At 36.2% G+C, this 1,120,790-nt stretch overlaps 4 protein-coding genes, 1 long non-coding RNA gene and 2 pseudogenes across 32 annotated transcripts; 2 read left to right on the plus strand and 5 right to left on the minus strand.

The window, feature by feature from the left end:
- LOC702920 (sister chromatid cohesion protein PDS5 homolog A-like) overlaps nucleotides 1-26 on the minus strand; it is a 4,672-nt pseudogene extending 4,646 nt beyond the window's left edge.
- Nucleotides 27-29,137: 29,111 nt separating this feature from the next.
- ANKRD13C (ankyrin repeat domain 13C) lies at nucleotides 29,138-117,019 on the plus strand. 4 transcript variants are annotated; one of them, XM_015142492.3, is made up of 13 exons: nucleotides 29,138-29,895; nucleotides 49,185-49,226; nucleotides 60,775-60,879; nucleotides 70,056-70,141; nucleotides 71,927-71,972; nucleotides 76,720-76,786; nucleotides 81,347-81,491; nucleotides 85,608-85,739; nucleotides 89,289-89,450; nucleotides 102,986-103,065; nucleotides 104,997-105,095; nucleotides 108,860-108,960; nucleotides 114,774-117,019. In XM_015142492.3, the coding sequence occupies exons 1-13, from the start codon at nucleotides 29,466-29,468 to the stop codon at nucleotides 114,902-114,904; spliced, it is 1,626 nt and encodes a 541-aa protein (XP_014997978.1). In that variant the 5' UTR covers nucleotides 29,138-29,465; the 3' UTR covers nucleotides 114,905-117,019. The 4 variants fall into 4 exon arrangements, with proteins under 4 accessions (XP_014997978.1, XP_014997987.1, XP_077810286.1 ...); XM_015142501.3 differs by lacking the exon at nucleotides 108,860-108,960; XM_077954160.1 differs by lacking the exon at nucleotides 104,997-105,095.
- A 7,286-nt stretch (nucleotides 117,020-124,305) lies between these two features.
- Nucleotides 124,306-170,580, minus strand: SRSF11 (serine and arginine rich splicing factor 11). 19 transcript variants are annotated; one of them, XM_077954278.1, is made up of 15 exons: nucleotides 170,524-170,580; nucleotides 164,439-164,532; nucleotides 154,528-154,749; nucleotides 147,790-147,923; nucleotides 143,980-144,089; nucleotides 141,568-141,660; nucleotides 140,777-140,826; nucleotides 138,779-138,906; nucleotides 136,854-136,935; nucleotides 135,477-135,598; nucleotides 131,590-131,721; nucleotides 129,528-129,617; nucleotides 126,298-126,414; nucleotides 125,833-125,971; nucleotides 124,306-125,728 (listed from the first exon to the last, which is right to left on the minus strand). In XM_077954278.1, exons 3-14 carry the CDS (start codon nucleotides 154,725-154,727, stop codon nucleotides 125,835-125,837), a joined length of 1,395 nt encoding a protein of 464 aa, XP_077810404.1. In that variant the 5' UTR covers nucleotides 154,728-154,749; nucleotides 164,439-164,532; nucleotides 170,524-170,580; the 3' UTR covers nucleotides 124,306-125,728; nucleotides 125,833-125,834. The 19 variants fall into 19 exon arrangements, with proteins under 19 accessions (XP_077810404.1, XP_077810428.1, XP_077810413.1 ...); XM_077954302.1 differs by lacking the exon at nucleotides 164,439-164,532 and having other exon boundaries at nucleotides 124,306-125,725; nucleotides 126,298-126,393; XM_077954287.1 differs by lacking the exon at nucleotides 164,439-164,532 and having other exon boundaries at nucleotides 126,298-126,393.
- LOC144332899 (uncharacterized) lies at nucleotides 145,199-145,874 on the minus strand. The gene is made up of 2 exons (XR_013401103.1): nucleotides 145,736-145,874; nucleotides 145,199-145,258 (listed from the first exon to the last, which is right to left on the minus strand). It is a non-coding gene; the product is annotated as an uncharacterized LOC144332899 (long non-coding RNA).
- A 124-nt stretch (nucleotides 170,581-170,704) lies between the features above and the next one.
- LRRC40 (leucine rich repeat containing 40) lies at nucleotides 170,705-234,494 on the plus strand. 2 transcript variants are annotated; one of them, NM_001261023.1, is given in 15 exon segments: nucleotides 170,705-170,914; nucleotides 188,868-189,049; nucleotides 190,796-190,869; nucleotides 193,225-193,354; nucleotides 197,326-197,449; nucleotides 199,537-199,679; nucleotides 202,547-202,719; nucleotides 204,781-204,868; nucleotides 204,980-205,025; nucleotides 219,379-219,487; nucleotides 223,538-223,645; nucleotides 226,780-226,890; nucleotides 228,108-228,185; nucleotides 230,659-230,844; nucleotides 233,409-234,453. In NM_001261023.1, coding segments are annotated over 15 exon segments (1,809 nt in total). In that variant the 5' UTR covers nucleotides 170,705-170,763; the 3' UTR covers nucleotides 233,515-234,453.
- A 20,710-nt stretch (nucleotides 234,495-255,204) lies between these two features.
- Nucleotides 255,205-807,881, minus strand: LRRC7 (leucine rich repeat containing 7). 6 transcript variants are annotated; one of them, XM_028832544.2, is made up of 27 exons: nucleotides 807,162-807,881; nucleotides 694,138-694,235; nucleotides 655,593-655,669; nucleotides 610,928-611,130; nucleotides 578,522-578,639; nucleotides 541,302-541,380; nucleotides 531,471-531,560; nucleotides 528,054-528,110; nucleotides 452,300-452,363; nucleotides 398,189-398,263; nucleotides 392,261-392,405; nucleotides 384,195-384,267; nucleotides 369,212-369,341; nucleotides 368,040-368,155; nucleotides 364,629-364,698; nucleotides 362,322-362,421; nucleotides 359,989-360,113; nucleotides 357,734-357,982; nucleotides 352,730-352,930; nucleotides 344,879-344,990; nucleotides 344,487-344,667; nucleotides 341,686-343,366; nucleotides 327,698-327,817; nucleotides 301,557-301,778; nucleotides 287,805-287,897; nucleotides 271,817-271,891; nucleotides 255,205-256,905 (listed from the first exon to the last, which is right to left on the minus strand). In XM_028832544.2, coding segments are annotated over exons 3-27 (4,488 nt in total). In that variant the 5' UTR covers nucleotides 655,594-655,669; nucleotides 694,138-694,235; nucleotides 807,162-807,881; the 3' UTR covers nucleotides 255,205-256,797. The 6 variants fall into 6 exon arrangements, with proteins under 6 accessions (XP_028688377.1, XP_028688359.1, XP_077810451.1 ...); XM_028832526.2 differs by lacking the exons at nucleotides 655,593-655,669; nucleotides 807,162-807,881 and adding exons at nucleotides 337,091-337,231; nucleotides 806,973-807,068; XM_077954325.1 differs by lacking the exon at nucleotides 655,593-655,669.
- LOC100427261 (peptidyl-prolyl cis-trans isomerase NIMA-interacting 1 pseudogene) lies at nucleotides 458,098-458,590 on the minus strand (annotated as a pseudogene).
- Nucleotides 807,882-1,120,790: the final 312,909 nt, after the last annotated feature.

Here is a 1,120,790-nt window from a genome sequence, read left to right on the forward strand (position 1 = left end):
GGCTTGGGCTGTGTGGTGAAGTCCATCCCGGGGCACAACTTTTGGTTCACAGTCCTCTACCGGCCTCTCCTCCTCATGCGGGCAGAAGGTGCATCTAGTGCCCCGGCCTCTGTCAGGTGGTTGCACCGCCGCCCATCGTCGGGATGCATACAAAGCCGTTCCGCGGGTCCCCCCGCTGCCGCCTGCCCACCCGAGCACTGGTTTTCATTTTTCAGAAGCTTCAAGACTTTAATAAGAGAAGTTCTGGCCATACTAAGAAGTTGCCTAACACTCCATTGTCTCTTACCTCTCTTTGTTAGAAGCATTCAATCAACCATAAAGGCAATAGTAGCTAGGCAAACTACCACTCAGCTAATAGCTCTGCATAAATATCAACCTTTGTCTAAAGAAGAAAACTTGTCTCTTCATGCAGAATTAAGTAATAGTGATACCTTCTTTTAAACTTCTTTTAGAAAAGGCATCAAAGGAGAGAAAATGAGGCAGAAATTTAAAAATAAATATGCATTCATTCACTCCAAGAAAAGTAACAAGCGAGGCAAGGGTTAAAAAGAAAAGAACAAGTTTTCCTCTGCCTAGCAAGCTCACTTCAAGGACAGTTACAAGATAATGCTGTTTGAGAAGCAATGGGCTCCAGACACCCCTCCCCTCCAGAGCAAGGTTAAAAGAAAAAAAAAAAAAGAAAGACAAATTTCTTTACTGTTACTCCTGTCCCTGGCTTCTTAAGCATGACTATGTTTTACAAATGCCTGTATTTAGCCAGTTCTTGTTTTTCTTTCAATGCAGCTACAAGGCCACCAGCTATGCAAGGTCACAAGTTATGCTATGTTATAGATTATGTGACCTATCATATAATTAACTGCCTCTGTTTTGCTTTTGTAAGCCTGCTAATAAAAACCCCACTCGGTCTTTGTTCAATGCTCATCTTTTTAGATGTGAATCCACCAAGCGGGTGCATACCTTAAATAAACAATCCTCCTGTTCTCCATATCAGTCTCTCAGGTCCTAAATTTCCCACAACAGTAGCATGAAGTTTCAGCAACCACCAAGGCTTTTAGCCATGCCCTAACATTCTGTAAGTCTCCGTTGCTTCAATTCCTTCATTGGTAAACTTGGGATTGTTTGGATCTTTGGATGAAATAATGGATGTAACATTAAAAAATGTTTAGTAGGTAGGCCAGGTGCAGTGGCTCACATCCATAATCCCAGCACTTTGGGAGGCCAAGAGCAGTGGATCGCTTGAGGTCAGGAGTTGGAGACCAGCCTGACTAACATGGTGAAACCCCATCTCTACTAAAAACTACAGAAATTAGCCGGGTGTGGTGCCTCATGCCTGTACTCCCAGGTACTCAGGAGGTTGAGGCATGAAAATCACTTGAACCCAGGAGGTTGAGGTTACAGTGAGCTGAGATCGTGCCACTGCACTCCAGCCTGGGTGACAGAGTGAGGCTGTGTCTAAAAAAAAAAAGTTAGTAGGTAGTAAGTACACACTCATTGTTGCCTATAAGTATATGTACAAAGCTCATGACTAGTTCCTCTTCCTTGGTAACTACCCCTCCTTCATCTCATCCACAGAGTGCTACATGCCCCCATGTTATTGCATTGCAGCCTCATCTCTTGACTACAGTTGTTTCACCTGGGACTAAGTATTCTTTGAGACCCTAGGTCCAATTTCCCTTTGTAGGCCTTTATTATTTTTTTTCCTCTTAAGACATAATTGGGGCCAGGCATGGTGGCTCACACCTGTAATCCCAGCACTTCAGGAGGCTGAGGTGGGTAGATCACTTGAGGTCTGCAGTTTGAGACCAGCCTGGCCAACAGAGCAAAACTCCACCTCTACCAAAAATACAAAAAATTAGCCAGGCCTGACGATGTGCACCTGCAATCTCAGCTACTGGGGAGGCTGAGGCATGAGAATTGCTTGAATCCAGGAGGCGGAGGTTGCAGTGAGCCAAGATCTGCCACTGCACTCCAGCCCTGGGTGACAGGGCGAGACCGTGTCTCAAAACAAACAAACGAACAAAACAAAAACCCTGACATAATTGGGATTAGCTAATTAGCAAATTAGTAACTTATTATTACTTTTTCACCAAAGTAAATTGCTTTAAAATCTCTATACATTTTCTCCTAGAGATAAAAGACACATTTAACTGACTTGGCTTTAGCTGGTTCAATCAGCTATGACTGATGAGATGGGTCAGAGAGTCATGGAAGATTAAAAACTGCTTTATTTTGGCCTGGCGCAGTGGCTCACGCCTGTAATCCCAGCACTTTGTGAGGCCGAGGCGGGCAGATCACGAGGTCAGGAGATCGAGACCATCCTGGCTAACACTGTGAAACTCCGTCTTTACTAAAAAATACAAAAAATTAGCCAGGTGTGGTGGTGGGCACCTGTAGTCCCAGCTACTCGGGAGGCTGAGGCAGGAGAATGGCGTGAACACAGGAGGCAGAGCTTGCAGTGAGCTGAGATCACGCCACTGCACTCCAGCCTGGGTGACAGAGCAAGACTCTGTCTCAAAAAATAAATAAATAAATAAATAAATAAATAAATAAATAAATAAACAAACCGCCTTATTTTATTGTTTAGGGATGAAAGGGAAATTTCTTGAAGAGGGAGGGAGTGTTGTTGTGTGCCAACCAGGCAACCCAAAAGTATCTAATACAAACTTGTAAGTTAAACAAATGATCTCTAAGATAAATTATTGATATTCTACAGCAGGACAGTCCTATAGAACGTTCTGTGAGGATGCAAATGCCCTCTGTCTGTACTATCCAATATGGTAGCCACTAGACGTCCATGCTTTTCAGTACTTGAAATGTCACTAGTGCAACTGAAGAAATAAAATTAGTTTTAAACGAGTTAAAACAATTAAAATTTAAAAATCCATGTGTAGCTAGCAGTTAGTGGGCAGCACAAGTTTAGAATTATTCTCGAACCATTATAGAACAGAATTATTATATCATGCTTATTTAAAACTTCAGAACCTGGAATCAATCCTGGGTACAAATTTGGTCTTTGCCATTAATTATCTGAATAAATGCAAATAAGCTGGGCCGGGTGTGGTGGCTCACGCCTGTAATCCCAGCACTTTGGGAGGCTGAGGTGGGTGGATCACCAGGTCAGGAGTTCGAAACCAACTTGCCCAATATATAGTGAAACCCTGTCTCTACTAAAAATACAAAAATTAGCTGGGCATGGTGGCGTGTACCTGTAATCCCAGCTACTTGGGAGGCTGAGGCAAGATAATCACTTGAACCCAGGAGGCAGATGTTGCAGTGAGCCAAGATCATGCCATTGCTCTCCAACCTGCACAAGAGCTAAACATCATCTCAAAAAAAAAAAAAAAAAAAAAAAAAGCAAGTAAGCTACTTTAACTATCCAAGCCACTGTTGTTGTTGTTGTTTTTAACAAAAAAATAGAAAAAATAATCCCTATTTTACAGGATAGTTTTACTCAAAATGTAGTTTGGACATCAGTACCCATCAAAGAACTATTTGTTACTGATCAGAAGTTAAGAATAAGTACTGAGAAACTTTCATAGAAATTTAACAGAGGAATTTTATGTATTTTCTTTTTTTTTTTTTCCTTGAGACGGAGTCTGGCTCTGTCGCCCAGGCTGGAGTCCAGTGGCCGGATCTCGGCTCACTGCAAGCTCCGCCTCCCGGGTTTACGCCCTTCTCCTGCCTCAGCCTCCCGAGTAGCTGGGACTACAGGCGCCCGCCACCTCGCCCGGCTAGTTTTTTTGTATTTTTTAGTAGAGACGGGGTTTCACCGTGTTAGCCAGGATGGTCCCGATCTCCTGACTTCATGATCCGCCCGTCTCGGCCTCCCAAAGTGCTGGGATTACAGGCTTGAGCCACCGCACCCGGCCTGTATTTTCAATCTAATTCAATTTTGGGACCTGGGTGCAGTGGCTCACGCCTGTAATCCCAGCACTTTGGGAGGCCGAGGTGGCTGGATCACCTGAGGTCAAGGAGTTCGAGACCAACCTGGACAACATATAGTGAAACCCCATCTCTACTAAAAATACAAAAATTAGCTGGGTGTGGTGGCACACACCTGTAGTCCCAGCTACTTGGGAGGCTGAGGCAAGAGAATCACTTGAACCGGGGAGGCGGAGGTTGTAGTTAGCTGAGATTGTGCCCCTGCACTCCAGCCTAGGCGACAGTGCAAGACTCTGTCTCAAAAAAAAAAAAAAAAAAAAAAAAAAAAGCAAATCAATCTAGTACAATTTTGTATAACATTTAAGTTTTTCATTTTCCTAGACAAAAAAAAAAAGGCTTCAGTGAAGTTAACAGTAAAGAGATGCTGAAGTAACGTAAGCTGGATGTTAAAAAAAAAAAAAAAAAAAATAGGTACAGGCAGCTTACACCTGTGATTCCAGCACTTCGTGAGGCCAAGGTGGGCGGATCACCTGAGATCAGAAGTTCGAGACCAGCCTGTCCAACATGACGAAACCCCGTCTCTACTAAAAATACAAAACAAATTTAGCTAGGCATGGTGGCGAGCACCTGTAATCCCAGCCACTCCTGAGGCTGAGGCTAGAGAATTCCTTGAACCCGGGAGGCAGAGGTTGCAGTGAACCAAGATCAAGCTGTTGCACTCCAGCCTGGGTGACAAGAGTGAAACTCTCTCTCTCAAAAAAAAAAAAAAGGTACAGCAAAACAACACATACGATAAATAACCATAGCATCAAACTGAAATTATGTTCAAAATGAAATAATCCTTGTACAGCATACAGTAGAGCATCAAAAGAAACAACAGCACATATCTAGGACTTATTGAAAATTCAGAAATAAAGAATAACAGAAAATGCTTGTTAGGCTGGGCCTGGTGGCTCAAGCCTGTATCCCAGCACTTTGGAAGGCCAAGGCAGGTGGATTATCTGAGGTCAGGAGTTTGAGACCAGCCTGGCCAATATGGTGAAACCCCATCTCTACTAAAAATACAAAAATTAGCCAGGCATGGTGGTGGGCACCTGTAGTCCCAGTTACTCTGGAGGCTCAGGCACAAGAATTGCCTGAACCTGGGAGGCCGAGGCTACAGTGAGCCGATATCATGCCACTGCACTCCAGCCTGGGAGACATAGCCAGACCTGTCTGGAAAAAAAAAAAAAAAAAAAAAGCCCGGTGCAGTAGCTCATGCCTGTAATCCCAGCACTTTGGGAAGCTGAGGCAGGTGGAACATCTGAGGTCATGAGTTAAGACTAGATTGGCCAACATGATGAAACTTTGTCTCTGCTAAAATTAGCCGGGCATGGTGGCACATGCCTGTAGTCCCAGCCACTTGGGAGGCTGAGGCAGGAGAATCCCTTGAACCCGGGAGGTGGAGGTTGCAGTGAGCCAAGATTGCACCATTGCACTCCAGCCTGGGCGACAGAGGGAGACTCTGTCTCAAACAAAAAAAAAAGAAAAAAGAAAAAAAGATGAAGAAGAAAATACTTGTTAGAATGAAAGCATACTTGGAAAAGATGGTGTTAAAAAATTAGATGGGGGCTGGGTGCAGTGGCTTATGCCTGTGATCCCAGCACTTTGGGAGGCTGAGGCAGGCAGATCACTTAAGGTCAGGATTTTGAGACCAGCCTGGCCAACATGGTGAAACCCCGTCTCTACTAAAAATACAAAAATTAGCCTGGTGTGATGGCACACACCTGTAATCCAGGTACTTGGGAGGCTGAGACAGGAGAATCCCTTGAACCTGGGAGGCAGGGTTTGCAGTGAACAGAGATTGGGCAACTGCACTCTAGCCTGGGTGACACAGTGAGACTCCGTCTCAAAAACAGACAAACAAAAAAACAGCTAGATGTGGCTTAAATATTAGAGACTGATTCGTCAAACTGAAGCTATACACACGTTGCAATATATTTTGTTTAATATAAATCTGGATGATTAAGTTTCTTCTTCTTTTCCTTCCCCTTTTCTTTCTGTTCTCCTTCCCCTTCCTCTTATATTATCTGTGGTTAAGAGATAATTAGAAAAACTTTAAGAACTAACAATAATTGCCCTATATTGTGTGCATATATATGTGTGTGTATATGAATGCACATGCAGAAGAATAGTTTAAAATGTCTAATAAATATTCTAACGGATAGATCCCATCATTAGTAATATTCCTAATTCCTATTCCATAAGATGAAACATTAAAAATATTCTGCTTTTAATTTTCTGTTTTCAGTGTACAGACTCTAAAGTGAAATGCTTCCTCAAAATATAAGAATCAGAGAAATAAACAAAGTTATTTGAAAGTTGAAATTTGAAATGAACACATAGTGAATTGGAATAGAGATCTGCAAAATCATCTAAAGAGACATAATGGCGGCCGGGCGCGGTGGCTCAAGCCTGTAATCCCAGCACTTTGGGAGGCCAAGATGGGCGGATTACGAGGTAAGGAGATCGAGACCATCCTGGCTAACACGGTGAAACTCCGTCTCTACTAAAAAAAAAAAAAAATACAAAAAACTAGCCGGGCGAGGTTGCGGGCGCCTGTAGACCCAGCTACTCGGGAGGCTGAGGCAGGAGAATGGCGTAAACCTGGGAGGCGGAGTTTGCAGTGAGCTGAGATCGGGCCACTGCACTCCAGCCTGGGTGACAGAGCGAGACTCCCTCTCAAAAAAAAAAAAGACATAATGGCTTGCTGGGACCAACTTGGCAATAACCACAATGAATGTTCTAATATAACAAAAAGAAAAAGCTGACCAGCAGATGCATATGAGATCGGGGAATGGGATGTTATTCATCCAGGAATGCAAAGAAAAAGGGGTCACAGAGACCCAAGTTGTCATTGGCCATCTGGCAAGGTATGGTTAGTGAAGGGGGGGGATGGTGCTCCTCAGGTTTTGTGAATCTTCATCTGAGTCACAGAAATTTCATTCCCATGGAACAGGGCACATCAGGCTTTCAAAATGCAATGCCATTAAACATTATAATGAAACAACTGACTGCCCTTATTCTGTGTCCCATGTTCACCAAGCAGCCTTCTGCTTATTTGGCTTTGCATGCAGTTCATCTACAGGGATGTGCTGATGAGTGATTCTAGTCCACTCAACCATTAATTTTAGATTGGAATTCTGACGTATTAGTCTTTTATTCTTGCCTATCTCGAGCCCATCCCTGGAAAATGGACCCATTGTTAATGTGCTGACAAAATTAGATTTCTTTACTTGTTACACTAAGGACTGGCTTGTGGAAAATGGTAAGTCCATTGTAGTAAGGGCCACCATATAAGGCTCTTGACTGTCAATCACTATTCTCCAAACAATAGCCTTTTGCATTCCCCGAGCCAAATGTTCATAACAAGTCAAGGATCCACATTAGGTTTTGATTTTAGCAACAGGATGCCCTCATTAACTGTATGATCGCTTGACTTAGTTTTCTGCTCTTGATCATGCCTCAAAATGACCCAGATAATACCACTTTGGAAGCTGCAAAAGTAGAGTGTGATGAACACTTAAATGATGCGCTAATCCTAATAACTAAATCAAGATGTAGTTTAGGTTATAGATGATGTCGAAACCAAACTTTGCAATATGAATGACAGGAGAGAACTTTACTCCAAGTAGTGATTTCTAATCTACACATTATAGGATGGTAGGACTTTATGATTTCATCTAAATACTGATTATAAAATGGCTTCACATTAAAAGTAAAATTATAGCTGCCTCAAGAATATGAAATAAACCATCCCATTATTAATTAATTAATTCCTAGCAAATATTTATTGAGGGTCTATTAGTCCAAGACACTAAGCAGGGGCCAGGGATGTTAGGGTGAATAAGACACAGTCTGCATGTTTTTGACACTTATATTGTAATGGGAGATACAGAGAAGAAGGTCAGCAATTATAATATATGAATAAGTGATAAATGACAGTGAAAGTAATGAATATTCTGGGCCTGGAGCAGTGGCTAACACCTGTAATCCCACCACTTCGGGAGGCTGAGGCGAATGGATTATCTGAGGTCAAGATTTTGAGACCAGCCTGGCCAACATGGTGAAACCCCGTCTCTACTAAAAATACAAAAAGTTAGCCAGGCGTGGAGCCAGGTACCTGTAATCCCAGCTACTCGGGAGACTGAGGCAAGAGAATCGCTTGAACCTGGGAGGCGGAGGTTGCAGTGAGCTGAGGTCGTGCCATTGCACTCCAGCCTGGGCAACAACAGCAAGACTCCATCTCAAAAAAAAAAAAAAAAAAAAAAAAAGAGAAGAAAAAGAAAGCAATGAATATGCTGGAAATACATAGAAGTACTTAACCTAGACACAAACAAGGTGCCAGAGAAGATATTGACAATTAAGGTGACTTAATGAGAAGAGGAAGAGAAACAGAGCAGAGTACAGGCACAGGCTTGGAGATCTGAGGAATAAATGTGAATGACCAAACTATAGTGTACAAACTGGAAGTGGCAAGATTAGAGACGTAAATAAGGTCAGCAAAACTGTGAAGGCATTTGTAATCCATGTTAGATTCTTTAGAGTTTGTCTAGAGCTCTATTGAAAACTTAAAAAATTTATTATAAATATTTCACAGACACAAAATGCATAGTAATATTAAAAATCTGCATATACATTATCATGCACGTCCGTGTGAAGAGACCACCAAACAGGCTTTGTGTGAGCAATAAAGCTGTTTATTTCACCTGGGTGCAGGTGGGCTGAGTCCGAAAAGATAGTCAGCGAAGGGAGATAGGGGTGGGGCCGTTTTATAGGATTTGGGTAGGTAGAGGAAAATTAGAATCAAAGGGGGTTGTTCTCTGGCGGGCAGGGGCGGGAGTCACAAGGTGCACAGTGGGGGAGCTTCTGAACCAGGACAAGGAATTTCACAAGGTTAATCGCTCAGTTAAGGTGGGGCAGAAACAAATCACAATGGTGGGATGTCAGCAGTTAAGGCAGGAACCGGCCATTTTCACTTCTTTTGTGATTCTTTGCCTGCTTCAGGCCATCTGGATGTATACATGCAGGTCACAGGGGATATGATCGCTTAGCTTGGGCTTAGAGGCCTGACATTCCTGTCTTCTTATATTAATAAGAAAAATAACATAAAATAGTATTGAAGTGTTGGGGCAGCAAAAATTTTTGGGGGGTGATATGGAGAGATAATGGGCGATGTTTCTCAGGGCTGCTCCGAGAGGAACTGGGGTGGCGTGGGAACCTAGAATGGGAGAGATTAAGCTGAAGGAAGATTTTGTGGTAAGGGGTGATATTGTGGGGTTGTTAGAAGGAGCATTTGTCATATAGAATGATTGGTGATGGTCTGGATACAGTTTTGGATGAGTTGAGAAACTAAACGAAAGACACAAGGTCCGAATAGAGAAGGAGAAAAACAGGTATAAAAGGACTAAGAATTGGGAGGACCCAGGAAGTCCAACTAGAGCGTGCCCAAGGGGGTTCAGCATAATTACTTGCTTGGTTGGCAAGTTTTTTGGCTCTATTCTTAAGTTTTTTATGTTGTCATATACCAGGCCAGATTGATTTAGGTAAAAACAACACTTTTGATTTAAAAATATACAGAATCCCCTTTTTGTTAGCAGTAAGTCGAGGCCTCAGCAATTTTGGAGGAAAGAGAAATGCAAAGGCAGCAATTGTTTGTTAAAGGAAGATTAGGAACGGCTAGGAGAGAGTGAGTGAGATAGTTAGTGTGGTGGAGATAACTGGGGAGAGGTAGAGGGTGGCATAAGAACTGGAATGAGAATAAGAGTGAGTGTAAAAGTAAAGAGTAGGACTTCATCAGGATGAAAGTATTGGAGGGTACTTTGTTGAAAGTACCCTGTCAGCAAAGATTATCTATTCACTTTAAGAGAGACTTAAGGATGGCAGTTTGAGTTAAAACCAGGAGATATCAGTTATGATGGTTTGAAGGCAAAGTGTAAACTGGAGTGTAAACAAGGGCAGGGTATTTACGAGTAGTTGAGAATGGTGAATAGGAGTATGACTATACAGAAGATAGTAGGGATGACAAGTTTTTGGGGCACAGTCCAAGTTGGGCTGGTGTCTGGAATGAGACTGGGGCCTAATAAAAAGGAGCGTCCATACAGGAGCTCAAATGGGCTGTACCCTGTAGCATCCCGAGGACAGGCCTGAATTCTGAGAAGGACAAGTGGTAAAAGTACTGTCCAGTCCTTTTTAAGTTGGAGGCTGAACATGGTGAAGTGTGTTTTTAAAAGACCATTAGTCTGTTTTACTTTTCCTGAAGACTGAGGATGGTGAGGGGTATGAAGGTTCCACTGAATACCAAGAGCCCGAGAAACTGCTTGGGTGATTTGACTAGTAAAGGCCAGTCCATTATCAGACTGTATAGCGGTGGGAAGGCCAAACCGAGGAATTATGTCTGACAGAAGGGAAGAAATGACTGTGGTGGCCTTGTCAGACCCTGTGGGAAAGGCCTCTACCCATTCAGGGAAAGTGTCTACCCAGACCAAGAGGTATTTTAGTTTCCTGACTCGGGGCATGTGAGTAAAGTCAATTTGGTAGTCCTGGGCAGGGGCCAATCCCAGAGCTTGCTGTGTAGGGAAGGGAGGGGGCCTGAGAAATCCCTAAGGAGTGGTAGAATAGTAGATGGAACACTGAGAAGTGATTTGTTGAGGATAGATTTTACGATGGAAAGGAAATGAGAGGTTTTAAGAGATGGGCTAGTGGCTTGTAACCTACATGGAAGAGGTTATGAAATGACGACAGAATAGAATGGGCCTGTGAGACTGGAAGGAGATATTTTCCTTGGTCCATGAACCATTTGCCTTGTGTGGAAAGAGATTGATAGGTGGAAGTTTCAGTGGGAGAGTAAGGGGGAGTGACCAATGAGAAGGAGAAAAACTGGCCATGAGGGACAGAAGTTGGAATGCTAGCTACTTCTTTAATTACCTTATCAGTATAAGCGTTGCCCTGAGCAATGGGATCTGACGCCTTTGATGCCCCTTGCTGTGAATGACTCTAGCTTCCTTCAAAAGTAAAGCAGCCTTGAGAAGAGTTTTTATTAAAGAGATATTAATGATGGAGGACCTTGTGTAGTGAGGAAACCTCTTTTTACCCATATAACAGCAAGGTGGTACAGGATATGGAAGGCATATTTAGAGTCAGTATAAATACTGACGCATAGTATCTTTGCAAGAGTGAGGGCCCGAGTTAAGGTTTGCTGAGAGGTAGTGGAGGGGGGCAGAGTGGTAGCCTCAATTATAGATGTGGAAGATACTATAGCATAGCCTGCCTTTGCTGGTGAGTGGCTATCAGGCCTGGTGGAACTGCCATCGATAAACCAAGTGTGATCAGGGTGAGGAACAGGAAAGAAGGAAATATGGGGAAATAGAGTGAATGTCAGGTGGATTAGAGAGATACAGTCATGGGGGTCAGGTCTGGTATCCGGAATAATGTGGGGGCCAGGCAAAAGCAGTAAGGTCAAGTTGCTGGAAAGAAAGGCTACAGGGTGCGGTCTTGGCTCTTGTTTAAGAATTCTGACCGCACAGCCCTGCGCTTCAGCTATGTGTAATGAAAAAAGGGTTGGGATGAGTTAGGGAGAGCTAGTGTGAGAGCAGACTTTAGGGTTGTTTTTTAAGGAATAGAAAGGGGAGTGGGGAAAGGATTTAGGATTTATGGGGTCAGCTAGGTTTTTTGTGTGTGAGTTTATATAATGGTTTTATTAGGATGGCAAAACCAGGTATCCAAAGGTGAAAGTATCCAATCATGCTCAGGAAGGAAACGAGTTGTTGTTTTGTAGAAGGGGTTGGGGTTTGAGAGATCAGACAGACACGATCGACAGGGAGAGCATTTGTGTTTTCATGAAGAATTATACCAAGATAGGTAATGGATGAAGAAGAAATTTGGGCTTGACTTAAGTAACGGGGGCTGTCTGTGAAGCTTCATGGCAGCACAGCCCAGGTAAGTTGCTGAGGCTGATAGGTGTCAGGGTCAGTCCAAGTGAAAGCGAAGAGAGGCTGGGATGAAGGGTGCAAAGGAATAGTAAAGAAAGCATGTTTGAGATCCAGAACAGAATAATGGGTTGTGGAGGAAGGTATTGAGGATAGGAGAGCATATGGGTTTGGCACCACAGGGTGGATAGGCAAAACAATTTGGTTGATACGGCGCAGATCCTGAACTAAATTGTAAGACTTGTCTGGTTTTTGGACAGGTAAAATGTGGGAATTGTAAGGAGAGTTTATAGACTTTAAAAGACCATGCTGTAACAGGCAAGTGATAATGGGCTTTAATCCTTTTAAAGTGTGCTGTGGGATGGGATATTGGCATTGAGTGGGGTAAGGGTGATTAGGTTTTAATGGGATGGTAAGGGGTGCATGATGGGTCACCAAGGAGGGAGTAGAGGTTTCCCATACATGTGGATTAAGGTGGGGAGATACAAGGGGAGGATGTGAAGGAGGCTTTGAACTGGGGAAAAAGGCGGCAATGAGGTGTGGTTGTAGCCCAGGGATAGTCAGGGAAGCAGATCATTTAATTAAAATGTCTTGACCTAATAAGGGAGCTGGGCAGGTGGGGATAACTAAAAAGGAGTGCATGAAAGAATGTTGTCCAAGTTGGCATCAGAGTTGGGGAGTTTTAAGAGGTTTAGAAGCCTGGCCATCAATACCCACAACAGTTATGGAGGCAAGGGAAACAGGCCCTTGAAGAGAAGGTAATGTGGAGTGGGTAGCCTCCGTATCGATTAAGAAGGGGACGTACTTACCCTCCATTGTAAGAGTTACCCAAAGCATCTATGATGGTCCAGGAGGCTTCTGAGGTGATCGGGTCACATCAGTTTCACATCACTAAGCTGAGAAGATCTGGGAAGGAGTCAGAGACCCTTGGGCCAGAGTTCCAGGGGCTCTGGGAGTGGCTGTGGGGGAGTTGGACAGTCTGATTTCCATTGGGGTCCCACACAGATGGGACATGGCTTAGGAGGAAACCCGGGCAGCGGGCATTCCTTGGCCCAGTGGCCACTTTACTGGCACTTGAAGCAAGATTCTGATGGAGGAGATCCTGTAGGAATGCTTGACTGCGGCAGCTTAGGCATTTTGAAGTTCTTGTGTGCTGGAGATGTGGCTGGGGTTTCTCTCACAATGGAGGCAAGGAATTGTAACTCAGAAACATGTTGCTACTTGGCTCCCTCTACTCTATTATTGTACACCTTGCAGGTGAGGTTAATTAAGTCCTGTTGTGGGGTTTGAGGGCCAGAATCTAATTTTGGAGCTTTATTTAATGTTGGGAGCAGACAGAGTAATAAAATGCATATTGAGAATAAGACAGCCTTCTGACCTTTCAGGGTCTTGGACTATAAAGCGTCTCAGGGTTGCTGCCAAACAAGCCATGAACTGGGCTGGGTTTTTATATTTGATGAAAAAGAGCCTAAATGCTAACTGATTTGGGAGAGGTCGGATAAAGAAAAAGGAGCATTAACCTTGACTATGTCTTTAGCTCCAGCCACCTCTTTAAGAGGAAATTGTTGGGCAGGTTGGGAAGGGCTAGTCACGGAACAAAACTGTAAGCTGGACCTGGTGTGAGGAGGTGAGGTGATAGAAGGATTATAGGGTGGGGGAGTGGAGGCTGAGGAAGAATTGGAGCTTGATTCAGCCTGGTGGGGAGTGACCTGAAGAGGAGCAGTGTGGGGAGGAGGGGAGAGGTCAGATGGGTTGGTAGAAAAGGAAGATTGAAAAGACACAGTGACACTTGGGGTTGGGACTGAGGGGACAGGCAGGAGGGAAAGAAGGAGGATTTCAGATGAGTTGCATTGAAAACAGAGACTAGGGAGGGACCAATATATAAAAGAATGCCTGGATATCAGGCGCCTCAGATCCATTTGCCCATTTTACGACGAGAATTATCTAGATCTTGTAGGATGGAAAAATTGAAAGTGCTGTTTTCTGGCTATTTGGAACCATTGTCGAGTTTGTATTGGGGTCAAGTGGTATTGCAGAAGAAAATAAGACATTTAGGTTTTAGATCAGGTGTGAGTTGAAGAGGTTTTAAGTTCTTGAGAACACAGGCTAAGGGAGAAAAAGGAAGAATGGAGGGTGGAAGGTTGCCCATAGTGAAGGAGGCAAGCCCAGAGAAAAGAGAGGGTAGAGACATGGAGAGATGGGATGGGGGGTGCTTGCCCCCCAGGAAAGTGGTGCTTGCCACTAAGGGTGAAGATCAAGGCAGTCGTCCCTGTGATGATCAGACACCTCTGAAACGTGGATGAATAATCAAGCAGGGGTCCCTGCAGTGATTAAACACCAACGGAAGACTGTCTTCCCAAGTCCATGACCGCTGCCAGAGTTTTGGGTTCATGGATAAAATGCGTCTCCTCCGTCTCTACCAGAAAAGGAAAGGAACTGAAATTAAGAGAAGGGAGAGATTGAAGGATGGCGCCAAGATTGAAAGGAGAGAGGTTGAGGGATAGTGAGAAAGGTTGGAGAAGAGAGTAAAAAGAGACCACTTACCCGATTTAAAATTGGTGAGATGTTCTTTGGTCTGGTTGGTCTGAGGACCAGAGGTCATAGGTGGATCTTTCTCATGGAGCAAAGAGCAGGAGGACAGGGGATTGATCTCCCAAGGGAGGTCTCCCGATCTGAGTCATGGCACCAAATGTCACGCGTGTCTGAGAGATAGGACTAGCTGGAATTTCCTAGGCCAACTAAGAATCCCTAAGCATAGCTGGGAAGAAGACTACATCCACCTTTAAACACGGGGCTTGCAACTTAGCCCACACCTGACCAACCAGAGAGCTCACTAAAATGCTAATTAGGCAAAACAGGCCAATTATCTATTGCCTGAGAGCACAGCGGGAGGGACAATGATCAGGATATAAACCCAGGCATTTGAGCCAGCTAGGACAACCCCCTTTGGGTCCCCTCCCCTTATATGGGAGCTCTGTCTTCACTTTATTTCACTCTATTAAATCTTGCAACTGCACTTTTCTGGTCCGTGTTTTGTTAGGGCTCCAGCTGAGCTTTCGCTCACCATCCACCACTGCTGTTTGCTGCTGTCACAGACCCGCCACTGACTTCCATCCCTCGGGATCCAGCAGGGTGCCTGCTGTGCTCTTGATCCAGTGAGGCGCCCATTGCCACTCCCGATCGGGCTAAAGGCTTGCCATTTTTCCTGCATGGCTAAGTGCCTGGGTTCGTCCTAATTGAGCTGAACACTAGTCACTGGGTTCCACGGTTCTCTTCCGTGACCCACGGCTTCTAATAGAGTTATAACACTAACCGCATCGCCCAAGATTCCATTCCTTGGAATCCGTGAGGCCAAGAACTCCAGGTCAGAGAACACGAGGCTTGCCACCATCTTGGAAGTGGCCCGCCACCATCTTGGGAGCTCTGGGAGCAAGGACCCCCGGTAACACGACCCTGTGAAGAGACCATCAAACAGGCTTTGTGTGAGCAATAAAGCTTTTTAATCACCTAGGTGCAGGCAGGCTGAGTACCAAAAGAGAGTCAGCGAAGGGAGATGGGGGTGGGGCCATTTTATGGGATTTGAGTAGGTAGAGGAAAATTACACTCAAAGGGGGTTGTTCTCTGGCGGGCAGGGGTGGGAGTCACAAGGTGCTCAGTAGGGGAGCTTCTGAGCCAGGAGAGGGAATTTCACATGGTTAATCGCTCAGTTAAGGTGGGGCAGGAACAAATCACAATGGTGGGATGTCAGCAGTTAAGGCAGGAATTGGCCATTTTCACTTCTTTTGTGATTCTTCACTTGCTTCAGGCCATCTGGATGTATACATGCAGGTCACAGGGGATATAATGGCTTGGCTTGGGCTCAGAGGCCTGACAAAAATGTAAGAACTCGTGTTCCAGTGAACCAACAACACTCCAGCCTGGGTGACAAAGCAAAACTGTCAGAGGCATTTGAAACAGGGTGACTCCATCTTGAATAGGGGCTGGGTAAACTAAGGCTGAGATCTACTAGGCTGAATTCCAGGAGGTTAAGGAAGTCGGCACAATACAAGTCACAAAGACCTTGCTGATAAAACAGCATGCGGTAAAGAAGCCAGCCAAAATCCACCAAAAGCAAGATGGTGTTAGATATGAGTCCTAAATTTCTTTTCAAAGAATTAATATGTCACTATTAATATGTTCAATTATTTGCCTTCTGCTTTTAAACTTAACTTCCTCGTAAAGCAACCTTTTTTGATTACCTACTCCACCCTGACTCATTCTGATCACCTGTTCCACCCTACATTCCAATCACCAGCTCCACCCTAACTCATTCCAATTACCTGCTACCTGCTCTGCCCTGACTCCTGCCAAAGCACTCACCCTGTCATTCTCTTTAAATTAGCCAGTCGGAATTAATTTAGCCTGTGTAGTCTAACCCTAGCCAATAGGGGAAGGACACAGCAGCAGGAACCATGTGCTTGAGGGATAAGAACCCCTTCCCACCAGGCACGGTGGCTCACACCTGTAATCCCAGCACTTTGGGAGGCTGAGGTGGGCAGATCACGAGGTCAGGAGATCGAGACCATCCCGGCTCACACAGTGAAACCCTGTCTCTACTAAAAATACAAAAAATTAGCTGGGCGTGATGGCGGGCGCCTGTAGTCCCAGCTACTCGGGAGGCTGAGGCAGGAGAATGGCGTGAACCCAGGAGGCAGAGCTTGCAGAGAGCCGAGATCACACCACTGTACTCCAACCTGTGCAACAGAGCGAGACTCCATCTCAAAAAAAAAAACAAAAAAAAAAAAAGAGAAAAGAAATATATTGGTTGGGTTCAGAAAAGCAGGACAACTCAAAGTGGTGGGTGGGGAGGGCTTCCAGTATGATTTAAACATTTTCTGGTTGACAGTTGGTTGAGTTTATCTAAATACCTGGGATCAACAGAAAGGAAATGTCTGGCTTGCAGAGATCAAAGTTTTATCATGCAGATGAAGTCTCCAGGTAGCAGGCATTATAGAGAATAGACTGTAAAGGTCTATTTAAGATTTAAGGTCTGTGTTGATATTAATGTTGGAGAGGTATCATGAAGCAGGTCTGATCCCCACTTCTCATTATGGCCTGAACCAGTCTCTCAGGTTAATTTTTTTTTTTTTTTTTTTTTGAGACAGAATTTAACTCTTGTTACCCAGGCTAGAGTGGAATGATACAATCTTGACTCACTGCAACCTCCACCTCCTGGTTTCAAGCCTTTCTCCTGCCTCAGCCTCATAAGTGGCTGGGGTTACAGGTGCCTGCCACCATGCTTAGCTAATTTTTGTATTTTTAGTAGAGACGGGTTTTCACCACGTTGTCCAGGCTGGTCTCGAACTCCTGACCTCAGATGATCCACCCGGCTGGGCCTCCCAAAATGCTGGGATTATAGGCGTGAGCCACTGCGCCCAGCCTCTCAGGTTAAATTTTAAGAGCACCCTGGCTGTGGAGGAAGTCTATTCAGATGCTCCGGGGGGCCTTACAATTTTATTTTTGCTTTAGGGAAGTCCAGGTAAATGTGACTTTCAGATAAACAACATTTCCCCCCCCCCCCCCAGACGGAGTCTCGCTTTGTCGCCCAGGCTGGAGTGCGGTGGCGCCATCGCGGCTCACTGCAAGCTCCGCCTCCCGGGTTCACGCCATTCTCCTGCCTCTGACTCCCCAGTAGCTGGGACTACAGGCGCCCATCACTGCGCCTGGCTAATTTTTTGTATTTTTTAGTAGAGACGGGGTTTCACCGTGTTAACCAGGATAGTCTCAGTCTCCCGACCTCGTGATCCACCCGCCTCAGCCTCCCAAAGTGCTGGAATTACAGGCATGATCCACCGCACCCGGCCAACATTTTTTTATTTTTTTATTTTTTTTTAAGTATAAGTACATCCCAAATACTGCTTGGGACAATATCTCAAGTATTACAAATATCCCTGTCCTATTTGGGATACACGTATACTAAAAAGTTGTTGGATATTTGAACTTTAAATTTAACTGGGTGTCCTATAATTTTATTTGATACATCTGGCAATCCAAGGGGTGAGTGATGTGGGGTTTTGTGTGTGCAAGCATAGGTGGGAAATGGGAGTGACAGATCAGTTTGGAGACAGTTTCAAGTAATGGTAGCCTGAATTCAAATATGGCTAGTAGTATGAACCAAAAATAAAATTCTCAGACCCCCCTTCCAACCATCTATCTGAATGGACTTCCTCCTCATTCAGGGCTCTTTTAAAATTTAGCTGCAGAGACTGTTTCAGGTCCTGATGGGAAGTGGTGGTCGAACATACCTCATTACACCTCTCCAGCATTAACATCAGCACAGACTTTAAGTCTGATAAGAAACATTTTACAGTCTCTTCTCTCTGAAGCCTAGTACTTGAAGGCTTCTTCTGCAAATAAGAACTTGGGTCTCCACAATCCTTTATCTTAACCCAGACAATCCTTTCTGTTAATTCCAGGTCTTTAGACAAACTCAACCAATTGTCAACTAGAAAAATTTTAAATACACCTATAAACCGGGTGCAGTGACTCAGGCCTGTAATCCCAGCACTTTGGGAGGCCGAGGCAGGCGGATCACTTGAGGTCAGGAGTTCAAGAATAGCCTGGCCAATATGGTGAAACCCCATCTATACTGAAAATACAAAAATTAGCCAGGCGTGGTGGCACATGCCTGTAGTCCCAGCTACTCAAGAGGCTGAGGCAGGAGAATTGCTTGAAACCAAGAAGCTGAGGTTGCAGTGAGCCGAGATCACACCATTGTACTCCAGCCTGGGTGTCCCAGGGAAACTCCATTTCAAACAAAACAAAAACAAATAAATTTACTGATAGCCTGAAGTCTCCCTCACCACCTCAAGCTGTCCTGCCTTTCTGGACCAAACCAATGTATTTCTTAAATGTGTTTGGTTAATGTCTCGTGCCTCCCTAAAATGTATAAAACTAAGCTGTACCCCGACTACCTGGGGCACATGTTCTCAGGACCTCCTGAGGGCTGTGTCACAGGCCATGGTCACTCATATTTGATTCAGAATGAATCTCTTCAAATATTTTACAGAGTTTGACTCTTTTTATCAGCAGTGGAAAAATCAAGAGAAATAGTACCATTTTAGAGCTCTGCAGTAGGTAGAAAGGTCAAGATTTTGTGACTGGTTGAATGTGGAGTTTATGACTGTTAACGGTGGAGGGGGTCCAGGTTCTTGGCATCTTGAACAAAAAATTGGACAAAATGCAGGCCGGGCGCGGTGGCTTAAGCCTGTAATCCCAGCACTTTGGGAGGCCGAGACAGGCGGATCACAAGGTCAGGAGATCGAGACCAGCCTGGCTAATACGGTGAAACCCCGTCTCTACTAAAAAATACAAAAAACTAGCCGGGTGAGGTGGCGGGCGCCTGTAGTCCCAGCTACTCGGGAGGCTGAGGCAGGAGAATGGCGTAGACCCGGGAGGCGGAGCTTGCAGTGAGCTGAGATCCGGCCACTGCACTCCAGCCTGGGCGACAGAGCGAGAGTCCGTCTCAAAAAAAAAAAAAAAAAAAAAATTGGACAAAATGCACAAAGCGAGGAAGGAATGAAGGGTTTTACTGAAAATGAAAGTACACTCCACAGCGTGGGAGCCGGCCCGAGCATAGGGGCTCAAAGGACCTGTTACAGATTTTTTTGGGAGTTTAAATACCCCCTAGAGGATTCCATTAGTTACTTGGGTTACATCCTATGTAAATGCAGAGGATGAAGTAAAATTACGAAGTTATTTACAGCATACACCCTATGGAGAGGATATTTCCTGTCATAGCTCAAGTGTGAATTGGCCTTATGTTTCCTGTCTCCAGACACTATTTTCCTGCCTCATGGCAAGGGAGGAGTCAAAGGTAATGAAAAGTGAAATATGGATTTGGCCAGTGAGATTGCTGATGGAGATGAGTTTCATTTTGGAAGTTTTGAGTTAGTTGTTCTTGAGGAATTTTTAATTATTTTAATTTAAATTTAAATTTAATTTAATTTAATTTATTTTTATTTTTATTTTTGAGACAGAGTCTCACTCTGTCACCCAGGCTGGAGTGCAGTGGCACAATCTCGGCTCACTGCAACCTCTGCCCCTAGGTAAAAGTGATTCTTCTGTCTCAGCCTCCCGAGTAGCTGGGATTACAGGCACCTGCCACCACGCCCAGCTAATTTTTGTATTTTTAGTAGACACGGGGTTTGGCCATGTTGGCCAGGCTGGTCTTGAACTCCTGACCTCAGGTGATGCACCCGCCTCGGCATCCCCAAGTGCTAGGATTATAGGCGTGAGCCACTGCACCAGTCCAGAGTATTTAGACTGTAGATACAGAATATAGTTACATATATTCTGAGCAATAAATTAATTTAAAATAAAACATATCCAGGAAGCTATGGACACAAGTACTGACCCTTGTCTATCTATACCATTTAATCTCTTACACACTACCCTTTTTTTTTTTTTTTTTGAGACAGTCGTGCCCTGTTGCCCAGGCTGGATCTCGGCTCACTGCAACCTCCACCTCCTGGGTTCAAGCATTTTTCCTGCTCAGCCTCTGTAGTAACTGGGATTATAGGCATGCACCACCACGCCTGGCTAATTTTTGTATTTTTAGTAGAGATGGGTTTTCGTCATGTTGGCCAGTCTGGTCTTGAACTCCTGGCCTCGAGTGATCCACCGGCCTCGGCCTTCCAAAGTGTTGGGCCTACCCTTTGTGTCTTAACCTCTTCTTTCACTAAAAAACCCATTCCTGTGTCTGTTCTAATTCTCTTGTTTCTAGCCTTTGTCGATCTAAAAATAATTTTAATTATGAATGTTGTACTTTATCTTTTCCTTTTCATGTCATTGACTTAGCCTTTCACTATGATCCTGGCATTTTTTTCCCTCTTCCTCCAAATCAGTCTGTGGGTTTTATCTGTCTCAAACGAGTTTCTTCCTTCAGGAACTTCCGGCTGTTATTGGCTCTGGTTTCCTTGGCAACCCCTGCTTCTCAGATTTTTTTCTGATTACTTAAGAGAAATTTTACAAAATCACTGATAACCACTGATCAGAAACTGTAGAAGAAAGGGAAAGTGCTCTGCATTGCCTCTGAGAAAGGAAGGGGGCAGATTTAGGGGAAACAGAAAAATACTGAGACCCAGGGAGATGGAAGTAAAATGTGTGAAGAAAGTATTGATTTACATGGTTTGTTATTTTCTTTTTCTTTTTTTTTTTTTTTTTTTTTTTTTGAGACGGAGTCTCGCTCTGTCGCCCAGGCTGGAGTGCAGTGGCGCAATCTCGGCTCACTGCAAGCTCCGCCTCCCGGGTTCACGCCATTCTCCTGCCTCAGCCTCCCGAGTAGCTGGGACTACAGGCGCCTGCCCCTGCGCCCGGCTAATTTTTTTTTTTCTATTTTTAGTAGAGACGGGGTTTCACCATGGTCTCGATCTCCTGACCTTGTGATCCGCCCACCTCTGTCAGTGTACTGTTGTGTTATCAGATTTCAGAGACGATTACCTCATCAGTCAGACAGCTGTATCATCTATCAAACAAAATACTCCTAGATCTTGTTCAGCCAATGTGGAGTGTAGGAAATCATATTCCAGATTATTGTGAGAATATGAAACACAAATCTTCAGAGAAGATGAAAGAAAAAAGATGTAGACTAAACTTGTACTAATGTTTACACTAGAAACATTGTTAGTATGCAATGCAACGAGAATTGAGTAAGCTTAGTAACTACAGATGTCTGCTGACTCGTTATATTAAAAAATATAACGAGTGAGATTTTATTTTGTACAGTACTGCTGTTCTGTATTTCATGTTACCATACTACTGCTTTTGTTAAATGAAGATACCACGACAGGGATTAGGTGCTTTGTATAGGGCTAATATGGATACATAAATTTCTGGCAAAATTCAGAATGTTCTTTCTTAGAGACAGATTTAACTGTCTAGTCAGTGTTTTGTGTTGGTGAGCACATAAACTATTTAACAAAACTCTCATTAGAAAAGTTGAGGGCCGGGCGCGGTGGCTCAAGCCTGTAATCCCAGCACTTTGGGAGGCCGAGACGGGCGGATCACAAAGTCAGGAGATCGAGAGCATCCTGGCTAACACGGTGAAACCCCGTCTCTACTAAACAATACAAAAAACTAGCCGGGCGAGGTGGCGGGCGCCTATAGTCCCAGCTACTCGGGAGGCTGAGGCAGGAGAATGGCGTGAACCCGAAAGGTGGAGCTTGCAGTGAGCTGAGATCTGGCCACTGCACTCCAGTTTGGGCGACAGAGCGAGACTCCGTCTCAAAAAAAAAAAAAAAAGTTGAAAAACATTCATTTTCCAGAAGCTTTCTGTTATTCAAGGCAAATTGAGCATTATTTGGGGTAACTACACCATGAGAGAAATTAATTTGCTAATTTGTAGAACTACAGAGTATTATCTAGCAAATTCAGTAGTTTAGTTTTCAGTGTTTTTTTTTTGTTTGTTTTGTTTTTTTCCTTTTGGCATGGACTCTACCTCTGTCACACAGGCAGGAGTGCAATGGCACAATCTCGGCTCACTGCAACCTCCGCCTCCCAGCTTCAAGCTATACTCCTGCCCCAGCCTCCTGGGTAGCTTGGATTATAGGGGTGCACCACCATGTCCGGCTAATTTTTGTATTTTTAGTAGAGATGGGGTTTTGCCATGTTGGCCAGGCTGGTCTCGAACTCCTGGCCTCAGGTGATCTACCAGCCTCAGCCTCCCAAAGGGCTGGGATTACAGGCATGAACCACAGCACATGGCCAGTAGTTTAGTTCTACACTTGAATTGTTGGATTGCATTCTATCTTGGTAAAATTTGAATAAAAAGTAAATACAGTGTTTACCAGTGAAGTTATTTACTCATTACATATTGATATAATTGATAATCCCTACATATTTTATCATATTGAATTTAAGACACTGTGATAACAGATTTTTTTGAAGCAAAATCCTGTTTTAAGTCTTTGGGTGTAGTACCTTTGCTGACCACTCTCGCGTTTGTATCTCCCACATTATTCCCCACCTCATTCCCATTATGAAACAGTTCACGGTTTGGAGAGCTTGGCCCCACCTCTGGCTCCGAGATCAATTCTGATTGGGTGAAACTAATCTGAGTAATCCCCTTCTTCACAGGGGTTTGTCAGATAACTCAGGCCTGAGCCAATCACCGTTCTCTGGGACACAGATTGGACTCTAGGTTATTTTGTAAGTGTCATACTCCAGATTTATCTGGGAGCAGGAACTCCTTTGGACCTTAAGGAGGAAGCATGTAGCCGCTGTTAGCTGCTGGCAGCTATCTTGTGTTCTTGAAGGAAGCTGGCCTGAGGAGGACTCCTCATACAGAGAGAAACACTGAGAGATTCACTGAAAAACTGACACGGGATCCTGAGGGGCCACTCTTGAAGACTTATCTCTGCACCTTTCTGGTATGTAAGTCAATACATTCCTTTAATTTAACCCTGTTTCAACTGAATTTATTGTTACTTGCATATGAAAAACAAAAAGTCCTAAATGATGTATCTACCCTTTGGTTTCATGTAAGAATCCAAGAGCGTAGTAGCTAATTTCAGTGTAGTTATATTGGGATTATTTAAAGCATCTCATTACTGAGTCTGCAGTTGTCTTAGTACCTTGAAGATACTTGGGGTTTTGTGTTCTAATGAATTGATTAATTCCACAACTGCTTATTATTAATATTAAGCATTCACTCCCTGTAGGGCACTCTGCATACAGCAATGGTCAGCATGGTTCCAGTACTCAGAGAGCTCCAAGGATTAGTTGAGACCAGATAAGAATATCAAGGAGGCAAGCAGAAGTTACAATGGGAAATCAGAAAGAAGACAAAGGAGGGACACCTAATTCAGAATGATGGGTTGCTGGATAGGAGAGAAAAGGAGACGAATGGGCAGGTATCATTAAATATTCCTATGAAGTTCCTAACTTCTGTTTTTGTGCCATTGACGCTTTGGCAGTGTGGAGAAACCTAGGGACCCATTTTCAGAGCAGTGTTTTTAAATGTGTAAAATATTTTAGATTACAAGGAAATTTTGAGTATTGAAATAGCCAACAAAATATGTTAAAAGCAAATTCGTAATACAGTAGTATATATGCTTCTTCATTAACTCATTAAAGAACAAGACATAGCAATGAGCATACGTATTAAGCTAATTTTAGAGGTACTAATGGCTACAAATGAAATTTTGAGTTGTCTGCAACAACTGTTATGTGAAATGAAAATATCTGTGGTTTTTTTGGTTGTGAAGTCACAGGTACTACTAATGCTAATACTATTGTGGTTTGTGGCATACGTTCATAATAGAATGACATGCTAAATTTTATTTAGAGAGTTAGTTCAACACAATTTCCTGGCTCTGAATTCTATGCCAAGTTAAAAAAAAAATACTTGTGCTAAGAAGAGATAAAATTTGATGTAATTCTTTTTTTTTTTTTTTTTTTTTTTTAGAGAGAGTCTCACTCTATATCGCCCAGGCTGGTGTGCAGTGGCGCAATCTCACTGCAACCTTTGCCTCCTGGGTTCAGGAGTCAAACTGAGGCTCCTGCCTCAGCCTCCCGAGCAGCTAGGACTACCAGCAGACGTCACCATGTCTGGCTGATTCTTTTGTATTTTTCAGTAGAAATGGGGTTTCACCATTGGTCAGGCTGAACTCCTGACCTCAAGTGACCTGCCCACCTCGGCCTTCCAAAGTGCTGGGATTACAGGCGTAAGCCACCACGCCCAGCCCCAGAAAGATTTTCCGATCATCCAATTTCTATTTTCCCCAAATAGAATTAATGACTTCCTCTTTTATATTATATTGGGAGCTTATATAATTTCAATCCTTGTATTTTTCATAATGTATTACAGTCATATTTCTATCTTTTTTATAATATATTGTAATCTTATATTTCTGCCATTTTTACAAGCCCTTAAAAATAATAGATGGGGCCAAGTGCAGTGGCTCACACCTGTAGTCTCAGCACTTTGGGAGGCCGAGGTAGAAGGATCGCTTGGGCCCAGGAGTTCAAGGCTAGCCTGGCCAACACAGTGAGACACAGTCTCTATAAAAAAAAAATAATAATGAATGGGCCGGGGGCAGTAGCTCACACCTATAACCCCAACACTTCAGGAAGCCGAGGTGAGTTAATGGTTTGAGTCCAGGAGTTTGAGATTAGCCTGGGTGACATGGTCAAACCCAGTTTCTACAAAAAAATACAAAAATTAGCTAGGCCCTATAGTGCCAGTACTTGGGAGGCTGAAAAGCAGGAGGATCCACTTGAGCCTGGGAGGTGGAGGTTGCAGTGAGCTGAAATCACACCACTGCACTTCAGCCTAGCTGACAAAATGAGACCCCATCTCAAAAAAACAACAAAAAATAAGTCCTGGTATGGTGGTTCATGCCTGTAATCCCAGCACTTTGGGAGGCCAAGGTGGGCAGATCACCTGAGGCCAGAGGTTCGAGACCAGCCTGTCCTACATGGTGAAACCCCATCTCTATTAAAAATACAAAAAATAGCTGGGCATGCTGATGGAGACCTGTAATCTCAACTACTTGGGAGGCTGAGGCAGGAGAATCGTTTGAACCCAGAAGGCAGAGGTTGCAGTGAGCCGAGACCACACCGTTGCAGTCCAGCATGGGCAACAAGAGCAAAACTCCGTCTCAAAATTAAATAACATAAATAATAAATAAAGATGAATTTTATTTATTTATTTATTTTTCCTTTTTATTATACTTTAAGTTCTAGGGTACATGTGCACAACGTGCAAGTTTGTTACATATGTATACATGTGCCATGTTGGTGTGCTGCACCCATTAATTCGTCATTTACATTAGGTATATCTCCTAATGCCATCCCTCCCCTCTCCCCCCACCCCACAACAGGCCCCAGTGTGTGATGTTCCCCTTCTTGTTTCCAAGTGTTTTCATTGTTCAGTTCCCACCTATGAGTGAAAACATGTGGTGTTTGGTTTTCTATTCTTGCGATAGTTTGCTGAGAATGACGATTTACTTTTAAAACAGGTTACCTGTCACTCAGGCTGGTGTGCAGTGGTGCAATCCCAGTTCACTGCAGCCTTGGACTCCCGGGCTCAAGTGGGTCTCCCACCCCAGCCTCCTGAGTAGCTGGGACTACAGGTGTTCAGCACCACAGGTGGCTAATTTTTTTATATTTTTTGATAGAGATGGGATTCCACTATGTTGCCTAGGCTGGTTTCAAACTCCTGACCTCAAGTGATCCTCCTGCTTTGGTCTTTCAAAGTGTTGGGATTATAGGTGTGAGCTACCACACTTGGCCTGACTATTATTTTTGGTATGTATTTTACTGGAGGGATACTTAGGAGTTTCCACATTCCATGGGTGACATCCATGTCATTCATGGGTGACAGCCACTAATAAAGAAATTTCAAATCTAGGATCTAGTGATAGAATACTTCACAAGTATAATGAGATATAATTTGGTGTAGGTTTTTAGTAATAATAGTATGCTGGCCACTTTCCCTATACACACGCTTTGAATATTGGTGTTTTCAAGATTTTGTTCTATACTGGACCTTCTTAATTTCTCACTCTATAAACTCTTCTTTGGGGAACTCACCTACTTCCTGAGCATCAACTTCTGTGTAATAATAACTTCTGAATCCAGCCTATACCTGGTTCTCTATCACCTAAGGATCACTTGCAAATATCTAAAATGTAGACCATCTAACTCCCTACAGATAAGCAACTTTCAACTCAATATGCTAAGATTGAACTCATTTTTAAAAAAATCTCTTAAACCTTTTTCTGCCTCACTCTCACTAATTTGGTTCATGCTCTCATCATCTGAATTACTGCACACTTCTTTAAAATTCTGTTCTTGATGCTTATCTAAAGTATGAGTGACTGAATTTTCATTTATTTATTTATTTATTTATTTATTTATTTATTTATTTAGAGACGGAGTTTTGCTCTTCTCACCCAGGCTGCAGTGCAATGGCACGATCTTGGCTCACTGCAACCTCCACCTCCCAGGTTCAAGCGATTCTCCTGCCTCAGCCTCCTGAGTAGCTGGGATTACAGGTGCCCACCATGCCCAGCTAATTTTTGTATTTTTAGTAGAGACGGGGTTTCACCATGTTGACCAGGCTGGTTTTGAACTCCTGACCTCAGGTGATCCACCCACCTCGGTCTTCCAAAGTGGTGGGATTACAGGCATGAGCCACTGCGCCTGGCCTGAGTGACTGAATTTTCTAAAAAGGTGAATTGCATTATGCTATTCCCTGCTTTAAGTTCTCTAAAAAGACTATTCTCTCTCTTTTTTTTTTTTTTGGACAGAGTCTCACTGTGTCACCGAGGCTGGAGTGCAGTGGCATGATCTCGGCCCACTGCAGCCCTGCCTCCTGGGTTCAAGCGATTCTTCTGCCTCAGCCTCCGGAGTAGCTGGGAGTACAGGCGAATGCCACCACATCCAGCTAATGTTTGTGTTTTTAGTAGAGAGGGGGTTTCACCATATTGGCCAGGCTGGTCTCAAACTCCTGACCTCATGATCCGCCTGCCTCGGCCTCCCAAAGAGCTGGGATTACAGGCGTGAGCCACCGCGCCTGGCCAAGTGTAAACTTTTAAGATGACATACAAAGCCCTGCATGACCTGGCCCTTCCTCTCTCTCTAGCCTTACAGTCAGATTTGATTATACCACATGCTAGCATTGAAGTATTGGGCAAGTTTTTTAAACTTGAAGTTAAAAAACTTCAAGTGAGGATATTAATGCTAATCAGGGGGAGATAACAGCATATAAAGTGCCAAGCATACTGCCTGGCTTAGCGTTAACAATAAATATTGGCTATTGTGGAAGAAGAAAATATTACTGCATGTATTTGTTCAATCTCTATTGCTGTCGCAAGAGGATGCTTTGAACTGCTGATTGGGTAATGTTTTAACATAAACGGAACTCTCCACTCCACTGAAAAAGAAAGAAAAGGAAGAAAGAGGTTTATTTGAATAGACTGGGAAGAAAATTGGAGGTGAAAAGTTGAGTGATCGGGGAGGATTAAGAGAGGCCCACAGAATTGTTTGTTTGTGGAGATGAGTTAGTGGTAGTATAAACTTCAGAAAGAAGAGATCTGGCTGAGCGCAGTGGCTCATGCCTGTAATCCCAGCACTTTGGGAGGCTGAGGCTGGCGGATCACTAAGGTCAGGGTTCAAGACCAGACTGGCCAACATGGCGAAACCCCGTCTCTACTAAAAGTACAAAAATTAGCTTGGTGGGGTGGCGCGGGCCTATAATCCCAGCTACTCTGGAGGCTGAGGCAGGAGAATCACTTGGACCTGGGAGATGGAGGTCGCAGTGAGCCGAGATCACACCACTGTACTCTAGCCTGGACTACAGAGGCGCTGTCAAAAAAAAAAAAAAAAAAAAAGAAAAGAGACCTGAAGTATTTGATGTCAGAATATAGGGGAACTTTGGAGAGCTAAATGGGTTAAGATCTTTAGGATGTTTTGCTAACCCCCATCCTTACCTCCTCAGTGGCCAGCTTTAGTTACTTTGTTAAAGTTTTATGGTTGGCAGATTCACGTTTCTTCAGAGTTTGACACTAGGTTGAGGTTGGCCATGAACTAATACAATTATATTTCAGTTACACGATTATTTGCGCTCCTTGAGTGTCTCCACCCTCATGTTAACTCTGACATCTGCCCGAAATTCATTCATCGAATACAATATTTGATTGGCCTCCCCTCTTTCCGTTTGCTGGACAGCCCATCATTTTCCAAAGTCAGCCCCTAAACTCTTCTATGAGTTTCCTGACAACTCAACACAAAAATTCGCCCCTCCCTTTTTTGCGTGCAACCCCGCCTCCTCTTTTAATTGTTTGGCTGTCATTCCTCTTGTATAGTGCTCCTTGCAATCAGGGCTGGTGCTCTACATATTTGCTAGCTCGGAGTATGGCACGAAGTAGATGCTCAGTAAATGTTGATTGAACGAGTATTCTGTGCATCTCGGCGACATCACATCCTGCGTGCCGTGGCGTCATTCTGCATTCCTCTGCGGTAGGCGCTGATCCGGAGGGTTTAAGTGGTTGTTTGTAACATGCACCGAACATATCCAACGCAGGCTGTGGCTTCAGACCGCCCACAAAAAGCGCGGTTGGTGGGAGTGCGGTCTCGAGGTCGGCTGGCAGCTGGGAAACTCCAGCTCGGGGCGGAAACACGCTGCCTGGGAGGCGCCGGCGCCTAGTGATTCTGGGAATACAAGGTGCGAGGGAGGGAGCCGGTGGCTCTCTTATCGCGGTGTTTCCTCTCTCTTCGCTCCCGGGGGGAGCTCTCGCGGGGGGAGCTCTCGCGAGAGGAGCAAGAGGAAGATGGCCGTACCCTGTTTTTCGGTGTGAGGCGGCGACGGCAGCTGCGACGGCGAGGCTGAGATCTTGATGTCGTGGGCACCTGAGCTCTAGCTCCCCCCAGCGAGCGCGCGTCCCTTCGTGCCTAGGCGAGAGCCGGCTCTTCCCCGGGAGATGCGTTTGTCCCAGGCTCGGGGGCGCAGTGGGAGTTCATGCTGCGCTGGAGGCTCCTGGCCACCGCTCTAATCGCCTTGGGCCGCCGCAGCGCCAGCTCCGTCGCCGGCGGTGAGCCTCCCGATTCCCCGCCTTGCCCCTGGCGGCGGCGATGACCGGGGAGAAGATCCGCTCACTGCGGAGGGACCACAAGCCCAGCAAAGAAGAAGGGGACCTGCTGGAGCCCGGGGATGAGGAAGCGGCGGCTGCCCTTGGCGGCACCTTTACCAGAAGCAGGATTGGCAAGGGCGGCAAATCTTGTCATAAGATCTTCAGTAACCATCACCACCGGCTGCAGCTGAAGGCAGCTCCGTCCTCCTCCAATCCCCCCGGCGCCCCGGCTCTGCCGCTGCACAATTCCTCCGTGACTGCCACCTCCCAGTCCCCGGCCCTTCTGGCCGGCACCAATCCCGTTGCTGTCGTCGCGGATGCAGGCAGTTGCCCTGCACACTACCCAGTGCACGAGTGCGTCTTCAAGGGGGATGTGAGGAGACTTTCCTCTCTCATCCGCACTCACAATATCGGGCAGAAAGATAATCACGGTGAGGAGTGCTAGCCCCTCTCCACCTCTCTCCTTCCCCGAGCCTAGGGTGTGCCTCCCCAGGCTTCTGGAATCCTAGGCCCCCCCTCCAGCAGACTCTTCTTTCCTCCCCTTTGCCCATCATCCGGGCCATTCGGTAAATCATGACCGACTCAGTAATAGCGTGCCAGTGGTCAGGGGGTTGGTTCTTGTGGGTGCAAAGGAATGTATCCTCCTTGCCCACTTCAAAGTTTCTCGTGAGAAGCTGTTTTGTTTGAGACAGGCCTTCGATTTGCTGATTCTGGACTGCCAGAAATTTTAGGTTGCCTCTCACCCAACCTGGTTTTCTCCCTTTGTTTATAGAGCTATGTATTTTTTATTTCTCTCCCCTTTCCCCCACCTTGGCATTTTAAATTTTGAACACATAAATTGCCCTCCTCCCTTCATTACTCATAACAGATCCCATCTTGACGGCAACTGGTTGTGATTCTGCCTGCCACCAGGTTGTTTCTTTTTTGTCTGCTTATAGTAAACTTAGAATGTTTGATTTCTGAAAGCCACACGGTAGAAATTTGTCGGTATTTGATACCTAGAACAGTTAGACTTCTCAACAGCCGATTTTTGTTGGAGTAGGGATTTGATGTTTTGCTTGTTTTAAGTAGATAATTGCTAATAGTAATGTCTAATCTTGATGACTGTGACTGAAAATAGAATTATGATTTTCATAGTAATTTTATCTTAGTCTATATTAACCATTTCTTTTTGCCTTGTAAGCTGAATTTTTTGTTTAATTCTAAAAAATCGTGTGACTGAGTTAACTTTTAAGCAACAGTAAATTTATTAATGAAAACTAATGTGAACACTGACATTTTAACATTTAATAAGCCGTTTTAAACTGGGTAGTTGGCACATATTGTTGATCGCTCTGCTTTTAATATGAAAAGTGTATACATTCAGTTAGAACACGCTCAACCAACTTTGTGCTCAGAATGATATACGTATCAATGAAATATTTGCCTGTGAAATAAGTTCCCTTAATTCCATCGGATTGTAGGCTTTTTAGGACAAAAATTCAGATAAAAAAAGAGTAAGGTTTCTCTTGGCTGTATAATTCTCTAACAACTGCATTTGTTTTCCGAATTTACAATGTTGTAATGTAATAAAATCACCACCTATCATTTATCGTAAATCCCCAAAAAAGTATCTTAAAGTTGCAGCCAGTTTTTCATTCTTACATTTAAATTACTTAATCATTTTATTATTATAGTAGAAGCATAATGTTGTTTGTTGATTGATGATGGTAATTATATTCTAACCCTCTGGAAAACTGTTGTTAGTGGAAGATGGGTTGTAGCTTCAGTTTAGTAGTCAATTATTAGGAAGTTTTTCAAATTTGGTCTACATAGTAGCCATAGTTACATTACCTTGAAATATCCCTGAAACAGATAAAAAGTTTGAGAGTTAACTCCCTTTGAAATAAGAGATGGATGAGTATCACTGAAGGTATTGAATTACAGGATTATTGGGCTTCCCTGTCTTCAACCCAACATTTAGGAGTACATTTGTTTAAGTTCAAATTCTGTTCAAAGTAATTAGAATCCTATATACTCTTAAACTCTTGTTCTTAGCCCACTGAAATTCACTTTTTTAAAGTAAGGTTTTTTTATTGTGTGTAGCTGACCTTATATCGTTGATGTTTCTGATTAATGTAACCAGTGGTTCACATACCTGGGGTAAATATAATTGTTTTCCCCCCTGCAATGTGTACATGCTCATCTCCTACAGTGAGGCGTCCTAGGAACAGTGGCTTCAATTTAATGTGCTTCTTATTTAGTCTTTTTTTCTCCCATAGCCTCATAAATTTTTCGGATACGTTATTACTTTTAGTTTTGATCACTTAAACAAAAGCAACTGGGATAGGTGCGGGGGCTCACACCTGTAATCCCAGCAGTTTGGGAGGCCGAGGTGGATGGATTACTGAGGTCAGGAGTTCAAGACCAGCCTGACCAACATAGTGAAAGCCCGTCTCTACTGAAAATACAAAAATTAGCCTGGCATGGTGGTGCATGCCTGTAATCCCAGCTACTTGGCAAGCTGAGGCAGGAGGATCACTTGAACCCGGGAGACGGAGGTTGCAGTGAGCCGAGATCGTACCATTGCACTCCAGCCTGGGTAACAGAGACTCGGTCTCAAAAATAAAAATAAAAATAAAATAAATAAATAAAAGCTGTATATTCTCTTTGGATTGCTTTAACATAAATGCATAGCAGAATAATACACTCATACAGGTACATAGCAGAGCCAGACAATTATACCATGTATTACATAGTTTTATGTTCATCATAAGGATTCCTTTCCCAACATGGTGACAGTGATGATTATTGTCCTTATTATAGATACAATTTATCCAGTAGGTCAGCAGGGTGCTAAGTGTTTACATACATTGTAACATTTAATCCTCACAGCAGCCCTGCAAAGGAGTGCAGTGGAATCATCTGGTCTTGCTGTAGTCTCTGCCTCCCAGGTTCAAGCGATTCTTCTGCCTCAGCCTCCTGAGCAGCTGGGACCACAGGCGTGTGCCACCATGCCCGGCTAATTTTTGTATTTTTAGTAGAAACTGGGTTTCACCGTGTTGGCCAGGCCGATCTAAAACTCCTGGCCTCAGGTAATCCACCCACCTCGGCCTTCCAAAGTGCTGGGATTACAGGCATGAGCCACCGCGCCCAGCCCAAAGCAGATAGTTTTATACTCATTTTAAAAATAAGAAAAGTAAAGCCTAGAGAGGCAAGGAAACGTCACTAAAGTTACATAGTATAAATCTCAAAGCTATGAATCATAGCAAGGACTCCAAAGCATATCATGAACCTCTTTGTAAGTATTTCTATTGATTGGGACCCACTATATTGCAAGGAAGTCAATTCTTATAATGTGCATTTGGGGTTTTATAGCAAAATTCTTTATATTTTTTTCTCATTCCTTACAAGAGTCTTGTAAAGAGATTCTACCATTGGACAGCTCAGGTTTTGTGGAGCCCAGATCTCAGCCCTGTTTGTTACTTTTTTTTATATAATGGCCCACATAAATGGGCTACTTTGTCCACATGATAGCCCTTTAGAGATTTGGCAAGATTACCTTCAGGTTAAATATTCCTAACTTTTGTATCTATTCCTCATCACATTGTTTGTAAAGTATTTAGAATAGTCCCTGAAACATAGTAAATACTATATGTGTGTTAAATAAGTAAATGAAAATCTTCGTCATTGTTTAGTAGAACTTGTTTGTTAATTCTTCCCTTAGAAGATGGTGCCCAGAACTAACCTTATTGCTGGAGATATATTAGCCTCATTAGCAAAGACAACAGGGAGACTATATTGCTGTAAAGCAGCACACAGTTATGCAGTGCAAGAGTATGTTAATTAATTAATTTATTTTTTGTGATGGAATCTCACTCTGTTACCCAAGCTGAAGTACAGTGGTGCAATCTTGGCTCTCTGCAGCCTCCATCTTCTGGGTTCAAGCAATTCTCCTGTCTCAGCCTCCTGAGTAACTAGGACTACAGGCATGCACCACCACACTGGCTAATTTTTATATTTTTGTATTTTTAGTAGAGATAGGGTTTCACCATGTTGGCCAGGCTGGTCTGGAACTCCTGACCTTAAGTGATCTGTGCACCTCAGCCTACCAAAGTGCTAGGATTACAGGCATGAGCCACCGTGCCTGCCCAAGAGTATGTTAATTTTTAAATTATGTTTTGTTCTCAAGTGATCTGCTGTCTTTCCATTCTATCCCTTCTTCTATTTATTTATTTTTTTAACCTCAACAAAGGACTTTAGCATTATTACATTTTATTTTGTTAGTTTTTTTTTTGTTTGTTTTTTTTTTTTTTTTGAGACGGAGTCTCGCTCTGTCCCCCAGGCTGGAGTGCAGTGGCGCCATCTCGGCTCACTGCAAGCTCCGCCTCCCCGGTTTACGCCATTTTCCTGCCTCAGCCTCCGGAGTAGCTGGGACTACAGGCGCCCGCCACCTTGCCCGGCTAGTTTTTCGTATTTTTTAGTAGAGACGGGGTTTCACCGTGTTAGCCAGGATAGTCTCGATCTCCTGACCTCGTCATCCGCCCGTCTCAGCCTCCCAAAGTGCTGGGATTACAGGCTTGAGCCACCGCGCCCGGCCATTTTGTTAGTTTTGGTCCTTTATTGTACCTGGAGAGCTTGTTGAATCCTGATTTGATCACTATTTAGTTCCGTTCATAAGCTATTTGAGTTTAAACTCTCTCTCATTTGGTAAAATTTTTTGGTATGTGTGTGCATTTGCAAGTTATTGACTTAAATTGAATAGGAGAAAGCATAGAGCTTTTAGTTTTGTGGTAAAATATTGGTTGAATAGGAATTTTTTTTTTGAGTCATCAGTTATTTTGTGAAGTATTGTATTCTGGGTCCAAACATATTTCTTGAGGTATGTTAAGTACAGTAACAGCTATAAAATCATGTATACATTGTATTCAAATATGCCTGATTGTGACTTATCACTTAATAACAGCTGTTTTTTGGATGGGGAAGAAATATTAAATGTACACAAAATTATGGAACTCTGTGTCTTTGGTTATATACCACTTTTTTCTTTAGTGTGAAATTAAAAGATTGAATCTAAGCCTTTTTCCACTGTCAGTGTAAGGATTTTTCTGAATCAATTTTTGCCATTGATAGTTTGGCAAAGGATCATGATGACATGACATTTTTTATAATTGATAATAATTTTACTTATTGAGAATTGAGAATATGAAACATATAGATTTTCTTGGTTTGACTATACTTCCTATTGGTTAGACTTGTAATTTTGTTTTTTCCCTTGAGTTAAATGTCCTTAAGAAGCTAAGCAGCTTCTCTTGGATGCTAGTCAGAAGCTTTTAGGTGCCAAAGTGATGAAAGTCCTGAACATATGAATTGCTCAAGCCAGCCTTTCCTAGATGTGAAAAATTTCTGATTTATTCTGAGAAATTTGGCAGTTTCTCCTGCCTTTAATTACGTTGCCTGGCAGGTGACAAGCCATCTTCTCTATATATACTTAATTTTAATTTTTCCTTGTTAATTTTCATATTTACTTATATTTTCATGGTAATATGTTCTTGAAGCTATTTCACACAATGTTAGAGATTTCGAATTATAAGTTAAAATTCAATTAAGAATATTCCTGCCGATGCAGTTGCCACAGGGAAGTGACAATGAAATGATTAATGTGTAAAATGTCTGCCTTGTGGCTGGCAGATTTCTTTAGCCAGTGATTGAAAAAAATCTCAATTTCAGAAAGATTAAAAAGGTGCAGGCCTGGCACGGTGGCTTACGCCTGTAATCCCAGCACTTTGGGAGGCCAAGGCAGGCTGATCATCTGAGGTCAGGGGTTCGAGACCAGCCTAACATGGTGAAACCCTGTTTCTACTAAAAATACAAAACATTAGCCGGGCATGGTGCCAGGCACCTGTAATCCTAGCCACTCGAGAGGCTGAGGCAGGAGAATCGCTTGAACCCAGGAGGTGGAGGTTGGGGTGAGCTGAGATTGTACCATTGCACTCCAGCTTGGGCAACAAGAGCTAAACTCCATCTCAAAAAAGAAAAAAAAAAAAAAGTGCTTTTGAGGATTGAAAAGATGGGATAATCTATTTGGTGGCCATAGGGTATGTCTATTTTGGTTTATTCTGTATAAATTTTGTATCTTCCTTTTGATATATTTTTTTTCTCTGTTTTAGTCACTAAAACTTTCATGATGGGTGATACAAAAGAATAATACGTAATAGATCTCTTTTAGAAGAGGTGACTATAAAGCTAATCTCTGCATGAAAAAAAAAACAACAAAAACTTTAAGCTCCTGGTGAATAATTTTAACCAGGAGAGGGTTAAAATGATGGCTTGTGTTTAAAAGAACTTTAGTAGTTTTATGTTTGTTTATTTGCTTTTTGTTTTATAGGTTTTTTTAAACTTTGTTTTTGTAGGACAGACCTCAGTTTCCTTAGGAAGAAAGTGGTGTCTAGAGGCTCAAGTTTATAACACATTAAAGTGTGTTATACACCTTACCTGGGTGTGGGCGTGATTTGGTGGTGAAGTGTTACTCCATTGATCAGGGTTGATATAGTTGATCTTCATTATTAGATGAATGTCATCTTCCTTCTTTCTTGTCTTTCTTCACCATGTGCATCTCCAACAGAGTAGGACTGGCCTTGCGTTAAGTGGCTGTGTTTCTTGATGGTGTCACCATTAGTACTATGGAACTTCACCCACTGCTTACAAATGTTGTGATAAGAACACATCTTCAGAACTGGGTCTTAAAAGGGAGGGAGGATCCTCTTCTCCCCTTTTCTGCACTGGGCTGCAATAGGAATAGAAATTCTGACCATCTAGCTTTGGCAAAAAAGGTAGCAGAAATGGGTGATTATTGGTGATGTTGGGTCCTGGGCATCCTCAGTGAGGTAGGAGAATTCTAGAGGACTCATTGGAGAATTGAGTTTTCGGTAGGATAGCTGCCCCAAGTTGATGCCATTCTTAAGTCATAAAAATCTACTTTAATTCAGAGTACAATGTAATTATCAGAATGCTTGGGTTCCAGAAAATGAGTGCAGTTCCTAGAGAATTGGATGGGGGCCAGGCAGGCAAACAATATGGTTCTGTTCCTATACCATTTATTTTCTTGAGGGAGAGCTGGGAGATCAGTTTTAGGGAAAGACTGAAGTATGTAAAATAGGGGTAGGAAAAAGGGAAAAGTTCTTTTGCCTTTTCTGTATTGATCAGATCAGGGTCATATCTGAGTTTGAGACCATGCTTCTCTATGAACTGGTTTTAATGATATTATTTAACCTCTGAAATAAGCAGATACAATAATATCTGCCTCTTGGAGCTTTATAGTCTCAAATGGGAAAAGGACTGAAATATTTTAACTCTGAAGGTTCGCACAATACCAATTAATATCAGTATGTTGCTCTCACCTTTGGTATTAAGTACCATCCTTCAGAAGCTACTCTTTCTTTCTGAGGTTTAGACAGGACTTCAATTGAGGGGTTATTTTGTTTTTGTTTTTGTTTTGTTGTTGTTTCTTTTGAGACGGAATTTCGCTCTTGTTGCCCAGGCTGGAGTGCAATGGTTTAATCTTGGCTCACCGCAACCTCTGCCTCCTGGGTTCAAGCAATTCTGTTGCCTCAGCCTCCTGAGTAGCTGGGATTACAGGCATGCACCACCAAACTCGGCTAATTTTGTGTTTTAGTAGAAATGAAGTTTCTCCATGTTAGTCAGGCTGGTCTCGAACTCCCGACCTCAGGTGATCCGCCCGTCTCGGCCTCCCAAAGTCCTGGGATTACAGGCGTGAGCCACTGTGCCCGGCCTCAATTGAGGTTTTATCTGATGCTTGAATTCATACTGTGTGTGAGTCTCCTAAAGGGTTAATTAGGTTTATTTGACTCTCCTATAAGTTACCTTTCGTTTACTATTGGTGTAGCTCAGTTGATTTCTTTTTTTTTTTTTTTTTTGAGACGGAGTTTTTGCTCTTGTTGCCCAGGCTGGAGTGCAATGGCACGATTTCGGCTCACCGCAACCTCTTCCTCCCAGGTTCAAGTGATTCTCCTGCCTCAGCCTCCTGAGTAGCTGGGATTACAGGCATGTGCCACCACGCCCAGCTAATTTTGTATTTTTAGTAGAGACTGGATTTCTCCATGTTGGTCAGGCAGGTCTCAAACTCCTGACCTCAGGTGATCCGTCCACCTTGGCCTCCAAAAGTGCTGGGATTACAGGTATGAGCTACCGTGCCCAGCTATGAAGTTGGATTCTTGGCTGCAAATATCTTATCAGGCAGTTAATGCATGCCCTTTCTTAGCACTGTAGTGAGTTCTGTAAAAACTTATGCTATGTTACATATCCTCTTATGCATATATAGCTTTTGTTTGGTTTTCATACAGAATTAGGTGGAGACCTGCATTGTCCTAATATGAAATGCTTTTTGGAGAGTAAAATCAGATTTTGACAATGCTCTTCTGGTTCTTTATAGTTTCTTTTTTCTCTGATTTCATTCATTCAACAGATACTAAGCTTCTAATAATATGTGATGGACAGTGTTTTATGTACTGAGGTTATAGCAGTGAACAAAACTGACAAAGTGTCTGTTCTAATGGAGCTTACATTCCAGTGGGAGAGACAGACAACAAACTAATAAATATATGATATGACTGATAATGATAAGTATTATAGAGTAAAATTAAGCAGAGGATAAAGAGTGCTGAGAGTACAGGGAAGGAAAAGTAGTAATTATTTCCTTGAGGTCAGAGTCAGGAAAGATACCAATGAATAAGAAATGTAAGCAGTTACCTAAAGAAAACTAGGGAGCAGATATCTGGCAGAACAGAGTTTCAAGCAGAAAATAGCAAAAGCAAAGGTACTACATTCAAGGAAAGAAAGGTTGACGTGGCTGGAACAAAGTAAGGGGGAGGGTGGTAAGAGATGAGATTTGAGAGGCACAACTTTTTTAGACCCTTGCTAAGGATTTGGGGTTTTACTCAGAGCAATGTGGGAAGCTGTTTAAGGGTTTTGAGCAGAGGAGTAACACAATTTGATTTTAAAAGGCTCGCTCGGGCTGTTGTGTGAGGCAGGGGTCAGTATAAAAAACTATTATAGTTGGGGGAAACTGGGGGGGTGATAAGATAGAGCTGGTAGAAGTTGATGATGGATTTGATGTCAGATGATACATGTGTGTATATTTTAGTAATATATTAGCATTTTTGAGAGAAAATGCAGAAATTATCTCCTTTTACTGCTTGCTTGGATGGGACTTGAAGGAGTCTGTAGAATCTGGAGCTCTGTACTAGTACTTTTAATTTCCGGCTTTGTTCTATAGTTAGGGGGTGCACAAAGTCAAAACTATTTTTATAATAATATCTAGTCATTGCTTGCCTTTTTCACTGCAGACATTTTCATTGGTGGTTCAAAAGCAATGGTGAGTAAAATTGTTGACATCTTAGTGCAAGTCAGAGTAGCAAACTGGGCTGGTAGTCATTGTATTGTTCACTGCCATGCAAATTAATTTTTAATTTTAAAAATTAAAACAAGCCAATTTTACTTAATGTTTTTGATGAAACTGTAAAAATTATGAATTTTATTACATCCTAATCTTGAGTACATGCTTTTTTGGTATTTGTGACATAATTGGGATTGTGCCTTTTTCTCTTCTGCTGCATACCGCGCGGGTAAATAAGGGAAAACATTGTTAAACTGTTTGAGTGGTGAAGCCAGGCACAGTGGCTCATGCCTGTAATCCCAGCACTTTGGGAGGACGAGATGGGAGGATCACTTGAGATCAGGAGTTCGAGACCAGCCTGGTCAACATAGTGAGACCCCATCTCTATTAAAAAGAAAGAAAAGAAAAATAGAAAAAAAAGTATTAGGAAAAAGTTTGAGGGGTATTTGAGCTGAGCTAGCCACCTTTTTCATGGAACACCATTTTTACTTCAAAGAACAGTTTACAGGCAATCTGTAATTATCACAATTTGAATATTTGGCAATTTTTTTTGGAAAATAATGAAGTAAACCTATGACTTCAAGGAAAACAAGTGATAGTATTTGTTGTGAATGAAAAAATTGAAGCTTTCAAATGAAAAGTAGAAATTTGAAGAACTTACCTCTGCTATGGTAAGCTTGATGGGTTCCCAGTACATAAAAGACTGTTCTAGTTAGATTGGAGGTGATATTGCCAAATATGATTTTTTGCTGTTGTACAGTGAAATACGTCAGCATTTGAAGATTTCCATAACCTGGTCAACTGGTGTTTTTCAACTGATCAATGCATGGTGTTACAGAATCATGTATAGTACAAGATCCATTCAAAGCACAAGACAGATCAGTATATTTCAGTGTAACACAGTACAAAAAACTTACTGATATGATTTTAGATTTCATATTGCAATCTTTTTTTTTTGAGATGGAGTATCGCTGTTCTTGCTCAGGCTGGAGTGCAATGGCGTGATCTTGGCTCACTGCAACCTGCGCCTCCTGGGTTCAAGTGATTCTCCTGCCTCAGCCTCCCGAGTAGCTGGGATTACAGACATGCACCACCACGTCCGGCTAATTTCGTATTTTTAGTAGAGACGGGGTTTCTCCATATTGGTCAGGCTGGTCCCAAACTTCCTACCTCAGGTGATCCACCTGCCTTGGCCTCCCAAAGTATTGGGATTACAGGTGTGAGCCACTGCGCCCGGCTGTGCAACCAACTTTTAAGAAGTGAATTTTGGTGTAGTAGCAAAGAAAAATATCCCCCAATTATCAGAAAAGGGTATTAAAATACTCCTACTCTCATCAACTGTGAATTTGTGTGAAGCATATATAAAAATGCAGCTGCCATCTTCTGTTAAGCCAGACATTAAAGAAATGTAATTTATTTTTATTTTTAATTAAATAATTTAAAATAGTACTGCTCTTGTCACTTATTTGTTTTGGAAAATGTAGTTAATTTTTTCATAAGAAATTTTATATTAACAGGTAATGAGTATTATAGTTCTAAAATTAATAAATTTAAAAATTTTTAAATCTGAATTTCTAATATGGTAAATATCAATAGATATATCTATACAAATGGTTTTGGGATCCTTAATAATTTTTAGAAGTATAAAGGAATCCTGAGATTCAAAAGCTTGAAAACTGTAAATACAGTAAAAAGAATATAAATTTTTGCGTCATTAACTGTCCTGGTTTCTAGATATGTAATTTTGGAAAATAACTACTATTAGGTCTATTTTTCTTCTTGAGAAATAGAAATAATATTTGTTTCATAGGATTATTGAGCAAATTAAATGAATAAGGTATCACAAGTATACAGCATAGTGCCTAACACATTTAATAGATACCCATGAAATGCCAGCGATTCTATTGATTATTTGTTTTTATTTATTCTTTTTTTTGAGATAGGGTCTCACTCTGTCATCCTGGCTGGAGTGCAATAGTGTGACCATGACTCTCTGCAGGCTTGACCTCCCACTCTCAGGCAATCCTCCCACCTCACCCTCCTGAGTAGATGAGACCACAGGCATACCACACTACCATGCCCAGCTAATATATATATATATATTTTTTGAGATGGAATCTCGCTCTGTTGCCCAGGCTGGAGTGCCGTGGCGTGATCTTGGCTCACTGCAACCTTCGCCTCCTGGGTTCAAACAATTCCCGTGTCTCAGCCTCCTGAGTAGCTGGGACTGCAGGCACCTGCCACCACACCTGGCTAATTTTTGTATTTTTAGTAGAGACAAGGTTTCACCTTGTTGCTCAGCTGGTCTTGAACTCCTGACCTCAGGTGATCTACCCGCCTCGGCCTCTGAAAGTGCTGGGATTACAGGCGTGAGCCACCGTGCCCAGCCCCCAGCTAAATTTTAAAAATTATTGTTTGCAGAGACAAGATCTCCCTATGTTGCATGGACTGGTGTTGAATTCCTGGGCTCAAGCAATCCTCCCATCTCAGTGTTCCAAACTGTTGGGAATACAGGCTTGAGCCACTGTACCGGCCAGTGTTTTTTACATATTTTAAAATTAAAATCAGCCTGGTGTGGTGTCTCATGCCTATAATCCCAGCACTTTGGGAGGCTGAGGTGGGCGAATCACTTGAGGCTAGGAATTTGAGATTGGCCTGGCCAACACAGTTTTGCTAAACTCCATCCTTAATAAAAATACAAAAATTAGCCAGGCATGGTGGTACACGCCTGTAATTCCAGCTAGTCAGGAGGCTGAGGCATGGGACGCTGAGGCACAGGAGGTAAAGGCTGCAGTGAGCCGAGATGGCATCACTGCACTCCAGCCTGGGCAACAGAGAGACTTTGCCACAAACAAACCAACCTACCTAAAAGCTAAAGTGGTCTTAATATTACTGGATGTTTTTCACTTGTTCGACAAAACAGTTTGATTTAGTTTATCAAGTTAGAATGAAGGCGTTCAATTTCAGATTTAAAAAGTACGTATGAAAAGTTGATAGCAAAGTTTATTTCATGTTTTTATAATCCTTTGTGTAATAAATTAGCTTAAGCAGCAGGTTGAGGACATAGAAAACTGAGGAGATATTAGATGGAGGTAACTAGGATATTGGAGCACTTAGTTTTATGATATACTTGGTGGATACAGTAAATTCACTATTAGCCAGGTGGTGATGATGATGATTTTGCCATTTAAAATACTGAATTAGCACAGCATTATATTTAGCATCATAGTAGAAGGTATTTCTGTTTATATTCTTATCTGTAAAAAGAGGGATTGAATTGTTGAACTGACTTCTAGTTCATAAATCTTGTGATAATATGATTAAATTTGGACTTGTAATGGAAGGTTTCATTTGTAACTTCAGTAGGTACTGATGCTTTTACCCTCTCTTTTCTCTATGTTCTTGAGGGGTTAAGAAAACAAAGGATAATTATCCAGGAACATGGACACCTTGACTTCTTCACCTAGGTTATCTGTGTAGACTCTGGTGGACACTCCTTGACTTAAATTCAAAAATTTTTTGAATAGTTATTATATTCACATGCTTTAGAATTCTTAAAAATAAAAGGATACATTTTAAGTTTGCCTTTCACCAATCTCTACCTATCTAGTTCCCCTCCTGGGCAGCAACTAGTGTTATCAGTTCCTTATCTGTGTGTGTGTGTGTTTTTCTTTGTTTTTTTTTTTAACCATTTGGAGCACGGTACTTCTTTTTCTTCCTGAAAGATAGAGAAGTGAAGAAAGGGAACTGTTGCCACCTCTTCCACTATTGAGACAAAAAGAGATATTCAGGAATTTATACATTTGATTGTAAACGTCTTTTCTTTTTTTTATTTCCCCCTCCACCGAGTTGGAGTCTCGCTCTGTCGCTCAGGCTGGAGTGCAATGGGCGATCTTGGCTCACTGCAACCTCTGCCTCCCAGGTTCAAGTCATTCTCCTGCCACAGCCTCCTGAGTAGCTGGGATTACAGGCATGCGCCATCATGCCCGGCTAATTTTTGTATTTTTAGTAGAGATGGGGTTTCAACATGTTGGTCAGGCTTGTCTCAAACTCATGACCTTGTGATCTGCCCGCTTCTGCCTCCCAAAGTGCTGGGATTACATGCATGAGCCACTGCTTCAGGCTCATCTCTTCTTTTTTACTGCCAAATGTGTATCTCCAGCCTATACTTCTCCTTTGAATTCTAGATTTTGTATTCGTCTTCACTTGGAATCTCAGAGTTGTTTTCAAATTAACTTGTCCAAATTGGAATTACCATTTTCTGCCTCCTTCCCTTTCACCTGGCCACCCATTCTTTTAAATTACATCGTTAACTATCTAGTTGCTCAAGCCAGTCACTGAGATCATTCTTTGTTTCACCACTTCTTACTCCCCATACACATATAATTAGCAAGTTATTTTGAACCAGTCTACTTCTGTCTCCTCTGCCCCCACATTGAGACTGACCAATTTTAATTATATTTTTTCCTGGGAATGTTGCATCAGACTCGTAACTGGTCTCTCTGTGTCCCCCTCCAATCTATTCTCTACATGAGAACAAGAATGATTTTAAAATGTAATTTGTATCATGCCACTTTCCTGCTATAGTAAAGTAAAATATGTATACCTTTCAGATAGATGAAAAAACAAAATGGAATAATAAAAGTTGTCAATCTGGAGGAAGGTAAGAAGGATGAGCAAAAGGAATATAGAACAGGCAGGACAAATAGAAAACACAAAAAGGGGCTGGGCTGGTGGTGGCTCACACCTGTAATCCTAGCACTTTGGGAGGCTGAGGCAGGCAGATTGCTTGAGGTCAGGAGTTCAAGACCAGCCTGGCCAACATGGTGAAACCCTGTCTCTACTAAAATACAAAAATTAGCTGGTGTGGTGGCGCATGCCTATAATCCCAGCTACTCGGGAGGCTGAGGCAGGAGGATCTCTTGAACCTGGGAGGCGGAGGGTGCAGTGAGCCAAGATTGCACCACTCCATTCTAGCCTGGGTGACAGAGCGAAACTCCATCTCAAAAAAAAAAAAAAAAAAAGAAAACACAAAAAGGATGCTAGATTTAGACCCTGATATATCAGTAAATATATATGAAACTGGATTAAATGTTTCAGTTAAAAGACAAATACTGTCTTACTGTAGGATTAAAAACACCCAACTGCATGCAGTTGGAGACGTATCTAAAACATCAGGATGTTAAAAAGTTGAAAGTAAGAGGATTGAAAAATATATTCCATGCGAATACCAATTCAAAAAAGTTGGTATAGTGGTAATGGTGTTAATATCCTAATAGGTTTTTTTTTTTTTTTGAGATGGAGTCTCACTGTGTCGCCCAGGCTGGAGTGCAGTGGTGTGATCTTGGCTGACTGCAACCTCCACCTCCTGGGTTCAAATGATTCTCCTGCCTCAGCCTCCTGAGTAGCTGGGACTACATGTGCACACCACCACACCTGGTTAATTTTTGTATTTTTGATAGAGACGGGGTTTCACCATATTGGCTAGGCTGGTCTCGAGCTCCTGACCTCGTGATCCGCCTGCCTCGGCCTCCGAAAGCGCTGGGATTACAGGCATGAGCCACTGTGCCTGCCCCCTAATAGGTTTTAAAACAGAAAACATTATCTGAAAAAAAGGTGCATGTCTCACAACGAAAAGTGGTTCAATTAACAAAGAATCTATGAAGATTTTAAGTTTGATTGCACTTGATAACATGGCTTCAAAATATATCAAGCAAAACTTGCTAGAATTACAAGAAGACATAGAAACCACAATTATAGTGGGAGATTTTTAACATTCCTCTCTTTGTAACCAAACAAGCCAACAACAACGACGACAATCAATAAGGATATAAAAAACATGAACAACACCATTAAAATGGATCTTGTAGATTTATATGAAATGCTGAACCCAACAACTGCAGAATAAAAAGTTTTTTTTTTTTTTTCAAGGATATAGACAGCATTTACAAAAATTGGTCAGACTCAACCATAAAGCAAATCTCAATGCATTTCAGATGACTGAAATTACACTGCCCGTTCTCTGAACGCAATGCAGATAAGCTAGACATTTTTAAAAAGGTAGATATATTAGGAAAACGGCTGAAATATCAATCATCAAATCTGTTTTAATAAATTAGAAGAACAATTTTAAGTTGCTTAATTTCCCATTTTGAGTTTATTTTACCCAAATAAAATAGAAGTAATAAAAGAGCAGGAATGATTAAATTAGAAAAATAGAACAACAAAGCCAACACTTTGTTCTTTGAAAAGATGAATAAAATTAATAGGCCAGGCACAGTGACTCATGCCTGTAATCCCAGTATTTCGGAAGGCCGAGGTGGGAGGATTGCTTGAGTCCAGGATTTTGAGACCAGCTTGGGCAACATAGTGAGACATCTCTACTGAAAATTAAAAAAAAAATATTAGTCGGGTGTGGTGATGTGTGCCTGTAATCCCAGCTACTTGGGAGGCTGAGATGGGAGGATCACTTGAGCCTGGAAGGTTGAGGCTGCAGTGAGCCATGATTTTGCCACTGTACTCCAGCCTGGGTGACAGAGCAAGACCCTGTTTCAAAAAAAAAAAAAAAAAAAAAAAAAAAAATCAGACTGATCAAGAGAAAAAAAAGGCACAAATAACAGATATTAGGAATGAGAAGTGGTACATCAGTATAAATTCAAAGGTCATAGTATATCATTAATGGATATTTCGAACAAATTTTATGCCAATAAATGAAAATAGATAAACAATGCTAGAAATATTTAGTTTGTCAGAATGCACATATAAAGGAATTAGAGGGCCGAGCGCGGTGGCTCACGCCTGTAATCCTAGCATTTTGGGAGGCCAAGGTGGGCGGATCACTTGAGGCCAGGAATTGGAGACCAGCCTGGGCAACATAGTGAAACCCTGTCTCTAATAAAAATCCAAAAATTAGCCAGATATGGTAGTGGGCACCTGTAATCCCAGCTACCTGGGAGGCTGAGGCAGGAGAATTGCTTGAACCTGGGAGGCGGAGGTTCCAGTGAGCCGAGATCGTGCCACTGCACTCCAGCCTGGGTGACAAGAGGGAGACTCCGTCTCAAAAAAAAAAAAAAAAAAAAAAAAAAAATGATAGCTCAAAGTAAAGCTTTGGTTTTGGCATAGCTGGTGTTGACCTTTTGTTTTTAACACCAAATTGTCAACAAGTTTGTTTGCTTTTTTTTTTTTTTTTTTTGAGACAGGGTCTCACTTTATTGCCTAGGCTGGAGTGCAATGCCGCCATCTCGGCTCACTGCAACCTCTGCCACCCGGACTCAAGCGATTCTTCTACTTCAGCCTCCCGAGTAGCTGGATTACAGGTGTGCGCTACTACACCCGGTATTTTTAGTAGAGACGGGGTTTTGCCTTGTTGGCCAGGCTGGTCTGAACTCCTGACCTCAAGCGATCTGTTCACCTCAGCTTTCCAAAGTACGGTGACTGTAGGCGAGAGCCACTGCGCCCACCCAAATTTGTTTGCTTTTTGGGACTACTTTTAGGTCTTGGTAAATTATCATCGAATGTGAATGCAAACTTAGGAAATTTAGTTCAATATTTTGAAAAGAAGGAAGAGGACTTCATTCTAGACCAATCAAATTGGAAATTGTTCCTTGTTCATGTTGGTTTTTTTTTAACCTTGTATTATGCTGAAGACTGAAGGCACTGAATAGTTTATGAATCTGACCCACAGGTGGCTCCTAATGTATCAGTGCATAACTGTGCTTAAAATTGTTTTTAAGGGCCGAGCGTGGTGGCTCAATCATGCCTGTAATCCCAGAACTTTGGGAGGCCGAGGCGGGCGGATCACCTGAGGTCAGGAGTTTGAGATCAGCCTGGCCAACATGATGAAACCCCATCTCTACTAAAAATATAAAAAGTAGCTGGGCGTAGAGGCACTCACCTGTAATCCCAGCTACTCAGGAGGCTGAAGCAGGAGAACCACCTGAACCCCGGAAGCGGAGGTTGCAGTGAGCCCAGATCGACCTCTACACTCCAGCCTGGGCAACAGAATGAGACTCTGTCTCAAAACAAAACAAAACAGCAACAACAACAAAAAACGTTCTTAAGCATTTTCATTTTATTTGAACTGAACATATTAGTTAGTAGTAGTAGGAAAACTGTGCTTTACTGAGAGTTCCTAATGTGGAAAATTCGCTTGAGTGTCTCTATATGTCCTTTGCAGAAAGTGAAAAATTGCAGACATAGAGTTGTTTGTGAGGGGAGGGGTGGTTTCTTTAATATCTTCATGAGATAGGTATGCAATTTCTACATGGGAGGAGAGAGAAACCAGTTTTACTAAATTCATATATAAAACTGCCTATAATGAAAGATGCTTTTCTTTTTTTTTTTTGTGAGACAGAGTTTTGCTCTTGTTGCCCAGACTGGAGTGCAGTGGCACCATCGTGGCTCACCGCAACCTCCGCCTCCCAGGTTCAAGCGATTCTCCTGCCTCAGCCTCCTCAGTAGCTAGGATCACAGGCATGCGCCATCACCCCTGGCTAATTTTGTATTTTTAGTAGAGATGGAGCTTCTCCATGTTGGTCAGGCTGGTCTTGAACTCCCGACCTCGGGTGATGCGCCCACTTTGATCTCCCAAAGTGCTGGGATTACAGGCGTGAGCCACTGCACCTGGCCGAAAGATGCTTTCCGTCATTGCATATTTCATATTAAAGTACTAAGTACCAATGGAAATTTGTACCTCCAGTTCTTATTTCTGAAAAGCATAATGTGACTTGTATCTCCAAATCTGCCTTGTTTTTTTGTCCCTAGTTAAGATAAAGAGATTTTCTGTAATCCAGGGTTTTGTTTTGTTTTTGGTAAAATTGCTTACAGAGATGACTTTATTTTATTTATTTATTTTGAGACAGAGTTTCACTCTTGTCGCCCAGGCCGGAGTGCAATGGGGTAATCTTGGCTCACTGCAACCTCTGTCTCCCACGTTCAAGCAATTCTCCTGCCTCAGCCTCCCAAGTAGCTGGGATTACAGGCGGGTGCCACCATGCCTGGCTAACTTTTGTATTTTTAGTAGAGATGGGGTTTTACCATGTTGGCTAGGCTGGTCTTGAACTCCTGACCTCAGGTGATCTGCCTGCCACTTTCCCAAAGTGCTGGGATTACAGGCGTGAGCCACCGTGCCTGGCCATGGAGATGACTTTAGTGTAGTGAATTTCTTTGTGCTGTTTTCTAAATTTTGCTCAAAATAGTATTTTGCTGACTTTGCCAACAATTCCCATTCCATTCTGCCTTTATTGAGCAAAAGTGTGTGTGTGTGTGTGTGTGTGTGTGTGTGTGTGTGTTTTAATCATGGCCGATCTCTTGTCAAGCTAAGAGGAAACCGGAATTTATCACATGCACATCTCTTATTTCATCCTGCATATGATCCCTTGATAATGTTTAGCTTATTATTTTGGTCGTAATTAATGTGATGACTTCTGTAAAATTGCTAATATGTGAAATTTAGCAAATTTATTTACTAACTTTTTAATTTCAAATATTACTGTTGATTTAATATTTAGATCATAAGTGTGGCTTAGGGTATCATTTTGAAATTAGTCATTCTATAACAACAACTATAGGATGTAGTCCAAACTTCATAGCACAGCTTTCAAGTCTTTTTCTTTTGCTCATCATTCCAATTTCATTCTTTACTGTTTTCTATAACTTCTTCACTCTCACTAATAACTTTTTGTTTGTTTCCCAAATATAAATTGCTCCTGCACTTGAGTGTGATTTGGATAACTTAAAAAAAAAAAAAAAATCTGGAATGCTAGCCAGTGTTGCTTTTGTTCACCTACAGATTTCTAACAAATTATTTAAGGCTCATTTCATTGTGGTCCATTCTTCAATATTTAATTCTCTGCAAAGTTATGAGCCCTGCACTATGTTCCACAGTCAGGCTATCTTCCCTTCTATTTAAGAAATAATAATTATTATTTATTTTCATATTTGTCTAACAGAAGACTTTCTGAACAACTTGAAGAGTGGGATTCGGTCTTACTGATTTTTGTCCCCAAGGATGACTAGATAAAATTGTTTGCTAAATGAACAAAGAATAATGTGAAAGAGAAATTAGCAGCCAAAGGAATCTGTGAAATCTGTTTGAAAAATCTCAAAATGGATACCCTTTTTTTTTGGAGGGGTTGGGGAGTACATTGTACTCAGAAATCATGGTATCTTCTGACCTTAAATTTACTATATAAGCAATATTATTTTGCAGTCACAGTATTTTTGCTTAAAATCTGCCAGTGAAATTTCTGGAGGAACTGAAACCACTTTTAAGTAAATGTTCTTATGTTTTGACACCTTCTAATTTATTTATTTTATTTTTTTTAGGAAATACTCCTTTACACCTTGCTGTGATGTTAGGAAATAAAGGTTAGTAAATCTTTTCTTTTTTTATGATTAACTTCATTTAGGTATAGTCTGTTTAAACTTTTTAAGATCAATTTTATCTTTTGAGTTTTTAAAAACTCACTTATTTTATTTGTTAATTGAACTTGGAATTCAGTATATTGAAATTAGTAAATATTTTCTTGTTTTCCATAGCCCTTTTTAAAGTGTTGGTGGAAATCCTGTACTAATTTTTATGTCTTTTGAAACTATATTTTTTCCCCTTACTTGGTTGTTTTATCAAGCAGGAATTTATAATTTTAGAAGATTTATTTCCAAATATTAAGATTCATTAATTATTATACTTTTCATATTAGAGTTTTATATGATTTTTAATACATAATATTTTATATCTCTAAAGTCATAAGTTGAGCCTTTTGTATGGTAGATAATTGCGAAAACTTAATACTTGTTTATTAAGTATTTGTTAAAGTATTCATTCTTTAATTTAAAAAACCTTATAGGCAGGTGATTTAAAAGATACCTACTTTTGTAGGTTATTCCTAAGTGCAGTAAAACTTCAGTTATTTGGATCCCCAGTTATTCTGGAAAGTGAGGATTTTAGATAGCTGAATAGCAATCCTTTGAGTACTAGATTTTTATATTTTAAATGTGTTTGATAGAATTTTTTTTTTTTTTTTTTTTTTTGAGACAGAGTCTTGCTCTGTTGCCTATTCTAGAGGGCAATGGTGCAGTCTTGGCTCACTGCAAGCTCTGCCTCCCGGGTTTAAGCAATTTTTCTGCCTCAGGCTCCTGAGTAACTGGGACTACAGGCGCGTGCCACCACGCCTGATTAATTTTTTGTGTTTTTAGTAGAGACGGGGTTTCAGCATGTTGGCCAGGCTGGTCTTGATCTCCTGACCTCATGATCTGCCTGCCTCAGCCTCCCAGAGTGCTGGGATTACAGGTGTGAGCCACCGCACCCAGCCAATAAAATTTTTTAAAGAAATATTATTGTATATTTTTAAACAGGCTAATGAACTTCTGTTAAGATTTTTTTTTCAATGATCTAGAAGTATCATTATGAACATCTGTTGTTGTTATATGGTATAATGTATCTGTCAATGTAAACATTTGATCTGAATGTCTACTGACCTAGGGATATTGTTAGAACTTGTTTTTTTTTGTTTTATTTTATTTTATTTTATTTTATTTACTTATTTATTTTAAGACAGAATTTCACTCTTATTGCCGAGGCTGGAGTGCAATGGTACAATCTCGGCTCACCACAATCTCTGCCTCCTGGGTTCAAGTGATTCTCCTACTTCAGCCTCCAAAGTAGCTGGGATTATAGGCATGTGCCACAACGCCTGGCTAATTTTGTATTTTTAGTAGAGATGGGATTTTTCCATGTTGGTCAGGCTGGTCTTGAACTCCCGACCTCAGGTGATCCGCCCACCTTGGCCTCCCAAAGTGCTGGGATTACAGGCATGAGCCACCGCGCCTGGCCTTTATTTTATTTTTGAAACATGGTCTCGCTCTGTTCCCCAGGCTGGAGTGCAATGATGCAATCATGGGTCACTGCAGTCTTGAACTCCTGAGCTCAAGTGATCCTCCTGCCTCAGCCTTCAGGGTGGCTGGGACTATAGGCACATGCCACCATGCCCAGCTAATTTTTTTATTTTATGTAGAGACAGGTTCTCCCTGTGTTGCCCTGGCTTGAACTTGTATTGTTGAAAAACAAAGTTATTTTGCTAGTTTGATTTTTAAGTCCAAATGTTTAAATGAAGCATATGATCTGCAGGATAGTATAATTTTTATTTTAGAGACAGGGTCTTGCTCTGTTGCCCAGACTGGGGTATAGCAGTGCGATCCTAGCTCACTGCGACTTCAAACTCCTGGGCTCAAGTGATCCTCTCGTCTCCAACCTCCCAAGTAGCAAGGACTAGAGAGGCACATGCCACCATACCTAACTAACTTTTAAATTTATTTTTAGAAATGAGGTCTTGCTATGTTGCCCAGGCCATTCTCAAACTCCTGGCCTCAAGCAATCCTCCCTCCTGGGCCTCCCAGAGCACTGGGATTACAGATGTGAGTCACTGTGCCTGACCTTAATTTTTATTTTAATTCTATAAAATTGGTGATTCAAATCTGTATCTTCAATGTTATAGTTATGGCTTTTTTTCTTCTTCTTCTTCTTAACAAGGAAGATTAACTAGAGTAACTTCTAAGTAAAGAGATACTCATTAAAAGGCTACATATTAGAGAAACTCAAGAAGTAGGGGCCAGCCAGGTCTCAGGAAGAGTGGGAACCAAGATGTTTGGAGGAATCAGTCGTTCTCCTATCTATTTCCTTATCATCTTTCAATCTCTTATGGTGTGTCTGCTGTTCTGTATATCTGCAGTATTCTCCTTTTTCATGATTGACTTTTTCTGTTTACTGAAATTGAACAGACCTAAAATAATTCTTTTAGGATCCTAAGTTTTAGTGACTTTCTGGTTTCAGTGTTCACTACTAACTAGACGGGTTTCTTAGGTTCCCAAATTTCTGAGCAAAAAGTTTGATTGGTCCAGTTTATCTCAAGCCAAGCCACAAGTGATGGGTGATGACGGACTTATTAATTATCTGTCTTTAAGATAGGTATTTGCTTCTTTGAAATTAGTGTTAGCTAGACTGACTTGGGTGAGATTTGGGTGTAGGAGAGGGAATCAGGAATACAGAGGAAGTATGTTTACTTTAGCAGAAATGTACATAGGGCAGGCCATGATTGACATCTCTAGCAACCTTGGTGAAAATATGTCAGATATAGTCAGCTGAATTTGATCAATAAAAACTTACGCTTTTTTTTTTTTTCCCAAAGAACATTGGATTGGAACTTTAGAAAATAACTATAATTTATTATTTACAGTATGCCAGATGCTTTTCCTAGTACTTTACATGTATTTACTAATTTAACTCTTACAACAACCATGTGAGTGAAGTACTATTATTATCTCCATTTTATGGAAGAAAAACAGCCCCAAAACTTGCCTAAAGTAGCCAAGTTTCAGTTTCAACTTGGGAGTGCCCGGCTCTAAAATCTGTTTTAACGGTGTATTGCTTTGCCCTCTTTTTCACTAAGAACCATTCAGAAAGGTCTATTATCAAAGTTGGCCAAGATGCAGCTTGCCAAATCTGATTGCTATTCTGGAATCCTTCCTAATTTAGCACTTTAGTAGTTAATATGGATTTACCAGGATTTGAATGTGAAATGAAGCCTATCTGCCATCTCTGGTTTAGGGTTCTAATTTTATTTTTCCACTCAAATATATTCTGACAGAGGGTATTCTAATTTTAGATAGATGTACTATTATGCTTCATCATATGTTTATATCAGCCTGTTTTAAAATGTATTTCAGCCAGGCGTGGTGGCTCACATCTGTAATCCTAGCACTTTGGGAGGCCGAGGCGGGCAGATCACTTGAGGTCAGGAGTTTGAGACAACCCGGTCACCATGGCAAAACCCCGTCTCTACTAAAAATACAAAAGTTAGCCGGGCATGGTGACACATGCCTATAATCCCAGTTACTTGGGAGGCTGAGAAAGGAGAATCACTTGAACCCGGGAGGTGGAGGTTGCAGTGAGCCGAGATCATACCACAGCACTGCAGCCTGGACGACAGAGCGAGACTTCGTTTCAACAACAACAACAACAAATTAAAATATGTTTCATAAAACATTAGTTTCTTTGCATCCATTGAAGTACAGGAGAAAAACCACATTAGTTTCATGGGATATTGAAAGGTATTTAGAAGAAAATAGAGTTTCCAGAGCAAATCAATTTGAAAAATATTAGGTAAATAAAAGTTAAAAAGTTTTCTTTGTTGTGGAACTTGTTAGAAATCTGATATGCTAATATGCATTGTAATGTTTCAAGTTGGGGCATGTGTTGGCCATAGTGGTCAGAGTTCCCCACAGTTATTTGATGTTTGCTCTTTTTCGCAAGTATCTTGACAGACTAGAGTTCTGTGGGATGTATTCTGGGAAACACTTGGTTAGATGACTCAGGATCTGCAAATAATGTTGGTATTTGTTGTTTCTGAATCCTTTTCAAATAGAGTAGACACAACCGATTACATACTGATCCATTAGCATTTTTCCAGTTGTGTACCCTTTTTTTTTTTGCTTTTTTTCTTATGATCTTTATGTATGTGTTTGTATAATTCTCTTTTAAAATAACTCCAAACAAACTTGAAAGTCTGTTTATATTTTTTATATTTGGTTGCAAAAGAGTAAGATTGGAATATGTAGCGGAAAATAAAACATCTACTTTATACTTAGTGTTTCTTTTTTTTTTTTCTTTTTTGGGTTGGAGTCTAACTCTGTTGCCCAGGATGGAGTGCAGTGGGATGATCTTGGCTCACTGCAACCTCTGCCTCCTGAGTTCAAGCCATTCTCCCACCTCAGCCTCCCTAGTAGTAGCTGGGATTACAGGCGTGCATTACCATGCCAGGCTATTTTTGTATTGTTAGTAGAGATGGGGTTTCACCACGTTGGCCAGGCTGGTCTCGAACTCCTGACCTCAGGTGATTTACCCACCTCGGCCTCCCAAAGTGCTGAGATTACAGAACCACCCCGCCTGGCCTACTTAGTGTTCTATATATTGCTTTTACATTATATCATTGTTCAGCCTAGATAGTCTATTCCCTTTTATCTTGTTTTAAGATACACTGTACCTTTAGTGATTTCATTTAGTAGTAGCTGGGATTACAGGCGTGTGTTACTATGCCCGGCTGATTTTTGTATTGTTAGTAAAGACAGGGTTTCTCCATGTTGGCCAGGCTGGTCTTGAACTTCTGACCTCAGGTGATTTACCCACCTTGGCCTCCCAAAGTACTGAGATTATAGGTGGGAGTCACCATGCCTGGCCTACTTAGTGTTCTATACATTGCTTTTACATTATATCATTGTTCAACCTAGATAGTCTATTCTCTTTTATCTTCTTTTAAGATACACTGTACCGTTAGTGATTTCATTGTTGAAGTGCGTGTTCTGTTTGTGTACTTGTCTATAAACACAACAAAATTTCCCAGGGCCTTCAAATAATATTTTGATTGCGGTAAAGAGAATCTTTTATACTTCTACATGCTTTCTTTCTCTCACGCATCTTAACCTACTGAATAGCGTTAATTTTTCACCACAGAAACTGATTTTTTTCTGAATTTCTGAGTCCATTGACTAATATTAGTGATGTCACATGGGAGGTTATTGAACTGTGGATTTGGATGGAAATGAAGAAGAATATTATACGTAATTAAGGAAGATTTCAGGAAGTTTTACGAGATGATATAGAAAAAGTAATCTTTAATTCTTAACCTTTTGGTTGAAAACATCAGAGAAAGGTTTTTCAAACCAGTTGCTGCAACTTTTAATTCATTTTCAGTCTTTTTTGGATCTGCAATTTTTAATTTTTTTCCTAAAGTAACTTTACAATTAATAAGGTTTCTCACTTTAATAACTCTAGATATTCTGTTGTTTCCGACTGTCCTATTTTTCTCTTTTTTTTTTTTTTTTTTGAGACAGAGTCTTGCTCTGTTGCCCAGGCTGGAGTGCAGTGGCACGATCTCGGCTCACTGCAAGCTCTGCCTCCTGGGTTCATGCCATTCTCCTGCCTCAGCCTCCCGAGTAGCTGGCTCTATAGGTGCCCGCCACCACGCCTGGCTAATTCTTTGTATTTTTTTTTTAGTAGAGATGGGATTTCACCATGTTGGCCAGGATGGTCTTGATCTCCTGACCTCGTGATCTGCCCGCCTCGGCCTCCCAAAGTACTGGGATTACAGGCGTGAGCCATCGCGCCCAGCTAACTGACCTATTTTTCTCATTGATTCTCTGTATATTTGATCACCTTTATAGTTCTTACTTATTAATCTGTGATTTCTTTCTGGTTTTTTTTTTTTTTTTGGTTTGTTTTTTTTTTGAGATGGAGTCTCACCCAGCCTGGAGTGCAGTGGCATGATCTCTGCTCACTGTAACCTCCGCCTCTCGGGTTCAAGCAATTCTCCTACATCAGCCTCCTGAGTGGCCAGGATTACAGGCGCATGCCACCACGTATGGCTAAGTTTTTTATTTTTAGTGCAGACAGGGTTTTGCCATGTTGGCCAGATAGGTATCAAACCCCATACCTCATGATCCGCCCATCTTGACCTCCCAAAGTGCTGGGATTATAGGCATGCGCCACTGTTCCTGGTCTAAATGTGTGATTTCTATTCCTCATAATTTGCGTTTTCCACAATCCTTGTCTTGACTTCTTCCTGGCACATTTATGCATTCTTTAAGCCTTAGTGCCTAATTGTTAACTACCTTCTTTTCTTATTATGCATTGTTAACATTACCGAGAGAAGACATTTGATTGATCTAATTTTTTTTTTTTGAGACGGAATCTTGTCCTGTCACCGAGGCTGGAGTGCAGTGGTGCGATATTGGCTCACTGGAACCTCTGGCCCCTGGTTTCAAACGATTCTCCTGCCTCCGCCTCCTGAGTAGCCGGGATTGCAGGTGTGTGCCACCACCCCTGGCTAATTTTTGTATGTTTAGTAGAGCTGGGGTTTCACCATGTTGGTCAGGCTGGTCTCAAACTCCTGACCTCCTGATCCACCCACCTCAGCCTCCTAAAGTCCTGGGATTACAGGTGTGAGCCACTGCACCTGGCCACCAGTTCTTTTTTTTTAAAATTATAAGACTATGTCATAGGTTATTAGCATATCTATGAGTATCTGATTTTTTATTAGTTGCTAATCTCTACTTCAGCTGAGTTGTGACTAGTGAGTGAAGGGCATCTGTTCTGCTGGGTCTGTGGCATATCAGAAACATTGTTGACATGTCTAGGATAATATGTAAATCTTATATGAATTCTAAGGTATTGCTTTAGATATTGTTGTGCAACTTGCTTTTTAATATTTTTATATTATCTTTTTTTCTTTTCTTTTTTTTTTTTTGAGACAGAGTCTTGCTTTGTTGCCCAGACTGGTGTGCAGTGATGCAATCTTGGCTTACCACAACCTCCGCCTCCTGAGTTCAAGCGGTTCTCCTGCCTCAGCCTCCTGAGTAGCTGGGACTACAGGCGTGCGCCACCACGCCCAGCTAATTTTTGTATTTTTAGTAGAGTCGGGGTTTCACTATGTTGGCCAGGCTGGTCTCGAACTTGTGATCCACCCGCCTCAGCCTCCCAAAGTGCTGGGAGTACAGGTGTGAGCCGCTGCTCCTGGCCCATTTTTTTCTTTAATGACTTTTTTTGGTTACTAACACATGCATGTTGAAACACTTGAAATCATACAATACATAGATATATAAAAACATGATCTCTCTACTTTTTTTCCTGATGTAGTTAACATTTACAGCCTCATGGATATCCTTTCATATCGTATGCTTTACTTACAACACAGACTTTGTCTTCATGGAAGTAGAATCCCTACAGATAGTACTTTGCCATATTTTTCTTTTCTTTCAAAAGTCTACCATGAAATAGCTATAGAAATTTGTAGATACCTTACATGTTTACATTCCCATATACATGTATACATACAAACATATTTACAAAACCCAGTGGTTTTTTGGGAGATGGGTCCATTTGTTTTTATTCTTTTTTTTAAAAAATTTTCTTTTTATCTTGGCTGTCATCCCCTCTTCTTATTAATCCCCTTTCCAATAAACATGGTAACGCATGTTAAAACCTGCTAGATATTCTTATATACATTTCTGTATGCTTATTATCATATAGAAATATTTGTGCATGTGTCTGAACATATATACATTCGTGTATGTAGTTTTTTACTCATTTCTTTATTTATTTAGTTATTTATTTATTGAGTCAGAGTCTCGCTCTGTTGCCCAGGCTGGAGCGCAATGGCGCTATCTCGGCTCACTGAGACCTCTGCCTCCAGGCTTCAAGCGATTCTCCTGCCTCAGCCTCTGAGTACTGTGATTACAGGCGTGCGCCACCACACCTGGTTACTTTGTGTATTTTTAGTAGAGATAGGGTTTCACCATGTTGGCCAGGTTGGTCTTGAACTCCCGACCTCAGGTGATCTGCCCACCTTGGCCTCCCAAAGTGCTGGGATTATCGGTGTGAGCCACCGCACCTAGGCTTACTCATTGCTTTTTAAACAATGCAATCATTATATACTTTTGTGTTGAGCAGATGAATTGTATCACTTAGCAGTACACCGTGAAAATTCCTTTAAGCCTGTTGGGATGGCTCTAATTGATTCCTTTTTTTGATTTATTTAATTCCTTTATCCTTCTCAATATTTTATTATAAAAAATTTTAAATATACCCCCAAAATTGAAAGATGATCACAACAAACACTCAAATACTTTCCACATAGACTCAATAATTAACATTGTTTCATATTTTAATTTATCTTTGTATGTTTTATATATATAAATTTTTGTTGTTGTTATTTGTTTGTTTTGTTTGTTTGTGTTTTTGAGCTGGAGTCTCACTCAGTGGCACGGTCTTGGCTCACTGCAACCTCTGCCTTCTGGGTTCAAGCAGTTCTCCTGCCCCAGCCTCCGTAGTAGCTGGGATTACAGGCCAATGCCAACATGCCTAGCTAATTTTTTTGTATTTTAGTAGAGACAGGTTTCAGCATGTTGGCCAGGTTGGTCTCGAACTCCTGACCTCAGATGATCTGCCCCCCCTCAGCCTCCCAAAGTGTTGGGATTACAAGCGTGAGCCACTGCTCCTGGCCTGTATATATTGTTTTTGTTTTACCATTTGAAACCTAAATGTAGATATTATGACATTTTACTCCCAAATACTTCAGCATGCACCTCTAAGAATACAGATGTTCTCCTTCATAACCACATTATCATTATCACACCAAGGAAAATTAATGATATCTTTAAAATATCGTGTCATACCCAATGCATATTGAGATTTCTCCAATTGTTCCCAGAATGTCATTTATAGGTTTTTTTATATTGAAACATGACCCAGTTGAGGGTCACTCATTGCATTTGGTTGTTATGTCTCATAATCTAGAGCAGTTTGCTCACCTTTTCCCCAACTTTGTGCCCAACTTTTTTGAAAAGTCTTGACCAGTTAACTTGTAGAACGTCCTTTCTCTCAGATTTGCCTGATCATTTTCCCTCCATGTTTCTTAACCTGTTCTTTATCCTTTGTTTTTTCTGTGAATTGAAAATTAGCTATAGAGGCTTTATTAGATTCAGGTTAAACATTTCTGGATAGAATACTTCATAGGTGAAATTAGGAACTTTACATATATCACATTGGAATCACACAATACTAGATTATTTCATTGTTAATTGCCACTAAGTTAGATAGTTTAAGTGATGATCTTCAAACATATCCATTGTAAAGGAACATTTTTCTGTTTGTTATTAGTAAATATTCTTGGGACAATACTTCGGTTCCATGTGAATATCCTATTCCCAGCATAAAGCCTTTTACCTACTGGCTTTAGCATTCAATAAAGACCTTTGCCTAAACCAGTTACATGGGGTTTTATGTTAAATTACATGGGTATTATGTTAAATTTTCTAATTTTATCATTTATTCTACATTTATTAGGTAGCATTGCATTATTCTGTAAGTAAGAACTTATTGCCCTCCCTTTTATTTCTTGATGTTGTTATGGGCTTATCAGTTTTTTTTTTTCAATGTGTTACAACTAGTTAGCCATTATTCTTTTTGATGCTAAATTTCCCAAATTTGGCTCACCATTCAAGCTAGCTTCTCTGTACTTTTGATATGACTCTAGTCTTAAAAAATGACTGTATATTATTACTGTAATGTAGATGCAACATGCCTATTATTGCCCTACTGTGGACATTCACTTTGTTTCCAGTATAATTGCCATACAAACAACACTAAAATAAACATTCATTTATTTTCTTTTATACCTATTTATATATATAGGTATATAAGAATACCTATATTTTTATATACTGTTACTGGATTGAAACACTGCTATGAAATTTCTGTATTTATTTTACATTATTGTAATAAAGTTCCCTGCTAGTATATTTATTTCCTCTATCACTAGGAATAGTGCTAAAGTGCCATTTGTTCTCCACCTTAGCCAACCCACATTACACTGTCTTGACACTCTTACTTCTTTTAAAGCACTTATCATTATCTTGCATTATTTTTCTTTTCTAGTTATTAATTTACATGTTATATTCCAACATAGGAATTGCGCTCTTCGATAGCAATACCTTATCTAGTACCTGGTATTTAGAAATTGCATATAATGGACATTTGGTAAATATTTGCTGAATTATTGATTGAATGAATGGATGGATGGCTGTCTTTTTTTTTTTTTTTTTTTTTTTTTTGAGAAAGAGTTTGGCTCTTGTTGCCCAGGCTGGAGTGCAATGGCGCAATCTCGGCTCACTGCAACCTCTGCCTCCCGGGTTCAAGCGATTCTCCTGCCTCAGCTTCCTGAGTAACTGGGATTACAGGCATGCGCCACCATGCTCAGATAATTTTGTATTTTTAGTAGAGATAGTATTTCTCCATGTTGGTCAGGCTGATCTGGAATTCCCAACCTCAGGTGATCGGCCCACTTCGGCCTCCCAAAGTGTTGGGATTACAGGCGTGAGCCACCGCGCCCGGCGTGGGCCTCAGTTTTAACTTTTTTCCTGTTAAATAAACTTTTTATTTTATTTTAAGATGGAGTGTTGGCTGTGTTACGCAGGGTGGAATATAGTGACGCAATCTCGGCTCACTGCAACCTCTGTCTCCCGGGTTCAAGCGATTCTCCTGCCTTAGCCTCCCAATTTGCCGGGACTACAGGCGCATACCACCATGCCTGGCTAATTTTTTGTATATTAGTAGAGACGGGGTTTCACCGTGTTAGCCAGGATGGTCTCGATATCCTGACCTCGTGATCTGCCTGCGTCGGCCTCCCAAAGTGCTGGCATTACAGGCATGAGCCGCTGCGCCCGGCCAAGTTTTTATTTTTAATTAAAGAAAAAGTTTTCTCAACCTATAGAAAGGTCTATACCTTAGACCTCTTTTGATTATTTGAAAAACTATCTAGATTTGTCGTTGTATCATAAGCCGAGTTTTGCCCCTTTTTTGAACATTTTTCCAAACAATAAGAATTATAAAATTTGAAAAATAAGTGTTTATAGGAAACATTACTGACTCTTTTTGAAAGCACTTTTGTTTCTGAAATAAAAAATGAACTTTCTATTTGACATTATGGACATAAAAATCCTCTTTTGGGTTTTACTAGCTGATAGATATTTGCATGTAAATCACTCTTGAAGTTCTTGGGTTATCTTTTAGAGTATGAAAACATGAAAAAAATACTCTTGGGAACAATTATTAGGGAACATGATACCTTCTTTGCAGAGAGATCCAATTTACTTTTAGGTAGTAGAATGGATACTTTTTAAATCTAGGGATCTGAAATTACCTGGTTTAGTTAGATACACAGGAATTTTTCAAATTACATAATTCTACATGGTACAGTGTTTATTTCATCTATTTATGTTAATTTGGTATTTTAAACTTTTATATATTTATATTTAGAGATTCTAAAAATTGCATGATGTTTGATATTATTACTACTTTATTTTGCAGAATGTGCCCATTTACTTTTGGCTCACAATGCTCCAGTCAAGGTGAAAAATGCTCAGGGATGGAGCCCTCTGGCGGAAGCCATCAGCTATGGAGATAGACAGATGAGTAAGCAATATGAATTACTGTTGTTGATGTATCTTCTAAAAATATGAAGTCATGCATTTGAAATATTCTTCATTCAATTTAACTTGCCATGATATGAACATTTGCAATTATATATAAACTTACATATGAATTATTTATGACTTAGGAACTTGAACATTGGGTGGTACACAGAAAGAATTGAGAAATCACGTTTAAAATTATGAATTTTTTTCTTTTGCAGCATTCTACCTTACTGATGTTCTCTGATTTTTTTTTATTCATCCATAATACAGGATTTAAAAAAAATGAATAACCTGACTGTCTTTTTGGCAACTGCTTAATTATTTAGGCCATTATTGGAACTAAAAATAACCATAGTGTTACAATAGTTACCTGCTTTAGTTGGTAGGTATAGATTTTGCTGGAAGCAAGGAAGAAGACTGTCTCTATTTTGTTTTAGTCATTAAAAGAGTATTTCCAAAACATGTTGTATTCTTTTTGATAATATGCTGAATGTTCAGTTATTCCAGTCTCCTTCCTCCTACCCGTAATTTTTTTCAACTTCACAAACAGATCTTATTTTTGTCAAGTATATCTCAGTAGTGGAAAATTTTACAAAACTTAATCTGGACGAATGGGAATATTATCTTGCTGGTAATATTATCTTTATAGTTTTAGGCTGAAAATGATTAAATCTAACTTTGTGGAAAAAAATAAAAAACGTTGGCAGCTTTATTAAAGAAATGCATAATGTGGAACTCTTCTAGGATGTTACATAGATTCAGTCTTATTTTGATGCTATGTTTTGGGCTCTTCTGGGCACTTAAGATTTGGCAGGCTGGGCGCGGTGGCTCACGCCTGTAATCCCAGCACTTTTGGGAGGCCAAGGCGGGAGGATCACCTGAGGTCAGGAGTTCACCACCAGCCTGGCCAACGTGGTGAAACCCCGTCTCCACTAAAAATACAAAAAAATAGCTGGGCATGGTGGTGGGCACCTGTAAGCTCAGCTACTCAGGAGGCTGAGGCAAGAGAATCGCTTGAGCCCAGGAGGTGGAGGTTGCAGTGAGCGGAGATCGCGCCATTGCACTCTAGCCCAGGTGACGAGAGCAAGACTCCGTCTCAAAAAAAAAAAAAAAATTATTTAGCTGTATATTCTACAATGACACAATCTTGGCTCACTGCAGCCTCCACCTCCAGCGTTCAAGGGGTTTTCCTGCCTCAGCCTCCCAAGTAGCTGGGATCACAGGCGCTTGCCACCACGCTTGGCTAATTTTTGTATTTTTGGCAGAGACGGGGTTTCACCATGTTAGTCAGGCTGGTCTCAAACTCCTGACCTCGTGATATGCCCGCCTTGGCCTCCCAAAGTGCTAGGATTACAGGCATGAGCCACCGTGCTCAGCCTATAAACAACTTTTAATGGTGAAGTTATATTTGGGTCTAAGATTTACTGAGATAAAATTGTAATATTTTAACAACTAAAATGAGTGTATTTTTTTTTTTATTTGTTATACATTGACAGTTGTCCTTTCTGGACATGTATCAGGAGACTCTCATGAGAGCAAGAAACATTACTAATCCTAGAACTATTTCAAGGAAAAGATAAAAAATGTGAAAATCCAAAAGAAAGTGATAATAAGAGTTGCAACAACTGGTCTGAAGAAACTTCCTCTGATTTTTCTAACTAATTAACAGAGTGGAGAGGAAAGCAGATTGGCTTCTGGGTTTCTGTCTAGTGTGACTTTTGTGACTTTCAATTATTCTTTTTTTTTTTTTTTTTGAGATGGAGTTCCGCTCTTGTTGCCCAGACTGGAGTGCAATGGCAGGATCTAGGCTCACCAGCAAACTGTGCCTTCCGAGTTCAGGCGATTCTCCTGCCCCAGTAGCTGGGATTATAGGCATGCATCACCACACCTGGCTAATTTTGTATTTTTAGTAGAGATGGGGTTTCTCCATGTTGGTCAGGCTGGTCTCAAACTCCTGACCTCAGGTGATCCACCAGCCTCGGCCTCCCAGAATGCTGGGATTACAGGTGTGAGCCACTGCACTCGGCCTCAAGGATTCTTTTATTCAGAATCAGTATTTACTGAGTCCTTACTATAAAACATGTGTGCATATTAAGATGTGGAGAATAAAATACCTCGTCTCTTCTGTTTAAGAATTCATAATTATTGGGAAGGCCAATAAACAAAATTATCATGGAAAATTAGTTAAAGGATATTTAACAATCAATTTAAAGGTAAAAGATTGAGGCTCGGATAGTTGAGATCTGTTCTTAAAGTGATTTTCTTAGGTAGAGTGATATCTTAGCCATTCTAAATAATACCCCATTGACTATTATTATGTAATTATATAGCCATAATTGCTCAGTGTTGATATTTTCATTACTTTCCATCACATGAAACAAATACTTAACTGCTAACTTAAAGGATAATTAATTGAATAACTCTTACAGTGCATATTTAGAAATATTAATATAAACGTATAATGGTGTTAAACATGTGTCTGTACTTATTTTTATTTATTTATTTATTTTTGAGGCCGAGTTCCTGTGATTCTCATGCCTTAGCCTCCCGAGTAGCTAGGACTACAGGTGCCTGCCACCGCACCTGGCTAATTTTTGAATTTTTAGTAGAGATGAGGGTTTTACCATGTTGGCCAGGCTGGTCTCGAACTCCTGACCTCAGGTAATCCACTTGCCTTGGCCTCCCAAAGTGCTGGGATTACAGGCGTTAGCCACCACACCTGGCTATGTCTGTACTTTGAAGTTATCTTAAGCACTGTGATTAAGTTTTTGATTTTTTAGCTTGTGTTACATTAACATTTTCTGGGCTCAGAAAATTATATTTTTTGAGAAATCAGAGATAATCTAATATAATTAATTATTGGCAAAACTTTGTCACCTATTTGTCCATTTTTTCTGATTTCTGATAATTTTGCTAACATTCTTGTACCACAAAACACACAATGCAAACTACTTGTCAGAAACTGTTTAGAATCATTTCACTAATAAATAATAAAATTTCAAGATTATATTGCTTTTGTGCCTTACAGTGGTTACCTGGTAAACAGTGATCAGCCCAGACCAGTGTGAGATAGAGATATGGATACAAGTAAAAAGCCTTTTTTTCCCCACAATTTATCCCTCACCCATGGTCCCTAGCTTTCTCTGATATAGACAGCTCTGGTTTCTTTATGCACTCTGGGATCTAGTTGTGTTTTGTCTCCCCAGAAGTTGCTCACAGTTTGTGTGCAGATTTATGTCATGGTATACTTATGTTATGGTAGCTTTGGGAATTCTATTGGCCTTTGTCTTTTTTTTGTGGCACATCAAAGGTTAATGTGGTGTGAGAAACAGCAATTCATACTGGTTTACAGTCTTACGTTGAACTAGAAGTCTTCATTTAGCCTTCAATTTTATATTTCTTTTTGAGAGAAGGCTTTCCTCAACTTTTAGAGTAGCTTAAGTTCTTCTTGTTTTACATTTTCAAAGTGGTTTAGTCTTTTCCTTTGCAATATGTTGCATACTTCTTATTAATTTTTCAGTATGTGTTCCCTACTCTGTGTATCTTGATAATATAAGCTTTGTGAGACTTCAAGTCATGCATATGTTGTCTTATTCACCCCTTTATCTCTGGTACAATATTTGTTTAATGAATTAATGAAGAGATGAATAAAAACTGCAAAGAAAATTCGAGACTGTGTATCAAGAATCAAAATTTTTCTTAAAAGTATTATATTAGATGCCAGTAATCCCAGCACTTTGGGAGGCCAAAGCAGGCAGATTGCTTGGGAAACATAGGGGGACCCCAACACTGCAAAAAGTACAAAAATTAGCTGGTGTGGTAATGTGTGCTTATAGTCCCAACTACGTGGGAGCCTGAGGTAGGATAATTGCTTGAACCTGGGAGGCGGAGGTAGCAGTGAGCTGAGATCACACCACTGCACTCCAACCTGGGTAACAGAGTGAGACTCGGTCTAAAAAAAAAAAGAAAAAAGTAAAGAATTATAGTAGGACTTTTACTTATCACAACTCTCCTGAGTTTTCAAAACTTTATAATGTTTTTTCTTATAAGAAAATGATGACATTCATTGTAGAAAATTAGGAATTATAGGGGGAAAAAAGAAAATAATATCACTCACAGATAACCACTGTTGGGTCAGGTGCAGTGGGGCATGCCTATAATCCCAGCACTTTAGGAGGCTGAGACAGGTGGGTCGCTTGAGCCAGGAGTTCAAGACCAGCCTAAGCAACATGGCAAAAACCTGTCTCTACAAAAAAACACAAAAATTAGCCAGGCATGTTGGTGTGTGTGTGTGGTCCCAGCTTCTTGGGAGCTGAGATGGGAGGATCCACTTGAGCCTGGGAGGCTGAGGCTATGGTGAGTCGACATTGTGCCACTGTACTCCAGCCTGGAGCCCGGGACAAAGCGAGACCCTGTCTTAAGAAAAAAAAAAAAAAAGACAACCACTGTTAATATTTTGTTATATTTTAGTTTCATCTTCTGGTCATATTATTCTCTACATAAAATTCTTTAAAACTTCCTGTTCTGAGGACAAAGACCAAAATTGCTAATTTTGTTTATGAGGTCCAGTATGATAGTATCACTTCTTTGTCTCCTTCCTTATCTTGTTCTTTCCATCTGGCTTTCTATGTGTCAGCTGGGCTGGCTTTTTGGTTTCTCATAGTCCTCATACTTATATATCCCCCTCTTTTTGTCACAGCTCTTTAAGATTCTTCAGATCTCAGCTCAAGTACAAGGAAATTTTCTCTGCTCTTATACTGTGTCAGAACTCTGCCCATTCCCTTTAGGCAGAGTGTATGAGGCCAGGAGTTGTCTATTTGTGTTCTAAATACCTACTGGATGTGTCAGAAACATAGTCAGGATGTGCTATTAACCATGATGTTGAGGAAATCATCCTATTTTAGGGAGAGAGACCAGTGAATATTCTGTGGCATTCTGAAGTATTCACAAAGTCCTGGGGGAAACAGATGAGTGGAAAAGTTATTCAGGTTTTTAGCAAGGTGTTTGGTTCTTAAAACTGTCTCAAAGGATTTTAGGAGCTAAAAAGGTGGGTGAAGACATTCTACTCTGCGAGAGTGGAATGTGTATAAAGCGTGGAAATGTAAAAAAACAAGGCATATGCTAGGGAACAATATATATTTGGTATCTTCTTTTTTTTTTTTTTTTGAGATGGAGTTTCCCTCTTGTTGCTCAGGGTGGAGTGCAATGGTGCGAATCTTGGCTCTCTGCAGCCTCTGCCTCTCAGGTTCAGCGATTCTCCTGCCCCAGCCTCCTGAGTAGCTGGGATTACAGGTACTTGCCACCATGCCCAGCTATTTTTTTTTTGTATTTTTAGTAGAGACGGAGTTTCACTATGTTGGCCAGGCTGGTTTCGAACTCCTGACCTCAGGCAGTCCACCTGGCTCGGCCTTCCAAAGTGCTGAGATTATAGGCATGAGCCACCGTGCCCCTGTATTTGGCTTCTTAATGATACATGGCAAAGATGGATGAAGGGGCAAAGACCAGTGTTGGGAAATGAAGTTGTAGTGATAAAGGGACCACATTGGTATCAGCTTTATGTACTATTCAAGATTTTAATCTCAATTTCTGGTCTCTGCAAAAGCCTGGAAGACTTCAAAGCAGGGACTGATATTATTAGATAAGTGAAAAGACTTTCTAATTAATACAGTGGAGTCAGGGAGGCAAGAGATATTTAGAAGAAAACATTTTTGGAACAAATGAGTTAAGCTTGACTTAAAGACATAGTGTTTTTAGAGAAGAAAGGGATAGATTAGAAAGTAATTAAAAGAAAGATGTAGCTGGGCGTGGTGGCTCATGCCTGTAATCCCAGCACTTTGGGAGGCTGAGGTGGGCGGATCATGAGGTCAAGAGATCTAGACCATCCTGGCCAACATGGTGAAACCCCGTCTCTACTAAAAATACAAAAATTAGCTGGGCGTGGTGGTGCGCGCCTGTAGTCCCAGCTACTCTGGAGGCTGAGGCAGGAGAATAGCTTGAACCCGAGAGGCAGAGGTTGCGGTGAGCTGAGATCGCGCCACTGCATTCCAGCCTGGTGACAGAGCAGGACTCCGTCTCAAAAAAAAAAAAAAAAAAAAAAAAAAAAGAAAAATTTAACAGAATGGATTATCTCTTGGATATAGGTAATGATAGAATGATTCAGAGTAACTCTAAGGTCTCTATTATGGATTGATGGTGATTTCATTAATTAATTGATATGTAGACTATAGGAGCAAGAGCAGTATGGTCTTTAATTTGTGTTAGAGTTGTTGGGTTTGAATCAGCTGTAGCACATCAGGTAGAATTGTCCAAGTGGGAAGCAGGAAATAGATTGGAGCTTAGAAGGAAGAGGAGTGCAAAAGATGCAGATTTAAGTAATACTTGGAGCAGTAGGGCATAGTCCAAAAGTTTTACATCAAACTGTAAACTTCAGTTGGAGAAGGAGGAATGAGAAAGTAAAATTATTTGTGGTTTATGGACTTTTGCATTTAAGTCTTTGTATGAATTCTCTTATCACCTAAATCCTCTAAAGCTAATTTTATCTTCATTATTAATCAGTATTAGTAAAATTCTTACAATATGGGAATACAAATACTGCAATACTGCTGCCTAAAAAGGATACTGGTAATTTTGTGTAATTGCTTTCTGAATGTTTGTGCATCCATAAGAAGTTTGAGTTTCTGGTATTTTTCAATATGAAGTCTTATATAGAAAAAGGAATCTCTTTGCATGTGTTATTATACTATGCTTATATACAGTGGTTGCCATTACCTTTTTAATAATGTTTAGTCGTTATTTATTGAATGCCTTCAGTCAGTTACAATTATATTTAGTTAATAAAATCAGGCTGATAAAAAAATATATAGCCTCTGCTTTTTATTGAAAGACCCTTTCTATCTAGGAATTGAATTCTTTTCATTCTCTACATTCAACCAAGGTCCATTTCAATCTGAAGGTAGATTGAATAAGATTTATTAAGGTACTTGAGCTTATAGTGGAAAACAATGACCATTAAAAAGAATTTTACTACATTTGGGTAATGTAACTTTGACATTAAAGTTAAATATAACGAACAGGAAGGTTTGTCAGATTCATACGAACTTGAATCTGTAAATGATTATCTAAGTCATTGATTCTCAGACTTTTTGGATTTCACAGACCAGAAAAAATTTTTTTACTGGTGATTGATATAGGGAATCTAACTTTTTCATTTTAGACTATCAGAACTTTATAAAAAAGATAACTACTGTCTTTTGTGATCCACATTTTATTTTTTAAAAAGATATTTGAAACCAAAAGTAGGAAGAATAGTCTTTTAAAAATTTATTAAGAAAAAACTCATTCTAGTACACGTTTTTTCTCATTTTCTGCATATCATCGGAAACTCAAACAATTGGGCACAGAAATGTAGGTTCGTATTTGGGAACTACTGATTTAGGTCACTGAGCTAATAAATGGTAGAACTGAAACTAGGTCCTATGTTTCCTGATTTCTGTGTCTCAGTTTTTATTATTTTGAGACACCTTCAGTAATTTAAACATTGTTCTTTGATTTTTGGCTTTTTAAAATATATTGGAATTTAGTTAGACCTGTAGTTAAAAATAAGAAGAGCTCCTACTATTTTTATATCCTTCCCTAGATTTTTCCTAATTTTGGGCCTATGTGGACAAAAAAAAATCTGGTCCAAGCTTTCACTACTTTTTTTTTTTATTCGCCTTCTGCTTCTGCGTTCCACGTGGGACTTGAAGTGGTTTATAAGAATGCATACTGTGAAATAGTAAAAATAATTTACTGATTTTTAAAAAGCCCTCAGAACGCATATGTATATGTATGTATATGAAAAATATGTTAGAATCAGGAGGAAATTAGCATGTATTGATGTATATATTTCCCCCAATGTACATTTTTCCATGTTCTTATTTTTTCTATGTTTATTTCATTCAAGTCTAATATTTTTTCTTATTTTGATAAATGTTAAGGATTAATTGATTGATTTTTGCCAGTGAATTTTAGACCTTCTTTCTAACAGATAAAAATTGTGTTTAGTTAATTGCAGGCACAGTGTCTTGCTCTGTCACCCAGGTTGGAGTGCAGTGGTCATAGCTTACTGCAGCCTCAAACTCTTGGGCACAACCAGTCCTCCTGCTTCAGCCTCCCAAGTAGCTAGGACCACAGGTACACACCATCAAGCCCTGGCTAATTTTTTTTTTTTTTTTTAAATAGAAATGGGGTCTCACTATGTTTCCCAGGCTGGTCTCGAACCCCTGGGCTCAAGTGATCCTCTCACCTTAACCTCCTGAGTAGCTGGGTCTACAGGTGCAGGCCACTGTGCCCTTACTTCTATTCTTACTTGACAAAGGAGAGGGAAAAAAAAGGAAGTTTAGAGAAATTAGGTAGTAACTTGTCCAAGTTTACACACAACCACTAAATGGTAAAGCTGGGGTTTGAATTTTAGCGATGTGCTTAAATCTCAGTCTCTTAGTAATTGAAAATATACTGCGGAGGACTTTAGGTTTTCTTAGATTCAGAAGTTCTTTTTCCAGATACAATAAGATTCATATTTGTGTTTTTTATACTGTGCTGGTAGTATGTGAAGGTACATCCTCCAGTGAAAAAAGAACAGATACACCTGGTAACAATTATAGGTAATTATATGTTTTTAGAAAAGTGGCTTCCAGTGGGATTTTTGAGATCTGTTGTTTTTGAGATCTTCCTTGAGGTCAGTGTTCTATTAGGATATTACATCGTTTGAATGAGTTTGGTTATTTTGGCACAGTTAGGCAAATCCTTACTGATAATTAAAAACTAGTAAAAGCTAGGGTGAATATGGTGTAGGTTAATGTTGAAATATCTCTTCTCATTATTCTTTGGGGATCATACCAGTTTTATTAAACTTATTTACTAACTTATTCTATCTATATAGGTCCCATGTTCTCTGACTTCTGTGTCTCAGCTTCTTTTACTATTCCAAGAGACCTTCAGTAATTTAAACATTGCTCTTTGATTTTTGGCCTTTCAAAATGTATTGTGGTTGTAGATACATACACACACATATACACACACATGCATGTGTGCATATGTGTACATGTATTATCTGTCTATATGTGTAATAAGCCAGTGGTGTTTTTATTGCATGATGAAAATTTAAATTAGTTATTTTTAAAATTTAAACTTTAGTTACAGCTCTTTTGAGGAAGCTTAAGCAGCAATCCAGGGAAAGTGTTGAAGAAAAACGACCTCGATTATTAAAAGCCCTGAAAGAGGTAAGCTATATTTCTTTGTTTATTTTGCGCCTTGGGAGTAATTATAAGTGTAGTTTTAAGCATTTTTTTCTTAATACAATTGAAATTCTCACTTATTAAGGGCCAAAATATGGTAAAAAATTATACCTAAATTACGTAATAATCATAGTGTATAAATGTGATCTTCACCTCACTTTGAACTAGGAAGATAAAGATTTATTACTTTCGATAAATTAGATAAGAGGTCTAAAGAAAAAAAAAGGAGATAAGTCATAGTTAATGGCAATAATTTTCCTTTGCCTTTGAATTAGAAGATTCTCTAGAACTAAAGCCATTGCTACTAGAAGTGGCAGGCTATTTTATTTTTATTTATTTATTTATTTTGAGACAGCACCTCACTCTGTCACCAGCTAATTTTTTGTATTTTTAGTAGAGATGGGGTTTTTCCATGTTGCCCAGGCTGGTCTCAAACTCCTGAGCTCAAGCAATCCACCTGCCTCAGCCTCCTAGAGTGCTGGGATTATAGGTGTGAGCCACCGTGCCCAGCCTGTATATTCTTTATATAACAAAAACCCTTTTTATCTGTCCTACGTCCTTGTGGTAAGAGCTGGGTATGCTGGCACAAAAAAGAGAGTGGTTTGTTTTCTGTTGTTACTCTCTTCCTCTGTATTTCTGCTGCCTCAAAGAACTGTGGGAGAAAGATTAGACCTGTCATGATGTTATGGTGATAGCTTGTCTCTGTTAGCCGTGCTTTTTTTTTTTTTTTAAAAGATCTGAAGAAATAAAGAAAAAGCCAGAAAAATGTTTTACTTGTGTTGCAATGATTTCTACTATTAGCATTCACTTTTATCACTTTTTGAAAAAGAAAGACTAACTTGTTGATGTTGCTATATTTCTAATGCTCTACTTCTATTTAGAACATATACTCTTCACAGTTACAATCTTTGGTGTCTAACTTCTGATTTGCAAAATAAAAATTTTTTTTCGGCTGGGCATGGTGACTCATGCCTGTAAACCCAGCACTTTGGGAGGCCGAGGTGGGTGGATCACCTGAGGTCAGGAGTTCGAGCCTAGCGTGACCAAAAAGGTGAAACCCTGTCTCTACTAAAAATTTAAAAAAAAACTTAGCCAGGCGTGGTGGCAGGCGCCTGTAGTCCCAGCTACTTGGGAGACTGGGACAGGAGAATTGCTTGAACCCAGGAGGCAGAGGTTGCAGTGAGCCAAGATCATGCCACTGTACTCCAACCTGGGCAATGGAGTGAGACTGTGTCTCAAAAAAAATAAAAAAATTTTTTTCATAGATATTATATGATGACATGTTTCAGATTTTATAAACTTGTATTATCCCTTTACAGAAAAATATTTTCTATTACAATGGGCCATTTTTTAAATGCCATTATGAGGCTATACAAATAATCATTTTGGTAGTAATTTTTAATAACACTTCTAAAGTTAACTATTTAAAAAATAATATTTATTGTTATTGTTATTTTGTTTATACTGGGAAGTGTAATATGTGTTGATGGAAATTTAAATGCTTACCAGTTTCAGATATGTTACTATGTAATTAAAATGTTCTTATAAAATATACAGGTGCATATTTTCCTTTGTAATTAAGTATAGTAATGCATGTATTATAATGTTTTAAGGAATAGCCATATTTTTTCTATCAAATTCCAAACATTAAAGTTAATATTTTATCATTTTCTATTTCTGACTAGAGACCTTTGATGATAAAAGATTTTTTAAAGCATAAGAGCTGTTAACTAAGGTGCATTTAGTAATTATTCATATTTCATTTTTCAGCTAGGTGACTTTTATCTAGAACTTCACTGGGATTTTCAAAGCTGGGGTAAGAGTGTGCTATGTTTTACTATAAAATATGTACTCATGCAGAAATGCAAGTACAAAAATGCCTATCATATAGAAATGTTAAGATAACAAATTTAATACTTGCTGTGAGGAAAAGTATTTTTCGTGACATTGACTGTAATCGTTATAAAGCCCTATAATATTTAATTATTCCAAATTGATTAGTAACTTTAATAAATCTTTTTTTTTTTTTTTTTTTTTTTGAGACAAGTTCTTACTGTTGCCCTGGCTGGAATGCAGTAGTACGATCATAGCTTACTACAGCCTTGAATTCTTGGGCTCAAGCAATCCTCCCCGCTCAGCCTCCTGAGTAGCTAGGACCGCAGGCACATGCCATCACACCTGGCTAATTATTCTATTTTTTGTAGAGATGGAATCTCGTTTTGTTTCCCAGGCTGGTCTAGAACACCTGGGCTCCAGCAATCCTCCTACTTCGGCCTCTCAAAGTGCTTGGATTACAGAAGTGAGCCACCACATCTGGCCAATGGTTTATATTTTTAAGGTTGAAAATGCTACTTTTAGTTTTAAAAATTTTGTTTTACAAACAGCATTTAAAATTTAATAATAGAATGCAAGGAGTTTTCAGAAAAGAAAATAATTATGGGATTATAGGACTACTGAATTGAAGGATGTTTGAAATCTAGTACTTAGATCTCTGAATGTGGAGAATTTAGTTAACATCTTTTGTTTATGTATATTTTGTGTCTTTCAGTTATTTTGCCTCTTGCATACTTTATAGCCACTTTCTTTACATACCATTTGGTTGAACAGTGATTCCAATGACTTATGAAAGACCCTAATTTTGCCCCAGATTTTTTTGCAGTCATTTATTGACTTACCTGAACAAGATTTTTCTCCTCCTCATAAAACTTTCATATCCAAATATGAAGTTTGATTCTAGTGACCTTTATTTTACTAATTAAACAACTAAATTTTGTTGTTTTTAAAGATTTAAAAAAATGTAATCTGTAAAAAGGTTTGGACATAATGAGCTTCTGTGCGTTTTTGTTAAAGCATCTAAATTAATTTTTGTTGTTTTGGAGACAGAGTCTCACTCACTGTGTTGCCCAGGCACATATGCATATTATACCAAATGAGGAACTTTGGGCTAATAATTCAAAGTCAGTAGAATAGGAATTATGAACTAGCAAATCTGTTTCTTTTCAGTTCTACATTCTGTGCCTCTTTGATTTTCTCTATACATTTAAAAACAAATTCTAGACTGTGAAATGGAAATTACTTACAGTACTTAGCCCCATCCAGTGCTGCTACTGCCCTTCCCAGGCAATTTGTAGTGGGATTTCCAGAGCAAGACTCTGTCTCAAAAAAAAAAAAAAAGAAAAGTAATAGAAATTTCACAGTTTTAGGCCTGGTCTATGTTAGGTGAATAAATGCAACTTAATTTAAAACATTACATTCTGGCATTTGTTAACGTAGAGGAAGTTATGATATTCTCACAATACACTTGGGTTTGCAAATTCAGCTTCAACTCATCAGTAAGAAAATAGGTTATACAATATACTATATAGCAGTAAAATGCCTAGAAAGTTACCAGATTTAAACTTTAATTAACAATTATACTTGTTATTTCTTCTAATTCCCTTATATCTTCTGATTTCTTCTGAAAAAATAAATGTAGCTATAAATCTGAAGTCCATTAACACTTATTTCTCTCTACTATATGAAAAAATAGTAGTTTTCTACTGTCTTGAGAAAGAGTCTGGCCTCTTTTCAACAAGTAATAATTTTCTACAAATTATATTTTTGATAAACTGCCTTCTCTATTTGGAACTTTTAGATACAAATCAGACTACAGCTTATGTAAATTTTAAACATTGATTTTATAACATGTATACATTTCTACAAATTGTATTATGCTTTTTAGTTAGTTTTGACTAATACAAATTATAATTTAATACTAAAATTATCCTCAGAATTTACAAAGATTTTAATCTATTTTTAATAGACTATTCACTGTTAAAGTTTTGAACATTATAGAAAATTAATCAGGTATTTTTAAGTTTCCCTGTTACCACTTCCCAGAGGTGACCATTGTTAACATTTCATATGACTACTTTCAAATGCTTTTCAGTGCTTGCTAAAGTGTTTGTGTATATATCTACGCACACACAACCCCTCAGAATTAGGTTTTTTTTCTCCCATGGCATCATACTATTATATTGTTATGCAAGTTGGCATATTTATTTATTTATTTATTGAGAGGGAGTCTCACTCTATCACCGAGGCTGGAGTGCAGTCATGTGATCTCAGCTCAATGCAAACTCCACCTCCCGGGTTCAAGTGATCCTACCACTTCAGCTTCCTGAGTAGCTGGGACTACATGCGTGCGCCTTATATTTTTAGTAGAGACAGGGTTTCACTGCGTTGGCCAGGCTGGAACTCCTGACCTCTGATGATCCGCCTTCCTCAGCCTCCCAAAGTGCTGGAATTACAGGCGTGAGCTATACACCCAGCTGTCATTTTTATTCAACCAATTATAGGCATCTTACCGTATTTCATGTGGTAATACTTCACTAATTTTAACAGCTGCATAATACTTTGTGGCATGGATGATTAAGATTTTTCTAGTGTGTTTAATCCTTGTATAAAGAATTTTAATTCTAAATTTAATCAGTTTTTTCTCACATTTTTATAACTCTAGCTCAGGCTAGTTTGACTCTGTTAAAGATTATGCAGTCTTGTTGCTCTGTTACTTTTATGCCTTATTCGGGGGTCCTGGTGTCCTAGAACACATAGAAAAACAGGTTTATAGTAGCCTTGTGTAGTAAAGGAGCTCCAAGTTAGATTGGTCTAAAACATGAATACTATCTTTTTTACCCCATTTTTCCCCCATCTATAGAGACCCCAGTCCTGCTTTGTGATCCTAAACTGGGTTGTTCCTTGAGTATTTTGGCTGTTTAACTGATTCCCTTAGTAATCATTAGTGGTTTGAATTCTAAAATAGTCAATGTATATTGCTGAACAAAATGTTATAAAATAGTTTAAAAGTGATATTTTAATTATACTAAAAGATATAAATACATGCAATCACTTCTAAAATTGTGTATATATCTACAGTTATAAACAACACATTATAAATGTTGCATAATTGAGTTCCTGAAGTAACCATGAGACAGTTGTCCGAAGTATTTCTTCTCTGAGAACTTGACTTTGATGCAAAAAGTCAGCACATCTGTTTCATTCCTAATAAAGGATTTTACTGATTTAAAGTCACAACTATTAGTACGTGATGATTAGATGTCATATATAATTCTAAAACGAAACCCGTTGGCTTCTAGATAGCCTAGATCTTTTATTAGATTTTATGATCAAGCTTTAAGAGTTTTGGCATATTTCTTTCCCTTGTCAAAACACATAATAATTTTTAAAACAGCAAGCGAAAAATAAGGGGAAGCCAAGAAATACTGAAATCAGGGTGAGTTTACTTTTGAGATAGTAGAACATACTTTTTTTTATGCTGTTACTTATATTCAGACTTCGGAGAAAATAGCCACAGACTTAGTAACAAGTTTGAAGGTAACTGAAATATTACAGCCTGGGTTTTTAGGTATATAAAAGCTTTGAATTGGAATCAGAAGTACTGGCCCCTAAGTATTTGACATGGCAAATCACATATTTTATATGTTTTCTGAGCTTGATTCTTCATTTTTAAAATGAGGATAATACTAACTACCCCACCTGTTGCAAACTTTCTTTTGATGTATATGAAATACAATCATTTTTTTGAGGAAAGCCTTTTGTATACTGTAATACTTTGTATACTGTAAAGTATACTATAAAGCCCTTTATATACTATAAAGTGTCAAATGATTTATAATATGATCACTACTTTAAATTTTGCATTATGCAGATAGCATGTTTTAACTAAAAGACTAATTTTCTATTTTTATTTGTTATCTACAGAATCAATCCATCCTGTATTTGTGACTGTTAATTGTATATTACACACACATTTATGTACACATGTGCCTGTGATATGGTCTTAATTTCAAGAATTTGAGCTTCACATTTTTTTCATTTCTTTATACATGGTAGTTTATGATAGCCTGTTATACAGCTTTATTTATCCGTAGAATAACTCCTATCTCCCCAAAATAGCAGATAATAAATAATAAAAAACTATCAGAATACAGCTTGTGGCTTGTATATGAGCTATAGATAGCAACATAGGAATGTAGAAGTCTATAGATAAATACAGATTTTGAAACTCAGGTACATTGAGTCTAAATAACTAAGGCATATATTTGGGATTCAAACTCAAATTTAACTGTCTCACTTCAAAGATGCCTCTTTCTATTATACACATTACTTTCCTGCAATTTTTCCAAATTTTATTTAAAAAATTAGATAAGGTTCAGGTCTATCTGGTTACCCATTCAGGAGGGTTTAGTTACCATAGGGTATTGTTTACTCATCTATAATATGCAGTCTGTACCTGAGTGGCATCATATTGACTCTGCTACCCTTGTTTGTGTGTGGGATAGGAGTATAGTAAGCTATACAGAAATTACAAGTAACTAGTAGATATTTGAAGTTGCTCAAAATTGTTTTTTATATTTTATTTATTTTTAAATGGAAAAATACTATTTGAAAAGAAATTATTATAATTTGATAATAAAATGTCACATTACTCTTTTAATTTAAAAGTTTGTAAATATCTCAAAATTTAGATAGTTATTTTTTATCTTTTGTTTTTAAAAATACAGTGCCTTTACTTTCCCGAATTCTGCCTTCCGATGCATGTAAAATATACAAACAAGGTATCAATATCAGGTAAGGTGATTTGATTTTTTTCTCAGTAAAAGAAAGTTGAGATTTAGAGGAAGATTTTTTTCCCTGTAATCATAACTTACATATGTTTTATGATGTTAAAATGCTGTAACAGATTCACAATATTTTATCTCATTTGAGACATACAGATAAAAAATCAAAGACATAGAAACTTTGTTTTATTTTTTATTACTTAGAGAACAAACTCAAAGTGGAAAAGACATAAAATCTTGACTAAAGCAAAGATACTATTCTTATGTAACTACAGACTATCTAGAAGGCAAACAGTGAGAATCTTGATGTAATATTAAGATTTACAGTGGTTACCTTCCTGATCCTGGATTTTTTAAGGAATAAGGGACACATAAGGAAGACCCAATTATTGACTTTTTCTCCATCTGTTTCATATATTTCCTTCCCCTGTTTACTCATCTGTGCATCTGTTCTTCCATTCATTCATTCATCTAGCCATTCCAGTGAATACTTTGAGGCTAATTTTAATTTCCTTCTATTCTATTCCTTTTATAACTAAGATTAATGTTTGGATCTGATGGAAAATACATCTATTTAACTTACATGAGAATTTTACTTTTATCATTCTTTATTTTGCTTTATAATAATATAGCCATATTTATAAATTATCTATTTGTAAACTATATATAATGCTAGTGAATATGCCAACTTCTATATATATGTGTACATATATTGGTATATTTATAAATAGTATACATGTATATATAAAATTTTGTGTATGTGTGTGTCTATATATCTCCAGAATATTAATTTGAATGTTTAAGGGTCTAGAACTAGAAATAACTTGAAGGATTATCTCATATTAAGTCCTCATTTAGAGATGAGAAAGCTCAGATAAGTTAAGTGATTTTTTTACAAGAGCATTTTACAAATTAATGGCTGAACCAGGACTTCTGACTTCTTGTTCGTTGTTCTTGTCACCATGACACAAAGCAGAAGTTTTTAAAAATCAGCTATTTCAGAGAAATTTATTGTTTAGTATTTTGAATTAGTGAAGCAATAACTTTTAGTTGGAAGTAAATTCTAGGATATTATCCTTAAGCAATAGAATTTGGTTAAGGTAGATTTTTTTTTGTTTTTTGTTTTTTGTTTTTTCTTTTTTTAACTAATAAAGATGGGGTCTCACTATATTGCCCAGGCTGGTCTTGAACATACAGACTCAAGTGATTCTTCCACCTTGGCCTCCCAAAGTACTGGAATTACAGTGTGAGCCATCACACCCAGCCTGTGTTTTTAAAAAAACCTTTTCAGGTATTTCTAATTATAAAAGTGCTCATGTACCTTAAATGCATTGTCATTACAGAAAACTTGGAAAATACAGAAAAATAGAAGAAAAATTAAGTAGAAAAGGATTTTTGATGTGGATTTAATTCAGCAGCCTTTTGTTAGCAATTATTATGGTTTCATTAATTTAGACATTTTTAATATAGGTGCTTGCCAAAGATGGTAGGCAATTTTGGAGCATACTATTATCTTCTATGTGATACTTTAAAAAGTTAGTTTTAGGCCAGGTGTGGTAGCTTATGCCTGTAATCCCAGCACTTTGGGAGGTTGAGACAGGTAGATCACTTGAGTCCTGGAGTTCAAGACCAGACTGGGCAACATGGCAAAACCCCATCTTTACAAAAAAATACTAAAAATTAGCTGGGCAAGGTGACACGTGCCTATAGTCCCAGCTACCTGGGAGACTGAGGTGGGAGAACCACCTGACCCCAGCAAGTTGAGGCTGCAGTGAGCCATAATCATGACACTGTACTTTAGCCTGGGCAACAGAGTAAGACCTTGTCTCAAAAAAATAAAGTTTTTATTCTGTTTGAGTCCTAGGTTTAGGCAAAAAGGATTCTCTTTGAAAAAAATTGCTTCACATTTATATATGACTTTTTAAAGTAAATGTTTTGGTACACATTATATAATAAGTATAGGTAATAAAACCAAAAAGGTTAAAACACAACCTGGGCAATATTATGAAATCTTGTCTGTTCAAAAAATACAAAAAATTAGCTGGGCATGGTGGCACACACTTGTAGTCCCAGCTACTCAGGAGGCTGAGGTGGGAGGATCACCTGAGCCCAGGAGGTTGAGGCTACAGTGAGCCGAGATTGTGCCACTGTATTCCAACCTGGGTGATAGAGTGAGACCCTGTCACACACACACAAAAGTTAAAACAGGAACATGAGGGTAAAAGCCTGGGGGAGAAAAATTGTGAGAGAGGTTGTAGGTTAAGGGGAAATTACTATAACTTAGCAACTCAGACATGGGGCTTACTAGTAACTGAGGATGAAGGACAAATGTGATAGGTTCTAAAGCTCTCATCAAACAAGGCTTACCAGATTAATGGAGAGGATAGCTTTTAGGATGCATGACAAAAGGTTTTTTGCCTGGGTGATAAGAATCTAAAGGAAAAAATCTGTTAACATTAAATTAAAAACTTGCTATTTTAAATGTCATAAGACAATTTTTAACACCATTTTAATAAAGCTAAATTTTAAAATATATTCAAAGAGAAATCTTTAAGTTTACTTTTATCTCATGGCAGCCATGTAATCATTTGAAATGTCTTCTCTGGTATCAAAGAGAAACTAATACTTCAGTAGAAATAGGAAAGTGTGAGCAACATTATTCTTGAGAGTACTAACAAAGATTTTGACCATAAATATAAATAATTAAGAGGTAATCTGTAATCACTGATTGAAAGTATATTTGCACACTTTTCAGGATTTTCTTGTCTGAAGTGAAGTCTTTAGTTCCTTTTTTCGGTGTTATTTGGCATTTTTTCAGGCTTTCTTCTTAAAAATAATACTTTCTATTCAAATATTTGCATTTGTATAAAGAAATTCTTCTTCATGGCTAATTACATGGGAAAAATTAAAAATATTTAGGTTCATAGGCTTAAAGCCAAGGACTAGTGAGTACTTGAAAATGCCATCGTGATAATTAACATTATTTATTGAGGCATATGTGATGCAGCTTACCAGGTCATCTAATATGTCAGGGATATACAGAAAATGTATTACCCTTTTTATTGTAAATTGTAGAAACACGGATGAAATAAAAATAGGCTGTATTAATTTATATAACTGGGAAGTTTCTATGACTAATTTTACATATCGTTAGATCTAAAATCTCAAAGGTCACCATGTCAGTCTGTCTTTGTCTTTCTTTATCTGTCTTTCTGTGCATCTCTTTACTTACCTTTTCATCACCACTCCTGGCAACCCACTACCACTTTCACCTATGATGGGCAAGCAGGGAATGGAGGCAGAAGACTGTTTTAGCCCATTTCTTCTTTTATGTAGAGCATAACATTCCCTGATAGCTGAAGCTTGGAGCTCAAATAGTGCACTTACATATAGAATGATCTGTTCCTTTTTGGTATTATCAGGAGCCCACATCTTACAGAGATAGGGGAAGAGTCCTTTTTAATACTATTTTCTTTTAGGACACATGCTCAAGCAGTGATAGGTGCTATTTAATAGTATAGCTGAATTCTAGCTTCTGGGAGTGGACTAAAAACTAGATTTCAGCTATAAAGCAACAGACAGGGTCCCCCCATCCTAGCCCCCCGTGAGTTGATGCGTTACTTTTTTAGGGCTTCTTGATACATAAGGTAACCATACTTCCCTCTTTGCTCTGGCTCACCCCTGTTTTCCTGGCAGAATTATCAATAGTGTCACTTTCATTCTTAGTTGTTATTAATTTTGATGATAAATTCTATGTAACCCTAGTTATTATTTTCATGCAGCATGTGAGGCATGTTTTATTTCTGTTTTTCCTGTCTAGGGAAACCAAGAATACCAACTCCTTTTGCCTTGTGTGTGATGAGAACTGAAAAACATACAGAGTAATGAATTATTACAGTTGCATTAGAAATTCAGTAGCCAGGGTAGATCTTTCACGGAGGCTTAAAGGAGCTTCCTGGGGATGTGACCAGCATCTCTTGACAGCGGGGCCAACCAGTTTCTTGGGTTTAGTAGCCATTAGCTAGGGTGATCCTGATCTGGTGATTTATAAAGCCATGTGCAAGATTGAAGCACTTCAATGTATTGTAAGCTTTCTATTTTCAGTATTTTTCCTAATTTCAGCAAGTAGTGCTTTGTAGAATGTTGTTTGAGACTAGCACATTAGGCTGGACCATGACAGGTCCAGGTTACCAAAGAGCACAGTAAACACACAGATGTGTGAATCCATGAGTATTAGATACAGAATGATCTGTAAGGTTTCCAGGGTGTGGAGATGTTGGCTGGGAAAGAGAATACTAGTCCAAATCTGAGAAGTCAAATAGAATGGCTAAGAATTTAAATGGTTTATCAAGTTGAAGGATAAAGCAAGGTTTGGTATCAGATGGTTAGGCATTAGTCTTTTGGTTTTTAACAAAATATTTTAAATTTAGTTTTTATGTATAAATTTGACTTTGCAATATGGTATTAGCATCTTGGTTTGAGTTTAGAAGGAATAAAGCTTATTTAATTATTAGTGAAGTTTTATCAAAATTATATTTGTCAGAGTTTCTCATCTACCCATGTTTCACAGGCTTGACACAACTCTCATAGACTTTACTGACATGAAGTGCCAACGAGGGGATCTAAGCTTCATTTTCAATGGGGATGCGGCACCCTCTGAATCTTTTGTAGTATTAGACAATGAACAAAAAGTTTATCAGCGAATACATCATGAGGTAAGCATGTTGTCTTATCAATATTCCTTTAAATTGTTAAAAAAAAAAATCTAGGTTTTTAGCCAAACCTCAGTATAATTTGCTTAAAAGCTTAAGGTATAATTGAGATGGTTTGCTCCTAAAGCTATAGTTTCCTGACCACTAGCTTTCTTTTCTTTTTTCTTTCTTTTTTTTTTTTTGAGACTGGAGTCTCGCTCTGTCACCCAGGCTGGAATGCAGTGGCATGATCTAGGCTCACTGCAACCTCTGCCTCCTGGGTTCAAGCAATTCTCCTGCCTCAGCCTCCAGGGTAGCTGAGACTATAGGCGCCCGACACCAAGCCCAGCTAATTTTTGTATTTTTAGTAGAGGCTTTGTTTCACTTTGTTGGCTAGGTTGGTCTCAAACTCCTGACCTCAAATGATCCACCCACCTTGGCCTCCCAAAGAACTGGGATTACAGGCGTGAGCCACTGCTCCTGGCCTATTTTCATTTTTTAATTTCTATCCTCTGGTCTCCATCTTGACCAGTCCATTGAGTCTGCTCAGAATTTAACTGATTATCTCCTAGATCAATGAACTCCAACTTCTCTTCATTCTCATTTATAGTTTTCATTTGTTGAACCTGTGCTGGACCTTTACCATGTATTATCTTTTTATCTTACCTTCTTTTAATGTTGTGGACAATCTTTATTTTATTTCCTTAATACAAATACTTCTTTTGGCTCTGTCTGCAGTCTTACTTTTCCTAACTCTTTGGCTGCCTTTCCTTTCTGTGTCCTTTCCCTCTTCAAGTACAACATGATTTTCTTTCTCTCATGCCATATCTTTGTGTTGAAAAACCATTGATAGGCCCTTGATATGGTTCTCATTTTTACAAACTGCCAGAATAATCCCTTCCATTCCCACAGTCCTATAGGTTGATGATTTACAAATACATGTTTGTGTCCCAGACAGTTCTGAGTAGAGGCTTATGTGTTTAAATGCCTAGTGGATATCATGTGTGTCTCCCAGGTACCTCAAAATTCACCTTATTTAAAACTAACCTTACTACTTTTCCTCAAAACCTGCTCTTTTTCCTGTTTTTCCTCTTTTGATGAATGATGTCATTCTCTATTCAGTCAGAAACCTAGGAGTTATTTCTGGTATCTTTTCTTGTACTGTATGTTTTCTCATCAGAGTACATATCTGGTCATTTATTTCTCCTTAATGTCTCATAATTATTCCTCTTTTATTCACACTGTCACTACTGTAATTTAAATATTCATTATTTCTCAACTGGACCATTGGAAAGTCTTATAAATGATCTTCCTGGCTCCCTTCTTGTCTGCTTCTAAATTATCCCACATGTTGGAGATACACTGAACTTTAGAAACACATTTGTGAAAGCTTACTTACTTAAAGATACTTAAAAAGTTCCCCATTACCTAGAGTGAAATCTAATCTCCTTAGCATGGCATGTTTCCTTTTGTCACCTTAGTTTTGCTCACCTTTCTAGCCTTTTTCTTATCTTGCTATTTCAGATACCATCATACTGCGCTCTTGGCAGTTTGTCAGATGTGCCAGGCTATTTGGGCCTTTATTCCTTTTTTCATATTCTTTCCACTTCCTGGAATGCTTTTCTTTTTGCACCCTCACACCTGTCGGGCATGCACTTGGTGTTACTTTCTCTGCCGCCAAATGACTTTTGTTGTCCTTATGCTCCTATTAAATTTGGAACCATAAAACTTCTAATGTTACATTTACTGACATGGCTTTTTACCATTCTGTTAGTCTAAGTTCCTCAAGGGCATGGGGTTCTTTTTGTTGTATTCCCTGGTATCTAATACAGCATCAGTACATTCTACGCTATAGGTTGGTAAACTCTTTCTGTGAAGGAAGAGATAATAAATATTTTTAGATATTAAAATATGTTCATGGGCCATATGGCCTCTATCACAACTACTCAACTCTGCTGTTGTTAAAAGCAGCCACAGACAATATGTAAATAAATGAGTTTATTACCTTATGCTTTAATTCATAAAAACAGGCAACTGATTATAGTTTGCTTACTCCTATATTAGACTCTCAGATATTTATTAGTTTGACCTCTTACTTATGAAATTACAAAAGGATAGCCAACTAGGCAATAAGTGAATTGGAAATATGGTCTTGAAAGAGAAGCTAGAAGTTAAGGCTAATAGTGCATAAGTATTTGCGAATGTCATAGTATTACCAAAGAACTGGTATTAAGGCTACCAGTTTTAAGGTATTAAGGTATGTATGTATACATACATATATGTATTATGTATTTTATAATGCCTACAATACAGGAAAGATAGATTTTGAGCAGTATTCCTTTGAGCAGAGAATACTTGTTTTTTATCCTAATATGTGTGTATAAGTAATAACTTCATTAAATGTTGAAGCAATGTAATTAATTAAAACAGCAGATTTTTTTGTGATGTGGTTAAGAGATAGTCTCTGATTTATATAAGAATTCTGTTCCAAAAGTTTATTGAAAATAGGATGTTTGAAATGTAAGGCAAATTTGCTCATAGACAATGGGTTATATAGTGTTCAGTTTCCAAGCTAATATGTAAAATTCTAGTTGATTCATAATGTATTTGAAGTATAGTGTTTAATAGTTCTGTTTAACTACTGCAACCAAACTTTTTTTTAAAGAAAATTGTGTTCAGAATTAATTTGGGTTACCAGGAATACATTTTCACTTATTACGGCTTTAGCAGTAATACCAAGATTCTGCATTCTTTACTTGTAGGGGTAGAGGAAATGGTACTGTCCCAGGCCCAAGCTATTGCTATTGTTTTTTGTTGTTGTTTTGAGACGGAGTCTCTCTCTGTCTCCAGGCTGGAGTGTAGTGGCGTGATTAATCTCGGCTTACTGCAACCTCCGCCTCCTGGGTTCACGGCATTCTCCTGCCTCAGCCTCCTGAGTAGCTGGGACTACAGGCGCATGCCACCATGACCGGCTAATTTTTTGTATTTTTAGTGAGATGGGGTTTCACCATGTTAGCCAGGATGTCTGCCCGTGATCCGCCTGCCTCTGCCTCCCAAAGTGCTGGGATTATAGGCGTGAGCCACTGCGCCTGGCTGCCATGGGTATTGTTTTTAGAAATTCAGAAAGGGACTATATGTAGGTTAAAGTTAGATGGTGAAGAATAGGAAATGGGCCTCTTGGGAACCTAGGAATAAGGAGGTATGGAGAATGGCATCTCTAACTGTTGTAAACCCTATTCTTCAGACGACTCCCTAGGTTTTGCCTTTTTTCTTCCTTATAACGTCTTAAATATTAGTTAGGATATCTCTCTTGGCCTATTATGGAATAGAATCTCATCTTATACCTGCTCACTTACTTTTCTATACTTGATCATTTAGTCTTCTGTCCCTGAAGCAAGCACAAAACTTTCCTTTTTTCTCATATAAAAAATAATTATTGCTCAATTATTATATACCAGCACTAGGGAGTATGTACAGGATAAAACCTGAAGCATGGCTACTCATTAAGTTTAGAAATCATGGTTGATATTTATGGATTCCTTTCCATTTTATAAGGAATATAGAAAAGATCCCTTCTTACTTATTTTCCTTCCTTCCCTCTCTGCTGCTTCCCTTCTTCTATCCTTCCCTTCTGTTCTCTCCTTCCTTTCTTTCTTCCACTTAGAATTTACTGGGAAAGAAAGGCTGAAATGACAGTGGTGGATCTTTGCATTAAAAAGAACTAAAGTAAGATTCATCTGTGTTGAAAGAAAAATATTCTTTATCTGGGCTTTTTTTCAGATCTGTCAACTTAATTCTTAAAGTAGTTTTTAAACATTGCTTTATGGACTATATAGTTTTATAATGGGTAATCTAGTACTGCTTCCATTACATATCTATAACAGGGTAAGAGTACTATATTTCATGTGTCCTGCTTTTGTAGATTCATAATTAGTCATAATGCTAACTTACAGAAGATATTAATATGTACAATTTAAACATCTAATTCTTTTTAGGGTAAGTAGCACTTCACATTATTTAGAAACTGTCCTTTTTGTCTTTAAAAATTTGTAACATTATAATTGTTGATATTTTCATATGTAGCACTAAGAACTTTTGAAAAACCTAGATTTTTATATTTAACTTTTGTTCCGATCCCAGGAATCAGAGATGGAAACAGAAGAAGAGGTTGATATTTTAATGAGCAGTGATATTTACTCTGCAACTTTATCAACAAAATCAATTTCTTTCACGCGTGCCCAGACAGGATGGCTTTTTCGGGAAGATAAAACAGTATGTGCAAATCTAGATTTTTAAACTTTAAGCATTGTTCGGTATTTAATATTTCCAAAATAATGTGATGAAATGCAAGAAGTAGCTTACAACATTGTCTCCAAGTAGTTTTTTTTCTCTGTTCCTTGAATCCAGATAAGGAATTATAATGGATGGTTAGAGTCAGAATGTGTCCTTGGAGAATTCAGGAAAGAAAGCTGAGCTCATTTGAATTCTGTGTCAGGAAGGACTCTTACTGCTAGCTGCCTTGTTATTATACAGGGAACAATGTTTTCACATGATTCCACACTTCTAGTGCTTTATTCCATAAGAAGACTACAAAAAGGGATAAACTTGACTATTTCTGTGAACCTGTTTTTCTCCCTACTTTAGACTTCTCATTTACTTAATATTTGTTTCTTGTATTCTATACATATGACTAAGATTAAATAACCTTACATTTCTGCAACAGTGTAGAAATGTTAAATCAAATCTCAGTGGAAGTTTCCCCATTAGTATAAATTATTTCCATAATTCCCCATTGTATCTGTCAGCAAGAGGTTATATAAGACCATTCAAATATATATTCGAAAAATTTTGAGGCTAGGCGCGGTGGCTCATGCATGTAATCCCAGCATTTTGGGAGGCTGAGGCCGGTGGATCACTAGGTCAGGAGTTCGAGACCAGCCTGGCCAGCATGGTGAAAACCTGTGTCTACTAAAAATACAAAAATTACCCAGGTGTGGTGGTGCATACCTGTAATACTCAGAAGACTGAAGCAGGAGAATCGCTTGAACCTGGGAGATGGAGATTGCAGTGAGCCAAGATGGCGCCACTGCACTGCAGCCTGAGACAGAGTGAGACTCAGTCTCAAAAAATAAATAAATAAATAAATAAATAAATAAATAAATAAAAATTGAAGGAGCTGTATGAAGAAGCATTTTTATAAACTTTTAAATTTAGCAATAAGTAACTACATCAAGTCAGCATCAAGATTGACTTCTATTAAAAATTATTTTTATTATACACAGTGAAATGAATATATTCTCACTGGAGAAATAAAAAAAATAGCCTTATTAGGGTTCTCTGCGAAACAAAACCAATAGAGAGAAGGGGAGTGGGGAGAGGAGAGAGGAAGAAAAAAGAGTAAGGGGGAGAGGAGAAGAAGGAGGGAGAAATTGATTTATTTTGAGGAGTGGTTCATGAAATCGTAGGAGTTGGCAAATCTGAAATGGAGAGCAATCTAGCAGGCTGGAAATTTAGTAATGTGTGGATATTGTGCTCTTGAGTTAGAAATGTTCAGGCTTGGCCTCCTGGGCAACAGAGCAAGACCTGACTCTACAAAAAATGTAAAAATTAGATGGCTGAGGTGGCACAAGCCTATAGTCGCAGCTGCTTGGAAGGATGAGGTAAGACGATTACTCGAGCCCAGAAGGTTGAGTCCACAGTGAGTGATCACACCACTGCACTCTAGCCTGGGTGACAGAGCCGGACCCCTGTCCAAAAAAAAAGAGAAAAAGAAATCTGCAGGCTGGAAACTCAAGCAGGGTTTCTGTGTTGCAGTTGTGAGGTAGAATTGCTTTTTTTTCCCTGGAAACCTAAGTTTTTGCTCTTAAGACCTTCAAACTGATTAGATTAGGCCCACCCACATTATGCAGGGTAATTAGCTCTACTTAAAGTCCATTGGTTGTTAATCACATCTAAAAAATACCTTCACGGCAACATCTAGACTGGTGTTTGACCAAACACCTGGCATCATAGCCTAGCCACGCTGACACATAAAATTATCATACAACTTTATACATAAAGCTAAAAAGCCCTCCTTGGCCACTGCCCACAGTCCCACATCCCCTTGTAGAACGTCACCAGTCTTTATATCCTCCAGACCTTTTTTATGCTCTCAATACATAAATATGAACTCATAATAGTAGATAGCCTTTTGTTGCTGATGCTTACTTTTTCATAAAGTGTCGTATCGTATCTACTGTTTTGCAGCTAGCTTTTTTTCCTCATTCTTTAGTATGTCTTAGAAGTCTTCTCTTACCAGTACATGTAGTGCTAGTTCACTCTTTTTAGCAATTGTGTAGTATTCTATATGATGTATATACTCTAACTTAACTTATTCAGTCTTGTTTTTGTACATTTAAATGAATAGAAACATATTTGTGTTCAGTTTTCTGCCATTATAAATGACATGTTTATCATCCTTTTACATGTTTTTGCCAATTATAAGTAGCAAGAAATTAAGTGGCTGGATAATGGGGAATACACTCTTAACATTTTGTTGATATGATAATTTACATTTACTAAGTGGTTTTTCATTATAAGGTTTCAAAAACTGATAATTACCACCTGGTTATTTCCCAGCCACAGATAAATTCTGTTAGGAAATCTAAGCTCACTGATTTTCCTCTCTAAGCCTAATGGCATTATAGCATTCTCAGTTGTGAGGTCCTACATTGCAGTCCATTTGTTGGCTTTAAAGTCTTATTTGTTTGTACTTTGTTCTTCTGGGCAGCATTAGATGGATCACTTCAAGAGAAGATAAAAATTGAAACTGCTAATCATCTAGTACTACTGCTAAGCAGCTCAAAGCTCTTGAAGCATCTAGGTGATCTTCTTAAATCTTTGACAGGTAAGGAGGGAGTCAGTAATGCCTAAGGTTCCCATTTTGTAGGTAGAAACAGGTGCAGAATGCTTTGGTTTTTTTGCAAGTGGACCGGAACACAACTCTGAACATGTAGTTTTGGAGTGTCAGTAAACAGCAGCAGGGTGGAGACATGTGATTTGCATGCAGATAGAAATGGGAAGCTTGTTTTCAGTAAGTTATTTATCTTTTTTTTTTTTTTTAAGCAAGGTATTTCAAACTCTGAATACCTGTGGGTCTGAAAAAGGTAAAAGTTAATGTTGAAGGTTTAAGAGGACTTTGTTGAAAGGAAGTAATGACTTTTCTTGATGTCCTTTATACCACTTGAGTTTCCCTAAAACACTTTAATTGTATTGGTGAGCAAGGGCACTCTTTTCTTTGTTGAAAACAAGCAGCTATAATTTGAAGTTTGGTGCCTGTTAGAGAATAGAGAATTTGAACAGGTCATTAATTCTGGTTGTACTAGAGATTCTTATGTGATGTGTACTATTTCTTTTTATTCCACTCTTTTTCTATCTATAAAATGGGAACGGTGTTATCCCTGACCCCTCCTTGTTACTTGTGATATTTGACTGCCAACTTAATAGTTTTGAGATAGCTTTGTGCTACTTGGGAGTAGGATCTAAAGAAATGCTATGTGGCAATTTTATTTAAAATCATTTGCAAATTAACTACCATACATTTTTGTGTGTTTTAAATTTCTCTACTGATTTGAAATGTATGCTTTGTATATGTTTTAACTTATTGAATAACTTAGATGTATATATTGTATAAACCTAGAAAATGCAAAATAATTTGATAATTTCAAGTACCAAAGGAATATTTATTTTTATCTACATGTTACATGTTTATGGAAAAATATATTACCTTGACACTTTTTTTAACCTAAAAATTTTACTTTTAAATATTTGGTTTTGTTTTAGGAAAGAGTAGGAAACTTTTTGGCAGACTTTTATCTGGTGAATGGACTTGTTTTAGAATCAAGGAAAAGAAGAGAACATCTCAGTGAAGAGGATATTCTTCGAAATAAGGCCATCATGGAGAGTTTGAGTAAAGGTGGAAACATAATGGAACAGAATTTTGAGGTACAATTTTTAATTCTCCTAATTTGTAGTTTTCTAAGAAGAGAGGGGATAGATTTCATTCTTGGTGGCATTCAGTAAGTATATAAATATACTCACAGCTTTTATTTACTATGTGTTACCTTTTTCTGTGAATCTTCATTTCGCTGATGTCATTATTATGAAGAAGATAAAAAAGAAAAAAATGGCCTTTGGGATTTTTTTGTGAATCTGTACTTTATCTTTGAGTCTTCATTAATAAGTAGATTAAAAGTTTAAAACCTAATGTTATTATTATTATTTTGAGACAGATTCTTGCTGTGTTGCCCAGGCTGGAGTGCAGTGACTCAATCTCGGCTCACTGCAACCTCTGCCTCCTGGGTTCAAGTGATTCTCCTGCCTCATCCCCCCAGGTAGCTGGGATTACAGGCCCTGCCACCAGGCCTGGCTAATTTTTGTATTTTTAGTAGAAATGGGGTTTTACCATGTTGGCCAGGCTGGTCTCAAACTCCTGACCTCAAGTGATCTGCCTGCCTCGGCCTCCCAAAGTGCTAGCATTACAGATTGCGAGCCACTATGTCCAGTGTTATTTCTTTATTTATTTAGAGACGGAGTCTCCCTCTGTTGCCCAGGCTGGAGTGCAGTGGCGAGATCTTGACTCACTGCAGCCTCTGCCTCCTGGGTTCAAGCGATTCTCCTGCCTCAGCCTTCCGAGTAGCTGGGATTACAGTCGCTTAATTCTTTCTGCTTTGCTAATCAAAATCCACTGCTTTGAAGGCCCAGCTAAAGATCTACCTACTTTATGGTGTCGTCTCTGACTTATACCTTCCTATATATTTTTTGTTTAGCATATGCTTACTGAAAGCCTGCTATATGCAAAGAATTGTGTGACAGTAAGGAAAGGGGAGGGGAAATTAGGAAATAAAAGATGTGTGAGACATGGTAACTGCTCCTTAAATCTTATTCCTCTGTGAAGTGAATTAGATGCATTCTTAAATTTATTTTTTATTTGTATAATTTTAGATTTCCAAAAAAATACTAGACTCATACAAAGAATTCTTGGACACCTTCATCAAGATTTCCCAGATGGGCCCGTGCATGGTGGCTCACACCTGTAATCCCAGCACTTTGGGAGGCCAAGGTGGGCGGACCACCTGAGGCCAGGAGTTCAAGACCAGCCTGGCCAACGTGGTGAAACCCCGCCTCTAAAAAATTAGTTGGGCATGGTGGTGCATGCCTATAATCCCAGCTATTCGGGAAGCTGAGGCAGGAGAATCGCTTGAACCTGGGAGGTGGAGGTTGTGGAGCCAAGATTATGCCATTGCGCTCCATCCTGGGCAACAAGAGCGAGACTCCGTCTCAAAAAAAAAAAAAAAAAAAGATTTCCCAGATGTTAACATTTTACTGCCATTTGTATAGCACTGTTTTTCAAATTGCGATATAGGGATCCTTTAGTAGATTATAAGAAATTAATTTAGTGGGCCATGACTACTTTTTTCCTTTTTCCCCCTCAGTTGTTGGCAATACTGAAAAAAATTAGTATCTATATGAAAATGGTAGGCCAGGCACAGTGGCTCACACCTGGAATCCCAGCACTTTGGGAGGCCAAGGTGGGAGGATTGCTTGAGTCCAGGAGGTAGAAACCAGCCTGGGCAACAGAGCAAGACCCTGCCTCTACCAAAAATAAATAAATAAATAAATAAATAAATAAATAAATAAATAAATAAATTTAAAAATCAGCTGTGTGCAGTGGCATGAGCCTGTAGTTCCAACTACTTGGGAGGCTGAGGCAGGACAATCACTTGAGCCCAGGAGACTGAAGCTGCAGTGAGTTATAATCATGCGACTGCCACTGCATTCCAGCCTGGGTGACACAGTGAGATCCTGTCACCAAAAAAAAAAGAGAAAAATCAGAGCACATTATACATAATGGGAGTCATTACTACTACTTCATGAAGCAATAGTTTCAAGAGTGTGTGTGTGTTGTATAAACATGCATATGTGTGAGTGCCAGATTTTAAATAGTGAGTCACAGTTATGAAAAGGTTAAAAGGCTGCTACAAGGAGGCTTGAATTCCTGGAATGTTTAGTGCTTTCCCTATAGTATTGTCCTGGATTCTATGTTTTAGTGATGGTCAAACTTTCCAGAATAGTATGCCAGGTTTCAACTAATTCATGGTAGTACTATGTTTGTCAGTAAAACATGTTAATACTTAGATCATGTATGGAGTGAATCAACCATAGTTTAGTTGAGTACATTATGTAAAATGTTCAAAATTGTGATCATGCCACTTTAGTGTGATCCTGTCCCCTTCCTGCCACATCTCATCTGTGCTCCTCATTTTTCTTCTGACTTTAGGAGAAAGCTTCACCAGACTTCGTTTTCCAGGAGCCTGCTAGTGTTTACTGATCTCTCAGTCAGTAGGAAATACAGGCCAAAATGCACTCAGGAAATAGAAATGGAGATGAATTAATAGCGGGAATGCTGAGCTCAGTCTTTGACAGGGCTGCTATCTTCTCCTATTGTTGACCAGACAAAAGCCCATCTCTTTGGACTTATATTGTGATTTAAATTTTATTCGAGTTCTTTTGAAAAAAAGTGATTTTGTTGTGTTGGTGGTTATTGCTACTTTTTTAAAAATTTGGGCAACACAGGCCAGGTGCGGTGGCTCATGCCTGTAATCCCAGCACTTTGGGAGGCCAAGGGAGGCCAAGGTGTGCGGATCATGAGGTCAGGAGATCGAGACCATTCTGGCTAACACGGTGAAAACCCGTCTCTACTAAAAATACAAAAAAAAAAAAAAAATAAATAAAAATTAGCCGGACATGGTGGCGGGTGCCGGTAATCCTAGCTACTCAGGAGGCTGAAGCAGGAGAATGGCGTGAACCTGGGAGGCAGAGCTTGCAGTGAGCCGAGATCATGCCACTACACTCCAGCCTGGGTGACAGAGCAAGACTCCGTCTCAAAATAAATAAATAAATAAATAAATAAATAAATAAATAAATAAAATTTGGGCAACAAACTAATTTGGGATAAGTATATGGAAATAAGACTTTATAGAATGCCGTTTCATGGACTATTTGCCAGTTGCCTCTTTTGGTCTGATTTATGTACATTTAAATTTACGATAGACAACTTGATTTTCTTAAGGGCAGAGATTGTAACCGGATGTACTTGAATAGTTAAAGAGGTCTTTAAGTAGCATTTTAAGCAGCTGTAGTTTTGCAAGGTGAAATTAAAACATAGTTTAATGCCAGATAACTACATAATGGAACAAATTAATATTAATTACATTAAATAATTAAGCTTTCAACTTCTAATCAGAAATTAAAGGAAACACTTCCCATATGAACCATAGGATTTTGAACTTTATAGTTGATGAATATTTAAATTCAATTTGTCAGTTTCTACAAAAGATAAAAAATCTGGTGGGATTTTGATTGGGATAATAATGTTGAATCTGTAGGTAAATCAATTTTGACATAAAAGCCTGTTTGGATTTTTTTTAATTAAGCTTTTTATTTTGAAATAATTATAAATTCACATACAGTTGTATGAAATAATACAGGGATTCCATGTATGCCTCACCCAGTTTCCCCCAATGGTAACATCTTACCAAAGTGTAGAACAATATCAGGGCGAGGATATTGGCATTTGTAGTCAAGACACAGAAGATGTCTACCACCATAGGATCCCTCATGTTCCTCTTTTTTAGGCACATTTGCTGCCCCCTTAGCGCCTCTCTGTCCCTTATGCCTGCAACCACTAATCTGTTCTTCCATTTCTTTAGTATTGCTGTTTCAAGGATATTCTGTAAATGGAATCATATAGTTAGCCTTTTGAAATTGGCTTTATAGTTAGCCTTAGCCTTTTGAAATTGGCTTTTTTTTTCACTTAGCATAATTCACTGGTGATTTATCTAAGTTGTATGTGTCAATAGTTTGTTCTTTTTTTTGTTGAGCAGTATTTCATGGTATTAGTGTACCACAGTTTGTTTAACCATTCACATGTTGAAGAACATCTGGGTTGTTTTGGGCCATAATGAATTAAGCTGTAAAAAACATTCACACATAGGTTTTTGTATGAATCTAATATAAGTCTTCATTTTTCTGGGATAAATGCCCAAGAGTGCAGCTGCTATGTCATATTGTAGTTAGCTGAATGTTTAGTTTTATAAGAGACTGCCAAAGTGTTTTTTGTTTCTTACATTCCCATCAGCAGTGTATGAATGGTCCAGTTTTTCTACATCCTTGCAAGCTTTTGGTATTGTCATTATTTTCTATGTTACTCATTCTGATAGTGTTTAATGTGATCTCATTTTGATTTAATTGCATTGTCCTAATGGCTAATGATATTGAATGGTCATCTCTTCATGTGCTTATTTGCTATCTGTATATCCTCTTCTGTAGCATGTCTCTTCATGCCTTTTGCTCTTTTCCTAATTGGATTTTCTTTTTTTCGTTATTGTTGAGTTTTCAAAGTTGTTGTTGCTTTTGAGACAGGATCTTACTGTTTTGGTCAGACTGGGGTGCAGTGGCACAATCTTGGTTCACTGCAGCCTTGACCACCTCAACTCAAACAATCCTCCCAACTCAGTCTCCTAAGTAGCTGAGATTACAGGCATGCATCACCATGCCCAGTTAACTTTTTATTATTATTATTATTATTTTTTTTGTAGAGACAAGGTCTTACCATGTTGCCCAGACTGGTCTCAAACTCCTGGGCAACTACCTTAGCTTCCCAAAGTGCTGGGATTATAGGTATGAGCCGTTATGCCTGGCCCAAAGTTCTTTATATTTTCCAGATGTTAATTCTTCATCAGATAGATGTTTTGCAAATATTTCCTCTCACTCTGTAGCTTGTCTTTTCATCTTCTCAAAGTGGGCTTTCATGGAAAAAAAAGTTTATCGTTTTGATGACATCTAATTCATCAGTTTTTATCTTGTGTCACATGCCAAATCTGAGAAGTTTTTGCCTAGATCCAGGTGTCTAAGATTTTCTCCTGTGTTTTTTTCTAAAAGTTTTATATCTTTATATTTTACATTTAAGGAAATGACCAGTTTGAGTTAATTTTGTGGAAAGTATGAGGTTTAGGTGAAAGTTTTATTTATTTTTTTTGCCTTGGATGCCCAGTTGATCCAGCATCATTTTTTGAGAAGTGTATTCCTCCTCCATTGTATTGCCTGCTGAGGTTTGTATAGGGATGCTGTTGAATCTATAGATCAATTTGGGGAGACTTGATATCTTAACAATATTGAATATTCTGTTTGATGAACATGGTGTATCTCTTTACTTATTTAGGTTCTCTATAATTTCTCTCAGAAGTGTTCAGTGTATAAATATTACCATATTTTATTAAATTTATCTTGTAAATTTTTAATATTTTTGAGGCTATCATAAAAGATTGTCTTTAAATTTCATTTCCCAGTTTGTTTTTTATATATAAAAATAAATGTGATTTTTATATTTCTACATTTATATATTCTATAGTCTTTTTATTTTATTTTATTTTTATTTTTTGTTTTCTTGGAGACAGAGTCTCGTTCTGTCTCCCAGGCTAGAGTGCAGTGGTACAATCTCAGCTCACTGCAACTCTGCCTGCCATGTTCAAGCAATTCTCCTGCCTCAGCCTCCAGAGTAGCTGAGATTATAGGCACCCACCACCACACCCGGCTAGTTTTTGTATTTTTAGTAGAGACGGGGTTTCGCCATGTTGACCAGGCTGGTCTAGAACTCCTGACCTCAGGTGATCCACCTGCCTTGACAACCCAAAGTGCTGGGATTACAGGCGTGAGCCACTGTGCCTGGCATATTCTATACTCTTTTGTATATTACTTAGGAGTTTCTACAAATGCTCATGTCATCAAATAATAATGATAGTTTTACTTTTCTCTTGCCTGTTCTTACTTCTTTTATTTGTTTTTCTTACGTCACTGCACTGGGAAGTAACACCAGTATAATAGTGAATAAAAATGTTATGAGCAGGTGCACATGGCTTTTTCTTGATCTTAGAAGGGACTTTTTTATACTAACATTAATTTTTTTTTAAATTTCTCTATTATTTTTCAACCTGACTTAAGTCATTTAATGATTACTAGGAACCAAGATTTTGTTTTTGTTTGTCAGCATAGTAATCCTTTTAATATTATATTTTAAATTTTTTTAGAATAAAGAAAATGTGCCTTGTTATATGTTGTTTGGACTTTTGATAAGGAGGAATCGAAGAATTGCAGTTGAGAATATTTTCAGAGTTCAATTATAAATCTTTTTAGAAGAAATTTAAAGAAAATATTAATAGTAATTCTATCAGATATTCATCAATACGTATAATTTGATTTGGTTTAATTAGGTAAGGTATAGGATGCAAGAACAACAAAATAGAATTGATAGGTCTAATTATAGAAGGATACCGGTAGCTGTATGTTGTTTTTTCTCTTAGACACAGGCACAGAATTGAGCACCTGGAAAGCAGCATGGAACTGTTAGCAGTTTATATATATGTAATAGTGGACACGAAAGAGGAAAAGAAATATTTGTATGCATTTTGTTTATAATTTTAGGAGTACAGTTCTTTTAAGCCTACATAATAAGCTTTTTAAGAACGGTATATATAAGTTTAACTTGGCTGGCACGGCTGGTGGCAGGCGGATCACTTGAGGTCAGGAGTTCGAGACCAGCCTAGCCAACATGGTGAAACCCCGTCTGTATGGAAAATACAAAAATTAGCTAGGCGTGGTGGTACACTGTAATCCCAGCTACTCTGGAGGCTGAGGCAGAATTGCTTGAGCCTGGGAGGTGGAGGTTGCAGTGAGCCGAGATCACTCCACTGTACTCCAGCCTGGGCAACAGAGCGAGACTGTCTCAAAAAAAAAGAAAACAGTGTTTAACTCTATTATTTAATGTGAGGTTAAACAATAGGGGGTCAAAGAGGAGAGATCTGTCAAATAAATTCAAGAGACATTCCCATTTTAATGGTGAACCAGATTTAAAAATTTAAAGTTTTAAAAGACAGTATAGCTGGGTGTGATGGCTTACACCTGTAATCCCAGCACTTCGTGAGGCTGAGGTGACCGGATCATTTGAGGTCAGGATTCAAGACCAGCCCGGCCAACATGGTGAAACCCCATGTCAACTAAATATACAAATAAAATTAGCGGGTATGGTGGTACACGCCTGTAATCCTAGCTACTCAGGAGGCTGAGGCAGGAGAATTGCTTGAACCCAGGGGGCAGAGGTTGTAGTTAGCCGACATCATGCCACTGCACTCCAGCCTGGGCAACAGAGTGAGACTCCATTTCAAAAAAAATAAAAAAAAAGACATTATAAATCAATATTGAAAATTGATGCTTTCAAGATCACAGCTGACAATGTAAGAACAAATCAAGTGTAGAAATAGACATGCTATATGCTATATTAATTTTCAAGTCGTGAATTGTAGATTAGTAACTCAGATGTATTTAATTAATAACAGTTGTGTGGAAAGCATTATATTTTATCAGAGAGTAATGAAGGATTCTCCAGTGGCCCACCTAATCTGAGTTGAGTGCCATAAACTCAATTTCAGCTTCTGCAGGTTAAAAACTAAATTTATTGGATGTCTTTCATAGCTGGCTGAAAAAAGAAAACAACAAAAACTGAATTCATATACACCTCAACAGAGTTTTCTTGCTTATTGATGTTGACTTAAAGCACTGGAGTTGTTAGCATGGGCCTTGTACCAAGTATTTTCCATATATTATCTGATTTAGTTATTGTAATGATCTAAAGAGGTGAGAGCCATTGCCCATTTTATAAAAAAGAAATTGAGATTTAAGTAAGTTAATTTGTCTGAGTTACGAAGATAGAGAAGCAGAGATGGGCTTTTATTTTAGGAACTTGACTGCAAGCCTGTTCTTGCTTTAAGTACTTTGCTTCTTAGTCTGTCTTTGTTATAGTTTCTTCTTTCTGTATATCCAGGTATTAACATGTCTTAGCAATTCTTTCAACATACTGAGAAAATGAAGTTGGGAAAGAGTGGGGAAACCTTAAGAAATAATCCTGGGAATATGTTATTGGTAAATGTAGTAAAAACTAGTGGAGCACATAATAGTAAAAAGTATATTTTTGATTTTAGAGAATTATTAAAAGTTTCAAAAATCTAGAAAATATATATGATTTCTTATTTTTTTCAAAAGACATGAAAATTTTATATTTTAAAGCCATGTTTTAATAGAATTTCAGTTCTTAAAAATAAATGTCTACTCCTTTTTGGAATGAATTTATATACTTTATTTTAAATAAATAGCTTTTGGGTTTCTTCTTGTCCCCTACCCCCAGCCAAACATTTATTTCAATTTCTGCAAGAAATGGCTTATAGGTAATATTTAGAAGGAATTATTTGCCATTTGACTGCTTTTACTGTACTTCTTCTGCCTTTTTTTCTCTTCTTTCCCAGATGTGGTTCTAGTATTTAATATATATTTTTGACAAAAATTTTGATAGCAAAATTTAAGTGCTCAGAAATTCTTAAATCATGGATACTTGCTCTTGTATTTTTAGCTCCTTCTTGTAACCAGTTATCATTGGAGTAGGGAACAATACTCCGTTTATACCTTAGAGTCAGTGATAAAAGCACTTATACTGTGCCAACTGTATGTTCAGAATATTGAGTTAAGCCCTATTCATGATTATGGATTTTTTTTTTTCTTTTTTGAGATGGAGTCTTGCTCTTGCTCTGTTGCCCAGGCTGGAATGCAATGGCATGATCTCAGCTCACTGTAACCTCCATCTCCCAGCTCCAAGCAGTTCTCCTGCCTCAGCCTTCTGAGTAGCTGGAATTACAGGTGTGCACCATCATACCTGGCTAATTTTTGTATTTTTAGTAGAGACGGGGTTTCATCATATGGGTCAGGCTGGTCTTGAACTCCTGATCTCATGATCCACCTGCCTCGGCCTCCCGGAGTGCTGGGATTACAGGTGTGAGCCACTGTACTGGCATGGATTTTTTTCTTTATTTACAAATCTAAATAGGAATACATAATAAAATACATGAATATCTTAAACTTTCAGAAGGCTTTGCCATATAAAATATTAGAATGATAACAAACCTAGAAATAAAGTATTTCCTATATGCTTCAAGGAAAATAGTCGTCAGAAGTTTTACATTTAATTATGAGGGAAAGGCTTGAAGGTATTTCAGTTACAGAGCTGATTGATTTGGCAAAATAACATTAAAGAGTTATCTGGTATTGCACCATCCTCTGTGTCTTCCTGTTCTGTTAGATAGCCATGGCATCAGTATAGAGGGGGCACTGAAGGATTCAGCTGGAAGTGTCAGTATATAATAAATGACTCTGGATCTATTTGGGATTTGTTGAAAAAAAATAAAGGACTAATTAGGATAAACTTAAACTAGAAAGACATTTTTAGAATATGATAATTGATATTTATAACAGTGAGATAAAGTGCTCAATAAAAGGTTAAATTACATTGATTACACTCTTTACTAAGATGGGGAATGTATAATGTACTATTTAGAAAGAGTTTATTTAGAAATGGTAGAAACTTATTTGGAAAAGTTATTACCTGAAAAAAATATAATGATGTGACGTGCCACGTTATGTAATCATGTGACAAATGTGTCTTTACCATGAAAATGTTATATATATAATATTAAAAATATTAATAGATAGAGATTTCGGTGGATATGGGATTAGTCTTTGCTGTGGTTCTAGGTTGCAGAGCAATCTTAAACGTTTCCAACAGTTTCCCCTAAAATTAAAGGTTCTATTAACGCATGTCTCTCTGCTTTCTGGCATATCACTAGATACTATTTTACCTAATGTTTTGCCACAGCATTTGTGAGGTTCATTAACTAGCTTTTAAGCCTCTTCGTCATTCTACTGATAAGCCATTGCTACATGCCATAGTATTATGTATAATATCCCAGTGTAAATTTGGAATTTGGTATTGGTTATGATGTAAGTTTGGCTGCTTATAAGAAATCTCAAAAGAACAGTGACTTAAACAAGGTAAAAGATTGTTTTTCTCTCATATAAAAATCTGAGTTTGTGTGGTTTTTCTCTGCTCTGTGAGTTAATCTCAGACTGCTTTTTTTCTTTTGTCTTCTCTGCCATTCCTAGGATGTGGCCTTCCATTCACATGGTATAAGATGATTCATACTGCCGGGCGCGGTGGCTCACGCCTGTAATCCCAGCACTTGGGGGGCTGAGGTGGGCAGATCATGAGGTCAGGAGATTGAGACCAGCCTGGCTAACATGGTGAAACCCCGTCTCTACTGAAAAATACAAAACATTAGCCGGACCTGGTGGCCATGATCAGAGATTACCAGTGACTTCTAACCAACAAAATTTATGGCCTTTTTCAGGCTTCTTTCTCCTCAAAGTCTCTGTAGTTTGATATTGAAACAGTCTTTTCTTTTGGCCTCCATTATACTGTAAAGGAAACTAAACTTTACTTCTTCCAAACTTAGTTCTTAGTTGATATGGACTCTCGTACCAAAAGACAGGTTTACCAGAGAAAAGCACACGAGTTTATTAATGCGTGCCGCACACCACACGAGAAACCCCAATGAAAAGTAACTCAAGGACTGGGCACAGTGGCTCACACCTGTAATCCCAGCACTTTGGGAGGCTGAGTTGGGCAGATCACTTGAGGCCAGGAGTTTGAGACCAGCCCGGCGAACATGGCGAAACCCCATCTCTATTAAAAATACAAAAATTAGCTGGGCTTGGTGATGCACACCTGTAATCTCAACTCAGGAGGCTGAGGCAGAAGTATTGCTTGAACCTGGGAGGCAGAGGTTGCAGTGAACCGAGATTGTGCCACTGTACTCCAGCCTGGGTAACAGAGTGAGACTATGTCTCAAAAAAAAAAAAAAAAAGTAACTCAAAATAGTGGCTTAGAACTCAACTTATATAGCATCTTCAACAAAGAACAATAAATTTGTAGAGAAATGACAGGACAAACGAAAGTGATTTTAGGTTTCCAAGGACAGGAAAAGAGTAAGGTTTGTTTGCAGATTCCTCTGGTGCTGTCGCTGAGCCAGTAAGAGTATAGGTTATCTCCAGTGAAGCAAAATTTATGTTCTGTAGTTAGGCAGAAAACAGGGAGGACAGAGAAAAAACTTTTCCTCCATTTACTGCTTCTCTCTCTCTCTCTCTTTTTTTTTTTTTTTTTTTTTTTGAGACAGTCTTGTTCTGTCCTACAGGCTAGAGTGCAGTGGCATGATCTCGGCTCACTGCAGCCTCCATGTCCTGGGCTCAAGCCGTCCTCCCACTTCAGCCCTTCAAGTAGCTGGGACCACAGGTGTGTGCCAACACTCCTGGTTACTTTTTTTTTTCTGTATTTTTTGTAGAAATGGGGTTTTGCTATGCTGCCCAGGCTAGTCTCGAACTCCTGAGCTCAAGGGATCGACTTGCCTTGGCCTCCCAAAGTGCCAAGATTATAGGCATGAGCCATCACACCTGGCCTGCACTAAGCTTTTTACATATGTTATCTCCATTAATTTTTAACTATGAGTTAGTGGCCCAATTCCCATTTTGAGTTAAGTTGACATAATAAAAAGTAACTTGCCCAAATTCACACAACTACCAGGTATTGGAGCTGGGATTCTAACTCAATTTTGTGTCTTAACAGTCCTTGATTTTAACAACTCTAATATACGGCTCATTAACATCTTACACTGATTATATGTAAAACCACATTTCTTGAATGAGACCCTCTCTTAATGTTGTTATCATCTTATTATTTATATTAGTCTTTCACTTACTATCTTTTTGCTCCATAGTCCTGTTAGATTTTCATTATCAATTGAAAAAAAATTTTTTTTAAAAATGAGGTTTTTTTTGTTTTGTTTTGTTTTCTTGAGACAGAGAGTCGCTCTGTTGTCCAGTCCGGAGTACAGTGGCGTCATCTTGGGTCATGGAATGCAGTGACGTGATCTCAGGTCACTGCAATCTCTGCCTCCTGGGTTCAAGTGATTCTCCTACCTCAGCTTCCTGAGTAGCTAGGATTACGGGTGTGAGCCACTACGCCTGGCTAATTTTTGTATTTTTAGTAGAGATGGGGTTTCAACATATTGGCCAGTCTGGTCTTGAACCCCTGACATCAAGTGATCCACCAGCCTTGACCTCCCAAAGTGCTAGGATTATAGGCATGAGCCACCATGCCTGGCCAGTTCTTTTTTTTCTTCCTATGAGGCAGGGTGTTACTCTGTTACCCAGGCTGGAGTGCAGTGGTGTAATCTTGGCTCACTGCAGCATCAACCTCCTGGGCTCAAGTGATCCTCCTGCTTCAGCTTTTCAAGTAACTGGGACCACAGGCATGCACCACCACACTCAGCTAATGTTGTTGTTGTTGTTGTTGTTGTTGTTGTTTTAAGAAACAGAGCCTCATTTTATTGCCTAGGCTGGTCTCAAACTCATGGGCTCAAGTGATTCTCCCATCTTTGTCTCCCAAAGTGTTGGGATTACAGGCATGAGCCATTCCACCTGGCCCAGGAATTTCCAATTTCCACTTGTGCTCCAGAGTTTAGTTCCTTATTGCCAGTCCATCTTATAGTGATTGAAATTCATATTTAGCAAAGATAAGGTGAAAGTTTTAAAATCTGACCTTTGCAATTTTTATCATCTAAGTTGATCTCCATTTTAAACTTCCCATCTGAGTTTAAATCAGTCTCCTTGTGTTTTTTACCTTTAATTTTCTCTGTTTTAAAAACACTGTTTCATCTTCATTTAAATCTGAAGTCCAATTGCATAGTCTTGATTATTACCCACAGAAGATTCCTATCATTTCTGACATATTTTCCATTTTCTGTAATCTCATTTGGCCTTTAATATGCTCTTTTGTATTTCTGGTTAACTGTTCATGTCTGTATTTTTTTCTTTTCTTTCTAACTGAATTGTAAATTCCTTGAAGTCAGAGTTTTTTGTTTTTTGTTTGAGGCGAACTCTTGCTCTGTCGCCCAAGCTGGAGTGCAGTGACACCATCTCGGCGCACTGCAACCTCCGCTTCCTGGGTTCAAGCAATTCTCTGCCTCAGCCTCCTGAGTAGCTGGGATTACGGGCACTCACCACCAAGCCCAGCTAATTCTTTTGTATTTTTGGTAAAGACGGGGTTTCACCATCTTGGCCAAGCTGGTCTTGAACTCCTGACCTTGTGATCCACCCACGTTGGCCTCCTAAAGTGCTGGGATTACAAGCATGAGCCACCATGCCTGGCCCAGAGTTAGTTTTTACACTTCTTTGTAGTTCCTATGTTTAGCAGCTAGTATGATGCTAGGAACATTTTAGATGATTGACACATTCAATGAATGGGTGTTATTACTTTGATATTTGTCTTTTTGGGATTTAGAAAAAAATTGATAATAAATATTACCAATAGAACTTAAACCACCATGGAATGATCTTGGAAGTAACCTTTTTAAGTATTATATTGAAGAGATTAAGTAGATTGTTGGTTTTAATCGTTTACTATATATTTTCATCTTATATTTAAAAAATAACATTTTTCTTTTTCCCCCACCCCCACTTTCTTTCTTTATTTTTGTTTTTGGCAGCCGATTCGAAGACAGTCGCTTACACCTCCTCCTCAGAACACTATTACATGGGAAGAATATATATCTGCTGAAAATGGAAAGTAAGTTTTTTTGTTGTTTATGTATTATTTGACTTTTAGAAAGAATAATTTGTAAAAACTGAATATGTGAATATTTAGGTGTAAAATTATTTTGGAGAGAATTATTGATATATTTTTGACTGAAACAGTTCTTCTACCTTTTAAAAATATGGATTAAGTATAATAAGGACAAAATGTCCCAAATTATGTAAACTCTTGCAAATGGTTGTAGATGTTTCTTTCTATATCCCTCCTGTCAATTTATACACACCTAAAAAACTAAAGAACACTGTTCTAAGGAAATAGGATGTAGGAAATTGCACAGGACAGTTGCTTATTTGAGATTTCCCATTGTATGATGAGCTTTTCTATTTTGTGATTATCCTGATTTTTTAGCATAGTGTGCAAGGCCATTCATTATTTATCTTCTTTTTTGCCTTTCCAAGCTCCTCACCTGTCATTATCCTTTAGTTTCAACCTGTGCTAGACTACTCACCATCCTTCCATAGGACCTTTGCTGATGTAATATTACTAACAGTAGAGTGCCTACCACATAGCTCATACTCATTTTATATTTATTGACTGAAAGAATGATGAATGAATAAAGAAAGGGTTTATTTTTGATAAATGGATAAGTAAAAAGTGTATCCTGGTCAACCATTATTTCCTTTTGGTGGAGAATAAAATATAAAATATTACTTTCCCGCTCCTGTTTAGGAAGGAGTTGTCATCATTTTTTTTTCTTATTGAAAGTTTTGTTGTATTTTTCTAATTTCTCCAAGATGTTTCCATCTTAATATTTTTATAGTTTTTTTTTTGAGATGGAGTCTCACTCTGTTGCCTAGGCTGGAGTGCAGTGGGTGTGATCTCGGCTCACTGCAACCTCCGCATCCCAGGTTCAAGCCATTCTCTCACCTCAGCCTCCCGAGTGGCTGGGATTACAGGTGCGCTCCACCATGCCCAGCTAATTTTTGTATTTTAGTGGAGACAGGGTTTCACCATGTTGATCAGGCTGGTCTCAAACTCATGGGCTCGAGTGATCCACCTGCCTCGGCCTCTCAAATGCTGGGATTACAGCTATGAGCCACTGTGCCTCACCTTAATATTTTATAGTGTTAAACAAAATTTGTGAGTGGATTGTTGTATTAGATTAGCCTCCTGCATGCACTAGGCACCAGCAGACCATACCAAACCAGAATGCAGTTACTTCTGCTGAGTACTACATAGTTAAACTGAACTTTGAAATGGGCCAGTTTGAAAAGAAAAAAAGGACATTCCAGGCAACCTGAGTCGGCATAGTAATGAAGTCTTCTGTTTTTTTAACTGTATAAGGAAAGCAACTTTGAAATAACCAGATCACCTTTTTTCCCCACTGTTTCCACTTCAGCCCTTTTCAGTCTCTAAAGATAACCTCCTCTGTTCAGCTTATTGGAATGCTCATTCTACTTCACAGAATTAGGTACTGTCCTGTGCTAGAACTGCAAATAAAAGCCAATTAGATCTTTATGCTAAATTGATAATTTTCTTTTGATAATAGTTAATATAGAATTCCTTATTCTTCACAATATTTCTTATTAATCAGTGAAGAGACTGCAATATGCAGTAAAGAAGTTGAATTGAATAAGTGGCTTTAAAGATATACAATGATACCTTAAAAAGTTTTTTACTAATGATTTTCTTTATTCTTAAAAATAGTGATTATTAAGATTATATTCAATGTGAAATTAGTTTAGATCTGATAATTTCTGAACTTTTACTCTTTGCTATTCTTTTTTATTGACCTTGTCAATTTCTTATGCATATCTTATTCCCTTTTAGCATAATTTTATTTCTACAGACAGTAAGAAAAATTGAAATATTAATGAATGTCATTGAAAGATGACAGATGCTTCTTAGGAAGGTGATAGACTATGGAAAAAGTTTCCTAACTTTTTTTTTTCCTCCCATTTTAGAGCTCCTCATCTGGGTAGAGAATTGGTGTGCAAAGAGAGTAAGAAAACGTTTAAAGCTACAATAGCCATGAGCCAGGAATTTCCCTTAGGGATAGAGTTGTAAGTTTGTTACTAACTACAAATGTTTATGAAAGAAACTATTAAACCCTAAAGGCTGTAATAATATTTGTACCCCAGTGGTGCATTTGAGACCTTTGAAATGAAAAGCAGATAGCCATTGCCTTGATAGTGTGTGCACCACTCTGGAAATTTTCTGGTTTGCAACAGCATTGAGTTTTACTACTTTCACCAGATACATTTTTGAGTAGATTTTTTTTTTTTTTTTTTTTTAAAAGATGGAGTCTTGCTCTGTCGCCCAGGCTGGAGTGCAGTGGCACAATCTCGGCTCACCGCAGCCTCCGCCTTCTGGGTTCAAGCGATTCTCCTGCCTCAGCCTCTCGAGTAGCTGGGATTACAGGTGCCCACCACCATGCCCAGCTAAGTTTTGTATTTATAGTAGAGATGAGGTTTCACCATGTTGGCCAGGCTGGCCTCGAACCCCTGACCTCAGGTGATCCACCCACCTCACCTTCCCAAAGTGCTGGGATTACAGGCACGAGCCACCATGCCCAGCCGAGTAGGTTATTTAAATTATAAAAGTAATATATGAATACATGCTTGTTTTTTAAAAAAATCAAAAAGTATGGAAATTTACAGAATAAAATGTGATGTTTTAACACATCAGTAGTTAATGACTATTTGGTGTATTTTTGACTAGAGTTATCCATATTTTTCGTTTTTTAAAATAAAAATGGGGGAATCATTCATGTTTTGTTCTGTGTGTTTCTTGTTTTCATTTAAAAGTGAGTGTATCTTGGCTGGGCGTGGTGGCTCATGCCTGTAATCCCAGTATTTTGGGAGGCTAAGGCGGGCGGATCACCTGAGGTCACGAGTTTGAGATGTGCCTGGCCAACGTGGTAAAACCCTATCTCTACTAAAAATATAAAAATTAGCTAGGCATATGGCGCATGCCTGTAAAACCAGCAACTAGGGAGGCTGAGGCAGGAGAATTGCTTGAACCAAGGAGGCAGAAGTTGCAGTGAGCCAGGATCGCACCACTGCACTCTAGCCTGGGCGACAAAGGAGACTCCATCTCAAAAAAAGAAAAGAAAAAATGAGTGTGTCTTGAAGTTTTACAGTGATTATATTTTCATCTATTCTTTTTCCTTGATATTTTGTAGTGTTGATATACTGTTTATCATTCATTTACTGATAAACATTTTGGTTATTTGTAGTTTGTCACCATTTGCAATAATATTCTGGTAAACATATTGAATATATCCTCTCAAACATGCACTCATTGGATGCTCCTTTTTAAAAATACTCAATTTGGAAAAATGACTGGAATGAGAGATGGGTAGCAAGAACTGACTGATACAACGACAGTTTTAGGCTCCTCACTAAAGTGGGAGGGAGGAGATGAAGCACTGGGCTATTTTCTCTTACTAGTTCCTTCCCTTTCAAATCTGGCCTAATGCATTAATTTTTTAACGGCCTAATACATTTTTAAAAAATGATTGGAGAAGAGAGCAGGGTGCATATTTTTTTTAAAAAGTATGTACATACCTGAGCTTTCCCCATACCTAGGCTTTAGAAAAGTAGATAGAATGTTCTGTACAGCCCTCAAGTTATGTCAGAGAGACATAAGTATCAGAAAATGTGGAAAGTTAGCTACACATACAGATCTGCCATAATCTGTCATATCTAGGACCCAATTGACTCAGTGATGCACCAATTTTATTTTATTATTTATTTATTTATTTTGAGACAGAGTCTCACTCTGTTGCTAAGGCTGGAGTGCAATGGTGCAATCTCGGCTCACTGCAACCTCTGTCTCCCAGGTTCAAGTGATTCTCCTGCCTCAGCCTCCCAATTAGCTGGGACTACAGGCATGTGTGCGCTACCACGCCTGGATAATTTTTGTAGTTTTAGTAGAGATGGGGTTCACCATGTTGGCCAGGCTGGTCTCAAACTCTTGACCTCCGGTGATCTGTCCACCTGGGCCTCTCAAAGTGCTGGGATTACAGGTGTGAGCCACCACACCTGGCCAAAGATTCACCAATTTTATATTCTACTTACTAATAAAGATGAAAATTACAGCGAATATTAAGATGTCATCAATTTTAGGAGTTATCCTAATTTCAGATATGTTATATGAAAAAAAAGAGTATCTTAGAATTTATAAAATGTGGCAGTTATAACCACTACTCCTGAAAAAGAAAATGAAATGAGGAGTCGGGCACAGTGGCGCACGCCTGTAATCCCGGCACTTTCAGAGGCTGAGGCGGGTGGATCACCTGAGGTCGGGAGTTTGAGAACAGCCTGACCAACATGGAGAAACCCCATCTCTATTAAAAATACAAAATTAGCCAGGAGTAGTGGTACGTGCCTGTAATCCCAGCTACTCGGGAGGCTGAGACAATTGCTCGAACCCAGGAGGCAGAGTTCGCATTGAGCTGACATCACGCCATTGCACTCCAGCCTGGGCAACAAGTGTGAAACTCCATCTCAAAAAAAAAAAAAAAGGAAGAAAGAAAAGAAAAAGAAATATAGAACACAGAGTACAAATGCCAAAGAATTTGTTCTAAAAGGTCAAAAAAAAAAAAAAGAAAATTACCTATATATGCCATAGAAAACAAGAAAGAACATGAAATCAGTATAAGGTAGATCTTCCTGAGATGAGAATGTAAGACAGTAAAATGAAATGAAAAGGAAATTGTAAAGCTAAGGAAATAAATTGAGCACTAAATGACACTGTTACAAAACATACAGTAGAAACAGTAATGAATAGAATAGATGTAACTGAAAATTAAATTTTGACAGCTCTTGGTGAATTCAGTAGAAGAAGAGATTAAAGAAATTACACAAGCAATTTGTATGGAGGACAAAAGTGGTTCAATATGAGTCATTCATGTTTTACTTAAAAGGCCTCCAAGTATAATCAAAATAATATTCAAAATATGATAGAAGAAATTTTCTCAGTAATGAAGAACTAAATCTAGAGGATGACGTTAGGTTCCACGAAAAATTGATACAGAATGATTAGTAACAAAAATTATCCTGATCTAACTATTAGGCTTTAGTTATTGATAAAGAAATCCAAAGGCACCCTGGCAGAAAAGGGGTAAAATCATCCTGGCCTTACATATTTTCATATATCTTTGCTTTTCTGAAGTAACAGAAGTGTGATCTGTCAGTATTTCTAACTTTCATTTATGTATGGAGGCAACTGAAGATATTCTCAAGCACGAAAGAATTCAAGAAACGTAGCAGTCATAGGACTTTTTTGAAAGAAAAATAATACTACTTAAAAAAGAAATGCATCCAACCAAAACATGAAAGAAATTATAGCATAATGATTAATATGATATAGAATGCTAAGATATATTGTGAAATTGTAGTTCAGAGGGAAAGATAGTATAACCTGAAATTTTATATGAGTCAAATTTCCCTTTAAACATAATAAAGATAAGCAATCATTTATCAAATATGCAGGAAATCAAGGAATATTAAGCACTTAAGAGCCTTTTACACACACAATAAATTGACAGTGGAAATCAGCCACCCAAACAGTGAATCTAGTTATTAGCTTTGAGTCCATCTAAATATGGACCTAAAATCAAACAACTGTGAAAATTATGGCTGAACAATCAAAAGTTACAAACCATTATAGAGTAAAAAGGAGGAATAAAGTGTGTAATTTACTCATCCTTAATATCTGGAAGTCAATACCACTGTCCAAGTTTGAAGCATGTAGTTAAAAAGTGTAAGGACACATAGCAATTTGAACAATGAAAACATTTTTTTCTTCTTCCATTTTTCAGATTATTGAATGTTTTAGAAGTAATAGCTCCCTTCAAGCACTTTAACAAGCTTAGAGAATTTGTTCAGATGAAGCTTCCTCCAGGCTTTCCTGTAAAATTAGGTAAGAGAAAAATTTAGATGTAATTTTAGTGTCCAGTAGGAATATGGAGCTGTTTATTAACATTTAATAAGCAATTTGTTTTAAAGCAGGGGTCCCCACACCTCTGCTGGTTCATGACCTTTTAGGAATGGAATGCACAGCAGGAGATGAGCTGAGCAGCAGGCTAGTGAGCATTGCCGCCTGAGCTCTGCCTCCTGTCAGATCAGTGGTGGCATTAGATTCTTGTAGGAACATGAACCCTACTGTGAACTGCACATGTGAGGGATCTAGGTTGCATGCTCCTTGTGAAATCTAATGCCTGATCTGAGATGGAACAATTTCATTCCAAAGCCTCCCCCGACCCCCACCAGTCTGTGTAATAATTATCTTTCATGAAACAGATCCCTCGTGCCAAAAAGGTTGGGGGCTGCTGTTTTAAAGGAAAATAGATGTCCTAGTTGCTTACATTTTTGTAAAGGTTTTCAGTAATTATATGCATTTATTTATGTTTTGTCTAATATTTAAAGTGCCTGATGAGAATTCTTATTCTACTTGATTTAAATTAAATGTAAGGGATCTATTTCACACAAGAAAAGTGTGGGTGAACTAAATGATGTATTGTAATAATGTTTTTCATGTGAAATAGGGAGACTAGAGATTAGCCCAGATTTTCAGCTATGCTTTGAATTTCTGTGTAGTTAGAATGTTTCTGGAGTCAGCAGTCACTGTTGACGGATAAAGTAATACTCATACATTTTATTTTTCAGCCCTAAATGTTTAATTTAGTCTTAAGCAATAATCTTTAGAAATAGCACAGTCATTTTTGCATATATTTTTGCATATATTTTTCTTTCTAACATATCAGAAACCGAGGAAGAAGAGACTATTAAAAGGTGTTTTGAGTGTTTAGATTTAGATTTAGCAATAATTCAACCTTTAACACTATCCATCAATTCAGCCACTCAATGTTTAATGAGTACTATAATTCTTCAGATATATCTTGTTTTATTCAATATTTTTAAAACCACATCTCAGAATACTTAGGCCAAAATGTTTTCATTACTAAAAATTAAACCTGATCTTCACCCTTTTGCACACTTGGAAATAAACGTTTTCCAGATTAAAAATGACTTTTAAATAAATGATTTTCAAAATGTCCCTCTAGTTGCCCTTTGCAATTCAAAAGCACTAGGAACCCAGTGTCTACTTGGATAAATCAGTGATAAGATCTTAGGCAGAAATGGTTAGAAAACTAATGCAATTCAGAGCTGTGTGCCATAGCCATAAGGGATCTTCACGTTAGCATTTCTGCAGAAGTTTAAAACTCCACTGCCATTTTCTATGGTGAGGGAAATATTTCAAGTTTTAGACTCCCTTCTAGGTACTGTTAAGAGACCCAAGACAAACCAGAATAGAGAACAGGAGTTAAACAGATGAGAATTTCAAACTATCTCTGTATTCACATCTATTTTTAAGTTCTAAACCCAAATCAAACCTACAATACATTTATTTTTATGCAAAGGAAATATTTTCATTATATGAGAAGGAAAAAAATCTGTAATCCTTTTTTTGCAGGCATTTCTTTGATGTAGAACCACATTTTTAACAAGGAATAATCTTTTGCTTGTATACTTAAAGTTATGGGATATTTGTTTAACTATTTCTCTTTTGTTTCACTGTCCTTCTTTTAAACCAACCCTGTAAAACTTCCTCCTGTGTCACCATTTCTTTTTCTACATTTAGGATAAAAAACACAATTGGGATAAATTATAAAAATTTGGAAATTATTGTTAACACAATTACATGTTTCAGAATCAGCCAGAACTTTAAGTGCTGATTATGAATGGTCTTTTCTCTGATTGGCTTCTTCTCTCATTTTGCTCAGACTAAATTTGATCCTCTTTCATCATCAAATCTTCGTCTTTCCCCGCCACTTCCTCCTACAACCTTAAGCACAGATGATTTTTACTTCCTTTGATACAAAAAGATAATACCAGAAATGAGACCTCCCTCACTACTTCCAACACCCCATACAGACTTTTCTGCCCCAAGCCCAACCTTTTCTTTCATCTTCCTGTCTCACTGGAAGTGCCCCTCTTCTTAGCTTGAGTAATCTCTTCATTTGTATTATGAATCTGTTTTCCCAGCTCTTTTGAAAAACTAGCTGTATCGCTGGGCGCGGTGGCTCAGGCCTGTAATACCAGCACTTTGGGAGGCCAAGGCGGGTGGATCACTTGAGGTCAGGAGTTCGAGACCAGCCTGGCCAACATGGTGAAACTCCATCTCTACTAAAAATACTAAAAATTAGCCAGGCGTCGTGGTGGGCGCCTGTAATCCCAGCTACTCGAGAGGCTGAGGCAGGAGAATCGCTTGAACCCGGGAGGCAGAGGTTACAGTGAGTCAAGATCATACCATTGTACTCCAGCCTGGGCAACAAGAGCAAGAGACTCTGTCTCAAGGAAAAAAAAAAGAAAAAAGAAAAAAAGAAATAAGCTAACTGTATCAGTCACTTCATATTTCTCGTTTTCCTTCTACCTCTCTCTACTGCATTTTTCCTCTCAGTTGTTAGGCTTGCTCAGGTCTCTCCCCTTTTAAAATCAAACAAAAAACTAAAAACAGACAAACAAACAAACAAAAAAAACAACAACAAAAAACACAGTCCCCGTAACTTCACTAGCACTTGCTTTAATCTTTGCTTTTCACAGCCAAGCTATCTGAAAGCCTCCTTCCTTCCTTCCTTCCTTCCTTCCTCTCTTTCTCTTTTTCCTTTCCTTTCCTTTCTTTTTTTCCTTTCCTTTCCTTTCCTTTCCTGTCCTGTCCTGTCCTGTCCTGTCCTGTCCTGTCCTGTCCTGTCCTTGTTTCGAGAGAGGGTCCTTGTTTCCTTGTTTCGAGAGAGGGTCTGACGCTGTTGCCTAGGCTACAATGCAGTGGCATGATCTTGGCTCACTGCAACTTCTGCTTCCCAGTCTCAAGCCATCTTCCCACCTCAGCCTCCTGAGTAGCTGGGACCACAGACATGAGCCACCACACCCAGTTAATTTTTGTATTTGTCGTACAGATGGGGTCTCACTTTGTTGCCCAGGGTGGTCTCAAACTCCTGAGCTCAAGTGATTTGCCCACTGTGGCCTCCCAAAGTGCTGGGATTACAGGTGTGAGCCACTGTTCCTGGCCTCTATTATTTCTTAAAATTGCTGATGAATCTATAATTATCTCAAAATAAAAAGTGTACTCCCTTAGTTCATTACAGATTCTCTCTTCCTCTTTATTTATTATTGATCCTTATTGTTAAATCTAGTAGAAACTTTTCTGTTTTTATCTTAATCTCTTTAAGATTTGACTTTTCTTATTTTGAAGTCCTTGGCTCAATGAATAACCTGAGACAAGTCATTCCATTTTCCTCTGACTTCCTTTATAGACTCTCTCTTGGTTTTCTTCCTCTGGCTGCTCCTTCTGGAGTACATTTCCCTCTTCACTCTTGTCACCTTGTATTATATTCTCACTACATCTGCCAAAACTCAAGTTACATTACTACCCTGGTCACACCCTTCCATTGGCTTTCCACCTCATCCAGAGTGAAAACTGAAGTCTTTTTTCTTGGCCTAAACCCCACTGGATCTGGCAGCCTATTTGCCCTCTGACCTCATCGCCTGCTAATCTTCCCCTCATTCATTTGGCTGCAGCCACATTGGCCTCCTGGCTGTTCCGAGAATAAACCAGATACTTTTTTAGGGCTTTCGTACTTCGTGTTCTTCTATTTGGAATTTTCTTCCTCCAGGCAACTGCATGGTTTGTTCTTATCTCAGGTCTTTACTGAAAAGTCCCTTTATTGAGGTTTTCCTTTGGCCACCCTGTTCAACAACTCTTACCCCCAACACTGAGACTCCCTATTCTGCTGTTAACGCTTTATTTTTTTCTAGATACTCATCATCATTTACTTTTTGTCTGCCCATCCTAACCAGTGTAATCTCTATAAGTGCATGAATTTTGTTTCTTATTTAGTGATGTATATCCAAAACCTAGAATGGGGTCAGCAAACTTTGTCTGAAAGATAATAAACATTTTAGGCTTTGTGGGCTCTATGGTTTCTGTCACAACTACTCTTTTATTTGGAGAATGAGAGCAGCCATAGACAATAGGTAAGTGAGTGGGCATGTTGTGTTCCAAAAAAGCTATTTACAGACACTGAAGTTTGACTTTCATGTAATGTTTTTTTTGTTTTGTTTTTTGAGATGGAGTCTTGCTCTGTTCCCCAGGCACTAGTGTAGTGGCACAATCTCGGCTCACTGCAACCTCTGCCTCCTGGGTTCAAGCAATTCTCCTGCCTCAGCCTTCTGAATAGCTGGGATTACAGGCACCCACCACCACACCCAGCTAATTTTTGTATTTTTAGTAGAGACGGGGTTTTGCCACGTTGGCCAGGCTGGTCTCGAACTCCTGACCTCAAGTGATCCACCCACCTCAGCCTCCCAAAGTGCTGGGATTACAGGTGTGAGCCACCACACCCAGCCTAATTTTCACTTCGTGAAATACTATTCTTTTTTCTCCCCTAAACATTTAAAAATGTAAAATATTTACTTAGCTTATGGGCCTTACCAAAATAGGCATGGCCATAGGACTTACTGTACAGACCCCTGGATAAGGATAGCATCTGCACATAGTAGGTACAAAGGAATGACTTTTTCCTCCAGAAATAATTAGAAACTCTATAACTGGTATGTTGATTATTGTGTTTAAATCTAACTAAGGTATTTTGTTTTGCTTTTTACATAAGAACATAACTTTCTGCAATAAAATACTAGCTTATATCAGTTAGACTTAATTTACTGTATGTCCTTACCCTAGACACTTGAATTAGCTTTCATACACTCATTTCAGAGTTTAAAAAAAATTATTTATTATTATTATTTTAAATAGAGATAGGGTCTCCCTATGTTGCCCAGGCTGGTTTTGAATTCCTGGGTTCAAGTGATCTTCCTGCCTTGGCCTCCCAAAGTATTGGGATTATAGGTGTGAGCCACCACGCCCAACCTCATTTCAGAGTTTTAAGGGAATTTCGGAGTTTCTTTATTTTACATATGAAATCCCTGAGGCTCATGAGTAAAATGGTTTATAGGAATCTGAACCCAGGCTTTATGATTTGTACTCATGTCAGTAACTCATATGAGGAATAAAACTAAACATTTAATTTAATATATTTGTTCATTTTATTTATTTTACTGTTTCTGGTTCCCGTATAATCATTAACTTGCTCATTTTAATTGCTTGATTTTACTTACAATTTCAGCCAGAAATATATTTCATTTGGAAGATTAGGCTGTGGTGGCATGATATTTTTCCATTTCTGATGAGACTGTCTTTATCCCATATATTTAAGGGATAGGTTGTTTTTAATGTTTTAAAACAAAAAAGGATTAGAGTATTTTACTTGGGCTAGTAAGAGTGAAAAGAAATCAGCTGAAAGAGTTGGAGTAGTATATATACTATAATCTGAAGAAAAAAAAGTCAGAATGCAAAAAGTACAAAAGTAGCTGTCCGTCTGCCCCAAGAAAAAGAAAAAAGGACTGTAGAATCTGGCATTATATTCTTAAGACTAGGAAGGCATGGGATCTTGAGTTTTCAATATAACACTGGATGCCTGAATGTCTTTTTCTCCTCACTAATTAATACCCAGAACTCTCTCTGAAACACACACTCAGTACTACATATTCTTCTGATTCTTGAGGTTTTTTTTTTTTTTTAACATTTTAAAGAGTATGGACATCTCCTTAGTACTTTGTAGTCTATGAATATTAACATTTGATTTTACAATGTTATCATTGATGTTCTCTCTGTAGATATACCTGTGTTTCCCACAATCACAGCCACTGTGACTTTTCAGGAGTTTCGATACGATGAATTTGATGGCTCCATCTTTACTATACCTGATGACTACAAGGAAGACCCAAGCCGTTTTCCTGATCTTTAACTGACGTGGAAAAGGATGCTGTCTAACCAAGGAAAGAAAATGCAGAGACCCTAGAAGTGGATCCAAATAGAAGGGACAAATGCTTTCAGTGAAGAAAAGGGAATTACATGTTGAATTGACGCATCAGTAATACGATACAGTGAAATGGGCCTCTAATAACGATTTCAGCGAGTTTTCTGATGTGCCATTTTTGGTCTTTTTAAAAATATACATATTATAAATGTAATAGTTTGACACATTAATGACCCTAAGACCTTCGTATGTAAAGCAGCTATGAGTGCTGTGATTTGTTTTTAAAAATTTTTACACTTCTTGTTGAAATATATATGCATATAAATATATCTATATCTATATCTAAAACACTCCTGGACCATTAACGTAAATTAAATGTCTTAAGAGGTATGGAGCCCTTTTAAACTTGTCATCTTTATGCAAGGTGACATTTATAAATATTCCTTCGAGCTTTGTTTTCATAAAATGTAAACTATGTAACATTATGTATAGTTCAGTAATTTGAATGTTTGTTCAATATAATGAACTAGAAGGAATGCAATTTTCTGTAGATGAATGAACCAAATGGTAACCATTAAACAATTGCATTTATATGTTGCAATACATTTCAGAAGGAGCGTTCACTCTGCAGGGAATAAGGTACCTCCTTTAGCACCTTAGTGCAATTCATTGTGGTGCTATTTGTTTTTACCTGAATGTTTGTTACTAATCTTCCTTTCATAGAACCTCTATTTTTTTTTTTTTTTCTAAACTTGAGTTTGAGTCCTTGTTATGTTCATCATAAGGCAATGGTTAGCATGTTTAAAATATTCCTCTTCCAAATCTCAGCACTTTAAAAAGAATTCCAAATTTTTAAACTTGCTTCCTAATAAGTGCACATCAGTCTGATTATTTTGTTTGTTTTTAGTAGAATATGGATGCATTGGTGTCAGTTTTAAAAAACAATACACATATTTTGGACAACCCTACATATTTAATCCTTTCAAAATAAGATAAAAACATTTTATATGCTAACAATATATTTGTTACAAGTCCAGAAGTATACGCAAGATTGATTACTCCTATTGCTTATTTTTTTTAAATCACAGGAAAATATTGATTTCATTGTCTCCAAAGTGATAAAATCATGTATTACTCATTTTTGCACTTAAAATTTTTCTTATTTATTCCAAGATGGTTTGAAGGTCCAAGTATGAAAATAAATTAGGGGGAATAATGTATAACAGTTATAAAGTATCAGGTTGTATTAAAGAGCTTACTTACATCGATGTTTTTAAAATGTATCCTGATGAATATCTCAAGAATGCATCTGTCAAGTTTTTTAGCCTGACCAGTAGCTTAAACTTTTTCCAGGATTTTAGGTAATTTGAAAGGCGTTTAGAGACCCTTATTGAAAATATGTTAAAAATCCAAAGCATAAACCATAAGAAAAATTTTAAATAAACATTTTTAAAGCTACATCTTCCATACTGATACATGCATTGCATATGTTGACATTAAGTACATTTTATAATGAAGAAAAATAATCATAGTTAAAAATTGAAAGACCTAATTACTACCTTACATGAGCCTATTGAATTTTGGGGAACGTGTTCGTAAACCCAGACTAGCTTTGTTGAATAGAAGTTGATCCCTGTTATTTAGGAAATGGGTAGATCAAATGACTTAGAGACTGAATTATCCTATCAGTGGTTATGTGGGGTTGGAGACGCTGAAAGGCAGTGATCGCTGTTGCTTCTAGGCTCCCTTACTTTGTAGGAATATGGTATACTTTCAGGAATATTCTATATATGTTTTCATAAGTACAGACAACTTAGGGAGGAAAAAAACATGGGTAATTGAAGCTTGTGGTTTAATAATTCCCTAACAGCACAGCTATGAATATTTTGCTGGGGTACACTGGAGGTAGGAAGACTACTGGAAATTTTTGCACTTGAATTTTGTTTTTAAAGCTGTTTTCTTTAAAGAATGGTAGAAACAGATTATCCATTCCAAAGTGTCTTTTCTGTGATCACAAAGAGCAAACAAATGTCAATATCTCTTATGATGGTGAAAAAAAGGAATTAATCGATGCAAATAAACTTTTCACAGTATTACTTTTAATGAAGATTTTTTGAAATGTGCCTTTTAATCCAGTTAATGAAGCTATACGCAGTGTTTCAAATGAATAAGTCAAAACACCATATGTTTTCATAGTACCACATGAAAAATCAAGATTTTGCAATACAGGTACGTAAAATTTTATATGTTCTTCTCCATTTGTGATTTTGAAACTGTTTAAATTGGGTAGGGGACCATCGTATAGTCATCTTCAATAGCCATTTAGAAATGCTTAATATTCTTCCCCACTGGTATGGTATCCAGAGAAGATAGGTTTCCATCTTTGAGAAAATAATTCTCTGATAAGACAATTTGCCCTCTGTAGACATTCACATACAGAGAATTGCCACACTTCATAAAAGGGGAGTATGAAGTAGATGCCCTGATTTTTGGGAGTATAAGTACATATGATGGTTTGGAAACTGTCACATCTGTCTGCTGATAACTGTTGGTAGATGCAAAACTAGTTTCCTTCTGCTCAGAACTGGAATTAAGCCCCACTCATGCTAATAAAAATGGGTTTTTATAGTATTATTTACATACAGTTTATTATTCACACCCTGGGGGAGGGTAATGAATAATGATTATTTAATGAGCCCTCTTCCTAGTTTTCCCTAGGTCTACAGAAGACAAAGATCCTGTTTCCAGGCCATGGGAAGGGCTGAAGTAAATATTGTAAATAAACAGAGTTGACCCTTGAACAACATGGAGGTTAGGGGTTCAGTTGAAACTCTGCATATAAGTAGACCTGTGCAGTCCAAACCTGTGTTGTTCAACTGCTGAATTAAAGGTGCTTCCTTCTCCTCATTGATATTACCCATATTTACAAACATGCTAGAGAAAAACTTGGAGTAGACAACTTTAGGTGAATTAGAAGTCCTTGTATTATGCTAGCTTTTAAAATGGAGTAAAAAATTATTAATCTCAGCTTAATATGGGACATAATATGCCTCTGTTGTTAACTCCAGCAAAAGGTATTTTAATCTTGTTTTCTGAAATGAACAAAATGCATTCTTACCAAAGTTACTATATTTGCAAACTTTGGAAACTTTCAAAAACAGCTGGTGTAAAACTTGCCCCCATTAGAGAAGTGGACAGGAGGTATTAAATCACTTGTAAAGAGATAGCAGAACTAAGCTTAGTAAAAGCCCATGATTTGTTTGTATACTATAAATTAGCCAAAACTACTCTTGCAAAGCAGTTTATGTCAGAAATCTGGGGCAATAATAACTCTGGTTGCCACCTAAAAATTTCATAACATGTTAAGTATCACATTTTTTACATCACGCAAACCATCCTTACAGAGTGAGCTTACCTTGTGATGAGCTTTTTAATTGTTATAGTTCATTTTAGAAGAGTAGTACTTTTCTTTAGTCATAATGGTACCTATGGTACATGGAATTACAATTTTGCTTTTTCCACACACTGAAAAATATTGAAGCAAAATCTCCTAAGAACTTCTAAGAAAGGTACTTGTTAATCATTCTTGGTTTTCATCATGTTTTGTAGGTAAAAATGACTTTAACTAGCTTAGAGAAGAAACATTATCTGACATAAAACCAAAAAGATAAAACCCACCACTTACTTACCTGTACCTCCCATATATAGAGTTCTTGGTGACTAAAGAAGGATGACAGTGATTGGGATGTTCTAAATACAGTTGTGTGTCACTTAGTGATGGCCATGTGTTCTGTGGAATGCAGCAGGTGATTTTGTCATTGTGAGAACCATATTGAGTGTACTTACACAAACCTAGGTGGTATAGCCGACCACTCACCTAGACTATACGATAAAGCCTATTGCTCTGAGGCCACAAGCCTGTTCAGCATATTATTGTACTGAGCACCGTGGGCAATTCTAACACAATTTGTGTATTACACAAATTATACTTACATAATAATATATTTGTGTATCTAGACATAGAAAAACTACAGTAAGAATATGATATAGAAAGATAAAAAATGGTATACTTGCATAGGGCATTTAGCATAAATGGAACTTGCAGGACTGGAAATTGCTCTAGGTGAGCCAGTGAGAGAGTAGTGAGTGAATGTGAAGGCCTAGGACATAACTGTACATTCCTGTGGACTTCATAAACACAGTTAAGCTATGCTAAATATATTTTTAACATTTCTTTTAATAATAAATTAACCTTAGCTTACTATAACTTGTTACTTTATAAGTTTTTAAATTTATTTATTTATTATATATATATATTTTTGAGATGGACTCTTTCTCTGTCACCCAGGCTAGAGTGCAGTGGCGCAATCTCTGCTCACTGCAACCTCCACCTCCTGGGTTCAAGCAATTCTCCTGTCTTAGCCTCCCGAGTAGCTGGGACTACAGGCGCCTGTCACCAAGCCCGGCTAATTTTTGTATTTTTAGTAGAGACGGATTTTCACCTTGTTGGTCAGGCTGGTCTGGAACTCCTGACCTCAGGTGATCCACCCGCCTTGGCCTCCCAAAGCGCTTTAAATTTTTTAACTGACTCTTGAAATAACACTTCACTTAAAACACATGGTACAGCTATCCACAAATATTCTTTCTTCATATCCATATTCTGCGAGCTTTTTTCTATTTAATAAAATTTTTACTTTTTAACTTTTTTTTTGAGATGGAATCTCTGTCACTGGAGTGCAGTGGCACGATCTCGGCTCACTGCAACCTCCGCCTCCCTGGTTCCAGTGATTCTCCTGCCTCAGCCTCCCGACTAGCTGGGACTACAGGCACATGCCACCATGCCCAGCTAATTTTTGTATTTTTAGTAGAGACGGGGTTTCACCATGTTGGCCAGGATGGTCTTGATCTCTTGATCTTGTGATCCACCCACCTCTGCCTCCCGGTGCTTGGATTACAGGCATGGGCCACCGCACCTGGCCTTACTTTTTAGCCTTTTTTAAAAAAACTAAAACACACATTATGCTAGGCTTACACAGGGTCAGGATCATCAATGTCACTGTCTTCCGCCTTCACATCTTGTCCCACCAGAAGGTCTTAAGGGGCAATAACATGCATAGAGCTGTCATCTGTAGTGATGACAGTACCTCCTGAAATACCTTCTGCAGGACCTGCCTGGGACTGTTTTTCAGATAACTTTTTTTTTTTTTTTTTTTTTTTGGTAATAAGTAGAACACACATACTGCAAAAATAAATAGTAAATACATAAACCAGTAATAATTTATTACCAAGTATTATGTATGGTACATAATTGTATGTACTATACTTTTATACAACTGGCAGCAGAGTATGTTTGTGTACACCAGCATCACCAGAAACACATAATTCACTGGGCTAGGATGTTACAATGGCTACGATGTCACTAGGTGATAGGAATTTTTCAGCTCCATTATAATCTTATGAGACCGCGATCCTATATGCAGTCCATTGTTGACCAAAATGAGGCAACATTATGCAGTGCATGACTAATGAATATGGATAATGTAGGAGTTTTGGAGGGCTGAAGTGAAACAAATTTTGTAGCTTACACACATTGCTTATCTGCTGCTCCTTTGGGATGAGGCGGCAGTTGGGCCTGCAGTTGTTCCACTGTCCCCAGATCCTCCTTCAGCTTCTCAGACTCCTTGGCCAGCTATATTTTGCTCCATGATGAAGTGTCCTGGCTTTGGAAGGACATCCATGCCACCAAGGTCAGAAGCAGTGAGATCTGACCAGAGTTTCAGTCCATGTTTGTGGGTTCCAGCTTGTGCTTGTGGCTGGTTCCAGCTTATTCCTAGTGCCACCATCCCTCCCACAATCATTCACCTTTGCTTTCCAACTGCCTAAAATGAACTTCAACCTCCAGCATCAGATGCAAAGATGAAGCCTTACAAACTGCTTAACCAGGTCTCACCATTGTTGATGTCACCTCTCTGTTAAAAAGTGTATCTTCTAGTGGTTCTGCTTCTCTGAATCCTGACTGATATATTAATTTTGTGGAAAGATAAATATGTTCTTAATCTACTTGATGCTTGTCTTCCAAAGCTTGGCATTTAAATGAACTTTTTTTTTTTTTTTTTTTGAGATGGAGTCTCGCTCTGTTGCCCAGGCTGGAGTGCCTGCCTCCTGAGTTCAAGCGATTCTCCTGCCTCAGCCTCCCAAGTAGCTGGGATTACAGGTATGCACCACCACATCCAGCTAATTTTGTATTTTTAGTAGAGATGGTTTCATATTTTTATTAAGATGGTTTCACCACCATGTTGGCCAGGATGGTCTCGAACTCCTTACTTCAAGGAATCCACTCACCTCAGCCTCCCAAAGTGCTGGGATTGCAGGCGTGAGCCACCGCACCCAGCCCTAACTAGCTTTTTCTTAAAAAAGACATCATGGTACTAATTTTAGTGACAGTGCATTGCAAAAATAACCTTTAATTGAGAAATCTGAGAATGATGTGAATGTGTCACTTCTATTATTTATGTAAGAACATTTTATTGGTCACCTAAAAATATTAGTCGTATCAGACTCTAAATTGCCTTAAGACTGATAAACATTGGCCGGGCACGGTGGCTCATGCCTGTAATCCCAGCACTTTGGGAGGCCGAGGTGGGCAGATCACAAGGTCAGGAGACGGAGACCATCCTGGTCAACATGGTGAAACCCTGTCTAGTAAAATTACAAAAATTAGCTGAGCATGGTGGCGCATGCCTGTAATCCCAGCTACTCAGGAGGCTGAGGCAGGGGAGTTGCTTGAACCCGGGAGGCGGAGGTTTCAGTGAGCCAAGATTGCTCCACTGCACTCTAGCCTGGCGACGACCATGACAGAATTAAACTCCGTCACTCACACACACACACATGACTGCTGACCATCTTCTATGATAAACCTTAAGTATATTCTAAGGAATATTCCCACTGATAAAAGAATTGTCATGGTACTCACCTGTTTGCTAACAATGTCTAAATAAATTTCACATATACTTTGACATAAAACGAAAATGAGAATAGAAACAAAACTGAGTAAAACAGGTTGAAATTTGAAATATCTACCACTCCAAAATTGTCTCATTGAGAAATTTAGAAAGGTATAATTACTACTTCCGCTAATAAAACTTTAATAGACATTCTGAATGCTTTTAAAAGTACGAGTAACAATTCCATTACACCCATATTTAATTAAAATACAACTACATGTACTTGATTAGAAAAAATAGTTCAAGCAGCACAGGAATGAAATGCATTCGTTGGTTTTGAGGCAGACTGAGGGAAAAGAAATCTCAATTCCATTTGAAAAGATGTGTACCACTACAAACAGCATGCATGGATCCAACCCTTCATCTAGTACCAAATTGAAAGTGATGAATTTTGCTAGAGATAAATTTGATGTATTGGTAATACTGTAATCTTTATGACATAAGCTGCACAATGCACACTCCAGAACCTGACTCAGTTTTAAGATGTAGCTCCAAGGTTAACAGTAATTTTTATCCTCTACCTCCTTTAATTCCTTTTCCCAAGTGCCTATTTACATTTTTCTATCTTCCATGTATAGAATTACCACTAGGAAACTTACCTAAGATTCATCTTCATGAAAACATTAAGGGCAACACAGCCTTTTCAATAAAAGGTATGCAATTTATTTTGTGGTTTTAACATTATCCCCTGCACAAATTATTAATTACACAACTTTTAAGGGCCCCATAATCAAACAGCAGCTATCATTTAATGTCCCAGGCACCAAAGGCTACATTTTAAAAACTACTGTTTTACAGATACAGATGGGGTCTTGCTGTTACCCAAGCAGGAGTGCAGTGGCATGATCATAGTTCACTGCAGCCCCAACTCCTTGGGTTCAAAGTGATCCTCCTGCCTCAACCTCTACAGTGGCTAGAACTACAGGTGTGCATCACCACACCTGGCTATTTTTTTTTTTTTTTTGTAGACAGGGTCTTGCTATGTTGCCTAGGCTGGTCCTGGGCTCAAGCGCTCCTGCCTTGGCCTCCCAAAGTGTTGGGATTACAGGCATGAGTCATAGTGCCCAGCCAACAACTTTTATATGCACTGGGAAGCCAAAAAAATTCATGACCTGCTTTATTGCAGTAGTCTGGAACGAAACCCACAATACCTCCGAGGTATGTCTGTACTTTACAAGGTAGCAATCACTTCCATTTTACCCCTAGGAAACTGAAGGTAAGGAACAGTTACCCCAGCTCTATGAAATAAAGACCAAATGCATGACTGGACTCTATCTTTCCATTTAAAAAAGCTCATTGTATAGCTACCACCTCTCATTTACTCCTAAAGAATTTAAGCAAATAAATAAGGACAAAACATTTTTTCTAACAAAAACCACTTTTATTTTTAAATCAATTTACTATCAAATACAGAACAGAACTCGGTGTGGAGGCAGTGTTTGATTTCAACTGGTTATCTGTTAAAAGGCTTATGTCCCAGTGCAACACTACCTTTGTGCAGAAAATGTTCACTGAAAATAAATATCCTAAGAATGGATAATCTTCACTGCAGCATCTTGTCAGTGGCACTACTTTTAAAAAAATGATTCCCTTTAGAAAAGCTAGTGTATTTGTATTCAGAGATTACAAGTGAGGGAGCAGACTGTAAATGTTATTAGGTTTACCATACGTGAAATTTGTTTTTGTCTTACAAAAATGGCCATGTCACATGGTTCACCTTTTATCTACTGAAGTTTAAAACAAATGTCATTTGTGTTCAACTTTGTTTTTTAAAAATGCAGTGATTAGGACCATTATTAGAACTTCTTTTACTCACTATAGACAAAATTCCTTTTGATAAAATCTTTAAAAAGTTACTACAAACCATAAAAACAATGCTGCTTATATGGCATTTCAGTTTTTAGGTTAAAAAAAAAATTCTATTTATACTCAAAACTTGGATAAAAGCTACAATTCCAAGTCTCATTTTCCCTTAACCCCATCCACCCAAACACTACTCATTTCATAAATGAATACACTATTTAGTACTGTACAGTAAATACATATCATTGACAGCTTCTATACTACTCCAGAAAAGGCAAATATCTATATTCACCGAAAATATAAATTTGCTAAATATAGGTGGGATTTGTTTATACTAAAGTTCATTGCTTTATCCAACCCCATTCTCACACAAAAAATAAGCAGTAAAAGATACTAAGCTAAGAAAAGGACTGTTTTGGATAGAAATTAAATCATTTTTGACAATTTTGATGGCAATTATCACTACAGTGATAGACTTCCTCTTTTTACTATACTGAAACATGTGGACAGAAAGGGAAATAATTTGTAAAATGAATGAGGTAAATGTCATACATTCAATAGTGTAAATAAATACAAATACGGTTTTACAGGAACATGAACATAAGTTTAAGGGTTTTATTATCAAAGTCTTGTAAAACAATTTCAGAAACTGTACATCAACATGGCACAGACTGTAGCCTACTTTTGTTTCTACTGCACAAAAGTGAAGCCTGACACTTCTGTAACTAAGAAAACAGTTGCCTAACTACTTTGCATATATAACATGAAATCACCGTGTGCATAAGATTACTACTGCAGTAACACAAATTTATTGGTTTTATACAACTTGAGATCAAATAAAGGTACATTATCAAGTAGATTTGTCTTATTTTAAAAGCATATGAAGGTCAACTTAAAATGCACTACCCCTTTTTTCCAACACAGAGCTTAAAACAAATTAATCAAAGAGTGGAAAATTAAAAATAAAGGCAAGAGATAAGTTTTTTTTTTTTTTTTCCCTTTAAGATGGACTCAGGATAGGTAGATAGCTTTCACTGATGTAGATGTGGAATAAATTATTACTTCAGGAAAAAAATTCCCAAACATTGTATGAAAAAGTATACAACTCTACTTCAAAATATGCTATTTACTCACTGCCAAAGACAGTTTTATTTGAAATCTTGTTTCTGTATTTAAACCCTAATTAGCCACCAAAAAAGGTTAGTGCATAATAACCTTTCAAAGTTAAATAAAAGCCACAAAAATTTTGCCACAAGGCTTAAAGGATTATCTATTTCAAATGCTCATTTCCAGATGTAACTATAAGAATGTTAATTTCTCATGTCAACAAACAAGACCATAAGCAGATCCATCATGTTGGAGGATTTTAATGACATTTAGGATATTCTTGCCACAATAACATGCAATCAGTGCATTTCCTACATGGCCCTATTACGGTAATGAATCAAATTATAGAAATACTATAAGTGAACTTACTTAATAAAGGAGATCATACGACATAAACAATCCATGCCTGCTGTATGTAGATGCATGCAGCTTTTCATTTTTGTTATGAAGCAGCACCAGAATAGTAAAACTGCTTGGTTACTCAATCAGATTTCACCATGACAAGAATTGGTTACCTCGTACCATTTTCTAAAAGCTTTTTTGATGTAAATAACTAATATCAGTAACAGGAGCTTTATAACCATTTATAACTCAGAGCTGTATACATCTAGGTTTGAGATGAACAAATACAGCATTAAGAAATCACACAAAGGAATGACACTGATGCAGGTATACAGTTGGATTCCCACAGAGGCAATATTCAGTCACTCATATCCATGTCTTCTTCATGATGATCATCCCCATTCACTTTGGATTCTCTTAGTGAATCACCAGTTCCCTTTTCCACAGAACATTCCTTTGTTTTAGGGGAACCTGTTTCTATTGGTTTCTTCTCTTCCTTTTTCTCTTTCTCACTGTCATACCCCTGTTCTTCTTCATCATAATCCCGTGTAACCTGCTTTGCCAAGGAGAATAATACAAGTAAACTTCTCCAAAGAAAAATAACTTCTGAAAGTACCAACATCAACCCAAATATAAAAATAAATCAATTTGTAAACATACTTTTACATCTTTATCACTCTCTGATTTTCTTTCCCGGTCCTTTTCCTTATCTTTACTCTTCTTCTTCTTGCTTGTTGATCGTTCTCTTTCATCCCTACTTCTTTCTTTGTCTTTATCTTTCTTCTTCTCCTTTTTATGTCTAGAATGACAGTAAAACGTGCAGCAACAGGTTTAACTTGTTTAGATAAGCCTGACCCAACTTCACAGGATGTAAGTAGTACAGCAAAGATCCAACTTCAAAATCTTGGACCATCAAAGTACACAAGTAACATAGGCTACAAAACTAACTTGGTTACAGGACTAAAGTGTTCAATCCTTCATGGTGTTTAAGTCACAAGTCAGAAAGAGAATACATTAAAATATTCTTAGGAACTGTAACTGCTGAAAAGAAAAACTACAGGACAGTTTTAAAAGGAAAAACCTCTGAAAAATACAAAAATATTTTTAAATGATTAACATTCTTACCTCCTAGGGGATGGTGAGCGAGACAATTTTCTTTTAGGAGACCGAGGCTTTTTAGGAGATCTTGTTCCACTCCTGCTCCTTCGTCGTCGTCTCTCTCTAGAACCACAAATGTGTAAACTAGGTTTTAAAATACAGTGTGATCTTAAAAATGCAGACACATCATAGATGGTTCTAACAATGAAAGATGCGGCCGGGTGTAGTGGCTCACGCCTGTAATCCCAGCACTTTGGCAGGCTGAGGTGAGGGGACTGCTTGAGCCCAGGAGTTCCAGACTAGCCTGGGCAACATGGTGAAACTGTCTCTATAAAAAATACAAAAAAATTAGCCAGGTGTGGTGGTGCATGCCTGAAGTCCCAGCTACTCAGGAGGCAGAGGTAGCAAGATCACTTGAGCCTGGGGAGGTTGAAGCTGGAGTGACTTGTGATAGGGCCACTGCACTCCAGCCTGGGCAAGAGAGAGAGAGACCCTGTCTCAAAAAACAAAAAACAAACAAACAAAAAAAACCGATAAATGAAAGATTGTTTCACAATACTGGTATGAGCTAAACAATTAAATGAGTAATATAAACATCTGCAAACCATGTACCTTTCCCTTTACTACCCTCAAGAAAACTCCTAATTCCTAGCAATTCTTTTAACTGCTGACAAAATGTTAGAAATAGTAAGCTTAAGAAAAAACTGATTTAACAAAACTAATGTGAGAGGGGTGACGTGTGAAGTAAACTATTACTGAAGAAGTTAGTTTTTGGTTCAAACATTCAGTGTTCAAAGTAAGTACAGAATAATTCAATAATGTGATACAGAAGGTAGTTACTAATAAAATATCCCCATATTCACCTTTAAATCATTAGATGAAATTCAGAGAACTAGTTAGAGCAAAGGTAGAAACCCTATACTCTAGCAAAATTGCCCCCCCCAGTACCCCAACAACCCTGCTTTCACCAATTACTTTGAAGATATACAACCTTCCCCTCCTTTTTACTGTGACTTAAAAAAAAATTCTGTTCTTGATTCTCAAAAGTTATTAGACTTAAAAAAACCCTGTACTTAGTTGTCTAGTTTCCAAATGAAGCTTTTTTTCTACTTATATAGCCCTCTGTGATCCCTGTCCTGGAAACAATACACATAACTTGAGTATTCACTTATCAAACATTGTCACGACTGTGTACCTTATACTTTTTGCTACTGTCTTGTGTAACTGAAACTCCAAATTCTCTAGATGGAAGAAATATTTTGTATTACATTTCCGTGTCCCTCAATAGACTGTAGCACGACTACAAACACAGTGGGTATTTAATAACTCACAGAAGATGCCTTAATTTAGAGCGACCCAATAATACAGCATGAGAAGGTACTTACATTATATAAAGCAACAGGTTTAAAAAACAAAAAACAAAAAACGCCTCAACAGTTTTTAAGGTAAGAAAATACATGTAGTACTTCCCATCTTTTCTATCTGTCACCTACCCCTCAGGCCTGATGTAGCATTTCCTTCTGTATTTATATTTGGTTTCGTTTTCATCCTTAAAAATTTAGTTTTTAAGAAAATTTTCATCACCCCAAAAACTTCTTAACCTTTAGCTATCACTCCAATCCTCCCTATCTCCCCAGCAATCAGTAATCTACTTGGTATCTTTATGGATTTGCCTATTCTGGGCATTTCATATAAAAGGAATCACGCAATACATGGCCTTTTATGGATGTTTCCAAGTTTCATCCATACTGTAGCCTTTTATGGATGTTTCCAAGTTTCATCCATACTGTAGCATGTATCAATCTTATTTATTGCTGAAAAATACTCAGCTATATAGATATACCATTTTGTTTATCCATTTGTTAATGATATTTGAGTTAACTTTTTGGCTATTACGAATAATGTCACAAACATTCACGTAAAAGTTTCTGTGTGAACATGTTTTCGTTTTTCCCCAAGAGTACAACTGGAGGATCAAAAACCTCTTATGTTTAACATTTTTAGGAAATGCCAGACTGCTTTCTAAAACACCTGTATCAGTCTATATTCATACTAGCAATGCACAGGGTTCCAATTTCCCCACATCCTAATCAACACTTACTGTCATCTGTCAGGCTCGGCTATCACCTGTCTTTAACCATCCTGGTGACTGTGACGTATCTCACTGTGGTCTGGTTTGCATTTCCTTGGTGACTAATAATGTTGAACAGATTTTATGTACTTACTAGATATTTGCATATCTCCCTTGGAGAAATGGCTACAGATTCTTTGCCATTTTTAAATTGGGTTGCCTTTCTATTGCTGAGTTGTATAAAGGGTTCTTTATATATTCTATATTAAGTTCCTTATCAGATATATAATTTGCAAGTATTTTCTATCTAGCACTTTAGGTTTTTACTTTCTTGATAGTATCCTTTGGAATACAAATGTTTTAAATTTTGGTGAATTCCAAAAATTTGTCTTTTCTTCTGTTTCTTATGCTTTTGAAGTCATATCTAGGAAACCACCAAGCTCATGGTCTCAAAGATTCACTTCTGTTTCCTTCTGAAGGTTTTACAGTTTTGGCTCTTACATTTAGGTCTTTTATACATTTCAGTTAAATTTTTTATATGGCATGAACCTCCTAGTGAATTTAAGTAATGTTGATGAATAAAACAGGCACTGCAGCAAAACATGTGAATGAGATCTGAAAAATGGAATGAAGTCTAGCCCTTATTAATATCATACAAATCCCAAATTAAGGATGAAAATGTGCTTTTCGTGCAGTTTGTGCAATTGAAAGTCTGCAACATTTCAGTTTTCACTGACAGCTTAAAGATAGAATTAGTCTAAGAATGACACAAACCAGAATCTGCATTACTTTCCCATTAATTCAACAATCATTAAAAGGGATAGAAAAATTATCAAGTACTAACATGCAGATGATAAATATAGCTAACTACAATAAACTTTCTTAATGGAACAATTTAGTATGATTTAGCCATTAAAACATAAAACTATAAAGAGAAAAACTCACCTCTGTTGAATTCCATGTTACTTCAAATATACTCTAGACCACAAAATATTAAGTAAAAAGAAAAATAAACTACATTATTCTTCACAAATTGCCTTTGAAAAACTTCAATTACGGCAAAATGTAACTTTTTTCAACACTGAAAATACTTATGTTCTGGAAAAGACTTCATATTCACAGCATACTGATACTGTTAGAAGCAAAGTTAAAAAATAATTGCCAAGAATTCACAATGCCACCTTACCTGCTTGCACTTCTAGAACGTCTGGCTGTGCTGTAACTTTTTGGTGGTGTTTTAGAACGTTTCTTTTCTTTGTCTTCTTTCTTTTTGTCTCTAACAAACGAACACAATTGATCAATGCATTAGAAGACTCAGCTGATGCCAATTTATATAGCACTACATACACAAGAATATAATCAGATCTAATCCCATTCTTAAAAGCATAAATGTTATTCTGACAGAAACTGTTTTAAAAATAATACTTCACATGGCATATCTGAAGTACAGTAACTTCTTTTAAAATCCTATCTTCCTAGGTTTTCTCCTGAGTAGACTAAAGTAGACGATGGGTGAGAAAATAACTAGGATGTTGGCTTGAAATGTCTGGTAAACACCAGTAAGTTAACTGTCTCTAGTCTCCTCAAGACTCCTTTTTCTCTCAGCTTATTACCACTTCCCCAACCCACCTCTCCTATCAGTCCAAAACCCATAGAGCACTACCAAAATCATTCATCAACATCATGAATATTCTTCCAAGACACATATCCCCTGTCAACCTCTATCATGGATCAAACAAGCTTTTATCTTTTTCTGCTGCTATGTATTATGAACTATTCAGGGCTTATTAGAAAAATATCATTAACAGATTGTGACTATAGCCATAACTCAATTTTATTTTTTTACAGATTCCTATAAATTTTTACTCCTCACAATATTTTTTCCCCAAGATCATCATTCTCCCCAAGATGCTGAGCAAAGAGTAGATAAATGATATATATTTGTTGAATGAGAAGTCTCATAACCCCCCTCTTTATTCTCTAATTTTAGGAATCAAAGTATCTCTCTCTTACTGTTCTAAGCTAATGTTTCCACTCTATATTCTCTATTTCATTTTTTTCCCCTTCTTTGGTCATCCTCGGTTCCCTCTTCATTCAGTCTTTATCATTGTTCCCTCTTCATTGAAATCTTTATCATCTAACTCCTGGATTACTCGAACAGTCCCCTAGTAGGTTCCAGTCATGCTTCCCATAAACTGATTCTGTACTCTGTCATGAATCTTTTAAAGTACAAACCTGAAAATATTAATTCCCTGTTCACCATTTTCAACCCATTCCAGTTGCCTCCTGGATCAACGGCATAGTGTGAACAACAAAGCCTTCCATGATCTGTCTCATTATATTTTCCTGACCTCGTTTTCTAGTCCTACTACACCAAAATACTGTTATTTCAAGAAACACCCTTCTCGACCTGAAAGCATGCCCCACGTTGAAATCTAGTCAAATCTTTCAGAATTTAATACTCGAGTCATTCTCAAACTTCTTCCAACATCAGCAAGTAGCAATCATCATTTAACAGTTCCTCTCTTGTAACTAAATCCATCACTCCTCTCCTAGCAATCAGAAAGTCCTTCAAGAAATGTTTAATTCCATTGTATAACTGTTCTATTGACCTTGTTTGATTCACTCTGTAGCACATAAGGGTTTAGCAAAGATAGTAAAGCTACCCCCACTCTTGTTCTCATCAGTTGAGTTTTATGCTTCCCAAGAGTAAGTTATGTTGTGTCCCCAGCTATATACTTAATGACATGATTTAACTAAATATATAAATGAACAAAATAATGCCAAATACAGTTGCTTCTAGAAAATTAAGATATTTTAGCAAGAGATAAAAAGCAGTTGCTAAAAAAACTAAGTGCTGTGAAACTGTATGCCTCACAACTATAAATGATTGGGGGCATACTAATTTAAAAGTGCTTGGCTCTACACAAAAAGACTGGTTTTTGAATGTATTTTTAGATGGAAACAAAACGTTAAGGTGTTTCTTATGAAAGAAGGTAGCAGGACAGCTAACAATTCCTACTACTAAGAAATTTTACTTAGGCCCTCAGCTATAAGCTGAAGTTTCAGTTTATAATGAAGCACCAGAAAAACAAATGTCAGCCTCCTAAACTCAAATATTGACAGTTTCTTCCCCTGTCTAGCCCTATTTCCTTGCCCCCCACCCCAACCACCTCTTTTGTTACTAAGTAGCACAGTAGTGGCGATATTGGGAACCCTAAAATTTGCTTTCTCACCCAATGCTATACCTTGTTTTTGATGTGCTCCTTGACCTTCTACCTCTCTCTCTGGAATGAGATCTTCTCCGTCTTGGGCTTTTGGATCGTCGCCGACTCCTAGACTTAGAATGTGACCGCCGTCTCGATCTGCTTCTTGACCGCCTAATAATGTAAAAGGAAGCCAATACATGCGTATAAATGTAAAAAGACTATAAATTTTGTGCTTAGTATCAGACAAAAGATTCAGACATATGGACTAAACAATTAAATGGGGGATAATTCCCTTCCAGTTGCTATTATTTAGCCCATAGAACAAACACCTTCAACACCTTAGGAATTAGTAATACCTTTTAACACTTGGAATTCCTCACCTTTTAATGATTTGCTCAACTTGTCAGATAGGTCCTTCTATGCCCACTGTACTTACAACTCCAAGGTTGAAACTACTACTAGATCATGAAGGAGAATAAAAATATGACTTATTTGCATCATCTTATACAATTATATAGCATTTTAGCATGTATTTCTTATTTGATTCCTCACTACTGCAGCTTAAACCTTATCATAAATCAAATACTTATATCATACTATATATAAACTATAAATTGGTCTCATTAGTCCATAAATGCCACTATTATTCCTATTTTATAAAGAGAAACCACTTACTGTGTTGCCATCTCCTATTTCAAATTTTTCTCTTAAACAAATTCCACTCCTTTAATCCACAATTTAAGAAACTCCAGGCAATGCAGACATTTTATAAATATATACAATTTGTATAAACTGCCTCTTTTACTCTCTTTTTTCCCTGACATATCTGTTTCTCTACTCCCCACACCGAGCCCCCATCCACTGTGTCCTGACCTGGCTCTTCCAGGACGTAAGAAGCACATTTAACCTTCAGATACTGTCATCCCCCCTACTGCATTAAAATACTCATTCTCCCCCTTTTTTTTTTAAGCGATGGGATTTTGCCATGTTGCCCAGGATGGTCTCGAACTCCTGGGCTCAAGCCACTAGCCCACCTTGGCCTCGCAGAGTTGGGATTCTAGGCATTAACCGCCACACCCAGCCCATTCTCTTCTATTTTAAAAATTAAGTTGCAGTCCTTTGCTTAGTCTTGATCACTTTTACTGACCATTCAACTTCTTTCTGTGCAACATTTCAAATATAGTCTAATTTTTCTGCCTACTTTTCAAGGTATGAGAGTATGGACATCTTAAAGACTTGTGTTAAACTCTCATTTATAAGCCAGGTAACTTAAGAGTATTATCTAACCTCTCTGACCTGGTTACTTCAGCAGTCAACACCTCCATCACCAAATAGCAGTCAACATCTCCATCACCAAATGGTGGCAAAGATAGAGTTTAGCTCAGTGCCTTAGTGTAGGCACACACCAGTGACCCTTGAATAACATGAGCTTTAACATGCATGGGTCCACTTACACACTTTTTTTTTTTTTTTGCCACAACCAAATGTGGGTTAAAAACAGTATTCTAAGGATGAGGAACCCATGTATAGTAAGGACTGACTTTTCCTATAAGTGGATTCCAGAGGACTTGAGTGTGCATGCATTCTGGTATAGGTGGATTTGTAACCAATCCCCTGCATATACGGAGGGACTGTACATTAAATATTGATGTCCTTCTTTCCTCTTACTGATGTGCTAATATAGCTTCTGTTGCCATAATTCCATAAAACAACTGCCTCAAAACCCATAGTAATGCCTCAATAAACTATTTGAGTTATTGAACTCAACTTTAATATTTTATTTTCAGCCACATTTGGAACTATTTACTAAACAATTCCTTGCAATAACATCTCCACATCCTAAGATGTTTTTATGTACTTAACTACCCTTCCATAGGCTCCACAAAGACATGGGAAGTAAGTCTTTTCATGACTGTATTCTTGAGCAACTATCACACTGCCTAATTTAAATAAAAGGCATCAATAATATACTTTGAATGAAACAGAGGCATATAAAATATCAGAATCATAACCTTAAGAGATTAAAGAGTTGTTTTTCAAGGGGAATGTACTACAGAGTCACTTTTCTACACTTACTAGTTCATATGAGCTTTTAACAGCCAGCCAAAGAGATTAGTGTAAAATATATTTAATAAAGTCAAAAAGCTTGTGAAAGTCACGATCATTTAACACACTAAGATGTGATGGTTAAGATATTACAACTGAGCTGGACTCATTGGCTTCTATCTGTCACCCCAGCACTTTGGGAGGCCGAGGTGGGCGAACAGCTCGAGCTCAGGAGTTTGAGACCAGCCTGGGCAACATGGCAAAACCCTGTCTCTTAACAACAACAAAAAAGGCGCAAAAATTAGCCAGGTGTGGTGGTGCATGCTTGTAGTCCCAGCTACTAAGGAGACTGAGGTGGGAGGATGGTTTGAGCTGGGGGGTGGGGGGGGTGTGTGTGTGTGTGTGTGTGTGTGTGTGTGCGTGCATGTGTGGTGGGGGTTCCCACAACTCACAACAATGATCTCTGTTACGATGTATCACGAGTATCTGAATTCAGGGATATATTTCACTTCTACTTTTCACTGGTCATAGTAAAGTAATTAATATTAAAATGAGAGTCCCAGTAATATTTAATATAAAGAAAAAGACATAGGTTCTTTCTTTTTTCTTTTTTAAGATGGAGTCTTGCTGTCACCACGCTGGAGTGCAGTGGCACAATCTTGGCTCACTGCAATCCCCGCCTTCCGGGTTCAAACGATTCTCCTGCCTCAGCCTCCCAAGCAGCTGGGATTACAGGTGCGCACGCCACCACTCCCAGTCAATTTTTGAATTTTTAGTAGAGATGGGGTTTCGCTATGTTGGCCAGGCTGGTCTCAATCTCCTGACCTCATGATCCACCCACCTCAGCCTCCCCAAGTGCTGAGATTACAGGCGTGAGCCACTGCACCCGGCCCAGGCTCTCCTTTTTAATAAGAGTTCGGTAAAGGGAAAGGAAACACATATCAATCGTAGTAATCATATTATGAAGTACACCCTGTTGCAGAGGTTAAACTAAACTATGAGAGCACTGTCATGGAAGATTAAGACTGCAAAGATTGTAACTTGAAGAAAGAAAAAGGAGCTCCTCAAGGTGGAAATGGAAGATGTGGGAAAACATTAGGCAGAAAGGATCATGAGCAAAAACATGAAGACATAAAGAAAATGATATGTTGAGGCAATTAGTCCTGTAACTTTTGGAGTGGAAATGACACGTGTAAAAAGTAAACCAGACAGAACACTAAAGAACCCTGAAAGCCATTCTAAGGTTTTATCTATCACCTTATCAAGGCAATAAGGAGCTTCTCAGTATCTGTGACATGATCTATATTTGGGTTTCTGAAAGATATCTCTGAGAATGAGACAGACTAGGATAAGGTGGGTGACAGGGAATAAACATAGCATACAGGATAGATAATTCCTGTAATACTCCAAGAAATGACTTAAAATAAGAAAATGATATTAGAAGATAATAAAAACAGAGTGAAAAGGCCATCTCTGAGACAGAACAAATATGACTTTTTAGATATTTTATGATGTAAGTGCTTTTAATAGAGATGTGACAAAGTCTAGGATTCAAGTCACACTGCTCTTTAAAAAATCCTGACAATAACTAGGAGAAATGATTTTATCTAATCCTTGGTAAAAACTAAGGGGTAACAGACACTAAGAAAAGGCAGACAACTGACAGAACTAGGTTCCAGAACAGACGAACCCAGGAGTGAAGGTTTAAGAGTCAAATGGTGACTGGCTGGGCATGGTGGCTCATGCCTGTAATCCCAGCACTTTGGGAGGCCAAGGCGGGCGGATCACTTGAAGTTGGGGGTTTGAGATGAGCCTGACCAACATGGAAAAACCCCGTCTCTACTAAAAATACAAAATTAGCTGGGCGTGGTGACACACACCTGTAATCCCAGCTACTTGGGAGGCTGAGGCAGGAGAATCGCTTGAACCCATAGGCGGAGGTTGTGGTGAGCCGAGATTGTGCCATTGCACTCCAGGCTGGGCAACAAGAGTGAGACTCCATCTCCAAAAAAAAAAAAAAAGTCAAGTGGTGGAGGGGTATGTAAAGTGAAGCTGAAACTAGCTGAAGAAACTGACCACAATTGGAATGTTCTAGTTCTGAATGTCAACCCTAAAAGGTTCTGACTAGAACCAGAATGCAATTAGGCCAATTAGGATTGAGTTTGGAAACTAAGAAAATCGAAGAATGGCCGAAATAGTTGGTGAATAACCTAGAGCAATGGCTTTCATGTTGTCATTTGCGCAAGTGTGGATGCTCTAAGACCCTTTTATGGGGTGCATAAAGTCAAAACTATTTTCAAAATAATAATAAATTACTGCCTTTTCCACTGTGTTGACGTTTGCAACAATGTCACAAAGGCCATAGTGGGTAGAAATACTGAACTCTTCAACACAAATCAAGGTAGGGGCTACTGAACTGCCCTAGGAGTCACTATCTTCTTTACTGGCACTTCTGTATGCACTTGTAGTAAAAGAAAAAAATAACGCCACTTTTATAAAGATGTCTTTGATGAAGCAGTAGAAGTTAATTTATCTCCTTAGAGTACTATTAACATAGTAGCAAAATTAAATCTAGTCTCGAGTAAATATTCTGTGTGATGAAATGGAAAGTACGCATAAATCACTTCTGATGCTTACGAAGTATAATGGCTATATTAAAGAAGACACCTGTGTGAGTTATGAGCTGAACTAACTGCTTTTTCATTATCACCTTTGAGAATCTACAAAATGATTACTCAGACTTGTGTATTTGGCAGACAATTTTTTGAAAAATAAATGAAGTCTATTATATAAGGAAAACAGATGAGTTTGTTACAAATAATAAAAATCTGAGAAAATTAAATTTTGGAAAATGACTCCATTGTTATGAGCATGCCAGATTCCTAGTACTTGCATTTTACTGATGAGATCTAAGGTGATATTACCAGATGTCATTTTTTGATACTAGGTAACAAATACAAGTCAGTAATTTGGAAACTTGTATAATTCAATGAATCAATTATTTTTCATTTTGTTGCTCAAGTTCCAATGCTTTCCTACCACCTCTGAATTTTTTGGGGTTTTAAAGTATAAATCATCTATTTCGTCTGTACCTTTTCTTACTTTATACATGTGTGAACAGACATTCACACACTCTAACAGCAGAGGTTACTAAAACACTTTAACTAGAGGCTAACAGATTAATAGCAAATTGAAAAAGATGTGACATATGTAAGCTATCTTTGTCTAAGGTATAACTAACTAAAAAGCAACCTAACCTGTGTCTAGAAGATGAGGGAGTCCTCCTCCTCCTAGAACGTGATCTTGATCTTGAATGCCTTCTTTTTTCTTCTTTCTTATCTATATTTAAAAGAAAAGGAACTCGCATTTAGAAGTCATTAAATAGGGGCCAGACGCAGTGGCTCATCCCTGTAATCACAGCACTTTGAGAGGCTGAAGTGGGAGCAGCACTTCAGTCCATGAGTTCAAGACCAACCTGGGCGATATAGTGAGGCCTCATCTCTACAAAAAATACAAAAATTAGCTGGGCATGGTGGTGTGTGCCTGTGATCCCAGCTACCTGGGGAGGCTGAGCTGGGAGGATTGCTCGAGCCTGGAGATGCAGGGTGCAGTGAGCTGTGATTGCACCACTGCACTCCAGCCTCGGCAACAGAGACTCTAAAAATCATATCAAATAGGAAGATTAATCCCTTTCAGAAGTTATTCTAATAATTTTTCACCTTAGTTTTCAGTTTTTACATACAACCCTTGAATGTTACAAGCAACCATTTTACAACTATGATTTTGACGCTTACTGAAATACTACAAATTATAAATCATCCAAGCTTTTGGTAGATCCAAATTAGACTTCTAGTTCTCAGCTAGCTAAAGGTTCCTTTGACTATTTTACTTGCCAGACTTAAAAGGCTGTGAAATGTTTTCTGTAAAGCAATCTATAAAGAGGCTAAATTTCTCATTCTTTGGCTCTAATTTACTCTTGACAAGGTTCTAAATGAGGGAGTCCCTTTTCCATTCCTTGGTTCTTCACAGATTCAGTATTTGGCCCCCAAATGCAGAAAGTCATGATTCACTCACTGATTTTAGTCCACTTCTGTGACAGAATCAGATTTTAGTAAGCTAGCTCGCTTCCTATTATCTGTTCATCACTCCTCTTACCTACCAATCTTTAACTGTGTAAGTATAGAAAGGGGATCTACAACTACACATAAGGAATTTCTTAACTGGGGACATAACAAGAGAAATAAAGCCACTGTATTCTACACTCATTGACTATCATCAAAGTGAGATTGAGTTTCTTCCACATTTAAGTCATGTCATTAATAGGGTTCAATACATTATGAATGTCATTATCAATAATAAATTCATAAAAATATTGGTAAAAACATCGGTTCATAAACTACATTTAGTCATTTTAGTCATATGTTTTCAATAAAAACAGCAGTTAGAACACGGTGTGTAGTAAACTTTACATAGACCCGGCTGTGCTATCTAAAAGCTCCTATTGCTTGCCATGTGACTGTGGCTAATTATTTGACATTTTATTGGTTAAATAACATAACACATATAAAGCATTTGGTATCAGTTTATCCACTATTATACTTTAAAATTATTTTCCTAATACTAGGCATATTAAAAAACATTCCCATTTATTAAATGAATAAGATATTTATAAGAAAGAAAATCCAGGGCCATAGATCTAAATATATATGGGCAGATAATAATGGTATCTATTCATTTAATCTCAAAAAGACAATCTGCAAAGAAGACAACTAATTTTCTTTAAAGAAATAACACTTTAAAGAGAAGTATTTTCACTAGGTTCTCTTGATCAATGAAAAAATTTAAAATTAGGCTATCTCAACTTAGATAAACATAAATAATTATATCAAGTATTAGATAATCCTGCTGATTTTTTGGACTGGATTAACCATTGCTGTGGAAGGCTGTCCTGTTTGTTGCAGCATATCTAGCAACATGTTGGCCCTTCGCCCTCTAGATACAGTTGGCACTCCTGTGACCACCACAACTGTCTCCAAATACGTCTGAGTGGCACTCAACTATTCAATCTTTTTATCAGAATTTAGAACATTTTAAACGACTGGGGTGTCATTCCACACAATTCCACATGTGAAAGTCATTTTTGCCAAGAATCACACAACAAAACTGCATAAACATTGTTTACCTGGTTCTATAGCAGCAGAAATTAGGGACTGTGCTTCTCGTACTCTTTTCATTGCTTCCTCTATTTCTTTACTAGAGGTATCCGATTTTAGACTTGGTGAAACGAGACCAGCAGCTACATGATTCAACCTGAAACAGAATCAAGAAATGGTATCTGAAATATTTTAAAATGCACACCAGCATTTCAAATAAATAAGTATATAATACCATTTTAGCTAAATATTCCTTCAAAAAAACGGAGGGGAGGACTCCATGATAACTTTGGTAAACTACATATAGTATAGCATTGTTTTGAATATTTACAAGTATTTGTTTTAATGACTAAGAGTCATCTGGAATTAGAAAAATACCTTTGCTGAACATCCACTGACTTTCCATAAACAAACACATTTTTAGAAATGCCAGTACAAGAAAATATGCTGATGCTAAGAACTTTTTTTCATATAAATTAAAAATTTTTGGCCAGGTGTGGTGGCTCACAGCTGTAATCCCAGCACTTTGGGAGGCCAAGGTGGGCGGATCATGAGGTCAGAAGATCGAGATCATCCTGGCTAACATGATGACACCCTATCTCTACTCAAAATACAAAAAACTAGCCAGGCGTGGTGGCGGGTGCCTGCAGTCCCAGCTACTCGGGAGGCTGAGACAGCAGAATTGCTTGAACCTGGGAGGCAGAGCTTGCAGTGAGCTGAGATTGCGCCACTGCACCCCAGCCTGGGGGACAGAGCAAGATTCCGTCTAAAAAAACAAAAATAAAATAAATAAACAAAAAAAATTTATGACATAGTAATTTTGCGGAGGAAGAACATTACCTTTTACTCTGTAGATGGGGAGGAACTAAGGCAGAGACCAACGGCCCACCAAAATTACACATGAGATCTTGAGTGGAAAGGGTAAAGATGCCCCTTACAGGTTAACACATGTAAAAAAATATTATAGGCCAGGCACGGTGGCTCACGCCTGTGAGCCCAGCACTTTGGGAGGCCGTGGCGGGTGGATCATGAGGTCAGGAGATCCAGACCATTCTGGCTAACATGGTGCAACCTCGTCTCTACTAAAAGTACAAAAAATTAGCCGGACGTGGTGGCATGCGCCTGTAGTCCCAGCTACTCGGGAGGCTGAGGCAGAAGAATTGCTTGAATCTGGGAGGCGGAGGTTGCAGTGAGCCGAGATTGCGCCACTGCACTCCAGCTTTGGTAACAGAGCGAGACTTATCTCAAAAAAAAAAAAGAAAGAAAACAAAAGATTACAGACACCAAATTTAGTAGTTATTTGTGGGCAGAATGGGAAATGTACTAAATAATGGGTACACAGGAAGCTTCAACTGTATTGGTATTATTTTATTTTATAAGCTGGGTGATGGGTACATGCTTGGTTTTATTTTTAGATAATTTCTAACAAAAAAGGCCACTGACTACTGAAGTCGAACGATTCTGTCCTTCTTTCCATGCTCCCTCACTTACTGATAGGGGCTTTCACCAAGTTAAGGGGAAAAGGTATAAAGTTCAAATTTATTATGCCAAGAAATAACCAGTGAAAAAAACTGATGAATTTGTCACATTATCAAGTCGGAAACAATTTCTGTGACAGCATGAAGAGCACTTATTAAAAGCACTAAGAGAAAATGTTGGCTCTTAATTATATAATATGTAATACTACTTTGCTCTGGGATAGTGATTCCCTCAGCTTTACCTCTAACTCCTACTATCTTCAGGACTCAGCCTCTGATGTTCAAACTAAGTTGTCCCCTTAATAATTCTTTTGCTATCATCCAGGTATAAGTCATTTACAATTACTATTCAAGACTCAAATGACACTAAAAGTATTTTAGAGGGGCTGGCTTACTTCTGTATTTCTCTCCTTGTTTCTAGGTAACAATATATATTGCTTGTCTTGAGAAAGGAAACTTGATAACTTTCTTATAAGCTATCAAAAAAAACTCTAGTCTGTAGACATTCAGATATCACATCACCAATGAAAACAAAGAAAAAACCCTTACTTGGGATCAACAGTACTCATAAGCTTCAGCAACTGATCTGCAGCAAGAGACTGCAAAAAATAAAACATAAGAACAATGAGAATACATAAAACAATAACTAATATTTTCTGAGTTATGTTGAAATGCCCTGGGACAAACTGCCAAACCTACAAGTATGCTGTAGGCAGAAAACTGAACAACAGAAATCCATGCAAACTAAATGCCGTGAAACATACATTTTTTTTAGTAGCCACATTGAAAAAGAAAAAAGAAAAAAAAAAGAAACCGGTGACATCAGTCGCTACAGTATTGGATAGAGCAGCTTTAGCAAGTTATATAAAGATTATGAGGCTGAACAGTCTTGATATTATACAATTGTCTCCTTTAAGACTTTTTGACATAAAGAAATATGTAAAACTCCAAACAGGTTAGCCAATATAATACAAAAGATCTCTACAAAGTAAGAACTTCAGAAACAAAGGTTAGCTAAATTACAATAAAAGAAAAACTTCCATTATAGAAAAATTATAAACCACATTCCTATCTTTTCATGACTATTTACTCTGACTGTATGACACACTGATAATGTATTGGCTTCTTGTGAACCTATTTTCTACTTTGAACTATATATAAAAAAAATCCATGAACGGATAAGGAGTTAGTCATTCAGTGACTGTTTAAAGCTCTAACAAGTTTAAATAAGAAAAAAATTACTACAATATAGCCATTAGCTCCTGCTCTTGAAATGCAAACCAACAGCAAACAGATTTTCTGTAAAAATGGGTGAAAAACTTGAAGTTGCTAAGTTATACCTGAGAGTTCAAGTTTGCTCCAGGAAGCCCAAGTGCAGCAAGGGCAGGATCAAGAGTAGGAGCCCCCAAAGCAGCCAGTGGAACAGCGCCAATCTGTGAAATGTCAAATTTTATTTATGTAAAGCTTCATTTCAGTTCCTTATACCAGGGGTTAATACTTTTTTAATGTAAAGGGTCAGATAACTTCAGTTTTCAGGCTACATGGTCTCTGGTCTCTGTACAACTACTCAGTTGTACACAAATCCATATGACTACTGCTATCGTAGCTTGAAAGCAGCCAGAGACAATAAACTACACAAATGGCTGTGGTCCAATAACAATATTAATAGAAACAGGGGTCTTGCTCTCTATGACACCCATGTTCCATCCATTACAACACATTTCCCCCCTAAACCCTAGATTAAGACAAAAAGACAAAATATTTCAACATATTCTTGTGCTGATTTTAATTATTTACTGCTTCTCAGGATCAAAATCTACTATTCTTTGCCCTGCTGTTTTGTGATACTGGAGGCAGGACCTTTAGAAAGCATTTCTCCTTTGACAGCTGCCATGATATAACACTTCATTTGGAAAGAGTGCTGGAAGGACACTAAGGAAGGGGCTCTTCCTGGTTCCTGTGTCCCGTGATCATTCCTGTACCACCATGTCAAACCCCAGCAGCCTTCACCTCTCAGTGAGTTTCAGTATCAACTCCTTATGCAGCTCCCCAGGGCACCCAAGAGAACTTCTTTATTAGTCATTCTTCCAAAAACAAATCTAAATTTCAGCATAGATGGGGAAAGAGGAGTCCCCTAAACTAAATGGGTTTGTGTTCCTTCTGCTTCAGCCTCAGAGGTAGTGGTTGTTTCTTATACTTGTGATTCCTGTATTCATTAGAGTTCCCCGAGTAATCTCTTATCACTAGTTAGTAATTCCTTAAATGTTCCCTGTTCAAATTACTGCAGGGTTCTGCAACCTGCTTGACACAATTCTGATTAATGCATAATGTAATAGACACAAACCAGGAAAGTGAGGCTGCTTTAAAACCATCTGTAGCTTTTGAAACAGCCTCACTTTCTCCACACTGTGCTCCTTGTTTCAATTTATTTAGTAAATACAAACTATCAAACTTTCTATAATTTAACTGTTTATTCAGTACAGGCAAAATGCTGTGTTAATACTACTTTAACTTACTGTCCAACATAGCTATTGCATACATTAAAGGAATTTAGAAAATTACTCAGATTTGGACTGGGCGCGGTGGCTCACGCCTGCAATCCCAGCACTTTGGGAGGCCAAGGCGGGCAGATCACTTGAGGTCAAGAGTTCAAGACCAGCCTGGCCAACATGGTGAAACCCCACCCCTGCTAAAAATACAAAAATGAGCTAGGCATGGTGGCGCGCCTGTAGTCACAGCTATTTGGGAGGCTGGGGCAAAATCGCTTGAACCAGGGAGGTGGAGACTGCAGTGAGCCAACATTGTGCCATTGCACTCCGGCCTAGGTGATAGGGTGAGACTCTGTCCATCTCAAAAAAACAAAAACAAAAACAAACAAAAAACCCAACAAAAACACAAAAACCAAAAAAAAAAAAAAAACCAAAGAAAAAAGAAAATTACCCAGATCCTCATTTTATAGGTTAAAAAAACCCCTCGGAGTTAAGTGATAAAAGTCACACCCAAAAAGCTTAAGAACTCCTCATCTTTCATTTTATAGTTCACTTCAGTTAAGAGTCAATTAGTCAATTATTTACACAGGCAAAATGATATACTAAAAAGAATGCTTTTATAAATTTCCAGGTGAGGCTCATCATTCACTACAATCTTTGAAACTACTGACCAGTTACAATCTCATTAATTAGAATACACCGTATTTAAAGTGTCTTTTAGTTCTAAAATGGTAAGCTTCCTACAGCATTGTCAGTGTTAGAAACACTATTGCAACCAGTTTTCTTTCATGTTCCCATATCAAACGTCACCACCAAGAATCGCCTTTGTTTTCAAGCCAAATACGTAAAAGTAACAGGAAAAGATAAAGGGGAAGGAAAAAAAAACCACGAAGGGCTCACTTGTGAAATTTGAACCTCAGTTTTCTTTCCTGGTCCAAATGAACACATTTTTAACAGTGTGTTCAGAGAAGTGTTCGTGCCTCATGAGACGGTTCCAAAACTACTTAGGGTTATTTTGAAAGCCAGTGGTAAAAGTGATATAACAGATATTTTACGATTTTCAGAATGTTCTTAAAATACAAAAGTCTAAGAGATCCTCTATACTATTTGTGATTTCGATATAGCCCTTTACAATACTGTACACATGATAATGCTCTCAACTAGAATCTCATGAGTACCTACAAAGCTCAAATATGTTTAGCTTTATCCACAATTCTGTGTTTTCTTCCCCCCCATCTTTTAAGAATTCAATAGAACGAGTACCTGGGTAAGTGGGTTAGGAGTAGGCAGGAGTCCACCACCAGGCAGAAGACCTGCCACTGCATTAGCTGGTGCCAACAGAGACAAAGCCTTAGCTTCATCAGGAATAACTCCTGCAGAGAAACATCCTTGCATTAGAACACATTCTTTTCTAAGACAGAAAACACACAAAAACACCCAGAAAATGTCTCCCTGATACACCACCTGAGTTTGTTGAAAGTACTTATGTTCGCTAAAATACAAAGCTTGATTTCTATGATTATTTATCATTAATTTTATGTCAGAATGAACTTCAATGTGTGAAAATTTTTTCCTTTTTCTCTACAAATGGTTAAGTTTCTAGAGTAAAAAAAAAATAGCACAATACACACTACTTTTTTGTTAACACTGCCAAGATTTCATCACCTGTACTCGATTTTTAAGTCATGAACCAAACGTAAGCAAGCACAGTCGGTTCTCCAGGGGTGTGCTCTCAACTTTCAAAAGCTGTTTTATGAACAACGACTCGTGTCGGCTGCTTCACTATAAAGCACACAGAAAAATCAAGATACACAAGACAAAAAAAGTTTGATTTAGGGGTTAATAATATGGTACAGTTACTATGATTTTCTTTTACACCTACCATACAAATTTTGTAAAAATTAAGAGAAGAAAGTATGTAAAGGAAATATTCTGTTGGAATCAAGCGTAGGGCTTTTGCTGACTCATGAAAATGAATATGAATGTTTCTGAAGGTCTCTGAATACACACAGGATGTGTGCATGGGAGTGAGAGAGAGAGAGATAGGTAAAACAACATGGCACATTCCTTACCTGTACAGTAAAATGCTTTATGTTTCGCCATGTGCCATGCTAACCATACCAAAAAATGCTGCTATATAGTGCCAGTTGAAAAGCTAACTTAGCCAAACTCCTTAATCCAAAAATGACATATATATCTGTTTTTAAAGCCTAATCTGTGTACAGATAAAATCTAAGGGTCCTAAAACAAATATTTATGTAGACAATTTAAATTCTATCCAACAGCAAAAGCCCTATACAGATGGATTAATCTGTTAATGTGCCCAAGCCCCCAAAATGAGAGTTCAATAATACAATTAAACTACATATTTGCAAATACCAGTAGTATTTCTGTAATACATATTAAGAAACTGCATCTCATCATAAAACATACAATATGTACAGGGCACTTAAGAGAAACTGGATAAGCTGCAGAAGAAAACTGTTGGGTGGTATTTTCAGCAGGGCCTGGTATATAGTTCAGGCTGAACCAGGGAAAAGAACTGTAAAACACAACAACAAAAAAGAAAAACCACTGTTAAATAAAGGTAATGGTTCCTTCCACCTATACTGAGAAGTGCCGATAATATAAACAAATGTATACTACACAGCACTGTTATCTTGCTTGTGTCAGAGCTGTCATCAATTTAGATACCAAGAGTTATGGAGGGGAAGGGGGAGAAGATCATTTAGATATAGGGCAGTAATGCATCAATATTAACAAACCTACAAAGATTATGGGATAATTTTGCATGCAAAATTATGTCTCAAGAGGATATATTCAGTAACAACATCTTACTCAAATTAGTGCATTTGCAACATTTCTGGCAAACTAAAATCCTCTTGAATTTATTGTGAGACACCTGATAGAAGATCTGCATCCATTAAAAAAAAAAAAAGTCATGCATCTGATCCTCTGATTAAAAAAAGACTATTTAAAAATAAAACTACAATTTAAAAATAGCAATGAGGCCCCTCACCAGTTAATTTTCATGCGTCAAGAGTATTTTTTTTACTGCTGCTTTGATAGAACCATGAAATACTGCATGAATGTGTAGAAATGAAAGAAAAAGAAACAGACAAAAGAAACAAACATTAACCAAGGAACCTAAAAAATCCCCAAATCCATTACTATTAAGAGTTCCTTCCAAATTAAGCTATCTTAGTTTTACCAGTTAAGACTATTCCTTACCGTAGACTATGTCTACTGTTCTAAAACACTGACCAAGAGCTAACACCAAAGTGTAATAGCTAAATCTGGAGGGAATGGTATTTACTGGAGGTAACATTAATACAGCATATCATACCAGAATTAAATTCACCAACAATAGAATTCTGAATGAAATATTTCCCTAATTCTATATACTGTATATTCCTAAATATTTCACTTCCAAAAATAGGTCCAGAAAAATTACTACGGCCTGAAAATATTTATGAAAGTCATTTATATGATATACTGTATTATGTTCAGGGATTGGGAACTATAATACTTAGCCAATAAAAAATTTAAATTTACAGGCTAACCAAAATGTTTTACATATTACTCACATGATTTGACCCTTGTTCCAAGACCTATACTCTATTTTATTCATCCTGAATTTGAATTCTGTAAATTTTCTGTTGATGGTCTTATCCTACAACAGGCACACTGACATAAAAGAAATTGCTTAACCAAAACACACTAACTCAAAAATTTATCTATCTATATATTATAAAACCTTAAAACTTGGCTGATACACTTTAATATCATGGAGACAGAGGTAGTATTACATAACATGCCTTAATCCATTTACAAATATAATTTCTTTAAAAAAACCAGAGGCAATTTCTCTAAGTGTTAAGGACTAGACATTTCACAACTTTTACAAAGTATGGTGTAAATGTTCACATTTGTATTCAAAGATTTCAGATAGCATTATCAAGATTCCACTTCCACTGACCAGTTTATTAAGGAAAGGGGAAAGCATTTAAATCCTGGTCAGCATATTAAATTATTAACTTAAAATCCAGCAGTTTCATCATATTTCAATGATTCGAGTAAAATTTATAGTTACCAAAAAGCAAATCAAGCAGCAGTACATTGGGAACAAACTAATTATGAAATACGCCTTAGAAAATGTTACAAAATGGTATTAAAATTTCTTGTCACAGTGGCTTTTTAGATCCAAAAAACCTGCTCATTTTTTTTCTGTCAAATTACTTTAACAGCCTAAAATGTAAAAAGAGAGAAAATGTAGTTAACAAATGGTTACACCAGGAAAACACTTGGGGCACTTGAGTGCTTGCTGGCCTTTAGTTAATGTCTAGAATCCCCTGTAGCTGCAGAGGACCCACTGTTTTTCAGGCATCTGGAAGGGTTTTGCATTTGCCTTCTCCACTACAAAAATCACACACACAAATAACAGAGAGAAGAATTTATTATTTAGAGATATTCTAGAAATATAGCAAGAATGAACAAGAAAATCTGGCATAAATAAAACACCCAGTGCCCATTTGGCACCTAAGCTACAGGAAATCTTGAACTTTCACGAAAACCAAAATCGTTGTAACCCTTGGTATACTGAAATTCAATGTGGTTTTTTTTTTTTTTTTTCCGATTATCAATGTGAGGAAACTTTAAGAAAATAAAATCAACCTACTCATTTATTTAAAACAGAAATAACATCATGCATTTATTTGAAGGCTCTGTAAGCATACATGGAGTGAATCATTTACTCTCAGGGCTTTTTCATAAAACTCAACATTAAATTAACTAAGTAGATGTATCTCAGGGTGTTACAATAAGGGACATGGTTTTAAACAACTTAAAAATGTTTTAAAAGAAAACAAAAGGTAAATACCTTATAATAACAGACTTAATTTCTCATTTTTAGAATTAAAAAAATCTGCAAGCAAAAATTACGGACTGCAGTATAACAAGGGTTTAAAAATGTTAATAGCTTAGATTTAACATGCTACTAATGCTCACTCTATATTTACTGAGGTAGATGGTCATCTTAGGATGCCCACATAGGTAGTTAAACAAAGCACAAACCTTCTGCATATGGTACGACTATCAAAGCTCTGTCAACGAATACAGTATTTGTCAGATGCTGTGCCACAACTGCTGAGTCTGGATCATGGAACTTAACAAAGCAGACACGAGATGAGACTGGCAAAGGTGAATCACTAAAAAATAAACAACATAAAAGAGAAACAGAGTATCAGTTAAAACAAATGCTAATTCACAAACCAACACATTTCAAAAGTAAAACAGATAAAAAAAAAAACCTAACTGTATACTAACGTAGTTAAATTCAAAAGAAAACACTCTCAATAATATACTCTTCATTGAAATAATGTAGTGAATTGCAGTTCAGATAAAAACTTATAATCACAACTCATATTTACAGGGTATCAGGTTAAAAACAGTTTGGTACTAAAGTCTCAGAGACTGAGGGGACCACAAAATTGTCAGCAGTTTCTTTCATAATACTAATACCAGCTATTTTTAGATACAGGTAACAGTAGTTTGGGTTTAGAAACTTCCTTATGGCTTTCTCAGAGTAAGAAAGATGAACAATTTTTACGTCAGGGACAAAAGAATATCAGGAGAAAGAACATGTACTCAACAATCAATGAGTTTTCTTGAACTGCATAATAAACAGGTCCCATGCCCTGCACTCTTTCACCCACAGCATATAAGAACTCTTACGCACTATAAATAATCAAGGATTTCTGGCTTGGAGCACTTTCAGATAAAAGAAAAAATTTAGGTACACATGGAAGTAGTACTATGCTCCACTAGTGCTACCTTGTAAAGTTTCAATAAGCAAAAGGGCCAGTTCCCTCAGCAAATTACTTCCTTAGGTAAAGAAAGACAAGTGCTAAATGGCAAGCTATGGCAGTGTAGGTAAGATAGGTAACACAGGAAGCAGGGTTTTTTTCAACTGTTAAGTTACAGGGTAGTTCAAATTTCTGCCTTGAAACTCTGTGCAAGAATGCAGGGATGACTCAAGCCCATACCAAAAGTTATTTGGAAAGCTAGTGCCCTAAGGCAGAAATAAACACACCATCCCTAGTTAATACACTCTAATGTGTATTAGAGTCATGGGGAGGGGGGAGTTGGGGGTAATTCACACTCTTCGATCCACATCAATTAAATCACGATCTCTGATGAAGTTTGAGCTCTTTCTCCTTTAATTCTCTCTGACAATTTTATGCACCTGAGGTGCAAAACTACTTCATTGTAACATTAACATAACACATCAAAGGACTCATTAATGAAAAGGAAAATCCTATTTTAACACTATCTGAATGAGGCTTCAGTTTCTAACAAATGAAACACACTCATGTGTACATAAAATTGCATTGCATCAGATTTAGTTATACTAAGAATTTCAGATTCATTGTTGAAAAATAATTTATTTTAGGCCTAACAAAAAACCCCACAATTTTTAACATGATGCTATACATGGCCTGAGAACTCAAACCCATTACAACTTCTGATACAAGTTTCCCTACAAGGATCTCCCAGGCTAAGCACAGACCCTAACCCAAGATCAAAGCAAAATTAACAGGGTATCCACAAGCAAGTTAAGCTACCTTGTTATATAGGCTCACTGTTGAATGTTTCTTAAAGAATACAGTGGTTTTTAGATGTGAAACACTGCTGGTATAAAATTTAACAATGTTGCACCTGCAGTAGTAAAAAGAATGTTTTAGCAATTTCTCCTTAAAGAAATAGGAGGGGTCTTACTATGTTGACCAGCCTCCCACTCCAGATTCCAAAATAGATGGGGCTGCAGGTGTGCCTCACTGTCAAGTACTTTAGCAGGTTTAGTAGGCTATGGCACTTCACATTTCTTTGCTGACATCCATGTTTCCATCACTAAATTACAAAGCTCTTTTAATGCTATCATCTCTAATCTTAACACCCAACACGATAGTGTTGGGAAATAGCGGGCACTTAACACTTCTTAAAAACTAGCCTCTACCAATTCTTTAACACTTTTTATTGTTATCTTATGAAAAGAAATGACTCCAAATATGGTATTTTTAATGAACAGTTCCTTAGGAAAAAAAAATACTGCCCCCGTGCTCAAATTGTATTCTTTATACTTGGCAACCTTAAAGGGCCTCATATTTTTTTTCCTACCCATTAATATCATAGGAATGCTCCAATTATTTTGGCTATCTCAAAACCTGTTAAGAGATGGTACGGTACAGACTAAATATGAATTTGAATACTATGAATAAGATAGTAATTCAGAAAGGAAAATATAATTTCATCTCTCTCCACTTCAAATGGCCTCCTTTAGATGGATTTAAAACAAGTTTTTGTTAGTATCTGGGCCCAGAATTACATTCTTAATTAAAATTTGCCTTTTTTTTTTTTTTTTTGAGATGGAGTTTCACTCTTGTAGCCCAGGCTGGAGTGCAATGGCACAATCTCGGCTCACCGCAACCTCCGCCTCCCAGGTTCAAGTAATTCTCCTGCCTCAGCCTCCCGAGTAGCTGGGATTACACGCATGCGCCACCACATCTGGCTAATTTTTGTATTTTTAGCAGACACATGGTTTCATCATTTAGTCAGGCTAGTCTTGAACTCCTGACCTCATGTGATCCACCTGCCTCAGCCTCCTAATAAAATTTATCTTAGTAAGATAATATAAGATAGAGGACTGATGCCTGAAATTAATTTTTGTGCTCTAAAATTCTGTGGAAGTACTGCTTCCAAATATGACATGTATTTTACTCTGTATCTCTTAAAAATTAATATAAAGTAGGGAGAAATGAGGAACAAGATAGGTAAAGTGAGTCCTGCATGCCACTTCTGTCCTCCATGACTGGCTGTACAGTTTTTAACAGTTCTTACGTGTCCTCTGAGGGCTATTTCAGAATCTTCTAGGCTATATACAGAAAACCGAGATTTCTGTTGTTCACCTAAGGTCTGTAGAGAATCTTTTTTATGTGAAGGCCCAGATTCTTAACATGGTATTCATGCCTACTAACATACCAGAATTTCAGGTTTAGGCCACTGATATCAGCCTTTCAACTTCCACCTTAATAGTGTGCTAAGTGGAGAATTTTGAGCTCATAAATGAAAGTATCTCCAAAACCCAAAAAAGGAGGTGTGTGACAAAGAGGACATTAACCTGAAAACTTGACTGTTGACCTCATGTGCCCCCTCCTCACTACATAAAGAAATATACAGTAAAATGGTACATTTATTAAAACCATTTTTTCTTTAAAGATGCACTAAACTCTTTCCCTTACCTAATATACTAATTTATACTTATATGACCATTAAAGTATCCATTTTGGGTCACTGAAAAGTTACTAATGAACTTCAATTTATCTCGGTATTACAGCAGCCTTAAGTTACTGCATAGCTGTGACATACTTCACTGGGATCATTACCTGATACCTGATAAGCACTTTGCTGGGCAATCCCACTAAAAGAAAGCATGTGAAGATCTTACAAGTTACTTGGCTAAATCAACAAACTCCTGATCAAGTGGTAAAGGAGAGTCACAACTTGGGTTCGAGGTCTAGTTCTGACACTGGCAGTATGGCCTGGGCATACAAAAAATACCTATGTAAATTTCAGTTCACGAACTTGTAAAACAGGGTCAAAAACATTTTTTCCTCTGGGTTTGTAAGGATTAAGATAAATTTAGAAAGCAAGTAACTCACAATAGACATTCAAACAATGCTGCATTTCCAATACACATTTCAGAAACAACCAGAATCAAAACAGTTTAACAAGAGTATATGTGGGGTACACTGACAGATGCTTTCAAATAGCTGCAGAGCCATCATGCTGTAGAGAGGGTTAGAATATCCCCTATTGTAAAGATAGTATCTTTATTTCTCAGTGAAATTATAGGCCAGAAATTCTGGTTTAAAAGAAGGAATAGATGGATTTAACAATGACAATGCAGGAAATCACCTTGAGCAGGTTGTCACTGAAATGTCTGTCATAATCCTGGAAATATTTCCCCAAAATAGGCATTCAGAACCAAAATGAAGAGTTTCAGTAGGTGTGGGTGAGGTTCAGTCATATATGTATTTTAAAGCACCTCAATATTCTACAGGAGAGAAGTTGTTAAACTTAACCTGTCAACTGGTGACAGGTGTTACAGAAAAAAAGTAGTGTTAAGTAGAATAAAGCAGCAGCAGAGGTGCTTTATTTTACACAGGGTGGTCTGGGAAGGTTTCTCTGATTAAAGTGACATTGGAAAAACAAAAGTAGTTAAGCATGTCACAGATATGTCTAGGGGAAAAAGAGTTACAGGTGCATGTCACCGCCTTCTTGGGGGAAATCACAGTTTTCCCTCAGTATCCATGGTTTCAGGACTCCCTGCAGATAACAAATTCCAGATGCTCAAGTCTCTTATATAAAATGATGTAGGGAGGGGGAAGATGTGGAGGAAAAATAAAATCATGGCGTATTACCTGTGCACATCCTCTTGTATACTTCAAATCTCTTGATTACTTATAATACCTAATACATTGTAAATACTTGTACTGTTTAGGGAGTGACGACAAGAAAAAAGTCTGTACATGTTCAGTACAGACGCTCTCTCCTATTTTCAATTCACAGTGGGCTGAATCCATGGATGTGGAACCCAGAGATGAAGAAGGCCAACTGTGTATCGATACTAGTTACAATCAGGTGACCTGTTCACAACAGACAGAATTTTATGTAATCTGAGCCATTCAATGTTACGAGTAAATATTTTTGGAATGGTGAACCCTGTGGACCACTGGGAATCCACAGCACATTATCCCTGGCAAGTTTACTGTTGAAAGCTCTACTAAGTTGATAGAAACTACCAACAAAGTATATGCAACTTGTGCAAGTCAGATTAGTTTATTGAAACTTATAGTTAAAAAAACCAAAATGCAACATCAAGTAAATAAAAGTAGCCATCTACATTACTGATCAAATGTAGAATGCCACTAGTAACATTTAACTTATTGTAACCTCGTACATTTTAAAAGACAAAATGATCTTGTATGTGGAAAGATGAGTCAGAGTAAAAATGTGTCAATTTATCTCTCTTTCTCTCAATACGGGGAAAGGAGTCCTTTTAATGCAGAGTATCCAGATCATATAGTTTAGGGAGAAATTCTCAAGCACACACTAGCTGTCCTGGTTATGAAGGAACTACTCGTTTGATTACAAAACAGAAAGACTCTGGTCCATCACAACTTCCTCTAAGATACTGGTCATGCATTAGGTAAAAGATGAACCAGTATAATGCCTACATCTCTCTCATCTTTTTTTCTAAATGCATCATAAAACTGCCTTCAGAGAATAAACAGCATTTAAAAGTCAGCAACTATAATAAAATTCTTGTAGGATTGGAAAGAATTGTCATAAATTGAATACTTCAAATATCCCACTAATAAAACGATTAAAATCATCCAATGTATCAGTATTTTCTGCTATTTTACTGTTAATTTTACAAGCTTAAAACAGTAAGTCTTGAGAAAACTGAACAACAGCATCTATTTTTGTATGTTCATATTATGAAAGTTATTTGTCCTTCATTACCAAATCAAGTATCTATCAAAATAACAGGAATAAAAACATATGTGTTTGTTCCCAGAACTCCATGGCATGCTATACTAAGTAAATCCTCTCCCCACATGTACATTTCCCTAAAAATTAGCAACATACCAATTTGAAAACACCAACAATCTTTGAAAGTATTTTAAGTGGAAAGTGATGAAATATGTTAATACTTAACAAATATCTCATTATGATAAACTTTTGTCAATTATTTTATTGAGCAGAAAGTTAATGATTACCTGTACCGTAACAGTAGATTCTTAGAGAATTCCAATTTCCTGTTTAGTATTTAAGTGACATCATAAAATTCTCAATATATGGTGTTTACTGACAATGACACTTGAATTGTCACTTCTCCGCCAATAAGTCTTCCAAAAAGCAGAAGACTATTATTTTTATTCCAATTGTCTGTTTTAAAAGTACACCTTATCTTACTTCATAGCTTAACTATTTTTTCTTTACAATTAATCCATTTATTTAATATTCTTGCGATAGAAATAATTTTCAAAATAAAAGTGAAACGAAAGGATAAAAAGTCATACACTCTAATTCACATTTCAACATTTATAAAAATTCTTCTCAAGAACAACTGTGAAATATCACAAATCTGTGTGTTATTCAAACAAAGGAAAATCTCTGGTTTCAGATATAACCCGTTTTTTGACATTATAAAAATTAAGTAATCAGGCTCACTAAAGTAAGCGTCTGTCAAAAAGAATAAGATCTTTGAATTATATTGCTGGGCCAGAACCATATAACAGGAAGAGCAGTAAATGACCAACAACCTACAAAGTTCAACACTAAATTAACACAGGCATGAATAATTTTGTTTTCTTTCTTCCAAGAACGCAAAGAAAAAACACTCAGTTTTTTAAAAAGGGGATTTAACCTATATACGCGTACAGAGTGCAGTTAGTCTTGTGTTAAGTCCGCAAAGCCAAACGACCACGTTGGCACTATTTAGGGCAGAAAAAAAAAAATTCCCGAGAATAAGAGTCAGAGTTGCCTAATCCCAAAATGCCCTGGCCCTGCCTCTCTACATTTTTTTGCAGGCCTGGAACACAACCATCTTAAGTAAATGCAACAGCCACCAGCCACTCAAGCAGCCTGGCCCGGGGACGCAGCGACAGAGGCCTAAGGAAATTGTGTGTGTGTTAGGCCTAGGCTGAGGCGGCGTTAGCAGGAACAGTGATGGTGGACGATACTCACTCCGGCGGGAAGAGGCGCAGTTCGTCGATCTTGCCTAGGAAACCGAAGAGAGTCCGCATCTGCTCAGAGCTAGCGCTCGGGGAGACATTAGTCACCTGGATTACCTCGGTGCCGCCGCCTCCGCCGCCACCACCTCCGCCACCGGGCCCGCCGCTGGGGCCCGGACCTGCAGTGCTGGGGACGACGGTAGTGTTGCTCATGGCGCTGCTCGGGTTCTCGCTCCTGCTTTAACACATCAAACACACAACAAACAGTGAGAAGGAGGGGGAAGAGGAACCGGTTCGCGGGAGAGAGGAGGGTGTCCGATGCTACAGCCTCTGCTTCTGCTGCCGTTGCCGCCGCCGCCGCCGTTTCTCCGCCCCGCTGCACGCCGCGGGGGAGGGGAAGAGAGCGCGCGAGCTCGAGACCACGAGAAAACAAACGGCCACCCCCCCTTGCCTCCAACTACAGCACTAGCGGGCCCGAGCTCCCACAATGCCTTGCGGCGCAGGGCGCGTCAGCGTCGCCTCTACCCCGCGCAGGCCCAGCAATCCTCGCCCGCAGCCCGAGAAATGTGAGGCACCGCGGTCCAGAGAAAGGCGTTATCCACCTTCGTCTCTCGTTTTTTTCTTTTTCTTTGGAAGAGAGAAGAGGCACGTATAAACTTTTGTTTTTAAAAAAACATTCATCCCCCTGCAAAAAGTCACTTCAGCAACTATTCTTACTAAATGCTGCGCACGATATGTCTTCATATACTGATAATCATCTACAGATCTATCCAATTACTAATGATATTTAAACCCAAGCTAAGGTGCCACCCCACCACCACCACTATAAAATGTCCCGGAATCTTAAATGTATCATGAATTTCGGTAACATTAAATCTGTAACCAATTTGTTTTGTCACAAACTTTTAGAAAGGATACATTTTAATATTACACTTACTAATAAGCGTTTTGTACATTTATTCATAATGAATGACTTTTTTTGAGTGACTTTTCTTTTTCTGGTCGCCCTGTCGCCGAGGCTGCAGTGCAGTGGCACCATCTTGGCTCACTGCGACCTCCGCTTCCTGTGTTGAAGCCATTCTCCTACCTCGGCCTCGTGAGTAGCTGGGATTACAGGCGCCTGCCATGACGCCCGGCTAAGTTTTGCATTTTTAGTAGACATGGGGTTTCACCATGTTGGCCAGGCTGGTCTCCAACTCCTGACCTCTGCAGATCCACCCGCCTTGGCCTCCCAAAGTGCTGGGATTACAGGCGCGTGAGCCACTGTGCCCAGTCAATTTCACAATAGCTGACTTTTTGGAAACACAGTTTACAGTACTTAAATATATTCAACTATATATTTCTAAAGAAAATACTGCAATTTCTCAAGAAAAACTTGTTTCACATACATATTCTTGCTTAAAATAATTTTGAAGCTTTTGACTATTAAAAAAATCCTTGCCTTAGTTTTCAACCTCATCTGAACTATTCTCTCAACTGCATCCAGCGTGTAGGCCAGTGACTTGTAGTGCCCCAAACATGACAAAAACCATAATATCTCTGTGCCTATATACCAGGTATTAATAACATCATTCATCTGTCATCTTCTGTAGAGCATTCCTTCCCTCACTGCTATGACTTCTGCAAGCTGTTAAGGCTTCCTCTTTTCTGCTAAGTAACAGAAGATACATATATTTATTACTGACATGTATCACTCAAAGTTGTGAGCTTCCTGGGTCAGTCCAGAACCTGGCACAATGTCTGTCACACAGTCAGTCCCAATACATGTGCTGGACACATGCACAAACATACCTTAATGACAATGTCATTTAAGACAGTTCACTAAATAATTTACTTGACCTTGAATGTTTTTAGAGGTAAAACTTTTAGAGGTTTTAGAGGTAAAAACAACTTGAAGCCTTACATTAGTGAATACTTCTTGGCACAGTGCAGTCAAGATGCAATATGTGAGAGATTAGAGCACAAGGTTATTGAGATTTGGATGTAGAGCCAACTGGCTGACTTTCACTAGTGCTTATACAGAAAATGGATGGATGGATTGAATGTGAGCCTCAGCAAAATTACAAATTATGGCCTTCATAGAAACCAACTAGCATTAGCTAGAGCCAAGACTTTTCAGAATTTTAAAGAAAAGCATATAGTTGTCCCTCAGTATCTGTGGAGGATTGGTTCCAGGACCCTCCCACAAATACCAGAACCAGAGGGTGCTCAAATCCCCTATATAAAATGGTATTGTGTAACAGTGCATTTGATCTGTATCCATGGGCTCCATGTATGTGGATTCAACCAACCTGGGACTGAAAATATTTGGGAAAAAATTGATGGTCTAAACATGTACAGACTTTTTATTTCTTGTCTAACAACTATTTACACAGCTCTTACACTGTATAATTATTAGTATAGAGATGATTTAAAATATTTGAGAGGATGTGCACAGATTATACACACTATACTATTTTACATAAAGAATTTGAGCATCTGTGTATTTTCGTATCCTCTGGGTCGTGTTATCAATTCCCCATGAATACTCACCTCAGGACTGGTACGACTGTATTTGCACATAATGTAAGCACATACTCTCATACTCTTGAGTAACCCTTATCTAAAATGCTTGGGACCATAAGTGTTTTGGATTTTTAAAAAACATTTTGGAACATCTGCATTATATTTACTGATTTAGCATCCCTAATCCTAACATTTAAAATCTGAAATGCTCCAATAAGCATTTACTTTGTGTCACGTCAGTGCTCATAAAGTTTCAGATTTTTGAGCATTTTGGATTTTGGTTTTTTGGATTAGGGATACTCAACCTTTAATACTGAATACAATGTAAATGTTATGTAAATAGCTGTTATACTGCATTTCTAAAAACTTTTATTTTTAATGTCATTTTTTTTTATTTTTTGAATATTTTTGATAGGGGTTGGCTAAACCCAAGTCTGTGGAACACATGGTATGGAGGCTGATTGTACAACTAACTGCATGTCACTCATAAATATCTGTGAATACGAAGAATGGTAATTCATTTTCTCATTCTGAATCAGACATATGTAACTGCCAGTTACAGATTCTTAAATAGTTTAACATTTATTGTGAGTGCCTACTATATGCCATGCATGCTAAAATATTTGATGATAAAAGGACAAATAACACAAGGTCAGGGTTCATGCCTTTTTCTTCTTTTCCTTAAATGTTAACACTTATTTATTCTCTGTGATGGGTACACATAAATCTTTTATATGACTCTACATTTTTCTGTATGTTGGACACATTTCATAATTAAAATTACAAATTCAAACCAAAGAAAAAGGTAGTTGTAATAAAATCCTTTAAACCACCAGAAGCCAATTTATGTACAATAACTTACTGAACAAATAGATGACACTTTGCTACAGAGAAACTAGGTGGCAAAAAGTTCATTCAAATGAGGAGGATTTTAAAATATTTTATTTTCAAATCATTTAGCAGCTACCAAAAAAAAAAAATTACTGAATTTAAAGTTAGAAGGCTGGCTTAAAATACCAGCCCTGCTGGCCAGGCGCAGTGGCTCATGCCCAGCACTTTGGGAGGCTGAGGTGGGCAGATCACGAGGTCAGGAGATTGAGACCATCCTGGCTAACATGGTGAAACCCCATCTCTACTAAAAATACAAAACCAAAATTAGTTGGGTGTGGTGGCAGGTGCCTGTAGTCCCAGCTACCTGGGAGGCTGAGGCAGGAGAATGGCGTGAACCCAGGAGGCAGAGCTTGCAGAGAGCCGAGATTGCGCCACTGCACTCCAGCCTGGGTGACAGAGCGAGACTCTGTCTCAAAAAAAAAAAAAAAACCCCACACACAAAACAACAAGCAAGCAAACAAAAAACAACCAGCCCTGTCTTTAAGCATGTGATTTGAGGAAATTTCACTTAATTTCTAAAAATCTATATCAGTTTGTCAGTCAAATGAAGAGCTGAATCATAATTTTGAAGATTCTTGTAGGTCTAATAGATTAAATAATTACATTAATGTCTGTTTTATATAGGAATAAGACATATACCTAAAGACAAATGACAAATACATTAAAGCAAATAAATATAACCAATTTATGAGTTTTAAATCACTTCAGATTTATTTAGGCTCACAATTAAACAGGACTATAGAAAATATAGAATCTGGAGACAGGATTCATGCCTGTTTTATTCACTGTATCTACAACATCATTAAGAGGCAGTCAAAAAACTCACAAATTTCTTCAAATATTATGTACCTAACTGTATTCCAAGGATTTTCCTAGCTGCTGGAAATAGAGTAGGGAAAAGGAAGTGAATGTCCCTGATATCATAAAACTTCAGGTCTAGCATGGCAAACTTTCAATATAAAAACACAGCCAGGTGCGGTGGCTCACGCCTGTAATCCAAGCACTTTGGCAGGCCGAGTTAGGAGGATCACCTGAGGTCGGGAGTTCGAGACCAACTTGATCAACATGGAGAAACCCTGTCTCTACTAAAAATACAAAATTAGTGGGCCATGGTGGCGCATGCCTGTAATCCCAGCTACTTGGGAGGCTGAGGCAGGAGAATTGCTTGAACCTGGGAGGCAGAGGTTGCAGTGAGCTGAGATCGCGCCAGTGCACTCCAGCCTGGGCAACAAGAGCAAAACTCCATCTCCAAAAAACAAAACAAAACAAAACAAAACAAAACCAGAAACAAACAAACAAAAAACGCACAAAAAAACCCCACAAAGATGAAAGGAGTGATGTGTTGTGATGACATGAAATAGGACAGGGGATGGCGGAAAAAATGTTATCTGCTGAGACCTTACTAAAAGGAAGAAACAAGCCATTTGAATTTCTGGAGGAAGAGTATTCCAGACAGAGGAAATAACAAATTAGAAAGACCCTAAGGATACGAACAAGTTTGAAGCTTTCAAGAAAAGACGACCACTCTTTGTGAAGTGAATGCTTTCCAGTTTATATTTCAGAGACAGACTTAGAAATCTTGTCATGTGGAAAGCGAAGTGAAGGAAGTATGCACAGAGAAGGTTCAATTAGCTCATCTTTGAACATAAGTAAGGGAAAGCTTCTAGTTACCTATAAACGATCATTATCATCAATTTTATTATGAGTTAATGCAGCTAGGTATGGTGGCTCATGCCTGTAATCCCAGCACTTTGGGAGGCAGAGGTGGGTGGATTGCTTGAGCCCAGTTGTTTGAGACCAGCCTGGGAACGCAGAGAAACCCCATCTCTACAAAAAATACAAAAAAGTTAGCTGGGTGTAGTGGTGTGCACCTGTGGTCCCAATTACTTGGGAGGCTGAAGTGGAGGATCACCTGAGCCTGGGAGGTCAAAGATGCAGTAAGCTGAGATCATGACACTGTACTCCAGTCTGGGTGACAGAGTGAGACCCTATCTCAAAAGAAAAAATAAAGTTAAATAACCTATCATTTGGCCTATAAAGTTACATTATGGAAAAGTGCATGATTTCTGATAGGCTTTTGAAACACAGGAAATAACTTACAGGTTCCCCAAAATACTTTGAAGATTCACAGGTAGGACAGGTAGGGAACCACTACTGCCACACTGAAAAAAAAAAATTAACTGGTGCTTGATATTGGCAGGAAAGCATGTCAAACAATATTAGACAATGAGTCTTTGTACACATTCTTAAAACAATACTAATCCTCTTAGTCCTAATGAACAAGCTTTAGTTCTTTCCCATCTCAAGCTTCTAAAAAGATCTTTGTATTCAGACGGAAGGTCTTTTAGATAAAAGAGAGCAGACAGGCCAGGCGTGGTGGCTCACGCCTGTAATCTCATCACTTTGGGAGGCCGAGGTTGAGTTTGAGACGAGACTGACCAACATGGAGAAACCCCGTCTCTACTAAAAATACAAAATCAGCCAGGCGTGGTGGCGCATGCCTGTAATCCCAGCTACTTGGGAGGCCGAGGAGGCAGAACTGCTTGAACCTGGGAGGTGGAGGTTGTGGTGACCCAAGATTGTGCCACTGCACTCCAGCCTGGGGCAACAAGAGCGAAATTCCGTCTCAAAAGAAAAAAAAAAAAAAGAGCAGACACAGGTATGCATAATCCCCCTACCCACTGGACACCCTGTTTCCAGTTGGATAAATCAAATCACTTTTTGTTACCACTTTTGTTCACACTAATGGAAAAGACGGTGGAGTCCTTCCAATTAACACAATTTTGCAAATCGACACAAGCAACAGGACTTTTATGAAATTAGTTGTTAAACAGCTCTTCCCTCCACCCCAAGCAAATACATTTTTTGAGGCTAGAAAAATCAATTTATCAGTCTTTGGGTTTCTAATACCTAACAATATTATACTGGAACAAGTCCAGCATTAAACAAAAATCTACCATCACCTATGTGCTAGAAACTTCACAAATGCCTCATACAATCTGCTCAACTCTTGTAAGGCAGATGGCTTATCACTAAAGTATATTAAGGGAATGCATGCAGTAAAGGCTTTGTGAATGAAGATGGTAATGTATTTGTTTCATTTAGAGGGAAATTTGATTGAGCAAACTCTCAAAGTATTTGGCTATAATTTTTTTTCCCTTTGGCTATAGAGAGCAATAAGAAAAACCTAGGAAATAAATTGCTGATTACAAATCCATAAGTTTTAAAAAACTTATCTGCAGGCCAGGAACGGTGGCTCATGCCTATAATCCCAGCACTCTGGGAGCCCAAGGTGAGCGGATCACTTCAGGCCAGGAGTGACTAGCGTGGCCAAAATGACAAAACCCCGCCTCTACTAAAAATACAAAAATTAGCTGGGCATGGTGGTGTGCAACTGTAGTCTCAGCTATTCGGAGGCTGAGGCAGGAGAATCACTTGAACCCAGGAGGCGGAGGCTGCAGTAAGCTGAGATTGTGCCATTGCATTCCAGCCTAGGCAACAGGGCAAGACTCTGCCTCAAAAAAAAAAAAAAAATTTATCTGCAGATGTATTTAAAAATCAAATTGTAAATCCCATGCTCCCATTTCTTCTTCATCTAAATGAAGGGAAGAGGATAAGGATGAGTTAGCACTAGGGGACTGACTGACAGACAAAAGAACACATCGACACACATACCAGGACAGAAAAAAAGTCTACCTATGTTTATTTTCAAATACTTCTTTCATATCGTTTAATATATATTGTCTTCCAATAGCAAGGATTTTGTATGTATGTTTTTAAATTGACTGAGCAGGGTCTGTGAACACCCTAAAATTATAGGTAAAAATCTATCTGTGACCATTTTTCATAGCTTTGTTTTATGATTAACATAGAGGGAAAAAGTAGTAGTCAGAGAATTAAGATACTGTTGCTTGCATCGTATACATAGTATTCTCAGCTATAGTGCACATGTATTGCTTGGAAAATCAGAATCAGTTTATTTGTACAGATTTGCTTGGCTTTTTTATTTAATTGGCTCAAAAGAAACATTTGGCTGGGAAGCTCCAGACACTGATTACTCAATACTATCTTCTATGTTATAAAAGATTCTTTTGGAGTCTTAACTGACAAAAAGCCATTGGAAGGAATGCTTCACAATCTTAAAAAATAAAAAAAATTTCAATGCAAGAAAATATCCAGTAGAGTTATATGTATCTTTACCTCTAATAGTTTCATGCATTTTAATATTAGTTTTTCGTAATCAAGGAATTAAACACATGCACCATTTGACCTTTTATGTTTTTTTCCCCCATGCAGTAAAATTAACTTTCTCTTCATGAAGGAAAATTATTTTTAAAGACTTACTTAAAACTGGAAAAAAAATGAAAGTGTACTCAAATCAGTACATTTCATTAATAAGGCTGAATTACATTAACTGAATGCTTTTAAAACGACCTTCAATCCTCATAACACTTAAAAGGTGCTAGAGTGATTAATAATGCAGGCCCTAGAGTCAACCTGAAGGGGCTCTACCAATTAAGATAATTGTGTGAAATTCAGCTCATTACTTGGTGCTTCAATTTCCTTATTTAAACTAAGAGGGTAATAATAATGCCCACCTCATTGGGGTTGTTATGAGGATAGTGAGAATACTAATACAAATGCTTAGAATAAATAACTATTATAATGACTATTCTATAAATAAACTAAGGCTTAGAAAAGTTAAGCAACTTGTCTAACACATAAAGCAGGTAATAGTAGAGGAGGGATTAAAAAAACCAAACCAGGTACTACATCTCACGCCAAAGCCTGTATTTCCACTATGTTGTACTGTCTCCTACTATGTCTTCTCATAATAAATCCAGAGAAATTTAAACTCACATGAAAGATATAACTCAGGAGAGTTAGTTTACATAGTGAGAACAGTTTCTTGTTTAGATTTCATATTTTAACATAGGTTTTTTTGTGGCATGTTAAAAATTATAAAGCAATAAGTTTAATGCTAAATACTCAAACTATATGACTGTAAAAAACGTAAGCGGCTTCTATTCTACTCCCTAATTCTACTCCCCTATGTGTGTTCTCATCTACTGTAATAAATACTTCCTCTAATTAACCACATGAGCTAATGTGTCCTTTATGTGAAAAATGGGGATAATGATGCCATTTGAAGTTCTAAGATTAAAAATATGAATACAAAGCACTCAGCAGAGTGCCCAACACATAGGCACCGAACAAATGTTACATGTCATTATAGGAAAGTCAGTTTCCAACTCTCCAATTTCCTCATCTTTTCTTTTTAATTTTTTTTTTTTTTGAGACAGGGTCTTGTTCTGTCACCTAGGCTGAAGTGCAGAGCTCACAGCAGCCTCAAACTCATGGGTTCAAGTGATTCTCCTGCCTCAGCCCCTTACCCCCACCCCTCCAGTAGCTGGGACTATAGGCTAACACTACCACACCCAGCTAATATTTTAAACTTTTGTTCAAACAGGGTCTCCCTATGTTGCCCAGGATGGTCTTGAACTCCCACCGGGGCATCCCAAAGTGCTGGGGGATTACAGGCATGAGCCACCACACTTGGCTTTTCTCATCTTTTCAATTGATGACTAACAACAGTAATACTTGTCTTACTTTACAGCATTATTGTCAAAATTAAATTGATAAGAACATACCCTATAAACAGTTAAGTTATAGTAAAGATAAGAATTATACCATTATTAGATGCCGCTTCTCTTTAAATAGGCTACTGCAATGCAAACATGACACCAATATAAAAAGACACAAAACAATTGCACCTATTTTTGATTAATATTAAATTAAAATCAGGCATAATGGCTCACACCTGTAATCCCAATGCTTTGGGAGGCCAAGGTGGGTGGATCACCTGAGGTCAGGAATTTGAGACCAGCCTGGCAAAACTCCAAAAATACAAAATTACTCTACTAAAAATACAAAAATTAGCCGGGTGTGGTGGTGTGTGCCTATAATCCCAGCTACTTGGGAGGCTGAGGGAAGAGAATCGCTTGAACCCAGGAGGTGGAGGTTGCAGTGAGTCAAGATCTCATCACTGCACTCCAGCCTTGGTGACAGAGTGAGACCGCATCTCAAAAATAAATAAATAAATAAATAAATATTAATTAAAAGTACCGTGACATGGGTCAGAACAAAAAAACTATCAAATAACCAAAGCATAAATTTTTAAAAAGTAAAATACTACTCACAATTTTACTAAAATTAAACAATTTTAGTTCCTAAAAATAAAGTACAGTAAGTAGTTTTTAAGGGCCATGTTTCTTTCCCCCAATTGCCACCCCAGGCACTTGAAACAATAAACTGTTGTTAGTTTCAAGCCACAATTAGCTCAGGCTGAAGTCTAAAGCACTTGGAGATATTGATTAAGTAATTATTTTAGGGGAGGGATGAGATGGTAGAGATGTAATATTTCTAGGAAATGAGTTAAAAAGAAAAGCAAAAATGTCAGCACCTCTGAGATGGCCATAAAGTTGTATTGATGGCTGATAAATTTAGTGTTGAGTGAAAAACATGTACCTCTAGAATGATGATGGCTGGGTTCACAGATTTTCATCATAGGTACCAAGTCTTTAAATGTCCACTAGTATTTCAACACTCCAATGATGCATACCTTTAAAATATTTAAGCATATGTAACTGTGATATTGCAAACGATGGAAAAAAACCAATCTCAAGTAGAAAAAAAAAATTGTGAGCAGTCTTGAAGGTATTCTGAAAGCTAAACTAGCACTTACCAAATTGTGAGTATAAATATGTGGTCTAGAAATCTAAGTATCAAATTTTAAATTAACAATCTATTGATTGTGATTGTTAACAAACTACTAAATTATTCAGATTTTTCTCCTTAAGTTGATGTTTAAGGATAAAGTCTCAGGGACCATATTGTGTCTTATTAAAACTGTAGGCAAGCTTTGCTATATAAACAGTATTTGCCAATTATAAACATTTACTGTATCTCCCTTTTTAAAGTAAATGAAATTGCAAGCAGAATCCAATTGAACAAAATTGTGGGTGGGGAGGGGGTGGATAAAAAGTCAAATTTTAAAATAGTGGATTTTCATTGAAATTGTTTTTAAAACAGACTTACTCAGTAGTGTATGTGTTAACATAAAGATAGTGTTTGGTGCCCTAACTTTACTTCTGTATTACTTTACTAGTTTAAAGCCAAAAAAAAAAAAAAAAACAAAAAACCCATAAAATCCATACAATTAATACAAAATCTGAGACTTTAAGTCAGAGAACACATTAATCTTGGAAAACAGAGCAAGAATACTGCACTAGCTTTTAAAGGTTAGGAGTAATAATCACTGTGAATAATAGGAAACACTTCCAGCTGATTTTAGAACAACCAATAAACAAATCTCAGTATTATAGTGCTTTTTTGAAAATGACATAAGCAGGATTGGTTTACCACCACCCTTGTTTCAGTTTCTTTTTATAATATAATGAAATAAACTGGAAAACCCCCAAATTAAAAGCATTTTTGATAATTTTTTTTTTACTAGTTCTTCCACGTTCAAGTAAATAAAACTAACATTTTAAAAAAGCCCTCGTATAAGAGGAAAAAAAATTTTTCCTAAATCTGGGGATTAAAATTTTTTTGTGTTGAAAATAGAGAGCTGGGTGTGGTGGCTCATACCTGTAATTTTAGCCCCACAGGGTCTCGCTCTGTGGCCCAGGCTGGAGTACAGTGGAGCAATTTTAGCTCACTGTAACCTCTACCTTTTGGGGTCAAGCCATCCTCCTACCTCAGCCTTCCGAGTAGCTGGGATCACAGGTCATGCCACACCACGCCCAATTAATTTTTGTATTTTTTGTAGAGACAGAGTTTCAAGATGTTGCCCAGGCTGGTCTTGAACTCCTGAACTCATGGGATCTGCCTGCTTTTGCCTCCCAAAGTGCTGGAATTACAGGCATGAGCCACCATACCTGGCCAATCCCAGCACTTTGGAAGGTTGAGGTGGGAGGATTGCTTGAGCCTGGGAGTTGAGACCAGTCTGGGCAATATGGGGAGATCCTGTCTCTATAAAACATTAAAAAATTAGCTGGATGTGGTGGCATGAGCCTACAGCTGCAGCTACTGGGGGGCATGGGGTGGAGGTTGAGGCAGGAGGATCACCTGAACCCATGAGTTTGAGGCTGCAGTAAGCTCTGCACTCCAGCCTGGGTGACAAAGTGAAACTCTGTCTTGGGAAATAAAAAAAGGGCGGGGGAGACAGAAAATACTAGAATCAAATATTAAATCTCCTAGAGCAAGCTGTTTCACGATTCAAAAGTATATAAGAGAAGCAGAGAAAACAAAGAATATACAAATGCATTATTCCAAAGACAATGCACTTTCTCCATTAGAAAAAATGACCATATATGACTCCAATAACAACATAATACAAATTTCAAAGCCACATCTGAAACTATCAATAAAATGCAAAATATGTACTGCCTTCACTGAAAAGAAAAGAATGTCTTCTTGGCCAGGCATCGTGGCTCATGCCTGTAATTCCAACACTTTGGGAGGCCAAGGCAGGTGGGCTGCTTGAACCCAGGAGTTTGAGAACAGCCTGGGCAATATGGCAAAACTTCATCTCTACCAAAAAAAAAAAAAAAAAGTGAGGTGCCTGTAGTCCCAGCTAGTTGTGAGGCTGAGGTGCGAGGATCCCTTGAGTCAGGGAGGTCAAAGCTGCAGTAAGCCTGGGCAACAGAGTGAGACTCTGTCTCAGAACAAAAGGAAAAACAAAAAAAGAATGTCCTCTCCTAGCTACTTTTAAAGTTGGCAATGATAGGCCTGAAGGGAAAACAAATGTGAAATTGCAAGTCTAAATTTTTAAAGAAAGCTAAAATGTTCTCTCAATAAATAACTTTTACCATAAGATAGCAGCCCCCATAGATAAGGTAATATTCTGAAAGATAACATAATACAATTCGAAATAGGCTAAATTTGTTACTTTACACAAAAAGAAACTTCCTGGAATGTCTGCCAAACAAATACACTTTGCTCTTACTTGACTCCATTTTATAAACAAATGTGCTTGCAAATCTGCACAAATTAACTCAATTTACTCTTACTATAATTTCAGACTTCAATAATCCATCCCATCAATTGTACCTTTTATCTATGTCTTTATAAATTTTAATGGTAGAGACAAGCTGCGCTATACTTTGATAACAGTCTTACTGTCTGTTATGAAACAAAACAGTATCCTTTGGCCAATGTGATTTTTAGGCTTAACATAAATTTGGTTTCTTCACTTTCTTTTTGCATTTAGCAAAGAAGCTTGAAGAGGGAAGGCTTTCATCACATAAATAAAATGAATATAATAAATACTAGCTAGACAATTCCATTACAAAAGGTAGCTGTGCAGTAGTCTGCAGCCTTGACACAGGAGACATTCATTTCATATTATTTTAGTAATGTATATAAAGTCAATTTTTCTAAAAAAACAAATACTTTGACTTAAATGCCAGTGTTGAAAAAGAGTTAGAATTTTTGCTTTCAATGTATTCTCCTTAAAACAATTGAAATGGAGCTAATTCTCACATAAGTACTTATAACTACTTTTTCATAAAGAAGCTCAATTGAAGTTGATTAGCTTTCAGTTTCCATCAATTTGAGACAAAACATGTTATTTTCTCTATTGCATGAGGTAATAATTTTCACTGTAACTTGCTCAATCTGCACTTACTACATAAATACAATACAGCAGGCTGGGTGCGGTGGCTCACACCTGTAATCCCAGCAATTTGGGAGGCCGAGGCAGGTGGATCACATGAGGCCAGGAGTTTGAGACCAGTCTGGCCAACATGGTGAAACCCTGCCTCTACTAAAAAAATACAAAAATATTAGCTGGGTGTGGTGGCGCATACTTGTAATACCAGCTTCTTGGGAGGGTAAGACAGGAGAAATCACTTGAAGCTGGGAGGTGGAGGTTGCAGTGACCAAGACTGAGCCATTGCACTCCAGTCTGGGTGACAGAGCGAGACTCCATCTCTCTCTCTCTCTCTCTCTCACACACACACACACACACACACACACACGCACACACGCACACACTACACATTGTATTACAGTAACTAGTACATTCTTACATATGTCAGTTTATATCTATTGGAGTTTACCACAAGCATATGGCCACCGGGATTTTTTTTTTTCAGAATTACTCTTTGCCATTTAACAGAATATACTTTCCTTATACAAGATGAAACAATGTTTTAATACAGTATCATTAAATGTCAATAATGAAATATTTAACTTCAAGAACAACAAATTAAAAAATTATACCTTGCTGTTATTTTTTAATAAATTGAACTAGGCAGGGTGTGGTGGCTCATGCCTATAATCCCAGTGCTTTGGAAGGCCCTAGATGGAAGGATTGCTTGAGGCAGCTCATGCCTGTAATCCCAGTGCTCTGGAAGGCCCTAGATGGAAGGATAGCTTGAAGCCAGGAGTTCAAGACCAACCTTGGCAACACACACTCGTTTCTACAAAAAATAAAAACAATTAGCTGGGCATGGTGGTGTGATGGCTACTCAGGAAGCTGACGTGGGAGGACCGCTTGAGCCCAGGATTTCGAGGTTGCAGTGAGCTGTGATCACACCATGGTACTTCATCATGGGTGACAGAGTGAGACCTGGTCTCTTAAAAAAAAAAAAAAAGAACCAAAGAAGAATCTATTGTAGGGGGAGGCGTGGTGACTGTAAAATTTTGTACTCGAGCAATTCAATTCTCCAAAGGTGGGTTGTTACTTCCCCAAAGGTAGGTTGTTACTTCCTACAAAAGAGAAAAAGGTGGTTCTTTAATAAATAAATCTTCTTAAAAACAACTGAAGTGTCTCTTACAATGATTGCAGGATTAAAAAAAAAGCAAGTTGGGAATTATGAAAAGCCACTAGGCAAGTCATGGTGATTAAAAAGAAAGGTTTTGGAAACAGATCTAGGTTAAAATTCCTGTTGTGCTATTCAGAGAAACTTGTGAGGTTGGGTAAGTTTCTTTACCCCTTTTAGCCTCAATCTTCTCATCTGCAAAATTAGTCACTGTGTTAAATAAGAAATAGCAAAGAGAGGTATTATTAACACTGAGCTTGGTATGGGCCCAATAAGGCAGCTATTACCATTACTGTGAAGGCAAGTTGACCAGGGACCTCATTAATAACCTTGCAAAAGCTGCTATGGTCGTTTTCCTTTAAAACTCAGTCTGGGTACGGTGGCTGACACCTGTAATCCCAGCACTTTGGGAGGCCGAAGTCGGCGGATCGCTTGAGGCCGGGAGTTCGAGACCAGCCTGACCAACATGGCAAAACTCCGCCTCTACTAAAAAATACAAAAATTAGCCATGCGTGGTGGTGCGCGGTTATAATCCCTGTGCTGGAGAGAATGCGGCAGGAGAATCACTTGAACCCGGGAGGCGGAGGTTGCGGTGAGCCGGGATCACGCCACTGCAATTCAGCTTAGGCGACAGAACGAGACTGTCTCCAAAAAAAAAAAAAAGAAAAAAAAAATTCAAGACAAAAATCCACTCTTTGCTTTTTTTGCAGGGTAACAACTATTGGTAACTTTCTCTTGTTCGATATTACTGTAAAGGACTCTACAGAACTAAGAACAAAAAGGGTAGAGTTAAAAACCGAATTTTACAGGTAGCAATAACCTGGACTCAGGTAAAAGTGCGTGATGAAGAATTTGTCAAAGGGACTTCATCCTACCTTTCAACTATTCTACCAATCCTCAGTAGACTTGTTGGGGGTTAGAATGGTATTCCCTGGCATATGCTTTTAAAACAAAATCATTTCAGGCAAAAGAAAAGTCTAGCACCCAGGATAGTACATACTAGGCAGGATGAATCTTAATAATTACTTGTTGAATGAATCAATAAGTTGTACATTTCAGATGAAAACTTTAATTTCCTAGGAAACACCGACTTGAACAAAATTTTCATTTGCTATTATTCCGGACTTACCATGAACTCAAGATTCAAATTTTTATCTTCACTTATTTCAAAAACCTTATGCGGTAGGAATTATCCCCAAAGTAATGAAAAAGAGGAATGAGCTTTAAAAGCGGTTGAGTAAACTGCCTAAAGTTAACACAGTTTCTAAAGTGAAGCAGCTGAGATTTGAACTTGTTTTTTGGGGCTCAAAAATCCAAGTTGTCTGAGCTTCACTAAAGCTTGTACCACTACCTGTTTCCCTAAACTGTCTGATACAGAGAACATTTATTACATTTTAAGGATTTTTGTTTTTGTCTTCTATGTTGCCAGTTCTTCCACTTCACATTACCTCCTCTGCTGGGTGGGCTATGTACCCTCAATACAACAAGAATGGTGTCAGAGTACAGGTCCTAAGAACAGAAAATTTGTTTTTCTCCGTACGCCGGAGGTCTGGCGCCACCACCACAAGCGACAAACATAGGCTGGGGTCCAGAAAGGCTGCCGACCGCGCCCAGATCTCAAGTTTTAGTTCAGGCCCACGTTCAGACTAGGAGAGGGGAGAAGAGAGGGTTATCTTTCCCGACACCCTCGCCACGGTGGAAGCACGGAGGAGAAGGGTGGAGTCGCAGTAACAGTTTAAACAATAAACCCCAAAACCCCTCTTAAGCCCGTCAAACGCACTTACTTGAGCGAAGTAATTCCAGGACGCTAGGCCGGCACCGGCAACGGAAAGGGCTTCTCTGTCCTCCGGGCCAGGCGCTGGTGCTGACGACATCTGGACTGCGCCGCAGAGAGTGAAGGCCCAGCGCGAGTCCGCGAGCCAGGCTCATAGAGCGCGCGCTCACGAAAGGGGCGTGGCATCCCAGCGGCGCCACCTTTAAGCGTCACGGGCGGGGCTGCAGCTTCTGGACTTAGGACTTTGAACATGTCGCGCCTGAAGCGGATAGCGGGGCAGGATCCCCGCGCTGGTTTCAAAGCCGCTGGAAGAGACTGCGGTACCTCGGTACCCCAAGGGCTATTGAAGGCAGCGAGGAAGAGCGGCCAGTTAAACCTGTCGGGTAGAAACCTCAGTGAAGGTAAGACCCAGAGGTATCATCCTATTGTGTCTCCTGTCAGAAAGCCTTTGGCCCAGGAAACCTCCCTTTTCTCTGGGCTGGCTTTGGCCGCTTTCTCAGATTGCTAGCCAGAATTTCTGTGCTCTAATCTAATCCCTGTGCTCATTTCGACCGGTTTGGTCAGCCCAGTTCAGTTCCTTCCCAGGTTCCCGGAATCTCTGTTAAAGGGACCCTGCTAAAAATACGATCTAAATTTAAACGGGGCGCTTTCTGGGATTCCCACAGTCTGTGGGATGAGCAACATAATATGTGACGAAACTAGCTATCACATCACGGGCAAATCTTTTGTTTCTTTGGCTCTTATTTTCCTCCTCTTATTTTAATCTTCAAGGGCAATTACCAAAGCCAAAATTATGTATTTTATCGGCCCCTTTGTGAAACTGCACTGTTCCCTGCCGAGACGCTCTTCTGTATGCAACTGTGCAGAGTCCTAATGACAAGGAATAATGAGTATATTTTCTGAGTTGAAGATCAGGATAGATGCCACACAGAGTGTTTCAATGTGGGGACATCTTGAGAAACCAGTTAAAGACCAACAAGCACAAATCTGGATATCATGAATGAATGGTCAGATGCTCTTCTGATTGTCGTGTGTATGTAAGAGGGAGAAGGAGGGGAGTGGAGAGATGGAGAAATACAGCATTCTTCCTGTAATGTTTTTCTTCGTTTATATTTAGGTTTTAAGACTGATTAAAACCTTCCATTTTCCTTCTAATGATTGCATTCTTATTGTGACATGTATAAAGTAGATTAGGCAAGCAAATGCTTGCTGAATGAATGAAAGGACATATGACATAGAATCCCTACTCCACCTAAAAGAGTTTTTGATCAATGGGAACATATGCATTTTCAAACTACAGTTGTGCATATATATATATATATATATATATATATATATATTTGTTTCCCCGAAGCCTGAAACATTTTTCTCTAAACTTGCATACCTATCATGCTAACACTCCGTTCTCTTACCTGTTTAATTTTTTAACAGTATTTATAACTTTCAGAATTTATATCATTTATGTTTTTTGTCTTCTCTGCCCTCCAACCAAAAGGTTAATACCATGAAGTTAGTGAGCTTTGTTTTGTGCTTTGTTGTATTTCTACCACTGAAAATAGTGCTTGGTACGTAGTAGAGTCTTATTAAATATTGTGAAAGCAATAAGTAAGTGAATGAGTATTCTCAAATCATAAGTGGTGTGCTGGAGTGTACTTATTGACTAGACTCAGGTGGGTTAGTCTGTTAAACTTTAAGAGAGCACATGGATTCTGACTCTTAGGTCTGTGATGATATGGATTAGAACTGCTTAGGCTATTGTTGTGTAACCAGAACCTAACACTTACCTGGTACATAAAATGATTTTAAATGAGTGAATAAACAGTATTTCATAGGAGGGAAAAATATAAATGGGAGAAACTCATGGTATTTGTAGCTTATATGTAAAAAAGGAATCCCTGTTACTATAATATAGAAGGTCTTTCCCTGTGTGGCTGTATGTAGCCTTCAGTTTCATCACTTGTCACTGAAACTTTGATAGGCAAACCACTGTAATTCTGAACTATTGGCAGTTCGTTACAGGGTCATGCTTCTTATCTTCCTATCTTTGCTCACATAACATTGAGATGGTTAATCACTCTGTGCCCTAATTTCTCATTTATTATGCAGGAGTAATAACAGGACCTATTAAGGTTTAAATGAGATAAAATGAAATAAAGTGCCTGGTACATAAAAAGTACACAGTAAAAATTCACCATTGCTGTTATCATGGCAGTAACCTTCTAATTGGTTTCCCGGAGTTTTTACTTTACATCTCACTCTTGCTACTCCAGAGGCTGAGGCAGGAGGATCACTTGAGTCCAGGAGTTTAAGGCTGTAGTACCCTATGATCGCACTTGTGAATAGCCACTGCACTCTAGCCTGGACAATATTGTGAGACCCTGTCCATAAACAACAACAACAACTACCCTCACACTCTAAATCCTAGTGTCATTACCAAGAGTCATTTTTTCCCAAACAGATCTTACATCATTCAAAACGTTTAATGACTTCCCATAGCCCAGAAGATACAGTATAGGTAAAGTTTTTAGCACAGCATACAAAAGGCTTTCTAAACCTTTCCCTTAACTATTTACTCTGTGGCCTCTTTTCAGCATCTTATGCTTTAATAATGATAGTAGCTCATGCCTGTAATCCCAGCACTCTGGGAAATTGAGAGGCAGGAGGGTCAAGGAATTCAAGATCAGCCTGGGGCAACATAGTGAGACCTCATCTCTACAAAAAATAAAAGAATTTTATGGTGGCATAAAATTCTGGTGGCATGCGCCTGTAGTCCTAGCTACTTGGAAGGCGAGGTGGGAGGATTGAGCCTGAGTTGGAGGCTGCAGTGAGTGCTACGATTGTTCCATTGCACTCCAGCTTGGGGAAGAGAGTGAGATCCTGTCTCTAAAATATAATGATGACACTAACAAAAATTACCTCCCCCCAAAAAAACCATACTTAAAAAATTTTTAAAGGACTATTTTAATGAAAGTTGAGCAGATGGTACATTATATTCTCATATACCCTCTGTCTCCAGCTTACAGTTTCCTCTGTTATTAACATCTTGCATTAATATAGTACGTTTATTATAATTGATGAACCAATATTGATACATTATTATGAACTGAAGTTCATAGGTTTGTTAGGGTTCATTCTTACTGTTGTACAGGTCCGTTAAATTGACAAATGCATGTCATGTATCCACCATTAGAGTATCATACAGAATAATTTCACTGCCCTAGAAATCCCCTGTGCTCTACCCATTCATTCCTTACCCATCTTCCCCTGAACTGTGGGCAACCAGTGATCTTTTTCCTGTTTCTGTGGTTTTACCTTTTCCAGAATGTCTCTTAATTCGAATCATACCAGTACATAACCTTTTCAAACTGATTTTTTAACTAATCAGTGTGCATTTAAGGTTCATCCATGTATTTTTGATGACTTAATCATTTATTTCTTTTTATTGCTGAGTAATATTCCATTGTATGAATGTACCATTTTGTTCATTCACCTTTTGAAGGATATCTTGGATACGTCCAGTTTTTGGCAGTTATGAATAAAGCAGCTATAAACATTTATGTTCAGGTTTTTGTCTGGATATATGTTCAACTCATTTGGATAAGAGCCTAGGAGCATGATCCCTGGATCATATAAGACTATGATGAGCCCTGTAAGAAACTGTCACATTACTAATATGTACCATTTCACATTTCCACAAGCAATAATGAAACTTCTGTCCTCCACATTCTCACCAGCATTTGGTATGATCAGGTTTTTGGATTTTAACCATTTTAGTGGGTGTATTGTGTCATCTTATTGTTTAAATTTAATATTTCCTAGTGACATATGATGTTGAGTATTTTTTAATATGCTCATTTGCCATCTGTATATCTCTTTGGTGAGGTGTCTATTAATTTTTGCCCGTTTTTTAATTGGGCTCACTTCCTTATTGTTGATCATAGTTGTCTTTTTATGCTACTTGTTTCTGCTCAGCAACTGATTGTTCAATGAATAAGTGACATATATAAATAGACTGGTGGCTTGTTGGTTATGATTCTTAAATTTTGTATCATATAAAGCCTAGATAAATGCGGCAGAGGTGTTTTTTGACCCAGTCAAAAGTAATTGCAGAAAGTGATTATTCTTTTCTTTTCTGATAAACTTACTAACTTGTCCCTTGTACTGATTCCTTGCATGTTGTATTTTTAATATATGTTAATCTAAAAAAAGTCTTATTATCTTTGTTTTTACCCCAAAATATTAGTACCTCAAATTATGAATTACATTCAAGATATATTTAGGTTTTGTTTGTTTGTTTGTTTGTTTGTTTGTTTTAGAGACAGGGTCTTGCTGTGTCACCCAAGCTGGAGTGCAGTGATTCAGTTGTGGCTCAATGCAGCCTCAAACTCCTGGGCTCAGGCCATCTTCTCTCCTTAGCCTCTCAAGTAGCTAGAACTACAGGTGTGTGCCACCAAACCCAGCTACTTCTTTTATTTTTTGTAGAGACTGGATCTTGCTATATTGTCCAGGCTGGTCTCGAACCCCTGGCCTCAAGCGATCCTCCCACCTCAGCCTCCCAAAGTGCTTGGATTATAGGCATGAACCACCATGCCCAGCCCAAAAGATATTTTAAAACATGGCTTCTTTCAGATTTCGCTCTCTCCCTTGCTCTCTCTCTTGCATGCTCTCTCTCTCTTTCTCTCCCTGTATACATATGTATATATAAGATATTTTATGTGAAATGTATGAGATAAATATGAAACTATTTTGTATGCTATAGGGAATTACACAGATACTTACTCAAATGGCATTTATCTACTATCTATGTTTCTTCCAGATATAGTTCTAGAGGAAATAAAGATTAATGACACCTTCAAATAATTTATAGTCTCATAAGTGTTTTAACATAAGCTTTATTTATTATTAAGAATTGTACTTGTTAAATAATAATTTAAATTTTCATGTTATACTTTAATTCTTTGTCTCTCTCTTCACATTTACATAGTCATATTTGTAAAGTAGAGTCATTTCTGTTCCTTCTTTTTTTTAGGGGTAGGGTCTCATTCTGTCGACTGGTCTAGAGTACAGTGGCATAATAGCTTATTAGACCTTGAACCCCTGGGCTCAAGTGATCTCCTGCCTCAGCCTCCTAAATAGCTAGGACCATAGGCATGCACCGCTATGCCCCACTAATGTTTAAATTTTTCACAGAGATGGGGTCTTGCTGTATTGCTCAGCTTGGTCTCAAACTCCTGCTGTCAGCAATCCTCCTGCCTTGGCCTCCTGAAGTACTGGGATTGTGGGTGTGAGCCACTGTATCTGACCCCATTCCTGATGTTTCTACATTGGGAAAACAAAACGTAGTCTTTAATTTTTACATATATAATGGAAAACAGTTAAAATTCTGTTGATTCTTGCTCTTAGATTGTAGCCTCCTTAAATAGAAATTTTCTTAATGGAAGCCATACAAGGGCAGTGAGAGATTTTATTACCCTGATAGTATTGTTTACTAGACTGCTAACCCAGTCCAGTACAGTGATAAAGAGGTTTACTCTTCCTAAACCTGTTTAGGTAGAGTAAGTCTTGAGGGTATTAACTTTTACCCATAAGTGAAACCTAGTTACTCTTTGGGGTGTTTAGGTATACAATTGATACTTAAATAGTTCAGGGGGTGTGGGGCTGACTCCCTTGTGCAGTCAGAAATCCATGTATAACTTTTGACTCGCTCGAAACTTAACTACTAATAGCTTACTGTTGACTAGAAGCCTTACTGATAACATAGTCAATTAACATATATTGGTATATTATAGGTTTTATATACTATATTCTTAGAATAGTAAGCTAGAGAAAAGAAAATGTTATTAAGCAAATCATAAGGAAGAGAAAATATATTTACTATTCATCAAGTGGAGTGGATCATCATAAAAGTCTTCATTCTCATCATCTTCACATTGAGCAGGCTGAGGAGGAGGAGGAAAAGCAGGGGATGGTCTTGCTTTCTCACGGGTGGCAGAGGCAGCAGAAAATCCATATGTAAGTGAACCTATGCAATTCAATCACATATTGTGCAAGGATAAATTGTACTTTCTTTTTGTAGGCTCTTGTTCTTTTTTGAAAAATATCATTTACCATAAATAAATAATATTTATTATTTTCTTGTTTATAAAAGCAGGTCTGCTGTGGAAAGATTAGAATCTATAGAGAAAAGCATGAAAAGTGAAGAAGCCAGCCAGGGTTAATCACTGTTAAATGTTGTAGAGATTTTTCTTCTAATACTGTGTGTGTGTGTGTGTGTGTGTGTGTGTGTGTGTGTGTGTGACTATGTACAATTTGACTATTTTTTATTTTTTATTTAATTTAGTTTATTGATTGAGACAGGATCTCACTCTGTTGCCCAGGGTGGAATGCAGTGGTGAGATCATGGCTCACTGCAGCCTTGACCTCCTGAGCTCAAAAGTGATTTTCCACCTCGGCCTCCCGAGTATCTGAGACTACAAGGATGTGTCACCATGCCGGGCCAATTTTTATATTCTTTGTAGAGATGAGATCTTGCTATGTTGCCCAGGCTGGTCTTGAACTCCTGAGCTCAAGTGACCTGTCCACCTCAGCCTGACAAAATGCTGGGATTACAGGCATGAACTGTTGTGCCTGGCCCTATTTTTTATTTTTAACAAATTTAGAATTGTACTGACTCCTGTTTTTCTGACTTCTATTTGTACATTTTCATTGTCACTTGAAAAATCTTATTTTTAGTAGCTGTATAATCCGTCTTATGACTACTATAATTAATATGTATTAATATTTAAGCAATCAAATTTTGTTGGCAATTTTAAGTAATAATTCTGTTCTATAACTTACTTAGAAAGATATTCTCAAATAGAAATAATTGTTAATGACCATCTTCAAAGGAAAATATTGTACATGTAAGTGACAGCTCTTTTTATGAGCAGCAACATGAGAATATATTGTCAGTTTGGTTCAGTGTTGCAGCTCTTTTTCATTGGACTAGATAAAATGAAGATGGAGTTGTAAAGGAGGTGCTGATTGTTGCTTTCCAGCTGCAGGACCATGGCAGAACAGTAGTGCAAGAATGTTATTGGATGATTATCTAAAACTGAGGAAAAGTAAAAGGTGCCAGAGTTTGAAACAAAAGAATACTGTAAATTCTAATGGAAACTGCACTGTTGATCTGAAAGGCAAATTGGTAAGAGGATAATTCATTAAACAAGCCAGTTAAATTAGCTTGGAAACTAACTATTTGAAAGGAAAATATGGGTGTAAGGCTATCCTGCCTTATCTTGAAGAGAGCAGTTTGGTTACCTTTTATTTGTGTAATTAAGTAATTAGGTCTAGGGCACCTAATCATCAAGATAACCTACTGTTCTAGGGTAATGAGAATTTGCCTTATTCAATACATATAGTTTGTTGGAACAGAATAAAAAGTGTGACACAGGGTTAGGTGTACTGTGGCTCACACCTTTAATACCAACACTTTGGGAGGCCAGAGCAGGTGGATCACTTGAACCTGGGAGTTCAAGACTAGTCTGGGCAACAAGGCAAAACCTCGTCTCTACTAAAAATAAAAAAATTAGCCGGGCATGGTGGCACACCCCTGTAGTCCCAACTACTTGGAAAGCTGAGGCAAGAGGATCACCTGCATCGGGGAGGTCGAGGCTGCAGTGAGCTGTGATCTGGCCACTGCATTCCAGTCTGGGTGACAGAGTGAGATCCTGTCTCCAAAAACAAAGAACTAACAAAAAAAAAGTTTAACACGAACTATATATTTTCAAGGTTTTAAATAGCCATCTTAAATCTGTATAATCCATGTTCTGCTTTACTATTTAGCTTGATTCTGTATTTTGACTAGTAGTGGTTTAATGGAACTTACTGTGATATTTCTAAATAGCTAATGAAAATTAACCAAAGTATCTAGAATATTTTAATAACAAATAATTCCAGAAAAAACTGTGCTTCCAGGTGAGGCGATTGTTAAAACAAGCTAATTCTTAAATAATTGTTAGAAATTAAAGCAAGAGGAAAGCCCATATATATGTATATATGTATATGTACACATACACACAAGTATACATACACACATACCCATGTGTTTATATATGTGCCAGAATCTTAAGGTGAACATTTAATCTTTAGTCTATTAAAATCTAAGGAAGGCTTTGTGTTTGGATTACAAGACAAGGAACTAGATAGTTAATTGAAAGTCGTATTCCTGTTTGTTGATTCATTAAAATAATTGTTCTGAACTTAACGTCTCAACTTCTTGAGATATATATGTCAAGTTATTATTACCAATGTCAGCTTTTTTTATAAATTAGTGCAAATTTAAATTATTCCTGTATTAATGTCAACTCACTCATCTGCATTTTAATATGTTTTCTTGAGTAGGAGAGGAAAAGGAGGAGTTAGATAACAAGTGAATGTCCTCTGTCATAGATACTGTCATAGGAAAAAACAGACTGGGAAAAATGGAATTACAGTTTTATTAAGGCTTATCTTCATCATAAAGGTGAAGGTACTCTCAAAGTAATAAATTTGGGTATGTTTTTCTCTTACAGAGATTGGTAAAAATACTTTCCTTTTCATATGTTAAACATTGTTTCATTTTTCTTACAGTGTCCTTGATGGACTTCAGGATAGAACAGTTCCCATTATGCTTTCTAACTTAATAATGGCTCAGATGGTCTAAATCACAAAAGATATTTAGTCAAACTCAAGCTGCAACTAAGTTGATGCTTTTCATATAACTCTTTATCTTTGGGGTGTGTATTTGTGTGTATTTTTTCTCATTAAAATTTAAAGATTATCTGAAAGTGATAGTGCAGTATTGTGCTTTGCCTATATAGGGTTCTTTAACGTATGAGTCCATTGGTGGCCATGAATAAACTACTGTGGAGAAAACTGGAATATTTATTGATGAGCTTTCCCTGATTTTGTACATAGTGATTTGATTTCTTGGTTTATTCTTTTAAAGTGCTCATAATTGGGTAGACAGTTCAGTTAATAACATTTGTAGGATAAGCTGTTATCTTCAGAATACTATCCTAAACCTAGTTATACTACTGTTGTTAGGTCCTAGCATTTAAGTGTCAATGGGGACCTCTCATTTAATCAACAAAGCAACTGGGGACGAGAGAATGCCATATTAGGTTGCTGATCAGTATAATTAGTTGCAGGGTTTAAACCACAGCCTTAGGTCCCTGACTCTTAGATCAGTGGTCTGTCTGAGATACCATACCGTGTATCATAGTTTAACATGTTTACTGTTTTTTGGAAGATAGGAATTGACATAGGCTAGGATATGGACCTTAATGGGAATTGGACATGATTTTCTGCCTTAAGGAAATAATTACTGTCATTACTGTGGGTGATCGTGATATCTACGAAGTTGTCCAAAAAAGTCAAAAAAGATTTTTAAATTTCATGGTTTGTTGCTCCTATAGTTTACTGGCTACATTTTTTTTTTTTTTTTTTGAGATGAGTCTCACTCTGTTGCCCAGGCTAGAGTGCAATGGTGTGATCTTGGTTCACTGCAACCCCTACCTCCCGAGTTCAAGAGATTCTCCTGCCTCAGCCTCCCAAGTAGCTGGGGTTACAGGCACCTGCCACCACACCCAGCTAATTTTCTTTCTTTCTTTTTTTTTTTTTTTGTATTTTTAGTAGAGATGGGGTTTCACCATGTTGGTCAGGTTGGTCTCGAACTCCTGACCTCAGGTGATCCACCTGCCTTGGCTTCCCAAAGTGCTGGGATTATAGGCATGAGCCACTGTGCCCAGTTACATTCTTTCATCCTTCTGTGCAAATGCCATTTTAAACATGTTTTTTATTTCTTCTCTGTCTCTTTATCCACCCGTATCATAAATATTCTCCCCAAACTAGGTAGTTCTCTGTGATCAACCCATTTGTGAGTCCTCATTTCTATAGTTAGCTGTTACCAGTGGAAAAAAAGAGTAAGACAGTTTGCTAAAAAAAAAAAAAAAAAAAGGCCGGGGGTTGGGGGGCTAGGTGTGATTGGCTCATGATTATAATCCCAGCACTTTGGGAGGCGAAGGTGGGAGGATCACTTGAGACCAGGAGTTCGAGACCAAACCGGGCAACATAATGAGACCCAGTCTCTACAAAAAATTTAAAAATAAGCTGGATGTGGTGGCACATGCCTGTAGTCCTCATAGTTCCAGCTACTTGGAAGATGAAGGCAGGAGGATATCCTGAAGCCATGAGTTCGAGGCTGCAGTGAGCTATGATCACACCACTGCACTCCAGCCTGGGTGACAGGCTCTCAAAAAAAAAAAAAAAAAAAACAAATCTTTTTTTTCCCGCACTATTTTTAAGGTCCATGTTGTCCATTGTGGAAGCCTGTACTCATGTTGGCTTTTTAAATTTTAAATAATCAAAATTAAATAAGATTAAAAATCAAGTTCATCAGTTACTTTAACTACATTGCAATGGCTATGTGGCTAGTAGTAGCTATCCTATTGAATAGTGCCAATGTAGGGCATTTACGTCATTGTAGAAAGTTCTGTTGAGCCGTGCTGTTTAAAGATATTGTATCTACCCTGTGATATATATTATATATGTATATTTTTCCCATAGAATTGCCTTGATGTGTTATATCACCTATATTTTAAAATTATTCTTTTTTGAGGTTAACGTTATTGAAGTATCATTTACAAAGAGTATGTTGCATCCATTTTAAGTGTACAGTTCAATTAGTTTTGACAAATATATACCATCATGTAACCAGTACTACAATCAAGATATAGAACATTTTCAACATCTTGAAAAGTTTACTTGTGCCCCTTTGCTGTCAGTCCTGCTGTTGGCTCCACATAACTACGGTTCTGCTTTTTGTCAATGTAGATTAATTTTACTTCTTTTAAAATTGCATGTAAATGAAATATTACATTTGCTATTTTTTCTTTTTCGCTTAAGGCTTCTTTTGTTTAGAATCATATTTTTGAGGTTCATCCGTGTTGTTTATATCAGTTGTTCTTTTTTTATTCTTTCTTGAGACAGGGTCTCCTTCTGTTGCCCAGGCTGGAGTGCAAGTGGCACAGTCGTAGCTCACTGCAACTTCAAAATTCTGGTCTCAAGTGATCCTTCTGCTTCAGTCTCCCAAGTATCTGGGACTCATGGTGCATGCCACCATGCCTGGCTAATTTTTTTGTTTTTAATAGAGACAAAGTCTTGCTCTTTTTCCCAGGTTGGTCTCAAACTTCTGGGCTCAAATGATCCTCCTGCTATGGTCTCCCAAAGTGCTGCAATTATGGGCATGAGCCACCACGCCCAGCAGTTTTTTAAATTGCTGCATAAATGTGAATGACGAGTTGATGGGTGCTGACGAGTTGATGGGTGCAGCACACCAACATGGCACAAGTATACATATGTAACAAACCTGCACGTTGTGCACATGTACCCTAGAACTTAAAGTATAATAATAATAAAAAAAATTGCTGCATAATAGTCCATTTGTGTATACAATTCAATTTATTTATCCATTAACCTGTTGATGGACATTTGAGTGGTTTCCAGTTTTTGGCTGTTATGAATAAAATTGCTATAAGCTTTCTTGTGTAGTCTTTTTTTTTTTTTTTTCTTAGAAACATTTCATAGGTCTTATAAACAGAAGGCATGACTGTGTCTTGGGCAGTGGTGAGATAAGGTGGTGGATCTCTGTGCCTCATGTATAAGTCTTTGTGTAGACATACCATTTCTGTTGAATCCATACCTGACAATGGAATTGCTGTATTGCGTAGTAGTTAGTAGTAAGTATAGGTCCTGGCATGGTGGCTCACACCTGTAATCCCAGCAATTTGGGAGGTCAAAGTGGGTGGATCACCTGAGACCAGTGTGGCCAACATGGCGAAACCCCGCCTCTGCTAAAAATACAAAAATTAGCTGGGTGTGGTGGCACATGCCTGAAAGTCCAGCTGCTGCTCGGGGGGCTGAGGCAGAGAATTGCTTGAACCCGGGAGGCGGAGGTTGCAGTGAGCCAGGATCGTGCCACTGCACTCCAACTTGGGTGAGAAAGTGAGACCCTGTCTCAAAAAATCCCAGAAAGTGTTTATTTAACATAAGAATTCATCAAACTCTTTCCCACTAGCAACATATGGGAGATTCAGTTGCTCCACATCATTACCAGCACTTTGTGTTGTCATCTTTTAAATATTAACCATTCTTGTGGCTGTGTTGGCATATTTTTTTGTGGTTTTAATTTGTATGTCCTTTAAAACTAATGATGTTTAGCATCTTTTCTACCACCTCTTAGCCATTTGTGTATCTTCTGTTAAGTGTTTGTTCCAATTTTTTTCTTTTTTTTTTTTAAATAGGGTTTTATTCTTGGGTAACAAGACTTTGTATATATTTGAGATACAACTCCCTCTCAGATATCTATATGAGTATCTGTCTAATATTTTCTCCCAGTGTAGCTTATTTTCTTAATGGTAGCTTTAGAAACATGTAAGTTATAAATTTTTATGGAATCTAATTTATCAATTCTTTTTCTTTTATGATGAGCTTTTTCTGTCCCAAGACATTTTTTGCCTATCTGAAGGCTGTGAAAATTTTTTCCTCTGTTTCTTTTAGAATTTTTGTAGTTTCATCATTTACATATAAGTCTGTGGTCCATTTGGAGTTAATTTTTGAGTGTGTCACAAGGTAAAGGTTGAGGTTCATTTTTATAGTTTATTGTATAGTTATTCCAGTTCCATTTGTTGAAAACATGATTCATTTTTGGTAAATTCTATTGGCACCTTTGTTGAAAATCAGTTTTCAGTATTTTATTGTGTGGAATGTTTTCTGAACTCTTTTTCCATTGACCTATATGCTAATACTACACTATCCTTATGCTTATGCTAATCCTTATGCTAATACTACGCTATCTTGACAAATGTAGCTTTATGGTCAGACTTGGAATCAAATACTGTAAAGCCTCCTGTTTTGTTCTTTTATTTCAAAATTGTTTGACCTAATTTAGTTCTTTTGCATTTCAATACACATTTTAGAATTGGCTTGTTAATTTCTACAGAAAAGCTTTCTGGGATTTTTATTAGGATTGTGCTGAATCTGTAAGTCACTTTGGGGAAAAGCGACATCTTTATAATATGGAGTCTTCCAAGCTGTCGTATGTTACATTTCTTTACTTATCTAGACCTTCTTTAAGTTTTCATAGCAATGTTTTGTATTTTCACATACAGATCTTGTACATATTTTGTAAATTTAATACTCTTTCATGGTTTTGTCTTGTATTGTAAATCTTTTAACATATAAAAAACTTTTTATTTGATTGCTAATACATAGAAACGTGGTTGATTTTTCCATATTGAGCTTGAATTTTGTGACCGTTCTAAACTCATTGATTGCATATAATTTTTTTGTAGATTCTTTAGCACTTTGTATATAGATGATCATGTTGTCTGTTAATCAGGACAGTTTTACTTCTTGTCCAATCTGAATGCCTTTTGTTTCTTTTATTTATTTCTTTTTTTTTCTTTTCATCTTACTACATTGGTCAAGACCTCTAGTAAAATATTAAAGTAGTGAGAATGAGCATCCTTGCCTTGTATACTCTTTTAGAGAGAAAGCACTGTGTCTTCCACCATTAAGTATGATGTTAGTTTTAGATTTTTCACAGATGTCTTTTATAAGACTGAAGGAGTTCCCTTTGATTCCCAGTTTTCTGAGTTTTTATTGTTGAATTTTGTCAGATGCTTTTTTTGTATCTCAACAATCACATAGTATTTAAAATTTTTCTGTTAATATGGTAGATTGTATTGATTAATTTTCAACTGGTAAACCAGCCTTGCAGTCTTAAAATAACTCACACTTGGTCATGATATATTGCCCTTTTTATATAGAGTTGCAAAATTTGTTTAGGAATTTGGGTCTATAATCATTAGATACGTTGGCCTGTAGTTTTTGTTTTATTTTCTCTTTTAATGTATTTATCTGCTTTTGGCATCAGAGTAAGACTGACCTTATAAGATGAATTGGGAACTGTTCTTTTCTCTATGTTTTGAAAGAGCTTGTGTAGAATTAGTATTATTTTTGCTCTAAATGTCTGGTAGAATTCACCAGTGAAAATGCCTGCCTGGAATTTTCTTTGTGGGGAATTTTAAGTAGCTAATTCAATTTCTTTAATAGATGCAAGGCTACTTTCTATTGTGGTTGTGCTTTTTTTTTTCTCTCTATTCTAGGGCTTTATCCATTTCGTCCAAGTTATTGGATTTGTTGGCATAAAGTTGTTAATAATATACCCTTATCTTTTTAACATCTGTAGGATCTATGACATTCTCACTTTGATTCCTGATTTTGATAATTTGTTTCTTCTTTTTTTTTTCCTTCATCTGTCTAGCTAAGAGTTTATCAATTTATTAGTCTTTTTATATAAGTATTTTTTATTGCTTTTTCTCTGTTTGTTTCTATCTCATTGATTGCCACTTTTTATTTCCTTGCTTCTGCTTTCTTTGGATTTAATTAATTCTTTTTTCTAGATTCCTAAGATTGTAGCTTAGATCATTGTGGGATGGAGTTATAGATGAAGCAACAGGAGACATGTGCTGATAATTGTTAGAACTGGACAATGGATACATGGAGTTTTATTCCGTTATACTGTTTTTTTTTAAATGTTTATTTTAGGTTCAAGGGTACGTGTGCAGGTTTGTTACATAGATAAACTTGTGTCACAGGGGTTTGTTATACAGATTACTTTATCACCCAGGTACTAAGCCTCATACCCATTAGTTATTTTTTTCTGATCCTCTCCCTCTTCCCACCTTCCACCCTCAAGAGGACCCCAGTGTCTGTTGTTCCTTTCTTTGTGTTCATGAATTCTCATCATTTAGCTCCCACTTATAAGTGAGAACGTAGAGTATTTGGTTTTCTTCTCCTGTGTTAGTTTGCTAAGGATAATAGCCTCCAGCTCCATCCACGTTCCTGAAAAAGGCATGATCTTGTTCTTTTTCATGGCTGGATAGTATTCCATGATGTATATGTACCACATTTTCTTTATCCAGTCTGTCAGTGATGGGCATTTAGGTTGATTCCATGTTTTTACGATTGTGAATAGTGCTACAATGAATATTTGCATGCATGTGTCCTTTTGGCAGAATAACTTATATTCTTCTGGGTATGTACCTAGTAATAAGATTGCTGGGTCAAATGGTAGTTCTGTTTTTACCTCTTTGAGGAATCGCCATCCTGCTTTCTAAAATGGTTGAACTGATTTACACTCCTGCAAACAGTGTGTAAGGGTTCCCTTTTCAGCAAAGTTTCAGGATACAAAATCAAAGTACAAAAATCACTAGCATTCCTATACACCAACAACAGCTAAGCAGAGAGCCAAATCAGGAAGGCAATCTCATTCACAGATGCTGCAAAAAGAATAAAATACCTAGAATACAGCTAACCAGGGAGGTGAAAGATCTGTACAATGCGAATTACAAAACACTGCTCAAAGAAATCAGAGATGGCACAAACAAATGGGAAAACATCCCATGCTCATGGATAGGAAGAATCAATATCGTTAAAATGGTCATACTGCCCAAAGCAACTTACAGATTCAGTGCTATTCCTACCAAACTACCAATGACGTTCTTCACAGGACTAGAAAAAAAACTATTTTAAAATTCATGTGGAACCAAAAAAGAGTCCAAAGAGCCCAGGCAATTCTAAGCAAAAAGAGCAAAGCTGGAGGCATTACACTACCTGATTTCATTATGCTGCTCTTTAAATGTATGTATATGTTTGAAATTTTTTTATAATATCCAACTCCATAGTAATTATTTTCATATTTATATGCTATTGACATTCGTTTTTACATGGGTAGTTTCTATTTTAGATATTGGTAAACTACTTGTAGGATAGCTCCACAGAATTTCTTAACAATTAAGACTGTATATGCTTTTTAGTGGTTCTTATGGGACAGTTGCAACAGTGACATGAATCTTGATGCTGCAAGCTCTGGAAGAAATTGGGATACCTCAAAAACGATTAGTGGGGAAAAGAATGAGTAGTAAGTAATTGTTTATGGAAAAGCTGATGGATATATGTTCAATAATAGTACAATATCAACATGTATCTGCCCCTTGATAGTTCCCTCAAAGACCAAGTTTGTTAATAAAAATATCTGAATAATAATAATAAAACATTAATACTCAGTATAGTTGATGGGTAACAGGTATTTTTGTTATGTTATGTATAAATTTCTTATTATCCCCACCTTTCTCCATCCAGAAAAAGACATTTGTTATTACATTGCTTTTTAGGTATAACGGCATTAATATACCTATGTATAGATGTTAGAAAAAAATGCATGCACAAATATTCTATGTTTCATCTTTAGGAGTAGAATTGTGCATCTCACATAGCTTTTTCTATATACTTCTTTAGTGTTTTGTATTGTTTTATCTTGTCTTTTTTAATCTGGAGCTTTCTGTTTGTTACTCATACTATATGGCACATTAGTAGTTTTTTTTTTTTTTTCCAAGAGTCTCATTTATTTTTAGAAAAATATATGTGTGACCACATTTCTGTTGGCTGCTTTTTTGTCAGTAAATTCACATGCCAATTGCTTGGGTGATCTCCTTTTCTCTTTCATACTTAACTAATTATCCATACCTGCATGCCAAAATAACAATGATGATGATAAGTTGTGCGGTGCTTTCGCTCTCAAATCAGTCAAGAATGGTAAAGTTATTTTATTTTGCTTTGCTTTAAAAGTAAACTTCCATCCACAAACAGAAACACAGGTGGATTCATGTTTTATTTTGCTAATACTTAAAGGAGATTCAGTGGTTGAAGAGTAGAGAAGCAGAGAATACCTAATCAGACATAAGGAGTAAGAGAGGGACCTTATAATTTATTTTAATATGAATGTAGATAGCTCAGTTTTTTTCTTTTTCTTTTTTTAAGTTTTTTTTAAGAGACAGGGTCTCACTCTATTTCCCAGGCTGGAGTGCCATGGTGTGATGACAGTTACTTACTGAACTTCAAAGTCCTGGGCTCAGGCAATCCTCCTGCCTTAGGCTCCCAAGTAGTAGGACTACAGTTGTGTGCCATCACACCAGCTGATTTTTTTTTTTTTTTTTTTTTTTTTTTTTTAAGAGATAGGGTTTTGCTTTGATGCCTAGGCTGGTCTCAAACTCATGGACTCAAGTGATCCTCCCACCTTAGCCTCCCAAAGTGCAGGGATTATAGCTCTGAGCCGCCACACCTGGCCAGCTCATTTTTTGAGTGAGTATAAGTTTCATGCCTTTCAGGGGCTTGGCTTTGCTTCTGTAACACCATTTTATCTGATTAATCATCCAAAACTGCACTTAAGTGTCCTGAATCTGAAACTTTGACTATACCTTTTCACATAATCTCTGATGGTTTTGAAATTATAGCCTGTGGCAGCAAGGTATAACCAATTTTTGCCTTGATTAATACCAGCTTGAAGTTCTACATCATCCCTAAATGTAGTCCTACTTTTAACAAGGAGTGAAGGACTGTATTTAAAATAGTTTTGCTACAACACTACAGCATTCTTCCTTCTGTAGCTTCAAGTTATCCCTGCTTAATTTGTACGGTCTTGTTTTCTATACAGGTGTTGTCACTTGCTGCAGTAGCATAACACAGTGTTGTATGATGCCGTAAGAAATAAAATTATATGTCAGATAAAATAGAGAGTAGCTACCAAAGTCAGATATTTCTCCCAAATGTTAATAGAAAGCAAGACAATATAGCACTGCTAGGCATTGAATCACATCTGTGGTACTTGTCTAGCTTTGTAACCCTGGCCAAATTATACATTCTCTTTGTGCTCTATTTTTCTCATCCATCCGATGGGAATAATAATACCTACTTTGCAGAATTGTTCCAAGGTTTAGATGAATTATTATGTTAGAAATATTTGTAAGTGTTAGCTATTATTACTAGTTCTTTCTGAGCCTTAGTATATACTTTTGTTATAAAAGTTATTACATATACATGTTGATTTCCATGCCTTCTTTGTTAATCTGTTAGCCTGATGGTAAAATGCATTCTTTGTCTTACATATTTACCACAATGTGCTGTGCAGTGTATGTGCTTTTCAGTGTATGTAAACCTAGTAAATATAGTTGAATGAAGGTTAGAGTGAGAGCTAATATGTAGAAGACGTATTATTGGTATATAGCCTTTTAAAATAAAATCAACTTTCACTCTAGTTACAATTATTGCTATTTGACTTATTTTTTGTTTCAGAAAAATGTTTTTCAATAGATAAATGGAATGGCTATTATAAAAGTATGTCACTTAGTATCTAGTTCTTGTTTTCATCTGTTTTTTTTTGTTTGTTTTTGTTTTGTTTTGTTTTTTCTGGTGTGGTGCTGATGGAACTAGTGCCGCAGTGTGTCTGGAGAATAAATGTGGATATCCCTGAGGAAGCTAATCAGAATCTTTCATTTGGTGCTACTGAAAGATGGTGGGAGCAGACAGATTTGACCAAACTCATAATATCAAACAATAAACTTCAGTCACTTACAGATGACCTACGACTCCTGCCTGCACTGACTGTTCTTGATGTAAGTTGACTGACTATAAATATGGATTATTAATTGAAGAGACTCTAAAGCTAAATTTAGGCTTTGATAGCAGAAAACCTTTCATGTTGAGTTGGTAATGCAAGGACAGATAGTAAATTATTATGCTAGGCATAGCATAATGGTTAAAAGTGCAGGATTGGAGCACTAAGTTTCTAATTCTGACTTCTGCTACTCAATGGCTGTGTGACCTGGGAAGAGTTACCTCTCTGTGCCTTAGTCTCCACATCTATAAACCAAGACTGATACTACTACCTATTTAAAAATTTTGTTTGTAGAATTAAATAAGTTAATTAATACAAACAGAATCAATATTCAACAAGTGGTTATTTCTGCTCATCTTTTTTTCTTATTATTACTATTTTGCACAGGCAAAATAATGGCATGATCATGGCTCACTGCAGCCTTGAACTTATAGGCTCCAGCAATTCTCCTGCCTCAGTCTCCCAAGTAGCTGGGACTATAGGTGCATGCCACCACACCCGGCTATTTTTTTGTGTGTGTAGAGACGAGGGTCTCGCTATGTTTCCCAGACTGGTCTTGAACTCCTGTCCTCAAACTCTCCTCCTGCCTCAGCCTCCCAAGTGCTGGGATTACAGGCATGAGCTACTGCACCTGGCATATTGTTACTATTTTTATCATCATTATTCTAGATATTAAAGCAGGTCTATATGTATATATACTACTTGCCTTCAACCTCATTGAGTTCAATTATTGAACTTAAATTTTTTGTGTTTTTATTCAGGGATTCTTTTTAGTCCTTTGTTGCCATGTCCTGTGGTAAAGGGAACCATGAGCAGTGTATTTCAGAACCTGCAGGCTTCACAATCTGGTATACTTTACTTATCAATATAAAAAATCCTCCAGTTCATGTGTAGAAAAGTAGAATCTAAACAGATCAATTTTTAGGGACCTTTTTATTTTCTTAATTTGTAAAATAAATGGATTGGCTTACTCTAAGGTTCTTTCTACCTTAAAAACTATGATTTGTGAGAACATGAGAAAAGCCCCTTTCTCTTTTCTCATACAATTTTTGTATATATTGACATAAATCATGTCATCAGAGAGCTGTTTTTAGTTTCTAACCCCCTCATCTCTTCTTTGAAATTGAAACTCTACTCAATGAGTTGAAATTTTTCTTAGTATAATATTTAAAGTGGATGACTTAACACTTCATGATTTCTCTCCCCTCCCCTCCCCTTGTCTCCTCTCCTCTCTTCCATTTTTTGAGACAGGGTCTTACTCTGTAGCCCAGGCTGGAGTGCAGTGGCATAATCTGGGCTCACTGCAGCCTTGACCTCCTAGGGTCAAGCGATCTTCCCACCTCAGCCTCCTGAGTAGATGGGGCTACATGTGTGCACCTCCATGCCTGACTAATTAGAATTTTTTTTTTTTTCGTAGAGACAAGATCTCACTAATTTGCACAGGCTAGTCTTAAACTCCTGGGTACAAGCAATTTGCCTTCTTTGGCCTCCCAAAGTGCTAGGATTATAGGTATGAGCCACTGCACCTGGCCTTACTTCGTGATTTCTGAACAGCCATTTGGTCATCTTCAAACTGTTCTACATACAGAACAAGTATGTTGAACAGTAGTTCAGTAGTTCAACTTATTGCCATTGAATTGGAGGAACAGGAGATTATTGACTAATTGTTTTGTACACAGGCAAAGCTTATATATTGTTAGTGATAAGACTAAAAATATTGTCTTTGTCTTTTAAAAACTTTTAGATACATGATAATCAGCTGACATCCCTTCCTTCTGCTATGAGAGAGCTAGAAAATCTTCAGAAACTTAATGTCAGGTAAAAATTAGCTTATTTACTTCTGTTGTTGCCATTATAATGGTTTAAATTTTAATATTGTTTAAATTTTGTCAACATTAAAAGTATCTTTGAATTATCTCAGAAAGTACTTAAAGCAGAATAAGAATTTTAAGTTTTTTAAAGCTTTAATTCTTAGTTTGTATGTTTTTTTCTTTGTTTTAGCATTACTCCCATGATTTCTGATTTTACTAATGCAAGGCTAGTTGATTTTTTTTAAATCCTTAAATTTTTTTTTTTAATAAAACAATTCCTAGTGGTTTGTTATTGTAGTAAACCTCTTTGTTGACGTCTCAACTTTTAAGTTACCTTGATATTCTAAAACATATCTAAACAATAATGAAGAAATGTAAAACAATTCTTTCATAAATGAAATATCTCGTAGTTTTTATTAGTAGTAGTTTTTAAACTTCTCCAAGGACTACTGGGGTTCTACAGATATATTTTTGTAACTGTCACGGACATACTGGTACATGGGATGTTCAGTGGCAAAGGGTCTAGCTAACTCTGTTTGCTTTCTGATACATACCCAGACTTTTAAGAAATAATAACTTTGCCTTATGTTTGTTATATAGACAGGCTATGGGAAAGGAGATTTAAAGAGGTCTTATCTTGGAGTAGAAATAAATGGATTAAGAACTGAAAGCATAGTTTGAAAAACTGTGGCTTATAAAATAGGTACGGTTACAGAGCTATGTAACATAATATAGTCAAGTTTGTTTTCTGTAGATAAGCTAACTGGTTTGAGGGAAAATAGTCCCTCCCAGTAACACTCCTCATTTGATGGAAAACACAGAATTACCATTGGCCAGTGAAAATATATATACATAAAAAGGTACTAATTATTTAGAACTCTATCAGAGTATCTTCCACTTACAAGTCAAAGGCATAGACGTGGCGTGTAAAGACAAGAGTGGGGATTGTTGAGAGGAAGAGAAGAAGCAGTAAGTGTTGAGTGACATGGCTTAAGTTTTAGATTGTATACTTAAGAGTGTGCAGGTATGTTCTCAGTGGAGAAGTTTAAAAAAAAGTCTGACTCTTAGGATGGAATAATTAGCTAAGAAAAGGAGATGGAGGAAATATATAGCTAAAATTACATCTCTTCCCAGTTAGATCCCTATCAAGTATGCAAAGATTTCAGCTAAGTAACCAATAACAGTAACTGACTTAACAATATTATTGGTTCTTGTTTTAGGAGACATCTTTCGACTTTTTTTGTCCCAACAAGTTTTATTTTACTGTAATTTAGGGTTATTGTAAGCACCTTATATTTCCCATTTTCCACCTGTTATTTGTAAAGTATCTGTATATGGCATGAAAATAGCATGGAATTCATAAGTGAATATTTAAGTTGTGATAAACCTGGGAACTAGTTCAGTCATCTCTTAATTATCACAGAGTGTATCATCCTCCATGATTTGGGACTTCTAAACCATTACGCTGAATATCTCTACAGAAGGGCTTAACTGAAAAGACCAAGTATGAAGAAGAGTGGAATTGCGTATTACGTTCAACTTGACATCCTAGGTCCTCAAACAGAAATAGCTATTTTTGCCTTAAAGCCGAATCTCCATATAAGATGTAACTCCATTGTGGTATATGTGTGCATATAGTTTTGTCAAAATTCTCAAAGTCAGTTATAGTATGTATTAGTCTGTTTTCATGCTGCTGACAAAGACATACCTGAGAACGGGAAGAAAAAGAGATTTAATTGGACTTACAGTTCCACATGGCTGGGAGTGCCTCAGAATCATGGTGGGAGGCAAAAGGCACTTCTTACATGGCAGCGGCAGGAGAAAAATGAAGAAGATGCAAAATTGGAAACCCCTGATAAAACCATCAGATCTTGTGAGACTTATTCACTACCACGAGAACAGTATGGGGGAAACCGCCCCCATGATTCATATTATCTCCCACCGGCTCCCTCTCACAACACGTGGGAATTACGGGAGTACAATTCAAGATGAAATTTGTGTGGGAACACAATCAAAGCATATCACAGTGTAACAAATTAAGAGTCTAGTATGTCCTATCATATTGCATGTCACATCAAGAGTTGATTATAGGCATGCAATCAAAACATCACAAATTATTTATGTTTGGTTAAAAGCCTTTATTTCTTATGTTATTTTTCTTTGAAACCCCAATATGGTTACTTTAGATTACTATTATTGTAATGAGTACATATTTTTGGATATGAATTTTGATAAGTACTTAAAATTAGTAACTATATTTGATTTTTGTGAGTCCAGTGTCATTGGTTAGCAGGAAATGTCTTTGATAAATATTTATTGTATTGCCACTAAATTATTCTTCATTTATTTTATCAACCAATAGCCATAACAAATTGAAAATATTCCCTGAAGAAATTACAAACCTAAGAAATCTGAAGTGCCTGTATCTCCAGCATAATGAACTAACCTGCATATCAGAGGGATTTGAACAACTTTCCAATTTAGAAGATTTAGTAAGTTGTGATTTTCCAATTTTTATATAATTCTGGGCTGGTGGGATTTTTCATCAGGCTGAGAAATTAGATATATGATTGAAACTGTGGGAATATGGAAAACTGATTTTGTGATTAGATTATCAGAAATGTGCATTTCAATTAGATAGCTAAATTTGTCATTGTAAATTTGGTTTTCCTGTATTATGAAATCAACTTTAAGTTTTAATTTAGGAAGACTTTGGGAAGGGTGCAATGAAGATTACTTTGTTATCCAGAGGCTTTACAGCGTAGCAGAATAGAGGAAAGTTGTCTTTGGCATATACCAATTCTCTTTTCTATGCCCATTTCCATTTCCTTCTTTATATTACCTGTGGCCCTTCTGCATTCCAGATGCCCAGGTAATTCACTGAAGGTCCGTCTTCTCTACTTTTCAAAATGGCCACACTTCCTGGCAAAATTTTAATTCTATTGTTTCACTTATCTTAAACAGAGATAACCATAAAGCAATACAAATATTATTTTAGTCATATATTGTTATTATTTTATTTTTGGGGGACAGGGTCTCACTTATCACCCAGACTGGAGTGCAGTGGCGGGATCTCGCTCACTGCAACCTCCACCTCCCAGGTTCAAGTGATTCTCCTGCCTCAGCCTCCCGAGTAGCTGAGATTACAGGCATGTACCACTACTGCCTGGCTAATTTTTGTATTTTTAGTAGAGATGGGGTTTACCATGTTGGCCAGGCTGATCTCAAACTCCTGACCTCGAATGATCCACCCACCTCAGCCTCCCAAAGTTCCAGCATTAATCAGGCTTGAGCCACCACTGCTGGCCTAGTCGTATTATTAAGAATAATAAAAGCAATAGACATTTATCTTTGAGCATTACATATGGCAAGGTAAGCAGTTTTATCCCCTAATACAATAAGAAAGTAAAGCTGATAAAAAGGAAATTTGGAGCTGGGCGTGGTAGTTCGTGCCTGTAATTCCATCACTTTGGGAAGCCAAAGTGGATTTTTTGAGCCCAGGAGTTCGAGACCAGCCTGGAAAACATGGCAAAACCCTGTCTCTACAAAAAATACAAAAATTATCCAGGTGTGGTGGCACATGCCTATAAGTCTCAGCTACTCAGTAGGCTGAGGCAGGGAAGTTGCCTGAGGCAGGGAAGTTGCCTGAGGCAGGGAGATTGAGGCTTTAGTGAGCCATGATTGAGCCACTGCACTCCAGCATGGGTGACAGGAGGCCCTATCTCAAAAAAAGAGAGAGAGGAAAGAAAAAGAGAGAGAAAGGAAGAAAGAAAGAGACAGAGAAAAGGAAATTTGTCAAAAGTAACGCAACTGATAAGTAACAAAATTAGAATTTGCGTATAAGTCAATTTGACTCCAAAGTGTATCCATCTCTTTTTTTTCCATTTTACCACCAAAGGAATAAGATTCCACTGTAGGCTATACCATCTGAAAGACTTTAGCTGTATTAAATCAAATATACTAATATATAATATCTACTCCACATAGTTAATTCATATTGCATTGTTATTCTTTTCCCTTTTACATGTTTTGGAAAACTCCTGTCATTTTAGCTTGCTTTTCATTAAAGGAAGAAATTACTCCTTTTCTATTTTTGTTGTGTGTGCATCCTCCTTGATATTTCCCATCATTTTCTCTAGTGTTTAAAAGTCAAAACATATACTCTTCTCAACCATTCCTTCAATGTCTTCTTGTCTTTCCATATGATCAGATCGGAAATAAGGTTTGGAAAGTAAAAGGCGTAGGTAGATAAAATGAATGGCAAAGGAAGAAGCCATCAGATTTTCTTATTAAAATTGGTGGTAAAAGGTAGCAGTTGTTTTAAAAGAGTCCATTTGGAGTTGAGAACTGAAAGGAAAATTTAAAATAAATAAAATTTCTACTATCCACCTTACATGTTCCCAGAGGCTCATTTGCATAATGAAAGGATGTTTCATTTCAGAATTGTGTTCTACGGACTCAGTGTCAAACCATAAATGTGAGCAACGATATATTAAAACAGATTAAACACCTATAATTTAAACTAGTAATATTACTAATATATACTAGTAATATAAGTAATAACTTATATAAAAACTGCTTAGCACAATGCAACTAATTAAATATTTGCTAAAGGAATGACTTGGCATAAATATGGATTAATTTATATACAGTGTATTTATGTTTTATATCAAGCAATTACTAACTGCAGTAATTATTTAACTTTATTAGTAATTTTATTTAGAATTTACAAGGGAGTTTATTAGAATTATTTGGGTTTTTAAAAATGCTTTGAACATTTCTGAATTAAGTTTTTTGTTAATAATTATCTTAGGCTTTTTATTTTGGAATAATTTTAGGTTTATAGAAAAGCAAATATAGTAAAAGAGTTCTCATATACCCTACCTCCAACTTTCTGTAATGTTAATATTTGATATAACCACAGAAACACTCAAATGTTCACATTGGTACAATACTAATTAAACTGAAGACTTTATTTAGATTTTCCCAGTTTTTCCACTAATGTCCTTGTTTTTGTTTCAGAGTCCAATGCAGGATACCACATTGCATTTAGTGTTACTAACTTTTCATGTTATAAAATATTTATTAGCAATCTTTTGATTCTTTGAGTTTTTAGTATTAGAATTGTAGAATATGTTGTCTGTTGTAGATGATGGTAATATATTATTATTATAAAATAATTATAGCAGTATGTTTTTAAAAAAAGATTTGATCCAGTATTTTTACCTTTTTCTATCTTCTTGGTTTCTTCAGAGTTACAAAATGTTACTGTTAGATTAAATGAATTGTTTAGTGTTAGATTATTTAATGTTATATTACATGAAAATCTTCAGAGAATGGTTTTCCATTCTTTAAAGGAAAACCATTTTTTCTTATTCATTGTTGCCATTGATACTACTTAACACTTTGTGTTATGTAGTGGAGCACTTTACACCTAATTTGAGTGTGATAAAAATTACCTGATTCGTAACAACGGCTTTTAAAGGGAGTTTCAAAAAAAGTTCTCATAACTATTTATAGAAAAAACAAACATAATCATTTAAAGAAACATTGAGGTATAGCGATTATTTAAGCAATCTTGAGTGAATGAAGAGTAGAGGGTAGACTTCTAGTACCAGTCAGAGCTGACTTGCTGAGGTCAGCAGAAGAACCAACAGAAAATATTTTTTTTCCCTCAAAAATTTGAATGACCGCCGGGCGCGGTGGCTCAAGCCTGTAATCCCAGCACTTTGGGAGGCCGAGACGGGTGGATCACGAGGTCAGGAGATCGAGACCATCCTGGATAACACGGTGAAACCCCGTCTCTACTAAGAAATACAAAAAACTAGCCGGGCGAGGTGGCGGGCGCCTGTAGTCCCAGCTACTCGGGAGGCTGAGGCGGGAGAATGGCGTGAACCCGGGAGGCGGAGCTTGCAGTGAGCTGAGATCCGGCCACTGCACTCCAGCCTGGGCTACAGAGCGAGACTCCGTCTCAAAAAAAAAAAAAAAAAAATTTGAATGACCATTTTTTCAGCCTTATTTTTCCTTTTCTCAGGAATTTTTCCTTCTTGCAAAGATGTTTTTCATTTCACATGACAGTTTATTAATAATATGTCTAATTCTTCTTGGGCACTCCATAAATATTGGATGAATACATGAATTTTTGCATTGAAAATATGATGCATAATATGACATGACCTAGTTTTAACAGAATCTGTTATGTAAAATAGTTTTGAAGTTAGAATTCATTTATATCCTGTGTAGTACCATTGATGAACATATAGTGGGCCTGCAGATATTGAAAAAGAATCTTGAAATGAATGATCTGTGAAATTTTCAGTGAATGAGGGTTACAAAACTTATCACATCTTAAGTAGTCTCTTTTATGTTGTAATTCCTTCAAAAATTTGAAATCCTTTTTAGGGCATTATTTATTTATTTTTTTACTTGTTTATTCATTTATTTTGTCTTTCTGTTTTTAAAGGATCTTTCAAACAATCGTCTTACAACTGTTCCTGCTAGTTTTTCTTCTCTGTCCAGTCTGGTGAGACTCAATCTTTCTAGTAATCAACTGAAGAGTTTACCAGCAGAAATAAATAGAATGAAAAGTAAGTATTTTCTGTTTTATATAATACATAAATTTGAAGTTGATGCAACTGACATTTAGAAAGTAATTTTTAATATAGTTACAGAGAACTAAAGTAGTAGATTTTTATAGTGGTAAATGTGAACAATAGCAACGGGTCAGATTTTCTCCAGACCGTTATTATGTATCAACTGCTTAAAGAAATACTGTCATAAAGATACTTAGGCATATGAAAAAGAAGAAAATATGATTATTAGTTGTAGTAGGATTATATACCTAAGCTATACTGTCTTTCATTCATTCATTCTACATTCATAGAGAGGTTAGTCCCCTCTTACTGGTGAATCTACCTATGATATGTAGTTGTATTACAGCTGTAGCCTCCTCATGGTCCATAAGTAATAATGTCGAGAAATAAGTCTTGTCTGAGGTCCCAGGTTGTCAATCTTTTTTTAAAAAAAAAAAAAATGTCAAAATTTATTCGTTCTATTAAAGTTTGCCATCAAACCACAGTACTTGAAGTATTGTAGAACTAATATTAAGGGATTAAAAAAGTCAAGGTACATTTTAGTACCTTTTAAATTAGTATACTTCATTATAAAATTCTTAAGAGTCTAAAATCATTATTGATTTGTTTGTTTGTTTGTTTAAAGAAACTGTTGTTACCAGGCACCATGGCATGTGCCTGTAGTCCCAGTTACCCAGGTGGCTGAGGCAGGAGGATCGCTTGAGCCCAGGGAGTTCTGGGCCATAGTGCGGTTATGCCGATTGGGTGTCCACACTTAAGTTCAGCATCATTATGGTGACCTCCCGTAGTGGGGGACCACCAGGTTGCCTAAGGAGGGGTGAACCAACCCAGTTCAGAAACAGCAGGTCAAAACTCCCATCTGATCAATAGTGGGATTGCCCCCTTTGAATATCCACTACACTCAAGCCTGGGCAACATGGTGAGACCTCTTCTCTGTCTCTAAAAAAGTGAAATAAAATAGATTAATTTAAAAAACTGTTATTTTGTTGTTATTTCTTGGTTGATGGTTAGTCTGTTTTTTTTTTTTTTTCTGATATTTGTAAGCCTTCTTCAATTTTAAAAACCTCCCTTTTGTGGAGCAAGTCATAGAAATGATTGCCTGCATTCAGTTGCAGATAAGTTTGAGGTAAATTTCTAAAATTGTGTTGTTTTGCTTTAGATTAATAGTTATTTGTTGTTTAAAATTGGAGTTTTAAAATGAGTTAAATCTGCCCTAAATCAAATTGACATTTTAGGGGAGTCTTTACTTGGGATACCAATAGTTAAGATTTTCCTGTATTTGTCATTTTTTTCAATAAGGATATTATAAAAAGCAGTTAAATGTAAAATATATCTAGAATGAAGATATAAGCAGCATGGACTTTTCATAAATTGAGTGGAAATATCTTGAGAGGTAGGAACATACAGATAAATCAACTGAAAAATACATTTGAGTTTGTAGTAATTTTTCTAATATCCAATGTTATAACCAGATGCTTTCTGTTTCTCAGCCATGACAATGATACTTTTAAGCTGTTACACAGAGTACATTTAGTTGTACTTTAACAGAGTACCAGAACTTTATTTTTAAATGTATTATGAAAATGACCTGGATTATTGTTAAATTGCTCAGGCTGGTGTGCAATGACGTGATCATAGCTCAGTGCAAACCTCTATCTCCCAGGCTCAAGCATTCTTCCTGCCTCAACCTCCCAAGTAGCTGGGACTACAGGCATGCACCACCATGCCCAGCTAATTTTTCTTTTTATTTTTAGTAGGGACGAAGTTTCACTCTATGTTGCCCAGGCTGGTCTTGAACTCCAGAACTCCAGTGATCTGCCCACCTTGGCCCTCCCAAAGTGCTGGCATTACAGCACAACTGACCTAAATAATAATTTTAATATTACTATTTCTCTTTAATTATAATTAAATGTAGAAAAATTTACATTTATTTAATTCAATGGTGTTTGAATATTCTTGATTATATGGCACAGGTTCATAAGTCCTCATAGCAATTTCTTACACATTCTTTAAAGTTGTATACGATCAGAAACTAATTTTTTTCTCTAGTATTTTTGTTTTTCACTGAATATATATTACAGGGTTGAAGCATTTGGATTGTAATTCAAATCTCTTGGAAACTATACCTCCTGAATTGGCTGGCATGGAATCACTAGAATTGCTGTATTTGCGGAGGAATAAATTACGTTTTCTACCAGAATTTCCTTCTTGTAGTCTGTTGAAGGTACTATTTAGTTGATTATTAAATAACTATTTTTTCCAAAAGTTAATTATTAAAATGCATTTTTTAAAGGAGCTAATGTTGTTTTACATTGGGACTATGTATTAGTTATAAGTACTGTGTTTTTCCCATGTTAATACTTTTCAGAATTTGAATATGATTACTTACATTAGTAGTATTTTTAGTAATACATTTTTAAAAAGAATTTTAAAAGTAGAGATTTGTCCATTTCATCTGACCAGTAGTTCATAACTGGAGAAGTAGTAGATAAAGAGGCTAAAATTGTAAGTAGGAGACCTGGAATACCAACCAGGATTATGCACCTAATTCTATAAAGTGCCACCTCTTACCTTTACCTAATCATAATCAAGTATGTTTGAAATGAATTACATTCTTTTGGCTTTAAGTATGTAGAATTAATACTGTCTTCTAAATTTGCCATGGTTTGCCTTTTTTTATATATACCTTTAAGCTCTAGTGTTAAAAGAGTTTATTTTAAACAGAACGATGACATATAAAATGAACTGAAAAAGTTTTCCTTTAATTAAGAATAATTTTTCATCATCCGATAATTATAGTTTCTGTTAATGGCAAATCAGTATATAAAATAATCACTAATGAAAATGTTAAGTAACCAACTGATTACAGTTGATCCTTGAACAATGCAAAGGTTATGGGCATTGACCCCCATGGACTTCAAAATCTGTGTGTAGCTTTTGACTCCCCAAAAACTAGTGGTAGTCTCCTGTTGACCAGAAGCCTTACCAATAACATAAACAATTGATTAACATATAATTTGTATGCCATATGTATTATGTACTATGTTCTTACAATAAAGTAAGCTAGAGAAAATAATCTTATTAAGAAAATCATAAGGAAGAGAAAATGTGTTTACTATTAATTAAATGGAAGTCAGTCATCATAAAGGTCTTCATTTTCATTGTCCTCATGTTGAGTAGGCTGAGGAGGAGGAAAAGAAGGGGTTAGTCTTGCTGTCTCAGAGATGGCAGAGGTGGAGGGAAATCCATATATAAGTGGACCTGTACAGTTCAAACCTATTGTTGTTCAAGGATCAACTGTGTTTATAGTACCATGCTGTATTGATACCACAATTTACATCATCTGCTTACAAGATGAATCCTGTGTCTGAAATGGTGAGCAACTTCAATCTATGGTATATGTCAAGCAATTCGACTTTTCTTGTAATGTCATGACTTTTCACTCCTTCTTGGGAGAACTTTCAGCATCACTAGTAGCACTTCATATTAGTCCCATGATGTTATTTGAAATTTATGGTTTTGCAGTAAACACTATGAGAAACACAAGAGAACTGCAAGAGATCATTTTTTACTGTGACACGCAATTTACTGGAGAGGTGAGCTGCTCACCTGGAAATGATTAGCTTTATACAGGTTTTAAGTGGATGCTCACAACATAGGCTCACCACCGTACCAACAAGAAGTGGCAACAAAATTATTATAATAGTATAGTATGTACTACAGTTAATTTTATGTAGTTATGGTTTTTCTTTTTTTGAGGCAGAGTCTCTGATTTATTATTGTTATTATTATTATTATTTTTTTTGAGGCAGAGTCTTGCTCTCCAGGCTGGAGTACAGTGGTGCAATCTCAGCTCACAGCAACCTCCGCCTGACAGGTTCAAGTGATTCTCCTGCCTCAGCCTCCCAAGTAGCTGGGATTACAGGTGCCCACCACCACGCCTGGCTAATTTCTGTATTTTTAGTAGAGACAGGGTTTCACCATGTTGGCCAGGCTGGTCTCAAACTCCTGACCTCAGGTTATCAGCCTGCCTCGGCCTCCCGGAGTGCTGGGATTACAGGCGTGAGCCCACCGTGCCTGGCCTAGTTTTATGTAGTTATGACTGCATCTTCATATTTGTTTACATTTGTCTGTAAGTTGTATGTAAGTTTTGATACATTTTAACTTTTTATAATAGATTTGTATATATTTTATGGTAATCAATGATAAACTAGTATCTACATATATTAAATACATTGATGACATAGTAACTTTTTTTTTTATTTTTAAAAGTGTTTTTAGGCTACACAGTTGGTTTGCAAGTTTTTTCAAATTGTCACAAATCTCCAAAATAAAATTTCAATATATTTTCTGAAAAAATTTATATAAAAGTGGACCCTCACAGTTTAAACCCTTGTTCAAGGACCAGCTGTATAATATAAATAACTTTTTAAAAAGCTGATATAACTTTGTTTTGCAAGTAGTTTTTGGATTTATATTTTTATTATTTAAATGTAACTACTAAATTATTTCTCTACTTTGGTTTTTTTTTTTTTTTTTTTGAGATGGGTTCTTGCTCTGTCATCCAGGCTAGAGTGCAATGGTGTGATCTCTGCTCACTGCAACCTCTGCCACCTGGGTTCAAGCGATTCTCCTGCCTTAGCCTCCTGAGTAGCTGAAACTACAGGCATGTGCCACCACACTTGGCTAATTTTTTGTATTTTTAGTAAAGACGGGGTTTCACCATGTTGGCCAGGCTGGTCTCAAACTCCTGAACTTGTGATCCGCCTGCCTCAGCCTCCCAAAGTGCTGGGATTACAGGCATGAGCTACTGCGCCCAGCCTACTTTGGTTTTATAAACTTGATGCTTCTGCCAGATTCAACCTTTGATTATTTTTAAATTGCCAAAAAAAATTTCTCATTTGACATTCTTCTTTAGCTGAAAGATAGCCTAAATGTAATTGAAAATGTAAACATCTTGATATTTATAAAGTTGCATTTTTTCTATGTGTTTTTCAATCACTTGAAATTAAGAGTACCTACAATTTTATTTTCATTATCTACTATAAAATTGAATACAGAGATACACATAACTCATCTTTGATTTTGTAGGAATTGCACGTAGGTGAAAACCAGATTGAAATGTTAGAGGCAGAACATCTTAAACATCTGAATTCAATTCTTGTGCTAGACCTGAGGGATAACAAGTTAAAATCTGTTCCAGATGAAATTACACTACTACAGTCCTTGGAAAGGCTTGACCTAAGCAACAATGATATTAGTAGGTAAGTTTAAATATGAAATGAATAGAAATTGTGTTTGTATTTGGTTATAATTCATAATTTGAAACATTTGTTTAAAAACCATGAGGTTCCTTTTTTCTAAATTGAATTCACTAAATATTGATTGAGCAGTAATTATGAACAGATAAAGAAAGATTAATTAGGTTTTGTCTTAAACAGCAAGCTAGATATGATAATAGAAGCAGACATATTTATGACTTACTCTAACTAGATTATCATTAGTGTTAGTATTATTACTCTTACTAGAGTATAATTTAGTTCTAGTTACCCCCTAGAACTAAATTCTAAGAACGCTGGAATATATTTACTTTAAAAGCATTGCCATAGCACTGTTTCCCAAATATGGGTATGTATTAGAATCATTTGAGAAACATTGAGAAAAAAAAAAATACAGTTTCTGGGACACTAATGAATCAGAATCTCTGATGATGGGACCCTAGAATTTTTGTTCTTTGTTTTCTTTAAAACAGTTCCTAGAATTTGATGCTTTTGGTCTTCCAACCAGCAATGAACTGGGAACCATGTATAAAAACCCTTTCTTTGTTTTATTCCTTTACCCTAGAATGCCTTTTTTTTTTTTTTTTTTTTGCCTAATAGTATTTCGTTTTTCATTTTAAGTCCAAATCTGGTTTCTGCTACTCCCTTCTCCCCCTTAAAGCCTCACCAGTGTCTATATCTCTACTCTCATGGCAACTTGACTTGTTTAGCATTTATCTTTTTATATCATACTCATTTGTTAATATGTAACTTACATACAATTAAATTTACCAATCAAGCATACAACTTGATGATTTTTGGCAAAGGTATGTATTTGTGTAACCATAATCACAGCCATGTAGAACATTTCTATCTCCCTAAAAAGTTTCCTCATACCTTTTGCAGTCAATTCCTTTTCCATACCCCAACCCCTGGCAACCGCTGATGTGCTATGTTACTATAGTTTTGTCCTTTTGCAGTCAATTCCTTTTCCATACCCCAACCCCTGGCAACCACTGATGTGCTATGTTACTATAGTTTTGTCCTTTTTAGAATGTCACATAAATGGAATTACATAGAATGTAGTTTTTTTGTCTGACTTCTTTCATGTAACAAAGTTTTTTGTGATTCATTCATGTGGTTGTATGTATCAGTAGTTTTATTTTTATTGGTGAATGTTACTCTATTGTACAGAGATAGATATACCACAGTTCATGTGTCTTTTCAGTAGTTAGTTGATGGACATTTGAGTTATTTTTGATTTTTTGCTATTGTAAACATCCGTGTGCAAGTTTCTGGTGGACATTATTTTCATTTCTCTTGAGTAAACGCGTAGCAGTGTGTTTGCTTAGTTGTATGGTGACCATATGTTTAAAGACTCCACTTTTGAAAGTGACTGTACTATTTTATATTCCCACTAGCATTGTAAGATAATACTTATTATATTTTAGTTACCTGTATGTGTTCTTTTCCTGTGTTCAGCTGAGGACTTGAGAACAAGAATCTTGCTATCACTATACCTGTGCCCTATATTTTGTAGATGCTTAATAGATTTTATTGATAGTGAATTTTTGTGTATAAATGGTTTTTTAAATGTGCCAGAGATGAAGATGACTTTCCTTATTGAATGGAAACATGAATTGGGCATTCAAAAAATATCTTTTTCTTTCTATTTGTCATCCTTTTTCAATTAGAATTTTGTTTCCTTGCTCTAAGTGCAAAATCAGAACATTTAGTATCAGTCAGGATGTCTATCTTGAATCACTGATTCATTCAAATTTATGTTTAACATTTACTTTTTTAGCAAATGTTATAATTTAATAAATGTTTTATAACTCACATTCTTTTTAAATTAATCCCAATATGACAATTTTGAAAACAAATCTGATTTTTCTTTTATATGTTTAGCATTTATCTTGAAGGGAAATGTTTTAGGTCTGCATTACTTGGCCTTTCTTTGAGGCTATTCTGTGATACGTTGTTTGCCGTATGTTGTTTTATAGTTAACTATGGTTGGAGTATATTTATATTTGATGCTTTCCCTGAAATCAATTTAATCTTTTATAGTCTTCCCTATTCATTGGGGAACCTTCATTTGAAATTTTTGGCATTAGAAGGAAATCCTTTGAGAACAATTCGAAGAGAAATTATAAATGTAAGTATATTTGGAATTCAACTCTTTGTTAAATTGAAATTCAGACATATATGTTGATCTATAAAACTGCAAGGCATGTCTTGGTGAATGTCTTTGTCTCCACCCTTTTAGAAAGGAACACAAGAAGTCCTAAAATATCTACGAAGCAAGATCAAAGGTACTTTAAAATGTTCTCTTATATTTTGAAGGGTTCATAAAAAGTGAAGAATTAATAGTACATAAATTTCAATGTCTTTTGGGTATACATATTTGGAAGTAGTAGATCCTGGCAGGTGTGGCTAATTCTAAATCCATATAGTCTGTAAGTATGCTGAGGTTTTAAAAATATCTTTAAACTTACAATAATAATATTCTGTCTGTAATCTCTTTGAATTGTGTTAAGTCTGCCAATTAGAAAATTTAACAAGAAAGATTCAGTAAGCACTTAGTACTTCAGCTTTGAAAAAGGAGTAAAACTTGACTTTTAGGATATATGGGTTCTATTGACTAGAAAGTATATTGACAAGTATTTCATTATCTATTTTTCTTGCCCAGCTTTGCTAAACTCTGACAAAAATTAAGACAAAACACACTTTTCAGGATATGTTAATTTAGCAAGAATATGTACTAAAAGTGAAAATAATACAATAAATTAATTTTTAGTAATTTACTAAACATGTCATATACCCAGTTTTTATTTATGTCTATCATTATAGAATAAACTAAAACATTTTGAAAAAAAAATAGTTGTACGAGTGCTTTGCTAAGTAACAAACCACTCCAAACCACAATGGCTAAATGTGGTAGCTGTTAATTTAGTTCACAACTTTGTTGGTTATGCATAGCTTAGCTTAGCACTATGTTGCCAGTCAACATATATTAAATGAGTAAGATAAATGCATAGTTTAGGTATTTTTTCTGCTTTATCCTTCAAGTAAATTATTAAAATAATTTTCTAAGACTCTTATTTTCTATCAAGGAAAGTGTTTCCTTCTCCAAATATGCTTTCTCGTCCAGAACAAATTGATTATTCTGTCATGAATCAGTTAGAGGTCATGTCATGTCAGACTGATCAAAATTACATGAACAGAAAGCCAAGATGAACTTAGTGTAAGTTACAGTTATGTACAAACATTTCTGTTAGACAGTTTCTATCCAAAGATGGGAGAGTGAATCCATTCATATAATTTTATTCTTTCCAGAAACCCTACAAAAAGAAAATTGGTAACGGAAATGTTTTAAAGGTATACTTCCATAAAGATAGGGAGACTGGGGGAAAAATAAAATAATAAACATGTGGACATTGGAAAGTGAGTTGTTTAGTTGGTTTGGGCTACTATAACAAAATATCTTATACTGTAATTTATAAATAACAAATTTATTGCTCATGGTTCTAGAGAACTGTGATCAAAGCACCAGCAGATTTGGTGTCTGGTAAGGACCTGTTTCTCATAGATGGCATCTTCTTCATGCTTTCACATTGCAAAAGGAGGCTAAAAAGCCCCATAAGACTTCTTTTATAAGGGCACTATTCCCATTCATGAGGGCTCTGCCCTCAATATCTAGTTACTTTACAAAGGCCCTACCTCTTAATACTGTTACCTTGGTGGTTAGATTTCAACATAGGAATTTTGGGGTAACACATACATTTAAGCCATAGCATAACAGAACAGATGGTGACTGAGTTAGTAGATCAGAAAGACCTTTTGGCTATTACAGATAATGCTGTAATAAACATTCATGTACAGGTTTCAGTGTGAATGTATGTTTTCATTCCTCTTGGGTATATATACCTAGGAGTAACATATTTCTCGGTCATATGATAACTCTATATTTAATCATTTGAGGAACTGCCAAACTGTTTTCCAAAGCAACTGCACCAATTGACATTCTTACCAGTAGTATATGAGGGTTCTGATTCCACCACATCCTCATCAACATTTGTTATCTAATTCTGATTCTAGCCATCTTGTTGGGTCTGAAATGGCATCTCATTGTGGCTTTGATTTGCATTTTTTCTGATGAGTAATAATGTAGAGCATCTTTTCCTGTGCTTTATTAGCCATTTGTGCATCTTTAGAGAAATGGCTATTCAGATTCTTTGTCTGTTTTTTAATTTTTTTTTTTTAATCATTGAGCTGTAAGAGTTCTTTACATATTTTAGATACAAATCCCTTGTTAAATAAATGATTTGCAAATATTTTATAGTTCTCTGTGGGTTATCTTTTCATTTTCTTGACGTTGTTCTTTGAAGTATAAAAGTTTTAATTTTGAGCAAGTCCAATTTTTCGTTTTTTCCTTTTTTTTTTTTTTTTTTTTTTTATCTAAGAAAGCTTTACAAAATCCTAGGTTATAAAGATTTGGCCTATACTTCTAAACATTTTATACTGCCATTGTTTTACAATTTAGGTCTTTGATCAATTTTGAATTACTTTTATATGCAGTGTGAGGTAAGAATCCAATTTCATTGTTTTGTATGTGGCTATTCAGTTTCTCAGCACCATTTGTTGAAAAGAGTATTCTGGGGCGCAGTGGCTCACACCTGTAATCCCAGCACTTTGGGAGGCCAAGACGGGCGGATCACGAGATCAGGAGATCAAGACCATCCTGGCTAACACGGTGAAACCCTGTCTCTACTAAAAATACAAAAAAAAAAAAAAAAAAAAAAATTAGCCGGGCGTGGTGGTGGCCGCCTGTAGTCTCAGCTGCTTGGGAGGCTGAGGCAGGAGAATGGCATGAACCCAGGAGGCGGAGCTTGCAGTGAGCCGAGATTGCACCACTGAACTCCAGCCTGGGCGACAGAGTGAGACTCTGTCTCAAAAAAAAAAAAAAATAGAAAAAAGGAAAGAGTATTCTTTCTACTTTGAATGGTCTTGGCATTCTTGTAAAAAATCAGCTGACTATAAATGTATTGGTTTATTTCTCCACCATCAGTTTTATTCTATTGATCTATATGTCTGACCTGTGCCAGTTCCAAACTGTCTTGATTACCATTGCTTTGTAGTAAGTTTTGAAATCAAATTAGGAAGATTGAGGGCTCCTACTTTAGGAGGGCTCCTCTTCTTTCTCAGGATTGCTTTGGCTATTATAGATTTCTTGCAATTCCGTATGAATTTTAGAATTAACTTGTTAATTTCTACAAAGATATAGATTATGCATTTCTGTAGATCAGTTTGGGGAATATTATTATAACAATATTAAGTCTTCCATTCATGAGCATGGAATGTTTTTCCATTTTAGATCTTTAATTTCTTTACACAATGTTTTATAGTTTGCAGAATATAAGTTTTATACTTCTCTTAAGTTTATTTCTAAGCATTTTATTCCTTTTGATGCTATTAGGCATATAATTGTTTTCTTAATTCCATTTTTGTGCTGTTATTTGCAACTGTATAGGAATACAATGATTTTTGAATGCTGATCTTGTACCCTGCAACCTTGATGAAACTATTAGTTCCAATAATTTTTTGGTGTATTCCTTTGGATGTTCTATATACAAGACTATGTTATTTGCAAATAGAGATAGTTTTACTCTTCCTTTCCATTCCGGATGCCTTTTATTCCTTTTCTTGCCTAATTCCCTTGGCTAGACCTACCTCCAGGACAGTACTGAATAGAAGGACTGAGACTGGACATCTTTGAGGGAAAGCTTCTAGTTTTTCATCATTAAGTAACATTAGGTTAGCTGTGGGTTTTTTGTAGATTCCCTTTATTATGTTAAGGAAGTTCCCTTCTGTTTCTGGTTTTTGAGTGTGTTTATCCTAAACGAGTTGTTGAGTTTTTGTCAATTTTTTTTTCTGCATCTGTTGAGATGGTTGTGTGATTTAAAAAATTCTGTTAATATGCTGTGTTACATTAATTGATTTTCAGATGGTAAATCAACTCGCATCCATGGTTAAATCCCACTTTGTAATGGTGTATAATACTTTGTAAATGTTGCTAGATTTGTTTTTTAGTGTTTCGTTGAGAATTTGAGAGTTTTTGATGTGTTTGTTTTCTTGTGATTTTTTTTTTTTTTTTTTTTTCCTGGTTTGGGTGATAGCCTAATAATGGCATCATAAAATGAGTTGGGAAATGTTCCCTCCTCTTTTGTTTTTTGGGTGAATTTATGAAGAGTTGATATTAATTTTTTGAATGTTTGGTATAATTCAGCAGTGAAGCCATTTAGGTATGGGCTTTTCTTTGTGGTTAGTTTTTTTATTACTCTTCACATGTTATAGATATACTCAGATTGTCTGTTTCTTCTTGAGTCAGTTTTGGTAGTTTGCATCTTTCTAGGAATGTGTCCACTTTATCTGAGTTATTTAATTTGTTGGCATATAGTTGCCATAGTTTATCCTTTCCATTTTTGTAAGGTTAGTAATAATGTCCTCTCTTTCATTTCTGATTCTAGTAATGTGAGTCTTCTCTCTTTTTTTCTAGGCCACACTAGCTGAAGATTAGTCAATTTTGTTGACCTTCCAAAGAATGAGCTTTTAGTTTCATTGATCTTCTCTATTGTTTTTCTGTTCTCTATTTCATTAATTAACACTGTAATTATTTGTTTCCTTCTAATTGGTTTAGATTTCTATTGCAGGTGCGACTGACTGGCGCCAGCGTTGTGAGTGGTTAAAGAATTTACCAAGACAGTTGTGGTAAAGAAAGGCAGATTTATTAGAGAAAGTACGAAGATACGTTGCAAGGGTGCAACAAGTAGCCCATTAGCAAAGGGGCTATCTGCCAAGAGGCAGGTGCTGGAGGGGAGTTTTATAGGTTCATGCTTGGAGAGGGCTATGCAGAACGAGGTCATGCTGCTGGGGCTGTGTACAGAGGGAGGTATTTGGGAACAGGATGTTGTGCCAGCAAGTTGTGATTAGAGTTGTCTATGATTAGCTGTCTCTTGGAAAAATTGTTCTCCCCCCACCCCACCCCTTTTAATTGTTGCTTACTTATCTTATCAGGACTCCAGAGTTTAGTTTGTTCTTTTTTTCTAGTATCTTAAGCTGGAAAGTTAGGTTATTGATTTTGGGATCTTGTTTCTTGACATAGGCATTTACAGCTATAAATTTCCCTCTAAGCATGGCTTTATCTACAGCTCATATGTTTTGGTATGTCATGTCATTTTCATTTACCTCGAAGTATTTTATGATTTCTCTTTTGATATCTTCTTTGACCCCATTGGTTGTTTAAGGATATGTTGTTAAATTTCCATTATAATGTGTCCCTGACATAAAAAAATGTTTTAAGTCTGTTTTGTCTGATATTATCATAGACACTCAGCTTTTCTGTAGTTGTCTTATTCCTTGGTTTCCTCCTGTGAGCTAGTTTGTGTACAGCCTGCTTGTGTACAGTCTAGGCTATATCTTCAGTAGATCCAGAAATTTCATCCCAACTGCCTTTTACCACAACCTTCATTGTTTTTGAGAGCTTTCATGCTTTGTTGTGAGTGAAATCAGTTCCCTTGGGAAGAGATTAGGAGCCATTTTTATGACCTGTTTCTTCCCCAGGCAAAATCTTTGAGCCCAGGCTATGAAGCTGGGAATATGGAAGATGGCAAGTTTCTCTAAGAATAACTCTCTCCTCTAGGAGCTGAACACTCAGTAGAAGGAGTCAGCAATAGACAGGTTCTCTTGGTTTGCCTCTCCTTTCTTTGAACCACCAACTTATGAGCCAGGGGAAGAGCAGTCAGAGCCCCAGAATTCTCATCATGCCAAGCTCAAGGTAGAGCCTCCTTTCTGTGCATGGGACTGGAGTAGAAGAAGGGAGTCCTCACCTTACTCATCAGGGATTTAGCATTAGCAACAGGCAGCTGGTGGCAGGATGAGAAATGCTGACATTGCTCTCAGGAAGAAAGCTCTCTGGCTGGGAGATAGGGTTTGGGGCTGGAGGGTTGGGGGAGGGGGAACCCTATGTTCTTAGTTATAGCCTTCTGGAGTGGAGTTTCTGCCTCTCTGACCTAGAGAAGGGGAGAGAGGAAGCAGTCTAGGTTCAAATACCACAGACTCACCTCTTAACAAATTTTCGCAGATTTTCTTGAACAGCTATTTCTTCATTTGCTGTTTGCTAATCGAATCATTTCCAAGGCTAGACATGGTGGCTCACGCCTGTAGTCCCAGCACTTTGGGAGGCCAAGGCAGGCAGATCACTTGAGGTCAGGAGTTCGAGACCAGCCTGGCCTACATAGTGAATCCCCATCTCTACTAAAAATACAAAAATTAGCCAGGAGTGGTGGCACACACCTGTAGTCCCAGCTACTCAGGAGGCTGAGACAGGAGAATCACTTGAACCTGTGAGGTGGAGGCTATAGTAAGCTGAGATTATACCACTGCACTCCAGCCTGTGCAACTCAGAGCAATACTCTGTCTCAAAATAAATAAATAAAAATAGATTCATTTCCAGAGGCTTTAAATTATGCTTATTTTTTGTTTTTGTTTTTGTTTTCAGACAGAGTCTCATTCTGTCGCCCAGGCTGGAGTGCAGTGGTGCAGTCTCGCCTCACTGCATCCTCCACCTCCTGGGTTCAAAGAATTCTTCTGCCTCAGCCTCCTGAGTAGCTGGGACTACAGGCACTTGCCACCACGCCCGGCTAATTATTTTGTATTTTTAGTAGAGATGGGTTTTTGCCATGTTGGCCAGGCTGGTCTTGAACTCCTGACCTCAGATGATTTGCCTGCCTCAGCTTCCCAGAGTGCTGGGATCATAGGTGTGAGCCACCGTGCTCAGCATCCCCTTCCGCCAACTTTTTTTAAAAAAATTATTTTTTTACAGTTTTTAACCAGCTTTTCTGCAGAGCAGATTAACAGAGCTCCTCTTGCTGTCGTGATGGAAGTTGATCTTTGGGAAGTATAATTTCTATGTGAAGTCTATGCAAAAGGAGAACAAAAACAGGGTAAAACTAGCAGTCTGCCATAATAAGCAATAATTGAAAGCCCATTGGCCATATGTCGGTAGAATCTTTTACTGGGAACTTCTCCATATATATATCTTTGCCTTCTTCTCAGTTTTTCATAGCTCTTTTGTGTTTCAACCCTTTATGTTGTCTCTTTCCCTGTTTCTTTCTCTTTTTTTCCCCCTTTTTTCTCCTTTCTTTTGGGGATGGGGAAAATTTTTTTAGAACAGGATTGTAAACCAAGGGAAAATCAAGCCAAAAACAAATACATGTAAGCAATGGCCTTATTGTTTAAGAAGTTCAGAAGTAGAAAATATCCAGCTTAGCTACTTAAAAAAATAATACAAAGAGGAATATCCCAATATAAATATTCAAAGCCTGAGAGAGTAATTTACTTAAAAAGCATTTTTTTAATTTTTAATTTTTTTTTTAATTTAAAAGTGAGATCTTGCTCTGTTTCTTGGGCTAAAGTACAGTCGCACTATACTAGTTCTCTGCAGCCTCGAACTTCTGGGCTCAAGCAATCCTTGTGCCTCAGCCTTCCAAGTATCTAGTACTACAGGTATGCACCACTACAGCGGGCTATTTTTACTTTTTTGTAGAGACAGAGTCTTGCTATTTGCTCATTCTGGTATTGAACTCCGAGACTCAAGTGATCCTCCTGTCTAACCTCCCAAAGTGTTGGGATTTACAGGCGTGAGCCACCATGCCCAGGCCATATTTATTTATTATTTATTTGTTGCTCTGCTTCTTGCCAATAATTGGTCATGTTATTAACATCTTACCATTCTTCCTTCTCTCCCTGGTTGTTCAATCACATTTAAATAATCCCTTGGTATTTCCAGACATTTGTAGTTTCTGGGGTTTAATTATCTCTTCCGTTTTTCTTGGTATTTGTACAGGTATACATACTTAGAAAATACATACTTAGAAAATTCCTTTGGACTTCAAAATAGGTTGAATTATTCAAAGCATATATTGGCAAGACTCTTAAAATTGTGATAATCGTATGGAGAACAATTATGTGTGTGCATAATCTAAGGGAAATTTCAAATAGAACTGAAACATTTATTTTGAATTAATACTTAACTTTCCACATACATACAAGGGCCCAAGACTTTTTCCTTATCAAAGCATAACTTTATTATTTATAAGTAATAAGTATTTTCTCAGTGAAAAGATGCTCGGTGAAAGAGCAATCTACATACGTATCTAGAGGCATGTAAGAATCACCTGTGGAGCTTTTAAAAAAATATATGCTCAGGCCCAGACTTTAGCCCATCTAAATCTGAATTTTGGGGTAATGGGGTCTAAGTATTTAAACAATAGTTAGAGTGGAATTGCATTTAATTATCTCTAAATTTTCTGGAGCTCTTTGAGGAAAAAGTTGGGACACTTAATTGCTTCATATATATTTTTTTTCCTTCAGCTTTTCTTCTCTGCTTTTTAACTACTCTTTTCTCAGTTTTAGAGGTAGAAATTGATTGGTAAAAATTGAGAACAGTGCCGATCATTTGATTCAAAGGATGCTGGTAAAATGAGATAAAAACTTTGTGCTGAAGTGAGTAGAAACTACTAACTTTAAAGAAACTGAACAATCCAGAAGCATGAAGTTATGTACCAGTTTAAAATAAACTTAAAATTTCATTAAAAGGCACTTATCTGTGATGCTTCAAATGTAGAAACGTAGTCCACAGATTCCTCAGACTCCACTGTGTCAAAGAAAAATCTTCTCTTTTACAGCTTATTAAGTTTTGGTTGTGATTAATTTATATTCTTCCCAGTGTCTAACAGAAGTGCAGTAATTCATGCAGGATTTAGAAATACTTTCTGCAATGTACTTTTATTTATCTTTTGCTAGGAAGAGTAAATATACAAATCCCAGATAGCCTACAAATATAACTCTGAAATTGTTATTTTTGAAAAATTAATCTTTTTCTAGAGTACTTAAACCATTCTCCAGATGATCATTATTCTAATTTTTACATTTTAATTGGTGTGTTGTTATGTTGAGCCTACACATCTCTATCTGTAAAATGCAGATAATACCTTTTTGAAAGGTATGTTTTGAGGATCACAATTTCATGAGGTAGCATTGTGTGAAATTACCCTACAATGTCCTTGATTCATCTAAATAGTATTAAACCTTCTTATTTGGTTATCACAGACTTTCAAATAATCCTGATAGCTATTTACTTGTTCTCCATTCTACATCAGTAGGCTAAGTAAATATCAATGGACTATAATTTAAATTTTGTTTTTATGGTTTATAAAATATCTTTTTAAGGTCTAGGTTTGGGGTTTGCAAAGTAGCAATCTGACAAGCAAATCTTACACTCATTACAGTTTGTGATAAGCCCAAAGGATCAATTTTAGATTTTAAAAAACCCTTGTAAGAAGAGCATCTCAAGTTGGAGGTGTTAAGTGAGTGCAGATTCTAAAGCCTCCCCAGTTTATTGGCGAGAGATATGTTCCAGTGGTGATGATACTATGCCTGCCAAGGGTGAGGTCCTGCCAGATTGGTAAAGTTCCCCAGTGGGTGCTGCTGTGGTTTCAGTGATGGTTTCCCCTCTACAGTTTTGTTGAGACTTAATCTCCAGTGCAACAGTACTGAGAATTGTGGTCTTTGGGAGGAGATTGAGTCTTAAGGGCTCTACTCTCATGATTAGGATTGGCACTCTTTTTTTTTTTTTTTTCCTTTTGATACGGAGTTTCATTCTTGTTGCCCAGGCTAGAGTGCAATGGTGCGATCTTGGCTCACTGCAACCTCTGCCTCCTGGGTTCAAGTGATTCTCTTACCTCAGCCTCCTGAGTAGCTGGGATTATAGGCATGTGCCACCGTGCCCGACTAATTTTGTATTTTTAGTAGAGATGGGGTTTCTCCATGTTGGTCAGGCTGGTCTCAAACTCCCGACCTCAGGTGATCTGCCTGCCTCATCCTTCCAAAGTGCTGGGATTACATGCGTGAGCCACTGCGCCCGACCAGATTGGCACTCTTATATAAAAAAAAGGGTTTGAGGTTGAAGGCAGCATTCTCTTGCACTTCTGCCTTATGTCATATGAAGACACAGCAAGAAAGCCCCCACCAGACACTAAATGCTGGGCCTTGATCTTAGACTTCTCAGCCTTCACAGTTGTGAGAAATAAATGTCTATTATTTATAAATTACCCAGTTTGTGGTATTTTGTTATAGTAGCACAAACAGACTAAGACAGGTGCCAACCCCAATTACACCATCATGGCATTAAGCTTAATTACTTTATTTGATTGCAAACATTGCCTTTATTCAAGCTCTATCACCTGATTCTGATATCTGTGTTCTGAGTTTAATTTCTTGCTGTGTCACCAGAATCATCTTGCTATGCTACCTTTGATAGACATAATAATGACCCTTCAATGATGGCCACACCCTAATCCCTGATACCTGTGAATGGGTTACCTTACATGGCAAAGGGCAATTAAGATTGCTAATTGATTGACTTTAAAATAAGCATATTATTATGAATTGTGTTGGCCCAATATAATCACAAGGATTCTTAAAAGTAGAAGAGAGAAGCAGAAGAGGAGGTCAGCGTAATAGGATATAAGAAGAACCACTGTTGCTAGCTTAAGATGGAGGAAGAAGGCCTTGAAGCAAGGAATATGAGGTGGCTACTAGAAGTTGGAAAGGGCAAGGAAACAGATTCTTTTTTAGAAAAAGGAATACAGGCTGGGGGCGGTGGCTCACAACTGTAATCCCAGCACTTTGGGAGGCTGAGGTGGGTGGATCAGAAGGTCAGGAGATCGAGACTATACTGCGCAAGATGGTGAAACCCCGTATCTACTAAAAATACAACAATTAGCTGGTCATGGTAAAGTTCCATGGTGGTGTGTGCCTGTAATCCCAGCTACTCAGGGGACTGAGGCAGGAGAATCAGTTGAACCAGGGAGTCGGAGGTTGCAGTGAGCCAAGATGGTGCCACTGCACTCCAGCCTGACAACTAGAGCTAGACTCCGTCTGGAAAAAAAAAAAAAAAAAAGAAAAAGAAAAGGAAAAAGGAATGCAGACCTGCCAAACCCCTGATTTTAGCCCAATGAGACCCATTGCAGACTTCTGAACTACAAAACTGTAATATAAGTTTGTGTGTTTTAAGCTACTAAGTTTGTGGTAATTTGTTAAAGCAACCATAGAAAACTGAAAACTGCTCATAAATTGGGCATAAAATAATTTATTCTGGTAAATTATATATTAATGAATTGGAATCATATTTTTAGTTTCTTTGCAATCTTGTACTAAGGAACAGTCTTTGGGCAATTATTGTGTCTGTTATCAGGCTTAGGATGGACTCTGCACAAAAGGCCTGGCCATAGTTTATTACACACAGTGTCTTACTCATTTTTATATCCCCATCACTTAGTACAATGACTGCCGCAGAGTAGAAGCACAGTAACAGTTTGGGGGATAAATGAATACATTTGTAGTGATTAGATCTAGACCCAGGGATTGCTACTGGTTATGTATTACCAATTTATGTTCATGATCTTTCATGTGATAAAAGTGGAGTGCTTGACTAAAGAAATAGGTTTGGATATTTAATGTCCATTGGCCTCACCTGGAGGGCTTGGTGAACCAGATTGCTGGGCTTCACTCTCAGAATTTATGATTCATAGGTTTGGGTTGAGCCTGGAAATTTGCATTTCTAACAAGTTCCTGGGTTAGGGTGATGTTGCTATTCTGGGGACCATACTTTGGGGCATTTTACGCCTCTGTCCCTCTCAGATGTCTTCTCAGGGGACAAACTAGCTCTGCATGTTCTCCAAGAACTATCTGCTTTTCTTTTTGTAGCCAACCACTGCATCCTTAGGGGTTATACTCTACAGGCCTGGCTAACATATTTAGTAGTTTTCCTAAGCTTCGTTCTTCCAATCCCCAGCCTTGTTGCCTCAGAAAATGATGGTTCACTTAGTTCCTCTCATTGTAAGAGTAATACAGGACAATAAAATCAAACATTAAAAAAATCTAAAAAATGAAATGGAGAAGTTTAAAATATGACAAATTCTTTTCAATTCTTCTATTATTGACAGGAACTTGTAATTTCTCACTCCATTCTGAGGTGGTTACTCTCTTGGGAATTACCCTCAACACATACTGCTCCCATAAAAATACTTTCAACATACATATATTACTGTACTTACCATACTATTTTGTAATTTTTGTTTATCTTGTCCACTAGATCGAGTTCATCTTCTGTCTTTGTGTCTTACTTACAGTAGTACCTACCAGTTTATGTGTGATGGATAATGTAGAATGAAGGAACAAATGAATAACCAAATGAACTCTAGTTTTTTACTTTTATTTCTAAGAGACAGGCTCATCAACTTTTCCAACCCCTTCTAAATCTGGAGAGGCAGAGTGATCAGTGCCTATTTGCTTCAAAGGGATAAATTGAAGTTCTGAAGACTTCGTTCTAGGTGACACTCGTTCAACTAAATCACCTATCATGCCCTCCAAACTCACCAAATGAATACATTTGAAAATTTCTGTCTTTTTTTTTTTTTTTTTGAGAGGGAGTCTTGCTCTGTCGCCCAGGCTGGAGTGCAGTGGTGCGATCTCGGCTCACTGCAAGCTCCGCCTCCTGGGTTCACGCCATTCTCCTGCCTCAGCCTCCTCAGTAGCTGGGACTACAGGCGCCCACCACCACACCCGGCTAAGTTTTTGTATTTTTAGTAGAGACGGGGTTTCACTGTGTTTAGCCAGGATGGTCTCGATCTCCTGACCTCGTGATCCTCCCGCCTCGGCCTCCCAAAGTGCTGGGATTACAGGCATGAGCCACCACGCCCGGCCAAAAATTTCTTAAAACGATATCTCCGTGGTGGGGCACGGTGGCTCACGCCTGTGGCGGGCCTGGTAGTACCAGCTACTCAGGAGGCTGAGGCAGGAGAATGGCGTGAACCTGGGAGGCGGAGCTTGCAGTGAGCTGAGATCGCGCCACTGCACTCCAGCCTGGGCAACAGAGTGAGACTCCGTCTCAAAAAAAAAAAAAAAAGGAAAAAGAAATCTCCGTTTTTGCTTATGTGATTGACCTCTTATTTGGCTATGTTCTTGTCAGTCACTTGTACAACTTTTTTTTTTTTCTCTCTCTGGAAACTTACAGGATCTTCTGTTCATTGCCATTGTTTGAAATTTTCTGGTAATTAACTTTGGTGTGGTTCTTATGTATTGTGTTTGGCACTTATGTGGCCCTTTCAATTTGAAATGTTGATGTTTTTAAAAATTATGTAGTTTTTTTTTTTTAATGAAAAAGACAGTAAATGCACATGGTAAAAAAAACAGTCAACCGATATGCAAAGATATATAATGAAAGGAAATCTCTCTTACAACAGTCTTCTCCCCAGAGACAATAGACTCTCTCCTTATATTCTCCTTGATGCTAATTATTAAAAGGAGCTCTTTGGAAGTTGTTGAGAATACCCTATCTCATTATATGATCATGGTAGTATACATAGATATTTTTAAAACAATGCTGGATTTTGTTGCTGGTTTAATACTGTCTCTCTGCTTATCTAATTTTGGCACTGTATTGCATATTATTTAAAGTAACTTAACCAAACTGCTAGGGGAGTAGTACTGCTACTAGAGCATTAACTTGATGTTAATACTTTCCTTGATGTCCTTTCATTTCTGTTTGATATTCTGTCATTTATTCTGTGCTACTTCTGTGAATAAAGTATTCATATGATACTTGCATGAGAAACAATAATAGCTTTATCATTATTGGCTAATGAATAACTGATGAGCTCAATGCAAGAGGAATATACTTAGTAATATTCAACAGATGTTTATTGAATGCCTACTGGGCTGAAGCAAGATCAGTTATACCACTAATTTTTTGTTTTCTTTTGGCATGCCTTCTGCTTTTATGTGTTAATGCTGGGACTGTTTCATTGTTTTCACATTGTTGAAAAGTGATAGTCTTATTTTACTTCTCTATTGTTCAAGTCTTTTTTGCAAAAATAACACAAAGCCATTTCTTTTAAAATGTGTATTTTAAAAAATATAATACCATAAACAGTCTCTGGAGATTAGTAAGGTGGTTGATGGTGTGTGAATGTGTTTGAGTATGCAGCATGTTAGGAAAATATGTATAAAAAATAAAGTATGCATTTGCGAAGAAAAAAGTCTTAACATATAAAATGTACCGGAGACTTACCCAATTATGCAGATTGTCAAATTTTAAGTGATTGAGGATAATCAATTTTGTTGTCTCCTAAACTGAAAAGCCTATGCTTATTTGGTAGACATTTGGGGGAAATAATGGTTTTCCTTCATTAATAAAGTTCTTTTAGTGGACCATATTATTTTCCTTAAGAGGAAGGATTGCTTGTTATTTGTTTCTTCTATAGAACCATAGTTATTCTATGAAGGTTCTTTCTTACTGCTAAATTTCCTTTCGGTAGGATTCATTAAACAGTTTTGAAGCCATGCTACGGTAACTTTATTTTCTATTAATTAAATATTAAATTCCAAATTGAGATTTGAGCCATTGGAAATAAAGCATATGACTAATGGCATTCTCACCAATAATATCTAGAAATCACATACACTGTTTTAATATATTATCAAGAATTTTAACAATGACTCTATAGTATTAACATTGGCTTCATATAACTTTTCTTTTGCTAGATGATGGACCTAGCCAAAGTGAATCTGCTGCTGAGACTGCCATGACACTACCAAGTGAATCCAGAGTCAATATACATGCCATCATTACATTAAAAATATTGGACTATAGGTATGTAATTTATTATTATTATTATTATTGTAGAGATAGGGTCTCACTGTGTTGCCCAGGCTGGACTTGAGCTTCTTGGGCTCAAGCCATTCTCCTGTTTTAGCCTCCCAAAGTGCTAGGATTATAGGCTTGAGCTACCATGCTTGGCCTAATTTATTATTTTTTTAAACACTACCAAACACATAGGAAAGTTTTCAGAAAGAAATCCTTCAGAAAAAAGGACAATTGATGAGGAAAAATTCATCAGAGTACTTGACTTAGAATAATAGTAATTGCAAAACCCCATGATGAAATAGAAGGATATTAAAAGTATAGTAAAAATAGAAGGATATTAAAAGTATAAATGACCTTCAGTGTCCTTTCCTTCTGCAGTTTGTGTTTTACTATGCTTGAGAGAGAGATGGTTTTGTTAATAGTGATATTTTTATAATGGGAACCGGGCGCGGTGGCTCACGCCTGTAATCCCAGCACTTTGGGAGGCCGAGGCGGGCGGATCACGAGGTCAGGAGATCGAGACCATCCTGGCTAACACGGTGAAACCCCGTCTCTACTAAAAATGCAAAAAATTAGCCGGGCGAGGCGGCGGGCGCCTGTAGTCCCAGCTACTCGGGAGGCTGAGGCAGGAGAATGGCGTGAACCCGGGAGGCGGAGCTTGCAGTGAGCCGAGATCGCGCCATTGCACCCCAGCCTGGGCGACTAAGCGAGACTCTGTCTCAAAAAAAAAAAAAAAAAAAGAATGACCATATTGATAATAAAGTTCTCTGACTCAGTAACCAGCATCCAGAGAGAATTTCATATTGGTGGGTGTCTATGTTAGTAAGTAAGAAACTAGAATCATTTGGTTAATGAAAACCTTGACCAGCAGGCAAAGCTTGAGCGGTTGTTCCCTGCTAATTTATCTGAACATAAGTCAAATAATGTATCATAGTAATAATGTGCTATGGTAGCAAATATTCCAAAACTGAAAAAATTACAAGTTAGTATATAAATTGAGACAAAGCCAAAAAAATTTTAAATATTTTTTAATGGAAGTATATTAAATTGGGAAAAGAAGATACCTATGCAGAAATTGAAGGTAGTTGTCAGGTATCCTTTCAGTACTGTCTAAGGCAACAACAACAAAAACATAAGCAATACTGTCAAAATTTTTGTAGCAATTGGTTCATTTATGGGTATTGTAGTGAAAATACAAAAGAATATATACTAAAGTCAGATAAGTGACTAGATTTATTCAAGAATCTACACAGCCAACATCAGTGTATGGTCTTTTATCCTTAATGTATCAGTAGGCACTATCTTCTTAGCAGTCAGGATACAGTCTCCATTTCACATTTGTTGTGTTTCATTTATATTGTTCTCACCTCTTGCCTGCCACTCTTAGAAATCACTACTCTAAGCTAAATTTCTTTTGCCACACTAACACAGGTAGCACTCTTCTGTACTTACATTTGACTCCTTCTTACAGCATGGCAACTTAGCCTTTTTTTTTTTTTTTTGAGGCAGGGTCTTGCTCTGTTGCCCAGGCTGGAGTACAGTGGCGTTATCTCGGCTCACTGTAACCTCCACCTCCTGGCTCAAGCGATCCCCCCACCTCAGCCTCCCAAGTAGCTGTAACTGCTGCACGCTATCATGCCCAGCTAATTTTTTAATTTTTTGTAGAGATGGGGCCTCTCTATGTTACCCAGGCTGTTCTTGAACTCCTGAGCTCAAGTGATCCTCCTGCCTTAGCTTCTCAAAGTGCTGGGATTACAGGCATGAGCCACCATGCCTGGCCAATTTAGCATATCTTATCTTCCAAATAATACACCCATTTATTCAGTATTTTTGGACTCTACTAAGTATCAAATTCTGTGCTAGGTATCATAAATAAACTGATTGATGAGACAGACTTCAGTCCTGCCTTAGGCTTTTTTAGCTTAGAATTTCTTTTATGCCTGGCTTCTGCCTTCCATTCCCTCCTACAGATATATCATTTATTGAGTCTCTATTCTAAGGGGACCTAGGGCGTTGTACTAGGTACATATGCTGTTGCTTTTAATCATGCAGACAATCTATAAAGCAGTATTGGTCCAATTTTATTTGGGATAACCATTTCTACTTCTTAAAGGCACAGATATCACAAAAGCATAATCTTAGGTTGCTTTGATTCTAAATGTATTGGAATTTGTTTTTCTTAAAGACTAACAGGAAAGGAGTATCCTATTTAAAATATAAATTCTCAATCTCAAGGCATAAATGCTTTCAACTAAAATTTTTAAATAGCATGAATCTTTTAAGTCTGACTAGCATGAATCAGTTCCCCATGAACTTGAGCATTTGTGATTGAAGAGATGAAAATGCTGCATCTACACAGAAGAAATTCTAAAGCAGAAGTAGAAGGCCTAATAACTGTGAAATGTAGGCTGTCTTTTCACATATTTGTATTACAACGCGTTTCTTATACAATTCTTCCATATTATATATTATATGTGATGTTTTTTCTGTTCATACAGTCATTCATTTGGCATTCCGTTGAAGTTTCTTGTAGGTGGATGACATTGTGTTAAGCACTAATAATTTTTTTTTTTTTTGAGATGGAGTCTCGTCCTATTGCCCAGGCTGGAGTGTAGTGTAGTGGCGCAATCTTGGCTCACTGCAAGTTCCGCCTCCTGGGTTCACGCCATTCTCCTGCCTCAGCCTCCTGAGTAGCTGGGACTACAGGCACCCGCCACAGCGCCCGGCTAATTTTTTGTATTTTTAGTAGAGACGGGGTTTTGATCTCCTGACCTTGTGATCCGCCTGCCTCGGCCTCCCAAAGTACTGGGATTACAGGCGTGAGCCACCATGCCTGGCCAAGCACTAATAATTTTAAAAGAAGAATGTAAGGATAATGGCTAATTATAACATTAAAAAAAAAAACCAGTTAAATCTGCAAATGTTAGAGTTCTAAATAGTAGTCCTGCTTATCCACAGTTTCACTTTCTGCAATTTGGGTTACTTGTGATCAGCTGCAGTCCGAAAATATTAAATGGAAAATTCCAGATGTAAACAATTTATAAGTTTTAAATTGCGCACATTCTGAGTAGCATCATGGAATTTTATGCCATCCCTCTCCGAGTTGCCCAGGACATGAATCATCCCTTTGTCAGCATATCCATGCTGTATATGCTACCCATCCTTAGTCACTTAGTAGTCATCTTGTTATCAGATTGAAAAAAATATGGTATATACTATATAGGATTTGGTCCTCTCAGAAGATTCTGGCATCCCCGGGGGGTCTGGATAAAGGGGAACTACTGTATTTTCATTTAAGATTAAATTTGTATTTTATTGAAAACGTTACTGAAAATTTTAATAAAATGGAAATTTATTTATATTTACATTTGAAAACATGTGGCATAAATAACAATAAATAGTCCTTCAGATTCTAATGTCACAGAACTGAGATACAGGGGAGGTAAGTTACAAAGCTCATTAATGGTAGAAATAGGAATAGTTTAATCTCAGTCCTCTGCTCTGTCTACCTTGTCACATACTAAAGGAGAGAGAAATTGGTTTAGGTTACTAAACTAAGACTAATTTTAAACTTATTAGACTAATTTTATTTTAGTATAATGTTGAACTTTTAAAAATAATTATTATCTTGCAGAAATTATATACCCAAACAAATTTGACAGAAAACTCCTTTTATAGATTTTTAAGATGGGGCAACAACTAGGTTTTAAAATTATAGACTTAATTCTACTTAGAGGTAAAGGAATGGGCTCCATTTACTATATGACTTGTAGATATCTTAGACTCCGAAGATAAATATCTATTTTTGTTCACATTGAGTATATGAATGCCCAGAAAATGTGGCACAATATGTTCTAACACAATATGTTGTCTGAATTCTTAACAGTGAACCTTTTATGGCTTGGTAGATTATGTGGCATTTATTACAAAATTTTATAATCAATGGCTTTGAAAAATTTCATAAAATCTTTAAATACCTTTAAAAATGAAGAGTAATAATCCTATCTTTTTTGACTGCTAAGAATGGTTCGTTTTTTAAAACCATTTTTCATTTAGTGATAAACAAGCAACTTTGATTCCTGATGAGGTGTTTAATGCAGTAAAAAGCAACATCATCACTTCTATTAACTTCAGTAAGAATCAACTATGTGAAATTCCAAAAAGGTAAGAACTATTTATGATGTCATGTCTATAGGTTGTGACTCATTCTGTTGTTTTTCCATCTTGATTGCAATCAAAATTATTTTTATTGGTTTTTAAATTTAAAACTATATGTAAAAATTTTTACATTATTAATATTAGAGGGATTTAGCAAAATGTCATTAAATATTTACTCACACAATTTTATCATTTGTTCTGAGAGGTATAGAGGTTTTACAAAGTTTTGTTTCTTTTTCTTTTATATTTAAACTTGGAAAATGGGTATAAGAATTATTAAAAACATTGTTATTTTTCCCATATAATGAAATATAGGGAATATATATATATATAGCGCCATACAATGAAATGAAGTATTAGGGAAAAGTATTAAAAGACTGTCTAACATCAGGTCCATATGGATTAATAGGAATTTCCATTTGGGGCTTTATGTTAATAAAGCCTAGAATTTTTCCACTGATAAGAAAAGCAAAATTAACTGAAGCCTGTTAATATTTTTCTCCTAGAAAAGGATTCTTCACATGCAGTCATTTGCTTTATACTTTGTACTGTTTAATACATTTTTGTTGTTAATTATAGCAAAATCTTTAGATTATGAGAAACAATTAATTTAGTATATTGTTGAACTTTAAAAAACATTTGTTATCTAGCAGTAAACTATATACCCAAAGAAAGCTGACAGATAATCTAGCAGTTAAAACAACCCAGTGTGAGACAGGATAGGATACTGATAAGGAACTTGGGCAATAGAGTCAATTGCTTATACCATATGCCAGACCTGCTGTGTAGTTTTTGGACAGGTTAACTAGCTGTTCTTAGTTTTCTCACCTGTGAAATAGGGATAATAATGGTGCCTATTTATAAGAATTAAACTAAATGACATAATCCACACAAAGCATTCAGCTAGAGCCTAATGCTTTTATGCAAGTAAATACTTAAAAGGAAAAAAAAAGGTGATGTCGTGGAGGAGAGTGATGTGATGAATTGAGGAAGTTGAATGACTTTCATCTGACTATCATAATTTTTTTAGATGTTTAAAACTTTTAAAAAATGAGACAAACTATAATTTGCTTTCTATTTCACAGAGCATAGTTTAGGGAATATAGATCTTAAAAGATGACAAATTTAAGATAGTCCATGGCAGAAGGGATCTCTAGTCTGTCTTCTCGTTCTCTCTTGTTTTAAAGGACTGAGAGGATATTTGATAGAATCGAGCATTTAGATTTGCTCTCAGATAGGACAGGTTTGCTTTTGGGGGGGTCCTGGAATAAATAAGTTAATTGGGAATAAAGATAGACTTAAGAGACATTAGTTATTATTTACTGCCTCATTTTATCTATCTGACTCTTCTTTTGCAAAACAATGTCATTCTGTTGACACAGCTATTGTATCACATTTTGAGCAACTTAGAATGTCAAGAAAATAATCAAGACATGCCTTATTACGGGGACATGTTGCTTTAAAAAAGCCATGCTTTTCTCTAGAAAGTTCCCAAACCACTTACCCTTTGTAAAAAAATTTTAATTAACAATTCATACTTTTCACCAAAGATTATAAAAATAATACATATTCATAAAATTTTGGGATAAAGGAATATATCAGTTGTAGTTTCATCACTGATTTACTCTGTTAACTTTGTGGCATACTGCGTATTTTATTTCAAGCTATTCTCCATTTGGAGTCATACATGCAATATATATCTTTTTTTTTTTTTTTTTTTTTGAGACAGGATCTCACTGCCCTGACTGGAGTTCACTGGCACAATCACGGCTCAGTGCAGCCTTAACCTCTCAGGCTAAAGTGATCCTCCCACCTCAGCCTCCCTAGTGGCTGGGACTACAGGCATATGCCACCGCAGCCTGCTAATTTTTGTAGAGACCAGGTTTTGCCATGTTGCCCAGGCTAGTCTCAAACTCTTGAGCTCAACTGATCCACTTGCCTTGGCCTCCCAAAGTGCTAGCATTACAGGTGTGAGCCACCGTGCTTGGCCATAATTTGTATCTTGACTGATTTATTTGTCATAAGTATTTTTCTGTTTATAAACAATACTTTAAAAATGTAATTTCACTATATACTATAAGGTTGATTATGACAATAAAGGAAACATTGTTTTTCTAGGCCAGATTTCCAGAAAAATTATTAAGTCAGAGTTTGACTCTTGATATATCAAAAAAAGTTTTATCAGTTACACATTGAAACTCACTTTCTTTCACTACATCTTTTTCAGCACAGCATTTTATATCCTTTCTTTTTTTTTTCTTTGCTAATGTGATATAGACTAAGTTGTACAACTTTCATTTGGTTTTCTTTTCTTTTGTTTTTGAGACAGAGTTTTTCTCTTGTTGCCCAGGCTGGAGTATAGTAGCGTGATCTCAGCTCACTATAACCTCCGCCTCCCAGGCTCAAGCAATTCTCTTGCCTCAACCTCCTGAGTAGCTGGGATTACAGGTGCCTGCCACCATGCCTGGCTAATTTTTTGTGTTTTTAGTAGAGGTGGAGTTTCACCATGTTGGCCAGGCTGGTCTTGAACTCCTGACCTCAAGTAATCCACCTGCCTCAGCCTCCTAAAGTGATGAGATTACAGGTGTGAGCCACTGCACCCAGCCAACTTTCATTTGTTAGTAAATCATATTAATAACAGGATTAAAACTATAAACCTTGATTAGGCTTACTTACAAATGTTTAATTCTTCCTCTTTAAGTTTTAAACTAAAGCTCCTTAGTGGTGATACACCACTTTTGTAGTAGAAAACTACTGTGTTACAGATGTCTGTGTAACAGTTTGTCTTATTGATTCAAGTTATTAACAGAATAAAGTATAAAAATTTTCTAGATTTGATTTTTCTCCTTCGTGCCATAGTTGGTTTAAATGCAAAATAAATAGTTTTTTAAGTGAAACTTTAATGTACATCTAAAGCCAAATAGAAACTTTTGGACAGATAAGAGTGAGCCTTTTTTAAAAAATTATTTTTATTAGTTACATATCCAAACTCATTAATGTTCCTGTGAAAAAGTAAAAGGTACAAAAAGTCATAATTAGCAGAAGTTAAATATAGGAATTTCCTCCTTTGATCTGCTTACAGTTTTGAAGTTCTGACAGTGAATTCAAGTGCTAACATTTAAAAATTATTTTTGTTTCAGGATGGTAGAACTGAAGGAAATGGTTTCTGATGTCAATCTCAGTTTTAATAAACTTTCCTTTATATCCTTGGAGTTATGTATGCTTCAAAAATTGACTTTTTTAGATCTCAGGTATTTATTGATACTATTGCTTGACTTTTTAAAAAGTTGTAACTTGTCTTTGAGTTTTGCCTAACTTATTCCTTTTGCCTCATATTTTCCTAGGTATGTATGGAAACTGGCCTTTATTTATTAACAATAGTTTAGGAGAATCCTAAAATAGTGTTTAGGAAACCCAAGAACGAATTTAGGAAGAATACTGTAATCAGACATTTATCATTTGTAAGCAATTTACAAGTTATGTGATAAGACAAAATTACTGAAAATATTAACCCATTCTAAGCAAAATTACAAATAACACATGGAAAGTATTTTCTTCACATTGTTTCTTTTCTGAAAGTAAATAGCATAAAACCAGCTGAGTGGGTTATTTAACACAACTTAATGCAGACAATAACTGGAGAAAAGTACAGAGAATATAGATATAGAAAAAGAATATAGATTGTACTGTAGAAAGTATGACTTTTACATATTAGGCTTGACTTCTGAACACAAAGAAATAGGTTAGAGAAAAGTATTTATTTGTAATAGGTAGTCATCTAGTTGGGAATAATTTTCTCACAGGTATTTTCATTATTAGTAGTTATATTGGCTTTAAAATCCTTTTATCTTTTTGTTAACTTTTCTTCTAACATTGCTCCCAGATCATTCCAAAAGTAAATAAGATTTTCTTTATTGCCATGTTTCATTGTAAGAGCTAAAAAAAAAATAGTCATTGTGTAGATTTAAATTCTAAACTTAGGAATAGATTTGCCTTATACCTATGGAGAAGAAAACTCCAAATCTCTTAATAGAACTCTTTACTTCCTGGTTCATTTTTAAAATAATTTTTAAATTCCTCTTAGAGTAGAATTTCATGTCTGTATCATATGTATTAACACCAATAAAATATTTATTTTATGTGGTATTATAGACTTGGGGGAAATATTAAAGACCCCACTTTGAAGGAGTTAGTTTACAATGTTTACCACGTAATCACTATTAAACCTATAAAGAATTCATTGCATTATCAATTGGTTGCATATTGATATTATTAGGATTTGGCATACTAATCGAATAACTGCAGTAGGTGACTGATTCAGAATTCTCAGAACTCAGCCTTAATAAAGTCAGATCAAGGACTGACAAACTGATCTACATATTTTTTTTCCTGCTCAACTTTTAATTATAAATTAAATTTGTAAAATTTTTCAAACTTTGTGAATCATCTGTTTTGATTTCCAATTTAGGAACAATTTTTTAAATTCTTTGCCCGAAGAAATGGAATCACTGGTAAGACTACAAACGATCAATCTTTCCTTTAATAGGTAAGAGACAGAACAGACAATTCTAATTGTTATTCTGTGGAAATATGTAGATCTTTCTCATTGGAGAAAACAACTAAAAGCCAAATAAACAAAAAGGCCCCTTCTACTTTATTTCAATATCCAGATTTTATTTTCAGTTAGTTCTTCTTAGAGTTAAAAATATTATTTTCTTAGAATTCTCATAGTTGATGTCTAACATATTTTTTGTTTCTTTTTACCATTTTGAGAAACCTGTAGCCTAGAAAGACAAATATTCAAATAAATAATTACAGTTGCTCTAATGGAAGCATAGTGCAGGGGAAAATGTCTTCTGAGATTACTTCAAGGTAGAGGAGATAGCATTGAAACCGAGGTTTGAAAAATAGACATTTGCCAGCCATTCAGGTAGAGAGCATTCTAGTTAGAGCAAATAGTGTATGCCAAGGCACAAAGATGTGAGAACATATGGGATGTTTGGGAAACTTCAAGAAGTTCAGTGTGCTTTGGACAATCAAACAAGCAGGTAGAGGAATAGAAGGAACAGATAAAGGTTGGCAAGTAAGCAGTAGCCAGACCTTGAGCTTTTTATGCTCAACGAAACTTAGATTTTATTCTGCAAACACTATCAAGATACTGCAGATAATTAAGAGTAACATTTATTGAGAAGAGCTTATTCTGCTGGTGCTGTACTAAGTACTTCACATGTAATAGCTCATGCTTACAAGAACCCTACATGGTGGGTTCTGTTACTGTGTTCATTTAAAAATCAAGGATTAGAAGCTAAGTAACTCATCTAAGGTATGCATAAATAGTTAATTATACAGCTGAGATTTGAGTCCAGGTGGTTTGGCTCCAGAAGTTGGGCTCTTAACAACTATGTCACATTGTTTCTTATGATGAAAATGGATTCTAAAGACAATTTAATTAAAATATGAATAACTGGCCAGGTGCAGTGACTGACACCTGTAATCCCAGCACTTTGGAAGGCCAAGGTGGGCGGATCACCTGAGGTCAGGAGTTTGAGACCGGCCTGGCCGACATGGTGAAACTCCATCTCTACTAAAAATACAAAAAGTAGCGAGGCGTGGTGGTGGCCTGTAAACCCAGCTACTCGGGAGGCTGAGGCAGGAGAATCGCTTGAACCCCAGGAGGTGGAGGTTGCAGTGATCTGAGATTGTGTCACTGCACTCCAGCCTGAGCGACAGAGCAAGACTGTCTCAAAAAATAAATAAATAAAATTTAAAAAATAAAATATTAACAGCTAATATTTAATGTAACCCAGATAATGTCCTAAGGTCTTCAAATATATTCATTTAATCCTTATAACAAGTGTATATGTTTAGTACTATTATTATTCCTCATTTATAGATGAAGAAGCTAATGCATAGTGATGTTAAAATATTGCTTATTTAAAATTTTCTTCTGTCTGCTCCATTACTTGTGCTTCCTAGTATATAGATTGCACCATTATTGTCATTGTTTTAAAATATGTCCACTTCTCAGATCTCTCCTAAGTTTTACTTGTGAATTGAGCTATCAGTTTTATATTGTGTTGTCAATTGAGCTAACAGTTGCCTTGCAAGTGATATCTTTGGGGAAGTGCCAAAAGCTAGCCTAAATTTCTGTGTTATCAGATAATTATCTTGTTCATGGGTTGCAGGGAGGGAAGAGAAGAGCCTACTAAGGGGTCATTTGGTCCATCTGTACTCTTGGCTATTGCTTCTCTAGTCTCACTGGAACTTCAGCACTGCTTTGAGTTTACACTTCACTGTTGCTTTTTTTCATCAAGGCAGCAAAGGAAGGGGACGGTATGCGGAAATGAAAAGGCCAAAGCTCTCCTTTCCGACCCATTCTTGTATTTTCTAGTCAAGGCTGCAGTTTACCTTATGCTAAAACTGTGCTAGCCTTTCTCCCCTGCGGGGTCCTGAGCCATTTTTGTGTTAATTGCAAGTATAGATTTGAGAGCTGTTAGCCTTCCCATATCTTGTGGCATCTTCAGGGTTGCTTGGACAAGAAAGCCAGCAGTCTATGCTAATTTGCTGTCTTTTTAAGAACCCAAAGTGTACTCATTTTGGAAGCTTCAGTCAAAGCAAAATATAAATCTCAAATTTTACTTAATATATTGGGAGTGATTATGTTTCATAAGAAGTAAAAGTGAAAGGAAGAATACCTACGTGGATACATTTAGAGAAGATTTCCTCTTCTCTTGAATGTGAACAGAGAAATATGGGAAAATTTACTCTGAACTTTTGCTGATTTTATACAATAAATAGTAAGTGTTACAAGTTTGTCTGCTTAACATGTATTTCAAGGTTTTCAAAATTAGCCCTTTCTCTTTATTTTTTGTAAAATTCAAATAAAGGACTTAATGCCAATTACAGAATAACATAAACTAAAGAAAAAACTGTCATGTCAAATTTAAGATAAGCTGTTTTAAGGAATGTTTTGATGTCTGATTCCAGTATATTTAGGTGTTCTGTTCATATGTTAATAGGTTTAAAATGCTACCTGAAGTTCTATATCGTATCTTCACACTTGAAACAATTCTGATTAGTAATAATCAGGTTGGATCTGTGGACCCTCAGAAAATGAAGATGATGGAAAATCTGACCACGTTGGACCTTCAAAATAATGACCTTTTACAAATTCCACCAGAGCTCGGAAATTGTGTGAACTTAAGGTAACTACACCATTCTACTGCTTATTTCATTTATTTTGTTGATTTATTGAAGTGATTTTTCTTTTTGAGATAAATTTGCAAGAAGTTAAAGTAACAGATTTAATATCCTGTTAAAAGTAACAAGTAACAAAACCCAGAGTACCAATTCTGCTTTTCAAATTTTACCAAATGTATATTTTTAGTTTTGCTTATATGGTATATATGTATATATAATAACTAATTGTTTCTAATGGCACTTTGCTTATCACTGTGTATGTTTATAACCTGAATCTCTACTGCATGAAAATGTCAGGGAAATATTAACTCTTTAGCTTTGAATACAGGGTTTTTTTGAAATTGATTGCAGATTACCACCATTCTATTTCGAGCCCAGCATAGTCTTTCTCACTCTTTACATCTGCTGTTCCCTCAGCATCAGGTACTTTTACCCTGTTTTCATCAATAATTGGCCTATTGAATGTCACCTTTGAAAGCCTTCCCTGTCCTCCAAGCAGAATTAGTCCCTAACCTGATTTCCCGTCATGCTTCATGTGGACTTATTTATACGATTTTTGGGTCTTTCTTTGGAAAAGAGTTGTCCCAGTGCCTAAAACATAGTAAACACGCAGTAAGTGCTTATTAAGTGAATATAAAGGAGGTTTGAGATATCAACAGAAAACCAAGTGGTTAAGCAGAATAGTCAGGAGTAATTTAATTGCTGAAAACTGCATATTAATGATTCGGTATATTTTCCTTCACTGGGGCAACACTGGTATCTGCTGTAGTACCTCATATTAGTAAGTTATAGGAGACAAATACAGTTGATTCTTATTCTTTGTGGCAGTTATGTTCTATAGACACTCTGAACACCCTGTTAGTGAATACTGACCTATTGCAGGGAAATACAGGGATTAGGTTCTTGCAAGAGTCTAGTCACAACATTTTCAGCAACCAATCAATATATAACTTTGTTACATATGTGTTTCTGTAGCAAGATACTTCATTTAATATTATTGTCATGTCATTAACATTGAAATCATGGCCAACAGCACTATAATTCATGCCTGAACAAAGCTTATCTGACACATGTATTTTTTTCATAATCCCATTTGTCCTTAGGAAGACTAGACAGTACTTTAGCATTACACTTGGTGACCATTTAACACGGTGAAAACACCAACAAAGGTATGAAAATTTGAAGTGTGGCACTAAATGAACCATCAAAAAGGACCTGTTTACAGTATAAGAGCTGAAACAAGAAGACAAAGCATCACCTTGTTCAACCTCACTTGGGAACATGCCCGTGGGGTGACTCCAATTTTTTGTTCCTCCCTGCATGTTTATGAATGATCTCGGAAGTGCCACACATATTGATTTGGGGGTTACAAACTTTAGTGAGTAGGCAAGTTTGCAAATACAGCACCCACAAATAATGAGGATCAACTGTAATCAACTTTTTTCTAGAAATTAAGAAAATAAGTCTTTAAAAGAATTCCCAAGAAACAGAAATATTTGAAGATATAATTTAGATCAACAATATGGTGTGAGTCCTTTGATTTTTATTTATATAAACACTTAACTTAAAAAGTAATATAAAAGCCTCTCTTAACTGAAGATATTTTATTATATAATGAAACAAAACAAGCTTTTAAATCTTAAGTTGAACTCTCAGATCATGTAAATAGATTTATATATGTATATCTGCTCAAAGGAGGGAGAGAGCAGAATGTGTTAATGTTTTGGGGAGGCAAGGGGTGGAGCAGTGGTGGTGATACATTGGTTACATTACAGTCCTTGGCTTGGATGACTCTTGCTGATGTTTGTTTAAATCTTACTTGATCATTTAGTATATAGTCATTTAATAAGATTGAGAGGGCTGGATAAAAGGGTGGTTCAAATCACAACTCCACCATTTAGTAGCTGTTTGATCTTAGACAATATTTCTTACTTCCCTAAATTTGTATTTCCTCATCTATTAAAATAGAACTATTAATGGCACTTACATCATAGGATTGTTGAGAGAGTAGGATTGTTAAGAGTTAGTGAATATAAATTACTTGGCTCAGTACCTTTCACAAAGTAAGTATTCAATTAATATGTTTTGGGTTATTAATTAGTTATAATTCTAATGTTTAAATGCTCAGATTTGAAAAGGGGCAAATAGCCCAAGCATGATGGTTCATGCCTGTAATCTCAGCACTTTGGGAGGCTGAGGTGAGCGGATTACTTGAGGCCAGGAGTTTGAGACCAGCCTGGCCAACATGGTGAAACCCCCTCACTACTAAAATTACAAAAATCAGCTGGGTGTGGTGGCACACACCTGTAATCCCAGCTACCCGGGAGGCTGAGGCATGAGAATTGCTTGAACCTGGGAAGTGGAGGTTGCGGTGAGCTGAGATTGCACCTCTGCACTTCAGGCTGGGCAACAGAGCGAGACTCTGTCTCAAAAAAAAGAAATGAAAATAAAAAGGGGCAAATAGAAAAAAAAAATACACAAATCTTATTTATAAAATTGCAAATGAAATTAGATGAAAAACCTTGTTAATGGAAAATGTTTACATTCTCAGTTTCTCTCTTTTGTTTAGAACATTACTTCTGGATGGAAATCCATTCCGAGTTCCTCGAGCAGCCATATTAATCAAAGGAACAGCTGCTATACTTGAATATTTGAGAGACCGAATTCCTACTTAACATGGAGTTGCTTTATAACCCTTGTCATGTATTATTAACCCTGGTTAATTCTAAGGAGGATATAACATTTGTTTTAGTATCATCTTAAAAAATGATTGCTATAATTGATCTTGTAGTTTCCCAGTATCACCTACCCGTTGGTATAATTAGCCTGGGCCATATTCACTGCCAGTAAATATTTTTACATTTTTATTTAAGATTTTTGTAAGGTGTTGTATACATTTGTAATGGTGATAACCACAAAGTGTTCATACATTTGTTCTAAATGTTTTGCATAGGATTTATCCTACTAACTTTCATTTTCTTATAGCAATTTCTTCAAAAGTGAATTTTTGTTTAATGTGGTTTAGTATTATAATAACAAAGCATTTTTGTAGAACTGGTTTTTTTTCTCATTTCTTTTTGTATTCCATACAATGTGACCAATTGACTTGAATATGAGTAGCCAGTTTCTATGTTTTTGTTAGATATAAAATTAAATCGAATTTTGTTGAATGCTGTTCTTCGGCATTTAAAAAATAAGACCTCATCTTGGGCCACATGTCAAAAGAAAAAGGAAACAAAAATATATTAAAAGTAAGACTTTTCATTACCCATGATAGGACTTTTGTGATGTGACTAATCTCAGTACACATTTCAACTTAAAACCTTTTTATTTACAGCACCATAATTTTAAAATTTACTTGCAATCTTGGTAAGACTAAACTTGCACTATTTTTCTAAAAGGGAATTTGATATAGATAAACTTGATTTAATAAAAATTAAATATCATTTTTGTTTACACCAAAATTATCAGAAATAGGTTGATTAGTCATTATAACACCATATGATTCTATTAAGAAGTCAATTCAGTAGCATGTATATCAATTTATATAGATAGATAGATAGCTTTTGGATGATTGAGGCATGCTTATATTATGAAAAAAATTGCTAATAAAGATAAATACTACATGTTCAGAATAAAAGTTACATTTTTCAAATATTGATTACAATGTTTATGTTTTTGTTTTAAAAAACATGCCTTTTCAGCTGGCCTTGGTGGCTCACGCCTGTAATCCCAACACTTCGGGAGGCTGAGGCGGACAGATCACTTGAGGTCAGGAGTTCAAGACCAGCCTGGCTAACATAGTGAAACCCCATCTCTACTAAAAATACAAAAAACAAAACAAAACAGAACAAAACTACCCGGGCATGGTGCATGTGCCTGTAATCCCAGCATCTTGGGAGGCTGAGGCAGGAGAATCACTTGAACCCAGGAGGTGGAGGGTGACAGAGTGCCGAGATCGCGCCACTGTACTCCAGCCTTGGGTGACAGTGAAACTCCATCTCAAAAAAATATAAAAACAAAAACATGTCTTTTTCTTATTACAACTCTGTTGCTGACTACGAGGTCTGCTTTGATAGTAAACAAAAGACACTTTACAATAAGGTGACATTTTATTATTTATACAATAAGGAGACTTTTATGTTATTCAAAACACTTTTTTAAATACTGAAAAAGTTGAGTACACCAAAGCCGAAAAATGGCTCTGCTATACACTGCACAGCATTATTTTAGTCCCTGTATTTTGTATCTGTACAGAAAGCATCTTCAAAATGCATTCTAATCACATTGTACACCTTTACCAATTAGTGTCAATACATAAAATAAAACTTGAGAATACAGCTTGCATTTGCAAATTAACTGACAAAGTAATTAATTTCACTGGTTCAGTAAATTTAAAATATAGTTTCATAGGACTTCTTTGCACATAAAATGAAGCAGCTTTCAAGGTTGTTATGGTCTCATACTGCAAAAAAACCAGTAAGTACATTCACGATCTATGTTAATAAAGTAGTAAATATGTCTTCATTCAGTTTTATTTACATCAATATGTAGTTCAACTAAAAAGTACTTTTAATTGTGATATAGTAGTCTTTTTAACACATACAAAAATGACAATTTTTTATATATAATTTAAGCTCAAAATCACAATTATCTCAAAATATTAATTACAATACAGCCATTTCAGTTAAACATGTTGTGATTTAATTTTTTTTATAAAATGGTAAAATTGTATTATTAAAGTAAGCAATTTGTTTTGAATTGGCTAGAGTACACCCAAGTAGAAAACCTTAAATGTTAAGAGGTGTTTCCTGCCCCCTCCCACCCGAATTTGTATACAGCCACCTAGGCTAGCAAAGAGACAGAAAAGGCCCCAATTTATAAAGATTAAGCCTCTTTTGCTATACTGCTGTGGCTTGTTGGTTCTTCCATAAAAGCTTTACAAGGGGAGTGTCAATAAACTATGCAGTGAAATGCATGCATTAATATACAATATGTCTATGTAAAATGTCAATGTTTACTATTGCACATAAAAGATTCACAAAGACTGCAAAAGAAGTCATAAAGAAGCACTTTCTCTACCAGTCGAATATTGTAAATTTGAAAACGACTTGATAATATAATGGGATTTCTTTGAAATCAGATCCCAATTCAAGTTCTTTCTCTGGGTAAAGGAGCTCTGGTTACTTGGCCTTAAGATGTCACTGTTGTGCTGCACATATGGTAGTGAAGTCAGGTATCATTAAAAAAAAAAAAAAAAGTCTAGAGACTATCTTCATTTTACTAAAATAGTGACCCAAAGTTGGATCACTGCTTAGGAATTTTTCTTAAACTTACAGAAGAGTGAAATATTTCACTAACTGAATTATATGACCTGAAATGAGAAAAGGAAAATTTATGTGTGTGTGTTTGGCATATGGGAAAATACCAATTCATATAGGTAGAATTAGAACTTCTTTATAGAGCAGTAAAAGGATTATGCCCCAAAATAACTGAGGTCAAAAGTAATCAATTATCAAATAGTTTAGGAAAAAATAATTTTCATAGATACTTAAAAAACATCCAAAACATAATATCTAGTATCCTTTTACATGTAATTTTTAAGAAACCATCTGAAAACCTACCACTGTCTTCCTTCAGAATTGCTTATGTTAGTTTAATATTTATTTTGTGAATAGAAAGAGCCTAGTTCATGTTATGGTTTTCTTATATATACCTGGTTGGGGAAGCCCTTGGGCAGTTACAAAGTGGAAAAAATAAAACTGTAGTACTTTCAATAACCGACAGTAATCTTGCAGTCATCTCACTTTTTTCAAGGTCTTTTGTGGTGGTCTTTAAAATTTACAAACAGAATTTGGTAGATTTACTTCTAATTTTCCACTAGTAAAAAATTTCTTCTTCATATGAAGACAATGTCATTATCTTTAAGCTTCCTTTAGTCCCTACTGAGTACAAAGAGAAACTTGATTGGCTCTTCAGACAAAAACTGCCTGGTTTATCTGACTATCAATTACCTTTCTCTTCATTTCAAACAGAAAATAGGCTTGCATTTTCAAGGATGAAAGTTTGAGGATGTTCAAGAGAAATGCCCAAACATTATAAAGCCGAAGTATTAAGCATTCATTGCATTCCACTGACGCTAGGTGTCATCAAAGCTAAAACCAAATTTTCTAGAGTAAAACTTAACATACAACAGTCCTTACTGACCTGAACCAGATGCCTTTTCCACATTCAAGACAAATAAAGTCCTCTGAGTGGAAAGACTATAAGTATTGAAAATAAAAATTATTTCAACAATATATTCTGAAAATCAGTGACCTTTCTAGCAGATATGGGAGCTGCTTTATGTTGTCTGCCTGAGAGTTTCATCTTGCTTTTCCTATGGACTTTCCAAAAAAAATTACATAAGATTTCCTGACTAAATAAGACACATTCTTTAGTAGAGGGTTGGGGAAGGGTAAGAGGAATGGAGAGATATAAAGAAATACAATGTGATTTCTTTTGTCCATTTGTCAAATGCTTTCCTTAAGCTATTAAAAAGGTCAATTGACCTGCATACCTGGGCATTATTTAACCTCATTATTTTAGCTGTGCAAAACAAATGTGCAAAGAAAAACACCTCCTATGTATGTGTGCCTGTACATAGACACAAAACCTGAGTCACAATAAAAGTTTTTAATATAAGAAAGCTTTTCTTAATATAGGAAAATAACCTTTAAAGAGCCAAAAATATCTTTGTATAATATAAGCAGCTAACTTTAAAACTTCCATGTACTTAAGTATCACATATTTTATAAGATCTAGCAAAAAAGGATCACTTACATTTGATAATTTTCTTAAGTATAGCTGAGATAACCACATTTTTATTTCTAACGTGTATTTTCATTCCCCTGAATTCATTGATTTTTTTTTTTTAAAGCACATTCACACAAGTCCTGTTTAATTTCTGAGAAACAGTTCCTGCTTGTTTCTAGATATTGAGGACATAGGAGATTTAGGATTGCTAGGCCTATAATTTAGTGCCAAGTCGCAATGGAATTCCAAAGTTCAAAACAAAATATGTCATTTTATTAAGAGAAACATTATTTGCAAAAATATTTGTAGACAGAGTTGGGCCAAAGTCTGCATGAAGCTATTCTCTCATTTGCAGGCTCCCTTTCTACTGACTGTTAACTCTTAACCCTTTCTTTCTCCATGCTCCATTTCTTTATTTTTCGGTAGCCTTCATACCTTTTTCATACTTGAACCCTGAATGGTCCCAACTGAATGAAGCTCCCTTGCTCATATGCAGCTACCAGTTACAATGTCCTCTTTTCTTACCTACATCTTTGTTATCTCTTCCTCTTTATGTGCTTAGAACTCTGGGATGACTCCTTGGCCTCTCCTCCTCTGCCACTTAACTACTCATTAGGGGAAAATCTGCTTGAATGTTCCATTGCTTATTAGACACTGATTTAAGGCTCAATTCAGGACATACTTATTCCCTGGGCTACACCTTAGATGCTAACTGAGGAAAGTTTATAGAAAACTGACTGAAAGTTGCTTCTCGATGCTGCTCCCAGTGGTCCGTGTCATTAATTATGCATTTATGTCAGTTAAGTTGCTGATACTTAGGGAGAAGGGAAAGCCGTCTGAACCAAAATATTCAGTCTTTGCAGCTGTGATTGGACAGGAGGGCCTTTGAATACTTGGATCAGTAGTTAAAGAGATACTGGGCAGGGCCCTTGAATGCTTTTTTTCTCAATCCTAGTTTGGGAATAAGGTGGAAAATGCATGCGAGAGAGTAAAGGATTAGAGGCATTAGCCAAGGGAACTGTAGTCAATTCCTGACTTTTTATATGATACTTGCCTGAGGATCACCAGAAGGATTTTGTCCTGTGCAGAAGACTAAAAGCAGAGTCATACTTTCTCTGCCAACAGACTTGTTGCCATGGGAACCAGTGCAGAAAAATGAAAATGTGACAAGAAGCCAAGGATTAAATGTAGAAAATTGATAGGGAGTTGATTTCTACATGGCAATTTAAGCATTGAGGATTTAAAGAAACAGGATATTCCTTATGTGGCCAGATCAATGAAAATGGACAAAATGACTTGCCAGTAGCTGGCCCTAGGAGGCTGAGGTGTGAAAAATGCAGGGAGAAAGTAGTAAGCATGCTGTAGTTTGGATAAGGGGAACTCTGTAAAATCTAACTCCACTCCTGATGAGGTTAAGCTTCCAGTCCAAATGTTAAAATTAACCGTAGGATCAAATATACCCTTTGGAAAGGCATGCCCATACTTAGCTTGATAAAAGCGGCCTGATGTAACAATTCTCTTTTCACCTTTCCAAAACCAGCACATACTACTCGACAAGATTATTGCATATCTAGTTTATTATTGCTTGATGCATCTTTTCAAATACTCAAAAACAAAAAAACCCACCATTTGCAAATCTATGCCTCCCTTCCCCCAATAAGGCAGCTATTGTAAGTAACCTAGAATTAAGTTTCTCATTAAGGAAATAATTATCTTACTTCACGTGATACAAGTCCTCCTTGTGTACCTTTTTCTGTCATTCAGTCAGTACTTAATAATAAACTGATCTGGTAGGATTCCAGGAAAACCTTTAACAAGGATTTGGAGTTTCAGCCTAATCTGAGAAGGACTTACATGTTGTATTTTCAAAGGCTCTAGGAGAATGTACCTGCTGTGTCCCCGAAGCTTTCCTGAAAACCTACAATTAATGTCTCATTCTATGACTTCAGCTTTGGCCTGTTTTGAAATGCAGTTGCTCTAAGGAGATATAGGAAGGTCACCCTGTAAAGGATTTGATTTAACCCTTCCTGCAGAGCTAGTTTTCAAATAGTAATGGCACACTTCACCTGATGTCCTCTTCTTCCCTCTCCCACAAAGGAAAAACTAAAAACATAACGTCCACCTAGGCAATGGGGAGGGCTAGAGGCCAGGAAGTAGGAGACAAGCCATTATAGCATAGTAGTCTTTGGGGGTACATCTGAATGCAAATGGTCTGAATAAAATATGCTTTGTGTGCAGTGTTATGTACACTGGACGGATTTCACTAGACATGCTTTTTTTCTTTCTCACTTAGGACTTTCTGACCTATTTGTCAGAGTTCCTTACTGAAGCCTTTGACAATCTCAAGGGGTTATTGAAATGTCAAAAGCTCATTAATTTCCTTTATCCCAAGAGTACTTAATTCTGAATTTGAATTCTGAAATCCAATAACACACCTGAATTTTCTATCACTTGCTGTTTGGAGGCCAATTTGATAATACATGCAGGACCCTAAACAGAGGTTTGAATACTGTGATATTGCTGACACAGAATTCCTTATATCGATATTCTAGTGACTTTCAGGATTGGAGACTTACGTGCTTGGTTTTTGCAGCAGGAACCATTAGAATAACCTGATGTAGGACTAATTGAAGCTACATAAAGCATTGCTTTTTCCTAAAGACAGGTAGGCAGATCTCTTTCTTAGATAGGCAAATAAAGCATAATAGGGTCTTCACAAGCAGCTAGGCCTTTGAATTTAACATGATAGAGACTGCTGCTTTTCATTTCTAACATGATCTCTTTAAAATCAGGTAGCTGATGTCTGGAGGAAGACTAGCTGGTCAGGATTAAACTAAGAATGATTAGCTTTTGTTGTGCCTTGGCACTGATCCTCTCACTGGTAGATCATACCTTGGACAAACGAGCTCCTCCACACAGAAAGGCCACCAGATACTACTGTATTTAATGGTTTTACTACATCTATGCATTCTTCAGATAAAAATCTAAAATAGTTACAAAAAATCTCATAGGGTATTGAGAATTTAAATTTGGCTCCTTGAAAATTTTTAAACAATTTGATTAATCCTCTCAACTTTCTATGAGGTTGTATAAGTGATTATTTGCTATATCATGTACCTTAAAGAGTTATAGACATAACTTACGTAGTTTCCCTTAGTTTATCATATAACTCAGTCACAAAAGGACCAATATCCCTCATTTTAGAATATTTATTGCTTTCTACTACCACAAGTATTTGGAATTTTAAAAAAAAGACTTTTAAGTAGAATAATGATGTCTGTGTAGTAGGCATTGTGCTTTACAGAACTGATATTTTTTTAAAAGGTGGCTTCTCCATGTTGACAACTGAATATACAAAGATACAGAGCTTTTTTTTCAATACCTTTCAACCTGGATCTCCAGTAATATGCCCAAACTGGTACTTGAAGGTCAGGAGTCCTTTGATTAAGTATTTAAAGGCACAATCTCCATTTTCAAATGTAAGCATGCTGCACAATCCATCGCATATTTTTAATAAATTCACATTTTCTAAGTTGATGCGCCATGACACTAAGTTTCTACAAGGAAAAACCAAACACTTCATCACAAAATGGCAGCTAATTTTCCAGACCATAACTGAACTCATACACTTTTTGAACTCAACTTTATTATACAGTCGCAGTTCTACATCTAGGCTAATCCTGAGTGAAAAATCTTTGATTTTAACCTCTAAGAGCAAGCAAAAACTCTGGGATTTTGTTGGAAATAAAGCCATATGGGCTATTAATATTCTCTTGCTGGTGTAATGTAATCTCTAAAGAGATTCTTCCCTTAGAATAAGTTGTAAGGATTTAGAGGCTACACTACTTAGTGCTTAGAGAGGCTGCTAGGGCAGCTGTAATTGTCAACATTGGAGAACTCTTAAGCGAAGGCTCTGGCTGCATAGGCCATGTCAGCATTTCGGCTGCCTGTCTAAATGACATGCATGAGACTTGATCTGTGTCTGCATAATTCCAGGCCTTCTTTAGAAAAGTTTTTAGAAAACTTTATCTTATGGGTTGTTCCAGTTGCATTTCTTACTGAACTCTAGTGGGTCCTATCAGGTACTTAAACACAAAGCAACCCCCAGTAGTGGAGTGTTCGCTAACAGTAAAGAGTGTAATGTTTTCCTCGTGTGTAAGTGGTAAGTGTTAAAGATATGCAAGTCCACCAGATGTATGACATTTTTCTTAGGTGTTTAAAACACAAACGCATTATTTTAAAGCTTTCAAGGGACACTAATGGTTAACTTCTCTTCTTTCCTCAGATTGATCACTTTAGGTGGAACAGTAAGCCTTTGTTATCAAGTCTTAAGATGAAGTTCCTTCCTCCAGACAGGAGGAGGTGCCCTTGATTCCTGCAAGCCCCCTCTGACTTTGACCCAAAAAGGCTACTCCTCGGAACGACAGAGTCAAGGAAAGTGGAAAGCTCGAGCTTAGCTAGTCTGTTACTATCTCTCCATGATATGATTTATTCAGGATGATATTGCAGTTATTTATGTCCCCACTGTCACCTGAGCCTTGTCCTTTTTGACAAGATATATATATATATATATATATATATATATATATATATATACACATACACAGAAGGGACAAGAACTTTCCTTCCTGAGATAACAGAAAAACGTTCCTTAGGTCATATTATAAAAGCAATAGAGCCATGGATGGTGGCTCATGCCTATCATCCCAGCACTTTGGGAGGCTGAGGTGGGAGGATCACTTGAGCTCAGGAGTCCGAGACCACTTGAGCTCAGGAGTCCGAGACCAGCCTGGGCAACATAGCAAGACTCTGTCTCTGCAAAAAATAAAAAACTAGCCAGGAGTGGTGGTGCATGCCTGTAGTCCCAGCTACTCAGGAGGCTGAGGCTGGAGGGTCACTTGAGCCCAGGTGGTCAATGCTGCAGTGGGCCATGATCATGCCACTGCACTCCAACCTGGGTGACAGAGCAAGACCCTGTCTCAGGAAAAAAAAAAAAAAACAAAACATTAAAAAGCAACAAAGCAGAAAGGAAGCATTTACCATTTTACTAAACTGTAAGAGAAAGCGAGAATACAGTGTTCTCTCCCCATATTTTGTACCTACACGATAGCACTTATTAGACTTTGTGTGTGTCTCCCCGCTAGACTGTTTCTTGAGGGGCAGGAACATGGCTTATTTATATCTGTATCTTCCATTGTTCTTATAATAGAATTTTGAACATAACCTTTTGTTCATTAACATTTGTTGATTAATTGAATGCACAGTGAGAAAAAGACTGTGTTTTAACAGTTTAATAATTCTTTTAAAAAAGGATAAACATATAGATTGGCTAGAGGACAAACCTTAGAATGGTCCAGAGGCAGACTTACAAGAGAATTACTTAAACATCCCTGTATTCAAACCTACAGGTCTGGATGAATATTCGAAATATGAGTATATATTTTGGGGTATGAGTGAACCTGCTGGGCATATTTATGGCAAGACCAAGCAAAAGAAGAAAATATAGTCCCTTCACTTTGAGTAGTTTATGATGACCTAGGGCCCTAGGTGACAGGGATAGTAACTATCATTTTTTGGGAATTATGTGGAAATGCAAAAAAAAAAAAGTGCCTGATGAGATACATACACACACACACACACACACACACACACACACACACACACACACAGATATTAATTCCCAAGTTTGAATTTCTCTGGGAAACAGCCACAAATGCCTGAACTGTTTGCTAGCAACATTCATCGTTTTATAAAGAATAGAGCAGTGATGTTCTGCTGGAATATCCGTCTTGATCATAATGAGACTGTGAGAGCCTATCAAGTGCAAGACACCTGTTGCTTAGTTGAATGATTCTACAAGTATGGCTGAAGATTTATGTCCCCAAACTGGCTATCAAAGATGGCTGGTTTAAAACAATCAAGACAGACAGTGAACAAGTCCCATTCCCTAAAAGTGATTTTTTTCTCCAGGATATCATCATCCAAACTGTTCTTGCCTTGTAATATTTGTCTATACTGTCTTGATTGTTTTAACAATCTAACAACTTTCTCTTTTACAGATTTCTAACAACTTTCTCTTTTTCTCTTTTACAGATTCTAGCTTAATGATCATCAATAAAAGCGGAGTCTTGAATATGACAGTTATTCACTTATTTGTCAGGGTGGTGACAGAATTGGACAACCAGCACCCTTGGGTTGGGGGAGGGGAGGTGTGCATGAAATATTTCAAAAGGATCTCAGTGCATTTTAAGTGACAGCTTCTCCTGCTTTCTTCTCTTCACGCAGCCGCTGGGGGTCCTGCACCCCAACCCAGCCTAGATGATATTTCCATTTGTTGTACCTAAAAGCAGAGCTTCTCAACCTCTTTACATCGTGACAGAACTAAAAACTGATGTTTGTTCTACAGTATGGCACGGGGATGAGTAAAAAAGTGAAAAGAAGAAGCCACAAGCCCCTGTGCTTTGAAGAGATAACCATAGCCTGCTCCTGGGGAACTATGCTAGTGGCTGGATAGCAAGCACTGAGCAAGAGGTTGCTCCTAGGAATAAAAAAGTAAGATTATCCGTAGAAGACAAAGAAAAAAGTACTTTGATAATAGTTGATATCAAAAATCTGAGATAGTGCAAAAGAAAGGAAAAAAGAAAAAGCACAGTTGGAATACATAGAAACTTTCAAGACATTTTCTCTTATACTCTTCAGTAACATTCTAATTTTTCTAGTATTTAAATAGTTCTGGATTTTACAACTAAACCTATCATTAAAAGGTTATGGAAAATAGAAGGAATAAAAAAGATGAAATAGAAAATCAGGCAAATCAAGAACTCAAAAACTGTATCCAAAACAACGGTGGACACCTGCTGAGATTTGCTTTAAAATGGGTGACACTGTTGTGTACAATTTAAATTTGTTAAGGAGATATTTAACTTCTCTGAAAAGAGAGGAAGAACACTTGGTAAACAAACCTGAAATGGTGCATTAAAATTGGCAGGCTTGAGGTCAGAAAGAACTTACAAAATATGAACCCCCAAAGAAGCTTAAATGGAATTTGCTAAGAAAGAGTACTCTGTACTAGTATCTGGTGATCGTGTGGCTAGAAGGAAATTGTTTTTTTGGAGGAAAACACCAGAGGATATAAATGGCTTCACATCAACTTTGGGAAAGAACACCTTGTCTTCCATCTACCTTCGCTCCGGGGTTGGAAGAAAAAAGATTAAACGCTCAGCAGGGGAGTACCTGAAACCCATAAATAAGCAGGGCTTCGATGGAATTAGCAAAGGAGAAGCCCAGACCAGGAGGCTGCCTAAGTTGTGAGGATGAGGATATAATTAGCTTAGAGGAAGTGAACAAAAACATTCGGCCTTTTTAGCAATGGTCCAGCCATCAGAGGCCCTGGAATTTCAAATGACTAAGAAGAACCAAAATAGTTTGAAGACACATGTCACCAAGGCTGCCAGGGTTCTCTGCTTTCAACACCTAGATATTCCCACTGAAAGGAGAGAGGCTGGGGAGATTGCAAACTACCTTGGGAATCCGATGATCACTTTGTTAGAGACATTTTGAAATACATTTCTTATTCACTTCATAATAAAATAAAATCTGTCATATTATGCTGGTTACTCATACACACAAATAAAATGAAAAATCAGGAGTTTATTCTAGATGCCTAGTTATTGCCAGATGGAAATAAAGCCTATACCCAGATACACACATATTCAGATTGGACTAGTTTTAGAATTACATAAAGAAGGCTAGGAAAATTAACCGCAGTTCTTGATGTTTAAGTTTTGGAAAGTCAACTTTAAAAATAAATTTTGATAACTCGAGGCAAATCTAAACCCACATACTTGCGATGGGCATACCTGAAGGAAGTGTGGCTAAAGTAATGGGAGATGGGAGCAAAATATTTGGAAAAACACAAGTTAGAGAAGAACTATTAAACTGGTGGGCATAATAACTAAACTGAACAATTAAAGAACATCAAAACTTTAAACACTCAAGACTTAATGATGAGAGTGGTTTCCATCTCATTAGGTTTTGGGTGATTTATACAACCTAAGAGGTTTAGTAAAAAAACACATAAACTGCTTAAAATAAGCTCAAAGCTCTTTTTTTTTTTTTTCCTTAAATTGTGTAAATTTAGAGCACTGTTTCAAATTTTCTCAGAAGAGAAAGGGAAGTGGTGTTGTTAGCAATTGTATCAGCACAAGGGGCATAAAAACGGACTGTGTAAGGCCATCCCAGCACTTTGAGGGGCCGAGGCGTCGCATCGATAGAGCCCAGGAGTTCAAGACCAGCCTAGGCAACATGGAGAAAACCTGTTTTTACTAAAAATACAAAAATTACCGGGCATGGTGGTGCACGCCTGTAGTGCCAGCTACTCGGGAGGCTGAGGCAGAAGAATCGTTTGAACCCAGGAGGTGGAGGTTGCAGTAAGCCGAGATCGCGCCACTGCGCTCCAGCCTGGGCGACAGAGAGACACTGTCTGAATACAAACGAACAAAAAACGCCCACGACAACAACAAATACCGGACTGTGTAGAGCCTGTGCTCACCCAAGCTAGAGCATTGCCAAGGCTGCGATTTAAAATGTAGATATGAGGTCTCCATCTAGTGGTGGCTCTTCTGAACTGCAGACACATGTTTCTTTAAAGTATGTGGATGTGCACAACTAAATATGAGGACAGTGTTTGCCAGACTTGAACGCAGTAATTTAAACTGCAGGATTTTATTGAGATGAAACACAATTTGTTGCTTTCTAAGGGTAGGTTACAAAGGGAAGTGTTCACCCCTTCTCTGGAGGAATTTAAGAATAGCATGAATCCTTCCCTGAAGATAGACAGATGAACCAGATCCTCTCAAGGTCCCTTTCTGTCTTGATAGGACACTACCTTTGCTCCTTTCTCCACAGAGCTTTTACCTACAGCCACACTGTCTGACATTAGCCTTTATTTAAGTACTCTGGTAATTTTTTTAAATGAGATAACTTTTTTTCCTTGTTCTGAGAAGTTGTATGACTAAAGCATTACCTATGACATTAGAAAAAATAGTTTCTAGAAATGAATAGCAATTAAACTAAATATATTTCTAATATGCACCTTATTTTATTGTAAATTTTTCTTTTGACACCTGGAAGAGCAGGAGGGAAGTTAGAAACCAAGAAGGGCGGAACGATTACCCTTCTGGCCAAGACAGCAGAGAGAGGAGGGGAATTTGGGGCTGGCATGGTCACCAGCACCAAGAGACCGGACGATCTGCCTGAATCTGATTTCTTTTATCCAGTTCCTCTCTCATTCTCTGTATCAGTCCTCTATCACCCTTCTTTTGTCTTTTTCATTCTTTCTTCCTTAATAACTTATTAATTTCCCTCTTTCCTAGCCCTAGTCTGTTCTTGTTCCTACTCACTCATTATTCCAAAATGCTCTTAAAAATATTTCATTAAAGTGCTCTTACTATTCTAAAATATTCTTACTATCCTAAGATAATGTCACTCTCTCAATTAATATTTCACTTTTCCAGTTCATTTCTCATTGATTTTTGTTCAAAGAGACATTGGCATTTTTTACCCGTATAAATGTATAGACACTGGGCTATAAGATACCAAAGAGTAGCCCCCTGGAGAGTTTGGGGCAGCATGCTATCAAAGACAGCAATGGTGGCCGTTGCCTTCAAGGCATACTCATGTCTTTAAATCTTTCTAAATCAAAAATTTTATGAAAAGAAGACATAATTAACTTGATAGTTATCAAGTTCTCTTTATACAAAGAAATTAAAAAGCAGAGGTAGAATAGGGGTAATTTATATTAATAGTATAAGTAAAATAGTCAATGACAAAACATTTGATGTTTGGGAATATTTCACTCAATTCTGGAGTCACTTTGCTGCGAAACCCAAATGGAAAGACATGGGAAATATTTTTGTGAGAAAGCTAGGACAGAAATGTTTTACTTGAAAGGAAATGAAGGTCCCATGAGGTAATAAAGGGATTGTGGTTAGAAGCTTACCAACCTGGGGCTCTTAGATATCATTGGATTCCCACTTAGATACCATTTTTCTTTCAAGGGGCTGGATTCCATTTTTTGTCCTTTCAAGGGAAGGATCTAATGAAGCCAATGCTCATGGCAGTATAAATAGCATGCTTTCTTTCTACTTTGAGATCAACAGGCCAGATTCTATCTCTACAAAAGTTTGGGAGGGGGAATATGGTTTTGTCAAGGTAACCCTGATTTTTTTCTGTGCTCTATCTAAATAGTTAATCATATCAGTTATATAGCTTTGACAGTGGCTTGAGAATTTGGCTGAACTATATGACATCTTCACTTTAGGGATATAGGGGGTAGGATCTATTCATGAAATGATGCCAAAATGCAGTGTGTAAACATTGTCATGCTCAACTGTGGCCAAAGGCCTGTGGACAGATGATTCAGATTATCTACTTACAGGACGGGCAGCATTTGGCAGCAGTTTAATTAAAATTTAGAGCTAAATTGGGGGGTGGAAACCCCTTTCTCCCAACTACACTTCCATAGCCCCGTCTCTCTCATGACATCTTTTATTCTTCCTTCCACCTCCAAATTGTAAAAATTGCTTAGGTAACGTAATCTACCAAGTCACAATGTGCTTGACTTCTTCTCAAAGAGAAATAAATCCCAAGCAAATCAACAGGATAGATATAATGTGCTCTAATTAAATAAATGCCACTTCTTAAACTTTTTGAATGGTGTTACTTTTTGGGTAGTGTTAAGGTCCTTAGAACACATAAAAGGAAAATTAAATGTAACTGCTGAAACACTGCAGAAAAGACCAAAAATGTCTTAGAAAAATGCTGAAGAGGAAAACTGATTTAAAAAGGAAAACATTTTTTTAACTGGGAATTGTGAGTCAACTGAGAAGATGAAAGGTTGGTAGTTTAAGGTTACACAAATTTAACATCAACTTGCTGTTTAGTTCAATATTTATAAAGTGCTCTATGCGCCAGGCCTGTCATCCACTTTATAATTACACAAATATTTATTGAGAACCTATACTGTGCTTATGATACTATGACAGGCATTAAGGATATATGGTAAACAAAACATCTGGTCATTTTACCTCTCCTGAGGCTGTTCTGTCTAGAAGGCCTTTGTTAAGTATTGTCTGATCCTCTCTCTCAAAAAGCTTAAAGTTCATAGGAAAAACAAACCCCAAATAGCTATGATCTCAGGCAGAATGGGAAAGATACTAAAAAATATAAGAAAAAATTAATATGGCAGTGCTCAGTACAGAAAGTTTTTCCCATGAAGATTAGGGAGGGTTTCATGGTTCTAGTGCTGTTTGAGCCGGGCTCTGAAGGCTGCATATGATTTTAATAATTTAGAAAGGGAATAGGGAGAGGAAGGCATTCCAGTAGTGGGATAGTGTGCGCAAAAGCTGAAATACAAAACACAGTGAATACACAGAAAAGTAAGGATTTGTATGTGTCTAAAACACTGAGCATGCATAGGGTGAAGAAAAGAAAACAATTTCCAGATTCAGAGGATCAGAATTCCTTAGAAGAGCAGATGTTGATCATATATGGATATGTGTGATCCAGTCTCATGCAAACAGCATTTTCAGGGGATCACTTGAGCAGTGTGCAGTGAAAATGTTCTCCACCCAAAAAGTGGAGTAAATAAACATGAAATGCAGCCAGCTGACTGTTCAACTCCTTGCATTTCTGAGTGGGTCACTCTAATATTGGACAGCAAGGACTCCCACGCTCCCTGATAGTGGTCATAGGAGGGACTTTTTGGGGCCACAGAATCTAGAAGACTTTTCAAGCAAAGCCCCCATGCTTTTTAAAGTATCGAATTCCATCTCCTTCTCCTATAATGTCAGGGGCATACAGACGCGGTGCTGGACCAAGTTGAGGGACACCATTCTTCATTTCCTTTCCTCTTTAGAACAAACAAATTGGCAAAAATCTCACTCCTCTCCCAGAGATTCAAGAGATTTTGGTTGCTATTTATCTTGTCTAGTAAGGCATTCACACTTGCCACGTTTAGACTATCAAATGTTGCCCTAAATCCTGGCAAATACTCATCCAGCTCACACTTTTCGTGACACTTTTTTTTTTTTTTTTTTTGAGATGGAGTCTCACTCTGTCACCCAGGTTGGAGAGCTATGACGCGATCTCAGTTCACTGCAACCTCCGCCTCCTGGGTTCAAGCAATTCTCCTGCCTCAACCTCCTCAGTAACTAGAATTACAGGTGCGCACCACCATGCCTGGCTAATTTTTTATATTTTTAGTAGAGATGGGATTTCACCATGTTGGTCAGGCTGGTCTCCAATTCCTGACCTCAAGTGATCCACCTGCCTCGGCCTCCCTAAGTGCTGGGATTACAGGCATAAGTCACCGGACCTGGCCTCGTGACACTCTTTATGTTAGCTGTATGAAGGTCACAGGAACCAGCAGAAGACCTATCTGTAGCTCCAAATGGAACAAACCATGCTCAGACTGAAACAGATTTGACTAGATAAAGACTATTTCCTTTTGCAATAGGATGGTTGAGGGCAGGAACAAAAGGACTCACCACATTGCCTTGTACTGTCTTTGATCTGGAACATCTCTCATCTTTCCTCTTGACTGTGAGATTCTGTCCTGAGGGGACCACATTATATCCCTTGTAGTACCTGATATGTAGTTGACGCCCAACACACATTTATTTTAATATTTATAATCATAATATTTAATGTTTTTGTTATATTCTTCAATGAAATGTCTCCAAATGTTTTGAGTTTATGAATAATATACTTTAGGCCTCAAAGATTCAGCTACAGTAAATGTTTTCCTGTGGAGGAAATACAAGAGTTTGCTATGAAAATAAAAGTCCCTGTACTAAGATATTTCACTCTGGATGTAAAGATACTTGGCTATTTGTTAGGCTGCTTATTTAACCTACTATTTTAAAGAAGAAAAAAATAAGCACAAACAATACACTTGTGCAACAGTGATATAAAAAAATACACTTTCAAAACTAGAGAAAGATTGGGTGATTCATTTAACTTTCTTTTGACACCAATTTCTACACCCAGTGAAATTTATGCTAGCTTAAAGAATGAAAAAAATGCTGGGCACAGTGGCTCATGCCTGTAATTCCAGCACTTCGGGAGGTCGAGGCAGGTGGATCATTTGAGGCCAGGTGTTCGAGACCAGCCTGGCCAACATGGTGAAACCCCATCTCTACTGAAAATACAAAAATTAGCCCAGTGTGGTGGCTCGCACTTGTAATCCCAGCTACTCAGGAGGCTGAGGCATGAGAATTGCCTGAACTCGGGAGGTGGAGGTTACAGTGAGCCAAGATAGCACCACTACACTCCAGCCTGGGTGACAGAGCAAGATTCTGTATCAAAAAAAAAAAAAAAAAAAAAAAAAAAAGAAAAGAAAAAGCCACATAAAAATCTTTTTTGTTTTTGTTTTTTTTTGTTTTTTTAAAAAAAAGGAGAAGAGAAAATTATGCTAGGTTTGAAAATCTCACCTGTGGAAATTTGACCCAGATCTTGTCTTTTGGTAGGACTATATAATGATTCCAACTGTAGACTAACAAGAGTCATGGAATTTTTATATAAATGCTGCCTGAATTTCACAACCTTCCACTTTTTGAGGTGCTGCCATAACAAAGTTAGGCACAAAAGGGGTGTTTTGCAGACAATTTGTGGAAGTATTGACAGAGCTGCAGAGGTATCCTTCTCATTTCTGCATGCCTTAATCCAGGCCCATTTCTTACATTGCTTAGTGCTCAGTGTGTTGTTACAAAGAGCATGAGCTCAGAACCCAACTGGGAAGACTCTACCAGCTGAAGAAATGCCTCTGAAGTTAACCAGAAAATTTTCTCCTCTCTCAGGTCTTTTCTCCTTACTTCCCATAGAACTGTTCTTAGGGAAGGTTGACATAACCACATGGCTAAAATCCCAAGGGATTTAATATTCCTATACTTTAACTGTATGTTTTCTAAATAAAAACTTAGAGTAGACTTTCCCCCCTCAGTTTTTCAAAAATCACTGAATTCTCCAAAGTAGAAGCTGTGCAATTCATATCCTTACCAGGGAGTGTTTCCAAACCATTCTCTTGCAGGCAGTGTTGACAGTAAGGAAGATTGGAACCTGTCCCAGTAAAAAGAAGCTGAGAAGCTTAGAGAAAGTCCCTCAATCCAGCAAAATCCAGCATTTTAAAAACAGAAGTGGAAACAGTTTTATAAAGGCATTGCCACCCCCACCATTGCACACAAGCTTTGTTTGTTGTTGTCAGTAACATTATAAGCACTCCATCTTTGGGTCTTGGTTAATGCTACTACTCCAGGTTCCAGGATCACCCAAGAAAGTTCCTCCCAAATTGGGAGCTGTAACCATCTGTTGATACTCAAGGCTCGCCGAACAGCTATCACTCTAAAGGGGCCTCTTATCTTTTTTTCAGCAGGATAGAAGCAGACATCCACTGCCTTTGGAAAAACATGGGGAGGCGGAGGGATGGATCTACAGTAGCAACTGCAGCAATGAAGACAGGTCAGTTTTACACGCTAGAAACAGAAATGCCCCCAGAAGGTTCAGGATATAACTAGAAAACTTGATTGCATCTACCTTAGTTTGTATAAGTGGTGCGTCTTGGAAAATACATTTCCTGAATAGTTTAGATCAAAATGGAGCTGACACTCAGGATCTCGTGTAATAGTGACCCACATGCTTTCCATACATAGTGCACATGGATTTGTCCACAGCCCACATTCTGTTTTCTTGCTATAATGAATTCTTTGGATATGGTCATGGTGGGAGATAGGAAATATTCTGAGCCAAGGCAAGATGCTTTTCTTAACAGAAGGTGGTTGTACTGCTAAGGAAAAATGTTCATGCAAGTGATCACCAATCTGGAGAGTCCCCCCAAGTCCCAGATAATCACGTAGCTACAAGTGTGAAGAGAGGACACATTACCAACCCAGAGTTTGAACATTTAATTAAGCTCAGTAAGATTTAGCATTTCTGTGAAAGGAACTACAGTGGAACTTCAACCCTGCTTCTTTATACTAGATAAAGGACCCATCTTCTTAACCTATTGGATTTCATTATTTGCATAACATTTTACTGACCCAGTGTGCCAATAAACTCGCTGTTTGGTTGGCATATCAGGAATTAGTCAAATGTATTGTCTGATCGAATTTATCAAAGACTTTGAGTGTCAGTCCTACATCAGTATGGCTTTTGACCTGGTTATGTTGCATTCTTGCCTCTTGATAAGAATGTATTCATCAGACATATTTGATCGGTGTGCCAACAAGGGGTAGAAATTAGTTAAGGACAGCGTCGAGAGACAATGGAAAGACAAGGTGGGAAGCACACTATATTTTCCAAAGCTTTACATTGGAAAGCTTAAATATTAAGAGATATTAAATATATATTAAATAGATTTTATGATTAAAAATAAAGTGTTCTTTTTGGTTTCTTTAATCTAATCATTTTGGCAAATTCAGATACTTTTCACTTAATATTTGAATATATAAATCAAATTTCTTCCATGTTTTCTCCCCTCTGAATCTTTCTCTCTTTAGCTTACCAGTTGAAAGATATGCCAGTCCTATATTTAAATAAACAATTACATTAGCGATATGTGTGCAATCAACTTTAAGATTAAGAGCAAATTAACATTGGCTTGTCAGTCTCTCTTTAAAGCTGTTTTCCATCTCAAAGGTCATGATCTAAGGTAAGGTCCAGAAACAATTGAGATTGTTTTACATCTATGTATTAGGTTGGAACAAAAGTAATTGTGGTTTGTGCCCTTACTTTTAATGGTAAACACCGCAATTACTTTTTCAGCAACCTAATAATTACAATTCTAAGTAATGGAAATACATATCTTTTATAGGTTTCAATGGGCAATGCATTAGCATAATGTAAATATTTGTATTTCATACTGACTTTGAATATTCCTTGTCAAAAGTGCACTTATACTTTTAAGTTATTATGTGTGTTTACATTATTGTTTTGTCAGAAGGCTGGAGTTACCATAGCAGAGCTTTTATGATAAAATATTATGAGCCTTGTAAATAGTTTTAAAAATTATCCACTAATGTCTATTTGTCTTGCAAAATTTGCAATTTTACTAGTAGTTTTCATCACTTGCTCTTTCTACCTCTAATGTTTCTCAGTGTCCTCCATTAGATCTTACTGACTCATCACATATAAACAGCTTCCTCAGAAAGAGTCCAATAAAAATTAAAGACCAAGAGGTAGAGTCTATTGGAGCCATCATGAATTCCAGTCCTTTATGTTGTTATCGATTTATCTTTTTTTTTTTTAAAAAGCACACCCTGACTTTTTTTATTGTTAAAATAACCAGATTCTAATTTCAGGCAGCAAAATCAATTACTGCAAAAAGTCAATAATCAAAAATCAATGTATAATTGGTTTTCATCACCTATAGAATTAGTTAGGTTTATATCCCTCAAGTGTTTAGTGATTCTATTCAGTCAACCTAAAAAAATTGCCTCTTTTCTACTTAAAAATATTATTTATTTATTTTTTTTGAGACAGAGTTTTGGTATATCACCCAGGCCGGAGTGCAGTGGCACAATCTCAGCTCATTGCAACCTCTGCCTCCCGGGTCAAGCAATTGATTCTCATGCCTCAGCCTCCCAAATAGCTGGGATTATAGGTGTCCACCACCATGCTCAGCTAATTTTTGTATTTTTAGTAGAGATGGTGTTTCACCATGTTGGCCAGGCTGGTCTTGAACTGACCTCAAGTGATCTGCCCACTTTGGCCTCCCAAAGTGTGGGGATCACTAGTGTGAGTCACCATGCCTGGCCCGTCTGTTTTCATTATTACCTGCCTGTTCTCAGTATGCAACATGGCAGTACTATTGACAATGAGGTGTTTTGGCATATCAGATCACTTTTCCATTTGGTCAAGGATCCCTTTTCTCTTTTCATCATTTCTGAACTGCAGAACAGGAAGTACTAAAGCAGTGGCTCAGGACAATGTTGTCACATCAGGAGGGGCAGAGGTGTTTATCAGGATTATGATCCTTTCAGCTGCGTGTCTCAGAAGGATCTCCTGAAGCCCTGGGTTTGATATAGAAACCATAAGAAAAACATTTGGGGCAGTTGTATATCTGGCTCTTCTCCCACTTCTCTTATAAAAGATTAAGAAAAACTGATGGGATGATTTCAGATGTTTCATTGCCACCAAACTACAGCCTTGAGTTTTTTTTTCTTTAAGTGATCTTATGATGCCAGTAAAGGCCTCTGTCTTGATTAATGATGATCATCCTACAATATCTGGACATGGTGGCTTGACATGAGTTTTCAACAAAGAAAATTAGTCTCTGAAAGACATTTCTCATCTGAAACTCTCAATATATTAAAATACATTTAAAAGTTACTTCTGGGAAACATACTAAATAGGCCAATCTTTTAATCATTAGCTAATTGTCAAACCCTATAAAATCATGGTATAATGTCACCCTGACATAAAGCAAACATCAAAATTAGTGCATCATTTATAAAGTGAAGTATTATTTGCTTCCAAGTGACAAATTCTATTGCCAAAAAATACCACTGTACTTCTAATAAGTGACACTCATTTTAATAGACCCTACAAAAATACAATATTTTCAATGTCCCCATAAAACAGTTAACTTACAAATATTATTCTCAGAGCTTTGGTGACATCAATCAGTGATACTACTCTGAAAATCCTCATACAATACTTGAAACACTAGCATGTAAATTCATTATATAACAAAAGAACTATGTAAAATTATGAAAGAGAATGCATGCAACCAACTCTGGGAAATTATCCTAGAATTTCAAATTAATACTGTAATTAAATTAATGACTAATATGAAAGACAAATATTTCAAAGGATTATAAAATAAATTTTGATCATTTATGCAGGAAAATGTTTTCAATGGAAAAGTAAGTAATTCTACATTAACCATGCTTGTCTTTCTCTCCGGTGAGAAAGCATTCAGGATTGTACATACCTTGAAACTGTTTTTGGAAAAAAAAGCATTTTATCTATTTCTGCCTAGAAAATCAGCCATTGAAATTAATGATACAGGTAGACCACAGCTCTGAGAAATTATATTTGAAGTTTCATATTTAAATACCAAGGTTTTAAAATCACCCACCATAACTTTCTAACAGCAGTCTTTCGTAATGATAAATTTTATCAATTTCCAAAACTCATTTTAAATAATTTAAAAAGTAGCAAATTAGATTAAGCAACACACAAATAAATTCCACATTTACAAGTAAATAAATCACAGGGGCTACAGTTTATAATCAACAGGAACTTGAAAGAAATAAAGCAATACCTTTCCTGCCACCCATCATCCACTGCTTAAATTTGTGGTGAAAAAGACTTAACTACAATGACCGTTAGTCTGTTTCTAAACTCTGCATGTATTGTAATTAGCTAAAGGCATTGAACAAATTAGTTCATCCTATTTTTATTCGGGTCCCAGAGATAAATGGCTAATTTATGAAATATTTCACTCTGTGTCATGAGAATTTAGCAAATGAATATGGAACCAAATATAAACACTTTATACCATATGTACAGTTACTTTCATAAGGCATTATCATGTAATTTTTATTGAAAAAGATTCAATATAGTAAAGTCTTATTTTAAGATATATTTTTTCTCTATCCGAGATGTTTAGTTTATGAAAATATTGTTTTTCTCTATATTCTTTTTGTATATATGCCAACATATACCTTGTGCTAGAAATATTTTATGGGAATTACAATTCTTTATATTTGTAGTTTCTATATAAAGGCATATACAACTTTGAGGCAGTGTTTCTGATGGAGAGCAGAATTCATAAAGAGCTTGTGTGTGCTTCCGTGCTCCGAAATTATATGAAATCCACTTTGAGAAGAAACTTATTTGATTAAAAACAAAAACAAAAACAGAAACAAAACTGCACCAATGCACAGCCAGAGGCTGACAATTAAAACTAATACATAACCACATGAACATCATATTTATAGAGTTAACATTTTTAAGGATGGTCAGTGCTAACATATAGTATTATACATTTGGCACTAATGTTTGCCATTGGTCCAGCAATTGGCAAAATTTGTTTCTATGTATAAATTTATTTTTGAACATTAGGTCTGGCTAGACGTATCTTCACTATTTATAAAAAATATTTAGACAGTAAGCTCACGTTGAATAACTAGGTCTACTGTGTTCTGGAAACTCTTCAGTAGTAATACAGCTTTTTCATGTTCCATATGTACAAAACTGTGTCCATTTGCCTGTAAATACACAAATAAAACAGGGCAATCAATGCAAACTATTATCACTGTATCATTGTTTCTATTCATAAAATTCATGGGAGCACTGAGCAACAAAAAGTTATCAGTTTTTATAATTCACAATGGAATCGCAATTATGGAAGTAACTAATTTTATCCAGATTCAACCAAATTTATCAATTCAACAAATATTTATTAAGTACCCAGTATGTCTTTGCCACTGTGCTAATCATCAAGATGCCCTGGTAAATAACAGATAGATGTACTGGTGTCATAGTAGTTCAGTTCCATTGTTGTTGTCCTGATTTGTTTTTGCAGGGGCTGATTGAGGTGGTCTGGAAATGGGCATATGGCCATTACCTTAGTGTTATATAAATGCTAATATAAACTCATCAACAAGACCAAATATTTCAATCATGCCAAACATGACTGGACACTTATAGTACATTTAAATCTTATTTTGACTCACTGGAAAGTTCTTGGTTTATACATTTTCATGTTAGAGAAATATTTTTTATTTCCCTTATTGCTAAATGCAAGTATACTTATTATCTATAGTAGTGGTTCTCAATCAATCCACTATACTTAAGGAATGTGTCCCTTGGGGATAAAACACACTGACATTAGTAACAGAGGACATGTCTGCTGTCTTCTGTTTAAGAATCATTGATATAAGCAATTGATAATCAGTTTAAACATAGCCTAAGGTTACAGTTTCAGAGTTCCCTCCATCTATTATATGAATTTTATGTCACAAAATGTACATTGTTCTCTGTATTGAGTGCCATGGGTCTTTGATTTTCTCCACATTAAGTTGCAGATGGTCTTGATTGGAATGATTTTTATTATTAATACAGAAAGAAGTGTATCCCATAAGCCTTCACTGCCATAAAGGTAAAATTAAATACAACCTTATTGAAACTTGATAGAAATTAATCTTGGCAACTGAATGACTGACAGTTATGTAATTGTTTTCTTTGCAGTTTGAGACTCAGTTGATTCAGAAAAGAGTCAATCAAGTTGACAGCTTGGCTGAGTACAGGTAATAGAGCCAGTTCACTGGTTGACTTTTTCAATTTTCAATGGACTGATACTTATTTTGGTTACACATTGCCTTTTTTATTTTACTTACTATTTTTATGCTTTCTTAAAATATGATTAATATTTCAAATAACCAATCACTTAATAATTAGACTCTTTCATTGACTTTGGCTTTTTCAAATTTAAAGCAGCATTATATCTCTAGAAATATCATACAACCTTTAAAACTTAGATGAAAGTTATATGATACATTATATCTCATCACTAGTTCATTAAAATTGATTGACTAATGATGTGGTAAATAAGATTCCAAAATATTACATTTGTAAACCATAGTACATCTGCCAGTAAAAAAATACTGGTGACAGAATATAAATTCTTGGAAATTCATGTAATTAGAAGTAAACATTTGCTTTTAATTAAAGAAACCTTAAAGGCATTCCTTAACAATATTTAATAAATGAAAATGCCCATAGAAGTTGGCATTGGCCTCAAAAAAAAAAAAAAAAAAGAAGTTGGCATTGGCTGTTTCAGTGTCAGGAAACAGTAGTTGAGTAGAAGTTTGGGCGTGTTACACAGCCCACATTTCTTGCTCTGCGTTATACTAAAAATCAGACAATGAGGTTACATTTGGTGTCATTTCTGATCAGTTTTGATGGAGAGTAAAGAATACAGCATACGGTCCATTCTTTTTTCTACTCTTAACCTGTTTCAGACATCAGGAACATAGCGAACTTGCATGAAATAAATATTTATTCCATTGTAGCTTTGAGGGATGTACTGACTACCTTAATGCCTTCAATTTGACCAAAATACTTTAATGCCTTCGATTTGACCAAAAGTTATAACTTAATTGTGAAATTAAAATTGAACTTTAATAATGGAGTTCTTGAACGTCAAACCATAATAATGACTTTCTGAGTGCTCAGATTTCTCTATCTGCAGACTCAAACCTAGAATTGCAATGAATTAAAAATCCACTGAGAATTTTCAGGGAATTGTTCAAAATTTAAATATCTCACAGTTACAGAAATAAAAAATTTTCTAGGATTTGGAGGCCATGAATGGTACGTTGTTCATCATCATACTTGACATAGTATCAATGTTAAAAATATCAGTGTTAAGGGCAAAAGTGGTATAAAACTTAGCAAATTAATCATAGCTGTTAATTTAGAGTGGTACTTTTATTATGAAAGATCTTCAAAGAAGGTTAGTCTGCTCTCAATGTGATTACTTTAGCATTTTTTTCAATCAAAGAATGTCTGTTTTGTACTCACTTCCATAGGCATTTTGCTAGGCACTGGGATGGGAAGTAAGAAAGAGATGAAACAGGAAGGCTCCAATCGAAGCAGCAGCCATTCAGGAGGGGAAATAAGTCATGCACGTAACTAAAAATAACATAAAATGCCGCATGTAGAATGAACCCTCAGTACATATATGCTGAATTGAATTAATATCTGAAGAGGGAAATAAAGTGCTAGAGTAGCTCAGAGGAGGGCAAAGAAGAGAGGGACATCTTCTCTTTGCTGTTTCTCTGAGGCATAGAACGAGTGTGATTCCCAAAGGACTACAGTCCTTGTCTTGTCTCACTCCTAGAGTCTCCTCGAGCCCTCAGTATGTTAACAGTTGTTTTTTTTTCAGGTAAATTCTGTAACAGTATGTGCAGAATAAAGCGTTCTAAAATGGTTCATGTGTGGAATCATTTTTCTAAGAAATAAAAAACAAAAAAAGCACCAAATCTAAAACCTGTGAATTTAGACCATAGGCTTTAGCATGGGAAGCAACCATAAAAATAAACTTATGTAGAGGGGCTATTTTTTTTTTTTTAAACAAGGCATTAGTTCAAAAAACCCCTTCTTCAAAAGGAAGAGAGATAGCTCAATATGTAAAACATTTAAACAGATCTTTTTAGAGAGAGACAGAGAAAGGGAGAGAGGTGGAAGACAGATTGGACCCAGCGAACCAGCTTACTTGCCAATACCTTCCCACCCCTATAGTGCTCATGAAAGCCCAGTGTGAAAACTGTTAGTTTAGACTAATCCTGTCATTTTATAAATGAAAGGCCTTCATTTTAAGGAGACAAAACAAATTGTCTGAGGTCAAACAATGAGGGAAAGGGCTAAGGCTGAATCACCTGATACCGTAATATTCCTTCTTCTTGTTTCTTTCATTACTTCACTGAAATAATAAGACCACAATCATGTCAAGTAATTTGAGCTGACATTTCACTGGCCATGATAAAATAATGAACATTTTTCCCTTAAAAAATTGTTGCTATATCACCTCCAAAGATAATTCTGTTCTTTACAGTGGTTGCCAAGCTGTGATTCCCATTCAGATTTCTATCAGGTTTAATTTAACTTACTCTAAAAATACTGGTAGAAGTAACATTTAGTCCTAAATTAAATATCTACAGAAATGCTGAATCTCCAATTTTTTTTGAGTGGAAGAAGATAATAATAAATCTCAGTTCCAGAGAAACTTCTTTCATTCTTAGGACAGAAGAGCAAAATGAATTGACATTGTATTTGTTAACATGAATGTGGTTATCAGGCTTAAATCTTGGATAGTTCAGACAGGGAATCAAACAACTATGTTACTATATTTGTGTAGGGCTTCTTCAGTTAAAATAAAGACCAGAAGAATCACAATATTCCAAATAATGGAGTTTTACATTTGTGTGTGTGTGTGTGTGTGTGTGTGTGTGTGTGTGTGAGCGCGCACAGAAGAAGAAGAGGCTGAGGAAATAAAGACTGCTACTATGCAATGTTCATTGCAGGGTATAAACCCAATGATGCTTTGAAAAAATAAATGCATATGATTTACATGTATATTATATTACATGTATTAATATAATTTATTATATTAATAAATATATGCATACTATGAAAAAGATGATATGAAGAACAAATGCTAAATTAATAAAAAATTTAAACTATATTGCCACATTTGGCTACCTATATGTTTTATATAGATACACTATCATAGATTTGAAAAAAATATGTACCATTTTGCGGAAATTATAACCTAATGAAAAATGAGAAATCACTTATTAAGTTGAAATGAAGTTACCAAGAAAACAATCTAAAAAGGGAAAAGATATTCTGAAAATTTAATCCTTAAAAAATATGTAATTAATGGGTTTCTAGCTTTAGCTGATTTGAAAGTATGAAGGAACATTTTACTATAATTGTTACGTAATTTCCAGAAGACATCTCTTGTTATTTTAATTTTATTTGATATCTTCTGTGCCACAAAATGCTTTTTAATTGTCCCTTTTCATGATTTAGGCATGAAAAGACTGAAGGTCAATGAAAATAGTATTTGCAATTCCAACAAAAAGTAGAGCTTTGCAAATAGAGCTCATCAATCTATCGTAAAACACACTTGGTTTCTGAATTTCCTCTCTTATTCTCTCCTGGATTTATGTTTGATTACCTTCTGGTAAATGTTTTGTTAAATGGATAAATTATGGATGTTCATATTGCAGAAATAGTCCAGATGATGTTGTAATTCTCCTAGAAATTCTGTTGCATTCTTATTATTCAAGGCTCTAAGCTTAAAAACTAGCCTCAGAGAAGGCCAGACCACAGGGTTGGTGGGATTATCCAACAGGGAGGACAGCACAGATCTTTTTAAACTCCAAAACAAGAAATCAGTTTAGAGATATGGGCATGTGATTTCTGGTTGATTTAAATTCACCCTCCAAGGGATAAGCCTTTTTAAAGGGCCAGTACACATAAATTTTGTATGTTAGAGAAATATTAATACATTGATATATTGCACTTTGAATGCCTACAGCTCTTAGAATGAGGGAAAACGAAATAATGCAGCAACCAAATTAGTGCCATAAGAGCAAGGCTTCATGGTGTTCAATTCTGATTGCCAGGTATTATGAGAAAGAGTAGGAATCTCAGATAATCCTCATTGTGCTTCACATTAACTAACTAGAATTAATTCTCATTTCAAATTTTAATCTGATAAGAGTACTCGTTAAGTATTAGGATATATTTAGGGCTGAGTATACTCATAATCAATACTACATTGACCTTATGTTAAGCTATTTAAAAAACTTTCCTTTCTATCGAAAACCTGAATTATAGACTTTCAGTTCTTAGAGAGTTCATATGAAAAATTTACACTGCTTTTGTAAATGTGAGAAAGTTTGAAGTTTTAATGAGTTTTATTCTAGTATTTTAAAAAACATTTGCAGAACAAAACATAAATAAGAATTTCTCTCTCTCTCTTTTTTTTTTTTTGAGACGGAGTCTTGCTCTGTCGCCCAGGCTGGAGTGCGGTGGCCGGATCTCAGCTCACTGCAAGCTCTGCCTCCCGGGTTCACGCCATTCTCCTGCCTCGGCCTCCTGAGTAGCTGGGACTACAGGCGCCCGCCACCTCACCCGGCTAGTTTTTTGTATTTTTGGTAGAGAGGGGGTTTCACTGTGTTAACCAGGATGGTCTCAACCTCCTGACCTCATGATCCGCCCACCTCGGCCTCCCAAAGTGCTGGGATTACAGGCGTGAGCCTCCGCACCCGGCAAGAATTTCTCTTCTGTGTTAAGTACACACATGTACTGCAGCTTGAATTTCTCATGAATTAAGGCTCATAAAAGATATGGCAACGTAGAATATACTCAACTGAAGACTGAATTATTTGAATAGAAACTCAGGTGTGGAGCTGATAATAGTAAATCTGAATAAATTTATTTCTTTATCTGCTCTGATTTTTAAATGCTTGTTTTCTTTTTATCAAACATATCAAATGATCATCTCCAACAAATGAATTTCCTACCTTGATTTGCAAGCCAATTTCCCAACAAGTCACGATCCTTTTACTTTTCACAAAAAGAATAACTGCAAAATCAACCCTTAATTTTCGGGGGGCTCTTTGTAGCCAGGCTGCTCTCCACTTTGATGAAGAGCTTGCTCTTAAATGACAGGCTGGCATTCATTTTATCAAATGTTTGATACTCAGCTCTTTTTGTCTCTCTTCCTGCTTTGTTTCCTGCTCTGTATAATTTGGGTATGTCTATTTCCAGGACTAGGTTGTGGAAGGCAGGAACTTGGTTACATTCATATAACATTGTTTACATTTCTTGGCACAATACTTTGTACACAGTGGGCATTTGATGCACATTTTCCAAATAAATAAATAAATTAGAAAATGTAATAAATATGATACCATCTGCAAAATTTGCTCCATAGAATCAGTATTGTGTAATGGTGTGAAAGTTGTCAGAATCAAATGGAGTGACTAGTGTTAAACAAAACAAAACAAAACAAAAAACCCGGCAAATAGAGCGGGGAAGGCCATGAAGAGAGGGTTCTCATACTTGTATACCTGATAACAAAAACTGTCACAAAAGACTGCAAAAACACGACCTTACACAAAAGCCATTGCAACCTTACACAACAAATACTTCTGCAGGGACATTGCCCAGCAATTGGTTGTCCAATCTTGGACTGGCATCATCCTTGCTATCGATCTTTGTAGCCAAGGATAATTATTTAAAAATAGTTACATAATCCTTATTTTTTCCTTTAAAAACCGCTGTCTTTCTTTAACTTCCTGAATACATGCATAGTTTACTATGGCATATGTATTCCAATTTCAATGCTCTATTCCCAAATAAACATCATTTTCTTTTAAAGAGTCTCTCTGTTTGTTATTTTGTTGACAATGGAAGAACTCAAATAAGTTATTGAACATCTGTCAACAATAGATGTCTTGCAGGGTTGTTGTATGATTTAAATGACACAATAGAGACACTTAATGGATGTTACTTTTCTACTAGCTAAACTATGAATGATAGAGTCACCCTAAAAAACCTAATTTGTTTTATTGGTTTTCATGTTTTACTAAATACTCAAAATATGTTTTGATTTTCAAAAAGTATTTCCTCAATATTTTTATTGGTTTTCTGTGCAAGAACATTGTATATTATGAACAAAACTAAATGTATAATAATATGCAGTCAAAATCTGGCATATAAAAGCATACTTTAAAAGACAGTTTAATGATGGGTTCTCATTCTGTAACCTAGGCTGGAGTGCAGTGACTCTATCATAGCTCACTGCAGCCTCAACCTCCTGGGCTGGAAGGATCCTCCTACCTCAGCCTCTTTAGTAGCTGGAACTACACATGCGTGCCATCACACCTGGCTAATTTTTAATTTTTTTTTGTAGAGATGGGATCTGCTATGCTGCCAAGACTTGTCTTGAACTCCTGGCCTCAAGCAATCCTCTTGCCTCTGCCTCCCAAAGCATTGTACAGGTGTGAGCCACTGTGCCTAACCAACACATAGTTTTCAAACCTATTTCTGGTTCCTTTCTAATCCAATTGTATTAAACGAAATCTTACTCTTCAATGTATTATATCATTATAAGCAATTATTTACCTAAACATTAAAAGTTATGTGATTATTCCTCCATAGTCCCCCACCCCCAATGTCTCTGGTGCTTTTGATTTTCAACCACAAATAAGATAAACTATAGAAATGTGGAACTTACTTGGCCTTGTTGGGAAATGCTTTAGTACAATTTTCAAATACTTTATTTCTTTAAGGGTTCAACACTTCATTTTAACCATAAACAACTTCTCATTCTTTAGGGGTTTTATTTTTGGAGGTTTTTTTTGAGAAATTTTTAAAAACTCAGAAACTGAACATTAACCCTTTCTTAATGATTTATGGTAATAATTGTGAACATCAACACTCTCTTGGACACAGCCATGGCCCCGTTAGTTTGTTTCTATAACAAACATTTCCCAAAGTGTGTTGTGTGGAAGTAGTTAATTGATGCTTTGGTAAAGAGGACTGTATAGTTAAACATGTTGAAACATATATCTGTAAGATTTCTTAGAGTTCTTAGCCTATTTAGTACAGTGTAAAGTCCTGAAACAAGGGATAGAGTATGAAGTGATTACGAAACTTAGTTCACCATGAACTCTTTTTTTTTTCAAAGATATGTCAAAAAATGTCATTGAGAAAAACTGTTCCATACTGAAAGTACAAAACGTTCTTTTAAAAGCCAGAAACAAGATTTTAGGAGTACAATCTGCTGTACTTTTAAAATCTTGTTTCTGGCTTTTAAAAGAAGTTGTTCTCTTCTATTTCTGGCTTTTAAAAGAAGTTTCTCTCTTACTGCAGAGTGAAGCTGTTGGCTATGACTTCTTGCTTCTGGCAATGAGCCTGGAGCCAAAGGCTTTCACCTTGGTGGTCTGGACAACTAGATAAAAGACTCCCAGGTATGATATAAATCCTCTCTTATGAGTAAAAGGAATGAAATGTAGTGCATGGACTTTGTGACATTAATTATGGCTCCTCAGAAGCACTTTGTTTTCTAGCTTATGTTTTTGTTTCTTATAGCTCTGGCTGTGGAATAAGTGAGCTTTACCTAAGTAAGAAAATTCTCTCAGCAAGCTAATCACACCTACTGGTCATTAACAGAGCCATCAGATTTCCATTCAGACAAGGAAGCATTGATTCAGTGTTTGTATATATATCTGTGTACAACAGATCCACCCATACACAGACATTTCATTTAGACTTCTCTTTGGGGAGTCTGAACTTACCTCTCCCATTCTGAGCCTTGAATGCCATATCCTGCTTGCTGTCTCTCCCTACCGCCATCCTGAGCCTCACTCCAACTCATCACCATGCTTGAAATTCTCCCAGTCCATGAAAAAACTTATTAAAATCCCAGGGTTTCCTTTCTTCATGACTCTAACACGAGTCTGGGGTCTTCTTCCCCAATATTCTCTCCTTTATACTCCATACTCACCCTTTCTAGCATAAACATCTTACCCCTTCCCCTGAAAACTCATGTCAGTCTAGCCCACAGGTATTTGTCCTCCTCCTTCTTTTCTCTCTGTTAATCCTGGAGGAACTTCTGCTCCACCAGGAATAAACTCCCTTCTTTTGACTCCCCCTACAACCAGAGATCTCCATGATCCCCAGTGCACCCTGCCACAAAGGTCTCCTCTCCCACTCCCTCACTGATTCACTGGAGGAGCTAAGAAGAGGAGGGTCTTACATCTTGTATTTTTGTCTGAGAGTGGCCATCCTCTCTGCATCCCAGGATACACATTTTTATATTAATTACTCGATTCCGTTAACACAGCTACAATATTTATTAGATACATCACAAAATGAAGTACTTTATTAGTTTCCTAATGAGTGCATACATTCACTTTGTCTCCCTAGCTATTAGCTCCCTTAGGACACATGACTTCCCTTCTACCTATTAAGGGGCTTCTAATGATATTTCCTTATAAGACACTAATCAGGATGTGGAGTGAAGTTGTCACTGTGGTATAGAACAGAGCAATGATAATAGGTCTAACGGGCATCAAACCCCACGATTTTGGCCAAGATAAGATGCTCTGAGCCAAATGACTTACCAAAAACTAACTTTAAAAAAGTAAAAAAAGTGCAATAATGACTCTGCTAATAGTCCAAGTATTTGTTGATAGACATTGTTGACAGTAGTTTCTTGAACTGTCTATATGAATTGTAGGGCCAAGATTCTTTCTAAGACAAGGAAAAAGAAAAAATCTGGCTTGTTTGAATTATTATCTCATTGATTATTCTCTTTTAGCATCTTGAAATAGAGCCGTAGACAAAGAGTATGTTTTGATTGCAAACTCCAAAACCCTTAAAATGATGATAAGGTAAAAGAGACTATAAAATTATCTTCAATTAAGTACCTTATTTATATACCTCATATTAGAAAAATCTGTTTTGGTTATTGGCAAAATCTGGATGTCGTTAACTAATTCTCTATAAATTATTTCTCTTCTCTTGCCAAAATTAGGCTTATGTATGGAGATGGGGGTGGGTAAATGAAGAGGAGAGGGTTTGGCTTCCCTGATAGAGCAGGACATACTTGCAAGTGAGTTTTAGGTTACAACTGTGAATCATGTTGTTAACTATCAGGTACAGTATATATATATTTTCCAGTCTATTCATCTTTTCAACAGAGTAACTATAATTACTAGATTTTCTGTATTCATATATATTTTGAATTATAAAATTTATGAGGAATTAGACTGAATTTTTTAGCTGAAAAGAACATTAGAAAAAAGAAACTATGATGATAAATTGACAAAACTGTCATTTCAAATATTGGCAAATTCAAAAGGCTCACTCTGACATATTTTTATATTCCATATGCTTTCAGTTTTTTCTCTTACTGTTATATAATTGAAGTTAGCAGAAGGTGAGTCTATGAAGGGTCAGTTGCTCTTTCCATATGCCACACTGTCTTAGGGTAATTACAATGTGTCTATTCTGGGAAAACGAATAGTACAACAGAAAAATGATGCGAATATGTTTTAATTAACATCATCCCTTATTGCACACATCTTCATGTAATTCAAATAACATCCTCATAATATCACAGCAGAAGAAGAAAAGAGTGGATGGTATAAAGAGTAATAGAGAAAGAAAGAGATCTAATAAATTCTGGGTTTGGGAAGAGGGATTAGGAAAGGTGCATCTCTTGTGCTCTCTCATATATCTTTTGCTATTTGCTATTGGGTTAGATTAAACCCCAAAAGTACTGACACTTAGGGAGGGCCATTCTTTTCTTTTTTCCCTTCTTTTACTTCGATTCTTTAGGTCGAACATTGCCACTGAGCTTTGTAAATAAATTCGCTCCACTGAAAACACACGATTCTGACCTTTTAAGTGATAGATAACCCAATGTTATGAAACAATTTTTCCCCAGCATTCTTTAAGCTAAGAGACAATAGTATTATAAATAGATGAATATATAGCTTGCCTTCTTAGCATCTGATGTTGCAAACAATTTCATTTTAGAATTAGTCATTCTCGTTTCTTTCTTTCAGAAAGTATAATTGGCCATGTGTACTTTTTAACTAGTATGAATGAAACTGTAAATATATAATTTGATTAAAGTCCATGTACTTTTTTCTTTATTGAAAATGGCTTTGGTTTTATGGGACTAGGTACAAGTGAGTTCTATGACAAAACTAAAATGTCACATCCTTGCTGGTCATTTGTGGAGAGGAAACATCTTGGGTGCAGCTTTTCTGCAGTATTCTTGGCTGAAAATTTCTTGCTACTTCTTGCATGAGGAATCCATTTCCTTGCATTTTGCTGTATTTTTACCTCTCCGGGATTAGAAATACTGAACCCTCATAACCCTCATGTCCTCACATATAATTCTAGAATTTCATAGCCAGAAAAGAGCATTCTAATACCTTGCAAGTAGACACTAATGTTTTTATTTTTATTTTTTATTTTTTTGAGACAGATTCTCACTCTGTCACTAAGCCTGGAGTGCAGTGGCATAATCACAGCTCACTGCAGCCTCCAACTCCTGGGCTCAAGTACTTCTCCCACCTCAGCCTCCCGAGTAGTTGGTATTACAGGTGCTTGCCACTGCACCTGGTTAATTTTTAATTTTCTGTAGAGACGAAGTCTCACTGTGCTGCCAAGCCTGGTCTTAAACTTCTGGCTTCAAGCCATCCTACTGCCTCTGCCTCTCAAAGTGGTGGGGTTACAGGCGTGAGCCATCGTGTCTGGTCTGACACTAACCTATGTTTCCATCTGCAAGATATACTGTGTATAATTTTGTTATAATACTTATGTATACATTTCTGAATTCTAGCAGAAGGGAAAAATCTTTATTTTGCTTCTGTCATGGAGGAAGGAACTCTGTAACATTGGCTCAAGCTATAGCATACTTCTCTACCCAGCCTCACATTCTAGTAGGTAAGAGATCTGAGATTAATTGGCTATATTTTTTTCCAGACTCTAAGATTTAAAATAATTTCTTTGAAATTCAGTGGAGAAAAAAATTAGCCATTTCCTTTGCTAATGAGCAGCATTTACCAAATGTTAAGAGAGTTACGTTGTTAGTTTAAGTTTATTCTCAGCTGTTTTTCACTGCAATTCATACAATTTTCAAAGAGTTGAATTTGTGAGCTGGGAGGGACTTCAGACATATAAACAGCAGTTCATTTTACACATAATGAATCTGAGGCCCATAGACATGATGTAAAATATCTAAGATCAAAGAACTAGTTAGGCTATCCAAAAATATAGAACTTCCATAATAAAGTGGTAAAGGAAAATTTTAGATTATTATATGTGTGGTTGTTATTGTTTCTCAGCTCTAGCTCAAAAGACCAACTGCTGTTTGCATCTTCTGCCTGCATAGAATGGACTCAGGCCTGCTGGGTGGTATTTCTATTGTGACACTGGCACAGGCCGAAGTAGCTTAAACTCTTTTCAGAGAACTATCATTTTTGAAAACTTGAGTAGCTGATTGTGATCTTGTTAATTAGTTTAAAACATTTCCGAGAGGCCTGGCGCAGTGGTTCAGGCCTATAATCCCAGCACTTTGGGAGGCCAAGGTGGGCAGATCACCTGAGGTTGCAAGTTCGAGACCAGCCTGACCAACATGGAGAAACCCTGTCTCTACTAAAAATACAAAAATTAGCTGGGTGTGGTGGCGCATTCCTGTAATCCCAGCTACTCGGGAGGCTGAGGCAGGAGAATCGCTTGAAACTGGGAGGCGGAGGTTGTGGTGAGCCAAGATGGTGCCATTGCACTCCAGCCTGGGCAATAAGAGTGAAACGCCATCTCAAAAAACAAACAACAACAACAACAAAACAAAACAAACAACAACAACAACAAACAACAAAAATTTCTGAGAATGAAATGTTAAAGCAATCTTAGGATTTCTACTTTTCTAGGACTTTCTGAGAGAACGCAGTACATTGGAGATAGAAGATCTCCTTGGAGCTGACTTGAGGGGATCCTTGCATTGTTTAACTGTGTTTGTATAGTTGATCTAAGGTTTCTTTTTTACATGTCTGTTGCGGGAAGTCAGGGACCCTGAATGGAGGGACCGGCTGAAGTCATGGCAGAAGAACATAAATTGTGAAGATTTCATGGACATTTATTAGTTCCCCAAATTAATACTTTTATAATTTCTTACACCTGTCTTTACTGCAATCTCTGAACATAAATTTTGAAGAGTTCCTGGACACTTATCACTTCCCCAATCAATATCCTTGTGATTTCCTATGCCTGTCTTTACTTCAATTTCTTAATTCTGTTATCTTCGTAAGCTGAGGAGGATGTATGTCGCCTCAGGACCCTGTGATGATTGCATTAACTGCACAAATTGTTTGTAGAGCATGTGTGTTTGAACAATATGAAATTTGGGCACCTTGAAAAAAGAACAGGATAACTAACAGCAATCTTCAGGGAACAAGGGAGATAAGACTTGGCGTCTGACTGCCGGTGAGCCGCACGGAACAGAGCCATATTTCTCTTTTTTCAAAGGCAAATAGGAGAAATATCGCTGAATTCTTTTTCTCAGCAAGGAACATCCCCGAGAAAGAGAATGCGCCCCTGAGGGTACGCCTATGAACGGCCCCCATGGGGGCAGTGTCTTTTATGGTCGAAGCCAAAGGGATGAAATAAGCCCTGGTCTCCTGTAGCACCCCTAGGCTTATTAGGATGAGGAAATTCCCGCCTAATAAATTTTGGTCAGACAGGTTGTCTGCTCTCAAACCCTGTCTCCTGATAAGATGTTATCAATGAACAATGCATGCCCGAAACTTCATTATCAATTTTAATTTCACCCTGTCCTGTGATCTCTGTGACCCACACCCTATTCGTTCACTCCCTCCCCTTTTGAAAATCGCTAATAAAAACTTGCTGGTTTTACGGCTCGGAGAGCATCACAGAACCTGCTGACATGTGATGTCTCCCCCGGACACCCAGCTTTAAAGTTTCTCTGTCTTATACTCTTTTCCTTTATTTTTCAAACCAGCCGCGATACTTAGGGAAATAGAAAAGAACCCACGTTAAATATCGGGGGTGGGGTTTTCTTCCAATATGTTGATGTGAGGTTCCTTTTTCACATGTCAACTGTGTTTGTATAACTGATCTAAGGTTCCTTTTTCACATGTCCTGTCTTCTCAGTGAATCTAAATCTTCAATATATTATGTTGAGCCATTTCATAATTGTTGCACATGATCAAATATCAGCAGTATCAAGTAGTTCCACCTATTTATATAATGGGAAATTTCTGGGGTTCTGAGTCAAAATACTGAATCTTAAATATGTTGATAATGCTTAAGAGCTTTTCCTTGGAATGTAGAAAATGATTATGTACCTCTTATATAGGAAGTGAATTAATGAGCTGCAAATCACTGATAAGAAACAAAGCAAAAAAATTAAAGACAATGAATTCAGAGACAAGGACAAAAAAAGCCAAATAAATGAGGTTATGTAAAGTATTTGCTTAACTCTTTATTGGGGTGAATCTTTTCTGATATGCCAGAGCTTTAAGTTAGTGAAAGTCATTTTCCATCACACAATGCATTTTAAAAAGTCACCTTATATACAGCTAAACTTTTGTTTATCTAAGCAGGGGGAGTAGAATGATGTATTATGTATTTCATAGCATTCAAACAGTAATAAGCCTGTGGCTGAGAAACTAAATATGGACCAGTTCCTTCTCCCTCATGAAAGTCACACACATACTGTGTTTGGGCATTTACTCTTACTTGATAACTATGCATAGATTCACATATATACATATATTATATATATATTTCTTATATTATCAAGTAATTTCATTCAGTTCAACAAAAATATGCAAAACATCTGTCATGTGCCAAGTACTGTGTAAGGTGCTAGGGATATAGGATTTGTCAGACTGAATTGTTTTTGACTTGACTTTCAGCCCCAAAACAATAAAGACAAATAAGCAATGTAAGAAGGACTTATTTTCAGTCATGTAATTCAAATCATTTAACGTGGTAACATGGTTACATATCTGTTTCAGTATTGGCATTTGCATGCATTTCTTTTTTCTGCCTTACCTGAAGGATCTTATCACCAGGCTGCAGTAGGTTTGATGCTGGCCCATCAGGCTGAACCCTAGTAACAAAGATACCCTATAAGTCAGAAGTAACAGAGGTTAGGATTCTATTACCAAGAACCAGGCCTACTTAAACAAATCTTCATGCACATAGAAAACAGTGAAAACAGATTCAGAAACAGTTTATGTGTGTAGGCTTCAAAGATTATTATAGTATTTTAAGCAAGGCAGCACTCTCCAAGCCAGGTTTAAGAGAAGCAACATTTTTGCTTGCAAAAAGAAGCTTATCTTGTTTTGAAAGTGCAATTATGATTTATAAATTGATCTCATGGCATATTCTTAATGACTTTTTTCTTAAATCATTTGAAATGTGATGTTGAACCATTTTTTGTATAAATTCTGAATTTGTCTTAAGTTATTCTTCTTAAATATGTCTCCATTAAAGGCAGTTGAAGGTATTTGAAAAAGTATCTTCTATTTGATAGTTCATTGTATACTTTAAAACTTTTACTAGAATTATATATACATTCGGGTTTATTTTAATGCATATTATTTCATATGTTACTGAGAATTTTAATATAAAATGCATATGAACAAATTAAATATAAGCAAACTGGACATGCATTTTAAATAAAGTTTATGACTATATGGTTATAAAATCCCTAAATTGATTAATGCAGTTTATAAGAAAGTCAAATTAATTTTGTTGACCATGTATAGAAAGAAAACATATATTGAATGTCTACCACATGCTAGGCCTGGATGGTTCATGATATAGAGATAGACAGAATATAGTTTCTGACTTTAATGAGCTCACAGTCTAGTGGAGGAGAAGTCAAGAAAACCAATAATTATAAACTTTGTGACAAGTGTTATAATAGAGGTATAATGGATTGTAAAAATATGTTGCACCTAGCTTATATTTGTGTGTTAGGTCTTCCAAGAGGAGAAAATACCTGATAGCTGAATAACAAAGAATATGCAAAAGTCATCCACACAGGTAAGGGGAAGAAGGATATTGCAGAGAGAAGGCACAGCACATCAGTGAGTGTGCCTGTTATATCTGGGAAATTGCAAGTGGTTCTGCTATGGCTGGAGTGCTGATGGAAGGGTGGTAGTGGATGGGGCTGGATGGGGCTGGGAGTGCAGCAGAGGATCAGGCCAAAAAGTAGGTTAGGGCAAGATTAAGATGGCCTTTCATAAACCTTCTTACCAATTTCAGGTGCTACTGAAAGATTTTAAACATGATGGTGATAAGATTTCAATTGACATCCAAAGAATGAACTGATGAATGGATAAACAAAATGTGGTTATATCTATATAATGAAATATTATTTGGCAATAAAATGGAATAAAGTATGGAAACATGCTACAACATAGAAGAAAACATTATGAAAACATTATGCTCAGTGAAAGAAACAAGTCACAAAAGGCCAACTATCATATAATTCCATTTATGTGAAATGACAAGAATAGGCAAATGCATAGAAACAGAGAGCAGATTAGCATTTGCCAGTAGCTGGGGAGTAACTGTTAACATGTACAGAGTTTCTTTTTGTACATAATAAAAATGTTCTGAAATTAGATAATCATGATGGTTGCACAACTCTGAACACATAAAAATCACTTAATTGTACACTTTAAAAGGGTGAATTTTGTAGTATATCAATTATATTTCAATATAGCTGTTAATAGTTTTCTATTCCTAAGCATTATTAATAAAATAGAAGACAATATTTTGTTATTCTTGCCTGTTATTTAGAAAAGCATGTTATTTGCTGATCTGTAAACATGACTCACTTAAACTCATAACTTTGTGTGTGTGTATATGTGTGTGTATGTGTAAATGGTTTAACAGACAGACCCAAACTAAAATATTTCTACTTGTGTTTTCACTTGGTTTTTCAGAAGTTTGTGAAACCTATTAATGTAAGACTTTTGAATGATTTTTATCTTTCATATTTTAATCTGTTTTCCTTCTTATTTAGAGATGAAACTACAGATAGGCATCAAAATTTCTAGAACACTGTATAACTTTTAACCAAGTAATTAGCCTTCTAGGACTTAAAAGGATATAACTGGACAAATATGCAATACACATATGCTAATATGTCCATAATAGTATTATTTGTAATAACAAAAATTACAAACCATACCTAACAGTCTAATAACAGGGTATTGATTAAAGAAATTATAGTAAATCCATACAGTAGAATGATACGTGGTCACTAAAAGTGAAGTCCTAAATGGCTGAGGTAGAAGTACACAAATGTTTAATGAAACAAGCAAGTTATAAAACATTGTGTGTGGTGGGATGCTATTTTTGCTGAAATGTGTTTTTATATATATTTGTGTGGAAAAATATCTGCAAGGATATCTTCTAAACATTAACAGTGGTAATAAAGGGTAATGGGACATCAGATTTTTTTTCTGTTTTCTTATTTGTGTTTTCCTATTTTTCTACAATGATTACGCACTACTTATAAGATTAAGAAAATAAAACAAACTTAAATAATTTGGGTTAATGGTGGCACTCTTAGGAGTGATGCATTAACAACATTGGCCAATTCAGTTGTACAAATGGTCAATTCAAAAGAAAAAAGAAAACTAGTTGTTTGAAAAAAAGAGTTCAATAAGGCTCAATGATTCATCCACCAGGCCAGTGAATGGCACTAGTTGTGACAACAAATATAACACCCATGGTTCTTTCCACACTGGGCAAATAGCTCTCATGTTCCATCATTTGAAGAGACTATATATACAATCAGTTCCCCTGGTAGCCCCTCCTTTACTACTGGGGTCTCTGTACAATAGGCAGAATGACTCAGTTGCCCAAAATAAGCCACTACATCTCTGATCGCTGGAAGTGAAGTTGTTTTGACTATTATTTTATCTCAGCAGTCAAAATGTCTGCTACCCAGTTAATTTTGATTGCCTTTCTTTAGCTCATTGTACAGGAACAGTTTTAGTAATGTTTGTATGAATCCAGTTCATAGAAGTTGAATTATAGCCATCATATCTGCAATGCTTGGAGGAACTACCAACAGTCCACACCTGAACTGCTGAAAGAATACAAATGTGGTGTCTGTGGCAGGTTTAATTTCACTGATCACATAGTTCTGGAGGATTCAACCTCTGTTCTGAAGACTTGCTTTGCTTACTCTTATGGTGGCCTGAGTCTTCCAAAGCATGTATTGCTTTTTTCCGAAAGCTTTATTACTTCACTTTATTACGTCTTTTCAATCAATAAACTTTATCAACTAAGAAATTGGTCCTGCCCATTGGTATAGTTTCCTTTTTTCCATATATATCCTATCAGCCAGCATACTGCCACATTAATCCAAACAGAAAGCAATGACTGCTCCATTTGATCACGGTTTTTGGCATTCACTATTTGTGGAGGTGGAATGTTTCCCAAGACTGCCTGCAAAGGTCAGTGCCCTAATTTTTAACTGCATTTAGGCATATAAACGTTGCTATATGAAAGAGACCAGATAAATCTAAACCCATTTTGTGGTCTCTTTTATGATGAATATTGATGAGAAATGTGAAAATGCTGACCCTGCTTTGAAAAAGCTCATTGTAGCAACGTGTCACCCTTTTAACAACTCATTTTATCCTGAGATTTTAAAGAATACTTTGGCACTGTTGACAGAGTTTGGTGGGAAATAATCAGTCTGTTTGTATTCTAAAAATTAGAAACAATAACTTCCTACTGTTTGGTGAAAAGTTATCTCCTAACTTCCAAACAATAACAAGCCAACTTGTGTGTATCAAATATCCAAATAATGGCATCTTATAAATCTTTCAACTCTGCTAGCAAGATCTTAAATGTGTTCAGTTTCTTATAACATTTGGCAGAATGCTAAATGAAGGACAAATTATGATGCAATACATTTAAAACTAGCTATGTAATGTACTAATGTAAGTCAAAATGAAAAATTATAATAGTTTATTATTGCATAGCTTTATCATAAAACTTTATCATAAAACTGCTGTTATATAATAACCCATAAAACTAGAGCTAAAAGTAGCAGCAACTTTAATTTCAAGTTTAATTTACATACCATGAAGCATTCTCTCTGCTTCTGTCAAGTCCCAGAGGAAGGGAATCAATAACTCTTTTTCCAAGAGGCAATATGTATTAGTTTTCTACTGTTGCTGTAACAAAGTACCATAAATCTAGTGACTTAAACCTTCACCAATTTATAATTTTACTGTTCTGTAGGTTAGAAGTTCAACATAGGTCTCACTGGGCTAAAATAAAAGTTTTGGTATGGCTGGCTGCATTCTTTTCTGGAAACTTCAGGGGGAGAATCCATTTCTCTGCCTTATGTAGCTTCTAGGAAATGTCCACATTCCTTGGCTCACGATCCCATTCTTCCATCTTCAAAGCCAGCAATGGTGAATCTCTCTGACCATTTTTCTGCTGTCACATCTTCCTCTGACTGCAGCTAGGAAAGATTCTCCATTTTTAAGGCCCATGTGATTACACTGGGCCCATCTGAATAATCTAGGGTAATCTTCTCATTTTAAGGTCCTTAACTTCATCACATCTGCAAAGTCCTGTCTGCCATGTAATGTAACATATTCACAGTTCTGATAATTAGAGAATTAGGATTTTTTTTTTTTTTTTTTTTTTTTTTTTTTTTTTTTGAGACAGGGTTTCACTCTGCCGCCCAGGCTGGAGTGCAGTGGCATGATCATGGCTCAATGCAGCCTTTGCCTCCTGGGTTCAGGTGATCCTCCCACCTCAGCTTCCTGAGTAGCTGCGACTACAGGCATGTGCCACCACACCTGGCTAATTTTTATATTTTTAGTAGAGACAGGGTTTTGCCATGTTGCCCAGGCTGGTCTTGAACTCCTAAACTCAAGTGGTTCACCCATCCTGGCCTCCCAAAGTCCTGGAATTACAGGCATGAGCCATTGTGTCCAGCCTAGGATGTTTTTGAGAAGCCATTTTTTTCTATCTACCACACTGCAAGTAGTGGTCAAGAGTATAGCTCTTGAGTTTACCTGTCTGTGTTCACCATTTACAATTGGTGACCTTGGGCAAGTTAATATCTATGGACTTAACTTTTCGTCATCACTACAATGGGTTAATAAATGGTACATACTTTACAGAATTGTTAGATGAAGTGACTGAGTACAGATAAAATAGAACAATGGATGACACTCAGTCTAGCATCAATAAATGTTACTTTAATTATCAAAAGTCTGAAACTCTGCCAGCCATGGTGGCTCACTCCCTTAGACCCAGCACTTTGGAAGGCTATGGTAGGCATATTGCTTGAGCCCAGGAATTTGAGACCACCCTGGGCAAAATGGTGCGACCCCGTCTCTATTTTTACTTTTTTAAAAAAGTCTGAAACTCAATCTACAACTCAAGGTCTTTAATCCAGCAAAGCCCACATTGAGAGTTTCTGAGTCTCCAACTATACCAGATTTATTGGCAGAAAAAATTATTTTCCTCTCTGTTTAGAGTATATTGAAAGGCCAATATTTGCCATCTTTCCTTTGAATTCCTAACAAATAAGGGGACATTGGCATCTCTAAGGGGATGGGAAGGGGCTGGAAAGTTCCTCCTGCCTCACCTGTGGTTCCCTGGTTGTGACTCACAGTGATAATGGCTCCAATTACTGTTCACTCCTAGTAGTGGACATGGGTCCCATCTGGAGGGCTTTCTAAACGATTTTTTATTAACTTTCAGGGACCACTTCCTTTAGTAGCTCCAAGTCAGGAGTCTCAACCCTTTATAGTAACGGCTAATAGAATCCACTGTAGTTAGTGGCTTGTGGCGTCTTTAAATGGGTTTTTCTTATGTCTCTCATCTCAGGTTCTTTAGTGACTTGAAAGCACAATGGCTTTCCCTCAGGACCACCTCTAGAGGGTATCTCACAACAGAGCAATATGGTAGGTACTGCAAACTCCTTTCAAAAGAATGGAAATCTTTGCTCTTCTCAGACACCAGCATTTGGACGTGTTTGAGACAGGCACAGATCCTGTGGATTCATGCATCACAGAGGGACTCCTCTAGGTTTGAACCAAAGTTAATCTAGAGAGGGCTAGCGGGATGTACCACATAGGCATGATCTGTTGCCATTTCCTATTTCCACCTCATTTTAAAACTATCAATAGTCTTTATATAAGTCGTAATGACTATTTCAGAAGTACTCATAATGTGCTTATAAAACGTTTTGCTTTTCACAAGTAATTTTGGAAAAGGATAAGTTTGGGAGGCTTCTTGCATTGTTAAGATCTGACCTTGCCTTACTGGTTACCTAGCCTCTACATCTCTGGACATAAACCTTAAAGGACTTAGAAAGCTAGTTTACAAGTCCAACATTTAACATTCTAAGTTTAGAGGAGAAAGGAACTTTATATGGCTTTTTAATGATGAAGGTGAACGATTGTGACAGTCCAGCTATTGTAAACGTAGACACCAAAATAGAACTTGTCTTAAGGGACCTACGACTTCAACATATGAAATATGCTTTTCCTTAAAATTCTGAAAAGTCTTGGCTCTAGCTGATGCTGAGAAATTGGTTTCTAGAAGACCATATCTCAAGTAAAAATTATATACAACTATAATTCAGAACATATTAGTTAAAAATAGCATATAGTATTTCATGCTTTCATATAACTATGAAAGTTCAAAGAGTGTTTCTAGAGGCAAAAGTGACTCATGAAAACAGCAAACAGAGCCATAGATTCAATAGCCATAGATTCAATTTTTAGGGGGAACCTTTTTTTTTCCCTAAAAAGTAGCAAATATTAATTTTCTTTCATAATGTGGGCAGTGTTAATATTGAAGCTATATTGTGGCTTGTAGAAGCAACATTAGATATACATCAGAGCCTATATTTACTTAGTCCCTATGATTATTAGAACACTTGAAATATCAAGGATAAAGGTATTATCAATAGTGCTCCTCTCCATGAATCAAAAGTGTGATGACAAAGTATTTTAAGGTTAATTGCTACGCATCAAGTTTTAGGCTTTGAATAATTTGATACCTTAGCAACTGATAAATTCATATGCATCAAGAGATTTATTCTATGGCCATTAGAAGCTAAGAGGGAGGAGAAGTGAGGGAAGAAGAGAGAAAGAGGGAGAGAGAAAGAAAAGGAGACTGACAGCTGAATATGATGCTTCCATGAATAGCTGCACTTAGCTCACAAAACAGTTAAGTGTAAAATCCATAAAAGATGAACAGAAAGGAGAACTGCTTTAGAAACAGAAAATTTGAGGTAGAGATACAAGTAAAAATTCTGCAACTTACTAAAGTCTTCTAAAAATTTAACAAAAATTTTATGCATGGAAAGGAATTTCAGTTTCATTAATTTGTAAAAAAGTAAATATTACAATGGAAATCACTTGGTTGTATTTGTAAAAAAATTTATTAATAATGCATTGGAGCAACAAAGAGACTAGTGCAACCCAAAGAAATGGACTATGGGATCACAAATCACTTAGTGGCAAGATAATGAAATGTAATATTCTAGCAAAATAAATACACGTTGTTTGGTCTTTGGACTTGCATCATTCTTTTAGGTCATTCTAAAAGTTTGTTTAGTAGCATATATATGAGCGTCAAGATGACACTCTTCAGACCTGTTAAAAGCAACCAAAAATAAGCAATTTATTCCTGTTTCTCTAAGATTGCTTTTAGAAATGATATATTAGTACTAGAATATTTTTTATAGTTTGATACTGATAATTGTGGGCTGTTCTTTTTTAGAGAATTTGAACGTAAGTGCTAAAATTGTGTTTGGTTTTGGTTACTTCACAATTATGTTTTAACTTTTATTAATTGCTTAGTATTTCTACTATTGTTTAACAATTAAACACGTCGGGGATGTCTGTCTATTGTGACTGAAAGTGCATTTGCATCCTGTTTATTTCTTAGTGAAATTGTTGAATTTTCTTTGACTTGCTTGTCATATGTTCTTTTAAAAGTCAATAATCATTTTCATTCACTTACAACCCTTCTGGATTTCTGGATTCTTAGGAAAAAATAAAAGAACTATTTACCATTTATTTTATTTTATAAATCCTTTAAAGCCTGTATTTAATACGGGACCCCAACTTGTGGTGAATATGTGAATTGCTAAGATTTGTACAGTTTGCTGATCCAGTCAGAGCCCCTAATGGCTTTTCCTCTCAGCTTCACAAATAACATAAAATAGTAAAAATGATTAAAAACAGGAGTGGGAAATGTAAGAGGCTGTGGATTCTTCTTTTTAGCTATTCTTAAAATAGTATTGACAATCAGGTTTCTGATTATAATTCCTGAAGGCTCCCTCAAAGCCCCTCTGGTTGTATAATTTTTTGACACTATCTGCACTATTTTAAAATCATGAATTGAAAAGTAAAGAATTCAGTGAAACTTTCTTTAACTAATTCTGCTAAAATAAGGTTTTTGAAGTGAAAAATTGTTTTGTTGTAAGCTATATTCAGTCAAACTGATTCTTATAGGTTTAATATGGTTTTATTCAATGGCTAATGCATCATTTTATGGTCAGAACATGCTAGAACATTTCTTAGACATGGCTCAGGAAGTCAAAAAGGCTGGGGGCAAGTGCCAGAAGACACTACAGCTGTGAATTCTTGATATGATGACTAACAAAGTGGCTGTTAGGCCAAGGCTGTGCATAGGTGGTGTAGAGTAGAACAAAAGGGGTGGGGGAATCATATTTAGTCTCGATATTTATATAATTATTTAAAAATTTTACAGTGCTGATATTTTCATTCATTTCCTATGTGTTTTTAAAAAGGTGTAGGTTAAAGAAAAAGGATATTGTAGTTGTACACATCTGAGACTAAGAGTGCATTTAAAGGAGGATAATTATGCCACACACAGTAAAAGCATTGAGACTGCCTGTGGCTGATGGATGAAGCGGTAGCAGTTCACACTCAGCAAAACCAGCAAAGATTTAGAAGTTAAAGTCATTCTTGATTCTCTCTTTGTCTGTCTGGCCACTCTCATTTTATGGTCCAGAGATGAATACCTTCAGGGAACTGAAGCCACCTCAGCTAATGCCACCACCTCAGCTGAAGCTACTCCAGCAAGTGCAAGTCATACAAAACTTGAACATATCATGGGTCTTTTTCTTCAGTGTAGGAATAAGCAAAGGTTCCCAAGTCTAGGTACTCCATTAAGTTAAGTCATTCTGAGTCAAGGTAGAAACATTCGTTGACAGAGAGGACAAAGGGAACATCTGATTTTTTTTTTTCTCTCTTTCAACAGAGAACTCAGTATACCTCAATAAACAAAAAATGACAAATAAATACATATGACTTTTCTTTAATCATTTTAATGTTTAATTCTACCCTAGAGAGGTTGCTTGTTTTCTATCAGTGAATGTCCTCAGGGGTTAAGTGATAGTCCTTTTTAATGGAAATGTGGTTTGTGCATGGCGATGGGTTTATTCAACACGATTTTTAAATATAGGAAGCAGTTTTCTTTTCCATTGTACTTAGAATCAGATACTTAGACTATGTATAACTATACTATTTATATTGTAAAGCTAATGAATAATTAAATAAATGCATAGGCCAAGCGCGGTGGCTCACGCCTGTAATCCCTGCACTTTGGGAGGCCGAGGCGGGCGGATCGCCTGAGGTCAGGAGTTCAAGACCAGCCTGCCCAACATGGTGAAACGCCGTCTCTACTAAAATACAAAAATTTGCTGGGTGTGGTGGCGGGTGCCTGTAGTCCCAGCTACTCGGGAGGCTGAGGTGGGAGAATCGCTTGAACCCTGGAGGCAGAGGTTGCAGTGAGCCGAGATCACGTCACTACACTCCAGCCTGAGTGACAAGAGCAAGACTCTGTCTCAAAAAAAAAAAAAAAAAAGTGCATATATGTGTACTTTGGTACCTATTCAGTAATCCTAAACTACTATTACTTACTATTTAACTCTGGATTTATTGGTTATTCTTTTTAGTAATTATGTAAGATCTTATTGATAAGCTAATTTTAAGTGCTTTCATATTTTGATTAAAAATGTTTAGGTTTCCAAAGTACACATACATGCATTTATTTAATTGTTCATTACCTCTACACTGATACTTTTAAATGACCTTACTTTTTCACATTTATGCCCCAGTGAACGTTTCCTGAAGAATTAATGATATTTATTTGCTTTCATAAGCTGAAATTCATGTCTCCTTTCTATTATAATGTCTAGATACCGACATTTTTTCAATTGGCTAAAGCACGCTACCATGCCTTTTAAAGAAAGCTTGATATAAGTCGTCACACCTGTAGGAATACTATTTGTAGGAGACTGTGAAGACTACATTTCATTCCTACCAATGTTTCTGAATAGATCTTGGACTTTTTACTCCAACATTAAGACAATGAACTGAAAGGTGAAAATTCATTTTTTATTAAAGAAAGAATTCATCTCACTTTTAATGTCCTCAAATAACCTAGTGGCATTCTGAACCTCAAATTGCAATGTGACTAAGATGCAGCTGAAGTAATCAGTTATGTTTATAAAATAATTTATGCTTGAAATTTATTTTTAAAAATCATTTTATATATAAAATAAAATCTGTTTCAGCCCCTTCCTAAATTTAGTCTGAAGTACTAAAACAATTTGATCTCCTGAATTTTATTTTCATATAATGCATAAATTTTTTGAAATTACTTTGCCTTACATAATCACTTGAAGTAGAATTAAGGATGTGACACATATATAAATTATATTACCTACAAAATGAATTTAGAAACATATACAATAAATTGTATTTGTCTAGTAGCTGCACAAAGTTAAATATGCTAAAAGTAGTTTAATATTTATGTAGTAAATATACATCTTGCGCTATATGGAGTTTTAAACAAATATGTTTGCTATTCTCGTTTTTTATATCCATGGAGAAAACCTGACAGGAAATAGGCATATGGTATGTACCTTTTCTATGAGTGAAAAACATATCTTTAGCAAGCTTTTGTTTATGGATCACCCAATGTCATGAAGTTGAGCAAAACTGGAACATTATTCTTGCGCATTTTCGAACTTGCCATTGCCCCACGTGCCTCTGAATATTGTTATCCTTGGGTAAAAGTATTAAACAAAAGCTTCAATTCTGCATGTCTGAGGGTCCTTCTTTTCTTAATATTAATCATGTAAAAACTTTTATTTGATGTAATATACATATCTACACAAAAAAGATGGAGTGAAAAGATGGAGTGAAAAGTCCTGTTGCAGGCTGTTTGGGCATCTGGAGGCAATAATTTAAATGTAATGTAAATAATTTTTAGTAATTTAATCTGAAATTCTAGGACATTTACTTAGAGTTGATTGGTGATAATAGTTTACATTTTCTATGCTCCTAATATTCTTTCGATGTCTTGGAATTTGACCTGTACCATAAGTAAATTAAGGCATTTAAGAAAAAACATGAATTTGTTTTTTTCTATGATTTCTGTGGCTACATTTAGATGGCCCAACTTAGTGGAAATATGGATGAGCTCTCTGGCATCTGTTGAGCTTAGGCACTTATGACTATTCTCCACATAAATGGTGGACCGTGGAGGATAACTGATTCTCTGGCCCCAATGCCCCAGTATGTATATTTGCTGCTGTCAGGTCCTTTGAGGATGGGCTGAATCCATAAAACAGCTTTCATCTTGATACTATGAGTAGATAATCGTTCATGTGACTGTTCAGTGCAACACCTTTACACCATATAGGGAAAGGGGCTATGAGTCTTTTTTAATGTCTTTAAGATCCAGGAGCTTAGTTCCTCTTCCCGCAGATGGAGCAAGGAAGAATATGAATCCCTGAATGATGAGTTTTGTGAATGCATCATTAAAAATTATCTTGTTTGCAGAGTCCTGGGTTGCCTTATAAAATAGTACAACAGCATGGCATCAGTTATCTATTAATGCAGTTTCCTCTTTCTAACAATATCCTGTGGAAATTATACTGGTAAATTCCTTAAATTTTGCAATGAGAAATTATTATTTTATGAGTGCTTACATACAAGCAAAGAGTATTGTGGCTTGCTCCATTGGCAGAATCACCACTGTAATGATACCTTAGTCCACAAGTTATATAATTGCTGAGCAATCTTCTCTGTACAATATGCTCCTAATTATCTAGGTTCAATAGAGAATACATGCTGACTCCCAAGGACTTGTTGAAGCAAATATCTAGACTATGACTAATTAGAGGGCTCTGTAATACTCTCAATATTAGAATATCATATTAGACTCAACTCTACAGGGTATAAATTTGTCATGTGGTTCTTCTACTAAGTGACATTTGCAGATAGAGGCATGTATTATAATGCTTATTAAGGAAAGCATTTGGAGTCAGCTCAATTTTGTTTCAAATCTTGTCTGCCACAGATCAGCTAAATGACCTTGGGCAAGTTAATTAACCCCTCTGGGCCTCAGTAAAATGGGGAATAATAATACTACTCAATTAACAGAAACTGTTATGGAGATCACATAAATTCATCAATTCATATATATAAAGAGCGTAATACAGTGCCCAGCATGTTGTATATACTCAATAAAAGGCTATTATTTTTATTGCTTTACTATCAGATTTATTGGCTCAAAATCTTTCATCTTTCTGCACATCTTGACAATTTGACAGTGATGTTTCTTTATTGTAATAAAACAGATAATGGCTATCATACACTTCTTTGAGAGGACAGAGGCAACTAATTTCCATCCAGTGTTCTACTGCTTTCTCTTTCCAAGTATGTAAAAGCAGTTTCTGCTTGACAGTGAACACTGACATAATGAGTTCTATGGTGACTGGACTGGTGTTTTTAACTACTAAACGTTGTTTTGACAATATCAACTGCAGGGCTAATTGTGCTCTACCCCTTTAACTGGAGGAGAAAATATTTGATCAAGACTACCTTGGATCTTGAAGGGTAGTTAAGTTTGCTAGATGAGATGCTGTTCTAAATGCTCAGTCTGGTAAAAATATTCCGTCATATTTGGCTTAATCCTGATTCCTCCATAAAGCCCCAGTTAACTTTTGGGCTGCCTTAAGTGTTTTTCTGCAATAATCTCACACTACCCCAGAACTTAGATCAGAACGTCTGCCAGACCGAACAATACAGTTCCCTTTTGCCTCAGCTGCAGCTCTCAGCTTTTTGAGATGACTGTTTCAGTCTTTCCCTGTCTGGCTGTAATAATTTTGGATGCTGTCTCACACTGGTCCTTGACATTTCCCTGAAACTAATTTCCATCAACAATAATGAAGAGAACGGAACAAATGTATTAATTAACTTCAGTACAGAAAGTCCTCAGTACCTCTAAGACATTCAGACATTCTTGGATACTTTTTTGAGCAGCAAAACATTCAAACATCCATGAGCAGTAAGGAAAATAATATAGTGTATTTCTGAGAATATTCCTAATCAATGACTTATTTATTTGAAGAGAGTATGTATCATATTAAAGTTTAAACTTTTGCATGAGTAGACTCCTTACAAGTCTACCTCAGACTCAGGCAGTATTTGTTGAATTTAAACATCTGTTTAACTTGGCTCCTCTTACTTCCAGCTGTAAATCAGCCATTTCATGAAAAACCAATTTGTTTCTCTACATTTTCATTTTCTTAGTGTTTAATATTTTTGGGTAGGTTCAGGCACTAGGTTTTACTCTAAATTTTATGCAACACTTTCAGAATAGGGCACTAGGGCTAAAAAAAGAAAAACACACAACTGAATTTCCAACAGATTAATCCCTTTCCTTGTGAGTGGACTAAATTCTTACATAAATTGTCAGTCAGTGTCTTTAGATCCTCTGAACACTTAACCAAAGTGTACCCATATGTTTGGCATGCCACCAAAACTGCTCAATAAATGGAAGGCAGTATTGAGATTCTTCTGTAGATTTGGAACTCCTAGTTGCTCCCACCTATTTTATAATAATAGAGATTTACTTTTCAGATTATGAATGATTTTAGAGTGTAATCAGCCAAAGAAAAGTGCTTTTGAGGAGAAATCTTTCAATGGAAACATTATACAATTCAAGTGCTTTATCTGTTACATTTAACCAAAAGAGCAAATTATAAGATCATAGACATAGTTCAGTCTCACTAGAGTCATCAGAATCTTACAAATGAGGAATGAAATGAATAGCTATAAAGTGTTCATATTCATCATAGTGGAAGAATTGCAGGCAATGATTTGAAAGCCTCAGATCTAGTCTCTTTCAGTTGCAAAGAGCAGAAATGCAACAGTATTCTGACATTTTGACTATTTAACAATCTATTCATCCTTAATTTAAAAATATTTTTTATCCTGTACCTTCCAAAATTATAGTGAAAAGATTTATATGCTGGTGAGAAAGAACAGAAAAATATGTCTTGAATTTCAACTATCTTAAGTATCATAAGGTTATTAACTTTTCATTGAAAGAATTTATGAAAGAGATGTAAAATGAAAGACAAAAATAGGAGTCAAGATAAATAAGACATAATGATTTGAGGTTTTAAAAAATGCTATAATGTTTCTGATAATTTTGAACTTTTATGCTTAAGATATATTAAAATTTATTAAAATTAAGCAGTTGGTCTAAGCCATGAATATTTTAATTGTAATAAATCAATAGTATCCTCAACATCATTTCAAAATGGAAATATAGTAGTTACTTAGGAACAGATGTTTCCAACTGGCATTCCCCTAATTATAAGATTGCCTCATATACATTCCTTTTATATGAGTAGCTGCTCCAGCCTGTTGACCAAAGGAGCTCTCCTCCATGGTCACTGGAGATTTTCCTCTGGTCTCTTCCTTCCTAATGTATATAATCGTGCGAACAATTCTTCCTTTTGGACCATCCTCTTCTCCTGACCTTCTCCAAAAAGGAAAGGAAGAAGGGTAGGAAGAGTGTAAGAAACAAGATCACTGGGAACAAGAGGAGGAAAATGTGGTGTTAAAGGCTCTGTTTCAGGCTACAGAAAGCTCCAGAGTAACAGCATCTTGGTTTTTCAGAAGTAGGTCTCATAATCAGAAATTAATCTGTAGGTTTTTATAATTGTGATGAGTTGAGAGGGTGTGGACTAGCTTGTAACTCAAAGGTAAGTACAGAGCGTGTGGAGGTTTTATTCATATTTAATTTTTGTCTTTCTTCATCATCCTAAAGTTTTATGGGGTCACTTAATGCAATTTGATGAGGTCAAAAGTAGATAGCTTCAATTATCATTGAATAATTACTAATTGATTCAAAGCTGAGAGTATTAAACACTGATGGTAGCAGGGCAGGTTCTATAGCTCCAGGTAAACATTTAAAAAATAAAAAATCAAATGGTTCACATCAGCGTCAGGCAGGTCACATGTGAGCAAGGGCAACATCTTGAATGTCCAGGAAATGGCTGAGGTTAGAGTTGGCGTGCCTTAATTCCACAGTTTGACAAGCAGGGGTAAGTATGAGAGGAGGACCTAATTCTTCTGCTAATGTTAACTGATTTTCTAATAGAAAATTTGTTTTCTGTGGTTTCTCAATTCTACAGTTCTATTAGCAAAATTCTTTATATGCTTGATGAATTGAAGAGATGGCAGTCAGCTTGCCTTTGCATTGAATTACTACATAGTCATTAGTATTCTGTCAATATCATTCTGCTATTGTGAGAAAACAGTTTCCTAAATAAGTGACTTACAAGTTAACCTTTGGAAACAACTTGTAAGAAACTGCCTATATACCTTTAATTACAAATATAGACAACTGTGAAGCCAAAAATAAAAACAAAACACAAAGCCTTCCTACAAAAATACAAAAAAACCTCTGCCTTTTAAGTAGAATGTTTAGAGACTTTTCCCTTTATTCTTAGTATGTGTCAAGTGCTGCAGTAAATTCTTTTATCCCTGTGCTGAAAAAATTTCTAATTGGCTTCAGAGTTAGCTAGCTCATGAAAACACAGCAAAAACCCTTGAACTTTTTTCTAACCTTTGTTACGGTAGTAGATAGTATTTTTCTAATTAAAATTGTCAACAAGATACTCATTTCTTACCTTGTCAGAAGGTTTGAATGGATTTCCTTGTCCACTAATTCCACCACTGATACTAAATCCAAGGCCAGGATTCTTTTCTATTCTCACACAAAACTGTGTAAAAAAGATATAAAAAGGTAAGTAAATAGCTATCAAAACTAAATATTTTCAAATAACTGTATTTCAGTAGAAAATATTCACATTTCACGTGATTTCTTAGGGTTAGCCTATGTTGACTTGATACACAAAAGGCAATATAAACTTTGACAAAGGTTTAATGCTTCTATATGCATCAGTTATGATGGAAACTAGCTTGAAATTACCTGGGCAAGAATATATTGGCAAGTACTTATTTGTTACCATGTACAGGACTAACTTTTGATTAGCCATTTTTAAAAATTAAAAGTCTTATAAACACTTAAAATACTATGCATTATCTTAGCTATAGACCATAAATGCACATGTATTCAGGTTGATTAGAAAGACTGTCTGAATAAGTGAAACAAAATTTTAAAATGTAGAGTGAGAGAAAATACGGCTATTTAAATAAATTGTGCCTGCTTTGTAGTGGAGTAGAATAATTCATCTCCTTGTTAGATAATTCTTTGTTTAGGAATATTAGATCTTTCAGTTTGAGAAAGTAGCTACAGCTTGTGTGAGGGTGAAGAAAAGGAAAAATGAAATGCTCAGTGGAGAGCTTCAAGTCTAGCAGCAGCTCCTGGAGTAGGAGTTAGGAACCTTAGAAGAAAGACGAGAACAGTGTGATGAGGTCTAGTTAAAGAAAGAGGTCAACAATATGGAGACATTGCTAGGGAAAGAGAATGGCCAATACGCAACACAAGGGCAAACGTCCTAATGTTCTGTGTTATATTCCCTCCCCAACATCACAAATCATCAATAAAAGTCTATTAAACATGAAAGTCTTTTGCTTTATAGTAGTATAGGGCAATGATGGCATTAGGAGTAGGGTCTGCCTTGGGATAAGGCTGTAGTAAAAATGATAGCAATAATAGAAGTTAATAAAAAGAGTGTAGATTAAGAACTCAGCAGAAATGACATCAGTGCCAGGGATGACCTAGAGAAACTCTAACAAACCTAAGAATTCCTGGAGACCCTGAGCAGCAGATGTGTGTGTGGGCTATGGTAAAAATGTTGGTTCTCCAGGTAAAGTGGGACAGAGTGATCCCAGATAATTGAAAGATTTTGTACCAAGAGGCAGTATACATTGGTTACATAAAGAAAAAACACTTTGTAACTTTATTATGTGTTATTTATTTATTTATTTTAGTGACAAGGTCTTACTCTGTCACCCAGGCTGTAGTGCAGTGTTGCAATCAGTTCACTGCAGCCTTGGACTCCTGGGCTCAAAGGATCCTCCTGCCTCAGCCTCCCAGCTAGCTGAGACTTACAGGTGTATGCCACCATGCCTGAATAATTTTAGTTTGTTTCTTTTTCTAGAAATAGAGTCTTGCTGTGTTGCCCAGGCTAGTCTCGAACTCCTGTCCTCAAGTGATTCTCCCACCTTGGCCTCCCAAAGCACTGGGATCACAGGTGTGAGCCACTGTGCCCAGCTCTTTTACAACTTTTAAGTACAGAGTAAGTATTAGGTGAACCAAGTGTTACCAAAGGTTAGCAGGCAAAAGATTAATAAAGAGTTAAGAAAAAAAATAAGATGACATACTTTGGCATATATTTTGTATTTACGTAACTACATACTGGAAAAGTTCTTAAACGTGATTGTAAACATTTGCTTCTTAAGTAGCACATTTTTACCCCCAGCATTCTTGCTTAGCCTATTAATTTGCTTATGGCAAATGTAAATGCCCAAAATACTCTTTACATTTTGATTGTGAATCTATCTTCAATCCCTACCTCTTAGTTCAAGGCAAACTGAGTCCTATTTCTGACTTAATTAGCACATACTGTCACTGGAACCTGGATCAATTAGGTTTGTCTGTTTAATAATCCTATACTTAATTCATTGTCATATTTCATAATAGTAAATATAATGTTTAACTATTAGATAGTTCACTTGCAATACAAGATGAAAAACCTGGATGAAAACCTATGACTAATGTGATCTTTATGTAGTCATTAATGAATAGTTTCTAAATTATGAGTAAAACTATAAGTACTGTCCCTTATTTTAAAGATGTTTAGTTATAACTTTTCCTTCAATTCAGCTAGATTTGTTAAAACTAGTTATCATAGGTACTAGAATTTACAGTTTATAATACTTTGTATTTTTATATTGATCATAGTTTATGAATAGTTTATGAATATAAACTTACAATAGCCTGATGTAGCTGAAAGAAATATTGTAGCTTTATTCAGTATGCTAGTTGATCTCTTTGTTATTATTTATTAATTAGAAAATGAGAAGAAAGCAACCAATATGATGAAATCATTTTTCTTTTGTGTTTTTCCACGTTTTTATGCATTTCCAATTACATTATTTAAAATTGAGGTTGTATCTTTCTAGTGTGAATATTTCATATTGCCACAACATAATATGTAGAAGGTATATGCACTTCTGGCTTTCTCCAGGCCACTATAAAACTCAAAGGAAACAAATATAACAGGTTTAATTTACAAAGTAAATTGCTGAGAGTAGTTTCCAGTTGTTCTCTTTCAAGGTAGTGACTATATCTATTTTATATTATTGTAAATCTTGAAGGCACTAAAAATCTAAGAGAGACAAATTTCACATGTGCCAAGTATATGAAGAACTGCCTTAATATATTTTTTAATAATAGAAATAATAAAGATGACAGTGGAGTTTTATAAATGTGACAAACATAAATTCTGATCTGAAGCTAGACTGCTCTTGGGCATGCTAAGATATGGCTAATACGTTGTATTGTGACTAGTGGGTCTCATAAAGCATGTCAGAGAGAGTATTCCTCTCACATATAAGTAGTTGCACCTGCCTGCTAAGGCCCAAAGAAGCCATAAAATGTAAGAGGACAGAATACCTTACATCCAAGAAACAGTCTGAAACTAAAGAGGATCAGCAAAGAGGAAATGCAGTGTTCTAGTAAAAGATTAGGTCTAGGAAGCTAATAAATAGTTTATTTAATGAGAACCAGTATTTTAATTTTCTTTTTATTTATTTTTTTATTTTTTTGAGATAGGGTCTTGCTGTTTCTCAGGTTGGAGTGCAGTGGCATAATTTTGGCTCACTGCAGCCTCTGCCTCCCACGTTCAAGTGATCCTCACATCTCAGTCTTTGGAGCAGCTGGGACTACAGTCACGTGTCACCATGCTTGGCTAATTTTAAAATTTTCTTTGTAGAGATGAGGTCTTGAACTCCTGTGCTCAAGTAATTCTCCCACCTCAGCCTTCCAAAGTGCTTGGATTATAGTTGTGAGCCACCATGCCAGCCTCAGTTTTCTTTTAAGAGACTGGTTTTAAAGAATGAATGTTTTGGCTGAAAACACATCCAGTAGTAGTGCAATCAATGGTATTTCAGAGTCTGCTTCTGTAATTCTACTTTACTTGATACTTCCAGTCTGTGTTAATCTTACTCTAATTACAATACTGGGTCTTATTTTGGAAGGGCTTTTTTGATAAAATGGATTGTTACAAAAATTAGCTTGGCATGGTGGTGCACACCTGTAGTCCTCGATACTCAGGAGGCTGAGGCAGGAGGATCACTTGAGACCAGGAGTTTGATGCTGCAGTGAGCTATGATTGTGCCACCACATTCCAGCCTGGGTGAGCCCTCTCACTAAAATAAATAAGTAAATAAATAAATAAATAAATAAATAAATAAGTAAATAAATAAAGAATAAAGGCTAAAATTCTCCCTGCCTTTCTCAATAAAAAGGATATGATGACATGACTCCTTGTTAAAATACATGATGAGTTTTAGAAAGAAAGGGTGTCAGTTATTCAAAGAGTGCCTCAATTGTCAATGACTTTGAAATAAACTACTCTGGAAAACTGTCATAGCTTTGACAATAAAAACTGTTGCAGAAATAATGATGTATGACTTCCACATAATATTTATTCCACATAATATTTATAAATATTCCACAAATATTTATTGATTCCCTACTAAGTACCAGGCAGATAAAAACATCCTTGACCTCAAAGAACTTACATTCTAATGAGGAAGACAGGTAGCAAACATAAACAACAAATAAGTAATTTCAGATAGTGGGATGAGCTGTGGAAAAGAGCAGGAAAGGTAGTAGAGAGTAAGTGAAATGGAGTCAGGAGTTGTTCTACTTATTTATTTATTTTAAGCTTATTCTTGCCTCGGGAAAGAGCTATTTTCGATACAGTAGGTAAAAAAGCCCTCTCTGAGTATGTCACATTTGAGCAGAAATGTGAATGATGTCAAAGATCAAACAATGAACAATAAGAAAAATGAAACATTATCCCAAGCAAAGGGGATAGCAATTGTAAATGCCCTGAAGATGGATTGGTCTTTACAAAGTCAAGAAACAACAAGATGACATAAGGATGAACAAATAGATCAATTTAATAGAATAGAGAGTCCAGAAATAAATCCTAACATTTATAGTCAGATGATTTTGACAAAGGGTTCAAGGTAATTCACTGGGAGAAAGACGAGTCTTTCAACAAATGGTGCTGGGACAAGATACCCCTGTGCAGAAGAATAAATCTGTACTCATATCTCACACCATACACAAAAGTTACGTAAAGTAGACCAGAGGCTGAAACATAAGACCTAGATTATAAAACTCTTTGATGAAAATACAAAAGGAGTAAAGTTCATCACCTTAGATTAGGCAATGATTCTTAAATATGAAACCAAAGACGATATAAGAGACTGATATGTTGGACTTCATAAAAACTAAAAACTTTTGTGCTTCAAAGAAGACAATCAGAAAGTGACAAGAAAACCCACAGAATGAGAGAAAATATTTGCAAACGATATATCTGATTAGGTTGTATATCCAGAATATGTAGATAACTTTTACAATCCAATAATAAAAAGACATCCAAATGTAAAAATAGGCAAAATATTTTTTAAAGATATTTCTCCAAAGAAGATATATAAACATTCAAAAAGTATATGAAAATATACCCAATATCATTAGTGATTAGAGAAATGTAAATTAAAATGACAATGAGATACTAATGAACAGGATGGCTATAATACAACAGACAAACAATAATAAGTATTGGTAAGGATGTGGAAAAAGTGGAACCCACATTCATTGCTGTTCAGAATTAATATGTTGTAACTACTTTTAGAAAAGAATTTGGCAGTTCCTCAAAATGCTAAATATAATTACCATATGACTCAGCAATTTCACCTCTATGTATCTACCCAAGAAAAAAACATATATCTCCACAGAAATTTGTACATTAATGTTCAGAGCAGTATTATTCTTAATAGCCAAAAAGTAGAAACAACCCAAATGGTCATCAACCATCAACTGATAAATGCATAAGCAAAATGTGGTATATTCATACAACGGAGTATCATTTAGCAATGACAAAGAACGAAATACTGATACATGCTACATTCAGTTCTTTATGCTAAGTGCAAGGAGCAAATCACAAAAATACATGTATTGTATGATCCCATTCATATTAATTGTACAGAATAGGCAAATATATAGAGACAGAAAGTAGATGAGTGGTTGTCTAGGGCTGGAGGGAGTATGGAAAGTGACTGCTCATGGATGCAAAGTTTCTTTTTGAATGATGAAAATGTTGTAAAGTTAGATTATAGTGATAGTTACACAACTGTACAAATGTAATGATAACAATAAATTATACACTTTAAGCAGGTGAACTTTATTGTATATAAATTATATCAATAAAGCCGTTAAAAAACAAGGTCATCATGACAGAGCTATGGAAAGAATAGAAGGAGAGGAAGGTGGGGCCAGATCTGCAGGGACACTATGCCATAGTAAGTATGTACAATTTATTCAGAAATTTTGAAAGCCACTAGAGCGTTTTAAGAGGAAGAATGGTGTAATATAATTTATGTTTTTAAAAAAGGATCACTTTAGTAGTGGATAATAGACAAAAGGGAGGTAAACTGGAAGAAGAGAAAGCAATATCGAGGCATTTGAAGTAGTCAGGACTGAGGTTACGGCCAACTAAGATGGTAGCTGTGCAGGTGGTGAGAAGTGGTGGGTTCAAGGCATATCTTGATAAAATTGCTGTGGATTGAGTGTAGGCTGTGAGGAAGGGGAATCAAGGATGTTTGGTCATATCAAAAGGGTGATAGGCCATTAACTGAAATGGGGAAGTCTAGGAGGGAAGTAGGTTTGGTAGAGTTAGCAGCAGGAAGTGGTTTTTTAAAACCATGCTAAGTTTAAGAAACTCATCAGACATCCAGGATGAGATGTCAACAAGTAGCTAATTGCATAGAAACATCTGGAGTAAAGGAGAGAGAACAAGGCTGGGGGTACAAATTTTGGAGTCACTCAGCCTAGAACTGAATTCAGGGAAGAGTATGGATAGACAAGAGTCAAGTCCCAAGCACTAGATCACTCCAACATTTAGAGGTCAAGGACAGAAGAGGAATCGACAAAGAAACCAGGAAATAATGGCTGGTGTAGTAAGAGGAAAATCAATAGAATTTCGGCAGCCAAGTGAAGAAAATGTTTCAAGAAAAAGGTCAAACCACATGGCTGAGAGGTCAAATGAGATGAGGATGGAGATTTGACTGTAAGACTTGACAGGAGCAGAAAGAATGCTTCATGGTATGTAAATTAAGCTTGATATTAAAGTTACTGCTACTTTTAGCTCCTCGTTTTATGGGTTATTATATAACAGCAGTTTTATGATAAAGAGTGCTATGCAGTAATAAGCTATTATAACTTTTCATTTTGACTTACATTATGTGCATTACTTAGCCACACAAAATACACATAAAACTTCTTTGCATTTTCCAAAATTTCTAATAAGCCCATGAAATAGGCTCAAAAAGGAAACAGTGATTATAAAAATGTATATATGTTAATATTCAAGGATAATTAATATTTTTTGAAATACAAATTCTTCTGTTTTCAAATCTTTTTCTGTTGTGAATGAAAGATTCAAATCCAGCTGAAATTCCTAGTTAAATCTTTCAAAAAGATGTACTGGTCAGCTGGGTGCAATGGCTCACGCCTATAATCCCAGCACTTTGGGAGGCTGGCATGGGTGGATCACTTGAGCCCAGGAGTTCGAGACCAGCCTGGCCAACATGGCGAAACTCCATCTCTACTAAAAATACCAAAATTAGCTGGGTGTGGTGGAGCATGCTGTAATCCCAGCTACTCAGGAGGCTGAGGCAGGAGAATTACTTGAATCCAGGAGGTGGAGGCTGTGGTGAGATTGCCTCACTGCACACCAGCCTGAGTGACAGAGGCTCTGTCTCAAAAAAAAAAAAAAAAAAAAAAGATGTACTGGTATCAAGATTGACTAATAAAATCCCCAGATGTAGCATTTTCTAGGTCTTTCAGAAAAAATTAGCTGATTCTGTATGTATCTAGGAAACAGAAACTCAAATGCATTTTTAGCCTGGAAATAAATTTTAAAGATTAGTCATTTCATTTCCTTCATTTTGGACTTAAGGAAACCAATAAGATAATATGTATTTAGTGCAACATTGAAATAAATCTTTTTATTCCCACTGCAATGTTTACTGCATTCTGCCATGTGACTGCACACAATTTATAAAGTCGATTGACAGACTTTCTGATGTTGAGTTACACATTCTCTGTTTCAAACTATGAATTACGAATTCAGAGCTGAAGCATTATTTTGATGACTGGAGAATAAAATTCTATGTGGGAAATATTCACAAATAGCAATTCTTTAACTGGGACAGGATAAGGTATAGGATGTCCCTGAAATAATTTGAGTAAATAACATAGATTAAAACCACATTAATACCTATTTTACAACTACCTTTATTGAACTATTCCCTTTTAATTAAAAAATTTATAATTTAAATAAAACAAACCTCTCCAAATGTTTCTTCTTACATCACTCAGCAGAATGTAGTTTTCTTCACCTGCACACAATAAATGAAGTCCTCACCTGGAACTCTTGAGTGCTCTTTGGGCAGCTGACCACAGCATCTAATCTAAAGAGATGTCTGAAATCCTGTCTCTCAGCTAACTGTTTTATGTAGTCCACATAATATTAAGTATTAAAATGATTTCTTCCAGGATAGACTACAGCATCTCCTTGTGAGTACGTTTTGGAACTTTTTCCCCTTAAATATGATGGATGCATATCATTTTTTATAACTTTCTGAGGCTGATTCTAATGTGAGCTTACAAGTTCTCTTTCAGACACAAACTTTAGTTCACATGTATACTTGCAGGCACTGGCAGGAGACAGCCATAGAGCTCCTGCTATCCTGATGTGTTAGGTTGGCTGGGCTCCTGCCATTTTGATATGTTAGGGAGGTCCTCTTGTCCAGGGCAGACATGGAATGAAGGGTGTATTTTTCCATCGTTTCACTCTTCCAATGTGAATTTAATCTTGACTTGTGTGCTTGGCTATAGTGTAGCAGGCTGCAGCATGTAATGTGGTAGACTCATGGGACTCGGTTCTAATCCCAGCCCAGCTTCTAAATTGTGTGACTACAGGCAAGACATTAACTTCTCTTAGTCTTAGTTTTGTAGTCTATAAAATGGAAACTGCTCTACCTATATCACAGCATTATCAATTAAATCAGTGAATACATAAAAGGGTTTTGAAAGGTTTGAAGCATCATGCTGATGTTTGTCCTTCTTATTTCCACTTTGGCATCTATATTATCTACTTATTTAAATATACTCTATCTTGTATTACACATTTGTAAAAGGGAAAAACAAAGATGACGTTAGTTTCTTTTAAAAATATCCAACAGCTTATGGGCAACTTATGTATGCTTTTAAATAGTGATATTGTAATATATTATTCAGCTGATAAATTGTTGAGCTACAGAATATCTAAAGCAGTGCTCCTCAACCTTGGCTACACAATAGAAGCACCTTGGGGAATTTTCAAAAGTCTCACTGCCCAGGTCACATGTAGACTACTAAAATCAGTGTATCTGGGGATGAGAGCAAGACATCAGGATTTTTTAAAGCCCCTCAACAGATTCTGCAGCTGTGGTTAAGAACAACTTATATAAAGCATTACCATATTGTGAAGGGGAGGATAAGGTGGATGGGATCTTTAAGCTTCTTTAGTTCCGCTGGGACACAAATGAAAGATCTAATAGGATGACTATTCTGAAGAGTTTTCCATGTGGAATGGAAGTCAAACCGTCACTTTCTGGCTGTTTTATTCAGTTCACTACTTAATACAACTCTGACTCTTACCCTCTATTATGTTTGTAAGTAATCTAAATGGTTTATGCATTAAAATCTCCTTTTCAAGTAAAATCCCTTGATAATGAACTTCAGGTGACATGTATATGGTTTTTGCTGCAGATATTATTTGAAGTCAGATTTATAGTTTACAGAAATTAATACATTGAATCTGGGTAACATTTTATAGTTGAAACATAACTTCCATATATTTAATTTAAACCTAGAGTTGAAAACAGACTTGATACTTGTTATTTCTGAAAAATAAACATGAAAATAAGTTCATTAAACTAGAAGTTTAGGTTTCTAGAGTTCTTGACTATTTTATCCTTTTTATTGTGATGGCTGGTTTGAAAGTTTAGATGGTTTTATCACTGAAGGGGAGCCTCAAAGCTTACTAAATGCTTCTTTATGGCTAAACAAAGTTCATTACTCCGCTTACATAACAAATGACACTCATTCTAATTCTTTCAATGTCGTCAGTTTTGGCATTGATTATATATGTTCATTTCCACATGGAACTTATTTTAATCAGGTTAAAAAGACACCAGTTCTTTGGGTGACCTTAAGGGATATAGAAGTATGTTTTCATTAATAATAATTTCCATTTGTTCAGTAGCTTTTTCTTTTCTAAGCAATTGGAAGTATTCATGAGTTCACTTGAACACTCCATAAGGCAGTTCTCTAATTCTGAGTTATAGTTCAGGCAGCTTTAATTAATATCATTTGACAGAGAGGGCATTGAGATCATGTGGTGAATTTTACAGTAAGATTAGGACACAGGACTCAGATTGGGGTCAGAAAAAATCTGACTTAAAATTCCAGCTTGGCCAATTACACTTTCCATAAATTATTTTCTCTCTGCCTTGGTTTCTTCACTTGTAAAAATAAAATAAGATTATTACGAGGATTAAATAAAATAGTATATGTTAAGCAGGCCCAGTTATATAATTAGTTGGACCTGATGCAAAATGAAAATGTGGGCTCCTTTATCAAAAATTATTAAGAATTACAAGATGGTGACAGCAGGGCATTAATCCAAATGCGGGGCCCTTTTAAGTGCAGGACCTTATGCAACTCTACAGGTCACATGCCTCTGCTGCCATACCTGTGTGTGAGAAATAAGAGTGTAAAACACATAGCAGGTGCTTAATATATGGTAACTGCTGTCCCTTTCTTTGCTATTTTCATTCAGATTTCCTTTCCCTGAATCAAAAAACATGTATTCACTGTAATCAGATTTTGTTTTACCTGTAGTATTTCAATAAGTGACTACTGTTTAACTAAAGTTTCCAAGGTTTACTTTAACAGAAATTATTGTGTGTTATTATACTGAGTAGACTTTCTTTGCACTACATTTATTGTGTCTCCTTGCTCTTAAAAATGTTGAATAATTTAGGTTTTTCCATATTGTACCTGACCAAATTTACCATTTGTTAGATAATTTAAATTGAACTTTGCTTTTCTCTTTATGGCTCTTTTATAGCACCACTAGAAATGTCTTATTAAAATAGAATGTTTTGATTTATATGTCCCAAATGTACATTAGAAATTTTATGTTACATCACTGCTCTTTACACTTAAATCACTACTCTATAATTTTCATGTGAAGCTCCATAAAGTCTTTACATGTTTTAAATGTTTTTCTCCATTTTTTTCCTTGTTAAATTTGGAATACAGGTCTTCTTTTAAAACACACAGCCACATATACTTACTAAAAAGGTCTGAATTTTCAAAAGAAATATAACTTAGGAAAGTAAAAAACATATGAAATAGTTTCATTATGAGAGTGAAATATATAATCTCTCAGCCTCTTTTAATGTTTTTTGGTTTGTTTTTCTATCTTTAGATGAAGGAGGTTGGGACTGATAATCATTAAGTTTCTTCAAATATTTGAATTCTTAAAATATTCTATTTCTTCTGTTTTCTGTTTCTATACCCTCAGTGCCAAGCTTACAGAGTGTGTGTGTGTGTGTGTAGAAGTTTATTATTTGACTCTCACAAATTCTTTTTGAATGTCGTTGGTGGGTAGCAATGCTCTCATTTTATCAGGAGAGAAACTGACTCTCAGGAAGAGTTAATAACTTGGCCAAGGACAAGTGGACAAGTGGCTCATAAACGTAAACATGAAACTAGAACTCCAAATTCTGAGACCTAGTCCTAGTGTCTCTTTCTTGAACACTAAGCTAAATGAAGAAGGGGACAGGTTAGAGAAAGAAAAAGAGATGAAAGAAATCAGGGTAGTAGTCAGTAGTGTGCTGGAAAATATTTAATAAACAACTGGTTGGGGTTGGGGGAGTGCCTTAATTCGCAGTGTTTGCTGATGTTCCTGGTATAATTTTTCCCACAACTTCAACCTATTAAGATGATGTCACTGAAGGTGTGACTGGGAAGAGGAGCACATGGCAATGTGCCAATATGAGCTGGCCAACTGCAAAAACAGCTTTAAGAAACTGACTCAAGATTTATAATGGGATGAGAGGTAGCATAGTTTGGGGACCAGAACTGGTTGTTTAAATGCCTTTAGGCTTTCTTTCACTCCGAAGTCTTTTTTATTGAAACATAATGATATTTGTATATATATTCATGGGGTGCATGTGATATTTTGTCACATGCACAGAATGTGTAATCAAGTCAAGGTGTTTAGAATATCCATCACCACGAGGATTTATCATTTCTCTATGTTGAGAACATTCCAAGTCCTCACTTCTAGGTATTTTGAAATGTACAATACATTCAAAACCATTTCAGCCTGAAACCAAGGCAGAAAAAACTGGGACACCAAAAGGTGTTATATTTAAGTCCCTTCCTTAACATATAGGCAGTTCTACAATTCTGAGTTATAGTTCAGACAGGTTTAAGCATTCAATTGAATGTTTCAATTTTATCTCTCAGTTTGAAAGGCACTTGATGTTATCAAGCTGGGAATGAAAACATTTGAGAGCTACTATAAATACATTTTTCTGAAATAATCATAATGTTCTAAACTCAATACATGTGTAAACTTTAAAACTTAGTAATTCTCTTACTAGTCAAACTTTATATAATTTACATATTTTTGAGAAATAGTATTAAAATAGCCTTTAAATTTGGGGTGTTCAGAATAACTGCATGCTAACACTAAACCTACTTTTCAATGTAGGTGAGAACAGAGAGCATTAATCTCAGTGGATTTTCAAATGCATTGATTCTGGGAGGAAAAAACCATGTAGCTTTTAATAAGAATAACTAAATCAGAGAACTCGCTTGAGTTATGGTACTTGTGGGCAAGTAATATCTATGAACAATTTTTTAACCTCCTAAGATGCCTTTGGTAAAGCATAATTTAAAATTGTATTAACTTTTAAGAGTATCTGGAGAATTAAAAACCCCATATCATTATCTGATTAAAGGCACCTGTCTGGTTTATAATACCTTAAATTCAACACTTGACCTAGATTAAGGCAGGAGAGGGAGAAAATTATCTTTAAAAAGTACCTATGATTCTGAGAATGATTAGTACATAATCTAGGCTTCAGGAAGGATATTAAGAAATAGAGGAGATGTTTAAAGCCCCTGGAATCCAAATGATAAATGACTCTTAACAATATAAAGGTAAAATCTGGAGAATGAAGTTAATTTTGATATGTTTAGAAAGTCAGGTGAGGAGATACGTAAAACTTTGATAAGTAATAATAAAATGAAGCTTTTATAGACCATATTAAAAGTCAGAAAAGTCAGTAGGAATGTAGCCTATCTATCTGAATAATGAAATAAGAGAAATTAATTTTAAGAGTGTATTAAGATCTAAATGTTTTACTTTCTAAGATTAATATAGTTCAATAGATGCAATCCCATTCAGTTTTCCAGTCCTAAGGAACTAAAACAGATTCTACAATGGAAAAGCAAACCTTAATTTTAGATAGGTTTGAAGAATGCAATTGTTTTCGCTACATGGCATTTATCAGTAACTTGAAGCATGTCAGAAACATTTCCCTTCTAACTGTTCTTTATAGTTATCTTCACATCTTCACAGCAAAGCTTTATCTCTGCACCATTCAACAATCCGAAGATAGGACTTTTAAAAGATATCTTCCCACAGATGGGGGAAATAAAACAGTTTACTTTCACACTGTAGGTTTCACCAGAGGACTTGGTAAACATACCTAATCCATTGAAGTCCTTTATAACATTCAAAATCTGTACTGTAGAGCTAAATTGGAGTGAGGAGTGGGTAGGACAGGGTGTAGGATAGTACTGGAAAAATTATTCCGCCCCATCAATTTTTCCTTTTGTAAAACGGGTATTTTACCAACCATAAATCCCTATATGTTGTAGTACTTAACCACTGGAAAGAAGGATAAAAGTCCCCACAAAGAGGACCCTACCCCATTCAACGTGGTGATGGCATTGTGTCCTGGACCACATTAACGAGGGAAGGCACACCATGGATTGTTTGGACTTTTCTTTCCTGAAAATTCATCAGTAATAAAGAAACACTTCTCACCTGCTCTGGATATCCATCCATACTCCTTTGCCCTTTCGTTTGAATTAAGCACCGTCCAGGTTGAGGTCCCCGGGTGGCCTGTGAAGAGGGGATCTGAATAGGCAATGGTGACTGAAATTGCTGAATGGTCACTTTGTTTATATTTCCTTCATATGGCTGCTGCTCCCGGCTGCGATGCTGAAGGCTTTGGGACCCCATCAACGTCTGGATATGGCTGCCTGCCTGTGGAGAAGATAATCTGTCAGGCAAAGATTCATGGTGCTGAAAGGATGTGATTAAAGTAGAAAGCATGTACAGAATACTTCTCTGGTAAAGCGGCACCATTTGGGCTCTCAGTCATGGCCGGAAGGGATAATGAAGAAACAGTAAGGGTCTGCCTACTGTGGTTTGTGAAAATGTTAATATTGGAGCAAGGTCACATTAAATACATTCATAGTCATCTGCTGGCTTGCCAGAGATAATTTTAACCTCACTTTAAAGGAACAAAATTCAGTTTGAAAAATCTCAGGAAGAAAATTAAGTCACAACTTAAAGGGAAGCTGTATCTGATATTTCATCTTGAAATATACCAGAGAGAGACAGAGAGATGTCAATATATGTAACACCAGGGGGGAAATGCTGGAAACAGTTTTCTGATTCGGACGCAACTAAGTTTGTTCAGATGAGTATAACCAATATTTATCAATTATCACCATTATTCAAATACAGCCTTTGAAATCTCTAAGTTACATTAAAAATTAATCATGTGATAAATTCCTGTGGGGGCACTAGCTATGGAAACGTCTTCAAAATGAGCTCTCTCTGCAGAAGATCATCTGGTCATGAGCTTCCAGATGGATTAATCAGTACCCCTTATTTAAACGGATAATGATAATTTCTAAATTCTTAAAGATGGAGGAGAGAGGGTATGCTTGCTGCGGTCTCTCATCTTTAAATGATATGATCATACCCCTACTTCTTTGTTGACTCCTGTTTTCTCATCTTCATTTTAGCACCAGCTCCTTGCGTCATTCTGTCTGATGTCTTTTCTACCAACCAAGCAAGCAGTTTTGTGTGTGAGCTGGTAAGCCAGAATATGCCTTTCTAAACTGAGAATGGCTTAACGTGGAAGTCTAACATGGAAAATGAATGCTGATCATGAATAATTTTAAACATATATTTTAATGCTGTGCTTAGTACTTCACCCATTACTATTGAAAGATGTGGGGATTTATTTCCTGAATTCATTTTCTTTCCTATTGATCTTTTAAGGATAGGTGACATGAATTCAAAAGTGAATTTCATCTTTGAATTCATTAGCTAGGAAAGCTTGTGAAATTTCCTGACTAATCAAGATTTTTGATTACTATGAAAAAGTTAGGTTGGAGTCATAAAAAGATAATTATTAAATAAGTATTCATGGAAGAGATTAAATTTAATTATTTTAAAGTTTTTAAAGAAGAGCAACATAAAAAATACTATAGTGATAATGAAAAATCATTTGCAGAGGAAAAATATACTACTGGATTCCAAACAAGAGACAATTTCAAAAGAAAATATTCAAAATTATAATTTGGCAATATGTAAGGCAAAATAAACAACCATTTGATTATATTTTAGATGTCCAATTGACTGTCTTGGTATCATTTACAATTGTTTACATTCAAAAACAGTAATGATATCTCAGACATGAGAAACTGGAGGAAAAGATGCAAAAAAGGGCTTCAGACTATACCATCACAATGTGAAATCAATTATCAACCCAACTCTGTCCAACACATATCCAGTGATTACAGATCTATAACCTCATAAATACAACTAAGATAACCTCATAAAGGGCAAATCTGTATTTCTCCATTATATCTATTCCCTTCTCAGAAATCTTAATGAAAGAAGATATTTCAGCCTTTTCAGCCATTCTAGAACATTGAACACCCTTGTGGTCAAGTTTTTCCTTATTGCAAATTCAATTCTTGCTTGCTGCCATGGAATATCTTTTCTTTTTTTTCCAGGGGGTGTAAGTTGCACTGTGTTTTTGTTTGGAGGAAAGGACAGCCATGATAAGCTCAGTATCACATTCTGATCTGCTGTATTATTTTTTTTTTCTTGGCAACGGAGTCTTTTTTCTGTTGCCCAGGCTGGAGTGCAGTGGCACGATCTTGGCGCACTGCATCCTCCGTCTCCCAGGTCCAAGTGATTCTTCTGCCTCAGCCTCCCAAGTAGCTAGGATTACAGGCCTGCATCACCATGTCCAGCTAATTGTATTTTTAATAGAGACAGGGTTTCACCATGTTGGCCAGGCTGGTCTCGAACTCCTGACCTTAAGTGATCCACCGGCCTCAGCCTCCCAAAGTGCTGGGATTAAAGGCTTGAGCCACAGTGCTTGGCCTGCGCTGCTGTATTTTGAATGAACTCACTGGCATGCCCAGTTACATAGCTAGAGAAAATGATTTCAGGAGTCAGAGGAGCTGGGGGTGGAACTATCTGACTGAGGGTGACTGGCCTGGCTACTGAGAAATCAACTGATTTTTAAGTTTACATCTGCTTCCACTGGCAGAATATTCATGGGTCTTCAGTCAGTGCTTGAACCAGTGCAAGTGACAACTGGCAGTTTAATTGAAAGTGATCATATAGATAAGCAAAGCATTTTTCCACCCAGACAAACTTAGAAGGATCCAGAACATAGCTTGGTTCCATGAAATATAATCTACATGAGAAAATGAATAACTGCTTATGGATTACTTTGTTGATTAGAGTATTATAGTACTAGTCTATTCAAGGGTGAAAAGCAAATGCTATATATTGGAGAACTATAATAGCCTTTGTTATTTGAATTTAGTTTTAATTTTTATTTGTAGACACAGAGGCTTACTCTGTCGCCTGGGCTGGGGTACAGTGGTGTGATCATAGCTCACTGCAGCCTTGAACTCCCGGTGTTCAGACTTACTTTTAGGGTGTATTTTTTCTTCTAATAGGACAGGATGTGAGCTCAAGATTATGCTGATTTTGAACTCTTTGAGAGCAAGCATCATATTTTACTTACAGTTTTTAATGACTGACACAGTAACTGGCATTTAATAAATAATAGCTACCACCCAAACACTCAGTGCAAATGTGCTAAAACACCATATACATATTACCTCTTTAAACTTTACAATAGTGTTAAGAGGTAATTTTTATTATACAATTTTACTGAGGACAAAACTAAGGGTGGAAGAGGTTAAGTAAATTTCCCAAGTAATACAACTGGTAACCTGACAGCACCATCATTTGAACCAAGTCTGTCTATCAAAGGTCGTCCTTTTAAACACTACATTATACTGCAACCCTTTCCCCGCAAATTGACACCCACCCCGATTAGTTGAACCATGAAGTGAAAAGGAACCATGAAAAGGAACAAAAGGATCAAGTTGTTGAGCGAGAGCATATATTATTCAATTTCGTTAGCAGCTCTTTAATTTGCCAAAAGGCAATTTCCTACTTAGTGGATTAGGTCTATCATCTGTTTTAGATGTTGCACATGTGACTTTGAGCTTTATAGTTAAGCAAATAGGATGATGCTTTTGTATTTAGTAATCTATTACTATGAAGTCATTAAGCTTATGCTCTTAGATGGCTTGGCAAAACAAACAATAGGCATGAAAGGAACATGCTGTAAAGTCATTCTGTTTGCAGCAGCAGCAGCAGTAGCAGCAGCAGTTTTTTGTCTCTCTTGGGCTATAGGCTGTGATGAATGACGTTGGGGAATGACAACTGTAGAAAGCAAAGAATTAACACAGTTTTTTGTAAAGTTAAACAAACATAAATGACAAGACATCTAGAGGGACAATAATGGTTCAGAAGGACTATAAAGAGGAAGTTGTTTTTTACTGGCACAAAGGCTTGAGAAAAGTAATAAGGATGTTCATGATGAAGTTCAAAGAACTGATGAAAATGCAGAAAATGTAAGAGATTAAACTTATTCATGCAGAGGGTTAGCTGTGAGAACACTGACTCATACTGAAGGGAAATTTGAACATGAAGGTTTCTGTAAAGCTTGTGCTACACATTTTGAATAGTAAAAAGAAACAGAGAAGATTTGACATTTGTTTGGAACTTTCAAGGGGAGGTTGGTTGTAAAAAATAACAAGTATTTGAGGAGAAGAGTGATGGAATATGTTGTTTTGAAGTTGACCCCCTAAAAACTGTCAAAGTTTACAGGGAAAACTCCAATATCTATAGGACCCAAGAAAATACTTATGTCAAAAACCACAGAAAAGAATTGTTGATTTGATAGCAAATGGCACTGTTCATGCAAAATTCATCCCACAGCGAATCAGGCTTATTATGTGAAAGTTGGAAGTATTTGGGAGGTTTTGTATAATATAAAAGACATAGCTTTATCACTGTAAAAATGATTTGGTTTACGCCGTTCTTTTAAAAAAGAGTGTTAGACTGAGAAGTGTATTATGTTACCCAATTTGGTCATCTGTTTTATTACCCATCTTGGCTCTTGAACCACCTGGGCTTGCTTCCAAAAATCAAACACTGCCTTAAAAGATTACAATTTACGCCACTGAGAATGTTCAAAAGAACATAATTCATTCTCTAAAATTAAATCCAAAAGAGTTCTTAAAATGTGTGGAAGCAGAATCATCTCCAAAGCATATTTTACTTACTGATTTCGAGGAATTAGCACTTGTATAAATAAGTCAGTATCAGTAATTTTATAAAACAACAATAACAACAAAACCCAGGCCTATTACTTTCTATTCACATCATGTTTTCCGTGGCACCCCCACTTTTTTTAAAATGCAGGTTAGTTGTTAAAAATTAGGCCAGTAGGACATCTGCTTCCAGGTAGATGGGGTAGATGTACTTTGCCCTATTTCTTCCATGAAGTACAACTAAAAAACCTTGGGCATTACACATAAATGTAAGAAGACTATGAATAATAAAGAGAAGGCAGACTAGCTAGGGACCTGGGGAAAAAGTCACAGCATGGTGGTAAGTTCTCTGGGCTTATTTTTGTGTCATATATCACAGACTTGGAGCTGAAGAAGCAGACAATCTGAAAATGCCAGTAAGTATAAACAATGCTCCAACAAAAGTCTACTCTCTCTAACCAATGAATAGGAAAGATGCAGTCTAACAAGACAGAATGCTTTTAGACAATAACTCCTCCACTGAACACCATAGAGAAAAACTGTAGCCCCACCCCGAACAATGCCAGCAAAAGTCAAGTGTTGAACCTAGACTTCTACCCTTGTGAGGATGTCACAAGGCACACAAACACTTTTGCTAGAGTGGTGTTAGAAAAGGCAAGTAGGTGCACAGCATTCATTCCCATCAACTAGTAATAAGCCCCTCTTCTTCAATGGTGTCAGTGGTGACCACACAAGGAGTTTGGACTTCCACTCCTACCCAGCAGTAATGAAACACCCTTTACTTTACTAATGAGGTGGTGTCAGAGAAGGCCTAGTAGAGAGTCAAGACTTTCCCCATCATCCAGTGGTAATGATGCTACCCCCACTAAATGGAGACCATGTGGGGAGATGAAACTTCCATCCTCACTTAGCAATGATGAAGAGCCTTTGACTCAACTGTCACTGGAAGCTGAATTGGAAAATTGGACTTCTGCCTTCACCTGGCCATAGCAAGGTGGCACCACACCCTTCCCCAACTGGAGTGGTATCAGAGAAAGGCAGCTAAAACAGAAGCTTTAAGTAAGATACAGAGTTTTATAACATAATATAAAAGTGCCCAGGTTTTAATTAAAAAAATCACTCATCATACCAAGAATCAGGAAGATCTCAAACCAAATAAAAAAAGACAATCGATAGATGCTCATACTGAAAGGACAAAGATGTTAGAATTATCTTACTTTTAAGACAGCCACTTAAAAATGCTTCCATGATCAATTACACACACACACTTGAAACCAAAGGAAAACTGGAAACCTTCAGCAAAGAAATATAAAGTCTCAGCAAAGATCTCGGGCATTGTAGCTCAACCCTATAACCCCAGCATTTTGGGAAGCCGAGGCAGGTGTATCAGTTGAGGACAGGAGTTCAAGATCAGACTGGACAACATGGCGACACCCTGTCTTTTAAGAAATACAAAAAATTAGCCAGGTGTGATGTGTGTCAGCTACTCGGGAGGCTGAGGTGGGAGGATCACCTGAGCTCAGGAGGTCCAGGCTGCAATGAGCTCTGATCACATCACTGCACTCTAGCCTGGGAGACAGAGTAAGACCATGTCAGTAAAAAATACATAAAAATTAAAAAGAGTCTCAGGAAAGAAACAGAAGATATAAAGAAGAAACAAATGGAGATTTTAGAGCTGAAAATAAATAACAAATCAAAAACTCAGTCAGTGAATAGGTTTAATAGCAGATTGTAGAAAACAGAGGAGAGAAACAGTGAACTGGTAGACAGGACAATATAAATTATTCAATCTGAATAACAGAGAGAAAACACGTTGACAAAAATATAAGCAGAGTCTTAGGGACCTGTGAGACTATACAAAAGTTCTAATAATAACGTTATCATGAGGAGAGGAGAAAGGAGTTGGGGCTGAAAAATTACATGATAAAATAATGGCTTAAAATTCTGAAATTTGGTAAGAGAAATAAACTTACAGATTCAAGAAGCAAGAATTCAGTAAGCAAGCAAGAAGCAGATTCAAGAAGTAAGAGTTCCACATAGAACAAACCCAAGGAAATCTATGAATAGACTCTGATATAGTTTGGCTGTGTCCCCACCAAAATCTCATCTTGAATTGTAATCCTCACAATCCCTATAATCCCCACATGTCAAGGGCGGGACCAGGTGGAGGTAACTGGATCATGGGGGCAGTTTGTCCTATGCTGTTCTGATAGTGAGTGGGTATTATGAGATGTGAGGGTTTATAAGCATCTGGCATTTCCCCTGCTTGCAGTCAGTCTGTCCTGCCGCCCTTTGAAGAAAGTGCCTGCTTCTCCTTTGCCTTCCACCATGATTGTAAGTTTCCTGAGGCCTCCCTAGCAATGTGGAACTGAGTCAAGTAAATCTCCTTCCTTTATAAATTACCCAGTGTTGGGTATTACTTTATAGCAGTGTGAGAATGCACTAATATAGACACACTATAATTAAACTTCTGAAAACTAAAGACAAGAAAAAATCTTAGAAGCAGCCAGAGGAAAAATCGACACCTCACATATAGAGGAAGAAGACTGCATAACAGTGGGTATCTTATTGAGAACCATGGATGACAGAAGTAGTGGCCTAATATTTTTCAAAGGCAGAAAGAAAAGAACTGTCAGCCTGAAATTCTATACCTGTGAATATATTCTTTAGCTATGAAAGGGAAATCAAAAGACACTCTCAAGTGAAAGAAAACAAAGATAATTTGTTGCTACCAGACCTATCTTAGAATAATGTCTAAAGGATATTTCCTAAATAGAAAGGAAACAGTAAAAGAAAAACCTTGTAACATTAGGAAGAAAGAAAGAACATGGTAAGAAAATATACAGGTAAATGCAATGAGCTTTTTTTCCCTCCTGAATTTTTGAAATTATGTTTCATGATTGAAGTAAACATTATGTCACCATCTGATATGACTTTAAATGCATGTAGAGGAAATATTTAAGACAATTATTCACAGAGGAGGATGAACATAATGGGTTTCTGTACTTCACTTGAACTGGTAAACAATGACACAGTAGACTCTTGTAAAATATGTATATATAATGTAATACCAGGAGCACCCACTAAAAAAAGCTATAGAAAGAGACATACTAAAAATGTTATAAATATAAAATACTCAAAACTAAATATATAACACTAAAAACAGTATAAATAAAAATGGAATTCTGAAAAATGTTCAGCTGGCCTGCAGGAAGGAAGAAAAAGAAAACAGAAAAGCTAAAAAAAACCAAGCATAAACAGAAAACAAAAGATTAAGTTGAGACTTAAATCTTAATGTATCAATTCTTACTTTAAATGTAAGAAATCTAAATACACAAATTCAATTGATAGATTTTGGCACAGCAGATTAAAGAACATTACTTAACTATATGCAGATTATAAGAAATCACTTCAAATATAATGATATGGGCAGGTAGAAAGTAAAAGAATCTAAAAAGATACATCATGCAAATATTAATGAAAGAAAAGGAAAATGGCTATATTAATACCAGACAAAGTAGACTTCAGTGCAAACAAACCTTTATGAGAGACAGAGAGGGATTTTATATAATGAAAAACGATTCAATTCACCAAAAAAACGTAGCAATCCTAAATGTGTACACATTAAACAATAGAGCTGCAAATATTTTAAGCAAAATTGATAGAACTGAAAGAGAAATAGAAAAATCTAAATTTAGTCAAATTTAACACCCTTCTCTCAATAGCTGATGGAAAAACTAGGCTGAAAATTATAAAAAAGGTAGAATTCAACAATATCATTAACTAATCATATCCAATTATCACTTATAGAATACAGATTCTCTTCAAGTTCCTATAGAATATTTATGAAGATAGATCATATCCCGAAACAGACAACAAAATTCAACAAATTTAAAATAATTGAAATAATATAGAATGTGTTCTTTAACCTTAATGGAATCAAACTAAAAATTAGTAACAGAAAAAACAAAAATCTTCAAACAGTTGAAAACTAAACACACACTTCTAAATAATCCACAGTTCAAAGAGGACATCTCAAGGGAAATAAATTAATATTTTAAACTCTAAGTAGGTGAAAGTACAATATATCAAAATTCATGGAACAGCTAGAGCAGTGCTGAAGAAAATTAATAGCAGTAAATTGCATGTATTAGAAAAAAAGATGTATCAAGTTAATCACTAAGCTCCCATGTCAAGGGCCTAGAAAAAAGAAAAGCAAAATAAACCCAAAGTAAACGAAAGGAAGGAAATTAATAAACAGAAGAGTAAAAATCAATGAAATTGAAAATGAATAACAACTGACAAATTAATGAAACAAAGAGTGGTTTCTTTGAAAAAATCAATAAAATCAACACACTTCTAGCAAGACTGGAAAGAAGAAAAGAAGGAAGATACAAATGAACCAAAATTAGGAATGAAGAGAGGATATCACTAAGACCCTTTAGACATAATAATAAAAAGGTAATACTACAAACAACTCTACATACATACATTTGACAACTCTAATGAATTGGACTACTTCCTTGAAAAACACAAACTACCACAGCTCACCCAATATAAAATATAGATAATTTGAACAGCCTTACAACTATCAAGAAATAAAATCAGTAATTTAAAACTCCCAGGAAAAAAATATCCAGACCCAGATGGTTTCACTGGACATTTCTACCAAATATTTAATTAAGAATTCTCCAGCTTGGGCAAAATAGTAAGACTCCATCTCTAAAATTTTTAAATAAAATATTAGCCAGTGTGGTGGTGCAGACCTGCCATCTTAGCTACTCGAGAGGTGGAAGTAGGAGGATCACAGTGAGCTATGATTGTACCACTGCAATCCAGCCTAGGCAACAGAATGAGACTGTTTCAAAAAAGAAAAAAGAAAAATTCATACCAATTCTACGTAATCTATTTCAGAAAACAAAAGAGAGAACACTTCTTTATTTTATGAAACAAACATTACCCTGATACCAAAAAACAAAACAAAACAAAACAAAAAACCAAAACAAAGAAATAAAGGAATAAACAAAGGAAGGAAGTAGGGAAGAAAAAACCACTATAAACCAATATCCATCTTGAATATAGATGCACAAATCCTTAATAAAACATTGGCAATGAAAATTTAGCAATATATAAAAAGAATTATATACCATGACCAAGAGATGTTTATTCTAGTGATACAAAACTTGTTCAATATTTGAAAATCAACCAGTGTAATGCACCATATTAATGGGCTACAGAAGAAAAATTGTGATCATATCAATGGAAGCAGAAAAAGTATTTGACGGAATTCAACATCCATTCATGATTAAAGTGTTCAGAGAAATAGGAATAGAGGGGGAACTTCCTCTACTCAATAAAGAGCATCTACAAAAATGTATAGCTAATATACTTAATGGCAAAAAACCAAATGCTTTACCACTAAGATCAGGAGCAGACATAAATGTACGCTGTCACTGCTCTTATTCAGCATAGTGCTGAAAGTTGTAGTCGGTGAAATAATGGAAGAAAAGGAAGTAAAACACATGAAGATTGAAAAGAAAGAAAGAAGCTGCTCTTATTTACAGATGACATTGTCTAGATAGAAAACTCAAAAGAATCAGCAACCAAAAAAATCTAAAACTAATGAGTGAGTTTAGCAAGGTCATGGGATACAAGATAAACATACACAAATCAAATGTATTTATGTATGCTAGCAATGAACACATGGACACGAAAATTTAAAATGCAATACCATACATAATCATTCAAAAATGCAATACTTAGGTATAAATTAAGCAAAGCTTGTATAAAACTTATAAGCTTAAAATTGCACTTATATACTGATGAAGATATCCAAGGAGATTTAAATAAGTGGAGAGACAGACTATACTTATGGAATGAAAGACTTAAAAACTAAAGATTCTCTCCAAATTGATATACCAGTTTAATTCTTATCAAAATTCTAGCAAGATTTATATCTCAATACATATGATTATTCTAAAATTCAGAAAGACAATGAATCTACAATAGCTAAAACAACTTTGAAAAAGAAGTATAGAGTGAGAGGAATCAGTCTATCTATTTTGAAGTTTATTAGAGTTGTAATCAAGAAAGATCATGTGTTACTGTATTTGCAGAGGAATAGACACATAGACTAATGAAATAGAGCAGAGAACTGATAAATAGATCGACAAAAATATGTCCAAATGATTTGAGACAAAGATGCAAAAGCAATTTAATGTAGGAAAGAATCTTTGCAACAGATGATGCTGGCCCAGTTTGACAGCCACAAGCACAATAATTGAACTTTGACTTATGTCTCATATCTTATATCAAAATTAACCCAAAATAGATCACAGACTTAAATGTTAAATGCTAAGAGAATGAAAAAAAGTCAAGCTACAGAGTTGGAGAAAATACTTGTAAATCATGTATCTGATAAAGGATAGTACCTAGAATATATGAAGAACTCTCAAGCTCAACGGTAAAAAGCTAAACAATCCATTTAGAACACGGACAAAAGATACGAAGAGACATTTTACCAAACAGGATATTCAGAGAGAGGCAAATAAGTACATAAAATGATGTTCAACATTATTTGTCATTATGGAAATTCAAATTAAAACCACAATATTTGCATAATTCACCTCATAATCTGAGTTAATTTTCATTAAGTGTATATATCACTACATACCTAACAGAATGACTAAGACAAAACACAGTGCCAACACCAAATGCAGGAGATGATGAGGAAAAACTAAATTACTCACATATTGCTGCTGGCAATGTCAAATGGTAGAGCCACTCTGGAAAAATGTTTGGTAGTTTCTTTACAAACTGAACATGCAAGTACCATATGATCCAGCAGTTGTATTCCTGGGCATTCATCCCAGAGACTTATGAAGACAGGTTCACACAAAAAGGTGCGCACAGATGTTTATAGCAACTTTCTTCATAGTAGCCAAAGATAGAAAATAACCCAGATATCATTCCATGGGTAAATGATAGACAAACTGTGATATATCCACACCATGGAATACTACTTGGCAATAAAAAGGAAAGAACTATTGACACATACAACAACCTGAATAAATCTCCAGAGAAGTATGCTGGAAAAGCCAATCCCAAAAGGTTACATACATACAGACCCCATTTATATAGCATTCTTGAAATGGCAAAATTAAAGAAATGAAGGGGATTACAGAAATGCCAGGAGTTAATTAAAAAATAATTATACACACAGTACAGATAATATAGTCTTTGGAGTCAAACGAACCTGAGTTTTATTCCTTGCTTTATCACTTTTTAGTTATGCAATCTTATGCAAGGTACCTAAGATTTCTGCTTATCAGATGAAAATGCAGATATAATAATTAGTGCTTAAGAGAATATTGTGAAGATTAAAGAAGATAATGTAATACACTGAGTGTATTGCTTGGGATATAGCATTCTAATGGCAATGAGAACAAAAAGTTCTTATCTGCAGTGCAAAGAGTGAAGGTCTAACTGTCTGGCTACAGCAATAAATAACCACTGGAAAAAACTGATTTTAAACCTGTTGTAATTAATCAATAACAACTTGCTTTAGAAACTGCACTTGAAAGTCAACCAGTCAGCAACAGTCTGACTCAAGTAACCACGCTTCTCCCAGTGAAAGTTTTGCCAACTATTCTTAAATAGTCTAACTTCTGAAAATCCACCAATCACTGAGCTCCTTGCTTCCTGAAATCCTATTTAGCTCAGAGAGGTTGTACCTTGCAAGTTATTTGTATGCAAGCAGTAAATTATGCATTCTGTTTCAGATGTTGAGACGTGGCCTCTTTTATGGATGGGGACAGAATATATAATAACTAACTAAATACATTCTGCCATAAGTCAAGATGATACTACTTACTCTGCACTATTAACATGACTAATATTTTAGGTTGCTGTGATTCATCTTTGTTTTTTCACCCCTAGATATCTCCATCCCCATCATTGTAGATGTTTTTAATACAATCATCTAGGTAAAGAGAGGAGTCGGTATTCATGGATAACTAATTCAAAGAGATGATAACTCATGACTTTGGTCTCATTAACAACGTATTGTTAGGAACAAAGCTAAGTGAAAGTTAGCTTATCCATAATTCACATAGATTTATATCCAAAATAATAAAAATTATAATAGCTACCATTAATTAAACACTTATATAACAGGCACTGTGGTAAGTATTTTACATCATAATCATAGTTAATTTTCAAAGCCACTCTATAAGATAAGCATCATTGTCTTTTCTTCTTAGATGGGAAAACCGAGAAGCAAAGTTTAATATGCTCAAGGTCCAATAAAGACAAAGTTAAGGTGAACATTTCTCCTGAACTTTTGCTTAAAAGAAAACAGAAGACAAGATCTTAGTAAGAACTAAGAAAAAAAGCCGAGTTTTTTTTTTTAAATTACAGTTTACTACATAGTTTAGTGCATCACCTATGCAAGGTACCCTGTATTTAGTGTAATTATCATTTTGCTGGACGTGTCAATATTCAGTGCAGTTGTATCACTTTCACAGGTAGTTTTGGTGACAGGACTCAGGTTATTTTGTGGAAAACGGTGACAGCATCAACCAAGAAGCATTGACAGAAATCACAGAGAATATACTCAAGAAGTCTGATGTACTATGTTATTGAGAAATGAAATTAACAAAATGAACTAAATTCAATATGAACAAGAGGCCTCTAGCGCTTAAGAGACCTTTTAAAGTTTATATTGTACTTAGTCCTCCTGATTCTTTTTGTTCTGAGATTCACAAAGGTCAATAAAGAACTTGTAAATGTTTCAGATTAAAGAACATGAAGGTTTGGAAAACAGATGCATTTCAAAATCTCTAAAAATTCTGATTTGCGTAGACCAATAAAAACAAATTGAAGATGACTCAAAAATTATTTTTAAAAATGTGACTAGTGCTTGAGTTTCTTTCTTTTGAAAATGTAACAACAAAAAAATACCAAGCCGTGCCAAAAAGTACTAGTTACATATATATCAAATATATTCCTGGTGTTGAGGTTATTTAATATTTCAATGGGCTATGCTATAATGTTTTCTGATTTTTTTTTGTTGGGTGGGGTGTGTGGGATAAAATATATGAGGGGAATAATTAGTGGGTAGAGTAGGCTGTATACCCAGACAACACTGGATTCCAATCCTTATCTCTCAGTTTCATACACCTAACTCCACGCCCCATAAAGTTGTGAAGATGATATGAGAGTGTTTTGCATGTTAAGCATCTTAGTACAGTGCCTACTGTATGTACTGTAGATATTCTTTTTCTGATTATAACAACCTATTAAGCTGAATCTTTTCGTCCTGTTTTACTTGTATTTAGGCCAGCTCGATGCCAAAATCTATGTTCTTCCATGTCAGTGCCAGAAGACAAACTTGCACAAATATACGGAAGGAAGCTCTGCAGCTTAAAATAAAGGGGGCAGGAAGCTGTTCCTTCTGTCCTGGGGTTTTGGTGACATTTCATCCTGGTGGCATACCGCAGTATTTTTAGAGGGCATTCACAATATTTGCTGATCTTGAATTTTTTGGGAGTCAGATACTGGTAATATAAGTGTCTCCAATGACAGATAAAAAATGAGGTGGTAGGACCTTTCACTTCAGTGTAAGTGTCTTAGCATAGCCGCTGGCTGATATACAAAGGCAGTCATCTTTGGCATATTGAATCTCTATAAGTACATTCTCCTATGATTAAATGTCAATCAACAAAACATAGCTACGGATTTAGGAAATTATTAACCAAAATTAAAAAACAATGGAGCATCCTTAGTAGCTGAATGATGAAACTGAGGATGAGTCTACACTTTTCAACCTATGGTTTGTTTTGTGATGATGCTGACGTATATTCCCAGAATGGAAGATGTTAACAATAACGATAAAAGTTTGACAACAATTTATTTCACCCTTAAGATTTCTAAGAACCTACAGCTAGTAGAGTAAGTCAGATAAAGACCAAGTGGCAAGAAATGGAATCTTATAATTTTGACATCTCTATCTGGCAACTATCCTTGATCTCTGCCAGTTCATCTCAACCAGGAACATTTTTATGGCATTGGATTAATTCCACATTTTTGCTTTTAGATTTCTCTCCAAAGACAGCATAAATGCTATTGAGTTATTTCAATTTTCTGGAGAACAGTCATTTGTTTTTAAGGAACATCTATGTCAAATATTGATGGAGTAAGTACTTTAATCTGCCAGTTTTTCTATTGCTTTAATCTGTGGCAAGTTTATTTTCTACCTCTGACTTAATAGCTTTTTGACAGACATTTTTGGGGTTTACACTTTTATTAAGGAAATAATTTAGAGTAAGACTGGGTGAGAACAATCCCCGATTTTGTGATGGTGATGTCCTTCAATACTGCAGACAGCTGTATTGTTGCACTGGTATTAGGAAATAAAGGTATGCTTTGTGAGTTAAAGAATAATGTTGTCTTGAGAAAAATCCAATACAAAGGTGACTGTAAATTAAACAGTATTTTATTCAGCTGTCATTTTTGCTTTCAGTTAGAGATTTTTTTCCATTCACATTTTCACAACCTCCTATCCCCGCTATTTCTGAGAACAAGTCTAATAACAATAGAAATAGAATGAGCTTTAAAAACACCCATGAATTAAATAATACTAAAATCAATCAATTAGAAATATATTATCCTAGCTCTTCAGATTAACAAAATAAATATTTGAAATGGATTGTTAAATAAATTGTTTCACTGATTTCTTCAAATCCTTTTTCCTGATTCAACTGCTATTATTAAGTCATGGAGCTGCCTCTGAAAGGTCTCATTTTCATGGAATTTTTGATTTCCTCCAGGTCATGTACTTTGGTTTATTTGGCATTGGCTATGATTATTAACAAGCAAGTCTACATATGTATATACCATCTCTATCTTATATCAATAATTTGCAGTTGCGGGGACAGTGACTCTAATTGGACGTGTTTAGTCTTATTTTCCCAAGTATAGCAAAAGGCATGGCTCTACTGATTTTCTGCAAAAAAAAATAACATGGTAATATATAAATTAAGATATGTTTTAAAAGAGTACCTGGAATTCATCTGAATGAGATTACTGGCAAAGTTATGTAAAAGGAGTGCAACTTGATTTGAGCCTGCAGATATTCATATAATTGTTCTTTGGATTGTTCTGCACAATATAATTTTTACAACCTCAACAGTGCATTTTTATTTTGTTCCAGAGCAATAACTAATGTTACTGCCATAAAGACCATACTGAAACAAGTTTAGTAGGGATGCAGGCATACATTTGATAGACAGGGAAAGTAAAGGGGTGTCTTAATACATTATTAATGTATCATTAATATAAGCATCAGAAATCTCAAAAGCCTCCTATTGGTGTTTGGTGGGTGCCTAACAATGTTGTCAATAACTGACCACTAATCAAAAGTTCTATAAGGTATAATTTTCATCTACCTACCTCTTCTTCTCTTAACCTGTCCTAACTTGGAGGATGTTTGTGTGACAGTGGTTGATTGCCTCTCAGGTGACCAGTATGATTGTAACTACTACTTAAAAGTTCCTTTTCAACCAGAGGTGAAATTAAAGAGTAGGTACTTATTAGCCACACAAATAATTTAGTTCTAGGTTATTTCTAGATACCAAAACTCCAAGGAAAGTAGGGTTGCATTTCTGTAGATCTAAAGAGTCATTTTCAAAGTCTCACTGGAGATGAAGGCTCTTTTTATTTGGACACATTTGGTATCTTCCCACTTTTCCACTTTTTTATGTCCTGAAAAAAATGGCTTTTGGTCAGGAGAAAAACTGCATAATTTCTCTTTAAGAAATGTCTCTCCAGGGGCTACAGATTGTGCTAAACATTTTTTAAATTAAAAATTATAATTACATGATTTAATCAATTTGGCCTTTCACTGAACTCATTTCTTGTTTCTGGGCAGAGCTTACTGACAGTGAATGCATTTGGCCGCTGTCTCTTGAAACTACTTTTCCTCAGCAGCCTCAGCAGAATATGTTGTTACCACAGGTACCAATGCAGTCTTTACATTGCTTGACACAAAGTTCTAAGTGACACCACCAAAAGGAGGGTAGGGGAAAAAGATGAGAGAAACAGAGAATCTCCCCCTACCTACTGACTCAAAAGATCCCTTTTCCTAGCATTTAGAAAGCTGTTTGGAATTGAGAATGACTCTCTGTAAGGAACTCCAATTTGTTTCTGAGTTTTAGTGACTGCCTCGTCTACCAGAAACAACATTTACTCCGATCAGTGAAAAATTTGTTACTGTCGGAGGAGAAAAATGAGGCTTGGGAAAGAGAACCAGGAAAGAGAAGTCTCATGATTGAGACTGGTATTACTCCCAGTGATGGAGAAGATTGTTCTCATTTGCTTATGGACCAATGAAGTAAAGACATTACTCCTGGGGGTTCTTCACTGTTAACAACATGCATTTCTTTGGGAGGGAAAAAATACAAAGCCTAAGGCAAAAAACAATTCTATTTGACATATTTGCTTCTGTACAAAAGGAAAATTTAGTTACAGCATTGACAATCACTCAGGTTTTAGAATCATTTTTCAGTTTCAATTTTACTCTAAACCAGAACAGATATTCTTGACTTTGAGGTTAATGGAAATAAGAAACAATTCTATTTCTGCATCTCTTATATGTAATGTTTACCTGGGTGATTTTTGTATCTGCTTCTTCCACATCTTGACTTGCTTGCTTACAGCCTCATGATCTACTCTACTTTCTGCCATCTATTTTTTTCCCCCAATATTTAAATCCTCATCTCTTTCTCTCATCTATTTCAGACTTTTTTCTATTTCTATGTAAATAAGCTACATTCTCCCCAACTTTTGACATAAGGGACCTCAACAGCACAATGCCTAGTCTCAGTTAAATTACAAAAGCCAAAAATTATAGTTACTTTTATTCCAGTTCTACATACACAGAGTACTGATAACAATATTTCTTTTCAGTGGAAAACAATTTCAATAAATTTACTTTTCAGTGACTGTAATTTAACGATTATCTTTTTTTGGGGGTAGGGGGGAATGGAGTTTTGCTCTTGTCACCCAGGCTGGAGTGCAGTGGTATGATCTCAGCTCACTGCAACCTCCCCTTCCTGGGTTCAAGTGATTCTCATGCCTCATCCTCCCCAGTAGCTGAGACTACAGATGCACACCACCATACCTGGCTAATTTTTTGACATTTTTAAAGTAGAGATGGAGTTTTGCCATGTTGGCCAGGCTGGTCTCAAACTCCTGGCCTCAAGTGATCTGCCTGCCTCGGCCTCCCAAAGTGCTAAGTGCTGGGAATACAGGTGTGAGCCACTACAACTGGTCATGATTATCTATTTTAGATATTTAAAAAATAATAAAATGCATTTATTTAAATTTCTAGATATATAGGTTAAGGTGATTTTTCTTAAGTTGTACTTTTAAATATCTTTTAAATAAGTTGTACTTATTTTAAATTACATTGGTTTATTCTGGTCTTCTGAAAAGTTTTTATAATAGATTGACTTATATTACCAAGTAAAATCCCTGTAGAAATTTGATCCAGTTTGGGAAGAATCAATATTGTGAAAATTGCCATACTGCCCAAGGTAATTTATAGATTCAATGCCATCCCCATCAAGCTACCAATGACTTTCTTCACAGAATTGGAAAAAACTGCTTTAAAGTTCATATGGAACCAAAAAGACCCCACATTGCCAAGACAATCCTAAGCCAAAAGAACAAAGCTGGAGGCATCACACCACCTGACTTCAAACTATACTACAAGGCTACAGTAACCAAAACAGCATGGTACTGGTACCAAAACAGAGATATAGACCAATGGAACAGAACAGAGCCCTCAGAAATAATACCACACATCTACAGCCGTCTAATCTTTGACAAATCTGACAAAAACAAGAAATGGGGAAAGGATTCCCTATTTAATAAATGGTGCTGGGAAAATTGGCTAGCCATAAGTAGAAAGCTGAAACCAGATCCTTTCCTTACTCCTTATACGAAAATTAATTCAAGATGGATTAGAGACTTAAATGTGAGACCTAAAACCATAAAAACCCTAGAAGAAAACTTAGGTAATACCATTCAGGACATAGGCATGGGCAAGGACTTCATGTCTAAAACACCAAAAGCAAAGGCAACAGAAGCCAAAATTGACAAATGGGGTCTAATTAAACTAAAGAGCTTCTGCACAGCAAAAGAAACTACCATCAGAGTGAACAGGCAACCTACAGAATGGGAGAAAATTTTTGCAATCTACTCATCTGACAAAGGGCTAATATCCAGAACCTACAAAGAACTCAAACAAATTTACAAGAAAAAAAACAAACAACCCCATCAAAAAGTGGGCAAAGGATATGAACAGATACTTCTCAAAAGAAGACACATTCATACAGCCAACAAACATGAAAAAATGCTCATCATCACTCGCCATCAGAGAAATGCAAATCAAAACTACAATGAGATACCATCTCACACCAGTTGGAATGGCAGTCATTAAAAAGTCAGGAAACAACAGGTGCTGGAGAGGATGTGGAGAAATAGGAACACTTTTACACTGTTGGTGGGATTGTAAACTAGTTCAACCATTGTGGAAAACAGTGTGGCGATTCCTCAAGGATATAGAACTAGAAATACCATTTGACCCAGCCATCCCATTACTGGGGATACACCCAAAGGATTATAAATCATGCTGCTATAAAGACACACGCACACGTATGTTTATTGCGGCACTATTCACAACAGCAAAGACTTGGAATCAACCCAAAGGTCTATCAGTGACAGACTGGATTAAGAAAATGTGGCACATATACACCATGGAATACTATGCAGCCATAAAATGTCCTTTGTAGGTACATGGACGCAGCTGGAAACCATCATTCTCAGCAAACTATCGCAAGGACAAAAAAGCAAACACCGCATGTTCTCACTCATAGGTGGGAATTGAACAGTGAGATCACTTGGACATGGGAAGGGGAACATCACACACTGGGGCCTATTGTTGGGAGAGGAGAGGGGGGAGGGATAGCATTAGGAGATATACCTAATGTAAATGTCGAGTTAATGGGTGCAGCACACCAACATGGCACATGTATACATATGTAACAAACCTGCATGTTGTGCACATGTACCCTAGAACTTAAATAAAAAAAAAAAAAAGAAATTTGATCCAGTTATTTTAAGCACAAATGATGATTTGGCCACATGGTTGACAGAAAAACAATTTATGATTTTCAAAAGGTATTTTAGATCTTACCTTTCTAAATTTTTATAGAAAGAAACATTGAAATGTATTACATTAAAAAACATGACAAATGACACAATTAAAATAAGAAATGAATATTCCTCCTGATAAGCTTAATTAAAAAATCTTAAAAAAAGTATTTCAGAAAAAGCAAAAATTACAATTTGGGGGTGGGGTGGGGTAAAGGAAGAATAATAAGAACATGAAAATGACCACACACACACACACACACACACACACACACACACACACACTTTCTTCTAGTTTCTTCTTCTTCTGATAAATTCCGAGATATGTCCCAGAGATGACAATCCTGGCAATCCTGAAGTGCTTAATATCTGAATTGATATTGTAGATGTGAGAAAATCACAGGCAAGTTCAGCATAAGAGGTAAGTTTGTGAGCCAAGACTAATCAGCAAATTTTTAAAGCCTTCCTCTTCCTCTGAGTCCATCCTGATACTGACCCTTGTTAGCCATCTTTATTACTCCAACTGCCAAGTCATTATGCACTTAACCTAGAACACTCAGGGAGGGAACAGACACTCAGGGTGGAAAGAGTCACTGATGCTAAAGGAGACCTTTGAATGCCTAGTCTCTTGTTACTAAAGAATTTTCAGATTTTAAAATGCTAGGATTTTATAGTTTCTTGGTTATCCATTCTAGAAGGGAAGTGTATGGTTTCAATGGTTTTAATATGTCACTGTAGCCTTTTAGCTGCAATGTTTTTCTGCTCCATCATTCTAACATACCCTTGCAGATATTATCCTTTAATTTTACATTTTACAGATAATCAACGTGTTTAAGACTTCTAATCCTTTTAAAAGAGTATCATTTTAGAATTAGGGCAAAACAGCCTTGTCATCCCTATAGAGGATTTGACCAAATCAGAGTGCAATATCTGAATTTAAAATAACATGTTTTTGCATTTATCTTTTATAATATCACTTTCATATTATTTTCTGTTACATATTGGAGGGAAATATAAAATGATAAGTTATCCATGTGAGCTTGGCAAGTAACCTAATCTCTGAGTATGAGTTTCTTCTTTAACAAAATAATAGTGCTTACTTCATATAGTTGCTGTGAAAGTTAGAGAAAGAAATATGTTAAAGCATTTAACACACTGCCTTATGTAAAAATTTAATACATGGAACCAAATATTGTGACTATAGTGACTGTGGCATAATCTGATAGACTGTAGGAGTAACAGAAGTGATGTAATAGGACCCTAAAATACAAACTCTCCTTCTGAAACCATGGTTGTTTTCAGCAATGGCAAAATTTTTAAACAGCAGTTCTTAAAGTATTCATATAATACTGCCTGGAATTTTGGGTGGGGGATTTACATAGCTATAAAATGTTCTTCTAGCAGTGAATCCTAAACTTTTTACACTAACAGACATCAAAATTTGAGATTTTGGGCCGGACATGGTGGCTTTCGCCTGTAATCCCAGCACTTTGCGAAGCTAAGGCAGGCAGATCACTTGAGGTCAGGAGTTTGAGACTAGGCTGGCCAACATGGCAAAATTCTGTCTCTACTAAAAATACAAAAATTAGTCGGGCATGGTGGTGAATGCCTGCAATCCCAGCTACTTGGGAGGGTGAGGCATGATAATCACTTGAACCCAGGACGGGGAGGCTGAAGTGAGCCGAGATCGTGCCACTGCACTCCAGGGTGGGCGACAGAGCAAGATAATGCAAAAAAAAAAAAAAAAAAAAATATATATATATATATATATATATATATTGTGACTCTGGGACTGCATAGCAAGAAAGGAATAACATCTACCACCTAATTTTACTCCATTAAAAAAAAAAAAAGACAGCATTTAACACTCTTGGCATTTTTCCATCACTTTGTCACTCTCAGGTGCATAGGACAGAAGCAAAATTCTGAGAAATAAACACTTCTTGTCCAATTACTTTATGTGTCTAAGTTTTGGATCCACAGCTTGGAAGATACTCATATTTGTTCTCTGTAGTGCTTGAAGTGCTGGCTGGCATGGCCATGAGCAACCAAAAATCTATGATAGCCACAACAGAGAGCCACAAGTTCAGTCAAAGACTTTCCATAATTTCCCCCCAAATCCCTACAGTATTACTGTGTTTTCTGATGGCTTAGTTGGAGAAACAAGATTAAAAAAAAAAAAAATCTACAGAGGCTTGGAGAAATAGACTCAAATCAGACACTGGCTAAGAATTCTTTACCACTTATTCCCCTTTGATTCCCCATTCAATTTGTAGTTCACTTTCTATCTTTCCATTCCCATTATGTCTAGCCTAAGTACTCACTCCATAACAACTGCAAAAATAATATTAACTTTTAAAAATGTCATTGTAGAGTCAAATAGAAACCCAATAACTAATAGTACAATTATCGCATCTATTTCAGCAAATTTTGCAGCCGAGGCTAATACTCCCATGACCATTTTTCTTTCCTTAGGTTGATTCTCACTGAATATTAACTTGACTATTCAACTAATATATAATATGTAATATAAACTAAATTTGAATATTTAAAGTGGTCCTTATTCTCTCTACTCTGAGAGGTGATAGGTGGACATATCTATTTATAGGTTCAGGAATCTCAGATTTTAGGCAAAATTGCTATAATATGGGATAATCAGAACCTGCTTATCATAATAGTAGGAAGAAGACACAGTACATTTAGTACATTACTTCTTTCTTGAGTTTTATAGGTTTCTTTACTTACCCTTTAATGTAGATTCCTATGGATTCCATCCCATCATTTAAGCAAACTGCTTTTGCTGATATCACCAATAACCTCCTTGTTGCTAAATCCAAGGAGCCTTTAGTCATACTTATCTTGCTTGACGTTTTTGTGCATCATTTGACAGTTGATCATTCCCTCCTAAAAACATTTTTTCCCTCACTGTTTCCAAGGTGCCATTTTCCCTTGTTTTTCCTTTTACATGTTTCTTAGCGATCATTGAAATTGAGAGCCCCATCTACTCTACTCCAACTGATCAGCCAAAGCCAATCATAAAACTCCATTTCTTTTTCTAGGATGGGAAGTCCTTAGCTATTTTGGGTCAGTGAGATGTAAGATGAGGCTTGTTGAAAGACTCAGGGAAGAAAGGTTTTGCACATAAGAGACAGCTATTGGAAGCTTGCTTCTCTCTCTTGCTGGATTTGAAAGAGGAAGCTCATATTACCAATCGTCATTGGTAGTAATCTTATAATTACGAGAGAAACCAATTTTAGGATAGAGCCAACAGTGTGGTGGCAGAGCGGAATGGGAAAATAAATCCCTAAGTATTTAATAAGGGAGAACAAAGTACTAAAGTTGAGGCATAGTGTAAACCTCAACTACTTCTCATGTTTAGTGAAGTGTTTCCTTGAAGTTCAACAATGTCTCCCTTGAATTTTCTACAGCTTGCAGTAAAATCACTGTATTGATCCAATCTTTGATTATTTCTTTTCTGCCTATTTTTCCTATGTACTGTACATCTCTTAAATGTTGGCGTTCCATGGAGTTCTGTGTCATCCTTCTGCCTCATTCATGGCTCAATAACACATATTCTGATGATTCCTAAATTTGAAGCTCCAGCTAAGATTTCTCTACTGAACTTAGGATAAATATATCCAAACATCCACTGAACATTTCCACTTGGATGCCTTAAAACTACCTCAAATCAACATGTAAAAACCTAAACTCTTCTCTCTTCCTCCACTTCCACCTATTACTCTTTCTGTATTTCCCATCTTAGTGAATGGAACATCATCACTCCCCTGACCAAATTAGAAGCTTGTGTATCAACCTTGGAACTTTTATCTATCTCTATGCCCTATGTCCAATCACAAGATTGTTTTGGCTCTAACATTTATCGTGATATTGGATCTATGAATTTGTTATGGTTTGGCTCTGTGTCCCCACCCAAATGTCATGTCGAATTGTAATCCCTATGTGTTGAAGGAGGGACCTGGTGGGTGGTGTTTATATCATGGGAGTGGACTTTCCTCTTGCTCTTCTTGTGATGGAGTTCTTATGAGATCTGTTTATTTAAAGGTATATAGCACTTCCCCCTTCTCACTTTCTGTCCTACAATCATGTGAAGACATGCTTGCTTCCCCTTTGCCTTCCACTATGATTGTGAGTTTCCTGAGGCCTTCCTAGCTATGCCTCCTATACAGCCTGAGGAACTGTGAGTCAATTAAATCTCTTTTCTGTATAAATTACCCAGTCTCAGGTAGTTCTTTATAGCAATGTGAGAATGGACTAATACAGCATTTCTTTCCATCACCCATTGTTTCCATTTACTTTCACCTGAATTACTATAGAATCTTAACTAGTTCTATTGGCTCCAGTCTTTCTCCTCGCTAATTCATTCTCTGAAAAGCTATCAGAGGGCTCTTTAAATAAAAATTTGATCATGTCCTTTCTCTGTTTAAAACACTTTATATTCCCATTCTCATTTCCCACAGGATAAATCCCAGCATCATCTGGCTCCTGCATATCTCTCTAGCCTTATTTGACACCACTGCTCTTAGTTCCCTCACTAAACAGGTACCCTTTCCAGGTGGTGTCATAGCCCTGTATCCCATCTTCTTAGCATTAACCACATCATATTATGTTTACCTATGATGCTGAATATTACCCAATAGTCAAATTAATAACATGCATAAAATAAATGCCTGTAAATCAGTGGCATTACCAAATATTTTGGATAAAATAAAATTTGATATTTAATGCATTTTTTGAAAGCACTGAAGTAGTCATCAAGGGAAAAATCACTTAGGTTATAAAGAATGTAAGTATGTAATACATATGTAGGTTACAAAGCACAATTATAAAATGAACACTCATGAGCTTAAAAAGTAGAGTGTAAAGAACCATAATTCAATTTTAGAATTAGAATAGTTCCAACGATAATATCCACTTTCTCCCTGATTCCATCCCCTACCTTACCTTTAGAGATAACCACAGTTCTAAATACTATATTTACCATTTACTTATAATAATAGGTTTCTTATGTACTTATGCCTAAATATTATGAGTTTTGCTTGTTTTGGGATTTGTAAATATGGTATTACATATTTATGCCATCTCTTGAAACATTTTTCCATTCAAATTATGTTTCTAAAGTTAACACACATTATTGTAATTATAGTTTACTAATTTTCATTGCTTTGAAATATTCCTTTGTGTGATTAACATAATTTATTTACATACTCTCCTGGTGGTAAACATTTGTTTTTTTCCAGTTTTCTGGTATTGGAAACATTTCATGTACCCTGAATGACATGTATGATAATTTTTCTACTTTAATACCTTAAGAGGAGAATTGATAGAATGTAGGGTATGTGCATATTCAGCTTTGCAGGAAAATTTGTAACCAAGGTGATGGTGTTTCATATTCCCATAAGAAGTCTAAAAGAGTTTCTACTGCTCTTATACCTACAAACAACTTGTATTTTTCAGATTTCTTAATTTTTGCCAGTCTAGTAAACATAAATGGCATCTCTTTTGCATTTCCCTGATTGATAAAAAGGTTGTTTTGTTTTAGTATTTATTTACCCACCTGATTCCCCTTGTATTTTGCCAGTTTAAAAAAACTGTGTTGTATGTCTTCATTACTGATTTGTAAGAGCTTTAAAAAATATATTTTAGAATACAAATTCTCTCTTCTCTCATATATGTAGCAAGTATCTTATCCCAAGTTGTGGCTTTCTTTTTACTCCTGCTGTGGTAATTTGTTATGTAATATTATAATTACCTCCTTATCACTCAGCACACCTTACTAGATAAAAAGGCTCTTGAGGTAAGAAACTGTATCTTTTTCATTTTTGTTTCCTCAATATCTAGCAAGTACTCCACATATAGTTGTACATATAGTTGTTCACTAAATATTTGCTGAATCAATTGTCATAACTTTAGAAATAGTGAATCAAATTTTCTTTTATGCAAACTGGTTACAACACACTGTTAAAGCCAAGAGAGTCAGAAGTACATCACATATCATTCTATATGTGCACTTCAAAGGTGAGTGGTAAGAGGAAAGAGTATCTGTAGAAAGGTTGCAGGACGCTGTTTATAAACATTTATTTCCAACTTTGAACAGCTGGCAGCGTTCATTTTCCATTCTTTTCAGTGTACTTACAGTCAACCAAACTCCTGTAGTAGGATATTATTTACCTTAAAGTTATCACAAACTTAGAAATGATGATAAGACACAAAATATTGATTATATATTGTAGTAGATTGTGCAAGCTTCATGGTTTGTATCATTAATTAAAAATTGGTTACCTTTTTAGTAATGGTGTCCGGAGGTACATCCCGCCTCCCAAGTGGATAAGGATTCCATTGGCCACTAGGAGATACATCTTCTTGTCCATTGTCTAAAATGTTGCTTTGCTGGGACGGGGTCTATTGCAAAAATGGTATGGCATTCTTTAGTGATGTAGTAGAAGTTTACCATAGTTTTCTGAAAAGAGTCCCTAATGATCATGGTAAAATTAAATTTGTTTAATTGCAGAAAAACATACATCCTGAACTGGAAATATTATATACTATTTACTGGGTAAGAACTGTAAATTGAAAGCTTTTTGGAAGCAATTAAAAATGCAATTAAATAACCATCTTAGAGTTGTTCACTGAATTTTAAGGAAAAATTTAGATTAGTTACAGTACCTGAATAAAAATAATCAGAATAAAAATAACCAATTGTTACAATTGTTAAAAACCACAGCACTTAAAACTTGCTTAATTTTAGTATAATCTCACCATCTAGAATAGAAATTGAAACCATATAATGCATAGAATGTAAGTTCTAATATTCCAAGTCATAACCTAAAATAAATTTTATAAGGTTGTATTAATTCTGGGAGAATATGCCTTGCACTAAACCCAAATAGTGCTGACACTGGCATAGTGCAAGATTTATGGTACTATGGCATTATCAACAAATAGCTTTGGGGAGGCATCAAAAATATGCTATTAAAAATGTGCTATTAGAATCGTAGTGTAAGTAAATCATGACTGTTTTGATTACCAAATTTATTTATTTACATAAATGATATATATTAAAGTTTAAACTCTTCATAAATATTTCATTTTGGCTGATTTCTTGCTTATTATTTTTAACAAATACTAATACCTGCCCGTCTTTATTTTGGGTGATTTCATATTCTAACCTGAGTAATAGCAAGCAATCATATACCATCAGAAAGCCTCCAGTGGAGGAAGTATAATGGTATATTTACATATATTTTCATAAAGGTTCCTTCCTTCCCTAGTGTGTAGGATACACAAGTACTGCTTGGTTTCCTGAGAGAATCTTCTGTGGTTGAGCTATGATACTCCAGTGTTTCCTATGTCATTTTCTTTTTTTTTTTTTTTTTTTTGAGACGGAGTCTCGCTCTGTCACCCAGGCTGGAGTGCAGTGGCCGGATCTCAGCTCACTGCAAGCTCCGCCTCCCGGGTTCACGGCATTCTCCTGCCTCAGTCTCCCGAGTAGCTGGGACTACAGGCGCCTGCCACCTCGCCCGGCTAAGTTTTTGTATTTTTAGTAGAGACGGGGTTTCACTGTGTTAGCCAGGATGGTCTCGATCTCCTGACCTCGTGATCCGCCCGTCTCGGCCTCCCAAAGTGCTGGGATTACAGGCTTGAGCCACCGCGCCCGGCCTCCTATGTCATTTTCTGCACATGTTCTAAAGGATCCCTACTGATAAAGCTCAGCTAGAGAGTGTGCAACTATACTTTGTGTAAGGAATTGTCCTCCTACCCTAGAAAGGGAGAACTGGGCTATTCTCATCATAACATGTTAAAAATGGGCTGTTTGCTAGGCTTCATCTGGTTACATTTAGTGGTCTTAGTTTGTTCTCCTCTGAAAAACAATGACAGAACCTCCTTACCTGCTTTCTGACCACACGTATTTTTTTAAAAGCATTGCTTGGAAAAATTCTAAAATAGGATTTATTATGACATTAGATGAAGTCTTCCTAGTATCTAATGGATTTAATGAAAATTAACTCAGTTTTCTTCTTGTTCTTTGGTTATGTGAATTCTTTTTTCATAATCCTATCAAAAAGTATGAAAAAAAAGAGAAAAAAGGGACTGAATTTGAGCTCCTGAGTTAGGAATGAATTGATGTGTGTTTATTTGAAAAATTCAATCTAGACAACACGTTTAAAGTATGTGTTACTTCAAAATAAGCAGGTAGCTATTCAATGACTATCTGTTTTCCAGCATTGCTTTTCTAGTTTTACCTTTTCCAGATTAATATGTTTGCATGTGCCCATACACATTTTTTTCTAGATATGAAAATATGGTAAATAAAAATTAAAATTAAGATTTAAAACATAATTATTCAGGTTAAGCATTACTGGCCAGTGTTTTCTTTTTGAATTTTTAGTATTTGTCTTTTCTGACTTAGTTTGTTTGCTAGTGAAGTGGGATAATTAATATGTTCATTTGGCCAGGTCTGTGCAATGTAGATTTTTAAGAAGTGGCCAGAATTTAACATAGGTTTCCTTTTTCTCCATATCCTCTCCATCTCTATCTGTGTTTCCTCCACCACACTTGCTTTGACTGCCCAGACATGGCTCCTACTCACTGTTACAGAGAAACAGAATTACAAAATTCTTTTTGGTGTTAAAAAATGTGAAATCCTTTTAGTCAAAATTCTAACATAATGGTGTAGGTGCTTCACTAGTTTATAAATTAATCTATTTCTTTTTAAAATTAGAATTAAAAATCACACCATGTCTTTATTACAGGGGCCAAAAGGAACACAAACATGCAGACACATTAAAAAGAACTTTCCACTAGGTAACAAATTAAAGGAACTTCCTGAAAGCAACTTCCTTTTAAGAATGCTCTGGCCTTTTTGTTTTTCTTACATGAGACATCTTAGGAATGACTTAAGTCTGCAGAAATAGAAAAACCATTAAAAACAATTTATTGACATTTGGTGGTGGTGGTGGTGGTGGTGGTGCAGACCAAAAAGAGAATTATGCAGTATGTGCACATTCTTTCCCAAAGGAGTATAGCTATTGTATATAAATTCAGTAGCTTAGCAGTTAAAATTCTATTAAAGGTTAAAAAAGCTACTGAAAAAATGTTAAAAAAAATGAAGCTATCACTGTTGAAATTTATTATTCCAGAGAAAATAATTGAACTGAGGTTCAGCTATTAATTCAATTATTTTTTGTACCACATTCTTTGTATTTTCTTTGGATATTTTAAGGAGTAAGAATGAGTTTTATTTTCCTTATCATATATAACTAAAGATAATAACATGGAAAATCATCACAATGCACTATTTCCTTAGCTTCTAAATTCTGCACATCTTTAAATATTTCAAAATAATACAGAAAATAGCTGGTGTGATTTTGTGAAAAACCAGAAATTGTATTTGATAAGACATGCAATAATTCTGAGTAGAAGTCTTGCTGAACAGATGCTATGCCCAGAGATGAGTGTGGGTATTTGTGGATTTAACATTTATAATTTTGACTGCTATGAATGATCACCAAGTGTCTACTTGATCAAGTAATTTCTAATTTTGCTGAGACATAAATGTGCATGCATATGTATGCCTCTTTCTCTATATCTATATATGTCTGCACATTTGTATGAGCATGTGCATGTGTTCTTATGTATATATATGTGTATAAACATATATATGTGTGTGCAGTAGTCACATAACTGAGTTAAATAAGCTTAGGTGGTACAGCAGCTTTGGTAACTGATGGGTGTACAGTATGCTTGTGAAATTATACTTATTATTACAATTATATGAGAGTCGTATTAGAATTTGGCAATTTTCAAAGGTCTCAGGACATATCCCTTAAGAATGCAAGAATTTCTTTTGCTAAGTAATTGGCACATAGTTCATAAAGGACACTACCACAGATTCAAAACATCTGCAGTAAAAATTGTTAAAAACAATCATCCTCAAAGTTTTTCCAGTGAAATTATTGTTATATTATTCACTTTCATAATATCTTTTGGAAGAAATAGGTATTACAAAGGTAAAAATATGCCAAGCTTGGATCTAAATGATAGTGATATCATGGGCTTCAATCTGAAGGTGGTAATATAATGCCCAAGTAATTTTTAAACCAGAATTCCATTATAACGAAATTCCACATGAGTACTAAATTATTATTTTGGTAAATTTAGTCACTGTCTATAAGAATTTATTTGGATTTATAGGCTGAAAGCTTTTTTCATAATTAGATAGGTAAGTGAATCTTTCTTGAGGGACAAGTAGCCAATAATAAATGCAGCAGAATCAATAGAAATTATAGGCATGAGCTGCCCTGAGGTGCAGCATAAATCTTGCTTTGCTTTCAGCAGAAAAAATGGCATTAAATAAGCCAATAAGCCTTGGCACTAGGGTGAATAAATGCATACCAAATGTTGGTACTATCTGATACTGAGTCATTTGCATGTATACAGAAAGAAAGGACAGTAGACATTTAAAAATAGTTTAGGTGCAAATATTGCTATCTAAATTTCTCTAACTCAAAATCTAGTGAGACGAGTATCAACTAAGTAATTTCAATCAACTTCAGTAAAACAGATAGTGAGGCTAATTTCTTCCAGGCAAAATTATATGATAAGATAATTTATTACATATATTTATATTATTTTAGCCTTCCCTCACCTGAAATTATAACTGATTTATATTAATGCCTAATTCAATAAGCCAGTAAACAGTGGGTGCTATGGTATACTGTTATGGTGGTAGAAATTAAAAAATGAACAAGAGGAAATTATCAATGTCTCCATTATAAAAGAGACCACACTATTTATATTAGCAGCTGGCCACTTGTGGACATGGAAGTAGGAAAGGCCAAGGATTTCCTCCCCAGCCCTGCTTGTGTCTAGGGCTACAGTAGCCTGGATGATTAATAAGTTATTTTCTTGGGTCCATAACCTTTAGCTTTTCATTGCTACCGAAAATAATTCTTGGTGATACTGAGTGCTCAGGAAATGTAAGTGGATCTGAAAGAGCACAAGGTAATTACTAGCATTCATTAAGCTCAGTTAACTAAGAAAGCACTAACCTGTAGCACACAGGGCATGATTGGGGTCATGATATGTTTTGGATTAGTCAATATATTCTACTTGTGTATTCTTTTCTCCATCCTATAATATCTACTTCTCTAGATTGTTTTGAAGGTTATGTGAGGTAATAATGCATAGGTAAGAGGTTTTTAATCTATGAGTCATGTTCTATGAAAATGTTAGGTTTTACAAACATTTGAGAAGGCATCATCATAGAGTAGAAAGAGTATGTATGTAGGCACCAGGCAGAAGCAGATTTAAATTCTACCTACTACTATGCTAAGTGCAGGAGTTACAACAGTGAAACAGTGACAATACAGGTGAGTTATTTTGTGTGACACATGAGCCTCAGTTTCCTCATCTACACAATCGAGATAAATATGCCCTTTAAGGGTTTTATGGGTTGCAAGACAAAATATAGTTAAAGTACCTCATAGCACCAGGTACATAGTAGATTCTCAATAAATCCTTGTCTTTATTTTTCTCCCAGTGGAACTATGTATCCATTCTACCATTAATTTTAATATTAAAAATGGTAGTTTGAACTGACATTTTACAATTTGTATTTCTCTACGATAACATAAAATTTCAAGGCAATAGCTAAGCTTAATTACAAATAAAATACATCCAAAGAAGCACATGGAACCATTAATAACATCATAGAAAGTTGCCTTATATGCTTTTTGGAAAGGCAGTAAATAAATGATAAATGAATAAATGAATGACTGAATGAATGAATAAAAATAAATAGAATACTAATAATTCTGTAATTTAATAAAATATTTATATGTTCTAAATGTTCTGGTTCCTAAGTATTACTAAATTTTCTGGGAAATTAGCATAAGCATCTAAATAAATGAATATATTAAGGAAATTAAATTTATTAAACAAATTTTGTTATATTTGTTGGCATTTTCTTAATATCTTAAAGAGTTCTATAAAATTATAGAAGACGTAATTTACTCTTTATAGTATAGACAGCCTATATGTAGCTTGTAATCCATGAAAAATGTACCATGCTTGATCTGACATGTAATAAATATGAAAAAATGGAAAATATTTAAAATACATTGCAAAATCTTGAAGAGTGTTCCCTTTTTGTTCATATAAATATTCACAATGTAAATAGTTGATCAAGTGCAGAGTTCTTCAAGCTTCATTCATAAATAATTATATCCTTTGATTAGTTTATTACAAATTTGTTTAAAGATTGCCTTGGTGCAGGACAGGAAATATAAAAAAGCTTATTCTTTCTCCTAGTTGCAAGAGGCAAGCCTTGGCAAACAGGGTGGGGATACATGTTTCCTTCGGAGAGCAGCACCTGCACAATGGATGCTAAAACTCCATTTCCAGTGCTTAACTTCCAACAGGTGAAAACATTAATTTAGATTCCTTAGGAAACTTCCTTCATTCTTTCTAGGACACTCCAAAGTCATTTGCCACAGCATCTAACTAGAGATAGCCAGTATTATCATTCAAGAATTTTATGAATAAAAGAGACAGCTCCAGAATTTCCACAGGAGAAGAAATAGTTATGTCAATTTTATTTAATGAAAATGTTTGTTTATAAATTGGTCTAACCCTACATTTTAGTGAAATTCTTATGGTTAATGAGTATTTAGGGGCTGCAAAGAAGTCTTAAGGATCTGAGACGGTAATTTTTATTATCTTAAGTAGAAAGACAAACATGTTATAACAGATTTTTATGCATTTCTAAATCAAAGTTAAGTAATTTTTGCCTATCTCCTCTCCTGGGGAGAAGGGTTCAGGGAGATTGAACCTCAATCATGGGACCTGTTAGCAATGGTCAGTGGAGCCCAGGAGGAATAATTGGAGAGACTGCATTTTAAAGAGAGGCTGATTCTAGAGTGTGGCAGAAAAACCTAACAAATTTTCAAATGAAAGCTCTGTACAAGAGACGTATGAGGGTACAAAAGCGAAGGGACAGAGGCTTAGACTAGAATTCATGGGAGGAAGCAGAGCCCAGAGATATTATTGCAGCCCATTAACTATCCAGTGCCTGATAAGGTTCCTGCATTGGTGACTGGGAAAGTTGTCCCAGATGCCTAAATTCTTGAAGTTTATAGGACTTAAAGTGGTAAGTTTTGGATCATAAAATCTTTTGGAGTAATGCATTACTCGCCCTGCCTATGTATCTTTTTCCTCCCTTGCCTTCTCTATTTTTCTTCTTTTTTTGGTGCAGATAATAAAATGTTGATGATAATTTATTTTGAGGTGGAGTCTTTTAATACTTTAATGATTCTTGATTTGCAATTAATGTGGCTTCCAAAGAAAATTCGTTTTGGTCACCTATGTGCTCAACTGAGGATTATTGAAAGTCCCCAAATATAACTCTGCATTATTTCTTCTTAGAGCTCGCATGAGTCCATTCTCTAGGGTACCCCAAATGACATCAGAAAATTAATATGCTAATACAGTGATACCTAATTTATATCTGGAGAGTAATTTAGATGTTAGGAAACACTGTTTCAAGTGTATTGGCATTTTTCAGACACTGTATATATCTATATTGTCATACAGATTGATAAGTAAATATGGTCAAAAATTTAGCAAAATAGGGGCATCTTCATATGATATAACTTCAGGGGGGTTCAGGCAATAGCTTCCATCATACCAAGATCTCTTTAGTTTGTTCACTGAATTTTGAAATTCCATTTTTTTAGTTTAAAGGTTTGATATGGTTTGGCTGTATTCTCACCCAACTATCACCTTGAATTGTAATAATCCATATGTGTCAAGGGTGGGACCAGGTGGAGACAACTGAATCATGGGGGCAGTTTCCTCCATACTGTTCTGGTGGTAGTGAAGAAGTCTCATGAGATCTGATGGTTTTATAAATGGGAGTTCCCCTGTACAAGCTCTCTTGCCTGCTGCCATGTAAGATGTGACTTTGCTCCTCCTTCGCTTTCCACCATGATAGTGAGGCCTCCCTAGCCATGTGAAACTGTAAGTCAATTAAACCTCTTTCCTTTGTAAATTACCCAGTCTTGGGTATGTCTTCATTAGCAGTGTGACAGCAGACTAATACAAGGTTTGATTTCTATTTAATTGGCAAGCCCTATAAGAAAGGTCCCTATTTAAAATTGTGATATCTTATCTATTCCTTAATGCCGTTAAGTTTCAAGATCTTTTTGAAAACTGGTTTTGTTAGGGAAGAGGATGAGAGTCTTGGGCCTCTGAGAGGACATGAAAACTAGGTTCCATTAAAGTAGGAAATGAAGTAAAAATAGTCACGCTGATGGTGTGTTGGAGCCAATTTGTACTGGCTCATGAGAGCCAACTGCACGTGAATCTTCCCAATTCTAAGTTCAGTGACATTAAGTTGGTACCTTGAAATTAGCCATAGGGAGAGTATTTATATTGCTGACATTGGCAGATACCACAAATCAAGGCCTTGTCTTTGATTTGTTACCAGCACTCCACTGGTCCTGCAGTATAGACCAGGCACAGCAAAAATAGCATTCAAAAGTTTTCAATTTAGTGTTTTTTTTTTTTTTTTTTTTTTTTTTTTTAAGTTATGGTGAGTGATAAAAAAGCTGTGGCTATAAATGTCTTCTTGATTTTGTTATTCTACTCACAGTATGAACCAAACTATCCGCATTTTGGGAATGTTATTAAAAAACTAGATTAACAATAAAACAGGAATTTGAGGTCTTATGACCCTCATTTTGATGGGGTGAGTCATAATGTTCATTCATTTTATTAAGAGAGAAGTGTTTAGAAGTTACTGTCACTCTGTTATCCCTACTTTGCATTGCTTTTTTCATAAAAACTTACTAAGCTAATGACTATATAAATATATAGGCATAATGACATACTGTGAAAATGACTCATTGGTTTCCACTAAAATGTAACTAAGACAGAAGGCATTAATTGATCTACAAGTAAAATGTGCATTCTCAGTTTTGGCTGAATTAAACAAACAGAAATGTTCCTTTAACAATGGAAATGTTTCCTCATTCAGTATATTCCCTTTCAGTGTTCCTACATTTTCATCTAATACCATGCAAACTTGCTACTTTTCCACTAACCTAGTTTCCTAAGCCACAAACTTGTTTCTCATATTTTTCTTTTGGGTTATATTTCCTGCAAAAAAATGGGCTGAAGAAGCACTTATAAGTACCAGCTACTTAATTCTCCTCCTAATTTAGGATTCTATGTCTTTTCCAAAAGAATCAATTGAAATCCAATAATAATTTTGAGCTCTGTTCTCAGAATGCATCACCAGGAGACGATAGGACTATCTCCAAAAAAGTAAAAAACATATATATATATATAAACACAAAATAAAGAAAAACAAAGGAAGAAAAAAGGAAATGAATAATAAGAAAAATGAACCTTGAAGCAACACAAAAAGCCATGTACCTGCTCAATCCAAAAAGCAAAGCTCAATCCAAAAAGCAGGAACCTGATAATCAGTCCAGCTACAAATATTCATTTAGCGGCTAAGAGTTCAGGCTCTACATTATTTGCCCTTGTGCTTTTTGGACTCATAGGAGCCTATAGTAAGCAGGGTTGTATGTACAGCCTAAACACATTAAGTGAACAAACAACATCAATTGGCTTTGGTATGCTGACACATGTAGGGCAGTCCATACTTACTTTCTGAAGAGGTAGTTCTTGATGATCAAATTTAGACTTAGTCTGCAAGTTTAAAGTCATGCTTCTGCCTGCATGCATTGCTGAAATACCTCCATAGGGCAGCATGCCAAGGTTAACTGTATTGTGTTTGTAAGCAGCATTCTGAGTAGAGGAAATAATCATGTGACAGGGTGTGAACACATGCTCAACAAACTGATAAATTACATGAACAGGTTTAAATTTATAACATTTAACTTTAGGCAGGCAAACAGTAACTTTTTAAAAAAACATGCACTTGATCAGACAGAAGCATACAGTAAACAGTGTTAGTTATGCACATAATGAGTACCATCCAAAACTACAGAAAAGACAAAAAGCAAAGAAGATACATTCTGTTTTTCATCTGCTGCTAACTCAACGTCATAAATTCTGTCTCTTATACATCGTGATAGTAGTGACTTTGGACAAGTATTATTCATCTGTGGTAATCTAGCCATTTAAACAGTGAGATCTTAAATTTTACCAGCTGCAGATCTTTGTTCTCTTTCACATTGTGAGATCATCACTTGTGAAAGACAAATATTAGTTTCTAATTCTGTCTTAAGCTAATGCATTGCAATGTTAAAGCCAAAATCAGTCTCCTTTATTGCTCAGTCTGTAGGCATAATTACAGCAACTCAGAAAAAACAGCTGGTAAAATGTCATTTGAGCTGACCATAGGCTTGATTGAACTTACTTATTAATTCAGTTAAATCAATCAAATACATTTTATGTGGATCCAAATATTCTATTTTTTGTTTCTTAAAAATTATATTTTAAACTAAAGAAATTTCATAGTAATATTAAAGCAATTATAATTTATTGATTTATTAATGCGAATTATCTAATATATTCAAATACCTACAGAACACTCTGGTGGCATTTGCATTTAAGTGACTGATAGATAATTTTTTTCCTATAAAACTTTATTTAAAATTTAAATGTAAAATTTTAGATACCCTCTCATCAAATTGTTTCCACCTGTACAATCTCCTTCTTCAGTCTACAATGGAAATGTAATCATTGACAGCATTTGGCCCCTTTAAGTAATTTTATCATTTTGGAAAAAAAATTTCTCATTTTGGAAAAAAAGTTAACTTAGCACACTTTTTCTAAGCCAAATATTACTGAACATTAACAGCAGGCAGCTATTCTATTCTGAGGGCAATATTATCAAAGTAATGAGTTTTAGCATCAAAGTTTCATTGACTGAAGCTGAAAGATTATTATACTCCTGATGGTGTGCTTGTCTACCAATCATATTTGTTATGGATCCATTATTATTTCATATAGAGATTTTCCATTGTCACCATGCCAAAACTGAAAAAGACACTGAACATCTCAATCTAGCACTTGGAAAATTCCCTAAGGTTTAAAATTCCTCCAGTCTAGTGCTCTCTCAGCTTCTACAGAACAGAAGCAGTCTCAGACATATGGGTTCATGTTTTAAATTCCCTGTCATAGTGTGGCTCTGCAGTGAAAGCATGGGCCTTGTGGTTAAACTAAAAGAGGAAACAAGCATCTTTTATCTAGGGTAGTTCTTGGAGCTGCCTCTTCAAGGTCAACACTTAGATCTTTCACCAACATTATGTTGAACTGTTAAGCTTATCCAACGTCCAAGTCTCTAGGCAATTGTCTTTTATGTGGAATGGACAGAAATCTCATAATTTCTTGTGTAACCATTTGATTTTCAGGGTTCAAATGACTCAATTAAATTTCACAGGGAAAGCAGCACATTATTTCTCTGGTGCAGTCTGCCTTTGGACAGAATGTTAAGTAGCACAGCTATGTCGAAACTGGTTTCACATAATAAGTCTGTGCTTCAGTACCCCGAATTCACCTTGTTGAGTAGCTGGGAAGTTTTATGAAAGATATAGCCTGAATAGCTCAGTAACTCAGCTGAAAGAAAGAAATGCGACTTGGAGAAAACAAAAGAAAGACCTTCTAGGATCTGATGACCCCAAGCAATACTCTAAGGTAATTTAATTTCTTGGAATTAAATGAGAAGCTATTGAATGTACATTGAAATTGCTTTGAAAAATGAAAGACACCTAGGGAGCTGTACACAAACAGAGGTTATATGAAGATCAATTAAGAAGGGAAGTGTCATAGCAATGAAAAATACATGAGTTCGCTTTTTGTTATCTGGGATAGGAAGGGACCTTCAAACATTTGCTGATTCAAATCTCTCTCCCCTAACCCTATATTCCTGCTTAAAATTCTTGCTTCATCTAGAGGAGTCACCTACTTTTCAGTAGCTGGGGTCAAAGGAGAGGAACCATTGATCTGGGACACCAGTAACTAAGTGATGGAACCAAATGCTTAGAATTTTATCTTTTCCTTTTCATTAGTTGTTTCCACTCATTCCTCTGTTGCCTCAAATTACTAGTCATTGTACATATGCTCCAAAAAGCTTCTTACAACCTTTCTTGACTAGTTCATCTTACCCTGTTACGTATGGTCGTGTCTACACGAGGCCAGAGTTCCCAAACTGTACTGTATTATTTGGCCCCAAATATTTTCGCCCTCCAAGTTATCTGTCTACATGGAGGGTATACTTGAGGTAAGGCATGGTGACAACCGACCAGGTGTCTCCCACTGACAGCCAGTCATGAGGCTTTGATGAGGCTCCCTTCAATGGGACTGAGCAAACCTATTTGAAACAGACATTCTGATGAAATATTTTGCAAGGCAGAACCAATTTCCACATTGAGAAACTAACACCCACACCCACATTTATTAGTTCACTCTTTCCCTAAAAAAAATTGTTTTCTTGTCATGTAGACACGACCTACAAGCAATATAATTATTTGAAAAGAGTAAACCTGTAAACATAAAATTCAGTATTAAAGAAATACATAATAAATGCAGTGACCTGTGCTTTTAGCAGGACACCAAATAAAATAATAAAACTATTGAGTGAGACAATGCAATAGTATATTATTACCCAGATCCCCAATTTGCACTGAGAATTCAGCCCTAGAAAATGAGAACAAAAAGCCCCATTTTCACAAAAAGGATCTTTAAGATTCTAATGTCAATGCAGAGCACATCAAGCCCTCTACACTAAAAGCCACAAAGTACACTGAATGATGATGGTCAATTGAAAATAGTTCTAGAAAATGAGGCCGGGCGCGGTGGCTCAAGCCTGTAATCCCAGCACTTTGGGAGGCCGAGGCGGGCGGATCACAAGGTCAGGAGATCGAGACCACAGTGAAACCCCGTCTCTACTAAAAATACAAAAAATTAGCCGGGCGCGGTGGCGGGCGCCTGTAGTCCCAGCTACTCAGGAGGCTGAGGCAGGAGAATGGCGGGAACCCGGGAGGCGGAGCTTGCAGTGAGCCGAGATCACGCCACTGCACTCCAGCCTGGGCAACAGCGTGAGACTCCGTCTCAAAAAAAAAAAAAAAAAAAGAAAATGAGTACCAGGTTTCTCTTAGAGAGATTTGAACAGGCAACAAAATGTAATTCTAGGCATCATATGATTTTTTTTCTTTCCACTGTCCCTGATCCCTGTATATGTGGACTTATTTTTTTTTTTTTCCAAGATGGAGTCTCACACTGTCGCTCAGGCTGGAGGGCAGTGGCGTGATCTTGGCTCACTGCGACCTCCACCTCCTGGGTTCAAGCAATTCTCCTGTCTCAGCCTCCCAAGTAGCTGGGATTACAGGCGTGCACCACCACGCCTGGCCAGTTTTTCTTTTTTTGTATTTTAAGTAGAGATGGGGTTTCACCATGTTTGGTCAGGCTGGTTTTGAACTCCTGACCTCGTGATCCGCCTGCCTTGGCCTCCCAAAGTGCTGGGATTACAGGCGTGAACCACCATGCCTCACCTATTGTGACCCAATTTTTAACTGAACTAGAATTTTCTTTTTTGCTGTAATACACATACTAATTTGTACGTTTGTTGTCTTCATAAAGACATCATCTATTTTTGTTGTCTGTAGTATAATTTGAGTTTAAACATTTCTTTCTATATAAAAACCAACATTCTAAATGGCAGGATTTTTATTAAATAAAATAATGTGTAGGAGGGCAATTAATCCCTGCTTATTTTTCTGTTTCTTGCTGGGAAAATTATTGCTCATTAGAAATAATACCTAGTAGTCCCATAGCACTAACTATGTGCAAATTTCATAAACAAATTACGCCTGACTTTAATATAAGTGAGTCCATTCAGAAACGGGGGAAATATCCACTTTTTATAGGTTCAATAAAAATCATACTCTTTAGGTCACTAGAGAACAGTTCTGTGTCCTAGGAGAGGCATTTTGCCTTAATGACTAGAAAACAGTTGAAGCACCATCCCCTCTAATGGAGTCAAATTCTTTCTTACTAACAACATTTGGGTTAGATTTGATGAATAATTCACCTGCAGGTTATGAACTCTCAGAGAGCATTTAGCCACAACCATGAAAAACTATTATGATCCATTTCCCCCACAATATAAAGATAAATAAAATACTGATCATCTAATTCATTCACGTAGTTCATGCTTCACTACATGTGCTTAGAAATGCCAAAAAAGTAACACTAAAGGCAGGAGGGATATTCTTACAGAGAAATGCCAGACATACCCTGTCTAACCGTCTAGCTTCTATATGTCTAAGCAGCTGTTGTCTCCAGTCTGCAGGCATTTTACCACAGCTCTCCTCTCCCTTCACAGGAGTAGGCCTCGTCTTTAAATCACTGTTATCTGATGGCTTGTCACCATAGTTACCCAAGTTATAGTCAGATGGTATTTTTTCCAAAAGAGCTGCCATAGTAGGCCTAGCTGAAACTGGCCTGGTTTGGGAGGCACCATAACTCTCTGTACTGTAGCTTCTCGCAGACAATGGCCTCCTTTGGGTAAGGTTTTTAACCGGAAAACTTCCCGCCTGAGCTTTCACTTCTTGATATGAAGGGTGTTCATCTTCATACCTGCCATTCCTTTTCAGGAACTGGGACTCAGTCACTGTAACGCTGCTTTGGCGATCCAGCCCTCCCCTATATGGAGGTCTGCCATACCTATCAGTTGCGGGCAGCTCGTGAGGCTCATTGACCCTTCTAAACATGGCCATTTCTGTGGCGCTCACCAGGGAGTCGGCCCTTCTCAGGAAGCCTGCCCTGGCCCCTTGACTTGCGAACTGGGCATTCACCACAGCATCCTCATTCACAGATGGCTGAGAAAATGAAAACATTTGCTCCATTGGTGGGTATCCTCTGTAAGCTCTAGGACTAATCAAATCCTTGGTGATGTTTTTGCTGGCCTGTTGCATGTACTCGGGATTGTGTTGAAAAGGGGGTGGTATCCTCTTTTCGGCTTTCACTTCCACTGATCCTTGAGGATTGAAGCTTTGGTCAAACTGATAGACTTTTTTTGTCATAGAAGCTTTTTGTTGTTGTGGCCCTTTACTACTTCCGTAGGTGAGCATCTCGTCATCCAGCATCGGGACTGACTGGCTTCGAGACATACTGGACATACCATGCTCTGGTCCCAGCATCTTATCTGGTCGTTCGTGGCTTCCTAAGTGATCACTCCCAGAAGCATAGTTTTCTAATGGTATGTTATACACCTTATATGTACCAATGTCAATCTCATCGATACTCTGTGACTTTTTGAATTTATTAGACTTGATATCTTTCATTAGAGGGGAAAGCCTCTCTGTGCTTTTGCTAATTGAAATAACACCTTTAGAAGAGTCTGGGCGGCAGTGGATTTGAGAAAAGACATTACTAAGACTCCTGTTGGGATTGGAATCATGATACTCCCATGGTACGCCTGGAGAAAAAGGACTAGGTATTTCAGTAGATTCCTTTATATGTTCTTTCCTTTCAGGCAATGGGCTGGTAGTAGGGGTTGTCTCTAATTTGGAAGGAAAAGCGGTCCTGTCTTCAAATGGACTAGGGGTTCTGGTCCAATTCTGCCAAGGATTGGAAGGAGGCACTTCTGTTTCTGGTGTGTGTCTGTGTGTAGACTGCTCAAGTTCCAGGGGAACACCAACAATCCTGTCTTGCCTGATCAAAGGCCTGCGTCCATGCGAAGATGTGCTTCTAGATTTCGAACTTAAGAGAGGATTACTGTTGGCATTCTCAGCTGCGGTTTCCTCAGCAACAAACCCTGTGTTGTCATAATGTGAGCCATCAGTCCAGTTGTCAGTGAAAGTATCACTCATGGGCAGCCGGTCAGGACGCTGTGGTATACTGCCTGGGGGAACAGCCTCCCGCTGGCTGAGTAATGGCTTTGAATCAAGAGGCTGTGGGAAAGATGGTGCAATCCTGTGAACACAATGGGAAGAAGAAATTGAAAAGGACGAAGAGTTGGGTCTAATTAGAATCATGATTCCTGATATCCATTCCTGGAGATTCTGATTTGGTACATTTCGAACTATTGGCTGAGAGTACCTTTCTTACAAATGCTTGGTGTATGTAATGAATCTAAATTGTCTTCGGATAACTTTTACTTGAAGGTCAGGTTTTGAAGACACTAAATGTTACTATATAGAGAGCATATTCAGGTATGTTTTTGTAGAATGTAAATTATATTATGACTTTAGATCCCTGACATGTTTATATCATTGACCATGTTATTTCTAGCAGATACTGAAATAATGCAGATAATGAATTTACAGACTGAAAGCGTTAAGATTTTTATTATGAGCATCAATGAATAGGAAAAGTTACTCATGAATTACTAAAGAAGACGTTGCCAATAGTGGCAATATTTTCAGTAAAATATGAGTAAAAGTTATTGACTACCTATATCATATAACAATTTTAATTTGCTATTTGTAGTATAAAACATAGCAACAAGTTACAAAATGGAATTAGAACTGGAAAACACTGCCTTATTGAGTCACTTTATTGTGCTCTGTGTGTGGTTTTTGTTTTTTCATCTGTAAAGTTAGAGTAATATAGAAGAGGAGGCATTTTGGAAAGATTAAGTACTTTAAAATACATCCTAACTTTTCCAGGTGGTGATAAAATTATTATGATGATGATAGCAATGAAAATTTATTGAACACTTACTCTGGACCAAACACATAAGTGTTTTACTGGCATTTTATTTTAATTCATTATGCCATTTTGTATGGTAAAACATCCATGTCTCATCAATAAGTATCAGTGGGCTAACATTTTTTTTTATTTTTAAAATTTTTTGTTCTACCATCTCATCCTGTTAACTCCTACCATGTCTTCCTTAAACAATGGCCTCTCCCTGTAAGATGGATTCATCTGTTCTTGGCAGTCCCAGGCGAACAACATTTGCTTACCTGCCCCTTCTGTCTTCTGTGCCACTTGTGTGCTGAATACAATTCCAAAATTAAGAAGATTCCATTTTTTAAAAAGTTGCTGAAAATAAACGTTTGGGAACAAAAGGAGGGAATTCTAAACACACCTGTTACCCCACAAAGAATTATGTACTGCATCTTTAGCTGTTGTCTGCAAGGACCCCACTTTAACCCGGGTATTAGAGGATCCTGAGGAAGCCTGGGAAGGCGAGTAGTCTGAGTAAGTGCCTGAGGAAACACTGTTATTCAGACAGTGAGTTTTGTCAACTTCAGACTCATCAGTTGATTCTGAAATTTAAAGGGGAAAATGTTATAATGCTATGACACTGACAATTACACGGAAAAGCAAGTATGAAAAATGGAAACCATACCGATTAAGGTTAGAAATGCATATTTGTAAAACATTTGTATAGACTATGGTGTATCATAATTTACAACTGGCGATTCATCATGCACATGCATTTGTAGCATATTTTCCACATTGGGTTCACAATGTTACCTTTTTTGTCCTTCCCTAGCAGAACAAGTTTGGGTGGGTACAGAGGGGTCTCAGCTAATGAAGGGTGAAGTTCCCCAATCCTCATTTCATTAGCTGGATGAACAAAAGAATCCTGAGAGATATAATAATACAGGACAAGGAAAGTAAACATTTAAACAATGGTTAACCGAAGTGGCAGTATGTTTATTTGGCTCAGATTCAAAAATGTGACTCTAGAATTCAGTTCACTGTGGGGCACTGGGAGAAATAAACCATATGTATCTCTGAGTTAAGCATTAAAAATTTTTTTTCTAACGTAAGTGAGTCCATTTATTCATCCTTTTTTTTTTGCATGTTGTTTATATGCCTGGCACTGTGCAATGAACTGTGGAGGTTCCAAAGAAAGACAAAATGTCGCTGGTACCCTCTGGGAGTTTATAATCTAGTTGGAGAGATGAGATATAAGTCATTAGAACACCAGACTGAATTATGATAAGCCATTAATGAGCAGTATGATTCACACAAATATGACATATATGCATGTAATTGTTCTAAGTGGTGAACTCTCTTAAGAGTTTTAAGAGGAAAGTATGTCACTGACTAATTAAGATTTTGTGTGTGTGTGCATCCCTAGCCACATTAATTCACTGTCGGGTCCTATAAATCCTGCTCTTCCCACCACTTTCCTCCTCACTTTCTACTGTATCCCAAGTGATCATCTCCTCAATTTCTCAAGTTCTATCATGTCTTCTTCCAAAGGTTCCTGGTTTTCTCACACCTAATCTAGCGTGCTAAATCTTCATTCTATACCCCTTCTTTGAGTGTAACGAGCAATATCGATACACGACTATAACTTCATAATGACAAATAAACATGTAGAAAACCCAAGAATTTTAAACTTCCACAATTCAAATTACTGTTCTCAGCTAACCAGGGAGTGTGGAAAGCATTAGGGGAAGGTAAAATACCAAATTCTCACTTTCTTCTAGATATAAAAATGCCTTATCTATGCCCATAAGTAGTGAGATATATTTATGCATAGCAGCTATTGTTATGTCTTCTTTTCCCTTAAGATTAATTTTAATTCAAATAAGAATTTTTCAGCTTTTTAATTCATTAGTATCTTGTGAGTTTGGAGCACTAATGTAAAATACTTAGAAATATTTTGTTAAATCAGAGAAAAAAATATACTTGAGGACAAAAATATTGTAAATTTAAAAAGTCCTGTCTTAAAACTAATCGGTTGGTATAATGAACAGGCAGAAACTCTTACTATAAATTTTATATATTGCCAAGGACCCCCATAGTGAGACATGCTCAGGTCTTTGGTTATTGCAGAGAAGCACGTCCATTTCTTTTAACTTTTGGTTTAAGTTCTATCTTTTGGGATTCTTTTGGGTTAGGTTTGTATGGAAATATTTGCCTGAAAAAACTGGTTATATCTGATACTTTTTAAGTTTTTAAATAGAATATTTCAATAAAAGAAAATGGCAAGGTCATTTAGTCCAACACTTTTGTTTTCTAGAGGCGGGTTCTGAGACTCGGCTTAGGCCTAGGGCACACAGATCCAGCACTGCAGCAGGATTCTCTTGGGCTCCATTCCAGTGATCTTTCCTTACCTTGTGCTGCCTCCTGGTGAGCTCAGCTGTGAGCACACAAGGAACTTAAAATGAGGTATCAAATTGCAAAGAGGAACAGGAAAAGGAGTAGAATGGAAAATTCAGTAGTTGAAGAGGCTATATTTGCTACTCAAAAGTGTTTTATGTGATACTGTGCATGCCATATTGCCTATCCTAAGAAAAGTTCATTTTTCATATGGGCTTCACAGAACAAAGAAAACTACCCAACAAAAGAAATTGATCACTGACTTTGTTTTTTTATAAATTCTTTTATAGAGGCCATATTTTCTTTATTTTGATTGATTTTAAAAATTATTTCAGAGGGTACATATTCTTCATTTTGATTGATTTTGAAAGTTAGTTCAAAGATTTAGCATAAGAAATGTATGACAAAGTTTCAAGGTGACAGAATGGAGGATAAAAGTCTTTATATACCTTTGGAGAAATTTATAAGAAGATATGAGTTTGAGAAAGAGTACCATGAAAGGCATAAAATATGCTGACTTGCCAAAAAATTTGTTACAAGATGTCATATTTTCATCCTATTTCTATTTTTGTATTTTGTTAGTCACATTGGGCAAGTCAGTGTACTTCTCTGGGCATTATCATCATTAAAATAAAGGTAATCAGTAACAGGAATTAGTGCCAATTCCTGTCTGGCACTAACAATCTATGAATCTAAAGGTAAGTTATTTGTTGAAATAATAATCTAAAAATATTCCTATGATACCTAATTACAAGAATGGGAATTTCGTTTTATTCAAAAGAAAAACAAAAATAGAATAGAAACACAAAAAAGCAAACCAAATAGTTGTACAAGTACAGAATGTTAAAATAACTATGGGTTTTGCTTTTTTTTCCCTTATGTTCTACACATTCAGTACTCAGGTCATCTTGTTTGTATTGATTAGACTTTCAAACTTGTATACCAAAATTATGACTGGAACTCTGCATGGTAGCTCTGGTTTCACTCAGGTTCAAGCTTCTGATCCTGTTCAAGAATTTCTATTGGGAATCAAAAACAGCCTTAATGACCAGGAAGAGAGGATGATTATCAGCTAATTATGAACTTGTATTTCTTCTTAGAAGGACATTATTGAAACAAGAATGATGAATTTGCAGTGGTCCGAGTAGATTCTCTTACCCTTATGAACAAAGTGATGATGATGATGATGACAATGATGATAATGGCCATAAATTACATGGCACTAATTACATCTGCTGTGGTGCTACTATGCTAAACACTCTCTATTGTCCTTGTTAATTATTTAAAAGACAACCTTATTTTTTTATCATTATGTGGCATTCAAATTATTTATTATCATCTTTTTTTTTTTTTGTTCTGCAGATAAGGAAATGAAGGCTCAGTGAGGTAAAATCACAATTCTAAGTCACAAACCTAATAAGTGGTAGAGCCAGGATTTGAACTGAGATCTGTGCTACTCAAAGATCTATGTGATACTGTGTATGCAGTATTGTCTATCCTAAGAATAGCTCATTTCTCACATGGGTTTCACAAAGTAAAGTTAACTATCCAACAAAGGAAACAAATCACTAATTTTGTTTCTATAATTTCTTTTATAGAGGCTAGAGGAATAGAGTTCCTTTTGGAAAAGTGGGCAAAGTTTTGGGGACTGCTTCCATGGGCAATGCTTCCATGGGCAAAGGAAGTTTTTGGTAGAAAATAGAATTTAGTGGGGATTCCATTGCAAGTAGATTGAACCATATTTTCTTTCTGGTGAGGAGACAGAAGTGGGAGAGAAAGAAAAGGTAAAATGTCCTTTTTCACACAATTGCCCTTCCACTGTTCAAACTACATCTTGGCTGCTACTGCCATAAAGAAAAGAAGCCTCAGGAAGAAGTCAAAGGAAAGAAAGCAAGCTTATTTCTGAGCTTTTGAGAGTTTAGGCCTAGCATGAATAAAAGTAATTTAAGGAAAATTTTGAGGGTAATTGACAATTCTCTGTTACTGGAAGAAAGATGTTCCTCTATAGAAAAAAATTGGGCTGAATCTCCTAACAAAGAGAAAAATGGAGAACATTTTTGGATGGTGAACATGTATCTTGGTAGTTACTTGCAGAAGGATTAAAGGAGGATGAGGAAGGAATTGGCATATAATTCTCTTGAGAAAGAAGAGAGAATGATTTACCGTAGGCTTCTTCTGTGTCAATAACTGTACTTGGAGCTGTATACAAATAGCTGTTATATTTTCTGTTTTGTGTTTTTTTTAAGATAAAGAAACCAAGGATCGAAAAGGTTTTAGGAACTCGTTAAGGTCACAAGGTGGAGCCAAGATTTCAATTCATGTGTGCTAGATTTAAAAGCCCTACCCCTTGATTCTTAAACTGTACTCTGAGGCACCCATGGGTGTTGCTGCAATTAACAGGGACACTGTGAGTTATATTAAATGTTTGAGGGAAACAAAGCAATACTTGACATTAGACAGACACTGTGCAAATGGCTAGCTTGAGATAGCTCTCAGTTACAACATTAGATTGCACATTCTTTTTGATGAAAATCCTTGGCCGGGCATGCTGGCTCATGCCTGTAATCCCAGCACTTTGGGAGGCCAAGGTGGGTGGATTATGATGTCAGGAGATCGAGATCATCCTGGCCAACACGGTGAAACCCCGTCTCTACTAAAAATACAAAAATTAGCTGGCTGTGCTGGCACGTGCCTGTAATCCCAGCTACTCAGGAGGCTGAGGCAGGAGAATCGTTAGAACCAGGGAGTTGGAGGTTGCAGTGAGCTGAGATCACACCACTGCACTCCAGCCTGGCAACAGAGCGAGACTCCATCTCAAAAAAATAAAAAACAAAAAACAAAAACAAAAAACCAAAATCCTTGTGAGGCTGGGTTTTTGGTGGTTGCTGTGATCAAAAACCAAGTGGCATTTGAAAATCAATGAGAAACAGAAATTAAAATTGTGGTGTCTACTATGATTCCTAGCTGTGAGAAGATAGGTGGTGTTTAACAGGTGCATGTATGCCATTAATATTTTGGCTTTGATTTGGTAAGAATAAGGTAAAAATTTTCTCTTTCAATTTAATTGCATTGATTTTTTCAATGACCACAAAGTAGGGCATAAATATTTACTAAGCTGTTTGGGAATAACAAATGAAACTCCTAGGTATTTATTTTTGTCTAGGATCACCATTACATCACTGAGACGCTGTGGGCATTTATATACCAAGAGTGTATTGAACACACAGGTGATGAAGTGTGGATAGGTATCAATTAATTAAATTATTAATTCAAAAAAACCTCAGAACTTCTCCTTGATTTCAATGAATATCTAATTGAATGGAGAGACAGACATGTTACCAGAGTCATTATACTAGACTATATCAATCATTCATTTATTCAACAAATATTTATTTTGCTCCTACTCTATCCTAGGCACTGTGCTAGACTCAGGCAATAAAAGGACGGGCAAGAAAGAAAGCATCCCTGCCTTCATGAAACTCACAGTCTGAAGTCAATAAACAAAGTAATCATAACTGTTCATCATATTTAATGTGATAATGTGACGTGACAGAGAATATCAGAGGGTCTAACTGATCAGGGTGACCAGGGAAGGCCTTCCTGCTGAGGTGACCTTTAAGCTGAAACTTGAAGAATGAGGAAGTGCTAGCCATATAAAGAGATCTGGGGAAAAGGCAAATGCAAACTGTACAAGGCATTATAAAGGAAAATCTCCCTGTCCTCCTTCTTCTTATGGCTCTGCCAGCCCTGTTCTTTGTCTGGCATAATGTATGTTAAAACTACTGGCATATAGTTGGCAAATGAAAGTGAGCAATAAATATTTACCTTTCCTTTTTCCCCTTAGTTGCATTTGTAATCTTTCTACCTTATTTAATTTTTCTGTTTTCCACTTCTGGTCCTGCCTACCTTTATTCTTTTCTGGGGGTTTTTCTATATTTAATCACATGAATAAATATATCATGCAGTGTATAATACCCTCTTCCATATCCTTGGCAGTGTGAACTAATAATAATGACCCAAAAAATGGCATACAAGTGCAAAACATAAATATTTAGTATGCACTGATCAGCTAAATGCTTGATTATCTGCATTTATTAAATCTGGACATTGAAAAATAGAGTGTGAACCTTTACTTTGGCTGCAGTTATTTTGAGACAGGAGGATAATACAGAAAGCAACAGTTCCTCCTTGCTCTAGGATGGTTAAAAGTTAGAGAGAGAAGATCTACAATCTCAATTTTAGATAAAGTATTGAAATTGCCAGTGAAATTTCTGTTCAAGAGGAAAAGACTAGTAGAAGAAAGCTAAGAAAGGGGTGGTGCAAATCACACAGACAAATTTAAAGCCGAAAGTTGAGCTTTAATCTTAGCCTGAGCAATAAGGAGTCACTGTAGTGTTTTTAAGGAGGGCAAAGAAATGATTAGAATTCTGTTTTAGGAAGACCATTGACAAGGCAATGAGGAGGCTGGGGACAAGGGAAGCCAAAAAAACAGATATTTTTTATAGTAATGCAGGACAGAATTGAGGGCCTGAAGAGGTAGAAATGATACACTTAGGTGAGAATGCACAGGCTTTGGTAATTATTTGGAAGACACAGGAAGTGGAGAGAAAGAAGGAAGAAGAAATAAGGACATCTCTCAAATTTCTAGCTTGAGTGAAATGGAAGATAATGGTGCCAGTGAGATCAAGATCAGGAACACGAAAGCAAAAGCAAGTTTACAAAGGAAACATTAAATCTAATTTTAGATTGGTTATGCTTGACCTGATTCTGGGACAGTTTTAAGATTTATTATTAAATTCATGACCAAAGCCTCGTCTATCCCATCCCTGCATGAAGACATTTTAGACTCTTATTTTATAGTAAAATTATCCAGTTTATAGATTTTCATGACCATCAGTTATTTTGATGTCAAACTGTGATTACAGGATATTTAAATATAAAATGTATATGTATGTATTTAATGTGTATCTGCTAAATGTTGGTTTCCTTCCCCTTTATATTGCAGCAATATCTTTGAGATAAAAGAACAGTCTGTTGCTTTACTATAATATGTGCATAATATTTTAGAAAGGAAAAAGTATAGTGATACTGATTTTATAAGCAAAAAACAATGAAAATGAATGTTAACATTTTTTTCCCTTAGAAATCTAGGTGTATTCCCCTCCTCTAGGGTAGGTTGGTACCTCTGCTGGCAGATATGCACACTATGCTTATTTTTGCTCAAGCTCTTCCCTTTGCTTGGAATGCCCTCCTCCCTTTTCCTCTCTAACAGAATCACCCTACCTTTAATACACAGTCTAAACTAAACTTAGAGCATTATATTCGCCATCACTCAACTAACCATGGGATCATATTTTAAATAATATGCTCTTTAATTGTTTCATGTGTCTTAAGTGTATCTGAGTCGGCTTTAAATTATTGGGGGATTACAGACACATTTTATATTTCTTTTTTCTCTCTCACAGTATTTGGCACAGTGTTACATATACAGTTGGTGTTTAATAAATGCAACAAAATGATGCTCTGAAATGCAGATTTGTAAAAGAGTTTTGCCAATCTAGATTTTGGAGAAGTAGTTATGCGAACTTACAGATGTACTCAGATCAATTATGTTTCTAATGAAGATAAAAATATGATAACCAAATTAGCTGAAGAGGTGATGAAATAGTAGAGGTGGCGTTAGTGTAGTTGAATTCTTTTCAGACCACAAAATCAATAAGGATGGATTTCTAACTCATTCTAAAATATAGGAATTAAGCTTCACATGACTAGATTCCATAAATCTAAATTTCAAAGTTATATCCTTCTTTTATTGTTAATCAGTGTTTCCTAGAAAAGTTGTAAGCCAAAGATAAAAACATTTTAAAAATTGTGCTCTAGATCTAATTAGGAATTTTATGAGATTTGCATAATAGAAAATCTTGGATTAGTCTTTCTTAATGATTAATACAATAAAAGTTTGGGGTAGCCAAAATAATGTCACTAATATGATATAATGCACTCACTGGCCAGGCCTTGCTGGGTGATGAACTTATTCATTCTGTGTGTATTGGAACTTTTGGAGCTATGTTAATGATTTTTGGCCATGAGGGTATCATTTTTCTATGATTGATTAAATGCAACCCTCATAGTTTGAAAAAGTAGAGAGATCATTTATATTTTAGGGGAAAAATGCACTTATCAAGGAAGATCTATTCAGTTAAAAAACATATTTAAAATTCCAAAAAATCCAAACCACACTGGCAATTACCAATAACCTTCAAGTACCTCCACTGTAATCTCCTTTGGGGCTACCGGCCACTTGTGTTCATATTTTTCTTTCACAGTTTGCTCCGTGTTAGCAGTTGGATTTGAATTCTCAACACGCACTCCATGGCTTGGCTTACCCACCAAATTTTGAACAGATTTTACCATATTCTTTAAATCCTCTGGGTAAGGAGTTGGATATCGTTTTAGGTTTATTTCAACCTAGAAGTTTACAAAAAGAAATTTAACATAAAAATGACTTCAGCAAGCATGTTCACAAAACTACCCCATTTTATATTCAGTAGTATAATCAAATGCAATACAGTGAGTGTTGAGCTGGCTGAGAAACTGTTATAGAGTAGGACGCATAGTGTTTTCATATTTAGCCTTGTGGGACTTCCCACCCCTTCCCATTCTTCTAGATTATAAACTAATTTTGAATCATATTCTGTCTTTAGACCTACCCTATAGATGGCTGAAATAGCAGTAGGTCAAAACACTTAAGTGATTGGTAATTTGAAAAATTTAATCACGTTATACCAGCTGCTTTCTTACTTTAGACACTGTTCTCTTCCTTATTTTAATATTTGTAAGTAATTATGTTGATATTAAGAGTATCTTTTGAGTATCAATGCAGGTGATGGGAGGAGACCCAACAAGCTTTACAAGTAGAGTTGCATATTAAAAAATGGGGAGTTGACAATATCTGCTGCCCAAATATGCATTAGCCTTTGTTAAACAGTTGGTATGTTATATCAAAAGGTAGACTAGCTAATTCTCATTAATCCCTAAGGGAAAAAAATGCTTCAGGGTAGTTTTTATATTTACTTTTTACCCTAAGAAAGTGACATGCTTCTTGAGTAATATCTTATAATGAAGAGAAATTAAAAATTGGGACCACTTTCTAACATATTTTAGGGACATGTGTAAATTTTGGCTTTTATCGATCCAGCTACTTATTTCCATTCTTGAATTCATTTTAGGGTATCAATCTAACTTTTGGGAACACATGTTAATGACTATTCTTAGCATTAAATTTAGAGGTAGAAAATATGAGACATTCCATATAGAATATTTCATCATCAGGGTACTTGTTATAACATATTTAAAATAGAATAAGTACAAGTTGTGCATGCTAATTTGCTAATTAAAAGGGACTGGGAAAAAAAGGATTTACTTGGCCTGGCTTGTTCCAACAATCATGTTTTGCATCTGAGTAGAATCAACTTTACAAAATGAAATGATTTATGTGATTGTGGTAGGTATGTATCTGTGGAAAGTGTGTGTGGGGGTGAGAGGGTAAGAGAAGAGAAGGCGAAAGAGAAGCAGTGAAAGGAAGAGGAAGACTGGAAAAGGGAGAGAAAAAAAGAGTGAGGGGCACATACGCACCCACCCCCACACACCCATGTAATTCATGGGATGTAAGTAACTATGATGGTGATATAGATCTGAAAATTATGAATATGAATTCAAACACTTTTGCCCATCTGCAGTTTTAGCAAATCCACCAACTGTGTTATTCTTCTCAGTATTTTGTCTTCCTTGTGGCTCATTTTTCTCATCAAATACTGGAATTGGACTTCACTAGATGACTTCTAACATTCCTTTTAATATTAAAGATATAAAATTATATTCCAGTAAATATTTGGAAAACAAATGAAAAACCAGATAATTTTGTTAATGTAAGTGCTATTTAAATGTAGTTTAATCTCTTTAAACTCTCAAATAAATAAGGATGACATTGATAATATATAGAAATATAGCTACAAAAATATAACCCAAAACAAAGTTAGAATTGACAGAAAAAAAATGTAAGTTGTTAGATTGTAATATAAATAAATCCCAGGGTACTTAATTTGTAATGTATTCTTAAATAAACATAAAAGGAATGATATGACTAGTAGACAAAGTCCATTGGGATACATGCATTCTTAGATCTGTTGTTTAAATTGGTATTAGAAATGTTAATCACAAATTAAGTATAATTTAAAAATTATATCATTGAACTTGTTTAAAAGTACTTGACATCAAAGTGCTAGAAGTAAAAAAAAAAATTACATTAAAAATGTAAGTTGTAGAATGCTATGACTATCATGCCAATTAAGAACATTTTATTTTTTAATAACCAGCTGTATGTGAATAAAAAATAAGCTAAAGTAGGGCATTAAATTAAAATTCTATGCAACTTAAAAAACCCCTAACACTAAAACTACACTTATAAATTGAATGGAAGGCAAAAGAAATGTGAAGTGTTCTTCCTTAATTGAATTAAATACTTCATTGAATAATGTAATGTATTTTTTGTTAGATGCTATGTCCCATCTGACACAATTAGATCACTATTTGACATGGTACTAATATTTTCTGGTTATTTTATAAGCAAGTACATGTGATATTTTGGTCACATCACCAGAAGATGTTTGAATATTTTATTCTTGTGACAACAATTACATCTAGAAATAGATTTACTATGCATTAATACAGCTTAAGCCCCACACCTCTTCCAAAGTCTTGTGAGGGGTCTTATTATATACAGAGTCATTTTATATTCTTTTCCTGAAAGAGGATCCCCCTTAAATTGAGGAAGTTCCAGGTCTTATAAAGCTTGGATTTGTTTCACCTAAAAAGTAAGCTCCTTGCTTCTCACTTACTAGCCTACTAGCAGAATTGACTGGCCTTGGAGTCAGAAGATTTAAATTTAAGTCATAGATTTATTCCCAACTAGCTATCATCCACTAATCTTTCTGTTGTTTCTACTCATGTAAAATGGAAATGATAATGTATTTCCTACACATTTGAGTTAATCTGGAGCTAAAATGTGAAAAATGTGAAAGTTCTTGGAAAATCTGTAAGTTCTATGAAGAGATGAGATACTATTTCTAAGGTCACATTTTACTTAATATATTTTAAAAATCTGGATTCCTTTTGGTGATTTTGACTCTACTCTGTATATGTCTAAACATAATATCTGTTAACTGTCTGGATCTTTTTTTCAATTATATGTAGCAACAGTTATTTAATTCAGTATCTCCCATGTTCCAGTCACCATGATAAATGTTTTATAGGGATATTTAATTTATTATTAATTATTTACATAAACATTATTATAAATTCTACAGGTTTAAATATAAATTAATATTTATACACTAAATAATAAATGATTAATTATTAAAAATTATATAATTAATCATTATATAAAATCTCACTTAAGTTTCACAACCCATTGCAGCAGCTGTTGCCACTTTACAGAAAAAAAGTGTATCTCAGACCATGTAAGTAACTTGCCTAAGATTACATAGCTAGTAGATGCAATATGCAAACTTAGGTCTTTTGACTCCAATGCTTATGCTAGCTCAGAGTATGGGTGCAGCACATATTTGTACAATATTGTGGAAGAAATACTGTAAGTTTAAAATGTGAATTTCTCTGAGTTAAATGGCAAAATAATTTCTATTTTTTAAATAAAGCTAAGTAACACAATATTTTATAATTTTTTAAGATAAAACTATATTTTATCATTGTATTATGTTTGGAAGCTCTACGCAAGCATATTTTATGCCCATTTATAGATTGCTTTGCTTTATTTTTCAGTGGATATATGCAGTGCCTCAGAAGTGAATATGATCATAAACCCAGTTATACTAATAGTTAAGTAATACCCAAATACAAGAGCAATTTTTCTATATATCTAAATATATAGACTATAAATGTTTTCTTATTCCAATATGAGATAAAATATATAAATTCATTTATTATACACAAAGGTAGGAAAATAAATTATATTCTTGCAAAAGTGTGTTGTGTTGATCACTCACTATAAAGTATTTGCTCAGTTCACATATACATTTGATTAAAATGCAAGATTTTTACTAAAATATTACTTTAATTTTGAAAAACAGAAATGTTTCACAGCATTCTTTGTATCTTAGATGTAAATAAAGTGCAGTAAATGCAAATAGCAGCTGCAAGATGTTGGAGACCCCCAAAAATTCAGCAATAAAGAATCACTTAAGGTTAATAGCTAGGGCATTTAGGGCATTTAGAAATGATATCTTGAATTCACACAGAACTGTTTTTTTATATATTATATTATATTACGTAATATAATATATTATATTTCACATCATGATCAAATTCTAATTTGATTTGATTGCAAATTCCAGTAAGAGAAATATTAGTTAATACTTTGATCATTGATAGTTAAATATTATATTACTTTGAGAATTAGTTGGAATGATATACAAAGAAAAGAAACTTATAGCAGTTTTAGTTAGGAAAATGCATTCTCAGCTTGCCTTATATTATAGCAAAAATATAAGACAATGGATAAGTATCTAGTCCATTACATGTGGATAGTAAAGTTTACAAGACATGCAGTGTTCTTTCATATTCCAGTAAAACATGTTTTCCCCCCCATTAACCTCTTAAAACACCCAACCACAAAGATAAGGAAGCCCTACTTGCCACAACTCCCAATTCAATCTTCTCTTACAGGAATTCATATGATCTGTGTTTTCAAATTAAAGGAAATTGATGCTTTTCAACAGATTGTCTATTTTTGTGCTTAAAGGCCACTCTCAGCAAATCTCAATTTAATCTGATACTATTTTAAGAATTAAGTTTTAGCTATTTAATCTCCCCCAGAATTCACATTATAAAAAATGTGCATATATGTGGAGGGGACAATTTAGAATGCATCAATAGTGTCATCAACATTCTGCCCAACTATTGGTATTCCCACACTTTAAATTAAAGAAAAAAAAAGTACTCAACTCAAAAACCATGCCAGATATCCCACCAATAGGCACCTCACATTGATTTTCCCTCCCCTCTGGCTCAGTCCTCCCCACCCCATTGCCAATGTCAATAAACAAAATGTTAAATTGAGATGAAACACTGGCAATTTGAAGGTTTCTATGTGATCAACATTTCTTACCCCAAATCATGCAGAACATACCCCATAAACCACTGTTCCAAGGTTGCCTCTACATGGGAGATTCTCCTACCCCAGACACCTAGGCCTACCTGTCTGCCACTTAGAGAGGGAAGAGTGGTGGATTGTGCTGCAACTGGCAATGGAGTACACATGCTCCTGTCCTGCTGGAGGCCAGTTATACAACCCCATGCCAGCTGTGGGTCATTCTGGGGGACGGGCATATCTTGGATCTGCTGATCACACCTGGCCCATGGTGTGCAGCAATCGCCAGACAGTCTGGCAGGTTGGAGAGTAATCCCACGCTGGCCCCTTTCCCAGGGGGCTTGGCAGGAGAGATCCTGTGGGAGAAGGAATCTCCATTTTCTGGGAGAAAGAGGAGCACTGTAGCAATACTTTCACTTTATCATTTTTCTAGTCTCTTTTTCTTTCACTCTGAGTTATGCATTTAAAACAATGATCATAAAATTAGTTTTAAATCCACATATAAAACAACACTAATTTTATATGATGCTAAAGGGTCACAATTTCTTCACACAATGCAGCATTCATACTACACTATACAGACTATAAGTAGGGCATTATACTCTAGTCCATTTGAAAGTGGAAAGCATAGGTCAATGATTCCTTTTTAAATTTCATGTAAATTAAAGGTAAAATGGTGCTGAATTTAATGTACATGTAATGAACCAGAAAAGTGTGATTAATTCAGTGTAAGATTACAATATATTCTATTCATCATACTTCCATGATGATTTATTTAGAAGTTTGTTTGTGCTCTAATTTGTCCAATAGCCAATGGCATTGGAAATATTCAAATTAGTCAAAACTGAATAGTTTGAGATTTTGAAACACACACTGTTTCATTAATACATAAATAAACCAAATGTAAATAAACACAGAGTAAAAACACTCTAAAGTATAATGAACCTACTCTGATTATAAACAAACTTGAACACATAACACACAAACAGGGCTTCTAAATAACCATAAGCATTTACTATATTTTAAGTTTTCATTGACACATATACCAGAGTATATTAAATGCACTTTCTTCTTGCATTCTTTGAATAGAGAATTTCAGGAAGAAGCATGTAATTTTTGGTAATTCAATGAAATATAAAGATGAATCAGAAGTCTGGTATAGAATGCATCATCCATTGGTTCTGGATTTAACATAAGAAATCCGTAAAAGAACTGAAATGTTCTGAAGGTTTGTTTTCAGTTTAGCATTATTTTTTCCAGGAATTCACAAGTTCAAAAAGATGCCTCTTTGGCTGTTAGACAGCACTAATCAACTATCCAGAGACATGTTTTTAAACCCAAATCTTTAACAAAATTGTTATTTTGGATTTGGGAATCCATTTTGGGTTCTCCGTAACGATATTAGTAGGCCTTGCCAGTAAGTGCTCATGTGCTGATTTAAGAAATAAAGTTTAGAAAATGTGGAAAGGAGAGGACGGAGACAAACATAACGCACAACCTAGCTTTATTAATAGAACATATATGCAATTATAAAGGTAATTAGTCACTAAGAGTGAGAGCTGTTAGTAGCCATGATAGAAAAAGTACACATACAATGTTATAAAAAGTAAATGAGAGATTCAAGATGCTGCCATGACAATGTGAAAATGTGATGCTGATAAAATCTAAATCAATTCTGATGATAATTAAAATTTTAAGTAATGGAGAAATACAGATTTTAAAATTCAATCTTGTTACTTGACTTAGTAGTCCCTATAAAAGACCTTTTAAAATATACTTTGAGGTGAAAAAAAAATTGAAGTTATGTTCCCTAAGGAACATCACCTGCCATTAGGCACTAATCTTCCTTAAAATTTGTCCTCACATTTAAGGAAACTCATAAATTCTTCTTGAATAGCCCAAGGACACAAAGCCTTTCAGAGATTTTAACGCCAATGCAATATATTAATCTGTTGGCCCTTCCAGAAATGTTTATTTTGGCCTCATTCAGTCTGCATGATGCTTTGCTCAGTGATTAAAAAAAAAATCATTGTAGTGTGTAGTGTGTCAACAATGAAATAAGGTTCTTAGATGAAGTCGATCATACAGATTTTTTTTTCTACTTTCTCTCAGCTTGAATCTCTCTCATGCAGTTATTCTGTTGGATGAGGTGGCATTTCAAATTTGCTCACTCAGATTTGGGACATTAGTCTCATTCTGAAGCACACCAATGCTTCCAGAACTACCAGCATGCTGTAATGAAAGGTACCGCCATGAGACTTGAAGAGGTGTCTGACTTTGTCCCAAAATCTATCTGAATAAGAACAATGGGCAAACAAAAAGATAAGGAGAACAAAGAGGAAACAAAAGCTAAAAGGTTCACCTTAACTTTCCCGGCATTTTCATCATCTTCTTTTTTGTCTTCAAATTCAAAGGCAACAGTCATGCGTTGTTGTCTCTGCTCTTCCCACAGTGTAGGGTTAAAGCTGTCACTGTCTGACTGGAAATCTACAGTTAGATTCCAAAGTATTATTGCTTTTTTAAAAAACAATTTTATACAAAGTATTTAATACAGTATGCAAAAATGGTGATAGATACTACAAACAAGTACAAAAATAAAGAAGAAAGAAAGAAAAAAAGAAAGACAAAGAAGGAAAGAGAAACAAAAGAATAAAATTCCCTTGATATTTATTACATGGCCTTTTGTAATCTTAACTCAAATTCAGTACTCCTAAAATACTCAGGATTGGGAAATTTTCTAGTGTAGGAAATGGGCTCCCCATAGGACAATATAATAATATAGAGAGTTGGAGCGAGCATTTTAAAGCGTTATCTTTTACAATCCTTACAACAACATAATGGTACTACTAATCTCATCCTTATTTTACTAATGAGTTTGAAGAGACTTGCTCAAAGTGTTAGGAGACTTCTCAGTGGCTAGTGCAGGATTCTGTTCCTGTCTAAATAGAATCCTTATTTGTAACTGCTAAACTCTATAAAAATTCCTTTTATAAAAGTTACCACATAACATTATAACATTTACTTTGCAATAAGGTATCTAAGATTGCAACCTTTTCCTTTTATTGTGGGGTCAATGAGGGGAGCTTGTTTTTATGGTAGAGAATGTGGAAAGTATAGTCTGTTTCAATTAGTTTAAATATGTCAAATTAACAAGGAAATGGCTTATAAATCTTTAATTTACATAAAATGTTGGTTAATGATAATATTTTCTTTGCAACATTATGGTAAAGATCACATGAAAATGCAATGGAAGTACTTAGTTAAGGCTAAATTATTTTCCAAAGGAGGTCCTTTATCATACATGTCTTTCTTTGTTACAAGGGATTCTGAAAACTCATTTATTACACTCCTGCCTGGAAAACCAAAGGATGACTTACTTTAAATTCAAGGAAACTTTTCAATTACCAACCTTTCTTTTCTCAAAGAAAAAAGCAGAAACAAAAGCAAGCTCAGCTAGTCTAATTCTTTAACACTCCACCTTACCTAACTGAATCTACGTTGGGACAAATTAGGGATTCAATCTGTGAGATCACATCTCAGAAATGACCAGTGAATGAGAGATACTTTTCATTGTTTCTCCTATATTCTTTTGAAGTTAAATATTTTGATAATATAGAGCTATTAAAATGAAAACATAAGTAAAGCTGCATGAATATAACATAATCCTTACTTAAGATGTCTCTTATAAAATATATAAACATGGGGGCTTTTCTTTTATCAATTCAAAAGATTAATTTTATTGACTTATAAAAATGCATATGAAAACAATCTTTTCTTTTCCTACTTATATAGACAAAATTTAAAGAAAAATATCCTAAAAATTCCAAAATGATTCACTTACATTTGGAGGTCAAAGACCAAAGTAATTTATTATAATTATCCCTGGAAATAAAAAATACATAAACAAATGGTTTCTTTTACAAGTTGGCCTCATTCACATGGATTGGGTAGATTTAATCCATGGCTGGATTAAAATGAGTTTACTCTTCCAAGAATTATTTTTACTCTATAACTGTAGAAAATGTGCATATCAGCTTGTGTTGGTTTGGGCTAAGGAGCCTACACTAAGTTTCAAATAGCAAAGGACAAAGCTCTTTTAACCTTTTTAAATGAATAATGTGATCATAGAAGAGAAGATTTAATTATTGAAAAAGGATTTGGGGTTTGATCTGGGGTTTTGGTTAGGGGAACTCAACTTGAAAAAGAAAGAATGGTCTTATTTGCAAGTATCTATTTATGGTTAACTTAGACCATGAAATAATTTGAGTCCAGAGATCATTGGACTAGATGTTTAAATTGTGTTCATGCAATAAGTGAACACAGCAACTAAACCAGTTCATTGAAACTTCCTTAGGATCTGACTGCTCTTAGCTCATTTCAGTTAGCTGGGTACCAGATTTGCTTTACTAGTCATGTGTCTTGCAATCCATAAAGAGAAATAGTTGCTCCTAAAAATCAACAATATTTTTATGTAAGATATAAAGATGAAGAGTTTTGTTTTGGAAGCTTACCTAAAATAGAGTAGAAAACAAGACTTAGGCTTAAAATATATCCCCAAATGATATTTGTGTATCATGTAATTATCTTTACAGGCTTGTCCATGTGCCAGTACTCCTGGCCAGAGATTCAAATAAAATTAGTCATTTCTATCCATAATCATTATAAGTAGAGAAGAAATTTCTACTGACAATTTACCTTCATCACCACGAGGCTGCTGGGGAAACATGTAGTTAGTCAATACTCTTTGCTTTGTTTCTGGATGGGCTTCTGTTTGTAAAGGGATAAGGGCTTTGGACTAGAAGCAAAGAACATACAACTTAGATGAATACAATTGCAAATATATAACAGTCAATAGTCTGGTCTCACCCAGATAAACATTGGGGAAAAAAAGTGAAAAAAAAGGAAATAAAATAAGAAATTACAACATGAAATAACACTATTACTGAGGAATATTTTCATATCCTAAGATTTTCATAATAAAGTTTTCTTCTTCTTTAGTATACCCTTTTATAAAACTTCCCAAAACCTATTCAACTGAGCAATGTCAGATTTAATCCTGAAGAGTTCAAAATGTGTTAAATTGTTTCAACTAAGTAAGGTTTTGGTATGGTTCTATATGCCTATTCATTTTCATGGATTGTTGCCCTAGAAAGACAAATGGAATTTGCTATCAAATTTATGCTATGCAAGATCATCTATGAATTTAATTAGGTTAAAACAGCATTCATTTATTTATAAGAGATATTTTTATAGCCAAAGACAGAGTCCACTTTATAGATAAGCAACTGTACTTGTACCTAATATATATCATAATATATTGACCTCTGTGCATATTTCATTCTGTTATTAATTTGATTTCAGAAATATTCACTTTGAAGGGGTATTCTAGAACTCTTACATTCCATGTCAGAAATATATTGGAAATGATATTATCTAATATACTAAAAATCTGCTTATTTAATGATATTAATAGGAGTGAAACACAAAGGGGATTTTTGATATCAGTTTGTCTTATGAAACTGAATCATAACCACATTACATTAATGTTCTAAATAAAAGTTAAATGATGCAGTCACTGCTCTGTTCATTCTCCCATAAGAATAATAAATCATATTTTTTTCCCACAATGCAATATTGTGGAATATACTATTACATTAGCATAGTTCACATTGATTCCAGAAATTATTTATGATGATATGTTGATACCTTGAAAAATCTACAGTTCATTGATAAGATTTGAATTTGAATTACTAATTTTTGACTCAGTAGATGGAAGCAAATGCTGTAATTACTGTAGGAACACAAACAATATTCTTATATTTACATTTTATAATTTGTAAAGGTTATTTTAAATTTTCCACAAAAGTGTCCAATGACTGTAAGTATGAATAATTCATGTACCAGTAATGCTACTTTTATGCTCAGAAAATGACGAACTAAATCCAAGATGAATTGTTTTCATTTAGCCATTCATAGTTGAGGATAGGTGTATCAAAATTTAAGGATCACAAGAGAAAAGAGGACCAATAAACTGTATAAAAATTGTCTATCATTAGTTCTTCTGTAGGTAAATCAGAAACCTTCAATGATTTCTTGTTATTTTCCAGTTAATAAAATTATTTACTAATGCAATATTACTGATTCAATTAAAATATATGTTTTCAAGAGGATAAAAAATAATATCAAAACAATTTTATAGAAAATACTAATAGTTGCCAAAAAGATATTGCAAATTCCTTTTTTTTTTTTTTTTTTTTCTGAGACAGAGTCTCACTCTGTCGCCCAGGCTGGAGTGCAGTGGTGTGATTTAGGCTCACTGCAACCTGTGCCCCCTGGGTTCGAGCGATTCTCCTGCCTCAGCCTCCCAAGTAGCTGAGATTACAGGCATGCACCACTGTGTCTGGCTAATTTTGTATTTTTAGTAGAGGCCAATGTTTCACCACATTGGTCAGGCTGGTCTTGAACTCCTGACCTCAAGTGATCTGTGTGCCTCAGCTTCCCAAAGTGTTGAGATTACAGCATGAGCCACTGCGCCCGGCCTGATGTTTCAAATTTCTTGAATGAAGTTTTTGAATTAAGTTGATTATAATTAAAAGGATAAGAAGAAAAAGGAACACAGAGGATAATAATTCCCTGTTGTGGGGATTGTGGTAACAATTTCTTATACTTTACCTTCAGAGATATAATTAAAGTACATCCTCTAAGGACATACATGTACCACCTAGAGGTTAAAAAGCTATAAAAATGATCATTTTGTGTATTAGATCTCAGAGAATGAAGTAGATGTTAAATAGAAGTATTTAAGGAGGGTGGGGCTTACAGTACTGTTTTGACTTCAGCAATGTTTGAATTGCTATCTTTACAAAAATCTCTCTTTCAGGGGACAAAAACAACCTACATTTTGTAGTGGCTGTCAAAGGTATCTATGGGGAATAAATTAGTAATTCAAATTTTCAATTATAGTTCATCTTAATAAACAAATCAGGCAATAAAACCTTTTACCTGATTGTCAGAAAGCCACAAAGCTGCAAGCTCTTTAAGTTTGGTAAATGAGAATGGTAAATTCTTCAATCTGCAAAAACACAAAAAGTCTAATAGCATGGGTAAAGATGGATAAAAGTTCATTTCTAAGAATTATTTAACATACTCTAACTTGTTGGTTTCATTCTTTTCTCGAATCCGTTTTCCACTGAGCAGCCTGAACGATATTTTAAAAAATGAAAATATCCTATTTACAACCCTTCAAATACTTCCATTATATCTGAATAAAAATAAAAAATGGTTAACATGTATGGTTAGAGCTTAAAAGATCTGGCCCCTAAAAACCCCTCCAGAAATTTATCTGCAACTCTTTTCCTGACTCAGTCCCATCAGGACAACTGGCTCTATCAGCTTTTTTCTTTGGAACACTCTCTCCCATACTTCACTTTACTGAACCCCACATATCCATTCATTCTTAGCTTAAATACCGTCCTCTCAAAGAGGCTTTTCTTGACTCCTCATTTAAATTACTTCCCTCAATCTGGTTTCAAAGCACCTTGTATTTTCCTTCATGGAACACATTGCAGTTTTTAATTACACATTTATTTTTGTGATAATTTGCTTACTCTTTGCTATCCCTCCAAAACTGTAGGCTTGAGGGCAAAGGGCCATGCTTGTTTTACTTCTAAAGGAACGTACAGCTCCCAATAGTATGTTGACCTTCAGCAAGAATGTTCTTTTGACCTTCATGCAATGTGTAGTAGATATTCAAAGGGGGTAATCTTTAAAAAATTAGCACTTCTAAGATGTATAGCTTGATATTAGCCTTGGTATTCAATCAAAATTATGTATTTAGCTTTGGCTTCGGCCTTTGGAGGGCCAAAATACTTCACACTATCTGATATCCTTCAGATTGTGCATGATCAACACATTGTGATCACATAGGTTACCATCAAAGCTAGCTAGCAAAGCAAGTAGTACAAACAAGGCATGCCAATGAGACTTATTACTAACTTCTGGATATTCTCTTTTGAATACAGATAAACATTTTAGATTATTAATATAGAAGGAAAATTTTATTGTCTTTAATGTATTAGCATTCTGTCAGCCAATAGACAAATAAATTTATTTTGATAATGGAAGTGGGCAATCTTACAGTAATTAAAAATTAATTTTATAGTTTATGTGCAAAAGCAGTTAAACACTTCTTAAAAATCTAATAAATATGAAAAGAGATTGAAAGGCAATAAAAATATTAAAACTGTGCATTATATAACTTTAGAAAAAATATAATAACCTTTCTGAGCTAATAAATATTTATAAAATATAAACATGAATATGAAGAATAACTGTTATTAAATTATATCACAAGTCTTTTTTATATAATTGTTACAGTAACATTTATAACTTCAAGCCAAATTACCCATAAAAGTTATTCCTAACTAAAAGTTATTTCAATTCACTCAAGCCAGAAATTGTGAAGTAAGATCTTATTGGGAGAGTTTCTTACATTGTATGGGCTACATTAAAAGCAGAATGTCAATTCTCCTGCACTGAAATTACATGAGTTCAAAACTATCCAGAATCATGTAAACAACATCCATAATATCATCATCAATCCAGTCATAAATGTAGAATATGAAGGAACTGCTAGAAAAGGACAAGGCACCCTTGTTTTTCTTTCCTTTTCCAGTGATCTCTATTTCAAGTGAGCTCTTATTTGGTAACATAAATGTGCAGTACATTGACAACAGGAGCAATCTTGCAGCTGACAAGGCAGAGGAATCACTGTTCCTAACTACAATGTCAAACTTTAAAAATCTATTACATTTAAATATGAAATTATAATAATCATTACTTTTGGATGACATTTCTTATTTAATCTTTTCTCCAAACAGTTCCTTCTCTGGTGGTAATATTTAACTTTGGCCTTAACTTTAGCTGAATATTGATTTTCACCTCTGCTTGATTTACTGATTGATTTATTAATTTAAAAATACTAATTTGGCTCCAGAGTATGTTCCAGCAACTGTACTAGGACATAACTTAAGCTTATATTTCTGTCCTGATGAAGTTATTTTAAACTTCTGATATTGTGAGCTCCTCTATGTATTATTCATAAATTTTGCCCCAGCACCTAGCAGTGTGTCTGGCTCATTGTAGGTGAACTCAAGTCTGCTACAGTTGTTGAATAAGTATGTTCAAAGTATTAATAGAACTTCTAATTATTGATCATTGACAATATTTGCTAAGTATATTTTGCATATTAAGAATGAATTATTTTCATTCATAATACCAAGAATTTCCTAATCTTATTTATACGAATATAATTAGAGATTTTTAAAAATGTCTTGCCAAAAGTCAGAAACAACTTTCAATGCATTTTCCTCATTTTTCCAGGATAGTAACACAGTCGGAAGAGGAAGCAAGGTTGGTTTGACGTGACTTGCTCTGATGCATAAAGCTTTGGTGCTTCCTTGCCCCCGATACTATAAATAAAATTCCAAACTTTTTAATAAAATGTTTTATTCCCTTATGTGGGAATATTATTAACCAGTAAGTGAAGCTTTGAAATTCACATTTGTCCTTAAACTAAGAAAAAAATGAGAATTCCAATGCTTATCCTGAAACTTCCAAAATCTGATTATTCTTGTGATTCCATAAAAGCTAATCTTTGATCATTTCATTGCAAGTTCTCTCAGTCCCTTGTATTATCAATTGTCTGGCTGAAACTTATTGAAAACATAGTGATCATTTTATTTTCTTAGCAGTTATCTCTAGTCAATATTTGTTTTTATCCTTTCCTATTTGAGGATAATTATCTTTTATAGAGTAGGTGGAAACAAAGACGAATTGAGGTTTGCACTTTTTCTTTTTACTCATCTATCAATATAATGCCATTATTAGAAGTAAAGGATCTATCCTTGTTCATCCTGCTCTAAACATGACTAAATAGCCATTTCATTGTCAGTATTCTTACTAGCACTTTGATGAAATTGAAAATATACACATTGCCCAGTTAGTTTGTTGGAGACCAAAATATAGACATGAAAACACATATGTGTGCATACATACATACATACATATGCACATTTTTATTAATATATTTTATATATTTTTATTATAGTTATTTTCCATGTCTTCATATTATTATGCTTTCTGCATATGGGAAGCCTTTTGTGTATAAATTTGTGTGATTCATATTTATATAATTTTAATACATTACATATGCTTTTGATATAATCAAATAACATAATTTTGAAATACCTGGTTTAAAAAATAATTTACCTTCTGCTATTTTAAAGAAAGTATCAGTATTTGCATTCCATATACTATGAAAGGCAGAAAATGTTATCAAAACTGTAGGCAAAAAAACTATAATTTGCTTTCAGCAAATAACTAATATATGATTGTGAAATGTTGTAAAAATACCTGTTGTCACTCAAATTTAAGACTCTTAGTTTCTGCATCTGTCCAATCTCTTCAGGAAGAAATTCTAATTTGTTGGAGCGTAGAGACATGACTGTTACATTCTTACAACTTCCAATCTGTAGGTAACAAAATAAAATAGGTTAAAAAAATCAGAGCACAATACTATTTTTAATATTAAAATTTCTAATTTTTAAAACAATTTAAGTAATAGATTTTCTTATTTTTAACTTTCTTTTAATATGTGCATTGTTTTATTTTTATAATGTATCTCTTTAAAATATATGTATATTATATAAATTATTTTAGATATTAAGGCAATTTATACTAGATTTTCTTTTACATATTAAAAATGAAGAATTTTCTTTATAATTTTATGCTTAAAATACTTGCTAACATTAGTGTTTTCGTATATCATATAATTTTGTCTGTCGAAGTGAGTACTAATACATCTTTGTTTATAACAGAAGATCATACACACTCAAAAAATACAATATTGTTGACATTTCCTAGGCAAACTTAGTTTTGCTTCACATTACAGTGTTTTTTGTCATTTTTAATATATATTTTGGCTCTAAAATAATTATGTATTGTTTATTGTTGTATCATCATAAGAGTGTTTAGTAGAAAATGCTCAATTGAAAATGTACTTCACATACAGCAAACTTGAGCACAAAGTAAATTAAAAAAATACACTTCATAGTTTTTTGATATTAGTAATTAAAATACCACTTAGATGTAAAAATTAACAGAATCTCTTGGTGGATTCGGAAGTTAAACTAATATTATAATGCAACATGATACCTTAAAAAGCATATGTACATTTAAAAAGTTTGCTACAGAAATAAAAATGTAATTACTCCAAAATATTATTTATAACTATTCTGAAAACCAAAAGATAGAAATTAAGTGACTTTAAATGATATTTCTTAGCATGAATTGACTTATATTTTCTTACTTTTATTTGCATGTGAGATTTAAGTCAAATGCATTTTCTGGGTCAAATATAAGAACTTGCCATTTTAAATAGAATAATTAGCAAATATATATGTAGATAATTCCAATATTATTCACAGCTCAACTCATGAATCTACATTGCTATTCTACCCATTAAGATTTCATTCCAAAACAGATTAATTAAAAGTTAATAAATAGAAAACAAGTATATTTCTCACTTCTCTGGGTAATTCTGGAAGGAAATTCTCATCAACTGCTAATGTCCGAAGACTATGAAGGTAGCCAATAGTAGAAGGTAGTGACTCCAGTTCATTACAGCTACAGTCAAATTCTTCTAATAAAGATAAACTGAAAAGTTAAATACATTAGTTAGACATTTTAAAAGTTTAGATGGCAAAACGTTCTGAAAAAGCCACATATCCCAAATTCACCAAAATAAAAATTATTCATGTGGTGACAACATAATATTATATAAATTAATTTACCCGTTCAAATGATTTAATACCATCAAATAAGTGGTTTAACTTGGTAAAATAAATATAGTTTTTTTTCCCTTTCTTAATTTATCTGTTATTTAATAGCCATTGAAAACAACAAAATAATTTTTCATTTGTTTACAACTTAGGTGTTCTTTGTAGCCAGATGTTCAGAGTGTGTATCCTTGGAACAAGTGAATATAACTGTCATGGGGTAAGGAGAAGGGTAGAGAAGGCAGGACCAGGGGATGATTGAGTTGGGAGAAACAATAAAAAGAAAAACATTGATAAAATGCTAGGTATTTTATTAAGCATTTTAGAGAGTAAAGAAAAAAAAACAATTCTCTTCCTCATAAAAACTCCTTAAGATGTGTAATATTTTAAAGCCCATTCTACACATAAGAAGTTGAAGCTTAAAGGGGCTAACTTCTTCAAGGTCACACAAAATAACCCTGGGAATTAAATGCAGACAGTAGAGATTCACTGTATTATCCTGCCTCTTAGCAGGTTCTATGGACAGGGCTCATTTCAGCCTGCAGATGTGTTTTGTTTGATTTATACAGTGGTATTTTAGAAAGTGTTAAATTATTTAAGTATTTAAAATTTTACATAATGACCCAGATTTTTGATGCCTCTTGAAAAAGAGAAAGATCTGTCAATACTGGGTCTGTATTCTTCCATGACGAGTAATGGAAGTGGATTAACAGTTGCTGCCTTCAAATGGGCACAGTTCTTCAGTTTGCCTGCAGTTTGTCACAATCCTGACCAGTCCATACTTAGCTGGCTTTACTCCAGATCTACAGAAAGGAATCGTATGGATGTACATTGAAGTTATCACAAGGCAACAAGACACTTCAATGCCCAGTTTGAGATAGCTGGGAAAAAAGGGCCTGGCACAGAGTAAGCACCAGATACATTGCAGCTGGTGTTGGTGTTGTTGAAATTATTATTACACTGTTCTTACTATTCCTATTATATTATTATAATAGGAAGGAACCCCCAGGGGTGAAGATTCTACCAATGTAAAGGGAAAAATGAATTTGAGTTAGGTGGAGTAAGTTTGTAGAATTAGCTTCCTTTTTTTTGTTGTTGTTGTTGAGACAGAATCTTGTTCTGTCGTCCAGGCTAGAATGCAGTGGCACAATCTCAGCTCACTGCAACCTCCACTTCCTGGGTTCAAGTGATGCTCCTGTCTCAGCCTCCCGAGTAACTGGGATTACAGGCTCCCGCCACCACACCAGGCTAATTTATGTATTTTTAGTAGAGATGGGGTTTCACCATGTTAGCCAGGCTGGTCTCAAACTCCTGACCTCAAGTAATCCTCAGCCTCCCAAAGTGCTGGCATTACAGGCGTGAGCCACTGTACCTGGTCAGCATCCTTTTTTTTATGTTAAAACTAGTTAGCTTGAATGCAGTTTCCTTCTATTATTTATTTAACAATTGAACACAGAAATTAAGCATATGGGTTGAAGTCAGTTAGAATGGATTCGTGTTCCAGCTTTGTAACTTACTAACTGTATTATCTTGGGTATCAATAAATTAAACACAGACCACCACAGCTCAAAAAACAAAGCAGATTTTATTTATCTGACAGGCAAGGGAACACATGAGAGAAGAAATTCACTGAGTAGCACTCTGAGGAGAAAAAAATCAGTGACAAAAGGAGGGCTGGTGATAGTGGGTCATGATGATTATACTCACTAAGGGTTGAAAATTTGCATTATGGAGAAGGTGGGATGAGTGCACAAGTCTGTGTGCAGCTATGCAAATCAAGTACTATTGCCCATGGGTCAGGAGAAAATCTAAGGCAATTAGGACCAGTCTGATTCCGACCAGGGTCATTCAAACTTCATCACGTTAACAGATTCAGCTGGTTAGAACCAGTTGTGGTGAAACACAGCATTCAATTTTGAGTAACAGCTCTTAGGAAAGTGTTGCTTAAGTAAAAATTTTTCCTTTTATATTGACACATCATAGAAATTCTCTCTAAGCCAGTGATTCTTTATATTTACAGTGAGGATACTAATAATGCCTGCTTTGTGCAGTTATTCTAAAATGAAATGTTAAGAACGTAGCACAGCACCTGTCATAAAATACATGTTCAGTACATTTTTCCTCTTATTACCAGTAAACTGGTTAAATTTGTTTCAACATCCTTTGAGGCCCCTCGTATGTAGGGATGGTTATGTTCCTGGGATGCCAAGTGTACACAACTGTGTTACTCTGTGGATGTGTGTTTGCGGGGGCAGGAATCCATATATGTGAGAGATCTAGTAACAGAGTTTGTTTCTCAAAAAAAAAAAAAAAAAAAAGAAGTCTAGTACTGGGTCTTACATATATAATGCAGTCAATAAATTTTTTAGAATTGCATAAAAGTCTCTATCAATAGTTTGGGGTTGTGTACTCAGCAGGGAGTCATAAATACTAGGAATTTTTTAAAATAAAAATTACAGATTTATGTTCAGAGGCAGAAGTTAGAGAAGGTATTTAATGAAAATTATATGATTAAGGTTTCTCTCTCTTTTTTCTTTTTTATAAAAACGTGTACTGAAGTTAGTCTTGGTGGTTGTCACCTTGCACAATTCCAATGTGTGCACATTTCAGTTGTCATGTTTTATTAAACAACATTAGTTTCCCAACAACCTGGCTCAAATTTCAGTTACCTTAACTGAGTAACTGCATCTCAGTTTCTTCAGTCCACATATCACAATGTGAATAATAGATGCACATTGTGATCAGTAACCGGTCACATCACTTCCTTCAAAGTCTGTCAAGGATTGGTCATTGCCCATCTGTTATTTGGCAACACAGACAGCAAAATATGTGTTGCCTTCCTGTCTCTCAGCAGTAGACGGATACTATACACCAAATAATTTAACCATTAAAGCACTACAACTATTGGATAATGCTCTTGGTCACCCTAATTCTCTTGGAGATTGAAATTAAAATGTGAAAATTTGTTTTATATCACCAAGGACAACGTCATTAATCCAGCCTATAGACCAAGGAGTTATTTCAACTTTTAAAGTGCATTATCTTACACAGACTTTTGAATAGGCTATTCATGCTACAACTGGTGATCATGCAGTTTCTTTACCTGTGTTCTAGATGAAATATGACATGAAATATACAGTTTAAAACATTCAAGCATCATGGCAGAAAGTAACAATAGGTAATATGCATACAGCATAGAATAAACTTTTAGTACTGTGATGGTTAATACTGAATGTGAACTTGATTGGACTGAGGGATACAAAGTATAAATCCTGGGTGTGTCTGTGTGGGTGTTGCCAAAAGAAATTAACATTTGAGTCAGTGGGCTGGGGAAGGCAGATCCACCCTTAATCTGGTGGGAACAATCTAACCAGCTTCCAGGGAATGTAAAGCAGGCAGAAAAATGTGAAAAGGTGAGATGGGCCTAGGCTCCCAGCCTACATTTTTCTCCAGTGCTGGATGCTTCCTGCCTTCAAACATCAAACTCCAAGTTCTTCAGTTTGGGGACTAGGACTGGCTTCCTTGCTCCTCAGCTTGCTGACAGCCTATTGTGGGACCTTGTGATCGTGTTAATACTTAATAAGCTTATATATATGTGTATACACACACACACACACACACACACACACACACACATATATATCTCCTATTAGTTCTGTTCCCCTATGAGAACCCTGACTAATACAAGCATATTGTACAAAATAAATTTGAATCTAATGTAAATGGAATAATAGAAAAAATTGCTGCCCATGGAAATGCTGACACTGCTACTACTAGAAAGACTCTAGATAAGCTTCCAGAGGACTTAGTGAAGGCAAAATTATATACATAAATGAGGAAAGTGTGATGAAAAGAACGAAGATGTCCCAGAGGAAGTTGCTGGCAATAAACCTCACATTAAAGGAACTTTCAGAGATACCTCATGACACTGAAAGCACAAAAGATAAAATTTGGAAGTGGATCTAAACTTAAAAGGAAAATGACAATTCACTAATGCACAGAAAAGATGTTCACACTGTTTAACAACATATCATGAAAAGAAGGCAAGCATTGTTCAACCTAACCTTGATATTTTTTTTTAATTAAAATAAGCCTTAATTCTCAATGTTTCTAATGTTTAATATTACCATATACAAAAAAAACTATTAGTTTTACCAGTTTTTTCATTTTCCTATATATTTGTAAACTACATTAACAGTATTTAATGCTTGGACAAAAGGTTTAAAAGACCTTTTGTAAGAACAATCATAATGTTTCCCATTGATTATTAAGACTGTTTTGCACAGTTTCAGATTGCATGGTAATTTTTACTATCCCTGTGAAATATTGTGATTTATAATAAGAAATACATGTTTGACCTTCATCCAGTTCTTGGCACAGAACTCCTAAAACCCTTGGAATTGCCAAAGTGATAAGCGTCTTTCTGTATGTTAATGAAATGACTTATGGCTAAGGGCTCTGGGATAGCCTCAGAATGGGGGCTGGTTGCCAAGGGAACCACTTTGTGATTAGAGTTGGAACTTTCAGTCTCACCCCCTGACCTCTGGGGAGGGGAGAGAGGCTGAAGGTTGAGTTGATCAGCAATGGACAATGATGTGATCCATCAGCCCAATATAATGAAGACTCCATAAAAACCCAAAAGATCAAGGCTTGGAAAGTTTTCATGTTGCCAAACACACGGAAGTGCTGGGCAGGTGGCACACCCAGCAAGGACATGGAAGCATCCCTTCTCACACACCTTTCCTTTTGTACCTGTTCATGTGGCTGCTCATTTGTATCCTTTGTAATATCCTTTATAATAAACTGGTTAATGTGTTTTCCTGATTTCTGTGAGCCATTCTAGCAAGTGATTGAGCCTCAAGAGGGAGTGATAGGAAGCCCCAATTTGTAGGTGGTCAGTCAGAAGTACAGGAGGCCTGGACTTGTGGCTGGCATCTGAAGAGGGGGGATAGTTTTGTAGGACTGAGCCCTGAACCTGTGGGATCTGATTCTAACTTCAGGTAGATGTGTCAAAATTGAGTTAAATTGTAGGGCACCCAGCTGGTGTCCACAGAGAACTGGAGAATTGCTTGGTGTGGGAAATGCCATACACATCAGTGATCAAAACTAGTCTGTGTTGAGTGTTGATAATTCAGTAGGAAAAATACAGATTGGTGATTCCTTCCTTTCCTTCCTTCCTTCCTTCCCTCCCTCCCTCCCTCCCTTCCTCCTTTCCTCCCTTCCTTCCTTCCTCCCTTCGTCTTTCTCTCTCTCTCTCTCTTTCTTTCTTTTTCTTTTTTTTTGACTAAATCTTGCTCTGTGCCCAGGTTGGAGTGCAGTGTCATGATCTCGGCTCACTGCAACCTCCGCCTCCTGGGTTCAAGCGATTCTCCTTCCTCAGCCTTCCAAGTAGCTGGGATTACAGGCGCCCACCATTATTTGGTGATTTCTATACAGTCCCGCACTACTCTGCAGAGCAAAGAATTCCTATATTAAAAAGACATTTTTACTGCACCATGGGCAATAAGGAATGAATAATTTAGAGCCTGAAAGTATTTTACATCTTTGGGTTGCAACGAAGAGCTTTCAAGTGCAAAACACATATTCCTCAATGATCTCTGAAATTCCAAAGATTCAAACTCATAACCTACAATTCCAGCTGACTTTATTGGTCACTATTTTGTTAAAAATCATTTAAGATGTTTTAATACAAAATCCTGTATTAAAACAGTTATTGCACTTAATCAGATTACCACTGACATTTCGTAATGAGGTCAAAAAATAGACCAAAGGTTACCATTATTTTTTTAGATGTTTTATTTTTATAATTGTGGAAATTAAAAATAAGTTGCAAAGAATGTGTGAAGTACTTTAAAGTAGTGTTTCCCCAACTTCAATGTGCATGCCAGTCACAAGGAGAACTTAATAAAATGCAGATTATGATTCAATGGTTTGGGGTGAGGCCCGGGTCCTGCATTCACAACCAGCTCCTAGATAATGAGATGCTGCCAGTGCAGGGGCCACACAATAAGTTGCAAGGATTTAAATAAAACCTTTCCAAATCTATCAAGAGTATCATTTAAACACATAAAATAGACATGTCAATAAATACTAAATGACATACAAATATTACAATAGTTGTTTAGGTCACATATGCTTCAGAATGAATGATGCTACTGGGAATAATCATGTTTGAAATCAACACTATTGACTTCAGTTTCTAAAAATATTCTGTACAGTTTTCTCTACTTTAGTTTCATGTTCATGAGTTGCTCTTGGATGGGAAAAATATTACTGTATCATTAACCCTCAATTACCTAGCTAATATGGAAGAAAGATTGTGAATATACTACATAGATAATTTATAATTTCACTTTAACATCAGTGGTGACCATTAGATATAATTAATCTATGATGAATGTAGATGATAATAAATATAAAAATAACTAGCTTTGGGCTTCACCTTCTTAATTCACTTTTAATTCTTAACAGAAGTAATGTAATTCAGTGGAAAATATTTAGACAGGTGTGAGTTCCAATTCTAGTGTAGATACTTAATAGTTGAGTGACCTTTATCTACTATTAACCCCTGTTTTCTCACCTATAAAATTGGTTGATAACATCTAACATATAGAGTTTCAATGAAGATTAAATATATGCTAAACCCCTGAATGCTAAATGGAATAGATATCACATTCCATTAAAGTGGCCTGTTACGAGGCAGAGAACCCTGAAAAACAAAAACACATCTTGAACAATCTATTTCTGAAACATGTAAAAGTTGTCCTGCGATATTCCCTTGTTAAGATCAGTTGTTTCATAAAATAAAAATGCCTTCTATTCAACAGAATGTAAAATTGTTTAGTAAGATGTGGGGGAGGTAAATTTCAGATGACTCTGAAGAACTGTTGTTGTATTAACAAAGATTTAGTAGAGAAGTAGAGAGGAATATAAGAGAGAGAGGGAGGGTGGCAGAGGCAGGGAGGAAAGGAAGGAGGAAGAGGGAGTGAGAGAGAGAGAGAGAGAGAGAGAGAGAGAGGGAGAGAGAGGGAGAGAGAGAGAGACAGAGAGAGAGAGAGAGAGAGAGACTGACTTGTTTGGCAAAGATGAGCTGCTTAAATATTCACTGCCTAAAATGCCAGTATAATCCAAAGTAGACACCCAACTGCAGCCAGGCAGCTGGGATTGGAGTCTAGACCCTAATAATTACTAGTTACTTAATCACTGTGTACCTCAGTTTCATTACTGAGCAAAAGCAGGTGACAGCAGTACTTAATCATGTGTCATAATGCCTAAATACACATAAAAGAATTAATACATGTAAAACACTTAGAATGGGCACATAGTAAATGTTAAGTAACTTTTGCTTTTATACTCATTTTCAGAGATTCTACAATCAATTTCATTTAATTTAGGCTAGGAATCAAGTTTTAGGTTCCATTCTTAATTTTCTTTTTAACATTAGATAAGTTGCTTGGGCTGCTTCTAAATAATAGTAGGAAATTTGCAAACTTCAGTCAGACTAATTCTTTTCTATACTGTTTTCGAAATAAAACACACCCCGTTTTAGTACTAAATCTCACAGCCTATGCTGAATCCAGAAGTATGACAAAAACAGCATTCATTAGAAATGTAAATATCTAGATTTTACCTCTGAAATGTTGAGTGATTTTAAGCAGCTATCATTATCATACAGATAATAAACTTTTCATTTGAACCAAATTTTCCCAGCTATCGAAAACAACTAGAAACCTTTGCTTTCCTTTTCACTATTTAGAAAGTTGATTAGATGCTTGAAAATAAAATTTGCAAAAAAAATTACATTAGATTATTGGAGAAAAATATCACCCAAATGTGAAATATTGTTTAAAGTATTTTTTAGTCAACAGATCTGCAACCCATGAGTAGAGAATAGCTTCATTCATTAGCAAAGACTATTTTTTAAAAAAGATACTATATGTTCCACATTGGGAGACTGAAAGATTTCTTAACTAATGAAAAATATGGAAACATTTCATGCATGCAGGAGTAAGTACTGCAAATAATATTTGTTCATAGCACATAAACAGTCACAATTCTGAAATGCTGGGGAAGGAAGTAGAGGAGGAAGTAGGCAGTGAAGGAGGATGGCTCTTAAATTGATATCATTAGCGGTTTTGTGCTTTAACTGAAATCTTATATGATCACCAATGAAATTCCATTTGATCATTTCTTTGTACTTTTCTCAATAACTTTGTGCAAATGTGAAGATGCCTTTATTACTCTGGCAAATGCATTACTTTTTTTTCTTTTTTCTTTTCTTTTTTAAACTGCTCTAAGTTCTTTGACTTGAAAACCAACTACTATGATTCAAAACAGTTTATTCTTCAGGACTCTGTCACAAAGCATGGAAACAATTTCAAACACCTCATCTCCTAAGAATAGATGTTGTAAGTTTAAAAGATACATGTTATGGACTGAACATATAAAAATTCATATGTTGAAGTGTTAACCCCCAATGTGATGGTATTTGGAGATGGGCCTTAGGGAGATAATTTAGAGTTGGGTAAAGTTATAAGGGTGGGGCCCTCATGATGGGATTAATGCCTTTGCAAGAAGAGAAACTGGGGCCTGTTCTTCCCTCCGACAACCAACTCATGCAAAGAGGAGGTCATGTAAACTCACAGCGACATGGTGGCCACCTACAAGCCAAGAGAAGAGGGCTCAGAATAGAACCTACCTTGCTGGTGCCTTGGACTTGGACTCCCCAGCTTCCACAACTGTGAGAAGTAAACATCTATTGTTTAAGCCACCCCATCCATGAAATTTTGTTATGTTAGCCCGAGCAGACTAAGACATTGTACTATTACTACATTTGCAAATACTTACAAAATATTTTTCTTTTTTAGAACCAGATATTTCATTCATGTAATATAACTAAACCTCATATAGATGAACATAAGCAATGATCAATAAATAAATATCTTTTTGGATTTTACTATTAATAAAATAATGACTGTAATAATTTATTGAAGGCTATCTAGTTCTAAGTGCCACAACAATTTCTGACAATTATTATTTCCATTTTACAGATGAGAAAAATGTGGCTCAGAGACATGAAATGACTTGCTCATGGTCAGTTAGTGAATGGGTGGAGGAGCCAGGATCAAAACTGAAGTCTAGTTCCAAGGCTTGCAAACAATCCTCTGTGCCATACTGTCTTGGCACAATGAAGGAGATGAGCAACATTCAAGACATGATCCAGCCCTCAAGGAGCCTATATTCTAGTTGAGAAAACTTGGAAAAATAAGCAAAAAGTTAAATGATACAAAAGATAAACATGAGACTGATACTATATCTGGAAAAAGAAATGATAAGTTAGTAGTGTTTCTTTAACTTGTATACAGAGTCCTCCAAAATTATTTGTCCATGAAGCTTGCTTTTATGTCATAGCTATTAATGACCCTTGGCAAGTCACCTCACATCTCAAAGCCACATGTTACCCTTCAGGCCTCTGAAGCCCATAGAGAAGAAGGGATTTATTTAGCTTTGCATAGACACTTAGATTTCTTGATTCCTAGTCCAGCAATCTTTTTTTTTTTTTTTTTTTTTGAGACGGAGTCTCGCTCTGTCGCCCAGGCTGGAGTGCAGTGGCCGGATCTCAGCTCACTGCAAGCTCCGCCTCCCGGGTTCACGCCATTCTCCTGCCTCAGCCTCCCGAGTAGCTGGGACTACAGGCGCCCACCACCTCGCCCGGCTAGTTTTTTGTATTTTTTTAGTAGAGACGGGGTTTCACCGTGTTAGCCAGGATGGTCTCGATCTCCTGACCTCGTGATCCGCCCGTCTCGGCCTCCCAAAGTGCTGGGATTACAGCAATCTTTCTGTTTGACCATACTCTATGAAGGAACAGCTTTTAAAAATACCCATTCAGATTTCTAAGTTTTCATTGCTTTTATCCAAGACACAAAGCTAAGAAGATAAGGCTCAGAGTGCGGTAGTACCTCCTTTGCAGTGTACCTCCTTTGCAGGTAGACTTATGGGACCCATTGAATGACCAAATATGAAGTTATTTACAAAATGGGTGACTCAACGACCATATATATAAAGAGGCATCACATATAGTTCAGTTTACAGCTTGGCATTGAAGTCTGGTGACTTCTCTCTGCCTTTGTTTCTGTATCTGTTGATAGTGACATAATACATATCATATAGTGCTAACGAGGCCTTTAAGTAAATAAGATAATACCTGTAAAGAAAGCACCAAACATGAGGTCTGGAACACCGTGAGTACAAAAAAAGGCATACATTATCATTTTTATTTGATATTAAACTCTCAGAGCTGCTGAAACTCCTAGGCACATAGTAAAGTTCAGCAACAACAAACTAACTAATTTTACAGGCCATTTGGCACAAAAGTCATGGAATCCATTTTAACTGTGAAAAATGAATTCTTCCAGGAGTTTTTAAGATAAGTCTGAAATATTGAAATATTCTGTGTGCAGAATAAGAATATTTTTGGTCACTGTATCTGGTCTTCACATTTCTAGGCTTTCATTGCCCCAAGTTACAGGTAGAGTGTTTCATTAAAAACATAAATCATTTGGCAATTTATGAAACTTTTATTTTTGATAAAACTTTTTAATACTTTTAAGATAATTATCCAGTAAAAACTAAAATGAAAATCAAATGAAGTATGTGAATAACCTAGCATCCATATTCACTTACATAATTTCTCTATTTCTTATTTTGCATTTTAACTCTGAATCAAGGCATTCAGTAGGAAAGTAGGTGCATGACAGTTCTAAATATGAAGCCATACTCGTTACAAACATCATTAATGTTTGAAATTTTCATCCTCTTACTAAAGAACACTGATTTCAATTTCTATATAGTTGTTCTGATTACTATACAACAACTATAATGGAATCAAAAACAAAAGTAGGTTAGGATCTAGTGTTAATAATTTTCAGAAACTATAGAATTCTGGAGCTGGGAAACAAAAACGATCTTCATTGAGATGAGGTATATACATTATGAGACAGAATAAAATAATGAGATGACATAAAATTATAAGTTGTGAAAAGTAGCATGAAAGAAACAGCAGGAACAGGGACAGGAAATTTGCTGGTGATTATATTGGTGGAAGGTCATTTAGGGACGGCCTCACTGTGGAAGAGATATTTAAATCTAGATCTATAGTCTTGTTATTCTCAATGTTTCCCATGAATCTGCAGCATTTTTTTACATCACCTGGGAGCTTGTGACAAGGGCAGAACCCAGGCCCTTCAGGTCCCAGACCTACTGGATCAGGACCTGCCTTTTAAACAAAATTCCCACATAATTTGAATGCTCACTGAAGTTTAAGAGTATGGATCTAGAAGATGTGAAGTAGTTAGCCTCATGAAGAGTGGGGAAAGAATATTTCAGGTAGAGGTAACAACAAATCAGAAAGCCCTGAGACGGGGAAAAGCCCGGCTTACTGGAGGCACAGGAGAAGGGCCAGTATGACTGAAGCCTAGTGAACAAGAAGAGTGGTACGATTATTGAATGGTAGATGTGATTACAGTCATGTGTCACTTAATGACTGGGATGAATTCTGATAAATATATCATTAGGTGATTTCATCACTGTGTGACCGTTATAGATGTAGGTACACAAACCCAGATGGTGTAATCTATTACACACCTACATTATATGATATAACCTATTGTTTCTAGTCTACAAAACTATACAACATGTGATTGTACTGAATACAGTAAGCAATTGTAACACAATGGTATCTATTTGTGTATCTAAACATATAAAAGGTACAGTAAAAATACAGTATTATAATCTTATGGGAGCACAGTCGTATATGTGGTCCACTATTGGCATGACTGTACTATCACTATCATCAGGCCCGTCTGTATAGGCTGTTTATACATTTTATAATAAAATTTCTTAACTTTGTAGCATGAACTTTTTGTTATATTCTGGCAATGTTTCCCCAGTAATTAGTAGGAAAGCCCTATAGCAAAGACCCCTAGACATTTGTGTCCTCGAAGGCAAGTAGGGTGGGAATTGAAAGTACTCCTCTACTCTGAAGCTATCATTGAGGAAAGAGTCCAGAACTAGAGTGGGTGGCAGCAGCAGCTTTCTGGGCTCCTGGTGCCTCAGTGAGGAAGAGCACAGTGTGCCAATAAGTCTGGAAGTGGAATGGGAGCTGTACAGAAGAAGAGCTGGGCCTATGGTCCCACACTTTTGGATACTCGATTTCTCAAGTAGTTACATCCTTACTTCAGATGATTTAAAAAAAAAATTCTGGAAGATGTACATCACAAATTTCTTCTGCTTTTTTCCTATAAATCACAGTTCCACATCTCTCATGCTGGTTGCCCTCTTGTCAATTGATATAGATGAAGTCCAGAACTGACAGAATCAGAAGTGTCAGAGAACACTTGAACTATTAGTACCTATTATTTTTGAGTGGATACTTCCGTCTACCCAGCTAATGCTTCAGTGGTTTTCTGGACAGTTCCATTACTATATTGGCTATACTGATTATGGCCAATCAAAGCACTGATTTCTCCCTACTTCTCCAAGAATCTCTATTAAGTTCTATTGGGTCTTTCAACAAAGCACCCACTGTGTTCAGTTCTTTTGAAATATTGCTTCTGTCATCGAACGTAAGTATTTTTTCTGGCTTTGTGGTATCTGAAAATTTAATAAGAATGAGAAGCTTTCAATAAGAAGCTTCACTATTCTGCCTTCTCAGTGTTCATAGATGCTCTAATTCTCAGTCACTCACCCTGCTTTTCTGGAATAAGCCTTTTGTCCAAGCAAGTGAAAGCTGCTGACAGCCAACTGATGTTTCCATATCTGTTCCTTTTGAATATAGTAGTATAAAAGCTTATACCAAGTTACTATTTAAACAGTTAAGTTTTCTCCACATTTATAATTCAACTACCAGGAAGATTTCAAAGGACATGACTAAATTCTGGTGGTAGCATAAAAACTAAGACTGACTGTAGTTTAGGCTGTGTGTACAGAGCCAGGCTGCAAGCCCCGCTTGGCTGCTGGGGAGGAGACAGAGTTAGAGCTTCAGGTTGCCTGTTCCTGAGGCAAAGTCTGGCATGAGGTTCTGTTGGTGAAGGTCAGAGGCAGGAACTTGCTTTGGGGTGTGATGGGAGCTCAAGGCACACATGTATCCAGTGTTGGTCATGGGCTGAAACCAGACTCCAGAAAAAGCTGAGAGGTCCTCACCTGGGAGGTCAAGAGGCCAAAATTCTGGCTAAAAATTACCAACAAATCTAGTTCTCAAGATGACCAAAATCAGGGTTATACTTCCTACTGAAAAAGCTACCTATTTTTAGGCTATTGACACTTTTTAATTTGTCTTCAAAGAGCCAGGGTACTTTCATAAGAAATATGAACATAAGTGGCAAATACCAATCATGATGTAAGCAGGGATAAAACAAGTTGAATTCAGTTTCCCCTGAGTATTGACCCAAAGAAGAAAGATTAGTGCCTATCTTAGTGCCTGCTTTTAAAAAACACCGGGCTGATAAAGATAATTAGTTTTGTGTACCCTTAATGTTAAGTTCTCTCTGCTCTATACTGGAGAAAATGCAAGTAACTGTAGAGAGAAACACACCGTAGAGTGAGGGCATTAAAATTAAAAAAAAAATGGTTGAGAATTTTACTACTCTTCAAAGTCTGAACATCTGAGTTTGAATTTTAGCAAGTTGCTCCACTCTATAAAAGTTAAACTTTCTAGATCAGGGGCTATATGCTGACTTGGCAGGTGATGAGGGAGTGATGGGGAGGAGGATTGGGGGAGAGGTGACAGACATTTTCGCTGTCTTCATTGCAGTGGTGATAGTTTCAAGGCTTCTTAGCAATGTCAAAGTTTATCAAATTGTAGACTTTAAATGTGCAGTTTTTTGTATGTCAATTATGTTTAATAAAAAGCTATTTAAAAAATAAGGCTTTCCCTTCTTGAGAATACCAAATTTGTTAAATTAAGAACTTATATGATTCTTCACATTAAGATGTAGGGCAAGATCTCAATAAAATGCCCTTACATAATTTCAGAATGAAGACAGCCTCTATTGATTTCTCATTTTACACAGATTGTAAACAATAGTACTTCAGTGGAACATTGATAATATATATAGTTCTTAAAGAATTGTAAATGAAATGTTAATGACAATATAAAATTAGAAAGAAATTATTATCAAATAAATGGAGTATATTTTATCTGTAAAAGGCAATGTTAGACTTTCATCTTGAAGTTTTAAAAAATGCTAGTTAAGCAGATGCTTTTCTCTTTAGCTTCTAAAAATACATTAAGATTCTATGAATATCAAATGTTACTAATAGTGTAATGGTAACATATACATATTGCAGAGCCTTATAAAAATTGGTTTAATTTTGCAAGAAATAGTCAAGTGAATTCAGAGCTGCTACACAGTCAAAAACATCAAACTAATAATATCAGAAAAATACCAGCAAGAGTATAATTGAAGGTCTGGGTAATCATTTTGCTTGTGAAAGTTTCATGGGTAAACATTTCTCATGATATTATAAAGTTGGATGGCAAATGCAATGTTTAGATATAAAATTAAATTAAGATACATACAAATATATATAAATAAAATATAGTTAAAATATGCTGACAGATGAACAGGATTATTGGTATCTTTAGTAGAAAACGTTTTGAAGTAGAAAACTCAATATATCCTTTAGTTTCTGGCTTTAGAGAGGCTGACTGGTATGAAAAGTTGGCACTTACTTTCCGATTGTATTGGGTAGCATTGTAAGTTGATTGTCATCTACTTTTAGAGTAGTTAGTTTTTTCAAAAGTCCTAAAACAGAGAAGAAGGTTGATTAATACATAAAAGCAGATTTATGACAGAAAATGTTATATAAAAGAAATCAAATGAATCACTTGTGTTGAATGCTTGGCATGCTAATTGGCCACACTCTGATAATACACACTCATAAAACTGACATTTGTGTGTAGTATAATTTTGACCTTCTAGTTGCAAAAAAATGCGTACATCAATGACAGTTCAAGAATAAAAATGCACAGAAATAAACAAAACATACAGCTCCACATACACCCCAGTTGACACTAATACTACATTTCCCTTTTGTATTCTACAGCAAATGGACCAGTTGAAATTTTTCAAGCCAGCTGTGATTTAATATTTAATTAACTCCTAAGCAGTAATAACTAACATCCCTGTTGTGATACAAATTGGAAACAAATCTGAATTGAGCCCAGTGATCAACAAAAATGAATACTGAAGTATTGCAATGCAGTGGTTATAATTATGTTCTTGGAAATTTACAATGTATGACCTCATATTCTTTTTGGCACCATAAATCCTGCCTTGGATCAGCAATAAGCACAAAAACTTACAACTGGCCAGGAATTTAAGTTACAACTATTTATCTTTCACTATCTGATTTACGGCCTCCATACCCTTAACGGCTTGCTCTCTTCCCAGGGCTTTAATGAGCAATAGCCACACAGTAATTGAAGAACAGTTGCATTTGGCATAATCAACTTCCTTACCCAACCATAAAATAACCTACAATATTGATATGGCTTAAATAGTCCAAATCCAAGGGCAAAGGATTAACACTTAAATTTCGTTTTACATTGGAACTACATACATACACTATAGAATGCTCCATTCTGAAAAAAAAAAAAAAAAATTGTTCTAATTGACATAGTAAGTTTCATGGTCAAATATGTTTTGAGAGACACCAAATTAAACAAAATAAACAAAAAAACCACAAAATTTAATTTTGTTTAATTTAATCCTAGTTTTTCTAGGAGCTTTTAATATACTAATGTGACTCTCCAGAGTTGTTATGGAATTCGTGTGTGTGTGTCGGGGGGGGGATGGTGCACAACATGTTGTCGAGCTAGTTTTTGGGAACATGTTTTGAGAAACTGGCTATAAATCATGCTCATATTTCTCAAGTGTTTTGAGGGTTCCTCAAAGGCATAGAGTAAATCACAAAAAGTCTGAAATAAAGCTGTGGCTGCACTTCACATTTCAGTATGTTCTATTACGTATTCTTCAGAAGCACTCAGAATCTCTACTGCAGTAGAGAGAAATGTTATCACTATCAGACTGTTATAAGTAAATACCTGGGAGCTGAATACAGCAGCTTGAAAACAGCATCACCTGGGAAAGGGACAATTCACACTGTGGCAATTTATCATTGAAGTCTGAACATCCACTGCCATATCCATCTATGTTCAAAAGGTGATTGAATCATTTTAGCTTCTCTAGAGCGTATATTAAAATATCAGCCTTGGAAGTATAAAAGAACACCTGAGCTTGTTTTTCAGTTACGGAAAGAAAACAGGGAAGTATGAATTATAGTTAAGTTTTTTGTGATTTGGTAGCTTGGATCAGACGAGCGCCCTGCCTGCCAGTGGAGCTGGAGGTGGGTTGACGGTCTCAACGTCACTCAACTGGGTCACAAGAAGCTTGGGAGTGGGTGACAGATGGCTGAGCAAACATCACAAAGTCAGGGTGCAAAGTACTTTCAGAGGATCATGGTCTCCAGGTCTGAAGCAATGCAGAGAAAACCCTGAGGCAGGTTAGGGCCTAAGGCTAAATGCTGATGTGACAGATTTTCCTGAAGATTAGAGTAGTGGCTCTCACAAGAAGCTTCTGTTAAGTGCATCTTTTTCAATATTTTTAAAGGTTGAAGCAATTTAGTTCCCGTTCAGCTCCAAGTCTGTGGGTTTAAAGGAATTTCACTCATCTGTGATGTGGCTATTTTGCCAACACTCATATTCCATCCAAGAGGATACTCTTTGGACAGAGTCTGGAGCTTCTGTAGAATCATGACTGCTCCTGAGATGAAATTAGGCTGCAAGCCTCACCCTTGTTGCTCATGTCTTCCTCTGGCAGATAATATATTTATTGCATTTCTATATCATATGCACTTGGACTCTTTTCTCTAGAGTAATCAAAGGTATTTTATCCTATTCCTTCTCTCTACTTGTGCACTTCTCCAAGTCTCCATCTCTTCATCCTATACTCCCAACTAAGAAATACTGAAGAGATAGAAAAAGAAGGCCTTTTCCTATAATTTTAACTATATACACATATATATGATCAGCATCAATATATTAAACATTAATTTACTAATATTTACATTTACAAATATACAATAGAACTTTGAAAGCAAATAGTTGTGCACTCATCAAATCTAAGATTATAATAAATATTATATTATTACAATAGTTGTTTACTATATGTCAGGTACTGTTACTACTATCACTTAATAGATGATGAAACTGAGGCAAGATTACTTGTCTAAGGTCACACAGCAAGTAAGGTAGAAAAGCCAGAATCAGATCTCTAAGTAACCTAACTATAAAGCCCATGCCCTTAACCTGTAAGGGAGTAAGATAAATTATTAAGCAAAATTTTTTTCTTTATTTTTATTTTTCTTTATTGAGTTTCTCTGCTATCCAAAAATTATTAAAACTCTCCATCTAGAAGAGGAAAAGAGTCCCTTTCATTTGCCCTGGAACCAGCACAGGAAAAGTGACTCAGTATACAGGGCTTGTTGTTGAGTATATCACTCCATTCAAATACCCTATCACTGCAGAGGAACTAAAAAAGGCATGAAGAAAGTAAAGATTTTATTTTAGTTGCCATATCCCTCTGTTAATACTGTGAAGACTCTTATCTTTTATTCTTTTAAATGTTGGTAGTCCAATAGATAATCCATGCTCCAAATAAGGAGGACACAATGCAATTCGCCATGCAATTATCACCAATGAACCATTCTAGGGCCTCAGAACAGAGCTCTCAGTTTCCTATTCCAGATATTTATTTTGATCAAGAAAGGGAATTCTCTGAGGAGAGTCAGTTACTCTACATCTATAATCAGGGACTGTGGCAACTCTGCAGATGTAAAAACACAAATTTCCCTGACAGGTCAGTAAGGTCCAAAGATAGTTCAAGGAGTAAGCTACTACAACAGTTACTTTGAGAAGCATTCAGGTCATAAATGAAGGTGTAAAATATATAATACCACCTACCTATCCTAGTGTGTCATATGCCAATCCAGTGTCTAGCTTGATATTCTCTGTTACCCATTACATGCTGACTTCTTCAGACCAGAAGGCTAATTTCCTAGTTTGCTTTCTTAAAGGAAACTATTTTATACAAACAATTATATCATGTTAATAATAATGCTTCATTTTCTACCAGTTTTTTTTTTTTTTTTTTTGAGACAAGGTCCCATTCTGTCACCCAGGTTGGAGTGCAGTGGTGCTATTATAGCTCTCTGCAACCTCTGAACTCCTGGGCTCAAGCAATCCTACTGTGTCAGCTTCCCTAGTAGTTAGGACTGCAAGTGTGTGCCACTGTGCCTGGTTAATTTTTAAATGTTTTTGTAGAATTGGGGACTTGCTATGTTGCCCAGTCTGGTAACGAACTCTATTGCCTTTGTAAAATCAAACTTTCTGTGTTTTGTTTTAGGTATGTCTCATAACCACAATATAGCTGAACTTGAAATTCTGGATCTTTTAACAGAATAAGTTTAATCCATTAAATCTATTACATTTGTTGTGATTTATGACAATTTGAATTTATTTTTACCATCTTATTTTATAACTTCTATTTTATCATTGTTTTACATTTTATTTTTCTTTCTTCCACCATATGAATATTTTCTTTCAGAACTTTTCCTCTCCTCTCCTGGTTTGGAAGTATCAGTTTCATTTCTATTAAGTAGATACATTTACATTTTTAACATATCTATTTAACTGAATATTTCATGCAAAGTTATGCAGTATTTCTAGCCTCTGCTTGAATAAGATAAGGTCCTTCACATTCCTTAATCCTGTCTAACATTGCTCTACCCTGTTCTTTATTTCAACATTTTAAATATAAAAGATTCATCTTTTACAGGCACTAATTATTTAGATATAACAACATCATTTACCAAATTGAGTAATTTAATTAATTTAATTTACCAACTTAAGTTGGTAAATTTAGTTACTCAATTTACCAAATTAAGTTGGTATATTTGGTAAAGCTTGCCATTGCTTTATGTATTCACTTCCTTCCTTCTGAGTTTTTTTGTTTTCTGAGTGAAGTACATCTTTTAAGAGCAGATTCTCTTATTCTTGGTATATGTTCAAATATATCTGTTGCGCGCTCACTCTTGAATGAATGTTTAGTTGGGTATAGAAATCCAGTCTGCCTGTGATTAACCTTCAGTATTCTGGAGATATTACACCGCTGTCCAGAAGATATTGTCACTGATGACAATTATGACTTCTCTAATTATTATTTTGTAGATAAGCTCTTTTTGTTCTACAGCAGCTTTAAACAATATTTTTCTTTGTCCTTGCAGTTTCAGAACAATGAGCCAGTGCAAATTTATTATATTTATCTCTTTTAGCACTATGCATTTAGTATGATATATTAGTTGTGTATTTAATGCTGAAAAATAGTATCAACTGTTTTCTCTTTGAATAGTTCCTCTTTTCCATTTATTCTGTTCTGTATTTCTGGAATTCTGTATTTATTCCCGGAGAATGTAATTTTTTTTTGCTTTTTTTCATTTTTAGAATGCAATTTCTATTCTATTCCCTGTGTCTCTTAAGTCATCTTTAATATTTCTTATTAACAAATTTCTATATGCCTGTTCTGTTCCTCAGCACTGTCTTCCAACTTACAAATTTTTTACCTGACTATACATACTTTCTTCATTATAGCTGAATTGTATTTTAAAATTTCCCTATGTGGTATTTCATACCTAAGGTGGTATTTTAATTTCCAAGATTTATTTTTCAAAATTTATTTTTGAAAACTTTATGGCAAATTAAAATTGTAAATAATTATCAGGTACATAGTGATGCAGTGGTATCACTTTAGAATGATTGAATCAAGCTAATTAACATATCTGTACATTTAATCATTTATTCCTCCTGTCTAACTGCAACTTGGTACCCTTTGACCAATATCTTCCTTTTCATTTTCAGGATTTTTAATTGATTCTTTTTCTTAACCATCTATTTTTAGTCATAGCTCATATTTTTGTTTGATAAGTCATATTATTGTATTTCAGCATTTTAAATATAAAAGAATCCTCTTTTACTGGCACTAATTATTTGGATATAACAACTAATTGTTATTCTTTTATCTATTTGAGGTTCTATACATACTTAAAATAATTTTTATATTGGTTGATAACTTTTATTTCCCTTAGGGTAAATTCTGCTATTTGGTTGAATTTTTGGTTGTCAAAGCAACTTTAGTTTCCTTCAACATTTTTGTTTGCAAGCTCATCTGTGAGGGTGAATGTTTCCCCCTTCACTATGCTCACCTCTCCCTGTTTGGCAGTTTTCTGGTTACCTCCACCTGACCCCCAGGTTTCTGGAGTTCAGAACCAGTCTTATATTAGCAACGTTGGTGGTCTTATCCTTTGTGGATGCTGCAGATTCAGTCCAAGCCAGTTTGTGACTTGCCATAGTTTTCCGCAGTGAATTTTCTGTTGTTCCCTTTTTCTCTACCTCCACATACTAGCTGTAAATTTTTTCAGTCCCTTTTCACAGAAAAGAGGTCCCACCTTAATCTTCTGTAAGTTCTGATTCCTCTGTTGTGTTTAAGGTCCTTCTATTTCTTATTTCACTGTAAGAACCGAACTCACAGCTGCTGTTTGTGGTTTGTAGCCCATCAGGCCTGGGGATATTGCTGGCTTTCCATTCTATCACAGGTTCAGGTTGATGTTCATTCAAAAGATAATTTTTCTTTTTTAAAAATCAGAATTTTTTTTTCCGGAGATGGAGTCTTGCTATGTTGCCTAGGGTGGACTTGAACTCCTGGGCTCAAGCAATCCTCTTGTCTCAACCTTTTGAGTAACTGGGACTGTTGGCACATGCCACCATGCCTGGGTGAGTGTGGCTAAACTATTTTGTTTACTAAGTGTTCAAACAGCACATAGAATATGCCAGGCACAGTTCTTGGCACTGAGCAGTCAGTAATGAAGAAAGATATGTTCTTTGAATATATATAGTTTTTATATTTTCATGATATATTTAAAATGGTATGGGATGGTGGTTGAGTAGGGGTGTAAGGTTATGTATTAAGTTGCTCTGTCATCTTGACCAGTGGATGTTCTCTATAATCATACTTCTTTACCTGTTACAACATAAACCAGTATTTCCTTAATTTGTCTGATCACAAGTCTATCTATGATGTTTAATAAAAATACAGATCGGGGGCTTGTCTCATTTACTGAATCAGAATCTTAAGAGACAAAGCCTAGAAATGTGGAAGTGTTTAATAAAACTCTCAGTTAAGACCCATGATTGAGCAAGTTAGAGAAATACCATTATAAAATATGTGATTTTGTAAATAAAAAGTCAACAATTCTAGAAAGAAAGAAAAGATAGACCACAATTTTGCTAAAACTAATGTTCTTTATCAGCCTCAAAGAATGGCTAAATAGAAGAAATAACTCATTGAAGAAAAATTTGGGAAATTGCCTCATCTTCAACTGGATTATATAGGATATGGCTTAATTTTTAAAAAGTTACATGTTCTGGAACTTAATAATGATTAAAAATTTACAACTAGTATGTGGAGCTAGGGAAAAGGGGAACAGAAAATTCACTGTGGAAAACTATGGCAAGTCACAAGCTGGCTTGGACTGGATCTGCAGCATCCACAAAGGATAAGAGCACCACATTGCTAATATAAGACTGATTCTGAACTTCAGTCAGTCTTAATAATGATTAAGTTCCAGAACATATAACACATCTGTTTCAAAGAGGCTAAAATCTATGTTACAAAGTTAAGTGATTTAATGATTCGTAGAGTTTTTCGTAGAGTTCTCTTATAAATACTAACAGCAAGATACCTATAAAAAAAGCTTACTCCTTATTTAAATTAGTCTTTCACTATTTTACTCTTATAAATTTTTTTGTTTGTTTGTTTGTTTTCGAGACGGAGTCTCCCTCTATTGCCCAGGCTGGAGTGCAGTGGCGTAATCTTGGCTCGCTGCAACCACCGCCTCCTGGGTTAAAGTGATTCTCCTGCCTCAGCCTCCCTCCTGAGTAGCTGGGACTACAGGCATGCACCACCATGCTAGGCTACTTTTTGTATTTTTAGTGGAGACAGGGTTTCACCATATTGGCCAGGCTGGTCTGAAACTCCTGACCTTGTGACCCACCAGCCTCGGCCTCGCATAGTGCTGGGATGACAGGCGTGAGCCACTGTGCCCGGGCCATATAAACATTCTTAAACGAAAATGTATGAGTGCTTTTTATATACTAACAGGCAAATTATCTGATCTAATGAATCTTAACATGTTAAGGAGATGTGACTTTTTAAAAATAATAGAACTAAGAAGACATTTTATGTTTATACTTTTTATATGTTACTCATATTATACCAATGTTACAACAATATTATAAATAGAATATAGCAACATCTTTTGGATGGAAGCTATTGTAATTCTATCATAATATAAGGATACATATATGATTATTAAATTACTCTAAAGAAAACACACATATTCCTTATAATAACATTTTGCAACTTAGGAGATATAACAATTTTTAAACAATATCAATTTGGTAGGATCATTTTAACAGGAGAGCCTTCTTGAATTTGGACACTAGAGTTAATATTTCACTTAAGATATTTGTTAGATACTATTTTATGATTTCCATAGCACATTTTAAAATGTATTAACATCAGGCTAACAGTATATTACCTATATCTATAGACAAACTATACTTCCAAAAAAGAAAATGGTATATTTGACATAAATATTTGTGACAAAATATTGTATCCTCACCTATAGAGTCAGGCAATTGTTGCAACATATTGGATGACAATAAGAGGTCCTCAAGGGCTTCACATCCCGAAATGTCCATGTCAACTGTTTCTATTCTGTTTTTTGACATATCCAGGTATACCAACATCTTTAACTTCCCTATAGACTTGATGACATTGCATAAACTCAGGGTTAGTTGAGAAACTTTCACAAGACATTTTAAAGTTGTAAGAACCACTACACCGTAAAGTTTATTTTAAAAGCAACCACAACAATAACAAGTGTTGGCAAGAATGGAGGAATTGTAAACTTCAAACATTGCTAGTAGGAATGTAAAATGGTATAGCCACTTTGCAAAACTGTTTGGCAGTTTCTCAAAATGACTCAACAATAAATAGGCTTATACCAGTATAAGTACACACCACTGATAATAAAAACATATGTACATAAAAAAACTTACACAAATGGTCACAGATGCATTATTCACAATGCCAAAAATTGGTGACAACCCAAATGTCCATCAGTTGATGAACACATAAATCAAATGTGGCATATACATATAATGAAGCATTACTTGGCAATAAAAAGGAATAAAGTATGGATACATGTTACACAATGTATGAACCTTGAAAATACATGCAAAGTAACAGATGCCAGTCACAAAAGACCACATACTGTATGATTCCATTTATATGATATGTGCAGAATATGCCAATCCATAGAGATAGAAAGTTGAGTAGGGTTGCTGGGAGCTGGGTGGATGGGGAGTATGGGAATTACGGCTAATAGGTTCAGGGCTTCTTTTAGGGGACATGAAAATGTTCTAAAATTAGATTGTGGTGATGGTTGTACAACTATGTGAGTAGTCCAAAAACCAAGGAACTGCATATGGTATGTGAATTATATCTCAGTGCAACAGTTAGAAAACACACAATAACCCTGAAGTTGGCACTGAATAAAATAAACAACTCCCAACTAAATAAGCTGCCATTGAAACAATGACATTGGCATGTTGATCCTTAAAACTTCAAATGCATAAGAAAGGTTTTAAATTATAATTTTGGAGATGACCCTATTAATCAGGGTCAATGTTTTGCTCATTCAATGGCCCTTTTTGAAGGATCTACTATGTACCAGTATCTGTGTTATGTATTGAAGAACAATCAAGAATAAGACAGTTAAGTATGGGGACAGACTTGCCATGATGAAGACAAAGTATTTTATCAATAAGGGGTTCTGAGTAATGAAGGAAACTTTCAAGTAAGAAACAATTATAATACCCTGTGACAAGTGCAATAAAAAAGCATGTAGTGAATGCCATAGAACAGGGAAGGACTGCAAATGGTCTGGAAGATGCTGCTTGTCAAAAGAAGAGAACCTGTACCTGGAAGGGAGAACAGCATGTACCTTTATAAAGTGTGACAAAGCATGCTATGTTTGAGGAAGACTGGGAAATTCAAAGTGGCTGAGTATAGTGATGAAGCTGAGATTACAGGGAGAAGCCAGCTGCTGAAAGGGTTTCTATGTCATGTGAAGAAATGCGAACTCTATTTTATAGGCAAGGAAAGCAAAAGGAGTGTACAATGGGGAGTAACATGAACAGACTTATGCTTAGAAGAAATAACTTCAGGGAACTTTCAAAAGCTGGAGTCAAGGAGATCTGTTAGAAGGATATAGAAGTATTTTAGCTGTTAAGGCAGCAGAAGTGAGGATGAAGAGGGATGGACTCCAGAGTAAGTTAGAGGTGGAACGACTGGATTAGTAACTGATTTCTGAGGAGAAACCCATATCTTGGGCAAGGAGTGAACATGTGGGTGGGACACGGACTAGAGGAGTTAGGGCAGGGCAAAGGTCTTCATTTTCCTTTTCCTTTAGGGCATGTTTTGTAAATAAATGTTCCACACATTTCAGTTATTCAATGAATGGTTCTTCTGTTTATCTGGTCTACCTGTGCATACTTTACCATCTCTAATTACTTGACAGAGTATAAACAAACACACAATAAGCACATACATTTATTACATACACACAAGCTTGCACTTGGCACTATGCTATATATATATATTATTTGATTCAATATTTTATATTTTTGCTACCCAAAATGTGTTCGGCAGACCAGCACATTGACACCATCTGGGGGCTTGCTAGAAATGTATAATCTCTGCCAGGCACGGTGGCTCACACCTGTAATCCCAGCACTTTGGGAGGCCGAGGTGGGCAGATCATGAGATCAGGAGTTTGAGACCAGCCTGACCAACAAGATGAAACCCCGTCTCTACTAAAAATACAAAAATTGGCTGACTATGGTGGCGGGCGCCTGTAATCCCAGCTACTCAGGAGGCTGAGGCAAGAGAATCCATTGAACCCAGGAGGCGGAGGTTGCAGTGAGCTGAGATCACACCACTGAACTCCAGCCTGGGCAACAGAGTGAGACTCTGCCAAAAAAAAAAAAAAAAAAAAGTATAATGTCAGACTCACCCCAGACCTGCTGAATCAGAATCTGCATTTTAACACATATTAACGATTGGCGATTAAGTCATGTCACATGTTGGATTGCTTGGGAAGCAGAGGCAAAGAGAGAAGTTTTTGAGAGTGTTTAGGATCAACGCCAGTAGAAAGGAAGAGACAGGAAAGAAAGGGAGCAAGATTGGGTAGACAAAGAAGTTGGGCTGTGATGAAGTCTTAAGAAAGTCCTTGGCTGGCACTTCCAAGATCACTGAATTTGGGATTGCCCTGAAGTTGTTCTGAGTAGAGGATGAAGGGCTGAGCCTTTATATACCTCCATTGATTGATCATTGGATGGAGGTCTCTGGGAATGGGGTTATGACCATGAGTGAAGATGTTCTCTTTAGGTGAGGCAATTTCTGAAGAAGGCTGGAGAGCTGCAAGCAGCATTTCCAGAAGCTAAAGGAATAGAGTAAATTCTTCAGTCCTGAAGAAGGATGCATGAGAGCATCTACTACAAGTAACACTCCAAAGTTATCCCATTAATATGGGGTGGAGCTGATTTCAAACTCAATTTTATCAGACTACAGGCTACAAAGCCCATTTGGAGGGCACATAGCCTTAATTAACCCCGTGCAAATCTCTAGCCCTGCTCCCTCAGCTTCCCATGTGGGTGCAGAGTGTGAGCACAGGCTTGGAGTGACTGAGTATTTGCTAGCTAGAATCAGAGTACTTTGGATGAGACAGAGTTTCTCCTCATGCTTGGAAATGTGTCACTTGGAAAAATACTGTCACTTTACTCATAGCTTTCCATCCCAAGGAACTATCATGTTACCTAAGTTCACTCTTCTTTCCCATTGAGCAATGAAAGAATGATGTGTGTGTGTTTCTTTTTTGTTCCTTGATCATGAGATATCATGAGAAAATTTATTTTCTCCTTGAAGCTTCCTTCATGGCTATCTTCAGCATAATTTAATATTTTGATGTGCAGTTCCTAAACATTCTTCTTGGAATAACACTTTGATGTTGAAAACACTGTATCAAAGCAATCATAGCCTGAGGACTGTAAAGGCATAAATTCTTACAGTCCTTGAGGATACTGAATGTTGATCTCACATCCTCTGGGCATAGAAGGGTCTATAGGTGAGCAGTGGACAGCAGATGAAAAGAGTAGAAACCACAAGTAAAAGAAGATACTGGAGTTTGTTTAAAATAAATGTGAATTCAATACATGGTTTAGTCATATTTTGGTTGATTAACCTTAGATTGATGGTCACAAGATAGAACTATGTAAAAGACTAAATATTTGATCATTATCTATTTGCTTCTCTGATTTGTGAAAAACACAGTGGAAAATAATAGCCCAGACTATTCAAAAGTATTCACAAAGTATATTAACTTTATTATGATACATGAACTAAGAAAAAAGTGAATGTGTTTCTTTTCCCCATGGCTAATGATATTAAATGTTTTAATTATTCTGTGAAACTGACATAGGCTGGAGACCACACTCAAGATGAACCATTCAAAGTCAAGTATTTTGGGGTAACTGAAAAGCAATTCTTTGCCAGCACCAACATCCAGAAAGCCATGGCTATTTCAGGCAGGGAGGTGTAGAGTATTCCCACACAGCGTATAACAAAATACCAAGTGCAAGTACACAAAATAAAGTAGGGAATCTATATAAAGCTAGCAGTACATATGAAAAATCTACTCTCGAGACAGACAAATTAGGCAGCATTATATGCTTTATGGAAGATTTCATCCCTGCCTTTCCACTTAAATAACAAACTTATTGAGAAATTTGGCATGTGAGTTGATTTGCACAGTGGATTTTGGGAATGTAAACATTGTGAAAAGTAAAATTCTCATTTGTACCTTCTATTGGTTCCATAGAGAGCCTTTGGGAGCTTTACAGTCAACAGCAGCCTCTGGCGCTGGTTTGAATTACAGCTCCACCATTTACTGGCTGTGTTATCTTGGGCCAGTTACTTTTTTTGTGTTTTAGTTTCCTCATCTATAAAATGGGGATGGTAGTAGAACTTACTTCATAGGGTTGTTGTAGGGATTCAATGAATCAATATTTGTAAAACAGAGAGAGAATGCCTAGCCCGTGGTAAATGCTATGTAATTTTTAACAAATAAATATATTGAAGAAGAGGTATAAACTTTCAGCTAGGCATACATTCTGATTCTTCAATCTTTGTGCAGGGATTGGTAAGTGTCTTACCTGTGTTGCCTCAGGATTTGTACATACCTTGACTATAGCACAAATCAGGCTCTGCTATGAGTAGTGAAATCCAGATCAGTTTATCCTGCCATGCGTGAGCTTCTCAAACAAATATATTCAAGGTCATTGAATATATTATCTTTGTAACCCTGACATTAGCATAGTTTCAGTTTCATAGAGCTTTATTGGTACATGATTTTTAAATAAATCAGTGAATAATAGATGTGCATATTTTTCTGTTTTGTGTCTGTGATGGTATAAATGTATCTTTTGATAAGAGCATTAATTATTTTTCCATAATCTCTGTTTCAGATTTTCTCCTTTATGTGGTCTTATGCTTGTTCAAAGGCAGAATAAATGTCTTGTTCTTGTTGGTTTTGCTGTCATTTTAAGTAATTTTTAATGTCAATTCAAAAAATAAATAAAACTGGTTTTGAGAATACACATCTAAACCTCTGTGTTGGCTGAAGATTTATTACATATTCACCTGCTGTGCCTACTTAGACCAATGCCAGGAGTTTGGAGTTGTACAAAACAATAGGGAGACTTGTGTTTGCTCTCTCTCTCTCTCTCTCTCTCTCTCTCTCTCTCTCTCTCTCTCAGTGTGTGTGTGTATGCAAGTGGCAAGGGGCAGTGTTTTATGAGAACATTCTTTTGTTAGATGGAAAAAGCAGGAATAATCATACTCAACGAGTTGACTGGAAACCTATACTCAGGAGATACTACTGGGCCGGCCTTTAGTCGAGGAAAAAATTTGTCTTTGGTTTAACTTTCTGTTTTTAATACTGTATGATCCTTGCCATTTTCAAAAATTCACATGGGTTCTATTGAAAATCACCTGAACTGAGAGAGATTTTTGTTTTGTAAAAGAGCTCTAATAAAATGAGTAAAAACCATTGTCTAGTTACCTGTAAGAATAAGGTTGATTTTGTAAAAATAAAACTTAGTATTACATATAGTATTTTGCTTTTTAAAAATATAACTATAAATTATTTCGGCTTTTAAAGAACAGTAAATGTGGGAAGAGATGACAAATATACTCCAAAGGGAATAAGAAAAATCTTTCTTATATTTTGTACACCTATAACACTCAAAAAGATACACAAAATACTAAAAAAAAAAATGGTGAAAACACTTGGTGACTGAACACTCCTAATGAGTGTTATTTTAGTTTGAAATACAAACACTGACATTTAAGAGTTGAGATTATGATCAAATACAACAAATGTATAACATAAATATTAGACAACATGGTAGAATAAAAACTTACATACCCCAGGTAACACTTGTAATGCATTATTATCCATCCATAACTCCCTTAAATTTTGTATTTGATCCAGAACTTCAGGCTGGGAGAGAGGTAGGAGGAAGGAGAGAGGAAAAGAAAATTAAATTAGTTTTTACTTATCACAAATATAAAATGTAATTTCTTGGATCTTGAGCTTTTACTTGGAAATCTAGTGTTAATCATCTAAGAAATTCCACCTTTAATCGACCTCTAGCAAAACTGGTATTCCCTGACATAGCCAATTTGGAATTGATCTGGAATCAGTTAGAACAATAATAATAAAATTGAAGATCTATTACTCACATACATTCTGCCTGAATACCTTATAATTATTCTTTGGAGCACTTATTATACTCTATTTGATAAGCATCTGTCTTTGTCACTAGAGTATAAACTTTTGAAGACCGGGGGAATGTTTGTTTTGTAATCACTATATCCTCATATCCCTGTTGCTTACCATGGGCACATAGTAGCTGTGTCTTACTGTGTGTGTCTATTAGTGTGTCTATTAGACTTACTGTGTGTCTATTAGTACCTCACATACAAACATCCATGCACACACAGGAGTTACAGAACTGTGATGAGATAATATTGGGCTGGTGCAAATGTAATTGCGGTTTTGCCATTACTTTCAATGACAAAAATACTGCAATTATGTTTGCACCAACCTAATACTATGAGTAAGATGAGTAAGACCCAGTGACTTTTAAAAAATCAGTCCCCAAGCTACCACCTGAAGACCTATGGACTTTTAATCCTTTCATTTTGTCAATGAATAATTATTTGTTGAATAGTCGGGGATGCCTACTACATGTAATGCACAATGCAGAACGCACGGTCATATAAACCCCAGTACTTGCCTTGAAATAGCTAATGATTTAGATCTAGATCTAGGGGAGATAAATATTTATAAATAACTAAAACACAAGGCAGCATATAGGAAAATACTTTAGAATATGTTTTTTAAAAAGTTCAGAGAAGGGACAGAGAGAATATGATCAAAGTGTAACATGTAGTATATAAAGAAACACTTTTTTTTCTCTAACTAGATGCTGTCTCTAAATTCTAACTCCAGGCAGCAGACTGTATAGAGAGAATAGAGGTTGCTATTGCTGCCAACATCATAACCTTCCTTGTGGTAGCCTAATTTCTCTCCAGAAATTATTCCCTTCCCTATTCTTAGGCCTGTGCTTCCTTTGAAGCCCATTCCTTTTTTGTTTGTTTTTTTTACCACTTTGGGAGATGATTAAGGCCTCAGCTAACTAGTGCATTGTATCCACCTCGCCACAAAGATTGGTCCAGGGATGGGAACACGGCCCATTCAGAACACATACAAAGCAATGAATCTTTGTGACTTCTGGGGAAAACACTTTTGCTTTTCTCTACTGGATATGAAACTGAAAGGGTGTGGCCCTGTGAACTTCACGCATGACAAAAAGAGAGCCTGTCTGAGGATGGAGCATTTCTACAGAAAGTAGAGCCAAAGGATAGATCCTGGTAAGATTATATAAGCCTGGAAGGCAGATTTTCTGTTTTTTGTTTTTTCTAACTGAAAGAATTATTACTGAAACAACAAAATATAAATCTGTTCAATGAAATTTGGAACCTAATTAGGTTCCAAATACAAAAGCAGTGCATTTTGTAGAATACTTGTAGAAAAGAATGGAATTATATCAAAGTTACCATGAGAATATTAGTAATTGTAGGTCAGTGGAGGTTATCTACACATCCCTAACAAATTAGGAGGGCTTAAGACTTCCAGATCTACTTTGGAGATAGTCTCTGATTCCTTTAGCCTGTGCTTGCAACAGAACATGGTACGATTCTTGGGAGAAGTTTCCTTAATAACAAGGTTTGAAATTTAGAGACATGGCATTCTGCTGCGAAATCAAAGGCATCCATGAGGTAGTACGGAGGATGTGTGTGTGTGTGAGCATGTGAAAAATACTTCTACTCTCACTTAGATCACAGGGAATAGGCAATGAACTGCTCTGCCTATGTGTCAGGCTGGGCAAGGATGGAAAATATAAATCATGTGTAGGGGGCACACTCTGATATTCAGAGGTTTTGAGGCAGAGGGCTGGCTAGCAACAGGCAGGTGAGTTGGAAAACATTAGTTATGTGTGGCTCCCCTCCCCTCCCCTCTCTTCCCCTTTTTTTCCCTCCCCTCCCCTTCCTTCCCCTCATCTCCTCTCTGATGGAGTCTCACTCTGTCACCCAGGCTGGACTGCAATGGTGTGATCTCAGCTCACTGCAACCTCCACCTCCCGGGTTCAAGTGATTCTCCTGCCTCAGCCTCCCGAGTAGTTGGGACTACAGGCACAGGCTAATTTTTGTATTTTTAGTAGAGACGGGGTTTTACCATGTTGGCCAGGCTGTTCTCAAACTCTTGACTTCAGGTGATCCACCTGCCTCAGCCTCCCAATTTTTTTTTCTTTTTCTTTTTTCTTTTCTTTTTTTTTTTTTTACCTATGCATTATGCACATGTAAGGAGAAGCAAAAGAGCTGCCCACTGGGCGAGGTTCAATAAAAGCTCATATGTATACAGTAAGACAGAGACTGATGTATAAACTTGTAACAGTAAACATTATTATTATTCAGGGTGGATTAGATTATGCTGTTTTAACAAATTAATACTGAAATCTCAGTGATTTAACACAAAAGGCTTACTTTCCACTATCCCTACTACTGTATGTTCAGCATGCATTTCTGCCCCATGATGTTGTGACACCATCTCAAGATTGTCAGGAGAGCCAAAGCAAGGGAAAAGAGAGTGTGGAAAATTCACCACTGCTCTTAAAGATATTGGGCTGCAAGTGACATGCAACATTTATGCTTATAGCTCATTGTCTAGAACTACTTATGTGGCCTCACCCTAAGTGCAAGGAAGGCTGGGAAACATAGAGGGAGGATGTGGATTATTTGGCAAATAGTATTGTCTCTGCCACACAGTGACACTGTATGAAAAAAAGAGTAAGAAGAAAGGATACACAGCACTTCTATAATTTACTCATCCCTTCATTAAGTAAGATCTAATTAAACATTTTCTAAGTGCTAGGCATTACACTAGTCACAGTACATGGTATGGCCTCTGCCCTCAAGAAACTCAAAGCTTGTATTTTTTAAAGGAGATAGACTTTGTTGCATAAGTGAAGGAGCATAATTAAAATATTTTTAATGGAAAGTGATTTTGGCAGATTGGTGTTCTGTATATATACTCTATCCTTTTTGAAAAAAGAAAAACAAAAACAGGAAACTTAACAGGGCTGGTAATGAAAGAAGTAATGAGGAATAAAAAGCAGCTGCTTCAGGAAACATTTAAAAGATAAAAATGGTAGGACTTGGTGACAGGATATGGGGGCGAGGGAGTGAGTCATGCACAAACATGTCTTCCAGTTTCCCAGCATGTGGTGATGTCACCAATGGAGATGCAGAGTATTGGGGTGGAAGCAGATAAATGGGAGAGACTGAAATCAGTTTTGATCATAATTAACTTCAGGTTCCTGGAGGACATAGGTGGAGATTACCAGGAATCAGCTGGCTATCAAAAACTGAAGCTTAGAGAATAAGTTTCAGCTGGAGATACAACTTAGCAGTATCACGGAAGTAGAAACTCACGTGAATGAGCTCTCCATGGGGAATGTGAGAGGAACTAGAGTGCAGTTGACTGAGGACAGTACCTTAAGGGACACTAATACTTGAGGGCTGAAAACAGGAAGAGCAACAAGAAGGAATGGTGTCCAAAAGTGTAAGGGTGACTAGAGTCCAATGAACAGAGTTGTGTTAGGAAAAAGGAAGTGAACAAGAGCATCCTACTCAGGAAAGGTGTCCAGTGAAATAAGAGATCGAGGATATCCACTCCATTTTAAAAACAGTAGGTCACTAGTAACCTTGGTGATAGACATTGTGATGGTTAATAGTGAGTGTGAACTTGACTGGATTAAAAGATGCAAAGTGTTAATGTTGGAGGTGTCTGTGAGGGTGTTGCCAAAGGAGATTAATATTTGGGTCAGTGGGCTGGAGAGGGCAGACCTACCCTTAATCTGGGTGGGCACCATCTAATCAGCTGCCAGCGAATATAAAGCAGGCAGAAAAACATGAAAAGGGTAGACTGGCTTAGCCTCCCAGCCTACATCTTTTTCCCACGCTGGATGCTTCCTGCCCTTGAACAACGGACTCCAAGTTCTTCAGCTTTGAGACTTGAACTGGCTTCCTTGTGCCTCAGCTTGTGGAGGGCCTATTTTGCGGCCTTGTGATTGTGTGAGTTAATACTACTTAATAAACTCCCCTTTATATATCTATCTATCCTACTAATTCTGTCCCTCTAGGGAACCTAGACATTTCAGGTGATAACTATCTTACAGTGGGTTGAAGATAAAGAAGAAGAAAATAGATACAATACAGGTAGAATATTCTTTATAAAGCCTGAATGAAAGGAGAGGAGAAAAGTTAAGGGGCTATGAAAAAACTGAGGGGTCAAGGGAAAGGAAAGCTGACATGAAGACACTGGCAAAGAGGAGCAGGTTAAAGATAGATAAAATGGTACCAAAAAAAAAAATTGGAGTAAATTTCCAAGAGGGGACAATGAAGAGAGATTGACAGCACAAGGGGAGGGGCTGACACTGAATGAAAGTGAGGCACCTCATTCATTCAGACTGGAGGTAAGACTGCAGGGATGGTATGGGTGTAAGTTGGCATGGTAGAAGGAGGGCTGGTAGTTGAGGGAGGCATTTCTGAAGATCTCAAATTTTCTTGAAGTAGGAAATGAGGTAATCTGTTAACATAAGGGAACAAGAATTTTGTATACATCAGCAGTTGGGGAGAATGGTCCATACTGAAGAAGTTTGAGAGGAATCACTGAGAGCAATCAAAAGATTGTATCAAATCAATGATAACAATTATAACTTTTTTTCTGAGCCAGGAAGGGAATTGACAGTCTAGGAGAAAATAGAAGAAACAAAAGACTTCAGGTTTCCATAGGTCAGAGAGGAGCGTAGCAGGAGTGAGGGGAGAGACCGAAGTGGAAGAAGGAAAAATTAGAATTTATGGTAGAATTTAGGGATTCGAGATTTCTAAAGTCGTTTTGGAAAATGGCAAAATTCAGACTTTAACTCTGGGGAGAGCTGGCTAAGGTACAAAGTATAAAATCTTGGTGCGTAGGTTGGGGAGGACACTGCGGGAACATAAGGCCTTTCATGATTTCCAAGGATTTGGGCAACCTGTGATGCACTGCATAAATTGCTCTCTTGGCTGTGTCAGGCAAGGTGGCAGAGAAAGATGATCAATCATACCTCTGAAATTTCTCTAATTCTGGGTTCTACTGGGGAATTTAGTCATCTGTGGCTACTTGGAAAGAGATCACTGATTCTAATCTATATTTCTATTTTATTTTAAAGGATCTCATTTAATCTATTTAAGAACATAATAAGGTGATAATAATCCCACTTTATGGATATAGAATCTGAAAATTTCCTGGGGAAAATGAGAATAATTTGATGAAGGTTGCATAACTGCAGATGATATTGTTGCTCCGGTCTTTTGGCTACAAAGATGACATCATCTTAGAGCTTAAAATTGAAATTCCAAAATAATGAAGAGAGTTGGTGATCACAAATACCCAATAAAGAAAGTAAAGCATATCCTGGATTTCTAAAAAAAGATATTTTTATTACTGGATGTTATAATAAAATGTACTACAGAGGAAACTTCAATAACCTCCTAATAGCACAGATAAAGCATAGCAGATCCATATATAGCCTTTCTGGAAAGAAGAAAAAATCACAACATAAAATGATACAATAGCATTTCATAATCGATAGACGATTTTAAAGTGGATCTTGGAACTTAACTAAATGGCTTACATCCAACCAACACATTGATCACATTTTTCTATGCTACTTAATTTAATCACAAAGTCAATTTTTCCATTAAAAATGAGTGAATTAACTCCAGAATAACTTGGAATATTCAATGCTGGTGAAAGTGCTATAAGATGAGCACTCTCATAAATGGGTTTTGAGATTATAAACTGTTATTATTTTGGAAAAATTTTCAAATATGAATCTCACACCTCAAAAACTTTCATATCTACTTGTAAGCAACTATCCTACCTAAATAATCTAAAATATACAAAAATCAAAATAAAAATATTAATTACAGAATAATTAATATTAAAAATTTGGTCACAACCTAAATAAACAACAGTATAAGGTAAATTATGAAGAAGTAATATGTTGGTAAAATGAACAGCAATGAAAATGAATTATCTATATTTTTATGTATGAAATATGATGAATAGATCTTGCAAACAACATTGTGTGAGTAAGCAAGTACAGAAAATTTATACAGCACAAATCAATTTACACAAGTCAAAAAAACTGCTATATACTGAAGAATACACATGCACGCATTTTAAAATAGAAATATGGAATAGATGTATGCCAAATTCAAAGAAGTAATTTCCTTGGTGAAGGAGGGCTTGGAATAGGACTCGGAGGGGGAACATAGAAGATGTCTGCTTTACAGCTGCAGTGTTTTTTCTCTTTAAAACAGAGAACAAAATCAAACACAAAATGGCTGGGCATGGAGGTTCATGCCTGTAATCCAAACACTTTGGGAGGCCGAGGCAGGTGGATCACCTGAGGTCAGGAGTTTGAGAGTAGCCTGGCCAACATGGTGAAACCCTATCTCTACTAAAAATACAAGAATTAGCCAGGTGTGGTGTTACATGCTTGTAATCTCAGCTACTGGGGAGGCTGAGGCAGGAGGATCGCTTGAACCCATGAGGCAGTGAACCAAGATTGTGCCACCGTACTCCAGCCTGGGCGACAGAGTGCATCCTTTTCAAGGTGATTTTACCATGATTGATCAAAATGAGCTACGAAAATGGTTACACCAATATTAACAGAAGGAAAATAAATATTTTGTATGACTGCAACAAATTCCAATAACTCCTGCCATGTATATGCAATTTTAGGCTGTTCCATTACTTTGTTTTTTATTTTTATTTTTTATTAAAATTTTTTATTTCTATAGGTTATTGGGGAACAGGGAGTGTTTGGTTACATGAGTAAGTTCTTTAGTGGTGATCTGTGAGATTTTGGTGCACCCATCACCCAAGCAGTATACACTGCACCTAATTTGTGGTCTTTTATCTCTCACCCCTTTCCTAACCTTTCCCCAAGTCCCCAAAGTCCATTGTGTTATTCTTATGCCTTTGTATTGTCATAGTTTAGCTCCCACATATGAGTGACAACATACGATGTTTGGTTTTTCCATTCCTGAGTTACTTCACTTAGAATAATAGTATCCAGTCTCATCCAGGTTGCTGTGAATGCCATTAATTCATTCCTTTTTATGGCTGAGTAGTATTCACAGTTTCCCTATCCACTCATTGATGGGCATTCAGGTTGGTTCCACGTTTTTGCAATTGCAAATTGTATTGCTATAAACATGCATGTGCAAGTATCTTTTTCATATGACTTCTTTTCTTCTGGGTAGATACCCAGTAGTGGGATTGCTGGATCAAATGGCAGTTCTACTTTTAGCTCTAAGGAATCACCACACTGTTTTCCATAGTGGTTGTACTAGTTTACATTCCTACCAGCAGTGTAAAAGCATTTCCCTTTCACTGTATCCAGGCCAACATCTAATAGTTTTTGATTTTTTGATTATGGCCATTCTTGCAGGAGTAAGGTGGTATCACATTCTGGTTTTGATTTGCATTTCCCTGATCATTAGTGATGTTGAGCATTTTTTTCATATGTTTGTTGGCCATTTGTATATCTTCTTTTAGAATTGTCTATTCATTTGGAAAAAACTGCTTTAAAGTTCATATGGAACCAAAAAAGACCCCTCATTGCGAAGACAATCCTAAGCCAAAAGAACAAAGCTGGAGGCATCACGCTACCTGACTTCAAGCTATAATACAAGGCTACAGTAACCAAAACAGCATGGTACTGGTACCAAAACAGAGATATAGACCAATGGAACAGAACAGAGCCCTCAGAAATAATACCACACATCTACAGCCATCTGATCTTTGATAAACCTGACAAAAACAAGAAATGGGGAAAGGATTCCCTATTTAATAAATGGTGCCAGGGGCATCCAAGATGGCCAAATAGGAATAGCTCCAGACTCCAGCTCCCAGCGTGAGCAACACAGAAGATGGGTGATTTCTGCATTTTCAACTGAGGTACCGGATTCATCTCACTGGGGCATGTCAGACAGTTGGCGCTGGTCCACGGGTGCAACCTGACCAGTAAGAGCTGAAGCAGGGCGAGGCATCCCCTCACCTAGGAAGTGCAAGGGTGAAGGGAATTCCTTTTCCCAGCCAAAGGAAATTGAGACACACAACACCTAGAAAATCGGGTAACTCCCACCCTAATACTGTACTTTACCAAGGGTCTTAGCAAACGGCACACCAGGAGATTACATCCCACAACTGGCCCAGAGGGTCCCACGCCCACTGAGCCTCCCTCATTGCTAGCACAGCAGTCTGAGATCTAACTGCAAGGTGGCAGGGAGGCTGGGGGAGGGGCGCCTGCCATTGCTGAGGCTTAAGTAGGTAAACAAAGCCGCCAGGAAGCTTGAATTGGGTGGAGCCCACCACAGCTCAAGGAGGCCGGCCTGCCTCTGTAGACTCTTCCTCTGGGGACAGGGCATAGCTAAACAAAAACCAGCAGAAACCTCAGCAGAGGTAAATGCCCTGTCTGACAGCTTTGAAGAGAGCAGCGGATCTCCCAGCACAGAGGTTGAGATATGAGAACGGACAGACTGCCTTCTCAAGTGGGTCCCTGACCCTTGAGTAGCCTAACTGGGAGACATCCCCCACTAGGTGCAGACTGACACCTCACACCACACACAGCGGGGTACACCCCTGAGGCAAAGCTTCCAGAGCAAGAATCAGACAGCAACACTCGCTGTTCAGCAACATTCTATCTTCTGCAGCCTCCACTGCTGATACCCAGGCAAACAGGGTCTGGAGTGGACCTCAAACAAACTGCAACAGACCTACAGCTGAGGGTCCTGACTGTTAGAAGGAAAATTAACAAACAGAAAGGACACCCACACCAAAACCCCATCAGTATGTCACCATCATCAAAGACCAAAGGCAGATAAAACCACAAAGATGGGGAAAAAGCAGTGCAAAAAACCTGGAAATTCAAAAAATCAGAGTGCATCTCCCCCTCCAAAGAAACGCAGCTCATCGCCAGCAACGGAACAAAGCTGGACGGAGAATGACTTTGACGACTTGAGAGAAGAAGGCTTCAGTCAATCAAATTTCTCAGAGCTAAAGGAGGAACTACGTAACCAGTGCAAAGGAACTAAAAACCTCGAAAAAAGAATGGAAGAATGGATAATTAGAATAATCAATGCAGAGAAGACCTTAAAAGAACTGACAGAGATGAAAACCGTAACACGAGAACTACGTGACAAATGCACAAGCTTCAGTAACTGACACGATCAACTGGAAGAAAGAGTATCAGCGATTGAAGATCAAATGAATGAAATGAAGCGAGAAGAGAAGTGTAGAGAAAAAAGAGTAAAAGAAACAAACAAAGCCTCCAAGAAGTATGAGATTATGTGAAAAGACCAAATCTATGCCTGATTGGTGTGCCTGAAAGTGACAAGGAAAATGGAACTAAGTTGGAAAACAGTCTGCAGGATACCATCCAGGAGAACTTCCCCAACCTAGTAAGGCAGGCCAACATTCAAATTCAGGAAATACAGAGAACGCCACAAAGATACTCCTCGAGAAGAGCAACTCCAAGACACATAATTGTAGATTCACCAAAGTTGAAATGAAGGAAAAAATGTTAGGGGTAGCCAGAGAGAAAGGTCGGGTTACACACAAAGGGAAGCCCATCAGACTAACAGCAGATCTCTCCGCAGAAACTCTCTGAGCCAGAAGAGAGTGGGGGCAAATATTCAACATTCTTAAAAAAAAGAATTTTCAACCCAGAATTTCATATCCAGCTAAACTAAGTTTCATAAGTGAAGGAGAAATAAAATCCTTTACAGAAAAGCAAATGCTTAGAGATTTTGTCACCACCAGGCCTGCCCTACAAGAGATCCTGAAGGAAGCACTAAACATGGAAAGGAACAACAGGTACCAGTCATTGCAAAAACATGGCAAAATGTAAAGTCCATCGGTGCTAGGAAGAAACTGCGTCAACTAGTGAGCAAAATAACCAGCTAATATCATAATGACAGGATCAAGTTCACACATAACAATATTAACCTTAAATGTCAATGGACTAAATGGTCCATTTAAAAGACACAGACTGGCAAATTGGATAAAGAGTCAAGACCCATAAGTTTCCTGTATTCAGGAGACCCATCTCACATGCAGAGACACATATAGGCTCAAAATAAAGAGATTGAGGAAGATCTACCAAGCAAATGGAAAACAAAAAAAAGCAGGGGTTGCAATCCTAGTCTCTGACAAAACAGACTATAAACCATCAAAAATCAAAAGAGACAAAGAAGGCCTTTACATAATGATAAAGGGATCAATTCATCAGGAAGAGTTAACTATACTAAATATATATGCACCCAATACAGGAGCACCCAGATTCATAAAGCAAGTCCTTAAAGACTTACAAAGAGACTTAGACTCCCATACAATAATAATGGGAGACTTTAACACCCCACTGTCAACATTAGACAGATCAACAAGACAGAAAGTTAACAACGATATCCAGGAATTGAACTCAACTCTGCACCAAGCGGACCTAATAGACATCTACAGAACTCTCCACCCCAAATCAACAGAATATACATTCTTCTAAGCACCACATGGCACTTATTCCACAATCGACCACATAGTTGTAAGTAAAGCACTCTTCAGCAAATGTAAAAGAACAGAAATTATAACAAACTGTCTCTCAGACCACAGTGCAATCAACCTAGAACTCAGGACTAAGAAACTCTAACAAAACAGCTCAACTACATGGAAACTGAACAACCTGCTCCTGAATGACTACTGGGTACATAACGAAATAAAGGCAGAAATAAAGATGTTCTTTGAAACCAATGAGAACAAAGATACAACATACCAGAATCTCTGGGACACATTTAAAGCAGTGTGTAGAGGGAAATTTATAGCACTCAATGCCCACAAGAGAAAGCTGGAAAGATCTAAAATTGACACCCTAACATCACAATTAAAAGAACTAGAGAAGTAAGAGCAAACACATTCAAAAGCTAGCAAAAGGCAAGAAATAACTAAGATCAGAGCAGAAATGAAGGAGATGGAGACACAAGAAACCCTCCAAAAAATCAATGAATCCAGGAGTTGGTTTTTTGAAAAGATCAACAAAATTGATAGTCTGCTAGCAAGGCTAATAAAGAAGAAAAGAGAGAAGAATCAAAAAGATGCAATAAAAAATGATAAAGGGGATATCACCACTGACCCCACAGAAATACAAACTACCATCAGAGAATACTATAAACACCTCTACGCAAATAAATTAGAAAACCTAGAAGAAATGGATAATTTCCTGGACACTTACACTCTCCCAAGACTAAACCAGGAAGAAGTTGAATACCTGAATAGACCAATAGTAGGCTCTGAAATTGAGGCAATAATTAATAGCCTGACAACCAAAAAAAGTCCAGGACTAGACGGATTCATAGCCGAATTCTACCAGAGGTACAAGGAGGAGTTGGTACCATTCCTTCTGAAACTATTCCAATCAATAGAAAAAGAGGGAATCCTCCCTAACTCATTTTACGAGGCCAACATCAACCTGTTCCAAAGCCTGGTAGAGATACAACAAAAAAAGAGAATTTTAGACCAATATCCTTGATGAACATCGATACAACAATCCTCAATAAAATACTGGCAAACCGAATCCAGCAGCACATCAAAAAGCTTATCCACCATGATCAAGTGGGCTTCATCCCTGGGATGCAAGGCTGGTTCAACATACGCAAATCAATAAACGTAATCCAGTATATAAACAGAACTAAAGGCAAAAACCACATGATTATCTCAATAGATGCAGAAAAGGCCTTTGACAAAATTCAACAGCCCCTCATGCTAAAAACTCTCAATAAATTCGGTATTGATGGAACATATCTCAAAATAATAAGAGCTATTAATGACAAACCCACAGCCAATATCATACTGAATGGACAAAAACTGGAAGCAACCAACTCCTGGACTCATTGATTTTTTGGAGGGTTTCTTGTGTCTCCATCTCCTTCAGTTCTGCTCTGATCTTAGTTATTTCTTGCCTTTTGCTAGCTTTTGAATGTGTTTGCCCTTACTTCTCTAGTTCTTTTAATTGTGATGTTAGGGTGTCAATTTTAGATCTTTCCAGCTTTCTTTGAAACCCTTTGAAAACTGGCACAAGACAGGGATGCCCTCTCTCACCACTCCTATTCAACATAGTGTTCAAAGTTCTGGCTAGGGCAATCAGGCAAGAGAAAGAAATAAAGGGTATTCGGTTAGGAAAAGAAGAAGTCAAATTGTCCCTGTTTGCAGATGACATGATTATATATTTAGAAAACCCCATTGTCTCAGCCCAAAATCTCCTTAAGATGATAAGCAACTTCAGCAAAGTCTCAGGATACAAAATCAATGTGCAAAAATCACAAGCATTCTTATACACCAGTAAGAGACAAACAGAGAGCCAAATCATGAATGAATTCCCATTCACAATAGCTTCAAAGAGAATAAAATACCTAGGAATCCAACTTAAAAGGGATGTAAAGGACCTCTTCAAGGAGAACTACAAACCACTGCTCAGTGAAATAAAAGAGGACACAAACAAATGGAAGAACATACCATGCTCATGGATAGGAAGAATCAATATTGTGAAAGTGGCCATACTGCCCAAGGTAATTTATAGATTCAATGCCATCCCCATTAAGCTACCAATGACTTTCTTCACAGAATTGGAAAAAACTGCTTTAAAATTCATATGGAACCAAAAAAGAGCCCGCATTGCCAAGACAATCCTAACCAAAAGAACAAAGCTGGAGGCATCACGCTACCTGACTTCAAACTATAATTCAAGGCTACAGTAACCAAAACAGCATGGTACTGGTACCAAAACAGAGATATAGACCAATGGAACAGAACAGAGTCCTCAGAAATAATACCACACATCTACAGCCATCTGATCTTTGACAAACCTGAGAGAAACAAGAAATGGGGAAAGGATTCCCTATTTAATAAATGTTGCTGGGAAAATTGGCTAGCCATAAGTAGAAAGCTGAAACTGGATCTTTTCCTTACTCCTTATATGAAAATTAATTCAAGATGGATTAGAGACTTAAATGTGAGACCTAAAAACCATAAAAACCCTAGAAGGAAACCAAGGTAACACCATTCAGGACATAGGCATGGGCAAGGACTTCATGTCTAAAACACCAAAAGCAACGGCAACAAAAGCCAAAACTGACAAATGAGATCTAATTAAACTAAAGAGCTTCTGCACAGCAAAAGAAACTACCATCAGAGTGAACAGGCAACCTACAGAATGGAAGAAAATTTTTGCAATCTACTCATCTGACAAAGGGCTAATACCCAGAACCTATAAAGAACTCAAACAAATTTACAAGAAAAAAAACAAACAACCCCATCAAAAAGTGGGCAAAGGATATGAACAGACATTTCTCAAAAGAAGACATGCATACAGCCAACAGACACATGAAAAAATGCTCGCCATCACTGGCCATCAGAGAAATGCAAATTAAAACCACAATGAGATACCATCTCACACCAGTTAGGATGGCAATCATTAAAAAGTCAGGAAACAACAGGTGCTGGAGAGGATGTGGAGAAACAGGAACACTTTTACACTGTTGGTGGGATTGTAAACTAGTTCAACCATTATGGAAAACAGCATGGTGATTCCTCAAGGATCTAGAACTAGAAGTACCATATGACCCAGCCATCCCATTACTGGGTATATACCCAAAGGATTATAAATCATGCTGCTATAAAGACACATGCACACATATGTTCACTGCAGCACTATTCACAATAGCAAAGACTTGGAATCAACCCAAATGTCCATCAGTGACAGACTGGATTAAGAAAATGTAGCACATATACACCATGGAATAATATGCAGCCATAAAAAAGGATGCGTTTGTGTCCTTTGTAGGAACATGGATGCAGCTGGAAACCATCATTCTCAGCAAACTCTCACAAGAACAGAAAACCAAACACCGCATGTTCTCACTCATAGGTGGGAACTGAACAATGAGATCACTTGGACTCGGGAAGGGGAACATCACACACCAGGGCCTATTATGGGGAGGGGGTACAGGGGAGGGATGGCATTGGGAGTTATACCTGATGTAAATGACGAGTTGATGGGTGCTGACGAGTTGATGGGTGCAGCACACCAACATGGCACAAGTATACATATGTAACAAACCTGCACGTTGTGCACGTGTACCCTAGAACTTAAAGTATAATTAAAAAAAAAAAAAAAAGGATGAGTTCGTGTCTTTTGTAGGGGCATGGATGCAGCTGGAAACCATCATTCTTAGCAAACTATCGCAAGAACAGAAAACCAAATACCACATGTTCTCACTCATAGATGGGAAATGAACAATGAGATCACTTGGACACAGGAAGGGGATCATCACACACTGGGTCCTATTGTGGGAAGGGAGGGGGGAGGGACAGCATTAGGAGATATACCTAATGTAAATGACAAGTTAATGGGTGCAGCACACCAATATGGCACATGTATGCATATGTAACAAACCTGCACGTTGTGCACATGTACCCTAGAACTTAAAATATTAAAAAAAAAAAAAAAAGAATTGTCTATTCATGTCCTTAGCCCACTTTTTTGATGGGATTGTTTGTTTTCTTGCTAATTAGTTTGAGTTCATTGTATATTCAGCATATTAGTCCTTTTTCAGATGTATAGACTGTGAAGATTTTCTCCCACTCTGTGGGTTGTCTGTTTACTCTGCTGTTTCTTTTGCTGTGCAAATGCTCTTTAGTTTAATTTAGTCCCAGCTATTTATCTTTGTTTTTATTGCATTTGCTTTTGGGTTCTTGGTTATGAAATCATTGCCTAAGCCAATATCTAGAAGGGTTTTTCCAACATTGTCTTCTAGAATTTCTATAGTTTCAGGTCTTAGATTTAAGTCCTTGATCCCTCTTGAGTTGATTTTTGTATAAGGTGAGAGATGAGGATCCAGTTTCATTCTACATGTGGCTTGCCAATTATCCCAGCACTATTTGCTGAATAAAGTGTCCTTTCTCCACTTTATCTTTCTGTTTGCTTTGTCAAAGATCAGTTGGCTGTAAGTATCAGGGTTTATTTCTGAGTTCTCTAAGTGTTCCATCCGTCTATGTGCCTATTTTTATGCCAGTACCATTCTGTTTTGGTGACTATGGCCTTATGCTATAGTTTGAAATCAGGTAATGTCATGGCTCCAGATTTATTCTTTTTGCTTAGTCTTGCTTTGGCTACGTGGACTCTTTCTTGTTTCCATATGAATTTAGGATTTTTTTTTCTAATTCTGTGAAGAATGATGGTGATATTTTGATGGGAATTACATTGAATTTGTAGATTGCTTTTGGCAGTATGGTCATTTTCACAATATTCATTCTACCCATCCATGAGCATGGGATATGTTTCCATTAGTTTGTGTCATCTATTATTTCTTTCAGCAGTGTTTTGTAGTTTTCCTTTTGAGGTCTTTCACCTCCTTGGTTAGGTATATTCCTAAGTATTTTATTTGTTTGCAGCTATTGTAAAAGGGGTTAAGTTCTTGATCTGATTCTCCACGTGGTCACTGTGGGTGTATAGAAGAGCTACTGATTTGTGTACATTAATTTTGTATCTGGAAACTTTGCTGAATTCTTTTATCAGTTCTAGGAGCTTTCTGGAGGAGTCTTAGGGTTTTCTAGGTAAACAATCATATCATCAGCAAGCAGCAACGGTTTGACTTCCTCTTTACCAATTTCGATGCCATTTATTTCTTTCTCTTGTTTGATTGCTCTGGCTAAGTCTTCCAATACTATATTGAAGAGGAATGGTGAGAGTCAGCATCCTTGTCTTGTTTCAGTTGTCAGAGGGAATGCTTTCAACTTTTCCCCATTTAGTGTTATGCTGGCTATGGGTTTGTCATAGATGCTTTTAATTACATTGAGGTATGTCCTCGTATGCCGATTTTGCTGAGAGTTTTAATCATAAAGGGCTGCTGGATTTTGTTGAATGCTTTTTCTACATCTGTTAAGATGATATGTGATTTTTGTTTTTTAATCTGTTTATGTGTTGTATCACATTTGTTGACTTGCGTATGTTAAACCACTCTTGCATCCCTGGTATAAAACCCACTTGATGATGGTGGATTATCTTTTTGATATGTTGTTGGATTCAATTAGCTAGTATTATATTAAGGATTTTAGCATCTATGTTCATCAGGGATATTGATTTGTAGTTTTCTTTTTTGGTTATGTCCTTTCCTGGTTTTGATATTAGGGTGATACTGGCTTCATACAATGATTTAGGAAGGGTTCCCTCTTTCTCTGTCTGGTGGAATAGTGTCAAAAGGACTGATACCAATTCTTCTTTGAATGTCTGGTAGAATTCTGCTGTGAGTCTGTCTGGTCCTGGACTTTTTTTTGGTGGATAATTCTTTTATTACCATTTCAATCTTACTGCTTGTTATTGGCCTGTTCAGAGTATGTAATTCTTCCTGATTTAAGCTAGGAAGGTTGTATGTTCCCAGGATTTTATCCATCTCCTCTAGGTGTTCTAGTTTATGTACATAAAGGTGTTCATAGTAGCTTTGAATGATCTTTTGCATTTTTGTGATGTCAGTTGTAATATCTCTCGTTTCATATCTAATTGAGCTCATTTGGATTTTCTTTCTCCTTTTCTTGGTTAATCTTGACAATGGTCTATCAATTTTATTTATCTTTTCAAAGAACCAGCTTTTTGTTATATTTGTGTTTTGTATTTTTTTGGTTTCAATTTTATTTAGTTCTGCTCTGATCTCAGGTATTTCCCTTCTTCTGCTGGGTTTAGGTTTGGTTTGTTCTTGTTTCTCTAGTTCCTTTAGATGTTACCTTAGATTGTCTGTGCTCTTTCAGACTTTTTGATGAAGGTGTTTAGGGCTATGAACTTTCCTCTTAGCACCACCTTTGCTGTATACCAGAGATTTTGATAGGTTGTGTCACTACTGTTGTTCAGTTTGAAGAATTTTTAAATTTCCATCTTGATTTTGTTTTTGACCCAATGATCATTCACGAGCAAATTATTTAATTTCCATGTATTTGCATGGTTTTGAAGGTTCCTTTTGCAGTTGATTTCCAGTTTAATTCCACTGTGGTCTGAGAGAGTGCTTGATATAATTTAAATTTTCTTGAATTTATTGAGGCTCATTTTGTGGCCTATCATGTGGTCTATCCTGGAGAAAGTTCCATGTGCTGTTGAACAGAATGTATATTCTGTGGCTGTTGGGTACAATATCATGTAAGTATCTGTTAAGTCTATTTGTTCTGGGGTATAGTTTAAATCCATTGTTTCTTTGTTGACTTTCTGTCTTGATGACCTGTCTGTTGCTGTGAGTGGAATATCAAAGTCCCCCACTATTATTGTGTTGCTGTCTATCTCATTTCTTAGGTCTAGTAGTAGTTGTTTTATAAGTTTGGGACCTCCAATGTTAGGTGCATATATATTTAGGATTGTGATATTTTCGTGTTGGACAAGGCCTTTTACCATTATATAACGACCCTCTTTGTCTTTTTTAACACTGTTGCCTTAAAGTTTGTTTTGTCTGATGTAAGAATAGCTACTGCTGCTTGCATTTGGTGTCCATTTGCATGGAGTGTCTTTTGCCATCCCTTTGCCTTAAGTTTATGTGAGTCCTTATGTATTAGGTGTATCTCTTGAAGGCAGCACACGGTTGGTGAATTCTTATCCATTCTACAATTATGTATCTTTTAAGTGGAACATTGAGACCATTTGCATTTAATGTTAGTATTGAGATGTGAGGTACCATTCCATTAATCATGCTATTTATTGCCTGTATACCTTGGTTTTTTGTTTTAAACTGTATTTTTGTTTCATAGGTTGTGTGTGATTTATGCTTTAAAGAGGTTCTGTTTTGATGTGTTTCCAGGATTTGTTTCAAGATTTAGAGCTCCTTTTAGCAGCTGTTTTATTGCTGGCTTGATAGTGGCAAATTCTCTCAGCATTTGCTTGTCTGGAAAAGACTGTATCTTTGCTTCATTTAAGAAGCTTAGTTTTGCTGGCTACAAAACTCTTGGCTGATAATTGTGTTGTTTGAGGAGGCTGAAGATAGGGCCCCAATCCCTTCTAGCTTGTAGGGTTTCTGCTGAGAAATCTGCTGTTAATCTGATGAGTTTTCCTTTATAGGTTATCTGGTATTTTTGCCTCACAGCTCTTAAGATTCTTTCCTTTGTCTTAATTTTAGATAATCTGATGACAATGTGCCTGGTTGATGATCTTTTTGTGACGAATTTCCCCGATGTTCTTTGAGCTTCTTGTATTCAGATGTCTAGTTCTCTAGCAAGGCTGGGGAAGTTTTCCTCAATTATTCCCCAAAATATATTTTCCAAACTTATACTTCTCTTCTTCCTCAGGAACACTGATTATTCTTAGGTTTGGTCGTTTAACATAATCCCAGACTTCTTGGAGTCTTTGTTCATATTTTCTTATTCTTTTTCCTTTGTCTTTGTTGGATTGGGTTAACTTAAAAACCTTGTCTTTGAACTCTGAAGTTCTTTCTTCTGCTTGTTCAATTCTATTGCTGAGACTTCCCAGAGCATTTTGCATTTCTATAAGTGCATCCATTGTTTCCTGAAGTTTTGATTATTTTTTATCTATGCTATCTATTTCATTGAATATTTCTCCCCTCACTTCTTGTATCATATTTTTGATTTCCTTACATTGGGCTTCACCTTTCTCTGGTGACTCCCTGATTAGCTTAATAACTAACCTTCTGAATTATTTTTCAGGTAAATCAGGGATTTCATCTTGGTTTGGATCCATTGTTGGTGAGCTACTGAGATTTTTTTTGAGTGTTAAAAAACCTTGTTTTGTCATATTACCAGAGTTAGTTTCCTGGTTCCTTTTCATTTGGGTAGGCTCTGTTGAAGGGAAAAGTCTAAGGCTCAAGGCTGTTGTTCAGTTCCTCTTGACCCATGGGTGTTTCCTTTATGCAGTACTCTCCTCCTTTCTCTAGGGATGTGGATTCCTGAGAGCTGAGCTGCAGGATTGTTATTTCTCTTCTGGATTTGGCCACCCAGCAAGTCTACCAGGCTCTGGGCTGGGACTGGGGGTTATCTGTACAGAGTCCTATAATGTGAACCATCTGTGAGTCTCTCAGCTGTGGATACTGGCACCTGCTCCAGTGCAGGTGGTGGGGGGGGGGGTGAAATGGACTCTGTGAGGGTCCTTAGCTTTGGTGGTTGATTAGTGCACTATTTTTGTGCTATCTGGCATCCTGCTGAGAGGTGGCACTTTCAAGAAAGTATCAGCTGTGGCAGTATGGGGAGAAACAGGTGGTGGGTGGGGCCCTAGAACTCCCAAAAGTATATTGCCCTTTGTCTTCAGTTACCAGAGTGTGTAGGGAAGGAGCATTAGGTGGGAGCAGGGCTAGGCATGTCTGAGCTCAGACTTTACTTGGACAGGTCTTGCTGTGGCTGCTGTGGGGGATGTGGGTGAGGGTCCCAGGTCCCATGGAGTTATGTTCCCAGGAGGATTACTGCTGTCTCTGCTGTGTCATGCAGGTTGTCAGGGAAGTAGGGGAAAGTGGCAGTCAGAGGCCTCACCCACCTCCCACGCAATTCAAAGGGCTGGTCTCACTCCCACTGTGTCCCTTCCAACAGCACAGAGTCTGTTTCCAGGCAGTGGGCAAGCAGGGCTGAGAACTTGCCCCAGGCTACCTGCCTCCCAGCTGTGAAAGTAGGGCTTTCATTCTTTCCCAACTGTGGAGTCTATATGCCACATTCACACCCTCCCCTGAGTTCTGGCCAGGAGACTTCTGGGATCAATTCAAATTGTTACAAAGTTCAACTGGAGGTTTCCTTCTCCCTGTGGCCTTTGGCCAGTGCCTCTGGCAGCCCTGCTCAAGGACCCCTGTGAGGCCAGGCAGAAATGGCTTAGAGATTTTCCCGCTGTTTCCTCTACCTCTGTATTTTGCTCAGCTCTCTAAATTGACTCAGCTCCAGGTAAGGTCAGAATCTTCTTCTGTAATCTAGACCTTCAGGTTCCCTGGTGGGTTTATGTGCTCAGGGGTGGATGATCTCCCTTTCCCATTTCACGGTTTGGGCACTCGCAGTATTTGGGGTGTCTCCCAGGTCCTGCAGGAGTAATTCACTTCCTTCAAAGAGTCTGTGGGTTCTCCTGGTTTTCCTAATGTATTCCTGCCCATTTATTTGACTATATGAATTACTATTATTCTACTAATTTGGATGATAGAGTTTGATTGTATTTATTTTTATACCTATGGGGTTAAGATGAAATGAGATTAAGAGAAATGTTACTAATGAAAAACATAATCTGCCATTTATCTAATTTTGTCAAAGTAAAACTAGTAAAATACAACAGAACTTTAAATTTTAAAATTGTATGAGATTACATGGTAGATACTGTAATTTAAAAAACTGGTTATTCCCAGAAGCAAAATACAACTGGAAGGCAACAGAATGAAACCCGTTTTAAAATTAAAATTTAAATCTGAATTAATGAAGGTGAAGGTGTTTACTCAAATTAATAAATGCAAATTGGCCAATAAAATTTTTAAAGCTATATTCTCTAACCAAAGTGACATAATTATGATATTTCATTGAGATATTCCAGTTATTACATTTTTTTCTAAATTTTGAGATCATCAATATTTCAGAGTATAACTTTTTACTTCTTTTTAATTTTATTATCTTTGTTTAATAACATTTAGACTTTGAAATCCACCAATGAAGCATGACTTCATTTTAGGACTTTCTTCCATTTTTATTTAAATCTTTTATTTAACAATACACTTGGTTTATTACTAGCCCTTTAGTTCTCACAAGTGGGAAATCTTTTATTCATGAATTTCATAGTACCTGGTTGAAATTCTTTCTGATACGCAAAATTAGATGACTAAAATTGTTCACCTTTTGATGACAACCCTACTTGTACATTCTCCCAATAGTAATGTATTACATGCCTTGAGACTGGTTAGCTTCTTCAGTTAATTTCTTTGGTGATGACAAGGTTAGCACCATAAGGTCAACCCTATTTTCAGTTTACATTAAATTCATGTTTTTCAAATTTATTTCAGAAGCCCATCACACTAAAATGTTCATAAATTTTTGAAATTAAAAAAAATTAATTACTCAAATTTGGGTGATATTTTGGAAAAAATGTTTAAATTTTAATAATCATTGAATGAATAAATAAGTAGATATTCTTAATGACAATTCATGATAAAATGTACTGCTAAGAAGATGTAATTATTTATAATTAAAACACTTTAAGCCATAAGCCCTTATGAATATTTTAATAGAATATGGGCATAATATATTCCATTTAAATACTCAGAGGATTGTATTAATGGCCCAGAGGAGAAATCTACAGATGACATGATGTTTGGAGGGAATGACAATACATGAAATGACAAAATTAGTATCCAAGATGATCTGAAATGTTGGAAGGCTGGATAGCTCAAACAAAATGAAGTTTAATAGGGACTAATATGATGTCCTACCATATGTTTCCCAAACCAATCACAGAAGTATAGCACCAGAAGCAGAAGTACATGTGAACAAGAATGAGGATTTAAGTCAAGAGCAAGCTCAGGGTTCATTAACACATTTGTTTATAAGTGAATTCATGCAGTCAAGAATTACTACCTACTCCATGCAAGGAAGGCACCATAACTGTCTCTGAGAATATAATTCAGACTGACAGGATTATCTTCAAATCTTTTCTCTTAATGTCCTGTTTTATATGCAGCAATTACTCCAGGCATGAGCTATAATATTTTGTTCTCATCTAGATGCCCAGGTATAAGAGTGTCTGTATCAAACCAGAGTATCTGGAAACCATGCCATAAGAGAAATAGCAAGTGATTCAAACTGCTTAAACTGAAGAATGGACTATGTAGGTGTCAAAAACATTCTTCTTTGAATATCTGAGGGCTGTTGTAAGAAAGTGGGGCTAGGCTTGCCTCTCTTTATCCCCAGTTCAGAACTAGAAACAATGAGGAAAGTCACAGGAAGTTAAGTGTAAGTGAGCATCAAACAAACAATGACTTTTTCCCAATTAGATCTGTCTAAAATGAAATAATCTAATTTCCTTTGAGAAATAGTGACTCATCTATCAATGAACATGTAAGATCCTAGAAGCTATAAATAGGATAAAACAATAACAACAAAAAAATCTAACTTCTATTGGGTACTTACTATAGTAAGGCACTTTTCTAAGTGTTTTTATGTAGATTGTTCTCACTGAATCTTCATGACTGTCCAATGAGGGGGATAGCATCCCTGGACAGGCAGTACACATAATGGTTAAGAGCATGGTCTCAAGCTGGACTGAGTTCAGGTCCAGGCTTTGTCACTTACTTGCTGTGTGACTTATCTTGGTAATAGATGAATGACAGTAGTATAGCCCACATAGGAGGATACTGAGGATTAACTGTGTTAAGGCATTTAAAGTTCTTAGGACAGTGACTGGTTCTAAGTGTTAGTGCTCAATGCTCAATGGGCATTAGCTACTATCTCTATTTTACAGAGATTTAGGCATAAAAAACCAAATGAACATGCCTAAACTCATACAGCTAATACACGGGGAGGGCAAGAGCCTGGTCTTGGTTTTGTAAAATATGATGAGTAAGGTTCAAAAGTAAAGGAGTCGTTCACACCTAGCATGATGTTACTTAGGCAGGAGGCCTTAGAATGAAGGTAGCATAGGAGATCAGATACTAAAGACAGACTTTAATTCCTTCAATGATTATACCCAGTTAATCTTTATTAAGGGCCTATCATGTACCGAGTAGTGGAGAAACAGCGAACAAAATAGACAAACCCTCATAGATGTTACATTCCGGTATTTTATGTTTCCTGGGCTGGGTTCTACAAAATGTTAACAACTGGACAAAAGAAGCAATTCGGGTTTCATGATCTGCACTTTAATGCATTACCCTCCACCTATACCACAAACTTTGGTGACTTCATCTGAATCTAAATTTAAGAGTAAAGACCGTGTAACACATGTACTCTCATCTTATAATTCAAACTTGTCTTATTTTTTTCTCCCAAAAAAAAAAAAAAAAAAAAAGCAAACACTGTGGCTACTACCTTCCTCCATCTTGTATCTACACTGCAGCCTGTGGGTCATTTCAGTACAATTACTCCTGCTTGAAACAGTCTTCCCATTATCCAAAGAATACAAAGCCCCCACTAGGCCTTTGCCATGTCATAGAAAAAGTCTCTTATTTGACCCTTGTTTATTTCTTGGGCTCTCCTTTCACTATACCTTCCAGTCTTAAGGAAAACTCAACTGTCCGCAGTTCATAAAGGCATCATGCTTGATCTTGCAATCTGGTCTTTGCAAATGTATTCTTTTTCTTTCTTTTCTTTCTTTCTTTCTTTTTTTTTTTTTTGAGATGGACTCTCACTCTGTCACCCAGGCTGGAGTACAGTGGCCAGATCTCAGCTCACTGCAACCTCTGCCTCCTGGGTTCAGGCGATTCTCCTGACTCAGCCTCCCGAGTAGCTGGGATTACAGGCATGTACCACCATGCCCGGCTAATTTTTTGTATTTTTAGTAGAGACGGCTTTCAGCAGGCTGGCCAGGCTGGTCTCAAACTCCTGACCTGGTGATCCACCTGCCTCAGCCTCCCAAAGTGCTGGGATTACGGGCATGAGCCACCGCGCCCGGCCCTTCTTCTTCTTTTTTTTTTTAACTTTTAAGTTCAGGGATACGTGTGCAGGATGTGCAGGATTGTTCACAGGTAAATATGTGTCATGAGCATTTGTTGTACAGATTATTTCATCCCCCAGGTATTAAGCCCAGTATCTATTAGTCATTTTTCCTGATCCTCTCCCACCTCCCACCCTCTGTCCTCCAGTAGACCCCAGTGTGTGTTGTTTCCCTCTATCTCTCCATGTGTTCTCATCATTTAGCTCCCACTTAAAAGTGAGAATATGTGGTATTTGGTTTTCTGTTCCTGTGTTAGTTTGCTAATGATAATGGCCTCCAGCTCCATCCATGTTCCTGCAAAGAGATGATCTTGTTCTTTTTTATGGCTGCATAGTATTCCTTGGTGTATATGTACTACATTTTCTTTATCTAATCTGTCATTGATGGGCATATAGGTTGATACCATGTCTTTGATATTGTGAACAGTGCTGCAATGAACATACGTGTGTATCCATCTTTATAACAGAACAATTTATATTCCTTTGGGTATATACCTAGTAATGGGATTGCTGGGTCAAATTGTAGTTCTTTCTTTAGGTCTTTGAGGAATTGTCACACTACCTTCCACAATGGTTGAACTAATTTACATTTCCACCCACAGTGTATAAGTGATCCTTTTTCTCCACAATCTCACCAGAATCTGTTGTTTTTTGACTTTTAAATAATAACTATTCTGACTGGTGTGAAGTGGTCTTGCATTATGGTTTTGATTTGCATTTCTTTAATGATCAGTGATGTTGAGTTGTTTATTCATGTAATTGTTGGATGCATGTATGTCTTCTTTTGAGAAGTGTCTGTTCGTGTCCTTTGCCCACCTTTTAGTGTTTTTTTGTTTGTTTGTTTGTTTGTTTTTTGTAAATTTTAGTTCCTTATAGATGCTGGGTATTAGACTTTTGTCAGATGCATAATTTGCAAAATTTTTCTCCCATTCTGTAGGTTGTCTGTTTACTCTGTTGATAGTTTCTTTTGCTGCACAGAAGCTCTTTAGTTTAATTAGATCCCATTTGTTAATTTTTGCTTTTTTTTGCAATTGGTTTTTGTATCTTAGTCATGAAATCTTTGCTCATGCCTATGTCCTGAATGGTACTGTAGCCTATGTTTTCTTCTAGGGTTTTAATGGTTTTGGGTTTTACATTTAAGTCTTTAATCCATCTTGAGTTGATTTTTGTATACGGTATAAGGAAGGGCTCCAGTTTCAACTTTCTGCATATGGCTAGCCAGTTATCCCAGCACCATTTATTAAACAGGGAATCCTTGTTTAAGGATCCTTGTTAATCCTTGTTAATCCCATTGCTTGTTTTTGTCAGGTTTGTTGAAGATTGGATAATTGTAGGTGTGTAGTCTTATTTCTGAGTTTTCTATTCTGTTCCATTGGTCTATGTGTCTGCTCTTGTACTAGTACCATGCTATTTTGGTTACTGTAGCAGCCCTGTAGTATAGTTTATGGTCATGTAGCATGATGCCTCCAGCTTTGTTCTTTCTGCCTAGGGCGGCCTTGGTTATTTGGGCTCTTTTTTAGTTCCATATGAATTTAAAATAGTTTTTTCTAGTTCTGCAAAGAATGTCAATGGTAGTTTAATGCGAAGAGCATTGAATCTATAAAATTGCTTTGGGCAGTGTGGCCATTTTAGTGATATTGATTCTTCTTATCCATGAGCATGGAATGCTTTTCCATTTGCTTGTTTCATGTTTGATTTCTTTGAGCAGTGGTTTGTAGTTCTCCTGGTAGAGATCATTCACTTCTCTTGTTAGCTGTACTCCTAGGTGTTTTATTCTTTTTTATGTCAGTTGTGAATGGGAGCTCATTAGTAATTTGACTCTCAACTTGACTATTGCTGGTGTATAGAAGAGTCAGTGATTTTTGCACATTGATTTTATATCCTGAGACTTTGCTGAAGTTGCTTATCAGCTTAAGAAGTTTTTGGGCTGAGACAATGGAATTTTCCAGATATAGGATCATGTCATCTGAAAACAGGGATAGTTTGACTTCCTCCCTTCCTATTTGAATGCCCTTTATTTCTTTCTCTTGCCTGATTGATCTGGCCAGAACTTCCAACACTATGTTGAATAGTAGTGGTAAGAGAGAATATTCTTGTCTTGTGCCAGTTTTCAAGGGGAATGCTTCCAGCTTTTGCCCATTCAGTATGATATTGGCTGTGGTTTTGTCATATATGGCTCTTATTATTTTAAGGTATGTTCCTTGAATACCTAGTTTATTAAGAGTTTTTTTTTTTAACATAAAGAGATGTTGAATTTTATTGAAGGCCTTTTCTGCATTGATTGAGATAACCATATGGTTTTTGTCTTTAGTACTGTTTATGTGATGAATCACATTTATTGATTTGCATACCAGAAACTCTGGGACACAGCTAAAGCAGTGTTAAAAGGGTAATTTATAGCACTGAATGCTCACATAAAAAAAAAACAACAACAAAGATTTCAATTTAACAACCCAACATTAGAACTAAAAGAACTAGATAACCAAGAGCAAACAAACCCCAAAGCTAGCAGAAGAAATAACGAAAATCAGAGTCAAACTGAAGGAAATAGAGAAAGGACAAACCATTTGAAAGATCAACAAATCCAGGAGCTGGCTTTTTGAAAAACTTAATAAAACAGATAGCTCTCTCGCTACACTAATAAAGAAGAAAAGAGAGAAGAATCAAATAGACACAATAAAAAATGATATGGGGGGTATTACCACTGGCCCCACAGAAATACAAATAACCATCATAAATTATAAACACCTCTAAGCACATAACCTAAAAATCTAGAAGAAATGGATGACTTCCTGGACTCACACACTCTCCCCTAAGACTGAACCAGGAAGAAATTGAATTCCTGAATAGACCAATAATGAGTTCTGAAATTGAGACAATAATAAATAGCCTCCAATCCCCAAAACCCAGGACCAGACAGATTCACAGCTGAATTCTACCAGATGTACAAAGAAGAGCTGGCATCATTTCTACTAAAACTATTCCAAACAATCAAAAAGGAGAGACTCCTCCTTAACTCATTCTATAAGGCCAGCATTATCCTGATACCAAAACCTGGCAGTGAACAACAACAACAAAAGCTTCAGGCCAATATCCTTGATAAATATCAATGCAAAAATCCTCAGCAAAATACTGACAAACTGAATCCAGCAGCACATCAAAAAGCTTTTCCACTACAATCAAGTAGCCTTCATTCTCAGGATGCAAGGTTGGTTCAACATACACAAATGTTGTTTTCTAAGCCCATTCACTTGATCTCTGATTGGGTTAGGTATCCTTCCTTCTGTGTTAGGATCCCTACTGTAGCACTGTGCATATATATACTGAGCTCCTTGAAGCAGGGGACTGAATCTTGTTCATCTCTGTGTCTCCAATTCCTTCCAAGATAATTCATGCATGCTACTGCTCCAAGAATTCCATCTAAATTGAACAAAATAAACAATCTACGTTCATGACCAATCTATTCTTCTTCTCCACCTCAGTAACCTATTCCGAAGATAACACTTAGATTAGCCATCACAATGATCTATATTACCTTTGAAATCTCAATTGCAAATATACCACTGGCTGATCATCACCTCCTATGCTTTCAGTTCACTTATTACAGTATCCTAGAATTCCTCTGCCACAGTTATTGATATATCACTGATATGCTAAATTTACCTTCTCTCTATTTACCTATCTTTCCTTCCTTCCTAAGCTGAGATTCTTTAACAGTCCATTGTTATGAACAATTTCTTGCAAACATCACTTAGCAAACTGTTTCTTTTGTTACATTTCCCTAGTTGAACTTAACATTGGTTGAATCCAACATTCTGCCTTTTCTGCAAATGCATGAAGATTTGTTGGAGAAAATCACGGTTTGGTTGACTACTTTAACTTTAAATTCCCAACAAACCCCTGAAATGGGGATTGAATAATGCTTGCAACTTTGCTACTTTTTCCCAAGTTGCTTTTCAACTCTTTGAGACTATTTCATAATTCTTCAGTCTTGTTAAAAGTATCCTCTTTTTACCACAGCTCATCACTTACCCCATTATTTACTGAAACAAACACAAACAATAATAGGTATATTTACTCCAAAGGTAATAAAGCTTGAGCTTCACATGCATAGTTAGAGAATTTGCAAAGGAATATATTTTAAGACAATTGGTTAAGACTGCCGTATTCTGCTACATTCACTTTCGCTTCATCATACTTCCTCTGGCATAATGTGGCATATTTAGGATCTGGCTTAGTTGAAGTTGAATTGGGGATACAATTAGTCTGAATTTAGTGCAATACATTTATGTGTTTTGCAGTCACTTCAGTAGTTTTCTCTCACTAACTACCTCTGGCTCTCCCAAATTTGTGTTTCCTTCCTGTCCATCTGAGATCTAAATCTCTTCTTGTCTTTACAGGAACTCTAGATCTGGACTTATTTCCTACACACTTTCAACCTCTGCCTCTACCAGGTCACCTTCAGCAGCACACAAAACATGCTTTAGTTACTTCCATGATTAAAAAAATACTGTTTTTATAGATGCTACAGCTCCTTCCATCTACTTCCCTATTTGTTTGCTGTTTTTCACAGGATCACAGTAGAAATAATGTGCCCAACTCGTTGCTTTTGCTTCCTTATCTCCCATTCACACTTCAACCCACTCTGATAGGGCACTGAAAACTGCTCTTGTGGAAGTCTTTACAATCTCCATTTTGGAGCTAGGATCCATAAAATACAGCTACATAAGTCAGACTAAATACTTAGCTAGTGAAGTCAGCCAATAAAGGGCATATAGCAAATTAGAGAAGAAAAAACAATTTTAAATGTCTAAATGCAAAACTTACATTAAAGTCCAATTGATTAAAGGAAATTTTATGGCTGTAAATGTTTTTAAGATATAGAGAAAATTTGAAGTTGCCAGTGCAGTATTTCATTTTAGAATCATTAGATGACATATAGGTGTCCACTAACATAAATTATAATTATAGTAAATTATATAGTTTCTACAGTATATCTATTTTCTCTCTTATTAATATTTGGAATATTGAAAATACATATATATATATTTTTTACATGCATCACATTCTATCATTATGCATTCCTATGAGCTAACCTCTGAAAATATCCAAAAATGTTTCATTTCTTCTGGAGTAGATAAATATTTTTTCCAATTTAGATAGTTCATAGAATGGAAAACAAATAAGGTCATTATTTTTTATTGGCAAAGCGGTAACCTGAAATTTCTTTTTACTGATAATTCTAGAACTATTGTGAGCTTTTAAAGTAGAGCTTGCATCTCTGAATCTCTGGTACTCAGCAGTGTGCCTGTTGCAAAAAATGTTGTTAATAACATTTGAGGGTCATAAAGATGTACTGCAAAACTGAAACACCTTCTGAAGCAGAAAAGACTACTTCTGTTCAGCATGATTTCAATGTAATTCAAAATTTGAATTATTTGAAAGTTGGTAATCAATATCCAGTATAAGATCATTCATTCTCTACTAAACTACATAATACCCAATTACCTGAACAGAAAATAAGAAAAAAATTATATCACCAATCTGTTAAACAGTGAGCATTTTATCAAATGAGAAGTTAAGCTGTCAAGTGTGCATGCATTATCTTTTCTGCCTGGAAGTCAGCAAATGATAAGGTAGATAGTCTGCTTTTTATGTCAGTACCCTACGTTTGTTCAATGGAAGTGATAATCTATATGAAAAAAATTGTAAGTCTTTCCAGGTAAAGACCATTTGGTTGTGTGCTTGGTAAAAAAAATACCTCATTAGAGGCAGGCAAGAACCGAGTCATAACAAAAACCCATTCATATATCAATTCCAAAGTTATCCTGCTTTCAATTTGTGGTAGATAGAAAATGCTAAACTGAGTCATCACCTAGCTTCTACCTAGTGGATACCCAGTGAATGCTTCATAAATTTATGTTAAATGAAAAAAGAAGATAGTGTCATCAGCAGAAACCTTTAATTTTGCTGTGCTTTAATTTACCCATTAGAGAAGTAGGAATGCTTATACTTATCCTACTTGACTTCACTGCATAGTAATGTTATGTAGAGCAATAAAATCTCATGTGTTATACATCATGGGCTTTTAAACGGAATTTTGAAAAAATGCAAATTTTTTAAACACTATTAGAGTTAGATGGATTATTTTAAGTGGAAAGCGAGTTATTCATTTTTCATATTTGTTTTATTTTATTATTCCTAAATATATTATAGTTTTATTACCCTGAATGTGTTATATCCTATTTTTACAATACATTCTAATTTTTATTCTTCAGTTTTATACTTATTTTCAATTAGGTATCAGGTTAGAATAGAAATGATGTAACTATTGCTGGATATTTATTATATTTATTTTCCATATCCTACATAAATAATATAAACTGGTAAGAGACAATTTATAACATTCTTCAACATCTATTCCCAAACCTGACTACTCAAATATTAATAACATTAATAAACTAAACTTAGTCAGAACTTAAAATACTTCTCATTATTACTGTTAAAACATGTAATATTTATCCATAAGTATTCTAATTGTCCACTCCTGAAAATTTAACAAGTACTTACCAAGCACCAATCCCATATCCAGCTCTGTGTTATGGGATATATGAGTGTGGGCATGGAGAAGAGGGAAACTCAATATTACTATAATATTATCTCAGACAAAATGTTGATATAGATTAATGGACAGAGATATGTAATCCAGAGTTAAATACTGTGGTAAAAATTATACTAGGAAACAGGCAAAAGGAAAAACTAAAGAAATTGTATAAAATAATATTAGCCTACCTGACCAAATACTTTATAATAACTAGTGAGAGAGTAAAGTCAGCTAATTCTTTGGTCATATCTTAATGTCATTGTTTCCACATTCCACAACTGCTCTTTAAGAGTCTCAGCTTTACTTTTCTCTGCATAAATTCTATCATGTGAACTATATCAATAAATTAGGTATTTTTTATTAGTCTTACACAAAAGTTGAATGAACTGTTTGTCAGGGTATATTAATTTGTCAATATAGTTCTACATCAGTACACCCAAATTATTTTTATGATACTGTGTTGATTTTGTTATTAACCCTCATTTGAGGGCTAATTGCTGCTGTGTAATTTAGTAAAATTATAATATTTATTGGCTCAATGTACAGGGTCCAAGGTTATGTAATTTGGAATTAGATGCTCAATTGTTTTGCTTGTCACTGAAAAAAAAATTGCTTAGTTTTATCAGACAAAATTTTCATTTATATTACAGATGAGCAATGAGTTTTAAGGTTTTAATTTTAACCAAATGTCTTTTGTAAACATACCAATTTCATCAAACTGATTTGGATTTCATCAACTTTAAACAATATATTTCCTTATCTATATAATCTTGCCTAATATTTATAAACTTGGAAGTCCCGAAGAGTTGTCTTTACATACTTTCACCCTAGCCACCTGCCTTTCCATTCCCATTTTTGTGACTCCCTCTCAATCTGCATGGCAGCCACAGTGGACTCATCATGCTCTTTCCTGCTTCCTCTTCTGCCTAAAGCACTCCTCCTCCTTCTCTTAGCCTGGTTAATTTCCACTTGTTCTTTAGATTTCATTGCAATACCATTTATTCAGGAAGTCTTTGTATGTTAGGCCAAATCTGATAGAGGCACCTCAACACTTGGCATAGCTGAAATTTTACATTCCTGAGTATACATAATTAATATTTGTCTTCCTCACTAGACTATGAACTCACTAAGGGCAGGGACATCTCTGGTTTTACTTTACTCTTGTAAATCGAGAACCTGAAAAAGTGATCAATACAAGTATTCACCCAATAAATGTTTATTGAGTACTTATTATATATCAAGTGCTATGCTCAGTGTGTGGCATATAACAGAGAACAAAGCAAAGTCATGGGCTGTATTCATTCATCTAAGAGTTGTTGAATGAATGAAGAAATGAATAATAATTTGATCTTAATTATTCTAATCAATCTTTCTTCTCTCTTCCATGTAAGAATGATCTTCAATTTGTATCATGCACATAGTGCTTTGCCATGAACATCTTGTGTACAGCTTTGCAAGCAGTAGATTGCCAATAACTATTTATCAGATCAGTGAATGAGTAAATGTCCAAGTGAATTAATTATAAATGTATAGGTTGGTGCTGGCAGTGTCATAAGACAGAAGGAATATATTTTAACTACAAATTTACTGTCTTTTTTGTAACAAGTTAATATTTTTTTCATGTGTGAACAGAATGCTTTTCTTAAAAAAAGTTTTTCTTTATAATTATTGTGGTTATCTTATATTTGAATTCACATTACCCAGTCAGTAAGAGATTTTGCTAAAAATGTCAATTCCTATCAACATGATATGAAAAAGAAGTTGTTGAGACTTTAGCTTATAACATATGCTTTGGTCTATTTTTTCTTTTTCATATGGATTTGTGAACAGATGCTTGGGCAAGTTAATTCTATACTAAATCTTGTGTTTCCACATGTGCCATGAAGGTGGATGCTTGCCAAATCAGCACCATGGACCCCTTATTGGTCATTAATCACATCAAAACCACTTATTTTTGCTTTTATTAAATTAAAACAAAAATGAGAGCTCTGCTAATCAATGTTTATTTTATACAGTGGGGAGGCAGCCTCATCTTGCATTCCTCTGCCACAATAATCTCTTGCTCTTGTTAAACTAATTTAATCATCAACCCACAGAATGCTTGTGTTTCCTCAACTCCTTTCCTTTGATTATGTCAATCTCCTGACCAGGATGCTCTCTCCCCTCCCCACCTATCCAAATCCAACTCATTTTTCAAGGCTCAGAAAATTCTGCGCCTTAGGGAAAGCTTTTCTTAATTACCCCAGTCATAACTCACCCCATTAACATAGACCAATTCCACAGTGTTTGAGAAACTACTATGTTCAAATGGCTGGGCCAGGTACTTAGTGGAAACACATGTCCTTCCTTTAAGATGCTGATAGTTTAAGAGACAGAGAGAGAAAAGTAAGCATGTATTCAACAAATTCTATACTTATTAACTGGTGACCATTTTTAAATTTATCAGATAAGAGTCATCTAGAAAATTTGATAAAACGCAGGTTCCTGAACTCTGCACAAAACTCACTGAAACAGAATTTCTACAAGTGTGGCCTAGAAATAAAAATCTGTAATAAGTGTTGATGGTAATCTGTGGATGATTCTTTAACATACACTGCTTGGACACAGGGGTCACTAAGATGAATGCTCTTCAAGGAGCTCCTTAAGGAGCTCCCATCCTAGTTAGTGCAGTTGGTTAATCCCAATACAGATCAAATACTACACAATTATTACATGTAAAAAAATGAAAAGGCTTGTGAGATGGTTTCGGGAACAACAGGAAAGAGCCAATAGCACTTGATGCACTGAAAACACAGTGGGTTCCCAAAGGTTAGAATCCTGTTATGGGCACTATTCACCAAACAGTAGAGGAGGGAGAAGGGAAAGACGTGTGCCATGATTATGCAGCTCCATAAATAGGGACAATTAAGACATAAGGCAAAAATAATGGGTGCAGTACAGATCTCTTTGTAGAGGAGATTCAAGGAGGGGAAGATTATTTATAGCTAGTAAAGTCAGGGAATTTTGGAGAAGGTGCTGTATTTGAGCTGTTTCTTGAGGAAAAGATAAGATTTACAAACTATAGTATAGAGTTGCTGATGAGAAAAGCAAGGGTATTCCAGAAGGAAGAATTAGTAAAAGCAAGAACACAGAGGTAGGAAGCATGCTGCACATATGAAGGACAGCAAGCAGTTCAATTTAGGTTAGTAAAGACTATGAGAAGAACAATTGTCCTTGTAGTGGTGGATTTAAGGAAACACTCCAGAAAGGTAAACTGGGCCAGATCTTAGGAGACCTTGAATACTACACCACAGAACAGCATTTATTCCTTGGACAACTCATTTGACAATACTTTTTTTTTTTTTTTTTGCCTTGTGTCTCTTACAAACATACTTCTCCTGAAGGCATGGGCAGGCTTCACATTTCTTTATAAGCCCTTTGGAATGTAGTGCAATGCCTGGCAAACAGTAGGAGTTCAAAAAATTTCTGTTGACTGATTAATGGAGGTTGTTTTGTTCTCAAAAGGAGGGCTCCCACAGCATGTAGGAGGACCACGCACCACTAGGGTTTTCTCTACTTTGTTGGCACTAGACTAGAAGATTGTCACTGTTAACAGTCTTCTAGTCATTCTGTGAAGACACTGGAGGTTCTGAACATGAAGAATGCAGTTCTAGTTCACTGGGAACCTTACTATAGATGTATGCTTCTTTTTCATTTTCTCCACATTAACTGTAAATAGTTTCTTAAATTTGTACTTCCGTCTTATTAACATAAGACAAAAATGTGTACTTGGAATGGAAAAAATAATAATTACCCTGCAAAGTCAACTGTTAGAAAAATTTAAGAAGTAACGACTGATTTCTGTAGTTTTAATTGGGCTATAAATTTAAGGAAGACTTTTTTTCAGATTTAATGATCTGGCTTTACAAATTCAACAGTGTGGCTGTGGAATAGAATTGTTAGAGCTCTCATGGGGAATGTCATGACTCCTAATCCACCCGTATAATAAATACATATGTCTAAGGCATTCAATAAATGCATTTGGACAAGGAATAAATATTTACTAAAAACATCACATGTTTGACAATATTCTATTAGTTCTGGAATATACTGGTGAACCAGGGAGACAAACTGATTGATTTTGTGGAACTTAAATTAGATCTAGCAGTTTGGTTCAATTGTTCAGAAACAGCAATAATAATTAGTTATAGTATATAACATCTTAAACTTTGTAAATCTTTTATGTATTTGTTATGTTATTTTCCACAACCCCTTTTTCTTCTGATTCTGTACATTTTATTTTCTGTTTTGATCCGTTTTCATAGGGTCAGTTTCATCAGTGATTCTCAAATATTTATCTAGCTCAGACAGATTTACTAAGTTTCAAATCGATATTTCTAATTATCTTTTATTATTATTAATTTATGTTTTAAACTTTTATTTTAGGTTGGGGGTACACTTGAAGGTAAATTCATGTCATGGGGGTTTGTTGCACGGATTATTTCATCACCCAGGTATTAAGCCTAGTACCCAATAGTTATCTTTTCTGTTCTCCCTCCTCCCACCCTCTGTCCTCAAGTAGACTCCAGTGTTTGTTGTTTCCTTCTTTGTGTTCATAAGTTCTCATCATTTAGCTCCCACTTTTAAGTGAGAAAATGCAGTATTTGGTTTTCTGTTCCTGCATTAGTTTTCTAAGGATAATAGCCTCCAGCTCAATCCATGTTCCTGCAAAAGACATGATCTTATTCTTTTTTATGGATGCATAGTTTTCCATGGTCTATATATACTACATTTCATTTATCCAGTCTGTCATGGATGGGCATTTAGGTTGATTCCATGCCTTTGCTATTGTGAATAGTGCTGCAATGAACATTTTCATGCATGTGACTTCATGGCAGAATGATTCACATTCCTCTGGGTATATACCCAGTAGTGGGATTGCTGGATTGAATGGTAGTTCTGCTTTTAGCTCTTTGAGGACTTGTGATACTGCTTTCTACAGTGGTTGAACTAATTTACACTTTCACCAATAGTGTATAAGTGTTCTTTTTTCCTGCAACTTTGCCAGTATCTTGTTATTTTTTGACTTTTTAATAATAGCCATTCTGATTGATGTGAGATGGTATCTCATTGTGGTTTTGATTTGCATTTCTCTAGTGATCAGTGATATTGTGGTTTTTTTCCTATGTTTGTTGGCCACATGTATGTCTTCTTTTGGAAAGTATGTTCATGTCCTTTGTACTCTTTTTAATTTTTTGTAAATTTGTTTAAGTTCCTTATAGATGCTGGATGTTAGACCTTTGTCAGATGCATAGTTTGAAAATATTTTCTCCCATTCTCTATGTTGTTTGTTTACTCTCTATCTTTTAGACATTTCCACCTGTGTGTTCCAAAGGCAATTCAAACTCAGTGTGTTCAGAACTGTTTCATCTTTTTCTACTCAATTTCTTTGTCCTCCTATATTTCAATTCTAACATTATGCCCAAAGCATCCAGATTACAACTAAAAGCAACATAGCAGATTATTTCTCTCTTTTATCCATCTCCCCTGTGTTCTTTCAGTTCTTTATTTTTTGATTCTATCATTTTCCTCCTCTGTTTCCACCTCAATTCTGGCTGTATCATATTTATAAAACTATTATAATAATTTTCAATTATCATTGTTTTCAGTCAGTTTCTATTAAAATTTTAGCACTTACCAGAATTTCTGACACTTAGTTTACAATAAAATGCTGATTGATTAACTCATCTTTCATGTCAGAGCAAATTTTAAAATGTAGACCCTAATATATTATTTACCTGCTTATAATTTTTGAGACTATTTGTCATTCATAGGATAAATACCAAATTCTTAGCACGGCATTCAAAGACTCTGGTAGTCTTACTTCAGTTTAATTTTCTAATCTTGCCTCCCTTTATTCTACAAAATGATCTGTAACTCCAGCCTATCTAATTTTGTCAAGCTTTCCAAGCCTGGTCTTCTGTTATCACTCCTAATGTCTATGAGTTGTTCTCTCTTCCCTATTTACCTTTCATTTATTTCTTTACCCTGGACCTCTCTGCCTTTCCCCCCAAAAGTCACTCTTCAGTTCTCCTATATTATCATCCATCCATCCATCCATCCATCCATGTGTCTCTCTGTCTATTAATTGTGGTACGTCATTTTCATTACTATTATTAGGCTTGGATTTCTGAATGGCAAAATTTGTATTTTATTAAGTTTTATATTCTCAATTCTTGAGAATAGCTACATAAACATGTAGTGAATGGACAAACAGCAAGTTGATTCAGATTTTCTTCCACTGAAAACAAGTGAAAGAAAAAAAAATGCTGCTGCTAGTGGACAGAAAAGAAAAAAAACAAAGAGGCCATAAACACATAGAATTTTGTAGAATAAACTAAGTAGATTCAATTAGATTAAAAAAAAAATCAGGGTCAACTGCCTGTGATAACACAAACCAAAACGAGTCCCTCTGGGATGTCAGAACTGCTTGGCTTTTTAAATGAGTTCCAAAAGTTTATATAAATTAGTAATGCTTTTGGAAGGTAAAATTTACTATCTATTAAAGTAAAATATGCACACCCAATGATCCAGTAGTTCTACCTGTAAGAATCCATTCTTTGAAAGTATATGCGTATATACATAAAAAAGTTGTTTATGGCATTGTTAAAATACCAAAATATCGGAAACAACAAAGACGCCCATCAATGGGTTATAGATTAAATAAAAGAATATAAATAATAAAAGATGTACAATATTTAAATTCTCTCTCTGTCTTTTATTTTTCTTTGGGACTGGGTCTTGCTCTATCACCCAGACTGGAGTGCAGCCACACAATCACCGCTCACTGCAACCTTTGCCTCCCGGGGTCAAGTGATCCTCCCATCTCAGCCCCTGGAGTAGCTGGGACCATAGCTGGCTAACGTTTTGTATTTTTAGTCGAAACAGGATTTCGCCACGTTGGTCAGGCTTGTCTCAAACTCCTGAGCTCGAGTGATCTGCCTATCTAGGCCTCCCAAAGTGTTGGGATGACCTGTGTGAGCCACTGTGCCCAGCCTAATATATTTTTTAAGTGAAAAAGATGCACATACATGTAAATGTAAATGCATAGAGAAAGAAGTGGCATGGTAGAAATTAAACTGTGCCTACCTCTGGGGAGTGGGACTGGGAGATTGGTGAAGGGACCATTCTTCTTCCTTTTTTTTTTTTTCTGTATTACAACTACTTTTGTAACTAAAGAGCAATGTAATCAGCTTAACAATTTAAACAAAATCTCCAGACTTGAAACAGCAGGGGCTGAGAGCAAAACAGGCCATAGTTAGTCCATAAGGAGAGACTGAAAGATTTCTAGACAGCTATGGCTTAGTACTTAGAGTTATCTCACTAGCTGATAATTCTCATTAAATGTCTGCTCCCACTGACTTCTAATATGAGTAATAGAGTCAGATATAGAAGGAGGCAGTGTTCTACCTAACTTCAGGTCAGCACAATCAAAACAACACTGAAAGTCTACAATGTGTACGTCCCCATCAGTAACTCTTCATCCATGTCTTGCTGTCAAGTAAAGCTTTAGGCCTTAAGAATCCTATATCAATGGCTGGAGGAGATGGTGGGTTGGGGAGCTCTCTTCATTTGGAACTCAGCTAGAGTGCCTTGTAAAAGTAGCTGGCACATCAATCACAACATTGATTACTTAGTCGTGCAGAGGAGGCTATGAATTGGGAATTGGTCACATAAAGAAGGGCCTTCTACTGCCATCCACATTTCTTGAAGGACCCAAATGATATGTGCTTGTTTGTAAATCTGCTTGCTCACTCACCATAGACAGTATCTAGCACTGTGCTTGAGTACCTAGGAAAAGTGGGGTAGGGGAAAATCCACCGGATTTAGAAAATCCACTGGAAACAGAACTGTGTAAAATATAATTACTTTACAGTTGGAGTGGTTCAGCTAAGGGAGTTTACCACTAGACTTGCCTTACAAGAAATGCTATAGAGAGTCCTTCAAGTTGAAACAAAAGGACATTAAACAGTGACACAAAAGCATATGAAAGTACAAAGCCTACTGTTAAAGGTAAACATACCAACAAATACATAGTATATAATTCTGTAATAATCTCCTGCTTATCCACAGTTTCATTTTCCATAGTTTTAGTTACCAGTGCTCAACCATAATCTGAAAATATTAAAAGGAAAATTCAAGAAACAAACTACTTATAAGTTTTAAATTGTGCACTGTTCTGAGGAGCATGATGAAATCTCACACTGTCCTGCTCTGTCTCTCCTGGGATGTGAGTCATCCCTTCGTCCAACGTATTCATGCTGTACACACTACCCACCTGATTAGTCACCTAGTAACCTTCTCAGTTATCAGGTTGACAGATCACAAGAACAGTTAGTATGCCACAATAAGATATTTTGAGAGAGAGAAATAGGGAAAAGAGGGGAGAGAGAGAGAGAGAGAGATCACATTTGCATAACTTTTTTTTACAGTGTATTGTTATAATTGTTCTATTTTATTAATGGTTATTGCTGTTAGTCTTTTACTGTGCCTAATTTATAAATTAAACTTTATCATAGGTATGTATATATAAAAAATAGTATATATAGGTTTGGTACCATCCATAGTTTCAGGCATCTGTTGTGGGTTTTGAAGCATATTCTCTGCAGATAAAAGGGGGAATATTGTAGTAGTGCATAAACCATTGTTAAGTCTGGTACAGAAATGAAAAGGTAACAGTATATAAATACTTATTTACTGTTGCCTGGCCTATTCACTTTAGATTTAAAGACAAATATAGGATAAAAGTGAATGGGTGAAAAAAGATATTCCATGCAAATGGTAATGAGAAGACAGCAAGACTGCTAATATTTATATCAGACAAATTAGACTTTAAAAACTGTCAAAATAGATAAAGAACATTATATAATGATAAAGGGGTCCATTCACCAAGAAGCTATAACAATTATAAATATATGCAAACCTGATATCAGAACATCTAAATATATGATGCAAATGTTGACAGAATTGATGGGGGAAATAGAAAGCACCACAATATGAGTAAGGGACATCAATATTCTACTTTTGACAATGACTAGAACATTCCAGATCAATTAAAAAAAACCCCAAAAACAGGACTTGAAAAACCCTGTATACCAATGGACTTAACAGACATGTACAGAATATTCCACCCAAAAACAGCTTAATAAACATTTTTCTCAAGGGCACACAGAACATTTGTAAGTGGGATTTATCTCTGGAATAAAGGGATGGTTCAACATGTACAAATCAATGTTTGAAATGCACCACATTAACAGAATGAAGGATAAAAATAATATGATCATCTTATTAGATGCAGAAAAAGTATTTGACAAAATTCAACATCTTTTCATGATTAAAAACTCTTAACAAATTATGTATAGAAAAAATGTACCTCAACATGCTAAAGGTCATATATGACAAGCCCACAGCTAACATCATGCTTGACACTGAAAGACGATAACCTTTTCTTATAACATCAGGAACAAGGCAAGAATGCACACTATTACCAATTTTGTTCAACAGAGTACTGGAAATCTTAGCCAGAGAAATTAGGCAAGAAAAAGAAATAGTAAGGCATGCAAATAGAAAAGAGATGTAAAATGTTTCTGCTTATGGATGACATGCTTTTATATATGGAAAGCCCCAAAGGTTCCACCAAAATTAGAACTAATAAATTCAGTAAAGTTGCAGGATACAAAATCAACATAAAATTCATAGCGTTTTTATATAGAAAAATGAACTGTCCAAAAATAAATCAGGAAAATACCATTTATGATAGCATAAAAAATACTTAGAAATAAATTTAACCAAAGAGGTGAAAAATGTGTATATTGAAACTATAAAATGTTGATGAAATAAATTGAAGAAGATAGAAATAAGTGGAAAGATATCCTGTATTCATGGATTGGAAGAATTAATATTGTTATAATGCCCATACTACCCAAAGTGACCTACATATTTAATGCAATCCCCATACAAATTCTGACATTTTCCACAGAATTAGAAAAAACAATTCTAAAACAAGCATGAAATCACAAAAGTTCACAAATAGACAAAGCAATCTTGAGCAAAAAGAACAAAGCTAGAGGCATCATACTATCTGATCTTAAAATCTACTAAAAAGTTATGGTAATTGAAACAGCATGGTACAGGCACAGAGAACAGACAGATAGACCAATGAAACAAAACAGAAAGCCCAGAAATAAAACCACATTTATACTAATGAACTGATCTTCAATAAAGGTGTCAACAACACCACAATGGGGAAAGGATAGTCTCTGATTTATAATGTTGGGAAAGTTCGATATGCTAAAGTATGAAATTGGACCCTTATTCCACCCCATATACAAATATCAACTCAAAATGGGTTAAAGACTTAAGTAATGTACGTACTGAAACTGTAAAACTTCTAGAAGAAAATACAGAGAAAAGTTTCTTGGCATTGTTCTTGGCAAAGACTCTTTGGATATAACCCAAAAGCAGAGACAAAAGAAGTAAAAATAGACAAGTGGGATTACAGCAAACTAAATCTTCTGCAAGTCAAAGGAAACAGTCAACAGAGTGAAGAGGCAACATATGGAATGGGATAAAGTATTTGCAAACTACCTATCTGATAATGGATCAATATCTAAAATATATGAAGAATTAAAAAGACTCAATAATAGTAAAACAACCTGGTTAAAAATCAGGAAAGAACCTAAAGAGTCATTTCATAAAAAAAGACATACAAATAACCAACAGGTATATGAAAAAATGCACAACATCAGTAATAATCAGGAAAATGCAAATAAAAAACACAATGAGAAATCACCTCACACCTGTTAGAACAAACATTATCAAGAAAAAAAATAATAAGTTTAGCAAGGATGTGGGGAAATTGGAACTCTTATGTACTGCTGGTGGGAATGTAAAATGGTTTTGCCATTATGGAAAACAATATGAAGTTTCTTCAAAAAATTAAAAATAAAACTACTATATGATCCAGCAATCATGATTTTGGATTCTTATCCGAAAGAACTGAAATAGAGACTTCAAAAAAGTTTGTCCTTATGTATTCATTGCAGCATTATTAAAAGAGCTGGGAAGTGTAAGTGACCCAAATGTCTATTGATGGATGAATAAATAAATGTCCTACATGTCCACCGATGAATGAGTGGATCAACTGATGAGTAACATATATATGTAATGAAATATGATTTGGCCTCAAGAAAGAAGAAATTCCTATCATGTAGAAACATGGATGAACCTCGGAAATATTTTGGAAAGTGAAATAAGCCAGTCACAGAAAGGTAAATACTGCATGATTCTGTTGAAAAGACATATCTGAAAAAGCCAAACCCACAGAAGCAGAAAGCAGAATGGTGGTTCCAGGGGCTGGGGAGAGGAAAACGGGGAGTTGCAGGTCAATGGGCAAAAGTTTCATTTATGCAAGATAGAAAAGTTCTAGAGATCTGCTGCACAATGTTGTGCTTATTAGTTCACAATAATGTAATGGCTATTGAAAAATTTGAGAAGAGGGTAAATCTCACATTGTGTGTGTGTGTGTGTGTGTGTGTGTTTACTATGATAAAAAAAAAAAAAAAGAACTGAAAAAAACCCTTCATTTTTTATTGTTTGCTACTTGGAATTAGAAATTTCATTTTTTTAAGCTGCTTAGGTCTCAAATCTTGAAGTTACACTTAACTACTCTCCCTCTTATTCCTGATATGTGATCTGTCAACAAATCCTGTTGCTTCTACCTAGAGGCAGGTTTACCTTGAAGTTAACGAAATTTAAGCTTTAAAGCCCTTATTTGCATGAATTCCTTTCTAGATCCTGGGAGGCAGCCTAGAAAAGTGTTCACTTGGCCGTATGTTTTTGGAATATTTGCAAAAGTAAGATTGTTTTATTTTTTAAGATTTAAAACATTGAAATATAACTCATATATCATAAAATTCACCCTTTTAGAGCATAAAATTAAGTGGTTTTTAGCATATTCACAGAGTGGGGAAACATCACCACTATCTAATTCCAGTATTTTTCATCATTTCCCAAAAAACCCATACTCATTCTCCCCATTCTCCTCTCCCTCTGGAACCTGGAAAGCACCAATCTACTGTTTGTCATTGTGGATTTGTCTATTCTGGACATTTCGTATAAGTAAAATCATATAATACATGCCTTTTGTTTCTGGCTTCCTTTAGTTGGCATAATGTTTTCAAGGTTTAACCAAGTTGTAGCACATATCAAACCTTTAATCATTTTTTTTGTTGCTGAATAGTATTCCATTGTATGGATATACCACATTATGCTCATCCATTCAACAGGTGATGGACATTTCTATTGTTTCAACTTCTTGCCTATTATCAATAATGTTGGTTTGCATATTCATGTGTGAGTTTTGTGTGAACACAGCGTTTTCAATTTTCTTGGGTATCGTACTACACTAGGGCTGTCCAATCTTCCGGCTTCCCTGGGCCACACTGGAAGAAAAACAATTGTCTTGGGCCACATATAAAATATAGTAACACTAATGATAGCTGATAAGCTAAAAAAAATCACACAAAAATCTCATAATGCTTTAAGATAGTTTACAACTTTGTGTTGGTCTGCATTCAAAGCTGTCCTGGGCCACATGTGGTTCACAGGCCAAGGGTTGGACAAGCTTGTAGCAGACGGAATAATGACACCCCAAAGATGTTCACATCCTAATTCCAAGAGCCTATAAATATGTTACCTTACATAGTAAAAGAAATTGCAGATGTGATTAATTTAAGGATCTTGAGATGGAGAGATTATCCTGGATTATCTGAAGGGGCCCAACGTAATTACAAATGTCCTTATAAGAGAGAGGCAAGGGGGTCAGAGATGGTAGAGAAAATGTGATGATAGAGGCAGAGACCAAGGCGATGTGAGGAAGGGGCCACGTAAGGAATGCAAGTGGCCTCTAGAAGCTGGGAAAAGAGAAGAAATGGATTTTCCTCTAGCACTTTTAGAAGGAGTGCAGCCCTGATGAGACCTCGACTGTAGGACTTCTGACCTCCAGAACTGTAAGATAATAATTTTGTATTGCCTTTATACACTGAATTTGTGGTAATTTGTTATCATTCAGAAATAGAAAAGTAACACAGGAATATATGTAGGCCTGGAATTCTGGATAAAAGTAAGATATTTTAACTAGAATTTCTATTTTGCTTCCCCTCTGTTGCAATTTCTCTCATGTCCTGTGGTGACTGAATGGCCCCAGGAATTTTGAAAAGCTTGCTAAAAGAAAGTTGTATAGGGATACCCTTAATACAGGTTTTGTGGAATATGTTTATATGATTTGCAATAATTTCTATGCGTACTTAACTTGTGCTAGCAAGCCAGCCATTTTATTTAGAAATGGCTTCTGGAAATCCTCCTACTGCCCATTGTGCCCACTCACCTGACCATCAAGACATAAAGGTGCAGGGCCAGGGGATGCATTGAGACATAAACCTGTTCTTTGGTTCCTGGCACCATAAGTACGTAGGTGGTGGAGGAAAAAGAAGGTTTGAAATATATGGAGGCAAATGTTTTCCCAAATTTGACAACAATCCTAAAATTTTGCAAGGCATATCAATGAAAATTATAAGCATTTCCAAACTATCAATATTAAAAATCATGTTAGAGGAAAGACTGGATTGTTTTTCTATTATCTCCAAAGAAAATACTACACGATGTTTGTCATGTGGAAAGGCTGTCAAAGAGCATGAAACCAAAATGTAAGGGGGAGGGAAGCATTATAGATGTGTGCTATTAATGTTATTTTCCTGGATTTTATAATGTCTGTGGCATTTTGTCAGCTTTCAAAATTATATTTTATGATTTTTATTTGTAATTTAAAATGTGTAGTTTCTTTTTTTAAATTCTGAATAACATTCTCTTTTGTATGTAATTATGTATTTCTAATTTTGTATTAATTTTTGATAGAAGGTGTTCCTAATTCACAAAATTCAGATCCTACCATATCTTCTTCTAGCTATACTTTTAAAATGTACCCAGAAATCAGTTTCTTACCACCTCCATTGCTACTACCCTAATCCAGCATGCTAATATTTCCTGCCTAGATTACTGCAATAACTTCCTAACTGGTTTCCCTGACTCTACCTTGACACTACCTGCCCCATCTATTCTCAACATAGTAAAGTTGTCCTGATAATGTAATTAATTAATATGACCTAATGTAATATAAAGTAACATAATTTGATGTGAGTCAGATCGAGATTCTACTTGCTCAAACCCTTCCACAGAGCTTCCCATTTTATTCAGAATAAAATCCTAAATCCTTAAAATGTCTTACAGGGTTCTCTCCCACTCCACAAATTAATTTATCTCTCACTACTTTTCTCACTTGGTCTACTGCATCCTTCTGGGCTTCTTGCTGTCCACAGCAAGAAGTCTTGGTCTCATATCAGGTGTTGGTACTTGTTGTTCCCTCTGCATAGAACTATCTTCCGGCCAGATATTTGCATGGGCTCACTCCCTGACCTCCTTTCAGTTTTTACTAAAATGCTACCTTCTGAGAATGAAGCTTACCCAGCCAGACTAACCAATGACATCTCCCCACCCCATGTCATCTTTTCCTTTCTTTATATTTCTCCTCAGTGTTTTTACTTTTAGTTTTGGTTTGTTGTGAAACCTGAAATCAAATAATGTCTGTTTTCTATTAACTCAATTTTAGGCAATACATCCAGATATTTCAATTTCAGCATATAAATGAAGATTTTAGTTTGAATTACTTTAAATATAATTTTTCTTAGTTTTTTTGGGGGTGATTTACAACTCCTATTCACAACTCAAGTATGTTTTTGAGTTGTGAATAGGAGTCATATATACAGTTTATTCCTTGGTTGCAGAATACTTTTATTTTCTTTGTAAAGTCTGACTTTTTTTTTTTTTATTTTTGCAGGGGGCGATTCTTTGTAAAGTCTTGATTATACATTTGAACTCCTATTTAATATGCTTTTACTCTGGTTCCATCAGGGAGCTTTTAATTGATTTACATATTATTCCCCCTTCAATTTCTCTGGTAGAAACTGTTGACAGAATCACCAGGGTATTTGACTACATGGAGATACATGCCGTTCTCAGAAAAATCCATTTATGGAAACGCAAACCGAGCTAATTAATTTCATTCATAGTGCCCAGTCATGATATTTTGGTAATGAGAAATGGCAATGAGGGAAAAGCTGCTTCCTTGGAAAACAGAAGCAAAGATGATTTATTTTACTGCTAGCAAAGGGAAAATTCAAGAGCAAGAAAAGGAGTTTCTTTACTTCTATGTATGACAGTGGAGTCTGCTTATTAAAGCCATAGGTCAAGAGATGTTGCATTGATAAAAGTGGAGACCCCAATTTGATCCTCCTCTGAAAGAAGTATCTCTATAATTAGTTTCAGTCAGAAAGTTCATTTTAATTGAATGATTCTTCAAGAATTCCTTTCAAATTTCATAGTTAGTGGGACTGCAGATTTATTTATTTATGTACACATACGCATATTTGCATGTGTGTATGTATTTATTGGTCACAATTTCAAATTTTGTACTTTAAAGTTTCATCAAGAAACTCATTTGGAATTATGTCTCAAAGTAAATTGGGATTGATACTTCAAAAGACAGCTAATTATGGAATGACTGCTTTTCAGATAAATGAAAGCATTTTCTCTACCTCTACTATTGTTTAGAGTTAAAAATCTGTATTTACATAGGCATGATTCTGATGATGAGAATTGACTGATCTGTTTGCTTTTAAAATCAAATGATTTGTCTATAAACGTCAAGTACCAGTTGGGAGCTGGGTACTCGGCTAGATGCAAGGAAAACTTTCTGGAGAAAATGATGTCAAAATTGAATCACAAAAATCAACACTTCTCTTGTCTATTGTTTTCAGGACACAGTAGTGACTTGCTGGTTATTAAACAGTGGCTTTTCAGCTGTGAGCTAACTCTTCTAATTTCTACTTCGTAATTCTGGGGTTAGCCACACTGCCGTTTTGACAAGGTGGCTCCATGTTAGGCTCTAACAATTGAGTGTCCTGGGGAGAGGCTGCAGGAGGAAGAGGGACTTGCTCTTTTTATTTACGTTCGGCTTCTCTTTGCACTTCCTCAGCAAGACTTCACTGTGGTGACACTAGAATTCAGTAACAGCAAGTGTTTCCAGTGTGCATGTAGTTTTCCACGTAACTAGAATCAGCCTCTTCATGTCAGAGACACCAGCACTAGCCTGTGGGTGCCCCTCGTTAGAGATCGAAGACCCAGCTTCACCTTCTCATAATTCCTTTTTCAGTGTCCCCACTTTGCTCCTTCAGTTCTCTCATACACGATAAACCATCTTATGTTAAACTTTCTTTGTTAAATAATCAGTATGGTTTTCACCTGCTGACTGGACTCTCATTGATACAGAAATTGACATGCCCCCAATAACTTCAAAAATAAGTTCCATTTTTCAAGTTTCTTTTGATGTATTAATAACTTCTGGCAATGTCTGTGATATATCTATACAATCTACGGCCTTAGTGGCTTTACAAATGCAGAAAAATGGAGGAGTAAATTAGCATGTTTCAAGTGTTTTCCTTAAAATTGGGTGACCAGTTATATGATGACAAATTGTATTTTATTATTTTGCTCTTTTTTAAAAGTGAGTACAACTTGAAGAATAAATCACACAATTTGATTAGTAGGTGTGGCAAACCTATGCTGTAATTGCTTATAAGAAAATTACTGGCTATGTAAATACAGTGCTTGCCTCAGGTATATATGCATTTTAGGTAATAAAAAATGAGCACAGCTTGGGTGAACTAGGGAGGTGAGACTATTGGCTGCCATGCTTTTAGTAAAATGAGTTTAATTTAATTCCAGTCAATTTTAGTTATAATGAAAACATTAGCATAAGTACTCAACTGTCTCAAATTTCTATGAAAACACATTCATATCATTTATTTAGCCCAAAGCATCTATTTCTTGTCAACTGTATCATTCAGAATATCTTTATTCTAGGAATTTTTATTTAATTCATTTCTTTGAAATTTTTATTTGACTCTTTGAAATAAAGTGAGTAAAGCAAACAGAAACAAATTCCATTTAAACATTGAGATGAACAATTCTCACTTATTATAATCTGTAGCCTTACTAAGCATTTAAAATGGTGATTTGTAGAGTAACGAGTATATTAAATAGTTAAAAAAAATTAAAAACACTCTCAAAATAACCTCATCATCAAGTCTCCAAATTCTGGGGGGATTACACTGTATAATTTTATGTAAAAAGATAAAAAAGCCTCTCTTTAAGGATATGAAAGAAATATTTTAAAATTTCCCCTTCTCTGATTGATTCCTTTTTCAGGAAAAAAAAAATAAAATAATTAATACAATTAGCTAGTGATTCCTAAGCACTTATGGTTTTATATTCATATTTAATCCAAATTCCAGCAGCAGAGACAGAGCAAATAAGTGAAAGGAAACTTTTAAAGGGACAGGGCTGATAATTTTCCAAAACTGATGAGTAATATGAACCTACAGATAAAGTATGCAAGAATAATGTATACAAATCTCATAATGAGTACAGATTTTTACAAATTCTAAGCAGGAATGAACCAAATAGTTTATATAGAAAGTCATGATCATGATTAGATCATGATCATGTATGTATTTCAGAAATGCAAAAGTGGTTTTACACTAGAAATTTTGTATTAACAGAATAAAAGAGAAAATATGGAATATCAATAAATACAGACAAAGCATTTCACAGAGTTTAGTACTCGTTCATGCTAAATTCTCTTAGTAATCTAGAAGCAAGAAGGGATGTTATGAACCTGATATAGAATATCTATACAAAGCTAATAGTAAAGAGATTATTAATGACAAAACATTATAGGTGTTCCCATTAAAATCAGGAATCAGACAATGATAGTTGCTTCACTTCAACATAGTACTAGTCACACATAAAGCAAAAAAAGAAATCGTGTTTAAAAATTAAGGTTCAAGAAAACAAACTGTGATTATTTACAGACTATTTGATTAGCTACATAGAAATCCCTAACTAACTTATAAACAAATTATTCATTTTATTAAGAGGGTTTAGCAGGTAGCCAGATATAAGTGAAAAAAACCTGCAATAACTTTTCATGATAGCCAAGACATAGAATCAACCTCGATGCCTATCAGTGGTGGCCTGGATAAAGAAAACATGGTACATATTCACCATGGAATACTATGCAGTGTTAAAAAAGAATGAAATCATTTCCTTTGCAACAACATGGATGCAGCTGGAGGCCATTAACTTAAGCAAATTAATGCAGGAACAGAAAACCAAAATACCACATGTTCTTACTTATAAGTGGGAGCTAAACATTGAGCACACATGGACACAAAGAGGTAAATACTGGGGCCCTACCTGAAGATAGAGGGTAGGAGGAGGGTGAAGATTGAAAAACTACCTGTCAGGTACTACACTCACTACCTGGGTGATGAAATCATTTGTACACTAAACTCTAGTGACATGCAATTTATCCATGTAACAAACCTGCACGTGTACCACCTGAACCTAAAATAAATTTGGAAGAAAAAATAAAAACCTGCAACAAGCAACTGGAAACTATAATTTTTGAAGAAGCACATTTATAACTATAATTTTAAAATAATGTACTTAGGAATAAATTAATTAAAAATGTGTGAAATCTTTTTCTGAAGAAAATTATAAAACTTAGATATTAAAATAGAAAACAAATGAAGATTATGTTATGTTGATGCCTAAAAAAATTTGATATGATAGAAATGTCAACTCTTTATTATTATTCCAATAAACAATTGAATTATAGGGTCAATGCCATTGTAATCAAGTCCTAACATTTTTTCTTTTTGAGAAACTTGACAAACTAATTCTAAATTTATACAAAAAGTAAATGTCCAGATGCCTAAGTTTGAGACACTTTCCCTATCCACTGTCAAAACATTATTTGTGCTAATTACAATCATGTAGTTTTTGTACCTAGAAAATGAGGAAAGTAACTCATGAATGTAGAGAAATCCTATTTTGTTAAGAGGTGATACTCATATCCACGTGGAAAGGAAGTGCTACTTAATAAATGGTTCTTGGAAAGCTGAGTCTCTGGAACAAAAATACACAGTACACAGTATAAATAATGAAGCCCTCCACAGAAACCAATTAGGTTATGAAAAAATTAAACCTTCAAATGTTTAGAAGAAAACGCATGAAAAAATGTTTTGGCTTTGAGGAAGGAAGGACTTCCTAAGCAAAACAAAATGTGCTATACACCAAAAAGTATACATTTTCTTATTTTACAATTAAGACCTTCTATCCATCAAAATGTACCAGGTAGAAAATAAAAAGACTCTCCAGAGACTGTAAAGAAATAACTGTAGTACCTACAGCCAACAAAGGATTAGTATGTGAAATATATCAAAGATCTCCATAAATCAACAAGAACATGACTACCAACAGAAAAATGGGCAAAAATACATAAACTGGCATTTTACAAAAGAGGAAATGCAAATTGTCACAAATACACGAAAAAATCATCAATCTCATTAGAAATCAGGGATAGACAAGTTAGTTTAGTGTTTATTTTGTATCCATTATTTGGCAATCTTTCTAGTTTAGCTACAAAGAAAGGTTATATATTACGCCTGTAATGAATCTAGATTTTGAATTTGATAACCATGATTTAAAATAAAATAGAATGCACACTATAATTCCAATTTGGTAGGTAGAAATATCTGTGCAGACACGTATAACCAGTATGTATTATGCCACACTTAGAGTAAAATTTTAAGTCTATTCAAGCACTCCCTGCTTGAATAGCTCAGGATAAGGACATTAGGTCCTTCTTGAAATAGTCCTCCCCAGTTATTCTTTTTAGGAGTCCTTTGTGGGGCTTTGGTGGGGGCAAAGGGGAGATGCTGCTCCAATAACCATTGTACTCCCTGCCTTCCTTCCCTGCTACCCATTGCCACTCTGTGGTCAGTGGGTCCCTGCCCATGCTGCTTTCTTTGAATTCCCAAACTCTAAACCACATATAGACTACTTCTCACTTAGTTTGTTAGTCTCCTCTGGGCTGGGATCTTCTTTCTTTCTGGCTTACAAAAAGGCACATTTTGCTTCTTATCACTGACTCTTCTGATGAAGGCTCCCATGGCAGAGTTGTTGGGGTCTTGAGTGACACTCTCCTTTACAGAACAGCCCTCTTCTTTCCAGCACAGGGAGGGGAGGAGAGAGGCAGTGAAGGAGGCTTGCAGCTGTAAGCTGGGTCTAGATTGGGGGAGGGTTGGCCATGGTCAGCAAAGAGGATGATCCTAAGGGTTGATGTTATCTGGTTCCATACATCGGCCTAATAGTGTTCCATCTCTGACCTGACCCCAAATAATACTTGTTTGACTTCATTAAAGAAAATGAGAGTAAAGGGAAGAATATACCAAAAAATATTAATAATGGTTATATATAGGATGAGATCATGAATTATCTTTACTCTCATTTTTTCACTTTTTAACTTTCTATTTTTTAAAAATCGAACATTTATTCATTTTATGTTGAGCAAAACAATTCATGAAAGAAACAACAAAAAACTCCCCAAAAATACCTATTATGTTCTCAGAACTTTGTCTAATATCTTCTGGGGATAATTGCTGTTAAAAATATAAAATAATTCCTTTTGTTTAGAATTTTTCATTATTATGAATGCTTCCGTAAGTAGATATTTCTACTCTGAATCTTATTTGGGACATTTACACTGCTTCTCAAGCAAGCCAACTTCTGTTCTCATTAGGCCTTCACATTTTATTTTTAAAATTATAGTCATCTACTCTCCACATTGTCTCTTTACCATGTCATGCAAAAATAAATCATCTAATGATAATCTCGTATGGTGTCAATATCTAGCTACAGAATAGGATTTGATCTCCTCTCCTTCACATGACATTGTTTCTAGAGGTCACTTATCAGAGCAAAGTCTGTTATTTTCTCATTAAAAGTTATTACTGTTACAACAGCAGCCAGTTCCATGCATATGACTAGTAAGAGAAAACTATGATTAAAAGTGAGTAACATCAGAAACATAAAGTTTCACAGTTATACTCTTCAAATACCTAAGCACTATCAAATAAAACCTCCTAGAACAAAGGCAAAAGTAAGAAAAAAATAGAAAAAAAAAATAGAAAAAGAGACTTACTTTGTGCCTAGCATGAAATACTGGCATATCACAAAATAAAAGTTTTCTGCTCATAGGATTTCTTAGATACCATAAATCACACATTACTGAAATAATTTAAAATTTACTTTTAGTACATCTAGTTTTGAAAAATAAACCCACGTTTTTCATCATTGTTGACCCAAATCTTTACAGTAAAATACTGATTCACACATATTCATATGAAACACTTGCAGAATAATACACCTGACAGAACTGAAATTCATTTAACATACCGAATGTTTGTTGTAGATTATCTTGTATGAAATTCTCTCACAAAGCCTTTAAGATAGAGGAGATTGGTGCCCTCACTATATTAATAAGGAAGTTGGATAGTGAGCTATAGACCCAAAGGTACCCAGTTAGCTAGTGATGAAGTTGAATCAAACCTCAGTTTGTCTGAATCCACTGTCCATGTTTTTCAATTATTAGACTGACCTACACGTCTTAATAAAAGTGTGAGCAGATCTTAGGTCCTTAACAACTTATATAAAACTACTAGTTTTGCCACTATCTGTTATTTACCACCCTCACCAATCTCTCTACCTACATTAATAAACATCTCCTGTAAAAATTTCTGAGGTACATTAGGCTATATATTTACGAGGTACTTTTGCCTTAATATCTGCGTTGAGGCCACCCTGCAAACTGCTTTGTAACAACACTGGGTGCATACAAAGCAGAGTAAACTTGACAGTGTAATCTGACAGGCAAAGGAGTCTCTGGAGTTCGGCTTTACTTGGCGTCTCTCAGTTTGTATGTTATGTGGACTCTCAGAGCTAGCAGACAGGCCATGGGGCCACTACTGGGGTCATGGCTGGTGAGGGCCCTTCACAACACAAACTGGGGATGGACTGCTCATCCTGTGGTGGAGGGAGGACAGGGCACAGTCTCATTCATTTATAGCCAGTGAGAGCTGAGTATAGCAATGCCCAAAGAGGAAGACAGCCAATGCTCCTAGAGAGTTTTGTCTGAGCCCGAAGACCTGACTGCAGATTCAGAACAGAAGATTTAACACAGGAGGCAGCATCAGCTGCAGACAGCAGCCCAGAGACCAGCATGTGCTGCCAGCCTACTTCTGAAAACTAGCTTGAGGCCAGAGAGTCCTTACTGCCCAGGTCATGAAGAAATTTAGCCTCCTCTGCACATACCCAAATTCCATCTTAGGGAGGAAAGCAGGGGATGGAGAGAGGAACATGAGAGACTAGGAACTTTTATGTAAGAAACATGAAAACAACCTAAAAGGACTATCTAACTTCTTAAATCAGATTAAACGTAATCACAGAAGAATAAAACTCAGTTTTTATTGTTAATAAACAACTGATGGAGGCTGGGGTAATGATCATATTAGCTATAGTTGAAGTAAAACAAATTAATTTTCTTTGTGCATTCAAAATACAGTGTGAGTTAAACCCTTTCACCCTTGCACACTGGCATTCATTAGAATAACTTTTGCCAGGTCCTGTACCTACATTATCTCATTTAATTCTCACACAAGCCCTGTGTGAGGGAGAACATTATAATCCCCATTTTATACATGAGGAAAATAAGGCTAAAAGAGGTTATACAACTTGCACAAGGTCACACAGCTAGTAACAGACCTGGGACAGGGAATGGATTGCTTACTTAAATGTTTTAACTTTAAATTAGTTAAAATACACTTTAGATGAATTGAATTTTTTGAAATTTGAAGATATTCAAGTGGAAGACTTCTGGATAGAGAAAGCTGAGTCGTCTTGTAAACAAGTATATGCTTTCTGATCTGCATTTGAGATTCTGGTCTTCAGGCAAATTTTAAATAAAATGGATGCTTAAAAGGAGGAGGCAGAATTCTGCCAGTCTTGCCAGCAGTAAGGTAGTTCACTAGAAAGACGCTTTAAGTACAGTAAGAATCAGAACGCCACTGGTGACTTACTTCTCTCATGCGATGGTACCAAGAAGCCTCCAAAGTAGGTTTTCAAGGTATGGTCTTTGCAGTTAATCAAGTCTGGGTTTAATCCCTGTTCAGCCACATAATAGCTATGTATGACAGTGACCATTTTAAGCTCATTTCCATAAGGTTAAAATGGCAACATGTCTAATCAGGATTAGAAGAGATAACATATGTAACATACTAAGCATGGTACCTGCCACATAGTTGGTGCTCAAAACTATCAATTTGTTTCTGGCTCGATTCCATTTTCTTTTCCAAAAAGTGAAAGCTAATAATAACTTCCAGTTTTTTATTTTTACATTTAGCAAATACAAATGTGCAATCGAGTTAATACCTTGGTTTACAAAGACCGAGCAAAAGAAATAATCTCCTGGAGTGTATTTATCAAGTTTAGAAAATGCATTTGCTTACCAGCTCACCGAATTCATTATTGCCTAGGTCAAGTCTTTCCAACTGGGCCAGTTTGTGCATTGACCTACAACAGACGGAGGAAAATACTATTGTGAGGCAGTGCATGATACATTGCTCTAAAAGACATTCCAACCACCTTCCTGTCAGATTTACCTGATTGTGCAGTGCACAAAACTGGGGGTACTCTTCAGCAAGAAGTAAATCTCAAATACACAAAACCTATGCAAACTGCCATCTGAAAAGCTTTAGTAGTTTACATAATCTACAGCACCTGTTCACAAATGCCAATATGGTTGGCATGCAGGGCTGCCTGCTTAACAAAAATCCAAGAAGCTTATTAAATATCTACACCAGTGGGAGGTGTAGGGTGGGGCCCCACTTCAATATTTTTAAGAGTCACTACAGGTCTGGGAATCAATGGTTGAAACCAATTCTCAGCAAACCACTCTAAAACCTCATAATATGGCACCATTTCATCATCAGTCTTATTATTTTCTACTCCCTTAAACAAACTTCTGTTATAGACAAATTGTAGTAATTGTCTCCCAAACATATTGACTTGAAAGCTGCTATAGCTATTAATAGTTGTTAAACTGACACGGTTTTGGTCTGTGTCCTGACCCAAGTCTCATCTTGAATTATAATCTTCATAATCCCTATATTGAGGAAGGGACCTGGTGGGAGGTGATTGGATCATGGGGGTGGTTTCTCCCATGTTGTTCTCTTGAAAGTGAGTGGGTTCTCATGAGATGTGAAGTTTTTATAAGTGTTTGACAGTTCCTCCTTCACATGCTCTCTCTCGCCTGCCGCCATGTAAGATGTATCTGCTTCCCCTTCCACCATGATTTTAAGTTTCCTGAAGCCTGCCCAGCCATGTGGAACTGTGAGTCAATTAAACCTCTTTTCTTTATAAAGTATCCAGTCTGGAGCAGTTCTTTATAACAGTGTGAAAACAGACTAATACAGAAACCTTGGGCAAGAGTTGGTGTCAAAGGTTCAGGGAACCCAAGTGCACTCCACATGCAGTCAGCATTTCTCAAAGCACTCTCAAGTAAACGTACACTATGAGAAAATATAAAATTTCTGAAAGTTTTTTTTTAATGTCCCCACTAATCAGAATTCTGTCCTTAAGTCCCGCCTATACAGGAATTCTTGAGACACCATTGACTGAAATCTTATAAATTTTAGTTTTATCACATTTAAAATGGATGTAGAAATTACTTTACAGGGCTTTTATGAACCTTAAAGGAAATATTACTGCAATCCAGACACTATCAGAGATACTCAGAAATGCAAAATAAAATAAAATAAAATAAAAAGTGTATACTCTTTCTTCACTCAGCAACTATTATTAAGAGAGTATCATGCGCTGATCTGGGGTATGGCAGAGAACAAAACAGCTAAAAATTCCTCCCTCAAAGGACTTTACATCCAGCAGGGAAGAATGAGAGTAAACAAAATAATAAAATAAAATAAAATAATGTATTAAAAGGTTACAAGTGCTACGGAGAAAAATTAAGCAGAGGAGGTAGATAGGGATAATACATATAAGGATTTAATTTTTAGTAGGGTGATCAGGTAAGGCCTCAGTGAGAATATGAAATTGGAGCCAAGGCTGAAAGAAAAAGAAAAAGCATGTTAATATGGAGATTCTAAAGCAGGGACATCTTACTTGCTTGAAGACATCCTAGGCAACCAGTATGGCTAAAGAAGAGAGAGAGAGGGAGGAGTAAAGAGATGATGTAATGGGGAGTTGCATAATATGGGATCTTACAGCACAATGTAGAGACTTTGGCTTTGATTCTGAGTAGGATGGGGGGGTCACTGAAAGGTTTTTATGAAAGATGTTTCTGAAATGAATATCTGTGATTGCAGGCTTATAAACAGACTGAGGGGAACAACAGTAGAAGCAGGAAGATCAAATAGGAGGCTAATGTAATAAGTCAAATAAGAGGTGATGGTGGCTTGGACCAAATCCATTTTTTTTCTTATTTCTTATTATAAGAAATTTATGGCCACAGTGGTGGCCATAAATAAAGCAGTGGCGAAAGTGTTGAGATGTGGTTGGGTTCTGGATATAGTTAAGATGAGGACTAAATGTCTTGATGAGTCAGCTGTGGGGAATGAGACTTGAATGTGACTAAAGGTGTGTTTTGGTCTGAACAACTAGAAGGATGGAGTTGCAAGTGACTGATGAGGAAGACCAGGTGGAGCAGGGTTTTGGGTAGACTGGAAGTTCAGTTTTAGGTGTTCAGTTGGAAATTTCTACTCTAGAGTCAACTAGAGATGTTAATCATGCAGTTGCATAAACAAGCCTAGACATCAAGAAAAAAGTCTAGGAAAGACATAATTTGAGCATGGTAGCATACCAGCTTACCAGCTCACTGAATTCATTACTGCCTAGGTCAAGTCTTTCCAACTGGGCCAGTTTGCGCATTTACCTATAATAGTTGAAGAAAAAATACTATTGTGAGGTCTTGAGAATATGAGATCATCAAGGGCATAAATGTAGATGAAAAGAGAATAGGTCTAAATGGATATGAAGGATAAATAAATAAAACTGAAAAGTGACTAGGGACATTGGAGAAAATATAAGAAGAGTGTAGAGTCCTGGAAGCCAAGTAAGAATAGTATTTCAAGGTGGATGCTATGACCAATTGTGACAAAAGCTGCTGATAGATCTGAGAACTGACCACTTAATTTGACAACATGGAGATTAGTGGTAATTTTGAGGTGATTAGTTTTAGAAGTTTTAATCTTTTGCTAATGTTCTTTCTTCTATTCAATATGCTTTTACCCATTTATCACTCAAAATCATTTATTCAATAATAAAAATACGTTGATTTTCTATTTTCTTTAAAGTTTCAGGGTTTTAAAGATGAAAGGTGTTGCATGTTCTCACTCATAGGTGGGAACTGAACAATGAGATCACTCGGACTCAGGAAGGGGAACATCACACACCGGGGCCTATCATGGGGAGGGGGGAGGGGGGAGGGATTGCACTGGAAGTTATACCTGATGTAAATGACGAGTTGATGGGTGCAGCACAGCAACATGGCACAAGTATACATATGTAACAAACCTGCACGTTATGCACATGTACCCTACAACTTAAAGTATAATAATAAATAAATTTTAAAAAAAAAGATGAAAGGTGTTGTCCCCAATATTAAGTAATTCATAATCAAGATAAATTATAAATGGAATGAATAATTTCTACTAATATGGTATTTGCCATAAAAATCATACATGTAGGTTGCTAAAGAACAAAAAGGAGAGGTACTTTTTCAGTAGGGAGGTAGGAATAGAAAATGGAAGGCTTTACTGAAGCTTTACTTTGGAGGAGCTGATGAGGTTACAGAGTCAGGGGAGATGGTCATTTCAGGAGAAAACATCAAAGAGGTGGGATGGAAGAGATCATGGTCCATTCAAGGAACTGCAGTTTAGTAGGAATAGTAAGAAATAATGTGCCGGGTGTGTTGACTCACACCTGTAATCCCAGCACTCTGGAAAGCTGAGGCAGGCGGATCACCTGGGGTCAGCAGTTCGAGAGCAGCCTGGCCAACATGATGAAACCCTGTCTCTACTAAAAATACAAAAATTAGCCAGGCCTGGTGGCAGGTGCCTGTAATCCCAGCTACTCGGGAGTCTGAGGCAGGAGAATTGCTTGAACCTGGGAGGCGAAGGTTGCAGTGAGTCGTGATAGCACCATCGCACTCCAGCCTGGGGGACAAGAGCAAGACTTCGTCTCAAAAAAAATAAAAAAAAAATAAAGAAAGAATGTAAAAATTGATAAGAAATAAGAAAAATGATAGGATGTAAGAAATAATATGTAGGTAAGCACTAGATCATGAGGTTATCTCCTGTGTCAAGCCAAGGAATTTGAGTTTTAGCTTGAAGGCAATGGAAGGCTTTAAGGTTCAGGTAGGAAAAATATACCAGGTTTTTATTTTAGAAAGCTCACATCAGCAGCTTGGAATGACATGGGGAATGTGGAGAGGATATGCTAGCCATAAGGCCAGATAACAGACTGTCTTGAAATTCATGTGGGATATAATTGGGGTCAGAAATAAGGCAATGGCAATATGAATAATGTGGTGGCAGATAGGAGAGATGCTTTGGAAAAAGACATGACTTGATTAATGATGACTGACTGGATGTCAGATGTAAAGGAGAGGAAAAAATTAAAGATAGGCTCTCAGTTGAATCGGAGTGAGAGAATATTAGAATGGAATAAATCTAAGGTGGAGATAGGCTGAATGTAATGGATTGTATTTTAAATACTGTCTTGGCTTTGAGGTGAATGCAAGACACTTATATCAGGAAAAAGTGTGTGTGTGTGTATGTGTGTGTCTGGAGCTCAGGCAAAAAGTCTTCACTGGAAATAAAGACTCGAGGAATAAAATCTTATCTACTCTACCTGAAAACGAACCCTCCTTTTTAATCCACATTCCATTTTCTTCCTTTTGCATCATTTACTTGGAGTTTACCACACACTTTCTTGAATTGTTAGTTTTTTCAAATCTATCAGTCTCCTTTCTCCCCCCAGATCTTAAAATATGTTTCGAGATGCCCAGAACGTCCTGTGTGGGACCACCAGCAGTCCAAAGATAGTTGTGAAACCTTGGCCAATGTTATAAGAACATCTGCTACACCTCTCACTAAATCTATACCACTGAATAGGTGCTTCTAGGGAAAGGGGGTTGGGTAATAGTTGGGGCCCAGGAGGAGAGAATTAGATCATCTTCTGAGCCTGGGAATATGGAGTGGCAAACAAACAATAAGCACCAAAGTATTGCGGGCCCAGGGGAAGGACCAAGTAGCCAAGTGTGGCAAGTGAATAAGAAATGCTTATAGGAAGAGTAGGTCACCTGCTTTTGACTTGACTGTATAGTTCTAGGCAACATGTATTCTAGTGAGAACCATAATAAGCTAAAGACCAGAGGTCCTTTGGCAATTTCCGGGATTCTCTGAATTCTGTAGTTCTCACTGATGTCCAAGGAGGTATGATATAAAGCTGAGAGTAGATTTTTTGCCAGTCTAGTGGTTGAGGCCCAAGACAAAACTAATTTTATTAAAAGAAGAAATGAGTGATATCTTATGCTTCAGTGTCTTAAGGAATATTTTATTAGTAATAGGACTTATCTTTTTATAGGTTAAATATTAATGATCTCTTAAATCCCTTGTATAATAGTGTTTCCAGACTCCTAAACACACTGATTATTCAATTTAGATCTACTAAAATTTGCCAATGTTTACTTTCCAAAACAGAGCAGGCCCAAATCTATCTGGCACTCTTGGTGGTTTTTTTTAGTGGTTCCGGATTTAATTGGGGGTGAAAGGGTGCTGCACAGTGGCTCAGAGGGCCCACAGCTGGGCCCACAAGTGTTTGCTTTTGCTACTGAACAGAGAAGCATGGCTTAACTAGAAACAACTCTGGGCCCTTGCATCTGCCTCCAGGACCTGGTGGGCCATGGGGCGGCTCTGCTGACCACATCTTCTCCTTGGAACACCCCTCCCACCACACTGCCCTAGGTCTGCGAGCCTCCTACCCATGCTGAAGTCAGCTCCTTAAGGGAGAGTCTGGTGGTCGCAGCCCCAACTGGGGATGGACAGGGAGTGGGGAACCCCAGGGACCCCAATCTGGAAGGTCCCCCTCCCAGCCATTTTGGGAACAATAAATACTGTGTGATGGTGGCAGGGAGTGGAGGGTTCGGCCACGGGCCAGCAGACAGCGGGGGAGCAGGTGGGCCCAGCCGCCCTGCCCCGCTCCGAGGCCAGGCCTGGGGCCCCAACCCTCACTCCGTGTGGACAATGACGTGGATGCCAGAATCCGTGAACACTCCCGCTCATCTCCCCCGTCCACCGCGCAAACCAGGCGTCTTCAAATGGCTTCATCTGACCTTTGCTGAAGGCACCCAGGTCTCCCCCGACCTTGGACGAGCTGCAGTCGCTGAACTGTGAGTCTAGAGTCTAGAGACTCAAAGTCCTCCCCTCCTGCCTTGATCTTCTGGATGTAGCCGCTGATCAGCTCCAGGGCCGCCTCCTTGGTCTGGGTGATCTCCTGCCGCCAGGTCGAGGGCCGCCTTGACTGGCTTCGCCAGCAGGTGCGAGCAATGGATGCTGGCGGGCTCCCACTGCCAGATTTTGCCGCCACTGCTGCTGTTCCCGCTGGGCGGCTCCCACTGGCTGGCGTTAGTGATATGGTTGAAGTAGTACATTCGGCCGAGGGGGCTGCTCATGCGCTTCTCCCACCCAGGCGGCAGCTTCTCGTCCGCCATCTTCCCTCCTCACGCACTTGTTTTTGTAAATAAAGTTTTATTGGAACACAGTCATATTTATTTGCTAATGTATCTAGCAGATACATTTGGCTGCTTGTGTACTACAACCACGGAACTGAATACTTGAGCCTGAAACATTTCCTATCTCTGAGGGCCTGGTGGCACTTAAGACAATGTATAAAAATATATATATACTTCTTACTTTTATGTTAGTGTAGTTTAAATTTGATTGATTCCTATTCCACCTCTAAGTCTTTTTCTATTGCTTTTGAAACCTTTGGTTCATAACTTCATGCCCAAGAAACTATATTTTAAAATTTATAATGTAGCTTTCTACTATTCCTTTGACATTCTTTTGAATGGGCAACAATTCTTTTCTTTTGCTTGTTCTGGGGGAAAGAAAAGCTGTCCCATAGGGTTTTATGACCCATTTCCTGAAGCTTATTTATTTTATTTAAAATACCATTTCTTCCATTTTAATTTTATCTCATTTTATTTATATGACCCTAGTTTCCACCAGTTTTTAATTATTATCACTATAGTTTCATTCTGTCATTACATTTTCTACTTTTGAAGTGTCTTTCTGCTGTTTCCCTATTTTATACCTTTAAAAATATTATATTCTTATTTCTGTTTTTAGAGATGGCATTCAGTATTATTTGCTATATTTCACTCTTCTAAGTTTGACTGTCTTCACTTACCCACAAGATTTTAGACAGCCCATAACACAGTCTATTACTTTTCTTCTTTATGTGCCAGTTGCTAAACTGTAATCATTCTGTCGAATTGTCCAAAAAAAGTTCCTTTAGATGAACATATGTAAGAGGGTTTTAATTTAATGAGCATACAAACAAGTAAGATTTTCTCAAAAAAATAAAATAGAACTCATGGTGATTTTATGTTAGTAGTGTTCTGTGAGCAATCATTCATTCATTCATTCCATCCTGTAATGTGCTTCTTTGTGGCAGGCGCCCTGTGGGTACTGGAGTTACAAAGATTCGGGAGACGCAGGGTTTCTCCACCTCAGCACTACTGACATTTTGGACAGGTTAATTCTTTGACATAGGGGACTATCGTGTGCATTGTAGGATGTTTTGCACATCCTACACAGCCTCTACTCTGAAGGGCTTATTTTCTAAATGGGAATGACCTTTAAATGAATAATTACTTCATAGAATGATAAGTGCCACGATAAAAGTATGTATAGATTGCTATAGGAACACAGAAGAAGGAATAACGAACAGTTCAGTAATTAGGGATAATTTTAAGAAGTGACATTTGAGCTGGTTTTTAGAGAAACTTGTTATAAAAATCACATGTACTTGCAAATGCAAAGAGAAATAATGAAAATACTGAAAGAGTAATACTGAAGTTGAGATATAATCAACAGATTTTTTTGAGATTGTAGCTCGAGATAGCGTTAGGCACATAATCTTATATATGTAATACATCCTCAAAGGATGTAAAAGATTTTGGTCCAAAGTGAAGAAGCTCTAAAATTTCCCATTAGAGTGTGTTGCAGAAAAGTCTATTGTCATACTCTCATGAATGGAAAAGGAAATTTCTGGGATGTAGTGTTTCTCAACCTTGGCACGACTGACATTTTGTATGGGATAATTGTTTGTTGTGGGGGATTATCTTGTGCACTCTAAGATCTTTAGCAGCATACAAAGTACCCACTAGATATAAGCAGCACTCTTTACAGTTGTTACCATCAGAATGTCTCCAGACATTGTCAAATGTCTCCTCTCTTTACTGATTGTCAGAAAAGTAAGCATCTTACCTCCATTTGTTACCTCCTTATGCTACTAGGTGGGTTCCCACGTGGCTTTCCCTTAGCTATTCAAACTAGCTTACTTGAGGAATGCCCTCATTGGCTCTACTCCTTCTTGGTGAAAGTAAGCACGGGTGGGTCTGGGGCCTATCTCCCTTTCCCCACATGGAAGTTCATGGGTGTGATTTCCTTATACAAATAGCTGAACTTGAAGATATGATCACTACTGTAGGTCAGGGAGCAAATATTAGGACTTGATCACAAGTTTGGCACACATTCTCCATCAGTAATGCTAACTATTTGAACTTCATCCCTCTGAACCAAATATCTTGCTGATTATTGAGACTCATTTGCATATTAACTCAGTTACCTTAAGGAGAAAAGTTCTAATAAAAATGGTTGTATTAAATATTTACCAATCTATAGTCACATTATACATGTAAAATGGTTGAAATGTGTAAAATTTCTAAATCATTACTTTTATTATTGCTGTTGCTCCTGCCTGCATGTTCTTCCTGTAAATCTTCTCATAGCCAGTCCCTTTTCCTCATCTCAGCTCATATGTTAGTCCATTTTCCACCAACCAAAATAAACTATCCTTCCTGCCTTCATTTTATATATTACCCTATTTTATTTTCTTATTAACGACCACTGAAAATATCTTAGTTTTTATTTGTTTACTTGTTGTTTTTCCCCCTCTGCTAGATTTAAAGTCCATTAGAGCAGTAACTTGCCAATGTTATTCACAACATAAATAGCTTCTCAACCAATGACGGTTAAATGAAGATATTTACACAGGCATGAATGAATGATTCTTTACCAGTAAGAAGCTGGAATTCTAGAATATTTACAAAGAGAAACCACTCAATTTCTATCAAGCATCTATAATTAATTGATAGTTGCCAAGGGGGCAGCTACAATTAATTAACAGTGGTCAATGAGAAATCCTGATAGGCCTATTTTAATGAATAGTATAATGAGGATACATTAGTTCACTTATCATGGAATATGCATGGGGCTAAAGGCAGATAAAGCCAAAGTGCCCAATCTCTGTATGTTCAAATCTTGTGTTAACTTCCTGACATTTCCAATAATAGGTTTTTAAAAAATTCAAATAATAAAAGAAATACTAGGTGAGATGTTTTAGGTAGTTTTTACTTCTCTGAATATCTGAAGTGCAACAACAAAACTATATATATATATAGTAGCTAAGACAACAGACCCTGGACTCAAACTACCTGGGTCTGAATCCTGGTTCCACCACTCACTAGCTGTTTGACTTTGAACAAGCTAAATAACATCTTCGAACCTCAGTTTTGTCATCTATAAGAATGATAATAAGAATCCCTATGTTATAGGGTTATTGTTATGATTAAAATAGTTAATATAGGTAAATCATGTAAATAGTGCTTGACACATGATAAATACTCTCTGTGTTCGACATTAAAATACATAGTGAAAGCTTTCAGAGTTTGAAAACGCTTTAGAGATTGTCTAAGAAAGTGTTGTCTAAAGTTTTTCTAAGGATTTATAGGTGTTGCATGATTTTAAAAAAATTTCAGATGGCCAGTACATTTTGGCAAAGCTTGTTGAAAAAAATGTTAAGCTTCTTATTGGCAGGACTTCTCAGACAAAATATACAAATGTTCGTTGTGAATTTCTAACAGATGGAAATAGTTTAGACTATTTCCTGTTTATGTAACCAAGGAATTTTTTCTTTTTTTCTTTCCTGCAGGACATTTCTTAGACTAGAAGCACACTTTGCCAGAAGTTTTCTACCAAAACTTCATTTCATGGAAGATGAAACAGTTCTTGTGTATCTCAGTCTATGATTGCATATACATACTTAATTTATGAAAACACAGGCCTGGGTATATTTAAGTAGGTTATTATGAGTATTTAAATTAGACTGGATCATCCTCATTTGTCTGCTTGAAACTCTGACCTGTTAGGCTCTGCACCTCTGCTCCCAATATTCACTTCAGGCTCTCCTTGCATTTATGATTATTTTGGACATAGTTCTCTGGCTTAGTGTCACATTCCCCTTAAAGACGATGTGGTTTTGCCATTTGGCCTTATGCACTGTAACCTCAGCAAAGGGAGACACTCCCTTCTCACTAGAGGAGAATTGGTGACTTGCTCCATATCACACAGAAAATTAGTGACAGTGCTGACACAGGATCTTCATCTCTTTTTCCAGCACTGGCCAGTCATCTGAATCTGGCCTGTTTTGTCTGGCTTGACCATTGTTTAAATATGAATGTTTTTATGAAAAATATATGCTCTACAGTTCACTATATTCTATGCCAGGAGTCAGCAAACATTCTCTGTAAAGGGCCACATTGCAAATGTTTCAGGCTCTGCAGTCCCTATGGCCTATGGCTCTACTCAATTCTACCATTGTTATGTTACATGATATGTTAACATATAGACATGGTTTTGTTCCAACAAATCTTTATTTACAAAAGCTGACTTGCCAGATTTGGACAAGACATAGTCTATCAACCCTATTCTATGCCTGTTCTTAAAGTCTAATATTTAAGTTTCCAGACCTTGAATAAAGATATAACAGATAAATTAAGGATTGAGAATATTTATTATTATAAAATTGCCACTAGATAACTATTTATATGTGTGTATTATTTGAAATCCTTAACTATTTATATGTATATATTATTTCAAATAATGAGGAATACTGCTGGAATCCAGAGACATTTGCTCTCAATGTTGTCGTTTTGGTTGCATTTATTAAAATTAAGTCCTTCCTATTATGCTATCACTTTACAGCATTTATCCAATTGCAAAGTTGGAAAATACTCCAGTTGAAGCAGTGATGGAATTTATGCAATATTTTGGTACATCTGTCACTTTGATAAAATTGTACAATCTATGATTTTCTTTCTATCAGATTCAGAGATTTTATCCATTTAAATGTATGATTACCTCTGAAGCCACATAAATTTGGCTGGAATGTTGTTTTCCCATAAATTTCCAGAGCAGTAACTTGGATTTGCTGACTCAGGATTCTGCAAATTTTTGGCATGGACTTACGCATTCCAGTTTTTAACTTGTTTTTCAAATGTGCTCACTCTTTCCAATTACTGGCTATTCATGGCACAAGGACAGGAAAACTTCTCCCAGTTATTGCTGTCTGATGTCTCTCTCTTAATGAAACTTAAAAAAAGAATTTTTTCACTTTGCTTAGTCTGTGTCCTATGTTTAATGGACATTTGGATTTTATGATTTAGACCTGTCAATTTTATCACATAATCATGTTCTTCTCTTGTTATTAATTAATCTCTTTGAATATACTGCACATTATAAAATTTTAGAAATAAATTGCTCTTTACAGCACAGTTACTGAAGACTGCAAGGCCCAGGATTTTATATCCTTCAAAAATGCAAACTCAGGACGGGCACAGTGGCTCACACTGGTAATCCCAGCACTTTGGGAGGCCAAGGTGGGTGGATCACCTGAGGTTAAGAGTTCGAGACCAGCCTGGCCAACGTGGTAAAGCCTCATTTCTACTAAAAATACAAAATATTAGCCGGGCGTGGTGGTGGGTGCCTGTAATCCCAGCTACTTGGCAGACTAAGGCAGGAGAATTGCTTGAACCTGGTAGGTGGAGGTTGCAGTAAGCTGAGATCGCACCATTGCACTCCAGCTTAGGCAACAAGAGTGAAACTGCCATCTCACACACACACACAAATAAATCAATCAATCAATAAATAAAGGAAACTTGTGGAACACCTCATTATGAGAACACCTCATATATGAGAACACCTCATTATAACACCTCATTGTTGTTATAAACCAGGAAACATTAAATACCTAGTGTCTGATGGCAGATAAAACATGATTTCTATGATCAAATGTTTCCTTTAGTTAATACTATATCTTAAACCAACGTCACAGCTGTGATTGCTATGTGCTTTTCAGCATTTCAACTCAACTTCCCTCAAGAACAACAAAAAGCCAAACTGGCTTCTGGCATCTTCCAAAAGGATATGTGACCAAATTAAACATCTATTATTTTGTAAAAGAATATTGGGAAGACCTAATTTTTTAAACCACTTTGTTAATATTTATCAGTTAAGGTATTCCTCCTTGCAGTATTTAAATTATTAGGATAAACATTGAAAATATATAATTTGCATTAAGCTGTCACATATTTTGAGGATTTCCTTAGGAAATATTTTTTCCTTTTAGATATTCAACAGTGAACAGTTTACGTTAATATTGTGATGTCTTATTGAAAAAATTTTCTTTCCTATAATTGTCTCTAGTTTAATGCACAATACAAAAAAAAAAGACTCTGTACAAAGAAATAACTTCATTAGTAACCTTTTAAGAATACATCTTGTTTATACAGTAAGGAATATTTGTTAATAAAACAGAAAGAATAAATTGTAAAATTGTACCTTAATAACAGCAACTGGCTATACGACAAATACTGCACTACTGCTTTTAATGAAGGGTTTAATTAGACTGAGGAGAAGTCTGAATTTCATTACTTTCTATATAGTCTTCTTGAATTTATAACCAGAACCAATTATTTATTCATGCTGTACATGAATTTTCCACTGACTGAAAATTATTGTGCAATCCTAACTCATGAATACACAGCAAAGATATGATCATGCTTGATAGACCTTTTGAACTCCTTGTGGGGGAAAAGGTGCCCTATAAGCAATAACAATGACATTATATCTGGGGCGGGGGGCTACTCTGTCAGAGCTGAAGGTCCTAGAATGCATGTAGTAGCAGTTCGATCAAAAGGTTATGAGAAACATAATCAGTTACTAATATGCCAATTTTCATTAGAACATATTGCAACCTACATTGTATGCTCATGAAGAGATGTTGAATGCCACTGAAAAAATAGTTAAGCCAAGTTAAGCTGTTTTAAAACTCTTATAGATAACTGGGCAAGGACCACCACCACCATCACCAAGTTTCTTTTCTAAAAGACCCTTTTAACACATACATATGCATGTGTGCATACACAAGGACACACAGACAATGTGTCAGGCTCATTGTTTTCTGTCTATATTTCATTGAAAAAGTTATTACTTGTTATATTGGGCTTTCTGAGTATTAATATTTGTGTATAATCATTGCTCAGTATCCTTGGGGGAGTTGGTTCCATGACCTTCATGGACATAAAAAAATCCACTGATACTGTAATTTCTGCAAAATGGCATAGTAGTTGCACCTAACCTACACACTGTATGCTTTAAAAACCTAATACAATGTAAACACATAATACAATGTAAATGCTTTGTAAAGAGTTGTTATACTGTATTGTTTTCTTACTTGTATTTTAAAAATTATTGTAATTATTATTATTTTTCAAATATTTTCCATCTGCAGAGGTCTAACTGTGCTTTTACATAGTTTGGTCTTAGATTGTCGATATCCTGATGGGTGTATTATACAGGCATAATTCCGTGACGAAGCTGTCGGAGAATTTGAACTTTAGAGGCTAAGGACCTTTACAAGTAATCTGCCAAAGTAGCCATGGCTATTTCCCATGCAACTACCTTTTTTACTTGTCAGTAGAACCTGCCCTGCATCAGACGAGAAATGTCATATAGTCACTCTCCAAATTTCTTTTGCAACTAGGACATGAACTTATGACCCAGTTCTGGCCACTGGAATAGGAAGAGGACTCTGCTGGAGGAGATTCTAAGAAACATTTTCCTCTATGATTTAAGAGGGAGGGAAGCATGCAAATCAAAACAATAATAAGATACCATCTCACACCAGTCGGAATGGCTATTATGACAAGTCAAAAAATCACAGATGTTGATAAGGTTGTGGAGAAAAGGGAACACTTAAACACTGTTGATGGGGAGGTAACTTAGTTTAGTCATTGTGGAAAGCAGTTTGGCAATTTCTCAAAGAACTTACAACAGAATGACCATTTGATCCAGCAATCCCATTATTGGATATATACCCAAAGGAATATAAATCATTCTATCATAAAGGCATATGCATGTATATTTTCATCACAGCACTATTCACAAAAGCGAAGACTTGGAATCAGACATGGAATCAACCTAAATGCCCATCAATGGTAGACAGAATAAAGTCTACCATTGAGGACATAACTGAGTTCTTTATGACTGTGTAGTGTTCTATGATCTAAATGTAGAATATTACATATGTAATTATACATAATGGAGGGCATTATCTTAAGTGAATTAATGCAGGCACAGAAAACCAAATACCACATATTCTCACTTATAAGTGAGAGCTAAATATTGAGTATATATGGACGAAAAAAAGGAAACAGACACCAGGGCCTACTCAAGGGTTGTGGGTGGGGGCAGGGTGAAGATAGAAAAACCGTTTATTGAGTATGATGCTCATTACCTGGGTGACAAAATAATCTGCACCTCAAACCCCTGTGACATGCAATTTACCTATGTAACAAACCTGCATATGTACCCCTGAACCTAAAATAAAATTTTAAAGATATAAAAAAAAAAAGATCAGGAAAAAGTGCATTTAAGTTTAAAAGAAATAGAAAAAATACAGCAATATATTTGCATAATTTTTATGTTACTCAAAAAACTAACAAAAGAAATTTTCATAAATCATTTAAGATTCGGAGTATCCTTTATGTTTTTTCCTTCCCACATTTAACTTTCCAATATTCTAGGTTTCCATTTTCATGGTTTTTCATCAGTTATTCTGTGGATATCAGAGTGATTTCCAATGTTTATAATTTCTGCTTTTTCAGAAACCATGTCTATGATTCTATATGCATTGTTTCTTTTACTTTTAATTACTTCACAATTAAATATGTTAACATTTTTCAAATTAGTATTCCTCTTTTTTAATATTTACTATATCTTCCAGAAATTACTCAAAAATTCTTTTTCTGTAAGTTGTTTCTTCTTAAAATAATATAGCATCAGACTCAACTTGTTTCTGACTCAACACAGTTATTCCTTCTATGTAAGATATTCCTAGAGATTCTTCTCTTACCACTTGAATGCTAAAACCTGTATTGCTGGTCTATTTGTGAATAGTGTATATAAATACGGAAGGAATGGTACCAGTTCCTCTTTATACCTCTGGTAGAATTCCGCTGTGAATCTGTCTAGTCCTGAACTTTTTTTGGTTGGTAGGCTATTAATTGCTGCCTCAATTTCAGAGCTTGTTAGTGGTTTATTCAGGGATTAGACTTCTTCCTGGTTTAGTCTTGGGAGGATGTATGTATCCAGGAATTTATCCATTTCTTCTAGATTTTCTAGTTTATTGGTGTAGAGGTGTTTATAGTATTCTCTGATGGTAGTTTGTATTTCTGTGGGATCAGTGGTGATCTCCCCTTCATCACTTTTTATTGTTTCATTTGATTCTTCTCTCTTTTCTTCTTTATTAGTCTGGCTAGAGATCTATTTTGTTAATCTTTTCAAAAAACCAGCTCCTGGATTCACTAATTTTTTGAAGGGTTTTCTGTGTCTCTATCTCCTTCAGTTCTGCTCTTAATTATTTCTTGTTTTCTGCTAGCTTTTAAATTTGTTTGCTCTTGCTTCTCTAGTTCTTTTAATTGTGATGTTAGGGTGTCAATTTTAGATCTTTTCTGCTTTGTCTTGTGGCCATTTAGTGCTATAAATTTTCCTCTAAACACTGCCTTAGCTGTGTTTCAGATTCTGGTATGTTATGTCTTTGTTTTCATTGGTTTCAAATAACTCATTTATTTCTGCTTTAATTTCATTATTTACCCAGTAGTCATTCAGGAGCAGGCTGTTCAGTTTCCATGTAGTTGTGCAGTTTTGAGTGAGCTTCTTTTTTTTTTTTTTTTTTTTTTTTTTGAGACGGAGTCTCCCTCTTTCGCGCAGGCTGGAGTGCAGTGGCGTGATCTCAGCTTGAGTGAGCTTCTTAATCCTCAGTTCTAATTTGATTGCACTGTGATATGAGAGAGTGTTTGTTATGATTTCCATTCTGTTTCATTTGCTGAGTGTTTTGCTTCCAATTATATGGTCGATTTTAGAATAAGTGCTATGTGGTGCTGAGAAGAATGTATATTCTTTTGATTTGGCGTAGAGAGTTCTGTAGATGTCTATTAGGTCTGCTTGGTCCAGAGCTGAGTTCAAGTCCTGATTATCCTTGTTAATTCTCTGTATTGTTGATCTGTCTAATATTGACAGTGGAGTGTTAAAGTCTCCCACTATTATTTGTGTGGGAGTCTAAGTCTCTTTGTAGGCCTCTAAGAACTTGCTTTATGAATCTGGGCGCTCCTGTATTGGGTGCATATATATTTAGGATAGTTAGCTCTTCTTGTTGCATCTATCCCTTTACCATTATGTAATGCCTTTCCTTGTCTCTTTTGATCTTTGTTGGTTTAAAGTCTGTTTTATCACACACTAGGATTGCAACCCCCGTTTTATTCTGCTTTCCATTTGCTTGGTAAATCTTCCTCCTTTCCTTTATTTTGAGCTTATGTGTCTTTGCATGTGAGATGGGTCTCCTGAATACAGCACATTGATGTGTTTTAACTCTTTATCCAGTTTGCCAGTCTGTGCCTTTTAATTGAGGCATTTAGCCCATTTATGTTCAAGGTTAATATTGTTATGTGTGAATTTGATCCTGTCATTATAATGCTAGCTGGCTATTTTGCCCATTAGTTGATGCAGTTTCCTTATAGTATCAATGATCTTTACATTTTGGTTTGTTTTTGCAGTGGCTGGTACTGGTTTTTCCTTTCCATATTTAGTGCTTCCTTTAGGAGCTCTTGTAAGACAGGCCTGGTGGTGACAAAATCCCTCAGCATTTGCTTGTCTGTAAAGAATTTTCTCCTTCACTTATGAAGCTTAGTTTGGCTGGATATGAAATTCTGGGTTGAAAATTCTTTTATTTAAGAGCGTTGAATATTGGCCCCAGTCTCTTCTGGCTTGTACAGTATCTGCAGAGAGATCTGCTGTATGTCTGATGGGCTTCCCTTTGTGGGTAACCCGACCTTTCTCTCTGGCTGCCCTTAACATTTTTTCCTTCTTTTCAACTTTGGTGAATCTGACGATTATGTGTCTTGGGTTGCTCTTCTCAAAGAGTACCTTTGTGGTGTTCTCTGTATTTCCTAAATTTGAATATTTGCCTGTCTTGCTAGGTTGGGGAAGTTCTCCTGGATAATATCCTGAAGCGTGTTTTCCAACTTGGTTTCAATCTCCCTGTAACTTTCAGGTGTACCAATCAAATGTAGGTTTGGTCTTTTCACATAGTCCCATATTTCTTGGAGGCTTTGTTCATTCCTTTTCATTCTTTTTTCTCTGATCTTGTCTTCATGCTTTATTTTATTAAGTTGATCTTCAATCTCTGATATCCTTTCTTTCTCTTGATTAAATCGGCTATTGAAGACTGTGCATGCTTCACGAAGTTCTTGTACTGTGTTTTTCAGCTCCAGCAGGTCATTTATGTTCTTCTCTAACCTGGGTTATTCTATTTAGCAATTCCATAAACCTTTTATCAAGGTTCTTAACTTCCTTGCATTGGGTTAGAACATGCTCCTTTAGCCCAGAGGAGTTTATTATTACCCACCTTCTGAAGCCTACTTCTGTCAGTTCATCAAACTCATTCTCCATGCAGTTTTGTTCCCTTGCTGACAAGGGGTTGGGATGCTTTGGAGAGAAGACACATTCTGGTTTGTGGAATTTTTAGCCTTTTTGTGCTGGTTTTTTCTCATCTTTGTGGATTTATCTACCTTTGGTCTTTACTGTTGGTGGCCTTCAGATGGAGTTTATGGAGTTTTTGCATGGTTGTCCTTTTTGTTGATTGTGATGCTATTGCTTTCTGTTTGTTAATTTTCCTTCTAACAGTCAGGCCCCTCTTCTGCAGGTCTACTGGAGTTTGCTGGGGGTCCACTCCAGACCCTGTTTGCCTGGGTATCACCAGTGGAGGCTGTAGAAGAGTCAAGATTGCTGCCTGCTCCTTCCTCTGGAATTTTCATCCCAGAGGGGCATATGCCAGAAGCCAGCCAGAGCTCTCCTGTATGGCGTATCTGTCGACCCCTTCTGGGAGGTGTCTCTCAGTCAGGAGGCACAGGGGTCAGGGACCCACTTGAGGAGGCAGTCTGTCCCTTAGCAGAGCTTGTGTGCTGTGCTGGGAGATCTGCTGCTCTCTTCAGATCTGGCAGGCAGGAATGTTTAAGATTGCTGAAGCTGCACCCACAGCCACCCCTTCCCCCAGGTGCTCTGTCCCAGGGAGATGAGAGTTTTATCTATAAGCCCCTGACAAGGCTGCTGCCTTTCTTTCAGAGAGGTCTTGCCCAGAGGGGAGGAATCTAGTGAGGCAGTCTGGCTACAGTGGCTTTCCAGCACTGAGGTGGGCTCCACAAAGTCTGAACTTCCAGGTGGCTTTGTTTACACTGTGAGAGGAAAACTGCCTACTCAAGCCTTAGTAATGGCAGACACCCCTCCCCACACCAAGCTCAAGCGTCCTAGGTCGACTTCAGACTGCTGTACTGACAGTGAGAATTTCAAGCCAGTGGATCTTAGCTTCCTGGGCTCTGTGGGGCTGGGATCTGCTGAGCTAGACCACTTGGCTCCCTGGCTTCAGCCCCCTTTCCAGGGGAGTGAATGGTTGTGTCTCGCTGGTGTTCCAGGTGCCACTGGGGTATGAAAAAAACTCCTGCAACTAGCTCAGTGTCTGCCCAAACGGCTGTCCAGTTTGTGCTTGAAACCCAGGGCCCATGTGGTATAGGCACCTGATGGAATCTACTGGTCTGTGGGTTGTGAAGACCATGGGAAAAGTGCAGTGTCTGGGCCATAGTACACCATCCCTCATGGCACAGTCCCTCATGGCTTCCCTTGGCTAGGGGAGGGAGTCCCCTGACCCCTTGCACTTCCCAGGTGAGGCAGTGCCCCACCCTGCTTCCGCTCACCCTCTGTGGGCTGCAACAACTGTCTAACCAGTCCCAGTGAGATGAACCGGGTACCTCAGTTGGAAATGCAGAAATCACCCGCCTTCTGTGTTGGCCTCACTGGGAGCTGCAGACTGGAGCTGTTCCTATTCAACCACCTTGCCCAGCTCTCTGGTGAAATAGCAACTTAAGAACAAATTTCACTTAGGATAACTTTCTGCTTGGCCCTGACCAGGAATAATTTTTTCCCATGGATATAATTTATCATAAAGATTATAATGCCAAAAAAATGACTATTATCAATCAGCACTTGGAAGTTGTGAAATAAAATATAATAGGACAGCTATCAGAAATAATGGACTGTACAATAAAAATAACAATGGGTAAGAAATCTACTCTAAACGAGACCATTGTGAAATGTGTCTCATACTGAAAACTCACTTCAATCAAAGAACTGTAAAAGACATGAAGTCTAATTGCATTATTTCTTATCGGTAATTATAGTTACATAAAGCAAATCTTGCATCAACCATTGCTTTTCAACATACTGTCATAAAACATGTTTCTGAACTTGAGTTTTATTGAAGAAAGATTAATTTTTTTTGTCAATGTTATAACACTTGGCTGATTGCTCAAAGAGCAAGAAAAGTCTGATTCTTCAAATTATTTTTATCATGTGGACAAAACAGGTTGATTATGTAGTCTCTTTACTTTTGTACTATACTAATACTTCACTTTATAACGTCTCTGAAAATTAAAGCTTTTTTTCGTTTGTTTTGTTTTGAAACTGGTTCTGTCACCCAGGCTGGAGTGCAATGGCGATCTCAGCTCACTGCAATCTCCGCCTCCTGGGTTCAAGCAATTCCTGTGCCTCAGTCTCTCGAGTAGCTGGGACTACAGATACATGCCACCATACCTGGCTAATTTTTGTGTTTTTGTTGCAGAGACAAGGTTTCACCATGTTGCCCAGGCTGGTCTCAAACTCCTGGAATCAAGTGATCTGCCCACCTCAGCCTCCCAAAGTGCTGGGATTACAGGTGTGAGCCATCACACCTGGTCCCAATTAAAGCTTTTTAATTTTATCAACTAGATAACTAATTTTTAAAATCAATTTAACAAACACCTTTTGAGTATGTATTAGATTCTAGGCACTGGGCTAAGGATGAGGATTAACACATGGCTGTCGCCTTCAGGTCCTTGCAACCTAATGGAGTAGTTATAAAAGCTTCCAATTAGTAATAATAATGGCTACTATGAAGTCTTATTATGTGTGTCATAGCAATTCAAGGGTTAACAAAGCAGACACAGTTCCTGCCCTGATGGAGCATACATTCTATCATACAATTTAGATGTTAAATTATTATGAAATTAATATATTAATTTATTATAGCTGGGATTCATGATACCCAGAAGTCAGAGTACTATGAGAGCTTGTAATCAGAGCTTGACCTACAGATGGCTTTATATAAGATAACACTGGAATTAGGACTTAAGAGATAATGAGTTCACCAGATGGAGAAGGTAGAATGGGAATCCCAAGCAAAGTAAATGACACTACCATCAGCATTCAGTTAGGTGTAAAAGCATTTTGCATGTTCTAGAAGTAGTAATGTATTTTTTTCAATAAAGTTCTCTGCAACACGAAGGAGGTCAAAGATGATTTTGTTTTCTTAACATTAATGGCCAAGGAAGAGATAGACAGTTATTTCTCAAGAGCAATTCACTCTTGGAGAAGGCTGGTTCAGAAAATTATTTCCCTGTCAGGCTACAGTAGGTCATGTTGCCAGGGTAAAACTGTACTGACACTTTACACTGTGAGCAGGGCTTCATTCTTAGGAATGGAGAACAACCATTAGCACCAAAACTAGATGAGGAAGTCCACTTCCCCCATAAGAAAAGGAATGAGTTCAAATGAAACAAGGAGAAAAAACTTGCCTCTTGTCTATTTGCTATTTTAATGAGTATTACTACTATGCTCCCAGTAGCCTTAAATAATAGAAATATGGAAGCTGTTCTAAACTTTTTTCTCTATCATTCTCCAATTAGTTACAAACACCTATGTATTCTATCTCCATTATTTTCTCTTGAATGTATACTCTCTTTTCATCCCCTCTGCCACTTAGTTTTGCCCTTCTTACTTCTTAGATGACGGAAACCCAGGCATTTGTACCAGCCTCTTCACTAGTCTTCCTGCCTCCACTTTCAGCTGCTTCCAGTCCATACATCATCACCAGAGTAAACCCCAAAATAATTTGATCATATCATTTCTGGGCTCAGAAATACAATTATTTAAAGAAAAGGTCTAAATTCCTTAATATTGCATTCAAGGAACCTTATAATTTGACACCAGCTTACACCTTTCTGGTTTTATTGCCTGCAAAACCACTGTATACGTTGTAATTTACAGGCATACTGAACTATTTATAGTGGCTAAATGAATTCAGCTCTCTCATGGGAGTCATTCTCTGGTAGATTTAGTTTTGGAGGTCATGAAACTAAAGCTAGTCATTTTAAATACATCTCAGAGGACTCCTCAGATGAAAAACACACAATTGAGAATAAAGGTTGAATATCCCTAGTGTGAAAATCCAAAACCTACAATGCTTTAAAATCTGAAATATTTTGAGTGCCAACATGATGTTCAAAGGAAGTGCTCATTGGAGCATTTCAGAATTTGGATTTTGAATTTTCATATTAGTGATGCTCAACCAGTAATTGCTTTTTAAGGTAGAATGGTTGGGGAGAATATTTATTATGATTTGGCACCTTAGAAGAATATTGTATGCTACAATAAAACTCATAATTTTTATAGATCAAAAACAAGAAAACAATATCAACACTCTTGATTTGTATGCAGCCAACTGAGAGCTCTCCTCTGAAGGTGACCAATAAATAACACTTTTTAAAGACGTATGGGAAGAAGTTTATCCTCGAATACAATGAAGAAAAATAAAGTGTTAGATAGTTTATTACTATTTCTTAATTTGAAAGCTATTAAAATAGATGTAGATTCTGAGTTTTCTGATGAGGACCAAAACTAAATGGAACCTCTATTATGGTGACTTCTATTCCAAATCCCAAAGTAATAGTCCCCATTTTTTGAACCCTTTCAAAATAATCTATAGGTCCCTTCTAACTCCCTCTTACTGAGATGCTGCATGGTTCTCCATCATATATGATCTCTGTTGCAGCAGCAATGAATAAACCTAATGTTGTTAACTAAGTATATTTGGTGGTATCTTCTTGGTGGGTCTCAACTTTTAACCCTCCTAGAAACCAGAGATTTGGATTTTAAGGCTTTCTGGTATCAGTGAATTGGGCACTCAGGCTATACAAGTCAGACACATGCTCCTTACCCTCCATGGATACTATCTACAGAAGTTCCTGACCACTTAGAATTGATGATCATTTGAGCAGCAGCAGCAGCAGCAGCAACAGTGATGATAGCCACAGAAACTGCAAGCTGATAATGCAGTAGCAGTGGTCAGTACTCAGCGCTGGCAGAGTACCAGTGCAAACTGTGGCATTCAGTGTTCAGTGCTGGTGCAATGGAATTACACTGTAGTGTTCTTTTAAACTTGCTTTTGCTTAGTTTCTAAGTTTGACCTGTCTTGCCATCAATTATTTCATTTATTCAAGGTCCTCCCAGTAAAGTCTTTTTCAGTTACAATCACAGAGTTGGTTATTGTGTGATACATATGAATCCAATGGAATAATATTCTTCATAATCTCCCTATGCAACTTGGGGCATTTGATGACTTTGAAATATAGCTCTCCAGCCATAGGTGCTAAGTTCCAGGTCTAAATTTCTGATTGTCTACTGACTGGATCCACTTGAATATACTACATGCATTTCCAATTTATTATGTTGAAAACAAAATTCATCATTTTCCCAGACTTTCCTTATTTTCTGTCTATGTAGTTGATATTCCCTAAAACAGAAACCTGGGAGGTATTCCTTACCCCTGATGAATTATTCACCAAGCCCTATGAATTCTACTCTCTCTGAAATCCATCCTTTCTCATCTACATAGCTACTTTATAGTTCTAGTTCAAGGCTTCAGTTAATTCTCTCATGGATTAACTCTACGACTTCGTTAACTGCTTACCATGTCTTCCATTGTGCCCACTATATAATCCACTCTGCATGGAGCAGCCATAGAAATCTTTCCAAAATGCAAGTGACAAAATACAAGTAATATAAAAACTCTCTTTCAATTCCCCTTTGCCAGAAGAAAGTTTCCCCAGAATAAAAACTCACTTGACAGTGTATCTTCAAAGAATCTTAAAAAATGGCCTTGCGTTAAGATTGACAGGGCATGAATTTGTATTGGTATCCATGTTTCTGCCTAATAAAGACCCATTTTGGTTTATAAGCAGAAAATGATTCTGCTAGAAGATTTTTTTTACAAACCTTTGCTGTCCCTTTGTACTTAGCACCACGATGCCATAGCATAGATTGATTCTATGAAACGTTCATGCATTCATTCAACAAATATTTATTAAACACTTATTATGTCCCAGGCCTTATTCTATGACATAGGAATAAAGTCAAAAGCAAAACAGATAAAGTCTCTGCTCTCATGGAAATACCGTTCTTGTGGGGAGAAATGTACAAGAAGAAAATAGAAATAAATATACAACATATAGAGTGGTGGTAGTGCTGTGAAAAAAATAAAGCAGGGTAAGAATTATAGACAGTATTGTAAGGGATGCTATCTCATGTAAAGTGCCCAAAGAAAGCCACTCTGAAAAGCTAACATTTTATTGAAGTTCTGAAGGAAGTGAGGAAACATAATGATATAATATAGCATATATACACATAAAAGACTAAACTGAATAAAAGCATGAGTTCTGAAGCCAGATTGTCTGGAATCAAATTTGAGTTCTGTGACTTACTAACAATGTGATATGACATTCTACTTCTTTGTACCTCAGTTTCCCAGTTTATAAAATGGGAATATTGTTGGGTTGTGCATCTTCAAAGAGTAAGCAGATGTAAAGTGCTTAAACAGAGTACGTACGTTGTAAGTACTCAATAACACAAATTATTATCATTGAAAAAATGATGCTAAAACAAAGCATTTCATTTGGAAGAAAATCTCTCAATATCACACAACCTAGTCAATAATTTGTAGACAGTAGGAAAACTGAAGGCTCTAGGAGAAGTCAAATAATGAAGACTCAGGGGCTAACCTTTGAGCATAAGCATAAGCAAACAACAAAGAAGGCTTTATAGTATTCATCTAAGGGTCCACTGAATATCTGCTCTGTACCAAGCACCATACTGCAGAATAAAAACAAAGGTGAAAAGTTAGACATTATCTTTTTTTTTTGTTGCAGAAAATTTATAGTGTAACAAGAAAGACCTAAACTAAAATAAATAATTACAGTACAGGCTATAAAGGCAGTGGTATAGGAAAAACAGAGAGGATACTGGGAGTTTATGAGTGGAATAGTAATAGGCTATGAAATAAGAAACAGACATACCAGTCAGGCAATGTATACAGAACCATCTAGATCTAACCACAACTATTTCAGCAGCCTCACTTTTAATCCATGTATAGGATACCTATAAAATAATAAATATCTAAAATATGCTCACTGACTTTTCATATACTGACTGATTATGTAATCAACATCAAGACGAAGAAACAGGTTGATTAATGGGTACAAATATATAGTTTGACAGAAGAAATAAGATATAGTGTTTGATAGATCAGGAGGGTGCGTATAATTTATAATCATCCATTGCATGTTTCAAATAACTACAAAATAATAATTTGAATGTTTCCAGTGTAGATAAAAGAAAAATATTTAAGGTTATAAATATCCCAATTATACTGATCTGATCTTTACAAATTATATGAATATATGAAATTATCACATGTACCCTGAAAATATGTACATCTATTATGCATCGATATAAAATAAAATTTTAAAAAAAGAAGCACACTATTACCAGAGTCCAAAAGCAACCCACTTCAGGCACCCTTTTAGTCACTATCATACTTCCCAGAGGATAACTACTATTGTGATTTCTAATACCATAGAATAATTTTGCCTCATTTTGTATTCTATATAAATGAAGACATATATTTCGTTGTGGCTTCTTTTCCTCAACATTCATACAAAGACTTGTACATAAATATCATAAATATTCATAGCAGCCTATTTGCAATAATCCAAATCTGAAAGGAAGCAACACAAATATTCATCACTAGGTGAAAGAATAAACAGCCATGGAATATTTCTACAATGGAATATTATTCATCAATAAAAACTGATAAACATTACAGCATGGATCAATCCCAAAATAATTATGCTCAGTGAAAGAATCCAGACAGAAAAAGAGAATACACTGTATAATTACACTTACATAAAACTCCAGAAAAGTCAGTCTCATCTATAGTGATAGAAAGCAGAACAATGTTTGTCTGGGTGGGGAGTGGGGTGAACAGTGCCTTGGGGACACCGTTGGGGCTGACGAATTTTGTTCATTATCTCAATTACAGTGATGCTTTCACTGGTGTGTATGTATTTCAAAACTTGTAAAATTCTACACATTTTTTTCTGTTTTATTTAGAGTTTATTAGTATACAAAAATTTCATATTATTAATATATGCAGTTTGGTGAGTTTGTGTATGTTATAAATTCAAGTTACTGTCGCCACCATCCAGATAGGAGGTTTACATCACCTCCAAAAGTTTCGTTGTGTACCTTTGCTTTTTTGTTTTCTGGGGTTTTTGTGTGTGTTCATTTTTTGTTTTTATTTTTTTTAATTTTTTGAGACAGAGTCTTGCTCTGTCACCCAGGCTAGAGTGCAGTGGCGCGATCTCGGCTCACTGCAAGCTCCGCCTCCAGGGTTCACGCCATTCTCCTGCCTCAGCCTCCCCATAGCTGGGACTTCAGGAGCCCGCCACCACGCCCGGCTAATTTTTTGTATTTTTAGTAGAGACGGGATTTCACCGTACTATCCGGGATGATCTCGATCTCCTGACCTTGTGATCTGCCCACCTCGGCCTCCCAAAGTGCTGGGATTACAGGTGTGAGCCACCACTCTCGGCTGTTCATTTATTTTTGTAGTAAGAACACTTATCATGAGATCTACCTTCTTAATACCTTTTTTTTTTTTTTTTTTTTTTTTTTAAGATGGAGTTTTGCTCTTGTTGCCCAGGCTGGAGTGCAATGGCACGATCTTGGCTCACTGCAACCTCTGCCGCCCGGGTTCAAGTGATTCTCCTGCCTCAGCCTCCCGAGTAGCTGGGATTACAGGCATGCACCACCACGCCCAGCTAATTTTGTATTTTTAGTAGAGACGTTGTATTTTAGCAGAGATGTTGATCAGGCTGGTCTTGAGCTCCTGACCTCAGGTGATCCGCTGGCCTCCGCCTCCCAAAGTGCTGGGATTACAGGCATGAGCCACCACACCTGGCCTAAATTTTTATGTACACAATACCTTATTGTTGATTATGACCACTGTTTGTTGTGCAGCAGATCTCTGGAACTTACTTATATTGTGTAACTGTAACTTTATACCCCTGACATCTTCTGGTAACCATCATTCTACTATTTACTTCTATACCATTGATTATTTTAAGTGCCTCATATAAGAGATATCATGCAGCATTTGTCCTACAACTGACTGATTTTAGTTAACAAAATGTCTTCCAGGTCCATCCATGTGTTTTAAAATGGTAGCATTTTTATCTTTTTAAAGGCTGATTAATATTTCATTGTGTGTAATGTGTACAAAGGCCACACGTTTTTTATTCATCTGTCCATAGACATTTATGTTGCTTTTCTTTCTTGAATATTGTGAATTTGTACATGTTAAGTATGTCAGTTTATTAGATAGTGACTGTAATTCAATAAAACTTTTCAAAACCAAAAAGGAGGCTAGTATATTTTACTAACAAATGTGAGGAAACGAATTCAATATGTATTCAAACCTCTAACAAACTCATCACATATCCTCATATCTTCAATTTGGTTTGGGTGATCTCTATTCAGCTGTGCCACAGTAATGAAGAACAAGGCCAGAGTCATGCTGCCAGGGTTCAAATCCTTCCCCCATACCTTACCAGCTTCCTGACCTTGGGAAAGTTACTTCTTTGTGTTTTAGTTTCCTTATTTGTAAAATGGGGATAATAATAATACCTACTTCAAGGTACTATGTGAATTCATACATGTAAAGAATTTAGAACTCAATAAATATTAGGAACTGTATCACCTATTAGATTCTGGTCCCTAGATTAGGTAAAATAAAATGATCAATATTTATTGAAAAAATCAACGGAATGAGGCTTATTTTTTTTGTTGATCTAACCGTTATACTGGAATATAAAACCACTCTTGAATAGGCTCTGTTCTATTGCTCAAACCTCATGTCTTGACATTCAGTAGCCAATGCCTCCCACACCAATGAATCTCCTGGTATTTTGCACAGTTCGTCAGTTTCTCATTCATCTCCCTGCTTTTGCACATGACTTTCTTTGGCCTAGAATATCTCTTCCACAAAACCAAGAGCTCATTGAGAGGACTAAAAAAAAGTTTGGTTTTCAAGTATGAGAAATTTTATATTAAAAATTAAATTTAAAAATCTCTTAAAATAGCAAATGCCTTGACATTATTAGAAGCTACATGGTTCCCATATCTACTTATATCAAGGAATACTGAAAGTACTCAGTAGTTACATATAGAAACATTCTGAGCTATTTACCCATATTTATGGTAATTACTGTAGGAAATAATTTACATTTCAAAGTTTTACCAGTTTGTATAAGATCCTTCTACAAAGCTTCTACTTATAATAAAAATTACAATTCCAAACATTTTTTCAAGAAAAAAAATAGAATGTATTTCAATACATAGCATAAGCTGAAACAAAAAAGTAGTGTATTATCCTTACCAAATAACATTAAAGTTCTTATTAGCGGAATTGGAAATACTTTTTATGCCCCTCTTACCAGGTTAATGTGTAGATCAAAAAACACATTCTTGAAAGTATTGTTTCATGTGCTTTCAAAAGTTTAATACATATTAGCTGTCTGAGATTTTGTTACATTTTCAATCTTGAATCTTAGGAAATGCAAAAGAAACCACCTTGATTTTAAAAGGTTGGAAAAATAAAATTGATAGCTAAAGACATTGAGTCGTAAATTAAGGACAGTATTACATTATTGCAAAGAAACTGACACTCTTTTAACTGTATGAAACCCATTGATTATCTCTTCAATCTCGCGTTATGAGGACTGAATGGTTAATCTGCGATTCAAGAACCCAAAATGTACCTGGATGTATTTTTAAAAATGAAAAACACCTCAAGAGAATAATCAATTCTTTTAATGTGTAATGAATATCTATCATCCACAAGAAGCATTAACATAATTTGATTCTTAATCAAGTGCTTGGAGGTAAATCAAATAAGCGACACCGACATAAATAATTTGGTTTCTTAAACAGAATTTAAGCAAAACTATAATCTGTAGGCAAAACAATGAAGTTAATACAAGATTGAGTACTGGAGAGAAGTGGGTTTGAATCCAATTTCTGCCACTCCTATCAAAGCGATCTTGAGTAAATTGTTTAATTTCTCTGAGACTCAATTTTCTCATGTGTAACGCAGTGACAACACATACGTCACTCAGTTGTTACAAGGGTCAGTGAAATAATGCATGTAGGTAAAGAGCTTGGCATGTCCAGTAAATAAATATTATTTACCCCTCATTATTCTGGAATAAGGGATCACTTAGGGGCTAAATCAGTTTTGTCTAGCTTACTGTTTTGTTAGAGGGATGACAGTTTGAGTCGTAATTCATATGATTTCATATATCTTCAGGTCAATTACAGTACCAGAAGGAATTTTAAAAATGTGTATTGTATCGTATCATATTTAAATACATCATTGGCTTTATCTGCGTGATGTTGCTCCAACATTTTTTTTCTCATTTGAGGTTTTAACTCATGCCTTGAGTACCAACTGTGTCCTTGCTACTCACACAGGTAATCTTTAAGAGTTACCACTTAGTGAGGTCCAAACTCCTCACCCTACCTTTCCACTTTTATTTTCTACTACTGTTTTAACTTACTTCCCTGATCAGAAACCCAGGTCAGCCCTCATTCCATAAATAGATATTAGACTTTCCTACATCCACTATTTTCTCTGCCTGATATGCCACTGCCATCCTTCCAATAGTTGAAATATAACTCCTCCCCTTTTACAATATTTTGGAGTTTTAAATTTATTCAGTTTTATTGAGTTATAATTGACATATAAAATAGTATATATTCAGTATACAGAGTGATGTTTCAATATATGTATACATTGTGAAATTATGACCACAATCAAGTGAATTATGATACCTATCACTTCACATGTTTATTTTTTTCTTTTTTGTGATTAGAATACAGGCACCTGTCATTTTATTGCACTTCATTTTACTTTATTGTGCTTCACAGATACTGCATGTTTTACACATTAAAGGTTTGTGGCAACCCTGTGTTGAGCAAGTCTATTGGCACTATTTTTCCAACAGCATATGCTCACTCATGTCTTTGTGTCACTTTTGGTAATATTTCAGACTTTTCCTTATTGTTGTAACTATCATGTTTATTTATAATCAGTGGTTTTTTGTTTCTTTTTTGAGACAGAGTCTTACTCTGTTGCCCAGGCTGTAGTACAGTGGCACGATCTTGGTTCACTGCAACCTCCACCTCCTGGATTCAAGTGATTCTCCTGCCTCAGTCTCCTGAGTAGCTGGAACTACAGATGTACAGCAGCACATCTGGCTAAGTTTCATATTTAATAGAGGTGGGGTTTCACCATTTTGGCCAGGCTGGTCTTGAACTCTTGGCCTCCCAAAGTGCTTGGATTACAGGTGTGAGCCACCCATGCTCAGCCAATGATCAATGATATTTGATGTTACTACTATTGTAATTGTTTTGGGGAGCCATGAACCATGCCCATAAGATGGAAAAGTTAATTTGATAAATATTGTGTATATTCTGCCTGTTCCTCCAAAAGACCATTCCCCTCTCTCCCTCTCCTTGGGATCTCTATTCCCTGAGGCACAACAATATTGAAATTATGCCAGTTAATAAACCTACAATGGTCTCTAAGTGTTCAAGTGGAAGAAAGATTTGTGGGTCTTCCACTTTAAATGGAAAGCTAGAAATGGTTAAGCTTAGTGAGGAAGGCATGTCAGAAGCTGGAGTCACCAAAAGCTATGCCTCTTATGCCAAACAGTTAGCCAAGTTGTAAATTCAAAGGAACATTTCTTGAAGGAAATAAAAAATGCCACTTCAGTGAATACATGAATGATAAGAAAGTGAAACAGCCTTACTGCTGATATGGAGAAAGTGGTAGTGGTCTGGACAGAAGATCAAACCAGTCACAACATTCTCTTAAGCCAGAGACTAATCCAGAGCAAGACGCTAACTCTCTTCAATCCTATGAAGACTGAGAAAAGTAAGGAGGCTGCAGAAGAAATGTTTGAAGCTAGCAGAGGTTGGTTTATGAAGTTTACAGAAATAAGTCATCTCTATGACATAAAAGTGCAAGGTGAAGTGACAAGTGCTGATGTAGAAGCTGCAGTGAGTTATCCAGAAGATCTAGCTAAGATAATTAACGAAGGTGGCTACATTAAAAAACAGGTTCTTGGCTGGGCCCAGTGGCTCACGCCTGTAATCCCAGCACTTTGGGAGGCCGAGGCGGGAGGATCATGAGGTCAGGAGATCAAGACCATCCTGGCTAACACGGTGAAACCCTGTCTCTGCTAAACACACACACACACACACACACACACACACACACACACACACACACAAACAAATTAGCCGGGTGTGATGGTGGGCGCCTATAGTCCCAGTTACTCAGAAAGCTGAGGCAGGAGAAGGGAATGAACCCGGGAGGTGGAGCTTGCAATGAGCCGAGATCATGCCACTGCACTCCAGCCTGGGCGACAGAGTGAGACTCCATCTCAAAAAAAAAAAAAAAACAAACAAAAAAAAACCCCAAAAAACAGATTTTCAATGTAGATGAAATAGCCTTCTATTGGAAGAAAATGCCATCTGGGACATTCAAAGCTAAAGAGGAAAAGTCAATGCCTGGCATCAAAGCCTCAAAGGACAGTCTGACTCTCCTATTGGGGCTAATGCAGTTGGTAAATTAAAGTTAAAGCCAATGCTCATTTACCATTCTGAAAATCTTAGGAGCCTTAAGAATTATGCTAAATCTATTCTGCCTGTGCTTTAGAAATGGAACAACAAAGTCTGGATGACAACACCTCTGTTTACGACATGATTTACTGAATATTTTAAGACTACTTTTGAGACCTACTGCTCAGAAACAAAGATTCCTTTCAAAATATTACTGTTCATTGACAATGCACCTAGTCATTCAAAAGCTCCCATGGAGATGTACAAGATTAGTGTTGTCTTTATGCCTGTGAATACAACATCCATTCTGCTGTTCATGGGTCAAGGAATAATTTTGGCTTCCAAGCCTTATTATTTAAGAAATACATTTTGTATATAGCCAGATCATGATTCCTCACATGGACCTGGGCAAAGTAAATTGAAAACATTCTGGAGAGGATTCACCATTCTAGATGCCATTAACAGCAATCATAATTTATGAGAGGAGATCATACTATCAACATTAACAGAAGTTTGGAAGAAATTGATTCCAGCCCTCATGGATTACTTTGAGGGGTTTAATACTTCAGTGTAGAAAGTAATTTCAGTGTGGTAGAAAGAGATCTAAAATTAGAAGTGGAGCCTGAAGATGTGACTGAATTGTTGCAATCTCATACAACTTTGACAAGAAATTGCTTCTTATGGATGATCTAAGAAACTGATTTCCTTCCTCCTCCTTCTCCTCCTTTTTCTCCTTCTCCTCCTCCTCCTCTTCTTCTTCTTCCTCCTCCTCCTCCTCTCCTTCTTCTTCTCCATATCCTTACTCTTCTTTTGGACAGGGTCTCATTCTGTCATCCAGGCTGGAGTGAGTGGCACAGTCTTGGCTCACTGAAGCCTCAACCACCCAGGCTCAAGTGATCCTCCCACCTCAGCCTCCTGAGTAGCTGGGACTACAGGTGCATGCCACCACACCCAGCTAATTTTGTATATTTTTATAGAGACAGAACTTTGGCATGTTGCCCAGGTTCATGGCGAACTTCTGGGCTGAAGTAATCCACCTGCTTTAGCCTCCCAAAGTGCTGGGATTACAGGAGTGAGTCACTGCACCTGGCGAAAGTGGTTTCTTGAGATGGTAAAGATGCCGTGAACATTGTTGAAATGACAAGAAAGAATTCAGAATATTACATAAACTTATTAATAAAGTAACCACAAATGTTTGAGGTTACTTTATTAATGTAAAAAATGTAACTCAAATTTTGAAAGAAGTTCTACTGTAGGTAAAATGCTATCAAATAGCATCACATGCTACAGAGAAATCAGCATTTAAAGAGAAAGATGTTCTAGAGAAATCTTTCATGAAAGGAAGAGTCAATTGATGCAGCAAACTTCATTGTTGTCTTATTTTAAGAAATTGCTAGAGCCACCATAACCACCACCCTGATCAGTCAGCAGTCATTAACATCAAGGAAAGACCCTCTACCAACATAAAGATTACTACTTGCTGAAGCATCAGAAGATTGTTAGAACTTTTAGCAACAAAGTATTTTTTCATTACAATATTTCATTACGATATTTTTTTAAAGACATAATGCTATTGCTCACTTAATAGACTATAGTATATTGTAAACATAATGCTTATATTCAGTGGAAAACAATAGTTTTATCATAATATTTGCTTTATTGTGGTGGTGTGAAACTGGGCCTGCAATGTCTCTGAGGTATGATTGTACTTAAGATCCACTCTCTTGGCATATTTCAAGTACTCAATATATTCTTATGCTGTATATTAGGTCTCCAACACATATCCATTTTACAACTGCAAGTTTGTATCCTTTGGGCTACATCTCCCCATCTTCCCTACCCCCAGACAGCTGGTAACCGCTGTTCTACTCTCAGCTTCTGTCTGTGTTTCTTTAGATTCCACCTGTAAATGAGATCATGTAGCATTTTTCTTTCTGTGTTTGGCTTATTTCACTCAGAAAAGTGTCCTCTAGACACAAACAAATGGAAGAACATACCATGCTCATGGATAGGAAGAATCAATATCATCAAAATGGCCATACTGCCAAAGGTAATTTATAGATTCAATGCCATCCCCATCAAGCTACCAATGAGTTTCTTCACAGAATTGGAAAAAACTGCTTTAAAGTTCATATGGAACCAAAAAAGAGCCTGCATTGCCAAGACAATCTTAAGTCAAAAGAACAAAGCTGGAGGCATCACACTACCTGACTTCAAACTATACTACAAGGCTACAGCAACCAAAATAGCATGGTACTGGTACCAAAACAGAGATATAGACCAATGGAACAGAACAGAGTCCTCAGAAATAATACCATACATCTACAGCCATCTGATCTTTGACAAACCTGAGAAAAACAAGAAATGGGGAAAGGATTCCCTATTTAATAAATGGTGCTGGGAAAATTGGCTAGCCATAAGTAGAAAGCTGAAACTGGATCCTTTCCTTACTCCTTATACGAAAATTAATTCAGGATGGATTAGAGACTTAAATGTTAGACCTAATACCATAAAAACCCTAGAAGAAAACCTAGGTAATACCATTCAGGACATAGGCATGGGCAAGGACTTCATGTCTAAAACACCAAAAGCAACGGCAACAAAAGCCAAAATTGACAAATGGGATCTAATTAAACTAAAGAGCTTCTGCACAGCAAAAGAAACTACCATCAGAGTGAACAGGCAACCTACAGAATGGAAGAAAATTTTTGCAATCTACTCATCTGACAAAGGGCTAATATCCAGAACCTATAAAGAACTCAAACAAATTTACAAGAAAAAAACAAACAATCCCATCAAAAAGTGGGCAAGGGATATGAACAGACGTTTCTCAAAAGAAGACATTCATACAGCCAACAGACACATGAAAAAATGCTCATCATCACTGGCCATCAGAGAAATGCAAATCAAAACCACAATGAGATACCATCTCACACCAATTAGAATGGCAATCATTAAAAAGTCAGGAAACAACAGGTGCTAGAGAGGATGTGGAGAAACAGGAACACTTTTACACTGTTGGTGGGATTGTAAACTAGTTCAACCATTGTGGAAAACAGTATGGCGATTCCTCAAGGATCTAGAACTAGAAGTACCATATGACCCAGCCATCCCATTACTGGGTATATACCCAAAGGATTCTACATCATGCTGCTATAAAGACATATGCACACATATGTTCACTGCGGCACTATTCACAATAGCAAAGACTTGGAATCAACTCAAATGTCCATCAGTGACAGATTGGATTAAGAAAATGTGGCCCATATACACCATGGAATACTATGCAGCCATAAAAAAGGATGAGTTTGTGTCGTTTGTAGGGACATGGATGCAGCTGGAAACCATAATTCTCAGCAAACTATTGCAAGAACAGAAAACCAAACACCGCATGTTCTCACTCATAGGTGGGAACTGAACAATGAGATCACCTGGACTCTGGAAGGGGAATATCATACACCAGGGCCTATTATGGGGAGGGGGGAGAGGGGAGAGGGGAGGGATTGCATTGGGAGTTATACCTGATGTAAATGATGAGTTGATGGGTGCAGCACACCAACATGGCACAAGTATACATATGTAACAAACCTGCACGTTATGCACATGTACCCTAGAACTTAAATAAATAAATAAATAAATAAAGTGTCCTCTAGTTTCATCCATGTTGTTACAAATGACAGGATCTCTGTTTTTAAGGTTAAATGATATTTATATAGTGTTTATATTTGTGTGTGTGTAGGTATGTACATTATGATGCAATTTCTTTATCCATTCATCAGTCAATGGGCATTTAAATTATATCCATATTTTGGCTACTGTGAATAATCCTGCCATGAACACGGGACTGCAAATCTCCCTTTGAGGTACATGTTTTATTTCCTTTGGGTGTAATATATACAGAAGAGGAATTGCTGGGTCATATGGTAGTTTTAACTTTTTAAGGAAATTTCGTACTGTTTTCCATAATGGCTATACCAATTTACATTCTCAGCAATTTACCTTTTCTCTACTCCCTTTTCAATACTTGTTATCTCTAGTCTTCTTGATAATACCCATCTTAACTGATATACAGTGATAACTCATGGCTTCGATTTGCATTTTCCTGATGATTAGTGATGTTGAACACCTTTTCATATACTTGTTGTCATTCATAATTCTTCTTCGGAAAAATGTTTATTTACATACTTTGTCAATTCTATTTTGTAAACTGGGTTATTTTTGTTTGCTTTTTTTTTGCTATTCAGTTGTATGGGCTTTTAAAATATATTTTGGATATTAACTTCTTATTAGATATATAGTTTGCAAATATTTTCTCACCATCTATAGGGTGCCTTGTATTTGTTCTTTTTTTTTTTTTCTCTTTTATCTGGAGACAGGGTCTCACTCTGTCACCCAGGCTGGAGTGCAGTGGTGTGATCATGGCTCACTGCAGTCTTGACCTCCTTGGTTTCAGTGATCCTCTCACCTCAGCCTCCCAAGTAGTTGGGACCACAAGCATGCACTATCACTCCTGGTTAATTTTATTTTATTTTTGTAGAGATGGGGGTCTTACTATGTTGCCCAGACTAGTCTTGAACTCTGGCCTCAAGTGATCCTCCTGCCTTGGTCTCCTAAAGTTCTGAGATTATAGGTGTGAGCCACCATGCCCAGCCTGCCTTTTTATTTTGTTGACTATTTCCTTTGCTGTGTAAAAACCTTTCAGTTTGAGTTAGTCTCATTTGTTTTTCTTTTTTTGCCTGAGCTTTTGGTGTCATAATAATTCAAATGGAAGTGACAGCTATACACATATTAGTTGAATGATGCTAATAATTTCAAACTCAACAATGTTCTAGTAGCACGATTCGAACTAATAGCACATACAAGTACTGGTTTCATTGGAAATTTTAATAGGAATAATATTGGAAATAGTTTCATATTTTTATGATGATAGATACAGGGACTGATTTTAGACATTTTAATTTTGTTGTTATTGCATATGATAGTACTTCTGACACTCAGCAGAAGATTGCATTTCCTCTGGTTGCCATATCTCCTCTATTCATTTAACAAATCTAACTTTGGACAAAGCACTTTTCTATCCAGTGGAGATATAATGATGAATAAGACATAGACCCGCTTTCAAAGAGCTCAAGAAAGCAGACCTTCAAACAACTAATGAAAATACGATGTGATAACATTTTAGAAATTTTATATCCAAAGTCCCATATGCACATATTTGGGGATCCAGAGAAATCTTCAAAGAGGCATTGACATTTGGACTGGATCTTAGTCAAACTAATAAAGGCAAGCAGATTTATAAGTCAATATAAAACAGTTATAAATACAAGATGCATTATTCTGGCTTTGCAATTTGTTGTTAGTTGCTTTGAACATGGCTGTGTCTTTTTTTTTCTGGAAAATCCTTTTCAAATTAAATCATAAAGCCACAGAGTAAAGCCCTGATTTAAGGAACAATCTAGAAGCAGTTTCTGTCAAACTTTTTCCATTTTTCCTTATATATGACAAGAATAAGGTACACTCTGATGAGAGTTCTTTGAATTTCACTTCCAAAAATGTCTCCCAATTCTGTTTACTTTTTCTTTCCTATTATTATACTCTCCTTCTTTTGTCATGATTACAGCAACTGGTCTCCCTGTCCCTCATATTAACTCCTATGATACTTTCATAAAGGCTACTTAGAGAAACATAGACCCCAAATGGCAATTTCCGTCCTGAGGTTATTGTCAACATTTAAGGGGATCTGAGAACTTGACTCACAGCACTTCTTACTGATATTTTCTATCCTACTGCATAGCACACCAAAACTCCTAGGAAAACCTTACCCTCCTACCCAAAGAACTCTCTTTCCTGACGTCACGTTTACCCCATCTTTTGCCCTGATCATCCCCTTGCTCAGTGCTAAAGTCCTACAGAGTGAGCTCCTGATGTCCCCTCACCTCCAGCTCCCACACAGAGTCCACGAGGGAGAATAATTCTCCTCCTTTGGCTTTTATTTGAGAGCATCTTGCAGTGACTGTTGTCTTTTCTTCTTTCAGGAAGTGGAGACAGAGAACAAAGCTAAGTGGGCAAGGAGGAAGGAAAAATACAAAAATCTCCATTTTGTCCCATACCATTTTAATTTGCCTTTTTTTCTGCCCTACTCAGAGTATGCAAACATTTTTCCAGTGTCTTGGAGCATTTCCTGGAGAAATATCAACTTCTTGTAATTAAAAGACATTCCTATTAGTAGTTAACTTCCTCTCTTTTAAAGAATAGAGTCTTAGTTTTACGGGTGGTAAAATGGCTCCTTGTTACTTTAACAGCAGCAAACAAGACCAACCGTCAGGATTCCGGGTTTGTCCTGTTCACCCTGAACAAGGCAGGGGACCCTGACTCCGTGGCTTAGGAAATGAATCTGCAATCCTTAACCTGGGATTGTTCCTGAGAATTTGTGTTCAGCATGGGAATTTTGACCTGCTCCGTTTTTGATCTGAGCTGGTTCACCCCTCCTTAGAAAACCTAGTGGGCCCCTGCTCCGGGAAGGTCACCATATTGATGCCCAACTTACTGTTACTACCCGATCAGCATAACAAACTACATCCTAGAACTCCTGGGCTCAAGAAATCCTCCTACCTCACTCTCCTGAGTAGCTGGGACTACAGGCATGTGCCACCCCGCCTGCGGTGCTGCAGTATTTCTAATCAGCGCTGAGAAATCTCTCATTCCTACTGAGGCCACAGCAGACCACTTAGCGCCTCTAGGAACCGTGCTTGGCAGGACCACTTCCCACTCCTAGGGGTTTGGAGATGTGGTTTCCGGAGAGATGGTCCTTTCAGTAGCCTCTCAGAAACCATCTTTGGTGCTGTCTTCTGAGGCTCCAATTTCATTCATCAGAGTTCTTGGCCTGAGGCCAGTCGTAACATTAGGCCGGGAGATTTTTGTCAGATTTCCTGCTTAGTGGGTTCTTTGTTTTTGAGTTTGTCCCTTCCTGGTAACAACTAAGTGGCGGGCATATTCTGGCCAGTGTGCAGTCTTTTTTTTTTTTTTCCCCAGCAGTTTTAGGTTTACAGCAAAATTGATAGGAAAACACAGAGATTTCTCATATACTCCCCACCCCAACACATGCATAGCTTTCCCTAATATTCACATCCCCAGCCTGAGTGGTACATTGTTTCAACTGATAAACTACATCTACACATCATAGTCACCCAAAGTCCAGAGTTTACATTAGGGTTCACTCTTGGTGTACATTTGATGGGTTTGGACAAATGTATCCATCCTGGATAATACATGTCATTATACATTGGTCCAAACCCATCAAATGTACACCAAATATATAAATATATGTATATATACATTTTATAATATATATTTATAGATACATATTATACATAGCAGAGTAAATATATATCATACACAGCTTGTTCTTTTATATATATACATTTATTTATATATATATAGTATCATTATTCATCATGCAGAGTGTCTTCACTGCCCTAAAATCAAAGTCTGTTTATCTCATTAGCTGTGCTATAAACCTGTGATTTTTCTAGTTAATGGTAGATCACATAAAAAACTCCAAAATTTGCTTTATCTTCAGGCCTACAGTAACAGTCAAATCAGCAAGGCAGCCATTCTCATTTAGTGGGGTGGATCTTGAATAGAGACTCAGAAAATCTGCCAGTAGCCTTGTCTTCTCCTGCAGAAAGAATTTTTTAATTTTTATGACTTGAGTGGCCTCATCATGCCACCTAAGTCTGTTTCTTCATCTGAACAAGCATTCTTTTTTTTTTGATATATATATTTTATTATACTTTAAGTTCTAGGGTACATGTGCATAACGTGCAGGTTTGTTACATATGTATACTTGTGCCATGTTGGTGTGCTGCACCCATCAACTTGTCAGCACCCATCAACTCGTCATTTACATCAGGTATAACTCCCAATGCAATCCCTCCCCGCTCCCCCCTGAACAAGCATTCTTGAATCAGTCGTGCATTCTCTAAAACCACTGTAACTCCAATCTCAGTGTGACTATCAAAATGTCCCGTTGGCTCCACAGTGGTTTTTCAAAGATAACACAGCTTGTTCTAGATGTACTTTTGCCCCTTTATGTTTTAACTGCAGATGTCAGTCTGTCACTATTCAAATGCATTCTTGTTTTTTTTTCCTAAGGTAAGCATTCTTTGGAGACGTGACTTTACTTCTCCAAGAAACTAACAAAGCTTGTGATACCTCTAGTATCTAGAATCTAGTAGTAACGACAATCAGGAAGTCCAATCTTTACAAATACCTATTTTAAATCTTTAAGGTAGGGAGGCAATACAGTTCAAATCTTTAGTCTTCAGCAAATTATATTAAAATATCTTGACATGTTTTCTTCTACTTTCACATAACTGTGCACTTCTGATTCTTCTACTCCAACTGATTCTTTTTTCCTGCCATCCTGCCCTCACTATCTTGGTCCCTCAATCTCTTGTCTCCTCTACACTTTTGAGAGTCTCATACTACATCCTTATCACACGTCTTGTTTTCCCAGTGTTCATAGTCTCTTTAGGAGTAAAATATGTTTATTCTGTTTGTCTAATAATAATCTGGTAGAAACCTCAAAAGCATTATGCTAAGTGAAAGGAACCAGACACAAAAGATGTCTACTTGAATAATTCTACTTATGTGAAATGTTCAGAAAAGGAAAATTTATAAAGACAGAAAGCAGTTTAGTAGTTACCTGGGGCTAGGGTAGGAAAGGAGATTAGAATGGGGATTAATTGTGAATAAGCAGGAGGGACTTGGGCATTGGGTAACAGAAATGGCCAAAATTAAATTGTGGTGATAATTGCACTTCTCTATAAATTTACTAAAAATATTGAATTGTACACTTAAAATGAGTTAGTTTTATATTATGTATTTCACACACCTAAATAAAGCTGATTTTAAAAAAAAGAATTGTCTAAGTAGCTTTAGAGACAGGGTCTTGTTCTGTTGCCCAGGCTGGAGTGTAGTGGTGTGATCATAGCTCATTGTAGCCTCAAACTCTTGGCCTCAAGTGATCCTCTTGCCTTGACATCTCAAAGCACTGGGATTATAGGTGTACACCACTACACTTGATCCAGAGTGGCTTTTGTTCTTTGCTTGCTTAGCAAGGAGAATGTGAATTCTTACTTAGCCAGTTTTATCTCATCACTCACAAATCTATCTTGTCATTCCGCTGCTTAAAACCATTTCATCAAAACCTCCCTATTGCCCACAAAATAAAGACCAACTATGGTATAAGAGCCCCTTCACAGTTTCTCCTCTGTCTACCTCATGGTTACTCCTTCCTCATGCTTTCTCTTTTACATATTCAACCACTTGTGACATGGAGTTTTCTCTATGAGCAACACTCATTCTCCTTTTGCCCATTTTAAAATTCCAATTTATGGTTTGAAAGACTCCTCAGGCTTCACCTGGACTTTACAGATAGGACTAAGAAATAGAACTTCTCTTTACTATTTCTCGGCCTTCATCACATCTCCATAATCCTATGTACTATGCTGTACTGCATATAATGCTTCACTTGTCTCTATTCCTTATCAGACCTTAAGCTTCTGAACAGCAGGGGCTCTTTGTACATGGTGTCTCTAGTGTTAATCCTTGCGCTTGACACACAGTCAGTCCTCAACAAATGTTTATTGAATTGGATTGAATTAAAGGTTTGTATTTCTCTAAAATTTGCCCAAGCACCAGAGGCGATGAAGAGTTTGGATTTCTGATGTTCTATCTATATGTTAAATACAGCTGAAATCAAAGCAAGTTGTACCTGTGTGAGGGTTGGAAGAATTACTGGTTTGATACAAGATTTCTACCTCATTGAGATTTGAGGAAGATGTAGTTTCCACATTCTCATGCTGTTCTAAACCCATCTGTTCTGAAATTATTATTTTTACTCTACTAGACCTCCAGATGCTATATTTTTGCCCTGGTAATAGTGTTTTTTATGCCAATGAATAAATACAGACTATCAGTCTTTACTCAACTTATATTGATTGCTAGTGGCAGAAACAAGTGACACAAAATAAAACTGACTACGCCTAACATGCCTTCCTTTTAAAAATTGACAAAATAATCATAATTTTTGGTGACAAAATTTAGATCTGCCAGTTTTGGCTCAAGAAGAGTTGATTTGATTAAAAAGATAAGACAAAATAGGAGGAACCTTAACTGTCAAAGTTTGATACAGACAAAAAATATGGCTGGTAGAGTAAATTTATGAAATTCTTGAAGTTCCAGAAACCTGTAACTTCTGAGAAACATATTGGAATACATATTCTGTTCTCTGAGGCACTACTAAAAGGCATAACAACTGGCTTCTCTTCATGAGATGCCAATAAAATGATGAAAGGCAATACAGTGTACACCGCTACACTTGGCCCAGAGTGGCTTTTGTTCTTTGCTTGCTTAGCAAGGAGAGTGTGAATTCTTACTTAGCCAGTTTTATCTCATCACTCACAAATCTAACTTGTCATTCTGCTGCTTAAAACCATTTCATCAAAACCTCTCTATTGCCCAGAAAATAAAGCCCAACTATGGCATAAGAGCCCCTTCATAGTTGTTGTTCATATCATGCCCCAGGTTCCTGAGAGTAGTCTAATATTATGAAGAGAGAAAGGGCTATATGGTATTTGTATCTTGGAGAATGGGTAACCACATACTGTACTGCCTTTTTCTTAAGGGGTCGTTTTTGTTGTTTTCTTTATTGAATATGTTTAGCCAAATTCTGGCATAATATGCATATCCTACTACTCCTGAATGTAAAATCAATAGCATATATTTATAAAAGAGTTCAATACAATTATTTCAATAAGAGTAAATGCATATGAAAACATCTCATCTTATTACCATTTTTACCTGTTTTTTTTAAAAGTATATATTGAGGCTGAAATTATATGAAACTTCACAGATAAACACAGTCAGTATTTTGTTAAACTGGTATGCATGATTCCTCTTGGAATAAAAGATTAGAGTCACACAAATATTGTGAATGAATTTACAATCACTTATGATTGTTGGAGCACTAACCAGGACATATAACATGGACAGTGGGCAAAATAAATCATGTATTATATTCAATTGTATTCATTTTAACCTTTTACTTTTATAATCACTTCTGCTGATTAAGTTTTAAAGAACTTTAGCTTTGATAACAGTTATTCAATTTACTTGTTAACTTCTTTTCATTAAGAAAAATTTCCTTTATGCTACACATACAAGTTTTCAATTGTTATATATTGTCAAGACCAGAAAGACAACATGGTTTACTGCAGTAAAGTTAATTATTCAACAGTCTACACACTGATGCGGACTTTCATTGCCACTGCATAAGATTTTTAAGCTTTAATAATGAAAGGTCCAGTTTCTTACTTAGACCATCATAAAGTCAAAACAGCAATGTTTCTTTAATCTTTAAAGCTACTTTCACGCAGAATGTTTTAAGTAATCTCTTTTTAAGTAATCTCTAAAATAAATTTCGGAAAGCTAAATAAATTGATGGCATCTGAAGGGCACTGAGAATTCATAAGAACACATTATAAAACTACACTAAGATAGTGCAACTTATTCTAAAGCAATGTCAGGAATTTACAATTTTGTTTTTAGAATAGTAATATACCTTTTACTTTTTCAGTGATATATTCAATATATGTGACAATGACAGAAGTCAATTAGCATATAGTATACACAGCTAAAAACAGATGGTACAAACACAGTAGACTTAAAATTTTTACATATAGATCTTCATAAGTACTCATGGAAAAATCAGCATTTACACAAGTTTAACAAAAAATCAACATCTACTTTCAGATATATGTTTTATACAAAGAGTTACGCATTCTAAGGCAATTTTATATTTATATATTTCACATAATTGAAATTCATAAAACAGAATAGAAATATTCAAGAAAGTACATTTCAGCTCCAATAGCATAGGTTTTGCAAAAAAATGTGTTTCTTTCCTAGGCAGTAAAATGAAATAGAAACTAAACAATAGGAAAAGCCTGTAAGCTCAGTGTGTCCTGCTCATACCTGTTTTATAAAAAGAACCTTTGAATTGTATTTAATCAAGCACTAGCTCCAACACAGTCATTGTAAATTATTTGTATTTTGCCTTGTTCCAAAAAGGAGTTAATATGGGATGACGAGTGAATTTGCTGTACTGCATTAGGTATCAGTAAGAAGATGGTGACCCTTGTATGTTGAATTTCAATCTTTTCAAAATTTCAATATGAAATATATCCTACTTCTAAACTATATGTATAAATTGTTAAAAGCAAATGAACCCATTATGTCGATTGTTATTTATTTAGCAAAAGTACCATTACAGAGACTCATTTTATATGCAAATTGAAATGCTATAAGTCATTGAACTGCACGAAAAGCCAATATGGTTAATTAACAAATGTATTTTAGAGCTAGAAAATAACTGTTTCACATTAAATTACTTAAGATGAAAGGATACATAAAATCAATCAATCACCAGCGTTTCATATTTTGACTTGTGCCATCTGGGAACTTTGCAAAATAAGTCCACAATGGAACATCATCAGGGAGTATGACAGAAAAACGAGGCAATTGTATTCAGTCTCTGAAGAATTTAACAAACTAGAGAAATTATCTTATTTACTGCATTAGGATGACTTTTAAAAGATGGCTTAGTTTGATCCATATAAAAAATATACAAATTATACACAACAGCACCTTAACATAACAAATAGTGAAATCAATCAGATAAAAATATGGTTACTGTTTTTTTGAGACTGATAAAATTTCATATTCATTGAAAGTTATGGCAACTGAACACACTTGGAAAAAAATCAGGTCTTTCTATGTTAGTCAGAAATGTCATTGTTAAACTTTAACAAAGACCAAACATTTTGTAGATACTGGGCAGTAAGAAGGCAGCCCCCATCAGCAGGTAGCGCACCAAAAATGTTTGGTTTCGTAATATAGTTTGGGAGAACTACCTCTACAAAGTCTATTCGTGCTGATGCTCCTGATGCTGCCATTTCTGGTGCCCGAAAAGCTGCTCCCTCCACATCCTCTGTTGTAGGTGTCACTGTATAGTCTCAGGCGATTGGGCAAAGGGGCACACTCTGGATCTTCCGATGCTAAGATGAAAAAAATCAATTTCAATGCCCAAAAGATGGAACTCCTAATGCAGAAGGTGACTAAAATAATTACCAATTGGTTTACAGTACAGGATGGTAGAAAGTTTACTTGTTTTAATGTAATTCCATAGAAATAGGTTTTAAGTAATATTTTTGTAAAGAGGCATAGTTCTAGGATTAGGAAAAATGTTAGATAAAATAAAAACAGAAAATTAAACTCAGCGTGGAATTGGACCAGATGATGAAAAACATGCATACCCCCGAAAGGAGCAAGCAAAACTTTCATATGATGATCATCAGGTGATAAGCCATTGTCATGAAAATAACTTGCTTACACTATCACTTCCAAGCTTCTACTCATTTCCAATAACCCTCTGCGACAATAAGCATGATTAATGCATACTGTTTAAGGCATAATAGAAATGGACACATTGATATTTTACTATGAATTTTAATGTCCCCTACACTCTCTGAAAATGACAAAATTTATGAATTTCCCTTCTATGAAATTTTCTTCTCCAGTATAGTGGTTCAAATCATATTAAGATAATTCAGTTTAATCTCCATAGTGTTTGAAAAAGATCTTATATGAGAAAACACTGAAAGACACCAATGAGAGAGGTATATGTAAATGAACATACTGTAGAAGAACACATTTTATTATATTAAAAGAATTTTGATTGAAATAATGTTTTGGGTTGTAAACAAATAATTATTCTTCCAATATATTTTTCTGTTAAATATTTAAATAGCAACTTTTGCCAGGCATCTCCATGTTTTGATAAAAATATGTGTAATTTGGACCTTGAGAGGAAATTTTAAAAACCATTGACTTGAATGCAGAATGATAAATGTATATATGAGAACAAAATCGTTTATAAAAATATTTAACATCTCTAGATACAGCAATAGCTCAAATTAATAAAGTATGGCTATTTGGAATTAAATCATTTAAGTAACCACCTTTTTAATTTAAGAAATTGGCATTTTTATAACAGTCGCTTTTACAGCTTGTGCACCTGACTCCATTATATTTGATATACTGTAGAGTAACAAATGATCAAAAGTCATGACAGATTCTTATTGAACATAATTTTTCAGTAGGAACCATCCTGAATCAATTAATCATGCTATTACTCTACTTTAATTTTCTCCCCATTTCTTCCAGAAAATCCACCAATCACATTTCAATTAATGACTCACACATATTTTGTTTACAATGTTTTGTGTACTACATTTTATTCAAACTAATTAAATGCTAGAATTTTACCAACTTGTACTAATTTAAACGTTGGATATGCTCAGACAAATGCAATTATGACTACACAGAATATTAAACGATGATTGAATACATTAGCTGCATTAGAAATTTCTTTTTGCTCCATCTAAAGAGACTTTTATATTTTACATTAAAAAATGAAAATATAATGTTTCATTACAGTATGTTTGCAAACAACTGAAATTAGTGCACATGAATCTTAAAATATTTTCACAATAGAATGTAAGAAGTATAGTTCTCAAATCCATATAATTTTTACTTACATTAGAAAACTTTGGTAAATACTCTAAAGGTTGAACAATTTCATGTATATAATAGGTACACTGGGAATATACATAGATTATTTGAACAAAAATTATGTATCTTCATGTTTAATTGACAGGCAATACATAAACAGATTCTTTGTGAGAATATTTTGTCTCATGGATTTTGCTATACGTTGGGTTTTATATTTATTTTTGGATGGAATATTAAATAGTCATTTAAAAGAGGTGTTTACAGATTGATATAGCCATTTCACATGATTATCTTAACTCTCTCAATGTATGTTTATAAAGTTCACATTCTTATTTTGCTGATATAAGGAAAATAACAGCATGTGTAAAATGTTACAAAGAATATTATATTTTTATATTTTAAATACTCGACTATATTTTATAAATTACACATGGATCATGCTACATAGCTCAAAGTCAAACTCAAATTGAATATAATTATGCATTCTGTGCATTTTTGAATGATTCTGAAATGTGAAACTTGATCCTGCTGAACTTAAAACAATTAAATATTAGTATTTTGTCTCAGATCTCTCTGCCGTATCATTTGATCTTCTCATAGGGCATACAGATTGTTCAAAAATAAAATTGTCTAACAGAACAGTAATATAGCAATCAATATTCTCAGCCCACTATTGAACCAGCCAAAATTTAACACCAGCTGAAAGCTTAAGGTATTACAGCGTGCAATTTGGTTTTGAAGATAGGGCATAAGTATACATCATTTTCTTTAAACATCAAGATGATCAATACATAAATCTTTATAATGGCAAGCAACATTTTATTCTTTAAATACATTGTATAAATTTTCCCAATTTATGCATCATTTGTGGTATAACATTATTAAAAGTCAATGAATTAAGAGTATATTTTTATTACAAAATGCAGTCATCTGCTAGAGTAGTGTTTAGCTAACCATTAAGAAAATTTACATCATATAATTTTTGGCATATAAAAGTTTGAGCTAAATACATGCAATTGTGTTCAAGTTAAGTCATGCTTGCTCTAAGATATGCCTTATAACATTTTCAAATATTTTGTTGATATGTTAAAGTGTTTCAAAAAACTTAACAAAAAATGAAAGCATAATTATCTATGGATTCCAAGACTCTACAGAGGAGGGAGTGAGTGCTGTAAGAGGTGGAAAACGGAGGGAGTGATAAAATCTGTTTGGAGAATTCAAGAAATAATTTTGAGAGCTAACTTATAATTTGGGTCTTTATTTCTCCATAAGCATTTACTATACAAAAAAAAAAAAAGAGAGAAGTAGTTCTAGGCATTGGGAATTGCATGTATACATTTATTAAAACTTTAAAGCAAATAACTTATTAGGGATGGTGAGATTTTTTTCATAAGGGAGTTTAATATGGAGGGGATTGTTGGGAGATGAAACAATTTGCCTTTTGTCCCTTTAAACCTATTTCTATACCTCACTCTTTTGTATTCAATCTCAAAGAAAGAGTTCATCTACTCAGGTAAAATTCTTACTTGTATACTTGATACCAGGCTCAATCAACCTCTTCTACAAAGGACCTGGCTTGCTAAATTTTCCCCTTTCTTCTTTGGCGTTATTCTCTTTACTGGCTCCCTAATCTTGGGCTGTGTGTACTCGATGCCTCTGCTACCTCCTGTTCCACACCTAACATGTAAACCTGATAACTAGCACAAGTTGACATTTATTTCTTCTTCACTGAACTAAAATTTATTGAGCATCTACTGTGTGAAGGCAATGTACTAAACCTTCTCCCAGGCTGAAAAGGGCAGTCTATCTTACTTCCTCGCCAACCATTCATTCATTGTCCCACTGCTCTCTGAATTTTGAGCCCCTCCACTTATCACATCTGCTTTGGTAATGTAAGATGGAAGCTAGAAATGACTCCCACATCTGCTGTTCTCAGACTGAACTTAGGTAAGGTATTTGACTGTCTTGAGCTATAATCTTTGCAATCTGTACAATGAACATAATGACACTTTCCTCAATCTATTATAATGAATCTGAAAATGAAATATCATACACATGCCATGCTTTATCTATTGTCTAGCACATGAAAGCCTAAGGAATTGTTATTAGGCATAAATGTCCAAAAGTCCTTCCGATTTCAAATCCAGATAACATTTATCAATTTTTACCTTTGGGATCTCTTTGCTGTCTTTCACTATTGATTATTCCCTATATCAAAGCTCTCTACTCTCTTGGAGTCTATGACAGGTGCCTTTCCTGCTTCACATCGCACTTTACTGTCTCTTTCAGGGCTTGTTCTTTGCCTGTCCCATAAATGTTGGTTTTCTTTTTTTTTTTAAGTGTATTGTTCTTATCATTCAGTATGTGAGGATGTGCTCCCATAGTTTCATATAACATATGAGAATAATAAAGACAAAATATAGACTTCCAGCCCAATTATCTGTCTTTGTGCTTCAGTCTTCTATCTAACTGTATTTCAGGTAACTCTAATTGGATTCCTCAAACTGAATTCATCATTTCCTCTCTGAACAAGCTTCTTTCTTTGGATTTTTTTAAACCTTCATTGATGATGTCACCATCTACTGGTTCATTCAAATCAGAAATCCAGAGACCTAGATTAGGCTTCTCCCTCTCATTTCTAACATCCAAGTAACCTTAATCCTGTGCCAATTTTGTTTCCTAAATATTTCAGTAATTTGTCCCTTTCTCTCCATCTCTGTTAACAAAGTTCTATAGAATAATCTGAGTTTTGCCTTGATTATTACAATAACCTGTTAATTTATCTCTTCTTCCTCAAAACTCCACATGATTACAAAATGAAATTTAACCACATCATTCCCTTTTATGGACTGAGTTGTGTTACCTCAAAATTGATATGTTTAAATTTCAATTCCCGGTCCCTCAGAATAAGACTATATTGAAGATAAGTATGTAAAGCAGTGTTTAAGTTAAAATGAGGTCACTAGGGTGGACCATAATCCAATGAGTGATATCTTTATAAAAACAGGAGATTAAGATATACAAACACACACCCACCCACACACACACACACACACACACACACAGAGAGAGAGAGAGAGAGAAAAAACCATGTAAAGACATAGGGAGAAGATGGCCATTCACAAGCCAAGGAGAGCACGTTCAGAAGAAACCAACCTTGCTGACACCTTGATATTGGACTTCTGGCCTCCAGAACTATAAAAAGATAAATTTCTATTGTTTAGGCCAACAAGTCTGTGGCACTTTGTTATGGCAGTCCTAGAAAATGAATACATGCCTCTATGTATATTTCTTCAAGAGTTTCCCAGAGCACATAGGATACAATTTTAATGTAGCAACCCCCCACAGTGTGACCGTATCTCCCTATTCAGCTTCCTCTTTGATGACTCTTTGCCATCATGCTATACTGCACCAACTCTTAACTGCTTACAGTTTCAAGTACACACTATGTTCCTCACCTTTGTACCTCTGCTAACACCACCCTCTTCATCTGGCTCAACTCTATCAGTTCTTTAGACTCAGTTTAATCAATATCTTTCCAGGAGCCTATCCTTACCCTCAAATGACTTTTAAGAAATGCACATAGAAAACTTGTAAAATATTGATACATAGAAAAAAAAAAGAAAAATTACCATAAACTCTTAGCCCTAATGTGAGCATTATAACTGTTTTAATGATTTTCGTTCCAGCTTTTTAAGGCCTATTTTATTTAAACAATAGAGATTTTATTGTACAAAATTTTGCATTCTGTTTTTTTATTTGATTTGACATTTTCTTTTGAGCATTGTCCCATCATTAAAAAACAATTTTAATGGCTTCATAATATATTCCACCATGTTGGCTGACTTCAATAAATGTAATTATTCTTCTATAACCAGAAATTCAGAAGATGTTTTTGATTGTTCTGGGGTAAAATGATAAATGGTATGGTATGTTTTTCATACCTCTAACTCTAGACCTCTCTCTGGTCTCTGGATCTGTGTATCTCTTGGACCTCTTCACCAGGGAATTTCACTAAAACTTCATATATTCAAAATGAAACTCATTATTTTAATCTAGTACCTGTCCCATCCTCCAACTTTCTTCAAACTTTTTGTATCTTATAGCATAATAAGATTTTGTATTTTATAGCATAATAATTCACCCAAGCACCAAGCACCAAGTCTTTCAAGTTAACAAGTAGTGAATTATCCTTGACTTTTCTTTTCCTGCCACCTTTCCCGATTCAAACTCAGTCATTTACTAAAGTGTTTCGGCTCTATCTCCTAAGCATACCTTGTATCTTTCCCTTCTATTCCACATTCCACTGCCATTGATTTAAATTGGTTCTCATAATTTCCAGGCTATTGAAATGGTCTCTAAACCCATCCTTTTGTCTTTAAACTCCTCAATTCCACCTTCCTCAGATTTGCTTCATAACTGTTCGTTACCCTTGAAAAATACAAACCTGATCACGTCACTCCTAGCTTAATGTTCTTCAGTGGATCATTGGATCCTTCAAAACCAAGTTCCAATCCTTTGGTGTGGTTCGGTACTAGGTACCTTATATATAATGTTATTCAGTCTTTCTCACAAACATCTGAGGGAATCAGCCCGAGTTTTCTATTTTACATCAGTGCTTCTCAGAAAATGATATTGTGATTATTACTTATGAGTCTGTGCACCTGATTCCATCCCAAGATAGAAAATTTGAAAGAAGAATCTATAAAAACTAAAAATATATAACATGTCTAAATATCTATGTTGGCAATATCTTCACTATAGGTTCAAGGTGGGAAGAATATTAAAAGAGAGAGGAAACTAAAGAATAAAGAACTTGTAATAAAATCATAATCAGAACGAAAATAAAAACTATTTTTTCACATTTCTAAATTCCTTTGACATTGAGGTGTATGATAATTTTATAAATTTCTCTATGTAATAGAGACTTTGCTAGTTTATTTATTCCAGTGTCTCAAAGAGTCTGAAAAGTAAATGACATTTTACTCCTACTGTGAGCTTAATATATATAAATTTTTCAAGGCTTAGTTGATTAAGAAATGTTGTAAAAACAATATATACCTTGCTAAAATATTATTATTCTAAAAATAACTCATAAAATCACAATCAGTGATAAATAGAGGTATGCATTCATCATTTCTAACTGGAAATTTAATGGAGACTTGGCAGTGAGTAATCACTACCAAAGGAGCACTAATGCATAATTGACGTTCAGTGCTAATGAATTAATTTTGAGTCTAATTGAGAAGAAACTTTGCTTTGAATGACATCACTACGAGGCATGCTTATTGCTATGATTTTTGCTATTATGATGCTTAAGAATGTTCTGATGCTTTCATTTTATAAGATGTAAAGATCCTTTTATTTAGGGCACAATTACAGAAAGAAGATTTAGGAATAGAAAATGATAAATAACCCCTTGGAATCAGGAGGTCCATGCTTGCAAACTCTGAATGCCATCAGAGTCTAACTTCCAAAAAGTAATTAAGGTCACTTTGGGAGGGTAAAAGTATATACCCTTTCATTACCAAGCCTGCTGCTTAGTTAACACGTTGCTGGTTCTCCACTTTCCCTCCAGTTTGATGCTGCATTTGCAGACCCTACGCCTCTTCCACCTCTGACACAACAACTCTGTCTCCTTTCAAAGCCCAAGCTCCCATAAAGAGCTCTTAGCCTTAGTGGAGATAAAGTAAGTAGAAGATTCCACTTTCTCTCACTTTCACCATCTATTATTGTTTTCTTTTCAGGTGTAGTGATTTTAAAATAGACAAACACAATGAACCTTTGTCATTAGAAGACTCATCCTCCCGGGCTCTTCCTTTCCAACATTTGAGTGTTAGAAATAATAATATACGAAAGCAAGAGCATTGTGTTGAATTTATCTTGGGCTTCATTCTTTTGCCATTTGAGAATGTGTCATCTTGCCAAATGGTAACTGATCCACTACTGAAAGTTACGGGTACCTTCAGACATAGTTAACTATTTCTTTCCAAACTTTCTATCTGCCACAAAATGTTATTTTCCATTTGGCAGAGGCACCTAGGGAGCTTTGCTTTCACACATTACTGCTGGTGAATCAGGTAATCCTGGCCACAGGCTGGTTGCCAGGTCACTCCTGAGGTGACTGGTATTTGTTCGATAGTGCTATTTCTCTTTATCACTTATGTAAAAGGAACTGTCTTCAGTGGCTTGCTTACTCTGATGCTCTCAAGGTGCTTAATTCCTTGGCTGTAGCAATCTGGTGCCTATTAGTGCTGGCACTTCAAATGTTCACCATAGTTGTATTCTTATTGGTTACCCTTAGCTCTTTTTTTCTGATAGTTAGGCATCATGCAACCAAGTGCTCGAAACAAAGTACATTTTAAACAAATACTGACTGCATGTTGTGCAGATGTTGTATTGACCATCTGGTCAACTGAAGCCTCTATTGGAACCATCGCTGATATAAAAGCACCTTCCCTGGTGCTTAAGTTACCCTTTTAAAACAAGGAAAGTTGTTTTCTCTAGGTTCATTGGGGGTAGGGTGGAAGTAGTTCCCCTCTACTGGGATGTTCTCAGGTGAAATAACCAGAGTCACCTTGTTTTATGCTTTTGTTATATACTCATTCTGTCCCTAATGACTAATGGCAACAAACAACTTTCTGATGGCAAACAGATGCTGAGACTTTTTCAAGGACCAGCAATCTTTGTGCCCTCATGCTCCTCTTCCCTAGAAACAATTGTCATTGTTTCCCTAGGACAGCAATGGTTGTCATATATTCCCAGTTGCCATAGTAAGTCCCACCCAGCATTATATTTATTGGCCTAAATATTCAGCGTTCCTTAACACATGACAGGGTATTGCCTCTATTTGTTAGAAATTCCTTATAACCAGTGACAAATAAATTGTAGCTATGTATTTTCTTCTTCAGTTACAAAGTTCCTCATGGAAGACTAGAGAATGTGGATACTCTGTTTTAATCAGTGTGCCATCACTAGCAGAAATATGGCAAATTGTCTTTTAGTCTGCTAATGTAATTGCCATGTTGCCCTATCTTCTGACACTTCAAACACAGGGCTATGGATAGTTGATGTTCTCTTCTTAACATTAAAAAACATGAAATAAATTTAGTGACCAAATTACTGAGTGCTGACTGTCACAGTATTTTAAACACCCAAATGGGCTTCACTAGCCTTCTGTTCTGGCCAATATGCTTTTTCACACACATTTTAATAGTACATGTTTGAAGCTGTGTTGTTGAATATCATTATAGACTTTTGTTTTTAGTTTTATGAAGCAAATTCCTCCATCCATCTATTCATCCAACTATTCTTCCAACTATTTTATTCTACATACTTGCTACTGCTCTAGGCAATGGAGATAGAAATATAAAAGACATTCATATTTCTATCTATGAGTCCCCATAAGGGAACTCATAGACCTGCAAGGGAAACAAGCAAATAAATAAATAATTCTAGCACAATGAAATTATTATTTTTTTATTTTTTTGCTAAGAGAGCACATAGAAGGGATGGCAGAACCAGTTTGAGTGGGTCCGGAAAAGGCTTTCTGAAGGAGCTTTTCTTCATTGAGCCATAAAGGATAAGTAAGTTAATCAAAGAGTAGAAAAAAAATGTATCAGGCAGAGGGAACGATATCTACAAAGGCCCCAAGATAAGAGTGTAATTTAGGGTGACTGAAGCATGCAGCATGAGGAGAGAAAGGAGAGACAGATGATAGGCAGGTCATGAAGGGCCATTATCTTAAGGAGTGTAGAAACATTTTCTTGACTGTCATTGAAGTTATTATGGTTTTTAAGGTGGAAAGTGACATTGAATTTGCATTTTAGCTTTGGAAAAACAGAGAGGAGTATGGCACAGTGGAGGCAGAGGAATAGTTGATTTTAATAGTTGAGGCAGGAGATAATGATAACCTGAACTAATGCAATGGTAATAGAGATTAAGAGAAAAGAGTAATTACTCATAGTTGTAACTTTACACTTATTTATGTAGTTATTCTGTTAATATCTGTTTCTCTGATTAAATGTAAGCTACATGAGGACAAGATAGTGTTTACTTTTGTCCATTACCATATTTCCTATGCCTAACACAATGCGGGACATAGAAGTGCCTAATAAGTATATTTGTTGAATAAATGCTCTAATGAATGAATTTAAAAAGTGCAACCTATTAATGCATATCATGCACTGGGCAGAATACTAGGCAATGAGGATACAGAGATAAACAAGCTAGGCAAGATTCCTGTTCTCAAGGACAAGTTTTTAAAAGGGGAGAGACAAGTAAAAAAATAAGAGAACTTGTAATATTAACCAGTGTTATGCAGAAATTAAAATAGTTTTTGGAAGGTGTCTGGGGTCGGAATGGCTGCTTTAGATTGGAGGGTCATCAAGGACCTTTTGTAGCAAGTGACATTTGATTTGAGATTTAAATGATAAAAAAGGAGTCAGCCTCTGGGGGCACAGAGTTCCAGACAGAAGGAAATGAATAAGCGAAATAGATTTGACAGAACTTGTTGACTGATCAGATGTGGGAGTAAGAAATAGACCTAAGATGATTCATAGGATCTAAAAAATGTTATTTCTATTAACTGAGCTTGGAGATACTGGAAAAAAGTACAGATAGCGATGTAAATGATGAATTCAATACTGAAACTTTTGACTTTAAGGTACCTGTGATGCATTGAAATACATGGATGATAATTCACCTCTAAAATATACCTTCTTTCATTCTCACGCGTAAGTGGGAGTTGAACAATGAGAACACATGGACACAGGGAGGGGAACATGATACACAGGGGCCTGTTTGGGGGTGGGGGGCTAAGGGAGGCATAGTAGGTGACGGGTTGATGGGTGCAACAAACCACTATGGCATGCGTATAACTATGTAACAAAACTGCACATTCTGCAAATGTACCCCAGAACTTAAAATACAATAAAAAAGATATGAACCATGACTCTAAAAAATTATTACAATTATGTTCTCTAGGTGAAACTCCTTAACTGGCAATATCTTTAGTTAACTGCATTTGCTGAAAATGTTCCAAATACTTGCAGCTATTCAGGGCAAATAGACTCTGTTCTGATGATTCAGAATTTTCTGTTAAAGTGGACATTCAAAGGTAACATGACTATTAGTTCTTGGTAGGCTTTGTCCAGGACTAATTATTTCCAGGCAGAAATCTGAATATCTGGGGTCTTTTACTGTACTCCTCCCTATAATGATCAGTGAAAATGCTCAGTTTTAATTTTTGATTTTATTATAAAAAGTTTCATTTCCGTTGAAAGGAGCCTGATTTTTTAAGATCCCACTTGCTATTTTTGCCCATCATAATAATCTATATGCCATCTATAAGAACACACTACCAGTTTTCCATGTTCAACCGACTCGAGGGTCTGGTTGAGAGTTGTGTAGTTTACTGCAAATATTTTTCAATATTATCTTGGGCCATAGATGGGTTTCCTTTATGTTGTAAATGAGAAGGGTGATGATTAGACTTCTTCACCAAGGATACTTTTGTGGTTAATTTTGAAAGGTGGTATGCTAATGACCATCCAAGCTAGACAGTGCTCTTTGTGTACAGACATGCCAGAGACTGCCCTGCTACCCTGACACACAGCTACCGTGGATCTGAAGAATTATCGCAACAGAGAAGGCACAGCTGTAAGTAATTTGACCTCATAAACTTACCCTGTTTTTCAGATAACTTTTAAAAAGTACCAGAAAGCTACACTGTAGCAACTGATTTTATGAAGTGTGGGTAGGGACTGACAGGCACTTGTCTCTCAACTGTAAGAACACCTATGGTTTCCAGCTCCACCACACACAGACACTGCGGGGTATAAGGCATAAAGCAAAGAGCCTCTGGTTTAGAATTAAGATTCTCCATTAGCCTTTTCTGTTATGGCTATTCTAGTTGGATACCTCTAGGGACAGCGGGATCCTGCCTTCTGTTTCACTTCTATGGCCCAGCTTAACACTTTATTCCCTAGCAGATATCCTTGAACTTGATTTTCTATCTCCTTGGATGAACTCAACTTTTATCAGATCCGTTTGTGAGGTTACTCCTTTTTGGTCTGATTTCTGCTCTCATGTCTCTGTAGGCTGGACTTGTTAAATTGCTTGTCATGTTCAGCAGGACTCAAAATGTAGATTGAATCTGTTACTCTTTAGGAGTCAAAATCCATTAAAAAGTATTTGAGATTCTTTAGTCACCACTGCAAGATTTTTCACTAACATTTTCATTTTTCTAAATCAATATGTTGATACAAGGTCATATTAAGTTGTGTCTGCTGAATTGTTTAAGAATGCCATTTGCTGAATTTATCTAAAGAACATTGTTTGTGAACATTTTCTAGAAAAATATGAACTTTATTAAAGATGTGGCAGATAAGAATGCAAAAATTTGTAAGTTGCCAATCGCAATTGAAGTAATTAAATGGCAGTCCTTTTCAACTTTTCTATTTAAAAATGCTTTGTATATAAATAAAATTAAAATATAACTTTCATAAATTTATAACTAATTATTTCATATATGCTTTTTCATTGTAGTTTTAATTTTTACAATTGTACTTATGAGAGTGTTTTCCTCCTCTTTCTCACACTCTTACTTACTTCTCTCCTTGACTGCAGCCTCAAGTACCCAAATATATAACCTATAATTTATTTTTTCTCATATAAATTCTAAGATTACTTCTTTTAATTAAAAGTCTCTGGAATTCTAAGGAAAGTTGGTTAGACAAATATTTAACTTCATTAATGAATAATTTGGGAAGAGATAACACTTTTGTGATATTAAATCTTTCCATATAAGAAGTGATATATGCCTTTTCATTTATTCAAATCTTCTTTTATGCCCTTCAGTAAGAATTTATGGTTTCATTTCCTAAGCATATGCCTTTGTTGTAAAACTTATTCCTAAATACTACATAGGTTTTGTTGCTCTACAGGGTTGTGCAATATTGGTCACATTGCTCAGTCTCCTTAAGTCTTTTCTTCCTCATCTATAAAATGGGAACTGATAATGGTACCTATATTATAATGATACTACGTGAACTTGAAGTATTAATACATATAAAGTACTTTAGTCTAGTATCTGGCAGGTATAAAGCACTGAGAAATGATGAGGTGAAGAGATTCTCCAAGCAACATGGAAAAAAATGGTCAAGATAAAAAATACAATGCCAGCTGACTCTTTAGGAAAATAGAATTCAACAAAGAATGTATTTCAGGTAGTAGTAAACTTTTTAAAGTTTAAAAAACAACAAATAAAAACAAAAACCCTGATGAGAGTATTGATGTGTGCATAAACAAGGAAATATACAATAGGAATAGAAGGTGAATCAAATTTTGTGAGTTTTGGAAACCACTGGAAAAAAAAGAGAATTGAGCTCATAAGTTGGCTGTAGTAGAAATAGAGATATTCAGTGTAAATCACATCACTTAGTTCAATTTAACTTACTGATACTAAAAGATTAATATAATTTCTCCAAATATTAATACATATTATTAAAACCTAAATTAATTAATTTGAGTAGGTTCTCTAGGAAAATTTTCTTGTTGGTTTTAAAATGGATTAAAATTAACATATCATACTGTCATTTAAAGAAACATTTTCCCCTTTTTGAATTCCTTATTTCTTTCTCAACTTTGTTAGCTCTTGACAAAAGCATTACTTTTACAGAAAAGTTAACGTTTAAATTTATACAATTTAGCTAACAAAACCTTCCCCAAAAGTGATTGATTTACACTTGTCAAAAGAAATGGACTTAAATATATATCAGAATCCATTAACGCTAATTGCCATCAGAGCAAAATAAAAGGGAATAAAATCTCTTGGATCAACTAATAATAAAAACCTTCACTACCTGACAAAGGAAGGCAGAATATTCAAATTAGCTATCTGTCAATGGCATATTGGATTTTGGGATCATAAATGAATGTGGTAAAGTTTCGATACCACCTATATATTAAGCCTACTACTATATAGGTGTATGATGCCAAAATAATGGGTTAGAAAAGTTGTTGAATAAACTTCAGGAATCATGATGCATGTACTTACTGTCTGCAAACTGAGGTGTATTAAAATTAGTCTTCATTCTACTTGCTGAAAAATATCAAGACTCAATTCTAATGCATTTCTTCATATAATTCTCATATACACAGATGATACACAGATGATACACAGCTTGTCACACTCAGCGAAAACATGCAACACTATAAGTTGTATATGAAGCAGTAGATTTGGGTTCAGGATCCATCCAAAATTTTTTAGGCAGAGGAGCAGGTGAATTTATTTCTGTTTTTGAATAGCGACATTCATTTCCAGATCAGTTGCCTGGGGTTAAGAGTGAAATTTATTGTATTGTTGTCAGTTGCTCCTTTCAGATCTGTCAATATTTGCTTTATGCACTTAGATGCTCTGCTGTTGAGCTCATATATATTTGCAATTGTTACATCTTCCTGTTGAATTGACCCTTTTATATTATGTAATAATCTTCTTTGTCTCTACAGACAAGATTCTAGGCATTGAGGAGGTTACCAAGATAAATAAAAGGACTCAAAAGACCATTCCTTGAGAACTAGAGGTCAGGTAACTCAGGAAATGCAAAATGAGCACTAGCACCATGGGCATTTTAGAGCAATTATCTTATGACTCATAATTTAGTGGATAGGAAGAGTTGATTCTGATATAAATATTTTGACTTCCTGAGCAGTTGTCATCTGGATCCTGCTTTGTAACTGCCACTGTGAAGTAAATCAGGCAAAGCAAGTTCAGAAATAGTAAACCTTGAATCCAGAGGTCCTGCCACAACTCCCAACTCAAAGGATGAAAGGAAAAAGAGAAAGAGACCTTCTAGTGTGCTAATATCGGTGTAGCCTGGATGGCCCTCTTCTCTCTGGATTTATTTGTATTTTAAGCAAGGGCTACTACACTACTGAGAACCTCCAGGAAGCTTCTCTTGGCTTCATTTATGCTCCTTCCCTCTGCAAACTTAACAACCACTTTCACTTATCATGCATCAACCATGTAAAGACACTATTGGGTATAATACATATATCGTATTACATATAATGCCTAAATAGAAAGGCATATCAGAAAGGCTAAATGCCCTGCTATAAGCTATGAAGGTACTAAGAGTCGAAAAAGATTTGCCACACTCTAAAGCCCAGGTCCCCTCCACTTGGCCATGATGTTTCTGCCAAAGGCAGGGAACCAAAGACTAAGTTGAGGAAAATGAATCCAGATTTTATTTTGTAAACTTACAAGAATCACCAATAGAACTGTTGATTTTTTAAAAATGCAGGCATATTTTTAAAATTTGTAATTGATTTTAATATTTTTAATTTTGCTATTAAACTGTTGGAACAGCTCTTTTAACAGCTGTTTTTCCTCCAAAGGAATACTCATTTTTACTATATAATTTTCAAGTAATAACTTCATTCTATATGAGATTGTAAAGATATCTGGATTCCCATTGGATCAAGTTACCCTAAGTAAGTTGGTTTAAAAATAGATAGTTTATGATTACCAAAAAATTCATATTCCTGCTTCTCTCTCTCTCTCTCTCTTTAAATTTAGAGACAGGGTCTTGCTCTGTTGCCCAGGCTGGAGTGCAATGGTACCATCTTGGCTTATTGCAGCCTTGATCTCTTGAGCTGAAGAAATCCTCCTGCTTCCGCCTCCCAAGTAGTTAGGACCATAGGCACACATCACAAGGCTTGGCTAATTTTTAAATTTATTTTTTTTGTATAGATGGGATCTTACTATGTTGTCCAGGCTAGTCTCAAACTCCTGACCTCAAGTGATCTTCCCACTTCAGTCTCCCAAAGTGCTGGGATTACAGACCAGCCACTGTGCCTGGTTCCATGTTCCTGTTTTATCTTATTTGTTCAGTAATACAAGGGTGAAGAATCAGTGTGCATTTCTGTTTAAAACTACAGATGGAAAATATGATGGAAAACAATACAAGAAATTTTAGAGAAGTTAATTATCCTTGTTTCAAATATATCCAAGGATCTCAACTAAAAAACAGGCCATAGTTAGAACTATGCTGATTTACTTATTTAATGCTTATTCTGTGGATAAACTGGGACTAACAAACACAATCATAATTTAATGAGACTCTGTATCAACTATTCAAAACTTTATCAGTGAAATATCTGCCAGGCTTTACAAGGTAGTACAGTTTACTTATGAACCAATATTGAATGCTAATCATCATACTTAATATAAACACTACAAAATATTTATATAAGTGACTGAATTACAACGGAAGCAAGGATTTCAGATTTCTCATTGTTATTATAAAAGGAAAAAGCTATCTGATTCCCTAAATCAGCTGGGTTCATATTTCTCATCCATTTTCTCCTACAATTTGCTGAGTTTAGCTCTGCCTTCATCTTGGATTAGACTCCTTCACATGTTTCTTTCTGCAACCATTTGAAACATTTCAAATGCAAAATTTTCTATCAGAAATTATTTAAAATTATTTAAGAGGAACAAATGGGCGGGGCACGGTGGCTCACACCCTAATCCCAGCACTTTGGGAGACAGAGATGGGTGGATCACAAGGTCAGGAGTTTGAGACCAGCCTGGTCAACATGGTGAAACCCCATCTCTACTAAAAATATACCAATTAGCCGGGTGTGGTGGCACATGCCTGTAGTCCCACCTATTTGGGAGGCTGAGGCAGGAGAATCACTTGAACCCTGGAGGCAGAGGTTGCAGTGAGCTGAGACCACGCCATTGCACTCCAGCCTGGGTGACAGAGTTAGACTCTGTCTCAAAAAAAAAAAAAAAAAAAAAAAAAAAAAAAAAAAAAGAAAGAAAGAGAAAAAAGAGAAACAAATGGAAGGTGCTAATTTCTTATTAAGAAATCAAATAGAACAGAATTCCAGTAAAATATGGCTTATTTTATAATTTTAGATAGATCATAAATCAAATAATCATTTGAACATAGCATTTGTCATACATTAGCTTTTTTTTTTTTTCTCTCACAGTATAAGCCTCATGAGGAGGCTCTACAGTAGCTGCATTTGGGCATCAGGAATGACTTAAAGATTTTGTAAAATTTTGAGGCAGGATGCATTTAGTAAGCTGCAGAAGCTTTGGTAAAAGCTACCTATAGCAATTATAATTGCATTATGGACATTCTGATACAAAGTGTTTTACACAGTTTGCTCACCAGGCAACAACATTTGGCAATGTAGAAAAGGCCATATTGCCTTGCAATACACTGTAACTTCTTCGTCATTTCTTTCTTTAGAACACATTTTCATTTTACATAATGTTATGGAAATTCATTCAATCTAAAATGTACTGTAACAAATTATCCTATAAGGAAACATCACCTAAGAATATGCCCAAAGTTGATATTTATTTTTTCAATTAAAATCAATTATATGTTCAATTAACTAACTTAAGAAAGCAAATAAAGTCCACGTGTAACCAAAAAGTGTCAGTTTAAGCCATGTTATTATATTGCCAACATTTTTTAAAAAGCAAAAGATACTAAAACAAGTTGACATCTGTAGTGAACTCTCGCCAAGGCTAGTGATGGATGTAATAGCTATAGGTATGCATGTGAAATGAGAAGAAAGATAAACAATGAACGTTATACTTGAGTTATTAACTTTCCAATAATCAAGAGCCAGCTGTTGTATAAGAAAATATCACAGAGCTTAACTTCCTATTCATTTCTGTTCCTTCCAATCAATCAAGTACTCACAGGATTCCATCAGGTGCTTGGCATGAGTCTAGGCACTAAAGCACTTCCTTCCATACTACATCGTAAATGTTCTTTGCAAGCCTTCTTTATGCCCCGCATTGTTGCTAAAATACAGACGAATGAATAAGATATATGTAGTTCTTCCCTTTACAAGTTAGAGTCTTCTTGGGGATATACTCGTAGACAACAAATTCAACATAATGTGATAAATGGCAATGTAACGAAGAGAAAAGAATAATTGTTTGCCTGAGGTGTCATGAGACACTTTGTAGCGAGAGTAGCATTTGGAATGCACTTTAAAGACTTACGGTACATCAAAAAGGAGAGAAAGACAAATAAAACATTTCTTCCTGACCTTTTCATATCTTCACATCTGTCTCCCATCTTAAATTTTGTAGTTCTAGATCCCAGTCACTGTCCCATAAACAACCTATGTTTCCTTGTCCCCTCTTCCTCCATCTGGCTAACTTGGCAAACTCCAGCTATCTGGCTGTCTCCTTCTATGCCTGCAAAGTGTCTGACTTTCTGAGGAAGACTACCTAACTTTTCTGACTGGATTTTCTTCAGATGTGTAACCTTAAATCACAAATCGGTGGTCAACACTGCCAGAAGATTCTAGGACACCACCCTTGTCCATTAACTTTTCCACTCTGTCTCGGAGTGCTTCATGCTTTCCCTTGTCTCCTCATATCTCTAATATTTTCTCCTTGTGCTCAGGTGATGACTGTTCATGCTTTATAGAGAACATCAAAGAAATTAGTTGAGAACATTTTTTATCTTTCCACTCCCAGGCCACTAGTGTTTCCATGTTAGAAGAGTCCCTGGTTCTACGGACACCTGCTCATCTGTGCCCTACATCCCATTCCCTCACCTCTTCAAGCATTTCTTATGGTAGGTATTTCCCTTCTCTTTGGCATCATTAATTCCTTTCTTTCTACTGGGTCATTTTCATCAGCTTGCAAGTATGCTCCACTAAAATCTGTCTTTAAAAAGTCCTTTTCATGACGCGATGTCCCTGTCCAGTTACTGACATCTTTGCACTACTGCATCTTGCAGTTAAAAATGGAAGAAATTGTGCTTGTTGTCTCTTTTTGCTAATCCTTATTTGCTCCTCAACTACTCTAATAAGGCTGCACATAATGCACTACTAAAATAGCTCTTATCAAACTCCTCTCAATGAATTATATCTTGCTAATGCCAATGCTTAGTTTTCTTTTTCCTTCTTAATTGACTTCTCAGTAACATTTGGTACAATTGACCCCTCCCTCCCACATTCTTCTAGACTTCAGTGGCACTACCTGTAGTTGGTTTTCTTCTTAACTCTCTGGCTACTCACTCTCACAATCTTTTATAGGCTCCTTTTCCATACTCAAACTGTAAATGTTCCAAGCTCAATTCTGGCTCCTCGTCTCTTCTCTATTTGTGTTCTCTCCTTTCATAACTTCAGAGTTTCATAATTTTTAATATAATCTATACAGTGATGACTCTTAAATTTACCTTTCTATCTCCCTGAGCAGATGATTTATGTATCTAACTACCAACAATTGATTGTTTAATAGACATCTCAAACTTTCCATTGCCAATATCAAATTCCCAATTCCCCTCATCTACTACTCTTTGAAGTTTCTTTATATCAGGAAATTGTGTCACCATATCCAATTAGTTAAACCCAGACTTTGGAAATGTGCCCTGATTCCTACTTTTTCATTTCACCATGTATTCTGTCCGTCAGCAAGGACCTACCTCCAAAATGGATCACAAATCTTCCCACTCATTTTCTCCGTAACTACAATCTTAGACAAAGTCACCAACATTACTCATCTTCACTATTGCAATCATCTCCTGATTGGTGTCCCTTTTTCAATGTTGTCTCCCTAAAATCCCCTCTCTCTAGAGAAGTCACACTGTTCTTTGTGAAGCTTAGATCAAATCACATGTCTCCTTTCCTCAAAGTCTCTATGGCTTCCCATTATGATCAGAATACAATCCTAATTTCTCAACATGGCTCACAAGGCACTTCATAATTTTACCCCACTGGCCTTTTATATTCGTTCACCTTGCACTGGGCATGTTCAACTGCTCTGGCCTTGTGCTTCTTAGACATCTCAAGCTTGCTGCCATCACAAGTTTTGTACACCTGGTTTTCTTCTTTTTTTCTTTTGTTGTTATTTTTGCTCTTTCTCTTTCTTTACAACTTCATCATTCCTACCATTCAAATCTAGATGCAAACTGGACCTGTTCATAAAGGTCTCCCCGGACCAACCTAGAAAAAACAACAACAACAAAAAATCCAACCCCCACCCCAAATCATCCAGCTTCTCCATGAGCCCTCAAAAACCCAACTATCTCTATAACATCATCCTGTGTTCTTTATAGCAGTTACCAATCTTACTCATTTATTTGTTTATATTTTATTATCTGTCTCCCTCCACCACACTTGAAAGTCATTGAACAGTGGAAAATTGTTAGATCCCCTGGCACCGAGAATAGTGTCTGACACATATTAGGTACATGATCAATTAAAGTTATTTTTAACTGACTTACTCATTATATAAAGTGAGAACTTATCAGTATATCTTCAGAGGCACAAACTTGCAAGTCATATTTAGGGAATTAAGTAGGGAGTGGTAGGAGGAAAGGTAGGAGTCAGATTGTGAAGAGCCCGGATTGCCATGTTTTGGGGTTTAGATATTATTGTATGAACAATAGGAAGCCAAAGATTTTTCATTTTATATTCTCTGTTAAGTAAACCTTTTAGGTATTTGGTCTTCCTTCTATAAAACTAAAGTACATATTTTAAAATGTATATATTTTAAAATGTGTTTATATTTTACAATGTATACTCATTTAGATGGAAGTAATAATTTAAAAGATGCTCTTTAAGATTACATTTAGTACAAGAAATGCTGTTCCATTTTCTTTTGAAAATTCCATGAAACATTTAAGCAAAATGAAGCTTTTGCTTTTAGAAATACATTTAATTTAGATGTATTTCAGTATAATCCAGAGCCAATAGATAGCCTTAATAACATTTTACTGTAATTAAAATAAAAATAATTCATTTATCTACAGTGCCACTGAATATTTCCTAATAATGTTCTTACTTTTTACCCAACTCATATGGCATAAGTTATTCTATCCCATCATTTTAGAATGCACATAAATGTAAACAGCTAATACTTGATAAGAGTCATAGCTTTGTAATCTAATTAATTTTATTTCTAATCTTGCTCATAAAATTGTAGTGCATTTAGTTTATAACTAGAAAAGATTGCTGTTAAGCAGTAAATGTGAACGGGAGTCCTATTAAAGTTATGGGAAAAGGTTAAATTTAAAGTAAAAAGAATAGAAATGCAAAGTAGTTAGGTAAAGGTTTGGGGTATATGCAATATAAACAGTATAAAATTAAACACAATGGAAAAATTAGTTTGGTAAGAAAATGATATATATTTTTAAATCCATGAAAGGACAAGCTATAACCTTATATTACCAGAAGAAAAGATACAATATGCATCTAAAGAAATTAATATCATGAAGTTAATTTCTTATGTGAATTTTTATTTTTAATATTGCTCAGCCACTTATCTTAAATGTCACAGAAACTGTGGCAAACTATAGCAATTTAGAAATATTCCCCCTTGCATCTGTTCGACAGAAAAGCGAGCTTTTTAAAGATGTATTTTGCATATTGAAAGACCTGAAATAACCCTGACTTGAGTAGAGAGGAGAGAGGAGACCTGAAGAAAGCAGAAAATCTATGGAGAGTTAAATACATTTCAGCGGTTTTAGTGTGTCTTATTGAACCAACTATCAATAATGGGGTAGTTGTTTACTCATGAAGAGTCCTTTTTAAAAGTAAAAATCAAAGCTCAGGTGGCAGGGAAATTTTTTAAGATGCTATAATAAAATATATCTGATGAAATTCAGGGTTGTTTTTATTTTTTTATTTTTTGCACCTACTAAAATATCATAGAAGAGAGCCTGGCAAAAATCAATCCCTCAATACCTGTTATGTGTCCACTGTTGCAGAGACTGTGCCGTTCCAAAATCTGCAGTTGGGTAGGAAAGCACACTGCTCAGCAGTTGCTTAGTTGACAGTTGAACTATGGAGTTAAAGCTTCAGATAATATATTCAAGATAACAAAAAAACCCTCACAGAATTAAGCTTATTATATTTCTGAGTAAAACTATAATTAGATCTGAATTCCCATGGAAACTTTGCCTTGCAAAAACTCAAGAAGAATTTCTAAGCTACCACTCTGAATGCAAAATCTATGGCTAATTTCACGGTTAAAGTGGTGGGAAAGTTAAGGGATAGTTTGAAGTTTTTCAGACAGAAAAAGGGAATATCTCAAGGAAGATGCTTAGAGATATAAAGATGCATTGTATATTGGATGTAGCAGAAGCCTTGTGAGATCATGAAAGTGTTGGGAGGCAATGAAGCCAGAAATTTTGACTCCAAGCTATGACAGTTCTTGACATTTTGTCTTCTGAAAGCTGTGAGCAGTCAATTTGCGCTTTCAAATTGACATGTGCCTCGGTGTGTTTTAATAAGAAAGCTCTGACAACAATAAGGAAGATGTATTCCAATGGTAGAGATGAGAAGGAGGAGGAATTGTTCATGGCACAGGCAAGCGTTATTAAGAAACTCAAGTAGAGCAACAACATGGGAAGGGAAGAGCGCTCAGATGTGACATAAGTTGATGGCTAGTGATTTGGGGCTAGTAGGAGAGGAAAATGAGGTGGCTAGTTCTACTTTCGGTGATTCTGTGCATAGTAGTGCTGTCATTAGGCAGTGTATAATAAGAAACAGGATTTCTATTTGATTTGGTTTAACCGAGTTTGGTTTTGTTATGGGGTGTTGGGTGGAAAAGAGCAATGAGGATGATTTCCAGTTTAACATGTGTTGAATATTCCATATGAGGTTGGCTATGGGAATATGGAATTGGAATTCAGATAAAAAGTTCAGGTTGGAAATAAATGTTTGCAGCTCATCAGCACAGAGGTAATACCTGAGACCGCAGGAATATATCTGTTACTAGGTTGTTTGTGTATTTTCTGGCCTGAGACGCTGAGACAAAAGTCAATATTAGTATAATGTTTCAGAATGTTCATTTAGGAAAGATACTATATTTATTTAGAGACCATAAAGGATATAACAAAAATCCACAATAATGAATTTATAAAATACATGAAGATACAAACCATGGATGTATGCCTTTCCTAATCCTTGTTGAGTGTTCATTTCTATCATGTGTTTTAGTTGCTAAGTTCAATATTTGACTAAAGAAGTTACCAATTTTAAAAGCAAAAAGTCATTAAGAATTAATAACTAGACCATTTAAACATTTTCTATATTTTTTTATTGAGAATGACAGAAAATGAGTCGTGTAAGTTTTCATTAGAGTACTGCTGGTGAAGTAAGAAAGGCACGTTAGCATCACGCATTATTTTTAAGAATTTATTATAAGAAACTAAAAATAACATTATTTCATTTATGATAAAGATTTTTTATGAGATAAAATGAAAAATATCTAGAACTCATGCCAATCTTTTCTTGCACACGCCCAGATTTTCTAAGTGTCAGTGTATACTAAATTTATTTAAAATTTTTCCTGGGTCTAAATGATAATAAGCCTTATTTTCATCAACTCTTACCCAAAATACATTTCCCAGCTTAAAAGAGGTAATGATATCTAGCACTCTTTACAAATAAGGACATTGAGATTCAGAGAAGGTAAATAACTCATAAACAAGCAACAAGGGCCTTTTGCCTGCAAAGTGCATTCCCACTCAAGTACTTTACAGCTCTTCTCAGGGAAACAGAAGTAAGAGTGTGGGCTAATTGTTCCACTATAGACTAAGCCTCTGAGATCTTATAAAACTGAAGCCCAGCATTTTCAGCATCACTGTTACTGCAGGCAGTTTCTATCTTTTGGTAAATTAATCATCAGGGATCAGAGTAGCTATTGTACATGTACCCTAGAACTTAAAGTATAATAATAATAATAAAAAAAGAAAGAAAAAAAGAAAAAACAAACAAACAACAAAAAAATGAAGTAGTCTGAAAAAGAATTTGAATACCGTGGTGTTACTTGGCTTTTGTGACCTCTTCCATGCTCCTCCCATTCCCGACACATCCTTAGCTAACCATAATATTATCATTCTTAATTTTGTGTGGGGAGTATCAGTTTAAAAAGAAATACAATTAGTTCACAAGGCAGAACTCAGTCTTTCCTTTGTGAGTCTATGGAAAGCACATATTTGATATTTTAGAAGTGACTCTAATAATCACTCTGTTATAACACATTATAATTTATAGAATACTTTTAAATATAGAATGTCATGATTGTCCACTTATTTCATTTGAATTGAAAATATAGCACCAAGTGATAAGAAAATATATGTTTCCATGTACAATTCTCTAAAAGCAGAGGGCACTAATGTGGTTTCCCTTGGTTAGTTAGCTTGTCAAACTGGGGATTTTGATAAAGACAGTCCTGAAGAGGATGGTACTATGGGTTCAGCAAAAACACTGTACCTTGTAAATTGATATAAATTAGTAAAAGCATAAGGTAATATGATAACACAATCACACAGTATCCAATTATGTATTACAGTTACAAAACAGAATTACAAATACAGAGTTAATAGAAACATCCAAAAGCCATTCTGTAAGCTGTGCCTGACAATGAAATTTTCATTACAATGGCACTAAGGAACCTATTGATGTATTTCATTAAAATAGCTAGTAGGGTAGCATAATGCCAAATGAGGTAAATTCATTAATAGGACCCTGAAATGAGAATGGAAACATGACTTAGTCACACCTGTCCAGTTTAGAATACATATTAATCTATGAGCTTTCTTCATTATTTTGATAATAACTGGTAGTAAACTAGATAACAAAGGAAGGATTTTAAAAGAAGAAAACATAGCAAATTTATATTTAGATAAGCCTGCCTATGGAGTAATCTTATTAAAAAAGAATAAATGAACTTATATGAGAAACAAAAACATAGTACTTGGAAATGAATAGTTTAGAAATTTGAGTGATAATTATAAATATGTAGCACTTATTGCCATTCAGGTTAGGAAAAAAATACACAGTGCATATATTACTCATACACATAGAACCTTTACTTCTAAAATGCTGATTTTTATAAATATTTAAGCATTTTATTTATTTATTTGGGAGAGGGTCTCATTTTGTTTCCCAGGCTGGAGTGCAGTGGCATGATCAGAGCTCACTGCAATCTCAACCTCCTTTCCTCAAGTGATCCTCCCACTTCAACCTCCCTTGTAGCTGGGAATACAGGCACACACCACCAATCCCAGCTAAGTTTTAGAAATTTTTGTAGAGACAGGGCCTCGCTATGTTGCCTAGGCTGGTCTCAAACTCCTGGGCTCAAGTGATTCTCCCACCTTGGCCTCCCAAAATGCTGGAATTATAGGCCTGATGGCCTTAGCATTTTAGTATGGAAGTGTAAATTCTTCCCTTAATCTGTATATTGACAAATATTTCATACAGTTAATAATTTTATCTGTGTTGAAAGTGTTTTATCTTTATTTATCTTTGAAAATATATTTCTAAAACACATTTTTATGTTCCCTTTGTTATATTGGAAAATGGTACAGCTCCTGTGGAAAACAGTATGGTAAAATATAGTGAATAGTTTCCTAAAAAAATTTAAAATAGAACTACCATATGATCCAGTAATCTCACTTCTAAATGTATATCCAAAAGAACTGACACTGGGATCTTGAAGAGATGTCTGCACTCCCGTGTTCATTGCATCATTATTCACAGTAGCCAAGATATGGAATCAACCTAAATGTCTAACAACAGATGAACGAATAAAGAAAATGTGGTATGTATGTATATAGCAGAATATTATTCCACCTTAAAACATGGGTGAATCTGCTAAGTGACATAGGCTAGTCAAAGAAGGACAAATACTGCACGTTCCACATACACAAGGTATCTAAAATGGTCAGACTCAGAAATAGCATCAAATGATGGCTGCCAGGGGCTGAGGGCAGGAGGGAATGGGGAGTTGTTCAATTGGTATAAAGTTTCAGTTATACAAGATGAACAAGTTACATACATCTGCTGTCCAACATTGTGTGTATGGCTAACAATACTGTATTGTATGCTTAAAAGTTTGTTAGGAGGGTAGATCTCATATTAAGTAGTCTTACCACAATGAAAAAACTAAAAAGGAAATCGAATAACACAATAAAAAATAAAGTGACTTTTTTGTTGAAACAGTCACAAAATTACAAAAATGTTTAAAAACTAAAAATCATGGTTTTCTGAATTACTTGAGAATAAACTGCCAATCTGGTGTCCCATTATTCCCAAATACTTCAGTATTTCCTACACATAAACATTCTACACAACCAAAATACAACCATCCAAATCAGGAAATTAATAGCATCTAATCTTCAAACCCAAATTTTGTCAGTGTCTCAAAAATGTCCTCTATAGCTAAAGAACCAGTTAAGAAGGACATTTCTTTTAGTCTCTTTAGTCTTCTTGAATCTGTAATAGTCCCTTAGTCTTTTTCGACTTTCATGATCTAATATCTTTCCTTAACAGTGTGCAGCTGTCAGTGTAGCTCTGGTTTTAATTTACGTACATAATTTAAAGTGAATCTTTTTGGAAGAGTATGTCTAGTTAAGGTATAATGTATTGGCATCTTCTGTAAGTATATTTGTGTTGTGTACATGTCCTTAGGTATTCACAAAGGTGGTACTACAGAGTTCCTGAACCTTTGTTTTCAGGGGCAAAATCACTTAATAAAAGCAACGATGCTTGAGGGATAAAATCATATAAATAATAGATATACCATTTATGAGATATCTAGCATACATAGCTTAGTAGTTTAAAAGTATCATTTATGTGTGTACTTTGGAAAATTTTTCTCTTAAATAATTCCTTAATAATTTCTACTATGGGAAATTAAAAACCTTCACAGATGATAATGAAATCTAATCCTATTAACAACCCAAAATAAAATTTACTCAATAAAATATTCTCTTCTTAAAAACATCTTCAATCAACATACTAGAAATGGTTATATGACTAAAATTATCTATTTGACAAATTTGAACCCTAAAATCGGGAGGGCCCTCTTTTTGGTGCTCTATACTAGGGTGTTTTTTTTTTTTTTTTTTTTTTTTTTTGAGATGGAGTTTCACTCTGTTGCCCAGGCTGGAGTTCAGTGGCATGATCTCTGCAACCTCTGCCTCCCAGGTTCAAGTAATTCAGTTGCCTCAGCCTCCCGAGTAGCTGGGGTTACAGGTGCACACCACTATGCCTGGCTACTTTTTGTATTTTCAGTAGAGACAGGATTTCACCATGTTGCCCAGGCTGGTCTCAAACTCCTGACCTCAAGTGATCCACCTGCCTTGGTCTCCCGAAGTGCTGGGATTACAGATGTGAGCCACTGCTCCTAGCCAATACTAGGTATTTTGATGTGGCTTATTTTACATAAAAGGCAAAATATTCTACTTCTAGGTGAAAATAAGAACATGTATATTAACAATAGACTATTCATATACTGAAAATAGATACAAGTTGAACTTTAGAATTAATACTTTTCTATATTCCATAGCTTTTTTCAGATTCTCTGAAGGGTCAATGACCCAAAAGATATTGTCACTACTTCAGATTTATGTTTCCACTTAGAACTTCTTCCAACAACTCTTAGCATTCTTCATCTACCAAATCTATCCACTTTCCCAATTTTGAATATGTTCATCAGGTTTTACTGTATTTACCGATATTACCCCATTAATTCTGTTGGAATATATTTGAACATTCCTCTCTTAGTCAGTGTTTATGACAGCAAAGTGAGGTATCATGCTTCATGCCTTGTGCATCAGGAGACATGAATATTCATGTTACCTTAATTTATGTTTCCTTTTCTTCATATTACTTCATAGTTTCATAATTAACACATGCATTTACATAATATATTTAAACTGTAGTTGAAACAAAATTAGTCATGGCCTTGATAAATTATTAATGAATGAGGCCTTATTTTAACTTTAGGGTATTAGAAAAATTCTTCTCACACATATGGGACAGTTTTATTTAAAGTTAAAACCCATGACTATTACCAATCATTTATATGATGTTATGTTACTTCTGTGGAAAAAATTTCTAAATTTCATTTTAAAAAATTGTTTTTATCCCTTCATTTTTATCTTGACATATATTTTGTTTCTTGATGAAATGTGACACATTTTAATAAAAAGCAAATATTATACCATTTTTGTATTTTATTTAGTTGTTACAAATATTAATTTAGTTAATATGAAGTTATTTTTCTCCCTGTCATGTCTTAACTATTGTGCCTAACTTGAAACCATTTAGAGAGAGAGAAAATGTGTGTAGGTTTATAAAATCCAAGTCTGGGCTATCAGCTATTAAGAAATCCCAATCATTTGTCCTTGTCTGACTTCATGCTGCTCTTCAAGATTAATCTGATTATAATGTTTGGCTTCCCATATAATTTTCTGTGGAGAAAAATAATCAAGTGACGCAAAATGTCAAGGTCACATGACAGATACTTGTTATTGTGAATCCGTAGCTCAGCATTCTCATTTGGAATGTCTACCATGTTTAAGGCATTGGAGAGTCCACAGTGACCAAGTGGAAATAACCTCTCATTAATGGAACTTATACTGTCTTGAGGAGGTATCTCCAAGTACACAAAGAGTCAAAATCATACAGAAAGCAGTAAGTGCTATGATGAAAATCAAATACAATAATGAAATGGTGTAAAGAAGAAGGGAGACAATTTTATATGACATAATTGGGGAAGGCCCCCGAGGAGGCAGTTATCTGAAGAGAGACATAAATCATAAGACCTAACGATGCAAAGGTATAGAAAGAAAATTCTCAATGGTGTAAAACCTTCAAAGTGGGAACACACTTGTTTTGTTCAAGAGGAACACCAGTATAGCTGGAGTTCTGGAAAACAGAGTGTCCTGTGCTAAGATAAAATCCCCCGTGCATTTGATGATTTGTGTGTTGGCCTCCTGTGTCTGATGCATCTAGTATATGTTGGCATTGAATTTCTAGACTAGCAATGCTGAGAACCAGACCTGTTGTAGGAACCTCTACAATGGACTCCATTAATCCTTGTCTCCTGGTATTTATAGTCTTAACATTGTTTTCTTCCATACTTTGGAAGAAATGGTCCAGATTTGGTCTCTGTGATCAATAGCATATGGTAGACATCATAGTATATCACTTCTGAGATTAGATAAAGACCAAGGCTTCTGTCTTAGATGTACACTCTTTCTCTCAAATCACTTGCTCAGAAGGAAGCAAGCAGCCACACTGAGAGTATCCCTATAGAGAAGCACACATGAGCTTCTATAGGAAAAGAATGGAAAGCTTCCAGCCATTCCTTTGGCAGTGAGAAACCCATTTGCCAACCACCACTTGAGTGAGATTTGAGGCAAACCCTGGCCCATTCAAGCCTCATGAGACACCCTGAGACAGCATCACTGAGAATCCAGCCTCTCTTTGATTCCTGACCCTGAGATGCTCTTACACAAACAAATGAAGGAAGGAATAAATAAGCAAACAAATAAGGAAACAAAGGCTTGGTTTTCCCTTGACATCTAACATTCATTTGAATTCTCTCTACCATCTCCACATTTTCTGACTATCCCTCAAAAAACACAATGAAGAAGATAATTCTTCTATAAGGAAAAACTGTATCATAGAATCTAAAAATTTTTCCTTTTGGCATTCTAGTTATTTTCAGATGTTTACTATCTTCTATTATTACAAATAATCAAGACTTGACTGTTTCAATGAGTTTTAGGCAAATGCATTTCGAAGGACTTAATTTTATTACTCCTCCTTGATGTATGTAGAGTAATGATCATAAACATTATAAGGAAATTTATAATACTATTTTTTAACAGAAAAAAATTATCCTAGAATTTGCATACATCTAAGTGTATCTATCAGTTTGCTTAAAGGATGTACATCTTAATGCATGTTACATTATAATTCTTACACACATTCACATTTTCCACAGATCGCTAAGCATATAGACTTAAAAGATGAAAAGAAGAGAAAATAACTAAAAACCCAACATCTTGTTAGTTTCCCTAAGTAAATCATGAGTTATCTCTTCTCAGAATAGTTATTGTTAAACTAAAATTGTTTTTCCTAAAACTATGTTTTTACCTTTATTTTTATTGGGAGTGCAAAATAAAGGATACTATAGTGCTCTCACGCGGCTTTAAGTTACAGGTATAGACTGGTGATCAAAAGGTATAATACATAGTGAAAACAAAGTTTATTTTTATTCAAAGAAGAATTTCTTTCTGCGATTCTCATTCAATAGACCCAAAACTAAAGTTATCTATATTTTATGCCTGAATTTTGTTCTTTAGATTTTGGTCTGTGGGTTATAAAATGAACACACTAGATTGCAAGTAACTTTGAAAATGTTTCTTAAAATGTAACAGCTATATAAGTTATATGTATATGAGTCTATCAAAGAGACCCAACACCAGTTCTAATATATCTTTACAACATTTTTCTATGTCCAAATTCATTTATGCATATTATTCTACTTATTTTAATTCTGTTTAATACTGAACCAAAATCTGAAAGCCTGCACAATACCCCAGCACCAATTATTGTTGTTATTATTGTTCCTCATTACTCTGATTTATTCACACAGCTACCTCATATAAAGTCCGTATTATCAATCTATATCAGGTTTTAATTTATATTTAAGATTCGTATTTAATGATATATATTTAAAAACCTAACAACCTATGTCAGGTTTATTTTCTACTTCAAAGGAAAGCCATTATTTGAGAACAGAGGGAAAAGGATTCTCCTCTGCATATTCAATATTTTCTCCTTGACCTAAATGTATATATTTAGGTGAAGGGGACACCTGCTTTTCTATCTTGGTTTAGCTTCCAGTTAGCCATGTTTCGCACTTACTTTAAATGTGGCAGACAAAAGCATGAGGGATGGACTCCATGGCACTAGCTGCATTTGCCGGAAATTTCCACTTGAACAATTAACACCCTCAACCATATTTCCACCTGTTTATGCCCCCAACCTGGGAGGGGTCCCCTGGGTTAGGCCCATACCCAGTGCTTTAGCTTAGAGAAAGGCATAATTCAGAAGTGCTGGATGGTGAAATATGCAGACATTTCCTCATTACTATGCTCTCTCCTTGTCTTCTCTTATGGAGGATTAAGTAGGTATTTTATCTTTATGTATATATTCAAATTAAATCCATATCATTATTGAAAGTTATTTTCATAATTGTGTTATTATATTACAATGACAATTTTAATACATAATATCATACATAAAATGTACTTGAAGGTATGTTGTTGAAATATTAATCAATCCAGTTTGCTTTGGAAAAGGATTTAATAAGTAAAAAATAAGGTTACATTTTGGTTCAGCAGATGTATCTAAGTCCTACTGAAATGTTTAAAAAATTAGTCACTGTACTCAATAGTTTTCTATAATACTGCAGAAGGGTGATAATAGCAACATAGTACTTTAAATATTTTCATCTTAATATATACAAGTGTAATGATTTAATTGAGTAAAAAACCCATTTTGATTTTCAAAAATAACTCTGTAAAACACAAAATTCTATTGTTACACATGAATAAGGCAAAGCTGGGTGAAACAAAGCATTTTATTATGGTAAACATTGCATAAAATTTTAAGGATTAGTTTTTACTTTAAAATACCCTATATTTTTATATACGCCAAATTTTAAATAGACTAGTAAAAATGAACAATTTGAAAGAATATATAACTTTTAGCTAAACCACTTTGTGATCTCTTGAAACATTTTAATCTTTTTTCCTAAAACTTTGTGGCATATTCTTGATTTAAAAACTGAAAGGTATACTACAATCCATAAATGAACTTGAAGAATTAAGCATCCTATTAAGTTGAATCTTGTGACACTATTGTTTTTAGCTATAAGAATGACAATTTCATATGTTGTAGTGCAATAATTTTCTGGCATGTATCTTCAGCCATGCGAAGAAACTTAAGTGAACTCTTTCCACCTTAACCTGTAATTACAGTTTTATAAAACAGAATACATTCTCATGTAATATGAATCTTTTACAGTATACCATACTTTTTGGCCATTAGGAAAAATGTGTAGATAAATTAACTCAATTAAAGTACCAAAACACAAACAAAATAAAAGTAGTTATTTTTCTTACTAGTGAAAAAATATCACAGTTCAAAATTCAGAAAATACATAGTCACTTACTTTGGTAGAGTTTTCAAGTGATTTTCTCTTAACTCCAAGATCCGCAATTTGACAAGTCTACAGAAATGAATTTTTAAAATTTCCTCTTAGTATTTCTGTCTAAAAAATTATTGAGTAAGGTCTAGTATTTCGTAGTACTATAGGGTTACTATAGTTAACAATAATGTATATTTAAAAATAACTAAAAAACTAGAATTGGAATATTTCTAACACAAAGAAATGATAAAAGCTTGAAGTGATGGATACCCCAATTACCCTGATTTGATCATTACACATTGTATGTCTGTACTAAAATATCACACATACTTCATAAATATATACAACTATATGTACCCATATATTGGATGTACAATATGATGTACCCATCATATTGAAATAAAAATAAATTTTACTATGGTAAACTATCATTATCACTATTCAAAGAGCCATGTTCAAATATTCTTTTAACTATGGTTATAGATTTTAAAGAAATCTACATATTGATTATGAGTAGGGTTACATCAGTATTGGGCAATGACAAATATCATTTTCCTAAAATTAACTGAGATATTTAAAAGATATTTTTGGATTCCAGCCTTCTAAATTTCATACGTTTTATAAAAATATATTTGTTGTTCAATATTTTCATTGATATTTGAATGTATACTAAATATCAGATGCTGTGTTCACTGGAATATGGCAATAATTTCTCTCAAGAGACTATAAATAAACTAAAAAGCAAATACTATAGCATAGAGTTAAAAAAATGGGATTTTATAGGAAGACAAACCTGGGTGAAATCCAAACTCTTTCATATTCTGCCTCTCTGACACCGGGCAAATTAATTAACCTCTCTTAATTCAATTTCCTCATCCATAAGTGTGTGACAGCAGTATCAAATTTGTATGGTTTGGAACATTAAATAATGTAATACATGTAAAGCATAATTTCTTGTATATCACAAGTTTTAATAAGAATTGGCTATTATTATTTTTATTATTTACACAATGGGAGAAGTGTTGCAATATACCATATTTCATTGACTCTAAGGTGCATATTTTAACATTTATGAAAAGTTCATGCATTTAAAAATCTGTCGCATCATATGTCCCGTGACAATGCTGGGGTTGGGGAAATCACGTGAGAAGAATGAGAGGTATTCATAGTTTCTGTTGCTTGAGTGACATTTGTGATTAGGGATGCATTTCACACTTAATTACTTGTTAAGTTTTGTAGTCTAGGACACACTATTGTTATTCACATCCATACTGAATGTTAAAATGTACCCAGATGAAGCTACTTTAGAACAGATATTAACTGGATTATCTGAATTCTTAATGTTTTGGGAAATATTTTACTATTCGTAGTTTTTCATCTACCATCTCCCATATTTACTGTACTTTTAGGTTTTCATGTAGGTCTCTCTCCCTTTCTTTTTTTTTTTGCCTCCTATCAAGCTTTTTTATTTAATTTTAATCTTATAATGATTAATCTGTATATGAAATAAAGTGATTCAGTTCTTCACAGCATGGGTATATTCTAGTAAAGGAGATTTCTTGAGCATTTGCATGTCTCAAATCTTGTCAACAATTGTACTAGTATGATATTTTGTACTGATTTTGGCTTTTAGGAGCAGAGAATCTCAGGTGTTAAAAGGAATTTTAAGTGTCCTCTTGTTAAACTACACAGTTGAAGGTTAGAGACCTTTTTAGATGATAATAATAAAATAGAGCATATTTTTTTGTAGGAAATTTATGCAAAATTATATTCTATTTTCAAGTGGTTTTGGTGTTGGTATTATGTTTTTCACTTGCCCAAATCTTTTCCTCACATTACGACTAAAGAGAACTGACAAAAGTTCAAGAAAAAAATGTATCTTAAGATAATAATTAAATATTTTCTGATTTGATAAATCCAAAGTATATTGTAATGCTGTGGTCAGTGCCAGAAAGGCAAGGCTAGTTTCTATGGATGAATGATGAAATGCCAATTCATTTAGAAGCCAGGCAATGCTCTTTGGACGCTCTGTGAAGTTTAAAACTGCCCAAGTATATGCTGTTCATAAGTGTTGTGATGGTGTGATGTGCAAAAGTAAGGGAATCTGGGAAATGTTGATGTGCTCTCAGTATGTAAATGGAGGCTGTCACATGTTAAGTGACTTCATTATTCAACTGAGTTCTTAATGTCCTGTGCCAGCTTCGGTCAACAGATTGGTGTCAAGCTACACTTAGTCTATTATTTGAACAATTTCAAAGATATTCATTTACATAAATGTAGTTGACAATAAACTTAAAAATGTCCTAGCTGTTGAGATATATCTTTTGCACAAAAAAGCTCATTGTAGAACACCTGAAAAATATTGAAAAACATGTCAAGATGACAATAAAAATTATTCGTAATTTTACTTTTAAGATACCAGTCTTTCATTTCATATAGATTCATATTAATATTGGAAACATCTGAAGAATTTAAAAAAATACTTTCCTAATATTATTAATTATTATACAGTATTATCATATAGATGAACCATAATATATTTAACCAATATCCTATACAGATATGTGATTTCACTTTTTTCACTTTGTAAATAACAATAAACTTGTCCATAAATCCCAGTGGGATACTGACAATGGTAATAGACATTTCTAGAAATGATTCACAGAGGCAACAGTTTGTAAATATTTTCAAAGGTTTTAAAAGCATACTGCCCTGCTTGAAGGTCATGACATTCTACAATCCTGTCAGAGAGCATGAGATCATCTCTGTTCTTATACTCTAAAAAAAAGTTTTTGCAATACATTGGAACATAAAGGTCTTTTATTGTTTTAATTTGTATTATATTTATTATTTGTGAAGACAGACATGTTTTATGTGTTCCCCAGCCATTCATATGTGTTATTATGAATTGCTTTTTTCTTGTAATTCGACCATTTTCCCCTAAAATCTTTGTTTGCATATTTATATGTAAGAATTCTAGGTTAAATATATAAATAATTTTTTTCATATATAATGAAACTATTTTTCAGTTTATTGTTTTACCTTAAATCTTTGATCTCCTGATACTTTATGATAAAAGTATTTAGGTCAGCGTATCTATCCATTTATGGTATTCTTCTTTGCGTCTGTGCCTGTAAAGGTATTTCTCAACAAAATAAATATTCATCTCCTTTTTTCCCCTCAGATCATTTCTGGCTTTATTTTTTTATATTCAACTCTTTAATTCATCTAGAATTTATTTGAGTATTAATGTCATGTAAAGGCCTAATTTTACTTTATTTTTTGCAAAAGTTTCATTAATTAACAGAGTTTCATTTATTGAATAATAATGAGGCCTATCTTTAATCACAGCTGGCACTTTTGAAGTCTCATCAACTGACACTAGTAAAGCACTTACCTAAGGTGAAATATAATTGCATAATTTAAATTTCTTATTCTTACCTTCCAAAATTGGCTGGAAGAAATTCAAGAAAGGCGTCATTCAGGTAGAGCTGGGTCAGGTTTAGGAGCTGTGTGAAGCCATCAGGGAGTCTAAAAAGGAGTTAAAGTTTTAGTCATTGCATTGATACTGCTATAGAAACAGAACAAAAATATGTATCTCTGAGGAGAAAAAATATAAATGTAATACATTTTTCAACTCTCCTTTGGTATTACAGTAATGAAAGAATTTATTGAGCATGTTGTTACAGTTTGAAAATTTTGCCTGTTATTAAAGTAAATAGCATTTATCCACTTCCATGCTACTCTCCTACACTAAGATTTATGTCACTGCTAAAATTAGTAACATCATCTCTTATTGCTGGCCTAATCTTATGCACACCAGCCAGGACATTTTTTATGGAAATCTCAAATTGTTTGGCTTGTTTGTAATTTTAAAACTAATGTTCCTTTTTCAACAGAATATGCACATATATAGTCAGGCAAGAGTATCCAGTTACTATTTCACTTAATCATCAAAATTTGTCTACAATTTGTTACAGTGATGACTAAAGTTGCCCCGTATGAAAAGTGAAGGAGCATGTTGTCCCCTTGACTAATGATTTCTTTAATGCCTGCTCAATATGTATGTAAATCATGATTCAAATTGGTCTAATTAATATCTATTAAAAATGACAAAGAACATTGAAAAGATAATTAGACAATCATAAAGGCTATAAACTGCATCAAAAAATTAAGAAAATAACCTTTATGAGTTTTAGAAATTAGATTAAATTATTATTTTAAATGTAAAAAGATTTAGTTCAAGGATTTCTCAGGAGACTTGTTTTTAGAGGAATATTGACTTTTTTATTAGTAAATTTCTATTTAAACATTTGTAATACTTTTATGTATAGTCTAGTCCAGATTTTGTTATTTTATAAAATACTCTTAAATAGCCTTCAAATTTGCCTTCTCCTCAAATTACAGCCTGTCTTCCTCCTTGCATTTACTGCTAAAATTATTTAAAAAACTGCCTATACTCATTGCTTCTTATTACTACTCAAGCCATTGTTTTCTGGCATCTACCTCAACTCTGTTACTAAAATGCACTCACCAAGGCCTCCACTGACATCCTAAGTTCCAATCCCATTAGCCTCATTTTATTTCGGATCCTACACTGCCTAGCAACAGTTGCCATTACTGCTTGTTCTCCCCTTCTTTGCTTCTACAACAGTTTTCCTGCTGCTTCTCCTTCTCCTGGGACATTATATGAGTTTTATTCATGGTTTCTCTTCCTATGTCCAATACTTTGTTATATGTATATATAAAACACTTACATATATATATGCACACACACACACACATATACACACACACACACATATATATAGATATATAGATATAAATATATAATGTTTGTATTTGGGTATGTATGTGTGTACATACATATATGTATAAAAGAATATATGTGTACCCACAATAGAATCAAGAAATAGAATCAGTATTTTTGAAACCCTCTGGGTGTCCCTCCCTGTCTACATCTTCCTATTTGCCACACAAATTCCTGAATCATGTTTACTATTCTGTTTTGAAACGGCTTTACCACAAATATTTAATTCCCTAAAACAAAACATGTTGCATAGTTTTGCATGGTTTTGAATATTATGTAAATAAAATCATACTGTGAACATTTTCCAAAGGCTTTAAAAATTAGTATTAGATTTAAAAAATCCATCCATTTTGATGTGACTGATTGGCCATCATAGCATAGTATTCCATTGTATGAATATACAATTTGCTGTTTTCCTTCTAATGAACATTACAGTTGTTTCTTCTCCTTCTTTTTTTTTTTTTTTTTTTTTTGAAATAGAGTTTCACACTTGTCTCCCAGGCTAGAGTGCGATGGTGCAAACTCGGCTCACTGCCACCTCCGCCTCCCAGGTTCAAGTGATTCTCCTGCCTCAGCCTCCCGAGTAGCTGGGATTACAGGCACCTGCACCACGCCCAGCTAATTTTTGTATTTTTAGTTGAGATGGGGTTTCGCCATGTTGGCCAGACTTGTCTCAAACTCCTGACCTCAGGGGATCCACCCGCCTCGGCCTCCCGAAGTGCTGGGATTACAGGCATGAGCCACCGTGCCCGGCCTACAGTTGTTTCTAGTTTTTCATTTTGCTATTACAAATATTGGCTTCTGTGAATATTTTTGAACATATAGTATACATTTGCAAAAGATTACTTAAGTTATATCCTTAGAAGTGACATCATTGGTCATAGCGAATGCAAGTCTATATTTACTAGATGTAACCAAATTTCATTCAAAATAGTTCCACATTTTTCCATGTCCTTCCTAACCCTTGGTTTTGTTAGCTTTTTTCATTTTTGCCAATTTGGTAAATATAAAATAGCAATAATAATCACTTCGCTGATTAGTTAGGAATAAAAGTTTATTAGCAATATTTGTTTCCTTTTTTGTGAAATACATGTTTACTTATTTTACCTATTTTTCTATTGGTGCCCCAACCACAACTCCCTGCCTTTATCATTTTGTTGTACACTGGAACAAATCATGATTGCCTGCCCCTTTCCTTCCTGTTTGAAGGCTTTCTTCAGTTGCTAAAGCCTGGTCTGTTCATGCACCTGGTAGCCCAAGTTCTATGGAATTAATGTCCCTCTCAGAGACAGTACTCACCTAATGACAAGTAGGAATATAAATACTTCTGCTCTCTCTCCCATTGTGTTTGACAGCTCTGGTATGTGTTTTACACTGTTACCCAGAGCTCCCCAGAAAGTTAAAGTCCAATGGCCAAATACTATAAACAGCTTGAAAAAACACCCTCAACAAGTATTTCCTGGGCTCATCTCCTAAATATACTGCTTATATTCTTTTCTAAACATCTGCTTCTGGGGAATCTAAAACAAACACATTTATATTTTTATACTGATTTATGACAATTCTTTACACATTGTTAGTAATAAGTCCTCAATGTCATTGATAGGTTCTTGGAAACTGCAAGTTTAAGTGCAACTATGTATAACAAAACAATTTTTTTTATCTTCTCTACAACATTATAATGAAATGATGCTGAAGGAAAAAATGTTATTTGAAGACTTGCTGGTATGTCCTGTAACTTAAAGTTGGAGTTTCCAACAACCTATCAATGACATTAAGTGAAGACTTACTGTATATTAATCTGATATTGGTTATTTTTGCTGTAAATACATTTTTCTAGTTTGTATTTTGGAGCTGAATTGTGTGGATATGATTTCATAGAGGATGTTGCCATAAATATGCTTTTAAGAGACATAGGATTTATGAAAGTAGAAAAGAAAAAGAAGGGAGGCAAGTGAAAAATGAGGGTTTTTATGATGTAGAGGTAAGAAGACACTTGAGATGTATAATGAAGAGAAGATGAGTTCTGGAGCAAATACTTTATGTATGAGAGTATCGGGAGTTAATATTTAAGAATATTAGGAGAGGGCAGGGTTTACAGTCCTTGAATGCTCAACTCAAAGGTTTGAACTTAATCTTATAGAAATGAAAGGCTATGGTAGGTCATTACTTTTCTCTGTGTTTTACTTTGTTTTAATGCATTAGAGCTCATGTCCTGATAGTATGACAGTTGTTATGATATTAAATACATTTGTTTACACAGATGTTAAATACATTTCCATTGGAATTTAAGTATTATCTTTGATGTCTTGTAATTCAATACAACTAGTTACATATGACTTTTCAAAAATATGATCAGTAAGATACATGTAAAATTAGATGACTGTTAAAACCACTAATCTAATAATTTACTTTAACAGTGTCACTACTCAGTAAAAAATGGCTTTTAAAATACAAATTTTCTATTTGTAGGGACAAATATTTTTCCTATGTATCAAAACTATCCAGGTTCTCTCAGTCTACTATTCTCCATATGTATGTAATAAACGATATTGTACTGCTTCTTTGATCAAAAATATACTGCTTTTTTGCTTCTTTTTTGGTAATGCTTATGCCCTAGAAGAATCTGGCTTATTACATAGAACATTTTGTTCAGAGTTTAAGAATTGACCACATTTTGCAGATTCCAATGACAAAATTGGACCACCAAAAATAGGTTATATGAAAAACCAGCATGCAAAGTAAGCTAGTTTTTATCAGCCTGGTTATAAAAAAAAAAGATGTATTGACATTTTTCTATTGAACTTTTCTTCTTAAAAATGTAGAGTTAAGAATAAGATTACATAGTATGTCTTATTTAATGACATCTATGTTTTATTTCAATTCACTTCAACACAAATTTATTGAATCGTTACTCTGCACTTAGATTCAAAATTAATGTCTTCTTTACTTTTCTCATATGATTCTGTTTATAGATTTAGTTGAATGTTTATACAATTATACTTTGCACTAGTATTGGAAATTTTCTGTTCCTGGGAAAAATTATAAATTATTTGGGGATAAGGAATTTTTAAAATCTCTTAAACTGTCCATTATTGTACTTTGAAAATAACATACAATGAAAAATGAATTTGATGTTATTTGAAAAATCATATATATACAGTCAGTAAGTTTGCCAAAAGAAGATATTCAACTTTATCATTAATTTTATGGTACATTTTGTAGCTTCTAATAGAGACAAGGGCCTGACTTGTCAATATAATCACTTCCAGAAAAATGTATGAGGAACTGTAAGGAAGAAAGTATTCCATAGCAAGTGGGATACACTTGATGAAGATGACAATCTTAAGTTGCCTTTACTTTCCTCTAAAGTATTCAATGAAATCCAATATCTGACATTAAGTAAGGAGCTATCAATAATGAAATGATTTTACTATCCTAAAGTAACTTGGTGGCTTTTCACATATGACAGATTTATTTAAAAATTCGAAGAGTATATATGTTTTATAAATTGGCAAATAATTCATTCTACTAAGTAAATGCTTTCCTTTTATTAATTGCTTAAATTAAAAGTGGTATGTACAAATACACAGTTACATAGAACAAATGAGATATGATGTTTGATGGATCAGTAGGGTTACTCTAGTTAACATTAATTAATTTTACATTTCAAAATAGCCAGAAGAGAATTAGAATGTTCCTAGTGTAAAGAAAAGATAAATATTTAAAATGATGGATATCCCAATTACCCTGATTTGATTATATGAATGTATCAAATGATCACATGTGCCCATCCAAAATGTACATCTATATATATCAATTAAAAAACTACAACAAAGATAGAATAACAATAGACCCAGACACCCATATAGTTTAACAGTTGGGCACATAATATCAGCTATGTGGAAGACACATTCTAAATGCCCCGCCATGATCCTCACCTCCTGATGTTTATGCCCTTGTATAATCTCCTTCCTTTGAGTGTTGGTAGGAGCTGTGACTTGCTACTGATCAATAGAATGTGGCAAATACGACGGAATGTCTCTCCCACAACTAAATTACATTATATAACTCCATCTGGCTAAGAGACTCAAAACTGCCTTGGGGGAGAATTATATGGCAGGGAACTGCACACAGTCTCCAGGTCCCATGAGTGGTTGCCAGCTGACAGCCAGCAAAAAGTGCAGCCTGGTGAAACTCTGAAGCAGGGGACCCAGATAAGCCATTCTCAAATTCCTGACCCACAGACATGGAGAAATAAATAATATGTGTTGTTTTAAGCTGATATATTTGTGGCAATTTGTTTCAGAGCATTAGAAAATTAATAAAGATTTTTGATGATTGGAATTGGGGTTCTGCTGTAACTGATTTCTAAAAATGTGCAGTGGCTTTGAAAGCACTCAGTGGTCACAGACTGGAGAACGTTAAGAAAAACATGATAAAGCATACGTTTTCTTAAAAAGACGTTTAGAAGAAATCTAAACTTTGATGGCCCTGCTAGTGAGGGCTCAAAAGGAAGTGAATGTCAGGTTACTGGAAATTTTCTCAATCTGATAAATGGCATATATTTAAAAAACAAGTAACAGTCACACATAATGGTGAAACTCTAAATGATTTCTCTCTAAGATTGGGAACAAGATAATGATGCCTGCTTTCACCTCTGATGTTCAACATGTAAAGGAGGTGTTAGCCAAGACCAAAAGGTAAGAAAAACAAACAAATAAATGGCATGTAGACAAAAAATGATAAAACAAGACCGTCTTAATCACAGGTAACATGATATTCTACATAGAAAATTTCACAAAAATCTATACATGCAATTTAATGGAATTAGTGAGTTTAGTAAGATTGAAGAAGATCAGATAAATATTAAAAATCAATTGTATTTGTACATGCTGGCAGTAAACAATTGGAATAATAAAAAATCATTTGCAATAGCACAAAAACCATAAAACACATAGAATAAAATGAACAAAATTTGTATGCTGAAATCTATAAAACATTGATAAAGTTTTAAATACTGAAATAAGTATGGAGCTAAACTATACTCAGGAATGAGAATATTCAACATTTTTGAGATGTTAAATTTTACCCAAATTGATCTACAGATTTAATGCAATCCCTATCAAAATTCCAACATGCTTGTACATTTTTGTATAAATTAGCAAGCTAATTATAAAATTCACATAGAATAGCAAAGAGCATACTAGCCCAAATGATTCTGATGAAGAACAAATTTGAAGGACTCATATTTTCTGATTTCATGATTTACTATTATATAAAGCTACAGTAATTAAGACAGTAGGGAATTGGTGTAAGGACAAACATATAGATTAACAAAAATTGAAAATCCAGAAATAAACTCAAATATATGTGATCAATTGTTTTACAACAATGTATACAAAATCAACTTTAAATGGATCATAGACCTAACTGTAAAGCCTAAACTATAAGAGTTTCAGAAGAAGGCACAGGGGAAAATCACTATGGCTATAAATTTAGCAAAGATCTCCTAGATAAAAAAGAACAGCGAAACCATAAAAAATTATTAAATAGAAATTCATCAAATTTAAAACCCTGCCTTTGAAAGGTACTACTTAGAAAATAAAGAGAGCAGCCATAGAATAAGAGCAAATCTTCACTTCCAAATATCTTCTAAAGGTCCAGAATACATACATAATTCTTATAATTCAACAATAAAAAGGCAAGCCAATAAAAATGAACAAGAAATTTGAATCTTTAGCAAAGAAGCAATATAGAGTATAAATAAACATATGGAAAGGTGCTAATTAGACATTAGAAATATATATTAAAACCATAATGAAATACCATTTCTACTACACTGGTTAAAATGGAAAAAAATTAAAAACTGATAGAACCAAATTCTGGCAAAGATGAGGAACAACTGAACTCTGAACAACTGAAATGATGTAATGCACAATTGAATAGCTTTGGGAAAGCGGTTTGGAAGCTTCTTATCAGGTTAAACATACACATACCATACTACTCAGAAAACTACTCCTAGGGCTTCACCCAATAGAAATGAAAATATACGCTCACATAAACACTTGTGCATAGTTTGTACCAGCTTTATTCATAATAGCCAAAAACTGGAAACAACCCAAATGCCTATCAACTGAAATATAGATACATAAATAATGTTATATTCACACAATGGAATGCTACCTGGCAATAAGGGGAATAAAGTACTGAGTACTGAAAAATTACAAATAAATTTCAAAATCATTATGTTAAGTAAAAGAAGTCAGACACAAAATATGATATCATTTATTTTTCATTTCAAAAAAGACAAAGCAATGGGGATAGTAATCATCAGTGGATGACTGGGCTAAGGGAACTCTTTGAGATGATGCAATAGTCTATATCTTGACTATGGAGATGGTCACATGACTGTATACATTTGTTAAAATTCACTGAACCATACACCTAAATATAATTAATTTTATTTTTTTGTGAGAGGGTCACACTCTCATGCCCAGGTTGGAGTGCAGGGGCATGATCATGGTTCGCTGCAGCCTTGTCCTCCCAGGCTAAAGTGATTCTCCCACCTTAGTCTCTCAAGTAGCTGGGACTACAGGCATCCACCACCACACCAGGCTAATTTTTTGTATATTTTGTAGAGATAGGGTTTCACCATGTTGTCAGGGCCAGTTTTGAACTTATGCGATCTTCCTGCCTTGACCTCCCAAAGTGTTGGGGTCACAGGTGTGAGCAACCATGCCTGGCCAGAGTGAATTTTATTGTATAGAAAAAACATATTTAAAAAACTGACTTTAAAATTTGATAAACAATTTATAATGACTTTTCATAATTTTTGTGAATTCCAAAACTGTTTAATGTTTATAGTGTTATGCATTTTGCTGAAATAGGTCATATTTATTTATCTTTTAAAAAGTTAAACATATGAAGGGAATTAGACATATCCAATAAACCTATGGACTTGAAATTTCTCGGAGATGTAATTTATCATCTGGCTTCCACTCCCAAAGACCTACCATGATTCCTAAATAAGATGAGCTATTAGAATTAAATAATTAGGGGGAAAAAAAAGCAATTTATTGTCAATACTGAATTGTTTTGACTCAATTCAGGGACGTGGTTATAGTCCTGGTGGGAGAAATTAGTAACATCTATTTGATTGAGATGTTGAAAAAATTGCTTTTTTGGTCTAAGAGTTTTGGGAAAAGCTTTTTAGGGTTTTGTTTTCTCTTTTTTTCCCTCCCTATCTACTTTTCGGGAAGAAAAACTGTAATTTTTAACATAAAGGCCTCAGATTATTTTACAAACCATTCACTATAAAGATCTCCATCTAAACTTTGATCTCATTCTTTTACATTCTATTCCACTCCTCACCTTGTCTAGAGCCTCTTTCCATCATCCATAGAGAACCACTTTCACTATTCCTTCTCCTCAACTCTACTGGTATACAATTTCCCATCAACTTTCCTTTGACAAATTTATTTATGTCTTCTTCTAAAAACACTCCATCCATTAAATATTTTTCCAATGGGCTTCAGTTTCCCCCAGTCTCCTGCACTTCATCATCAGACAAAATATTGAGGAATTTTTTTCAAATCCTACTGTCAGCTTTGTATAATTAAAATGCCAGTCTTACTCTGAAGCTCATTTTTTGCAGCCCAATACCACTGACTTGTTTCAACCTCTTCTAAATATTACAACTGTCAGTAACCTCTCTAGATTTTATTTCTACTTCCATTATTAAGTGACTTTAACATTCAGGTTCATGACTCCTCCAACCAATTTATTTTATTGCTTCCTGACCTACTTGATTCCACAGACTTCTGTCACTACATCATATGCTCAATTCACCAACATGGTCACTTTCTGGTTATCATTTTTCTACGGCATTTCTTAATTAACAGATCTTGGACTACAAATACCCATTTTCTGATCACAGCATCTCTATCATCCAGGCCTTCCATTTTCCTGACCTCCTAGGGTTATCTCTTTGCTCTTGCTGCAATCTCTGGTATAGAAGTACTTTCTATTTCTGGTCATACTTATTTCCCTTGAACAACATGATAGGTTATTTTTATGCACTTATCCTTACCTTAAACTCTTGCACTATCTTGAACTTCTGCCAGGCCTTTTATGCTAGTTTTCCACCATGACCATTACTAATAACCGTTTTATTAGTTTCAACTCTTATCTATGGAGTGTTACCTGAGAGCTGTGGAAAATGGTGATAAAGTTTGCTTCAAAGTAATACCATCTTTTGCCAATTGGGTCTTCCTTGCTACTCAGCAATGTTTTTAATCATCTTTTGTCAAACTATTCTGATGAATTTTTCCCATCATTCTATTAAATGCTATGTCAATGTTACATTTCAGTTTAAATTATGATGTGCATTTCATCTATCTTGGTACATTATTATACAATGGAAACATAAAAAGAAATAAAATTTAATCACTCATACTCACTTAGAAATGGGATTGACACTGGCTTCAATAATTGTTAAACACTTACAGCACTTTATGTTTTCTGGAAATTCTTGTACACCTAAAATGTGAAAAAAACAAAGTACATGAAAATGTTCCAACAAATATTCTTTAAACTATAGTTCTAATATTTAGATAATTATTAAACTATGAGTCAGTATATGGTATAAACACCATTTAGAATAACCATTGAAGTAGAAATAAAAGCTTCATAACATATCAATATTATCAATCATATATACATTATTTTTAATAAGAGTTGAATGTTAAATAATATTTTATAATAAAAGTTTAAAATTGGTTATAAGATTGAGGACAATTGTGTATTTGGCCTAAGATAAAACTTTGATCTTTAGTAACCTAAAGAAATAAAAATAGCTTAAGTTATTAAGTTATAGTGCCACTACTGAGAGAAGGGAGAACAAGTAGATGTAAAGAAAACAGAAGATAAAATCTTTACTTCCAATAATCATTTTATAAGGCTAGGAAGGTTGAACATATACATGTGAAAAATACTTAAGAACACACCCAAAACTGATAGATATTCCCAAACTAATATTGGGCTCTGCTAAATTTTATACAATTCTTTTTTTGGTGCGTAGAGAGTGTAGCTCTGCATCTGCCTGAAAGTGTGAAGAGACAAGCAGCTTTCCTTGGGTCCTCCCTGGAGTCTCTGAGGTAGCCAGCCTGGCTGATTGCCCTTGGAGATTTGCTCATCTGCTGTCACAGCTGTGCTACTGGCTGTGTGACAGAAAAACACAGATTTTTCTATGAAACTGAAAATGCAAAAGCTGCAAACCTAATCCATAAATGTGAGGGTTAGAGGAATAAAAGACGTGGGGGACATTTCAATCAATTGACAGAAATGGATCAATGTAGTAGGCCCTGCAAAAGTTACAAGGGAAGAAGCTATATGAAGCTGTTATGATATGATATGCCTGCAGTACTACTTTCTCTCAATTTTTGAAACTATCATTAAGGATGTAAAAATTTTCAAAAAGAACTGGCCTTTCCCAGTACTTCATATCTGACGGAAGGATAAGGAACAGTTTCTGGCAGGATATAATTGAACTTTTTGATGATGGATGCTCAAGAAACAAAAGATTCCACCTTTCTAGATTCCATTCATCTAGACCACCATGTCTGCAGGACTTCAAAGCCCTTGAAGCAGCAGGAGGGTAGTCAAATCCAGAACAGGTCACTTATCCACTGCCAAATAGGGGTACAAAGGGGTACAAAGTGGGGGATTTGTGATGTTTCTCACCCCATTTCTCTCCATTTAAAATTTCATGAAATCATGTGGTCCTAAAATTATTACTGAACTATTCTGACTTCTAAATAAGAGCCTCCAAAAGTTTGGGAGCTCCATTATGTATGAATTTAATGAAAAAGCCTGTTTCTCTTGTTTTTGGAAGGCCATAACACCTAGAATTTCTTCCATTAAATAGTCACTAAAAAAAGGGCAGCCAGGTCAATAATATAAGTTGTGAATCATTCTTAACATTTTCCCTTAAAAGTCTTTACTTTAAATATCTTCAACGAACAGGAGTATAAATTTCTCCTTTTCTCTGTTTAGCTTTTTCTGTTCACTCTCCAATCTGGGCTCATTGCATGCTGATATGCATGATGCCTTATCTCCACAGGTCCCTGCCTTAAAATGGTATATCCTTAAATTATGTGTAAACCAGGACATGGAAGCAGAAGTAAATTAAAATATGATTTTAAGAAAAAGATGATGTCTCTTCATCTTCTACTGAAAATGGAATTGCCTACTGTGGTGAAAATGGTGCTATATTATTTGTTTAAAAATTTGTATTATATTGTTTACAGTTTAAATTTAAAATAATTCAGAGCAGAGTCTGTTGGCTTAAGATGGAATCCTAGCTATATACTTTCTGGCTGGGTAGCCCTAGGCAAGTCCTTTAAACTCCTAATGCCTTAGTTTCCTACTCTGAAAAATAGTGATTATATGAATGGTTTTATCATAGAGTTGTAGTGAAGATTAAAAGAGATTATACAGAAAAGCAATTGGCACAAAGTGCTGTAATAATGTTATCTATAATTATTAGAAATAAAAAAGAATTGGAGAATGTAAGTCAAAAAAAGAACCAAAAACATACCAAAATGATCTGGCTTCAGATATAAATGTGTAAAATTTATCTACCTTAGAGAACACAGGAAAAAGAATTAGTGTGCTGAAAGAATATAATATATATACTGTGAATATATACATTATTAATGTGTGTGGATGTGTGTGTACACACACACACACACTTTTTTTTCACACACACACACACTTTTAAAATTGCTGTTCTTTGAGGACTTAAAAGTGTCAGACATTGTGCCAAAGTTACAGACATAAAAAGTGGGATGAAAAAGACTTCATGACATTTTTCTTAAATTGATGTTCTAACTCAGAAGAATGATTGAAAGAAAAACTATAGAAGAATCAAAAGATAAATGTGAAGAAGTCTTCTAGAAAATGTGGTAATATTAGGCAAAAAGACAGTAAAGATGAATTTTTAATAGTTGAGACATTTTAGTATCTGAGTAATGAAGTTCTAAGAAGAGTAAACTGAGAACACAAAGGACAGAAAATACTAAAGGAACAATTCAAGAGTATTTCAGTAATTTCAAACAATGAACGAGTTTATTTCAGATTGGAAAAGCTCACTCATTCAAGGAGTATTGAGGATTAAGAGGGGAGAGAAAAATCAGGTTTCACACAAAGGATCAAGATCTAGATGACATTTGACTTCTCAAAAATATTTGGAATGAGAAAATTATACAGAAATATATCCAACTTCTGAAGGAAAATGATTTTCAACTAAAATCCTATACACCACCAAACTAATATTCCAAAACTATGAAAATGAGTGTGGAATAAAGATATTTTCAAAGTGATATAAGCAAGATGGCAAAATAGGAGTTTTCTAACATCGCACAGTTTACTGATTTTGGCAACCACCTGCTGATAAGAATATTTTTGTGGGAGTTTGGAAGTCCAGCGGAGAAATTCCACCATATCATTGGAGCAAAGCTTATGAAATTAGACTCACTGAAGAGAGTAAGAATAGTTTCATTTTACCCATTTTGCCCCTCCCTCAAGGTGGCACAGCTCCATGCCAGGAGAAACTCCTTCAACTCACAATTGTCCCCACAGGGGAAAGTAAAAAGGTAATGAGTGAGGATTCCCCAACTGTGCGGGACATTGTCCTAGAGGCCTACTTCTTTCTTGTCCCACTTAGAATACTGAGGGCATCAACAAGACTGAGTGGCTGGGAGAGGTTAGGAGCTGGGAGTAGAGGTAGGGACTCTCAGCAACCAAGGTTCAAAACTAAACAAAGAGCTGTATATTCTATTATTCTCCAACAGAAAGTTTGCCCATGACCTGTTCGGTATGCCTCACCTGTGGACCACCATAACTGACCCATAGGTCCTCCCAACAGATTGTGTTTTTCAGCCTCCCCTCTATAACTGTAGCTAGCTCCTTTCATGTGCCTGACAGATAGTCAGTGTGAGCACTTGCAGTTGTCTGGCCAGGATACACAGCCAGCCACCTTGGCTTTGTGGGAGTGGGAGAAGGAACATAAACTTGAGCATTTCAGAGCATTGCCTAAAAACACAAGTGAGAGACTCCCAGCACACAGCCTGGCTTTGTGGGACTGAGAAAGGGCAAACAATCTTAAGAAATTCTGCCCAAGAGGAAACTAAATAGGTGGAGCAGGCACATCCATAGCAAAAGTCTGAGAGAGACTCAGAATTCCTGATCTGGCTGACTGGTGAAGGTGTTTCTCTCCTAAAGCAAGTCAGTAAAGACTGAAGGAGGTGACAGGTTCTTCAAATGCAAAGACAACAATACAAGACTTTCAGGAATACAAACAAAACAAAACAAAACAAGGGAATATGACACCACCAAAATAACACAATTTTTTTTTTTTTTTTTTGACAGAGTCTCACTCTGTTACCCAGGCTGGATTGCACTGGAACAATCTCAGCTTACTGCAACCTCCACCTCCTAGGTTCAAGTGATTCTCCTGCCTCAACCTCCTGAGTAGCCAGGATTACAGATGCCTGCCACCACACCTGGCTATTTTTTTGTATTTTTAGTAGAGATGGGGTTTTGCCATGTTGGCCAGGCTGATCTTGAACTCCTGACCTCAAGGGATTCAACCGTCTTAACCTCCCAAACTGTTGATATTACAGGTGTGAGCCACCATGGGAACACAATTTTCTAGTAACCAAACTGAAAGAAATGAAGCTCCATTAATTGCCTGACAGAAACATCAAAATTAATATTTTAAGGAAGCTGAGTAAGCAACTAGAGGGCACAGATGGACAAATCAATAAAATCAGGAAAACAATGAAGAAAACAAGAAGTTAAATGAAGAGACAGAAATCACTAAAAAATCCCAGAAATTCTGGAGCTGAAGAATATAATAAATGAAATGGAAAATGCAATATAGAATTCCACAGCAGACTTGATCAAGCAGGAAAAACGAATGTACATTGGAGACAGCTCATTTAAGATTATTCAGTCAGTCAAACTATACTACAAGGTACAGTAACCAAAACAGCATGGTACTGGTACCAAAACAGAGATATAGACCAATGGAACAGAACAGAGTCCTCAGAAATAATATCACACATCTACAGCCATCTGATCTTTGACAAACCTGAGAAAAACAAGAAATGGGGAAAGAATTCCCTATTCAATAAATGGTGCTGGGAAAATTGGCTAGCCATAAGTAGAAAGCTGAAACTGGATCCTTTCCTTACTCCTTATACAAAAATTAATTCAGGATGGATTAGAGACTTAAATGTTAGACCTAATACCATAAAAACCCTAGAAGAAAACCTAGGTAATACCATTCAGGACACAGGCATGGGTAAGAACTTCATGTCTAAAACACTAAAAGCAATGGCAACAAATGCCAAAATTGACAGATGGGATCTAATTAAACTAAAGAGCTTCTGCACAGCAAAAGAAACTACCATCAGAGTGAACAGGCAACCTACAGAATGGGAGAAAATTTTTGCAATCTACTCATCTGACAAAGGGCTAATATCCAGAACCTACAAAGAACTCAAACAAATTTACAAGAAAAAAATAAACAACCCCATCAAAAAGTGGGCAAAGGATATGAACAGACATTTCTGAAAAGGAGACATTCATACAGCCAAAAGACACATGAAAAAATGCTCGTCATCACTGGCCATCAGAGAAATGCAAATCAAAACCACAATGAGATGCCATCTCACACCAGTTAGAATGGTAATCATTCAAAAGTCAGGAAACAGCAGGTGCTGGAGAGGATGTGGAGAAATAGGAACACTTTTACACCATTGGTGGGATTGTAAACTAGTTCAACCATTGTGGAAAACAGTATGGTGACTCCTCAAGGATCTAGAACTAGAAATACCATATGACCCCACCATTGCATTACTGGGTATATACCCAAAGGATTATAAGTCATGCTGCTATAAAGACACACACACATGTATGTTTATTGTGGCACTATTCACAATAGCAAAGACTTGGAATCAACCCAAATGTCCATCAGTGACAGACTGGATTAAGAAAATGTGGCACATATACACCATGGAATACTATGCAGCCATAAAAAAGGATGCATTCGTGTCCTTTGTAGGGATATGGATGCAGCTAGAAACCATCATTCTCAGCAAACTATCACAAGAACAGAAAACCAAACACCGCATGTTCTCACTCATAGGTGGGAATTGAACAATGAGATCACTTGGACATGGGAATGGGAACATCACACACTGGGGCCTATTATGGGTGGAGGGACGGGGGAGGGATGGCATTGGGAATTATAACTGATGTAAATGATGAGTTGATGGGTGCAGCACACCAACATGGCACAAGTATACATATGTAACAGACCTGCACGTTGTGCACATGTACCCTAGAACTTAAAGTATAATTTAAAAAAACAATAAATAAAAATTAAAAAAAAACAGTAGGGACTTCAGTACCCTGCTGGCAACAATGGATAGATTATGCAAACAAAAAAATCAACAAAGAAACATTGGACTTCACAGACTTAATATACATACACACACATACACACACACACACATACGCACAGACACACGTACACACACAGAGAGCATTCCATTCAACAGCAGCAGAATACACATTAACCCCAAGCACACATGAAATATTCTGCAGGAAGATTATATGCAAGGCCACAAAATAAATCTTAAAAAATTTACAAACACTGAAGTAATATCAAGTATCTTTTCCAACAGCAATGATAATTATAAAAGTAGAAATGAATAACAAGAGGAAAACTGGAAAATCCACAAATATGTGGAAACCAAATAGTACCATCTTGAGCAACCATTAGGTCAAATAAGAAATCAAAAGGAAAATTAAAAGAAAATCTTGATACCAAAAAAAAAATAAATACAACATACCAAAACTTATGGGATGCAGCAAAAGCAGTTTTAAGAGGGAAGTTTATAGCAATAAATTCCAAATGAAGAACAAAGAAAGATCTCAAATAAACAAGGTAACTTTACACTTCAAGTAATTTGAAAAATAAGAACAAACCCAATAAATATCAGAGCAGAGTAAATGAAGCAGTGACAAGAAAAAAATCAGAAAAGATAATGAAACTAGAATTAGTTTTTTTGAAAAGATAAAATTGACAAGGCTTTAGCTAGACTAAGAATAAAAGGGAACCAACTTAAATAAGTAGAATCAGAAATGAATGAGAAGACATTACAACTGATACTACAGATATACAAATCATAAGATACCATGACAAGAAATTATATGCCAACAAACAACCAAATAATCTAGAAGAAATAAATTATTATTGATATAGAGCCTGCTTAGACTGAATCATGAATAAAACATTTGAACAGACATAACTGATAAGGAGATTGAATGAGTAAACAGAAATCTCCCAACAATGAAAAGCCCAGTACCCTATGACTTCACTGTGAATTCTACCAAATATTGAAAGGAGAATTAATATCAATCCTTCTCAAACAATTGAAGAGAAGGGAACACTTTCAAACCCAATTTCCAAGGCCAGCATTACCTTGACAACAAACCGAGACAAGAAACTACAAAAAAATAAAATTACAGGCCAATATCCCTGATGAACATACATGCAAAAATCCTCAACAAAGTACCAGGAACCCCAATACAACAGCACACTAAAAGGATCATATACCATAGTAAAATGGGATTTCCCCTGGGATACAAAGATGGTTTATCATCCACAAATCAATAAATGTGATATACCACATCAAGAGAATGAAGGATAAAAAACATAATCATTTTAGTAGATGCAGAAAAAACATTTAACAAAATGCAACATCCTTTCATAATGAAACTCTCAACAAATTAGGTAGAAGAAATGTATTTTAACACAATAAAAGACACATATGACAAACTTACAGCTAACATCATACTCAACAGTGAAAAGTTGAAAGCTTTTCATCTAAGATCAGGAACATGACAAAGATGATCACTCTTGTCACTTCTATTTAACAAAGTACTGAAAGTCCTAACCAGAGGGTTAGGCAAGAAAGAGAAAAAAAAGTCAACTAAGTCAGAAAGAAAAATTGAAAAGTCCCTGTTTGTGAATGCCAGGATCTTATATAAAGAAAACCCTAAACAATCCACCAAAAAGTATTAGAACTATTAAGCAAATTTAGTAGAGCACAAGCTACAAAATTAACATTTAAAAGTCAATCTTGTTTCCATACACTCACAACAAACTATGTGAAAAAGAAATAAAACAATGCTTACAATAATGTGGGAAAGAATACCACACTTAGAAATAAATTTAACTGAGGTGAAAAATCTATATCACTGAAAACTTCAAAATATTGATTAAAAAATTGAAGACAAAAATAAGCAGGAAGATATCATGTATTCATGGAGTGAAATAATTAATGTTGCTTAAAGTTCCATACTATCCAAAGTAATTCACAGATTAAATGCAATTCCTATTAAAATCCCAATGACTTCTTTTTACAGAAAGAGAAACAATAATCCTAAAATTTATATGAAATCTCAAAGATTCTGAGTAGCTAAAGTAATTTTGAGCAAGAAGAACAAGCTGGAAGCCTCACCTTTCTTCATTTCAAATTATATTACTAAGCTATTACAATCAAAACAGGCTGATATTGGCACAAACACAGACTTATAGATTATTGGAATACATTAGAGATCCCAGAAAAAAAGCCACACATATACCAATCAACTAATTGCTGACAAATGTACCAAAAACACATTGGGGATAGTCTCTTCAATAAATGGTGCTGAGAAAACTAGAAACCCACAGGTAGAAGAATGAAATTGGATCCTTATCTTAGATAATACACAAAAATCAACCCAAAATGGATTAAATACTTATATATAGACCTGAAACTTTAAATATATATATATATATATATGACCTGAAACTTTAAAACTTCTGGAATAAAAAGTAAGGGCAAATCTCCTTGACATTGGACTTGGCAATGATCTTTTTGAATGTGACACCAAAAGCACAAACAACAAAAGCAAATGTAAGAAGTAGGACTACATAAAATAAAAAAGTTTTTGCACAGCAAAATCTAGATACATATAATATATGTATATCTTATCTATACATGTAATATATGCACATAGTATATATGTGGACAATGAAATATTATTTGGCCTTAAAACATAAGCAAATCCTCTTATTTGGAACATCATGGATGGGCCTGGAAGACATGCTAAGTGAAATAAGCTAGACATAGAAAGACAAATATGGCATCATATCACTTATATAGGAACCTAAAAAAGTATAATTATTAGAAACAGAGTAGAATAGTTGTTACCAGGTGCTGGGCAGTAGGGGAAATGAAGAGATGTTGGCCAAAGGGTATGAGCTTTCAGTTAAAAGATGAACAAGTTCTGGAGATCTAATGTACACTATGGGGGCTAGAGTTAGTCATTATACTTGCTGTATACTTGAAAAAAATAGTTTATTTAATTATATAGAAAATGGAAGTTAAATATTTATGTTCTACCTTTCAGTTAAACATAGTCAAATGCCAACTGTGAAACAAGGACACTGTCAAAAATGTTTTAACACCTTTTTCACTGGGACACTTCAGGCCTTCCACTAAAATATAAAGATAAGAAGTGCCCATAAAACCATGCTATTGCTAAAACAACTTTTGGAGAAGAAATATTGGCTGTAGATTTGTCAGAACATGCTTGCTATGGTTTGAATATCTGTATCCTCCCAAGTTCATGTGTTGAAATCCTACAGAATGGGAGAAAATTTTTGCAATCTACTTATCTGACAAAAGGCTAATATCCAGAACCTACAAAGAACTCAAACAAATTTACAAGAAAAAAACAAACAACCCCATCAAAAAGTGGGCAAAGGATATGAATAGACATTTCTGAAAAGAAGACATTCATGCAGCCAACAGGCACATGAAAAAATGCTCATCATCACTGGCCATCAGAGAAATGCAAATCAAAACCACAATGAGATACCATCTCACACCAGTTAGAATGGTAATCATTCAAAAGTCAGGAAGCAACAAGTGCTGGAGAGGATGTGGAGAAATAGGAACACTTTTACACTGTTGGTGGGATTGCAAACTGGTTCAACTATTGTGGAAAACAGTATGGCGATTCCTCAAGGATCTAGAACTAGAAATACCATATGACCCAGCCATCCCATTACTGGGTATATACCCAAAGGATTATAAATCATGCTGCTATAAAGACACATGCACATGTATGTTCACTGCGGCACTATTCACAATAGCAAAGACTTGGAATCAACCCAAATGTCCATCAGTGACAGACTGGATTAAGAAAATGTGGCACATATACACCATGGAATACTATGAGGCCATAAAAAAGGATGAGTTCGTGTCCTTTGTAGGGACATGGATGCAACTGTAAACCATCATTCTCAGCAAACTATCGCAAGAACAGAAAACCAAACACCGCATGTTCTCACTCATAGGTGGAAATTGAACAATGAGATCACTTGGACTTGGGAAGGGGAACATCACACACTGGGGCCTATTATGGGGAAGTGGGAGGGGGGAGGGGGGAGGGATTGCATTGGGAGTTATACCTGATGTAAATGATGAGTTGATGGGTGCTGACGAATTGATGGGTGCAGCACACCAACATGACACAAGTATACATATGTAACAAACCTGCACGTTGTACACATGTACCCTAGAACTTAAAGTATAATGAAAAATAAAAAGAAAAAAGAAAAAAAACAAAAAAAAAGAAATCCTAACACCCAAGGTGATACGTTTTTAAGAGGTGAGGCATTTTGGAGATAATTAGGTCATGATAACACAGCCTTCATGAACCTTCATGAATAGGATTAGTGGCCTTATTAAAAAGGTCCCTAAGGCTGGGCACAGTGGCTCATGCCTGTAATCCCAGAACTTTGGGAGGCTGAGGCGGGCAGATCGCTTGAGGTCAGGAGTTCAAGACTAGCCTGGCCAACATGGTGAAACCCCATCTGTACTAAAAATACAAAAATTAGCTGGGTGTGGGGGTGGGCGCCTGTAATCCCAGCTACTCAGGAGGCTAAGGCAGGAGAATTGCTTCAACCCAGGAGGCAGGGGTTGCAGTAAGCCGAGATCATGCCACTGCACCCTAGCCTGGGCGACAGAGCAAGACTAGGTCTCAAAAAAAAAGGTTATAGAGAGCTGTCTTGCTCCTTCCACCAGGTGAAGACATAGTGAGAAGAGGCGAGACTGCTCCCAGTGGCCTTTTTAAATAAGGACACTAGGGACCTTGTGCCAATTGAGGTGCTGTCTATAAGGAGCAGGTCCTCATGAGAGAGATTTGCCCGTGCCTTGATTGTGCATTTTCCAGCCCCCAGAACTGTGAGAAATAAATGTTTGTTGTTTATAAGTCACCCAGTTTGCAGTATTTTGTTATAGCACCTGAATAGACTGAGAAAGAGCTTCTTGGAGTATATATATATATATTTTAAAACCATATTCTCTAAGTTGAGAATAATTTTGATAAATGAGTGGCTGTCATTGAAAGAGCTTCCTGGTGTCAAGCCTAGCTGTTTTGGGGACTGTGAAGGGTGATCAAGCTGTGCTGCACATTGGGATCCCTGCCAGATAAATGACATTCCCTAAGAACACAGAATTTTTTAAAGTTGTCTTGTCCTTACTAAACAGGTGAAAGGGTATTTCAAAAAAAAAGACACAGCCAACCTTCTGAGGATACTAAAGAGAAAAGCTAACAAATTTTTAAACTTAACTGAGCTGAAAATAAGCTGTCTGATTGGAAGTAATAACCTCCTAGATTTTTTTTAAAGATATTTTCAGATGTTCAAGTTCCCCCAATTTTTATTTTGCACACACCATTTTCCAAAGATGTGTAGGATGTTTGCCACCAAAATGATGTATTAAAGGAGAAACGTGGTAACTAGGAACCAGATGTTCCAACACAAGAGAGGCAAAGGGAATCCCCAGAATGATGGTGAAGGTTTCACAAGGCAAAGCCTCACAGCAGGCCTGGAGAGCAAGCAGTCTAGATTGCATCAGGTCAAAAAGCTCCTAGAGAATTTCTGGCCAATAAGTTGTAAGTGATAGAACAATTAATGTGTTTAAACATATTGACAGGAAATTTACACAGCTTAGGGAGAGTTCTGGGTTGGACTGATGAAAAACACACAAAAAGTTAAGCAATAAAATCAACAAAACAAACATTAAATTCAGGAAAAACAAAATATGGCAAGAAAGTAAGAATATGCTGTTGTTTCAGCTATTGAGTCAATGGAGTTTATGCTCAGCAACATTTTTGCTGAGGCTTTCATGGTTATCTTAATTTGCTTAATTTCTTGGAACACATTTAGAAAAGTAGGTTACCAGTGGCTCTTCACCATGTATATTAATACATGAGTTCTAGAGTTTAGGGAAAGTTCTCTGAGCATATCTTCACCTAGGAGTTCAACCCAAACACAGAGAAATAGTAGTAGTTAAAAGTATAATGGTTAAAAGCACAGATTGGAAAGGCCAGCAAGTACCAGTTTTGTCACTTAACTGAGCATTTAATCTTAGACAAGAATTATAATATTTGAATGAATTTGTCATTTCTTGTTTAAGTCAAAGGATTGTTTCAAGCATCTGATGGTAAGAATGTAAAACACTGAGTATCATGTCTGGCCCTTGATAAGTACTTGATAAATTCTAGATAAAATTATTGTATGAATAAGAATTTTAATTAATAAGTATAAGGTAACTTACATTTCACTTTGTCACTGTGAAAAAATTATTTAATTCTTTCAATAATTCTGAAGCTGTATGAGGCAATATGATTTTAATTTTTCAAATGAAGAGCCACACATTTACAAAGAGTAGAAGGTTTATTTAAATATCTAATGGGTGTTTATAGATGAGAATAGATATATATGGGATTTAATAAAATTTTTTAAATACCATATCTTTTTTAAATCCATTATGCCACCACCTGTTAAAACTGTTAGATTTGTCATTAGACAAATAGAGCCCATACTTTTATTAATCAAACTTTGTAATCTGTCTGGTACCCAGAAACAACTTTTTTCAATTTATAAAGAAATTTTTATGTACATATATTTAATTATATATGTTATATATATTTGTTACATATATACATATACATATTTTTGAAGATATAACTTTGTTTTGACTTTTACATTTATTCATTCAGACATGGAATACATAGGCTTACTTTAGCAATATATCTTATATCAAACATTCTGACTTGTGATTAAACAGGGTCAAGAATTTGTAGACCACATAATCCAAGCTCTGGTCTCTATTTTTCAGCTGAGATATCCTACGAATTTCTCTCACAGGCCCACAATGAACTCTCTTCTAAGAGAACCCACAAGTTCACTTCTTTTGATTTCCCTGGAGACCCAAGCTTATTATATTTAGGTTACATTCAAACCTAGGCTGAACAACCAATTATAGTAAGAACTGTACTCTAAAGTAATTATATGGGAAGCATTATGTTTTATAGGCAAAATGGTATATTTAATTTACAAAATGGAAAATTGCCCTATTCACAAATAGCAAATGAGATGTGTTTCTTCTCTGAAGCGAGCTTTAGTTTTTTAGAGGAGTAGGATTAGTAGCCATGAAGATGGGAGAGGAGGTATGGATGGTTTAAAGCCAGAGGAGAAGATATGAAATTGTCACCAGGACAGAGAGAGAGTCAACGGACTAGGGAAGTATGAAATGATCACTGGTAAGCCTCAAGACTGAATTTCAGATTTGCAACCATGAATCCAATCAGTTGGTGTAGCTGAGTCTTTCTTCCAGTTCCTTTCAGCACTATATAGAGAGTTGAATTCAGCCAGGGTTGTAATTTTGCTGAGTAAGCACAATCACATGAGAGAGAAGAAGGGGTGTCAAGGGGATCCACAAGGGAGTAATTTGATAATTGACTAGAATTTGAATCACATAAAGAGGGCAGAGAAAACATCGATGTTGTGGAGAAGTACATGAGAAATGCCAATATAATGGATTGGTGGTTCTGATGGGGTCAAAGATGGTTGAAGATAGGGAGGGTTCTGGAAATGGAAGAATGGGGTCAGATATTTGGGGTCAGGGATTTATCAGTTGACACTAAATTTCCTGATATTCCTGACAGTACCTAAGTTAACGCTAGGAAAACAATGGAAACTCAGCCATTGCTTGTTAAATTGCATCTAGTTACAGTTTCTTTTTTTTTTTTGTATTATTATTATTATACTTTAAGTTCTAGGGTACATGTGCATAACGTGCAGGTTTGTTACATATGTATACTTGTACCATGTTGCTGTGCTGCACCCATCAACTCGTCAGCACCCATCAACTCGTCATTTACATCAGGTATAACTCCCAATGCAATCCCTTCCCCCTCCCCCCTCCCCATGATAGGCCCCGGTGTGTGATGTTCCCCTTCCCGAGTCCAAGTGATCTCATTGTTCACTTCCCACCTATGAGTGAGAACATGCGGTGTTTGGTTTTCTGTTCTTGTGATAGTTTGCTAAGAATGATGGTTTCCAGCTGCATCCATGTCCCTACAAACGACACAAACTCATCCTTTTTTATGGCCTCATAGTATTCCATGGTGTATATGTGCCACATTTTCTTAATCCAGTCTGTCACTGATGGACATTTGGGTTGATTCCAAGTCTTTGCTATTGTGAATAGTGCCGCAATAAACATACGTGTGCATGTGTCTTTATAGCAGCATGATTTATAATCCCTTGGGTATATATCCAGTAATGGGATGGCTGGGTCATGTGGTACATCTAGTTCTAGATCCTTGAGGAATCGCCATACTGTTTTCCATAATGGTTGAACTAGTTTACAATTCCACCAACAGTGTAAAAGTGTCCCTATTTCTCCACATCCTCTCCAGCACCTGTTGTTTCCTGACTTTTTAATGATCGCCATTCTAACTGGTGTGAGATGGTATCTCATTGTGGTTTTGATTTGCATTTCTCTGATGGCCAGTGATGAAGAGCATTTTTTCATGTGTCTGTTGGCTGTATGAATGTCTTCTTTTGAGAAATGTCGGTTCATATCCTTTGCCCACTTTTTGTTGAGGTTGTTTGTTTTTTTCTTGTAAATTTGTTTGAGTTCTTTGTAGGTTCTGGATATTATCAATAACTTGAGGTGATGATCTAAAACACTTTACAAACATGAGATGAAACAATGGATTTTAGTACAGAGACTATGGATTCTAATTCCCCGTTTGAAAATGAAAAAAGTAACCATCACCAGACATAACATACTTCTTTACAAGTATCAAATTTTGAATGATTTAGTGTTCTCTCAAGTGCATAAAAATTGTTTCTTATACATTTTTGTATAAATCAATACACATATAATAGGAATACTGCCTATTGAATGCTTATGTTTTCTGAATTTTATACATATCATCAACCCAAATGGTTTACTCTGTGATATAAATGTTATATGCTAATAAAGACAAAAATTCTAATGATATATCTCATATGAAATAAAGACAGAAAACATGTTTAGAAGATTTCAATATCTACATCTGATATTTTAATTGCAATAAAATTTTTGTAATTTTATTTTTCAATTTTGAGAAGGCAAGTCAGATATTAGTATACCTAACAAATTGGATTAAACTTAAAGAATAGACAGAACAGAAGGTATTAAGAAAATGTAATAAGCACTTTATTCCATCTGCACAATAATTTTATAAAGTGATTTATTATTCCCATTTAACTAATGAAGAAACTGAGGTTCAGAGGCTACCCAGAATTTGAAACTAGGCCAAGCTTATTTCAAATGCTATCATATTAACCTGTGTTAAACTACTTCCATCTAATCAAGGATTTCAACTATGTTGGGATATAAGTTTTAGCTACACAAGACTGGCGATGCAGCATTTATAACATTTGTTCCATACTTACTCTTCAGGTCAAATAGAAACAACCTGAACTTTCTGAAACTCTGAGTTTAAAGCACAACCAAGGTTGACTGTATAGCATCTTTAAAGCATCATTGTAAGCTCAATTTGTTCTATAATTTTCTTAGGCCAAATTTCAGATAGTATAAACTTTCTGGCTTTTTTGAGTGTTATGCTCAGGTAATAAAGTCCTTTATTTCTGAATCACTTACTAATGCGAGGTCCTGGAAGCTTAGTTCATAGTCTTTGTACTCTTAAAATTTTTTGTTTTTTTAATTATACTTTAAGTTCTGGGATACATGCGCAGAATGTGCAGGTTTGTTACATAGGTATATATGTGCCATGGTGGTTTGCTGCACCCATCAACCTGTCATCTGCATTAGGTATTTCTCCTAATGCTATCCCTTCCCTAGCCTCCCAACCCCTGACAGGCCCCCATGTGTGATGCTCCCCTCCCTGTGTCCATGTGTTCTCATTGTTCAACTCCCACTTATGAGCGACAATATGTGGTGATTGATTTTCTGTTCCAGTGTTAGTTTGCTGAGAATGATGGTTTCCAGCTTCATCCATGTCCCTGCAAAGGACATGAACTCATCCTTTTTTATGGCTGCATAGTATTCTATGGTGTATATGGGCCACATTTTCTTTATCCAGCCTATCATTGATGGGCATTTGGGCTTTTTTTCTTTGCTATTGTGAACAGTGCCGCAATAAACATACATGTCCATGTGTCTTTATAGTAGAATGATTTATAATCCTTTGAGTATATACCCAGTAACAGGATTGCTATGTCAAATGGTATTTCTGGTTCTAGATCCTCGAGGAATTGCCACACTGTCTTCCACAATGGTTGCACTAATTTATACTCCCACCAACAGTGTAAGAGCATTTCTGTTCCTCCACATTCTTTCTAGCATCTGTTATTTCTTGACTTTTTAATGATCGCCATTCTAACTGGTGTGAGATGGTATTCATTATGGTTTTGATTTGCATTTCTCTAATGAGCAGTGATGATGAGCTTTTTTTCATATGTTTGTTGGCTACATAAATGTCCTCTTTTGAGAAGTGGCTGTTCATATCCTTCACCCACGTTTTGATGGGGTTGTTTTTTCTCTTGTAAACTTGTTTAAGTTCCTTGTAGATTCTGAATATTAGCCCTTTGTCAAATGGATAGATTGCAAAAATGTTCTCCCATTCTGTATTTGCCTCTTCACTCTGATGATAGTTTCTTTTTCTGTGCAGAAGCTCTTTGGTTTAATTAGATCCCAGTTGTCAATTTTGGCTTTTGTTGCCCTTGGTTTTGGTGTTTTAGTCATAAGTCTTTGCACATGACTATGTCCTGAATGGTATTGCTTAGGTTTTCTTCAAGAGTTTTTGTGGTTTTAGGTTTTACATTTAAGTTTTTAATCCATCTTGAGTTAATTTTTTTGTAAGGTGCGAGAAAGGAATCCAATTTCAGTTTTCTGCATATGGCTAGCCAGTTTTTCCAACACTGTTTATTAAATAAGGAATTCTTTTCCCATTGCTTGTTTTTTTGTCAGGTTTGTCAAAGATCAGATGGTTGTAGATGTGTGGTGTTATTTCTGACACCCGTATTCTGTTCCATTGGTCTATATATCTGTTTTGGTACCAGTACCATGCTGTTTTGGTTACTGTAGCCTTTTAGTATAAAGTCAAGTAGCATGATGCCTCCAGCTTTGTTCTTTTTGCTTAGGATTGTCTTGGCTATGCAGACTCTTTTGTTTCCATATGAAATTTAAAGTATTTTTTTCTAATTCTGTGAAGATAGTCAATGGTAACTTGATGGGCATAGAATTGAATCTATAACTTACTTTGGGCAGTATGGCCATTTTCACAATACTGATTCTTCCTATCCATGAGCATGGAATGTTTTTCCATTTGTTTTTGTCTTCTCTTATTGCCTTGAGCAGTGGTTTGTAGTTCTCCTTGAAGAGGTCCTTCACATTCCTTGTAAGTTGTATTCCTAGGTATTTTATTCTCTTTGTAGCAATTGTGAATGGGAGTTCACTTATAATTTGGCTCTCTGTTTTTCTGTTATTGGTGTATAGGAATGCTTGTGATTTTTCCACACTGATTTTGTATCCTGAGACTTTGCTGAAGTTGCTTATCAGCTTAAGGAGATTTTGAGCTGAGACGATTGAGTTTTTAAAATATACAATCATGTCATCTACAAAAAGAGATAATTTTACTTCTTCTTTTCCTATTTGAATACCGTTTATTTCTTTCCCTTGCCTGATTGCCCTGGCCAGAACTTCCAATACTATGTTGAATAGGAGTGGCAAGAGAGGGCATTCTTATCTTGTGCCAGTTTACAAAGGGAATGCTTCCAGTTTTTGCCCATTCAGTATAATATTGTCTGTGGGTTTGTCATAAATAGCTCTTATTATATTGAGATACATTCAATCAATAGCTAGCTTATTGAGAGTTGTTAGCATGAAGAGCTGTTGAATGTTGTCAAAGGCCTTTTTTGTATCTATTGAGATAATCATGTGGTTTTTGTCATTGGTTCTGTTTATGCGATTGATTACATTTATTGATTTGCATATGTTGAACCAGCCTTGCATCTCAGGGATGAAGCCAACTTGATCATGTGGATAAGCTTTTTAATGTGCTGCTAGATTCGGTTTGCCAGCATTTTATTGAGGATTTTTGCATTGATGTTCACCAGGGATATTGGCCTGAAATTTTCCTTTTTGTTGTTGTTGTGTCTCTGCCAGGTTTTGGTATCAGGATGATGCTGGCTTCATAAAATGAGTTAGGGAGGAGTCCCTCTTTTTCTATTGTTTGGAATAGTTTCAGAAGGAATGGTACCAGCTACTATTTGTACCTCTGGTAGAATTTGGCTGTGAATCCGCGAGGCCTGGACTTTTTTCAGTTGATAGGCTATTAATTATTGCCTCAATTTCAGAACTTGTTATTTGTCTATTCAGGGATTCAACTTCTTCCTACTTTAGACTTGGGAGGGTGTATGTGTTCAGGAATTTATCCATTTCTTCTAGATTTTCTAGCTAATTTGCATAGAGGTGTTTATAGTATTCTCTGATGGCAGTTTGTATTTTCGTCAGATCAGTGGTGATATCCCCTTTATCATTTTTATTGTGTCTATTTGATTCTTCTCTCTTTCTTCTTTATTAGTCTAGCTAGCAGTCTGTTTTGCTGATCTTTTCAAAAAACCACCTCCTGGATTCATTGATTTTTTGAAGGGTTTTTCATGTTTCTATCTACTTCAGGTCTGCTCTTATCTTAGTTATTTCTTGTCTTCTGCTAGCTTTTGAAATTGTTTGCTCTTGCTTCTCTAATTCTCTTAATTGTGATGTTAGGGTGTCGATGAGATCTTTCCTGCTTTCTCCTGTGGGCACTTAGTGCTATAAGTTTCCCTCTAAACACTGCCTTAGCCGTGTGCCAGAGATTCTGGTACACTATGTCTTCGTTCTTACTGGTTTTAAATAACTTATTTATTTCTGCCTTAATTTCATTATTTACCCAGTAGTCATTCAGGAGCAGGTTGTTCAGTTTCCATGTAGTTGTGCAATTTTGAGTGAGTTTCTTAATTCTAAGTTCTAATTTGATTGCACTGTAGTCTGAGAGACTGCTTGTTATGATTTCCATTCTTTTGCATTTGCTGAGAAGTGTTTTACTTCCAATTATGTGGCCAATTTTAGAATAAGTGCAATGTGGTGCTGAGAAGAATGTATATTCTGTTGATTTGGGGTGGAGATTTCTGTAGATATCTGTTAGGTCCACTTGGTCCAGAGCAGAGTTCAAGTCCTGAATATCCTTGTTAATTTTTTGTCTTGTTGATCTGTCTAATATCGATAGTGGGTTATTAAACTCTCCCACTATTGTTGTGTGGGTATCTATGTCTCTGTGTAGGTCTCTAATAACTTGTTTTTTGAATCTGGGTTTTAACCCAATGTAAGGAAGCTAAGAACTTTGAAAAAAGATTAGATGAATTTCTAACTAGAATAACCAGTTTAGAGAAGAACATAAATGACCTGATGGAGCTGAAAAACACAGCATGAGAACTTCGTGAAGCATGCACAAGTATCAATAGCTGAACTGATCAAGCAGAAGAAAGGATATCAGAGATTGAAGATCAACTTAGTGAAGTAAAGCATGAAGGCAAGTTTAGAGGAAAAAGAATGAAAAGGAATGAACAAAGTCTACAAGAAATATGGGACTATGCGAGAAGAACAAACCTTCATTTGATTGGTGTACATGAAAGTTACAGGGAGAAAGGAACCAAGTTGGAAACGATGCTTCAGGATATTATCGAGGAGAACTTCCCCAGCCTAGCAAGACAGGCCAAAATTCAAATTCAGGAAATACAGAGACCACCACAAAGATACTCCTCGAGAAGAGCAACCCCAAGACACATAATTGTCAGATTCACCAAGGTTGAAATGAAGGAAAACATGTTAAGGGCAGCCAGAGAGAACAGTTAGGTTACCCATGAAGGAAGTCCATCAGACTAACAGTGAATCCCTCGGCAGAAACCATACAAGCCAGAAGAGAGTGGGGGGGCAATATTCAACATTCTTAAAGGGAAGAATTTTCAACCCAGAATTTCATATCCAGCTAAACTAAGCTTCATAAGTAAAGGAGAAATAAAATCCTTTACAGACAAGCAAATGCTGAGGGATTTTTTGTCACCACCAGGCCTGCCTTACAAGAGCTCCTGAAGGAAGCACTAAACATGGAAAGGAACAACTGGTGCCAGCAACTGCAAAAACATACCAAATTGTAAAGACCATCAACACTATGAGGAAACAGCATCAACTAACAGGCAAATAACTAGCTAGCATTATAATGACAGGATCAAATTCACATATAACAATATTAACCTTGAATGTAAATTGGCTAAATGTCCCAATTACAAGGCACAGACTGGCAAATTGGATAAAGAGTCAAGACCCATTGGTGTGCTGGATTCAGGAGACCCATCTCACATGCAGATACACATAGGCTCAAAATAAAGAGATGGAAGAATATTTACCAAGCAAATGGAAAGCAAAAACAGCAGGGGTTGCAATCCTAGTCTCTGATAAAACAGACTTTAAACCAACAGAGATCAAAAGAGACAAAGAAGGGCATTATATAATGGAAAAGGGATCAATGCAACAAGAAGAGCTAACTATTCTAAATATATATGTACCCAATGCAGGTGTAACTCTTTATATACAATTCAACCAATAGCTATTAGAGATAGTAAGAAGAGATGCCTCCTTAATTGTCAGGGTGTCAGCCTGAAGAAATTATAGCTGATGGTATCATTTATAGAGAAGATGATAGAAAAAATGACAAAGCTGACACCAGAAATCTTCATGTCTACCATTCTTATTTTTTGTAGAGGCAAACAGCCACAAATGCTAAAAAGAAGGTTCAATACCAAACCCATGATGAACTCAAGTCAACACAGATAAGTTAAATTTCATTGATTACACTCATTTAACTATGGTAATGCAATAAGAAACATTGTTATGATAATTTATTACCACAGTGATTAAAACAATATTAAAAATTGGATATATAAAAGGATAAACTTTAATTTTATTTTGAAAATAGTTTGTGGGTATAACTGTACAACTTAAGGATATTTGGCAAATGGGGTAATACTCTATTGAGTAGGAAATGCAGATTATAGGGAGCTTTCAGGAGGGCAACATATTGTATAATAGAAGAAAAATGCACACAGCTGTCAGCTTAGTAAATTTGGGAGAAATTATATAGGCCAGTCAGATCTCATGGACAGAGAGAGAGAGAAAAAAAATAGCAAAAGAGCAAACAGACTAGAATGGTTTGCTTTACTTCTAACCACTCCAGTAAAGGGAGCCAGGAACTCACTAGGAATCTCAGCAAGAAGAGTTAAAAGATCTCCTGCAAGACTCTGCCTATTTTAGTAGCATCGTAAAGTGAAAAGCCACATGCTGGTAATCAACAGAGACAGTAATACAACTGATTCTGCCTTACAAACATATTTGGGGAAAATTTTGAGGAGTGCTTATGACCGTGGCCAACAATGAGTTCACATAGGAATGAATTTGACTTAGTCTAAATGAGTTAATTTAAGTGACATTTCAATTCCTCTTGTTCTCTCTCTCTTTCTCTCTCTCAGCTTCAACAACAAACACATTGAGTCATTTTATGTGAAATAAACTGTTTAATAACCTTGCTTCATACTTGAGAAATGATTTTTTTCCTTCCTTATCAATCTACCACTTTACTGAGCACTCACTATGCCTGGACATCGATAGGGGCTATTGTGGATCTAGAAACAATGTAAGGTTCATTCTTGTTTTCAAGGAGTTTATACTGAAGCTGCAAGGGAGCATGGCATTGTGGAGGAAGGACTCGCAATGCTTCATTGCCCATTTAAGCTTGTTTTTTTAATTTTTTTTTTTTAAGGATCTACTGAGACATGGAAGACAAGTTCATCACTTAGCTCTGCTGCAACTCTAGGAAAATTGATCAGTTTATGTAACAGAACCCAATACAGACTTAAAAAGTGTTAGGAAGTGTTCTTCCTTGTATTTAGTACATAACCAGATTGTAAGTTTTATCTCCCATGGAGTAAGTGCTAGTGACACACATAAGGCATTATTTATTTTATTTCCTAATGAAAATATTAGAAAGAGTTAAAAGTTCCAGCATCAAGCCAAAAAGGTGGCAGGAGGAAATAACAATTTAAAAAAACCCTGGGTTTTGTTACCATGATGTTCTTTAATGGAAACAGAAGGAGTCAATCCTCAGTTTATTTTAACACTATAACCAAGGGGAGAAGTTGATTCTGTAGAAAGGGAAGGTAGTCTTAAAGTGAGAGAAGTGCTGATCACACTTCAGATAAATAACTCATTAACAATATTGAAAGTGAGGTATTTAATAGAACAAAATAATGAACTTTACTCTAAATAAATGGTGTAATGATTTGCCAAACACCAGAGAACACACTTATTGCTTATTGATAACAATTGCATGGTGCCATTTTCTCCCCGACACAAGGTGTTACAGAGTAGACTCCTTTATGAATTTATAATATATACACTACCAGAGCCTCAAGAGTAATGTGCTCAAATGTTTAAAGATTTCTATTGTTTAACTGATTACCCATAGATGCTTTTTCTAGTGTATTTGAGAGAAAAAAAAGTCGCCCTCCTATCCTTCAAGTAGAGGATATGATTTGTCTTCAGTGTTTTGCATGTATTTGAGGGAAGGGGTGGAATAGTTGGCAAATTGGTAAAACACATAATAATGCCTTCAATTTTGATTGCCTATCATTATAACTAACAATAATGATTTTTTTTCCCCACTATGGTGCTGTGCAAATCCATTCTTGTATAGAAATAAGTTTTAGTGGATGAGAGAAAAATCACTTAATTGCTGCAGAATTAGGAAGCGCTTTCAAATTAATTCATTTTCATTAAAGTCCTTATAGTGTCATAGTCTCTATAAAGCAATGAAAAATCAGCAATCAGACTTGAAATAGAATCACTGCCTAATTAAATCTTATAATTCATTATCTTGCTTTATCATACAAAATAAAACAATTTACTTCATTATGACCAGGTATCATCTTCACAAACATGCATGGACTATTTATTTAGAAATCATAATATCATGAAATGTATTCATCTCTGATGCACATAGTAGTTTTATTTTACTGTTGAATTAAGATGAGAGGAATCATGGATAAAAATTCATTGGCATAGAAAGCTGATGCATTTACTCATGGATTGCTGCATATAATTAGGGAACAAAAAGAATTTAGAGAGGAAGAATAATTTACATGCAATGCAGATATTTATGTATTTCCTCTAGATAGCTGGCTAGCTAACCAGGTTTTACTAAAATTAACCAAAATTTCTTTAGAAAGGTCAATGTTAATACAGTTATTTTTTCAAAGAAAGAATATGTTTTACTGAACATAAGAGATTAAAACCTCATTTTCCAGTTCATTTATTTCCAGCTCATTAGGTGTTTTTAATGTTCTAAGTAAGTAAATATTTCAAGTATTGGGTCCTCTCAATGTTCCAAGTATGTAAAAATCATAAAATGTGGTATTTGTCTTACAGAAGTTTATAATATAATGGAGAACAAAGTGTACTATTAATAGATCTCTAGCCTATACCTAATAATAAAAGAATATGTATTTTTATTACAAGCAAGAAGAAACATTTAAGAAATTAACAATATACTTGGCCACAATGTGAAAGGCAATAACTAATAAGAACTCAGTATCATCAAAACTGTGTAGTCTGCAATGTATTTCAATAAAAACAACAATGAGTAAAAAGGTCCTAAATGTATTAGAGCACTAGAAAACAATTTAGTAAACAATAAGAAAGTAAAAGAAGGGATATAATAATGATAACTGCAGTAGAAAGTAGAAATTAATGAGTTGGAAAACAAACAAATCAAATAATAGAAAAGACCAACAAACCAAAACAGTATTATTTGAAAGATTAACAAAGTAGAAAAACCTCTGGAAAGGTTGCTAAAAAGACTAAAAGACAAATCGTAGGAAACAATGTTAGGAATGTAAAGGAGAAAACAGTCACAGACAGAGTAGAGATTTATGAAAGAGAAGACTGTGGATAATATGTGAAAACAAATTAAAAAACCAGTATGATGAAATAGATTATTTCCTAATTAGATTGTAATTTATGAAAAAGTGACTCAAGAAGAATAAAGGTATTGGATTAGAAAGAAATGATATTGTCACGGGTAGATTAAATGATTTTATAATAAAGATTCAAAAGAATCTGCTGGTTATGTATTAGAATTTATATCCAGCTCTGTAGCTCAATGTACAATCAAAGCATCAAAATTAGTAATGTTTTTATATAGAATCAACCAAAATTAGAAAACGTATTTCTTAAAAAAGTGATACAATTTGCAAAACTAACAACTTAAAGTACTTAAACATAACTATAACAAAATGTGTACATATTCTTGATGAAAATCACAAAGTTTTACAGAACAACACATAGTAAGACCTAAATAAAGGGAAATACCATGCTCATGAATTACAACTCTTACTATGCCAAAGATGTCAACTCTTCCCAAATTAACCTTTCAATTAAAGCCAATTTTAAAAATTCCAATAGATTATGTACCTCAACAAGTTGAACCTAATATTCCTGTGGAAGAATTGAGTATCAAGAATGGCAAAACACTTTTGAAAATGAAAACCACACACACACACAAAAAAGTCGACTTGTCTTTTCAGATGCTAAGACTGAATATTAGATTATAGTGATTAGAACAATGTTGTAACAGCATAGGAATAGGCAAATAAGGCAATGAAGCAGGATAAATAGTTTGGGAAAAAGCTTTTTGTATACGAAAGAGGTAGAATTACAAATCAGTGGGGGAAACAAGGCTGTTGGAACAATGAATCATCTATTCACATAGAAAAAGATAAATTTTGATCATATAGAGCATTGAAATAAATTGCAAATGAATTAGATATCCAAATGTGAAAAGAAAAACAAGCAGTTTTAGAAGAAAATATAGATAAATATCTTTGTGATATTAGAGTAGGGAAGACTTTCTTAAATAATTTGTAAAATTACATATTAAAGAGTAATACATTTTGCTACATTGAGAGAAACAAAGAACCCACAAAACAACTAGATAACAACATTACAACAGGAAAAAAAGCCTCAGAAATCATTATTAATTTTGGATGTAAAGTAATAAAATGTTCCTTTAAAAGATATAGATTAGTAGAATGGATTAAGCAACATGAATTAACTATATGCTTCTTATAAGAAATTCACCTTACTGGTAAGCAAAGACACTTACAAAATGAAGGTAAAGGGATGATAAAAGATATTCTACACAAATGGAAACTAAGAGAGAGTAGGAGTAGCTATACTTATGTCAGATAAAACAGACTTTAATCAAAAACTGTGAAAACAACAGAGAAAGACATCATTATATAATAAAGGAATCAATTATAGAAGAAGATGTAATAATTCTAAAAATATATGCACTCACCACTGGAGCTCCCAGATTTATTAAACAAACATTACTAGACCTAAAAAGATATAGATGCAATACAATAATAGTGGGGGACTTCAACACCTCACTCATAACACTTAGATTATTGAAAATAGAAAATCAACAAAGAAACAGTGGACTTAAATTCAGCTTTAGAGCAAATGGGCCTAATAGACATATAGAACATTCTATTTAGCAACTGCAGAATATATATTCCTCTCATCAGCACTTGGAGCATTCTCCAAGATAGACCATATGACAGGCCATAAAACAAGTCTCAATAAATTTTTAAAAAGTGAAATCATATTAAGTATATTCTCAGACAACAGTGGAATAAAACTAGAAATGAAGACCAAGGAAAACTCTCAAAACTACACATAAGTGGAAATTAAACAATATACCCCTGAACAATATTTGGTCAATAATGAAATTAAGACAAAATTAGAAAAAAAACTTTTGAAATGAACGAAAATGGAGACACAACCTACCAAAACTTATGGAATACAGTAAAAGTAGTATTAAGAGGGAAGTTTATAGTATTAAACGCTTATATTTAAAAAATATAAAGGTCACAAACTAGCTTCCAGGCTCATCCCAAGGAACTGGAAAACAAGGGCAAACCAAATACACAGCACAAGAAAAGAAATAACAAAAATCAGAGCAGAACTAAATGATACTGAGAACAACAACGAAAACAAAACAAACAATCAATGAAATTAAAAGTTGGTCCTTTAAAAGATAAACAAAATAATAGACCACAAGCTAGACTAATCAAGAAAAGGAGAGAGAAGATCCAAATAAACACAATCAGAAATAAAAAAGGAGACATAACTGATGCCATGGAAATAGAAAAGATAATCTGAGACTACCATGAATAACTCTATGCTCACAGGCTAAAAATTCCAGAGGAAATGAATAAATTCCTAGAAACATACAACCTCCCAATATTGAACCAGGAATTCACAGAAATCCTGAACAGATCAATGATGAGTGGTGAGATAGAATCAGTAATAAAACATTTCCTCAAAAATAAAATTCCAGGATCAGATGGATTCAGAGTCAAATTCTTCCAAACCTATGAAGAAGAACTGGTACCAATCCTCATGAAACGGTTCCAAAAAATTGAGAAGGAGGGAATTCACCATAATTCATTCTAGAAAGCAAATATTATCCTGATACCAAAGCCAGACAAGGACACAACAATAAAAGAAAACTATGGACCAATATCCCTGTGAACATAGATGCAAAAATTCTCAACAAAATACTAGTAAACCAAATCCAACAGCACATCAAAAAGATCAAGTTGGTTTTATTCAAAGTGTGTGAAGATGGTTCAAAATAGGCAAATCAATAAAAGCAAATTATTACATAAGCAAAAATAAAAACAAAAACCATATGATCATCTCAATAGACAGAGAAAAAGCATTTGACAAAATTCAGCATCCCTTCATGATAGAAACCTTCAACAAACTAGGCATATAAAGAGCATACCTGAAAAAAATAAAGATCATATATGACAAAGGCACAGCCAACATCACAACGAATTGGGAGTAGCTGGAAGCAATCCCTATAAAAACTGAAAGACAAGAATGCCCACTTTCACTACTCTGTTCAATATAGTATTAGAAGTCCTAGCCAGAGTACTGAACCAAGAGAAAGAAATAAAAGGCATTCAATCTGGAAAAGAGAAAGTGAAATGATCTCTGTTTACTATTGATATGATCTTATACCTAGAAAACCCTAAAGACTCCTTTAGGAATCCAACTTACAAGGGATGTAAAGGACCTCTTCAAGGAGAACTACAAACCACTGCTCAGTGAAATAAAAGAGGACACAAACAAATGGAAGAACATACCATGCTCATGGATAGGAAGAATCAATATCGTGAAAATGGCCATACTGCCCAAGGCCATTTATAGATTCAGTGCCATCCCCATCAAGCTACCAATGACTTTATTCACAGAATTGGAAAAAACTGCTTTAAAGTTCATATGGAACCAAAAAAGAGCCCTCATCTCCAAGACAATCCTAAGTCAAAAGAACAAAGCTGGAGGCATCACACTACCTGACTTCAAACTATACTACAAGGCTACCGTAACCAAAACAGCATGTTACTGGTACCAAAACAGAGATATAGACCAATGGAACAGAACAGAGTCCTCAGAAATAATATCACACATCTACAGCCATCTGATCTTTGACAAACCTGAGGAAAATAAGAAATGGGGAAAGAATTCCCTATTTAATAAATGGTGCTGGGAAAATTGGCTAGCCATAAGTAGAAAGCTGAAACTGGATCTTTTCCTTACTCCTTATAAGAAAATTAATTTAAGATGGATTAGAGACTTAAATGTGAGACCTAATACCATAAAAATCCTAGAAGAAAACCTAGGTAATACCATTCAGGACATAGGCATGGGCAAGGACTTCATGTCTAAAACACCAAAAGCAACGGCAACAAAAGCCAAAATTGACAAATGGGATCTCATTAAACTAAAGAGCTTCTGCACAGCAAAAGAAACTACCATTGGAGTGAACAGGCAACCTACAGAATGGGAGAAAATTTTTGCAATCTACTCATCTGACAAAGGACTAATATCCAGAACCTACAAAGAACTCAAACAAATTTACAAGAAAAAAACAAACAACCCCATCAAAAAGTGGGCAAAGGATATGAACAGACATTTCTCAAAAGAAGACATGCATACAGCCAACAGACATATGAAAAAATGCTCGTCATCACTGGCCATCAGAGAAATGCAAATCAAAACCACAATGAGATACCATCTCACACCAGTTAGAATGGCAATCATTAAAAAAGTCAGGAAACAACAGGTGCTGGAGAGGATGTGGAGAAATAGGAACACATTTACACTGTTGGTGGGATGGTAAACTAGTTCAACCATTGTGGAAAACAGTATGGCGATTCCTCAAGGATCTAGAACTAGAAATACCATACGACCCAGCCATCCCATTACTGGGTATATACCCAAAGGATTATAAATTATGCTGCTATAAAGACACATGCACACGTATGTTCACTGCGGCACTATTCACAATAGCAAAGACTTGGAATCAACCCAAATGTCCATCAGTGACAGACTGGATTAAGAAAATGTGGCACATATACACCATGGAATACTATGCAGCCATAAAAAAGGATGAGTTCGTGTCCTTTGTAGGGACATGGATGCAACTGTAAACCATCATTCTCAGCAAACTATCGCAAGAACAGAAAACCAAACACTGCATTTTCTCACTCATAGGTGGGAACTGAACAATGAGATCACTTGGACTTGGGAAGGGGAACATCACACACTAGGGCCTATTATGAGGAGGGGGGAGGGGGGAGGGATTGCATTGGGAGTTATACCTGATGTAAATGACGAGTTGATGGGTGCTGACGAGTTGATGGATGCAGCACACCAACATGGCACAAGTATACATATGTAACAAACCTGCACATTGTGCACGTGTACCCTAGAACTTAAAGTATAATAAAAATAAATAAATAAATAAATAAATGACAACAAAATAAAAATAAAAATGCTTAGATTTGAAAAAGGAATTCAGCAAAATTTCAGGATACAAAATTAATGTGCAAAAATCAATAGCATTTCTATACACCAATAACAAGCTGAGAAACAAATCAAGAATGCAATCCCATTTACAATAGCTGCAAATGAATAAAATGCCTAGGAATCTATTTAACCATGGAGTTGGAACATCTGTACAAAGAAAACTACAATACGCTGGTGAAACAAATTGTAGATGACCCAAAGAAATGGGAAAACATTCCACTCTCATGGATTGGAAGAATTAATATTGTTGAAATGACCATACTGCCCAAAGCAATCTATGGACTCAATGCAATCCATATGAAAATATGCATGCCATTTTTCACAGAATTGGGAAAAACCAATCCTAAAATTCACGTGGAACTAAAAGAGAGCCTAAATAGTCAAAACATTTCTGAGCAAAAAGAACAAAGCTGGAAATATCAAATTACCTGACTCCCAAATTATACTACAAGGCTATAGTTACAAAAACAACATGGTACTTGTATAAAAATCAATACAGATATCAATGGAATAGAGTCAAAAAGTCAAAGATAATGTGACATATCTTTGCCAATGGATATTGACAAAGTTGACAAAAGCATAATATGGGGAAAGGACACCCTCTTCAATAAATGCTGCTGGGAAAACTGGATTGCCATGTGCAGAAGAATGAAACTCACCCTAACTCCCACCATATGTGGGAATCAACTCAAAATGTATTAAAGACTTAAATGTAAACATGAAACTATAAAAGTACTGGAAGAAAATCTAGAGAAAACATGTCTGGACATTGAACTAGGCAAATAATTCATGACTTCAGACCTTCTGAGCTTTTGTGCTCCAAAGCAGAATTAACAAAACCAAAAAGAGACATTGAGACAATTAAACTAAAAAGCCTGTGCACAAATAAATAATCAACAGAATGAACAGAAAGTCGGCAGAATGTGAGAAATTATTTGCAAACTATAGCAAAGATTTGAAATCAACCTAGATGTCCATCAATAAATGAATGGATAAAGAAAATGTAGCACATAAATACAATGGAATAGTAGCCTGCAGTTCAAAAAAGAATGTAATCATGTCTTTTGCTGCAACATGGATGTCAGTGGAGGCCATTATCTTAAGTAAAACAACTCAGAGACAGAAAGTCAAATATTGCATACTTTTGCTTATAAACAGAAGCTAAATAGTGTGTACACATGGACATAAAGTGTGGATTAATAGACATAGAAGACTCAGAAAGGTGGTAAGGTGGGATGTGGGGAGAAGGATGAGAAATTACTTAATGAGTACAATGTACACTATTTGGATGATGGTTATACTAAAATCCCAGAATTTACCACTATGCAATGTGTGCATCTTACTAAACTGTTGTATCCCTTAAAGAGATACAAATAAAATTTAAAAACAAATTGGCAACTTCTTTATGACAAATGGCATGCCAAAGTGAAGACAAGTCACAAATTGGGAGACAATATTTGTAGCCCACATAACCAAAACCAAAACCAAAACAACAACAACAACAACAACAAAAAACTAGCATTCAGAGTATATAAATATTTCAAGTCACCAAAAAGCTAAAAGACAAACATTCAAAACTAAAATGAACCCAAAGAGACAATGTAAAGAAAGAGACTCTAAACTGGCCAATAAAAACAAAAAAGAAAAAAATGCCAACTTCACTAGTGATTAGGGAAATATAAAGTATCAAGCTACTCTTATATAGCCATCTGATTGGCCAACAATTAATATATTTAATAACCCTATGTGTGGCAAAGATATGGCACATTGGGGACATTGGTAATTTTCTGGTATAAGTAATACTAAAGACAAATCTTAGAAAATATAGAATGAAAAACTTCAAGAATAATATATATGGTGTGGTAGCACTTCACTGAAATTTTAAAGACATTAAGTCTGAGAGGGAGGAAGTGGGAAGGGATTGAGATGAGCATTTACAAGTTTCTCTAACCTTTTATTTACTAATAAAACCCCTAAAGTAAGAAATCTATAATAAACATTAACACTTTAATTTCCATGATGGGTACATTGGTGCCTCACGTTATTTTCTTCATGCTTAAAACGTTAAAATAGTTCAAAAATTAAAGGTGCACAAATATTTTAATGTAACTATCAAGCATTTTTAATACAATATTAAGTGTTAGGATGGACAATACACAGGGTGTATTTGTACAGAGGGGAGACTCTTGACTTAATTTAGTCAGGTCAGAGGCCACGTGGAAACAATAACAACTGAATTGAGTTTTGAATAGTAAGTATGATTGAACCAGGTAAAAAGAGGTGTAAAAAATGATTTAGTCAGAGGGAAGAGGAAATAATGTAAATAGAGTCACAAAGATTCACTATTTGAGGAAGCTCTTCAGTATCTAGGCCATAAAGTTAAAAAATGCAAATCAGCCAGGCGCAGTGGCTCACGCCTGTAATCCCAGCACTTTGGGAGGCTGAGGTGGGCAGATCACAAGGTCAGGGTTCGAGACCAGCCTGACCAACATGGTGAAACCCCATCTCTACTAAAAATACAAAAATTAGCCGAGCGTGTTGGCAGGAGCCTGTAATCCCAGCTACTCAGGAGGCTGAGGCAGGAGAATTGCTTGAACCTGGGAGGCAGAGGCTGCAAGTGAGCTGAGATCACGCCATTACACTACAGCCTGGGTGATAGAGTGAGACTCCATCTCAACAACAAAAAAAAGGAAGTGCAAATCATGCGTGGTGGGATTGGCAGATGGAATGTAGGAATTAATAGAGGTCAATTACGGGTACTTTTAATTTGTGTTAGGAACTCTACATTCTACCCCAGTTCAAATGATGTATCTTATGTTGGAGAGTAATGCTGTCATATTAGAAATTATGAAAGAGTGCTGAAGCTATTTTGCAGAGAATGGGTTTGGTAATTGTGGTGGCAATAATGGAGTTGAGACCAATTAGGAGGCCATCAAGTAATCTAGGAAAGAGATATGGGACTAGTTTATGAATGTAACAATGGGAACAGTAAGAAGGAAAAAGACCTGCCATATATTTAGGAGGTAAATTTGGCAGGAGTTGAAGACTGAATGGATATGGAAGTTGAAGAAGAGAATGAATTTTTGCCTTGAAAACCTGAGTAGATCACAGTAACATTAACAGAGAACTGGACAATGGAGGAAAAGCAGGTTGGAGAGAATAATGAATTTGGTTTTCAATACTTTATATTGGGAGTGTTTGTGGAATAAATTGTAGTGATGCCCAACATTAAGTCGGTTATTCTAGTCTGAAGCTCAGGCGAAAGGCCAAAGCTTGACATGAGGTAGTCATTATTCTAAGGAACAAAAACATTGAATTTATTATTATATGACAGGTTAGAGCTGACTTTAGTGGCTACTCATTACTTATCACAGCGTCATTTCTATCTTTTCCAGCACTCACTTAAAACATTTGGATGGGGACCTTATCCTATGTTGGGTGCCTAATGTCATTAAATACACATTATATATTTTTATTATTTATTTATTTATTTATTTTTATTATACTTTAAGTTCTAGGGTACATGTGCATAACGTGCAGGTTTGTTACATATGTATACTTGTGCCATGTTGGTGTGCTGCACCCAACATTATATATTTTTAAAGGAATGTCTCTATATAATTCTTATTTACCTGCCAAACATTTGATGAATGCCTACCATGCATACTGGGTATCACGCTAGTAGTTCCAAACAGAGAAATAAATAAAATAGCCCCTAATCTCAAGAGTCTCACTATCTAGTCAAATATATAGAAATTAAATTAAAAAGTGAAATAAGTTCAAAACAAATACACATGCAATGTAAAAAAGTATCACGGAGGGAGAAGGAATTCATTCTCCTTACTATACGGTGTCAGGGAAGTTTCCTAGACTAAATGACATCTGAAATATCTGTTTCTTTTTTTTTTTTTTTTTTTTGAGAGGGAGTTTCACTCTTGTTGCCCGGGCTGGAGTGCAATGACACGATCTTGGCTCACTGCAACCTCCGCCTCCTGGGTTCAGCCTCCTGAGTAGCTGGGATTATAGGCGTGCGCCACCACGCCTGGCTAATTTTTCTTCTTTTTGTATTTTTAGGAGAGACAGTGCTTCTCCATGTTGGTCAGGCTGGTCTCGAACTCCTGACCTCAGGTGATCTGCCTGCCTCGGCCTCCCAAAGTGCTGGGATTACAGGCGTGAGCCACCGCACCAGGCTGAAATGTCTTTTGAAAGGTGAAGAGGACTCTGTCTGGTTGATGGGGTATGACAGTAGGGAGGAAGGGGTATTTTGGGTAGAGAAGATAATATGATTCCTTGTGTCACAGGCAACCAGCTTGATGCATTTGGAAATTACGATCTGGTACTACCTGAGCGTGAAATGGAAGAACGATGACCAGTTGGAGTTGTGGTTAGAGAGGGAGATAACATCTGTTTACTCAAATTGTGCAGATATATTTCTGTACACAATAGTTCACTTATCTAAAGGTTTTAATATAAAATAGTATTTTTGAATTATGGAGAGGAAAAATGGTGGATCAGGATTACAGGCAGAAGAACTGGACATGAAAAGTAAAAGCAGGAGGCCACATCAACAATCAAGATCAGATTGAACCTTGACCTTAGAGTGAATTAATTTCATTAAGGGCTCACTCATCTAATTTAAGCACATTTTAGGTAATTTTAACCTAGATTGACTAATATTTGAATGAGTCTCTGTCTCAAAATACTCTAGTATGTCCTGTCCCTAAATACTCATACTGCTTGTATTCTCTCAGGTCTTGCCTCTTTCTCATCAGGGCTATTCCAAATTGTCAACTGTGGTTCTGACACTACACTTATTTTTTTTGCTATCTACTCTTTCTTCACTTGACAGATTCCCAAAGAATGTATTATGTTCCTTAAGTAACTGTCTAGTTTTCTGTCACAGAATCAGTGACAGCTTTCTTTTTTTTTTTTTTCCCGAGACAGTGTCTTGCTCTGTCGTCCAGGCTGGAGTGCAGTGGCGTGATCTCAGCTCACTGCAACCTCCGCCTCCCAGGTTCAAGCAATTCTCCTGCCTCAGCCTCCTGAGTAGCTGGGATTACAGACATGTGCCACCACATCTGGCTAATTTTTATATTTTTAGTCAAGACGGGATTTCACCAAGTTAGCCAGGCTGGTCTCAAACTCCTGAACTCGTGATCCCCATGCCTGGGCCTCCCAAAGTGCTGGGATTACAGGCATGAGCCACCGAGCCAGGCAGCGACAGCTTTCTTAGGTGTGGCTTTCTGAAATGGCTGATGTGATGAAATCTTTTACTGTTTGTGTAAGTTCTAGCAATGGTTGCTATCACTACACTCATCAAGCCTATAGTACTGTACCAGTATTGCAGAGTGGTTCACCATCTTTTGCATGACTTTTGCATAAATATTTCTAGACTATACAGAATCATAAGCATAACTAAAAGCCCCTAATAGTTGCAAAAACTTCTAAGGATGCTTACAGATACTTCTGAGTTGAAAAAATATAACCTGTGGTTCACTTTCTAAGAGCAAACATTTCTTGATGTAAGAGGGCCACTAGAAACTATTACATGCTCACAAAAATGTCAAATCACTTAGGAATTTCATGTTTGTATTGGGTGATAAACTATTTTCAAATCTTCTTCAAAAATAAGGTAGATTTTTCTTTACTTGGACTATCCAGCTAATCCTGCCTGAAAATCAAGGAATGTGATAATTGTCCATATACTATTTCTCAGAAATCATAACAGAAATAAAATTTGAAGTGTGAATGTATATAAATAAGGAGGTAGTAGTGATTGTTTTATTGTACCAAAATACAAATCTATACAAATAGGTAAATCTGTTCTCAAAGTATGGTATCCCTAAGGTCATCTTTCCATGGGTCAAAACTTAGTTGTTCTTCTCTTTACACATCTGCATATGTTACTTTTAGAATTTTCTTCCTGAAAACCCTCTAAGTAGCAAGTCAAGTTGGTGTAGAAAGAGATCTGTATCCCCTGTTTATGTTCTAATTGTCTCTTTTGGATGAAATACTCTCTTTATTCTGATGCTACTGTGTTTCATGGAAATCTTCAGGCAATTACTTGAACTCTTCCTGAAAACCTTCTAAGTGGCAAGTCGAGTTGGTGTAGAAAGAGGTCTATGTCCCCTATTTATGTTCTGATTGTCTCCTTCAGCTGAAATACTGTCTTTATTCAGATGCTACAGTGTTTCATGAAAATCTTCAGGCCACATCTTTTACTTGAACTCTTCCCTAATAATACAGCAGTCTTAATTAATCTTCGATTGTCTAAGAATTTATAATTGTAACATGTGCTTTATAATTAAGTACTTCATTGTATAGTATTTTATAATTTTCACTGATTATTTGAGAGTGTCAGTCTTATCCACAGTGATTCTATTAACTTCTCAATTACTCTCAAAGACTTGAATTGAAGAAAATCACTAGCACTTCACACTGGTAAATTTCAACAAGTTTTCCATGTTTCAGAACAAGCATTCATTCATGAATTCATTGAATAAATATTTATTGGGCTCCTAAATGTGACATACACTGTTTCAGGCAATGGAGATATAGCAGTAAACAAAACAACAACCAAAAATTTAGGCCATCAGTGAATTTTAATTCTAGTAAGGAGATTCCAGACAATAGATAAATAATTTAAATACACACTGGGTCAGTTTTTCATATGAGAAAAAGAAAGAAAGAGTAGAATGTGATTCTATTGAGTAATAACAGCAGTATCTTATTTTTAAATAGGGTGGTCTGGGAGGGCTTTGTTGACAGTACATGTAAGAAAAGGCCTGAAGGTGATAAGCAAATGAGCATTGCAGATATTTGTGGAGGAGAGTTCTGGTCAAACGAACAGAGACAAGGCTACTGAGATATTGTCATGGAGCTCTAAAGGCACCAAATTTCTTAGGAAAGTTATATTTACATGTGACCAAGGTATTTGTCTGGTGGCCTTTCACAAAACAGATCCTTATTTCCTAGGATGTCAAGCCAATCTTACCTAGCTTCTTTTGATCCTATCTGGTTATCACTTCTTAGGAAAACCTTCCCTAACTACAAAGATTGCATTGCATCCTTCTCTAGGCATGCCCTTCATGTTGAATGCACCTTCACACAAAAGTGCTTATTTAAACATCTACAATTACCTGTTTAATGGGCAACCCACTTGAAAGTAAACTTCATGAGGGCAGGATCTGTTTCGTTCATGCCTGCATTCCTGTCTCCTTGGCACTGAATAGAACCAAATAAATTACCAAAGTACTACTTGTGCAGATATGGTGCACACACAGGAAGTTTAACGGACTTCCTTAATGATGAAGGGGTCATATTTTGTATCCTCATTGTACTAGACATAACCCTTTTTGACTGATCCTTGCTAACAAAAGGGAGAGCTGAGTTCATTTGAAAGGAAATGAAGATTTAATGAATGAACAAGGTGCAAGAGACTTTCTGAAGCTCTAAGTCACTCCCATAAATACTCAAAAGAAAATATAATCAACCTGAATATCAACATCAGCATTATCATCAACAAAAGCACCAGATATACAAGTCTGTCCAGGAATATAACAAAAACTACTAAATTCCTATTATTTATTAGGCATTGCTCTAGATGTTTCGGACACATTAGCGACCAAAACAAAGAAAAATTCTTCCTATTATGAAATGGAGTTTACATTCTCAGTTAGGAGAAAATATACCATAACCATAGGAAATAAGTAAATTATACAATATTGTGAGGATGGTTAGTGCTAGGGGAAAAAACAGAAACCCAGTAAGGGAAATTAAGAGTATATTTTCAAATAGGGTGAACGGGTAGACCTTGTTTTGCAGGTGATATTTGACACATGTTGAGAAAAAATTTCACTCTGATAGTGACAGAAGTCAACTTTGTGAGGGCAGTAAATTATTATAGAAAAGATTATATCACATATCTGAATGCAGAGGGAAACAAGGCTTGAATGAGTCAAGCACATTAGTAAGAGGAGGAGAGAAGGACGTCTGTCTTGGACTTAAAATTTAGGATTTAACTTTACAAGAGCATTAAACTACAGTTGCAACAAAATCAAAGAAAAAAATATTTTAGATTGTTTGCTAAGAGAAGACATTAAAACACATTTTCAGTAAAAAATTCCACGTATTTTATGATGAGAGAAAAGTCTTACCATTTTTACTGATGTCGAGTTCCTTAAGATTAACTAAACTAGCAATAGTGGTTGGCAGATTTGAAAGGTCATTATCAGGAATACTTAGTTTTCGTAGAGCTTGACAGTTGAACAATTGCTGTAATAGAAAATAATCATTAATTAGATCTCAATTTGATTAAATTCATTCATAAACTCAGTAACAAAATTAAAGTCACGATGTTTATATATGTAGTAGTAAAAGAACCAGTTATAAAAGCCTCATTTTCCTCCATACTCATCTTCTCAATTGTTTCTGAATGGCTTCACATTCTATTCCCATATTAGTGCTTCTATTTTCTGCTACCCAGATTCTTGCCCCTACTTTTACCATTCACATTCAATTTGCTACTGAATCCCCACTGACTGCTTTTGCTTTTAAGTAACTTCTGGAGTTGTCTCTTCTTTTCTATTCTGACAGCTACCAGGATTACCTCAGTTCTGTTTTTCTGTGACCACATTAGATTTCATGAGGTATTATTTTAATTGAATCACATTAAACAGTTGTTTATCTAATATGCAAAAACTGCAATACACTGGAATACCTGAGCTCACATTTCTTTTGTGCTCCCTCCCCCAACTGTTTCATAAGGTGCATGAGACATTTAACCTCTGATATTTGGTGAAAAAAATCACTCGTAATTGCTTCATTTCTGCCATCAGTCCAAAGGATTAGGTGGGAAAGAGCCAAGTGTTAAAGTAATAGCTGTGAAATCCAGCATGCTTATATTCACTGGTTGAGGCAGATGCTTCTTTAAAATGTGAATTCTTGAGCTTTACCCAAATAGGTCCTGGAAGGGGGTCAACAATCTGCATTTTTAACAAGCACATCAGTGATCTGGAAGCTTTGACATAGGTGTTTGCAGTATCATATTTTGAGAAACAATAAATTAGATGGTTTAGCTCTGTCCAATTCATCTTGACTCCTGCCAGATATGAACATCTGGGACAGAATTTTTGATTCATTTCTGGAAGAATTATCTTAATGAGATCTTTTCTGTTTGACATTTCTAATTCTGTTTTGCTGAATTTCCACAGATGAAGTCTGGTATCCATGACTATGAAATTGGCCTACAGTACATTTAACTACCATTTGTTCTTACATGTAATTTGTTATTTATAGGCAAAAACAATGTAGCACATGGTTGTTATGTCTTAACTCATTAGCCTTTAAAAAATAAATTGGGCTGGTTGTTACTTAATATGAAATAATGCAGTTTCTTACTTTGGGTCATGTTTGGTGCCTTACAAAGATTATTTGTAACACTTCATGTAGTGTAGAATTAATTGTCAATATCTCAGACATAAATGTTGCTATTTCTTTTTATGAAACCCCAAAAAGAGAACTTGGATGCATACTTTGATGGATAGTTTCCACTATTAATTTTCCTTCTAAATAAATAGGAAAACAGATGCCTACACTCTTGGTAAAAGTTAATTTATACTTATTCCAGTCTCTATAATTCTGTTACGACTATTACATCTATATCTGCATGCAGTGTGGTCAGTTATAGATTCGTAGATTTAAAAAAATCAATTGTCTTATGACTGATTTTGGTAAGATTTACTAACAACTCTCTAGTCCGATCACTATTATACAACCATTTCAAGCCATGTTCAGGATAATGATTTTCAAAACACAATTTGTTTGTTTTATAAATTTGTCTCATCATCCCAACTAAATTCTGAAATGAGCTCAAGAATTAATAGTCCCACTATTAAGAGTCCCAGTATTCTTTTTCAACTTTAAATGAAGTCACATGAGAAAGAAAAGACACAGAAACTTCTGAACAGCCTGTAACAAAAAGAATCTAAGATCTCCTTGGTGTAGAAGCTGAGAATATGGTATGTGGAATCAGACTGACGTGTGTTCAATCTCCACCCATCTATTTACTAGCTGTGCAATCTTGGGCAAGTTACATAATATCTTTGAACTCATCAGTTTCCTTGCCTCTAAAATGAAAACAATACATTACCTAACTTGAAGAGTTGCTGAGAGAATTATATGAGTCAATAGATTCATCAGTTCTAAGTCACACATATTTTCACATATTAACAGCTTTGATATTTGGAATGCACCCTGCAGTCAGGAGTAAGTTATGATTTTTAAGGAGTATTTTTTCTTCCTTAATGGTACTATAATATTGATGTGTCTTATAATCAATGGCCTTGAATTTGATGAAATAAGGTACTTGTGAAAATGTAAGACTGTGTTTGTCACAGAGTAAAGCTTGATAACGGTAAACTATTATTAATATTTATGTACCAGATACAGAGGCACACCTATATAGTAATCTATTTTTTACTTTTCTAGATGATGGAGGCAGGAGTCATGCCTGATCTATCTTGGTATCAACCAGTTTCTTCCTTCTATACACCAAAGTGGCTGGTACAGTGTCCTGTACATAGTATATACTGAGGAAATATTTTTGAAATTCTGCATAGATAATTAAAAGGGAAATAAAGAGAACGCTAAATTCCAGATGAGAGTGGTAGTTCACTGGATTGGGAACTTCAGATAGGTAAACAGTCTCAGTGGAATCCAGGTTGCAAATATAAAACAGTGAACTTCTTAATATAACTATGAAGAATACAAATTGGCAAATAAATTAAAAAGGCATTTTAACAGCTGTTTCAAGATTCAAAAGCTTTGAATAAAATGAGGAATGATTACAAAATACCTGTAATTCTTCAGTACAGTAGAATACGGCAAATATAATTGATAGCTATTATAATTAGAGTAAAACTGTTAGTGGTCATGGTAAACTTCTCAATGATTCTCAAAGACTTGAATTGAATTGAAGGCATGGTTATCCTGTCTTCATTTGCTAATGGTATTTTACATTTCAAAAACAATAAAATTGTTTCGAGTCTTAAAATATTTGTGTACTCAAGTGTTCCTTTTTTCTTGGGCTAAAGGAAGCAATTTAACTCTGAAGAAATTGGTTTGAGTATACGATATAAATTACTGACACCAAAGTAAACATTTAGAACTGAAAAAACAGCAGCTAGATTTCTTCTCTGAGAGTTAACAAAAAGAAAAAAGCCTCAAAAGTTGAAAATAAAAATACATTTGGAGCTAAAAATGTATATTCCAAGATATTTCATTCATTCACTCATTTGTTCATTCATGAAAAACCATTTATTGATACTTGCCACAAGGTAGACACTATGCTAAGTGCAGGGGAAACAACTATACTTGAGCCCAGATTCTTCATATTTTAATATTCAGACATTAATATATTTTCATATTTGGGCAGTAATGTACTTTAATATTCAGATGTTTATTTAAGTTTAAAGTAATTTAATTGAAATTTATGTTGGGGCAAATATCAGTTGTAATGAAAATGCACAGGTAGGATATCTGTACCAGATTTTATTGTTAATGGTGCTGGAGTTGATTTATGAAAGTATCTTTAGGAAAGGTGTGAAAAAGTGGACCATGAGAGAGCCATCAGAAGTTAGCCAGATGAAGGCTAAAGAGGCAATAATGTCACACTTTTGTTGAAACATCTAAAGATAATCCCAACTCAAAGAATATGTAGCTCAAACTAGTTTCAGATATTTGCTTGGTAACATAAGGAGACTTGAATCTTGGAGTGAATGGTATGAGCCTACAACATCTATATGCATCTAAAATATATTTATTGAATATCTATTATATCTATGATTTGTCTTCAACACTAAAGATACAGGTATGAAAAGATATCAACTTCTGTTTCTCAAGTATGGTAAACTAAATATTTAAAGAGTAATCTTTTGGTACAGCAAAACTAAACACCCTCACACTCACCCACTGCTTTATTGTATAAAATGAGCTCTGACTGTAATTTGAGGCAATTTTTGAATTCCAGAATAACAGGAAAAATAACACATAGACTTACATGAGTCTGGATTTAGCCTTTGCTCTGGTGGTGTCTGTTGGTCCCTGATGGGTTAAGCCTGAGTTAAAGATATTGCAAGTGGAAGGATAGAAGACTGCTTGGAGTCTGAACAGAGTGAGAGATTGGCTTAGAGACCACCCCCAGTGAGTGAACTAGGAAAAAACTGGGTCTGCAAAGGGATTTAGCAGGGGATACATGTATTTCTCAGCCTCGGCTTTGAGTGAAGTGTGAAAAAGGAAGAAAAGAAGGAAGGGAGGCAGGAAGGAGGAAAAAAGGAAGGAAGGAAGGCAGGAGGGATGGAGGGAGGGGGAAGAAGGAGTAAAGAAAAGAAAAAGAATGAAGAAAGGAAGTGACACAGTTTGGCTGTGTCCTCACCCAAATCTCATCCTGTAGCTCCCATAATTCTCACATGTTGTGGGAGGGACCTGGTGGGAGGTAATTGAATCATGGGGGCAAGTCTTTCAAGCCGGCTGCAGAAATTTGCATAAATAATGAGGAGCTGAAAGTTAATCACCGAGGCAATGGGTAAAACGTCTTCAGGGCATGTTGGAGACCTTTGTGGCAGCCTCTCCCATCACAGACCCAGGGCCCTGTGCTGTGTGCAGAAAGGGGCCAACATAGAGGTTGGGCCATGGCTTCAGAGGGTGCAAGCCCCAAGCCTTGGCAGCTTCCACGTGGCATTGAGCCTGCAAGTACACAGAAGTCCAAAATTGGGGTTTGTGAACCTCTGAGTAGATTTCAGAAGATGAATGGAAGTGCCTGGGTACCCAGGCAGAAGTTTGCTGCAGGGGCGGGGCCCTCATGGAGAATCTCTGTGAGGGCAGTGCAGAAGGGAAATGTGAGGTTGGAGCTCCCATACAGAGTCCCTCCTTGGGTATCCCCTAGTGGAGCTGTGAGAAGAGGGCCACCTTCCCCTAGAACCCAGAATGGTAGATCCACTGACAGCTTGCACATTGTGCCTGGAAAAGCTGCAGACACTCAATGACAGCCCATGAAAGCAGCCGGGAGGGGAGCTGTACCCCACGGGGCCACAAGTACAGAGCTGCCCAAGGCTGTGGGAGCCCACCTCTCGAATCAGTGTGACCTGGATGTGAGACATGGAGTCAAAGGAGATCATTTTGGAGCTTTAAGATTTTGGACTTGCATGGGGCTTGTGGACCCTTTGTTTTGGCCCATTTCTTCTATTTGGAATGGCTGTCTTTACCCAATGCCTGTACTCCCATTGTATCTAGGAAGTAACTAACTTGCTTTTGATTTTACAGGCCCATAGGTGGAAGGGACTTGTCTTGTCTCAGATGAGACTTTGTACTGTGGACTTTTGAGTTAATGCTGAAATGAGTTAAGACTTTGAGGGACTGTTGGGGAAGCATGATTGGTTTTGAAATGTGAGTACATAAGATCTGGGAGAGTACAGGGGCAGAATGATACGGTTTGGCTGTGTCCCCACCCAAATCTCATCTTGTAGCTCCCATAATTCCCATGTATTGTTAGAGGGACCCAGTGGGAGGTAATTAAATCATAGTCTTTCCTGTGTTGTTTTTGTGATTGAATAAATCTCAAAAGATCTGATGGTTTTAAAAAGGGGAGTTTCCCTGCACAAGCTCTTCTCTTGTCTGCCAGCATGGGAGATGTGCCTTTTACCTTCCACCATAATTGTGAGGACTCCTCAGTCATGTGGAACCATAAGTCCAATAAACTTTTTCTTTTGTAAATTGTCCAGTCTTGTGTATGTCTTTATCAGCAGCATGAAAATAGACTAATACAGGTAGGAAGGGAAAGAAGAAAAAATAAGAGGGATGAAAAAGAAGAAAAAAAGGAAAGGAAGGGAAAGAATGAAGGACAGATAGGAATAGCAAAGGAATGAAGAGAGAGAGGGAAGGAAAGGAAGAAGGAAGAAAAAAATAATAAAAAGAAAGAGAGAGAGAAAAAAGTCTTCTAGGAATTGCCAACCACAAGCCTGACCTCTCTTGTGTTAGAGACTGGAATTCACAGTATCTATGGGGCTTCTTTAAACCCACTTGCGAGTTACAAGTGGTCCTGTGTTAATATTGCCCAAAGTGCCAGGTAGAAGCATACACAAGTCTCCCCTAACGAACTCAACTTTAAATTTAGGCCTTTGTCTCACAGATAACGTTGCAAAAAACATAACATCATTTAACAAGATCACTGAATATATAATAAAATAATTGACTTGAGTGAGATGTTACAGAAAAACAAAGAATCAAGCCTGCAAATGGTGGATATAATAGAATTATGAAACATAAAATGTAAAATAAATGCATTTAATATGTTTAAAGAAATAAAAGTAGGATTTAAAAGACTGCCTAAATGACGTGGAGGAGAGGGTAAGAAGGTCTTTTTGGAATTTTGGGAAACCATAGAAAATAAAATGAGTGAGTTAGTGGAGGAATTTCAGAATTGTTGGAAGGCACTCATATTCAGATTGAGCAAGCCCAACAAATTCGAAGCAAGATAAATAAAAAGGGAATCTATATCTAGACTTACATGAAGTTGCAGAGTATCAAAGGTAATAGATCTTAAAGTTTGTCAAGGAAAGATTATTTTGAAAAGCTCAGAAATTAGGGCTGTCTTCTCAACAACAAGTACAGCAGCAATTCATTAGATGTCATCTCTGAAGTATTGAGAGTAAATAATCTTATATTTACAGTTATCTTTTTTAATAAAGGAAAAATAAGTTTTTCAGACAAAAATAGACTTTACTATCGAGAGACTACTGAAGCCGCTGTGAAAGAATATTTTTTAGTAAGGAAAAAAATATGACCAAGAAGAGAGGTCAGAGCAGCAAGAAAGAATATTAATTAAAAACAAGAACAAAAAATAAGTGGTTACATCTAAACATTGACTACATAAAACAGTAACAAAATGGATAATTGTTGGATTAAAAAATAAATGTAGAACTAAAGTTCTGAACAACAAAAGCATGTATAGCAAGAGAAAAATACTTGGATTACAAACATTTTCAGATTTTTTCATTGTTTGGGAGGAAGGCAAAGATACTGATTAACTTTAGATCAAAGTTAAATACTTGTGTTAAATTAAAATGGTATGTTTATATTTTTAGAATAACAAATTAAAAAATAGAATTAAAGTGTATGATTTCTAGTTGATAGAGACAAAATAAATGGAATGAGATAAAGAAGCAGAAAAGACTTTAATAAATATAATGAAAAAAAAGACTCAGAAGTAGCAACACAGATAAAAATAAAGAATAGAGTGAAATACATTAATACAAATGCATCCATAATTGCCTTCAGTAAACATGGATTAATTTCTCCAATTAAGAAACAGACTGTCAGAGTGAATTAAAATTAAAAAGAAGCAATTTCTATGTTGTTTAACAGTGGTGCACCCAAAACTTGATGTAAAGTTGTAAAACTGTCAAAATTAACTAAAAGAAAGTTTACACAGCAATACCGATTTAAAGCAAAATACATTACTAGAGAAGAGTGACCACAAAGTGATAATCAGTTCACCAGTAATGTAAAACAATTACAAATTTATCTAGTATAGTAGTATTAATATATTTAAAGGAAAATATGATGGATCTTCAAGGAGATACTATAAAACTGTTATCATAGCAGGATAGTTTAACACATTTTTCAATAATTGACTCAAAAACAGACAAAAAATACAAAAAGCTATAGAAGAACTAATGGCTACAATTAATGAGTTTGTTCTACAGGACACACATAGAACACTGAGCTCAACTACTACACGGTGTTTTTTTTTAAATGCACATAAAAATTTACAATTAATCGTGTGCTAGACATAAAAGAAGTCTCAACAAACACCAAAGAATTCATAACAAAAAGACCATATTCTTGATCAATAATGCAATTAAGTTAGAAATTTGTAACTAAAAAATAACTTTAAAAACATTTATATTGTGTTCTATATTTACAAGATAAAATTTAATAATTCATGCACCAAAAAATAAATGATAATGGAGATTACAAAACAATTAAATAATAAAATGTTACATAACAGAAATGCCACAACATAGCTAGAATAATAGGTGGTAAATGTGTAGCCTTAAATGCTTACATTAGAGAAGACAAAAGGCTGAAAATGAGTGAGTTAAGCATGCAACTTAGGAAAATGTACAGCAAAAGGCAACAGAATAAACCCAAAGGATGTAGAAGGGAGACAGTAGTTGAGAAAGGAGCCCTTCACAACAATCTATGGAACAAGGAGGACACAGGAACTGAAGCAAGCAGCAAACTGTGAGCATCTCAAGGAGAGGAACCATGTCTTTTGTGAGTCATTGTATTTCTTTTATTATTGTTTGTGTCTTTTAAAATGTCTTATTGTGAAATACACATACCCAAGAACATATGTAATATGTGTTTTTTTTAATTATAATAAAACTACGACCCATATTTCTCAATCCAGTTGAAGAAAGTTCACCTATGCTCCTCTCTATCATATCCCTTTGTCTTCTACCCACCACCACTGAGAGGCAACCAATTTCTTGAATTTTATTTTACTAATTCCCTTGCTTCTATTTTTTTTACAGCAGGTTTTACAACAGGTTTAATAATCCTAAATTTTTACAACAGGTTTAATAATCCTAAAATTATATATTGTTTGGATTTGTGTGTTTATCTTTATATAGATGGAGTAATACTGTATGTTTCTACCTGTAACTTTCCTTTTTCATTTGATATTATGTTATTAATAGTATTCAATGTTGATGTAGAAAATGTATTCATTCACTTTCACTGCTTTATGTTTCATAGAACACAACTTTCTTATACGTTCTATTGTTCATGGCTTTTGGGTTCTTTCTAATTTTTTCTAACATGAACAATGCTGCTAAAAATATTCTAATATACATCTGCTAGTGCACATACACAAAAGTTGGATAATAAAATTATTTTTCTTCTAAATGTTTTAATGCTTTGATTTGATCTATCTGAAATTTATTTTTGAGAATAATGTGAAGTAAGGATTTATTCTTTTCCCCCTTATAGATGACCATTTATGCATCTTTTTTTTTTCTTTTCTTTTTTGAGGTAGGAGTCTAGCTCTGTCGCTAGACAGAATGTAAAAGGCTGTAAGGGTCTGATGAGAATGATGTGAAGTAAGGATTTATTCTTTTCCCCCTTATAGATGACCATTTCCAGCATCTTTTTTTTTTTTTTTTTGAGGTGGGAGTCTAGCTCTGTCGCCCAGGCTGGAGTGCAGTGACATGATCTTGACTCACTGCAACCTCCTCCTCCCGGGTTCTAGCAATTCTCCAGCCTCAGCCTCCCGGGTAGCTGGGATTACTGGTGCTCACCACCGCACCTGGCTAATTTTTTGTATTTTTAGTAGAGACAGGGTTTCGCCATGTTGCTGTTCTTGAACTCTTGACCTCAGGTGATCCGCCTGCCTCAGCCTCCCAAAGTGCTGGGATTACAGTTGTGAGCCACTGTGCCCGTCCTCCAGCATCATTTTTTAAAAACTTCATTATTTCTCCACTGGTTTGCAAGACAACCTTTTTGAATATCTGATTTCCACTTCAAGTGTCGGTTAGTTTCTGGACTTTCTATTTCTAGCCTACTGGTCTATTTGTCTATCCCTCTCTCACTCTAGCTGGGTCACCAGAATTCTATGGCTTCAATGTGTGCGTTTCTTAAAAAATGGGAAAGAAATATGAGAGAATGCCTGGAGAAGGAAGAAACATTTCAACCATGTTTAGAGAGAGGGGTTGTTTTCTGAGTGGAAGGTGGGGATGGGGAGGTAGGGAAGATTGGAAAGTGCAGAGAAGCCCAAGAGGCTGTACATGAAAGAAAGGCTCAGAAGCATATTCAGAATGGCAACAATAACAAAAAGCAAGTGGCTGTATTCTAAGCTGTCTGGATAGGAAAGAAAAATGAGGGTTTTAGTCAGAATGTAAAAGGCTGTAAGGGTCTGAGCTTTATCCTGTAGGAAGTGTTTGGATGGTCATTGTTCACAATTTTGAGTTAACCTTTTAGTTGCTATCTCCAGAAAAATGTTTATGAGAACACGCATATGCGCATGTGCACGCATCCACTCACACAAATACATACATTTGCAACCAATTTCAGGGAACTTGCAAACCACCTGAAGCCCAGGCATGGACCTGTGGGCTAGGTTAATGGCCACTGAGAAAGGAAGTGATGGAATGTTCCTTCCAAAAAAGCAAATGTGATTAGGTCCATCTCCTCCTCATAATTTTTCAGTAGTTGTCTGCTCTCTTCAGGACAGTCCAAATTCCTTAATGTGGCTTCCAAGGCTCTTCGCCTCTCCAGTTTCTCATCTTGCCATTTCCCTTTTTCCCTGTCCCTTCTCCATCCATAGCTCTCCTCTGCTGTCCTGCATTACCACATCTCCAGCCACACTCAGCAGCTGTGTTTCTGCACCTGGTGTACTCTGCCTTGACTTTACAAATGCCAGTCTCCAACTGGAGCTCTTTTCCACTCTACCCTATCCCACCTCCCTTCTACTTCTTGTTCAAGTTCCAGGTCACAGATTAAGACCTGTTTGCATGCTCCACCTGCATACTTTTTAACGTTCTGTACGTTTATACCTATTGAAACATGGATGTCCGAGTTTTGTGACTACAAAATTGAAGTGTAGTTTCTCTGGTTCCTGTAGTATGGAAAGTGTGGAACATAATGCTTGGCACATTGTACCTTCTCAGTAAATGGTTATTCTTTCATGAATATTCTATGTAGGAGAGTGGCATAACAGCAAGATAGTCACCATTTTTGTGTGTGCCTATTACATAGGTGCAAGTGACTAAACTACACTTTGATGTATATTGTCTCTACTTACAACAATGTTGTAAAGAAGGTATTGTTATCCTTATTTTGTAGATGAGAAAACTCAGGAGGTAACTTTTACAAGGTCATATTGCTAGCAAGTGCCAGAGCTAAGATTCAAAATCAGTTCTGTGTGGGTACAAAGCCATTTCTTTCTTTCTTTTCTTTTTTTTTTTTGAGACAGAGTTTCGCTCTGTCTCCCAAGCTGGGGTGCAGTGGCATGATCTCAGCTCACTGCAACCTCCACCTCCCAGGTTCAAGCGATTCTCCTGCCTCAGCCTGCCGAGTAGCTGGGATTACAGTTGTGCACCACCACACCCGGCTATTTTTTTTACATTTTTGGTACAGACAGGATTTCACCATGTTGGCCAGGCTGGTCTCGAACTCCTGACCTCAAGTGATCCACCTGCCTTCACCTCCCAAAGTGCTGGGATTACAGGCATGAGCCACCGTGCCGGGCCACAAAGCCATTTCTATACTAGCACACTATCGCCTCTTAATGATCAGATCCGAGCTTTGGAAAGATAATGGTGGGAATTGACAACAGTCTCTCCCAGGCTTCCTGGGAGGGAAGAGTGGTTAAGACAAGGAACCAGTGAGCCCTCACAAAGGCCACAGGCCCCAGGAGAATTACAGAAGACTCAGACTCAACAACTATCTACTGACAGAGAGGAGCATAGCATAAATATGAGTATATGTTATACCACTTTGGGGTTAGCAAAGTGCCATATAAATGAAAAATATCATAATTTGGATTAGCATTTTATTAATATCTTTATACTCATGCTTGGAAAATTAAGAACATTATAAAAATGGCATAAATGTAGATGACTATATCTCAAACATAGTTTAGTTTCTTAGAAAAAATAAAATAAGCTGTATAGTTTTCACCACAAATACAAAAGTATTAGTTGTATGCAAATTTTCAAAAGATAAATCCTTTTCCTGAAAAGCTTTATATTAAATCATAAATATTCAGTGAGAGGTTCATTGATGCCATATGTAGGCACATGTAGACTTCACCAGGGAAAAGAAATGATTGTCTAATGAGTTGGCCTCACTCAATGGCTGGTTTCTTACAAGTTCCTCCTTTGAATCCCGTTAAAGATGTTCAGTTCATTTGAAAGTTGTTTCAAAGAAATAATTATATCATGCACATTATAATAAAATGTTTTAAAATTCTTTCATTTAAAACAAGTGTTAATAATTTTTTTGTTAGAAAAGAGCCAACTCTAAGTAATAAGAGAGCAAAAATGGTTTTATATACTTACTTGGTGAAATTGTAAACTTCCAATTGTGACATCATTTACCCTTCCTTTCCCTCCTTCTTTTCTCCTTTCCTTTTTCTCTCCTTTTCCCTTTCTTCCTCCCTTCTATCCTTTCCCTTCCCCCTAGACTGCTTGTGTTCAGTGAGCACCTCTTGAACATCTACTCAGTGACAGGAACAGTGCCAGGATTCAAAGATTAATAACAAAGAATCCCCTTCCTCATGTATACAGCTAACTAATGGTTATAAATAAAATTAAAGGTAATAACTACTATAACAGAGAGAGGGCTTTGCAAAGAACATTTTATTCCCAAAGAAATATCCCTATACTTTTTTCTTGATGTACAGGATTTAAATACGTGGAATTGTGTGCTTTTAAAAACTCTTCTATGCTACTCTCCCACACTAACATCCACTCCTTAAATATTCATACGCAGTGAATATCACGGAAGTGACTTACTCAGATTTTTGTTTTTGAGAAACAACTGGCACCTATGAACAGACAGGCAAGTGGGAGATTAGAAAACATCCAGATGAAAAATAATGAGTCTTCACTAAAGCACTGTTAGTAGAAGTGAGCAGAGTGACACAGCTAAGAGGAGAAATCATTAAGAGCTGGTGCCAGCAGTGCATGGGCAAAGAAGAGATTTTGTAGTCAAACAAGACTTTAGGGTCTCTAGTAGTAGTGATGGTGTAGGATTGGTGGGGCAGGTATAGCGCTGGACAAGTGCTGGCAGTATCAAGTAAGATTGGAGCTATAGGAAAACGGAACAATTATAGTCCTTTCTAGTACATTTTAGCAATGTTGAACGTACTGCAGAGAAGAGCTCTTTTTATTTCCTGCAGAAAGATGGTGACTACAGTAGATACCCAGGCATTTTATCCTAGAAAACAATAAATATCACTGCTGTTGTTCTTAAAATACAGATCTTTTAAACAACAATTTGTACAAAGATGTTGTATCATTTTTCCCTTTGGAAGACCAAGGTTATTTTAACATTTGTTATTATCTTACAAGGAAGGGAATATATCTGTTTTATTGGAATAACGGCTGTTGCTTTGAATGTACAAGACATAGCACATTGCCATACCTACTCTATTCAATAAAAATTTGCATTAAAATATTTAAATGAAAGTGTTATTTAACTTGCATATCCTTGATTACTTTATGTGATGGTAGCAAGCTAATGATACCCAGAATGAAATAGAAAAATGTGAAAGCTGAACTTAAAAGCATAGCTTTAAGTGTTCTTAATTTCAACCCAGTTTCATCGTTTCTGTGTATTTGGGGTAAATTCCTGATATCTCTATTAAGCTAAAGACAAAGGATATGTGTGTATGAGTATGCTTGTTCACAGGTGTGCCTTTGAAGAGGGGTTCCTTTTGTTGCTTTTTTAGTAATTATTGGTTGGCAAAAGTTTTGTTAGTTGACATGTAAAAAAATACTGCTTTGTCTATAGAGGGTAATCAATGTGGTATGTGAACAATTAGGCTGAATGGCATCAATCTAGAGTTCCACACTAGTGTTAGCTGGTTTGTGTATGTATCTGTACATATATATATACACACACAGACACACATATATGTATATATATGTACAGATACATATATACACATATACACACATATATGTATATATATGTATATATTGTTTTGCCCTTCTATGCCCTGATCAGTTGTGAGTGACAAAAGGCTAACTTTGCTGACTAGCTCTACTAAGGTCAGTGAGCCAGAGAGATGGCTCATGGTATAACTGGAGTTTTTTCTCCACTGGTAGTGATAATAAGTAGATTATAAACTTTGGAATCAGATAGACCAGGATTTGAATTCTGACTCCATTCATACTTAGCCACATTATTGAGCTAGTTCCATGTTCTCTAAGGTTCCATTTTTAATCTGAAAACCCAATTAGATTGTGCTCTAGTCTTGTCTTCAGCAATGCACTTCTGCCAGGTGGACCTCCCTGACCCCTAAACAAAGCAGGATTGGTTGTCTCTCTACTGTGTTTTCACATACTTTTGCATATATATTTCTATAACCCACTGTTATAAAATTATAAGTATTTATGCAATAAATACTTAGTGAGAAGCTAGCTTTGGACAAAACACTGCACTAGTTCCCATGGAAACAAAGATTAAATAGACATAGTTCAGTATTCTGGTAGGGGAGGCGGACACACATTAGTGTCTTTCTTCTTCACCCTTGTTTCCCTGGAACAGAGTAAGCATTCAATAAATATATATATATATAGAATGAATAATTGCCATAGGTTTGGCAAGTACAACTATGGAACATGGTAATATGGAGGCACAGAGGAGAGTGGAACAAATGTGCCAGGGAGTGAATAATGAAGGCTGTGGGAGGAAGTGACAGTTGAGATGAATCAAAGTAGCGTGCCAGGCAGAGGAAACAGCATGAACCTACAGGCAAGAAAAAGCTTTGTGTTTCAGGAACACTTCCTAAGAGAGCAGAAGAAGGAAGAGATTGAAGAAATAGGCTGTAGCCAGACTGTAGAGGCCTCATGTCAGCATTCCATGCTAAGCTGCGTGGTTTTTTTCCTCTGAAGTTAGAGAAGAGACAGGTAACTTCCTTAACTTAGGTTACAGTCTGGTCATATTTATATTTGGAATGGGTCACTGTTGGCTGTGTGAGAAATAGAATGGGGGAAAAGGCTGGTTTAAGATAACACTAAGGAGACGATTCCATTAGTCAGCTGTGAGATGTAGGTCTGACAAAGGCTCCAGTCATAGGGTGGAGAGGTGAGATAGATTTGAGAGATATTTAGGTAACAAAATTCTTAGCTGTTGATTTGATGTGGAAGCTGAACAAATAGAAAGAGTAAATGATGACTGTCTTGGTAACCAAACTGAATGGACAGTCACCAACTGAAACAAGGAATACAGGACAGAGGACAGGTTTCAAGGTGGGGAATTATACTTGTTGAGTGTGAATATTCAAGTAAGTCCAGCAAGCATGTACCAGTTTGAAGATTGAGAGACTGGGATGAGCTGGCATCGTAGATTTGTGAGTCTTCACCGTGGCACTGAGAATATGAGAACAGATGAAGGTGATAACCCAGAGAGAACAGCAAGATCAAGGAGCTTTCGCCTCTGCTCCCCTGAAGTTGGCATTGTAAAAGATACAAATGACACTTTATTGTTTGGTCTAATGGATTATACAGTTCTTGCCTTTCTTGGCCTCCCTATTCCATTTAACGATGCCATCCCTCCCTTCTGAGAACACTCCACTCTGATACCTCTGACTTCATTCTTCTAAAAAGAGCTCCTTCTGCTGTGGGCATCCTGCATACCCGGCTTCTGTGGGCCCTGGCTCTGTCCCATTCCTCTCAAGTGTTAGGGTTCCTCTGTAGGCTAGTGGCAGTGTTCCACTGGTGATGACAGAAGCAAATGTCATTAATGTTAATGAATACACATATACTACAAGCTTTTATCAGTTAGCTCTTAATTATTTAGGGCTCTTGGTAGAAAGCAAAATTCAATCCTATTTAAGGTCACTCACACACAGGACAGACTCCATTGAGGGCCATGGGAAATTCACCGTAAAGAATCTCGAAAAATAGGAAACAAACCTTTAATTCACCCACTTAAAATTTAAAGAAAACAGAAAACTTAACTGTCTGAGCAATAAATATCAAACCCACACACCCACACAGACCCACATCAAAATGAAAAATCAATAGCAAGGTAGTGAGGTTGCATTGTTACCAGGAAAGCAAGAAGCAGTAAATAGCACATGCAGGCACACACATCCCCCGCTCACACACACCCACACACACCCCCACACACCCCAAAATGAAAAATCAATAGCAAGGCAGTGAGGTTGCATTATTACCAGGAAACGCAGAAGCAGTAAAATGGTTCTAAAGAAAGAGATAGAATGTTGTTGTTTCCTTTAATCTCTGACTGTTTGAGACTTAACTCAGCGCTGTTTCAGGTTCGTTATGGAAACAACAAATTGCCTCTATGCATAGAAGGGATACATATGCCTAGGATTTTATTAAAAATGTATTTCCACATACATTTTGGAAGAAAAAGTATCTGCAAAAGATTTGTTTCATTTCATATCACTGTTAATTTGGAATAGAAGATAACTTTCTTTCTGGAAAGTACAACTATCATCTCTCATTTTATAGGGAGAGGCCAGCTTTTTTGTATTCTTTACTGTATTGCAGCTCATAGCAATTACTGCCATTTGTTGAAAGATTGTTTTGCAGACACCATACTCACATTTCACATATATTATGTTATATAATATATAACAGTGAAGAAGAATTACCACAAGGTCAGTAGATGATAAAAATAAGATATGAGTAAGACAGTCTTTCAAGGTAGATGCTATTTTCTACAGTTTACATAGGAGAGAAACTGAGGCTAAGAACCTTCCCCAAGCTGGGATTCAAACTTAAGTCTGCCCAACTCTAAGACTTTAGTGGTTTTCCCTACCCCAGACATTTCACTTCGGGCAGCTTTTTGTCTCCATAATGAGAGGCTCTATTGGGATTTTGGAGCTGACCTTTGAAATTAAATAATACTAGCTAGGAGGCAATAAGGGTGAGCTTACATTATTCATATCCTTTGCTTCTTTTCTTTCCCATCATTTCTCACAATCTGGGGAACTGCTCATTATCTGTGAAGTCTAGTCCAAGGTCTCTTAAACTTTTCTGCCACAGTATCTCTCACAACAGAATACAGTAAATATGATTTCTCTTCACAATTCAGATGAATTTTGCATTTGATTCTGTAACATATTTACGGTTTTCTCTTATAAATCATTTAATTAATTGTCATTATAGAAAGATGCAGTACATATTTGCTATAGTAGATCCTGAGTCCTGGCCTTATATAGCTCTCCTAATTTTTGAAAGCAAATGTCCATATATGAATTTTACATTTGACTAGAAGTCAGTTCTATGCAAGGTCAGCTTCATAATCTCTGTGAAGTAATCCTACATTTCTGTAACAAGTTAAGAGTGACCTGGCTTTCTAAGAGTGCCTGGTCAAGAACTGGATCTCAAAGTGGTTCTAAATAAGAGAGGGCATTCTATTAATGTGGCAGTTTGGACTCACTTCTAGAATGAAATCTGCCTTTTGGAGTTGATAGGGGATTAATTCTCTGGAGTAGAACAAACCGTCAAGTCACATACTAAGAATTAAGCTGGAAATGAATAATATTAAAACATGCAATAACCAAGTAACAACTATTAAAAGAAGTAGTGAAAACAATAGATAGCAGAAATTGACACACCTGAAATTACATTTTTACTTTTTACCTCATTTAATTTGCACAAATCATGTTTTATAATATACGGGAGTTCTGGACATACATTTTTATTAGTGTGGCTTTTATAAGACACATTGATAAATCATTTTCAGAAGGAAGTGCTATTATATTGTCAGATTTGGTCAGCTCTACCGAACGACTAATCCCTGTGTTTTTCTCTTCTAGCTCAATTCTCTTTTCCTCTTAAAATTTTTTATTTTTATTTTTATTTTTATTTATTTTTTTGAGGAGGAGACTCATTCTGTCGCCCAGGCTGGAGTGCAGTGGCCGGATCTCAGCTCACTGCAAGCTCCGCCTTCCGGGTTCACGCCATTCTCCTGCCTCAGCCTCCCAAGCAGCTGGGACTACAGGCGCCCGCCACCTCGCCCGGCTAGTTTTATGTATTTTTTAGTAGAGATGGGGGTTTCACTGTGTTAGCTAGGGTGGTCTCGATCTCCTGACCTCGTGATCCGCCCGTCTCTGGCCTCCCAAAGTGCTGGGATTACAGGCTTGAGCCAGCGAGCCCGGCCTAAAATTCTTTAAATAAAAATATCTCAGTTCTTTTTCCCCTTCTTCACATCCCACAGTCTCTCTTGTAGAGTTAGTTGCTTTCAACTCTTTTAGCTATTACTTCTTGTATTTTCTTCTACATTTCTAAAGATGTGCATGTATTTCTTTGTCTTTTTCTATCAATTGTAGAGATTGTGTATTTATTTCATATTATGGCATTTGAAAAAATCATATCATCTCTCACGACCAAAGCCACCACCAGTCTTTTTGCCAATCTTCCCAGCATACTTACATCCAAATCTTTGGTTAAATCAGCGGTAAATACTGACATTAATAAGTGGATTTGTACCCTGTGTTTACTTTACTCATAAAAGTTTTTTAAAACATAAATGTAATATGTATACTTAAAGTATGTAACATGATGTTACAGAATACACATAGATAGCAAAAAGGCTACTGTAGTGAAGCAAATTAACATATATATCACCTCACTTTTCCTTGTTTCTGTGGCAAGAGTAGCTAAAATCTACTCATTAAGCATGAATTTCACATACAGTACAATTTTATTACCTATAGTCTTCATGCTGTACATTAGATTTATAGATTTGTTCATCCTATGTATATGCTACTCATAAAATTTTTTTTTGTTCCAGAAGTTGCTTCACTTTTTAGCTTGTTTTTTTCTATACATTTATCCTTAATTTTCTCCAAATGCTCAAAAAGCTCTGTCAAATGCCAAGCAATTATATTTCTAAATGTAAAGCACATCAGATAAATTGCTAGGTCTACATTTTATTCTAGAGCAATTCACTCCTGTGCCCTGTATAGCTGGCTGCAGCATGGGAAGATTGCTCTCTCAAGGTAATGTACAGCTGGTTTTGTAAGATATTCCTTTGCTGCTCTTCTGAACTGGGCTCTGGTCCCTGGATTCTATGCCTTCCATCTTTTTGCTTACCCAGATATCCTGTAGCAGAAACCTAGGAGTCACCTGTGACTCCTTCCTCCAATATCAAGATGCTTCCCCCAATATCAAGATGGCCAATCCAGTAAAGTTTGCCTTCTAAAAACCTCTCCAAACTCTGTCCTTCAAATCCATCCTCAGGATCACCATCCTGGGCCAGGCCATTTTTTTTAAGGGATCAGGTGTCACTCTGTCTCTCAGGCTGTAGAGGTGTGGTCATAGCTTACTTGCAGTCTTAAACTCTTGGGCTTAAGCGATCCTCCTGCCTCAGACTCCCCAGCAGCAGGGATAACAAGCGTAAGCCACCATGCCCTGCTCTATTTTCTAGCTGTATAACCTTTAGTACATTCTTTAACCTCATTGTGCTTTAAGATCCTTAAATTTAGTGAAGATAACAAAACCTATTGGGCAGGGTTGTTCTGAGGACAGAAAAGCTATTGCATATGAAGTGCTTAGCACAGAGCAGATGATCAATAAACTTTTGTTGCATTTCCTGCCTTCTTAGCTGTTCATCTGTCTTCTCGGTTTCTTCTGGTCCAGGCATATAAGACAATATAGGAGACTTTAGGAGAACTTGCCTTTGATATCTGTTTCTCAACTAACCACCACTTTAAGAGGAAACTTTACGAAATACAGTTAATGTATACATTTAAGGCCCTCAATTCATTTTATAAGTAATATTCCTCTTTAATCCCAACTTTCATGTACCCCACTCTCTCACCTTCTTGGCACATTGTAAGATTGTCACTTCCCATCCTTTCAGCTCACAGCGTTTCTTTCACACATTGGAACCTCTATGGTTTGAACCAAACTTCAGTGTCATTATGTCCCTCAAGTCCTGCCAACCATCATCATCTGCACTCATATTTTCTTCTTTCTCTTTCATTACAATGAATGAATTATGTCTATTCCTCCCCTTCACACATTCTGAGGATCTCCTATACTTTTGCCTTCAGGACATTGCTCCTATAATTATTACATCAATTTTCTGCAGCTAGTTTCTCCCCCTTTCTCCTTATTTAATTCTAGTCATGAACAAATGTGCCTTCATGTCACTGATCTTAAAACAAAACAAAACAAAATGTATTTTGACTTCATACACTTCTCTAGCTGGTCCCATTGTTCTGCTTTCCCTAACAACAAAACATTTTAAATAGAGATGTTTATATTCACCATTGTCTTTTTAATCTACTTCAATCAGGTTTTCACTGTACTACTCTTATTAAGGTCACCAACGACTTCCATACTAGCAAATACAACGGTCTCTCCTCTATCCTCTTAGCCAGTCTCTCAGTTTATCCTCCCTCTTTTTAAAACACTTGCTGTTCTTTTCCTGGCTTTCATGACAACATAAGTTTTCTTCCTATATCCTCAAAAACCCTTCTTTCCTTGTTTTCCTCCTCTATCAATAGCAACTCTTTCTAAATTTCCTTTCTGGTCCTAATCTATCTCCCAAATCCATTTCATTATCAAATTTTGTTAACTTTGCCTACAAAACAAAGTCTGAAATTCTTCTCCTTTTCTTCACTATCATCAGTCTAGTTGAAGCCACCAACCTCTCACCTGTACAACTGCAGTAGCCTCTAATCTCTTTTTCTCTGCTCTTGACTTGCTACAATGTATTTTCACTGCAACCAGAGTGGTATTTTTAAAATATAAGTAATTTCATGTCACTGTTTCTCTTAGAATTCTTCAGTGTCCCTTCACGTCACTTAGAATAAAATCTTAAGACCATTCCTAGCTTATCTGAACTTGTATGATTTAGCCCCACTCTTTCTCCTGCAACCTCTCCCACCTACTCTCCTGTGGTGCCTTGTAGCACTCTTCCCCTCATTCTTTACACACCCTCCTTTTTCCTGTCCTGTAAGTATGCCACACTTCTTACTTTAGAGTGTCCCTTTTGCCTAGAATATTCTTTCTCTGATCTTGCATGATCTTGCCTGGTTGACCCCTCCCTGTCATTCAGAACTCAACACAAAAGATCATTTTTTAGGCATTTACTGCATTTTCCACCTCAAATGCCCTCTCAACAATTCCCCTCCTTTATTTTATTTTATTTCTCCTTCTTTTATCCTTATTTATTTATTTATTTATTTAGAGATGGAGTTTCTCTCTTGTTGCCCAGGCTGGAATGCAGTGGCGCGATTTCAGCTCACTGCAACCTCCACCTCCCGGGTTCAAGTGATTCTCCTGCCTCAGCCTCCTGAGTAGTGTAGCTGGCATTACAGGCATCGCCATCATGCCTGGCTAATTTTTTTTTATTTTTAGTAGAGATGGGGTTTCATCATGTTGGCCAGGCTGGTCTTGAACTCCTGACCTCAGGTGATCTGCCATCCTTGGCCTCCCAAAGTGCCGGGATTGCAGGCATGAGCCACCGCGCCCAGCCCCCTGCTTTACTTTCATAATGGCGTTTGCCATCACCTAACATTTTTATTTTAAATTGTTTGTTGATTTATATGCTCCTTTTGCAGCAAGGCAGATTTTGTGAGAATAGAAACTTGTTGATCTTCCTCAATAATATATCTCTGGCACCTAGAACAATGCTTGCACATAATTGGTAACCAAGAAATGTTTGCTGAGTGAATGAACAAATTAATTGATATATTTTACCTAAAATCTTGAGGGTTTTTTTTGTATAATTTCTCAAAAATTGGCAGGAAAAATCAGCAAATTTGTTGTCGAATCAGATTTTAATGAGATTTGATATTTGGGTAAAGGTTAGAAATAAATGATGGCATGTGTAAGCCATCTTACTCATTGTAAACTTGTAGAAGATTGTCAGTTTCTCGTTGACTCATATAATTAAGAGTTGCTGATACTACACATTTTTAAATAATAAAACATTTTAAGCAAAAACAAAAATCTCAGTAAGCAAAAATTATTTACTATTTTCCACATTCAAACTACGTTTTTGCTAATCTGTCCTTCATTTCACTCTTCCTTAGGGCTTTAGAGAGTTAATCTACATTATTTATTTATTCAAATTGAAAAATAATTGCAATTAAAGAACATATATGAAAAAAAGATGCTTTAGGAAAGAGATTAAACGGAGTCGAATTTTGATCATTTATGTATCACATATGCATATATATGAGATAGTTTTGTCCTAGATGTAGTTTTATATATTCAGAAAAATTGTATACATTTGGCGTTGGGGGACAAAATCATGCAACCTTGTTAGTTATAGGTTCTCATATTTCTGGAAACATTAATCAAAGAGTGGATACAAGACTTAGGTCAGGTGAATCTAAGTTTTCTACTGGAGGATAGAATCATGCACAAAATCATTAGTGAGAAAGTGAGGCATTTTAAAAGGTCGTTTTTTAAAACCTTTTTTCAAATCCAGGATCTAAGGAGAGCCCTCCATAGATATATGTGAGGCTACATATGCCAAGGGTACAGAAAACTCCTTGTTTATGAAAGACAAAACCTTCAGGGAATTAGTGTTAACATGAAATTTTAAAATGGGGCAACTTTATTAAACAAGTGGCAATTTTTTGTTCTACATTTGCAAGCTTCGGCTGTGTTAAATCTCGAGCAACTCATTTCATATTCTCAATCATGACCATTGGTTTAAGCAGCAATTATAGTGATACAAGTATTTTTTTCATTTCAAAAGATTCCTTTTTAAGTAGGAGGAAAAAATAAAATAATCAATGATCATTCAAGTTTTGATAAACTACAATCACAACTATGAAATAGCATTTCAAAATTTGTCACCCTAAGATCTTTCTTCCATGGCTCCTTTGATCGCATTAGACCTCTCACAAAATAAATAAGTGTCCTTGTTTTCAAATAATTTTACTTAAAGTTCTAAGAAAAACATGGCCTTGAACTAATACATCTTAAGTTGCAAATATCAGTGAATGAAAAGAAGCATCAATAAAATTGAAAGCATATGATATGTAGAATATTAGAGAATGCTTTATTTTTGCTTATTTTGCTTATCAGACATCCATTCCCCTTATTCCATTAGAACCTTCATCTTCCTTTTAATGACATCCCTCATTGTACATTGTGGAGGCAGCAGGAATTTGAATCTTGAGCAACTGTCACGGTTACATGGGGGTCTTTGTAAATTGCCATCCTCAGAAGATCAGCATTGTGTGGCCCAGACCATCACTGCTGTGTAAATTCTGAGCAGCAGTCTAGAACTGTCTTGGCTCCTGTCCCTTTTCCATGTAGGAGCCCTTTAGGCTTCTATTAATTCTAAGAGCCTGGATATATTTCCAGTAAATGTTCATCTTTACCTAAAATGGCCAGTTGGTTTTTCTGGCCTACAATAAAAAAGTAACTGATGCAGCTGTAAATCCATATTAAATAGTAATCTATAGCCACTGGTTAAGCAACTAAAAAAGCTTTCTGTTATTTTAGTGTTAGATTCATCTTTATTTTAAATATGAAAAGCAACTTCATTAAACGACTCTTATTTCTTATTAAAATAAGCCATTTCTCTTAACTCAACAGTTATACATGTTAAATATCCCTTATACTTGGAAACAGAGTGTTTAGGATTTCAATTTTTTTTTCCAGATTTTGGAATACTTGCGTATACATAATGAGATATCTTGGGGATGGGACCAGAGTCTAAACACAAAATTCATTTATGCTTCATATACACTTTACACACATAACCTGAATGTAATTTTATACAATATTTTAAAATAACTTTTGTGCATGAAACTAAGTTTTGACTATGTTTTGACGGTGACCTGTCATATGAGATCAGGTGTGAAATTTTCTAACTGTAATATTATGTATGTGCTCAAAAAGTTTCAGATTTTGGAGCATTTCAGATTTCGGATTTTCAGATTAGGGATGCTCAATCTGTAGATTACTTTGCTGTTTTTAAATTACTTTCACATACTTTATATTATTTGATCATCACCACAATTGTAGGAGATGAGGAAGAACAAACCTAGATGAGCAACTACTGCAAATGAAGATGCTAAGGCTCAAAGGAGTTAAACAATGTCTGAAGTCACATGACTAACTAGTGGCAGAACTTGTGTTAAACTGAGGTCCTCTCTTACCAGAATTGTTTTCATTGTACTATAGTACATCTGTGATAATAACTGGTAACTATAGTTACTATGTTGTTTGTCAGAATGCTTCCTTCTATTGTTGGTTATTTTTTTTCTCTATTTAAAAAGAAGCTTATACTAGTGAATCACAAAATATTGTTTGGAAAGAATTTTACAAAACCTATTCCACCCCACATCCCCAAACATAAAAGCATGTTCCATGACATCTGACCTTTGACAGCTCTTAGACTCAAACAGCACATTCCTTTATTTGAGCAAATATTATGTGACAGCTCTAATTTATATGGATACAAGTACTCAGAGTTTGAGAGGAAGGAAAAATGCAAAGAGTGTGTTGTATTAGGTCCTGCCTTATGGAGGAATCACATAAACTATCCCATGTCACCCCAACTCCCAGGATCAGCATCAAAAATGTAAAAACTGCTACATGAGAGTTTTATTTTCTGTGTTTTACACACATACTGATATGCTCCAACTTTCCCCTTCCTTCCTCACCTATGGCCACTGTCAAAGCTCTTATTCCTTGTAAAATAATAGACAGTATATCAGAGGGAGATATTTACAGAGATGTTTTATGGCAATGATAAAGTAGTTAGGCAGTGTCTTAATGCTGGTTAACACAATCATGTTGTATGAGACATCTCTTAGAGACACAGTGAGGCTTAAAATTTTGTCCAGGCTGAATAAGGGGTGGTGATAGTGGGTGTTGTTATTTTGTGTAAGATAACGGGGAAACGCTTCTCCAGTGATGTTTGAGCAGATATCTGAAGGAAACAAAGGAGCGAGCCATAGTTCAGAGCAAGCCTGGCAGTGGAAAGACCAGGGGTAAAGTCTCCCAGGAGAAAGCCTGCTTGGCATTTATGTGCCCAAACTGCTCGAGCATAATTGTCAGAGCCTATTTGCCATTCAAGAACATGGAGCTCTAGCTTGGCTTGTCTCAGATGCATTTTTGTTGTTCATTTATTTTCTAAAGAGTTGGGGAGGATTTCTGCTATTTCATGGGCCAGTGACTGAAGCCAGCCCATGAAAAAATTTTCACCAGCCTAAAACATACCTTTGTGATAAAATCCCTGACTACTTTATATTGAATGATCGGTGTTTCAGCTACATAGCCCAGCATGAGTGGCTGGCATGGAGTAGTGAGCACCATGCAGCTGTCTTCCTGCAGCCCTCACCTGGATCTGGCTTCTTAATGTTGGGTTTTTTTTCCCCTCACCTAGGGCAAGCAACTGTAGGTATATGGAGGCTGTTTTTTTTTCTGGCATCTCTCAGCTTACTGACAATATTCTATATTGAGTGTAACTGGATTGGCCAGGAACAGTGGCTGATGTCTATAAATCCAGCACTTTGTGAGGCTGATGCAGAAGGATCACTTGAGGCTAGGAGTTTGAGACCAGCTTGGGCAATATACGTAACAAAGAACATAATACCACTTCTCTATAAAAAATTATCTGGGCATGGTGGCACACACCTGTAGTCCTAGATACTCAGGAGGCTGAGGAGGTAGGATCACTTGAGCCCAGGAGTTCAAGGGTGCAGTAAGCTATGACTGTGTCACTGCATGCCAGACTGTGAGGCAGAGTGAGACTCTTGTCTCTTAAAAAATAAACAAATAAAAATAAAAAAACAAAACCCTAAATACTGGAGGACTTTGGGTATTGGAGTTCAACTTTATGTATACTAAAGACTACAAAGCTCCAAACTGATGGATCTGTATTAAGAAAATAGTTACACATATGTATTATAGAAAAATAACATCTTATAACAAATTTTCTGCATTTATAAAAGTGTTATACTCTTTTTTTAAATGACATACGGTATATTCATACAAACGAACATTATTTATCAATAAAAAGGAATGAAGTACTGACGCAGGCTATGGCATGGATGAACCCTGAAAACATTATGCTTAGTGAAAAAACAGTCACAAAAGGACCCTGCTATGTAATTCCATTTATATGAAATTTCTGAAATAGGCAAATTGATGGAGAAATAAGTTGCCAGGGGTGAGGAGAAGCAGAGAACATGGAGTGACTGCTAATAGATATGGGCGGTTTCTCAAAGGGTGATGAAAATGTTCTAGAATTAGACAGTGATGACGGCTGTGCAATTCTGTGAAAATAACAACTGAATTTGTAAAAATGAATTTGATGGAATGTAAATTACATCTCGACAAAACTTTTAAGAAAAAAAAGACAGTGTAAGTTTACTGCCTGTTTTTTCTTGTAGAAGGATGCCATTTGTTTTGTGCTTATGATTATTATATACATTTGGGTGTGAAAGCATTTACAATTAAATAATAAAAGTCATATATGAGTGTTTTAAAAATGTTTACTTAGCAAAAGAAAGAGAATGTCAGTTCCCACAGTTTGCTGGATTTTCAGTCCAGAAGCCTGGGATCAACTGATCTGCGTCATGCTGAGGTAAAAGCAGCATCAAATGAAGACACCATCAATGTGCCTCCAGGAAATGAGTAAGTTTTAAGAATACATAGCTTGGTTTTTCTGCTAATTCATTTAAAATATCTGTATAACTTTTCTACATCTCACTGATGTTTTATCCACTCTCAGTGTTTTATGGCACTCTGATAGGAAGCAAGAACATCACTCTTCAGACACAAAACAGTTAATGTGTGATCTCTATAAGTGAAATGAGCAAGACCTCAAATCTCACATGTCTTAGAGGATTGAAAATATCTAGAATTAGCTTTTAAAGTGCTACACAGTAAATTGCTCTCTTTGTCTCCTGTTCATTAGAGCAAATAGGTTTTATAAGTTATAGAAACCTAGATCAAAATCAGTTGCGATGTTAACATTCCTCTCACCCACGGAGAGATATTTTGGCTTCATAAGCATAATAAAATTTCCCAATTTTGCCCCTGTATGCAAAGTTGTCATGACTGCTGGGGGAAACACAAATAACTTCTAGGCAAGTTCTAACAGTGAGTTTATACTATTATTTCACTTTTTAAGGTTTAATATTTTTTTCTCTGCAATTGTCTTTTTCCTTTCTAAGGAATTTTTTTTTGTCTGTTGATTTTAACTCATTTCTTGGAAGGATGACTCTTAAATATCTGTCTCCCACTATGACTCCACTCTTGAGTTTGATTGCATTTTGTATATTGCTTTTTGGGGTTCTTTCACTTGGATAAATATTTTTATTTGATAAAGCAATATGTAAAATCAAGCTAACAACTGCAATCTTTGCAGAAGAAAGTAACTATGATGGTTAGGAGTCTACATAGCATGTCTTTGAAAAATAATCAAGAGAAGTTGGAAACTTGTCTTAGAAAACAGAACCATTAAGCAAAGTACATGAATTTTTTAAAATATTTGAAGGATCAAGGCAGTGACGATGAATGCATAGTTTCTTGTTGAGTGAAGGCATACCTTAACAATCTTTGTATCACCCTGAGCTCCTAGCCAAGTGTTGAAAGGATAGATAGATGGATGGAAATAGGGAAACATCATTAGCATATTACAGAGTTTTCTAAAAATTAGAACTTTCCAGTAATATAATGGTCTATCCTTTAAATTATTGATTTTTTTTCCATTACTAAAAATGTTCATGAAGAGCTTGGGTGGCCATTGCAAGAGAAATAATAAGCATATGATTCTGCATTGGGTGGAAAGTTGAACTACTTGTTAGGATGGGCTCGTGAAGAGCAGTGGTCCCTGCCGGCACTAATGGACAGAAAGCAAAATTTCTGTTCAGTTATCCACTGAGATTCTGATCTGTTTTTACTGCAGCATAACCTCTCCTTTCCTAATACATAGTCTTTGGTAATAATTTTGGATAGGACTCAAACATGCCATGTGGCCTAAGGAAAGTCAATTAACTTTTCCCTTTGGATTTACTTATTAGTAAAAATTGAGAACCAAATTAAATAATCTCCAGGGTTGCTTCTAATAAAAATAATGTAATATTGTTATTGTGTGAGTCAAGAAAATTATCTCGGGAAGTAGTGGTATTATCACAAATGTGTTGATGTAATTGTGTAGGGTCAGAACCCTATCACGTTTTACAGATGAGGGAATGTTTTCCCAGAAGATGTCTTTGAAGATTTCAGATAAAGAGAAAGTCATGCCACAATATTTTTTGTCGACTAGTCAACACCTAGAACTATCCTGAGATGTTACATAATCTTACTTTTGTTTGATTCAGGGTAACTTAACATGGAAATCTTATTTCAGCTGTGATAGAATAATAAATATCAATTATCGAATATTTTTCTATTCCGGGTATGCCAATGACATCATCTTGCCTGCCTATCTATCTATCTACCTACCTACCTACCTACCTACCTACCTACCTACCTACCTATCTATCCACCTACCCACCCACAGGAGATAGTGTTGTTACTTCCCTACTTTTACTAATGAAGAAACAGGTTTCCAGGAATAATACTTTTCTAACCAAATACCAATGCTAGGATATAATTACAGATTTGTCTGGGTCAAGAGCTCTGGTTCCTGATCTCTAAAATATTTTTGGAGTGGGTTGTAAACTTTTAAGCCAAGAAAATGTTGAAAGTATGGTGCTTAAAATTTAGTCCCATTTCTTTTACATGTGGTTAAATTAATTTTGTCTACGAAATTCACCCTCCAGGTCTTTCAGTTTAGTCATATATTGGTTTTTCCAAAATTAATTATAATCTCTTTTTAAAATTTCTTCAGTTTCAAGAAGTTTTTTTGGTAGTTTTTCTCTTTATTGCTTTTTTCAAATTTGCCATCCCACTCTACTTCATATATAATATGCACCTGTTATGGTCTATTATTCTGTCTATAATTTCAAGTTCCTAATTCAAAATAACAAGCAAAACAGTACTAAATTATAAGCTGCGTGGGTTTCTATCACTGTGTGAAAGGCATGTCATTTTGTATTTTTACCTTTCACTACAGAAAATTAAGACACACAGATTGAACTATTCCTAATCAAAATACTTCCTGTTCTTTCATGTCTATTCTTGTGTCTTTTCTGACACATTCTTGATATATCTTCCCTAATGCCTTTTACCTTGACTTTTTGTTCTCTATCAATTGTGTTATATAACATCTTATAGTAGAGATTCATGACCAATTATAATATTGTCTGTGTACAATATCAGAAAGCAAAGAATAAATACATATATAAAAGATAATTCTTACTATGATGTAATATCAAGAATAAAAATGGCTATCTTATTACCCAACAAATCTGAATAACAACTCAAAGAAAGTCATAAAATAAAATGGCAGACAAAAATAATTTATTTAATCTAACTTTAAAGATTTAAATCCTTAAAGAGCTCAATGCTCTGCCTATAGGTCATTAAGAACTTTATTTATTTATTTTTTTATTTTGAGCCATTTCTCCTCCTGAAATAATTATTTTATAGCAGTTTCTTTATAGTGCACATTAAGGTTATCTCTGTAACAGCTGTTTTACCCTTTCCACCCCTTCCCCTTGTACTGCTACCAGCAGCCACAGCTCTACAGAGGTGACCCATTATTATTTAGCCCAATTACAGTAATCCCAGTTTTCTTATAGTAGCTTATTCTGTGCTCAAATAGCAAAGGAATTACATCAGCAGGAAACATGTGACACAATTAATGCCAATGAGATCTGCAGACAAATTAGTTGAAGAATTTTAGGGGAGACAATTTTTGTCCTTCTCAGAAAGAGTTTTAAAGAGTCAGATATTTCCATTTTTGGATGCTGTGGAGGTGAACTCTAGAACCCCTGCAGCCGTTCTGCTACCAAGAGAAAAGTCAGCCTCAGAATAAATTTATTCCTGCCAAGGTGAATAGGAACACACCAGTTCTGATTACTGTCCTGAGATGGGCCTTCCACTTACCAGAGCCAATCAAACCTATTTCTTTGTAAAGTCAGTTTGCATTGGGTTTTCTGTTACTTGAAATACATATAATGATCTCTGATACATTATTCCTTTCATTCTTGTATTTCTTATTTTTTTCCAATGATGCAAAAATACATCTATGTACTGTTTGGATCATACCTCAATATCAGATCATTTAGATCATATTTCAAAATAGCAGATACTTTAAGGGAAACTAGCTTACAAGGCTGTTTTATGAAAGTAAAAAAAATTCAACCTTGACACTCACAGAAACCTTAAAAGATTATGTAAAACTTCTTTGAAATATATAAGGCAGGTCAATGATAAGGATAATAAATTCTCCTTAACTATAATATGCTGGTAAAATATATTAAGTCTTTGGTGTACTTATATTATTTTTAATTATTGTTAGTCAATTATTTTAACTAACCAAACAGACAAAATATCTTAAAACTTCTCTTCCAAGCCTACTTAGGATCCTAGTGAGTTCCTTGATGTATAAGACTTTTCAATGGAATTATCTTATCAATGTGTTAATTCAAACAATACTATGTGACTTTCAAGAACTTTCATAACCAGAGTCCTCCCCAACTCTCCCTACATATTGCCCGCATCCACATCCATGCACCTGCAACTCCAGACTCTTCACAACTCTGCTCCCTTTAACTCTTGATGCATCTTAAATTTTGCATATGTGCTTTTTGGTCAAGTTCCTCCCTTACTTCTCCAAAAATGGGGCTCGTCTCTATACATAAGCTCTACAATGGTACTTGGCTCTTTGGCTCTGATTGTACATCACTGATCGCTTGCCTCTAATGCTTCAGTTTTTCTCTGTAATTAGGTTGTCAGGTCCGGAAGGGCAAAGATTGAGATTTATTTCTCTTGTAACCCCCTTAAAGCTTCAAGTACTGTGTAGTGGAACAGATATTAAATACTTGCTTGATAAATTAATCTTACACAATTTGTTGCATAGAAATGGAAAAAGATTTAAATGACCAGATTGGCCTAGAGTTGCTGGATTTAGCAAATAAAATACAGGATGACAAGCTAAATTTGAATATCATGTAAATATATATATATATATATGTGTGTGTGTGTGTGTGTGTGTAAATGTATCCCATGTAAAATTTGGGACATAATTATAGAAAAATGTTGTCTGTTTCTGAATTTAAAAGTAAAATATAACTGGGTATCCTCTATTTTTTTCTGGCAATCCTAGATTAGCCTGACCTAGAAATCCCCAACCCCCCATGCCTATTTTCCTAAATTAGAATGGGTTACCACGTTTCTGACTTATTCAATCTTATATACTTTTGCTAATCAAGTCCTATGGCATATGAAGTTCTCTGCATTGTTCTATCAATCAGAGACAACATAGACTCAGTATCTAGTATGTGAAATTCATCATGACTGCCCATGTACCGGGAAACAGAGATGAATATGGTGCCATCTTTGCCCTCAAGTAGTTCCTCATCTGGTAGAACAGACAGTCCATTTCAGTACAGGCTTTACTTCATGTGCAATTCTAGTGTGAATACATGTAGTCAATAACATTTTTATAGACCTGACCTACCCCTAAAAAATATACTATAGCTGTTTATAGTGTCATGTAAGGAAATATCCCAGACAGATGACACCGTACACAGGTTGTCAAAAATGAAGTATATTGGTTTTGAAGTACATGTCAAATAGCTCTTAACTTTGAAGTATTATGTAAACAGTAATTTTACACTTGATCTTAGCCAAAAGGCCAACAAGTGATAATTTATAATTCTAAGTAAAAATAATTATTCATAATTTATTTTGATCAGCATATTGAAATATCAGATTCTGATAATTAATTTCAAGTTTTTATTGTGGAAGATTCTTTTCTTGATTACTGGATATTTAATATACATTTTTACTTTTTAGCATAAGCAACAGAAATTGAGTGCATGACGTTTGTTTCCCTTCTCAGCCATATAAACCCTTCATAGGCAAATACCATGCTCACTACTTAATCTGGGTTACTTACTCAGGTGACTGTTAGGAACCCTGGATTTAGATTTTGAACTTCTCTGCTGTGTGGCCTTGGTCTGCCTTAGCTAATCTCTTATCATCCAGTCTTTTTTGCGATAAGGAATAAGGTCACAGGAGACCTGGTTTTCTTTGCATGGCACAATGCCATAATGGCAGTGTGTGTGTGCAGGTGTGCACGTGTGTGTGTGCAGGTGTGCACGTGTGTGTGTGTGTGTGTATGTATGTATGTGCACAAAGTTTGATAGTTTCCAATTCCTAGTAAACTTTTTAGTAGTTGTATGCCACATACATCCAGTGCTACTTGTAATAATCAAATATTTTAGATACAGGTACAAAAACATGTTTTTCATAACAGTATTAATGTGTGTAAGAGCATTTCTTAGACTTAGAGCATACAATTCAAGGTTGTAATATAATGTCACCTTAATATACAACATACATATTTTCAGTTCTGGAGTAGTGTCATATTATTCATTTGTTTCTAAACATAAACTATTGATCTCAACCCTCTACTCTATATTTTTATAGAGGTCATTTTAAATGAAGATAACGAGGCATAATCCATCAAATGGTGATTTCCATAGAGTTCAATTTGTTATTAACAGAGGTCTGTGAAATCATAAATGGAGTAATATTAAAAGGTGATGAGAATATTGGGCGAAGTTATATCAATTTCAATGGCTTGTCAGTTACCTAGATAGGAGCCCATAGTTAACATTATCATCATAATAAAGTCTCTGAAAGTTATGAAATACTCATTTACATTGTATATTTTAGGTTGTCAAAAGTTACCTTGGGTAGTTCTTCAATTTGATTGGCATCTAGGTAAAGCTCCTCTAATGTTCGTTCGAAGTTAAAGACCTCCTTTGGCACCTGCTGAAGACTGCAGTGGGAGTAATCTAAAACTGAGATGATTTCTTCTTCACCTCGGAAACATCGGCACGGCACCAGACGGCCGATGATTTTCCGTTTGGTGGTCATCTCCAGGCACTGCACTAGAGAAACGCAGAAACAAAACAAAACAAAACAGCTTATCCACTGCCCTTGGAAGGTATTCTTGTAATATTTAAAGCTTAGAAATTTAATTTTGGTATATGGTCTAGAATACTTTAAAGTAGGACACACACGTGCATTTTATCATTAAATCCTTAAACAGCCCTGCGAGGTATGAAACGGGTTTTATTCCCATCTAGCAAATTCGAAAATGGCTCAAAAAGTATAAGAGGTTTCCCATCATCACACAGTTTTGGAAAGGCAGAATCTAATTAGAATACAATCCTGTCTCAGTTCAATGCTACTATCATGCTTACCTCCTCACTTGAAACATGGAACTATATATATTTTCTATTTTTACACAAATTACAGGGTAGAACAGAAACTTCCAGAATTTGTTGGAAAAAAAGATTTCTCCCATTTCTGTAAAAATATTCATGTTTCAGTCCCAAAGTTTCTGAGGTACTCTTTTTAGCCTGCAAATGTCATCAGTGAATGGATGTTTACTGAATAACGGGTGTTTTAGGCACTGCTCTAGTGGAAACAGTGATGCATTGAACAGAGACCCTGTTCTCATGGCGTTTTTATTCTGTTGAAACCACAGATTATAATTGGATTGGTTATTCACTTCCAAATGGGGATCTATCTTTATGAACCTTGTAATATGGAATAAAACAACTTGTAATTATGGTAGAAATTACTGTGACACTGCTGACACATCTTTCTCCTATTCCTCTAGGTTAAGCTGACCAAATGCCATGAAATCTTGCAAAGACTTGTATCATGGCACCTTCAACATTTTATTCAATCTACTGTTTTTCATGTGATTTTTCTCCTAGACAGTAAGGCCTCTTCAGGGCAGTGATTATTTTGTTCATTCTTGTATTTATCTTGGTACTTGATATATAGTATGTATTCAACAATAAATTGTAGAATAAACAAATGAAAGCATGAATGAATAAATGAATATATTTGGGACTCTCCTCCTAATCACCATCAGCTACTGATAATTGCTTGAAAAACTTATTTTAACGAAAAGGTCACTATCTCGGTGAATGTCTTCCCAGGAAAGATGAGTAGTATCTTCCTCTGATTTCCCAGACCACTAATCATATTGTTTTCCTAATTGTTTGTGCTGTTTCCCCATGTATCAGGCAAGTTCTCTGAGGAGATCTTGTTTCACTTATCCTTAAATTTACAGTACACAGTACAGTTTGCCAGCTACAGAATTAAAACTTAATAAACATGAATTTGAAACTCGTATTTAACTTGCTAATGTATTTTTACTTAGTAACACAAATTTATTGCTTATACAGAGATTAGTAACATTTATAAAAACAATGTAGCATTTTGTTTTTAAAATTGCTCATGTTAAGTCAAATTTGGAAACAATCATTATCTAGCAAATTAATACAGGAAGAGAAAACCAAATACTGCATATTCTCACTTATAAGTGGAAGCTAAACACTGCAAACATGGCCACTAAGAAGGGAACAATAGACACTGGGGCCTACTTGAGGGTGGAGGGTAGAAGGAGGGTGAGGATTCAAAAAACTACCTGTTGGGTACTATGCTCATTATCTGGGTGATGAAATAATCTGTATATCAAAATTCTGCAACATACAATTTACCCATGTAACCAAAGTTGCACATGTGCCCCATGAACCTAAATAAAAGGTAGAAGAAAAAAATATTTGGAGGCAATCGAGTAGAATATGCTTTAAGAGGTGTTAGATGTTCAGCCTAAAATGATCGGTTTTCATTCTTCAACTTCTGAAATTAATAAAAGGATGTTCTAGGGACAGGTTCATGAATAAATACTTATATATGATTGTTTGCACATGGTAATCTGTAGAAGGCTGAATAAAAACATTTAAAAAGACGACCTTTCTTCTCCATTACTTTCTATCTTTCAAATTCCTGTTCTTTTCATTTCTGGGAACCAGAATTGCAAGATTTTGTAACTATTGCTTTACATAACCTTACTTGAAATTCTTGATTGCAGGATTGATGCCTTTCATGTCATTACCTGGCATCTAGCACATAGTAGGCACCCAGTAAATGCACTCTCATAGGTATCTAACATATTATATATAATAGGTACTTAGTAAATGTTTGTTGTGATTATTGTGGTTGTAAAGGGAAGTGGTGATAGCATAGACTATGGTAGTGGTAGTGAGGATAAAGAGAAGTGATGGATTGGCAAGATATTTAAGAAGCCGAATCTAAAAGTTGATGATAGATTAAATGAGAGGTGGGAGAGAGGCTGTGAGAGAGGGGAGGGTCTTGAAAGATTTCCAGGTTTTTTATTTGGGTAACTAGTAGTCACTTTAACCCACCCCCAGTGACGCAGTAGAGCTGACCCAAGGCACACACCCATTTGCTCTGTATCCACAGAGGAGTAATAAATCAATTGTTCATGCTTCTTGTTGCCCAACATCTCTCACTTACTGTGGCTATTTCTTGATGTCTGTGTTGCTGTCATTGCACTTCTTAAATTATGAACCAAGAGGAAAAACAGAATATCCAGGCCTGAACCTAAACCATTTGGCAAATGTCCACTGTCTACAGGCTGAACTACTTCCCTGGCCCAGCTTCTCCTCTTCCCTCTGCTCCATGTGAATTCTTCAATTGTGTCTATACCGTGATAAACATCTTTACTGAGGCTCAGTCTCTCTTCATTGAATGCTCTTCACTCCCATCCTCATAGACCCAACTAAAACTTGGTTCTCCCCTAAGGTCATTAATTACCTTATAGCCTTTAAAAGTAGAGCAAGCTGATTTTCTCACATCACATGCTGATTAGCCAATTTCTGGGTTGGAAGATGGGATTACTGTACCCCTTGCACTCTAAAAACTATGACTCTTCTCTCATCTTGTAAAATCTCTGTTCATTTGATGGTCTCATGCTCTATTAATTAGACAGTAATAAGTAGAAAGTATTAATATCTTTCTACTTGTTCTCACACCTTTCGTTTACCAATCTCTTGTACATTCCTATTCTTTCATTGATGACTCTGGTATCTAGTTTATTGATTTTCAATCACAATTCCTTCTATTCCTGATTTATGCTCCCTACACGTAATAACTTTCAACTTTGTAGAGGTTTCTTCCCCCTGAATTTCTAAACAATCTGATTGTAGTGCTACTCCTTGACTCCCCTTAACCCCCACTCTGGAGTAACCTTTTAGGAATAAAATATCTTTTTGATTCAGTCTGGAGTGGTTGCTTTTCCAGCTGTCATCCTAGAATTTCTCCTCACTATCATCCTGTGAATTTTTTCATTTCTTTCCTGTGTTATATTTCCTATTTTCTTGATCCCATGTCATTTTCTTTCCTGATTTATTCCTTTGGTTTTGTGGAACATAATGTCTGTTCACTTGTTGAAAAAGGATTTATGGTAGGTATATTTTTTGAGGACCTGCATGTCAGAAGTACCTTTTCTTTATAAATAAAAAAGTTTTTATTTATCATATTTTCTAGTTTCCATTCTTATTCAAAATCCTATTTCACACCCACATTCTTCTCCACCAGAAAATTTTAGAATTCTGTTTTTCCTCACTCTTGAAAATTCATGACAAAGTGCTTTGTGTGTTTTTAAAAGCTATCTATCATACAAGGTCCTTGATGAGTCCTTTCACTCTAGAAGCAGTTATCCTGCATTCTGTTAAATTTGTGTTATTATTTAATTGATAAGTTCTTCATTTAAAAAAAAAATCATTTTTCTGTGATTTCCATTAACTGGATGGAGGACCTATCTCTTGGACTTATCCTATAATTCAAGTATTTTTTTCTTTTGAAATTTCCATGTTTTTTTCTTTTTCATCTATTTTCTGTGAGATTTTCACAACTTTATCTCCTAAATCCAGGTCCTGACTTACCCTTTATCTAACAGCATATTTTTACTTACAAGAGTTGTATGTTGTTTCCTGAATGATCTTTTTTCATAGTATCCTATTTGTGCCTCAAGGTGCCATATCATTTTTGTTTTCTTAGAAGATATTAACTACAGACTTTCTTTTTTCCCTTGCTCCCTGTGTTATTTGAGTTCTACTTTCTGCTTATTTCTTTTGATCTTCATCTTTCATGGTAAAGGTTGTCCACAAATATCTGTTGATTCCTGACTGTCCTCCTATACTGAAGCGTGAAACCCTAAAAAACTAATTGGAAGTTTTGCAGGCTTGATAGGTTTTACTGCAGGGTAATCTGGCAGTAAGCCAAAAGATATTCCAGAAAAATATTCTGGAGAAGAATATTCTGGTTTTCTGCCCGGGGTGTAGCCATGTTACTATGTATATAGAGACTTTCAGTCAGTTTTCCTATTTTCAATACTAAGTCTCTTCAATTTCTTGCCTGGTACCCAGTATTTCCAAGATTCTAAGAAGGTCTGTGGTATATAATCAATTTTCATATCCATTTGTGGGTACTTTATTATAATGTTGCCAATAACGTGCTTTGTAATTTGTACTATATATACACATATACACACACATACACACACACACATATATATGCAATGTAGATATACATTGCATTTATATAAATATATATGACATCCTCTTTCTTGTATTCTAAAAATTTCTGAAGTTTCTTACCTGCTGATGTCTCCTTTTGTATTTTCTCTATCCTTGCTATACACACACACACACACACACACACACACACACTTTTGCATATATATAATATATATATATTTGCAAGGATAGAGAATATGTATGTGTGTATGTGTGTGTATATATATATTCCTTTTAGTTTAGTGGAGTCTTCATTATAAGAATAGATACATTAGGAAAGTGAGAGATTAATTTCAATGTTAGTGGAGTCTTTGTTATAAGAATAGATATATTAGGAAAGCAAGAGGTTAATTTTAATGTTTAAAGGAAGTTTTGATCTTAGTTCCTTTTATCCTTTTAATCCTTCCTTAGTTGACGTATTAGCAAGTAGTTCTGGGCACAGAACTAAATCTTCCTTTTAAAAACCCTCTTCCTTTGGCTCCCCTGACATCAACTCTTCTGACACTTATCCTTTCACTTTGGTTCTTCCCTTTCAATTTTTCCAGGTGTCACTTTCTCTACCCAGACACTGAGAGATACCATGTTAGAATTTCTCCTCTAGCCTGTTACCCTTCTAATTGTACCCTCTTTTTCTTTACAATATCATTCAGCTTTCCCAACTCTCACTTCATTTATCATAAGTTAAATGGTAAGTGGATGACTGCACATTTTTTAAAATGTTTAACACAGATTTACTTTCCTTGTCGTTTCTACGTTATGTTTTAATGGGCATCTAACAATTTACAAAGATGCACATTTCTCAGAAGTTGTATGTCACACACACATAATTGGCATGGTGCTCTTGAGAGGTCTGTAGCACATTACCATTGTCAGGAGCTTGGACTCTGGAGCAAACTGCCTGGCTCTGTGACCCAGGGCACCTTATTTTACCTCTATCAGTTTCCTCATCTGTAAAATACTAGAATACATACAAAACACTGAAAACTATATCTTCAAGTTGTAAGCATTTACTTAGTGTTAGCAATTACTGTTCTACCCAAACCTCCTCCTCCAGTATTACCAGTCTCAGCAAACAGCAGTACCACTGACCTTGTTTCTCAAGACAGAAACCTTGGCATCAGTTTTGATTCCTCTAATTGTCTCACTTTCCACATTTAACAGTCACCATATCCTAAACATTAAATACCCTAAACGTTTCCTGAACCAGCCCGTTTTTCTTCATGTCAACTGCCTATTGACCTAGTTGAAACCATTATCATCTCTTGCATCTATTCCTGTGTTTCTCTTTCTATTGTTCTCACTCCACAGTGTAGCTACATGACCTTTTGAAAACACAAATATGATTATGTCACTCTTTTGCTGCAAATACTTCAATGACTCCTCTCTGTCCTCAAGACAAAGTCCAAAATTTTTCCTGTGACCTACCAAGTATGATATGGTCTCATTGTCTGACTCTTGCCTTCCAGATTCACACCCAGCCCCGCTGCACAACCTGGCCAGGTACCACTCTTCTCATTGCTTTCTGTGCTCTTTACACTTATGGCTTCCTTTGTATTTTTAAGACTATATGACCTCTCCTATACTAGAGCCTTCAGATCTATGGCTGCCTCTGCATAAGGCACAAAGGTACATTTCCCTTGCTTTAAAAAATTTAAATTAAAAAGGGAGAATGGCTTCCTTCTGTTCATCAAGGTAGGTTATGATTCTTGGGACTATATTACCATATGCTGTAATTCACTTTGATCATATTTTAATTACTCACTCAATATCAATCTTTACTAGATTGAAAGTTTTATGAGGATAGAGAGCATGCCTAGATTGTTCAAAAATATGTATTTCTGGTAACTTGCCAAGTCTATGATTTAAAGTAGATATATTAAAATATTACCTGTATAAGCAAATGAATATGGGTGTAAAAGATAACTAATTACTTTTATTTGTGCAATACTTGCAAAAATTCAAATCAACTTGCAATCTATCACCTTGTTGTTTTCATGAGAAATAGATCATATATTATTTTCCACATTTTGATGATAAACTAATTTAGGTTTAGTGAGTCTGTGATGTGCATAGGGTCACACATAGAATAATTAGTAGACCTAGGCTTGGATCTCACTATCTTTGCCCTAAAGCCATTGATTTTCCTGTTAGCAGACTCTGCATTACCTTGATAGTAATATTTATAGATCAGCATATAAGAATTTACAGACATGAATTTACCAGAAGTAGTGCTCACACACACACACACACACACACACACACACACACACACGACAATGATTTATGTAAAGAATACTTTATAGGTACAAAACAGAATGAGGAAGTAGCAGGAAAGGAAACAATTTGCTTATCCAGATCTTTTAATGTCAAAAGGATGAGCATACCATATGGTAGAATGGAGAAAGTGTTTCAGAAACTGAGTTGAGCATAATACACAAGAACTCACAAATATGTTACATCTATAATATATGGAATTACATATCTGCATTTTCCTGAAACATGGCCACTGTCCAGTATACATTAGAGACACATTGCTTTATACCCAGTATTTGGACTTGAGTCAGTAACAATCCGATTTCCTCTGTTACCACATGTCTGCACACAGCCAAAAGAGGAATTCTTAGATTCTCAGTTTTTCAAAGGCATTAAAAAAGGCAAGAAGAAAACAGGTATTCATCTCTTTCTGTTAAGGCCCTTCTAGTAAATTTCTTAAAATCAAAGATAAGGACATCCTTTTCTGGTTTATCCACAATGCTGCATGGATTCCCTTCTCCCTTGAATGATATTGTTTTCAATTTAAATTGAGTATCTAATGGGGATTTTTCTTTTTCTACAACTGCAGTGTGCAGTCAATAGCTTCCTTTTCAATACTCTCCCACAGAGTCAAATGCATTTGAACAGCAGTGCTTGCTAGCATGGCCTAACCTAGGTGAATAACAGTGAGACGCATCTTGCTACCTTCTTCAAATCCTTCCCTATTGACAATTTAAACCAAAGATAATTTCAACCACTTGAGAAGTATGCCTGTAGCAGATAGAAACAACAACAATATATGTATTAAGAACATTCAACTTTCAATACTTATGCATTCTCTAGAATTTTAGATCAATGCTCATTTATGTTATCCTTGCCTAATATTCCGTACCTGGAAAGAGAAAGAGACAAAGGAAAGTTCAATCTTTCCAAGATTTCTTGTGACAAATATCCTGGCTGTCCTCATTAGTTGGCACAGTCTTGCATTTTTCAAATGACAAATGTATCTGATTTATTCACCGAGAAACCTTTTTCCTCATTAAGTGTGCCACAGGGATATGGAAATCTGCCAGCCTCGCTCCATGTCCTACTTCAAGAACATCTTTAAAATCATTACCTACCCTCAAGTACATCTCTGAAACCCCTTTATCAAGAGAATATACATGGTGATTCTGGTACTCCAAAATGGGGCATCTGAGGCTTATTTGATATTTTGACTCTTGAAATGATCACATTTGGAAACTACTCAGATTTCATGGGTTTGTTTTCATCTTATCACAGTATCTGAAAGTCTAGAATCCTTGTACATGGTTTGATTTGCTATCAATACAGGGAAACCAGTTTTTCTTCACCAAGATCAATGGACTGTTCTTGGGACAAATCTCCTTATGGTCTTTAATGCTGATGTATCATATCAGCAATTAAAACATGAAATCAAGAAGAAAAGCATAGTGCCTATTATCAAGAAGGAGCTTATTACATATTTCTACGTTCTACTTAAGGCAAATTAGTTCCTTTAAAAAGAGCCATGCTTCTGTTCTTTCTCTACATGGTCTTCCCAGGGATTTTCATTGCCTGACTTCAAAGAGCTGCTTTCTATGAATGATTCTTACTATAGACCATCATCCCTGATTTTGCCTCTAACTGCTTAATGAGATGCCAAATTTAAATAAAACTCCACTTGTCAAAAGCAGAACTTGGACATATTTACTAAGCTCCTACTCCTCCTTACTAGACATTGTGCTTTCCTTCATAATTTCTTGTTTTGATTAGTTATACTTTAATTATCTTAATTCTGTACTTTGCAGTCCTCTTTTGCTTTTCCTTCTTTCCTTTTTTCCTTCTATATTAAGTATTTTGTCTTTCTTTTCCTTTCTTTACCATTCTGTCAATCTAATTCAGACCCTTGCCATCTTCTAGTAGTAATGCCAATGAAAATATAAAAGTACACTATTTCTAGACATTTAATAAATACTTACTAATTGTCTACTATATGTTAGGTACTGGTTTATATGTTGAATAATACCAGTGAGTTAAAAAGCTATGGTGCCTGCTCTATTGAATTTATTGGATAGTAAGAGAGATGAACATCAAATAAAAAGTTATTTAAATAAATCCATAATTGCATATTATAGTTGCTATAAAAGCAAATATTAGTTTTATCCTTTTTACGTATTAACACATACATTTAAGAAATTAATTAATCTCTTAAAATGCACATCCATTCCCCAGTTTAAAAGCTTCACTGAGTCTACATTTTCAACAATAGTGTTTTCCAGACCATGCTCCTGGGTTACACCTTACTCTTAGACATAAGCTAAGAGGAGATCATAATCCCATATGCATTAGCATATTGAGGACTCATGGAAATTGCTATGGTTTGACTGTGTCTCCTTCAAAATTAATGTTAAAACTTAATCCCCATGTGGTGATATCAAGAGGTGGGGCCTTCTGAGAAGGGACTAAGTCATGAAGACCCCGCCCTCATGAATGGATTCATGCCTTACAAAACGGCTAAAGGAAACCATTTTAGGCTCTGTTGCGCTTCTGTTCCTTTGCCATGTGAAGACACAGCAACAGTTCCATCCAGTGGATGCAGCAATAAGACCTCATGTTGGAAGGGGAGACTGGGCCCTCAGCAGACTATGAACTTGCTGGCACCTTGATCTTGGACTCCTAACCTCCAGAACTGTGAGAAATACATTTCCACTGCTTATAAATTACTCAGTATTGTGTTATAGCAGCACAAATGAACTAAGACAGAGGTCTTGTGATAAATTTAAAAACTGCATTTTTCTTTGTTCAAACCAGTGTTTTCTAGACACCTTTTTAATTAAAAATTTAATGATGCATATGGTTGTACATATTTATGGAGTACATGCAATATTGTAACACAAGTGTACAATGTGTAACAATCAAATCAGAGTAATTGGGATATGTATAACCTCAAACATTTATCAATTCTTTGTGTGAGTAACATTCTGAATCTTCTAAATATTTTGAAATATACAATACATTCTTGCTAAATAAGAGTTTCCCTGCTGTGCTACTGAACACTAGAACTTGCTCCTTTGCTCTAACTGTATTTTTTTACCCATTAACCAACCTTTCCTCATTAGTATTCTGAATTACCCATTTTATGAAAGGCTGCTCTACAAGATTCTTTAGCTTGACATTCAAGTTCTCTTTAACCTAACTTTTCAGTTATTATTTATTATTTATTATTATTATTATTTTTTGAGACACAGTCTTGCTCTGACACCAGGCTGGAGTGCAGTGGTGTGATTTCAGCTCACCTCCCGGGTTCAAGTTCAACCTCCACCTCCCGAGTTCAAGCGACTCCCCTACCTCAACCTGCCGAGTAGGTGGGACTACAGGCACATGCCACCCCGCCCGGCTAATTTTTGTATTTTAATAGAGAAGGGGTTTCACTATGTTGGCCAAGATGGTCTCGATCTCCTGACCTCGTGATCCGCCCCCTCGGCCTCCCAAAGTCCTGGGATTACAGGCGTGAACTTTTCAGTTTTTCTACCTTCTACTTCCATGAAGACACATTCCCTATTCTATGCTCTAGCTTACACTACTCCCAAAACTGAATATCTTTCATCCATTTTCTTCATCTATGTCAACCCTACCAATATATGGTAAAACTGATATTTTAAAAAATAATGTTGAATGATATTTGTTTGTAATTATAATTTGTAAATCTTAAAACATCACAGTAGATAATGTTACAGAAACCTGTGAATTGGAACTTTTTGGTTGATAGAATATTCTGTTTCACTCTTTAATTTATTTAGGTCATTGTCTTCTAGTCATAGTGTGCATTGTTAAACAAAATCCACAGAATTTGAGTTTGGAGCACTTATTGAAACTTAAATTTGTCTTCTTTTTAAAATCTCCTGTTCCATACTTATACATAACACTGCTTTCCTGGTCTGTCTTTTACTCTTCACCATTATTATAGTCATTGTAACACTAAAGAACATCAACTTGTGGATTATAGGATCAAGCTAGAAGCAATTCCTTGAGAGAAGGTTTGTACTAAGTAGTGGCATGTACAAACTCACTCAAAATCTGTCCTCATCATATCACCTGGATGAAAAACTACACCATAGTACTTTTGTTTTTCTCTTTCTACACATTCTCTCTTGTAATTTTTGTCTACTAACTTATTCAAATATGCAAATACACATCTAAGGACAGTTGAAAGAAAATTACCACATCAGGTTAAAATTAGCCAAAGTTCAGAGACAAGTTCTAAGTCAGTCATAAGCTATTCCGCCTATGTTTCTTGAAGAGTTTGGCTTCCAGGCAAGTTGTAAACCTGACCCAAGAGCCGCATGAAGAAACACATTTCTAAACATTAGGATACTCTCAAAGATCTCACTTTCATAAGGTCATAACCTAAAGTGATTAGTTTCTGGAATAATATCTGAAGGCCTGACCCGGAATGAAAGAATAAAAAGACACAGAATAAAAGAGTGGAGCAGAAGTAGTCAGATACAGGCTATTTTATTCACAGACTCTCAAGTTTGGAAGGACCCTCAGTCTAATCACTTACCTGATTCTTGAATATATTACTCAGATGATGTTCTTACACCTTAAGATCTCCTGAGAAATTTTCATACTGTAGTACAAGATTTATGTTCTTAACCATGAGTCAGTTATCAAGAAAAAGATCAATGATTCGGCATGGTCTACTAAGCAGCCAGAGGTGTGTATAATACTTTTCAATGTGTTTTAATCAAATACTTTATTTTATAAAACTTTGGGTATACTGATGGTCAAAATTTATTTTGTTAAAATTTCCACTGTATGTGAAGCATTTTACTCCATACCCTCTTCTAGAGATTTGAGTAGGAGCTTTAGTAAGCACTAGTAGGAAATCATTTTCTATGTAGTTGTCTCATCCCAGAGACTCCTTGCCTTTTGTGATAAGACACAATGTTAATTTGGTACCCTTCACAACACCTGATAAGAGACCCATCTTTTCTGATATAAACAATGTAGAGAAAGCATTTTAAAATGATATTTCATGTTGTTTTATACTCATTCTTCAATCATAATTATAGATAACTTCTGATGTCTTCTAAGTTTATTAGTATTTTAATTAATGCTGATGATGGCTGTACTTGTGCCTTCAGGATACTTAGAACAAATGCTACAATTTTGAGACTCAACTAAATAACCAGGGTTTTGTTGTGATAATCTTTTAATAAACTAAGTTGCTTTGGGTATAAATTTAGGCAGTTACTTTAAAATTAGAAAGATTTTTAAGAGATTCATAAAATATACAAGCCTGCTTAATGTCACCCTCAGGCTGAAAGAAGAGTTAAAATAAAAGAATTAATTTAAGAATCCTTCTGCAAGGAAGTTAAAGGCATGTGTGAATGCATTCACAGATTTAACAATTGTTAAATGAAAGGTTCATGAATGCTTGAAATGGAAGAATCAGAAGCTCATTTAAAAACGGAATGATTTTGTTACCATTTTGAATTTTTTTTACTGTTAGTCTATGCTATGGGATCAAAGTACAATTTCAAAAAACAGTTTACAATATCCTGAATCTTTAAATACTTATTCTGATTCATGTTGTAATAAGTGCCATAAATGAAATTTGTTCATTTCTTCCTGAAATCAAGTGTAATTGTTACTGAATTAAATTATTTAGAAGATGATGAAAGGCAACAAGAATTGAATGAATTAAGAGAATAGAATGAAAAAAGCATGCTCAGATAATGGGATCCTGTTGGTGGACAGAATTTAATCAAAAGAAACCACAGTGCTACCAGCGTAATTGTTTCTAAAATTCCACTCTGAATATGTATACAATTCTTCACTGGCTCTCTGCTACCTTCACTATCAATCACATACTGCTGAGCTGGACTTACAAGCCTCTGGCATGACATTGGTCTCCTCTGGGACCACACTCATACAGGCACCTTATGTCCCATGCCTTTGCACATTCGTATTTTCCTATTTCTTCTCCTGAACTGTCTGCCTGCTCATCTTTCCTGAATTACTTTCCTTATCATTTTGAACTAAACTCAAGGATTAACTTCATAGAAAAATTTACCTCCAATCCCTGTTATAGGTTGAGTGGTGTTCCTTCCAACATTCATTTGTTGAGTCCTAACCCTCAGTACCTCAGAGTGTGACCTTATTTGGAAAGGGGTTGTTGCAGATATAATTAGTTAAGATGAAGTCGTACTGGAGTATGCTCCAATGTGATTGATATCCTTCTAAAAAGAAGGCCTTGTGAAAAGACAGAGGTCCACAGAAGGAAGGTGATGGGAATAGGCACAAGGAGAAGATGGCTATCTACAAGCCAAGGAAAGAGTCCCAGAACCATACTTTTCTCACAGTCCTCAAAAGGAGCCAACAGTGATTCACCTTGATTTGGGGCTTCTAGGCTCCAGAACTGTGAGATAATGAATTTTTGTTGTTTAAGCCATCCAGTTTGTGATATTTGTTACGGCAGCTCTAGAAAATTAATGTGACACCTGTCTTCAGCTTCTTCTCTGACATCTATAGAACCTGGGGCCCAACTCTGGCATAGACTTATTGTCATTGTTTTCTTGTCATTCTCTAGAGCTGTTTATTAGACCACAGACTGTCTTTTATTTGTACTCCTAATAGATGGCAGACATTGCACGGCAGACATACAATACATTCTCAGTAAAATTCTGTTTTGTACAGATAAATGAATAAATAAATAAAGCAAATGTATAAATTTTGTTTGGAATTAGATTCACCAATCTGTTGGAGAGGATTTAAAACTATATTTTCAGATACAGGTAAAAAAATGTTCAACAAGATTACAAAATTAGATACTCTAAAAAACATGTATGATTCCACAGAGAGAACAAAACCAATAAGGTGCCCACTCATGTTCAGAAATAAACATCCAGAAGAAGAAATAACTCCCAGTGTTTCTGAGCCATGCACACAGTCATTATAATAAACTACCAGAGCCTAAAAACAACCCAAAGGATCAAGATTTCAAAAATGTCTTGAAAAATTGATATGATGGACATCCTATGAAAATGAATGGGTATATCTCATTCAGAGGAAGCAGAATGAGATATAGTGGAAAAGAGAGAGCACTTTATGTTAATATGGATGTCCTAAATTCACCATGGATGTAAATTGAAGAGCTTTTGAGAGAGGATAAAGATAGAAGTTATATTACCCTAGAAAATACACTATTAGCCACTAGATCATGTGAAATAAATTTGGGTGATACTTTACTAATGAGTATTAGCACACTGGCACAGAGACAAAAATAAGAGTACTGAGAGAACTATTTAGATATTTTGGATACATAATTCTACTCAATCAAAATTCTGTTATTTAAATTACTATTTATTTTCTTCAGAATATAATAATTATATATGTTTATTATTAAGAATTTTAAAATTATAGAAAAGTATAAGAAAATAAAATTCACAATATTACAATAATCTGGAAATAAAGCACTATTAATGTAGTAGAGTATTTCCTGTCCTTCATTTAAGGTTGCACTACTAATAAATACATACACAAACACACACACACCAACACACAAATATATTATTAAGAATTAATATATCGTTTTGTGTCATGCTTTTTAATTTTGCATTATACTGTGAATATTTTTCAATATCATTAAATATTCCTTGAAACATATTTTTTGAAGACTGAAATGTTCTGTTGTGATATGTCTACCAATTTATTTGACCAATCTTTTTCCTGTACTAGGAAATCATATTATTATTTTTCCAAATTATAATTAATACCTTAACAACCTAAAATATAAACTTGTGTACATTTACTAGGTTGAAAGGATTTGAACACTTTTCCTGATTAAGCATTGCAAAATTGCTCAATTATTTTTATCAATGGATACTCCCCAGAGTATTATATATGAATGTCAATTTTCTTGCACCAGTGCCAACAGATGTTAGGTTTATTTTCAATCTTTGTCAGTTTAGTGAAGGAAAGTGTAATTTAAAGTGTTTTAAGTCTGTATCTTTACTTGTTATGCCTTTGATTTATGCTTATATTAGTTTGTGGATTTAACTCAATGGACCACAAACAGGAAACTCTTTTTTCACCATTCACTGTCTTTAAACATCATTTCTGAGAATTCCCTTCTCATCTCTTGAACAGGATCATCTGCCAATGCCATAGCTTTGCAATTTTAGTTATAGGAACTGTCACATTTTGATAATTAGGCTAATTCTCATGTACAGCTCCAGCACAGTGTATAAATTATCCAGATATTTTTGGAAGTTTACTGCTGTCCATGGTTTTTGAGCAGGTGGATCCATTATAAGAGAACCATGTACATGATTAAATAAAGGGTACATCTTTACATGTTGAAGACTAATGGAATTTACAACATTTTACTATATTATCTTTTATTTGTGTGTTTCTAGGGAAGTGTATTTATAATAGTATGATAAATGGGAAAAAATATTTATTTTTGTTTTCCATTAGTGACAATGGAAAACAAAATCTCTTCAAATGGAAATATCTCTTGGTAATGGTAGCACTTTTGTTGAGTGGGCTTGAAATTTTACACTAAGTCTTAGATCAAGAATATTTATATTTTTACTGACATAGAATGCCACAGAGCAAATAATTCCTTAGCAATTTAAATTCAACGTTTCACATTCTTTCTTGAACCCATTTAGAACTCAATCCACCTCTGGCAATTATAGTGAGATTAACATATGAATGCATTCAGGACAAATTCTTTTTTAATTTCACATTTTCCAGATATATGGAGAACAAAACAAGGTACAGAAATGAACATTGATGGAGACAAAATGCGCCTGCTTTCTCATTAAGTAGTGACAACTATTTTCCTAGACTGTCTCAGAACCAAGAGACAAATCTAACCTGAAGTAGAAAAGTGACATAATTTCATCATTCACCTGCACCACCTATTCAGTCTTTAAGGATAGTAGAAAAGCAATCGTTAAATGAGTTTATATATATTGTTTATATATATGAGTTTATATATATTGTACTTGTGTGTGTATATACATGTGTATTGCAGTTGAGAGCATATGGTATTGAAGCAGGGGAAAAGATGGGCACTTGGAAATAAGTAAATATATTAGATAATGTATAGTAGTTATTTAACCTTCTTAGGTTAAGCATTTTATTTATATTTTAAAAACATATTTTCCCCAATCATAGTAAAGAAAACATATTTAGTATAATAAATATTTTTTTTCTGCTTGCCTCTGAGTTATCATGAGTATTGATGGGCTGTTTGGTAAAAATTACAATAGACAGAATTGGGTAGAGGACAGTAAGTAGTTATAGGGAATCTTAGCATTTTAAAGAAATTTTCCACTTTTAAAAAGAAGTATAATGAATACATATAATCATACAATCTCAATATCACAGTATCAGACAAAAGGTTTTTTTTCTTGTTACAAGTTTATATTTCAAGTAAGCCTCATAAAACTGTTTTCCTCAGTAAGCTTTTCCCTCTGTATAGACTCTTAGCAACTGTTGTTTTCACTGTCCTTTAAACTTATAACAATGTTTTTTTTTTTAATTTATTTATTATTATTATACTTTAAGTTGTAGGGTACATGTGCATAACGTGCAGGTTTGTTACATATGTATACTTGTGCCATGTTGGTGTGCTGCACCCATCAACTCGTCATTTACATCAGGTATAACTCCCAATGCAATCCCTCCCCCCTCTCCCCTCCCCCCTCCCCATGATAGGCCCCAGTGTGTGATGTTCCCCTTCCTGAGTCCAAGTGATCTCATTGTTCAGTTCCCACCTATGAGTGAGAACATGCGGTGTTTGGTTTTCTGTTCTTGTGATAGTTTGCTAAGAATGATGGTTTCCAGCTGCATCCATGTCCCTACAAAGGACACAAACTCATCCTTTTTGATGGCTGCATAGTATTCCATGGTGTATATGTGCCACATTTTCTTAATCCAATCTGTCACTGATGGACATTTGGGTTGATTCCAAGTCTTTGCTATTGTGAATAGTGCTGCAATAAACATACGTGTGCATGTGTCTTTATAGCAACAAACAACCCCATCAAAAAGTGGGCAAAGGATATGAACAGACATTTCTCAAAAGAAGACATGCATACAGCCAACAGACACAGAAAAAATGCTCATCATCACTGGCCATCAGAGAAATGCAAATCAAAACCACAATGAGATACCATCTCACACCAGTTAGAATGGCGATCATTAAAAAGTCAGGAAACAACAGATGCTGGAGAGGATGTGGAGAAATAGGAACACTTTTACACTGTTGGTGGGATTGTAAACTAGTTCAACCATTATGGAAAACAGTATGGCGATTCCTCAAGGATCTAGAACTAGATGTACCATATGACCCAGCCATCCCATTACTGGGTATATACCCAAAGGATTATAAATTATGCTGCTATAAAAACAATGTTTAACATATGTTGTCATTATTTTTTTCCCCAAAACTGACCTTAAGGTACTTCTACCTTCCAGCTAATGAATCAGTTTTCCATCTCCTACACTAAACCTTTGGAAGCATCAGCCACTCTATATTTTCTATCATTTCCCACTTTCAATGTCACAAATAAGTCTGATTTTTAAATGTGGCTCCTCCTTTTTTAACAATGGAATGTTTGATGTTGTCTTCTTCTCTTGCTTTGACATGTTAAATCGCTTTCTACTTGGTTTCCTCTTGGCCTACCCTATATATATGGTCAACTTCTTCCTGCCCAACACACATCCATGATGCCTTTGCATTCTTTTCCTCTGCTAGAATAATCTTCACTCTTGGAGAAATCAATCATCATCTTTAAGACAGTTCAAATGTCACTCCTTCTGCATTTCTTTCCCAACTTCCTCAGGGTGTAAGTTACTCTCTTCTTTTGCTCTTGGAGCACTTTCTAACATTTATTGTAGTAAGCTGTCAAGCTGTATCTGAGGATTTATCTTGACCCTAACCTGCTCATTCCTGACTAAGGCAATACTAGAATTCTTTGCTTTGAAAATAGCCATTCCTAGCCAACTGATAATTCTAATTTATTTTTAAAGTTTTATCAGAAAGAAAAGTCCAAGCATATTCATACTTTACTAGACATTACATATGGGTGTCTTCTAAATGACAAATCATCTTTCTAATAAAATATCTGCTGTGGTGACACTAATGTTCTAAATAATAAAGTGGTAGGTTATAATAAACATGACCATACACCAATTCTGCTTCCTTTAACAATATAATATCTTGTTATTCTTAGTAAATCTATGGCTCAGAAATGCTTTTCTGTTCTGTGTACAAAAGGAATATATAACATTAAAAAATTCTTTGTCATTTATACATTACAATTATGCTCTATAAACAATAAGGTCAGGTTTAATAGAGCTAAAGACACTAATATAATTATATTTTCAGTCACAAAGATTTAAAATAACTAAGGTGTATGGTTATCTCTGTGAAATAATAGTTACCTTATTTTTCTGCTTTAATCTCAGAATGGTTGATCATGCTACTGCAAAATTTAGTAAACATTATTAAACAAATACCTCACATCCCAAAGTATTCAAAGCTGGTTGCTGAGATATCTCACAGTATTTAGACACATGACTATGTTCATGCACACACAACCAGACACACACATACACACATATAAATATCTTCTAATGAACATCTAATCCAAAGATGCTAAATACACCCAACATAAAATATATGATTACATAACATTATTTTCCTCCTAAAAATGTGTGTCACTGAAATTATTGGTTTGGAAATCTTTTCACTGAATATTCTATGTTACTTAGTTATATATAACTTGTATAAAGCAGGATGATTTTAACTATATTAAGATGTCAAGAAACCCTCATTCTAACCCTAATTCTGATGCAAACCAATAAGTGTCCTAAACTATTTGATATTTAGTTTTTCAATGTAAAATAACAATTTTTGACTGGGATTGCTCATATCTTCTCCAAAAATAATACTTACAATTCCAATTATTTCATGTACTCACTGTACTTTATTTAATTTATAACCTTAAGGATTTTAGGCTGTTTTTCTTCTGAGTTTTTATGTCACATAACTCACATAAAAACATACCTACACACATATAGTTTTAGATTTCTGTTCTTGCTCTTTTAAAATTATGTTGCAGTCTCCATTCACTGTGTAAATCTCAGTGCCACTTTCTGAATAATTTATGTGGGCTTACACACACGATGGAAGTTCACTTTGAAATGTGGTGAGGCTTCTAAGTGGGAGAAAGGTCTGGTCAGATTTGCATTTGTATCTTGCTGCTCTGTGGAGAATAGTTTGAAGAAGGTTGGGAAACTAATCAGGAGGCTCCTGAAGAAGCTGTGGCCAGAAAGGAGGTACAGAAGAAAGGAGTAAACACAGTAAAAAAAATCCAGTGAATAAATGACTAAATTAGAGTTGCAATCAGCAAGACTCAGTGACTGGCTAGTCATGTTTGGTAAGTCTTCTTTAGCTTGTCCCTGTTGTGAATACTTTTGGAGGCTAGTAGGATTTGGTTATTCTTCCCTCTCTTCCTCATGCCTGTCTCTGCTCTCTCTTTCTACACTAATCACTGTCAAATTTCTGCTTCTCATCACTGGTTCTCATCTACACTGCATTTGGTGGTCTGGCCTCTACCTCCACTTCTAGTCTCTAGTATCTCTCTTTTGTCCGTGATTCTTTTCTTTTCTTTTCTTTTCTTTTCTTTTCTTTTCTTTTCTTTTCTTCTTCTTTTCCTGCTCTTACTCTTTCATGTCTTAGATTACATGTCACCTCCTGGATTATAGAGTTGCCAGATTTAGCGAAGAAACAAAAACAATCAAACAAACAACAAAAAACCCAGGATACCCAGTTATATGTACATTTCAGATAAACAATGGATAGTATAGGAATGCTCCATGCTATATTTTGAACATATCTATATTAACAAAAAACTGTTTTTTTTAAAAAATTTAAGCATAACTTGGCATCGTATATTTTATCTGCCAGTACTAGATTAGGAGCCCCTGCTAAATGCTCTTGCATAGCTCAGTGAGCTCAGCACTTTCCACATCATGTAGTAAAATTGCTGACGTGACTCCCTTACCCACCAGCCTGTAGAACGACATGCAAGTTTGCCTTTGGTCACTGCAGTTCCTCTAGTACCTAGTACATATAATAGATACTTAATAAATATTCATTATTTATCCAATAAATATTGTATATATTTAGGAATGAACACTTCCACTAGTCTGCTCTGTTAAGGGCATTGGCTGTTGTTATGGACTGAGTTATGTTTTCCCCAAATTCATATGTTGAAGCCTAACTCCCACTGTGACTGTATTTGGAGACAGGGTTGTTAAATCAGTTTAGTCTAAGGCTGCCTCCTTACATATTTAAGTTCGGCCTAAAGGCTTTCTGTACACCGTGAACTGTAACAAGTGGAGAGGTAAACTGAACGTAGTCCACACCTGTGCCAATTGCTGAGTTTTGGCCAATCACACGTAGTCAACTGCTGGAACCCTGTTCGAATAAGGCAAATTCAGAACTGTAATCAACCCAGTTGTTTCTGTACCTCACCTCTGTTTTCTGTAACTCACTTTCCTATTGCTGTCCATAAATCTACTACGTGGCTGTACTGGAATCTCCTGAATCTGCTGTGATTCTGGGAGCTGCCCGATTTGCTAATCGTTCATTGCTCAATTAAACTCCTTTAAATTTAATTCGGCTGAAGTTTTTATTTTAACAGAGCCTTTAGAGAGGTCACAAAATTGGGGTCCCAATATGAAAGTGTGGGTGTCCTTATAAGTAGAGGAAGAAGGAACACTAGGGATGTGTACACACAGAGAAAAGTCCCCATGAGGACACAGCAAGAAAGGAGCCATCTGCAAACCATGGAGAGAGGCTTCAGGATAAATTAATCCTGCTAGCACATTGTTCTTGGACTTTCAGCCTCTACAACTATGAGGAAATTAATTTCTGTTGTTTAAGCCACCCGATTTGTGTTTTGTTATGGCAGCCCTGGAAGACTTATCCAGCCATCCATGGTCTGCAGAGCCATCGTAAATCATTGTACTTCTTTCCTTCTATTTAGAAAACTGACCAATCATAAAGCAGAACGTCTAACCTCTCATTGCCTATTTCCTCCATTTGGTTGCTCTCTTTAGTAGCATTCTGTTGTGATGCTGCTCATATCTGTAAAACCAGGTTCTAAGTAACAGAAGACCTTTTTTTACTGTAAACTTGTTGAGTGCATTCAGTTTGCTTAATGATAATTCTTTATTTAATAGCGTAGATCAGCAGCCAGTTTCTTCTCTGGTGATTGACATCTTGAAAATTCAGATTTGTAGCTATCATTGTACACAAATTAAACTTGTTTTTGGCAAAATATGACTTTGTATCTTTGGTAGCTAGCTCCTCATTAAATTAAATGAGATGTAAATTACCTAGCACAATTAACCAGTAGATTGTCCAGTTAACCAGTAAACACCTCACTTTTACTTTGATAATAAAAATGTAAATCCTATTCGGAGCAATTGAAAAAATGAACACAAAGGCCTACAGTCAAATCAATTAACTTTGTCAAAGTGTGCTCCCAATCTTATTACAATCTTTTGCTCTTTGATGTTGTATTCATTCTTAGGCTGCACAGTTTAAATCATCCTACAGCTGCTAAGCAGGCTTGGCAGTAGTAGAAAGATGACCTCAAGCTGTTCTGATCTTTGGTGGGTAGGAAGCATTTCTTCTACATTCCTGGGCTTACAGGGGACCAGCTGAAAGCCCTATGGCTGCCCCCTCTGTGACTAATATATTTAATTATTTGCTTACCCTTAGCTTGGCCTGCCTTCTGCTAGCCCCCAGCAAGGCCAGGAAAAACTATATGGTTTGTATTATATTTACTATCTAGTACCTATCCCCCCTCTATCTCTCCTTTTCTAAGTCAGAGAAGAATATATGGAAAAAGCAACTTGATTTTCTTTCTCTATGTCCTTTACACATAAGCTCAACCTAATCTTAACAGTGTTCTTTACCATCAGCATCGTTTTACCTCTGGTTACCATAGTGACCAGCTACTGCTATCTTGCTTTTACTCAAGCCTCTCAAACCATTTTTATTGTTTAATACAGGAATTTTGTATTATACCCAGTAACCTAAAAGCTGATATTTTTGGCATAATGATAGTCCGATTTTCCCCTTTAAGGGCTTTCTTACTTGGCCATCTTTTTCTAGGTCCTGTTTGTTTCCAAGTTGTAAAGAGTCTTCAATAACTTGCTCCTGCCTATCTACTTTTTTCTGTCTCAAGGGTCCACTTAAGTTTCTTTCTTCTCCATCTGCCAAGACTCAAATTTGTAATTCCTGATAGCTTATTAAATAAAGCAGTTTAGCTCTTTCTGTGTCTTATTTCTCTTACATAAACTCTCCCTGGGGGACCTTGCCTTTACAAGGAACTGAACCCCCAGTATGTTGTTTTTGAATAAAAATAGTCCTTCTTTTTCTCTCTCTCAAAGGGGTACTATTCAGTCTCCCTAAGCAACAGGCTCATACAACAGCCTACTGATAAACTAACACTTTCTGTGATAAGAAAAACACACAAAGATAATTTTTCTAAAAGTAGGATTTTTATTTTAAAGAGTTTCAACTTTCAATTTTATAAAATACTTGAGGAATTGACAATAGAAAAACAAGGCAAGGAGTAAAAAGATGAAGAAAAAATATTTAAAAAATAGGTTTGTATCATTTTCAAAGGTCCTGTGAAATGCTTAGTTGTAGATGAGTACCAGCTCTGGCGCAGGTAAGCAGGATGATAAGAGGAAAAGACCACGACTTATGAGATGACAGGGTCAGGGTGCAAATCCCAGCTCTTCCAATTACCAGCTCTATCATTCTAGTTACCTTCCTAATAAAAGAGAAATGTTCCCTCTAAATAAAACTGAGTGAAGTAATCAATGCAATATTACTTATTAGAACTCGGTACATGGCCCTTTTTGGTGGTCTCAGTGAGACATATATGGTCCTCCTTAAGTGATTCAGCCTTCATTTGACACTTAAAACCGATCTCAGTAAGCCCAGACAAGATGTGTCATCCTCTGGAATAAGATTAAGCCATTTCTGCCAAATAGTCAGATTCTCTATTTGACAAGTGCAATAGAGCCCACAGATTCCCTGGGATGAGGTTGTGAAATAAATGTAGACCAAAGCCCATCCTTCCCTTTGCCTCCTGTCGTACAAAGCAAAAGAGTAGAGTCCAGCCCTAGTATTTATTAAAAGACTCTCAGCTTCTTAGTCTTTGATCCAAAACTCTGTTATGAGACTGTGGTGAGTTCAAGGATTTTGGGGCTAAGCAAGGAAAAGACACAACCACAAGATGGCAGTATTGCACAACAGTCTTTATTATGCGGCACTTGGACAAGTTTGCAAGCGTTCTGGGAAGTGTCTAACACTGGAAGACCTTCCAGATACAGTAGCATGGGACCACTACATAGAAGTAAACTAGGCCAAGGAAATTCTGGGAAAGCAGGGAATTGGACGGGGGTCTTATATGTCTAGCTGATGTCACTCAGCAGCCATGTGGGGGAGTCTCTGGGTCAAAGCTACAAAGGGTAGCATCAAATAGTTACAGGGTGTATTAGTCCACTTTTCATAGGGCTATGAAGAAATACCTGAGACTGGGTAATTTATAAAGACAAAGAGATTTAATGGACTCGCATTCTACATGGCTAGGAGGCCTCACAATCATGGCAGAAGGTGAGGGATCTTTAGAGCAAAGGCACGTCTTACATGGTGGCAGGCAAGAGAGCCTGTGCAGGGGAACTGCCCTTTAAAAAACCATCAGATCTCGTAAGACTTACTCACTATCACTAGAACAGCATGGGAAAAACCTGTCCGCATGATTCAATTACCTCCCACCAGGTTCCTCTTGTAACACGTGGGGTTTATGGGAGCTACAATTCAAGATGAGATTTGGGTGGGGACACAGCTGAACCATATCACAGAGTTTGTCTAGTTTCTGGCTAGTGGATGTTAAGTGAAGTTTTGTAAAGAATGCAAAGCAGGCAGGCTCTAAGAGCTTAAAATATAATAATTTGGGCTATATGTAAACCAATCAGAATTTGTGTAAGAATTTGAGTTTTGCACTGGCAGGCTTGGAGCTAGCTATGAAGAAGCAAACAATATAAAGACCAATACACAAAGGTCATCTTTATCTCCTTTCTATAAAAAAGACTCATACTTTCAGAACATTGGTTTACAACTTATTATCTCAAATTAATCCAAAGGCTGATAATATCAAAGGCAGTGTAATGATAATGATGGTGATGACAATAATTATAATGGCTACACTAAATAGGCAAGGGCCTCCTGTGAGCCTCAACAGGGAGAAAGAACCTGCAGTCTGGACCCCTTTCTACAGATAAGGCAACAAAGTCTCAAAGCCATGACTGAGTGAATTCCTATTCAAATAGGTGATGGCTTTACTATGAAACTGTATTTATTCACCACACACACACATTTATATTAAAATTAACCCAAATTTTCTGTAACTTTCCCAGTAAATTTTTTTATCTCTCACAAGATATTTTGTTCCTTGGAAAGACAACTTATTCTCAAACACTGATAAATTTATTTTTGAAAAACCTGCTTTTGATGATAAAAATGTCTCACTGTCATTCAAATACTACTGGATTCTGTTAAAGTCTGAAGAAAACATTAAGTAATTTTATTTGTATAAAACGTTAAAAATAGAAAAGCAGTAATTATAAATAATATTCCTTGTTTTCTAAGAGATGAAGTACAGCCAAATGATTTAGCAAATGTTAAAATTTTAAACCTACTTGGTTGACTGAATAAATCAATAATTTTCTATTGTTAGTGAATTGGTCAGAGAAAGTAGTCAAATCTTATGAGGATCAAAAAGCATATTATATAATACCTTTTTGTAGTGTTTAATCTCCTAAATTTCAAAAGTTATTTTTGGAAAGAGAAATTGTGAAGTAATTGATTTCAACATGTTATCGTTTGACTTGTAGGAAAGCATCAAAATTATTATTAAGAAACAGAACAATGCTAATGTTACTAAATGTATCCATTTTTCTCAGTACCATAATTTTGAGCATTTAACCAGCCAAAGTGAGCTAGACTTACAATTAAATTTCTATTGTTTGATTGAATTTTAAAAATCATGTAATTAAAAATAAATTCATGAGTCCATAGTGATGAGGTATGGTGTGGTGGTGGGGTAGAGAGACAGAGAGAGGTAGAGAGAGAGATGGAAAAGGAAGCTTTGCAAGGAAGGGAGTGAGACAGATTGGGAAGGGAAGGGAGTGGGAAAGGGAAAGAGAGAGAGGCGGGGAATAAAAAAGAAGCTTCTTGAAAGAATGCTAATACCATGTAGAAAAATGGTAGGATATGTCTATCTTGTAGTCCCAAATGAGAATTCAGTCAAGAACCATCAATGGAAGTTATAACTATTGGGTTAAAAAGTTGTTAGACTCAGGGTATTCACACACTTTCAAAACCCACACGTTATTTACTAATTACAAAGGGGGAAATGTACTATGGAAGAATTTAGCATCACCTCGACTAAGTGGTCAAATTTAGTATCATCAGTTGTGGGACAAATTGATATAATATGCCTTCTGATGTGATAGAATAAGAAGCGTATAGCACCAACAATCCAGTAGTCTTGCCTAAATGGATAATCTAAATACAATAATGAAGAAATAATTAACAAATCCAGTGTATGGGACCTTTTAAAAGATGACTGGAGAAGACTTTTTAAAAAGTCAATGTCATAAAAAACAAACATATTGAAGAAATGAAGAGAAACTACTGTAGCATGAACACTGATTGGATTAAAAATAAACAGTCATAAAACACATTTGTGGGACCACTGGGGAAATTTAAATATGAACTATATATTAAATATTATTATGGAATTATTGCAAATTTTCTTAAGCCTGATAATGTTGTTATAGAAAACCACCTGATAATGGTGGTTATAGAAAAGACTGTCCTTAATTTAGGAGAGGTAACATGAAATATTTAAAGGGGAAGTATCATGATATTTGCAACTTACATAAAGCTAATATGGCTCAATGTTGGAAATTAGTGAATCTAGGTAAAGATTATATAGGTGCTTTTTTTCCTATTGTTAACAGTTTCTTATAGTAGTTTCTGAAAAATCTAGAAACATTTTATTGTTCTCGTGATGTTTATTGTATGTTGCCATTGAATAAACATGCTATTTATCTATATAACTTTAAAAAAGTATTTATCAATCATTTTGTCTATAGTCCACTAAAATTGGAGTAAAAAAATATCCAAAGCATAAAGCCAAATTAAATTTCTATTGCTTATTGCTTCCTATTTCCTATAGAAATAGGACATAAAGAAATAGGAAGTAAGGAACTCAAAACTATTATTCAGAAATGTTACTTGAAGAATAATTCTACCCTTAAAAATCTATCCAGAATTAAATATGTATAAAGTCATGCATAATCATTTACAAAAGCAAAGAAAATTTAGAAGTACTTAAAATGCAGCCATAGAGAACTGGGTAAACAAATATAGAATGCACTTAGAATGAAATACTATATAGCCATTAAAATGATATTATAGATAATGATGATAAAATGTTCATATTGTTTATATTAGTTCGCTGGTTCATATGCATCTTATTCACTCAGAAATAATGGTCCTGCAAAACTCATGCTGTAGTATAATTTTTAAATTAAAATGATATTTATTAAAAAAATCTTTGCTATATATTTCTAAGAGTAAGAGAAGCTCAACAAACTGCATATTGTAAATTATTCCTTCTCATGGGTCAGTAGTATGTGTATATGTGTGTGAAAGGGTGTTCAGGTAGAGGTAACTGAGGTTTAATAGGGGTAATCTATGATGGCACATGGAAGCTTTAAATTTTCTTTATTTTGATTTTGTGTATTTTTAAATTTTTCTATAATGTCTGTGTTTTGCTTTAGTAGTAAGATAAAAAACTCATATAAAACAAAAACAATTATACGGGAGCTTGGACTGCTGATAAATATATGTGACACTCCCAAACTTAATCTTTTGCTATTTATGTCATTTCAAGTGCAACTCCAACTTTTGATGTTTCTTATTACAAACAAAAGAACCACCGCATCAACTCAAACTCCTGTTTATAATAACCTAAAAACGACAACAGGGTTATTTAGGAGACACTAACCCTAGCTGAGTTGGTTGGTGGGTAATCAGTACAGTTAACAATAAAACGGAAGTATGATGGCATGATTTCTGAGATGGAAAACTTCTGCTATTATAGACGCATAACCTGATACAGAGAGCCAAATGCCTTTGAACAAGATGACATTTTTAGCAAAGGCACTGTTTTTCTGCACAAAACAGGTGCAGTATTGAGAAATAAGTGGAAGAGGTTTTCAGTGTTAGCAAAGAATGGTTTGATAGTTTAAAGAAGAGCAATGTCGGGCATGACATATAGGACCAAAATTCAGCGGAAATCTGAAGTTACAACAGGAGAGGCCCCAATTTACAACCATTTTATTTTAGCATTCTTCAGAACTAAAATAAAAAATAAATGGAGAGTCACTTGTAGCTAGCAAAGATGAATCAGATACTCAGTTAATGCAAATAAGGAAACATGAGTTGAAAATAACAAATAATCAAATCATGTCATTTTTCCTCCTTTCCTGGAGGACTAAAATAAAATTACTTCACTGACTTAATTTTATACTCTCTTCTCTGTCCCTGGGTGAATAATGTGCCATTTCATATAATCTGAAGAAAGTCATGTTCACAGAGAAGTGGAACAAGGACCAATTATAAGCTTAATTGCATGTCTAACAGGGAACATCAAGTATCATCAGGAATCTTGCCAGAATTCCATTAAAGAGCTTTGAATTAAGAGTCAAGAGAAGTGAATTCTAGTCTCAATTGTGCCATTAAGTAGCCACACCATCTGAGTCAAAGCATCTTTTTTCACATGTCCTCATTTATAGAGTACATTGATCCTCATTTTTGTGATTCTCTAACTCTGAATGTCTTAAATAGATAAGAAAATATATGTTCTATGTATTTTTTCTTAAATTGTCTCTTCTGCAGAAACACATCTAGATTTCTTCTTACACTGAATCTCTTCTAGAAATTAGATATCCCTATCACATTCGCCTGGCACAGAGCCTCCGGAGCAATTCCTGAGCCATTGATTAATTCCCACGTTCTCAGGAGTGTATGGAATCCCTATTAACCATAAATATGCTGTATACCTAAGGTGTTAAAGTGGTTTACTCTATTGAAGTATCTTCAAAACATGTGTCAGTTGCAGCCCCGTCTTCATTCACATTTAATTTTTAGTTCAAGGAAACTAAAATATTTTTGTATATAAAAAGGAGACAGATGAGCTCTTCATTTTGTCAAAATTCAGAATCAAAATATTGCAAGTATATATTAAGCCCAATTGAGGATTGAAGAATTCTGTTTTCTTCAATATGGGACTTTATTATTATATTTACTTAAATCTAATCTTTCTAGATTATTGTCCCTGTTTGTCAAAATGAAACTTAAAAAAAAAATTCCCTTGCAACAGAATGTTAACATACTGGCCTTTAAACAACTGCTCTTTTAAAGTTCTGTGAATTTGGGGAAAAATTGGATCCTTTATTTCTATGTTTTCAGGGACTTTTTTAACCTGACCAGAGCTTTTGGAATTTCTCACTGACTGCGTATTTTAGTCATAACAGTATTCATCTTTCTTTGAGCAATTAGCTGTATGTATTTTTTTTCTATTTTTCATTAGATTGTATAAATCCATCCAACTCAAAAAATTCTAAACAACCTTTAAAAAACCTTTTTTTTGTCGTAGTATTAAATGTTTCCTTTATTTAAAAAAATACTTAGCTTTTTCTTCAAGTTAACTTCCAGACAGTTTTTTAAAAAGGCAGTATTTTAAACACTAGCTAATTATTATATTATTACTACTAAATTAGAATTACTTCTGTAATATGTAATACTTCTTTAAATTGAGAGACTGTTTTCCTTTTTTATTTCATTTTCAAGGCACTAAATGGCTCAAATAATCATTCCATTGGTATAAAAGAAATCAAGCAAAATGCTTTGTCTAGTGTTTTTAATATATTAACTAGTTAGCAATAAACATGTTATTTTTGTTCTATAAGGAGAAAATTTAGGGACAGTAGAAAGGACATTTTCACATTTTACTTGAAAATATCCAAATAACTTCTAATAATAAGCAAGATCTTGTAATAGTGTAGCTCCTATTTCATAAGTACTTATAAAGTGCCCAGAACATCTAATGATACTCTCCTGCTGTCAAAATTCATCAATAGAGAATCCTTGTATAGATTTGCTAACATTCATAGATGGAGACCCCTATTAATACGTTGGACATTGAACATTTTGTCCAAGATAATGTTTTTCAAATTGGTTCTGCAATAGCAGAGTGAACACCTTTCAAATGTACAATGCAAACAAAAAGCTACCTTTGAAAAGGATGTCTAAATATCATTCTGTTTTTCAGCTTTTTCAGAGGGCTAAGTTAGGAACAGTTTGTTTCCTGTTAGCATTCTCCAAATAAGCACATTTTCTTGTGTTTCTTCCACATTTTGGTAAAACAATAGTAAGTTTATACTTGATGTGGTGTGGCTGTATCTCCACCCAAATCTCATCTTGAATTGTAGTTCCTATAATCCCCACGTGTTGTGGGAAGAACCTGGTGGGAGGTAATTGAATCACGGGGGCAGTTACCCACATGCTGCTGTTCTTGTAATAGTGAGTTCTCATGAGGTCTCATGGTTTCTTTGGGCAGTGGGGGACGGAGTCTTGCTGGAGTGCAGTGGCTGGATCTCGGCTCACTGCAAGCTCCACCTCCCGGGTTGACGCCATTCTCCTGCCTCAGCCTCCCATGTAGCTGGGACTACAGGCGCCCACCACCATGCCCGGCTAATTTTTTGTATTTTTAGTAGAGACAGGGTTTCCCCATGTTAGCCAGGATGGTCTCGATCTCCTGACCTCGTGATCTGCCTGTCTTGGCCTCCCAAAGTGCTGGGATTACAGGCATGAGCCACTGTGCCTGGCCAAGATCTCATGGTTTTATAAGGAGCTTTTTCTCCTTTTGCTCAGCACTTCTTGCTGCTGCCATGTGAAGATAGATAGATTCCCCTTCTGACATGGTTGTAAATTTTCTGAGGCCTCCTAAGCTCCGAATTGTGAGTCAATTAAAGTTCTTTCCTTTATAAATTACCCAGTCTCAGGTATGTCTTTATTAGTAGTATGAGAACAGACTAATACATTAAATTGGCATCAGGTAGTGTGGTGCTGCTCTAAAGATAGCTGAGAATGTGGAAGCTACTTTGGAACTGGTAACAGGCAGAGGTTAGAACAGTTTGAAGGGTTCAGAAGAAGACAGGAAAATGTGGAAAAGTTTGGAACTTCCTAGAGACTTGGAGGGCTCAGAAGACAGGAAGATGTGGGAAAGTTTGGCGCTTCCTAGAAACTTGAATGGCTTTGACCAAAATGTTGATAGTGATATGGACAATAAAGTCCAGGCTGAGGTGGTCTTAGATGGAGATGAGGAACTTGGGAACTGGAGTAAAAGTCACTCTTGCTAAGCAAAGAGACTGGTGGCATTTAGCCCCTGCCATTGATATCTGTGGAACTTTGAACTTGAGACGGATGATTTAGGGTATCTGGTGGAAGAAATTTCTATGCAGCAAAGCATTCAAGAGGAAGCAAGGAATAAAAATTTAAAAAATTTGCAGCCTGACAATGCAGTAAAAAAGAAAAAGCTATTTTCTGGAAAGACATTCAAGCCCACTGCAGAAATTTACATAAGTACGCAGATGCCAAAAATGAATCACCAAGACAATGGGGAAAATATCTCCAGGGGATGTCAGAGACCCTCCTGGCAACCCCTCCCATCACAGGCCTGGAGGCCTAGGAGGGAAAAATGGTTTCTTGGGCCAGGTCAAGGGCCCCCTGTTGTGTGCAGCCTCAGGACTTGGTGCCCTGCGCCTCAGCTGCTCTAGCCTTGGCTAAAAGGGGCCAAGGTACAGCTTGGGCAGTTGCTTCAGAGGGTGCAAGCTCCAAGCCTTGGTAGCTTTCATGTGGTATTGGGCTTGCAGGTGCCTAGAATTCAAGAATTGAGATGTTGGAACCTCCGCATAGATTTCAGAGGATGTCTGAAAAGGCCTGGATGTTGAGGAAGAATTGTGCTGCAGGGGCAGAGCCCTCATGGAGAACCTCTGCTAGGGCAGTACAGAAGGGAAATGAGGCATTGGAGTCCCCACACAGAGTCCCTGCTGGGGCATTGCTTAGAGGACCTGTGAGAAGTGGGCCACTGCCTTTCAGACTCCAGAATGGTAGATCCACTGATAGCTTGCACCATGTGCCTGGAAAAACCACAGACACTGAATGCCAGCCCATAAAAGCAGCCTGGAGGGGGGCTGTACCTACAAAGCCACAGGGGCAGAGCTGCCAAAGACTATGGGAGCCTATCTCTTGCATCATCAACCTGACCTAGATGTGAGACATAGAGTCAAAGGAGATAAATTTGGAGCTTTAAGATTTGACATCCCTGCTTGATTTTGTACTTGCTTGGGGCCTGTGGCTTCTTTGTCTTGGCCTACTTCTCCCATTCGTAATGGGTATATTTACACAATACTTGTACCCCCATTGTATCTAGGAGGTAACTAACTTGCTTTTGATTTTACAGACTCACAGATGTAAGGGACTTGCCTTGTCTCAGATTAGACTTTGGACTTGGACTTCTGAGTTAATGCTGGAATGAGTGAAGAGCTTGGGGGACTGTTGGAAAGGCATGATTATGTTTTGAATTCTGAGGACATGAGATTTGGAAGAGTCCAGGGGTGGAATGATATGGTTTGGCTGTGTCCCCACCCAAATCTCATCTTGAATTTTAGTTCCCATAATCCCCACATGTTTTGGAAGGGACCTAGTAGGAGGTAATGGAATCACAGGGGCGGTTAACTGCTCTTGTATTATCCAGCTTATGTGCACACTCTTCAGCAATTTATTCCCTTTCCTTTAGGCTCAGCTCTAAACCTTTAAGTCCACTTCTTTCAATTGCCAAATGGGTAATAGTATGAATGAAGTTGAAGCTTCCCTTACTGCAAGTAAGTTCTATTCTCTATTAGGAAAAGTTGATCCAATTTCATAAAATGAAAGAAAATGTAATTAATTTTCACATTTCCTTGGCTCATGATCATGGAAAGAGCTGGGATTTGGAGTCCACTTTTCTTTTTCCAATTATCTTACTCTCCACAATGGCAGATATTTTGATGTAGCAATAACTATCTAATCTGTCTTGTTCACAAGGAGTACACTGCACAGTAGGTGAAGCCAATGAACTGCAGGATAGCTTTATCCTTCCTTCCCTTGCTGCATATTTTATGGCCTTTATTGTAGCTTCAATCCTTGTTAAATGCATTCTCCAGGCAATTTGACAGATGGGACTGACTTTTTTTTTGGTGTTTATATGGTATTTTCAAAGCAAGAACAAATATGCCCGTTTCAAAGAGTTTCTAGTTAGATCTAAGTAAAGATGTTACATGATTCCCATTTTTTTAAATGGGGAGGGTGTGAGTGGGGGGTGTTTTTGGTAAAATCAAATTTAATAGATTAGAAGTTTATACTTTCCAAAAAATCTGTCACTAATACATCTTAAATAGTAAACTATTATATCAATACATTAAAAAGAGAAATAAATATATGGTACTATATATTCTGAAAAAAGTAATAAAACTGCCAGTAAATACACATCTCAGGTGACTGCCAGAGACAGCTGGATATTGTATTAAGCACCTGAAGGGAATGGAAAGATACAGGGTGATAAAATTGGTTGACATGATGATATAAGTTCATGTTGACTCAAATCCCACCTGGGAACTATTTTTACACCATCCTTACACTCAGAGCTTCCACACATTAATAATTGCCAAAATGATTAACAGCTTTTATTTAATCTTTTTCTATATTTATGAGCATAAGATTATGGTAAGATTTCATAGTTATAATTGTAGCCTATTTATTTAGTGTCTTCTTCTAAGGAAGTGTAAAGTCCCACAGCAAATATGTAAAACCAGACTCTTCAATACAGTCAGAGCCTTCAAATAATACATCAACTCTTGGTTTATAGTTTCTAAATTCCTTAACTTGGAGCTCACACAGAAAGCCTCATTTCTAATGAAAATTGATCTAGAAAAAAGCAATTCTGTAAAGTATGGCAATTTTGCACAAAAGCGTTAATGGGAGTGGCTATAGGAATCCACTTAGACTTGCATTGTCCCCTGTGGGACTAGTAACAACTCCGTGAAACAGTGACAGAAAAGACAGCTACTTAATTGCAGGACATATAAGTAAAAGAAGTAGCTATCTAAGAAGAAAATCTGTCAGTAAAGGAGTCAGATTGGCAAAAAGATGATGGCGGGGAAAATTTGGAAGAGAGAATTAGTGGCTACAATTATAAAAACCCTTACAGCAAAGCATTCTTCACATTCATTTTCTGCACTCTCTCCTGGGAAGCTGTGAGGTGCTGACCATCCCAGATCCCTTGCAGGATGGAATCATTCATTCTCCCAGTTGCCAGAAGGTTGGCCACTAATGGCTCACCAGTGCATCCCTCTCTGGGCCCTGCCCTTGACTGAAGGGAATTACCTCATCCAGGATACGTCCCTCCTATGACTGAGGCTGGTTTGAAAGCCCAGCTGCCTTGCCTCACTTTGGCACAATACTGAAGGGCTTTCCCAGCTCCAGTGCTACCCTTAGGCTCCATTGAGGCCTGTGTTGCAACGTCACTGCAGTTCAAATTCTCTCTCTACCCAGAACCACCCAATAATTCTCCTGCACACAAATTTTTACCTTGGAGTCTGTTTCCAAAGAATCCAACCTAAGACACACTCAATAGCTTAACCTACATGGTTATAAAGTTCTCCTGCAGGTCCCCAAATATCTTAACCACCAGATTCTATGAACTCAGACTTTCTTTTCTTTGCAGTTTTTTATTTAATTCTGTTATTTTTTCCTTGGCATTCTCTTTTTTTCTTCTTCTGTGGACACAATTGACTCTGGCCCTCTTACATCTTCAAATTTTAAAGAAATGTAAAGGCAATTTATGCTCTTTATTCTCCTCTTAGCTTGCTTTTTGCTTTTTTTGGTCAACCTCATTTATACCCTTGATTTTAGTTCTGATTGTCGTGGTAAAATCTCCTGAATCCACGTCTTTAGCCCAGATCTCTGTCCTTCATTTCAGAAACCCACTTACCCACTTAGTATTGCTATCTGGATAGCCTATGACTTCCTGGTAGACATTCTCTCTACCTTCTGCCATAATCTCCCTTTACACTATGACCAGAGGCGCCATATTTAATGACAACAATACAATTATTGTCATTGTTCCATTGTTATTGTTTTAAGGAATCTTCACATTTCTATCTAATAAGCCTATACCTCTATAGAGGTTTATTATGGTGATAAAATTTTACGATAGCTTCTTCATCCAATTTCTCTCAAGGAAACTCTTTTCCTCCTGGCAATACAGTAGATATAGAATGCCCCTTCAAGTCCTATAGAAAAAGGGTTTCCCTTTAGTAACCAGGGTAACTGTCAAAAAGTCACTTATGTAACTTCTCTGCATCTCAGTTTCTCATATTTCTTATAGAGATAATATGAAGGTAAGAAAGAAAATGTGTATGAATGTATTTTGACTACATAGAAATGACTCGATAAATGTGAATTTTACTCTCTTTTGCTGTTCCATCTTTCTCTAGGTTAGTTGTCACAGCTTTAGTTTAAACAACTAAACTCAGTTAGTCAATTACAGCTAGAGAGTGCTCTCTAGGCTACAGGTAGGGTGCAGGCCCGTTGTTCAGCACAGATAATTTAGAAATATAGCCAAACAGACATGGCAGCATCAAAACTTGTTTTCCTGGTATTGGAACACTCAAGGCACAGAAACCAAGCTGCTGGGTCCTGCAGGGCTCCCCAGAGCAGCACAGGTCTGGCCACTTGTTTTCCTGGTATTGGAACACTCAGGGCACAGAAACCAAGCTGCTGGGTCATGCAGGGCTCGCCAGAGCAGCACAGGTCTGGACAGGAGCCTGGGGTATGAAGCTGGTTGTAGTCTCTCTCTGGCCATCATGGTCTTGAGAGACAAGCACAGTTTGACAAGTTGCCCTCTTGCCTCCAATCTCTCTTTCCTTTGTTGACTATTTCTGGCTCACCTCAGAGTTCCAATAACTTCCCCTAATTATATTAAAAATGTTTAGGCTCCTTGAGTGTATGCTGGCATTTCGTACCTATACAGAATCTGAAGAATCTTGTCGTCAATTTCATTCTTTAGATTTTCAATTTCTGCCCATATAAATGCCACCTCTAACCTGTAACAGTTGGTTTTCAATTTTTGGTTATTTTTCATGGACAGTATTATATTATATTACTTAAAATTTCTCTTTGGCTTCCTAACAGAATGACTGATATACTTTCAGTAGGATATGCACTTGGAAGTCGTTTGGAGTTAGTACAGTTGATCCTTGAACAACACAGGTTTGAATTGTATGGGCCCACTTAAACATGGATTTTCTTCCACCTTTGCCACCCCCGAGATGGAAAGACCAATCTCTTCTCTTCCTCCTCCTCCTCCTACTCAATGTCAAGACAAGGATGAAGACCTTTATGATGATCCACTTTGACTTAATGAGCAGCATATATATTTTCTCTTCTTTATGATTTTTTAAATAACATTGTCTTTTTTTCTGGCCATATTGTAAGAATGCAGTGCCTCATATACTCTCAAATATACATATATATATATATATATATATAAAACATACATATTGATTATATTATAGCTAAGGTGTCCAGTAAACAGAGGATATTAGTAGTCAAGCTTTTGGGGAGTCAAAAGTTATATTTGGTTTTGTCATTGCTTGGGAGGATTGGTGTCCCAAACCCTTACATTGTTCAAGGGTAACTGTATTTGTAATAGTATAAGCTTATCACACTTTAAGAAAACTAAATATATGAATCAAATAAATGTCTAATTATTTATAGTAATAGTTGAAAAAGATTTATTCTAAAATAGCAAGTTCCTGTGGTACAGTGAAATGATTTTATTAAAAAAATTCAATAACCACACAATTGTATAATTTTCTGGAGTTTCTCTACCACCCAAAAGTATAAGTCTCTGTGACTTCTCATCTCATTTACTGCTAGATTTCTGGCACCTAGAATAGTGCTCAGCAGGTAACAGATGCCCAATAAACATTAGTTGCATAAATAAATCCTAGTGTTAAAAAAGCATCAATTTGTCAGTTTTTTGTATAATTTTATCATATTTTATTCTTCTTTACAAATTGTGAGCAAGAACTTCTTTTCAAAAATAAATTTGTCTAATTTGATTTATATTTCTTGATTCTCAAATAATTATCATAAACAATGGTTATTGCATGTTATGTGCTATGTGTCCTGTTGCTTGCTATACTAATTCATCTCTCGAACTGCTCTCACATTTATATTTCATATGAATAGCCCCAAATCACGTATTCATGAAGGCACAGGTATTCATGTGTTTTTTGAGATGGAGTCTCGCTGTGTTGCCCAGGCTGGAGTGCAGTGGCGTGATGTTGGCTCACTGCAACCTCCGCCTGCTGGGTTCAAGCGATTCTCCTGAATGGCACAAGTTTTATCAGTTTTGTTTGCTGCTTTATTCCCAACAGTTAGACAATATTAAGAGATGAGTACAATCATGTCCCTGTTTTTTTTTTTTTTCAGATGAGGAAAAAGAAGTAATGAAAAATGAAGGAATGTGCTCAATTTTAAACAGTCATAGAAGGTAGTGCTAGATTTTAAACTAGACAATTCAACTCTAGAACATATGGTTTTAAGTACTGCTTCCTTGACTTCTATGTCTTTGCTAGCCTTGAGTTCTACTTGCAATGAATGGAGTCTTTTCATCCCCAAAATTTATATGTTGAAATTTTAACCTCCAAAGTAAAGTATTAGGAGAAGGGGCCTTTGGGAGGTATTGAATTCATGAGAGAAGAACTCTCATAAATGGGATTAATGTCCTTATAAAAACGACCCCAGAGACTGCTCCTTCTACCATGTGAGGTTACAGTGAGAGCACAACTGCCAATGAAGAAGGGGACCTCATTAGACACTGAATCTGCTGGCACTTTGATCTTGAACTTCTCAGCCTCCAGAACTGTAAGAAATAAACATTGATTCTTTATAAGTCACTGCCATAAATCTACAGCATTTTTTTTATAACAATCCAAAAGGACTAACATAGTTTTTCTACCACTATAACTTGTAAAGAATAGAAGGGTCTCTAAATATCATATGAAATGAATAGTCATGAAAATGAAAGTTTTAATTTCCAAATTCTCTTACTAATAATTTGTGACAACTGTCCAGTAAAACACAAAGGAAGACAAGAAAGAACTCAGAAGGACTTCTGGCAACTTATTTACTGTCAGAATGATTAAAAAAAAAAATCAGCTGTATGCCTTTCCCATTTTTGGTATTTTGAGATAATTTTTTTCTCTTAATACGTTAAGTCTCAAATGAAGTTGTACTGCTTTCCGTTTATTGACATCTCTTATCTAGGAAATGACTTTTTCAGGATAGCTGTATAAAAAACGTATGAATTCATTTATGCATTTCCCAGCAGATGTTAACTGTTCCCTAAATGTAAAAGTGAACTTTTTCACAATCACAGGTGAGTCAAAATAAAAATAATTAAATATTTTAGGAAGACAGACAGTCCCTGTCATTAACAGCTGTAATAATTACCTAACTGCTTCAAGAGAATTAAATACCAATATAAATTATATATAGAAGAACCACATATAATAGAATTAAATAGCTAATTCCATTACAAAAACAAAAGATGTCTTTTACCTCATACACCTTTAAAAATAATGGTAAAAACTAACATAAAAATGGCAAAAAACTAACATAAAAATTAAATTTTAAGCTGGAGAAAATATTTGCAATGCATTTGAAAGAAAATTACATACAAAGAATATATGTATGTGTATATATCACATACAAACAGTATGGTGTATACTATATATGGTATAGAGTGCATACAAAGGGTAGTCACAAAGTGATAAGAAAAAGTCAACCCTAAAAATTAGTCAAAGAATATCAATATACGATTTATATTAAAGAATATGACTAATACACATATGAAACAATGCTGAATCTCTCTAACAGAAAAAATGCAACTTGAAGTAATTCAGACATTACTTTATGCCTGGCAGAATGAGAAAAATGAGAAAAGTGATCACATCCAACTTCTGGATAGCAATATGGGCAAAGGATATTGAATATATAATGCTGTGGAAATGTAAACCATCACAGCTTTTGAGTGCATTATCCATCTATTAAATTTAGAAAGTCTTATTCACTACATTATGGATAATGGCAAAAACTTGGAAGAAGCTCTATGCAAGGCAATATTATAAAATCTATCAAAATCACAAAAGGGCATACCATTGTATATAGCAATTTTATTTCTTCGAGATATGCTTACATAAATGCAAAACAGTCTTGTACATGCTCATTTAGAGCAGCTATGTTCATGATAGCAAAAGACTGTTTGCAAAATAAATCAATGCAATGTACGTCACTAAGGAGCTGTCAGAAAATAAAATTAGAAAGTTTTTTGTGAGCACATATGAAATTATCTCTAATATTTTCTATTAGGTAAAAAAGGCATTGAATAGTGTCTCAATATGCTACAATTTCAATGGAAAAGGAGAAAATAGATATATATATATATGTGTAAGTAGACTTACATATATGAAAAATATTTCTGGAAATTTATACAAGAAGCTGATAATGCCAGTTAATTCTCTCTAGAGAGGGAAATTGGCTAGGGATAGAGTTGGGAGAGACTATTTCCAGTTTATCATTTAGAAGCTTTTGATTTTTGAATCACATGAGCTGTTGCCCATTGATATTAAAGATGATTTTTTTGCATGACAGTGTGAATGTGCTTAATGCCACTGAAATATACACTTAAAAAGGTTAAATGGTAAATTGAATTTTATGTATATGTTCACACAATAAAATACTTCTAAAAATAATAATTTTCTTAAAGTGCCTGTTTCTCAACAAGTCTGTACCCAAGGAGGTATAATATCCTTTGAGAAATGTAAGTATATAAGGATACATTCAATTTGGCTCATATGCCATTATTTTACATGGCAAAAAAATAATAATAAATTATCTCTAATTAAGGGATTTTTAAATAAAAATTATCCAGATATAAAATCGAAAGCAGCCATTAAAGAGAATACTTTATGAATGAATAAATAAATTGTGATATATAATGGCATATAATTCAGTGATAAAGAGAAATGAGCTATCAGTCGATGAAAGGATGTGAAGAAAACCTAAATGCATATTACTAAGTGAAAAAGATCAATCTGAAAAAACTATACACTGTCTGATTCCAATTATATGACATTCTGGAGATGACAAAATTATGGAGACAGTAAAAAAATCAGTGGTTGGCAGAGATTAGGGAGGATGGAGCACAGAGGAGTTTTAGGACAGTGAAACTATTCCGTATTATACTATAAATGTGGATATAAGACATTATACACTTGTCCAAACCCATAGAATATACACCAGGAGTAAAACCTAATGTAAACTACAGACTTTGAGCAATAACTATATGGTAATGCAGGTTAATCGATTATAACAAATATAATACTCTTGTGTGGGATGTCGATAGTGTGGGAGCCTGTAAATGTGTGGCGAATGGGAATTCTCTGCACTTTCTGCTCAAGTTTTGCAATTAATGTAACACTGCTGTAAAAATAATGTCTATGTTTTTTCAAATAAAAAGAATTCTCAGTAAAAGGAAAGAAAGTATACATTAGTCTGTACTAGTTGACATGTAAATGTTTCCATGATTATTTTGAAGAGTTCTGGAGATGGATGGTGGTGATGGTTGCAAAACAATCTGAATGTAGGTAATGTCACTGAACTGTACACTTAAAAGTGGTTAGATGGTAACTTTTATACTATGAGTATTTTATCATAAGTAAAAACATTAAAAAATATTTAAACATTATTTAAGCAATAAAACCAATAAGTATCAAAAGAGCAACAATAAGATTAATGACGGTTCCTAACAGAAAGGATGAAAGCTAGAAGACAATGGAATGAAATCTTTGGTGCTGAAAGAAATTCTATAACCAGTAAAAATAAGGTTTAGAAACATAGATACAATAAAGAATTTCCAGAGAAATGAAAACAGAAAATGTATTTCCAGGATACCCGCACTAAAAGAAATTCTAAAATGATTCCTTCAGACACAAGGAGAATATTTTCAGATGGAAACACAGATATGCAAAAGAAATGAATGACAATGGAAAAATAAATGTGAAGGTAAATATAAATGGATATTGACTGTATAAACAAGAATAGAAATGTTCTAAGTAATCCTTAAATAAACTGTGAAAAATGTCTTAATAATGGCACAAGATGGAGTTAAAATTTTCTAAAATTCTAACAGTATCAGGGAATTGCTAGTAGTAATTATTTGTGTTAGACTATAAAAGTTGAGGATGAATGTGAAATCTCTAGAGTAACCACTATAAGAACAGTATAAGCATATATATCTAATAAATTAATAAATTAAAAATGGAATAACAGGAAGTATCTGTTTATTTCCAGAATCCAAAAGAAGTTAACAGAGAAAAAAATAAGTAGGTGAGTTAAAGAGAAAATAAATAGTAACATGATAGATAGAAACCCAAGTTTGTTTTAATAAATATAAATGCAAATGGACTACATAACCCAATAAATATCAATACAATCAGATTAGGATTTTTAAATAAAGGCTACTATAAGATGCTTACAAGAGATCATAAATATAAGAACCAGAAGGCTGAATGAAGGGTGCACGAAGAAAAGCAATGCAAATATTAACCAAATGTAAGTTGGTAGTGTTTGTGCTAAAAACAGAAAGAGTAGATTTTAAAGCAAAAGGCATTATTAGAGATAAAAAGTAACATTTTGTAATGATAAAGTGATCAACCTATGAATAATGTAAATGTTAATTGTGGTTATCTTTTGAGTGGTTTTTAAAGTGATTTTCACATTCTTCATCATACTTTTTTGTATTGTTTGAGGTTTTTACAATAAGCATGAATTATTTATATCACCTGAAATAATACAATAAAGCCATTTTTTACTGTAGACAGAAAAAGAAATAATGCAATACAAAGATTTAAGAGTAATATTTATAAATAAAAAAAGTTTAAAAAGATTTAGTGGTTATTATGCTCTGATTACAATTATGAAAATTAAGTCTATAATGCCAGGTCAAGAAAAATGAAAAGAGAACTAATGAGAATCAGGTGGAAAATTGCACCAAAAAGTGTTATGTAATCTCATTTTCTTCTTAATTCTATTTGTTTATATAAGGAGTAGAAGATAGTTAGATAATTCTGAGTGTATTTTCTGTAAGTAGATGATACAGGAGTACTAAAAAAACAAAAAGAATGTGGAATGATCCAAAGAGAGGAAAGAACTGATCCATTCATTCACTCATTCATTCATTTATTCATTCAATTACTTATGGGTACCTACTCTGTGCCAAGTACTGACTGAAATTGTTATTTCTGAGGCAAACAGAATATTTGTCAGTCTAATGTGGGAAATTACTTTTGAGATTATTAGATGGAATAAGTCATGCATATTTGATGGGATTACCGAAGAATAACAATTCCTTAACTAACATACATTGAATTGAATTTGCTATTCAAATTATGGGAAGACTTAACGTGTTTATAACAATGATATTCTGAGAATAAGTAAATCTGACTTACAAAAATAAAACTACCCATAGATAAATCTGAAAAACATTAATGAATCATTGGGATTGATATAGGAAGGAGATAAAGAATAAAGATGCTGTTGAAGAGGATTCAAAAACCATCTGGCGTCCAAAGTTGGATTAGCTCTGTTGGGGTTCCCAATTACTAATTGCAATATCCAAAAGCTTTTTCTCCCTCAATCATTCTAGAATTTTCAAGAGCATTTAACACTGTTGCCCTCTTTGAATCTCTTGGCTTCTTTGGTTTCTGTTAACAAAACAAAGACAGTAGAAGTCAGTTTTCCTCTTATTTCTAACTATCAGTTTCTGTGGTTAATTCCTCTTTCCTCGAACAGAATTTGGATGACTGAACATTGATGATCCTAAAAGTTCTACCTGTGGCAATGTTTCCCTTTCACTCAGTACATGTTTTTTGCCTGATAAAATTCTGGCAGCTTCTATCAGCATCTCTATTCTAATAGATCAACCCATGCTTTATCCAATCCCAGAGCTCCAGTTCTGTGTTTTCACTATCCCTGTGATCATCCCCCAGTTTGCTCTGCAGGAGGCATACGAATGTCACGTTCCATGCTAAAGTTACAGTTTTAATATCCTCTATTGAAGTTAGCTATTAATCTTTTAGTGTTCCAGGTCTCAAATAACGAGATTACAAACCAAGTTCCTGTGGACCCTGGTAAAGAAGATATTTCTTTCAAATCAAGTTCTTCTTCTCTCTCTCTACTGCAACCACATTCCTGAGCCTGGCTTCCAACAAGCCATTGATTTCCTTGTTTCCCAGCATCAAACTCCCTGCAGTCTAGTCTCATATTGCTACCAAATGTCTTCCTTCCTTCCTTCCTTCCTTCCTTCCTTCCTTCCTTCCTTCCTTCCTTCCTTCCGTCCGTCCTTCCTTCCTTCCTTCCTTCCTTCCTTCCTTCCTTCCTTCCTTCCTTCCTTCCTTCCTTCCTCCCTCCCTTCCTTCCTCCCTCCCTCCCTTTTTCTTTCTTTTTCTTTCTTTTTCTTCTCTTTCTTTTCTCTTCTTCTTTCTTCATTTCTCTTTCTCCTTTCTTTCCTCTTTCTCTTTCTTCTTTCTCTTTCCTTCCACTTTCTCTTTTGTTTCTCTTTCTTTCTTTCTCTCCCTCCTTTCCTCCTGGTTTCTTTTCTTCTTTCTTTCCTCCTTCCTTCCTTCCTTCTTTCCTTCCTTCCTTCCTTCCTTCCATCCTTCCATCCTTCCCTCTTACTCTTTCTTTCTCTCCTTCCTTCCCTCCCTCCTCTCTTTCTTTCTTCTTTCTCTCTCTCTTTCTTTCTTTCAATTCTCCAATATCTTTTAAATTATGGCCTTCTAGAGTTCCTTCTGAGCTAAAACTGATATTGACTATTACCAAGGTATCTATAAATACAGTTTTACAATTTTCCCTCCTTCAATATGAAGTTGGCCCAACTGAACTTTGAATTTTGAAGGTGCTTTCCTTTCCATCCCCTCATAGGATAAGCGTGTGCCACTTTATGGCAGTCTAAGATGAAGAGTCTAATTTTATAAATCAAATACACTAAGGACTAATAATTTTCATTATAAAAATGTTTTTCATCTCTATTGAGTTATTGCTTAGTATTCTTCTTATCAAAATGTGTGGTTCCAATTGTATATATATGGATAGAGTTTATCTGTGAAGTATTTATCATTCATGACCTGTCATTCACAAAGCCGTCAAAGAAAATTGAAAAGGAAGAAACTTCTGTTGGTTTATATAATTTTTTTTGAATCTGTACTGCTAAGTAATTGAAACACAATTTTACACATTTTCTGTGTTTATAGAAATATCTACTACTATAAAATTTTAAATATAAAACATGTATGCACAAAATTTTGATTATGGATACTGCCATTTCGTATACATTTTTCTTTGCATGTATATTTTAATTATCATTACTATCGAATAAGTCCTATTAAGTTAAGAACTAGCTGTATTAAGTTCTATCTTGAAAAAATATATGTATATATGTATATATGTAGATATACATGTAAAATACGTTTTTAATTGCAAACTTAGTTCCCTTCTCCATACCAATGAAATATTTATGCAAATACTTTCTAAAATCCTTTTAGATTTAATATTTTCTGATTCTATTACAATCTTCAAGATACATTTGTGGATAAAGAATCAACTCCGACCACTTTAACATGGAGCAATGAGATTTTCAAAGATTCTTCTTGCTATTCAAATAATCTTATTTACTCTTCCCACATTCTTAAATTCAGTTTTTATCCATTTATCTAAACATTTCATGCTTTTATCATCGAACCTCCAATTTCATTTCTTGAAAATGTCAGGAAATACTGATAAATGCAAAGCTCCCGCTTTGTGCCTGGATTTCATTTGAAATCACCTTGAATTTTTGAAATGTAACCTTCGAAAAGGAATATAATTTCACTTTATTTCTTAGAAGCATTATTATAAAATAATATTTATTAACAGCTTATGAGAGGAACCAATGCATTTACATAGTGGATAAATATGTCACAAGACATAGGGAGATTCATTTACTCCTTTTATGAAGGAATAAGTATTGAATTAAGGGCTCTAAAAATAAGACCTGAGAGAGGATACAATATTTAAATTCATGTTTCTTATGAAAGTAATTTCATTATTACTGACAGAAAATGAGTTTCCTGAGATCCATGTTTCTTCCTAATTATTTTTGTGATGTGATATATGTTAACATGAAAACTGCTAAGTATAAATTTAAAATTACAAGACTATTTGGTAATTATAGAGTAAAATTCCCATAACACTACTGAATTCTATATACTTAAGCATAGTAAAATAACATAGTATCTACTTGCTAGTTATTCCTGTCTCTGCAGACTTCTAGGTTGTGACCACTTTGACTTGCATTTTTTTTCATGTAGCGGGCTCCTTTAAAAAAAAAGAAAATTTAAAAAATTTCAATTAACTGCAATTATAAATTGACAAATGCATCTAAATGAACATAATAAGCAAGAATGGAATGTGAAGAGCTTAATTAGATGTGTCCCTAATTGTCAGGTTACATATCCTATAAGAATAATTCCACAAACACTACCACTAAACATTAGAGCTGTGGGTATATAAATCCATGGTGGAATAAAAGGATGATACTGTTGTCCAATATTCTTCCTTACAGCAACACTTCAATATTTATAAGCAAAATTGCTTTGTATAGTGCTTTTCCTTCTTGCCCATTTTATTTCTAATAACTAAATAATAAATGTAAAATGTATTTTTTCTTATCTTGAATTTATAAAAAATTTAAAAAAATTATAATTTAGATTCATACAGGTTAGAGTTGCCTTCTCCTCTAATTATTCTGAATCAATAAAATTTTATATTCTTGCTATTATACCTTAAACACTGATTTGGTGATTCACAGTGATCATTAAAACAAAACTAAATGCTTTGACATTGTTAGTTATTATATGTGCATATAGTCATAGCTTAATGTATTCAGTATATTATAACTAAAATAACTGAGCCCAAAATCCCCAAATGCATTTGTAATTAAGCGTATTTTAGAAAAGTGACTTGCATGAGACTGACGGAGATATACACATTAACTTGCTATTGCAATTTGCACTCTATACATTTATTATCCCATGGTTGATATGGGAAATAAAAAAGAAAATGTATTTTAAATTTATTAATATGAATACTCAATATAAAGCCTTTATATCTATGTCTATAAAACCCAAGACTCTCTATATAATCATTAAATGTATAAGTCAGGACTATAGGGAATTTCCATTTATCAGTGGGACAGAGAAGTATCTAGTTCATATCCAGAGTCAGGCAGGGCCTGGTATGTCTTAAGAGTCATAAAGGGAGGATTCATTATCATTATTACTTAGTGCAATGGTTCTATTAAAAATTTAAAAAAGGAAATCAAAAGGCCAAAAACTTCAAGATCTACTTAAACAAGTCAATTTTACACAGTATGACTTAGATACTAAAATCTTTTCTTGGATTTGGAACTTTAAAGGCTATTTTGGAAAATAAAAACGACAGTGACAATATATAAATAGCAGATAAAATGCTGAAGATTATGTTTAATTGACACAATTCTTTATTTCCACAAAATGCATATTCTTAAAATCAATAAACCTTAGCAAATGGTGTGTTTAGGCAGAAGTAATTTCCTGATAATAAATCCATTGTTAAAGTGAGATAGAAATTACGGTTTTAATGTGATAAAAATGCTCCTTCTAGTCTTGCCACTGTTCACAGAATAAAAAAAAAATCAGATTCCTAATCTTGGTATTCAAGTTAAAAAGTGATTCTCTGCCCTTGACTTTACCCACAACAGTTTTTCAACACATACTTTATGGACCAGGAAGACTGAAACACCTGGTGGAATCTTCCCCACCCTGCCCCCCACTACATCTTTGTTCATGTTGCTCCTCCCGCTAGCACTGCCCTTCTACTGATTTCTGCCTGTGGTTTCACCACTCCCATCAAAGTCCAGATAACCAGTTCCTCTTCCAGGAAGCCTTTCCTGATTCCTTTCGGTTGTATGTAATCTTTCACCATCCTCTAAATTGCCATTTCTCATTTCCTCTCATAACACTTTTCAATAGATTCTAATTATTTATGTTTCATCACATCAAATGACTAAACTGTAACTTTTTCATAAGCTGCTTTCCTCCATGATTGATCTTTGCATTTCAACAAATTTCAGGATGGTACATTGTAGAGTATAAGCACTTCCTACTTTAAAAAAAATTGATAAATATTGCTTATGTATTAAACTGGACAAATTTTTGTTGGTAAGAAATTTCCTCCTAGAGGGAGACTAGATATTGTTGGAAAAATTCCTTAGTATGTCCTCTTGGTGTAGAAGAAGAAACACAGGGGAGTCGAGTGTGTCTGGGAGTGGCAGAAGGAGAATCTCATTCTAGGAAGAGGGAAGGCCTGGAGAGCAAGGTGAATTGGTGTAAGGCTGTGGCCACTTCATATAACATATGTCTCTGCATATGGTTCTTTTTGCAAGTTGTACAAAATATTTGTTATGAGGGTGCTGGATGAGTTTAGCATTGGGATTAATAAGAGACAGAATAAGAAGAGAGAGAAGAAGAGAGTCCCGGGAATTAGCAAGATTACTGGGTAGATTTTCTAAGCAAAGCTCTTAGGTGTCTGATACACAACAAGCATTCAGCTACTGTGATTAACATTTTGTGACTGGAAATTCTTATTTGGGGCAAAAGGCTGTATTAACGTTAAACAATTCTCTCTATTCCCCAGAATTCAAACTCTTTGATCAGTTTCATACCAGATGCCATGCAGATTCCAACTCTGTGTAATTCAAGTAACTAAGGTTTAGCTGAAATGATCATAAATGTAGCTGGAAATTAAGGAAACAGCCATTCAACAGTCTGATTAAATACCATTTGATATAGCATAGGCCTACAACTTAGAAAACAGGAATGAGATAATTTAATTTCTTTTTCTGTAAAATGGCAGTAATCATCAAACTTAACATCTCATAGTTTTTTGTTTGTTTGTTTGTTTTTTTTAAGTAAAATAAGCTCTTTTTGTTTGTTTCTGAGACAGGGTCTCACTTTGCTATCCAGGCTGGGGTACAGTGACACAATCACAGCTCACTGGTGCCCTGGACCTCCCAGGCTCAAGTGATCCTCCAACCTCAGCCTCCAGAGTAGATGAGGTTACAGGTGAAGGCCACCACGCCTGTCTAATTTTTTTTGTGTGTATGTGTATGTGTGTATATATATGTGTGTGTGTGTGTGTATGTGTATGTATATATATATATATATTTATATATATATATATATAAAAAAATATATATATATATATATATATTTTTTTTTAGAGACCAAGTCTTACTATGTTTCCCAGACTGATCTGGAACTCTTAGGCTCGAGTGAGTCTCCTGCTTTGGCCTCCCAAAGTGCTGGGATTACAGGCATGAACCACCATGCCTGGCCTAAAATAAGTTCTTCTTAAGAGCAAAGACTCTCCTTAGAAGAAGGGTATATGTTATTATTATTTTTTATTATAATAGGTAAAATTATATGTGCCTAAAATATATTATTAGAGTATCCATGAAGGTGATATCTTAAAAATAAACTATTATATTCTTGTTGTCTGTAATCTTGTCATTTTGCTGAAAACAAAAAGTGCCCCTTCATGTTCAGGGAGATTCACCATTCAATACCTTGAAGGGAATATGTGTCTGAATTTAGAACAACAGATCTTTGTGTTACATAGGCAGCAGTTATTATTTTAAGTATGCATAGACTTGCTTTTTTCTCTTGCAGATAGCTGAACTTGGGCCTTTCCATGGCTAGTGCAATATGAATATCATCAATCCACTCATTCATACAAGAGAAATAAAGCCAGCAAGGCACACATACTTTTAAATGCAGTATTTTATTATTCTTTTATAAGAGACCAAATGCACTTAGTCACTAGTGATATTACATTTTTAATGCTGAAAGAAAAAATAAAAAGAATTTTTGGTTATAATAGAGACCAGAATACCAGCCCTAATGGTTCTTTTGTTTGTTTGTTTGTTTGGTGAGATGGAGTCTTGCTCTGTCGCTCAGGCTGGAGTGCAGTGGTGCAATCTTGGCTTACTGCAACCTCTGCCTCCCAAGCAATTCTCCCTGCCTCAGCCTCCTGAATAGCTTGGATTACAGGCACCCGCCACCAAGCCTGACTAATTTTTATATTTTTAGTAGAGACAGGGTCTCGCCATGTTGGCCAGGCTGGTCTCAAACTCCTGACCTCCGGTGATCTGCCCGACTCAGTCTCCCAAAGTGCTGGGATTACAGGCGTGAGCCACTACACCTGGTCTGTTCTTTTTTTTCTAAATAAAATACTTAAAAAATTGAATTTTAAAGTGTGTGTGTGTGTGTGTGTGTGTGTGTGTGTGTGTTCTTGTTCTCAGTGCTACCACTGTCCTCACTGGTTGGGGATACACTTGGCTAAGTGACTGAGCCTCCAGGTTAAAGTCTATTTTAAATGACTTTATGAGATAACTTATATATGAAAGTATTGTTTTAAAGCCTTTTGAAAGGCTCCTTGCTTTGGGCCGTAACTCTTTTTAGTGGCATTTCTCATTTCTAGATTTTTAGTCAAAATTTTGGAAATACAATCTCCTCACGCAGTGCTTTCATTACATGTAAATGATGACACAAGATCCCCACTCATTGTGCATATTAGGTACATGCTAATTCTCACCAGCATATACTTCCTGAACTTTCTACATCTTTCTCTGATCCAAACTGCATTTGACTCCAGTTTGACCTGCCTCCAACATGCTACTCAAAAGTGGAAAGTATGTGCTAAAAGTCCTTAGGGTATAAGCTCCTACTTAAAACATGGTTTCCCAGGGGCAAAGACCTTGTTCAGTTATGCTTATAATCAGTGTTTATGACTCTAGACACTGTAATGTTTATCAAGTGTTGCTACAACACTTGAGCCGTGATGACACGGTAAATAGGCCAGATTTGAATGCCAAGCACTACAACTACCCAGCTTCACATTTCAATTATATTTAAAGGAAATTGCCTAATGAAAGTGTTTAAAAGTTCATTAAAATTAACCTTTTGAATCGAGAGGGTGCAGTGGGCACTCGGGATAATACTACAGTTTTACATTTAGGTTTTCAATTACTGAATAAATGAAAAATTCAGGGGATTTGAAATGTCAAGGATGCTTTGAAACAGATACTGAATTGGCTGAGAACTTTAACTCAGTCTCATGGTCAATGTTCTCTAGTGTTTTGTGACATGATTACTAATAGTCATTGATTATTTAGTGCCAACAATGTGCTAGGAGCTGTTGAAGTACAGACACTGCATATCAAAGAAAAGTGATAAGCATTACTTCAGGCAAGAATTATGATAGAGAACATATTTAGATTGAATTACAGGTTTGACGGAAATTTTAAACAGCCACAGTCAGTTTATCATTTTAGGAAAAATTGCACCACAGCCATCCTCAGTAAGGGAGAATTTACTATATTTTGAAGGTCACCAATATCTTCCGAAGATTCACTATGATTTGTTGCTACATCTTACAGGTGCTCAACCTGTAAGAATTAGAGTTGGAGGGCTTTCCGGAAAGCATGAGGTCCTACACTCAATACTGGACTTGTGAGATCTGGGTGGAGCAAAGCACGTTTTTGAGGCAAGCGCTATGAGTCACTTGAATTTAAAAGCAGGTCTTTAAAGTCTATGTATAAATATCTTCAGAAACTAAAAGGAAAAAAAGAATTCCAAATTGAGACCAAGTTCTGGTTATCTAGTCAGTGTGGGCTTTGGGATGCAATATGAATAAGCCCCGCAGAAGAGCTTATCTTTGAGGGGCAGGGATCTAAAACAGATTTAGATATAACCTGAGAAGTGCTATTTTGGATGTGTATACATTGTATCATAGGAATCTGGAAGAGGGGCACTCAGTACAATCTAGGGATTCATAAGGGGCTTCTGATGGGGCACTGCCTTAGATATTCCAAGCATTTTATATACTTTACTACATTTTAATTAAATTTCAGAAAACGAAACCAAGATTCTTCAAGTTTCTTTCATGCACATGGTTTTGCCTTTAGCTCAGTAAGAAAAAGACAGAAAATAAAAACAACAGAGACTGTAGATATCTATAAAGCTTTCATTGTTACCTTTAAACATGCACCCATCTCCAAATCTATAAACCCTACAGGGAGGAATAGACAGTACAAAACTGCTTTGCTGGTTGCTGCTGGCAAGAGAAGGAAGCCCTGAAGCTGTAGTGAAGACTCTGAGCTAAACTGGGCCACTGTTTCTGCCTTCCTCTGCTCTGGGTCTCCTGTCTTGACATTTTTTCTTTCTTTCTTTCTTTTTTTGAGATGGAGTCTCGCTCTGTCACCCAGGCTGGAGAGCAGTGGCACAATCTTGGCTCACTGCAACCTCCTCCTCCCGGTTTCAAGTGATTCTCCTGCCTCAGCCCCCCAGATAGCTGGGACTACAGGCTCCCACCACCACACCTAGCTAATTTTTTTTTTGTATTTTTAGTAAAGACGGGGTTTCATCGTGCAAGCCAGGATGGTCTTGATCTCCTGACCTCATGATCCACCTGTCTCCGCCTCCCAAAGTGCTAGGATTACAGGCATAAGACACCGTGCCTGGCTGACATTTTTTCTAGATCATCCTTACCATTATCATAAGAAATGAAACTTAAAAAGTCTTGCTTCATATATCCACACATATAGTTGCATAAATCAATAATTTTTCATTATTATTACAAACTATAACTCATACTCAATATTTCTTATGCATTTTTGAAACAGAAGTGAAGTCATAAACTAAAAGAGGCCCCAGAGAGTCCGTCTTTCCTATAACACAACTCCTTGTCATCCAGAGTATTTCTTTAATCTAGTTAAGGATTCTGTTTGTTAGGCATGGATCTTTATTCTCTTTTCACAGATGTAAAACCTGACCTTGGAGTCAGATAGCATTCATTCATTCATTGAACAAATTAAGAACTTCATTTGCTAGGCACTGTGGGGCTAGAGAAGACTCTTGTCATCAAAACCCCCATAGTCCTGACAAAAACAAAGCTGTGTTCACCATACCAATTTTTCTCCCCTAGTAAATAAGAAGATTGGGTTTTTCTGCCGGCACCTCCCACTACAGCTAGACTGGGGCCATGTGACTGAAAGTTTGGTCAATGATGGGTGAACATAATAAAAAATATTTCTAGGCCTAGCCCTGGAAAAGTATAATCTTGTGATCTTTTTATCCTCTCTTTCCCTGGTAAGCTGCAAATACCCAGTTGGCATAGCTACAAATGAGAGCCTCTCAATCTGCATTGAACTGTGACATGAAGGAGAAATAAAGTTTACTATGTTATTTTGGAGTTTAATTTTGGAGTTTAATTTGTTACCACTGCATAGTCTATTCTTTCCTGTCTAATATAATACAAAGTTTCATGGGCAAGACAGACACTAACCAAATAGTAACAGAAAATACAATTGCTTTGAAGGGAACAATCTGAGGGCTCTGAACTGAAGTAACAGGGGAGACTTACTGTAGTAGATCAGATAACATTTCAGAAATATTTAATCACCCCCCCTTATTTCTATAGAAGGAATATACCAGTGATGTTGGCTGGGTTTGGTTTTGTGACTTGCTTTAGTCAATAAAATAGGTGGAAGTAATGGTGGACCAGTTCTCAATCTATCCCCTAAAGGGTCTTGTGTGTTTCTGCTCACATTGTTCCATTTCTGCCACACATAAAAGCTATAAAAGAAACCTGTGCAGGTTAGCCCACTGGTTCTAGGAGGAATATGAGTGACATATGGAGCAGAGTTGTACCAACAGAGACTCCTTAGATCAGCTGACCTCCAGACATGAACATGCCCATATGAGATCAGCACAATCACTGAGTGAAGTTCATCCTGACCATCAGGCCCCCAACCAATGCTCTCACACATTTGGCTTAAATAGATGTTCAGTATTGCATACCACAGAAATTTTGCTATTGATATACACACTATTACAGTAAAAACTAACTAACATATCTTCTCAGATAAAGACCTCAATGAGGTGGTAACATTTCAGTGAACACCGAAAGGGAGAAAATTCTAAGAGAAGAAACAACATTCAAGAAGGCACTAAAGTATGTGGCATATTTTGAGAAACTTAATGATGGTCAGTATGCCCAAGCCTAATGAGCATGAAGGAGGGGAGTTCAGTAATAGATGGGGGAGATCAGACCTTGTAGACTCTGGTAGGAAATTAATTTTTAAATTTGACAACAGCCAATAGGGACTGTTGAAGGATAGCTTAAGGGTGGGAAATAAATTGGAAGAGAAGACAGAAATACTTGACTTGAAAATCCACTTATATATATAGCAAACACATTGTTTTCACTTAGGTTTTATGCATCATATGTATATATTGTAGCTTTAAGGGTGCTGATGGACATCAGAGGCCCTTCTACATTTCCATTTGGTACTTCTAAGAATGCCAGATAAGAGCAGGAGGACTAAGGAAGCTCTGACCAATTTTACTGAGACTGATCTCTCAGCCTACCTTTGTTAGCCTAATAGTGTGTATAAAGGATACCCAAGGGTTTCTTTGCAAAACGAGTACTCTCTTATACCACCCCTTAGAACCATGTGGTCCAGCAGAGTATATAATGTGCAGTGAAGGATACAGAGGAGTCATAAAATGGCCATTATAGCTAAATGAAACCTGCATCTCACCTTGGTCTGTCTGGGTCTTTATTGCACTTCATTAGTTCTAAAGCAAGAGTCTGCTTCCTCACGAGTCTCTATGACTCTAACTTTACCTACCTCCAAGACTATAATCCAGTCTAGAGATGACTTTCTAAAACATTTGCATTATGCATGTTTGACTTGAGGGCAAGGGAACAAGAATGAGGAAAAGGAAAATTAACATTTACTGAATGCATATTTTATTTTAGATATTATTCTAGGTGATTAGAGATTATATTTTTCTCAGGTTGGTTTCCCCTGCCTCAGACTCTGCCTGAGACAGAGTTGATAATAAATAATTTGGGAGGGAACACCAGGAAACACCAATAAAAGAGTAAAGAAATAAAACAGGGAAGGAAAGGAGGCCAGAAATGGGCGCGTAATAAAGCAGATTACCAATCTGGGTAACTGAGGCTGTATTCTGCGGGCAGATGCTGACAGACACCGTGGAATATGCCTCAGGGTGACTCAGTAGAGGGATGAAGAGGGTTGGCTATTTATTCTTCTACTCCCATCTGTCAATGATGGAAGGCTGCATCTGGGGGCATTCTCTCCTCTGTACTTATAGGCTGCATTGAACACAAGCTGAAAGACTGTTCTCAGGCAGATATGACAGTGCCTGCACTTAGATGCCATGGCATGACTGGAATAACAAGGATCAAATGGACATGGGAGGATCCTCAACAGCTATAGAAACTTTGGCTTATTTATTCCTCATTAATCATCATCATCTTACACCCTTAATTCCCTTATTGCTCAACTTAAAGACACATCCTACCACACTCTATTACTTGTTTCTTATAACAATTGTATTTTCTATATTATCTGATCCCTTATCACAATTGTATTTTCTATATTTGTCATTAGACTGTGAGCATAATAAGGCCCAGAATTGAGTTTATTTTGTTCATCAACATCGAATACAAAGTAGGAACCACTTGAGATTTGTTGAACCAATGAATAAAAACATCTCTATGACATAGGTAGTGTGTTCTTCATTAATGGGTGGGAAGCTATGGCCATATTGGTGGTGACAGGATTCCAATACAGGAAAGTCTGACATAAATCCCATAAGCTACCACATCGTGATAATGACACCATACTGTGTTCCTGCTTCCTGCCTCAGAAACTCATTTTCTATTTCCTACATCATTAAATCTTAACTTTTCTGCCTGACTTTCAAATCCTTCTATAATCAGGATAGTTAGATTAGTCTTGTAGCTTTAATAAAAACAGCATACAAATACCTTATAGGATGAATGAAATATTTCTTAAGGCCATGTGTGAAAATGACTTGCAGGTCGCTTATTGTCAACAATTAGTGTACTATGAGAAAACAGTGTGATCTAGTCTTTAAAAAGTCCAATGTGAAAATGTTGCATGAATGGGAAAGTAATTTCTAGAGCTGTCGAAGGTTGGGTGTAAGTGATGGTGAATGCTAGACTCTGTTTCTGAGGTCGAAATGACTGGAACACTCAAGAGTAACTGAGGACAGGACAGCAAAATTCCTTTTATCCATGCACAGGTAAGTGGTTTTGCTCAAGATAGTTGGACCTGAACAAGAACCACAGAAATATGCAAGCAAAATGGAATCAGTAAGGTTGAAGCTGGAAACAGAAGAACAAGAAATAATACATACCTACTTATATTTGCTAAGGGTGTGTAGATGCTTTCATTTACATTATTTAATGTAAGCCTCAAGACAAGGTGATTAGTTGAATATAGAGCCAGACAAATACATGAAAATAATTCAGCATTCAGTCAAGCAGCAAATAAATACCAAAAGAAGAGAGTTGCACCCTGTGTGCTAGGTTACAAACTCATATAAGAGATAATCAGGTAATGATATGACTTTTTTTTTTGGAGGGAAGATGTGGTAGAATGCATTAATTGATCAAAAATATTTGAAGCGTTTCTTTGTACTATCAGGCTCATCTGTATGGATGTTCCTTCCTCTGGGAGTGTTAAAAATTAACCATACAAATTAGGTCATTCTGGTCATGTCCAAAATCAGAGTCTAGGGGCCTGGGGGATAAAACACTTGGGGCATATAGCACCATCTTCAAGAACTGAATTTTTCTCAAGCCCAGCTGCTGAAATGGCCTGCTGTAACCCAAATACCAGTTTTATGTAGTAGCTGCTGAAACAACCTGCCATGACTCTAGAGCTAGTTTTACCTACCACCCTCACTTACCAGTCTTCCCTAATGTCAAAATTTCTTCCAAAACACTTCTCTTTCTAATGAAACTCTAAACCTTTTCTTTGTTCTTCAGACATACTGAAGATAACCCTAGTCTGGGTGTATGCCCTGGATTGCAAGTCTGTAACTCCCAAAGAAAATGTTTAATTTAGAGGCCTATCTCTATGTTTTATTTTGACTTCAACAGAAGGATTATACTTCCTGTCCCAATGATGTTAGCTAGGCAATGCAACTCACTTTGACTAATGTAATACAAGCCAAGGAGAAGCTTTAGGAGCTCTCCTGTGCTTCTACCAGTGTTCTCTTCCCTCTGTGGCCAATCACAGCTATGGGCTTCATTTTCTTTCTAGATTGTGAAACAAAGAGAAGGTAGAGCAGAGCCCTAGCCAATATGGAGCCAAGTAATTGTAGTGAAAAATAAACCTTTTTGTTGTAAACACTAAGGTTTGGGGGTTACTTATTATTACAATGGTAAAGGTTGTGTAAGAAGAAGTGGGTAACAGCGTCTTTCTAATTTTGGGAAAGTTTACAAATTAGAAAGTGAGATAATAAAGAAAACACTTTACAGAAATAATTTTGGGTTTAATGTAGAAAAAAACTATAAATGGTGTTTTAAAGTGTTCATAATATTTAAAGGAATTTGGTCTTAGGGTATAAGGACACATGATTACAAATGAAATGAGAAATAAATTATTGAATTTTGATTTGTAGTCGTAACATGTAGGAGAATTTTATTTCCTTGGCTAACAATAGTATTGTAATGCTTAAGACAATTTGAAATTTACTACATTTATACATATAATTGATTAGATTTACAAGAGTGGTTTTAGTCCTTGGGGATATTTTGCTTGTTGTATCTGGGCTTGAAGTGATTAATAAATAGATACAATGTATTAGATTTAGGAAGAAAATAAAAAAATTTAACAAAGTCTGGAAAAAATAAAGTTATAAAGTGATTATTAAAACTGATCATATTTATAAACAGAATAATAATTTAGTATGTTCCCTGTAAACACACTAAAATACTAGATTTCAGTAAAAAATGTTAACTTTCATGAAGTAAAAATTAAAAATTGTGAATAGCTATAAATAGTCTATGCACAAAAACCATTCTAGAACATTAAAAACTTACAACAGAAGTCACTAGGAAGTAGTAACATATTTTCCATTTTATTGATGAGGAAATGGAAGTTGGATGGATTATTCCTAAAGATTGGAAGAGATTTAGTCTACCTAAAGCACCTAATTAAAAACTGTGCAAATACCATGGGGTCAGTAACTGCCTCCTGAACTAACGAATAAAGTGTACACACAAACAGAGATTTTATTTTGTTAAAATTGTATTTCTCTTTCTTTATCTCCTTCAAAAAATTGAAGAGACATAATAAAAGATACCCAAAAACTAGTTTTAAGTTAGAAAAAGGTCTTTTATAAACTAGTTTTAAGTTAAAAAAGAAAAGAAAAAGATACCTTATCATAAAACTTATACATCTATTGTGACTTAGCACCCAGTGTATATTTGTGGTTCCTGGAAGAGAGGCAATGAAGGAAAAGTACAGGTTATACATTTTCTTTATCTGTTACAAAGAAGCATATTAATTTTGTTATAAAATTCGGAAAGGTATTCAGTCTGTTGATATATGTATCTTGGAACCTAGAACACCTATAAATAAGAACTCTGACCAAATCTTTTATCAGGTTTCTAAAAGAAATGGTAAACCTTTAGATAAAATAAAGAACAGTGATAAAGTTGACTACATTATTATCTGCACTATCTATCTTTGCATACTTTTTTGTTGATACTCTTTAACTAGGAAGGATTGTTAATTAAAAGGCAAACCTCAAAATGAAGCGAATACATATTAATAAAAACATCATATACATGCTATAAGTACACACACTGGCAAACATAGTTCAATAACTTATGAGTTTGAAGCAACCATTATGTAATCTGTTGAAGATTTCCTAATATCTGATCTGTAGATAAGAAATTAAAATTTGTTCTTAGAATAGATATATTGATATGTAACTAATACAAATTATAAATAGCTCTAAAGTAATACTGTCCTTTGATAAACTAGCCAGCAAGTACAGTACAAGTGCATCATAATCTTCTTTCTCAATTCTCATGGTTCCATTACTCTGAATAAAAATATGAAATGAAATAAAATTGAGCTAAGTCTTAGAGTAAATGAGTTCTAGGAAATATAAAAATTTGCCTAAAATACTTAGATCTGTCATTGAAATGTAAAACTATAGTATTACTTTTATGAAATGAAGTAAAACTAGATTTATTTATTTTTATCTTGAAATACTGCACAATTGTAGAAAGCAAATAATCTGCTTAATTTTACTATTTATAATTTAAGAAAAATGATCCCAGGAGAGACTCAGTCCTGTGAGATTTTTCAAGATAAAATAAGTCAGGACAAAGTAAAAGTGAAATGTGTTTTCATTTTTTGATGTAAAAGTAAAATGTATTTTGAGGTAAAATTCATATAAAATTTTACTGTTTTCTTTTCAGACTGTTCTAGGGTCTCATAAGAACTAAAAACATTAAGTAATTAAAGGCTGGACTCTGCAGACAGATCAGTGAGCCAGAGAACAAGTCACCTTCTGAACTTTGCTTAATGATGGTGTTGATAATACGTAACACCAGAAACAGAAATTACATCCATGTAATAAACAGCGCAATTGATCCTAGGAGAGGAAAACACATCTGAATAATGGTTTGTCATAAAACTGCTCACCCTTTCCTGACTGCTATTGATTAAAGAAAAACCACATAAAAGTACTTACGACTACTAAGTAATATTATTTTGTGCCTAGGATACTATCTATATTTCACATCTCAACAAAAATATTCATCTTAATAATGAACTCCCCAAGTGCTAGAATTGTATATTCAATCAAAAATCATTTTTTCCATCATTTATATTTGTCTTTTAGGTACACCTCTCTACCACACTTATTCTTGATTGGATACTTCCACACACATTGTGGCTCTTAAAAGTTGGTGAATAGCCTCCATGTCAAGAATTAAAAAGTTAGTCCTTAATGGTGTCTTTCCCATTTTTTCCCCTTCCCAATTAATTTTATAACAAAGTTAGTTAAGAGTTTGGGCAAAGAGAGAAAAAAAATCTGAAAAGAAAAAGTCTCAGAAAAGGCTTAAAAATCATTTTGTGGTCAATAATGCAGGGCCGATTGTCCCACCATGGATTATCCCTGGAAATACTGTCTAGCCAAAGTGTTATTAATAACAAGATGCCAGCAAAAATGTTGCTGATCACAAAAGCTGTCATGTTTACTGTCATCTGCAGTGCTGCGCTCCAGACGAGAGCAGTAAGAACTGATGCACTTGATGATGTGTTCTATCTTTCTTGACAGTAAACTGATAGGCATGTGACATGTCAAATACTACAGATGAAAGTATGTTCTTGATTAAATACGGTGCGTGATGGCCCACGAGCAGATAGGTCACATCATTCATCCTCTGGGCATGTAGCCAAGTGGCACAAATGTCACATATATTTTTGCTTTTAAAATTAAAAAGGAAGTATTTGATTTTGCTTTTGGCTAGAAGGTGTTCAAACTTGCAGAAAATAAAACACAATGCTTTGTTTTTGGATATTGTTACAAAATTGTAAATTAAAACAGAATTTAAAAATTATTAATGCAAAAACTTTCCGAACTTTATACTGCATGGACACATCATCAACTCAAGCATTTTAAATACGTAAAATGGAATCTTTCCTTTAGCTTGGATAACACTAGTGATACGATTTTTAAATTGTTAAGTATGAATATCCTCTGTGCACTAATTCGAAAGTAAATTAAGTCAACTGTTTCTAAAATAGCACGCTCTGATTAAATAATTAAGTTTTCTTTAATGAAACCAGAGAATCTTCCAAAGAGGCTGGAATGCATTCCTTGTTATCAGGACTTTTATTTTGTAGGAACACTTACATATTCCACATACAAAAACAGCCTCATGTGAAACAGAGTTTTAGTCATTAATGGGTTCATCAGTAAATGTCAAGGAACATGAATTCATAAATATATCTGACTTTAAAATGCTATCATTATAATGACTTTCATTTTCATTTAATATGGGGGATGAGAACAAAAATGGAAGTGGATTTTTTTTTAAATGCAGATGTCTTCTGCCCTATTCATTAATTCAGTCATGCAATGAGCAAGTATGTCTCAGGCATCTCCATGTGCCAGGCACTGGGCTCAGTGTGTGTGATACAAATGTGTGCAACAGATCACAGTACGTTTCCACTGACCTAAGAGTCTGGTGAAGAAAAATCAACAGCACAACATTCTATTAATAGTATTTCTGCTTGGGGTGGGGTGGGAATTTTTATACTCATTTACTTCATTGAGCCTGAAACATCTGAAATGTGTTGGTATTCTAACTGATATGTTCTTCTAGGGTAGTTTTCGGTACCTTATATGCAACAACTGATTTGACAATCTAGAGAGGAGTTTATTGAGGTTTGGTCTGTACCTTTCATCCATAATTTTAAGGCCACAAGTACAGTTTCATTTAGTAGAATTTAAAAATATATTGAATCTAATGCAATCACTTGCGGTTTTATAGCTAGGGCTGGTGCAGGTTTGAAATTAAGGATGTGTAAGGTTAACAACAGCAAGGGAGTCACAAGGGGGCGCAGGACAGTCATGGGCTCAGAGCTACAGTGGACTCCTGAAGGGTTGTCTGACATGCAAGGATTTCTTCTTTCTGGAATGGCCTTGATATACAGCACAATATGACCCTGGTCTTGGGCTGATCAAATTATTTCTCTCCTGAGAAATAAACTTAAAATGGGGACATAGTAATTTCAAACTTTGGAACTGAGTCATATTAACGGTGGCAACTGAGAGAGAATAAACACAAACTCCTACAACCAAGTTCCCTGTAATTTTCTAGATCCCTGTTCCTTTCTTCCTCTCTTGGTCCTCTCTTCCCCCTTGGCTTGAGCTCACTCGCTAGGTGTGTTTCTAAGCTCCTACGTCATTTTCTTTTGGGGGTAACATTGCTATTCTATAAAATAGTGAAGCCAGCCTCGAAGTAGATGGAAATCTTTCACATTCCTGTCCTATGCTGTGAGGAAGGAGACATGAAGGTTAACGTGGGTTTCTGCTACGCCAGTAGAAGAACAGGATACTCAAAAGTATTACAGAGTGTTAAAATACAGATTTCAGTAAAGGGAGCAAGAAAGCCAGATCAATATATGAAGAATTTACAAAGGAATAATAATAGCACATAGTTACATAGTGCTTACTATATGCCAGGAATTGTTCCAAATGCTTTACATACATTAACTCAATCCTTACTGTTGTTTTCAAAGAGGAAACTGAGGCCCAGGAAGATTAAGTGACTTGCCTGAGTTACACAGCTAGTAAGTACTGAAACTATCATACAAACACAGACAGTTTGGCTCCAGGATCTACATCCTAAACCACTCCTGACTGTTTTGTGCTAGCTAAGTTCAGGTTCCACACCTTTTGCATCCCTAGATCTGCACCTTTTGGATCCCTAGATCAGTGATTTAAAAGGGATCAGAATGTTGAAAAAGAAGGTGAATTTGTGAAGGAATATCTCCCCAAAAGCTATTACCATAACATGAGTACCTTTTCCACCCAGGGGTGAAGTCAATGACGCTACCCTCTACTACTTCAGTTTAGTGAGAAAGACTTCCATAGAACCCCTCAGTGAGCTGGAAATAAATTCCCTGCAGTTGAAAACATAGAAGACTGGTACTTGGCTTACACTTAGAGGAGTAATTCAGATGTCAGCGGGTTATGGGAGGGTACTTGGCTGCATCAGGATTTATCTCCATGCTGAAAGCAAAAAATGTGCCAGTTTTCCTGTCCATCAGAAGTAGGCCGCACAGAGGAGACAACTCATGTGGGGCCATCTTTGGCCCTGTTCGATAAAGCTGCCTGGAGAGACAGATGAAACCCACAGGCAAAAACTTGGAGACACGTATTGAATTTCTAGATGCTACTGGAGGAGTTGCAAGGACACTCAAAACAGAGTTGTATCTGCAGAGGTCAGGAAAGAAGTTTTGCCACTGAAGGGACCCTTTTTTTTTTTTTTTTTTTTGAGATGGTCTTACTCTGTCACCAGGCTGGAGTGCAGTGGCACGATCTTGGTTCACTGCAAACTCTACCTCCCCGTTTCAAGCGATTCTCCTGCCTCAGCCTCCTGAGAAGCTGGGATTACAGGCGCGTGTCACCATGCCCAGCTAATTTTTGTACTTTTAGTAGAGATGGGGTTTCACCATGTTGGCCAGGATGGTCTTGATCTATTGACCTCATAATCCACCCGCCTTGGACTCCCAAAATGCTGGGATTACAGGGGTGAGCCACCACTCTGGGCTGGGATTCTCTTAAAAAAAGCCATGAACATAGTTCACAGTACTTTGAACTTTCTCTCAGAGATGGGCAAGTCCTTTAGCCAGGTAAGTGCTTCTGTTTCTCCACAAAGTGTCTCCAGCTCCTTTTTAAAATCTCAAGGGGCTCTGAAATGGTAGCAAAGAAGTCAGAAAGAAGGTGAAAGGGATAGGAGTAACTTTGACCATATCTTCTAGCTTAAAGTCAGAGAAGCAGAGAGTTACAGATGGGATGGTGAGTGAGGTAGGAAAAGTCTAAAATTTGAATGAAGACTAAAGCATGGACCAACAATTTGGACTGAGATAGTCTAATAACAACATTGAGACCATGTTTTGTGAATTAAAGCAATCACAAGGCTGTTTATTACCCAACGATGGGTTAATGATATCAAGGCAGGGTAAGATGAATCCCCTTTCAATGCACAGAAGGTAATGAAAATACAGTTACATCTTAATTGTGTCATGAAATGTGGTTGTTCAAACTCAAAATTATACATACTGGGACGTCTAGAATAGAAGGAGAATGTCATGAGCCTGGTTGTAGGGGTGAGGAAGGGTACTAGAAATTTTGTTCAGTTTTCTGGATATTCCTAGGAAGCAGAAATAATAAAAGGAGATCTAGATGGGTTTCTCTATAAGATTATGGGAAGCTTCTTGTTCATTTAGTTAATTGTAGCTTTGGCAAGAACCATTGCTTTCTGGGGCATGATTTGGAAGACATTCTGGATTACATGTTTTGGCAAACCATCATTTTTGTCAAATATCAGATAGACTGACATCAGTATAAGAAAGTGCTGGGGGTTGAAAACTAAATTAAGCTAAAATAGGGCAATCTTCATGAAATTAAGTGCCTTGAATATATGCAAGTTTTATCAAGAGAGGCTCTCTCGGTGGGACCTTAATCCAGAGCGGGTGTCCTAGATATTGATGTGTAGTCACATCGTGGCAGACTAAGTCCACAAAAACTTCTGTCGGAGCTTGTGGGTAGCTATAAATGCCACTGGAGTGTTGTTGGAGAGGACAGACTTGTTGCTCACTTCTCAAGTTTCAAGAGGAGGCATTTTCCCTAAACTTTCTGAACTCTTGCCCCATTTTTTCTTTCTCACAGATGTTTAAGGAATTGTCTGATTGGCAAGTTCTGAAGAAGATGTGAGCACAGATGCAAAGCTCAGACACTTCCTCTGTCTTTCTCGTGGAGTCTACCCGAAGATATTTGGTTTTGCCTCCAAGGCCTCAGTTGTACAGCAGTAAGCCCCATGGGATGAGGCTAGACGTGCTAAGTCTTAGGAAGATCCTTGTAGCCATGCACTTAAACCACCTCCTCCAGTATCAGTTTTATCACTAATGAACATAAATAGACACAAAGTAGATTTTGGTGACTCAAATAACACCTGGAGACATTTTTGATGAAACTAGGGCATGGGGCTATGGGCTGTCAGCTTTAGCTATGCAAGATTTTGACTTTGGGGTTTATTGTAGGGCATAGCGGTTTTATTCCTAAGCAAATAGTGGTTTTTGGGCAAATGGGACAGTTTTATCATTAATGTACTGGCCCTGGTGGCCTGAGCAGATGCTGGCTGAGCTACTGCAGTTTGATCTTGATCTTTGAACTGTATTATCACACAAGCACTGTCCATGGCCTTATCACTCAGAGAAAGCTTATTATGGTTTTGCCCACAGTGGGGTGGTGAATCTGATTAATAAACATGAAAAGTAGTTTCAAGTGCTTACTATACAGAGAATCTACTCTCTCTTCAGTGGAACTGAAAAAGTTAACAAATAAGTTATTAAAATTATTGCACACTTAAAGGCTATGAAGAGAAAGAATAAAGGCTGTGTTTGGAGCACCTGGATTTTAAGAATTGAGTTTGTGTAATATCTCCAGGAGGAACTGCAGTTGTGTGAAAGAGGCATGTTTTAGTTTTTTTATTAGAACAGAAGCAGTGGAAAAGAAAATTAAACAAATAGAAAAATGGGTTGATTACTTTGGAGGAAAAGAGAGATTTCCTTAGAAGAATTATGGAGATTTTATGAGACCAATTATATAGCCATGAAGTAGAGAATGGTATCTTGATGCTTGAAAGAAACAGATATTAAAAGCAGAAGGATAGACCCAGATCTGATTGATTTTAAAAAGGAAGGTAGAAAAGCAGATGTTTCAGCTATTATCAGATGTGCTAGTCCATTTGCATTCTTATAAAGGAATACCTGAAGCTGGGTAATTTATAAAGAAAAGAGGTTTATTTTGGCTCATGGTTCTATGGGCTGTACAAGAAGTGTGGTGCCAGCATCTGCTTCTGGTGAGGTCTTAAGGAAGCTTATGATTATGGCAGAAGGCAACAGGGGAGCTAGCATATCACATGATGAGTGGAAGCAAGAGAAAGTGATTTAAACAATCATGACTCACATGAACTCAGAGCAGGAACTCATGCATTATCACAAGGACAGCACCAAGCCTCATGAGGAATCTGCCCCATGACCTAAACGCCTCTCACTAGGCCCATGTTAAACACTGGAGGTCACATTTCAACATGAGATTTGGAGGGGGAGAAAACATCTAAGCCACGTCATTCCACTCCTGTCTCTCTACATCTCTTGTTCTTCTCACATTGCAAAATACAGTCATCACTTCCTGATCATCCTTAAAAGTCTTAACGAATTCCAGAATCATTCAAAAGTCCCAAGTCCAAAGTTTGAAGTCCCATCTGAGACTCCTATGAGCCTGTCAATTAAAAAATGCTGCTATAAAGACACATGCACACGTATGTTTATTGCGGCACTATTCACAATAGCAAAGACTTGGAATCAACCCAAATGTCCATCAGTGACAGATTGAATTAAGAAAATGTGGCACATATACACCATGGAATACTATGCAGCCATAAAAAAGGATGAGTTTGTGTCCTTTGTAGGGACATGGATGCAGCTGGAAACCATCATTCTTAGCAAACTATCACAAGAACAGAAAACCAAACACCGCATGTTCTCACTCATAGGTGGGAACTGAACAATGAGATCACTTGGACTCAAGAAGGGGAACATCACACACCGGGGCCTATCATGGGGAGGGGGAGGGGGGAGGGATTGCATTGGGATTTATACCTGATGTAAATGACGAGGTGATGGGTGCAGCACACCAACATGGCACAAGTATACATATGTAACAAACCTGCACGTTATGCACATGTACCCTACAACTTAAAGTATAATAATAATAAATAAATTAAAAAAAAAAAAAAAACCAAGTTATTTACTTCCAAGATACAATGGTGGTATAGGCATTGGGTAAACGTTTCCATTCCAAAAGGGAGAAATCAGCCAAAAGAAAGAAGCAGTAGGTTCCACACATGTCCGAAACCCAGCAGGGCAGACTTAAAACTTTAAAGCTCCAAAACAATCTTTGACTCCATGTCCCACAACCTGGGAACACTCCAGGTTGTGCCGAGCAGGCTCTCAAGGCAACTCCTTGGGCAACTGCACCTCTGTGGCTTTGTATGATGCAGCTCCTGTGGGTGTCCTCACAGGTTGGAGTTGAGTGCCTGTAGCTTGTCCAGGTCAAGGATACAAGCTGCCGGTTGCTCTAACATTCAGGGGTCTGGAGGACAGTGGCCCAATTCCCACAGCTCCACTAGGCAGTGCTCCAGTGCTGACTCTGATTCCACAGTTTTCTTTGGGACTGCCCTTGTAGGGACTCTCTGCAGGGCCTCTGTCTCTGCAGCAGCTTTCTGCTTGGGCACCCTGGATATCCCACGCATCCTCTGAAATCTAGGTGGAAGCTGCCAAGCTTCCTTTATTCTTGGATTCTGTGCAGCTGCAGACTTTACACCACATGGAAGCCACCAAAGCTTATGGTTAGTGCCTTCTGAAGTGACAGTCTAAGCTGTACTTGAGACCCTTTAATCTAAGGCTGGAGCCAGAGCAACTGGCATGTGGGGGGCTGTGTCCTGAGATAGCACAGGGCATCAAGGGCCTGGGCCTCTTCCCTGAAGCCATTCTTTTCCACTAGGCCTCTGGGCCTATGATGGGAGGGTTTGCCTCAAAGATTTCTGACAGGGCTTTCAGGCCTTTTCCCATTTTCTTGGCTATTAGTGCTTGGCTCCATTTTAGTCATGCAAAGCTCTCCAGCAGGTGGTGGCTTTGAATCTTATTTCAATTCGTCTCCTAAAAATAGCTTTTCCTTCTCTATCACATGGCCAGGCTGTGAATTTTCTAAACTTTAATGCTGTGCTTCACTTTTAATTATAATTTCCAAATTTAAGTTATTTCTTTGCTCCTGTATCTGATGACAGGCTGTTAGAAGAAGCCATGCCACATTTTGAATGTTTTTGTGCTTATAGATTTCTTCTGCCAGATACTCTAAGTCATCACTCATAAGTTCAAACCTCCACAGATTTCTAGGGCATGGACACAATGCAGTCAAGTTCTTTGCTATGACATAACATAGGTGACCTTTACACCAGTTCCCAATAATTTCCTCACGTCCATCTGAGACCTTATCAGCTTGGATGTTACTATCCATATTTCTATCAGCATTTTGGTCACAAATCCTTAACAAGCCACTTAAAAGTTTCAATTTTTCCCTTATCTTACTGTCTTCTTTCAAGGTCTCCAAATTCTTCCAACCTCTGCCTATTATCCAGTTCCAAATGTATATTTATAGCAATTCCCCACTCCTCAGTACCAGCTTTCTGTTTTAGTCCATTTGTGTTGCTATAAAGGAATACCTGAGGCTGAGTAATTTATAAAGAAAAAAAGTTTATTTTGGCTTATGGTTCTGTAGACTGTACAAGAAGCATGGCACCAGCATCTGCTTCTAGTGAGGACCTGAAGAAGCTTATGATCATGGTGGAAGTCAAAGGGTGAACTGGCGTATCACATGATGAGAAGGAGGAAGAGGAAGTGGGGGGTGGGGGTACCACACTCTTTTAAACAACCAGATCTCATGTGAACTCAGAGCAAGAACTCACTTGATATCATGAGGACACCACCAAGCCATTCATGAGGGAGCTACCCTCATGAATCTAACACCACCTACTAGGCCCACTTCTAACTTTGGAGGTCAGATTTCCACATGAAATTTGGAGGGAGAAAATATCCAAACAATATCAAGACATCTAACTGAAGCTGAGAGACAGAAATTCGGAGAGCAGTGTGGAATGTCTGGAATGAATCTCCAAGAGGAGAAATAAATCAGGGAAAATCAGCCTTTTAAAGCTATGGATAACAAGTCCAGAGTGAGAGCAATTAGAGAATTATAGCTTGAAGAATGATGACACTATACCAAATGTCCAGGAAATTTGAGCAGATATAAGAAGGCAAAAGATTAAAAAAAATTTAAAGCATTATGAGATAAGTTTCAAAGTGGTAAAATTATTATAGTTGAGGGTACATGTAATTGCCTTGCCCTAAGGGAACACTCTAGAAATCTCAGGAATTAGGGGAAATGCAGCAGGATGAGGCAAGTTACAAGTGGCCTTGGAAAAGGCAGGCAGAGCAATAAGAGATAAAGTCCAGGCTTGGGTTTGATAGTGACTTCATGGGAAATTTTTTCCTGGATGGGATTATCGAACCCAGGAAGGAGAGAATGGACATGATCTGCTTGAACAGTGGAGGCTTCTGGAAGACTCAGCTTATTGATTTTGTATCTCTCACATATGAAACCTCATGAGACATTTAAGAAAATAAGTTCAAAAAATATGTTTGCTTCTGAAAGCAATAGACAACTAAAACACAAAGTACTGATAAATAGTGCCAGTTTTACATTGTTAAAGAAAGAAAGAGATTGACTATGGGAGCAATTTAAACTCTCAGCAACTCGGTTCAGACCCCTGAAATAGAGTTGTCAGATTTAGGAAATAAAAATAAAAGACACTTGTGATGCTAATTTTATGTGTCAGCTTGGCTGGGCTACGGTGCCCATATAATTGGTCAAACCTTATTTTGGATGTTTCTGTGAGGGTGCTTTTGGATGAGATTAACATTTAAATTGGTGGATTTAGAGTAAAATAGATTGTCGTGCATAATGTCACTGGGCCTCATCCACTCAGTTGAAGGCATTAACAGAAAAAGAGACCAACCTTTCTATAGAAAGTATTTCTGCTAGCACACAGCTTTTAGACTTGAATGGCAATGTCAACTCTTCCCTAGGTCTCCAGCCTATCAGCCTATCCTGCAGATTTTGGACTTGCCTGTCTCCAAAATCATGGGAGCCAATTTCCTAAAATAAATCTCTCTGTATACATACACACAAACATTCTATTTGTTCTGTTTCTCCTGAGAAGACTGACTAACACAGACACTCAGTCAAATTTGAGTTTCAGATAGGCAATGATTTTTTTTAGTAGAAATGAGCCTAAATATTGTACGGGATATACAGATGTCTATACCTATATCATCTATATCTATATCTAATCTATAGATTTATATAGAGAGGGGTCAATGAGATTTATTGTAAGGAATTGGTTCATGCAATTATGGAGGTTGAGTAGTTCCATAATCTGCTGTTCATAAGCTGGAGACCCAGGAAAGCCAGTGATGTAGTTTGAAGGCATGTGAGACACGGACCCAACAGTGTAGACTCTTGTCCATGTCTGTGAGCCTGAAAACCAGGAGCACCAAAGGCAGGAGAAGATTGATGTCCCAGTTCCAGCAGTGAGCAGAGCCACATTTTTGTTCTATTCACGTCCTCATGGATTGGATGGTCCCCACCAACATTAGGGAGGGCTGCCTGCTTTAGGGAGAGCCCACATTAGGGAGGGCCACCAACTTACATACCATGTTTTTTTTTCTGAGAACATTCTCATAGACACACCTGGAAATAATGTTTAACCAGATCTGTGCATACTGTGGTCCAGTCAAGTTTACATATAAAATTATCCAACATGCTGTGTATTACAAGCACACAAGAGGGAGAGCCATACAGTGGACATTAAATCAATGTTTGTTGAATAAACTAGTGTAATTTGATCATCATATTTTGGAAGCTTCGAGAACAATGTAAGACACAATTTGAGATGACAGTAGAATATAAAGTGTCAAGGCCTTGGTTTAGAATGGTCTTGGAGTTAAATCCACATTGCTGCTCCTCTCTGCTCCCAGTAATCTCAGAAGGACCCATGAAAAAGTATGGATTGATACCTGGGTAAAGTCTGCCCTAATAAATGCCCCTCTAGCTGTCTAAAGCCTTAATATTTAAGCCTAATGGCTTAAGAGATAAAGATTTTAGGGAACGTTAGAAGTGAGATGCTTATCATGCACTCATCTATTTTCTGTGTGGAGAGATTTCCCCAATACTCTTGACGTCTTATATGGTTTCTAACCTCGTTAGGAAGTGAGGTGATTTACCCAGTTAATAAATTTTGGAGGAGAACTGGGCATAAGAAGCCCAGTGCCTTGTTCCATCTTTCTTTGAGATGGAGCTGCTTCAGGTAAGATACACTACATGAATCTGCTCCTCACTGTTGTAAGTTTTGTAGGAGGAGTTCCCCAAAAAAGCCCTGTGGTTTTTTGTACTGCTGTGTTTAGGTGGATGGATATGCCCATTTCTAGAGTATATTATGAAAAAACCCCATGGTTGCTAAAAATCCCAACTGTGTTCTTCAATCTAACCATCATAAATAATAAAGATCAACCATCATCAGGATCTTTACCATTTAAAAATAATGCATGATATCCTGTTAATATTTTAATTGGTTTCAAGATTGTTTTGCAATATGAAAATTATCTATCGGATGCCTTTAAACTCCAAATGTACTTTCAACTACAACTACGGTGGCTTAAATCAAGTTGTTTCTTTTCTTTTTTTTCTTTCTGTCTTTCTTTCTTTTCTTTTCTTTTCTTTTTTTTTTTGAGACAGAGTCTCCCTCTGTTACCCAGGCTGGAGTACAGCAGGGTAATCACAACTCACTGCAGCCTCGACCTCCCAGGCTCAAGCAATCCTCCCACCTCAGCCTCCTGAGTAGCTGGGACTACAGGCATGTGCCACCACTCCCGGCTAATTTTTGTTCTTTTTGTAGAGACAGAGTTTCGCTATGTTGCTCAGGCTGATCTCAAGCTCCTGAGCTTAAGCGATCCACCTGGCTCAGCCTCCCAAAGCATTGGGATTACAGGGGTCAGCCACTGTGCCTGGCCAAGTTGTATCTTTTATAATTCATTCCTTTTTATGTTTTCAAACTTTATTAGAGTGTTGACTGCATACCAAACGCTGTGCTTAATGTTAGTGATAGATAGGATGTGTCTGTTTGCCCTTAAGCAATTTACAACTCACTGGGGAAGAAATAGACATGCAGACAATGAGATAAAATACAATTAGATGAGTGCTACAATAATAATCTTTTTGTAATGCTTCAGGAACACATAGAAGGGAGGTCCTGAAACCATCTCTATAAACTCCATAAAATTATTCAGGTAAGAAGGGAGGGCAGAAACAAGAAACAAAAATAAACCAAACTTTCAGCCCATTCAATGTTAAACACGAGGCCAGCTTGCCCTTTGACCTGCTTCCTGGTGGTTGTTTGGGGCCTATTACCTCAGAATCACCCAGACCCTGTTACAAGATTATTTTCCCTTAGCTGCTCTATAGATAACTTCCTGAACATTATGAAACATTGTTTTCCCTTTGAGATATTCTTTCGGGTCCTGCATACTAGTAAAACTGCTGGTATCAGCTGCTCTGAAGGACCTCGCTAACACAAGCTGGTCTGAAAGACCCCACAACAAGCTGACTCACCAAAGAATGGGCTTCCATGTATTGATGATTTCATTCTCTTTACCTCAATCAACCAACAACCCCAATTTTCCAGCCCCTTATCCTCTATGATTCCCTTAAAAAGCCCAGCCCAGAACTTCAGGATGGGGAAATGGATTTGAGGGTCTCCTTTATCTCTGCACTTGGTCCTCTGCTCTGCGATTGTTTAACTCTTTCTCTGGGGCAAATCCAGCTGCCTTAGTGTAACTGGTGTGTTATTGCATGGGGGGCATGTGAACCTGTTGGTCCTTTAACAGTCCTGACCTCTGCCAAGAAGAGGAGGAGAGGCATCAGGGAAGCTTTCATAAGGAAGGAATGAATAACAAGACAGTTACTACTAATATGAGAGGAAGGGTGTAAAAAGGGCTGACATTTTTTTCAAAAAAATCCTTCATCAGATAACAAAACTAACCTTTGTCAAAAATATGTACTAGTTGAAATTTGCTTTTCAAATCCCTCACTTAAATATTTTTCAGACTTTTTCCTACTTCTTTCCAAATATCCAAAGATCTCTTGCTGTCTGATTCCTTCTAGTTATTGAGGCCATTGATCTGAAAACACTTTCACGTTGAAGAGTTTTATGACTTGACTACAGTTACTCCTCACAGATATTTGCATTTTTTAAAAAGCCCAGTGGGAGCTCAAGTCCTAACACAAATGACTGATTTGCTAAGCCATAGGTGCTAGGAAAATAAGTGGCAATGGATCTTTTAAAAAATTATATCCTATGTAGCATCTCAGGAAGGGTTTGGCTGCAAAAATAACTATGGAGGCTGGAGCCAAGCTATGGACCTTCCATAGAAGAGCTTATGATGCACTTTTGGCAAGTTATTTGCCTGAAGTTTGAATGAAAAAACCATCTAAATACACCTAAAATACTTCAACTTGGTACCAAATTTGCATTAACTTGATTTCAGTTTTCTGAAGGTCTAAGAATATTCAGGCTGTGAATCTAATTTGATATAATCCTTTAATCTTATTTTTATATTATGCTAAAATAAATAGTCAACTGTATTAATTTTGGATGTGCAGATAAAATTCAACTGAATACAACTTCACTTTTTAAAATTATTGTTATGAAACTGTTTAACTGCAACCCAAGATAGTAATAGACGCATAATATGTAATAGGATTTTCTAGCTTACTCTTAGATATAATGAGAAATCACTAACCACTTGTTTCTCTTGAGCCCCCTTGTACTAAAATCATATATGGTATTCTTTCAGCTTTGTTGTAAAACTTAGTAATAGTCACCTTAATGATGAACCTAAGCAATCAGGAGTGGGGAAGACTGGAATGCATGCACCTGACTAGAGATAAACAGAGCTGGGTAGGAATGTTTAGTTTGGTGTCTCTGATATTGCAGCATGAATATTAATTTATAATTTGTGAAACTATATATACATGTTATATGCATTTCTTTGTAGGTATGATATTTTACATTTTAAATATTTAAGGGTTAAGCAGAAGATGAATTCCAGAGAGGGAAAATGAGGATATAGCATGGTATAGGCAGATAGCATAAAACAGTATGACTAAGACAGTTTTTAGAGTAAAACTTAGGTTTATATCTCAGCTTCAGCACTTACTAGCTATGTGACATTGCATAAATTACTGAACCTTTCTGAGCTCCTGCAGCCCTTTCTGTAAAATCTGACTAACATTTGCTTAAAGTTGAAAGGAAGAAGGGCTGGCCATAGAGTGTGAGAGACACAGGGGAAGTGAGTCTGATTTTAAAACAGAAAGACATTGGATTAAGGAATTTAAAGGAGAAACTGAAGATGATGACAATGTAAACTGCTCACAAACTACAGGGCTCAAATAGAAAAAGAGGGAACTGAATGATATATAGGTACCTGGAAGTCACTGTGACATTAGTGCCCTGATTCCTGATATACCAAGTACCACCTCCTCTATCCTTTGTTCCCATTCGCAACCATAAAATATTTTGGGATAGTTGAGTATCTATAGACAAATATGTAGTATATGCAAAATAAGGGACATAGTGTTGAGTAATCTTACCTGCTCCATTGCTTATGCTAAGCCAAATAGCCAATATAAAATCTGAGATTGCTTCTAATATTAAACCAGCTCTTGAAAGTGATTGGTTTAGTACAATAGGGTGAGGCCAATGAATACATAGCATTCTCCTGGTGTACAGTAATGGTCATGAATGAGGATGGAACCCCATTTAGGCCAATAAAATGATAAAATAGGGAGTATTTTCCTAAGGCTTCTACAAGTTTTTTTTTTTAACATAAAAAGAATCCAGGAAAGAGACAGCATTTCTTCCTCTGCAAATTTTCATGCACATGCATGAGGTTTATAACTGCAGAACATCGCTGCCAGCCCAAGAATAAAGCTGACATCCAGAGAATGGTGACGTTCTGAAGCCTGTCTTATTTCTAAACTTCCAGTTATGCAAACCATCAAATTTCTTTAGTAGATATGAGATTTTCCCCCACCCCCTGTTTCATAAGCTCCTGACCATAGTAGCACCAGGTCATTAACATCATAGCTGGGTCCCTGGGACATGGCTTACAAAAAAGGAACTGATAAAGAACACCAGTATCTGGGGATCCAGCACAGACTTGAGGTGAAGTCAACTGGAAAAGGGGTGGCTCCAGGATCTACTCAACAAATAAACTCTACTCCTTACATTGCCCTAATGTTCCTTACTTCTTTTACCCGATTTACCATAAAGCATCTGAAGCTTGATTAATTCTCAATCTCTGATTCATTGACACACGTTTAATATACAATTCTTAACAAGAATGGTTTGTCAGACTTCTCAGTTCTTGAAGGAGGAAACTAAAATGGAAAACAGAATGTCAAAAGAAGAGGTAGTTAAAAAGCAAGAACAGTTACAGCAAAAGTGACAGCTGACAACTGGATATGTAGGGAAGCAAACAGACAGAATTCCATTATTACACTTTATAATAATGGCAGATTATAAAACCATCCTTGAGTTACTAGGAAAAGCCTAAATCATATTCAATGGCTTCTACTGCGAAGGTAGGAATGTCACGAATCATAATGATTTTTACCAAGCTGGTTAATATTAGAATATTTTCACATTTGAAAGGGTAACATTCAGTTATATAAATGCAAAATAATTTGAAGTGTTATCTCTTGCTAATATTAAAGAAATCCTGTCAGAAAGGTAAAATAAAGGACCAAAACCCTTCAATGAATTTCTGTTATTATTCAAAAACTCAATAGACAGGCATCATGTACTTTTAGTGTACATAATATTGACTCAGGTTGATTTCAGAAAATAAATTACACCGTCATAAATATTTCTCTATAAAAATAATAATTTCTCTTTTTTCTTTTCTTTTCTTTTTTTTTTTTTTTTTTTGAGATGGAGTCTTGCTTTGTAGACCAGGTTGTAGTGCAGCGGTGTCATCTCGGCTCACTGCAACCTCCGCCTTCCAGGCTCAAGCAATTCTCCTGCCTCAGCCTCCTGAGTAGCTGGGACTACAGGCGTGTGCCACCATGCCCAGCTAAGTTTTTTGTATTTTTGTAGATATTGGGTTTCACCATCTTGGCCAGACTGGTGTCGAATTCCCGACCTCTGGTGATTCACTCTCCTCAGCCTGCCAAAGTGCTGGGATTACAGATGGGAGACAACAGGCCTGGCCTAAAATAAGTTTCTTTTTTTAAGCAGACCGCAACCACAACTTACTAACAAGAATTTATTTGCTATTGACAACTAAGTTGGACTAAGTAAAAGATAAATAAATGTAAAGATGCGGCAAAGCTAATGAAACAAAGTTTAAGAAAATACAAATTTTTGGCCGGGCGCGGTGGCTCAAGCCTGTAATCCCAGCACTTTGGGAGGCCGAGACGGGTGGATCACAAGGTCAGGAGATCGAGACCATCCTGGCTAACATGGTGCACGGTGAAACCCCGTCTCTACTAAAAAATACAAAAAACTAGCCAGGCGAGGTGGCGGGCGCCTGTAGTCCCAGCTACTCGGGAGGCTGAGGCAGGAGAATGGTGTAAACCCGGGAGGCAGAGCTTGCAGTGAGCTGAGATCTGGCCACTGAACCCCAGCCTGGGCGACAGAGTGAGACTCCGTCTCAAAAAAAAAAAAAAAAAAAAAAAAAGAAAATACAAATTTTGTAAAATTAATTTGAATACATATAATTTCATGATTGTTAAGTCCTCTTGATGAACTGACCTTCTTTATCCCTTGTAACGTTTTGCTCTGAAGTTACTTTTATCCTGATATTAATATAGTCACTCTAGCTTTCATTTAAATAATTTAGGATGGTATTTCTTTTTCCATCCCTTTATATTTAACCTTTTTGTATCTTTGCATCTAAAGGACATTTTTATAAGCAAAATATAGTTGGTCTTTCTTTTTTATCCAATCAGACAAGCTTTGTCTTTTAACCAGGGTGTTTACACCATTTACACTTAATGTAATTATTGATATATTAGGACTTAAGTGTAATACATCTAATTTTATTATTTGTTTTCTGTTCTGTCCTCTTGGTTTCTTGTTTCTATGTTTCTTTTTCTTTCACATCCTCTAGGTTACATAAATATATTTAGTTCACTTTTGATTTACCTAAAATGTTTTTGAGTCTATTATTTTGTCGTCTTCTTAGTGGTTGCTCTACGTATTACAATATACATATGTAACTTATCACAGTCTACTGGTATCAGTGTTACACAATTTCAAGTGAAGTAGAGAAACCTTATATCAATTTAGGTCCCTTTACCCTTTCTACTTTTTAAATATTAATTGACTTAATTATTTCGTCTACATACATGTTCACCACATCAGATGGTATTATAGTTTTTGCTTCAACCATGAAACATAAGGTAAAGAAAATTCTACTATTCATACTTCTATTTTTATTCATTCTACTGTTCTTTACTTCCTGAAGGTACAAGTCTTCTTTTGTTAAACTTTTTCTTTGTGTTTGGAGAGTTCTGTGTAGCCATTGTTTTGGGGAAGGTTTGTTAGCAACAAATTCTCTCAGTTTTCCTTCTTCTGAGAGTGGTTTTATTTTTCCTTGATTGCTGAAGGACGGTTGAGTTGGATACAGGATTCAGAGTTGACAATTCTTATAACACTTGAAAATCTTGTGTGTCATTTCCTTCTGGCCTCTGTGGTTTCAGATGAAAATATACTGTCATTTTAATTGATGTTCCTTTATATGTAATGAGTTATTTCTGCTCCTTTATATGTAATGTATTATTGCACTCTGGTGGTTTTTAAGATTTTTCTTTATCTTTGGTTCTCACAAATTTAATTATGAAATGTCCTGTTGTGGATTTTTTTTTTTTTTTTTGGTTTATCTTCTTTGGTGTTGACCCAGCTTCTTGAATATCTAGATTTATGTCTTTTGTCAACTTGTAGAAGTTTGCAACCATTACTTCTTAAATACTTTTATCTGTCCCATACTCCTTTCCTCTCCTGGGATTCTGATGATACAAATATTGTATCTTTTATTATTTTTCCACAAATCCCTGAGGTTCTGTCCATTTTTGTTTAGTATATATTCTCTTTGTTGTTCAGATTGAGTAAATTCCACTAATCTACATATTCGTTTAATCTATTTTCTGTAATTTTCACTCTACTATTGAGTCCATTAAGTGATATTTTTATTTTGGTAATTTTGATTTTCAGTTACGTAATTTCCATTTGGTTCTTTTTTATAAGTCCTTTTTTTTCCCCTGAGATTTTCTGTTTTTCTTGACTTGTTTCAAGAGATTATGTAATTGTCTCCTGAAGCATTCTTATGATGGATGCTTCAATTTCCTTCTCAGAAATTCCATTATCTAATTCGTCTTAGTATTGGGGTCAGTGGAATGTCTTTTCTCAGATTGTGGTTTTTCTGGTTCATGGTATGATGAGTTACATTCAATTGCATTTTGAATATTTTGATTATTATGTTAGGAGACTTTTAATCCTATTGAAATCCTTATTTGAGCAGGTATGTATCCTGTTTAGGTTTAGCTTATAGGGTTTGGACTAATTTTGTGGGCTTTAGTTCCAATGGCAGTTAGTGTTCTGATTTTTTATAATGCTAATGCTAATCTGGTCTGCTTCATTCTTCCGGCACTGTTGGAGCTTCTGCCAAAACTCCGCTGGTGTCATCTGCTAGAGTTAAAAGTGCTGCTCTGGGTTCCCTAATATTCCTAGGTAAATCTCTGGGAAGGCACAGAAGCCACTGGGCCTGGGTCTCTTTATGACACTGGGTGAAAGATAGGAAGACACAGGGCTTTACTGCTGCCACCATTACTACCAGATAGATCTGCCCACCAGGGAGAGCAGAGCAGGGATGGCCTGCGGCCTTACTGTTCTGTTTCTGCAGGTGAATTGAACTGCCTGTCGATTAGGACTATAGAATAAGATATCGGTGGCTCTCTTCCAAGCCTCTGTTGTTTTTCTCTCTCTTGGTCCTCTGGACTGAGAGAGTATGATTCGCTTTTGTTTTTTTTCCTTCTTTTCTTCATGCCTGTCGACAGTACCAGATTGCAAGCCTGTCTGGTATGCAGTCGAGGGATATATAGGAGATAAAAAGAAAATGCAAGAAGCATACCATGATGTTTTTCTTTAAGTCCTGATGTCCCAGTCAGTTTGCCTTCTTCTTCGAAGCTTTCAGAGTCCTTTTAAAATGGTCTGTTGAAGAATTTTTCCAGAGTGTTTAGTTTCATTTAGAATTGAGGATCAGGAAAGGTGAATCTATACCATCTGTTACAGAATCAAAAGCTTGGCCTTCCCTCCCTTTCTTTCATCTTCCTTCCAACTCTCTTTTTCTCCCTTTCTCTTTTTCTTTCTTCATGCCTTTCTTTCCTTCCTTTTACTCCTTCTTTTCTTTTTATCTCTCTTATCCATCTCTTTCTTTATTTCTGGCAGATTCTTGTGAATTTTCATTTTTGAAGTTAAGTAATTAATTCCTTCACTCATTCTCATTCATTCTATAGTATCTGTTGAACACCTACTAACTGCCAGACAATATGTCATGTGTTATTAATATAGTGAATAAGAGGGAGTTTTTGCTGCCCAGAAAGTTGACAGTATAATTCTAAAATATCTGTATGTATCTGGGTATGGATCTTATATAACTGATTTTTATACAGTACATCAGAAAACATTTTAATATGCAATCAGATATTTTAATAACTTCAGAAAGTACATTACATTAAATCTTTTATCATTTTTGTTTGAATTGTTCTGATTCCTTTAAGACAATTTACACTTAGGTTGGATGTTCGTTCTCCATTTTTCTACATGTAATTGTTTCCCATCATTATTTATTATTTCATCATCTTTCCTTTGTATTCATGGAGTGCTTCCAGTTCCAATTGTTCCAATTTCTGATATTTTTGCATGTAAATTCTTCTATTGACTCCAGTAAAGATTTTAATTGTGATCTTCATGTTTAGGTTTTTTTTTTTTTTAATTCCCTGCTCAATAATGTTCATTTTTCCTTTTCTTTTCTCTAAAAAAAGTTTTTTCCACATTGTTTATTTTGCAGGTATTTCTTAGAGTATTTCTTGTGACTATTGAAAATTTAATCTCTTTAATTTTTCTTCTAGTTTCTTCATTTATTATTTTTTGAAGGCAAACTCTTCCTTTCCAGGTTAACTTCTTCCCTCTAGTTCTATATTATTTCAAAATATATATTTTTTCTCTTATCACTGAGTATGATCAATAATTATAAGAAAGTCAGTTTGGTTGAAGCACAGAGAGCACAGGAATAGAGTATGAGATGAGGCTGATTGGGTGGGTGGGGGCTAGACTCTGCAAAATCTTCAAATCCACAGTATGGCTATTGTCTTTCTTGAAAGAGCAATGGAAAACCATAGGGTTATTTTAAGATAAAGAGGGTTTTCTAACAGTATGTAGGAAAGCCACTTAGGGGAGCATTTGGTAGAATCTCACACAGAACATTTGCAGAGGTGATTTGTGAACAGATTCAAAACATACGTAGGAGGTCAAGTTGAGAGGCCTTGAAATTAGAGTGAACATAGGAGAGAAAAGGGGAAGAAATGTATGGAAGATGATTCCTAGGTTTATTAATTTTGAACCTAGATGGTTAATAGCATCACACATTTAGACAGAAAACACTGGGAGAAGCTCGGGCTTTGAAAGATCATAGACTTGATTTTGGATTTGTTGGATTTGTTGCATTGTTGAAACATTCAAGAATGTGTCAAGTGCACACTGGGATGAACAGAGGGAGGTTTGGTCTGGATACATCAATTTGTGAGTCATCCGATTATAGGAGTAACTAACACTGCATGTAATGACATTGTTTGTGGAGGAAGTATATTTGGGACAAAAAAGAAGACTTCAAACTATCTTCCAAAATTCTAATATATAATGGCTGTAAAGAGAAAGTTTAGCATGCAAAAGAGTAACCAGAGGGACTATAGAAAAATCATGAAAGTATTCTATTATGGTAGCCAAAGCATTAGATGATCTCTGTCTCAGCGTATTCATGCTGCCATAATGAAATTCCATGAACTAGGTAGCTTATTAACAACAAAAATTTATTTCTCACAGTTCTGGAAGCTGGGAAATCCAAGATCAAGATGTTGGCACATTTGGTACGTGGTAAGTCCTACTTTCTGATTTATAGATGGTGCCTTGTCATAGATTACCTCCAAAAAGTCTATCTCATGATATAACATCAATTGGGTTTTAACATATACAGTTTGGAGGGATAGTAATATTCAGAGCATTGCATTTTTCAAAAGGACAAAATGGTCAACAGTATTGATCCCTGCTAAAAAGTCAAGTAAGATGAGCATTGAAAACAATGCTTGATGGATTGGCAAATGATAGCTTAACTTCTAAAATGGCCCCATGATCATCAATATACTCCTTGATGCTTGAACTGTGTATAATCCCCTCTCCTTGGATATAAGCTGGACCTATCACTTTCTTCTGGACAATAAAATATGGCAAAGGCAATGGTGTAATTATGATCCCACATTTTGAGTTAATCAAAATTGAAATTATCTTGGGTGTTCCTGACTTAATCAGGTGAAAGTACTTAAAAGAGAGACAGGTAATTCTCCCTGAGAATAGGGAGTAAATGGGCTAATTTAGAATGTCCATGCAGCAAGGAACTTCTGGAGGCCTCTAGAACCTAAAAGTGACTTCAGCTGGCAGCCAACAAAAAACTGGGACTGTCATACCACCACAAGGAAACAAATTCTGCCAACAGCCTAAATGAGTTCAGAAGTGAATTATTTCCCCGGTGGAGCTTTTGATAAGACTTCAACCTGGTGATACCTGAAGCAGCGAACTCTGGACTCCTGACCTTCAGAAAATGTGAGATGATAAATGATGTTGTTTTAAGACACAGGTCTGTGCTAATTTGTTACACAGCAATAGAGAACTATTAGAGCAACATAAAAAATTTATTGATGCTCTCTGAACAAAAGCTGTTTCAGTAGAGTGACTGGACAGGAACCAGACTGGACTGGTTTGGAGGAGTGAGTGGGAGGCAAGTAAATGGAGTGAGTATAGATAACTCTTAGATAAATCAACAGATTTTCCTGAACAGAAAACAAGAGTGTAGGGCTGTAGCTGAAATGGGCTGTGGCTTTGAGGACAAAGTTTTTATTTTGTATTTTAATGGGGAATAACTTAAACATGTTTAAAAATCTGTCTTCCACAATAATCTATTTTTACTGAACGTTTACTTGACCATGCCAGATGCAGCATAGGTAGATATAATTCACATTAAATAACTAAGATCTACATCTGGTGACCTTACGTTGATTTTAACATTGCAAATATTGTAAAGTGGGATAGAGAATTATAAAAGAAAACAATACAAAGTATGCTATTTAGCAAAACCTTCCTGTATACAATATCTCCAAATGAAAGAATGATTTCCTTACTCTGGAGGATCCTATGGTCTGAACCACGTTTCCTTATTCCTTTCAGTTCTTAGTGCAGAAAAGCTTTGATTTGACTTTCTACGATAGTTCTCAAAGGTGGAACCTTTGTGTGGGATTTGACCAACAAATCTTGGTGTAGATCTATACTGAATCTGTAGAATCACAGAAAAACAACTAGGCCATTGTGTTAAACTAATATCAAACATGAATTACCATCGAACATTGCTGCAAGATTTTCAGCTTTATGATATTTACTTAGAACCTCTTCTCCATGCATGATTTTTTCTAAACACAGTGGTGGTAGTATCTGTGCATTTGCATTCCTGATCTCCAAAAACTGCCTTATTATCCTCAAACAAATGTTTAGTTTGAAATAGGAGAACAATAATAACAATTAAAGAAAGAGACAGAAAAAGAGAAGAGAGGAAAGAAAACTCGCTACATCCCAGGTTCTATACCGACTCCTTAATATAAATATCTCCCTTCATTCTTAAAATAATTACATTAAGTAGGCTCTAGCATATCCTCATTTTCTTCAGATAAATAAACTGAATTTTATATTTAAAATAACTATTCATGGTCCTGCATCTGGTCAAATTAAGTGTCATATTACAGAATAAATCCTTTTGTGTGTCTCTAACATTAATAGTTTTCACTACCATGATATGTTGCTTCCATTACAAAAAAAAATTGTGGCTTTTATTTTTCTCATGGAATTCACACTAGTCTGTCACATAGCAAGAAGAACTGCTCACTGCACTAACAAGGGAAAATAAAGACCTCTATGGAAAAGAAAACAATTGCATAGATTTTGCATTTTTCAGTACATCTTTCCATGTTCAATAACATACTCCAGCTGAATTTCCTTGGTGACACTTCAAAAGACTTCCCTGACTGTCACAATCCAATTGGTAAGAACTTATAACACAAGTGTTGGTTATATCATGTACCTTGCTAAGCACATATTAGGTAGCTTAACATATGTACTTTACATTAGAGAACAATAAAACTTGATTATGAACTATACCAATGATTATTCCTCTTTTGTATAGATAATGATTTAGTATCATCTGATGTCAATCATTTTACCTAGGCTAGTAGTTTTCAAGCTTGAGCTTGCATCAGAATCTCCTGCAGAGCTTCTTAAAATACAGGTCACCAGGCCCCGCTCTAAGAGTTTCTGATTCGGTAGGTGTGACTTACAGCACTAGAATTTACATTTTTAACAAGTTCCCAGATGCTTCTGCTGCTGCTCATAGCCTGGAGATCACAATTTGAGAACCACTGGCCCAGACCAGGGTTCAAAAAGATTTTCCATAAAGACCCAGGTGAATATTTTTTTGGTTTTGGGGGCCATACGGTCTCTTGTCACAACTACTTAACTATTCCTTTGTAGTGTAAAATCAGTTGTGCATAATACACCATGAATAAATGATGGCTGTGTTTCAATAAAATTGTACTTACAAAAAAGGTGTCAGGCTGAGTTTCATCGACAAACCATATTGGCCAACCCCTGGCTTAGACCAACTCAGTACAAGAGCCCTGAAATATCACTTTGTTTATGTTAAATGGCAACTCTGTGATAATCGTTTGCAAACATATCTACAAATATCCCTTTTAAGTTTTATTTAAGTATCTACAGAACTGTACCAGAGACTAAACTGATGTTCTCCTTGAAGCCTAGAGAAGAAACCCCAAAGTTTTTCTATAAACCCAACAGAAATACGTAATACTTTTATGCAAGAGTCTGCGTAGTTATAAATGCCCACAAACTCTATCTTTATTTTCAAGTTTTAGTTTTAGTTAAATATTGTTCGTGGTGTTATAAGCCATAAATCTACCAGGTTAAAGAAGGCCAAAAAACTACTGAATGACATATATGTCAGCTCAGTAAGGTTATCTATTAACTTTATAATAAACAAAAGAAGAACACTTCATTTACCATGAGTGTGCCCTGCTTTAATGTAGTTGGTCTTTACCCACAGCAGTATACTTCAAACTAATTTGAAAATGCCACTATAATCTTAAAATTCTACTTAACTGTATACTTCAGTGAACCCACTACATTAGCTTTATCCTTGTAAAATGTAAGTTCCTGTAAAAGGGCAAAATTCTGATAAATTTTTATCATAATGAAATGTGATTTAGTTCCCTGAAAATAATTATATGCAAATACCATGAGGAAACATAGTATTATGAATCATTTTATAAACTCAAAATGTGAACATTATGTCAAGAGTCTCCAACAATCTACTACATGCTATAGAAAATAAATAAAATCCCTACAGCCAATGGCATATTCTAATATTTAATAATTTGAGGATGAACTAACACGACTTTATACTGGGATTCATGGTATCTATCTTTCAGAACATTTTACTAAATTCAATTAAATCAAATGTTTCCATTTGGCAAACAGGTTTACATTTACCGGCAGATATCTAGTACTTTGTCTAAAGGAGTGGTTTTAAAAAGTTCTCAGTTAAAAAAAAAAAATGTTAAAAGAGCCCTGTGGCTAAAGGGAAACTAGAAAGTGTTGATTTTAGATACATTTCAAAAGTTTCTTTACTTCAGGACGTCTCAGAACCATTACCATGCATGGTATAAATATCTAAGGAAGATTTGTCAGACCGTACAGCCTTTTCCCATCTCATTTGAACAGGGAACTTGATTATCAGTAGAACATCTTGAAGTACCAGAGAAATATCCTTAAGAAAGCAATGTTCTAAGTAAGCACTTACATTCAGGTAGCATATGGTAAGTTATTTTTAAAAGACCAACTCAACTCAGCAAATATTCTATTACTTGACTAACCATTTAAAGGTCACTCATTTCATTTTACTATGCTACTCACCAAAATCTATCTAGAACACAGTTAATCCTATTAAACATACTTACACTCCTCTTCAGGCCTTTTCCGAAGTGCTGCACGAACCTCTTTACAAGGACTTCTCTGGTATTGTGGGGGGTTCCTTCCCCTTATTAGGTTCTCCATCCTATAAGAGAGAATCAAAAGAGTATTTTAATACCGAAAGTTTGATAGATGTTTACAAGTTAAATGGTCTAAAATTCAAATACCCACAGAACTTTACTAGACAACACCATGAAGATGACCTGGCAAGGAGCGAGCTGGCAAGGAGCATTGGGGACCATAGTAAATTGGAGAGTGCTTGACTTCTCCAGCATTCCAATTTAAAAAATTTAAAACACCATGTGTATGAAACGTATGCACATTCTTTAATTAGAGAGTGCCGTGGACTGAATATGTCCCTATAAAATTCAAATATTGAAGCACCAGCCCCCAGCATGATTTGAAGGTAGGGCTTGTGGGAGGTAATTAGGTTTAGAGGAGGTTATGAGTGGAACATCCATGATGGGATTAGTGTCTTTACAGGAAGAGAGAGAAATAAAAAGGGAAAAAGAGTAGACTCCTCTCTCTCTCCACCATGAGGGGACACAGGGAGGAAGCTGTCTTCAAGCCACGGTGAAGGCCTCCACAAGGAACCAAATTTATCAGCACCTTGACCTTGAACTTCCTAGCCTCCAGAACTGAGAGCAATAGTCTGTTGTTTAAGGCACTGAGTCTATGGTATTTTGTTATAGCAGCCCAAGCTGAATAAAATAAAGACCTATCGACTAAGAGTAATTACTTGTAAGGTAAATAAATTTAAAAATAGGACATCATTCGGAAAGAAAAATCATATCTTTTACCAACATTTCAAGTATCAGTTTTTCACAATGAGATACCACCTTACCCCAGCCAGAAAGGTCATTATTAAAAAGTCAAAAAACAATAGATGTTGGCATGGATGTGAAAAAGGAGCACATACACTGCTGCTGGGAATGTAAACTAGTACAGTCTCCATGAAAAACGGTATGGAGATTTCTCAAAGAACTAAAAGTAAATCTACCACTTGATTCAGTAATCCCACTACTGATTAACCCAAAGGAAAAGAAGATGCTATTTCATAAAAACACCTGCACTCATATGTTTATTACACCACAATTCACAATTGCAAAGATATGAAATCAACCTAACTGCCCATCACCCTATAAGTGGATAAAGAAAATGTGGGATATACATGATATATTGATATATAATATATAACACATATATGACATATATGATATGTATGATATATACTATATATAAAAATGTGGGGTGTATATATGTGCAATATATACACACATATATATCTATACACAAAATGTATATATGTGTGTAGGATATATATACTACTGGAATATACTACTCAGCCACAAAAAGAATGAAATAATGTTAAGTAACTTGGATGGAAGTGGAGACCATTACTCTAAGTGAAGTAACTCAGGAACAAAAAGCAAATACCATATGTCTTACTTATAAGTGTAAGAACTAAGGTATGAGTATGCAAAGGCACACAGAGTGGTATAATGGACACTGAAGACTCAGAACGGAAAGGGTGGGAGAAGGGTGATCAATGAAAAACTACCTATCGAGTACAATGTTCACTATCCGGGTGACATGTGCACTGATTCCTAGACTTCACCAATATACAATTCATCTGTGTAATAAAAACCCACTTGTACCCCTAAAACTATTGAAATAAGAAACATGTTCAAAAAGTACCAGTTTTCAGGAATGGAACTGCTGATTTCATTCAATACTAATGACTGAATCAGACCGTTTTTAAATTCTAATAATTGTGATTTTTTGAAAAGAGTGGTTAATATAAATTGTACCTTTCTGTTACCAGTTACATGGTGATGCTGACAACCAGAAAATAATAAATTAATCAAACACAACTTGGGTGAGCATCTGTAGCAGCATATACTTTGTGGTATTTTCCGTTTTCAGTAAAGTTTACAGTTTTGCACATCAGTGTACACTCTACTGACTTCTATAACACTAAAAAAATTGAATGCTCAGGATTTGAAAAAGTAAACCATAGTATTTATCATTTTGAAAATATAAACGTTATTTCTTAACATCTATGTGATTATCCTCAACCAGAGATATCACTGGTTTTGATAACTGTCCTGGTTGATAGCATGCATACCATTGAAAACAGTGTGATTATTATGGGTATACTGGCAGAGGGTTTTCTAGGATTAGTAGTATATAGAGAGGATTATGTTCCTTGTATCTGGAGGGGAAATTGAGAAAGGATGATTCCATAAAAGCAGTGTGTTAAGTGGTGGAAAATATGAGATAAAAAGGCTTTTGGGGTGGAATAGTAACATAATACTACTCCTATGGGAACTTATCATTGGGGCTTAAAAATAGTCTTCCAAATGTACTGAAATCAGTCCATTCATATGTAGAGGCTGCTTTATGTGCTTGTGTGTGTGTGTGTGTGTGTGTGTGTGTGTGCATGCACTCATATGCCTATGCCTATGTTTGTAAAGTATAAGAAATTGTTTTTTAATGTGCAGTGATAACTTGAATCTTAGTTTCACTCAAAATTCATTTCAAGTGAGAAAAAGTTATTTCTCTCAAGATAATGATAATACAATGACAGGAAACCAAGTGGAAACTTGCAGAATTGAAGACATAAACTGCTTCAACATTATATGTGTGCGTGGGGGGCGGGGTGAAGAGTAAGCTTCTAGATCTGTCCCTGCAATTTCACCATGAAGATTAGCTATGCGAACTAAATTATATCAAATTTTCTAGTTTCTGACTCTTGAATTAATTCAACGCACAATTTTGATTATGTGTTTTGGCAAATGCAGAACTCTCCATGATGATCTGATAACAATTTAAGTGAGCTTATAATTATTCACTAGTATTTACAAGCTTAAGATAGTAAATTAGAGCAAACAGAACCTGCACATGCAAATGTCTACATAAAATTGTAGTGTAATTTTTAAAAACACTTTTACTCATTGTGATTACACTCTGATGGGGAATGACAAGTTATGTTGGTTGGGGAATACATGAAAACTACTCTCTTGAACAGGCTATTACTTTTCCTTTTTATCTCTGACTATCGAATATGTGAAAACAAAAGTGGTCTACTGGATTTCCATGTCATTATGGTTGAGGGTATGTCAGAAAAACTCAAAAACATATTAGAAAGTACTTTCAAAGGCTTTAGGAGGACTTAGGTGGTTACTATTGGTATCCAAGACCCTCAGGTTAGCCTCCCAGGAATCATGGTGTTCAGAGGTTGTATCTTGGGAATACTCATGAGCAGATATGCAAGAGATTATACAATGCTGGCAATGTAGTATGGCTTAAATGTAATGTTCCTCAACTCTGGATTCAGAATGCCTGGGTTTAACCTCTCTTTTTCTTTCTTAAAGGATGATTTTAGGTAAAGTTACTCACATACTTTGTGCCTTACTTACATGCTTACATACACAACAACAGGATTGTTGTGAGGATTAAATATGGTAACACACGTAAAATGCTTTGCATTGTGCCTGTCACAATGGAGAGCTCAGGAAATGAAGCTATTATTAATAATGATTATCACAAATAGAAATGTGATCATATACTAATATTTTAAATGTTCCATATATTTGGAAAAATGTTACAACTGGTCTTTAGTAAAGAAAATGAAAACAGATAGTACTGTTGAGGAAAAAAAATTTGGCTTACAAATTTTCTGATTATTAGGGAAACACAAAATATCCAGGTATATAAATGGCCAATTTTCATAAATGAAGAACTTAACTAAATATACTTCATTTTTTATCAATAAGATTTAAGGGATTACTAATGACAATCTTCCAAGGACACTAACAGGGATAAAAGTGGGTTGTCGTCACCATGAATTAACTAAAGTTCTACAAAATTACAGGTTTTGTAGAGAATTTAGAAAATATTTCAAAATTTTGTAGTTAACTTGGACCTTAGAAACAATTAAAATATTTTGTAATATATTTACCATTTACTTTATCCCTTCACGAATTAAATTACTTCATTTACTTTACCATTTACCATTTACTTCATTAGTCCTTTGAACAACCTGATGAAAGAATATTTTAAAGATGAAGAAATTAAGCTCAGATATGCTCAGTGACTTGCTCAAGGCCACATCGGAAGTAGAAGAAGGCTCAACTAAGCTTTAACCAATCTTTTCTGGGCTTTTCTAGTTGCTTCTTAGTCCCTTATTTCCATGAGTTCATGATTATAATTCCACTAGGGGACTGAATACCTGAGATTCAAATATATAACATGTTTTTAATTCTGGTAAAATTATCATTAACATAATATTAATATTTATATTAATATCTATACTCAGGAGGCTGAGGTGGGAGAATCACTTGAGCACAGGAAGGTGGAGGCTGCAGTGAGCCATGATCATGCCACTGTACTACAGCCTGGGCAACAGAGTGAAATCTGCCTTCATATTTATATGTTATAGATGTAAAATTATATATATATATGATATTTATTTTCAAATATATGTTTTTAGTGTTAATCTGTTGATTACATGCTGATTTCTTATCATTTTGCTATTGTCACTGAAATGTTTGCTTCCATCAGTGACATTTTAAGTTTTTGAGAACTGCCAAAAAGATAACTGGGGCCAAAACAATTCACTACAAATTACATGAATGATATACTAATCGATGAAGATACTAAAAGTCATTTTGTTCGTTGGAATGCGATATGTCGTGCCCACTGGAAACATACTTAAAATGAAGTTAAAATTTTTACAGAGCAATGTTTACATCTAAATTATTATATAACTGAAACTTGCATCTTCTTAAGATTACACTTCTGGTTACTTGAACTCTTTCACCACCATTATCTATGATCTACAGTTTGCATTAAATAGTCAGACAAAATGACCAAAAATGAAATCTTGGAGCACAGCCAGGTCACGGCAAAGGAGCTGTTCTAGCTACTCTCAAGCTTGGCAAGCCACCAGTAGGAGTGTGTTAACAATTCTAGCAAGGAGAGATGAAATGTAATGACCACAGGTGAGACAGATGCTCTAACAACTCATTGAAGAGCTCTGAAAAAGTGCAGCCTACATGTTCGACTGCTAGGAAAAAATGAGGGCAGCCAGGTTAATATCAAACAGCGTGAAATAGCAATCAGCCGTTATAAGCAAAAAGTGTCCACGACATTCTTGATGGTGTCTCCCAAATTTGGCTAGGTCTCAAAATCACCCAAGGAGTGATTTTCCCAGTACTAAAGACTATCATGCAGTAGGTTGAGGTCAAGTCCTAGTTGATGGTTTTTTTTGTTTTGTTTTGTTTTTTAGATTAATCAGGTGCTTCGAAAGTAGCCAGCCAGCTGTACACTTGTTTAGATACTGGCCTTTGGGAACCTCTGTAAATAAAAAATATATACTTGGAATTGTAGGGAAGACAAGTCCATTGAATTCATTCAGGTGATAAAGTTGTCTACTAACACAGAGGTGTAGGGCCTGAGGAAGAGACTGCAGTTAGAACAGACATTATCGAAAATGAAGAGTAGCCAAAAAAGCACAATCAAAGGCTTGCCAAGTTGCCTGGAGGTGACTCACAGGAACCTACAGGCTGCTCATTTATATTATCAACTCACTGTCGATAATCTCAATAGTGAAATAATATCCCCTAACAAGGTTTGGCTGACTCAGCTGGATCAGGGAATATGTTTGGACTAATCTAGAATCATGGATTGGGATGGCAGTGTTTCTGGTGAATGAAGGATGTGAAGTCTGGGTGAAAATCTAGTTGAAATAGATTTACACTTGATGGAGGCAGAAGGAGGAAAATGATTGGCTCACTGGAGGAAAAGGGAGTTGGGATAAGAGAATAAGGATTTCACATATAAATATTCTCAAATGCCTATTATATGCCAGGTGCTTTGTTAGGTTCTTTATAGGTACATTATCTACGTCATCTGTATTTTATCCATGGATCACCTGAGTCTAAGAAATATAAGTGACTTGCTTAGGATCACACACAGAATAAGTACAAAAAAAATCAAGATTTAAATCCAGATCTGTTTGACCTCAGATCTATTAACTATGAAGTGGGCTGTGCAATAGAACTTTCTGCAATGATGGAAATGTTCAGTATCTGTGCTGTCCAGTAAAGTACCTGCTAGCCACGTACAGCTATTGAGTACTTCGAATGTGGCTAGTGTGACAGAGGAATTGAACTTTACTTAATACAACTTTTTAAAAAAATGTATTAAGTAGAAGGGCAGAGGAAGATGGCCAAATAGGCTCCACCAATCGTCACCACCCCCACCCTGCAAGGACACCAATTTAACAACTATCTACACACACAACAAAAAGTGCCTTTATCAGAACCAAAAATCAGGTAAGCACCCATAGTGCTTCGTTTTAACTTCATATCACTGAAAGAGGCATTGAAGAAGGCAGGAACGAGTCTTGAATTGCAAACATCACTCCACCCCTGTCTCCCAGCAGTGGCCACATGGCATGGAGAGTCTCAGCACTTGAGACAGAATGAATGCAGCAGTTTTAGGACATCGCATTGAACTCAATGCTGCCCCTATCATAGCAGAAAGCATAACTAGGCTGAACTCAGCTGATGCCCAACCACAGAGGGAGTTTTTAAATGAGCCCTAGCCACAGGAGTATTGCCCATCCCGGCAGTAGGATATTGAGCTCCAGCAAGCCTCACCACCATGGCTAAAATGCTCTGAGGCCATAAGTAAACTTGAAAGGTAGTCTAGGCCACTAGAACTGCAACTCTAAGGTAAGTCCTAAGACTGAACTGGACTCAGCGCCAGTGGATTTGGGAGCATATGTGACCTACTGAGATACCAACTGGGTGGCTAAGGAATTCATCTGCCACCTCTCCTCTAACCCCAGGCTGCACAGTTCATGGTTCCAAAAGAGACTCACTCCTTCCTCCTGCCTGAGGAGAGGAAAGAAAAGAGTAAGAAGACTTTGTCTTGGATCATTGATACCAGCTTAGCCACAGTACGATAGGGCACCAGTCAAAGTCATGAGGCACCCTTTCCAGGCCCTACCTCCTAGATGATATTACTAGACACATCCTAGGCAAGAAGGGAACATGCTACCTTGAGGGGAAGGACCATCACCTGCTGACTAAAGTGCCCTCAGGTCCTGAATAACCAACAGTGATACCCAGATACTATGCTGTGGGCCTCAGGTGAGACTCAGACTTGCTGGCTTCAGGTGAAACTCACATATTCCCAGTTGTGGTGGCTATGGGAAGAGACTCCTCCTGCTTGAGAAAAGTGAAGGGAAAAGTAAAGAGGACACTGTCTTGCACCTTAGGTACCAGCTTTGCCAAGAGGGAAAGAGGACAAAGCAGGCTCCTGGGGTCCCCAGTTCCAGGCCTTGACTCCTGCATGATATTTCGGGACCTGTCCCAGGCCAAAGGGAAGCCCGCTGCCCTGAATGATGTGTCCAATGCCAGAAAACATTCACCACAAACTGAATAAAGAATCCTAGAGCCTTAAGGGAATATTGGTGGTAGCCTAGCACTAATCCCCATGGGTCTGTGGGGATGGTGGCCATGGTCTAAGACTCTTCTCCCTATGGAAAGACAAGGGAAGAGTGGAAAGGACTGTGTCTCATGGTTTGACTGCCAGCTCAGCCACAGTAAATTAGAATACTAGGTATACTCTTCAAGTTTTTGATTCTACTCCCTGGCTCCCAGATAGGACCTCTGGACCTCCCTGGGGCCTGGGGGAACTTGCCACCATGAAGGGAGAGACACAGGCCTGATTGGCTTCACCACCTACTGATTATAGAACTTCAGGGCCTTGACTGAACATAGATGATAGCCAGAGAGTGGTTATAGTGAGGCCCAGTGCTGTGCTGGCTTTAGGTCTGATCCAGTGCAGTCCCAGCGGAGGTGGCCACAGAGGTGCTTGTGTCATTCCACCCGCAGCTCCAAGTAGCTCAGAAAAGAGAAAGAGACTCTGTTTTGGAGAAAGTAAGGGAAAATATCTGATCTTATGCAAGACAACTAAGGTGGTACCTCTATGAGTTTGCAAGAACCACAACATTAATGAACTTGCGGTTCTCCCTAATGCAGATACAGCTTAGATTAAAACATACATGTCCTTTTGAATACCTTGAAAGCCTTCCCAGGAAGGATGGGCACAATCAAGTCCAGACTTTGACAGCAATGATAAATACCTAACTCTTTAATGGCCAGACACAGATGAATATCTATAAGCATCAAGACCATCCTGGAAAACATGACCTCGTGAAATGAACTAAAAAAGGCACTAGAGACCAATTCTGGAGACACAGAGATATGTGACCTTTAGACAGATAATTCAGAATAGTTGTTTTGAGGAAATTCAAAGAAATTCAAGATAACACAGTAAAGGAATTCAGAATTTTATCAGATAACTTTAAGAGATGGAAATAATTAAAAAGAATCAAGCAGAAATTCTGGTGTTGAAAAATCCAATTGGCACACTGAAAAAAGCATCAGAGTCTTTTCATGGCAGAGTTGATCAAGCAGAAGAAACAATTAGCATGAAAACAGGCTTTTGAAAATATGCAGTCAGAGGAGACAAAAGAAGGAAGAATAAAAAAATAAAGCATGACTACAAGATCTAGAAAATAGCCTCAAGTGGGCAAATCTAAAACTTATTGCCTTAAAGATGTGGTAGGGGTAGGGGTAGAAAGTTTATTTTAAAGAATAATAACAGATAACTCCCCATCTAAGAAAGATATCAATAGCCAAGTACAAGAAGGTTAGAAAACATAAAGCAGATTCAATCCAAATAAGACTACCTCAAGTCATTTAATAATCAAACTCCCAAAGGTCAAGGAAAAAGAAAAGGTCCTAAAAGCATCATGAGCAAAAAAAACAAGTAACACACAATGGAGCTCCAATATGTCTTGCAGCAGAGTTTTCAGTAGAGAGTTTACAGGCCATGAGAGAATGGCATGACATATCTGAAGTGCAGAAGGAAAAATATTTTACCCTAGAATACTTTCTCCAGTGAAAACACCCTTTGAACATGCAGATAAAGACCTTCCCAGACAGACAAAGGCTGAGGGATTTCATTAACACCAGATCTGTTCTGAAAAAAATGCTAGAGAAAGTACTTCAATCAGAAAGAAAAATACATTAATGAGCAATAAGACACCATCTAAAAGTACAAAACTCACTGGTAACAGTAAGGACACAGAAAAACACAGAGTATTATAACACTGTAACTGTGGTATATAGACTATTCTTATCTTAAGTAGAAAGACTAAAGGATGGACTAATCAAAATAATACTATAAGAACCTTTCAAGACATAGACAGTATGATAAGATATAAATAAAAACTACAACAAACAACCCTATCAAAAAGTGGGCAAAGGATATGAACAGACACTTCCCAAAAGAAGACATTTATGCAGCCAAAAAACATACAAAAAAAAGCTCATCATCACTGGTCACTGGAGAAATGCAAGTCAAAACCACAATGAGATACCATCTCATGCCAGTTAGAATGGTGATCATTAAAAAGTCAGGAAACAACAGATGCTGGAGAGGATGTGCAGAAATAGGAATGCTATTACACTGTTGGTGGGCATGTAAATTAGTTGAAACGTTGTGGAAGAGAGTGTGGTGATTCCTCAAGGATCTAGAATGAGAAATACCATTTGATCCAGCAATCCCGTTACTGGGTATATACTCAAAGGATAATACATCATTATACTATAAAGACATATGCACACGTATGTTTATTGCAGCACTATTCACAGTAGCAAAGACTTGGAAACAACCCAAATGCCCATCAGTGATAGATTGGATAAAGAAAATGTGGCGCATATACACCATGGAATACTATGCATCCATAAAAAGGGATGAGTTCACGTCCTTTGCAGGGACATGGATGAAGCTGGAAACCATCATTCTCAGCAAACTAACACAGGGACAGAAAAGCAAACACCACATGTTTTCACTCATAAGGGGAGTTAAACAATGAGGACACAGGGACACAGGGAGGGGAACATCACGCACCGGGGCCTGTCAGGGGATGGGGGCTAGGGGAGTGGTAGCATTAGGAGAAATACCTAATATAGATGATGGGTTGATGGGTGCAGCAAACCACCATGGCACGTGTATACCTGTGTAACAAACCTACATGTTTTGCACATGTATCCAAGAAATTAAAGTATAATAAAAAGAAGAAAAGAAACACAAAATGTTAAAAAGTGGGAAGGCAAAGTTAAGGTGCTGAGTTTTTATTCGTTTTCTTTGTGCTCATTTGTTTTTGCAAAGAGTGTTGTTGTTATCAGCTTAAAATAATGTGTTATACGATAGTATTTGCAAGCCTCATGGTGACCTCAAATCAAAAACCATACAATGGGTACACAAAAAATAAAAAGCAATAAATTAAATGATATCACCAGAGAAAATTACCTTTGCTAAAAGGAAGACAAGAAGGAAGAAAAGAATGAGGAGAAGATGACAAAACAACCAGAAAACAAATGATAAAAAGGCGGAAGTCCTTACTCATCAATAATAACATTGAATATAAATGGACTAAATGCTTCAATCACAAGATGTAGAGTGACTGAACAGATTAAAAACCAAGACCCAGTGATCTGTTGCTTTCAAGAAACACACTTTGCCTATAAAGGCACACATAACTGAAAATAAAAGGACAGAAAAAAGATATTCCATGCCAATGGAAATCAAAAAAGACCAGGAGTACCTATACTTATATCAGACAAAATATATTTCAGGATGAATACTATAAGAATAGACAAAAGTCACTATATAATGGTAAAGGGGTGAATTCAGCAAGAGAATATCACAATTTTAAATAAATATGCATCCAATACAGGAGTACACAGGTATATAAAACACATACTATTAGTGCTAAAGAGAGAGATAGACCTCAACATGATAAAAGCTGGAGACTTCAACAGCCCACTGTCAGCATTAGACAGATCTTCCAGACAGAAAATCAGCAAGGAAACGTCAGACTTAATCTGCAGTGCAGACCAAATTGACCTAATAGATATTTACAGAACATTTCATCCAAGAGCTACAAAATACATATTATTTTCCTCAGCACATGGATCATTCTCAAGGATAGACCATATGTTAAATCACAAAACAAGTCTTAAAACATTCAAAAAATGTGAAATAATATTAAGCGTCTTCTCTGACCACAAGGGAATAAAACTAGAAATAATAAAAAGAGGAATTTTGGAAAATACACAAACACATGAAAATTAAATGATATGCTCCTGAATAACCAGTGAGACAATGAAGTAGTTAAGGAGGAAAATGAAAAAAATATCTTGAAACAAATTATAATGGAAATACATACCAAAATCTATGGGATAAAGCAAAAGCAGTATCAAGAAGGAAGTTTATAGCTATTAGTGCCTGCATCATAAAAGAAAAATTTCAAATAAACAACCTAATGATGCATCTTGAAGAACTAGAAAAGCAAGAGCAAACCAAACTCAAAATTAGTAGAAGGAAAGAAATAATAAAAATCAGAGCAAATATAAGAGAATTTGAAATGAAGAAAACAATACAAAATATCAATGAAACAAAGCATTGTCTTTTTGAAAAAGTAAACAAAATTGACAAACCTTTAGCCAGACTAAAAAGAGGGAGAAGACTCAAATAAATAAAATCAGAGATAAAAAAGGAGACATTACAACTGATACTACAGAAATTCAAAAGATCTTTAGTGGCTACTATAAGGAAGTATATGATGATAAATTGAAAAATCTAGAAGAAATTGATAAATTCCTACACACGTACAACCTACCAAGATCGAACCATGAAGAAATCCAAACTCTAAACAGACCAATAACCAGTAATGAGATTGAAACCATAGTAATAAGTCTCCCAGCAAAGAAAAGCCTGGGACCCAATGGTATCACTGCTGAATTCTACCAAACACTTAAAGAAATAATACCAATTGTACTCAAACTATTCTGAAAAATAGAGGAGGAAGGAATGCTTTCAGACTCGTTCATAAGACCAGTATTATCCTGATACCAAACCCAAAGATACATCAAAAGAGAAAACTATCAGCCACTATCACTGATGAATATTAATGCAAAAATTTACAACAAAATACTAGCAGACCAAATTCAACAATACATTAAAAAGATCAGTCATCACGAACAAGTGGGATTTATCCCAGGGATGTACGGATGGTTCAACATATGCAAATCAATTAGTGTAATACATTATATCAACAGAATAAAAGACAAAAACCATATGATCATTTCAATTGATGCTGAAGAAACATTTGATAACATTCAACATCCCTTCATGATTAAAAACCCTCAAAAACCTGAGGATAGAGGAAACATACCTCAACATAACAAGAACCACCTCTGACAGATCCACAGCTAGTATCATACTTAATGGGGAAACCTGAAAGTCTTTTTCTAAGATCAGGAACACAACAAGGATGTCCACTTTCCCCACTGTTTTTCAACATAGTCCTGGAATTTCTAGATAGGGCAATCAGCCAAGAGAAAGAAAGAAAGGGCACACAAATTAGAAAGGAAGAAGTCAAATTATCCTTGTTTCCAGATGACATGATCTTATATTTGGAAAAATGTAACATCTCCACCAAGAAAACTATTAGAACTTATAAACAAATTCACAAAGTTGTAGGATACAAAATCAACATACATCAGTAGTATCCTCTATATGTCAATAGAGAACAATCTGAGAAAGAATTAAGGAAAGTAATCCCATTCACAACGGCTACAAATAAAATAAAATACCTAGAAATTAACCTAACTCAAGAAGTGAAATATCTCTACAATGAAAACTATAAAACATTCATGCAAAGATTTGAATAGGACACACAAAAATGAAATATATTCCATGTTCATGGATTGGAAGAATCAACAATGAACAATGAACAAAGAATCAATCAATGTAAAAATGTCCATACCACCCAAAGCAATCTACAGATTTAAGGCAATCCGTATCAAAATACTAATGACATTCTTCACAGAAATAGAAAAAACAAATTTAAAATTTATATGAAACCACAAGAGACTCAGAATAGCGAAAGCTATCCTGAGCAAAAGAATGAAACTGAAGGAATCACATTTCCTGACTTTAAATTACACTACAGAGCTGTAGTAAACAAAATGGTATTGCACTGGCATAAAAACAGACATATAGATCAGTGTAACAGAATGGAGAACCCAGAGATAAATCCATATATCTACAGTTAACTCATTTTTGATGAAGGTGCCATGAACACACATTGGGGAACGGACAGTTTCTTCAATAAATGGTGGTAGAAAAACTATATATCCACTGGCAAAAAAAAAAAAAAGAAACCAGACACCTATCTCTCACCATATAAAAAAACCAAATCAAAATGGATTAAAGACTTAAATCTAAGACCTCAAACTATGAAACTGCTAAAAGTAAACATTAGAGAAACTCTCCAGGACATTGATCAGGGCAAAGATTTTTTGAAGAGGACCCCACAAACACAGGCAACCAAGATCAAATAGACAAACGGGATCACATCAAGTTAAAAAGCTTCTGCACAGCAAAGGATACAATCAACAAAGTGAAGCAACAACCCACAGAATTGGAGAAGATATGTGCAAACTAACCATCTGACAAGGGATTAATAACCAGAATATAGAACTCAAGCAACATGATAGGAATAAAATCTAATAATCTGATTAAAAATGGGCAAAATATCTGAATAGACATTTCTCAAAAGAAGAGATACAGATCGCAACTAGGTATATGAAATGTGGTCAACATCATTGAAAATCAGAGAAATGTAAATCACAATTGCAATGAGATATCATCTGATCCCAGCTAAAATGGCTTTTATCCAAAAGTCAGGCAATAACAGATGCTGGCAAGATGTGGAGAAATGGGAACCCTCGTACACTGCTGATAGGAATGTAAATCAGTACAACCACTATGGAGAACAGTTTGGAAGTTCTCAAAAAACTAAAAATACAGCTACTTTGTTATCCAGCATTAACAGCACTGGGTATATATCCAAAAGAAAGGAAATCAGTATATCAAAAAGATATCTACAGTCCATGTTTATTGCAGACATATTCACAACAGCCAAGATTTGGAAATAACCTAAGTGTTCATCAACAGATAAATGCATAAAGTAAATGTGGTACAGATACATGATGAAGTACTAGTCAGCCATGAAAAAGGATGAGATTGTGTCATTTGCAACAACATGGAGGGAACTGGTAGTCATTATGTTAAGTGAAATAAGCCAGTTACAGAAAGACAAACATTACATGCTCTCATTTGTTTGAGCTAAAAATTAAAACAATTGAACAAATGGAGACAGAGAGTAGGATGATGGTTACAAGAGACTGGGATGGGTAGTGAGGATGTAGGGGAGGAGATAGGGAGGGTTAATGGGTATCAAAAATTAGAAAGAATAAATAAGACCTAGTATTACATATTTACTAGTAAAATAGAGTGACTATAGTCAAAATAATTTCATTGTGTATTTAAAAATAACTAAAAGAGCACGATTGGATTGCTCATAACACAAAAGGTAAATGCTTGAGGTCACGAATACCCTATTTATCCTAATATGATTGTACGCATTGTATGCCGGTATCAAAATATCTCATGCAACCCATAAATATATACACCTACTATGTGTCCTTAAAAATTAAAAATTAAAATTAAAAAATGTATTGAATTTTAACTTACTTAATCTAAATAACCATGTGACAGCTGTATTACATACTATAGCACATCTAAAAGCCTCTACTTAGCATGACTGTTGAACATACATATGACTCACACTTCTGTAAGTCTAAAAACTCAACAGAATAATTCATGGGAAGCAAAAATAAATTAAAAGATTAGGAATTAAAACTGAAAGTAGGACTAACCATTCTTATGGAGAAAGAAGAAATAAGATTTCTATCTTATTGTTGGAAATAATAATAGTCTTCTCTGTCCTGCCCAGGGAAAGAGAAGAACAGGGCAGCACTTTGACCATCCAACTTCATGAAACCCTAAAACTAAGAAACCTCTCCAGAATTCTAGATTTCCTTATTTGGCTCTGAATTCAAGAGAAATGAGAAAATTGTTGAAGAAGCAGTGACACATGCCTTACATTATCAGTGAGGTGCTAAGTTTCTTTCCAAGGAAAGTAGAGTTTGAAGCACAGTGAACCAAATCCCAGACCAGGACTATGCTGAAAGCATATGCATATCAAGCTTTCAATAGCCATTGATAAATAGTCTCAAGTGTTTATAAAGATCCAATTTGAACTGCAAATGACAGTGCAAAAATAATCAATACCCAATTATCTCAGCCAACTATGTTGAGTTGATAGCTAATAAGGACAATCTAAATAAAGTTTAACGGCAAGATTAGTGTGAAAAGAAACCATATATTAACCACACCTAAACTGCTTAAAAAGGGTGAGGCTTAACAAAACAAAAAGATGTGAAGGTCTGTAAGTTGGAAACTAAACAAAATTCCTCATTTGTAAGGGCAGCAATGATTTACCAAAAGAGAAATGAGAAACTTGTTTGTACATTGCCATGTCACACATTTAGGGAAATATCAAACACAATAGTACATTTTCTCACTTTATTTTCAAAGAAATAGAATTCAGAATAGATTGGTATCATTACGAATGTCTTGAAAAATCTAGATTTTACCTTTTGTAAATAACACTGAACACAGCAAACATTAAATATTTATTTTTAAATGATTGAATGAATGGTTTTAGCAATAAATTTATGCCCTACACAGTACTAATGAGTTTATGGTTACAGAACATCTTTACATATATTATTTATCCTCATAAAGGTGAGGATAAGACCTGTGAGTTTAGCCTTTTAGAGATGAAGAAATTAAGACCCACTTGTCCAAGGTCACTGCAAAGCCAGATTCAAGCTCAGATTTTCTGATTCCTATAATCTTCCTACCTGAGCACAGTGCCTAAATGAAAAAACTGTTCTGCTCAGGTTCAGATTATTGCACCTTCCCCTGGAGCCTGCTTATGTCTCAGGGAAGGAACTACTACCATATGTGGTAGCTGTTAGATGCAGAATAAAAATGTGTGTGGAGGGAATGTAATGATTTGGTAAGAAAAGCATGCATTCCTTCCTCAAAGTGAAATGGGGAGAGTTGGCAAATAGGAAAAAAATGTCATTCTTTTCAAAATTTTCATAAATGTCTAAATATATACCATACACAGAATATAAATGACATTCATTTTATAAACCAGGGAAGTAAAGACCTAGTGCTTCCCTGGACTTCTGCCTTCAGCCTGCTCTTCTTCTGGGTCCTACCCATGGTGATTATCTTTGAGCTATAGTTATGATCTTAAGGCAGTGGTTTTTAGTCACTAGATCAGGGGCTTTTTGAGTGTTGACACAATGTTCTCCTGGTAAATTCTCTAGGATTGTCGCAGATGGTGCTGACCACTCAGAGTAAAAGATATTCAGCATTTTTTAAAATAAATGAACTGTTATGATTAATCAAGTGAGTACTGTTTGATGGCTATGACTCATTGATGAGAAAAATAAAACATTATGATCACACTCATGGTTGTAATTTCTGGGATGTTGTAAGGCATAAAATACTTTTAATCTCTTAGTCTTTTTTACTGAGATGAGAAAATGGAATGTGCTGTATCTTTTACTAGGGAAAGAAGAATCAAGATGACTCATTTATTTAGGAAGATAGGTTCTTGGGAAAAATTAAATTTTTATTTGTGATTGAGTGAATATACTAGCAACGTGAAGTGGTCAGTGGACATCACAGTTCTGTGTTAATTCCAGGAGCATTAAAAAAAAATTTTTTTTTTCCTAAAACTTTGTGGAGTCACGAGGAAGTATTACATCACTGGGATATAACACTTTCCCTTTAAACTCTGCACCTGGCATTTCATTTTCAGTTCCTTACGCCAGCGTGGCCAAGGACTTTTCTCTTCTTTTTTCTTTTTGGCGATCTTCTACTGGCTTCTTTTGTGGGTGTCTAAATAAGTTATTTATATTAATGTAAATATATTAAATACATAACACATTAAAGGAATGTTAGAGCATACATGTACAGCCTCTGTGCTACAACCCATCTCCCTCATTATCTATTCTCACTTCAACAGCCAGAGGGTCCTTTTAAATCATGAGTCAAATTGTGTCACTGCACCACCTGCAACACTCCAAGGACTTCCTATTTCACACAGAGCAAAAGGCATCTTTACAAAGGCGCTTTATGTTTGGCTGCTGTAACCTTCCCTCAAATCTTTTATTTCTCCTTCTAATGGAGTTGAGCATATACAATATTCTCCCGCCTTAGGCCTTTACACTAGCAGTGTCTTCTCTTTGGAATCCCTTCACCTCTATTCAGTCCTTATTCAAATGTTACTTTTTCAGGTGCCTTTCCTGAGAACCACAGTTAATCCTACACTTGGGATACCATGCCTACATCAACATTCTTGATCCTCCTTACCAGGCTGTACTTTTTCTTTTACCTTACTGCATATCAACATCTAACATCGGCTTTTATCTACTTTTTTGCCGAATTCTTTGTCGAGGTGTGCTTTGGAAAGAATGTGTGTTAATTTGAAAGTTGCTGATTTTGTTTCTGTTTGTCTAGTAACTAGTGAGAAAAGCATTAACACTGCCCCCAGTATGACAGTTAATTTGTCTATTTTTCCTACAGTTCTGTCATTTTTTTGCTTTATGTAATTTGAAACTATATTATTGAGTATACAGAAGTTATAATATTCTGATGGATTGAACCTTTTATCATTATGTAGTGATTGTAGGAGCTAAAAATAGTATTTGCCTTAAAGTCTGCTTATCAGATAATATAGTTGCAGAACCCCTCATAAATATTAATTGCCTGGAATATCATTTTCCATACTTTGGCAATAAGTTATTTTGGGGTTCTTTTAAGATATGTCTGTTGAAAAAAAATATGGTTGTGAATTTTAAAATATTTTTTTAATTGAGTTTTAAATCAGAATATTATATTTGCAATCTGATTTGCTGATAACTTGAATTTAGGTCTACTATCTTATTTTGTGATTTTTATTTATACAGATTTTCCATTTTGCTTTTCTTCTCTTCTTTTGAATTGGGACCCTTTTTTCTTGTTTCATTTTATTTTTTATGTTTTCTACTTTGGAAATCATGATTTTTCTATGTTTAGATATATCTACATTTGTAATATTTGTTTACTATTCTTTATTGCATCTGGTGCCTTTCATCTGTGATTATTTTCCTTCTTTCTGAACTTTATCCTTTAGAATTTTCTTTAAAGTGTGTCAGGACATTTTTTAAACCCTCTCTGTTGTTCATCTGAAAATATCCGTATTTTGTCCCTGGTGTTGAAAAATGTCTTTGCTAGATGAGGAAATAAATGTATACAGTTGTATTCTATGGCGTCATTGCAGCTGTTGAGACATTCGTTATTAATTCAACTGTCCTTTGAAAGGTAATCTTTATTTTTTTGGCTGATTGTTTAAAGTCTTCTTTGTTTTTGGTGTTCTTCAGTTTCACTACGACATTGTCTATTTATACTTTTTTTATTGGTTTTATTTTTTGGATTGGAGATGTATTGTCTCAGCAATTCTGAAATATGGTCATCTATTTTATCTTTGAATATTTGTTTTTTTTTTTTTTTTCCTTTTATAACTCTGTTTGTAGCTTAAGCCTTTTCACTCTATCCTCATTGTTCTCCTGCATTGGGGATTCTCTTTTTACCCCCTCTAGATTCTCTCTTCTCCATTCTGCTCTATTTTCTGGCTCAGTAACTTCTCTATTATGCATCATCTAAGTTTTCTTGTGTCTGGTGTCCAGGTGTGCTTGGCCAATGAAAAGTACATTTGAGTGTGGGGGAGAGACAGGAGTATTTATTTCCCAACCTGCCTCCTTAGTAGGCTGTGGGTGAGCAGAAGCTGCATTCTACCAAAGTTTGCAGTTCCTCTTGGACAACCCTATTCTATAACTCCAATTACAGCTCCCTCCAATTTCTTGTAACCTCTCCTTTTCTATGCTCCTTTAGACACAGAGGCGAAAATGACTTTTTGCTGTTGTTAACCTCAGGATTTGTTATCATACCTTGTTGGTTTATTTAATTATACCTATCTTATTTTCAGAAATCCACCTAGTTATTGTTATAGACTTGTTCTTTTCTCACATTTCCATTGTGTATTTCTTGAAACACATAAACTTTAGAAGGTTCTAGTATTTAAGAACTTTGCCATGTGATTCTTCTGATTCTTGTTCCTGCTGACTTTGATACAGGATGTGGTTCCTTTTATGGTTTCTTGTTTCTTTGTATGTTTTATATAATGAACTTATTTTTCTGGACATTTGTCTTTGAGGATTTGTTTTAGGTCCTCATTAGTGTATTTTACTCCAAAGAATATCTAAGCTTTATTTCCCGACTCCAAGACCATTTTCAGCCACTAAAACAGGAGCTCAAGGTCTACAGTTAAATCTTCCTTCAATTCTTACCTACCTTCTAGGAGGTTCTCCTTGATTTGGCTTTTAGCTACTTCCTAATATTTTAGCCAGTGTGGCAAATCACTTAAAAATATATCACTTGTATTTTATCCAGATTTTGTAGTTTTTTTTTGGAAGGGTACTTTCAGGGTGTTTAGTGCTTCATGCTGACGATAATGGAAATCCCACTTTAAAAAACAAATAAATTCAGTTATTATGATGATATATTTTAGAAGAGATAAAACAAGCTAATATGAATTATTTAAAATATGTTATACTAAAAATATGATGTAATGGAGCCTTACAAATGCTGTCTCTAAGCTGCCAGAAATGACACAGACAGAAAGTAGCAAAGATAGGATTCACATTTCACTCATTCCGAAACCTCTAACACTTCTGTTAACCCTGGTTTTTTTGTATTACATCAGAATATTACTAAGAACCCATATTGTTACTTTAGGCTCAAGTTAGAGCATTAAATGCTGATTCTATGGGTATAAAAGTAATGAACTGAAAAACAGCTGCTATGAGATACACTGGAAAGAATCAATAAAATAGTATATGGATTTTAACCAAAAGACTCCCATCATTTTCAATAGTATTAAATCAAAGGAATTTATTTCACTGGCCATAAATGTTCTATGAAAAAGCACAGAGGATATACCCAAAGGATTATAAATTATGCTGCTATAAAGACACATGCACACGTATGTTTATTGCAGCACTATTCACAATAGCAAAGACTTGGAATCAACCCAAATGTCCATCAGTGACAGATTGGATTAAGAAAATGTGGCACATATACACCATGGAATACTATGCAGCCATAAAAAAGGATGAGTTTGTGTCCTTTGTAGGGACATGGATGCAGCTGGAAACCATCATTCTTAGCAAACTATCACAAGAACAGAAAACCAAACACCGCATGTTCTCACTCATAGGTGGGAACTGAACAATGAGATCACTTGGACTCAGGAAGGGGAACATCACACACCGGGGCCTATCATGGGGAGGGGGGAGGGGGGAGGGATTGCATTGGGAGTTATACCTGATGTAAATGACGAGTTGATGGGTGCAGCACACCAACATGGCACAAGTATACATATGTAACAAACCTGCACGTTATGCACATGTACCCTACAACTTAAAGAATAATAACAATAAATAAATTAAAAAAAAAAAAAAAAAAAGAAAAAGCACAGAGGATAAATAAGTCTGTGACTGTGGTGAAGAACCTGAAATAATGAACAGCCTGAAACATAACATGACAAAAACTGGTTATTTTAGCAGGACTATTCCTAGACAAAATTTTAAAATAGGAAGAAAATCATCTGCATGAGCCCTCAAGTCTCCTTTGGTTAATTTTCCTTTCTTCCCATGCTTTCTCTGCCTTTATCCTTTCTACATTCTCTGCAGACCTAGGTAAGACAATAATATCATAGGGTAAATTAATTCAATATTATAACTTATAATACTTTACATACAGAAGACACATGTGGAAAAATACAAAGTATAAATTTTATTTGTGGCAGTTCAGATATATAGCACCTGAATGAAGAGGATCCTGGGGAATCTTATACTTTTCAAATCGGATGATATGGATAAACTTAAAATCTACTTCCATATATGATTTTTTAAAATTATACTTTAAGTTCTAGGGTACATGTGCACAATCGGCAGGTTTGTTACATATGTATACATGTGCCATGTTGCTGTGCTGCACCCATTGATTAATTATTTACATTAGGTATAACTCCTAATGCTATCCCTCCCCCTCCCCTCTCCCCCCACTGCACGACCGCCCCCGGTATGTGATGTTCCCTTTCCTGTGTCCAAGTGTTCTCATTGTTCAATTCCTACCTTATGAGTGAGAACATGCAGTGTTTGGTTTTCTGTTCTTGTGATAGTTTGCTGAGAATGATGGTTTCCAGCTGCATCCATGTCCCTACAAAGGACATGAACTCATTCTTTTTTATGGCTGCACAGTATTCCATGGTGTATAGGTGCCACATTTTCTTAATCCAGTCTGTCATTGATGGATATTTGGGTTGGTTCCAAGTCTTTGCTATTGTGAATAGTGCTGCAATAAACATACGTGTGCATGTGTCTTTATAGCAGCATGATTTATAATCCTTCGGGTATATACCCAGTAAGGGGATGGCTGGGTCAAATGGTATTTCTAGTTCTAGATCCTTGAGGAATCACCACATTGTCTTCCACAATGGTTGAACTAGTTTACAGTCCCACCAACAGTGTAAAAGTGTTCCTATTTCACCACATCCTCTCCAGCGCCTGTTGTTTCCTGACTTTTTAATGATCGCCATTCTAACTGATGTGAGATGGTATCTCATTGTGGTTTTGATTTGCATTTCTCTGATAGCCAGTGATGATGAGCACTTTTTCATGTGTCTGCTGGTTGCATAAATGTCTTCTTTTGAGAAGTTTCTGTTCATAACCTTCACCCACTTTTTGATGGGGTTGTTTGTTTTTTTCTTGTAAATTTGTTTGAGTTCTCTTTATACTCTACAAGCCAGAAGAGAGTGGGGCTGATATTCAACATTGTTAAAGAAAAGAATTTTCTTTTTTTTTTTTTTGTATTTTATTTTATTTTTTTATACCATCAGAGTGAACAGGCAACCTACAGAATGGGAGAAAATTTTTGCAATCTACTCATCTGACAAAGGGCTAATATCCAGAACCTACAAAGAACTCAAACAAATTTACAAGAAAAAAACAAACAACCCCAACAAAAAGTGGGCAAAGGATATGAACAGACATTTCTCAAAAGAAGACATTCATACAGCCAACAGACACATGAAAAAATGCTCATCATCACTGGCCATCAGAGAAATGCAAATCAAAACCACAATGAGATACCATCTCATACCAGTTAGAATGGCGATCATTAAAAAGTCAGGAAACAACAGGTGCTGGAGAGGATGTGGAGAAATAGGAACACTTTTACACTGTTGGTGGGATTGTAAACTAGTTCAACCATTATGGAAAACAGTATGGCGATTCCTCAAGGATCTAGAACTAGATGTACCATATGACTCAGCCATCCCATTACTGGGTATATACCCAAAGGATTCTAAATCATGCTGCTATAAAGACACATGCACATGTATGTTTATTGTGGCACTATTCACAATAGCAAAGACTTGGAACCAACCCAAATGTCCATCAGTGACAGACTGGATTAAGAAAATGTGGCACATATACACCATGGAATACTATGCAGCCATAAAAAAGGATGAGTTTGTGTCCTTTGTAGGGACATGGATGCAGCTGGAAACCATTAATCTTAGCAAACTCTCACAAGAACAGAAAACCAAACACCGCATGTTCTCACTCATAGGTGGGAACTGAACAATGAGATCACTTAGACTCGGGAAGGGGAACATCACACACTGGGGCCTATCATGGGGAGGGGGGAGGGGAGGGATTGCATTGGGAGTTATATCTGATGTAAATGACGAGTTGATGGGTGCTGACGAGTTGATGGGTGCAGCACAGCAACATGGCACAAGTATACATATGTAACAAACCTGCACATTATGCACATGTACCCTAGAACTTAAAGTATAATAATAATAATAAATAAATTAAAAAAAAGAAAAGAATTTTCAACCCAGAATTTCATATCCAGCTGAACTAAGCTTCATAAGTGAAGGAGAAATAAAACCCTTTACAGACAAGCAAATGCTGAGAGATTCTGTCATCACCAGGCTTGCCCTGCAAGAGCTCCTGAAGGAAGCTCTAAACATGGAAAGGAACAACTGGTACCAGCCACTGCAGAAACATGCCAAAATATAAAGACCATCAATGCTAGGAAGAAACTGCATTGACTAACGAGCAAAATAACCAGCTAACATCATAAGGACAGGATCAATTCACACATAACAATATTAGCCATAAATGTAAATGGGCTAAATGCTTCAATTAAAAGACACAGACTGACAAACTGGATAAAGAGTCAAGACCCATCAGTCTGCTGTATTCAGGAAACCCATCTCACATGCAGAGACAAACATAGGCTCAAAATAAAGGGATGGAGGAAGATTTACCAAGCAAATGGAAAACAAAAATAGGCAGGTGTTGCAATCCTAGTCTCTGATAAAACAGACTTTAAACCATCAAAGATCAAAAGAGACAAAGAAGGCCATTACATAATGGTAAAGGGATCAATTCAACAAGAAGAGCTAACTATCCTAAATATTTATGCACCCAACACAGGAGCACCCAGATTCATAAAGCAAGTCCTTAGAGACTTACAAAGAGACTTAGACTCCCACACAATAATAATGGGAGACTTTAGCATCCCACTGTCAGCATTAGACAGGTCAACGAGACAGAAAGTTAACAAGGATATCCAGGAATTGAACTCAACTCTGCACCCAGCGGACCTAATAGACATCTACAGAACTCTCCACCCCAAATCAACAGAATATACATTCTTCTCAGCACCACATTGCACTTATTCCAAAATTGACCACATAGTTGGAAGTAAAGCACTCTTCAGCAAATATAAAAGAACAGAAATTATACCAAACTGTCTCTCAGACCACAGTGCAATCAAACTAGAACTTAGGATTAAGAAATTCACTCAAAAACCACTCAACTACATGGAAACTGAACAACCTGCTCCTGAATGACTACTGGATACATAACGAAATGAAGGCAGAAATAAAGATGTTATTTGAAACCAATGAGAACAAAGATACAACATATCAGAATTTCTGGGACACATTTAAAGCAGTGTGTAGAGGGAAATTTATGGCACTAAATGCCCACAAGAGAAAGCAAGAAAATCTGAAATTGACACCCTAACATCACAATTAAAAGAACTAGAGAAGCAAGAGCAAACACAATCAAAAGCTAGCAGAAGGCAAGAAATAACTGAGATCGGAGCAGAACTGAAGGAGATAGAGACACAAAAAACCCTTCAAAAAATCAATGAATCCAGGAGCTGGTTTTTTGAAAATATCAACAAAATTGATAGACTGCTAGCAAGACTAATAAAGAAGAAAAGAGAGAAGAATCAAATAAACACAATAAAAAATGATAAAGGGGATATCACCACCGACCCCACAGAAATACAAACTACCATCAGAGAATACTATAAACACCTCTATGTAAATAAACTAGAAAACCTACAAGAAATGGATACATTCCTGGACACATACACTCTCCTAAGACTAAACCAGGAAGAAGTTGAATCCCTGAATAGACCAATAATGGGCCCTGAAATTGAGGCAATAATTAATAGCCTACCAATCAAAAAAAGTCCAGGACCAGAAGGATTCACAGTTGAATTCTACCAGAGGTACAAGGAGGAGCTGGTACCATTCCTTCTGAAACCTTTCCAATCCATAGACAAAGAGGGAATCCTGCATATATGATTTTATAAGTCATTCTGAAATAATTCTACCTATAAGAAATATCTTGAAGCACTGCTAATCCTTTGCATGAAATCATCTATGCAAAAGATAGTGCTATTAAAATTCCAATAAATTGTTGTCTTAAATAATTGTAATGCTCCTAGCTAGTCACTATACTTTCAAAATATTCAGATTAATCATAGAATAATGATATGTTAGGAATGTTTATCACTTTAGTAACATAGAAATGCTGGTGAGAAATTAGGTCAGTGTGAATTTAGGTCAGTAACCAGTAACACACGCACACACATACACAGACACACAATGTAAGTATCTAGTTTGGGGTTTATAATAGACTGTGGAGGTTTACAATAAAATGAAACATTATAATGTTTTGCTTCTCATTAAATATTTGTGTCTTGTCCTTTCCTTAATTTTCCTTTTCCTTTCCTTTCCTTTTTTCCTATTCCCTTTCTTTTCCTTTTAAATAATTATAATGTAGTAAAGGATTATGGTAGTTATTTCTTGATACTTCCCATTACATTGTTTCTAAAATTGTTTATCCGTACTGTCATTACTGTTATACCCAAGTGGTTAACCCAGACCCCTCTCATTACAATAACATGGAGGAAGCATCTTTCAAGTGTGAGTTACCACCGGCATTCATTGAATCAGACTATTAACTCCTTGAGGGAAGAAATCAAATCATATTCACCACTATAGCCTCAATGTCAATTAAAGTGGTTTGAACAAATCAGTACTCCATTTGACGAAAGTCAAACAAACATAAGCTGCCACAGACTTTGATAATATAAGACCTGCAGTTTTAACTATGAAGTCTTAAGTTTATGTGTATTTCAGAGAAAGTTCCCAGAAATATGTGAGTTGATAAAAAAGAAACAGTCACCATTCCACATATGGGAATTGAACCAAGTACTACATTGTTTCAAAACAGCAATAGTCTACCTTAGTGCTATAAACTCATATGACAAATGTGATATAATATAGTCGATTTGCAGGATCACTCATCAGGCCTTGCTAACAATTATTATGCAGTTGTAGTTTTGTTCGTGTTATTACTTAGCTTATTATTATTACAGAAGCCAGTATGTCAAACTGACAATATACCATCTCATAAAATTAAGAACTCAAATTTTCAGCAATTTCCTTAGAGTAATGTTTGTGGTTAAAATTTTAAAAGTTTACAAAAAAATTAAGGATGTTTCCATCTTGGTGATTACGGTACTGGGAATGCTTCAAATTGTTACTATTTTTTTTCCTACTTGAAAAAATATACTAACTGGCTCTTTTGCATCCCATTTCTGTGTATATCAAGTCTAAATTAAATAATCACTTATTGTTTCTTTAGTAAAAGGCATTCTTATCAACGTATGAAACACCCATAACTGTAAGTGAGAATGCAGGCAGTTCAAAAGACTCCTTATCTGGACAACAATGTAAATATGAAACATCAATTTCAATATGTAGTCTAATATTCAAATTAACATACAGGCTTTTCAAATAGCTAATATTAAGTCAGGACATTCTTATTTACAGTATTGGGCCACACTGAAGATTTGATGGTTTGACTTTCAGGAAGCATTAACATTAGGTACAAAGTATGTTTTAAATCATTTACATGTAATGTGATACAATTCCAGTATCTGTAGCTCAAGAAAAAACCATAAAATTTCCTGCATTTATCAATTAATGTACAAGTAAAAGTCAAATATTTTTATTCAGGCATGTTTTGGAAGATATTCCTAGCTGCCTTTTATCCTTTTTCCTCTTCTTTACTAATAGAGCCCCAATTTTGTACATGGTAAAATCTTGCATTTCCCAACTTTCAATGACTGTAAGAGTGGCAATGTGAACCAATACAAGCTAAAATGATATAAGCCAAAGTTGCTAGGAGTCTTAGGAAAAGCCCTTTAAAAGGAAAAAGAAGACAGGCTCTGTCGGCTTCTCAGTGTCTTCCTCCCTTTGCCTTTCCCGTCTTTCTGCTTGTAATATGGATATGATGGTATATCGGTGGCAAATACAACATGCACACAACAGCAGGAAGACAAGAGCCAAATGGCTAGGCAGAAAACTACAAGAAGCTGTACTCTCCAGGGGTGTCGCTGAGCGACCTCATCAGCCTCCTATGTGGTAGTAGAGATAATTATAGAAAAAATAAAACACAGGTTGGTTTGGGACAGTTTTAGGTGGTTTATATTATTAGCACTTGAATGTAACCCATAACTTATCAACTGTCTTAGCAGTAAATATATTCAACCACATGTGTAAGGGTTGTGAGTTCTTTTATTTAACTCCATTAAATATTTATGGAGTAGTAATTTATCACAGAACCTGAGCAAGTTCATGGCTTTCTCAAAGTGCCTAACTTGCTTCAGGGATTAATTTGCCTACTGGTTGGATAAGACCAGTTAGCTTTGAGATATAGAATATTGCACCAACTTAGGGGAAAACCTCAATTATGATGAATGACAACAGGGCATCCAAGTTGAAGCCAAACTATTTGAAATACTGGCCAGCATATTTGGAATGGGTAATTTTGATAATTTATCAAAATGTATATTTTAAACATTAATTTTATTTCTGAGAAGCACAGCCAGTTTGTTATTAAAACAATTTATCACTTATTAATGGTGAATAAGTAGCAGGCAAGTTGCCATATTCACTATTAACTTGTCCCAACTTTCCTCTCACTTGTTTGCAGAAAGACAATATGCATAACTTCTCTTGAAGCCTAATAGCAGTTATCATCTTTGTAAAAATGAACTGATAGAAAAAAGATTCAAAAATGGGGTTTTAAAATTAAGAAACTGGATTTCCTATATTTAGAGTAATAACATTGCTTCTTCACCTAGCATAACTACATAAGTGCACTGATACAGAGGTATCTTAAAGTCTATTTGGCACATGATTTGTGTGATAAGACTGGCAACTTCAATAAGGGTTATCATGACTTGTTATCACAACTCTAATTTTGGAAGCGAGGCTCTATTAGGAATTAAAATGGAGAAAAAGCTATTATGATATATTTTTGCTCACCTGAATTTGTTGAAATAAAAGGTAAACTATTGGCAGTTTATATTATTATAATTCACCCAAAATTTCATTTGCATTTTATGCATATAGTTTCCATTGGTAAGATGAAAGTATAACAACATAATTAAACAAATGACATAAGTTTTAAGTGTTCACATTTTTCATATTTTTATCTAAAGTTTCTTGTACTTTCACACTTTGATATTTTCATTTTGTTTCTAACATAAATGTAAGGTGGTTAGTATCATGTCTATTCTAGTACTATAGTGCTTTTGTTTGTGTGGTTAAAAAAAAATAACATGAGATCTCACTTCTTAACAAATTTTTACGTGTACAGTACAGGATTATTAACTATATACACATTGTTGTACAACAAATCTTTAGAAATTTTTCATCTTGCATGACTGAAACTCTATAGTTATTGAACAGCAATTCCCTGTTTTCTCCTCCTCTCAACCCCTGGAAACCACCATTCTACTTTCTGTTTCTATGTGTTTGACTATTTAGATACCTCACATAAGTATAAACATTTAATATTTGTCCTTCTGTGATTAGCTTATGTCACTTAGTATAACATCCTCAAAGTTCATCCATGTTTTTGCATGTGACAGGCTTTACTTTTTTATGGCCAAGTAATACTGCACTGTGGACACTCGAGGTGTTGTCACCTCCTGGCCATTGTAAAAAATGCTGAAATAATCATAAGGGTATAAATATATTTTTGAGATCATGATTTCAATTGTGTTGGATAAATACCTAGAAGTGGGATTGCTGGATCATATGCTAGTTCTTTTTATAAATTTTTGAGGAACCTCCATACTGTCTTCTAAAGTGACTGCACATTTTACATTCTCACCAACAATGCAGAAAAGTTCTAATTTCTCCACATCCTTGCTAAGAGTTTTCTTTTTTTTATTAGCACACATACTTGTTAACCCTTAAACAAATTGATTACGACCATCTTGACAGATGAGAGGTGATACCTCACTGTGGTTTGGAGTTACATTTCCCTGATTATTAGTGATGCTGAGCATCTTTTCACAGATCTGTTGGTCATTTGTTTTTCTTCTTTGGAAAAATTTTTTAAATTATTTGCCCACTTTTAAATTGGGTTATTTATTTTGTTTTTGAATTGTAAGAGTTTCTTGTATATTTTGAATATTAACCCCTTATCAGATATATCATGTGTAAATATTTTCTTCCATTCTGTAGTTGCCTTTTAATTCTATTGATTGTCTTGTTATGCAGAAATTTTGTTTGATGTTATCCCACATGTCTATTCTTATTTTTGTTGACTATGTTTTTGGTGTCAAATCCAATAAATCATCGTCAAGACCAATTGGAAAGAAGCTTTTTCTGTGTTTTCTTTTAGGAATTTTATGGTTTCCAGTCTTATGTTTAAGTTTTTAATCCATTTTGGGTTGATTTTTTGTGTGTAGGTATTCAGTTTTCCCCACACTATTTCTTGAAGAAACTCTTCTTTCCCCATTGTATAGTCTTGATGCCATTGTCAAAGATCATTTGAACGTAGATGAGTGAGTTTATTTCTGGGCTCTCTTCTGTTACATTGGTCTGTATGTCTTTATGACAGTAATACAATGTTTTAATACTGTAGTTTTGAAATCAAGGAATGTGAAGCCTCTATTTTGGTTATTTTTTTTAAAGGCTGTTATGGCTATTCAGAGTCCTTTGAGGTTCCATGGGAGGTAGGGGAGTTTTTCCAAATTATAGAATTGAAAAAACAATGACATAATTCACTATAAAAATGCCACCGGGATTTTGGTAGAGATTGCATGAATTTGTAGATTGCTATGCGTAGCATGGGCATTTTAACAATATTAAGTCTTCAAATCCATACACACAAGAGCCTCTTCATTTATTTAGGCCCTCTTTAATTCATTTTATCAATATGTAATAATTTTCAGTTTACAGGTCTTTTGCTTCCCTAATTAATTATTTTTGTTGGTGTTATTGTAGATGAGATTAGTTTCCTAACTTCCTTTTTGAATTATTCATTGTTAATGTACAGAAATGTAACCAATTTTTTTGTGTGTTGATTTGTATCCTGCAACTTTGCTGAACTGATATATTAGTTCTAACAGTTTGTGGAATCTTTAGGGTTTTCTATGTATAATGTCATGTCATCTGTGAACAGAGAAATTGTACCTCTTTCTTATTTGTATGCCCTTTATTTCTTTTTCTTGCCTAATTGTTCTGGCCAGTTCCTTGAGATGTAAGGAGAGTTGAACTCCAAATCCAAAGTATTCTGGCTTCTAATCAGGGCCCTAAGTCAGGCAAGACAATTACCAGTTGCTTGGGTAGCCATCCCAGGAGCTGAAATGCAGGATACACTCTCCACTCCTCTCCTTTCCTCCTGAAGGAGAAGCTTGAAGTTGTGTACCTTTTCTACTCACACCAAGTCATGCTGATTGGACCAAGCCATCCCCTCCTTCTTTGTGTTCTCAGTGGCCCTCCAGGAATCCAAACTCTGCCTGTTCTGTCAGTGCTCTGAATGAGGCACTCACAGAAACCAGTCCACCAGACAGCCCTCCAAAGAGCTAGAACTTTACATGCATGTTCCACTCTTCTCTTTTCCCTTGACAGAGAAGTAGGGAGCCAGGACATTCTCTCTTAGTGTTGGGAATGGGCTGATGCAGGTAAAGTGAAATTGCTCTTCTTACCTGTTTTAATGCAAGTGTTCCCAGCTGTGTGCTCACCTGGGATACTGCAACTTTTTAATTGAATTCTGGAATTCTCAGAAAGGTATTTTGCTCCATCTATTATTGCTTAATCAATATTTCTGTGGAGGGGCTGGGACTTCTTATTATGTCATTTTGCTGACGTCAGTACTCCCACAGTGCTTTTCTCTTAACTTTTAAATAAATTATGTTAATTTTATCTGCCAGTGCTTTTAAAAATAACTTTGGTAGATACAGCAAGACAAAATGAAAACTCTTTGAATTGGCAGACATAATTGGATTTTCGAAGTTCCATTATGTCCCAAAGGATGCATAATTTTGCTCTCAACTATAGAGAAAGTTATAGTTGCTCTTGCTTCAAATGTAGTCCACTTTTTTTTTTTCTAATCAGTACTGTAGAATGATTTGTAAACCAGGTTAAACTTGCCTCAGAAAACAAGGTTTTAAAAATATTTTTCTTTAAATAAATATGCAGACTTGAAGTTATTTATACAGTATATGAATAAAATATGGAAAAGTTAACATATTTATGTCTCTAAGTTCATGCCAAAACTTAGCTGTATTCATATGGTACCTCCAGCATGTCATCTAATTAGAAAGAGTTGACATTCATCACTTATTTTCATGAATCTAGACATGCCAAACTGTCTCAGGGAATAATTTAGCTCGAAGCTTCAGTCCATAATTTTGAAATTGACATCTATACTTGTCACTACTGCTGTAACTTTCATGTGAGGATAGCATTTCTATCAGTGGCAGCTATAATCAAATGAAAAATGTGCTGAAATATACCCAGTAAATTAGGTAAGTTATCGACAGTGCCAAACCAATGATGCTTGCAATATGTTCCCAAATTCTGCCAAGGAGTACCTGAAAACTTGAAGCACTCAGAGTATATTTCAAAAGAAATGATTAAAATTTTCTGATTATAACAAATTGCACATTATATTTTGTTTAGGAAGCTATGGCTAAAAACACTAATTGTATACAAAGCTTAAAGATATGAGTGTATCAAACACAAAGACTTCACAGATAGCCTACAATGCATGCTTAATGAATATTTGCTACATGTATAAAGTAATGTATTCTTGTATAAAAAATGACAAAGATGCTTGGCTTTTTATGAGAATGTTTTTCAATAATATTCCAAAGAATATTAAAAAGCAAATTTGCTCCTCTTTTATAAGGAATAAATAAAATTAATATGTGCCGGGGAAAGAATTTTCCTTGAAGAAAAAAACCACAAAATTAATAATGGAGTAAGATTATTACTGTTGTGCTATGTCTTGAGTTTCATTAGCAGAAAGAGTCACACTGACTTGAAATTAATATTTGTTTTGGAAAACATTGATGGATTCTCTAACTGCATCTTACCATCTCTTATTGCACGCTTGCCTGTCATCATCCATAAAGTATTCATATCTATTAAATCTCCTTGAGGAGTGAGCCTAATCCTCATGTGACTGTCATTGAAGGCCAAGAATGATCCTGTGAGGGTGCTGTTGTTGTTATTTTTTCAATCACTTTGATTCTTTAAGCCATCTCTACCACCCTTAAGCCTTTTTGAAATGTCTAAAGCTGTTTGCACAATAAACTGGAGGCAGTTTGTGAACTGCATAAGAGAACCAGGCTTAGGAGCCTGTCTACCAAACCATATACTTTTGCATGGAACTGCATCTGCACGGAGGAAGGGGAGTCATTTTTCAATTAGCAAAGGTGCCATAAGGGCTAGTGGTGTCTTTGTTGACATCTTTTCTGGAGGGTTACCAGAACTTTCCAAATTACTTCTAATGTCTATCATCACTTCCTTCCAATTTCATTATCTAAAGCAGTCCCAGAATATTTTTGAATACTCTAGATATTTAATTATCTTTTATATGTCATACACAAATCTTCAAAATCTGAAGCCTAGTAACATCTCCAGACTTCACTTCCTTTCTTCCATGGTACTATAGGTCTGCTTAAAATCTTGGTTAGGCAAAGCACATACATCATCCTCACTTCCCATAGCTTTCTCTCCCTTCAAAATTGAGAAAAAATAAATAAAACAAGAACTAACAATTTGAGAATACTCACTGTAACTAGGCACCATTGTAGGTACTTTATGAAGTAAATAAGTTACTATTATAATTTCCACTTTATAGATGAATAAACTGAGGCAACAAAAAGTAAAGTAACTTGCACGTCATGTAACCAGTAAGTGGTGAAGCCAAGTACTGAAGTGTATAGTGAGTGAATCAGAATCTAATAATATCTCTATGTTCACATTCCAATAGTAATAACATTTTAGAGAATGGGAAATCTTGAAAAACTGCAATGTAATGTTTAATAAATCTTTAAAAAATCTTTAATTCTGTGTCAGCATACGATTACTTTCTCAAAAGAAGAATATTTTCTCAATATTTTCTGGTGGCTTTCCAGAATCCATAAAAATACAACCCCATTTGCCTTTTCTCATAGTGAGACCTGTAAATATACCTTTTGTGCTGTCTACAATACATCTCATCACATGTTTTTACCTAGTGTCTCACAGTGTTACTAAAAGTCAAATATTTGTCACAGAGAACTGAGTGCGCTTCAAATATTTGTCACAGAGAGAACTGAGTGCAAGGAAATTGGTTACACAGCAGGTGGAGGAGCTGAGAAGCCCAAAAGAAAGCAGAGAGTAGCAAGAGCTGGAAGCCACTGTATATGTAAACAGGAAGAGGCATGTTTCTGAAGCCCAGGGCCTTGATTCATATAGCAGAGGTTGAAACCATAGTAGGCTTATTGGGCAGGAGCCAAAACCATGATGGAGGAGATGTAGCTGCTGCTAGTGAAGGCCCCTGTGATGGGAGAGAAATACTCTGGCTTTTCCCATTCCTCTTTCTTCTCCAACCACTGTCTCCCATTGGTTAGTTACAACCAGAAACCAGCTAATAGGTCTTCTCCCTAGACCTGGAGCAAGGCAGAAGAAGGGCAAGGACTGGTTTTCAGGGTTAATAGGCTCCATCCTTGCTCACCTAGTGAATATGTTGTTCTTAGGCCTTCATCAGGATATCTCCCTGTTCCTCTTATAGACTCCCACAGAACCATGTAATTCACTTTTCATAACACCTCGGGTATTATTTTCTTACAAGTTAATAATAGTTAATTTATGAACAATTACCAAGAGACAGACACTAAATGTTATACATATTCTCATTTAAACCTCCCAACAATCATAAAATCAAGTCTGTATTTTTTCTTAAAGTTTAAGTTCCATAAAGACAGGGTGCATGTCTATTTACCGTGTTCTGTATTATTAACCTAGCATTCCGGAAACCCATACTTTCTTATTGAATCATTAAAATTCCTAGAAATAAATCTGAAAAAAGGATTACTGGGCAAACTTTTGAAAACATTTTATATTAGCTAAAGGCATTTTCTTTTGTATTTAGATAAATCTATTCAAAGAATCACTGAATTTTATGTGTGTCGATCTGGAATATATCTAGCTAGCTAGCTATCTCAGGTAAATTTGGAAAAGAAGCAAATAGCAAGTATACACTCAATAAAATAATGTATCAATTGAAAAAATCATCCCATATGTAGCATGTAGTCTAAAGTAGATAGAAAATATGAGAGAAATATTAAGAAACATGTATGATTGCTTGTGCATACTTAATATACATATAATGGGATTTTGAAAAGGAGAGAATGAGTTAGAAGTAGTATTTGAAGAACTGACAGGTATTTTTCCAGAAGTAAATAAAAATATAAGCTTCAAATTGAAGGGACCTATAGGCTTTAGAAAAAAAATAAGTAAAAATAAATCTACACTAAATAAATTGTAGAAGGAATGCAAAACATTAGATACAAAGATAAATTCTTGAAAGTTACCAGGGAGCCTACAGAGCATCAAAATCAGAATCATGGCCAGCTTATCCACAAAGATGGTTGCCAGAACTGAAATATCTTCTGTGTTGAGGAAAGTGAGCAAAAAATTAGCATTTTACATTCACTTGAGTTCTAGCATTCAAGATTGAAAGCAAAATAAAGGCACTTTAATTTGAAAATTAGGCATTCTTTTGTTTCACAGAATCTTTAAAGGGTGCATTATAAGAAGAAAGTTAAATCTGGTAGGAAAGTAGAATTCAAATGCCCACCCCATGGGCCTTATACACATCTCGTGCTGGCTAGCAAAGTGTGTGGATGACTTTTGGCTAACTTTCTGCCCATTTAAGTACAAACTCATTTCCCACTGAAGACAAAAAGACCTGAAAATGTGTTACATATTTTTTGGCATTGATAGCAGGAATCTTTTGGTTTGTGCCTATAATACATTTCTAGTGGGGACATATATTCTAGGATTCTGTTTCCTACTATGACACTTTTTTTTTCTTTCCAAGATTTTCCTCTAGATGTTGTAATCTTTAGACTGATGTAGGCCAGCTCTGATATGTGGTTGCTGGACCCAAATTTTGGCTGCCTCTAAAAGCAGCTCCCATGATGCAGGGTTTTCAATCTGAATAGCCAGTGAAACCTCTTAAGAATAGAGATCCTTAAACCCTATTTCAGACATTAAAAAGGACTGTGTTGTTGTCAAATCATTTAATAGATGTATTCGTGCAGCCAGAATTGATAAGCACTACTATAGAGGTTCGGCTGCACTGGTTTTAAATTGATACAGATTTTTCAGAACCAAGGACTAGATATCAAAGGGAGCAGGGAATGTGTACTGAATCTGTGGGAAGATTGCGTAGGAATGCTTGAAGACCAACATTCCTGTCTTTAATGATAGCAGCTTCCCTCTTTGTGACAGCATAGCACATGCAGCCAAGGAGTTTGCATCAAGCACTCCAGCTAGATTAGGAAGTGTTGACTTTCAAATTAGAAGTCAACATTTAACTTTGATTATGCATGAAACTACAAAGCCAAATATTGGTAAGTCCCTAATATCCCTTTTTATATTAGTGCTATTCTAAATGTTATATATGTACCACATACTATTATAACTGTTTGAAATATGAATTTACTTATTTACACTATTTTATTGCCTTATTCCAAAAAGATGAAGAAAAATGTAAACAATGGCTTAAGTAGAAATCTATGCAAAGACACTCATCAGACTCTCGTATCTATTTAAAATATCCCTTAGCAGATGAGAAAAAATAATAAAGTAAAATAAATACATGAGGCTCTAGCACTTTAATAGCAATTTTAAGTTATAGTTACAAAAATGAGTTTAAAAACATATGGCATGTATTATCCATAGTTTCAGTTTCAAAAAAAGAGAGTAAGCTCTGAGCCTAATTATAAGTATGCTGTCCAATTAGCCATTATGTACATCTTTTTAATCATTCATGTAAATAACTTGACTTCCAAAATTCTATAACAAGCTATTAGTCCATTCTGAGGTATAAGACTTAATACAACATGGCCTTTGACCTTGAGGAATTTGCAACCTGGAACAAGGAAAAATTCCAGTTCTATTTTATTTTAAATGTTTACTAGAAAAATCAATTCAATACCAAGATTTATCATAGCTCCAAACCAAAACAGTTGGAACCTTTTATAGTATCATTTTTATAAAACCTCACCTTTGTATTTTCTCATAGTATTATGTATGCATTGTAATATCTTTTTGTGGCTTCTCTGCCCTACAGGATACACTTATTAATTAAACATCAGGTTATTCATTACAAAAGCATTTTCTAAAAGAAGCAGTATTGTGTAGTCGCTAAAGTCACGTGCTCTGTTTCCAGAGATCAGTTCAAACAAAGGTTAACTGAGTGATCCTGAAGAATTACCCAGGCTCTCTGTGCCTCATTCTAAAAGTGAAGAATGATGAAAAATATAAAGAAAATGTTGAGAGTCAAACAAAAAGGGAAAATAAAATTCATGTTATTAATGTAGGAGGTCAAGTATCTTAACTAATTGCAATTCCATAAAGAACACACAAAATGAAGGAAACATTACAGAAAGACAAGGTAGTTTTCCAGAACTGAAGGCCTGAGCCTCTATGTGGTGAAGAGCCACCATATAAGTATTTTATAGTTACTGATGCTATAGTTAATGCACTTTTAAATTTTTCAGAAATACAACTGATTATTTTATATTGAACTTGCATATTTAGAATTTGTCAGTCTTAATTAGTTCAGGTAGTTGTTTTATAGATTCCTTTGGGTTTTGTATAAAATCAATTATGTCATCTGTGAATAAAAAAGATTTTACTTCTTTTCCAAATTTTGTGCCTTTTCTTACTGTACTACCATGGCTGAACCTTCTGATACAATGTCGAGTATAAGTTACAGCGATGAATATTCTTGCTGTGCTCCCTACCTTGAAGAATGCATTTGATTAATTAAGTCTAACGTTAGCTGTAGATTTTTGTAGGTACTCTTATCAAATGGAGGAAATTTTTTTTCTATTCTAGACTTGGTAAGGGTTTTTATGACTAAAGCTTATTTAATTTTGTCAAATGCTTTTTTCAGCATTTATTGTGATGGTCATATGATTTTTCTCCTTCATCCTGTTAATATGGTGAATAAAGTTGTTTGATTTTTCAGTGTTAATCCTCAGATAAGCCTAACTTGTTAATATGCATTTTTTTTAGTATATTGGTAGATTAAATTTGCTAACATTTTGTTAAAGATTTTTGTGTCTGTTCCTTAGCAAAAACTTGATACCAGGTTTTGGTATCAAGGTTAGTTGGGAAGTGTTTCCTCTTCCAGTATTTTTTGAATGTGTATGCTTAATATTGGTAATATTTCTTCCTTTAATACTTGATAGAAGTTATCAGTGAAACCATATGGTTAAAAAAGCAAGACCCAATTTTATCTGTTCACAAGAGGTACACTGAAAATAAAAGGATGGAAAATAATCTATCATGCAAACTGGAAGCATATGAAAGCTAGTGAGGCTACAGTTTTATCAGAAAAATGTAAAATATAAGACAAAGACTTTAAAAAGAGAGACAGAGATATCTGATAACGGTAAGCAGGATAATTCATCAGGAAGATGTAGCAACCCTAAATGTACATGCTGCAAATAACAGAGTCTAAATGTACGAAGCAAAAACTCACAGAAAAAAAGAGAGAAATAGAAAAATATGCAGCCATATTTTACAATACATCTCTCTTGGAAATTGAAAAAGGTTAGAGGAAATTAGTAAGAATACAGAAGATCTGAATATCACTCTCAATCACCTTGCTCTTGTTGATATTTACAGAACGCTATATCCGACAAATGCAGAACAATCTTTTCACATGTACATAGAATATATTCCAAGATAGACCATATATAGAACATTGAAACAATAAAATCCTTCAAAACTAAACATTTTTCCCAAACATTGCATGAGCTGCATCTCACAAATTTTGCTACATTTTTATTTTTATTCAGTTTGAAATATTTTTAATTTGTTTGCAATTCCTTCTTCAATGCATGGGTTATTTTTAAATACGTTGTTTAATTTAGAACATTTAGGGATCTTCTATTTTTTAAAAAATTCCTAATTATGCTGTTATCAGAGAATACAGTTCACAGGCCAGCAGAGGGGTTACTTGGTCTTCTTTTCAAATCAAATAAGGGAGTGGAGGATGCCTCAAAACAATTACATAATTTTGGAATTTCTGTCAACTTCTTATAGTAATCTTACATTAATCCCTCAGCCTGATGAGTAAAGAGAGCAAAGAGTAATTTTAAACAGAAAGAGGGATTAGGGTAGTTTAGGTGCATCCATCACCTGACCTAGCAAGGAGCAAAACTTTCCTATGGTTAATAAGACATATTGCTCATCATTGGGAAAGAGGACTTGAACTGCAAAAGAATGTGGGACGCATCATTAGGAAAACAGCTGAAGGAGGCTGGAGGAGAATGTGCTGCAGAGGAATTTCTGTTTTCGGAGAATAGAGTTGTTTTATTGGGCCCTCATGTGATATTGGCTGGTGGTTGGCCAGGTTCTGCAGATACACATTTGTACAAGCACTCTTTTTTTACTGACTGTGAGAGTTAATTTTATATGTTAACTTAACTGAGCTAAGGGATGCCCAGATAGCTGGTAAAACATTATTTCTCTGTGTGTCTGTGTGGGTATTTCCTGAAAAGATTAGTATTTGAATCAGTAGACTAAGTAAAGAAGATCCAAGCTCAACAGTGTGAGCAGGCATCATCCCATCCATTTAGGACCAAGAACAAAAGACCGATGAAGATTGAATTCTTCCTCTATCTTCTTGAGCTGAGGCCCATTGTCTCCTGCCCTTGGATACAGAAGTCCCTGCTTCTTAGGGCTTCAGATGTCAGGAGTTACACCACTGGCTGCCCCAGTATTCCCATACCTCCAAGCCTTGGACTGAGAGTTATACCATCAGCTCCCCTGGTTCTCACTCAGAATGGATTACATCTCTGGCTTTCCTGGCTCTCCAGCCTGAAGATGTCATATCATGGGACTTCTCAGCCTCCATAATCACATGAGCCATTTTCCACAATAAATTCCCTCCAATCAATCATATAATCTATCTATCTATCTATCTATCTATCTATCTATCTATCTATCTATCTATCTATGATCTATCTGTCATTAGTTCTGTTTCTCTAGGGAATACCAGCTGACTTCTGCAATGTTTGGAAAGTTTTCAGTCTATTTAAAATCTCTACTTAAACACATGATGTTTTCATGTTGTCAGCCATATGCATATCTTTTTAACTGGCATAATTTTATCAGGGAAAATCTGAAGTTGCACTGGCTATTTTGAGAAAACTTTGACATTATTGAATGTGTTTGAGAGGCACTTTACAGCAAACAACAAGATAAAGAAAAGACGAGAAAGAAAGAGAAACTCCTCATGAACAGATTCTGTCTCGTCCACCTAAAAAGTAAGTTATTATATTTACTATATTAGATCTCCTAAATTTTGCTTGAAGGTAATTTCTTCTCATATTTCCTTTTTAATTTTCCTATCCTTATATTTTCCTTTTTTCTTGGGAAATATTACACATTAATTGATCACGACTTTTTGATATTTGAATACAATGATTTATTTGTGTTAGAACAATTTCAAGCAAGATTTGTTATATTTTGAATAAGTTAGAGTGATTTAATTTAAAATGTAAAATGACTACATTTTTCTCTCTGATATGGTACCCATGTAAAAATAACATTAGCATATTTTTATTAAAAGAAAATTCAGTTTTAACATTTCATGATTTAAACTTTATAAAATTATCATAATAGCAATAGGCCTTATAAGCTCTTATTGCTTCCTCAAAGGCTTTCAAATTACAAAAATATAAAATTGCATTCAACCACATGAAGTAGTATTAAGCATCAGTTAAACGGTTTAGTGTTATGAATTATTTTAATGCTACCATGCTATCAACTATGAAACTCTAATGGCTAACTTAAATTATAACTTCCAGATCTTTATTCAACTTAAAATTTTTTACTGATATTAAAACGAGTTAACTAAGAAATGATATTTGACTACTTGAATAATTTTAAGAAAAAGATACAGGCATATGTCACCATACAGTTTTAAATTAACTTTTAAAACTTTTATATGTAGAATGGCTATCAAGCAACGCTATGTGCAAATGTCTTGATGATTATATGTCTTAAAATTTGTTAAGGTTCCAAAAAAAAGTGTGCTTATAGAAAATATAGCTACAAAATTATTAATTTTTCATCTTCTAGTTCTCTTTTGCCCAAAAAGTGAGTTAATTATTTTGGTTAAAGGTGATAATTACTATAACAAATTGAGATAATGCTAGCTATAATGCTTCCATAGGAATAAAAATATGCATACAAATTATAAGTAGTTTGTAATTCTAATAAGCTGTAAAGTTTATTAATATGATAAATTTAGTAATACATACATGAATGTGCTGATTAATTTATTTCTTAAAGCTAATGTTTAGAGTTTTCATTTTACCTCTTACTTCTCTCTACTCATATATATTTGTATATGTCTAAATAAATAAACATAAGAGTATTAAGGATTAATTGAAAGATTTATAATAAAAAGAAAATAGAAGACAAAGTTAAAATATTGCCAATGTAAAAAGGTCTGAGATACATAATTTCAGCCTGTCTAGGTTTCTAGTGCCGATGGAGAGAATGAATAAATATATGAAATGTATGAGAAATATATGAGTGGAATAAATAAAGCTCAAAATTGTTTTGAGTACTGTTGTCCCAGAGTGAACTAATTTATTCCTAATGTAAAAAGCTTATAAAATATTACTATAACTTATTACATGGGAAAAAGAAAGGAATAAATTCAGAATCTGGGGTGTTTTGTCATAAAATGTCCAAGTTTTCTATCCAGGCAAAATAATTTCCTTCTATCACCAAAAATATTTTATATGACCCTCTGAACTTTTTTGTTTACTGAATCATTTTGACAGAAAATTTCATTATTTTTGAAAGAAAGGCAATTTCCTAATAAACATTTTAATTATGTGTTTACGAAATATTGCCAATAACGACTTCGTAGATATTATGACTTATGTTAGTATTTTACTGCATTAACAACCTTTATTGATTTTTTCTTTCCTAATTCAAGTAGGAACTCAAAATAATAAAACTTTTAATATTTAATTTAAACCTAAATTATCTTTGCTCTTCCATATTACAAGTGAAAAGACAATGGAACTATTTGTGATTCATTCCTCAAATTTTAATTAACTCAAAATTATAGGTACTTTATTTACCAAACATAGAATTTTTAAAGGATGACAAAGAGAAATTCAGTCCTTCTATTAATTAAAGTAAATATAACAAAATAAATATTTATATTAACATAAAATATCTATGTTTGATGATTGTGTATTTCTCAGAAACACCCTTGTGTTCTCTACAAAGAACAATGCATAATGAGTCTAAAAAGTGACTTTGTTTCTGAGTTATTAATTCATTATTCTTACTAATCAGGAACAATCACAGTGCTCACTATTATACAAATCAAAAAGTTTACACTGTTTATAACATGTTCTTCCTCCCAGGACAGTCATGGATTACATCCTCAAGAATTAATTGTGTATTATATGTAAATAGAGGATTTCAATTTCTACCATTATAATGTTCTGGGAGATTTCATTTTGTGGAAAAGACATCAGAAAAAAAAATCTCCCTTAAGACAGTGAAAGGGATGTTATCTGGTACTGTTAAAAACTAGCAACAGTAAAATGCTAGAGTCTTTTTCCTCAGATCTGTATCCTGGAGACTTCAAGATGAAGACATTTAGGAATCCTCAGAAGTGGACAAACTTTGAAAGTATGATAAAGTGTTTGCCAAAGGCCCTCAGATCAAGTAGACAATTGCAAGAAGTAAATATCTTGCACCTAATGCCAACAGAACAAGAATGAGATATCTAGAGTCACAGATGGTCATGCTTCAAACTGCATGTTTTTGTTTATTGTCCTAGCCATTTTCTGACCTCTTTCTTGTTTTAAAGTTTTGGATTATTAACAGATATTTTTTAGCTGGTAATGATGATTCTTGAAAGTTTCTATCCTTAATATTGGTTTTGGCATTTGTAGGCCTTGATATAATTCAAATACTGGCAGCAATTTAATTTCTTATGATTTAGCTAAAACATATAAGCAATCTAGCCATTGAGTTGGTACTCATTTTTATTTCAGTTCTATTCAGCTTCCTTTGACACCAGTTTATAAAAATAAATGACTTGGTTTCCTGGATATTTGAACTAACTACTAAAGCATTAATTGAGGGCAAACAGCACAACGGGCCAGAAAGTCAGAAATCTAAAACCCTTTTAAAGATGTACCTAGAGGAATTGCCATACTGTTTTCCACAATGGTTGAACTAGTTTACAATCCCACCAACAGTGTAAAAGTGTTCCTATTTCTCCACATCCTCTCCAGCACCTGTTGTTTCCTGACTTTTTAATGATTGCTATTCTAACTGGTGTGAGATGGTATCTCATTGTGGTTTTGATTTGCATTTCTCTGATAGCCAGTGATGACGAGCATTTTTTCATGTGTCTGTTGGCTGTATGCATGTCTTCTTTTGAGAAATGTCTGTTCATATCCTTTGCCCACTTTTTGATGGGGTTGTTTTTTCTTGTAAATTTGATTGAGTTCTTTGTAGGTTCTAGATATTAGCCCTTTGTCAGATGAGTAGATTGCAAAAATTTTCTCCCATTCTATAGGTTGCCTGTTCACTCTGATGGTAGTTTCTTTTGCTGTGCAGAAGCTCTTTAGTTTAATTAAATCCCATTTGTCAATTTTGGCTTTTGTTGCCATTGCTTTTGGTGTTTTAGACATGAAGTCCTTGCCCATGCCTATGTCCTGAATGGTATTACCTAGGTTTTCTTCTAGGGTTTTTATGGTATTAGGTCTAACATTTAAGACTCTAATCTATCTTGAATTAATTTTCATATAAGGAGTAAGGAAAGGATCCAGTTTCAGCTTTCTACTTATGGTTAGCCAATTTTCCCAGCACCATTTATTAAATAGGGTGCTGGGAATTTCTTGTTTTTCCCCCATTTCTTGTTTTTCTCAGGTTTGTCAAAGATCAGATGGCTGTAGATGTGTGGTATTATTTCTGAGGACTCTGTTCTGTTCCATTGGTCTATATCTCTGTTTTGGTACCAGTACCAGGCTGTTTTGGTTACTGTAGCCTTGTAGTATAGTTTGAAGTCAGGTAGCGTGATGCCTCCAGCTTTGTTCTTTTGACTTAGAATTGTCTTGGCAATGCGGGCTCTTTTTTGGTTCCATATGAACTTTAAAGCAGTTTTTTCCAATTCTGTGAAGAAACTCATTGGCAGCTTGATGGGGATGGCATTGAATCTGTAAATTACCTTGGGCAGTATGGCCATATGACCCAGCCATCCCATTATTGGGTATATACCCAAAGGATTATAAATCATGCTGCTATAAAGACACATGCACACATATGTTCATTGCGGCACTATTCACAATAGCAAAGACTTGAAATCAACCCAAATGTCTATCAGTGACAGACTGGATTAAGAAAATGTGGCACATATACATCATGGAATACCATGCAGCCATAACAAAGGATGAGTTTGTGTCCTTTGTAGGGACATGGATGCAGCTGGAAACCATCATTCTCAGCAAACTATTGCAAGAACAGAAAACCAAACACCACATGTTCTCACTCATAGGTGGGAACTGAGCAATGAGATCACTTGGCCTTGGGAGGGGGAGCATCACACACCGGGGCCTATTGTGGGGAGGGGGAGGGAGGAGGGATTGCATTGGGAGTTATACCTGATGTAAATGACGAGTTGATGAGTGCTGATGAGTTGATGGGTGCAGCACACCAACATGGCACAAGTATACATATGTAACAAACCTGCACGTTATGCACATGTACCCGAGAACTTAAAGTATAATAATAATAATAATAAAAAGAATAAATTATTTTAAAGAAACACTAAAAAAAAAAAAAAAAAAAAAAGATGTACCCATACAGGAAGGCTCCTGTCGTCACAGAATCAATACTCAGAGTCCTTTCAAGGAGCTTGTTTGGGTAGTAAAATTTTCACAAAAGTAGAGTTTGCAGAGAAGCTAAAGAAGTACTGGTATATAATTGTGAGGCTGATGTTTCACTTTTACAGAAGCAATTAGGAGACCATACCACCTAGGCTCATCTCTCATTTTTTGCTTTAGGGTTATCTGATGATCTTTGTACGAAAAGTTTCGTTATCTAATGTATGATAATTCTTGATGAGTCATGGTAGAACATTAAAATACTATTCAAAAACACCATTTGGCTATTGTGGCTGAGACAGATAATTGGGTAGGCTTTAATAACTCTTACCAAATTTGGGACACAAAAGTCCATTGGTTACTACCTTTAATTTAGACAGGACCTGTTACTCAATAAACTAATGCCTGTCATTAAGTTAGTCTTTGATATTATCCAGGATCCTGTTTGGACCATCAGTTTTCCTCCTTTGACAAAAAATAGAAAAATTAATTTTAGAAGGAGAAAACTGTGCCTCAGTTTGAGTTAAAAAACTTAGATACTAAAAGGAGTTTTAGATTATATTAATTTTTTCAGCCCAAGCCTCTTTGTTCACACTTTGTTTCACTCTTTACACTGGAGGTGTGAAAATTGGGTAAATGACTACCTGCTATATAACACAGTACGGTGCAAAGAGTAGGAGGATAACAAGACAATATGCCATAGAACTCACCCAAGAGGTTCATAAGATTGGACAAGTGGTGATTCAAAACAGAGTTGCTTTAAATATAATAATAATCTTGAAGTGGAATATGTATTGTCTTAGGTGAAGAACATTGTACTTTCATTTGAACAGATCTCTATGGTTCCAAAAACAAAAATAATTTCATAAAGCAAAGAAATAGTAAGATTAGATAATTTATTTAATGTCCCCATATCTGGTTCTACAGATTCTTCATATTAGGTTTGAGTGCTTTTGGCTTAATTTTTATATTCTTGGTTCTTAACCTGGAAGCAGACTACAAACTCTAAGGAGAATAATCCCCTATTGCATCCATTAGAGGAATCAAATTTTGATCTCCAGTGTTAGGTGGTGCTCCATAGTCACTGTTCTGTCTCATTAAATAATGCAACAAATGATTTTCCAATGAAAAGAACAAGAATATATGCCATTTTCAGAAACTGGAATGACTACCATCAGAAATTCTACACTTGATCATGACGTATCAAACAGAAGTACAGATCTGAATTAGTCATTCCCAGACAACAATAGTCTGTATTCAGCCATAGGATTGGAAATGATCAAATGAATGATTAATATTAAGAACTAAAATGAATATAATTTTTGACATAGTGTTAAACACTACTGAGAACTGGATTACTTTCCTATATTTAATTAAGCAACATTGAGACAGTGCATACTTTCCCATCTTTATATTAAAATTTAAAACAAATGAAATAAACTTGGCTATTCTCTAGGAAATATTTGCTTCTGAAAGATAATTCTGTGAACTAATCCCAAATTTCTTTTCTTGACACTGACATATTGCTTATCAAGACACACTTCATTGTGCCCTCCAATCCCACCCTTTCTCTCTCCTTGCAAAATCAGCCTTAAAATCTCAGGCGAGTCTCTTAAACCCTAAAAATTTGTCCTCTTTCTATTCTGGACTAATACTAAGATTATCTCAAGGTGGTATTTTCTTTTACTGTACTAGGCTTAAGAAATTCAGCTTTGCTTCTTCAAGTCTCTGCTTATCTTTAAAAAACATTATTTGTCTTTTAGAAAATCAACAGTTGACATATTAAAATGATTCTGTGTAATTAAGTAAAATATGTTGGTTACTGAGTGATGGATTACATAAGGTAAAGCTATTTAACAGAACAGATATTTACAAATAGTCATGAAAGGTAAGAAAGGGAAAGAGAATTAATGTGTATTTGGTAACCCCAAGAAATACTATTTGAGTTTTAAATAAATTACCGCATTTAATTCTCAAAAAACCCTCTCAATTTTCCAAAATTTTAGGTAGAAATAGAACTAGTAAGATTAAATATCTTGCCTAGGCCTCCATGTTTAGTTGTGATAAGTGGGATGTGGGATGTGATAAGAGATTAGGTCTTCTAACTAGCAGTCTTGTACTGCTACTCTTCTGTCCAACTCTGCAATGCTCAAATATTTACTTGGAATTAACCCCAAGACTTAGAACAAAATTATTTTTAATATGAAGATGTAAAGACAATAATACTTTTTATGGAAAATATAAAAACAGTGTGAAACATTGATGTGAAACAAACTCAAAGAAGAATTACAAAACTACCTAAATTTATTTAGAGCTATTAAACTCATTTATTCAGTAGTTTAAGATATAACTCCTCAAAATGAAACAAATGCTACCCTAAGTCCCCCCACTAAATCTAGATGGTTAGCTAATCCACCTTATATAAACTCTGTGTGTATGTATGTGTGTGTGACAGAGAGAGAGAAGGGCGAAGGCGAAGGAAGGGAAGAGAGAGTTTCCCCAACTAATAAGAAGTCAGTGTAACTTTTATACAAAGAACACGACAAAGACAATATGAGAGAATAAAATTAGAGTCTAATTTCATTCATAAACAAAGTTGAAATATCATGAATAAAATATTAGCAAACTAAATCCAGTCAGATATAAATATTTATATCTTTTATGATCAATATAAGTTTCCAAGTATTCCAGACTGCATGGTTGGTTTACCACTAGACTGTCCATTGTAATTCCTCCAATGAATACATTAAAGGATAAAAATAATACAACTACTTCAATATGTGCAGAAATATTTTAGATGAATTTCAACTCTGAGGTCTTTATTTGTCAGTAAATGAGGGATACCAAAATTTCTTTAACCCGAGAAAGGTTAAAGAAGCAAATATCATGGTTAATGTAATGGTGAACATGAGAAACATTCCCTTTATAGCCAAAAACAAAATAAATGAATCCATTATCAACATTTGTATTTAACATTTTGCTGGAACTTCTGAACAGCCATAATAAAAAAAAATGATTACAAGATTACAGAAGGTGTTTAGATAACCATAGCCTTTAATCCTCCTACTTCTTAACCACAAAATTTCTCTCTCTCTCTCTCTCTCTCTGTGTGTGTGTGTGTGTGTGTGTGTGTGTGTGTGTCTGGATTTAAAATCCTCTGGATTTGTAGTGATAGTAGAGCTCATTTTTTGAATTTATTGGTGAGAAGAATATATTCTAAAATGTAACTGCACTTTGAATTCTCATTTTGCCTAAGAAAAATGCCTAACAGATGAAACTGTCATATACGAGTAACATAAAAAGTTCTCAATAGATTTGGAATTGAACAGAACTGAATAGAATCACAACTGTGGTTGCATGACCTGAAAACACGAATCTGGCCATTCTTTTTTGAAGAAATATATAACTCTACACTTATCCTAGGTAGTATTGAGTTGATGCATAGTAGATTCTTTAAAACCAGGAAGTGGGTTTGGTATTCATTCATTTATTCAATCATTCAATGACTATGTCCTGAACAAACTTATTCAATTTAATATTTTACCTACCAACTTAAAAAGATGAACACATCTCATTTATTAAGGGAGCTTGTTTAATTCATTTACTAGTATCTGCATGATTTAGGTAAAAATTGATATGTGTTTTGCTCATTTTCACTAATTTAATACCTGCTATTAGATGATTTTATATGATTCATGTCATTACTATTGACATACTTTTAAAAAAAAAATCAGTAATGTGATGTGTAACTTATTTTAATATATCTTTAATTGCATTAGTTTCATAAGTACTGGAGTATATTGCTAGGTTGTTCAAGCATACTATCAACTTTTGGTTGTTTTCTGTGAGCAAACATTATCCTTTGTTCTAAATTGTTATTATTTTTAAAATCCAGACATTGTAAAAAGACTATATTGAAAATGTAGTCTGTAAAATGAGTTTCAACAGGAAAAATTCCAATTATTTTTATTACAAAAGCGTTTTAGATGGATAAACAATGAAAAAATATTTTTTTTGTCAAAAACACAAAGTTTGCATTGTTTGATTATCTATACCATTTATTACCTCTAATTTTTGCTTTTTGACCTTATTTATTATCTATTTTAGATTCTCAAAATAACTGCATTATCCTTTTAAATTCAATGCACCAAAATTATTACTGCCATAAGTAGCTTTAATAGAACTCTTTTTAATCTTTTGGTAGTTATGGATTAATCACATTGACTAAGCTTAAAGCAAACACGAAATACACTATGGAATACTATGCAGCTATAAATAAGAATGAGATCATGTCCTTTGCAGGGACATGGATGGAGCTGGAGGACATTATCCTTAGCAAACGAATACAGGAACAGAAAACCAAACACTACATGTTCTCATTTATAAATGGGAGCTAAATGATGAGAGCACAAGGACACATAGAGGGGAACACACGCTGGTGCCTTTTGGAGGGCGGAGGGCGGAGGAGGGAAGAGATCAGGAAAACAAGTTATGGGTATTAGCCTGATGAAATAATCTGTACTACAAACCCCCATAACACAAGTTTGTCTGTGTAACAAACCTACACATGTACCCTTGAACTTAAAATAAAAAGTTTAAACAAGCAATTTTAAACACTTGTATATCAGACATTTTTCGCTTCTCACTTCTCAATTTTCCTCTTCAGTCAAATTTTCTTTTATGTGTGCTTCCGTCTGTGGCCCAGTCTGACTCTATCATTAGGACCACTGGCTTTCTGTAATCATCTTTAAGTTTAAAAACCATCCCAGAAGTGAGATGCCAGTGGCTGCATTGTACCATGTCCAAAGTACCCTAAGAAAGGTGGTCACAGGAATCGTGTACATACAACCAGAGCTCAAAGCTAAGAAAGCAAGGGTAATTTGGATTTCATAGAAATAAAGGAGGCCGGGCGCGGTGGCTCAAGCCTGTAATCCCAGCACTTTGGGAGGCCGAGGCGGGCGGATCACGAGGTCAGGAGATCGAGACCATCCTGGCTGACACGGTGAAACCCCGTCTCTACTAAAAAATACAAAAAACTAGCCGGGCGAGGTGGCGGGCGCCTGTAGTCCCAGCTACTGGGGGGGCTGAGGCAGGAGAATTGCGTGAACCCGGGAGGCGGAGCCTGCAGTGAGCTGAGATCCGGCCACTGCACTCCAGCCTGGGCGGCAGAGCGAGACTCCGTCTCAAAAAAAAAAAAAAAAAAAAAAAAAAAGAAATAAAGGAACAGGAATCTAATGGAATTCATATTAGGTTGATAGAGTGAGCATCTGCTTATCCAGAAAACATAAAAGATACAAAGTTTCAATAGAATCATAAATCAGGTATGAATAGCATTATTCTTCCAGAACCAAGAGGTAGTTTTAGGACTCAAAGCATAGATGAAAACTGTCACAGAACAGCTGGGCCACATGGGAAAACAGATTTTTTAAAGAAATCTATTTGCAACATTTTCAAATGATTATCTCAAAGATCTTGCAGACCACATGAATATATAATGTATTATCTAAAGTTTTCAAAATTAACATAAAATTAGATGACAATATAGCTTGTAGCTATAGCAAGCTCTAGAGCCAGACTACTTAGGAACACTTCATGGCTCTTTCACTCTTAACCCTTGTGACCTTAACACATCACTTATAATCTTTTTGTGTCTCAGTTTCCATATCTGTAAAATGAGTATATTCATACTCTCTATCTAGTTGGACTATTATAAAAATTAAATGTACTAGTAGATAAAAATTAGAGTAGTACATGACAGATTGTAAGTACTCCCAAAATGTTAATTTTTATTAAATATTAGCTTTAATGTCACTAAGTATAAGTGAGTTAAATTCTCCTAACAGACTGGAAATACTCAGACTGGATCAAAAAGCAAAGTACAACTACAAGCTATTTATAAGGGTCACACTCAAAACAAAATGACACGAAAGATTAAATGTAAAGTTTAGACAAAAATATATCATCAAACAAGAACAAAAAGAGAAATCAAACATTAAGATAATACTATTAAAAATTATTTCCCCTTGCCAGGGTGAGGGGTCCCCAGCCCCATGATGGGCCCTAGATTAAAAAATAAGTAAGTAAAACAGTAAAAAGAGTTTTTATAAAACATAACATTTTAAAAGTATGTTTGGCTGGGCACAGTGGCTCATGCCTGTAATCCAAGCATTTTGGGAGGCAGAGGCAGGCAAATCACTTGATGTCAGGAATTCATGATCAGCCTGGCCAACATGGTGAAATACTATCTCTATTAAAAATAGAAAAATTAGCTGGATATGGTGGCACATGCCTGTTATACCACCAACTTGGGAGGCTGAGGCTGGAGAATTGATTGAACCTGGGAAGCAGAGGTTGCAGTGAGTTGCGATCACACCACTGCACTCCAGCCTGGGCGACAGAGGAGATTTTGTCTTAAAAATTAAATAAATAAATAAATAAATAACAAAAAAAGCACATTTTAAAGCAAATCACCTTAAATTGGACAGATATGGTAATATAATTTTGATAAAAAGATAACGTTATTCCATAATCATTAATCTTTAATAATAACAGGACATTAACATATAATCTGCATAAGTGTTGGAATCAAGCAAATTAAAATAAAAAGGACAGTAATTGTAGATTTAACTCATTTTTAAAGAAAGCATTTTACAAAACTGTAAACAAAAAATATATAAGGAATAGCATCTGGATACTATATGATTGTTGATTTAATAGTTCCAGGTCAAACTTGTTACCTTATGGAAACTTTATAAAGTAATCATGGAAGATTTTAAAATATTAATCAGATATTATCCCACAAAAAAAGACTTAACAAGTTTTCAATAGTACAATTGTAAATACTCTATTTCTGTGATCTCATTGCATTAAAATTACAAAGTATTAATACAAAGCAAAAAGGAAAGAAAAAACTTTCAATTATTTGGAAATTATAGAAATGCTCTACTTAACTCTTGGTCCAAAGAGAAAATTAAAACTTTAATTTTTAATTAATTTTAATTATAAAATTAGAAACAATTTAGCAAAATGGTAGTCAAAAAATTACATATTTATTCATTAATCCCATATATAGTCATTATTCTAGTCACTGAAACTCCAATAACGAACAAGATAAATTCTGTACTTGCTTGGATTGGCACTTAGTGTCTGCTTGGGGAAAAGTGAGAGGCATTTGCTCATTAACTTAATCTCTCACTCACTCAATAAACCCAAGTCATCAAATAACCACAGTGGGGCAAACACTATGAGAAGAGAACAAAATATGATGATAACAGAACAGTGGTTTGGAGTACTAAAAGACGTTAAAGGGAAAAATTAATGTAAAATGACTTCTTGAAAAATAAAATCAGTAAAGTGGGCTTTATCTCTCTAATTACATAAAATGATTAATCAAAACTACATACAATTTAGAAGGAATGATAGAGACCATTTAAAATGCTATAAGGGACTACTTGACAGTCAGCTAACTGTAAATTTAATAAATATTTATAAACCATATATCACAGTGTGGGTATTGTGCTAGGTGCTGAGGACAAAACTGTGTCCTATCCTCACATAGCTCAGAGCCTAGTGTGGAAGCTACAATACGAAGTATCTGGGGAAGTACGATATAACGTGATCATTGCTGGAGGGATGGAGGGAAACAATGGGTGCTGTGGGCACACCTGAGTGGCCACTTGCCACAGGAAGAAATGCATGGGGTCCTAGCCAGAGGGAACAGCTTGCACAAAGTCTCTAAGGTTACACAGAAGACATTTTATTAGATAACATAAAGGTTCAGACTGGCTGATGCAGAGAGAAGAAAAATATTTAAAAATTTAAAAAGAGGCTGTATTGGAAAAGGAGGAAAGACTTTCAATCAGAAAGTCTTGTAAGACATGATGAAGGTTTTGTATTTAAACCTTAAGTCAACAAGGGAGGCTTTGGAGTGATATGAATAGGAAACAGACATGACCAGATTTAAGATTAAGATGTATACTCTGGCAAGAGAGTTGAAAACAGACCGTGAACACACTGAGCAGGATGATTATGAGTTTGAGTTTATCAAGCCAGCTAGAGTGTAGTAAGATCCAAAGGTAGAGATTGGACTTTTAGGGGAAGAGGTGGAAGAAGCCTAAACACTTCACTATTATTTAATTGAACAGAGCTCTGCGTGGAGGGTTATCTCACACCAGCGCACCTTTGATAACAAAATGGCATTTTCTCTTTATTTTTTGACAACTCTTGCCAGAAAAGCTCTCACGGGGCTTTATGGAGAGGGGAAAGAAAAGACTGTCAGGGGAGGACCTTGGCCTTCCTGGAGCCCTGGCCATAATGATGTCAAACAGAACTGGAACATCACCCTTATCCACAATCATCAAGATTACATCAAACCTTGAGATAAACCTTGTAGCTATAAGTCAGAGTTTTGAAAAATGAGGAGTGATGTGGCTCTATGGCAAAACTCTAAAGAATATCAACAATGAGATGATTTGAGTTCAAGGTGTGTAGAGACTGAGGAGTAATCAGAAAGCAAGAACCAAAATGAATAGGATATGGTATCATATAAAACAGCAGAAAAAAAATTTCATAGAAAATGTGCTTACTGTGGTCACTTGCAGCCTTGGTAAGGGCAAGTTAAGTCAAGCAATGAAGACAGAAATCCATATTGCAATGAATTAAGGTATAATAGGGTTTCAAAAAGTGCAGACATAAAGAAAAGATATTTAAGGTGATAGATATTCCAGTTACCCTAATTTGATTTGTACACATTATACAGATGTATAAAATTATCACAGGTACTCCGAAAATATGTACCTCTATTAGGATTCAATAAAAAAAAAAATGAAAAAAAGTAGTACAGGCAGTCAATGTACACAATTTCCTCAAAAGGAAAGATTTTTAAAACATGTAACCCAAAAGCCAGAAAGAAAAAGTTACAGATCTGGCTATATAAGCAATTTTTACAAAATTTTTACAAAATTGCTTATATATCATGCATTTTGCCAATATTTTCTCCCAGTTTGTTTGTCTAATTCTTTTGACAGTTTCTTTCACACAGCAGAAATTTCAAATTTATTTGGTATTTCAAACAATTAAAAAAAGAAAAAAATTATAATATTTACTCATAAATGGCCCCAAGAAATATAAAAATAAAAGGGTAAAAGATAGAAAATAGGCAACTAATAGAAAAAGAAATAGCCAATGAATATTTGGAAAGGTGTCCAATATTATTAATCAATCAAAAATTAAAACTATGAAGTAATATGATTAATCAAAAGTATGTGAAATTAAAAATGATTGACAGAAAATTTCAGATTTTAGATTAAAATATTTAGATTTTAGATTAAATAATATTTATTACTAATAACAAAATAAATGTAGCAAATACAGGTAAATTGAACTGTAGATGGGTTGGCAATCATTACAGACATCTTATAAGGCAATTTGGCAGTATCATGCCTTTAAACACTTAACTCTCAACCTATTAATAGCAATTCTGTAAATCTACCCTATAGAAATATGTGCTACTTTTACTATTGTTTGAAATAGCACAATATTGAAAACTGTCCATCAGTAGGGAAGTGGGCAACTCTTTTAAGAATGTTTGCATTGGATAGGAGAGGAATAGATTATGTATACGGAAGACATACAAAGTTGTTTGCTATTAATAGAAAATTCTTGTAGAAGTTAAAATGAGGAAGGAACAAGTAAATAGAGAGATGTTGAAGATACAGAAAATACAGATAAATGCATGGATGGAGGCAGAATACAATGTAATCTAATACACAGGCAGAGAAGTCACCATTATAGGAAGCAGGATACTGGAGGGAAAAAAAGAGGATAGGTACACATGCCAAGATGATTACATATTTGGTGACAAGAAATTGATAAATTTAACATGTGATGATGTCTACATTCTGTAATTTAAGAAGAAAACTAGCTCAGCTGTTGAGAGTTGAAAGCGTTGTAGTGAAGTTAGATTTTGGGGAAGTGACAAAGATAAGAAATAGTTACTGAATAAAATGGGAACAAGAGATTAATAGTAAAATAAAGAAATATTAAATTTAATAGCATCAATCTATGCATTATTTACTTTCCTCTACAGTTAACATAGGCAGAGAGAGACAGAAAGAACATGACAGTAATTAAGAATAACAAAGAGAAAGTAATTGAGAATATATTGGAGATATATTGGATAAAGTGACATACTAAAGAGCCAAACTATGTCAAAATATAGATGAAATAAGGCGAATCCAGAGAGAGAAAGTGTAGAGTCACCCTGGGACTAGAATCTCTGTGTGTTTGAATAATAGGTTATAGACCAAGTGACTGAGCTTGGAGACGTGCAGGTTGCAGAGTGGGATGCTTAAGCGTAAGGTTACAAAGACTTGGTATTTCCAGCTGATAACATGGTTCAAGGTAGGCACAACATACTCCTTGATGGAAATACTGTCTAAATACTATAAAGAGTTTAATACTTCTTAATTTATGTATTCTTATTTGTAGTTTCAAACAAAATCTCTATTCAACTAAAAAAGTTGCCAAAGTGGTATCTGTTCAAATCTTTTCCTTATTTTTTAATCAGATAAATCATTTTCTTATTGTTGAATTTTAGGAGCTGTATATTTTGGATAAGAGTCTTTTATCAGTTATGTTTTTTGCCAACATTTTCTCCCAGTTGTTGCCTAATTCTCTTGACAGTTTCTCTCACAGAACAGAAATTTCAAATTTTAATGAAATCTTGCTTATCAATTATTTCTCTCATTGATCATGCCTTTGGTGTTATAGCTAAAAAATGCATTTCCAAACCCAAGGTCATCTAGATTTTCTCCTATGTAACCTTTTAGAAGTCTTATGGTTTTAAGTTTTATCTTTAGGTCTATAATCCATTTTGAGCTTTTTTTTTTTTTTTTTTTTTTTTTTTGTGAAGGGTGTAAGGTCTGTATCTAGATTCATTTTCTTGCCCATAGATATCCAGTTGTTCTAGCACCATTTGTTGAAGAGACTGTCTTTTCTCCATTGTACTGTTCGTGATTCATTGTCAAATATCAATTGACTATATTCTGAGTTAATTTCTGAGCTCTCTATTCTTTGCCAATACCACATTGTCTTGATTACTATAGCTTTATAGTAGTTGGAGTTCAGTACTTTGATCATCTGGACTTTGTCCTTTTCCTTCAATATTGTATTAGCTATTCGGTGTGTTTACCTGTTCACATAAACTTCAAAATCACTTTGTTGATATCCACAAAACAACGTGATGGTAGTTTGATTGGGGTTACATAGAATCTATAGATCAGGTTGGGAAAAACTGAGATCTTGACAATATTGAATCTTCCTATCTATAAATGTTAAATAGCTCTGAGTTTACTTAGTTATTAGATTTCTTTTATCACAGTTTTGTAGTTTTCCTAATATTGATCTTGTACATATTTTGCTAGACTTATACCAAGTATTCCATTGGGAGAATGCAAATGTATATGGTATTGTGTTTTAATTTCATATTTCACTTGTTCATTGCTGTATATAAAAAAGCAACTGACTTTTGTGTGTTGACCTTCTATCCTATGACTTTGGTGTAATCACTTATTCCAAAAGTATTTTTTTACTCATTCTGATTTTTCATAGAAATGAGTGTGTTATCTGCAAACAGACACTTTTCTTTCTTTCTTTCCAATACATATACCTTTTATTTCCTTCTTTTCTCTCATAGCATTAGCTAGGACTTCCAGTACAATGCTGAAAATGAGTATTGAGAGAGACATTTTTGCCTCATTTTGGGAAAGCTTCAGTTCCTCCCCATTAAGTATAGTATTAAGGAAACAATTTTGGGAAGACAATGCCTAGTGAAAGGAGGTATATACCAAATATGTTAACTATAATGTAAAGCTAACAAAAGTAAACTGCGGTATTTGTAAAAAAAATAGAAAATGAGCCAAAATATAAAGCTGGAAACATAATACAACCTGAAAATAAGTAAGCACATATAAAATCAAAATTTAAAATCACTAAGGAAAAGAAAAAAATAAAACTAATTATGTTGGAATAATTCGTTAAGCTTTTAGAGCAAAAGGAGTTAGATCTTTATCTTACATTATATACCAAATTATATTCCAATTCAACTGAAGACTTAAATAAAAAACAAATTGAAATAAAAACATATACAACAAAAATTAAGAGAATAATATACTCACAAATAGCTATTCTCCGAGTGGGAAGACTTTTCTAATGATAAAATTTTAAAATAAAGTACTGTAAGAAATGTCTACACTAAAGTGTAACTTCTAGAGGAAAAAAATCATAAGTAATATTTAAAAATATGCTTTCATTAATGGTTATGAAAGTAATTCAGACCAACCCTTCCAACTGAAAATAGATTTAAAAATCTGGACAGATTTTTTTTTTTTTTTAGATTATAAGTAAATGCATCACAGAACTAACAAGGCAGTAAAGAAATACAGGGTCAATATCCAGGACAATAAATACCCAAAAATCTAAGTCTAGCCTTTTCCTCAGGGGCATCTGCCAATTCTCAAAACATACCACAGAATCTGACAGTCTTTGGGGGCCAAAATAAGATCAAGGTCCTCAAGCAAGATGTTCCTGAGGGTTACACCTTAGAAATAAGAATGAATCAGATATTAATGGGTCCCAAGATGGACTGAAATCCATCTCAGAACAATCTCAGATGTTACATAACTAATAATGGAGCCTCATATAAGTTAAGTAAAAGCTGACAGAATTAAAAGCAAAAATAGATCATTTACAATTATAGTGAGAAATTTTCATTGAACAAGCAATAACAAAATTAGTAGTAAGAATACAGGACATTTGAACAATATTATTTTTAAAAATTATCTTATTTACATCTATAGTACACCAGACCAATGGCAAAATGCACATTGTATTCAAATACGCATGGAACACATGAGTTTCTTCAAATTTCAAATCTTTGGAATTTAGCAAGAAATAACTGGCATAAAGGTAACTAGAAAATTCCAGATGTTTAGAAATTCAGAAAAAAAGTATTCTAAATGCCCCTGGATCAAAGAATAACTCAAAATACAAAGTAAAAAATATTTTTGAAACAACAATAATGGAAATGCTACATGCCACATTTGTGAGAAGTTTGTAGCTATATTTGTTATAGCTAAAATCTGTTTATAGCCAAACTTATGAGGTGTTTATAGCTATAAATGAATATATTAATTAAAAATAAAGTCTGGATATAATCAAGCATTTATTTACAATTCTTGAGTTAAGAATAGTAAATTAAACATCCAAAAATATGGGAAGGTGGGAAATAGTAAAGTTAATAGAATAAATTAATAAAAATCAAGAAAACATAGAGTGCAGATAATTAATAATGCCCAAAAATGGTTCTTTGGAAAGACTGACAAAATTGATAAAGCTCCTTAGACTGATTCAGAAAAAAAAGATATTGGAGGTATAAAAATCAGGAATTAAAATGAGGCCATCACTATAGGTTCCACAATATAAAAAATTGTTAAAGAATATTATAACCAAGTTTATGCTCACATATTTGAAATTAAGTTAAAAGACAAATTCCAAGTAAAATACAGCTTAATAAAATTGACATAAGATGATACTCCTCTTAACTATTAAAGATATTTAATTTGTAATTAAAATTTCCCCACAAAGAAAACTTGCTCAGATGGCTTTAGAAATGAATTTTGCTAATCATTTAACGAAAAAATAATTCCAGCCTTACACAAATTTTCTCAATAAAAATCACAATTTTTTGAGGGCCTTGACAAATTGTTTCTAAAATGTATATGAAAATGGAGATGGTATAGCCCAGTTTTATGACAGTATTGAAGAACAAGCAAAGGGAATATTCTCACAAATAGTATAAATTAATATAAGGCTACAGTAATAAACATATGTGGCAATGGCTTAAGGATTGAGAAACAGATCGATGAAAAAGAAGAGTCCAGGAGGTGACTAGGCATATGTGGACCTTTGATTAGTAACAAAGATGACACTGCTAAACATTCAGAAAAGGATGAGCTTTTCAGTAAACGCAGCTAGGTGAATTGGGTAGTCATATTGGACAAAATGAAATAAAACTTGACATCCATATCACACCACATTCAAAAGTAAAATCTAGATGAGTGTAGATTAAAATGTAAAAATCAAAGAACTTTTAGAATTTTATGCAGGAAAATATTTTCATGACTTTGGGCATCTAAATATTTCTTAAGCAGGATACAAAAAGCATACCCCACCCACAAAATATTAATAAATTTGATATTTAAAAAATTTAACCCTACTGCTTGTTGAATGATAAGTAGAAAAATCAAACTATAGAGTGGGAGAAGATATTTACAAATAATCAATATAGAATACTTCTATGGAATAAAAGATTTCTATTAATAAAAAAGAACAAAATGAATTGTGATATATTTACATATTTAACAGGAACTTCATAAGTACACATATGCAAATGGATAATAAACATATAAAAAGGTGCTCAATATCATTAGTTATCAGGAAGATGTTAATTTGAAACAACAATGAGATTCTACTACATGTCCACCAGAATGTCTACAATTAAAGATGACTAATCATACTACGCATTAGAGCTGATATATAATAGCAGAAACTCTTCTGGAGGGACTGTAAACAGTACAATACATTTGGGAAACAATTTGGCATCATCTACTGGAGTTGAGTATATATTTCTCATTACTCAGCCATTCTACCCCTAGGTACATATAGCCAAGAGAAATGTGTGCACATGTACACGAAATGAAGGTTCACTGAAACATTATTCATAGTAGCCCCAAATGAGAAATATGCAATGTTCATCAATCATTACAAAAACAGAGAAACAAGCAAATAGAGGTGAATATCACCAAACAATGGAAACTATACATAAATGAACATGGATAAACTGAATTTCATACATATAATATTGACTGAAAGAAGGAAGACATAGAAAAGTATGTCTTGGCCAGGTGCGGTGGCTTATGTCTCGCCTGTAATCCCAGCACTTTGGCAGGCCAAAGCGAGTGGATCACCTGAGGTCGGGAGTTTAAGACTAGCCTGACCAATGTGGAGAAACCCTGTCTCTACTAAAAATACAAAATTAGCCAGGTGTGCTGATGCATGCCTGTAATCCCAGCTACTCAGGAGGCTGAGGCAGGAGAATCGCTTGAACCCAGGAAGCAGAGGTTGTGGTGAGCCGAGATCATGCCATTGCACTCTATCCTGGGCAAAAGAGCTAAACTCTGTCTCAAAACAAAACAAAACAAAACAAAACAAAACAAAACAAAACACACAAAAAACTATGTCTTTCTCCAAGTTGCCTAAAAGTAGGCAAAATCAACTATGTTCTTAGAAGTTAAGTTGGTAATTTCCTTAGGTTTATGGGACCTCTCTTTCTTTTTCTTTCTTTCTTTCTCTCTTTCTCTCTTTCTCTCTTTCTCTCTCTCTCTCTCTCTCTCTCTCTCTCTCTCTCTCTCTCTCTTTCTCTCTTTCTCTCTTTCTTTCTTTTTTCCCTTGTAGCAGAGCTATGTATCTTTGGAATTCAGATTAAAATGTAATTTTTCTCTCAGTTGACTGAGATTTTTCTGAGTCAATAGATAATCACTCCATTTCCAAGTCATGGAGGACTACAGAAGTTATCTTGTGTCTTAAAGTACCATTTAAAACTCTATAACCCCAAAGGTATTGATTTAAGTCAATTCAATTTTAATTTAATTGTTCTTCACAAGGTTTCCTAAGATCATGTTGCTGTGGTTGAAGTTGGAGTTTCCCTGAAGGAATGTCAATTTTCACTGTCAGTTATACAGGGAATAATTTTATTTTCAGCTAGGATCAGAACTTAGGATATGGGTAAAAAGCTTTTTCTCTCTCTTCTCAAAGATCCAAGTGGCAGAAAACCTGAACTCTGATTTACAGGGATACTCTGAACATCCCCAGCAGTAGACAACTTGGTTTTTGTCCAGAGGAAACAGACAATGAAGTAGGAGCTACTCAGACACAGTCTTAAGAAGGACCTGAGCCCATCATCTCTTAGGAGCAGCCACCTCAAATAGATGGGTAAGCTTCTTATCCTTGCCTATATTTAGTAACTTGAGTTTTCACTTGCCAAGCAACTTGAGTTTTCACTTGCCAAATTGAATAATAGCATGGTTTCTGATACATTATAGATAATTATTCAGAAGATCTCTCCTATCCCTGGAAAAGCAACACATATGATTAGAGCACTGCTATTTCTCCTGAGACCTTGAGCCTCGTAAAAATTCCTTATTGTTCTTCTAACCACCACCACCACCCTCAAGGTGAGTTTCTATACAGTTCTCCAGAATCTCTTAATACTCAGCATTACCTCAGGTCTTGTGTTTTCGCAAGAGCCAGTACTTCCTAAGAGTTCCACATCTTTGTATGTCAATATATAAAGTCTATGATGTCTTCTTCCGGTTTTAGAATAATCTTGGATTGTCCTGAAGTCCATATCAGAGATGGTAGGGCCAAAATAATAAACTATCTTCAGGCTCTTAGAAAAGAGACAATTTTCATCTATTCATGAACTTTCTGAATAGATTAGCATGTAGGAAATGGTCTGAACTAATAATTTAAAAGCCATATGTAGACAAAGTCATTTGTAGATTAAAATGAAAGTGTAAGCCACACATGAACAAGAACGTTTTTGTTCCAAAACTAGTGTCAAGAGAATTATAATTTGGAAACCCATTTACTTTATTTATTAAAACTCAGAATTTTTCACCTATTAGTGGTTATAAATTGAGGAGAGAAATTATATTCACCTAAAGTCACACAGAGTTAACAGCTGTTATGTATAAAGCATTGTTAAGACAGAAGATGAGTAGCTAGTATTTCTTTGTTCAAGGAAGTTACTAGTCTAATTTCAGGATAAGCCAAATAGGCAAATAGAGATAAGATAAAACATAACATATAAGAGTCTCTAGCAAAGATACAAATAGAAAACTTGAAGTTCAGAGAAGAAAAATATTATAGACAATAATCTGGTAAAGCTTTGGGAAAGGTCGTGGTTCAGAGGGACATTGAAGAATCAAAAGCACGAATAGAATGAAGAAGACATTACTGATGAAAGGAAAGGGCTGAGAGAATGCAATACAAGTCAGAAAAGGAGTGGTCCAGTCCAGTAAGGGATTAGGGAAAGTACATGGCAATAAGGAAAGAAAGGCCAAGGCATAAGAAGCAGCTTTTGAATATAATTCCAGTTGTTACTAGACTAGCTAGAAAGCCTGGTATGGGCCTACTTTCACAAATAAACATAATAGAACCTGACAAGGCAATTTGCAAGCTAACACTCTGAGAGTAGAAAAATAAAGACCTTATTCTAGTAAAGAGATTGCATGTGATTACTAAACAACTATGATATTTCAACCAGGAAATTTTCTAGGGAGAGAAAATCTCCTGTATGCATCTGAGTCAAGAACATGATGTAAATTCAGTTATAAAGATTAGCTAATGTTTTAAGATCCAATCTGAATTAGAGAATATATAAGAACTAATAGAATCTGACAGAAGATCAAATGGTCAGACTCTGATGTGGAACAGTCAATTTTTCTATAAAGAAATATAAGAGGCTGGGCACAGTGGCTCATGCCTGTTACCCAGCACTTTGAGAGGTCAAGGCGGGCGGATCACCTGAGGTCAGGAGTTCGAGACCAGCCTGACCAACATGAAGAAACCCTGTCTTTACCAAAAATACAAAAAGTTAATGGCGTGGTGGCGCATGATTGTAATCCCAGCTACTTGGGAGCCTGAGACAGAGAATCACTTGAACCTGGGGGCGGAGGTTGCAGTGAGACGAGATTGTACCATTGCACTCCAGCCTGGGCAACAAGAGTGAAAATCCATCTCAAAAAAAAATTAATTAATTAAAAAAAAAAGAAAATAAGAAATATAAGAAAGTAGAAAGAACATAGGAGAAAAGGCAGTGAGATAAACTTAGATTTGAATTCTAATTCCAGGGGATTTTGGGTAAGCTACCTCAGTCTTTTACCTAGATTTCTGTGAAACAGGGATAACAAAACTACCTCATAAGATATTTGTGAGTATGACTTTAAATAATACAAATAAAGCATCTTGTCCAGGCCAACTCATGTTTAGGGTTCAACAAAGTGCATTTACATAAAAGGAGGACACGTTTTACAAGACAGGCAAATAGCCAGTAGAAATGAATAGTAGAAGATGAGAACAATATCTTACGAAAGGAGGAATATTGTTAAGAACTTTCTAATTATAGTCATATGAAAAGTATAGTCATTACAAGCTTTCAGTGCCATGTCAGAGATGGTCAGTGCCCACTAGTATTCTTCTCTTATTTCTGGACACAGAGCTAGATATTGTCCAACTCCCTTGCAGCACGATGTATCTGTCTGACTGAAGTTTAGTTAATGCAAATAAATGAGAGTGATATGTGTCAATCTGGGGCCAAACTATTAAAACCTGCACTTGTAACACTTACTCTTCTTCCCCGTTACCAGTTGAAAGGGCATGATTCTAGAGCAGTGGTTTTCAAACTTTTTGGTCTTTGAATTTTTATATATGTTTAAAAATTAATTATTGATCATCCAAGGAGCCCAAGGAGCTTTTTTTGTTTTAAACAATGTGGATTATATCTAATATATTTACTGTATTAGATTGTAAAAGTAAAAAACATGTAAATATTTATTAATCCATTTAAAGTCATTGCATGTTAATTAAAAAAACACAGTTTAATCAAAGTGGTTATGGTTTCTAAAAGAAAAAAAAATAGTGAGAAGAATGTTGCCAATTTCTTTAATGTTGGCTTCATATAAGATAGCTGGCTTATCATATCTACTTCTTCATATGAAGAATCCAGGTTCACACAGATAAATCATTGGGAAAGGAAGGAGTATCTTCAGAATATTTTGGATATTCTTCTTGGATATGACACAAAATTTCATTGTTTCTTGAAGTCTCTTTGCAAGATACGATCTGCAGTCAAAGCAGTGAACTTTTTACATTCTGTTATATTAAAAGCCATGACTCTATCTTTCATTTTTAACAGACTGTTTACCAATACATAGGTTTGCAATTTCATGCATTGGTCGTTTGGAAACTACTGGTTCACTGAGTTATACATATTCTCTAAATGTTGACACATTTCATTATACAATATTAATCTCACCACCAATCTTACCAGAGAAGCTTTTAAATATTGAGAAGTTTTCAAGTTTCTGATGGCAGATAGAAGTTTTCCAAAATTCCAATTTTCACTTGAACTTATTTGCCACAAATACCTTCTGTTTGTTGTCCTTTAAACAATTAGCTCACTCTGTTAATTTTTTGGGGAAATTAATGCCAAATACCCAAGTCCGAGCTGTCTTTTCTTTCAAGCAAAAATAGTATTTCTGAAGGGAAAAAAGATAAATTCAGCTTGAAATTCAAACTTTTCAAGAGCTTTTCCATGAGACAACCATTGTGCTTTTGTGTGCGGCAGTTCTTTGTATGTAGATACCATTTCTTTATGCAGAATATGATAAAGATTTGAACTCAAAAATTAAGATCTATTAAAATTAGTAATTATTCCTCCTTATCAAGGACATTCTTAGTAGAAACCGCTGGTGTTTTGACTGTAAGTAAGCTGCAGTGAAGAATAGAAGTACTAGTATTACAGTTTGATGCCACTGCTTTTATTTGTGTTAAGATAATGGTAGTTTTATTCACCATTGATTTTTTATTATCAGTGCCAATGTCAACATACTGAAAAAGACACATAATGTTCAAATATTATTAAGAAAATAGTTTATCTTGCAGAGCACTCCATTTCAGGTCCACGGACCAGAGTTTGAGAACTGCTGATCAGGAGAAAGTGGAATCACAGATGAATGGGACATACATTTTGATGGATTGGAGCGAAGCTCACACACATGCTGACCCCTCCACCAAACACAGATCTACACTGGACTGAGACATGATTCAGAAATAAGCATTTATTGTCTAAGCCACTCACTGTCAAGGTTGTTTATTGCAGCAGTAAACCCTTCTAAATTTGATAGTTTGAAGTTGGATGCAACTATGACACAAAATTAAAACACTGGGCATTAAGCTAATACTAAGTGTTTGGAAAACAGGTGGCAAGGAGACAGAAACTATGAGGCTAGAAAGCCTTAGTCTACCTTTTCCAATATTTGGTAAAACTATTACTAGTGATAACTTGGAAAGCAGGCACCAGCTTACAAGATCATATAGCTTTAGGCAAAGTGATGAGAAAATATCAACATGATCATGTGTGTTGAATGGTATTGCTGTTTTAAGTAGAATATTACTAGAAAGAGTTGAGCTCAAAACAAGAATTGGCAGGTTTCATTAGCAGAAATAATAGGGAAGAAGAAGTTCATAAATCTGAAGCCTTGAAGGAATTTTAAAACCAACTGCTTATAGGCTCCTTGCAATAAAAAATAAGACCAAAAACAATTGTCGCTGAGTCTAAGTCGACTAAGACAGCTTTCATAGCAAAGATGGAACAAAGGATATAGCCTCTCCAACTATGTCTGACGGCCTCATGTAGCAGTGATTAAGTAGAGAGACACTGGAATGTAGACGAAAGAACTTTGGGTATAGTTGCTGAAACAGAATTGACTGAAATAAAATAGATCAAAAGCTTACTAAGTTCTCAAGGAAATTGTGTGGCCAAAGAAACTAGGAACCTGAAACTTTGGTATTCAGATAACTCTCTGGCCTCAATACCAGCATGAGCCAGATGCAGGCTGCAAATATTGGGCAGCCCTCAAGAAAGGAACAGTCCCAGTGCTTCGATCAGATCTGGTAATGGAGAGTAATGGAAAAAGAACTTCCCAGAGCTTGGAGCCAGAGTTCCTGCGGGGGAAAAAATGAGGTAAGTGTGTTCTTACACAGCAGAATTGAACTCTAATTAAGGGACACCACTCCTTTAAACCACCACCACCGTAGTAGGGATCTTCCCATTTTGTCTAATCAGATTTCATAATTGTTATGGGCCAGTGTCTTCCATTATTTCTCTATCTTAGAGAGAGTTCCTATGACGTCCCTCTGATTATGACCCAACATTGTTTATTGTCATCATGCATGGGGCTGTGGATTAATACTCTTTTTAGTTTGTGGGCTGCAGGCCCACGTTCTGCCAGTTCTCCATAAGGAGAACTGTCTGTTATCCAAGTAGCTATATGTTGACCTGGATCCAGTGGCTAAATGCAATCTTGGATTAACTTCCTTGAGGAGGAGTTTGAGTACACCCTATGAGTGGGAAGAAGAGTAAAACAGATACATGAAGTCAGGAAGAGCAGACTGCAACAGGTACTGCTAGTGCTTATACTAAATGACTACTATAAAGGCCCAGATGCTGAGTCCTGCAGACAAAATCATTTCCTCCACTTGTAGACTCCAGCTCCCATAAAGTCTGAGTAGTTCTGATTTTTGTTTTACTCTAAGTGTATAACAACCTTCAACTCACAAAGATTTTTGCACCACACTCTATCCTTTTTACTAATACATTCTTCTTACAAATGACTCCCAAAAATATTCTAAACTTTTTTAAAATTGGAGGTTCAAAAACTGTTGATTGAGAAACTACTAGTGCCAGGCATTGTAGCAAGTGCTGGTGATACAATGGTAAGCAAATCCGATGTGGTCCCTCCTCTCATATAAATAATATTATTGCTTTGGCTGACATATTTGCATTTGACTCAATTTGCATTATATGCCATACTAGTCCTGCTTAATACTGAACCCCAAATTCTAACTGCTGCGACTCATATTCCAATATAATTTGCACATCCATTCAATTATCACAGCTGTGAGTCAAATATTTGAAAGAGAGGCATTAACAATGAAACTGACCACTACAATTCTCAGCCATGTTACAGATTAGAAATTGAATTTCTTTGACATGCAGCTTGGGATATATAGATGCAGGATTACAAATGCAAATACGTTATGGAAATTAAATTCTTCTCAAAGGACAATGAATTACCTTGACTTCTAACATTTGAATTTTATCTAGTGATATAAAGTTAGGCACAAGTTCTGACAGAATTTCTTCATGAACATATGTTCCTCTCACTTTCCAGCAGTATATTCAAAACATCGAAGTTTGATTGGTTGTAAATAAATGATTCATTGTAGGACAATTCCTAAGTTACTCACATTGCCCTTACTGTAGCCTATTCCTTGCCATTTTGAAAATGCCCTTCTCCTATGAAATATACCACTCATTTCTCTAGAGGCCTAGCAAGGTTGACATTTTTGACAGCATATCTTTAAGGCAGAGCCTAAACTAAGCTGGTCACTCATAAGCAATGTGGAATATTTTAAGTGAAACTTATTTTCTAATAGTAGTCTGTCTCAGCTTTATGTTATCATCTTTCCTCATCATAAGGTCCATAAATGTTTCAAGTCATCAAGCCATTGGAAAGAAACATTTTACATTAAGTTTTCTATAATATAATAATGATAACTTTAAATAAAATGTTGCTGAAACTTCGATTGCTTAATTGAGGAAGCAAACTCACAAAAAGCTTGAAGGCTTCACTATGCTATCTTATAGAATACTTTTACTAAAAATTTTATTATGAAGGTACTATTATAGATTTATGTACAGTATAGTACTAGCAATTTTAATTTTAATAGAGAATAATTGAGCTATTAATCATTTTCAAATGTAAGTGCAAAAGCTAGGCATATTTATTTAAAGTAACCCAAAATACCTAGGTTTTACCAATGAAAAATTAATTTCCCAGACATCTAAAATTGACATTAATTTTTATTTATTGCATTATGATTACAACATTGAAGACTGTTTTAAGTAAATATGATATTTACTGTAAGCTTATTAAGGACAGGTATTAAGAATTGTGCTTTCTTGTATACTTCACAATATTAACATGACATTGGTTTTATAAATGGTAGTACAGATATAGTTGTTGAATTCCTTTGATAAACACATTTAAAATTTGCCTTGTCTTTTTCACTACAGTAAATTAATAGAAATCTGGGTAATACATAATTGGTGATTAAGCTCCATCCCCTGACCAGCTCTGAAGGAGCGAAAATTCATGTCTTCCTTATGGTGGAGCGTAAGTGGGAAGTTTAGCTGTAGGAAGGGATTGCTTCCTGATCATTTGAGATTTTCCAATTCAGTATGTGGTTCATTATGAACTGTATAAATTTTTTAATCTTTAATTATACTAATTATGCTAAAATAGTGATTTTCATTAACCTCACAGTAACCCAAATCTGAATTTTGTACAATTGAATCTTTTGAACCCTTTCTTCTCAAATTTCTTGGTTTATTAACAATTATATGTATATACATGTATACAAAATTGCATGTATATGTAGACTCTTTCATCTCGTTTCAAGACTGTATTTAGCTTAAAATAAATCCACTTATGGTGGCTTAAATTTTAAAAAGCCTTATTTTTCTCACATGATTAGAATTCTGAAAGTAGAAAGCTGTTGGCATTGATTGAGTAGCTCAACAATGTCAACTCCATGTTGTCTGTTATTATGCTGTTTTTTTTCCCTCAAGATGGCTAATGCAACTTTCTTTCAACATGAGAAGGGAGAAGGAACCTTATCAACAGTCCCTGCTTCTATTACAAGGAAGGCAAAAACATTCTAAGAAACTCCTAGTAGTCTTCTGCTGGAGTTTCATTGATCAGAACTGTTGCTGCAAACCTGACCCTGGCTCCAAGGGAAGCTGAGGAAATGAGGAATTAATTTTTGTATGAGGAAAGGGAGATGGAAATAAGATAAAAAATTCTTAAAAAGAAATTAATTTTCATTCCCTAAATGGAAGTGGTGAGGGATAGGGAGACTAAGAGTGTTTGCTATAAAAGTGTTTATAAATTCTTCATAAAAGGGATTGTTGGTGATAAAATTTAACAATAATTTTAAAGCAGAGATAATTACATGGATTTATAGTTCAGCATATTTATATTTAGTCTGATTGTTTAATGCCAAATATTTGGCTCAAAGATGGAAAAAGTAGAAGAAAATTATCCCAGGCTCTTGCAAAACCACAAATAAAAATATACTTCAGCTAGTTTTATCCTGTTAGATGTGATAGGTTGTGAAGGTATCTATATGTCACACCGAGAGACTTTTTCTAGAACCCATGCCTAGTTTGTAAATTTGGGGCAAATTATTTCTAGTCAGTCAAGAAATTAGAGTTGCCTGGTGTCGTTAGGAATTTCACACATAGCCATAGTAAGTAGATACATTGCATTTTACAAATAAGAGAGATCACAAATGTTGTTAAGTTTCTGTATCCCTTAAGTCACACAGAAGTTAACAGGAGAGCCAAGATAAGTAAATCAGTGCCAAGAAAGGAAACATGAATGAAGACAATGAAAGTTGCCTAAGGGTGATTTTAAATTGCTCCTGTTCTTGCACAAAAGAGCACAGTCCAAATTGGTGTTTGGTCAATGATACCAACGTGCCTCAGAGGCCAGGGCAAATAAGAGTTTTATCTGTCTACAGTACTAATAAGTAAAAATGAACACATTCCCCAGCTGATTTGCATTCAGTTTCAGTGGCAAAGAAAATAGCGATACACAGTTATCATGTACTCCAGGGGTATACTCTAATTGTATTTGATATTGCTTGAAATAAATTGAAAATGGGACTGCATTTGGAAATTGTTTGTCTTAATGAAAAGTTTATTATTATGTTCCTGGTGTTTGTCTTTACAATAAAATCTGAGGAGAGGACCTGTGTCTGTGCCATTCATTTTCCATTGTTATCACATGTGCCACTTCAAGCACAAAGGTGATTACCAAATATTCCTGGTAATGTAAATAAACCAATAAAATTTTTCAATGAGGAGTTTATGTTTGTATATAATGTACCCATGTGTATTTAATGAACATGAAATAAAAAGTGTGCAGATTTGTCAAGAACATAGCTATTAGATGTATGATTAGATGAATATTTTCAAATTTCTGAAATTTTATGAATGATAATTATGTTATCACAATTGTAGGTTAGATAAATGTTATTATATTGTCTTATTACTCCCTATTGTTTTCCAGGCTTTTAATAAAATCCATAATTGTCTTTCATTGTTCTCTGTTATTTGATATGTACTTTTTCTGCCATTTATTCTGCAAGTGTAACCTAATGGCACAAAGACACATTTCCAGAATAATTCTTTTCTAACTTCCTCCCATAAGCCAGTTATAATGGTTTGAGGCAATCCATCAGTAGTTATCAAAATGCTTCTGTTTGCCAAATCTAGAAACATGTTGCTTTGCCCAACATTTGAAATATACATCCACTTAATGAGCAAGTATTTCAAATCAAATGTTTCCACTATATGCCAGTCATTGTGCTATGGGCTGAGAATATAACAGTGAACGACACATTCTCTCTCTGACCTCACCACTTGGGAATGCAGTTAAAGAAGGCCACTTCATTGAACACACTGTGGTAAACAACAACAGAGATGCATGAGCATTCAGCGGTATCTTTTGAGAGGCACCTTATACAGACTGGAAGGTGATACTTGAGGTGAAAACCATAGGATAAGTGCTGTGGACTTAATGTGCCCCCATAAATTCATATGCTGAAATCCTCACCTCCAATGTAATGATACTGATATGTAGAGGTGAGGCCTTTGGGAAGTAGGTAATTAGGTCATAGGATGGAGCCCTCATGAATGGAATTATGTCCTTATAAGAGACCTGAGAGAGCTTGTCGGTTCTTTCTCTGATCTCTGCCAGATTAAATAAGATAAAATGAGAAGATGGCCATCTGCAAGCCAGGAAGGAGGGCCCTCACTAGACACAGGATCTGCTGGCACCTTGACTTTGGACTTCCCAGTGTCCTGGAACTGTGAGAAATGTTTGCTGTCTACACCATCTAGTGTATGCCATACTTGTCATAGCAGGCCAAACTGGCTAAGACAGTGATGGAAGGTTCATTAAGTGAAGATGGGTGGGGTAGGTAAGATTATTTCAGGAGATGAAGTACCATGTAAAAAAGTCAAAGAGTGAAAAAAAATATGTCACATAGAGAACCTGAATTTGTTTAGTGTGGCTAGAGCTTGTAATAGGGGGAGTAGAAGGATAAGCCTTGGTTTTAGCACTATTTGCTATGTGATCTTGGGCAAGTTACTTGACCGTGTTAAGTTATTTGAACCCCGAAGCCTCAGTCTCTTCATTTGTATAGGAAAGATAATAATATATTGAATATAGAATTTTAAAAATGACTTTATATGTATATACATAGGTTTCAGTTATGGTTACAAAATTAAAGTCAAAACATTAGAACTTACTTAGGTAAGTTACAGTATATGGTATAAAATACACAAATTAATTAAAAAAAGACACTTATTTGCACCAATATCCAGAAATTCCTTACATGTTCCTTCACCATTATGGGCATTCCCTTAACTCAAAAGAAAGCTTCTATGACAGCAACAAGAGTTTTAGAATAAACCTAATATTCCACCTTCCTTATATTGAATATAAGAACATTATGTTGTCCTTATATTCATGCTAGGCTGTAGCCACTTTCTATTAATGAAACTCAGTATATTAAAGCACACAGCAGAATGTCTAATAACCTAATTGTCTTTAATTCATGAATATTCAAGTATTTTCAAGTTATTGGGATACTGAGTCTAGCAAAATAAAATAGAAAGTTATATAAAATATAATTATTATTGATTGCAAGAAAGCATAAGTGATGATTTTTAAATTTCATATCAGATCAAGTTTTGATATAGTAGCGTTAATTCTTAAAGTCTGAAAAATATATAGTATACTATTTTATTGCAGAAAACACTGGTTTGGTATATTATTTTAATTTCAGCTTTGCTGAAATACATTTATTCACTTTCAATGCAATATAAATCAATGATATTAGGGTAGCATAGGAATTATTCTAAGACATCATTAAATGTGGGTGACATAGAAAAGCAAAGGGAAAATCACAAAGGAAAATACAGTCGATTCTCAATATGCATAGCTTACAAATTTATGTAGCTTCCTACTGGCAAGAAGTAATTTGTACCTCAAAATCAATGCTTGTGACACTTTCATGGTCATTTGTGGACATGTGCATGCAAAAAACAGTAGAATATTTGAATCATTCAATGTGCACATTTCCAGCTGAGGTTGGCTAAGATGATGCTTTGTTTTCTTGTGTCATCCTGTTATAAACAAATATCCTTTTCCAGATTTTTAGTGCCACATTGTTGCTTCCTGTGCTTTTTTTGTTGGAGACTCCACCTTTGAAAACAGCTATCAAACATGATGCTGAAGTACTGTCTAGTGTTGCTAAGAGCAAAAAGGGTGCCATGTGCCTTAAGGAGACAATGTGTGTGTTAGGTAAGCTTGATTCAGGCATGAGTTGTAGCATTGTTGGACATGAGTTCAACATTAATTAATCAGCAAAATATATGAAATGAAGTGTCTTTAAACAGGAACACATAAAACAAGATTGGGTTTTGATCAGTTAATGAACATATAGTGGCTAAAGGCTTGCAGGAAACTAAACCTGTATTTCCTCTAAGAGCAATGATTCAGTACTCACTCATTCAGTATTTCCTATAGCAACATTTCAGAATATAACTACCACTTTATGAAACACAACTTGATAGAACATGATTAGAATTAATTGTACTGACCTATGTTATCTCACATTATTTAAAAAATTAATATAAATCCAAAAGAAGGTAAATAAAAGGCAAATGACAAACTAGAAAAATATTTACAATACTTAAGAAAGCAAAGGTTTAATACTGACAATATATGACAAAAAAAAAAAGGTGGGAAAATAAAGTATATTAAAACTGAGTGACTTTAACTTAACTTTTGATAAATCATAGTCAAAATCATTGGTCAAAAGTTTCAAAAGTATTAGTGGGAAACTTAAAGTTTAAAAAAGCTGTTGACATAAGCGTTTTGAGAATGAAAACACCATGTTTTTACTTGCCTTTTGTTGAATTCAATTTAGCAAATATCTATATATATTTACACAAATACTTTAATTAAATTTATATCTAGTCTATATCTTGTCATCATAAAGTTGCATTTTGCCTCAGTGTGTTTAGTAAGAAAAGCAAAGGTCTTTCCTATGATAGATTTAATTAAAAAATCAAGGACTGTTGGTATGTAATTCTCAGCCTGCAGATATTTATTATTGAAAACTGTATTTGTTAAAATATTTGGTATAGAAAAGTATGTTTTTTTTCTTAGGTTTGTGAAATATTTTTGCCCTGGAGATGAATATACTTACCAATCTTGTAACAGTTGACCACTACATGTTATAATCAATTAGCCTAGCATATAAAAAATGTGTTTTCTTGTTACATTAAGCACATTTTTAAAAGTGTTGTCTCTTAAAAATGTCCTATGTAAAAAATTCAATATATCACTAATTTAATTACATTAAAATACAACAAAATATTTATTCTTCCACAACAGCAAATATTATGATGAACAAAAGGCAAAGAAGCGATTTACAAAGGCACTTTAAAGGCCAATAAGCATGTTTAAAAAATCAAAATTACTAGTAATCATAAACATAGAAAACAACAAGAAGTCATCAATTTCAGGCTAAGGGGAGAAAAAGGAAGTGGGAGACACAGACTAAAGGACATGTGCCTGAACCCAATGACCAATCTTGTCTCACTGAAAATGGTTATGCAATTATGCTACTTCCTAACATGGTATACAACACCATAGATAAAATATTCTTGCCAAAGAAAAACTGATTTTGAATCTCATTGAGCTTTTAGATCTAACCATCAGTTCACAGGAGAAAAGGAGGGAAAAAAGAACAGGTTGAACACTACCATGAAGGATAAGTCAGATCTAGGGTAATGAACATGCTTTAGAAAAAAAATGATCCTCTTTCTTCAACAAATAAATTGCAAGAAAGAAAAAGACAAGAGCCCATTATAGAGTCCAGTTCTTATCTGTCAGAGATACACACTGAAACACTTGTTGGTGAAATGATATGGTATTATATCAGGATTTTCTTTAAAATATTATAGTAAGCAAAATAAATACCAACATAGGCGAAACAAGAGTAATAAAATGGTGATCACTATTGAAGATAGCTGATTGGACATAGTGGGTCCATTTTAACATTCTTTCTACTTTTTGGTTATAAATGTAAAAACTGTGAAAAACACTCTGGAATACAGCTTATAAAATGTCAGTTGTATGAGTCATCTCATTTCTAGGCATTATTCTATGTAAACAATGGGTAAGAATGTTCAATGTTTTATTGTTGCATTGTATATTTAAAAGAAACAATCTATCAGAAGATATAGATAAAATAGATATATATTACTAATTAAAAATTGTAACTTAGAAGAGCAGCTCTCTCATTGACTAAAACAGGGCTTTAAAATTAAGTAGACAGGTTCAAATAGCATCTGTTCCATGTACCAGTTGAACCCCATCACTATGTTATTTAACTCATTTAAGCATCAACTTTTTAATCCATAAAATGGTAATTATAATAGTACACATATTAACAAGATATATTTAGAGTTCAGTGTCATCAGTATTCATTTCTGATAAACAGTGGTGGGGTCATTTTTATTTTTTTCTTTCTTTCTTGCAGTTTTACTTTATTTCCTCTATCTGTGTATATATATATGAAAAAAATTAAGATAATCTAATAAATTTATTTCATCTCAATTTCATACAATAAAACTTTTCATTAGCTGAGATTAGAATAATATATAGATTAACATATTAAATCATTTTCTACCATTGTTGTGTCTAATTAATCACCTTCATGAATACATGGACGTGAGTCAGATTTAAATAACTGGAGTATATCATACTTTCTGAATGTAAAGATCAAAAGCAATATTCTAAGAACTCTAATAAACAGATTTGCCCAAGGTCAAATTGTGAAGTCCATAGTCTCCCTCCATTCTTTCTCTTTGCTTTTACAGACTAGTTTTTCTCCCATCCAAACTACAAAGCTGGGTGCTTACAAGCTGCTTCTGCTCATCTTTCAAATATCCCATTATCTGGACATTTTTTTCCATGGAGAAATGTCAATTTTATAAAATCATATCATATTAGGTAATATGAACATATTTTCCGTTAAATGCATGTTTTTCTGTATAAAATTATAGATATATAATTATATATATATGTGTGTGCATATATGTGTATATATGTATATATGTGTGTATATATGCGCTATATGTATATATATGTATACATATAGCAACTTATAGGAGATGCTAGTCCTTACTTTAAAGTTACTTAGGTAAAATATTTGGTAAAATAAAGGATTTTTAATGTCAGAGTTCTTACATCTCTTGTCCACTTCTGTATGTCAATCATTCAGCAAAATGTCCAGCCTGTTTAAGCACTTAACAAATACAACTGAATTTGTTAAAGAAGCTGTAAAGAAATTATGTTAGGAACTGAATATGGCAAGGTGACTGGTATGTGGTACTTTTTTATTAAGTGATTTTAAGGTATTATGGGACACTTACTGGCTGAGTTAGGCTCTGCCTGCACTGGCTGGCAGCATGATCTTCTCATGTGACTACCTCTCAGCCAGCCAGTGGGCAACTGCTGCAGACAATTCTAAATACCCTTGCAGAAGTCCTAGGTGACTGGAGATGATGCCATAGTCTTGGTGCCCAGGGATATGCTAACAGGCTTGCAGAGCCTTGGAATTTAAAGGGGAAGAGGGCTGTGGCAGAAGTGGTGACCAAAAGAGAAAATGACCAAGAAAAGCTGCCTTAAAAAAGCCCTTTCAGATTAGCCTTGAAGACTAAAAGAAATGAATAAAAACTTGGCAGAAATTGGTAAATGACCAATTTTTTGTAGATATGCTATGCTAAATAATCACAACACTTGTATATTATTGAAAATTAGTTGGACAACAATAGAATGTTAGTTTCAGATTTGGGAAATGGAAAACCCAAAGTGAGGTAAGTCCAAGATATAATCCAACACGAGAAAAGAATGTTACTACTCCCCACGTCAGCTGTTTGCTTTAAAAGATAAACATATTTCAGAAGAAATAGAAGATCGTGCTCAAAACCAGGAAATGTGTCCCTTTGAAATGGGCTCCAACAGTAATGACAACTCCAAGGTTCATTTGGGAAGGGTTAACACAAGTTCCTCTTCAGGAAACTGACCTTCTAGGATAAGGAATATCATTCCAAATAGAAGAGTCAATACTTGCTATTCCTCAGGACAAACTAAAAATTGATATTGACTATTCTAGTTGAACATAATCTACTGACAATGTCTTTGATAGACCTGTATCTAATCTAGTCATTTGGCAGGAAAATATTTTCAATGGGAAAAAAATTAGATTTACTGGGCTTCTAGTAAACACACGCACACTAGAAAATGTAGAACAAAATGTTTTACAATGAAATAAGGACAAAATTAACCCATCATCAAGGCTGATTCACCTAGGAAGACTTATAAATCAAAAGAAGTCATTTTTGATACTAAATATGAACAAGCAAAAACTAAGCTTAGAGATGCATAAGGCAGAAAAAATAGCAGCTGGAACAAATCAAAATGTATATCAAGGTATAAATGGTACAAAAATGAAAATTTAAAAACCTTTCTAAAAATATTGGGAGGGGCCTGTCATTTTTAGCAATGCTTACAATTTTAACTTTGTATCCTATCACTCCTTTATAATAAAATAAAATGAGAAATTATTCCAAAAGAGAAGAAAGTAGCAATGAGTCTGAGATAAGCCCCAGTGTTCAAGTCCAGGAGATTATTACAATGACTTTTACTTGCCTACAAAAACATACACAAGTACATCCAAAATCTTGCCAAATAATCAGACAGGAGCCTAATTACTATGCTTCCATCCAGAAGAGCACTAAAACATACTTAATTTGGGTTTTAAAATATAGAAAACTAGACTGAATACTCCAAACCAACAAAAATTCGTATCCCTGGACCACCCGAAACTCTTCAGTCACCTCATTTCATTCTGAAGAGTATCACCATTGTCTATTTATCTCCTATAGCCAAATCATAAAACCAAATCTTTTCCCAAAACATAATGAAGCCCAGCATTGGCAACCTAAGTAGGTGCACAGCCAGCATGAACTATAAGGAACCCAAACTCGCTTTGACACTGACAAGATGGTATCTTTTAAAATTTGTGTTTCTTGAAATCTTCTATTTCCCAATAATTTAAAGAAAACTCCAAAAAGGAAAGTATTAACCAAATGCAATGATGCCTTTGTTGGATGTTGTTACAATTCATTCTACACCTACCCCCTCCCCCATATTGCTCAAGGAAAGAATCTATGATACTACACAAGTAGGTCAAACTGCCATGGACTCTATAGCTCATGAACACTTCGTCAAAATTATACTTTACCTTAAGCCTTTAATAAATCTAGGTTTATTTTTCCTTTGAAATATAAATAGCTGGACTTGTGTACTGTAATAGAGATTTCATATACTAATTTAAAACTCTTTGTTTTAGTAAAAATGCATATTATAGTGACATCATTGGAAATTAATAAGATATTTTAATTATCAGCTTTTGGTACCTTATTTTTTTCCTTTGGTAGGATAAAGGAGAGTGAATGATTTTTGAAGATAGATTTTTAAAAAACTCTTTATTATGATATTTGAGCAAAGTAAATCCTTGACATTTAGAGGAGGGTTCATCCTAAGTTGCTTGTGAATCCTTTATACCATTGTTATATTTCTCAGACAAAATGTATGACATCATAATTAGAGAACTGATGCTTTTTTAGGCTCGGGGTGGTCTGATTAGCTTTGAACCAGCTCTAAAGATACACCGTTCAGTGTGATGCCTCAGCAAAACCAGATTATTGTGCTATGGAATTTCTGAAGAGCTCCTTATTTAGTAAAAAATCTCAAATGCTGAATGTGTGAATGCTAAGGGCATTTTGTACTTGCATGAAAGGGAATTAGCTCAGTACAGAAAGTTTGAGACATGTATAAATACATATGCATTTAAAGCAACTGTATTTTATCCATTTAAAAAGAACAATACAATTATTTGAAAGATTAAAAAGTGACTTTTAGTTTGACTTAAGTTTTTTAGATAATATTACTCTAACTTTCTGGCCTAGCATTAGAATCATTCCTTACCTCTGGCACACTTTATTTTCCAGTCGTAACTCTCATTGAGTCCTAAAATAACCCTACAATCTAGTCAAAGTAGATTTTCATTCTAAATAAATAAATAAAAACTCAAGTCCTCTTACTTCAATGTATGTATGTGTGTTTTCTGTAGCATATGTTTATTTCTTCTTGGTCTATTAAAATACTTTCTATATTTTAAGATCCAAATGAAATGTCCCCTTTTCTAGGAACTGTGCCAGTACCTGAGCCAGTTGTGGATTTTCTCCATCTAATCAAAACTATCATCACATAGCACTTACCCAGTAGCATCAATCATGATTATCCATATATACATTGCACGTCCCTTAACAGAACTAACTACTTTTAAAGACGAGATTATGCCTTGTTAATTTTTGCATTCTCTATGACATGCAGTAAGTGCCCTGCACAAAGCAAGTTCTCAATAGCTTTGTTGAATGCATTTTATGTATTTAATAGAATCATCCAGGTCAATGAGGACAATCATCCTGTATTAGTCTGTTCTCACGCTGCTAATAAAGACATACCCCAGAATAGGTAATTTATAAAGAAAAAGAGGTTTTATGGACCCACAGTTTTACATGGCTGAAGAGGCCTCACAATCATGGTGGAAGGCAAAGGAGGAACAAAGGCACATCTTACATAGCAGCAGTCAAGAGAGCTTGTGTACGGGGACTCTCCTTTATAAAACCATCAGATCTCATGAGACTTATTCACTATCACGAGAACAGCATGGAAAAGATCCCATGATTCAATTACCTCCCACGAGGTTTCTCCCACGACATGTGGGAATTATGGGAGCTACAATTCAAGATGAGATTTGGGTGGGGACACAGCCACACCATATCACACCCTCACTAAGGTGAGAAGATAACTGCCTAGCCAGACAGCCTAGCCAATCACTCTGACATTCAATGGGGTATCACATCTTAAAACCAGATTGTTCTCACACGTTTGCTGAAAGACTAGTTTTAATATTTTGTTATATGTGCATGAAGTGTCTTTTCTAGTTTATTTGTGTAATGTCATTAGTAGTAAATAGCTTAACTTTCTTTTACAGAGCGGACACTTTTTAATTTTTATTTTCTTATCTTACAAATCTTAAAGTGGCAAGAAATTCCTTAGAGCCACCCTAATATGTGCTACCAGCTTAAATCTAATGTAAGCAAACCCAGGGGAATGTGAAAAAAATATTGGTAGATTTAGAACTACTTAAAAACAATTGCAGCAAAACTCATAAAACAATAAAAGCTGATGCCAAAAATATCACATTCCTTCACCAAAACTCAATCTATCATGTGTGTTACTCTCTTGGGGTTCTGTTCTCTGCTGGAGCTAATCCAATCAACCAAATCACTAAATCAAGTTAAGGCATTAATGAATTAATGTTTTTCTAGTTTCATGTTTTGAATAAAACAGCAGACTTCTATAATTTATCTGCCTCTCACCAATCAAGAGAACTATTTAGGGGATTTTATAAGGTGTAAATTCTTTTAAAGGGCCAATACATAACTTCATATTATTTTTTATTTACACATTTAAAATGAAGAATCATTTTGTTTTGAAGACCAAAAATAAAATGGTAGTATTTAACTTTGTGGGCTAGGATAGAATATGGAATGACTTGGCCAAATAATGTAAAATTAGCAGACTATACAATTTTTGAGAGGTTTGGAGTTTTAGATTTTGAATTTGAACAATTCATCTACGTAAATTCCTAGAGAAAACAACATAGAAGCCGTAGCTTGCCTTTTTAAAAAGTCCCAAGCATACAATTCATTTCCCCAGGTCTGAAGAAAAGGAAACAAAATCTTAAAATATTCAAGACTTTGATAAAGTAAAAAAAAAAAGCAATTTATAAATCTGATTTTTGAATGTTTTACACTATTCATATATTTGAAGAATTATTCGCTTATTTTTTATTAAATTTTTAGGAATGAAAAATAGAACTACATTTTAAAATCAAAAATGTGTCAAACTCCTAAGGATAAAGGAAGAAAAAGGCACGAGCAAAGCAACTGTCAATGGGAGTGGTTATTATGCTTCCTACCTTGTCATCTACATTCTGGTATTTCAAATAATATAAAATAAATGTAAAAGAAAATAAGAAATTGGAAGGTTATCAAAGAGTTATTACAAAAGAATACAATTATTTTTCAGCTACAGCGTACAAAACATCTAGCCTCTAGAATCTAAAAAGCAATAATTAAAGTAAGAATTTCTACTTATTTTTTTCTAATAACCTTACATTTCTATTAGTTTTCTGGATTAAGATATTAGACAAATAGGATATCTATTTGTATAATATCCATAAAAAAGATCTAGCAGAATGCTACTTCAGTAATAAAAGTTAATATGAATTACAGTATATGTAGAAATTATCACTTTATGTAACAAAAGCTTTATAAAATGTAACAACTATAACATACTAAATTATATGCAAAACACTTCATACGTAAACTCTTTTCCTAAGATGCAAGGGAGCACTTCTGTTTCTCACAACCATCATCAGCATTACCAAATGTTACCAGGATAATGTAATTAACAAAAGGTATTCATGAATTCTCTCTAAGCTATATATCTGCAGTGGATTGAATAATTGCCTCAAAAAATATGACCAAGTCCTAACTTCTGGTATCTGTGCATATAACTTTATTTGGGAATAGGGTTTTTAAATCTTGGGATGAGGTCATGCTGGATTTATGGTGAGTGCTGAATCCAATCATAAGTATCCATGTAAGAGAGAAAAAGAGAAAAGACATAAAGGGGAAAAGCCATGTGAAGACAGAGTTAGCAATTGGAATAATGCATGTATAGTCATGCTTCACTTAACACCGGGAATACATTTGAAGAAATGTGTTTTAGGCAATTTTGTTATTGTGCGAACCTCTCAGAATAAAGCGTACTCACACAAACCTAGATCTCATAGGCTACTACACACCTAGGCTATAAACCTGTACAGCAGGTTACTATACTGAATATTGTAGGCAATTGTAACATAATGGTATTTGTGTATCTAAATTTATCTTAACATAAAAAGATAAAGTAAGAATAAGGTATTATAATCTTATGGGATCACTGCTGTGTATGCCACAAATTGCTAACCTGAACATCATTATATGGTGCATGACTGTGTAACCCAATGATTCTCAAGCCACCAACAGCTAGGAGAGAGGCATGGAACAGACTGATTCTCTCTTGGAGCTTAAACCTGTTAACACCATAATTTCAAACTTCTGGTCACCAGAACTATGAAAGAATACATTTTTGTTGGTTTTAGCCACCCAGTTTGTGATGACTTGCTATGATAGCCCTAGAAAACTAAATACTATGATAGCATAGAGCAAAGTTTTAACCTTAGTAATAAACACCAATAATTTTAAAATCAGCTTTATTTTTACAAAATTTTATTTTATTTAAAATGTTCCATTTTAAGACTTTGTAAAATAATATGTATAGTAGCATTAGCTGTCTACCACTTGAAAGACTCATTAGTTTATTCCAAAGGACATTTACTGTCTTGTAGTTACTTTGTATACAATATTTTAATGCGAAGCTACAGTCAACCTTGCACTGCTGTTTAGGAATGTTACTTTTGTCATCAATACCATTGGTTGATTATGAAAGTGTAAAAAAATGAAATGTATGTATTAGATTGAATCCATTTGGAGAAAACAGAAAGATTCTGGAAAATTTTAAATTGAATGACAGAAGACAGAGCATCTGGGTTCTGTTCTTGTTCTGACATTTTAAAGTCATGTGAACATAAAAGTAACTGAGTCTCAATTTATTTACTTGTAAAGTAAAACTGATAGAATTTGCCCCTCCAACTTCTTAAGATTCTCTTTGAACCAAATGACGGGCATATAAGAATGTTTTATACATTGTTGGAGTTACATACTTCAAAGTTTTCCTATTTAAATAATGTTTTTATCAAAAAACTACAAAGAAAATACACGTGTGAACCAGTGGAGGTACCCTTACAAAACTGAATTCAGCTGTCCTAAAGCAGCAGGGTGCAAAACTAATACTTTAGACTAACACATTTTAAATTTGAAAATGCTCTGGGCCTCAAAAGAATATATGTATTCACTTTATCCTTGTTAATAAGCAAAAAAGAGGATACTATAAAAGAGGTCAGTGGCCTAACCCAATATTTTTTATTTTCCTATGTTAACCTGGAAAAAGTTTTATATATTGATATTTGTTTTAAACATATTTATCATTAATAAATCAAAGATTAAATTGTTAAATTAAAAATGGCATTATTGACTGGGGAAAATACTGATCTAAGTAACTTTGTAAATGAAAAGAGCCTATAATACTAAATGTATAAGTAACCACACAGAAGCATTATCCTCTAGTTGAGAAAATAGGCTCCCACAAAGATATGACTGAAAAGTTCTGAAACCATTATACACATATATTCAGATTTAAATATTGAAAGATGGATGGTGGATGTTGGAAACCAGTTTTCTTACTGTCGGACAGGGAGGTTACAGACAAGCAAAAGGGGGAGGCTAGAATGATCCACGCAGTAATGGTTTAGAGTTGGAAACAGTATGAACTCATGTTTGGCTGATACAGACACAGATGATTACAAACAGAAATATTTCTGAATATGTGTATCTATACATTTTATTATACACACATATATTTCCTTGCTTTGTCAGTGGAGAGGTCCTGGAAGCAATGACACATAGCAATAGTACACCTAGTGTCCTGATCTTGGTTTTTTAATACCATTCTTTAATAAAAAGAACCAGAGGCCGGGCGCGGTGGCTCACGCCTGTAATCTCAGCACTTTGGGAGGCCAAGGCAGGCAGATCACCTGAGGTCAGAAGTTCAAGACCAGCCTGGCCAACATGTGAAACCCCCTCTGTACTAAAAGTATAAAAATTAGCTGGGCATGGTGGCAGGTGCCTGTAATTCCAGCTACTCAGGAGGTTGAGGCAGGAGAATAGCTTGAACCCAGGAGGCAGAGGTTGGAGTGAGCCGAGAGTGCACCATTGCACTCCAGCCTGGGTGACAAGAGCGAAACTCCGTCTCAAAAAAAAAAAAAAAAAAAAAAAAGAACCGGAGATCCTCGGAGAAATGGCTAATTCTAAGACTGGAGCAGAAAATAAATACAAGATAAGCCTGGCGTATCTTGTACTGCCCATGATGTAAGAAAGTTATTATAAGAAAAAGGCATGGGGAAAGTCAAAGGGGCATAGCAGTCAAATGAAGAGCAGTGAATAGTGAAAGCTGGAACAAGGTGTGCTATACAATAAACAAAGTAGTATTAGATTATAACTCAAAATATAAAGTCAACATCAATGAGACCCTACTGATATAAATGGTACTTTACCTCTCTTGTCTTCCTCTCAAAACCCTAGTCTAATTATGAGAACAAAAATAACACAATCCCGGTTAAGGACAATTCTAAAAAAATACCTGCACAGTACACATCACAACTGTCAAGGTCATTACAAATATGCAACATTGAAAACCTGTCAGAGCCAAGAGGAACCTATGGCAACAAGATGACTAAGGGCAATGTGGTATCCTGGATGATTCCCTGGGACAGAAGAAAGGACGCTCAGTAGAAACTAAGGAAGTCTGACCAAAATATGGATTTTAGTTAATAATATCTCAATAATAGTTCATTAACTGTGATAAATGTATCATACTAATACATGATAATAAAGGGGAAATTGGGTTTAGGGTGATATGGGAACACCCTGTAATATCTGCAATTTTTCTATAAATCTAAATGTATTTTAAAATAAAAAGTTTAATAAATTTTTCTAAGAATTGCTTTGCCTGACATATAAGGTAAAGCCTAGAGGTGGAGTGGCTCTAGACTTAGTCTAATCTATGTTTCAAAATTTTTATCACAAGGAACTAGGTAGCTTCCATCTGCCCATTCTGCCCAAAGTGGCAGTTTATTTTCTCTGTGTCTTCTTAGGAGTGAGTAAACAGTTTTTGCAGACCTCCTTTCAAGTCTCAGAACTGGGTTTAAACCAATCTTTGGCAAAGAGACTGGAATGGCAACGTTTGAGCTAGAACAACCATGATTTATCCTGGAGGTCAAAATAGATTTATCCTTCCCCAGGACTTGTGGGGAAGGAAAGATATCCAAATAAAATCGGAGCTCTGCCAGCAAGGAAGAAAAAGGGACTGGATGGCACGCAGATAACCAGCTATGTCTGCTGCCATCCCAGAACCAAGCAAATGGAAGCCAAGCTATATAACCCAAGCTTCAACTTCTATCAGTTTTCACTTATAGTACGTTGCTTCTAATTTGTCACATGTGACTCCCTGATGCATATTATTTTCTAAAGCTTATATAATCAGAAATCTTATTTTAGATTTTATTTATAATGAGTTTTAAAAATACTGGCAAATAGCTTACAAAATGGCTTAGGACATAAAGACTAGAGTTCATTCTATGCTCTATCTAGTCCCCTGTTATAAATTATCTCATGAGAACAGAAGGTCTCAAGGAATGCAGTCAAGTTTCCAGTGAAATTTTAGCTTGTACTTATGCTCACGGACTAAAGGAAAATTGCATCAAGATACGTGGCAAGAAAGTTGCCAGTCTGCACCTTCAGGTATACACAATTACTTTTGGCACATGGAACAAAAGGAAAAGAACATGTACCGCAAAGAAATGGGTGTAAACCTCAACTATATTCCATCCTACTTGTGTGATCCTAGACCTATTACTTATCCTGTCTGACCCTTTATTTTAATTATAAAACTGAGATAATGTCTACCTCATTCCTGTGTGGCATACATCAGCTAGTGGTACACATACATGCTGTTTTTCTTTTTTCTACTTTATAGGGATTCTTCCTAGAGCTTCAGTTACATTTGAGCCAATTATTATGCCTCATTTGTCATGCTAGTTAAGGTGGGAAATGTGTGAACAAAATAGATGAATTCCTTGATGACCTGAAATAGTCTGAAACATATGGATATTTAAAAAAAGTAGAAGCCTCAAATGGGACCAAAGTGAATAATGTTCAGTAGAAATATTTGGAACATGAAATTTACAGAATGTTGGATTATTGACTTTGCTGATGGGATCCTCGATTTAACTGATTGCATGCAATATCCCTTTGTACTGAGAAACATTTTTGTCTGGAAACATGCTGGAATGTGTGATGGTTAAATTTATGGGTCAACTGACTAGATCATGGTGCCTATATATTTGGTCAAACATTCTGTGAAATTGTTTTTTGGATGAAATGAACATTTAAATCAATGGACTTTGAATAAAGCAGATTACACGTCATAATGTGGGTGGGCCTCATCTGATTAGGTGAAGGACTTCATAGAAAATGATTGACTTCTCCTAGCAAGAACGAATTCTGCCAGTAGACTACCTTTGGACCCACACACTCTTCCCTGAGTCTCCACAACCCACTCTATCCTGTGAGCAAAACCTCCACAATCATGTGAGCCAATTTCTTAAAATAAATCTCTCTCTCTCTAGATAGATATATCTAAATATATGTATTCATATTTCAGGCCATAATTGTACTACTGATTTTGCCCAAGATCCTGCCATCACTACTTATTTTAGTTTGTTTAAACCAGATCAAAACATACTTTCTGATACTTTACCATAGACTATATTCCTCAAAGTTTAGTCTCGGGATCATAGGTAAATGAAGCTTCATTAGCTGACACTCTATAGCAGCAGAGTAGAAAAAGCCCACACCTCATTAGAAAGCTGGAATTTAGTTACCTGTGACTAAACCCATCTTTCCAGGTATGCATTAGCAGACAGGACAACACATTCAGCTTTAAATCTATTCAAGTATATATTAGCAGGATTTTGCTCAACAAATCATTTTATGTCTCTTTAAAAATTCTGTTTGGTAGATGAAAGGAGTCTCTCCTAGAATATTCTCTAGTGATTATTTTGAGAGGTAAGTTGAGTCTTTCTTGTTTCCACTCTCCCTATTTTCTATTACGATGATTTAAATGAGATCACAAATACTTGTAAGGATGCAAGCTGCAAATAAAATGATCATATTGCTGCATGTTATTGCATGATGCTAATTCTTTGAATTAATACCCTAGTACTCTATTTTGAAGTTACAGGTAAATGGCCATCCTGTGAAATGGATGTCAGTCTAGAAGAATGACCCTCGGATAGCTCTACTTTGTATCTTCACATCCATTCTGAAACCTGCCACTTTGGGGTTTCCAATCAATAAATTTTTTGAGTCCACAGCAATTTATTGAGATTTATTATGGATCAGGCATTTTCTTAGGTGCTAGAGACATTACGCTTGATGCCAGGATTCAAATTCAATCTGGAAGATGTATTGCTCAAATTATAGCTAGTGAGATCAGTCTCATTTAATGGAAATTTTTTATTTATAGCATGTGGTAGAAACCTAGAAGAGTGGGAAAACTGTGAGTAATAGTAGATACTATTTATTGGTGTTTATTTTGTTTTAGGCAACATATTAAGGTCTTTACATATATTATCTCTAACTCACATAATGATTCTTCAGATAGATATCCTTGTTCTACAGATAAAGAACCTGAGACTCAGCAAAATTGAATAACCCATCCAAGGTTAGCTAGAATGTGGTGGAATAAGATTAGTTCCCAGGCCTATCTGACTCCTGTCTTTTACTCCTTCTCCTAGTCCTCCTCTCTGTTAATATAGACACTGAAACTATGTTTAAAATTGAAAGATAAACCTAAAAGTAAATGTCATAAGACACTTACTATCACATATAGACTTATTTTTATTTGATCATTCATTTGATTACTGCTCCAATAAGAGGGGAAAATATTGGAAAATGGAAACTCAGAAAGTAAATATTAATTTTGATTTTTTGGTTATATAATCAGTGAAAATTTGAATTAATATCTGAAGTTAATCATTCTCTGCCTGCCTCACCAACACAGTAAGTGACTGACACCAGATTGTTCTCACTCAATACACTGAAATTAGCTCTGCGTATATCAAATGCAACCAACTGATGCCAGTGAAAGAGGGGAAAGAGGAACACGGCTCACTTTATAACCACACACTGCACAATGAATCTGAAGTCCATTCATGGGTGAACTTGTGGGAATTCATTTGATATCATCTGCCGTCCATTTTGCTCTCAAAATAGGTACAAGGAAATGTTTTAAAGTACGTTTTAATTCTAAAGGAGAAGATAAGTCGTCTAGCTTTTAGCTAAATCTTGTGACAGATTTTCCAATATTCCAATGATTGACTTCCAGTTCACTTAAGATGAAAGAAATAGTTTGTCCCACTTAAAGCTTAACATGTATTTGTAACCACAATTTAGTTATAAAACAGGTTCTCTCTCTGGGATACTTCTGTGGATACTATTGTTTACATCAGGTAGTTTGTCGTCAGAATTTAGAGCACGTTGTTATGTACCAGTTTGCTTATGCCTCAATTGACCTCTGGGAAGAAGTAAGTATTATCACATTTATATACAGGAATCTAGGCACAGGGACATTCCATTATGGTGAGACAGCTGTTGCACAATCATTAACAATAAAGGCTCTGGAGCTAAATTTCCAGGGTTTTGTTCCGGTTTAATCCCTTAGTATGCTTTGTGACCTTGATCAAGTTATCTAACCTCTCTGGATTTTTAACTTTTTTATCCAAAAAAGTTAGTGACATTAGTATTGCTGCAAAGAGCAAAGGAGATAATCTTCTTAAACTAGTTGGAATAATGCTGGTGCTCTTCTTATAATGGACTTGCCTGTGAATAGAAAACAAAAAGTCTTATGCTTTAAAGCACCTGGGCAGTCCTTCTTCTGCAGATGTAGACTCACAGGTATCATCATCCTGTGAGTAATTAAGGATAATTATATAAAAGATTCATGTAAAAAGTAATTAAATTCTCATGTCAAATCACACAAGCTACTTTATATGCGACAGTTTAACAGTCTACGAGTAGGCAATCACTCACTGGGTATGTTATTAAATTTTTTTTAAGATAAAAATATGTGCTTCATTGCAAAAGCTGAGGAAGTTAAGGAAAAGTGACTGGAGACTTAAATGGTATAATCGTAGGTAAGTACTTTCAAGAGGTAAATGCTGGGATATCTGTACGGTCTTCATAATACACCATAATATATTATTGAAGTACCATCTGGCAGACTGAATTGTTGTTGAAATGAGGAATGCCATGCATCATTTCACCACATCTGACATGCTGTGAAGTCAGTACAAGTTAAACTTTACTAAATGTGGTAGTGTCCATTAGCACAGTTAGGAAAGCAAAGGCAGGGAAAATAAGGTTGTAAAGTTAGTACTTGCAGCAGAGTAACCACTATTGAATAAAATACGAGTTACTAGGAAGCTGTTGTTTCAGTAGTGGCTGAAGGCCAGACTTCCCAGGGTTTAAAACCCAGCCCCAACAGTTATCAACTGTAGATCTTCAGCAAGTTGCTTAACATTATTTGTTTGTTCGTTTGTTTATTGAGAAGGAGTCTCTCTCTGGAGCCAGGCTGGAGTGCAATGGTGCGATCTCGGCTCACTGCAAACTCCACCTCCCGGGTTCAAGCAATTCTCATGCCTCAGCCTCCTGAGTAGCTGGGATTACAGGTGCCCACTACCATGCCCTGCTAATTTTTGTATTTTTACTAGAGACAGGGTTTCACCATGCTGGCCAGGATGATCTCGATCTCTTGACCTCGGAGTCCACCTGCCTCAGCCTCTCAAAGTGCTGGGATTGCTTAACATTCTTGGGTCCTAGTTTCTTCATTTGAAAAGTGGACACATTGATAGTGCCTGTCTCGTAACCCAGCTGTGAGGTTTAAATGAGTTGGTCTATATTCAATGTTTAAAGAAGTTGCCTGATATACAGTAAGCACTAAAAAAAAAAAAAAAGTAACAATGATCATTTTTACAAAATGCTTTGTAGGTAATGTCATATTCTATGTATGTTAATAATAAAGGGACTGATGAACAAACTTCATTTTTTCATATAGTTTAGGTAGCATGTCTTCCAGGTTGAGTAAGAGTCAGTCAAACAAACAGGTAACAAAGTCACCGAGGAGAGAAACAGCGTGAGTGGATATTCAATGCAAGATGATGATTTGACCACATCTAGGTTTTAGAAAGATACCCGTTAGCACCAGAGACTATGACTTGGAGGGGAAAAATATGAGTGGCAGAAAGACCAGTAAAGATGCAACTGGAATATTTCAGCCTAGAGATTATGAGGATCTGGTTATGAGAAATTACTAGTATACTAATAATAAGATAATAGCATGAGTGTGAAAGTCTGTATGGATGCAGTATGGACAGGACTTAGTATAGAATATAGGAATGGAAGGAGAGGGAAATTCAATATCAAGCCCCAAGAGGCAGGCAATAAAAGTAATTCCAAACCCATTTCAGAATGATTAGGATCTGTAACAGAATTAGCATCAAAGCAGAGCTGTCCTCGGGGCTACTTTGAAGAAGAAAACATGAGAATAGTCATGTGATCGTTTATATCTGGAATGCTTGCCAAATAAAACTGGTCTCAATAAACACTAAAAATTACTATAATCCTTTTGGAAAATAAATTAATGGTACATATAAAAAGTCATAAAATTGTTCATAATCTAACTTACTAGAGTTTTTCTTCTAATAAATTATCTCAATGAGTTTACAATGAGGGTATAAAGAGCAGCGTACACAAAGATGCAATTTGGTAATTACTAATGATAGGGAAAATGTCTGTGTAGTCTGGATATCCATTTAGACTAAATGGGTATGTAGTATGTCAACTTCATTGAATGTGATACAGACAGTAAAAATTAATATTTTAATAACTCCTACTAATTATTGAGTTCAATATATTAGACACTTTATTTTATCCATCCATCTCAATACACCACAGCACAAATTGTCATCTCCATTTTAAAAGGAAAGAAAATAGCTGCAGAAAATTAAGAAAATTTTCCAAGCTCTCCCAGCTTATGAGTGGCAAAGACTCAGGAGATACTGCCTAGGGATAGATTGTATTAAGGGAGTTAGGGTCAATTGTGTGTATTCGTGGTTGTAGGAAGTTCCCAGCCTCTGCTTCCACAGATAGCAAATAACAGAACATAGATTCAGACTCAGATCGGGTTTACTTGACTACAAAACCTGTGTTCTGAACATCCGGCTCACAAATTATTGTTTAAATGACAAAAGTTGAAAATCATGCTCAGTCTCTGATTTCAAATGTAAATATGTACACCTTAAAAGGCAGATAAAAGAAGAATACATGAGAAATGAAAACTGCTGTGTTTTGCAAGTTTTAAACATTTCCTTATTGTTGCAATTTGATGTTACAAAAACAGAGCATTTAAAAACAAGAGGATATTAAGGTTAAGAAAAAAATGAAAATCATATGAGAATACTTACATATTTTATAGTATATCTCACACACTCAAATCTTTTGCTGACACCTTGAACTGTCAGTATATTTTTGAAAATCAATCAGAATACTTATCGAATATCTCCTATTTGCTTAGGAATAAATCTGAAATATCCCTTCAACCACTTGTGAATTGGTTCTAAAAGCAAAACTATAAAAACAATAAAAAAAATACAAAGCATGTGTTAGACGTCCTAATATTGTTTTGTTATTACTAAATCCATTTGGATTCTACTGTAGGTTTTTCATGATCTTACTTTATTTTTCATGAATTTGCTTATAATAGAATATGACTTTTTATTTCTTAATTAAATTCTAATAATGAGATTTCTTAATAATTCAAATTTTAAAAAATGCTCTTCTTTATGTTTCATTACTCAGCCTGTCTTCCATGCTATACACTACAAATTCAAACAAATTTAATTATCTGAAGCTGATTCTCTGAAAAACCTATATACAGAATTAAACAAATATTAATTAGAAACACTTGTTTAGAAGTGAGACGCATGGCCAGGATCAGCTATATTTGAACTTTTACAATATATGAGAATTAAACTTGCATTGTGTGGGTGTGTTTAAAATATTTATGTAAAAAAAATGCTAAAAATTCGGAGACATTAGAAGGTATCTTTCAAGTGTCAGGATTCCCAGGTTTGGATCCTAGCTTTGCCTTTTAAGACCTGGCAAAAAATTACTCATCTTCCCCAAGCACTCATTCACACATTCCTTATTTGCAAAATTGGGAATATAAATTTTGCTTTTTCCCAGATATGTTGTGAAGCTTAAGTACTTGTATGTGTTAGGTATATACTGAATTATATCTGGTAAATGAAAATATTAGCTGTTATCGCTAAATCTAAAAGTAAAAGGCTTAGCATTTCTACTCCTATGATACATTCTCAAACTTCCACAATTTCCCCTAAATGCTCAGCTATGCTTCAGCCAAAATCTTAACGGAAAGAAAACAGCCATAAATTTAGTCCTGCACTCAAATCAGGCGATCTTCGCCAGCTAGATGGAACATTTACAATGGTGTTTGGCTGGCATTTGGTACTTTTAATGTAACAACCTAAAGCTTAAAAGTTATGAAAATATTCAAGTGTTTCTAAAAAGTCAGCTTTTTTCGAGTAAAAAAATACATGCACGCACTCTTTTTTTTTCAAATTATTTTGTTTGTCTGACTTACAATACGATCTGCCTGAATTTGAGAGGGAGATCCATTTTAGGCAATGTTCTATGTTCTTTTGAGTCAGCAGACTTTATGTAGTAATTTAATTTCATTTAAAATTGTTATTTAAATGGAATGTCTGTACCTTTTTACACACTAAAGAGATACAGTACATGTGTTGTGGGTGGTATGTGTATATGTGTGTGAGGGAGGGGAGAGAGGAAAGATAAAATGAGAGAGGGAGGACTAAATTTATGGCAGAGTTCTGTTTCCTTATGCTACCCTATAGCAAGTGGCACAACGTAATGTAATTGCCTTTATTCTCCTGTAGACTATAAGGCGAATGAGACTAGAGATCAGTTCCTTCCTCAACACTGAACATAGTGCCTTGCACATAGGGAACATATTAGATTAATATATTTTTGAATAAATGTATACAAGGCAAAAAAAAATTTTAAAATAGGAAATAAAAGAAGAAATGAGAATGGGGGAGGGAGTTTTTGTATTACTGAGTAAAACAGCAGACCAGCCTTAAAGAGAGTGTCTACAGATGGATGTGATAAGCTTGCTAATGACTTATGAATAAGAATAAAAAATGGCCACTCCTTGCTTCTTTGGATTCTTGTTTATTCTAATTGGATGAAGAAATGGATAGGTAAGTACTCACCTGATCATCAATCCTGAATCACATATTAGATTTCTGGTGAAATTCCAGATAATATAGAAAAATAAAAATATTTATCTTGGTGATATTGGATTATGTAAAACTGTGGAACCAGAGAGTTGTGAAAACACTAAGGACCAGATTCATAAATGCCCTTAGAGTAAATTCATCATGGAAGTTATCGTTTTTACTACAATTTTCTATAGGGAGATTATTTGAGGATCATACTCCTTTGAAGTATGTGTAATTTATGTTTGCATGGCAGAGAGATTTTTCCTCTTGACATCTATGAGGAAACCACTGTTCTGCCAAATAGTTTCTTATTCCCACCCTTTTTATGAAGTGGCAACACAAAAAAATTCTCAGAACCGTTAGATACTGATATGAACAAATTGAACTAAAATGTATATTCCGTGGAAGCTCTTCCATAGTAACTGAACATCTCATGTTTGTTTGGCATTGATTGTCACATTTTTGTTTCTACCTGCTTATTGTCAGGAAATCTTTGAAAAGTTTCAAGAGATAGCACAGGGTATTCCTCTGGGTATGTAATCCAAAATCAATGATCAATGTTTTAATAGGATTTTTTAGAATTAATTTTTCCAATTTCAATTCATCATCATCACCTTTATCGAAAATTAAACTTTATGGGTAGCTAAGGTATTCTATATTTAAAAAAAACAGTTACAGTTTCCAACAATTGCTTCTTAATAAAAGAATGGTAATAATAATACTTGTCTCTGACATTTTATAGCATGTTTTGTATTTCTAAAACTTTTTTCAACATTCATTATTTCTCAGTCCTTTCCTGTGAGATTAAAGAACTCAGAGAGGCTAAATGTCTACAAAGATTACTTCCCATATGTATTTGTTATGTCTAAAGCTCATATTTGATATCAAGCCTGGACTAAAGAACTGGCTGGAACCAGAGACTATCTAAAAGAGCCTAACAATACAAAATAGGCAGATGCAATTAGCCTATGGCTGGCATTGTGATTAGTTGGACACACCCGTTAGAAACCTAGAACATGGTTCCTACTACTTTCTAAATGCCCCAAAGACATGAAAAGCTATTTTTATGTGATACTGCAGTCTCTTTTATATGTGTTTCACTTGTCATGGTAGTGATTTGTGGAAAAGGCTTTCCAATCCCCATTGTTGCTGACAATTTTTGGAGTACTGTAGGGCTTACTTAGCACAGGATATAATTGTGAGCTGTTGCATTTATTGTTAATATTATTAGATTTTGCTGATCCTGGTTGCCAACTAATTCTTTCAAGTACTATGGAGGAATACAACATAACACCATGAAAGTAAGATTAAGATGTTAACTTTTTTGAGCACCTACCACGTGCTATATCCCATTTAATACTGAATAACTTGATGATGTAGACATTATTAGCCCCAGTTTATAGATCAAGAAACTTAAGCATGCCTCCTGACTTTAGCTTATAGTCTAGTTGGAGATACACCACACAGTACAATGAAATTTATTATCTATATTTTGGGGAAAATTTAGGATTTTCTCAGTAGCTTAAAGAAACAGTGGAATCTTCAAGTTGCAGATGATTATACTAATAATATTATGAACAGAAAATATTTGTAGCTATTTCATGTATAATATTTTTCCTACATTTTCTTCCTTACAACTGTGGAGGCAGTGGCTTTCATTTCAGAAGGAGAGGGTAAATATAGCTGAGGACAAAGAAGTTATTGCTCAGGCTTGAATTTCAAAATAGAGTGTTTAATGTCATTCTCTGACACAGTAGTCAGAAAGCCAAACACTTGCTGAGAGATTTTTCTTGAAATTTCAAAAGCTGTACATTATGTATCAGCTAGGAGAAATAGGGATAGATTGTGATTATTAGCCACAGACTACAAAAGAGTGGTTGATGTAGTATCTGATTTCCCACCCCAAGGGATACAAGTGTTTCACCATCTGGAAAGAGAGAGCGATTCAAAGTAAGTCAAACTATAGTATGAATCCCAGTGGATACCTAATAACGGGCCCATCACTAGGATTAAAAGTTCAAGATGGGTATGGCAGAAACATCCAAATATTAATACCTTTAATAGCATCTCTTATTCAAGTTTGTGCTCCTCTTTCCAAAATATAACTCTGGAAGTCTACAAACCTCTAAGAACATCTCAGATCTACAATTGGTCTGAGCAACAAAGTGTCAATTTAGAGACTAAGGGAGATCTCTACAGACATGGGCCAGAGGACCCACTCCCCAGTGGATTCTTCACACCCTAGTGAGACATGAACGCGTCTGAGCTAAGTGTTTCTGATGTGAGCGTGAAGTGCTGAAAGGGTGGAAGGATTTCAAAGGATGGAACATTCAGATAAGAACATAAAGTACTTGAGTGATTAGTAGTCCTGGGGGATGTACAGAAATTTTAAAGACAGTTTCAGTGACTGCAGTTGATCCAGTAGTTGGACACCTCAGCGGAGGCCAGAGACAGCAGAGGCAGAGGATGGCACAGGGAATAAGTACCGCTCCCACAGCATGTCTCTCTCTCTCACACACACAGACCTACACACACACACATGCCCACCCTTTTTATGAAGTGTCAACACAACAAAATTCTCAGAAACCTTAGATATTGGCATGAACAAATTGAACTAAAAATGTATATTACATCCCACATGCACACACACACACACATGCACACACACAGAACCCAGCAGAAGCAGCAGCACCAATTGCATAGGGAAGAAGGAAAGAACATACTGGCTCAGACGAAGCAACTTGATAAGTTTGTCAAGGAAACACATTTAACAAGTACAGAAATTAGGCCTTGTTAAATACCTTAATATCAGTTATAGGTTTTTAAAGTTATATTTTGTCACATCAGAGTTTGTGACAATGACCATAAATTTAAATCTACTAAACTATAAAAACCTTGACTTTAATAGTTTATAAAATGTTTCCATTTATTTATCTCATTTGATTCTTATGAGCAAATGGTAAGATATATATTAATATTTTTTCTTCATACAGATGAAAGAAACAAGGCTTACAAAAATTATACGGCCTGTTTCAAATTTCCTCATTATTACTTGGCATGGGTAGAATCCATATTTAGGTTTTACAATGTCAAAACTCAAACTTTATCCACTATTTTGCATTTGTTTTACTTTATATTTATCTATTCAATTTATAAAACTAAATGCTTAATATATTATTTCATATAATTTAGAATATAGGCCTGATCACATTATGCCTGATAAAGTACAATGTGTCTATAGGTTAGTCATTAATTTCACATCTGGTTTATTCATTTTGTTGGCTATTCATTTATCCTTCAAATAAATATTTAATGAATAGATAATGTATGTTAAGAGCTAGGTATGCAAAAAAATAAGATGCCATTACTGATAAAATCATGGTCATCTTACTGAAAAAGAGACACATCAACAACTAAAATATAACATGATCAGTCTTACAGTAGAAATGTATGTAAATCACTTTCAAAACACAGAGGAAAAAAACCACTAACTTTCCCTGGGATGGAAGGAGGCAGAAGGTATAGAAAGCCTTCATGGAGAAAATGACATTTGGAACTACAATCTAAGGAATGAGCAGAAGGAATTTTTCAGTATTTCTGGCAAATAATAAGGCTTGGGCAAGACAGGGTATATTTTTAGAGCTCCTAATAGCTCAGTGTGGCCAGAATATTGAATGCACATAGAAGGTGTATTAGTCCATTCTAACACTGCTATAAAGATACCTGAGACTGGGTAATTTATAAAGAAAGGGGTTTAATTGACTCACAGTTCCACATGGCTGGGAGGCCTCAGGAAACTTACAATCATGGAGGTAGGTGAAGGAGAAGCAAGGCATGTCTTACATGGCAGCAGGAGAGAGAGATAATAAAAGGGAAACTTCCAAACACTTTTAAAACCATCAGCTCTTCCAAGACCTATCACAAGAACTATCATGGCTCTCTCTCACTATCACAAGAACAGCATGGGGGAAACCAACCCCATGATCCAAATACCTTCCACCAGATCCCTCCCTCAACACATGGAGATAACAATTTGAGATGAGATGTGGTTGGAAACACAGAGCCAAACCGTATCAGAGGGTGAAGCAGAACCACTGTGTGAATACGTTATCCATATCAAAGAGCTGGGGGACAAGGAGTCAGTGATGGTTTAATCAGGAGAAGTGTCCTACGTAGACCTGTGTTTCACAAAATCTCAAGGTGGGAGGACCCCATAGAGGTGAGAGTGAAGGAAGAAAAGTCCAGAGGAAGTGAGGGATCAGTGAGGTCCATTCAGGGCCCAGTGGAATCAGGCAACAGGAGACATTAAAGAGTCCTGAACTGGGGAACTGTTGTGGGAACAATGACAGAAAAGGAAAATGAAAACTATTTAGGAATTGGAGACCATAAAATTAGAAGAAAAAGCGTATGCTCATAAGGGAAGAAAGAAGTAGAATATTTTAAGTTTGGATAAGTAATATAAAGACAAAGAGAAGGGATTGAAGAAGGAAGCCATTTCCTATCAATAAGGAAAACACTCTGTTGTATTGTACCACATTTTGCTACTTGCATACTTACAAATATCCCAGGGGCACAACAGATATCTAGATATGCAAACATGTACAATATATTTCTTCAGTTAAGTATACTGAATGCAAGAAAATACCTCTACAAATGTCATTATTTAGATGTAGATGTGAAACAGCAAGAACATTTTGGGAGTTACTAGAGTCACTTGAATTCTATATTGTTCCTCAGAATTCGGAAAATAGAAAATCCAAAGTTTAACAATAAATGGAATTTCTTAGAATCTCAGCTTTTGTTGCTAAATAATCAACAAAGGGTAGTATTTTAAAGAATTAAGGCACAAATTTAAATAATACTCAAAATGCCTATAATAAACTTTGGTAAAATGCCTGTTTTACATCAATAGTTCAATTTTTAAAATCGACACTGATATCTATTCAGCTGAAAGATTTATTTCATTTTTCAATTATGATAATAATAAATAACAGTTATCAAGAGTTACTGGAATAATTTTAAGTAGATGGTACGTAGTACCTCACTGAATTCTCCCCCTAAATAATCTAATAGATTATTTCAGATCCCAGAAAAAGAGAGAGGCCCTCAGCTGCTGGCCAGTCCCTACTGCACTCAGTCCCCCACCACATTGAAAATCTCCCCAACTCACAGTTTTCATGCCAGACACCCTGAAGGCTGAAAGAGGCTTAGGGAGCCCCATTTTGCCATGTACCATCAATAAAGTCATCTGTCTCCACCCCGCCCCCAAATGACAATTTTTTTAAGTCGAGAGGAAATTATTGGGAATCTTCTAAAAGGAAAATTAATTCTACAAAGAAGGCATTTACAAAGATTAGTTTGACAAATGGTGACAGAGACTAAATTCAGAGAGAACAATTACGATAATATTTAAGTTCTTACACATAGGGAAGGAAGGACAAGGAAAGAAAAGTCCTTTAAGTAGTTCAACATTTTAAATTGTCAAAAATTTAAATTAATTTTATTTCAGTATTTTGACTTATCCTCTAACATCTGGATGTAGTAAAGCTGGCTGACTATCAGACTAGCTCTTGGTAATTTCACCATTTAACAACAGTAGATTTAAGTCTACAGTAAACCTCAATTCTTTACAGAGTTACAAAAATTTGTAGTCTCTCCATTTTAAGAATCACTTTTGTAAGCCAGATTTTTAGCAGCTGATTTCATCTGTGACATAAAAGAAGCAAAAGCAGTATCTTGTACAATGTTTAAGATAAACAACGGAACAGTTTGCTAATTAAACGTCTTACAAGAATATATTTCTTGGTAATAGTTTATGTAGTTCTTTCTGAACTCACCGGTGGCTGGCTGTGTCATTCTGACAGGGTCCGTGGCCCTCATTTAACAGGCTGCAAGTGTTTTATCACATGTTGTACTTCCAAGAAATGTTTACTGTGATAGCTCACAACTTATTCTTGACATCTGCAGACTCTTTCAATGTATCTATTTTTGTGTTTATGGTGCAAATTAGTGTTGGTATCATACACACATACACACATGATGGAAATTATTTTCATAATGACACAATATGTAAGTATATTACACTATGTGCAAGATATATACCATTTATCAACTTTTTAGAAGCTTTGAATTTCATCTAGCCTGATCTACGCAAATGGTAAAGGCATCTTTGGAAAGATTAGAATATTCTACAACACAGAATTTTCCTGATGTAATAAAACTTTCCTGGATTCCTCTAGCTCTTCAACAAAAGATAAAGGTACCTTTTTGTCTATAAATTGTATATACTTCCCTTTTGCTCCTTGAATTGGCACAAAGATCTTTAATGATTATATATTTTCATTCTTTTGTTAAAAATCATATTTGCTCACAGAGTAAATATGGTGAGGATTACATAAAGAAAAAAATATATATTATGCCTAGATGAGTTCGTCAAATAATAGTAGGTCCCCAATAAATATTAACTCCTTTCTTCTCCTTTTATTCCATTAGAATACAAATTCATTTTGAAGTAGTTTTGTAAAGGTTTGAGATAAAGCATTTCAAAATATCAGGAACATATAACTGTGTATCAGTCTAGCAGTTTACAATCAATGAACAAGGATGGAACATTTTCTTTAATATTTTTCTATATGTACAGTGCCAAAAGAGAAGATGATAGTAGTGGCTTCCTCTAGAAAGTGATGACTGATTTGAAATTTGAAGATAAAATAGTAGTTAACCAGATAAAAAGAGAAATGAATGAGAACAACACATGCAAAGGGCCTGAGGTGGCAGGAAACAAGGCCTTTCCTAGGCTGAAAGAACACTCACATTTGTGGACACTGAGGAAGTGAAGCTGGAGTGTAGATAATAGCTAGACTTGCAAGAATCCATATGTTTTCCTATGAGGCACAGGTCTCTATCTCAAAAGAAATTGCAAGGCAATAAATTGTTTTAATTGGAGAAGGGGTAAGATGGTTCAGTTTGTATATCTAAAGTATTATTTCTAAAGTATTATTAAGGTAATAGTGTGTTAGATTGCTTTTCTTAATTAAAATTACTTAATCTTCACAATATTTGTGTGAGATGGGTATTATGTTCACTTTAGGGATAAGTTATGATGTAGAGAGTTAAAATAACTTTTCTGAGGTCACCTAGCTAAAAAGTAACAGAAAACAAATTTAAATCCGTATCTTTGGTATTACTGAAATTCAACTACGCATGCCACTAAACCACAGCTGTTGGCAAAACACAATTTTGAGAGATATTTGATAAAATAAAATTTTGAAGGCCAGGGTAGCAGATGGCAAGGGAGTAACAGAAGTTAGGCAACAAAGAGTAATAAAACTTCTAAGTCTTCTAAAATAGAAGACCCCCAAAATAACCTCAAATATTTTTATCTAATGGGATAACAGAGAAATAAAATTTAAGGAAATAATAATTCTTTCCACCTTTGCCTCTGAAACTATTTTTTGCTGATCAGCCTGGGGTTCACTTTCACAAAACTATAGCCGATGTCAACTGGATATTTAGGATGAGAGAAGTAAGCGATTCCAAGCATTGACAAGTACAAAACCAGCCATCCTAATGAGCCATATTCATCAAAATGAGTAAGTCTTTTCATCTGCTGCAGATTACCCTAGAGTTGTGTTTTTTCTCTGCCATTTTGTTTATTTAGCTGGGCACAGAAGATATTCATTAAGAGGAAGAACTGGCAGTCCCAAATACCTTTCTGTCTTGGAGAGGCCTTGCATACATACTGATAATTGGTGTGATGAAATGAACCCCTCAGAAAGTCTTTGTGTGGATAATATCACTCTTTGTCAATCAAAGAAAAAAAATTGAGAGATAGTGCAATGCAGCCCTATTTGTACCCATAAAACAATTCAAATGACTTTGCTAAACCCCAAGTTTGTTGACAAATCTGTAGCTGAAAATAACAAATAATGCCTATATTTTTATATCATTTCCCCAACTGGGGGCAAGTTATTTTTCTGTTAAAAAAGGAAGTGAGAAATTATAAAATAATTATGCATTGGCATAATAATTCTTGAACATAAAACACAGTCATTTTAAACACAGCAGTCTTACTTGTCTCTGTTTTACATACTGGAGTTCTTTGTAATATCTTACTGGATAAAAGCAGTCCACAATTATAAAAATGTTTCAAAACCACTGACCTAGTGGTGACTGTGTTACCCTTGAAAGTAGGAGTACAACTAGTTTCCCCAAAACACCTAAGCAAGTAGCAACATAAATAATCTAATCTATTTACTTCTGAAGAATTTAATTAATTAGATATATTTCATATTTTCGTGATTCCATTTAACAAAAAAATTCATTTGTAAAAGTATAGTTAATTTAATAAATAATAGTTATAATCCAAAGTTTTAGATACAGTAGGTCTGAACAAAAATAAAATATATAATGTTTTGAGTATGAAAGGGAATTTCAGGCTTTATGAATTGATAGTTATCTCAAAAATGCTTAAATATGTCCATTCCTAAATTATAAAATGCTCCATAAATCCTCCAGATATTATTAAAAAATAAAATTTTATTTTATAACTAAACTTCAATGCTTGAAAGAAACTGTTTAACCAAGCTAAAATTGATTTGTTTAGATATTAGATATTTAGATTAATATCTAAATTTTAATATGAATGTTATTTTTCCCCAAATGTCTTATAACTTAGGAAAATAGGGCAAAAATAATTTACTTGAGAAATTTGTAAGATGCATTTCAAGCTAATCAAAGAAGAAAAAATATCAAAACATACTCATAAGTACAACTGCATTAAACAGACTTGCATCCTGGCCAGGATACAAGAGCCAAGGAAGAGACCCAGGGAACTCAACAACTGGCATCCATTACTGCCATTCCTTTGGTGCCAGTCCACTCAGAGGCAGTTATGTTAAGAAGGAAAACACTGTCTTTCAAAGTATACGTGCTAAACTACTACCAAAGAAGTAGATAAAGATTTGGAATGAGCTGGAATTCCTGATGGCATCACTGAGCCACTTATACCAGATGGTTGCTTAACCATTTGTTCCCTTGCCATACCAGGCATGGTTATGTGACTTGTTTTGGCCAGCAGAATGCAAATGGACCTAAAATATGCTATGTGTGAGCAGAAGCTTTCATTGAACTTCAGTTGGCCAGTTTGGCCTCTTGCTTTTGTCCTCTACCAGGAAAACAGCACATCTGAGATGAAGGCTGCTCCTTCAGCTTGGATCCTGGAGTGAGAAGATTGGGTAAAGAGAGCTGAGTGGAGTTGTTGCTATCCCACAGGTCTGTAGGGGCGAAATGAATGTTTGTGGTGTAAGCCACTGAGATATTTTGAGATTAAAATTACCACTGCAAAAGCTAACTGGAAGAAAGGGTAAAATAAGTATCTTAGTTAAGCTACTAATCATTAATACTTCTTTTATTTCCAGCTAAATACACTCCTAGATGATGTATCCATGAGCAAAGGACTTTCATTCTACTTATTTGTGCACCCTCTGGGCAATAATCTACAGCATGTCTTAAATGACAGAACTCAGCTGTGAAAAATTTTGAAGATGAAGAGCTCTAGGATAAGGTACCACATATGGAACAAATTGCAAATGGGTGTAACCTTGCCCAGAGAATCCCACAGCATGGATCCCTTGGTAGCGCTGCAAGAGGCTAAGGAAGTGCTTGAGATGGGTGGCTTAAAACAAACTCTATCAATGGTTTACACTCTTCTACTCATCTTAGGAATCCAAGTATAAAAGGACCAGGAGTAAACTGCCCTTCTAAACCGTAAAGCATACTGAGTAAAGATGGAAGAAATTAGTATTTTCTTTTCATGCCAAAAAAATAATTAAAACAAAGCCAAGATAGCAACATAAGGTGAGTCACTCTAATGCATACCCAAATTTCATGTATTTAAAAACTTTTTTCTTAAAATGAGGCTTTAATTATTTTTCCCTATAGAAGTATTCATTTCCAGTAATTTTATTTAGTAATAAGTGTTTACATCTATAAGTTGATGCTTCTTCAATATGTCAGCGTTATTCAGTTTCCTTCATTCTGTCAATGTTCTAGTTACACATGAATAAATTAGTTCCCTCTCCAGATTCTCCAGTCAACAAATTGTACTTATATGTATTCAGTTTCTCATGCCAGAAATCTTGGAACAATCCTTGATACCACATTTTCTTTCATTAGCCCTCACTACTATCAATTCAGCAATGAATCCAATACCTTCTACAAAGCTTATTTCACTTCCATCTACCTGTTCCCATTTCCACTACCAAAATTCTAGCCCAAGATAATTTACTGTCCAACTCACTGTAACATCTCCTAACTCATGAATCTCTATTTCCACTCTGACCTTCGTCTAAATAGAAGCTATGTAAACATAGGAGCCCGAGTAATCATTTAAAAATCTCAATCAGTTCACACCACTTTTGTGTTTATAAATGCTTAATGACTTTGCACAGAATGTAGGATAAACAACTTCAATTCCTAACCTGGTCAGTAAGTCCTTGGATGTCTGGCTCATGTCTGCCTCATATTATGCCAGTTTCCCTCTGCTCCCCATATCCAGTCACACTGGCCTCCTGCCAATCACATTGCCCTCCAATGTACCATCCTCTTCTGATTTAAAGTTTTGCATTTGCCATTTGCCCTGACTAGAATTCTCCTGTCCTCTTTCTTTGTCTGGCTAACTTCTATCATCTTAGAGGTTTTATTTCAATAGAAGTTCATCAAAGATGCTGCTTCTCAGAACTTCAAAATATTCACTCTGAGTACCTTGGTCTTTTTCTTCTTAGCTTTTATCATAATTAATTTGTAATTATATATCCCTAGAATTATTATTTACTTAAAGTCTGTCTATACCATTAGACTGTAAACTCCATGAAATCAGAGACCAGGTATGTACTCAGCCGTGCCTAGCATGAGGCTTGGCACACAGTAAATATTTAGAATGAATGAATGCAGACAGGCAAGAACTTAGTAAAATTTATTAAACAGAAAAAGTTGCAGATTCCAGTAGATACGGTAGATTTTTATTATAAAAGTTCTCCCAATAATATACAGAATGAGAAAATATATTGCACCCTAGTTTCTTTGATTTGTTTCCAAATCCGAGGAGCTGTTCTTGAGTTGTACAAGAACAGTAGCTTAGTTCTTAGACTTCTGGTGTATTAAAATATGCTTGTGCACAAAATTTCCAACTGAGAAAGTCAAAGTGCTTAAGACTTATAAAATTTTCTCAAATAGATTGATTTTTTATCTTTTAAATAATATATTTGTGTGTTAAATAATAACTTTGTTAAAAATTATATCTTTAATCAGTCATAAAATATATTTTAATATTACAATCCAAATTAGTGGCATACTTATTTCTGTAGTTGTGACACTGTAAACTGGAAATCAGGATTCTACTTTTAATAGAATAGGATTCCACTTACACTTTGTCTCTCAAACTCAATAAATTCGAGAAAGAGGGAAGTATAGGTTATTCTCTATTAACAAACAACTCCCCAAATCCCAACATATCAATGCTTTATTTCTTTCTCACCCCACATGTCAAATACATATGTGCCAAGAGGACTGCATTTAGTGTAGCTGCTCATGGACCAGGATGATGGAGGCTCTATCATGACATGTACTTCCACCATTACTATATTAGGGAAAGAGCAGACAGTGCACTGGGTCATAAATACTCCTATTCAGGCCAGGTGCAGTGGCTCATGCCTGTAAGCCCCACACTTTGGGAGGCCAAGGCAGGAGGATTGCTTTAGCCCAGGAGTTTGATACCAGCATGGGCAACATGGCAAGATGCTGGTTCTACCAAAAAAAAAAAAAAAAAAAAAAAAAAAAAAAAAAAAAGCATCTATTCAAAAGAGACACTCCTTACCTTTTGTTCTGATTGCCTCAACCAAAGCAAGTCATATGGCTATGGCTGGGAAGCAGAATCCTATGATATTCTCAGAAAGGAGGAGAAGAAGGAATTGAGGGATAATAGCTACAAGGTCATTTAGAGGCATTCAGAAGAATAAGTGGAACGATTCATTCATTGAAACATTCATTCACACAACATGCATCTTCTTCTGCACCAGGCTTTGAGCTAGTTTGCTTGGGATAAAATATCCAGTGAGTCTCTACATATATGCTGGCTTGGGAAACAGTCATTTTAATAATTATTTAAACAATGATACTGGGAATGAATGAATGGTCCATATATTGAAGTATCCTAAAATACCAATATAAAGTGACCTTTGTGCGATCACACAAATCACACAGTTTAAAGGTTTAACCTTTTTTAATTTTTAAAAAAAGATAGGTGGAGAATGTAACCAAGGGATTCTGAAGTTTCATTAAACTATATTCATATTCAACTTAACGGTGATCTTTACTCAGTGTGAGGGTAAATTTCTCAGTCGACTCACATCCAGAAAAAGAGAATACAAAACCCAAGTAACACTTTAGGGTTTTCTTTTTTTGTTACCTTCCTTTTTAATGTAAATACTAGAAGCTATCATATTACATTTTATTATGTTGATTCATTAAATTATAACTCTTGACACCCAATAAAGTTTCTATTTTCTACACTAAAATATGCTATTTTTCCATTGTTAAGCAATAATATTAAACCATTAAGTGGCATTTAAAACAAGGAAGTATTCATCTATATTACCAGAACTAAAATACAACTTTTTTTCATGCATTTCTATTTTTTGCACATGATTATACAAAGAAATTCTACTAGGGAAGAGGGGGAAGGAGATTAATATTCCTTTATAGAAATTATGGATAAGTTTACCCTTTTTATATGGAACTTAAACATGCATAACAGTTCTAGTAGTTTCTTCTTGTACCAAAGTACAAAAGTACATCATCTTTGCATCCAGCCCCCTGTGTTCACATCCCACATTGACGTCTACTGTGTTCGAGTTTCAGTGGCTTGCTTTTTGTCTGTAGGAAGTAAACCTTAGCTATAACGAGGCAGAAAAAGCAGGTAAACAAACAAAAAACGTCCATCCTCCTTATATTACATGTGTAAATAACCACTCATTAAATAAAATTAGATAGTGCAAAAGATAAAACAGGTATTATTATGGAGTAAATGAAACCCTGGACTGCGAGAGGTTGACATCTTGTATTACTGTTAACACCTAGACTTAGGACATTGAGATTTTGTCATGTAAAATGGTGTGTGGGATTACACTCACAGATGCAGAAATATGTTCCGTTCTATCACACCCACGAGCCTCTGAACAGTACACTGAAAGCTGGCATGAATAAGAACCATTTTACAAAGGAAAAGCATAGCTAATGTGCTGATATGTGATGCATTAATTTAGTCATCATGGTGTTTCTTCAATTTAAAACATTATTTCCTTAATAAGGAGTTATGTTTTTTAAAAAGGATTATTAGATGGGACTGTGTAGGTATCTTGTTTAATCAAAACTTTTCTTTGTAAATATTTCTACATTTCATTGTTTACAACCCAAATACATATTTTAAGAGAATTATACCATAATTTCAAAAATGCTTTACAATCATTGCTAATATGGTTTGCTGGTGGGTTATAAAACATCTTGCCTTAAGTTTACCTGTAGTCAATGCTTCTAGATATGGTGGACTAAGAATTTTTGCATTAGAAAAAATATAAATGAAATGTTTATTTCAAGTTTGTCTTAGAAGAACTATGTCGTAACAGATGTATAACCAGATATTTAGAAGAAGGAAGGATCTTACTATTTTAAAGGACCTTCCAAAGTAACTTTTTTTTTTTTTTTCAAACAGAGTCTCACTCTATCACCCAGCCTGGAGTACAGTAGTACAAACTCAATTCACTGCAACCTCTGCCTCCTAAGCTAAAGCAATCTTCCCACCTGAGCCTCCTGAGTAGCTGGGACTACAGATGAGCACCACCACTCTTGGCTAATTTAAAAAAAAAATGTAGATACGACTTCTCATTATATTGCTCAGGTTGGTCTCATATTCCTGGACTCAAGCAATCTTCCCACCTCAACTTCCCAAAGTGCTGGATTACAGTCACCCAGCCCAAAATGTAGCTTAATAATGCAAAAAACTTCTCAGAAATGAGTCTGTTTTACAAATTCCAACTGTATTGTATTTTATATTCCTGATTAGAATGGTTTCCTAATTAATATTCGAAGTAATAGTTTATAGAAAGCCCTAACAGCACTTAAAATCCTTCTTGTTTTTTGGTGAGAAAACTCATTGGTTGATCCCTAATAAAATTAGCAAATTTAAAAGAGAATTCATATACTTAAAATGAATTGAACATTTCTTCATCATCCAACATTCATTTAGCTGGTATTATCCTTAAAAGATCAATGATTTAAAACGAACATTTTAATTTTAATATTTTAAGAAAGGATATAGTATCCAAATTTAGAATGCTTCAATATTAGTGAAAATTAATTCCACATTTCTTAAATAAAGATATCTTTTTAAAAATAGAATACTTAATAGATGTTAAATTTATAGCATGGGAGTTTGCCTAGACAGTCAAGTCAAAGTGGAGGATAAGGCAATTGTCCAAAATGCTTAAGCCAAATAAAAACTCAGGGCATAATTAAGGCCAAAAATTAAACTCAGATTGAAATTCAGGCCAAAAATTAAATGAAAAAGAAACGTTCTTTGGATGGTGTCATCAAATTGGCTAGATATATTAATTAGATCTATTGAATTAAGGTTCCTTTCTCTCTTCTACTTTGCTCGGGTATAAGAGACCCCAATAGTTCTAAGGGTGTGGTTTTACTGGCAGACAGTGGGAGCCACAAGACCTGGTTTTATTGCTATGTCTCTCATTAACAGCTGGTGATCCTCAGCAAGAAAGTATACTTAGTGGGGTCTCAGTTTCCTCTTTTTTATAAAATGAGACACTCTACATTCCTTTCCAGCTCTGAAGTGTTATAAACTCCTGAAATAGTAAGATTACAGCTATATCTGTGTGTGCATGTGTGTTGAGAAATAGAACAATTACAGCTGTGTGTGTATGTGTGTGGTGTGCCCAGTGTTCAACAATATGATATTACCCTAAGGACTTCGCTAATATTTAACACTCACTCTAAGTTTAACTAGGTATTTGATTTAATTACAATAGCTTTTATAATTGTCTTAAGAAATTAATCACACTTGATATAGGGAAGAAATTTTTTTCATGTCTTGAATTACACTGATCAGAATAGCACTGGATAGTAACTATTTAATATTATGAGTGCTCAAAATACGTGGTCCAAGGTATATCTCCATCCAACATGGCTCTGTAAGGTACCTACTGGTGGTAAAAACTACAGTGATGAAGGCTGGACATGGTGGCTCAAGCCTGTAATCCCAGCACTTTGGGAGGCCGAGACGGGCGGATCACGAGGTGAAACCCCGTCTCTACTAAAAAATACAAAAAACTAGCCGGGCGAGGTGGCGGGCGCCTGTAGTCCCAGCTACTCGGGAGGCTGAGGCAGGAGAATGGGGTAACCTGGGAGGCGGAGCTTGCAGTGAGCTGAGATCCGGCCACTGCACTCCAGCCTGGGCGACAGAGCGAGACTCCGTCTCAAAAAAAAAACAAAAAACAAAAAAACAAAAAAAACTACAGTGATGAATACTTTTGATGCAGAACACTTAAGTCGTTAGTATTTAGAAGTCTATTACTTGCAAGTTTTGATTGTTTTAGTTACACCATCTATGACACATTAATTCTTTAAGTTCAGCTGTCATATTTTAGCTTTGTGTCCATTACTTACCTTTTTAGTGCAACAAATGTCTTCATAATACTTAGGCACTATCTTAATAAAGTCCATTTCTTACCTTTTCTTCCATTATTGAATAAATTGACAATACAGCCAAGTATCTATAAAGTATTTTGCCACTACACCAGAGTATTCTTTTTCAATGTAATAACATAAAATCCTGTAGTTTCTCAGTGACTTGTCTAACAGCTCTTTTCCAATTGTTTGTCCCACATTTTCCTCTGTTAGCTCTGTTTTTCTGCTTTTCACAGTACCATTTCTTTTTACCTATGAAAACTTCATGATGATAATGATAGTACTTATGCTATCGTTTTGTTTTTAAGGTCAGCTACCTCTTTCCTACAATTGAAATCAATAGTTTCTCACTTGTTCTCATACTACTTTACCTCTTGAGTATCACAACATTTAAGTATCTCCCTCATCTGACTCACCCCGCCACACACACAAATATCCTACAGTTCCATTGTTTTTAACTTAAGCCATTTGTTATGATACTACCTTGGGTATACCTATCCCCTGGTGTTAAGTATGCTTTCAACCTTACTGAACTCCATGTACAGCAAAAATATCCTGGTACAACTGACGAAACTGCATCTTTAAGAAGTCTGTAAATGAATTCTTTAAACAATGTAAACAACTGCTCCATTGTTAAAATATTTAAACAGATCATGTCAATGTTAATAGACATTTCAATGCTTCATCCCTGACAACTAATATTCCTTTCACATGTATTGAAGTAAAATAATATTTTGTATAGAGATTTTAAGTAGTTTACTAAGCAGTGAACAATAAAATGAGAATGAGTGTACACAGGAAATCCTTTGGGTTATTAATGTATTTAATATTTTTCCCATATGTCTTTGAATGACAAATGATGTTTCTATTATGATTAATAATTTAATTAGCATATATGATGCCTCCCCAGGGGCTTAATTATCAAGTGCATCATCATAGTTTCAAAATAGACATGACAGCTATTGACTCAAAATTTGCTTTATTGAAAATTTCCATAATGTACTTTTATATGACAGATTCTACTAGGTTATCAAATTTCTGTCATGAATGAATTATTCCAAGATAATAAGCAATAGTATTTTCTATACCTATACTAAATAATAGTCAAAAAATGATAGGGTGTATTATTGTCAAATATGCAGCTTTGAAAAACTGACTCAAAATCTTAATTTTTCTTTGTACACCAGGAAAAACTTCTGTAATCTACAGATTTCAGTTATTTACCGAACTGCAATTTATGCCATGAAGGAGAGAGCACAGAATGGGGAAAAATGAACAGGGACCAAATCTGGGCTTAAATCTTGGCCCATCAGTTTCCATGTGGCATGGAATTGCCACTTGCTGTCTTTGAGTTTCAGTTTTCTAATCTTTACAACAGTGAGAATCATGCTTCCTATAGGATTATTTTGAAGTAAAGTACATGACTCATGGTAGGAGTTTAGCAAGTGGTAACTTATTATAATTATGGTTACAGTTTGGGTACTATGGTAGGGGAGGCAATGTGACAAGTGATACTCATAGATTTCTGAGCATATTCACTTTTTTGAGATAGGAAATAGACATATTTGGTTATTTAAATGGCATGCTTTTAATTACACCATTATATAATACACATAATTATACTATGCTATCACTAAACACAACCACACACACACACACATACCCCACACACACATTACTATAAAAAAACTAATCAGTACACAAATGTTTATACTTCACTCTTGTAAAATTTCCAAACCACATTTCATTGTACCCCTTTGTTTTATCTGGTACATCCTACAGTTATAAAATGGTAATTATTGCCACCTATATTTTATCTTGTTAAAAGAGACGTATTACCTAAGACGGCATATTACTTCTAGACGTACCTAAGTTTTTCTTACTCCTCTTTCACTATCTCAGGGTAATACTCTACAGTTGTTTCTATAAAAATATAAAATTATTTATAATGATTCAAACCTGAGTCACATAAATAACATGGTTAAAAGCCACAACAAGAAAAAATACTGTTGATTTGTGGCAACCATCATTCAAACATTGTTAATTTATAGTGTCACTTTTCATTTTGAGTTTTTATTGACAATTCACAAATCAATTTTTTAAAGCATATGTGAAGCCTGTCTATGAATCTCCTTTTTTTGATTTAGGTATTTGATTTAATTACAACAGCTTATATAATTTGCTCTTTTTATTCTGTCAGAATAGAATACAATTTGTTTCATTATAGGTTTAAATTGCTATTTTATGTTAAAATTTTATTTCTTAATATTGGAACATTGAGAACCCTCTATTGAAGACTGATATTGACTACTACATTAATGAAATTCAGAGTGAAAACTTCAAGGTTCTCCAAAGAGCCTAGAGTCATCTCCAATGATATCTTTCCATGGCAATAAAAATTAGTTAATAGTAAGTCAGCTTGTCATAAACTAAGAGTCTGTTATATGTCACAGATTTGAACTAACATTCCCCTAAAGTCATCTTGCAAATTTACATGGCTTCAAAAAAGAATGTGGATGATACTCTGCAAAGCAGTCATTGTTATTAGAGACAATAAAATACACCAAATAATGTCTTTCAATGATAGTGTGGCTATTATAACTATTGTGTTCAACAGTATATATGTTTGAAATATTTTTTTCAAAAAACTATGAAATAATTTATGTGAAGAAAGAAAATGTAAGAAGAATCCACAAATAATTCAAACGATAATTTATCAATAATTGGTTACTCTTCGTGTAGTCTGTTAATCTGGATAAGAAATGAAGTTATAAATTAAATATATAAATCTGAAAATAAAATTTTAGTATCTATAAATGTAATTTTGATACATCAATTAAAACCTAACATCAATATTTTACCTGTTCTAAGTGAATGTTTTAAAGTTGTGATTAACAAGATCAAGTTTTTGTATCAAATATTTAATCATGTACTATGTACTGAAATAAGAGAGATCTACGAGTACCTTTGGAATGAACATCATATAGATAATATAGTTTATCACTTTCATAAGCAATAACATTTTATAATATTAATTTATATTTTAGTGATTTTTTGAAATCCAAAGCAAACAAAAATGCAGACACACAAAAACACTGTAAGCTTATGTTCTGTATTTTATAAAGGAATTAGAAAAATTAAAAGCTTATACAAGAAAGTGGAATAAGAATTTAATTGAGAAAATGTTAATGCCAGCCTAAAGCTGCACTAAAATTCTGAATAAAATATGGCTACTGCAATTGGACCAGGTTTCTTTATGAAGTTGTTTCTAATTCTGAAGCTGCATATGTGCAGACACAAGTGATGTAGAATGTAAGTGTTGCCATGGTAAGTACACATTTTTTCTTGGATAGTCAATTTTTTCTTAAAAATGTATAAAGAACTCTCACCTTATAATGTCATGAAAATTGACTGTTTTTCTTATCATTACTTATTAGTATGATGCAATGCAGCATAATACAGAAATAAACCGTCTTTTAAAAACTTTAGCCTACTAAGATGAATTATAAAGTATTAAGTGAAAATGAAACAAGAAATCTCCAAGTCAGGTAACTCTAAATGTTGGATCGTAAACAAGTTATATCTCCACTAAATTAATAAATATTCTGTCCTCAGGACATTTTTCACAGGCCTGAGACACCTCAGAAGTCCAAACGCAATCGCTAAACACACCCCCAATATACTTTAGCCCTATGACTCTTAAGGAAAAATAAAATAATTCCTACATCCCTACTTTCTCATTTCCCCCCTGTGCAATCAATGATTTCTAAAAAGTAAAGACTTAATTGCTTTACTGTCTTTTGTAAAAACAAACAAACAAACAAATAAAAAACACCTCGTGGTAGTTCCCTTAGAGTCCTGGAAGCCAACTCAAGGAAGCCTGGACGGAGGTGTGACACTTGGAATGGGGAGGTGGTGTAATCTGTTGCGAATCACAGCAGGTTCTGAAGTGCTGGAGAACCCACGTGTGCAGGGGCTGGAGAAGTTTTCCACCGTCTCCCAGAGGAAATGTCTCATTTTAAAATAGGGGGCTGGCTGGAGCAAGGGGTGGGGGTGAAGGGTGGGCGATAAAAAAAAAAAGAAAAGGCAGAGGCGAAGCTTTCAAACCGTTCACGCATATCTATCTGTGCTTATTTTCCCTCTATTTCGCCTCCGATCAACTTTATTGTTGTTATTATTATTATTATCATCATTTTCCTTCTATAGGAGGACTTAAGCAACCGGGATGCTGAGCATCTCATAGGCTCAGGCTGGAACAAAGAAAATCGAGTTCCTAATACTGTATCTCTCCCGTTGGAGGGATCACGTGTCCTGCTTTCGCTGGAATGCACTCTTCTCGCCCACGCTATAAAAATCTCTATTGTGCTTAGAAATTTCGCCTAGGTTAGAATATGCTCACATAAAATTGCTTTTCATCCATCAGGAGAGCCACATTTCTACATACACAGATACAAATCTATTTACCTGCTGACTCAGTTACCACTGCAGGTAAATTCGATGTGTTTAAAGAGTATCGGAAAAGTAATCAAGAAGAGCAGGTGGAGGGCCCCTGCGTCTTACCGATCCCCACCCCCATCGCTTTTTTTTTTTTTTTTTTGTAATTCCTTTTGAAGGAGAACTTCGAAAGGAACGTGGGAGTCGTAGATGGTTCCTTTCTGAAGCCAATTCCTGGGAGTTGTGAAAGTGACCCCGTCTCTTCTCTGCCTGGAGCTGTGCCCTCTCGCCCAACCCGCTCGCTTTGTGACTTGATGGGGAAGAGACAGTCAGGGAAGAGCGGGAGTAGAGGGCGGAGGCGGGTCCTTTATTCAGCCCTGATGGCCGAGAAGTAGTGTAAGGAAGCAATCTTGCAGCCATCTCCGTTATTATGAAGTCACACTATTTTAAAAGGCAATCTGTACAGTCCCCCAAACCCCCGCCCCCATTCTTGACTCTGCAAACAGTAAGATTAGAGACTACTGGTAGCCAATCTAATAGTCCACGAGCCCGGGTGCCATGATTACCTTAATGCTAATGTGCTTCCCTCCCTCTTTCCACGTCGAATCCGAAACACGTCCTGCATCCTTAATAACTCGGAGAGGAGGACGCAAGATCCTCAAGGGGACCCAGCGCTGGATTGGGAATAGGCAGGTTCACCAGCTTCTCGTGCCACACAAAGGAGATGTGTGGGTAGGAGTTGTCTAGCTGTCAGGGAGGGAGGCAAGGTTCTCCCTGACTCCTAGGGAACGGGCTCTCCCACTTCTTTCCGTCCTCCAGTCTTTCATGCTCCTTCCTCCCCTCCATCCCACCAAACCCCACCCTTTCCCTTCAATCCCAATGGCATAAAAATCTTCTAATTGTATTTTTTTCAAACAGACATCGAGACACTGATACAACACCTTCCAAGATAGAGACAAGTGCGTCCTGCCACAAGTGTGTGTGAGTGTGAGTGTGTGTGTGTCACGATCAAACACGCGCTTCATCCCTCAGACACCTCTGGGAAAAAAGCTGACTGGAGATACCCAAGATAATAACGAGGAGCTAAACCTAATTTCAGCGGAACCAATGGTCCCAGCACCAGCGCCCAAAATTTACCTTTCCTTTTCGCAGTATGTAACCCTTTAAGGTCTCTTGCCAGCTCAAGCTACTCGGTGCTCCCATGCACCCGCCCAGTTAGCACCCCATTTCCAAACGCTCTGCAACCTACCACATCAGCGCCGCCTCCGCCGGCCACCGCACGAGCAGCTTCCCGCGAGCGCCGAAGCCTCCCGCCCTGCCACCCCCGCCCCGGGCCGGCCTCTGGGGTCCCACACCTAGCGCGCCTACGGTCGCCGCGGCCGCACGCGGCTGGGCCCCCGCAGCACCCTCCGCCACGGAGCGAGCGTGCCTTACTTACATCGCCGGCGGGAGAAACTGCCCATGAGGTTTCGGAGAGCGTAGTCGTGCAGCTGCCAAGGATTATTCCTTAAGTGTTCAGGGGTCCGCAGTGGAGTGGGCGCCAGGGTCCTCGGAGGAGGAGAAGAGGAGGGAAGGAGTAGAAGGTAGGAAGAACAGGAGATAGAGGGGAATCCAGGAAGGTGCCACGTTAGACCATGATGCCGGTGCCCTTCAGGTAGACGGCTGGAGAGCTTCCCGCGGGAAGGGGCCGAGGGGAAGCCCGAAGCGCCGGCGGGGGAGGCAGGAGCGCGTCCACTCCCCAGCCTCAGCCTGCCCAGCGCGCCGCGCTAGCAACCGCAGCAGCAGCAGCGGCGGCGGCGGTGGCGGAGGCGCAGCTCCTTCCCCGCCCCCAGAAGGCTCCACAGACAATAAATCCTGGGCGGAGAAGAGACGAGCAGGAAAGGCGAATCCTGCACCCAACTCTGTAACAACCCCTGCCCGTTGCCGCGCCTGTGCAGGGCGAGGATCCCCAGGGGCCAGGGCGCAGCGGGCGTCTCGGAGGGGCTGAGCGCTCCGCGGCTGCAGGAGGCGGTGGCGGTGGCCCGAGTGGGCGGCTGCAGGTCCCGCCGGCGAGAACCCGCTGCACAGGGGCTGGGTGTCCGTGGCTTCAAGCCCGGTGTTCACCTGGAGTAGGGTCCTCCTCGGTGCAGTGGCTCGGCGCACAGGTGCCAGGATTGGCAGGCGAGGAGGCGCCGCTCATGGCTCTTGGCTGTGTCTCCGCTCTCCCCGCCCCCTCTCTTTCTTCCCACCCCCTTTTCCGACTACACCAGCTGCAGCTGCTTCAAAGTGTGAAAAATGTCAAGGAGATTTTCCAATGATAGGAGGGGGTAACCATGTTCACAACCCTCGGTCCCTTTTTGAGATCCTCGCCTGTCCCTCTGACCTCTACTCGGGCTACCCCAAATTATGAGAAGAAAAATCCCAGTCCCGCACAGAATTGAAACGCTAGCCTTCTCCCGGCTCCGTCACCATAGGCTGCTTTTCGATAACGGGACGAGAGGCCGAGCTCTCTGGGTTCCTCTCGTCTCCGTGGTGTTCGAGGCAGGTGGCACGAATCTCAGCGCCGGGTGGAGCGCGGCGGCCGGCTCCTCCCGCTCGCGGGCCAGCCCCGGGCGCTCTGGCAGCGCGGCGCGGCGTCCTGCAGCGCCGCCGCCTGAGCGGCAGAAGCGGCTCCCGGCCTGTGCGCCCGCTTGCGCACCCCTGCACCCGCACCAGCCCAGTGACGCTGAGCTCGTGGCTCCTCAGGCTGCTGCTCCTGCTATCTCAGCAAAGAGGCCGCCGGGAGCGCCTCCTCGGGGTTTCCTCCCCCGCCCGCCTTGCCTGCTGCAGGTTGTTGGCTGCCAAGGAGAAAAGTCTCTGCTTGTGCGTCAGGTCGCTTCACATCAGTCATGGCAGCGAACCTTGTGCCCGCTCTCAAGTCCTCTCCTCATTCTGGGGTTGCGGCTGCTGCCCTGGGAGTGCACAAAAAGGGAAGGGGTTTCCCAACTTCCCTTCATATATTCACCGCCCCACCTCCTGCCATGAACATTCTCTCTCTCTCTCTCACACACACACACACACTCTCTCTCTCTCACACACACACACAGTCTCTCTCTCTCTCTCTCTCTCTCTCTCTCTCATATGCTCCCTTACGTAAAGACACACACACTTTCATCTTTTCCTCTCATACGCTTCTCTAAAGTCTCATAAGCAGCAAGACATATTGGTGAAGCTAGTACTATATTTACACTTTTTTTTTTTTTTTTTTTTGAGACGGAGTTTCGCTCTTGTTGCCCAGGCTGGAGTGCAATGGCGCGATCTCCGCTCACTGCAACCTCTGCCTCCCAGGTTCAAGCGATTCTCCTGCCTCAGCCTCCCAATTAGCTGGAATTACAGGCACGTGCCACCACGCCCGGCTAATTTTTTGTATTTTTAGTAGAGATGGGGTTTAGCCGTGTTGCCCAGACTGCTCTCGAACTCCTGACTTTGGGTGATCCACCTGTCTTGGACTCCCAACGTGCTGGGATTACAGGCGTGAGCCACCGTTCCCGGCCTATATTTACACTTTTATCTCTACACACATCTAATGAAATACATCTTTAAAAATGGATATATTATGCTGGTATTCTTTTGTGGAATATAGGCTATGTGGTTTTTGTTTCTTCATTACAAGAGAGAAAGAATCTTGCTTTAGTTCTCTAACCTCAAACACAGTCAAGACTGTGCACAGCATTCAAATGCCACTCTGGAGTGTGTGTAAGCTCACAGTTTGCCAAAAGAAAACACACTTGATTGTATTCTTAAATTTGGAATGCTAAAGTCTTCAAGGTCAAAAATTATGCTTCCTGGCTGCTAGAAATTGTGTAAGAAGAGTCTCGAGAGACTGGCACCTAACGTTCAGAGGACCTAGAGAGGAATTATTGCCCACTTTATCTGGGCCATGAAGGTGGGCTGACTTTTAAGGACAACTTGCCAGTGTTTCATATCATTTGCATATAGAAAGGAAAAGGAGTATATTTTGAAAAGCCAGATCATTTTTTATATTGTTACAAAACACCAAAAGAAAGGGTTCTGAAAATGGCAAGGAAATGGAATAAAATTGTTAAAAGAATTTTTTCGAATTGACTACTGTTGTGCTCTGTTTTTTTCACCTGTAGTATTGTCCTTTTAAACATCTTGCCACATCTCAATGTCTCAGTTGGATGGAGTGACATTAAATATTTTAGATGCTGATTAAAAATGTGTTGACAAAATAACCTGGCACAACAATTACACAATTATAGCAGTCCTTTACGGGTTTCCAGTTCTTTTGAATACAATCAACACAGTACTTTCACACATATTCTTTCATTTAATCCTTTCCTAAATCTAGGTGGCGGATAATCTAATCCACACTTACAGGAAGCGCACAAAGGCTCATCTCATAAGGGGTATCCAGTTGCCCTGGACTTGAGCCCAGAATTTATTTTAACTTCAGGTTTCATTCTTTTGTATCAAAATATTTGACAAAAATTATTCTGTTTAAACTCATGGCCAGTTATGAGTAACTGCAGATCCTTGCATAAAGGCAGCATACCTACCAATGAGGTTACCTTCTGTGTGTTAAGCGGAAGTAGGTTCCTAAGTGAAAACAAACGTATTCCTTTCCAATGGAGAAAAAGGTAATTTTGGAACCCCAAATTAAAAATGGATGGTGCTGATATAACGTATTTCAAACTACATGTCCTCCTTTCCCATTTATCCTGTCCTAGAATCTTGATTTTGGACCATAGAGATCCAATGGATAAAATATTTTAAATATGTTCAGATGTCCACCTAATGGCTATGGGTTTTAACAAACATGATTATGGTATTAAAAAGTAGGAAAAGGTGTTTTCTTTAGAATAAGCTTTGAATACAATGGCTCCATATTTTTGTAAGATTTATGAATCTTGAACAAAATCTGGCCACCTTTACTATTTAAACATTGAGACATTGAAGAGATTTCAATGGTTTCATAGAATTATGGAACCATTTCATAGAATTATGGAACCATTGAAATGCAAATGCAGGTGCTGTCTTTAAACTTCAAGCTGCCCTGTCATCAACCCTCTGGAAATGCAGATGACTGTCTAAAAATTGGAGAAAGATGAATGCTAAATATCATTTGGATGTTGTTCAAGCAGAGGCCCAACACTAAAAATTATCACCATTTAAAAAATTAGATCAAGGCAGTTTTAACAGATTTGATGTTCATATTACATCTATAAATGATTAGACATTAAGGCTATAAAATTTTGCAAGTTGTTAATCAACTTATTTGACCCACACTACTAAAATCTTTGAAATGATAATGCTTCTTAGGATAAACAAGACTAACCTTATTTGAAAATAAAACTCGTGGTGATATTAAACAATAAGATGCCAAATATCTTCTAATAGTTCTCTTTGGATGCCTGAAATGTTACCCTTGTCTTAAAAGATATCCCCTTTGGCAATTACTCATTAATATAAAACTACATATAGAGAGGATAACACTTTTAGTTTTTGAGTTGTTAATATCTTAACAGGATTGGCTTAATTAGATACTGGTAATTGGGGAAATAGAAAATGTTACTAAATTTTGATGTGTGAAGATGAAGGTCTGAAAACCTCAAAGACAGTAGACCTTAGTAAGACAGGATCAGTATGAGTGGGATACCATAAGGGTAGAGAGTGATGCTTTGTTGTGGTTAGTTTTTGAAAAACCAGGCGGAGGTTCCGAATAGAAAATGGGGGTAGGTCATTAAGATTTTTCTTCAAATGAATTTGTTAGAGGGTTTTACTATGAAATTGGTCCTCAAATTAGCAATCTGTTCTAGCTCAAGAAAATGCTTCTTTATTGTGGATTTTAATTCATTTGAATAATTATTTTGTAAGCATTAATTTGCCTGTTTAAGATGAAAAAATACAATGACCACTGATATTGATGCCCATTAAGAAAGCATTATGGATATGACTGATGTCTCTTCTCCCATTCCTCTCTCTGTCCACCCCATCCCCCCACACACAAAAGGTAACCTCATTTCTTTGTATTTATTTGTACATTTATACATTCACATATTTTGTGCACTTTTACTACTAACAGTATTTTTTGTATTGCTTAGCATAAGTAACCCTCATATAAATGATATAATACAGTATGTATTCTTTTGCAAATTGCTTTTGATTTAAAAAAAATCGGCCGGGCGCGGTGGCTCAAGCCTGTAATCCCAGCACTTTGGGAGGCCGAGACGGGCGGATCACGAGGCCAGGAGATCGAGACCATCCTGGCTAACACGGTGAAACCCCGTCTCTACTAAAAAATACAAAAAACTAGCCGGGCGCGGTGGCAGGCACCTGTAGTCCCAGCTACTTGGGAGGCTGAGGCAGGAGAATGGCGTGAACCCGGGAGGCGGAGCTTGCAGTGAGCTGAGATCCTGCCACTGCACTCCAGCCTGGGCGGCAGAGCGAGACTCCGTCTCAAAAAAAAAAAAAAAAAAAAAGAAAGAAAGAAAGAAAAAAAAAATCAACATTATGTAAATGAGAAAGATTCATCTTCCTATGTGTCACTCTGGTTGACTGATTTGTAATGCTGCATAATAGTTAATTGTATAAACTCATCATATTCACATTCTGATGACAGTTTTTACTATTGTAAGTAATACTGTTGGAAACATGTTTGTTTATATCTCTTTATGAATGTGCCTTAAAATTATTTCTAGTTTATGTATCACCTAGGAGCAGATTTACAGTCAATATTAAATTGTTTTTCACATGGTTTACAGTTTTATTAGTATTTGTAAGAGTTTTTGTTTGTCCACACCCTGGCAATACTTGGTATTATCAGATATTTTCATGTTGTCCAGTCTAAGGGGTGTAAAAAGGTCCTTTATTAAGGTTTACATTCACATTTCCTTGCTTACTTATGAAGTTGAGCACCTTTTAATAGGTTTATTTGCCATTCCGATTTTCAATATGAATTGCTTATTTATATATTTCACTAATTTTCATTGGGTTTTCTTGATTTGTATATCTATGTCTGTGTGTGTAGCCTAGATTTTAACCCTCTGCCAGTTGTATCACTTTGGCTTTCAATCTTCATATAGTGGTGTATTTTTGTAAAAAGAAGCTGTAATTGATAACGTTATCAATACTTTCCTTTATGGAATGTGCTTTATATCTAGCTTAAGAAAACCTTTATTACCCTCCCCCAGTTATGAATGTATTTTTCTATGTCGTATTCTAAAAGCTTCATAATTTTAATGTTTTACTTTTCAGACTTTAAATCATCTGAAATTGATTCTTTCTATGGTGTGAGGTTGGGATTAATTTTACTTTTCTGCTTTCTTCCTTATGAAATGAGTGCTTGCACTACTGCATAGCATATCATATATCAGTTCATTGGTTTATTTTTGGGGATGTGCAATTTGTTCTTTCTATTCTATGCAAGTTGAAAACTGAAAAAACTGTCCCGATTACTCAAGCTTTATAATCAGCACTGATATCTAGGGAGAACAAGGAGCCTCATCTTGTTCTTCAAAATGTTTGACTATTCTTAATCCTTTCTTTTTGTACCATTAATTTTTAAGCATGGTGCAAATTCATAATAGCATTTAAAATTTTTCTCACACCACAAGTCTTTTAAAAACAGATTGTTATTTCACAAGACCTTGTTCTGTGTAGTGTTATAACAAATTAGCAATTCTGTCTCACAAGAAATTCAGACTAAATTTATCATGCCAGTACTCCAACAGAAAGTTTATCTTAGATAAAAACTGAGTAAAAAGACTAGTCAAGAATGAAATATATCTTTAAAAACAATGTAGATAACTTCATCACCACATTACTGTATACAAATATCCTGAAAAAGTATCTGCCATCTCTAGGTGGTTTTATAGGTATACAAAAATTTAAATTCTTTTCTTCATTCTAAAATGGATATTATGTAGTTAAAGCAAGCAAAAGTTTTCCTAATTCTAAAATTGTGTTATTATATTAAGAAATTGCATGCTCTTACTTTTTAAAAAATTTAACTTCCAGGATACATGTTCAGGATGTACAGGTTTGTTACATAGGTAAATGTGTGCCACAGTGGTTTGCTGCACCTGTCAACCCACCACCCAAGTATTAAGCCCAGCTTGCACAAGCCATTTTTCCTGATACTCTCCCCGCTGCCCCTCACAGGCCCCTGTGTGTGTTGTTCACCTTCTTGTGTCCATGTATTCTCATCGTTCAGCTCCCACTTAAAAGCGAGAACATGTGGTGTTTGATTTTCTGTTCCTGTGTTAGTTTGCTGAATAATGACTTCCAGCTCCATCCATATCACTGCAAAGGACATGACCATGTTCCTTTCTATGGCTACATAGTTTTCCATGTGTATATGTACCATATTTTCTTTATCTAGTCTATCATTGATGGGCATTTGGGTTGATTTCATGCCTTCACTATTATGAATAGTACTGCAATGAACATAAGCATGTGTGTATTTTTTTTTTTGAAATGGAATCTCATTCTGTTGCCCAGGCTGGAGTACAGTGGTGCAATCTTGGCTCACTGCAACCTCTGCCTCCCGGGTTCAAGTTATTCTCCTGCCTCAGCCTCCAGAGTAGCTGGGACTACAGGCATGCGCCACCACACACAGCTGATTTTTGTATTTTTAGTAGAGACGGGGTTTCATCACATTGGTCAAGGTGGCCTTGAACTCCTGACCTCATGATCCACCAGCCTTGGCCTCCCAAAGTGCTACGATAACACGCATGAGCCATCACACCTGGCCTGCATGTATGTTTATAATAGAATGATTTATATTCCCTTGGGTATACACCCAGTAATGGGATGACTGTGTCAAATGGTATTTCTGGTTCTCAGTCTTTGAGGACTCACCACACTGTCTTCCATAATGGTTGAACGAATTTACATTCTCACCAACAGTGTAAAAACATTTCTATTTCTCTACCTCAATAGCATCTGTTGTTTCTTGACTTTGGTAATCGCCATTCTGACTGCGATGTTATCTTACCGTGGTTTTGATTTGCATTTCTCTAATGATAAGTGATGTTGAACTTCTTTTCATGTTTGTTGGCTGCATGAATGTCTTCTTTTGAGATGTATCTGTTCATGTTCTTTGCCCACTTTTTAATGGGTTTGTACGCTTTTTTCGTGTAATTTGTTTAAGTTCCTTGTAGATTCTGGATATTGGCCCTTTGTCAGATAGATAGATTGCAAAAAAAGAAAAAAATATCTCTCATTCTGCAGGTTGTCTATTCACTCTGATAATAGTTTCTTGGGCTATGCAGAAGCTCTTTTGTTTAGTTAGATTCCATTTATCAAATTTTGCTTTTATTGCTATTTCTTTTGGTGTTTTCATCATGAAATCTTTGCCCATGCCTATATCCTGAATGGCACTGCCAAGATTTTTCTCTAGGATTTTTATAGTTGTGGGTTTTACATTTAAGTTTTTAATACATCTTGGGTTAATTTTTTACAAGGTGTAAGGAAGGGGTCCAGTTTCAATTTTCTGCATATGGCTAGCCAGTTCTCCCAGCACCATTAAATAGGGAATCCTTTGCCCATTGCTTGTTTTTGTCGGGTTGGTCAAAGATCAGATGGTTGTATACGTGCAGTCTTCTGATTTCTCTCTTCTGTTGCATTGATCTATGTGTTTGTTTTCGTAACAGTTCCATGCCCTTTTGGTCACTGTAGCCTTGTAGTATAGTTTGAAGTCAGGTAGCATGATGTCTCCAGCGGTGTTCTTTTTACTTACGATTGTCTTGGCTATTTGGGCTCTTGTTTGGTTTCATGTGAATTTTAAAACAGTTTTATTTTAAATTCTGTGAGTCAATGGTAGTTCAATGGGAATAGCATTGAATATATAAATTGCTCTGGGCAGCATGGCCATTTTTACAATATTGTTTTTTCCTATCCATGAGCATGGAATGTTTTTCCATTTGTTTGTGTCCACTCTGATTTCTTGGAGCAGTGGTTTGTAGTTCTCCTTCAAGAGGTCCTTCACTTCCCTTGTTAGCTGTATTTCTAGGTATTTCATTTTCTTTTTAAGAATTGTGAACAGGAGTTCATTCGTAATTTGATTCTTTGCTTTCCTGTTTTTCATGTATAGTAGTGCTTGTGAGTTTTGCAAATTGATTTTGCATCCCGAGACTTTGCTTAAGTTGCTTATCAACTTAAGAAGCTTTCGGACTGAGATGATAAGGTTTTCTAAATATAGAATAATATAATCTGCAAACAAAGACAATTTGACTTTGTATCTTCCTATTTAAATAAATTTTTAATTTCTTTCTTTTGCTTGATTGTGCTGGCCAGAACTTCTACTATGTTGAAAGGAGTGGTGAGGGAGGGCATCCTTGTCTTGTGCTGGTTTTCAATAGGAATACTTTCAGCTTTTGCCCATTCAGTATAATACTGGTTTTGGTTTTGCCATAGATGACTATTATTATTTTGAGGTGCATTCTTTCAATAACTAGCTTATTGTCTTAATATGAAAGGATGTTGAATTTTATTGAAGGTCTTTTCTGCATCTATTGAAATAGGCATGTGGTTTTTGTCTTTAGTTCTGTTTATGTAACAAATTATATTTATTGATTTGTGTATGCTGAACCAAGCTTGTATCCTGGGGATGAAGCCAACTTGACTGTGGTAAACAAGCTTTTTGATGTGATGCTGGATTTTGTTTGCAGCACATCAAAAATCAAAAAATTTTTTGAGGATTTTTGTATCACTGTTCATCAGGGATGTTGACCTGAACTTCTCTTTTTTTGTGTTGTATCATTGCCGGGTTTTGGTATAAGGATGATGCTAGCCTTATAAAATGAGTTAGGGAGGAGTACCTCCTTTTCAATTGTTTGGAATAGTTTCAGAAGAAATGGTACCAGCTCCTCTTAGTACTTCTGGTAGAATTCAGTGTAAATCTGTCTGGTCCTGGGCTTTTTTTGGTTGGTAGGCTATTTATTATTGCCTTAATGTTAGAACTCCTTATTGGTCTATTTATGAATTAAACTTCTTCCTGGTTCAGATTTTTGGAAGGTGTACAGGAATTTATCAATTACTTATAGATTTTCTAGTTTATTTGCATCAAGGTGTTTATAGTATTATTTTATGGTTGTTTGTGGAGTCAGTGGTAATATTCCTTTTATCATTTCTGATTGTGTCTATTTGATTTTTCTCTCCTTTCTTCTTTATTAGTCTAGCTAGTGGTCTATTTCATTTATTTATTTTTTTATTTTTTAACAGCTACTTGATTCATTGATGTCCTGAGGGTTTTTGTTTGTTTGTTTGTTTTTTGTATGTGTGTCTCTCCTTCAGTTTTGCTCTGATCTGCATTATTTCTTGTATTCTGGTAGCTTGGGGTTTGTTTGCTCTTGATTTTCTAGTTCTTTTAGTTGTGATATTAGGATATCGATTTGAGGTCTTCTAGCTTTTTGATACAGGCATTTAGTGCTATAAATTTCCCTCTTAAGATTGCTTTAGCTGTGTCCCAGAGATTCAAGTAGGTTTTCTCTTTGTTCTCATTAGTTTCAAAGAACTTCTTGATTTCTACGTTAATTTCTTTACTTACCCAGGAGTCATTCAGGAGCAGGTTGTTCCATTACCATGTAGTTCTGTGGTTTGTGTCTTAATCTTGAATTTTAATTTGATTGTGCTGTGGTCTGAGAGGCTCTTTGTTATTATTTTAGTTTTTTGCATTTGCTGAGGAGTGTTTCACTTCCAAGTATGTGATCAATTTTAGAGTAAGTGTGCCATGTGGCGCTGAGAAGAATGTATATTCTCTTGTTTTTGGGTACAGAGTTCTGCAGATATCCACCAGGTCCACGTGATCCAGAGCTGAGTTTAGGTCCTGAATATCTTTGTTAATTTTCTGTTTCAATGATCTGTCTAATATTGACAGTGGGATTTTAAAGCCTTTCACTATTATTGTGTGGGAGTCTAAGTCCCTTTGTAGGTCTCTAAGAACCTGTTTTATAAATCTGGGTGCTCCTGTATTGGCTACATGTATATTTAGGGTAGTTAGTGCTACCTGTTGAATTGACCCTTTACCATTATGTAATGCCCTTCTTTGTCTTTTTTGATCTTTGTTGGTTTAAAGTCGGTATTGCCAGATACTAGGATTGCAACCTCTGTTTTTTTCTGTTTTACATTTGGTTGGTAAATATTCCTCCATCCCTTTATTCTGAGCCTATCTGTGCCTTGGCACATGAGATGGGTCTCTTAAATACCACACACTGATGGGTCTTGACTCTTTATCCAGTCTGCCATTCTGTATCTTTTAATTGGGGCATTTAGCCCATTAATATTTAAGATTAATATTGTTATGTGTGAATTTGATCCCCTCATCAGAATGCTAGTTGGTTATTTTGCAGACTTGTTTATGTAGTTACTTCATAGTGTCACTGGTCTGTGAACTTCAGTGTGTTTTTGTAGAGACTGGTAATGGTTTTTCATTTCCATATATGTGTTTCCTTCAGCTGCTCTTGCAAGGCAGGTATGGTAGTAATGAATTCACTCAGCATTTGCTTGTCTGAAAAGGATTTTATCACTCCATCACTTATGAAGCTTAGTTTGGCTGGATATGAAATTCTGGGTGGAAAATTTTTTTCTTTAAGAATTTTGAATATCGGTTTCCACTCTCTTATGGCTTGTAGGGTTTGTGCTTAGAGGTCTGCTATTAGTCTGATGGGTTTCTTTTGTAGGTAACCTGGCCTTTCTCTTTGGCTGCCCTTAACATTTTTTTCCTTCATTTCGAACTTTGAGAATTTGATGATGGTGTATCTTGGGGTTGATCTTGTCATGGAGTATCTTACTAGGATTCCCTGTATTTTCTGAATTTGAATGTTGGCCTGTCTTGCTAGGTTGGGGAATTTCTCCTGGATGATATCCTGGAGTATGTTTTCCAACTTGGTTCTGTTCTCTCTGTCTCAGGTACCCCAATCAATTATAGGTTCATTCTTTTTACATAATCCCACATTTCTTGGAGGTTTTGTTTGTTCCTTTTTATTATTTTTTCTCTAATCTTGTCTGCCTGTCTTATTTCAGCAAGTTTGTCTTCGAGCTCTGAGACTCATTTCTCCACTTGGTCTATTCAGCTATTGAGACTTGTGCATGCATTGTGAAGTTCTCATGTGTTTCAGCTCCATCAGGTCACTTACGTTCCTCTCTAAGCTGGTTATTCTGATTACCAGCTCCTATAATGTTCTATCATGGTTCTTAGCTTCTTTGCATTGGGTTAGAACGTGCTCCTTTAGCTTAGCGAAGTTCATTATTACCCACCTTCTTAAGCCATTTCTGTCAATTCATCCAACTCAGCCCCAGGTGAGTTCTGTTGCTGGAGAGATGTGATCATCTGGAGGAGAAGAGGCACTGTGACTTTTTGAATTTTCAGTGTTTTTACATTGATTTTTTTTCTCCTCTTTGTGGGCTTATTTACCTTCAATCTTTGAGGCTGCTAACCTTTGCTTGGAGGTTTTATGTGGGGCTTTTTGTTGATGTTGTTGCTGTTATTACGTTCTGTTTATTTTTCCTTTAACAGTCAGGTCCCTCTTCTGTAGGGCTGCTGTGGTTTGCTGGGGATCCACTGCAGACCCTATTCACCTAGGTCTGTCGTACACCTGGAGGTATCACTAGTGGAAGCACCTCCTTTGGTTTTGTGGGGGGAGCCGCCCTTGCCCCATGCCACACCCAGGTGGGCTGTCACCCCACCCTGCTTTTCCTCACTCTCTGTGGGTCATGCCAACCACCTATCAGTACTAAAGAGAGAACTTGGATACCTCAGTTGAAGGTGGTGAATTCATGTGCCATTTTGCTCTTCTCAGTGAGAGCTGCAGATCACAGCTGCTTCTCCTCAGCCATCTTGGCTGCTCCAGCCCCTCACAAAATTTAATATAGTACATTATTGTTAATTTGAGAAGTTAGAAATCATTAAAAAAAATCTGGTGGGGAATTGATGTTTTTTTCTCACAAAATCTTTCTTAATGACAGCTATAAATTACTGAAGAACTTCCAGTGGTCTGCATATATATGAATACAAATTATACTGATGACCAGAGTTCAGAAGATTACATGTGCCAATAATCCAGAGCATACACAATACTCCCTTTCCCTTAGGTAATCTTTTAATTCAAGAATCTGAATACTGTTAATATTAAATTGTTTTTTGTGCTAACTCAGTTAGTAGAGACACACCAGACATATTTTCTTAGAGGTTGGGGAAAAATAATACTTTTTTTTTTCTGCTTTGTGTTTGTCTTACCTCCAGATGCATAACTGGAAAATTAGCAATAATTAAATATTTCTAATGGTTCTACTTTTTCAAATCACTGCCGGAGTGATGTTTTGTAATGGAAAATATCATGGTGTCACATTGGTCCATCTAAAATTGTCTTCTTTCACAACTCAAGTCTTGGGACTTCAATTGCAATGTCAGGAATTTTCTTTTGTTCAGAAAGCAAATTCCTAGGAAAGAATGTATTTCCACTTAATCATGGGGGAATAAACATAGCAAGAACAATATTATAACCACATTTTTGTTATGTAAGACCACATTTAAACCTAAATAAAAATGATGGAGTACAATAGAAGTAGAATTATATCCTAATTTGACTATGGGATAATATACTAAGCTGGGATAACTTTGACAATTTTGCTGTACAAGTTTTTTCCAACTTTTCCAGTCTGTACAATCTTATTAGTCTATTTGCCTGACAGAAAATAGTCAGATAGTGGTATTAAATCCAGCAAGTTTAACAATTTGATGAGTTTATTAAATTACTTATTTTTAGTAAAAGCAGGGGAGTTTGGACATTATATGTTGTCAAGAGCCCAGGACATTTTAGTTAGGTCACACTATTTTGCTCTTCAAAGCTGAAGAAATGCCTTTTAGTACCTAAATTCCAGCAGAATATTTCGATATGCTCTAAAATGGTGATGTTTATCATCAAATTTAATCACAGTTCAAGATGGAGTCTTGATACTATTGATTAATAAGAATAATTGATATAAAGTTATACTACTGGGTATAATTCAATTTTGTTTCTTTAAGACCATTCAGTTTTATCATCAGGAAAAGCAGCATTCTGTTAATATGAAACAAGTAGGGATTCACAAGGATTCAGGAAAAGATTTTATTTCATGACGTTTTCTCCTGAACAGTATTCACCTGATATCCTGTCATCTATAAGTATAGAAACCCCAAATTATAAACTTTTTGGTTAGATGGAAATGTCTTTTCATAACCTATTCTCAAATAATAAGTTAACTAGTATAGGATTCAAAGTCAGGAGTTGACAGCTTTTAAAAAATGTTATCCAAAGAGTTTTGGTCTTCATTGTTGCTATTGATATATCTGCTCTCAGTCTAATTACCATTTTGGTGGAGCTAATAATCATTCCTTCATTCTGGTCATTGTTGAGATATTTTCTCTTTTTTTTTCTTTGAATACTGCATGTTTAGGCATGGAATTTCCTTTCTTTTTATTTTATATTATTTTATTTTATGCCACTAGGGATTCAAAATTGATTTCGGATAAGAAGTTAGCCTTTTACTCTCTGCATGTTGTCTTCCCCTCGTTTTCTGTATTGTTTCCACATTTCATCTTTCATCTCTCAACCTCTCTTTCATACTTTTCTCGCTTTGCCTCTTTGTGCTATGTTTTGTGTAAATTTCTGACCTTTATATTCCAGTTGACTAATTAATTCTCTCTAAACTATCCAATGTGACATTTAACCCACCATTGAGTTTTAATGCAATTAATTACATTTATAATTTCAAGAAGTTATAAGTCGATTTTTTCTAATCTTTTCTGAAAGCATCATGTTTCTTCCCCATATTTTTGATTCACTCCTTCAGATATAGGAGTGAATTACCTATGCTTTATATAGCATATTTCATGCTGTATCTGTTAATTTTATTATCTGAATTCCATGGGATCTAATTTGAGGTACTGATTTATTTTCTCCTCAGTTTTGCTCATGCTGGTATGTTTTCTTGAATTTTGGGTTAGATTTTATCTGGGGAAATCACATAAACCCTTGGTTGTTTCTTTCCAATGAGGATTTTTATTTGTTTCTTCTAGGTGCCTCAGGGAGCTAACTATCTAAACTGTTTCAACTTAAGCTGTGGATTTCCCAGATGACACAGATAAACCCCGACTGCTAAAAAGGACACATCTGTGATTATCAATCCTTAGCACCACTTCCTTCCCCACCTAGAATCAAGATTGAAGGAGACAAGTGTCTTATAATCTGTATTTTCAAGAGGGTAGATCTTTTCTAAACAAACCATTTAGTGAAGATGTAATCCTTCAAGGATCTCACATTTAAGCAGAGATCTCAGTTACCTCCCACCTTTCTTAGGTTAGAGGTCTAGGATCTTGTTCAGCTACCACTTTGTAGACAAGTTCTAGATTACGAAAATGGACAAATTCCTTTAGGGTAGATGTAAACTTAATGTTTCTTGCCATTGTGGTTTCCTGTTTTCTCTTAATTTTGGTCTCCAAACATTTCCCTTCTGTTTAGGAAGTTCACTGTTCACAAAACAATAAAAAACGTAGTTTGTTATTTTTTCCCCCGCATTTCTAGGGGTTTTGTCCTAGAGGTATTTTCATGGTATTTAGCTTGCCATATTTTGGAAGTAGACTAACATCTGTTTACATAACAATTTTTCAGGTGATTTTTTTTTTTTTGGTGTAGAAATTCTGAAGTTAGCTAGGTTAAGTAGCATTTTGTATATTGCCTTTCTGTCAAGCATGGTATTTTAAGAGATGGCAGTGGAAATAAGCCTTGCCACCATGATGCTATTACACAGGACATAATGTTAACTTTACTTACCCATAGCTTCTAAGTGAAACAAACAAAAACATATTTTTGGTTGTTTTCTTAATGACCCTAATATGTTTTCAGGGTCAGTGTAAGCAAAAATCTCTTTTAAATAGTGGTTATTTCCATCAGCTAGATGATGAATGCAAAATTTGTTATTTTTGTACTGTAGGGCACACTCATGGTTAGCATTAATGGTAATTACTTGACTGAAATCTCTTCGTGTTGTAAACGCAAAATGCATAAACAAGTTGAATCATGAAAGGTGTTCCGAATGTTCAGTTAACAATTAACACTGAGACCTAAAAAACAGAAAGCCAAGCAAATTTAGCTCTTTTTAAACTTTCTGATAAACACATACAAGATAACTCAATAAACTAGAAATTATGTAATAAAAAAACTAGTAGCATTATAGCATTGTTCAAGAAAAAAACAAAAATTACCTATTTCTCTGACAGTTTTTATATTTTTATATTTTCTGAACATAGAAGTAATATATTCTTATTAAGATCCAAAGCAACATAGACATTTTATGTTGTGAAATATAAAAGGTCTGTATAATTCATATCCCTGAAATAACTGCAGTTATTAATACGGTATACTTCTCTAAATTTTTTCAGTGTATAGAAACATAGTTATATTATTGGTTTTATCTCCCAGAAATGTATTCTTATTATATATACTGTCTTATAACTTGCTTTTTATTGAATATATTGTGAAATATCCTTCTATTTTAGTACCAATGTACTACATCCCTTCTTTTTATAGGCTTCATAGAATCTTATTGCATGACGTACTATCATGCATATTACCTCTTTCCTATTAATGATTAGATGGATCCTAAATTTTTCACTATTGTAACAATTTTTGCAATGAACATTTTTGTACATATGTTTTTGCATTCTGGTGTAACACTTTTATAGCATATATTTTTAGAAATATTATTGATAATATAAAAACTATACATTTACACAAATTTGATAGTACCTTCCCTTCCCAAAATGTTAAACTAGTTCATGTTCTTAATAACTGTGTATCAGAATTCCTGTTTTCACACTACCTAACTGCATACCAAACATCATTTAAATATTCCCTGTCTGATAGACAAACACATTTCATTTATTTAATTTCTATACCTACAACAATGAAAATTTGAAATACAGAATTATATAAGCTTGAAATGCAGAGGACTTACCTTATTATTTATAAATGGACGAGATTTTGTTGTCACCATATTTTCTATCTGTGGCAAAAAGTATGTAAAAATTAGGTATCAATATAGATATAATTTTTTCCCATAGAAAATCAGTTTTTAGTTAAGTTTCATGATACCGTCTGGTAGTAAAAGGAAAACGTGTTGAAGTTTTGTCAACTCATTATATAGCCCCACTCTCCCATCATCCAGCTCCTTCTCATTTCTTTCAAGAAAAGGTCACAGAGCTGAGAGTCTCTGATATCCTCCAGGATTTAAACCATATCAATAAACTAACCTTACCCCAGTTGAGTTAAAGAAATGTTTTAAGATTCATACAGGAATTTGGCATTACATAGGCATAGCCAAAAGGTTTTTGATAACCTTATTCTTGTCATCACACGCTGATAGTTCACGTTGTGTAATTTTCAACTCAATAACATTGTTTTAGTTATTTTTTTCAGTTTCATGGCTTGAAAATGCCATAGACCACTATATCTGAGCTTGATTTATTTAGTGTATTTTTTCCTGCATAAGAAAGTAAAATTAAATACATTTCAGTCAGTCATTTTGTTTTAAACTTGATATTTGATTTCAAATAAAAATGAAGTGTTTCTTTCTCTACAGTAGTTTCTCTGTATAATACAAAGCACTTAAACATAAGTAAGAATCTGGAAAGTTTTGAGAATGAATAGATAATATGCAAATCATTGTTAATGCAATTTATTTGCAGTATTAAACCTGCAGAAGTGATTTACTTTTATTACATAAGTAGATACTGGATCAGAATGCTAACGCTATCTTCTAAAATCTAACAGGTTATTTTATGATGTTAAACGCATATCTAAGAGAACCAGGAAGGTCTTACCATGGTATGTAACCTTTAGGGACTGTGTATATCTAAATATGTCTAGATGTATTCCTGTTTCTCTGAAGTACACACCTGTTTAATTTAAGATCTTCAAGCTATGCCAACATTAAATTTAAATGGATTAGGTTACTTTCCTGGAAATAAATGGAAACTTTATAAAGGTAGAAGAGCTATTACATTAAAAATTTCTTAATTTACGATGGAACTGTCTGCTTATACTACCCACAATGCACGTTCAAATATCTTTGTAACTGTAATCTACATCAAAATGATTTCAGTAAAAATTCCTTTTTATTTATGCTTTCACTATTATGTAGTTTCTGTGTTCAATAATATGCCTATTTTCTTTAAATTACAGGCCATTAACTATTTATATAAAATTATAATAAAACTTAAGCCTTTTAAAGTTCTGTTTTCACGTTTTACTTCTACTGAATACATGATTAATTGTATAAAATGTCGTTTGACCCATTTAATGAGCACATACTATGGGCAAAACACTTTAAGTGCAATGAAAAATATAAATTATAATAGCAAGACTACTTAACTTGGCAGTGACTGGCTTAGATATTTGGGTGTCTTAGAGAATAGAAAGAAGGTAAAAATATCCTAGCCACATAATACAACTTATTCAATAATCTATACAGTTGAAGCAAATATATGGTACCTTGCTCCCATGTGATGCTGAGAATTTCTTTGCATCCAGAAGATAGACTCCATTTTAAATTTTCTTTTTCTTTTTCCAAGGAGTCTATTATTTCCACCACTAGCCAGTTTCTCTCTGATGCACTGCACCACCTCCAGAGAGCTGTTCCTTGATGATCTTACCACAAGATCCCAAAGATTTTTTGCCTCAAACTTGCAAACTTATCTTCAGGCAAGATAACTCAAAGTGCAACATAGATAAGCTCTTAAACACAGGCAGAACATGTACATATACCCTTGCAACTCTTGTTTCCCAATCTTTGTTCTAGATTCCTCACAATATAGCAGAGCAGTTGTGCACAGCTGCTTACCTTCATCTTACTTTTTATAAATCTCATCCATTATAGTCTAGTAATTCTAGATTCTCGATCTCCATGACCTTTCACAATGCAGATGAAAGAGACCAAATCTCTAGCCTGTAGGAGCTTGAAGTCTAGTGAGTTCACAGATGTTGTTTGAAACACTCCTGACAAAGTGGACTACTGGATTGTCTCTTTCCAGTAACATAAAATCCACCGACACACCCCTTCCCAGAAATGTTGGAGATAAGGAAATCTTTCTTTTACTCATTTATTTTCACAGCTGATATATTCTGGGGAAATAAACCAAACAACATATATTAGAGTGCCTAGTGCAAAGAACTTTAAACGACATAGACAATTACAAAGCAATCCCTTGAAGGATGTTCAAACCAGTAAGGGGGGTAAAATGTACAAAAATCTTTTAGAATTGTTGGTAACTCTCATTGTTTCCTAGGATGTGATCATTCATTGTAGCTGAAATTGTTTATTATTGTCATATTTTCTGAGGACTAAAATAGGCATGAGTGCGATAATTGAGGGTAGAATGTGATACTGGATATATTATTCTGCAAAATCAAGTGGGCAGTGGTAGTGCTGACAATTGCCACGAAGAGAAAAATCAAAGAAAAGGGTACAGGCTAGGATACTGGACACTATTTGGTGCAGAACTATAGAAGAAATCACAAGGAATGAGAAAGTTTGGAAAATCACGTAGTGAGATTAAGGGAATCAAATGCCAAAATGTGATTCTGCCTTGTAACTTACCAAATCTTTGCCAAAAAGGCTAAAGTAAGAAAACGCTAATTGTGTTTAGAATCTTATTGCAACAACGAGGCCTACAAAGACTACCTACAAGCTTCTGAACGGGTGAGAAAAATCTGCCTATGAGAATGATCAATTTATATGTGGGTTATACATATAAAAATGTAGTAAGAATTTATGGCAGAGCATGACTAGTTCTGAATGAATACATCAACTGGAAATATTTTATGAGTTCAACAGTGGGATAATCAGGAATTTTTTCATAAAGGAGAGGAGATGTCTAAGTCCTTGCTAGTTTGTGTTGAAAATCACCCCTGTCTAATAATCCAAGCAACAGTTTTCTATATAACTCACAAAACTCAGGGAATCTTAAAGCTCCTAAGAAAAGCATGCACACGTGCACCTGTGGATAATGCTCATACCAGAAACTGACTATATATTTCAGAGATTAAGACAATAGGTTCTAGTCCTGTTCTTAGCCTGGGCAGTAAAGTCTAGATTATGATTGTTTTACAGTACATGGGACAAATTATCCATCAGAGAAATTATTATTAACTCTCTCACAAAACTCTGATATAAAATCAATTCCTTTAAAGCTTTTGTCAGTTCTCTGCCTACTTTATGGGACAGAGGAGCTTACTGCATCTTTTGGAGTTCTCAAAAAAGATATGTTGTCAAATTATTGATGTAAGAGTTAAAAAGAAATTATCTAGGCAGATAGTGAGGGTAAGGAATCCTCGGTAAGGCTTTCCTGTTAATAAAAAGCAGCCCTCAAATCATTTTCTTTTCTAACAGAGAGCAGCCTGTAAAATCGAGCTGCAGAAATAGACGAGCAAGTTGCAAGCTTGCACAGGTGAATATTGACAGTTGCGCCAATAGGAAAAGTTTACCTGGGACTAGCCATGATCAAAATGGCCGCTCCATCTTCTCTTCTCTTGACCAGCCCCGTGTACAGTAAGGATCAGACAAGATGGGGCTGGCCAAGTGGAAAGCCTATTTGCATAATAAGATTAGGGTGGGGCAACCAGTCTTCCCCATATGCTAGGTAAATGTCACATCTGTCAAACCAATCTGTGGGCCCTATGTAAATCAGACACCACCTCCTCAAGCCTGCCTATAAAATCGGCTACAGTCGGCAGGGCGCTATGCCTCATGCCTGTAATCCCAGCACTTTGGGAGGCCGAGACGGGTGGATCACGAGGTCAGGAGATCGAGACCATCCTGGCTAACATGGTGAAACCCTATCTCTACTAAAAATATAAAAAATTAGCCGGGCGTGGTGGAAGGCACCTGTAGTCCCAGCTACTTGGGAGGCTGAGGCAGGAGAATGTCACGAACATGGGAGGCGGAGCTTGCAGTGAGCTGAGATCACGCCACTGCACTCCAGCCTGGGTGACAGAGCAAGACTCCGTCTCAGAAAAAAAAAAAAAAAAAAAAAAAAAAAAAAAAAAAAAAAAAAATTCTGCTACAGTCCGCTGCAGGCCAGCTTTTTCCCTTTTGGATTTTGGATTCCTCTCTCTCACAAGAGAGAGAACGAGCTGCTCTCCTTTCTCTTTCATTTGTCTATGAAACCTCTGCTCCTAAATTCACTCCTCATGTGTGTTTGTGTCCTTAATCTTCTTGATGCAAGACAATGAACCTTGGGTACTTACCCCAGACAACAGTGCTGCTTCATTATGACATGGTATCTTAAATTGCATTCTTAAAATTAGCTCAAGCAACCATGAAGTGTTTGTGAAGAAATATACAAAAAATCCTTGAAATAACAATTAATTATAATAATTAGGTATTACCTTCACTAAGAATTAATATGCTTGGGCTATCTTTGAGTAGTCCTGAATCCTTCCTATACTCTTACTGCTCTCCTTATGGTCACTCACACACTAATTTTCAATATCACATGAAGTAACATCTGATAATTTGGATATTGTAAGGACATTTACAGTGCTCAGACATTATGAGAAAAATGTTACAGGAAGCCCAAAATTAACCCATACTTCTCCCTGCCATTTTGCCATTCAAAAGTAATTAATATATACAAAATTTCATATAATATGCTAAAGACATTACTTCATATAACACGCTAAAGCAGAAACACACTGTCTATGGGGTTAAGAATAAGACATTGAAGTTAGGCAGATTTAGGTTGAAATCTCAGTTCTGCAAAACACTGTCTGTATTTTGGAAGCAAAATTTTAAAACTATCAGTGCCTCAGTGTTTTCATTTAGAAAATAGGAATGATATCTACTTCTCTAGACTGTATGAATATTAGAGTAATGCCTATAAAGTGTTTCACACACACTTGGCACACATAAAAGCTCTATAAATGGTAGTTGTTATTTACCATTAACCCTCATAGTTAAATGTTAATTTAGTCTAGAAGCAAAAATATTCACTTTCATATCAGAAGCATTACAACCACAAAAAATGAATGTTTTCCCTACTGGAGTATAAGTTTTAGAGAACAGAGATAATGTCTATCATATTGTCTACTGTATCCTCATAATGCTTGGCATGTGGTAGTCATTGAATTGCATTTGCTGACTTACTGAATGAATAGGTATCATCTAGTCAACTAGTAGAGAACATTAATAGTTTCAAACAAAATTTGGAAAAGTACATATCTACATAGGGTCAATCATCAGGTGTTTGGACTGTGACTAAATAAAACTTGTAAAATTTCAGTGAATCCTTCTTTGGCTGATGTGAGGGTGAGCCATGTTTATGGCTATTTTTCTATGATTAAAAAAACCCAGTAAAGGTCAATTAAGTGATTCGGGTTTTAGTCTCATAACTTTATGGGCAGCAATTTGTTCAGTGTAATGTTGAAAGGTACAACATGATAAGTAAGATTTAATCTTATGATCTGATAGAGAAGAATAACCATGAATGCAAGAAAGAGAATTATAAGGACCATTAAGGAGATATCATTAAAGTGCACTTTGAGTGCTCAAGTAGGGAAATATTTATTGTTAATTATAAAAACTAACTGCTAATAACCGATTGGCATATTTGATAACTGAATCCTTATATAATCTCCATATCTGAGCTCTTGACCTCGTTCTCTACTTGTTATCCCTCACTCATTTACTCTAGCCACACACCTACTCACTGTTCCTCCAATATTCCAAACACAAGTCCTCTTTAGAGAATTTTATATTTTCTTTTTCCTTTGCCTGGAGTTCTTCTTTGCCAGATCTCCATAGAGCTCACCTTCTTACTTACTGATTGTTAGTCAAAAATCACTTTCTCAATGAGACCTTTCCCAGTCATCCTATATAAATTTTAACCACATACACCTATTTTATATCACTCTTTTCTGTTTATTCTCCTAAGCATTTAGCTCTACACCTAATACATTTTACTTATGTTTTTAATTGTTGGTTTCTTTCGCTATAGTGTAAACTTCATGAGAGGTTTTTTTTTTTTTTTTTTTTTTTTGTCTTTTTCTTGATTAGTATTTGTCCAGTGTCTGGAAAAAATGAATGCTGATACATTGTGGATAATCAAAATTGGTTGAAATAAAGAATGAATAAACTAAAGGTTGTTTAATATTTACAGTTCAGAAAGTGTGCTTACCTAAATTTGTTCTTTACTCTTCCTAACAATTCTGTGCAGTAGGTAGGGTTACATTTAGCTAGAGGAATCACTGAAAACTTCTTAGAAGAGATGGCACTTGAAGCATGGGTCAGACAACTGGAGAATAATATGAAAAAATACCACATTTCCAAAATAAAAATATTATTTAACAATTCTTATGAATCCCACTATTTGAGTGGAAAGAAACCCATGTAACTGTGATCATTATTTGTATAGTTCAGATATGTTTTTTCATGCATGTGTGCTTTCAATCCCCCGGCTTTCACTCCATGAGCACCAGACATCATAAATGTCCCTAATCACCCTTTGCATGACTCTGTTCGCTTTCAAACATTCCCCTCTAGCTTCTCTATTTTCTGTCTGAGTTCTTAACAGGAATGTATTATATAGCTTGTATTTAAAGCAATTTCCTTATGTTCAAGTTTGTTTAAAATACTGAAAGAAAAATAATGTCTGGAGAATGATATGGATGAATGGGTAGGTACCATTTTTACTGGTTTTATAAATCAGATTCAACTTTTCAAATGTAGTAAAGTAAGTTTCACTGTACTGTAAGCTCCTTGAGATCCTAAGCTTTAACTCTGCATTACCTGACACATAGCATATGCTCATTCAACCTTTATACCTGACACGTAGCACGTGCTCATTCAACCCTTGCTCAATGGATATTCATTGCTTTGGTATACACCGACTACTGCCAGTGAAAAATGAAGATAATGCTGAATTGGGTTAGGAATTCATTCATTTATTTCCTCAAAAAACCTGACTGGGTTCTGACAATGTTTAAGAAACTGCTCTTTGTACTGCGGATATGATGGTGCACTGGCTGGTTCTGACTATGCCTTAATACAGACTGTAGGCTAGCAGGAAAAATAGACATCAAGCCATAATTTGCCTATTCTCATGGTAAATTATATGAAGGAGAAAGCACTATGAAAGCAAATAACAAGACGATATGCCTGATTGTAAAGCTAATCTTATAAGTTAAAAAAACATTAAAGGCAACCTCTTCTAAATGTGGCAAAGAAGATAGTCATTGTTAGAACAGAGAGAAATGCACAGAGTAAGTAACACAAAGAACTTAAAAAGGAAAAATAAGATGAAAATATTCTCATTTTCTTTGATAAGTTTTAAGCAAGACATTTTAATACCTTGTGAATCTGATGGATAGAACTGGGGAATGAGGAGAGTAATTGACAGAATGGACCCGGTTCTATACATCAGTGGTCCCCAACCTTTTTGGCACCAGAGACCAGTTTCATGGAAGACAATTTTTCCAACAACTGGTAGAGGGCAGTGGGGAGAGATGGTGTCAGGATGAGTCAAGCACATTACATTTATCATGCACTTTATTTCTATTGTTATTATTATCTTGCATTATATGATGAAATAACTATACAACTCACCATAATGTAGAATCAGTGGGAGCCCTGAGCTTATTTTCCTGCAACTAGATGGTCCCATGTGGGGGTAAAGGGAGACAGTGACAGATCACACACATTAAATTCTCATAAGGAGCATGTAACCTAGATCCCTCACATATGAAGTTCACAATAGGGTTTGTGTTCCTATGAGAATCTAATGCTGCCTCTGATCTGACAGGAGGAGGCGCTCAGGTGGTAATGAGAGTGATGAGGAGCAGCTGTAAATTCAGATGAAGTTTCACTCACTTGCCTGCTGATCATCTCCTACTGTGCAACCTGGTTCTACCAACAGTCCTTGGCCCAGAGTTTGGGGACCCCTGCGTTACTTCACTATGTTCCTAAAGCATCTATCACTGTGGTTGCATGCAATACATGCTCAATTTGTGCTAATAGACTAAATAAATGAATAAATTACAGCTACTTAGAAAGATGGGACTAGCAAAGTTGGATTATTTTAATTTGGGTCTGATGATGAAAGTTAGAGGAAAAATGATGGACAATTGACTTGTACAAAGGGATTTGTATTTTTTCTAAATATTGCTATACAATGCCTCAATTTGTTTAGATACTACTTCTAATGTGTACTTAGTTCACTTACACTGTTAATCTGAGGACCAGTCTTGGTCCAGAGAGAAATTCAAACGTAACAAAAAAAATTGATCTACCTATCTATGTCTGTCTATGCATTATCAGCATAGGTTTACAGCTGTTCTCTTCATGAGAACTACCTTTTATTTTGAGATAATGTCATTCACGATTTTTCATGCTGAAATGTCATTCTTTTAGGAAACGTGCTATCTGTTAAGTCACCAGGTGTTGAATACACCAGACTGGGTCACCTTTTCTATTATGCATAGGTGAATGACACTGATTTGCAGACTGGTCCTTCCCATCCTTCTTGGTTTGCACCGTCAACCTACTTTTTTCTGAAGTAGGTGAAAACAACTTTAATTTTCCAAAGTGATAAGTGGTCAATTCAATTTTGGACGGAGTAGAGTTGTTTAGGAGAAACAGGATGAAATTACATCTCATCTAGGGATGGTAAGGGGCAGATATTTTTGGTTGCCTATGTTCAGGCTGTATCCTCTTCTTACTTAATAAAGAAGTCCCACTTTTGTTCAGATATTGAGTATCAATATGATAAGGAAAAGAGGGCTAGCCAGTCATAATAATCCCATAACACTTTGTCAGTGCTTGGTTTGCATTTGCCATAAGATGGGAGGGGTAGTATGCCCTGATATTCTAGGGGAATAAGTTCCTTCCTGATAAAAAGGAAAGAGGTCCAGAGGGAAGCCACAGTCAAAAAAAAAAAAAAAAAAAAAGAGGAATACAAAAAGACTTTTGCTTTCTGTTGCTTCTGAGTTCGAATTGTATAAGTTGAGAAAGTAACGTGGAACTGTGGCAGTCATGTTCAGACTATGAAGAAAAGCCCACAGAATCACTGATAACCTGACTCAGCATGCTGACATTTTTCACCTGTTGAATCAATCCTGGACTATCTTCTGCCAGACATTTTGTTATTACTGAAAAAAAACAAAAACAAAAACAACAATTTTAAGTCACATTTAATTACACACTTTCTTACATTTTACAGATTCATGGGGTAGTTTTCATGGGCCTAGTTTAAAAGACATGAACTATGTGTTTAGTTTATATTTTAATCTATTGATATCTTATCTGATCACACACCAAATATGATATACAAAACATCAGCAGTGCATTTTGGAGTAAAATTACAGCATCCTTGGATAGTCATCAATGCATTACTTGATTTAGTGTAATTTTATTCTCCAATACGGTTCTCAAAAGTGTGAGAAGGATGCATTTGTGAAACCGCTAGCAATTCTAGGTAAGCAGCAAATCTGTTAGTGCAGTATCATAAATTCTCATTGCTATGAAAAATATAAACCCAAAGTTTAAAAGACCTTACCTGGGGCCTGAATAAATCAGCCAAATGGGTGGGGAGGGTGTTTTAGACTAGTGGAATAACATTAACGTCAGTTTCCCTGCAAATTATTACCTATGGCAAAAAGCAACATATGAGGATCAAAAATCTATAAAATTCTACTTTATGAGAAATTTGATAATAAAAAATAGATGTCTTATAGCACTTAGGATGCTTTTGGCTATAGAGATCACAAAATATGACTCAAATTAGTTTAACAGTAACAAAATTCGATGGCTCAAATAATATGAAGTCCAAATGGAGAAAAGGTCTCAGGGTTGGTTGATCTAATATCTCAATAGTATTGTTAAAACCCCAGGTTCTTTCTATATCCCTACTTATAGACACCTAGATGATTAGATTATAGCTAGTAGTAATGGAATCCATATTCTGTCTTGTTCATATACAAATATATGGAGTGAAAAGAAAGAAAAAATTTCTAGAATCTTCTACCATATATTTTTCTGGGTTTTGTTTCAGGGATCTGGAATTGGGTCACTTGCTGCAATGGACTGAATGTTTTTGTCTCACCCGCCCACCATCAAAAAAATTATTCATAAGTTAAAATTTTAACTCCCAATGTGACAATATTAGGAGGGCCTTTGGGAGATAATTAGGTCTTGAGTGTAGAACCCTCATGAATGGGATTAGTGTGCCATTATAAAATAAACTCTAGAGAATTATCTCACCCTCTTTTTATCATGTAAAGATATAATCAGGAGACTACAGTATGCAACCTGGAAGATAGTTATCTTAGTCTGTTTTCTGCTACTGTAACCTAATACCACAGCTGGGGTAATGCATAAAGAAAAGAGATTTATTTGGTTCATGGTTCTGGAAGTTGGAAAGTCCAAAAACATGCAGCTGGCACCTGGCTAGGGTCATCCCTTGGAGAAAAGTAGAAGGGTAAATAAGCATGCAAAACAGAGAGAAAATGGAGGTCAAACTCATTCTTTTATCAGGAGTCCCCTCCCTTGATAACTAACTCATTCCCATCATAACAGCATTAATTCATGCAGGAAAGGCAGAGCACTCTATGACTTAACCATCTTTTGAAGCTTTCACCTTGCAACACTGCTACAATGGCAATTAAATTTCAACATGAGTTTTGGAGTTGACATTCAAACCTTAGCAAGGGATCTCATCAGAATTTGACCATACTAGCACCCTGATCCTGGACATCTAGCCTCCTGAAGTGTGGGAAATAAATTTCTGCTGTTTATAAGCTACTCAGTCTGCTATACATTTTATATTCAATAGCAGCCTGAACTGACTAACACATTTGCATATTCTTTGACCAATTTCTGACAAGGAGGAATAGGACTGTTAGAATAATGAGGGCTATTTCAGAGCTAAGAAATGGGGACATTTGTCCTGAATCATGAGCCTTTTCCTGCATAGAAAAGGCTACTATATGAAAGAAAAATGAGGTTCTCATGGGAAGAAAGAAGTGAATGGGTGAGGATAAGTTTTTTAAAAAAGTTAATTGCATTTTTTACTCACCAAGAGCCTACTATATTAAGATATTATAATAGGATTACTACTCATAAAATATGTAATTATCATATTATCTATATAAACAGTGACTATGGTGATAGACACTATTAGTGACCTAGCACATTTATCAAATTTTGCCAGGTTATGCTGTCTTACAAAAATGATGCTTTATTTCTTGTTCATATTACATTGTCCATATAGTTTTGCTCCATGTCTTCTTCCTTCTGGGACCCGGGTTGAAGGAGTAGCCCGGTATGAGACTTGGGGGCCTTTGTGGGAGAGAGAAAAAGACAACGTCAGAACCTCATGATGAATTGGCATATATCACTTCAACTCACATTTCATTGGGTAAAGCTAATTTCATGATGTCATGACTGCAGGAAAGTCAAATTATCCCATCAGAAAAATCGAATCCTCTCACAATAATTTGGAACAGTGATACACTCTATCAATTACCTCTAACAGACATCCATTTTTTCTCTCCTTCCTTGCTCCTAATGCATCTAAGTCATAGAGCCAGGATTTGAAGATTGGTCTGCATAACTCCATGCACCTCTCTAACCGGTGGTCTACTTGAATATGAAAACATACAGAATAAATTACTTTAAATATATTTTTAAATAAATATTGAAGTTAGGTAGCCAATTTAGGAATCAGTGGTATTATTAAAAATACATCTAGGTCAGTTGTTCACAGCTTAAGGTAAATACTATTATAGCAGTGGTTGTAAACATTTTGATCTCAGGATTACCTTTATTTATTTATTTTTATTTTTTGAGACAGGGTCTCACCCTGTCACCCAGACTGGAGTGCAGTGGCATGATCACAGCTCATGGCAGCCTCAATCTCCTGGGCTTAAGTGATCCTCCCGCCTCAGCCTCCTGAGTAGCTGGCACTACAGGCATGAGTCACTATGCTCAGCTAATTTTTCTCTTTTATTTTTTTTGTAGAAGTAGTGTCTCTATATGTTGCCGAGGCTCATCTTGAATTTCTGGGCTCAAGCAGTCCTTTCTTGGCCTCCCTAAGTGCTGGGATTATAGGAGTGAGTCACTGCACCCAGCCTCAAGGTCCCTTTACACTCTTAAAAACCATTCAGGATCATAAAGAGATTTAAAAATATGTGTTATACCTATCTTTATTTACCATATTAGAAATTAAAAATGGAAACAAATTTAAATTATTAATTCATTTCAAATAACATTAATAAGCCCATGACATGTTAACATACATAGTATATTTTTGTTAAACATAATGATACATTTCAAATTTTAAAATTCATTAAAAAGAGGGGCATTGGTTTATATTATTGTAAATCTCTTTAATGTCTAACTTAATAGAAGACAGCTAGGTTATTTTATCTGTTATATCCATGCTATATATTTTTTGGTTGAAGTGTATAAACAAGGTCATTACATAAATAAGTGAACAGAAAAAGAATGAGCTTTTTTTTTTTTTCTTCTTTTGAGACGGAGTTTCACTCTTGTCACCCAGGCTGGAGTGCAATGGCGTGATCTTGGCTCACTGCAACCTCTGCCTCCTGGGTTTAAGCAATTCTCCTGCCTCAGCCTCCTGAGTAGCTGGAAGTACAGGCATGTGCCACCACGCCCCACTAATTTTTGCATATTTAGTAGAAAAGGGGTTTTACCATGTTGCTCAGGCTGGTATCAATCTCCTGACCTCAAGTGATCTGCCCACCTCAGCCTCCCAAAGTACTGGGAATACAAGCATGAGCCACTATGCTGGGCAAATAATGAGTATTTTAAGATAATTTTGTATGTTCTTCCTTGATACCACTCTAAAATTTGACATGTGATACTTTATAAAAGGTAGTTGCAATATGCAATCAAACCATATCACTGAATTTTCTGTATTCTGTTACAACAAAATCCATTGGCTTCTCTTGAATTTTGAATGAATCTTTTATTCACATATACTTTTGTACTGTCATGCATGTTCATTTAAAAATATTAGTTTACTTATTTATACAGATCTTCCAAAGTTGACATATTTCATTATGCAATAAACATCATATTTATTAATATTGCCACTGATCTTATCAGGTAGGTCTGTAAGTATTGGGAAGCTGTCAGGCTTACAGAAGCAGACGTAAGTTTTCCAACTCTTCCACTTGAAAGTTCAAATTTTATTACTGGCAAAAATACTGTCAGTTGTCCTTGAGATGTCAGGCTCACTTTGTTCATTTTTTGAGAAAATGTGTGCCAAATATCCAAGTATGAATAGCTATAGTTTGCCTATTTGTCATTCTTTCAAATGAAAATTATGTTCTATGAAAAGCGATTATTTCAGCTTGCAATTTACACAATCACACAAGTGCTTTTCTTGATACAAATATGTTTGGTTATGTAGTGAAGTGTTTTGGCATATTTCTCATTTTTCTTCCACAGGATGCATTGAAAAGAAATATATTCTAAGGCTGACATTTAATAAAATTAATAATTTTAATTTTTTTCATCAAAACCATTCTTAAGTGAAATTGACATTCTCTTATTATTAGTATGATTATTATGTAATTTTATTTTTAAAATGAAAGTGTGTGATAAAATGCAATGGCTAACAGTATAGCTTGTATTAGAAATTAACAGTATAACTCAGGGCCACCACCTTGATTCTTGCCTAAAAGCCAGCAATTTTTCTGATCATTGCTCTTGCACCATTAGTGAAAATTTCAATGTAATGAGTAAAGCAAAGAATGTCTTGATATTATTATGAAAATAGTTTTGACTTTTCACATTACTTATAAAGGCCTTAAGGACATTCAAGGGTCTAAAGTCTGAGAACTACTGCTCTTCAGAAACCTTGTAAAGTCAGCCAATTTAACTTGTACATTCAATTCAAAGGTTTAAAAAAATATATGTGTAACCAACTTCTCTCCTTGGCATTGTGATAGGTGCTAAGGCTAGAAAGATGTAGAATGCTTTTGCTCTCAAGGAGCAGGAACATGCTAGAATCATTCTAGGCCTGAGAGTAGAATTTTGACCCTTATAATGTAAGTGCTCTGATAGACAAGCAGAGGGAAACGAGTAGAACACAGGAAGACAGGGGGACACCTAGTTCTGTCTGCAGATTCAGGAAACGACATCCAGAGTTGAAAGGAGATTTCCCAGGTGAATAAACAGGAGACAGGATAGTGCTCTAGGCCAAAGAGTAACCCTGAATTAAGGTATGGAGACACAACATCTATATATACTTCGATACTTCAAAAAATGAAGTTAGAAAAAAATGGGTTTTAGGTCACTCAGAGCTTTGTGTGCCCAGCTAAATTGTTACAACTTTAAAATGCTGAGATTATGTCAGCAGGACTAGGGGATGATTTTAGGCATAGAAGGAATGTTAGCAGGTAGCAATAAGGAGTGGAGTGGGAAAAGGGAAATTTGGAGAGTTTAACTTGGAAGCTGTTGAATCTGTGTCTATAACATGCCAAGTGAATTGGTGCTGCTAGAATATAAATATATGCACCTGAAGCTTAAAGGTGACATCATGGGTGGGATGGATTTACACTGTTAGTGTCTAAATGGCAATTAAAATTAAAATTTTGAGACTAGATGAAATAGTGAAAAGACTGTGGAGAGAAAAGAGCAGGGAACCAAGAGTGGATGAGTGGATGTCTCAGGAAACGAGAGTTAGCAGGGGAACAGGAAACTATGGACGACATTGCAAATGAAAAGGCAGAAAGATGAGTGCAAAACTGTTATTGGATGAATATTAACACTTAAATCAGTGAATTTAGGGTAACCAGATTGCTCTCTGTAAGGTGGGTGGGTCTCATCCAATCAACTGAAAGCCTCAATAGGACAAAAAGACCAGCCTACCCAGGGAAGAGAAAGTTCTTGAGCAAACTGCTCTCAGATTTCACCTGCGCCATCAGGTTTCCTGAGTCTCAAGCCTACTGGCCCACATTGCAGATCAGATGTGAACTTGCCAGGCGTATCTCTATTCTCCACACACCCCTTGGCTCTCTCAGTCCTATTGGTTCTATTTCTCTGGAGAAACCTGAGTAATTCAGAAACTGTGAAAGCAAATTATCATGAAAATAAATTTGTAGAGGGGAGAGTAATCAAATAAGTTCCTCAGAATATCTCTTCTATTGCATGCTAATGGGTGCTAAAAACAAAGAAAGAAAGAAAGAAAGAAAGAGTTTTACTGTAATTATATCTGGGGAATTTATTGGTGCCATTTTAAATGCATTCATAGCACAACCCATGTAAAGTATAAAATATGAACTTTTAAAATATTTTCAAATCTAATATTTCTAATTCACCCTCACTTTTCTGGTTAGTTAGGGAGTTGCTTTTTATTTTTAAAAATCATTTTAAATTTACAAACTACCTAGTGGTAATAATTTTTAGTTTAAATTAGTTTCTTATAGGTACATGCTCAGTTTTTCATAGTTCTGCAAACTTTTGCTTTTCCTGCAAATGGCATTTGGAGTTCTATAGGAGATTACTGTGTTCTTGTGCTAGAAAGAGAGCCCTGTATCTATGGGTGTTCTTTTTGGACTCTGCAGCAATTACTCTCTTGTCTACTTGGTCACTGCTCTTTCAGCTAAAATTTACTACCCAAGTTGGCAGCTGGTGAGCATATGATGTTTTTTCTGAGTTTGGCCAGGGCCTCTTGTCCCCGCTGATAACTCGACCCTATCTTAGTCCTCACCATCACTTGAGGTCTGGATGTACCTTAATTGAACCCTAATCTACAACTGCAGAGACAGCAACTTGTAGGGTAAGCTTGCTAGCCAGCAGCTTCGCGTGCCTCTCGAAGGCTACTTGGAACTTATGGACACCTGCTAAACCCAAAGGGCAAGGGGGAATTGACACTGGACGGGTAACTCTTGTTAGCCTCTGTCCAAACACATGATGCCACTGACTTGACTTTGTTTAAATATATTAATGTAGTTGCCACTGGTTATGCAGAATAATTTTGCAGGAGGTTCTCCCTACTAAAACCATTGAGAGAATGGCCTTTCTGCTCCTGAATTTCCCCTCACCTACACAGCAAACAGCCCTACTTTAGGCTGGAAATGAAAGAACAGGCCACACATATCCCATTGCTTAATTCCTCCTCTTCAGGATCTCTTCTCCTTCCAACTATCTATCTGAAATCAAAGAGGCAAAATTTCCACTTCCCCAGGATTTGACCAGATTTCCTTTCATTCAGAGTATACTCCTTCCAGAGAAAATATTGACTCCATTTTCCATTCCCTGAAGCTAGACTAATGGAAATATTGCAGTAAGCATGATTTTTGTGACAGAGGAGTAAAAAGGTATGCGTTTACACTTAAATATAATAATGTATGTAAAGATCCGCAAGGAAGTGATCTTTTTTTTTCTCTTAAACTTGATCACAGAGACCTTTTAACAAAAAGAATATTTCAAGATACAAATTTTCTTGAAATGCTAAGAATGACTGTAGAGTTTTAAAAAGGAACAAATAAACCAAAAGTAAAATACAAGTGAAAAGTTTAGCAAGATGAGGACTTGGAATGCACTGCTGAATGATCAATGAACTTCTTGGGGATGTTAAGACATTTTTGTTTGTTGTTTGCTTGTTTTAGGAGACTGAAGAGTGGGAGGTAAGAAAATGGAAGCAGTGAGTATCACTATTTTGTTTCCAAGGAGCTTGGTTGAGGAAGGAGTAAAATAGGGCAGTGGCTAGAGGGGAGACCATCAATGGGAAATATTTGCTTTTGATGGGTGAGACATGAAGATGTTTACATGGAGGGAAATGAGTTACTCAGAGTAAGCTATTGAAGATATAGAGAAAGGAGAATAGAGCAAAGTCCCAAAGGCCATGAAGTTGGGTCACATCAAGAGTACAAAAGGAGGGCCACATCAAGAATAGGATGAGAGCCACCTCTACTCCTGAGGCAGGTAGGAAGAAAGAATTGTGCATGAGCATAAATGTCAAATATTTCTAAGTGGACAGCAGAGAAGATGAGGTATTTCAGGCCAAACAGCCTTAAATGTTTGTTAAAGTAGGAAGGAAAGGCTGGGCGTGGTGGCTCACGCCTGCAATCCCAGCGCTTTGGGAGGCGGAGGTGGGCAGATCACGAGGTCAGGAGATTGAGACCATCCTGGCTAACACAGTGAAACCCTGTCTCTACTAAAAATACAAAAAAATTAGCCCGGGCATGGTGGCAGGCGCCTGTAGTCCCAGCTACTTGGGAGGCTGAGGCAGGAGAATGGCATGAACCCAGGAGGCGGAGCTTGCAGTGAGCCGAGATCACACCACTGCACTCCAGCCTGGGCAACGGGAGTGAGATTCTGTCCCCCCCCACAAAAAAAAAAGGAGGAAGGAAAGATTATTTGCTGAGAGTAATTAGAACAGGAGATTTGAAGAAAACTGAAAAAAATAGTGAAGGTCCAAAAAGTCCTATAGAGGAGATAACCAAAGTTCTGATTGAGTGTAAAAAGTGATCGAGTGCTGAGACTAAAATCCATAAATTTGAATCTAAATGGCACCAATGTGCGTGACTGTGTAATTTTTACCACGCAGTCAGTGTTCTGATCAGAAAAAGCCAGCTGTGAAAATGATCCAAGGTTGGGATTTTTCCATATGGAAGACAAAAAAACAAAAACAAAAAACAAACAAACAAAAAACATGAATTTGAAGAATCTGAGGGTGTTGATGAGAGAGGGGTTCGTGTAATGAACCAAGAAATCTAAGGACGGACTTGAGATCAGAAAGAAACAAATAAAATGGAAAGATCAAGAGCCTGGTTGAATACAGAAAGAAGTATATTGGCAGGCAAAAAATTAAAAGAAAAACAAAAACAAAAAAACAAACAAAAAACAAAAACAAAAAAACTTCAAGTTAAAGGAATACTGGATGATAAAAACATTGAAGTTTGTTTGGGTGAGTTTTCCTGGAAATGAGAAGAAAATAGCAATAATTCATTGTTATGTCATATGATAGCTGATTTTCCCAATGCCATACATTAACTAGTTGATCTTGATCTTTTGTCTACTAATTTCCAAAATTTGTTATAAATCAATTTCCCCTGTACTTGTGGAACCATTTCTGTTTCACTCCTACAAGTGACACTATGTCAAATGAGTCTACAATAAAATAAATATAGTAAGTTCTAGTATCTGATGGGACAAGTTCCCCTTCATTATACTTCAAAATATTCCTGGCTATTCTGGTTCATCCATTAACCTAAACACAAATTTTTGACTTTGATTTGCTTTTCAAAAATTACTGAAAAACCCTGATGAAATTTTGATGGGAATAGCATTGAATGTACAGATTCAATTTGGGAAAAATTTATCTTCTAGCAAGCATGGGTTTACAACTGATGAATATGTTAGATTGCTAGATATAATAAAATATTCTTTCATGCTCCTCATGATCTTTCTGATCATCAAGATTTATATTTAGTTACAAATTATTTTCATATTGTAAATATAACCATTTCCTTAAAACTTGTATTTTCTGATAGTGATATTAGATGGGAATTATTATTATTGATTTGTAGATATTGAACTTATATCCAGAAACTTGCTGATTAGTAATTAGCTATTAGTTCAATTAGTTATTAATTCTAAGGGTTTGTAGATTTGACTGGTTTTATATGCAGTCATATCATTCAGTAATAATATGTTATTGTTTTTTCCATCAAACTACCTATACCAATCAGTTGGGAGGCATATTTGAATATAGACTAAATGTAGGCAAAGAAAAAGCAATGTAAGTATTTGGGGAAGGAACTTTCTAGAAAGGAGGCTTTTTGCTGTTATTTGTTTTTACAGTATTAATATTTTATACTGTGTATCAGATTTGTGTTTCTGGATTCATTTCATTTTAAATATTAATAATTGTCTCTCACTTTTCCCTCTTTCCCCAACCCTAGCTTTTAAATAAACTTCCACATTTCATTGGTATTTCTAGATTTAGCTTTTACTTTTATTGATTCTATCATTTTGTGTTATATTTCAATACTTTTAATGTATATCTTCATTATTACCTTCCTCTCACTATTTCTTTATTTTATTATTTGTTAATTTATTTTTCGAGACAGGGTTTCACTCTATCACCCAGGCTGGAGTGCAGTGGTACAATCATGGCTCACCTCAGCCTCAACCTCCTGGGCTTAGGTGATTCTCCTACCTCAGTCTTTTGAGAAGCTAGGAATACAGGTGGCCACCAGCACGCCTGGCTAATTTTTGTATTTGTTTTTTTTAGAGATGGGGCTTCACCATGTTGCCCAGGCTGGTCTCCAACTCCTGGGCTCAAGCGATCCACCTGCCTCAGCCTCTGAAAGTTCTAGGATTACAGGAGTGATCTACAGTGCCCAGTCTCTCTCACTATTTCTATTTTTCGATTTACTTTGTTCTTACATAATTTTAAAACTTTTAGCTTATTAATTCTTAATCTTTTTACATTTAATGCCATTGATTTCTCTGTGACATCTCAAAAGTTTTTGTTTTTAGTGTCTTTATTGTCATATTCTTAACATTGTGCCGTTTGCATTCATATTTCTTCTTCGAGATATTCCAATATATTTGGAATTATAGTTTTTGTTTTAAATCATATAGTAATTAGGGAGTGTTTTGTTATTGAGTGTAAGAATGTTTTATGGACAGAGATTATTGAATTTGTAATTTGTATTTTACTTTGTTGAGATTTTCTTTGTAGTTTAGTAGGTAATTGCTACAGTGTGGATGTTTATTTCCTTCAAATCACCTATTGAAATTTGATCCTTAACACTGGAGGTGGGGCCTAATTAGAGGTATTTGGGTCATGGAGGTGGATCCCTCATGAATAGATTAAAGGCCTAGGGGGCTGGGGGTTGGGGATTGGGATGAGGGGTTTGAGAGGGTTGAGTTCTGGTTCTATACTCTAAGAAGGTTGTTAAAAAGAATGTGGCACCTTATGCTCTCTTGCTTACTCTCTCGCCATGTGATCTCTGCACAAGCCAGCTCCCCCTTGCCTTTTGCCATGAGCTGAATCAGAAGCAGATGCTGGTGCCATGCTTCTTGTGTACAGCCTGCAGAACTTTGAGCCAAACAAACCTCTTTTTTTTATGTTATCCAGAGTTTCATATATTCCTTTATAGCTAAGCAAAATGAACTACGACAGTGATCAAATTTTGAGCATGTTTTATACGTGCCATGTGCTTGAGAAGAAAATGGATTATCTAATTGATAAGTTCAATGTTTTATTTAATAATTGTGTAGTTTAAACATTCCATTTTCTCACTAATGTTTGTTTGCACAATCCATAAATTATTGAGATAAATATATTAAAATTTACTATAATCGTGGTTAATTGTGATTATTTTTGTAATCTTGTCAATTTTGCTTTATGTATTTGAGGGATTTGTTAGTGTGTGTGTATTTAGAATTATAGTATCTTCATGGTGAGTGTTATACTTGTTTGTCCTATTGTGTGATATTAAAGGAGGTTCTTGCTTTGGACACAGGCCCTGGCCGAGCCCTAACAGACCAGACCAAACAATGGAGTCACTCATGTTAATGCCACAGAATCAATTGAAGTTTTAAGGAAGCAGACAGATTACCAAACAGACCAGTTTTTTCTTTTTTTCCTGAAAATAGGAGATTCTAGTCTACTTGAGTCAGGATAATAAGAAAGTCTCCCTGGCTTTAACTCCTACAAAAAAGTAACCTGAAGCACCCTGACCTTAACCAATCTGTTTTTTTACCTATTGTTCTGTTTCCTCACTGCCACTTTACAAAACTCATTGTTCTGACATTGTTTAGTGGAGCACTTATTCTATTTTATAGAATGGAGGCTACCCCCGACTCATGAATCACAAATAAAAACCAGTTAGATCTATAACTAAATTTGTTGTACTTTTACCTTTGTCATCCCAAATAATATTTTTGCTATTTGGTCAGTTTGACCTGATTTTAATGGAACCACAGCATCTTTTAGTTAGTCTTTGGCTGGCATACAATATTCTATCCCTTTTAAAAAAATCTGTCTATCTTTATATGTTCAATGTGTGTCTGAAATAGTGGTGAATGTCTTATTAAGTAGCTGGATTTAAATAGTTAAATACAATCTGAAACTTTCTTAAAAATTATGTATATAAATTTATGTGCTACAAGTACAATTTTGTTACATGCATAGATTCTGTAGTGGTCTGTTTTGCAATGACTAAATTATGTTTATTTTTATTGTTATTCCTGATTATTTTGACTTATATTTAACATCTTAGTTGTGTTTTCTTTTCACAATACTTTTGGTTTTTTTTACTCCCTTCTTACTTTCTAATGTATTCATAAGCATTTTCTTTTCCTCTCCTCTACTGATTGGAGATTTATGCATTTTCATGTTTACTCCTTTGTTAGATACTTGACCTAATACAATTTTTTCTTAATCCATAAAACTTCTTCCAGAAAACTATAAAGATTTTAGAACTTTACATTCCCCTCTCATCTTACATGCTGATGTTCAGTATTTTAGTCCCAACTTGACTTTATATCCTCAAATGAGTCATCATCATTATGATTTTATATATTCAATGCTTATTAGATTTGCCAATACCAATTACTAGGCTGATCATTATTCCTTACATAACATTCTTTTCTTCTGGATTTGAATTTCTCCTTATTAAAATATAGACCTTAGTGGCTATTGGAAACAGGGTTTATATATGGCAAATTTTTTTAGGCTTTGTCTAAAATACCCTTGTTTCTTCACTCTTAGTTTATTATTTATTTGGTTATAGAATTTTAGATTGATAAGTTATTTTTCTGTAGCATTTTAAAGAAGGTATTCCAATATTTTTCAGTCTGTAAGACTTTTACTATTGTTGCTATTCATTTAAATATTGTCTTTATAGATGACCTGTCTTTTAAGTTGTCTTCGTGTTGTACATGTAATTGTAAAAATAAAATAACAATGCATATAAAGCAGGTAGAACAGTGCATGACTCATAGTAAGCACAAAATTAATGTTAGCTATTGTTGTTTTGTTGTTACTTTAAACAGGAATGTTTTGTTGATTGCAGACTTAATGTCAATTTCTTGAGTTGCTAATTCTTTTGTTTCTATTTTCTTTAACTTTCTCTCTTGAATTGTTTCTTTACTTGCTAGTGGCTTATCAGGTTTTTTTTCCCCCATGGTCATTTTCTATGGAGGTTTTTATTTCTTTGTTTGCTTTGTTTGTTTGTTTGTATTTTCCATATCTGGGGGCATCCCATGTGTCCTGGATTGTAAAACTTTCCTTAATGCAAAGTTTTGCCTTTTCTTGGAATTCCATAGTTAGAATACCAGAATTTTACTGGTCTTGGGCCAACTTTTATACTTCAAAGTTTGAAATTTCCATTCCACATAGTGTCAGTATGAACTCCCAAACCATGTCAAACCCAGGGTGAGATAGGAACTTTTATTTTTTTCATTTTAGTGCTGGGATGAACTCTTCCATGGTGTCACCTTAGCATAAATATCTAAGTTTTAGATCCTTACCTTATTGTGAGCCAAGGCCTCATCTCTTGCTTCCTGCTGTTTGTTAGAATCACAAACCGTAACATTTAGGGATTATATGTGGTGTAATGCTTCCCTAAATTCTCTTGCAATCAACCCATGCCCTTATTGAAATGACATTTCATTACTTCTGTTATCTGGGGCTTCTCATCTTTTCTATTTTAAGTTATGCATCTTTACATTTCCATATTTCATCAAGTAGTCTATATATTTAAGCAGGAGACTGTTCCATGACAACTTAGTCTACCAATAATGTAGATAGTCTTCATTTTTAAAAATCTTGACACATCCTAAGTGCTCAATTAACAGTCTTTTTGGTTTCATTGTTGGACAGCTGACATACAGATTTAGTGCTTAGGAGAGAAATTTGATTTCATTTACTGTACTCATTTACTAAGAAAACCATATATTTTTAGCTTAGTAGAGAATTTATAGTAACAACCCTGTTTGGTAAGCATCATCTTCAGCCTCTCTTTATAGATAAAGAAGCCAAATATTAGATAAAATACCCACAAGTCACAGATACAACCAAGATGATTATGCAAGACATTAATTCCAAATATATGGTTCTCTATTTCATAAGGCTGCTTCCAAGTTTTACTGTGACTTCCTAGACAACCTGAGTGTATTCTATGTACTGAAAGTTTGACCCATTACCCTCAATGCGTATTATAAAATATCAAATCCATATCAGAGAAAAGCTAGAACTCCTGACAGTATTTTGTCTGCTGTGTCTGTTTTAGCTGTGCTGAGAGCTGTTTTGTGTGCTGAGAGCCGATGCATGGCCAAGGCCCTTGGGTCAAAGTGAATATATGATAAGTAACTGCTTTTACTAGAACTATATAAGAGAAAAAGAAAAATTAATGTCGGTGTTTTTGTGCTCTATGTCAAGTAGTTAAACTTACTTTCTGTTTCACACTGATTTGACTCAAAGAGAGAAACTATATTTGACACTTAAAACCATACCAATGTCTTGTATTAGTTTTTAGAATGCCAATGAAACTCAATGTACTTAACAGACGTACTCTAAATTTGTCTGTGAAAATTTAGCCTGTAGTCATTTGTCTGAGAGAGAGAAGGCTATTTGCTTAAGCAGTATTTTAATACATGTTCTAAAATAGTATGTGTGTATGTGTTTGTGTGTGTATGTGTGTATGTATTTATGTGTGTGTATGCACACACATAAACAATATATATGAAAATATTTTAGTGTATAAATTCAGATGTTTGGGGGCTTTTTAATATAACTATGTTTAAGTACATATAGATTTAAACTGTAGGAAATACGTTTTTGAGAAATTTTATCAGTTTTCTATTTATGAATGTAAGAGCTAGAAGCAAAATTAGAAACAATCTAGTTCTTCTTCCTTGTTTGAAAGATGAAGAAAAAAATTCAAAGCATAAAACCAAAACTAAAATGCCAGTTTTAGCACCTTTTCAAATATGCTATGATTCTTTTCAGCACATGGAAATATAAAAGCAAAAATCCTGAAATTTAGCAAAATAAAATGTTTATTTAAAATTGAAGTGTTTAAAATATCCATTACCACTGAGATTTAAATATGCTGTATTTGAGTAGATGAAGTTGCTTCTATTTGGACAATATTGATTTGTTTGAAAATTCCATTTTTGTAACGTGGCTGCTTTACCTGGTGAAATCAATTGAGTCAGATACAAAGCTCACATTAAAATATTAAAAATTGTTAGATTTAGTAGTCTTGCTTAGATCTTTTACACAAGATTTGGAATCAGAGACAGGACAAATATTAACTTCTAACAGCAATTCTCCTGAAATTAACAGAAAACAAATAATAAATAAATAAAGTTTTTCACTGGCATAGCAGTTAGAATTATGTGCTCTGGCATGAGACTGTCTGGCTTCAGTTCTGGTCCAGTTACTTAATCTTTCTGTGCCTCAGTTCCATCTGTAAAATGGGAACCATATTATTATTGTGAGAATAAAATAAGTTGAATATATAAAGAGCTTCCAAGAGTGTTGGATGCATAGTTAATAGTGAATGAGTCAGGTATTGCTGTTTTTGTTATTGGCATGATTGCCTTCAGCTCTCTCTCATCTCTCTTATTTTGATGCGTATCTTTTTGCTTGTCTTGGATGATAATGCTGTCCTTCAAAATTTGCATCAGCTCTTGTAACTGTTTTCTCTGATTCTAACTTCGATGTTATATTAAAGGCCTGGAAAAGCAGAATTTTCTTCCAGTATAATTGGATTCTGTACTCTTGACTTTTCTTGATATGCCTGAATTGTTCTACATAATCAGGTATTTCACACACTTTTACTTTCTCTAAGAGCCACGTATTCCCCTGATCAATGTACTGTTTTTCTTGCTTGCCTTCTTGTAGGATATGGTGTACACTCAGAACCTTGTAAACACTCTTCCTGTGTCTGATTAAATTCATGAAGTTCAACTTCCAGGATACCTAAGTATGCTTCCAATAAGGAGAAGCAAACAGGCTGCATAAAGTTTTTATCTTTTTGGTAAGTGGCCTGAAAAATCAGAGTTTATGTTTTGTCAAGATAATTTCTGCATTGTCTTTATCAGGTTTTAGGTTACTTGAGAATACTCTGCTTTAAGATGGTTAAGGTTTTCATACCCATGTAACTTTCTGTATTGCTTTTGACTTCTTTGAATATCACTCTGGTTAAACGAATAACTGTTATTTAACAATGACCTGTGATTTTGTTTTGATCAAGTATTTTGAATGTGAAGGTTTTTACATCTTTGGCAGATTTCCCTAGGATCAAAATCCTAAATTACGATTTTGGTCTAAAATTAACTTTGGGATCTTCCAATTGGACCTCTGGAGCGTCTCAAAGAATGTGGTTTTCATCTTGTAGAGACATTAAATGATTATACTTTTTTGGTAAATTGTATGGGAGGCATTGCCAAATGATGAGTGATATAAGATCTATCAGTTACATTTAGGGGTAGGTGATTGATATGAATGTTCTAAAATTGTGTAAACTCTTAGAAATGTAATATGTCATCAGTCATAATTCTGATTATTATGTTGTATGCCACTAAAGTAACTACAATTTCTGGTTATGATAAACTTTCTTCATACTTTTAACCATGGTTATTCAAAACCTCTGTCATCTATCATTACTGTGTTGATTTTCCTCTAAAAGCATTTGTAATCAGATTCATGGGAAAGACTGTAAGAAATACTTTAAATGCAGGTTTCTAATAACTTTAAGGCTGATACATAAAATGAAAATTTTCTTGGATTAAAAAAAATCCTCACTATAACTGATTGGTATATAAAACTTAATAAAGATAAGACAAAGTAAAAATCAATCACATGAGCTTAAGTAACTTATAAAGATCATGTTTCTATAACTTTTATTTTAAACACTATTTGTTCTTTACAGACATGTTTTCAGAATTAAGAAAATATTCCCTCTTATGCTATCTACAGTTTACCGCAATTTGGTAAAGTATATTTTTTGCGAACAAAGGTGGAAGTATTTGCCTTTTTACCCTGCTTGGTCCCTCCAAAATTTGAACACTATTCTTGAGTAGTATTTACAACACTATTCTTGAGTATTTTTTATGACAATATAATTGTTTATATAAGTTCAATGAAAATCTTCTCTCTCTTTATAACAGGATACAATTAGAAACATCAGTTATATTACCTAGGTTTGGCTGGAATGTCATATTTGAGAATGTGCAAAGGATGACTGACTTCAAGGGTTCCCAGCCTTACAGTGAATGAATAGAAACTGTCACTTCCTGGCAGTCCCAGGAAACTTAAGACTGCCTTGGTTTGGCTTTCTAGCCTCAAGAGACGTTTAAATCTAAGATTTCTATGTGATCAATGTAGAGAGAAAAAGGTATGTTTCCAAAGAATAGCTATGATACACCTGCTATTAGATTGCAGCTTTTTGCATTGTTTCAAGTTCCTATTAACTATCTACAGACTAGACTAGATCTTGAATTTATCTAGATCCCTCCAATCCAACTTTCTTCTATAGAACTACTAAAAATGAGAGTTGTTCTCTTCCTGAAGCCCTATAAGCTAAAACTAGATGAATTTTAAGGAACCAGTCCCCCTGCCTGAGGTATGAGTCACAAGGAAAGTTCACCAAGCTGCCCAGTGCCCAAGTAAGATACATTCAAACTACAAACCAGGACAGGAAGTTGACAGTTTTACCCTGTAGGTAGCATTTCCCAAGATGTTGAAACAAACCTCCATAACATGCGACTCTTACTCCTCTTAATGCTCTCTTTTTCACTTGGCAGAATAGCAGTATAATTAAAGCTTGTGGATCAGTAGCTTCTGCTAATAACTTGACAGAACCTGACCGAAGAGATCCTTCAGTATCTAATGGTTAAATAAGGAAATGTCTGTGCTATCACCAGTACTACCTGCTGTTCCTAAATAAATTCCTCTGAGGAAGTTGAGACACTTACATACACAAAATAACAAAACAACTCACATGGTTACAACAGGTCTCACCTAATTCCCCATGGTCATTTTATTTATTCCGTTGGTTGATATTAAGTTTAGATTCATAACTAAAAACCATTACACAAACTGGGGTTACCATATTAATATTAATTTTGCTTTGCATTTTCCCTTTTTCAAATTTGCATCTATTACTTGTTAAAGTTCTGCACAAATACAACTCCTAACAGAATAATGCTGGTCCTGCACTTTGAGATGATAGCAAAAGCCTATGGAACAGACACAATTGAACTTAACAATGGACTTCAGGTAGACTTAGCCTGAGAGCCACTCCCTTCAACCCTCCCTTGTTGCTCAAATGTGGCTAAAAGTGTTTTGCTACGATTCCTAATCACCAGTCACTCCCTCCAACATAGAAACAGATCAGCAACCCAGGACAGGTCCATCCTGGAATTGAGGGACATCAAAACCTAACTAAAGGATGATTGATCAGCGATGCTTTTGGAAAAAGATCTTGATCAAAAAGGAGAAATTTGAAACTTGTCAAAATCAAAATGAAATCACTTGTATTTAAAACAAATAACAACAACAACAAAACACTGACAAATAGAGCCAGAGCAAGGGAGGGTTCTCCTGCACATTTGCTTAATAACAAGAACTATCACAAAAGAATCTGCAAAACCCACAATCTTACACAAAGGCTATCATAACCTTACTGTATTAATCAATTTTCACACTGCTGTAAAGATACTACCTGAGACTGGGTAATTTGTAAATGAAAGAGGTTTAACTGACTCACCATTCATCCTCAGGAATCTTACAATCACAGCAGAAGGCAAAGAGGAAGCAAGGACCTTCTTCACATGGCAGCAGGACAGAGAAATGCCAGCAGGGGAAATGCCAAACGCTTATAAAACCATTAGATTTCATGAGAACTCACTCACTATCACAAAAACATCATAGGGGAAACCACCCTCATGATCCAATTACCTCTTTCCTTCAACATATGGAGATTACAGGTCCTTCCCTTAACATGTGGGATTATGATTGGAGATGAGATTTGGGTGGGGACACAGAGCCAAATCATATCATTTACACACAAAAAAAATACTTCAGTCCAACACTGAACTGATGCCATCCTTGCTATCGATTCTTGTAGCCAAGAATCATTATTTCAAAACAAGTAATCCTCCTAACCTTTCCTTTGAAAACCTTTGTCTTCCCTACCTTATCTGAATATGCACATAGCTTATTATGGCATGTGTATTTCCACTGCAGTGCCCTATTCTTAAATAAACATCATTTTCTATCAGAGAGCAAGTCTGTGTTATTGAGGTTGACAGGGGCAAGGGTGCAGGAGCTTCTGAACTCCTGTACACATCTGTCATTGGTTAAGAGCTGCCTACTGAGATTGGGGAGTGGGGAACAGGGGGGTACTTCTGGCCTTCGTTGTGTGCAGATAAAGTAGCCAGCAGCAAGAGCAAAGATACATGGGTGATAACTTCCAGCTCTTGGGAGGAATAGCACACCAGCAGGTGATACATGGAAAATAAGTAAAGGTGTCTGAATATTTGGGTAGAGCACTGAGAGCATCTGACACAATGGGTTAGGCACTAATTAGGGAAATTGAATAGCTGGAGAAAAGGGGAATGTAAACTAGATATATAAGCCATGACTTTGCTGTTTACTGGGGTTCTGATGGTTATATTTACTCACATTATTGAGAAAATAAACTCAAAAAAGACTTCATTATAAATTGAAGATGTGTGCTGAATATCTACAAATAACTTCCTAATATTTAAACTACTTATATACTACTTATGTGTATGTGTGTGTATGTGTGTGTGTGTATATATAATTTTTATTTTTGTTTTTAATTTTGGACAGTCTTGCTCTGTTGCCTGGGCTGGAAGGCAGTGGTGTGAGATCTGCGTCCCGGGTTCACGCCATTCTCTTACCTCAGCCTCCCAACTAGCTGGGACTACAGGTGCCCGCCACCACGCCCGGCTAATTTTTTTTTTTTTTTTTTTTTGTATTTTTTAGTAGATATGGGGTTTCACCATGTTAGCCAGGATAGTCTCGATCTCCTGACCTCGTGATCTGCCCGTGTCAGCCTTCCAAAGTGCTGGGATTACAGGTGTGAGCCACCGTGCCCAGCCTATACTAGTTATATTTTTAAAAATGGTTACAAATGAAAAAGTAAAATATTGAAAGACAACAATAAAAAATATGAAAGATACAACTGTCTTTTAAATGTGTGTGTGTGTGTATGTTAATTGAAGGGATTCATATTTAATTTTTCTTCATAGCCCTAGAAACACAGGAAAAGCAAAGGACTTAAAGTTGGTACTCTGATTTGATCAAGTAAACATATTGTTGGTTCCCAGCTACAGAGGCAGTTTCATTTCAAGATACTGTCTTGCCTCTTGCAATTGAGAGTCTGAGATGGATAGGTTTCTAAAAGATACACAAGAAATTCTTTTTTTTTTTTTTTTTTTTGAGACAGAGTCTCGCTCTGTTGCTCAGGCTGGAGCGCAGTGGCCGGATCTCAGCTCACTGCAAGCTCCGCCTCCCGGGTTTACGCCATTCTCCTGCCATTCTCCTGCCTCAGCCTCCCGCGTAGCTGGGACTACAGGCGCCTACCACCTCGCCCGGCTAGTTTTTTGTGTTTTTTTAGTAGAGACGGGGTTTCACCGTGTTAGCCAGGATGGTCTCGATCTCTTGACCTCATGATCCACCTGTCTCGGCCTCCCAAAGTGCTAGGATTACAGGCTTGAGCCACCGCGCCCAGCCAAGAAATTCTTGATGCCACTGCTTATTAAAGGAGAAGTTGTCACTGTGTGTACCGAGTTCCAATAACATTAAATAATTGTAATAAAAGATATTGTCACCAACAGCATGGTTAATCTTTTCTGTGTGAGAATCTACTATCTTTCTATACTATACTTAGGTTAAGCTTATACTTTAATTTTCATCAGTTATTTCTCCTTAAAGGATTTTTCATTTCTTGAAAGTCTTTATTTTTGATACACTTCATCTATGACACATTAACTACTTGATTGAAGATTCTGACCCTAATGTTTACACAAAAGAAGGTTTTATAGACGTAGATCTTTGCATTGTCTTATTTCTTTGTATTGTATAGTACTTTATGCATAATAAGTGCTCAATAAGTATTTGTTAAATGATTGAATGGACTGAGTTATTGACCTTGGTTTTATTGGTTCTGTAATCTAGAACTAATAGTCTCAGAGAAAGTTGCACAGTATTGGGGAAAATATTTTACCTATTTAACAGCATTGATACACCACAGACATTGTGCAAGGAAATCCACAGTCCAGAGGTTGCCCACATGCTAGATCTGGCTGACAGACAAGTTTATTTTAAAAATGTTTTTGATTTTTTTCAAGCAGCTATCATTTTTATTTTTAAGAGTTCCTCTTTGAAACTGGAGTATTTAAAATCATTGCATAGTTAGCTGAAACTGAGTAGTAGCTGCCTGCTTTAGATTATGTGGACTCTTAAAATCCCCACTACTCACTCCCATCTTTCTGACACTGGTTGCTTCCTCTCAGTATAATTGCACTGCAGTTTTTGTTAAGGTTACTCTGGGGTGTTTTGTGACACCATACTCCGGCTAGGTGTCCAATCATTCAGTTCAATTCTGACACCAACCACCTGGAATTAGCATTAGATTCCATAGATTTGAAGGTTCAGTTCCACAAGGCTGCCCTCATTTCAGATGCCAGTCACAAGTCCCAGGCCACCTACAGTTCTCAACCACTGGCTATAAACTGAAGGTTTCCATGACCCCTTCCTCAGATTTGACAATTTGCTAGAATGGCTCATGGAATTCAGGGAAATACTTTATTTACATTTATTGTTACAGTAGGTAGTTAGTGAGACATAAACAGGGCAGGAGAGCCCCTAGCCCTCAGGAATGCCAGGAAACCATCAGGTAACGGGCAGGCAGTTGTTAAACTGCCTCTCTAAAATAATAATTGGTTGGAGCTGGTACAATGGAAACGGGGTCTTCCAATAGATAGAAACACCTAAAATTGGTGATCAGCAGCTTCCTGATAAAATCTCAAGGGTTGGGTAAGTGGGTTCAAGCATGCACCCCTCAAAAATAGCAGAATTTAACTGGTATATGACCTTGCCCTAAGAACATTCTACCGGTAAGGAAAGAACACCTCAAGCAAGCATATGCACGATTTTGGTAAACACATTGCGCATGCTCACCCGATTTTGGTAAACACATTGCGCATGTTCACCTCCCAAGTGCTGGCAGGCAACTGTGCATCCAGACAGCCCACCCCAAGGGAAGAATCAGGGGAGAAGTAATTCAACCTCAGAAGCATGCCAATCCCAAGTCAAAGGTCAAACCACCCATTTGATCCCTCAAGTCACCTGCTAGGACCTCTTCCAAGTGTATTTTACTTCCTGCTCTAAAGAATTTTAATAAACTTTAATTCCTGCTCTAAAGCTTGCTGTGGTCTCTCACTCTGCCATGTGCTCCTCAGTCAAATTCTTTCTTCTGAGGAGTCAAACACTGAGGTTGCTGCAGACCCATACAGATTCACTGCCACTAACATACTTTAGTGCTACGTGACTCAGATACATTCCCTAGGGCTAACATTACCAATTTATTATAAAGGATCCAATTCAAGAATAGCCAGATAATATAAATGCATAGTTCAAGGAATGGGGCATGGTGTGTAGGGTTTCCATGACCTTTCTGAGCTCACCATCCTCACGGTGTCCATGTGTTCCCCAGCCTAGAAGCTGTCCAAATCTCCTTAAGAGGTTTTATAAGTCTCGATCTCTAGACCCTCTCACTTCCCCAGGGCTCATGTGGTACTGTAAGTGTCAACCCTCTAATCACCTGGTTTTTCTGGTGACCAGCCCCAACCTGAAGTTATTTTGGGGCCCCACCTTAGGTCACCTTCTTGGCATAAAATCAGGTGTGATCTGAACTCAGTACCTTGTTATGAATAACAAAAGACACTCCTATCACTTAAGAAATTCTAAGGGTTTTTAGTAGATCTGTGCTAAGAACTGGGGTCAAAGGCCAAATACATGTCTTATTATAGCACAGTTACACTACTTCATGCATATACATTATATGTCTGGTGGTTGTGGGCATTTGGGTTTGCAACTTTTGCATATCAGACCTATGATTCTTACCTGAAGCCTGCTGCTTTATTATGACACATATTTCCAAATTTTCCTTTACCAAGAAACCCAACAAAAAAAAAGTCAGAGTTAAAATTATTTAGTTTACATTGTGGTGTCTCATTATGTTTTCACTTAAAAAACCAAAAAACAAAAAAACACAACAAAAACAACTTATTTTTTATCCAAATAAAAAAGTATGTGGTTCAAAAACTACTAAAAATCTAATGCAATAGGATAATAAATAGAGATTTATTTTTTAGTTTTAGCTGATGCCTAAAGGCCAGGAGCAAAAATTAGCTGCCAAATATCCTGTATTCTGAAGCTGGTGTCTTATAGACCTATGTTATACAGACTCAGCAATTGTGAAACATTTTTTCAGCCTTGATAATCACCCACATTCAGCAATAAGATGGGAGGCAGTAGAAGTATTTTTCCAGTAAAAATACTGGAAAGTATTTTTATGCGCTATGTGGTTTTCACTTCTCTAAAGTGGAGGGAAAGGAATGACTCCCTCACATCTCAAGATACATGAGAGGGGTCTTAGAGAATCACTATGATAACTTGTACACATCTCTTAGATTTTAAAGGCCCAGCAGAACTAATAAGCAACTCACATCTGGAAAGGCTAAAGGTGAAAATTAGTGGGTGGAGTTGCCTGCGTGGAGCAGAGCAAAAGTGGGAGACTGTCTTGTAAGGAAGCTACATTTCTACTTTGCCTGGCAGGGATATGAGACTTTCTTCCATGAGCCCCATTGACCCATAAGATGTTCATGGTCTGGAGACAACTTAAAACAGTATATCTTATAGGCTGAAAGTGTTATCATGGAATTCAGAGCCTGAGGTTACCATCCTAGGAGGACAGGTAACCAATGGTGAGCCATTGTTGTCCACAGCAAACAAGCTTCGGTGATAGGAACCTTAGAAAAAGTATCCTGGACCAGGCGCGGTGGCTCACGCCTGTAATTCCAGCACTTAGGGAGGCCCAGAGGTGGCGGATCACTTGAGGCTGGCAGTTCGAGACCAGCCTGGTCAACATGGAGAAATCTCATCTCTACTAAAACTACAAAATTAGCCGAGCATGGTAGTTCATGCCTGTAGTCCCAGCTACTCGGAGGCTGAGGCAGGAGAATCGCTTGAACCTGGGAGGCAGAGGTTGCAGTGAGCCGAGATCGCACCACTGCACTCCAGCTTGGGCAACAAGAGTGAAACTCCGTTTCAAAAAAAAAAAAAGACAAAGAAAAGAAAAAACAAAAATTAGTCAAGCGTCGTGGTGGGCGCCTGTAATCTCAGCTACTCAGGTGGCTGAGGTAGAAGAACTGCTGCAAATCCGGAGGCGGAGTTTGCAGTGAGGGAGGTCGTGCCATTGCACTCCATCCCAGGCCGGGCAGACAACAGCAAGACTCCGTTAAAAAAAAAAAAAAAAAAAAAAAGAAAGAAAGAAAGAAAAGAAGGAAAAGAAAAGAAAAGAGAGAGAGAGAGAGAGAAAGAGAGAGAGAGAGAGAAAAGAAAGAAAGAAAGAAAGAAAGAAAAAGAAAGAAAGAAAGAAAGAAAGAGAAAGAAAGAAAGAAAGAAAGAAAGAAAGAAAGAAAGAAAGAAAGAAAGAAAGAAAGAAAGAAAGAAAGAAAGAAAGAAAGAAAGAAAGAAAGAAAGAAAGAAAAAAGAAAAAGAGCACCCTGGAGAATCTCACAAAAGTACCCTCACCACAGAAAAGAATCAGGAGGTTAGGGAAAAGGAAACGCACTAAATAGTTCGAAGAAGGTTTTCATTCTCTCCCAACAGCACACCCAGCCTACAACAATACTGAGGCAGGATCCAGGAAAAGCTTTAAATTGGGAACGAATATAGATTTCGACTATTATGACCTGAGTGTGGACAACGTAGTTACTATGCTGGGTCTAAAAATGAGGAGAGGGTACTTTATTGTCTGAGGATAACCTAAAATTGTTATTGCACCTATTAGAAATTTTACGCAAAAAAAAAAGAACAACAATAACAAAAAGACCGCAGCTAATATTTGAAACAGCAGAGGAAGCATCAATTTGTTTTCTACTTGTACATTATTAAATTTTGTCCATTTAAATATCACCCTTATATTAAAAAAGAAGCTGTGTCCAGCACTTACTCTCTTTTAGTCATGCTTTCTAGAGGCAGCCATTTTCCAATTTTTAGCTGCTGCTTCTGGTGTTTTCTGATGTTTGCATCCATAAATCTAAATATGACAGATATTCTGCTCTTTATTGATTTTCTTTTTTGAGATAAGTAATTGCTATGTTGCCCAGTCTGGTCTTAAGCTCCTGGGTTCAAGGCTCCTCAGGCTTCTGAGTAGCTGGGATTATAGGCGCAGGTCACTATGCCTGGTTTTGGTTGATTAATTTTGACAGAATCTATTTACTTTTATGTTATAGTAGTTAAGAGTTTGGATGAGCTAACATCCCTCCTCTCCTCTCCATATCATTATATTTTTTGGTGAAATCAATAGTCAGTTTACATTGCTAGGACTATGCAAATTACAGAGTCAAGTGGTATACCATGACTATATAGGTGACTCAAACAACATGGTTTTGAACTGCATAGGCTCACTTATACGTGGATTTTCTTCCCTTTATTCCACCTCTGAGACAGCAAGACCAATCCCTTCTCTTCTCCCTCCTCCTCAGCATCCTTAACGTGAAAATGATGAAGACTGACTTTTATGATGGTCTACTTCCAATTAATAAATAGTAAATATATTTTCTCTTCCTTATGATTTTCTTAGTAACATTTTATTTTCTCTACCTTATGTTCATTTAAGAATATAGTATATATAATACATATAACATACAGAATGTGTCAATCAACTCTTTATGTTATCCATAAGGATTCCAGTAAACAGTTGGCTATTAGCAGTTATGTTTTTGGGGATTTGAAATCTATACACAGATTTTTGACTGTGCCAGAGTGAGGAATGGCACCTCTAACCTCTGTGTTGTTCAGGACTCTACTTCCTTTTTAAAAGAACAGTCAGTTTTACCTGGAGCTAATTCTTGTCTCATTTTATCCATTTGTTTAGCGTTACATACAGCAGTTGCCATTTTTTCTTCTAAGTACTAACAAGTCTGCCAAATACCTTGCAGTGATATTTTCAAAGACTGCCAAACATCAGATGATCTGTCATTGCCATGCTTTTATTTTTTCCACACGCCAGTCTTCCTTCATAAAACTCTTTGTGCTTTTTGCTCTAATTTGGACAGATTTCTTTCTCACCCTGGCAAATAGCTGCCGCCTAGAGACTTCTTTTGCCTCCATTTTGGAAATGCCCTTTGCTTGTCTTTTTTGTTGCTGAGATCTTTCTTTCTTTATTCCCTTATATTGCTGAAGCATATCATTCATTGGTCACGTAGTAACGTGCATGACAGGCAGTATTTTTTTACTCTTTATATGATAAAAATTTGACCCTCACAATTGGTTAAGAGTTTGGCCAGATATGACATTTTAAGTTGAAACTCCTTTTTTTCTCAACATGTTGAAGGCATTGTTAATTGATTTTTAGCATCCAGAGCTGCTCTTGAGAAGTCTAGTGACATTTCATCTTCTTATTCCTTTGAATCTTAACTTTTTTCCTGTCTGAGTTTTTAGAATTTTCTCAGCATCCACATTTTGGACTTCTTAATATTCTGAAAATTTACAATTCTGCCTTGGTATGAATCCTTTTTATTTAATGTGGTGGAGACTTGCTGGGTCTTATCAATGCAGGGACTCATGTCTTTGGTTTTAGAAAATATTCCTTTATTACTTCTTTTATAATATCGCCCTTCTTTTTCTCTGATCTTTCAAAAATTTTTATTATTCAGATATATCATCCCTTATATTGGCCATTTAAGTTTTTAGCCTTCCTTTCTATTTTTGATATCTTTTTCTTCTCCTTCAAAGTGATGCTATTTTCCAACATTTTCAACTGTTTTTCTGAATATTTTTATTTTGGTTGTCACTTTAAAATTTTCAAAATCTCATTCTTTTCTGATCGTTCCATTTTTATGACACTATATTTTATCAACTCAATTTCTTATCATTCTGATGATTTTAATTTTTTTTTTTTCCAAAATAAACTGGTCATGGGGCTCTGCAAATTCGGGTTGATTTCCACTGTTGTATTTTCTTTACTACACTTTAATTTTAGAGATTTTTTCCTCCAAAAAATAAAATATACCTGGTTATTAAAATGTCTACTTTCTTCATTCTTTTTTATTAAACTATGGGGCTATTTGTTATTATATAGGCAATGAAAGTAATAGAGAATATTTTTACATCATTTAATACATTAGAAATCATTTCTTCTATTTATATTTATAGTGTTTGTAGATGAATTCTGGCCACAAAAATACTAGTGTAACAAATCAAGATTGAAAATTAACGTTCATTCAGAGTCAGAATTTTGAAGTCATTGATAACATAGAATAATAAACTTCTTTTGCAGATTAGCATATGTGTTGAATTACTTAAACTTACATTTATAGAAAATCACAGCTGTTGAAATTATATAGGGTTTTTGTGTTTTGTTGCAGTTGATGCAAATTTGGGGATTGTACTTTCACAAAAAATATGCAGAATTTTCTTCTTGGAGCAAGGAGCAGCATGTATTTGCCTTTTGCTGCAGTCTAATGAAAGCCTGCAGCAGTTTGTGCCAAATGCACTGCAGATGCTGCAGCAGCAATAACGTATTCATGATGTGTGCAACTGCATTTTTACAGGAGCAGTTTCGAGATGTGTTTACTCAACTTCCAGCCTTTCCAGGGAACATAAATATAGATTGCTTCATATAATATGCATAGCCATCACATTTGAAGTAGAAAAGACCCTTACAAATGGCAATATCAAAATCCATGGAAGTGATGGGAATAAAGTAATAAAAATTCCATTCAATACAATTTGGAATCTGACAAGTAACCTATGAAGTATTTGTCATTTTGATGGAGAATGTCTACTTAATTCAAATAATTTATGCTATAATCTGCTAGCCCAGTATTTCAACAAGTCAAATAATATTCCACATAATATCTATAGCTAAATATGAGGAAAGGTGGACTTATCTCCATCCTAAGGCAAATGTGATTCTTTAAATAGTGTATTAGTCAGGGTTCTCTTAGAGGTGCAGAACTAATAGATATATATATATATCTATACATACAGACACACACACATATATATACATACACATATATCAAGGGGAGTTTATTATTAACTTCCATGATCACAAGGTCCCACAATAGGCTGTCTGCAAGCTGAGGAGCAAGGAGAGCCAGTCTGAGTCCCAAAACTGAAGAACTTGGGGTCTGATGTTCAAGGGCAGGAAGCATCCATCATGGCAGAAAGATGTAGGCTGGGTGGCTAGGCCAGTCTCTCCTTTTCACGTTTTTCTGCCTGCTTTATATTCACTAGCAGCTGATTAGATGGTGCCCACCAGATTAAGGGTGGGTCTGCCTTCCCCAGTCCACTGACTCAAATGTTAATTTCTTTTGGCAACACCCACACAGACACACCCAGGATCAACACTTTGTATCCCTCAGTCCAATCAAGTTGATACTCAATATTAACCATCATAAATAGTTAATAAAACTGAAGTCTATATATCAGTAGAGCTTTAAGCAGTTTATAACTGACAAATTTTGGTTATTGGAATTATAAAGGTTTTTTTAAAGAAAGTTTGATATAGACACTCAATTTTCCCTTGTATTTCCTCATTCCTCTTCCGGTGTAATAGCAATTAGCTAGGTAGTGTGCAACCTGTTATAAAGGTTACACTTCTAACCCTACATTTGCAGAAAAGTTGGCCATGTGATTAAACTTTTGACCAATGGAATGTAAGTAGAAGTGATGAGTGTGATTTTCAAGTCTGCCCTTATTAGGAAGGGGTAATGATCACAACCTTCTCTGGCCTCCTTCTTCCATTTGCAATGCCTGCACAGTGATGAGACACCTTAGACTACTCAGACAAAAGCAACCCTTTACAAATTATGAAACCTTTGATTAAATCACATTGCAAGGTCAACAAATAAACTCATGCTTTTACATAAACACAAAATTAACCCCCCTTTTTTAAAGATCAGATCATTTCCCAAGTCTTTCAGAAAATCTTGCTCGGTCTACCTTGCCTGAATTAGTCTCTCCTATTCCTATGCTTGCTTGGCATATAATTATTCTCATATTTTGATCTTATTGCCTTTTGGGTTGTTTTATATGTGTGTGTTTCTGTCACCCTCATTATATGGTGACACAGTCATGGTTTTACCCTCCTCATTTCTACCAAGAAGCAACTATCACACTGCATTCCAGTCCTACTGGATTTCTTGAATGAGCCAAGCATATTCTTTACTCAGAGATTTTATATTTGCTGTGCTCACTATGTGGAATACTAGTCTTCTAGATATAGAATGATAATGGAATAGTAAATTATATCATATTAAAGATATTATGGCTCATTTCATTCATGTCTCTGTTCAAACACCACCTCCCTAAAGGTCTTCTCTTACTTTATTTTCTCTCTCTCTCTTTTTTTTTTTTTTTTTTTTTGAGACAGAGTCTCACTCTGTCACCCAGGCCAGAGGGCAGTCCTGCCATCTCGACTCACTGCAAGCTCCCCCTACCGGGTTCACACCATTCTCCTGCCTCAGCCTCCCGAGTAGCTGGGACTACCACGCCCGTCTAATTTTTTGTATTTTTTAGTAGAGACAGGGTTTCACTGTGTTAGCCAGGATGGTCTCGATCTCCTGACCTCATGATCGGCCCCCCTTGGCCTCCCAAAGTGCTGGGATTAGAGGCGTGAGCCACCACACCCAGTCCTACTTTAACTCTTTACTCTGCTTAAATGAAGTCAGTAAGGACACTACATCAGAAATGTCAAGGAATTGCTGAGATAAAAAGTAGAGAATATCAGCAAAAGTTTCCTGAGGTGATGGGAGTGATTTGTGGAAACTGAGTTCAGAGCACATGGATAGAAGTGAAGGGAAAGAATATGATAGGGTGGTCGCTTGGTGATCTGCTTTTGGAGCAGTTCGCTGAATAGTGAGTAGTTGGTATATTTGCTTGCAGCTTTAAATGAGTAAAAATCTACATTGAAACCTGGAAAATCAGATAGTGCTCACATTAGCTAATAACTCTAGCAGGGATAGGTGGCACCCAAACTCCAAAGACAACTTACTAACCCACTTCTCCTCATAATCCTTCACAAGAACCAGAGGCATGAGGGCAAAGAGAGAATCTCAGTACAAATATGGGAGGATAGCCAATAATCTTTGACAGTTTTAAAAAAGATACCACAAAAGAGAGACACCTAACTAAACATCAATATTGATAAAATAAACAGGGCAGGGTGCAGTGGTTCACGTCTGTAATCTCAGCACTTTGGAAGTCTGAGGGGGTCAGATTATCTGAGGTCAGGAGTTTGAGGCCAGCCTGGACAACATGGTGAAACCCTATCTCTACTAGAAATACAAAAATTAGCCAGGTGTAGTAGTGTGTGCCTGTAAGCCCAGCTACTCAGGAGGCTGAGGCAGGAGAATCCCTTGAACCCAGGAAGTGGTGGTTGCAGTGAGCCAAGACTGTACCACTGCTCTTTAGCCCGGGTGACAGAATGAGACTCTGTCTCAAAAAAAAAAAAAAAAAAAAAAAAAGAAAGAAAAAAAATGGTGTTTATAAGGCTATAACAGACTATTTCTGAGGATGTTGTGTATAATTTAAAAACTAGAAATACTCGAAATAAAAATATTGACTCTCTGGGAAAAAAATCAATAGATAGGTTAGTAGAAGAATGAGATAAACTAAAGAACTATGACCAGAAACTTTGAGCTAAAATAGTTCCTCCTAAATGCAGTTGAGGTGAGGTATTTTGAGGTTATGAACCACATTTTCTTTTCTTCTTACTGTCTCTTTTCTTATTGTTCTGTGGCCATTTACCCATCAAACCATTCACTGTATCAGAGAGAAGACAGATACTAACTGAACAAAGAAGTCACTACTCAGCTTTGAGTTTCAAAATAGAGACTGTAAGTTCCGAGATTGGGACAATGGCTTTACTATTTATACATTCTTTATTTTTATTCATTTCTCCCAAAATACTTGAAACATTTTTTTATTTTTGAAGGAGGATACAGAGGTGATGCTTTCAGAGTCCTGGTGTATTTGAAAATGTCTCTATTACCAATACAAGTAAATGACAATCTTGATGGGGTTAGGTTCTTGATTTGTACCCTTATTGTTCAGTTTTGGACACTGCTCCATTGCTCACATCTATAGTTGCCAGAGAAATCTGAGGTCAGCCTACTTTTTATTCTTTTATAGGAAACCTAGTACTTCTAGCTAAATGTTTCTTGGATAAACATTTTAAATATTTTAAATGTTTATAAATACAATGTCAATAATAAAAATAAGGAATAATAAAAATCAGGAAAGTTTTCTTTCATTTATATTTTGAATTTGATTTTTTTTTGTGTTTACTAACTCAGTTCTCTTCTCCAGGCATATCAATAATCTTTTTGTTGGATATCTGTTGTCTTTCTCATCTATTACCTTTTTATTGATTGTTTTTCAGTGTATTATTTGTGATTTTCTGAAGTCTCCACCGAATGTCATTGTTTTGGTCTTCTGAAAAGTTGACTGCCTTCCTTCTTTTATTACGTTTATACATAAGTTCTGCACTATCATTGTTGTTCTCTATAGTTTATTGCCTTGTTCTGTTTTAGTCTCTTTCATTTAATTGATTACCATAACTTCTGTTTCCTAAAACCCACGATTTCTTTGCTGTCCTTGATTGCAAAATACATTTTTGGTCACATTTTTGTTAAGGTCCTATTTTTTTTTTTCTATTTACTTATGTTTAGGTAGAATAAATTCTATTTAAGTTCATTTGTCACGAAATACTACAGGTGAAGTCTCCTTGACTCTCTCTTATGTTTATCTGTGCAATCAATGAACACATATTTATTAAATTTACAACTGAGCTGTATATTGGTTATTAGCATCCTTCCTTAAGTTGGTCCAGACTGTTTTGTATCAGAAGAGTTTTCACTAGAATTTGTGGTAAAAGGTTGAGTTCTGTTCTGGAATCAGAGTAAACAATACTTTTTTCTCTATTTGGGCTTTTTTTGTTATTATTAAAATCTTGGTTTTTAAAGATGGTGATGTGGAAATATGTTTATTCCAACATTTTCACAATATTTGTTGGAAGTCTTCCTTAGTGTTTTCATAATGCATTTGGAATATTTGTTATTGATTATTTTGTACTTCATATACAGAGTATTCTTTCTAACGTCTACTCACCAAAGTATACCTATAGGTCACATAAGAAGAAATGTGACACAAAAAGCTTGTCCTGTCTATAAAAACCTCAGAGATTACTTGTTATAAGCTGTTTCCATAAGCTCCAGGAAAAAAATTTTTAAAAACAGAGAACATAAACATTTTATGGTAACATATTTAGTACAGTAAGTCCTCATCAGTTTTTAGCAGAATGGAATATAAAAGTATACACACATGCGTGCACACTGGAAAAGCTATAGTTTTCAATTAACATATATTTTGCATGGAAGTGTAAAGTATAAGAGAAGACTGATTAGAAGAAAAATTTTGAAAGTACATTTTTATTTTCTGCACCCTTAGCACTACAAACTTATCACTCATATTTTAAATATAATGAGCAAACTCAAGCTACTTCACATTTCTCATGCCTTCAGAAAATGGTTAATTTCCCACTGTGAATAATACACAAAATATTTTATAGAGAATGGTGGCATGCTCTGACTAATACTGTGAGAATAACACCTATATTATTTAGTCTTTTGTAATGTGTCAGGGCAGTGGTTTCAGGAAAATAAATAGAATAAAATGTGATACTAAAACAACAACCAAAAAAAGAACACCAAGTTTTCTTTGTTTATAATGGCCATCACCAAACAGAGGTGATTACATCCCATAAGTACATAAGATGATCTATTGGATTAAATAAATAAACTATTAGAACCCCTAGTTATAGTTTTATACTTAAAAATTTTGTAGTTTGTATATGTTCTCCATATCTTGGGACTCAAACATTTTTGTTAATAGCATACATAATAAAGAAGGCTGGGTGTGGTGGCTACGCCTGTAATCACAGCATTTGAGAGGTCAAGGTGAGTGGTCGGAAGTTGGAGACCAGCCTGGCCAATATGGTAAAACTCCCTCTCTGCTAAAAATACAAAAAAAATCAGCCGGGCATGGTGGCACACACTTGTAGTCCCAACTACTCGGGAGGTTGAAGCAGGAGAATAGCTTGAACCTGGGAGGCACAGGTTGCAGTGAGCTGAGATTGTGCCACTGCACTCCAGCCTGGGTGACAGAGCAAGACTCTGTCAAAAAAAAAAAAAAAAAAAAAAAAGAAAGAAAAAAAAAATCAGAAAACAAACAACCAAAAAGAAAAAAAGAAGAAAAGAAAAGGAAAGAAATGTATAATAAAGAAAAATTGGATATCACTGGATGCAGTTCAAACTCCCCCTCCATCCTCCATTGAATTGCTTTTGAAGCTTTTTCAAGAATCATTTTGCTACATGGACAAGTGTTGGCCTATTTCCGGATTTTCTGTCGTATTTGTTGTCTGCTTATTCACTGATATCATGCTTTCTTGATCAATGTAGCTATACAACAGGCCTTAGTATCAGACAGAGTGATGCCTTTTCTTCTACTTTATTATTTGTTATGATTATTTTAGGTATTCTAGAGAGTGTGGCTTTCCATATATATTTTAGAAGAAGCTTGTCTATGTCTACAAAAGACTTGCTGGTAGTTTGAAAGGAATTTTATTAAATTTAAATTATAGATAAACTGTGGAGAGTTGATATTATTACTAAGTTGAGCCTTCCATTCGAACCCATGAACACAGTATTAATCTTCAAATATGTAGGTAGGCTATTCCTTGATTTTTTCATCTGTCTTTTGTAATTTTCAGAATACAGATTTTGTGCATGATTAGTTAAGTTTATAACTAAATACTTTGTGTTTCACTTTCTTTGGAGTTGTAGTAAATGGCGTTGTATTCTAATTTTGGATTGCAGACATTCATTGTCAGTATATAGAAATGTTATTGATTTGTGAGTGTTAATATTGTATTAACTTTTGGCCTTGCCAAACTCACTTATTAGTTCTAAGAATTTGTTTTTGTTTTTGTATATACTTTGGAATTTCCTACATAAAATATCACGTCATGGTGACATAGTTATAGTTTTATTTTTTCCTTTCCAATCTGTACAATTTTTACTTCTTTTCCTTGCCTTATTGTAAGGGCTAGAACTTTCAGCTCCATATTGAATAAAAATAGTGAGAGTGAACATCCTTACCTTGTTCCTGATCATGAAGGGAAAGCATTGAGTTTTTCATCATTAAGTATAGTGTTTGCTATAGGATTTTTGCGGATTTTGTCAAGTGAGGAAGTTTCCCTCTATTCTTAATTTGTTGAGACTGTTTTCTATTATGCATGAGTGTAAAATTTTGTCAAGTGCTTTTTCTGTATCAATTGATGCCACAATGTGGTGTTTCTCTTTTAGTCTACTGAGGTGGTCAGATACATTGACTGATGGATTTTCAAATATTAAACAAAACTTGCCTACTTGGAATAAAGCCACTTGGTCATGGTAGATTTTTTTTTTTTTTTACACAGTGTTGGATTCTTTTTGCTAACATTGTGAGAAATTTTGCATATATTTGCATGAGAGATATTGGCCTGTAGTTTTCTTAGTTGCATTGTCTTTGTCTGGTTTGGGTATCAGGATGATATCAATTTCATAAAATGAGTTGGAACATTTTCCCACCTCTTCTACTTGCTGGAAGAGATTTTATAATATTGGTGTTGATTCTTTCTCAAAAGCCTGATAGCATTTTCCAGCAAAGCCATCTAGGCCTGGATATATCTTCTTCAGGAGTTTTTAAAATAAAATTTAATGTATTTAATGGTTGTAGGACTATCCAGGTCATCTATTTTAACTTGGTTGAGTTTTTCTGATTTGTGGTTTTTAAGGAATTGGTCCATTTCTTCTGTTGTCTAGTTTATGAGCATGTAGTTGTTCATAGTATTTCATTATTCTTTTAATGCTTGCCCTATATGTAGGGATATCTCCAGTTTCATTGTGCTTTGTCTCTTCTCTTTTTATTTTTGTTAACCTTGCTATAGGTTTATTGATATTACTGACATTTTGAAAGAACTAGCTCTTGTTTTCATTGATTTTTTTATACTGTTTTCTTGTCTTCAATTTCACTGATTTCTGTTGTTATCTTTACTATTTGCCTTGGTTTTATTTTGCTCTTCTTTTTCTAATTACTCGAAGTAATAATTTACATTATTAATTTTATGACTTTGAGACTCACACTGCCTTATTGCAGATTAGTATGGTGGAAGTTCAGCTTCTCCCTTGACCCTGATGGTATTTCTCTGTGAAAGTGGGCACTGCCTGATTATATACAAATGGGATAGTAAGAACAATTCCCTGCTGGAGAGGAAGGAAGTAGGGGGCTGATTCAGGTCACTTTACTGCTCCCCACAGAGCTGAGCTGTCAACCTACTGGTCTAGCTCTCCCTCACACCACTGGAATCTTGTTAGCTGGTAGTATGGTTCCACTGGCCACTGGAACCTGCTGTCACCCTCCCAGTCAGGGAATTGTAGCACCATGTGGTTCTGCTTCTCACTCTGTCTTGGAGACACTACTGGTTAGGGGAATGAGAACATCACTTTATTTTAGGGGCAGAGAGCTCACTCAAACCACAGGGAGTGAGGGCTGGGATAGGGGAAGGTGTGGATTTCCCAAGTGATATTTGGCTGAAGTAGGACTAGTGTTGCCATAAACGTTCTCTGTTGTTTAGTCACCCCTTTTCTGGGCCTTTATCAGGAGTAAGGGCTATTTAAAAACCCATTTTTTTTTTCTGTGCTTATTGGTGGTATGGATTGGAACTGTCTGTAGCACCATTTTTGAGATGTATGAGAGGCAATAAGAAAAACCAGGTAACTCATCACTGAGTCATTCCTCAAATCCTGAGTTCCCTAGGTTTTCCACATTTTCCCACCTTTTAGATTCCCTATGCTTACTTAGCTAGGTTCAAGCTTTTTTTAATTGTAAGGAACAGAACCTGGAAGGAATAGAGCGACTCCATCTTCATGAAATCTGAAGTCTCAACATTCACTTTTTTTTACATTTATTTTCCATTTTTTTAAATATAGAGACAGGGTCTTGCTATGTTGACCAGACTGGTCTTGAACTCCTGGTCTCAAGCGATCCTCCTGTCTCAGCCTCCCAAACTGCTGGGATTACCTGGCATGAGTCACCCTGCCTGGCCTCAACATTTCATTTTAAGCTTCTCTACTTTTGGACATCCTATCCCTAAGGTAAGACTGCCTTGCTCACCTTGTTAACCTAATGAACAACTCCTACTCACCCATCAGGAATTCTCATAAGTGAACCTCTTGGCAAATGTAGATATGTACTTCTCTACGCATTCTCAAAGTCCTGTGCACATCTTATTGTGTTTACTGTCATATCGTATCAAACAGATTGTGTGTGGTTATGCTACCATATCTCCACCTAGACTGGGATTTTCTTACAAAAAGGGCTTTTGCCTTGTTTATCTTCACATCCCTAATAGCTGGCACAGTTTGTGTCCAGCTAATGTTTCTATAATGTTTACTGTTTGTTGAATGCACAAGTTACCTTTTGCAATTAATAGGGTTTTATATTTACATTTAGCAGGTTTACAAAATGCCTTGTATTTACTATCTCAATAGCTTACTATCTTACTCTCTCACTTGATACCTCAATTATTATCTTACTCCTGCACTAACTCTGAGAATTGGGTTGTTTCTCTAATTTTATAGACAAGGGGTCCTGGCACAGTGGCTGCCACCTGTAATCTCAGCACTTTGGGAGGCCGAGGCAGGTGGATCACTTGAGGCCAGCAATTGAGACCATCCTGGCCAACATGGAGAAAACCCACCTCTACTAAAAGTATAAAAATTAGGGTTGATAGGTGCAGCAAACCACCATGGCACATGCATACCTATACGACAAATCTGCATATTCTATGCATGTTTCACAGAACTTAAAGTAAAATAAAAATAAATACATTAGTTAATTTTAAAAAGTAGCCAGACATGATGGTGCACACCTGTAATCACAGCTACTCAGGAGGCTGAGATAGGAGAATTGTTTGAGCCCTGGTGGTGGAGGTTGCAGTGAGCTGAGATTGTGCCACTGCACTTCAGCCTGGGTGATGGAGGAGGACTCTGTCTCAAAAAAATTAAATACATAAATAAATACATAAATAAAGCTTTTCAATAAGAAGAAACAAATAAAAAGAGTCACATCTATTAGAAAATGTATGTCATTAGAATGCTATTTAGACACTGTAGTTAAAGGTTTCTATATGGAAGGTGGGAACAATGGTAAAGAAAGCTATAATCACTGCTGCAAAACTGTTTTCTATTTCCAATCAAGTAGAATTAAAACTGAAAATGTCCTTGTGACAGATATAAAGAAATGAAGTGTTGGTTAATGTTGTGCTGCCTTGTCTAAGGCTATGTCAATAGAATCACTAATAAAAGTAAAATATACGTTTTATTGTATTCATAATTAAAATATCCATTCTGAATTTTGGTAGACAGCCGGATGAACTAGAGTAACTGAACTGTTCATGTTCCAATGTATGAGAAATCTGGATAAAATTCACTTTCTTTAATAAAAAAATATGCTAAAATGGAATTTTTGATTTGTGGTAGTACTTGCAATGTCCTTGGCCCATTCAAATTAAATGAGTGTTTTACATTAATCTGGATGTCTGACATGGCCTCTGGATGGAATGAATGTTGCCTGGTTATGATGATACCAAAGCAATGAGCTAAGGTTTTGTGTGTTTTTTTTTTTTAATCCTTTTCAGGATATCATTTTAACTAAAACAAATATAACCCACTATATAATATGTGCAACTTTCTTCTGTAAGTGTTCCAGCAATAACCAGAGTCAACTATATTTACACTGGGTCAGAGAATCTTACATTAAGCCAAAACAAATCTTGAACAAAGAGGAAGTTTCAGACAGATTCAAAATACTACTTTAAACATTTTTAATGAATGTCTTCAAAATACTACATTTTGCTTTGGGTTATGTCTTAAAATAAGAATAATATCCCTAAATGATGCTTAAAAGGAGCTATGATGAAGCACATAGTGGTTGATGTAGATTTTTAAATGATTAAATAAGGTTTTAGATAAAAATTTTAAAAATGTTACTGTATGTAGTTGAATTTCATCTGAATGACCTTTGTGATTTTATAATCCTTAAAACTCAACTTGTTCCTACTTTTACCTTTCTTTTACAAACCTTTTAACCTGTCTTCAAAACCCAGATCCAAGCTTCATCCCAAGTCTCTTTCTTTTGTCCTCTTAAATTCCAAGCATTAATCTAGCCTGATGCTTGCAGGTATTTTAACATCTCTTTTCTCTGTCACCACATCTCCACTTAATTCAGTTTCTCATCACCTCTCACACACAACAATGCAATTATAAACTATTTCCCTGCCACCCATCCTGCCCCATCCTTCCATAACATTGCTCCTAAAAGTGGGTCCATACACTGGTATTAAACATTAATAACAGTAAAATAATGGTAAAAGGTAGGTCCATACACCAGTAGCATGCAGAGTATTTTACCACCTGTCTTCACAAAATGATACATGTAGAAGTGGAACATGCTTGCCAATACACCAGCATATATTGAGATAAAAGAAAGAAATTTCCTATTAATTAAAATCAGCACTAAACCTTAGGAGTACTCAATTTAAGTTACATACTGTATATATATATATATATATATATACACACACACACACACATATACATACATATGTATATATATGTATAAAACCAGGTTAAATGCTTGTACTTGTAAAGTGTTTTTGAACTATTGATAGGTTATATACACATATATACATATACATATATATGAATATTATGACTATGGCTGGATTGCAAATTGTTCCCCAAAACAGGATGGACAATATAGTGTAGCTTGGTGACTCAGAATGTTGACACTTAAACTTGATATTCTTATGTTCTCTCTTTGATATCTGAACTTGGATTTATCTTAAACTCTGCTTGGCACAAAACTTATAGCTTAGAAGCCCTTACACTGCTTCTCAGAAGATAATAAATGTTATTTCTCTCAAAGTAAGTAGCATCATGTAACATAGTAAAAATGTTAGCCCTGGAGTCTGTAATCCAGTAATCCAGACTTTTCAGACCCAATGCAGAGCTCCTTCACTGTCCTCTCACTGTTTATACATTTTGCTTTTGGTCTGATCCATTTTAGTTCCTTCTCTCTCCTCTCCCTTCCCTTAAAGAGAAGACAGAGAAAGAAGGAAGATGGATTTGCAGAGCCAAAGTAAAAATATTTGCTTATCTAACAACATCTTGTGAAAAGCAAAGGAGACAAAGTGTATGAAAAAGCAATTACTATCTTTCTATTTCAAGCCACCCCAGATACAGAATAACCAATCAGCAACCTTCCTCCAAATGGGCTGCTGTTCCTAGTAATCATTCTGAAAACAACAGTATTTGCTTAGGTGTTGGTGGAGAGGAAGATACAAAAGACAAATAAACAAAAAAAGTGATAAGAAAGCACAACACATTAGAATTTAGACAAGGTTTTGAATTCTAAATCGTCCATTCTACATATATTTTCAAGTTACCTGTAATCTAATCTTTGAATTTGGTTTTGTCACCTATACAATAGATATCATAACTATAGCTTCAGAAGGAATTGGTAATAACAACAAAGCTAACTAATACTTATTTACAGTTTATTCCATATTAGGAAAAGCTAAGAGCTTTATACATATTACTTCATTTCATCATTCAGCAACATTATTGGGTAGGTTCTATAATTATCAAAATGAAGAAATTTAGGCTGATTTTTGCCTGAGGTTACTTAAGCAAAAATTGGCAAGCTGGCAATAGAACCTAGTACTGTCTGTTTCTGGAACATGAGCTTCAACCACTATACAATACTGCATTGAAATAAATAAAAATATGTATGTGAATGAAACATGCATATCCTGTGCTAAGTATATGCTGGTTTCTTTCTCTCCCTCCCTGTTTGTACTCATAATGTTAATAGCTAAACAATAAAATCATAATATTGTTTCTGTTCCAGACCCAGATATCAACAAGTATAAAAAGGTTTCAAATATTTTTAAAGAATTAAAAAGAGAACACAGAAGTATAATAATCAAGAAAAACCTTCTGGAGAAGTAGAACTATAAAATTACCTTAAAAGAGATGATGCATATCACTTCAAAGGAGAGAAGTGAGGAGGCACTTTACATAGGCACATGTATTAAAAAAAAAAATCACTTGTATAATTTTTTTCATTGATTTTACAGACACCCTCTTACAAAGTTCTTCACTTGTCAATGGAAGTTAAATACCTTATTTCCTCAATAAAATTGACTTTGAGTAGTAATGACCTGTTTTATTTCTGTTGGTCATGTTCCTGGAAACTCTTTAAATCTGATAGCATTTAGTTCTTCATTAACATCCTGATTTACATGTCCCTGGTGCCTCTACAGTTGCTTTATTCAGCACAGGCCCATTATTGGAAATGCTTTAGTGGAATTAGAGGCAAATGTTCTCTTGCTTCACTGGACATGTGATGAACAATCAGAGGTATTCAAAAGCAAAAAGATGTTTAATAAGTAAAATAGAGATAACTAAACTAAATAGTTACAGTTTTTGTTTTGTTTTGTTTTGTTTTTTAGCAGAGATAATGTATTACTGTGAAGCCATTTACTGAATTAAGTGAATAAGATGTGATTTATGATGTTGCATTAACTTGCTACTTATGAGTATTTTTCTTTGGGCTGAAAACCTGTTGCACTTAGTTAAATAAGTCATATGCATCCATCTCCATACATAACAAGTGTCTCAGTGTATGCTCCATTTTAAAGTTCTCTGTTTACCTAAACTATGCACTGTGCTACCATTTTATTATGTGAATAGACTCAGCCAACGGCCAGGTTAAATGCTTGTACTTGTAAAGTGTTTTTGAACTGTTGATAGGTTATGTCTATAATCATTAACAAATTCAGTTTTACCTCTATTTATAAATAAAAATCCATTGTGATTGCACTTAAATGTCTGTAAAATCTATAAAGGCTGAATAAAGAAATTTATGGAAACTGTAGTTAATGGAACTATTAATTAGAAAAAATATGGGTAAATTTTTGTGATAGGTACCATGATAGGGACTGAAATTCTCCCTCAGAATTCATTTTCCTCTTACTAATTTTGGTAATAGTTTCCCAAACCCCTAAATTAAGGCTGAGAATGAGACTAGCCTGCTAGAGACCACACTAGTCACGTGACTAAGTTTGGGCCAGTGGAATGCAAGTTGAAATAACAGGTACAGCATGTGTCAACTTCCTGAAGACAAGCTGTCTGCCCTGGACTTCCACTCTTTCTTGCCTCCTCCCTGACAGACATGCAGACATGGAGTTCAGCTAGTTTCAGCCATAAGAAATGCAAACCACGCCATCGGATATGACAGGGTGGAAAGAACTGAAGTCCTGGGCTGGCCTTGCAAAGCAGGGTTCACCTACCTACCCCGGTCTGTTAGTGGCAAAAAAACGAGAAATGAAAAAACTCCATAAAAACCAGTATCTCAGCCTGTACCCCAACTAATAAATGAACTTCAGATGTATTTCCTCATTTAAGTTTTAAAACCATCAGATATCTTGGGTATTATCTCCATTTTGTTCTTCTGCTCAAGACACTAGGCTATGTAACAAGGTTTTCAGCTCATATATACTGGAGAAAAGATTTGAATAGATAACCCATTTTTTAATATTATATGATTATTTTTTCCTAAATTAATTTCCCCTTTCCATTCCCATGTAGTTTGCTCCTGGATCTTTCTCTCTTCTGCTCCTAGGTGTTTTGTTCCTCTGTGCTTCCCTGGTTTTGTCTTGCAACCTCAACAGCTGTCCCTAGTCATTTCTAGATTCGACATTTCCCAGAACTGCAGTGGCAAAGTGTTCTGGTTTGAAATGCATAAATTTTCAGAATATATAACTGAAAAACTTGTATTGGAAAAAGTTCCATTTTTCATGAGTTTATGTAAATTGAAAAGCAATAAATCTGATTGCGTTAAAAAGACCAATTCAATAAAATAAATATGCTCTGTTCCTCATAGGGGTAGCAATCAGAATCTGGTTTAATGCACAATGAAGACTTCTGTTCTCGGCTCACAGTCTTTCTCCCCACACATCTGTAGTAGGTTACATGTCAATGATCTCTGTGGGAACTTGAATCTGAGTTCTTTCCCTCTCCACCTCCAATGACAATTCCTTCCACCCTAGTCATTTGCTCCTCTGGATACACATTGGATGTGGCCATCATCAGAAACTGAGGTTTCTCTTAGATGTGGATTTCAAATATCTCAATATCTAACCATAACTTTCTATACTTCTAAGACGTTTGCTCTGGAACCACACCTTCTTTAATTATTCAACTTCGCCGAGTCCTAAAACAGGCTTTCTACCATCCCTATCTCTTTGCTTCTTTCCCTCCCCCTTTACTGCATTCCTTGTCCTGGTTAAATTCCCTTGTCTATAATTATACTCATACCTTAGGAAATATCCCTAGCTCACTTGCCCCTCTCTCCCTCTGTTATCACCTGATATATCCCCAATCATATAGTAAACACATTATTTACCTCTCTGCGCCTGTACCCAGGGAAATGAATATTGCCAGAGATAATCACACAGCACTGGTTTCACTTTAAATTCCTGAGTACAAATCTCAAACAGGTCCCTAATTCTGCACATAGTTCTGCTGTGTTTGCCTATGCCATTTATTTCTCACTCTGTGAAATAATTATTTCACACCTTGCCCCATCTGTCCCTGATTTCTCCTGCTGTAGAAGAAAAAGTACCCCTCATCTTTTCTTTCTTTTTCTACATTTCACTCTTCTAGTCTTCTTGAGAATATGACTCTTTCTTTTAAAACCTCAATCCTCTTTTGCTCAGGCTGAAGTGCAGTGGCAGAATCATTACTCATTGCAGCCTTGACTTTCTGGGCTTCAGCGATCTTCCCACCTTACGCTCCTGAGTAGCTAGGGACTACAGCCACCTGGCTCATTTTTATTTTTTTTTTTTGAGACAGAGTCTCGCTATGCTTCCTCTATTTTTTTTTTAAACCTCTGCATCAGCCAGGCAAGAGGACACTCTGACAACAACCTTTCTTTTCTGCATCATCATTTTCTCCTTTTCTACTACGCATGATTTCTAGAAGTATATAAATGTGCTAGAGTATTTCCCATTTTAAAAATATCTGCCCTCGATCCCACATATGCCCCTTAGTTTCTATACATTTCGTTGCTTTTCTCCCATAGTAAAATATTTTGAAAGAGTCATCAACTGTCTTCATTTCTTCACATCCCATTCATTCTGTTAACCGTTCTAATCAGTCTTCTGTCCCCACTAGGCCACTGCAATTGATGTTCTCTAATTTACAAAACACATCTATATTGTTAAATCTTGATGGGGAATTTTCTATGCTTATCTTATTGGACCTCGAAGTATCTTTCAACTTAGTTGGCCACTGTCTTTTTGAACAAATCCTTTCTCGATTTTAATAGTACTATGCTCCACTGGTTTTCTTCCAAAGAATTTAGCTTCTCTTTCTATGCTAAACTATTGTAATTCTCTGCTGAGCACAGTCATTGGTCTTTGTCTTTATATTTTCTTGCTGGGTGAACTCATCAATTCTTATGATTTTGAAAATCATCTTTATGCTGTGAACTCCCATATTTATATGTACAGTATGGACATTTCCCCCTGATATTCTGACTTCTTATTACCAAAGCAAGAACTGTTACCCACTTATACAGTTCATAAGCATCTCAGAGTTAACATATCCCCAAATTATAATATATAAGTTTCCTTCTAAATATTTCCCTCTAGTCTACCCTCATCTCACTAAATGGCACCAAAATAGATTCAGCTGCTAAATTCAGGAACGTGGTAATCGTTCCTGATATTTTCATCTCTTATAGATCCCACATCTGATGCACTCCTAGTTCCATTGGTTCTATATAATGCATTTCAAATATGCCTGTCCCACTTCATCATCACTGCTTCCACTCCAGTGTCAGTAAGCACCATCTGCAGCCTTGTTGGAATCAGGTACTAATTTGTCTCCATATTTCCCTTTGCACCTTTACAATGTATTTGCTAAATTTTTATCTCATCACAACACTTTCTTATTTAAAACCCTTCCATTACTTTCATTGTCCTTGGGAAGAAGTCTAAATTCTTTATCATGGCACTTACTGTCTGCCTAAGCTGTTGCTTGCCTACGTGTCCAAACTCATACTGTATCATCCTCCTCCTTGCTTCATCTCTACCCTTCAGCCACTTGCTTCTGAAATTCCCTTGTAGATGCTGAGTTCATTTCTTTCCTCTGCTCTGCATTTCTCTTTCATTGCAACTAAAATCATGTTCCTGGGGATCCTTGAAATCTGCTGTGTTCTCATATTTCAGATTTCAGTTTAAATATTACCTCTGAAGATATTTTTTTCTATTTATTGACTTTTTCTATTTATTAATCTTTTTTTCCTGTGAATGCATATCAGTCTGTCCAAGTTACCTTCATTGTGTATAGTATTTAATATATAAAGGTAGTATAGACTTTGCCTTGTTTTCAAAATAATTTACTAGGATAAATGTTAATAAAGAGAAAACTTTATGGACAATTTATATAATAAATTTCATTTATAAATAAATATTATATTTATTATATATAAATTATATAAATAAAACTTCAGTATAGCTATTCAAGGTGAAAATTAATGCACATTTCTTTCTGATTGTTCAGGTCATGGTCAAGTTGCTGCAGCTTGTGCTTAGCTGTGAAATAGCAATAAAATCCAGTCCATGCTTTGGTTGCCTACAACTACTAGATACCATACTGTTTATTTATTCATTACAAATTCTCACTCCAGATTGAATGCTGCAGAGAACCTTAGGGGACAGGGTTAAAGCCAATATGGATTAAGGTCCTTAGAAAACTCTTCGTGACACAAAGTACATAATCGAGTGTGTATTCTGCACAAAGCAGTCTTGAAAATTCAATTTGATTGATAGTATGTGTTGTTACTGACTTATATTGGAATGGTACTGCTCTTGTGATAGTAATTAAATGCCTGCCTTGCTTTTATAAAACCTTTATAATTTGGTTGAAAAGAACTGTCTAAAGATGAAACTGGATCCAACAGAACTGCAATTTTATTTTACTACCTTTCAAAAAATACAGTTAGCTCTTTGTTAAAAAGTATAAACAACATAGACATTTATGCTTTAAGTGCTATTTTTAAACTAGATGAGTATTGCCTGAACCAATTTGGGTATATCTTTTTATAACAGTGCAAAAAAAATATAAATGTTTGGAATTATACCTTCTTAGTATAGTTCATTATGAGTAAATCATATATTATAAGACATTTTGTGAAACTTTATCTTAGCTGTCTTCTGATTTTTCTACCTTATAAAGGTCTTCATCCCTTCAAATAAATTCTATGAACTTTCTTTAATGGCTGTACTATATATTGTCTACTATCTCAACCTTAAATAGTAACAGTATTTTTTTTTTTTTTTTTTTTTTGAGATGGAGTCTCACTCTGTCACCCAGGTTAGAGTGCAGTGGCACAATCTCAGCTCACTGCAACCTCCACCTTCTGGGTTCAAGCCATTCTCCTGCCTCAGCCTCCTGAGCAGCTGGGATTACAGGTGCCCACTAGCATGACTGGCTAATTTTTGTATTTTTGTTAGAGATGGGGTTTCACCACATTGGCCAGGCTGGTCTCGAACTCCTGACCTCAAGTGATCCACCCACCTCAGCCTCCCAAAGTGCTGGGATTATGGACATGAGCCATGTGCCCAACCTAATAATAAGAGTATTATGTCTTCGTAGCCTTTAATAGTCTCAGGTTCCACTCAAAACTCATTTTTACAGGAAAAAAAAATGTTTTGAGAAAGCAGCTTCCATGGAAGAAATGATAATGGTTAATGCTAAATAATATAATATGCATTTTAACTGGAACATAAAAACATCTTTTATTTCTTCTATTTGTTAATTTATTAGTGTGTATAAAAATTGCATATTCCTATACCAGTCAATACTTTACAAATTAAACTCAAAGTATATTCATGTTTTGAACCCATATTTAATGATTGCCTATGGAATTCAGAACATTGTGCTTAGTTTAGATGTCATACACACGATTGTAAAGGTGATCACAAATGGCTGGGCACAGTGGCTCACATCTGTAACCCCAGCACTTTGGGAGGCCGAGGCAGGCAGATCATGAGGTTAAGAGAGGGAGATCATCCTGGCCAACATAGTGAAACCCTGTCTCTACTAAAAATACAAAAATTAGCTGGGCATGGTGGTGTGATCCTGCAGTCCCAGCTACTTGGGAGACTGAGGCAGGAGAATCACCGGAACCCGAGATAGTGCCACTACACTCCGGCCTGGGTGACAGAGCGAGACTCCATCTCAAAAAAAAAAAAAAAATTACAAATTATTTTGTCATTCCTTCTATAGATTATGCTGTGTGGAAATAACTGCTTTCATTGGTAGAATAAAGTGGAGATGATGTATCTATCTTTGGGTATAGGCTTTAAAAACTGGTCTAGCCACTGTGTTACTTCTTGCCTCTTAATTTCCTTGCTTCTTCTTTCCCTTGTGACCCAGTCACCATGCACTGAGGAAGTCCGAGGAGCCTTATGGGAAAGCATAGGTGATAGCTAATGCCAATATAACAGCCGTGATAGGTAGCCAGACTTTACAGTGGCTATAATCATTCCTACCTTCTTGTATTCATGGCCTTGCATAGGGTCCTCCCACATTGAATAGGACTGACCTGTGCGACCAACAGGATGTTACAAAAATAACAGCATGTGACCTCATAGGGTAAGTATTAAAAGCCATTGCAGCTTTTGTTTTGCTGTCTCTTAGACCACTCTGAGGAAAGCCAACTGCTGTGTCATGCAGTCCGATGATCGGTCTATGTGGTAAGTAACTCAGGTCTTCTACAAATAGCCAGTACCAGCTCCCTATCTGTGCGAGTGAGCCATTTATAAATAAAATTCTCTAGCCTCAGTCATACTTTCAGGTTACTGCAACCCTAGGCTACAGTATCATGACAGGTTTTGAGCAGAACCACGCAGCTATTCTCAATCACAAAACTGTTCTGAGAACAGGTTTTGAGCAGAACCACCCAGCTAATTCTTCCTCACGTACTCAATCCACAGAAACTGTGTTAAAAAGAAAAAACCCACATACTGATAATGTTTTTAAGCTGCTACATTTGAGGTAAATTGTCATGCAGTAGTAGATAATGAATACACCAACCATTCAAAGAAGCCATCTTGGAAGCAGATTTCCCAGCCCCAGTTCATCCATTCCCCTGCCACTGTGTGGAAAAAAGGCAAGACTTTCTCACTGAGTCCTGTCCAAATGGCAGGACACTACCCGCTATTTTGGTTACAGAATTTTACAGAATTTGTTTACAACAGAATTTGTACATAATTTGTTACATGTGTTTACAAAATTATGAACAGAATGATTATTCCTTTAAGCCACAAAGTGTTGGAGTTATTTGTTATCCAGAAATTGATGACTGGAAAATATGGTGATCAAGTAATATATGTTCCTACTATCAGAGACTTTACTGTATAGAGGCAAAAAAATAAATTTATGAAAGTATTATAATGGAGTGATAAGTTGTGTTATTGAAGCACAGAAAAGAAACACCTAACCTAGACACACAGGTAGGAATTCTGAGGAAAGGCTTCCCCGAGCAAAAACTGTCTAAGTCTTTCAAGGGAAGAAATTATTATTCTGATATTTAGAATATAACATGTCCATATAAATTAGTATTATTTACTTCTTTATTTCTCTCTGTCCTTGGAAATCATAGCTTTTTATAATTATTGTTAAACACTAAAAACTATGTTTACACAAATGCAATTCTGTAACATTAATCATTATTGTTGTCATACAAAAAATAAAGCCAATATTTAATAGGAATAAATGCATTTAATATATCTAATTAAGACTTGCATTCTATCTTAGATTAACCATCATTATAGCTGTGGAGAGGACAGTCCATCCCCCTATCACCAAAACAAAAACATTTCATGTTGATTACAGATCTAGATACAGCATATTTGTTTTTGGAACCCTTATTAAACTCTTAAGGTTTCTACAGATTCTTGTCTCCCTCCCTTTCTCCCACAGCCCTCGCTGGGCCATTCCATTCTCCCTGGTTAATAATGATAAGTGCAAGGAAAACAATCTAACAGCAAACTTCTACAATTACTCTCATCCCAGAGCAGCTCACACAGGTCACCAAGGAAAAGAACTTAAACCACTTCTCAGATAGAGTTCTTCAAGATAGTAAGACCAATAACTGAAACTGATGAGACTGTAGATATGGACTACATACTTATTATCTACATTACTTTTAACAAAGTCCTAGGGAAAAAACAAGCATGCCGTTCACAGACGATTTTTCAAGCACAAGTTCAAATTCATCGTTTTCTACATAATTAAAGTTTTCTAACCATGACCTTAGTTATTGTTGATGGCAGAAATACTTGGATCTACCCTGGATGAGTTGCTAATTAGATAATATGTAGCAGGTTATATCTTTTTTTCTATATCTGCATATAGATTACATTAAACATAGAGAAGTGTACTTTTTTTAGGGCAATCAGAAGGGTGCATATGAAGTTCATCCTTAACCACTACCTCAACTATATTTGGGGAAACATCTGCTGTGTTCTTTACTCACTTTATTTTTGTGGTTGAGAACACATTAACTTTATGCAGTTTTCCTCTTTTTTTTTTTTTTTTTTTGCCTGTTTCTTTTAACACCTTGGTGAAGTATGCACTTCCTTCTAAATTCCAAAACTAAATCATCTTACTTCATCTAATTACTTTTGATGCTTTTCCTTCCTCCTATTAACAGAATCTCCTTCTCATCAATGTTGTTTGTTAGTATATCTCTTTGGCTGCTGTAGCAAAGACAAACTAACACTGAGTTAAATAACATGGAGATTTCATGCAAGAATGCAAAGGTAAAGAATCCAGATCTTAAATAAAAGGTCCGTAATATCAGAGACTGCCGTCGCCATGGTCTGGCTACCATATTGTAGTCTAAGATGATTGCTACTATAATGACTGTATCCTACTCAATAGGAAAGGAATAAGGGAGGGTGGAAAGCATGCTCCCTATCTTTAAAGACTTCACCTAGAAATTGCACAGAGCACTTCCGATTCACAGCTAGAAGCTACTCACGTGACCTCACCTAGCGGCATGGGAAACGAAGAAAAACACACTTTTGCTGGAATATGTGACATACTAAAACTCATCCAATTCTGTGGAGATAAAATACAGGATTACTATATCCTATTCCTTTGCTTTATCCTATACTATTTCTGTGATTTCTGGGGAGGATTTTGTATGCAGTAGATGCTGAACAAATATAGCTAGTAGAATATATGTTAAAGGATATAAAAATTATAATTGTTCTTTCTTCTGAGACAGAGACTCCTGAAAATCTTTTATGACTCTTCTGCTATCAAGAAACAGAAAACCACCTGGGGATCTCATGACTCTTAGAAACAAGTATAACTAGAAATTTCAAGTGGAAAATTTGACTCTTCTGCATCTCTCAGGTGCTATATAGTCTCTCTGTACTTTTATTCTCCTGAATTGGCTGTATTTATCTCCACCATTAACTACACCCACCCTCTGGCTTGATTGATTTATACATATATTCGGGCAATGACCACCAATGTAAACTTTTATTGTGACCTCCCAGATGTAGCACATTTTAACAGAGTCTTTTATATATCAAAGTCCTGGAGTTGGAATAATAATAAACCAGCTTCTCTTTTCTAACAGTTCCACAAATCACTAGTCAACCTATACGAGTTTTCTCTAGAGTCAGACATTTGCCCTCGACTTAATCAGCATTTGCCAGGTGCAATTTTGTTTGTCTCACTTAGAAAAAAATTAAAAAGCAAAGTTTAAAAGGCATGTTTGTCAAAGGGCAGTTATTCTATCAAAATGAGAGATAAGCCAGGTGGTAAAAAATGTCAGTAGTCCACTTTGCAAGTCATTTGCCAACAACAGCATCATTGTCACCATCATCTTCATCAATCATGATTCATCTTTATAATATCTGTCATTAACTTTACACTTTGTAGAAAGAACTTTATGAGATAAACACTGAAGCAAATTAATGCAAATAACAAATGATTGAATTTAAGACCACTGAAAAGCTGAAAGACTATAGTTTCAAGTGCCTGTAAAAGAACGAAATAATATCACAGGGGGCTGGAGAGGGCTCTTTTAAGCCTAAACCATTGCAAAGAAGAAAAGAGAAACAAAACATATTAAAAGAGAAAAATAAGAAGAGAAAAGAAACGAATGAGTTAGAAAGAAGAAAGGAATACATAATAAAAGAAGCATATATTTGTGCTGAGAGCTGCATGCAGGCATATATAAAAATGAATTTCAAACATTTTCAAAAATTAGCTTGAGCACCACTTAGTGATATCAAAGACACAAATTCCAGATGGAAAGATTTTCATGAAATTGTTTATGGAAGGAATTTTTATGATAAGTCATATCAAAGTTTCAATAGTTGTGGTTAATACTATCTCAAGAAGCAAGGACAAATTCAGGTTATTCATAGACTACTTCTATTCATATATTCCATACATATTTATTGAATGTCTAGTATGTGTCAAACATCATTGGCCTTGAAGTTGGGCTGAGTCTCAGTCAGCAGTTTTTTCAGCAAAGTGGTCTTACAGGTGTGTCAAATATTGGTAAATGATCTAGGTGCTTTGAATGTAAAGTTATCTAGAGGGAAAGGATGCTCTTCTGAGAATAGTGGTCTCTCGTACTCTCTTTCTGTAATTGTTAAGCAGAGATATAATTCTCTGGCAAATTTTGAGCTTATTTATCAAACCACTGAGGTACCTGAAGTACTAGTATTAACAGGAACTATGAGGAGTTCATTTATTTCATAATTATACGCAATTAATGTAATATTCTACATTTAGGGGGTCTTCTCTGAAAACGTGTTTATGATTTTTGGACAAAAGACTAAAATTTTTAAAAAATAAAGTGGCTTATATAGATACCGTGTTGGTTAATTTTATGTGTCAACATGGTTGGGCCATGAAGCCAAGATATGTGATCAAACATTGTTCTGGATGTTTCTGTGAGGGTATTTTTGGATGAAAGTAACATTTAAATTGGTGACATTTGAATAAAGCAGATTGCCCTCCACAAATGTGAATGGGAGGCCTCGACCGAGCAGTGGAAGACCTGAAGGGAACAAAAGATTGACTTCTGTCAAGAAAAAGAGAATCATGCCAGACACCCTTCAGACTTGAGGTGCAACACTGGCTCCTGGTTTCTTAGCCTGACAACTTTTGGACCTAAACTGAGTAGCAGTGCTTCCTGGGTGCCAATCTTCCAGCCTGCCAGTCTGCCCTGCAGGTCTTCCAGTCTGCCGGTCCGCTTTGCAGATTTTGGACTTGCTGGCCTCTATAATTGTGTGAGTCAATTCTTTAAAATAAATATCACTGAATATATATATATATATATATATATATATATATATATATACACACACACACATATATATATATACACACACATATCCTATTGGTTATGTTTCTCTGGGGAACCTTGACTCATAGAGATACAAACACATTTCCTACAAATAGTTCTACCTCATTCACAGGTATTTTTAAGTTTGAAACACACATTTCCAAGCATTGTTCCTGAGACATTGTTTTCAGTTTGTCTAAGAAATTTTATTTCTTCATTTCTGAGACATTGTTTTCAGTTTGTCTAAGAAGTTTGCTTCTAACACCATCTCTAAAAGCAGGTATTTTGTTTTGCCCCTTGAATATCACACAAAAACTTGTATAAAGCAAATGATGACTCATATTTCTCCTAAGAGAAAATTCTGAAATGCTTTTGTGTACCCTTTTCAAAGGAGACAGTCTTGGCAAAATTCTTATATAGGGTAGAGTCAGATCAACATGTTGGATCTAGTACTTGAACCTCAGTATGGCTGATTTTTATCTTTTGCTGTGAGAATTAAGTAAAATGAGATTATATTTATAGATTCATGACTCCTCTGCAGAGATCTATACATTGTCATTTTTTCTTTGCTTTCAGGTTGTTGTTATTAATTTCTTTAAGAAATACTTTCCCCCATATCCATCATTAATTTTTAGATTTATTTATTTGTGTCATTCTTGTATCCTTGGACCATACCATATATGGACTGTTTGGTTAATAGAATGGTTTGAAAAAGTACATTTAGTTCTCAGTTCAACTGAGTGAGAGGAATGACAGTGAAGTCCTTTCATCATTTTGCGGTGTCCCTGGTAAATATTCTCACTATTCGCTGTTTCTGCCAGTTATCACTCATACTGTTGTTCACTCCATCCACATGAGCTGAAAATATCACTGCTATTTCCAAGCTTTGAATGATGACCTGAGGTAATCAAAGTCTCCTGTGAATCTGGTTCTTCTCCAGATTCTAACTCGGGTGTGGTTCCTTTATGTTTACTCTCCTGGAAAGATGATTTTGCTACTTTGATATGTTGAAGTATATCATCATATCTTCCACCAGACTCTGATTTTAGGTCCCCAGATACCTCTAGCATTACTTACCCTAGATACCTGGGGGAAAGTCCAATGAAGCTGAAACAAAGTACATTTGTGTGACATTGCTCAGCTTCCCAACAATAAATGTCCTTTGCCACCAAGCCAACAAACTCTCAAGATGTGCTCACAAGTGCTCAATTCCTCTGACCTTTGGATAGATGTCTACTTACCCACTTTGAGAATGGCCTTTTATTTCCTGCTTTGATAGGGAGTTTTAAGCCTGCTGTACTGTAGTCTACATCTTTACTATTTGCAATGTCCCTTTGGACTGCTAGATTCCTATAGAGATGAAAAATTCCTTTTAAGCAGCTGTATCCTACACTCCCTTAACCCAGCTACAGGTGTGGGTTGTATAAGATCTTTGTTAAGTTCAAACCACCAAGGTCTCACAGGACCTCTCAAACTCTCAAAACATTCTCTCCATTAAGGGAAATTTTGTTAACTCTCGATTCCTTGCTTCCTATCACTCCACATTAATGTTACGGTTTGGTAAGATTTTGCTTATATAGCAGCATCTCTATACTTGCATGTCAGTTCATATTTTCTTCTCTTTTGATATGGTTGGCTGTCATAAGTAATGTTTAACAAGCAGTAAACTGAGGCACAAAGAAGCTAGTAACTAGCCCATGAACAATATTGAGCACATGGAGTAGATGGGAGATTGTTCTCCCGCCCCCCGCCCTTTATCATGCTGGCTATATGCATGGTCCCATAGGTCCTGTGTACATGTGGAGCAGAAAGGTAGGAGTTGAGAGTTCACATAATGGCAAAAAGCATTATGGCTGAGTATAGTAATTTCATGGTTTATATCATTATGTGTGTATGTACACACACAGAAACATCAATATGCTCCTTCACTTCTATGGATAATGTTAAGATATTTAGAGCCTACTGACAGATTATGTCTAATCAGACAATAAAGTGATTGTTTATAACCTAGGAATCTAAAGAATATTCTTCAAAATTGTCAATTTTGGTGAACGTGGTAGGTCATTCACTAAGAATGTAGCCTGCTATTTTAATGAGAAAATACAGAGTGTTTATGGTTTAAAAATGCACATTCTGGTTTAAATGTGCATTTAATGGTTTAAAGTGTTTAATGGTTTAAAAAAGCACATTCTGTGGCAATCATTAAAAAGTCAGGAAACAACAGGTGCTGGAGAGGATGTGGACAAATAGGAACACTTTTACACTGTTGGTGGGATTGTAAACTAGTTCAACCATTGCGGAAACAGTGTGGCGATTCCTCAAGGATCTAGAACTAGAAATACCATTTGACCCAGCCATCCCATTACTGGGTGTATACCCAAAAGATTATAAATCATGCTGCTGTAAAGACACATGCACATGTATGTTTATTGCGGCACTATTCACAATAGCAAAGACTTGGAATCAACCCAAATGTCCATCAGTAATAGACTGGATTAAGAAAATGTGGCACATATACACCATGGAATACTATGCAGCCATAAAAAAGATGAGTTTGTGTCCTTTGTAGGGACATGGATGCAGCTGGAAACCATCACTCTCAGCAAACTATCACAAGAATAGAAAACCAAACAGCGCATGTTCTCACTCATAGGTGGGAACTGAACAACGAGATCAGTTGGACACAGGAAGGGGAACATCACACACCGGGTCCTATTGTGGGGAGTGGGGAGGGGGGAGGGATAGCATTAGGAGATATACCTAATGTAAATGAGTTAATGGGTGCAGCACACCAACATGGCACACACATACATATAGAACAAACCTGCATGTTGTGCACATGTACCCTAGAACTTAAAGTAGGTATATATATAAAAGCACATTCTGGTTGCTTGTCCCTTTTTGGAAGTCAAATTATAATAGGTACTTATCCTTAAGTGAAATAAATACACCATGGAATGAGTTGATTCCTAATCCATTAACAAACGGTTCATTTCTCCAGGTAAAGACAGAGATCTAAACAAATTCAGTATCACTAGATCAATGTGCCCCCAATTTTAAAAAAAATCATGGGTATTTACTTACTGCACATATTTTCACTCCTAAAGAATACCTTTGGGACTTTGACATAGTATTACATAGTTTGTGATTCTTTTTAAATTAATAAACTTTAATTTTAAAGAAGTTTTGGGTTCTCAGCAAAATTTAGCAGAAAGTACAGAGAGTTTCCATGTACTCCCTGGCCACTGACATAATCTCTCCCACCACTGACAACCCACACCACAGTGGTATATTAGCTACAATCAATATACCTATATTGACACATCATTATCACCTAAGGTCCATTGTTTACATTAAGTTTCATTTTTGGAGTTGTACATTCAATAGGTGTTAACAAATGTATAGTGATGTGTATCTGCCATTCACAGAATAGTTTCATTGCCCTAAAAATCTTCTGTGCTCTACTTATTTATCTCTCTCCCCCTCCTAGCCCTCTTGAAATCACTCATTTTTTTTTTTACTGTCTCCATAGTTTGGCCTTTTCCAGAATGTCATACAGTTGAAAGATAAAGTATGTAATTTTCTTTAGATTGGCTTCTTTAACTTAGCAATACAATTAAGTTTCCTCTCTTTCTTTTCATGGTTTGGTAGTTCATTTCTTTTTGGTGCTAAATAATATTGCATCATCTGGATATAACACAGTTTATCCATTAACCCACCGGATGAAATTTTGCTTGCTTCCAAATTTTGGCAATTATAAATAAAGCTGCTATAAGCATCCATGTACAGGTGTTTGTATGGACATAAACTTTCAGTTCATTTAGGTAAGTATCAGGGAGCATGATTGCTGGACCGTGTGACAAAAGCATTCTTAGTTTTTTAAGACATGGTCAAACTCTCTTCCAAAGTGGTTGTACCATTTTGCATTACCACAAGAAATAAATGAGAGTTCCTGTTGTTCCTTGCCAAATTCCTTGCCAGCATTTGATATTGCCTGTGTTTTGTATTTAGTTCATTTTATTTTATTTATTTTATTTATTTTTTATTTTTTGAGATGGAGTCTCACTGTGTCACCAGGCTAGAGTGCAGTAGCATGATCTCAGTTCACTGAAACCTCCACCTCCCAGGTTCAAGAGATTTTCTTGCCTCAGCCTCCCAAGTAGCTGGGACTACAGGCATGTGCCACCACACCCAGCTAATTTTTGTATTTTTAGTAGAGATGGGGTTTCACCATGTTGGCCAGGATGGTCTCGATCTCTTGATTTCATGATCCACCTGCATCCACCTCCCAAATTTAGGTCATTTTAATAGGGAAGTAATGGTATCTCATTTTATTTTAATTTGCACTTTGTAAATGATATATGATGTTGAACATTTTTTCATATGCATACTTTCCATCTGTATGTCTACTTTCATGAGGTGTCTGTTCAAGTCTTTTGCTCATTTTTTTTAAACAAGTTGTTGGTTTGCCTGTTGAGTTCTTAAGCACTTTTTCTGTATTTTGGATAACAGTCTTTTATCAGATATGTCTTTGGAAATATTTTCTCCCATTCTGTGGTTTGTCTTCTAATCTTTTGAACTTGTCTTTTACAGTGTAGAAGTTTTAACTTTAAGAATGTCCATCAATGACAGACTGGATTAAGAAAATGTGGTACATATACACCATAGAATACTATGCAGCCATAAAAAAGGGATGAGTTCATGTCCTTTGTAGGGACATGGATGAAGCTGGAAACCATCATTCTCAGCAAACTATTGCAAGAACAGAAAACCAAACACCACATATTCTCATTCATGGGTGGGAATTGAACAATGACAACACTTGGACACAGGAAAGGGAACATCACACAGCAGGATCTGTTGTGGGGTGGGGGGATGGGGGAGGGATAGCATTAGGAGATATACCTAATGTAAATGATGAGTTAATGGGTGCAGCACACCAACATGGCACATGTATACATATGTAACAAACCTGCACGTTGTACACATGTACCCTAGAACTTAAAGTATAACAAATTTTTTTTTTAAAAAAGAAAATCCAACTTATCAATTGCTTCTTTCATTGAAAATGCCTTTTATGTTATACCTAAAATATCACCATACCTAAAGTCATCTAGATTTATTTCTGCGTTATCCTTCTAAGAGTTTTATAGTTTTATGTTTTACTTTTAGGTCTATGACACATTGTTAAGTTAATGTTTACAAAGGATGTAAGATCTGTGTTGACACACTTTTTGTGTGTGTGTATGTGGATGTCTGTTTGTTCTAATACCATGTGTTGAAATGGGTCTCTTTGTTGAGTAAGTATCTTTGCTCTGTGGTATTGCCATTGTCTTTGCTCCTTTGCCAAAGATCAGTAGACTACATTTATGTGAGTCTACTCCTGGGCTTTCTATTCTGTTCCATAGATCTATTTGTCTATTCTTTCACCAATACCATACAGTCTTGATTAGTATTGTTTTATAGTAAAGTCTTGAAGTTAGGTAGTGTCAATCCTCTGACTTTTTCTCTTTCGGTATTATTTGATTATTTTGGGTATTTGACCTCTCCAAATAAAATTTTAGAATCAGTTTGCTGATATCCTCAAAATAATTTGCTCAGATTTTGATTGAAATTGCCACTCTTGCCTTTTCTTTGATTAGTGTTAACATGGTACATCTTTCTCCATCAATTTAATTCATACGTTTTTATATATTACATAAAGTAAGTTTCTTGTAAACAATATGTAGTTGGATCTTGTCTTGATCTACTTTGACCATCTCTGTCTTTTAATTGGTGTATTTAGACCTTTGACCCTTAAAGTGGTTGTTAATATAGTTTAATTGATATCTACCATATTTGTTACTGTTTTCTACTTGTTGCCCTTATTTTTGGTTCCTATTTTGTCTTCCACACTTTTTCTGCCTCTGGGGTTTTCATTGATTCAATTTTCTTTCTTTTCTTAGCATATCAATTACATGTTTCTTTTTAATATTTTTAGTGGTTGCTCTAGAGTTTACAATATACATTTACAACTAATCCAACTCCACTCTCAAACAACACTGTATCACTTCATGGGTAGTGCAAGTACCTTATCAACACAAAATATTACTAATTCCTTCTTCCATCTCTCATTGCTGTCATTCATTTCACTTATATATAAGTGCATACATAAGTGTATATATGTATATGTATATATGTAAGATATATATGAACATATACATATGTATATATTACATATACATATATACATAAAATATATAATCAAATATGTTGCTACTATTATTATTTTAAACACTGTCATGTGTTAGGTCAATTAAGAATAAAAAATAGAAAATATTTTACTTTCATGTATTCCTTCTTTGTTGCTCCTTTTTAAATGTAAATCTGATTTTCTGACCTCTACCATTTTCCTTCTTTCTGAAGAAATTTTTTTAACATTTCTTGCAATGAAGGTAACAATACCCTTGGCTTTTGTTTGTCTGAGAAAGTTTTATTTCTCCTTCATTTTGAAAGATAATTTTGCAGAGTAACAGAATTCTACACGTTTTGTTTTGTATTCTCTCGACACTTCAAATATTTCACTTTATTATTTTCTTGCTTGTATTTAATTCTTGCATTTGCTCCTCTATAGGTAAGGTTTGGTTTTCCTCTGGCTGTTTTCAAGAGTTTGTCTTTGTCTTTGATTCTCTGAAGTTTAAATATAATATGTATTTTTTGGTGCAGTTTTGTTTTGTTTTGTTTTTTAACCTATCGTCTGCTTGGTCTTCTCTGAGCTTCCTGAATTTGTGATTTGGTGTTTGACATTAACTGGGGAGAAAGTCTCAATCATTCTTGCTTCAAATAGTGCTTCTGTTCCTTTCTGTCTTTCTTCTCCTTTGGCATTCCCATTACACATTAGTATTACCTTTTGTAGTTGTCCCACAGTTCCTGAATATTCTGTTCTTTTTTCTAGTTTTTTTTTTCTCTTCACTTTTCAGTTTCAGGAGTTTCTATCGTAATACACTCAAGCACAAAGATTCTTTCCTCAGATGTGTCCAGTTTACTAATAAGTCCAGCAAAGGCATTTTTCATTTCTGTTAGTGCTTTTGATCTGTAGCATTTTTTCAGATTTTTTCTTATAATTTTCACCTCTGTTTATACTGCCAATTTGTTCTTGCATGTTGTCTACTTTTTCCATTACATTCCTTAACATATTCATCACAGATTTTTAAAAATTTCTGATCTGATAATTCTAACATTCTTGCTGTATCTGACTCTGGTTCTGATGCATGTTCCGTCTCTTCCCTTTTTAGTATGCCTGTAATTTTTTGTTGGAAGAGGTGCATGATGTTCTGGTAAAAGGAACTGTGATGAATGAGCCTTTGATACTAGTGTTAAGGTGTGAAGGGGAAAGGGATGCATACTGTGGTCCTATGATTAGGTTTCAGTCTTTTGGTGAGCCTGTGCTTATGAACTATGAACTTCTGAAGTGCTTCTCAGTGTTTCTCCCCTCTTAGGTGGGACAGGATGGCCAGAGGGCCTAGAGTTGGCTATTTTCTTCTCCCACCTGGAAGGATAGTAGGAACTGGAGTTGGGCGTTTTCTTTTCCCTAGGTAGGTTAGACTCTGATAAAACCCCAGCAGATTAGGTTCTGGTAAAATAGCTTCTTCTGAGAGCAGGCCTTGTGAAGAACAGACTGTTCTGGTGTATTTTAAAATGACTCCTTTTCTCCTCTCCCTGACTGAAGCAAGAGGGGATTTTTTTTCCCTGACATTCATTGTGAGGACCCAGTAGGTCTCCTGGAGGGAAAACTCCCTAAAGTATGCAAGCCGTCCTATGATTAGGTCTACCTGATTTCTTTAACTCTCATACTTGTCCATATCAAGCCTCCAGCGAGCTGTCAATTATAGTTTAGGTTTCCTACTTTTACAGTGGTTCATGTGGAGGTTCCTGCCAGTGGGTTTTGCTCCAGTGAAGTGTGATTCTCTGTATCTGCCTGTCTGTCTCTCTAATTTTGGGAGTAGCAGTAGCAGTGTTTGAATTGAGTGACCTGAAATCCCTGAGAGGTGTAAGAAGAGTTGTTGATTTTTCAGTTTGTTTAGCTTTTCACTTGTTAGGGTAGAGTGGTGACTTGTAAGCTCTTTATATGCCTGGCTGGAAACCAGGAATCTGTGGTTTGTGATTTTTCATAAATAGGAAATATTTTTTCCCAAATAAGAGAAAATTTATTTTCTTTCTAGTTTGAAGAAAATAAGGTCATTTAAGACTTATTGATAATGTAATGGGACCATTAGCATAATATTTCAAACTTCATTGATTCTTTTTCAAGTATCAAAATCATGCTGTTTGTTGATTTGATTCAAGAAAAGGCCAGAGCATGTGTCCATAGGATTGTACATCACTCTTGACAATAAAAAACCAAGACCAAGGTTAGATTGTTTCCTGATGAGCATAAGCAAAACAATGTACCTAGTTTTACCTATAGGTGATAGACATCTGTATATAGGCTGATGAATTCTTTTTATATTTAAAGCACCCTTGGGACAATCTTTGGTCAATCAAAATCACTTTCCAGGCCCTGGGCAAATGTCAGTTAGGAAAATAATAACATGTGTTTCTTAGTACTTACCAGGTTCTTGTAACAAAATTAGCTTTTGGTAGATGCCTTAGTAGGTTTTGAATAAATAATTATGGATGTAAAAAAATAGAAAAGTTCGGAAAATAGTTTAGCATGCACATTAGAATCATCCATGAAGCTTTTAAAACTACAGATACCTGGGCTCTGCTCATTAAGTTTTCTGATTATGTAGACCTGAAGTAATACTTAGATTTATGGATTTTAAGAAATTTGAGCAAATAATACTGAAGCATATGAACTGGGCCAACTTGATGGGGTAAAATATACACGTCACCTATTTGGCAGCTCCTCATGAACTATTTCCTGTCTTACTCAGTATTGGTGTAGACTAGATGAAGATGGAACCACAAATGAGATATCTCATTGATATTGTGACACCATAGCGTAAGTAAGGGCTATGAAGTCATGTTTACATTGATTTGAATTCTGGGTTGCCTGTATAATTGAGCCAGCTTCCTCCTTCATAAAAAGGAGATACAACTACCCAGAGAGTTCACATAATAATTAAATAATGCTGTAATGAAACTGACCCAATATCTGGTGAAGAGTTGGCGCTGAGTAAATAGTTCTCGCATATTACATCCCATCTCTGCCTATGCCACACTTGCAATACAACAAGTGATTGAATATGCTGAGAATGGTGGAGCCCACCACACAGATATGCCAATTCTACTGAGCAAATCCATAGCCACAAACTTGCTGAGGGTTCCAAAGAGAAATTGGTTAATTTTCTTTTAATTAAAATGGCTGGTTACTCGATGATTACTGACAGACTAATACTATGAAAAAAAGTGCTTTGTTTTTAGAAGTTTCGATTGGCAGCATTTATTATTTTACTGCGCACACAAAAAATGTGTGTGTGTGCAGGTGTGTGTATAAAGGTGGAATGATCTTTGCAGAGAAATGTCTTCTGATTTTTCTTTTTAATCTAAGTAGTATATGTCCTGATACAACCAATATTTTCTTTAATCCATGTTCTTTTATTTTCCGAACTTTATTCTATCTTGAACAAAGTTGTGATGCTTTGCTAAATTTTTCCTGTAAGAAAATGATTTTGAGGTTGTCAATCCATCAAGCATGATGACTGGGAAATATTTGAAAGAAAATATAAAATATATTTAACTGGGAAGCTGAAAATATAAAGCAGTGTTTTCTACTTGTCACTATAAAAATGCATGACGAATTCATTGTAATCCCAACTTCACAGTTGTCAGCCATTCTACATACAGTGGTCACACAGGCATTCTGATTGACACTAACAGTACAATCTATGTATTGTTACAAAACCACCAAGTATCACGGCACTACCAAAAAGGGAAATGACAATTATACCTGGTAAGACAAAATATGTCAAAAAGTTCATGATGTATTCACCATGCCATTGGACAACTTTGGCAATGAGGCTAAATATGCTCTTTTGATATGCATTGGGGCATGGAGGGGTGTTTCTTTCCATTTTCATTCTATCTTCTAGGCAGATTTCCTATATATGTCTATAGCTGGCTGTAAAAAAGATAATATGAAAGAGCATTTATCAATTATCAAAATGGAGAACAGAAAAAATAAATTATCCAAGGAGATTAGCTTATGCCAGGCACTGTGCAAACTGCTGAGGATACAGAGTTAGATATGTTAGGGTCTTTATTTTTAAGATGCTCACAGTCTATAGAAATACAAAATAAAAGCTCTAATGTAAGTGTGACTTGTGCAGAATGGAGCTGCATGTGGCATGTTGTAGTAATATAGAGACATGCAGGAGTTAGGGGATGCTTATTTGATGAGATGAGAACTGTTGCTATATAATCCAGAAGAAGATTGGTGGCACAAGGCATTTTAGGAATAGGAAGTAACCAGCTCAAAGCCACTGAGGCAAGAATGAGTGTGGGGTTTCAAGGAACTTGTGGTTCAATGTCAGAGTTTTGAGTCAGGGTAGTAATAGCAAAAGATGATGCAGATAGGGCAGGCAGGTTCAGGTCAGAAAGATTTTCTAAGCCACATAGAAGACCCTAAGTTTTGAAAATAACATGATAACAGTATAAAAGCAATGAACATATTTACAGAAAGTGTTGTAGCAGCGTGGCAAATAGGATGAGAATAATATTAGAATTATATCCCTTTGGTTAAATGCTGTAATACTGTTACTCAGCTTTTACTCCCTTAGATGATTCCTATGAATGTTGCAAGAGGAGGATGTTAAATTACACAGGAACAGATCATCACTATCTCCGTAACCATGGACAAATAATACATCTCTCAAAAGCAAGTGAGATTCATGTCTGCCTCCAGGGACACTTCTCCTTAGATAAGGGCAGTGCTATAATGGCACTCATGCGATAGAAAACCATGCTGCGCATGAAGACTTGTGGTGGAAAGGCATTTTCGACAGTTGGAAAACAGAATGCACCTTCCAGTGTTTGATCTAGGAATGCAGTCGCAGAAGCTGCCAAAGAAGAAAAGCCTTCTGGCACTCTGTGGGTAAGGTCTCTGATTATTGCTTCTTGCTTACTTCAAAGATGTCCACCATTATCTGAAGCTCACATATCCGGATTGAACTCAGACCAAATCAAGAAATAAACTAGCCCATTAAATTGCAGAAAGTTGTATTGAATATGCTCAAAGCTTTGGGTTTCAGAAGTCCCTGAAAATGATGAAATGTGGCATGAAGACATTTGGAAACTACTAATACGATCCCAACCCTTTTACTTCACTAATTGTCTTAATACTTACAGAAAAGGAGAATGGACTTGTTCTAAATAGTTCCAAAAGACTGACCTAGAGTATTGTGAAAGGAAATTACAGGGAAGTAACTTTTGTTTTAAAATAATAAAAATATTTTTAAAACTTAAAGCTTTCCTATTTTATAAAGTAGTAAATTTTCTGTGGTTGGTAGTGTTTAGATTAGATGTATGTTTGTCCGAGTATTGGCTCCAGGCTGTGGGGAAAGCTTTCTATATTTTTCCAATTTTTAAACAATTTTTGTTCTATTGAAGCAAAGTGAACATACCCATGTAATTGACATGTAGTTCTAGAAATAAGTATTGCGCATAAAGATGTAAAGGTGAGAAAAAGAAACTATAAAACCAGTAACAACTTTTCTAAAAGGTTAATAGATTTGATGAAAAGTCTGTCTTTACCCTGAGACTAATTTTTGCCTCTATTTAGGTATTCAAATCCACTTTTTATTGTAAAATAATGTTTGTAGATTTTAGGTTTTATCGGTTGCTGTTTCTATTGTCATTAACTCACCAAAATGGATGAGTTATCGAAACAACATTTGTTTCTCTGGACATTTCCTGAAATGCATGTCTTTCTTCAGCCATGAAATACCAAAATGTAGAAAACTATCTAGGAGAGATAACTGAAATAGTATTGATTTGTTGGATAGTAAGGAATGGACAAATTTAAAGTTTGTTTCCAACTGGAAATGAAACCAAATAAATAAAACTTTATTCCAAGCTTTAAAATTTTTCTCTTTAGTGTCTCTGTTTAAAAGAAAATATTTTTCTACCCGTTTATCTTTCTAGGAGAGAGTAGATCTAAAGTATGTATTTATATTTATTTTTATTTAGCAAATGCATTTTCTCCACTTTACAAATTTTAGCCTGTGTAACTCAAGAGATGTTATCTTTAATGTGAAGTAGCTTATGACTTCATATTTAAAAAAAGAACTGCAAACAATTTAAATTAGGACATTTGCAGCTATTGCTTGAATAAACTATACATCTGAATTTAACACAGTAAATATAATAGTTTGTGAGAAAATAAAGATGGATGTATTGTGTTTCTAAGTGAAAAGTCTATAAAAATTTATAAAGGATATTATGTATATTAAAGTGACAATTTATTATCTAAAAAATTAATATTTTCTGCTTTGCCATAATTTTAATTTGTCAGGAAATTTTACAATACAAGATAGAATCATTGCAAATTGATTACTACTCCTGGAAAAGCAACTCAAAACCACACTATTGATAACAAATTAGCTGCATTATTTTTGCTTACAGAAAGATGGGCATTTACAGAATGATGGTTAAGCAGAACTGACTGTTTGCCCAATCAAAAACTCTGTCTGTCATGCTTTATCTTGCAGCCTTGAATAACGTCCTCATTTTTCAAAACTTTGTTATTACGTGCCTGCTCAAATCCAGAAATACAATTGTGTTCTCTTTGCCAGTTTGCTACAGATAAAAAGGAAAAGCTACCAATCTAAGTCTAGATAACAGGTACATAACTTATGAATCTATTATTTCTCATGATGGTAAAATAGATCAGAAAGAGGCATCCAGGAAAGGAGGATATTGGACATATGTTTAGTGATTTAAACAGATAAGACACAATTTTGTATCATGTGCAACTAAAGCCTCAGAAATATTTTTCAAAGACTCTGTCCAAAGTCATTGAAAAAAGAAAAATGAAAGAAGAATGGTAGTAATTAATACATGTTTATTGAACATAGCCTATGCAAAATTCTGAGAATACAAGGAAGAATACACCAGAAACAACTGGGAAATGAACTCACATGCTGTTAAAATTATGAAAACTCCCCCATAGCTCTACTGACATGCAGTCTTTGAAATTACTCCTGGCCTGCCCATATAACACACTTCTTTACTTTGTAAGTGATCAAAGAGAATTTAAATTGAAACGACATATATTATTTATAATTATTAAATCATCCAAAATTAAATATAAAATTGTTCCCTGCTGGAGAGCTTGTAATAAAAATGCAGCAATTATACATTTTATGTGGTGTTACAGATTGGTACAATCCTTCTGAAAGGTTATCCAAAAAAACCCTTTAATGAACAATACATTGTTCGTATTTTTTTAAACAGTAAAGGATTTCTTGCTCCTAGGAATTCATTTGGAAAAAAAATAAATTCCTCAGGGAAAAAAACACATAAATTACGATGCCCACTGCAAAAAAATTTTAAAATAAGATTATTGTAAATGCAATAAATAGGAAGACATTAAGAGAGTTATAGAACACCAGTTCAGTGGAATATAACATAATCATAAATATTTTGTTACAAAAATAATCTGACAAATTTCTGGAGATATTTATTATAGGGACCTCTTCTGGCAATGGTGGAACAGTTTGTAGCAGACTAACACTTTTACTATGATTTATGAAAGTCAAGAAAAAAACCCCACGAAAATCTGTAAGATATTAGAGAATTTCTAAGCTACCAGGATATGAGGGGCCAGATCAAACAAAGAAGGAAAATTCATTGAAGTGTTTCCAACTTTCTGCATTTGCCCATTTTCAGTACGGATCAAGAGGTCAAGAGGCTAAGAGGCCAAGGAAATGGCCAGAGTAGATGCTGACAGAGAAGCCACTTGAGTTTCAAGACAACCTCTTCAGTATGGAAAGATAAAAATTTAGTTTGCAGTTACCAAAGGAACCTGGGGTTGAAAAAATAAGATCTTGGAGAGTAGAAAGGTGCAAGTAAGTCACCCTGACACTGAACACATGTTTAACCACCAAAACATTTACCACTGCAGTTGTAAATGGCAAGAAGCTAAGAATTATGTCAAAAGTGACTATAAAATAGAGGCGAGTTTTTGGCAGTTTTCTGATGCTGAGAAAAGAAATGGAGTTTAGGAGCCACCAAGAAGGAGAGCTCTAAAATACAACCCAGGCTGTCAATTGATAATTCTGGAGAGCTTTCCTCTAGGAAGATGGCAGAAAAGAGTTTCAGCCAGACTGCAAGCCAGCTTCAAGTCAATTCAGGCATGATTAGATCTAGATGATCTGTTCTTTGTTACTCATCAGAGTAGGGGGTAAATCAACTCTAGAGAGGGATAACTTTACCCTGAGCCTATGAAAAATATATTTTGACATATCAAGAATTAGGATCAAGAGAAATGATATATGGTAAAAACAAATCCAGACTCTTCAGAGGATTATAATAGGATTCAGACTTGCAAACAATGTTCACAATGTCCACAGTGTAAACAACAACAATGGAAACAAAAACTCAAAGCAGAAAAATGCAATCAATTTTCAAGAGAAAACACAAAATGGAGGGTACCAAGAAGACCCACACGTTGAAATTAGCCTTCAAGGACTTTTAGTAGCTATTATAACCATGCTCATTGATGAAAAATAAGTATTACTGATTTCTTATTAGAAACTATAGAACTAAGATGATAACCAAATGACATTTTCAGAGTGTTAAAAGAAAAATAATTCAACCTAGAATTCTACATGCAATGAAAATATTATTTAATACAGTAGGCAAATAAAGATATTGTTAAAAAATAAGATAATTTAGTGCTGGCAGATGTACACTACAAGAAATGCTAAAGAAGTACTTCAGATTGACAGGAAATGATTAGATGGAAATTTGACTCTTTAGGAGGAATGGCAAACAGCTTCAAAATTTGTTAAGTATCTGGGTGATTGTAAATGTCTTCATCAATTTCCTTTAAAATACATGCATTACTTGAAGCAAAATTATGACATTTTCTTTTGTAGTTTATAATATATGTGATATATTAGATAATTACAGCATAAACAAGGAAGGGTGATTTACATGATTACAGAATTTCCACATTTTTTATGAAATACTACAATATTAGCCCTAACTAGACTGTAAAACATGATTAATGTTGATTGAAATACCTTGAAAAACCACCAAAATAACAATACTAAAAGGCATAACTAAAGTACCAATAGAAAAATTAAACCAGAATTCTAGAAAACATATTTAAGCAATGCAAAAGGCAGGTCAGGAGAAACAGAGACCAAAAGCACAGAGTGAGGTTAATGTTAATCAGTAAACAAACAATCATCATGTTTAAATTTGATCATGTAATTAATTGTTTAAACTTTAATGTAGTAAACACTCTAAAATTCAGAGACTGTTAGAATGGATTAAAAAAAAGCAAGATCCAACTATTTGTTGTCACAAGAGATGCATTTTAAATATAGACAGAGGGCGGCTGAATAGAGATGGAACAAATACACAATGCAAACAGCAAGCAAAAGAAGTCTAGAATCATTATATTAATATGAGATAAAATAGACTTCAAAATAAGCAGTGTTACAAGAGAGAAAAAAAGGACATTTTACAATGATAAAAACGTCAATACATTAGGATGAACTAAAAGTCATGTATCTATATATGTATATATACACATACAAATTGCATCTTTGGGTCTTCATTTCCTTATGAAGATCTGGTGACACATAAAGCGTAAGTAAATTTGTATACTTTTTCCTGTTAATCTATCCTATGTCAGTTTCTTTTTATTAGGCTCGGCTGAAAAACCCAGAGAGGGTAGAGGTAAAATTTTGCTTCTTCTACAATATGGATGAATCTATTGATAATATATCATGTCCATGGATTGAAAGTTTCAACATTATAAAAATGTCAATTGTTTCCAAATTATTCTATATATTTACTGTAATCCCAATCAAAATTACAGTAAGATTTTATTTTTTATGAAAATGACAATTCTGAAGTATATATACATGGAAATGCAAAGAGCAAACAACAGCCAAGACTATTTTCAGTATGACAAACCTCTATGCCTAACATTGTCACTAATCAAAGTTTAATGTATTTAATGTAAGAGCTGCAGTCATAAATAGAGTGCTGTGTTGGTGGAAGGACTAACAGACAAATGAAATAGAGTCCAAAAAAACTGACTGACACATATGTTCATAAGATGACACTAGTACAACGGAGAAATAATGTTTTTTTAAATTAAAAGGTCCTGGGTCATCTGCATAACAAATAGCACAGCTTGAATTCTACCTCAAATCATACACAAAAATTAACTCACAATGTACTATTTATATAAATGCAAAGAATAAACTTGAAGTTTCTGGGTGATAGCATGGGAAAATATCTTTATGACTCTGAGATAAGCAAAGACTTTTTAAACAGAATGCAAAAAGAATGTAAAAACATATTGGAGCTCCTTTATATGTTATTTGCTTCTTTTCCCTTACTGTGTTTAGGATTCTTTCTTTACCCTTGACCTTTGGGGATTTGATAATTAAATGTGTTGAAGTAGTCTTATTTGGGTTAAACCTGCTTATTCTATCACCTTCTTGTACATGAGTGTTGATATCTATCTCTAGGTTTTGGAAGCTCTCTGATATTATCTCTCTGAAAAAACTTTCTACCCTGATCTCTCTATCTCCTCTTTAAGGCCAATAACTCTTAGATTTGCCCCTTCGATGCTATTTCCTGTATCTTGTAGACATGCTTCTTTCTTTTTATTCTTTTTTCTTTTGTCTCTTCTGCTTGTGCATTTTCTAATATCCTGTCTTCAGATTCACTCATTATTTCTTCTTGATCCATTCTGCTGTTGAGAGACTGATTCAGTCTTCAGTTTGTCAACTGAATTTTTTGGCTACAGAATTTCTGCTTGGTTCTTTTAAATTATTTCTTTTTCTTTGTCAAATTTACCTGATAGAATTATGAATTCCTTCTCTGTGTTATCTTGGATTTTCTTGAGCTTCCTCAAGACAGTTATTTTGAATTATCCATCTGAAAGGTTACATATCTCTTACCGTGGAATTGGTTTCTGGTATCTTATTTAGTTTGTTTGATTAGGTCATGTTTTCCTGAATGGCCCTGGTGCTTGTGGATGTTTGTCAATGTTGAGGCAATTAAGAGCTAGGTATTTATTTTAACATTTGCAGTCTGGGCTTGTTTCACCTCTCCTTTAGAAAGCCTTCCAAATATTTGAAGGGAATTGAATGTTGTGACCTAACTCTTGGGTTACTGCAACTATACCTGCATTAGCAGGCATCCCAAACCCACTAAAGTTGTGACTCTTTCAGAGTCACAGAAGTTCTTCCTTGGTAGCCTTAGGTAAGAGCCAGCAGAATTCCCTGGATTACCAGGCAGTGTTTCTTGTTCTCTCCTTACATTCCCCCAAACAACTGGAGTCTTTTTCTGCATGCTGAGCTGCATGGAGTTGACAGAAGGGTGATGCAATCACTCCCATTGCCACCACTGCTGGGATCGTGCTGGGTCACATCCGAAGCCAGCACAATACTGGGTCTCACCAAAGGCCTGTGGCAATTACTGCCTGGCTATTGTTGATGTTCATTTAAGGTCCAAGGGCTCTTTAGCCAACAGGTGGTGAATCCTGCAGGGTCTGTGTCTTTCCCTTCAGGGCAGCAGGTTCTTTTCTGGCTCAGGGTGGATCTAGAAATGTACTGTGGGAGCTATGGCCGAGAATTGGAGACTTTAGGAGTCTGCGTGATGCTTTATTTTACTTTGGCTTAGTTGGTACCCAAGTCGTAAAACAAAGTCCTTTTGACTCTTTCTTCTCCTTTCCTCAAGCAAGAGTCTTTACCCATGGCTACTACAGCTAGGAATGTGCTAGGTCACACCTGAAACCAGCACAGTACTGATTCTTACCCAAGGCCTATCTGAACTACTTTCTAGCTTCTGCTGATGTTTATTCAAGGTCCAGTGGTTCTTCAGTCAGCAGGTGATGAATCCTGCCAGAACAAGGTCCTTCCCTTCAGGGCAGGAGTCTCCCTCTGGCCTAGGGTAGATCTCCAAATGTCCTCTTGGGGCTAGGACCTAGAATGGGTGCTTTTGGAGTTCATTTGGTGCTTTATTTTACTGTGGCTGAGTTGGTATCCAAGTTGCAAGACAAAGTCTTCTTTACTCTTCCCTTTCCTTTGCCCAAGCAAAAGGAGTCTCTGCAAGAGCTATGAGCTGCATTGCCTGGATTTGGGGAAGGAGTGACATAAGCATTCCCTTGGCTGACCCAGCTAGTATATCACTGGGTCACATGCACAGCAAGTCCACAGCACCATGACTTGCCCCGGAATTGTAGTCCTTGTGGACTGGACTGCCTTTCAAATTTATTTAGTACCCCAGAGCACTTTAGTCTGTGATGGTGGGGATAGCTGGAACTCAAGTTCCAACTACTGGAATGAACAATTCCTCTCTGTCTGCGGCAGGTCTAAATGTTCTGTCCATGACTGAACTCTGCCCTGAGTTGCTTTCCACTGTGACAGGGCAGCACTGGATTCCAATGCAAAGTTCTGCCATTACTTTGTTCTCCCTCTGCCAAGGGTTTGGGGGTAAGAGTTGATGTAGGCAATTCAAGACTGTCTTTCCTACCCTCTTCAGTGCCTCTTTCCTTGATATGATGTGAAAGCCCAGTACTGTAATTGCTCACTTGATTTTTAGCTCTTATGAGGGTGTTTTCTTGTGTAGATAGCTGTTCAGTTTTGTGTTCCTGCAGGAAGATGGTTGCTCGAGGGTTTTATCTGAATCTTGCTCCACCTCTTGCTCACCATTTTAATTTACTTAACACTAACAACAAAGCAAAAGACTGATAAAGTAGATGACCTTAAATTAAGGCCTTTATTTCTTCAGAAGACACTCTTAAGAGAGTGAGGAAGCAAACCACACAGAAGGAAAAAAACGTTTGTGAAGCAAATAAATGAAAAAAGATTTGAACCCCAAATTAAAAATAAGAACAAAATCAAAAATTAAAAATACTTCTACAAATATTTAAGAAAAAAGACAATAAATCAAATAGAAAAATGAAAAGGATTACACATGTACCCAAACAGCTAAAATTAACATGATCCATGAGACCAAGTGTTAGTGAAGATGTGGAAGGTCTGGAACTCACATACACTGCTGGTGGAAATGTCAATGGGTATAACCATTTGTAAAACTGTTTAATAATATGAACTATAGCTGAAAATATGCATATCTTAACCCAGAAATTCCTTCCCTAAGTATCTTCCTAACAGAAATGTATTCATATTTGCAGCTAAGCCATGCACAAGAATATCCAATAAAAGCATTACTTTTAATAGCCCCAAGCTTGAAATAATCCAAATGTCCAGATATTCAAATGAGAAAATGACTTTTATGCTAATATCATGTAATATTATTTGGTAATGTTAATAAACAAACTGCTCCTACATGCAAAACATGTTTGAATGTAATATGCATAATGTTGAGCAAAACAGGCCAGACACAAGGGTATCTACTCTGTGATTTCATTTACATACATTTTGAAAATAGACAAAACTAGTTAATAGTGATAGAGGTCACTATAAAATGGTTAACCTCAGAGTCAAGGATTGGGCATAGGGGAATTTGATGATGTTCATTAATTGAATTTTTTTGGGGGGTGGGGCGGTGGGGAGACAAGAGTCTTGCTCTGTTGCTCAGGCTGGAGTGCAGTGGTGCGATCTTGGCTGACTACAACTTCTGCCTCCCCCATTTAAGCAATTCTCCTGTCTCAGCCTCCTGAGTAGCTGGGATTACAGGTGTGCTCCATCACGCCTGGCTAATTTTTGTATTTTTAGTAGAGACGGGGTTTCACCATGTTGGCCAGGCTGGTCTCCAGTTCCTGGCCTCAAGTGATTTGCCTGCCTCAGCTTCCCAAAATGATGGGATTACAGGTGTGAACCACCGTGCCTGGCCTGCTAATTAAATATATGGAATAAAAAGATGTATGTTTTCTACAATATGAACAGTTTATAGGTTAACAGGTATCGAATGCTTTTCTTTATTCTGGTCCTCAAAAATAATCATGAGTATATTAAGTGAACTAAAAGTTTTCATTTATTTTTTGACAATACAGTTTTGTATTATTTGTTCATCAGGCTTCAACCCCTTCAGAATTCTCTCCAGGCCAGTGAGGGCATACTATGAAACTTCTATACGTGGAATTCTAAGGATTCTAAGAGGAATCTCCCACTTTTTTTTGTTTTTCACCAGTTACTCTTCTTTTGGATCTTTCTGATTTCTGTCTCACTGCCTAAGAATTTCAGTTTAGAGTCTTATCTATAATTTCTTTTATATTCTTGATTCTGGCTACATACTTGGAAGACAATCTCTTACATCAACTTTGTTCCAAGTTTAGACTCTCTTGATTGATTGCTAGTTTCAAAAATAACAAAAACTAGATTACATCTATCTCTATATCTATGCCTGTATCCACACTTATTTCCATATCTATATTATCAGTCTATCTATATCCTGTAGGCAAAAACTCAGTTAAAAATCAAGCTATGGAAATAGAAAAATATTTAGAAACCTAGACAATACTCTGTACCAATTTCTTGATTTTGTTCCTCTCTGTAATTTACTTTTATTTATCACTATATATATATAGCTTTAACTATGTCACATTAGATATTTTAAAGCCTCTGAATTTAATCATTAAAGTTTTAGGAAGGAAGAAATGAACTGAATCTGTTTTTATCCCAATGCCAAATTCCCTCAGAGACAATATGATTGGTGCAGTAGAGTCAAGTATTCACTTTGCACTAATCAGCTCTGAAAGAATTAAGTAGTAAGTACCTAGAATAAGGAGTAGGTAGTAGAATAAATTTCCTGGAGGCAAAAAGCTGCCTGTGCTGGGGGATGCTGTTGAGGAGGTATTTGTCAGGAAAGGGAGAGTAACTGACTGTTGTATTAGAGAGACACCTCAGTTATGTCCTATAGCCCTGAACCCTACAGCTTGTGAGTTGTTCCTTGACATTGCTGGACTCAGCTCCATATCCAAGAACTCTTAGCTAAGTGTAGTGCCTCTCTGCAGAAAGTTTAAAAGAGGACAAATCAGTGAGCTGCTAAATTTATGTAATGCTTATATCATCAGGCACCTGAGGTACTAAGCATTATTAAAAATGAAATGATACAGCTGATAGGATTTTGCCACTAAAAACTATGGTCTCCAGCTTCAATTGAGCCTGGCAATTTTTCTAAATTATTATTGATTATCTCCTTCTTTTGTTTTTCTTCTACATGCTTCCTTATTTAAAAAACCTACTATTCTGCACACCATACACCTTCTGCCTAACATCTACATCACTACTTCTTTTTCAATGCAGATAATTTTGCCTCTGATTTCATAGAGACAACTTAGAATATTGGGAATTATCCTCTTTAACTTCCTGTGTCCCATCTATAAGCACCTATTTATGTACAAATACATAAATGTCAGTTTCCTTATTCAAAACTATCACATTCCGTATGCTCTCTATGTGATATCCCTTGTATCCACCAGGGTATAGAATTTACACCAATGATTCTTTCCTCTTTCTAACATGCATTTTCATGTTACATCTTCTATTGTTCACATTGACCTTATTTTAATAACAAAATTTAAAAATTCCTAAACATTCTTGACTCTATGCTCATCTGGTTATTGGTTTCTTTTCATCCTGCAATTCTTCAGTTCTAAGACCTTTCCAAGGATAATTTATGTTTACGGTTTCTTCTCCTTTGCTTCTATACTAGTATGGCTATGTAAAATATGATTCCAAACTTAGTGGCCTATAATGTCTAGAATATTTAATCTGCAACTTGAGAAGAGCTCCACAGGGACAGCTTATGTCTATTTTCAATGTTATCAGCTAGAGCAGCTGAAAGGTTAGGTATGAAAACCATTCAAAGGCTTGCTCACTTAAGCAGTTGGTGCTGGCATTACAACTGAAATGATAGCTAAGTCTGTGGGCCAGAATATATATACATGTACTCTCCATGTGGTCTGAACTTTCTCAAAATGTGGATGGTGGGTTTCAAGAACAAGAGAGGGGTATCAGGGTATATGGGGGGAGATGCACACAACATTTATTTCCTTTTATGATCTAGACTTGGAAGTCACACAGCATCATTTCTGCTGCATTCTGTTCATTAAGGCAGTCACAAAGCCCTGCCTAGGTTCAAGGAAATAGGAAACAGCCTCCACCTATGATGGTGTGTAGCAATGTTCTGAAATATTTGGGATCAGCAATATTGCTGTGTTCACTTTTGGAAAAAGACAATCTACCAGAACTTTTCATTTTCCTTCAACCTTTGGCAATCTGATTACAGTCTTTCCACTGCAATGAAACTGGTCTATAAACATTACAATTGCCAAATCATATGATCTTTATTTTGTCCTAAGGTTATTTTACTTATACCTGCAACATTTGCCATGGTTTACCCCTTGCTTTTCTTGATACATTTCCACTTTGGTTTCATTGGCATTAGTATCTCCTTAATTCCCTTGTACTACCTAGTTATGCCTTCCCAGTCTCCATTTTAAGTACTATTTCTTCTACCTATATTTTATATTTTGATGTTTCTTTATGTTCAATTCTAGATCTCTTCTCATTAATCTATCTAGTCTATATAGGCAATCACATACAGTCTCATAACTTAATCTGCCTATTATGTGTAGGTGACTCATGAATGTTCTGAACTCCAAATTAAAACCAATGTAACAAATTGCATAATAAATACCTGTGATTTTATGTTCCAGAGATAACTCAAACTCTACTTCTTCAAAATTAACCTTATCCCATTCACTTAGCCTTCCTTACATCCTCTCCACACTCCCAACATTCCCCTACCAGGGTCTACTATTGTATTTGTAAAAATACTATTGTATTTGATAAAAGTCATCTCTTGGGAAGTTGAGTGTCATTCTTCATTCCCTCCTTTCCCACATTGCAGCATATATTAGTAACTTTGTTCCATTACTTCTGGCTTCTCATAATCTCATACATTTTGCTCTCTGTTGTTTCTGTGGTTGACTTGGTTCAAGCAATTATCATTTCTCTCATGGACCATTTAAATAGTCTTGTAACTGTTTTCCTTATGTGCCCTCCAATTCATCCCCCACATAGCAAGCAGAATGATCATTTAAAATGCAAAATGCAACATAGTACTCTTCTGACAAAATTCTTTAGTGATTGTCCATTGTCTACCACAATATGAAATCTGAAATCCTTACATGGAATAACAGATTTTCAAGCTGTGGGTATGACCCCTCCAGTTCAAATACGATTTTTCATCTAGCCAAAGAAGTAACAGTGGCTACCATTTACAATGCATGATGTGTAGACTACATTCATTATCTCATCAAAGCTTTGCATAGCATTCTTTTATATTGGAAATTAATAAATATTTATCTATGTAATAAATAATTTTAATATATATTTTATAATTAATTTATTGTTATAATTATTGCAATTTTACATGAGAAAACATTGAGATTAAGAAAAGTAAAGTTGCTGGCTTATAGTCATGAAACCAGTTAGTGGTATAGTTGGGTGGGATACAAAAACAAGGTAGCCTACTGTTAGAGCCCAGAATTCTAACCTACACATTATGGCCACCATGAACTACTTGAAGTTCTCTGAATGTGATAAGAATTTTAATCCAGGCATTATTTTTATCTAGGTTACAAAAGAGAACTGAATCACATTTTATTTTAGTTTCCACACCTTGTATTCAAAGGAAATTTGTCACCCAATATTTTATCATATTTTAGACAGTAGATCTAAATCCTACAAGTGAGAAGTGAAAGTAGAAGGACTTCTTTGCATTTTCACAATATTTAATGTTGGAAACTTTGAATATAAATTGAATTTTTCCCTGACAATTAGTTGATGTTTTTCCAACCTTTACAGTGACATAAACAGTACTTGATATGTTTTTCTTAAATAACTAAATGAAGGCAAGAAATTTTTTAAGATGACAATTACAAAGTCATGAAATTTATTTATTTTTCTCCTGGGGGAGACAGACTCACAGCAAGCTTTTTGTACAGAGAAAAATAAACAATGCATTCTTTGTTGAAACTGAAAGTTTTTCAGTGAATTGAAAATATGCACATAACTAGGATATGCATATTTATGCTGTTTGGAGGGTGCTCCATGTCATTTTATTAGGGAAACCAGATATAAATGGATACTGCTATGGTTTGGATATGATTTCTTTGTTTCCTCTGAAACTCATGTTGAAATTTCATCCCAAGTGTGGTTGTATTGGGAGGTGGAACCTAGTGGGAGTTTTTTAGGTCATGGGGGGGATCCCTCATGAGTAAGGACATAAACACCGTCCTGCTGGAGTGAGGGAGTTCTTGCTCACTAATGGGAATGGATTAGTTCTTGAGAAAGTAGGTTATTAAAAAGTGTCTGGCTTCTTCGGTTTCACTCTCTTGCATCCTGTCTTGCCATGTGATGTCTTCACACCTATCTGCGTCCCCTTTGAGGGATGTAATGATGCAGCACAAAAGCTCTTGCCAGAAGTCAGGCCCATGCCCTTGAACATCCCAGGCTGCAAAATTGTGCGTGAAATAAACCTCTTTTCTTTATAAATTACTGTGTCTCGTGTGTTCTATTATAATAACACAAGACAGGCTAAGATTGGAGATAATAAGAAATCGTTGTGAGTTTTCTCTTGACCCTTCCTATAATTGCAACAGTGGTTCGAATACCTATGTTCAGTTCAGAGGTGGACATGTACCTGTATTGGAAATACTGAAATATTTAAATGTTCATCTTCTGTGTGTCCTATTTAACACATACTAAAGTAACTTCCTTATGCTTTGTTCTTGATAAGATATATGAGTCCATAATCAGCCTTTGCAGTAAAAGTGAGTAGTAATAAAAAATCTCACTAAAGCTTGATCTGAGTTATGTCTTACTTTTCTAGCTCAGCACTGGAACACCTTCCTTTGTTTAATAATCTCTTAAATATCTACTCCGCTGCTAACAGTTCTTTCTCTAGCCTTGGTGCTAAAAGCATCTGTAGTTTATGTTCAAAAATTTTAGCCTATTTTAAAGGAGATAAATCATTTTTATTGTAAACAGACAAAGTCAATTAGCTTCACTGAACTTCAGTTTGTTTTACAGTAACATGGAGTAATAATAGCAACCTCATAAGTTTGGGTGAGTGTCTCTGCTCTTCTTGGTGCATAATGAACAAATTGTGAATATCCACCTGTAAAGTTATGATTATTGTGCCCAACAATTCTATATTTAAAAAAGGTTCTTATTTAATAGCTATTTTCTAGGTTAAAAACGGAAAACATTTGGAATATTTTTTAAAATCATGAAACTTTAAATTTAATATTAAGAAGACATCTCTCATTTTCTCATCTATAAAATGGGGATAACAATATCCCATGCGTAGGATTGTTGTAGGGATTTATTGAAAAATGACATATGAACCCCTAAGAAGAGCACACAGCTCATGGTAAGCACTGAGTAAACATACTATTATTATTAACATTGTGTAACCAAGGTCTACAAGCAAGCATTTGGAGGCAGCAGGGACCAATACAGGAAATAATTTGTTGTTCTTATTACATGAGGTTAGTTGGTTTTCTCCAGTGAATATGCCCCAAGGTATTGGGTATGAACATGCACTAAAGATTTGGCTAGCAAATATAAAGAAGTATTTCCTTTTTTTCCATTCACTTTATTCACTCCAGAAATACATTTTTAAACATTTCCCAAATATGGTGGTTTCGATGGGTGTTAGTCCAGTGAATTTGACTTTGTAAGAAAAATGGAATTTCCCAATTAGAAGAAAACAATTCACCAAGTAGGAGACTTGAAAAGAAAAAGAACTTCAAGGATTATTTATTTATAAACTTAAATGCGTTTATTAGGTGCCATACATTGTGCCTTAATCATATTAAATAATTTAGTGATCATAATACATGATGGTGCTAATCTCTACTGTTCCCATTTTACATACAGGAAAATTAAGGCATGCAAGGATTGAATGAAAATTTCAGTGTCCCACTGCTAATATGCCTTAAGTTGATTTGATTACAAGCAGTCTGAATCCAGAGCCCTTGCTGTTAGGCATGACATAGGCTTTTTCCAGAAACTTTTGATGTTTTCTCCTACATAGCTCCTTTCTGCTTTCTGGTCAATGTTTCACTTTTTAGTCAGTTGCCTTACAAGACTCATGCCATAGACACAATCTCCATGTGAGGACATTAACTTTTCTCTCTTATCACTTGGCCAGGCAAGTGTACTTAGAGAAAATCATCTAGGCTTGAGAATAAAAATTTTGATATTGTTCTTTTTGCATTGTCCACAATTCATTATTTTTTGTGCGTATTTCACAAAGGAAGCTCTGTGGTTAAATAAATTTGGGAAAAGCTAGGTTAAACAAAACTGAAATACAATTTTTAAATCAGATGATTTTGCAAACATTTTAATACTATATATAGGTACTATATATAGGGATTCTTCACAGATGGATATAACAAACATTATTTCACAAAATTATTATAATTATTTTTGAGACAGGGTCTCACTGTGTCACCTAGGCTGGAGTGCAGTCGTATAATCATAACTCATTGTAGCCTCAAACTTCTGGACTCAAGCAACTCTCTTACGTTAGCTTCCCGAGTAGTTGAGACTACAGCCATGTACTACCAAGCCCCAAAAAATTTTCAAAGCTTTTTTTTTTTTTTTTTTTTTTTGAGAGACAGGGTCTCACTATATTTCCCAGGCTGGTCTCAAACTCTTGACCTCAACTGATCCTCCTGCCTTGGCTTCCCAAAGTGCTGGGCTGACGGGCATGAGCCACTGCTCCCAGCCCCACAAAATTGTTTTTATAATCATTCTTCTTATTTAAAAAATTACACAACCAATACTTTGACAAAAAAAAGATTTTGGAAATGCTTTGTGACTTACTTTATCTCAGGGCCATATTTTTTTAATTTTATAAAGAAGAGGTTATTTCATATGATTTCACCTATATAAAAATTTTGTAATTATGACAAAAAATAAAATAGCTTGTATTGACAATCATTTTAATTCATTGCTGTATTTTGACCCATACTATGATCAAATATCTAATTTTTTTCCCTTAGGAAGCTGAAAGATCAGTTAGAAAACCAGGCTGAAATCCATATTTAAACTAGCATAGCACATCTTCCTGCAAATTTGTGTCTTATCTCTTAAAGGCAGGAAATCTCTATTACTTATCTTTGTACTCCCTCTGGCTAGCAGAGTTCCTTGAATAGAATAGGTCTGGATGAAATGAAACTAACATTGCAAGCTTTTTCAGAGAATTTTCAAGTGGAAATGTTCACTGAGAGTGTCATCAATATTTTTTCCAGAAACATTGCAATGCTTTTGTAATATACGCTATACATTTCTTAAAACTAATGAAAGCTTGATTGTTGACCAAATACAGAAGAAAAAAAAATTCATTGGTAAGCAGAAAATGACTTCTGAAGATCTAAACAGAAGTATTTAAAATAAAGTGTTTTGGCCGGGCGCGGTGGCTCATGCCTGTAATCCCAGCACTTTGGGATGCCGAGGCAGGTGGATTACCTGAGGTCAGGAGTTCGAGACCAGCCTGACCAACATGGTGAAACTCTGTCTCTACTAAAAATACAAAAATTAGCTGGGTGTGGTGGTGCATGCCTGCAATCACAGCTACTCAGAAGGCGGAGGCAGGAGAATTGCTTGACCCCAGGAGGCAGAGGTTGCAGTGAACCAAGATCGCATGACTGCACTCCAGCCTGGGTGACAGAGTGAGACTCCATCTCAATAAATAAATAAATAAATAAATAAATAAATAAATAAATAAAATGTTTTGCCAGCACAAGACAAGGATGACTTCTCTCACCATTCCTAATCAACATAGTTTTGAAACTTCTGGCCTGGGAAATCAGGCAAGAGAAAGAAATAAAGGGCATTCAAATAGGAAGAGAGGAAGTCAAATTGTCTTTTTTTGTAGATGACATGATCCTATATTTAGAATACCCCATCTTCTGATCCCAAACACTTTTTAAGCTGATAAGCAACTTCAGCAAAGTCTCGGGATCCAAAATCACTGTGGACAAGTCACAAGCATTCCTGTACACCAACAACAGGCAAGCAGAGAGTCAAATCATGAATCAACTCCCATTCACAATTGCTACAAAGAGAATAAAATACCCAGGAATACAGCTAACAAGGGAAGTGAAGGACCTCTTCAAGAAGAACTATAAACCACTGCTCAAAGAAATCACAGAGGACACAAACAAATGGAAAAATATTCCATGCTAATGGATAGGAAGAGACAATATGCAAATGGCCATACTGCCCAAAGTCATTTATAGATTCAATGCTATAGCCATTAAACCACCATTGACATTCTTCACAGAATTAGAAAAAATTATTTTAAAATTCATATGGAACCTAAAAAGAGCTTATATAGCCAAAATCATCCTATGCAAAAAGAAAAAAGCTGGAGGCATCATACTACCAGACTTCAAGCTATACTACAAGGCTACAATAACCAAAACAGTATAGTACTGGTACAAAGACAGACACATAGGCCAATGGAACAGAATATAGAAAACTCAGAAATAAGACCACATATCTACAACCATTTGATCTTCGACAAACGTGACAAACACAAGCAATGGGGAAAGGATTCCCTATTTAATAAATGGTGATGAGAGAACTGGCTAGCCATATGCAGAACATTGAAACTGGCCACCTTCCTTATATTTTATTAAAAAATTAAATCAAGATGAATTAAAGACTTAATGGAAAACCCAAAACTATAAAACCCCTAGAATAAAATCTCGGCAATACCATTCAGGACATAGGCATGGGCGAAGACTTCATCACTAAATCGTCAAAAGCAATTGCAACAAAAGCCAAAACTGACAAATGGGATATAATTAAACTTCTGCGCACCAAAAGAAACTATCATCTGAGCAAACAGGCAACCTACAGAATGGGAGAAACTTTTTGCAATCTATTCATCTGATGAAGATTTAATACACAAAATCTATAAGGAACTTAAACAAATTTACCAGAAACAAACAAACAACCCCATTAAAAAGTGGGCAAAGGACATGAACAGATGCTTGTTAAAAGAAGACATTTATGTGGCTAACAAATATTTTAAAAAGCTCAACATCACTGATTACTAGAGAAATGCAAATCAAAGCAACAATGAGATACCATCTTATGCCAGTCAGAATGGCAATTATTAAAAAGTCAAGAAACAAGAGATGCTGGTGAGGCTGTGGAGAAATAGGAATGCTTTTACACTGTTGGTGGGAATGCAAATGTAAATTCCAACCATGTGGAAGACGGTGTGGTGATTCTTCAAAGATCTAGAACTAGAACTATCATTTGACCCAGTAATCCCATTACTGGGTATATACTCAAAGGAATATAAAGCATTGTATGTTCATTGCAGCACTATTCACAGTAGCAAAGACATAGAATCAACCCAAATGCACATCAATGATGACTGGATAAAGAAAATGTGGTACATATTTACCATGGAATACTATGGAGCCATAAAAAGGAACAAGATCATGTCCTTTGCAGGGACATGGATGAAGCTAGAAGCTGTTATCCTCAGCAAACTAACACAAGAACAGAAAACCAAACACTGCATGTTCTCACTTATAAGTGGGAACTGAACAGTGAGAACACATGGACACAGAGAGGGGAACAACACACACTGGGACCTGTTAGTGGGTAGGGTTGCGGGAGAGAGAGCATTAGGAAAAATAGATAATGTATGCTGGACTGAATACCTAAGTGATGGGTTGATAGGTACAGCCTATCAACAAACCCACCATGGCACATGTTTACCTATGTAACAAACCTTCACATGTATCCCAGAATTTAAAATAAAAATTAAAATATAAAATGAAGTGTTTTGGGTTTGTCATTTTCCTGTGTTTTCCTAAACATACAAAATAATTTCTATTAAACATGATTTTTAATAAAATCAAACAATTCTCTATTGTATTGTGATAACTTTTTCAACTGAAATGTCTCTTGAAATCCAGGAACTTCAGTCTATGGTGTTCAATGCTTTGTATTGAATTTTGACAAACAACATCAAAGATTTGTTTAACAAGTCATATTGAGTTCCTACTGAATAATTATCTACTCTTCCTTTCAAATTTCAACATTTCATAGGTCTTAAAGTTAACAGTCAATATTCTGACACCCAATCTGGTTAATGCAGGCCATCATACACGTAACGGTCTTTAGTGGAACACAGAAAAACAAGAAGATTGATTTTATTTATATTTATCCCATTGCATAATTAACAGTATTGTTACTAAAAACATGGAGATCCTTTGAGATCTGAGTTCATTATCCCTGCAGCCATATGGATCAACGTCCAATGTTTGAAAACTGAGATATTTGGAGTAGCTCCATCTCTAAAAGTTATTATGTAAATATGACTGTTAAAGTATTGGGCCACAGGAGAGAGTGGGTATCAAAATTTTTATGTAGCAGTGGTCCTAGGGTGAATTAACCCAGGCAGACAGTGTTGCTTAGGAAAAATGCTGCTTATTTATACCCTCAGGAGGTGCAGATACAGGAGTAAAATATAGGAAGAAAATACCTTCCTCCAGACTGAAATTTGGAGTCTGCCTCTGTTGCCTGTTAACACCCAGGCCCAGGCAATTCTATTTTAATACCCTTTCTCACCATACTGACTTGTTATGTTATATTTAGATATGACTTATGCAAATACAATTTTTCCACAATGGTGGAATATAAAATTCCTTGGAAATATTACCTTTTGTTATATGTAATTCTCTCCTCTGTATCATACGTAATTTTCTTCCCTGTCTTTGCCCATAGTTATGTACCCACACCACTGCTTAAAGATTTTTTTCTCCACAAATATTTTTTCAATATGAAATTCTCTGGCTTTAAAACATGAAGCGATGATGACATATATCCAGAAATTAAATGTTTAGCTGTGAACTATGTGTGACTTTACAAGGTCTACAAAAATTTTAAATGCTTGGTATCTTCTTCTTTGTTTTAATAGCAATTGTTACATTTCAAAAACAATTATTTGTTGTAGGTTTATAGTGTGAATGCCTAGGGACAAAAGTAAATCTCTTCCAAATGTGACCTACTCCCTTAATAAAGATGATATTTATTTCATACTACTTTTTTATTATCTTTCCAAAAATATATTACATATACTTTTCCATGGAAAGATATTAGAAGATATCAGAATGAAGTGAAAAGGCCAGTAATAAATATGTAGTGGTTTATAATGAATTTAATTATAAACTGTAATTCTAGAATTAGGCCCTATAAAAAGATAGACATGCAGAAAAACTCCTGTCAGAGTAAACTTCACTTTTCTTTAGATATACTCTCTCTCTATATATATATGTATATATTTGAGATGGAGTCTCACTCTGTCACCAGGGCGGGAGTGCAGTGGCCCAATCTCAGCTCACTGCAACCTCCGCCTCCCAGGTTCAAGTGATTCTCCTGCCTCAGCCTCCCGAGTAGCTGGGATTACAGGTACCCGCCACTACACTCAGCTAATTTTTTGTATTTTTAGTAGAGACAGGGTTTCACCATATTGGCCAGGCTGGTCTCAAACTCTTGACGTCGTGATTCACCTGCCTCAGCCTCCCAAAACGCTGGGATTGCAGGCATGAGCCACTGCGCCCGGCCTAGAATCTATATTTTATTTTGAAAATACTTCAAAAATTATAAAAATAAAACAGCAAAAATTGAAACAGGGCACACACTATAAATGTACATTTGTAAATTTTATAAAACTTCTGTTGCTTAATCAAGAATTGACAGGAAGAAAGAGCAAATGATGAAGAAAGTTTGCAATAGAAATAAATCTATGTGTGATCCAGATATTGAAGTTGTGAAACAGAACATTACAGCATGTTACTGTGTTCATAGAAACAGAGGAAAATGTGGAGACAACTGGCCTATGTTAAAAAAAAATGAAAATACTGTATGTGAGCAATTAATAATGGAAAATAAACACTTTGTATATTTATTTGAGCAACTAATTAGACCTTGCAGGAGAGAATAATAGTAAATTAGAAGACAGGTCAATAAAAAGTCTGCAAGTTGATGCACAGACAAAAATTTAAAGATGAAATTACATGAGTGAAAAGGGCATGAAAAGGTTTAATATAAACATAATTAGAGTCACAGAAGGAAGATGAAAAGGAACTGGGGAAAAAGCAATAGTTGAAAAAATATTGGTTGAGAATTTGCCAAAACTAATGATCCATGTCAAATTCTGATTCAAGAATTTCTATGAATTCTAAGAAAATGTGTGAAGAAAACCATTTCTAGGCACATAATGGTAAAATCTGCTTAAAAACACAAAAGAAATCTACAACTTTTTCTGCAAGAACAAACAGAAAGGGTGTATTATTTTCAAAGGAACATCAACGGGAATGACAGTTGACTCATCAATAGAAACAGTAAAACCAAAAACAAGAAATGGCATCGTTAAAGTGCTAAAGAGAAATAACTGCCAACCTCAGATTCTACACAAAGCAAAATTATTAATTATTAAGTAATGTAAAATTAAGTCATTTTAGACAAAGATTTAAATAATTTATTGTCAGCAGACATGCAGTATAAAAAACACTAAAGAGTACTCTTTAGACAAAAAGAAAATGCTCTCAGATGGAATCACACAAATGCAGAAAGGAAAAAAGCATCAGAAATGCTAAATTACGCAAACACAAATTTTGAGTATATTAGTCAGGAGACAGGAAGCAAACCAGTTATTAGAACAAAGAAAATGTGATGTGAAGAATTGTACATTTCAAAGATAACTAACTACCTAAAAGGATAAACGAAGACTTAAAGGGGTCCATAAGTAGTATGTGCATACAAAACAAACATAAAACAGCTGGTATTTCTAGACTGAGAGAATATAGAAAATAAACAAACTGAGAACTCAAGAGACAGCTTCCCCACCCCGAAGCTGAGATGCAGACTTCTTTAAGGAGAGCATGGCTACCACAGCAAATGCTGCCTAACAGCTGTGAAGCAAGATGCCAGAGGTAACAGGTCAGGAATGATCTTTACAAATGTCCTGTCAGTGCTGGGACTTGTGGGCAGACTAGAGTTGACAAATGGAAAAAACCCTCTAAGCAGGGACGTGGTTGCCTGAGGGTGTGGCCAGAGCTGCCAGGCAAGCAGTGCAGTGGACCTTCTCAGAACCTGCCATGAGGTGGGGAGAAATGGGTTCAGCCATGGCTGCCAAAACAGAGCACATGGTGCACTTGGAAATGGCCGTTGGGTGAGGAGAGCAAGTCTTGAAGGTTTGGTTGAAACTAGTCTGTGAGGTTTGCGGGGTATTCATGCTAAATAAAAACACAGAATACCCCAGCCAGAAAGAGTGTCTCCTTGCTGTTATTGTCCTCTATTGTCATCACAGTGTCCTCTATTGACAAAGTCTAGCATTACTCCAGATGGCAAGGGGAACATTCAGAGGGTGCCACTTGAATTGAGAAAAGCAGGCAAACAGGGTTGGGTTTGGGGCTGAGAAACAATCAGTTGATGATTGGTTTACTAACTATCTGTCTTGAGTAGTTTCATAGTATGTGTGACTGCAATGCATGGTAAAAACAGGATATTAGAAGTTGGGTGTGAAGTAAAAAGAGTTTTGTTCCAAACACTTCACAAAATGGAAAATTAAGGTACATTCTACCTTAAATTAGTACCTTTATTGTACTAATACAATATTTATTGCTACCTCTAAGGAAACAATTAGGACAGTAAAAAAGAGTGTAACTAACAAGCTTAATAGGGAAACAAAAACTGAAACATGCTTGATCCAACAAATAGAAGATAAGACATTAAAAGCAAAAAAAAAAAAAAAAAAAAACCAAGAGATGGAACAAAGAACAAAAAATATGACAAATTAAAATCAAACTAGTTTTTATTATGCATATAAACTAAACATCCAGTTAAAAAGATAGATTTTAATAGTAGAGTCAAGAACATAAAGACAGACTAAGATTGAAAGTAAAGTGATGAAAAAAGATACACTATAAAATCCACGATTAAGAGAAAGCCAGAGAGCTATACTAATAGAAGACAACTTAGACTTCAATGTAAGAAGATATTACCAGGGACAAAAGATACTTTTCACAATAATAAAAGTGTTAATTCAATAGAAACATACTATTCACAATCTGTGTGCAATTAATTACATGGATCCAAAATATCCATAGCAAAAACTGGCAGAATTATAGGAGAAACAGGAAAACCTATAATTACAGCCAGAGATTTTATCATACCTCTGTCAGTAACTGAGAGGAAAAAAAAAGACAAAAAATTAGTAAGAGGTAGACACCATAATTAACAAAATGTTCTAATTTACATGTTTAAAACACAGCATCAGTGAATGAAGAAAACACATTGTATTCAAATATGCACTGTATTAGTCCATTATCAGACTACTATAAAGATACAACCTGAGACTGGGTAGTTTATAAACAAAAGAGATTTTAATTGACTCACATTTCTGCATGTCTTGAGAGGCCTCAGGAAACTTACAAAATGGTGGAAGGTGAAAGGAAGGAAGCACCTTCTTCACATGTGACAGGAGAGAGAAAGAGCACAGAGGAAATGCCAAGTACTTATCAAACAAATCTCATGAAAGCTCACTCACCATCAGGAGAACAGCGTGAGGAAAACTGCCTCCCTAATCACTCCCCACCAGGTCGCTCTCTCAACTCCTATGGATTACAATTCTAGGTGAGATTTGGTTGGGAACACAGAGCCAAACCATATCACTCATGGAACATTTACCAAAAGTGATAGATTAGTATGCCATAAAGCAAATCTCATGATAATTCTGAGAATTTGCTGACTACAAAGAACTTAAGCTAGTATGGAATACTAAAAAAGATAGCTAGAAAATCCCCAAATGATTTGAAGTTAAGCCACACACTTGTAAGTAACCTGTGGGTTATTTAAAAATACAAATTTGAATATATTCAGAATAAATTATTTGAATGTGACATATCAAAACATGAAGGATGCTAGAGATATACATTTAGCTATAAACCCATAAAGTAGAAAATAAGAAAGCTGAAAATTAATGATTATAATCACCTGTCTCAAAATAACAAAAAGAACAGAAAATATCACAAAATGTGTCATAAAGCAAATAATGCAATATAGTAGACTTCAATGAAATAAAAACATACATACAACAAAGGAGGCCCAAAAAGTTGATTGTAAAAACAAATAAAATGCTGACTTCTTAGCAAAACTGACCAATTCAAAAGAGAGAATGAACAATCTCACTTTGAATCAAAGACCTAAATAAATGATGGAATATTGAATATCCATAGATTAGTAAATTCAGTATTGTAAAGATGTTATTTCTTCCCAAAAAGAAATAGGTTTATTTATAAAAAATTATATTTGTAAAATATTTGCCAATATCAAATGATTCAAGGCTACAAAAATTTAGATTCAATACAATCCCAATTAAAAGCCCAAGACATTTTTTGAGGTGGGGTATTAAAAACTGACAAGCCAATTTCAAAATATTTATGGAAACCTAAAAGGCCAAGAATAATAAAGACAATATTTTAAAAGAACAAAGTTAAGCCAGGATTTATACTATCAGGTACACAAACTTAGTACAGTTAGTACATTTAAAACAGTATAGTACTGTGCAAGGAGTGATAAAAGACTGATGAAACAGAAAGCTCAGAAACAAACCCACTTACATATGGTCACTTCACAACAAGTTGACACTGCAGTGCAGTGAAGAAAATACGATGCTAGATTGATTGGTAAAATTAAAGGAGAAAATTCACATATATAAATTCACATATATAAATATATGATTTGTACACCCAAATGTGAAATTTAACACAATAAATCTTCTAGAAGATACCACTAAAAAAATTGTTGTGACTTTGAGATAAGCAAATATTTTAAAAACATGAAAAAAACTTCATCACAAAGGAAAAGGTAGAAAATTGGACTTCATTAACATTTTTAAAAATCTGTTCATCAAAATCTCCATTGACAGAATGAACAATCCAGCCACATAATAAATAGGAATATTTGAAATACAGACAGGTTATAAAGAACTAAAACCCATGGTATGTACAAAATTTGTATTGTCATAAAACAGAAAGCAGATACTATAGAAATATTAGTGAAAAATTTCAACAAAATGAATATATCCTATCGACTATAAGCATATTGAAAGGTGTTCAACCTCACTAATCATAAGGAAAATACAAATTATATCCTCAATCAGATGCCATTTCCTACTCACCTGCAAAATTTTAAAAATTGACAGTACCAACTGTTGATGAAGACGTGGAGCAACTGCAACTCTCATCCATTGCTTGTACAAGTGCAAATTAGATCAACTACTTTGGAAAAGTGTTTTGTAGTATCTACTAAAACCAAAGATATGCATTTCATAGTCCTGTAATTCTAAACGAAGTTTGAACCTAACAAAAATGAGAACAAAAGACGTATAAGAATGCTCATAGTAGCATTAGCACATTAGTTCCAAACTAGAAATAAATGTTATCAACATTTAATGGTAGAGTAAATATCAACAAAAGAATGAATGAAAATATTTTATATTGATGCAGTCCAGAAATAAAAATGAAAAAATTGCTGCTGCAGGCAACAACATGAAGGAATCACAAAATATTGAGAGAAGGAAGTCAGACACAGAAGAGTACATGTGATCTCACTGTATGCATGTAAATTACAAACACAGACAAAAATTAATTTATCATATGTCTTAGTCTGTTTGCTGCTGCTACAACAGAATACCACAGACTAGGTAATTTATAAACAATAGAAGTTTATGTGACTCATGGTTTTGGAGACTGGGAATTCCAAGAGCATGCTGCCAACATCTGGCAATGTATTTTGTGCTATGTCATCCCATTGAGGAAGGCAGCAGGGGAAGTGAGCATGAGACAGGAAGAGGATGAAGTTCAAACATCATTCTTTTTATCAAGAACTTACTCTCATGATAACTAACCCATTCCCACAATAACAGCATTAACCCATTCCCACAATAACAGCATTAACCCATTCCCACAATAACAACATTAACCTATTCATGAGTGCAGAGCTTATGACCTAATCACCTCTTAAAAGTCTGACATCTGTTTTACTGTTTCAGTGGCACTTAAATTTCAACATTAGTTTTTTAAGTGACATTCAAATGATAGCATTCCTTCCATGGCCCCCCAAAATCCATGACCTTCTCACATACAAAATACTCTTATTCTATACCAGTAGCCCTAGTGTCAACTAGTTCCAGTGTCAACTCAAAAGTTCAAAATCCAGAGTCTCATCTGAATCAGACTTGAGTGAGACTCAAGGATCAATTAATCCTGAGGCAAACTGCTCTCCACCTGTGAGACTGCGAAAGTAACAATTTAAGTGCTTCTAAATCCAGTGGTGAAACAGATACAGGATAGACAACCCCATTCCAAAAGGGAGAAATAGGCAAGAAGAAAAGGTAACTGATCCCAAGAAAGTCCAAAACTCCACAGGGAACACCACTATCTTAACACTCCAGAATAATTTCCTTTGACTTCATGTCCTACATCCTGGGCACACTGTGACTGCTGTTGGGACTTCAAGGCCTCAGGCAGCCATGTCCCTATGGCTTTTCTGGGCTCAGCCCATGTTTCAGCTCTCTCCATTGGAGTCTAATGCCTGCAGCTTTCTCAGGTTGGCATTGCACACTCGTTGTTCTACAGTTCTGAGGTCTTAGTAATGGCCCCACTCCCACAGTTCTATTAAGCATTGCCTTAGTGGAAACTCTCCTACCTCACATTTCCACTTGGCATTGCCCTAGTAGAGTAGGAGGTCTCTGCAGTGGCTCCATCTCTACAAGGAGACTCTCTGGGCCCCTAAGCTGTCCAAAACATCCTTTGAAATCTAGGGTGAAAGTAGCCATGCCTGCACAGGTCTTGCATTCCGCATTCCTGCAGAATTAGCACCACATGGACACCATCAACATTTATAGCTGTTTTGTAACCTCCAGAGTGATGGGTTGAAGTATACCTGGGCCTGCTTGAGCCATGCCTAAGGGGCATGGTGCTGGAATGCAGGAAGAAGAGTCCTGAGGCAGCTTTGGGTAGTGAGTACACAGAGGATGCCCCAAGCCCATTTTCCCAAAACATTCTGCCCTCCTAGAGCTCTGGACCTGTGAAGGGAGGGATGGCCTCCAAGATCTAAATTCCTTTAGAGTCTTTCTTCCATGGTGCTAATGAACAGCACCTAGCTCCCTTCTAGCCATATGATTCTCTTTAGCAAACAATTACTTGACCATACTCTTAGTATTTTCTCTCAAACATGCCTTTTTACTTTTCACATGTTCAGAATGCAGATTTTCCAAATCTTTTTATTCTGCTTCTCTTTCATTTATAAATTATCACTAAGTCATTTCTTTTCTGTCACATTTCATTGTATGTGTTCACAAGTAGCCACACAGTAGCCAGAATGCTTTGCTCCTTAGATATTTCTTCCACCAGATATCCTAGTTCATTACTCTTAAGTTCTGCATTTCACAGAGTCAGAAGACATGGACACAATTCTGCCAAGTTCTTTGCAACTGTATGACAAGAATACTTTTACTCCAATTTCCAGTACCTTCTTCCTCATTCCTATCTGAGACCACATCAGAATGGTTTCTTTGTCCATATTTCTACCAACATTCTGGTCATGACCACTTAAGCAACATCTAAGAAGTTTCAGACTCTTCCTACAGTTCTTTTCTTCTAAGCCCTCACTAGAATTGCCCTTAATGCTCCATTCACCAGAAATCTAGGCTATTTCTACCTTGCTTCTCCAAATTCTCCCAGTCTCTATCCACTTTCCAGTTCCAAAGCCACTTCCACATTCTCAGGTTTACTTTTTGTTTTGTTTTCTTTTTTCTTTTTTTTTTAATTATTTTTTATTTTTTATTATTATTATACTTTAAGTTCTAGGGTCCATGTGCATAACGTGCAGGTTTGTTACATATGTATACTTGTGCCATGTTGCTGTGCTGCACCCATCAACTCGTCAGCACCCATCAACTCGTCATTTACATCAGGTATAACTCCCAATGCAATCCCTCCCACCTTCCCCCTCCCCATGATAGGCCCCGGTGTGTGATGTTCCCCTTCCCGAGTCCAAGTGATCTCATTGTTCAGTTCCCACCTATGAGTGAGAACATGTGGTGTTTGGTTTTGTGTTCTTGCGATAGTTTGCTAAGAATGATGGTTTCCAGCTGCATCCATGTCTCTACAAAGGACACAAACTCATCCTTTTTTATGGCTGCATAGTATTCCATGGTGTATATGTGCCACATTTTCTTAATCCAGTCTGTCACTGATGGACATTTGGGTTGATTCCAAATCTTTGCTATTGTGAATAGTGCCACAATAAACATACGTGTGCATGTGTCTTTATAGCAGCATGATTTATAATCCTTTGGGTATATCCCCAGTAATGGGATGGCTGGGTCATATGGTACATCTAGTTCTAGATCCTTGAGGAATCGCCATACTGTTTTCCATAATGGTTGAACTAGTTTACAATCCCACCAACAGTGTAAAAGTGTTCCTATTTGTCCACATCCTCTCCAGCACCTGTTTTTCCTGACTTTTTAATGATTGCCATTCTAACTGGTGTGAGATCTCATTAAACTAAAGAGCTTCTGCACAGCAAAAGAAACTACCATCAGAGTGAACAGGCAACCTACAGAATGGGAGAAAATTTTTGCAATCTACTCATCTGACAAAGGGCTAATATCCAGAACCTACAAAGAACTCAAACAAATTTACAAGAAAAAAACAAACAACCCCATCAAAAAGTGGGCAAAGGATATGAACAGACATTTCTCAAAAGAAGACATTCATACAGCCAACAGACACATGAAAAAATGCTCATCATCACTGGCCATCAGAGAAATGCAAATCAAAACCACAATGAGATACCATCTCACACCAGTTAGAATGTTTTGTTTTCTTAATGGCAACAATCTTATTCTCAGTACCGATTTTCTGTTTTTAGTCCATTTTCAGCTGCTGTTACAGAATATCACAGATTGGCTAATGTATAAACAACAGAAGTTTATTTGGCTCACAGTTATGGAGGCTGAGGAGTTCAAGAGCATGGCACCTAATTCTGGCAAAGGCCTTCATGCTGCATCATTCCATGGTGGAAAGCAGAAGGGCAAGCAAATACATGAGTCAGAGAGGATGAAGGCCAAACTTCTTCCTTTTATCATGAAATTACTCTCAAGAAAACTGATCTACCCCTGCAATAACAGCATTAATCCATTCATGAGGGCAGAGCTTTATCAACTAATCATCTCTTAAATGTTCCATCTCTCAATGCTGTTACAATGGCAATTAAATTTCAGCATGAATTTTGGAGGGGACATTCAAGCCACAGCATGATGATAGAAGTAAAAATATCATTTCCTTAAGACGGTTAATGACTGAATGGAGGCATGAGCAAGGTTTTAAGTATGCTGATATCTTGACATAAGTAGCTAATTTTGTGAAGTCTAAAGCAACTCCATCTTGGATACTAATCCATCATGTTGACTTCTGATTAACCCTGGTTTGGGGAAGGCCTCTAAGATTTCTGTTATATCTACTCTTCCTTGTGTAACAACATGTCCTTACTGTGAATCCTGCCCTTAGGTAAAGACAACTTTGATGTTATCATACTTAAAATTAATCTTACCTTTAAGCAATTGTCGTATACACCCCTTCTGGAGCACATATATTCTTTCCTTGAGTCTGGGCCACAATGGCATGCAGACTCACCATCTTGTCTTGCTTCTCCCTAAGACACACATATGGCTTCTGATTGTAAATGCCCATTATATGTTTATATGTTTCTTTCTGAGGAACTGTATATGTCAGCCATGTTATTTGTCCTCTTCGGACAAAAAGTCCGGCTTCCTCGGACTTTTGAAAGTAGGTTTTCACAGGTCTGCCCACAGTGGAATAACTTTGTAAAACTATATTGAGTTGTAAAAATAAGGTTTTTGAAGTTTTAATATTACACTTAAACATTAAAAATAATATCAACAATAATAAATATGATTATCATTTTTTTATCATGTTCTAAGTTAAGAACAGAATACTTTTTAAGTGATTGTTTTATTTAATTCTCACATCAGTTTCATGAGGATATTGTATTCATTTTGACTACTAAGAAGTTGATCCTAGAAAAGTTAAACAATTTGCTTGTCAGTGGTAGAGCTGGGAATAAAACCCAGGTCTACAGACATCAGAGGGCATGTGTTAAATTATTCCATAATACCATTCCCAAATGCTATGTACTATTGCACCCGTTGAAGGAAAGAGCTGTCAGTTGAAGATCTGTCTTAGGAGAGAAGTTGCAAATGAGAAATATGATAAAATATTTAGGCTAGAATGACCAAGTGCCACATAAGATATAATTACGAGATCAAGTTATGAAAGAAACTAGGGAATGTTGGCAGAATTATCGCTAGTTATAGATTCTTATGAACTGAAGTTTGAAAAAGTGAGCCATTGAGTATCTAAAATATCAACTGATCACTTATGCCATCCAAAAGAGTTTACTGAGTCACAACAAACAACTAATCCAAGAGGTTAATAAAAAAGACAATAAATGGTCAACGGGTGCTAATGGAACATTCACGGAAAGCACAAATGTAGAGCATGGTGGGATCTTTCATGTTCTAAGAGCACCCACTTATTTCCCATATGCTCCAGGAAATACCCAGAGCTTTGAGTGGTTTTAAAGTGGATGGTGGGAAAGGCAAGAATTAAAGATATATCTCGCAAATCTTAGAATGCCTAGGCTACAACCATAAAAATCATTCTGATCCACTTAGTAAAATTATAAAAGAATGTATCAGTGCATTCCAAACTTTCTTCGTATGTACCTCCAAAGGTAAAAGAGAGTGAAAGCAACCCCCCAAGGTTCTGAATGAATAATTCAAGTTAACTGAAACAACTTAGAGGTAAAACTTAGACACGTTTCTCTGAAGTTGTAGTTTTATCTTAAAATTTTATGCTTATTTTTCAGTCTACTTCATAATACACCTATGTTTGACTTAATATGAAATAATGTTTTACATTACTTAAAACAGAATAGAATTGATATTCTAAGAAGCTGTGGCAACCTCTGGAGTACCTACATGTCTCCAAGGTATATACCTATGGAACTTGAGAAGCACAGCTACAAGGAAAAGCCTTTAAAACAATTAACTGTGAAAAGCATCACTGTTCCTATTATTTTTATCATAAGCCTACTAGGTTGATAAAGAAGTTAGCTAGGATGCCAATATGCAGCTGCCTTTTCTCTGGGGCATCTACTCTAATGAGTAGATACAGTAGGGTGAGGCCTGGCTGCTTGCTTCAGGGCCACGCCAGGCTGGGATTCAGTTCTTCTTCGCTTCCTGAGGATTAGCACCAGCCCCCATGTTTACCTTACCAGTTGTTGCCTGAGAGTATGGGCTTCTCCCCTTTGGAAACCTTAGTGTGTCTCAACAGATCGCTGAACAAAGGGTTTCTATCAAAGCCAAAATGTCAGACACTGAGAATTTAAGTGCATGTATACCTGCCATGAGTTATTTACCTGCCCGCTGATCAATTTAACTATAAATTTTATTGCAATAAAGAGATAAACTAATTAAAAATCAGCTCACACTTGAATCAATAATCCTTCCAAAAATGATTCGTGGAATAAGAACTAGGTGCCCAACGAATCAATTAGATGTAGATTTAGGGTCTTTCTTCTACTCCAAGGCTAGGGAAGACAAGAAATTGTTTAGCAGTATAAAGTGGATAATGGCTTGTAAATTAGGGGCATTCAAAGTCCTTTATCTACCAGAAGAAAACATCTTAAAACCTGGTGAGTCTAGTATGGCTTCCTCTCCACACTCCAAATAGTCCACAGCCAAAAAGGAAAAAAGTGCTAGAGCAGAAAAATCCATGCAGAAAACAGTTTAGAATTTAGGATTAAGATTGACATGAGTGGGTCCTGGTTCAAATTTCAACTCTACCACTTATTGGCTCTATGAATTCTAGGAAATAAATCCATTTTCCAGAATCTCAGCTTTCTCATTTGTAAAATGAAGAATACAATACCTACCTTATGAGGTTATTGTAAGGATCAAATATGATAGTACATGTAAAATGCTCAGGGTAATGTGAAAGTGGGAAATATAGTTAGGGTTGTGTTATGAGCACAAGTACAGGAGACTGACCAGGATTTAACTCAAAGCTCTTCAGTTCACTATATGTGTGATCTTAGGCATGTTTCTTAAACTTTCTGAGCCTTGGTTTTCTTATCTCAAAAATACAGATGCTAAAACTTACACTATTAGATCAATGGGTAACATAGTGCCGACATACTGTAAGCACTTGGTAAATGGTAGCCACTTGTATTACTTTCTGACTTTATTTTTTCAAGTTTTATGAATCTATATGCTTATTAATGAAATGTGACTGGTGAACCATATTTATTCTGCTGTTATCATATCTTAATTATTACTCTGTCATAAGATACATGTGTTTATACTTAGCAGTGAGTAAGAATGTGGGCAGGTGTACCACTCTACTACATCAGTGCAATAACAAATACCGGGAAATTGTATGGGGGCAAGATTCAATGCAAAGTGCTTTGAGGAGACGGTAAGGAAAACGGAAAGTTAAACAGGTGCCAGTGCCTGCCTCCACGGAGCTAACAGTGCATTGCATGAAATAAAGCATGGCTGTTTATAAATTAGAGGGAGAGCGAAGTATAATGAGTGGTTGAACAGAAGATAAAAAGGTAAATTTTATCTGATTTAGAGAATAAAAGACGGTTTAATGGGGAATGGCATTTAAGCGGAGCATTGAAAGCTCAGCAGAATTCAGAGAATAGTGGAAACTGGAGAATGCATTCTAGATGGAGAAGACAATGTGAGAAAAAGCACAAAAGCAAGAAACCACAAGATACGTTTGTACAATGGTGAATTTTTGCTCCCCCTAAAAACTGTGTTCTGAAACCTTCACATGATCCCGGTTTTGTTTTGCTGGAGCCCAAAGTGGTATGTGTTTTTACCTGTGCTTATGTGAGAGTTTAAGTTGGAAAAGTAAATGTGGGCAAACTAAGGAGGGTTTACCACTGTGCTAAGAGATTTTAGGTTTTTAAAAATATAGTCAATAGAGACTTTTTGAAGATTGTTTAAGCAAACGAATGGAAAAATGTCTTTCAGTTAAACATGACAAAGTATTTGCAGAATATATACTACGTACCAGGTACTATGCTAGGTGCTGGGGCTGTAAAGATAAATGAGACCTGATTTTTTTTCATTGGGCATGTAGTGTAATAACAGAGGCAGACATATAAATAAAAACTGCAATAGTAGAAGTTTGCAAAAACTTCACTGATTAAAAAAAGCTACAAACTCTATTTGGAGTATGTGCATGGTCGGGGAGGAGGATTTCACACATGAAAGAAGTGCTCTTTAGGCTAATAAGGTAAGGGAGGGCATACTAGGGAGAAGGAGGCAAATGCAAAATAATTTAAGTAGGAAGCAACAGGTTGTGCTGTGAGAACAACCAGCAGTTCAATATTTCTGAAGCCTGAAGTATGTATGGATGTATATGTGTCTGTGTGTGCATGGACATATGTACACAGGTGTGATGTGTATTCACATGTGCATTGGGGAGGTTTAGCAAAGGTGAGATAGAGACAACAAGAGAAAATTCATACTATGAAACCAAATCGTGAAACATAAAATGGATTATAAAATTACAATTTTTTTTTTTTTTTGGGACAGAGTCTCGCTCTGTCTCCCAGGCTGGAGTGCAGTGGCGCGATCTCGGCTGCACTGCAAGCTCCGCCTCCCAGGTTCACGCCATTTTCCTGCCTCAGCCTCCTGAGTAGCTGGGACTACAGGCGCCCGCCACCGCGCCCGGCTAATTTTTGTATTTTTAGTAGAGACGGGGTTTCACCGTGGTCTCCATCTCCTGACCTTGTGATCCGCCCACCTCGGCCTCCCAAAGTGCTGGGATTACAGGCGTGAGCCACTGCGCCCGGCCACAAAATTTTAACTTCATAAGCAGCATAGCATCTTGGTTAACAGCATGGCCTCTGGAGTCAGACTGCCTGGGCTGATAATCCCAGCTCTACCATTTATTAATTATATACCCTTAAACAAGTTATTCAACCTTTATTTACCTCAATTCTCAGCTGTAAGGTGGAGGTAATGATACTACATGCATGCTCACTTCATGACATAAATATATTTTGAAAAATGCATCATTAGGTGATTTTGTCATATGACCATCATAGAATGTACATACACAAACATAGGTGGTATAGTTTATTCCATCATATAGCTCCATTACAATCTTATGGGACCACTATCGTATATGCGGCCCATCATTGATTAAAATATTATGTGGAGCATGACTATATTTGTTTCATAAAGTTCATATTAAGATTAATGCGTTAGTATTTTTAAGGCACTATTTGTTAGATAAAAAAGCTAGATAACTCATATTTGAATGTAGAAGGTCTACTAGGTTGTTAGGATCAGTGATTTGACTGTAGTTTAATCCGTAACATTGACCTATCTACCAAAAAAATTATGGACAAAAGAGGGGTGGTCAGGTAAATCTAGAGAAGCAGTGAGGAAGGGCCTTCATTGGTTGTTGAAGTTGGCAGAATCCCAGTAAAGGCAGGATCCACGAAATCACAGACCACAGATGTCTGTGTTCAGATGTATTAGAAACTTCTTTTCATTTTTACCTCCTTAAGTGTATCTCCAGGTTAGAAAAACCTTGTTGGGAAAACAAATCAACAAAAATAGATGCTGTGAGGAGTATTTCTAGAGACTGTGAGAGTAACTCAATTGAGATTACCAGGCAGAGAGAAGGTAGAAGCCACTCCGCCTGGGAAGTAACAGCAGCAATAGCTCCAGCAAGGCCAGTTGCAGCTAATGGCTCCAGAAGTGACAATGCTGAGTGAGAGCCACTCAGCTTCTGCGAAAGAATAGAGTTGGGAGTTTGAGGAATATCAGCTCTGTGGGAACCTTTGGACTCCTATGGAGTGATGATTATAACTTCTCATGTTTCTTAAATCCAAAGATAATAGCAAAAACTCTTGTTCCTTTAGCCCTCCTTTTTTTTTTTTTTTAATCTAAAATTCTGGAATTCTCTCATTTCAGAAACAGAAAAATAAACAACCTAAAAATAAAACCTGGATTAAATTTCTGCCTCCTTTAAAGACCTTGAGTGGTTTCTGTGTAATTTGATACTCTCTCTGGGACCAAGGTATCTAGCCTTTGAGTAGCCGGGCTGTTGGTGTTGTTTATTCCACTCTCTTCAGCAGGGTCCATGAGGAAAGACTTCTTGAGATGCTGAATAGTTACTACACTGGGGATACAAAGACTTTTATGTAGGTTACAGAATTACAACATACGTTAAATTCAGCTTTTCCATGTCTCTGATATTAAATCAATGACTGTAAAGGTGTGAGACTGTGAGAATGAGAATTATATTCAGCTGGATTTGATGGATTAGAGAACCTTGAACTCCCATAGAATCAGAGCCTCCCTTGACTGTAAGAGCAACCCTTTCTTCTCTATTTGAGGAAATTAGACATCTCTTGCTTGAAGAGCATCAGTGACCTTATCTAATGATGCCCATTTTCCTCAATTGTCATCCCATTAGCCTCCATTTCCATTTAACTAGCATCAGATACCTCAGATAGTCCCAGCACAACAAATATAAAGTCTCAGCATCGAGGAGATAATCTAGCCACTAAAAGTTTTGAAAGATTTTGACAATTTGTATCAGCAGAGACTAAGAAATTTATATGGGATTGTGCTAGAACAAGAAGGATGAAATCATCTTACACTGAGATGAATTTATTGATATGGCTGCACTTACCTAACACTTATGGTCTGAATTCTGTCCTTTCTGCCAAAATTTACTTCTTGAAGTCCCAACCCCAGAACCTTAGAATGTATCCATATTCAGATAATAGGATCCTGGAATAGAGGAGGACTGTTGATAGTACTTAAAACACATATACAAAGCAGGGTGTAGTTAACAAAATGGCAGCAAAACCACAGAACAATTACAATGTTTCACCTGCAAGGAGTTTTGGCAGTGGCTAAGTAAGCATGGTGTTCTTAGGAAGGAAAGGGCTCAAGAGCCAACTGAAATATTACTTGATCTAAATAACATCAAAATAAAACTCTAGATCTGGTGCTCAGAACTCTGACTTGAGTTGTCACAGTGGTTTTTATCTATTTTCAATACCTAAAATAACACAGATCCAGAGCCACTTTATTGAAGGGAAAATCAAATTGCTTTGCAATACTGTCACAAGTAATACTGTAAATCTTCATCTTTGCTAAAGAAATTGAAGAAATGGAGGGAAACATCTAGACCTTTGGAGGATTACTAAACAATGGTTCTGATGTGACATTAATCCCCAGAGACCTAAAATAATACAGTGGTTCAATAGTCCAAACAGAGGCTTATGGAGGTCAGGTGGTAAATTGAATTTGGACCTAAGACCTTCTCAAAGACAGCCCCAGTGATTATGCAGACATAATCAGTTCCTGAAAGTATAGTTGAAATAGACATTTTTGGCAACTTGTAAAATCCCCATGTTGGCTTCCTGACCTCTTCAGTGAGGTTTATTATTATGAAAGACCAAGTAGAAGCTACTGAAATGTCAATACCTACCAAAGTAGAAAATCAAATGTAATACTGCATCTCTGGGGTCATTTCAGGAAGTAGTGCCACTATCAGAGATTTGAAAGATGCAAGGTAGTCCTGTAACATCTTCAATTAATTTACTTTTTGACTTATTAAAAAGTCCTATGGGTCCTAGAGAATGACTGTGCATTATCATAAACCTAACCAGGTGGTTACTACAATTGCAGTTCCTGTTCCAGATTGAGCTCTTAATTGGAGCAAATCAACACAGCCACTGGCATTTGGTACAGAGTTATTGGGCTGAAAAATGCTCTTCTAACACTGTTTAGTGATGACTAGAAGAAAGAGTTTGATTTCATCTGACAGTGACAACGGTATGCCTTAGAGTGTTGTCTCAGACATATGTCAGCTCTTTGACTCTTTGTCATGATCTATATCACAAGCACGTTGACCATTTTGCCTTTACAAAAACGCCCACTGGTCCCCTGCATTGACAACATTCTGCGAATTAGACATCATTGCAAGGAATGTCTTAAATGACTTGGCAAAGCACAAAAATCCCAGTGTGGAAGACATATTTGTGACAATTCTGGGAATTTAGTAAAGTTTGTTTTAATATAGTAATCTGAGACATGAACAAATTGGAAAATTAATTTCATTCTTTTTCATAACAATCTGTTATGCAATGCAAGCTTCTCTCCACTTGGTCCAAATGATCCAAGAGATTAGCTGATGCTGAAAGTATATGTAACAGACAGGAATGCTATTGATACAATCCAGATGTGGTGAATCACAGAGTTTTGGGACAAAATGCATATTCTTTCTAAAAAATAACAATTGTCTTTTAGAATAATAATATATGTAGTTTGCTATTGTCCATAATAATGTCTGGATTCCAGACCATGAGACACCAAGTGACACGACTGGACTTATCTGACCCACCCGCTCAGTGAGTATACCAGTACATCATCAGTAAGTGGAAGTGGATATACAAGATTGGCCATGAATAGGTTTTGAAAGCATAATGAAATGTTGTGATCTTGGACTCCATGAAAACTATATCGTTTACTTTCTTTCAACCAACTTCTAAGACCTCATAGAACGAGTTTGCAAACTTTTTCTGTAAAGGGCTAGATAAATAAATATTTTAGGCTTGTGGACTTATGGCTTTGATCATACCTATTCAATTTTGCCATTATAGTGTGTAAGCAGTCACAGACAATATGTAAACAAATGAATATAACTGTGTTTTCCTAAAACTTTATTTATAAAAACAGGCAGAGGGCTAGATTTGGCCCATGGGCCATAGGGTACCAACCCCTATCACAGAAAGTTTCTTACATCTCGTTGACTGAAAGAGAAAAATATTGGGTCTGGGCTTACTAATCATTCTCCACAATATGCTAGCACTAGCCAGAAGAGAACTTTTGCAACATTAAAGTTCTACTTAAGGAAATTCCTGAAAGATAAAGAATAAGGAATTCTCTCAAAGGGATTAAAGAAAATACATCAGAAATTAAAGCAGTACATCTTACTGACACTTTAATTGAGAGATGATGAATCTACAATGAATGGATCTATGCTGAATGTATTTACATTGATTCATGGAGCATGGCTAATCGTTTGGCCAAATGGTCAGAACTTAGAGAGAAAAAGTTGGTGAATTGTTAACAAAAAGATATACAGATGAGGTATATGGGTGGTTAGCTTAATACAGGCAGATTATAATGATATTTGTGCCTCACATGAATAACAAAGGGTGTTCAGAGCAGAAAAATATCTCAATATTCACAGAGAAAAGAAAAACCTTTAGTTATAGTCAGTCAAGTTCAGTCAATCACTTTTCTTCAACTGCTGTGTAGAATGGAATTATGTCTTACAAAAAGTTATTACCGAATCCTAGGACCTGGTACCTGTAAATATAATTTTAATTAGAAATAGAGTCTTTGTAGATGCAATTAATTTAAGCAGCTCTAGATAATATCATCCTACATTTAGTGGTGGTCTCTAATTTCAACAATTTGTATCCTTTAAAGAGAAAGAAGAGGGAGATTTGTGATATGAATTCACACAGGGAAGAAGGTCATTTAAGATGGAGGCAGAGATTGAAGTTATGCCAAGGAGTGCCAAGGGTTTTTGACAGTCTCCAAAATCCAGGGATGAGAGGTGGAATAGATTTTTCCTTAAGGCCCTCCAGTAGGAACCAACCATACCAACACCATGATTTCAGACTTCTGGCCTCCATAACTATAAAAGGAAAATTTTATGTTGATTTAAGCTATTCAGTTTGGGATAATTTGTTATGGCAGCCCTAGGCAACCTAACACATAGTACTTGCTCAACAGCCAAGTGGATATGGCATCAGGGGTTGAAGATTATGTATGTACTCAACCACCAAGGCACTGGTAGCAGAATAATTACATCAGAACCCCGCTCTCATGAAGTGAGTAGTGGTTAATCCTAACTGGTTAGACACTTTTTCTTGATATGAATATGGCTTCCATACTTGCAATGCTTCCATACGTGGATTCATAAAATGTCTGATTTACAGTATAATATGCTAAAAAAATTTTCCTGACCAAATAACTAATTTTACAGAAAGAGAAGCATAGCAATGGCTTAAAACTATAGGATTCATTGATTCTCAATTACCATGTTGCAGCTGGCCTTATAGGATGTAGAAATGGCCCATTAACTAATTGACTATAGTGTCATGTCGGAGGCAACACCTTGTGAAGCTGGGGTGTTGTTCTATAAGATCAGGAATATGTTTTGAAACGTGGTGTTGTTTCTTCCATGGCCATATTTTATAAATAGAATTTTAAAAAGAGAGTTGAGGAAGTGGGTAGAAGAACTGAAGTTGACTAAGATTCTGTGAGGAGGAGTAGTCTATACTGGAAATAGTCAAATTTGATTTCAGTGCATTAAGTCCGGAAAATTTCACAGAAACTCTTGTCTTTAAAACAAAAATAATCTTCCTAGTTTTTAAATAGGTGGATAGCCAACGTAATTATGACAAAACACTTTCCATATAAAATTAGCATAATGCAGAACAGGAGTACTATTCTACCCAGCTGTTGTGAATCCCTCTTAATATGAATTTGGAGCTATTCTAATATTAATAGTTGTGTAAAAGTAACTGTCCTGTTTCAGTTAAGTGATGAGCGCTTGGTAAAATGCTGCATGAGAAATCATATATGCCAAATGATGACTTTCCAGTATTTCTACCCCTACCCCTACTACTACTAGTGTTTTTATAGTTAAATTTTAATTGCTAACAGTTTTCTATTTCCTTCTCTTGATATTCTTATTTTTATAAGTCATCCACTGTTGTAATGGTAGAATTTGGGAAATGTTATTTTCTTGTTTTATTGTTAATTTTTATTGAATATTCTGTCTGCATTACTATAACTATAGCTATCTCCATTCTTTAAGGCAATGATAGCTCAGATAGAGAATAATGAAGCATACATATTATCAGCCATAAGTATCACTTTTCAAAGTCATTATGTTACATTGAATATCAAAGTGTTTCTAATCACATCTATATTTCTTAGCAATGTGATTAGACTATGCAGGCAAAAGATAATGATTTCTATAACATGCTTAGAATTGGGACATAATGAAACATTCAATTTGTAAACTTACAAAACCTAAACATTCTGGTATTATGTAGTAGAATTTCAAGCCAAAGAACAATGCCATTTTTAAAATAAATATATTGCATGCCATGCTGCCTTGTACAGTGATATCTCAATTAACAAATACCCTGGATGAAGAACTCTAATTGAGAATCATGCAATTGAGAAAAAAAACAATCAATCATGCTAAGTAGAGCTGCCTGAGATTTTACCCTTCACACAAAAATCTTTCAGTGCCTCCAGCTGTATGCCAGGGCCCAACTGAAGGTAAGTAAATCAATTTTTTAAAAGCCAGCATGACATTTGTATTAGACAATTATCCTCTATAATTTTCTACATTTTTCTCTCTGCAATTCCTAGGGTAATATGCCCAGAAATTGAAGTGCCTAATGCCTGTGCTTCTACCTATTAGAATTAAGAAAAGTCTGATAATTGGTAATCTACTTTTGTGTGTTTACTGGTTCTCATAACTAAATCTCAAACTTGACCCATGGTTACCTTATTTAAGTAGTACATTATTAGTTACCTTTTAATTCTGGTTTCCTCCAATTTCATTGAGAAGTAAAATCCTAGCACATTCTTTAACCCCTAGGAGCAACCCTACTCAGTGTATGATTGGCGCTTTTTTACTCTTCTCATCCCTCTGCACTTAATAAATTGTCATAAAGTCTATTCTATGATGATTCTAAAGTAGAAATGATTGCAGACCAGTGCCTTTTGACAAGAAGAAAATCATGACTTACCTCTTTATCTACCCTGATGCTTTGGTGCATGAGTATGGGCAGCTGGATAAGCAGGTGGGCATGAGTGGATAGCTGAGCAGACATGTCATTCTAACAACCAGCTGAATCTTCAGAAGGGGTTTTAAATGGAGTTTTTCCATGTTCTAATGCATAAATAAGCTCTCAGTGCTTGCTTATTAAGCTCCAGGGTGGGCCCAATTCAGGAGCCTAAGGAAGCAGAGAAGCCTGTAGACAATTATGTCAAGTCAAATCAGTAGGCATTTTTTCCAGATTGGTGAGTGGGGCTAAACATTTTAGCTAATCATTTAGAAGACAAATAATGAACATTTGGAGGATGTGCATCTAGCTTTGTCATAGAAAAACAAGGAGGTCATCTGGGAGTCTTAAATCACATGAGAAAGGATGGTTGTTTGTAATGAGCAATTTCCTAAAATACAAAAGGGTAGAAGGATTTCTTAATCACTGCTGTTTTCTAGGAGCACAAAACTCAGGCAAAGTTCAGCACTGTTAGTCTTTAATATCTCCTTTCAGTGAAATAGTAAAAAGTTGGAAAGAATGCTAGCCTTTGTTTAAATGGTCACTCTATTGTGCAGACAGAGCTTGGCTACAAGTGTCAGGTAAACCTATAGCTCATCCACTCCCACAGTCAATTGCACCAGCTGCAGATGGTTAGAGAATTCCACTGTCAGGCAAAGTCATCAACATTTCAGGTGACACCTGGGTTATTCCAGACATTGTATTTAAAAGGAAATAAAGGAAAAGTAATACTCCTTTCCACTTTCCATCTCATCGAGTCTTGTAATTTCTCATTCAGTTAAACCAACTAATCAGATAAATAGAAAACAGCCTTCAATTTTGTCAAATGTTTTAAGTATAAAGTTAATAACATGTAGCTCTTAGTCTTGTAAAGATTTGAGGTGGTATCCAATGATGGCTGTTCGAATAAGAACAGAAAGCTTGTGGAAGAAATATCTTGTCATATGGAGGTGACCTCAATTTTTAAATAATCCCAAGTAAGTGACTTTCTAATATTTATTAGTTTATTCACTCAGCTAACAAATATTTGTTTGTTGAGCATCTAATATGTATCAGGTACTGAATAATGGCAACACAAAAATAAGTAGGAAGTTTTCCCTGCATGCCATAATTTCCTAGTCTAGTAGGGAGGAATAACATTTAAAATTCACTTGTAACCCAATGCAACAAGTACAAGCAGAGGTTAGTACAAGAGCTTACTGAAATGCAGGAGAAGATATAACTAACAGCCCCATGAGAGGACTAGGGATATACTCACACAGAAGTGACCTTGAATGAAACTCTGACAGATGAATGAGAATTACCTAGACAGAAAGGGTGGGGGGACTTTCCAAGAAGTAGAAGTATGGGGTTGTACTTCCCAAGTATGTATGTACTTTCCAAGTAGTAGAGGCATGAAGGCATTTTAACTATATTGTATGTGAAGATCCACTGGTTGTGTAGGGTGGACAGAAAGTGGGTGTAGTGAAGAAATGGGTGGCTATGTGACTACATAGTGAAGCCACAGGTCTCATGGGATGATCACAGGACTCTTGCTTCAGAGTTTCCTGGATTAACTGATAAAATTCAGACTGACGGTCTTGAGACCTACTGTATGAGGCTGTTCATGGAGTAAGGATCTAAAATTAACATTTTTTGCAATATTCCTGGAAAGTCTGATACACTCTGGAGTTTGATACTCACTGTTGTAGATGTTGGCAAATTTGGATGATAAGGTTCATATTTACTAAAATATAAAGATTAAAGTTTACTCTGTAGGAATTTCAGAAACAGTGAAGGCATTTAAATTGGAGTTAGATGTAACATTTTCTGTACAGTAAGAACACTGGCTGTGGTGTGAGTAATCAATGGTAATGTGGGGTGGGTAGGGTTATGACACAACCATAATAATAACAATGAGTTAAGATGTGATTGCCACAGTATAGGCAGGAGATGTTTTTGAGGGTTTAAACTAAAGTAGGAAGGAAAAAGATTTGGAAGATATTTAAAAGGTGTAATTGGCTAAATGCTGTGAACAATTGGATATGGAGGCTGAGTGGAGAAAGGAGCCTGGAATGACAATGAGGTTTTTTGTTTTGGTAACTTGGGTTTTATAAGAGTATGTGTGCATTAATGCACACATCTGTGTGTGTGTTGTTGAATACTTTACACATATCACCTTATTTAATCCTTTCAACGGCTATGAGGGAAGTTTTTGTCTGTATTTCATCTCTTATCCATGAGACAGAGTCTTAGAAATGTTAGCGAAGTTGTCCTAGATCCAGATTTTCTAGATTGCATCATAATTAAGTACAGTGACAAGATTCAAATTCAGGCAGGCTGAGTCCAGGCTCCGCACCCTTATCCACTACACCCACCATTTCTCCATAGAAATAATTCAAACATGGCTCAGGAAGGGAGGATTGCAATTCCTCTACTCATTCAAACATCACTGAAGCCTTCACTGAGGAAGCCTGTGTTGCTCTGGGTTCTATGTCAGATTATCAAACTAGTAATAACAATAGTCTGTTTCTCTGTGCATTCTGGTTTTCAGTTTGCTTCTGTACTAATTATACAGTTCACCCTTTTATGAGGTTAAGAACTGAGAATGAAAGCACTGGTATTTCTTTGAATAGCATAGTATGAAATAAGTTGCTCTGTTTAGAAGAACAATATTGGCCACTACTTCTGTCCCTATGGGAATGACATAACTGCTCTTTAGAGTAGATGATTTTTCATTTAATAAAATACTTCATAGGTCTCCTTGGGAAGGGAAAGTGAGATGCTCCTTATCTCCCTGCACCTACTGTAGTATAAAAGGAGATTATGAAACTTACATTCTGCATAAGAAACAAAGAGTGATTAGGAGTTGGAAAAAAAGGAAGGCAAAAACAGGGGAAGAGAAGGACAAGAGAAAGAAGTTCTCAGTGGTATGGGTGGCCAAATAAAAAGAAGTGTTGAATATCTAATCTACCTTTGCCATATGATGCTGTTACGTATCCCTTACTCAATCAGGCCAAACATTTTGGGCTGATAGTGACTTTCAAGAGTGCTGTTGTGAGTAAACAAAAGAAAGGAACTAGGTCCTATACAAAAGGTCAATTTTGATTAGAGAACATATTACTCTATACATAGTGACCAGGATCTCATAAACACCTAAGAACTTAAAAGACACACACATTGAGTGGGCTTAGGAAATTTACATACAATTGCTTAAAAGCCTGAATCTTACATCCAGTGGGAAATCCAAAGCTTGCTCAATGTCTTTTTTGTTGTTGTTGTTTATTTGTTTGCTTTTCATTTTTAAGTTGAGTAACATAAAGGAATGGAGGGAAGGGAGTAGGACAAAGAGGAAAAAAAAACAGTGGATGAGAGTGAAGGTATTTGGCAGCAGGGCAACTGAAAAGCAAGGGAGAAACACAGGTATGAATGATTTGAGATGGTCCAAGAAAATGTGAGAAACATTGCAGGTACAATGAATTAATCTCTTCAAAGTCTTTATTAAGAGAACAGAAATAGGTGTGCAGGTTTAATTTCATTTTGCAAGCAGCAAAACCCTTCTAAGGTTTCTTCTGTTTTGAAGGAGCTGGGAATTTAGAAACCACATTCTCTAGATTCTCTTGACTCTATGGAATAGAATACAATTTATGTTCTAACAACAAGGTGCACTGGAGCATGATTTTGAAGGTGGAAGAGAGACACGAATACATTATTTTTTCCTTTGGCAGTGCTAGGCAAATGCCATGTGCTTCAGCAGATGTGAAATTTCTGTAGAGGTTTTGCTGTGATCATCAAGAATAGTTTTCTGGAGTTCCTTGTGCTGGTAGGCAGGCCCTGGTTACCACCTGGTTTTCCACACTATTCCTGTAGTGGTGAACCTGAAAGCTAGAAGAAGTTACCCCTGACTTTTGCATCTTTAGTTCTTTCAAAGATTTTGTAAGCAATTAATCCCCTATGTGAAATCTCTCTTTGTTAAAAAATACTTAGAGTGATTTCTGTGTCCTAACTGAAACTTGGATTTGGGATTGATGATGATAAACTTTATCTTGAGCCCTGTATGTCTAGAAAATAACCATAGTTATGAAAACTTTCACTCTTTTGCCTCAACTACTCTTGCCCTTGCATGTTCCAAGATAAGACCTCACTCTATCCTTCCTCTTGGCTCCCATAAGACTGTGATGGCTCCCTTGTTTACTGTCCTCTCCATGCTTTACCATTGTCATATATGCTCCTTCTTAGACACATAAAGAAGTTTCCTAACACCTCAAACATCATAGTGAGCTAAAATAATATCATCTTTAAGAATTTTTAATTCATCATAATTAAGAATCCTCTAGGATAGAATTCCTACTCTAATCTTCTATAGAAAACGCTTGTTATGCTAAAATTGCTTCTTGGCCATCACATGGTTAAATTAGTTACTCCAAGACTAAGTGGGCAGACCATATTATTTTTTAAACTTTTACTGCTTGCAATTGTGTCCTACGGCAAGTAACTTATCTCTAAAATTTTGATCTTCTATAAAAGAAAAATAATTCATTAAAATTTTGGGTAACACATGACAAATGTAACATTCTAAAAAGCATAATAATGTATTTGTATATTAATATAAATTTTCTCTATGAACATGCTCATCTAATAAATATTCAGATTTTTACCATAGAAAAAGTTACCTTTATAATCATAGCCTAAAACCCACACTTTTTATCAGTTGCATTCATCATCTTGTGTTCCTTTTATAGATAATTCTCAAAATAAACAACAAAAGTCCACAGGAATTTGAGAGTAGTATAATATTAATGACATTCTACACTTAAATTTTATTCCTTTACTTATTTTCTAAAGGAATTTATTCTATTATACCCCTATATTTTTATTGAATACATCTTTCTTCATATGCAATTCATAACAGCTAATTTTTCCCATCAATAATTCTAACTTCCTTTTGCACATGCATAAATTATGGCTGATGTTCTAAACAGTTGGTGATGGGAAATGTGAAGCAAAGAACAGTGAGAAATTAAAAATCATAAGCATACTGTGTTATTAAACATCTCCAGGATTCCTGGATGGTGAAGAAAATAAATGTATTATCAGTTAGAATAAGTAGGCTTACACTATTTTAACAAATAACTTTGATTCTCAGTGACTTACAATCCATGGTTTTATTTCTTGTTCATGCTAAATGTCCATTTTAGGTTAGCAAAAACTCTCTTCATCATAGTGTGCCAGGGACCCAGAATGTGGGGTGGCATCATCTCAAATGCAGTAAGTTACCATGCCCAAGTACAAGAAGGTCTCTTAAAATCTCATTAGGCCATTAAATTCTATGGCTTTGAATTGGCAGATGTCACTCTCACTCACACTCATCAAACAAGTCACATAACTCCACACAATCCCAAATTGTGTGTGTGCCTGGAAGATAGATGGAATAAAGCCAGAAATATTTGGCACACAGTACCATTAAGGAATACTACAGAAACTGAGGGAGGTGATTAATTCTACAAGGTTTTTTATGCATGGTATTATTTGGATTACACAATTCTTTTAGGTTATACTCACGTGTGGTTTTATGTTACATCTCACGTGAAGCAATTTAGAGAACTCAGCATCTTTTGTTTGGAAGATGATTAATATCCACAGGTAGTCTTTAATGGGAATTGCTCTTATATCCATTCCATTCTGTGTTCTCCTCACTGTAAGATCAGTCAGGTATTTACAGCATGCCTGGTATATATAAAGTAATCAGACAATGTAAAGATGAATCAGTCATACATTATACTCAAGGAACTTATATTGTGCTAAAAGAGATAAGACATACATAATTATTACAGAAGTTATAAAATAATAAGTGTGAGAGTTTGTAGTAGGAAAATGTCACTTTCGGCTTGGCAGGGAAATGGTAGCAGAAAGCATTATATTTTTGTTGGATGAGTAGCATGTCAATATTTGTAGAAGGAGGAAGTGAGCGTTGGAAGGAAAGGAAACATACAAACAAAGCTATGCTGATAGAACATGGTGATCTAGTAGAGCAGCAAAGAATATGTGAAGGGAAGAAAAAAAGAATATTGAAAGTGTAGTGAACATATGGCAATAAAACAGATAAACTTGGTTGCAAACATCCACTAAGAATTTCATCTGCTATTGTATAAATATCATAAAATTTTGGAACATGTTATAAGGAATCTAGGTAGACCAAAAGATGAAATAATACTTCTGCTTTCTGACACTGAATTGAGGAAATGTGAATTCTTAGCATGAACGAATTTTGCAACCAGTATTTTCAGAATAAAAATGCAAAATAATGACAGCAAAGGTTAACTTTACCCTTTTGATAAATAGAGCTATCCAATGTTAGAATTGATTACTAGGTGGGACTGGGTTTGTAGAGAACATAGTAATAAAATTTCATTCATACCTTTATTATTTTAGCACTTAAATTCTATTTATCTAACAGCACTGATTTAGATGTTAATGAAGGCTGTGGAGAAAGGAAACTTTGAGTTTACTTGGGAAGACTTTATTTGAAAAATAATGACAGTCGAGCATAATAACTGTTACAAAGGGGAAATGCTATAGAAACATACAACTGGAATACTTAACCTAATTGAGGAGTCAGGGAGGCTCTTCTAGAGAGAAATAAGATTATGTTTCTATCCAAGTTTAATGATCGTAGACTCTATTGTTTATAGTAAGGAAAGGCAGGAGAGGCGTAGGCAGGTAGACTGGAATCCTAGAAAGCAATCTTTAGTTTACTAAGTGTATCAGTGAGGGTGCTTGATTACACACAATAGAAATCAAGTGTAGTTGATTAAAGCATAAAATGAATTTATTGGAAAGTTTTCAGGTAGGTCACAAAATCACCGGGAAGGTTAAAAAACAGATGAATAAAATGAGTAGAAGCAAGAGAGGTTTTGTAGCCAAAACCGTAGCCAAAATCATGCTTTAGAACTAGTTTGATGACAGCAGCCCCTCCCCACGAACTCAAGTCTCAGTAGCACCTCCTACTGGTACTGGTATTTTGCCAGTAAAATGCAGGTATTGGACCCTGGAGACTGCTGTCTTGGGAGCAGAATGCTGCTGCCACCATCGCTAGTGACTCCAGAATGGATTCCTCACTCTTCCTAATTCTCTATGTCACCATTTCCCCATTTAAAGTACAGATGGGTCCAACTTACTGTGTGGACAGACTCTAAGGTGGCTCCTACAATACCTACCTCCTAGGGCCTTTATGTAATCCCCTCTCCTTGGGTGTGAGCAGAGCCTGAGACTTGCTTGTAAGTAATAGAAAACAGTGACTGGAAGGTATGTGATTATGTTACATAAGATTGTAATACACCTTTTCCAAAGAGACACTTTTCCTTACTGACTTTGAGCAAACAGGCAGCCATGCTGAAAAGGACCACCTGGCAAGAAACTGAGGGTAGCACCAGATGACAGCCAGCAAAAACTGAAGCCCCCAGTCCAGAATCCTTAGGGAATTGAATGCTGACAGTAACCACATAAACATGAAAACAGAACCTACCTCAGTTGAGGCTCAGATGAGATTGCAACACTGGATGACAATTTGAGGTGTTATGAGACCCCAAGACAGAGCATCCACCTGGTTAAGTACTGCTCAGACTGCTGACCCTCAGAAATTATGAACTTAAAAGTGTGTGTTTTTTAAGCCACCAAGAGTGTGGCTACTGGTATTTAGCAGTAGATAACTAAATCTGTGATGAACTTAGACCTTGGGCCTGAGCCCTGTCTGTGAGGAATGTTGGAAAAATGAGTATCCGAAATTTGTAGCTTTCAAAGCACAAGAAGTCTCAGAGGATGGAAGCTACTTATATTTACTTCCTAGAGCTGCTGCAACAATCGACCACAAACTTGATGACTTAAAACAACAGAAATTTATTCTTTTATAGTTCTGAAGGTCAGAAGTCCGAAATCAAGATGTTAGCAGGATGACACTCTTTCCAAAAGTTCTAGTAAGTGGTTTTATGCCTCTTTCTGCTTCCAGTGGCTCCTGGCATTTGTTGGCTTGTGGCTGGCATAATTTCAGTCTCTGAAACTGTCTTCACATCACCTCCATTTTTGTCTCTGTGTAACTTTTTCTGCTGTTTCTATGGCTTCTCTCATTGAATTTAGGGCCCACCCTTAATTCAGGATGATATAATCTTAATCCTTACCTTAATTACCTTTATGTTAAATTTCCCTACACACAAATGTGCTTTTTTCTTTTTTTTTCATCCCCTTCTTAGTGTCAGAGAAGTGCTCCTTGACTGTAAAGATGTACACTAAAGGTATTGCCATCGTGATTAGCTTATTCTATCTTAACTTATGTTTTATTTTTGTTTTTATTTTTTATTTATTTTTATTTTCTTTTTGAGATGGAGTTTTGCTCTTGTTGCCCAGGCTGGAGTTTAATGGCACAATCTCAGCTCACCACAACCTCTGCTTCCTGGGTTCAAATGATTCTCATGCATTAGCCTCCCGAGTAGCTAGGATTACAGGCATGCACCACCACTCCCGGCTCATTTTTGTATTTGTACTAGAGACAGAGTTTTACCACATTAGTCAGACTGGTCTCAAACTCCTGACCTCTAGTGATCCACCCATCTCGGCCTCCCAAACTGTTGGGATTACAGGAGTGAGCCACTGTGCCCAGCTCTATCTTAATTTATCTGGCAAAATTTGACATGAAAAGCCACTATCTTCAGTATGGTTTGGAATACTTGTTTATCATTTAATAAAAACTATTTTTGGGAAATTTAGGAAAAATTTTACTTTAACTGGAGGAAAATTTTTTAAATCTAAAACCACATCCATTATTTCTCTGTTTAAAAGTTCCCACCCTTGCTGTCTCCTATGTTGATATATGAAGAAAGTGTCCTCATTACAATCCACTGAAATAATAAAGGAAGTAAACAATACATTCACATCATTGATAGGAAGACCCTGAAAAATGCTCTGAATGGAAAATTTTTCTTTGAATGTGAAACTGTTAAAATGCTGAGCATATTCCTACTTGTCCTTTATTCAACTTCGAAAGCAAAAAGTCTTACTGGAGCTTTTTGAAGTCCATGATTCTTTCACTTGTGACATTGTGGCCAATGAGGTCATGTTTATTGTTTTAAAGGTTCAACCTAGATTCTAGGAGTGAGCCACAATAAAAAACCCTCTGTAAAATTTCTTCTGACTTTCTACATGTTCAGCAGGAGTTCTGGGTAGGAATCATTTATAAAGGAAAAAAATATTTTGATGTCATTAAATACAAGACCTTGTAGCCAACTTTTGTGATTCCAAACAAAATCAGTTTCAAAAATTCTAAATAGAGTTTTGTAAGAATCTGTACACAAATTCAATTGTCATAGATTAATCTTACAAGAAGATGCTGAAGATTGATATGATCAGACCCCAAGCTGCCAGCTTCAACCTACATACTCTTCAACCACTTTTGATCTGACTTTGTTTGCTACACCCCCTCTTCATCTAGGAGTTGGATATTATCTTCTGCTCATGTATCAAATTATTGAGGGTGACATTGATTTGACAGTGACTAAATGTCAGTACTCCTCTTCATACAATGGCTGCTTCTTTGCTGTTTAAGCACTAAAATAATAAATATTTTTTAGTATCAGTCAGCATCACGCTAAAGCTCAATGGTATTGAGTGGAATCATAATATAGCAGGAGTCCTTGACAAACAGTATTCTGTAGCTCCTATACAATGTTGAGAGCTTTTAGTATATCCAACTATCTGTATAGTAAGGGTTTAAGCCATTCACAAATAAAGAAGGAATATAATCTTGGGTCACAGAAGTCAAAAGGTTTCATTAGCAAGCTTCCAAACATTGTGAAATCACATCAGCATTAAATTTGAATACGATATTTGTCACGTATTAATCACCAAGATTGATTTAGTATCAAGTTCTGCTTCAAGGTAGAGACACAAAACCCAAAATGCTGTCTCAATCATTTACCTTAACTATAGACATAACACTGACCTGAAAATCTATATTTGGATTGGTTGCAAATATTCTTTGATATTCAACTTTCTTCTAATAGCAAGAAAAGATCACCAAAAAGATTGTTCAAAGATACGTCTAAGCAATCAACCCAATAAAAATTTAATACCATTCAAATGAACTTCTCAGAGGTATAAATGTCTTATTCATTCATCTATTCATTTATTTTAATGTATTTATTTATTGACTGCTCTGGGCCAGGCCTTGTGGTAGATGTCTTTTTAAATCCTGTATTGGATGTTTTATTGCGCTTAGTTCTGATAATTCTTCTTAGCAGGTGATATTTTCCTCATTCTATAAATGAAAAAAGTGAGACTCAGCATATGGGGACTTCAGCAAATAAGTTATTGACTTAAACACACTCTATAGATTTATGTAAAGTCAAGATTTATGTAAAGTATAAATGTCATATAATAGGAACATTGTTTTGGAAGCAAGTATACTAACAGTGGATTAAGCAACTTGAGGTTTACTTTTCTCATATAATCAGATATATGTAGATAGTCTGTTAGTATTAGTTCAATAGCTCAAAGATATCAAAACCAACATTTCTGAAATCCCCTCGGTCTCCTCACTGTCCTCAGTTACAAGCATCATGTTCACATTTCAGGAAGAAGACAGAGGAAGGAAGTGGTGCTAGTGATACTAATTCAACCCCTTTGCCTGGGCAAGAGCTTTCCCAGAAGCCACCAAAAAAGATTTGTGTTTGTGCACCAAGATATCTATCACATGACAGCTCTCCATTGCAAGAAAATCTGACAGAGTGAGTATTTATTTTTTTCTTTTTTTTTTTTTTTTTTTTTTTTTTTTAGCCTCTGTGGTATAAACAGCCAAAGAAAAAAAATATACTGAATGGAAGCTGGGCTTCTCAAAAAATTGACCAGAAATCATCATAATTTTAATCTAAAGCTATTGGGTATATTTTCATGGTAGAAAAAACATACGCATAGGCAATAATAAGACAACAAACAGTAAGTCAGCTTGAAAAGGAGCTTGCCACGGTTGTGGACACATGATCATTCATTCATGTGTGTGTCTGTGTGTTTATGTGGTAGAGGTGAGTGAAATACAAGGATTAATATTGGGAACCTAGATTTAAAAATAGACATAGAAAAAGGGATCAAGAAAAAAGAGTAAGAGTTAGTTGTTATATGTGACAGCTTATTCTTAATCCAGAAAAATTGCAGAAAACACACTCAACATAGTTTGATTCCCTCAGTAGCTTGTTATTGCCTAACAACTTTGGTACATCCTCTTACCTTGATATGTCGGGTCTTTCAGTATCTGGCTTCAGACCCAATTATTTTTGGGGGGTGGTGGTTAGTTCTTTTTTAAAATTTTACTTTAAGTTCTGGGATACATGTGCAGAACATGCAGGTTTGTTACATAGGTATACATGTGCCATGGTATTTGCTGCACCTACCAATTCCAGACCCACTTTTAGTTTATCTTAATAATCCTATGCTCCAGTCACATAGGTCAAACCTACTTGTTGAATATCCCCCATATTTTTCTTATTTAGTCATATTATTCTCCATCTTACTCACGTTAATATTTTCTTAATTTTTTGCATGATGTCTGCTATTTAAAGTCTTAGTTGTCTTCTAAGATTGTCTTAGGTGACAACTTCTCCATGAATACTTTTGGATCTCTCCAGCTGAATGTGAACATTCAGTTTACCTTTCATAAGATTTTAAAAGATTATTTCTCATATGATGCTTGTCCTGCTTTTTAAAATTTAATTATATACTTGTTATTTTATTTTAACTTTTTTTTCTAATCAGACAACATATTTCAGTTAAGGTTCAGGAAGGATCTGTTTTAGAAGACAATAATTCTTCAGTTTAATTAATTACTAGCAGCCATAAGGTTTATGTATTATGGACATAGAGTCTATAGTGTTCATAGAGTCCATAGTGTTCGTGTTATATGTCGGCCTTGCAGCACATTCAGCTACTGTCCTTTAAGCCAAGATTGAGGTTGTGTCATTTACTTATTAAATATGTTACTCTACTGCAATGTAGTGTTAACATCTGCACTGTACTCAATAGAAGAGTCAATTACTGTAATACTCTTGATATTGAACCACTAAACATGACCCTTCCTCAATGACAGCCGCTCAAATTGAATCTCATCCTGCTAAACTAGCTGATTCTTTGATCTGTGCTGATTGCTTGGCATTACATATATCAATAGCACTTAAGAGTTTATTATATGCTTCTGAAGCTCATAAAATATTGAGTATAGTTTTATTACATGATTATACTGCTGGGCTACCAAAGCCAGCAGGATGGAGGTGTGGCAGAATGGAAAATGTTTAATGACATAGCTCAGTGTGTGTCATGGCATCCATATTTCTTCTCAATAGGGGAGCCACTAATGTCATAAACAGAAAATTAAAAATCAGCTCTTTTGTAGGGAAAGTAACGTTCCCTCCTGTTGTTGCAGTTTGTGTAGAAGACAGAGGCAACTGGAGGAGAAATTCACATAGTGCCTGAAGGCACAGCAGGATGTGTGCAAACCATTTTAGAGGAAAGCAAATACCAAGGCTGGTATTTAAAATATTTACCAAAGAGTTTTCCTCAGATTTTCTTGTACCCTTTGTACTTCCCTCTTTGGAGGAACAATACAGCACACAAGCATTTAAAAAAATAAAAATCTATAGGATTACCAAAATCCAGTCCTCAGTTATTCAAAAGCCTAAACTCTTAAGAACTCAGATATCACATGGCACAAGTGATAACTTTGAAAGAAAGGATGAGAAAACAGACTACCCACCTTATCTCCCTCCCCAGATTAGGTGGAGTTTCTCTGGGAGAAAATGAGAGAAGGATGAGAGAGAATGTAAACAGCTTAGTATGTGGCATTTCCTCAAGAAGTAGATTTGCGCCCTGCCCCTGACACACCACATGAAGATTTCTTGAGGAAGCAGATAGGAAATTATTCAGCATACACTTGGTGTGACCACACATTAAGAATGCTCACAGAGCTAAAGTAAAACTAAGGCGGTGCCTTCCAAAGTACTAGTGTGAAAGGTACCCAGAGCCTGATGGGTTTCAAATTCATAAAACATATCCTTCATGCATGCAGAGCAGTGCAGCCATGGCGTAGGGATTAGTGCCATAAATGGGAAGTATGTTATCTTTCTTCAAAGTTCAGGTTGAGCACTAGGTCCTTATCAATGGTATGTTGTATGTATTGGGAAAGCCACAAATTGGAGTGTGTAAAACCCGAAGTGTTATATTTTATTTTAGTGGCCTTAATTTATTTTAAATATGCTTTCAGAAATTGACTGTACAAATTCCAGAGGAAGAGTGGGTTTATGTATCACTGTGGTCTTCCCATGTTAGGAGTGAGATAACACAACAAAGTCTATGTTATTATTTGTCTATTCTAACACCTATTGACACATACGTGTTCCTATCTGACCTATGGTCATAGATTCACCCAGGCTGCTGTTTATTCCAAATTTATGGCACTAATCCATATGCCATGGCTGCACTGCTCTCCAATGGGCAGACAGCTGCCTGATCTCAAGTAACACTGTGGTCTTCCCAAATACAAAATATCAACATTCACTGTAAGTGAGTATAAACAAGAGCATCCCGTGATTCAGACCATAGGCCATGTAGGCAGAAGAATGAGGAACAGAAGAGGATCAGAAAACAGACCTAGACTTAAAGACACAGAATCTCATTTCTGTCAGTCTTTAAAAATGATACATTTCAAATATTTTATTGCAACCTAAATACAATTTAGAATAAGTAGTATACAATTACATACAGTAACATAGGTTGACATCTATTTTCTCATCGTGAGTTTGGTCATTTTTAACAAGGCATTTTGTCTTCATATGTCCTGAGATTAAGAACACCTTCAAGCCTTGTTACAGATAGGTATTTGACCAAAGTAGCTCCCTTCTGACTTTTATGTCAGGAGAGCCCTGGATGGATAAAATAAGTTAGCAATATACCTTACCAAATGTATTTTATCAAGGCTTCTTTATTTTCTGGGTTTACTGACTACTGTATATCCATGCTGGAGTCCTTGGACTTGTTTGACATAGATGTTATAATACCCCAACCTTCCAGTTGTATATGGATGGATATAATTTCCTCTAAATTTTTATCAAGTACATTTTTGAAAACAAGCATAGTTAATTGATCATCACAAAATGACATTAATATTTCATCTCCCTGTCAATCCTACTCTAGCCTCACTGTGTAAAAAATACATTTTGATACTTAACCTAGATTCCCATGTGGAAGCCTAATGTTTTCTCAAAAGTATTCAGTGTGCAGAGGAGAGTGGGAGAAAAAAATCAATGGTTACTTAATGCACTTTCCTATTTAGAATATAAAATGCATAATAGTGGAAGGGAAACAAAATTTCAAGGTGAAAACAGACTTAGAAAAATAGACTGAACTACCCTACACATTTAAATGCTTCAGATAAAAGGATCTGAGAATAAACACACTAATATCCTACATAGTACTTGATGCACATATTTAAACTAAAAAATACATTGACATAGGTCTGGGGGTGCTTGGTGGGTTTAGCTGAAGTATGCATTGTCAGCTAAAAACAAGTTTTCTTTTCATTCTGAATCTTAAAATCAAATTTTGAGATAAGCAGTTTGAACTAGTTTTACATTAAATGTTTAAGCTATCATCAGAAAAATCTTTAAAAACCTTTGAAACCCACTAAATAAAAGAGAACAGCATCTTAATATTTGTGTTGTTGTCCCTAGTGTAAATAAACAATTCCAGAAAGGTCTGGAAACATGTAGGAGATGTGTTTTTCTATGTAAGTTTGGTGTCAGAGTTTGTTGACAGTGTCTATATTCTAGGGCGAGCATATGGTCCTCTTATGTAATGAGTAGGATCAGAGCTTCAGAAGGCCAAGGAAGGGAAAGGGAGTTTGTCACCAAATGTTCGTGCTTTGTCCGTGTCTAGAAATCTTTTAGTCCTAGGTTTCCTACAGAATCACCTCTTTATATTTCCTGTTCCCTTTTATTCTGATTGTCATGACTTTTGGCTTCTGATCAGGGTTTCTGATCTGCTCTGACCATAGCAAGTAATAGTTTTTCCCCCTTTAGTATTGCCACCTTGTCCCTAAGACCTCAAGTCCACATTACTTGAGATCAGGCTGCTGTCTGCCCATTGTTATTTCACTGAAGTAGCTAGGTCTTTGAGTGTGTAGTGTGAGGTTGGAGAGGATGTGGAAGGATAGGGAAGAGAAGAAGAAATCAGCATTGTCAATGAACTGTGTGAGATGATAGAGGGAAATTGAGGAAGGACACACTATCATTTAAGGTATTCAGTAAGGAATAAATAACCAACAGTGCTGCAGTTGTAACACAGCCCAGGCCAGTGCTAAGAGCTACAACCTAAGTACCAGGAATCTGGAGTTGACTTGTTTACCTTTTAGGAGTGTGACCTTAGTGTGATCTTAGGCAGGTCACATCAACTCCCTGGGTCTTAGTTTCCTCATTAGAAAAATTAGGAGTTTGAACCAGATGAATTCCAAAGTTGCTCTCAGATCTTTTTGGAATAGTATGCTTTTACTTTTGCTTATAATTCTGTTAGGCAAAGTTTCTATTTCAAAAATAATATAGGTCACCTTTAGTCATGTATTTTTTTTTCCTTTTTTCTTTTTGTACCAGCTGAGCTGGCCTTCTTTACATCAGAAATCCTGCAAGAGAGAATCCTAGAGAGTGCTGAAAGGAATTTTAGTCCATTATACCTGATGCTGCTACACAAACAGTAAAGTCTGTGATGCCCAATGAATACTTGATAGGCTATCAATTAGCTGTCCTAGAAAAAGGTTAACAGATCACTTAGGAGAAACTATTTTGCTGAAAAAAAAAAAAATCAAGGTTTTAGGTATGACTCCCAAATAGTGATTTGTATTTAATGTTCTCCCACTGCTACAAGCCCCTTTAGTGAACACTGAGTATGCCTCATTTCCACCTGATTAAATGCCCCTAATTTCTCCTGTCATTCCTCATATGACACGATTTCTAGATCGCTCAGGCCTATGCCAAAATTTCTGAGAAAATGCTCTATTATTGCAACTGATTTCTCATTAATTGGTGGGACTGTGGTTCAATGCTTCTGCTAAAATTCAGAAAACTCCATTGTCAACGGAGAGTCTAGAAGATTTATTCACATTGTAAATCCAGGATATACTGTCATCAGTTACAGCACAGGAGGCCATAATCTGCTAAAGAAACTATGACGAGGTTTTTGGGAGTGTAAAGCATACAACTCTAGAATTGGTTAAACAAAAGAAAAAATGGCCTCATTATAGTTGAATGCATGATACAATAATACTCTGGGAGAAATGGCATCCTTTACAGTTAAAATAAAGGTAACTGGGGGAAATCAAGGTTTTTATAATTTGTACTTTAAAATACTATCACATATGCAATACTGATGAGGCACTTGCCTTAAATCTGTAAGGAATAAATAAATACAAACATCAGAGTATTTACACAACCATTCATGACATAAAGGGAAGAAAGCTTATAATTTCTGAAACATCAAAGAGCTCAATGAATATTTCCAACCAAAATGCAAATTCTAAAACTATTAATGATGAAAAATCTTTACATCCTACTTTATAGAACCTTTATATCTGTAGGGTCATCACTGACAAGAAGCTAAAACTCTTTGAGATCAAGTTTATTTTACAGTAATTTTTTTTTTCATTTTCTGAAGAATGACTCATTTCACACACTAATTTTTTAAAAAAATCTTACGTTACAGAGGCAGAGGCTTTTACTTTAGGCATTTCTTGAACTTTATCACTTTTTAAAATTAACGAGTTATTTCTGATTTCCTATTACCTACGGAATATACCACTTATTCTATCCTTAAGATGCTGCACACTTTTAGTCCACTCTGTATCTTCCCCTTCCACTTCCCAAGGTGACCAAGGATCTCACCTCATTACAGCCTCAGTTCATAGTTCCAAATTTCCTCATCTCAATCATTTAAATCAAGTGGAAATGAGTAACCCATTAAATGAAGGTTGTGGGCACAATTCCTCTACATCTTTGAACTTTTGAAACTGAAGAAACATATTATGTGCCCCAAACACTCCCAACAAACAATCATCATGGGGCAGGTATAGGATAACAATTACAGGCATTCCTGCTCAAAGCAAAACCAAAAATAAACACAAATATTAAAATTAAAGTAAAATAAAGTAAGAAGTCTTCAAGTAATTTTGAAATCCTGCTGGGCAATCCAGCCAGACTTCCTTGATTAGGTTTCTAGGCCTGGGAACAATCCTCCATGGCTCTTGATTTTGCCTTCTGGAACTTGGTTATGCCTTTGGGTTCTTGTTTCTGTTCTCTGAGTCATCTTTGTTTATCCACAGTGGGGCTGAGTATTTTTATCAACCTTCCTATAAAATTCTGAGCGTTCAAGAGCCTCTTTTTATTTCACACTCTTTCTGTTTCTTGTCCTCTAAGCGGGAAATGTTCTGCTGACATAATATTCTCAAGAATGTTGTGGACCTTGTGTTGTTTCATAGGGCATTTATTCTATTAGATAAAGGCAACATCCACAGATATTTGAAATAATGACTTTTCTGTTCTGGCCTTCTGTTGAGGTGGTTTAGGAATAATACTCTCGAGCTTCCTCGAGGCCTTCTGGTTTGTTTGAGATGCTCTGTAGGGCTAGCTCTTAATGTTTTGTGAATGAATACTCTGACCTTTTGATCTTTAGAAGTTTCAGCAAAAGGCTTTTTCAAGTTTCAGCAAAAGGGTCAGCCTTTTCTCTAGAATATGCTTCCAGATGGTGAATTTCTTAGTTTAATAGTTCTTCCCTCAATCTCTGCCCTTTCCTCTGTCATCTTACTATAAGCCACAATAAGAAATCAGGCAGAATCTTTAATTACTTGCTTGTAGATCTTCTTAGCTCTATATCCAAGTTCATCACATATAAATTCAGCTTTCTACATAACTGTAGGACACAGTTTCCACCCTATAGAACAGGGATTCAGCCCCCTTGCTCCCATGTTCAATAATATATTATTCTCCTCCTGAACCCTCATCAGTAGCATTTTCAACATTCATATTTCTACTAACAGTGTGTTCAGGGCAATTGAGGCTTTCTCTGGCATGCTTCTCAACAGTATTCTCAAACGTCCAGCTTCTTCTCACTGTTTAGTTCCAAAGCCCTTCCATATTTTCAGATATTTGTTACAGTAGGACCCGGCTTTTGGGTACCAAAATCTGTATTAGTTTTCTATTGCAATGTAATAAATTGACATAATTTAACAGCTTAAGACAACACCCATTTGTTAACTCACAGTTATTTAGGTCATAAGTATGGACATGGTACAACTGGGTTCTTTGCTCAAAGTAGCATAAAGCTGACATCAGGATGTCTTCTGGGGCTGCAGTTCTCATGTGAGGTTTGGAGTCCCCTTCCAAGCTCACCGTATGTTGGAAGAAGTCAGTTTCTAGTGATAGTAGGTCTGAGGTCCTTCTCTCCTTGGTGGCTATCAGCTGGGGGCCTCAACTCCTCATGGTCACCCCTCTCTATTGGCGGTTTACAAGATGATGCTTGCTTTCTTACTGCCAGTCAGAATGCATCTTTCTTACAACTTCTTCTGCTACCAGTTGGAGAGAACTCTACTTTAAAGTGTTCATGTGATCATGTCAAGCCCACCTGGATGATCTCCCTTTCTTAAAGTCAACTGTAACACAACCTAATCACAGGAGTAAAATCTGTTATCTTCATGATCCCTAGGATTATACAGGGCATGTACTTCAGAGGCATGGAATATCTTGGGGAGATATCTTAGGATTCTACCTACCATTATAATAATATGTTAAATTGTCTTGAATGATATCATCTAGCTCAATGTCTGCCTCTAAAGGCCTATATAAATCAGGTTTAATTCTTTTTTTTCGCATTCAGATATAATAACAAGGAGGCAATAATAGTTGCAAAGTTCCCATAATTTTTGTATTCTGAGCTTTACTATTTTAAGTAATGCTTGATGAATCCCAGTGAAATCTATATTGAGATAAAACTCAATACACTAAATATAACAGAAACCTATGTTTTATATAAATCATTCATGAAGAAAAAGTCTTTCAAATACAAGTAATTCAGTTTCACCCAAAGATCAAATATCTTTTACTGCAAAAATTGGGCTTAGAGAAATAATTATGGAAAGATAATAAAATGTTTGTTTTACTTTATACACATTTGCATACTAATAAATGTAACTGTTGGGTACCAAAGGGGGAAAATATGTAAGTGCAACTGAGGAACACTTGGAAGCCTTAGTGCAGTTGTCCTTAATCTTGGCTGCCAAAAAGCACTTAGGCATATATAAAAAAATACAATAAAACACAACACAAACAAATAAATTCCTGGGTCCCATTCTGAAAGATTCTAATTCAATGCAGGTCATGACCATAATCTTGGAAATGGCACTAGCCAAGGTCCTTGGGAAGCTCACAATCTAAAGTAAGCCAAAACATACTTGAAAAATCAGGTTGCACCAAGTATCCTTGCACCAAGGATTTAATGTTAACTTTAAAAATTGAGATTTTTCTGCATCTATTGAGATAATCATGTGGTTTTTGTCATTGGTTCTGTTTATGTGATGGATTACGTTTATTGATTTGTATGTGTCGAACCAGCTTTGCATCCCAGGGATGAAGCCAACTTGATCATGGTGGGTAAGCTTTTTGATGTGCTACTGGATTTGGTTTGTCAGTATTTTAAAGAGGATTTTCACATAGATGTTCATCAGGGATATTGGCCTGAAATTTTCTTTTTTTGTTGTGTCTCTGCCAGGTTTTGGTATCAGGATGATGCTGGCCTCATAAAATGAGTTAGGGAGGAGTCCCTCTTTTTCCATTGCTTGGAATCATTTCAAAAGGAATGGTATCAGCTCCTGTTTGCACCTCTGGTAGAAGTCGGCTGTGAATCTGTCTGGTGCTGGGTTTTCTCTTGTTGGTAGGGTATTGATTACTGCCTCAATTTCAGAACTTGTTATTGGTCTGTTCAAGGATTCAACTTCTTCCTGGTTCAGTCTTGTGAGTGCGTATGTGTCCAAGAATTTTTCCATTTCTTCTAGTTCTAGTTTATTTGCATAAAGGTGTTTATAGTATTCTCTGATGGTAGTTTGTACTTCTGTGGGATCAGTAGTGATATTCCCTTTATCATTTTTTATTGTGTCTATTTGATTCTTCTCTCTTTTCTTCTTTATTAGTCTGGCTAGTGGTCTATCTATTTTGTTAATCTTTCCAAAAAAACCAGCTCCTGGATTCATTGATATTTTGAGGGGGTTTTCACATCTCTATCTCTTTCAGTTCTGGTCTGATCTTAGTTATTTCTTGTCTTCCGCTAGCTTTTGAATTTGTTTGCTCTTGCATCTCTAGTTCTTTTAATTTTGATGTTAGAGTGTTGGTTTTAGATCTTCCCACTTTCTCCTGTGAGCATTTAGTGCTATAAATTTCCCTCTAAACACTGCTTTAGCTGTGTCCCAGAGATTCTGGTATATTGTGTCTTTGTTCTCATTGGTTTCAAAGAACTTATTTATTTCTACCTTAATTTCATTATTTATCCAGTGGTAACTCAGGAGCAGGTTGTTCAGTTTCCACATAGTTGTGTGATTTGAGTGAGTTTCTTAATCTTGAGTTCTAATTTGATTGCACTGTGGTCTGAGAGACTGTTTGTTATGATTTCCTTTTTTTTTTTTTTTTTTTTTGCATTTGCTAATGAGTGTTTTACTTCCTATTATGTGGTCAGTTTTAGAATAAGTGTGATGTGGTGCTGAGAAGAATGTATATTCTCTTGCTTTAGGGTGGAGAGTCCTGTAGATGTATATTAGGTCTGCTTGGTCCAAAGCTGAATTCAAGTCCTGAATATCCTTGTTAATTCTCTGTCTCATTGATCTGTCTAATATTGGCAGTGGGGTGTTAAAGTATCCCACTATTATTGTGTGGGAGTCTAAGTCTCTTTCTAGGTCTCTAACAACTTGCTTTATGAATCTGGGTCTTCCTGTATTGGGTGCATATATATTTAGGATAGTTAACTCTTCTTGTTGCATTGATCACTTTACCATTATGTAAGGCCCTTCTTTATCTTTTTTCATCTTCGTTGGTTTAAAGTCTGTTTTATCAGAGACTAGGATTGCAACACCTGCCTTTTTGCTTTCCATTTGCTTGGTAAATATTCTTCCATCCCTTTATTTTTTGTGTGTCTTTGCACATGAGATGGGTCTTCTAAATACAGGGCACTGATAGGTCTTGACTCTATCAAATTTGCCAGCATGTGGCTTTTAATTGGGGCATTTAGCCCATTTACATTTAAGGTTAATATTATTATGTATGAATTTGATCCTGTCATTATGATGCTAGCTGTTTATTTTGCCCGTTAGTTGATGCAGTTTCTTCATAGTGTCGATGGTCTTTACAATTCAATAAAATTCAACACCCCTTCATGCTAAAAACTCTTAACTAGGTATTGATGAAACGAATGTTAAAATAATAAGAGCTATTCATGACAAACCTACAGTCAATATCATACTGAATGGGCAGAGCTGGAAGCATTACCTTTGAAAACTGGCACAAGACAAGGATGCCCCCCTCACCACTCCTATTCAACGTAGTATTGGAAGTTCTGGCCAGGGCAATCAGGCAAGAGAAAGAAATAAAGGGCATTCAAATAGGAAGAGAGGAAGTCAAATTGTCTCTATTTGCAGATGACATGATTGTATGTTTAGAAAATCCCATCGTCTCAACCCCAAATCTCCTTAAGCTGATAAGCAACTTCAGCAGAATCTCAGGATACATAATCAACGTGCAAAAATCACAAACATTCCTATACACCAATAATAGACAAAAGAGAGAGCCAAATCATGAGTGAACTCCCATTCACAATTGCTACAAAGAGAATAAAATACCTAGGAATACAACTTACAAGGGATGTGAAGGACCTTTTCAAAGAGAACTATATACCACTGCTCAAGGAAATAAGAGAGGGCACAAACAAATGAAAAAACATTCCATGCTCATGGATAGAAAGAATTAATATCGTGAAAATGGCCACACTGCCCAAAGTAATTTATAGATTCAATGCTATCCCCATCAAGCTACCATTGACTTTCTTCACAGAATAAGAAGAAACTACTTTACATTTCATATGGAACCAAAAAAGAGCCTGTACAGCTAAGACAATCCTAAGCAAAAAGAACAAGCCTGGAGGTATCACGCTACCTGACTTCAAACTGTATTACAAGGCTACAGAAACCAAAACAGCAAGGTACTGGTACCAAAACAGACATATAGACCAATGGAGCAGAACAGAGGCCTCAGAAATAACATCACACATCTACAACCATCTAATCTTTGACAATCCTGACAAAAACAGCAATGGGGAAAGGATTCCCTATTTAATAAATGGTGCTGGGAAAACTGGCTAGCCATATGTAGAAATCTTACACCGTATACAAAAATTTACTCAAGATGGATTAAAGATTTAAATGTAAGACCTAAAACCATAAAAACTCTAAAAGAAAACCTAGCCAATAGTGTTCAGGACATAGGCATGGGCAAAGGCTTCATGACTAAAACACCAAATGCAATGGCAACAAAAGCCATAATTGACAAATGGGATAAAATTAAACTAAAGAGTTTCTGCACAGCAAAAGAAACTGTCATCAGAGTAAACAGGCAACCAACAGAATGGGAGAAAATTTTTGCAATCTATCTATCTGACAAAGGGCTAATATCCAGAATCTACAACTTAAACAAATTTGCAAGAAAAAACAAACAACCCCATCAGAAAGGGGGTGAAGGATATGAACAGACACTTCTCAAAAGAAGACTCTAATGTGGCCAACAAACATATGAACAAAAGCTCATCATCACCGGTCATTAGAGAAATGCAAATCAAAACCAGAATGAGATACTATCTCATGCCAGTTAGAATGGTGATCATTAAAAAGTCAGGAAACAACCGATGCTGGAGAACATGTGGAGAAATAGGAATGATTTTACACTGTTGGTGGGAGTGTAAATTAGTTCAACCATTTGGAAGACAGTGTGGTGATTCCTCAAGGATCTAGAACCAGAAATACCATATGACCCAGCAATCCTATTACTGGGTATATACCCAAAGGATTATAAATCATTCTACCATAAAGACACATACATATGTATGTTTATTGCAACACTATTCACAATAGCAAAGACTTGGAACCAATCCAAATGCCCATCAATGATAGACTGGATTAAGAAAATGTAGCACATATACACCATGGAATACTATGCAGCCATAAAAAAGGATGAGTTCATGTTCTTTGCAGGGACATGGATGAAGCTGGAAACTATTATTCTTAGCAAACTAAAACAGGAAAGAGGAACAGAAAACCAAGCACCGCATGTTCTCACTTAAGTGGGAGCTGAACAATGAGAACACATGGACACAGGAAGGGGAACATCACATGCTGGGGTCTGTCAGGGGGTGGGGGCTAGGGAAGGAATAGCATTAGGAGAAATCCGTAATGTAGACGACAGGTTGATGGGTGCAGCAAACCACCATGGCATGTGTATACCTATGTAACAAACCTGCATGTTCTGCACATGTATCCCAGAACTTAAAGTATATTAAAAAAAAAAATTGAGGTTTAATATAGGTAAAGTACAAAGTCACAAGTGATGAATAATCAGAAAGGAGCATACCCATGTAATACACACTTATGTCAAGAAATAGAATAATAACAAAAATCAGAGCCCCCCCACACCCCGCCCCAACCATAACCCTTTCAAAGCATTAAACACTGCCTTTTCAAGAGCAACCATTTCCTTGAATGTTAGCACTAAAGATCGTTTTACCTATTTTGAATTTCATACTGATGAAGTAATAGAGTTTTAAAAATCTGAATTATTTCACTCAATATTGTATTTTCCAGATTAATTCATGCTGTTGTATGTAGCAAAGATTTGCTTCTTGTTATTCTCTATATATTCTCAACTGTTTAAATACATTACAATTATTTATCTGTTTATGCACATTTGGGTTATTTCCCAGTTTGGAGCAATTATAAATGATGCTGCTGTAAATGTTCCTGAATTGTAACTGTCTTTTGGTGCACGTGTGTACACATTTCTAGAATGGTGATTGCTGAGTCATAAAGCATGTATATGTTCATTTTAATAGTTACTTTCATATAGCTTTCTGAGGGTGATTATACTAAGTTTTACTTGTACAAGCAGTATGTGATAGCTCTTATTGTTCTATGTGTTTATCAACATTATGGTCAATCTTCTACAATTTTTTTAGCTATTATGGTGGCTATGTAATGATGGCTCATTGCAGTTTTATTTTTCATTTCATTCCATTTCCCTATTGATGACAATTTGGGTATCCTCTCTACTCAAGTGCCCGTTCAAGCCTTTTGCTCATTTTTCCACTGGGGTCTGAAAATTTCCTATTGATTTATGGAAATTCTTTATATAACCTGGCCTCGCGTCCTACTGGATACATCATATTTTGCAAATGTCATGTGTTAGTCTGTAGGTTGTTTTGCTCATGTTTTGTTTTGCTCATGTTTAAAGGTTTCTTTTGTTTAAAAGAAGCTTTAATTTTAATGTAGTTAAAAATGTTCTTCTGGATAGTTATTACCTCTGTGTCATGGTCTATAAGCTTTACTGTTTTGCCTTTCACTTTTAGTTTTATTAAATAACTGGAATTTTCTGTGTGTAGAGTACAAAGTAAAAATAAAGCCGTTGTTTTTCTGTAAAGATAATCCAATTAAACCAGTAGCACTGGTTGAAAAGATTAGGTAAACATTTCCAGAGATAATTTGAAGTTTTAGATAATGATATGTTACAGTAGTGGGGTCATGAATTTGCTCCTGTCAGATACCTAGGGGAAGAGCATGCTACCTTCATAATAACAGGGATTGAGAAAATGTTAATCTCGAAAGGACTGGTATATTTCAGGTTGACTTTTATTCCTAGGGCGTAAACTTTGGACGCCCCAATTTGGGACCCCTCACTCTTGATGGTCTTTGATCTCCAGTTTTATTCCCCTAGGCTCTGAAGCTGCCAAAAGTTCTTGTTTCCCTTTCTTAGCCTATCAACTTCCACTTTCAAATCAGCAAATGCTTTAAGGGAATGAGCTGTCCCAAGTATCAGGTTCATATTTCTGTGTTTCTTTCATTTTTTGGATCTTGGGCTGATAAACCTTATTTCCTTGATAGCTTGCAAACAATGCTTACACACAGACCTTACTTTATTATTTTGTCTGCAATTTTCCAGTTGTTCTAAGCAGCAGAGTTCTTTAAAAATAAACTAGTTTACGTTGTCTGAAACAAAACTTACAGAATGTAATTTAAGACCTCTAATGACTACTTAACTTCTTAAAAGAGATAGGAATCCAGGATATTCCTGTGTTTCTGACTCTTCCTACCATATAATAAAACATCTATTTAATTTAACTCATCAAAACTACTTAGTTGATTCCTAAAAGCTCTTTTAAGAGAGGTTATATGAAATCAGCTGGTGACAGGTCGGTGGAAGAAATACATTTTTGGCCAGAGAAGGGAGTCCGTTATGCACCTTTCAAATAATGACCCAGAGGGAAACTATGACTCTGTCTCTGTAAATAGCTTTCCTGGTAATAGGGGTGGTAGAGGTCATCTGTGCTTGTAATACTGGTGTCTGGAAACTAATCATAACACCTGTTTCAAGAGTATAAATTGCACAAAGACAATAGTGGCTCAGAGCCTGGTTTTGATAGGATAGAAATACTGTGATATTCCTTTAGGTATTGATTTTTCCCCATTTATTACTTTGTCCCAGGACTTTGGTATTGATTAAAAAGACACTGCTAGTTAATTTTGAGGCCATAGCTATGTGGCTAAGGAGAAGACAAAGGTTAGTGGTATTGCCTATCTTACTCAAGCCAAAACAAAGGTACGTTTAGTTTATGTCACTCTCTGTTCTCTATCACAGTCTTTCTATTTATATTCAAGCCTTAAGTTTGTTTAGACCCATGATATAATAGGGTATTAGAATCTGTCTTTACTTATTGGCATGCTAATGTTTTCATCACTTGCTTCACTCTTGATAAGAATACTTATGCTGAAAACAGTGGGGAAGAAAGCAATATTCTGAATCTACATATTTCTCTTGGGGAGTTTTCTATTTGATATTTTCAAACATTAGAGAAAATAACTTAGTACATTTGCTTCTTTTATAGCCATTAGTAGTACTAAATAACTCATATGTACACAACATACAAAAATTCCAAAGTTTCTCAAAGTATGGTCAGCAGGTAACCTGCATGATCATCTACAGAATGCATGATCAATATTTAAATTTGTCGGTCTCACCCCAGATCTAAGTCCAAATCTCTGGTGGAGGGCCCAAGAATTGACATTTAAATGTTTCCAGTGCAAACATGATTCATATACACATTATTTAATATGCACAGTGGAAAGTTCTGTCACATGTATTACCTCACAGAGCCTTCTGGAGTAGGTATAATTATCTCCAATTTCCCAGTGAGGAAACTGAGACACAGAGATGGAAACCATTGGAACAAATTCATATGTAAACTGATCTGGGATGCCAGTTCTCCTGATGCCAGGTTCAATGCTTATCTCATTACATCACTCTTATTCTCTGCAAAGAATCTCTGTCTTAGAAAAGAGATTTTGTCCACATATAGCTTTCTAAGCAGCATAGCCCCAATGCCTATCCTTTGCTCTGTGGAACCAATTATTGAGATCGTGTATTATGACAACTTTCAGCACACACACTGGGCTTTTCATTTTCAGTGCCAGATTTTGATAAAGCCCTTTGGAGCTTGCTTGGAGGTTCTGTATATAAAAGCCATGCCATGGATAAAGCAGGTTTAACACCTGTGAGTGATGGCACACTATGAGGGTCACCAGGAGCAGAGACACTGCCACTGTTACAGCAGGCAGAAAGACTTATAGCAGACTTTGATGAATGACTCAGCCTCAAGTCCATAGATGTAAAACTCATTAAATCCGATTCAGAATTACTTTCTATAACAAATGAGAAAAAGTGACTTTTTTCCTATCTGAGATCTTTAGCATTGTGTGGGCCAGCAAATAAGTTACTGATAGACTGGTCTTCTAATTTACTTAGCTGGGAAGAATTTCAAGAATTCCCTCCAGCAAACACATGAAAATAACAACCATGGCCACTAGTAACAGCTACTGATATTGAAAGCTCTCTATATTCCACAAACTCAGCCTATAGCTTATCGCAACTATCTTACTTTACAGATTTGGATCATGATCCCCAAACACACCATCTCCACTGACAATCCTGAATGTTGAAATTGAAAAGATCAAAACCTTTATTTATGCAATGTATTGTATGTTTCAAAATAGCTGTAAGATAGGACATGTTCCCATATCCTGGACGATATATACTGGAGGTGGTGGATACCCTAAATACACAGACTGTATCATTACACTTTCTATGCATGTAACAAAATATCACATGTACTCCATAAATAGGCAGACATATTATATATCAGTAACAATAAAAATAAAAATAAAAATGCATCATTTGCCTGCAGTGGAATTCCTTCCAGCTGATAACATTCAAGGAAGTTTTAATAAATTAAAGTTGCATTTGCCTTAAGAAGCCAGTGATAGGGAGGGTCCTAAGATGGTTGACTAGAAGCAGCTAGTGTGTGCTGCTTTCACAAAAGAAAAGGTGTCAAGTAAATACTAGGTCTTCAACTGCAACATCCAGGTGGACACATTGGGATTCATCAAGGAAACAACTCGACCCATGGAGAATGGAGAGGAGTGAGACAGGATGACCACCCACCCAGGCATGGCATGGAGCCAGGAGAGACCTCACACTGCAGGCCTGGATCCCATGGCTGCCAAGGGTGGGCCAGGTGCAGAGCAGTGAGGGGTGGGTGAGCATGGGGTCCAGACACTGCACACAGTCAGGTGTGCTGGCTGCAGAGGGGTGAGCAGCTGCACACTCTAGCACAGGTGCTGGCTCCATGCAAGGCTGTGGCTGGATCAGGTGTACTGCAAGTGCCTTCCACTGCAGGCACTGGGGAATGCTTTGGTACCTAGAAGCTTGGAGATACCAGGAACCATAGAACCCCAAAGAGGGTGTCACAGACCTGGTTCAGGGAGCCCCTAGGTTTGGGATCCCCAAAGAGCCACAGTTCTCTCCTTCTTATTGCCTGAAACATGGCAAGTGGGGGCATGTTTCAGCCCTGTTTGTGTTACAGCTCTTTCAGTCCCACCATTCAGCAGCTCTTGAGTTCTTGTCCTGTGTCTGGGAACAATGAGGAATGCAGACAACTGGATAGTGAGCAAGGAAGAGAGGAGATTCACTGAGCGATGGAGCAGCTCTCAAGAGACCCAAAATGGGTAGCTCCTTTCCACAGGCAGGTCATTCTACTATCTGCCTGAGTCTGGCTGAGTTCAGGGTTTTTATGGGCTTCAGAGGGGAGGGAGTGTGTGCTGATTGGTCCATGAGCAGCCATGGGTGGGGCCAGAGACAGCACCATAGGTGCTCACTCCAGTCCACGGAACTTGCAGCCCAGGCCCAGGCTTCAGGTCATCCCTGGCTTGAAGGTGGAGTTTCACAGGAGACCTTCCCCTTTCTGCCCAGGCTCCTGCCACTGTTCATGGCACCCAGGCTCTTCATGCTGAGAGGTACCTGCAGGCCTATGCTGAGCCACCTTCAGCCCCTTCTTGGCCTCCCTCTTGTGGCTGTCAGTGCGCAAGATCCAGAGGGGGCTGGGGTGGCAGGCGGCTGACATATCAGTACTGCCCTGAGCACTCACACACCCAGCTGGGTCATGACAGTGCCCAGGCTTGGCTGCAACTTTGCTCTGAAATTGAAGTGGGAGCTGGGAGCAGTGAGAGACTAGGCAGCAGGAGCAGGTTCTTCTGAGCCTGAGGGGGCAGGGGGGCTTCCCAGGCCCATGAGAGCACAGGGATGCCCAGGTCCACAGCCATGTCAGAGCAGCTGAAGCTGCGACCTGGAGTGCAGAGCTCCTGCCCCGCCAACTCAGAAAAGGGCAGTGCTCTTCCCCATTCCTAGTTCCCACCATTTCCACGGGGCACACAGCCTTAGCCGTGCCTCCCCCACTGCAGCTGGTGTCTTTGCAGCAGCCACTCTGGACAGGACACTGCTGCCATCAGTGGTGGCTCTGTGTTTCCCTGAGGAGGGGCTCCCAGAGGCAACCAACAGCCCCTCTGCCACTGCCATGGTAGTGGTTCTGCCTCTGCTGCCCTTAGTCTGGAGAAGAAACAAAATGCCTAAGGGTTTCACTCACACTTCCCAGCATGCCACAATCACCATAAAGAAAGGAGCCCAGTCTCTCTTCCTTGTGAGCCCTCAAGCCCCTGTTCTTCACCAAGCAGAGCCCTCAGCTTGGGCCAGCAGTGTAGCCACCCCATCCCCTGGCTGAACATTCCCAGTAGCAGTGGCTCTGCATTTTGCTGGGGTGGAGCTCCCAAAGGCAACTGCAAGTCCCCGTGCCACTGCAGCTGTGGTGGTATGGCTCTTGCTGCCCTCGGACTGAGGAGGAGCAAAGACCCTGCGTGTTTTTACCACACCTCCAGCAAGATGCAGTTGCCCTAAGGAGAAGAGGCCAGCCTGTCTCTCTGAGACTACCCCAAACCCCTGGTTGTCACCAGGCAGAACTCCCTGGCTTTGGCCCACAGTGCAGCCACCAACCCTGGATTGATCACATTGATTGATAGCAGCTCTACATCTCTCTGGGGTGAAGTCCCAAGAGACAGCTGAAGGCCCTTTGCTGTAGCCACTGCCAAGGTCCCTTTCCCATCTGTCTTCAAGCTGGTGAGAACATAAAGCCTCAGCTCACCCCAGAGCTGTGGCGTACAGCCCGGGACTGCCAATTCAAGATCTACAGCAAACAATTAAGTGGATGGGAAGGTCCTGCTTTCAGAACACTGAGTGGGAGGACAGCTGCAATAGTGAAGAAACACAGAGGAGCCATGTGGCTGAGCAAGAGCCTACCTACTGGCCATTACTCTTAAGCGCCGTCTACTGGATCATAGCCCAAACTTCAACACCAAAAATACTTGCTGCTATATCCCTCTGTGAAACCAAGGACAATAATTCAGCTATAAATAAAGATCATGCACAAACCCCTGATCCTCTGAAAACATCCAGAAAAAAAAGTCTACTGACTGTACTCAAATAACACTGCAGTTAAAGGAATATCAGTTCACAGAGATAAGGAAGAACCAGTGTAAGAACTCTGGCAACTTAAAAAGCTTTTTAAGATTAGGGGCCTATCTTTTTTCCTCCAAAGGATCACACTAGTTCCCCAGCAAGGGTTCTTAACCAGGATAAAATGGCTGAAATGACAGAAAGAGAATACAAAATAGGAATAGGAATGGAGATCAGCAAAATTTAGCAGAGACTCAAAACCCAACGAAAGGCATCTAAGTATTACTGTAAAATGATACAGCAGTTGATAGACAAAATGACCATTATAAGAAAGAACCAGACTGACAGAGCTAAACATACACTACAAGAATTTCATTATGCAATCACAAGTATTAACAGCAGAATAGAAGGAAAGAATCTCAGAGCTTGAAGACCAGTTCCCCAGACTAACTCAGTCAGACAAAAATAAATAAAAATGAATAAATAAGAACAAACGAAACCTCTGAGAAAAATGGGACAATGTAAGGGGACCAAGTCTATGACTCATTGACGTAACTGAAAGACAAAGAGAGAAAGCACGCAACATGTAAAACAGATTTCAGGATATTGTCCGTGAAAACTTCCCCATCCTCACTAGAGAGACTAACATTCAAATTCAGGAAATGTAGATAACCCCTGTCAGGTACTACACAAGAAGACCATCCCCAAGATATGTAATCATTAGGTTCTCCAAGGTCAAAATGAAAGAAAATATGTTAAAGGTAACTGGAGAGAAGGGGCAAGTCACCTAAAAAGGGAAGCCCGTCGCACTAACAGCATACTTTTCAGTAGAAACCCTACAAGCCAGAAGAGATTGGGGGCCTATATTCAGCATTTTTAAAGAGAAGAATTTTCTTTTTCTTTTTCTTTTTTTTTTTTTTTGAGATGGAGTCTCGCTCTGTCACCCAGGCTGGAGTTTTCAATCAGGAATTTTAAATCCAGCCAAACTAAGTTTCATAACTGAAGGAGAAATAAGACGTTTTTCAGAAAAGCAAATGCTAAGGGAATTCAGTACTACCAGGTCTACCTTACCAGAGGTTCTGAAAGGAGTACTAAATATGGAAAGGAAAGACCACTACCAGCTACTACAAAAACGCACTTAAGTAAACAGACCATTGATACCTAAAGCAACCACAAAAACAAGTTTGCATAATAACCACCTAACAACATGATGACAGGATCAAATCCACACATATCAATGCTAACCTTGAATGTACACAGGCTAAAAGCCCCAATTAAAAGGCACAGAGTGGCAAGCTGGATAAAGAAGCAACACCCAATGGTATGCTGTCTTTAAGAGACCATCTCACATGCAATGACACACATAGGCTCAAACTGAAAGGATGGAAAAAAATATCTACCAAGCAAATGGAAAACAGAAAAAAGCAGGGGTTGCTATCCTAATTTCAGACAAAACAGACTTTAAACCAACAAAGTTTTTTTGTTTTTTTTTTGTTTTGTTTTTTTTTTAAAGGCAAAGAATGGCATTACATAATGGTAAAGGGTTAAATTTCATGAGAAGATCTAACTTTCTTAAATGTATATACATCTAACACAGGAGCACCCAGATTCATAAAGTAAGTTTATAGGGACCTACAAAGAGACTTAGATTTTTACACAATAATAGTGAGTGGCTTCAACACCTCACTGACAATGTTAGACTAATAATTGAAGCAGAAAATTAACAAAGATATTCAGGACCAGAACTTAACCCTTGACCAAATGGACCTGATAGACATCTACAGAACTCTCCACCCCAAAACAACAGAATATACTTTCCTTCCATCACATCATGGCACATAATCTAAAATTGACCACACAATCAGACATAAAAGAATTCTTAGTAAATTCAAAAAAACTGAAATAGTATTAATCATACTCTCAGATCATAATGCAATAAAAATAGAAATCGATAGTAAGAAGATTGCTTAAAACCACATAATTACATGGAACCTAAACAACCTGCTCCTGAATTACTTTAGGGCAAATAATGAAATTAAGTCAGAAATCAAGAAATTATTTGAAATGAATGAGAATAAAGACACAATGTACCAGAATCTCTGGGACACACCAAAGGCAGTGTTGAGGGAAGTTTATAGCACTAAATGCTCACATCAAAAAGTTAGAAAGGGCCAAGCATGGTGGCTCACGCCTGTAATCCCAGCATTTTTGGGAGGCTGAGGTGGGCAGATCACAAGATCAACAGTTCGAGATAAGCCTGGCCAATACGGCAAAATCCCATCTCTAGTAAAAAATACAAAAATTAGCCAGGTGTGGTGGCAGGTGTCTGTAATCTCAGCTACATGGGAGGCTGAGGCAGGAGAATTGCTTGAACCCAGGAGGCAAAGTTGCAGTGAGCCGAGATCATGCCACTGCACTCCAGCCTGGGTGACAAGAGCCAGACTCCATCTCAAAAAAATGAAATAAAATAAAATAAAATAAAATAAAAAAGTTAGAGAGATCTCCAATTAACAACCTAACATCATAACTAGAGGAACTAGAGAAACAAGAGCAAACCAAACCCAAAGCTAGCTGAAGACAAGGAATGACCAAAATCAGAGCCGAAGTAAAGGAAATTGAGATGCAAAAAAGCTATACAGAAGGTCAACAAATCCAGGAGATAGTTCTTTTTAAAAAGTAATAGATAAACTACTAGCTAGATAAGTAAAGAAAAAAGACAGAAGCTCTAAATAAACACAATTAGAAATAACAAAGCAGACATTACCACTAACTTCACAAAAAAACCCTCCAAGACTGCTACAAATACTTCCATGTACATAAAATAGAATACCTAGAGGAAATGAATAAATTCCTAGACATGTACAAACTCCCAAGACTGAAACGGAAAAAATGGAATCCCTGAACAAACCAATAATGATTTCCAAAATTGAATCAGTAATAAATAGCCTACCAATCAAAAAAAAAACCAGGACCAGACAGATTTACAGCTGAATTCTACCAGAAGTATAAAGGAGAGCTTATACCATTGCTACTAAAATTATTCCAAAATAATTGAGGAGAAGGGACTCCTTGCCTACTCATTCTATGAGACCAGCATCATCTTAATACCAAAACCTGGTAGAGAAATACACACACAAAAAGACTTCAGGCCAATATCCTCAATGAACATTGAGACAACAATCCTCAGGAAAATACTAGCAAACTGAATCCAGCAGCAAATCAAGCAGGCTTTATATGTGGGATGCAAGGCTGGTTCATTGTATACAAATCAACATACATGATTCATGACATAAACAGAACTAAAAACAAAAACCACATGATTTCCTTTATAGATACAGAAAAGGCTTTTGATAAAATTCAACATCACTTCATATTAAAAGCCTTCAATAAAATAGGCACTGAAGGAACGTATTTCAAAATAATAAGAGCCATCTATGACAAACCCACAGGCAACATTATACAGAATAAGAAAAAGCTTGAAGCATTCACTTTCAAAACTGTAACAAGACAAGGAGGCCCTCTGTCACCACTCCTGTTCAACATAGTACTGAACATCCTGGCCAGAGTAATCAGAGAAGAGAAAGAAATAAAAAGCATCCAAATAGGCAGACAGGAAGACAAACTATCTCTGTTTATAGATGATATAATTCTATGCTAGAAAACCCCATAGTCTCTGCCCAAAAGCTGCTTGACCTGATATACAACTTCAGAAAAGTTTTAGGATACAAAATTAATGTACAAAAATCAGTAACATTCTTATTTTATTTTTTGAGATGGAGTCTCTGTCGCACTGGCTGGAGTGCAGTGGCGTGATCTTGGCTCACTGCAACCTCCACCTCCCAGGTTCAAGCAATTCTCCTGCCTTAGCCTCCTGAGTAGCTGGGATTACAGGCATGTATCACTATGCCTGGCTAATTTTTGTATGTTTTGTGGAGATGGGGTTTAACCATGCTGGTCAAGCTGGTCTCAAACTGCTGACTTCATGATCTGCCCGCCTTGGCCTCCCAAAGTGCTGGGATTACAGGTGTGAGCCACCACACCCAGCCAAAAATCAGTAACATTCTTTTACATCAACAACATCCAAGCTGAGAGCCAAATCAAGAATGGAATCTCATTCACAATTGCCACACCGACAAAAATAAAACACGTAGGCATATAGCTAACCAGGGAAGAGAAAGATCTCTACAAGACTTATGAAATACTGACCAAATAAATCAGAGATGACACAAACAATTGAAAAACATTTCATGCCCATGGATAGGAAGAATCAATATTGCTAAAATGGCCATAGTGCCCAAAACAACTTACAAATTCATTGCTATTCCTGTCAAACTACCAGTGACGTTCTTCACAGAACTAGAAAAAACTATTTTAAAATTCATATGGAACTACAAAAGAGCCTGAATAGCCAAATAATCCTAAGCAAGAAGAACAAAGTTGGGGGCATCATGTTACCTGATTTCAAATTATACCACACAACTGCAGTAACCAAAACAGCATAGTACTGGTACAAACACAGACATATAAACCAATGGAACGCAATAGAGAGCCCAGAAATAACACCTCACACTTACAACCATTTGACATTCAACAAAGTCAACAAAAACAAGTAATGGGGAATGGATTTCCTATACAATAAACGTTGCTGGGATAACTGGCTAGCCATATGTGGAAGACTGAAACTGAACTTTTTCCTTACACTATATACAAAAGTCAACTCAGGATGGATTAAAGACGTTAATGTAAAACCTAAAACTATAAAAACTATAAAAAGCAAGATAACCTATGAAATATCATTCTGGACATAGAACCTGGCAAAGATTTCATGACAAAGATGCCAAAAACAACCGCAGCAAAAACAAAAATTGACAAATGGGACTTAATTAAACTAAAGAGCTGGTGCACAGCAAAAGAAACAATCAACACAGTAAACGATCTACAGTGGGAGAAGATATTCGCAAGCTATGCATCCAACAAAGTTCTAATGTCCAGAAACTGTAAGTAACTTAAACAAATTTACATGCGAAAAAACAAAAGCAAACAATTCTGTTAAAAAGTGGGCAAAGAACATGAACACTTTTCAAAAAAAGACATACACATAGCCAACAAACATTTTAAAGATGTCCGTCATCCCTAGTCACTAGATAAATGCAGTCAAAACCACGAGATACTATCTTACATCAGTAAGAATGGTTATTATTAAAAACTCAAAAAATAACAGATGCTGGTGAAGTTGTGGAGAAAAGAGAATGCTTATACACTGCTAGTGGGAAGGTAAATTAGTTCAGTCATTGTGGAGAGCAGTGTGGTGATTCCTTAAAGAATTTAAAACAGAATTACCATTTGACCCAGCAATCCCATTGTTAGGTATATACCCAAAGGAATATAAATTGTATACCATAAGGACACATGTGCACATATCTTTATTGCAGCACTATTCATAATAGCAAAGACATGAAATCTACCTAAATGCATATCAATAGTAGGACTGGATAAAGAAAATGTGGTTCATATACACCATGGAATACTATGCAGCCATAAGAAAGAAAGAGATCATGTCCTTTGCAGGAATATGGGTGGAATTGGAGGCCATAATACTAAGAAAACTAACGCAAAAACAGAAAACCAAACACTGTATGTTATCACTTATAAGTGTGAGCTAAACAATGAGAACATATGAACACAAAGAAGGTAACAGCAGGTATGGGAACTGACTTGAGGGTGAAGTGTGGGGAGAGGGAGAGAACAAAAAAACTACCTATTGAGCACTATGCTTATTACCTGGGTGATGAAATGATCTCTACACCAAAACTCAATGACACACAGTTTACTTATATAACAAACCTGCACATGTACCCTTGAACCTAAAATAGATTTTTTTTTAAAAAAAGCCCGTGAAATTACTGACTGCTTTGAAAATAATTACATGCACTGTAGGATAAGATGATTTGCAATGGTGTTGCAGTTCACTCACCACTCCACCAAATTTGTGGTCCGTATATGAGTGTATGTGAAATTGACTTATGGTGCTGAAAACTACATAGAAGCATGGCACAGAAGATGGAAAAATTTAATAGTGCATGCTCATGTCCATGTATATTGAATCACAAAAGAATTTCAAAAAGAGCAACACCACTTAGAAAACGAATGCGAGGCCAGGCGCCATTGCTTATGCCTGTAATTTCAGCACTTTGGGAGGCTGAGGTGTGAGGACTGCTTGAGCTCAGGATTTTGAGATCAGCCTGAGCAACAGAGTGAGATCTTGCCTCTGTTAAAAAAAATTAATATGAGTGTATTCTTCAAGGAAAGTCATGCAAGAAATTCTCCAAGGAAAAAGCAGCTATTCACTGCAATGCAAGATTTTGAAATATAGTTAATGGAAAGTTGGCCAGCCCTTATGGACTACGTCTGTGCAATTGCCCCTAATGTACCCCTGTAAGATGCTTTCTCATACACCAAATTTCCTTTTTACGTTTTCTTTGTTGTTTTTTGGATTTCGCTCTCACTATTTTGAGTTGTCAGCATTATTTTGGTAAATTTGCTATGCTGTGTATTTCATCTTTGCATTATTTACAATACCAGAGGTATAAATCGCGTAGACGTTTATGAAGTTGTAATTTGCTTTATGTATTTTTTGCAAACTTGACTCCACAAAGGTGCGTTATCACAATATTGAATTTGTATTTAAGCATTGTGTTTGTCCATAAAAACATTGAAACTTCCTCAATAAATGTAGAGATGTCTTTTTTGTACATCTGCATTTGTGAAAGATAAAATTTACTCAGATCTTGGCTTTTTGGATGACTGTACATGTACTGGTGACCTATCATGGTTTTTTATTGATCTTGTCAAAACACATAGGTTGTCAACCATGGTATTTCAAATGACCATAGTTATATGAGCTATTTATTCATGAATCCAGTTTGCCTGCTCATAACTAAAATACCCATGTGACTCTTGTTAGTATACCTGAGTGCTTATGCTTTCAAAAATATTTATGTTATTATTGCCCACTATGTAAAGTGGTCTGTGAAGTTTTCTGTTGTATTTTTATGTTTCTCAAATAAATCCTCTTTTAAACATGTAAGTAAATATCTTTTAAATAATTTTATTATTTTTCCAGAATTATATTTCAGAATTTTGACCTTTTTGGATTTCAACATTCAAAATTATGGTGATCAGGATTATGGCATTTGGGATTGTGATTGGCTCCCATGCTAAGGACTGACTACTATCCAAACAGAAAAGATAACCCAAAGTCGCATGGCTGAGGCAAAAGTTATTTCATTCACTATGATCCCACCTTCTTATTGCTGTGTACACTCCATTCCCATAGTTCCTCACCTGAAGGTAAAAGATTTATTGCAAGACTCATGTTGTTTGTGGGGGCTGGCTCAGCAAATCCAAAATCACTAAGGCAGGCCATCAGGAAGGGCAGACTAGAGCTCTGGGACATGAAGTAGAGGTGACGTCCATGGATGGAATTTCTTCAGGAAAACTTCGGCTCTATTTGTAAGACCTTCTAATTGATTGAATCACAGGTACCCAGATTATCTGGGATAATCTACCTTACTTCAGATCAACTGATAATGTGATTATAAACTTTAATCACATCTACAAAACACCTTCAAAGCAACAGCTAAATTGATGTTCCATTGAATAAGGTAACTATGGTCTAGCCAAGTTGACACATCCAAAGAGCAGCACAGTACTTTTCAATATTTGCTTTACCATAGCAAATTTGAAATGTCTTAGGTCTTATCCACCTGATGTCTCACCACTGTTTTTTTCCTGAAAACATTGTGTTGTTTCCTACAAGTTCTAGCCTGGCTACCTGACTCTGGCTCATGATATCTACCTAATCTTACATTTCTATAACATTTCTTTACAGATCTAGGGGAAAGCTGACAACAAATGTGATTACAATTGTGTAACTGATTCTCTACATAAAATAGACTCTGTTTAAATACTTGACATACTTGTTGTTTTCCCAACAGGACTCTGATTAAGGGAGTAAGTAAAGCATGGTGTAACACCTAATTCCTTATAGGAGCTCAATAAATACTAGTTATTTAAAATATATATGAATAGCTGGGTTTAGGTGTAGCATTGGTAACATTTGTGTGTTTTAATTTTTCTTCCATCTATAACTACCTTTCTATCCACTCATCCACTCATGTTGTCGTTGCTATATTCTTCCCACAGAGTAGACCTGATCTACCAAAGCCATCACCATCTCTGTTAATGGCTACTCCAGTTTTCTAGTTACATAGGTCAAAACACTGAAATTAATCTTGACTCCTCTCACATACCATGTCCAATATGTCAGCAAATTCCATTGGCTCTCCCTTCAAAATATTTGTACTTCTCAACATCTGCTCTATTACTACCTTGGTCTAAGTCACCTTCATTTTAATTCTTGACTGGATATAGCTAATAATGTACATGATAATCTTTCATACATGTGAACAAAATAATACAAAGTTTACTTGAAAATATTGGTTTTGTCTGTGCCTCTGGCATATTCTTTTCCCTCTGCCTAGAATATTCTCTCCTGGAATCCATATGTTTTGTTCTTACAATTCCTCGAGCTCATTACTCAATAGTCAACTTCTCAGTTCAGCCTTTCTTGACCACCACTTCTTATATTTCAACCTCTATCCACTCCTTGATTTATTTTTTTTCCTTTATCCTTTATCTTGTTTATTATCTCTATTCCCCTTATTTAGTAGGTCAGCTTTATGAGGATATTTTTCTTGTCCATTTGTTAAACAGGTTTTCTTGAGAAAATATTGACCTTTCTTAGTCTGTTTCCTTACTTATAAATAGAGATATTTTGGCTATTTATTGCTGTGTAACAAATTACTGTAAAACTCAGTGTCTTAAAACAATAACCATTAACTGTTTTATTATAGCTCATGATTTCATGAGTCATTACTTTGGGCAGGGATTAGCTGGACAATTTCTTTGCTCCATGAGGCATTGACTAAGAATCATTCAACAGTATTCATCTGAGAGATAGTTTAGTCTAGAGCATCCTAGATGACTTCACTCCCTCCCTGAACTGGCACCTGTGTGGGGAGAATGTTTGGGCTCTACTGGGACTTGTCAGCTTTATACATGGCCTCTCTAGCAGGGTGCTTTCAGAGTAATTGGACTTCATTGCCTTCCAGACCCCTGGGGAGAGTTTTCCAAGAGAAAGGAAATGGAGGCTGTCAGTCTTTTTAGGTGTCAGCCTGGAACCTGGTACAGTATCACTTCTGCTATGTTCTTTTTATGATAGCAATCACAGAGATGACCTATATTCAAGATGAACACACAGTCTTCAGCTCTTGATGGGCAGAATGACAAAGAGTTTATAGCCATCCTTTATTTGCCTCAGATAATATTATTTCCTACCTCATTAGAGTCATGAGAATTAAATAAATTTAATATAAAGTCATGCATTGCTTAATGACTGGGATACATTCTCAGAAATAGATCAACTGGTAATTTTATTGTTGTATAAACAACATAGTGTACTTATACAAACCTAAATGGTATCGCTTACTAAAAACCTAAGCTATAAGATATAGCTTATTGCTCCTAGGCTACAAACCTGTACAATATATTATTGTACTGTAGGCATGTAACACAATTTTAGCTATTTGTATAACTAAACATATCTAAGCATACAAAAAGCACAGCAAAAATACAGTATTATAATCTTATGGGACCACTGTCATATATATGATCTGTTGTTGACCAAAATCTCATTATACAGTGCATGACTGTATATAAGTCAACTTTATTGAAATACTTGAAAAAGTTAGGAAGCAAGAAATTTTTATTCTCTCCTACCAACTGATCCTGCCAATTGTCATCTTTTTAGGGCTCATTTATCTCTAATCCTGCATAAAATCTCTGGCAGATATCAGAGAACATTTAGTCATTCTCAGGTACTCCAAGAATACTTTCCTTTCCCAGGTTTTAATGACAGCAGATCAGTCTGTAGACATTGAAACACAGGTTTCTCATTCAATTAAAAACTTTTATTTTCCCTTATCCTCTAGCGTGAATGGGATTCTACTATGATTTCATATGACACCTCCATCACCAGATAGTTGTTTTTTAACACAATGGGAGATAGGAAAGTTATGAGACAAAGGAGATCTTACTTGTAATCTTGCAGTGATGCTTTCTAGGTGTGGTGGATATCTCAAACAATTTACATATTCCCTGCATCAATTCTATGAATCTTTGACTTTAGTTCCTTGGTGTAGGTGATAATTTCAAGCTGGTAACATCCAACCCCCTTTAGTTCTTCCTTCTAATCCTAGCTTCTTTATGCCAAGGTCTTCTTAATCTTTGAAGAAAAGAGATTGGCGTAATCTACCTTCTCTCTCTCTCTCTTTTTTTTTTTTGAGACAGGGTCTCATTCTGTCACCTAGACTGGAGTTCAGTGGCCTGATCATGGTTTACTTGCAGCTTTGACACCCTGGGCTCAAGCTATCCTTCCACCTCAGCCTCCTGACTAGCTGGGACTACAAACATGCACCACCACACCCAGCTAATTTTTATATTTTTGGAGAGACAGGGTGTCATCCTGTTGCCCAGGCTGATCTCAAATGCCTAAGCTCAAGCAATTCACTCACCTCAGCTTCCCAAAGTGCTGGGATTCCAGGCATGAGCCACTGTGCCCAGCTGAGTCATTTTCAAGACAATTCACAGTGATCTCTTTTCTGACACGTGGAAATCACACAGGTGTCCTTAGCCAGACAGACTCTGAAAAGGTGGCTTGCTTCAGTGAAGACTATTTTATTCTGCTGCTGTAGACTATTTCAGCTAGTCAAAACTGCTAATGTTAGACATTTTAGGCATGAGTCAGATACCAGTCACTGCATCCCTCAAATTTCAGGAGATGCATATCATATCAGGCTCCCCAAACTCTGAAAGTGTCTCTTCCTCTCGGGCGAGAGCAAAGTTATCTCCTCTCATTATGTTTTTCACAGTGGTTGACATGGAGCAGTGGAATACAGGAAATACTGACACTTTCTCCAAAGCGGTTCTCATGTCTGCTTTCTCTAATCCTTCGCATCTTTTTTTAATCTTTGAAGTAGATGGCGAGTTAAGAATTTCAGTACCATTTTTACAATATTTTTTCTAGACAGGGTCTTTCTTTGTTGCCTGGGCTGGAGTAGAGTGGCGTAGTCATAGTTCACTACAGTGATCCTTCTACCTCAGCCTCCCAAGTAGTTGGGATTATAGGTGTGAGCCACTGCTCCTGGCTGCAATACCATTTTTATAATTTTTAAACCATTATAAGTGTTATGATCTACATTTTTGTACCCTTTCCCCATCAAAGTGATATGGTGAAATCCTTACCTCCAATGTGACGGTATTAGGAGACAAGGCCTTTGGGCAGTAATTAGATTGGGAAGTAAGTTGATTGGGAGGTAATGCCAATCTCATAGTGGGAATAGTGTCCATATAAAAGAAACCCCATACAGCTCTTTCTGCTTTCTACCACTTAAAGTGCAACAAGAACTTGGCATTCTATAACTTGGAAGTGTCCTCACTAGACTCTGAATCTATGGGCATCTTGATCTCGAACTTCTCAGGCTCTTGAACTGTGAAAAATAAATGTTCGTTGTTTAAGTTACCCAGTCTATGGTATTCTCTTATAGCAGCCTAAACTGACAATGCCACTTTGCCTTTGTGGACTGATACTTTGGCTTTTTGAAAACATGGCACCAAAATTTTGGTGTCCATTAATAGGAAGATCTATGTTATTGTGAATATGGCTGGGGTTTGATCAATACAATATATTAAAAGTAACACTGTGTGACTTTTGATGCTGGGTCATGAAAAGTGATGAGGCTTCGCTTTGTTTGCTGAAACACTTGCACCGGATGTCCTGAGCTTCATGTAAGTGGCCAGGTACCCTGACGTGGCCATACTATGAGGAAGCCAAGACACCTGGAGAAGGCACAGGCAGGAACTCCAGCTGTCAATTCCAGTCCTTGAATCCTCCAGCTCAAGTGTCAGGAGTGTGCATGAATGAGCCTTCAGGTGAGTTTGGTCCCTAGGTTTTGAATAATCCCCTTCCTTGGAATCAGCTGAGGCCTCAGATACTGTATTGAAATTCCCGACCCACAGAATTTGTCAGCACAATCAAAGGGCTGTCTTCAGCTTCTAAATGTTGGTTTCATTTGTCACTCAGTAATAACCAGAAGAGGTACCTGTTGTGCCCCCTGTCATTCCAGCTTTAAATCGCTACCAAAGCCAAGTAAGAAAGATTCCCATATGAGTGTACTATTATTACTCAAAGTACCTGCAATGTGACATGTACCTAATAAAAGATTGTTGTTATTCTTCTTACTTGTGACAGCACAAGAAACAAAAATGTTCTTTTCTTCTCAATATGACAGGATCCAGGGCTTTTTAAAACTATTTTTCAAAACGGTGTCGGTAGGAATAAGAAAGGTCCACTCAGCCTGTTTGTTCTATTCCATGCTTTTTCAAGGGATTTGATTATTGGTGTGTAGCATACTGCAGCATTCATATGTCATATTATCTGCCCCATGACCAAGGATCAGCACTTCTGCTGTACACAGTCTGTCAAGTGCAGATAATAGTGCCCAGGAGAAAATTGCAGGACTACATCCAAAATAAATGTAGGAAAATGTTATCAGATCAGAAACTAAAATGCCAAAAGTGATGGAAATGCTTGGATAGCATCTGCTCCCACCCACCACTTCTAGCTCACATGGAGTCTGAAGGATCAAATAATCATAACGAGCTCTGTGGAGGCCAGTGTGGTATTTGATGAGAATGGCTCACATCTGCAGACCTGGTGTCAGAAATTCATATGCACCAAGGGGATTCAACCACACAAAAATTCACTTTGTTTTAGCAGTGAATTTGCTCCTAATAAGTTGCAAGCAAATGAAAATTTAGCAAATGTTAAATATAGAAGAAAAGCACACTAGTTCAAATAATTTTTATTTTAATAAAGCAAAAAAGGCCAGGTGCAGTGGCTCACACCTGTAATCCTAGCACTTTGGGAGGCCAAGGCAGGCGGATTACAAGGTCAGGAGTTTGAGACCAGCCTGGCCAACATGGTGAAACACTGTCTCTAGTAAAAAAAAAAAAAAAAAAAAAAAAAAAAAAAAATTAGCCAGGTATGGTGACATGCACCTGTAATCCCAGCTACTCAAGAGGCTGAGGTGGAAGAATTGCTTGAACCTGGGAGGCAGAGGTTGCAGTGAGCCAAGATCACCCCACTGCACTCCAGCCTGGGCGACAGAACAAGACTCCGTCTCAAAAAGCAAAAAATTTCAGCAGTTTGATGAACTCGTTTTTAATACATTCTAGTCCAAATTTCTCAATCCCATTTATTATATTGTAGTGAATACCTGCAGAGGTGTTTGTTTAGCTCCTTGTCTAATTCTAAATAGCTCCTCATATGAGCCTCATGGTGATATGTTCGTCCTGTATAAACCAAGCTTAAAGTGTCTCCATTAAAGGGACTAGCCAGGGGAAATATTCTTATTATATCTTCTTGGGCCTAATGCCCATTTCTGTATCAATCAATTAGGTACAAAATTGCCACTGGAATCCACAAGGATGGCTTAGGTAGTATAAGGAGATCTTTCAGTATAAGACAAGGCACTAAACAAATAATTTCCTGGGTATCCACTATAAGAAATAAGGAGGATGAAAGTTTCTCTATACTGAGTAGAGAGAGTCTGTCAGCAGTGAGCATGGAGAATGGGGCCAACCCAGACAGTGGAGCAGAGAGGAATGATGCTGAGGCAATCTCGATACCATTTAAGTGCTCAATTCCTTTCTTTATTGAAGCCAAAGAGATTCCTGACAGTTGAATTTACAAGATATCTATCACATTAGCCTTGTAATATATTCTTCCTTTACTTAAGCTGGGAATTATCTGTTTTCGTGTCTTGCTCCAAAAGAATTCTAATACACTTAACTGCCGTATCTTTCAACATTCCCTCTTTATCCTCTGAACTTTAGAGGAGCAAATGTTTCCTAGATCACTGAATTGGGTATTCTCTTTCCTCTTGCTGGATATTTGCACATGTTGCCCTCTCTACCTTCTCACTTCTTACCTCTCCTGGGTTTCCTGGCATGTTTGTGCCCATACTGCATATCTCATCTCAGAAATCCCTAATTTTGTAAGCCATCCTTAACCTTTCACATCAGACATAAATTCCTCTCAATGCTCCGATATTTCTGGTATATCTCCTGTCATAGAGCATATTTCACTAAATGTGCCCATGTCTTCCAGTATACTGTAAGCTCTTTAAGATGTAGAAATCTGGGTTCTTACTTACTATCACATCTCCAATTCCCACAATATTCTGGCACATGTAGGTGTTCAATAGCAATCCCTTACATAAACGTGTAGGTTACTTAAAATAGGACACACACACGCATACACAAACACACATTGTACTAAAGATATATAATTGGTTACAAGGATAACATACAATATAAAGTGCGAAGCAACATATTTTGTTGTTGTTGTTGTTGTTTTGAGACAGAGTTTTGCTTTTTTTGTCCAGGCTGGAGTGCAATGGCGTGATCTCGGCTCACTGCAACCTCCGCCTCCCAGGTTCAAGTGATTCTCCTGCCTCAGCCTCCTGAGTAGCTGGGATTACAAGTATGCGCCACCACGCCCGGCTAATTTTGTATTTTTAGTAGAGATGGGGTTTCTCCATGTTGGAATGGTTTGTGCTTCTCTGTATTTTCTGAGCTTGATTTCCTTTTTTTCGTCCAACTGTAGTAGTAATAGTAGTAGTAGTAGTTGTTGTTTTCTGGATCTGTCTTTTTAAAAAGTCTTCTCATCCTCAAGATGTTTTTAGTTTCCCTGTGTTCCTGCAAGACTGAACAATTTTGTATCCTATCTCCTCAGATCATTCTTAGGACAGGACACTAATTGACACATTAGCACATTAGTCATTGCCAGCATTCCAATGAGACTTCCTTTTCCAGTAAATTTATATGCACAATATAAGTGACTTTCTAAAGGAAATAACTTAAACAAAAAATATGGGTTTCATCAAAAGATATGTATTCAAAGCCAGCCCAGTGGGAAGGTAATATTCTTAACCCATTTATGGGTTAAATACACTGCAGTGTAGCCTTGGTGACAGAGGAAGACCTTGTCCTTTTTTTTTTTAAAAAAAAAAACAACCTTTTTTTTAATTAAAAGGAAAAAGATAAAATGCAAATTTTAAAAAAACAAATAAATACACTTTGGTGTTAAAAACTTTTAGGAATGTTTTCAGTCACAAGTAGCAAATTCACTACCAAATCAAAATTTAATATGTTTAACCCCTTTTGCAGATAAGAGCCTGTATTTCTCAAATCAAATAAAGAGCTGCCCATCCTCATCTTTCATAAGGTCACTCCTACCTATGCATCATTATTAAACATGTCTCATATATGTATGAAGGTAATTCATTAATTTATCCTTGGTTTTTAAGCTCATAAGAATTAGCACCTTGTAGATGATCAAGCACAAGAATATGCAACATAAATATTTATGATGGTAATAAATAATAGGACCCAAATCATTCTCCCATTTGATTCTATTCTATTTAGTGAATTGCCCTTTCTCCCTAGAACCCTTTAGTAAATATGACACTCAATGAAATATGAGGAAGGGGGGAAGAGACAGCCAATAAAACTTGCTACAGTTAGCTAAAGAGATGCGAATAGTTGTTAAAATTCTCACTTTCAGAATAGATCATATCCTTCAATCTCTTTACTAAGATATTTGAGAATTTTGTTTGGTGAATTTTAAGTCTACCTCTGCTGTGCTTTATTCATACCCTTTTATAGCACTTTATCATTCTGTCTTATAATTTCTTTTTTGGTTGATGTCCTCTATAGCATTGTAAGGCATTCTAGGATATGGTCTTTGTTGTACTGATTTTGCATAACAAATGCCTGGTACTCCTTACGCACTCAATAAAACTCTGTGGTAAAATAAAGAAAATGCACTCTCCACATCATTATTTATATGAATGCTTTAATGACATTTAAAGAAAGTCTAGAGGTCAAATGATCTTTATTATTTCATCCTACATTGAAGATGACATGAGATATTAATCAGGTTCTGTTATATATTATCCATGGAAGAATGAATACACAAGCCTCATTTATTTATGTTAAAAAGCAAAGGCCAATACTGTGACTTTCACTCTTATCTGCTCATCTGTGAAAATGCTTACTTGTGCAATTCTGGTTCATTCTTTTTGGGGTTCCTGGAAATCACTATTAGCAATTGTATATATAGTTGGTCTCTACTGGCCTTTTGTATCCATGAGTTCCACATATGTGGATTCAGCCAACTCTGATAGAAAATATTCAGGGAAAAAAATTCTACAAAGTTTCAAAAAGCAAAATATGAATTTGCTGTGCCCTGAGTGCTACATTAATTCCACATGAATGAAGTGATGTGTAGGCATTGTGTTAAGTATTACATACAATCTAGAGATAATTTAGGTATATGGGGAAGATGTATTTAGGTTATATGCAAATACTGCATCATTTTATTAATATATGAGGGTCTTGAACATCAATCAAATGTTGATATCCACAGAAGGGTCCTAGAACCAATTCTCCATGGATACCGAGGGAAGACTATGTATAAAAAAAGTCTATTAAAGAAGGTACCCTACAAGATTTAAAATTACCAGATTCTTATGGCAGTCTGAAATTTCAAGTTACTTAACCTTGTTCTCTGACTTAATCCTTCTATATCCACTTGGATTTATGCCTTTATTCTATCATATTGTTATGTTAAATTCCATCAGTTTTTCTGTATATTTTATGTATAATTGCCTTTAATTTTAATTGCTAAATAAATTCACTGCTGTAAGTTCTCAATTATTATGTTCTATAGGCATATTTGGTTCACTCACTGATTTTTCCATTCACTCCTTGAGTATGTATTAAATATCCATTTTGTAGAAGGCATTAGGCTAGGTGTTAGACATATAAAGACCAAGAAGGCTGTCACGATAAAATGCAAATCTGGAGCCAGGTGTGCTGTCTCATGTCTGTAATCTCAACATTTTAGGAGGTTGAGGTGAGAGGATTATTTGAGGCCAGGAGTTTCAAGACCAGCCTGGGCAATGTAGTACAACCCCATCTCTACAAAAATTGTTTAAAAATAAGCCATGCGTGGTGGAATATGCCTGTAGTCCCATCCACTTCGGAGACTGAGGCAAGAGGATAACTTGAACCTAGGCATTTGAGACTACGTATGATCACACCACTGCATTGTGGCCTGGGTGACAGAGGAAGGCCCTGTCTTTTGTTTTAAAAAAAAAAAAAATTGTAATTAAAAAGAGAAAGATGGGAGATCATTCCAAGATGGCCAAATAGGAACAGCTCCAGTCTATAGCTCCCAGTATGAGTGACACAGAAGACAGGTGATTTCTGCATTTCCAACTGAGATATAGGGTTCATCTCACTGAGACTTGTTGGACAGTGGGTGCAGCCCATAGAGTGTGAGCAGAAGCAGGGTGGGGCATCCCCTCACCTGGGAAGTACAAGGGGTCAGGAAATTCCCTTTCCTAGCCAAGGGAAGCCCTGACAGGTGGTACCTGGAAAATCGGGACACTCCCGCCCTAATACTGAGTTTTTCCAACAGTCTTAGCAAGCGGCACACCAGGAGATTATAGCTGGTGCCTGGCTTGGTGGATCCCACGCCCACGGAGCCTTGCTTACTGCTAGCACAGCAGTCTAAGATCAAACTCTGAGGCAATGTGAGGCTGGGAGAAGGGCGTCCACCATTGCTGAGGCTTGACTAGGTAAATAAAGCAGCTGGGAAGCTCAACCTGGGTGGAGTCCACCGCAGCTCAAGGAGGCCTGCCTGACTCTGTAGAATCCACCTCTGGGGACAGGGCATAGCTGAACAAAAGGCAGTAGAAATTTCTGCAGACTTAAACGTCCCTGTCTGACAGCTTTGAAGAGAGCAGTGGTTCTCCCAGCATGGAGTTTGAGATCTGAGACTGCCTGCCCAAGTGGGTCCCTGACCCCCAAGTAGCCTAACTAGGAGACACCTCCCAGTAGGGGCTGACCGACACCTCATACAGCTGGGTGCCCCTCTGAGATGAAGCTTCCAGAGGAAGGATTAGGCAGCAACATTTGCTGTTCTGTGATATTTGCTATTCTGCAGTCTCTGCTGGTAATACCCAGGCAAACAGGGTCTGGAATGGACCTCCAGCATACTCCAACAGTCCTGCAGCTGAGGGTCCTGTCTGTTAGAAGGAAAACTAACAAATGGAAAGGAATAGCATCAACACCAACAAAAAGGACATCCACACCAAAACCCCATCTGTACGTCACCATCATCAAAGACCAAAGGTAGATAAAACCACAAAGATGGGGAGAAAGCAGAGAAGAAAAGCTGAAAATTCTAAAAATCACAGCATCTCTTCTCCTCCAAAGGATTGCAGCTCCTCACCAGCAGTGGAACAAAGCTGGATGGAGAATAACTTTGACAAGTTGGCCGAAGTAGGCTTCAGAAGATCAGTAATAACAAACTTCTCTGAGCTAAAGGAGGATGTTTGAACCCATTGCAAAGAAGCTAAAAACCTTGAAAAAAGATTAGACGAATGGCTAACTAGAATAAACTGTGTAGAGAACACGTTAAATGACCTGATGGAGCTGAAAACCATGGCACGAGAACTATGTGATGCATGCACGAGCTTCAGTAGCCAATTTGATCAAGTGGAAGAAAGGGTATCAGTGATTGAAAATCAAATGAATGAAATGAAGCAAGAAGAGAAGTTCAGAGAAAAAGGTGTAAAAAGAAACAAACAAAGCCTCCAAGAAATATGAGACTATGTGAAAAGACCAAATCTATGTTTGATTGGTGGACCTGAAAGTGACAGGGAGAATGGAACCAAGTTGGAAAACATGCTTCAGGATATTATCCAGGAGAACTTCCCCAACCTAGCAAGGCAGGCCAATATTCAAATTCAGGAAATACAGAGAATGCCACAAAGATATCCTCGAGAAGAGCAACTCCAAGACACATAATTGTCAGATTCACCAAAGTTGAAATGAAGGAAAAAATGTTAAGGGCAGCCAGAGAGAAAGGTCAGGTTACCCACAAAGGGAAGCCCATCAGACTAACAGCATATCTTTCGGCAGAAACTCTACAAGCCAGAAGAGAGTGGGGGCCAGTATTCAACATTGTTAAAGAAAAGAATTTTCAACCCAGAATTTCGTATCCAGACAAACTAAACTTCATAAGTGAAGAAGAAATAAAATCCTTTACAGACAAGCAGATGCTGAGAGATTTTGTCACCACCAGGCCTGCCTTACAAGAGCTCCTGAAGGAAGCAGTAAACATGTAAAGGAACAACCAGTACTAGCCACTGGAAAAACATGCCAAATTGTAAAGACCGTTGATGCTAGGAAGAAACTGCATCAACTAACAAGCAAAATAACCAGCTAACATCATAATGACAGGATCAAATTAATACATAACAATATTAACCTTAAATGTAAATGGGCTAAATGCCCCAGTTAAAAGTCACAGACTGGCAAATTGGATAAAGAGTCAAGACCCATCAGTGTGCTGTATTCAGGAGACCCATCTCACATGCAAAGACACACATAGGCTCAAAATAAAGGGATGGAGGAAGATTTACCAAGTAAATGGAAAACAAACAAACAAAAAAAGCAGGGGTTGCAATCCTAGTCTCTGATAAAACAGACTTTAAACCAGCAAAGATCAAAAGAGACAAAGAAGGCCATTACATAATGGTAAAGGGATCAATTCAACGAGAAGAGCTAACTATCCTAAATATGTATGCACCCAATACAGGAGCACCCAGATTCATAAAGCAAGTCCTTAGAGACATACAAAGAGACTTAGACTCCCATACAATAATAATGGGAGACTTTAACACCACACTGTCAACATTAGACAGATCAAGGAGACTGATCAAGGAGAAAGATAACAAAGATATCCAGGACTTCAGCTGAGTTCTGCACCAAGTGGACCTAATAGACAGCTACAGAACTCTCCAACCCAAATTGACAGAATATACATTCTTCTCAGCACCACATCACACTTATTCCAAAACTGACAACGTAGTTGGAAGTAAAGCACTCCTCAGCAAATATACAAGAACAAAAATTATAACAAAGTGTCTTTCAGACCATAGTGCAATCAAATTAGAGCTCAGGATTAAGAAACTCCCTCAAAACCACTCAACTATGTGAAAACTGAGCAACCTGCTCCTGAATGACTACTGGGTAAATAATGAAATCAAGGCAGAAATAAAGATTTTCTTTGAAACAAATGAGAACAAAGACACAACATACCAGAATCTCTGGGACACATTTAAAGCAGTGTGTAGAGGGAAATTTATAGCACTAAATGCCCACAGGAAAGATCTGAAATCGCCACCCTAACATCACAATTAAAATAACTAGAGAAGCAAGAGCAAACACATTCAAAAACTAGCAGAAGGCAAGAAATAACTAAGTTCAGAGCAGAACTGAAGGACATAGAGACACAAAAAAACCTTCAAAAAAAATCAATGAATCCAGGAGTTGGTTTTTGAAACAATCAAGAAAATTGATAGACTGCTAGCAAAACTAATAAAGAAGAAAAGAGAGTAGAATGAGATAGATGCAATAATAATGATAAAGGGGATATCACCACTGATCCCACGGAAATACAAACTACCTTCAGAGAATACTATAAACACCTTTATGTGAATAAACTAGAAAATCTAGAAGAAATGGATAAATTCCTGGACACATACACCCTTCCAAGACTAAACCAGGAAGAAGTTGAATCCCTAAATAGACCAATAACAGGCTGTGAAATTGAGGCAATAATTAATAGCCCACCAACCAAAAAAAGTCCAGGACCAGACAGATTCACAGCCGAATTATACCACAGGTACAAAGAGGAGCTGGTACCATTCCTTCTGAAATTATTCGAATAAATAGAAAAAGACGAAATCCTCCCTAACTCATTTTGTGAGGCCAACATCATCCTAATACCAAAGCCTGGCAGAGACACAACAAAAAAAGAGAATTTTAGACCAATATCCCTGATGAACATTGATGCAAAAATCCTCATTAAAATACTGGCAAACCAAATCCAGCAGCACATCAAAAAGCTTATCCACCACGATCAAGTTGGCTTCATCCCTGGGATGCAAGGCTGGTTCCACATACACAAATCAATAAACATAATCTGTCATATAAACAGAACCAAAGGCAAAAACCACATGATTATCTCAATAGATGAAGAAAAGGCCTTTGACAAAATTCAACAGTTCTTCATGCTGAAAACTCTCAATAAACTATTGATAGGACATATCTCAAAATAATGAGAGCTATTTATGACAAACCCACAGCCAATATCATACCAAATGGGCAAAAACTGGAAGTATTCCCTTTGAAAACTGGCACAAGACAGGGATGCTCTCTCTCACCACTCCTATTCAACATAATGTTGGAAGTTCTGGCCATGGCAATCAGGCAGGAGAAAGAAATAAATGGTATTCAATTAGGAAAAGAGGAAGTCAAATTGTCCCTGTTTGCAGATGACATGTTTGTGTATTTAGAAAACCCCATCATCTCAGCCCCAAATCTCCTTAAACTGATAAGCAACTTCAGCAAAATATCAGGATACAAAATCAATGTGCAAAAACCACAAGCATTCTTATACACCAATAACAGACAGATAGCCAAGTCATGAGTGAACTCCCATTCACAATTGCTTCAAAGAGAATAAAATACCTAGGAATCCAACTTACAAGGGATGTGAAGTTCCTCTTCAAGGAGAACTACAAACCACTGCTCAATGAAATAAAAGAGGACACAAACAAATGGAAGAACATTCCATGCTCATGGATAGGAAGAATCATTATCGTGAAAATGGCCATGTTGCCCAAGGTAATTTATAGATTTCATGCCATCCCCATCAAGCTACCAATGACTTTCTTTACAGAATTGGAAAACAACTATCTTAAATTTCACATGGAACCAAAAAAGAGCCCGCATTGCCAAGACAATCCTAAACCAAAAGAACAAAGCTGGAGGCATCATGCTACCTGACTTGAAACTATACTACAATACTACAGTAACCAAAACAGCATGGTACTGGTACCAAAAGAGAAATATAGACCAATAGAACAGAACAGAACCTTCAGAAATTATACCACACATCTACAACCATCTAATCTTTGACAAACCTGACAAAAACAAGAAATGGGGAAAGGATTTCCTATTTAATAAATTGTGCTGGGAAAACTGTCTAGCCATATGTAGAAAGGTGAAACTGGATCCCTTCCTTATATCTTATACAAAAATTAATTCAAGATGGATTAAAGACTTAAATGTTTAGACCTAAAACCATAAAAACTGTAGAAGAAAACCTAAACAATACCATTCAGGACAAAAGCATGGGCAAGGGCTTCATGATTAAAACACCAAAAGCAATGTCAACAAAAGCCAAAATAGACAAATGGGATCTAATTAAACTAAAGAGCTTCTGCACAGCAAAAGAAACTACCATCAGAGTGAACACGCAACCTACAGAATGGGAGAAAACTTTTGAAATCTACAAACCCGACAAAGGGCTAATATCCAGAATCTACAAAGAACTTAAACAAATTTACAAGAAAAAATCAAATAACCCCATCAAAAAGTGGGCAAAGGATATGAACAGACCCTTCTCAAAAGAAAGCATTTATGCAGCCAACAGACACATGAAAAAAAGCTCATCATCACTGGTTATTAGAGAAATGCATATCAAAACCACAATGAGATACCATCTCAAACCAGTTAGAGTGGCAATCATTAAAAAGTCAGGAAACAACAGGTGATGGAGAGGATGTGGAGAAACAGGAACACTTTTACACTGTTGGTGGAACTGTAAACTAATTTAATCGTTGTGGAAGACAGTGTGGTGATTCCTCAAGGATCTAGAACTAAAATGCCATTTGACCCAGCCATCCCATTACTGGGTATATATCTAAAGGATTATAAATCATGCTACTATAAAGACATATGCACACGTATGTTTACTGAGGCACTATTCACAATAGCAAAGACTTGGAACCAACCCAAATGTCCATCAATGATAGGCTGGATTAAGAAAACATGGCACATATACACCATGGAATACTATGCAGCCATAAAAAAGGATGAGTTCATGTCCTTTGTAGGGACATGGATGAAGCTGGAAACCATCATTGTGAGCAAACTGTCACAAGGACAGAAAACCAAACACCACATGTTCTCACTCACAGGTGGCAATTGAACAATGAGAACACTTGGACACAGGGTGGGGAACATCACACACCAGGGCCTGTCGTGGGGTGGGCAGAGTGGGGAGGGATAGCGTTAGGAGGAATACCTAATGTAAATGATGAGTCAATGGGTGCAGTACACCAGCATGGCACATGTATACAATGTAACAAACCTGCACATTGTGCACATGTACCCTACAACTTAAAGTGTAATTTAAAAAAAGAGAGAGAAAGATAATACACAAATTAGAAAATACAAATAAATGCACTTTGGTGTTAAAAAACTTTTAGGAGTGTTTTCAGTCACAAGTAAGAAAAGTTTAACTGGAACTAGCCTAAACAAAAAATGAAAACTTACGACCTCTGAGTGACCTATTCTGTATCACATGCCCATCCTGAACCAATGGATGTGTCTAGGTGGCAGCACGTGGGGAGAGTCTCTCACTGGCCTGAGTTGAGTTATGAATTACTCCATATAAATTAACTGTGGCCATTGGTTAGTCAGTGTTGTGTACAGTGGTTACTTTCAAGATAATCGTATAAGTGTATATAATTACTAAAAAACAGGCATGAATATAAAAAAGTATTTTCCTAGTACAGTGTTAATATGTTTAGGAAACTGTACAGTTACAAGTAAGAAGCTATTATTTCTACATATTAGGGGATGAAGTTGGGAAGCTTCATAAATAAGATGTACCTGTAGCTTAAAGTCTTAAGCCATGAGTATGTGTTTGCTAGATAAGTAAAGGTGGGGAGTAGAAAATTACTCCAGGAAAATGGAGCAGTTGGAGCAAAGGACTTGCCAGTGAAAGAGCCTGGGGATTTAAGGGTGTGGTGCATAGCTATGTGGGATTCATATCTGTGATGGTAGAAAAATGACTGAAGAGGGGGTTCAGTGTGAAACACAAATTGGAGGGGCAGGCAGTCACCAGAGAGTAGATGTGTTCCATAGATTAGCTACCTTCAAATGTTTAAAGGAAATATATTTTTCTAAAATTAAAAATTTTCATGGAAGTATGATATATAACTGGATAAGACATTGGCTTGCTCTGATTGAAGGCAGAAAGGTGGATCCAGAAGCAGAGCTTATCCATCCTGCTCTTGCCAGCTCATTACACTCGGTGGAGCACTTGGAGAACTACTCTTTTAGGAGAAGTGATGTTATGCAATGGGCTGACAAGGCTGTATATTTGAAACAACACTCTTTAACAGTACGATAGATAGGATTGAGACTCAAAATAAGGATATTAGTTAAGAGACTTTTAATAGTCCAGTGGAATGAAAATGTAGGGCTATTTAAAGCTGGAATGGAAAGAAGGGAACATTATTAGAACACTGTCCCTTAGAAATAACCATTTGTAGGATTCAAAGGTCTCAGTCCATAATGACACACACAGCAACCTGAGTGATTCTCAAATACATGTTTAGCAAAATAAGCCAGACACAAAAATGCACATACTGCACTATTTCATTTATATAACATTTTAGAAGAGGTAAAACCAATCTTTATGGAGAGAAACCTGTCAATGATTGCCGAGGGCCATGTGTAGTGGTGATGAGGGATTTGTTGCAAAATGGCACAAGAGAATTGGTTTAGTTGATGTAGGTGTTGTAAATCTTTATTGTGATAGTGGTTTCATGGGTATATAAAATTTTCAAACACCAAATTGTATATTTTTAAATGAGTGAATTGCATTGTTTGCGAATTATACCTCAATACAGTTGATTCAAGGAAGGAAAAAAACACTTCAATTCAGACTTGGATCTACTACTAAGTAACCAGGTGAGTAGGAACCCAGTACAACAATCTCTAAGCCCCATTTTCTACAACTACATGCTAGGAATAGTAAATTACACTTGTCCAGCCTACATAACAAGTTTGCTTACAAGCTAAAGTCAATAGATGATAGCTACAAAAGTGCTTTTAAAAATGCAAAGCACTGGAAATGAGTTATGAAATATTATTATTGTATCAAAAATTTGGGGATCATATTTTGTGGCTTATAAATAGTCTGGGATTAGATATATTTTGGAGGGCTGGTAAGGTGTCCACAAAGCCCAAGTCATAATCCCCTTCTCTTGGTACAAAATTGAATCTAAATTATCGTGACTACTTTTTAAAAGAGATAAAGAGATTAAGTGGCAAATATATTACTCATTTCCTCAAATTTGGCTATGGAAGAAAATTATGAAAGGTACAATTCATTTCTTAGCATAGTCTAGTTAAAATAAACTTGTTTCATCATTATCAAGAAATATTTGTAAATCATTTACTATTCACTGAAGCGGGCATGATGAAAAAGAAGTATAAGGCATTTTGAAGTTTAGATTACATTTTATTTTTAAGTATTCATAATTTAACATTAAAGCCACCATATGGAAGCACTCAGGAGCCTAAAGAGATGGTGAACATGTTAGATACTCTAGATTTGTATAGTTGAAAATTACTTTAGAGATCATCTAGAATAATAAATCATATAGAAAACATTTGCTGCCATTTAAAATTACATGGCATGGGTATTCTATTTTAGTATAGTATGCATTATTTGGATTAGACTTCAATATACCTGTACAGGAAAAGAAAATTTGGGCATAGCTTTAGAAACTTTAGAAGTTCAGATGAAATGGGTCAATAAGTAGGATAGGACCTATAGGATTCATTCTCTTATGCTTCTAGGAAAGTACATTTTACTTGCTGTCTTACAGTGTCTGGTTTGTGCCTGTTTCCTGTGGAAGGATGCATTCATTTTCAGAGAAGAGGCATCATGGGTTAGTACTGGTAAATTTTCCAGAGTCTAGGCCTTCAGTTTTTAGTCTTCAAACTTGATTTTATAAAGATATCAAGAAGGAATATATTTTGTAGCCACAGATACCCATAAAGTGAATTGAAGAGTGACGAATGAAGAAAGAATAGCAATATCACAGTTTATGAGACGTATAAGTACTGCAACAAAATGGAAAGTGGATGAACATGATCAGTATACTTCCTCCAAAACATAATTAAACTATAACTTGGAGCAGAAAAATAGAATAAAGGGTATTGGAGAAATCGGAAGTGCAGTGGTATAAAGCTAAAATAATTTGTCATGTTTGTATAATGGAAATGTTCTTTCCAGTGTGGTAGAAACTGAAGCTACTCAAGACCCATGACTATGGCTCCTCTATTCTGGCCAGTACTTCACTGGAGACAACAATCTTGCCTCTGTGACTCTTCTTTTATCATTATTCTGTGGCAGACCAGTCCCTCACCCCTTTCATTGATAGACTCTTTCTTTGTAATCACTCATATATTCGGTTAGATAACTTTGAATATGAATGTCCTGAATCATTATATATTGTCTCTTACAGAAACTTCTTGCCTGCTTGGAGAGCGATCTTATTTTCATAACTTAAAGTTCTTTATTATCATTAAAATGATAATAGTTACGTGTTTGTTTTGTTTTATTTTGTTTTTTTGAGATGGAGTCTCGCTCTGTCACCCAGGCTGGAGTGCAGTGGTGCGATCTCGGCTCACTGCAAGCTCCGCCTCCTGGGTTCACACCATTCTCTGGCCTCAGTCTCCCAAGTAGCTGGGACTAAAGGCTCCCGCCACCATGCCTGGCTAATTTTTTGTATTTTTAGTAGAGATGGGGTTTCACCGTGTTAGCCAGGATGGTCTCGATCTCCTGACCTGGTAATCCTCCTGCCTCAGCCTCCCAAAGTGCTGGGATTACAGGCATGAGCCACCACACCCGACCAGTTACATTATTTTTAAAGACCTTTTTATCGTATATGTGTCTTTCATCTCCCAGACTCTAGAGCAGAGTCTAATCACAATCACAGAACTGTTGATTGATTTATTTGCATGGCACAAAGTGAATTTTCTCTTTATCAGTCTAAACTAGCATCCATATGTTTCATATGGTGAATATTAAAAATAAAATATGTACATAAACATATGTATATATGTAAAAATAAATATGTACATAAACACATATTTCCTGGGGATTCATTTGTTTCTAGTCAATCCTGATGATATACCAGAAAACTCCTTATTTCAGTCTTTAGAGAAATAGAGAAAACCATTCATTCTGTTTGTATCAGTCAAGGCTCATGTCACAGGTATCAGAAAGGCAAAAAGAAATAATGTGCTAAGAAAACTGTTGGCACGTCAAAAGGGCAGGTGGAGGTTAAGCATCTAAGATTACTTCCAGAACACCAATATAGAAAGGCCACTAAGGGAGTTGCTGCCTGTCTCATCAGGATGCTTCTGGAGTCAGAAGCTGCTTTTCTAGTTCATGGTTCCAGGATCATCCCAGCTCTGCTGAATTCTGAAGATCAAGATGTTGCCATCAAACTCTTAGCTCTAACACGCCACTACTCAACACATCTTTGTTTCATGCCAGCAAAATGAATGTCCTTCCTTGAATTCTCCTTTCAATGCCTACATGTGTGGGAACCAATTACTGAAACCTCTGATGAAGCTAATAAAACCCAAACACCAAACTTCTCATCCTTGCTTTACAGTAGGAACAAAAGAAGTCCCAGGAGCAGGGATCCTGCATCACTTCTTACTTCTAAATCTCCAAGGGTGTGCTGTCTTAGCAGAAGCTGGGTCACATATGGAGATAAGCTGACAGGGAACCTGAGAAGCAAGATTTGGACTAGTGTAAGGCAAGAAAGATATCCAGAGCACAAAATTTAAGGAGGCACTCATTCTCACATGCCAGTCCCATACTTGCATAAGCTTGAAATTGAATGCCTCCTTAAATTTGGGGGCCTAGACACCTCACTTGTCTCATCCTAGTCCCCCCACCCTGTGCTGAGAAGCTTTAAGTTTTTCAGCTTCCCCAATAGAGTGGCTTGGAAGGGACTTGAAAAGCTAATCTGCAGTATTGGTCACAGTCTGCCTGATATGGTTTATCTGTGTCCCTACCCAAATCTCATCTTGAATTGTAACTCTCAGAATTCCCATGTGTCATGGGAGGAACCTTGTGGGAGGTAATTGAATCAAGGGGGTGGGTTTTTCCCATGCTGTTCTTGTGATAGTGAATGAGTCTCACAAGATCTGATAGTTTTAAAAATGGGAGTTTCCCTGCACAAGCTTTCTTCTCTTGTCTGCAACCATATGAAGCATGTCTTTCACCTTCCACCACAACTGTGAGGCCTTCCCAACCATGTGAAAAACTTTAAGTCTATTAAACCTTTTCCTTTTGTGAATTGCCCAGTCTTGGGTATGTCTTTATCAGTAGCATGAGAACAAACTAATACAGTAAATTGGTGCCAGTAGAGTGGGGCACTGTTGAAAAGATACCTGAAAATGTGGAAGCAACTTTGGAACTGGGTAACAGGCAGAGGTTGGAACAATTTGGCAAGCTCAGAATAAGACAGAGAAATAAGGGAAAGTTTGGAACTTCCTAGAGACTTGTTGAATGGCTTTGACCAAAATGCTGATAGTGATACAGACAATGAAATCCAGGCAGTTTGCACCGTGTGCCTGAAAAAGCCACAGACACTCTATATCAGCCTGTGAAAGCAGCCAGGAGGGAGTCAGTACCCTGAAGAGGCATAAGGGCAGAGCTGCCCAAAACCATGGCAACCCATCTTTTGCATGAGCGTGACCCAGATGCAAGACATGAAGTCAAAGGAGATCATTTCTGAGTTTTAAGATTTGACTGCCCTACTGGATTTCAGACTTATTTGGGGCCTACAGTCCCTTTGTTTTGGCCAATTTTTCCATTTGGAATGGATGTATTTACCCAATGCTTGTACCCCCACCATATCTAGGAAGTAACTAACTTCTTTTGATTGTACTGGCTCATAGGCAGAAGGGACTTTCCTTGTATCAGATGAGACTTTGAAGTGAAATGAGTCATGACTTTGGGGGACTGTGAGGAAGGCAAGATTGATTTTGAAGTGTGAGGACATAAGATTTGGGAGGGGCCAGGGGCAGAATGATGTGGTTTGGCTGTGTCCCTACCCAAATCTCATTTTTAATTGTAACTCCCAGAATTCCCACATGTTGTGGGAGGAACCTGGTGGGAAGTAATTGAATCATGGGGGTGGTCTTTCCCATGCTGTTCTCATGATAGCGAATAAGTCTCACAAGATCTGATGGTTTTAAAAATGGGAGTTTCCCTGCACAAGCTCTCTTCTCTTGTCTGCCACCATGTGAGACATGTCTCTCACCTTCCACCATGATTGTGGGGCCTTTCCAGCCACATGGAACTGTAAGTCCATTAAACGTTTTCCTTTTGTGAATTGCCCAGTCTTGGGTATGTCTTCATCAGTAGTATGAAAACAAACTAATACAATGCCCTTTTTCCATTTATTGTCTACCTAATCCCTCCTCCTGTTGTAAAACTACCAACAACAGTTCAATGCCAGATAAAGTCAACAAGCATGCTTTTGTCTATCACAATGCAATGATTCTATAAATAAGTGAAAATTTACTCACTTTTTCTCTGGTTTAAATAAAAGACAATTGTTTTTACTTGTAAAATGCCCATAGAAAACAAAATATACTGAGACCATAATATTCAGTAATCTGCCTGTTATTTTATCTCTTGTTGTTGGATAATTTTAGTAGCCATAGAAACATAGTTCTAGTCAATCTGCTTCTATATGTCACTTTTTTAACTAGGAAAGGAACTGTATTCCTCTATAATTGAGACAATCATTATCTGATAGATAAAATTTAAAAAACAAATGAACAACAACCATAACCATAATTTAGCCCTTGTGCCTAGTCAGAGAAGACATGATCAATGGAATAAATTGCAGCAAATATATCTATATATTACTGAAAACTTTTTGAAGTATTTTTACCTTTTGACAAAGAACATTCAGCTTACCTAGAATGATAGTAAGCATTTAATGGAGGAGACAGAACCAGTTCTATTTGTCTCTAACACAGTTTCTCAGTTGATTTGTTTTTGAAAGCAGAGATTCATACTTAAAGAGAAAATGTTCCTTAGTAAAACACTAAGAAGATAAAAAACGCATATAGCATATTACAAATAAGTTCCAATGTCAAGATAAAGTGAGGAAGGAAAACAGGAAGCATCATGGTGAGAGCGAGAATTGCAATTTTAGGTGGGGCATCCCTGGAATACATTTTTAAGAAAGAGACTTTCCAGTAATAACCCAAAGACTGTGAAGGAGGAAGGGAGAACCCATGCACATATTTTGGGGAAAGAGTAGAGGATACATCAAACAAAAACATGAGGCAGAAGCATGACTGGAGTGTTAGAGGAGTAAAAGGGGGTCCAGTGTGACTGGGACTGTGGTAGAGTAGAAGTGGGATGGAAAAGGAGATGGAGAAGATCATTGGGAGCCAGAGAGTGTAAGACTTTTTTGTTTTGACCATTTGTAAGGGCTAGGCATTCTAAAAACATCCATTCAAGACATAAAAACAACCAGAGATCAAAAAAGGATAGGGACTTCCTTAAGCTGATATAGGACACATAAAAAAATATCTAGAGCACATGCTATATATAAAAGTGAAATGTTGAAATTATTCTCTTTAATATCAGAGACAAGGTCTGATATTAAAGGTCCTGAAGGTCCTTTAGAGATACTGAAGGTATCTTTAAAGAAGACCTTTAGAGATACTGAAGGTATCTTTAAAGAAGACCTTTAAAGACACTGAAGGTCCTGGCAGCCCAGTTACAACAGTAACAGCAACACAAATAATCTATAGTGAGTAAATTGCAAACAAAACCTGTCATGATGGCAGACAATAAAATTGAAGTTAAAAATCCACAGATAGCATATTAGAATTAATAAAAGACCTTAACAAGGATAATGGATACCAAATCAATATGTAAACTAAAAGTAATGATTGACTAAACAATGGAATTCAAGATATACTATTTATTATTTATAGGAAGGGGAAAAAGCAAATGCTATCTATAAATAAAGCTAAGAAAATAGTTCAAGAGCCTTGTGAAAAATATTTTGACATTGATTTGATGTTATACAAGACCTGAATATGAAAAGGTGTCTACATATTTAGTTAGGAACGTTCACTGTAATAAAAATGCCACTTTTCTAAGGATCAGTTCTAATCAATATGCTCTCAGGATCTTTGTAAAATTTTACAAACTAGTTTTTAAAATTATTTAAATAATTTTAAAGAGTCTTTAAATCAATTTAAAGAGAGAATAAAGAGTCAAAACTAACCCTGAAGAACAATATTTTCTTAACTATAATAAAAATTACTGTGAAGCTATAGTAATTTTAATAATACCACATTGGTTCAAGAATAGAATTCTAGACAAATGCAACAGAATAGACAGTTCAGAAATGATCACATGCACATATGAAAATTTACCTGAATTTGTGACAGTTGGCAATGTATATCAATGGAGAGTAGTAAGGTTTTTCATAAATGATCCTGGGATCATTGTTTATCACTTGAGAAAAAATGTCAGATTAACTCTACATCATTCAAAGAATCAGCTGTAGATGAATAAAAATGTGAGCAGGAATGGAGACTTTTATAATTATGACAGGACAATTTATGACCTCAGGGAAGGAGACAGTTTATTAACCAAGAAACAGAAAATGCACATCATAGATTATAATATATTTTACATAAAATATAGTATTGATTAAAATTATGAACTTTGGGTCATCAAAAGACATCATAGAGACTACAACATAGAAACTAGGAACTGAGAAAAAATTTCACAACATATATAACCAACAAAGGACTAGTATCCTGCCAATCAATCAACAAGAAACAAAGGAAACAACCAATTAAAATTGAACAAGAACAACAAAAAGCAAACAGACATTTCATAGAGGAGGTAGATGAATGACCTTTGAATACACGAATAGACACTCAAATTTATTAGCAACTCCAGAAGTGTATATTGATGTTTCAATAACATATCATTTTACAACACCATGTGTTGACAACCAGCAGCACAATGGCAACATTCATCCACTGCTCATGAGGTGAGAATTGTTGCAAACACCTTGGAAGATAACTTGCCAGTGTGTAGTAAAGTCGAATAGGCAAATTTCATTTCTAGGTGTACACATTGAGGAAAATTTTGCACATGTGCAGAAGGCAACTTACAAGGCAATAACATTTGCAATAGAAAAAAGAAAAGTTTACATATTAAATGCTGATCAGTTGTAGAATTAACAATTGTGCTCAGCAGTCAGAATAAATTAACTACAGTTATGAATTAGATTAATTTAATTCCCAAAACATAATATTGGGAGGAATACATCATGTAACCAAATAAAATATAACCTCATAATTTAAAAATGTGAAAATAGAAAACCCTAATTACATATTCCTTAGAGTCACCAGTATACATAACAAAAACTGTACAGAAATGTAATGGGCTTATTAGCACACAAATCAGAATGGTAGTTTCCTTTTGAAGGTGAATAAGGCTGGTATAATTGAGGAGGGACGCCTAGGGACATGATAAAACTTTGAAAATGCTTGCCATGTCATTTCTTAACTTTGGTTATGGATTTCTAGTTATTTCTTTAGTTAATATTATATATATTTGAATATATGTTTTCAAACTCTAAACCTAAGGTAAATATATTAGTCAGGGAGATGTATTAGTCTGTTTCTTCACATAAACAGAACCAATAATGAATACATATATATATTCCTTATTTATTTATAAGATATATATTCTTTAGTTCTTAATTTATATATATTTCATATATTGTAATGTATATTCCATATATATAGAATATATCTTTGTTGATACGTATATGTTTTAATAATAATGTTTAACCAGCTATCTGGGCATCCTTTAGTCCAGTCAAGTTAACATATAAAATTAACCATCATGAATATTATTCCATATGTATATAATGTATATAAATAAAAAACAAGGAATATATATGACATATATATAAATTCCTCATTGGTTCTGTTTCTATGAAGAAATAGATTAATACATGTACCTTATTTCCCAAAAATAAGGAATATACTTATGTATATTCTTTATGTATAAGTTTTATATATATATATATGTATATTCCTACTTTTTGGCAAATGGTTCACAAGATTATGGTAGCTGAGCAGTTGACAATCTGCAGTCTGCAAGCTAGAGGACTAAGAAAGCCAGTGGTATAATTTAGTTTGAGTCTGAACACCTGAGAACCAGGGGGGCTAACAATGTGAGTCCCAGGGTCTAAAGGCAGAGAACTAGAAGCTCCAACATCTAAGGGCATGAGAAGATGGATGTCCCAGCACAAGAAGAGAGAAAATTGGCCCTTCTTCCCTTCAGTTTTTGTTCTCTTGGGGCCCTCAATAGATTAGATGATGCCTACTCACATTAGTGAGGGCAGACTTTTTTATTTTTTCACTTGTTCTACTGATTCAAATATTAATCTCTTATGGGAGCATCTTCAATAATGTACTCAGAAATAATGTTTAACCAGCTATCTGGGCGTCCCTTAGCCCAGTTGAGTTGACATATAAAATCAACCATCATCAATATCTAATAATTAAGTATTTTAAAACTAAAATAAATGTCATTATTATTTATTTATCATTATAAAATATTTTATCATTCCTAAGTGATTTCAGCACTTTTTTTTTTTTTTTTTGAGACGGAGTCTCACTGTCCTCCAGGCTGGAGTGCAGTGGTGCGATCTCGGCTCACTGCAAGCTCCGCCTCCTGGGTTCTCGCCATTCTCCTGCCTCAGCCTCCCGTGTAGCTGGGACTACAGGCGCCCGCCACCGCACCCGGCTAATTTTTTGTATTTTTAGTAGAGACGGGGTTTCACCGTGTTAGCCAGGATGGTCTTGATCTCTTGACCTCGTGATCCACCCATCTCGGCCTCCCAAAGTGCTGGGATTACAGGCGTGAGCCATGGCGCCTGGCCTCAGCACATACTTTTATATAAAGTTATTTTTTCATTATGAAAGAGATTTTATTGACATGTAAATATCTTCGGTTTTACCTATTTCACCACAAAAATCCCCAGAAGTACTGAATTCTAAATCAGATGCTCTCCCACTTGATTTATAGACAATATCTCAATTAACGCTCATGAACTCATGATACATCTGTTGTACTTCTATTTTGCAGATAAGAAACAATCTCAGGATAATGCAGTACTACTCCACTAACAAGGGATGGATTCAAAAATTAATCCCTGGTCTACATATAACAAAGTCAAAACTCTTCTCATAACACATGGTCACCCACATGAGAAGATGGACTGCTACATACCAGGGAAACAAACACAGTGCCCTCAATGGAATAACAGCTTAATAAATATTTGCTGAGTAAAAGAATAAAGAAGTTTCCTAAAAATATAGTCCCTACATGAACATTGTTTTATATTTTGTTTATTGTTGGTGATCTTTGTTCCACCTTTAGTTATATCTCTATATGGCCGTGGAACATAGAAATGTATTCAATAATTGGAAATCACACTTTCTCATACATCGGAAAATTTAGATAACATGCTAAATAAACAATTTTACCATAATCAAATTATTCTATCTCTGTTTGTCTCTCTCTCTCTTTTTTTTTTTTCCCCCCATGATACTATAATATATTGTCCCTAAGAGCAGGGCTTTAGCAATACACTTTACAAGTAGTGCTACTGAGTAATGATAAGCTCTGCTATGAAAATTTCACAGGATAAAAGTTTTGAGTTATTAAAAATTAAGTAGTCCTCTGTGCTATCAATTGTATAATTTCAAAAGGCTGTAAAGTAATTGTTTATATAAAATTCATATTATGCTGCATGGTAAAAACTTTTACTTATTAACATTAGGTTTCCTCAAATTCAAACTATACTCAGTTTAGAGTCCACAAACCATCTCTCCCTTTCTATTGAAGTAGATATGCATGTTAAACAATTGCTGTTTGAATCACTTCTTAATTTATAAGCAAGATTAATTTGATAAGCAAGCATTTGTACTATTTTCCAAGGCCTCTATCTGCCAGCTCAGGAATGTCTGGCTAATAGAATCAAAAGGCTTTTATTGTGGAATTAGTGAACAGAAAAATTTGTATGTCATACATGTAGTATATTTTAAATCTATAAATAATGAAATAAAGTACTTAGATTTCATCTGAAAATAATTTCTAGGTGATACAAGAGAATTGGTGCTGAGAGAGCCTGCTTATGAGCTAGCTTATTGTTTTTGTGGAAAAACAGCTACACATTAGGTGCCTTCTGTCTTAAATAGTGAAGAAAAGATAGATTTACCATCTTCTGGATTATTTATATTTAATATGGCTAAAGCAATTAATCTGAATAATTTCACAATATCATTCATTCCTTTCTTCCCACCTTTGCTTTCCCTCCCTCCCCTTCCTCCCTCCCCTTCCTTCCTTCTTTCCTTCCTTCCTTCCTTCCTTCCTTCCTTCCTTCCTTCCTTCCTTCCTTCCTTCCTTCCTTCCTTCCTTCCTTCCTCCCTCCCTCCCTCCCTTCCTTCCTTCCTTTCCCCTCCTCCTCCTTTCTTCTTCTTCCTCTTCTTCTTCTTCTTCCTCTTCCTCTTCTTCTTCTTTCTCTTCTTCTTCTTCCTTTCTTTTTATTTCTCTCTTCTGTCTTCACTCAGTCTTATTTTTGTCTTCCATTCTCTTTTCTTCCAATTATCAGAAGAGAAAGGCAACAAAAGCAGAACTTTTAAATTTTATTATTGCAATAAGAGAAATAGCCTCTTGGTTTTGAATAATGAAGTAGCTTTCATGAAAGTTTAGTCCCTACAATGAAAGATTGCCTTAATTTTCCACAAAATTTATAATTTGCAAATAACATACTCTGGAAATACTAGAGGAAGTTTGTGCCAGAGACTTCTAGAGACTAGAAAGTAGACCAGACATCTAATGTTAGCCGTAGGCCCACCTCATCCTACTTGTGTAATTTTAGGTAACTGATCCAGTTTCCTTATTTATAAAATAGAGTATTTATTAAAGGAAACAAAAATGGGATTGTTTGTGTTAAAGCAAGTTAAAAATGACAAAGCGTCATATTCATGTAAGGCATTATTCTTTGAGAGCAAGAGACTGTTTCTTGTCTACCCTCTAATGTTTGGAATTACATTGGCTGTAATTTTTCTATTCATTGTAATCCTATTTGACTAGATAAGAGAGTAATTGAAAATGGAAGTCTTCCAAACTGGCCTTTTGATAACAAGTTGGTGTATTTGATGTTAGGGGCATGCAGATGAGAATATCATTTCACCTAAGGAAAACCAAGAGAAGACTCTGACTTACAGCAGTAATCCTATTCAGTATTCAGCTTGTTAGCTATGTTGCAATTGGGAATATTTTAAACTGATTTTATATTAAATTCAAATGCATAATGCAGTACATAAATATTTGTCCAAGTTATCAAATAAACCAAATTCTCAAAGTGACAGTAAATATATATGTATATATTTTAAAAGATTAAACCTACTCTGGTTTCATTTTTACTGTGTTTTCATAATCCTTCTTGTTTAACTTGGTTTGTCAGTCTACATTTGGAGATAAATTCAGTCTTTGGTCCGGTCACTCTCTCTAGCCTGAGTGTGATCAACACACACACACACACACACACACATCTGCATTGATTCTGTTTATTTTTCCCTCTTGGAAAGAAAGTGAAGCTCTTAGGCTTGGAGTGGATGGGCTCATGGGTATCAGCATCTTCACTTGCAAATTGTACTTGCTAAATGAAGCAGATTGGGAAACAAAAAGGTCAGAGAAGAGTCTCATAAAGTATTATGGAGACTCTGAAGACTTTATTGAGTGTGTCAAAATTCAGTAAGCATTTGTAGAACATTATCTAGGATTTCTTTCCTTATTGCGCTTGTCATGATTAATGTGTTGAGATCTCATTTTCTCTCCTAGCTGCTCATGAACCTTTCTGGGAAGTCTTATGTTGGGCTTTAGTTGTGCTACTTATTCCCATAAGATTAGGTGAATCTATATACTCTCTGGACTTCATCTATAAAATTATAATAACACTAAGCATAGGAATGCTGAGAAGATTTTTATTATTGTTTATGAAAGCATATATTGAAATTTAAATGGATGAATAATTCGTACCTTCCATATGTTTACTTTCTTCATATGAACAAACTTTATTCCCTGGAAACCACCAGAAACAGCATGCTCCATTTACATGTGCAGCTATGGGACTTTTTGTGCTCTTTGTCACTCGAACGGCATATGTAGTTACTGTTTTACTTTCCCGAGAAACAAAATAGGATGGCAAAGCAATAATCTTGCCAGCACTCAAGGGAAATACAGGTCAAGATTACTACATTTCTGGGCTATTTTAAATAGAATATTCAGGAGCTGCTCCAAGATGGCCAACTAGACATAGCCAAGAGGAACATCTTCCACCAAGGGAATGGGACACTGGAAATACTGGTGCACTTCCAGCACATCTTCAGAGGAAAGGCATTGAGATTGAATGGAGGGAAAACACAGATCCTGGGCTGAAGTGGGAGGAAGCTGGGAATGTTTCATGGGGCTTCTGCACACCAGGACTCATTCCTGGACCCCAGTGACTCCTGGAGAAGGGGTGAGTTGAACAAATAAGGAGCAACCTGCTCTCACGACAGGTCTCTGGAATCTTGCCAGGAGGATGGGGTCCCGTAACCACCACAGACACTTGAGCTGACAGTTAGAGCTATTTAGACTCCAGCCCCTACAAAGCCCAGAGGGCTCGGAACAGAGCATCTGTAGGGAAACATGGCCAGGGACCCTCAACCCCCAGACTCAACTTCCTCCAATATGAGACTTTAGCCCTAGGGGAAAGGTTGAACCTGCACTCTGCAGGACAACCTTGCCCATGAGATGGAGCCAGTCTGACTTGAGCACTACTTGGTCTGATGGCCTCTCCTGGGCTCCAGCATGGCTGTGCATGCTTGCACTGCAGTCCCTAGATACCTTCTGAGGGCCCACATCATAGCTCCTGTGCTAGTGGACTGTGCCTGACTGATAGAATGCTCCAATAGAGCAGCCCCAATGGACACACCAGCCCACCCCTACTATCCCCTTCACTGCAGCCTCTCCCATGTTGCTTTGCTGGCATGCAACCACCCATGACAGCCCCTCACGAAGCTCTGGGATGTTCTTGCCTTCCCTTCCCCACCAGCGTGTATGTTGCCACTGTTGCCAACAGGAGTGCACTGTTGCTACTGCTAGTGCCACTGTTGCCAAAGGAGTGCACCCCTTCTCCACCACGTCACCATTGTTGTCGGATCATTGGAGGGCGCCCTGTCTGCCAGTCCCACACCCACCAGCATCCTGCCCCTGTGCTGACACTTCCACTAGCGTGAAACTAGACATGGAATACAAAGGACCTGCTCCTGGCCTGAGTGGCCACCACCACCAGTATGAATGTGCACAGAGAGCACAAACTCTCCTGCAGCCACAGGTGCCCTGCCCCCATGCTAACACCACCACGACACCAGCTAGGATGCATACAGTTACTGATGGGGTCCCCCAAGCCCCTGAGTCACACTGCCACTGCTGCTGCTGCAAACGTCTGCATGGAGGCCTAAACCCAGCACCCACCTGTACCCTGTCTCAGCTAACAAGGAGTACCCCTGCTGTGCTGGTGCTGGTGCTGCTTCAGACAGATGTGAAGGACAGATCCTGCTGCCACCTATGTGGCAGAACTATGAAGTTCTTTGGCTGACACCACCCATCAGAATGTTGTGACCTGTGGTTGGGGAGCACCTCAGTTTCTTCAGCACAGCACGTCCTAACCTTGAGGGACTAGATAACTAAGGCAAGGCCTGATACCAGTCTCCCAGAGTTAGAGCACATAGTCCAGGAGTTATGAGCTGACACTTGGCCCCCTAAAATTTTCCAGAAATGAGGCCAGTCAACTAAACACCTCTTATGCCACAATCAAACCCCCAAGGTCATCAAATAGTATGAAAGCAAAAATAAGACAGCAACCTCAAAGATTGAACATCAACCCACAAAGATGAGAAAGAAGCAGTGCAAAAACTGACAACTCAGAAAGTTAGAGTATCTACTTTCCTCCAAACAACTGCACTAGCTCTCCAGCAAGTGTCCTTGACTGGGCTCAGATGGGTAAAATGACACAAATATAATTCAGAATATTGATACGAATGAAGATCATTGAGATTCAGGAGAACATCAAAACCCAATCTAAGGAAGGTAAGAATCACAATGAAATGATACAGGAGCTGACAGACAAAATAGCCAATAGAGAAAATAATGTAACCATCCTGACAGAGCTGGAAAACACACTACAAGAATTTCATAATGCAATCGCAAGTATTAATAGCAGAATAGACCCAGTGGAGGAAAAAAATCTCAGAGCTTGAATTTAGACTGACTTTCTGAAATAAGAGAGTCAGATAAGAATAAAGAAAAAAAGGAATAAAAAGGAGTGAACAAAATCTCTGAGAAGTATGTGATTATGTAAAGAGACCAAATCTATGACTCATTGGCATCCTTGAAAGAGATGGGGAGAATGGAAGCAACATGGAAAACATATTTAAGGATATCATACATGAGAACTTTCCCAAACTAACTATAGAGGCCAAGATTCACATTCAGGTAATGCAAAGGGTACCTACAAAGTACTTCACAAGATCATCTCCAAGACACATAATCATTAGATTCTTTAAGATTGAAATGAAAGAAAATATGTTAAAGGCAGCTAGAGAAAGGACAGGTCACCTACGGAGGGAAACCCTTTACACTAACAGCAGACTCTCAGCAGAAACCCTAGAAGCACAAGGTATCAGAGGACTATATTTAACATCCTTAAAGAAAATAAATTCAAATCAGGAATTTCATATGCAGCCAAGCTAAGCTTCATAAGCAAAGGAGAAATAAGATCCTTTTCAGACAAAGAAATGCTGAGAGAATTTGTTACCACCAGACCTGCCTTAAAACAGTCCTGAAAAAAGCACTAAATAAGGAAGGGAAAGACCATTACCAGTCACTACAAAAAAACACTAAGTACACAGAACACTAACACTATAAAACAACCATAAAAACAAGGTGGCATAATAAACCAATAACAACGTGGTGAAAGTATCAAATCTATACATATCCATACTATCCTTGAATTTAAACGGGCTGAACACCCGAGTGAAGAGTCACAGAGCAACAAACTGAATAAAGATGCAAGAACCAGTGGTATGCTGTCTTCAGAGACCCATCTCACCTGCAGTGACAAATACAGGCTCAAAAAAAGGAATGTAGAAAAATCTACCAAGCAAGTGAAAAATAGAAAAAAGGAGCGGTTACAATCCTAATTTCAGACAAAACAGAATTTAAATATAAAAAGACAAAGAATGGCATTACATAATGGTAAGGGGTTCAATTTCACAGAATACCTAATTATTCTAAGCATATATGTACCCAACACAGGAGCACCCAGATTCATACAGCAAATTCTTAGAGACCTTCCAAGAGACTTAGATTCCCACACAATAATATTGGAAGACTTCAACACCCCACTGACAGTATTAGATAGATAATCGAGGCAGAAAATTAACAAAGAACTGAACACAGTACCAAATAGACCCAACACATATATACATAACCCTCCACCCCCAAGCTAAAGAATATACATTCTTCTCATTGCCACATGGTGCATACTCTAAAATCAACAACATGATCAGACATAAAATAATTCACAGCAAATGCAAAAAAAAACCCCAAAACAAACAAACAAACAAACAAAAAACTGAAATCATACCAACCACCCTCTAAGATCGCAGTGCAAAAAAATAAAAAGTAAATAAAACTCAAGACTAAGAAAATCATTCAAAACCATACAGTTTTTGAAAAGTAAACAAGCTTATCCTGAATAACTTTTGGGTAAAGATGAAATTAAGCCAGAAATCAAGAAGTTCTTTGAAACTAATGAGAAAAAAGATAAACATAACCAGAATCTCTGAGACATACATAAAGCAGTGATAAGAGGGAAATTTACAGTGCTAAATGCCCACATCCAAAAGTTAGAAAGATTGCAAATTAACAACCTGACCACAACTAAAAATACTAGAGAAGCAAGAGCAAACCAACCCCAAAACTAGCAGAAGACAAGAAATAACCACAATTAGAGCTGAGCTGAAGGAGCTTGAGACACAACAAACATTCAAATGATCAATGAATCCAGGAGCGGGTGTTTTGGGGAAAAAAAAAAATTAACAAAATAGATAGACTGCTAGCTAGACTAATAAAGATGAAAAGAAAGAATATCCAAATAAACACAATTAGAAACAACGAAAAGAATGTTACCACTGACCCCAGGGAAATACAAATAAGCATCAGAGACAACTTGAACACCTCTATGCACATAAACTAAAAAGTCTAGAAGAAATGGATAAATTCCTGGACATGTACACCCTCCCAAGACTGAACTAAAAGGAAATTGATTCTCTGAATAGACCAATAATTAGCTCCAATATTGAATCAGTAATAAATAGCCTACCAATCAACAAAAGCCCAGAACGAGTCGAATTCACAGCTGGATTCTCCCAGATGCACAAAGAAGAACTGGTTTCATTCCTACTGAAACTATTCCAAAAAATTGAGCAGGAAGGACTCCTCCTCAACTCATTCTATGAAGCCAGTATCATTCTGATACCAAAACCTGGTGGAGACACAACAAAAACAGAAAACTTCAGGCCAATAACCTTGATGAACACTGAACAAAAAATCCTCACCTAAATACTGGCAAAGTAAATACAGCAGCACATCATAAAACTAATCCAGCACGATCAAGTAGGCTTTATCCCTAGGATACAAGGTTAGTTCAACATATGCAAATCAATAAATGTGATTCATCACATAAACAGAGCTAAAGACAAGAACCACACGATCATCTCAATAATGTAGAAAGGCTTTCAGTAATATTCAACATCCCTTCATGTCAAAAATTCTCAATAAACTAGGTATTGAAGAAACATACCTCAAAATAGTAAAGGCCATCTATGACAACCTGAGAGTTAACAACATAATGAATAGAAAAAAAAGCCTGAAGCATTACCCTTGAAAACTGGTACAAGACAAGAATGCCCTCTCTCACCCCTCCTATTCAACATAGTATTGAAAGTCCTGGTGAAAGCATCAGGAAGAGAAATAAATAATGGGCATCCAAATAAGAAGCGAGGAAGTCAAACGATCTGTTTGCAGAAGGCATGATTCTATACCAAGAACACTCCATAGTCTCCGTCCAAAATCTCCTTAAACTGATAACTTCAGTAGTTTCAGAATAAACACATTAATGTGCAAAAATCATTAGCATTCTTATACACCAAAAATACACAAGCTGATAGTGAAATCAAGAATGTAATCTTATTCATAATAGCCACAGAAAGAATAAAATATCTAGGAATACGGGTAGCCAGGGAGGTGAAACATCTCTACAACTACAATTACTAAACATTGCTCAAAGAAATCAGAGATGACACAAACAAATGAAAAAGCATTCCACACTCATGGGTAGAAAGAATCAATATTGTTAAAATGGCAGTATTGCCCAAAGCAATTTATAGATTCAATACTATTCCTATCAAACTACCAAAGAAATTCTTCATACAACCAGAAAAATCTAATTTAAAATTCATATGGAACTAAAAAGAGCCCAGATAGCCAAGGCAATCCTAAGCAAAAAGAACAAAGCTGGAGTCATCACACAACCTAACTTCAAACTATACTATAGGGCTACAGTAACCAAAACAGCATGGTACTGGTACAAAACAGACACATAGACCAATGGAACAGAATAGAGAGCCCAGAAATAAGGCCACACACCTACAACCATCTGATCTTCGACACAACTTACAAAAACAAGCAATGGGGAAAGACGTCCCTATTCAACAAAAGGTGCTGGGATAACTGACTAGCCATATGTGGAAGATTGAAACTGGACTACTTCCTTACATCATATACAAAAATCAACTCAAGATGGATTGAAGACTTAAATGTAAAACCCAAAACTATAAAAACCTTGGAAGACAACCTAGGCAATACTATTCTGGACAAAGGAGCTGGCAAAGATTTTGTAACAAAGATGCCAAAAGCAATTGCACAAAAGCAAAAATTGACAAATGGAAGCTATTTAAACTAAAGAGCTTCTGCACAGCCAAAGAAACTATCAATAGTAAGCAGACAATCTACAGACTGGGAAAAATACTTGCAGCCTAAACGTCTATTCATCTGATAGAGGTGTCATACCCAGCATCTATAAGTAACTTAAACAAATTTACAAGAAAAAACCAACCCCATTAAAAAGTGGGCAAAGGATATGAACAGACACTTTTCAAAAGAAGACATACAAGCAGCTAATAAGCTTATGAGGAAAACCTCAATATTACTGATCATTAGAGAAATGCAAATCAAACCACGATGAGATACCATCTCACATGAATCAGAATGGCTATTATTAAAAAGTAAAATATAGCAGATGCTGGTGAGGCTGCAGATAAAAAGGAATGTTTATACACGGCTGGTGGGAGTGTAAATAAGTTCAAGCATTGTGGAAAGCATTGTGGTGATTCCTCAAAAGTTAAAAACAAAACTACCATTCAATCCAGCAATCTAATTACTGGTGTACACTCAAAGGATTATAAATTGTTCTATTATAAAGACACATGCACATGTATGTTCATTGGAGCCCTATTCACAATGGCAAAGTCATGGAATCAAGTTAAATGCCCATCATTGGTAGACTGGAAAAATAAAATGTGGTACATATACACCACAGAATACTATGCAGCCATAAGAAAGAATGAGGTTATGTTCTTTGCAGGAACATGGATGGAGCTGGAGGCCGTTATAATTTGCAAACTAACACAGGAGCAAAATACCAAATACTGCATGTTCTCATTTATAAGTGGGAGCTAAATGATGAGAACATGTGAAGACAAAGAGGAGGGGAACAACAGACACTAGGGCCTATCCAAGGGTGAGGGTGGGAGGAAGAAGAGGACTGAAAAGTACCTATTGGATACTATGCTTATTACCTGAGTGATGAAATAATATGTACAATGAACTCCATGAAACGAGTTTATTATATAACAAACTTGCACATGTACCCTTGAACCTAAAATAAAAATTAAAAATAAAGTGAATATCTGTTGTTACGACTTCACTTTCTGGCTTTTTGTGATAATAACAAGAACACACATTGTTTTCACCCCTCCCCTGGAAGAGTTTTCAGTCATGGTGTGAACCATGTACCATTCACAAGTTGATCAATAAGAAATACTATATTTGCTTCAGTCTAATTGGTTAGTTGAGGCTTGTAAGCAGGACATAAGCTAAATAACACAGATCTTCTTAAGATAGGCTATTAAAATATGACTGATCAGAATGCATTCTTTTATCCCATATTCATGTTTTCAGAAATTGTTCATCAGCCTCCATATCGTAAAAAAAAAAAAGAAGATTTAGAAAGAGATAAATGCCTGACAATATTGGCATCAACAATGAAAAACAGTGGTTACAGAAGGATACTCTGCTGGTAATTTTAATACTCCATTTGTCACATTTCAAAGTTTTATTTACATATCATATATGGTTCATTGTGCTAATTTCTTTTAATTAACAAAATTAAATTCATTAAACAGATATGGTCTAAGCTGTTTGCATCATGGTTGTCCAGGTTAGGGCAATAGTCCTTAGCTTCACAGTCACATGGGAAAAAGAAAGGTCATCTACCAAAGAGAAGAGACAGAAGGATCATTCTTGTCCTAAAATAATAGGTCCTTCTACAACATAGGTGGAAGAGGAAGAAGAGCAGTCCATGTTAAAGTTAGCTAGCATTTTATCTGCTTTGTAATTTCTATCCACAATGAGTATTCTCAAACTTAAGTAATGCCTTCATTTTTTGCAGAGAGACTTTCTTGTTTATGCTCCAGGTACAGTCTTGGATTGCATTTGGTAATGGAAGGGAAGGAATGAGGTTTGATTTTCTCTAATAGCAGTTATTTTCTTCAAATAATAATCTCTCCCTTACGTATTCTCAGCCAAGGTACTGAATGATATCTCTACACTTTTTCTCTAGGTGAACTTATTAGTACCCTTGTTTCAAGTCTTACCTTTACGCTGATGTTGCTAAAATTTATAATTTCAGCCTATAAATCTTCCCTACATTACATATTTATGTATCCAAATTTCTATATTTCTACTTGGATAGTTAATATTTTATGTAATGGAGAACCCTTGTTCTCCCAAATTTCCCTTTTCAAAGTAACTACTTTTCTGTTAATACATACAACTTGAGAAAAATTTTTATTCATCCTTTCTAATCCATTACCTGTATTGATTCTATATCCAAAATGTTCTATTTCATTATATCTCTCCCTCACTTGGTGATCAACCCAATATAAGAGACAGTATCCTCATTTAGACTTCTGCAAGCTTTCCACATGATTTCATTCAAGCCAATTTTCTTCACTTAGCCATCAGAGAGAACTTTCTCACATCCATATGCGTAATCCAGACGTAACAAAGAGTATCCATTACCCATAAAGTGACATGCTTTTTCCATATTTTGAAATTTGTTCCTGGAGTTACCATATCCTCACCCATTTTTTTACTTGGAGGATTCCCATCCATCTTTTAGGGTTCCACTCAAGCCCCACCTCCTCTCTGAATCAGTCCTGAGAAGGACCTGCCTTTAGAGGTGTATTATCTTGAACTTCAACAATATAAAGCTGTTTCCTCTCTTCCCCGGTAGACTATGAAGTCTTTGAAGCCAAGGATTTTCTTTTTCTTTTTATCTTACTTATCTTTAAATCCACCAGAGTCTAGCAGAAAACCTGACAAAAGTTGTTTCTCAATCAATATTTTATGGAAGCATAAATGTTACCACATAAAAGGAATGATTTTACCCACTTAAGGTACATCATTTGAGAATTATTGAACATTATTGTGTTAACTAATCTATCAGGTATTTTGTAGTTATATTTCATTGCCAAATTTTGTAGTTACATTTTATTACCAACATCTTCTTCACCGTTAAATAACTGACAATCATGTTTGCAACCTAAAATACATTCTTATCTTTTATTATACCGTGAATATATAAAATAATTTGTATGAAAACTGCCTTTAAAGAGAGAATGATCAAATCTCTGATATAGTTTCAATGCCTGATACTTTTATCTGTGATTTGATGTTTAAGGCATTTTCATCAGAGGAGATTTGAAGTCTGCATTTACAATGATGTTACAAGGGGCAGTCCTACAATTAGTGAGATGTTTTAATCATCTACATGTAGGTAAGGAAGAAAGTTGCAGGACTTAAAGAAAATAAGCAGCTCTGGCTTCAGATATATAAAGATCACAATCCCTGTGCAAAATTAATGTTGATTAATATAAATATGGAAGAGGTCTACATGCTTAAAAAATTTTAAATGTCAGTGAGAGAAAGGAAAAAGCATTTTTTAAAAGAAAAACATAAGGCTGGAAGTCAGGAGGCCTTGACTCTGCATTTTGCTTATTGGGGGACCTTATGCAAATCCCTTGTTGCCTTAACAGAATAGATACAATGAGATATGTCTGCCTTCACTTTCTACCTCATAATTAGCAAAGGATAAGATGGTAAAATAAATGATGAAACAGTTTTAAGAAATGAAGATGCTCTATTAATTTAAGCAACCATTATTGTTATTAATACTGTTATTGATAATAATAAAGAGATTAAAAACACAAGCAATATGAATTAAACAAGATGACTAGTGGTGGCTGCTCAGGTTTAGGAAGAGTCTGCCAATAGATAGCTTTGAAGGCTCAAGTTGTTCCCCAGATAACTGAAACTATCTTTCTCATCTTCTTCACCAATTTACATTGTCATTCCTTCAAAACTCAAATCAAATAAGATAATTTTAGAGGTACTGGGCATTTCAGAAATCATTAAGCTAATTCTTTCTCTATTTCCTACCAGAGGAGCGTATGAGGCCCAGATAGTTTGCATAATTTGCCTCAAGACACACTACCAGAGCATTTATTTGTTAATTACCAATTTGATATCCTTTCTGCCCTATCTCCTGTCCACCTCCAGCAGGAAGCCTGACCACTTGAGTTCACAGAGCAGAAGACTGCAAATAAGAATTAAATCCCATCTCTGCCATTAACTATTTGATATGGGCATTAAAATGTTGTTTTTATTTGCTGTTGTATTTTTTAAAAATCTGTGATCTTGGTTCTGAAGATAGAGATTTGATTGAAGCACACACAATACCCCTAAAGACCTCAAAAACTTTCAGTGTAAACACTTTCTAAGCTGTGCTCTGTGGAATTTTGGACCCATGAAAGGTTAATAATGCTTGAAGGGAAATGAATGAGAAATGATTAATTTTATGACACTTCTTAGAGAGTTGTAATGCACATTAGCATACTGAAGCCTTTTCAGAAATTCTGCTGAACTACTAAATTAGTTTATATTAAATAAAGGGTCTGAGATAATATTTAGGAAAGTGCCTTAAATGTAAAATAGAAGGCAGATGTCACATTCATCATACACATTTCCAAATCTTTATTAATTAGAGTTTGTACTACTTGCCTTTTTACTTTACTATTTTTTTATAGGCTTAGCTCATGTCTCCTAAGAAGTTTGTCTAGTTTTGAGACATTCATTTGTCTAGAGATAAATTCAGATTTGACTAACATCAGTGGCCAGCCACTGAGGAAAACATATTCTCTATGCTTTCTGGACCAGCACATACTAATCAGTTTAAAAATATTGACTGTGGCTGTGAGGATCATGTCACACTGCAGATTTCTCTGGTCACCTGTGAGCTATAGGCCAGTACCTGTGATATGCTGGATGAATCAGAGCAGTGTTGTCAACACCTCTCAGAAGTACACTACCTCTCCATCATCTCATCAGCTCCTATGAGGATTTATCCTTGATTTAATCTCTATGATTTTGTTGTGAAAGTCGTATTAAAATAAGAACAATAAGAAATTGGCTTCAAAATAGTAACATTAGTAAATATTATTAGTAAATGCTAACACCAACCTAGCACCTCCATGTGCCATGTTGTGTATTACATGCTTCATGTATGTATTATGACATTCGCTCCTCTCCACAATCCTACCAAACAAGTTTTTGTTGTTGTTTTGCCCATTCTACAGATGAAAGAATTGGATCTTAGGTCAGTTATGTAAGTGGTTCAAGACAATATATGAAATAAACATCATAGTTAGTAATCAGTTTCAATCCTATTGAGTTCCATGCTGACTTTCTTAAACTCTGGAAATATTATTCTGTTAGTTATGGCTCCATTCCAGTGAAAATAATAATAATAATAAATAAACAAGCAAAAATAAAGAAATAAGAATAATTGTGAGCCAGCAGAATAGGCCCTGGAGGCAGGGAACCTAAGGACTTCGTAGAACTAAATCAAATGGAAACACTTCAGCAATGACAGGTAATATCCTCTTCATTTACATAAGGTGTGCATCAAATAACCAATGTAAACCTCTAGAAGATATTTAAACCCCAGAAAATTCTGTAATTGATCTCTTGAACCCCTATGCTTGGGCCCGCTCCCACACTGTGGAGTATACTTTTATTTCTAATAAATCTCTGCTTCTGTTGCTTCATCCTTTCCTTGCTTTGTTTGTGTGTTTTGTCCAATTCTTTTTTCCAAGACACCAAGAACCTGGACACCCTCCACCAGTGACATATTTTGGCAAGCTAGTCAGGAGGTAAGCCCAAAGTTTGAGATTTATTTTTCTCCTTTTTCTTTCTGCCTCATACAGAGGAATCTTTCCCTCTCTCTTTTCCTTTCCAACTTGGGACCCTTGGTGGGTAGTACCTAAACATGGCGGCAACTGCAGATTTCTGGCCGGGCCCTTCTGAAGGACTCTTCTATCTTTTCCAGTTGTGATCCCTGATCTGTAGTGTGGTGCAGCTCAGAGCAAACTCCCACGTGTTTCAGGAAACGTAAACCTTCTTTTTTTATTCTAAATTCTTTCCTTCGCCTACTCAACTGGCCAAGGACAAAAGAAGCCTACTAAACCTGCAATTCCTATCACTATAGTTCATGGTTATCACTCTAGTGGAACGGGAAGCATAGGAAAGTGTAACCTTACCAAATTATAAAGATGCTGAAAGTCGGGGATTATACCCAGGAACCAAAGGAAGCTCATGGTAAGCCATTGCCCCCTGGAGGAAAGCATGCAAAGCAGCACTAGTGCCCACCTAAGGTCAGAGGTGTCTGGCGCTCCAAGATTGGCCCTCACAGGGGGAAGCCCCAGGAAATCCTGTGGACCTCAGCCTCTCCAAAAGGGACATCCTTGGCAATGGTTCTGAGGTTTAACACTGAATCCTCCTTAGAACTTTCTCTCACAGTTTCAATACTGTTTGGCCCCAATGTTTTTGGAATCTGGAGTTTACTGGCGAATGGGAAAGTGGGAGGGCATTGGATATATCCAGGCTTTTGTGCTGCTGTTCTAAGCCGTGGGGTTGGTTAACGCGTGATGCTCTCCTGTGGTGCTATTTGGCCTCGGTGTTCTTTGAAGTCTGGGGAGGTTTGGTCTTTGAAAATCAAACTGCCATGGAAACTGATTTCCCCCAAATTTTGATTCCTGGACTTCATTGGATTATCTATTAAGGAAAACAAAGTAAAACTGGTGAGCTTGTATTGCTATCTCATGGCTAGGGTTCAAAGCTATCAGATCTTTGTGTGTGTACATGTCTAAATGTGTTTATTTGTATGTACACTTATTGTTGTATGTTGTGGCTACCAAATTGGCTTATAAGTAAAAGAGTGCCCATAAATTAAGCAAGTAAGTCTAAGCAATTTTCAAGTTCACGCTACTTAAGTATAACTTTACTAAACAAGCTGGCTTTAAAATTATTGGTAAAATAAAAATAGAAATGCCTTCAGAATTGACAGCATACATTTTTTTTCTAGATTTTAAGTTTGTCTTTGCTAGTTATTTTGAGATGTCAGCATTTGGCATAGAAGGTTATAAAACTGTAAACTTGGCCAAAACAAAACGATCTTGGTTTGCATAACGATAATAAATATGTTACTGGTTTATGCCTTTGCTATACTATACTTTTATCATTTTAGAGTGTACTCCTTCTACTTGTAGAAACAAAGCAAAAAAAAATGTAGTCACAGCCTCAGGTAGGTCCTTCACAAGGTATTCCACAAGAAGGTATTGCTATTAGGAGATGACAGCTCCGTGTGTGTTATTGCTACTGAACATCTTCCAGTGGGACAAGATGTGGAGGTGAAAGACAGTGCTATTGATGGCCTAGGCTAATGGTGTGTGTGTTTTAGTTTTTAGCAAAGTTTTAAAAAGTAAAAAAAAAGAAATTAAAAAATAGAAAAAGTTTATAGAATGATATACATGTTTTGTACAGCTGTACAATATGTTTGTGTTTCGAGATGTGTTCATACAAAAGAGTCAAGACTATTTTGAAAATTAAAAGTTTATAAAGCAAAAAGTTATAGTAAGTTGAGGTCAATTTATTACTGAAGAAAATTTTTTTAAAATAAATTTACTGTACCATAAGTGGAAGATGTTCATAAAGTCTATAGCAGTGAATAGAAAAGTCCTAGATTTTCACATTCACTGAACAGTCACTCACCAACTCATCCAGAGTAATTTTCAGTCCTGCTAGCTCCATTCATGGCAAGTGCCCTATATAAGTATATTTTTTATCTTTTATACTGTATTTTACTGTCGCAGTTTTTATTCTTGGATAGCAACCATTCTATTATAATTGCCTACAGTATTCAGTACAGTAATATTCCATACAGGTTTATAGTCTAGGAGCAATAGGCTATATATATCATATACCCCAGGTGAGTCATAGGGTATACCATCTAGGTTTGTGTAAGTACACACTATGATGTTCACACAAGGAGGAAATCACCTAATGATGCATTTTTCAGATGTATCGCTGTTGTTAAGTGGCATATTAACAACAATTAACAGTTAAGTAGCTTAGAAGAGAAAAGCAAATGTCCAGATTAATTTAAATGAGTATCTATGTAAGATAGATGTCCTACAACTAGTATAAGTCTAATGTTGATTTCAAGTGAGGAGGAGTTTGCATTTAGTTAGTAAGTTAAAAATGCTTCGTACAGTAGATTACATTTTAGAAGAGCCTAAAAGCATAGGTAAGATTTCTAGGAATATGAGTGTGTGTGTGCATGCATGTGTGCGTGTGTGTGTGTGTGTTTGTGTGTGTGTTTTTGTGTGTGTGTGTGTGTGTGTGTGTGTAAAATTAGTGAATAACAACAAAATGATGGTACTTTTAGGGAAGACTTAATAGTCCAGACTGGCTGGTGTGTATGAAAATGGACCTCCTAGTTGTATACATGATTTAGGATTCATGCATGCATGCTTGCATGCAAGAAATGTTTGTTGAGTGCTTACTATGGCCAGGTACTATTTGAGACAGTAATGAATATACAACAAAGTTGCTGTTTTATATGGAATGTGTGGTATAGGAAACACAGCAGAACTAAACAAAAAATAAATGAAATAATACTAGAGACTCATGCTATAAAAAGTAAAATAGGGGCCACATGCAGTGGCTCATGCCTGTAATCTCAGCTCTTTGGGAGGCTGAGGTGGGTGGATTATCTGAGGTCAGGAGTTTGAGACCAGCCTGACCAAAATGGAGAAACCCCATCTCTAGTAAGAAGACAAAATTAGGCGTGGTGGCACATGCCTGTAATCCCAGCTACTGGGGAGGCTGAGGCAGGAAAATTGCTTGAACCTGGGAGGCAGAGGTTGCGGTGAGCCGAGATCACGCCACTGTGCTCCAGCCTGGGCAACAAGAGTGAAAGTCCACCTCAAAAAAAAAAAAAAAAAAAAGTAAAATAGGATAATGTGATTGTGACAGAGGCTTGGAGGGCTATATTAGAATGATACTTTGAGGAAGTGGCATTTCTGCTAAGTCGTGAATGATAAAAAGAAGTGGCTTATGATGATTAAAGTAATCCTGGCAGAAGGACAGGAAACAAAATGTCCCCTTAAAAAGAAGCTTAGTGTGAATTATTGATTCACAAAGACAATGTGGGCAAATCATAGCGAAGAAAACATAGAGTGATAGAAGATAAGCTTGAAGTGGTAGCAAGGACCAAGATAGGAAGTCCTTTAAATGTCATACTAAAGATTAGGTGTCTTATTTTATGAGCCATGAGAAGTCACTGAAAGATTTTGAGCCACAGAATAATATGATCTGGTTTATGTTTTTGACCATTACTTTGGATGATGTCTGGAGAATAAATTTTAATGGCATTAGTGGCAGCTTGGGTTTACCGAAGTAACTAAAGGTCAAAAGATTTTTCAAAATTGTTAACCCCAATGAGAATCTAAATGAAGTGTTGGGAAACTGGTCCACTGGCCAAATCCAGCCTACGACCAGTTTTGGTAAATGAAGTCTAATGGAACACAGCCATGCTCACTTATTTGTAGATTGTCTATATTAGATGTCTTTTGTGCTACAGAGGCAGAGTTGAGTCTTTGCAACAGGAACAGTATGGCTTGAAAAGCATGAACTATTGACTATTTGATCCTTTGCAGAAAAAGCATAATCGCCTTTGGTCTAAATTAAAATGTTGACAGGAGGTAAAAAGTAACTCTGAAAAGGAGGTTGAATTTGGCTACAACAGGCTTGAAAGAAAGAGATTTAGAGAAGATAAATCAAATGTTCCCAGCTCTTACTGACTGGGAGAAGAATGCTGCCATTGTCAGAAATGACATGAAAAACAAGAAGAACTGGTTTATAAGAGCAGAGAGAAGGAGGTTGAAGATAATTGACTTTTCATTAGGTGAGGCAGAGGGATTCTATAGACATTTGAAAAATGAGCACTTGAACTTTAACAATAGTTTTGAGATGGTTTATCATGATCATTATTTTGAGTTAAAATGTACGTATGGTAAAATGTAAAAATTATAAGGGTACAATTTGACACATTTTAGCAAAATTATGTAACACACACTCAAATCAACATATAAAATTTTGTTATTATCTCAGAAAATTCCCTTGTGCCTTCTTCCAACCACTCACTTCATCCAGACCCTAGCCATAGGTTCTCATTTCTATCAACATACCTTAATTTTATATTATTCTTGTACTTCATATAACATAATCCTATGATATGTACTCCATGGTGCCTGGCTTCTTCTGTTCAACATACTATTTTTGAGATTCGTCCATTTTGTTGTGTCTATCAGTAGTTCAGTTGCTTTTCTATTGCTGAATTTCTGAGCATGTTTATTGATTATCTCATTAATGGACACTTGTTTTGTTTCCAGGTTTTTATTACTGTAAGTAACACTGCTATAAACATTCTCATATTATGGATAAATATATATGTTCAAACATATAAACATTCATATAAACTTTCTCTTTTGTGGATGTTTTCATTTCTCTTGGGGAAACACCTAGGAGTGTATGGAAGTTTTCATTTTCCCTGGGTAAACAAGTAAGGGTATTACTGAATCATAATGTAGGTTGTCTTAACATTATAGGAAACTGCCACTGGGCACGGTGGCTCACGTTTGTAATCCCAGCACTTTGGGAGGCCAAGGCGGGCAGATCACCTGAGGTCAGGAGTTCGAGACCAGCCTGGCCAACATGGTGAAACCCCGTCTCTACTAAAAATACAAAAAATTTGCCGGGCATGCTAGTGCATGCCTGTGATCCCAGCTACTTGGGAGGCTGAGGCAGGGGAACTGCTTGAGCCCAGGAGATGGGGGTTGCAGTGAGCCGAGATCACGCCATTGCACTCCAGCCTGGCCGACAGAGCGAGACTCTGTCTTAAAAAACAAAAAGAGAGTTTTCCAAAGTGGTTATACTATTTTACACTTTCTTCCTAATAGACAACAAAGAATAAGATTTCCATTTGCTTCACCTGCTCATCAACATTTAACACTGCCACACTTTTTAATTTTTTCCTCTCTAGTGTAAATTGGTATCGCATTGTGATTTTAATTTTCATTTTCTTTATGAGTAAATGATTTGAGTATTTCTACATCTCTTTTTGTGAAATGTTTAAGAATTGTAGGGTTGTTTCCTTTTTACTACTCGTCTTCAAAATTTTTTAATATTAGATGCAAGTCTTTAGTTATATATGTGTATTGCAAAATATTATTCCATCTGCAGCTCCTGATCTTAATTGTCTTTTGATGAGCAGTTTTTAATATTGATGATGTATTAGTTTTTAATTATCTTTCTTATGTTAGTAATTTCTGTAACCTGTCTGAAAGTTTGTACTTACCCTAAGGTGACAAAGATAGTCTTCTGTGTTTTCTCTTATAAGCAGTATACATTCACCTTTTTCATTTAATTCTATAATCTGTCAAAAATTAAATTTTGGACTGGGCACAGTGGCTCATATCTGTAATCTCAGCACTTTGGGAGCCAATGCAAGAAGATTGCTTGAGCCTAGGAGTCTAAGACCAGCCTGAGCAACATAGTATGGTGAGACTCTCTGTACAAAAAAATACAAAAAATAGCCAGGCATGGTGGCATGCACCTGTAGTCCCAGCTATCCCGAAGGCTGAGGTAGGAGGATCACTTGTGCCCAGCAGGTTGAGGCTGAAGTTAGCCAAGGTTATGCCACTACACTTCGGCCTGGGCAACAAAGCAAGATTCCTTCTCTAAAAAAATAATTGATTAAATTAAATTTTGGATATTATGTGAGTTAGGAGGTCAAGGTTTATTTTTGTCTATCCATTTATTGAGATGCACAATCTGTGAAAAGACTTTCTTTTCCCTGTTCAGTTACCTTGGTGCCTTCGATTAAAATCTATTTCTGAACTACAAATTCTGTTCAATTGGTCTGTTCATATTCTAACAATGTATCTTCCAATCATTGAATATCACCACTCAATTAAACCTTCTCTAATTTACCTCAGCAAAGTGTTGTGGTTTAAATGTAGAAGCCCTACATTGTTTTTGTTGAATTTATTTCTATTAGTTTAGGTTTTGGTGTTGGAGATATGCTGACCTTATAAAATAAATGGGGAAGTGTTCTTGGGTACTCTACTTTCTAAAATAATTTGTGAAGATTATTATTGTTTTCATCCTTCAATGTTTCATAGAATTCACAAGAACATCTTGTGGGCGTGGGTGTTACTTTGGTAGGATTTTGATAATGAATTCTTTTAATATATAATTGCTATTTATATTTTCTATTTTAACATCTCTTTTCAGTTTTTTGAGTCAGGTAGTTCAAGGAATTTGTTCAGTTCACATAAGTCATCAAATTTATTGGCTTTATATTGTCCATAATATTTCCTTTTGATCATTTCAGTATATAGTAAGATCTATAGATTTATCTCATATTTTATTTTAGATACTGGTATTTATATTTTCTTCCCTTTTGCTCCTTATCATTTTATTTACAGTATTAAAAAATGTATTGATTTTTTAATCAATGGAACAACTTTGCCTTTGTTATTTTCCTCTATTATATGTTTTCCATTTTATTGATTTCTATTCTTAGTCCTATTTTTCATGCTTCTACTTGACTTAAATTTTCCTTGCTTTCCTACCCTCTCATGCTGAAAAATTAAAACATTGAATTTAAATTTTTCTTCTTTTCTAACATAAGAAATTAGAACTATAAATCTCCCTTTAAGCACTGCTTTAGCTGTTTCCCACAATGTTTGCTATGTTGTTTTTTCATTATCATTGCTTGCTATCAATTCTAATTTCCCTTGTCATTTCTTTATCGAGCCTTGGCCCATGTAGAAGTGTCTTGTTTACTTTTCAAATAACTGGATTTTTCTAGGTATCTCAGCTATCTTAACTTATTGATTACCAATTTTATTTTATTCTGTTGTGAACAAAGGACATACTCTAGAAGAATCAATGTTTTGAAACTAATAAGAAGTATTTTGTGATCCAGTAGGTGGTCTACCTTGGTAAATGTTCCTCGTACACTTCAGAAAAGATTGTGGTTTTTGTAGTTCTTGGGTACAGTATTCTACATCAGTTGGATTGAGTTGGTTGATTGTAATCTAGTTGTTCTATCAATTGCTGACAGTGCAGTGTTAAACTCTCCAACTATGATCAAATATTTGTTCTATTTTTGCCTCCTGTATTTTGAAGTCTGACACATATATAATATGTGTAATTATATACAATATATACACACATATAAACACACATATGCAGTACACACACATGTGTGTATATGTGTACACACTGAGGTACACTGCCACACACACATATGTAATCACTCTGACTTCCTGATGAATTGACACTATTGTCATTTTGAAGCAATGTTCATCTCTGATACTACTTGTCTTGAGGTATATTTTGTCTAATATTAATATAGCCATACTTACCTTTTAAAAGTTACTATCTGCATGATATATATTTTCTATATATTTACTTATCTTTAAAGTCATAAAGAATTGACTTTATGTTTGAAGGACATCTGTTGTAGACAGTATGTAGTTGGGATATGCATTTCTGTTCAGCTTGAGAGTCTCTGGCTTTTAATTAGAGTGCCAGAATTTCTGACTTTTAATTAGAGTGTCTAATTCAGCTACATTTAATTTTATTTTTAATTTTATTCAAATTTTAGTTTTAATTCTATTCAAAATGTTGTTTCATTGTATTCAAAAATGTTGATAGTGGTATAGTTTTTGTTCTGTATGGATCTGCCCCCACTTTCTTTTCTTCTTTTTTGTTTTCTGTTCAATTAGATATTTTTGAGTATTCCATTTTTATTATTCTAGTTAGTTTTTTCATTTTAATGTCTATTTTTGTATTCCAATATGCTTCTGTGACTTACGAAGTCTTCCTAGAGTTAGAATTGTGTATTTCATATTAAATTTGAACAAAAATACACCTTAGAATTAAATAACTCCATTTTCCCTCTCCTTTCACTGTTATATTGTCATATATTTTACTTCTATAAACATTATAAAGTTTATGAGACAATGCTGTTATTTTTTAACTTAAACCATCAATTATCTCTTAAAAAAAGAAAAGGAAAAAACGCACAGTAGTCTATTTTACTTATCCAGCCATTTATACCTTCTGGTATTCCTTATCCTTGTTTATTAAGGGTTACAGTATGTCCCCTTTAAATTTATATGTTGAAGTTCTAATTCCCAGAACCTCAAAATTTAACATTACTTGACATAGTCTTTGTGGATTTAATTAATTAAGATGAGGTAAACAGAATGGGCCTTAATCCAGTATGACTAATGTCCTATATAAAGAGGAAATTTGGACACAGAGACACCCACAGGGAAAATGACACACGAAGATGAAGGCAGAGATCAGGTGATGCTTCAACAAGTCAAGAAATACTAAAGATTGCCAGTAAAACCCCAGAAACTATGAAAGAGGCATGGAACATACTTTCCTTCACAGCCTCCAGAATTAGAAGGAACCAGTCCTGCCAACACCTGGAACTCAGATTCCTAGCTTCCAGAATGGTGAGACAATATATTTTTGTTGTTTAAATCATGCAGTGTGTGGTCCTTTGCTATAGTACCTATAGCAAACTAATACGTTATTTATAAATCCATGTTTTTATCTAGTATAATTTCCTTTTAGCCTTAAAAAATTCTTTAGCATTTATTGTAGTGTTGGTTTACTAAAAATGAAGTCATTTAGCTTTTGTTTACCTGAAAATGCCCTTATTTTCACTACATGTAGAATTCTTGTGGATGACTTGGTGAATGATGTGTTGTAGAGAGTCTAGATTATGATGTCTTCTTTTAATTGACACTGAATTTTGTTCTAGCAGATAATTAAGTTGCTAGCAAGTACTTTTGATCCCGTCAACTTCGAGTTTATTCTTTACTGGAAAATAATCTATTTTAGTGTTTTACTTCAGTTCTAGGATATGACTTTTACTCTAGGCTGTTACTTTGGTCCTTACTCTTTCTAACTTACTGAATGTCAGAGGTTCTTCATTCAGTGAGGTCTCTACCCCACAGCTAGATTAGGACCCCAGTGTCTCTCAGCACCATATGACTATTGGCATATCATTCAACTCTCAGACCCACAACACTTGCTTTCTGCAAGGTATTGCAGAATCTTGCCCTGTGATGTGCAGTACTGTCCTTGGCAATACATTTCATAGAACCCTCTCCTGACTTCTGGTAGTTTCTTCCACAGCTACCCTTTGTCTGGTTCTCTGCCCTGCAAATTACAAGTGTTTCCGCAGCTTTGATCTCCAGTCTCTGCCTCTCACCGTACTCTACTGGGGGTCCACCTTCTGTTGCCATGGTCAGGGGAATGCCTCCCTCTAGATGGAAAGGGTTGAACAGGGAGTTCACCACCCCTTGTATTAACTTCTCTCAAGTATCCGGTCCTGCACTGCAGGTTTTTCAATGCCTAAATCAGTTGCCTCGTATATTTTGTATAGTGTTATAGCTGTTTAAAGCAGGATGGTAATTTCAGACAACTTACTCTATAACTTCTTGTGGTGGCTGGAAGCAGGATTTCCAATGATCATTTGTATTTTATGTCCCTAAACATTGACATTTTAAATTAATTCTCAGAAAGTCTGGGTTAACAATATAGCCAGAATTTTCTAGCTTCCAAAATGCTAACTAATTAGAAAATCTAGGTGATTTCAAATTTGATTAATTTTTGTCATTAACAGTAAAAGAAAGCTATTGATTTAATTGCTGGACACCTGACAATGAACTTATGTTTTAAAAAATACATGCTGCAAATGTAAAGTCATGCATAAAACTCTAGGTTTTGTTTGATTTAACTAAAGGAGCCATCTAGTTTTCTTATATTAAGCATATTCATCCTGGATTTTGACTGTATGTTTTGTTTGACAATGTTTTTATCAACACATATACAATTTGATACCTACATTTTGTGTTAAATCCAACCTTCCTCCTTTCTTCTCTTTTCAAAATCTTTCAAAATCTCTCTCTCTTTCAATCTAATGTGATCAATTTTACATCTCCCTGTTCCCTAATCCTCTTCATATTTTCTTACTCCGTAATCCTCCCAATACTTTTGTATTTATTTCTCAGAACTGTGCATAGTCTGTATCTTTGGAATGACATTCTCCTCTCTGCCTGCATATCTTGTCTCGTCAACAACCTCACACATTTTCCTTGCTGACTCAAAATACTCTGAGCTCCCTCTCTGTATTTCTGTGGGTATACCAAGCCCTTTAGAATCAGTTAAAGGCAAGTTTTTTTTACTGTCCTTAATGTCCCAGACTTGACTCATTCCTTCTTTTCTACAGTTGTCTCTGATCTCCTTTTGGGAATATTCCTGACATAAATGAACTAATCCGTGAAAGTTTAAAAAAGTCATCTATGGAAACTGGCCAGTATTGCAGATTCAAACTAGCTTTCTGACAAGTTATTTTACAAATGAATATTTAAAATACAAAAGTCCAAACTGGAGGAAATAAACAATCTTCTGAAATGGACTTTACAAATAATAATAATAATGATAATATTTAAATAAGAAAGTCCAAAATGGAGGAAATAAACAATCTTCTGAAATGGGCTTTACAAATAATAATAATAATGATAATAATAAAAGACTTATGTTTCCAGTTCCTTTATGTAGCATCCATGCAGGCATTCAAATTACTGCTATTAACTTAAGGTACCACATTAATTTTCAAGAATGTTGCATTTATAACAAGGCAGAAAAAGTCCTGCTTTCTGATAAGTACTTCATATTTTTATTTCAGGTGAACAGAAATTGAATGGAAAAGAGTTTATAAAAAATGTAAGCTGAAAATAAGTAAGCTGCTGACATTCAGTAGAAATGGCAGTTTGCAAGGGAGAAGAAAATTTGGTTCATGCCCAGCATCAAATTTAGCTGCAAGATTATTGGAGAAGTAATGAAAATTTATCTCCTGAGGTCACGTAATGCCTGTTACTAAAGGAGTTCTCAATTATTTGTGAGGTGGATACAAACACATTTGAGGCTTCAGTACATACACCAAGAGATACACTGTGATTATGTTCACTTTATTTTCTAAGCCTAACATCATGTCACATGGTTTGGCAAGCTGTATATGACACTACAATCAAGACTCTTTTAGAAAATCCAGAATGTTATGATTACCTTATACATAACAGAGAACTGAAAGAGACATCTAACATTAAATGAATATTTACTATTGTACATTGGGCATATCACATTGCCTATTTATTTCTAACAACATTGTTATTGGTAGATAAGAAATATTAGTTTCTTCTTTATTATTATCATTATACGTTAAGTTCTGGGATACATGTGCAGAACGTGCATGTTTGTTACACAGGTATACATGTGCCAGGGTTGTTTGCTGCACCTATAAACTCGTCATCTACATTAGGTATTTATCATAATGCTATCCTTCCCCTAGTCCCCCACACCCTGGCAGGCCCCAGTGTTTGATGTTCCCCTCCCTGTGTCCATGTGTTCTCATTGTTCATCTCCCACTTATGAGTGAGAACATGCAGTGTTTGGTTTTCTCTTCTTGTGTTAGTTGGCTGAGAATGATGGTCTCCAGCTTCATCCATGTTCCTACAAAGGACAGGAACTCATCATTTTTTATGGCTGCATAGTATTCCACAGTGCATATATGCCACATTTTTTTCTTTATCCAGTCTGTCATTGATGGGGAATTAGGTTGGTTCCAAGTCTTTGCTATTGTGAACAGTGCTGCAATAAACATACATGTGAATGTCTCTTTATAGTAGAATAAATTATAATGCTTTGAGTATATACCCAGTAAGGGGATTGCTGGGTCAAATGGTATTTCTGGTTCTTGATCACTGAGGAATTGCCATACCGTCTTCCACAATGGTTGAACTAATTTACACTTCCACTAACAGTGTAAAAGCATTCCTTTTTCTCCATATGATCTCTAGTGTCTGTTGTTTCCTGATTTGTTAATGATCGCCATTCTAACTGGCATGAGATGGTGTCTCATTGTGGTTTTGATTTGCATTTCTCTAATTACCAGTGATGATGAGCTTTTAATTTCATATAAACCAAAAAAAGAGCCCGCATAGCCAGGGCAATCCTAAGCAAAAAGAACAAAACTGGATGCATCACACTACCTGACTTCAAACTATACTACAAGGCTACAGTAACCAAACAGCATGGTACTGGTACCAAAACAGACATATAGACCAATGGAACAGAACAGAGCCCTCAGAAATAATGCCACACATCTACAACCATGTGATCTTTGACAAAGCTGGCAAAAACAAGCAATGGGGGAAGAATTCCCTATTTAATAAATGGTGTTGGGAAAACTGGCTAGCCACATGTGGAAAACTGAAACTGGAACCCTTCCTTATACCTTAACCTTATATCTTAACTCAAGATGGATTAAAGGCTTAAACCTAAGACCTAAAACCATAAAAACCCTAGAAGAAAACCTAGGCAATACCATTCAGGACATAGGCATGGGCAAAGGCTTCATGACTAAAACACCAAAAGCAACGGCAACAAAAGCCAAAATTGACAAATGGAATCTAATTAAACTAAAGAGCTTCTGCACAGCAAAAGAAATTATCATTAGAGTGAACAGGCAACTTACAGAATGGGAGAAAATTTTTGCAATCTATCCATTTGACAAAGGGCTAATATCCGGAATACACAAAGAACTTAAATTTACAAGAAAAAAATCAAACAACCCCATCAAAAAGTGGGCAAAGGATATGAACAGTTTCTTCTTAAATATAAAAACAGTTAAGCTATAATAAGTGAAAAGATAATATATAAATCTATGTCAGTATGATTCCAAAACCTATATTTTAAAAACCTGTATAACCTCACCTTTCAAATAAACAAAGTTAATTAGGAAGCCATTGAGCATTTAGATGAAGAGCATGTAAACTGAAATTAAGAATAGTAATATTTGAAAATACATGTAAGAATAGTAATGAGGAAGCAAGGATTAAAAGACTTTTGGGGCACTATGCTCACTATGTAGCTGATGGGATCAATTATACCTCAAACTTAGCATCACACCATGCGTACTCCCTGAATCTAAAATAAAAGTTAAAATTATTGAAATACAATATTAATGAAACCTACATTTGTAGAATTTGGGAATATTTTTATGATAGTGGAGAGAGGGAAAATTTACAAAGGACTCTAAGTTAATAGTTCTCAATTCTATGAGACCACTAAACTCCCTTTATATGTAAATATTACTAACAACTCCCCTTTGTTTACCTTGCAATGTAATTTTTATATACCGAAAACAAAGTGATTAAATGTTTAAAATGTGACATATAAAAGAGAAATTAAAGGAAAATAATTTATAGCAAATACTAAGGTATATAAATCCTCAACATAAGTAACCTGTGAGGAAATAATAAAGTCAATAAGTTTTGAATGAGTAAATAAATGAAAAAGTAATTCTTCAGATATTTGCATCCACATGAATAATCACTAAAAATGCAACAGCTGTAAATGCAAACTTATGGCCTGCTTGTGTACTTGCTGACTCAAACACCATGAGCAGTGTTGCCAACAATGATATACTTTTCTATAATGGTGAAAAACTCCTGGCAATGTTTGGGGAAAAAGGACAATTTACATAGTGTATGAATTTCTGGAAATTCAATATATATTAAAACTTTGCCAAAAATCCTTTATGTTTTATGTAAAACAGTTAGATTCTGTGCTGAGGAAATTTCTAAAATAGGTTTTTCTTTTTCACCTATCTAAATGTCTAGTAGGACATTTTAAATTCATTCAAAATGTAGAACAATTCGTTGGTGCATGGGCAGCTTGATCTGCAAGATGTGTAGCATTCTAACCCTCTGCATACTCAGTAGTGCTAGAAAACCTGAATTGTTATGACAATCCCAACTCAACAGGCCTTACAAATGTTAAAAATGCGCTAATCAGGAAAGATTTCTCTGAGAGGTTGAGAACTGCAGCACTAAGGTTTTGTGTTTGGGTGTTGGGCATAATGTCGATGCCTTTAATCATCAACAAGAAACGCGAGAATGGCCAATTTTGGGGCAGAAGCTAATTAGATCAGTTATAGATTATACTAAGAATAGATGTGGGATATGTATGTAAGGCTACTTATAACAAGTTGGAAGTGAGGAACAAGAATTCAAAGGAGAGGTTAGACAGTAGTTCAGAATTATAGGAATGGGTTAGTCAACAGGAGGTTGTGTGGAAATTACAAAAAAAAATGAAGGCAGATTATTTGAAATTATATTTAGGAAAAAGGAAGTAGAATGACAACCAGCAAATAAGATAAACAAGTAAGATACGGAATAATAATAGGAGAACCAGGAGATACTCATTTTAAGAAAAAAAAGAAAGATTTAGAAATATTCGTTGATATTTTCAAATATAGTCATGAGTCACTTATGACGGGGATATGTTCTGAGAAATGGATCATTAGGTGATGTCATCTTTGTGAAACAACATAGACATTACATACACAAATCTGGTTGGTATAGCTTACCACACATCTAGGCTATATGATATAGCCCTGTGCTCCTAGACTACAAGCCTGCACAGCATGTTACTGTACTGATTACTGTAGGCAACTGGAACACAATGCTAACTATTTATGCATTTAAACATATTCAAACATAGAAAAGGTACAATAAAAATATGATTTTATAATATTATGGGACCACTGTTGTAATATTGCCCATTGTTGACAGAAACAATGTTATGCAATACATGACAATATTTGAAAAATTAAAGGAAAATGGGCTAAAAAACTAAGATAATGGGAAAAATTTGGTAAAGTGTTACAACTAAAGACCACATTTACAAGAGAAGGGGGAAGTAGAAACTGAAAACATAGAAACAGGAATATGCCCTGCTTTCTTCACCAGCTCTACTTGGTGTCAGACTGTGAAACATTTAAACTTCAAGTGTCATCCATGGCAGACAGTTGCTGAGAATTTAGAGGAAAAAAAATCTATTAGTGTCTTAGGAGCTACTTTCCACTAATACTTGGAATCTGGAATGAGTCCTATTTCCTTTGCAGTGTCTGGGGGATCACAGATGAGCTCTATGCATGACATCAACTGTATTAGACTGTTCTCAAACTGCTAATAAAGACATGTTCAAGACTGGGTAATTTATAAAGGAAAGAGGTTTAACTGACCCACAGTTCCACGTGGCTAGTGAAGTCTCACAATTATAGCAGAAGGTGAGGGAGGAGCAAAGTCACATTTTACACGGTGTCAGGCAAGAGAGCATGTTCAGGGGAACTGCCCTTTATAAAACCATCAGATCTCATGAAACTTATTCACTATCATGAGAACAGTAAGGGAAAGACCCAACCCCATGATTCAATTACTTCCCACTAGATGCCTCCCATGACATGTGGGAACTATAGGAGCTACAATTCAAGATGAGATTTGGATGGGGACACAACCAAATCATATCATTCTGCCCCTGGCCCCTCCCAAATTCCATGTCCTCACATTTAAAAGCCAATCATGCCTTCCTAACAGTCCCTCAAAATCTTAACTCATTTCAGCATTAACTCAAAAGTCCATAGTCCAAAGTCTCATCTGAGACAAGGCAAGCCCCTTCTGCCTATGAGCCTGTAAAATCAAAAGTAAGCTAGTTACTCCCTAGATACAGTGGAAGTACAGGCATTGGGTAAATAAAGCTATTCCAAATTGGAAAAATTGACCAAAACAAATGGGCTATAGGACCCATGAAAGTCCAAAATCCAGCAGGGCAGTCAAATCTTAAAGCTCCAAAATGATATCCTTTGACTCCATGTCTCACATCCAGGACACATTGATGCAAGAGGTGGGTTTCCATGGTCTTTGGCTGCTTTAACCCTGTGGCTTTGCAGGATACGGCCCCCCCTCCCCCCCATGACTGCTTTCATGGGTCGGCATTTAGTGTTTGTGGCTTTTCCAGGTGCATGGTGCAAGCTGTTGGTGGATCTACGATTCTGGGATCTGAAGAACAGTGGCTATCTTTTCACAGCTCCACTAGGCAGTGCCCTAGTATTTCCCTTCTGCACTGCGCCATCAGAGGTTCTCCAAGAGGGCTTCATCCCTGCAGCACACCTCTGCCTGAACATCCAGGCATTTCTATACATTTTCTGAAATCTAGGCAGAGGTTCCCAAACCTCAGTTCTTGAGTTTTGTGCACCCACGGGCACAACACCATGTGGAAGCTTCCAAGGCTTTGGGCTTGCACCCAAACAATGGCCTGAGCTGCACATTGGTCCCTTTTAGCTATGGCTAGAAAATAAGGCACCGAGTCCCAAGACTGCACAAAGCAGGGGTGCTCTGAGTCCAGCTCAGGAAACCATTTTCCCTTCTAGGCCTCCAGGCTTGTGATGCGAGGGGCCACCCCAAAGGTCTCTGACATGCTCTGGAGACATTTTCTCCATTGTCCTGGTGATTAACATTTGGCTCCTTGTTACTGATGCAAATTTCTGCAGCAAGCTTGAATTTCTCCCCAGAAAATGGGATTTTCTTTTCTATTGCAGCATCTGCCTGCCAATTTTTTTAACTTTTAAGTTCTGCTTGGTCTTGAACAATTTGCCACTTAGAAATTTCTTCCACCAGACACCCTAAGTCATCTCTTTCAGGTTCAAAGTTCCACAGACTTCTAGGGCAGGGGCATAATGCTGCCAGTCTCTTTATATAGCAGTGACCTTTACTCCAGTTCCCAACAAGTTCCTCATCTCCATCTGAGATCCACCATCTCCATCCACCTCAGCCTGAACTTTATTGTCCATATCCCTATCGGCATTTTGGTCAAAGCTATTCAACAAGTCTCTAGGAAGTTTTGATCTTTCTCACACTTCCCTATCTTTTTCAGAGCCCTCTAAACTGTTCCAACCTCTAACTGTTACCCAGTTCCAAAGTTGCTTCTACATTTTTGGGTATCTTTACAGCCATGCCCCACTATCCTGTCCATTTTCATACTGCTATAATACCCAAGACTGGATAATTTATAAAGGAAAGAAGGTTTAATGGACTCACAGTGCCACATGGCTGGAGAGGCCTCACAATCATGGCAGAAGGTAAAGGAAGAGCAAAGTCAAATCTCACAGTGGCGGCAGGCAAGACAGCATGTGCAGGGGAACTCCCCTTTATAAAAGCCATCAGATATCATGAGATTTATTCACTATCACAAGAAAGCATGGGAAAAACCTGTCCCCATGATTCAATTACTTCCCACTGGGTCCCTCCCACAACACATGGGTATTTCGAGAACTACAATTCAAGATGAAATTTGGATGGGGACACAACCAAACCATATGAGCCACCTAGGACTTTTATAGCTAGAGAGGTCTTAATCTCTTGGCCTCAATCGATTTGCCTCCCTTGGCTTCCCAAAGTGTTAAGATTATAGGCATGAGACATTGCACCTGGCCTGCATAGTGTTTTAGAGGCAGAGGTCATGTTTTATTTCTTAAAATGGGTAGTGGGTAGGTGTTTGTTTTATGATTATTCATAATAAATATATTATTTGTGTGTATTAAATATTTAACATACATAATAAGGTATATTTTTAATGGGACAATAGTAATATCATCAACAACTCAATTATGTGTTAATTGCACATCATGTTCCAGCTGCTGTGATAGATAATTTCACAGAAACTCTGCAATATAGTGATTGTTGTTTTAATGCTATAGAAAATCTGATAATAGTGAATTACAAGCAAGTGCTATGGAGTCAAAGGGCTTGGGTTGAAGTCTATGATCTTCTACCTACTAGCTGTGTATTCTGGGGTAATTCATGTGATGTCTTTACGCCTTCAATTCTTCACCTGTAAAATGGAGATAAGAAAGCTATCTACCTCAAAGACTGAGTATGAAATAATCCATGTACAACAGTGTTACTGTGATCTTTATTCCTTTTATTGTTCTTTTCTTTTTGTGTTGTTTTGTTTTGTTTTTGAGGCAGAATCTCACTCTGTTGCCCAGGCTGGATTGCAATGGTGCAATCTAAGCTCACTGCAGCTTTAACTTCCCAGGCTTAAGAGATCTTCCCACCTTAGCCTCCTAGTTGCTGGGACTACTATCACATGCCATCATGCCCAGTTAATTTATTTATTATTTTTTTTTATTGTTTGGTAGAGATGGGGTCTCCCTATTTTGCTCAGGCTGGTTCAAATACCTGAGTTCAAGCAATCCTTTCTCCTGGGCCTCCTAAAATGCTGGGATTGCAGGTGTGAACCACTGCACTGGCCCCTTATATTATTCTTACCTAACGGCATCATTCTGCATGGTTCCAAAGTCTGTGGTGTTCTACCGTTTAATTTAAAGGAAGAGATAAGCAGATATGGAAAAGTAGACTAAGAGAGTAAGGAAAATTAATAGATCAAGGTCTCAGCTGTAGGAAAGAATGGAGCAATTTAATCTCTTTTGTAGTTTAGGCTAATAATAAGAGTTTGTAGTAGTTAATTTCCTTTCAGAAGTAAATATGCCTTTTGAAACAAGAGATTTCAAATGAAATACATCTAGAGGATTCTGTTTTGTACCAACTATAAACATATTTGATTAGCTTTCATAGAAAGACTAGCAATGTTTTTGCTGAGGTATCCATCAGATTATATTTTTCCTTTCTTCAAATATTACACTTGGTACATTATCCCGTAAGGAGAAAGATGTTCAGTTTTCCGTATTTTAAAACAGTATAAGTAAAACATCTTATACATGAAACCCTAATTAAGGGCCAGATCAATGGCTATTACTTTTACTTGAAAACATTTTAATCTAAAATAAGTCTGTAAGCACTTTAAAAAAATTGAACATAGTTTCCATGAAGTATATGCTAGGGGTTGCCAACTGCCAATCAATAGAAAATAGATTATTCAGACTATTCATATCTCAATTGCTATATTAGAGACACTGCAACATAATGATTAATGATATAGATTCTGGAGCCAGAGTACTTAGCTCTGTCACTCACTATCTCTCTTACCACGAACATACTACTTAACTTCTTTGTGACTGTTTCTTCACTTTTAAAATGGGAAAACTAACAGTGTTGACTGCATAGGAGTTGCAAAATTAGGTGAGTTAATATGCTATAGCATGCTGGTCTTAGGAGCATGCTGGTCTTAGGAGTGTGCCAGACGTTAGTAAGCACTCAGTCAGTACCGAATATGATTATAATTGCAGTTATTTCTTTATACTATTGATACTATCTTATATGAGAAGAGTTCATTATAATTCATAAGTGATTGTAAAACAAATGATGTGAGGTAAGGCAAATTGCTTATTCAATTTACACTGATTTTTAAAAAATACCATGTAACAAACTCTTCTACATTTAAGTTGGGAGAAGACAATGGAAGCTGAAATAGTCTTTTAGGTGAAGTGTGGCTTAAATATGTACATACACTTTGAAACAACAATTCACTTATTTTTTTCCTACCAATAAATTGCAGATATGTGTGCAAAAAAACAGATATAAGATGCCGGGCATGGTGGCTCACGCTTGTAATCCCAGCATTTTGGGAGGCTGAGGCAGGTGGATCATGAGGCCAGGAGTTCAACACCATCCTGGCTGAGATGGTGAAACCCTGTCTCTACTGAAAATACAAAAATTCACCGGGCATGGTGGTGCATGCCTGTAATCCCAGTTACTCGGGAGGCTGAGGCAGAGAATTGCTTGAAGCCGGGAGGCGGAAGTTTCAGTGAGCCGAGATCACACCCCTGCACTCCAGCCTAGGCGACAGAGCGAGACTCTGTCTCAAAAAACAAAACAAAACAAAACAAAACAAAAACAGATATAAGAAGGCTTAGGACATTATATTTAATAATACTAGCAACATGGCAATACCTAAATATTCAACAATGAGGAATTAATTTATTAAATCATGTTTTAATAATGTATGATGTTAAAAATAATGTTATTAAAATATTTATTGCCTGATTGGTAAATGTTATGTAAAAATAAAATAGTTATAAAACAGTATGTACATTATTATAATGTATAAATTTAAACAAACATAATGCTATTTACATATGAATTGCATTACAACAACCTACTTATAATGGGGCATTTCATTCATGGCATTATGGGTTACTTTTTCCTTCATACTTTTATGTATTTTGCAAGTGTTTGTAATTAAACATATATTAGTTTTATATTTATATAAGATTGTTAAAATAAAATATGACTATGAATATAGAAATATGTGAAATTCAAGTCACAAATATAAGAATATTCATGTTGACAAAATCATTCCAAAATGAAAAAAACAGTCAGTTCAAACACGTTTTCCCTCTGAGAGAGTCAACAAACACACCTTAGTTGATTAAATGACTTCAAAGAGGATGGAAATTTTAAAATAAATTATTAGTTATTCCATAATGTATACATACTTCAAAAAACCACGTTGTACTCAATAAATATATATGATCTTTTCTTTCAACATAAACAAAACAATAAAATCATTAAAAAATGTGTCACAGGCCTAACCTTTTAGGTGGTTTTTTATTAATTAACATTAGCCAGTTACTAACTTAATTGTGATTTGATTATTTATAATAAAAGATAACGCAACTATAAACAGATCATTATGTGGATTAATTTATATGCTGAAAACATTGATATTCATTTCATTACTAGAAACTTCATCTAGTAAAATGTAGAACTCCTGTACACTTATTGATTGATGTGTTTTCAAAAATCATTTATCAAATACTTTCTGTTATTAAGGCCCTAGGCTAAGCAGTGAACTAGTGGAATGCATTGCATAGTTCTTGCTCTATAGGAAAGTACACAACAAGTTATAATACAGTGTGTTATACTACATTGTATCATATGTGTTACAAATAATGTTTTCAATGTAGTTGGATATATTTATAATAAACCCTTGTATTATGTATCAGCACTTAAAAGTGAAATGAATTATACTGTGCTGTATTAACTCTTTCTAAAGACTTGCAACCTTAGTATTGAAAAATTTCACTCAGCAACTCAATCAATACTCCACATCCAAACAGACACAAAATAGATACCATATTCCAAATTGTGATGCAAAGGTTTTAAAAACCTTAAAGTCAAATATTATCTTATCAATCTAATTTTATGAAAATCAGCATAAACCTACTTCAGTAGTTATTGATCACTCACAGATGTGGTAAATATTGCTGGATTGCTAAAGATAGCAACACTTGAAATTTGAGAACTGATATAAAAGTAGAATACTTGTCCAATCAAATGTTTTTAACACTTTTCAAGCTCTGTATTTGAAAAATAGACATAATCAGCATTAAATGTTTTAAGGTATAAAAGGATGAGAGCATATTTGGATTTTAATGTCATTGCCATTCTATAGGAGGAGTGTATAATCAGTCAGTCATTACTTTGAGTTGAAAAGAGATTTTTATAATTCAAATCAGAAAAAGAAATATTCACTGAATCATCACAAATATAGAAGTGGTTTTGACTTTGATGCCACTCAAAATTAGTGAGAAAAATAATGTCAAAATCGTGAGATAGGAGGGGCCAGGGAAACAAGTCTATAACTACAATTCCAGTAAGGTGTCTAGGAGAGAACAATGCAGTTCAGGAGAGAAGCAACAATAATCCTCTAAAGCACAGAGGCTCAGGATGACAGCACAGAGAGGAGAGTGAAGCACCTAGCTGGGATTTGCTCAAAGACAAGACAAACTCCCCATTGTAGGAAAAGTTAGGCATGAGATTGCTAGTGGTCCCCCTTGCCACTGTGGATGCCTGCTATTCCAGCTACAGGAGAGACCCGCAGTCCTCAAAGACCATGAGCTCAGCATAAGGAGCTGCCTGCATTTCTTGCAGCTGCATTGCTCAAGCGAAGGAAGTCACACTGGGTACCCTCAACTGCCAAGTACACAACCTGCTGTAGCACAGTACCATTTGAGAACAGAGCCACTGCTGGAGTATATTCTGTACCAGAAGCGAATACCCCTGAGCATCTCCACATCTCTGAAGTCCCATGATCATCCCACCACACCCATATGAAAGGCTGCAGTGTCATGACCCCAACTAGACTCAGAAGTACAATCATGAACCTGGCACCTGAGCCCACTCAGCACCATTCACACTAAAAATGAGTGGCCCAGCATAGCAGGGAGGTTGCTCTCACAAATGGGTGAAGCAAAGCATGTGAACCCAGGGCCCAAGGATCGGCTATCTAACCACACTGCCACTGCTGATCCTGAACACCACGTGCATTTCCTGGGACCAAAGGCTGGTCTGCCCAGCACCTGCTGCAACAGGCAACCTTGTTCTTTTTACAAATGGAGCTGCTGTGTGCCACGCTCACACAGAACCAAAGCCAAAAATGCCTTACCCAACTTATTCTACAGGGCATATCTACAGGAAAGTCTTTTCCTGTGAAGGCTACTCCATAAAATTGGAATTGGCTACTATTCCATCAGATTTGCAGATATCAATATAGGAACACAAAAACATGAAAAAACAAGGAAACATGATACCTGTAAAGGAACACAATGATTTTCCGGTAACAGAATCCACAGAAAAGTAAATCTATGAAATGCCTGAAAAAATAATTCAAAATAATGATTATGAGGAAGGTTTAGTAAGATACAAGAGAAAACAGATAATGTAACAAAATCAAAAATACAATTCACTATCAGAATGAGAAATTCAACAGAGAGATAATTATTATAGAACTTAACAAGAAGTACCTAACAGGAAATGTGGAGCTGAATAATTCAATGATTGAAATAAAAAAGAAAAGCAAGGGCGTCAAAAACAGACAAGTTTAAACAGAAGAAAGAATTTCTGAACTTTAAGACAGGTCTTTTGAAATAACTTTGTGAGAGAAAAAAAGAAATTAAAAAAGCAAAGAAAACTTAAGAGACTCGTGAGACAAAAATATGAACACATACTCACATTATGCGAATTTCAGAAAAAGAATATATAAAGAAAAAGCATAGAAAATATATTTGATAAATAGTAACTGAAAATTTATCTCATCTTGGAGAAGATATGAATATTTAGATCCAGGGAACCCAAAAGTTTCCAAATAGTTTCAACCCACAAAGTTCCCCTTTGAAGCACATTATAGTTAGAGAAGTTTAAAAACAGCAAAAGTGTCAAGTCACATGTTAAGTAATCCCCATTTGGCTAAAACCATATTTCTCAGCATAAATCTTACAAGCAAGAAGAGAATGGGATGATATAAGTGCTGAAAACAAAACAAAACAAACAAAACAAAACCTACTAGCCAAGAATAGTGTGCCCAGTAAATCTATCCTTCAGACATGAAGGAGAAATAACATCTTTTCTAAATAAGCAAAAATTGAGGAAATTCATCACCATCCGACTGTCCTTACAAGAAATACTTAAGGGAGTCCTGCATATGAAAGAAAAAGGGCAATAACTGCCATCATGGAAGCACACGAAGTGATAAAAATCACTTGTGGATTAAATATGCAAATGGGCATAAGAAAGAAATTAAACTTTATCACCACAGAAAACCAACAAATTTGAAAGACAACAATAAAGAAAGGAATAAAGAACATTCAAAACAGCCACAAACCAATTACTAAATGAAAGGAGTTAGGCTTCACTTCTTAATAATAACTTTGAGTGTAAACAAATAAACTTCCCAATTAAAAGATATAGACTGGCTAATAAGTAAAAAAATAAAAATAAAAATAAAACGACCCAATGATAAGAAACCTATAGGAAACTCATTTCATCTGTAAAGGCACACATAGGCTGAAAGTAAATAAATGGAAAAAGATATCCTACACTGATATGGTTTGGCTCTGTGTCTCCACTCAAATTTCATGTTGAATTGTAATCCCCATATGTCAGGCCAGGGACCTGATGGGAGGTAACTGGATCATGGTGGGAGGTAATTGGATCACTGTTCTCATGATAGTGAATGAGTTCTCATGAGATCTGATTATTTAAAAGTGTGGCACTTTCCCCTCTCTCCTACCACCATGTAAGATGTGCCTTGCTTCCCCTTCCCCTTCCACCATGATTGTGAGTTTCCTGAAGCCTCCCCAACCATGTGGAAATGTGAGTCAATTGAACATCCTTTCTTTGTAAATTATCCAGTCACAGGTAGTTCTTTATAGCACTGTGAAAACAAACTAATACAGAAAATCAGTACCAAGAGAAGCGGGACATTGCTATAAAGATGCCTGAAAAAGTGGAAGTGACTTTGGAACTGAGTAACAAGCACAGGTTTGAACAGTTTGGAGGACTCAGAAAAATACAGGAAGACAAGGAAAAGTTTGAAACTTCCTAGAGACTTGCTGAATGGTTGTGACACAAATGCTGATAGTGATATGGTCCAGGCTGAGGTGGTCTCAGATGAACACGAGGAACTTATTGGGAATTGTATAAAATGTCACTCTTGCTATACTTTAGAACAGAGATTGGTGGCATTTTGACCCTGCCCTACAGATCTGTGGACCTTTAAATTTGAGAAAGATGATTTAAGGTATCTGGTGGAAACAATTTCTAAGCAGCAAAACATTCAAGAGGTAATCTGGCTATTACTAAAACTGTACACTAATATGCACAAAGACAGAGATAGTCTGAAGTTGGAACTTATATCTAAAAGGGAAGCAGAGCCTAAAAGTTTGGAAAATGTGCAGCCTGACCATGTGGGAGAAAAGAACACCCCATTTTCTGGGGAGAAATTCAAGCCAGATACAGAAATTTGCATAAGTAACAAGGAACCAAATGTTAATCACCAAAATAATCGGGAAACTCTCTCCAGGGCATTTCAGAGATCTTCACAGCAGCCTCTTCTATCACAAGTCTGGAGGCTTAGGAGGGAAAAATGGTTCTGTGGGTTGGGCCCAAGGCCCTGCTGCTCTGTGCAGCCTTGGGACATGACACCCTGCACCCTAGCTGCTCCAGCTCCAGCCATGGGTAAAAGCAGCCAAGGTACATTTCGAGTCATTGCTTCAGAGGGTGCAAGCTCCAAGTCTTGACAGCTTCTACGTAGTGTTGGGTCTGTGGATACACAGAAGGCAAGAATTGAGATTTGGGAACCTCTGCCTAGATTTCAAAGGATGTATGGAAATGCCTGGATGACCAGGCAAAATTCTGCTGCAGGGGCAGAGCCCTAATGGATAACCTCTACTAGGGCAGTGCAGAGGAGAAATGTGGGGTTGGGGCCCTCACACAGAGTCCCCACTGGGGCACTGCATAGCAGAGCTGTGAGAAAAGGGCCACCATCCTTTAGGCTTCAGAATGGTAGATCCACCAACAACCCACATTGTGAGCCTGGAAAAGCCACAGGCACTCAAATCCAGCTTGTGAAAGCAGCTGTGGGGGCTGTACCCTCCAGAGCCACAGGAGTGGAGCTGCCCAAGTCCCTGGGAGCCCACCACTTGGATGAGCATACCCTGGATGTGATGTGAGACACGGAATCAAAGGAGATTATTTTGGAGCTTTAAGATTTAACGGTTACCCTGCTGGATCTTGGACTTGCATAGGGCCTGTAGTCCCTTTGTTTTGGCCAATTTCTTCCATTTGGAATGGAAGAATTCATCCAATGCCTGTACTCCTATTGTACCTTGGAAGTAACTAACTTGTTTTTTATTTTACAGGCTCATAGGTGGAAGGGACTTGCATTGTCTCAGATGAGACTTTGAATCTTGACTTTTGGATTAATGCTGGAATGACTTAAGACTTTGGGGGACTGTTGAAAAGGCAGAATAGTATTTTGGAAGGTAAGAATGACATGAGATTTGGGAGAGGACAGTGGTGAAATGATATGGTTTGGCTCTCTGTCCCTACACGAATCTCATGTTAAATTATCATCCCCACATGTCGGGGGGTGGGGGGCTGAACCTGATGAGAGATGATTGGATCATGGGGGTAAATTTACCCATGCTGTTCTTCTGATAGAAAGTGAAGTCTCATGAGATCTGATACACTTGCCCTCTCTCTCTCTCCTACTGCCATGTAAGATATTCCTTGCTTCCCCTTCGCCTTCTGCCATGATGTAAGTTTCCTGAGGACTCCCCATTTATGCAGAACTGTGAGTTAATTAAATCTTTTTTCTTTATAAATTACACAGTCTCAGGTAGTTCTTTAAAGCAATGTGAAACAAACTAATACATACACAAACAGAAACCAAGAGTGAGCAGAAGTACCTATACTTATATCAAATAAAAGACTTTAAATCAAAAGCTACCAAAAGAGAAAAAAGAAGTAATAATGTAATGTTAAAGGGATCAGCTCAGAAAGAAGATATAACAATTGTAAATACATAGGCACGCAAATCAGAGCACATTGATATGTGAATACAATATTATTATATCTAAAGAGAGAGATAGATTCCAATGCAAAAATACCTGGGGACTTCAACATTCAACTCTAAACTTTGTTTTTCAGTTTTTTTTTTTTTTTTCAAAAAAGAGGAACTTTGGAAACCATACAAATACATGAGAATTAAACAACATGCTCCTGATGAACCAATGAGTCAATGAAAAAATTAAGAAAGAAATGGAAACGTTTCCTTAAACAAATAAAAATAGAAACATAATATACATAACCCATGGAATACAGCAAAAGCAGTACTAAGAGAGAAGCTGCAATAAATGTCTACATCAAAAAAGTAGAAAGATTTTAAATAAATAACCTAACAATGCACAATGCATCTCAAGGAACTAATAACGCAAGAACAAACCAAACCTAAAAGTAATAGATAGAGATAATAAGAGCAGAAAAGAAATAAACAAATAGAGACTTAAACAGAAATCTGAAAGCTTTTTCTTCAAATAAAATAAAAACTTGTTTTTTGAGAAGGTAAAACAAATCAACATAACATTAGCTAGACTAAGATAAAAGAAAAGAAGACGCAAATATATAAAATCAAAAACAATAAGACATTACAACCATGCCACAGAAATGCAAAGGATCGTTAGAGAATAATTTGAACAACTATACACTAACATACTGGAAAACCTAGAGGAAATGGATAAGTTCCTGGACACATAGAACATATCCTGACTGAACCATAAAGAAAGAGAGACTCCGAACAGATCAAAAATGAATAATGAGATAGAATCAGTAACAAAAAGTATCCCCAATAAGAAGGGCTAGGAATAGATGACTTCAATGCTGAATTCTATAAAACTTTTAAAGAACTAACACACAGTTTTCAAAATATAATTCCAAAAAAACAATAAAGTAGAGAGAATTTGTCCAACACATTCTATGAGGCCTGCATTAGCCTGATACCAAAATCAGATGAGAACACATAAACGAAATAAAACTACAGGCCAATATCCCTGATTAACAGAGATGTAAAAATTTTCAGTAAAATACTAGCAAATCAAATCCAACAGTACATCAAAAACAGTATACACTATGATCAAGTGGGATTTTTCCTGGGAATGCAAGAATGGTTGAACATATGCAAATCTATAAATGATATACATCACATCTAACAGAATTAAAAACAAAATCCATATGCTCATCTCAATGGATGCAGAAAAAGTACTTGACAAAACTTAACTTCTCTGCAAGAAAAGATCTCAATGAATTAGGTTTAGAAGGAATGTATTTCAATATAATAAAGGCCATATATAACAAACCTAAAGCTAACATCATACCGAATGAAGAAAAACTGAAAGTCTTTTGTCTAAGAGCTGAAAGAAGGCAATGATGCCCACTTTTTCCAACTTTTGTGAAACATAGTGCTAAAAGTCTTAGCCAGGGCATTAGGCAATAGAAAGAAATAAAGAGCATTAAATTGGAAAGGAGGAAGTCAAACTGGTTTTGTTTGCAGATGTCATAATGTTATATATAAAAAACTGAAAGACTCCACCAGCAACCTACCACTTAAAGCTGATAAATGAATTCAGTAAAGTTGCAGAATACAAAATTAATATACAAAAACAGTAGCATTTCCATTCACCCATACTGAGACTAGCTGAAACAGAAATGAAGAAAGCAATCTCATTTATAACAGCTACAAAAACAAAAAAAGATACCTAGGAATAAACTTAACCAAAGAAGTAAAAGAGCTCTACAACGAAACCTGTAAACCACTGATGAAAGAAATTGAAGAGGACACAAGCAAATGAAAAGACATTCACACTATCCCCATAAAAGTTAAGTTACACACTTTTGTTAGAATTCTCAGGAAGGAAGCACTTTGTATCCATTGTGGTTACTAGGCTGGGATGAGGTAAGTTTGAAACTACCACAGGCCATCTCATGTAGAGACTGCCTGGAGGGAAGTAGAGCTAAGGAAGGAAGAGAGACAAATTCCTAATAATATTTGCAATCCATGGTATCCATCTTTACCTAAGGAAAGGAGAATATTATTATAAAAAATGACAGGAGTTGAGGAGAGCAGGCTGCATACCATCAGAATTTATACATTTCCTTTATGTTTTCTTTTTGCTCAAGAGGGTTTGAATTAGATTTTTATATCTGAAAGAATCCTGATTAATATGGTAGGTATTTTCTAATTGCTAGATGGAGAAAGGCTTGCTGAGCAAAAAAGAAAGGAAGGAAATTTCAAAAGAAAAGATGTAAAGATGACACTGATGTCAGTAGATAAAGCCACTGAGATGCTTCCCATAAGACCCTTTAAATTAGGAAAATAAGATTTCTCTGTGTAAATTTAACCAAGAAATCAAGACCTAATGAATAAGAATTAAATATGCAAAATCACATTAAAGATAGAATGTGAATTTTATTCTGGCATACAATCTTCTGAATTTTAAAGGAAATAGATGGCTTTTTTCTTTGTGAGGCCTGACATTTTAAAAGGTTCCTTAGAATTCCAGACAAAACATCTTCAATGGGTCATTTTGTTATTATTATTTTTGATCCAAGGAATTAAACCCATACCATTTGATCCAAATGCCACATGAGTAGTCACATTTTCTTCCCTTTTGTGCTTTATGATGAGGCACTCAATTTGTAAAACTCTGTGCCGAGTGGAGAAGCTCAGAAAAAAAGAGACATTCCTCTAACCTGTTGAAAAATCCACCAGGGCTTCTGTATCCACATGAGGGGAGAAAGGTTGACTAAGATTATTTTTAGTGAGCTGAAAACATTGTACATTAATTATAAAATTGCAGGTTAAATAAGCTAACAAAAAGGAGGACAGGAAATTAAGACAGAGGCAGTTTTGAAACCAAGGGATTTCTCCTATTGCTGTAGCAGATGCTGGATTTCCTGCTGTGTTCCCTCAGAGAGATGTCTGCATTTTCTAAAGTCAGATTTAGAAAATCTGAATCTGTTCAGGAATCTCATTGCTCAGGAATTTCATTGTATGAGTTTTAAAATACACACTAGCACATAAGTCATTTAAGTGCATTCTGGAAAAATACATTATATTTGTCTAATCAAGTCTTTGGTCTATAAAGTATTGAATAATTGGTTTGATTAAAAACAAAATATAACCATGTCAATTTGTTATTTTACTGTCACATACAGCTCAAATACTTGGTCTCCGAACCAAAGTAATTCAATAAGTTCGGTAAACAAGCACACAAGAAGTAAGAGTGTTTTACAATCTCCCTACCAAACCTCCACTGCTTGTTTCACCAAATATGCAGTTGATTTTATGGAATTAATCAACCTAGCAAGTCAAAATGTTTTATTCAGTCACTTTGTGTTAAGCCAGCTAACTATTAAGATAAATAGCTATAGCACCACGTTGAAATTAAAATAAGAACAATAGGATTTTTTCCTGCAAAAGAAAAGAACAGGAAATGCCCACCATTAACTGCCTCCATTTCAGGATGCAAAGATTAGAAACAAGCTGGGCTACATAGGTAACATCAGAAAAGGATTTATTTCCATTCCATGTCAATTATGGCCCTGGGGTTTTACAAAATTTATTACAGCTTTAAAATGCTGGTTGGCGAACTATTTTCAGAACTTGCCAAAAGAACCACTTTAGCATCCTTCAGACCCTTTTTGCTCTTTGAAGTCTGCACTGTGGCCATATCCAGTGCCCACAGTACTGTCTCCAGTCTGTTTTCTCTGACCCCTGGGAACTTCTGTAATAATGATGTTGGGCCTTTGATATATTCTTTCAAATTTTTTGATCTTGAAAGTAGAAAATAAATATATCTGCTTAGTTCTAAAACCATTCTCACAGAAGAAATCTGTATTCACCTGCTGTTTCTTTCCTTGAATGGTTTTGTTTTCTATTGAATCCTTTTTATTTACAAAATATAATAGAATATAAGAACTGTGTTATGATATTTTGGGTTTCCTTTGGCACCCCAGTTAACTGGCCAAGCAGCAATAGCCAGATATTTGAGTAGTGGAAGTGAAGGGGGCCAGAAAGTAAAATCAAAAGGCTTGCTTCCGCAAGAAATGTTAACATAACAGTAATGAAAACAAAGCCAACATGGAAATGTAACAGGAAGCTGATGGTTCGAGGCAGCCTGGAAACCACCTTTATAATGGTCCAGTTGGAACCTTCAAGGGCCATGTCAACTGATTATCTTCGTTCCATTCTAGTAGTTGGTTCCTCTGTCAGGAAGCCCAGGAAATCAGATGAGATTAGTGTCCAGCAAAAACAATGTAGACCCACAGAAGGGGCCCTCTTTTCCTCATTTTTGAGAATCCTTTTAATTTCATCATCTGTGGAGAATTGGTGAGTTATGTTTGCTGAAGCACTTGCCATACAGTCTAAAAATGATTGCAATAAAAGGCTTAGAATTCAAGCAGAATTGGAATAGACCCACAAAAAATAATTTTCAGAAGGTACCCTTATATAGGATAATTGATAAAGGAATATCAGAAAAAGATTACCAGGTTGGAGTAAAAAAAAATGGTTAGTGTCCTACAGTTAAACTATAAGATTAACTTTTCTACAGCAGAAACTGTTTCTAGTTTTACCCGATAAAAAAATCTCAAAATTCACATATAACTGTACAGTCTTAACTCTTAATAGGTAATAAATAACAAAGTCAAACAATAATATATCCTTCTAAAACATTAACATTGGTTCTGTGATTCTGTTAAACAATGCTTTAGTGTGACATTGAAAAGATAGGCATCCTTTTGCTTATTTACAAGTTTTGAATCCTTTTTCCTACCAATACTAAGCAGAGAGGAAAGAAGCATTTCTTGGTCTTTATAAATAAGATGCACCATTATCTGCTCAACGCATAATAAATGATTAGTCTCATTTTTCCCGTTGTGCCCACTGATTGTTTTTAAAATATTGAACCTATTTTTACCTATTTAGCTCCTTGAGAGAAACTCATCTATGTAGATTTATAATATTTAAAATCTTCAAAAGCACAATGGCTAAACTTGGTGCTAGAAGATTTTTTTAAATATATATAACATGTGATTTCAGATGAAAGACAAGGACTGGATAGACATTACCTGGTTTGGTGGATGTAATAGAAGGAAAAAGATTAGAAGGGGCACTGGAGAAAAACTCTAATATTGAAACCCAAAGAAGTTGATGAAATGTCTTTCTCTGAGTTAGATTTGGATTGGGATATTGTGACTTCTAATAGCTAAAAAATTTTTCCAAGTACCTGTGAGCTAACCAGTCTTTGCTTTTTCTAATTTCCCTTTAGTCCTACGAGGCCATGGGCAGTACATAGAAAAATCTGGGGACCAATTATAGCTAGATACTGATTGACAGTGACATCTTGTATAACTGATTAATTTAGGGATTTGTCTCAAGAAATTATCAATCACATCTTTGAATCTCTCTGGCATTAAACATGACAATAGGCCTGACTTAATCTCATCCTTATTGAAAAAAAATCATCTAGTAAGCCTTGCCCTCATGCTATTGAAAACGATGGAAATAGACATTATCTCTGCTTCTATAATAAAGTTAACTCTTGGTAGCCAATGGCACAAGCAAAAAATTTCAGAACATTTAACAAGTGTAAAAATTAAGACAATAGTGGCGTGTATCTGTATAAATAATTGATCATTTCAAATTTTACATATTGCTGTATAAACACTACCCTTACTTTTAAAAATACATTAACTGGTCATCCACATGAGGCAGTATTTAATCCCCTAGAAAGAGCTTATTGATCCCTAGTCTTTTCTGAGAGTTAGTTTCTGTGTGTGATTGTGTATATTAAGTGTACGTGTCAGAGAGAAAGATAATATTTTTTATTTTTACTTTTCAAAGTAAGAGTCAGTCTAGGTGATGCCAGACAGATAATATAGTCCGGAAAGCCAGGAAGACAGAACATGGGAGCCCTGAGGTCCCTGATCTGTGACCTATGATTTGGAGAAGAGTCCCTCAAAAGACCATGTGATCCAGTAAGTTTCCAGTGAGAATGTAATTTCTTGAGGAGCAGATATGAAGAATACAAAGATGGAAGTATGGTTTAATGTCGCCAGATTTTCACTATGCAGGGAAATCTGTCCAGCAGTATGCAGGGTACCAAGTGTAAATGTTCATAAATGGAAGAAAGATTCTAAAAAGTAATATAGTAAAATGACTTCAGTAAGACCATTATTTTTGCACACTAGATGGTAGACTTTTAAAAATACTGAACTAGTCTGAGTAACTGCTATAGCAAAAATTATTCTATACTCTTCACAGTGAACCCTGTGATGACAGTCTGGACTCAAGGAAGAAAGATATAAGTCTGTCCATTTAGGCTGACATAGACTTAGAGGAAGAAGAAGCATAGCAGGTGACAGTGATGGGTCAGTAGTAGACAAAGAGAGGCAGAGTAACATGGTGTTGAAAGAGCAGAGGAAGGAATGAAAACAGGAAGTGAAACCAGCGTAGAAGATCTGGACAGACTCACAAATTAGCCCTGTGGAAGACCAAACAATGAAGTCATAGATGTGGAGATATCTGTAAACTCAGACACTTCTTGGGGGAGAGGCATCAGACTGGCCAAAATATTTGAGAAAAGATTCATCACAATAGGGGTGCATCTTCTTGATAATTGGGAAAATTATCAAGACTTTACTAGATTGAGTAGGGAAATTGCTATAAAACAATTAATGTTGATAACTCAGTTAAAAATTAATAGGTATGAAAAAGCAACAAACTTGACAAATTAAAAATAAAATCTAAGAGGAAATAGAAAAATGGAAGAGTATAAAATAAGATTTTTCCCTCAGTTCTATTGTACATTTCTTTGCTCCTACTAAGTGCCAACTAGTAATAACCCAGGATTTACAGTGGGTGCCCCTCAGAGTTGAGGACATTTTTCAAATGCCAAAATAAATTTTCTAATCTGATTGCTAAGTGTGTCATGACTAACATAAAGGAAGGTCAAAACTAATAAAAGAGAAAAAAAGGCAGACACTCTAGATTTGATCTAAATGATGACTATAAGCATTGATTAGCCAAGCATGCCCAATCATAACTATCAGTCTGGATTGTGGCACAGCTGCCATTCAAGATATTTTCATTTCATTGTGGTTATTTAACATGTGTAAGAATTATTAAGGTAATATTTCTGGTGAATGAGATTAATTTTCTAAAATTCCCAATGAGATCAAAGAAAAATTCCACAAAGCTATGAAAAATCTATTATTTGGATTATAAGCATGGTAGAAAATAGCGTGCTTCTTTCTACTAAAGGCCCTAATAAAATCTATTATATTGACTAAATAGAGGGAGAATTACTTAATAACATTTTACCTGGGATTTTGAAGGGATTAAATATTGAGAATTAATGATCTCTTGAATTCTAATACCCCAATTGTGCAAATATTTAAAAATATGTAAACAAATACAAACAATTTATGACCCTTGCAAGATATAATCATTTTTCTATCTACAAACTTCAGATTAAACAAGCTGACCATGAAGGAAAAGAGGGAATAATGACACTATCTTTGGGGTGGTGGTTCTTTTTGCCTATTAACTATCTTTAAATTTTACGATTCTTTAATAAGACCAGGTGAGGATGTATTTAAAGTTTTAAAAACTATGTGAGACAAAATTAAATTTAAGAAGAATTAAATTGCATAGGCAGTACCACTTTGTAATTATAATGCAGAAACCCACAATAAGGACACAGTTGTCCCTGATACTTAAATGTCATAATATCAAAATAGTGAAAGCCAAATCTTACATGCATCTCTTTTTTCCATGTTAGAATAAATAGAAAAAAATATATAAGAACAGAAGGGATTTTAATGGAGCTTATAAGGAAGGCGAATAAATATAAGTCCATAGAGAAGTGCAGAAAAAAAAAAGAACTCACCCATGAAACAGTTATAGAAACAAACACATATTAAACTGCAAAGAAAAAGTCATTCAATTCCAAATTTGAATTAGTATAGATTGTGTTATCTGATGACAATACAATTCAACTGGAAATTAAGACCAAATATAAAAATCTCCCAAAATCACCTGTCTCAGGCTGTGAAGAGGCTGCCCTTCTAGAAGGGCACAGAATTTAGAACTTGTTCCTGTTGGTGTGGATTCAGAAGCCCAGGGATTGCTTTGGGTGGAATGGCCACCAGCAGCTACTGGGCAGATTTTCTAGGAACAATTTCCTTAAAATCCTAGAAGGCATCAAGACTATTTGATTCTGGTCAATTTCACAAGAAAGTAAAACGTATCCAAACACATAGATCTTAAACCTGAAAAACCTTATCTATTGGCTGTTGGCATTTTTCTCTATCCACTTGTCAATTTAGAAAACAGCCACAAGTAAAGAAACATCATTTTTAATCCCACCCTTGCCTGATGGTGCACGGCCCTTGTTTGGCAGAGAATGTTTAAAAAGAAGTTTCAGGGAAATTCCTGGAATGTCAATGTCATCAATCTCATGCTTGCTAATTTTATTGCTTCAATATTCTATAGGATAAGTTAATGTTCATATAACACAAATCACTCCAGGTAGACAAAGTAAAAAGGAATTTAACTGAGGGAATTTGGTGCTTACAAAAATCACTGAGAGAGCTGGAGGTCAGTCTGACAGGCTTTAGGTTGAGCTTCTAGAAGTGATTCACAGAACAGCCCTGCAGAACTGGCCCACCAGAGAGGCCACCTCTGCTGCACACAGGAAGCTGGGGTATTGGAAACCACCATTACAGCAGGTGGCTGCAGAGTCCTGCTGTTTCTTTTACAAACCAGGTCAGCCTTAGGTAGCTACTCTCTCTCCTCTCAACACTTACGAAGAGGCTAACTAGTTAAAATACCATCATGCTACATTTTTGATGACTAGATGTTAGATTCTAAATTAAGCAGCCCTCATCTACATAACAATGAAGATTTCTTTATAAATAGTAGTCAGGTAACCCTTTTCAAATAGCAACAAAAAATTTCAATAACCAACAGGAAAATTTAAAAGCACCATTGCTTTGATTCATTTTACGTTACTTCTTTGTTGTTCCTGCGGGGTATGCAGTGCAGTTGTGTGGCTAAGCACAAGGGTTTGATGTCAGACTATCTGAGTTCAAACACTGGCATAACTAACCGTGAAAGCCTGGGAAAAATTAATCATGCTGAAGTTTAATTTCCTCATCTGTAAAACGGGCATGATAATAACAGTGACTATTCATAGGGTCATTATGCAGATTAAATGAAGTAGTTCCCTGAAGTGCTTAAAGCACTACCTGGCACATCATAAACTCTCAATGATGATACGTTTTATTAGCACAATCTTAATAGTTTCTGTTCCCCTTTTTCTTCAAGCACACCATCTCTTTAAGCCATAATCTCACATCTGTCACCATCACTCTAGAGGCAACAATTGACTTCCTACACACCAAAATCCATTGATCTTTTCTGAGTCCACATTCATTTTGATTTCTCTGCTGACTCTGACATTGTTCATCATTCTTATCAATTCTCAGTACCATTGATACTGTTAGCACAAAGCTTTCACTCTTTCCCCCAATTCTACCTTGCATGCACTATCTGTTAGAGAACTGTGGCAATATCTGTGGTTATATTTTCTCTCCCTGTTTATCATCCTAGTGCTCACTAACCCTCATTATCTTATGCCTGTGTAAATTTTTTAGTCAATTACTGAGAGTTGCCTTTTAAAAAAAATGTTTCTTTGCTTCAATTTATTTTGCACACCAATTGGCAAATGAATATTTTTAAAATACTGATTATGTCATTCTCACGCTCAGAAATTTTCAGTGAATTTCAATTGCTTACCAAATTAAATTCAAACACATTGATCTGGTTTTTAAAAAACTTATCAGTGTTTCTCCTCCCATGTTTTTCAGCTTTATAACTAAACATTTCCTAAAATCATAGTGTTTGTCACATACTATGCTTCATACTATGCCTTTCTCTGTATAGAATTTGCCTGGAATGCCCTCCCCCCAATGATTTCCACCTCCTAAATTCTTATTTATCTTTCAAAGTCTAGTTCAAATATTTTCTCCCCTAGGAAGATTTCTCTGATAATCAGGAGCAATCTCTCTTCTTACACAACAAAAAAGATTTATATCCATCACTGGATGTATCATAATAGCCCTATGTTAGATCTAATTATTTGTAAATACAGCATAACTAGAACACTAGATCAGGAGTTAGAAAACTTTTTAGAAGCCAAATAAAAAATTTTAGGCTTGGGAGTCATATGGTCTTTGTTATATCTACTCAACCCTATTTTTGTAGCAAGAAAGCAACTCTAGATAGCGTATAAATAGGCATGATTGTTTATAAAAACCCAAAAACCTTTATTTACAAAAACTTCACTTACAGTAACACTTTATTTGCAAAATAAAACCAAAAACAACTGGCCAGCCCAAGGACTGTCCATTTCTGACAGCTATATTAAACCATTGGCTACTAAATGCCAAAATCATGCTATACTTATTTGAATACTAATAATACTACTAATGAATCATTGAGTACTTGCCTACATTTTATTCCAGGCACTATGCAAGTACTTTTATGCATATTATTTATAATAATTACTGGGACTTTAGAGGGTGTATTAGTCCATTCTCACACTGCTATAAAGAACTACCTGAAACTGGGTAATTTATGAAGAGGAGAGGTTTAATTGACTCACATTTCCCACAGCTGTACAGAAAGCACGGCTGTGAAGGCTCAGGAAACTTACAATCATGGCAGAAGGCAAAGGGGAAGCAGGTAGGTCTTCACATGTCAGAGCAGGACAGTGAGAGCTAAGGGGCAAGTGCTACACACTTCTAAACAACCAGATCTCCTGAGAACTCACTCACTATCACGAGAAGAGAAAGGGAAATCCACTCCTATGATCCAATCATCTCCCACCAGCTCCCTCCTCCAACATTGGGAATTACAATTCAACATGAGATTTGGGTGGGGACAAAGAGCCAAACCATGTTAGAGGGTAAGTTTTGCTATATTCCACCTGAAGATGAGAGAATTGGGATGCTTATCACAAATTGAAATTCTTCTTATTATGTATTTGTTTACATGCTTGCTGTTGTCTTTTCCTCTAAAGGTAAATACTATAAAAACAAAGAACAGATCTGTCTCATTTTCTATTGTATTGGGCACAAAATAGATATTCAGTAAGTGCTTATTTTAATAAGTGAAAGAATACATAAAGCATGGATCAGTTAACCCATTAGCCTGGGATCACAAAAATTGTGAATAACAGTGTAGGAATTCATATTCATATTTTTTTTCATTTTCAGCATTTCTTCATCTTTTTTCAGCAAATATTTTTTGACCTACCATGTGCCATAGGTTATGAGCTCTCTACCATAAAAAACTGCCTATAATATTGTATATGATAATAACGAATGTCTAAAGAGCAGCTACTATGTGTTGTACTCTGTTTTGAGTACTTTAAATATATCAACTAATTAATAATCCCATAGAGTAAATAGTATTATTATTTCTATTTCACAGAAAAAATGTAGGTACAGAAAGCTCAAGCAGTTCATCCAAGGTTGCCCCTCTAACGAACCAGTGCTTAATGACATTTTACTGTCTTTCAATGAGGAGTTTCTAAATAATGATAAATAGTTGCTTCTTCTCACCTTTTCTTTGTTCTTGTTAATGGTTTATGTTTTATAGTAAGGCTGCTTTCCCTAGCATTAAGATCCAGGTTTCTTAAGAAATGCTCCTCCTTAAAAATTCAGTCTTAATTCTGGTCAGGCAGGGAATCTCCTTTTCACTTTTTCATTTGTTCATACTCTTTGCCCAGCCTTAAATACCTTCCATTCCCTCTGTGTCACTCTAAACACAAGGTAGGAAGCCTTTAATACTTTCTTTTTAGTTTAATAACACTATCTTCAAGAAGATAAAAGAAAGTCATTTCACTTTTTTTGTTTTGTTTTGAGATATATATATTTCAATTTTTGTGAACTATTATTTTAGGTTCAGGGGTACATATGAAGGCTTAGTACATAAAGTAACTAGTATTCCTAGAATGAATATGCCTATGGGTCATACCCTAATATTTGAAATCAATGTTTCATTTTACATACTAATGAGCTAGTAATGTCTATAATACTCTAATTCAAGTTTTTTCCGAGTCTTTTTATACTTTATAGATCAAGTTTCCAACTGGTGAGATATTAATCACATTTTACTTTCCCTTTCATGTATTTAAATATGACATTTCTTTGTTTCTCACCTGTGATTTGACTCAGCAGGAACGGTAACTGATCTATCATGGTATTTTACATAAAGACTGCACAACAGACGTTTGTGAAATGAATGAATGAATCAGTATACACATGAATATACACACATATGCATTAACTACTTCAAATTGGAAGTCATCTTAAGTTTACCTCCTAAATACTTATCAAACCTCTTTCTGTTCCAGTCATTGTTTTACCACAACTGCTTTAGTTCAGATCTTCAGAAATTTTCACTCATTTTTATAACCATTATGGGACCTGGCCTCCTCACCTCTTAACTTGCCCAAGTTCTCAGTTCATCCTTTTCTTTGCTACAAAACCAGGAAATTTGGTTGTATTCATGATTGTACACTCTTCAGTGTCTTCTCATTGTCCATACTATAGATATAGGTCCAAGCTCCCTAGTGCAGCCCCTCTTCCAAACTGTCCTGGTGTATCTCCTGGACACATGCATGCTGTACTCCAGTCACACTGAGCGTAAGACTTGCAGCTTCTGGAACATATCTGGAGCACATTCTTTCTTCCCGCCATTCATGGCTGTGTACATACATTCCATGCTGCTGAATGGAAGACTCTTTTTCCTCATTTGTGTGGAATATCATTTTCTCCCAGGGTAGAACTCTTTCTTAACTTTCAAGACCCTAAATATCAGTCATTTTGTGAATCCTTTCTCCAAAAATTGAAATTTGTAAGCTCTCTTCTCTACACCTGTAGCCCCTTATTTTTCTTTCTGAATATATTAATATTGATTACAATAATTTGTTTATAAAGCTATGTTTCCCACTGAACTAGAAAATCCTTGATGGCAGCAACTCTCAAACATCTCCTGCCTTTACCACAGTGTCTTCCATATAGTCAGCCTATAATAAATACGCTTAGTGAATAGCTTAACCAATCAGTCAATAAGTCTATGCTAACATTAAAGCAGGTAAATTTGTACTGTATAACTAAGAATCTTTCAAAACAAAATTTTGATCCTATATAACACAGATAAAAAGATTTTGAGTATAGCATTACTTAAAATCATGATATGTGGTTACATATGCATGTCGTTATACTTTATTTGGAAAGAAAATGTCACACATAGGGATTAAATTGCCTAAGCAAATAATATCTGGCATTTGAAAATGGACATCCTGCCAATTGAGCTCTAAAAGTTCCTAATTTAAAAAGGACACATGGGGCTTCATGATGGCAGACTAGAGGCACTGGACACCTGCCTCCTCCACAAAGGAGAACCAAAATAGCGAGTAGATAATCACACTTTGAATAGAATATCCAAGAGAGAATGCTGGAATCCATCAGAGAAATGACACAAAACACGTGAGATGCTGAAGAAAAGGGAGGCAAGGCGGACAGCTGGCTGGGATTGGTCAGGAGCCTGAAGAGATGTCCTAGTGCAAGAGAAAGGGCAAATAAGACATCCCCAGTTGTTCACATTCTCACCGTGAACTGCAATACTAGCAACAAGGGAGCCCTTTGTCCTCTGTGGTTCCTGAAACTACCATAGAGAGCTCCCTGGAGTCCTCCTGATGGTACAGCTCCAGAGAGTGGCATGTTGGGCCCATGCATCCCCACCCCCCAAGTTCTGGGCAGTTGCAGCATGTTGCCATTTTGAAATCCCACCTGCACCAGACTGCATCCTGTCCTGGACCAAACAGTCCCTGCATCTCCTTGTCCCTGGAGCCCCACTGGTATCTCCCTACATCTGCCTAAAAGGCTGCAGTGGTGCAACTCAGGTTCAACCCAGCAGAGTGGCTGGCTCCCCAGCATCCTGTCCTGGACCAAACAGTCCCTGCATCTCCTTGTCCCTGGAGCCCCACTGATATCTCCCTACATCTACCTAAAAGGCTGCAGTGGTGCAACTCAGGTTCAACCCAGCAGAGTGGCTGGCTCCCCAGCATTCCAGCCCACACAGCAACCTGCATGCTAGGGAAAGGGCGGCGCAGCACACTAGAGAGGCTGCCCTCATGACAAAGGAAGCTGAAGCATTTACAGCCAAATAAATGTGCTCTAGAACCTGAAACCTGCCTGCCTAGGGCCACTGTCATCAATAGCAACCCTGCCCCAGAGACAGGCTGAGTCACAGTGCACTTGCATGCACCCTGAGGAATGCCACTGCCAGGAGCAAAGCATGTGCTTCCCAGAGCCTGACAGCCACCTGCCTGGTACAGCTACCACAGACAGACCCTGGCCCCATCCCCCAGCATCAAAGCTGCCAAGCACTTGAATTCACCCTGAGGATAAGCTCTCCCTGTGTGCTGCTGCTGCCGCCGCTACCAATGCTAAAGATTGAAGACTGCGCTCCCCAGAGCCTGAAACCAGCCTGATTAGGATGGTTACTACAGACAGCAAACCCACCCCCCTCAGCAGTGGAAGAAGGGCCACTGCATACTTGCTCATTCCCTGAGGATGGGCTTGCCTCATCTACTGCTGCCTCTGCTGCCTCAAGCCAAGCTGGCTGCACAGGGTCTAGAGAACACCCTGCCCCACTCACCACAGCCTGTGCCCATGCACACCACTGCCGGGACTGAGGACAGACCTGCCTGGTGAGACACCGCCCTGACTTCAGTGCCTGAACATGGTGTCCAGGGGCCTGGATATTGCACTGCCTTGTCAATCACCCCAGGAGCATATATACAGTACCAGAGGTCTAATGACAACCCCAGAACACATGCCTCTGCCAGTGCCCTAGCACACTGACCAGAGGCCTGGAGCTTGCCCTACCCTGCTTGTATACCCCATGCTCATGTACGCCATCAGAGGGACCTGAGAACAGGCCTACCCCACTTGATACTACCCCCACCACCACAGCCCAAGCGTTCTACCTGGGTTCGTGGAGATAACCTTACTTTGTCAGTTGCCACAGGCTTGCATGTGTAGTACCAGGGTGTCTAACCACAGGCTTAGAAAACCTGCTTCCAGTACCCAAGCAAGCTGTTTGAAGGCCTGGGGATTACTCACCCCATCCACCACTGCTGGTATCTGGGCACTCCTCCAAGGGCCTGATGAAGGGTTCATTCAGCATGCCCCCACTACCACTGCTGACACCACCCACATGTGCCACTTGGGAACCTAGGAACTGGCCTTTTCATCCCACTGCAGCCACTGCTAACACAAAGTGATGCCTTAGAGGTCTAGGGTTGTCCTGTTATTGCTACTACCATCGCCCATAGCACATATGCTGCCCAGCTGCCCAAAGACTTGCCTACTCACCCACTCCACTGCTGCCACTACTGGCACCTAAGCAAGCAGACTGGACATCAAAGAACTGACCCTCCTTGACCTGTAAATACTGGTGCCTGTGTACATCACCTGGGGGCCCCAAGGACAGGCACAGTCTGCCACTGCTCCCACTCTTGGGGCCTGAGTACCGACTGATCTGGTCTCACCAGCAAAACCTCACCACAGCATGCAATAAAAACCATACCATAAACCACTGAGGAAATCTCATATACCACTGATGCTATTTACAGCCAAAAAATGATATGAAATTTACACTACTTCACATACCCATAATCAAAGCTAAGGTACTCTACCCAACCAACACCATAAATACAGCTACAGGAAAATTTCTTCCCCTTGCAAAAGCCAATTCAAAAAATTGAAAGAAGAAACTATTACACAAGATGCACTTATACATCAACAAAAGATCCCATGAAAAAGCAGGGAAATATGACACTCCAAAGGAACACAGTAATTCTTCAGCAACCAATCCCAATGAAAGAAAATTTATGAAATGCCTGAAAAAAAATTCAAAACCATGGTATTAAAGATGCTCACTGGCATACATGATAACATGGGTAAACAATACAAAGTAATTAGAAAAACAATTCAGGATATGAATGAGAAATTTACCAAAGAGATAGCTTTTATATGTATATATATATATATATAGTTATTATATATATAGATATTATGTATATGTACACACACATATATAAAAGAATCAATCCCAGCACTTTGGGAGGCTGAGATGGGCAGATCACAAGGTCAGGAGATCAAGAACATCCTGGCTAACACGGTGAAACCCCGTTTCTACTAGAAAAATACAAAAAAAACTCGCCGGGCGAGGTGGCGGGCACCTGTAGTTCCAGCTACTCGGGAGGCTGAGGCAGGAGAATGGCGTAAACCCGGGAGGCATAGCTTGCAGTGAGCTGAGATCTGGCCACTGCACTCCAGCCTGGGTGACAGAGCGAGACTCCGTCTCAAAAAAAAAAAAAAAAAAAAAAAAGAATCAAACAGAAATCCTGATACTGAATAATTAAATGAATGAAATACCAAATGCAGTCAAGGGCTTCAACATATAATCCAGCAATCTCACTTTTAGATATTTACTCTAAAGAATTGAAATTAGGATCCAGAGGCGATATGAGCACTCCTATGTTCATTGAAGCATTGTTTACAATAGTCAACATATGGAAACAAACTAAATGTCCTTGAACAGAAAATGGATTACAAATGTGGAATATGGTCTTTCCCTTCTCCTTTCTCTTTCTTCTGCTTATTAAACCCCTGCTGCAAAAAAAAAAAAAAAAAAAAAAAATGTGGAATATACATACAATTGAATATTTTTCAGCCTTAAAAAGGAAGAAAATTCGCAAAATGCAACAACATTGATGAAACTTCAAGACATTATAAGTAAAATAAACCAGTCGCATGAAGAAAAATATTGCATGATTCTGCTTATATGAACAATCTAAAATAGTCATGTTCTTAGAATCAAAGAGTGGAAGGTGGTTACCAGGAGCCAAGGGGTCCAGGAAATGGGGAGTTACTAATAAATGGTTATAAATTTCAGTTAAGCAAGATGAGTAAGTTCTAGACATCTGCTGCACAACATTGTATCTCTAGTCAACAATGCTGTATTGTACACTTAAAATTTGTTAAAAGGATATATCTCATGCTAAGTATTCTTACAACAATAGAATGAAAATTTAAAAATAAAGTATAAGGTGGGGCCAAGATGGCCAACTAGAAACAGCAGCATGTGGCTCTCATTGGAAAAAAAAACATAATAAGAGTGTTAATCCTTCACCAGCAACCAGCGTATCCAGGTTCTCTCATCAGAACTGACTAGAAGGCTGGCATGACGCAGAGAGAGAAGGAAGAACAGTGTGGTCCTGCAGCCTACCTGAGAGCCACATGGGGCAGGGGAGTCCCCTCCCCCCAGCCAAGAGAGCCGGTGAGTGAGCATGCTACACAGGAGGGGAAACCGTGTTTTTTTCATGAAACTGTGCAACCCACAGATCAGAAGACCCCACTCACCAACCCACGCCATCGGGCCTAGCGTTCCAATCTCGGGACAGGCGGATCCTCGTCAGCCTCTCTCACCTGGAATCTGCTTAAGCCTGCTGAGTTCTGGGGGCGGGGCAAGCAGCGCCATGCTGTGGCTGTCAGTTGTCTAAGCCCTTGTAGCTCCTTGTGGGAGGGGCAGCAGCCAGCACTGGGACTGGCAAATGCCTAACATGCTAAGCTCCCTGGGCAGGAAAAGGGCAACATCCATCTCTATAGCTCTAGGCTGTGCTTTTCCACTGCTGGAGCCAGTGAGACCAGAGGTCTTGGTCCCAAGACTTGTGCCCCACAGCCCAACACACTGGATGTGGCAGTCTGCGGCCAGAGTGCTTCTTCGGGCCCGCCCCTGACCCATGTATCCTCATTGGGTGGGGATTCCCTACAGGAACTCCAATAATTCCAGCCAGAGGCTCAGGAACAGAACCCAGATCTCCCTGGGCCTGAGCCCCTAGGGGAAAGGGGGACCACAGTCTCTGCAGACCAGCAGTTTTAGTCTTTCCTCCTGGTAGCTCTGAGGAATCCAGGTAGCCTAGACAAGTGTGTTTCTCCCCAGCAAGGCACAACCCCTCCACCAAGGGAAAAAGTACTTCATTAAATGGGTCCTATCCTCCATGCCACCCAACTGGCTGAGACCCTGTAACAGGACTTGTCAGACACCCTATACAGGAGTGATCCTACTGGCATCAGGGTGGTGCCCCTAGAGGTCAGAGGTCCCAGAAGAAGGAGCAGGCAACCATCTTTGCTGTTCTCCAGGCCCCTTAAGTGATATCTACAGGCGTGGGAGAGAATCAGATGAACAGGGCCTGAAGTGAACCCCCAGCAAACTGTAGCAACCCTAAGGAAGAGGGATCTGACCATTGAAAGAAAAACAAACAAGCAGAAAGTAACAACAACAGCATCAACAACAACCAAAAAGCCCCACAAAAAACCCATCCAAGGGTCAGCAGCCTAAAAGACTGAAACTAGACAAACTCATGATGAGAAACAATCAATGAAAAAATGCTGAAAACCCAAAAGGCCAGAGTGCCTCTTCTCCTCCAAATAATCACAATGTCTCTGCATCACGGGCACAGGACTGGACAGAGGATGAGATGGAAGAATTGACAAAAGTAGGCTTCAGAAGATGGGTAACAAAAAACTATGCAGAGCTAAAGGAGCATGTTCTAACCCAATGCAAAGAAGCTAAGAACTTGGATAAAAGTTTAGAGGGATTGTTAACTAGAATAATCAGTTTAGAGAGGAACTTAAATGAACTGCTGGTGCTGAAAAACACAGCACGAGAACTTCGTGAAGCATACACAAGTATCAATAGCCGAATCAACCGAGTGGAAGAAAGAACATCAGAGTTTGAAGACCACCCTGCTGAAATGAGGCATGCAAACAAGTATAGATAGAGAAAAAAGAAAGAAAAGGAAAGAACAAAGCCTCCAAGAAATATGAGACTTCATAAAAAGACTGGACCTGCGATTGATTGAAGTACCAGAAGGAGACGGGGAGAATGGAAACAAGCTGGAAAACACACTTCAGAATATTATCCAGGAGAACTTCCCCAATCTAGCAAGACAGGCCAACATGCAATTCAGGAAATACTGACAACACTATTAGGATACTCCATGAGAAGATCAACCCCAAGAAACATAATCATCAGATTTTCCAAAATCGAAATGAAGGAAAAACTGTTAAGGACAGGCAGAGAGAAAGCCATGTCACCTACAAAGGGAAGCCCAGACTAACAGTGGACCTCTCAGCAGAAATTCCACAAGCCAGAAGAGACTGGGGGCCAATAGTCAACATTCTTAAAGAAAATATTTTTAAGCCAGAATTTTATATCCAGCCAAACTAAGCTTCATAAGCAAAGGAGAAATAAAATTCTTTCCAGAAAAGCAAATACTGAGGGATTTTGATACCACCAGGTCTACCCTGCAAGAGCTCCTGAAAGAAGCACTAAATATGGAAAGGAAAAACGGTTACCAGCCACTGCAAAAACACACCAAAATATAAAGACCAATGCCACTATGAAGAAACTGCATGAACCAATATGCAAAATAACCAAATAGCATCATAATGATATGATCAAATTCACACATAACAATAGTAACCTTAAATGTAGACGGGCTAAATGTCCCAATTAAAAGACACGGACTGACAAATTGGATAAAGAATCAAGACCCATTGGTGTGCTGTATTCAGTAGACCCATCTCATATGCAAAGACACACATAGGCTCAAAATAAAGGGATAGAGAAATATTTACCAAGAAAATGAGAAGAAAAAAAAAAAGAAAAGAAAAAAAGCAGGGGTTGCAATCCAGTCTCTGAATAACAGACTTTAAACCAACAAAGATCAAAACAACAACAACCAAACCATCCCCCCCCAAAAAAACAAGGGCATTACATAATGGTAAAGGTAAAGGTAAACGGTAAATTCAACAAGAAGAGCTAACTATTCTAAGTATATATGCACCCAATACAGGAGCACCCAGATTCATAAAACAAGTTCTTAAAGACCTGCAAGAGACTTAGACTCCCACACAATAATAGTGGGAGATTTTAACACCCCACTGTCAGGATTAGATCAACAAGACAGAAAATTAATGAGGATATTCAGAACTTGAACTCTGCTCTGGACCAAGTGAACCTAATAGATGTCTACAGAACTCTCTACACCAAATCAATAGAATATACATTCTTCTCAGTGCCACAGGGCACTTATTCTAAAATTGATCACATAACTGGAAGTAAAACATTCCTCTGCAAATGCAAAAGAACTGAAATCATAACAAACAGTGTCTCAGACCACAGTGCAATAAAATTAAAACTCAGGACTAAGAAACTCTCTCAAAACCACACACTTACATGGAAATTGAACAGCCTCCTCCTGAATGACTCCTGCATAAATAATGTAATTAAGGCAGAAATCAAGAAGTTCTTTGAAACCAATCAGAACAAAGATACAATGTACCAGAATCTCTCAGACACAGCTAAAGCGGTATTAAGAGGGAAATTTATAGTACAAAATGCCCACATCAGACAGCTAGAAAGATCTCTAATTGACACCCTAACATCACAACTAAAACAGAGAGTCAAGAACAAACCAATCCAAAAGTTAGCAGAAGACAAGAAATAACTAAGATTAGAGAAGAATTGAAGGAGTTAGAGACACAAAAAATCCTCCAAAAAAATCAATGAATCCAGGAGCTGGTTTTTTGAAAAACAAAACAAAACAACAACACACACACACACACACAAAAACCAGACCACTAGCTAGACTAATAAAGAAGAAAAGGGACAAGAATCAAACAGACACAATAAAAATGATAAAGGGGATGTTACCATTGACCCCACAAAAACACAAACTACCATCGGAAAATACTATAAACACTTCTATGCAAATAAACTAGAAAATCTAGAAAAAATGGATTAATTCCTAAATGCATACACCCTCCCAAGACTAAACTAGGAAGAAGTTGAATTCCTGAATAGACAAATAACAAGTTCTGAAATTGAGGCAGTAATTAATAGCCTACCAACCAAAAAAAGCCCAGGACCAGATGAATTTACAGCTGAATTCCAACAGAAATACAAAGAGGAGTTGGTACCATTCCTTCTGAAACTATTCCAAATAATTGAAAATGAGGGATTCCTCCCTAACTCATTTTATACAGCTAGCATCATCCTGAGAAGAAAACCTGTATAAACCCTGAGATGCTAGCAGGCACAGATACAAGTGGCTGGATGTCGAGAGGAACACACAGGCAGAAGAGCACACCAACAGGCACCAGGAGATGTCAGCAGGCCATCAACTGGCAGAATGATGGGGAGTTTGACCCAGGTGGTTGGAGGAGAGCCCAGCTGCTGGGTGGCCTGACTCCAGGGAAAACCACCTTGCCACTCCACCCTGCTTCTGGCCTCCCCATCCACCTCGCTGAGAGCTACCACCACTCAATAAAAAACCTTGCACCTATCCTCCAAGCTCACATGTGATCCAATTTTTCTGGTACACCAAGGCAAGAACCCGGGATACAGAAAGCCCTCTCTCGTTGCAGTAAGGCAGAGGGTCTAATTCAGCTGATAAACACAACGACTAAACTTAAAGAGCACACTGTAACACTCACACACTGGGGCTTCAAAAATGGTAAGCATTCATCGCTAGATGCTGCAGTGGGGTCGGAGCCCCACAATCTGCCTGTCTGCATGCTTCCCCTGGAGGTTTAAGCAGCCAGGCACTGAAGAAATTAGCCACACCCTGATCGCGTGCTCTGTGAGAGAGATAAAGGAACTTTGCTGGTTTCAATTATTCCACAATTTATATTCTGCTACTGGTGGGCATTGGGAAATTTCCAGTTTGTGGCTTTTACAAATAGTGATTTTTGAACATTCTTATGTATGTCTTTCAGTGGACCCCTATATACATATCTATTAGGTTTGTATCTAGAAGTAAAATTATGAGATCATAGGGTATACATATGTCGAATTTAGTAGATTCTGCTAAATTAGTGGGAAAAAAGTGGTCATATTAATTTACACCACCATCAGCAATTTTTATGAATTTGAGTAGCTCCATATCCTCACTAACATTTGCAATTACATATATTTTTTATTTGCTATTCTAATGGCTATATCTTAGTATAGTTTTAATTTGAATTTCTCTTAATATAAATGACAATAAACTTTTAATATATTAATACTTATTTGTATTTATTTTTCTGAAATTTATTGACTGTCCCTTCAAAATATAGAAAGAGTATAACCACTTATCGTTTCTGCTACTATCACACGGGAAGAGCCACTGACATTTCTCACTCGGATGTATTAGTCCATTTTCACACTGCTATAAAGAAATAGCTGAGGCTGGATAAGTAATAAACAAAGAGGTATAATTGGCTCATTTTTCAGCAGGCTGTACAGAAAGCATGGCAGCATCTGCTTCTGGGGAGGCCTCAGGGAGCTTTAATTCATGCAGAAGGCAAAAATGGAGCAGGAATCATCATGGCAAGAGCAGGACCAAGAGAGAGAAGGGAGCTGCTGTATACTTTTAAACAACCAAATCTCATGAAAACTCACTATCACTATTGACAGAAACAAGGGGGAAATCGGTCCCCCATGATCCAGTCACCTCCCATCAGATCCCTCCCTTGAAACATGGGGATTACAATTAGAATGAGATTTGGTGGGGACACTGAGTCAAGCCATATCAGATAGGGATACAGATTCAAGTCATATCATTGGGCAATTGGAAAGTCCTCTTGACTTGATCTCTTTGCTTTCATTATTGCTCTCCTACCGTCTAATCTCAACATAACAAACAGAGTAATTTTGCTAAATTGTGATTCAGATCATGTGTCACTATTCTGCACAAACCCTCCAATGCTGGTTTTATTTCCACCTACAGTTCCCTACATGATCTGGACCATATTCATTCACAGACCTAATCACCAGTTGCTCTTCTTCTTGCTTATTCTACTCTAAATCCACTAATCTTTTACTTCTTCAAATATTGCACGTGTGTTATTGCCTTAAGATATTTCTATTAGCACTTCCTTATAGTATTCTTATGAAGTCCTTAAAATATTCTTATGAAACCCTTAAAATATACTTACAACTAACTGCCTCAATGTCTACAAGATTTTGCTCAAATGTCACCTTCTGCACAAAGCTCATAGTGACCATTCTTACCCTTGACTCTGGTACTCCTGATATTGTTACTGAAATGCCAGGGGTTTGGTCTAGGTCCTGCTCTTCACCACACAGAAAGCCATTCACTGAGACAATGAGCATTGCCAGGAAAGAAGGCTTTAATCAGGTGCTGCACTTGAGGAGATAGGAAATAATTCTCAAATCCATTTCCCTGACCAACTAAACTTAGGGGCTTTATAGCAGGGAAGAAATGTAGCTATGTGTGGGAAACAGGAATGTTGAAGGGATAAAGAAGAGGAGTTTTTCAATAGGAAGCAGGTGGTTGGTTGGGCAATCATGACAGGTGAGGAGTCCTGCATCTCATTGTCCAAATGCAGTGATCTGGCAAGATTCAGTTCCTTGATACTATCTGGGAGGACAGATGGCTGGTTTCCTGAGAGAGGAACTCAGGTAAGACAAATATAACTTTCTCAAGTTTTAAGACTGGGAGAGTTAATTTCTATGTTTATTCAGATGAAGCCACAAACATCAGTTCTATGAGAAAACTGCGTGGGTTTCAGTCTCCCCCTTTCAATTTATCATTTCCTAAACCATGGGGAATGTGGTCATCAATCTTTCTGGCTGCTACATGTTGAGGACATTGTCAGCAGGTTCCTACCAGGGGTGACTGCATGGCCACCCAGGAATCAAATATTAAACACTATGGGTTTCTTCTGAAACATAATCTTTTTCTCTTCAGTCCCCCACTTGCACCAAGGACAAATCACAGCAGTACTAACCTACCTGCAAAATAAGCTTCAGTCCCACTGTACTTGGTCTGACTACTCATACAGAGTACAGCAAGAATCATTGTCCAACAGGGCTCTCCTAAATGGACTTTGCTGGAATCTCTCACTAGGAATCTCAGACTTGACTTCCAAAGGCCTCTTGAGCCCAACCAAGGATCCATCTGCACTTAAAAATATGTGTAAGAATTGGGTGAACCCCTCTCTTCTTGGGGACCCAAAACAACTTGAGGTTTCTAGGTCTGTCAGAAAGTGACACTCTCCACTTTCCATTGGTCAGGAACCCTACGGAAAGGAACTTCATAGATAACTATAAGGCCAGTTTTTCTAAGGGATTCTCATTGACAAATGAAGATATGACTTTATCTTCCTCTGCTTTTCATGCCCTCTTTTTCAACTTCAGTTTTTTTTTTTGTTTTTTTTTTTGTTTTGAGATGGAGTCTTGCTCTTGTTGCCCAGGCTGGAGTGCAATGGTGTGATCTCGGCTCACCGCAACCTCCACCTCCTGGAATCAAGCAATTCTCCTGCCTCAGCCTCCCGAGTAGCTAGGATTACAGGCATGCGCCACCATGCCTTGCTAATTTTGTATTTTTAGTAGAGACAGGGTTTCTCCATGTTGGTCAGGCTGGTCTTGAACTACCGACCTCAGGTGATCCAACCCTCAGCCTCCCAGAGTGCTGGGATTACAGGCGTGAGTCACTGTCCAAGTCTCAACTTTAGCATTTTTTAAACAAGGATTTATTTTTCACATTTGATATTTAACAGATTTAACAAGATCAATTATGCAATACCAAATTTCGCTAGATAGGCCCTGTTAATTCTTCTATTTCTTGAAATTTCTTTTGTTTCATTATTTTGCTTTTTTGTGGAATTCTATAATGTGTAGTTCAAATCTCCTTTGTTTATTTTTGATATTTATCATTTTCTCTATAATCTTGTCAGACATTTATCTCCTTCTTATTGTGTTCAGTTTTTCATTCCTGTCTTTAGTATCTATTTTCACTTCTATTTATTCTTGAGCTGCCTCTATTTTTTATTTCTTCTATAATTCTCAAAATTGCTTCTCTGAACTCTTTTATCTCTGCCTATAGTCCTGTTTAATAGCATTATTTCATTAATAATTAAAAATCCAATATATGGTCATATTTGAGTATAATTTTTATTTGTTCATAATACCATCTTTCTGGTGGGTGATTGTAATCTGCAGCTTATTTTTCCTGCTCTTCACTTTTGTTTTTGGTTGTGATTTTTTTCTCCCCAACTAGTTCTTTGCAGCAGATTTATGTTGGCAGGATACCAAGGCCATATTTTGCTCAAAGGTCAGCAGAAATTTTTATTTGAATTGAGTGAAATCTTTTAGCCTTCACCTTTAGCATGCTAGTGGATCCAGGTAGCTGTAAGATTGCTCACAATGTAGACTTTCTTTCCTATTTTGGTACTTAGAATCAAACAAACGTTTAAAAAAGTACTCATTGTTAGGCCAAGACATTCTATTCTTTGTTGTAAATATGATATTTTGATTCTTCCCTTAAGGACATTTCCTTCATCATGGAGAGGTTTACTTTGCAGTTTTTCTGAGATCTGTAGCCAGTGGTATTCTGCACCCCCTTTTTATTGTGGTAAAGTATATATAATATAAAATATACCATTTTAATGATTTTGAGTATACAATTCAGTAGTATTAAGTGCATTCACAATGTTATGCAACCATCATCACTATCTATTTCCAGAACATTTTCATTACCCAAAATATAAATTTAGTACCCATTAAACAATAACTCTCCACTCCCCTGGGTAAACTCTATTCTACTTTCTTTCTCTATAAATTTGCCTACTTTAGATACCTCATATACATGAAATCGTACAATATTTTTCCTTCTGTGTCTGGCTAATTTCACTTAGCACAATCTTTTCAAAGTTTATCTGTGTTGTAGCATGACAACAAAATTGTTATGGCAGAATGGTATATTGTTATATGTATACCTCACAGTTTCTTTATCCATTAAAGTGTTGATGGAAAACAGTTATTACTACCTGTTGGGTATTGTGAGTAAAGCTGCTCTATATCTTGGTGTACAAGTATCTGTTTGAGTCCTTGCTTTCAGTTCTTATGGGTATATAACTAGGAGAGAAATTGCTAGATTGACATTCTCTTTTTACTCCTACTTCAGCTTTCTTGGTGTTTATTACTTGCAGCCACACTTCTAGATATTTTGCATATTGTAGACATAGACAGCCCATAGCTACAGTAAGGAGTGTTTATGATTCTAGTTTTGTTATTCTTGCTGACTGTGGTGGTATCTGAGAAGAAAAAGTGGGATAATGTGAACTTTATTCTACCACTTTGAACCAGAAATATTTAACAAATTTTTACAGTCAAAAAAGTGTCCAGTAATGCTTATAATATCGTAACTGCTAAACTGAAGTTTCTTTCTTCTATATAAACAAGAATAATGAAGTTTAATATTTAAGGGAAAAAATAAATAACCATTGAGCACCTTCTCTACTCTGGGCTGGCTTCTTCATGCCTTAAAATTATATGATTGTAACCTAATTTAATTATTAGAGTAAGCCATGGTAAGGTAATTATTATTACTCTTATTTTATAGATAACAATCTGAGACATGCAGCTTGCATAATTTTTCAAAGTCATAGATACAACATGCTAGAAAATTGGGAGGTATACCCAGATGTTTCTGACTGAAATCCATATTCTTTACTCTATAAAGTAAAGAATAGTCACTTTATAAATGCCCACTGCAATGACTAAATTAGTTTTCAGTAAAATCAAATATCTCAACTCATAGCACCAAAATTATGAATACAGACATTAAAAAATTAGAGACTTTTATGTGTGTTTAATCCATGTGGTCCAATTTAGTGTGTATCCAAAAGCTACTGATTAAGAGGAGGAAAAAGTTTTTGCTTTGCCATCGCATGCTTATATGTCATCTCAAGAGACTAAACTTCTGCTTAAAATAAGAAAAACATAGTCTTCCCAATTACATGGCAATAAAAAGATACCTCAAGTTGCCATTTTTAATGAATCTTTTCTTATGGACATCACAGCAAAATGCTGAATACTGACTAATGTCTACAGTAAAGACTAGCAATGCACACATTTGTGCACCTTTGCTGTGAAAATTATGCTTTTCTGGGCTTAAATAAGATCTTATCACTTTCTCTTGATGAAGGCTATTAATTAGTATGACTAAGTGAAAATATGCTCTCAGCTTCAAAATTACATTTAAATGTTATGTACTTTGCATTCCACAGTAAATGCCCTTAACTCAGTGAAACTTATGATTTTTAGAGTCAAGTTATAAGTTGTTAATTTAATATTTATATAAAAATAATAAATATTTTACTTTAAAATATTTTCTTTTTTTAAGTTATACATTAAATGTATGTGTTCAGATTTCAGTTTGTTTTGATCTCAAGAAATATATTGTTATTTATATACTGGTTTGTTCCAGAAATGACTTAAAACAACATGTAAAAGTATGTAAAATAAAATAAGATGATATAAGTTAAGAGTATAGGAAACCAAAGTAAAAAAAATAAAAAAAGAAATATATACGTGTGTGTGTGTGTGTGTGTGTGTGTGTGTGCATTTTGTAGATATTGGTATGGTGAAGTGCTTTCCCAAGAATATAACCAAAGATATAAACATAAAGAAACATTCTTGTGAGTTTTAATATACTCCAGAAACAACTTTCAACTACATATGAGATAATATCAAAATAAGTTGAAAAAAACTACAATATATCATAAATCAAACTGTTAAATACCTAAAGAAAAGCATAAACATTTAAATAAGGCAGTTTCAGAAATTCCTAGGTAGCTGGCCCAATTGCTAGTTCTTTGTATCCTAATCAAATCTCAATTAACAATACAATTTTTCACAGCAGAGATGGATGAAGACTCAATATTTTTAAAAGCTACATTATATGAAGGCAAGAAAATAAACAAAAAGAAAGAAAACAATGATGGAGGTATACTTCGATAAAATATTTCTTAAGGGAAAGTTTGAATTGTGCATGTGCGCTAAATTTAAAAAAAAAGATGTCTGAAAATAATTCCAGTTGATAAATTAATTATAATACCTTCAGAGTATAAGCTGTTATATAACCACTAAATTGCTTTTGCCAAACAGGATTTAGAGATATAGGAAGGCATTTATGATGCATTGATAAGTAAATATTTAGTTAAAATGCAAGGCAGTTCAATTAAAAAATCTATGTTGTTATCTTTTTCTATCTAAACATTCTGAGTATACAGTATATTCTTATTTGAAAATTGTTTGAAGTTATTTCTGGGCAATTTATTTTCATATCTGATTTTTTGTTGATATTACTGTTATAAATTTTTTTACATTATTATTTATTAAACAAAAACAACACCATGTCACAAAACAGGGTCTATAGAGTGATCTCTTTCTTTTGTCAACAAAAATATTTATTGTGAATCTATTAGTTGCTGATAAATATTCTAGATAATTAAATATTTCATATCTGGCCAAACTAAGCTTCCCTAACAAAAGAGAAATAAGATCCTTTTCAGACAAGTAAATGCTAAGGGAATTTGTTACTACAAGACCTGCCTTACAAGAGCTCCTGAAGTAAGCACTAAATATGGAAAGGAAAGAGCATTACCAGCCACTAGAGAAACACACTGAAGTACACAGACCACAGACACTATAACACCACTACATAAATAAGTCTGCAAAATAAGCCGCTAACACCATGATGACATTAAATTTATACCTATAAATATTAACCTTAAATGTAAATGGACTAAATGCTCCAATAAGAGCACACACAGTGGCAAATTTGATAAAGAACCAAGTTCCATTTACATGCTGTCTTCAAGAGGCCCATCTCACATGTAGTGACTCACATAGGCTCAGAATAAAGGGATGGAGGAAAATCTACCAACCAAATGGAAAACAGAAAAAAACAGGGATTGCAATCCTAATTTCTGACAAAACAGACTTTAAACCAACAAATATCAAAAAAAAAAAAAAAAAAAAAGAATGGCATTACATAATGGTAAAGGGTCCAATTCAACCAGAAGATCTAACCATCCGAAATATATACGTATATATGCACCCAACACAGGAGCACTCAGATTCATAGAGCAAGTTCTTAGAGACCTTCAAAGAGACTTAGACTTCCACAGAATAATAATGAGAGACTTTAACACCCAACTGACAATATTAGGGAGATCACTGAGACAGAAAATTAACAAAGATATTCAGGACCTGAACTCAGCACTGGATCATATGAACCTGATAGATATCTACAGAACTCTCCACTGCCCCAATCCCTCAGCCCCCCCAAAAAACAATATACATTCTTCTAATCACCACAGGGCACTTACTCTAAAATCAATCACATAATTGGAAATAAAATATTCCTCAGCAAATGCAAAAGAACAAAAAGCATAACAGTCTCTCAGACCACAGTGCAATTATATTAGAAGTCAAGTCTAAGAAATTCACTCAAAACCACACAATTACAAAGAAATTGAAAAATCTGTTCCTGAATGACTTTTAGGAATTAAGGCAGTAATCAAAAAGTTTTTTAAAATGAATGAGAACAAAGATAAAACATACCAGAATTTATGGGACACAGGTAAGCTCCAGTGTTAAGAGGGAAATTTATAGCACTAAATGCCCACATCAAAAAGTTAAATCATAAGTTAACAACCTAACATCACAACTAAAAAAAACTAGAGAACCAAGCACAAACAAATTCCAGAATCTCTGGGACACAGGTAAGCTCCAGTATTAAGAGAGAAATTTATAGCACTAAATGCCCACATCAAAAAGCTAGAAAGATCTCAAGCTAACCACCTAACATCACAACTAAAAGAACTGGAGAACCAAGAACAAACAAATCCCAAAACTAGAAGAAGACAAGAAATAACCAAAATCAGAGCTGAAATGGAGAAGATAAAGACATGAAAAACCATTCAAAAGATCAATGAATCCAGGAGCTGGTATTTGAAAAAATAAAATAAAATATACCACTAGCTAGAATAATAAAGAAGAAAAGAGAGAAGATTCAAGTAGACACAATAATAAATGACAAATGGGATTTTACTACTGATCTCGCAGAAATACAAACAACCATCAGAGAATATTATGAATAACTCTATGCACATAAACTAGAAAATCTAGAAGAAATGGATAAATTTATAGACATATACATCCTCCTAAGACTGAACCAGAAAGAAACTGAATCCCTGAACAAACCAATAATAAATTCTGAAATTGAGGCAGTAATAAATAGCCTACCAACCAAAAAAAGCCCAGGACCAGACGGATTCACAGCTGAATTCTACCAGATGTACAAAGAAGAGCTGGTACCATTCCTGCTGAAACTCTTCCAACAAATTGAGGAGGAGGGACTCCTCCTCAGCTCATCCTATGAGGCCAGCATCATCCTGATACCAAAACTTGGCAGAGATACAACAAAAAAGGAAACTTCAGACCAGTATTTTTAATGAAGGTTGATGCAAAAATCCTCAACATAATACTGGCAAACTGAATCCAACAGCACATGGAAAAGCTTATCCACCACGATCAAGTAGGTTTCATACGGGTATACAATAAAATATCTGGTTCAATATACGCAAATCAATGAAAGTGATTCATCACATAAACAGAACTAAAGACAAAACCCATGTGATTATCTCAATAGATGCAGAAAAGCCTTTCAATAAATTCAACATCCTTCCTGTTAAAAACTCTCAATAAACTAGGTATTGAAGGAACGTATCTCAAAATAATAGGAGCCATCTATGACTAACCCACAGCCAACATTATACTGAATGGGCAAAAGCTGGAAGCATTTCCCTTGAAAACTGGCACAAGACAAGGATGCTCTTTCTCACCACTCCTATTCAACATAGTATTGGAAGTTCTGGTCAGGGTAATCAGACAAGAGGAAAGAAGTATAGAGCATCCAAATAAGAAGAGAGAAAGTCAAACTGCCCTTGTTTGCAGATGACATGATCCTATATCTGTAACAGAACCCCATAGCCTCAGCCCCAAAGCTTCTTAAGCTGATAAACAACTTCAGCAAAGTCTCAGGATACAAAATCACTTTAGAAAATTCTAAAGTTTTCTACATTGAACATGTACTGCATTAGTAACCGGAAAAATTATTTATAAGAAATAAACTGGTTGAAAAATAAAATAAAAAAAGAATAGAGACATAAGTCGTTGCCAGAAACTAGGTAAAACATTTAGCTCACAGTCACCTAAACACTTGATCTGAACTCTTAGAAGCTAGCAATCATAGTATTAAGGCCAGACCTTATGGCTGCTTTAAAAAAAAAAAAAAAAAAGCAAAAAATAGCATTCTGACATTAAAAAATATATATACTTGGAAATATCCTCTTGAGGATATTTCTTGACTAAAGAAGATTTAATGGTGCATGACATTGTCCTTTTCCTTGGCTAACTCTCACACATCCTTCAAATCAGCGGTTGGGATATTACTTTCCGTAGTAAGCCCTTCTTTAGCCACCAGATTGCCTTCCACAGTACTCTGTGGCTCCCAGAGTACTGTATGTGGCTCCCACCACAGCATTTATCTCTCTGAGTTGCAATTAGCTGGACACTTTTCCAGGCTTCATCAGCGCTGAGACTATCTCTGTTTTGCTTACTGTTGTATTTTTCCCTCAGTCTAATGGTTAGCACGTAATAGGTGCTCAATAATTCATTTAACTAAACTGAATTTCACAAGACTATCTCTTACGACTGTCAGTGTAGGCTGAAGTTACGATCGCATCAAAAGACAATCCAGAAGAAGCAACTCGGGAGGGTTTGTAGCCTTTAATATATAATCTGTATGTTTAGCTCTTCACTGACCTAGCTTGATCTTTTGGAATATCTGGAAGTGAATGGGTAGTTTGCTTTGCGCGTATTTTTTGTATATTGTATCTCTCAAACGAACTTTGACAAAATTACATTATAGTTATCTCAAATTTGTTTAGTCATATAAAAGGTACTGGTAAACAGGTATTTTATGCTGTCAATTGTTTAAAGACCCATGCACCTAAACAGATCATGGGAGACAGGAATAAACATCCATTCTGACGGTTGTCTGAAAACTCATCAGTAGGATCAATTCTTTTTTTTTAGAAAGATATTTTGGTTTCACTGTTGCACATAAGTAAATAGACAATTAAACCTAATTATATTCTTTATGGCACTGCCACAATAGTTTTATGCTTAAAAAGAAAGTTAAGGAAGTCAACCTCACAGCTGTTCATGACGTAATTAGACATGTGCTCCAGAGCTGGTTTTTTTTTTAAGGTCATTCAATTTATGTCATTGCTCTTTATAAAACAGTTGAAACTTTGAAATTGTCTACAAAACATGACTTATAAAATACTTGATTTTAGCTTTGATTTTTGCCCATAATTATGTAGTCAAATGCTCTAGTTTTAAATTTGTCATGTGTAGTGCTTGTTAGACTTGAATCAAAATCAATATTAACATTCTAATTTTAACATTAACTGGATGATAAATCTAGTTAAATAAATCCCCAACCAGTCAGACAGAAACATAAACCCACACTTGAACTGTTAAGATTTGACTGGTAGCAACACAAATGACAATAATAGTGTAGATATTTCAGATTTTCATTAAAAACCCCAGATAGTGAGGACATTAATTAGAAGTCCTACCTGTAATCAATGTGTATTAAAATGTATGTTTGCCATTTTACCAATTTCCATTTGTTTAACCTTTATATAAACACATAGTATATCTTTTATGTAACTCAAATAGGACAATTGCTTCTTTGAGTGTTAACTTTAGCATAACAAAAATCATTTTAATTTACTTATACATTTAAATATTTTCTACAAGAATTATTGGCTTTAAGCATCACCACGCAATTCACTATGGTTGATTACTGAATTATTATTATCTGTTAGGTGATAATGTTTATACACTGGAAAGGACTTTTAAAATTTAGAATAAACGTAATTTTAAATCAACAAATCAATCATTTTGAGGAATACAAAGTATTGCTCTGCCATTTTTTTCACCTTTAAGATTCTTATTTTCATAATTTTTAGGAAGTATATTTTGGTAACAGACAAACTGTTAAAATTCATCTTTACATGAGAGCGAGGTACATTTTTAAAAGTTTGCATAAATGACAGCCACTGCCTAACTTTTACCCCAGAATTTTCAAATGTCTGAATTTAATTTGTGATAAATTTCATATCATCTCTGAGAAAGCATTGAATAAATCATTTTTAACTAAAGGCCAAATATAATGTGTTAGTCTCCAAGATGCAAACACTAAATTCTATGCACAGCAGCTTCTGGATCATCTTCAGCAATCTGAATTCATTTAGCTTAAAAAACAGTTTCCTGTATTTCTAACCACAGCTTTTCATAATGAAAACTGCCATATTCTTCACATAATTACATCTAAACACATCACTAACCCTCCAACAATTGTTTCCATGCTGTTTCTTTTAAATTTTTGCTGTTGAAACCCATAACTTAACTCTGAAATTTTCTTTATGCTCTGACATTTAAAAAGCAACATACTATGCGGTATTTACCACTCTCTAGAAACCTCTCTGAGTTTATGAATTCCCTGCATTTCTTTCTTCTCAACTTGTTCCAGAGTGGACCTTCAGTTTTCTGTGCTAATGAGCCTATGTCTAGAAAATCCCATTATTTTCTTGTCTTTCTTATAACTTTTTCTATCCATAATAGTTTCTATCTTTTTTCATTGATCAGTTCCTCTTCTTGCTGGTTTAATCCCTGAAAACAACTTTCCCCATTACAGAATTTTTATTCTCTTCTTACATATGCTTAAGACCTGGAGGAGAAGTAACTGACCTCAACTACTCTTTATACTGCATCTCTTCTTATAGTCATTTGTTCACTGAATGAGCACCTACATAGGTAGTGGCTAAAGATGAATACAATAGGCTGGATGTGGTGGCTCATGTCTGTATGAGTCTGTAATCCCAGCACTTTGGGAGGACAAGGCGGGTGGATCACTTGAGGTCAGGAGTTCAAGACCAGACTGGCCAACATGATGAAACCCTGCCTCTACTAAAAAATACAAAAAATTAGTTGGGCATGGTGGCAAGTGCCTGTAATCACAACTACTCAGGAGACTGAGGAAGGAGAATCGCGTGAATCTGGAAGGTGGAGGATGCAGTGAGCCCAGATTGTGCCACTGCACTACAGCCTGGGCAACAGAGCAAGACTCCGTCTAAAAAAGAAAAGAAAGAAGATGAATAAAACATAGTCTCTTCCCACACTGGGGGCTGGTTTAGTAAAGAAAAACAGTTGTAAGTAAATAAGTGCAGCAATATAGATCTCAATCAAATTAATGAGTTAAATCATCTACATGTATTTCATTGAGGACTGATATGAGGCACGCACTGTGCTAAGCCCTGAGACATAGTAGAAAACAAACATGATGCTCTCTCTTGTGGAATTTATATTTCAATGAGGAGCTAGAAGTTCGATGTAGTCATTTAAATAGCATTTGGGAAACTATTCATTTATCACTTCCGTTTCTTTAGTCCTATAACAACATTCTCATGCTTCATGTTCCGAAGATAAATATGGCATTAAAATAGAATGCTTTGACCTATATTTTATGTATATCAGTCTTCTGGTAATGGACTGAAAGCACAGTGATCATCACTCCTGGCTATTATTTGCCGCAGCTGCATCTATGAGCTGGGGTGGGTCACTGGGAGGCGTCCAGCTACAAGGCTATTTGGAACTGTGATTTATTTTCATTTTACATGGTAATATTTCATCTCACGAATTCCCCAAATTGATGAAGCTTACAGGGATTTTTTTCCCTTTGCTTATAAATCTCTAAGCACTTGACATGTTGAAAAGAATTTCTATAATCAATAGATACCATGATTTGCCAAAGAAAATCAAGGATAGTGAGAAGTCTGGTTTCCTAGAGAAAAGGAATCCCAATGGCTTCAAGCAACAATGCTTCATAAAAAATTCTGTTTAGCTTTGAAGTAAAATCAGCCAATGAATCATAAATTAAACGATTTCATATGCATTGTCTCCTTCAATTTTTATATCAACTCTTTAGGAAAAGTAGGGCAGTTGGTATAAACTGCACACTATAGGGAATAATTAGAATGACTAAAAATCATTGTCAGCAAAAGTCCTTTGTGTCCCAAGGCGGGGGCCCTTCTACTACATTAGGAGAGAAAAATAAGAATGTATCTGGAGAATGGAGAATGTCTGATTTGTGTCAGGAGCCATGCTAATGAGTTATTCATATTATCATATTTAAGTTCATAGAATAATAGAAATGCAAAATAACTATAAAGCTGATATCCAAAGGAACCATATAGAATAAGAATATAATAATTCTCAAAGCAGTTCCAAGTAGTAAGTCTATTTGGTCTGGATTTATATTTGATCATGGCACTTAGAGTCTTGCTCTCAGTGAATGAGCCTCAAAAGTTTTATCTCCCACTGTAGTGATGACAATGAACAAGAACATGTAGAAGATGCTAGACAGGCAAGAAGACCTAGGTTCTGGCTCCAGCTTCCCTACACACACACACACACACATACACACACACCACACATTACTAGGCTTGTACATTTGAATAACTCAAACTTCTCTGAACCTCAGTTCTTAAGTCATATTCTCTATAATATTGTTATTATTTTTTACATTACTGGTAATGTTACTAGTAATATTGTATTAACATTAGTTATAAGAAGCCTAAAGTCACTGACTCATTGGGTACACTGACTTCTAATAGTAGGTGGGCTGGCCATGGCTAGAGAGAGGTTTGCTTAGGGTTGAAAAATAGTCTACAGTGAAAAAAGAACACTTGCTTATTTTGTTTCCAAACCTGTGCCCCTTTGAAGGCATACAAGCAATATCTGATCCTGATGAAGCAGTGGTGGCAGAGAACGAATTCCCGGTGCCAACTTGTGTTGCTGGCTCTGCAATTCATGTAATTATATGCATGGTTTTCCTCTTTGTTAGCAATAAAGCTAATGAGTAGGCTGGCTGATCCATGGGTATTTTAGCAGCACTCTAGGACTGCTGTCCCACTTCACTGCTGCAGTTTTCTGTTTAAACATCACACCAGCTACATTACCAAGATGCACTGAAGAAATGATTGATAGAGTTGATGAAAAGCCTTTTAAATAAATATCATATCAAAACTACTCTACTAATTCAGCATAAAAGTATAAGATGTTTTGATTTTATAACACTTGCTGATCAGAAGCTCACCATTGTTTTCCATGTGGAATTTTAAATTGACACCGGTCTCATTGTCAGTGACACCCCACAAAATTTCTTTTTTGAGATGAAAAGATCACATTGAGTGGTGAGCAGATGTGACTGTGGGCCCTTTATCAGGCAGAGCCCTATAGATATTTGGACCCTTAGTACACATGCAACATCTTTCATTATTCCTTGTATTTGTAACTTTTTTTCCTTTTCTATATTTTCCTTTCATGTGTGTCCTTGATGGGAGAACAAGAGTATATTTTGTCAAAGGATGAAGTAGAGTTGTAACATTCTTTACACAGCAGAAAAATCAAATAAGTAAAAATTCTCTTTTTTAGTATTGTGCCTAACTGTGCTCATAGGAATGTTAATTACCTGAGAAATACTGCCAGAAATAGAGATGCAGGCATTAGACTTTGAAAATGAACCTAGAGTCACATACATATTTGTTAATGGAAAGAAGAAGAAAAATGCTTTCCGAAGGGACTGCTGAACTTTTATAGGTGTTTTTGAGATAGGTTGGATGTAAAAGATTGATATCCACTAGGTACATTTGTCTCAGTTCTCGTTCAAAACAGCAGTTTTTGGGATGAATGACACCAGCCTAAGATATTACATAATGTGATATCCTAAAAATAAAATGTCTGAACATCAAATTTCCTCAGTGTCCTGAGGTTCACAAGATGAGTAGGGGAAAAAAAAGGCTCTGAAATAGGGCACAGGATTGAGAGCTGTGGAAAGAAAGTTAAAGCATATAAAACAAGGGCAGAGAAGCTTAGATAGCACTTCTGTCTGCTTATTTTATCTTCTCTCCTGCTGGAAGTAGAGTACCAATTAACTAACCAATCTGTTTCCTCTTTGGTCTCATAATGTAGTTATCTTAAGTGTTTATTTAAAATATTTATTTTCTTACATTTTGTATTTTATCTCTGTATAATTTTGCAAACTCACAAGGGGATTGTAGTTTCACATTCCACTGAGAAAAGATTCTGAAGTCAGACATCTATATCTACCAGTTTCTCATTAGTCCAATAAGCTAGGGCTACATGGGTTTAAACTAGGATGTGAACTCATTCTGACTCCTTTCATTCCAGCTGGCTCTGCAATGCCAACTCCATCCTATGTCCTCCATATCCTTACCTCAATTACCCTTCTCATTTATACATCTCAAATATATCAATCTCAGATCCTGTGATACTGTGTATTGTAATTCCTGTCTTTTGTATACCAACTGGGTTTAATAAGTATGAAAAAGAGGAAGTAATCTTTCTAGTACACCCCAGACAGCAAAATTAACTTGTGATCTTTTTCTTGTTTTTGCTCAAGTTAGCTGCTTCTTCAAGAATTGCTTCAGGATACTGTTTCAATAGTAGCCATCATTGAAGGATACAAGTTTTGTTTATGCCCTAGAAAAAAAATGTTACATTTTTCGGTTGTTTATTTTTATTTTTTATTTTATTTTTTTTAATGATGCTGTATCCCCGTACCACTAATTCTGAATATCTGTAAGTTATCCCTGCTGTAGGTGATGGGGGAGGAAAGGACATGAGTAAGGGTACATTTTTCTCCTGCCATTTTCTCTTTTGCTTCTCTAATGTCCTTACAGGTATCAATCTAGGACATCTGAAGGCTTATATCTTGTTTACAGAGCTTCCAAATAGATCTCTCCTATTATTCTCTCTTACATCTCCCTTTTATTTTCCTACACAGCATTTATCATAATTTGTAAAACTTTTTATTGGAAATGGAATGAAGAGACAACTCTTTCTTAGAGAGTAATTCTAAATAATAAGTGTAGACACTCCTCTCTCCAGAGAACAAAGCTAAATTTTCCTCCCTTTAAGTGTGGGCTGGACTCAGTGATTCCTTTGTAATAAATTGTGTATGAAAGTCTGGGCTCTGTGGCTTATGCCTGTAATCCCAACACTTTGGGAGGCCTAGGCAGGTGGATCACCCGAGGTCAGGAGTTTGAGACCAATCTGGCCAACATGGTGAAGCCCCATTTCTACTAAAAATGCAAAAAATATCTGGGTGAGGTGGTGTGCGCCTGTGATCACAGCTACTCGGGAGGCTGAGGCGTGAGAATCATTTGAACTCGGAAGGCAGAGGTTGCACTGAGCCAAGATCATGCCGTTGTACTCCAGCCTGTGTGACAGAGCAAGATTCCATTTAAAAAAATGGTGTATGAAAAAGTTAAAATAATAACTTAATAGCTCCAGTGATAAGTCATGTCACCAGCATGTACTCCTAATGTGATAACACGAAATAGCACTTCACCTATGTGGTACTTTTCCTTTAAAACCCATAACCTCACTCTAATCATGAGAAAAACATCAGACGAACCCAAATTGGGGAACATTCTACAAAACACCTTACTGGTTCTTTTCCCAATGTATCAAAGTCATAAAAAGTTAGGGAAAACTGAGAAACAGATGGAAGGAGCCTAAGGAGGCATGACAATTAAATGCAATGTGGTATCCTAGATTGGATTTTGAAGAAAGGACATTAGTAGAAAAACTGGAAAAATCCAAATACAGTCTCTAGTTAGCTTTTTTACTAGTGTTAATGCCTTAGTTTTGACGAATGTCCCATGGTTATGTGAGAAGTCAACATTAGGGGAAACTGGGTGAAGACTGTTGGGAACTCTCTGTACTGTCTCCTCATCTTTTCTGAAAATCTAAAATTATTTCAGAATAAAAAACTTTTTAAAACAGCGAGCATATTTATTGGGTGTAGATTTGTGTAATATCTGCTTCTGTCATAACACTCTAAGTCTCAGAGGTCAATGAGCAAGACTATATACCTCTTTATTTCTGGGGCCTAGAATCAAAAGACCTCCTGGTAAGAGCTCAGGAAACATTTGTTAACTCAGTGAGTATAACTGCATGCTGAAGACTTGGCCGCTGCCTACTGTCGGCTGATTCTAACAGAATTTATAACCACACTGGGGTGAACTCAAGACACCAGGGTACAATGTGAGGCCTAACTAAGATATTTTCTCATGGGAAAGAAAATCTTTTCTTACAGTTTCCACTGGCCACATTCCTTTATTTCCACTTCTAAGGCAAATTTCCTCTGACATGGATTACTCCAACTACTAAAAGTGAGATCTGACAAGTAAATCAGCCATTTAGAGTCTTAGAATTGCAGACCTGGGAATATACTCAAATGATAGGGATGACTTCTTGTTTTAAGGAGTGAATTCTTATTTTTAAACAAAATCATAAGTGAAATGTATGACAGAGACAAAAGCACACCTGCTCTGTTTTCCTTGAAGTCCCTCTCATGTAGATTTCCCCTTGTCCTCATGGACCTTCAAGAGGAAGCTGAGCCTAGGGAACTGCAGAATCCAGCTTGAATCACAGAGCCATCTTTTCATTTGCCTAACAAGAAACACCAAAGCTCTGAGAGGTGAAGTGATTTGGCCAGATGTCTGTTATAGAATTTTTGACAAGATCAGGAGAAGAGCCAAAATTTCTTGAGGACGTTTCCTAATGAGTTTGGTATGGCTTGCTCAGATGCCAATTATGCATGTTTCCATTCCATTGAAATTCTAATTTATCTTTCCTAAAACAAAGGCATATTTTGACTTTATAAAAAATAAAAATAATGCTCTCCATCTCTGCCGAGATCAGCTTGGCTGGGGAAACCCTAACCCAGAGGCACTAGAAGAATTAAAGACACACACACAGAAATATAGAGGGGTGAAGTGGGAAATCAGGAGTCTCACAGCCTTCAGAGCTGAGAGCCCTGAACAGAGATTTACCCACACATTTATTAACAGCAAACCAGTCATTAGCATTGTTTCTATAGATATTAAATTAACCAAAAGTATCCCTTATGGGAAATGAAGGGATGGGCTGAATTAAAGGAATAGGTTGGGCTAGTTAACTGCAGCAGGAACATGCACTTAAGACACAGATCACTCATGCTATTATTTGTGGCTTAAGCATGCCTTTAAGCAGTTTCCCGCCCTGGGCTAGCCAGGTGTTCTTTGCCCTCATTCCCGTAAACCCACAACCTTCCAGCTTGGGCGTTATGGCCATTATGGATGGACATGTCACAGTGCTGCAGAGATTTTGTTTATGGCCAGTTTTGGGGGGACTTGCTCCCAACACATCTCCTCACTTTTCTCTGGATTTCTTCTTTGTTATTTTTGTGACTTTTTACTTAAAACCATCTCACATTCTCACAGTCTATAAAGAGTAAAGATGAGGCCTATCATTTAAACTTTGTAAATTATGTTTCTCAAAACCTAGTTTCCATGATGACTATCACATTCATATACAAATTTATGAATTTCTCTAAAACTAGATTTACCCCATGGACAATTGAAACGTTGAGAAAAAACATTTATATAAAGATTTGTGAATCTCTCTGACACAAGTGCCACCCAGTATGTAATGAAATGTAAAGCTGAGAATGAAACACTTAAATTAAATTGTGTGTTTAGCCTTGCCAGGTAACTCAGAAAAAAATAAATCACTTTAGGGCATAAATTATATGAATTGCAAATAACAAAGTATGGGGGAAGAAGTATAATGTGATAGCAAACTCACATGAATGGTGCATCAGGACTCTGCTTCCAACGGGGTCATAGATTCTATATATTAGTTTTATAATTTTTAAGATTTCAGAGAGTGTATAAATAGTTACAGAAAAAAATGGATTTCTGTTGAAAAGTTGTATTTGTATGCTAATTTATAATTAAATATATATTATTATAATTAATAATCATAATTATTTTGCTGGGACAACCATAAGGCAAAAGGAAAACTGCCTTTAGAAAAGGCATTTTCTCTGCTATTTTCTTTGCACAGGGACTACTTTATACCTGTCTAAAGAGTTCTGATATCTGTTTTTACCTTCGTACATTTCTCATGCTAGCACACCTTCCCTGTATTAATGAGGCTTTTCAGTTAAGTTCCTTCCTGCTAATGATGTCTAAAAACTGACGGCCAAGTAATGAGCAGATCAATAGCTTTCATTAAAGTCTCTTTGTAGAGCCTCTTCTAATTTTATCTCCTATGATGTGACCTCCAATTTGCATAAGAGAGACTACTTACGCTTACAGACAGGATTGATTGACTTAACCTAACAAAGGTGGGGGAGCAACTGCCTAATTTAAAGCATAGCTAAAAGATGGTAAAATGATTAAGAACTGTGCTATAAATACTCTAATAATCCTTACTTCTGATAGCTTTAAAAATTAACCCCCTGAATATACTGTGTTTCTTTTACGTCAGAGTTAAATACCAATAAAATTATTCTTGGTCAAGGGGCAGTGAAGAGGGCAGCAGGCATCTCAGGTACTGGAGACAGAAGAAGAAATGCTTTACCCTACAACATTTGGTTATCTAGTGTTAAAAGTTTTACATTCTGGTTTGTAAAACCAGTACTAGCTCATTTCTATTAAATTTCCACAGTTAATTATTTTAGTGTGACAGTTGGTCTAAAAGATTTCTCCACCCCATTCACTCTCAGTTGCTTCCTTATTTCTATATCATCCTACTATTATTTTCTTTGCTGGCCAGAGACAGATTTCCTCTTTTTTCTTGGAGCCTCTCTTTCCAGATAATTCTCTGACCCATATCTATCTTTATGGAACATGCCTGTTTTCTAACCTTGTTATTCATACAGTCAAGAAATCTTACAGGTAAATGTTTGAAGTGATGGATGTTCCAGTTACCCTGATTTGATCATCATGAGAATATCACATGAACCCTAAAAATATGTATAACTATCTCAATTGTTTCTATTCAATTTCTCTTTCTTAATTGTTCCTATTACCATTACTGAACAAGTGTGCAAAATTTAGAGAGACTACATCAGTGGGGAGTGCAGCATTAAATTGACATTTAAAGCAATAATACCTAATGTATACTGGTTGCTTACTGTATGACTGGTGTTGGGTCCAATGTTTCACATAGCCATCTGATTTAATTTTCAAAATTCCCTTACTTTAACAACACCCAGTTTGCACCAGTTTACAAATGAGGAGGCTCCAGCTGAAGGATAGCTTTATCAGTCAGGTTTTAGTCCAGAAAAAAAACTATTCCAGGCAATTTATGCAGAAGTGGATTTAACACACAGACTAAGGTACTTCCAAAAATCACTGAAGAGTGGAAGGAGTGGACCCTAGGCAGGGAGTCTAGGAACAACACCCAAAGAACATAACAGGCAGGCCTGATCTCCCATGAAAAAGGTGGAGGATCAGGAGGTCCCTGCTGAGTTACTCAATCTGAGAACACACGGCTGCGGCTGCACAGTTTGGAAGTGGAATACAAGATCAGGGAGTTCTTGAAAACATCACAATTCCCTCTTGATATTTACAAAGCTAGACACTAATGCACTGCTGCAGAAAAAAGCCCTCATTTCCATGGTACTTTCAGCCAGAAAAAAAGCTAAGTGCAGTAAGAATATGGTCTACATAATCTCCCCTCCACCTTTCAAGCACTTGACTAAGTGCACCTAATTGGTGAACCTAATTTGCCTCCAGAATGCTGGCTGCAAGAACATCTGGGAAATGTATTATAGTTCTCAGCCTTACAAACTGTATGGTAAAGAAAGGCATACTAGAAGGTGGGCATAGATGTTGAGTACCAAGCAAATAAGTTACATTCAACATAGAGAATGAGTAATTGTGACATCACATAGAGCTAGTAATCAGTGAGGTTGAGAGTGCGACTCAGGTTGACTGCCTACGAAACTGGCCCTCAACCACTGTGTTGCACTGCCTCTGCAACAAAGATCTTCCACATTTCCAAGTGCAGCTTTCTAAGACACTTAAATCTGTATTTAACAGGAAAAATCCTCTTAATAAGAAAGGATTAGAAATGGAAAAACAGTATACATTATTTTTCCATTCTTCCAAATTATTAGCCTATTATAATAATTAATCATGTTATAGTTTTTTGCTGTGGATAAAAATATGGGACTGCTAACACTTCATATAAGTTACATCAAACCAGAGAACATGGCTCCTTTGAAATACTGTGTTTTCAAATCTCATCATGCTGAGATCTGGAGGGAAGCTGATTCTTTTGATACATTTGCTATGATTTTACAGCCTTTGCAATGTATAATTTAAGCACCTAAATATTTATTTCAGAAACATCTTCAAGTTTCTTGAAGAAAAAGAGATCTCTAGATATCTTTAAAGTTCAAGAGTAGTCACCCACCATTGTCAAAATGTATCTGACTTTGGTATTCGTGATATCCAGAGACTTGCTGGGTTGACAGCATTCCTCTGCCAATGGACGCATAGGGGAACACAAAGATGACGATAGAAGGCCTCTCCTCTGTGCTACAAATTGGAAGTGGAGTGTCAGGTGCTGTTGATGTTATCCCACCTACCTTATGTTCTTTAACATATTTATATACATTAACTACCTTTAAGATTCACAGAGCAATTTTCTGTGGCTGGGTGCTTTCCTTCAGCCTTTAAAAAAATGTTGTTATTATTATTGTTAGCAGCTTCAGTGTTTTCCCTTCCATTGATGTGTCTGATAAAGAGTCCATAACTGCACTCAGAACATTCATGGGAACATGGCATGTTACTGGTAGTCAGCATATCTAATTTCTCTGCCCTTGACTTAATGTGTGAACTTGACTAAGTCACTCCACTTGTCCCTATCTCATTCATCCTCAACAAATATGACATTTAATATTTGAATATAATTATTATTCAAAAGAATTTCGGGGCTCCTGTTTCACACATCTGCCCAATTCTACATTTTATTAAAATAATAAAATGGATTAGTACTTCTTCATACCTCTTTATCTTAAGAATAAGAATGGAGTGCTAATAAAGCATTTGGCATATTCATTAATTGTTTTTTCTTTCTGGGATTTGTATTCGCCAAATTTTTTAATACTCTCTGTTGCAAGGAGCCTACTGCTCTCAGTAAGATGTGGAGTTTTCATTTTTCTAAGAAACAAGAGAAGTTATGTGAGTGGCAGAAGCTAGTCAATCTGCTTGAAGGAAATGCATTGCACATGTATATATAAAAATTGTACTGTTTAAAGGAAAAAATATTAAATTCCCATTTGTAGATGCTATTTTTGTTTTTGATTTCCACAACTGAAGTGGCAGGATAATTAATGAGCTGCCAGAGAGTATGTAAACATGCCCTTTTGACAAATAGTCTTGTAAAATAGGGACAAGTATTCAATAATGATCTTTAAGTTTCTATTCTGTGTAAGCAAAATATACAGTGTGCTGGAGCCCCATGGCCTCTTTTACTCTTTGGCACACATTTTCTGAAGCAATATAAGCAAAATCTTTGTATTTATCTTACACACAAGAGACCAGTATCTTTCTTTCAGCTTGGGTGGCTCACAATTTTTGTTCTTTAAATGGGTGGATATCCAAGGAAAAAATGACAAAGTGAAGTAACTAACAGTACAGAACTTCCCTCCTAAGACTTACTTGGCAATTATATGTTAATTTTTTAAAAGTAGAACTTAGGAACATCAAAATTTTGAAGAATTTATTTGAGCAAATGGCCTCTCATGAATTGGGAAGCACCAGACTACTAGCAGTTCAGGGCTCCATGAAGAGGCACAAGTAGAAAACTTTTGTAAGGTATTCCCAGAAGCAAGACAGAGAAAATAATTGATGGTTCAAGTGGAGAGTCCATAGTTAGAGGTAACTTGATGGTTTCTGACTGGCAAAGTTTCTAGTTAGAAGTTAGTTGGTAGTTTCTGATTGGTTAATATTCTATTTTTCTAAGGTTATGATCATTCAATTTGCTTAGGTAGGAAAAAGCACTCAGCTTAGTGGCCTCACAATTAATTGTTCTTTTTACAACTTAGCTTTGTCTAAATTTATCAGTTAAATTGGAGTACTTTCAAAGTTATTTTCAATGGAAACAAACTTCTGGAATCCCCAAATTTGGAGGATCACCAGGGATTTCTTTTTGTTTGTTTATTTCATCTCATGTGGTACAGAGCCAACTTACCTGTTTCTCTTTTATGTCAGTTGTAGCATTCTGCCTTGTTTTTGTGGCCACTGGGAAGGATGTGGTTCTGACAAAGATAATCACCTTTTTGGTTCATGGAGCTAATTGGGGTGATTTGCTGGCAAGACAGGTTTTCTTTCTCCTTTGCGTCTCCTTGTCTTTGTTCTTTCCTCCAGGAGCTGTTTCAGAGGATGCTCTTTCCAGACAAAGGAGGACTATTTTCCTATGCCCAATGAGTCTAAACGATTTTAGACTCATTGATGTATGAGACACTGTCTGTTAGTTAGCTTGTTATCTTCCTGTAGCATTAACCAGAGCACGTCACCTACTTTTACTTCGAAATTACAGTAATCAATCACCTTTATCAAATAAATTTTTTAAGTATGATATTTTTGTTGTATTAGGCTCTCGATCAAGCAACTGAAGAAAATATGATTTCCACTCCTTTCAAGTTTATTTCCAAAACAGGAATAACTGCAAAAAATAGGCCTTAATATTCTTCATGATATTTTCAGGCTATTTCATATTTTTATATTGTTTTATTTTTAATAGTATTTTGCCCAATCCTAATCATATTTGTTTGTGTCTCTTTTCCTCACGAGATTAAATGAGAGAGGGCCATATTTGCTCTCTCACGACTCCATCACCAACATTGTACTAGTTGATTTTTTTGTATATTATATCACTTAAACATCAAGAATATCCTATGACTAGGATATACTGTCTTCTGTTTTACACATAGGAAACAGTCTCAGGATGTTAGGTACAACTAGTGAGTGACAAGTGAATAATTGTTACCTAAGGATCTGTGATTCTCAAACAAATGTACATTCTACACCATCTTGCTGCTTTTGAAGTTCTACAGGGATAGAAAATCATATCCTGTATAATATACAAGACTCTAGCTCACCTGTAAAATTCTGATTCAACTTTGTGTATTATAACTGCCAAAACATATTATTATCAAACACCAATAGGAATGACTTCCCTAATTCTATCAGATATGATCCAGGCATGCTAAAATGCACAGATAAATGGTATTACATAAATATGAAGAATTATTTTTGATCTAATACGATAACGAGTGGTAAAAAACTGTGATAAGTCATAACATGGCTTTTGATATTTTTAGTTTTATTGCTATGTTGTAATCATTCTACCTAGTTAGTTTCTTAATTAACTATATGTTTTTGACAATGATGCCACCTGATTTCATCCATGCTAGAGAACATTTGCTACTTGTATTATTATTTAAATATATTCAATCTTATCATCACTGTAATAGTTAACACAGAAACATTAATATCATTCATTGAGTATTTAAAATACAACATCATTTGATTGGTAAGACCCTCCAATGCAACATCTTAATACATTTAACAACCTTATATGGTATACATAATATTATTATTTTCATTTTTTAGTGAAGAAGTGTGAGGTTTATAGAATGTGAGTAATCATCCTATCAAGGCTCAGCTCAGATGTTAGTTACCCAAAGGGATTCCTTAATCACCATATAGTAAGTAGAATTCCTGGTTTCCCATATTTCCCTATACCACTTCACATTTTGCTCCTTTACAGAGTTATTTTTTAAATGTATAACTAACCACTGTGTGAAATTATATACAGTTGACGCTTAAACAACATGGGCTTGAACTGCTTGTGTTCACTCACATACAGATTTTTTTCAACCAAATTTCGAATGAAAATAGATAACTCGTGAGATATGGAATTTCATATTTGGAGGGCTCACTTTTCTTATTTACGTGGTTCTGCAAGGCTGATTATGGAACTTGAGTGTCCACAGATTTTGGTATATGCCAGGGTGCTGGAATCAATTCTCGGGGATGTCTGTATATTTATATGATTACTTAAAAAATTATTCTCTGTCTTATAACTACAAACTAAGATGCATAATGCAGTGTGTAATTTTTCTTACCACTTATCTCTAGGCTCTGAAACACTGAGCAGCACAGAGTTGACACTAAATCATTGTTTTTGGATGAACAATTTGATGTGGAAACAACGTTTGGAGCTGAGAAGAGAACCCAGGTCTTTTAAGTTCTGGTAAAAAGAAAACTGAGTTTGTGCATTTTTAAAATTTGAGATTTGAAATACTGAGATTTTCTTTTGTTTTATCTATATCTTCATAGCTTCTTTTAAATTATATTGAGTTAAGAAGATTGAAAGAGGAAATTTTTATCTGCCAACTGTAAGGACTGCACTCAGATTGATGCTCCAAAATGCATTTGATTTATTTGTGAGAGCAAAAATCTTCATCAGGCAATAAGATATTATACTCTCCAAAATATATTTGTTTTAAAATTGCCTAAAGTTTCACTCTCTTTTCTTTGATTAGTTGAGAGTAGTTAAGCCTTACTTAAACTATCTCTTTGTTAAGGCTCACCCTCTTTGAGTCTGAAAATTGACCTTTGATGAAACCTCTTTTGGCTCATTTTGGTACAAATTAGAACAACTTAAGGAATGAGGGCTCAGGAACTGAATTTGAATTAGGATGACTTTAAAAAGTACCAGTCAATTAGCCAAGAAGGCAGCAGAGGTGAAATCATTTCATTTGTGATAATGCCCGACGGGGATCCTAATGGCTCTATCTGATTAGCTTGGTTTTTTTACTTCTCAGTCAACCTATACCCAGATGGCAGAGATAGGGAATTGAGTTGCATCAAGAATTTGTGAAACTCTTCTGCAAGGAGCTTCAGATTAGTGAAGTATATTAGCAATTGATGCCAAAGGAAGACAATGGGCTTTAGTAAACTCCGGTTTGAAAACACTGTATTTGCAAAGTGTCTGCCATATGTACTGCTTTGGCTTTAATGGTCTTTATTTTATTTTACTTTATTTTAAATTAATTAATTAAGTTGTTTGTTTTTTAGACAAAGACTGGGTCTTGCTATGTTGCCCAGGCTGGATCTCCAACTCCTGTGCTCAAACAATCCTCCCACTTCAGTTTCTCAAATAGCCCTTCTTTTATTTTAAAACTCTTGTTGGGTAGAAACATGAATCAATGCAAGATTTCTAAGTAAGTAAATTTTATTATGTAATGTTTAAGTTCTCACATAGGTGCATGACTTTTCCTAAATAGATAGAGAATACCACATGTACTGCCAAGCTTAGCATTCAGCTCTCTCATCAGCAATAACAAAGCACATATACTCAGAATTACAGTTTTACAAAGAATGTGATAAGTTGTATTAAATTAATTTTAGCCTAAACCTGCCTCCTTACATATTCTAAGTTTGGCCTTAAAATTTCTCCATACAGAATGAACCATAACCTAACTGGGCATGTAAATAGACTGTAACCTACTCTTGTGCCAGTCATCAAGTCTGGCCAGTCAAAGGCAGTCAGCTGTTCAAATCATGTTCAGACAAGGTAAAGACACTGGCCTGTAACCAGTCTGGCTATTTCTATACCTCATTTCATTTTTTATATCTCACTTTCCTTTTTCTATCTTTAAATGTTCTTCTACCATGTGGAACCTTACTGGAATCATGTGGAACCATATGGAACCACGCTGGAACCTTACTGGACCTATTCTGATTTGGGTCTTTCAAGATTTGCCAATCATTCTTGGCTCAGTTAAACTTTGTTAAGTTTAGTTTGTCTAAGGTTTTCCTTTCAATAGTTGGGTGCCTGATCTGGGGGTTGCCTTAAGCCTGCATGATCTCAGAGTTGAGTTGATACTGGCAGGGAGGGATAAGGTCAATATTTCTCCAAGAGTGCCATGGGGCAGCATTATTCTGATTCTGAACCAGATTTTTTATTAAAAGTAGTCAAGTTAGGAAATCAAATTCAAAGGACAAGGTTATAAGTAGCAAGCAAACATTTCACAAAATATAAATCTGTATCCAGGAACATCATAGAAACAGAAGTGGGGTGGGTGTGGACAACCCCCTGAGTGCATGCACAGTGCTTGGTGGAGTTTCCTTGTAAACAACAGTGATGTCCACTTTCTGTCATGAGGGTAACAATTAGGGCAAGTTGGAGGAGGAGAATAGGACCAAGCATATTGATGGATTGCTTACTCTGAAAATGAAGGTTCCAGAAAGTTAAAAGACCTTTATACAGCTCAAAGCAGTTCATAAAAACTGTGCTTGTTCTCAAATATGAACTATCAGCAGCACTGCCTAGTTTTCAAGTCCATTTGTTCCAACTATAGATGAGTTTTGCAGTTAGTAACACTCCTAAATCAGTCTTTTAGCCTATTCCCTTTCTGAGGACTACAATGGGGAATCATTACTTTCCTATTATTAACAAATTCATGCAGTTGTTCATAAAACCTTTCTGGGTACTTTCATATAGCATCTCTTATTTGATACTTGCAATAGTTGTGCAGTGTGTGTGTGTGTGTGTGTGTGTGCGTGCGCACATGTAATAATGTCCTTTCTCTGAGGTTGAAGAAACAAAAACACAGAGAGGTTAATTGACAAGGTCAAGGCCACACAGTTTGGAAGCAGCAGAACTGGGGCTTAAATCTGAGGTTTCTAAATCTAAACTCTGGGTCTTCTGGGAACTTTATTCTATTCTAGGGTCAAAGACAGTACCTGGGATCCTGTATTACTAATGGAAGGAAAATTGCATGAGGGTACTCTGGCTGACAGATTGATGGATTGATTGATTAATTTATTCATATATGGTCTACTCCATGCCAAGCACTGTTCTAGTTACAGAGAATTTTAAGAACAACAATGTGCTCTTGTCTTTAAAAAGCTTATCATGTTTTGTTCAGTAGTATAAAAATGCTTGCTATATTATGAAAATAAACAGAAGTCTGAAATGATTGGTGGTAGAGTATAAGACAGCAGCACAATATACAAGCAGAATGCAGATTTGGAGTTAGACCACCAATGTTCAAATCTCACATCTATAACGTACAAGTTGTGTGACTTTAGCGTAGTGATCAATCTCCCTGTGCCTCAATTTCCTCATTTGTAAAATGCATTTGATCTTACTATATAGGGGAAGTTAGAAGATTAAATAGGTTAATATTTGTAAAGTGTTTGATACATAAAAAGCAGTAAAGTTTTTTTAATAAATAAAAATAGAGATCAGGAAAGGCCAAGTCACACAGCTAATGATGGTGGAACAGCAATAGGAAATTAGTCTGTGTAAGTGTAGAACCACGGACCTAATGACTAAGCTTTAATATAAAAATTCTCGTCTCGTGTGGTGAAATCCATGCTGCAGTTTGATTTGATTATTTGTTGGGCAGTGGGATTAAGCTGATCTTGTAAATGTTTGGTAGATACTATGGCAGATGGATTGAGGGGAGGAAGAACTGAAGAGTAATAACTTATACAATTGTCTAGGTGAGGCATAAAGAAGGTTTGAACTCAGGCTAGATATAACAAAGCAAATAATGAATAAAACAACTGAGGGTGCAATTTGTTGACATTCTTTATCATTGGATTCAGCCTATGTGAAGGACCCCAAATGCCTTTCTGGCTTTAATAGCCTCACTGCAAGATAAACATAAGAAACTGTTATTTAAGTCCATGCTGTGGAGAAGGTAGTTCAGGCCCTGACAGACTAATTTCAAGCACACAGGGTCATACAGATGGTCAGTGGTTCTCAGTCCTTTCATTTAATCCCTAGAATGCCCTGTCTCTTCACACTTTATTCTAATCTAAATGATCTCCCATTACTGACTGCAAGAGAATGGACATTTACAAAGCTAATCAATATCAGTTTAATATATCAGCTTCTATCCACTTTTCTTAATGGCATGGCATTAACCCGAAGAGCCTCTTCAAATCGGCAAGGTTCAGACTCTCTCATCTATATGCCTGGTATTAATCCATCCTTTCTCTTTCATTTATTCTTCCTTCCCTGTCCCTCTGATCATCCTCTTTTCTCTCCCTCTTCTTTCAGTGAGATACAGACTATATAAAGTACCCTGACCTTAATAATCATAATAGTATCAACCAAAGCAGCTCCCATTTATTGAACATTTGCTAAGTGCCTGGCACAATTTTTAACACCCTGAATTTAATAACTTATTTAATCCTCACATCATCCCTATAACGAAAGTGTAATTTTTATTCCCATTATACAGGTGAGGAGTCAAACCTACTTACCTCCTAGCATTATCAGAATCAAATGAAGTAATAAATACACTAGCAAACTGCAATATATAACACAAATTTGAGCTGTGATTAATTCATGTTTCTGATTTCATTATCCAACAAAGTGAAATCTGACAACTCTACTTAACCTGGACCCTTAAAACCCACGAACAATAATTGGAATGGAGAGCAGATGCTTGCTATTTAATAACGCTTGTTCTAACAAATAACAAAAGCTCTATAGTTCCTGTTTACTTCATTGAAAATGAATTTCTGTTCACTTTGGATCAGGTCAGGCATAATTAGGATTAAGGATTAACGGGACTTGAAAAGTGATGAAACATAAGTGTCATCTATCTGGCTAATATATCTGAATTAAAAAGATTAACCTGAATGACTGAAATGCACTGACCTTGTGTATTTAATTTCTGTTGTTTACTCAAAATATTGAAGGATGGACTTAGTGAGAAATGGACTCTCCACAGGAGGCTAATTTTGTCATCCCACCAGACCTTACTACAGCTATTAAGACTAAGAAATTGAGTCTGTGCCAGGCACATAGCAGGGTAATAGGCCAGATTGCTGTAGAAATAAGACTTCTCTTAAAATCCGAAAACATTTCACCTTCACACACCCCCTATCTCATTTCACATTTATCACTGCCATCATAAATATGATCTCTACAGTATCCATTTCCCTTCCCTTGTGTCTAGTAGAAATGTTTTGTGAAAATGGCTCTCTCAGAATCACCAAAGAACTCCTCGTGGTCAGATGCAGTGGTCTCGCCTCTGTCTTTACCCTTTCAACCATTTCTTAACACCTTCCATTAAATTGGTTTCACTTTTCCTCTCTCCCAAAATTTTATTTCTTCAAAATATTCAGTTTAAATTATTCATCTCAGCCTTTTCCTCTAAAAGTTTCTGTCTTCACCAGGCCTCTCTAGAGACATTTTCCTCTGAGTTTTGGCCTCAACTATTTTGTATTTTCTCTCCCCTCTCCTTTCTTCCCCTTTCTTCACACCTCTCTCCTCTTTCTCTCTGTTCCTCTCTCCCTCCCCTCTCTGTCTCTACTCTCTTACTCTTTCTCATGGGCTCAAATGCTATATCTGTCTTTCTAAATATTCCAAGATCTCCCAAAATGATGGATGCCTTCCTGTCTGGGCTAAACTATACTTTGATTTCTCTGGTTGCAGTTAGATAGATATTTTGGAACATCAATAGACAAACTCTACTGAAGGGATTTCACTTTCCTTTAACTCACAATTAAGTAAATGCTAAGCAATACTGCATTCAGATCTTTGTCAACGACGGGATTTTTCAATGTTCTAAGAAATAAGGGCTTGCTTAGGGAAAAGAGTGGACACGGAAGGATCTTTGGTAGCAGCCTAAGGACAAGCTTCTATGGGCAACACTTTCATCAAGGGAGAAGAGATCATTCTGGTTCTTTTCATCATCCTCCTTATGCAGAAATTAAGAAATATCCAAGCATAATTTTGTTTTGCTTTATTCAATATTCAAAGGAACTTATTTTCCTACAAGTTATTTATTTCGGAATATACATTAAAAGATTAAACAAAAGTTAAAAGCCTTTCAGTAGGAGATATGCAGGTGTTGTATATTCTCTATGTAGAGAAGCAGCCTACCTTTGTGGAAAGGTTAATCCCGTATTACCAATCTCTTGCTTAAGAACAATAGAAAATACCATTTGTTAATTCCATTTGATTTCCACAGAAAGGAAAAATTACCACAAGGTTGTGTGAGGAAGAGGATTTTCCTGAGGACTGCCCTTTACCAATATGATATTTGAGCTCTAAATACAATATTTCCACTCTGTTAGGTAATACCAAAGACATGGTAGGTACATTTTGTCAGGGAAAAAATTAATTTATTTTCCTCACCCATTGCAAGGTTCATGGTTGTGTCCCGTATAACAAAGGATTAACAAAAGAAGAGCATACAAATATTTTAATGTAAATTTTACATGACCATGACACAGGTCCTTTAGAAATGAAGACCCCAAAAAACAGGGAAACATGTATTCTTATTGTGAGATTTATTCTTAGGTTTGATGAAGAGTAGACTGTAGTACAGAGGTATGATTGAGCAAAGGGGGTCTGATCTATTGGTAATAAACTGAGGGAAATTTAGCAAGGTCTGTTTGTTCTTCTTGATGTGTCTGTATCTTGGAGGACAAGAATGCTCCTTAGTGCCAATTGTAGGGAGGGTACCTCTGGAGTGAAGATTTTATGATCTACTTCAGGGGAGAAAAGCGAGGGGGAAGAGAGAGCAGATTTCTGCTTCTGCCGTTTTCTCACTTGCCAAGGTGCCATATTTTGGGGCAGCGTGCCCTGACCCTCATCAGCTTCTTAAATGTATATAAAACATACAAAATTAAATTTACTAATTTACTAACTTAGACTCAAAATCTCCTCGATGTCTGTGATGGTTAATTTTATGAGTCAAGTTGACTGGTCTACAGGATGACCAGATAGTTGGTAAAACATTGTGTGTGTGTGAGTGTGTTTTCTAAACAGATGAGCATTTGAATCAGTAGACTGAGGAGAGAAGATCATCCTCGCCAATGTGGGTGGGCCTCATCCAATCCATTGAGAGCTTGAATGAACAAAGAGGTAGAAGAAGGGTAAATTCACTCGAAGCTTAATGTGGGCCATCCATCTTCTCCTGCCCTTGGACATGAGTCCTGCTGGTTCTTGGACCTTTGAAATTGAACTGGATTTTATATCTTTGGTTACCATGGTTCTCAGGCCTTTGGGGTTAGACTGAAGCTATGCCATCAGCTTTTCTGGGTCTCTGGCTTGGAGACAGCAGATCTTAGAACTTCTCAGCCTCCATAATCATGTAAGCCAAATTCTCAATAGTAAAATAAAATAATAATAATAAATCTCCCTCTCTACATATCTATACATATGTCCTGTTGGCTCTGTTTCTCTGGAGAATGCTAATTGATATGACTGTATTTCCAGTGTAAAATTACGTAGTAAAAATCAATTTAATGCCTCAAACTTTAAACCTTGGGGTCAATTTTGTCTCACTTTTGTACTTTATTCTGCATAAGCAATCAGTCCCCAGATTTTGTTGCCATGTAATATTTACTGAACATTGAGTACATGATGGTTAAAAAGACGTCCCCCTCTACCATTCCCATTGCCACTGCATTGGTCACTTCTCCCATGAACTACTGCTTTAGTTACCTCATTGACCTCCTGGCATTTAGCTTCTCAATTTTGTAAGTTTATCTTTTCTCTCTTTCCTTTCTATATCTCTAGGCGAGCTCTTCCTGTGGCTTTCTTTGAATGGTTTACTTAACGTTTCTATCTTCTAAATCTTAGCATGCTTTGTTCTTTCTTCTTCATAACTCTTGCTCATATTTTATGCCTTAATATAAAGGTCATTTTCTTATGTTATTTGTCCTCCACTAGCCACTTTTCCCTGAAAAAATAAGAATAAAATAAACCTGAAAATTCACATAAACTAGGTTAGAAAATCTTTCTGAATTGCTCCAAAGAATGTTCTTTTTCACCTCTTTAGTACTCATCTCATACAGCATCATCATTGCTCACTGACATGTGTGTATGCCACAGTAACCAGGGAGGTGTATGAGGACAAAGATAATTTCTTTCTTGCTTTTGTAGCATGGTGCTTAGCACAGAACAGTGCTCAACAAATATTTGTTGAATAAACTATAAACTGATGAGTGTTACTCTCTTACTCATTTGTTATTTCACATTTTTATTTATTCACTCGGCAAACACTTATTGTTTACTATTGTTTAACACACTGTGATAGATGCTAGGTGCTAAAAGTCACAGGCTTGCCTTTTCCTGGTGAATTAACTTCAAGCTTCACTTAAAAAGCCAAGGCTTTCCACAATTTAATTCCTACTTGATTTTTTGATTTTCTTCCATAAGTAACTGTCCATAAACCTTGCCATATAACTCATCATTCAAACTCTTCAGACTACTCACTACCCAAATGCAACATGAATATGCATACCCTTGCGACTTTGATCTTTCTTCTTGTTCGATGTTAAATACACACCAATAAATTAATTTTTATATTAATTTAATAATCACTTATTGTTAGATATGTGCTAGTTACTTGGTTAACTGCTGTGATTATGTAGGTTTGTACATCATAATATGTCTTCTTTTGGAGTTTGTCTTCATAATTTTGAGCTTTTATCCGTATATCAGGGTTCTCAGCTCACCTTCTCCATAAAGCCTTTCCTGATAACCCAGTCATGATCAACTCTCCCATTTCTTCTCCTCTCTCATATTATAATATTTCCAATATTAAATTTAGAATACTTCTTATATACAATGTAAGAAATATGCTTACCACTTATTTTATTCTGCTTGGTATTTATAGTGTGTGTGTGTGTGTGTGTGTGTGTGTATATATATACACACACACACACATACTTTTTCCTATACCTCTCAAAAGACAAGAAACCTGCCTTCTCTACTTCCTGATATCACAGTACCAGGAAAAATAAAGGCTAAATAAATATGATCTGTGCAGATAAATTACTCAAAGTAAGAATTGCTTGCCAAAGAGAAAGGTTGGCTGAGAGTTTTCTTTGGAATGCATTAAAGCAAACAGTTTACTATAACCTCCTAGTCTGTTACAGTGTACAGTGGACTTAAGATTTGGGTCCCTTCAACATTTATTTGTTAATAACCTAAACCCCATGGAGATGGTATTAGGAGGTGTGGCCTTGGAACTGTGATTAGGTCATGTGAATGGAGCTTTCATGAATGGTATTAATGCCTATATAAAAAAGTCTCAGAGAGCTAGCTAATCATTTCATGTGAGGCTTCAATGAGAAGATGACCATCCATGAGGAAATAGGCATTTTCCAGGCACTAAAATTACCTTCATCTTGCACTTCTCAGCCTCCAGAACTATGAGAAACAAATATCTGCTGTTTATAAGTCACCCAGTTTATAACATTTTATTATTAATAGCAGCCCTAATTGATTAGGATAGAAAAGTGGTACAGAGAAATGGAGGTACTGCTGTAACACATATCTAAAAATGTGAAAGAAGCTTTGGAAATACAGACAGAAAAGCCATGTTGATGAGTTCTCAGATGGAAATGAGGAACATATTATTGGGCCGTGAAGGAAAGGCTGTGCTTCTTACAGAATGATGGTAAACAACTTGGCTGAATTGTGCTTGGTTCTAGTGTTTTGTGAAAGATAGAATTTGTGAGAAATAAAATTGGATATTTGGCTGGGGAATCTCTAAGCAAAGTGTTGAAGGTGTGGCTTGGCTTCTCTTGAGTGCTTACAGTTGTGACAGCAGAATCAAAATGGAGTCACTCGTGTTAAAAACCCTGACAAATGAAGCCAAAAAAAGCAATAAAGGGAGGGTTCTCAGACATGAATACCTGATAACAAGAACTATCATAAAAGACTCAAAAACTCCAATCTTTCACAACAGTCATCTTAACTTTACACAAAATAAAATTTTGGAGAGTGCATCTGTCCAGCAAATGCTTATCCAACCTCAAATCAGCATCGTCTTTGTTATTGATTCTTGTAGCCAAAGATAAGTATCTCAAAACAATAAGGCAATCCTCCTAGTTTTTCCTTTAAAAAACCATTGTCTTCTCTTATCTTCCTGAATATGCATAGTTCACTATGGCATGTACATTCCCATTGCAATGTCCATTCCCAAAATAAATATCATCTTCTTTTAGAGGTCCCCTTTCTGTTTCTGTATCTGTTATCAGATTGAATTTTGCTGAATTGTGATCATGTTCCAGTTTTGTTTTGTTTTGTTTTGTTTTTAATATCAAACTTGTGAGAGATACAATTGGATATTTGTCTGGGGAAATTTCTCAGCAAAGTGTTCAAGGGATGGCTTGGCTTCTTCTAAGTTCTTATAGTAAAATTAGAGAAGAGAGAAATGACTTAAAGATGGATTGTTAATCAAAAGGAAAGCAGAACTTAAAAATCTGGAAAATGCTCAGCCTAATTCTATTGAAAACAAATCAAAAAACCTGTTTAGGATAGAACAATGGTATGGCCAAGATACCATTTGATAAGAAAATTAGCATGGATCAGCAATTTCAAAGAAGCCAGGTGCTAGCAGGCTCTGAAATTGAGGCAATAATTAATAGCCCACCAACCAAACAAAGTCCAGGACCAGATGGATTCACAGTCAAATTCTACCAGAGGTACAAGGAGGAGTTGGTACCATTCCTTCTGAAACTATTCCAATCAATAGAAAAAGAGGGAATCCTCCCTAACTCATTTTACGAGGCCAACATCATCCTGATACCAAAGCCTGACAGAGATACAACAAAAAAAGAGAATTTTAGACCAATATCCCTGATGAACATCGATGCAAAAATCCTCAATAAAATACTGGCAAACCAAATCCAGCAGCACATCAAAAAGCTTATCCACCATGATCAAGTGGGCTTCATCCCTGGGATGCAAGGCTGGTTCGACATACACAAATCAATAAACGTAATCCAGCATATAAACAGAACCAAAGACAAAAACCACATGATTATCTCAATAGATGCAGAAAAGGCCTTTGACAAAATTCAACAGCTCCTCATGCTAAAAACTCTCAATAATTCGGTATTGATGGAACATATCTCAAAATAGTAAGAGCTATTTATGACAAACCCACAGCCAATATCATACTGAATGGGCAAAAACTGGAAAAATTCCCTTTGAAAACTGGCACAAGACAGGGATGCCCTCTCTCACCACTCCTATTCAACATAGTCTTGGAAGGTCTGGCTAGGGCAATTAGGCAAGAGAAAGAAATCAAGGGTATTCAGTTAGGAAAAGAAGAAGTCAAATTGTCCCTCTTTGGAGATGACATGATTGTATATTTAGAAAACCCCATTGTCTCAGCCCAAAATCTCCTTAAGCTGATAAGCAACTTCAGCAAAGTCTCAGGATACAAAATCAATGTGCAAAAATCACAAGCATTCTTATACACCAGTAAGAGACAAACAGAGAGCCAAATCATGAATGAACTCCCATTCACAATAGCTTCAAAGAGAATAAAATACCTAGGAAACCAACCTACAAGGGATGTAAAGGAAGTCTTCAAGGAGAACTACAAACCACTGCTCAGTGAAATAAAAGAGGACACAAACAAATGGAAGAACATACCATGCTCATGGATAGGAAGAATCAATATCGTGAAAATGGCCATACTGCCCAAGGTAATTTATAGATTCAATGCCATCCCCATTAAGCTACCAATGACTTTCTTCACAAAATTGGAAAAAACTGCTTTAAAGTTCATATGGAACCAAAAAAGAGCCCGCATTGCCAAGACAATCCTAAGCCAAAAGAACAAAGCTGGAGGCATCACACTACCTGACTTCAAACTATACTACAAGGCTACAGTAACCAAAACAGCATGGTACTGGTACCAAAACAGAGATATAGACCAATGGAACAGAACAGAGCCCTCAGAAATAATACCACACATCTACAGCCATCTGATCTTAGACAAACCTGAGAAAAACAAGAAATGGGGAAAGGATTCCCTATTTGATAAATGGTGCTGGGAAAATTGGCTAGCCATAAGTAGAAAGCTGAAACTGGATCCTTTCCTTACTCCTTATATGAAAATTAATTCAAGATGGATTAGAGACTTAAATGTGAGACCTAAAACCATAAAAACCCTAGAAGAAAACCTAGGTAATACCATTCAGGACATAGGCATGGGCAAGGACTTCATGTCTAAAACACCAAAAGCATCAGTAACAAAAGTCAAAATTGACAAATGGGATCTAATTAAACTAAAGAGCTTCTGCACAGCAAAAGAAACTACCATCAGAGTGAACAGGTAACCTACAGAAGGGGAGAAAATTTTTGCAATCTACTCATCTGACAAAGGGCTAATATCCAGAACCTACAAAGAACTCAATCAAATTTACAAGAAAAAAACAAACAACCCCATCAAAAAGTGGGCAAAGGATATGAACAGACACTTCTCAAAAGAAGACATTCATACAGCCAACAGACACATGAAAAAAAGCTCATCGTCATTCGCCATCAGAGAAATGCAAATCAAAACCACAATGAGGTACCATCTCATACCAGTTAGGATGGCAATCATTAAAAAAATTAGGAAACAACAGGTGCTGGAGAGGATGTGGAGAAATAGGAACATTTTTACACTGTTGGTGGGACTATAAACTAGTTCAACCATTGTGGAAAACAGTGTGGCGATTCCTCAAGGATCTAGAACTAGAAATACCATTTGACCCAGCCATCCCATTACTGGGGATATACCCAAAGGATTATAAGTCATGCTGCTATAAAGACACATGCACACATATGTTTATTGCGGCACTATTCACAATAGTAAAGACTTGGAATCAACCCAAATGTCCATCAGTGACAGACTGGATTAAGAAAATGTGGCCCATATACACCATGGAATACTATGCAGCCATATAAAAGGATGAGTTTGTGTGCTTTGTAGGGACATGGAGGCAGCTGGAAACCATCATTCTCAGCAAACTATCGCAAGAACAGAAAACCAAACACTGCATGTTCTCACTCATAGGTGGGAATTGAACAATGAGATCACTTGGACACAGGAAGGGGAACATCACACACCAGGTCCTATTGTGGGGAGTGGGGAGGGGGGAAGGATAGCATTAGGAGATATACCTAATGTAAATGACAAGTTAATGGGTGCAGCACACCAACATGGCACATGTATACATATGTAACAAACCTGCACATTGTGCACATGTACCCTAGAACTTAAAGTACAATAATTAAAAAAAAAAAAAAAAAAAAAAAAAAAAGATGATGAAAGAACAACTCTGAAGGCATTTCTAAGATCACTGAGGCTATTTCTCCAATCACAGGCCCAGAATACTAGGACCTGAGGGGCAAAATGATTTCAAGGTACTACTGTATCCACCCCTCCAGAAGGCATAGAGAATAACCCTTGGCAGCAACCCAGCACAGTGTTATCTGTGCTGGAGTACAGAGTGAACCAGCCATGGTGGCCTAGCTACATAGTCCTAGATTTTGAGGGATGAAATCATGAAGAGTCTTGCGCACACAACCAAGACACAGGCCCTGAGAGTGATGTCATTTCAGAGAATCCCTACCAGGGAAATACCTGGTGAAGCCACTAGTGTGAAATTTTAGCTGGGAGAGCTGTCCTGGGCTATTCCCAGCAAAGCCTAGGGACTGGGCCACCTGGAGCCTTGGGTACCCAGCTCTCACCCCAGTGCGTATGGAAGGCAAAACATACAGTTAAAGAAAATCATTCTCCAGCTTTAATGTTTTTTGCCATGTTGAGTTTTGGACTTAGGGATCTGTTACCCCTTTCTGCTTTCCTATGTTTTTATTTTGTAATGGAAATGTCTATCCCATGCCTGTCCCACCATTGTATTTTGGAAGCACATAACACATTTGATTTCACAGCTGGAGAGCAATTTGCCTCATGACAAATTCTACCTGAAGTCTCACCCATATCTGATTTAGTTAATATTTAGAGTACACTCTGGAGTTTAGAATTTTGATTTGATGACAGCAAAAGTTAAGACTTTGGAACTACTGGGATGGAATGATGTGTTTTACATATGAGAAGGACACAAATTTGAGGGGTAGGGGTGGAATGGAATGAACTGAATATTTATGTCCTTCCAAAACTTACGCATTAAACTTCTAACCCCAGGATGAAGGTATTTCCTAATACCTTCCTAATACCAAAGGTGGGTCCTTTGGGAGGTGATTAGGTCATAAGGGTAAAACCCTTATGAATGAAATGAGTGTCCTTATAAAAGAGATCCAGAGAGCTAGCTAGTTGCTTCTGCCGTTTGAAGACACAGCAGAAAGTCAGCACTCTGCAACCTAGAAGAGAGCCCTCACCAGAACCCAGCCAGGCCAGCACCTTGATATCGGACTTACAGCCTCCAGAACTGTGAGAAATAAATGTCTGTTGTTTATAAGCCACACAGTCTATGGTATTTTGTTATAATAGCCTGTGTGGACTAAGACACAGTATAAACTCTATTCTGTCTTGCTCAAATTGGTATTCTGAGCACACAGCACAGCCTGAACATACTAAGTACTCAATATATTTATTAAGCTCGTGAATGAATAAATAAACCAATTAATTGCTTTTCTGTTAACTAGCTATGTGACTAAAAATTCATCTCTTTGAGCTTTGGTTTCCTCATCTATAAAGTAGTACACACAGTCTTAACTCACAAGTTCTTTGTGAAGCTTAAGCAAAAACAGCGGACCTCACTTGCTGAATAAATGCATTAATCATTGTTATCATTTGCTAATTTTAAAGTCATGTCTTTGAGGATTGTAACCACAACTAAGGTCAGCATGATTTGTAGGCTCATTAATGAGAAAATTTAAGCAAGCAGTCTATCAGTCTTCTACAATTTCTCTTCACTTTCTTTGCTCAAAATTATATAAAGATAGCTGAAAGTAGATTTTTTTTAAGTTCTCTGCTTCACTTCCTAGAACTCTGAGATGCAGATAATGTTGACAAGGGAGTTTCAATGTATTTATTTTATGAATATAAAATCTTAGCATTCATTTGGACCACAATGATAATCTCATTATTTTTCCTCTTAATGAATGCAAAAACTTATTCTCTATGACTTGATGGTCACCAAGCCTCAGCATTAATACACTGAATACTGGGGATTCCTATATGATGTACTGTTTTTTATTGTTGTGAAATTCTGCCTTTCTTTAATTTTCCTATAACTTCCAAGAATTGTTCTTGTTTCCCCCTTCTGGCACTGCACCAGAAAATTCTACTAATCCTTTGAACCATCTGAACTTTCATTATCTTAAGGTAGTTATTTACTTGGTCTTTAGATTTGTTTTTATTCAGCTAACCATTTCCAGGTCCTTTAACTAGTCTTATACCATATAGTTCCTGAATCTCCTGGCATTCTAATTGTCTTCTAACCAAATCAGATTAAATTGTGTTGTCTATGAAGTATTTTTTTATATAATTTGTGGGGCCCGGTAGAAAACAAAAATGTGGCTCTCCCTTTTAAAAAATATATACATATTTAAAGATAGCAACAGCTAAATATTAAACTAACTGCAAGGCCCTTTTAAGTGAGGCACCCTGTGCAACCACAGAGATTGCATGGAGCTGGTCCTGACTCTATGGAGAAATGTAATTTACACAACTTTCTATAGGACCTCAAAAAGGGTTAGAAACCCTGTTGTATGGTCACATTGCATACTATTTTCCTCTGACTATAGTGCCATAAATCTAATTAGTCTAGGACAATCCCATCACACTGTAATTATTAAGAGACTCTCTTTGCAGTCTCAAAGTTTGCTCATTTGAATGATAAATTATATGGGTACCCTACCTCTGAAAGCAGGAACCCCTCTATGCTGTGAGTGTGAACAGTGCCCATATACCAACTGACAGCTTAACAAATATGAAGGGATACTGATCACAATGTGAGATCTTAGAAAAATTTGACACATTGCCAACTAACACAAAATCTCAATTTCCTTAAATTCTGTGACATAATGTTCCATATTGATATCCACATCTGTGCACAAATATTTGTTTCCTTTCCTGTACTTTTAGTTTAGTCCATATGATCTCACTCATGAGGGTTTACTGGTTTCCACCAGGTAGAATTATCAGTTCTCACCTTTTTGTGCTTCTCTATAACTTTGTTGTTCTTATCTATTTAATGATCATATAATTGAATTATAAATGTATTTTTATGAGCCAATTTCACAGTTGGTCTATAAGATCCTATTGGACAGGAAGGTTACTTATGATGTTAATCTATGTCATTGTGGATAGTTAACATATGTGTGGAATAAGTCAATACAATCTAAAAGAGTAGGTGTAAGTTTCAGTTTGAATTTCTAAGGAGAAATTCTTCTTTTATAGTTCATATATATATAAAATACATGTACATGTATTATACATATATATAATATATGGGACTTCACAGATGTCATAAGTGTCATTAGAAATCCGTGGGAAATGGTGAGATGTTAGTTAATTTGCACTGGGATAATTGTCTTATCTGCATATGTGAAAAAAATCAGTATCCTATCTAAGACCATATACAAAAATAAATTCCAGATTGATGTATACAATACATGCATGTATGTATTCATCAACATTACACACACACATACACATATACACACACAAATGGATAATTTAGATGTTTTGTACAACTCTTCTGCATGGTGGAGAAGATTATACCACAGCAATATTGGACTCAGCATTGAATAGAACCAAAGAGTATACTCAGAATTATCATTCATAGAACAGAGACAGAGGAAAGAGCACATAAAAAATCAGCTGGGCATGGTGGCACGTGCCTGTAGTCCCAGCTATTCGGGAGGCTGAGGCAGGAGAATCACTTGAACACAGGAGGTGGAGGTTATAGTAAGCCGAGATCGCACCACAGCACTCCAGCCTGTGTGACAGAGCTAGATTCCGTCTCAAAACAAACGAACAAACAAAACAAAACAAAAAAAACCCTAGGATTCACAAGACAAAGTTCAAAGGCAAGTCACTCTGAGGGGTTAGAAAGCGGTTAACATAGTACTGCACGTGGTAGGAACTCAACAAATTATATTTCCCCTATTTGATTCCATTTGATGCTGTCATTTAATTCAAACAGGAAATCATTCTAGTATGTGCTGTGCACCAGTTCTATGGAGAGGGCACTGCAGGAGGAGACGAGTCAACATGCTTCTAAAACTGACTTTACCAATGCCTGCTTGTATGACCCCAGGCACTCATTTAGCTTCTTTGGGATGGAGTTTTCCTATCTATGAAATTACATAATCAGATTATTTAACCCATTTATTGCCTTCAAGCTTTAAGTTTCTCTGATTCCGTTAATTTAATGCTGTTACTGTAATATAGAAAACACTTCTAAAGTCTGCAGGATTTGAATACAGAGGGCTTTGAAAGTCAGGAGAAAGAGTTAATGATACCACAGAAGGCAAAATAGACTCATCCATATATGGGACTTGGTAAATGTCATAGGTGTCATTAGAAATCAGTAGGAAAAGGTAAGATGTTCATTAATTTGCACTGGGATAACTGGCTTATCTGTATATGAAAAAAAAATCAGTATCCTACCCCATACCATATACACAAGTAAGTTCCAGATTGACTGAAGCTAAAAACATGAAATCAAAACTTGAAAACTCTTAAAAGAAGGGGAACAACACACACTGGGGCCTACCTGAGGGCAGAGGATGGAAGGAGGGAGAGGATCAGGAAAGAACTAATGTATACCAGGCTTAATACTTGGGTGATGAAATAATTTGTACAACAAACCCCCATGACACACATTCACCTATGTAACAAACCTGCACATCCTGCACATGTACTCCTGAACTTAAAATAAGAGAAAAAAAAATACTCTTAAAAAAGAAAGACTATAATTATATCCTGATAAGGAAGGATTTCTTAAATGAAGCGGAGACAAAAACAATACACCAAATAAATAAAAGTGTTTCTAAATTGACCCCATAAACAAAGTTAAAATATATAGCATACATTGGGAAAAGATATTTTCAATGAATGTAGCAAGTTAAATATTAGTATTCAGCACCTGTAAATATAGCCTACAAATCAGTAAGTAAGAGACAACCCATTAGAAAGCTGGAGATACGAGCAGAAGGTAAAAACTGAAAGATATAAACATATGAAAGGATTTTCAACCTCACATTTTCATACCCATCGGATTTGAAAAATTAAAAATTGGCTAACACCAAGTGTTATACACGTATACACCTATGGGTAATTTACAGGTTTTGCAAAACTCTCTCTTCTGCATTTTGGAGAAAATTGTACTACAGCAATATTGGGCTCAACTTTTATGAGAACCTGACTAAGTGTAGGAAGCAGAAAAGTGGTAACTTTTATATACTGCTGCTGAGAATGTAAATTGTAGATAGTATTCTACTCAGATGTGGAAAGTCCAGGTGGCCTTACTAGTCAATTGGGACAAAACTGTTTAGGATACTGAGTCGTTTTGGAAAAAGTTAAAATATGAAAGGAATTGCACAGATCAATTTTTTTTTAAATCAAAAGAGCATCTAAGATGAGTCATAAAGGTGGTGAGAGGTTCCTGAAGACAAACTCTACCAGAGGAAACCTGTGGCAGTAAAAAGACACAGAAGGCAAAGGGTTAAAACAAAACAAACAAACAAAAAATCTGTTATCTTTATGAACCCTTTGCCATTGTCCAGCCATCAATCTTTTTATTTCAAGCTTGTCCTGAATTTGCCTTCTAAAACATTCTACCACTAGCTATTTTGCATATTCCCTTGGCTTAATAGTTCCAGTAATAGCTTTTCCTCAGGGGCTCTGGTTTTATTACTAGGTATTTTCTTCCCTTGGCTGACTGTTATAATTCAGCAAGCATAGCTCTGCTCCAAATTCCCCCTCTCCTGGGATTCAACTCTCCTGCCACAGCTTTGAACCTGGTCCACCCGTTCTTTGTATAGGACCCAAACTGTATGGTGCGTTTAGGGAAATAATAAGATTCCCAGGTTGGATGGAGTGGATTACATCCATAAAAGGACATCATGTTGAAAGGTGTCATTGGGGTTATATGATGAGCGATTAATGGTTTTGTAAATACTTGTTTCACCACATGGAACAATCAGTTTGGCTGAATTTTGTTCCCCCCAACTGTTTGCATCACTTTTGTATTTCAAATTTAGCAGTTACTTCTGGCTGATTCCCCCACTCCCCATCATTTCTTTGCTTCTGTAAGAAAACAAGATTTCTTTCCGTCCTTCAGAATTTATCTTATTCTCTGTGACCCCTCTGCTTTTTAAAATAAATCACATAGCTACATTACTTGCTTTTGTTTCTGCTACCGAGAAGCTTTCTGTGTCACTGCTGACACCAAGAATTTTGTAGTCTGATGAATTGAAGCTGTGTGAAAATGTTTTGCTTTTATGACATGAACATGTATTCCTGGGTGTGTAAATGGAATTAGGCTTGCCGGGTTGAATCAGGGCTTGTTTTAAAATAGTGGAAGGAAGAATCAGAATTGAGAGGAGGCAACAGTCAGAAATTTGAAGTCTAGAGACATGGGTTTGAATCCTTGGCTCAGTGATTTGTGGGAACTCGGACAAGTTAATTAACCTTTTTGAACTTTAGTTTTATCACTTATAAAGTGAGAATATTGCTGCATTTTTTTAAATGTTAAGATGATATCAAGCAGACATGTCAGCAATTTAATAGCATTTCACAAAACATGATAAATTATATCAAGTGCAATGCAGACATCAATTATAAAAAATTAGCCATAAATAGATGTTTTATTAATAGTATCATCAAAACTTAATAATGCCTATTTTGCAAGGTGTTGTAATGAGAAAAGTTATTTCATAGCAGACATGTATGTAAGTATGCATGGCACATAGTAAGCATTCAAAAATGGTAGCTATTATCATTTAACTGAAACATTAGCTGATATGTTGCTATTGTTTAAAAGGTACATTTTAAAGAGAAAGCATACATGAAAACATAAAAAGAAAAAAATAAAGCGTAATAAAAAATTGAACTGAACCCACAAACTCAACATTATATCTAATGTCTTTCTCGAACTTCTGTACAACCTTGTGTGCTTATGGCCTCCCAGATATTTCCTGTTCTAAGTTTTTGGTGCTCTTGATCTCTGACTCACGTCTCATTTAACATGCCTGTTCTCTTCTCTCATCTCTGATTTTCTTTTAATTTTCCTGTCCATTCATTCAGGTTTTTGTGCGTATGGCAGATTTTATTAAATGTTTAGAGCAACTGAGTTGTATTATCCTAGAATATTTAAAATAATGGACACGAGTCATTTTTGTTTATCTGATCTACTTGCTGCCTGGTCACCAGAAGTTTTCCCTTCACCACGCTCCTCCTCAGACTCTGGTTCCCATCATGTTGCTGACCTGTTCTTTCACCAGCACCCTCTTCATTTTCTACTTTCTCCATTACTAAACACGTGTAATTTCTTATGCAGAGTATACATTTTTTCTCTGTGCATATTTAATTGTATCCTTTTAACTCATGTACTTGGAGTTCCACCTTCTACATGTAAAGAGGTAACAACCAATGTATTTTCTTCTTACACACAAGTCTGATGCTAGTTATCCATATATTTCCCAGATAGCTAGAGTTCATGCAGGATGTATTTAAGGATGTCTGAAATGTTAAACTCAATCTTTCATCTATACTTTACCTGCACTCATGCAACAGAATGTGGCTAAAGGGAAACAAAAACCATGCTAACTAGTCTCACTTTAGATTCATGAGCATGAATCTGAAGTGTGCCTTTAATGCTGTCTGGAAATCACACTGTTTTCTTACTCTGTTTACTGTTCCCATTCTCCTAAATAACCATTTCACACTTTTCTCTCTCTCTTAAACAGGATAGCACCACTTTCTCTTTCATTTTTGGCCTGGACTTTGCCTCTTGGTAAACTTATCAAGACTCAGGCTTTAAGTGTTACCTATATGCTGATGCCATGCACACACGTGCATACACAACCATATACATCTAAGATCATATCTTCTCCTTCTGCTTTCCCTCAAGCTTTCTTATAATTAAGAACCAACATGATATCTCCACTTGAATGCCAAATAGGTATCTCAGCCTTATATCAAAAACTGCTGCCTCCTCATCATCCTCCACAACCTGCGTTATTGATTGCATTCTAAATCTTTGTTGATGGCAACTTCTTTATTTCAGTCATGCAGACCTAAAGTCTTAAAATCATCCTTGTAAAACAATTTAAAATCATTTTTCTATCACATCATTTCCAAATAGCAAATTCCATGTCAAGAATTCAACCACATCTTAGAGCCTTTGCTGTTACCTCATATCGTCATTATAAACAAAGGACTTTGAGAAAATATAGAAGACTGAACTCGAAAATGTGGGTGACAAATAATGTTTTGATGCCTAGTAGAACGTGATGGGGGAATGAAGGAGGAGAAGGCAGTCTGAATAAAGGAGACAAAATATGTATGTAGTATAATGCAAGCAAAATTTGTTTCATTTCCCTCCAATTCAGTGTAACTTTGAACAAGTTAATTTAAAACGAGTATGCTCCATAGATTAGGGACCTCTGTTTATTGTAGTCATTGCTATATCCCTCATTCTAAGAACAATATGTGGCACATAGCAGATTCACAGTGCTTCTTCACAGAGTGAATTGATGAACTGATTATAACAAAAGGGTTTTTGCCAAGTGAATTTTAAAGTCTTTTCCAGTTTCACTACCCTAAATTATGAAGGAATCTTTCAAATTGATATAAGAATTTTATAATGATCAGAACAGCTCCAAAAGAAAATGGCTGTTTGAGGAGTTATTTCCCTATCCAACACGAGATTCAGTGTTTAAGGATCTATATGACCACTTCTCACGACACTGTACAAAACATTTTTAAATTTGATCAGAGGTTATACTAATGCCTGTCTTAAATCTGATGTTCTGAAAATGACTCTTGCAAAAAAATGCAGTCCTCTCAGAAGCCATACATTTAATTTTTTAAAAATCTAAGTTTTAGCTAGCATTGTGTCTCCTTAAGATAGATCTCTGGTTCGTCTATAGTTTTATAGGCTGCTATTGTCAAATGCATAGACTGGATTTAGTCTACCTTTTATGGCAATATAAAGTAATTAAACTGCAACTTTGACTTAAAAGCGAAATTCAGAAGAAATTTAAAAACACAAGCATGGTTCTGTGTGCTTTAAACATTCTCAAGAGCTAAGGAATATGTATACACACACACACACACACACATATACATAAACACACACACACACACACACATATATATATATATATATCCATCCAAAAGAAGGACAAGTTTTATTTTGTGGAGTTTAGATGTGCTACTAGCATGTAGTATGTACATACTCTATTAACAAATAGTACTTGTGATGGAATCTCAGAAACTTTGTATTTTAAACTTAAAAACCTCTCAAATGAGCTGCCCCTGCTCAACCTTCCCTGCTATCAACATGCCTCGATTGTTACACAGACAATTTTATTACCTAGGTATTAAGACTAGTACCCATTCATTATTTTTCCTGATCCTCTCCCTCCTTCCCCCTCCACCCTCTGAAAGACCCCAGTGTGTGTTGTTCCCTTCTAGGTGTCCATGTGTTCTCATCAGTTTGCTTCTACTTATAAGTGAGCACTGTGGCATTTGATTTTCTGTTCCTGTGTTAGTTTGCTAAGGATAATGGCCTCCAGCTCCATCCATGTCTCTGCAAAAAAACATGATCTTATTCTTTTTTATGGCTGCATAGTATTCCATGGTGCATACGTACCACATTTTCTTTAGCCTACCACTGATGGGCATGTAGATTGATTTACCTATGTAACACATCTGAACTTGTACCCCTGAACTTAAAAGTTTTAAGAAAGTGCCTTGATTACCAAGGATGGCCCACAGGACCAGACTGCATTCTGAAGCAGGAGCCCCCTCTTCTGGCCATCTGCTACATGAGCTAGGTGGATAGCTTTGTTAGGACTATTTCTACGTAGAGCATCCAGTCCAGTCCTCACAAGTCCTTCAATATTATGCTCTGCTCCACGTCTTTGTACAGCCTTCTACTCCCTCCGTGCCTGTTTGTTGAGGATCTTACGGCAGAGGAAACTTTAACAATTGCACACTTTTTATTTCTACTGGAACTCACCCCTACCAGGCAAGTAGGATAGAATCCTTTAAAACGTTTTGGTGTCCCATCTTTTGGCTTTCTCCTTTCAACACTAAATTACAGCCACTTCAAATATGCTTTATTTATTTTTCTTTTTGAAGAATCTTGGGTGCATTGTAGTTTATTAGTAATGAGTATGGGCTTCAGAAAGAGACAGACCTGTGTTATTAAGCCTGCTGCATATTACTGGTTTTGTAAACTTGAGTTCTTTAGGTGACTCTTTAAACCTCTGTTTTCTCATCTTTACAATGAGAATCATAGTATCTGATTCATAGTTTATACAGGATGATTGAGATCTTGTGTAGTAAGCATAATGTACCATGTCTGGCATATACAGTGAGTACTTTATAATTGACAGTAATTATTATCCAAGGAAGCCCACTCCTCACTGAATAGTAATTATATAATACCAGCTGATGGATAGGATTGAGTGAATGGCCTCCATCCAATTTTATGTAGGATCTATTTAATTTTTTTCTGTTGAGGATTTCACTTCCAGTCCTTTGAAAGGATATAAGGAGTTATCGTCTATGGCACTCTCATTATTCAATTTTTTCCCCATATGTCCTCCTTGCCATCATTTCCACACAGAGTTATAGCAAAGTAGGAAGCTTTGTGGTCAATACTATTTCTCTTAAAAAATGATTATACTTATCGTAAAACCAGTTTCTGAACTATTTGGTCACTAATACAAAAGCTTTTGAGTTACAGCTTTACATTAAAAATAGAGTTTAAGAAAATAAAATAAAATAAACATTGTATACAATGTTCTTTAATTGAAGATATTTAGTTAACTTGTCATTCTGTGAGGAGGTTTCTTGGAACTACTCAGTCGTCTCAGGAGATAGATAACTAGAATATTCTCCTGCTGCCACTGCATAGGAAGAGAATGACTGATGGCTCCCTGGGGCTGTACATTGATACTCTGCAATGCCAGAAATAGGATGCAGAGGGGACAATGACATGGTGAATATCCTTATATCAGAGTCATGCTATTTTCTCCTGTGCTATGGAAAGAGAGCAGAAAGAATGTCTTATATCTGGGTCTCCAGGTAATACTATTGCCAGTTGCTGCAACCTAAGTTTATCCCAGAATTCCACACTAGTGAACCCATGCAATCTTTTATTCATTCTGCAAATATTTACTGAGTGCCAGCTGATTGTCAAGGATATAGTGACAAACAAAGCAAACAAAATCCCTACCTTCAAGGACGTTATATCTTTGAAGACAGATAAAATAAGAAATAGAGTTGCTAGAACTTTCACAACAGGGAACATTGACTTTATCAGGGGAGTTGGGGCTAGGACTTTAATTCTCTACTCCTTTGATTTTTATTTTCTCTCTGCCCCCTCACTCACATCTTCCCCAAAAAAGGAATGGCTGACTGGACAGTGCAGTGCAGTGGGGTCAGGCAGCGCATGCTCAACCTCCCTGGTTCTCTCTTTTGAATAGAAAACCTCCAGGGAGGGTTTACCATGATCATCTCTTCTCTGATTGGTTAGTTCAGCACAGACTCTCTGGCCCCGCTAGGAGAAAGCCAGAAATGGTGAAGGGTTGGTTCAATTCAGGCATCAGCATCAGAGCTAAACCATATTTTCTAATCATTTTTATGGAACTAAAATTGAGCTGATATTTCTATATTCCTCTATCCAGCCTTATTTTGCAATAGATTCTCAATTCAGAAGAAAAAATAAATATGTTATTTATCAATATCCCTTAAAGCCCTTCATCTTGATGCCTTTGTCAGATATCAAAGAAGTACTTACAAAAAACTTGCATTTAAGAATCAAATTAACCCACTGACAAATAGAGAATTGAGAACTTGGGCTTAAACTGAGGAGGCCTTGAAATATAGCAGGGAATTAGTCAATTTAACCATGTGGGGCCTTGCCCTTGGTGACTGAGGATGGTGACACTTGGGAGATTGTAAGCTGGGACTGTGCAGATCTTTGTGACTGACTTGGATTTTATTTAAGAAGGCACAACTAAAGAATCACATGATAGAGGAAAGAGAGTCATTCTATCTGAACAGCACCTTAAGATAGGCAGAGCTTTGATACACAGGCTTTTTGACATCTTGGTGGGCAGAACAATTTTTTCCCTGCATTTACTGAATTTCTCAGTAAAGATTATAGACTAAACTTTTAAATTCTAAAGGCGGCTAAGTGCATTGAGGATCACTGAACACTGATGTGTTTGTGTCAGGTTTAGGGAAGGAATGCAGGTTCAGGAGCTCCAAATTCTGTTCTTTATGTGGTTTTTATCATGGTACAGGGCTAACTGGGAAATATATCCTATCTAAATTCTAGGATTCATTTAGATTGTCCTTAAGCTCCCGAGTCATCATTCCCTTTACCAAGTCATCTCAGGTTAGCTCTCTGATTTGTTGGTTCCATAAGCCTTGACTGTGGCTTTAAATTGGAGACTTATACTACGGTATTAACCACAGAAGTGTTCATTTCTGTTAAGTAACAATTAGTTAACGTCTTGAAAGGAATGGCAGCTCTTGGATTGATGTGGAGAAACAATTCCATGAATTTTTTGCAAATCCATGAGCTGAGAAGAAATGTATTCAGAATATTCAGTCTTTAGAAGTTAAGCTTGTCAAGCAAATCAAAGAGGGACAAATTATCATAAAATATTTTTATTTCTTATTTCTGAGAATTAGAACAGTAACAGCAGAAAAAATAAAAATGTAAAACAATCTAAATGTATTAAAAGCATGATAGTTGTATTATCTCTGAGTCGGTAAGGATGATGAAATGTAAAGAATGGAAAAAGACAGTTGGGGTTTTAGAAAGAAGACTGCGGTTGCTTCTCTGAAGGGAGTCTGGGAATGTAAGACATTAAGTGGAAAATGGCAGCCATCTTAGTGCTCACTGGGCCCAGGGAGCTCAGGGTTCAGAAGCACCAATAGCATTTACAATGCAGGAAGCTGCATGTGATTTCTCAGCATAAACAAAAGTGGAGAAGGCAGATTTCAATTGTCAGGGACTTTAGTAGCAAGAAGCAGTGGCAATGACTGCTATGGCACAAGACAAAATTGCCTGCTCATAAGAAAAGAGTGGAGTCTATATTACTAGACAAAACATACAACATAATCCTCCCCCCACTCTTAAGTGCTAGGAATTTAGAGTAAAATGCAAATAGATTTTGCATATGCCAGGTGGGAATGAAAGGCATGTCTAATAAGATTTGATGACTGAAACTGCCACTTATGTCCAGTTCCAGTGTCTTTGAAAGAGGGCAGGAATGTCTCAAATGCTATTTTCTGAGAGTTGCAGGAGTGCATCTTTCCCCCAACTTTCCCTCTCTAAATGGCAAACATAGTGCTACAATTGAGCTTATGGGAGATTTTTCTTTAGTTTTAATTTTTATAGGCTGTAGCCTTCCTATAACTGACATGAACTGCATGCAACCTGGGCAATCTCAAAGCCAATATTTCCCTGTATGTCTCCTCTTTCCCTCAGTTACTGAATATCTGCTCTTATTTCCATTAACAATTACATGGACCTGGATAATACAGAGTACTGGATTTGGGGAACAATATTTCTATAGAGGCTAGATTTGACTTGTGTTTTTAAATTTTATAAGGTGAGGTTGATGTTACAACAGTTCTTGTATCAAAATATTAGAAAATTCATGGCCTCTGAGAGGTTTTAGTCTATATTATTTCCACTGTGAACATGTGTCAGAAACTATACTATTTAGCAGAAGATAGCCCAGGTGGCTGTCTACCCAATCCCAACTCCACACAGTCCTCAAACTGGGGATGCCTCTGTGTTAAGACTGAGCAGAATAAGAAAGTGACTGATCATGACTAAGTGTATTTTGTACTTTGTTAGGTCTTAATACTTAAAGAAAAAGAGATGTAATTATTGGACTTCCTTTTTTACTCATGTTCTTCATAATAGATGATTTCTATTCAAATTTACATTTTTTAAGGATTATTCCTAGACAACATGGCTAGATAAAAATCAGGCTGTAAAATTAAATAAAGAATGTATGCTCTACTCAGGATTCAGAAGGAATTCCAAGTTAATTCAATTCTGACCCATTTCGGGGTCTTCTAGAGGGCAAAGCTTCCCTGCCCACCAGTTGCCTGGAAGAATCACAAAGGATCAGCGGTCTATATGGTGAAGTGACTTCATGAAGGTAATAGCATGACCATCCTTACCTCCCACTAATGAACTGGGCACACCAATAGTTGACCATAGACCTAATGGATAATCTTATTAAGAGAATACAAATCTGGTGGCCAGATTTTTATCTGGTGGATATGCACTTATTTCACATTCCCAATTTTTCAAAGTCAGAGTGGAGAGCAGAGATAATTTCTACTCAACTCCCTTCAAAGGAAAGTTTTAGAAGAATGCCTCCAAGTTTCTCTCCAGCCCCAAGGAAGGAAGAGTGACTTATCTGACTCATCAGTTAGGGAGAAAACATTCAGCTCAGACTTTTTGTTTTGCCTCTTAAGGCCTCCAATTTGGGAAATTCGTTCAAATTCAAGGAAAGTAGAGGTCCATCTGGCTGCAAATTTATTATCATATTATTTAGTCAATTTTGATTTCTTTCTGTTTGTCCTCTATGCCTTATTTCTCAACTGAATCCAAATTTAAGAGGTCAAGACAGGGTTTTTTTGTTTGTTTTTGGGACAGAGTCCCGCTCTGTTGCCCAGGCTGGAGTACAGTGGCACCATCTTAGCTTACTGCAACCTCTGCTTCCCAGGTTCAGATGATTCTCCTGCCTCAGCCTCCCAACCAAGTAGCTGGGATTACAGACATATGCCACCATGCTCAGCTAATTTTTGTATTTTTAGTAGAGACAGAGTTTCACCATGTTGACCAGACTGGTCTCAAACTCCTGACCTCAATTGATCCACCCACCTCGGCCTCCCAAAGTGCTGGCAGGGTTATTATTCCACTAAAACCCTAACTAGGACAAGACTAAAAAATTGGTCTTCCTAATGAAACTTTCAAAGATTGGAACAAATATCAGTTGATTGGGCAAAGAAATAGGTTGTTGGTGGTGGAAGTAGGAATTGTCTAGGCTAAGAGGATAGCATTGCAAAGGCATAGCACAGAGAACATATAATACAATCATGAGTCACCTAAGGACAGGAATATGTTCTGAGAAATGCATCATTGGGCAATTTAGTCCTTGTGCAAACATAGACTGTACTTACACAAACCTACATGGTATTGCCAGCTATCGCCTATTGCTCCTAGATTACAAACCTGTATAGCATGTTACTGTACTGGATACTGTAGGCAGTTGTGATATAATTGGAAGTATTTGTGTATCTAAACATAGAAAAGGTACAGTAAAATTGTGGTACAAAAGATTTTAAAAATGGTACACTTGTATAGGGCACATACATGAATGGAGCTTACAGGACTGGAAATCTCTCTGTGTAAGTCAGTGAGTGAATTGTAGGAGAATGTGAAGGCCTAGGACATTACTTACTGTATACTACTGCAGACTTTGTAAACAGTGTATACTTTAGACTTTGCTAAATTTATTTAAAATGTTTTTCTTTCTTCAGTAAATTAACCTTAGCTTACTGTAATTTTTCACTTTATAAACCTTTTAATTTTTTAAACTTTTTAACTCTTTTGTATAACACTAACCTTAAAATACAGTGAATGGCTGTACAAAATAATTTTTCTTTATATTCGTATTCTATAAGCTTTTTCCTATTTTAAAATATTTTTATTTATTTTTTAAACTTAAAAAAAAAAAAAACTAAGGCACAAACACAGACATTTGTTTAGGCCTATACAATGTCAGGATCATCAACACCACTGCCTTCCACCTCCATATCTTATCCCACTGGAAGGTTGTCAGGAACAATAACACACATGCAGCTGTCATCTCCTATGATAATAATACCTTCTTCTGGAATACCTCCTGAAGGACCTGCCTTAGGCTGTCTTGCAGTTAACTTTTTTTTTTTTTAAGTAGAAGGATCATAGTAAAATAATGATAAAGAGTATAGTACAGTAAATATATAAACGAGTAACATTGTCATTTATTATCATTACCCAGTATTATATACTGAAGATAATTGTGTGTGCCATGTGCTATACTTTTATATGATTGGCAGTGCAGTAAATTCGTTTACACTAGCATCACCACAAACACATAAGTAATGCATTACTCTATAACATTGGGATGGCTATGGTGCCGTTAGGTGATAGGAATTTTTCAGCTCCATTTTAATCTTATGGGACCACCATCATATATATGGTCTTTCATTGACTGAAACATCATTGTGAGCCACATAACTGTATATTTAATGAACTACGCTGAATATGGTTGGAGCACAAAAGGTGGAGTGTGAGTGGCTTTTAATGAAATTGGAACTGTATACAGGAGAAACACAGTATTCTACACAGTTATGGATTTAAGACTTTTGTCCAAAGGCAGGTTTGCCAGATTAAGCAAATAAAAATATTAAGATTACCAGTTTAATTTGAATTTGAGATAAAAAACAAAATTGTTTTTAGTACAAGTATGTGTCATATAACACTTGCAATATATAGGGCATCCTTATACTGGAAAAGTATTCATTGTTTATTTGAAATTCAAATTTAACTGGGTGCCCTGTATTTTATCTTGCAACATTTCCTGTATTTTATCTTCACAACATTTCATAAGGGAAATGGTAAAACAGTGAAGGCTTGAAAATGTTGAAGTAATATGATGAGAAATTAGAGAGAAAGAAAACTAGTCATGCAGCAAATGGCAGATATCTCTTTCCAAGTGTTCAAGTTTCTTAAGGAGCCCCTATTCAATATGGTCTCATCATAAAACCAATAATAATAAAAACCTGCTATATTTTGCAACACATGATACTACTGTAAATACAGCCCGATGAAGATAAATTATAGTCTCAATAATACAGCAAACAAGGCTGACGTATAACAAAAAATAGGAATTTGGATTATCTCTCTTGGCATTCATGTTCTGCAGAGAAAAAGGCAATGCACAAAAGTGACTGACAACAATTTCACTTGCAAAACGGAGCACACTTATTTGGCCTCCTTTGAAATCTAACTTCCACACCTCCCCAGTCTTCTACAAAACCTCTGTTTATTTTATTGTGCCTGACTTTTCAGAATGCCATGACTTCTGCTGAGTTCATAGTCATCTCTGACTCCCAGCAAGGTATTTCAAGTGGACTGACACTGCAATTACTCAAACACGATCCATCAGGGGAAAACCAGCATCCCGTGCTACCTGCAAAAGAAATGGGCACATTGCCAGTGAGCAGAAACTGTTCTCCTTATTTAATTTAATATGCATTTTCTCAACACTCAACACAAATGCGTATTTTTAATTATGACTCCATGTGTTTCCTAAATATCTCTGTGCTCCTTTGCTGAAACCTTTTCCCTGGGACTTCTCTCACATAGCAATTGTTACAGTTCTAATTGCAACTCTCTAGGACTCAGTAATGGTCAAAATGGAATGAGTTGTTCTCACCTACTGATCGGTCAATTTATGGGCTTGCAACTGTGTGAGTACACGTATCACTAGGAAACCAGGCTCTCCACAGGAGTTCAATAATCATGAGTGGTCGGGGCAATGTTAAAATGAAAGAGAAAAGGCCAAAGATAAAGTCTGAAACAGCGTTTGACTTTTACTGTCCCTCCACAGAACAAGAAATGTGGCTCCAGCACAAACAGGTATTTTAAAACACCTTTCTACCCCAAATTTTTAACCTGTGCTATTGCCAATGTTCAATCTGTCCATTCAGTCCTAGACTCAATATTACAAAAATGAAACTGAGGTATAGGAAATTTGACCTGAGTAAGTGGCTACAATCACTACCTTTTAGGCTGAGGCAAGACCTTACTAAGTGAAATAGCCTTCAGTAAACCAATACTACTCTGGCTAATGTTTGATGAATGCTTACCAAGTGCCAAAACTGTTATCAGTACTTTAATTATAACTATTTAATATTCATAATAATCCTACAAGGTAGGTACTACTATTCTTACTGTTTTACAAATGAGATAACTGAAATATAGAGAGCCATTGTCATATGGCTTGAGAGTAGCAGACTGAATATTCAACCCAGGCAATTTTACTCCAAAACTGCACTTTTAACTACTATACTACTCTTATTCTGGGGGTGAAGCACCATTTAATAGTGGAGAAAATTGTGTGGCCTACAAAATATGAATGTAGAATAGTGTGGGTTGCTTTGCCTTGGTAAGATGTTCAAGTCTAGCAGTTTTCTCAA

This window comes from Macaca mulatta, chromosome 1 (genome assembly GCF_049350105.2).
Source record: "Macaca mulatta isolate MMU2019108-1 chromosome 1, T2T-MMU8v2.0, whole genome shotgun sequence".
Classification (NCBI taxonomy): domain Eukaryota; kingdom Metazoa; phylum Chordata; class Mammalia; order Primates; family Cercopithecidae; genus Macaca; species Macaca mulatta.

Bases quoted from the DNA above. Each gene is read 5' to 3' on its own strand.
- SRSF11 (XM_015142427.3), bottom strand. From the start codon at position 154,727: ATGAGCAACACTACCGTCGTCCCCAGCACTGCAGGTCCGGGCCCCAGC. The intron at 138,907-140,776 runs GTAAGGGTTTTT...ATTCTGTTTCAG, and splicing joins ATGAGTACTGTTGATCCCAA to GTTGAATCATGTAGCTGCTG. The intron at 125,729-125,832 runs GTATGTTTACAA...TCCTTGGCAAAG, and splicing joins AGAGTGATAAAGATGTAAAA to CAGGTTACACGGGATTATGA.
- LRRC40 (XM_015142264.3), top strand. From the start codon at position 170,764: ATGTCGCGCCTGAAGCGGATAGCGGGGCAGGATCCCCGCGCTGGTTTC. The intron at 189,050-190,795 runs GTAAGTTGACTG...AAAAACTTTTAG, and splicing joins CTGCACTGACTGTTCTTGAT to ATACATGATAATCAGCTGAC. The intron at 219,488-223,537 runs GTATGTAATTTA...TTTTTCATTTAG, and splicing joins TTAAAAATATTGGACTATAG to TGATAAACAAGCAACTTTGA.
- ANKRD13C (XM_015142492.3), top strand. From the start codon at position 29,466: ATGACCGGGGAGAAGATCCGCTCACTGCGGAGGGACCACAAGCCCAGC. The intron at 60,880-70,055 runs GTAAGCAATATG...TTTAAACTTTAG, and splicing joins CTATGGAGATAGACAGATGA to TTACAGCTCTTTTGAGGAAG. The intron at 103,066-104,996 runs GTAAGTTTTTTT...CTCCCATTTTAG, and splicing joins ATATCTGCTGAAAATGGAAA to AGCTCCTCATCTGGGTAGAG.
- LRRC7 (XM_028832526.2), bottom strand. The intron at 528,111-531,470 runs GTAAGAATAAGA...TCATTTCTGTAG, and splicing joins CTTCCAGCCAATTTTGGAAG to ACTTGTCAAATTGCGGATCT. The intron at 398,264-452,299 runs GTAAGCAAATGC...CCTCTCTCCCAG, and splicing joins ATAATGAATTCGGTGAGCTG to CCTGAAGTTCTGGATCAAAT.